Below are 1153433 nucleotides of genomic sequence, written 5' to 3' on the forward strand. Positions count from 1 at the left end.
TTGGAAAACACTGTTTTATCTCTGCAGACGCAGACAAAAACGTAGAAAATCTGAATAGGAGGAACAACATACTTATTGTTGGTCTTGTCGAAACATCGAAAATGACAATCCTCAGTTTCTTTATCATATGCTTCCCATACTTTTGGATCTTACCATGCCTCCACAGTTCAATATCCAAAGAGCTCCCCGTATAGGTCCGAGAAATCCATCTCGTAATGCTCTGAGAACTCTGATCTTCGCTTTACTAGGCTATACTCATGTCATGCTCATATTGGATAAAGCTAAACAGAAGAAGACTCTTATATGGAAGGGCACCAAAATCTTCATAACCCAGGATGTTTCCAACACCACAGCAGCAAGACGAAAATAACTATTGACGTTCAGACCAGCGGTGTGGCAGCTCAATGGCAGATATGGGATCATTCATCCAGCATCTCTTAAGGTCACTCTCAATAGCCATATGTACACTTTTCAAGATCCATTAGACTTGTGCAATTTTGTTTAAAGCCATAGAAGAAAAGAGATGGATATCACCAGACCGCATACTTGAAATCGAAGTTACACACGGAATGTTTTGTTCTATAATATGATAGTCTTTCCGGAATGGGCGACGGAGTGGCCCATCCAGATCTGGCTCTCCACCCCCAGCTCTTATTGAATTCACATGGACATGATTTGGAGAGGCTGTATCCAGTTAGCCACTACTCGTTCATATACTAGTTGTTTGCTATGTAAACTGCAAAACTCAATATTCGTCTTGTTTGTCCTTTCCCCTCCCTCTTGTTTCATTCCCTTAAGTGTTTTATTTCACCGGTCTATTACTATAAATGTAAGATTGCTTATTTCATTTGCATTGTAACTCATGTCACTTACCGTTGCAACATGGAATGCTAAAGGATTACATAATCCTGTTAAACAGCATAAAATACTTTCACAGCTTAATAGGGGTAGACCATCAATTGCATGTCTACAAGAATCCCACCTCTCACATGATGAAGCTGCCAAATTGAAGTGATTATGGGTGGGTCAAGTTTTCTCGAGCACAGCAGATGGGGAAGAAAATGGGGTCATTGCCCTTATTAACCAACATCTTCAATGCAAGGTACTATCCTCAGAGACAGATGATTTTGGAATTTAGTTAAACTTCTAACTGACTCCATAGAATACTCTATTCAAAAGGTATATGGCCCCACTAATGCTGACCCAGGCTTCTGGACTTATTTAAGAAATCACATATCCAAATATTGTAGCCAATAGACTTATTCCCCTTCTTCCAAATTTGATTAAGAATGATTAGGTGGGGAAAGTCAAAGGTAGAATGTCCTCAGCTAATATTAGACTATTCACTAACATTATTAGTATTATTCAAAACTTTCCTAATCCTTATGCAGCAATAGCGTTAGACACTGAAAAAGCTTTCAATAATCCTAATCCTTATGCAGCAATAGCGTTAGACACTGAAAAAGCTTTCAATAGGGTTGAATGGGATTTTATGTTTGAAGCTCTGGCCTGGCATGGCCTGATTCTGATTCTTTCATATCAATGGTTAAAGTATTATATTCCAATCCTACAACATCAATCTTTATATATAATCAAATGTCCCCCTTGTTTCCTCTTCATAGAGGTACTCGTCAGGGATGTCCTTTCTCCCCTCTTCTGTTTATCCTGGCATTTGAACCACTTCTAGAAGCAATTAGACAATAAGATAATGTAATTGGTATTCAGTTTAAAGATATTAAGATCAGAACAGTTGCCTATGCAGACGATGTGCTACTTTTATTAAGGGTATCAGATACTTATCTACAACATCTAAACCGTATCATTACACAATTCTCCCTTGCATCAGGATACAGACTTCACACAGACAAGTCCGACATTTTACCACTTACTATACACTGTACAAGCCATCATTGTTCAAGCTCTGGAATGAAATGTGGCCCAACAGGTATTAAGAATCTAGGTACCCAAATTTCATCCTCAATTAAGAATATTGTTAAACAGAATACAGCTAACATCATCACCAGAGTAAAGTAACTAACAAGCACACCTCTCTATCTTTCTTGTTGGGGTAGATTGGAATCTGTTAAAATGATGATTTAACCTATCATTCTGCATTGTCTTTACATGCTTCCTATTCCCATTCCTGCATCTTTCTTCAAATCCGTAGACTCCTGTATCCTCAAATTTCTGTGGGGGAGGAAGAAAAGAAGGATCTTATTGTGTAAACTTAAAAAAAACCAGATCTGAGAATGGGGTGGGTTTCCCAGATTATAAAAAATATCATGTTGCCTTTGTTCTAAGACCAACACAGTTATGGTTTTCTCCCAATAGTTTTGATTTGCCAAACTGGTTGCTCATGGAGAGAGCGATGGTCTCCCCTCATGTTCTCCCAGACTGCTCGTACATCAATAATAATAATAGATGCTTTACTAGTACTAGTAGTAATCTCTCCGTCAAGTACATACGTACATACGTAATTTTGCCTTATACAAATAGTTCTCAGTTTATATCTCAGTATATTTGGATGAACCCCCTAATAAAAATTAATAAGATAGCAATCTGTTGGAGGCCATGGCTATCTCTTGGCATTAAGTATATAGGACAGTTGTTTGCTCAAGGTACCCCATTAACTGAATTTACAACTGATTTTCAGGTCCCACAGTCTTTTCTACATGCAATATATCAGTCTAATAAATGCTATTATGGACAACTATAAGTTGTTCGTTTTTAATTCCAACAACTATCAAGCCCAAAGACTACTCCATTTATCCAACCCTAATGTAACAGTGTCTATGTTTTATAAAGTATGCTCCTCTACGTCAACCGATGAAGTCCTGCCTAAATGTCAAGAAGCGTGCATTCAAGATTGCTCCCTTAACATCACACAATTTAGATGGCCTTATATATGGACCAATATATCAAAAGTAATTGTCTCACCTAGCTTGCCTAAAAGGCTGCATTTCTTCCACCATAGGGCCTTCATTACCCCACTCATGCTTTTTAAGAGTGGAATATCTCAAAATGACAAATGTTGGAGTTGTCTAAACTCTCAAGGATCTTTGAAGCATATGATTTTTGAATGTTTTCATGTTAACGTTTACTGGGAAAAGATCTGGAAAACTCTTAGAAGTATCTTCCAACTACAATTGACTATCTCTTTTGATGTTTTATTTCAGGGTAGTGAAATGATCCAACCTGCTATTGATAAAAATAAAGGTTATCTGTTTGACGTATTTATTGGCATATCTAGCCAGACTATTACTTCAAATTGGAAAAATCTTAAAGGTGTACAGTTTAAATTATGGTGGAATTCAGTTTGTAATCTTCATAGGATGGAAAAATGTAATGCTGTGTCCCCACCCTTGTTGCACAAACATTTATTAAAATGGCAATCTTTTTTATATTTTCTGGCTAATGCAATACCTAGTCAAGATTAGAGAATATTGTGAAGTATTATTAATTCTTACTTCTATACATAAAGACCATGTTCTGTGTGTCTCATGTGTCCATATGTTATTTTATAAATACGTTATATAACTATTAGTTTATTGGAAACTGCATTTTATGCATTAGAATAGAATATTTATATATACTATATGATATTGTATAGTAGATATTGTGATATTGTATTGTAGAGCTCATATCCAAGGCTGCGTCTCTGTGGTCTCTAACAACTCGGCTGAACTCTTTAAAATCTGCAAGGAACTGGCCAATCCTGCCGCAGTGTCTACCTCTCCTGCCCCTTCCCAGGCCCTCTGCATGGCACTGGCTTCTCACTTCATTTCTAAAACTCAGGATATCCTGTCCTCACTCTCCTCCTCTCATCCCCCTCCCGCTATGCCCTGCTCTTCCTCTGGCCCTTCTGCAGCCACCTCTCCTCCCTCCTTCTCTACCTTCCCCCTTTTCTCTCCAGACAAGGTTTCTAGACAAGTCCGATCTATGAAAGTCTCGTTGAAACAGGTTCACCACTGTTCCTCTAAAACTATCAAGGATCACATCGACTCCCTGGCTTCTGCCCTGGCGGATTTCTGCAATCACTCCTTCACCACTGGAGTCTTCCCTTCCCCCCTGAAGCACTCCCTTGTGCACCCTCTTCTTAAGAAACCCTCTGCCGACCCCTCCTGCCCAGCTAACTATCGCCCAATCTCCATAACTCCCTTCCTGGGCAAGCTCCTGGAGAAACTGGCCATCTCCCAGCTCAATCTCCACACTGAATCTGTTGGTTGTCTTCATGACCATCAGTCTGGCTTCAGAGCTGCCAGAAGCACGGAAACTGCTCTCCTGAACATCCGTGAAGACCTGCTCTCCAACCTCGACTCTAACACCCCTTGCGTTCTTATCCTGCTTGATCTCTCTTCTGCCTTTGACACTGTCAACCATGCCATCCTGCTCAACTGTCTCTGTGATAACCTGGGTATCACTGGTCAGGCACCGGCGTGGCTGACTTCTTTCCTCTCCGACCGACCCTCCCAGGTCCAACTTGGGTCCTTCCTCTCCGACATCTTTTTCTTTACCTGTGGTGTCCCCCAGGGATCTAACCTCTCTCCCTGGCTGTTCAACCAATACCTGGCACTCCTTGCCCACCGCATCGCCGCTCTCTGTCCCAACTTTCAGTGCTATGCGGATGATACCCAGCTCATTTTCAGGCTACCCTCGGCCTCCTCCTCCTCCTCTCCTTCCCTCATCTCTGACTGTCTGTCTGCCATCCAGGAATGGTGTGCCGCCAAGGACCTCTGCCTTAATGCCAGTAAGACTGAGATTCTACTCATCGGCACACCCACTCCCTCCTTCCCTGAAGCTCTCTGGCCGGCCTCTCTTGGCCCTCCTCCCAATCCCACCTGCAAGGCTAAAAACTGCAGGGTCATCTTCGACTCTGCACTCTCCTTCTCCCCTCACATCTCTGACGTCTCTAAGAAGTCACACTACCAGATGCACCTCCTTAGAGGTATTCTTCCTTTCCTCTCCTTCCCCCAGAAGCTCACTGTCTCCAGAGCCCTGGTCCTCTCCAAGCTGGACTACTGTAACAGCCTCTATCTAAATCTTCCTGCCTCCACTCTCTGCCCTCTGCAACTTATCCAGAACAGGACGGCGAGGCTTGTCCTTGGCCTCAAGCCCAGGGACTGTATCTCTCCAGGACTGAAATCACTAAACTGGTTCCCAGTGGCTTCGAGGATTAAATTCAAAACCCTCTGCATTGTACACAAGGCCTTCTGGGGTCTGGGGCGGCAATACCTTCAACTCTTTCTTCCTAAATATCTTCCTTCTCGAGCTCTTCACTCATCTGTCTCCAACTCCCTCAGGGTCAGTCGCTTCTCCAAGCAACGAGTTGGTGGCAGATCACTCTCTTCGGCAGGGGCCTCTCTCTGGAACAGCCTTCCTGCCTCCCTGAAACTCGAGGAGAACCATCTTCGGTTCCGGAAACACCTCAAAACCTTCCTCTTTGCTTCTGCTTTCTCTCCTTCCCTCCCTTGCTGAATTCCTGACTGAAATTGCACTGGTTACCTAGCCACCCTTTTCTGATCTCTGGCCCAGGCCCTGTCAACTGCCCACCTGCACTGCCTCCCTGGCAACCCCTGCACTTGGGGACCGTTTTTTCTGTATCCCTTCAGTCCCCCTTTCAGCACTTATGTCTGCACTTGCCACCAGATGGCTGGTTTATGTGTTTTATTTATCTTATTTATTCCACTCTCACATGTACTGCACTTTCCCCTCTCCCTTCCCCTCGCACACTTTTCCTTTCCCCCCTTCCCATGCACTTGCGCAATCTGAATGACAACTGGCCTATTAGGATCCTTGTCCGTCCTCCCTTTGTCCCCCCCCTTGCCTCGTCGCACCTTGAAACACTTGTGTATAGGCGCGTTATAAATGCCATATCATATCATATCATATATCATATTCCATTGTTGTGGCATCTGCACTATTTTATTTGCTGTCATACTTGTTATATGAACCTTACATACTTACTGTTCTTAAAAAAAACTTAAACGCTAAAGAATAGGGTGCTCATGCAGTGATTAACTCCCTGCTCCGGCGCGGGGATGGGGATCGCCAAATTGTTCTTAAACCACCCGGGGTGCTGCCGCCTCTAAGGCCGGCACTGGTAGTGAACAGTAGCTTTCTAGCCTTTTGTGCTGTCCTGGTTCTGCTCTCCAGTATTCTTTAGGAGGGTGATAGTGCTGCACTGAAAAGGGAAATATGGCTAGGGTTCTTCTGCACTGGCAACCTTAGGGCTGAACAGTACTGTCTCAAGAATCCGATCCATGAAAGGGAAAAAGGGCAAATGTGTTTTAAGTACTTCTAGTTCCAAAAAGATGTCAGGAAAAAGCTATGTGTCAGCAGATATGCTGGGTGTCCCACAGTACGAGGCTAAAAAAGATACTCTTTGCTAACAACGTCCCAGCAAACCTCCATAAACCTCCAAAAACATGTTCATATCTAGTGGTTTCAATGGAACCGCTAACTCAAACCCTCTCCCGAATTCTCCACTTGACCAGGCTGAGAGATATGCCCTTTGATAGGATATATGATATGATATAATATGATAGGTTATTTATAACGTGCTTAATACCCAGAGGTTTCTATGCGCGGACCCGGGGATCGAACCTGTGTTGCTCCATGTTGTCTTGCTTCCAAGGTGAGCAAGTTGCCCCTGAGCTATCCTCCCAAGCTTTTTCCTTTGAAAAGCTCCTGCAGCTCTGGGCAATGCCTGGAAATCCTCATGCGTTGGCCCATGCCTGGAAATCCTCCTGCGTTGGCCCATGCCTGGAAATCCTCCTGCGTTGGCCCATGCCTGGAAATCCTCCTGCGTTGGCCGATGCCTGGAAATCCTCCTGCGTTGGCCCATGCCTGGAAATCCTCCTGCGTTGGCCCATGCCTGGAAATCCTCCTGCGTTGGCCGATGCCTGGAAATCCTCCTGCGTTGGCCGATGCCTGGAAATCCTCCTGCGTTGGCCCATGCCTGGAAATCCTCCTGCGTCGGCCCATGCATGGAAATCCTCCTGTGTTGGCCCCATGCCTGGAAATCCTCCTGCGTTGGCCCATGCCTGGAAATCCTCCTGCGTTGGCCCATGCCTGGAAATCCTCCTGCTTTGGCCCATGCCTGGAAATAATTCAGTTTATACAGCTATTAGCACTAGTAGGTAAGTTGTTAATTTGTTCTCACATGTTTTGCAGCTGATTATGGTACAGTCTTCCAACTTCCATTAAAAATAGTCCCTCATTGCTGGCCTTTAAACAGAGACTTAAACAATACTTCCTGCCTGTTGATGTTTGCTAAGTGTGAATAACAAAACATTACAATTGTAAAGGCACAGCACTATTTTGAACTATTTTAAACTTGAGCCCATTTTATATTATGTTATTTGCATTGTTATTTAACTTCTTTGTGCAATATATGCAATTACTTTTGCTTTGCACCTTGCTACTGGCTTGCCGGTAAGAGGTTGGTGTAATCCCGCTATGTTGAGGGATCAAGCACCTCCATCCGGGGATGTTGCATGCCTTGAGGTGTTTGGAGGCAGAAAAGGGAGTCTTGTAATAAAGACAATCTTTTTTTTCATTTATATTTTTATTTATTGGTTTTTCTGATACAACATAACAAAAGACAAAAAGGAACCCCCCAACAAGCTCCCCTGCCCCGCTCAATTCTTCCAACCCCACCCCAGCAAGTACACAGGCGATGATATTGTATACGCAATAATCGAGTAGTTTTCATTGTCTCGGGAGGATAGCTCAGGGGCAGCATACTCACCTTGGAAGCAAGATGGCACGGAGCAATACAAGTTTGATCCCCGGGTCCGTGCTTGGGTATTAAGCGTGTTATAAATAACCAATCATATCATATCATTAATCGTATAGTCATCAGGATATTCCTAGAAGTCGCAGCCCTAGTGGGCAATATTCTTCAACAAAGTTTGCATGAAGAAAGTCCAGTATCGACACCCGCTCTGTCGAGAATTTAGTCTGCTCCCCCTGAATCGCATACGAGACCCATTCCAGGGACACGACGTTCCAGAGTTTTATGAAACCAGTCCATTGTGTGCGGATGGCCTGTAGATTTCCATTTCTGGGCAATAACTAATAATGCCGTCATCTGAAGGATATAATATGCCTTCCTACAGTGTTTCGGCCACTGCCTGTTGTCAGGCCCAGCTATGCCCAGAAGAATTTCACCTAAGGGTCTCTCTTCTTTGAAATCAAACATTGCTCACATATTCCTTATTACTTCTTCCCAGAACGGCTGCAGTTTAGGGCAGGACCACCAGATGTGTTCCCAAACACTGGTTCTCCCACAGTTTCTCCAGCACGTGTCCTGAATGGTCAGGGTCATCTTAAGAAGATGTGTAGGAGTATAGTACTATTGGAACATCATTTTTAGCCAGAACTCCCTAATCTGAAGAGATTGTGTCAGTCGTGGGCTATTGGACCAAAGGTTGGTCCAATTCTCCTATGTGAGTGTGTTCTGCAGTGTTTATAAAGACCATCTTTAATCCTTCATAGAGTAATATCAGTAATTTGTAGGAAATTGGTGATGATGGAAGAAGGCACCCCATTGCTGCAGGCGTGTCCCTTAGAGTACGACAAAACCAGCGGCAGGTTACAGTGGATTGAGAGAACTGTCATCACTGGACTTGTTATATGTATGAAATTGTGGGAGCAAAGGTACTGCGTCTGCCTTGTTATTGCTGGCTTATAAAACCCACTATACATTTGGCTGAGATATATTGATAAGCTCTTGGCACTTGCCTGCTGTTCAGGAATCGTGCCACTGCTGAGGGTAGATGTTTGCATGACAAAGGTGTGTGGGCCTCCATCTGCCACAGTGCCACATAGTCAATGACTCACTCCATCAGGTCATGTTTCCAAGCACTGTAACATAGAGGATTCATCCACAGAGGCTTCAAATTATCCAGTCTAGACCCAGACAACTTTGCTTATTACCGGCCGTGCACAGGCTTTCTGCCCATTGATAAAATCATTGAAAAGGCAGATTGCCAATGAACTCCACTATCACATTAACCAACATGGCCTGCTTTGTGGCTGGCAATCAGGATTTAGACCCGGATGCAGCATGGACACTGCCACCATCCAGGTTCATGCATGTTGCTCTCAAAGTTATGGATAAAGATGACTCCTGCCTCTTGTGACTCAGGTGACGCCTGGTCCGCCTTGACCTCTCTGCCATGTTTGACAGGGTCAACCAATTCACACAACCAAACTCAGATATAATGGGTTCTCAGGCACAGTCCTCAGGTTGTTAGCTCTCGGACAGATTCCAAGCAATCCAGAGGGGTACCTTCAGGCCTGACCATCGCCCAATCCCCTGCAGGTCCCACAAGGAGCAATTCTCTTCCCAGTGATCTTCAGTTTTAATATGGAACCATATCCGTCACTTCTCAATGACCCCTTCATACATACACAGTCAGTACTCGGGTAGATCTCGAAATGAATTCTACTCACGACATTTCACGCCTCAGGAAATGCCTCACCTTTATCCAAGATTTGATAACAAGCACCTACCTTAATCCCACCCAAATGGAATTCATTCTAGCAGGCCATCCATCTGAACAGGAGGCGATCCGAACGTGACTGCGTGACATATATTATTGACAGCAACAAAGAAGCCCAAACCTCCTGGCATTAACTAGCACTCCTCTGGAAAATGAATCCCTTGTTCCCACCTGAGGGTTTCTGAGACACTGTCCAGGCTCTGGTAATCTCACACCTCGATGGAGTGAACACCCTCATCCCGGGTGTTCCAGCCACACATCTGGCCCTGTTAAGAGCCATTCAGCACTCCACTGCATGCCTCATAATGGGAACTAAGAAATTGGACCACATCTCTCCCAACCTAAGAGAATTACACTGGCTCTTGATCCGAGCCAGGATACTCCTCAGTATTGCCTGCACCGCATACAAGTCAACTACTGTCTAAACACCAGCCTATCTAGCCACAAAACGTGCAGGCTCAGGTGGGACACGGGCCTACAGGAGCCAGACCATTGAAACACTCTAATCTAAACTTGCTCGCAAAGAGAGGCCTTCTTTTGCTATGCCACAGCCTACTGGAACACCATTCTGGTTGCAATCAGGACTGCTCCAAATCTCCTGCAGTTCAGGAAGGCAGTGAAAGCCCTGCTCTTCAGAGAATATCTAGGAGAATGTGTAGGAGTCACTTGCAGCCTGCTACTCCTATGTAAATGTCAGCCTTGTAGTATGGGAAATGCAGGTTACTATAAGTTATGACTTCCATTTCTACTGACCTCTGTTCACTCCAAATTACTTGCACAACCCTCGTTTGCATCCTAGCTATAATCGTTCTACATTAACCCAAATATAAATACAAAAATACAAATATCTGAAGTTGCAGGGCAACCATTACACAACTCTGCTAAATCATTGTTCTCCGCCCTGCAAGAACCCTCTATTTTCATAATAACGGATGGGAGGATAGCTCTGTGGCAACACGTGGGTCTTGGAAGCAAGTCCATGCTGAGCAAACACAGGTTCAAATCTCGGACCTGCGCTTGGGGGAAAAATAAAACACAAGCGCGTTATAAATAGCCTATCCTTCCACAATGATGTGTGCTGTAAATAAATGCAAAAAATAAAAATAAAACTATAAATAGCAAGTCTCACCTACCAGTCAGCATAGGCCTCTTCGACTCCCAGAGGCTGCCTTTGTGCGGTGTAGTGAGCCGGGATAGGAATTAACCCAGGAATCATTGGAACAGTGGTTACGTTGGACTGCCAATACAGGAAGTAGAATGTCAACTATGGGCTTCTCCGACCACCAAAGATCATAGGATTTGTGGTGCATAGAAACATTTAGGAACTAAGCAATCAAAAAAAGCCACAAGGATTACTCGACTCAACCACCATTATAGGGAAGCTATAACCACTACCGGCACCTTGAGCAGGACCAGCCCAATGGCATAATGAAACAAATACTGGACAAAGCAACACTAACAATTCTGCAGAGTACTGTAGCCAGAGAATATTATAAATGTATCCCCACTCCACTGCTATTCCTGCACCATCCCTGGGGATAGGTTTGCAGTTGGTGTTTTGGCTTGCTGCTTTTCAGGTTTTTCTTTGAGCTGTTGGCATGCACAAATTTACAAATAACCAGAAAGAGGAAACTTTGCTGCACAGAAGTCTCTTTGGATATTCAAGAGTCTCCCAAAATGTAACACCCCTGTAGAAAGGAGGGTGGCACATCAAACACCATCAAAACGAAAGAGGTGTAGAGGAGGAGCCAAATGCCTCTACAGGAAGTCCCTGCTACCTATATGTTGGAAACCGTAACTCGTGACATGTGCAACGCCAGTGATGGCACTCATGCCACTAATAATCTTTGAGGCAAGATATCCGTTGAGAAGACCTTATATGATGTACCCCCGAAGAGAAGATGGCCTGATAGAAGCAGTTCCCAAAGGAATATGAGAATAAAGACGAAAGAGGCTGGTGACATCACAGAAAACAAGCCTGACGCTCTGAAAAGGAGGACCAGAGAAGAGAATGTATAGATAATTAAGAATCTGATGTCAAAATGAAGAATCGAGTAAGCTTTTATGTGTGGAATCAAGATTGCGTGTATGAAGAACACAGAAGGAAACACAAGTCGTTTTACAATTGTACAGATGCTGTAACGCAAGCAGACTAAGAATTCATGAGGCTGGCTATAAGTAGTACATAGACTGCATGCTGTGCCGACATGTATATATGTGTATAGAGTTCTGGATATTTGATGACATAAGCGAGTATTCATGAAAGAAGACGAATCGAAGGATATGTGTGTTGCAGCAAAGAAGTATAGATTCAAAACTCGAAGCAAGCCCGAAGAGGTTGCCTGGCTTGATGCCAAGGGCTGGAAGCAGCCAAGAACTGGTTATCAGCTGCGAAGAACAGTAGACGTGAGAAGCCGAGGCATCCCTTGTTAAGTTGCAAAAGGAGAACACAATGACTGTCAAGTTTTTTATTAAAGACTATTAAATGCTAGGATATGAGCAAATTCACAGCCTCTGATCATGTGAGCTGAGGATGGAAATAGACGAAAAGCGTGATGCACCAGAGCGAAGATAGTGAGTGCCTATACTCCCTTTTATTCCCAGGGACGAGAAGCTACTACAAAGCCGAGTTCAAAGACAATGAATGGCAGAAGGCATGAGTGATGAGAGATATGGGCTTAATTGGGTGGGGAGAAATGGTCAGGCCAACCCACCGACACCTAAGGTACCAGTTTACGTGCTGCTAGAGCATCGAATTTTCCAGCAGGGTACAAGTGTGCCAACCAATTGTAGAAGGCCATATAATGAAGAGCCTTATAGTTTGAGAGCCAATGAAATGGTTTGTTTCTCATTATTGTTGAAGATGACTTGCACTATAACTTGCATGAAAGGGTGGCAAGAGTGCCCACCTGACTATAGAGACCCAATCATGATCCTATCCCATATAGAAAGTATATTTAGACATCCCCCTAGAGCTTATCACAATCACATGTAGGTTTTCTCAGTTTGCCACGTAGTATGACGTCACTTATGACAAACATTTAGTATAAAGGTATGAATTTTACATTTTATTTGCATATTTCTGTGCAACGTCTGTTGATGTCCCTTGTACTCCCTGTTTTAGATAGTTGATATTAAAACAGTGTGATTTGCAAACTTCCTGAGTCAGTATTGTGATTTAGTCTGAGAAGTTATTCTCTGTCCCATACATAGTACGACATGTTACCTTGATTAAAAGACCCCCTCGGGTTCACGTTGTAGCATGTCAGATGATTAGAAAAAACAAGACTAAACAAAATCAACAGGGACTATTTATGGGTATTTCAACTGTGTGTTGCCCAAAATCGTTTTCACACTAAGGAGGACACAGTTATGTCGAGTGGAGAAGAAAAGCAAATATAACTAATTGCGCTTTCCAAGTCGTCTCTTGCGCACTTGTGTTGTGCTAAAAAACACATGCTCTACCGCCTTGGTTTTTGCATGTGTTGGCTGCCATCCAGATGAAAATGAACATTAATTTTAATAGGTTTTCTCTGGGTGGGCAGGTGCAGGTTTGGGTTGTTAAAACAGTGAAGAATTTTCTTCAGCGATGTTCTCTCTGGAGGTAATTCACCTCAAACAGGAAAGGCCCCTAGATACTTAGGCAGGGGGTCCTTAGTCAGAACGAGCGTAACCTGTGCGGTTCATGTTATGCACTAGGTTTGGTCGTTCTCTAGCCGACCGGTTTCTGTGGGACAAATTAGTGGGCCACATTCATCAAGGCTTTGCAAGGCATCTGAGTGTGTGCCTGCTGGTCATCACGTCTGGCAGCACTGTCTGCGTATCTTCAAAACCTCTCCCTGTGAAGGTGACAGGAAGGAGGTGAGAGAGATTGGGCAGTGGTAAATATCCAATGCTATATATAAAGGTTATCTCGAAACACTGCATTAGTATATAACGAGGGGAGAAGGCTTACCCGCTCCATGTGGTCTGGTAACTTTGCACGGTGGGTGAGACGGCCCGGAACCTGGTGGCCAAAAGACAATAAGTACTGTCAATAGTGATGCCCAAGTGCACCATATCAGAAAAGCGACAGGCAGCGAAACCATTGCTATCTATTTAAACCAAATTGAGTGTATATCCTGTCTACAGCGGCATGCACACAGCGTTGTCGCTGGGAGTTTAGCAATTCTACACAAGAGGACATCCTAGGTCTACACGTTGAGCCGTGTGTCTAACTCTTGGACACCACGCTCAGGGGGAGTGGCAATCCCAGGTAAGCTGCAAAAGGTGGTCGATTACCTTGGAGCGGTCGTCTCTATCTGCGATACGGGCCGCGCGCGAGAGGTCTGCTTCTCAGCGGGCCGCGTTCGCAGACTGTTTACGTTTCCATGGTGTGCCGCGCGGTCACGTGTGCATGACTCTGGCATGGCCACCCCATATGGAGGAGGCGGCGGCCATCGCAGAGTCAGGCAACGCGCGTCACGGGTCACAGGCACATCGGCCAACTACAATGTGACTGGTGGGTACATTGTAAGTGCAGTGGGCGAGGTAGATATCCAATTAACCGAAAATGCATGAGATTCTATTGCATTAATGCATGCTCACAGGCGGTAGTTCACACAAAACACGACCCCATGGCACTATCATATATTATAGTGCGAACGAATGTAGAGGAATGCAACATAGAAAGAAGCACAAGTCAAAGCACAAATCACAGCACAAGTGAAAAGGATGATGAACACTGGCCAGCTGTCAGTCTAGCTTATAGGGTTGCCAATGTTTGCCAGCTCGTTGCTTCATTCAGCCCGGATTTGTCTGTTTTTAGACGGAAAATCCAGAGTTGTTCACGTCTAAACAGCAGGTTCTGTATATTCCCCCCTCTGGTGGGGATGGCCATTTTTTCAATGATTGTCCATGTAAAATCTGCCGGGGTGTGTTTGTGGGCTAGAAAGTGTTCCACCATAGGCGCCGTAATCTTCGTGCGGATGCATGATCTATGCTCTGCAAGCCGTGTTTTGATAGGACGTGTTGTCATGCCTACATAACGTTTGTTACAGGGGCATGTAATGATGTAAATCACATTGCTGCTATTGCAGTTTGTAAGGGTTTTCTGAATCCACGGGAAATGCCACCCTATGTCAATGGAGGTGGTTCTCTTGGTGCTGGAGCAAGCATTACATGCGCCACAAGGAGTGTGGCCAGTTGCTGGGCTCTGTCCCCACAGTGTTTTGGGTTTGGGTTCTTTCTCTTTGTATGAATGTACAAGGGAGTCATGTAGATTCTTCCTTCTTTTTAATGCAAACCACGGGGTTTCTATACTGTGCGGGCCGACGTTCAGGATTGGCCATAGTTTCACGATTTCTTTCTTGATCTTGTTCATTAGTGGAGAGAAGCTCATTACTGCTGTTATAGTGTTGTTGGCTTCATTCGGCTTGGCATGATGTTCCATGGTGACTTCGCATGGGATGTTACTGGCTCGTTTGCGTGCCTGTTTGATTATACATTTTGGATAACCCCTATTGAGGAGTTTGGTTGCGAGGCCCGCTGATTGTCGGTTGTAGTCTGGTAGTGTTGAGCAGTTTCTCCGGTATCTAAGAAATTGTCCAAACGGTAGATTCCTTCTCAGACTGGTAGGGTGGAAGCTCCTATAAGTGAGTAGTGAGTTTCTATCCATAGGTTTATTGAACACTGTACTGATGATGGTTGCATTTCGTATCTTCAGAGTGAGATCTAGAAAATGTACGGTGCTGTGGGTCTCTGAGAATTTGAGATAGGGGTTCTGCCTATTGAGCCACGTCATGAACATTACAAGCTCAGGTTCAGTGCCTTTGAAAATTAGTAACACATTGTCGATGTATCTAGACCATAATTCCAATTTGGGTAGCCATGGGTTAGCTGGATTGTAGATTTTTTCTTCTTCAAAGTTGGCTACATATAAGTTCGCAAGACTCAGGGCGAATGTGGCTCCCATTGCCGTCCCGGACACTTGTTCGTAGAACGAGTTCTCATAGATGAAGAAGTTTTTAGTCAAGGCAATCTCCGCCAGTTGCATCACGAGGGTGACTGGGGTTTTCATTGGAGGATCTCTTTCCCGCAGTATTTGCTCGATGACTCTAAGTGTGGCCATTTGGGGGATCTTAGTGTAGAGGGATTCAATGTCTAGTGTCACCAGGATGTTCTGTGCGGGGTTGAAAGGGCGCTCCTTGATGAGTTCTAGAACGGCTGTGGTGTCCTTGAGGTATGAACGCATTTTCACAACTTCTGGTTTCAAAAAATAGTCTACAAACTGTGACAGTGGTTCCAGTATAGAGTCTATCCCGGATACAATGGGTCTGATGGGTGGTGGATTCCTTCCTTTGTGGACTTTGGGGTCCCTACTGGACCTTTCCTCCGAACCTTATGCTACAGTGCTGTGATGAATTGGGAGCGCTAAATCCCTATTTTCCAAGCTACTTCCCTTCCGGATCCATTCCAGGTTTTTGGCAGCCAGCATGCTTCTTTAACCAAATGAATATGCTTCCCAGAATGCCTGGCCCACTGCTCCACCTCCACCCTTGCAGGACAAGGTTGGGTGGAGGATAGGTAACAGCTGTGGCTGCAGGTGCAGCAATCAGCACACCTGAGGCGTGTGCTCGTTAAGCAGCTTTAAAAGCCTCAGTCTTACTTCAGTCCAGCGCTGGTCATCGTTTGCAGTGTTCCTGTTGTGACTAGTCCCTTGTTCCTTGTTCCTTGCCTTTGTACCTAGTTCCTAGTTCCTGTTTTCTTGTTCCTCCACCTTGAATCTCAGATTCATGCGCTAATTGATTTCTGCTCCCTTGATTCCCTTTTTGTCTTCCTCTGTTTGCAGGCAGCATTTCTCAGTGCTTTCCCCTTTTAGATGCAGCCAAGTTTGTCTGTGTTCTATATTTCTTTGACTCTGTCCTTTGCTGCTGTAAACCCGTATGCCTTAGCCTTCCTCTTAGATTAGCTTCCTGTCTTTTCCTTGGAGGGGTAGGGAGAAGTTTGCATTGGTTATTTCGTTTTTCCCTGCTCCTGATCCTTACTTTCTATTGGGATCCATTCCATGTTTTCCATTGCACTTCTGCATTTATTTCCCATTTGATTATTAGGTGTGGTGTGCGGTTGTAGCTAGCTCCTGTGTGAATGCTTATGTTTTCCTCACTAATTTGTAATCACTATTCCAACTTAGGTATTTAGTTTTCCTCCTATTGCTGTTCTAGCCTTTCTGGGTCCCAGTTTCATCAACAGGATTCGTGGGCTAGCTGACATTCAAGAGGTTTATCTCGTCCTCGTGAGTACAGTTCTTTAGTTCCCTTATTTAATACCATCAAGAGTGTTAGTTCACAGATCCTGTCATTGCTTGCCCTCCACGTGGGTTTAGCGCTGTCAGTACCTGTAACAGCAATTGGGGGTAAGGCGCTTGCCGACTTTCCTCGCGGTCAGGTGCTTACCCCCACATCCCTTTTCATATATTGGTTTTGTTGTCACACTCTATTTGCACTCCTGGGTTCTAGCATACATGAGTCGTTGTTCCTGCGTGCACGTAGTTTAATTCGAAGCTATTCACTGTGTGATTTAGTGCACATTTCCCTTGCCATATTCGCTGCCTTTGTACTCGCCTGACTAATCCTGACAGTTACTGATGGGTTCCTCAGCATTGGTTTCCTCTAGAATGGGTACTATCAGCTGTCTGATGGCTTCAGTAGGGTGCGTTCCAAGTTGTCTGTAGCTCGCATGGTCTTGTAGGAGCTCCATCACCATATGGTGGTATGCCGTAGTGTCCATTATTACCGTGGCACCCCCAGAAAATAGAAAAAACAAGACCCATCGACCTTAAATTCCAGCATTTCGAGTGGTCGAGTGCCCTTCACCATCCAGCCGGAAGATCATGAGGTTTCCTGTGGAGAGCGGCCGATATAGAAATCTTGCAAGAAAATTGATACAGGTGGCACGGGACCCTCTTTCACGCAATCCCTCCTGGTTTCAACAGGCGCGAAGCGGACGGAAGGCGAAAGTGGTCAATTGGAGAGGGGACTTGATACCGACGATTTTGAGCTGAAAGAGCGAATGGTGAGTAGATTTCGGGGATTGTGATAGTTTTAAAAAGAACGGGTTGAGTTAAAAGTATAAACGAAGAGCATTTGTGAAGTATAAACGAAGAGCATTTAAGAGCCTGAAAAAACCTTACTCAAGGGAGTCAGTAGAAGCCATTTCACATTCCAGTCAGAATAAACTAGGTAGCGCAGAGGATAGATCCCTGTTATGCCATGGCTTACACCTTGTGATCAAGGTATATTAGGGGCAGAGATACAGCGCAGAGTGCTGACGATTAATGTGAAGAGTCGGCTAGTTTGTCTGTTTGTTACATGTGTATTTTGAGGTGTCGGAGAACGACAATGTTATAAGGAGAATTGAGAAAGGTTGTGAAAATATAGCATCTATCTAAAATAAGTTGTCAGTACCAATTTAAAGTAGATTGAGACTGTTGAAAAATAAAGGCTTTGAGCAGCGATTTTATTGGCGCGCACTGATATTTGTTTTTGTAAACGTGTTTCTGTCACAATGGAAGATGTTACTCCTTTGATGCACATGTGCAAGACCCTGCCAAAACACATGCTCAAGCTCAAACAATATAGTGCAGAATGGGTGAAAGGCACAGCAGATAAGATGTTCATGCCATGGCCACAAGGGGGATTGTTGAAAAAAGCAGCATTGCAACACATGACCACATACTTGCATGCTGCGTACATGTGGAAGAAATTAGAAAAGAGGTTAGCTATTTTAGAGCTCTGGAAAATGTATCAGGAAGAGAGAGAGGATCCGCCCCCAGAGGATTGGATGCTTAATCAATGTAAGGAGGAAGGTGCTGTGCCTTCTACTCCCCTTGCCTCGCTTGAAGTAAAAAGCGTTGATACAGAAAGCGTAGGTTTGTACCCATTAAAGGAACGAAAAGCCGCGACGGGGTATCCAATATATGAACCGCCTGCTTATAGCAGTATTAATAGTCCAGAAGAGACTAGGAGAAAAGAGGAAACCTTTAAGGCCTTACAAAAAAGGGAAGAGAAAGGTGAGCGACCAAAATATACCAACAGATATAGAATAGGAAATTAAGAGATGGAAAGGAGAAAAGGATAAGGCTGACGAGGTAACGCTTGTACAGAACGAATTGATGGGAGGACAAATATTACTAAAGCTAGATGGAAAGAGTATCAAGGAAGTTAGGCAAAGGGAAGACCGAGACGAGCAAGACAGAAAAGACAGGGAGCGAGAAAAGAGATTAAGAGAAGATGAACAGAAAAGGAAGAGCCGACGGTGGCCAGAACAGCTGTATCAGGAGGAGCAACAAAAGAAAGAAGAAGGGGCAGAGGAACAAAGGAAGTATGATAATAGGCAGAGAGCAATGAAATAACAGGACAGACAGGATAGGAAAAGAGAAGAAGAGGAAGCACAGAAATTAAGAGATAAGAGGAAACAAAGACAAAAGGAAAAAGGAGAAAGAAGAGTGGGGGAAAGGAGAGAAGTGAGAAAGGAAGAAGAAGAAAGAGTTAGATGGGAGGGAGAAAAATGAAGAGAATTAGACCAGGAAATAGAACGAAAGAGGAGACCACGGGAACGTGAGATTGAGCAATTTGGAATGAATTAATGGAGCTCAGTCCAGTGATACGATGGAGCGATATAGAAGAGTTCCTCCCGGAACAGGGAGCAACGCCAGGGCCATCTACAGTTAAATTAGATGAGAACTTCGAGATAGGGAGCATCAAAGATAGGATTGATATAGCCTATCAGGACATGAGAGCAAGAGGTGAAATTGGAAGTCGAGGAAAAAAGATCTATATCTCCCAATCACGAGGCGAAGAAGGAAGCTCACTTGGTCCTGAGCATAGAGCTGTGCCTCTAAGCAGGTTAATTTAACACAAGGGCGAAAGAGAAGAGAGCCATACTAGTTGGGGACCAGATTTGTCAGATGAAGAGAGGCAATCCTTCAGTGGAGAGGGAAGGAGTATGTGTTCCCCTGGTGAAGGTTTGCAGGCAGATAAATAAGTAAGATGGTCTGATTTAGAGCAACCTAAGGCTAGGACGCCAGATCCTATAGCATATCCTGAATAACCTAAAGAACGATTGTATGGCGAGAGGGGGGAATCGCCGCCATATGTAAGTCGGTTAAGGTCCCTGCAAGGTACCTTAGGGAAGGTGATTGGGAACCATTGTCCCTACTATGGATAGGCAGACGATGGGAGCGTATTGTGATATAGTGTTTATGCAGTTTCCCCTATTGGAGAAAGGAGGGGCAAGACTACAGTATATTCTGTAGTCACAAATGGACAAGGATAATTTAAGGGGCAAACTCCCCAGCTTGACAGCAGGTGCAGGGAAATGGATTTATGAGTTAGAGAAAATGACTGGAGGAAATACCCTGGAACTAGGGAACATTAAGGGTCTCCTAACAGCTATTCTTGGGGAGAGAGCAGATGACATTTGGATGAGAGCAGGCTGCTCGAGTGTCACGGCACAAGACACAGCTCACGATGGAGCACCATTTAATAACTGTAGGGCAGATATTTGGAGAGCCCTTAGCATGCAATATCCTGATGTGTCATATATGGGTACTATTATGACACGTAAGATGAAAGACGATAAAGATCCACTTGCTTATATTCAAGACATTCAAGAACAATGGTCTCTTGAAATGCATGAGCTGTGGAGTAAAACAGTGGCAGTATTTTACTAGTTTTTGTGTCAGGGATTGCCTGAGGCGGTACAGAGGCTGCTTAAGAAACTAGTGGGAATGGAAGCAAAACCGTTTCTTGAAATACAGTTGACTATAGTACATCACTGCCGGCTGCTGCAGGAAAAGAATAAGAAGAAAGATGATGCTAGAAAAATTGAGGAAGCTAAGTTAGTCCAGAAAAAACGGTCAAAATACGCCATAGAAGGATCGCTACTGCAGAGAAGGGTTAGGAGTACAGCAACGAGGGGATACATTGCAATGAATGAAGGAGGAAGTGGTTTATACCATGAGGCAGAGGCCTGGGCTACAGAGGATGGGGTGGATTTCAAAATAATCAAGGTGGATTCCAGAATGGACAGAATGAGAAACAAAATGTACAAGGAGGATTTAATTAAGGAGGGCTAATTAGACGAAACCCTTTTATATGTTGGACGTGCGGAATGACAGGGCACATTGCGTGCACATGTGGGAGCAAAGGGTATGTACAAAATGGGCAATACTCAAGAGGAGGGACAGCATATTCTCCAGCATATAGCTCACAGGCTAGGAAAGGATCAGACAGTGTATCAGGCACAAACACCACAAGTGCAACAGATGCAGCAACTGCAACAATCACAGCAGGCACCATTGAATATACCACAAGGGCAGTTGCAGCACACCCTTATGCAGATGCAGCAGAATGCAAACACAGGGCAGTTACTGACACCCAGAATAGGGGGTGTCACTGTGGTTTGTGGAAATCCCTTGACAGGAACTGGGGTATGTATGTATCCGCAATAGGACAGCTCACAGGGCGACTTGATGTGTTAGTACTATCTGTGACACCAGACCCCCAAGAGGTACCAGGGGTCGATGAGGAAATCTTTTTCCTTTTTAGTTGACACTGGGGCTACTCGTTCATGTATACCAGAAGGAAAATATCCAATGTCGGGAAATTCCATGAATGCTCAAGGATTCTCTGGAGCTACAAGTCAAGTTCTTTTTTACTGATGAATAACCAGTCTCTATAGCAGAATGTGATTTGAGTGTTCCGCTGTTATATTTGTGGCAGACACCAGTTAATATTCTGGGAACAGATTTAATGACAAAACTAAACATGATCATTTCTTTCACTGATGAAGGTATAGTGTGCTCCTCTCCTGGGATACATTATATGAATGTGGCCAAGTTTATATGGGCATTTACAGGGCAAATGGCTCTGCGAGGTGTGGCGATAGAACCAGAATTTATTCTTTATGGGGTGAGCATTCTTTTAATATGGCTACTTGGCTTAGTGGGAAATACTATCAAAATAACTAATGAGTTTTTGTTCAGACCAAAGATACCTATGAGTGAAGATGGAGAGCAGACGATCCCCATATAATTGGATGCAGCCATAGTACAAGGTCACATGGCAATGCTCAAAGGCACAGACGATGAGGGTAGGCCATGGAGAACAATAATTGCCATTGGGAAAGAGTGTAGGTTAACTAATGTCACTGATGATGACATATTTAGAGATGGTCAAAAAGATGATGAAGTAATATTTAAAATGAGCATCACGTATTGGATCAGGATAGAGGATAGAGAGATCCCACAGCGCATGACCATAATATGGCAGCGCCCAGCATTTTTTTATGAGGATTTGGAAAAAGTGCCACGTATTTTATGGACTACAGGCCCATGCGATGTAAGCTTATTAAAGGGAGTGGGAGAGGTTAAGATAAAGTTGAAACCAGGAGCAATTTTACCTCGAGTGAGACAATACCCGAACTCTCGAGAGGCAGATGAGGGGATTTCTCAGCATTAATGAATCAGGGCATTCTAGTGCCATCAGAATCATCGTGCAACACCGCGGTGTATCCGATTATAAAATAAAAATGGCTGGTTGTGGAGATTTGTAGAAGACATGAGACCAATTAACCAGATTGTAGATGCCGAGTTTCTTTTAGTTCCGAATCTGGCAACAATACTATGTAGTATCCCGGTGGAAGCGAGATATTTCACGTGATTGACTTGAAAAATCCATTTTTTTCAATACCGTTGCACAAGGACTCACAAGATCTGACTTCATTTTTGTTTCGCCAAATTAAGCTGAAACATACTCGTTTGCCTCATGGGTATTGTGAGTCTCCTTCGATATTTAATAGTCTCCTGCAGTTGGATCTTGGCAATATTGATTTGAAAAGCACTGTGATACAGTACGTAGATGACATTCTGATTTGTAGTATAACAGAAGATCAGTGTAGGCAAGATTCAATTCAGTTAATGACCATCCTTGCAGATAAGGGATACAAGGTAGGCAATGAGAAGTTACAGTATTGCCTGGAAGAGGTGTTGTACATATGTGAATTGATCTCACATGAGGGAAAGAAAGTGACACCAGAAAGAGCTGAGGCAATTATGAAAACTACAAAACCACACACAGTAAAGCAGATGCAGCGATTTTGAGAATGTGCAACTATGTGAGAGCATGGATATTTGACTACAGCTAATACACAAGACCCTTTTTGAAAGCGTTGAAGAAAGCACAGACGAATAAAGAAAAAATAGAATGGTCTGAGAAAGGAGAGGAAGGATTTGAAGAGCTAAAAAAGGCAATTTGCACAGCTCCAGATTTAGGGATTCACAGCTATGCTGACAAGTTCTTCTTCTTTTCACACACTGATGGGACAGTTATGACAGCGGTGCTGGCACATAGAACTACATTGGGGTACAAACCTTTGGCATATTACAGTGGGATATTAGACCCAGTAATGGAAGGGCATTTCCCGTGCGAATAGTCATTGGCAGCCGCCACGTTTGCAATTGAGAAGTCTGCAGGCATCGTAATGGGGTGTTCAATGACACTTTCTGTGGAGCATGCTTTATTTGCTATTTTGCAGAAACCTAAAGGCACGTTAACACACCAAAGAGCTTCCGTGTATGAAGTTATTATAGCTAATCAATCAATCAAAATGGTTAGATGTAAAATGGTGAACCCTGCCACGTTTTTAGCTGCGCTAGTAGCAGAGGGCGAGCATGTGCATTACTGCGCTAACTATGAGGAGTACTATGATGACATCCCGCATGTTAAAGAAAATGCATTGTCAGGAGGGGAAATTCGCTTGATGGTTCTTCAAAAATTGACCAGACAGATGGGAAACGATATTCAGGTGCCGCCATAGTAAGGCATAGAGCAAATGGTGAATTTGAGGTAGTATCGAGTGCAAGACTACCGTCTCACTTTTCAGCACAAGCGGCAGAACTGATAGCGCTCATTGCGGCGCTTGAAAAACACAAAGGAAGGGAAGTGACGATATACAGTGACTCCACCTATGTGACGTCAACAGTACATGCAGGGCAAGCACGCTGGAAAAAGAGGGGCTACCTCCAAGAGGATGGCACTCCATTGCAACAGGCTTATCAAGGCACTACAACTCCCGGTAGCCATAGCGATAGTTAAATGCAGAGCACATACCAAAAAAACAGATTTTATTTCTTGTGGGAACAAATACGCAGACGCAGAAGCAAAAAGGTTTGCATATTCACCGGATATTTCAAGTTTTGATGCTCCAAATGTAAAAGAAAGGGTGGTAAAGATTATGGTGGTAAATGGAGGATTTAACCACTTATCAAGGACTCAGATAATGAAATTTCAATGCAGTGCACCACAGAAGAGCAAGAATTATGGAAACGAAGGGGGTGTTCGCTATCACCACAGAAGCATTGTGGTGACAAGACAATACCGGAAAGCTGGTGATGCCAGTAGCATTATTGAATGTAATGCTTGAACAGCTGCACTACCCCATGCATGTAATTAGAGGGATTCTCGCTGCAGCTATTGCAGTAGACTGGTTCATACTGAACCTGTTAGAACAAATTGCATTTTATGTAGTAAATTGCATCGTATGTGAAAGGTTTACCACTGGGAACAATCGGAGGAGTAATTCCTCGACTGAATGGTCCTTTTCATCATTTACATTTCGACTATGTTGATGAACTGGATAACCCAGCCCTTTAAGATGAGTAGCAATGCCCTGGAAATGGATGGGGTTGCAGATTTTATTCATACATCAATAATCGAAAACGACTGTAGTTGGCAAAAAATATAACTGTTTTAATATCGATTATCTAAAAAGGGGAGTACAACGAACATCAACAAAAATGCATCGATCCTCTTACTCAACGCATCTCATAAAAAATGTAGTTTATATACTAAAAACTCATCATCATTGACGTTAACCTACGTATTACTAACATCATCTTACGTGGCAAACTACAAAAACCTATGAAGAAAAGAGATTTGTGCTCAGTGAATATCTAACTATACGTTACATACTAGTGTAAGAGAGTGAAACTATGTGATTGGTTACTTAACATCAGGTGGGGCAACTAAGCCCTTCCCCCAAAATGGCGACTATGAACGTCACTAAATATACGATGTCCCACTGGCTACACAAACTATAGGACCCTTAATTACGCGGCCCCCTACAATTGGTTGGCACTCTAACCTCCGTCAGTACTTTTCCACCTACGTCTAGCAGCATGCGGGCTGGCCTTCCAGGTGCTGGTGAGCTTGTCTTAACTATATCTTCCCACCAATTAGCATATCCATCCATCATCACCTCAGTGGTCTGCTGTCAATTAGGGCTTTGAACTTGTCCTTGGGAGTGTTCTTTGCTCTGGAGAATTTAGGGGTGTGAAGGCACGCTCTGCCTTCATGTGTAGGTGTGATCATCTTGTTCATCCAACTTCATCCTTCCACATGACTGAAGACCATGGAATCGAGCTTTTAGTGTCTTTAAAATACTATTTTTTAATAGACCTCTGACGTCTACCTTGTTTTTGTTCATGCCTTCTGAACAGGAGTTTTGTTCTTTCACACGATTTGTATCCAATGTCAGCTTACTCCAGTCTGATAAGACCTTGGCTTCTTTTATTCATCCAACCTCGCCTTTCTGAGATTCATTTTGTTAATTCAGTTTTTGTTAACTGCGACACACTAAAAATGTGGCCTTCTTTTAAAAGTCCAACACTGCTATAATACATCCTTTACTTGTTCATATACAGAGGACGAGGGCAATCAACCAAGTTCTGAGGAACAAAAAAACAAGGAGGAGCAACCGCCTCAAATGTCGCACAAATGGACAAAACAGACAGACAGACACGCTCTGGGACAAAAAACTGATGACAACACCTTGTAATGAGCCAGATATGTCTATTATCAGTTTAACATCATATAACTTCTCGATAGAAGAACAAAATGTGCTAAAACTGGGTTTGAATTTTTGTCCTTCTGCCCCTTACAATTACGCAGAAACCAGAATTGACTTTGATAAATATATGCGCAAGTTACGCCTAAAGAAATTTTTCGCCTCTAATCCATCAAAGGCAAAGGAAGATGAACCACGCATTGGCTATACACCTTTGGCCATAGAAGATATGAATGTACTGAGAGATCTCATCCACCTGGAAACAGAATGGCAGGAAGATGAAGACATAAGTGACCCACAATGGGAGTTTATGAACATCAGCACTGACTGGCCCTGCAAAAGTGCTCTTAAACTAAAATCTCGTTTTAACCCCATGTTTAATCCTGGCGGCAGCATTGAAGCCTTCCAGGATTTGGTTATCAATGACCTTAAAAAATTCAGAAAAACAAAAAGTAACTTCAAGAAGAATCTTACTCATCGAGAAGAAGAAACACTGTCTAAAATATGTGCATTGGAAAATTATGTTTTCAAACCTGCTGATAAAGGCACTAACATTGTTATAATGAATCGGGAGGATTATATTGCTGAAGCCAACAGGCAACTGAAAGATCCTGATTGCTACAAACTACTGGACAAAGACCCCACGCCAGGTATGAATGATCAACTTTTTAACTTATTGATGAAATGGCAAGAGAAAGGATTACTGGAAGACGAAATGTGCAAATATTTACATCCAAAGTTTCCTGTAATGCCTACCATTTACTTTCTGCCCAAGGTCCATAAAAACAAAATCAGACCACCTGGGAGACCTATTGTGACACTATGCGGTGCACTACTTGATAATGTGTCCAAACTAGTAGACGAATCTCTAATCAAGTTTGTCACCAGTTTACCGTCATATTTACGAGACACCAAAGATTTCCTTAACAAAATAGACGGTATACCATGGCAAAAAACGTATCTACTAGCAACATTAGATGTGGTGTCACTATATACATCAATAAAACATACTGATGGCTTGAAGGCATGTGAGTATTTTCTGAAAACAAGATCATTGAATTATTTGGAACATACCAAAATGATTTTAGAGATGATCAATATCTGCCTAACCAACAACAGTTTTCTATTCAACAACAAATTCTACACACAGTTGCAAGGAACAGCCATGGGTACAACATTTGCTCCCTTATATGCAAATTTAACAAGGGGATGGTGGGAGAAGTTTATAGTCTGGTTTCCCCCTAATAGCCACCATACGGACAAAGTAGTCTTTTGGTTGCGCTATATAGACGATCTATTTATAATTTGGGATGGAACAACTGAAGATTGGTTGGAGTTTATGAAATCACTCAATGTCAACTAATACAACCTTCAGTTCACTGAGTGCCACAGTAAGACTGATATTGTGTATCTAGACATTCTTGTAACTGTGGCGGCAGATGGACTAGCTACTGAACTTTACCGGAAACCCACCAGCTCTAACACTCCTCAACATGTAAAAAGTAGTCATCCCACAGCCCTGAAGTGGAGCATCCCATATGGCGAATTTATTCGTACTAGGAGGAATTGTTCACAATTAGACACTTATGATAAGATCTGCAGAGATATGGCCCAGAAATTTCTACAAAGAGGTTACCCTAAAAAAGTACTGGAAAGAGCGTACATTAAAGCGCGACAAAAGGATCGCTCCACTTTACTGATGTCAGAAATTCAGAGAGAGAATGTAAAGGAAGAAACAGATACTCGACTCATTTTGACATTCAGTGAAGCCTCCAAACACATTCGCCATATTATACACAAACATTGGCTTGTACTCAAACAAGACGAACATTTGAAGAGCATTCTAGGTCCAAATGTTAACATCACATTCAGACGCTCAACTTCATTGAAGGATAAACTAGTATCCAGTTATATGAGTCCGAAAACCCCACAAAGTACCTCGAGCTGGTTAAATGCCAACCCAAGAGGCTTCCAAAACTGTGCAAAATGCAAAGCCTGTAAATTTGCCAGAAACATCAAAAACTACCTACATCCAGTTTTACAAAAAAATGTGCCCATAAAATCCAGGATCACATGTGAAACAGAATATGTTGTGTATGTGCTTACATGCTCATGTAACAAATGGTATGTGGGCAGTACAATTGGCAAATTGAAACTTCGAATATTGCAACACATAAGAGCTATCAAAAACGTCGACCCCACATACCCTATGGCTTTGCATTTCCAAGAGAAGCATGGAGGCAGATTGGAAGGCTTTGAATATTTCGGCATACACACAGTTCCAAAAACAGCCAGAGGTGGTAATCGAGAACTCTCCCTCAGACAATCTGAAACGAAATACATCTTAGACCTCGAGACCAAGAAACCTAAAGGCCATAACCTAGATGAAGAATTGCACACCTTTCTAGGCACATAATAATAATAATACTTTTTTCAATAAGGACTGCAAATTTTTGGTAGCCTTGCTCTTCGGCCAGAACCTAAGAATGATAATTATTATAGTATGCCTAATTCTTCCTCTTCCTTTCTTTCCTTTCCTCTTTCCTCTGCTTTTCTCTATATACAGACAAGTTTTGTTTAACAAATATAAGTTTACATGTGGTTGTCATTGAGAGATGTTTTTTCACTAGCATTAAGGATAAAAGGTCTATTAACCTAAGAAACTGTTTCATACCACATAAAAGCTTTGAATGAATTTTAGACCAACTTTTCTCTATTTCTATTTCCTTTTTGCTATCTCAATTTTAACATCCTTTTATACCTTTTTTCTTTTTCTTGTTCCTTAATTGGTAAACACAGAATAGCTAACAGTCGATATTTCTGTCTTGTTCCTCTAAGATATGTTTTTAGTATTGTGTTCTTAAAGTTAAAATGCCATTTTAATTAGTGAGCATGAATTACGACAGAAATGTAAAGCACAAATCACTTTATTGATCTTTGTATTGGGAGGCTTACATTTGTAGCTGCTAAAGCACATTGCACTTTACTTATAAAGTGTTGACTTAGTGGACTGTTAAAAGGCACGGGCACTTTATTAACAGCAGCTAAAATATTGCGTATTTGCACAGTTACTCATTACGTTTGCACTAGCACTTTGGCAGATGCACTAAGCATTCTATCTCAACACTTGAGTATACTCATACAGTGGACTGTTAAAAGGCACTGGCACTTTATTAACAGCAGCGAAAATATTGCGTATTTGCACAGTTACTCATTACGTTAGCACTAGCACTTTAGCAGATGCACTAAGCATTTTATCTCAACACCTTAGTACATTCATACAAAGACCAAAAAATCCTAATCAGAGATTTACATACAATAGAGGTCAGAAACTTTATTGATCTTTATATTGGGAGGTTTACTTTTGTACCTGCTAAAGCACACTGCACTTTACCTATAATGGGGTGGCTCAGTGGACTGTTAAAGGACATTGCCACTCTATTAATAGCTGTTAACCTTTGCGTAATCCTAATCAGAGATTTATATACAACAAAGGTCAACAATTGGCTAATTAAAAACGGACATAAATTGAAAATGAGCATTTACTATAAAGTACTACATAAATGCGGGACGTTTGTAAATGTATTAGCATGGAAATTTTGTTTTTACAGTAATCTTGGTAAAACAGTTAAGTCTTAGATGCCACATTAGTTCGCCGAATATAAAAATTGGTAATTACAGTCCGAGCAATGTGTATACTCTTTTCACTCTTTCTTTACTCTCTTTTCACTCTAGATTCAAAATGTAATGAATGTTAGAGGAAAATGCATTTTCAAATATGGCCGCCGTTTTTGACTGGGAGATCGTGTGCTATGCATTACCACTGTCTATCCTGAAACCATAGAGTGACTGTTAGACTTATAGTCCATTTTCTGTGTTCCTTACCCCTAACGTGAACAAGCGGTTTGTTGCCGCGAAACGCGTCGTTGTTTTCGTGTCTTTTTCTCTCCCTGGACATTATAATTATTAAAGCTATTTTGTGCCTGCAAACATCCTGACTTCCTGACTCTGGGTTTGGAAAGGACTCTTCAAATCCAAACCTCTTCCCAGAGTGCCATCCACTTTTCCTGCACCTTGGTACGGGGATTTTTTTTTCTGATATATATATATATATATATGTTGGTGCTTGCCGTTATCTATTCACTATAAAGCTAGCCTCGAGAATACTTTGTCTGCTTGCATGTCTTTGCATATGTACATGTATAAAATGACTTGATATCTTCATCAGTTCTGTAGCATAAGCTTCTTCGCCTTGATCCCAAGATGTCACTTATCTTTGATACTTTCTTGATGCCTTGTGGAATATCTCCATTCTCTCATCTCTGCATCCTCTATGTACGTCAGCTCGACTTAGTGTGATGTCACCATTCATCTTTGCCATTCATTTGCTCTGCTTCTTCCGGAATCTTATTTAAATGGCCATCATATTTCCTTGTATGCAGGTATTTTTTCTCAATGGGAACCAGGATTCTCCTAGGTATCGGTATTCCCAATGGTACTGCATGTGTCTCACACTCTGATTCCCAACATATAGGTAATATGGGTGAGGTGGTTGAGGTGGTGGTACTTGGCTCCTCCTCTACACCCCCCCCCCCTCTGGGCGATTTATTGACCACTCTCTCATCCTCCTTTACATCCAGACATCCTGGTCTGAAGAAGAACTTCTTTGCTTCTTTGGGATCCATATCTTTAGTACTCCCTTGAAGCATCCTGCTGATTTGACATGCTCATCTTTGTTCCACGTCATGAGCCTGCACTGTCCACTTGGACTGGAGTAGATCCACCTTCCCAAATACTTCTTATGGTTCTTCGGATACAGGAACTTCATTCCCTCAGGTGCATGGATGCTGGCCTTCACAAAGTCTCTGATTTCTTTATCTGTTAAGTCTTCCATCCTTGTTCAACATCAATCATTATCTTCATCCCTATGGGTTTCTTTGCTGTCTTCTTACACTGTGTGATATTATCTTGATCACACAGAATCCAAGCAATATCTTTATTATCAGGACTCCAATAAACTTGAAAATGTCTGCCATCCACTGTGAAACCCAAGAGAAAAGAGTTCCAAACCAACTGTTATCAGCAATGTCTTCTCTTCGTCTATCATCTGGCCATGCAGCTTCGTCAGCATGTCTATGGCCTCTGTCAAGGTGCCATTCTCGTCATCATGAGAAGGTATGAACGCGCAGCATGATTCTCCGATTTTTGCACAAACACCTTCATCCATAGCTGTTATACTGTCCAAGACATATCTATTGTGAAGGGCATCAGTCGTATGGCTCTCATCTCTTCTTTGATAGCATTGAATCCCTTTATAGTTGTGTTGATCGTCAGTAGCAATTCCCATCTGGTAATCTGCAGCCATTTGGTATTTGCTCCAACCTGGATACTTGGCATAAAGATTTGTGTAAATACTGAAGCTGCCTGGCTGAACAATCTATGCTTGTATGCAATGGCATCAAAGGCTTCTAATGATTTTGCTGAGAAATAATTCGCCATCTTCATTCTTCTTATCAGCTCCACCAATCTCTCCTTCCTCAGGTGAGCATCTGCTTTCGGGAAACTGTCAAGATTCAGGTAACTTTTCGGATTCACCAATGCTGGAACATGAACATTCACTATTGAGCAAAGTCCTCCCCAGTCTGCGTGCAATCTTATATAAGCTCTGGCTCCCCACGGCCGATATTTTCATTCCAGTTACATCAAAGATTCGACCACAGTTCTGATTCTCTCCAACTCTTCTTGTACCATTGTTTCTGAAGCACAGTTTTGCACTCTCCAATGGTACTATCTGCAAAGGTCCTCCTCAATCTTCGACTCAGGTCAGTAGCTTGGCAAGTCTTGGCCATAATGGCTTGCATCCATGTTGTACTATGTCAACTGTCTCTTTATAGAATCCAATTATTACCCAGGCTCTGCAGATGACCGCTTCTACTTCCTATCTGTCTGGAAAAAGCACTGATCCCCAGATCTGCATCTGTCCTCTGTTTTTCCATTTTCGAACATCTTCTGCAGATTTTCCTGGACTCCCAATTCTTTTGTTTACTGCCCATCTGATTCCAGCTCCTTTCATTCCAGGCTTCTCGTATCTGATCACGTGATTCTTGGTATGCTCTCTGTCTCTTGTCTTAGAGTCTTGCACATAATTATCTTCATCTGGATCTATCCCATTCAGTTGCCCATTTGAGATAGGCCTCTCGGCCCATGAACTGGCCTCTAGTGTGGCAAATTGCAATGTGTGAAAGACAATGGGCCTCATTATAAGTATGGCGGTACAGTAACAACGGCACCAGTAGTGCTACCGGCACCGTTGCTATGTACTGCCATACTATGAGTTGTGCTTGCAGGTCTCGCTCTGCCCCCCAGGTTAGACTTGGGGGGCAGTGCGGCACCCGCAAGCACAACTTGTGGATGCACCAGCACCGCTATTAATGGTGATGGTGCATCCGAGCTCCCCATTCCTATTCAGCCCTATGGGGCCGAATGGGGATGGTGAGACCCTTATTTCCGACACCCGCGAATGGGCAATTACGGGGTCTGCCAAACTCGGCATGACCCGGTAATTGCCCATTCACGGGTGCTGGTAAAATCATGGGTTTGGCGGCAGCCGTGCCTGTTTTACAGGCACGGCTGCCGCCAAACCCGTAATGAGGCCTAATGTGCTGTCTGGACATCTATTTCAATAGCTATGAAAATGTTGGACTTCCCCATACTGTAAGGCAGGAGTGCACATACAAAGCATTCCTCCTTTGAGGTCCTTCTTTCCACTTCCTTAATATGTTGATACCATATGTTATTCCCCAAGTGTGCCGTAGTGTCCAGGTAATCGTTTAACTCATAGTCATCCTCCCTGGCATCCCTCTTGGATCTCATTCTTCTCTTGTGACCTTCTATAATTATTTTATAAAGTATCTCAGCATAGTTTCTTCTTAGTGGACCAATCATAGGAACATTTGTCAGTTGGCATGGTGCATTTAAATGTGTTACCTGTGTAGGTTCACTTTTTGACAACCTTTTTCCTTGTCTCTCCTGTTGAGCCTGTTTCTGGTGTCCGAAAATAATCTCTATGACACTCTGCATGAGAACGGTGGTCAGTGACATTTGTCAAATACTCAGGCAATATTTCATCTGTTTTTGGAACAGGGATAACTACATAGGGTCTAGACTGCCTAGCAGTTGCCGCTTCAGTACCTTCCTTCTGTTCAGGAAGATTCACAGGAGTCTTTGTTCCATTTACATCTATGTAGTATGATGTGCGTACTGTGAATGAGAGCAGTATTATTATGAACAAAATGCAAGCATAAATAATGCAGAGGTACGACCACTTGCAGCAATGACCTTTTATACATTGTGGACATCTCTCAGGATCTGGCATGATGATATTGCTACTAATGCTGGCCATTTTTCTTTTTTAAAGAAGGAAAAACAGATTTTTAATTAGGGCAACATTATGTACTACTGCTGACTCGGTTCTGTAAGCCTCCACGATCAGCTGACTGCTTACTGGACGATGAACACAACTTCCAAGTGGATGCCACGAATTGGCCTTTCACCAGATGACATGATGATTTTCTTTCAGGATGAAACAAAAGTTCTTTTTAGCCACCGACCCTCAGATCTGTCCCTCGAAAGAAAGTTTCATTCAGATCTGAGTGTTGGCTCGGAATATGTATTTACTTGTACTATAATATCTCTCAAAATCTCATTAAGCGCAGCATTATTTCTCAGGGTCTCAGAAATGTTCGAAAATCTGTGTGTCTAGTGACAGATTGTGGGCATTCTTCAATCAGGTAGTAAAACACTAGGCTGACCAATCTGTGTGCATTATCAGCTGATAGGGGCATTTTCACCTTCCCCATTGTACTCAGGAAGCTGGAGAACTTGCTCAATGATCGCTGTGAGCAATCTCTTTATGATCGGACCATTCTTAGGATCTTGCAGGAAAACGTGAACACTAGTAGTTCTCCCCACAAGCGCAGGGTATGCACGCAAAATCAACAAAAAAAACTCAAATATGATCCGTGAAATGTTGTCATTGGGCACCACCATGGGCACCCCCAAACAAGATTCAGTGAGAAATGAACCAAGGAACTGTTCCCTCTTCCAGTTGTCAAAAAATAACTCAAGATGTGGCATATTTTCTTCTTATCAAGGCTTAAGCATGCCTCAGTCCAATGTCAACAAACTCCAGTGGCTCATCTTCCCTTAACTCCTTTACGAATGACTGAAAAGAGTGTCACTAAACAAGCCACAGTCCAATGAACTATTTGTCTTTATTCAGCACCTTTTGCACCTTTCTTCCTCGTAATAGACCTAGTGGGGTCGCTTCAGCATAGATCTTTACATCACCAAGGAAAATCCAAGCACATCTGCCCTGCACTTTGGCTGCAAACAGCGTGACGTCTTCCACAATAAAAGGGTTGTTAGAACGGGGCTCGTGCCACTTTCTCATGAAGTTGCGGATTATGACCGCATCTCCAGGAAATAATTTGGGAAGACAAAGTTCTTGTAATCCACTTGTTGAAGCATCTCCTTCTGTGTTCTGGACTGCCCCACACACTTTTTGTTTGAGCTGATCTGAAATGACAGAGATACTTGAAGTCATACAAATAAGGTAATCATGTAGCTCCATCCTAACAGTTTTGAAGTCAGCTGGGCCTCACTTCTAACTCTGGATGGAAGCGTGAGGGGTGTCCTCATTTGCCTCCCTGTCACTATCTCATGGGGGGTAAGATGGTGGTCCGAACCTGGTTGGTTTCTCAATGCATATAATGCCAGTGGTAGGCAATGCAACCACCCTTTCTTCAAGGTAAGCTTCAATTTGGCTATTCTTTCTTTAAGCTAGCCATTGAGCCTTTCACAGATTCCGTTTGCTTGTGGATGATGGGCCGAAGAAAACGTATGCTTTATACCAAGCAACAAGCTTATCTGTTCGAACACTTCGTTTACAAAATGAGGACCATTATCTGATCTCAATACTTCACATATTCCCCATCTAGGAAACACTTCTCATACTAAAGATGTTGCTGCCCAGGTGTAGTCTGGGTGTGTACACGGACCAGCTTCAAGCCACCTAAAAAAAAAGGGACCAACTACTACGATCATGTATCTATATCCATTGCATACTTGCAGCATGTCAACATAGTCGATATACAAATGTTGAAAGGGGCCTTTGGGTCTCGGAATAACTCCCCTAACTGTGCGGAGTGTGTGCCCAGTGGTATACTTTTGACGTACAATGCAAATCATTACATAGAATGCAACGTGTTCTAACAACTTTGGCACTAACCAGTCCTCTGCAATAGTTGCAGTGAGGTTCTCTCTAGTTTTATGCACAGGGTTGTGTAGCTGGTCCAGTGCCACCCTTAATAAGGCTACAGGCATCATTGCTTTACCATTGCTGTCTTGTCACCACAGTGCTTCAGAGGGGTTTAAAGAACAAACTCTTCGCATCCACAAGTCTTTTTCATCTTGAGGTGCTTCTCCTTGAACCTCTACCAACTGTGTCCTAGGCAGATTACTATAACATTCGGACACGCTCATCATTACCACCATGCTTTCATTTACATTAAGCATATCAACGTTCATCATTTCATTATCAGAATATGCAATGCACTTGGCTTCATCATTGGCTGCTTCATTTCCACGTGAGATAAAGTCTGTTTTTTTAGTGTGTGCTGCACATTTAACTACTGCAGCCTACTGGGAGTTGTAGTGCCTTAATAAGCCTGTCCAATAAGGCGGCATGCAGCACTGGAGTGCCATCCCCTGAGAGCTAGCCCCTCCTTTTTCAACGTGCTAACCCTGCGTGTACTGTCAACGACACATAGGCAGAGTCGCTGTACACTGTTACATCCTGATATGCGTTATTCTCAAGTGTGATTTTCAGCGCCAATAATTCTGCAGCCTGTGCTGAATAATGGGACGGTAGACGTGTACTTACAAGTACTCCTCATTGGCTGTGTGTTTCACCACAGCGGCACCTGTATATCTCTATCCATCATTTTGATTGATCCTTGAAGAACCGTCAATAAAAACAATTTCTCCCCCTGCCAATGTATTGTCTTTATCCTAGGGATTTCATCATAGAACTCTTCATAGTTCGCACAATCATGCACATGCTCATCCTCTGTCAGTGGTTCAGCTACAAACATGGCAGGAGTCACTTTTGTGCATCGGACTATTTTAATAGCTGGATTCGATATGACTACCTTGTAGGCGGAAGCCCTTCGAGAGGTCAGCGTGCCTTTCGGTTTCTCCAGAATGGCAAACAATGCATGTTCAACTAATAACGTCATAGAGCATCCCATTACTATGCTTGCAGCCTTCTCAATGGCGAATGCGCCGGGTGCCAAAGATTGTTCACAAGGAAAATGACCCCTCATTACTGGGTCTAAAATCCCACTGTAATATGCAAGGGGCTTATACTCCAATGTGGTTATCTGCGTGAGGACTTCTGTCATAACAGTACCATCCATGTGTGAAAACAAAAATAATTCCTCAGCATAATTGGGAATCCCTAAAACTGGAGCTGTACACATTGCTTTTTTCAATTCATCAAACCCTTCTTCCATTTTCTCAGTCCATATAATGTTCTCTTGTGTTGCCTGTGCTTACTTTAGAGCCTGTAATAAGGGCCTTATGTATGAACTGTAGTCAAAGACCCATGCTCTAACATAGTTGCATAGTCCCAGAAATCTTTGCATGTGTTTTATTGTGTGTGGCTTTGTGGTTTTCAAAAATGCTGCAACAGTTTCAGGAGTAACCTTCTTTCCTTCAGGTAAAATTAATTGGCCTAATAGAATACTTCTTGTTGGCAATACTGTAACTTCTCTTTGTCAACTTTATATCCTTTTTCAGCCAGTGTAATCATTGGCTGAAAAGAATCGGAGGTGCTGCAAACTAATATGTCATCCACGCATTGCAACACAACGCTTTCTAGATCAATATTGCTTAAGTCCATCTGGAGGACTCTCTTGAAAATCGATGGACACTCACAGTAACCTTGGGGCAAGAGAGTGCTCTTCAGGCGAGTCTGTCTAAACGTAAATATCATCAGATCTTGTGAATCTTTATGCAATGGGATTGAGTAAAATGCATTTTTCCAATCAATCACAGTAAAATATTGTACTCCAACAGTTATGTTACACAAGATTGTAGCAGGATTAGGAACTAGGGGGAACTCGGCCTCTACAATCTGGTTAGTCAGGCAAAGGTCTTGAATCCCCCTTAGATTTTTTGATAGGGTACAATGGCGTATTACACGGTGACTCTGATGTCACTAAAATACCTTGCTCCATCATAGCGGAAATCATCTTCAAAGTGCCTTCATCTGCTTCTCGAGACATGGGATAATGTCTTGCTCGAGGTAAAATTGCTCCTGGTTTCAATTTAATCTTCACTTCTCCAACCCCCTTCAATGGGCCTATGTCATAGAGGCCTGTGGTCCATAATGAAATTGGCACTTACTCCATGTCTTCATCAAAATACTTGGGACGTTTTTGTGCTATCATCATCTGCTGAGGAACCTCTTGTTTAATTGCTCTTACCCAATAAGTAATACTCATTTCAAATACTACTTCGTCATCAGATGGATGATCTCTAAACATATCCTCATCAGTGACGTCAGTCAATCTCTAACCTTCCCCAATGGCGATTACTGTGAACCATTGTCTTCCTTCATTGTCAACTCTGTCAAGCATAGCCATTTCTCCTCGCACTATGGCTGCTTGTAATTCTAAGGGAAAGACTTGTCCCTCTTCCTCAACCATAGGTATCTTGGGTCTAAATAGATATTCTCATCGTCTTGCCCACTAAGCATGATAGCCATGTCAACAGAATGCGTACCCCATAATAAAAAACTTCAGGTTCCAACGGAACTGCTCATATGGTCACTTGTCCTGCAAATGCCATAATAAATTCACTCACGTTTAAATAATGCATTCCTGGTGTCGAACACTCTATGCCTTCATCTGTGAACGAAATCGTCATGTTCAACTTCGTCATTAAATCTCGACCTAATATTTTGACAGGTGTCTGCCTTGACTATAGCAATGGCACCGACATGTCACACTCTCCTATAGAGACTGGTAATTCTTCAGTAAAAGTAACTGCTTGTAGCTCCTGTGAAACCTTGAGTATTCATGGCCTTTCTAGACACTGAACATTTTCACTCTCGTATACATGAGCGTGTTGCACCTGTGTCTACTAAAACAAAAAAGATTTGACTCCTATACTGACGTCAACCCTCAGTTCCTCATGAGGATTCGGCGTCACTGATAGTATTGAACACATCAACTCTCCCAGTGAGCTGTCCTTTTGTGGATACAGTCTCATCCCCGTACCTGTATAAGGATTCCTTCCCGCGACAGTGACACCCTCTATTCTTGGAGTCATTAACTGTCCCGTGCTTGTGCTTTGCTGTATCTGCATGGGTAAATGCTGTGACTGCCCTTGTGGCAGATTCGTTGCTACCTGCTGTATTTGCACACCTTGCTGCATTCTCGTCGCTTGTGCCTGTTGCACTGTTTGAGTTTGAGCAAACCCATCTTCATTCTGCTGTGAATACGCAGGCGGGTTTGAAGTCCCCCCTCTTGAAAATTGACCATTTTGCATGAACCCTTGACTTCTACATACGTGAGCAAAGTGCCCTGTCATTCCACATGCCCAAAATATAGGAGGAGGAAATCGCCTACTCTGCCCATCCTGCATGTTTTGATTGTCATTCTGCATGTTTTGAAACCCACCTTGATTGTTCTGGACATTTCCCTGGTTATTCTGCCAGTTCCCTTGATTATTCTGAAAGCCTCTTCCTTGAAATCCCCCCCCCCTTCCTCATGGTGCAAATCTATTATTGCCCTGGTTAAATTGCCTAGGATTATTCATCTGTGGCATGTTTGCTACTTGCTGTGAGTTTGATCCATCTCCACTAGTGAACATTACCCCTGCAATGGCGTACTTAGATAATTTCTTCTGCACTAACTTTGCCTCTTTGCCTTTCCTAGCGTCAGCTTTCTTGCAATTCTTTTCTTGCAAGAGTCTGCAATACTGCGCAATGGTCAGCTGGATCTCTGACCATGGTTTCGCTTCCATACCCACTAACTTCTTGAGCTGCTACAGGGTCTGGTAGCCCTTGGCACAGTATATGATAAAACACAGGTATAGATTTCCACCAAGCATCGCGTGTCTCCAAAGCACTCTCCTCTTGAGAATTCTGAATGTAAACAAGCGGGTTATCCCCTTCCTGCACCTTTTTTGTCATTATAGCTCCCATATATGATCTGTCCGGATACAGTACTCTAAGCGCTTTCCAGACTGCTGCTCTGCAGTTATTGAACAGTGCTCCGTCATAAGCAGTGTTAACCGTAGTAACACCAGCATATCCTGCTCTTGACCAAACATCATCAGCTCTTTCCCCAAGGATGACAATCAGGAGACCCTTAATGTCCCCTATAGCCAACGTATTTCCTCCTGTCATCTTCTCTAACTCGTGTATTCATTTCCCAGCGCCAGAAGTTAACCCCGGGAGTTTGCACCTTAGTTTATCTTTATCCATCTGTGGCCAAGGTGTATATTCTAGTCTGCCCCCCCCTTTCTCTAACATCGTTTTTCTGTCCATAACAAGGACAATGGTTCTGCACCGCCTTCTTCCTGGCAGCGACCTTAATCTATTCACATAAGGTGGCGACTCCCCCTTCTCATCATGGGTTGCCCCCAAGGTCGATCTAACCACGTCAATGATTCTGACGCCCGAGGTATAGGTAAGTCTAGATCCGACCATCTCACTTCCTTATCCATAGAAAAACATCCCTCAGGGCCACATGCATCACCTCTCTCCTCCCCACGGAAGGTGTCTCTGTCTTCGTCAGACATTTCTTGTGCCCGTCTCGTGCAACTTCTCTCTTCCTCATCTCTGTTTAGAGTTAGTCTATCTAGAGACAACTCTTTGGGCTTGACACTACATTAGGCCCCCGCTGTGTTGTATAGTTGTGTATTCTCAAGTCAATCATTTTTTCCCTTCCCCTTAACTTCCTTCATGGCTCTCAAATCATGATAGACCTTATTGATCGCATCCCCACTGCTTCTAGAGTCAAACCCGTCCACTAGATTTGCTCTAGACGGGCCTGGCAATTACTCATATTTTGGGAAGAACTCTTCTATATCGTCCCATGCTACTTCTGGATTAGGATTCCTTACTTCCTTCTCCAAGCGATCAAGATCACGTGCTCTCTGCCTTCTTTTTCATTCTATTTCATCATCAAACTCTTTTCGCTTCCTTGCTTCCTCTAGCACCCTGTTTTCCTCTTTTTTCTACATATTCTTCTTTCGTTTGCCCTTCATATCTCTTCATCCTTTCGCCTTTGTATTCTTTTATCCCTTAATTTGTGTTCCTCCTCTTCCATTCTTCTTCCTTCTAGTCTTTCCTGCTCTTCGATTGCCCTCTGCCTGTTATCATGTTTTATTTGTTCCTCTGCTCTTTCCTGTTTCTTCAATTGCTCATCTTGATGCAGTTGCTCCCGACTTTGTCTATCCTTCCTTTTTACCCCTTCTTTCAATCGTTCCTCCCTTTCTTTATCCTGTTTGTTCTGCTCGTCTAGATCTTCCCTTTGCATTACGTCCTCGATGACTTTACCATTGAGTTTGAGCAAAATCTGACCAGCCATCCATTCGTTCTGTAGAAGTGCTAATTCATCAGTTTTGTCTCTTTCTCCCTTCCATCTCTCTATTTCCCTTCCTATATCTAAAGATGTACTTGCTCAATCACTTATCTCCTTATCCCGTCTCTCCTTGTCCCTCTGGACCTTAGAGATTACATCTTTCTCAGTACTTTTCGCTGGGCCCTCGTCGCTGCTTTGCGCAGGCGTCTCATATGCCGGGTTGCTATACCCTGTTGCTGCCTTAAGCGCCCTCAGTGGGTACAGCCCATTGTCTTTCTTGTTTTCACTGTCTAGTCCAGGCAGGGCGGGGGAGCAGAGGACTCCTCACGCCCCTCTTTGTATATATTAAGGATCCAATCTGTTGAAGGCGGCTCATCTCTCCTACTGGTACATTTTCCAGAGCTCTAGGCTCGCTAGTTGCTTGTCTAGCTTGTTTCCTGTATATGCTGCATGCAAATATGTCGTCATATGCTGCAGGACTGCCTTTGATAGTGACCCCCCTTGAGGTCAATGCATAAACATTTTGTCTGCAGTTCCCTTAACCCATTCTGCGCTATACTGTCTAAGCTTGAGTGCATGTTTCGGCAATTGCTTGCAGAGGTGCCCAAGTGGAGTAACATCCTCCATTTTTGACTCGTCACTCTTGAATGTCAATACTCGCTTTTACTTGTTACAGATTTAAAAGTACATTTCAGAAAAACAACACAATCTGAGCGTGCACCAATCGTTGCAGGCTCAAAACCCTTTAAATCACATTACTTTAATCTTGCTAAAAAACACCATCAACTCAAGTTTAAACAATTAGTTTTTCAACCTTGCATTTCTCTTTTCATTAATCTATTTTATCTATTATTTCGTCATCATTACACAGTCACATAAAACAAACAGACAGACAGACATACTCGACCAGCCACATAGCTCTTCTTATCTCTTACAGTCTTTTCTCTAAGATCTGTTTTGCCCTCTAAAAATAATCCTACAGAGTTTAAGTTGTCCTCCTTAGATTTGTGTTTAATCGAATACGTTTTCTACGTCACCTGTATTAAAAGGGCTTTCGGCACACTTTCTTCTGTAATGTTCTTTAAAACGCAGGAACATGGCATACTCTTTATCGTGGTCTCTCCTCATGATCCCGCTTAATTGCTTGGCCTCTCCTCAAGTACATTTTTGCTCAAAATGTAATACTCTTATTCTCAGGTTACGTTTACTCCAGCCTCCCTCTGTTACTCATTTTCCCCTTATCACTTTTCTTCACTCATTTCCCATGCAATGTTGGCACCTCGCTCAGTTTTTACTCACCATTTGCATGTTCTTCTTCCGACTCTCAGGATTGGATGCCTCTTTTACTGCCTCTTCAACTTTCCGTTCGCTCAGCTTCCTGTAGACGTGGGAGGGAATTCCATTGAAACCGGGGGAGCCGTCACACCCTGCTTGCAAGAATGACAATTAAACTATACCACTATCTACGGGGAGCTTCACGTCAATTTAGCCAAATGTCAGAGGTTGTGCGATATTGCCGGGACCCCAAAGCTTACTTATTTCGATGGGTCTGAACCATCCTCTGCTACCACGTGAACTGGATAACCCAGCCCTTTAAGATGAGTAGCAATACCCTGGAGATGGATGGGGATGCAGATTATTCATACATCAATAATCAAAATGACTCGGGAAGTTGGCAAAAAAAATAACTGTTTTAATATCAATTATCTAAAACAGGGAGTACAACGAACATCAATGATCATCAACGAATACGCTCAATCCTCTTACGGAACGCATTTCATATACTAAAGACTTGTCATCATTGACGTTAACCTACGTATTACTAACGTCATCCTACGTGGCAATCTACAAAAACCTATGATGAAAAGTGATTTTATTCTCAGTGAATATCTAAGTATACGTTCCATACTAGTCTAAGAGAGTGAAATTATGTGATTTGTTACTTAACATCAGGTGGGGCAACTAAGCCCTTCCCCCAAAATGGCCACTATGAACGTCACTAAATATATGACGTCCCATTGGCTACACAAACTATAGGATCCTCCTCCTCTTCCCTCTATTCTCTCCTCTACCTCTAGCCCCCCTGTGGCCACCTCTCTTCCCTCTTTCTCTTCCTTTCCTTTGTTCTCTCCTGATGAGGTTTCTAGACAAGTCTGATCTATGAAAGTCTTGTCAAAACAGGTTCTTCCCCGTTTTTCCAAAACCATCAAGGACCACATTGACACCCTCACTCCTGCCCTGGCTGACTTCTGCAACCACATCCTTCACCACTGGAGCCTTCCCTTCCCCCCTGAAGCACTCTCTTGTGCACCCTCTTCTCAAGAAACCTTCAGCCGACCCCTCCTGCCTGGCTACCTATCGCCCAATATCCATCACACCTTTCCTGGGCAAACTCCTGGAAAGGCTGGCCATCTACCAGCTGAATCTGCACACTGGATCTGCTGGTTGCCTCCATGACCACCAGTCTGGCTTCAGAGCTACCAGAAGCACGTAAACTGCTCTCCTGAGCATCCGTGAAGACCTGTTCTCTAACCTTGATTCTAATCACCCCTCTGTCCTCATCTTATTTGATCTCTCCCCTGCCTTTGACACAGTCAACCATGCCATCCTGCTCAATCGTCTCTGTGATAACCTCGGTATCACCGATCAGGCCCTGGCCTGGCTGACCTCGTTCCTCTCTGATCGACCCTCCCAGGTCCAACTTGGGTCCCTCCTTTCCTCTATCTCACTCTCTACCTTTGGTGTTCTCCAGGGGTCTATCCTCCCTCCCTGGCTGTTCAACCAATACCTGACACCTCTCGCCCACTGCATTGCCGCTCTCTGTTGCAACTTTCAGTGCTATGCGGATGACTCTCTGCTCATTTTCAGGCTCCCTTCTGCCACCTCTTCTCCTTCTCTCATCTCCGACTGTCTGTCTGCTATCCAGGAGTGGTGAGCCACCAATGATCTCTGCCTTAATGCCAGTAAGACAGAGATTCTCCTCATCGACACACCTGCACCTTCCTTTCCGGTCACTCTCTGGCCTGCCTCCCTTGGCCCTCTTCTTGCTCCCACCTGTGAGGCTAAGAACCTCTGGGTCAGCTCCGACTCCACACTTTCCTTTTCTCCTCACATCTCTGACATCTCAAAGAAGTCAAACTACCAACTTCCTTTCCTCTCCTTCCCCCAGAAGCTCACTGTCGCCAGAGCTCTGGTTCTCTCTAGGCTGGACTACTGCAACAGCCTCTTTCTAAATCTGCCTGCTTCTACTCTCCGCCCTCTGCAACTTATCCAGAACAGGACTGCTAGACTTGTCCTTGGCCTCAAGCCCAGGGATCATATCTCTCCACGACTGAAATCTCTGCATTGGCTCCCAGTGGATGTTCAAGACCCTCTGCATTGTCCACAATGCCTTCTGGGGCCTGGGTCCTCAATACCTCCAACTCTCTCTTCGTAAAAACCTTCCTACTCGAACTCTTCGCTCATCCGCCTCCAACTCCCTCAGGGTCTGTCGCTTCTCCAAGCCACGAGTTGGTGGTAGATCTCTTTCTTTGGCTGGGGCCTCCCTCTGGAACAGCCTCCTGCCTCTCTAAAACTTGAGAACCATCTCCAGTTCCGGAAGCACCTCATGGCCTTCGTCTTTGCTTCTGCCTTCCCTCTTCCTCTCCCCTGCCGATTTCCTGTCCGATACTGCCCTGGTCACCTGGCTATCCTCTGATTTCGGGCCCAGGTTCCTGTCCGCCCAGTTGCACACCCGCACTGCCTCCTGGCAACCCTTACACTTGGATCTGTATCTGTAACCATACAGTCCCCCTACCTGAACTTTTGGACACCTGCTGTCTGCACTTACCCTTGCACATGCCACCTGCTGGCCGCATTTCTTGTTATTGTTTTTATCCCATGTACAGCACTGCCCACTCCCCTTTCCCCTGGCACTTTCCCCCACCCCCTCCTGCACTTGCCCGATCTCAATGTCACTTGGCCTAGTGAGATTGTTTTCTCTGTCCTCTCCCTGTTCCCCCTTCCTTGCCTTGTCACGCCTTGAAACACTGGTGTATAGGTGTGTTACAAATGCCCTATCATATCATATGTCAAATAGAAAAACTATCTTAGCAAATTAAATGTGCTTTTATTTTGTAGCATTTAGAATCAAGGGCATGTTCAAGAGTTAACCATTTTAATTGCAACTTGGTTAAACTAGAGCAGGTTTGACATGAGCATGTTTTAGATGTTGTGAACAAGTAAACAGTTTCTCTATAGGATTTTCCCATGATTTAGCTTTCTCCTTCGTGGGCTAAATAGGATGTTGCTGCGGAAAATAAGGTCTTCTCAGAGCGAGAGTGTCCTGTTCAAAGAAATCTTGCCTGGAAATTGCCCTGTTATTTTCTTTTCTGCATTTGAAAACGGAATGTTCAGAACGCAGTCAGTAATTAGCACCTGGCAAGGGGGAAATGCCTGCCGCCCCTCCAATCAGGAGACTCAGAACAGGTGCTTTACCATATGGTAATGCTCCCCTTTCCGAGACTCCTCAGAGCGGGAGGCAACCATCTTCCCCGCCAGGTCTGAGGTAAGTGCGCCCCTGCCCTACCCCACATCATTTTCCACGGGCCAGCTATGCCACATTTACACATCTACAACCCATTCCAGCCCACTTACCTGGCACTCCTGTGTTCCTCGCCGGCACCGGGAACACTCAGAGTTCCCGCTGCATCCCCCTTGCGGCAATGGCTGCCATGGAAAAGGAGAACGTTCTCTTGCCTCTCTTCCACGGTGGCCATCTTGGGTTGTAGTTTTTCTTCCAAGTAAAGAAATGTCAAACACGCCGTTTCCAATATGGAAAAAAAAAGATTAGCATCTCAGTCTAACATACTAGCAATAAACTCCTTACTGGTCAGGTAACGCCCCGGGGTGCCCCCGGTCAGGGTTTATTGGTTAATTATTGACCACACTCTGAACATTCTGATTGGCTGAGAGGAGGTCAATAATGGTCTCCCTGTGCTAATAAGATTGGAGTCCATACCATTCCATATGAAACTATGACCCTCTTTTCATTAAATGTGGAATTGAGTGAAAATAAAAATATCCCTGTTCTCCTGCACCACCCAACGTCTCCACCAATTAACATTCAAGAATGTTCCTTTGTTTGTCGCTCTCTGGTTGGCTTTTGAGACCTATTGTGACATCATAGTCAATCACATTCATTATGGCAATCAACCCCGCGTTGGTGGGCGGACATGGATGGTAATGGCCGCCAACCCGAGAAAAGGCAGGCCAGAGCAAAGTGAAATTAAACCATTCTCACCCCAGGGTTCATCGAGGGTGCAAATGGTTGCATTTTTGTTTATCGGGAGATGTACTCCACACATATTGCGCAAGGCCATTCTCTAGGAAAAAAAGATGGCTACCTCGGTAGGGAAAGAATCCCTTTTCCATTTCTATGGTGGCTGCCGCGGGTGGAGGAGCGCCAGGGGCTCAAAGCTCCGGTGCAGCAGGTGAGTGTGGAGCGGTGGGGAAAGGGTAAGGTTTGTTTTTGGGTGTAGAGAGAAAGGTGGGGACGTCGGAAAGCAAAAAGGAGAGGCTCCCTGTTGCCTCCCCACAATGAAGATGGCACCACCCGGGAAAGGGCCTCGGGTGGCCAGAAATAGCAGGCGGTACACAGAGTGTTATCGCCCCCTGCTCCAGCCGTCTGATTTGCTGAGCGACCCTTCCCCGGGTGCAATTGTTTCATCCTTCACACAATATACAAAATACACAATTCACATCAAATCTAATGCCATCTTAATAGTGAGGTGCATTTCAAGCATGGTAAAATGGACTAGGCATGCCTCAATGCCAGTAGGGCCATTATATGCTACCCATGCCAGGTGCAAGTGACCATTGTTGAGTGATTGTCCCACCAGCACCTAAGCCTAAATGAATTGCAGGTGTGATAATGCTCACTCTGGCTTCCTTCCAGATCAGCATCATCATGGCCTCCATCACATTAGTTAGTCTTAAAGGTGTTTCGGCCTACCGCTTTTCCAAGTCCAACCCAGTTTAAATGCTTTAAAACCTTCTAACAATTGGCATCGAGCAAATCAGATGTTCAAAGCCCCAGGGAGCACGAGCAACGGTGTAACCCTTTCAGCGGTCCACTTTGATAGCAGTACCTAGCTGGCGCGAGGTTCCTCAACTATTCCAAAATGATTACATTTCATCATGGCAGCTCGGGTCTGTATTTGGGAATGTTTGCTTATTTTTTATTCTTGGGCAAACCAGACCAATGTGGACATCATCCATGTATTATTTATTTCATTTCGTTTGTTTATTGAGCGCGAGCGTAGCTTCTGGAGGCCCTATGGATGTGTTGGACTCTAAATCCCATCAGCCCTAGCGTAGGAGTGGTAGTCCAACGGTGGGTAGGAGGTTCCACAGCACGGGGCACACCGCTCAACACACCCGCATGTGGTGTTACCCACCGTGGGCACAGTTCACGCTTCCAGCAAGCCCCGTAGACTTCAATGGGCTCTCAGCCGCCTAAAACAAAAAGAACTGGTTTCAGCCGCCTTGCTTGAGAAGATGGACTAGGAATGTTTCGCGTAGGGCCCTCGGGTGTTCGCGTTTCAGCTGCTCTGGACTGGCCGAGTCCTGAGCTCTGGTCATGCGTTCAGCACCCAGGATGGTGATTTGGTCGGCCTGGTAGGAGGGAGGGTCCATGGTGACAGCTTTATATATAACGCAGCGGGCTTGGAGGGTGCTACCTGCCTGCAGGGGCAGTAGGCGAAGCGTGGTGATTGTGGGCGTTATGAAATCACAGGAGCAGGCAACTATGATGACGACGACTATGCGTATAAGGAAATAATTTATCACCGTCACTGCTGATTGATCATGTAAGTGTTCTTGTTTCTGGCTAATTGATGCTCATGTTACCCACCTCTGAAGGATGAAAGGCTGTTTCCCCGCCGAGATGTCAAACAGTGACATGCAGGGCTCCACTGTGAGTGCATTGACGCACTGCGCTATCCTGTTAGCTAGGCAGTAGCATTGCCCATTTGTGCCCAAGACTTGCCAAAAGATGTCTCCACCCCTTTATAGAGGCCAGAAGTTCTGTTTTCATGCCCGCTGCGAAGTTCCAAAGGCTGTGAGAACAGAACCAAAACAACTCGGGGAGCAAAATGAATGTTAGACAACTCCTCTTTCTAGGAATCCAGGAAGCCAGTGTCCCCAGCGACTTGCCCCAAGGCCGACCCCAGTGTTTTTACTAATGGAAGAGATATGCAGCCATGTGATGTTGTGTCGATCCTCTGCGTTTCTCCGGCCGTGTGGGCACTCTGTTAAATGCATAATGATATCGTATAGAATAAGGAATGTGATACCCCTTGTGCGATTTCAGTCCTGGATTTTGTTATCCCACTTTTAAAAAAGGGCATATGTTTTCTGCCTTTGCTGGATCGGTATTGCGGGGTGGGGACAAGTTCAGTCCACTGCAGGCTTGGACTGGCCTATATAGGTCAATGCCCGAAGTGCGGGCCCAAAATGCTAGTGCGGGCCAGTTTCTTAGGTCACAGTGGTCCAGTGCAGTCCACTGCAGGATTGGACTGGCTAATATAGGTCAATGCCTGTAGTGCGGGCCCAAAATGCTAGTGCGGGCCAGTTTCTTAGGTCACAGTGGTCCAGTACAGTCCACTGCAGGCTTGGACTGGCCTATATAGGTCAATGCCCGAAGTGCGGGCCCAAAATGCTAGTGCGGGCCAGTTTCTTAGGTCACAGTGGTCCAGTGCAGTCCACTGCAGGATTGGACTGGCTAATATAGGGCAATGCCCGAAGTGCGGGCCCAAAATGCTAGTGCGGGCCAGTTTCTTAGGTCACGGTGGTCCAGTACAGTCCACTGCAGGCTTGGACTGGCCTATATCGGTCAATGCCCAAAATGCTAGTGCGGGCCAGTTTCTTAGGTCACAGTGGTCCAGTGCAGTCCACTGCAGGATTGGACTGGCTAATATAGGGCAATGCCCGAAGTGCGGGCCCAAAATGCTAGTGCGGGCCAGTTTCTTAGGTCACAGTGGTCCAGTGCAGTCCACTGCAGGCTTGGACTGGCCTATATAGGTCAATGCCCGAAGTGCGGGCCCAAAATGCTAGTGCGGGCCAGTTTCTTAGGTCACAGTGGTCCAGTACAGTCCACTGCAGGCTTGGACTGGCTTATATAGGTCAATGCCCGAAGTGCGGGCCCAAAATGCTAGTGCGGGCCAGTTTCTTAGATCGCAATGGTCCAGTGCAGTCCACTGCAGGCTTGGACTGGCCTATATAGGTCAATGCCCGAAGTGCGGGCCCAAAATGCTAGTGCGGGTCAGTTTCTTAGGTCACAGTGGTCCAGTGCAGTCCACTGCAGGATTGGACTGGCCTATATAGGTCAATGCCCGAAGTGCGGGCCCAAAATGCTAGTGCGGGCCAGTTTCTTAGGTCACAGTGGTCCAGTGCAGTCCACTGCAGGCTTGGACTGGCCTATATAGGTCAATGCCCGAAGTGCGGGCCCAAAATGCTAGTGCGGGCCAGTTTCTTAGGTCACAGTGGTCCAGTGCAGTCCACTGCAGGATTGGACTGGCTAATATAGGGCAATGCCGGAAGTGCAGGTGCAAAATGCTAGTGCGGGCCAGTTTCTTAGGTCACAGTGGTCCAGTACAGTCCACTGCAGGCTTGGACTGGCCTATATAGGGCGATTCCCGAAGTGCAGGCCCAAAATGCTAGTGCAGGCCAGTTTCTGAGGTCACAGAGGTCCGGTTTGATGAGTTATTGCACTGTACAGCTGGTAATATTGACCAGTATTCCAGAACTTATATTCTTCAAAATGCACCTTTTGCAACACATTTTACAAAACAAAACTCAACCGTGGGTACTCCTCAAACTGTCACAAAAGTGACAAATTGGTATTTGTGGCTGTGGGCCACGTTTGTATTGGTGCCCAGGCCAATGTAATGTCCCAGTGCAATCCTGGTCCACTGACCTTTCACTCAGGTCTGCGGGAAGCACTGTAGGATAGAGGGCGAGGTGGGGTGCAGGAACAGAGCAGAAGGGAGGGGAAGATGGAAGGAGGCATTTAGTACCACTTTGGGTCTTCGCCGGACCTATTGTGTAGGTATCAATTCATAGTGGCCAACATGAGCCATTCCAGGTGCTTATCCAGGCCTGTTTTGTTTTCTTTGCATTCTGGGACTTGTAGTTCAACTTTTCCCCATTATAAAACTCGGACTACAAGACCCAGAATACAAAGAAAACCCAGGATTGGATAAGCACCTACAGATTGGAATGGCTCATGTTGGCAACTATGTTAATTGTTTTTCTTTTTTTAAAAACACTACAAATGAATCTAACAAAGGTCGGAAATGAATAGAGGCGCTGGGGAAGCAATATAGTGCTTGTGCATGCAAAGTGAAGTGCTAACACAGGTACATGTTTCTGCAGATTCGCAAGAGTTTAAATGAAGACTGTATATTAGTTCTTGACCACCAGGGCTAGGTGAGGGAGTACTTCTGCTCCTATCATTTAAAACGCAATTTGTCAAAAGAGGTGAAACTGGGTGTAGATATGGTTGCACGCCTGCTTCTTTCGATTCCTACATTTTATATACTATATACTGGCCATACCCAGCGTAACATACGCCGTTCTAGCATAACTTAAAAGTCAATATCGGTTGGTAATTAATAGGGTCACTTCTGACCCCCTATAAAATATTTGAAGTATCACTGATCGCTTCCAGGAAGGGGGCGTAGGTCCCTGTGACTCATTGATAGGCACCACTGATCGCTTCCACAAACGGGGCGTAGGTCGTGTGACTTATTAATGGTCATTAAAAAGGCTAAACGTTCGCTCACCCATGCATACCCTCTCACATTCTCTCACACTGGATTCACCACACCAAACCCCACCCAGAACATTCAAGCACACACTACCACATTTATACTCATTCACCCACCAGTCACTCACTAACACCTTCTCTTACAACCACTCATTGCATTCTCTACACAGGCACACACCCACCCACCCAGAACATTAAAAAACACACATCACATCATATCACTTCTCATTCCCCCACAAGCCACTCACATTTTCTCTTACATCCATTCATTGCATTCTCTACATAGGCACCCACCCACCCTGAACATTCAAAAACACACATCACATCACTTCTCATTCCCCCACCATTCATATACATACATCTGACACGTACTTCATACATGCAAAATACACATCATATCTTTCTTTTAAAAATAGTATTTTTACCTTTTTCTTTCAGCTTTGGTCCATCCTTCCAGGCCCCCTTGGCTCATTTTTGCTGCTCACAAACAGGAACCAGGAAGCTGCGAGAACCTCCTGGTTCCTAGTTCCCGTATGTGAGCTGTAAAGAAGCAGAGGGAGAAGGGGTTGGAGCTGAACGTTGCATGTGACATGTGCCACATGTCACGGTCAGCTCCAACCCCTACTGAGTGCCTCCCGGCCCAGCCTTCACCCTGATGGGTGAGGACTGGGTTTTGGACCCACCAGCCCTGGTGTGGGGCCCCCGCTACACCAGGAGCTTCTGTTTATTTTCTTCTTTAAAAAAACAATTCTGCGGCCCCAGGCAACCCCAAATGATGTCCCTGGCTACAGCCCCTAAGTGTGCGGTACTGCAAAGGAAGACTGGTTGTGGAGGAGCCTGGTACGCAGTGAGACTCCGAGGGAAACAAGCAATCAGTCGGCCCAAGTTAGCAAGGGAGCAAGAGAGAGAAGGCAGATGAGAAAAGGAGGGTCTTGTGCTGCTTCTAGAACTTTAGGTGGTACGGCTCAAGTCTGAGAGGGGCAGGGAGGCACCTCCTGAGGAGAGAGAACTACCCCCACTCTCTGCCTGGAGACGCGTCTGCCCTCTGAGAGTTGGAGATAGCTGAGAGAAGGGCTGTAGAAGGAAGTGTTTCGGAAGAGAGAGTTGGATGTTTGTTTGTTTATTTATTTATAGCGCGCACCAGACCCGAGGGTAACTGGGTGCTTTTTTCAAGAATACGTTAAGCTTTACAGGTTACACATGTTAACAGATTGCAGTTACTTGCATATAACAGTTACATGGTACAAGACAGTAAGGTAAATATACATTGTACATGATATATACAGTTATATGGAGAGTAAGGAATGTATACAGTTATACACAGGGTGTATGCAGAGTTCGTCTTGTTAGTCCGAGGTTATGTAGGCATAAGGCCGGTTTATAGATCATTTTCTTTAATCCACTTGATGCAACTAGATCTGAAGTGTGAGTAGGATTGGGAAGATCTTAGGCAGGGCGGGAGGGAGTTCCACAGCTGGGCAGCTTTGACCGGGAAGCTGTTTCCTCCGCCAGTACTTAGTTTAAATAGGGGTACCACTAACTGGTTGGAATATGCTTCTCTAGTAGGTCTAGAGGAGGTTTTTCTATTGAATCTTTCAGTTAGGTATTTGGGCGCTAGATCTTTGATACTTTTGAATGTTAAAGAGGCTGTTTTTAGTTTAATTTTGTGCACTGTGGAAAGCCAGGTGGATTGTCTTCTAGCCTCTGAAATATGCTCTCTTCTTGAAATTCCGAGGGCAGCTCTAAGAGCATTTTTCTGTAGTGTTTGAATCTTTTGCAACGTGTGTTTATTAGACCCTATATATAGTGCGTTACAGTAGTCCAGTTTTGATAGCACTAAGGCTCGAACAAGGGTGAGGCAATTGGTGGTAGACAGGTATGGTTTTGCGGCTCTAATCAACTTGCAGGTGTTTGCAGTGCCGGATGCCATTGCACTCACCTGTTTTGTTAGGGAGAGGTAGAAGTCGAGGTAAAAACATAATGTTTTTACCTCTTTTGCTACCTTAATGGTGTTACCATCTATGACGAAAGAGGAGTATTCAGCTTTTAGTCTTTTGATGTTTTGTGTGTTCTCTAATGTGATGAGTTCCGTTTTGTCATCATTCAGGCATAGTCCATGACTGGCCATCCATGCCTGAATGATGAGGTAGATCTTGTTCACCAAGGCCAAATCTTGTTCATAATCCCCTGAAAGTGGGATGAGAATCTGAGTGTCATCTGCATAGTTAGTGTAGGTGACACCCAGACTGTCCAGATCATCGAACAAGGGCTTCGTGAAAATGTTGTACATGGTGGGGGAGACACAGGAGCCCTGTGGGATTCCACATGTGATGGATACCCCAGGAGCCCTGTGGGATTCCACATGTGATGGATACTGGGTCTGCTGCAGCAGAGGTAGAGAAGACCCTCATGGTTCTACCAGTTAGGAATGATTTGATCCATGCAATGGCATGTGTGGAGAAGTGGGCAGATGTTTCTAGGTGGGTGCAAAGCACGTCATGATCCACCAAGTCAAATGCTGCAGAGAGATCCAGTAGGAGGAATAAGGCCATCTTTTCGGCTTCGTCGACCTGGGTTTTGAGATCGATGAGCGCAGTTTCAGTTCCGTGCTGGGGTCTGAAACCTGATTGTCTTGTGCCTATAAGATGGTGCAACTCCAGGTGTTTTTGAATCTGTAAGTAGGCTACTCTGTCAAGGATTTTTTTTTTAATTCTTTTTATTAGAATTTTACATATGTAATCAATCAACTTCAAAAATCACATCAACTCCCATGTCCGCCACCCCTCTCCCTCCCCCCCAGTAGTAGCACCCCAAAAGTCCACCGTTCTCAGTATCTCCTCGCACACCTTTCAACCCAAAAGGTCCAACAGCTTTAGTCTCTATGGGCACCATTGTTCCCCAAATTCCCCCCTCAGATAGCTCAATGTCTCACCCCACTCAGCAGCAAAGCTCTCCAGCTTCCCCTCCACTGCGTATGTTGCCCATTCCAATGAAACAATATCCAACATTTTCCTTAAGCAGTCCTGCTCCGTGGGGATTGTTGGGCTTTTCCAATTTTGCGCAATTAAACTCATTGCTACTAAGATGAACACTGATTTCGCTTTGCTCCTCCCTATCGTGCCCCCTTGCCCTCCTGCCCCTCTCATTCCCAACAGAATTTCCCTAGGGTCCTGACTGCCCTTCCACCCTATTATCTGGGAGAGAGCCCCCGCAACCTCGCGCCAAAAGGGTCTGATACGCGGGCATTCCCACCACTAGGATTTTTATCAGGAAAGGTACTGTTGTGATATGCCTATAGTTGGACGGGATGGATGGATCCAATGTTTGCTTTTTAAGGAGGGGGAGGACCCAAGATTGTTTGAGATTATCTGGTATTGTGCCTGATGCAAAGGAGGCATTGATGAGCTTGGAAATGAAAGGGGATAGGTCTCTGGCCGCGTCTTTTATTAGTTGGGCTGGGTATAGGTCGCCTCAGCAGTTAGATGGTTTGAGTGAGAGTATTATCTTTTCGGTTTCAAGTATAGTTACTTTAGTAAAGTTACATTTTTGTTCTGGTTTGGTGGTGGTTGGTAGTTTGTCTCTTTGGTTGGTTGAGGGGGGAATATTCTGTTTCTTTTTCTCAATTTTTGTTTGTAGTGTGGCTATTTTGTCGTTTAGTGCTTTTTGGATGTTTGAGCACCACATTTTATTTTTGTCACAGTTATCCTGAACAGGAATGGGGTTTTCCAGTTCCTTTAGTATGAGGAATAGTTCTTTGGTTCCAGATTTAGCCTGCAGTATTCTATTGTTGAAGTTTCTTTTTTTGCTTTCTTTATTTCATTTTTGTAGGACTTGGAGCCATTGATGAGTGCAGTTTTATTTGTCTCTGTTGGGGTTAGTCACCAGGCAGATTCACATTTGCGTTTTTCTATTCTTAGGGATTGTAGGTGTGGTCTAAACCAGGTGTTTAGATGGGCTCTGGGCTTACTTTTTCTCAATTTCAATGGGGTGATAGTATCTAGAGCTATGGCCATAGTAGAGTTAAATTCCTTTACTAGTGTTGAGGGGTCCAGTGAATCAGGTAGGGAGTTTAAGGTAGGGAGGATAAGTGGTAGCAGTTTTTCGGTAGTTATACGTTTTTTATTTCTGGTTGGCAAGGGGGGAGCCAATGCAGTTTCGATGGGTTGAGCCATGTTAACATTTAGGAGGAAAGTTATCAGTGCATGATCTGTCCAGATTTGTGGAGTGATATTGACGATCGTTACATTGCAATTATGGTCAGCAACCCAGTCAAGTATTCGGCCTTTTTCATGGGTGGGTTGTGAGATTTTTTGGGAGAAACCTATTTCTGAAATGACATTAGCGATATTAGTTGCTTGCAGGTCTTGAAGGTCATTGTAGCCTAAATTTAAGTCTCCCAGAAGGGTGGCTTGTGATGAGTTTTTTAGGTTGTTTGAAAGGATCGTGGAGATGTCCTCCTCAAACGTACCAATAGGGCCTGGTGGTCTGTAGATAAGGTGTATATTGATGGTTTGAGAGGGTGATGTTAGGAGTTTAGCGGTTAATGATTCGCAGGATTTTGTAGTTGAACTTGCTTCAATTTTTAGAGTGAGATTATTTTTAGCAATAATAGCTAAGCCACCTCCTCAAGAATTGACTCTATCTTCTCTGAGTATGGTGTAATTGGAGGGCAAGGCAAGCATCAGGGCAGGTCCTGCAGCTTGGTGCAGCCAAGTTTCTGTTATGGCGAGGAGGTCATAATCTCCTGTTTGAATGAGATCCGCAATTTCAGTAGCATGTGCTATTAGTGACCTAGCATTAATAAGGGCACATTTCAATGGGGGCATTTAGTTTTGATATAGCCTGGGTGGCATTACTTTTCTTTTTTGATAGACTGTTATTAGCTTTGGAATGGTTGTTTGTGAGGTTATTACAATGGAAGTCATTTTTTGTGGGGGGGTGGGTGGGTTTCGTTTGATGGCGGTGGGTTGGAAATCTCTCCTATTACCAAAAGTATTGACCAGTCTGGCTAGTGGTTCGTAGATTTTAGGTAATCTTGATCGTAGTTTTGCGTTTCTACTCACAGTGTCGCAAGGGAGGTTTGTTAGTGACTGGTAAGTGATGGGCGAATATATAGGCTGATGGACAGGCTCTAGGGAGAGAGTTAATTGACACTCATCCAGGATTGGTGTTCCTTGGGATATGAGTTGCGGTTGGTGGTTTACTTTTGGCATTGTGGACCAGATGGTTGTCAGGTAAATAAGAATGGAAATCATTCTAGCCTAGAAGAGTGATTATTTGAATCTGGTGGGTGGCCACCGTAATGTTAGATAGCTTTGTACAACTCGAGGTAGTTAATATACCTGGTGTGGGCAAGTTGGGCTAGTATACAGTAGTGGATAGACTAGTACACAATATTCTAATCACAATACGCATTATTCTAAAGGTAGCAAGCCTAGAGTCTAATGACTATAGATATAGGGTCTAATGGCACCACTGGCTGATCCATGCGGTGTGACAATAGTTGCTTGATAATTCTTAGCAACAATATAATACAGCATACTATGTAGACATCACATTGATCAGGTGTGGGTAGGTCACGCTCCTTTAGCAAATACACATCGGCAGGTAGGTTTTGTCTGATTTAAGAGCAGTGAATACATTCACACATTGTCATCACACTAGAGTTGTGCACATGCATACAAGTCATGTGTCTATCAGGTAAAGTTTAGCATTATGAGCAAATGGATTGTTCATGAAAGTATGCGGCGTAATATTTCTTTTTCAAGCATGCGCTTTACACAAATAGACTTGCGCTTAAAAGCGATCGGCAGTAACGTGGAAGGGTATAACAATGCTAGATTTTGTAGGCTGTGCAGTTCCTAGCAGGCAGCTTACCGGCGGTGGGGAGTTAGTGTTGTGTCGATCATTGGTATGTGTGGGAGGTGTGACAGTAGTATATGGCATCCAGGCAGTGTAGGAGGTAGTTTATGCAGGTCTGCCACCTGGCGTAATCAGGTCGCCTAGTCCTGGCGTCCCGGGGCGAACAGGGGTAGAACAGGGCCTTTTTCCTTGGGCCTTCTTCCTGGTACCAGCTTCCGCCTACCGGTGCACAGGATTGGTGTATAAGCAAGCTGGTTGCTCAGCAACTAACGGCAGCCTCGTTTTCATGCCGTGTTGCGGCCACCATTTTGGGATCAGGCAGGGTTTTGGGACAAAATGGTGGATCTCCATGTAGTTCCGGCCCAATCCCAGAAAGCTTTGTGGACGATGCAGAGGGTCTTGAACTTGCACCCTGCAGCCACTGGGATCCAGTGGAGAGATTTCAGGGCTCGAGAGATACGGTCCCTGGGCTTGAGGCTGATTCAGAAAGAGAGAGTCTTGTGATGTATACAATTTGAACACGGTTTTTGTGGGAAACTTAGAGACTCATCTCCAAACGAGAGTCTATGGACCTTTCGTAATAAAGTGAGGTCTACACAACCGAGCTCCATCCCCCGCAAAACCGCAAAACCCCACCACCCTGGCAATCTGCAGGCTGATGCTGTTTTTAAGGTTGAAGATTTGATAACTATTGATTTCATCGGCTCAAACGGAGGACCCTGGAAGAATCGCAAAATCAAGTGAAGAGCTCAAGAAGGAGCGCCCTTTTATGGTGAGGCCTAAAAGACGCTAGATTCTTCAGGAACCTGCCCACCAGACCTTCCCCTTTGATATTCCCCACATGATTGCTCCTCTGGATTTTCAGGGAAGCCCGCTGGATCCTCAGGGAAGATACACCTCACCCTTTGTGGAACCTGTTCGGAAGAAACAGCAGAATAATTGCGATCTCGCATTGAAAGCAGGGGGTGTTATTCCTTTAACATCAGGCCATGAAAGCCACCCAATGACATTTCCAAATGTCCAGTTAGGCTTTAAGCCTAACTGGACATTTGGAAAGAAGACTTGTCTCTGCCACCTACTCTGCCATCCCTAATCCAAAAAAAAAAACGTGCCCCTCTCATTTTCCAAACTGACCATTGACTCTTGCGAACGCCATGTTCCTGGATGCCCTGCAGAAGGCAGGGCTACTTCTGGATTGTACACACTTCCTGGCACTGATGCTCTAGCAGAATGGGAAACCAACCCCTTCTTTGTCGATAGGAAACAACCAAAATAACTTGAGACCTGCCAGTCCTGATCTTCCTAATAATCCTAGGAATTTTGTGAAATGGGGGGGAAAGCATAAACCAATGCCGAGGCCATTCCAGGTAAATTACATCTATCCCCCAAAGACCCACTGTGTGGAACCTTAAGCAAAACACGTCTGCCTTTGCTGATACTGTGGAGGAAAACATGTCTAACTTGGGGACCCTGAACTTTTGACTTATCTCCTGAAAGAGTCTTCTTGATAGGGACAGATGTGTGGGTCTTCAGGAAGAATCTGCCGAGTCTGCACGCATCGATGCTCTATCTGTTCCAGATGTGGGCTGCCTCTAGAACCGCAAATGTTTCTCCACCCAGGTTCCTAACTCCCAAGCCAGAAAATCCAGGGCCCTGGATCCCAATCCTCCCTACCGGTCCATGTGTGCCATGTCCGTGGCACTGACTGTCCTGACCAGAACTGCTTAACCTTTCACTTACCAACAGAACACCCTCAAAACTCTGCAAATAGCTGGCAACTCTCTTCTGTTTTAGGACATGCTTAAGCCTTCCTGGCCCCAGGTCTCCTGGAATGACCTCCTCTCAAGGCTGGCCCCAACCCAGACTGCTGACGTCTGTAGGAAGTATGATTGTTAAGGAAGAATCTAGGCCAACCTCCTTCCTCATATTCCCCATGTATAGCCACCAGGCCAGAACCTCTGCGAAGCCTATGAACATGGAAATTAGAGGCTCGAACTCCAGTGATACAGGAAGTCAGTGTCTGAGAAAATGGGAGATCAAGGGCCTGAGGTGATGCTACACCCAAACAACCAGACATTCGCAGGAGGCTATGTGATCTTGGATAGTCAAGATCTCCCTTACACATACCCAATCCTTCAGCATGGCTTTGGTCAATACGTCCTGTACACATGTGATCCTTTACAGAGGGAGAAAGGACTTCGACTGTCTGGTACAAAACTGAGCGCCTATGAATGTTATCTCTTGGGATGGAACCAAATGAGGCTTCTGCCATTTCACCAGGAAACTGACTCTTGCAAATCCTGGCACACTCTATGAATGTGAGCCTGCGTTGTTCCCTTTTGGTTTGGCTTGACCAACCAATCGTCTAGGCAGGGAAGTATCTGGATCCCTTCCTGATGGAGATGAGCTAGTAAGGGGTAGCACGCGCTTCGTAAAGACCCCAGGTATTGTTTTTAATTGCAATGTTATGATCTGTATCTGATAATGAGAAACATCCAAAGGCAGGATCTGATAGCAATGTGAAAATATGTATCCTACAGGTCTAGTGACGCAAGCCGCTCTCCCTTTGCTACCAGAGAAACAATATTCTGCAAGGTTTCCACTTTGAGCCTTTCACCTTTCACAAACACTTTCAAGACTTTAAGGTCCAAAATCATACTAAAATTGCCCGATGGCTTCGGGACCAAGAAAACTATGGAATAGAACCCCTGTCCATGGAGTAAATTCCTTGATGTGGTTTTCCTAACTCACCCACATTTGTTGCCCTGACAAAGTGCACTAATGAAGGGGGAGCACATGCTCTTAACCAGCATTACATCATTTTAAATAGTGTTCAAAGATGAGCTCTATTAATACCATTAGTGTTGTTAGTATTTAAAATGTTCAGTGCAGGCGATTTAGTACTAGTGCATAGGTATTCTCTTTCATTGATTGTTGCTTTTTCTAGTTTCTTCTTTCCTATTTTTTTATAAAAGCCTTGAAAATGTTCTATGATGTGTAAAACACATGTTGGCTGCTGAAGGGACAGTTCAAATATGTTACTATATTAACTTGTTTAATAATTGGGGTCCAATCTATCCCAAGGTTTTTGGCGCCATCCATCACATGATGTAGTCGTCTTAGGTTCCAAGCAGTACTCAAGTTCGGTACATATCCTATCTGATCAGCATATATCAATTCGCCAATCACCCCCTTTTCCGTCATACATCCACTAATCCAAAGCTTCTCAGTAGGATGCCAAGGGTTCTCACTGGGCGAGAGGACCTCTGGTATTTGCCATCTGACCTGTCTAATAGCGGTTTTAGCGTGCAGTTTAAGTGCCCACCCCATATCCACATTGTGCCCCGGTACGCCGCAATCCTGGAATTAAAAAACACTGTGGCATCACTGTTGGGGGTGTAAGTGTTGATGATGCACACCTCCGTGTTTTCGACCAGCCCAAGTATCAACACCATCCTCCCCTCATCATCACGTTTAAACTTCAGCAACTGGAAAGGGACCATCGGTGCAACCCATATCAGGAATACTTGTGCGTAGGCCGAGAACAGGGAACTGTATATCTCTCCCCCCATTTCTTGCCAATCACACTCTGTCTATCTGCAGTTAGATGTGTTTCTTGCAGTAGCACAATGTGCGTCCCTTTCCCTTTCAAATAAGCGTGTACCCTGAGTCTTTTAACAAAACTATTTATCCCCGTGACTTCCATGTAACTATATTTAGGTTGCCAGTCATCGCACAAGGTCTTTTCCGTTCCCACTGACCTTCCGCAATCACCCGTGCCCGGCATTCGGCTCCATCACCACCACCCCCTTGTATCCCGCCTCCCACCCTCCAAGTGAGCAGTGCCCTCCAGTCAGTAACCTGTACTTGTACCACTGTCGTATTTCCAAAACAACTTCCTAACATGCAAACAACTAGACCAATCCCACCCCTCAGAAGGTGGTAAAAGCAAAGCAACCTTGGGGAAGAACCTTCCCAGTCTTCCCTCTTACAACACACCAACTGCCCCGTAGCATAACTTTCACTCGGACCCCACTGCCTCTCCCACTCCACCTTGCGTTTGGGCACATGTGGGACGCTGAGATCCGACACCCATAGGACCTCCTTCATGATATACCGCCCTGTCGCTTGCTGCAGGAGCATTGAATCCAGTGTAGCATGGTGTGTTTCTGTGACATCAGACATGCCAACATATTCTAGGGCCGGTATAAATTAATAAACAAACACCAGTCCTAAAATATGTGTGGAAGGTGCTAGATAGTGGGAAAAAACGTATTTCCCTAACTATGTTCTGTATTATCAAGGCAACAAACTGACAGGCTTTAAATGTATGTATTTATATTATATGATCCCACCTTAGGCCTACATCCAGTTGTATGTTATAGCCTCTTTTACCTCTGAATCTCTTGTGCTCTTTTCCCCAAAACTCCAAGTTTTTCTTTCATTTGAAAAATCAAGATGCTGCTGAATATTTTCAGGGGTTTATCCCCATATTTCTTTTCAGGTGAAGGACACATTGGCTTCCAATGCGCTCTTTTTATCTTTTGCGCATCATCAATTTGTAATTTTTTTTACATTTCTTTTTATTTTTTATTTGATATAGCTGCAAGGAAAAACGTTACAGCCTTTCAAATCATAAATCTATTATGTATGACAACAAGCATATAAAATCTTAATTGATAAAAATGTACATCAAAATAAAATAAAATAACAAAAAAACAAGAAGAAAACTCATATATCATATACATTTACAATTAATTCTTTTTGTTTTAACAATCGCTAAACCCTTTTCTTTCTTTAAAATGAGCACAACATAATAATAAATTTAACACATTCTTCCTTCATTACAACAGCTTTGACAAAATGTGTTTTTCTATTCAAGCATTTTGACAGCCACTTTTAACTCTCTCCTTCTTTTCGGCATGAACATCTTATTGGGATCAATTACATCAGACTGCTCACTTAGCATTATTGATTGAGTAAATAGTACCATTGCCATATTCATTTGTGGAGTCTGTCTATAATATAGAAAATCCCAGAGAGTTTCAGAGTTCAAGATTGTTCGTTCAATATACATATCATTCTTCTTTCACTCAGCTCATCACATTCCACAATTATCAGGCCGATTCATGGAATAATTAGCGCGGCGCAAGTGGGCAAAAACGTGCGATTCGCAGTGGAATAGCGAAAATCGCAGTGAACGTGCGAAAATCGCACGAAAAGCAGCGCACGTCGATTCATGGAAGGCCGTGCGCGAGAAAACCAGCGGATGTGCGAAAAAAAAGTGCGCGGCGCACGTTGGCGCACGTTGGCGCACAGGCCATCTAACAGCGTGCGCCAGGTCACAGCGAAAATCGCACAGGCCACAGCGAAATTCGCACATAGCGCAGCGCACGCAATAAAAGTAGGCGGAACACGGGCGTAACACTCGGAATGGGGAACAACTTGCCAAAACGTGGGCGTCACGGGGGAAGTACAGGGCACAAGTGCGCGGAACGCCCACACGCTCGCCTACAACACGTATTCATGGAATAGAATAGGGGAAAAAAGCGCACGCTCAAACCAGCGCACAGGCACAAACACGACCGCCACAAGAAAGGAGGCGGTAGCGTCTCTGCGGCTGTAAGAAATGTGCGCCAAAAGGTGCGCCAACAAATAGCACCTATATACTGGCATGATGATTGTCCCATACTGTGGCCCTCCAGGAAAAATGACGTGCAAAGGGGTACCCACAAACACGGACACCCGCTGACAAAAAATACGTGTGCATGTATACCGGGGTGCGCGGGAAGTGTCACACGCGATTTGCAGGGTACGTGCATCACAGGGGTTCGCGTGAAGTTATTCACACGATCGGGCCTGGGGGAGCGGGCTACGTGTATTACAGGGGTTCGCGTGAAGTTCCTCACGCGATCGGGCCTGGGGGAGCGGGCTACGTGTATTACAGGGGTTCGCGTGAAGTTCCTCACGCGATCGGGCCTGGGGGAGCGGGCTACGTGTATTTCAGGGGTTCGCGTGAAGTTCCACACGCGATCGGGCCTGGGGGAGCGGGCTACGTGTATTACAGGGGTTCGCGTGAAGTTCCACACGCGATCGGGCCTGGGGGAGCGGGCTACGTGTATTACAGGGGTTCGCGTGAAGTTCCTCACGCGATCGGGCCTGGGGGAGCGTGCTACGTGTATTTCAGGGGTTCGCGTGAAGTTTCACACGCGAATAGCCTGGGCGCGTGAATTTGAGGGGTGCGCGGGAAGTTCCACACGTGATCGGGCCTGGGGGAGCGGGCTACGTGTATTACAGGGGTTCGCGGGAAGTTCCTCACGCGATCGGGCCTGGGGGAGCGGGCTACGTGTATTTCAGGGGTTCGCGTGAAGTTTCACACGCGAATAGCCTGGGCGCGTGAATTTGAGGGGTGCGCGGGAAGTTCCTCACGCGATCGGGCCTGGGGGAGCGGGCTACGTGTATTACAGGGGTTCGCGTGAAGTTCCTCACGCGATCGGGCCTGGGGGAGCGTGCTACGTGTATTTCAGGGGTTCGCGTGAAGTTTCACACGCGAATAGCCTGGGCGCGTGAATTTGAGGGGTGCGCGGGAAGTTCCACACGTGATCGGGCCTGGGGGAGCGGGCTACGTGTATTACAGGGGTTCGCGGGAAGTTCCTCACGCGATCGGGCCTGGGGGAGCGGGCTACGTGTATTTCAGGGGTTCGCGTGAAGTTTCACACGCGAATAGCCTGGGCGCGTGAATTTGAGGGGTGCGCGGGAAGTTCCTCACGCGATCGGGCCTGGGGGAGCGGGCTACGTGTATTACAGGGGTTCGCGTGAAGTTCCTCACGCGATCGGGCCTGGGGGAGCGTGCTACGTGTATTTCAGGGGTTCGCGTGAAGTTTCACACGCGAATAGCCTGGGCGCGTGAATTTGAGGGGTGCGCGGGAAGTTCCTCACGCGATCGGGCCTGGGGGAGCGGGCTACGTGTATTACAGGGGTTCGCGGGAAGTTCCACACGCGAATAGCCTGGGCGCGTGTATTTCAGGGGTCCGCGGGAAGTTCCACACGCGAATAGCCTGGGCGCGTGAATTTCAGGGGTGCGCGGGAAGTTCCACACGTGATCGGGCCTGGGGGAGCGGGCTACGTGTATTACAGGGGTTCGCGTGAAGTTCCTCACGCGATCGGGCCTGGGGGAGCGGGCTACGTGTATTTCAGGGGTTCGCGTGAAGTTTCACACGCGAATAGCCTGGGCGCGTGTATTTGAGGGGTGCGCGGGAAGTTCCTCACGCGATCGGGCCTGGGGGAGCGGGCTACGTGTATTACAGGGGTTCGCGGGAAGTTCCACACGCGAATAGCCTGGGCGCGTGTATTTCAGGGGTGCGCGGGAAGTTTTACACGCGAATAGCCTGGGCGCGTGTATTTCAGGGGTGCGCGGGAAGTTTTACACGCGAATAGCCTGGGCGCGTGTATTTCAGGGGTGCGCGGGAAGTTTTACACGCGAATAGCCTGGGCGCGTGTATTTCAGGGGTGCGCGGGAAGTTTTACACGCGATTTCTGCACGGTACGTGTATTTCAGGGGTGCCGGGGAGTCCCACATGTGATTTGACAGTGTGGGTCCTCCCAGGTGTACCCTGTACACCCTCCACGGCCCCTGCAGGCAGCCCACACCACAGGGGACTACCCTGCATCCCTGGTCATGTCCCGTAGGCAGCCCACCCAACATGGGCATGCCCCCCAGCAAAGGCACATGTCTCCTTGAACTAATGAACACCAACACATGTCCCCTAGCACCCCCACCCCCCAGCACTGTGGGGCACATGCCAGCAGTCCCCCACCCATGTCCAACTCATGTCCCCCACCACCCCCACCCCCCAGCACTGTGGGGCACCTGCCAGTAGGCCCCCACCCATGTCCAACTCATGTCTCCCACCACCCCCACCCCCCAGCCACCAGGGTCACCCTCCACCAGGGCCCCACTCATGTCTCCCACCACCCCCACCCCCCAGCACTGTGGGGCACCTGCCAGCAGGCCCCCACCCATGTCCAACTCATGTCTCCCACCACCCCCACCCCCCAGCACTGTGGGGCACCTGCCAGTAGGCCCCCACCCATGTCCAACTCATGTCTCCCACCACCCCCACCCCCCAGCACTGTGGGGCACCTGCCAGCAGGCCCCCACCCATGTCCAACTCATGTCTCCCACCACCCCCACACCCCAGCACTGTGGGGCACCTGCCAGCAGGCCCCCACCCATGTCCAACTCATGTCTCCCACCACCCCCACCCCCCAGCCACCAGGGTCACCCTCCACCAGGGCCCCACTCATGTCTCCCACCACCCCCACCCCCCAGCAGTGCAGGGGCACCCTCCACCAGGGCCCCACTCATGTCTCCCACCACCCCCACCCCCCAGCACTGTGGGGCACCTGCCAGCAGGCCCCCACCCATGTCCAACTCATGTCCCCCACCACCCCCACCCCCCAGCACTGTGGGGCACCTGCCAGTAGGCCCCCACCCATGTCCAACTCATGTCTCCCACCACCACCACCCCCCAGCCACCAGGGTCACCCTCCACCAGGGCCCCACTCATGTCTCCCACCACCCCCACCCCCCAGCACTGTGGGGCACCTGCCAGCAGGCCCCCACCCATGTCCAACTCATGTCTCCCACCACCCCCACACCCCAGCAGTGCAGGGTCACCCTCCACCAGGCCCCCACTCATGTCTACCACCACCCCCACCCCCCAGCCACCAGGGTCACCCTCCACCAGGCCCCCACTCATGTCCCCCTGCACCCCCACCCCCCTGCCACCATGTGCAGCCCCCACCAGGTCCTCACAATCCCCAATCATGTGCATAATGGTCAGCCTCCACAGCCAAAAAGACCTACCAAGTAACCCATTCACCCACATGGAAATGGAAATCACATGTTACACCCCCAATGTACATGAAGCAAATGAACCCATGTCCGTCACACACATATTTTCAAATTGAATGGGAAAACACACAACATGACATGCATGAAACCAAGGAGATGAAACCACACAGTGAACAATGGAAAAAAAAATGTATTAGAAAAAAATACAAATGCCAAAGAAAGAAAACTAACTACAATTTAAATGTGAAAAAATAAGCTGCATGTCCGCATAAAAACACAAAACTGGAAAATCAAATCAAAAAAATTATGTCCAAAGTGAAATGTAAAAACTCTCCATGCAACAAAGAACTATGTACAAAAATAACAAGGGTCCATCATCACAACTGAACTAAGGAAACCTCCTAAAAAACCTACCTAAATATCAACTATATACAAAAAGTGGAGCAGTGTCCGTCGACTCCAAATAATAATAAGAACGAAAGGAAACCTAAAACTAAAGAACTATATACAAAGGCGGCGGGCAAGTCCAGCGGCTCACTCTGTGGTGTTCCGGGCCAGGGCATCATCGAACTCCTGTTCGATGTCCCGGAGGCGGTCCAGTTCCATGGCCCCGAGGGTCCGCAGGGACGACGCCGTGTCCTCCTCCAACCCCCTGCGGATTGCCTCGAGGCACTCGGCCCGCCTCAGGGCCCTCCGCATGGAGTTCTCCGCCCTGACCATTGTGAGCCGCGCCTCTTCCGCCCGCCGCCGCTCCGCACCTATGGCGTGGCCCAACCGCTGCCACACGGAAGACACTCTCTGTCCTGGGTCCTCCTGCCCTCCGGCCGATGCCTGCCCCTCCGATGTCGAAGGCCCCGAGCCTTCATGGCTCCCACCATCTTGCTGCTGCTGCTGCTCTGCCTCTGCCCGTGCACTGCCTCCTGCTGCTGCACACGTGGAAAGACTGCACGTCAGAGTCTCATCGCGTGTAATTGGACAAAAGTGCGTGTACACGCGATTGGCCTATGTACGTGTATATGAGGTGTGCGCGGACACTTACACACGCAAGTACGTCAGCGCACCTGTATCCCGGTGTACGGCCATTTCCACCAATCACACGCAATGAGACTCTGACGTGCAGTCTTTCCACGTGTGCTCTGTCATCACGTGCTGTGTGGGAAACACCCGTGCGGGTCACGTCACAGACGCGCTTACGCGCTGAGGGCCTTTGGTCCAATGGAATCGCGTATGCGTGCTGACGCGCTTACGCGCTTAGGGCCTTTCCTCGGTTTTCACGCTGACGTGCAGGATTTTCACGTGCCAATTCACTCCGTACCAAGCTGGCCACGCGTGAGCACACGGGAGACCACGCTCCTGCCCAGAAGGCCGAATTACTGCCCCCCAGAGCCCCGAGCACGCTCCCACCTGCTATCTGCTGCTGCCTGACTGCCTGCTGCCCACGTGCACTGCCATTTGCTGCCTGCACATCAGCCAGGGGTGCTGTTGCTGTGACCACCCCTGCTGGAACAGAAGACTCCCGACTGGAATTCCATCGCTCCACAGCCCAGCCCCAGGACCCAGTTGCCCACCCACTCCTGCCTCTGGGGTTGTCATGTCGGGGCTAACACCATCTGTGACCACTGACAACCCCCGGCCAGAGAGGCAGAGGGGCACCAGCTTCAGTGCCACCGAAGTTGGTGTCCTGGTGGAGCAAGTCCTGGGGCAGTATGATGCCCTCTTTGGAAGTTCCCGCGCCGACAAGGAAGGACGGACTCGGATCTGGACAGACATCGTGACTGCCATCAACGCGGAGGGGGTGGCAGTCCGGGACTTACAACATGTCAGGAAGCGCTGGGAGGACTTCAGGTCCAGGACCCTGAACAAGGCCCGGCGCCTCTTGAAGGCAGCGGATGCCAAGGGGCGCCGGGGCCACTTGTCGGAAGAACAGATGGGGGTCCTGGAATGCATATCCCCAGCGCTCCACGTCCAGGTCCTAGAGAAGCAGAGCCGTCTGGAGTCGAGCGGTGAGTGTACATGCATCCTGGTTGTGAGCAGGGCGTGTGGTGATCATTCCCCATTGTGCCGGTTGCACATCTGTTTGTATGGGGTGGAGTATGGGTGGGGGTGTACAGGGCCGTGGGGCTGACACATGCGAGGGCTGTAATGTGTGAGACATGGATGGTGCTTGTGTGTGTGGGCTTGCATGGCAAATGCAGTTGTGCGTGCACACATGTTTGGATGAATGTGTATGTAAGTAGACATGTCCGTGATCTCAGGCATGTATGTTGTTTTCGGCTGCATGTATGAGCACTGTGTACATGTGCATGTGTGTGTATTTGTCAAAGGTGCAACAGTGATGCTACATGGATGCATGTGACAGCGGTATGTGGAAGCCTGATTGGCAGATGTGACATGGATGCCCGTCTGAACAGTGCGACACTTGGCAGAGGTGTAGACATGCATGCAAGTGTGGTGGTGTGTGTACATGTGTGGTGCACTTCCTGTGTTGCATGTGATGTATGGCTCCCCTTTGGCTGCTGATGCTGTTGTATGTGTAGGGATGGTGGTGGCAGTTGCGATATGGCTGTGGTATGGCTCATGTGTGCCAGTTGCAATGACATGTGTGTTGGGGATTGTGATGACATGTCTGAGGTTTGCCAATGCCACTCATGTGCAACTGTCATGCGTGTATGTGTCCATTGTACAGTGCCCTGATGCCTGTGTTTTGTTTCTCCCTGTCTGCAGCGTCAACTGATGAAGAGGGCGGAGAAGGTGCTGTGGAGCACAGCGGCGGGGATCCGACCGCCAGCCGGAGACGCAAGGCCCGGCTCCCCTCCCGTGTTGTCATCTCGTCGGGGAGTGAGGAGTCCGGTGCCGCGTCCCAGGCCGCAGCTGCCGGGGGGAGGTCCAAGAGGCGGAGGTTGCAGTTGGACTCCTCGGCAGCAGAAGGGGCAGCTGGGACCCCACAGGGCCCAACAGGGGAAGATGGCACAGAGTCATCCAGGTTGGTGGGGGGTTTGGTGGAGGAGGAGGCCGTGCAAGCACCAGAGACGGGGTCTGGAGGTGGGGATCCCACTGGTGCTAGTGGTGCAGTCCAGGACCAGGGACAGGAGGCAGCACAGGCGGCCGCGGAGGTGCCTGTGTGCAATCCTGTCCCCGATCCTGTCCCTGCATCATCTTGCACCAGCAGGGATGCCTACGTCCAGACCCGTTTTCAGGCAGGGGATGAGCTGACGTCAACTGGCCTTCCTCTGCCTGCGGACGTGGCTATCCAGGTCCGGGTTGAGCCTGTCCTGGCTGGTGTGGCGTTGTGTCAACGGGCCATGCGAGGTGACCTGCAGTCTTTTCATGGAGAGACTGCACGTCATCTCGAATGGCTCGTTGACCACGTCAGCCTGCTGGGACAGGTCACCCAGACCGGATTCCTCCGTCTGATGGGGCTTGTTCCGACCCCCTCCTCAACTGGACCCCCTACGCGCCAGTCGTCCTCTGTGCCATCTTCCCACCCATCAGTCACCTGGGTGCCCTGTGGAGCTGCCTCTGACAGTGCGGCCAGGCTGGTGGAGGAGGCATCCCTGCCACAGTCGGGAGTCGGACGTCCAGCAGGGGTGGCCACATCAACAACTGCACCCCAGCCGGCGGAGGATGTGCAGGCAGCAGGAGGCAGTGCACGGGCAGAGGCAGAGCAGCAGCAGCAGCAAGATGGTGGGAGCCATGAAGGCTCGGGGCCTTCGACATCGGAGGGGCAGGCAACGGCCGGAGGGCAGGAGGACCCAGGACAGAGAGTGTCTTCCGTGTGGCAGCGGTTGGGCCACGCCATAGGTGCGGAGCGGCGGCGGGCGGAAGAGGCGCGGCTCACAATGGTCAGGGCGGAGAACTCCATGCGGAGGGCCCTGAGGCGGGCCGAGTGCCTCGAGGCAATCCGCAGGGGGTTGGAGGAGGACACGGCGTCGTCCCTGCGGACCCTCGGGGCCATGGAACTGGACCGCCTCCGGGACATCGAACAGGAGTTCGATGATGCCCTGGCCCGGAACACCACAGAGTGAGCCGCTGGACTTGCCCGCCGCCTTTGTATATAGTTCTTTAGTTTTAGGTTTCCTTTGTTTTTTCTTATGATTTGGAGTCGACGGACACTGCTCCACTTTTTGTATATAGTTGATATTTAGGTAGGTTTTTTAGGAGGTTTCCTTAGTTCTGTTGTGATGATGGACCCTTGTTATTTTTGTACATAGTTCTTTGTTGCACGGAGAGTTTTGACATTTCACTTTGGACAAAATATTTTTGGATTAGATTTTCTAGTTTTGTGTTTTTATGCGGACATGCAGCTTCTTTTTTCACATTTACATTGTAGTTAGTTTTCTTTCTTTAGCATTCGTATTTTTTTCTAATACATTTTTTTTTACATTGTTCACTGTGTGGTTTCATCTCATTGGTTTCATGCATGTCATGTTGTGTGTTTTCCCATTCAATTGGAAAATATGTGTGTGACGGACATGGGTTCATTTGCTTCATGAACATTGGGGGTGTAACATGTGATTTCCATTTCCATGTGGGTGAATGGGTTACTTGGTAGGGCTTTTTGGCTGTGGAGGCTGACCATTACGCACATTGTGAGGACCTGGTGGGGGCTGCACATGGTGGCAGGGGGGTGGGGGTGCAGGGGGACATGAGTGGGGGCCTGGTGGAGGTTGAGCCTGCACTGCTGGGGGGTGGGGGTGGTGGGAGACATGAGTGGGGGCCTGGTGGAGGGTGACCCTGCACTGCTGGGGTGTGGGGGTGATGGGAGACATGAGTGGGGGCCTGGTGGAGGCTGCCCCTGCACTGCTGGGGGGTGGGGGTGATAGGGGACATGAGTGGGGGCCTGGTGGAGGCTGCCCCTGCACTGCTGGGGGGTGGGGGTGGTGGGAGACATGAGTGGGGCCCTGGTGGAGGGTGCCCCTGCACTGCTGGGGGGTGGGGGTGGTGGGAGACATGAGTGGGGCCCTGGTGGAGGGTGACCCTGGTGGCTGGGGGGTGGGGGTGGTGGGAGACATGAGTTGGACATGGGTGGGGGCCTGCTGGCAGGTGCCCCACAGTGCTGGGGGGTGGGGGTGGTGGGAGACATGAGTTGGACATGGGTGGGGGCCTACTGGCAGGTGCCCCACAGTGCTGGGGGGTGGGGGTGGTGGGAGACATGAGTTGGACATGGGTGGGGGCCTGCTGGCAGGTGCTCCACAGTGCTGGGGGGTGGGGGTGGTGGGAGACATGAGTGGGGCCCTGGTGGAGGGTGACCCTGGTGGCTGGGGGGTGGGGGTGGTGGGAGACATGAGTTGGACATGGGTGGGGGCCTGCTGGCAGGTGCCCCACAGTGCTGGGGGGTGGGGGTGGTGGGAGACATGAGTGGGGCCCTGGTGGAGGGTGACCCTGGTGGCTGGGGGGTGGGGGTGGTGGGAGACATGAGTGGGGCCCTGGTGGAGGGTGACCCTGGTGGCTGGGGGGTGGGGGTGGTGGGAGACATGAGTTGGACATGGGTGGGGGCCTACTGGCAGGTGCCCCACAGTGCTGGGGGGTGGGGGTGGTGGGAGACATGAGTTGGACATGGGTGGGGGCCTGCTGGCAGGTGCCCCACAGTGCTGGGGGGTGGGGGTGGTGGGAGACATGAGTGGGGCCCTGGTGGAGGGTGACCCTGGTGGCTGGGGGGTGGGGGTGGTGGGAGACATGAGTTGGACATGGGTGGGGGCCTGCTGGCAGGTGCCCCACAGTGCTGGGGGGTGGGGGTGGTGGGAGACATGAGTGGGGCCCTGGTGGAGGGTGACCCTGGTGGCTGGGGGGTGGGGGTGGTGGGAGACATGAGTGGGGCCCTGGTGGAGGGTGACCCTGGTGGCTGGGGGGTGGGGGTGGTGGGAGACATGAGTTGGACATGGGTGGGGGCCTACTGGCAGGTGCCCCACAGTGCTGGGGGGTGGGGGTGGTGGGAGACATGAGTTGGACATGGGTGGGGGCCTGCTGGCAGGTGCCCCACAGTGCTGGGGGGTGGGGGTGGTGGGAGACATGAGTGGGGGCCTGGTGGAGGGTGCCCCTGCACTGCTGGGGGGTGGGGGTGGTGGGAGACATGAGTGGGGGCCTGGTGGAGGGTGCCCCTGGTGGCGGGGGGGTGGGGGTGATAGGGGACATGAGTGGGGGCCTGGTGAAGGCTGCCCCTGCACTGCTGGGGGGTGGGGGTGGTGGGAGACATGAGTGGGGGCCTGGTGGAGGCTGCCCCTGCACTGCTGGGGGGTGGGGGTGGTGGGAGACAAGAGTGGGGGCCTGGTGGAGGGTGCCCCTGCACTGCTGGGGGGTGGGGGTGGTGGGAGACATGAGTGGGGGCCTGGTGGAGGGTGCCCCTGGTGGCTGGGGGGTGGGGGTGGTGGGAGACATGAGTGGGGGCCTGGTGGAGGCTGCCCCTGCACTGCTGGGGGGTGGGGGTGGTGGGAGACATGAGTGGGGGCCTGGTGGAGGCTGCCCCTGCACTGCTGGGGGGTGGGGGTGGTGGGAGACATGAGTGGGGGCCTGGTGGAGGGTGCCCCTGCACTGCTGGGGGGTGGGGGTGGTGGGAGACATGAGTGGGGGCCTGGTGGAGGGTGACCCTGGTGGCTGGGGGGTGGGGGTGGTGGGAGACATGAGTGGGGGCCTGGTGGAGGGTGCCCCTGCACTGCTGGGGGGTGGGGGTGGTGGGAGACATGAGTGGGGGCCTGGTGGAGGGTGACCCTGGTGGCGGGGGGGTGGGGTGATAGGGGACATGAGTGGGGGCCTGGTGGAGGCTGCCCCTGCACTGCTGGGGGGTGGGGGTGGTGGGAGACATGAGTGGGGGCCTGGTGGAGGGTGCCCCTGCACTGCTGGGGGGTGGGGGTGGTGGGAGACATGAGTGGGGGCCTGGTGGAGGGTGACCCTGGTGGCTGGGGGGTGGGGGTGGTGGGAGACATGAGTGGGGGCCTGGTGGAGGGTGCCCCTGCACTGCTGGGGGGTGGGGGTGGTGGGAGACATGAGTGGGGGCCTGGTGGAGGGTGACCCTGGTGGCGGGGGGGTGGGGTGATAGGGGACATGAGTGGGGGCCTGGTGGAGGCTGCCCCTGCACTGCTGGGGGGTGGGGGTGGTGGGAGACATGAGTGGGGGCCTGGTGGAGGGTGCCCCTGCACTGCTGGGGGGTGGGGGTGCAGGGGGACATGAGCAGGTGTGCAGGGTAGTCCCCTGTTTTGTGGGCTGCCTGCAGGGGCTGTGGAGGGTGTACAGGGAACACCTGTGAGGACCCACCCAGCCTAATTGCGTGTGATAATTCCCGCACACCCCTGTAATACACGTACCAAGCCAAATCGCGTGTGATAATTCCCACGCACCCCTGTAATACACGTACCTGGCCAAATCGCATGTGAAACTTCCCGCGTACCCCTGTAATACACGTACCCTGGCCAATCGCGTGTTGAACTTCCCGCGTACCCCTGTAATACACGTACCCTGGCCAATCGCGTGTTAAACTTCCCGCGTACCCCTGTAATACACGTACCCTGGCTAATCGCGTGTATAACTTCCCGCGTACCCCTGTGATGCACGTACCCTGGCCAATCGCGTGTTAAACTTCCCGCGTACCCCTGTAATACACGTACCCTGGCTAATCGCGTGTATAACTTCACACGTACCCCTGTAATACACGTACCCTGGCCAATCGCGTGTTAAACTTCCCGCGTACCCCTGTAATACACGTACCCTGGCCAATCGCGTGTTAAACTTCCCGCGTACCCCTGTAATACACGTACCCTGGCTAATCGCGTGTTAAACTTCCCGCGTACCCCTGTAATACACTTACCCTGGCTAATCGCGTGTTAAACTTCCCGCCTACCCCTGTAATACACGTACCCTGGCCAATCGCATGTTAAACTTCCCGCGTACCCCTGTAATACACGTACCCTGGCTAATCGCGTGTATGACTTCACGTGTACCCCTGTAATACACTTACACTGGCTAATCGCGTGTTAAACTTCCCGCGTACCCCTGTAATACACGTACCCTGGCCAATCGCGTGTTAAACTTCCCGCGTACCCCTGTAATACACGTACCCTGGCTAATCGCGTGTATGACTTCACGTGTACCCCTGTAATACACTTACCCTGGCTAATCGCGTGTTAAACTTCCCGCGTACCCCTGTAATACACGTACCCTGGCCAATCGCGTGTTTAACTTCCCGCGTACCCCTGTAATACACGTACCCTGGCCAATCGCGTGTTAAACTTCCCGCGTACCCCTGTAATACACGTACCCTGGCTAATCGCGTGTATGACTTCACGTGTACCCCTGTAATACACTTACCCTGGCTAATCGCGTGTATGACTTCACGTGTACCCCTGATATGCACGTTACCCGCTTTGCGTTCCTTGTTTGGCTGCCCTGTAAACTGGTCCAGGGTTAGCGCAGCCCTTTGCGATGATTTAGCGATTTTGCTGGCTTTTCCTTAGGCGAGGGCATTCTTGGGGGCGTTACTGGCGCTGCTGCAGGGTCGCTGCGATACTCTGCGCCACGGCTGGTTTGGGAGCATGAAATCCATGAATACGCTGTGCGCGGAAATCGGTTTTATCGCACGTGCCTGGCGCAGTCAATCGCACGCGGACACTCTGCGCCAGCCGATTGCGACACTTTTCTGCGAAATTCTATGAATTACCCTGTACATGTTTTAGCGATTCTCTCTGACCTGGTACTTTACAAAATCTGCAATCATCATTACCTGTGAGTTTTCTCATGAATCTTACTTCATTGGTCATGTAAAGATTGAGTCTTAATCGCAAATAACCAAATCTATTTTTCGGATCAGGATATTTGAACAAATACTGTTCTGTTTTGTATAATCCTTTAATTTCATATGCTTGTTCCTTAAAGACTCTTAGTTTTAAACAGGCATCTCTTGTGGTGATCCAGTCAAACAACCATAGTTTTTTCTCGGCTCTTTGACGGTTTGAAATGAGCAGATCCTCATCGATGCCTACTTCCTCCATAATCTGATCTAACCAATTACGCCATTTACAGATTCTTTTGTTCATAGACTCCAGCATATGTTTGCCCATTTTTGCCATCACATTATTTGAATTTACTTATATCATGTACTTTCGATATAGCGATAAAACCTTCCAGCAATATATGGCATACAAAGATGTAATTGCTAACTCATGGCGAATTAAGCACATAGATATCGTCGTTGGCACACCACATATTGTTTTCCAGTAACGTCCCTCCAAAATTTGCCCAGTTTTCTCTGGAATGATATCTCGTTTCTGCTGCATACGTCAGGAGTGGGGTGATCTTTTGTTTATAAAAGATTACTGCTGGAGATAACGAGAATGTACCATATTTGGCCAGAATTATTTTGGTTTGGGCAATACCAGGTCGATTTATTTTGTTCTAGTTCTCTATAATAAGGTTAATCATTTTTATTGTTACTGATTTGCGTTCCTAAATATTTATACTCGGACACAACATCTATGATGACATTTTGTATGAGCCATTTTTTAGTGAAATTCTTTTTTAGGCCTAGCATCATAATTTTACATTTATTTTGGTTTATCTTCAGCAGATTAGTGTCCGCAAACTTAGTTAGTGCCGATAGTAATTCTTGGAGACCCCTCGGAGTTTTTGCCAACAAGACCAAATCATCGGCATAAAACAACCAGGGGACTACCTGGCTTCCAATACGTGGAGCGTCTGAGACAACATTACCAAAATCGTGCCGGACATCAGAAACAAAAAATTTAAATAGGGTGCTTGCCAAGATGCATCCTTGTTTTAACCCACGACTTGTTTGAATAGGGTTAGACAAGGTGCCATCTAATGCTAACCTAATTTGCACTGTTGTATTGGTATGCAATTCATTAATCCAATATACCAGATACGAGGGACACTTTGCCATCAATAGTTTGTTGATTAGTAGTTTCCTGCAAACCGAGTCGAAAGCAGCTTGAAAATCAATAAATGCCGAAAATACTGGTTGTCGTTTGTCTCGCTCTTGTTGTTTGATCATTTCCAAAATCTGTAGATTGACGGATGTGCCAATTCCTGGTACAAATCCCGTTTGATTTGGGTCACACAAGTTGTTCGTATTTAACCATTCATTCAGATCTCTTAATAACAGTCTAGAAAATAATTTGCCAGGTATATCCAGCAATGATATGGGTCTAGAAATTTGCCAGATCAGAGTTTAGCTCTTTCTTATAGATTGGAATGGTGATAGATTTTCTCCATGACAGTGGGATGCAGCTAGTTCCCAGTGTATGTTCAAAAATTGTGACAAGGATCATGGCCCAATCCTCAGGGTTCTTTTTGATCATGTAATTCGATAGCCCTTCACAGCCAGGAGCTCTGGAGGTTGATAGTTTAGATATAAAAAATAACACGTCTTCAATATCAAAAACAATATCTATAGCTTGGGTGTTATCATGAATGACATTAGATCTCTTAGTGTACGTGTCATCATATAATGTTTTATAGTATGTAGCCCAGACTTCTTGTGAAATCGGGTTCATTTGATACACAATTTGTATTTTACACTGAGATTCTTTTAATAATGACCATATTTTAGCAGAGCTTTTGGATCTCAGCCTTTCAAGCATTAGTTTCGCATCATCTTGCTACATTTGGACATGTCTGCTTTTTATCCAATTTTTATACCTACATTTAAGCGTCTTCAATTGAGATGTACGTTCATTCAAGCCAAGATTCTGAAGCTGTCTTTTATCATATCTATATTGAGTTTTACGCAAAGCAATTTCATTGCTATAGGCAGGAAGTTTCTGTGGTGCTTTAACACCTGATGTTTTTTTCTGATATGCAAAGATTTGTAATTCTTCAGCATAGGATGACTCATTCTTTGGATAAGAGTTTTTGCTATCTGCATATTTCTTAATGAGATTGTGACTCAAAGATTCTAGCATCGGAGGAGTCCAAAAGAATCTATTACGTGCAGTGTTCAAGATCATATTTGACGCTAACGAACTATCAAAGCTTTTCTTATTCAGACACATTGAACATCTAAAAGATTGAATGTCATGGTCACTTTTATCTTGCTGGATTATCTTAAACTCATCGATACAGTTAAACAATCCCTTATCTACAAAAGTATAGTCAATAAAGGCAGATTGTGTTCCTCTGTGCCACGTTGGATTGGGGGGAATATCACCTCCTTTGGCACAATTCTATCTTAGAAAATGTCGTTCTGCCATTAATGAGTTCCACCTCTTAGCCACCGGGTTAACATTCTTGCCATTTTGCTCTTAACAGTTGATATTTAAATCACCTGTGATTATAAGGTGACCACAGTTTGGATCAAGGACTGTAAGATTTAGCAAATCCTCAAGCGCTTCAAAAAATTGGTTGTCCGAGATGGCCAAATGATTCCAATAGCAATTTATTAGCCCAATTGTCATGGAGTCTATTTTTATTTTTACCAACTGTAAAAAACTATTCAGAGAACTCCACGGTTCCAGTTGGATATGGGGGGAATTTTGGATAGCTACCATGAGTCCGGCCATGGGTCTGCCTCACTGGTACAATAGCCGGGATCATAATGATAGTGTGTTTGTCCCAAATTGGAGGTGTTGACAACCAAATTTCTTGAAAGGCTATTATGTCAAATTCCCATAATATCATGTTTTTGGAAGCTGTTAAATGCTTGAAACCTCTGGTGTTCCAAGAGGCGACCGAGTATTTATATTCTGATTGGCTTAGCTAATAATTCATCATTCTGGAGTCTGTTCCTTCCTCTCTCTGTTCATTCTCAACCGAGGACCACCTTTGCTGTTTGGAGGTAAATTCTTTAGCATAACCCACTGATTTAGAAGCATACACATTTCCTCCTCTTAAGGGCTGCTGGTTGTTCATTGACGCTTGATTTGATAGCAAAAAGCCTAGTTCGTATAGATCGGCTCGAGCCTGCCACATTGCATTTTTAACGTACCCCGATCTCATCCATAGTTTGACCACTGATAGGTCATTTTCATGAATAAATTCAATTTGGTCAATATCAGCAGAGCAGATTCCAGTTAACGACGGTACATCGGCCAAGATGTTCATTACAGATTGTCTGTTTAAATCAAATGTTCTGAAGGGTTGAGGCCGGCATTGCAATAACAAATGGTTTAGATCTTATTTTTTCAGTATTTGCTTTTGAAGTCTAGGAGTAGCCTGCATTCCCTTTGTAACTTGGGAGTGTTGGGCTTGATGGATCGTCGTCACTGTGGGCGTTCTCGATGTTTCCCCATTATCTATCTGTGATGACGCCTCTTGTTTGTTTGCTAGGAAATTTAATCTTTTTAATGATTGTTCAATTTCACCCCTCCGATCATCAATTGGTAGCCAAATTTCACCATTTGATTCAGCAGATTCTAGCCTCAACACTTCCTTTTGTATATTACAGTCAGCTGATATACTCTGAACAGAATCACTTTTCTTTACCTCATTTTCTGGAATTTTCATTTTTTGCTCATTGCTCAGCTTGACCAGAGTATCTTAAAGTTCATATGTCAATGATTTATTTACAGTTTCACGTTCTCTTGCCATTCTGATTAGGTGGACATTTTTATACTTACTAGCTATGGCAGTGCGAGCCATGGCTACTGCTGATTTAGGCGTGGTTAGAGCTTGCAGAAAATGTTGTGTACCTGTGATTTTTGCATTCGTCATGCTTTTAACATTTTTCGTTTTTTTTAATGTAATCTTTACGTGCTGAGACGTTAGATCTTTGTTCCTTTTTTTGAAGATATTATAGGAAGGCGTATTACTACATTCAGGAACTTCTTCATCTTCTATAACAGGTGTTACCTTTTGTATTTTATGAGGGAGGAGCACACATTGCTGCATCCTCCCGATTTTTAGATTTCGTCTTTTTTTTTAAATTACATCTTTCACCCACTCTACATGGTTGTACAGGTTCAATCACTGGGTTCTCAAGAGGCATAGGAATAGCGTCATTTTTTAGATTTTCCTCATTTGTCGTATTTTTTGTCATCTCTACTGTAGAGAAGACTTTGTTTTTACATTTTTGTTGTATGACTTCTTGTTGATTTTGTGTACGATCAATCAACAAGACTTCTTTGCATTCAAATGATGTTACCTTCCTCTTTAGGGCATTTATATCATCCATTATTAGAACAGCAGGCTGTTTTTCACAATATTTTGCATTGCCTTTGTTTGGATTTCATGCAGCAGTTGCACTATGATCATGTGTTGTGCATTTAACTTGGTGTCAAGAGTGTCATATAATCTTGTGAGGGAGAACAGAGCAGCATTCATGGTCTGGAGTGAAGTTTCCATGCCTATTACAAAGTGACCTGGTGCAGACTGACCTGGTATTAGGTGGGGCCTATCATTAGGGTCTATATTATTTCGTCGTGGGGTGGGATGAATGAATGAACACGAGAGAGCTGAAGAATGTTTAGCTGTGGGAGAAAACATCATCGGTGACCGTGACAGATCATTTCTCGGTGAGATTACCTCTTCCTGTTCTCTAATATAAGTGTTCAGTTTACACGGGGTTGATATGTTATTCCCCATTAGATTCTCCACCCCTAAAGGTTATGGTGTATTCGATGTCTGATGGTTCCGTGGGATTCCCTTTTCTACGGCAAGTTTCTTCGGGTCAGTATTATCAATTGGAACAGTCGTCCCGGCTTGAACATTTACACCAAACCCGACAATTATCTTGTCTGCATTGAGAGCTAATTGTGTATTTAAGTCTAGAGCTCCGGCTGCTGCTAAGGAGTCTGCAGGCGTACATAAATGAATGGGTAATCTACTTAGCGCCGCAGAAATCTTTGTCGTTTCCTTAGGTAAAGGCGCGTCCAAGGAGCCCATAGGAGGAGGGATCAACAACGGCCGATTTCCTCCCGTTGTTTCCCTCCCACCGACCTCACAAGATGTTCTAATATCAGTCATTGGGGAGCACCCACGCTGATTACTGGTGGATTTTGAAACTCTCGCTAGATGTATAGTTGACGACTTTGGTGATGACAGCATCTCCTTGGAATAGGCCATGATTTTGGCCATTATTTCTGCTCGTGCAGGCATGCCTGATTTCAATGTTAGTACCATAGTTTCAGAGGCACACGAGAACTCGAAAGTTTAGTACTCAAACTGTGTTTGTGATATTCGTAAAGTTCTAGGCCTCCTTCCTCCCGCTGCCAGCTGACAGCCGACAGGTACTTCTAAGCACTTCCCAATGCTCACGGCCCGTGCTTTAAATAGGTATGCTGGGTAGGTAGGGGGAGCTACTAGCTCAGTCATCTGAATCTTGAAAAACACGTAGAGTTATGGGAGCAGCAGTCTCTCCAGCCGACAGGCACTTCCAATCGCTTCCTAATGAGTTGTATTCCGGCAGCTCAAAGGCAAGGTGCCGACAGTCACCGCTCAAGAACAACTGATGATCAATATGGTCAGTTTACAGTTGGAGCAACTGAGATATTAAGGAAGAAGTCTCAGGCGGCTCAAAGGCAAAATGCCAGCAGTCACCGCGCAAGCACAACAACTGAACAAAATAAACAGTTTTATCCTCAGTGCAGTTGTCAAGATTAAGAGTGTGCTCGGTTAATTCAAAAGTGAGCGGCAACAGTGGTCGTGCAAGCACAACAATTGTTCATTGCAAACAGTTTGAGCTTGGTGCAGCTGTCACAATTAAAGATGTGCTTGAGCGGCTTAAAGGCAAAATGCCACCAGTCGCCACTTGAGCACAACAGCCAGAGGAGGCTAGAAAGGGTAAATAAAAAATATATACATATTATTTTTTTTAAAAAAATTCTCTTTTATATAAATATATAATATGGAGAATATGAGTTCATATGGTTAAAAATAAAGCACAGAAAAAACAGTCTGAGCACGGCACAATTCAAGGCAGGTAAGCTATAGCAACAGATCAAACAGCTCAGGCGGCTCAAAGGCTCGAAGGCTCACGAACACAGGAAGAAAAGCACAACACCGACCAAGCTTCAGCCGGAGAGCCGCAATGAATTCACTCGACGGAGATGCAGCCTCCGATTAAAGGCGTTTGTAGCCGCTTACCCTCTGCGTGGAGACTCACTGAGCCTCCTCACTACCTGTTGCCCAAAACTAAACAGGCAGTATCCAGCAACTCAGAGGCGTCCGCAGCCTCAGAAGTTACGTGTGTCGGGTCTCATTCACCGGCTCCACACCAGCTCTGGTCCGCCACTCTTTTTCGTCAACCCACAGCTTGACCAGAACTCCAACACTTCTGGTTAGAGGAAAGGACCACAGAAGCCCACAGAGATACGTCAAGCCACACTGACAGTGAACAGAGTAAACGCGCAGCCGCTTCCGACGTTCCTCTCTCAATTTCTGACCAATATTTTAGTTTTGTCTTTGAAGATTACATAAAGCATCACCATCTTGTCTTGTCCTTCTCCTGTGTTCTTATCATCTACAGAGGTTTCTGACCCAGTGATTGGATTTCCTTGTCTCAGTGTGTCTCATGATCATCCGCAGGTGACGCATAATCATCATCTAAAGATGTATTAGCAGAGTCATTGTTCGAGCTTGTTTGCACAGCACAGAGGAATAGGGGACCTCAGATCCCCTGTCTCCCACACTGATATTGTAATGCTACTGCTGGCCTCTGGCTCAGTCAGCCATTGATCTTATAGTTCAACTGGGTGCCGGTGTGTGAATTCCTCTGCAGGATTCAATTCCCTTGCACAATATCCTCTTCCGTCTTGCCCCCTTCTGCCGCTGTCTTTGCCTCTTGCAGAGGCTGCACCAATCTGGGAACACTCTGCTTTGTCGGCTGCCCAGTTGCTGGTGAGCCTTCACCTATCTAAGTAAATTGAGAGGCTGATTCTGGGGAGATTGTTATTCCCTTTTCCTCATCTCCCTCTACAGATTGTAGGCTCTCCCCGACCCTTCTCTCTGACAGAAGTAAAAGGTCTTAATCAGTGTCTGTAAACTGGATGTTTAGGTTTCTTCTCTTTTCGCTTGCTCCTCCGCTTTAGAGGCTTCCTTTCTTCCATCGGTCAGCCAAGCCTCTTCTGGTGGGCGGAGATTGGCTGCTTTCCTTTTGTACATCGCCTTTAGTGTGGGGCGTGATGAATACAGATGCTTAAATGTCCCAGTATTCTTTCCGCTGGATTCGTTGTTGCTTCTGCTGTCTCCTCCTCCTGTGTAATATAAATGTTAGAGATTTGAGTGGATTACAGTTTATTCAACTTCACCTCCTCCTGTGTAGTAAACATGGTAGAGATTAGAGTAGATTGCAGTTTATCCAACTTCTCCTCCTGTGTAGTACAAATGGTAGAGATTAGAGTATATTACAGTTTATTCAACGTCTCCTCCTCCTGTGTAGTATAAAGTAGATTGCAGTTTATCCACCCTACCTCTTCCTATGTAGATTAGAGGAGATTGAGAGATTAGAGTAGATTAAAGTATATCCAACTTCTCCTCCTGTGCAGTATAAATGGTAGAGATTAGAGTAGATTACAGTTTATCCCGCCTCTCCTCCTCCTGCTTAGTAAAAATGGTAGAGATTAAAGGAGATTGAGAGATTAGAGTGGATGACAGTTTATCTAATTTCTCCTCCTCCTGTGTACTATACATGGTGGAGGTTAGAGTAGATTAAAATGTAATCAACTTATCATCCTCCTCCTCTGTGGTATAAGTGGTATAGAATAGAATAGGGGACTTAACCAGCGTATCTTCTTATGTAGTATATCATTTGTCTTTTAGGCATTTGAGATATTAGGTCTAATCTATAGCAGCCTACCTGAAGATGTTCTCCTACCGCTTCCCTGCATGCCCTGCGTTCCACTGTCTATTTTGTTCCACACATAAGTGGTGGGGTTTGCATACACAAAAGAGAACTAAGGGAGCATAAGAGATGGAAAGCAAGGTACAAAAACAACACAAACAATAGCTTACATTTTAGCATCCTTTCTTGGTGTCTGGAAGATTTCCCTGACATGTCCTGTTAGCCTACTGCAACCAGCCTTATATTTGTGTTTTTCTATGCATAGGGATATCAACACTATTAAGGACAAATATTATAATGAGTCTATACACAGCTGTCTTCATTTGAATCTTATATGTAGTTTTCTACAAACATGGGTCGAAGTGGAGCTATATTCCCCCTGCCCCGCCCCTGTGCTCCCTACCGACCACTGTGATGAATCGGGAGTATTCGTCCATTCTCCCCAAGGGGGAGTCACACCCTTTGAGGGTAGGGAGTGGAGCCCGCTCTCTGCATGACCCTCCATAGGGGTCTGGGCAAGTGGGACCCCACTCCCAGACTAATTTATCTGCATATATTGAATTGCCTTCTATTGAAGACTGTGCCTCTTCCTTCGGTTTGGCTATAGGCAACGTTGAATTAAACATGCCATATGAAGAAAAGGAGAATACCTCTTTAAAAATAAACTCGTACGAAAGTGGGACGAGTAGACCAGAATAGAGGAGAGGGATTTTGTGCACAAGGGAAGCCCCCTGAAATCAGAGCCCTGTGGAGAGGCAGAGCAGAGTGGAACGGCAGGACCTGCGGAGCTACGAGAAGCAGAGAAGGTCAAGTACAGACACCGGAGGCCCGGCAAAGCAGGTAACAGGGAAGTTGTTGCCAGGACGGAGTTTCGAGGAACCGTCCAACGTGGTGGCATGACCATGGAAGTACTGTGGTGGGCCTGGCGCACGTCTAACGAAGCCAATAACTGGACGACAGGGAGTATTGAGAGCGCCCATCTGCTGTTGTTTGCTGAGTGAGGCAAACTGCACAGACGCCGAGACCAGAAAATATGTGAAGCCCAAAATGAAGAAGCGAGACAGCAAACCAATGAACCCAAGCGTACGCCACGCCACGCAAGTTCACCCATGACAAACAAAGGTACAGTGGTGAACTGCAGGAGTGGGAGGATGTCGTGGCAATATGTAACAAGGTGAAGAGATGATGATGGGGGTAGAACTTTCTCCTCAGCTGGTGCCTCCCACTGGAACATTCTCCCTGCCTCTCTCAAACTTGAGCAGGACCACTCAAGTTCCGGATTCAACTAAAGACCTTCCTTTTCACTTCTGCTTTCTCTCTCTCTCTCCCCTGCTGATGCTCTTGTCTGCTACACTAATTGGTTACCTGGCGTCCCTCTGAAATTATGGGGACCAGGCTCCTTCTCGACCAGTTGCCCCATGCAGTGCCTCCGGGCCTAGCGCACACTATGGACTGTATCTGCAACACTACAGTCCCCTGCCTCCTTGCACTTACTTGAACCGGCAACCCCGGCAGCATTCACTTGAGCTTTGCTTATTGCACTCTCCCTTTCCCTCCCCCTGGCACTTCTCCTCTCCCTTGCACATGCACAATCTGATTGACACAAGGCCTAGTAAGATAATTTGTTTTGTTCCCCTTGTCTTCCTCTTCCTTAACTTGTCGCGCCTAGAAACACTTGTGTACAGGCGCGTTATGAATGATTTATCATATCATATCATGATTACCACAAGGGTGATAATAAAGTAGTGACGCTGCATAATCAGATATCCGGGGAACTATTCAGGAATCATAGGGATAAGGAGGACTCAGAGTAATTAAGAAAGGGGAGACAAATCTCCTGTGGGAAAAGAGAGGAAGTCACCAGAAATAACTACTGGAGAGTGGGAAGACCACTTAATGGGAAACTGGTAAACGCGTTGTGAGATAAGAGCACGGGAGTAAACCAAGCAAGGAGAGAGAGAGTATATTAAAGAGAAAGTCACAAGAGATAATTGCATGAGAAACAATTGCTGTAGAGTAAGGAGACCACTTAATGAGTGAGGACCTGGCGAAAGTGTTGTGAACTAAGAGCACAGAGTGAACCAAGCAAGAATAGAAAGAGTGTGTCAAAGAGACATTAAAAGTGGGTCACTCACAACCCTGGTTAAACAAGGGGACGACATGAAACGAAAGGAAGGTGTCCAAGAGAGTATTCCCAAAGAGAAGAATGATAAGTGCCATATGGTCTGGAAGACAAGACGTACGAACAGTTGGGAAGAGTTACAAGAACTCGGGAACAAAAACCCCAGAAAACTATTAGACAAAGTACCATAAGGAAAGTATTTTCTAAAGAGACATTTGCATATTGAAGTTTGGTGTGGAACAAGAAAACCCAGAGAGAAAGACTGAAGAGAAATGGGCAAGGGGAGAGAGCCAGAAGAGAAAGCTTCTGTTGGCCATCTTTAGTTGTTACTGTTAATGGTAGGGTCAGGTAGAGTAAGGTTTGGTCAGAGGACTTTTACAGTTTAGACTTCATGACGAGAGACGGGCACCTTCAGTTTAATTTAGTTAGGATGAGAATTCCTGTAAAGCGACAGGGTGAGATTTTATTCAATTCTAATACATTTGTGTTAGGCACCAACTTGCCCGCAGGCCTCAGGGTGCTCACAATACAACACAAAACATAGAGAAGGGGAGTACGGCATGGCGAATGCAGTCATGACCATATAGTGGGAAAAGTAACGGGAACCTAAGTTCCTCCGCCGTCGAACCGGTGGGTTTTCAGAGTTTTCCTAAATTGGGCAGAGGACAGAAGAATTGTGCTCTGGGTGACATAAGGTACAGGAAAGTCGCACCCTGTAGTGCCCACTTCAACTTCTGCCTACAAACTAACTACAAACCGTATGCCCCCGGAAGTTCACAAGTTCATATTTCCACCCCGAGAAAATGACTCACAGACATCTCAGTAGTCATAAGTAGCATATATACATACAGCATTACTTCCTGCCCAATGTTTCAAGTACTGATATCAGTATCTACTCTTACCACAACTTTAAGCATCCGCGGCAAGGCTGGAGGATCTAGAAAGCACCTGATAATCAGATCTGCAACTCTTTTTTTTTTGCTTATATTCTTTGTTCATATCAATGAATAAATGTAATGCTAGATACGAAATGCACTGATAACTGAACATAGGACCTATTTATCTTTGTTAGTTATATACTAGCGGTATCAGCCCGCTTTGCAAGGGTCTAGAGCTGACAAGCACACATGGGTCTGCTATAGCTTTGTGTACGTTTTTGAAAAATCGCAAAATCGTCAATCTCCTGAAATCGCCTATACCGATAGCACAGGGCCGGACCCTGCTCCACCCCTGTGCAGGGCGCATGGGTGGGGTGGGTCAAATTTCACCATCGCCAGTCCACCCCAGACTGGTATGCCGACCTTGTGTCCTAACTACCTATTTTTGAATAAGTCGCAAAATCGGCAATCTCCGGAAGTCATCTATACTGATAGCACAGGGGCTGGCACAGGGCGAATGGGTGGGGTTGGTCAGATTCCACTATCGCCAGTACATCCTAGACTGTCATGCGGACCTCGGGCCAACAATTCAGCCCACTAACTGTTGTGGGGCTGGAGCCAACAACCGCAAAATCAGCAATCTGCCGAAATTGCCCATACTAATAGAACAGGGCCATATTGTCACAACCAAAGCCCCTGGCCTTGGGACTCGGGGTCTCTGGCCCTCACCACAGTGTTCCTGCAAGTCCCCAAGGGCCCGGTCATGTTCCCCTCGGCTGTCCTGGAGCCAGTCTTGGCGCCTTTGACGCCAGGCTCATATGGCAGATGGAGTTCCCATTGGGGAATGGATCAACATGGCCGCCCCCCACAAGGTTTGGTTCGGAACTGAACCATGCAGTCTAGTATCTAGGGCGTGGTCCACCATGGAGGCACCTGGGATACCTGCAGGCTATTTAAACCACGCCCAAGCTGAAGCTAGACTACTTACAGCTAACTTTGGGAACCCTGGCAAGACTACTTACAGATAACATTTGGGGTGCCCTGGCAAGACTACTTTCAGATAGCATTTGGGGTACCCTGGCAAGACGACTTACAGATAACATTTGTTGGACCTTGGCAGGCCTACTTACAGCTAACATCAGAGAACCCTGGCAAGACTACTTACCTACTTACAGCTAACATTGGGGAACCCTGGCAAGACTACTTACAGATAACATTTGGGGGACCCTGGCAAGACTAGTTAGACCTAACATGGAGGGGACCACATTAAGACTACTTAGAGCAAACATTTGGGGAACCCTGGCAAGGCTGCTGTGGTAGACCAAAAGAAGGACTCAGACTCTGTAAAGACATTGCAAGGGTTTTTATTTTGATTAAAGGAAAGAAAATGCCTATCGCTATGGGGGTGGTCCCTAACCTAGTAACCTAAAAGTAAGGGTCCTTGCCAATCCTCTAAACCAAAAATCAGTCCTTCATCAGTCCTAAATCTGAAAGCCTACTTCTTTCTAGCCCTACCATTATAGAAACAAAGCTAAATTGTCAGAGCACTGTGCTTCAGACAAATGTTCCCTCTAATTATTTTTCTCTAAGTGCGGAAAAGGTTGGCTTTCGTGCAAACATTATTTTCCATGTGTGCGCAACTAACAAGGCAAGCCCCTTTATGAGCAGGCATAGTTACTGAGCTATCACCCCCGAAGAGAGTTTGGAAGGGAATTTAGCCACCCAACCACTGTAATTCTTAACAAAGAAGTGTAAAAGGTGCCTCTTAAACACGTTTTCTAAACATATAGGCTACAAAAAAATAAATAAATCATATGTGATTATAAAGAGAGCTCATCAACCAGTCCAAGACTTCAAGGTCTGCCACAGAACCTAGCAAAAGTACTACTGTGCAGCGACAAATAAGTGTACAGAAAAGCACTGTATGCTCAGTATAAACAATTGATTTAGTTGTGGCTGTTCATTTGTCGACACTGCTCAAAGACAATGCAGAATTATTTAAATGTCATTTGGGGAAAAACCCTCATATGCATAACAAAAAACAAATATCATTGGTCGTAACTGAGTTGGCCGTCAAAAAAGTCATAAAGGATACAATATTTGCAAAAGGAATAACGGCAACTAAAAGGAATGTGTTAGAAAACATGTCAATAGGAGTTTGTGTGCCACTTTAATTAAGTAATTCAAAAGCCAGGAGAACATGCCTCTCGTAATTAGTGTAAGGATGATAACTAAATCTGAATAACTGTACCACAGAATATTGGGATCAGAAATCCTTGTTGCTCTGCTAACAATCATCATTATATTGTTCTGTGAACAGAGATATGACAACACTTGCTGAAAACTAGCCTATCAGCTCAGAGGCATATTCACCATCCATTTCTGCTCCATGAAAACAGAGAATTTGCTCAACATTGAATATAAAGGAGTCTATGACCTGCTTCTACCCACAAAGCTCCACTGATATTTTCTTATCAGTAACTAGCATAGCAGTTGCATAGGAAGGGACTCTAATAGTTTTACTGCCCAATATCAAGAGGCATTTTAAGGGGAAAGAACATTGTTTAAGAAACATAAAGTATCCATATTGCCAACATTAGTTACTTTTTTACTCCCTGAAAAACCATTTGATTCCAAGTAGGGAGTAACATCGTCCTGGAGCCTTGCTTGTTGGCCTGACATAGGAAGTGAAATGGCAGGGCACATAATACAGCGTGTAGTGTCGCCCACCCTTCCTCACCAAATCCTACACAAAATTCAACAAGATCCTTACTCAGGTTCCTTATGGGGCCTGTTGAAGAAAATGACATATATTTGCAGTTTAAGTTAATAAGTTAATAGCAGCAATGCTCAGAGGTACAACAGACTGAGTGACTTCTTCTGTAACCAAGGACCCCTCTTCTGCAATTCACTGTCATCAGTTAAACAAGATGCATGGGGATGCTAAAGGCAATAAATGCAGAACACATGCTTATATTGGAAAGCCCTCAGTAGTTGAGCACAGAAAGAAAAAGAAGGTGCAGTTTACTAGACGGTTACTAGAGTTTCCTTTAGTTTAGAAAACAAACACATTTCCTTCACTGTGCTGTACTGCTGAAACGTCCAACTTGGTTTTTGAAAGTTGCTGATTTCTTCTTCATCCGTCTGTGCCCTCCCCTCCAAACCCCCCTCCGACTGTACCTCTCTCTGGCTCCTGGGTAGGCCTCCAATACTGGTTGACGGGGCTCTGTAAAAGGTGAGGCATTGTAGCAGTTAACCACTCACTGGGATATTTGCATAACCACAATACTTTGCAAGCAAAACATATTTAAAGCCTCACCATGATGTTGTGTGCAGTTTAACAAAAGGTCACAATTCTGCATGTACACAATTATTTTGCAGTGCATACACGATTGTTGATAACATACTCTTCCCTAATATTGTTCTTTATGAAGATACAAGTGCTCAGTGAAACCGTTTTTCCATAGTAACGAGTTACCAAATCATTTGTTATGGTCTATGCTCTATGCAATCCAAATATTTTGGAAAGAAAGCAGATTGTGTGAAAAGCATTCTAGCTGTCTGAATATCTGTTGTTCTAATACTAAGCATGAGTAATCCCAGGCATAGTCCATACACATTATCCCTTGCAGGCCAAGTAAATGATATTGCAATCTTGCTAGCCATCTATTGGGTAATGTTAGCAATGCCAAAGTACGAGACACTGAGCATGACACTTGCCTACTCAAAATCCTTAAAAGTCAAATTAGAATTTGAGTTGTATATAGTGTTGCAAAGGTACTACTTCAAAGCACTTGTGTGACATATGTACAAAAGCCTAGGAAGCATGGGATCGGGTTACACATCCAAGTAGCTTGCTTACTTACAGTCAGTATCAGATATTTGAGCTGACAGTTTGGTTACATAGTGTGGATGATGCTTTTGCTAAGGATCATGAGTAACAGAAATTCTGGTGCTTGAACGTTATTCATATTACGACAAATATAAGACCGGTAGAAGTAGGTACATGTCTGGTACCTTTCGCAGAGCCAAGGTAGCCAGATTTTAAGGTTATCCAGTAATATCTAAATGTGGATATGTGTGGAAGTTGGACTCAAGGTAAAAGTGTTGTATAGTCAAGTATATAGGAGTCATGGGTGGGGAGGGAAGATTATTTTATTAATGTGTGCAAGCATATCTTAGTAAAATCTTATGTTGAAACAGCCACTCTTTCATACATGATTGATGGTGCATTTTCTATTTTAGGTTTGTAAGGTCACGCTTGCATAGTAGGGTAATGTAAATTGGCTAGACTAGAAAATCAAGACTAGTTAGTACAATTTAGCTTTATTTTGAGAGAAAGCACTTGCCAGGTAACTGCTGTGGCTTGTGCCTTATTAATTCTTGAGAAGGACAGAAATGGTCTGTGTGTGCTACAAAAACAAGGGGGTTTCTGGGAGTTTCTCTACTACAGGCCTATGTCCAGGGTTAGAGACTCAACCAGAGTCTTTAGCTCACCATCCTTTCACAGAAGAGAAATGTCCACTACATATCAGTCTTTGTCCTGCCCAAGGGCAGTCCAGCCCAAATGCCGGGCAATTCTCTTCTGAACAAGAGTACTAACAGCAAACCCAGACATGTGTTTCGGCCTGGTTGGGCCTCGTCAGTGAGGTGGAGCTGTGCCTCTCTAAGAACAGTGAGCAAGGGTTCCACGTCTGCATTACCCTAGTAACTGAGGGTGAAAACCCAATGCTACTTAATATGCAAAAACAAGGGGGTTTCTGGGAGTTTCTCTACTACAGGCCTATGTCCAGGGTTAGAGACTCAACCAGAGTCTTTAGCTCACCATCCTTTCACAGAAGAGAAATGTCCACTACATATCAGTCTTTGTCCTGCCCAAGGGCAGTCCAGCACCGAAATGCCTGGCAATTCTCTTCTGAACAAGAGTACTAACAGCAAACCCAGACATGTGTTTCGGCCTGGTTGGGCCTCGTCAGTGAGGTGGAGCTGTGCCTCTCTAAGAACAGTGAGCAAGGGTTCCACGTCTGCATTACCCTAGTAACTGAGGGTGAAAACCCAATGCTACTTAATATGCAAAAACAAGAGGGGTTCTGGGAGTTTCTCTACTACCGGCCTATATCCTGGGTTAGAGGCTCAACCAGAGTCTTTAGCTCACCATCCTTTCACAGAAGAGAAATGTCCACTACATATCAGTCTTTCTGTTGCCCAAGGGCAGTCCAGCACCAAAATGCCTAGCAATTCTCTTCTGAACAAGAGTACCAAAAGCAACCACAGACACTTGTTTCAGCCTGGTTGGGCCTCGTCAGTGAGGTGGAGCTGTGCCACTCTAAGAACAGTGAGCAAGGGTTCCATGTCTGGATTACCCTGGTAACTTAGGGTGAAAACCCAATGCTACTTAATATGCAAAAACAAGAGGGGGTTCTGTGAGTTTATCTACTACCGGTCTATATCCCAGGTTAGAGACTCAACCATAGTCTTTAGCTCACCATCCTTTCACAGAAGTGAAATGTCCACTACATATCAGTCTTTGTCCTGCCCAAGGGCAGGCCAGCACCGAAATGCCTGACAATTCTCTTCTGAACAAGAGTACCAACAGCAACCCCAGACACGTGTTTCGGCCTGGTTGGGCCTCATCAGTGAGGTGGAGCTGTGCCTCTCTAAGAACAGTGAGTAACTTACCCAAGCTACTCCTCACTGATGACGCCCAACAAGGCTGAAACATGTCTAGGGATGCTTGTGGTCTCGTGCAGAAGGGATGTGACCTAGCAGTTTGGGCTGGACTGCCCCTTTTGGGGTGGGACCCAGCCTGATTTGCATATGGTTTTTCCCCTTCTGTAATGGCTTGGCAGGCTGAAAAACGATGGTCTGGAGGGTTGCCCAGAGCTGTGCCCGTGGTTATGATTTATTCAAAACCTTCCAGCCATCAACATTTAGTTTTGCTAAAGTCACCCCGAGTGGGACGGGTATTCCCAAACATGGTTCCCGAGTCTGCCGGGCCTAGCGACCCAAGCTACTCCTCACTGATGACGCCCAACAAGGCTGAAACATGCCTGGGGATGCTTGTGGTCTCGTGAAGAAGGGATGTGACCTAGCAGTATGGGCTGGCCTGCCCCTTTTGGGGTAGGACCAAGCCTGATTTGCATATGGTTTTTCCCCTTTGCTTATGGCTTAGCAGGCTGAAAAACAATAGTCTGGAGGGTTGCCCAGAGCTGTGCCCGTATTTATGATTTATTCAAAACCTTCCAGCCATCACCTTTTCTTTTTGCAAAAGACTTTACCATCGAAGAACCTGATAGCTGGAACGGAACTGTCGGCTCGTGCTGAGAAAGCTTGAACGTGTGTTGTGCTCCAAGGTCTCACCTTGTCCCATGCTGAAAACGTGGGGAAGGGAGAGCCCTGGCAATCACATCCTGACTTATTTGGAACACCGCTTTTCTTTATTGAAACCCTATCCCACACTCTTTCTATAATTAGTTGTAAGGAATTGGCAATAGGTTTTTCTTAGTATAGGCCCTTTTTATTTTGACACAACGCCACTAAGACTGCCTTATTTTTCACGCATGCTCCCATCTTAGATTTAGGTTTAGCTTAGGCGTTTTTCCACCCTGCATTCATTGTTCAATAAACACCCTTAAACTGTGATCCTTTGTGTCTGTCTTTACTGTTGCCACCATGAGTTTCTTACAATGGCCAGTGCATATCAGAGGGCTTGGGAGAGGAGGGGTGAGGATGAGACTGTGGAGGGGTTGGCTAGTTCCCTGCAAATTTTAAAGAGTTCAGCCAAGTTGTTGGATGCACCAGAGACCTGCGCTTTTCTTGGTGTGAATGGAAAGTCTGTTTTGTCTTTGGAGCAGGCGACATGTCAGTTTGTCAGAGGATGAGCCAGAGGTCTGCCACTTCCGTTCCGCAGCTCTGCACTTAAATTTTAGGGCTGCTAGTTCAGAGTCATACCAGGTATTACGCTTAGAGGCAGGTTTCAGGTCGATCCTCATGACTGCGGCAAGAATGTCCACAGTGCTGGTAATGGCCAAATGGTGGTTGTTGAGAGCAGAGTCTGGGCTGGGGGGAGAGAGAGGAGGAAGGTGGATTTTAAGGCAGCCGCTGACCCTTTTATCATATGGATGTTCATGAACAAGGTTGGCAGGGCTTTAGGAGGTGCGGTCAGAGGGCTGTGCGGATCCAGGTGAGAGGAGAGGAGAATGGTCTGACCAGGAGAGTGGGGTCACCAGTGGGGGGGGAGAGAGAGGGATCAGAGTGGATGTGGGCATCAAGAGTGTTTCCAGCCAAGTGGGTTGGACCGGAAGGGAGAATGGAGGCGGATTGCGAAGTGCAGAGGTAATGTTGAAATCACCCCTGAGGAGGAGTTTAGAGGTGGTTGAGAGGAGAGAGAGGAGCAGAAGTCAGCTAATTCAGAGATGTTGTACTATATGCAACAAACATTAAGGGAACCCTGGATAGACTACATACAGCTAACATTGGGGGATCCCCAGAAAGACAAGGCACAGCTAATAGTTGGGGAACCCTGACAAGACTACTTATAGCTAACATTGAGAGATCCCTGGAAAGGCTACCCACGGCTAACAGTTGGGGAACCCTAGCAAGACTGCTCAGCGGTTACTTTGGGGGATCACCAGCAAAAGTACTTACAGCTAACATTGTGTAACCCTGACAAGACTACTTTGAAATAACATTGGGGCACCCTCTAAAGGCTACTTACAGCAGAAATTTGTGGGACCCTGGCAGACCACTTCCAGATACAATTGGGGGAACCCTGACAACACTACGTACAGCAAACATTACGGAAACCCTGCAAAGGCTACGTCCAGATACCATTGGGGGGAACCCTGGTAAAAGTACTTACAGCTAAAATTAGGGAAACCCTGGCTAACATTAAAGGCATGGTCTAGTAAAAAAATGTATTTAAAAAATAGATAGGCAACATAAAAAAAAAAATACTAGCATTCTCTTTTTTAAAACTTCCTATGTAAAATTTTGAGCTATTCAAGCTCAAAATTCGCAAAAGCAAGCACATGGGCGCATCCATTTTGTGAAATGGATGCCCTCCTGTGCTGGCTTTTGCGGCACTAATGAAGGAAAAAGCAGCCAGCTGTAGTAAACAAAAGCTACCGCTGGGTGGCTTTCCCTTCATTAGTGCTGAACGCGGAGGACGGGGACCGGAGACCAGAGCAGGAAAGCTGCAGCTGAATCTCTGGAGGAGCCGGGAAAACTTAGAAATAAAACCGCAGCTTTAAAAACGTTGTATTTATGTTTGCGGTCGCTTTTGAAGCGACCGCAAACATAAATACAACGTTATTGTGTTGGAAAACGGTGCGGTTTTTCTTTCCAAGTTTCTCAGGCTCCTCCGGCTCGGAGGAGCCTGAGAAACTCGGAAAGAAAAACCGCAGCGTTTTCCAAGACAACCGCGTTGTGTTTCTGCCTGCAGTGGCTATCACTTTGGGTCTCCGGTGCTCCCCTGGTTGTTTTCCGCAATTCCACGTTGTTTCTGCCTGAATCTGCTTTCCCATTTGGGGCTCTCGGGCTCCCCGTGGAGCCCGAGAGCCCCAAATGGGAAAGCAGATTCAGGCAGAAACACAACGCGGTTGTGTTGGAAAACGCTGCGGTTTTTCTTTCCGAGTTTCTCAGGCTCCTCCGATCCGGAGGAGCCTGAGAAACTTGGAAAGAAAAACCGCAGCGTTTTCCAACACAATAACGTTGTATTTATGTTTGCGGTCGCTTCAAAAGCGACCACAAACATAAATACAACGTTTTTAAAGCTGCGGTTTTATTTCTAAGTTTTCCGGGCTCCTCCAGCCCGGAAAACTTAGAAAAAAAAACCCAGCTAGTGCTTATTTTTTTAAAAAAATAAATAGCACTTACTGAGTTTCAGCTGCAGCTTTCCTGCTCTGGTCTCCGGTCCCTGTCCTCCGCGTACAGCACTAATGAAGGGAAAGCCACCCAGCGGTAGCTTTTGTTTAGCACAGCTGGCTGGCTTTTCCTTCATTAGTGCCGCAAAAGCCAGCAGAGGAGGGCCTCCATTTCACAAAATGGATGCGCCCATGTGCTTGCTTTTGCGAATTTTGAGCTTGAATAGCTCAAAATTTTACATAGGAAGTTTTAGAAAAGAGAATGCTAGTATTTTTTTTTATGTTGCCTATCTATTTTTTAAATACATTTTTTTACTAGACCATACCTTTAAAGGAACCCTGGAAAGGCTACCTACAGATAACATTGGGGACACTCTAGCAAGACTACTTACAGCCAACTTTAGGGGGTCCCTGGAAAGGCTACTTACAGCTACAATTATGGGAACCCACGCAAAACGACTTACAGCTAACACTAAGTAAGCCACAAGACTACTTGCAACCAACATTGGGAGAGCATCACCCATATAGATGAATATGAACACCCAGGATAGCACTTTTCTTATTTAAGCTTGGTTTCTATAAGTGTTAAGTGCACTGGTAAATGTACATCCTATGTGCCCCATGCTGTGAGACGCTCTTTACTATAAGACTTACATAGGTCCCCATATTGGCAAATAAATGAATTGTAGCAAAGGGAGCTCAAAGAATTTCCCATGCATTACATAATGTCGGTAATGATGTTATCAAGTAAAAGCATGCTTTTGAGCTAATTTGCATACCCCAATGCGTTGCTCAGTGGCTCTGAACTAGAGGTGACCTTTCATAGATGGCTACTGGGAGGCGGTGTGGCATGTTTGGTTTAGCTAAAATGCCCTATTCTGCTCTTACATTTCTGCTTTAGTGGGTTTTCATGCTTTTTCAAAACTCACCACAACTTGGTAGTGTTTGATAAACATACCCCAGTTCTCCAACCACAAGGAAGTCAAACTTTACTGCATTGGTGAACTGTAATGTCAGTGAAATGCTTATGTTATTGTCTGCATTCTTGACAGCTCTCTGATAAAACTATGAACAACACAGTGCTGCCCTATAAAACAACCACAATGTTTTTCAGCAAGAAGCATGCTTTTGAGATCATTTGCATACCCACAATGTGTTGCACGGTGGCTCTAACCTGGAGGTGGACTTTTAGAGAAGGCCGCTGTGGCGGTGTAACTTAGCTGAAATGGCCTCTTGTACGCTTTCCTTTCATTCAAACTTTTAAAACATGAACCAGACCCCCCCAATGTGTAGCAGAGAGCTTTTGAAGAAATGCTTTAAAAATTAAAACAGGAAGCGCACCTCACGTTTCCTGTTTCCGTGATCAGCGATTCAGCCAGTTTATCAATGTTGTGTGTTACGGATGTATCAATATAGACAGTAAAAAAAAGAACATACCTAAAACCAGCAAAATCATTAACCAAATAAAAGGTATGAATGAGCTTCCCAGAGAGGGCTCTGACGTGTTGAGATCTAGCCCGTCACCCAGGTCTGTGGGACAGATGCTGCCTGCTTTCGAGGCCAATCTTGCTCCTGCCCCATTAGTGAGTGTTGGTCTCATGCACTAAGGTCACACCACGTGCTTTTCCTAGGAGCCCACCTTCTTCACTTCCATCTTTCATGGACATGTTCCAATGGAATATTGCTTCGGAATTATCCATTGCGTACTAGGCATAGTTTTAAAGGAGTGGTGTGAGAGGAAGTGTCTTGGAGATAGCTGGCTCAATAGCACCTTAGTACTGGGGTCTGCAACCAGCACCTCTCCAGATGTTTTGGACCACAACCCCCATGATCCCACATCAATGACTATGCTGGCTAGAGTTGTTGGGAGTTGCAGTTCAGAACATCTTGAGGATCAAAGGTTACAGACCTCTGTTTAGGGTGACCACAAACTCATTCCACCAGCAAAGGGTTTTGGAAGGGTTCATACGGGCAGTGGATTTTTTTCTGTAGTCCCGCTTCAAAATTCTAACCCTTACATGGTCATTATGCTTCATGCATTTCAACAACTTCCCGTCTACCCCCTTTGAAAGTTTTCTTTTTTCCTGGTCTAGATGTGATCTTGGCATAGGTTGCATGTTTTGGAATTTTTCCCAGTACTTTACTGTATTTTGTCATCGTTAAAACAGATGTACAAAAAAGAAGGTGGGTGAGGCGCGCACTCCCGGTCCTGGTCAATTGAACCTGTTGCAAAAAATAAGTAGCTGGGTCACATCCCAAATTGGACAAATATTCACAGGGTAAGATCCCTTCAAATGGACAAATATTCACAGGGTTAGATCCCTTCTGCTGCAAATTAGGTACTCAGTATTAACAGGGTTAGATCCCTTGCTGCAAATCAGGTATTCAGTAATAACAGGGTTAGATCCCTCAGCTGCAGTTCTGTGGTCTGTAGTTGTTCTCCTCCTAGCGCTTTCTTATCTCAAATAATCATCAGGGAGGCTGTTGAGCAGGTGTGTCTAATTAGACTCAAAGGATTCTGGTAGCTGTAGTGAAAACGTTTTTTTCTGTTCAGGTGACCAGCAACCGACACCCCTCCAAAGCACAAGTCCTTCCCAAATTTGGGGGAGGGGAGAGAACCATCTTTATGATTCTCCAAAGTGGGGCACAGTCACCCCGTGGCGCTGCCTCTGGAGCCTTGGACTCCCATAGCATTAAGTACAAAAAAGAAGGTGGGTGAGGCGCGCACTCCCGGTCCTGGTCAATTGAACCTGTTGCAAAAAATAAGTAGCTGGGTCACATCCCAAATTGGACAAATATTCACAGGGTTAGATCCCTTCAAATGGACAAATATTCACAGGGTTAGATCCCTTCTGTTGCAAATTAGGTACTCAGTATTAACAGGGTTAGATCCCTTGCTGCAAATCAGGTATTCAGTAATAACAGGGTTAGATCCCTCAGCTGCAGTTCTGTGGTCTGTAGTTGTTCTCCTCCTAGCGCTTTCCTATCTCAAATAATCATCAGGGAGGCTGTTGAGCAGGTGTGTCTAATTAGACTCAAAGGATTCTGGTAGCTGTAGTGAAAACGTTTTTTTTTTTTTTTTTTTCAGATGTGCCTGTGATATCCCATTTCTTTCGCTTTTCAGATAGATTTCTGTACGGAATGTTGGTTGCGTCGTTGTTTCCCAGCGATGAGTTGCATTCTCAGGTGAAGATAACTGTCCTGTATTATTTGCGACAATTCCAACAAAGGCCATTATTTTGCACCGTTGCTCTATCCATTGTTTCATAAGCCGGTCTAGTGCTCTCTGTCTCTCTATGTCTCTCTCTCTCTCTCTTTAACCCTCTCTCTGTCTGTTTCACTCTCCTCACTCTCTCTCTCTCTCCTCATTCTCTTGGTTTCTCTCTTGCTCACTCTGTACTCTCTGTCTTACTCGCGCACTCTCTCTGTCTCTCTTCTGTGAACTAGAATCACTTGTAAAATATGACTTTGCTACAGACACCCAAGTTGTGATGGAGATAAAACACTGATAGCTTGAAGGGTTAGTGGCAGGGGGCTTCAGTTTTTTATGGTTAACAGTAGAGTGAGAGCAGCAGAGATTGCCTGGTATTTGGAGATATGCATTATGATAATGTGTGTCCTGCAGTAATGTCCCCGTCAGATTCAGGCTCTATTGAATGCAATGAGGAGGCTGCTGGTCACGTGAACAGGCCCTGCCACTCAGCTGCTCCACCCACCATCAGTTTCACCGGCCTTCCTTAGGCGTCATCATTGCCAGCGTCCTCAATAAAGGAAGATGAAGACAAGGACCTCACATGTCTGTGCCTGTTGGGACTTGACTGTGCCGATTACCAGATCCACCATCCGCATTTCAGCTACAAAGTAGTTGCTACACAACTTCTTGCCAAATGACATCACCATGCATCTCCTCCCTCCACAGCCCATGCCCACCCTCACTAGTGTTCGAACAGCCAAGCACTCTCAACATCGCCAGGAAAATACCCTAGAGGAACTCGTCAATATCACCCTGTCCCAATCTAACACTGACAGACATACGCAGAAGCCCCCTCATACTGATCAATGCTTGCTCGGCAGTTGCTCCCATTACCGAGATTGACAACCTCATCTCGAAAAATAACCTTGATGCTTCTTCATCACTGCTACATGGTTACCACCGCCCTCTCCCAACACCCGCTCCCTATGTTTTTCAATTCATCCTAGACCCCTGCTGCACCCCGCCCCCAAACACACCGACTACTGCATTCAACATGCCCAGTGGCCACGAATCGCAGGAGGCAGAATGAGATTCATCAACAGGAATGATTGATCATGCTCCATCATCCCCTCTCCCAGAACGCGCTCATTCGAATCAACTGCCTTCCGGTTCCCTTTATCTCACAACACAAGGAATCCATCCCCTTCCACCTCATCTACACACAGTGCCTTAAAGGAGTGACTCTTTCGTTGATGGCATCTTCAAATTAGCTCACACAAATGATCTCTTTCTCTGAGATTTTAACCTTGCAGAGTCTCATGCCAACAACCACACTTGGACTTTTCGCTCTGATCGGATCCATGGACCTTAAGCAAATTGTGCTCTCCTCCACACACAACTAAGGCAACACCATACACCTAGTCTTTGCATTATTCCCCCCTCACATGCATATATTCTTCCCCACTCAACTTGTGTGACCATGCCATCATCCCACTGCTGATCACAAACTAGACCATGGCCCAGTAAGGTCAGGCTAAACACCCCCTCACTCAGTGCTGCTCATTCCAAACCTTCCTGGTCAATGAGCTGGAAGCAAACTTTGCAGATTTCCCCACCACAGAGAATGCCTTAGCTCTCCTAGAATTATTCAACAACTCTGCTATGAAACTGGTGGATACTCATGCCCTCAGAAAACCAGCCACACTAAGACAAAACCCTCCGCCGCTTGGTACATCCCCGAGCTTGCCTCCAACAACATTGTTCATTCAGAACCCTAGAGAAATGGTGACACAAAAACGTTAACCCTGGAGATCTCACCAACCTCAAATCTCTCTGCTCCAACTGTAAGATTCTGATCACTGAGGCCATAGCTGTATACTGCACCACCGCCACGGTGGCAGCCTCTAGAAGGAGCAAAGCCCTCTTTGAAGTAGTGAAGCAAAGTAGCAAACCCTCAACCCACCCAAAAAAGTGTTATCAATTCAGGAAAAATATGATGCAACCAACAACTTTTTTGGTGAGAAAGTACACAAAATCCAACAGATAATCAAGTCAACTTTACAGAGCGTTAGCCCCCCAACACACTAGCACACACAGACGGCTCCTCTGGACTGATGGATGTGGTTCTATGCCACATACCTCTATGCTATATACCTCCTAAAATCAGTCACCTCCCTCATATCTACCTCCTATTCTGCCTGTCTCATCTTGGCCTCCGTCACTAACAAATGACCACCCAGGAGCTCAATGCCCTCCTCAGCATCTTTATATCCTCCCACACTAAAGGGTCATTCCTGGACATCCTCAAAACTGGTATATGTCCTAATTTGTAAAAACGACCCTAGACCAAGATGGCCTAGCCAAATACTGGCCCATTACAAATGCCCCCTTTAATGGCAACATCTTGGAAAAAGTAGTCACTACACAATTACTAGCCAGAAAAGAACAACTATAGCTCCTACATGACTATCAGTTGGGGTTCTGCCTCAAATGTCCCCCAAATCATGGATAAGGGCGGCTCATACCTCCTCGACCTATTTGACCTCTCGGCTGAATTTGACGCCGTCAACCACAATTTTCTCCACTCCCTCTTCTCTGACATGATGGGATTCACTGGAACTGTTTACCTCCTACCTCTCGGGCAGAAACTCGGCTATACACATGAACATGTTACATTTTAACCAACTCCCAGTCCCCCGCAGAGTCCCTCAAGGGTCCATTCTCTCACCGATCCTCTTTAAACTTTACATGAAGCTTCAGCGCACCATCAGATACTGATTTAGCCATGCATCAATACACGGATGATACTCAGTTGTACAAGAGAGGAAATAGCCTACAGGACATCAGTTGTCTTCGTCAGGGACTTTATTTGGGTGCAACCAGGGGGCGCAGCTGTGACCTCTGGGGGCCACAGTTGCAACCCATGGGAACTCCCAACTTTGTCAACAAAAATAAATATGTATATATATATATTTTTAAATCGAAGCTCCTGGCATTGCATCCCCCCCTGTGATGCGGGGACATCGCCACACCAGGGAAGGTGGTTCCCTGGCCCAGTCCTCACCCATCAGGGTGAAGGCTGGGCCGGAGAAGCACTCAGTAGGGGTTGCAGCTGACTGTGTCATGTGGCACATGTCACTTGCCACGTCCAGCTCCAACCCCTTCTTCTTTGCAGCTCACATACTGGAATCAGGAAGCTCTCGGAGGAGCTGAGGGTGGCCTGGAAGGACAGACCGAAGCTGCAAGAAAAAAGTAAGAAGGCTTTTTTAAAAAACTTTGTAATGTGTATTTTGCACCTGTGTAGTGGATGTCAGATGTATGTATGTAAATAGTGGGTGCATGAGATGTTATGTGTGGTTTTGAATTTTATATGGTTGTGTGACTGTGTAGGGGATGCAATGAGTGGATGTAAGAGAAGGGGTCAGCGACTGGTGGGTGAATGAGAAGTGATGTGATGTGATGTGTGTTTTTGAATGTTCTGGGTGAGTGGGTGTGTGAATGTGTAGAGAATGCAATGAGTGGATGTAAGAGAAGGTGTGAGTAAGTGACTGGTGGGTGAATGAGATGTGAATAAGATAGGAATGTTGTAGTGTGTGTTTGAATGTTCTGCGTGGGGTTTGGTGTGTGCTTGTGTAGTGAATCCAGTGTGAGTGAATGTGAGAGGTGGGTAAAAGGGGAAGCATGTTTGTGTAAGGCTCTGGGAGACTGGGGATCACCGGAGCATTTTTGCCACATCCTTTATTGACTTTGCATGTTTTACTGGTATTTTGGGCAGAGCCAAGTTCATGTGGCTCATTACCTGCCTGGCTAGACTGGCATGTTAGTGCAGTCAGTCTAGCCATTGCTTACTGTGACATGACATTTATTACTAAGCATCTTTAAAAGAGCACGCATGATAAGTTGTGTTATCTTGCTAGACTGATGTTTTTGCATAACAGCATATTTGTTTTTTAATGTAGTATGACATTTTGTTAACTGAGCACCTATGATGAATCAAGCATGATAAGTGCTCATATGGGTCTAGACTGGCTTACACGGGAACCAGTTTGGACAGGTTTTCATATTGTGACATGTCTCTTTGAATGGCCAAACAAACATGATTATGTTCATACATAGGAATAGTGGGATATATTGGCAGAGCCAGTTTTGTGCCCAGTGCTAGTAATCATACTATAAAAACAACATCTTAAAGCGAACATGAGTATTGTCCTATATGGGAATACTAGCATATGTTGGTGGAACGAGTATAGTATGGGCACAGCTAGCATGGAAAGGTTTTTGAAACTGGCATATATTGCAGGGACCGGCATGATAATGCATTGGGAAATGCCCTCTGCACTTTGGTGACTTGCATCTATTGTACTTTTTTTCACGATCTACCCTACACCCTCCAAAATTGCCAGGGTTCCCCAATGTTAGCCCGAAGTAGTCTTGCCAGAGTACCCCAAATGTTAGCTGTAAGTAGTCTTGCCAGGGTCCACCAAATGTTAGATGTAAGTAGTCTTGCCAGGGTCCATCAAAATGTTATCTGTAAGTAGTCTTGCCAGGGTCCACTATATGTTATCTGTAAGTAGTCTTGCCAGGGTCCACCAAAAGTTAGCTGTAAGTAGTCTTGCCATGGTCCACCAAATATTATCTGTAAGTAGTCTTGCCAGGGTCCACCAAATGTTAGCTGTAAGTAGTCTTGCCAGGGTCCACCAAATGTTATCTGTAAGTAGTCTTGCCAGTGTCCACTATATGTTAGCTGTAAGTAGTCTTGCCAGGGTCCACCAAATATTATCTGTAAGTAGTCCTGCCAGGGACCACCAAATGTTATCTGTAAGTAGTCTTGCCAGGGTCCACCAAATGTTAGCTGTAAGTATTCTGCCAGGGTCCACCAAATGTTAGCTGTAAGTAGTCTTGCCAGGGTTCACTAATGTTAGCTCTGCGTATCCTTGCCTGGGCAGTCGTATTAGTTGAAGAAGAAATGGATGACCTGGCATCAAACCTGATGGAAGGGCACGGCTTCCTTTAGATAGGAACCAGGACAAGTAACATTTCACCTTATCGTCTTGTGGGTCAAAGTAGATCAACATGCATCTAAATCTCTCAACAGAGGACCCACAGAAAATACATTCAGATCATCTTTTGGGTGAAAGGAAAATGTTCAGGTGTGCAGGCCGCTATGCAGAAAGCAGTACTCCCAAGAGGTGGTGATGTGCGTGCAGTTGTGATTACTCCTATTGTATTACTTGTGTGCAGTATGGCTAATGAGCATTTACATAATTTGCTAGATATACTTTTATACAAATAATAATTTTGAGCCGCTTTTTTGGGGTGTAAATTACCGAATTGACAAACACAATGTGAGGAATGGACCTTATGGAGACGGAACAAAGACAGACCTTAATAGTCTGTTTTCTCTTTTGATTGATACTTCAGGTCTGTCGTGCCGAGGCATGCCGAAAAGTCAGAGGGAGAGAAGGACCTACCGGATATTCGACAAGTTGGACAAGAGTAACCTGGAAACATGGATGGGTGAAGAGAGAGCATGTGCCTTGTGTGGAATGACCAGGGACATAGAATTGGCAAATGCTTTGTGGCAGCAAGCAGTGAGAGGCCTTCTGAGAGAGAAGGCAGCTCACACCGGAATAGCAGAAGGAGGGTATAATGAAAGGCTCACTAAAGCTAAGGGGGAGAACCTGCAGCACGCGGTGAGAGCCGGGGGCGACAAGGAGGAAAGAACCAAGACTGACAGCAATCCATTGCCAGACAAGGAGTGGTTGGCTGAGAAGAGTCTCACAGCAGCTCAGCAAGGTGCTGTTTCAACTGTGCAGTCACTGAGCAAAGGTATTTAAAGCATGTAAACGTTGCATAGTGCAACCTCAAAGCCCAGACAGAGTACGCTGACAATGTGTTTACCGCATGGACTTCTCTTTGCTGGGACAGTGAGCCTCAAATCCCAGGAGCAAATGAAAGAGTGTTCATTGTCTGAGTTCTTTAAGCAGGGAAAGTGAATCACAAAGTGCAGGGTGCACTGACCAAGTCTTCATCTACTGAGACATTGTTTTCTGGGCAATTGAGTCTCAAAGCCCAAAAGGAAGTGAAAAAAGTGGTATATTTCAGAGTCGCTGCATGCTGGGAACATGATCCTCAAAGCCCTCGAAGACCATTGGTTTCTATGAAAGTGAATCTCAGAGCCTAAACGTAACTGAAAAAGTGTTGCCATAGTCACTGAATGCTGGGAACTTGCTGCAAAGCCCCCCTAAGAGAGGATGTGTCTAAGAAAGGTACCTGGATCCCAAAGACGCAGGTTGTCTGGCCCCAGCCCGATCATGGGTGGGTTTTAGGGCAGGCAAGTATCTGCATCATTTGACTTACAGAGGAGTCAGTCCAGCCCCAAGCACAGGCAGATCCAAGGACAGAAAAGGCAAAAATAATATGTACAGTAAAAGTGATTTTGGCTGAAAAGAAAAACTTTCTTTTTTTATTGTGTCAAAAGAAAAACTTTTGACAAATGTGCGTTTAAATGACATTGAGTTCTAAGAAAATCCATTATTTCCCATGAACCCTCATTCTGCTCAATGGACTGCATTATTTCAACACCAGCTTTGCTGCCCGGCCCTATCACCCACATTCTGTTTGCCAGGCTTTTCATTTGTGACTGCTGGGATAATGTTACTTTGGATTTTTTCCACTCTCTCCATCCCTATAATGAAAGAAGGTTTCAGGCCTCCTTCCTCCCTCAGGAGTAGACAGCCCACCTCTGCCTAATAACACAATGTAAGACACCTTACGTAAACTGCATTTATTTAATTTCAGCCGGTCATATAGCTGAGAGCTCACCCTTGATATGTGTGTGCAGCCTGCTGTGGCAGGTTCGAATCACGGCTGTGTCAACTCAACATTTCATCCTTCCGAGGTTGATAAAATGAGGACCACTCTGTGGGATAATAATGTCTTCTGTTCTTTGAGCGCTCTGAGACCTATGGGTGTTTAGCGCTACACAAGAAATACATTATTATTATCATTATACTACAAAGTTGTGTAATTAAATTAGTCATTTCATTTTGTCATTTAAATATTAGGAATGCTGTGTTAATGTGTATTATTCATTTGCCACTTTATTTGCAAGTAATGGTGTTTAGATCTGCTGTCACTTTATATGCAATGGTTCTGTCCTGGAACCCTGCTGCCCCCCACTACGTCCATGTGGTCTGTCCCCTTGGCTGTCTTTAGCCCTAGGCCCCTGCGCTTTTGTGTGGAGACCTTCTGAAAGCACTCTACATCAGCCAGTGTTCTGCTGTAAGACCTCCCTGAAGCCTGGCCCCCTGCTGCTGGAGGTCTTCCACCTTGCAGCCTCTGAGTGCTCCTGTGTGCTGCGTCCAGTTCTGCCAATGTCGGGACCCCTGCCGGCGCTGCTGTCCCTGACTTCCTGTGAGCACCTGCTCCATGAGGAAGCTACTCCCAGCTTCCAGTAATTTATGCTTATCATTATCCTCTAGACCCTGCGCAGACCCCCATCCTTTGTATTTTATTTTGATTTGATTTATAGAGCACTCTAGGTTGTCGCTCGCCTGGCCTGGCCCCCCTACATGTCTCTGTGTTTTTCACACATAGATACCTCTGATTTATGTGCAGTTCTTAAGCCTGGTGCAGTAAGCTCTGTCTGTTCATAGGCAGCACTGCACTCACTTTTACATAGACCTCTATTTTATGATTCCTGGGATTCAGTACAGGTGCAGTAGCTCTAACCATACTGTGACGAATCCAGGGTATTCGTCCCTTCTCCCCAGGAGGGAGCCACCCACTTTGGGGCTTGGGAGGGGAGCCTGGATAAGTCAGACCCCACCCCCTAGGGGTGTAGGAAAGTGGGACCTCACTTCGATTGACTCCCCTTTTGGTGGACAAGGACTTGCATTACCATGAGCATCTCCCTAGGAGAGAAACACTATCCACTTATATGGGAATTAATATGCCTGCACTTACTGCCGTATTTCCTTCAACAGCCACTAATACAATTACCATCGCCATGGCTTTAGGCAATGCTGGATTTCACATATCCAACAAAGAGAAACGCAATGCCCCTTAAGAGTCGGTGGCAAACTTAAAGAGACGAAGAATCCAATGATAGGCGGAGAGAACCTTAGGCAGAGGAGAGCCTCTGACGAAGGAACGTCCTGAGGTGGCAAAGCGCTACTGAGCCATGGAGTCAGCAGCAACACAAGTGAATCGAAGGAGCAGAGACAAACAACAGAAGGCTGGCAAAGAGAGCAGTGGAGCAACCACGCAGGGACGGGGTCAAGAAGACCGTCCAGCTTGATGGCGTGACCACAGTATCTAGTCAATTCATCTAAACCCATTCCATCTAATAACATTCCATCGAAATTTTTCAATCTAAATAATGTTCATTTAATGCATGTTGTTTGGGGGTAAAGGGTTAATTTTTGTTCAGGTGCATTTTAACGGGTAAAAAACTGGAGTTTGGGGGATGACCCCCCCCCCAAAAAAAAGAAAAAGAAAAACAAAATGCATTAGATGGAAAAATGTCAATGGAATGGCATTTGATGCAATGGTTTTAGATGAAATGACCATAAACCGTGACCACAGGGTTCCATGGTGGGCATGGAGCCCATGAATGAACGCTGATACAGAGCGCATTGGGAGGCATGAGGCCTCCACTCCACCTCTATGGGCAGAGACTGCAAAGGCAGGCAGGATGAGAAACGAGATGCTGAGAGACCCGAGAGTGAAACCGGGGAAGACACCCAGACGAAACGCCAAACCCTGGGAACCAGCCCAAGACTGAAGAAGGTAGCAGGGGGGTCCAGGGAAGCGGGAGGCAACTGGAAACAAGTGAAGTAACTGTGAATGTGGTTTATGGAAGACTGAGAAAACCGAAGTTTGAACATTGACGAGGACCACGAGTGTTGCCAAGAATACGGAATCATGAGGGAAGGGAGAGCCCTTTAAGAAACACTGCGAAAATAATGGATAGAAGAGAACCCGGAAAGTTTAATTTGTTACGTGATAAAGGACAAGACGAATATAAGAGGGGAAAGGAAAAAGGATACAAGCAGGGTCCCCACAAAGAATCCCAACAGAACGACTGTAAAAGTAACCAATAAACATAATGAAGAAGTGTCCCACCTATTAGAGCATCAACCAAAAGAAGAGGACAAAAGTGGTTGGGGGAAGGATATAATGAGGATCCCTGCTGATATCCCATGTAGAGGAACTGCAAAAACAAGTAGTGGAATGGACCCGAGTGGGATCAACCGATTTAAGGAGGGACCACAAGAAAAGCATATGAGGAGTTGGAGAAAGATACAACAAGGATTTCCTATGTGTAAAGATGTTAAGACTTTTCCCTTGAGGTGCGTATAAGGAGGATTAAGGAACTTTCTTCATTGATTTTAAAATAAAAACCTTTTTCTTTCATTGGAACTGAGAACGCTACTCTGAGATGAAGCCCACTGAGTTCGGCCAAATGAAGGCGTAATGATAATGATGTGTTATCTATATAGCGCCTTAATCCAAAGTGCTTTACAGAACACATATTTACATAAAATATCACCCAACCGAAATTGGTACTCATTTATCGACCACGAAAGAATGAAAGGCTGAGTTGGCCTTGCCGGGATTCGAACCTGCGACCTGCAGATCACGCTCAGATCGCAGCAGCGAGCGCTCGACTCGCTGAGCTATCTTACTGGCTTAAAGGATAGTTCCGGGACTTTTTTTTTATTGTCCCTACGGTTCGGCCATGTGTTTTTAAGCATAACTCGGTAGATCGTAGAAAACTTTCCTATGGACCTTACCCGACTTTTCGTCCATTAACGCACTCGAAATCAGCCGCCATTTTCTGATAATCCTATCATTTCCCCCCATCGACCTGGCTCACCTGCTTTTGCGGCACTAAATCAAATCCCCCGCCCCTGAAACAGACTTTATCAAAACATTCATATTCCCCGCCACTATCCGTGACGTGACTGTGCTGCGTAGGCAAACGCGCCCAGGCGTCTTCTACGCGACTCCACACAGAACCCGGAAATCAACACAGATCAGCTCACAACACAGCGCGCCACAATTGGGAATATGAAACTGTACTTTTAAATCAAACCGCAAGTTTGTAAATTTGGTAAAGTACATTTATTTGACATCAAATGTTTTGAGAATATTCAGCGATTTTCATTTTTATTTGCTCACGTTCCAAAAAGTTAGTTTTGAGGCACGCGATGTTCCTTTGCTGTACACAGGGTCTTAGATCATCTCACAATACAGCGCCACAATTCGGAATATGAAACTGTGGTTTAAAAGCAAACGGCAAGATTGTACATTTGGCAAAGTACATTTATTGGACATCAAATGTTTAGAGAATATTCAGCGATTTGCATTTTTCTTTGCTCTCGATCTAAAATAGTTCGTCTTGAGGCAAGCGATGTTCGTGTGCAGTACACAGGGTGTTGGTTTACGATAAAAAAAGCTCTTCGGTCGCACTGATAATCGCATGGCTGTTCCAACAACGTGGCACTAGGCCACCACAACGGTCTGTATGTTGCATCTAGCCGTTAGTACCGCGTAAGGGCATACTTGTACTTGGCGATTGTCCCATAAAATGGTCAGGGTGGTAACGTTGTTCACGCGGAGAAGCAACTGGCGGTTGAAAAAGCCATCCGCCGGTGTCTGGTACTCGTGACACATACAATAATGAAGGATGTACCTGTTTTAAAAACATAAAAAATGAAATTAGTCTCACCATCAGATCTTTATAAAAATTATTCATTTTATATATTAGGTCGGGAAATTATTTCATAGCTAGGACAGTGCAACTGGGTATTATACGTCATTTCCAGTAACCCACCCCCTCTCCTCCGCCTTTTTCAGAGCCGCCTGAGCGCCAGTGGACCACTTCGTCACTGATATGATATAATATGGCATTTGCAACGCGCCTATACACAAGTGTTTCAAGGCGTGGCGAGGCAGGGAGGGGGGGGGAACAAGGAGAAGACAGACAACGATCCTACTAGGCCAGGTGTCATTCAGATCGTGCAGGGGTAGGGGGAAGGTAAAAGTGCAAGGGGAAGTGGAGTACAAGGTAAGTAGCATAAAATAATAAATACATAGGGCCAGCTGGTGGCGAGTGCAAGGTAAGTGCAGAACAAGTGCTGGGAAGGGGGGGCTGTAGGATACTGAGACAGTCCCCCAGTGCAGGGGTTGACAGGGAGGCAGTGCAGGTGGAGAGTGGAAGGGCCCAGGACCGAGGTCGCAGACAGTGGACCAGTTGTAGCAGGGGAGAGGGAGAGAGAAAGCAGAAGCAAAGAGGAAGGTTTTGAGGTGCTTCCGTAAAAGGAGATGGTTCTCCTCAAGATAGTGCGCGGTACAAAACAATATGCCACATAGAACGAACAAGTACAACTTAACCCGTCTTTAAAGCTACTGTATAGTAATTAAATTGCTGTATAAACTCATCTGAAGAGTTACTTACATTATATTTGCATTTTCCATTGTGTCTGTGCGTAGGGCAGCCCCGAAATACCACTCCTTCTATGCCGACGTTATTTCTTCTAATGAACGAACATTAAATGGCTATCGTTTCTGAAATTTTATTCATTATCGTTTCTTACGTTATTGCACCACACCCCCAAAAAGAAGTCTTTCGGGATGGTCCCGGCCTGTCAAGGTCAAATAACAATAGAACCTTATACTGAGTCGTGGGCCATTCCGGCACCCGAGCAAAAAATCAAAGCAGCTGACCTTCACTTTGAACGAGCACACATTCCTAGTTAGCTACATTCAGTGTAAGGCCATCTCACAGGACTTGAAATTTACACTCCATCTTTGCATTTTGTCTGCGTGCTTTGCAGCCCCAGAGAACCATAAATACGGAGACATTCTATATTTTTTGAAAAATGATTTATATTACTGTTTGGTTTAATTTAATGCGCAAATGAACAAGGTTGGATAGACACATTGCATGTACACTGAGCAATCACTTTTATTTACACAATACATAGCTACACATATTCAATGGGCCTGCGACATGAGGAGACTCCAGAGCAAAGTCACAGGTGACACCCGGGTGGTTCGCACTACTGCACGGTGAAGGGAGGGGCAAGGGTGGAGAGACACATTGCATGTACACTGAGCAATCACTTTTATTTACACATTACATAGATACACATATTCAATGGGCCTGCAACATGAGGAGACTCGAGAGAACAGACAATCAAATTACAATCATTTAAACCGTGATGTGTATTTCTCAATGAGCTCTGCTTTAGGTGGACATGGAACAGAGGCAATGTTGGGTGGCAATGCAGTTGTCCCCTGCACAGGTTCGTTCACAACTCCATGTATGTGCCTATCTAGGACATCAACAATAAGTCTCTCAATAAACTCATATTGCATATCCTCAAACACTGGTTTGATCACCCATTGTTTACTTCTTTTAGTGAAGGCCTTATTGTAGCGAAGCGTCCCTAAAGTTCCGGTTGTCCTACTTTGTTGACGGCCAACATTATGGTTATGTGCCAAGACCGCTAGAAGAGTCCGATTTATCATGCCCTCCATGCCAAAATGCAATCGTTTTGGCCTGTACTTTAGGCACATATTGTGGAACACCTCCAAATCTCCTGTGTGGCAGAATTCCGTGAGTCCCCTCAAATCTCTTGTTATAGTTTTATCAAATACAATCTTTTCAATGGCTTTGTGACTGGGTGATGAAGGAATCAACCACTTCTTCTTCCGTGCCTCCTCTGTGGACAAATGGCAATGTTCACAATTGTGGAAATGTTGGTTTGTGGTCCAGCGGTGAACGTTGCTACAGTGTAGCATTACTGACCGCCATTTTTCCAGTAGAATTTCCAACGACCCTCCACATGTTTTTGAGCTCCACCAAAGATGGTTGCTGATTGACTTGGACCACTGTGAAATACCTTGCATATCTTTTTTTTTACCTGCAGCCGACATTTTTTTATTGATTGTTTTTGCAAGATGCCAAACGTCAAATTGGTGATTTATATTTTTGTACTCTTCTCTCATTGTCTTGGCAATTGAAACGTGTCTGTCCGTGGCTATCAGGTCGATCACCATTCCCCGCGATTGTAGTTCTTGCAATGATGCTACAAAGCCAACTTTCTCCATGGCCACTGAGGATGTGCTTTGTGACACCTGCACGACCACCGAACTCACAATTTTCTTACTTTCCATGTCCTGAAAGTGGTAGGTGCAGTACTTGGCTGAAAATCCTGGGCTGTCGCACTGTCCATCACCGGCTAGCCTGAACCGTTTGCCCGCGAATGTACTATCAATAGAGATTTTTTCCATTCTCCAAGCTTCGCTAATGGCTGGAAATAGATAATCGGTTTGGTATTTGTAGAACTGAGTTTTCGCAATGAAATGGATTCCCACAAACTGAAAGAAAGACTCTAACTTTTTAAAACTTGAACCACTAAAAAGTGCAGCCGCTGCACAAAGTAGATTGCCTGCTGGCAGTTGCCCCAGCATGGGTTGTACAGACCATGAGAAAGGATGATATTTTGTACAGGTGGCATGTATTTTAAGGTTAGTGCCTCGAATTGCACGAGTCACATTAATCAATGGCTCCCCACATACTTCCCCACCAACCGAATGCCCACATTTCATCCGAATAATAATATCAATCAAACAACTATCGAATACAATGAATTTGGCCTCTTTCCTTATACTGTCACTCTGCATCCCAGCTGGTTCGGCCTGTAACGTTGAGGACATGTCACTCACATGAAAGGTAGAATCTCTGATATCGTCTTCCGCTATGTTCAGTGATATTGATGGTGTTTCATTGTCGTCCACTTCATTCTCTTCCATTGCAACATCTGTTCCTTCTCCGGCGATGGGTGAATAAAACAATTTCTTCAACTTTCTCGCGGTCTTAGTTTTTGCGGGTGTGGATTCTGTGAATTGATCTCCGACTGCATCCGAACTACCAGGAGGACATTCACTATCGATGGCTGGATGTGGTATAGCTCCGTTGTCAATCACTTCATATTCTTCCCATTGGCACGATGCATCTCCAGTCTCAAGTCCCTGCCAAAAGGTTTGACAAGCAACATCTCTCGTTCGCTTCACTGTCTGTGTAGATCTAGTTCGTACACCCACTCGCAACTAGAGGACAGATTGGAAAAGGGATGTTCAGTTTAAACACAACTTACAGTATTGAACTATTAACAGTGAAAAACAACATAATATAGTGACCAGGACACTAACCTTCTTTTGCTTTCTTTTCTTTGAAACTTTCTTGCCTCGAACTTCAACATCGGGACGCTGTTGCTCCGACTCGTGTGTGCATGTCTCCATTTCCTCTTGCGCTGCAACGACTATATTTTCATGATAAGCACATCCATCACGCACTGACGCTCCATCGACTCCCTGAAACATAGAACTTTCATTAGTATGTATAATAATATTGAAAACACAAAATGTACTTGGGGACCAATACCCACGTACATCTCAATAGCAAAACACGAATGAACGCTTTGTGTAGAACATTCAAACGACAATTATTCACGCATTGTTGATCTAGTTAGATGGAACTGTCAAGATCCATACCTCAGGCTCCTCATAGACTTCCATTGATGATATTATTGAAGATGATGCTTCAGTAACTCCCTGAAACACAGTAATTGCATTAGTATGGTTTTCTATTTTGTTAAAAAGAACATACACTTTGTGCAGGCGTCAACGGCTCATCTAAATAGACCTGCACAAATGATCAGTTGTCTAAAATAAATAATGGATATCTAAATATGATTCGATTTGCTCGATCGTTGGAAGTGTCACCACCCAGAGATCTGCATCAACTACTAGGGGTGATGTTCTTGTAGAAGAAGCTCCGTCATCTCTCTGAAACATAGTACTTGCGTTAATAAAGAAGGAAGTATAGCGGATGTAATCACGTCATATGATTTCGCTTGATCGAACTGTCAGTATCCATACCTCGAAATGCATAAGAACATCAAGGGACGATGTAACTGCGGTGCACACTTCTGCAAGCTGTTGCGCCGACCCGTAACTGCATGCTCCCCCTTCTTCTTGGACTAATGCTCCATCGACTCCCTGAAACATAGGACTTTCATTAGTAATGAACACAATATTGAAAAAAGAAGACACATAGGAGGGCGACGACAGAAGGACATATCAATGGCTAAAAACGAAAGAAACATTGTGTGTAACAATCACGCTACAAGAATGCAAGATCTGATGATCTCCATCGATGGAACTGTCCGGAAACGTACCTCGAGCATCTGAGTGACATCAACGGTTGTCGTCAATGCGTTGGACTCCTCAGCATCTCCCTGAAAGACAGTACTTGCATTATTTTGGATAACAATAATTATAACTGAAAACAAAGACTAGAGGACGAGTACAAGGGTGTACCATTAGGTAAAATAATTACACGATAAATTAAAACTATTGATTTACATGCCTAAAACAAGTCAGTGGCAGAATAGCCAAGTAAGATTACCCGATAGGCGCTTGAAGTGGCTGATGACTGCAATAACGACACGGATGGAGAATCTTCCGCCTTCATATTGAGTGGATACATAAATGGGGAAATTATTGTTAGCTAATGCTACACACTACCGCAAGGCCGAGAGATAAATACGTAAACTTGACTCACCAGTGGAGGGATGTGGACGAATAGAGTGGGAATAGCGGTTGAGAGCAATTTTCGCCTCGCTCGCGGTGTGTTCTTCTTTATTAGCAATGATGTGGAGTACATGTCTGAGCTAAAGTGCCTGCTGCAGATGCGGTATCGATCACCCCTCTTGTCCGCAAAGACTTCTAGGACTCTACTTTCAAGCTCAGACGGTGGATATCCGCAATATCGGACCCATTCTCTTATCTGATCTATTGTCTTAGGGAAAACATGCATTATAGTACCTTCAGATTTATTATGGGTCTTCGAAGGGCAACCGCCAATGGAACAGGCAGGCATTGTGGAAAGTTGTGAAAAGTAAAGATCAACAATTCTCTATGAATACCAATGTGTTAAAAAATTAAATGACACATAAAGGGTTCAATGCAAGGTTTGTTTTGGTTCTTGGAACTATACACGTTATTCACATGCGGATAAGTATTTGAATAACTTTAAAAAAATAGAAAAATAATTTGACTAAACTCAGAACATGTGACTAGTTCCTTGCATGTACTGTCTTGAACGAAAAGAAATTGGACGCAAAATGATTATGGTACATGGCCTTACCTTGACGAACAAACAGTTAGATGCAGGGATCAGAGTAGTTTCTTGTCGTAGAACAGGGAGCAGTTCACAGGTTGCAAACTGACGAGTTTCCTCGAAGTGGTCACGGAAGTTCACAGAGACGAAGAGCAGATAACCAGCACCTTCACGGGTTGACTAGCAAAGCGCAAAGAAGTTCTCATTAGAAATTTGAAGTGGGTTATAAAGAATTCGAAACAGGGGTGTGTTTGTGAATGAATGACGTGTATATGTCGTGGCATTATGCGGTTTGCAGGGGGCCGTCCAGCGTGAGGGGGGATGCTTGGCAGGAGACACGGGGTCTGGAGGTAGACATGGGAACAATAACCCATGCTCTATAGACCACTTTGAAGTGTACATGGTCTTTGGCACCTCTTGGCCTTTATCGCTCCCTGACAGCTCCACTTGCCAGCACAAGTACCCCGGTGCGAACTGCCTTTGATAGGGCGGGGGGGGGTGGATTGGGGCGGTGGTCGTGCAGACAAGACACAGGAAGACCCGTGAATGGAGACACACTTATGTGGATTGCAGGGGGCCGTCCAGCGTGAGGGGGGATGCTTGGCAGGAGACACAGGGTCTGGAGGTAGACATGGGAACAACAACCCATGCTCTATAGACCACTTTGAAGTGTACATGGTCTTTGGCACCTCTTGGCCTTTATCGCTCCCTGACAGCTCCACTTGCCAGCACAAGTACCCCGGTGCGAACTGCCTTTGATAGGGCGGGGGGGGGGGGTGGATTGGGGCGGTGGTCGTGCAGACAAGACACAGGAAGACTCGTGAATGGAGACACACTTATGTGGATTGCAGGGGGCCGTCCAGCGTGAGGGGGGATGCTTGGCAGGAGACACGGGGTCTGGAGGTAGACATAGGAACAACAACCCATGCTCTATAGACCACTTTGAAGTGTACATGGTCTTTGGCACCTCTTGGCCTTTATCGCTCCCTGACAGCTCCACTTGCCAGCACAAGTACCCCGGTGCGAACTGCCTTTGATAGGGCGGGGGGGGGGGGTGGATTGGGGCGGTGGTCGTGCAGACAAGACTCGTTTGCCGCAGGGCCTCACCAAGGAGAGGCCATCTAACTGCATGTAAGAGGCAGGCTGCAGGATCTAGTACATGGAAGGCAGGGGGGTGAGTTTATAAATACCTCACCCTCCCAGGAGAACATATGGGTGCAGTTCACCCTGGAGAACCTGGATGCCTAGGCAGTTAGTCAGCAGCAGGCTGGCCTGTGGTGGCAAGGGCCAGAGGGGGTCATCTCTGTACCCGGTGCCCAAAAGGATGATTTATTATGATCAACCATATGGATTATTTACCTATAACCATGTTTTGTATCAATAAAATCCAACGGCCTTCCTTTTATTGCCAACGCTTGAACAAAGTGGTGTGGTAAGTATTTTTGGGGGAGGAGGCAAGGCCGGGAGGCTTGATGCCAACCCGCAAAATAACATATGTATGTCTGCTGCATATGGGTTCAACGGTTATGTGGATTGAAGGTGGGCGGCCAGCGTGAGGGAGGATGCTGGCCGGAAACATGTGGTGAGACAAGACAAGGCACAGGAAGACTATTCAATGGAGACACACTAGATTCATTTAAAAAATCAAAACAACCATTGTTAAAATATATGTTGGGTTTTATTTTAGATCTTAATTTCAATTGAACATAAATAATAAACATTACACATTGTAAAGTTCCGGTTGCAGCACATCCAGGGAAAATCCGCGGTATTGTCCACTGTCGCTGGGGAAATGTTGTCTAATGGCAAGTACCGCACAGGCAGGTATTACTCTCCGAACGCGGTGTCCGAGCCTCCCGTGAAGCCACCAAGTGAAGCAACGATAGGCCACCAGCCTGTACCACCTGTGAAAATGAAAGATGCAAACTGTATTAAAATGACAAAACTTTCTTATCACTGTCGATTCAGGTAAAAAATGTCATTCTGCTTTGAAAAAAATTCTATCTAGAAAATGCACAATATGGAACCAATTTACATGCATTCGAATGATATGTAGATGTAATTTTATATGTGGGAGACGACCATGACATAGTAGTGGCATCACTGACATCACAACCAGAGTATACTTACTCGTTACTCGGATTACGCGGACGAACAGTGCCGCGAAGTTCGTGCATAAGCACCATCATCATCCTCAACACGGTCCGTGAGAGGCAGGCTTCCCTGAACTCTGGCAGCTCGGTGATGCATTGCGGACTTGGCTCGCCTTCCGAAATGTAGGCCAAGCACCCGGAATTTTCACGGCAGCAGCAGTTCTCCTCCTCAGTTGGCATTAGCTCGCACCGATTGCACGTGCACCAGGTGGAGACGCCGTCCATGCGACATGGTCCAGGCTCTTCATCCGTTGACTGGTCCTCCCAACTGCCGTCCGAATCCCCATCGTTTTCGCGTGCTTGCCTTTCCAGTAGTTCTTGCTCGGTGTACTCGGGCTCGTACATATACGGCATTATTGTAGCCATTGTGTGGTAAAGAAAGTAAAATAATTTACAGAGATGGTACAGGTGTTCACAAGGCCTAGAAGCGGCGAAGGTAGCTGACCAGAGCACAGAAACGAGTCACAGAATACTCAAAGTAACACAGAGAGAGTAATGGAATCGAAAATCTGCTGCTGTGTGTTGTGAAACAGTGTGTTTATACTTATTGAGGAAAGAGGCGTCCTGCCATTTCCATGGCGACACTTCATTAGCTGAGGCGCAGCGATTGTTGACACGAAACGTGCTTTGGCGTTGGGAAATGGGCGGTACGCGTCTGCTGATGTCAGGCTCAGGGGCGGGGGATTTGATTTAGTGCCGCAAAAGCAGGTGAGCCAGGTCGATGGGGGGAAATGATAGGATTATCAGAAAATGGCGGCTGATTTCGAGTGCGTTAATGGACGAAAAGTCGGGTAAGGTCCATAGGAAAGTTTTCTACGATCTACCGAGTTATGCTTAAAAACACATGGCCGAACCGTAGGGACAATAAAAAAAAAGTCCCGGAACTATCCTTTAATCAGCAGCACAATGCTCTGGTCTTTAGGTTTTTTTCTATCGTGCTAGGACCAGATAGATTTAGGTTTTGGACGAAAGACACATTTGGATTTCTGGACAACTTGCGAGCCCGTGTACCTTAGTTTATTAGTAGGGGAAAATCCCTAAGCGAATGGGATAGAAAGGCCTTTTCTTATTTTATTTAACAAAGAACCATTTGAAAAGTCTCCAGTGCATCTGACTCCTTCTTCTGGTTCGCCACAATACGCAGATGTCTCTTACTTTTTTGCTATTCAGTTTCTGTACTGACCAGTCTTTCTCTTATGATGACCACTGGTTTGGATGTTTTAGGCTGTTTTCTTTGGTTTTAGAACTGTGTCGTCTTAATGTGAGCATGTTGTGACCCTTTTGATAGTTTGACATATACTATATATACATTTACATTGCCAGTAAACGTATCTCCTTGAAGATCACTTTATTGGACCTACGCTCCTAATTATTATTCTCTGCTCCTGCACAGGATTGTGGGTCTGCTAGTCCCAGTGGTTTTTCGGGTGGTGGGAGGCTGGTGCAGGAGTTCTGTAAATTGGAACTGAAGTTCAAGTTGGAAACCCCTGTTTAGCCCTAAAAAGTTATCTTAAGCTAAACATCACTGTAGGTTTGCCAATACCATGTGCCCCAGATAATTCACTGTGACTGTGAGTTGTTGAAGTGGGCTTACCTAGCTCAAAACATGACCACAGCAGAGAGTGTGTCCCGACCAGCAGCCCCGGGATCCCCATTGGTTGGGAAAAAGAAAAACTGTGTGAAAAATTAAACTGTGTTCATTTCCAGTCATACCAGTAAAAGGTTTTCATAGGTGAAGCTATGGTGCATGATTTCAAGAAAAAAAAACCTGACTGTTAATTTGTGTTGATGTAAAACAGAAATTAAAGTAAAGGAACAGTAAGAAAGCTACTTGCTGTTTTGTAACCCTATTGTGTGCACAGATAAGAAAAACAACAGTCTACCCTGTTCTAGTGTTGTCATTATACAGTTTTATGCACACTGCTCACTAAAGTTGTGCTGGATTTATTTAAGTGTCATGTTTGTTCTTTCTGGGGTCTTAGTTTTGGTGATCACATTAATGTGCATGGAGTGTGCATTCTAGCCACCTCCTTGCCATCCAGTATCTGCCTCCCCATTCTTTCTCTGTCTATGCCAGGCTGGCCTTACTCTCTCTTGCCAAGAACTGAGGTAGGGATCACAAGTAGCCCGCATAGCGCTTTCCCCACCACTAAGTTTGTGGAGACACGCAATCAACATTATCCCCGAAACCTACGGCTGTTACTGTAAGCCTCAAGATCCACAATCACCTGACCAAGTATGCATCCCCTGTGACATTGCATGGTAGGAAAGCGATTATTAAAGCCCGGCGAGAAGGGCTAAACTATTCTCTGACTGACTCACTGCTTGTTGGGAAAGTGAGTCTTAAAACCTGTTATGGGGTCCGGCCTCCTGCATGTTGACGCGACAGATAGACAGGAGTCGCTGAGTTTAGTGTGAAACTGTGCGCCCCTTTTATTGAAAAACCACATTGTGGGTGTCACGGGTGCACACCACGTGACCTTGCACGAGCCCAGCGGGGCCTAAGGCACAACAAAACAACAGATAAGGAGCTACAGTTAAATTTGCTGGCCCTAGATTCTGCCTTGCTATTTTTTCCTTACTATTGTTGATACTATTCTACCTGCAATCCTCTTGCGATTCTGTCTCCCTCTCTCTGTTAAACTTTTTAATCTATTTTGTTGATCTTAATGAAGATGTATTAATCCTTTTTTTATGAGTTACATTTGTGATTGTCTAATTAAGCGAATGAATTCTGATGTATTTTTTACTTTATATGTATCATTATTCATGCATTTTTAAGTTTCTGTGATTTTCTATGTGTACACGTTTTTTTACACTATAAACACAATAAAAATTAAAAACAAAAACAACAAAAAAGCTAATTTTCTGGAAATTATACCTGTTGGGAAAGAGACTCTCACAGCCCGGAAATGATTATTGAGGTGTCATTCTATATACGAATCTCCGCCTCCTTAAAGAGTTAACAACAAAGATACTTGTAATAAGCTGCAGTGACAGCTTGACCACAACAATGAGAGGCCTAGCTGGCTTGCTTAAACTACACGACTGTAGTCCGTCTTTTATGTTGTTGAGCCGCTGGCGTATGCAAAGGAAATACTATGATTACGGACTCTCGCTGTTCGCTTTGAGTTCTTTAAACTTCAGCCTTCCCGATTTCCTTCTCACATAACTTTCAAATGCAGGTGACCTTAGCTGACAACACTGTTGCTAGTGCGGGGCGAAATGATTCTGTGCCCCTGCACAGGCCTCCTCTGTCTGCAACCACCAGCATTCTTGACTAATGATGCAGGGTGGGTGCCAGCATTCAACAAATATCTCGGTACTGAGCAGCAAAGCGAGATAAAATGAAGAAAAACCTGCCTGACTTGACGCCGCCAACTTGAGTTCTCCACACCAGTCAGAGGTGTTAGTGGGTTGCTAGGCAACAGACGTTCCGTAAGGTGTGACATTCCTTTCCCTTTTCCGGAAGTAAGGATGTTTTGAGCTGGCAAATAGTCCCCTTGCACAATGTAAAATCTTTGCAATGCTGGATGAAACTAATGGGAGAATCTTCACGCTCATAGGGTCAGAGCCCTGAAAGTCAAGCATCAACCATTTCCCCCGTTGGTTACAAAAGGAAACGGCACCATAATGTGTTTTAATGGCCGGATGTTTAAAACAGGTTACAATTCTAGGATTAAGGTTTCAATCCCTGTCCTCACTTTCAGGAACAGGAAGAAAGTGCGCCAGTAGCTAAAATAGTTCAGCGGGTTGAGGGCATTCTAACGGGTGTTGCCCTCTCAGTTCTATATTCTCCTGAAGTCTAAGGGCACAGACACTGGTTATAAGTGACAAGTAAGAATGTCAGAGCTGGCTGTTTTACAACAGCCTGGTGCTGGTGTCAGCGACACCATTCCACTGCTCGCCCCAGCCAAATCTAAACATAAAAAACATCCTTGTTAGTCCATTTCCTGAGGGGACTTTTGTGATTCTCAGCCGAAGCTCAAATACTCAATGTAAGATGGGGTGTACTGAGTGTGTAGTTTAAAGAGACTAAATAAAGTTAATGGCAACTTTACATGTTTCTGGGGGACAGTAGTCAGCCCCAGAAAAATGGAGTCAGTGGGAAGTCTAAAAGGACAACCCTGTGTCACTGCACTGAGGGTGCTGTGTAACACACACAACAAAAATTGTGCTCATGGAGTAGGTGCGGCTCCAGAGTCCAAGAACACAAAATGGTAAAAAAACACACATGGCAAAACACATGTAAGAGTGGGAAAAATGCTCACACTCTTACCAGGTGAAGAAAAATCAATCCTAGAAATCCAGCAAAGCTGCTGAGAGACAGAATATGTGAGGGAAATTAGCCAGTTATGAGAATTTTCCCTAACAGCCTGCCTGAATTGCCCCTCAAGATTGGAGAGCCGAGACAAGCGGTAGAGGGACTGAGATGTTAAAGTGCTCAATGGAGTGATCAGATGGCTTGGGAAGTGCCAGTTTCACCTTTACGATTGGGATCACTGTTGCTTTGTAGTAGTGCGAGGGCAGATTAAGCAGTTTAGGCAGTACTTAATCATTGTACTCCTGCGTCATTGTACTCCTGCAATTCAGTAGTCATTTCGTCACAAGGGCGGAGGACGGCTCGACCCCGGCACACAAAGAAGATTTCAGAATCTCAACAGCACCACATATGGACAACCCAGAGCGCAAAACACTCCTTATGCTGCTACATCTGAACCAAAAAACTACACTTTCCTTCCAGCTCCTATGCAGGTCTCTTTCCTACAGTCCCATATCTGCATAAGGCTGCTCAGAACCTTGCACACGAATGTATCATTCTTGGGGATTTCCAAGCATTAATTGAAGAAGAAACTGAAACATCTGGCAGCTGCCAAATCTTTAAGCTCCTATAAGGCTGGCTTTCACGCTAGATGCAATTTTCTGCAAAGAAAGCTTGAGGACTACAGCCGCTCCCATCCACATTGTGGAGTAAACACCTCATGGTACTATACTCATCAATGCACCAATACGCATGCGCTGTACTCACAACAGGCAAGTAATCATCTCCAGAAAAAGCTGGAAAACCCTAAAACTGGAGAAACGTGAAACACTAATGGAGGACATGAAGCCAAACACATCGAAATCAGATTTCTTGCCCTAAAGGCAAGAAGTGAGATTCTCCAAAATTTGATTTCTGAATATATGCACAAGTTTACACTGTTGAAACCGTTAAGTCTTCAGAAAAAAGCAGCAACAAGTTGTCCAACCTTGCCCCCACTTTCAAATCCTGAAGAACATAAACTAGAACAAGCTTGGAGGAAACATTACGACCAGCAAGACAAAACTGAATTTCAGTGACAGATCCAACACTCAAAGCAGCAACCTTAATTGCCAAGAAACTACACCACAGAATGCTACAGAACTGCAGCACATCTAGAGAAAGACATTTTCAAAACGATCAACAAAATCAGAAATCCTAGCTCAGCAATAGGACTCCCACACTGTCCCAGAATCCATGCAGTAGTAACACAATCCCATCCAAAACAAGGTGAAAAACATTCAGCTACATATAGGCGATGCAAAATCAACAGGAAAAAATGTTACCTTTCACAATCAGAACTCAATCACAACCTCCTCGCTCAACCAACTCAAGCCCAACATTGAGGAAGATTTCAAAAGAGGAGTGATCAATGCTTCTTAAAGTTGAAAAAGTAGGACGTTGTCACAAGGGAGAAATTTACCAGGGACATGAAGGGCTTTGCTATGGTCCCCATCTGTGACCTAGCAAGCTCTATTGAACAAGGATGTGCTTCAGTTTTTTACAGGTTGATTTTATAACCACGGTCTCCCAAGGTTAGAGGTTGGAAGGAGTAAACAGTTTGATTGATATTGTATATGATGCAATCTGCGGTTCCCCGTGTTGGTCTGACGACTTTGTCCATGACAAAATCTGCTATATTGTCTGTTATAGTTTCCGTTGGTTCGACTGAAGATATTGTTTGGGTTGGGTTTATTAATTAATTGTATATTGTGATGAATCCTGCAGACTCCTCACAGTGATCCTGCCTAAAGTCTCCCTTCAGATGGCCAGGGAAAGGCATATGCTTCCTGATCCTAATCCTGGGGGCGGTATTATCCTGGAGGGACACCTGGGAGGAGAAAGGCCCCAGGGGAACAGGAGGACTCCATGGTTGAGGCGCAGAATTGATCTTCCTTTAGGGAAGAAACATCTGTGATCCAGAAATATGTAATGGCTTGCTGTCAGAAAGAGCTTTTAACTTCCCAAGTTGACTATTGTGAAGGCATCAGGAAGAAAAACACAGACAACAGACTTCAAGTTCAAAATAAAATACTTTATTAAATCAAATGTGAGGATGGTAGAAGGCTTAACTTGCCCTATACTAAGGTGGGATTTCCCTACCTGAGTGAAACTAAGAAAAGTCTGAATGAAAGAGTTCAACTTAAAACTCTGTCTGTGTCCAAAACCTATTCTTGCCCTCACAACTAAAGCTAAACAATGTATAGGGCTGTCAATAATAAAAGAAAGAGTGTTTAACTCAAAGTTCTGAGCTTCTTAAAGCTCGCAGCTCTCTTTCAGCTCCCATGCAACAAAGTTCAAACAAAGTTCAATCGTTTTGATTATCTGGATTGTCAGGAAAGGGAAAGTAGTTTTCTTGAACTACATTTCCCAAGACCCCTAGGGTATTTGTTTATTGTTCAGGCGCTTCAGCGCCGGCACTTCTGGGTCGCGCCGGTCTTCACCGGTCATCGCCGGAGCTCGCCGGCTTGCTGGAAACTCCCGCGTCTGTGGGCCAAGTGACTAGCTAGCCCCTTCATCGTCTCTCTCACAAAGTAAGTTTTAGATACTTCTTTCCACTGCTTATTCATGTGTTTGAAGAAAACACTGAGCCAGTCAACCATGAATAGATCTAAGATTGCGCCATTTCTAGTTTTATCTCTTTCTCTTCTTAACACACGCTCGCTATACAAACATGGCGTTGAAATCTCTGATTATACCAATGATCAGAAGCCCGATTTCTTTGGTATTACGGAAACCTGGCTCAACCCTGACTTACCCACCCAGGCCACACTCTCCCTGCCTGACGATTCCACTCTTTTCAGAGCAGAACGTTTGCTGGGCAAAGGTGGTGGAGTGGCAATGATGTGCAAGTCAAGCCTTGAATGTCACGAAATTCCCCACACTTCTCCGGAAGGCTGTGAGAGTCTATGGGTAAAAATAAAAATCGCCCCAAACACCACACTAAGCACACTCACGATTTATCGTCCACCTAAAATCATGCCCATTTTTGAAGAACAGTTTAGTGATCTCCTAACCAAGATCTGTGCCACTAAAGGCCCTGCAATGACCAGCAGGACAAAGCAGGTACCAACCTTATGGATACCATCACCTCCTTTGGCCTTACCCAGTGGATGGAGTCTCCCACACAAAGCAAGGGACATACCTTAGATTGGCTGTTGTTCCAAAATACCAATATTTCTGACATCCTGGTTACACCCTGCATCTGGTTGGACCACTCTCTCATCCAAGCTAAGATCTCACTACCGTCTCCTCCTCCCAAAAATGTCTCGCAATCTAAAGAATCTAACAGCACCAAAACTCACTGAACGTCTGTTAATCAAGCTTCAATCCCTAGACAACTTTGATGATCCCACAAAATCGATTAACCATCTGTCTACAAACATCAAAGAAGTAGTAAACGACCTTGCCCCTCTGAAGGTGAAGGCAATAAAGACTGAAACCACAAAGAACACGTGGTTCAATAATGAAATTCTCACAGCTAGAAGAAAAAAGAGCTCTTGAAAGACCTTGGAGAAAAGACCCCAATGATAACACCCTAACCAAATACAAAAAATCCGTCCTCAACCATAAAAAGCTCATCACTGAAGCTAAGGCCACACACTATAATGACAGAATAGTTAACGCTAAATCTAACACTGGGGAGCTATTTAAAATGTTAGCGGAATTTCAAAATCAGCCTCCTCCCACGAACAACATTATCAAGGATGATAAGTGGTGTCAGGGCATTCATGATGCCTTTCTACTCAAGATTGATTCTCACAAACAAAAAATCAGTAAAGCCCTTGATAACGTAGTCATTACACAATCCACTCGTGATAACACCTCACCCAACACCTGTGAAAATACTATCCACCCATTCTTTTTCACGCACTACACTGAAGAGGAAGTATTCAAAATCATTCAGGATCTCAAAGCTACATCTTGTCCAGCAGATGACTGCCCCACCAGTATTCTTAAAGAGTCATTAGAGACCCTGGTCCCATGGATCACCAAACTGGTTAACCTCTCCTTTGATGAGGGTCTAGTGCCCGACCTGCTGAAGTCAGCATGGATCACTCCTCTACTGAAAAAAGAAGGCCTAGACCCAGGCAATAATGACAACTACCGACCCATAACTAACGTGCCCTATGTTCTCAAGCTACTTGATAAACTGCCTACTTACAGCTACAGGCCCATGTTGAAAAATACGATATCTTGGGCACCCGTCAGTCGGGATATAGGGCTCGTCATGGAACTGAGACAGCTACGCTTGATCTCAAATCTACACTTGCTAGCATAGCTGACAAAAACCAAGCTGCTCTGCTCATGCTATTGGACCTCTCCGCGGCATTTGACCTAGTTGATCACAGCTTACTAGTGTCAAGGCTCGGAGAGGTCGCCAACTGCTCTGCAATTGCATCCAAATGGATCGCCTCCTTTCTGGGTCCCAGAATGGTAAGGGTCTGCGTGGGTGATAAACAATCTTCCCCTATCTCTCAGACATGTGGCGTCCCTCAGGGCTCCTGTCTGTCACCACTGTTCTTCAACCTTTACATCCGGCCCCTTCTCGATCTTTTGAACAAACTAGGAGTGCAATATACAAACTACGCCGATGACACTCAGGTTGTTATTCAGTTGAGTGGCTCATACAGTAGTGACTCTGTAACCATTAACCGAATATATAAAGCCATACAAGATTGGATGGCTTGTAATGCCCTTAATGATAAAAAGACCGAACTCCTTATTGTGGCATCTAAATGATAAAAAGACCGAACTCCTTATTGTGGCATCTAAAAACAACTGGGCAAAACTGGATCCTAACTACGCCTCTTTTCATATTGCCAACAACACCATCACAGTTCAAAAGAAAGTCAAGACCTTGGGAGTAGGTCTTGATGAGGTACTCTCCATGAAACCTCATATTTCCAGCATAAAATCTAGTTGTAGTATTATAAACAAGAGAATCAGATATATTCGACCATTCATATCGGAAGAGAACTGTGCTCTATTGTCCACTGCATTGATAAATTCAAGATTTGACTATTGTAACAGCCTCCTGGCGGGCACCACAGCCTCTAATATTCAATCCTTACAGGTGGCACAGAACATCTTCAATCAGTCACGTCGCACACACATCTCTACTTTTAGGAAAAGACTCCATTGGCTACCCGTTAAACACAGCATAACGCATAAGATGCTTACTACGACCCATAAATGCCTCAGTTTTAGCAGCCCAACCTATCTGTCATCCCGTATAGGCATCAAACCCAACGTGAGGAACCTTTGTTCTTCTTTGGCGGTCACTCTCAATTATCTCAAATTCAGGACAGCCAAATTTGGAGGCACAACACTGGATGCTCAGGGTCCCCTTTTGTGGAACACACTTTCAGCAGGTATACAGCAGATCCAGAGTTACACCGCGTTCAAACGTGCCGTCAAGACTCACTTATTCAACTTGGAATAATGTCCTGACCCATTTCTCCTTTTCCACTTTCTTGTTTGTCCTCGTCTTGTTTTGTTCTATGTGCGCCCTGAGGCTCACGGGAATGTTGGCGCTACAAAAATTAAAATAAATAAGTAAATAAATAACAAAAGGTCTTGAGGCTCCATCATAAAGACAAAAAGTGTAGTTCCTGAAGTCTCACCCCCAAAATGTTAACTTCACCACCACAATGTCCTTGGTTTTCAGCATTCAGGGCTCACTGGTCTAGGTGCAGTGGTCAGATCAAACAGTCCACCCATCACATGTCGCGCAACCAGGTTCCCTGGGCTCTCCAGCCCACACAAGTTCTTTGGTACTGGCTCCTGTGCACCAAGTCACCTTTATCGGTCTCTTGACTTTTATGTGCAAATGTACACTTCTCTGGCTTTTACTTGTCAGCCGTTTGATTTTGCCATTATGTGTCCCACACCTCTTGCCAGTATTTGACCTTGCCACACTGCATTCACTCACACAAGTTCACTTTGAGGGTATTTTGGTCGCACCCCACCTTCGTATGACTCTCTGTCACACTTGAACCCTTTTCCATATTTAGTTTTTACATGGGCACCTTGGCTGTTCTCTTTATGTGCTTCACCAATAAAGTTTTATTCCATTCCACATTTAATATACTTAATTAAAGGGTTTCATTTAATTCGGTGTTCAATTTGCATTTATTCCGTTTAATGTTTAAGTTTCCATTCAGTTTCGTATTCAATATGTACTTGTTTTGCTTAATTTTAAGGTTCTATTCAGTTCGGTCATCAATATGCATTTGTTTTGCTTAAGTTTCCAACAACCAGAGACTTTCGAGAACGTTCTCTCTGAAACACGTGACCACAACAATACAAATGATTCCTTCTCAACTTGCTAATGCACTCACATACCATCTTATTCTGGGTTTTTCATCTGTCAGAAACTCCCTGGTCCAATCGATAACTTTCACAGCAATGCAGAGCACACAAACCTCTGCTTCTGATGTTAGGGGTCCAACTTCTGCCCAATCAACACAAAGAACAAGCACCTTTGTTTAAAGTGAAAGGGACAGCCTCTCCACACGGCTCCCTTCTCCGCATTCAGTTAGCCCCAAGAAGCCCCAGCTCCCACACCATGCTTCATGAGACCAATTCTCTCTGCAGTCCCCAGCGTCTCGGGGTTCTGCAAACAGCAGACCGTCTCACAGCTGTTCCCTCTAACGGCTTGCCTCCTCTCAAACAAAGTTCCCTGCAGGTCTCCCCCACACAGGCCTCCCTGTTGCTCTCTGTGGTGTTCTCTAACTCTCATATTATACACCGGCAACCCTTTAACAGGCTGCAGGTGTGTTTTCTCAAGTGGACTTGCCTGACAATGATTAAGAGGACATGCCTGACCTTCACAATATTTTGCAGGCATCTTCTTTGTCCCAGTACTAAAGTGCTGAAATGGCATAGTGTTCATCACTCTTAGTTGCCTCTTCCTCGTCTCAGTACTGCCAAGTGTCATATGAGGAGAAATTAGGGGAGCTGGGTTCCAATAGCCCATAAAGGTCGTTGGAGTGTTGGGCCTTTCCCATACCACCTGAGAAGGGTATCCAAGGGGAGTAGATGTGACGACGCCCTCAGGTTTTTCAATATGGATGAAAACAATCTTACCCACTTATGCATTGGGAGGAATTAAACCCCTTTAAACATCATAGACCTGCTGTGAAAAACCTGAGGGTATTCTCACTCCTGGGCCCCTTGGATCCTCTACGTAGGTGGCCAGGGAAAGGTCATCGCTATTGTATCCCAACCGTGGGGACAGAGAAGCAAGGCAGGATCACCTGGGTCGAGGGTCCTTGGGAATTAGAAGTGGAGCGCCCATGGGCAACACATGGCATCCCCTTTTCCTGTTAGTGACCAACCCAACCCTTCCCCCATCTCCATGGGCTGTCATAAGCCAGTCCCCCTAATTTCTCCACCATTGACACTTGACAGTACTGCAACCATGCTCTTTACCAGTCTGGTACTGGGACGAAGAAGATGCCTGCTAAGAGCTGTAAGGGTATGGCATGTCCCATTAATTGTGGTCAGGCAGGGCTAATTGAATACTCACACCTGCAGCCTGTCAAGCTATATCTTCTTGAATCAAAGGAAGGTGACCTTAAGACTTTTTGTGGAACTTCTTTACACTTGGGGAAGGAAGCTGAAAGGAAGCTGCATTACACTTGGGGAGGGGAGCTGAAAGGAAGCTGCAAGCTGGAAGAAGCCCAGACCTTTGTATTGAACACTGTTTTCATTTGGTTATTGACATCCCTACACACTGTACAGTTATATTTGGGAGGGCAAGCATATCTTTTGGACACTGACCGATTCCTAAGTTGAACTCTTTGACTCAGACTTTCCTTCATTTTATTTAGGTAGGGAAATCCCACCTTAGCATAGGGCAAGTTAGGGATTCAACCATCCGACATCTAAGTTAAATAAAAGTGTTTGTTTGAACTTGAAGTCTGCTGTCTGTGTCGGACTTCATGATGCCTTCACAATACCTAGAGGTGAAAGCTCCCTGGACTCCCAGAGGAATAGTAAAGATTAGTCTTTACACATTATCAATTTAGACCTAGAAAACCCTAATTTCTCTGTGTAGCCAAATCCTAAATTGAATTAAGGAAATAAATGCACATGGTATTGATATTTACATTGTGAGCTCCAAGTCCCACAATTCCCAAAGTACTCAGATAAAGAAGGGTGCTGCAGAGCCACAAGACTGCAAAGTGCAGCCTATTAGTCGTAATGACTCACACCTGAAGGAGACTGGGGGGCGTTAAAGGCCCCATCAGGTGCAGGCCACAGAGAAGTAGAAGGAGAAGAGCAGTAGCAGAAGGTGGAGTTGTTGTAACACCTCCATGAGGCAGCAGGAGCAGAAGGTAGAGGAGAGTAGATATGCGGGGACCACTGTCGTGTGTCGAGCGAATGTCCGTCCTGAGAAGGTCTCTGCTGTCTGGGACCTTCATTGCAGAGTTAGCGCAGTGGGAAGCGTTGGCAATGATGGCTTTCCCCCTGAAGACCATAGCTGCAGAGGCCGCACATTGAAAAAGCGCACAATTTAAAAGCTTTCCCCAATGCCAGTCGGGCTCCGGTGGCAGACGAGCACCGGCAAGCCGTGGGAGCAAGAAGAGCTCCGCTACTGACTGGAGCGGGTCACGGGAAGCCAAGAAGAAGAGGATTCCAGGGCTCAAAGGAATGAAGCAGCAGTGGACCTGGATTCAGCGAGGCAAACTGACACGTATGCCAGACCCGGTGAGTTCACTATGTGAAGGCACCATGTAGCAAGACAGAGACAACAGATAAAAAGGTCCTAACTTACCCTATGCTAAGGTGGGATTTCCCAAACCTAAAGAAACTAAGGATAGTCTGATTCAGCGAGTTCAACTTATAAGCCTGTCTGTGTCCAAAACCTATACTTGCCCTCACAACTGAATCTAAACAATGTGTAGGGATGTCGGCAACACAAGAAATAGTGTTCCAAATAAAGTTCTGAGCTTCATCCAGCTAAGCAACTCCCCTTCCCCAAGTTCAAAACAGTTCCACAAAGCCTGAAAAGGAATCTTTGGATTCCCTTCCCCAATAAAAACAACACAGTTCAAAAGGAGTCTAAGGCTACTCCTCTCACACGACCCCAGCTTTCTCAGCTTGTCAACTTGTATTTAAAGTCAGTATTCAAAACCCAATCCAGGTCAATTTCATACTTCACACTAGTTATGGATAGTTCATAGAGATTGCTTTCTTCTGTTTCACTTCAGCAATCTCTTTCAGGCACTTGTAATTACTTTATGTATATTTGTTTGGCTTTCACAGATAGGGTACACCCGGTCTAGGCACAGTTGCCGAACCATTACAGGTCAAGCAACCGGTCACCCTAGGCTTACTTGCCCACGCAGGTTCTTCTGTAGCTGCACCTGTGTTTTGGTTCACACTCACTTGGTTCTCTCTTCGCCGGTCTTTTGGCTTTGCCATAATGTGTTTCACTCTTTGCCAGTCTCTGGACTTTGCCACCATGAGCTCAGTTATACAGATCACTTTATGGTGCTCTTTTCCCTTCACACGTTGCTCTCAATTCTTAGCAATGCTCCATTCTTGCTTTACATTGCATTTTATTAGCTTCGCTCTTAACTTGCAATATATGGTATTCGCTTTTCAGACAAACTTGTCGTTTGCATATTGGTTTTTTAAAAGATTGCATTTGCTCACCAAAAGCTTTCATTCAATTGGTATCTAATAGTTTCCAGTTCTTGTTTGCTCACGCTTCGAAGTAATCATCAAAAACTATTAATTTTGGTTCACTTTAATTCTCCTTCATTTGGCATTCCCTTTTTCCCACGTAACAGTCCAAGGAGCGCCCAGGTTCAAGTGATCCCTTTTCTTGGATCCCCGGTCTCAGGCGTCTCCTCTGGACGGCTGTCACTTTCTGCTCTGCTCCGCGTAACCCTCCTTGGTGGACAGTGAGCCTCGTTCACAGTACACTGCTCTCTCTCTCTGTGGGTCACCGGCAGCACCACTCAAGTCCCGCAGACGCTGCAGGTAACTTAAAATAACTGGATCTCTTCTCCGGCCTGCAACTCCTGCTGCTGCCATGGACCAGCGAGGCTCCCAATACTGTGGCTTTCGCTCTCCCCTTCCTGGCGCCACCGTTTCTTCCCAGTTTTGCCGGCGTCCTGGTTTCCCAACAGGACCACCCTCAGTTGCTTCACACTCCACAGGATTTCTCTGTCTGCAGGCCTCCCTGCTGGTCTCTCTCCGCTCTCTCTGACTCCACCTTCTATACACCTCTCCTACACCATTTAACATGTTGCAGGAGAGAGTCTTTAGGCTCAGTTGCCGAACCACAATTAGTGAAGCATTCTGGCCATGCCTGATCATTACACCAGTGCGGAGGCCTCTTTCTCATCTCAGTATTAGAATGGTGAAAGGATCTTTTAGTGTGCATTCCTCTTAGTCGCATCTTCTTCGCCCCAGTACTACAGTGGAATGAATGAGAGGAATTGAGGGGAGTGGGTTTACAATAGCCTATGAAGGCAGGGGAGGGGGATTTTGGTTCTCAATTGTAAAATGGGGATACCATGTCTCACCTGTGGATATTCTCCCCTCATCCCCCAAGGACACTCAACCCTGGTGACCCTCCCTCGCATCTCCCCCCCCCACGGTCAGGATCCAAAAGCGATGGCCTTTCGCTGGCACCCTGAGAAGATGATCCAAGGGGAGTAGATGTGACTATCCCCACAGGTTTCTCATAACTAAGAGATTGTGACCCCAGAGCGCCCTATACCTGCTCGCTTGCCAAGCCTGGGTGTCTTGACCATAGAAGTAATACAAGCAGAGTGAAATACAAAAAGAAACAGATTTTTGAATACCGAACTGACCTAAAGCAGACAAATCATTATTGAGCAAACCAAGCTGACTTAAAAAGTAGCAAGTGGAATAATAATAACTTAGTCACCAGACCAGAAGGGTGTGATTGTATGTTTGTGGGTTGGAATAAAGGCCAACAACAAGAGGCGGCAAGAAGTTGAGAAACCAATTCAAACAACTATTGCCAAAGTCAAAAGAGAACTATAACAAGGCAGATTAAAAAGAACAACCATTGCCAAAGCCAAAAGGGGACAAATGAGAATCCCAATGTTTGTAACACCTGTTTCCCATATATAAAGAAGCTCAGAAAAGGAACTAGCTTAAACCCACATTACCAAAGTAAAAGAGGTACAAGAGAGAGAGAGAGAATTATTGTCAGCATTTGGTCAAAGCAGTAGTGGGGAAACAAGATTGGCAGAAAGGCTGTCCTTATGATAGAAGGCATTCAGAAGGAGTGTGGCATAGCATGCATTGCGTGTGGCAATCACAAGTGTGTAACAAACAGCAACAGTGTAGTTTTTGTTTTCCATGAAGAATTTCTTAAACTTGATGTTGTGAAGCAAGTGACATTGCTAATTTGTTGGAAGCTAACCTTTACCACAGAAGTACTTGCAGTTAGTAGTTTATTTTGGCCTGGTAGGGGAGTACACTCGGTCAGAAGACTTTTTAGTAGTTTATTTTGGCCTGGCAGGAGAGTACACCAGGTCTCATGTATTTGTATTAGTTTATCCTGTTCTGGCAGTTCATTATACCAGAGCAGAGGACTTTGTAGTAGGAAGCCTGTCAGGTGAGTGGACCAGGTGGAATTCAATGAACTATGCACTACTGTGATGTGCTTAACAATCTTGAAGAAGAAGTAGAAGAACCACAACATCATTTTTGTGAGTTGTTGCAGAATCACCCTGACAAAATAATATTACTGAAGTGGGTGTTATGTGAACTGCTGCAGAATCATAAACAATTACTAGAACAAGCGTTTTGTGAACTGTTGCAGAATTATCCTGAAAAAGACCGTTTTTGTTCATCCTAATGAGCTATGGAAGAATTCTGGGTTGATGAGAAGAAGTTACTCTAAGCTCTGTGTCACAAGTGGAAGGAGGAAAAACATTGTTGAACTTATTGGTTGAAGTCAAGTTGAAACAGAAAAGGTGCATAAAAACTAAATTCCCTACTGCTTCTCATTCGCCTGATCCCTGCATTAAGACAGAGGGGCTTCAAATGATTAACTGAATAATTGGGTTTGTGTCCTGAAACAAGAAAAAGTGTCTTCCCAAAGTTAAACAGAAAAAAGTACCTGATTTGAAAAGCACAGAAAGTGGCAAAGTGTTTCCTGAGGGAAGAGAGATTTTGTGTTGCAGGTGGATATTAAAAGGGTTTCCAAAAATAAATGAAGTGTGTCTGTTCTGAAAAGTTTGTTGTGCAATAAGACTGTCAGATTTGATATGGGTGCAGCACCAGTCAAAAATTTGGTTTACATGTTATGCAATTAAACCATACTGTAATGCCTTGCTAAGCGCCCATGGAGATAAACATATAGATTGCTGCATGTGAGAAATTGTTTTTGTAAAGTAAAGCATTACAATTTATTTAAATTCAACTTCATATAAAGAGAAGCTTTAGTGCCGATCTTATGGTCCGGTCAAGTTTCAAGGTGCTAAATATGATTAAAGGTGAAGCACATGCAATGACTATGGTGTAGTTAAATTATCTTGTCATGCTTAGGATGCTGCATCATTTCAGATCTCTTGTTACTGTTGTTTCCACAAAAGGTGAATGGCTTGCATTGAATCTTCGTTTTGGTGCCACAGAGAATGTGGCGTGTCATGTGAAGTAGTGTAAATATTACATTTTCCATAATAGTTAATACAAATACATTCTTTCTATACAACGGACTGCTTCTTGGCCAATGGGCGAGGGATTAACTAGTTCCAGACGAGTCACTGATAGGGCTAGATAGAACATCAAGGTCTATTTGTGTGGCTCTGTTGATTGGGGAGGAAGAACTCCCTATATTAACAGGGTTCCCATAAATATATCTCACAGCATGGTCTTGCTCCTTCCTATCTTACTTCTCTTCCTTCTTTCTGTTGTTCTCGCCTTCTTCCGCATTCTCAATTGCTCTACCTTCTCTCCGTTCAAGAATCTCCCCATGCCTCCTCCTGTTTTTGTTCCTTTTCCTTTCTAGCTCCTAAACACTAGAACTCACTACCCCTTCCCATTTGGTCCTCATACTCCTTTCATGTTTTTTCATACTTCATACCTGCCTTAAAACTCAGGTATTTTCTCTTCTTTCAGATATCTAATCCCGGCTCCCACTTCTACTAATCATTGCCTTCAATCTCTTCTCATAACCATGTAACACTCATCAGCAAGGATCCTCACAAGCTAAATATGTTGCAATGGTATGTTATGTATTTCACCAAATATGTAAAATGATATTTTTTGTGTAACTAAGCCTCACACAAGTAACAGCGCTGCAAATGCGCAAGGGCTGTATGAGCGCTATACAAATGTAAAACATAAATAAAAATAAATTGTGTTGCCAATCTTACATCTGATTTGTACTGTTGTCTGTAATGCATTGTTCAGCACTTTCGTGAAGCTATAAATGTCAATAAAATAAAAATACAAAATTAACTGTGGGAGGTTTTTTTCAATAATGACCATCAGGTAGGGTTAGAAATACTGATAAGCTGGGAGCGGGGTTTGCTAAAATAATCACTTATTAGAGGACTAACAATATTACTTTTATGCGATACTATTATTAATAGAATATGCCGGGATGTCATAAGGATCTCATCCGTTAAAGCAATACCTACACATGGGACAGATCAGCCGCACTGCCCATTAACTGCTCCACCTTTGCATCACCACATTGCGCTTACCTGAAAGCCCCCACATATATCTTCATCCCATCACAGACTCAACCCCACCCTCCAACAGTATCCCCACGGTATCCAGGAATTGTATCAGATAGAAAATAATGAATGCATTTTCAACAAAAACAAAAACAATGAACAAATACTGATTAAAAAAATATATATATGTGGGGTCGGGTAAGGGGTTAAAACTAGTGGGGAGGGGGTTGAGATGGGGTTTTAAACATGGGAAATTGTGGGCTTGTGGGGGGAACCCACCCAATAAAAAAGGATTATGTTTTTTTATCATTGTTTTTGTTTCAGTAAAATTACATTTTTTATTTTGCAATTCGGTAAAATCATAGATCCCATGCCCACTGTGGGATGTTTTTACCCATGCATCCAAGCCCTACCATAAAACTGTGCGTTACTGGCATTGAAAACATCATGATGGCCAGAACGCCCCAGAGAGTGCACAGGGAAAACATGAAGAATAGGCTGCCACCCATTTTTGCCTATGTTGTGAGCACAGGAGGGCACTGCCTAAAACCACCATTGGGCTACACACACAGTAGCCTGAAACCATTGGGAATGGCAATACTGATTGCCAAAAGCAACCCAGAACCGTGGGGAATTCATTTTCTTAATGTAAAAAAAAAATGGATGCAATACCGGTGCTCACCACTATCAGAAAGCCGGCGTTTTAAAATCACCAGACTTTGGTGTAAAACTGAACAAATGAACCCAAATCAGGCCAAGGAAAGACTTGCTAAGAGGTGGATACAATGTAAAACTTTATTCTGAAATGACTTGAAGGAAGTAATTAGTTAATGTATATATAAAAAATAGCTGCATGTAAGTTGGATTTGAATGTAGAAAACTGGGAACTAAAGTGACATTTATCTGAATTCTGCCTGACAACTACCCCCGACAGGAGAAACCTGCTCAGCCACTCTTCCCAGGCCTAGCTGCATCCTGCTGCCCCTGCCAAAAGGAGATGACACCTCTCTTATTGGGTTAGGGGAGGAGCACCTGGGGACTGCAGGAAGTTGAACAAAGCCCTGTCCTGGACTCAGGCAAATGTTATATTGGGGGGGCCGCAAAGTGGCTTCCTCTTGGGAGAAACTGGGAGGGGCAGTGCCTCTGCTAGCAAACTGAGCTTGGGGGAAGTGGATAAACCAGTTATTCCACCATGTGATGTGGGAAGCCACACCCCTTTTTGACCAGGGCATAATTTTAAAAAGATAGATAACTCATAGTGCGGACTGGTCAAAATTATATAAATAATATCATTATTCTTGGGATTTTTCCGTGCACATTTTAAGAGGTGTTAGGACCCTGTGGTGTATTCTGGGGGTTGCTAGCAGAAAATAGGGTCTTACTCCAAATGTATGCATGTTAAAAATCTGACACTTCATCAATTAATATCCATACTCCTTGCGCACATTTGTGTCATTTTTGGTAGATGTCCGATATTGGTAAACCGACCAAAAAGCGCAAAATGTTGTCATTTCTGAATCCCAGTTCGCAGGAACATGGGGCTTGAACAGAGACCTGTCTTAATTCATCTGTAATATGTACATGTAATGTCAACCACTTGTGTATCTGGGAAATATGTATTTGAATCAGAAATAGATCTGTGTGCAATTTGACAAGGGGAGGATCCTCTGACCCATAAACAGACCTCATCATGATGAAAATCCATTTCCTTCCCCCAATCATGGGAGAGGGGAGAATTGGGCCAATGACAAGTAGAGAGGGGCAGGCTCAGTTATGCCACGCACACACCCACTTTCTCAACACATAAAAGCAGACAGTGCAGGATAGGTGGGGACATTCACTTTCCACTTTCTTGCGGGACGCTTTGCCGGGAGACTTCAGACTTCACATCCAGAGATCCAGACTTCAAATCCATCAATCTCCAGAACCTGTAGCAGAAATTAACTCCAGAATTTGTAGCAGAGAGGCCTGAATCCACAAGCTGAATCCTCTTCAGCAGGCCTCAAAACCAACCAAACTATTCAACAGCCGGGCGAGCTGTTTGAATTTTTGCCAAGAATTTTTGCAAGAACCTGTAGCAGTATCCAGAAAGCAGTGCTGTATCCGGAACCAGAGAGAACCACGAACCAGACCGTTGTGAGCAGAACCGGTGCTTGACAGACCCAGAGAGCAGAGCTGACTCAGATAGCCGGGACTTCAGAACCACCCACCGGAAGTCCCGTCCAACCTGACCAGACCTTGACGGCTTATTTCAAAAATATAGTGTGAGTACTCACTGTGCCAAAACCAATCTCTCAGTTTAAAATAATCTAATCCAAACTATTTTAGCCTTTTAGAACTGCCTCCTAGAATCGTGTCATTCTGTCATCTTTAAAACTGAAAACTGTCCTCTGTCATTCTGAGCTTTAAATTTCAAATCCGAAAAACTACCTTCACAAAATCGTCCGTATCTCCGGAACCGGATTGTGCTAGGAGCGAGTTTTAACTGTCATCTTAAAGCTAAGATTCTAATCTTTCCAACGAGCCTAGAACCGACTTCCTACTCCTTATAGTGACTCCGCAATCACGCTCGACGCACGCGATAAAATTTGCCGTTATTTGACATTTTGCACAATTTCAGCCACGTGTAAAAATCAGCAGCTCCTTGCTTTCCTTTGCTAAAATTCGTTTTAACCTGCTAGTTACTCATAGAGCATTGCTAAAGTGAGCCTGAACTAATATAAACTAGATATCACCCACCCTGAACCTCTATAGGGAATTAAAAGCATTTTTAGCACATTTCCAAATTCATTGTCATCACATTCAAAGCATTTTAGGGCCTGTGTTTCAAACTTCTACCTGTTTTCCTCTACGCTTGCTGGGGGGGGGACTGAATTTCGTATTGTATTTGATTGCATTCCCGAGAACTGTGTGCTCCTCCTTCCATTTCTTACATTGCATAGGGGAGGGGGGGTTAATTGCCAGAGAAAAAGTAATTATATTATCTTTTGCTAAAATCATATCAAGATATTTCTGTACTGCATTTCATTCCTCATTGCTTTTCCCTTGAAACCATAAAAGTATTTTCGCTGCCTTATCCATCCTATACCAACTCCTCATTGATTGTAAAGAGGTGTGCTAGTGTCAGATTACCCATTGTTGATCAACATTATATTCATAAGTGTGATATCAATTATTAATTTATTATAAAAGTGTGATATATATATATATATATATATATATATATATAGTTTAATTTTTCAAATAAACCTTTTAAATTTGCAAAACAAATCTACTCCTTGGCTCAGTGGGGTCAGGGGGATTCTAAGCGAGGGGTGTTATACAAGGGTTCATCATCCAGATTATAACTTGCCATAAAAATATATAAATAAGGGCTTCCCTTGGGCATCCCAGACAAGGCACTGACTTAGTGGGATTGCTTGATTTGAGTCACTTACAAAGTGGGGGCTCGTAGCCGGGATATTCTGGATTAGATTTACCACTTGTGCAGCTTAATACAGTGTGCTAACTGACGGGATACATACATCCGGTCGGATCACCACGCTGTGGTACGCTGTAAAGCACTCCTCAAAGGGACGCTCTAAGGAGAAGGTCTGTTTTGCAATATAAAATACAAACTTCGGTAAGTCAGGAAGGAACTCAAATTCCAGAATGACGACCTTGGTAGATATGAAGATAGCTAGGGAGCACCGCTTACATAAACTGTTTGTGAGAGGTGAATGGTCTGAACAGGACCAAAATGTATGGTTACAGGAGATCACACAACAGGTCACTACAACTGGGTCAGATATGTGGAGAGACCAGGGTCCCTTACATGTGGCCCTGAGTGAACTATATATGGCCCCTAAGGCCAAGGATGAGCACAACAAGATTGCCAGGGTAGCAGCATATTTATATTTACATATGGGAGCCATGCAGGACAAATGTGCTGAGGCCAAGAACTGGCAAATAGGCAACAGATGGCGTTAGAAAAGGCCCAATCTGATCTGGACTCTTCTGAGCAGAGGCTGCACAGGAGCCAGGAGTCAGAAAATGACAGCAGACAGTACATCACTAAAATAAAGGAGGATATGGCTATACTGCAACAGGAAAAGGCTAACCAGGATACCAGATTTCTGGCCTTGCAGAAGGAGTACCAAGAAGGTTTGGACTCCCTACTGCAGAGCCAGAAAAAGCTGGAGCAACAACTGGACTTCAACAGGGCATGCACAGAGCAGGTAGCCACCCTGCAAATTCAATTAGACAGAGAGAAAGAGGTCTGAAAGACCTGGATACCCAGGCAGAGTTTGATCAGGAGTGCCAGAAAGCTGGTGCCTTCCAAAGGCAAACGGACGACCTGGCGGCACAGATGCAGACTCTTAGTCAGGAAAGGGACACCTTACGCCAGGAAGTCTGCCATTTAAAAAGAAAAACTGCAAAAAATCACGTGGCCCTCCAGGGGCTGGGTGACCTCCAAAAAGAGCATCAGAACTTGTTAGAGCACACCAGGAGGGTGGAAGAGGCTCTGGCAAGAAAGGAGCAGGCCAGTAGGGATGGGACTCAGGAGGTAACCCTCCTGCAGCAAAGACTGGCCCAGTACTCCAGGACCAATCAGGAGGCACAGAGAGAGAATGAGGCTCTCTGCCAGCACAATGACAGGCTCCAGCAACAGGTAGCGATGCAGGAGAGACTGATAAGAGTCTAGTAAGGCCTTAACTGAGGAACTGAAGGCGCAGGCTCTTGCATTGCAACAGGGAGCAGGGGCTGACAGAGATGAAGTTCGCTGGGAAAGGGAAACGCCTGAGCATAACCTCAGGAGCCCTAGTACCGGAGGCTGTCATCTCTTTCAGTCCCTGGACTCTGCCACCCCCATGTCCCCGGGCGCACATGAGCACAGGGCCACAGGGATGGCAGATTACTATCCAGCCAAAAGTATGGGGCTCATAGGCCAATACCACCAAGGAATGGAGGGGCGGGAATCCGGGTATGGGCATCCAAGCACAGTGCAATTTAGTGGGGAACCCCAGGAGACTAGGCCCATTAAGGGCATCCTGAAAACCTCTGCCCAGTTAGGTCAGTGGGGGGGTACCCATCAAATCCTGGCAGCAAGGAGGGATCTGAAGACTCCTCTGAGCATTACAGGACACAGGAGACCAGGTCCCCACATTCTGCCAGTCATTCCCAGGATCGCAGAATCCGGTAAAACCTGGAAGATCAGACGGCACCTCTGGGAGCAGTGCTTCGGAGTCAGAGGATGAATGGACCAGGGTTACCCGAACCAAAAAGGCCAAAAGGGCCATGCTTAAGGACCCATTGAAACAAATAAAGGCAATAAGGAGTGTCATCACGCCTTATCATAAGAATGCCAAGTATTCTGTTTGGGAACACTTGGAGCTCTATGAGCAAATGATGGAGACTTTCCATTTGAAGGACAGCAGTAGCTGCATCCAGTAAGTCAAATGGACATTCTCCCCAGAATACTCGAGTTTCTTTGCAGGGCTGGAGGACCAAAACCATTCAAGATGGTCCGCATATAGGGCGGCCATCTTGAAATATTTTTCTGTTCATAGAAATCCTCAAGAGGCTCGCAAGGCAGCCTACAATTTGCAATGTGGGGAGGATCAGGCCCCACAAGAATTCGTGCAAGAATTGAAGCATGCCTTTGCGCAGACCACCAAAAGGGTGGGCACAGACAGCAAAGAGTTTGTCAATACTTTTTTCCATGCCTTGCCCAAATACATCATGACCCAGCTAGTGAGAGATTTTCATGAGAAGAGGTCACTAGACTGGGTCATTGAACAGGCTACCCGGATCTATGAGGTGCAGAAGCCCATAGAAAATAAAAATAATGCTGGCAGAGGTAAAGGTTGCCCCCGTTTTAGATTTGGAGATGGGTGGGGCCTAAAAACCTGCCTGCACCAAATAACTCTAACACCAGAAGGCCCTCGGGCCAGTCACAGACAGGGAGTTAAGGAGGTAGTCCCACAAATGGGGTCCCTCGCTCCCCTGATTATGTAAGTCCCGGCTACAAGGGAAACCAACCCATCCTGGGTTATGTGTGGACTCCTCCAGCCCAAGGGGGGGGATACGGCCAAACACCTAACCCAGGGAACTTCCCTCCTAACTTCCCACAGGAGTGCAGAAATTCTCCAAATCCTGGGCAGAACTTTTCCCCAGGTATCCGCCCAACTTCCAACCCCAAAATCATCCATCCTTCTTTCCCCAATTCCCTGAGCCCAGATGACCTAATCCGGGAGAGGGGAGGCCAAGGGTGGAGGGGTACCCAAATCGTCCCAACCAGGGGTACTACCAGAGAAGGGATAGCTACCCTTCCCGGGATCAGCCTAGGGGAGAAAATAGTACCCCGTATCAGCCTGAGCGGGTTTCACAACTTGAGCGCCAGGTTCAGAACATGGCACAGGATTTGGGCCGCATGCTGAGGGCTCAACAGAACCCTCAGATGGGCATGCCGGCACAGAATGCCCCAAATTCTGGACCTGGTGCCCCAGAACAATGACGGGGGCAGCACCCCGATAACCCACCGGTTCCCAGGGAGGAGGCACAAGGGGAAGGGGGGTATAAAGCCTTGGAAGAAGCTTCCTTCGCAACTTGTAAATAGCCCCTGGAAAACCAGGAACCGGAAACAAAATCTCCTACCCCTGAAAGTCTGCCACCCAAGGAGCAGAGAGGGGGTAGGAGAAACAAAGTACCCAAACAGGCCCAGTTTGTGGAGGAGGTACAGATCTTCCAATTTGAGGGAGAGGGGTCCTCAGAGGATCCTGGGGAAAGGATCTTCTCCTTTAGAGATGGGGGAACTCCTCCCAAAGACAAATGGGTCCCAAGGGATTCCAATCCAGACTGGGGAGATATGGAGACTGAGCTACCACCGCCCATCATCTCATCCCAGAACCCACAATTCCAAAATCCCATGGGTCAAACCCATCCTGATGACTGCCTCCAAAAAGGGGGGGCGGCCCAGAACCCAAAACCATTTCCAGTTGCCAACTTTTTCTTTCAGATTCCCAGGGCTCTCCACAGAATTCTGCCCGAATCTCTTATCTCGCCATGTCCAAAACCAGAAAATTAGCCCACCAGTTGTCCAAAAATGTGCATTATCTGTGCCCCATTGAGGAGAAGGAGGGAAGATACTATGCCCCGGTACAAGTACAGGGGCAGGGTACAATTTTGGCACTGGTGGACACTGGATCCCAAGCTACCCTTCTGTCCAAAAGGGCATTTGATGAACTAAATGCAGGAAGGGGGGAGAATTACCGAATTCCTCTCACCTCTCTTCCTGGACAACTGCAGAACTTTGACGGGAAGGAAATTCCCGTTGAGGGGACTGCAGATTTGGACATTAAAATTGGGCGACACAAGGTGAAACACCCGATCATAGTAGTAACTCCAGAGGGCACCCCTTGTTTACTAGGGAATGACCTCCTGAGAAGGTTGCCACCCCTAATAGATTGTGTAAACAAGGTCCTCTGGACCCAGACTAGCCGACCAATAAAATTAAAACAGAGTGTCAACCATTTTAGTTTAAATGGCACCTGACACATGGTTGAACAAAAATCGGACCACGTAGAATTTCACTTCCAGAACAACCAAATTCCAGACGTGACAGTAATAGCAGTAGGACAACAGACTGGTGATGGGGGGTCCTCTCTATTTCTGAAAATCAACCTTCCTTCCAGTTTAAGGTGGTATTCCACACTGGAAGGAAACACTCTGAAATTCTTTACCAATACACAATCAGACTCTCCCACTCCTATAGTCCAGAAAGATGTGAAATCAGCTCAGAGCCTGGCTGATATTCAGCAAATTGGAGATCAGTTGTTCATCCCTGTTCAGTTAAATGATGGGAAGGACTCTGTTCTCGCTCGAGTGTGTGTGAACAACGGTAAGAGCTTCATCAGCGAAGCCATGTTCCGCCAACTTCCAAAAGATCCAGCCATTCCCACATTCAAACTGATAGACAAATGGGAAATGGATCTGGAAACACCCAATTCCAAACATCTCCTGCCAAGCAGGTGTATGCTCAAAATCTCAATTGGCAACAAGAGCATAGTCCATAATTGTTGGGTCGTGTGAGACGTCACTGCCGCCTTTTACTTAGGCAGTGACATTCTCAATCGCTTCGCCATTAGTTTGGACCTAATACACTTCAAAGCTTGGTCCCGATTAGGGGATAATCCCATGGGCTTTGATGATCAAGAAAAAGCATTTAGGTCAGCTCAATTGCTACCTTATGCAGTTGAAATTCAGCTTAAAGAGGAAGTCACCATCCCAGAAAGGACCCGACAATTCTCCCTGGAAGTGAAAGTTAAAAGAGGAAAAAAATTGAAAAACCCTGATGCTTATATTCATCTAAATGCTTCTCTTCAACAGCAAGGGTTAGGGGTAAACCCAACACCATTAGTCAACATAGAACATGACACCATTCCGAAATAGGTGGATAACAGCGACTTAAAGAGTATTACTCTAGCCACAGGCACCATTATTGGAATGGCGGTTGATGACCGACATTTCTCCATTGATTTAGGAAATGAACTGTTAGGACCAATCCCCAAGGACTGTTTTGACAGTGACAGTGAGGACAATACAACACCAGACAGGATCTTCGCCCGGCATGGGGGGAACTTCCTGGTGTACACTTCTCGCCCTTATGGTAAGGAAGATGTGACTTGTGACTTCAGGAGAGATGAGGTGATTTTCCAGGTCCATGAGGGCTGCCTTTCCCACCTGAAGCCTCCAGTCCAAATCAGGACTCTGACCAGGGACTTCTCCACCCAGCTGGAGGAGGCCGCTGAGATAGCCAAACCAGAAGTCTTTCCAGGCTTCAGGCAGATGGTGGAAGAGAGAGTCAACCTAGCTGATTCTTGTGTGACTCTAGAACATTTCTAGAAGGATTTCCAAGATCTTTGCGGTAGACTCATATGACTGTGGTCGCACCGACATCCACACCACAACAATTCCCACGGACCCTGGCATGACTCCAGTGTTTGTGAAGCAATATCGCATCCATGGAGTCCCTTACTGAAATAATTAAGAACCTTGAGTCTCGGGGAATAATCCGTCCAGTCCCCAGCACTTTCAATAATCCGGTGCTGGGAATATTGAAGCCAAACGGCCAGTGGAGACTCTGCGCCGACCTTAGGGAGCTCAACTAACGGGTCCATACTTCACGATGGCCTCTTCCCTACATTGACCAAGGGCTGGCCCAGATCCAGGGTTCACAGGTATTCACTGCAATAGACCTGACCAATGGATACTGGACCGTGCCTGTCAGTAGGGAGGACCAATACAAACTGGCTTTTACCTTTGGGGGCCAGCATGGAAGCATACCTTTGGGGTACACATGGACCCGGACTCCCTTCGGATACCTCAACTCCGGCAATGAATTCAACATTTTCCTACATAAGGCCATGCCCGACCTGGGTGCGAGGGGTAACCTGGCTTATGTAGATGATGTCCTCATCAAAAGTTCATCGGTGGAAGAACACATAGCGGAGAACCGTTATGTTCTGACACAGTTGAGGGCCGCAGGAGCAAAACTTTCCTTTCAGAAAGCACAGTGGTGTAGAACCCATGTTAATTTCTTGGGGCATGAGATTACTCCTCAGGGTCTCTGTCCCCAAGAAATGAAAGTGGAAGCACTTCAGAAACTGAAAGACCCTACAACTCTGCGGGACTAAGGAGCCTCCTTGGACTGACTAATTACAGCAGAAAGTTCATTGAGGGCTACGCAGAGATCACCAGACCCCTGATTCATCTTTTGAAGGGGGCGGTCAAGTGGGAATGGGGTCCAGAACAATCCGAGGCACTAAGACAACTCAAAAGAAGCCTCTCACAAGCGCCTTGCCTAGCTTACCCTGTCAGAAACAAGGAGTTCTTCCTGGAGACAGGGTTCTCTAATACGTGCTTGACGGCAGTATTATACCAAAAGCATGACAAGGTCAATAAAGTAATCTCCTATGCGAGCAAAACTTTATCCTCTCTGGAGGAAAAATTCAACGATTGTGGCACTCCTGGCAACGGTGTGGGCATTGAAGAATTGCCGCCCATTTATCCAGGGGGAACACATCATAGTGGAGACTCCACACCAGCTTCTGCAATACCTCCAAAGTGACAGAATCCGGGCCGGAAATGTGAGTAATTCCCGAATTACTTCCTGGATTCTGTCAATGCAAGGCTTTCCTGTGGAGGTCAGATATGGCCAAAACAAGAAGAGTCCCCTCGCGCAAGGTCTGGCTGACTTGCATGATTGTGCCAGAGAAACCTGTCTCGAGGACGAAAGTCTAAAAATCAAGGACAACATGGAAGCATACCTTAATTCCCCACACAAAGTCTTTGAAGAAGACAAGTGTGAGGGAATGCCCACTGTCTATGTGGATGGATGCTCGTACCATGTTGACAACAACGGGGAAAAAGAACTCGTGGCCGGCATAGGGAATGCATGGGTGAATGAGTCCTCAGAACCCTCCGCTGGATACAAAATTGGTCCCCGAAGTAGTCAGGTGGCAGAATTGATGGCTGTGCATCAAGCCATCCTCACTGCTGTCCAATATCAACTCCACGAACTGGTCATAATCACAGATTTGGATTATGTACGGAACGAGTTCGTGGAGCACCTGGTTAACTGGAAAACCAGAGGCATGCTATGTGCTAATAACAAACCTTTGAAACATGGGAAGTTAATCCAACACATTGATGATCTGGTCACATCGAATGGGATGACCATCTACTGGAAAAAGATCAAGGGTCATTCCAAAGTAGAGGGACCAGACAAAACTGGAAATGACTTAGCTGATCAGCTGGCCAAAACCAGGGCCATCCAAGGGGATCTAATAGAAATAGAGTCCCTGTTGGGGGAATTCCAGGTCACTGCTATCACTAGCTCCCAGACAAATGCTCACAATGATCTTTCAACTGGACAATGGAGTAAGGAGACCCCTGATGCTGATTTGATTACAGCTCAGAAGGGGGATACAATAATTGGTAAGTTTTACCAACACATTGAGGACCCTGAGGACTTTCCCCTGATGGATACGATTACATTGGGAAGGAGGACCTTAGAGTGTTGATGAAATGTCCAAAGATGTTCCGAATCCAAGACGGTTTGTTGGTAAGGAAATCCCAAGCTGGCCATGATCAGTGGGTGGTCTCTACCTCATTCCGAAGCCTGATGTTAAGTCACGCCCATGATGCGGCCACCACCGGTCATAGGGGGTTTCACACAACACTGGAAATCTTAAGAGAGATTGCATTCTGGCCACATATGGGCCAGGACCTCAACCAATACTTGAAGGGGTGTCTTGTGTATGCACAATTTCAGCCAACATCCATCACACACCGGGCGCCCCTCCAAAAGAGGGGAATGACACTGCCATGGTCAGATTTGCAAATCGACTTTTTAGGCCCTGTAATTCGCTCGTCTAGAGGAAACAAGTACATGTTGACCGTCACATGCTTGTTTACCAAGTGGGTGGAATGTCTCCCAGCCCCCAAATTGCAAGGCAGAAACAGCAGCTGCCCTGATGATTAACCACATCTTTTCCTGTTTTGGTCTACCTCAAAGGAGTGAATCAAGACAGGGGTAGCCACTTCACCAGTGAAGTAATGACAAAGATGTAGGAGATACTGGGGGTCAAAAGGAAGCTACATATTGCTTACAGGACAGCTTCTTCGGGGGCAGTAGAACGCTACAACCAGACAAGTGTGAACATCTTAAAAAAGTTTGTGGCAGATTCTGGGCCAAGTTGGGATATCCGACTACCTCTGGTCCTAATGGCCATCAGATCTACCCCTTCATCTGCAACTAAAATGTCACCATTTGAGTTGATGACCGGACGCAAGATGGTGCTTCCCCAGCATTTGCTCTACAGGACCCAAGAGCAGACGTTGATAAATGCCTCCACAACTCATGAGTATGTGGAGAATTTAAGGAAACACCTTCAACATGCTTTTGCCTATGCTCAGCGGAATCTAGAAAGATCAGCTGATAGCATGAAAACCCACTACGACCTGAAAACCACCCGGAAAGTATACGAGGTGGGGGACCGGGTCTATCTATACAATTTCCAAAGGAACCAGGCCAAACTGCGAACATTTTTGCCTACATGGAAGGGACCCTTTGAAATTATAGACAAGATCTCCCCTGTTGCCTACAAAATCCGCATCCCCAAAGGTAATTTGGCGGAAGGGGAAGATAAGTGGGTCCATATTAATCAGCTGAAGTGTTGCCATCCCAGGCACACTCTGCAACAACTGGAGGAATCCACTGGAATCCCACAGGGGGCCGCTCCAGAGTAATTCAGTTCCAACCCTAAAATATTCCACATATAGCATATAAAATTCTGTGATTCTTGAATATATATGTTCTTGTCTCCTAATTTAAAAAATTAAATGTATATGTTCATATCTTCTGATTTATGAAAGGTATATGTTCGCTACACCATTAATAGTGGTGGAAAAATGTCTATGAATAGGTATAGCCGCTTTTGCTTTGTCGTCCTAGGAGAAAGAAAACCTGGAGACTGGCCAAGGAGGACGACCGGGGACCGGGAGCAAAGATCCGAGGGGCCCGGGGTACCGCCCAATATTCCGATGAGGACCAGCAAGGAGAACTGATTGATCGACTGCAGGGAGGAAAAGATGCTGAACTGTGCCATCTACGGAATTGGAAGAAGATGAGGCGAACATCCCAGATCTTGCGAGTTCCATCAGTGAAAGATCAGAATGGCCATCGCAAGAGGGGGGGCTTGCGGGATGTTTTATCCATGCATCCAAGCCCTACCATAAAACTGTGCGTTACTGGCATTGAAAACATCATGATGGCCAGAACTCCCCAGAGAGTGCACAGGGAAAACATGAAGAATAGGCTGCCACCCATTTTTGCCTATGTTGTGAGCACAGGAGGGCACTGCCTAAAACCAACTTTGGGCTACACACACAGTAGCCTGAAACCATTGGGAATGGCAATGCTGATTGCCAAAAGCAACCCAGACTTGTGGGGAATTCATTTTCTTAATGTAAAAAATGGATGCAATACCGGTGCCCACCCCTATCAGAAAGCCGGCGTTTTAAAACCACCAGACTTTGGTGTAAAACTGAACAAATGAACCCAAATCAGGCCAAGGAAAGACTTGCTAAGAGGTGGATACAATGTAAAACTATATTCTGAAATGACTTGAAGGAAGTAATTAGTTAATGTATATATAAAAAATAGCTGCATGTAAGTTGGATTTGAATTTAGAAAACTGGGAACTAAAGTGACATTTAGCTGAATTCTGCCTGACAACTACCCCCGACAGGAGAAACCTGCTCAGCCACTCTTCCCAGGCCTAGCTGCATCCTGCTGCCCCTGCCAAAAGGAGATGACACCTCTCTGATTGGGTTAGGGGAGGAGCACCTGGGGACTGCAGGAAGTTGAACAAAGCCCTGTCCTGGATTCAGGCAAATGTTATATTGGGGGGGCCGTAAAGTGGCTTCCTATTGGGAGAAACTGGGAGGGGCAGTGTCTCTGCTAGCACACTGAACTTGGGGGAAGTGGATAAACCAGTTATTCCACCATGTGATGTGGGAAGCCACACCCCTTTTTGACCAGGGCATAATTTTAAAAAGATAGATAACTCATAGTGCGGACTGGTCAAAATTATATAAATAATATCATTATTCTTGGGATTTTTCCGTGCACATTTTAAGAGGTGTTAGGACCCTGTGGTGTATTCTGGGGGTTGCTAGCAGAAAATAGGGTGTTACTCCAAATGTCTGCATGTTAAAGATCTGACACTTCATCAATTAATGTCCATACTCCTTGCGCACATTTGTGTAATTTTTGGTAAATGTCCGATATTGGTAAACCGACCAAAAAGCGCAAAATGTTGTCATTTCTGAATCCCAGCTCGCAGGAACATGGGGCTTGAACAGAGACCTGTCTTAATTCATCTGTAATATGTACATGTAATGTCAACCACTTCTGTATCTGGGAAATATGTATTTGAGTCAGAAATAGATTTGTGTGCAATTATACAAGGGGAGGATCCTCTGACCCATAAACAGACCTCATCATGATGACAATCCATTTCCTTCCACCAATCATGGGAGAGGGGAGAATTGAGCCAATGACAAGTAGAGAGGGGCAGGCTCAGTTATGCCATGCACACACCCACTTTCTCAACACATAAAAGCAGACAGTGCAGGACAGGTGGGGACATTCACTTTCCACTTTCTTGCGGGTCGCTTTGCTGGGAGACTTCAGACTTCACATCCAGAGATCCAGACTTCAAATCCATCAATCTCCAGAACCTGTAGCAGAAATTAACTCCAGAATTTGTAGCAGAGAGGCCTGAATCCACAAGCTGAATCCTCTTCAGCAGGCCTCAAAACCAACCAAACTATTCAACAGCCGGGTGAGCTGTTTGAATTTTTGCCAAGAATGTTTGCAAGAACCTGTAGCAGTATCCAGAAAGCAGTGCTGTATCCAGAACCAGAGAGAACCACGAACCAGACCGTTGTGAGCAGAACCGGTGCTTGACAGACCCAGAGAGCAGAGCTGACCCAGATAGCTGGGACTTCAGAACCACCCGCCGGAAGTCCCATCCAACCTGACCAGACCTTGACGGCTTATTTCAAAAATATAGTGTGAGTACTCACTGTGCCAAAACCAATCTCTTAGTTTAAAATAATCTAATCCAAACTATTTTAGCCTATTAGAACTGCCTCCTAGAATCGTGTCATTCTGTCATCTTTAAAACTGAAAACTGTCATCTGTCATTCTGAGCTTTAAGATTCTAAGCTTTCCAACGAGCCTAGAACCGACTTCCTACTCCTTATAGTGCCTCCACAATCATGCTTGACGCACGCGATTAAATTTGCAGCTATTTGACATTTTGCACAATTTCAGCCACGTGTAAAAATCAGCAGCTCCTTGCTTTCCTTTGCTAAAATTCGTTTTAACCTGCTGGTTTCTCATAGAGCATTGCTAAAGTGAGCCTGAACTAATATAAACTAGATATCACCCACCCTGAACCTCTAGAGGGAATTAAAAGCATTTTTAGCACATTTCTTACTTCATTGTCATCACATTCAAAGCATTTTGGGGCCTGTGTTTCAAACTTCTACCTGTTTTCCTCTAAGCTTGCTGGGGGGAACTGAATTTCGTATTGTATTTGATTGCATTCCTGAGAACTGTGTGCTCCTCCTTCCATTTCTTACATTGCATAGAGGGGGGGGGGGTGAATTGCCAGAGAAAAAGGTGATTATATTATCTTTTGCTAAAATCATATCAAGTTATTTCTGTACTGCATTTCATTCCTCATTGCTTTTTCCTTGAAACCATAAAAGTATTTTCGCTGACTTATCCATCCTATACCAACTCCTCATTGATTGTAAAGAGGTGTGCTAGTGTCAGATTACCCATTTTTGATCAACATTATATTCATAAGTGTGATATCAATTATTAATTTATTATAAAAGTGTGATATATATATATTGTTTAATTTTTCAAATAAACCTTTTAAATTTGCAAAACAAATCTACTCCTTGACTCAGTGGGGTGAGGGGGATTCTAAGAGAGGGGTGTTATACAAGGGTTCATCATCCAGATTATAACTTGCCATAAAAATATATAAATAAGGGCTTCCCTTGGGCATCCCAGACAAGGCACTGACTTAGTGGGATTGCTTGATTGGAGTCACTTACACCACAAAGACAGTACCCCACTCTTGCTACACCCCAAATCCCACAAAGGCACTGCCACCTTCCAGCCAAACCCCCAAGGGTACTGCTCCACTCTCCCACATACATGCTTTCCTTCTTAGCGGAAAATCCACCCAGCCCCGAAATCTGCATAGATATACACTCTCCGCCTGGCTGCCCCAGCAACCTCAGAGGGGAAATAAGAGGAGAGCACAGGGGGTAAGGATGGCGAGGATGGGGAAGGAAAAAAGAGCTCCTAGTCTGTATAGTGCTCATTTGGAACCAGGAAATAGGAGTTCTTATTTCAGATTTCCTACTTGACCAAACTAGTATGATCATGGGCAAATCACTTTATCAATCGGTGCTTTTGTTTGCAAATTGTAAGAGTGCTTAAATTATATGTTGAACAACAGTAAAACATGCGTTATTAAAACCAAAAAGACTGGGTAAGAGACTAAGCATGCAGTTCAGTGACCGCAAAATATGGAACAAGGATAATTGGTGCTTCATTAAGAGTTTGTGGCAATTCTGAATTGATGACTTCCATACTCATTGACTGCTACTGCCACTCAGTCTGGCAGAATTGCCGCCAGATTATCAGTGCAGTAACAGTGGTTTTAGACCCCATTCAAAGAGTCCATAAGACTCGGTGGGGAATTTGGTAAAATTCCCACAGGTGCTAGTTTGGCACAAGGTAATTCCTTCGGTTTTTGGCATTAAAGATTTTGGCACTTTGCTGGAGTTCTCTCTTCCATTTCGATGCCAAATATGGCTGTGTAAAAGTGGTGGCAAGTTCATTAACACTGAAAAAGTGGTGGTAATGGAATTGTCACTTTTCTTAAAGCACTGGCATCTCATACTGAGCCCATTCATTTTGTACTTGGTCTTCCCCACTTGACCAGAATTCTGCGATTTTGGGCACTTCATTTTAGGTCCCAGTGCATCTGTTTCTTTATCTGGTGGGAGTGCATAGAATAAACTGAACAACACTATTTTTTTTTTTATTATTTTTATTGTAAAACTGCAGTTTAATAATAGTATCAAACTTTTGTTACATGGCGCTATCTCAGACTGTTGGTTAGAGTGCTCCCTTCAGCACTAATTCTTTATGTATTTTCCATCGATCCTCACGCATGAAAAAAAGTCTTGGTTCGCTTCTTCAGGTTGGGTCTGTGCGCAGGATCGCATCTAGGAAGTTGATTATATTACAAGTGAGCTTAATATTTCTCCCTGCCAAAACTGTGTCCCACCATTCATCTGCATCATATAAGATGGGTTTATAAGAGAGCAAGTGAAGCTCTCGGGGAATGATAAGCTGAGGGCAGGCTGTAATTAAGTGTTTTAGTGACTCCACTTCACCTAGGTTGCAAAATCTGCATTTATTTGAAGAAATGGTTTTGGATCGACGTTGCCATAATGATTCTCTGGTATTTAGGGCGTTCAATCTGAATTTCAGGAATTGAGTCCTGTGATGGCGTGAGGGACAGGTTGTGAGGTATTTCGGTAAGGAATGTAATTTCAGCATACTCCTCGCTTCTGGAAAAGTGGATTTAAGCGTTGCTCTGTGCTCGTAGGATGATATCCAATCCCAGGACTCAAGTTTTTTCTTTGCGATCTGCGGACGATCAATCAGCTCGTTAGTAGATATGTTGGCGGCATCCATAATGGTTTTTATTTTAGACTTCCATGTTTGGAGTAAGCTCGACTGTGAATTTTCTGTTTCATTTACGAAAATTTCATATGCTGGGATTTGTGATCCAAGCATCATTTTCCTCAGAAGCGATAGGGATTGCCATAGTACTGTCATGTAGATTGAGTTCTGGGTCAGTTCATATCTTAGAGCTGCCATTGAAATATATTTAGGAAGTCCTAATGCTCGTCTCCAGAACCTCCCTTCAAGTTTCTGCCACAGGGAATGGTCAAGGTTCCACCCAGTCGTTCCACCAAAGGTTATGGTGGGGATAAACTTTTGCAGATAGAATGAAATTAAAGGCGTTATTGAAAATTTTCCAAAGTCTTTATTAATTTTCGCTCCTTGCAGACCTAATTTCGTTGCTCTTTCTAGCAGGTCGGTTGACCATGCCGATTCGCAAAGCGAGTTGTTAACCATGATGCCCAGGTATCGAATCGAAGTTACACTACTTAGATTTTCTTTTCCAATAGCCCATTTGAAGTTTTGGTCTTTTCTTGATGCGCTTTTTCCAATACACATGATCTTCGTTTTTCCTGTGTTTAGTTGTAAGTCATTAGCTATTAGATAATCGTTTAAGGTGATCAATAGGTGCTGCAGGCCGATTTGCGTTTGATCAATTAGCACGATATCATCGGCATATACAAGGTATTTAATCGGGGTTCCATTTATCTTTGGAGAGAAACAGTGCGCAGAATCCAGCCAATTCGGTAGATCCGAAATGAATAGTTTGAATAATTCAGCAGCAAGTGAGCATCCTTGTTTGACGCCTTTATACGTTGGGATTGGCTCCGTTAGTTCTCCTTGTGAATTCACTTTCACTTGTATTGTGGTGTTAGAATGCAAAGCTATAAGGGGCTCCAGAATTGACACTGGACAGTTCCACCCTCGTAGTTTAGACCAGAGTTTTTCTCGATTTATTGCATCGAATGCTTGTCTAAGATCGACAAATGAGAAAAAGATTTTTTTCTTCGCTTTTAGGGCTTCTAGTTTTAGGATAGTTAGAAGAGTTAGGTTTACATCAACGCCTACTTGTTCGACAAAACCTGTTTGTCGGCAATCTGTTTGATTTTTCTTGGCCGCCCATGCTGTCAGCTTTAGTCTGAGAAATGATCCGAATATTTTTCCCATCGTGTCCAGCAAGGCAATTGGCCGATAGTTAGAGGGATCGTCTCGACTACCCTTCTTGTAGATTGGTACCACTATAGCTTTCGACCATGAAGCAGGTATTTGTCTTGACGTTGAAATTTGAAAAAACAGATTTTCCATAAATTTGGCTCATTGATGCTTATGTTTTTTTAACGTGATATTTGAGATTTGGTCTGGGCCAGCTGCTCTTGAATTCTTTAGTTTTTGAATGGCCAGTAATAAATCTTCTTGGGACGGAGTTATGTCCCAGGCTCCAGAGGAAGTGAACGAAGGAACTTGTGGGTCTTGGCACTGCTGTTCATATATCTTTGTAAAGTATTCGACCCAAATCGTGCTCGAAATTTCGTTTGAGATATTTGGGATTGTTTTTGAAATTCCTCTATTTAATAGAGCCCATATTTCTCGCGTGTTTTTTGTGATTATTAACTTGAGCATTGTTTCAGATCGGTCTTGTTCAATGTTCATTGAGTGAGTTTTAAGCCAGTTTCTGTATGTCCGACGTCAATCTTTTAGGTCTATTTGTTTGGTTTTTTGATCATGTTGGGACTTTCTTATCAGTCGAAAATCTTTCCTCATTTCTTTTTTTGCTGCGGCGATTTCGTTGCTGAATATATGTTTTGGGCTATGGCCGTATATTCTTGAGTTTACATGTTTTGGTAAGAATGCAGCGAGCAGAGGAACGTATTCAACGCCTTTTGAGTCATCAAGATTTAATGCTAGTTTCAAAATTTGCGGGCCATTGATTTTAAGCCTATTTCCGGCCGCATTTATTGATAGTGGAATATCATAAGTCTCAGGCTGCGGATGGATTTCGAGATCTAGTAATAGGCAAAGCATGTCATGATCACTTTCGGCCTTCTGAACGACCTCTAGTGACACGACCCTTTCGAACAAATTTCGAGAGGCCCAGATGTAGTCTAAGGTGTTTCTACATTGTAGTCGCTTCCAGGTTGTCTTGCAGGGTTGGTCGCCTTTAGTATTTCCATTTACCATCTGACAATTTCGTAATGCGAGGGCTCGAGACCAAGCTTGGCCTCGTTCAGGGACCTCAGACTCCGGTATTTGATTGTTTTCCATTGTTTGAGGGTTGAATCGAAACCAACTGCAGTTCAGATCGCCGCAAACAATCACTGCTAAATTAGTATACTTGATGAAGGCGTCATCAATTAAAGTTGTTACCTTATCGATGAAATCGAGGGTGGGGATCATTGCTGGATTCCAGTAACAATTAATTACAAGTAGGTGACTGTGAGTCTTGAAGTTCGTCGTATCAATTCGTATAATCGTGCACTGCACATATGGATTCGGGTTGACTACAACAATGGGGGTCATCCAGTTGTAAATTTTCACCATGGTTAGTAGACCTGAATAAGGACGGCCAGTGGGGTTTTTTTTGGCCGGGTTTAGAAAGATGCTGTATCCATCTCGGGTGGGTACTTCACGAAGCCATGTTTCTTGGAGGCAGATTATGAAGACATCAGCGCAAGATTCTGTAAAGTTGTTAAACAGATGCATAAAGCCACGGGTGTTCCAAGATATCAGTGTAAGGTTCTTCCTAGTCACTCATTGTTAGTGGTGTTGTTCGGTTCTTCTGTTGGCTGCAGGTCTGCCTCCGTCCCTTCCGACTAAGCGGTCCCGGTCGTTTAGTGATTTTTGTGGATATACTAAAGATTTCCGTAAGGACGACCGGCAGTTCGTGCTTTCGGAGTTATTTGTATTTGTCTTCCTGGTCATGGTTCCTTTTTGATTTATCAAATCAGGTTCCAGGGAAATGTCAAAACCAAAGACGAGCAGCTCTTCAACTGCTTGTAATAAAATGTTTTTCACAGCTCGTGAAGTTATATGTAGCAGCACTTGGTCTGTAGATTTTTCTGTTGCATACTCAACGATTTTAATGTCATCGGTCGTAATTGTCCGAAGTTGAGGGACGCAGGCGAATAATTTTAGAACATTTGTTCTGTTTAAATTTAAATCGTGTTCGTCCGCATATATGTTCTGGAGTCGGAGTTTCCATGATGTTGTTTCCAGTTCTGAGATAGTATCGCCGTGCGCTCTAGTGCGAAAATGGACTTCGGTTTTCCTCTGATTCAGAGTTAACTTAGGGTTAAGTTTTGAGTTGACTGGTGAAGGTGAGACCTTTGCGATGGTTGTGTTTTTGATTGTTGAAGCTTCACAAGAGCGTCGTTTTGGCGGGTTTTCATTCCGCGGAATTGACTTTTCTGCAAGTTTATCGAACACATTCGTTGGAGTGGGTTCATAGGAAGATGCGTTGTGGGTTTCGCTTCCAATTGAATATGTGGATAGATTACATAGGTCTATAGAGCCTACTTCTGCCGAGCTAGACAGATTTTGGATGTCAGAGTCTATGCGTCGGCGTTTTGTCGATTGTTTAGATATACCTTTGATCTGCCCTTTTGGTTGGGGAGACCGTTGAGTTTGTAATAAGCTTGCTTGTGATTGCCCAGTTGTTCTCTCAAACAGACCAGTTTTCTTTGGGTTAGTCAAACTTCTTATGAATTTTTTTACTTTCTGACGTATGCTTTTTTGTGGCAGTGCATTATGGCCAGTGTCGGGAAGTTTCTTTTTGACAACGTTAGGGCCCTTCTTGGTCGTTTTAGATATTGCAAAAGTTTTGACTGGGCCACGAAATATCTTGAACGTGGTCGGTTGTGTAGTTGTTTGACCAGGTGCTTCCGCGGCATTCACAGCCAAAAGGGGGGGACCATTTTCTGAAGGTACAGCAGTTTCTGTGTGTCTTGAAGAGTCACAGGGGAGCACATAATCAGGTTGGGTCCCATGAATAGGAGCTGGAACACTAGTTTCAGGGATTGGAAAGGCGCGAACATTGGATGTTGCAAGATATGCCTCGTTTGGCACTTGCTCATTGCTGTTTGGAACTGCTGAATTGTTTTTTGTGATGGATGGCGCTGCATGTATTTGATTATTAGAATTAACATTTTTCCTCATCCATTTCACAGCGTCTAGCAGACCTTCTGTTAATGTATCGTTTTGGCAGTGATGTCTTGCGGCCAAATCGCCTAAACGTTCTTGCCATCTAATTGACTGGTCAGCATTTTTTTCAATTTGTTTTTGAAGAAAGTCTGTAAAGAGATCAATTTTGTCTATTTTCTGAGCCAGATTCTGCATTATTGCTCCTTGTTCAGATATTTGAGTTTGTAGTGCTTCGTAAAGTTTAGAAAAGGGTGCCAGTGCGACTGCAGATGCCGCGTGAACATTATTGTGAATTTGCGTGATAACATCAGTTGCAGCATTTGCCTGGAAAAAATTTGCGGATATGGCGTCTTGTTCATTTGAAGATGAGATTGAGCAGTCCAAGTGAAACTTAGATTTAATGGGCGACGGGGTGCGTGGCAGATTGGACGGTGGAAATTCTCCAAGAGGGGACTTGTTTAAAGAAAATGAAGAGCTTGCTTGGGCCGAGAGATGATCTTGTGCTTTTGGGAGATTCTGAAGATTTGATTTTAGCTCTGCAATTCTTTGTAGGCGTCTAGCCCTTGCCAAAGAGCTGGAGTCCAGATCAGATTGTTTATTTATTGCTGATGTCTCGGGCAATTTTGTGGAGTGACGGCTCAGGGCTCTTGTAGTTGCTGATTCCTCTGGCGCTTGACACGCGTAGCTGCTACGGTTTCCGTGTACCGAGCGCTCAGGTGTGTAATTTGGGGCGGGATTATTGGCACACTCTAGTGTTGGACGTCCTGTTAGGCGCATTGATGTGCCGTGAATTTTTTGGATGGTGTGTTCGCTTTGAGGGCCCATATGATTGTGTTCTGTTGGCCTCTCCGCGATCATTGCTGCCATGACAAAAGGAGGAGTAGAGGATAAGTGACAGGACGTAGTTTCTAAAGAGTGCAGATTTGGTAGTAAATTTTTTTGAGGAACTTCTGAAGATGATTTCTGCTGTAGGGAAGGTACTATTTGTGCACAGTTAAACGCACGCTCCAAATCTTCATCATTTGGTATGTTTAACAGTTCGTCGTCGCTTACCGGAAAGGAAGAGGCAGCGTGGTTAATATGGCACAAAGATTTGAACGGTTGACTAGGTTGGGGTGCCCGAGCGTCAGGCACTGAAGGGCCTGGGTGGATCGTGGTATCATGTATTATGTCCAGAGAAGCAGCGGCCGTAGTAGGACTCTGCAGGGGGCACATTGACGGAGCAGCTAGCGAGTTGGCGGTCTGTACTGCCGGGTCTTCTTCAGCATTATTACATAATTTAAGAGTCAGCAAAGGATTGACAGAGATGGGGAAAGGGACTGTGGTCGCTTGAGGTACAGGGACATCGTCATTGGAGGTGTCTGGCAACTCCCGGCTAAAAGATGGAACAGATCCCTCATGAGTTCCCTGGTGATTTTGATCTACGAGTGAGGGTGCTGCCAAAGCTGTCGCTGATGTTGTAGGCGGTGTGTGGTCATTAGAACAGAAGCGGATAAGTGTAGGCGCTTCAATTGGATGGGCGTGGCTCAAGGCTTCAAAACATAAATTAGGATGATGGAGGACATGGGGCTGCTCTGAGTGATCTGAGAGATCGTTTGGTAAGACTGTAGGTAGGGTAAGTGATGCGAGCAGAGCTCGGGCAGCAGGTTTGCTTACCTTTGTTCCGGGTGCAGCCTTCATCGCGGTCCAAGGGTTGAGCATTCGTCGGTGTTGAAGTGTTTTCTTCCGAGTCTGGGGCCCTTCTGGTGTTAACGTCATCGATGCTAAGATTAAGTAGCGGTTGCTCGAGGGCTCCCGGGAGCTGAAAACACCAGATTTCGATTAGAGTTAGCAAGGTCACGTGTGAGGTCACGTGATCGACCGTAGCTCCGCCTCCTCCAGGAAGCGAAGAGCGGTCCGATGCAGGCTCGCTCTCAAGAGCGTTCGGGATGCAGCAGGTAAGCAGGTATGAAGCTAGTCGGTAGCCAGCAGTCCTTGATACAGAAGGTACGTGCTTCTTCTCAGAACAACACTATAATGTACCACATTAAAGAAAATAATGTGGAGAACAGAGGGAATTGGTAGATTTAGCCTATCTGCAAGGTTGCCCATTTGAGAACCAAATGATCCAGGTTCTAACCCAGTCTTTGCCATTTGGCCAAACTGTTTTGACAATGCGTAAATGGATGAGCACCATTGTAAAGATACATATGGCACCATAAAGGTCTTGTTTTTAACTCAGAGGCCTTGGTAGAACAATGTATGGATTATGATAATGGGAATAATGTTGGTGCTTCGCTAGCTCTATGTTTCGGCTTGGTTACGGACCTCTTAAATTAGTATGCTTTTTAGCTTAGTGGTTTCAACAAGAAATGATGCCAATTATGATTCACTGCTGTAGCACCAACGGTTGAATAAGTGTAGTTTAAGCAGTTACAGTTACGTCGAGTACCCTCCTGTAATGTCATTGTGAGGGTCAAGAGTGGATCCCACAGCCCGAGCTGAGGCCCTCACCTCGCTCGGGCCTACCAAAGCTCATGCGGGCGGGCCGTTAAAGCCCAGGTCTGTCCCCATCGTGGCGAGAAAGCTATATTCTGATCTATGTTTCCGCAGTTGCTTGCAGTCTGGTCTTCTCACTGTGACATTGCTTGCAAGCTTGTGGTTGCTTCTCATATTCTCTCACTTAAGACTCCATTTCTGAAGTTGGTTGAAATCTGTACAGCCTCCCTGTTCTATTCTGCATCAGTGGTGTGGCAGGGTCTGGGTTTCTGGGCGCCTGAGTGGTCTTCCATGTCTCATGTAAAGTGAGCTCTCCTCCAGCTGTATTATATGCATTATTACCGTCGCCCAGTGGAGTCAACAGATGAGAGAGATTAAAGAAATATGTGTTCTCTCTAGGAATTCAATCGAGCTACTTCACCAGACATCCGCACCCTGAGCGTGTACATCTCAGTTGTCTAAGGAAATGGGAGTGGAAAGAGACAAATAGTCTGCATTTTGGTGAAGTTCATCTCAAAATAGAGCTGTGTTGCTTAGAATGAATCATCAGCCTCATTCTATACCTTCTGATGGTGAAGGAAGACCACACTCATTTCCACTGCTTATTGAGAATGGAGTAATGTGTTAATGATAATGAGTTACCTGACCTTATTTCTGTGGTATCACTGACTTGACCTTCTGCTAAACTGAAACATTTGTGTGGGTTTCCGTCAAGGTTGGCAAGGTTTCCATGCCCTGTAATTTGCAGGATTGATGTCATCTACATCCATCACAGAGTTTCCTCAGAAACATGAAACACATATATGAAAGGTCACGCCTGTTAAGTTTCTTCACTGCCAAGCTGCGTCTCAATCGACATACAGAAGTATGTTACTTAAGTTAAAACTAGTAGCCCAGTTTCAGTCTATGGCAAGAGCGTGCCACAGTGGTGGGTGAATTAAGACAAGACACTTCACTGTACAGTGCTTGATGCCGGATGCAGACGCTGCACCCATCAATGCCAAATAATCACACCTAACGTAGTCATGGACAAGATGTGGTGAACATGGGGTTATTTCGGGCTGGCAAAGTCAGTCAAAAAAGCACACAAATAACAGATGGTGAGGATTTGACTGCGGAGGTGGTAGGATTAAAATTTCGATGAACAGCTGTTTTAAAATGAGAGGAGTAGGCGGCATCGCTGGAAGGAGAACACTGGCTCAGCAACATTAAATTGATTCTAAGCATTTGGCAGCGATGGAAAAAAACACATTCTCCAGCTGTTGATTCAGGCAAACCAAGCTGAGAAAGCTGAGCAGTTAACAGCGACTGGAAAACACCTGTCCTGGAACAAGTATACTTTGCAAATCATAAAGCGCCGTGACTTGTGCAAGGAAGAATGGGATCCAGTTTAGCCTAAGCAACGTTAACAGAAAATAAATAAAAAATAAATGCAGTTAAGATGCTTAGGTTTAGTACATTGCTTTCCTGTTGCAGAACATGCCAACTGGAGGAACTGTGCCCGTTTCCTCTCTTCTTCTTATTGGAGCATTCTTACAGGCACCTGAGAAACGCCTCAGACCCCTGCAGGTACAGAGAGGAGCATCTTGGCTGCAAAGGATTTTATTGAGATAGAGTAGATCTATACGTGGCCAATATGGCATGTTGCTAGGAAACAGGAAGGACACAAGGAGAGATGTCAAAGTCCATCAATCCGCATGGCCGCTGCAGGACCTATGTTGGTGTACATGTATACATCTAATGTTTTTTATTTTACCAGTTATAATAACACGTTTGTTCATATTTGATTCAATATTTGGTGCCTTTGTTCACACAGAGTTTATTAAGTGAAGATCATTGGTAATTGTAGACATGTTAACTATGGTTGCATTTGTGCATAAGGGACAAGGAATCACTCTGAATAACTAGGAAAACGCCAGATTGGCAGAAGAGCACTATTTCACTGGTCGGAAGTGCTCAATGAACTACAGTCTCATTAAGTATATGCTCATTAAGGCTGATCGTGCTCTTGTCCTGACCCCAGAACGGTTGACTTTTCACGCATAGGTGACCCTACTTCTGAACCAAGTGCAACCCAGTTATAGGCAGGAGTGTTTTTATTTAAAAATTTGTGTATGATAGATTGTCTGATCGGGGAGAAAGAGTTGGAGACAGAGAGGGAGAATAAAAGGTGGGATGACTGGGAGGGAGGGAGGGGGGGAGAGGTTAAGGGAGAGAGAGAGAGATGCATGACAAAACATGCAAAAGTAATCTTAAACTGAGACTAGGCCACACCTCTTCTAAAATGCTGTCTCTAGTGGGCCCTCTGTTCCAGAATCCATCACGGGTTATTGTTGTGAAAAATGAGCATCAACCCCTTTGTGCATTATGAACTTAGTGATTCAAACACACAATCCTTTTATCACAGACATATTTGCCAAATATAAAGATCTGTAGTTATTATGTTCCCAAAAGTCATTATAATTTTTAAAAAGTTGCCCGGCAACCTGATCCGGGGGCGATTTGTCCCTCTCCATTTCCTTATAGGGGTACTTCAAAAGAGTAACATAGGAGTGTACCACACTGTCCATCTTGAAAGAATACCCTTATATCAGAAAATAAAGTATATGGTTATTCCAGGTTTTGACACTGCTCAATAAGACAAGTGTAACATTCTTATTATGACTAAAATATACACTTCAATTGATCACTACTAATGAACATTGCACAATTTTCAAAAGATCCACAATCTTAGTATAATAAAATAATTTATTTTTTAATAGCTTCTTTTTCTGAGAATACACACCATTTTGTCTCTCATAATGCTCCCCACCTCCCCCCCACATGACACATCTGATGACAATGCATGTCTCCGAATACCAGGCCGGTCCTGACTTTGTGGAGTGCGACTTTTGCCAACAACACTGTCAACGTATTTGACATTGATATCAATGTGGAGCTCGGGTAGAAACATTTAGGGCCAACCTAACTTATATAGTTTGAAAAGGGGTGCTCACCAACCCTTGATTATGAGGGGAGCCGGGCCATCAGAGGGAAATGCATGCACGTTTGTCCACATGTGCCGCTGGTGGAACTGTGGGGATGACTCTGCAGCGGGGTCAGTCGAGGGTGGCACGGTTGTGACCCCCGTGCCTTGGCCTCAGTGCTCACAAGCTAGCAGACAGGTTAAAGCAACCCCCATATTGCCAAAATGCCCACTACTGGCAGCAGCGGTAAAAAAACCATGTTGGAGATCCGCTCAGGGCCCCCGGGTACCAAAAGACAGAAGTTGTGTGAGAAAACCTCAAAAGCGGATCAGGAGGGAGTGAGAACTATCTTCATCAACCAACCACAGCTGATGAAATTCTGCAATAATCATGTTAGCACAGCGAAATACAACGCAATCTCGTTCCTGCTGAGGTTCTTATAGTCCCATTCCAGGACAGCATCCAATGCCTTTTGTTCTTTTTATTGCTCTTCTTCAGCAAATTCCAGATGTATAACCTACTGGGCATTATACAGTATTGTTTATTTTGACTGTAGCTGCAAATAATTAAATCATAGAAGAGATTAAAAGGCACAAGGCACACAGCCAAGTAAAAAAGAAAGGAACCTGCACCAAGATAGTCTTTGATCTGTAAAATTGATTTTTGAAATGGAATCAGGGTTGTTGCATTAGGGTGAAGAGTGGGTGGCCTTTTTGATCTGAGGCTAATTGGCAGAAATATGTGAAAGTAAACTGTTCATGTTGCCTGCTCATGCCACAAGGCCTAGTCACAGGGGTATGGGTCTCAGCGGCTTTAGCTCACTTTCTACTTTTAAACACTTAAAAAAACACACATTCTTTTATCCTCGCACATCATCTTGAATCCTTCAAAATGTTAGTCTTTTTCTAAGGTATAGTTTATACATAAGCTATGCAAATTAGCTCAAATGCAAACCTTTTTCTCAAGGAAATTGTATTTCACTAAAACGGCATTACTATAAAGTAGCACTGCCCTCTTAGAGAAAGACAATGGGCCTCATTATTATTCTGGCAGTAGCCGTGCTGGCAAAAACAGTACAGCTGCCGCCAGAGTCATTTTTTTTCTTGCGCCCGGGAATGGACAATTACTGCAGCATTACAGCCCCGGCGGACCCAGTAATTGCCTATTCCCGGGTGCCGTAAAATATTACTCCCCATTCCCATTTGAGTCCCATTGGACTCAATGGAATGGGGAGGACGGATGCACCGTCACCATTCACGAATGGTGCCGGTGCATCGGTCAAGGTCTGCAAGCGGGTGCCGTTCCGCCCACCAGGTCAGCCCTGGCGGGCAGACCTAGCACCCGCTCGCAGATCTCGCAGTTTGCCAGTCCGGAAACAACGGTACCGGCAAGCTTACCGGTACCGTTGTTTCTGGACTGGCAACCTTATAATGAGGCCCAATGTCCTTGAGGAAATGGTTTGCATTTGAGCTAATTTGCATACCCAAAATGACTTGCTGTTGTGCCTCAGAACTGGAGGTGAGCTTCCAGCGATGGTTTGTAGGTGGCATTGTGGAATGTGTGACCTGGCTTAAACAGACTTTCCTAATTTCACGTTTCAGTTGAAAGGGTTTTTTCCAAACCTTTTTAAACGAGAGAGAGCGAGAGAGAGACTATTAGTTGAGACCCCATTTGCTTTTTCTGCACTTACCCAATAGACCCACATGACTTACCTGACTTACCACAGCTTCATTGGATGTATGCCGTGGTGAGGGATATGTGTGGCAGCTTCAACAGTACATTGTGTATGGCACCAAAATGTGGATGTTTTGTAGCTGTAGGATAACGCTTTTCTTGCCCACTACTTAATGAGTGATCAGAAATGGGCTCTTCACAATTAAAACACACACACATTGCATTACAAACTGAAGCAAGGATTTAATACAATGGTTAACAGACACGTATAAAAATGACGTTTGTACAATTTTACACAATTTTGCTTTTACACATGGACAACAGTATATTTTACACAATAAAGCTTAAAAGTAGTGTTTTGAGGAACAATGTGCTGGATAGCGGGATTCCGTTGAGTGTATATATTGCAGGGTTGACCCACTCGGATAGTTTCCATAGAACAGCACAGCAGAGAGGAATACTGCTTTGTGAGAGTGGTATTCATGAACCCTATGGCAATCACGTGCATTTTATATAGTGGGAGACTGCCATGCTGGAGATCCACCTGGAGGATGGGGAATGCAACTGCGTCGTGAGCAACCCAGCGGAATGGACAGTCGATGACAGACAAGGAATTCCGGACTCGGATATCACGGCCACTGTTATGCACTAGACTCTGATACGTATGGACATCTTTGGCCACGACCTTCCGTGGATTAAGAATGACTCTTAGGTAACAAATGAGAATGGTGCTTTTTAATCTCAGAATTCCATGATTTTAGGTTAATCACATGATTTTCACATGATTTTCAATACAGAATCACGTGATTTAGAGCATTGGAATGACAAATGTATAAACCTGACATTACGCTGAAATGTTAAAAAGATACTTATTCGTGTGAATCATAGTGTCTTTTTTTCAAAGAGGAAAGGTCCACATTTGCAGGCTGGTAAGCACCAGTGGGAGCTTGGTGTTACTTCACGGGTCCAACACGGCTTATGGGGAAACTCTTTCCTTTTCCAATTAGGCATCCTCCCTATGCAGAAAACGCACCGTAGGTAACTGCTTCTTCACCGGAGAATTTGATTGGGTTGGGTGTTTATTGTAAATGTTTGCATGAAAGTGACCTTATTATCGGCTCTTATTGAATGAGGGGCAGGGGAGGTAAGGCTCTGATTGAAGGTGACGCAGGGGGAGTGAGGCTCCTATTGATGGTAGGGAAGGGGGTGAAGCACATGTCATGTACGCCAATATCTTTGTCTGGTGGAGGTGCACTGACCACGAGGCGCACCACAGTTATTTACCATGCATCCATCCAGCCCTGGTACTTTGACTCTTCCCTGGGCATTTCATAGCAGACTCCCTTCAGAATCAGCTTTGGAATTGCCCCCTGCTGCTAGTAACGTGCTATGAGTAAAATGCTGACTCTATGTAAAGTGCATTGGGGCCCAGAATGAATTAGATACATGTGCACATCTATGGTTATTGCCGGCTTTGTCATCCTGGGAAGAGTCAATATATGAGTGGTCTAGTGGTTTTGTGTGGCTGGACAACACTGCATCCTGATGCTGATGAAACAACCTTACTATCCATTAGGAGTCTTGGAACTATCTTGAAATGTTATCGATATATCCTACTTATAATCCAGGAGTGCTTGCTGGGTTTGGAAGACAGACCTAGATGAACTCGCAATAAATAAACATTTCTGAATTAATCATAACTCTTGCCATTTGCTCTGGGCAGCGTACCATTACTACGTTTTTAGCCTATGTTGCCATCACAAAAGACGAAAATCATGTGCAAATCAGTTTTGGTCAAACCTGGGTTTTCATCGCTTTTACAGAGGACCACAAGAAGCTCCAGACATTATTGGTGAATATAGTGTGCCATCCTAAATAGAAGCCCCTTACCCGCTGTGCCTGGGGAATCAAGTAGCACCTAGCTGATGAGGGGCAACAAGGCTGAAACAAGTCTGCAGTTGCTTATATTTACCTGCAGAAGGGGCATTCTTTAGAAGTCCGGGTTGAACTGCTCTCATAGGTTTTGTGACGCAAGACTGATCGCTATGTGGGTGGCCTTTTCTTTAATGACACAGCAGACCTAAAACCAATGGCATGACAGCTGCCCAGTGCAATTACCAGTGATTATGATCATTCAAAGGTTTTCTGACATCACATGTCAGTGTGTCTAGTTGTGTGACATAGAGCGTTTTGGAATATATTGCACTACAATATACTGGGCTCCTTATGGGTGTGGCGGTGAGGTAATAACGTGCTGGTATTACCGCATACTGCCATGTTACAGCACTGGCACACTTCAAGTTGCCGGTAGGCTGGTGGATTCACTATCCACCACCCTAGCATCAAAAAGCTGGTATTAACGGCCCAGTAATACTCTGCGCGTAATACAGGCACATCCCCCCATGGAGTCCAGTGGTACTCCATGGAATGGCGATTTACTGGTGTTTCCACCACTTGAAATCTGTCAGTAATTCCACCAGACCAAGTGGCAGAAACGGTATTACAGTTTGCCGGTATCCCGCTGGCATTACTGGTGGTATACAGGCAAACATGTAATGAGACCCACTGTATTAAAATGGTAACATAAAATATCTCAGTCCCTGCTAAAATGCAATGGGGAAATCAGTGTTTTGCCTGACATTTCCTTGCTTCTACAGACTGATGGGAACTTCTAGGAACTAAAAGTGAGGTGGCTTGTGTCAGGAAACAAATAAGGATAGGTTAGAGAGAAAGAAAGAAGACAGAGAAGGTAAGGGAGGCTAATGGGTAGAACCAAAGAATGAAAGAGAAGGCATCTGGGCAGGGAGGGAAAACGGAATAAGCTTAAATGATGCCGGTCAGCAAACGGTTAATGCCACAGCAAAAATAGCTTTAATATGCAGAAGAATAGAACGAGTCAGGTGTATTAAGGCATCAAGTGGGGGAAAAGGAGAGGGTGGGAGGTAGAGAGGATGAGATTTTTTAATTAACCAAGTCCTGACATTTGGGTGCTACTGTTTTCAGCCGGTGTGTTCCACAAGCATGACACGCATGGAATGGCTGCATCACAGATCGCTGCAACAGCAGGGGTGGTAACTAAGCAACATTCATGGCATGTCTTTTGCCAACAACACTGTCAACGGATTTGACAATGATATCAATGTGGAGCTGGGGTGATACATCGAGGGCCAACTTAGCCTAGATAGTTTGAAAAGGGATGCTCACCAACCCTCGATTATGAGGGGACCAGCAGCAAGGTATTCTTGGGTTTGATTTCGGGAAGGGAATCACAAACGTTGCATTAGAATGGAGGGTGTTTTGTTGCATTTTTGATCTGAGGCTAATTGGCAGTGATAAGAGAAAGTAAACTGTCCACGTTGCCTGCTCAGGCAACAAGGCCCAGCCACAAGGATATGGGTAAGCAGAGGCGTCTCTGGTTGTTTCTATTTGCACGGGCCCACCTCATTTGAACCATTGACTACTAAACAGTGCGACCTGTTGCAGGTAAAGTAGGGCCATCATCAAATCCTACCACAGTATTGCCATGCAAATGCGCAGAGGCTATGGGCCCGATTTACAAAAGTGTTTTACAATGGTGCTATCCCATTGAAAACGCTTTGTAAATCAGGCCTTGTGAGTCCTAGCCAGAGCAGGCCTTGTACCGTTTGACGTTTCATTAACATGCAGACGAAGACAATGCATATTGTATGTGTTGACGCCTAGTCCACATACACATCAAGGCATGGCATACTGTACAAACTTCAATTATATACATTAACACATATAACACAAAGTATAACACAACACTGTGCATTGCACGCCTCGTCATCCACAGGATTCAGTGACACCCACCATCTGTGAATGCAGGTACCGTGCCAGTTAAACAGGTGTGGACGTTTAGGGGAAAAAAGTTGTGCCAGCGCCTTCCTGCCAATCCTTCCCTTTACCACAGTGGCTGTAGGCATGCCAGCAAGTAGAACGCTTGCCCGGCTTCTTTTTACGGAGCATGTGTGCAGAAGGCCAATTGGTTCATTGCGGAAGCCTATTCTAAAAGAAAAAATTAACGAGCGGAACAACATGATCTGAGAAATTTTGCAGAACTAAGCTAGGTTCCTGCTGCAGGAAATAACCTTTTCCTGACACAGCTCGAAAGGATGTGAAATGTATTTACATACACAGTATGTAAATAGGCCCACTTCTTTGAAGAGCAGTACGGCTTGTGGATCATAACACAATCGTAAAATAAATTAGACCAAGGAAGGGGTTTCCTCTGCGCACATGTGTACATCTATGTGGACATAAGTACGTTGTAAACACACATACATACACACACGAACTCTCTCACTCCTGGAAAACTCTCACTCGCTCATGGAACCACAATCTCACTGTCCTGGTATATTTTCCAGTAATTAGGGCTCTACGGGAATGGGAATACTGAAGCACACGGTGCCAGTGCTTCAGTGATATTTCTGCTGGTAGGGGTAGAGGCCTGACCGTGGTTCACTGCCCCTACTGGCAGACTCAGAGTATGCCAGTCCGGAAAAGGTACCGTTGTTACTGGCACTTTTTTCTAGACTGGACTGGCCGTAATGAGGCCCAATATCCAGATGTCTGTGCCGAGCTTGCACGGCTATGTAATTTCTTGTTTTAGACACATTGCCTCCAAAACGAGCTCACACCATTTTATGACCTTACCACTGTAAACAAAAATGTTGTGTTTTTAGGATGGCAATTGCTGGGAACATGTAAGGATTATCCCTGGCTATGAAAAATGTACGTTTCTCAATCCTGCTTCATCACTATTAAGAGCATGAAAAGGTCAGAGAGTCGGCTTCTGGGGCACTTTGAGGAGCCAAAGCTGCCTTTTTGTGCTCAGTGATTGCTAACTCACCCCCAGCCCTCCAAAACCGCAAGAGAAACCCTGCACCCCTAGACAGACATGAAACAAAAATCTTGTAATCGTCTCAATATCTGCGTATGGTACGTTCATCCATCTATCAAAATTCCCACACGAACGCATGCTTTTCATATTGCTGTTAGCCATTCTGGCTGTTCCAGAGACTGTGAGAGTTTCACTGAGCACACCTTGCCCGTATGTTCCAGAGACTGGAACCACACATATCTGGACTCTGAAAAGGGCAGACTTTTATCATCATGAAGTGTTGATGACCGTGTCCAACCTGATTTAGCAAGGTCACACATGACCCTAGTGGATGCCGGGAGTGCTCCAAGTGCTATGGGATGGAAGGCTGGGTCCATCAACAAATGCGGAAGGTGTGGTTGGGGAAGGATCCCTACAACACTGTATGGGACAAGGGGCCTGGAGCATATGTATCAGTGGTTATTTAGTGGGGCGCATTCTATGGGTATTTATAAATTATGATGGAAAACAGGTATATACATGCACCATAAGTACCTTTGGTTTGCAGGTTTCAGCAGTTAACATGCAAAGAATATTTGGTAGAGCCCCCTTCCACATACCCAGGACTGCAAATAAGGGGCAGAACACTGGATTTAAGGACCTGTAATTCAGGCCCAAAAGTGCTTCACATCTTGCATTCAGCCTCTTCAGGCATCTGCTATATACCATTCTCAGGGTGACTTCCTCCATGAGAATGCATTTGTAGAGCTGAGTTCCACGAACCCTACCAGACAAGGGCCTCCAGGCACCCCGAGCCGCCCACAAACGGACACAGAAACACTCTAAGCAATTTTGCAGAGTTCTCTTACTCGGCAGCTCTGTCTCTATCCCACCGGTCAGGTCTTACACGCACGTTGTACAGTCTCGCATGATCGGGGAAGTGGGGAGCTCGTGCTTGTGTGTGCAACGTTCTAAGGAGCTGGAGCTGCGCAACTGTATCATGCAACGTTCTGATGGCTTGTCCTTTTGCAAGAAGCCCCAACAGCACAATACCCTAAGAAACTCCTTCCTCATTTCCTTGCTCCTCAGAGTGTAAATGATGGGGTTCATAGCAGAGTTTAGCGTTGCTACACCAAAGAAATAGTCAGCCGTGTAGAGAATGGGGCATGTCTTCACTTTGCAGAAGTAGTCCAGGAGCAGGATGGTGAAGGCAGGCAGCCAGCAGATGATGAATACCCCCAGAACAATGGTTACTGTCTTTAACAAGGCCAGGGTGTGAGGGGCTGCAATCTCTGCATGGCTGGACTTGACGATGAAGTAAATCCGGACATAGAATATTACAATGGACAAGAGGATGAGGCTAAAAATGGTGACCACGAACAAGATGTAATTCTTGGCATATAGCGGGAAGACTGTGGAACACAGCGTCAGGTCATTGATGCAGTTCCAACCTAGGATTGGCATACCCCCGATCACCAAGGATATGACCCAGCAGGCCCCGATCAGCATGATCATGCGGCAGTTCTTGTCCCTGCTGTAGACCTTCACCTTTGTGATGGCCACATGCCGCTCAATCGCAATGGCCAAAAGGCTGAAGACCGAAGCTGCAAGCGTGGTGAAGGCTGTGCCCTCCCTGATGAACCACTCGACTGGAGTCAAGTGAAAGGTGGCTGGGCCAGACAAACAAATATTGGCAATGAATGCTGCCCCAGCTAGAAGGTCTGAAAAGGCCAAGTTCCCGATAAACAAGAACATGGCAGAGTGAAACTTCTTGTTTCTCCACACAGCGGCCAACACCAGGAGATTCTCCAAGATGATGAAGCAGCACACAATGATGACTGCGATGGAAACCACCTGTCGGGATGTGTTCATTTTTCTCGAAGCATCTTTGGTGTAGTTGTAATGCTCGCAGATCTTGTTAATGTTTAAATAGTGCTGATATATGCTCCCCATCGCTGAACTGTATGACTTGGGGGACGAAGACTCTAAAGTCCGTCGGTGCACATGAAGTAGAGATCAGTTTTTGACCACGTTGAGGCCGCGCTTGCCAACAGCCATTCTTGCTTGCCGTTCATTTAAGTGTTGGAGTCGGCACAACGGACCTGCAGAGAGAGGGAAAAACAAAAAATTACTATCAAGCTGGATGACGCCAATAGGCATACTTGTTGCAACATGAACACAACTGCGAAGCCTCTGTTTTAAGCTGGGTCCTCCTAGCAAGATACTGGAGGAAGTTTAGAACATTAGTGTTTGCAAGCAGCCTTATTTAAACCATTTCTGCCAGAATTGCACTATAATTATTCTTGGTAGCATTTCACAAGTAAAGTAAGCTGCAGATGACCCCCTTCTGAGAAGTGAAGGGAAATTCACACCAAGCCCCCACATCCTTCTTGTAACCCCGTGTACACATTTTATGAGATCCTGAGGTGTGCCATACCATAACATTTGCGACCTGCCGCGATTATCAGGCTTTGCTCTTGGTTGCCATCTCAGACAAAAAAGTGGTCACCTACCTACCGAAGGTGGGCACCCAGGCACCGCTATTTGCTCCCTGAATCTAGGAAAGGGATTAAGGAAGCCTAATAACGTAGGGTCACAGCGTCCCACTGACTTCAAAGGCGTCGCTTTCCTGAGATCTGAGTGTTTGAAACATGGTCCCAGGATTAGCAGGCACAGGTGAATTGGGGTGTTTGGGATTTCTGGAGGTGCGGGGGGAGTCCCCTTTGGTTGTGTATCGATTCTGTTTCTCTCAGTTAAAACATCAAAGAAGGTACTGACTACTAGAAGTAATATGTTGTAAGATATACATTCTATAATGTTAACTAGGGGAACATTGATGCCTGTAGAAAAGCCACAATTGTTGGCTTTGTCAATGCTTTCTTGATATGTATATAAAGACATAATTAGCACAATTAGGGGTTATTGGTTCACATTGTACAAGTACAGAGATGGCACCTCAGCACTCATGCGTTTGGACAGAGAACTATGCACTGGTGATATGATATGACATGATAAGGCATTCATAACGCGTCTATACACAAGTGTTTCTAGTGGTGCGGCAGAACTACGGATAAACGGAAACAAATAAAACCTGAGCCCAATGAACCAGATCTTAGTAAAAAAATAACATGTGTTGCTCCCTATTCTGTATGAATACTATGGGACCTTCTCTGCTACCGGTCACATAAATAGCACATTTGTAGGTTCTTATGGTATAATTTCATTTCTGGAGTTCTTGCTCCCTACCCTAGCGGGGCCCCTAAAACTTTTGCTGGCTTCTATGGTTGTTTCGATATTTTTGTGAATAGTTCTCCTTTCACAGCAACCCTTTGTTAGTGTGCTGTTAGTAACCACTATAGCTAGCAGGGCAGGATTTTGGTTCAGGGTACTTCTATCACTGTTACTTTGTGTTGCGGGTTATGCTTGTTACAGCTGTCATTTACCTTTGGCTATACAGGGTTTGTAGCCACCTTTACCACATTGTTGGCTAATGCACCTATATGGTGACCATGCATGTTTTAAGCTCTGCTCCTGGCCACTTTGTTTTGTGGCTTTTTATGTCTGCGTGGACCATGAGGCGTGACCTAATTGGCCATTTTGGTAACTTGGGATCATTCTGAGCCTACAAAGCCCTGCTCCGTTTTGGTTTAAAAGTGATGTAGACTAATTGAAAGTCGTCTAGACTTCACATTCTACATCCAGTGTGAAAGTAGCTGTGTGTTTGGTGGAGTTTACAGCCAACTTGTTTGGCTGGCTGCCAAAACCTTTGTGACTTGCCTGGAGTGTGATTGATAGGCTAGCCTCGGCCAGCACTAGAGTGACTATCTTACCGGTGGATAGTCTGTGGTTTCTCAGGCCCATTGCTGATTCTTACGTAAATACTGCTGTGCAGGTGGGCTGCTGATAAGGTCACTGGTATGGCCATACTGGCTGACCCCTGGCTCATTTGAGCTGTGCATCTTTCTTCTTCCGGCTGACAGGGTTCTTCCTTTGCTTCTTACCTACCACCTAGCTGGCAGGACTGGCCGTCCTTGCTGAACTCTTCCTTCCTTGCAGATGCTGGACCTCTGGCATCCCTCTCCCTCAAATACCCATGGCAGATGCCTCCTTCCTGACGTGGACATCCTTGTAACTGGCTGCTTCTACGCCTGAGCTTGGATCACCTCCAGTCATTTGCATTGCCATTGCCACCATTGTGTGACTATTTCCTTGTTGGGTGGCTGTAACCACTCCTTCCCTGGGCTGGCCAGGGGTTGCGCATGGGTTCTATAGAGCTTCTGTCATGTCCTTGCAGGTGCCGAGTTTTTTGTGGACCATCTCTCCATGTGTCTTCTTTGTTGGTCCTTAAGTGTCTGGGTCCTTGCTGGGTCGTTGGTATCAGCGATACCTAGCCGCCACCCTCAGCGCAGTCCTAAACCCTTCACCCAAATTCACCTGTTCAACTGTTGTTACTGGGCTGAATTATGGAGCAGCCACCACCATGAGTACCTGTCCCTGTGGTGCACCCACCATTTCTAAGCCATAGTCCGAGTAACAGTCGCTGAGTCCGAAAACGTAATTGCTTCAAGAAGTAGTGGGGGTATGATGCCCCGCTCCTACTATTGATCTGCATCACGGCCTTGGCGGTATCCCAGTGGTAAATGTGCTGGGATACTGCAAAAGCAAATAGCTTTACCGTAACTGGGTTCGTCGCTATTAGCGCCGGATCCAGAGTTGTGGTAAGGCTGCTACTCCCCATTTTTTGTAGCGTCCATAGGACTATGCGGCAGTAATGACGACCTTACCCCCAGCGATATTGGCGCTGCGGCAATAGCGCTGCAAATGGGCAGAAAGGGAAGAATTTTACATCCAGCAAAAAGCTGGTGGTAAACCTTCCACTTTCTGTCCAAATTCGGGATTGGGCTGAGCGGAAATGCGGCGGTAATAGCGTTACCACTGCATTTTTGCCACTCCGCCCAACCCCTGATGAAGCCATTTGGTCTTCCTGGTTTTCTGATTATCAAACCTTAGTCTGGATCTCTTCATAAAGGTTCCCTCGGAACATCCAGTGGACTAGCTGTCTGTCTTGCGGCGCCTGTGCACCTGTGTGTTAAAAGGAGCGCATAGCTGACTTTTTCCCAAAACTGTGGCAGGTCTATTGTTTTGTCCTGCTGATCTCTAAGGGAAAATCTATTGTAAAGTGTCTTAAGAAGGTACCTAAATACAGTCTGACATTTCTCCCCACCGTCAAAACCCCCTTACCCCTATGGGTCCAGGGCTTTCTCATATTGACAAAATCCTGACAGATCTGGGCTCTTGGGTTATGGTACAAGATTCCAGAGTCATTACTAGCTGACCATGATCCAGTTATTAGAGATATGTCTTTCCAGGTCGGTACCAGTGACCTTCCTAAGGTTTTGAACCCAAAGTATGTGATAAGTGGAGCTTGATAGATTTAAAGACCAAGTTCTCCCTCATGTACAGAAACGTCCTACAAGTTTTAGAACAATTCTGCAAGACTATAAGCACCCATTTAATTGACATCGAGAAGACCTATAGCTCCACAGGAGAGGCAATGGTTGCTTTTGCCATGCTCCATATAGGACTTCCAAATAAATCATTCTACCTGTAACAGTTGGTTTGCCAATGGCTGCAGAATAGCTAAAAGAGGAAGACCACTGATAATGGAAACCTAACTGTGTCTTCTCAACTCATAGCTGAATATAGCTCCCTTATCAAGTCTATAAAAAAGGCAATTGATTTAGAATGGTCCTCTTGGATAACCGCGGTTCTGAAAAAAGACCAGCAGGCTGTCTGATCTATTGTTGCCAGAGGGCGTACAACTAATGATCCCCAGGAAAATACTACCCTTCTGACCTCTGGCACATTCATTTTGAAGCACTTTATGGGGGTGGCAAACTGTTTGAGATTATCCAACCAGGTTGAAAAGACCCCCTGGTTATTTTCTCTGAAGTAGATGTTCACCCACCTTATTGTTGAAAAAGGCAGGTCTAGTGACTGGCGCTGACAAAATGACTATACATTTGTATAATAAATGGAAGATTTGGATACCATTTTTAACATCTTTGTTGACCATATTAATATGTTTAACTCAATAACAAGCTCTTGGACACTGGCAGAAATTGTGTCTATTTTGAAAAAGATGAACAATGCCTGCCAGGGGCCTACGCCCCACATCACATATTGATTGTTTAGCCAAGATCAGGGGTAAGATCCTTTATAGAAGGCTTGATGAATGGATATATAAGTATAGTTTAATACCAAAATTATTATCTTCATGTTAATTCGAACTCCTAGTCCTGCTCTGTCCTTCAAACAGGTTCGGACAGCCTACAGAGCAGGCTGGATGGGAAAAGAGCTTCTACAAAAGAAGGTACTGTCACTTTAAGAGATTTTACTAGGGTTCAGTATACACGTGCATCACTCCAAGAGCTTGCTGAGGCCCGCTCCTGTGCGTACCAACCGACACCTCTCAGTTTCAGCCTTATATACACTGTGGAGGTTGTGGTACGACATATGCACATAGTGGTTTAGTTGGGAGCGCCTTATGAAGGACAGAGAGCAAGGACTAGGAGTACTAGAATTACCATGAAGGTGATTTATTATACGCCAGTGTCCTGCTCTCCCTCCTTCCAAAATAGATGGGAAACCAGACTATCCATATGCATGAAATAAGTGGAGGAGACAGCATATGCCCAGCAAAGGTTCAAGCACAGAGATTGTGAAGTACTTTTTGGCCAAACAGAGCATATCTCCTGGATGAGGTGTCTAAAGAATAGGGCCTCAAACAAGTATGAGAAATAGCCGAGGTAGCGACCCTAGAGATGTCTGCTATAGGGACATTTCTATGGAAAGACACTGATGTTACCTTAGCTCTCAGCTCTGGCAGAGTGGGCACTTAATCTTTCTGGAGCTTGGAGACCAGTAAGTTTGTAAGCTTTTGAAATGTAAGAAACTACCCACCTAGACATAGTGCTTTAGTAGCCTTATTTCCAGGAGAAAAACCTCTGTATGCGATGACAGATTTCTAGCCTTCCTGAAAGGTCTAGTTCTCGCTACATAAAGATTGTGCACAATCTCTTCTGCCGAAGAAGTGCGAGGTCTAGGATGGAAAATCGGCAAGACATTCTCCTGGTTTAAGTGAACATTTGGTAAGATTTTAGGAATAAAAGTTGTCACAGTCCGCTTGACAACATAAACTCTATGGAAGACGATATAGGGGTCTTCCGAAGAAAGAGCTTGCAGTTCGTCAACATTTCTCACGGAAGCAATGGCTACTAAACATTTTAAAACATGTAAGTGAGAAGTTCTGGTCCTCCTACAGTACCCATGCATCTTAAGCTTGGGCTCCAGCCGGTCACCTATGAGCATGAATATTATGACTTATTACATGTCTTGTCTGACCTGATTTTCCCATAAAGAAGTGTTATGGGAATTAGTTGAATCTACAGAGCACCAAATGCATCGCTTTTTAAATGTGAAGCCACTTGGGTTTTGTCTACTGGTTATAAAGGTGAAGGGGGATAGCTCAGGGATAACGTGATTGTCTTGGAAGCAAGACAACGCAGCACAAAACAGGTTTGAATCCAGATCCTCTACTTAGAAACTAATCTCTGGTATGAAGCGTGTTATAAAAGAACAATAATAATTATTTGCACTTACGATTAAATGGAGTGTGAAAACTATCTAACGTGGTTTTCCAGTCTGAGGAAAAGAATACTCTACATGAAATCCAGAACTAAAATCTTACTGTTGTCATTTGTTTAAGGCTATATGGAACATGAATTGCATAGATAATTGTCCTATCTGCATTAATTTGATTGAATGTGCAATTCAGTTCATGTTCAACTGTTAAGGCCAGAAAGATTTTTTTTTCACCAGTTCTGGCCTTTAACAAGATTTTAAATATAAGGGATCCTTTGATGTTTTTTTAAGATTGCAATTTCTACTGATGCAACAATAGCTGCAGATAATGTTATCAATTGTATGTGCTATTTTAGAAGTAAAACATCTGAATTTGCTGGAAGAAGAATAGCATTCAGAGCTCTTTCTTTATGTGTTAGGTAATCTGCTTGTTTGTATTCTGTTTTTTGGATATTTGTGGGATGATGATTTGAAAATGATATTGTTGTTGCTTATTGTTTTTTACCTTCGCATAAATGTCTAATTTCTGAATAAAGGAATGATGATGATGACTAATGTATGCAAAGGGACATGACAGCACATCTTTTGCACTGCTGTCCATCCCCACTGAAACGTGCAGGACACTTTTGAGAATAAAGTGACCCACGTATTTATCAAACAAGTGCAAATGAAAGCTGCATCATCTAAGTTTTTATTTTATTTGTGCGTATTTTTGTGAATTTTCACCCCAAGTGTCTTCTTCTGCTCACAGTTCCACCTAATCTTTAAAAGCCCGAGGTACCTTTTGGTGAAACTTGCTCTTTATAAATTCCTTACCACACAGCAGGCATTACCATTATCATTGAACCTTGCATGGTCTTGGCACATCGAAGGATTAGAGTTTTTAAACGTACGCTGTGACAGAGCTTCACCATGTTAATCTCCTTTGCCTGGTTGTATTGTGAATCCATGTATTAATCTAGATATCATATGTCTCTCTGTCTCTCAGCATCTCTTTTTTTCAGCAAATGAAAAACCATAGGGTGTATTGGCATTGGCGCAACCACAAAGTATGTATGTGGTCAAATATATTGCTCTAAAGAAACATCTTCATATCGTGTTTTGAGAATACCACAATGCTCAGAGAACATCTTCATCGTTGTACAGTGGTCGAGGTCAATATCATCTGCTTCACCTTGTCCTGAGCGGCTCCTGAAAGTTGATTGTCTCCGGAGATACGCGGGCAAGCACAGAGATTGGTAGGGTAGAAAGATGACGTTTCTCTCCACGAATACCTTTCACACTGGCCTGTGAGAGGGCACCATTATATGCAATTCTTGGTGACACCACATTCAATTGGTATGTCAATTGCTATGTTAATGCGTCCCCCCACTTTTTTGTTTTTAGGACTTGACCCTTGAGGACGACAACACCCCGTTCTTCGTAAAGCCCTTTAACTGATCCATAAAATCATCAACCATGGCCTGTTTAAGGAAAGCAAACGTCTCTCTATAAACCTCTTTAACCCATGCCTTTAGAATGGCATAACATTTCTCTGAGAGACCCAATCCTGACCTGTTGAAGGACACTGAATTGCCTCTAGACAACATGCCTTACCCTTGCATGCTGGATTCCGCATTCACTAGACCAGACAGCCAAGCTAGCGTACACGTCACAATAAAGCACAGAGATAGCCACAATGCGCCTTGAAACACTTGTGTATAGGCGCGTTACAAATGCCATATCATATCATATCACAGTGCACTGGGACAAGTTACTTAAAACCAAAATCCTATCCTTTCCACCTCCTTGGGAACTTCGTTGTGCTAGTAATGCCTTTAATTGGCATTATTAGTATCATTATGGACCTGGCATCTTGAAGCAATAGAGCTCTTTACAAGTTTACTGTTCTGGCCAGTTCTGTTGGATTGGGAAGTGTCAAGCCACTGAAAGAGGAACCCCAAATGAAACAGCAACAAGAAAGCACAGAGAGGCCAGTCGAAGATCTCGAATGACCCTTCCACATTAGCCTTTGACAAAGTCTCAACAACCCCCCACCCCCTCGATCTTCCACCGGTTATTCTGCGATAGAGAAAACAAACAACTATCATTTCCTGCGCTCTGTTTCCAATTAGATGAGTTTTTTTTGTTAGACTTTTGTTCCAGTCTCCTCTCCTCGGCCAACCTATTCCAATATCCCAGCAATTTAGTCTGAGATGAGAAAATATACAGTAGCTCTATTTACCATTTTTAGAGGACCCTGATAAGCACTACATGAGCTAAAATGAGAATATTCTTGGATCTGTTCGTCAGTCCAATATCATGGAAGATGTGGAACTTTCATATCCTTCATGGGATGACGATCATGTACTCCTTGATTTCACTGCAGCCCTTTGCGGCTATATGGCTTTGAGTTTGGAAGGCACTGGTGGCCTTGGAGGCTCTCGGGAACCACAACCCTCCTAAGCAAGGTTAAACAAATAGTAAGGTCTTGTTTTATCATCTGTTTGTGTGGTGCAACTCTGTATGAAAGCTGTCAACAGAAGTGCAAATCGTGGTATTGGTCTGCCAAAAAATAACAAACCCTTGATGCCGCAAATGTGTCAGGAAACCCATAAGCGGGGCAGGCTGGCAAAAAAGGTTATCACTTACTAAAGTGATGATCCCTTTATTACCACAGTCCTTTCATCTTTGTACAGTGGCTTTACTGAGATCTGCTTCCGCTGGTGACAGAGCTTTGACATCCTGTGAGGTTAGCAGATTTCTCAGCACAGAGGTGTATATCCTTTCTGTCACATCTATAGAATAAAAAGGATTTGCGTGCTCTGGGGTCAGATACACAAATTATTGGAGGGGTTGGGTTAAAAAAAATAAAAAAATCCCATTTCTGATTTCTGAAACTAAAACATGCACTTATATACACATGTTTACCAATGGTTTCATTGTAAATCCAGATAATTGTGCTTGCCCCAGCATGACATATATGAATTACTCATGTTTCATTTTGTCACTGCTAGTGAAGACACGTGCTCAGAATGGTTTTGCTCAAGCTCACAAGGCACTCCAGTGCAATCCTATCACTATATATAAAGCGGAATGTATGTATGTATGTTTGTCCGGCTATACAAATCCACACCCTTGAACTCACGTGTACCAATTTTTGCATGGATTCCTCCTTTGTCTGCAGCAAGATCGTAGTTTATGTTTGGATGCAAGATCCTAGTTTATATGTCTGGATGCAAAAATCTTATATGCAAAAATAAAAATTGGATATGTGTCTGTATGTTAGTCCGGCTATACATTTATATTTACACTGTTGAACCCACTGCTACCAAATTGTGCATGGATTACTCATTTGTCTGGGGCAAGATTAAGTCTATGTTTGGATGCAAACCATTCACTCCGTAGACACCCTCATTTACTGATCCTCACCCGATTCACTACAGTAGGTACTAGAAGAAGGCAACATTTTGAAAAGGGTCAGAAGCAAAATGTTCGATGTGTTAGTTATTCCTTTGAAATGCACTACTACTGTATACAGTTCGAAAGTGTTTATTAAAGTAATTTTAAAGGGAATAAAAAAGAAATGTGTTATTACGCCACTCCAAATATGGGAAATGGCAAGGTTACAGTTTACTTAAGTTGATTCATGAGAAGAGAGCACAATCAATCTTTCTTGGACATTTTCGGAAATGTGCTGAAGCCACTAAGAGACTGAAATATGCAGCACAAAAAACAAACATCACTTGGAAAAGCTCCATCTGATGCAAAGCGAAAATCAATATCAAGAGCTTTTGAAACACAACAAACAGCAGAAAGACTTGCCGGGGACAAAAGCAACTTTCTCCAGGGAAAATGAGATGCCAGAGCAAAATGAGGCAAGACTTCCTGACATGAGGTCAAGAGCAACATCCTCCAGGGCACCTGAGACACCAGAGCAAACTGAAGCAAGACTTGCCCACAAAAAGGCAAGAGCAACATCCTCCATGGCACATGAAACACCACTCGATCAGGACACGGGCAACGCCGGGTACCCCAGTTAGTACATATTAAACGGTAACTCAAGAGTGTCTTTTAAACTAATCATAAATCACAACTAATTGGGGGTCATTACGACCCTGGCGCTAACGGGTTACGGCGCCGTAAAAGGCTGTGGCGCTGTTAACCCCTTAGCGCCTAATTACGATGTCCCTTTGCGGGACCCCACCTGAACGGCTGGTCTGGACCAGCCGTTAAAGTAGGAACCCGCAAAATGACCTTCGAGGTAATTACGGTACAGCAATTTGTGGTTCTGTTATTACCGCCTTCCCAAGTCCCATTGAGCCCTAAGCGGCAAAAATGGGAATGGGGAAGGGCCAATGTTCAATGGGGAATTACCACCCCGCCAACCTTGGAATGGGGTGGTGATTCCCCATTGAACATTGGCAAACTCGTTACAACACCGGCAGCAACCATGGTGCTAATAGCGCCATGGGTTACCGCCAGTGTTGTAATGAGGGCCATTGTCCGCTCTATTGGAGCACATACACCTGTCTATGGGGGATGTGGAACACACCTGAATAGACATATTTTCTTGTAGTGGCAAGACATGACTACTGGGATTATGGGCAAAGCCAAAGTGAATGTTCATACTTCGGGATACAGGCCTACATGGGCATAGTCAGCATGAGCATGCTTTCTTGCAGGACCATGCATTATTGACAACATGGACAAAGCCAACATCAGTATGTTCTTATGTGGAAATACTGGCATATATTGGCATAGTCACCATGGACATGTTATTTTACACCGGCATGGCATGACTACTGTCATTATGGTCAAAGCCAACATGCGTGTTCTTATGTGGGGATACTGGCACATATGGGGACAGCCATCAAGGGCATGTTGTCTTGGAGTTGTGTTACTGACATTATGGACAAAGCCAAAATCAGTATCTTCTTAATAACCGCCCAATCATTCCTTCCTAAAGATGACGGTATAGAATGTTAGATCCCAATGATTAGCTAAAGCATCTACATTATGACAACATAGCTATTCATTCTCAGCTTATGCCATAGCTCTGTTGTATACCAATGGCAGTGAGTCATATAACCTTGTGTTCTGTCATTTCATATCTTGTATAAATTCTCTCAAAGTGTGGTTTTGAACTAGACACCCAGACACCACAGCTCCAAAGTACATGCATGCAGATAGGATTCCTAATGCACAATGGGATTGATTTAGAGTCAAGACATTTTGGAGCGATGTGACTAGAGTGATGAACACTGTCTTTTGTGTGGATAGAGAGTATGACTTTTGGACATTGATTCTGGGAGAGGACATGAGGCCGGAGAATATGTCTCCTGAGCGCTGCAATGGTTGCCAAGAGACTCATCTTGTAAAATTGGAAATCTGCAGTCATGCCTACAAAGGATATGTGACTGCAGGAGATGTACTCCGTCTACAACATTGAAGGGGTTGCATTTCAACTGCCAAAGAGAGGCAAACCTTTTGATGATATTTGGTGTAGATTTCTAGAACTGAATTTGGAGTGATTTGCTGTTTTCGGAACATTGGTGGAACCTGGAAGATAAGTTATCTTTATGATGATTTGAGGGGTTTGGGTTGTTGTGTTTAGATGTTTTTTTTTCTTTCTTCTTTCCTTTCTCTTTCTAGCCTTTTTCCTGAATCCTTGTGTCTAATTGCATTGCTTATGCGACTTATGTATTTGTTTCTTTTCTATATTAAATAATAAATTGCAAATAATAAAAAATATATATTCTTAATGCAGAGAACGCTTTAATAGAGACGCCCTACAGCCCCATAGAGTCTGCTAATATCTTTACCCTTTTATTCCTGTGAATCAGGACCCAAAAGTGGAAATGATGTTACTTTTTTGTCTATCTGTCTAAGGAGTCTTCTTATTTTCGATGGATTCATTTAACACCCTGGATCAGCTCTTTATCACAGACTGCATCTTCAAGATCTTTTACACTATTGCTATTGTGGCAAGAGGGACAGTTTGGTTTAACCTCTATGTTTTTCTGTGGGGCTGGGCGCACACTCCTCATGTCCCATACCGGGTCTTTTAGAAGAATCCATGTTCTTTCATGACAAAAGAAATTGTCTTCCCTATAGTTTTGGAAATAATAGTTGGAGGGCTTATTGTCCTTATTTGATTGCTTTTAGTTGCTGGTATGTTTGTTATTGATGTATGTTTGTTATTGAAATGAGCAAATCTAGGCTTTTTAAAAAAAGAAAATGTTTTTATAGTGTATACATGGTTAACAGTAAACCATGTACACGTATTACAAAATATATAGACATTTGTCCCTATCAATGTATTCAATACTGTTCATGAAAAAACCTCTTTTGATTCTTATACGTTCTACAGTAATGCACATTACAATCAATCTTTATTCGGGGATCAAATACTTGTTCTCCATTAAGTTGCACCTACACTTTAGATAAAGCCATATGAAATCTCTATTTTGAAAAGCGTGTAATGTATTTGGGGATAATTCCAAATTTGGGGTTACATTTGTAATATTCGTCAAGGAGCTACTTTGTCTGTAAGTAATTTACATTGATATACCAATCCCCTATTTTGGGCAAATGAGCTTCCTTATCATAGCTAAAACCTATTTCAGTAAGGAATAATCTGTTGCTCTGGGGAAACTTAAGGAGTTCTGGGATACCAGTTTTTTCCATGGCTTTCATGAGGAGCACAGTAATGTTGTCTTGCGCTGCATTTATAATTTTAAAATAGTTAATATGTCTTATCTTCATTGTTGTGCTTAAATTCATCAGACCCAATTCTACTCTTATGAGTTGTAGAGGGCAACTATTCTGAACGCCGAAATAAGAGTGACAACATTTTCCCTCTTTCTTAGCTAATTCTCCATCCATATCTTTAGAGAACTATTTCAAGCCATATGTGACCAAGGGAACAAGCCTCTGTAGATATAGAATTTAAATGGCAATCAATTAATAACCCCCCACCTTGGCCCATTTTAAAGGTAAACCCTCTGAACAATTACCTCATTATTGTTCCTTTTTTGTTCTTATTTCTATTACTTTCTTATCTTTAAAAGTATCACAAATGTGTGTGTCAAGTATTTAATTTAATTCACTGGGTCGAGTTTCTGATTTGCAATATACCAAGAATACAATTTAGATTGGTGCACCTGATTTCTATCAGAAAAAAACGAATGGGTATTCTAGTTGATAATCAAATGGTTCACTGCTGATATAGCAGCTGTTATAAAGGAGTGCATGGGCATTGATGTCGTTTTAGTTTTTGCTTCCAAGATATTATTAATACTATTCCAGAATCTTTTGGAATCGTTTTCGGTTAAAATGCATAGGGTATGCATCCATTGTTCCGAAGCTTTACAATACCTGTAAAATTCATACTAATCGTTACATTTTTACAGAATAGATTTTTTCTTATTTTTGTACACCAGGTTCAAGTCACTTGAAGATCTTCACAATTGTAGTTCTTGACATTGTTTCTTCAATTAATTTAGTTTTTCCTAACAATTCGAAACAATAAATTTTTCGCACAATCACAAAATGTTTAGTATATTCTAATATTTGTTTAGCATAATGTTGTATGTTGAAACTAGTTTCTAAGTCAACCTTAATTGATATAATTGTTTCCATAATTCCATATATTGCGAGAAGTCTGTACGATGTGTATTTGTCCAAGCTATTCGCAACCCTTGTGAGTTTAACACGATCCCACGCTGGATGTACAGAGCCATCTTTAAGCTTAGATATGCATGACCACGAAAGGTGTTTCCTTTATCTCCATTGAGTGGCACTTGTCAAAGACTGTTTGAGTTACAAAATAGTAATCTAATGTCGATTGTGACCAGATATCAAAGCAATACTATACTCCAGTGTGCAAACAGTTCTGCCAAAAACAGTCCAGGTTTGTTGGCTTTATTTTTCAGCATTATCGATGGAGGTATTTGTAAGACAAATCATTTAATGTCTGCAAAGCATTGAATTTAATGTTACATCTAGCCTTCTCCCCCACACATAGGTTCAAGGTCCCCAGTTCTAGTTCACACCAGGACTCCAAAGTTAAATTCAACTGTGCAGATAAGTATTTACGTTCCTGATGATTCGAGGGAGCTTATTTGTTATATATCAAAGCAAATTTGTTGTAAAGCTTTTCATTCAAAAAATTAAGGACAGCTGCTACCAAGTCTGGACCTTTCCGTTTGTTGTCAAATTCATATGATTGCAAGTTATTTATAACAGCAAGAATAAGCCCACCCCTTGGTTGACCCGTTTTTGCTGAGTAGCAAACCGTTGATATATTATCGCCAATATGCAGTTGTTATTCGTGTTTGTTGCAGCATGATTATATTGTGCGTAATCAACCAATTCATACAATAATATTTAATGTTATTTCAGACGGCCCACTCGAATTCCAGAAGAGAAAACACAACATCCCCTTGGTAGACAATATTTCAGATAACCACCTCCAATCCGACTCCATATCTATTGTTTTAGGCTGATTATCAGTGGTAGAGATTACCACCCGTTTAGCCTCGCTAGATCTATCACACAAAACCTGTAAGTCATTGTACTGCACTCATTTCTCACAAGCCTGCCTTTTACAAACCTTTGTGCGAAAGTAACCTGTTTTAACAGGCCAGATGTCAAAAACCATGGAGCGTTGGTTAAGTTTTCTAGTTTCATACAAGAAGTGAGTGGCTATGAGATATGAATAGTAGCCAACCTCAATTCTTCCTCGTCTATTAATTCAATTAGTAGAATTTCACTAGATGAAATCAAGTATAACATAGGTGTACAGTGCAAAATTGTTAAAAGTCTAGATCTGCTAAGAGAAGAATCTTTTTTTCCAAATATATCCTCCTTAATGTATGTGAGTGTGTCAAACGTCTGTGTTTCTTTTCACAAAGTGCAGGTTTGTCTTCTCTCTGTTGCTAAGAGAAATTGAGGTTTAATAGGCAGTCCACATATTATTTCATTAGGTTGAATATCTTTTTTTTAACTGGTCCCCATATTCTCATCCAGTGCTGCTAATCCTGCATGCTCTATGTAGGATGAATCATATTGGGAAAAGCTCAATGAGACTGACAATAACTAATCAGACTCAGTCGGTTTAACCGATGAACTCTGGTGGATTTACGGTCCAAAAGTACAAAGATCGCCAGCTTGCAGTTGTGATCTGTCTTGCGCTTTGCGTCATATATTTTGCGTCTGGTTTATTTTTGGAGCTGTTTGCTCTAGCAAATCATACCTGCCAGAATCTTCCTCAATCACTATCATATTTTCAATTTTCATGCCTTTTGCGGGTGGCGAATCCATAGCATTGCTGATTCACTGTTTTTTCTGTTGCTACTATGATTTATTTCTTTTCCAATCTTTGTTGTTTTTAGTTTAATTTATTTTAGCCTTTATCAAAAGCCTTTTTCTTATCTTTTCTTCTTCTGATACCTGATATGTAATATTGCCCATACTCAAAACATATTTTCTCTGTGCTGCCAATTTTGCACATTTGTTCCTACAGAAATATTTCTGGCAGAATTCCTTGGACTCCTTGTAAAGGACTACTCCGAGTTTCTTGGTTACAGTGCCTACTTCACCATTTGGGGATAGTGGGTTGCTTGCTAATCTACCATGAATAGCGATTAACGTGACAGGAGAAAGTTAAAGTTACTTACTTACTTAAAGCAACCTTTGGATTCTGGAGCCAAAACTGTGTTTTTTTGCGGTGCTGCTACATTGAGAAATTAAAAATTCATATTAAAATTCTGTAATCGAAGTGAGCATTAAAAATCCTCTACCCATCCTCTGTAGTTTACACCTGGGACAGCATGCTGGCACTGTGCAAGGTATCTAAATGACCAATATTATAAAATGCAGGCAGACCAAAGGTCACTAAATCAGTGAGACACTATGGGCCCGATTCATTGAAATGTGTGCTGAAATTCCGCAAGGGCTGCACGCCGAAAAGGACACTGCACGAGCCTGCGCATATAAAGAAAAATGCGCGCATTCATTGAATTTTCAGCGCAAAGTAACCATATTCAAAGTTATGCCCGGAACGCCCCCAACACGCCCACACGCAAAGCATACACAGCTAGAACAGCTACCTTTGCGCACTCCCCTGGGCGGAATCATGCACCCTACAAACAATGCGTGGGGTCCCCCGTAAGCAGACCTGTGACTTGGGGACCATTGCGCGGGGTCCCCCGTAACTGTATACAGCACCCCTTCAACATGCATATAAAAAAATCGTACCTCAGCAATAACTCTGGAAATCTGCGTGCGAACCCAGTAAAACGTTCCTGCACCCCGCTACACTGCTTACGCACACCCTTAAATTACATCACAACCCCGATTGAGGACATGCACCCTGAAATCCGACATGCAACCTCACCTGCAAACTACAAATCCACCGTGCAAGTGTACTTACGTCTGCTTTCGGGTGGTGGATCGTATGAAGGACTTGCATAGCGATGTGCCTGCCGAGATGTTGCACGATTGAATCCATGAATACGTCTTGTGCTGCGCAATTGTGGGAGCAGAAGGGACGGTCTGCAGGCCGTCCCTTGGAAAGCCCACTTTTTCCACACGTTCTTCCCCATTTTTGTTTTTCCACCCCTTCCCAGCCTTTTGTGAAAGCCACGCCCACGCTATGCCTGGAGTCTTGTGCATGGCCCATAACAGCTTGCAAAGACGTGCTGAGCCAGCGCGAACGCCATGCAAGTACTGGAAAAGTACCACGCTTTCGATTCCATGAATCGAAGAAGGCTGATTTGCGTGCAGTTGCGCGTGAAAGTACCCTATTTTCCATGCAGATAATTCCATGAATCGGTCCTGTGTATGCACTGGAGTTCTGTACCTAACAAAGGAGGCACTGCTTCCTGAAAGCATTTAGTGATTGCTAAAATAAGTGGCCTCTGGGGAAATACTTTTGGATAAGACTGGGCATTGCTGGGATGAAATAAACCTGGTTAAAGTTTCTGTGCTGGGCCGGCATAGGCTGCATAAAGCACAGAGTTACGCTAGAATGTGCCACTATAACAATAAGTTGTACACCAGATCCCTAGCGCATATCTCAGATTTGTATGTATAATGATAAAAAGAATGAGTCTATTCTGACCAGATGTTTATGAATACTATAGTATAATCTTTATTGTGACATGGTCACTTATAGAAAGGGTCTCTCTCAATCAAAATAAGACATCACTTATACAATCAATTGCTCTCCGTCCTAATCCATCAATGGGACGGTTAAACCAGTGGTCTTCCACTACTTTTATTTTTTACTGTTAACTGCTCCACTACTTTTGCAACCATTTTCACCATTCAGGAACCGTGCTTGGTGAGGTTAAAGCACACATCTCCATTTTACCATCAGAGAGTAGTTACAGCTAAACTGAAATCTGTTTCAAATCAATTGGATGTCAAGCAGCATGATTGCAACCCTTGAACAATGTGTTGCACGCTGCTCCCTTCCTTCCTACTCTGTCTCCCTCTGGGGTCACAGTTCCACTACTTTTTTGGTACACATTTATCACTGGGTTCAACCCTAAATAACTGCGGCTGCTCCGCTAATGTACCAATACAATGGATTACAACATATTTTAGACATGTATATTCTAAGTAAACATTCTGACGAACATGTCAACAGCGCCCTGGGACGCACTTTTATATGAATTGCCTCTGAAATGGTAGAGCACTGTGCCACCGGCTGTGACCCCGGTGACTGCCCCTCTCCTGCGGGTTCTCTACCGCCTGTTGATATGCTCGCCGGCATTCTGTCTTTATGTGCCTAACGTTGATGGTCTCCTGCCCAGGCACAGCCGTTGTTTTGTTGGCTACAGGCGATACTTTTGATAGGGTGCACTCTCTGCACTGCCTCTATTTTGTGCTCGAGAGATCTCGGCTGCTCCCGAGTGCGCGTGTCATCTTTCATTACCTTCCTACACATGTCATTACATTCTCTTCAGTGTGATTGGAAAGTCATCGCCCTCTAATTGGTCAGTCCTTTTGTTGTGAACACTTTGATATGATGTCTCCTTTCAGAAGCCACCAGCCAGTCTTCCATCGCAGCCGTATAATTCATCGGCTTCACTCCCTCCTGGGTCTCTTCTATGTTTGCCATTTGATTATAAGTCTGTGCGCTTCTGTGACTCATTGCTAAAGAACTCCAATTTTACTGCAAGGAAACTAAATGGGAGAAAACTGTCCACTCTGGTGTGTAGTAAAAAAGAAATCGTAGACCAAGCATCCTATGCAACAGTGCTCGAAATTGGCCTTTTAAAATGTGGGATCCCAGCTTTGACGCCATTTGGGGGATGGCTGGGGGCGGTTGGTGAACGCGGGGGACTTTTCTATAACCCCCATAAATAAATATTTCCATTTCAGAAGATTAGTTAATGATCAACACCTGGAAAATAATCCAAGGGAGGAGGAGGTCCTACTTTGATACTGTAAGCAAAGTATAAAACGAGCACACCTTTTAAACCCATAAACCTTGCTTAAACATTTTCGGCAAAGTGCAATCCTAAAAAGCCTTTTTACATGTATCCTGACCAGACTTTCAAGTGGTCTAGTGGGTAAATCCGTGTTCCAAATCTGGATACAGCAACAAAACCTAATAAAAAACATTAAAACCCTTGATGGGTGTAAATGGTTTTCCTGGATCTGGGAAAATCAGGCCCAATGAGCAGCTGATTCACCAGAAATCTGTCACACTGGGCTTTTTCAAAGCCATTACACGTATAGATTATTTCCTCATTTAGTCGCAAACCAAAACAAGCATTGGCAATGCCAACAGTTTGGGCTTTTGTACGCATGGGAAATACATTTGCAAGGTCCTGCTGTATATTAACTGCCATATAAGCTGGAAAATGGCACGAGTACCTGGGCATATAACAGCACTGCTAGGAAAATGCCTAATACCTCTACACAAGCTAAACCTGTGGCTTTGCAAATGTTTGTTTTGAACAGGACTTCAGTAAAGCAAATAATGCTAATATATCAAGGGGCTGAAGGTAGACCTGGGTAGGGCATTTCTAGTACCCCAGTAGCACGTTTACAGCTCCAATTAAGACACTAACTCTCAGACTACTTCTTTGAACAAACATTGCAGGTACTTCAAGCACAATGTTTGATGGTAAGGCTCGGAGATACCACGAGGATGTGTTCTTGGGAGGGAGGGACATGAAGTGGGTGGGAATGGCATAGCCATGGCAGTGAATGAGTGGGTAAATAGACAAACAACGCCTACATTTTTTGTGTCCCTGCTCATATTCCATTTCTCCCTAGATGCACTGTAATGCAATAGTTTCGGCTTATAGGTGGAATGTTAGCGCTACCTAAAAGCCCATACTAATGACACTTGCCCAATCTATCCCATTTGTTTCTGGCCGAATATTCGCTCTATAAACCCAGAACATAGCCATCATCCACAGACCTGACAGAGACCTGCCGCTCCCCACAATGAAGACACGTTTCTGCAAACTAGCTTTGTGGTTTGCATGCTTTAATACAGTTCTTGATATCTCTTTATGTTAATGTTAAAGATAATTTATACTGCACACTATCACCACCGAATTGGTGCCCTGGCGCTCATTGTAGTGGTGCTTTGGAGTGTGCGGTCCTAAAGGTACTTAAATCATTCCTAAGCGAAATGTTGCAAGGTCTGGCTTTGCCCCCCTTTTCTTTTGATCATACCCCACTGACTTGTGCAGGACCATGGGAATCATATTTCAGTTACTTTTTAGTTAGATGAGCAGCCCTGATGCCCATCTCTTCCTTCCATAGAAAGCACATGAATCATGAATTCTAGTTTCCTTAGAGAGTGCTTTGTGTTTAATGAGAAATCTAAAAGGGGCTCTAATGAGTGGTGAATCAAGATTTGGGCGCTAGGTCTAAGAAGTGTCTGCCACGACCTAAGAATTATAATTACATAAGAAAACGTTGAAAGACACTTGACTAACAGATTATGAAGCAGGACAAGCTAGAGCAGAGGAGTGCTGCACAGGGATTGGATAGCCAGTGTGTGGGCTGGCAGCACAGTCTGGGAGCTGCAGGCTGTGCGTTCATCAGGATTAGTCCCTGTCCAGGTGTTGGTGAAAAAGCCACGTTTTGAGATCTTTGTGGAATTGAAGAATTGAGGGGGCATTCCAAGTCGATTACAGGGATCGACTTCCAGAGGGTGAATGTGTGTCAAGGGAAGAACAAGTTACTTACCCCTGGTAACGTTCTTTCGACTGGATGATACTCCCACATACTCCTCATCTTTGAAATTCGTATCACGCCAGCTTTGCTGCTGCGGAAAAAATAAAATTCTTGGCAGAGGGCGCTGTGCACGATGTAATGGCGTTGATGACCCTTGAGGGCCACCGTGGAGCGTCGACGCCATCAGTAGTATAAATAGCTCATACAGTGCCCGTTTGCTTCAGTTCTGTTTTCTCGTTCCATAAATCGAGGAACTAAGCAGGCGTACCCCTGACCGAAAGTTCTCAAGTAACGCAGAGTGTAAAAAATCATAAATTGTTCGGTGTGGTGGGTAGGCTAGGAGGGGCAATGAAGAATACGTGGGAGGAACATCCAGTCGAAAGAAGGTTACCACGGGTAAGTAACTTGTTGTTCGAATGGATTGTGTCCTCCCACGTATTTCTCATCCCTGATAAAGCAGTGACAATTTAGAGGAGGGAGTACCATTTAAATTAATTGTGAATGGAATGAAGGACTGCTTTAGCAAAAAGACCTCCTTGATTGGAAGAGGAGTCCAAGTAATATTGCATAACAAATATATGAACGGACAACCAGGTCGCTTCAGAGCAGAGATCAATTATCAGGACACCTCTTTGAAGAGCCAGAGAAGTTGCCATGCGTCCCATAGAATGAGCTTGAAGCCCTTCTCGTGGCTCTTTGCCCGCTAACCTGTACCATTCATCAATAGCAAGTGTAATACACCCGGATATGGTTTGTTAAGTTACCTCAAGCCCCAATTTAGGCCTGGTGTATTCCACAAATAGTTGATCATCATGGCAAAATTCTGCCATTCTTGCTCAAAAAAGCTCAAAACCTTTTTTGGATGCAGCCTATGCAGCCTTTCCTCCTCCTTACCTAAATGAGAGGGAGGATAGAAAGATGGAAGTGTTATCTTCTGCGATAGATGGAAGTCAGAAACTACTTTCGGCAGGAATTATGGTTTTACTGTGAGAAATGTCATATGAGGAGGCTTGCATGAAAGGGAATGCAACTCACTTACCCTGTGGGCTGATGTTAATGCCACAAGTAGTGCAGAGTTAAGAGCCTTAACGGGCAGGAATCTAAAGGCTCAAAAGGGGAACAAGTTTGAAACTTTAACATAAGGTTTAAATCCGCGATGACGTCATTGTGCAATATAAATAATAGCCATTCTTAACCTTCAATAATGGCTATCGTACCGTCTGAAGAACGCTCTGAGATCCACATCTTCTACTTTTAAAGGTAAGCACATTATGCAGGCATATATGATCTATTTTTATCAGGACATCCTTTGATTTAAGAAATAGCCACTACAATCGAAGATAGACAACAATGAGATATTCAATATATGGTTCATTGCAGGACAAATAAATGACTGCTTCCAAACATCATCAGTATTAATTCATCCTGCAACAAGCCTCATTTCTTCTAAGCAATCATTTGTAAGTATAACTCCTACCAAATAACTTTACATTGATGACTTTAGAAATTTGGCCCTACAACTTTGTTTTGTCTTGGTGTACAGGTTTACCATTTATGAAGCTAATCTATCACCACAGAACTGAATGAGAATTGAATCAATTAATTATGTGACTGATAGTACGGCACCTCCTAAAGAACCGCTTGACATGAAAATGAAGCGGGGAAGCACGTGTCGAGGTCTAGACATTGAACACAATTTGGACCCAAGAGTTTTAGACATTGAACTCAAGGTATCATTTTCTAAGAGAGCATCACCATTGGCAATACAACAAATATCAGTGAACTTAAGGCAACACAACAACATCAGTCAACTTAACTAAATGTAATTTATTTTTCCATCTTTAATTTCAAAATAATTTGAGAAGCCAAATTCTGTTGACCCAAGTATGAATCTTTAACAAATAAACAACCAAATTGTGTTCACATTAAAGTGTATCATTGTATTATTCAGGTTCAAGCGCAACTTAGGACTTACAATTCTTCCAAGGTTTAAATCCCAAGCAGGGACATTAAATGGGACACATTAGTGAGTCCCTTCAGAAATTGAACAATTAAAGGTATCTTGAAATAGGAGACCTCTTCAGAGGAGCGCTTAAAAATGGAAAGCGCCGCCAGGTATCCTTTTATGGTTCCAATCTGGAAAGCACCATATGAGTGCACATTGAACAGGATCCATATTCCTGACCTTGCACCAGTTACTGAACTTTTTCCAACGACACCAGTACAAAGATGTTGTTGCTGGCCTTCTGGCTGAAAGCAAAATCTCCATTATGTCGCCCGGAAAGGTCCCAATCCTTGTATCTCAGCCTCTCAGAAACCATGCGTGAAGGCTGAGTGTCTTCACCTCTGGATGGAGAACCCGACCTCCCTCTTGCGAGAGAAGATCTTCTCTTTGTGGAAGACGTATTGGAGGTCAGATGGACATGTCCAGAAGGTCCGGGTACCACGTCCTCCTGCCCCAATCCGGGGCAATTAGGAACATGGGTTTCCCGAACTTTCTCAACATCCTTTCAGTGGTGTCTGCTGCATAAATCTCATTTTCGTCCTGCCTGCTGGGCAAGGTGCCTTATTTGGCAGTCACCTTTGGAGCAAATGCATTTGAGTTCTCTTTTTGCAACTCTTCTTACTGCACAAGTGACAGCACTTTCCAGACAGCAATGGATATAACTGTGTTGGTGTCCTGGGACCCCATGTCCTGGGAGCACACTTCCCCTAGAAGAAGGGAGCCGATAGGCTAGTGGGCAAGGCGGATATTCAGAATGGTACGTTGGCTAGTGACTATGACAGTCATTCTGCAGCTGGAGAGTTTTGTGCCTCGTCTGTCTTAGACCGAGTTGGGTGATGATGTTGCTGGGACTTGTTCTGCTGTTAGGGGTCTGCCAGAGCCAGTAATGCCACCTGTTTTTCCCACTGCTTTCTGGTGTATCTGCCCATAAAGACGTTACTGAGGCCTGTACTGGTGTGTTTGAGGCCTGTCTTGATATTCAAAGGCCTGCTCTCCTTTCTGTTCTGTCATTTATCTAGCTCCCTTTGAAATCTCCCTATTGACAACCCCACACTTTTCCACATCTTCAATGGCCTTACTTTGGTGTTCATCCATCCCATCAAGCACTGTCAGGCTGTTTTAATGGCCAATTTTAGAGCAACAATAAGGCTCCTGTTTTTATTCATAATTCTTTTTTAAACCTTTATCCATTTATATATAATAATTACAACACTTAGACAGTAAACTTTATACATTTACATATAATAACCACAAACACAAAAACAGTATAATGAAAATGTATCATTCAACTATATTACCTTAATCACTATTACTAAACTAAAACCATTTCCCAACTATGTTTTCAATGTGGTTCCAAAAAAGTACCATATGACCATAACATTATTAATATCCATTAATTAATTTCAAAGTTGTATTTCCGATACAATTAGGTCGTTCTTATCCGGACCACAATCGTCAAAATGCATATGACATTATGTGCTCAAAGAGTCTCAATCAACATATATATGCTAAAAAAATACATACATATATAGAACTGGTATTTTACATGGATAAAGGTCTCTGTGGACCAACATAGAAGCTTTACCCATCTCAACAGTCCCCAGTAAATAAGACAGAAGTGCATATTAAGAACCTCCTCTTGTGACCTATACAAATGTCATTACGGTTTTTCCTGACATATTCCACATATTTGAAAAACATCTATAATGTATATATATTTTAGCACTGATCTGCCAACGTTCTACAACGTTAACGGTGTAAATTAACAAGCACGCGCCTGGCTACCAGAGGAATCTGTTCCCACCCAGCAGCCATTATGTTATTATGAATGCAGTATCACAAATAAAAACAATATGATCCAATATCATTATAGCTCTCATCTCATCATTACAGGTTTTCTGCTCGAAACACTGAAACGACACACTCGTCACAAAGATCACTATCACTCACCTTCATGTTTTCAATTCCCTAAATCTTTTGAGTTAAGCCTGTATGTCTTTGCCTTCATGACTTTTCCCTCTCCCCCCCTTTCCCGCTGCCCTTGGCCCCTTTTCCATTCCCCCCAAAGACCATTGTCTGGATGCCAGCCTGCTCGGGTCAAAAAGACTCCAGAGACAAGGCTTGGAGTGCTAAGACCACTATGGTGGTGGTGTAAACAGTAGAAAAGGCAAATGATATTATTTGTCATCGTCTCCATTTAGCACTGAAGTATTAACCACCCATTTTCCATTGTTATTCATACATTTGTTCAAATTGCTTTTTTAAGTATGTATTTCCAAATTAAAGATAACTGCATACGCTTGTAGGAGTGTTTCAAAGTATAACTGGTTGACGTGAATCTCTCTTCAGACAATAAATGTTGTCAGTTTCGTGTAATCTTATCAATATTCATCTTCTTGCTCACCACAACGTTTCTGGATAACCATTCTTCAAGTGGACATAACTTGAAAGTAATGTGTAATCACCACGTTGCCCGTACTTGAATATTAGCTACTTCCCTATTAATCACCAATGTGTTCCCCGCACATACTCACCCATTATTGGACACTTCAACCGGCCAGTTCTGAAGTTGTCACGACTCCTCACCCGTCAATCCTTGCCTCCTCTTTTAATAATCAGTTTGGTGTCCACTACTATTCATCCTTCGGTACATCTGTTTGTTCCCAGTATGGCAGGATGGTATAACTTCCATCGCAGACCATGGAGAGAAGCATCCTAATTAAATGGACTGCATGCCTTTTTTTTCTAGAAACGCCACTCAAAGGATATACTAATTATACTCAAGACTCATATGCTTTTATAGGACATGGTGATTTACCAGGAGCCAGTCTGTAATCCATATCAAAACACAGTTGTCCACAGTGTAATCTGCTTTCTTTTACTTTTTCCGGATTTTTTTCTACGATGTTCCAAAAGTGTGTCTTCGATAAACTGCCTCCAGCCTTTAGTTAGAAGCATCAATGGCTCCCAAATGTCCCAGTCGTGAATACTACTAAGTCTAAAGATCAAACCTGCCAGGAATCAATGGAGCACTGTACAATGTGGGAGTCTGAATGAATAATAAGAGCATAGAAGCCCTGAGGAGAAAGGGCAGAGGCATTCAATGTTTGGCTGTGGCGAGTGAGCGGAGCTGTGACCAAAGGACAGTGAGATGAGTAGAGGCTGAGTAGAGGCGCCTGTGCCTTTAACCCAGGGGAGCTGCAACACCAGCTGACATCAGCTGACCACAAAGGACAGCCTCCGACGCCTTTGCGGCGTAAGCCCTGAGGAGAAAGGGCAGAGTCATTCACTGTTTGGCGAGTGGGCGACTAACAGGCATAAGGCGGTACCCTGTGAAGAATGACCGCTACACAGAGTGAGCGAGAGCCTTGGTCCACCTCTTTCATTTTAAGAACGCGAGCCCAAAAAAAGCGAGAACTTCTTGATGGCACAGATGGCAGCGAAACAGGACAACGCTCCCGCCAGACCCAAGTAAGCCGTTATTACTCTTGCACTTCTGTGTCCGGTGAATTAACTGCAATTGCACTGCAGACATCTGCTTTAATATCAAAATCAACTGAGATCGGTGAGATAACGAACCCTAACCCCAGCTCGCTCTCGCTCGATTCCCAGGAAGTATCTTTGAGGACGTTAAAGGCTTCAGGAATAGATGTTAACGCAGCCAACATTAACGTCAACACTAATGCAACCTCCTGCTGTCCACACTCCGACTTAGCAGTGGGCCAAATACTTCAAGACATGGTAAAACACATAGGAAAGGCAGTGAAAGCGTCATTGGACATTTACAACACGAAAACGCTGCTGGACACCGATCAAATATTGCACAGTAACTCACCTCGAGCCGCCAGTCTCATTGGCGAGTGCAATGTCACTGGTGAGCGGTGAGTGGGGATTGCTGCAGCCTGCTTCCCTGTGCAACTGGGCGCGACGTGTACTGACTGACGGCGGCAACAACAATGCATCAAGTCACATGTTTGCGACCCGAGTAAGCGGAACGCCGAAGATGGACGCAATGCAGACGACATAGCGGGGAGATACCCATTGGACACCCCCACCTCCTTAGGTCATTATCATAACACGATGAAATGAATAAATGAATACACTGACAACTGTATTAAAGTTCTTTGGAAAAACACAAGGTCACAGTTTATTTTGGAGCAAGACAACTTGGGACGGTCCCAGCCACATTACAAACAGTCAGATACGGGTGAACCATGTCACCACTTTAGCCACTGGCCAAACTGACAAACTGCTGGTTCTTCCAGCTACACTGGCACAGCCAGCAGGAACCAGGGGCACTGACCAGGATGATTGTTGGCCTAAAGCCCTAAGGAAGGGAGTCAGTGCCCGTCGAGGGATCGGCTCGAGCCCGGCCAATCCCGAGCCGCTGCAGCGTGAAGTACCTCATTGGCTAGGACCGCCCCGATACTCCGCCTGTAACAAGAAACGAAAATATTAGGAACAACTCAAACACACTACTTATTTTATCAATACATCCACTATGGCACTCTACTTGTCAATTCACACTGGGCGGGAGCTGCTGGGCAAAGGGACTGATGGCCAGCAGCTCCCGCCCTTATAAGTGTCCGCAGGGGGACCTGACCGGAAGCCAGGTCCACCTGGAAACGCCTCTTCCCCTTCAGAGGAGGAGAGGAAGAGGAGAGAGGCTTGACCAGCGACCGGAAGGGGGTGGCCAGAAGGGACAGCCCGCTATGTAGGCTGTCCCTCTAGCGCCCCCTGCGGGGGCCGGTCAGCCTCTGAGCCGCCTGTAATGGACTTGGATAATGATAAGCGCGTGAGCGACTCACACACTCATTCAACAGATTCTAATATGCAGGCTAAAATACCTGCACACACCCGACAAAACATTACATTGGAGTCAGTCTGCCAAGAGAAGGCTGGCATATTTGGCTGAAATTGAATTATGGTGCCTATTAGGGCCAGCTCGCCGGTGAGTGACTCAGACAAGGTATTTGACTCGGAGTCAAATGTTTTTTGTTTGTCGAGGCCGGAAGGCGATGCCTTAGTCGAAAATGTCAACTTGATTGGGCAAACTGCAGCTGGTATTGGCGTGTCTAAACCTTGTGAGCATCCTACGCCAAATACAAGCAAGGCTGAAAGGCGTAACTCCCTAGAAGTTGTAAACAAGGTCCTCCAAAATCTGGTCTTACTCAATAAGGCACGCATACAAAATCTCAGCAGGTGCCCATTTAGAACCAGAAAGCGCTGAAAAGATGTCCATAAAGAGAAACAACACCCAAATATTGGACCCAAATGAAGATATATGGGCAAGAGTGAATTATAAACGAATGAAAATGTCTGATAAAGACGGGCAAGGTGATCTACTGCACAACATATCCTGCTCGCAGCTAAGCTCTCAAAAAAGGCTGACTAAGAAATCGAGAGGAACGATAGAAGACGATTATCAGCCAAAGCAAAAGTTGCAACTGCCTCATACTGATGAATCAGACTCTGGTGACACCTCTATTTCATCACTCATGGGACGACCATTCCCTAAAATCAGGAGAAACAAGGACGCCTCCCACAGGAGTGATTGGTCTTCCAAGCATCAAACTATTGGAGTTTAATTACGCTTGGCGGCCATTGACCAAACGTCACCAATGGAGCTACAAGCAACCATAATCTCGTCAATGGCGATTTCGCTCACACCATTTATGAAATTATACGAAAACATAAATGAAAATACAAAAGATTTGACGACTTTGGTGGCACTAATGAACTCCAAACTGACTTCTATGATCTAATAGCAGCCATTAGAGAGCTGCACACCGAAACTTCCATCAGAATTCGCCTGGATCAGACTGGTATTCTGTCCGCGGCAATTAAAACTTTCAATTTCCTCCAAAATTACATAAATCACATTTCAGCTGGCTTCTATATGCAGACGACTTGATTCTGATGGATGTAACGCCTATTGGTCTCCAAAGAAAGCTCAACGCTGTTCAACAATATGTGACTTCAAACCATCTAGTGATCAACACAAAAAAATGCGAAGTCCTTTTACTTAAAAATCTTAAATCAGGAAGACGCAACATCACGAAACAAGCAGCATGGACTCTGGGTCAAGAACCGGTACGCATATCAAACAGCGTAAAATATCTGGGCATGGTGGTAAGCGCTTGTATTAACGCTGGCCCATGGATTGCTGAGACGAAGCGAACGTGTAGGCAACTTGCGAGCCAAGCGCTGCTCCTGAATTGGAAATTCTGAAAGTTTTCGCTTAAACCGTTGCTGAATTTTTACCAACAAAAGGTTATCCCAGTCCTAATTTACGGAGCAGAAAATGCTCTAGGCTGTTCCTGTGAAGTATGGTCTACCCTTGAGAACATTTTTTTAACTACAGTAATGGGCCTACCCAAAGGTACAGCGACGTCTTGCATGAGATATGAGCTATCGCTTATACCATTACACGCAAAAATTTGCTGGAATTTACTGTCTTTGTTTCGCAAAACAAGATCTTGCGAGCAAATCCCGCAATTCGAAATCTTTCATAGTGCCTCATCTAATAACAATAACATTGTTTCAATGTGGATCAACAGATGTGATGACGGAATTTTACATTAAGTTAGAAACTCTACATGTGAATCCTAACGCAGCAAAACTAAAAATATGCCGGGCTGATTGGGAGCAGACTAGCGCACAGAGAGCTGCATCTAAGACGATGGTTGACGTGCCACCTGAGGCACGGGGCTTTCACACCATACAACGGTATATTGAGTTGTTTCCTGACCCAAATGCAAGAAGACTGTTCATGATGTTTCGATTGAATGTTTTTAAGACTAAAAAGCGTCTCTGGGCATGGGCATGTAATGCAAACTTAAATCCAATCTGTAGATTTTGTGAAAAAGAAAAGGAAACTCTTAAACACTTGGTGCTGTTTTGCAGCCAACTTCGACCTGAAAGAACGCTGTATTTGGGACCTTAGAGCCTAAAACACCCCTCTCTCTGCGCTGATGAATGGTGGCTGAATATGTTCAATGGAATGGACTTGAAATTGCTAATTCCGCTAACGTCTTTGTTAGCTGTGATTGAAAGACGGTTGGGTTTGGACTTATCTGAAAGCAAATGAAACCTATTCTCACAGGCTTGCGAGAATGGAAGGACTAGTGATGAGCAGAGAAAAGAACTGGCTGTATGTATTGTTTTGTAGTGTGTGATATTTTAAAGGTTTGTTATAAACCAATAAAATGAATTAAAAAAAATAAAATAAGAGCATAGAAGCAGAGAGAACCTGAGCAACATCATTTTTCACACCTTACCAACCTTCAGTGGTGTTATAGGACTAAACACCAACCAAAATATTTGGATAACAGCATCTATCTTGGGGTCCCCTCTTAATTAATTCAAGCAATACTAACCATGTCTTTACTATTATGAGTGCAGTGAGCATCAGGAAGGAAAGAAGATACATGAAATGAGTGCTTATCGATTATGCGACTAATCGCTTATTGGTGATTAATGTTCTAAACCATTCACAGATAACACATGTCACTGCAATACGTCACACTTCTTTAGTGTTATAACAAGCTTATCTAACCAATGTAGCCCTGATGAAATATTGCAGGTGAAAGATGTCGACAAACTGATCGTAGGTTAAAATAATATATTAAAATTATGTGTGTTAATCTGTATTTATTATTAGGGACCAATAGCGAAGTTGTTGAGCGGCATGCTGTGATACACTCTCTTTTCTGCCTGTGGAAAATCTCCCAGCCATTGGATACAATAGGAAAATCACAGCTCCCATTGATTCCTATGGGTGAAGTGGTCCTATTCGCGAGGAGGCGGTCTACTGGCTGGGAAGACGGATGTTAGGAGCTGATGTGTGCACTGGACATACATGTAGAGTTAGGAAAGAGGCACAGGGTTGAGTGGCGGGGCATACAAGTCAGTGTTTGCACACTCTTACATTACGCACACATAGTGAAAAGACTTCCGTCTAGCACAGAAAACAGAAGTCATTTTACTATATCTATGCTTATTGTAAAACTGCAGATACTAACCTAACCATGTTTTAAACATTACTATGTGTTACTAAGTATATGAGCATTATTTAAGTACTCTTTGTCAAATTACAGCATGCTTCGTGATGGTGATACATTAAGAGACACAAGCTGGCATATTGGGGCAAAGCCATCACAGGTGTTTTCTTAAAGGGAGCACATGCTACCATTTTATGGCAAAGCCATCATAGATGTGTCTTTAAAGAGGCAAATGCCTGCATTCTTGGGAAAAACCATCACAGCTGTCGCCTACTTGTGGCATTGTAGCTTTGGTTATTCACTTACAATAAGTAGAAAAAGGTTTACCTGACTTTTAATTTTCCAATACGGAATCCTGCTCTATGATACAAGTATAAAGGAATTCGTAGTGATTTGGGAGTATAGGACTACTTATAATTTTACTTTTCTCACATTGGATTATGAGGGCCTGGTAGTTCGTGAATGATTTCTGTCTTCTCGCTCACTCTCCCACTTCACCTATAACTACTAGAATATGGCTTTATGCAAAAAAGAAATATTCTGAAAAAGGGCGCGCAGTGTTCATAATAGGTATAAGTAAAGTCTGTTCAATAAATATTGTGTCCCATTACTTTATTCACCTGTCGCTGTTGCATAGCACTTGGTTACATCCTAGCTAGGATTGAGGTACATAAAACCAAATACATACATACATACATACATACATACATACATACATACATACATACATACATACAATATAGGAGCATTGGCATCATTTGCAAATGGTGTTTCGTTAACAAGTTAAGGATCTGATGAATGGAGATAGAGCGGCCTGATCATTTGTACAGACTGGTCACTGCTTCTGCATGGTACGCAGTGCATCAACCAATGGTTGGCGGCTACCCGTCGCTTCAGTTACATAGGAACAGTGTGTTTAAAGTACTTGAAGAACAAAACCACCAAAACCACCACCCATACTGCCTACGAAAATCTTTTCTTCAAGAGTAGCACACCGTTTATTAATTCGCAATAATCCACAATTATTTTTGGAGGCTACGAAGACTTTTAGAAGGGAATCATTGTTTTTTGGAGAGTGCAGAATCAAAGACATCTTGGTGCTGCGAAGAAAGAAGAAACACTTACCTTAGTGGTGATTGAGGTACTCCTAGTATGTGGCTTCCCTCCACAACCTCTTGGGAGAGGACTGCTGCAGCAGCAAACCGAGCAAAAAAACAACTGCTCTACAGATGCGACATTAAAGCTAAAATAGACTGCCCCCATTACACATCAGGGTACCGACGCTCTCATACATAAATGTGCCCTGCATCCTAACCATCTGTTTTTGCCAGTAAAACTGAGCAGCTGGGCGGGGGTAGCTACGAGGTAAGGCTCTTGGACTAATATTACCTGAATAACCACAAAGGTCCCTTTATGTTACATCCATACATGATATCCCTCCTTCCCAGCTTGTTTGGGAGATAGCAGAGCAACACCTTGAAGGGCAGAAGGTGGAGCACACGTTGGGCAACATTTCCTGGCTGAAAGAAGCATCTCGCTTGGGGGAAATATCAAGGGAATTGTGCTTGCAGAACACATGCAGAGTTCTAAGTGGATGCCTGCCAGGTCTCATTGATGGGCAAATTACTCTGGAAAAATATCGACGCTACCCCAGATCGAGTGCAGTGCACATGTCAGGGCAGATCATTAAGGGTGCATATTTCCCAGCGTTGTATGACACAAACCATCAGGTAATGGAGGCCTTGGACGCCATCGGTCAAGGCAAAACACTGCTATCGGTGGATGGAATTGATCGCGATCTCCATCCGTTTGGGTGTGTTTATTACCTACTTTTCAGCCCTTCTTAGTGATTATTTTAACAAATTGGTGCATGCTCCTTTTCTCCACTGCTGATTCTCACCAGGACTGTGTCACATGGCCCTGAAACCTGCATCCTGCACAGTCTTGCGCTTCCTGTGCTGTAATCACACAGCAACATACTCCTACGCCCCCACCCAACATCTGAAGGGCAGTATAAAGGGGTCCAGTACCAGTCTTTCATCCAATTTGACCTGAGCCTACTTGAAAGGGAGCAAGAACCTCTTCTCTCTACAGAATGAGGCGATTAGGCATCCCTTTAATGGCCTCGCACATCTTTACCACCTGCCTGAAGCACTCCACCTCAGTGGAACCTGAATTCGGGTTGGTAACCGTTGATCAGTACATTTTTGAGCCTATGTCTTGCTCGGGCAAGGACCTTCTTTCCTGGAAGAGTGCCGTCTGAGTTGTATTCTTCACAAACTTTTCATGCCAATAAGGTGGATCTAAGGACAGTCCTGTCCGTCACCCCCGTTAGGGAGCTGAGCAGGATCAATGTAAAACAGATGCAGAAGGTTAAGGTTTTAAAAGAAGCAGGTTTATTAAAAGGCTGGGCCAACTAAGGGCAATGTAACACAACAACAGGATGGCTTTCCTTGGAGTTCAAAACAAAAGACTCTTATGAATTCCTTTATAATAATCGGGGGATCCCTTCTCAGGGTTTCTGAATCACTCACTGTCTTTGCGATATCAGTCTCTCCCCACTTTGTTCTTGGTTCTGTTGTCCCTGTCCTTGTCCTCGATTCCTGTTGAGACACTATCATTGGGGTTTCAGGCCCAATATGGCAGGGAAGATGGTAACGCTAGGGCAGATCAATAACGAGGTAAGCCCCAAAGCTTGGACCTCGTGTGCCCCCCCCCCTCCTTGCCTAAGAGTCCTGTTTCCAGTCCCCAACATCTCATCCTCCTCCACCTCCTCTGCAAGTCACAGCCCTCTGGTGCCAAGAGCACCTCTGACATACCTCCTGCTCTTTCATCTGCAATCTCTCCCACCTCCATGACGTTTCACTACGTGCTTGTACCTCCACCCCTCTTGTCTGTTCGTCTCTCAACTCCCTCTGGCATTCTCCAACCTCCTGCATAATGTTCTCTTCAAATCCTCTCCCTTGCGGTCACTTCCACCACCTTCTGAATACGCTCCTCCTTTTCTCCCTTCGTGTCTATTTCATCCTCCTTGATACTCCTCCCTCTAATTTCTTAGCTGTTTCTTCTTCCACCTCATACCCCCGAATGTTCCCTCTCACCACCTCCTTACTGTCCTCTTCCTACCCCCTCCTCCCTCTGGCCACTGCGTTCGGGGCTCTCCTTCAAGCTACTTCGCCACCATCAAACACCAGCACTGTTAGGAACACGCCTGCAGCTTGGCACTGCGACAGGGGAACCGCACTCACTTAAGTGATTTAAAACTCTGCCAAAATGCTATAAAATAGTTGAAATGTATGCACTGCTGCACTTTTTTTGTACTGCTGGTTTTAGACTAGTTGCATTTCAAACAGTACTTGATTAAAAATGCATCTAAGTTCGGAAAGGCGATTCGTGGGGGCTTGGGCATATGTCACACCTGTGAAGTTTCACAAAAGGAAGGGCTTTTTTAAACAAAGTTAAATACAAAAATATGTAATGTGTTTAGAGCACAGAGGTGGAACACCACAAAAAGCAGACGAGTGCATGATGGGGTGGAAGTATTTAGTTGAATTGCAACGAGACATTAGACAAACAATATCTCGCAAGAGTAACGACCTGTCGAAGATTTAGCAGCCAAAAGTGTGCAAAAAATATATCGACACAGAGGGTTACTGACATGTAAAGCATGATAAGCTATAATAGCAATGATAAATGCTGTACAGCACACACATAGCATGGGAATCTGCGGTGATCATGAGCACAGGCACAGCAAGCTTTCAGCACTTGTGCACGCTACAGGCAAACGAAGCGTCTCTCTTGCACCTGCAGGGCAGGCTCAAGCCGAGCATCAGCGGACGCTTAACCATACTTTCAAGCATCTAGAAACACATTTCTGTGTAATGGCTTTACATTTACCGCAGGTTATTTTTGAAGGCTATGAATATGCCACGTTTCCAGAGCAAAACCTGTACCAAAGCAGAGTGAGCCATGCCTCTTATTTTAAAATGTTGCTCTAACACATCTTTACATGAACTGCAATGGTATTCCCTAAAACAGTGGTCTTCAAACTTTTTGGCCTGCCATCCCAACAACGAGCAAAATTTGGGCAGGCCAGGCCCCCACTAAAAATGCCAAATGGACAGTATGTATTGCATGCCGTCACCGCACCCTACTCCCAGTATACTCCCTGGGTTCCCCCACCTGCTCCCATCACAGTCGCTGGGCTCTCTCATCCCACTCCTACACAGTCTCTGGGCTTTCCCCACCCCATCACACACCCTGGGCTCTCCCCTCCCTGCTCCCACCACTATCCCATGGTTACCGCTCCATTACTCCCACCACAGTCCTTGGGCTCCCCCATCCCGTTCCCAACACAGTCCGAGGGCCAGTGGCGGCTGGTGAATTTTTTAAGTGGACTAGTTACCCCAAAAATGCCACCGTGACCGGGCGCAGGGAGCCCGGATGGTTGCCAGACATTTTGTCGAAATAAATTGGTCGACCAGACAAATGGTTGAACCAATTTGGTCGAAAACCAAATGGTCGAAATTTTTTTTTTTTTATTTTAACCCTTTTTTTTTGGGGGGGTCCCCCTCCAACCCCCTTTTTTTTCTCTAAAACCCCCTTTTTTAACTAAACGAAAACCCGAAAAATAAATATATAAATAATAAAAAAAATTCGACCATTTGGTTTTCGACCAAATTGCGTCGACCAAATTGCAGTCGACCAGTTTTTTTCGACGAGTTGACTGGACACCGCCCGGATCAATCAAGGATGGTTCGGGGGTGTTTCCCCCTGTGAATTTTTGAAAAAATAATGGGGTAAAATGTTGCATTGAAGAGCATACTTTAAAAAAAATGAGTAAATAGCCAAACAGTTTGCAATTGGTGCTGGGGGGCTGAGGGGGCAGGTATGACATTTTTTACTTGGACATCTACATTCACGCCAGAATCCAGGAGAACTGCACAGTTGGCACAAGACCACTCCAAAGATACAACCTTCTTGTGGGGGGTTCCACATCACCACTCTACTGTAAGGATGCCATCAAAACAATGTTAAGCAAGGGTCCTATTCTATCAAGCAAAAGACCACTATATTGAAATGCGGTAATTCAAGACAGATCCTAAAAATGGGTGCAGTACCAGCTTTGTCTACAAACCGGCGCTAGCGGTCTAAACTCTGACAGGGAAACTGTATTTAGGAGTTGCAAGAGGGGCAGGGACTTCAAAGCCTGTTGGTTAATTGAAAATCTTAGCCACCTGCTGTTCCCAGGAGGCAGGCTGATTTCATTAACAGCTTCAAAAGGCTGGGAAACCTCTCACCTCAGAGATTCACACCAGGAGGCAGGATATCACATGACCCTGTTAATTGATTGAGGAGAGACTTACAGGCAGCCTTCTGGAGCCCACACAAAAGACTCTTTCCCTTGAATGGGGTATGTTAATTTTGAGTGTGTCCTGTCAACAGCCCTCTGCCAGCAATGAGAGACATGTGATCACTGACCCACCCAGACTTCTGGAGGCGGACCCAAACACTTTGGGGAGTTGAATTGCAGCAAATATATATTTTATAGAAACAATTAAACTTATTGTAACCAAATGACAGGAATGTACAACTTTGAGATTCTTAGTATGAAAAATGCCCTCACGATTTAAGGCCAAACTCCAATTTGTGTGATGTTCTGGGGCAAAACCCTGCTAATTATGAATATTGTAGACACTGTATTTAAGCTAGAGACCTGGAAATTTATGGGATATTTGGAGAAGGGGGGTGTACCTTTGTATAATTTTTGATGAAAAACCAATGTTGCAAAACCCACTAAAATCGAAAATAAGTTGCCATTTTTGAATGCAATCTCCTAGAAACACCAGAGTCGGAACAGAGACTACCTGAAGCAATGTGTAATATGTACATGTAATGTCAACCACTTGTGTACCTGGGAAATATGTATTTGGATCAGAAATAGATTTGTGTGCACATTGACCAGGGGAGTGTCATTTCTGTAGGTCATAAAAATGACATCACTCTGACACACTATCCCTTCCCAAATCAGGGACCAAAGAATCTATTGACCTATCAAATCAAGAGAGGGGCAGGCTTAGTGATGCTACGCACACACCTACTTTCAAAACACATAAAAGGATCATGGAAACCCAGGTAGAGACATTCAATTCCATTTTCTGCGGGACGCTCTGCCGGGAGACTCCTTATACTTTTGCCGTAATCACGATTCACGCACTCGCGAATTTTACCGCAATTTGACACTTGCTTTATTTCAGCCACATGTGAAAAGTCAGCAGCTCCTTGCTTCCTTTGCTAAAATTCGTTTAACCTGCTAGTTACTCATAGAGCCTTGCTAAAGTGAGCCTGAACTAATATAAAGTAGCCATCACCTACCATGAACCTCTAGAGGGAATTAAAAGCAATTTTAGCACCTTTTCACTTCCTTGCAAACCACATTAAAGTAATTTGCCTGTGTTTCAAACTTCTACCTGTTTTCCTCTAAGCTGGCTGGGGGGGAACCAAATTTCGTATTGTATTTGATTGCATTCCTGAGAACTGTGTGCTCCTCCTTCCATTTCTTACATTGCATAGGGGGGGGGAGGGTGAATTGCCAGAGAAAAAGTGATTATATTATCTTTTGCTAAAATCATATCAAGTTATTTCTGTAATGCATTTCATTCCTCATTGCTTTTCCCTTGAGACCATAAAAGTATTTTCGCTGCCTTATCCATCCTATACCAACTCCTCATTGATTGTAAAGAGGTGTGCTAGTGTCAGATTACCCATTGTTGATCAACATTATATTGTTATTGTTATTATTAAGTGTGATATCAATTATTAATTTATTATAAAAGTGTGATATATATATATTGTTTAATTTTTCAAATAAACCTTTTAAATTTGGAAAACAAATCTACTTCTTGGCTCAGTGGGGTCAGGGGGATTCTAAGAGAGGGGTGTTATACAAGGGTTCATCATCCAGATTATAACTTGCCATAAAAATATATAAATAAGGGCTTCCCTTGGGCATCCCAGACAAGGCACTGACTTAGTGGGATTGCTTGATTGGAGTCACTTACAGAGTGGGGGCTCGGAGCTGGGATATTCTGGGTTAGATTTAGCACTTGTGCAGCTTAATACAGTGTGCTAACTGACGGGATACATACATCCGGTCGGATCACCACGCTGTGGTACGCTGTAAAGCACTCCTCAAAGGAACTCTCTAAGGAGAAGGTCTGTTTTGAAAAATAAATTACAAACTTCTGTAAGTCAGGAAGGAACTCAAATTCCAGAATGACGACACTGGTAGACATCAAAATAGCCAGAGAGCACTTCTTACATAAGCTATATGTGAGAGGTGAGTGGACTCATCAGGACCAAATGGTCTGGTTGCAGGCAATCGCGCAACAGGTCACTGAAACAGGGTCAGATATATGGAGAGATCAGGGTCCATTACATGTGGCTCTGAGTGAATTATATATGGCTCCTAAAGCTAAAGATGAACACGACAAGATGGTTAGGATAGCGGCATATTTGTATCTATATATGGGAGCCATGCAGGACAAATGTGCTGAAGGCCAAGATCTGGCAAATAGGCAACAGATGGCGTTAGAGAAGGCCCAATCCTATCTGGACTCTCCTGAGCAGAGGCTGCTCAGGAGCCAGGAGTCAGACAATGACAGCAGACAGTACATCACTAAAATAAAGGAGGATATGGATGTGCTGCAACAGGAAAAGGCTGACCAGGATACCAGATTTCTGGCCTTACAGAGGGAGTACCAAGAAGGTTTGGACTCCCTACTGCAGAGCCAGAAAAAGCTGGAGCAACAATTAGATTTCAATGGGGCATGTGCTGAGCAGGTAGTCACCCTGCAAAGCCACCTAGATAGGGAAAAAGAGGAAAGCAATAAATTGATTCTGAAAGACCTGGATACCCAGGCAGAGTTTGATCAGGAGCGCCAGAAAGCTGGTGCCTTCCAATGGCAAAGGGACGACCTGGCGGCACAGATGCAGGCTCTTAGTCAGGAAAGGGATACCTTAGGCCAGGAAGTCTGCCACTTAAAAATGAAAATGGAAGAAAATCACCTGGCCCTCCAGGGACTGGGTGACCTCCAAAAAGTACACCAGAACTTGTTAGAGCACACCAGGAGGGTGGAGGAGGCTCTGGCAAGAAAGGAGCAGGCCAGTAGGGATGGGACACAGGAGGTAACCCTCCTGCAGCAGAGACTGGCCCAGTACTCCAGAACCAATCAGGAGGCACAGAGAGAGAATGAGGCTCTCTGCCAGCACAATGAAGCCAGCTCCAGCAACAGGTAGCAATGCAGGAGAGACTGATAGAGTCTAGTAAGGCCTTAACTGAGGAACTGAAAGCGCAGTTTCTTGCATTGCAACAGGGAGCAGGGGCGGATAGAGATGGGGTTCGCTGGGAAAGAGAAACTCCTGAGCATAACCTCAGGAGCCCTAGTACCAGAGGCCTTCATCTCTCCCAGTCCCTGGACTCTGCCAACCCCATGTCCCCTCGCGCACATGAGCCCAGGGCCACGGGGATGGCAGATTACTATTCAGCTAGAAGTATGGGGCTCATAGGCCAGTACCTGCCAGGAATGGATGGGCGGGCATCCGGGTATGGGCACCCAAGCACAGTGCAATTTAGTGGGGAACCCCAGGAGAGTAGGCCCATTAAGGGCATCCTGAAAACCTCTGCCCAGTTAGGTCAGTGGGGGGGGGGTACCCATCAAATCCTGGCAGCAAGGAGGGATCTGAAGACTCCTCTGAGCATTACAGGAGAAAGGAGACCAGGTCCCCACATTGTGCCAGCCATTCCCAGGCTCGCAGAATCCGGGAAAACCTGGAATATCAGATGGGCACCTCTGGGAGCAGTGCTTCTGAGTCAGAGGATGAATGGACCAGGGTTACCCGAACCAAAAAGGCCAATAAGGCAAAACGGGCCTTGCTTAAGGACCCATTGAAACAAATAAAGGCAATAAGGAGTGTCATCACGCCTTATCATAAGAACGCCAAGTATTCTGTTTGGGAACACTTGGAGCTCTATGAGCAAATGATGGAGACTTTCCATTTGAAGGACAGCAGTAGCTGCATCCAGTACGTCAAATGGACCTTCTGACCAGAATACTCCAGTTTCTTTTCAGGGCTGGAGGATCAAAACCATTCAAGGTGGTCCACATACAGGGCGGCCATCTTGAAACATTTTTCTGTGCACAGAAATCCTCAAGAGGCTTGCAAGGCAGCCTACAATTTGCAATGTGGGGAGGATCAGGCCCCACAAGAGTTTGTGCAAGAATTAAAGCGTGCTTTTGCGCAGACCACCAGAAGGGTGCGCACGGATAGCAGAGAATTTCTCAATACGTTTTTCCATGCCTTAGCCAAATACATAATGACCCAGCTCGTGAGAGATTTTCATGAGAAAAGATCTTTAGACTGGGTCATTGAACAGGCTATCCGGATCTATGAGGTGCAGAAGCCCATAGAAAATAAAAGTAATGCGCAGAAAAACCCCAAAACCAACAGCACCCCTGCTGCTGCTACGGTGGCAGAGGTAAAGGTTGCCCCCGTTTTAGATTTGGAGATGGGGGGGCCTAAAAACCTGCCTGCACCAAATAATTTACAGCCCAGAAGGCCCTCGGGCCAGTCACAGACAGGGAGTCGAGGGGGTAGTCCCACAAATGGGGTCCCTCGCTCCCCTGATTATGTAAGTCCCTGCTACAAGGGAAACCGACCCATCCTGGGTTATGTGTGGACTCCTCCAGCCCAAGGTGGGGATCCAGCCAAGCACCTGACCCAGGGAACTTCCCTTCTAACGTCCCCCAGGAGGGCAGAAATTCACCAAATCCTGGGCAGAACTTTTTCCCCAGGTATCCACCCAATTTCCAGCCCCAAAATCATCCATCCTTCTTTCCCCAATTCCCTGAGCCCAGACAACCCAATCCGGGAGAGGGGAGGCCAAGGGTGGAGGGGTACCCAAATCTTCCCAATCCGGGGTATTACCAGAGAAGGGATAGCTACCCTTCCCGGGATCAGCCCAGGGGAGAAAATAGAGCCCCGTATCAGCCTGAGCGGGTTTCACAACTTGACCGCCAGGACCAAAATATGGCACGAGATCTGGGTCACATACTGAGGGCTCAACAGAACCCTCAGATGAGCATGCCACCGCAGAATGCCCCAAACTCTGGACCTGGTGCTCCAGAACAATGACGGGGGCAGCACCCCGATAACCCACCGGTTCCCAGGGAGGAGACACAAGTGGAAGGGGGGTGTAAAGCCTTGGAGAGAGCTTCCTTCCCAGCTGGTAAACAGCCCCTGGAAAATCAGGAACCGGAAACAAAATCTCCTGCCCCTGAAAGCCTACCTCCCAAGGAGCAGAGGTGGGGTAGGAGAAACAAAGGACCCAAACAGACCCACTTTGTGGAGGAGGTACAGGTCTTCCAATTTGAGGGAGAGGGATCCTCAGAAGATCCTCGGAAAAGGATCTTCTCCTTCAGAGATGGGGGAACTCCTCCCAAGGAAAAATGGGTCCCAAGGGATGCCAATTCAGACTGGGGAGATGTGGAGACTGAGCTACCGCCGCCCATCATCTCATCCCAGAACCGACAATACCAAAATCCCATGGGTCAAACCCATCCTGATGACTGCCTCCAAAAAGGGGGGGGGCGGCCCAGAACCCGAAACCATTTCCAGTTGCCAACTTTTTCTTTCAGATTCCCCAGGCTCTCCACAGAATTCTGCCCAAATCTCTTCGCTAGCAATGTCCAAAACCAGAAAGTTAGCCCACCAGTTGTCCAAAAATGTGCATTATCTGTGCCCCCTTGAGGAGAAGGAGGGAAGATATTATGCCCCGGTACAAGTACAGGGGCAGGGTACAATTTCGGCACTGGTGGACACTGGATCCCAGGCTACCCTTCTGTCCAAAAGGGCCTTTGATGAACTAAATGCAGGAAGGGGGGAGAATTACCGTATTCCTCTCACCTCTCTTCCTGGACAACTGCAGAACTTTGACGGGAAGGAAATTCCTGTCGAGGGGACTGCAGATTTGGACATCAAAATTGGGCGACACAAGGTGAAACACCCGGTCATAGTAGTGACTCCAGAGGGCACCCCTTGTTTACTAGGGAATGACCTCCTGAGAAGGTTGTCACCCCTAATAGATTGCCTAAACAAGGTCCTATGGACCCAGACTAGCCGACCAATAAAATTAAAACAGAGAGTCAACCATGTTAGTTTAAACGGCACCTGCCACATGGTTGAACAAAAATCTGACCAAGTAGAATTTCACTTCCAGAACAACCAAATTCCAGACGTGACAGTAATAGCAGTAGGGCAACAGACTGGTGATGGGGGGTCCTCTCTATTTCTGAAAATCAACCTTCCTTCCAGTGTAAGGTGGTATTCCACACTGGAAGGAAACACTCTGAAATTCTTTACCAATCCACAATCAGACACTCCCACTCCGATAGTCCAGAAAGAGGTGAAATCAGCTCAGAGCCTGGCTGATATTCAGCAAATTGGAGATCAGTTGTTCATCCCTGTTCAGTTAAATGATGGGAAGGACTCTGTTCTCGCCCGAGTGTATGTGAACAACGGTAAGAGCTTCATCAGTGAAGCCATGTTCCGCCAACTCCCAAAAGATCCAGCCATTCCAACATTCAAACTGATAGACAAATGGGAAATGAACCTGGAAGCACCTAATTCCAAAACAGGTGTGTGCTCAAAATCTCCATTGGCAACAGGAGCATAGTGCATAATTGTTGGGTCGTGCGAGACGTCACTGCCGCCTTTTACTTAGGCAGTGACACTCTCAATCGCTTTGCCATTAGTTTGGACCTAATAAACTTCAAAGCTTGGTCCCGATTAGCAGATAATCCCATGGGCTTTGATGATCAAGAAAAAGCATTTAGGGCAGCTCATTTGCTACCTTATGCAGTTGAAATTCAGATTAAAGAGGAAGTCACCATCCCAGAAAGGACCCGACAATTCTCCCTGGAAGTGAAAGTTAAAAGATGACATAAATTGAAAAACCCTGATGCTTACATACATCTAAATGCTTCTCTCCAACAGCAAGGGTTGGGGGAAAACCCAACTCCATTAGTCAACATAGAACATGACACCATTCCAATAGCGGTGGATAACAGCGACTTAAAGAGTATTACTCTAGCCGCAGGCACCATTATTGGAATGGCGGTTGATGACCGACATTTCTCCATTGATTTAGTAAATGAATTGTTAGGACCAATCCCCAAGGACTGTTTTGACAGTGACAGTGAGGACAATACAACACCAGACAGGATTTTCACCCGGCATGGGGGGAACTTCCTGGTGTACACTTCTTGCCCTTATGGTAAGGAAGATGAGACTTGTGACTTCAGGAGGGATGAGGTGATTTTCCAGGTCCATGAGGGCTGCCTTTCCCACCTGAAGCCTCCAGTCCAAATCAGCACTCTGACCAGGGACTTCTCCACCTAGCTGGAGGAGGCCGCTGAGATAGCCAAACCAGAAGTCTTTCCAGGCTTCAGGCAGATGGTGGAAGAGAGAGTCAACCTAGCTGATGCCTGTGTGACTCTGGAACAGAAGCAAAAGTTGAAACAAGTTTTCTTGGATTTCCAAGATCTCTTTGCGGTAGACTCATATGACTGTGGTCGCACCGACATCAACACGACAACAATTCCCACGGACCCTGGCATGACTCCAGTTTTTGTGAAGCAATATCGCTTGCCTCTCGCATCCATGGAGTCCCTTACTGAAATAATTAAGAACCTTGAGTCCCGGGGAATAATCTGTCCAGTCCACAGCACCTTCAATAATATGGTGCTCGGAATATTGAAGCCAAACGGCCAGTGGAGACTCTGCACCGACCTTAGGGAGCTCAACAATCGGGTCCATACTTCCCAATGGCCTCTGCCCTACATCGACCAAGGGCTGGCCCAGATCCAGGGGTCACAGGTATTCACAGCAATAGACCTGACCAATGGATACTGGACCGTGCCTGTCTGTAGGGAGGACCAATACAAACTGGCTTTTACCTTTGGGGGCCAGCAGTACACATGGACCCGGACTCCCTTCGGATACCTCAACTCCGGCAATGAATTCAACATTTTTCTACACAAGGCCATGCCCGAACTGGGTGCGAGGGGTAACCTGGCTTATGTAGATGATGTCCTCATCAAAAATTCATCTGTGGAGGAACATATAGCGGAGATCCGTTATGTTCTGACCCAGTTGAGGGCCGCCGGAGCAAAACTTTCCTTCCAGAAAGCACAGTGATGTAGAACCCGTGTTTATTTCTTGGGGCATGAGATTACTCCTCAGGGTCTCTGTCCCCAGGAAAAGAAAGTGGAAGCACTCCAGAAACTAAAAGACCCCACAACTCTGCGGGAAGAAAGTTCATTGAAGGCTACGCAGAGATCACCAGACCCGATTCATCTCTTGAAGGGGGGGTCAAGTGGGAATGGGGTCCAGAACAATCCGAGGCAGTAAGACAACTCAAAAGAAGCCTCTCACAAGCGCCTTGCCTAGCTTATCCTGTCAGAAACAAGGAGTTCTTCCTGGAGAAAGGGTTCTCTAATACGTGCTTGACGGCAGTATTATACCAAAAGCATGACAAGGTCAATAAAGTAATCTCCTGTGCAAGCAAAACTTTATCCTCTGTGGAGGAAAAATTCAACGATTGTGAGAAGGCACTCCTGGCAACGGTGTGGGCATTGAAGAATTACCGCCCGTTTATCCAGGGGGAACACATCATAGTGGAGACTCTACACCAGCCTCTGCAATATCTCCAAAGTGACAGAATCCGGGCCGGAAATGTGAGTAATTCCCGAATTACTTCCTGGATTCTGTCAATGCAAGGCTTTCCTGTGGAGGTCAGATATGGCCAAAACAAGAAGAGTCCCCTCGCGCAAGGTCTGGCTGACTTGCATGATTGTGCCAGAGAAACTGCCTCGACGACGAAAGTCTAAAAAACAAGGACAACATGGAAGCATACCTTAATTCCCCACTCAAAGTCTTTGAAGAAGACAAGTGTGAGGGAATGCCCACTGTCTATGTGGATGGATGCTCGTACCATGTTGACAACAACGTGGAGAAAGAACTGGTGGCCGGCGTAGGGAATGCATGGGTGAATGAGTCCCCAGAACCCTCCGCTGGATACAAAATTGGTCCTCGAAGTAGTCAGGTGGCAGAATTGATGGCGGTGCATCAGGCCATCCTCACTGCTGTCCAACATCAACTCCACAAACTGGTCATAATCACAGATTCGGATTATGTACGGAACGGGTTCATGGAGCACCTGGTTGATTGGAAAACCAGAGGCATGTTATGTGCTTATAACAAACCCCTGAAACATGGGAAGCTAATCCAAAATATTGATGGGATGACCATCTACTGGAAAAAGATCCAGGGTCATTCCAAAGTAGAGGGACCAGACAAAACTGGAAATGACTTAGCTGATCAGCTGGCAAAAACCGGGGCCATCCAAGGGGATCTAATAGAAATAGAGTCCCTGTTGGGGAAAATCCAGGTCACTGCTATCACTAGGTCCCAGACAAATGCTCACAATGATCTTTCAACTGCACAACGGAGTAAGGAGACCCCTGATGCTGATTTGATTACAGCTCAGAAGGGGGATCCAATAATTGGTAAGTTTTACCAACACATTGAGGACCCTGAGAACTTTCCCCTGACGGATACCGATTACATTGGGAAAGAGGACCTAAGAGTGTTGATGAAATGTCCAAAAATGTTCTGAATCCAAGACGGTTTGTTGGTAAGGAAATCCCAAGCTGGCCATGATCAGTGGGTGGTTCCTACCTCATTCCGAAGCCTGATGTTAAGTCACGCCCATGATGCGGCCACCGCCGGTCATAGGGGGTTTCATACAACACTTGAAATCTTAAGAGAGGTTGCATACTGGCCACACATGGGGCAGGACATCGACCAATACTTGAAGGGGTGTCTTGTGTGTGCACAATTTCAGCCATCATCCCTCACACACCGTGCGCCTCTCCAAAAGAGGGGGATGACACTGCCATCGTCAGATTTGCAAATCGACTTTGTAGGCCCTGTAATTCGCTCGTCTAGAGGAAACAAGTACATGTTGACCGTTACATGCTTGTTTACCAAGTGGGTGGAATGTCTCCCAGCCCCAAATTGCAAGGCAGAAACTGCAGCTGCCCTGATGATCAATCACATCTTTTCCCGTTTTGGTCTACCTCAAAGGATTGAGTCAGACAGAGGTAGCCACTTCACCAGTGAAGTAATGACAAAGATGTGGGAGATAATGGGGGTCAAAAGAAAGCTACATATTGCTTACCGGCCAGCTTCTTCTGGGGCAGTAGAGGGATACAACCGAACCATTGTGAGCATATTAAAAAAGTTTGTGGCAGATTCTGGGCCAAGTTGGGATATCCGACTACCTCTGGTCCTAATGGCCATCGGATCTACCCCTTCATCTGCAACTAAAATGTCACCATTTGAGTTGATGACTGGACGCAAGATGGTGCTTCCACAGCATTTGCTCTACAGAACCCAAGAGCAAACGTTGATAAATGCCTCCACAACTCATGAGTATGTGGAGAATTTAAGGAAACACCTCCAACATGCTTTTGCCTATGCTCAGCGGAATCTAGAAAGTTCAGCTGATAGCATGAAGACCCGCTACGACCTGAAAACCACCAGGAAAGTATACAAGGTGGGGGACCGGGTCTATCTATACAATTTCCAAAGGAACCAGGCCAAACAGTGAAAATGTTTGCCTACATGGAAGGGACCGTTTGAAATTATAGACAAAATCTCCCCTGTGGCCTATAAGATCCACATCCCCAAAGGTAATTTGGCAGAAGGGGAAGATAAGTGGGTCCATATTAATCAGCTAAAGTGTTGCCATCCTAGGCACACTCTGCAACAACTGGAGGAATCCTCTGGAATCCCAGAAGGATCCGCTCCAGAGTAATTCAGTTCCAACTCTAAAATATCCCACATATAGTTTCTAAGATATTATGACTCTTGTAAGCGACTGTCTCTGAATTATATCGTGTTTTTCAAAAGAAGAATGCTATGTCTATTGAGTTATAAAATGTACATGCCGCCCCACTAGATCAATAGTGGTGGAAAAATGTCTATAAATAGGTATTGCCGCTTTTGCTTTATCATTCTAGGAGAGAGGAAACCATGGAGACTGACCAAGGAGGACGCCCAGGGACCGGGAGTAAAGATCCGAGGGGCCCGGGGTACCGCCCAATATTCCCATCAGGACCGGCGAGGAGGACCGATCGATCCAACTGGGTGGAGGAAAAGATGCTGAACTGTGCCATCTACAGAATTGGAAGAAGATAATGCGGACATACCAGAACAGGGCTCAAAACACCCTTTGCACCCGACTTCCCCTCGACTCGAATCAAAGCGCCGTCGGGTGGGGGGGTTTGTCAAGGGTTTTGACCCATGTTGAATCAATAGACTGAGTAGATGTAGGGATGAGCTGTCGCCGCCCATTATTCTATCCCAGAACAAACTAAATCAATAGACTGGGTGGATGTGGGGATGAGCTGTCTCCGCCCACATTCACGCCAGAATCCAGGAGAACTGTGCAGTTGGCACAAGACCACTCCAAAGATACAACCTTCTTGTGGGGGGTTCCATATCACCACTCTACTGTAAGGATGCCATCAAAACAATGTTAAGCAATGGTCCCATTCTATCAAGCAAAAGACCACTCTATTGAAATGCAGTAATTCAAGACAGATCCCAAAAATGGGTGCAGTACCAGCTTTGTCCACAAACCGGCCCTAGCGGTCTAAACTCTGACAGGGAAACTGTATTTAGGAGTTGCAAGAGGGGCAGGGACTTCAAAGCCTGTTGGTTAATTGAAAATCTTAGCCACCTGCTGTTCCCAGGAGGCAGGCTGATTTCATTAACAGCTTCAAGAGGCTGGGAAACCTCTCACCTCAGAGATTCACACCAGGAGGCAGGATATCACATGACCCTGTTGATTGATTGAGGAGAGACTTCCAGGCAGCCTGCTGGATCCCACACAAAAGACTCTTTCCCTTGAATGGGGTATGTTAATTTTGAGTGTTTCCTGTCAACAGCCCTCTGCCAGCAAGGAGAGACATGTGATCACTGACCCACCCAAACTTCTGGAGGCGGACCCAAACACTTTGGGGAGTTGAATTGCAGCAAATATATATTTTATAGAAACAATTAAACTTATTGTAACCAAATGACAGGAATGTACAACTTTGAGATTCTTAGTATGAAAAATGCCCTCACGATTTAAGGCCAAACTCCAATTTGTGTGATGTTCTGGGGCAAAACCCTGCTAATTATGACTATTGTAGACACTGTATTTAAGCTAGAGACCTGGAAATTTACTGGGATATTTGGAGAAGGGGAGTGTACCTTTGTATAATTTTTGATGAAAAACCAATGTTGCAAAACCCACTAAAATCGAAAATAAGTTGCCATTTTTGAATGCAAGCTCCTAGAAAAGCCAGAGTTGGAACAGAGACTACCTGAAGCAATGTGTAATATGTACATGTAATGTCAACCACTTGTGTACCTGGGAAATATGTATTTGGATCAGAAATAGATTTGTGTGCACATTGACCAGGGGAGTGTCATTTCTGTAGGTCATAAAAATGACATCACTCTGACACACTATCCCTTCCCAAATCAGGGACCAAAGAATCTATTGACCTATCAAATCAAGAGAGGGGCAGGCTTAGTGATGCTACGCACACACCCACTTTCAAAACACATAAAAGGAACATGGAAACCCAGGTAGAGACATTCAATTCCATTTTCTGCGGGACGCTCTGCCGGGAGACTCCAGACTTCACATCCATCAATCTACAGAGACCAGAACTTTGTTTCAGAACCTAAAGCAAGGGCCTAAACCCACAAACTGAGAACTCTTCTCAGCAGGCCTCAGCATCCTTAAAATCATTTGCAAACTATTCCACAGCCGGGCGAGCTGTCTGAATTCTTTGCCAAGAACTTTTGCCAGTACCCAGAAAGCAGTGTTACATCCAGAATCCACTTGATCCGGTCCTTAAAGCAGAGCAGTATCCAGAACCAGAGGCCGCTGTATCTAGAGAGGCTAGACCAACAGGGCAGAGCTGACCCAGACGCTGTGAGCAGAACCGCCCGAAGTCCAGTCCAGTTGACCCGATCCGTGACGAGGCCCAGTCCTTCTAAAAATTAGGAGTGAGTATCTGCCAGAACTGTGCAGAACCCAATCTCTTAGTTAAAATAATCTAATCCAAACTATTTTAACCTAAGTAGAACTGCCTCCTAGAAATCGTGTCATCTGTCATTCTAAAGCTGCAAGCTGTCATCGGTCATTCTAAAGCTGCAAGCTGTCACCTGTCATTCTGAGTTTTACTTTAAATCTGAAAAACTACCTTTACTAAATTGTCTGTATCTACAGAACCGTTTGTCCTAGGAACGTGGTTTAACTTTCATTTTAATGCTAGGCTTTCCAACGAACCTAGAACCGACTTGCTACTCCTTATACTTTTGCCGTAATCACGATTCACACACTCGTGAATTTTACCGCGATTTGACATTTGCTTTATTTCAGCCACGTGTGAAAAGTCAGCAGCTCCTTGCTTCCTTTGCTAAAATTCGTTTAACCTGCTAGTTACTCATAGAGCCTTGCTAAAGTGAGCCTGAACTAATATAAAGTAGCCATCACCTACCCTGAACCTCTAGAGGGAATTAAAAGCAATTTTAGCACCTTTTCACTTCCTTGCAAACCACATTAAAGTAATTCACCTGTGTTTCAAACTTCTACCTGTTTTCCTCTAAGCTGGCTGGGGGGAACCGCATTTCGTATTGTATTTGATTGCATTCCTGAGAACTGTGTGCTCCTCCTTCCATTTCTTACATTGCATGGAGGGGGAGGAGGGTGAATTGCCAGAGAAAAAGTGATCATATTATCTTATGCTTAAATAATATCAAGTTATTTCTATACTGCATTTCATTCCTCATTGCTTTTCCCTTGAGACCATAAAAGTATTTTTGCTGCCTTATCCATCCTATACCAACTCCTCATTGATTGTAAAGAGGTGTGGTAGTGTCAGATTACCCATTGTTGATCAACATTATATTCATAAGTGTGATATCAATTATTCATTGTTTATAAAAGTGTGATATATATATATATTGTTTAATTTTTCAAATAAACCTTTTAAATTTGCAAAACAAATCTACTTCTTGGCTCAGTGGGATTCTAAGAGAGGGGTATTATACAAGGGTTCATCATCCAGATTATAACTTGCCATAAAAATATATAAATAAGGGCTTCCCTTGGGCATCCCAGACAAGGCACTGACTTAGTGGGATTGCTTGATTGGAGTCACTTACAGTAACTTTACCAATGCACACCTTTTACCATAATCATAACATTGAGCTCATATAGCACCCTCCCATCTCTGCCATATCTTAACGGCCTTTTCCGGGCATCCTATACACTCTTTTTTCCATGTCCATGCATATCTGGACGTCCGTGACCCATTGTTCAACTTCTGGTAATACTGGGGAACTCCACAATTTAGCAATGTTTCTTTTGATCACTGTGGTGGCGGTTGAAAAAAACAGCTTTTCATATCGTGACAGTTTGATATCACCCTCCACCCCCAGCAACAACATTTTGCGATCTTGGTGGATCGTCCGGCTCAATCTTCTCGACAATATATCGCAGCACTGCTGCCAAAAGTGTTGTATATGCCGGCAGCCCCACAGTATGTAGAAAAATGTTCCCTCTTCGCTCCGGCATCGCAGGCAGTTGGGTTCTGAGACCTTGCCCCAACGATAGAGGGCTACTATCGGGTAGTAAATTCTATGCAGTATTTTCAATTGAACCAGTCGCAGCCTGACTGAAATGGCCGTCTCACGTGGATACATTAGTATCGTGACACAATCTTCCGGCATGACATCTCCCATCTCCCTCTCCCATTTGGCTTTCAAACTTACTAGCTCAGGAGTAGCAAAGGAGGTGATAGCACTATACATAACCGTAGTGACCTTAGAGTTAATTCGTTCCATAACTATGTTCCTTTCCATGGGGGTACTCTCTGGCATATTGGACAAGACCGGTAGGTCTTGTTGCAATGCATGCCGGAGCTGTGTATAATGATATCTGTCAGTTAAAGGTAGATTAAATTTCGTTGTCAAGTCCTCAAAGGGTTTTATACCACCATCTATTATCACATCTCCCACTTTTCCTATACCATTTGTCACCCAGATCGACCCTCTAGGTAGTTTATCAATCTCAGGGAGGTACCCATTCTCCCACAGTGGTTACAGTGGTGTAACTTTCTTATCCCAACCTATGAAAGCATGAATTTCTACCCAGATTCGGGGTGTTTGCAGCAGCATATTCGGCGGGATTGATGTGGACGTTTTTTGGTATAGCCTCATGGCTGTTGATGCCCTCACATGTGGTAATGATGTATCAGCATGTAGTATGTCATTAACCACAGACATCTGACTCGCCCAATAATACGTCTGTAGCCTAGGTAGGCCAATACCGCCCTCCCATACAGATCTCTGAAGTGTCCGGAGTGCTATCCTAGAATGCCCACCGCCCCACAGTTTCCTGAGTGTGCAATCTATTTTCTGGAACACCCACGTTGGGATATGGAGCAGGGCATTTTGTAGGACATACAGGAAGTAGGAAAGCTCCAACATTTTAAACAATGCCGTCCGTCCCAGCAGGGTCAGGGTCAAGGACATCCAGTGCTGGACGTCTCTTGTGAATCTTTCCACAATTGGCTCCAGGTTATCGATTGTGTAGTCTGTAAGATCTCTCGTGACCCGGATACCCAGGTACCGGAAATTGTCTTTTTCCACTCTATAGGGCCAGCACTCTGCGACGTTCTCCCCTAATTCGTTGAGCGGAAAAAGTATTGATTTGTTCCAATTTACTCTTAGACACCTAAAGGCCTCATACCGTTCCAGGATTTGTGTCACCACAGGGCATGCAATATCAGGGTTTTTTAGATATAGAAGCAGATCGTCTGCATACAAAGACACTCTGGGCCTCATTACAGGACGGGCGGTCCGGAAATAACAGTGGCGGTAAACCCGCCTCCACTGTTAATTCCGGGCCGCCCGATCCCGACTCCTGCAGGCGGGAGGTGATGTTCCCGCCAGGTCTGACCTGGCGGGTTTACCACCGCCCGCCTGCAGGGGGACGTGGAAACACCCGCACCATCACGAGATGGTGCCGGTGTTTCCACTTCCCCATTCCCATTGAGTCCTATGGGACTCAATGGGAATGGGGATTTACTGAATTCCCCCTCCGGAATTCCCGGGACACCATGGTCGTAATACCCTGTTATTTCCAGGAGTCACGGAGGCGGAATGGTAATACGAGTCCGGCGGTAACCAGGTGGTTTTACCGCCTCGGTTACCGCCGGACTCGTAATGAGGCCCTCTGTCTTCCCATTCCGACGGGCCTGGGAAACCACTCCATGTCTGCACATCCCTTCACAGCACGGCTAGGGGTTCTATCGCCAGCGCAATTAGTAGTGCCAACAGGAAGCCAGCCTTGCCGCGTCCCTTTTCCCAGCCTGATAGATCCCAGCTGCACCCATCCCAAGAATTGTTCGCCAAATCCCATCCGGCGCATGATCTCCCACAATGCCTCCCAATATATAGAATCGAATGACTTTTCGAAATCTATTGCTAAAAGTGCTACGGGGTCATGAGATGTCTGTATAGGTTCAACTGCCAGGTGTAGTCTACGTATGTTCATTCTTCTGTATCTGCCGGGCATAAAGCCACATTGGTCTGGATGGATCAAGGTTTTTATGACACGTTGCAGACGCATAGCTAGCACTTTGGCCAGGATTTTTGCTTCACTGTTAATGAGGGAGATCGGTCTGTATGAACCGCATTTGTCTGGGGGTTTGCCCATTTTGGGTATCACTATTATGGTGGCTGTCCTAAGATTTGCCGACAGGCTGCCTAGTTCCCTAGCTTGGCGGTACATATTTAAGAGGTGCAGGGCTATCTCAGCGCTCCCCAACTTCTTCCAGTCTTGATCGGAAAACAATTCGGATCAAGGGGATTTTCCGGATTGGAACTGTGCCATTGCTGATAGTGCCTATCTTCAGTGATTTCTTTTTCTCGGGTGGCTTTCTGTACGGCACTCAGGGAGGGAAGAGTGATGGTGTCTACAATAGAGGTATCCGGGGGGACACTAGGGGCTTGGTACAGGTCTGCATAGTACTTTGTAAATCCTTCTGCAATCTCTGCGTCCGCGAGGAGCGGGTCAGCATCGTCAGATTTGATCGATCTTACCTGGCTATGGCCTTCATCTCTACGTTCTATCCATGCTAGCATCTTCCCTGCTTTATAACCAGTTTCGTAGATTCTAGCTCTCATTGTGTTGTGGGCTTGTTTAGCGTTATCCAGCGCTACATTTTGTAGTCGTTTTTGGGCTCTATGCGTGATAGGCTGGTCACATGCAAGATGGGCCCCCTCCGCTTGTTTCACATTCTCCTCCGCCTCCTCTAGTGACTTCAGTTGTGCTTTCTTGTGAGCCGTGGTCCAGGAGATAATTTCTCCTCAAAGCACCGGCTTGTATGCCTCCCACAGAGTTATTGCACTATCCACTGACCCCACATTGAATTCAAAGTATGTTTTAGTGACGGTCTCCATGCGTTCAATTAGTTCCGGAAAGCCCAGATAGTAGCTATTCAGGTCTCAATCTCTATAAGCAGGGGGGAGTGGTCTGAGATGCCCCTCTCGAGGAACTTTGCCCGGGTTGGTGTGTGTATCATGGTCACTGGTAGGAAAATATAATCGAGCCGTGATAGTGAAGTATGTGCTCCGGAATGATATGAATAATCTCTTTTGTCAGGGTGTAAATCGCGCCACACATCCCAAAGCCCCAGTGCCCCAACAAAGGTAGCACGTTTAGTATGTGCGTTGGGGGTCCCGCCCCCGCAGGTGTGTGCGATCTAGGGCTACGTTGATAACTTCAATAAAGTCCCCCCCCCTCGAGAATCAGGATGTCTGCTGTGTCGTCAACCAGTATCAGAGTAATATTGTGTATTAGTGTTGTGAGTAATGTGGGTGGAAAGTAGACTGCCAGTAGGGAGATTGTTTTGTTCCATAGTGTGCCCGTGACATACGTGAACCTACCACCAGTATCCTGCAATACCTTCGAGAGGATAAGAGGGAGTCTTTTATATACTAGAACAAGCACCCCACGTGAGCCCATTGTAAAACCAGCCTGTATTGCAGTGCGATCATTTGTGCGTTTAAAAAGAATGCCGTTCGTGCCCGCCAGGTGGTTTTCAGTCAGGAAGACCACATCCGGAGAGTGTCTGTTCAAGAGCTGCAGTACCAGTCTCCTCTTAAGACTATTTCATCCCCCGTTAACATTCCAGGTTAGGAGCTTTAAGGCACAAGGCGATTTGTCATGTAAAGCCATCGGGTGGGTGCAGGTATAAGTAAGTGCCGTGTTTTTTGCCATAGAAGCGATATCGCTTGGTGTAGTTGTACTGTCGAGCTATGTCAGGAAAGTATCCAATGGTAGTGCCCGAATCCATGCCTGTCCCAATAGAACTCTCACTTTCCTCCATCTTGCAACAAACATGCTGCAACTTGAATACAAATAAACTTCCCATCTCCCGACCCCCCAACCCATACTTTGTTCCAACTCGAAGTATCTGTCGCCCGAACATTAGTCGGGAACCAACTACTGCTTGCTTCTGACTATAACGAGAACACTCCAAACCCAACAACAAACCCTTCAAGAGGCGGTTCCTTCCTTGGCCGCCCAACTTTTCCATTGGCTCCCATAACAATGTGTATAGTATCTAATACATTATGTTTCCACTCCTGTAGGCATCAAGAGGGTGGGGGGGCAGGAGGCATAGCACCTGGGTGGGTTCCACACTCAATCCCCCACCGCCCCCAGAGGGTTCACGGCCGGTGGCTGCGGTGGTATTGGTCTGCGGTCCGGGCGGTTGTGCTGGTCCCCACCTCTATTGTTGTGCATGGCCCTCCAGTCCTGCTTTATGTGGAGCTCTGCCCACTTCCATGCTTTCTTTGGGTTGGTGAAGTGGACTGACGTGCCTTTGTCTTCAGTTGGGCCGGGAACAGCAGACCGTATTTAACATTGAGTGATTGCAACTGTCGCTTGAGTTGATCGAAGGATTGCCTGGCTTTTTGTACTTCCCTTGTGTAATCGGGGAAGAAGGTTATTTTGGAGCCGTTGTAGGTCAGCATGTCTTTAGCGCATGCCCTCTGTAACAGTGCGTCCCGGTCTCTGTAATTGAGGAGTTTTGCAATTACAGTACGTGGCGGGGCACCATGTATTGGTCTGCCCGTTGGCATTCAGTGAGCTTGCTCTATAGAGAAAAATTTCAAGGAGGAGTCTGGTTCAAACATGTCCATGATCCATTGTTCCAGAAAGAGCTCCATACTCGGGCGTTCAGTGTTTTCCGACAAGCCCAGGATCATGACATTGTTATGTCTCGAGCGCCCTCGTCCCTCATCCACCCTGCCTTCCATTGTTTTTAGCTTCGCCTTAACGCCCTCCAGCTGCTGCTGCAAACCCCGTATCCCGTCCTCTCCATCTGAGATGCGTTGCTCCACCTCACCGGTCCAGGAGGCCAGTTTTTGCAAACTGCGACGAAGGAGCGAGACGTCCATACTTATACCATCCATATTCTGCTCCATGGAGGCACGTGAGTCTGCTATGGCTGCCATGACGTCCTTCAATGATAAAACGTTTTCGACAGTACTGGTGTGATTGTCTGGTTCGGGTTCCTCACGGCTCTGCGTAGGGTGCATCGTAAACTGGTCTATTCTGCTTTGCATGGAGTGTTTCTTTAGTTTGTCTTTGCCCATGGTATGTGCAAGTGTCATTCGCAGAGAATGTACAGCTCCGAGTCGCAGGCCCAGCGTTTGCTTATGTTTCTATCCGTGTGGTGGTGCTGGAGTGCAACACGTCGATTCACTAGATTGAGCCTTTGCCAGGTATCGGGATCTTTATATTTTGTCCCTCTGGGTGAGACAGTTTTATGCGTTGGCCTTTTTCAGGATCCGGCCTCGCCGTGCGCACTAGGCCCCTTCCAAAACAGGATTTCGCCACTCACTTCCCGTACTCTCTCTCACCCTTCGAAGACAGCCAGTGTCTCGCGTTGTGCTAGATAAGCATAGACGCCTGTGATCATATTTCTTGTTCACAGGTCTCGCCACTGCCACATTTATCTCCTCCCGTGCCGGCCCCACTGTTGCTCCGTTTTCAGATCATACAGGCTGTAAGAAAGGTCAGGGCGGCTCTGTCCGGGTCTCACTCCAGGAGTCCCTGCTCTAGTACTGTTCGGCTGGCTGGGCGGTCTCGATCAGGGACTAGACTTGCACCTCGCTCCTCGGCTCCACATCAACATCTCTGCATTTCGTTGTCTAACATCGTCACTCTGTAGCGAAGCATGCAGTGTTACCGAATGCCACCTTTGTGATGGATGGAAGATTTCGGCACACTAGTGCCACACACGCTCCACGGCGCACTCTGTGCTGCTGTGGGTTCCTGTACCTTACAGGTCTTGCTTACCTGTATCCGATCTCAGAGCTCCTAAGAGACCCAAGCGCTCAGATTCGGGCTTTTATAAGGAAAGTGTCATCTCCTCCTGGAGGCTCATAGTACTTGCTGCGTGTTGTTCATTAGGTCAATTTCCTGCCGCTAGTACTCCGTGCCTCGGTAGCAGTCCCTATCTATCCCCACCAGCTGTAGCTTCGCCGCTGTTGTGCTGTGCCTCATGTAAATGCAGGTTGTGTGCAGTTGGCCAGGTCTCTATGCCCACTCTCACTCCTCACCACCGCAAGTTTCCCGCTTGTAGGAGTAGCTCGTCTGTTCACTGATTGTTACTGACAGAGTGTTGCGCAAGCCCCTTCCAGGCCGGTATTGTCCAGGCTCTGCAGCAGATTCGGGGACTTATCAATCGTCCAATGGACAGTTGTTCGCCTGCCGCCCTCTGTACGTGGCTCCGGGCTCGGCACACCGGAGTAAGCGCTGGAGGACTGTGGTTGGGGCACCTCCGTTATTTCGCGACCTACGGCTTAGAAAGTCTGGTCGCCTTCCAACACTCCTAAGCCCTTTGCCTGCTCAGGATCCTGCAGGCCGGGCCGTTACCCTTGGGCCCGCCACCAATACCACCACACCCATGGGCACGAAAGCAGATGTGCTCTGCACATCCTCACCTTCGTGACGAGGGTGGCAGCAAGTGATGTCAACGCCGCTGTCCGGCGTCGGTCGTCTGTTTTGCCGTCTTCGGTACCACTGGGCCACTTGTCCTCAGGGCCCCCGCCTCTAGCTTCTCCGCACAGTCACCTCACCCCGTAGCGGAAGTACAGCTCGGAGGCTGCTCAGGGTTCGTGCAGGTCCCACAGTCCGATGGCAGTCCAACGGTAGGTCTCCGCCCCGCAGTGTATCAGCCGGCAGTGTCAGCCCTCTCTGCCCGAGTGTCGCGAACCACGGGCATAGGAATCACTCGGCTGCCATTTTCCATGCTACGCTCCACCTCGTCTTAATTTTCAAATCACCAGGAGTCGGCTTCTTGGGTTCCCTCGGCTGACAAATGACACAGGGTTGTGCCATAGGCGATCCTCTTTCAGCAGGGCTGCTTGTAAATCGGTTACCATATGGAATACAGGCTGGATGATGCAGGATCTTTTTGGCGGCTCAAAGAGCAGAATGGACTCACGTCTGCATCGCTTCACAGTTGGCCACGCCTCTGAAAGCATGGTATTTTTGACTGGAAATCTAAAATAGAAATCCAGTAAAAAAAAATACCACTCCTGACCCCTAGGCTCCACAGTGCCTCGGAAGGAGAGCTAATTTTGGCAGGTGGATAGGGGTATGGGGCAATAAAGGCATTTACCTTTGTTGTACAACCCTCTTTCCCCCCTCTATACACCACTTGCCAAAATCAGCTCAATGGACCAAAACAAACTAACACACACGCATACACATTCAACAGCAATCACTCTATCTTTCACACGAGCATCCATCACCATACACTCACTCATAACACAAGCATACACGCATCCATACACATGTTTAAATAAAAAAGAAAATGAACATAAAGGCTCCATACAAACATGCAGTTCCCAGCCAGCATTTCCAATGAGCTATGCAATGCTGGTGAAGCAAAACGCCCCAGCACTTGCATGGCTCAGTGAGCATGTGCGTTTGGAGAACTAAACTGAACTGACAAAGGGAAATCATGTTTCCCTTTGACAGTTAGGCCAGCCCAGGAATACTCTCTCGCTGGAAAAAGCAGCTGAGAGAGTGCTCATTGTTTCACTGGGCTGGCTCCTTAGCTCCTCCATAATGGGTGAGGGGACCACTGGTTGGGTTCCCCCTCGCCATTATGGATGAGCCGCCAGGCTCGGACTGGTCTATAGGGCAATAGGGCAATGCATGTACCAAAAATGCAAAATGCTAGTGTGAGCCAGTCAAAATGGGCCACTTTTTTGAACAATGTGGGGCATTTTGATGAGTTACTTCACTATGTAGTTGGTAATTTTGACCATTGTTGCTGAATACATATTCTTTAAATATCACAATTTACTTACATTATAACACAAAGCACTCCCTTGGTTACTATTCAAACAGTCTGCGACTAAAGGAATGACTATCCATTTACAACTGCGGGCCACTTTTTTATTGGTGCCGGAGACAGTTTCATGCTTCAGCCCGACCATGTGAGCCATCCCTACCCATTTCTTCCAATCCCAGTTTGAATACTGCTGCCCTAAAACGAGCTGTGCCCCAATGCACCCCTCCTTATGGGGCCAAGTATTGAGTTATACAGCAAAAATAGTAGCTATGTCGCACATAATACGACATGTAAGTCTGGCTGCGGTGGCTGAAGCATACACTGACCAAAACAACCGGTAGTGTCTGTTCCCTCAACTGCCATAGTTATACACAGGAGATGTGGTGACGGGCCCCGGGACTCAAAATACGGAAGCGCCTGCTACGAGTTGTTAAAAGTATTGGCTGTGGCTTCAACCTTGCCCTTTCGGTTAACTTTTACTAACCCGCAAGGGTCGGTTTAAGCACTGAAGCTGAGCAAGAACCAGGAATTTAGTTGTTTTAATGGTCATTCACATATCATGGGTATTTAAGGTGTATGAAGCCCTTCAGACAGTAAGCCTACCAGCCACGTTTGGTTTACTCCCTATATACAACCAAATACTCACACAAAAAATATATCAGGAGTAAATAGCCTCCTAACACACAATACAAAACAATAGACACGCCCCCAATTTCCACCACACAGCCTCGTGGATATGCCTCTCTCAGTGGCGTCAGCAAAGCAGTGGTACATCAAGGAGCCCAACTATTATTACTGCCTGATCTGAAGAGCAGGGCTTTAAGTGGGATGGGGCTAGTCGGGACGAGCTCCGTTAAGTCTGCATAAAGGGTTCCCGGGCCAGGGCCCACCCCTGCCTACCACCAGCCACACAGACACCTCAGGAAGCCCCCGTAGCAGATGCATGGGGAAACAAGCTGCCTGCAGATGTCATCGCTTCGGATTAGAAAAAAGAAAAGACATTTCCTTTTTATTTCTAAACCAAAGTACTGACACCTGCAAGCAGCAGGTGTAACCATGCAGTGTGGTCTGCCTGACGTCTATGTACTCAAATAGGATGAGGGCTGGACTGCCCAGCTCTACTTTTGTTTCCGAGTAAATAGTCATCACCCAGCATGAAGCCCCTTTGCTTTGTTTCAGAGTATGGAGACATCAGCAGCAGGCAACCTTTCATTGAAGGAGCCAGTGATTTGACCACTGCCTACAGCGCGGCTCCTTGAATAAAAGGGATGCCTGCTTCGTGCAAGCTGCAGCACTTTGGTGTCACCCCTTTTGTGCACCCAGCCCCTCCTTTTGTATAAAAGGAGGGGCTGGGTGCATCAAAGGTAATAATGCCAGTAGTACACCCCAGCTCTACTTCTTTTACTACCCCCTCTCCCCCTTGGGTGGAGGGCCCTCCATTAGTGGCCTAAGTACAATTGTACTTCGGCCACACCCCCAAACTAGAGACCCCTCCCTCGATTTCTAATCCCACTTAAATTACTGTTGAAGAGGGACTATAAGGCAAACATATACATTTTAATTTGCATGAATTATTAGGTGTAAAGGAGGATGGATTACAAAAGGATGTTTTAGAGTTTATAATATTGCAAGGGTGTGGAAGGAGGAGACTGACAAACGGGTGGTATTCTTTTGGCTGTAAACCTTTATTTTGTCAGGAAAATAAAGAGTAAACCTTAACTTTCCCTTTCTTCTAAAAGGGGTTTCCTGCTTCAACCAAATAGTAAGGATATGTCAGAATGTCCATTACTATAAGTCCACTGTCCTGTGTCAAAACCTATTTCCTTCCCTTACACTGATAACTAAACTAAAGGATTGGTGAGTCTTCTTGGTGCAGAAGAATGGCACCCTTCTTCTGGAGAGTAGACTATGGTGCCAGTCGTCTGGAAGGACTATTTCCTGAGGGAATGACTCTCTTCCCCAGGTCACAATTCCTTTCAAAGGCACAACACAAAGTTCCAGATTGAAAGTCTCAGTTCACTTACAAACCAATGATCCAACTCCATAACATCAACATTTCTTATTGCTCATTGTAGTTCTTCACCATGTGTGCCCTGGAGCATGTTTTCCTTCTCCATGTAGCTTTTCCCCAGTATTTTCACAGTGCCAAGGGAATGACTCCCTTCCCCAGGCCTTTCTCAGGCTTCTCACAATGTTTGCAATGCCAGGGGGAATGACTGCCTTCCGCTGGCCGTTCTCCAGCTTCTTGCAACACCAGGGGGAATGCCTCCCTCCCCTCAGAAACTACAAGCAACTGAGAAATGGTGAAACCAGAAGGAGCCTACCATTTTATCAAAATGATGGCCCTTCTCTGTTTACCGAGGCTGATTTAATAGCCTGCGACTAATAAGACTAATAAGTCACTAAGGTAAAACCACTGCCACCTGCCATTCAGGTAAACTTGCAATTGTAACAAATGTATTATTAGGTAATTAAGAAAGGGGATACATGAAATCCCCCCAGCACTCCACATAAGGTGGGGTGTACTGGCTCACTTATATAATGTAAAGGGGATGAAAATCCCTCTTTACTACTTGGGAACAGAAGTTCGCCCGAGTACATGTAAGAGAATTTAACAGGGGAGACCAAAGGGGCAACACAGCCCAAAAGTTATAGGAAACTATATCTCCAACCATACACTATGGAGAGACATAAAAAGGTTACCCATAAAAAGAGTAAAAGCCTAGGTGGGAGGAGAAAAAGATTCTCCTTCACCTAAGGACAAGGGAAAATAATCAGCAAGTCCAAACAAAAAGTTCTGGGGTTGACACGGGTCAGGAAGTTTTATCACAAATATGAAAAATATACCTAACAAGTATATATAACGCAGAATGCAGCTGTCAACCTGGAGCCAGTGTAATGAACCACGCAAAGAACCATTGGGGTCTCCTTTTCTTAGCACAATGATAAGAATGATCTCATTGTTTTGAACGCTCTAACAGCATTGAATGTAGTTTGTCATTTCATACCTCCATGCCCAAATATTGCACTATCTTCTCCTGTCATTTCATCCATCAATGCTCTCCTACAGTGCACACTTTTTTCCTGTCAATGCGCTCCTCTGTGCTCCGAGAATGAACTAGTTTCTGTCATTTCATACCTCAACGCTCCCCTGCAGTTCACACTTTTTTCCTCCATCATTGTGTACCTCGTTGCTCCAAAACTGCACTCTCATTCTCTTTCATTCTCTAACTCTGACCCACTGCAGTCCTCACTCTCTAAACCTGCCATTCTCTAACTCTAGGCAGAAAACAGTGATTTGGTAGACCTGGACCGGTATACAAACAACACATTCCCAAAGACATTAATTGACAAAAAAACCTGGGGTTGCAGAAGTGACACCACAGAAAGTGACATCATCATTCCATCTCCTGAAAACTGAGAACATCAGCCTTGACTTTGATGTGAGTTTTCAGATATAAAGGGTGTAATGTATGCACTGTAAAATGCATACGCCTTTTTGTAACGTTAGTGCACATTAATTATTTCTCCTGAAAACTGGCATCAAAGTCAGACCTGACTTCCATGTGAGTTTTCAGATGATGTAATGGCGTAATCCATGTCCTAGCATATCGTAGCAGCACATGTCATAGGATTGTGTGTCGTAGGCGCATGAGTGGTAGTTGTATGCCTCCTACACGTGTTAAAACTCACATTAAAGTCAAATCTAACTATGATGTGCATTTTCAATACGTACAAAAGGGGTTTATGACTTACAGTTCGTACTTGTATGAAATGTACATCTCCTGAAAGCCCATATCAAAGTCAGCCTTGACTTGAATGTGAGTTTTCAGGTGATTCAAATTGTGTAATATTCTGAACTGTAAAACTCATACGCCTCTATGTATAGTGTGTGCACATTCATTACATCTGAAAACTGACATCAAAGTCAGCCTTGACTTTCATGTGAGTTTTGAGATGTATGTACGAACTGTGAAACTCATACTCCTCTTTGTACCGTTCTTATTGAAGATGTCCATTCATTACTTCTGAAAACTGACATCAAAGTAAGCCCTGGATTAGATGTGAGTTTTCTGATGTAGAGTGTGTAATGTACGTTCTGTAAAACTCATACACCTCTTTGTACAGTTTTTTTTTCATATTAATTACATCTCCAGAAAACTGACATCAAAGTCAGTTTTCAGGAGATGTAAATGCATAATGTATGAATTGTGAAATGTATATGCCTCTTACTACAGTTTGTATGAAAGATGCACATTCATTCTCGGCATGCATGAAATATAGATAGATCTAAAAACACTAGCATTTCCAATTGGTCAAGTCGATTTTCACATTTGTTTTTCGGTGCACCAATTCCTGATAAAATCTAGGCGCATGCCAAAAATTGGGAAAAATGGAAGCAGGCAATGTTAAGATATTTGGGCAGACAAAATGTTTTTCTTTCTTTGGGAAACCCCACGTTAAAGGCTGTTCAAATAACGGTCCAACTAACACTTTTTTTAAACTAAGACGCCGTTCATGACAATATCGTGGAATGTTTCAGATTTGCTCATGCAAGGCTTCAAAAGTTATTAAGGAAAGTCATTTGTGCACCATGATCGTCCAAACTTTTCAAAATAAATTTGCCACCACATCTTAGGGTTTCAGCTTTCCAGTGACTGCCTTTCTTGGTTCTGTCTTGTGGGGCTAATGGTATGCACATATTCAGAGGGCTCAAGTCCCAAAAGAAAAGGGGGGGTGGACTTGGACTAACGCAATGGGAAGTGACGTCACAGGAAATGAATGTATCCTGAAGTTAAATATGCTAATTGCTTTCAGTTTGTCTTTGTCAACTAAAGAAAGTTCACAGGGCAATAAAAGCAGCTGTTAAGAGAACAGATTTCCCTATAATATTGCTGGCTAAGTATAAGGCGGGGGACAAAAGTCTGCCCTGGCCGTATCCATTGTGCAGCCAAATTCTCTGAGCTTGAGTTTTTAAGACAGCTTTCTCCTCCCAAATTAGCATCTCTTTGTAAAACTAATCATGCTTAAACAGTGTGATTATTTTTGCAAAGCACTGGCATGACAAAAAGGAGAATCAAGTGTTTTTAGTGAACAAAAATGGCTTGGTTTTATTGCTGGCTTGATCAAAAGGGCCAGAGATAGCCTGCAGGACTAGGTGGTTCTGAGGGCAGGAGTGGGCAGATCTAGGTAAATGGCCAAAGGAAGGTGCAATATGAGTAGGGGAGGAAATTGTAGTAGTTGATGGTATTTTATCAAGTGACTAGGCTCATTTACTTCTCTGGGGGATGTTTAAGGGCAATCAAATGAATCATTCCCCTGCCAATCCTTCTGCACTTGCCGAAAGGCCCTACACCCCACTGCACCTGTAATAAAACCTTGAGACCTTCTCTTTGCACTTCACTAGTCTCTACTGACTGGGTGCACTTGGTCCCCTGCCCCTCCATTTCCCTCCTGCCCTGCACTTGCACAATCTGTGTACAGGCGCTATATAAATAAACATGACCTATCTACCTATCATGTCATCGTAACACCACTGCGGTTTCTGTTGAAAGTATTGTCCTCTGGTATGTTAATGCAGTTGAAACAAAATACTGCAACTCCCAGAATGCATTGATCCGTTACACGAATGCCCATGACTGGAAACACGTGCTCAGGTGACATAGGGACACCTTACCAAACTATGCTCTTTTCGGGGAGGTAAAAACAGTTTAAGTAACATGGAAAAAAGCAATATGTGTACACATTATGTTTGTTGCTACCCTTTAAGTTTTAGCAAAGAGGTCAGAAGTTGGAAAAATTGATGGTTGAAGGCTGAGGGGATTGAAATTAAGGGGATTACTTGTTTTATTTGGTGTAGTGTGGTGTGTGTTGTATTTACTGTGGAACAATATATATAAGCAAAGGTAGAGAACAACTATTGTAAGCAGGGAAGGAATTAGGCCTGAACAACACAGAGCTGTGCTCTGGTAAAAACTGTCTTTCCGCAGTGCCTTGTCCGTGCCCAACCCCCACCCCTCGATGTGTGCAGTAAGCATGATATGCAGCGACTTTAAAAACTGCATTTGAAAGTCGTCCTTTGGTGACCAGGACAGGTCAAACTCAAATAAGAAAACGGTCCAAAGCTGTATACATGTCTCATGCTTTGCACCCATTTTCTGTATGGTGGCTATCCTGGCTGATGAATTGAGCACCATACCCAGTGTGCCTTACATGCTCATAAGGAATGCACTTTTGAATTACTATCACATACATGTTTGATAAATTGGTGGTCATTCTTATGTTCCCAAAATGTACTTTATTTTTATACAAAGCAGCCAGACTCCTATATTCAGGGTGCCCACATTATTTGACACCTAGCTCTGGCCCTCAGCAGCACCCACACCACTTGCAATCTGGCCATCCCCAGCAACCTAGCCCCTCTCGCACTTGTGAAAGTTGAGGGTGCACCCGCAGTAATTTTTGTCCATTTCAGCACTGATTGTAACAACAATTCATGACCAAGCCAACCGTTTTGTAGAGCGGTCTTTCTCGCTACTGTAAGTATTGAGATCACATGCCATGTACAATTATGATTTGGTGATTTTTATAGCGCTTCATGTAGATGGACCACATCTAAAATCTTTTTGAATCAGTATCATCATTACCCACTAATGGTACTCGATTCATTGCCCTCAGAATGAAGAATGGCCTAGTTGGTGGCATCAAGATTTCAAACATGTTGCATGGCATTGTTTCACCTCTACTAGACACTGACAACCTATACTCATGGACGCTGGGGGGAGGGGGGGGGGTATTTTACTCTCCACCCATAAACATTTGCCTCTCAGTCCCTGAGAACAGTAATCATGAACACCTTGAAAAAACAGCCCAGTTTCTTATAATGTTGTCAGCAAAGTAAAAAATGTGCACACCTTTTAAAACTAAAAAAATGTACTTCCATTTTTTCTGTAGAGTGTACTTTTAAGGGATTTCCCAGGGTCCTTGCTCGGGCCCTCACGTGGTCTTGTGGGGGAGTGTCTACCCCTGCTTCTAATGACTATGGTTCAAATCCCCTCATGCGTCACAGTTTAAAATGAATACCTATAGGTGTGGTTTACTCTGCTTTCATTTCTTTGGTGAGGGGCAGGGAATATGCTTGGAGATTAATGAAGTTCAAGGTGGGGCTCATTTTATGCACTCTCAATGACTAACCCAGGGAAATCAGCACCCATTGAAGTTTGCATTAGGAACATCTCCTTTGTCCCCTCACTCCACTTATCCCTACTTTCGCCCACGATACCTCTCGACATTTTCCCCCTAAGACTCGTGGCGGTCTGCATAAGTGCTACACAAGCACCCAAAAGCCAAAACAGAATAACATGAACACAATACACGATTCTTGTCTCGCTCTTTGCAAATCTCACCTGCGAGCGGGTTGTCGGCCAGTATGTCATCCTCTTCGTTATTCTTTTATTTTTGACACTGTATGGATAATAGCGTCTCGTTGCAGTGTCACCGAAAAAGAAAGTGCGAGTGCGTGGCGGTGAGAGACGTGGTGAACTTTTTGACAGGATGCTGCGTTTGCATGGCGCGGTGTCTGGGCAGGAATGTGACGAAAGCCACCACAAGCCCGTCACGGGGGTGCCCCATCACCTCGCAGACGCGGGGGCTCCGCGTGCTCAGAACGGGACGCCTGCGGGGGCAGGACATCCTGGGGACCCCCACCGACGCGTGGGGCACGACCAAATTCCAGATTCTCGTGTGAAGATTACAATCACCACCCATTCATATTTCCATCTTCCGCAGTGCCCTGGCAGGTGCCGGTGATTCGCGGCAGAGAAAAAAACACCCAAACCCTTTTCACGTAAAAGCAAAAGGGCTTCAAAGTGCTGTCACCTTGAGGGGGAAAAACCGGCGACTTCTGCGACGAGGCCTGGGCATGTTTCCCTTCCCTCCTCCCTTGCCTTTTGAGCTGCGTCACAGGCATGTCGCTCATCCAGTCTGGCCCAAAGGAGAGTGTGGAGTACAGCGAAGGGGCTCTGACTGAGGTATGTCCATTAAAAAAAGAGCACAGAAGGAAGCAAAATAAACCGGCTGAGTAATAGGCGCCTGTCACCGGCGCAGGACGCCCCCTTCATGGTAAAGAGAAGCGCCTACTCTGTCGAAACTTTGCTCGTGAGGGGGTAAGGCGTGCGGCCGAATAAGGAGGCCATTGTTGAAGAGAGGACTGGAAGGTGAACTTTAACATGTCATTCTAAACGGTTGGACGCCAGAAAACGAGTTAAAATAACTGTCAGAAATTGGTTCGGTGTCATATGTTGTCCCAAAAAAAATACCTAGAAACACCATCGACGCATTCATGCTTCAGGACATGTTCGGATTATTAAAAAAGGGAGCTAGTTCTTTGAGGCTCCAAAAAAGAGAGGTTGTCTCATAGCCGTTCGCTGTGAAAACGGCTGTCGCTGTGTGGTGGCGCTGATTCTTCAGGGCGGATTCCTCCCATGCAAGCTTGACCTTGTAGGGTCTATGTCCGGCCCTAGCCTTGCCCTGGGCAACCACCTCTCACCAGGAATGTTGACTCCAATTGGGTGAAGGATCCGTTCCCAAACTTCAGTTGTTGTAGAAATTGAGAAATCTTAGGGAGTAAGGCTTAAGACTCATTTTAAGGTGGGGTTTGCAATAACCCATACAACACTATTGTGAATTACAAAAATTCGATACACTCAAGCAACTGTTTGGTATGGAATAAATCAACGAAAAAAGCTGCTGTTCGCAATTATTTATTGTGAAAAACTATCGAATTAATCAACCCTACAAAAATCGCAATTCCTAATTTGTTAATTTCTTTAACCGTAACCGGTAATGCAACCAAATATTATATGTATTCACATTTTATTACATCGGATTGCATAATCCTACAAACATAACATTGTTTTGGGGTGTTTTACTCCATTCCACAGAAATGCTTGAGTGTTTAGGGATTAAGAATGTCAGTGTTACTACGCAAGTAAAAACACCTGACACCTGTGGTTAGCACAGTTGGTTCCTCAGGTCGGTGCCAGGTAGTTACCAAACTATTACACATAACACCTACAAAAAAAGGAGGGCTGGTATTGTTGGACCACTGAAAGCGTTCATAAGGCCACATCACCAGCAGTCAGAGAAGGCCCTCTACCGCACTGCTGCTCAACCGTTTGGTTCACCCAACTATTTTATTTATCTGTTGTTTTCCAAAACTGACATTCTGCTCTTTGGATCACAGGAGTAATCGCCCTCCCATGTATTGTTTGGTCTTCCTGAGCCCAGTGAGCAACCAAGCCCATAAAACATGCAACCTTGGAGTCCTAGTTAATACCTAATCCCCTGCACTGTCGTGAGTGGGGGTTTAGATTCTATTAAAGACAAGGAGGTGAGTATTATGCAAAACTATCTTTACTAACCAATAGCAGCAAAGAAAACTTTTCTAAAATCAATAACTTTTCTTTTTAACCAAAAAAACACAGAAACTCATAAGCACACCAAGTGCAGGAACCCAGTCCAAGATGCGACTCAGAACTAGCCCATGTAACCAATCAGGATGGACCCATCCCCATAAATGTCCCTTTACTCTAAGCACAACTCCTCTTCTGAAGCTGCAACTTGACGCCATAGTAAGCGAAACAAAAAGGTCCACAGTCCAAACGAAGAACAGCTCAGCCAGTCGGCTCAAGGTGCAGACTCCAGGGATCTTTTACCAGTTCACCTTCCTCAAGCTCATCAACCCGAAGCTGAAAATGAGACAAATTTTAGCAATGGGTGGGTGGGTGGGATAATACTCGTCTCCTTGTCTTTAAAAGAATCTAAACCACCACTCACAATAGTGCGGGGGTCAGGTATTCTATGGCATGACAAGGAGGCTCATATTGTGCAAGTTCAAAGCCCTTGCATCACATTGAAAACCACATGATCAATACGCTTATGATAGAAAGTTTTAAAGGGAGATTCCCTGGCCCAGTCAGCTGCTTTTAAGATCTGCTCCAAACCTCCCCCAAGGAAAGCCGCTTTTGAGGCCATAGCACCTCTTACCGAATGTGCTCCAAACGAAGAGATGTCAATCCCAGCCTCTTCCATAACCCATTTAACCCATCTAGCCAAAGTAGCTGCCGTATTTTTTTTTTGAGGACACTGCCTTATTTATTTTTAAAAGTATTTTATTGGCATTTTCTTTATTTACATTTACGCAACAATCGGCTATCGAGCTTTTGCCGATATAGGGAAGGGGAAGGGGAAAAATACAAACTCAAATAACAAACAAGTTAAATTAAACAACTAGTCTTCTTGCCACATCTCAAGAGTTCTCCGGGTGTCATGAGGGCGGAGGAGTACCACGTTCGTTGGTGCAGGGGGTATTGTCATTGGGCGTTTGTTTATAGGTGCAGTTCAATGCCATCTTGTTGGTCAGGGGATAATTCAAGGGGGTTTGTCGTCTGACGGGTGAAACATATCTTGTATCAGTGCCTTCCAGGCTTCGTAGGTTGGGCTGGCCTCACCTCCCGCTCAGTCTATTCCCTCTCCCCATACCCTCGTCTCGGCCGCTGTCCAGTGTTCTAGTTCTCTGTACCATTTCTCAAAGTGAGGGCCATTGGGAGACTTCCATGCCATGGCTATAGCTCTTTTGGCCAGGTAGCTGAGGACACTGCCTTGTAGGGTTTACGGTAGGAAATAAGCAGCTGAGAGGTACCTGGGGGGCAAAGCCCTACTGTTTTTAATTCAAAACACTTCAAACACTGTACCACACATAATTTATTACTCTCGGGAAACGCAGGATAAGAAACAGAAGAAATCATACATTTAGTTCTCTTGCTCACAAAGAAAGTCACCCCCTGGGGAGAGAAGTTGTTGCAGGGATAATTCGTGATTATGAAGCCAAGCGAGAAATAAATTCAGCACTTTATTAACATCCCACAGAACTGAATACCAGGTTTTAGAAGGAACTTTAACTTTGATGGACTTAAGGGCTTTCTTTACCAGGAAATGCTTCCCAACCGGTCCCCTCTTAATCAAAACATGGCAGGCCGACATTGAACCCATTAATTGTTCTATAAGCTTGGCCCTCTTTGAACGATTCAACTAAAAAAATTACTATGTCTACTGGAGGAGCAGAAATGGGATTGAGGTGCCTAGCCACACACCAGCTAACCCAGTGACCCCATGCTGAGGAGTACCCCGCCTTGGTGGAGGATGCCCAGGAGTCTTTGATGACATTAATAGAGTCCTGCGAAAGGCCTCGTAAGCACCAGGAAGAGCTGAAATCTTCCAGGCCATAAGGGAGAGATGCCCTTGAAGGACCAAGTCATTTGGGAGACCCGCCAGGTCAGTGAGGAGCCGGGGGTTGAGAGGGAGAAGACGAGGAAAATCTACCGCCAACTCCAGGAGAGCAGGAAACCACACTTTAGAGGGCCAAAACGGGCTCACTATTACCCGGGTAGCGAACTGCCTGCGCAGCTGCACCGGGGTCCTGGCTACCATGGTGAATGGGGGAAAATCATAGGGTAGAGGGCCCGACTAGTCCTGGAGAAACGCATCTGTTGCCAGTGCTAGGGGGTCCGGTCTCCAACTGTAAAAACGAGGAACCTGGCAGTTGAGACGGGAAGCAAAGAGTTCTATCCGAATGGGACCCCAAAGAGACTGAATCAAGGCAAAATGCTCCTCGTTCAGCTTCCAGTCGCTCCTGTCCTAAAGGTAACAGAATTCCAGTCCACCACCATATTGCTGGCTCCCAGCAGACACTCTGCTTGTAACAGAATGTTCCTATCCAGGCAATAATGCCATCCGAAGGAGGACACAGCAGTTCCCTTGGTCTTTGAGAAGACTCTTGACCGCGAAGGAACCCGCCAGAAACTCCAGACCATTTATATGAAGTAATTTCTCTTGATCTGACCATTTCCCTCCAGTGGAAGTCTGTCCTATCCTGGCTCCCCAACCGGCCCTGCTGGTATCGGACTCGAGAACCACATCTGGGGATGGCCCAAAGATTGCTCTGCCATTCCAGGCGTCCATATGCTTGAGCCACCATAGAAGCTCCAACCTGGCTTCGGGACACAACACTACCCTTTGACAATATGACAGACTTTTGCGCAGATGCGTCGCCTTGAGGCATTGAAGCGCTCTGTAATGTAGAGGCGCCGGAAATATAACCTGAATGGAGGCGGACAACATTCCCACGACCATCGCTAACTGGCAGAGAGACACAATCCCTTTCCGTAGGATAAAGCAAATTTCCTTCCTAATTCTTGAGAGCCTGGAGTCTGGAAGAAGAAGGATTCATTGCTTTGAAGCTATACTGAAGCCCAGAAATTGGATACATTGAGTAGGATAGAATATGGACTTCTTGACATTTAGTACAAACCTTAGGCCCCGTAGAAGAGAGATCGTTAGATCCAAGTGACTTTGCAGAACCTGGAGATCCTGTGCCAGGAGAAGCATGTGGTCTAGATAAATTATACTCCTGACCCCTTAAGACCTGAAGAAAGCCATCACCGGCTTCATTAGCTTGGTGAAACACCACAGGGCTGAAGACAGGCCGAACGGGAGAGAGGCAAACTGCCAAAGGCGACCCCCCCAAGAGAATTGGAGAAACTCTTGATAAGGGGGAAAGGCAGGAACCACCAGTTATGCATCGTTGAGGTCCAACTTGACCATCCAATCCCCTGGGAGAAGTGTATCTCGTTGAAGGTGAATGCCCTCCATTTTGAAATGATGGTAAACTACAAATGATTTGAGGGCTCTGAGATTTATCACAGGGGGAAACCCCTCTTTGGGCTTTGGAACCAGAAAAATTGTGCTGAGAAACTGGGAAGCCCTGAAGGTGGCCTGAACCACCGCACCCTTGAAAATGAGATCTCGAATCTCCGCGTCCACCAGCTTCTGCTCCTCTTGATCGAACACAAGAGGAGGAGGATGAGATAGCTGACACGGGGGGAGTAGAACTCTATCTGAAACTCCTGAACCGTCTGTAACACCCATGGATCCGAGGTGAGCCCCTTCCACCGATGAAGAAATCATGCCAACATGCCCCCCAAACCTCTGTGGGAAGAAACATTTACGAGACGAGACAATACCTGGAGCCAATCTCGCTCTGTTTGCACCTCTGCCATTTCGACCTCTCCACTGAGTTCCTCTCTGGGGATAGAAGGGCGTCTGGGAGCCTCGAGCAGAGGAAGAGTGATGAGCCCCCCGGGAGGCATACTGTTGTGGGCGGGTAGAGCCCCTGAAAGAGGAACTGCCAGAAGAGCGGGCTCTTCCTCGTTGGGCCTTGTCATAAATTCTAGGGGCAAACACCTTCCTAATGTTTGCCTGGGCCTTGTCTAGTGTGGTAATGGTGTGGACATATGCCGAGAGGTCCTTAATGAACTTATCACCAAATAGATTCCCCTGTGCTTTGGGGCCAGCCTCCCCTTCAGCCATTTCTTGCAGGTTAGGGTCTATGTGCCTAAGGAGAGCTTTGTGCCTTTCTCTGGATATGCTGGAATTGGTAAAAGGAACACTGCAACCATCCCCTGAGCGCCTGGACATTACTCTGCAAATCATTAAGTGCGGCCTCCTCCGCCAACTTGAAGATCTGGGTTAATGGTCCTAACATGTCCAGCAACTTGTCTTGATAGCCCCGGAGTGCCACGTCAACCCCCTTTTTTGGGTCCTTTCCCTTCTGGGACAAGAAAGCCACCATAGATTGATCAATCGCTGGAGTCATCGCCACCTTATCGGGAATAACAGGGCGGGGACATTCAGACCTTAACTTATTCTTGTCCTCGCTTGGAAGAGGCTTCCTGACCCAATGATGGATGAACGAGGAAACCGCCTACAAAGGGCGCCATTCCGCCGATCTAGGGTGTTGGATGAGAGAGGGGTTGAAAAATGGGACCCCGCTGTCATCCAACAATTGCCCCTCAGTTGCCTGGGATAACCCAACAGATGAGACCTTCCTTTTATGCCTCTTAGGCGGGGAATCCGAATCCTCGGAAGAATCAGCGGAAGATAAAGGAGTAGAGGTAACCCTGATTGGGGCTGAGGACTGAACAATATCCTCCCCAAACTTACGCTTCAAGGGCCTAACCGGAGAATTGGGAGACGTAGGAGAACTCTGAATAGGGCTTAGTTGCCCTTGCAAATGTTTATATTTGGCTGTGCACTTTCTGGGCTCTGTAGAAGGACCCTCATCAGGATTGGGATGAAGTCGGCAATCTTATTGATGAACCTATCAAATTCCGAGGCCAAAGTTGGATTTAAACTTAATTGGGCAGAGTCCATGGAATCCCTTATAGCCGTGGAGACAGACAGGGGTGAAACCAGGGAAGCCTTTCACAAACCCCCAATTCCATAGCCCTCATTAGGCCTATCAGTATTCTTCGAAGCAGCCATAACCTGGGTGCTGGCATCCACTGAAGGGACCCCATCTGCCCCATTAGTTGACTGCATAGTTGTAAATAATGAACAATTTAATATGGTAATATGAACAACACCCAACTGTCACTGACAACCCAGGAGGCCAAGCAGACCCCCTAATTCTCCACCTGAGCTCTGTGGAAAATAATATATATACAAATATATAAAAACAGCCCAGGGTGAACCCAGAAGCCAAGCAGGCAATGTTCTAAAATAGGACCAATTAAACTTTAACACGCGTGAGCAACGTGAAAATAAAGTGAAAACTTATTTCAGACTGAGGCAGTCACTTATACTGAACGCCGAGCAGACAAACACTTTCAGTCACCAAACACCTCCACACGAGAGGCGTGATCGAGTTGTAAAACGCTCAATCTGCTCCCAAGCAGACGAGCGCTCTCATTGTGTAACATCACAGCGCCGAGCAGGCGAAATGGGAAAGGCGGGGAAAGGGCTTGCGCACGTAGCGCTGCAGCTGAAATTAAAGTTGCTGAGCAGGCAAACAGTAAAACCCCCAAGGGGAAACAGGGGGCGGGGAGGAGAGAAGAGAGGGCCGAACCTGGGCTTATCCGAGGCAAAGTTAACGCCTCACGCAGAGCGACCGGAATAACAAATAAAAGTTCCACACAATGTTCCAAGAAGCAAACATTGCTTCAAAAGAATACAGATACAAATGAACACAGATACAACGTATCAAATAACACCTCACAGAAAGTAAGGACTAGCATGTAACAATAGGACTTATCTCATTGCGTCAGCAGCAAAGAAAGAGGAGTTGTGCTTAGAGGAAGGGACATTTATGGGGGTGGGTCCATCCTGATTGGTTACATGGGCTAGTTCTGAGCCCCATCTTGGACTGGGTTCCTGCACTAGGTGTGCTTATGAGTTTCTGTGTTTTTTCTGTTAAAAAGAAAAGTTATTGATTTTACAAAAGTTTTCTTTGCTGCTATTGGTCAGTAGTAAAGATTGTTTTGCATAATATGAGCCTCCTTGTCATGCCATAGAACTAAATCTCTCCTCACATTACAAATGCTTCCTGCTAAAAAGAAGGCGTTCCAAGAACTACGTCTGCTGAAAGAGCTCCTACCCACTCCTTAATCCCAGTAGACTATTTATTTAGTTCTTGCTTCTACTATTGTAATTTCTTGTACGCTGGACTCCCTGCACAGCAGATGACCCAGAGATTATTTTCCAGATTTTTTTAGATACATCATTCTGTATCTCTCATTCTTTAACCTTTTCTATCAAACGCAAAGATTAAGATACAGGAATGGCACTATGGACTTTAAAGATGTATGTCTTCACATCCCCACAGAGAATGCTGATCAGCATTTTGGGAAAGTCTCTTTTGATATGATATGGTATGATATGATGATATGATATGGCATTTATAACACGCCTGTACACAAACAGTCCCAATACAGGGTTCTGCTATTTGGGATCAGTACGACAAGTAAGCTCTTTATTTAAATGTATTTATTGTTGATATATAATGCAGCTGCTGCGACATAAATCGCTTCGTGGGCACTCCAAGGATAAATGGTAGACGAGACAAGATCGTTCATAGTCTTTAGAAGATTCAGATCTGGTAGTATTGGTGGGGTCGGGAACAAGGAAAAGAGCAATGACATGTAATCAATATTCCAATTGCGGAGTAGAAAGCAAGGTGTTAGTTCAGTAGGAATCAGAAAGTGCCTGAGGAAACGGGTCACCTGAATTCCTGAGAGTGGCGCTGGCAGGAAATACAAGGAGTACAAGGAGGTCATCTCCGCTGTCGAAACTCCAAACAGACGAGGATGATGAGGAGGCAAAAAGGTAAGGAAGTTCTGTTTCTGGCCAGAGGTAAGGGTAAGAAGAATGCCATGACCATGTCAATGAGGGACAGCAGCTCACCAAAGGTCACCAGGGAACATCAGACAGGTTTGGTGACAACATGTTTGCAAAGTCAAGCTTTTAATCGTTTGCAGATTCTGATGTGTTTTTCTTCACTCTGCAAGTGGAGAAGGAGATCATTCCAGAGAGTTGCACCATTGTGGGCCAAGGTTCTTTCCCCTATTTTATTCTTATTGAAGGTTATGTGCGTTATCTTTATAGAACAAGCTGATCTAAGCATGCCTTTGCCCCCAGAAGGTCCAGGGAGTGCAGAAAAATGTTTTGAAAGAGATATGTCAGCTGACCAGTAGGCAGTGATGGGATTATAAGGCGGGTGAGACGTTGCTCTGTTATTATAACCCCAGAATCATCCAGGCAGAGTTGTTCTAGGTGAGTGGAACAAGATGGATCTTGGGATTAGGGCAGATACAGGTAAAGGCTTTAACAGTAACTAAGGCAAGCCAAACCAGGACCATGGCCCTGGCGACTTCCTGTTTGTGAGACATGTGAAGGTACGGTACTGTATACTTGAGAAAGTGGCGTTGGAAGTGTTATTCTTTTCGTGAGGGCTTGGATTTATCTGGAGAAGTAGAAATTGACTTTGAAGCTATTCCCTCGGCTTCTGGCATGGCTGATAGGAGGCAAGCGAACCCCTATGGGGGAACCCAGCAAAATGGGAAGAGTTTGGGGATTTTAGTACCCAAAAATAGGACGTTAGATTTGTCAGTAATGATAGTTCTCAATTATCCATTCCTGGATAGGCAGATAGGGATACCAAGAGGTGTGTTGCAGTGCCTCTCCAGTTTGAAGTAAATCTGGGTTTCATATGCACACATTGGTACAGCATAAGAGAGGGGTCAGATAAGGTCAACCACAGGTTTCATTGGTATTTTGAATAACTAGGGTGAGATTACTGAGTCTTGGGGGGTGCCACAGTTGATGGGGGTGGCAGTGGAGGTAAAGTCTGCTTGTACCTGTGCGTGTGCTCACCTGGGCCTTTTAACATTTTTAGTTAAATGGAATAATGGTAGACCAACATCAGGAAATTGTGTGGGTCTAAACGACACACATTTTCCTATGCTCACACCATGACAAACACCTAGACCTGTGTACTCTGGGTGGACATAACCTACTGGCACAGTCCACACTATCATATTTAGTTGCAATGTGACAGCCAGGAGTGCATCATGCCATCTCCAGTAAGGCGGAGTGCCACCCTACCCCCTCCCATGGCTAGTCTGATTAACTAACAAAGGCTCATGGATCCGCCCTACTCCCTTGCTAGGCCCTGTAGCTGGTGGCAGCGATTAACATACTAATAGGGTGTACTTTAAATTAGCCCACATGGGGCCTGGCTGGAGAGGGTAACAAAGGAGACAGGAAATTCAACAACCTTTCATATGTTACTGTGTCAACCTGAAGCTAGCTCCCTCAGTATCAATGACAGTGGACTGTCATGTCTTGGGCTCATGTTTACAGTAGACCCCATTCATAAGGTACGATAATGTGGTTTGCAGGAGCCTGAGAGTCTTGTCTTGCCATAGATTCAAGGGAGACCTGTAGTTTTAATCAGGAACCACAGACAGAGCTATTAACCAGAGAGACACTTTGATCAAGGATAGACAGGATGATGGGTGGGACTTAGTATCACAAGTTTTCACCCTTTACCTTGCCTGTTGCAGAGCACTCTGGTTATGACCTCCCGCATGCCATAGATTGTTGGTAGGGACCCCAGGATTGGCTCATTAAGGTAGGCTTAGCCTACACCAATCTCTACAGCCCAATTGGCTTTAAAAGAGGGCTGAGCCCCTCTTTTGGCAGAAAATCTGAAGACTTCATAAGAAGAAAGAAGAACTCATCCTTTAACCCTGGCTGAAGGTACAGTCTGCCTTATGAAGGAAGGTCAGGACATCCAAAGAAGGAAACAAGATCCCCCCCCCTTAACTTCTCCCAGAACAGAGGGAGATAAGAACTCAGACGACCCTTCAGCGCTCAAGAACCGGTACCCAGCCAGCACACAGTGTGCCCTGCTAGGCTCTGCAGCAAGCTCCATGGACAAGGAGTGCCAGAAGGTCTCTGAACCTACAACCAAGGACAAGGCAGCTGCCTACAACACACTCCTCAGCGTTGGGTTGCCCACCTTAAAGAATGACACAAGCCCATTGAAGAAGTTAGGTGAAGTGCCTCGATAAGCATCTACCAGAATGTGCCTTAAAGGACATTGTCGAGCCAGTCGAGTTCATCGAGCTGCAACTGACTGCTATGCTGACTGCTGTCAAGCTGCAGTCACTTAAAGCCATCCGAGACGTCTCGACCAGTACTTCAGAACTGCCAATCAGCAGTGAGACGATTACTGACCCTGAGCCACCGTGTAGGCCAGCCTGCAGCCATTTGTCCAGCTTCGCTTGCGGAACACCGCCCGATAACCGCAGCTGACTCCTGTCTTGAACTCTGTCACGGAAGCCTGCAAAGCACCCTGAAGCCGACTCAACCCTGTCGAGCACCAAGAACACCTACAACACAAGGTACATTGTGGTTCTGTCCCCTGGTCCTTCCCAGAAGGCCCCTGACGACACATTGCTCTCTTTGTGCTGAAGTAACCTTAAACTGTTGTGATCATTAACCATACCGACTACCTGTCAGTATCCAGAGTGCAGAGTGCATCCCTTTTTCTTTTTTGAAACTGTCTGTCCTCTGCATTCCTTTAAGGGTGGTTTGCATTTTGTAGTGTTCCTAGAACTGTCTGTTGTGGTTATAATAAAGTAGATATTGTTGATACAACCTTGATTGGACAGCCCCTTTTATCAATGAGTAATAATTGTATGTTTGCTGTGTTGCAACTAAACAACGAACCACAACCTTTCTGAGATAAGCCTGCCGATCCGTCCACGTTACCAAAATTGGACAAGGAGGTTTATAATTTGCTTGTTATTCCAATCTGTTTGTATCCCTTCTGGTGTATTAGAGGTGTGGGGCTGATTGATGGTTTAGAAGAACTAGTTACTCTTACCTTGTAACGTTCTTTCGATGGGATGTTCCTCCGACGTATTCCTTATCTTAGATAGAAATCCTTCAGCTTTGCTGGCCTCGGAAAATTTTTTCGCCAGAGGGCGCTGCGCGTCGATGATCGCCAAGTCGATGACCCTCGACGGCCTCCGTGCCGACGTCGACGTCATCCTGCCTATAAAGGCCGCGCGCAGCGTCCGTTGCTCAGTTCCGTTTTGTAGTCCCCAGTAATGTTTTTGGATTAGACTAATCACCTTGAAGGAGCATAGGCTGCAAACCCACAGGAAGTCATACTGCGGGGATGGATGGGAGGGTCGATAAGGAATACGTCGGAGGAACATCCCATCGAAAGAACGTTACAAGGTAAGAGTAACTAGTTCTTCGAAGGGATTGTGTCCTCCGACGTATTCCTTATCTTAGATAGACTCCCATAGCAGTGGTATTGTGACTGGAGGCGGGAGTAATAAAAGTTATGTTACCCTTCCAGAATGGACAGAGTGTAACACAGCCTTGCCGAATCTAGTTTCTTGACTAGAGGAGGAATCCAGGCTATAGAATTTGGTAAATGTATGTGCGGACGACCATGTGGCAGCCGCACATATATCTCGAATTGGCACCCCTCTTTGAAGGGCTGAGGATGTTGCGATACCCCTGGTAGAATGAGCCCTTAGATTTTGAGGAGGCTCCTTTCCTGCCAATTTGTAGCACTCCAGAATGGCTAAAATAATCCATCTGGAGATGGTTTGTTTTGTTATTGGAAGGCCCAACTTATGTCCTGCATAACCTACAAAGAGTTGGTCTGCTTGTCTGATCTTAGCCAATCTGCTGATATAGAAGCTCAAGGCTCGCTTAGGGTCCAGCCTGTGCAGTCTCTCTTCCTCCTTCCCCGGATGAGGAGGAGGGTAGAAAGAAGGTAATATAATCTTCTGAGTGATGTGAAACTCCGAGACTACCTTCGGGAGGAAGTTAGGCTTCACCTGAAGAACAACTTTGTCCTTGTAAAAGATTGTATGTGGAGGTTTACACGATAAGGCTTGCAACTCGCTAACCCTTCTAGCAGATGTCAATGCTATTAGCAAAACAGTTTTGAGGGTGAGAAGCTTCAATGAACAAGAGTGTAGTGGTTCAAAAGGGGCACCCTTTAGGAAGTTTAAAATTAGGTTTAAATCCCATAAGGGAACTTGAAAAGGTTTCGGGGGATAAACATTAGTTAATCCTTTTAGGTATTGTATTACCAATGGAATTTTGAAGTATGAAGGCTCCTCTGCAGTGCGCTTAAAGATTGATAGCGCTGCGAGATAGCCCTTAATTGTGCCAACCTGTAGGCCTGAATTAGCCAGGTAAAGTAAGAATGACAACACCATAGGTGTACCACAAGAAAAGGGTTCAATATTCTTTTCTCTGCACCAGCTGCAAAATTTGTTCCAACGGCAGCGGTATAGAGTTTTAGTTGCCGGCCTTCTGGCCGAAAGCAACACCTCCATAACATCATCCGGAAGGTCCCAATCCTTGTACCTCAACCTTTCAGACACCAAGCGTGAAGGTTGAGGGTCTTGATGGCTGGATGGAGAACCTGACCTTCCTTCTGCGAGAGAAGATCCTCTCTGTATGGCAGTCGAATTGGAGGGCAGATGGACATGTCTAGAAGGTCCGGGTACCACGTTCTCCTGGCCCAATCCGGGGCAATTAGGATCATGGTCTTCCGAAACCTTCTCAACCTCCTGATCATTTGAGGAATGACAGGGACCGGAGGGAACGCGTACAGAAGTGGGAACTCCCAGTCCACTACGAACGCATCTCCTAGAGCTCCTCTCGGGGGAAATTCCCTTGAGCAAAATCTGTCGCACTTCCTGTTGATACTGGTGGCGAACAGATCCACTTGAGGGGTTCCCCAAAGGGCGAAGATCTCTTGAAGGACTTCCTGAGCTATCTCCCACTCGTGAGAGACTGTGCTCTGCCTGCTCAGAGCGTCCGCTGTCAAGTTCTTCTCTCCGGCTAGGTGAATTGCCGATAGAGAGATTCCTTCCTGAATTGCCCAAAACCAGAGCTGCATCGCCTCTCTGCACAGTGGTAGTGAGCCTACGCCTCCTCTTTTGTTGAGGTAGTGCATGGCCACTGTATTGTCCGTCATTATTAGGACGTTTCTTCCCCGTACAGACGGCAGAAAAGCCTTCAGCGCTAGTCTGATGGCTCTCAGCTCCAACAGGTTGATATGTAGTCTGGACTCCGATGGAGACCAACGACCGCTGATGGTGAAGTCGTTGGCGTGAGCTCCCCACCCCGTGAGTGAGGCATCCGTGACTACTGTTATCTCCGGCCATGGTTGCCAAAACATTTCTCCTTTCAGGATGTTCTCCCGACAGGCCCACCACTGAAGGTCTCGGGCTACTTTGACCGGGATCCGAAGGAGATCTGTCATCCTTCCTGAGAACTGTGACCACTGAGTTCTCAGTGCCCACTGGAGGGATCTCATTCTCAGGCGAGCCTCCGGCACGAGGAATATGCAGGATGCCATGAGGCCTAGCAACCTCAGAAAGTCGTAGGCTGGGAGATATTGGGCATTCTGAAATCTGATGACCATCTGCAGAATATCTCGAGCCCTCACCTCTGGTGGCAAGGCTTTTCCCAGGGAAGTGTCCAGGACTGCTCCAATGAATTGGAGTCTCTGTGATGGTATCATCTGTGACTTCTTTAAATTGAGGGAGAAGCCCAGCTTGTGAAGGAAGTGGCAAACATAATCTAGTTGTCTCTGAGCCTGTTCCGAAGATACAGTTCTGATCAACCAATCGTCTAGGTAAGGGTAGACATGAATCCCTTCCCTCCTTAGACTTGCAGCCACAACCGACATTAGCTTGGTAAAGACCCTCGGGGCGGAGGTTAGCCCAAATGGCAGAACTCGAAATTGATAATGAGAGCTGCCAATTGCGAACCTCAGGTATCTCCTGTGCCTGGGATGGATCGGCACATGGAAATAAGCGTCCTGGAGGTCTAGAGATACCAACCAGTCCTGAAGCTGGAGGGCCTGAAGGATCTGAGAGAGAGTCACCATCTTGAACTTGTCCTTTCGGAGGAATTTGTTCAATTCCCGTAAGTCTAAGATGGGTCTCAGTCCTCCGTCCTTCTTCGGTATTATGAAGTAGGGGGAGTACCAACCCTTGTTCCTTTCCGCTACAGGTACCAGTTCTATGGCACCTTTCTCTAGCAGGTCTAAAACCTCCTGCAAGAGGAGCGGATCTGGAAGCTTCAAAGGGTTGTTCCCCGGTGGATGACTCTGAGGGATATGTAGGAAGGGCAGGCAATAACCTTGGGCTACTGTCTCCAGAGCCCAAGCATCTGACGTAATAGCCTGCCATTCCGTCAGATGGTGAGTTAACCTGCCCCCTACTGGTGTTCTGTGAGGGGAGACCTCAGAGTGGTTTTGAAGCGGCTGATGCAGTTGCCGAAGGTAAAGTGGCTCCTGCTCCTGCGGGTGCGGCTTTCTTTCCCCTACCCCGTCCACCACGGGTAAATCTTCCTTGGCCTCTTTGAGCCGGTCGTCCCCTGCCCCTTCCATATGAGGAATAGTAACGAAAAGACCGTCCTCTCCACGATGATCCCGAAGGACGAAAGGTATTCTGACGGATAGCAGCTCCCAATGACTTGGCTGCTGCCTTGGACGTTTGCAGTTTCTCCAAACTGTCATCCGCCTTCTTTCCAAAGAGGGTAGAACCGTCAAAGGGCATATTCAAAAGCCTGGTCTGCACGTCAGAGGCAAAACCAGACTTCCTCAACCACGCATGCCTGCGGATTGTGGTACTTGCCGCCATGGCCCTGCTGATACTGTCAGCAGAATCTAGGCCAGTTTGTAGGGTCTCGCACATCGCATCTTTACCATCCCTGATGATGTTTAAAAATGCGTCCCTTTCCTCTCCTTCTTGGAGGCAGTCAGCCGCTGATGAAGCGCACTCCCAAAGGGTGTCGCTGAACCTAGCGAGCGTACAGGTCGCGTTAATAGACTTTAACGCCATGCTACAGGCAGAAAAAACCTTCTTAGCCATGGCATCATATTTTTTGTCATCCCTATCCTGCGGAGCAGTGGGGTATGCAGATGTGCTGCCTGATGAGGTTGCAGCCTGTACAACCAAGCTCTCAGGAGTAGGGTGTTTTGACAAATATTCAGGGTCAGAACTAGCCACCCTGTATTTTGTTGACAGTTTTTTATTTACTGCCGGGATAATTTCTGGCGTTTCCCAGTTTGTCAAAATCCTTCTCTGTAGAGCAGAGTGAAATGGAACCATAGGATCCTCCTGTGGGCCCTTGTCCAGTATGTCAGTGAGGTCATCCTGCTGAAAGGCAGGAGAAGGTGCAGACCAACCCATAAATTCTATGATTCTAGACATCAGAGCTCTATATGGAGTCTCCGCATGTTCTCCTGGGTCTGGTTTGATAAATTCTGCTTCAGGAGAAGTGTCCAAGCCACTAGCTTCCTGAAGTGCATCCTGAAGATTTTTTAATCTTCCTTCCTCAGAGGCGAAAGTCTCTGGCTCTGGTGATGTGGTCCTCTGTAAATCAATATCTTGGTCTGAATCCTCCCTTTCCTCAAAAATCGAGGTTAAAGGGGGATACATTGGTTTTTGGAATGGTATAAACCCCATTTCCAATGCAGAAGGAGCCATCATCACAGGCCTTGAAAACGTCGATGTCGTCGACACCGACGTGAAAGTACTCGAAGGCGCCGTGAAAAGCGTCGAGAAATGTGTACTAGGCCTCGAAGAACTCGAAAGGATCGGAGTCTTGCTCGAGAACGACGTCGACGTTCTCGGCGTCGAGTCGGAGGTCTTTTGTCTAACCGTTGGCTGTGGAGTAGCCGTGGTTCTTTCCTTCACCGGCGTCGATATCGGCGTCGACGTCGGCGTCGACTCGATCGACTGATGCGCCGATGAATCCTTCGACAACGGCGTCGATGGCGCCGACCTCTGTTTCGAAGGAGTTTTCGACGATGGCGTCGATGATGCTTTATCTCCCGATGGCTCGAGGCGCTTTCGGGTTGACTTTTCCGCCGGGTACTGCGACTCGCGGCGTTTAGATTTTTTGGGTTTTTTACCCGGGGTATCACCCTCAGCTGTCTTCGAGGGGGACGAGGCCGCTTTCTCGAAGACGCTTAGCATCTTTTTCCTGAATTCCTCCCACTCAGCTTGCGAGCTGCGTTTTGTGGGGCAATGAACTCTCTCAGGAGAACTCGACGAAGATGACGAAGGGGATCTCCTACGTCTCTTCTTCGAGTGTCTCGATGTCGACGAGTGGTGGGAGCCACTTCGTGATCTAGATCGAGAGTGTTTTTTATGGTGAGGAGACGAACGTCTCGACTCTACCGAAGAAGCTTTCGAGGAAGTTAAAGTTGACCTACCTCTCTCGAGCTTCCCCCTACGCTCCTTCAAGGCTTTCGCCGTCATGGAAAGGCATTCCTCACACTCCGAACTCTGGTGCGTGATTCCCAGACACCACAAACAGACCCTGTGAGGGTCCGTCAACGACATTTTCTTCCCGCAGTCTCGGCACTTTTTGAAACCGGACCGAGGGGTCGTCGGGTCGGAGGAGGATGCCATCGATATCGAGGTAAATAGTAGTTATTATATACGTTATCTTTGACGAGAACTGAGCAACGGTGTTCCGAGGCACAACGAAGCGCGGAAAAACGGAACTGAGCAACGGACGCTGCGCGCGGCCTTTATAGGCAGGATGACGTCGACGTCGGCACGGAGGCCGTCGAGGGTCATCGACTTGGCGATCATCGACGCGCAGCGCCCTCTGGCGAAAAAATTTTCCGAGGCCAGCAAAGCTGAAGGATTTCTATCTAAGATAAGGAATACGTCGGAGGACACAATCCCTTCGAAAGCAATATTCACCCCTGGACCACTGGTACCACAGAAGTTGATTGGTCACAGTTGTGAAGGAAGAAGCTGATACAACTGAGAGCACTGCCCTTGAAACCACTCATGGACTATGACCCGTTAGACACAGTGAGGTGGTGAACAGTATAAATGGATGCTGACACGTCAAGTTATTCTAGGATATTTTCCTTTACAGACAAGAGGGAAGATTCAGTGCCAAGACCTTGCACCTGTGTTTAGCAGGGATGCACGTGTGCAAGGGAAATTACGACCTCCAGTCAAAAACTTTACTAGTGTTCCGTTTAGTGCCAAATGTGGGGTTTCGCCTGGGCTCACAGTTAACAACAAAAAATTACCCTGACATCCCCTCAATTGTCACCCTTCCTTGGCTAGACTGGGATATTAGATTGGAGGAGCCTCTTCCCCACTGAGCAACAGACACGAAATATTCAGGCAGGCAAGTTCTTTTCATGGCAGAAGACTTCAGTCCTCTTCTTTCAGAGAGCCCTAGATTTCATGGCATCATATTCGGCGAGTCCAACAGTATTTGTCGGCGCAATGGACCCTAGTTTCCCAAGCTCAATATTCAAGGATTTGTAATCCACCAGAGATAAAGGTGCACATTATGTGGTGGTTATTACATGTGCGCAACCCAATGAGCATATGTTTGATACAGGAAACAGATCAGTCAATCTCCATGACCAAGTTCAGAGTTCACTACCTTTGGTGGTCCTGCAATTGGTTGTGCCATAATAATCTGTTTAAACTCAAGGTACGTTTTCTGTTTCAGTGAGATATATAAAGAAAGGCAGGGTGATAGTCACAAACAAGGCTAAGATTTAAATCAGCATGCAAGGAGGTACTACATTCTTGCCCCTAATCAAAGAAAATAACATTAGTAGGTCTGTGAGTGTCCATTCTCCATGCCATTCTCCTCAGCCATATTGAGACATCATTTGGCATATCTATGTCTGCCCTCCAGATTATTGCATCCTTCATGATTGTCAGAAAGGTCCAAGTTAGGTCATAGGCATTTCTCACATATGTATGTATTCTTGTGTGTGGATTTCCACAAGACTCCATACTATTACCGTGGCTACTTATTGTGCATCTCAAACCTTTAGAAGATCTCATTATGCCACACACTGCCACCTTTCTAATCTCCACCTTTCAAACCTATGTGGACGCTCTGCAAATCGCTAGCCATTTCAATGGTTCTTCTGATGACCTATGTCACCTTCATACCGTTTACTCCAAATCTAATCACCTCGGTATTGCCGCAATGTAAAAACCTACTTTGGTAACTCCATTCCCCCTCCTCCTCTTTTGCCTTAAGCCTATTCTTGGGACCCCATCTACCCTCACTGCCTCAGCAAAGAACCTGGGAGTTGTGTTTAAAAATCATCTTTCATTTGAATCACATATCCTGGAACAGTTGAAGGAGTTGCATTTCCAGCTTTTTGTCCCAAGATTTATTCTCTCCCTGCAGAACAAGTCTCAAAGAAACCAGGTAACATCTGCCATGGTCCTCTCCTGCTCGAACTACTGTAATATCCTCCTGCTGGGATTCCTACAAACTCAATCAACAACTTCAAACTATTCAAAACAAAGCAGCCAAGTTAATCCTGATCACTAATCATTGGGACCACATTATGCCTGCACCTTTCTTTTTGCTGTGGCTCCCAGTCAGAGTTCAAATCGGTCTCAAAGTTCTCTGCATTACCCACAGAACCTCCTGCAACATTGACCATTCTACCTTAGTGAGAGGGTGGAAGAATGCCGCCATTCAGGTTCCTGAGATAGAAGACTTGACGTCAATTGTGGTTACTGCCTGCAAGAAACACAAATAAGATGGCAGACCTCTGGCTGCAGGTAGAGCCTCAGTCTTGAACCAATTATCAGTGGTCCATCAGAGATGTGGAGAACTATCTTCATTTCTGCAACAGGCTATAATTCCTCTTCAAGAAATGGTTTGGTCTGGACTCCTGGACTGAGGTTTTAACTACTCCACATATGCCTTCCATCACTCCTAGTTCATTCATCATTCGCTATTGCACTTACCTTGTTGAATGCACTTACTGCCTATATTCAATGTTATACTCCATCTCATATGCTTGTGCCATTGTACACTTGCTCTGCATTTCAATGATCGGAATGTTTCCAAAGCCTGTGAAAGTCATATGTCTCTTCCCCTTCCCTTTGTTTTAGTGGCACTGCAAAGTTACTGTGTTTGCACTTAGTGCCTTATAGAAATCAAATAGATTAATAAAATAAATACATTTATGCAGAGCTTGTGTAGCAGTGCTTGGAGCACAGGATAACTCCATTATGGATTGTTTTTCTCTATCCATCTCATTATTCAAAAGAAAATGTAAAGGTTTCCTGTAGTTGGTTGCTTCTAAGAGGGCCTGATCTGTTATGGGGTCTTAATGTTGTATTTTCCAAGTTTGCCCACAAGCTTTCAAGCCCTTCGCCGCACTGAATAACGTCTGCTTTCAAAAGCCCTTCTGTTGTTACCATGTTGTCCTGCAGTGGCATGGTTTTTCCAAATAAAAAAGTTAGTTTCTCGCACATTCCCCTCTCTCATAGCAAAGATCTTGTCCAAATTCGCCATCATTCAGGAAATCTACCTCCTCACTTTCTTTTTGAACACATTCTTTACCACAATATCAGTGCTCCACAATCTTGATGACCACCATGCCATGAACGATTATTTTCACAGGACAAACGGGATCTTGACTTTGGGCAGGTTATTCATCATCTACAGCGTTCCTGCCACTGGCAAAATAAGCTAAGGCTTCAATCACACTAGATGGATAGTTTCAAACCTGCTACTAAGGCCAGGTGCTCACAGCGCCCAACTACTTCTACCTCATCCTCATGCACAGTCTGTTGTCTTTTGATATCATATTCCTACCGACCTTTTCTGTAGTGTGGTTTCACGTGCGACTTCAGGGATGTTATCTGCAGAGATGAACAATTTGTTCGATAGGTTCTTGAAAATGTATTTGACCAGATTAGTGTTTATTTAAGGCCCAACCATCCTCTGGAATCTCTTGCTTTTAAGCCTTCAATAAGTATTGTGGAATTGGGTGTAGACTCTAGTAGTTAGACTAAGTTACTCACTATAGTTGCCATTTCCAGATTAGTCCATAGTCTCCTTTCCTTCATATAGCCTTTCCACCCTACAAGCAAAATGCTACCTACCTGGACAGATGAAAAAAGACTAGCAGGGAGGAGATAGAGGGTGGAGTGGGGAAAGGCAGAGTCCAGTGAAAAGGAAGCAGAAAGGTTTTGCAGTTAATCCTTTTTAGATGGGCTTTCAATGTGTAAGAGTAGATGTTTAGAAGAGTTTGTTTGGACAGTAAACATTATACCTTTTTGCACATGAAATGGCAATACTGTGCACAATATAACACCATTTTTCACAGCAAAGCTTTATACAAGAGAACATTACATGCCATGACTTTACTTATCAGAAGTTTACAAAAGACTTTTTAAATTTAAATACCAAAAAGCGACAGCTTGAATTTGGAGGAAGTTAAGCTTGCAAAAAAAGAGTAAACTTCACTACAAAGATCATCAGAGTTATCCGTCGTTGCTATTTGCTTTGTGGTTTGTTGAATTTGGAGTAGTTCAGTGCAAAAGCTATCTTATCTTAGATACGAGAACAGCCTTCGTTGGCTGCTCCTTGGGCTTCCATGTACATCGAGGTACTGCCCTCAGTGCTGCTCAGAAACACGGCGCTGTTTGCCGATCATAGTTCATGACTAGGCCTTTGCATGGATAGTAGAGCGTTTTAGGTTGGAACTAGAGATAGAAACTGTAGCCTTGAAATTGGGCTGGAGAACACTTTCAGATGCGGATCCAGTCTGTGCGTGTGTTAGTGGCATATTTCCTCAATGTTGTATCTGCGTCTAACATCAGGTCTGATTAACCAGTAATTTACTCCCGCTGTTTGTGTGCAAGCTGCTCTGTGGTCCTTCCCAGGGAATGAGAAACTACACGTGCCAGCAAGTACAAAAAGAACAGGACTGTATGAACTAAACGGAAAAATGTGAGATCACTGTACTAAAAGAATCGACATTTTATGAAAAGATTGCATACGAGTATGTCATATAAATATCATAGTTATTTGGTCGAAGGAGGCAACAGACACATCTCAACCTTGGACACATCTAACAGTTTCAGATACATTGTGTTTTTAGAGCATTTGTGCCTTTACAGAAAAGGACCAACCATTCTCAAATGAGTCTTAATCTCATCCCCGAAAAAAGTAAAGTGGTACATGTTGAAATGTTAACCTTTACTGTTGAGAGGCAGTATCTGGGTTCAACAACTATTTTGAAATCCCCAGCTTTTTTCCATCAGTGGTAAACGAGCGGTGCTGGAATTAGAGTAGTTGCTAGTTTAACGCTGCCAAATAACTCTTATGTATAAACCTGGAAAGAGATATTATTTCTCTCTGCACTGTACTTACCAAGAAAAATACAAGAGCTTTGAAATCTCTTTGCAATAAGGATTCCACTGATGTGATGTTATGTCACTGGGTCTGGAAAAGCATAGCTTCTGCCCTTTTGGATGGCTACTGTTGGAAGACAAGGGTTGGGAAGAATGAGTGAGCAAATAGGGCGACGAGATGCTCTTCTGATGAGGAGTCGATGCCTGCAGATCGAAAGACGTGTGCGCTAGGCAGCATCTAGGCGTTTGTTTTTAGGCGAGCAGAGCTTTTCTTATGACCCCAATCGATTAATTTCTCAGGATCATCTTTTCCTCTTGGCTGTGGATGGAGTAGAGATTTCTGTTGCGGTGTAGTGAATGAGTGAGAGTGAGTGAGTGACGATGAGCTTGGTGTATGGTACATTTGGAGAGACAGCGGGTGTATTCCTGTGGTTTGTGCGTATGGTGGCAACTGGTTGTGGGTTAAGAGGTGAACATTGAAAGTAAGCGTGATGGGGGAAGTGAAGAGATCAGAGTGCAAGACACCTTAGCCATGAGTGCAAAATAGTACAGCAAGGAGTAAATATGGGATGTGCTAATCCATACCCCAGACCTTGTTTTATTGCTGGGCTTGCTATATTAGACTGGTTTTGAATGCTGAAAGTAGCGGTCAGGGCCGGGTGTCCTGAGTTGAGTGTTATGTGCACCGTCTTTATGAATTTGTCCCAGCCTTGGTGAGTGGCTTGTTTATATCATTGTCATAACGTGTGCCTTATTCCTAGAACTTCATGAACAACTAATTTTGCCATGACTTTTAGAGATGAGGTGAGTCTTGAAGGTGATGGTCACTTTACCACTGTATTTCAAGAAGTTAGTGGTCATCAATCTGAAGGGCGTGGGACGAGGGAGATGGCCTCAAGGGACCTGAGAAGAATGATATGGAATTGCATGCCTGATGGTCTTTAGGAGGAAGACAAAGTTTCTGACACAAGTTTTGCTTGTGGTTCCATCATTAGCATGTTGTCCTTTATAATCTCAATAGGTTTTGACAGTGGAGGGACCATGGAAGCATTAGCACAACACTTCTGGTCAAAGGTTTGTTGTGAGGTGCTTTTGTCTTGGAGGGGCAGATCATAATTTTCACCATTTTGCCTGGGTTGTTCCGTCTTTGCCTTGTCATCCCGAAGTCTACTAGATATTGGCATCTGACTATATCTGGCTGGTGCTCATTGGTCTGTGTAATTAGTATGTACAAGATTTGGGTGTTGTATCTGTAGTTCTAACAAGTTAGACCCTGGTCACTGTGATGTTTGGACACAATGTTGTTAAATAAATGCAGTTCCACGGAGAATGTATAGTCTTATTCCCAAGATAACTTTTATTATCAACATACAACTTTTCTAATAAACTTTTTATGCTTTCTTTCAGATAACCCAATAAAAGGATACAGGCGGTCTTCGGTTATCTTCGGGAGGGGATCGAGTTCTTTTTGGCCAAGCGAAACTGAATATCTCAGGTAAGTCTTTATCGGTTTTCGTGTCTTCCTTTCTTTAATGTCTATAATATTGGTTGAATCTCTTCTCCTTTCCCTTTGTTCAGACTCCCTTCTTTTCCTTGTCTTCCTCTTGCCCTGGTCAAGAGTTACCTATGATAACTAGTCTCTTCTCCTTTTCTTTAATACTTGTCGCCCTCTTTGTTCTCTTCCCTCTTATAATAGTCTATATTCAGGGTTTCTCAACATACACCTCGGCGTTTGGCATCTAGTTGCTAGCGCACTGGCATCTCATCAAGAACTCGTAGCAGGTTATTCTTTAACTCATACGTAGCGCAACAGCGCCCCCCTTTCAACCTCAGAAATCGTCTACATAAGGTTTTATCGGCAGCCGTTCAATTGCTCTTATAGCGGTGCTCGTTCTTTCATATCAATCGCTTACCGATAATCAGCTGCGTTACTTTAATGGGTCTTCAGAACGATCCTCCGCTGACACTCCCCTGCTTCGTTTCTTCGAATTGGTCCATGTTAGTTCACGCCTCTTCCGAATATCGTCTTCGGTCCCCTCGATCATCCGGCGAGAACTTTCTCTCTGTCTCACCTCCAGGTTATTTCTAGGAGACCGTCACTGTCGCGTCCTCTTCTCACTCGGGACAGACGATCAGACAATCGACTTGGATTCCACCGATTTCGAAAGGGTTTTTATTCCCGGGAGGTTCAGCGAGTCATCCGCTGCTCGTCTCGGCCTGATCTCCGCTGCCACAAGTTCCGCGGCGGTCACTCCCCTCGGCAGATCATCTTCTCCCCTCGCACTCGGACTCTCGCTTTCTTCGCTTTCTCTCCGCCTCACCTGGAGCAAAGTCCTTAGCGATTTCGAACTATCGCTTAAGATATATACAGTTCATGAACTTCTGTTCTTCTCGGTGCAACGGCACAACTCCATTTCTTTCTCCTGCTCTTTTAGTATATCCAGCTCCAACCGTCCTCCTTCAAAACATCATCCTCCGTCTCCTGGTAACCAAAAAGAAAACGAAAACAAAGAAAGGACAATTGTTGCCATCACAGTCATCTCCCTGAAGTCTTCTCTGCGATTGGCCCAGTGACCTGTCAATTACTCCCTTTCTTTAGATCTCAACAATTAACCCTTCATATGGACTTTCTGCCTAGTATTAACAGAGCCTGAGCCAGCGGGTGTCTTTGTTACGAAATCTGTCCCATTTTTATCACATACCCTCCCCTCTAGTCCCTTACGTTTGGTAAGGGGATTGTTTCGGGATAAAAAATCTGCCTGGGCCATTAATTTTCCTGGACGATGAACGGTCTTGAACGTAAAAGGTTGTAGTGATAAAAACCATCTTAGTACTCGGGGATTAGTATCTTTGTTACGCGCCAACCATACAAGAGGTGCATGATCTGTCACCAGAGTAAACTCTCTTCCCAACAAGTAATAGCGTAGTGCTTCTATGGCCCATTTCACTGCAAGACATTCCTTTTCAATGGTAGCATATTGTTGTTCATGTGGTAAGAGCTTCCTACTTATGAAAAGTACGGGTTTCTCTGATTCATCTTGCCCCTGAAACAATACCGCTCCAAGCCCTGTTCCAGAGGCATCTGTGTGTAGAAAGAACGGAGCTGAGAAATCTGGACATTTTAAGATGGCTTTTTCAGATAAAGCATTCTTTAGATTATTAAATGCATTCATTGTCTCTGTTGTATACCAGTCCTTCTTCTTGCTAGAGGAGTTTTTCAACAAATCTGTCAGAGGTGATGCTATTGTTGAAAAATGGGGTATGAACCTTCTATAGTACCCAATAAAACCAAGAAAGGCTCGTACTTGTCGGAGGTTTGTAGGAAATTGTAGGCTTTTTATGGCCTTCAGCTTGTCTTCTTGTGGTTTAATCATCCCCTGTCCTACAAAGTATCCCAAATATCTCGTATAGAAATTAGCCATGAACGTTTTCTTTGGATTTATGTGTAGACCAGATTCTTGTAATAGCCTAAGTACATTTTCCAAATGGGTTAAATGTTCGTCCCAAGTTTGACTGAAGACAATAATATCGTCAAGGTATGCTCCTACATATTCTTCCTGTCCTCTAAGGATTGAATTCATGAGCCTTTGAAATGTTGCTGGTGCCCCATGCAACCCAAACGGTAGGACTGTAAATTGGAACAGACCTGATGGTGCGGCAAACGCAGTTTTTTCCTTATCCTCGGGGAGCAATGGTATTTGCCAATATCCTTTGGTTAAGTCTATAGTTGTTAAGAATTTAGCTTTTCCTAGCTTGTCTAGTAAATCTTCGATTCGTGGCATAGGGTAGGCGTCGAACTTGGAAATCTCATTCAACTTCCTAAAGTCCATGCAAAAACGAACCGTTCCGTCAGGCTTCGGCACCATTACTACAGGGGAGGACCACTCACTATGAGAGGGTTCTATTACTCCCATCTCCAACATTTCTTTGATCTCCTTATTGATAGATTGGAGTTTTGTCTCTGGAATTCTATAGGGTCTAATTCTTACTACTTCTCCTGGCTGAGTTACAATACGATGACATACCATGTTCGTTCTCCCCGGTAAGGACGAAAAAATATTTGTAAATCTCCTTACCAACCCGAGAAGTTCTTCCTTCTGTAACTCAGATAAATTTTGATTTATGTTTAACGCTTCCAATCCTAAATCTTCTTTTAACCTTGGAAAAGGTTCGAAAGATGTTTCTTTAGTATTAATCACTGCCACTGTCGTTATAGGTTCTACCCATTTCTTTAGTAGATTCACATGATAGGTCTGTGTTGGGAACCTTCTGTCATTTTGTCTCACCTTGTAGGTTAGTGGACCTAGTACCTCTTCAATTTCATAGGGTCCTCTCCATGCCGCCAGCATCTTGTTCTCAGACGTCGGGAGTAAGACCAACACTTTATCTCCTTTGTTAAATGATCTTAATTGAGTGTTTCTATTGTAGTAGTATTCTTGTTTGGTTTGTGCTTGTAACAGATTTTCTTTGGCTATGTTCTGTAACTTTTCTACCCTTTCTTTAAGTTGGTATGCATATTCAGTAAGTGAGATCTCTTGACTCGGCTCCTCTTCCCAGTTCTCCTTCAAAATATCGAGTAGCGTTCTCACTGATCTACCAAACAGAAGTTCAAAGGGTGAAAACCCTGTCGATGACTGGGGGGTATTCCTTAAGGTAAGGAGTATCCATGGCAGCAATCTGTCCCAATTCTTTCCTCCTGGTTCCCCTGTTTTACGCAGCATTTGTTTTATGGTTTGATTGTACCTCTCTACAAGGCCATCAGTTTGAGGATGATAGACAGCGGTTTTTAAATGCTTCATTTGTAGAATCGTACACACTTGTTCCATCACTGACGACATAAAGTTGGATCCTCTGTCGGTAACAAACTCCTTGGGTATCCCTACTCGACTGATAAAGGGAATCAAGGCATCACATATACTTTGGGCACTAGTAGACCTAAGAGGAAAGGCCTCTGGATACCTGGTAGCATAGTCGACAATCACTAAGATATATTTATGGCCTCTGGATGAAGGTTCTAAGGGACCAACAATATCTAATCCAATCCGATGGAAAGGTTCCAACACGACTGGCATCGGCTGTAAAGGTGCTTTCCTTACATTGGCTTTATTTTTCTTCTGACATTCTGGACATGCTTGGCAGAAACGAGCCACCTGAGCATACAGCCCCGGCCAATAAAACCTGGCAAGGATTTTCTGTGTGGTCTTCTCAGTTCCTAAATGGCCTTCACCAATTTGTAGGTGGGCCACTTCCAACACTGTTTGATAATACTTCTGGGGTACTAGCAACTGTTTCAGAATGGTTCCAGTGGCATCCTTGCTAGTTCGATAGTATAATCCTTTTTCTTTAACAAAAGATGGACCATTTCCCGATAGCCCTGAGTTAACGGCAGCCCTAGCATTTCCTAATAATGGATCTATTTCTTGTGCCATTCTGAAAGAATCTCCCGCTTCATCAATTTTCCAGTCAATTGCAATGGGACAAACATTTTTTTCGGCCCAAACCTTCTTTAACTTTCTTAAGTCCGACTTCCCTTTCTTCTCTTTAGTTAATGGCTCTGCAATTGTCTCATGGGCAAAAGGGGCACTTCTTAACCAATTTTCTTCTATTGACTTTATGATCCGTGAAAAATTGGGAACATCGGACCCAATAAGTAGAGGCTCTGGTAATACTGGCATTAGGGCGGCCCTCACCTCCATCTGTTCCCCGGCTACTTTTAACCTAATCTCTTTGGTCGGGTATGGTTTGACATCTCCATGGACACAACGTATGGGAATTAGTGTATTCGAGTCCCCAGTATTCCCCACAAGTTCTGTACTTACAACTGTTTGCAAACTGCCGGTATCCACCATAGCTCTTGTAGGTTTCCCATCAACTTCTGCTTCGCAAATATAGGAATATGAGGATTTAGGGATTGTCGTTCCTTCTTGATATTCTCCTTCTCTGGGGACCTCCAAGTTTCCCACATCCATAGGTTCAGACTTAACTCTTTTGGGACACATTCTTGCTAGGTGTCCCCATTCACCACATTCAAAACATTGTATGCCTTTTGGGACCATACTGGTGGACCTGATGCCTACAGGGCTCTCACTCGTTGGTCTCCCTTTTAGAGCCTCCCACTCCGGTTTACGTAACATCGAGTTCGGCCATCTTGTCACTGTAGTTGTTCTGAGAGAAGGGTTATTCCCACTGGGTGTGGGAGTTGGTTTGTTGTTTGCTGCATATGTCAGGAATCTGCCTTGCCCAGCCTTTTGATAGGCTGAAGCGATGTTAACAGCCTCTACCAGGCTGGGTCGGTGATGTTGTCGTACCCAGCGTTGCATTGGTAAAGGTAAGGCTTCCACAAACTGCTCCATAACAATTTTCTCTGACATCTCATGAGCGGTACTGGTGTTAGACTGCAACCTTTCTCCCCTAACTCTTTGACTCTATAAAAGAGCTGCCTCGGTGTTTCTTCGGCTTGTAACTTGACTTCTCTAAATTTTATCCTATATGCCTCTTCATCATGTCCCAAGCGTTCCAGTACTACTCGTTTCATATCTGCATACGGGGTTTCCCCGGTTGGATTGGCTGCTTGGAAAGCACTTTGCATTTCCCCTGTCATGAGTGGTGCTATGTAGTGACACCAGCTATCGTTTGGCCATTGAGCGTTCCTAGCCACTCTCTCAAAATTTACAAAGAAGTGAGCTGGGTCCTCTCCTACTGCGTACTTTTGTAAGACTGATGCTGGAACCTGGGAATGTCTTCGTACGGTGGTCGCCTCCATTAATTGAGCTTGTTGTAGTTGTATGGCCTGTTGAAATGCTTGTCTATCTGCTTGGGCTTGTTGGTTCTGTAACTGTAGCGCCTGTTGAAGTAACTGTTGCCCCTCACTTAGCGTTTTAATGAGTTCTTCCATGGTGTTCGCCTTTATATCCCACTTCTGACACCAAATTGTGATGTTTGGACACAATGTTGTTAAATAAATGCAGTTCCACGGAGAATGTATAGTCTTATTCCCAAGATAACTTTTATTATCAACATACAACTTTTCTAATAAACTTTTTATGCTTTCTTTCAGATAACCCAATAAAAGGATACAGGCGGTCTTCGGTTATCTTCGGGAGGGGATCGAGTTCTTTTTGGCCAAGCGAAACTGAATATCTCAGGTAAGTCTTTATCGGTTTTCGTGTCTTCCTTTCTTTAATGTCTATAATATTGGTTGAATCTCTTCTCCTTTCCCTTTGTTCAGACTCCCTTCTTTTCCTTGTCTTCCTCTTGCCCTGGTCAAGAGTTTCCTATGATAACTAGTCTCTTCTCCTTTTCTTTAATACTTGTCGCCCTCTTTGTTCTCTTCCCTCTTATAATAGTCTATATTCAGGGTTTCTCAACATACACCTCGGCGTTTGGCATCTAGTTGCTAGCGCACTGGCATCTCATCAAGAACTCGTAGCAGGTTATTCTTTAACTCATACGTAGCGCAACGGCGCCCCCCTTTCAACCTCAGAAATCGTCTACATAAGGTTTTATCGGCAGCCGTTCAATTGCTCTTATAGCGGTGCTCGTTCTTTCATATCCATCGCTTACCGATAATCAGCTGCGTTACTTTAATGGGTCTTCAGAACGATCCTCCGCTGACACTCCCCTGCTTCGTTTCTTCGAATTGGTCCATGTTAGTTCACGCCTCTTCCGAATATCGTCTTCGGTCCCCTCGATCATCCGGCGAGAACTTTCTCTCTGTCTCACCTCCAGGTTATTTCTAGGAGACCGTCACTGTCGCGTCCTCTTCTCACTCGGGACAGACGATCAGACAATCGACTTGGATTCCACCGATTTCGAAAGGGTTTTTATTCCCGGGAGGTTCAGCGAGTCATCCGCTGCTCGTCTCGGCCTGATCTCCGCTGCCACAAGTTCCGCGGTGGTCACTCCCCTCGGCAGATCATCTTCTCCCCTCGCACTCGGACTCTCGCTTTCTTCGCTTTCTCTCCGCCTCACCTGGAGCAAAGTCCTTAGCGATTTCGAACTATCGCTTAAGATATATACAGTTCATGAACTTCTGTTCTTCTCGGTGCAACGGCACAACTCCATTTCTTTCTCCTGCTCTTTTAGTATATCCAGCTCCAACCGTCCTCCTTCAAAACATCATCCTCCGTCTCCTGGTAACCAAAAAGAAAACGAAAACAAAGAAAGGACAATTGTTGCCATCACAGTCATCTCCCTGAAGTCTTCTCTGCGATTGGCCCAGTGACCTGTCAATTACTCCCTTTCTTTAGATCTCAACAATTAACCCTTCATATGGACTTTCTGCCTAGTATTAACAGAGCCTGAGCCAGCGGGTGTCTTTGTTACGAAATCTGTCCCATTTTTATCACATAAAGATTTGGGTGTTGTATCTGTAGTTCTAACAAGTTAGACCCTGGTCACCGATTTATTTCAAGGGTTGTGCCATGTATATGTTGAATAGGAGAGGCCAGAGGATTGAATCTTGGGCTACCTCACATTCGATGTTCCGTAGAGCCAATTTGAAAGGATACATAAGGGTGGTATTCATCCTATTTCAGAGGAAAGATATCATCTAACCTGTGACTCTAATATATAGAGCGGTCAGATGCTTGTGGCCTAAAAAGCAAATTTGAATCTTGGCATTCAGCTCAAAAAGAAAACTCCACATGTTCCACCAGCATATGTTTAATGCTAGGTCTGTTGTGCTTTATCAGGGCTGAAAACCTATATTTGATCTTGTGTCTCTAGAAGGTAGCCACCAAAATGTGCACCCGTTCCTCCTATAGAGATCCGAATCCGCCACTTTTGTAAAAGACATTTCAAAGCACTTGTGTTTTCTAGGAGATCGAAGACCAGAGCTAAGTGAACATCTCCTTCCAAATGTTTTGTTTCACAAACGTTTTTAATAGTGCCTTGGTCTTTACGTTATGCGTTGTAACTGGTAAAGATGGTGCTTTTTCTGAAACCAGTGACACTATTTGCATCTGGGGAAGTGCGCTCAGCCAATCAGGTGGCTGAAAAGCGGACGAGAATACACACTGTACTGCCCGCTGCTTCCAGCCACCCAAGGCCCTTCCCCAGGTGGCACCATCTTTTGTTTTTTGTTTTTGAATGTGGGGAGGCAACAGGTAGCCCTGATGCCTCCCCACCTCCCCAAAACAAAACATACCCTTTTGCAATCTCCCCCCCCCACCACTTACCAGCTGGACCGGATCTTTGTGCTCCGGTCCAGATGCCCTCCCACCCGAGGCCACCCTTTTCAAATGGCGGCAGCCTCGTTATTTTTTTTTCCTCTGGAGATTAAGTTTCCACAATAGCATGCAGCCCATCTTCCGATCAAACCCCAGGTGCGAATAGCAATCACGCCCACAGTTGTTGCCGAGGCCCTGCCATGCACGCCACCCAGTTGGGGTGTGATTGCTACAATGGTTTTAGCATGGATCAGGGATTAAAATTGCTGGGGGATATTTAGCTCCTGCTTGTTGCTTCTAAGAGCCTGGTTACCTTGTTACCGCTGGTGCTACTTTTGAATCCTCAGCCACCCATAGCCATACAAACATACCTATGCGGCATTCATTTTGTGTTGTGGACTGTGTATGAAGAAGCATTCAGACACATCCAGAAAGCACAATGGGTAAAATAGAATGGAAAAAGTTACAGTTTGCAGTTCTTGTTGCAGTAAGAGTTTTTGCACACTATGTACTAGCTCCTTGTTCCCCAGATGTAGTACCTTTTTTCTGTGTGTGGCCTCATACTCAGAAGTTGCTTTTAGTTCTTGTTCGTTAAATCATTACTTCGAGCACTGATGCATTTTTCAGCAGTCCCGGTTATGGTATAGTATAGCTCACCTGGATGACAGGGACCTAATTGGCGCTAACAAGAACCACTGAACTTACTGCACGCTCTCAGTGGAACAGATGGTGTCTCCGACCTGATTTAATTGTTGTGGAGACAGCCACAAGTAAATCCGGCTTCATCCTGGTAGCAGAAGGGGTACCAGATCCTCTGGGACAAGCCCACTATACCAGCCCTCTTCAATTTCTAGCCATGTATGATCCAGCAGTACGCTCAGGATGAGATTTTCCAGAGTATAGTTCAATAGTATTTACAATAATGTTAAAGGGGGTTAACTGAAAGAGAATATTGGTAAATTCTGGCTTACAAGTGCAGAGAGGGTTACAGCGGTATAATGCCTGAAAGTCAAAAGGGGCAGTCAAGGTTGTGGACCAGAATGGGAAAAGCTGGAGACTAAGTAGGATTTTTTTATGCTGGAATTAGTAGCGAAACTGCCATGATGGGTGGCCAGCTAGTCGGTCCCCAACGCCACTCTCTATTAATCTGTATAGGGGGAGAAGCTTAAGAATCTAATCATGTATACAATGGCAGAAGACCGACACACCGGAATAACTACAGAAGCCGGGGTAGAGGTCATATTTGCACTGGAGAACGGTACTCAACCAATCAGGTGGCTGGAAATGCTGGTGCGAATACACAATATACCGCCCGCCCTTCCCCGGGTGGCACCATGTTGATAGTGGGAAGGCCATAGGGAGACTCTCACTGTTGCCTCCCCACGTCCCCACCCATCGCTCTTAACACCAAAAACATAAAATAACCTTTCCCCACCCCACCCACACTTACCCGATGGACCCCAGCTTTGTGCTCTGGTCTCGGCGCTCTTCACTCTCGTGGCCACCACAGAAATAGAAAAGGGACTTTGTCTCTTTTCCCATGTCGGCTGTCAACTTTCAGTTTTTGTTTTTCTTCAGGAGAATGGGCTCATGCACTGCGCATGGGGCCCATCACCTGAAAAAAAAGCCAGCTATTCTCCCCCTAACAAAACCGGGATGCGAATGGCTATGACCCCCTTGTCAGGGGGCGGACATGTCTAGTAACGGCCCACAGCCCTCACGAGGCCCTCACTTCCCTCGGACCTTTCTAGGCTCGGCTGGTGGACTGTTACCAGCCATGTCCGCCCCCTGACATGGTGGTGATTGCCATAATATGAGACAATGGCTGGCGAGTAATTGTAGAATTCTTTTTGGAAGTAGGCAATACATACAAAATCTCCCCAACTCCATAAAAGAAACACAGGGAACAAAAACAGCAAAGAAATTAAAACAAGCTCCAGGACAGATAGCAAGCCATAATAGCACTCCAGGGTACAGCTAAATTCCCTGCAGGATATCTGTGTCAAGGGTAGGTTTGGGAACTGAGTAGACTGGATGGGAGGAACATCATCGATAGTGCAGTGATCAGCTGAACACAGGGACGCAGTGTCATTCTCTCTATGCAAGTGCGCAATGGATTTACGCACGCGCAACTTAGCAGCTATGATGGAAAAGGCAGATGCTAGAGACCGCATAGGAGAGGCTTGTGGTGCCGAGAAGTCCAGGAAACACCCGAGACTAGTGAGTGCCGCTGTTGCAGCGTCTGTCAAGTTCCTAATACCTATTAACTGAAATATCTGACGCCATCTGAAAAAAAGGGAAGAAGTTAAAAATGGCAACGTTCTCCGGACTGCAGAGTCTGTGATGGCGCCACCAGTTCAGACAGGTCACTGCACTGAATGGGTGGCCTGCCTGAGCACCACTAGTTCGGCTACACCACTGGTCTTCAAACCTTTTCATACAGAGCATCCACTTGAGAGAAAAGGGAAGAAGTTAAAAATGGCAACGTTCTCCGGACTGCAGAGTCTGTGATGGCGCCACCAGTTCAGACACGTCACTGCACTGAGTGGGTGGCCTGCCTGAGCACCACGGGTTCGGCTACACCACTGGTCTGCAAACCTTTTCATACAGAGAACCCCCTTGAGAAACAATATAGTTCGCGCCCCACACACAGAGGTTGCCCCCCACAAGGGGGCTGAAAGGGTGTCCAGGGGGGTGCAGGCTCTTTAAAATATAATCCGATTTTCTACTACTTATATTTTCAATTAAAACCAGTCACTTGAATCCTTTTTTATATTAAACACAGTAATCAGAATCCCTTTTTAAAGAGTCTGAGGCATCCTGTTGACACCCTTCTCGCCCCCCTTGGGGGACCAGCCTGCCAGTTTGAAGACCACTGGACTACCCCCTCCCTTCCCCGCCCTATTTTGATGACTTTACCAACTCGAAGACGTCCTGTTTTTTGATGTAAGTGGGCTACGGATGGTACGATTTCTAATTCAGATCTCTGCACCTGGAACCCGTCCTGGCATCACCCTGGCATCACCCATCGTTCCAGAATCTCCAAGCGTCCTAGAGATTGGGAATCTCAATCTAGACAACCGAAGCCTTCACAGCTCACAGCTGGAAATGTAGCACATAACCCTGATTGAAATCTCATCCAGATTATTTTAATCAGTTAAGTAGAATGTTTCTGTGACCACAAAGAGCATGGTAAGGCACTGTAATTGAGAAGGGCGAAGGGGCAACAGGCCAGATACAGACACTGATGCTAAGTACACAATGAAGACAATACAGGGTGTGAAGGCACCTTTGCTGCAACCTCATTGTTGTGATTCGCATAATGACCAACATTGTTACTTTTAAAGGGAAATCCTGGTGGAATCACCTGCACAACCTGTGCCAAGAAGATGGCATGCCCACTTCAACCGTTCCTGCGGGCACCCGCCTGAAGGGACAGTGGGATGGTATATCTCCGGACCTGCACCCTTGAAAGCTTTGGCACCTGTGGCAGCACTTCCCAGCTGCTAAGTACTGTACCAGCCCACTTCCAGGGTCGGTCTGGGCCATAAAACTGTCTCGGGCACCAACAAAAAAGTGGCCAACAGTTGCAAATGGCTATTCATTCCTTTTGCGACACTGTTTAAATAGTAAACAAGGGTCCATTTATTTGATAAAACGCTATGCAAATTGTGCATTTTAAAGAATATTTATTCAGCAACACAGGGTAAAAAATATTAACCCCATAGTGAAATAACTCATCAAAGTGGCCCACATTGGCCAAAAAAAGGGACCCTCTTTGGCCAAAAAAACGGTCCCACACCAGCATTTTGTGTTTCTAGTTCGGCCATGGGCATATTGCCCTATAGGCCAGTCCAAGCCTGCCCACCACTTAGTGGCCAACTCATGGTGGACATTTCCCCACATTTCTTTACTGCATTTTTCGGTGGAGTGAGGGGTTTAACCAGGTTACTCACCGTAGTGACCACCTTACTCCTAGTCCATAGTCCCCTTTCCTCCACACTTATGGGACATCTCTCTGTCCTGTGGGACGGGACCGGAGCACTTTGTAAAAAGCATCCAAAAATGTTTCCAAAAATGTGTCCTTCCTCTCTTTCTTGCGCGGGGCCCGGCACACGGCCGTACCCCCGCCCATCAGTCCTTTTCTATCGCCAGGTCAGAGACCTATTAGCAATAACAGAGGAACCTTTTTAGAGGGGACGGCGGGCGGGCGTATGGAGGAAAGGGGACTATGGACTAGGAGTAAGGTGGTCACTACGGTGAGTAACCTGGTTATACTCCTACATTCCGTCCCCTTTCCTCCATACTTATGGGAGATTCCCAAGCACTCCTAACAGGAACTACGGATGGATGGAAATACCCCTTACTGAAAAAGGTTCTTCAGCACAGCCTGACCAAACTGAGCATCAGCTCTTGAGCTCATGTCAAGACAATAATGCTTACAAAAAGCAGATGGGGAGGCCCAAGTAGCTGCCCTAGCGATGGACTCCCAGGGGACATATTTCTGAAAAGCAACCGCGGCTGCTTTGCCCCGCACCAGGTGTGCATGAATACCCTTAGGAGGTTTCAGCCCTTGGACGGTGAAAGACTCTGTGATGCAGGCGGCGGTCCACAGAGGAATAGTCGCTTTAGACGCCTGCTTACCCTGAGGGTTACCGAAGGTCACAAAAAGTTGAGAAGAACTCCTAAACTCGGAAGTCCTGTCAAGGCAGAACTTAAGAGCCCTTCTGACATCAAGTCAGTGCAGAACCCTTTCAGCCTCTGAGGCAGGGTTTGGAAAAAGACTGGTAGGGAGATCGACTGATTCAGATGGAATTCAGTTACCACCTTCGGTAGGAAGGCCGGGTTTGTACGTAGGACTACCTTGCCCTTATGAAAGACCAAGAATGGATGCTCCACTGACAAGGCCTGGAGCTCACTCGCTCTCCTCGCTGACGTAACGGCGACCAGAAAGGACACTTTCCATGATAGGTACTGGAGGTCCACCGTGGCCATTGGTTCAAAAGGTTTATGGCACAGTGCCGTCAGGACTACATTTAGGTCCCATGGCGGGTGCGGACTACGAACCGGAGGGTAGAGGCATGTCAAGCCTGCAAAATGCCTCTTAAAGGATAGTTCCGGGACTTTTTTTTTATTGTCCCTACGGTTCGGCCATGTGTTTTTAAGCATAAATCGGTAGATCGTAGAAAACTTTCCTATGGACCATACCGACTTTTCGTCCATTAACGCACTCGAAATCAGCCGCCATTTTCTGATAATCCTCTCACTTGCCGCATCGCCCTGGCTCACCTGCTTTTGCGGCACTAAATCAAATCCCCCGCCCCTGAAACAGACTTTATCAAAACATTCATATTCCCCGCCTCTATCCGTGACGTGACTGAGCTGCGTAGGCAAACGCGCCCAGGCGTCTTCTACGCGACTCCACACAGAACCCGGAAATCAACACAGATGAGCTCACACAACACAGCGCGCCACAATCGGGAATATGAAACTGTACTTTTAAATTAAACTTCAAGATTGTAAATTTGGTAAAGTACATTTATTTGACATCAAATGTTTTGAGAATATTCAGCGATTTTCATTTTTATTTGCTCACGTTCCAAAAAGTTCATTTTGAGGCACGCGATGTTCCTTTGCTGTACACAGGGTCTTAGATCATCTCGCAATACAGCGCCACAATTCGGAATATGAAACTGTGGTTTAAAAGCAAACGGCAAGATTGTACATTTGGCAAAGTACATTTATTCGACATCAAATGTTTAGAGAATATTCTGGGATTTGCATTTTTCTTTGCTCTCGATCCAAAATAGTTTGTCTTGAGGCAAGCGATGTTCGTGTGCAGTACACAGGGTGTTGGTTTACGATAAAATAAGCTCTTCGGTCGCACTGATAATCGCATGGCTGTTCCAACACCGAGGCACTAGGCCACCACAACGGTCTGTATGTTGCATCTAGCCGTTAGTACTGCGTAAGGGCATACTTGTACTTGGCGATCGTCCCATAAAATGGTCAGGGTGGTAATGTTGTTCACGCGGAGAAGCAACTGGCGGTTAAAAAAACCATCCGCCGGTGTCTGGTACTCGTGACACATGCAGTAATGCATGATGTACCTGTTTGAAAAACATAAAAAATGAAATTAGTCTCACCATCAGATCTTTATTAAAATTATTCATTTTATATATTAGGTCGGGAAATTATTTCATAGCTAGGACAGTGCAACTGGGTATTATACATCAAGGGGTGGCTGTAGGATACTGAGACAATCCCCCAGTGCAGGGGTTGACAGGGAGGCAGTGCAGGTGGAGAGTGGAAGGGCCCAGGACCGAGGTCGCAGACAGTGGACCAGTTGTAGCAGGGGAGAGGGAGAGAGAAAGCAGAAGCAAAGAGGAAGGTTTTGAGGTGCTTCCGTAAAAGGAGATGGTTCTCCTCAAGATAGTGGCGGTACAAAACAATATGCCACATAGAACGAACAAGTACAACTTAACCCGTCTTTAAAGCTACTGTATAGTAATTAAATTGCGGTATAAACTCATCTAAAGAGTTACTTACATTATATTTGCATTTTCCATTGTGTCTGTGCGTAGGGCAGCCCCGAAATACCACTCCTTCTATGCCGACGTTATTTCTTCTAATGAACGAACATGAAATGGCTTCATTATCGTTTCTTACGTTATTGCCCCACACCCCCAAAAAGAAGTCTTTCGGGATGGTGCCGGCCTGTCAAGGTCAAATAACAATACAACCTTATACTGAGTCGTGGGCCATTCCGGCACCCGAGCAAAAAATCAAAGCAGCTGACCTTCACTTTGAACGAGCGCACATTCCTATTTAGCTACATTCAGTGTAAGGCCATCTCACAGGACTTGAAATTTACACTCCATTTTTGCATTTTGTCTGCGTGCTTTGCAGCCCCAGAGAACCATAAATACGGAGACATTCTATATTTTTTGAAAAATGATTTATAATACTGTTTGGTTTAATTTAATGCACAGATGAACAAGGTTGGATAGACACATTGCATGTACACTGAGCAATCACTTTAATTTACACATTACATAGATACACATATTCAATGGGCCTGCGACATGAGGAGACTCGAGAGAACAGACAATCAAATTACAATCATTTAAACCGTGATGTGTATTTCTCAATGAGCTCTTCTTTAGGTGGAAATTGAACAGAGGCAATGTTGGGTGGCAATGCAGTTGTCCCCTGCACAGGTTCGTTCACAACTCCATTTATGTGCCTATCTAGGACGTCAACAATAAGTCTCTCAATAAACTCATATTGCATATCCTCAAACACTGGTTTGATCACCCATTGTTTACTTCTTTTAGTGAAGGCCTTATTGTAGCGAAGCGTCCCTAAAGTTCCGGTCGTCCTACTTTGTTGACGTCCAACATTATGGTTATGTGCCAAGACCGCTAGAAGAGTCCGATTTATCATGCCCTCCATGCCAAAATGCAATCGTTTTGGCCTGTACTTTAGGCACATATTGTGGAACACCTCCAATTCTCCTGTGTGGCAGAATTCCGTGAGTCCCCTCATATCTCTTGTTATAGTTTTATCAAATACAATCTTTTCAATGGCTTTGTGAGTGGGTGATGAAGGAATCAACCACTTCTTCTTCCGTGCCTCCCCTGTGGACAAATGGCCATGTTCACAATTGTGGAAATGTTGGTTTGTGTTCCAACGGTGAACGTTTGTACAGTGTAGCATTACTGACCGCCATTTTTCCAGTAGAATTTCCAACGACCCTCCACATGTTTTTGAGCTCCACCAAAGATGGTTGCTGATTGACTTGGACCACTGTGAAATACCTTGCGTTTCTTTTTTTTTACCTGCAGCAGACATTTTTTATTGATTGCAAGATGCCAAACGTCAAATTGGTGATTTATATTTTTGTACTCTTCTCTCATTGTCTTGCCAATTGAAACGTGTCTGTCCGTGGCTATCAGGTCGATCACCATTCCCCGCGATTGTAGTTCTTGCAATGATGCTACAAAGCCAACTTTCTCCATGGCCACTGAGGATGTACTTTGTGACACCTGCACGACCACCGAACTCACAATTTTCTTACTTTCCATGTCCTGAAAGTGGTAGGTGCAGTACTTGGCTGAAAATCCAGGGCTGTCGCACTGTCCATCACCGGCTAGCCTGAACCGTTTGCCCGCGAATGTACTATCAATAGACATTTTTTCCATTCTCCAAGCTTCGCTAATGGCTGGAAATAGATAATCGGTTTGGTATTTGTAGAACTGAGTTTTCGCAATGAAATGGATTCCCACAAACTGAAAGAAAGACTCTAACTTTTTAAAACTTGAACCACTAAAAAGTGCAGCCGCTGCACAAAGTAGATTGCCTGCTGGCAGTTGCCCCAGCATGGGTTGTGCAGACCATGAGAAAGGATGATATTTTGTACAGGTGGCATGTATTTTAAGGTTAGTGCCTCGAATTGCACGAGTCACATCAATCAATGGCTCCCCACATACTTCCCCACCAACCGAATGCCCACATTTCATCCGAATAATAATATCAATCAAACAACTATCGAATACAATGAATTTGGCCTCTTTCCTTATACTGTCACTCTGCATCCCAGCTGGTTCAGCCTGTAACGTTGAGGACATGTCACTCACATGAAAGGTAGAATCTATGATATCGTCTTCCGCTATGTTCAGTGATATTGATGGTGTTTCATTGTCGTCCACTTCATTCTCTTCCATTGCAACATCTGTTCCTTCTCCGGCGATGGGTGAATAAGACAATTTCTTCAACTTTCTCGCGGTCTTAGTTTTTGCGGGTGTGGATTCTGTGAACTGATCTCCGACTGCATCCGAACTACCAGGAGGACATTCACTATCAATGGCTGGATGTGGTATAGCTCCGTTGTCAATCACTTCATATTTTTCCCATTGGCACGATGCATCTCCAGTCTCAAGTCCCTGCCAAAAGGTTTGACAAGCAACATCTCTCGTTCGCTTCACTGTCTGTGTAGATCTAGTTCGTACATCCACTCGCAACTAGAGGACAGATTGGAAAAGGGATGTTCAGTTTAAACACAACTTACAGTATTGAACTATTAACAGTGAAAAACAACATAATATAGTGACCAGGACACTAACCTTCTTTTGCTTTCTTTTCTTTGAAACTTTCTTGCCTCAAACTTCAACATCAGGACGCTGTTGCTCCGACTCGTGTGTGCATGTCTCCACTTCCTCTTGCGCTGCAACGACTATATTTTCATGATAAGCACATCCACCACGCACTGACGCTCCATCGACTCCCAGAAACATAGAACTTTCATTAGTATGTATAATAATATCGAAAACACAAAATGTACTTGGGGACCAATACCCACGTACATCTCAATAGCAAAACACGAATGAACGCTTTGTGTAGAACATTCAAACGACAATTATTCACGCATTGTTGATCTAGTTAGATGGAACTGTCAAGATCCATACCTCGGGCTCCTCATAGACTTCCATTGATGATATTATTGAAGATGATGCTTCAGTGACTCCCTGAAACACAGTAATTGCATTAGTATGGTTTTCTATTTTTATAAAAAAGAACAGAAACTTTGTGCAGGCGTCAACGGCTCATCTAAATAGACCTGCACAAATGATCAGTTGTTTAAAATAAATAATGGATATGTAAATATGATTCGATTTGCTCGATCGTTGGAAGTGTCACCACCCAGAGATCTGCATCAACTACTAGGGGTGATGTTCTTGTAGAAGAAGGTCCGTCATCTCCCTGAAACATAGTACTTGCGTTAATAAAGAAGGAAGTATAGCGGATGTAATCACGTCATATGATTTCGCTTGATCGAACTGTCAGTATCCATACCTCGAAATGCATAAGAACATCAAGGGACGATGTAACTGCGGTGCACACTTCTGCAAGCTGTTGCGGCGACCCGTAACTGCATGCTACCCCTTCTTCTTGGACTAATGCTCCATCGACTCCCTGAAACGTAGGACTTTCATTAGTAATGAACACAATATTGAAAAAAGAAGACACATAGGAGGGCGACGACAGAAGGACATATCAATGGCTAAAAACGAAAGAAACATTGTGTGTAACAATCACGCTACAAGAATGCAAGATCTGATGATCTCCATCGATGGAACTGTCCGGAAACGTACCTCGAGCATCTGAGTGACATCAACGGTTGTCGTCAATACGTTGGACTCCTCAGCATCTCCATGAAAGACAGTACTTGCATTATTTTGGATAACAATAATTATAACTGAAAACAAAGACTAGAGGACGAGTACAAGGGTGTACCATTAGGTAAAATAATTACACGATAAATTAAAACTATTGATTTACATGCCTAAAAAAAGTCAGTGGCAGAATAGCCAAGTAAGATTACCCGATAGGCGCTTGAAGTGGCTGATGACTGCAATAACGACACGGATGGAGAATCTTCCGCCTTCATATTGAGTGGATACATAAATGGGGAAATTATTGTTAGCTAATGCTACACACTACCGCAAGGCCGAGAGATAAATACGTAAACTTGACTCACCAGTGGAGGGATGTGGACGAATAGAGTGGGAATAGGGTTTGAGAGCAATTTTCGCCTCGCTCGCGGTGTGTTCTTCTTTATTAGCAATGATGTGGAGTACATGTCTGAGCTAAAGTGCCTGCTGCAGATGCGGTATCGATCACCCCTCTTGTCCGCAAAGACTTCTAGGACTCTACTTTCAAGCTCAGACGGTGGATATCCGCAATATCGGACCCATTCTCTTATCTGATCTATTGTCTTAGGGAAAACATGCATTATAGTACCTTCAGATTTATCATGGGTCTTCGAAGGGCAACCGCCAATGGAACAGGCAGGCATTGTGGAAAGTTCTGAAAAGTAAAGATCAACAATTCTCTTTGAATACCAATGTAAACTCAGAACATGTGACTAGTTCCTTGCATGTACTGTCTTGAACAAAAAGAAATTGGACGCAAAATGATTATGGTACATGGCCTTACCTTGACGAACAAACAGTTAGATGCAGGGATCAGAGTACTTTCTTGTCGTACAACAGGGAGCAGTTCACCGGTTGCAAACTGAGGAGTTTCCTCGGAGTGGTCACGGAAGTTCACAGAGACGAAGAGCAGATAACCAGCACCTTCACGGGTTGACTAGCAAAGCGCAAAGAAGTGCTCATTAGAAATATGAAGTGGGTTATAAAGAATTCGAAACAGGGGTGTGTTTGTGAATGAATGACGTCTATATGTCGTGGCATTATGCGGATTGCAGGGGGCCGTCCAGCGTGAGGGGGGATGCTTGGCAGGAGACACGGGGTCTGGAGGTAGACATGGGAACAACAACCCATGCTCTATAGACCACTTTGAAGTGTACATGGTCTTTGGCACCTCTTGGCCTTTATCGCTCCCTGACAGCTCCACTTGCCAGCACAAGTACCCCGGTGCGAACTGCCTTTGATAGGGCAGGGGGTGGATTGGGGCGCTGGTCGTGCAGACAAGACACAGGAAGACTCGTGAATGGAGACACACTTATGTGGATTGCAGGGGGCCGTCCAGCGTGAGGGGGGATGCTTGGCAGGAGACACGGGGTCTGGAGGTAGACATGGGAACAACAACCCATGCTCTATAGACCACTTTGAAGTGTACATGGTCTTTGGCACCTCTTGGCCTTTATCGCTCCCTGACAGCTCCACTTGCCAGCACAAGTACCCCGGTGCTAACTGCCTTTGATAGGGCGGGGGGTGGATTGGGGCGCTGGTCGTGCAGACAAGACACAGGAAGACTCGTGAATGGAGACACACTTATGTGGATTGCAGGGGGCCGTCCAGCGTGAGGGGGGATGCTTGGCAGGAGACACGGGGTCTGGAGGTAGACATGGGAACAACAACCCATGCTCTATAGACCACTTTGAAGTGTACATGGTCTTTGGCACCTCTTGGCCTTTATCGCTCCCTGACAGCTCCACTTGCCAGCACAAGTACCCCGGTGCTAACTGCCTTTGATAGGGCGGGGGGTGGATTGGGGCGCTGGTCGTGCAGACAAGACACAGGAAGACTCGTGAATGGAGACACACTTATGTGGATTGCAGGGGGCCGTCCAGTGTGAGGGGGGATGCTTGGCAGGAGACACGGGGTCTGGAGGTAGACATGGGAACAACAACCCATGCTCTATAGACCACTTTGAAGTGTACATGGTCTTTGGCATCTCTTGGCCTTTATCGCTCCCCGACAGCTCCACTTGCCAGCACAAGTACCCCGGTGCGAACTGCCTTTGATAGGGCGGGGGGGTGGATTGGGGCGGTGGTCGTGCAGACAAGACTCGTTTGCCGCAGGGCCTCACCAAGGAGAGGCCATCTAACTGCATGTAAGAGGCAGGCTGCAGGAACTAGTACATGGAAGGCAGGGGGGTGACTTTATAAATACCTCACCCTCCCAGGAGAATATATGGGTGCAAAGGTTATGTGGATTGAAGGTGGGCGGCCAGCGTGAGGGAGGATGCTGGCCGGAGACATGTGGTGTGACAAGACAAGGCACAGGAAGACTATTCAATGGAGACACACTAGATTCATTTAAAAAATGAAAACAACCATTGTTAAAATATATGTTGGGTTTTATTTTAGATCTTAATTTCAATTGAACATAAATAATAAACATTACACATTGTAAAGTTCCGGTTGCAGCACATCCAGGGAAAATCCGCGGTATTGTCCACTGTCGCTTGGGAAATGTTGTCTAATGGCAAGTACCGCACAGGCAGGTATTACTCTCCGAACGTGGTGTCCGAGCCTCCCGTGAAGCCACCAAGTGAAGCAACGATAGGCCACCAGCCTGTACCACCTGTGAAAATGAAAGATGCAAACTGTATTAAAATGACAAAACTTTCTTATCATTCTGCTTTGAAAAAAATTCTATCTAGAAAATGCACAATATGGACCCAATTTACATGCATTCGAATGATATGTAGATGTAATTTTATATGTGGGAGACGACCATGACATAGTAGTGGCATCACTGACATCAAAACCAGAGTATACTTACTCGTTACTCGGATTACGCGGACGAACAGTGCCGCGAAGTTCGTGCATAAGCACCATCATCATCCTCAACACGGTCCGTGAGAGGCAGGCTTCCCTGAACTCTGGCAGCTCGGTGATGCATTGCGGACTTGGCTCGCCTTCCGAAATGTAGGCCAAGCACCCGGAATTTTCACGGCAGCAGCAGTTCTCCTCCTCAGTTGGCATTAGCTCGCACCGATTGCACGTGCACCAGGTGGAGACGCCGTCCATGCGACATGGTCCAGGCTCTTCATCCGTTGACTGGTCCTCCCAACTGCCGTCCGAATCCCCATCGTTTTCGCGTGCTTGCCTTTCCAGTAGTTCCTCCTTGGTGTACTCGGGCTCGTACATATACGGCATTATTGTAGCCATTGTGTGGTAAAGAAAGTAAAATAATTTACAGAGATGGTACAGGTGTTCACAAGGCCTAGAAGTGGCGAAGGTAGCTGACCAGAGCACAGAAACGAGTCACAGAATACTCAAAGTAAAATAATGGAATCGAAAATCTGCTGCTGTGTGTTGTGAAACGGTGTGTTTATACTTATTGAGGAAAGAGGCGTCCTGCCATTTCCATGGTGACACGTCATTAGCTGAGGCGCATCGATTGTTGACACAAAACATGCTTTGGCGTTGGGAAATGGGCGGTACGCGTCTGCTGATGTCAGGCTCAGGGGCGGGGGATTTGATTTAGTGCCGCAAAAGCAGGTGAGCCAGGGCGATGCGGCAAGTGAGAGGATTATCAGAAAATGGCGGCTGATTTCGAGTGCGTTAATGGACGAAAAGTCGGGTATGGTCCATAGGAAAGTTTTCTACGATCTACCGATTTATGCTTAAAAACACATGGCCGAACCGTAGGGACAATTAAAAAAAAGTCCCGGAACTATCCTTTAACCACTGGGTTACTCAGAGAATAAGAGCATTGTTCCGTAGAAAGATAAGCGGAAACCGCTGAAAGGTAAGTTCTGCATGACAGAACGTGAACACCTGACTCTGCTAGGGAGGACACGAAGGACAGCACTGTGTCAATCATAGCCACCCTTGGCTCCAACTGCTTTTCTAAACACGAATGACAGAACCTGAGCCATTTACTCCTGTATTGGGATCTGGTTGAGGGTTTCCTGGCTAAGATGCTCTAAAGACTTGAACTCGGGCATCATGCCGCTAAACTGAGCGATGGTGGGGAAGGGTGCCACATCTGCTGTTCCCCTTGGTGGAGAAGATCGGGGGTCACTGGTAACCTAATCAGCGGATACATCGACAGGTGTTGAAGTTCTGAGAATCAAAACCTGGCCGGCCACCACGGGGCTATGAGTAGAAGGGAACAGTTTACCGAGTTCATCAGCTTCCAAATTGCTCGATGAACTAGAGGCAGAGGCGGGAAGGCGTAAGCTCTCATTTTGTGCCATGGAATCTCAAGAGCCTCCCCCAGAGTGGAGGTTCCCAGCCCCCCTCTGGAGGCATACTGAGGAAGCTTCTTGTTTACCGCTGTAGCGAAGAGGTCCACCTCCGGTGTGGCCCAACGCAGGAAAATCCATGAGAGGACCTCGGCCTTCAACTCCCACTCGTAGCTGACCACTGTCCGCCGGCTGAGGGCATTGGCTGTGACATTCAGCTGGCCCGGGATGTGTACTGCAAGCAGCCAGTCACCATGAAGCACGGCGAGGGGGGGAGACTTTGTTCCCCCTTGCTTGTTGATGTAATATATTGACACCATACTGTCCGTGCATACGCGGACCACCTTGTTGGCAATGATCGGTCTGAATGCCCTGAGCGCTAGGAAGATCGCCAGAAGCGCCAAATGATTTATGTGCAGGAGCTTGTCCTGAGGCGACCAGAGGTCCGAGACCTGAAGAAGATCTAATGTCGCAACCCACCCCAGAAGGGAGGAGTCCGTCGTGATCGTCACCATGGGGGCTGGGTCCTGAAACCCTGCACCCAACGACAGGTTGCTGAGAGATGACCACCAATCCAGGTCCACTCTCATGGAATTCGGAATCATTATCAGCTTGGAATCCGGGTCCACAGCCTGACGCCAGTAACTCCGAAGAGCCATCTGGGTCCGTCTCATCTTGAGATGAGCAAGAGGAAGAGCCAGCACGCACGGGGCCATGAGGTCCAGAAGCCGCTGGAACCACCAGGCCGACATGCTCTCCGACTGCGCAAACATCTGACACGTGGCTAACAGATCCGCCATTCGGTCCCCAGTCAGGTACACTCTGCAGTCGATCGTGTTCCGGTGAAACCCCAGGAAAATCAGGTCCTGCGAGACCGTCATGGAAGATTTCCGCCAGTTCACCTACAGCCCAAGAGCCAGTCGTCCAAATATGGATACACATGGATACCCTGGAGACGAAGATAGGCCGCAATCACCAACATCATCTTCGTGAATACATGTGGCGCCGAGCTGAGGCCAAAAGGAAGCACTTGAAACTGGAAGTGCTCCTCTCCCAAAGAGAAGCAAAGATATCTCCTGTGTGGGTTCCAAATCAGGATATGCATATACGCATCCTGAAGATCCACGACGTTGAGCCAATCGCCCGTCTGCAAAGAGGACCGTATATGGCCGGGCGTGATCATCATGAATTTCTCTTGGGGTAGGAAAAGATTGAACTGGGAAAGGTCTAGGATGTTGCCCAGGCCAGCCTGGTTGGGTTTGGGCACTGTAAACAGCTTGGAGTAAAAGCCCTCCCCTCGCTCCCCAAGGGGAACGGGTTCCACAGCTCTGAGGTCCAGAAGTTTCTGAACCTCGGCTTTGAGGGAGGGCGAGCCCGACAGCTGAAAAGCAGGGTTGAGGGGTGCGGTAGGGGGTAGAGGTAAGCGGAAGCCCGCTTGAGCGACTGACAAGACCCATCTGTCTTCTGTGATGGCCTGCCACGCCTCCCAATGATACGCAATGCACCCTCCCACCGGGGTCTCGTGCGAGCGCGAAAAACCCTCATTTAGCAGGTTTATCGGTGGCGGTGCCACCTGAACCTGAGGAGGAGGCTGAGGAACGGGAGAAAACCGCGTCTGTTGTTGCCTACGGCGGTTATTCCCCGCACGGGTATCCACTCTGTGAGACTTGCGGTCGATGAAGCCCCTAAAGCCAGAGGAAGGTCGACTTTGCAACAACTGTCTCTGGGTTTTGAAAGGAGCCTTAACCAGGAGCTTTAACCAGGACAGACAAGGACTTAGCTGTCTGAGTGCTATCCTTGGTCTTGGTGAGCTCTATATCTGCTCTAGCATGAAAGAGCTCTTTCCCATCGAACAGAAGGTCCAGCACCTTGTCCTACACTTCTTTCGAAAGTTTTGTTGCATGCAGCCACGCCTGCCGTGAGGTATCAACCCCCAGCATAAGGCCCCGAGCCGAGGTGTCTACGTGATGAGCCGCAGCCTCCAGGAGAGGGCCAAGACCGTGGCGTCGGAAAGGCCTCCTCTAAAGTCTTCCAGCTTCTCGACCGGGATAAACTCCTCAAACTCCAACAGACCTTTCCACATCCGCATGTTAGCTCCCGCTGATATCAATTCAGTGTTGGCCTGCCTGAGCTGCAAGGCCGAGTTGGCAAAGATTTTCCTCCTGAGGGAGTCGAGGAGCTTGTCCTCCTTTTCCAGAACCTGAGTAGCCGTCGTGGAAGAGGATGCTGCAGGCCTGGACTGCAAAGTGGCCGCAGCCACCACTGTGGAGGAGGGGGGCGGACAAGATGACAGGGCCACCTCTTCCGAAGAATACAGCCTGTATCTAGCGTCAATTTTCTTATTGACAAAAAGTCCAGAGTGTGGCTTTTCCCAGAATCTGCGGACCTCGGCCAGAATGTCCTTCTGCAAGAACAGGCCGGTACGCTCCAAGGGAGACAGGGTGAACGACCCAGAAAGCACGCCCTCTGCAGAGCAGGTGCCTCGGGCACTGGAACATCTAAGAAGTTCATCAGGACCAGTACCCAGTCATGAAAAGCTCTGATAGAACGGGGGAGGTCGTCGCTGTCCTGATCGCCTTGTGCGTCATCCGACAGATCAGGGTCCTGCTGAACCGTGTCGGGCGCTGCCTTGTCCACAGGGGACAATGGGGTCAAAGGCGGAAGAGTCGGGGGAGGCACCGTAAGCAAGGGAGGCGCCGGCGGACCCACCGGAGGAACAGGTCGAGCCAGAGGCGCGGGAGGGCATATCTCCCTAAATAGCCCTTTGAAATACTCCCTCATGGGGTCGGTACGCATAAGCGTTTGAAATTTACCGAAAAATGGCTTCCTGCTTCGGAAACCTGAGGAGGCCTCTCATGAGGTGGACAAATCCAGGGACATAACGGGGACGGGTGCCACACAGGCCCCTCCACTGACGTATCCACGTAAATCAACGGTGCCGATTCTGCAAGGCAGCGAAACATTGTGCGGAAGAGGCATCCGAGCGTTCCAGTCATAAACGGGCCGATAAGGATGCGCACAAGGGACTCTATGTTCACCCAAGGAGCCAAGCCCTACACCTGAGGCCGATGGCGTAGTTGTAGGGGTAGCACCCAAAATGGCCGCCGCGGTCATGGCAGGAACGGGCGCCATTTTTTCATCATCTGAGGGGAACTGCGGCACGTGAGGAAGTGAAGCAGGGGTCCCCGTCGATGGATCAGGGGTCTTACCTTTAGCCTTAACATAAGGGACCTCGGCAGAGCCGGTACTGTGAGGCCTAGAATGTTTTTGTGACATACCAACGGCCAAACTAGCCTTCGAAGGAAGGACCTTGGCACTGCCGGTAAAAGAAGAACTTTACTTCTTTGCCCCCTCAACAGGTCTGGTGTCACCGAAAGAGCGGGAACGGTGAGAAAGAGCTTTCACCGACAAGGCCTTGTCAGGCCTCTCAGAACTGCTGGTAGATTTAGCCTCTGAACGAGGGACCTTGGACCCAGGTCCAGTAACAGCCTTATCTGCACGGGGCTCTAACATCCGTTCGGTAACAGCAAGCCCACCCAAGGCCTCGGGGCGCACCCCGGTCTTATTTTTGAGGGAAGCCGACAGAACGGCCTCAGAGCGAGCTCCGGTACCCCACGACTCAGTAGAACTTGGTCTACAAACAGCCCACACAGGAGGGGCCTCGGAGCGCACTCCGGTATCTACATGCCCCTTACGGAGACCCTCAGAGAAAACTCTGGTACAATTATTAGGCCCAACGGGCCGGGGTGCTCTGAAAAGTAAAGAACTTACCGGGTGTTTCTTCTTCTCGTCGATGAACGCCTGAAAATGCGAAGGAGGAGTTTGTCAGAACACCTCCTCCCACCGCTCCAACCGATGTTGAAGTGCCCGGACCGAAAGAAAGGGAGTCGCAGTAAAAACAGGAGTCCCAACGGTGATCCGGACCAAAACACTCTAAACAAGGAACAAGTTACTTACCTGTAACTGTTGTTCTCCAGCATGGGTCTGGCATGGATTCACATGCTCATGAATATTCCCCGTCGTCAGGCTGGGAATCCTCGGTAAAGAAAAAACCAGTATCAGTTTCGTTTCTGATCTGTCTTTCGTAGTAATAACCAATCACTGGTCTCTGCGTCATACTGACCACAGCCAATGACTGCCCTCTACCTATGCACCGCCTCTGGCAGCCATCTTCAGATTTGGAAGCACGTGAAGTGGCAGTATGACCAAGTGAAGAGCCGCAGAGGGGTAGGCGGGAGGGTTCGCATGTGAATCCATGCCAGACCCATGCTGGAGAACAACAGTTACAGGTAAGTAACTTGTTCCTTCTCCAGCATGGGGTCTGGCATGGATTCACATGCTCATGAATAAAGAATACATAGCAGTACACACATGCACAACCACGGGAGGTGGCAAAGGCTCAACATTAAGCATTACATCAAACCCAACATTAAGCATCTTACCTCCTCACCAGGCTCACCTCAGGCGAACAGGTTGCGCAGCACTGCTTGGCCGACCCTGGACTCCTCCCTGGAATCCCGATCGACGCAGTAGAATTTCGTGAAGGTGTGCGTCGACCTCCACGTAGCAGCCCTGTATATGTCCAGCAGGGGCACACCAGAAAGGAACGCAGTGGTGGCTGCTATCGCTCTGGTGGAATGGGCTCTCGGACGGCCAGGCAGCGGTCGGTTTGCCAATCGATGACAGTACATGATACAGCCGAAGAGCCATCTGGAAATGGAAGCCTTCGAGGGAGCCTTCCCCTGATTGACAGGTCCAAAATTCACAAAGAGTTGTGACGTCTTCCGAAAACACTTCGTGCGGTCCACGTAGAACTTCAGCGCTCTAGCCACATCCAGCGAGTGCAAAGTCCTCTCAGCCGGCGACGAAGGCGACGGGAAGGACACAGGCAACACCAAGGGTTCGTTGAGATGGAAGTCCGACGGTACCTTGGGCATGAAGGAGGGGTGCATCCGGAGCACTACCCTCGTGTCGTGAAAAGTCAAGTACGGGGCCTTGCAGGAAAGGGCCTGGATCTCTCCCACCCGTCGTGCGGAGGTGATAGCCACAAGAAACGCTGTTTTCCACGACAGAAACTTCAACGGGGCCGAGTGCAGAGGATCGAACGGAGGTCCCATGAGCTTGGTCAGCACCACGTTGAGCTCCCACGCCGGGGCCGGAGCCTTCACCGGCGGGAACGATCTGAGCAGTCCCTTCATGAACTCTTTCACCAGACGATGAGACCACAAGGACGTCCGGCCCGTGGTTCTGGTGTATCGGGAGATCGCAGCAAGATGAATCTTGATGGACACGTGTGCCAGTCCAGCTTTGGCCAGCGTCAGCAGGTACGGCAGTACCTGGGGAGCCGTAATCCGTAGAGGGTTAATCTTCTGTGCGTGGCACCAGACAGAGAACCTCTTCCATTTGTGTCCGTAGCATTTAAGAGTCGAGGACGCCCTGGCCTTTGCAAGAACCTCTCTGCAGTCGACCGGTATGTCGTATCCTTCAAACTCTAGCGCTGCAGGGGCCTGCAAGTTCAGCGATTTCGGGTCGTGGTGGAGGATGGCGCCTCCTTCCCTGGAGAGTAGATCCGCGTCCACCGGCAGCTTGATTGGCGGGGACGCTGATAAGTCCAGAAGGTCCGGGAACCATATCTGCCTCGGCCACGCAGGTGCGACGAGGATCATCCTGCACCGTGACCTCTTGAGCTGGTTGACGAGCCGGATTAGCAGTGGCAAAGGAGGGAATGCGTAGAGGAACAGGCCCTCCCAGGGGAACGAGAAAGCATCGCCCATGCTCCTCGCCTGGGGAAACCTGCTGGCGAACCTCTGGCACTTGGAGTTCGTCGCCGTCGTGAACAGGTCGATCTGGGGTGTGCCCCACCGTCGGAAGAGGCGATCCACTAGATCCTGCCGTAGTTCCCACTCGTGGCACGAGCGCAGCTCCCTGCTGAGTGAGTCGGCGATGGTGTTTTTTATCCCTGCCAGATGAAACGGCACCAGAAACATCCTTTGGGCGACGGCCCAATGCCACAGGTCCTGCGCCTCCTTGGACAGTGCTGGGGACCTGGTTCCGCCCTGTTTCCTGATGTAAAACATGGTGGTGGTGTTGTCGGTGAAGATCCTCACCACCTTGCCCTTGAGGGACGGAAGGAAGGACCTGAGGGCCCAGAACACTGCACGGAGCTCCAGGACGTTGATATGGAGGGACTTCTCCGTCGGGAGCCAAAGGCCTCTCGCGTGCAGATTTTCGGTGTGCGCTCCCCACCCTTCCAGGGAGGCATCCGTGGTCACTGTCTCCTGGTGGTCTGGGGTCTGGAAGTCCATGCCCGCCGTCAGATGCGCGCGGGTGCCCCACCACCGGACCGCTCGGCGGAAACTCTCGTCGAGTGTGATCCTCTCCTCGAAGCCGCCGTCGTTTGGATCCAGCGCGCGTCCAGGAACTCCTGTAACGGGCGCATCCGGAGCCTGCACATGGGAATGAGGTAGATGCAAGAAGACATCATTCCGAGGAGGGACTTGATGGACCTCACCTTGGCCGCGTCGGAAACCAACATCCGCTGTACCTTGCCCAGGATGGACCTGGTCCTTTCCTCCGACGGGGAGGCCAGAAGGGACACTGTGTCGAGCTTCGCTCCCAGAAACAGTGCGTTTTGCGCGGGTACCAGGTGGGACTTGGCGTAGTTCACGGAGAATCCCAGGTCCGTGAAAAGTTGGACGGTCCTTGCCGTGTGCTCCACGGCGAGCTCCCTCGTCTTGGCTCGGATGAGCCAGTCGTCCAGCTAGGGGTAGAAGTGGATCTCCTCGCGGCGCAGCTGCGCCGCCACCGGTGCAAGGCACTTGGTAAATACCCTGAGTGCCGACCGTAGTCCGAAGGGGAGGGCTTTGAACTGGTAGTGACGCCCTTGGACCACAAACCTGAGGAATTTTCGGTGCCCCTTTAGGATGGGAATATGGAAGTAGGCATCCTCCAAATCCAACGACGACAGGAAGTCTCCTTCCTCCAGCTGACCCAGGACGTGCTGGAGGGTGACCATCCGGAACTTCTGCGCCTTGATTAACTTGTTCAGACGTCGCAGGTCTAGGATGGGGCGCCATCCTCCCGTCTTCTTCTTCACGAGGAAGTATCTCGAGTAAACTCCGGAGCCCCGAAGCCTCTTTGGGACGAGTTCGATGGCGCCCTTCCTGAGCATCGCCTTTACCTCCAGGAGAAGCTGAGGGACGTGAAGCTCTTTCCTGGCCACGGGGGGGACGCGCGGGCACCTTCTTTGAAACTCGAGCGCGTGGCCCCGGGCTAAGGCGTCCAGCACCCAACGGTCGGTGGAGATGGACTCCCACACGCTGACGAAGCTCGCCAGCCGGCCTCCCACCGCGGTGCTTCGGTGGGGGCCCGACCCCACGGCCGGTTCAATCCTGTTTCGACGAGGCTTTGCCGCCTTGACCTCCTTGGCGACGACGGCGGGGTCCGCCAGACTTGCCTCGTCCTCTGTAGGCCTCCTGAGACGACGAGCGGGCGGGCCGCTTGACGGTAAGTGGAGAAACCGCCGCCGGAACCTTTGGAGGCGCCCTTGCCTCCGCTGCTCCGAAAGGGCGTCCGTCGTTGCTGTAGAACCCCAAGGGCCCGGGCCGTCTCAGTGTCCGCTTTAATGGCCTGAAGGGAATCGTCCACTGTTTTGCCAAACAGGTTGTTCCCATCGAACGGCATGTCCAGGACTCTGGTCTGTACGTCTTGACGGATGTCCGTAGCCTTGAGCCATCCACGCCGCCTAAGGCACACGCCGTTGCCCAACTGGCGAAACCCAGTGTCGCCGATGTCCATCGCAATAATGATGGCGTGGTCCGACGCCACCTCACCTTCCTGTAGGATCTCCAGGGCATCCGCCCTCTTGTCGTCCGGTAGGAAGTCCAGCAGGGGAGCCAGTTTGTACCATAGCTCCCTGTCGTAGCGGGCCACGATAGCCAAGGCGTTGGCCGCTTTAATCGTCGCTGCAGACGAGATGACCCTGCGTCCCATAGCGTCCAATTTCTTTCCCTCGCCGTCCGGTGGGGAAGTTGATGTGGAGGCCGCACCCCCCCCCCCTGCTTTCTTCCTGGCCGCCGCAGAGACGACGGAGTCAGGGGTAGGCTGCGCCCGGAGGCACAGGGGGGCCGCGTCCGGGACCTGGTATTTCTTCTCGTAGAAGGGTTCTTGAGGAGGGCGAGGCCCTCATCCCAAATGTCGTCCAGTAGAGGCACCGCGAGGACCGTCTTCCTCTTGGCCTCGCGCCGTTGATAAAGGAATCCTTCCTTTTTCTTCTCCTCAGGGCAGAGTTGGAAAAGCTCAGATGCCCTGGCGATCATGGAGTGGAACGATCCAATCTCGTCGGGCGGAGAAGCCCTGGTGGGAGGTGACGACGGTAGATTCTCGTCGTATACCTCGTCGTCCGTACCCGTCGCTGCCGTGTCAGTCCCCGTATCATCCCCTCGGGTGGACGGGGAGGAGGGCTGGACGGGTCACGACGGCTGAAAAGGAGGTGGAGGGTGAATCCTTCTTTTCTTGGGCGGGGGAACACCAGAAGGTCCCGGTTCAGGATCCCCCGACGGGAGAGGTTCCTCCGTCGGCAACGGTAGTCTCGTCCTTATCTCTGAGCATAAGGACTGTATAGCCAACAAAATGAGCCGCCGAGTTGTCTTGCGGCCCTGGCAGGGGAATCCGACGGGCGCAGGTGTCGTCGTCACCTGCGTCGGGATCCATCCCGACGGGCCGGTCTTCATCCACGCCAAGGCCGTGGCTTAAGACCTCGATCAGCTCTTCCTCCGAGGTTGAAGCCGAATCTACGACGACGCCCTGCCCCCCCTTTTTCTTCCCCGCCGGGGATTTCACGGGGGTCCTATCGATGGGCACAAAAGAGGACTCCCTCCGAGGTGGCAGGGGGACTCTGAGCCCCGAGGTCGCCACCACTGGTGTAGCCTCCACAGGCTGAGCCAGGGCCGCCGCGACAGTATCGATAGAGGGCTTGGCCGGATGGATTAAGGCCTTCACCACCTTAGGTGCGCTCACCGCCTTATCCTTGAGGGGGGGGACACTGCCTCGCTCCCCCTCCGATCGGGCCTTCGAGCTCGACCGGGGCCTCTCCAGGAGCTTCGCCGGGTGCTCGCCCTTCCTCTTACCCGACCCAGAGCGTTGGCTCGTGGCTGAAGGTGCCGGGGAGGGTGCGCCCTGCCTGGCGCCCGTAGAGCCCGACCGTTCGGCGCTCCCGGTGCCAGCGGACTCGCGGTGCTTGGCCTTGTGTTGGACCCCCGTCGCCGGGGCGTCCTCAAAGGTCTTAGAAGACCGCTCGGATTTCTTCCTCTTCTTCTCGCCTGACGGGCTCTTCCCTTCCAGCCAGTTGTCGAGGCGTTGGTGGCGGTCCTTCATGGTCCGCTCCGACATATTGCCGCAAAACGCACAGTCCTTCTCCATGTGCGTCTTGTCCTCATGTAAGCAGTAGAGACAAAAGGAGTGTTCGTCCTCCTTAAAGACGTTCTGCAGCTGGCATCCAGGGCAGACCCTGAACAGCTTTCCGGGCGTCGAGCTTCCCTTATCCTGGGCCATGTCCGGGCCTGAGAAGCTTCTGGAGTCCTCCAAAACGTAGCTCGACGAAATCTTCACCCTTGAGAGGCGCAGACGAATCCGACACGGGTCCCGTTGATCGGATGGAGAGTCGGTGGAGCTTGAGGCTCTTTTGACCGGAAAAAACGATGTTTTTGAGAAAAAACGTGAAAAAATAGCACTAACGCTCGAGAGCAATAGCACGAGGATCCCAACACATGAACGTGCGGTAAAAATCTGAAGATGGCTGCCAGAGGCGGTGCTTAGGTAGAGGGCAGTCATTGGCTGTGGTCAGTATGACGCAGAGACCAGTGATTGGTTATTACTACGAAAGACAGATCAGAAACGAAACTGATACTGGTTTTTTCTTTACCGAGGATTCCCAGCCTGACGACGGGGAATATTCATGAGCATGTGAATCCATGCCAGACCCCATGCTGGAGAAAGAGGATGGGGATCCGCCCTCACGAAACGACAGTGACACAATGAACAATCTGGAAAATCTAGTTTGAACGACATAGAAAGACCAGCACAGAATCGCTAGCCAGAGCCAGAGAAGAAAAAAGGGAAGAAACTCTTCCGAGGATGCAAGTGCGCCCAGTCCCGAACGAGCGGAGAAAAGGACTGATGGGCGATGCGTGGGGCGGAGCCAAAGTGGGTGGAGTTACGGCCGCATGCCGGGCCCCTCGCAAGAAAGAGAGGAAGGACACAATTTTGGAAAAATGTTTGGATGCTTTTTACAAAGTGCTCTGGTCCCGTCCCACAGGACGGAGAGATGTCCCTTAAGTATGGAGGAAAGGGGACGGGACGTAGGAGTAAGGGTATTTATTTTTTATCTCTAAGGGTAGTTGGAGAAGGCGTGGAGGCATAAAATTGGTAAATGGGGGTTTGTTTTCCGTGAAAATGCCTGCAAAAAATACAGAGAGACGCCCACAGTCCCCTACGAATTGTACCACATCCTAACCCACGCCCCCATATCTTTGTGCACTTCCTGATCACAGGCCAACCTTCAGCAGACCAGTGGCCCTCTCCATTGACTGATCCAGACCCTCTACGCCCCCTCCTACTGATGTTATATAATGCTATAAGATTTGCACCACACTGCTGCCATCTGCATGGCATCCAGGCGCTCTGGCAGGTCTAGTAGAGAGTGGGTGGTGGTTTGGTTAGTTGGGAGAATAGGGAAAGACAAGATTGTAGTGCTTTTGTAAGCTTTCTAAGTTCGAAGTGTAGGAGCCTTCAAAGGCTTTGTGCTTGTAGTGCAGGCATGTGTTGGTCAGGGGCTAAGTATGTCAGTTGCAGTTAGAAGTGTCCGTTTGCGATGTTTTAAATATGGGGAGAGGGTCTTTTTTTTTAAAGCCATTTGCAAGTGACTGGTTTACACATGTATGTGGCGAGTGAATTAAGGGTTAGTCAAAAGTTGCAGGGTGAAATAAGACAAGCAAGTTCCAAAGCAGTCAAAGAGTAGTTCTAAAGTAGAATGTGCCATTCCAAATGAAACATACCAAAGTTAGACACTCGTAAAGCCATGAGCATATACTTTCATCTCTTTCAACCGTCTCCTCTTATATCCCTGCTGGTGTTTTGTTTACTTTCCCGCTTTTCCTCCGATGCCCACACAAGTCCTAACCAAAATAAGTGGGGGACAGGTGCACAAGACCCCAGCAAGTGAAGTCAGAGGGCGTGAGGTAACATTAGGGCAATGCCCGCCCCTATTAATAAATGTAGTGCAGTTGGACCTTTGGGATAAATTCACTGGATTGTCTGTAGTGCATTTTTTTTCCATCTATCACACAGTCGCAATCTGCAGGTAAAGAAACTGCGTAGGGGAAATCTATGCATTCCAAGAAACCTAGTATTATTGACAATGTCCTGCCCGCTTTTCTCACCTTGCTACAATCCTTGATCGTTCACACATATTCTTATGTAAGTCATGTTCTGCATGCCCTAGCGGTTAGCTCAAGCTATTTTGAATTCCTATAATGCAAATGTAATGTTGTGTTCCATTTGTACATGTAGAACTACAAGTAGCAAAATGCAAAGTGGTGTTAGCTTTAAGGCCAAGTCAAGCTGAGCAATTTACAAGGGATAGCTCGAGATCTCTGTAAAGTCTCCTACTCCTGTAAAGACTTAAGGACGCATTCCAGAGAAGCAGGCAGGTATGATTTGACGCAGCCTGCAACATTTCATGCCATATAAGGGATTCAATGGAAAAACTACATCATTACATATCAAGCAGGTGAAAAGTGAGAAGTCAGTTGAGGGCAAAGTGGGGTTTGTGCTTTGATATCAAATGTGTCTAAATAAATAAAGATGGGGTAATACCAGGTAACTGCAGCCCAGAATGCGATCTGAGGTGCTTTCACTTAAATGGGGGCACTGTCCTCTGGGCCCTGCTCTGACCTAAGGGAGGACTGAGTCCACTCTCCAACAGTAGTTGGGGGGCTCCGTTGTGGCCTCGACTTGTGCGTTGGGTGTTTATTACTTTATGTGCAAATCACACCTGACGCATTTCGGTCCCTGGTGGGCGCCAAATAAAACCCACCAATGAAATGAAATACGATAATCCTGTAGATGGTCAGGTGGCAATGCCGGTGCAGTCAAGATAGCCGAGTGAATCACAAAGACCAAGGCATTCGACCTGCCCCGCTTTCCAGGTCTGCCCAGAGAAGGGTTGGGCAAACAGTCCTGACGTCGGCGACGAGGATAACACGGTGCGAGAGGGGGCCTGCACAAGTGCCAGGCACAGCAATAGGAACCAAATAAATGCCTAGCAAGGAATCGAGAACGCAATTTAAGTGCCCCCATCAGTTCATTGCATTGAACACAGAGCCGTGTCGGGCAGGAAAGGGAACCGAAAAGCGTCTCGCCATAATGAAAGACCACGCTTGCTGCTTTGGCACCACTTTAAAGAGCAGCGGCGACTTCCAGGCCAAACAGACAAAAACAACGCTCAACCCCTTGCCCGCCAACTCGCCATCTAAAAAGGGGAAATTATTCAATGCTTCCTCTTTCAATCTGTGTGTGTGTGTGTGTGTTCATATGTCCCTTTACGGCTTGCACAAAAAGCGACGAGTAAGATAGCTTGGTGGGTTAATGCACTCACGGAAGAGATCTGCGGTCCGTGGATGTGAATCAAGGCAGGTCCACTGAGCTTTCCAGCCTCTGAGTGTTGATTTACATTATTACCATTGAATTGGGCACTAGTGACATCTGATATCTATGTGCTGTTCTACAAAATCATTATGTGCTCCAACATTATTGGCCCAGACTACAGTTATTTTTAGCTTTGGCTATTCTGTGGTCCTTAAGTGGCACCTATCAGTCGACACTATTGTTTTGGAGTTCAGCTAAGATGGAGATGACATATGAGGAGGAGCACACAGCTTGTGGGTGGTGTTCGGATAATTACCAACTCACTGACAGTCCATGGCCATGCTAATCCCATTCACCATTCCCACCCACTACCTTCCACCTAAAACACACCTGCATCTCTTTAACCAAGATCTATCACGCAGTAACATTCAAAGTTGGCCTGCCAGCGTTATTTCTAAGTAGCCTGCTGAGTGATCATGCTTTATTGAGGCTGTAAATGTGCTAGCGGTATAATAAAAAGTGTACCTAACCAAGTGTGCCTTCAGCCACTTGATGTATCTCTGTTCCTTGCACGGAAGGACATTGTTATCAGGTATAAGGCTGAGCACCGAGTCAGTGAGCGATTTCGTCCCAGTAGATCTACTGATGAAGGCTCAGCGTAGCTGTGTCAGTGCCCTGGTCCTTTTGACACTACTGACCATATGCTTCTCCTGCACGGATTGCAGGTGGCCCTGAATGCATTCAGTTCTATCTGCTGAGGCGTTCGCAATCTCTGCCTTACCATCTTACAAATAACTAGGCCCAAAAACCCAGCTCTCCAGACACAGCATGGTGTAAGTAGCTGTGCATATGATGCCAGTGCCCGGCAAATGCCCATACACAAACGAATACTCCTGGCTGTAACAATGTGAGTTTATAAAGGCTTGCGTGCCACAAACAGATGCAAGGACACATCCTGCTTATGGGCCAAGTGGCTAAAAGAATCCTTGTTTAAGACGTTTTTATGGTTCACTTACTTTGTTTAAATTACTTCGAAATGTTAGTTTGAATGTTTTTTATGGGGGGTGCCCCCCAAAACCCCCTTCATTACAACTCCTACCCCAACCCACTCCCCCTTGATTCCCTTAACCTACAAACCCATAGAAATTGTGAAGTATTTATTATACCACAAGCTCAATTACAGTGGCAATTAAGCCATTAACTCTCAGAAGGCAGCTTATAAATAGCATTGGAAGGTGCTACACAGCACAAAGCTTGATGTTGTTGCTTGATAGAGATAGCTCTAAGAGACGTCAGCAGGATGTGTTTTGGAAGGGGAGGGGCAGATAATGTGTGGTAATGGCCAAAGGGGGTAATGGGTGGTGAATAACCAAACAAGTCCTATAGGTGGTGTGATCTACTCGCATCCCATCTGCCTCCTACCTGTACTCCAATCCATAGGTGGTGCCACATAATAGGTACAACTAAAAACAAACCATCTCAGCCAGACTTGAGATCAAAAAGTCCTGTGCAAAGCAAGTTTCCTTATGGAGCACCTAATCTGTCTTCAATAAGGAATCATCGACCTCGTCTGTCCCCTAGAAGAAAAAAAAAGTGTCTGTCCTTCTCGCCCCACCTACTTTATGTACTCACATTGTCCACTGGTCCTCTGTCTGTTCTCAGCGTACTGATCTCAACATAACTCATTGCTTCCAAGCCAGGGTTGTTTTAGATTTGCAAAAAGATACATACAATAAAAATAGTTGGGCACCGCTTGTTATCAATATTTTCTAGCATAAGTTGGTTATTAAACATACAAAAACAGTGTTAGCAACAAAAAAGATGTTTCCAATAACATAACGAGCATCTGTAGAGAGCAACTTCAAATATTCAGCATATTAGCACGTTACTCAGCTAAAAGAGGCTCATTTACGATCCTTAATTGCAAAGGACAAAGATTGGAGCTCGCTCCCTAGTACCTACATGCAGATTGTGCACTAACAAGGAGGAGTTGCAAACACTGAAACACCTTACACTGTTTTGCCCAATGAATTGCCTTTTAAAACACGAACACGTTGATACTTTTAATAGGCAGCAAAGTCTCAAAAATGTTGTGGACATCGGGGCCAGCCGAATACAGCATGATGCACTTCCTCGTCTTCACCTGTGGCCTTGAAGAACATTTCCAATCTCTTCACCCATGTCACTCATGGGGTCCCAGTGATGATGGGGCCCCGGCAACGTCAAACTCCTGTAGTGGGGCAAGGTGGGCAGATGCGCGTGGCACCCTAGCCACTGCGGGTGCTCCGTCATCCTCCCCCATTCTTATGCTGCCGTAGATGACAGCCGGCATGGCTATGGCGCAGCACACCACGAGATTCAGGTGCGGCGGGTGTCGGGACCCAGGGTGCAGCGCACAAGCACTCCTTTGAGGATCTGCAACCCTGGGCTCATCCTCCTGGTGAGGCACAGAGTGTACTGCAGCACGCTGTGCCATGTCGGGACAAGGGCCGGCCCTCAGTCTTGTTGCCGTTGAGCTGGGAATGCCTGTCCGTTGCGTAATTATAGTTTCAAAAAATATATAGATTTTCTTTTTCCACAAAGCGGGGCACTGCTCTGCTCCCAGGGGGCCTTGCCAGTTATGGAGTCACCGCCAAAGGTCCAGGCCGCGTGGTGAACCTGTGCCAGCTCCGTTGAGCAAGGGGGGCCTGTTAGAGCGCTCCGGAGCAGCCGGTGTGGGCAGGTAAACAAGGGCTCCCGCAGCAAGCAGGGAACAGCACCGGCGCTCACACAAGTTCAGCCGCCTCGTCGCCATTGTTATGATGTTGGAAGTGGGCCTCGTCTAGGTGAGGCCGCTTCGTAGAAAGGACTGACACGTAGAAGAAGTACTCGTTCCGGGCAGGGGAGCCGACTTATGAATTTCCCGGGGGGCTGGCCCAAATACAGGAAGTGACATCACTGGCAGTTATATGACCGCAAATGTACATGTAATAGCCAACTTGGTGCAAAGGCGCGGGGGAGGGTGTTGGCGCGCGCAGAACAGTGGAAACATTGGCTAGCATGCACTGCATACACTAAAGTCAAGAAAGAAGGAGATTTAAGCCTTCGAGTTGCATTCCAGTAAGATATCACTGCCCCTACTCCACCGCTCTATAATCGTCCAGCAACACAACTAGGATGGGAGAATGAAATGCTTGCTAAACAGAAGGTACAGCTGCAAGGTGGAGTACCACCACCACCACCCAAAATAAAGTTCCCAATTCAAGGGAAACGAGAAGTAAAGACGTTTCCCGATTAAAAACTACCAAGCAAGACGTGTGTGGTGCCATAGTTCAGTAAAACATCAACAATTCAAACTTACAATAGTGCTTCTGTAGATTGGCCAGCCACAAGTGAAATTTGCTAAGATGTTACCTCTGGGTAACCAGATAGAGTTAGGGATGTAGCTTAATCTTAAACCTTTCAGTGGACACATCAGATGTGCTGCTGAAGTATAATGCAATCCTGGCTGAAGTATAATGCAATCCTGGCTGAAGTATAATGCAATCAAGTGTGGTTTCAGACTTGGGGGAAGAGTGTTAACTGCTTTTAACATTGTAGTTTACCAGAAATTCTGGTAAAGTAGTGTACAATGTTAAAAAGCAGTTACCCAGGATCACCCTGCACCCAGGTGATGTTTGGGACTGAATGTTGTAGCCATGGTTGTCTCCAAGTTTTAAAAACTCCCACTTTCCGGGTTTTCAACATTCATTTGAAACACCCCTTATTCAAAAAATGAAGGAGTCAGTAAAAAAGCCAATGCTGAAAAGCCTATTTCGCACAAGTAGTAAGACCCAAAGGGTAAGAGCGACTGAATAGCAGACCATGCCAATGTAGGATACTCCAGGATTAACTTCAGTCAAAATTCACCCACTGCAATGTTCCTAAATTCAGATAGCAGAGTAGTGTCCGACTGAACCTCAATCAGCTCTTCCTGGGCATCAAATGGATGATGCACCACCTCCTCTGCCAGAAAAGTCTGCATCACCCAGTCATTAATGCCAGCATTTACTTCAGGGAAGTATTCATCAAAGCTGGACCTTAATGTTGCTAGGTGGCTTGCCCAGCTCCAACTGTTCTTTTGCAAAGGTCTAGCTTCCTCTTGAAGGCAAATACTTTTTTATTCATTATTTCCTCTGTGTTCCCATGTCCACAGGAATGCCCCCAAAGGTGGGTTTGGGAGTTTCTGGGGTGGTGAGTTCTAGTGGTCTTAGTTTCCTTTATAAAAGATACAAATCACATAGTATGTCAACCAGACAATGCATCATTGTGTACAGCTTAAAGGGGGCCACCTGACCCAAAGCAGCACACTAGGAGATGTATTTTGGAACAATCAACATTGTAAACACACCTCTAGTTTAGATTGTAAAGAGTGCTTGTGCTGCAATTACAAGCACCCAGTTAATAAAGTCCAGACTTAAAACACTTGATCAGCATTCAGTGAGTAAAATAAACTTATAAAAATAAAATGCAGCTTTGCCTAAAATTACAGAGAATTTTGGGATTATCAGGCACTGGCAAGCGGGCTCTGCTGTTGCTGAGCGAGAAGTGAGTCTTGCAATGGCGACACATTTAAGGTTAATAGCTGCCGTTTATCACAAGATGGCAGGCCAGCATAGATCTTAACCACTGAATGCCCACTGAACAGCTATAAATCCTTCTATGTCAGCAAGAGGCTGATGTAGAGGAACCAGTGATAGAAAGCAATGAGGTAATTATACTGTACCATATCCCGTAGGAGGTGATGCCCCCCCAAGACTCAGTGAAGGCCCCTCGTGTCAAAAGGTTGAAAAGTCCTGCCGTCTCAGTCCCCACAGTCCTAACTTCTCCCCCGCTTAGAGTGGAAGCAGTATGCGGCACACAGCTTGTAATGCAAATCGCACATTTTAAGCGTCAGGACAAAAAACAGAGAACTGAATACATTGCTGAGGTAAATGAGTTCTGACTGGCAACACTGGTAATACCGTATAGAGCCACATTATCGCACCGCCCAACTATGAGTTTGAGGGCAAAGGTGGAGGAAAATCCTCCAGCAAGAAGCTGGGGGTATTTCCTCCACCATAACGCCCAAAATAGAACAGTTTAGGATATTACCACCAGCAAAATTACTACCAGCAGTAATACCGCTGAAATCCACCATGGAGTCCTATGGACTCCAATTAATGGGGACTAACACTGCCTGCCACCACTTGTAATCCGGCAGTAATACCGCCAGACCAAGTGTCAGTAATGGTAGTACAGTTTGGTGGTATCCCGGCAGATTTACAGGCCACACAGAGACATCACCTCTCTCCATGTTGTCTTTTATTGTAAAGTGGATTACCAGGTTTCAGACCTGTAAGATACCCCTGTCTCCTCAGGTGACTCAGACCCCCACCATTCCTGTCTCCTCAGGTGACGCAGGTGACTCAGACCCCCACCATTCCATCCTACATAAACTTGATGCCCTCAGGCTGTTCTTCTAGTCTACTTTTATTCTACCCATGTAGATCCAGGAACGTTATACTCCTGTTACTTTCATTGATTATTTTACTTCCAGTTCCTTAAAGCCAGGGGTCTTAAACATGTGGCTCTCCAGATGTTTTGGACTACGGCTCCTATGATCCATCACCATTGACTATGCTGGCTGGGGCTGATGAGCATTGTAGTCCAACACATCTGCAGAGCTAAAGGTTGCAGAACCCTGCGTCCAAGCAGAGGCCTGGAACTCCATACTGCCACAAGCACCTTATCATTTGACTCTGGCTCTGAAATAGAGACTATATGCCGGCCCTTTACCCACAAACACTGGTTGTTAATATTATACCTTGGAGCTGCACGCGTTAATAGCACTAGTGCAAGAAACATTCAGGACGGGCGGTAAAAAGACTTCTGTGGGTCTTATGCATCCTATGAGTTCACAGGGTTTGGTTGACCAGGGAATAGCACACAAGGCATGGAGTTGGGACAGGATGGCAGGTTAGCTGCTGGCAACCTTTCAGGTGGCAACCGTAAACCCATGAAGAGGGAGCGGAGATGTGCAGTGCTTCTTTGCCCCCCGGATTCTCTGATTTGTCAGAGCTACATTTTCAAAGCCTCTCTCTGAATGGAGCATGAGTGCATTCATCTCTCAGTTGACTCACACAGTTATTGTTCTGTCTGCGTCTTTCAATGAACTGGCATCCAGGGGTTTTTAGCAATGCGCTAATTTTTTAAACAAAATGAACCCCCAAAAAATCTTTTTTTTTGTGACTGCACCAGTAAATCATCAAGAATCGATGACTGGGAGAGAGGCTGCAGGAGAGCGATTCCCCCTAATCTGTATGGTACAGTAGCACAGATAGGAGAAAGAGGTTGGTTGGCTATCGACTGACATCTACCTATTCAGTAGCACACCTGGGAGTGAGTAGTTGAACTGGCTTTGGGGTCCCCGTTTCTCTGTGATAGCATACTCTTGAGGGCATACTTTTTTAATGAACATTTAATTGGAACTGCATGTGTATACCAAGTGCTTAATTTGGAAAACAGTAGGTGCCTGTGCCCAAATATGTTGTAGCACTTCGGTGACACTTGGGCAGTTCCACACCACTGCTGCCACCCAGGGTCGGACTGAGACAAGAAATAGGCCCGGTCACCCAAAAAAAAGTGGCCCACCCCTCGCCTAAAAAAAGTGACCCACCCCTCGCCTCACGACACTTGACCTCTGATGATATCACCGGAAGTGATGTCATTTGACCCCACACCAAAGTGACATCCCGGGAAGCGATGAAACACAACCTTTCACCCCTTGACAAAATAGGAAGTGGCATCAAATAGCATTGTTCCTAAGTAAACTACACTACGTAAAATATGGTTATGATTTCACTAAGGTGATATACATTTCACACAAGAATGGATCACCATACGTATCATTAATATCTGTGTGTATAGATCCATATTGTCAAAATACTGTCACTCTAAGCAGACTTCCAAGGCCACATGATAATATTGTATTATAAAGCACTTACCCTTAAGCTCTTTTTTATAGAACAAATATGCATACAATATCACCCAACCTGTGTTGGTACTTATATCAACCCAAGAAGGATGAAAGGTTTTTGAAGAATAAAAAATGAAAAAATAAATTTGACTATTTTGGCGCAGCCAGGGGCCAATCCGACCCTATTGCCACCAAAGATAGTGTGAAATAGGCCTGGCCTTTGTGGGGCCTCAGGCTCCATTAGGAGCCTATTCATGAAGACAACAAAAAGCACACACATTCTTTTGCTGTGATGACCATCATCAAGGCAAAAGAAGGTGTGCGCTTTTTCAATGGAGCCTGAGACCTCACAAAGGCCCGGCCCCTGTGGCACTAAGCATGTGTGGCAGGGGCCGTGGATCGGGCTGCTGCTTGTTATTGAAGCAACAGCCCGACCCTTTGGTCATTTATTCTCTCTTTTTTTTTTCTTTTTCTTTTCAAACCGTGGATGCGCGCCCCCCTGGGCATGAGGCTGCGGCCCACCAGAGGGGCGCGCCCCACAGTTTGAATACCGCTGCGCCTAAACCCTCCCCTCCAGGACCATACACCAATATGAGTCCTAGAGGGGAGGGCTTAATCGCACATTTTAGCGATTATACCCGGCCGGAGAGAAGTGATGCAGTATCGATGGAAAGGGCCTTCGATGCTGCATCACTTCTCTCCGGCCGAGGGAGCGGGGGTGGTGGGGGGGGGTCTAGAGGGGGCGTGGGGGTGTGGACTCAACCCCGACTTGATTTTGCAGGGGGGGGGGGAGGTTCCTGGTTGCGCTTTTTTATCTACTCCACGAACAGCTTTGATTGCAGATACGTTTTTAGATATGTTCTATTTTAATACCAATTTTTTTCTTTATAAGGATCATGTGAGTAACTGTAAATGTTTCTGAAGTTTGATTTTTGTCGTTGTATTTGTTTCATGGAAATGTGAAAAGTTTACTTTAAAAAACCAAAGCACACAAAAGTGGCTTATTTATATCCAACTGATTATGATTGTTACTAGGGCTGTACCGAACTTCGGCTTCGAGTCCCTATTCTGCCGAAGTTCGGCTGAAATACAGCTATCCGGCTTCGGCAGAATAGTTTCTGTTTAGGGACTCGAAGCCGAAGTCCACTTTCTATGATTAGCTGCCCTCTCCCTGTTTGGGAGATGACAGCCAATCATAGAATGTTTGACAGTGTTCAGGCTGCAGAAGCCAAACAAGCTGTTTGCCTATTGGCTTCTGCAGTCTGACCACAGAGGAACCAGCCTAACGTGTTGAAATAGGAAGCGAGGGAAGGGAACAGTTCTTCCCGTCCCTCACTTCCTATGCCAGCACCCGGACCCAATCACCAGGTAAGTGACGCCCCCCCCCATACCCCCTCATCACGGTGAGGCCGCGGGGCCTCAGGGAACCCCCGCGGCCTCACCGCAATAATGTTCTGTTTGTCGGGCCAACGGTGCAAAGCCGGTGGCCCGACGTTTATTTTGCATTGGGGGGCCGCTCCTACAGGAGCGGCCCCCCCAGACTCATGAGGCCGCCGGGGCACTTTGCCGACCCCGGCGGCCTCGGTGCCCCCCATCCCCCTCACCACGGTGAGGCCGCGGGGCCTCAGGGAACCCCCGCGGCCTCACCGCAATAATGTTTTGTTTGTCGGGCCACCGGTGCAAAGCCGGTGGCCCGACGTTTATTTTGCATTGAGGGGCCGCTCCTACAGGAGCGGCCCCCCCAGACTCATGAGGCCGCCGGGGCACTTTGCCGACCCCGGCGGCCTCGGTGCCCCCCATCCCCCTCACCACGGTGAGGCCGCGGGGCTTCAGGGAACCCCCGCGGCCTCACCGCAATAATGTTTTGTTTGTCGGGCCACCGGTGCAAAGCCGGTGGCCCGACGTTTATTTTGCATTGGGGGGCCGCTCCTACAGGAGCGGCCCCCCCAGACTCATGAGGCCGCCGGGGCACTTTGCCGACCCCGGCGGCCTCGGTGCCCCCCATCCCCCTCACCACGGTGAGGCCGCGGGGCCTCAGGGAACCCCCGCGGCCTCACCGCAATAATGTTCTGTTTGTCGGGCCACCGGTGCAAAGCCGGTGGCCCGACGTTTATTTTGCATTGGGGGGCCGCTCCTACAAGAGCGGCCCCCCCAGACTCATGAGGCCGCCGGGGCACTTTGCCGACCCCGGCGGCCTCGGTGCCCCCCATCCCCCTCACCACGGTGAGGCCGCGGGGCCTCAGGGAACCCCCGCGGCCTCACCGCAATAATGTTTTGTTTGTCGGGCCACCGGTGCAAAGCCGGTGGCCCGATGTTTATTTTGCATTGGGGGGCCGCTCCTACAGGAGCGGCCCCCCCAGACTCATGAGGCCGCCGGGGCACTTTGCCGACCCCGGCGGCCTCGCTGTGAAATGTGCCTCACCCCTTGAGCACGGTGAGGCCGCGGGGCCACAGGGAACCCCCGCGGCCTCACCGCAATAATGTTGTGTTTGTCGGGCCACCGGGCCAAAGCCGGTGGCCCGAGATTGTATTGCATAGGGGGGCCTAAAAAAAAAAAACTATTCGGCTCACTATTCGGCTCCGGCCGAATAGTTGACAAACTATTCGGTATCCGGCCGAATACTAAATATGCTATTCGGTACAGCCCTAATTGTTACTCATGGTATGGACTTGGAAAGAGGAAGGGCCGAGTTGAGCACCTGGGCTTTAAACCTGCGACTGTGAGATCAAACAGGGTCACTGTCGGAGGTGCATTAGCTCACTGAGCCACTACAGACACGAGACAATGACCTATGTTTCAACTTTAGAATAGCGTTCCTTGAGTTTCCTCTGCTTTTGCTGCTTCTACCGCAGTCGGGGCGTGCCTCTGACCTCGGTTCCATACACTATATTCAAAATAGAAAATGGTGGGGACAGTGAGGTGCCCGTTCCCAGTCTTAATGGATGAGCTCCTCGCTTGCCGAGCCTCAGTATAATGAAAGTCCACCACAAAGTCATTGGAAATATTCCTACAACCAAGACGGAAGCCATCCCTCTCCAAAGACTTCGAGAAGCGGGCCAGAGGATTTCCCTCTGGGGACTGTGACTGCATAGGTCTACGCACAGTTATTACATAACCACGTAGCAGGAGTCCGTTCTGGGGATTGACTGAGCTATACAGGCGCTGCTGCTGTAAGCTGTTGATCAGCATCTGACGTATTCTTATATATTGTTGATTTGTTAGGTACCAACCATGAACACAATCACTTTAGAACAACAAAGGAAGCTGTAGCAATGATAACCACAGATTAAAACTTTGTCCACTAAGATACAGGCCGTGTGTTTCATTCATAGTGGATGCTTAGGGTTTCCATTCACCAAAACCGCAGTAGTAACCGCTGGGAAGGTTTTGCGTACGTTGGCTGCCAGTCAATGATCATTGCTTACACAAAGGGGTCCATTACACATATTCCGGTATCCCACGGGTAATTCCGGTATTACCATTCCCGTCGCCTGATATCCTGGAATAACTGTGATATTATACACGGCGGGAATACCAGTAAATCCTCATCCTAAATAGTCTCATAGGACTCCGTAGAGGGGATTGCCGGTATTACAGGCTGTTTTTCACAGGTGTGGGCCTATTTTACCTCCAGCTTTTGGCTGCAGGTCAATCAGGTAACCCCGCCACCAAACTACAAGTTTGGCGGTCTGGAAAAGTGCATGGAAGTATATAGAAATACTGGCACTTTTTTCCAGACCGTCAAACTTATAATGAGGGCCGAAGACTTGGCGTCTGGTCAGTTTGGTGTAGATGCATTAAGATGCACACCCTCGGGATATCGCATGCTGGCCTCTTGGTGGGTCGAGGGCCCTGTGCCAGCGATTGGTGGGTATGTACCTCATCACCAGGATTCCTTGTTGGATATTGAAGGATGTTTACCTTATCACCCACACCCTGTGTAAGGTGCAGAGGGAGGTTTACCTCAATAGCCTGTGTTAGGGATAAAGGGCTACTTACCTAGTCACCAGTATACTGTGTTAATGAGAAATAGCTGTTAACCTCATCACCAGCAGCCTGTGTGAGGCTCTGAGGTCTGTTACCCTCATCACCAGCAGCCTGAGTGTGGAACTGAGGTTTGCCTCATCACCAGCAGCCTGCGTAAGGGATAGAGGTCTGTTACCGTCATCACCATCAGCCTGTGTGAGTGACTGAGTTCTGTTAATCTCATCACCAGCAGCCTGTGTGAAAAATATGGGGGCGTAGGGAGGGTAAGGGACTATACGGAGTAGGGGGTGTGGTAAATAGGTACTAGATAATAGGTTGAAAGTGGGGAATATTTTCGACTGAAGAAACTCGTGGAAACTCATGGAATTTATTTTTATTTGTCACCCCAAACCCTCAAATAAATAAAAATATTTGATGAGTTTATTTCGGCAGAAAATATTCGGCCGAATATGGGAAAACATACATGGTGATCTAAGAACATAGAACCATGTAAGGGATTGCAGTCTGCTACACTCATCACTGATGTCTGTGTTAGGGACTGAGGGCTGTTTACCTCATCACCAGTCGTCTATGTCTTTTTCCGAGGGCTGTTTGCCTTATTGACAAGGGTCTGTGTTAAGGGTTGAGAGTAGGGCTGGCCGATTTTTCGAGTTTTGGAGATATATTGATGTATTTTGTAAATCGATATAAGGTGAGACAATATCATTAACATCAAGATATACATATATACATTGTTACATTAGAAAAAGTCACTGAAATTCATCAGCACACAGCGGCACTCCTTCATAGATAGCAAAAAAGACTAATCAAAATCCAGAAGGTCTCTGTTAAGCGTCCTTTATTCAGCACATGATGGACAGAGAAAAAGCAGAGAAAAAACAAACAACTACGCATTTCACCCAGGCAGGCTACGTCAGTCTGTTGTGATTTGAGGGTTTCAGATATTTAAAGGGATCCGACCTGGGTCTGTGTTGAGGGTTGAGCTCTGGTTCTGGGCCATCCAGCAGGAAATTTCTATCTCGGCAGTTCATCTGGCCGGAGACGAAAACGAGGCGGCGGGCGCTCTGAGCAGGCAGAGCACTCTCTCTCACGAGTGGGAGCTGGCTCAGGAGATTCTCCTGGAGGTCTTCGCCCTTTGGGGGACCCCTCAAGTGGATCTCTTCGCCACCAGGGTCCAACCGGAAGTGCGAAAGATTCTGCTCGCAGGAATTTCCTCCAAAAGGAGCCTTAGAGGACGCGTTGGTAGTAGAGTGGTCCTCGGAGGTTCGGTTCCCAAATCATCCTCATTGCTCCGGTATGAGCCCGGAGAACGTGGTACCCGGACCTTCTCGACATGTCCATCTGCCCTCCACGCCGTTTTCCCTACCGAGACAATCTGCTCTTGTGATGCTGGAAATGCATCAGAGGGACAGGGCCTCTGAATCCCTGTCCTTTACTGCTTTTTATCGTGTGTTCTGTCATGTTTTCTGCCCAGGAGTCCATGTGGGACTCCTGGCAGTGCAGCTCTCTCTTTTGGTTTGGTGAACAGACCCATGGGATACCCTTATGGCACCCATGGGTAGGGGTACAACCCTGTGCCCCTAGTGTATGTTTTTGGGCACCTGCGGGTGGCCCACAGAGCAGGGTATGGGCTGGTGGCAGCTCCATGCTGAATTTGACAGGTGCTCTGGGTGTCCTCCATTTTGGGATACCCAGGCCCTGCCATTGGGATCAGCAAGCCTCTTGCTTTCTATTGCCTGTTACCTTGTTTTCCCAAAGTCCTGGGAAGCCATGACTCTGTCCCTTCCCCCTGACTGGCTGTTGGGTGGAAGTTCCATATATGGTGTTGTTGTGAAGGCCCAGCTAGACTGACTGGAGCCTTCCCAGTGACTGTATGTTGTGGGTACCTCCTGTGGGTGGGACCTGGGTGAATGGAGTGTGTGACCAATATACACTCCTTGTTGTGGTTGTCTGGTTTCTGGCATGAGAGACAAAGACTGAGACAGCCCTGCCCGAAACTGGCCTGAATGCAGTGTGTAGTGTTGAATGGCTGGGTACTTGTCCCAATCCACATTCCTTGTTGTGAGTGTCTGAAAGGGAGGAGTGTGGCCTGAATGCACTGTGTGCCTGATTGGCTGTCTGACTGCATGAATGCCCTTCTGTATGATTGGCTGCTGAGTGTGTGCCAGCAGTGTGGATGAGAGACAGAATAGTATATCTGGGGACCTCTCACCACTGTTCAGGGGGTTCAGGAACGTTCAGAAGCGTCCTGGAGCTGAGTCTCCACTCTAAGAGTAACTGGAACTGCTGATCCTCGACGTCCAGCTGGAAGAAGACTTGCTGTTGCATTTGCTTCGACCGATCCGAAGGCTGCCGAAATCGTCGAAGACTGACCCGAGAGAGGACCTGGTAAGGCGCCCTCTTCCCGTGCTCCGAGGGACCATCGAGCACCGCTCCATCTTCGCCGAAGCGCCCTGGAAGACAGACCCTCGAAAGGCTGCCGACCCGAGACGGGATCGCTGAGGAGATCGAAGTGAAGCACCCGGACATCGACGCCGTCAAAGTCCATTGCCGTCGACCAGGGTTCGCAGGTTTGTGTAACCGCTGGAGGCCCGTCGAAGTTGTGTTGCCCAGCCGTGGGAACCACTTGACGCCGTGCCGCCGACGACCGGAGCCGTCCGCTCCTTTGCCTAAGAACATTCGAATCGAAGGACTACCTCGTCCGCACCGTCGACCGCTTTATCCTGCCGGAGAGAGTCGAGGACGACCAACGCGCCAAGGAGAAACCTGCCGGTGGGTTTCCCGCCACCCGAAGACCACCAAAACACGAACGACTCGACGCCCTTGCTGGGCCTCCGTCTCCACAATCTTTGCGGTCCAGAACTATTGTCACCGAGGTGCCCCGCATGCCTCTGCCTTGCAGGACGCCGACGCTCCGAAACCGACGAGCACCGCTCGGACGAAGCTGCCGCCTCATCGACGCCGTTCTACCTCGTTTGTCAACGGACGTTCGACGCCCCGTGCCTCCCGCTTGAAAGGGAAGGCATTCAAGAAGGGCCGTCGATTCCCCGTCGCCGAACACCGAGTTCCTCGACGCCTCTCGACGATCCGTGACTCCCGCTTGAAAGGGGGGTCGCTCAAGAAGGATCTGTCGACGCCTCTTCGAAGAACTCGACTCCACCAGGTACATTGGGGGGGCAAAAACATTATAGGAGGGAATAAGACATACAGAACAATATATGGACTGGGCTTGTGCTATAGCTTTGTTTTACAGAGTGGAGTGGAACCATCAATAGAGAGAGGAGAGAAAATAAGATGGTTGAGCAATAGGCAGAATACTGGCCCTACCACTACCTGCCTGTCTGGCCTCACTTTTGCAAGGACTTCCTCATTAGCGGTCGGGAGACAGTCGCGTCTCAACGCGGCTTGGGTCCCGACCAACCGCTTCGCTCCTGAAGTTTCTGCCTGTCTGAACCTTGTCCTTACCTGCCTGCCTGTTTGTGTCCTTCCCCGTAGCCTCGGGGAAGGCCCTGTTCTGCCTCTGTTCCTCCCTGCCTTGATCTGCCTTGTTCCTCCTGTCCCTGCCTCCTTTCTGCCCTGTTCCTTTTGCCAGTTCTCCCCTTTGGTTCCCTGTCTGGGTCCTGTCCCCTCCTCTGTTGACCCACCAAGGGGCTCTCCGTTTTTCACTGCCTGATCCCATCTGCTTCCTCCTGGCCAGTACCTTCCCTAGTTGGATCATTCGTCCTTCCTGTTGCCAGCATCAGTTTTCCTCCAACTACTGCATCAGAAACTGGACCAATTTCTACCTGCTCAGGAGTTAGTTCCCCTTCAACCCTGTGCTCGTAGGGCGGGAGTGGAGCTGGCTTCTGGTGTTACCATTCTTGGGACCAACGTCAATTGACAGCCTGGCATCTCCACAAGGCGCATCCTCTGGAAGATCAGGTACGCCACGTCCCAGGAACGCACATCTTGACACCCTGCTCCCCACCATTCCTCCCCTCCCGGACCCAGATCCGTTACTCTGGAAGGAGATAGTTTCTCTGCTGATAGAATTGGTGCCTGAAGTAGAGTGGAACAAGGGGTGGACTTGAGGCAAGTTCCTCAGCAAAGGCAAGCACAAGATTGTAACGCTTTAGCATATCCTTTTAGGCTCTTGACCTCCAGGATTGGTAGGTGTCACTCAACCCGCAGGACGCTTACTTCCATGTGCCCATACATACCAAGCACAGGAATTACCCGAGGTTTGTGATTAGCAGTTCCCAATATCAGTTTTTGTCTCTTGCTGTTCAGGCTCACCTCCGCCTGAGGGTGTTCACCAAATTGCAAACAGTGGCGGCAGCCAGCCTAAGGAGTGGGGGATTCAGGTCAGGACGATTGATCAGTGACCGCTTCCCGAAGCAGGTTCGGGAACATCTAAGTCACACCTGCCAGTTCCTGCACAAACTGGGCTTCTCCCTCAACTTAAAAAGTTTCTCAGACGACACATTCATAAATTCTCCAGTTTATTGGAGCGGCCCTGGAATTTTCTATGGGAAAAGCTTTTCCACCTCCACAAAAGGTCTTGCACATACCACTGCCACATCTGGATGGAGTAGCGTTGGTTGACCGATGTTGCGTATGGACTGGATTGAGAATGCTATTCAGGGCCAGATTTGGATGGACTAAGAAATGCCTGCTTGCTCCGCAAACAGACCGGTTTGACGGAGGTGGGCGCTGGCCGAACTTGGACATGGTTATGAATACCCGCTTACTCCCACTAACTCACCCCTCCTTCCCTTTTCAGAGCCGCCAGAGCGCCAGGGGACCACTCCGGTGGTGATAGTGCGCGGTATAAATATCCTTTAACTTTAACATTCACATTTGAAAAAAAACAATAAATGTTATACTATTCTCCTCCCCGAAGGTTGAGAATACCTATCACCCCATTGTTTTGGGGTGTACAAGTCAGGTAATGGCCACAAGACCTCGAAGAGACCTGAGCGAAGCCCTAGGCTCAGGCTGGTGGGCCTTCACCGGCTCTGTTCTCCCCTGAAAGTGGAGGTGTTTGGTATATTGTCTATTTAAATGAAGGCTCCATCTTTACATTATTTGCTCGACTTTAAAAAGCTGACCAAATATTACTTGGATAACTGACAATTATAATCCCTTCAGCTCCCAGCAATCCCAAAATCAGACCAGCACCCAAATGCTATACAATTTTCAGAAGTCGTGTTATGTTATTAGGTTTCATACCATGCGTCGCAGCGAGTTGCATGCTCTCTTGGTGCTGTTAGATCTATAAAGTGCGGGGGGCTGGGTTGAATTAGTGGAAAGGGAATGGAAATGCCATATAGCTTTGCTATTGTGCTGATATGTGAAGTTCAGAAGCACCTGGGTACTGTCTGGTGTTGAGCTATCTGTGTCCAGAGGGGAGACTCGTGTGATTGTAGTGCAACGTTAAATGTTAATGGATATTTATACCATGCACTATCACCACCGGAGTGGCCCCTTGGCGCTCTGTTGGATCTGAAAAGGGAAGGGGGGTGAGTTAGTGGGAACAAGCGGGATAAGTCCAAGATAGCAGTGATGTGTTGTTGGCAGCTTCAGTACGGTTAATTCCGTTCACTGAGCTTGGGGTGCTTTCCGGTTGGTAGCCTTCGTGTGCTGTTGTGCAAAGCTATGTGGTTTGTTTTGTTGCGTTGTAGTGAAGTTTGTGCGGTTTGTTGTGCATTAGGGTTGTGGTTGTGTTTGGTTAGAGTTTGAGAGGTGTATGCAGATGGGTGAAATTGTTAGTGTGTTGGTTATTGGCCTCGCTATCTAAGAGTGGTGTGCTAAATTTCCACGTTCATTCTAGATGTGGCGTGTGAATATCTCTAGATTTCTATCAAGATCTGGCACTGGTTAATATTCACAATCCTGTCTATATATGACACACGCCAATATTCACAATTATATCCAAATGTGGCACTGGCCCATCTTCAAAATTCCTGTCTATATGCGAAGCAAGCTAGCACCCATAATTCTATCTAAAGCTGGCATCAGAAATTCCCAATGCAGTCTAGATGTGGCAATGGCTAATAATCGCTATTCTATCTAGATGTGGCAATGAGCAACATTCACAATCCTGTCTGGATATGACACAGGCTAATGTTCACAACAATTCCAAGTGTCGACTTGCTAACATTCACAATTCTGTCTGGGTCCGGCGCAGGCTAATGTTCACAACAATTCTATCTATATGTGGTACTTGCTAACCTTCACAATTCTAACTTAGTGTGGCACTTGCTGATATTCACAATGTTATCTGGGTGTGGCACTTGCTAACATTCACAATCCTATCTCGATGCGACGCATGCTAATGTTCGCAATTCAATCTAAATGTGCCACGTGCCAATATTCAAAGTTCTAAGTGTTGTACTTGCTAACATTTACAATTGTATCTAAATGTGGCTCTTACTAACATTCACAATCCTATCTAGATGTGACGCAGGCTAATGTTCACAATTCTAAGTGTGGCACTTTATGACATTCCCAATCCTATCTAAATGTGACTCAAGCTAATGCTCCCAATTCTATTTAAGTGTGGCACATGCTAATATTTACGGTTCTAAGTGTGAAACTTGCTAACATTCACAATTCAATCTAAGCCTGACACTTGCTAATCTTCACAATCGTATTTAGATGCGATGCTGGCTAATGTTCACAATTCTATCTAAATGTGGCACTTGCTAATATTCACAATCCTATCTAGATGCGACGCAGGCTAATGTTCACAATTCTATCTAAGTGTGGTCCTTACTAACATTCACAATCCTATCTAGATGCGACGCAGGCTAATATTCACAATTCTATCTAAGTGTGGCACTTACTAACATTCAGAATCCTATCTAGATGCAATGCAGGCTAGTGTTCACAATTCGATCTAAGTGTGGCACAAGCTAACATTCACAGTTCTAAGTGTAGCTCATGCTAATCATTCACAATTCCATCTAAGCGTGACACTTGCTAATCCTCACAATCCTATCTAGATGCGACGCAGGCTAATGTTCGCAATTCAATCTAAATGCGGCACATGCTAACATTCACAGTTCTAAGTTTGGCACTTGCTAACATTTGCAATTCCATCTAAGTGTGGCACTTGCTAACATTCACTATCCTATCTAGATGTGACGTTTATGGTCCCAATTCTAAGTATGAGTGATGTAAGTGATGTTCGCCTGGCAGTCTATGTTCTTTGGTAAGGTAATGTAGAGTAGTAGGGCTTTCTGGGGTAGAGTTATTGCTTTACTCCCCACCCATGCCACACTTACTTTTTTAGTTGCTGCTAGTTGACGGCAGGCCACTGCCTTCACCGGCTGACACCTATAAACAATCAAACAAGGCTTTAAGAGCCAATCAGAGCGCAGGGGAGGGATAGGAGGCGGGAAGAGGTGGGAACCGGGAAGGCGAGGATGAGGGATAACATATGGGTGCACAGGGGGCTACTAAAAGGACTCTAGCAAGTCGGATCAGAACCCAGGAGGGTCAGAAGCTGCCCAACATTCATCTGCCTCGCTGGGGACCTAAAGAGGCAAGCAGGGAGCTCTGTTGCACTGTAGGTCCAATGGGAGGCACTGTGATACATATATACGTTGCTTGGAGGGATGTAGGGTTCTGCTGTTTGATGTCTGTTGAGAGGGGTTTTTATTTGCCACGTGTGGTGGCTTAGTTGGTATGCCTATTACATTTAAGAGGTACAGCAGAGGTAGTATTCAAATGGAAGGAAGCATCTGCCCTTGATTCACAGACTATAGAATGGATAAAAATCATGCTCCATGTTTTTGTCGTCCATCCTCACTATAGGTACCTACCACATGTCATACATTTTAAAAACAGACCATGAAGTCAAAACGCATAATTTTTATGTAAGTATACCAGCTGCAAATCTATGGTAATTCCTTGAAATTGACCTCCACCAAAGTTTTGCATCAAACTACTGGACCACAACCCAACTCTTTAGTAAACCTTGCGTACATGTTTTATCCCAACGGGACAGCATTTGCAGTCTAGCAAACATTTCTATCCCTAACACAGGATGGGAATTCATTTTTTGAATAACTGAAAGAGGTAGTATTTGTACTGCTTGGAATCATTTTATATTATAGGCATGGTCAGATTAATTTAGTTGACCTAGCAGCTATAAAGTTATGGACTTGGAAATACTACATGCAGTAACACAGGGCTTAGAACGAGCGAATTTTACAGAGGGTTCAGGGATTGAGGGCCTTTTTTTAACTCCAGGATTGAGTTGGAGTTTGATGCTCGCGTAAGGTCTTCAATGTAGAATGTAAGCAGGCTGATCCAAAACAGAGTGGCCTGCATGGTTTTAGGCTTGAGCGAACAGAACTATCTCTCCAAGGCCCTGGACTCAATTACATCAGCACCCCATCAAAGAACGAGGAGTCCTCAAACTCCTTCGAATTATGAACAGAGAGGCTATGGGGACAACTCACACCACACAGCAACAAGGCTGCAGAGGCATACATGCTCTCCTTTAAGGGCCCTAAACTCTTGAACACCATCTCAATTGCACTCAGACGCGAATCTGACGACCTTAAATTCAGGAACGCCCTGAAACAAAACATCTTGTTTGCCCAACCCCTCCAGATCACCTTCTCTAGAACTATTTGAACGCATAAAATAGGCAAAGATGGATATTCTGTAATTTAACGAGCCTGTCTGTAGGGACTGTCACCCCTTAACTTATTATTCCAATTCCCAAGTGATCAATACTACCCAAATCCCTGGCAAACCCTCACCTCCACCCAAGTCGATCATGGCTCTCAGAGCTGCTATTGCACGCGTAAAATTGCAAAAACTTTAAAATAAATAAATATATAGCAGGCTTTTTTCGTTTGATTTGTATACTCAAAAAAGTATACTGCACCAAGTTAAAACTCGATAGTTTAATTTTGAGTAACTGCAGTTTGCAAAAATGAATGGTGTTTTATGGGCACAAAGACTTGACGAGCCAAGCTTGCTTACAGGTAAGTTGTTCCTTTCACTGACGAGAGGCCATTTTGTTGTCTGCACTTGACCTCTGCGTTGTCTGTGTTTCCTGAGGTGCATCCCTCATTGGGGACACAGGCCTTGCAGATTACTTCAGGACCGTTCCCAGATAGTGTTTATCATCCGGGCAGTAAGATTTACAGTGCCGCTGCGGCTATTTTTGGTTTTCTGTGGTCGTGTAAATGGCCGGATGTGGACTTCCTTGCTGAGAAGACAAATAACTGACTGCTAGCAGTCCCGGGTGAGTCCTGTTGAACGTGGAAATGAACAAGAAAGGGAGAGAAAGGAGGGAAAAGGGAGTGGTGTTTGCGACCAAGGCCCCCAGGGAGGCAAACATAATCTTTGGCTGGCCCTTCAGCCTGGAGGAAACAATAGTGTGGAGCAGATGTGAACCTTAGCACAGAGACTTCCTGTGGGGAGCAGTCCAGTCTGATCCACATCTGTGTACTGACCTCTCGCTGGCTTCAAGCCCCCTCCCGCTGCATGTGAGATCCCATGGGTGCTGCATCCGGCCGCCGTTATTACTGAATTAGGGATGTAGATTGCACTTTCAAATAAGTAGCTATTCTATTAAGCTTTAGAGTAAACCTCCTCAGTCGGGTCCATCATTGCTATTGATATTGCCATGACATTTCCTGGCCAAAGTTTCCTTCAGTGAAGGTTCCAGTGAGATGTTAAGTACAGCATTGAAATCACAAATCTGGACCTGATCATTATATTGCACTACAGGGACAGCAACACCACGTGTTTTAGGGTCTTTAAGAGCAGATGAGATTGACCATGAATAAAGTAATACTAGCTTTGGTCTCAATACCGTACAAGATGGCGCAAAGCTTTCACTCGCAACTAAACATTGGAAAGTAGTATTTGATTGTTGGGAAGTAAGAAATTGTGTTTTGTGAGCATATGAAGAACTGAAGGGGAGAGTGACTTTTTAGGTTTGGCTACTAGGTGGTACTGAATTTGATTAAGTCCCCTCTTGTCATTTGTGATGTCTTTGCTTATTACATCTGTGATATCATGTATTTGCTGGTGGCTTAGTAATGGGGCGGACTCAGAGTTAAGGTTGTTACCTCTTCCTGCAGCTGTAAGAATGTATGGGTTTTGTTGTGATTTACTGTTTCACCATAACTGTCTCTTAACTATAGATTTTTCATTGAATTTGAAGGTTTTCATTATGCTATATCTTACCTCACCTGTAGAACTAAAAACCCAAGTCCTACTGGCCACTTAGCACCAATGAGAGTTATAGACCATTACCCAATGGCCACTTGTATATAGGCGCCTTATAAATGCCATATCATATGATATATCATATCATGATCATGGCCATGGATCACTTTGCACCACTGCGTTAAAGACTGTGGCCACTGGACATGGACTTCAGCCATGGCCCCTATCCCCTTTTATAGTAAATAACTATGTCTCAGTAGCCACACCCCTCCGCCATGGCCAGTGGCGACGGCTTTCAGTCATGATCAGTGGTTCCAACCAATTAGTGTGGAAGCCTGTGACCCACTGAATTGTCCATTAGGACCAAGATTACGTACAATCCTAGGCGTGTGTACTATCATTAAATATATATACAATGCTGTGATATGAATGTTTTCTATTTTGAATGTTGTGCCTCCATCTTTTTTGTCCAAAAGCCCATCTGATGAATGGAAAACATGCGAAAAGCAACGTGTACTTTTTAATGAAGCAAACTGAAATGAACAAATTGACCAGGAACAAAGTGTATATTATTCTGCTTAGCTAGGGGGAAGGATATGCCGAATTTAGTCAATAACAACAACCCCTAAAAATGGTTGACTGTTTCGTATTTAACCTGATTAAACTCAGTCAAATTGAATTTGCATATTGGGAGAAGCGCTAGGGTACTCCAGAAAACCTCTGGTGGGATCCTTAAATTGAACAATAATTTCAGAGGTTCATCTGTGGCTACCACCCTTGAAGGTGATGTATCAGTCACTATCTGCATCTGACAGATCTCTTTTGCAATTGAGTCATAGGATCCATAGATTCCAGTGAAATTCAAATCAGACTTGTACTACATTAATGAGTGTGACAAGATCATCAATGAGTTAAAAGACAAACCCAATAGGGTTTCAGGTTTTATTATCAAAATGTACAAACACAGGCACTTTACAGCTCACAGTCTAGGTGGGATCCCTATACATCTCTCCAACAGTCTTTGACGGGGCTCCCACCGGCATAACCAAATCTCTCTACTACAACAGGTTGCAATTCCATGCCAAATCACTAGAGCAAAGGTGCCCCAACTCATAGTTGGCAACTGACCCGCAATTAAGCACAACACTCTTGAGGCACAAAACAAGGTCATCAATTGATGATGCTTTCAGATGCAAATCGAGCGTTTCATCTAGAATGGCTTCACTGAGGTCTGCTCCTGCCAAACAATCACAGAGCTTTTACCCCCTGTGACCTCTTAAAGTTTTCAGATTTTGAAGCCCAGAATAAAAAAGTATAGCCTTGCTGCCTCGTCTCCAAAAAAAACGAAGACCGCTTTAAATGCCTTGTGGGGTCATCAAGTACACTTATATACACTATTAAACACCGTTATAAAAAGGTAACAATAAAAGTAAAAATGTGTTTTTTTCTAATTTTAATGGAATTTGTCCTCAATGTGGTGGGTTCCCAATTGTCCTTTTAGTGAGGTGGGTGGATCTATGCAAAATAAGCACATTTTGGAATCTGTGCCATGTGAGTGGCACAACAGACACTTAGGCCCACTGTGAAAAATTGGCATCTTTGCCTACTGTCTGATCTAACGCTGATCTGTGTATGATCTAAATGCTCAGGCCTTATCTCTCTGACTGCTGCTGGGAATTTCAGATGACTGTCTCTCAACCTTTCCCCCGCTCACATTTCTCGTCTGGTTTACACCTTCCCCTGTGTCTCTTCCTCCCCCCTCTCTCACTTCGCAATTAGTTTCCTTGTCTTACATCTTTTTCCCGTTCTCCTGTCTCCAGCCCCCAACTGAACCCTCCCCTCTTCCTATATTCAGTTTTCTAGTCGCACAGCTCTCCCCCACTTCTCCTATCTCCAGCCCCCAACAGATCTCACCCTCCTCCTATTCTCCGACTTCTAGTTGCACAGCGCTCTCCCACTTCTCCTATCTCCAGCCCCCAATTGATCTCTCTCCTCTTCCTATACTCTTCTATTCACACAGCTCTCCCCCACTTCTCCTGTCTCCAGCCCCTAACTGATCTCTCCTCCTTCCTATTTTCCGTCTTCTAGTCGCACAGCTCTCTCCCACTTCTCCTGTCTCCAGCCCCCAACTGATCTCTCCCCTCTTCTTATACTCCGTCTTCTAGTCGCTCAGCTCCTCCCTACTTCTGTCTCCAGCCCCTAACCGATCTCTCCCTTCTTCCTATTCTCTGTCTTCTAGTCACACGGTTCCCTCCCACTTCTCCTGTATTCAGCCCCTAACTGATCTCGCCCCTCTTCCTATACTCCATCTTCTAGTCGCACATCTCTCCCCAACTTCCCCTGTCTCCAGCCCCCAACTGATCTCTCCCCTCTTCTTATACTCCATCTTCTGGCTGCACAGCTCTCTCCTCTTTACCTGTCTACAACCCCAACTAAACTCTCACCGCTTCCTATACTCCCGTCTTTGAGTTGCACAGCTCCCAACTGATCTCTCCCCTCTTCCTATACCCTGTCTTCTAGTTGCACAGCTCTCTCACTTCTCCTGTCTCCAGCCCCCAACTGATCTCTCCCCTCTTCCAATACTCTGCCTTCTAGTTGCACGGCTCTTTCCCGTTCGCCTGTCTCCAGCCCCCGCCTGATCTCCCACCTCTTCCTATACTTCATCTTCTTGTCGCTAAGCTCTCCCCCACTTCTCCTTTATCCAGGCACGACCTAGTCTCTCTCCCTATATTGTGTCTCCGCTTTTATTGCCCTCTCTCCAAATATCCCATCTCCCAACACTACCCCTGTCTGTTCCTCCTCTACTCTCCTGCCTCTCACTTCCCTCTCGCTCAGACTCTCTCCCTCACACCTACTTTCAACCCCTGCCATTCCTCCCACTTTAAAACGACCTTCAATCACTCATCCGTGTCAGAAAGCACAGAGAGCTAAGCACGTGCCCCTGATATCTGTGCGCAGCTTGCTGTGGCAGGTTTGAATCCCGGCAGGATCAACTCATCCTTTGGAGGTCGATAAATAAAATATCGACCTCCAAATAATAATGTCTTCTGTTATTTCAGTGCTCTGAGACCTATGAGTGTGTAGCACTATAGAACAAATACATGATTATTATACAAAATGCCACATTGGTAGCATTCTCCCAATCTCAACACCTTCCCTTCACTCTCTCCAAATACTCCTAAATCTCTTTCAAGTCCTCCACCTGCTGCACCCTCCACTCAATGCTCTTGGTCTCCTCCCAGCTCTGCCAAACTCACACAAACTCTTCTCACTCTGTACTGACTGCCAGATTTCTAAAGCACCTGCCTAGAAGATCCTCTCAGCGTCCAGTTGTTACCCAGGTCAGCTGCTCCCCTGGGCCAATTTCTCTCTGAGCTATCCCTTTAAGGGTCGAGTCTTCATCTGGAAGTCTTGATAGAGCACTCTAACCCCGCTTTTCAGTCTCCATTTTCCACCAGCAGGCAATGCATTTAGAGTAGTTCTTTGCTCTTTGGTTCTCTCCTGTCAGTGGTGAGTCTCTGTTCAAACAGGGTTTGGGGAGTGTTTCTGGGTTTTCCCTGTTCCTATGCAGTCCATGGCCAGTGCCAGTTTTGCTGCTTCTGCACCACTGCTCCCCTCTAGCCCGTCTGGGATTTGTGTGGTGTATTCGGTCTCCCATTCAGCTTCAGAAAGGGAAGCCCAGTCTATTACCATTTGGGTAGCCGGTCTGTTTCTCCTGCTCCATGTCGGGTCTTGTCCTTTGGGCCCAGGTGGATTGTTGTATTTGTAGTCCAGTTTTTCTTTACTCTGTGTTGCTTCCCGTGATCCATGATCCAGGCCAGGTTCATGATAAGTCTAGTGCATGCTGGTCCTTGTATTCTCTGAAAGAATAGAAAAAGAGACCTGACCGGGATAGAGGCTGAAAAGAATCTTGTTGGAGAAAGGAGCACTGACGTGCATACAGAGCTGAAGTAATACCATCACCCAGTCACATAAGGTAGGTGCATTAATAGCCATGAGGTAAAATCCTTCTGATAAACTACATCACAAAGACACAAACAGGTTAGCTTTGCATCCATACTACATAAAATCAAGCCCTGTGGATGGAATGTGCACAGAACATGTTTTACTGAGCAATCCACAAAATTATGAAAGACCTCACTGTAATGGAAAACAAAGAGCTGTAGAAAAAGCCAAAACCGAGATTCCCTATTCCTACAACTTGCAGCATCCAAAAATCTCTGCTTGCCCATCCATCCCTACCAAAACAGATTTTCCTGACACCGGCAACCTCAGAATATCAGACACTCCTATTTTATCGCCATTACTCTTGCTTTGGCACCTAAAACTAGTAATTTTTTATACAATCAGGGCAAATTTCATTCGCAAATCCGTAGCACTAGTCATCTGCAATCTTGAGTATTTCAGCAACCATGCCCGTATATCTCCACAATACTCCGTCCAACCCCTTAACAAAGTCCTTAACTTTGATACCTGCATGCTTTTCAAACTCCCACAATCCACTCCTACGTTCTGGCACCATAACTCCTCAAACTTTAGCAGAGCCGGATTTCAACTCTGCATCATAGTTTAGAAATGTATCCATGACCAAGTCTGACTCTCTACTGTGTTCAAAATGTCATCCTCAACAGTCTTTATCGTGGGCTCCAATACCAAGCACGTGACCATCTCTGCAGACCCAAGCCTACAGTTGACCCATCCAGGTCCGATCATTTGCCTCTTTGATATCAGTTCACTGAAACATGCACCCATTGCCAATTTTAACAAAGTTACTCACCGTAGTGATACCTTACTGCTAGTCCAAAAAATGAAAATGTTTGTCCTTCTTCTCTTTATACGCGGGGTTCCGCACGCAGCCATAACCCCGCCCTCCTGAGCTCTGCCCGTGCATCGCTCTTCAGTTCTTTTCTATCGTCAGGTCTGAGACCATTTAAGCACTAATATAGGCTACTTATTAGAGGGGACGGCGGGTAGCGTACGGAGGAAAGGGGACTATGGAGTAGGAGTAAGGTAGTCACTGCGGTGAGTAACTTTGTTATACTCCTACGTACCGTCCCCTTTCCTCCATACTTGTGGGAGATTCCCAAGCACTCCTCACAGGTAATACGGGTGGATGGAAATTCATTACTGAAAAAGGTTTTTAAGAACAGCCTGGCCGAATTGAGCATCGGCCCTGGAGGTCAGGTCCAAACAGTAATGCTTACAAAAAGCTGATGGGGTAGCCCACGTAGCCGCTTTGGCAATGGTTTCCCAGGGAACATATTTTTGGAAGGCAACAGCAGCCACTTTGCCACGTACAAGATGGGCATGAATGTCCTTTGGAGGTTGAAGACCCTGAATGGTATACGCCACTGCCATACAGGAGGCAGTCCATTGGGAGATAGTAGCTTTCGAAGTGGGTTTCCCTTTCTGGTCTCCGAACGTAACAAAGAGTTGGGAGGAGTCAGTGAGTTCAGTTGTTCTGTCCAGATAGAACGTCAGAGCTCGTCTGACATCTAAATTTTGAAAACCTCTCTTGGCATCTGAGGCCGGGGTGGGAAAAAAGACAGGTAAAGAGATGGATTGATTCAAATGAAAATCAGCCCCTACTTTAGGAAGGAAAGAAGGATGAGTGCGGAGCACAACATTGTCCTTATGGAAGGCGAGGAACAGATGTACCACACACAAAGCTTGAAGCTTGCTTACTCACCTTGCCGAAGTCTCTGCAATCAGAAATGCAACCTTCCATGAAAGATACTTTAGATCCACCGTAGCCATGGGGCCAAATGGTTTATGGCATAAGGTGTTGAGGACCACATTTAAATCCCATTTTGGATGAGGATAGCATACAGGTGGAAAAAGATGTAACAGACATGCGAAATGCTTTTAATGACTGGGTTTGTCAAAGAAAAGGAACAGCTGTCAGTGGACAGGTATGCGGCAATAGCCGACAAGTAAGTCCTACAAGACAAGACATGAAGGCCCAAAGCTGCCAGATGAGATATGAACGAAAGGACAGTGTTAATCGTAGTATGTCTGGGGTCCAGCTGCTTAGCCAAACACCAGTGGCAAAACCGGAGCCACTTGCTCCAACACTGAGACCTCGTAGAAGGTTTCCTGGCCGCTTGGATAATGCGTATATTGTCCTTGGACAAGTTCAACCGCGCTAAGGTTTTGAATTCAGGCACCAGGCCGCCAAGCTGAATGATTGTGGGTAGGGGTGCCACATCTACTGATCGCACTGGTGAAGCAGGTTGGGAATCAACGGCAGTCTGATCAGAGGACAAATCGACAGATGCTGAAGTTCCGAGAACCAGAACCTGGCTGGCCACCAAGGAGCTATGAACAGGAGAGTGTAATACGATGTATTCCTGAGCTTGCCAAGTGACTGAGGAATCAGAGGAAGAGGCGGGAAGACATAGGCCTTCATGTGCCCTGGAATTTCAAGAGTGTCCCCTAGGGAGGAGGCCCCGAGACCGTTCCTGGATGCATAAAGAGGAAGATTCCTGTTTGTAGAATTCGCAAAAAGGTCCACTTCCGGAGTGCCCCACTGTCGAAAGATGGTGGAGAGGACCTCTGTGTTCAGTTCCCACTCGCAGCTGGCCGCCGTCTGTTGGTTGAGTGAGCCCGTAGTCACATTGAATTGACCCGTAATGTGTACCGCCAGTATCCAAATGTTGTGTTGGATGGCCCATTCCCAAATCTAAATGGCAAGGTCCACAAGAGGTGGTGATTTGATGCCACCCAGCTTGTTAATATAAAACATCAACACTGAGTTGTCCGTGCGGATGCAGACTACCCTGTTCAGTATGGACGGTTGGAAAGCTTTCAACAGCAAAAAAACCTGCCAGGAGTTCCAAATAATTTATATGAAACTGCCTGTCCTGCAGCTTCCATAGATCGAAAACCTGAAGATGATCCAGCGTCGCGCCCCACCCCAGAGGGGAGGAGTCTGTGGTAATCATCACTTGTGGGTAGTGCTCCTGAAAGGAGGCCCCTACTGTAAGATTGTTGGTCGAAGACCACCATAGAAGGCCCGCCATCATGCTTTGACTCTTGAGTCCAAAGCCTGACACCAAGAGCTCCGAAGAGCCAGCTGTGTACGCCTCATTTTGAGACGCGCAAGAGGAAGAGCAAGTACGCACAAAGCCATGAGGCCCAAAAGTCTCTGGAACAACCAAGCCATCATGTGTTCTGACTGGATGAAGAGCTGACACGTGGCAAATAGATCCCCAATCCTGTCCGCCGTCAAATACACCCTGGAGTCCATCGTGTTCCAACGGAAACCCAGGAAAATTAGGTCTTGGGAGACCGTCACAGAAGATTTCAGCCGGTTCACCGACATCCCAAGATGGAACAGGAGCAGGAGGAGAGACTGGAGATTGCTTGAAGCCGTCAGTGGACAAGGGCTTCGTAGGAGCAGGTCGTCCAAATACGGATATACATGAACACCCTGTAGCCAAAGGAAAGCTGCGATAACCGACATCTTCATAAAGACACGCTGCGCCGAGCTGAGACCAAAAGGGAGTACACGGAACTGGAAATGCTCCCCTCCCAGGGAGAACCACAGATATTTTCGATGCGGCCTCCAAATCAGGATGTGCATATACGCGTCCTGAAGGTCCGCTACACTGAGCCAGTCGCCCTTCCTTAGAGAGGACTTTATTTGGCTGGGTGTGATCATTTTGAATTTCTCTTGGGGAAGAGAAAGGTTGAACTGGGAAAGGTCGAAGATGGTGCGCAGGCCAGCACAGTTTGGGCACCGTGAACCGACGAGAGTAGAAGTCCTCCCCTTGTTCCACAAGGGGAACAGGTTCCACCGCCCTGAGGTCTAGAAGCTTCAGAACCTCTGCTCTGAGGGAGGGTGTCCCGATCTGTTGGAAGGGAGGGTTGAAGGGTGGGGTAGGAGGTACGGGCAAGAGAAAGCCCGCCCAAGCGATGGACAAAACCCACTGGTCTTCAGTGATGATCTGCCACACCTCCAGATGAGACGAGATTTGTCCTCCCACCGGAGTCTCGTGCGACTGACAAAAAATATAAGTTTGCAGATTTGTCGGCAGGGAGACTACCTGGCCCTGGAGAGGAGGCTGATGGCGAGAGAAAAACCGACCACGTTGTTGCTTTTGACGGGTGCTGCCAACCGGAGGTTCAGTTCTGCTTTCCTGGCAGTCCTGAAACCACCTGAAGCCAGAGAAGGATTGAGACTGAGACCCTGACCTCTGTGTATAAGGGGCCTTAGCTGGGACCTCCGCAGGACCGACAAAGATTTGGCGGTTTGGGTGCTTGCTTTGGTATTTGTAAGTTCCTCATCCGTAGATGAATGAAACAATTCCTTGCCACCGAAGGGAAGGTCTAGAACTTTATCTTGCACCTCCTTCGAAAACTTTGTCGCATGGAGCCATGCCTGGCGCGAGGTATCAATGCCCACCATAAGGCCATCTTTCCCAGTGATGCAGTGCGTCAGCCCCGACCGCACGGAGAAAAGGACTGAAGGGCGATGTGCGGGTGGAGCTCAGGAGGGCGGAGTTAGGGCCTCGTGCGGTACCCTGCATAAAAAGAGAAGAAGGACAAACATTTTCATTTTTTATGCTTTTTGACACAAGTTCTCCGGTCTGGTGGCGAAGGACGGAATGTCCCCACAAGTATGGAGGAAAAGGGACGGGACGTAGGAGTAAATTAGTATGGCGTTCAAACAGGTAGGGAAATGCACAGCTTATATGAGCCAGGTGGACTTGGTCAGACCTCACTGTCTGTTAAACAACATCTTGCAAGACATGTACTGCTTTCTTGTAAAGTTTCTAGAAAATATGCTCCTGCTAACTAACCCTTAAAGACACCCTCCAGACACACACGGTCAACGCAGCACAACTCTACTCTCTTTTACATTGTGACTATCTTTTTTGAGAGGTTGCATTCTACAAAATGAACTGACAGGAACAGAGCAGATATCAGGTTGTGAGTCTGTGCGACACATCCAATGGACTGAAAGTGCAGGCGGTACTATTAGAACAAATGTGCTCTTCATCAAAGAACTAAAACTCTCCTTGACAGACCTAAACACCATGTTAACTACCTGACAAGCAGCAAGGAACCTCTGCTTGGGGTGCACTCGTGCTGCACCTCGTTATGGACGGCTCTCCATTGAAGGAAAAACAGTGCAGCCAAATGTTTTAAGGAAATGAATTGGACGTAATGTGCACCTGCAGTGCGTTAGCTGATGACATGTGGCGCCGAATATCTGCCCAAAAGAGCACCCTGCGAGTCATGCCACAGATTCTTGCAGTTCTTATCTTTCTTCAAGCTCTCAGCAAACCATTTCCTACCACTCCCCAAGCTCTCAACCAGGCTTCTAGGAGCCATTCTGAGCACTTCACCTGTCAGTGATAAGAACAGACCAGTGAACTGATTGAGGCAGAAGCGGGGTCAACACACAAGGTCAGAAGAGTTTTATCACAGATCAGCAAGAACAGAAGCTTGTAAGGAGGAAAAGGGCTGGTGGAATCGTGCACAAGGAGCGCAATTGAAAAAGAACATTTTTAAAGAATGTGGGTGTATGCAGGCCCGTTTCTTGGGCCAGGCGAGGCGCGCCGCTGCCCAAGGGTGCTCAATTTCCTGCGGGAGTGCGATGCTGCCTCTGCCTCTTCTGACCAGTGTAGTTACGTGGAACTAGTAACGTTACGTGAGTCAGACATGTTCTCTGAGCCTAGTTCACCATTTTTTGAAGTTTCTCACCAAACTGTTGATGACATGTGGTTGACACTGTTGAGGGTACGTAGGTGTCTATTTTAACGTAACACGTCTTAAGTGCCAACCTGATCCAATGAGCTTACAGTAAAATCCTTTTGGCAAGGGGTTCATGAATAGCTTTTCAGATAATTAATACAATAAGTGGACTGGAGCAGCAGCACCATAACTCACTCAACGTGTAGTGAACCATCCCTCCCAAGTTACATAGATGTTGACTGAACGGGACACGGCTCCCACAGTCTACTGCCACCACAAGGTCTGGTGCGAGTAGCAAATACTAATATGTATCTTTTGTATATTCTTGGAATTGTCTTTTTTTAGGTGATTATCCATAAGGGGAGGCATAGCAAATTACCTTTTTTGTTGTTGCTGATAGTGAATTAATAGTCCACATTTTTTCTGCCGATTGTAACTCTTCGAAAAGTCTATTATATCGTTTAAACATAAGACGTGAAGGTCACCCACCATCAGCGACCAGATTTCAAACTTTGAACGCATTTGCTACCAACAACCCATAGTTCACATCTTTATTTAAATAAACACTTTTCGAAAAAACGACGCAATTTCGACAGGGCAGATTTTCTGCCTGTTCAGTTGAGTTTCATGTTCTTTGAGTTTATTTTGGTTAAATGAAATCTAGAAAAATGAAATACTACAAGTACCAGAATGCAAAGAAAAACATAGATATGAACTACTGAGATCTGGGGTCACATATTGAGTGAGTGTTACTTCACCTCCAGCTCCGTCTGTGCTCTTGCACTATCATTACATGTCACTCAGTTGACTGTAGCTGATTGTTCACCACCTGTCCCTACCTGCAGGCTTATGTTGCCCCACTCCTAACTCTGCGTAGGGTTGCATTTCTTTATGTAACCTTGATGACATATTTCTAAAGCCTACTCGTGTCACCACACTATATCTACACCATGGAGGGCTTTTCCAGGCAGCAGACTTTTACATATAAACAGCACACTGCAAACTGAATTGTTTTAGGCACGTGCGAATTTTAGGTTGTGTAATCAGTCCTTATTCTGCTTACAGTGGACTGCAAGTAGATAAGTACAATTGTCTGATAACTGCTGAACCCATATGCATGCATTAGTAATGGACGAACCCCAAACCCTCACCCATAGTGATAGGCTCACAACTTGTATCAAGTGTTGGCAATAAAAGGCCGTAGGATTTTATTGTACAGATATGGGTTATGGCAATAACAATATCACATATCATGATGGTATCATACTTTTGGGCACCGGGTCCTGAGGTTACCCCCTCAGACCTGTGCCGCCTTCTTGTGTCCCACGACTTGTTGTGGGCACCGTACAGTGCCTTGTACTTCTTTTTGCTCTTCTCCCCTTTTTGTAGGGTGGGCGGGTTCTGTGGTAAAGAAGCAAGAAGATTTGGAAGACACTGAGTAAACAGTGAACCTCCTGTTTGCTTGGGTCCCCGTTCAGGGTCCACAAACAGATTGTGTTTTCTCTGAGCATGCTGCTCTCATTTATTGGACGCAGGGAGGCCCTGGGACTTTGTTGTGTATATGATGGGGGCTGCTGTTGTCGCAGCCCCTGGCCGGATAGCCGACTGTCTGACACCCTGGTGGGGGCAGATCTTTGAACCTGGGCCCTGCCTGATGGTTGTTTTCCTTATGGCGCTTAGCACCTTGCTGTTTGGCGGAAGGGTGCGATGACTGTTCGCACCTTACTCTTCCATGGCTTTTGAGCTGCCGAGACTGCGTGTCTCCGTAGATGGGGGGAGGAGAGGAGCAGGCGCGGGGAGGTTGGGACTGCCCCTCTCCCAGCTGCCGATGGTAACAGCAGTTACCCTGCCTCGCTTTTGGGATGCCCATGCACACTGCAAACTGAATTGTTTTAGGCACGTGCGAATTTAAGGTTGTGTAATCAGTCCTTATTCTGCTTACAGTGGACTGCAAGTAGATAAGTACAATTGTCTGATAACTGCTGAACCCATATGCATGCATTAGTAATGGCCAAACCCCAAACCCTCACCCACAGTGATAGGCTCACAACTTGTATCAAGTGTTGCCAATAAAAGGCCGTAGGATTTAATTGTACAGATATGGGTTATGGCAATAACAACATCACATGAAATGATGGTATCATACTTTTGGGCACCGGGTCCTGAGGTTACCCCCTCGGACCCGGGCCGCCACACACGGGCAGGTTGCCGGCTGACCGTGTTCCCCAAGAGTATGCCCTAGAGACAGCCCCTGTGAGCAAGTGTTGTATTGATTTCCTGAAAGAAATGCTCCATGCCCTGGCTATACAGATGGGTGCCGTTGTGGAGAAAAAGGTCTGGGTTGCCTAGTGTAATGGCTGGGTGTTTTATGAAACCCAGTCCTCTTGTCATACAGAATCTCTCTATCGTCCTGTTCAGTTTTCTTCTGGATATGTCTATAGATTTGTAGCAGTTGGCCCCTAGCCATTTCTTTCTTGGTAAGATGGCTGAGAAGTATATTCCAGTACCCCCCTCCAGTTGTGCGAAATGCCTGCTAGGGAGGAGCAGATTTCTTCGCATAGGATGCGTCTAGCTGTGTTGACTAGGTCGTTGCCAACTAGATGGATGATCAGGAATTCTGGGGGGACCTGTATGCCACCAGTTCTGCTAGTGTTTCGTGGACGTCAGCCCAGCGTAGGCCTCGGTATCCCCACCATGAAGTAATGGTGTTTCTGAAAGGTGGCCCTTCTTTGGTCTCTGCTGCCCATCTGCCTGTCCTGAAAACGAATGAGTGGCCAACTATCCATGCTGATTGGAGTGTGGTCCTCGATTCGCCTGTTGTTTCTGTGGTGGTGGGAGGTAGGGAAAAGAAAGAAAATTTTAGGGCGGATGGCTGTATCAATTTTGGTCTGATATATCTTTTATAACAGTCTGACTTCCATCCCCCTATGTTTTTTAGTAGTTGCGGAGCTAATCCTCCTTGCCATGCTGCAGTGGCGGCACCTATCCTGAAGGAATGTGTGCCGAACTGTTTGGGATCCCACCCTGCTCTGCTGATTGCTTTTATCAGCACTCCTTTAAATTGGTAGCGGCTCAGGGCCGATGCATCCTTCTGGATTAAAAAACTCCCCCCCCACTTTGGGTCGTTGTGCGTAATAGAGGTTGGTGATGCAAACGGGGCAGTTTGTTGCCTCATCGATGCAACAAATATTGATGGTTCTTTTTGCACCCGTTTTCGACTGTTGCATTTCTATGTTATCACTCTCCTGTCTCACCATGATTTCCATGACGCCCAGACCGTTTGTGGCCTTGGTGCTGGAAGCGATGAGTTCTCCTACCCGGAAAGCCCCGAAGTAGGCTAGGAAAAAGGCTGTTTTAAATAACATTATCTCGTATGGGTGCCAACATGTGGGTTCTAAATGGCTTGCTATCTGCACCAGTTTGCTGAAATCAAGGGGTCGGCGGGTGTCCACTTGCGGACCCCCTATTCTGCCCCATCCCTTCATTGCATAAGAGATGAGGGCGTTCTGGGTGAGGTATGAATCGCCCCGTATTTTCGTAAAGTATGAAATTGCCACCAGGTGTATTTTAGCCCAATCCCTTTTGAAACCTTGTTCCCGGGCCCATTTTAAAAACACTTCTATATCTTTAATCGTTATTAGTTCTACGTGGTTTACACCTGTGGCTTTAAATACTGTTTGCAAACACTTACTGTACTGTGTTGCAGTGGTGCTTGCCACCGCCCTCTCTGCCACCTCCGTTAGGAAGCCTGTGAGGTTGTTGGCACCCGTTGTTGATGTGCCTGATTCTTGTTGGGCATCCCGGCCTGGGCTCTCTGGTGCTGACGTTGATGCCAATGTGTTGCTGGCAGCCCTTTTAGAGGTGCCTGCTTTGTATTGGTCATCCCGGCCTGCACTCTCTGGTGCTGGCGTTGATGCCAATGTGTTGTTGGCACTTGTTTTAGAGGTGCCTGCTTTGTATTGGTCATCCCGGCCTACACTCTCTGGTGCTGGCGTTGATGCCGATGTGTTGTTGGCACCCGTTTTAGAGGTGCCTGGTTTTCGTTGGGCATCCCGGCCTGTGCTCTCTGGCATTGGCGTTGATGCCGTTATTCTTGTCTTCCCATTATTGCCCAGTATTCTGCTGGTATTGGCGTCATCTGTTCTTGGGCGTGCGGCGCTAGCTCTCGGAATCTTGTCCTCTGGAAACGAGATAAGGCATCAGCAATGGCATTATCTGCCCCTGAAATGTGCTTCGCTTTGAGTACAACGTTTACTTGTAGTGTGACTGTTGTAATGGCTCGTAATACTTTTAGTACTAAAGGGCATTTCGTAGAACTTTTGTTTATGGAGCCCACTACAGCCATGTTATCGCACCAGATCAAAAGTTCTGTATTCGCTAGTCGCCTGCCCCAGATGTGTAATGTTAGCCAGATGGGGAATATTTCTAGTAGGGTGATGTTTCTTGTCCACCCTGCTGCTTGCCATGAATTGGGCCAGTGTCCTGCCACCCATTCGGAGTCTAGTATGGCTCCAAACCCCTTACCCAGCTGCGTCGGTGTATAGGACCCTGTTTGACTGGGTATTTAAAGGCGTTCGCCAAAGTAAAGACCCGTTGAAATCTCTGAGGAATTTTCCCCATGTTTCCAGGTCCTGTTTCACCTCTCTGCCTAGCCGGATATGCAAGTGTGGTTTGGTGAGTGATATGATTTTGAACTACAGGCTTCTGGAAAATATCCTCCCTTGAGGTATTATTTTGGATGCGAAATTGAGGCTGCCTGCTAAGGATTGTATTTCCTTTACAGTCCCCTTTTCTCTCATTATCAGGTTTTGTATTTTAGCCAGGAGTTCTGATATTTTTGTTTTGGGGATTCTGCAGAGCCCCTTTGCTGAGTCTATTTCGATGCCCAGAAAAATTATGTTTGTTTCTGGTTTGGTGGTTTTTTCCCTCGCTAGGGGAATTCCCCACTGAGCGGCCATGTGCTCCAGTTTTGCTAAAGCCCGGCCGCATTCCTCGGAGTTTGGTGGCCCTATGACCATGAAATCGTCTGGGTAATGCACTATTTTTGTCCCTGGTCTCTGCTTTAGGAAGGCCCATTGAAAAAAGGAACTGAATTGCTCAAATAGTGCGCAGGATACTGCGCACCCCATGGGGAGGCATCTATCTACGTAGAAATTGTTGTTAAAATTGAAACCTAGCCACTGCTGTGAATCTGGGTAGACTGGCAAGAGTCTGAAAGCAGATTCGATGTCCATCTTAGCCATCAAGGCATTTCTGCCGCATTCTTGTATGAGCCTTACCGCCTCTTGGAAATGCGTGTAAGATCCAGCAGATTCTGTGTGTGGGATGCCACCGTTTAGAGACTGGCCTTTAGGGTAGGATAGGTGACGGATTAGTCTCATTTTTCCAGGTTCTTTTTTGGGGACCAGGCCTAGTGGAGATATTAAATAGTCCTTTAGAGGCATGGCGTCCCAGGGACCGGCTACCCTGCCCAGTTGCAGTTCTTTCTTGATTTTGGTTTCTACTATCTGGGGGTTATCCCTGGCTGACTTTAGGTTTATCGGGATGTATTGTGACCCAGTGCCCTTAAATGGGATGAAAAACCCTTTGGTGAAACCCTGCGATATTATCCTGCTGGTTTCCTTGTCTGGGTAGCTGTTTAGTGCGTCCCTAAAATTGCCTCGGGGGATGGGCGTTCGTCCTGGTTCTAAAATTGGGATATCATCCTTTCTTGGCTGGTAGTCTGGTGCAGTTGCTTGCTGCATGGTCGCCGTTGCATTTTGTGCAGGCGTGTTTGTATCAGCATTCTTTGCCCCATGTACACTGGTTTTTCCCAAAATTTCTGCATGGGATGTTGGATTTGACAGCCTGCTGTTTGTTCTGTCTGTGGGCATTATTTTTAGCCGCCCAAGGATGGTTCCTCCGAAAGGGCTGCTGCCCTTTTTTGGATTTATCATTGTCATGGGATTTGCTTACTTGGAGAAAACCGAAGAGACAACCCGAACCAGGCAACTCAGCTGTGCTCCCTACCAGCCCACGCCATGGCCAGCTGGGGTGGGCCCTCATGGCATAAACTCCCATGCCGGGATTCCCAAGGCGGGCCGGGAGATGAAGTTGGAGGAGGTCTCAGAAGTCCGCCCATTCAGGCAGGTCAGTGATGGTAAGCACTTGGCAGCCGGAGCGGCCCAGGTGAAAAGAACCCCTGGAATTCTTGGTTCGTGTCAACCCTGGGTGAAGATGCGAGCTCGGGTACAACGGAGGGAGCCCTGACAAGTACATCACCTTTCTCCCCACCCCCGCATCACTCTGACGCAATGGAGAGGGGGCACGACAACAAGGCGGATACCAGTGCCACGGGCGCGGGGGTTGATTGTAAACAGGGACACCGCCAGAAGAACAAAATGCCCTCCCCTTCTCACATCCCGCGTGTCACCTTTACACTGCCATGCAATACCTCTACCTTCCTCCTCACATCCCGAGGGTTACCTTTACACCGCCGTGATAGCAATATTCTTTCGTATAGTGTCTTGAATACGTTTGTTTTAGACAGTGCTGCGGAGGGGGCACCCCACACCTGAGGAAGTGGGGGCCAGTAACCTGGGGGGCAAGGACGATAGGAAGGGAGAGGTGGCTCAGAACACTGGCTGACAGGTCAGCAGCTGGTGACATTAAGGAAGGACAACACCTCTCCCTCTCACCTCTCACAGACTCATGGAGCCAGGCAGGATGAGGGACACAACAGGGTGCTGAAGCACAATAGAAGGTGGCAAGCACGAGAGTCAGGGAAGCATGAAACACCCAGGTAGGAAACAATGAGCACCACAACGTGCAAAATGCCGTCTGTGCCAGCAAGCAGGTGCGCGGCATGCCCCCACACAGGCAGGCATAGCCTAGGGCTATTCCACCTACAATATAAGGAACTGCTCAAGCAGCAGCGAAGTACAATCCATTTGGTACTCCATACGGAGCACCAAACAAGTAGTCTGCATATGCAGAATACTTTTTCTTTCGCAGGAACCCTCCGACCCAAGAAAAAGGGAAAAGAGAGAAGAGAAGAGATACAGGGCAACGAACGGGACCCACAACCCTGGACCTCGTGCCCAATAGTGTACATTATGTATTATTATGATGATTGTGTATTATTATGTGATGTGCAATAAAAACCACAACCTTTTATTGACAACACTTATACAATGCTTTTGTGGTCTCTGGAGGAAAATGGGGGACAGTCACTAACCTCGTGGGTCCTAGCTTTCGGAATACCTAACTCAGACTGTGCCCGAGGAACCCCGGACTCTTATCCCAAGTTTCCCGAACAGGAAAACTGTCACATACACCAACATGTAGGCGGACCCGTTTCTTGGCCCGGTGAAGCGGGCTGCAAACTGTTTGAATAGTACCCAAAGGGCATTTTTTTTAAATAAAAATGTAATGCAAATTGTGCAATTTAGAGAATATTTATTCACCAACAATTGTCAAAACTACTACCTGCACAGTGAGGTAACTTATCAAGGTGGCCTGCATTGGCCAAAAAAGAGGCGCCCCTTTCCTGCGATGTGCCTCCATCTCTCACTTCCTATTTCTGACCCATTTTCCTCCTCATCTTCTCTCTTTCTCTTTCCTTGTATAATTTGATAGGATAAAATTGATTATGCAGCAGCAATAAATGTCTTAGCAGCAGCAAAGTCAAGGAGACTGCCCGTAACATAGACTAACAATTGACACAAAATGAAAAGCAATCAAGACTAGTATGTACTGTTTGTGCACGCTGCTTTGCTTGAGGAATTACTGCAAAGTTCTTGAATCATGAGGTCATAAAACCGGTTTGATTTGTATAGCAGTGATTCATTGATGTTGGGTAGGAGTTACTTAACCGTAGAGTGTATTTTGGCAGTGGCACACATGCAAAGTGCGCGTGGGTGGGCGCATTCTACTGTTTCGCCTTGGGCACCAAATGGACTAGAAACTGCCCTGGGTGTATGTTGGCACAAGTGCACTTGCATGTAGCGGGTTGCCCCATAGCAGCAAGCGGGCCTCAAGAAAACATCTAAATAACACGGTTGACACTGGGAGATGGGGTGAAACCCATTATCACAGGACCTGTACAGTGTGGTCTGATCAGGGCTTGATGCTAGTGTGTTGGAGTAGGACACAAAATGTTATAATCACACTGCAAAGGTGGCAGACTCAGACTGAACTATTGGGAAATAAGGAAGTGTCTGGATTTCAGGCCTGATATGTATGACGAATCAACTTCGGGGGCACCAGTGGTCCAGGATTGAGTATCGGTTTCTAAAGCATCAATCAGCCCAACACTTCTAGTACAGCAGAAGGGATCCAAACCGATTGAAAACACATGCAAATATTAAACCTCCTTGTCCAATTTTGGTAAAGTGGATGGAACGGCAGGCTTATCTCCGCAAGGCCGTGGATCATTGGTTAGATGCAACACCGCGAAAATAAAAATGATAAAAGGGACTGTCGAGTCAAGGCTGTATAAAACTATCTACTTTATTATTATCACAACAGACAGTTCGGGTGCACTACAAAATACAACCCATCCTGTAACCCATCCTGTAAAGGAATGCACAGGACTGACAGATGCATTTTGGATACTGACAGGGGGTAGTTGGTAAAGTAATTAATCACAATAGTTCAAGGATACTCGGTTTCAAGACAAGTAAAGCAATGGGTCGTAAAATATCACTAGGGCCCTTTGTAGAAGGACCAGTGGGACAGAACCACAATGTCCCTTGTGCTTGTAGAAGTTCTTGGTGCTGGACAGCGTAGAATTGGTTTCAGGGCGCTTTGCCGCATCTGCGACAGAGTTCAAGGTGGGAGACAGCTGCGGGTGACAGGAGGCAGGCAGTTTGGCGAGCGAGGCAAGACGGACGGCTGCAGGCTGAACTACACAGAGGCCCGGGTCAGAAATCGTTGTCTCAGTGCTGGTTGGCGGGTCTGAAGCACTGGTCGAGGCATCTCGCACAACGTTAACGCCTGCAGCTTGTGAACAGTCAGTGGTGCAGTCGGTTGCAGTTCGAGGGGCTCGACTGGCTTGAAAATGTCCTTTAAGGCGGATGCTGGTTGATGCTTGTCGATGCACTCCTCGCAGCTTCTTCACTGGGCTCATGGCGTCCTTTAAGGCAGATGGCCGAAAGCTGAGGATAGTGTAGCAGGCAATGGTCTTGTCCTTGATTTGGTTCAGAGACTCTCTGTCACTTCCCACCTAGGAAGCTTGCTTGCAGAGCCTAGCAGAGCAGGCTGTGGGCTGGCTTGGTACCATTACTGGAGCTACTGGACGGTCGGTCCTCTGCAATCAGTATGTGCCTCTGTTCCCTGGGAGATGTTTAGGGGAGGAACTTTGCTTCCTTCTTTGGAAATCCTGTCCTTCTTTCATTGGCGGAAGCTGTAAGGCAGACTACGGGATTAGCCCCACACATTTTCCAGAGGTTGATCTACCATCATTCATTGTAATTGTTTTTTTTTAAAGCCCTTGTGAGCGTACCCCCACTGTGCAGATGTATGAATTCCTCACATGTTAAAGTTTAATTGGTTAGTTCACTGTGAAGCTATTAGTTTTGACTAGGTTTTTTTTAACAAATATTATTTTACTAGCCGTTCCCGGTGTAACATACGACGTTCTAGCAGATCTTAAAGGTCAATATTGGTCGATAATTCTGAGGGTCACTTCTGTCCCTCTTCTTAAACATCGGAATTATCACTGACCCTGTGACTTATTCATGGTTATTGAAAAGGCTTAACGTATAGGTAACTGTTTTCTTTTGAATTTGAAAGGCATATTTGTAGCAGATGGAAAGAGTGGCATGCGCGGTATAAGAACAGTATTTAAGTTGCACCGATTACACAGGCCTCTATGATATGTCTTTGTAGATGTATAATTGTCAACCTTGTTCCATTGCAGTGTCCCCATGATGGAATAAGATTGCGTGTTAGCATAATTACAGCACCAACTTTCAGTTTTAGCTCATGAGGAGGCATTCATCCTACAACATTTTGCTTTTTAAGGACTGCAACATTGAGCAGGTAATTAACTGTTCATTGACACTGGAACCGCCGTGCCCTGTGTAAAGAGAAGTGGGGGTGGGAAGAAGTAACTTGATATTATTCCAAATGTGTGCGATAGTGGAAGGTGAAGGTAACCACGTAGAACCATGCTCATTCTGTTTGATAAGATGTTAGCTGTTGTTGAAGTGGAAGGTGCACTTTGCTTTTTGGACTGCAGAGTGCGACCTAACACTGATGAATTTAATCAACTGAGTACGGAAACATACCTATGCTTTTTTTATATACAGATTCTCTTAACTGCCTAATGTGCAACACATCTATATATTAAAAAGTGAAAAATGTATTTTGGGTTTGTGGAAAAAAGATTTTCCTTATACATTTCCACACTTTTTCACCAATCTACACCAGATTTTGCATAGTTACCTGTTAGGACCCTCTGTACATTACTGGCTACGTGACATTTGGAGACCCTGCCCATTTACCCGGATTTTAGCAAAAGTTTTGTTTGTGGGTTTGTGGCTTGGCGAAGGGTTGTTCCTTATATAATTTAACAGTTACACCAATCTGTACCAAATTTTGCATAGAGAACCCTCCGGACATTTCTGGCTACATGACATTTGGACACCCCACCCCAACCCCCGGATTGCAGCATAAGTCAAAATTTGTGTGTGGCTTGGTGAAGCATTGCACCATACACAATTCCACACCGTTTCACCAATCTGCACCAAACTTTGCATAGTTACTTTTACTGGCTACATGACATTTGGACACCCCACCCCTTTCCCAGGATTTCAGCACCTTCACAAATGGGACGGTTGCCTTTAATTGGCGAAAACATCAGTGTTGTTGTAGAAGCACCAGCCCCGACATGAGGAACAAAACTCGAGGTCCAGGCTCTAGGATGCACGGTTTCAGAGATATTTGCACTGCAACAAACTGCGCCACACCACAGTGAGGCGACATGTGGGGAGAGAGCAAAGAAGGTCGCCGTATGCAGCAGCACATCAACTCTCGCCTCGCCCCATCATCTACTCTGGGGTATGTCAGCCAGCCACATGCGCCCATTCTCAGTACAGTTTACTTCAGGGTGCAAAGCACATCAAGCGATAAGTGAATTAGAACAGCTACCTGCAGGATCATTGTTATCATGTCTGTCTACAGAACCCATTCGGAGAACGGGTACTTCTGCTAGTCTTAACAATAAACGTCCCCTTTGGTACTATTCAAATAGTATGTCAAAAAAGGAATGACTTCCCGTTTGAGACAGTGGGACATTTTTCATTGGTGTTCAAGCCAATTTTTTGCACCAAGTCTGACCCTGGAAGGTGGCAAGCTCCCCTCCAATTGGTGGGCATCTAGTTACAGCAAGAAGTGGCAACATGCCAAGTCAACAGGACTGCAAGAGGGGAAGAGTATGTAGTGGTGAGAAAAGTGAATCGATATCACGTAGCCCTCTAGTATGAACAGAGGCCTACATTTCTGCCACTGTTTTGGAAATGTGGGTTGATGGTGTGTCTTGTCGCTTCAACACCCAAACTGCTAGCTCTAAACGTTCTTCACTGATCTCTCCTTGGTGTGCATTTCTCGACCCACCATGCACAATGCTGGGTGGCCACGGTCAACCTTCCTGAGGCACATGTCAGTTGGGTTTCTGAAAAGGCATCACCCATCTAGTCGCCCACTCATTTAGCATGTCTAAATCCTATCCCCTTTCTAGACGAGGCATATACTTTCAGTGCAGTGCACACGTTACATAAACACACTGACTCTGGCTCTCAAAGATAACCAAGTTTTGATTCTTTCTTAAAATGACTGCTTCAAAGACCCATGAATACCTCCACCTGTGCATGTGCAGGCCAAAACACGATATTGGGGCCAAGAGGAAATTCAGGATACATGACACGCTTTATAAATGTACTCACTCACCCACCCACGACTTCTTCTCAGCAGAACAGTGTGGCGCGGCAACGATGGATGCCTCTGCGTCATTGTGCATTCTGTCAGCTGATGGCCAGGGTCCAATGTGATCAATCAAACTTCAACAAGAGCCAAAACCTACACTGACCAGCAGTATAGCCGGCAAGCTCCATCTTCAGAAGTCTGATGAAGCCACTTGAGGTAACTTATTAAGAAAGGCTCTTCTATAAAACTCGTCTATAAAGGAAGAGTAGAAACGGCTACTTGACAGCATTTACATTTCGATGCGCCAAGCACGCCAAGGAGCATTTCAATCAGGTTAGTCATTTGACAAAGTCAAATATTGCAACCCTTTATCTGGAACTCCTTAGCCAAGAAGTGCCCACCAGAGTTATGCACATTTTCAACATTCATGCTTGAAAAAGCGTTTACAAGGCAGCAGTCCGTGTACACCTTCACGCCAATTTAATTTTATTCATTATTATAGTCTAGTTATAGTCTCACACAGTGCCCAAGTGGCAACCCAATTAGCCAAACTTAACAGACTCAATATAAAGTTATTCATTATTGAACGCAAGTGTCTAGACTTAATAATGGACTTTCATGCCAGCGCAAATGCCCTGAATTCCTATGAAGTCAGTCTGTTTTTTACACCAGCAAAAAGCAGGGGGACTCCACAGGAATGCCTTGTAAACTTAAATGTACACATGAGAGCCAGTGTTTACTTCATTTGCACTGCAGAGTACGTAGACGTTTTACCCTCCCCTTTTGCACTCCACCATGCAAATGAGTAAAATTCGACAGAGAGGAACTAAGCACGCAAAAGTGCAAACGTAACTGGCCCAGCTGCCGAATTACGGGGATGTGACGAATCAACTTCTGGGGCACCAGAGGTCCAGGGATGAATACAGTTTCTAAACCATCAACCAACCCCACTCCTCTAGTACACCAGAAGGTATCGGAACAGATTGGAATACAAGTGAAGTATAAGACCTCCTTGTCCAATTTTGGTAACGTGGATGGAACAGCAGGCTTATCTCCGCAAGGTCGTGGATCGTTGGTTAGTTGCAACAGAGCGAAAATACAATTATTACCCAATGATAAAAGGGACTTTCCCGTAAAGGTTGTATAAAACTATCTACTTTATTATTACTACAACAGACAGTTCTAGCACACTACAAAATACAACCAACCCTGTAAAGGAACACAGAGGACAGACAGTTTCATGAAGGAAAGGGATGCACTGTGGATACTGACAGGAGGGTAGTTGGTAAAGTAATCAGTGTTATTGTTCAAGGTTATTTGGTTTCAGCACCAAGGGGACAGATGGTCGTAACTGTCTCTAGGGGCCTTCTGAGAAGGACCAGGGGGCAGAACCACATTATACCTGATGCTGAAGAAGTTCTTGGTGCTCGACAGTGTCTGGGCGGTTCCATGGAGCTTCGGAACCCTTGAGATAGAGTTAGTGGCGGGAGACAGATGCGGGTACCAGGCAGCAGGCAAGCGAGTCTGGATGGACATCTTCATGCTGTCTGGCACGGCGACTCGGGCCAAGAATCGTTGTCTCTGTGCTGGTTGGCAGATCTGGAATGCTGGTCCAGGCATCTCGGACGGCTCTGGTGACTGCAGCATCACAAAAGTCAGTGGTGAAGACGGTTTCGGTTCGAGGACTCGACTGTCTCGAAATTGTCCTCAAAAGATGGATGCTGGATGATGCTTGTGTGGCACCTCTACTAACTTCTTTGCAGGGCTCGTGTCCTTTCAAGGCGGATTGCCCAAAGCTCAGGAGAGTGTTTGCAGGCAACAGCCTTGTCCTTTGTCCAGAGACTCTCTGGCACTTTCCACCTAGGAAGCTTGCTGGCAGAACCTATCAGGGCACACTGTGCTGGCTGGGTACCGGTTCTGGAGCTGCTGGATGGGTCCTCTGAGTCCGGTATCTTCCTCTGCTCCTTGGGAGATGTTTAGGGGAGGGACCTTGCTTCCCTCTTGGAACTCCTGGCATTCCGTCACTGGCCGAAGATGAGAGGGTGGACTGTCCCTTCAGCTTGGGTCCAAATGAGTCTTTCTTCTTACTCCTTTTTAAGTCTTCAGATGATCTGTTAAGTGAGGGGTACAGCCCTCTTTTGAAGCGAAATGGGCGCCAGTGATTGGTGCAGTCTAAGCCTCCTGTAATGGACCAATCCTGGCTCCCCGCCAACAATCTTCTGTTATGCATGAGTTCAGGACAGACACGGGGTGACAACATATACCTAAATCCAACCCATCCTCCTGTCTGTTGTAGATCAAAGTGTCTCTCTGTTTAACTGAGCCCTCTGTGATTCTTGATAAAAATGCAGATTTGCCTTGAAGTTTGTGCTGGGAGCAGTCTTCCCGTCCCCCCCAAATCACATCCTTCGTCCCTCTGAAAGGGGCTGCTCTGCAGGGACACCTGCGGTAACTGCTAGACCCAGATAGGCCATTCACTGCCTTTCATACAAAGAGGTGGGAACTAGCTTCAAGTTGACACATTGCATACCAATGGGGCATTAGTCCTGCCTTCCTGTTGTCTTGTCCAGCAACCAAGCTCCTCAGGCTTGCTTCAATTCTCTTGTTAGTATGCACTGCCACCAGATGGATAAGACAAACAGAAAGCAGATCCATGGAGCCGTTGATATTTAAATGAGGCTGCTCATGGCTGGAGGAAGATGTACCTGTGGCTGTCACATTCCAGCTAAATATGACAGAATAAGATGGCGCCTGTAGGCTGTGTCATCCCAGAGTACATGTGACTATGCGTTTTGTGCAGAAAGCAGATGAACTGTGTGCGGAATTGCCTCACACAGTCCTCAGAGTTGGATCTCCCATCATTTATTTTCATTTAACAAAAAAAATCAAAAAACCCAGGCGAGCGCACTCTCCCCATGCGGATAGTCAAATTCCTCACAGGGGACATCATCAATGAGCCCCATAGTGTATTTCTAGTAATTTAAGTAACTCAATAACAGCTTGCAGCGGGGGTGGTCAGGGTTGGACTGAGAACCAAAAAAGTCCCTGGAAACAATTTTCAAAGAGGCTCTATGTTACACAACGCGGGAACATTTTGAAGTATCACACAGAAGCGAGGCAGGGTGCAGAGGCCTACCGGGAAATCTCCAGAGTTCCCTGTAGCCCAGTCCACCCCTAGAGGTGGATAACAGTCTGGTCTTTGCGCAAGATGTAGTTCACAGACTGCCTTTCATGTCATGCATACCTCATGGTGTATTTCTAAGGGCCCTTCTTGATGGTATATTTGCATATTCAAAGGCCTCTTTTAATAGCACCATCTTAAATGTATATGTTTCTCGTTCCTGCAGGCTAGTCCAGTCAGTGTTCCAAGGATGTCTATTAGGGCCTGTCTGTGAGTTCAAGCACCTAACGTGAAGCACAAGTGCCTCGTCATTTAATATGCATTAGCGCGGGCATGTGGGTGGAAGTGGCGTCCCTCCAGATAAGCAGAAGCGGTGGCAGCGGGTTGGAGAATGACACGCGTTGTTTTCGAAGGCGGCCTGTTTGGCGAACAGGAAGAATACCAGGGTTTCCACAGTTAGGTGTCTCTGCTCGGAACAATAAACTGTTCTTTAGGCGAGGGAAGCTCAGGAAACCAAGAGACACGATGGCTATCGGCATAGAGACAAAAGTGAATTAGGACTGGTGTCCTAGCATGCGGGTAGCCATTCAAACAGAGCGTGTGTGCCCCATGCTTCCGAGAGAGGCTCTCTTCGCAACTCTAGAATCCAGCCAAAGGAAGCCGGCAGCCACATGGCTGTGCGGGCCACTCCCGGCTCCACTGGCTGCTCTCCCGAACCTCTGCTGCCAGCATTGCCCAGCATTAATTGTGCTTCTTTCCACACGAGAATGCTTGCATTTCTGCAAAGACGAGCCAGGAAAAACTCTAAGATATTGAATCATATGGGGCCTTTGCCAAATCTCTGCATACAATGAAAAGATACAGCACATGAAACATGTATGTAAAATATGATGGAAACAACAAACAATAATAGTAACAGACAAGAAGAACAGCTGGAGGAGTGCGGGTGATCCTTATAAAGAGAGCGCAAAGAGCGGATCTAAGAGAGAGAGCAACAGGGTTCTGGAATTCAGGAACAGTAGGTACGAGGTTCCACGTGGAAAGTTCGATCTCCATTTCAGAGTCGTCCCACAATGAGATGGCTAACCGTTAAGCTTCAAAAGGTCCCTTAATATTTTTTCACAAAAGGTCGAGGGTCCCACCACGGAGGCAACAGAGGCAGGGACATCTCAGGCTCAAACAAAATCAACCCAACATTATATTGACTTTTGCCATTAATACATTTTGGCAAGTGAGTCTTTGCATTTGTCGGCCTTCGGCCTCACCAGAGGTCCTCTATCTTTTGGGTGCCAACCAAGGAACAGAAACGAGGTTGAGCATACTGAGGTTGAGGTTGAACCACCCAAACCTTGGAAGAAGAGCAATGGCTAACAGTGACACTGACAAGAGAAGAATGATACAGCAGATACTGACAAGAGAAGAAGATACAGCAGATAGTGACAAGAGAAGACGATACGGCAGATAGTGACAAGAGAAGAACGATACGGCAGATAGCGACAAGAGAAGTATGATACGACAGATAGTGACAAGAGAAGAAGATACGGCAGATAGTGACAAGAGAAAAATGATACGGCAGATAGTGACAAGAGAAGAATGATACAGCAGATAGTGACAAGAGAAGAAGATACGGCAGATAGTGACGAGAAGAATGATACGGAAGATAGTGACAAGAGAAGAATGATACACAGATATTGACAAGAGAAGAAGATACAGCAGATAGTGACAAGTGAAGAATGATACAGCAGATAGTAACAAGAGAAAAATGATACGGCAGATAGTAACAAGAGAAAACTGATACAGCAGATAGTAACAAGAGAAGAATGATACAACAGATACTGACAAGAGAAGAAGATACGGCAGATAGTGACAGGAGAAGAATGAGACGGCAGATAGTGACAGGAGAAGAATGAGACGGCAGATAGTGACAAGAGAATAATGACAACAGATAGTGACAAGAGAAGAAGATACGGCAGATAGTGACAAGAGAAGAATGATACGTGGATAGTGACAAGAAAAGAAGATACGGCAGATAGTGACAAGAGAAGAATGATACAGCAGATAGTAACAAGAGAAAACTGATACAGCAGATAGTAACAAGAGAAGAAGATAAGTAGATAGTGACAAGAGAAGAAGATACGGCAGCTAGTGACAAGAGAAGAAGATATTGCAGATAGTGACAAGAGAAGAATGATACAGCAGATACTGACAAGAGAAGAAGATACGGCAGATAGTGACAGGAGAAGAAGATATTGCAGATAGTGACAAGAGAAGAATGATACAGCAGATAGTAACAAGAGAAGAAGATACAGTAGATAGTGACAAGAGAAGAAGATACGGCAGCTAGTGACAAGAGAAGAAGATATTGCAGATAGTGACAAGAGAAGAATGATACAGCAGATACTGACAAGAGAAGAAGATACGGCAGATAGTGACAGGAGAAGAATGAGACGGCAGATAGTGACAGGAGAAGAATGAGACGGCAGATAGTGACAAGAGAATAATGACAACAAATAGTGACAAGAGAAGAAGATACGGCAGATAGTGACAAGAGAAGAATGATACGTGGATAGTGACAAGAAAAGAAGATACGGCAGATAGTGACAAGAGAAGAATGATACAGCAGATAGTAACAAGAGAAAACTGATACAGCAGATAGTAACAAGAGAAGAAGATAAGTAGATAGTGACAAGAGAAGAAGATAAGTAGATAGTGACAAGAGAAGAAGATACAGCAGATAGTGACAAGAGAAGAAGATGCAGCAGATAGTAGTAACAAGAGAAGAAGATACAGTAGATAGTGAGAAGAGAAGAAGATACGGTAGATAGTGACAAGAGAAGAATGAAACAGCAGATAGTGACAAGAGAAGAATGATACAGCAGATAGTAACAAGAGAAAAATGATATGGCAGATAGTGACAAGAGAAGAATGATACGGCAGATAGTAACAATTTGCAGCCCTCTATGATGCTGAAACAATTCTAGTATCTTAATTGCCTATGTGGCTTCTCCTTTATGCGGTTTGAGTGTGATGGTATTTACAAAATTGTAAAGGATCTGGGTAAAGCAGCCTGGCCAGAATGTCTGCTTTTCTCCCATCACAGTTGCCTTGGATCTGACTTCCCCCACCACTACTAAAAAGCAAATATGAGTCAGCTGAGTGGACAGGCCCTTCAGAGTGCTACAGAAACATCAGCCTAAATTAAGAAGTGATTGTGCTGTCCATTTCTGGTCCAATCAAACACAGAGGTTCAGTGTTCCGAATGGGGTGTCTGGAAAACCAGATTGGACATGAACTTGGAGGACAAAGCCTTGAGTGCAACGCACAGGTGTGAGGGAACATCTCAGAGGTTTTTGAGTGCCATGAGATGCAGATATGCAACTGTAAGACTTATTTGTTAGGTTGCACTTAATATATGAGTTGTTAGATGCATGTGCAGAATATACTTGTTCAGGTCAATAAAGGATGAGTGGGCGACTTCTTCTGCAAGGCTAGTATTCTTCTTTTTGACCAGCTGTGAAATTACTATAAATTATGCCAAATTTCCAAACAAGCGTTCGACTCTCTTTCTGTACCCCCTACCTCTCCCCCTCCTACGCAGGGGGTCAGTGGCACAGCCCTTGCTGGCCGGGTCATAGTTCTCGTCTAAGGGGCCACCATGACTTCCAGGCCTCAGGCCATAGCACCCACCATCCCTCCCTTGAAAGAGTCCATTATGGACGCACGTCGCTTCTGCAATGAACATCGCCTTTGTAGAGGAAAATCGCTTGTACAATAAGAGTGCCCTCTGTGAATGCACATCGCTTACTTGATCCATGAAAGCCCTCTTTTATTGTGCATGCAGGCCTCGTAAAAATGAGAGGTAGTAATTCCCTGACTTCCCGGTCCCCAGAAGCACGATGCCACCCTAACTTCTTCTAGCCAGGATTATGTCCCGCCTAGATCTAAGACGAGACTTCTATCCTTTTATGGCCTCCACCCATCTGGGCCACTTAAACTTACAGATCAACCTCGGAATAGCAGGTGGGAAAATGCATTGCCTCAGAATGCACTACAGGAAGTGGCTGTATCTTGGCTCAATTCGTACTTGCCTTGTCGCTGTGCAATTTTCGCGCTGCACCACTGAATACAGAAAAGTCAGCAATTGGTAATTTCTTGGCATAGTTCACTCTTCCTTGGGACTTAGGGCTGCACGCCCTCACATTAGGAAAGTGGTCGTTTCTTGACTCAGTTCGTTCTTCCTTGGGGCTGCACGCCTTCACGTTAGGCTAGTGAATGCAGAAAGGCCTGGAAGTGGTCGTTTCTTGACTCAGTTCGTTCTTCCTTGGGGCTGCACGCCCTCACGTTAGGCTAGTGAATGCAGAAATGCAATGAAGTGGGTGTTTCTTGACTCAGTTTGTTCTTTCTTGGGACGTGGGGTTTGTTGAACCTATCCCACCCCCCCTGGGCGCTTCCAAATATGACAAAACCCATATGAGGCAATGTAACCTTCAAGGGGGAGCAACATACATCACTAGGTACCGTTTTCTAGACCCTGTAGCACATAGAAGTAGGTACTAAGCACTAGACATGCTCACCCTCTGCGGCACCATTTTGTGGTATGCCCAAAAGGTACAGGCCACAGACTCACGCTGTTCACGTTCCCAAGTCACAGAGCCCGATTCCTGCACATCCTCTTCTCAGTGTTGCAAATATTTAGTATCATCTCCAGGAATGTGCCCGGCAAGGAGCGTGAGACAGTACCAGGCTCAATACTGTGCCCATTCATCTCCACTAACCTGGTCTCTTAACCCCCACCCAGCCAGGCCGGAGGCGACCGCACACAAACAACCTGACTCCCATACCTTCAGCCCTTTGATAAGCACCCGATCCCAAAGTTCTAACCCCCATAAAGTGCCCACCACAGATCTAAAGCCCACATGACTGTATTTTACTCTAGCAGTAACGCAAGTCTCCTGTAACATGAGGTACTGGGAAGGGTAAATCAAAGATCAATCCGCCGGGGGGAGGCACTGGGTGTAAGAACTGTCGCATCAATGAAGCCCTGAATGTGAGGGTCAGCACAACTGTATATTATCCTCCACTCTCCCTGGCAACCCTTTCCTGTGCCACCCAGGTGCCTGCCATAATTAATGAATATTCTGTTTTATTTGTTTAGTTTAGATAGGACACTTTGTAGTTTATGTATGCCCTGACTTTCACTATGAGGATGAGCCCAGCTAACCCACATTCATCAAGATCGACGGGGAAGAACCAGCCTTTTACCGCCTGGCATCCCCTGTAGAGCAGGCCCTTGTGTAGGGAGCCTCCAATCAATGGCACCCAAATGTCCGGTATAACGTTTTTTATGTTTATAAACTCATGTTTGCTAATGTAAGGGCCCAGCGCTCTCGAGCAGCAGAGTTCTTTGCTGGCACTTCTATTTTGTACAAGTAAACCTTGTTATCCTTGCAACGCTATCTCTTGGCTTATTTCCATAGCGGGTTGTATTTACTCTGGAGTGTGTGTACAGAGGAATTTGCCTTCAGGTTGCACACCCTCACATTAGGCAAGTGAATGCAGCCTGGTCATGAAGTCTTAGTTACTTACCTGTAACTGTATTCTCCAGCAATGGTATCTTTCATAGATTCATATGCTTGAATATTCCCCGTTGTCAGACTGGGAATCCTCAGTGATTTAAAAAATAATTATATATATATATACATTATTTCCCACAGGAAAAGGCAATAAGGATTGGCCATTATGTCTAATAAGACATTCACTTGTGTAGTCCCTCCACCTCGCTTTGGTCCTTTATGACCCCAACCAATGAGGTGGCAAGGCTTAAGCTCTACCCCAGGCAGCCATCTTCAGATTCTGAGCCGTATATTGACTGCATATATGATGACTGCCAGGCCTTGGAGCAGCCTCTCAGGGGAGGTGGATGAGCGCATGTGAATCTATGAAAGATACCAATTCTGGAGAACAACAAGTTACTTACCCCTGGTAACGGTCTTTCAACTGCATGTTCCTCCCACATATTCCTCATCTTTGATATATTCAAGTCTGCTTGCAGCTTGCATCAGAAAATATTTTCATAGGGTAAGCATCGTGCAGCGTCGAATCTTGGTCCCCGACAGCCTTCGTAGCGTACTTTGGATGTCGACGCTGATTATATATTGGCACGCGTGCTGACAGGTACCTCAGTTCTTAGTTTTTTGCTTCCTTAAGTAGCATGAGAAATAAAGGTTTAAGACACGGAAATTCTAGGCAAGAGGGGATGGATGGGAGGGCAATGAGGAATACGTGCGAGGAAATCCAGTCGAAAGAACTTTACCAGGGGTAAGTAAATTGTACTTCAAATGGATTGTGTCCTTCCACGTATTCCTCATCTTTGATAGACTCCAAAAGCAGTTTGAGTTTGGCGGAGGGTGCTAAGAATTTACTTTATTTATTAATGTTGTGGAGGACAGCTTTGCAAATTTAGCTTCTTCGCCTGAAAAAGAATCCACACAGTAAAATGTACTAAATGTATGCAGGGACTTCCATGTTTCCGCTCTGCAAATGTCCCTCACTGATACACCTCTTTCAAGAGCCGATGAAGCAGCCACTCCACTAGTAGAATGCGCTCTTAGACCTTCATGTGAATCCTTGCCAGCCAATGAGTAACACAGTTATGCACATAACAATCCATCTAGAGATGGTTTGTTTTGTGACACCTTATCGTAACCTATGACCAGCATAACCAATAAAAAGCGGATCATCTTGGCGAATATTTGCAGTCCTTGTAATATAGAAACTTAGAACCCTCTTTGGGTCTAAACGATGAAGTCTCTCTTCCTCCTCAGATGGATGAGGAGGAGGATAAAAAGAAGGTAGCACAATATGTTGTGCCAAATGAAATTCTGTCACATCCTTAGGCAAGAAAGAGGACTTCACCCATAAAACTATCTTATCCTTGGAGAAGGTCATGTAAGGTTGTTTGGATGCTAGAGCCTATAGCTCTCTTACCCCACGGGCAGATGTGAAAGCCACTAAAAGGGAAGTTTTTATGGTGAGCATCCTTAGAGGGCACGAATGTAAAGGCTCAAAGGGAGCTCCCATAAGACTCTTAGTACAAAGTTTAGATCCCATGATGGCACGATGAAGGGAGTAGACGGGAACACATTTGAGAAGCCTTTCAGAAATTGTGTTACAATTGATACTATGAAATATGATCCCTCATCTGGAGATCTTTTGAAAATTGAAAGGGCCGCTAAATGGCCATTGACTGTGGTTACTTGCAACCCAGAATTGGTCAAGTGAAGTAGGAATGATAAAACTTGGGGAAGTTAACATGGGAAAGGATCTAATTTCTTTTCCCTGCACCAGCTGCGAAATCTATTCCAACGGCAGCGGTACAGGGATTTAGTCGCTGATCTTCTCGCCGAAAGCAACACCTCTATTAAGTCTTCCGGAAGGTCCCAATCCTTATATGTTTATACTATCAGATACCAGGCGTGACGTTTGAGAGTCCTGATCTCTGGGTAAAGACTGTGACCTACCTCTTACGAGGAGTAGGTCTTCCCTTTGGAGAAGACGAATTGGAGGGCAGATGGCCATTTCCACAAAGTCTGGGTGCCACGGTCTCCTGTCCCAATCTGGAGAAATGAGGATCATGGATTTCCGAACTTCCTCAACCTCTGTATTACGTGAGGAATGACAGGGACTGGCAGAAACGCACACAGGAGTGAAAATTCACAGTACACTACAAACGCGTTCCCTATAGCTCCTCTTTGGAGAAATTCCCTGGAGCAGAACAGCTCGCACTCCCGGGTGACACTGGTCGCAAATAGATCCACTTGAGGGGTTCACCAAAGGGCGAACATTTCTTGAAGGACTTCCTGAGATAGTTCCTACTTGTGAGAGATCGTGCTCTGTCTACTCAGAGCATCCGCTGCCATGTTCTTTTCTCCAGCTAGATGAACTGCCAGAAGAGTTGTATCCTTCGCTTAGTGCCCAAAACCAGAGATGCATTGCCTCTCTGCACATGGGCAGTGACCCTATGCCCCCTCTCTTGTTGAGGTAATGCAGGGCCACTGTGTTCTCTATCTTTATGAGGACACCTCTTCCCTGGATCGAGGGCAGGAAGGTCATCAGTGCTAGTCTAATTGGCCTCAGCTCCAGAAGGTTGATATGGAGTTTGGACTCCGACTGAGACCAGTGTCCGCTTATTGAAAGCTCTCTCATGTGCCCTCCCCATCCTGTGAGGGAGGCATCTGTCACAACTGTCATCTCCGCCATGGTTGCCAAAATGGTTCTCCTCTCATCACATTCTCTCGGCTGGCCCACCACAGGAGGTCCTGGGTGACCTTTGTTGGGACCTGGAGAAGATCTGTCATTCTGCCAGAGAATTGACAACACTTGGATCTGAGAGCCCACTGAAGGGATCTCATTCTCAGATGGGCTTCTGGCACCAGAACAATGCAGGATGCCATGGTGCCGAGCAACCTTAGGAAGTCGTAGGTCAGAAGACATTGGGCACTCTGACATTTTTGGATCATCTGAAAAAGATGTTGAGCCCTTGCCTCGGGTGGCGAAGCTTTTCCCTAGGCTGAATCCAGGACTGCTCCCATAAATTGAAGCTTCTGAGAGGGTGTCAAATGGGACTTCTTGAAGTTCAGGTAGAAGCTCAGCTCCTGGATGAGGCGGCAGGTCCGACTGAGATGATCCAGACATTGTTCTGGAGAAACAGCTCTGATCAGCCAGTTGTACAGGTAGGGGTAGCTTTGAATCCCCCCTTCCTTAGACTTGCTGCCACCACTGCCATAAGCTTGGTGAAAACCCTTGGGGCTGAGGCTAGCCCGAATGGCAGAACTGAAAACTGAAAATGAGAACCACCAAACGCAAACCTCAGGTATTTTCTGTGCTTCTGATATACTGGTACATGAAAGTAAGCATCCTGAAGGTCCAGTGACACCAACCAATCCTGTAGTTGAAGGGCCTGAAGGATTTGCGAGTTACCATCTTGCACTTATCTTTCCTGTTTAAGTATCTCAAGTCCAAGATGGGTTGCACTCCTCTGCCATTCTTTAGTATTAGAAAGTAAGGTAACCTTGGTTCCTCTCTGCTACAGGCACCAATTCTATCGCACCTTTCTCCAAAAGGGTGAAAATCTCTTTTTGGAGGAGCGGATCTGGAACCAAGGTTTATCTGGCTCTTGTGGGCAATCAGAAGGTCTTTTCAGGAATGTTAGGCAGTATCCGTCTGCTGCTGTTTGTAGGAGACATGCCTCCGAAGATATGCTTTGCCAACTTGGGACATGGTAAGATAGTCTGCCACCTACCACAGTTTTGTGGTTGAAGGAATTATTTTGCTGTTCCAACTGCAGCTGAGGGTAACTCTGCAGTTGCTGAACGGGGAGTCCTTCCTCCTCTACCTCTTCCATGATAGGGTCTTCTTTGACATCTCTGTGCAAACTGGCCTCTTCCTTTACAAATGGAAGAATAGAAATGAAAAGAACGACCGCTCCATCCTTGACCTATAGATTGAGGTTGTCTTATCGTTGCCCCCAAAGGTTTAGCTGCAGCTCTGGAAGCTTGCAGTTTTTCAAGACTACGATCAGCCTTCTCCCCAAAAAGAGAAGTACCTTCGAACGGCATGTCTAACAGACGTGTCTTGACGTCTGCCGAAAGTACCATTCTGCCAGATATGTCTGTACTGGTCGAGTCCACTGTATCTAAACTAGACTGCAGGGATTATCTCATGGCATCCTTGCCATCGTGTATCAGGCTTAAAAAGCCTTCGCTCTCTTCTCCCTCTTGTATGTGCTCTGCTGCTAGAGCAGCCACATCCCAAAGGGTATGGATGTATTTTGCTAATGCCCTGGCAGCATTGGGAGACTTTAATGCCATACTTCCTGCAATAACCTCTTTTAGCCAAAGAGTCAATTCTCCTATCCTCCTTATCTGCTGGAGAAGAAGGATAGGCTGCAGCCTATGAAGATGCTGTTGCTGCATGAACCACTAAACCTTCAGGCGTTGGGTGCCTGTTCAGAAATGGAGGATCCACTGAAGCAGTCTTGTATTTCTTTGTCAATAACTTATTAACAGATGCTATACAATCTGGTTTCAACCAGTTTTCCACTACCCTTACCCTTAGGGCTGCATGGAATGGCAGTACAGCTTCCCTAATTGGTCCACTGTCCAATATGTCAGTGAGATCATCACTTTCCACAGTGGCTGCAGGTCTGGACCATCCCAGATACTCAGCTACTTTACCAATAACCATTCTTTATGAAGGAACAGTGTAACCAGCTATCTCAGCATTACCAAATTATGTCTCTGGTGATGTTTCCCAACTACTGGTATCTACAAGATTCTGCATCTTTGGGGTTCCATATTCATACCCAAAAGGAGGCTGATCCTCCTCCTCATCATTATCAAGATAGAACCCATTTTCCTAAAGAAATCAGGTCTTGGAATGGGTTGAAACAATTTAGGCTCAGGAATAGATTTTACAATCTTCGAGAGCGAAGAATGCTCCAATGAGGCCGAAACGCCGAAGCTTTCGACAATTTCTTTGAAACTGTCAACAAATGCGTCGACATGTTATATTGCTTCAAAGGCTCAATATGAATTATATGCCTCGAAGGTTCAGGTGACAAACATTTTGAATCCTTTGAAAAGGCTTCAGTGCCGATAATGAATGTTTAGAGGTAACAGACACTAGGATTCTCTTGCGTCGAAGATTCCTTTGATTTATGTCGAGGAACCTCTCTTCTCGGGCTCGTAAGTGCGCGAGAAGGGGACACACGGGACTCCCTACCGTTCTCAATAGACGCTGAGGGGTGGCCACTTTTCTCGGACTCCTTATTTAGGAAAACTCAGAGGAGCGTGCCTTTTAAAATGTTATTAACATTTTTAAGTGGAATTTTTCTAATTCTGCTGGAGTCAAGTTCTTTTTTGTGAAACTAACTCTTTCAGAAGAGGAAGATGAAGACGACCACAAGAACCTGCAACGCCATTTATTACCCTTTTCATGGGAAGAGGATGACAAGCGTCATGAACTGGACTTCGAAAGCCTATGTTTCGAATGTTTTTTAACAGGATTTGCTCTTCTAAGCGGTAATGGCTGAGGATTTGGGAGAGGGCTTACCTGCGTCGAGTTCCCCTTCCTTTCCTGCAAAGCCTTAACCGTCATCGACTGAGACGAGCCACAGTCATCCCCCTTGTGGCCTGATCCCAAACACCACAGACAAACACAGTGCGGGTCTGTAACTGACACCTTGGCCCCACAGTTCGAACACCGCATGAAGCCCGTCTTTGGTGTGGAAGTCATTTCTCAAAGTAAGAAGAAGTTTTATCACCGATGCGAGTGGCTTCGAAGCACACATCAATGCAGAAAAAACGGAACTGAAGTAACGGTCAGCACACGTGCCAATATATAATCATCAAAATGGCTGGTGGCAGCGGTTGCTAGAACAAACTACCATGATTTTTCCCAACAGCGAACACCGGTAGCTAAAAATCACGGGAGCCATGTTTTTTAAGATGGCGCCTTAAGCCCCTTTGTTTAAACAGGCCCCGGTCTTCTTTTTTCTCCATTTCATTTTGGAAAGGTCCTTCTAGTGTTTGTCTCTGCGCGCCAAACCAGGTTTGGTCCCTTTGTTTCCATGACTTTGACGGGCTTCAGGACTGACGACTGCCTCTGGCGTATGAGTGTCTAGGGTGGGCAGGAAATAAGGGAGGTCATCGAAACTACCTGTGCTTAGTCTCCTAGGAGACCCAAATGCACTCTGGCGTGATTAGCTGGCTGACTGTCAAGCAAGGACAGCCACACTTCTGGGTGAGTGGCAGCTAGGCTGGAATGAATGGGAGCAAACTGTTTAAAAGGCGAGTCTCCTGGACTGGAGAGCAGAGTCGACCACTGGAACGAAAGAACCGAAGACGAGCTGGAATAGAACGACTGCTGCAACTCCTGGACCGTTGGTTTGCCAGGTGAAGCCCTGCTGCAGGTCCGAATTGCCAAGTTCATCTCGACAGAGAAGCCCCTTCAAGGACGACTCATCCCTTTCAGTTGGTGGGACCAATCAACTCGTAAGCCACCTGGATACCATTCTTGAAGCTGGTTAGGATTAACCAGGGGGAAGGACACTAGCTTGTGTGCTTGATGAACAGCTACTCGAACTGAAGTGACTCCATTTTGTCAGCGTTTTCCGACGATCTTGTGTAGTGCAGGAGTCCCCCGACGTCCTCTCTCTTGTCCCCACGACTAAGGCTCAGGAACAGTGAGATCTGCAGGAACTGCCAGGAACCAACGTCTTCAGCTGCATACTAAGGTACTGTGCCAACCCGATTGAGAGAATGCTTCTCTCTGGGTGAAAGTTTGAGGAACTTTCCCAACTTGCAGGCCTAATCAGCTTGTGACCCAACATATAATTCTTTTTCGTACAAACTACTTTTGAGAACTTTGGCTAAGACTTTACCATTTACTTCAAGAACTGCTCGTTCCGATCCAAGACACTAGTCCATTGACTTTGGCCTATGCCTATTGAAATGAATCGAGTCCTCTACTGAACTTTAACTATTTGCACTCTCTAAGAAGGTATTTGTGATCCATTCTGCTAACTTGTGCCTTTTTGCTCCCATTGAAAGTAACTGAAATGCCATTTTGCTCCTATTTCAGGGGAGCCTAATTTGTTCAGAAACGTATTGGTTTGTTTTTGGAGTGTGTTTGTGTATAATATTAAGTTTCCTACTTTTAGTGAATGTTTTCTAAATGATTGTGTAATACAATAACAAGTGTTTTACCAAGAAACCTTGAGTATAAGCGTCTACTTGAACCACTGGGATTGTAAGACGTCTGTGTAACCTCTTGTACTGCTCACATTCCCTCCTGAGATAAGCCTGTCTGCTCAGCTCGCTACCACAAAACTGTGTAGTACAGACTTATACCAAAGGTTGGTTTTTGCTTACACCTGTAGTCCTAATTGTATGTGGTGGTCCCAGAGGGTACTGCATGCAATTCTGCCTAACAAGGTGTGGGGCTTATCCCAGACCTTGCGGGCCTCAGCCAAACGTCCTTCTGGAGGAACAGGCCAATACGCTCTTGTGGTGACAAGGTGAACACTCTCGAAAGCACCCCTTCCTGCGGAACGAGGGCCTCGGCTACTGGAATGTCAAGGATGGCCAACATATCCAGAACCTGGTCATGGAATGCTCTGACAGAGCCGGGCTGCTCATCACTATCCTGATCTGCATGAGGGTCATCCAGTGAATCAGGAGCAGACGGCAGGGCCGTCACAGGTTTTAAAGTGCTATCCCTTTCTACTGGTGTGTTCTCTCTGGGAGACAGCGGGGGTAGGGGAGGAAGTGCTGGAGGCGTGGTACCACTGCAGGAGCCGCTGGAATGGAAGGTGGGGCTGGCGGTTCAGGGTATATTTCCTGGAAAATACCCTTAAAATACTCCTTCCTATGGTCAGAGTGCATGAGCCTCTGAAATGTCCCGAAAAAGACATCCTCTGTTAAGGTTTAGGCGCTGGGGCTGGCAGAGTCCTCTCATATGGGGCATACCCCCACGAACGCAATGAGGATGGTTGCCAGGAAGGCCCACCACCAATCGGGTTTGCATAGACCAGTAGAGCAGGTGGAAGCGAGACTGTATGAGGCAGTGGCATCCGAGCATGCCATTCATAAGAAGGGTGGAACCTGAGGTGAAAAAGGCTGCACAGCCCCAAAATTAAGATTCCCAGCACCCACCGTCGAGAACGTAGGTGTAAGGGAAGACTCCAAAATGGCCGCCGTGGTCCATGAGAGTTGGGCTGCCATTTTGTCGATGCCTAAAGAGAACTGCGTCACATGTGCAGATGAGGCTGGTCAGGGGACTTAAGTAATACCTTAGCCTTGACAAAAGGATCCTCGGCAGAGCCGGTACTGGGGGGTCTAAGATGTTTACTGGACAGGTGGCCCCAAAATGTAGGTGGCCCCAAAATTAGCCTCCAGTGGAGGAACCTAGGCAGAGCCAGTAATAGAGGAATTACGGTTTTTTGACCACCTTCGACAGAACCGGTATCACTGCGTCCCTGAGCGCGGAAACGCTGAGGAATCACCCTTACAGGCAAGACCTTCAGAGCGGGTCCCTCAGTTTTTTCAGTACAGACTTTAGCCTCAAAAAGAAGAACCTCGGGTTTCGTCCCGGTATGTGTAGCTCCCTTGTGAGGGGCCTCAAGCTGTGGCTTGGTACAGAATTCTCCAGAAAAGAAGGCCTAAGGGCGTACCCCGGTGTTTGTGTGGAAAGCTCCAGAAACGGAGACCTCGGAGCGAACCCCAAAGCCACAGATGAACTGGGCTGAAGTTTAGCATCTGACAGGTGAACCTCGGAACGTGGTCCGGTCTTGGCAGATCTGTCGTGGGAACCCTCGGAGAAAACTCTGGTACGCCTATTAGGCCTGCGAAGCACCTCAGGGGAAACCCTGGTGGTAGAGCTGCTCAAGCCCCTCCCAGACCGAGAAGACCCCGGGAAGAAGTGCCCTGGCCAGGGCACCCTAAAAAGTATGGAACTTACTCTCTTCTTTTCGTCGATGAAAAGCTGAAGATGAGGTGGAGCAAAACGCTGACAGAACTCCTCCTACTGAAGAAGATGGTGCTGGAGTGCCCGGACGGAGAGGGAATCACAGTAGAAGCATGAATCCCAGCGGTTGTCCGGCCCGAGACACTCCAAGCAGAGAGAATGGGGATCCACTCTAGCGAAGCGACTTTTGCATGAAGAACTGAAGAACAGGACACACATCCCAGACGCACTGGCATAGACGGACGACTAAGCGACCGCAGAACCGGAGCAGGAGAGAAGGACAACAGGAACAAACAATCTTCCCGGTGATGCAAGTGCGTCCAGCCCCGTCCATGTGGAGAAAAGGACTGAAGGGCGGTGTGCAGGGGTGGAACTTAGGGGGGCAGGGTTACGGCCGCATGCGGTTCCCCGCGTATAAAGAGAAGAAGGACAAATGTATGGAGGAAAGGGGACGGGACGTAGGAGTAAATACATTTTAAATGGTCATCAATTTTTTTGCCAAATAGATCTTGGCCGTCGAAGGACATTTCCAAGAATTGTGCCTGTACTTCTGGTCTAAAATTGGTTGCCTTCACCCAGGCCTGTCTTCTAATTTCTTTTCTAGTTGTGATACCAAAGCGGTTGTTGATAGAGGGGTAGAGAGAACCTTACCCCTACATCACAAATCGTTTCCAACAGTGCAATAGTTGTGACAGTCCTCCTTCGTTTATAGAGCACCCATTTCTTTTCCTCTGAAGTCACCTTTATCTGGAAAAGGTCTGCTGCCTTGGCAATTATGGCGTGGAAGGATACTAAGTCATCAGGAGGCAATGTTTCCCCTGGGGAATCTCGCTTTTGTGGTTTTTCTAACACATAGTCATCCCATTCGCTATGCTGATCTGGGTCAATCCCTTAATGAGTCCTACTGCCAATCCGAAACTGACACAGTGGAGAGTAACCATTGTTGGATCCCTTGCTGGTGAGACTCTTGTGCGTGAAGCACTGCATGATAGTGGTCTGTCTCTGGGTCTGTGCAGCGGCTCGGGAGAAATTGTACGTTTACAAGTTCTACTGTTAGTGGGAGAGACCCTAGGCATAGTGTGTTGAGGTGACCTGTCTTTTTATGGGGACCTTGAGCCCACTGAACTTGTGGATGCATTCCTATGTCTGGAAGCGGATGGCCGCAATAGTTGAGCTCTTTGGCGTCTGTTGAACTCCTCTCTGATTCGCTGCATGGATTCCATCAGTGTAGGATCAAAGGGGTCAATGACGTCCTCAGTGGTAACATGCCATAATGAACTATTTTCTTTTGGAGTATGAGTGAGTTGTTCACCCATATCTTCAATGTCAGAGTATTCTTCTTGTAGAATAATATCTGGTAATTCCACCATCTCCCCTTAATTGGTGACAATTGGATTGTTACAGGCTCTTCCTGTCCTCCTGTAGTGGAGGGGACTGTGTCCAACAGGTCCTTAGAATTATTTGTGCTTTCCTCTGTGGACGGTGGGTTTATCATCGATGGGATGCTTGTGGTTGGCTTTCGCGGATGAGTGATGCGTTGTTGGGTTCGTGGACAAGAGTTTCGTGGACAAGTGATGTTTTTCCTTCGCCTTCATTGATGATTCTTTCATCGTCAATCCTAGAGAGTACCAGAGCTGTAGAGACATTGAGCTTCTAGGGAAAATTGAGGAAAGAAAGGATTTCTTTGAGGAGGTAGAGTTGAAAGTGGGCCTTCTTGGCAAGTTCCTGGATGTGAGGAAGGAAGGAAAGAGAGGAGTCAAAGATGACTCCAAGGCTTTTGCCTTTAGATGAAGGAGAAGGGGGGCGCCCTGTGGGATGTCTTAACCCACTTATGCTCTACCCTGCGGCATCACTGTGTCCTGGTGGCACTAGAATCATCAAAACAGCCGCAAAACCCCTATGCGCGCCAAAACCTAGCAAATTGTGCTCTACAAAGTACAAAATGATGGCCGCCAAATCTACCATGCATGTTGTCAGGGGTGGAACGGAGAGCGCACTTCTGAAACATGACATTGGGCTGCCCAGCTAGTGAAAATGGAGACTGCATGAAAAGCAGTGCTTGCTGAACGAAATCCGGATTATTGTTTTTAAATATTTTCTTGGTTGCTGAAAATACAGAATGGGTCCAAAAACATCCACAAACACCCAATCTTCTTGTTGGGTGTCACAAGTTATTGAATTCAAGAAATCATTGTGAAGTTGCAAAATCCTTGAAAGCTGAATTGATCATCTTGAAACATTTTTCTATATTAATCTCGGGAGGATAGCTCAGGGGCAACGTGCTGGCCTTGGAAACAAGACAGCACAGAGCACCACAGGTTCGATCCCCGAATCTGCGCTTAGAAACCTCTGGGTATTAAGCGCGTTATAAATAACCTATCATATCATATCATATGATATTGACAGGAATCCTCAGGAGGCTCGCAAGGCAGCATACAACTTGCAATGTGGCGAAGATCGGGCCCAACAAGAATTTGTTAAAGAGTTAAAACGTGCCTTTGCGCAGACCACTAGAAGGGTGCGCACTGACAGCAGAGAGTTTCTAAATACTTTCTTCCACGCTCTTCCTAAGTATATCATGACCCAGCTAGTGAGGGACTTTCACAAGAAAAGCTCACTAGACTGGGTTGTTGAACAAGCCACTCGCATTTATGAGGTGCAAAAACCAGTGGAAAATAAAAATAATCCCAAAAGCCCCAAAACAACCAACACCCCTGCTGCCGCTAAAGTGGCGGAGGTGAAGGTTGCCCCGATTTTAGATTTAGAGATGGAGGGGCCTAAAAACCTGCCCACACAGAATCAAAACAACCCCAAACCCAGAAGGCCCTTGGGCCAATCACAAACAGGGTGCCAGGGAGGTAATCCGAGAAATGGGACCTCTAACTCCCCTGACTACATCAGCCCACGCTACAAGGGCAATAGACCCATCCTGGGTTATGTGTGGACTCATCCAGCCCAAGGGGGGGATCCAACCAGACAGCAGCTAACCCAGGGAACTTCCCTCCTCACTTTCCCAAGGAGGGCAGTAATCCCCCAATTACCGGACAGAATTTCTTCCCAAGGTACCCGCAGCTTTAACCCCCAAAACAATCCATCCTTCTTTCCCCACTTTCCTGAGCCCAGACAACCAAATCCGGGAAAGGGGAGGCCAAGGGTGGAGAGGTACCCAAACTTTCCGAACTCAGGGTATTTTGTGAGAAGGGATAGCTACTCTTCCCGGGATCAACCCAGGGGAGACTTGAGGGCCCCGTACCAGCCAGAGCGGGTGTCCTTACTAGAGCGCCAGATCCAGAACATGGCACAGGATCTGGATCGCATGATGAGGGCTCAACAGAACCCTCAGATGAGCATGGCGGCTCAGAATGCCCCAAATCCAGGACCTGGTGCTCCAGAGCAATGACGGGGGAAGAACCCCGACAACCCACCGGTTTCCAGGGAGGAGGCACAAGGGGAAGGGGGGTGTAAAACCCTGGAGGAAGCTTCCTTCCCCACTTGCCGAGGGATTCTCAGAGGATCCTGGGAAAAGGGTCTTTTCCTTCAGGGATGGGGGAACTCCTCCCAAAGAAAAATGGGTCCCAAAGGATCCAAATCTAGACTGGGTAGATGTGGGGACCGAGTTAGCACCGCCCATCATCAAACCCCAGAATCACCAGCACGAAAATCCTGTGGTTCAAACCCACCCTGGTGACTGCCTCCAGGTGGAGGGGGCAGCCCAGAATCAGAACCAGGGGAACCCAAAACGTCCCCCATATCTAGCTGTCACCTTTTTCTTCCAGATTCCCTAGGCTCCAAACAGAATCCTGCCCAAATCACCTTTCTGTCAGTATCCAAAACCAAGAAACTAACCCACCAGTTGTCCAACAATGTACATTATCTTTGCCCCCTTGAGGAAAAGGAGGGAAGATTCTATGCCCCGGTCCAAATACAGGGGCAGTGCACAATTTTGGCACTGGTGGACACTGGATCCCAAGTTACCCTTCTGACTAAAAAGGGCCTTTGACCAACTGAATTCGGGAAGGGGGGAGAAATACCAAATTTCTCTCACCCCTCTTCCTGGACAACTTTTTCTTTCAGAACTTCGACAGGAAATTACCGTCGAGGGGACTGCGGATTTGGACAATAAAATTGGGCGACACAAGGTGAAGCACCCGGTCATAGTTGTGACTCCAGAGGGCACACCTTGTTTACTAGGGAATGACATCCTGCGTAGGTTGTCACCCCTCATAAATTGTGTAAACCCAGACAAACCGACCAATAAAATTAAAATGGAGTGCCAACCATGTTAGTTTAAACGGCACATGCCACATGGTTGAACAAAAACCTGACCAACTAGAATTTAACTTCCAGAATAATCAAATCCCAGATGTGACAGTGATTGCAGTAGGACAACAAACTTGTGATGCGGGGGGGTCCTCTCTATTTCTGAAAATCAACCTTCCTTCCAGTCTAAGGTGGCATTCCACACTGGAAGGAAACACTCTGAAATTATTTACAAATTCACAATCAGAAAATCCCACTCCTATAGTCCAGAAAGATGAAAATCACCTCAAAGCCTGGCTGATATTCAGGAACTTGGAGAGCAGTTGTTCATCCTTATTCAGTTAAATTAGGGGAAGGACTCTGTTCTCGCCCGAGTGTGCATGAACAACGGTAAGAGCTTCATCAGCGAAGCCATGTTCCGCAAACTCCCAAAAGATCCAGCCATTCCCACATTTAAACTGCTAGACAAATGGGAAATGCACCTGGAAACACCCAATTCCAACCATCTCCTGCCTAGCAGGTGTGTGCTCAAAATGTCCATAGGCAACAAGAGCATAGTCCATAATTGTTGGGTCGTACGAGATGTCCCTGCTGCATTTTACTTAGGCAGTGACATTCTCAATTGCTTTCCCATTAGTTTGGACCTAATAAACTTCAAAGCCTGGTCCCGATTGGTGGGTAATGCCAAGGAATTTGATGACCCAGAGAAAGCATTTAGGTCAGCTCAACTGCTGCCTTATCCAGTTGAAATTCAGATTGGAGAGGAAGTCACCATCCCAGAACGGACCTGACAATTCTCACTGAAAGTGAAAGTGAAAAGAGGACAGAAACTGAAAAACCCTGACGCCTATATTCAGCTTAATGCCCATTTCCAACAGCAAGGTTTGGGGTACAACACCACTAGTTGTTAAGAAAGGAAGAAGGCATACTATGGCGAAAGGGAAAATGCACACAGTTGCACTGTGAACAACTCTGAATCTAACAACGTGTATATAATACCCAAGTCTTGTGTATATATGTAAAACCCAGGAACGTCAATAAGGTAAAACAGTATTACCAATATAGGAAAAGGGATGTGGGGTAAACACTTAGGACCTCCTTATGACTGAAAGGAAAAGTCGGCAAACTCTTTACCCCCTATGCTCTTACAGATACTGACAGCGCTAAACCCACGTAGCGGGCAAGCAAGGACAGATTCTGTGAACTGACAATCTGTAGAATACTGAATAAGGCAATTATAAACAGTACTCACAAGGACCGGAAAGACCACTTGAATGTCAGTAATTTCACGAACCCTGTAGATCAAACAGGGACCCAGAAGGCTGTAAAAGCAAAGGGTTAAAGATAACAAAATACATAAACCCTAGTAAAAGGCAAGTCTGAATTGTGATAATAAATCGTGAGGAAAACTAAAAGGGGAACACTCTGGAACTTGTAACAACAAACCCACACCTAATAATCAATGGAAAATGAATGCAGAAGTGCAATGGAAAACATGGAGTGGAATCGCAATAAAGTTGGATCAGGAGCAGGGAAAATGATATCACAAAAGGAAACATTTCCCACCCAATCCAAGGAGAAAAGGCAGTAACTAATTCTAAGAAAGTAAATATTAATACATCATGCTTTTCAGTAACCAGGACAACATAAAGGGACAGAAAACACCGGCAAACTGGGCTGCATCAAATAGTAAAGTACAGAGAAAGGCTGTCTGCAGACAGAGGAAGACAGAAAGGGAAATTCAGAAAGCATAAATCAAATAAGCGCATAAATCCGAAATCCAGGACAGAGGAACAAGATACAGGAACTAGTAACTGGGCACAAAGCTAGGAACAGGAACTAGGTACAAGGCATGGAACTAGGAACAAGGAACTGGAACTAGATACTTGGCACAATATCTATGAACAAGGAACTGGAACTAGGTACAAGGCACAGAAACTAGGAACAAGGAACTGGAAATAGATACTTGGCTCAATATCTATGAACAGGGAACTGGAACTAGGTACAAGGCACAGAAACTAAGTACAGGAAACAGGGACTAGTCACAACAGGAACACTGCTACAATGACCAGCGCCGGACTGAAGCAAACTGAGGCTTTTAAAGCTGCTTAACGAGCACACCCCTCAGGCGTGCCGCCTGCTGCACCTGCAGCCACAGGTGTTGCCTATCCTCCTCCCAGCGTTGTGCTGCAAGGGAGGAGATGATGCAGTGAGCCAGGCATTCTGGGAAGCAGGAGGTGAAGCAGTGAGCCAAGGCATTCTGGGAAGCATAGTCATTTGATTTAAGTAGCATGCCGGATGCCAGGGAGGAGATGAAGCAGTTAGCCAGGCATTCTGGGAAGCAGGAGGTGAAACAGTGAGCCAAGGCATTCTGGGAAACATAGTCATTTGATTTAAATAGCATGCTGGCTGCCAAAAACCAGGAATGGATCCGGAAGGGAAGTAACTGGGAAAATAAGGTTTTAACGCTCCCAATTCATCAGAACACTGTAGCATAGGGTTCGAAGGAAATGTCCAGTAAGGAATAAACCCCAGAACATGCCCCCAAGTGGCAGGGACGGGAACGAAGGGAGCGAGAACGGGAGCGAAGAGAGCGAGCCGTGACACTATACCCCCTTCCACGGCCGACTCCAGGCGGCCGTTACTCGCACAAAACATCTTCTTTCCATGACTGGAGCGCTTTGTCTTCGGAGGTGGCCCTGACGAAAACAATGATCCACGGGCAGAAGCAGAAGGACTGGAATGAATAGAATCAGGCTGCAGTCTATAAGAGTCATAGGCAGGTTTTCGGTGAGGAAAGGACTCATGGGTTGAAGAAAGGCATGAAGGACTTGCAGGACCCGAAGCAGAGTTGGAAAGTCCAGGAAGCTCAGTCTCTGGGAGCGAACACTCATACATCATTGAGGAGGGAGACTGGCTGGTGCATGCTTTGGACAATGATAGATGCTCTGGTAGCCCCCCTGCTGAGAGCGAACACACAGGAGGTGAGAAAACAGCGGATTTCAGACAATGTTCATGTTCAGACAAAGAAGGTGGTGACTGGTTCAAGGCCTGTGGTTGAGGGTGACCAAGGTTTGATTGCATTTGTTCCACACCTTGGGGGCCTGGAAGTCCAATGGGTTGTACAAGGCTGGCATTCCTGATGTCAGTCATATGGCCACCTTGTTGCACGTGGGATACAACCGCAGGGACGTTTGGCATACCGATAGGAGTGATAGACGCAGTACTTGGTACATCAGGCACACTCGAAGCTGGAGCAATAACAGACACATCTTGAACTGCAGCAGTCATATCCTCCCTTTGGCTACTAGCACCCGAATGGTGCAGCAGTTGGGGAACCGTGCCCGTCCCTTCCTTCAGGCTCATGTGAGATCCGGCAACAAAAGGGCTGTCAAGCGGTTTATCCAAACCGGCCCCCAAATGTGAACCGTCCGGCCCGTTATCCTGGTTGGCTGCTTGTTCGATGTCTAGGCCATGGCTGATGGTATCCGTCACCCTCTTGTAACACTCCAGGCAAGTCCAACGGCCTTGCATGTAAGGCTCTCCCAAGTCATGAACCAGCTTGATGTTTTTGGCAGAAGTCTCAGACTCAGATGTAGCATATGCGGGAGGTGCTAATTCTACAGACAAGCAGTTGGGGGAATTAGCTTGTGTAAAAGGCAGGCCTTCTGGTGATCCTCCTGAAGCATAGGATGGGCAGATTGGATGTTCATCCGTAATAAATGGCTGGGATTTAGGAGGTAGCTCTGAAGTAGATGAATCTGCAACATGATCAAACAGAGCAGACAGGTTCACCTCCGATATTGGCAGCGAGGCTGAGCAGGATACAGGTCTTTCATGAACTGAAGCCAAACTAGCAGTAGGCTCTGGGACCGGAGACAGGCACTCAGGATGTGCTACCGGAGGCTTCATGGCTGAAGGATAAACTGCTGGATGAGTCACTGTATCTGAAAACAGGCATGCCAGAGGAAATTCAGAGGCTGAGGGCATGCAAGCTGGAGCCGTCTCGTTAGCTGAAGACAAACTTGTCAAGGTTTTTGGCTCTGACCACATACATGGTGAAGGCTCTGGAGTGACTGGCAGATATAGCAATTGTTCATTGATTGAAGACACGTTTGACAATGATGACTGCAGAGCCGTGGATTGGGTAGTCGAAGAGTCAATAGTTGTAGAAGGACAGACTGAAGTCCCAGAAGTCGACAGACATATTTGTGGCTCAGGAATGGAAAGCACCTTTAGGGCGGTTGACTCCATGACACCATTAACCAAAGACTGAGCTGGACCCATGCCGCACCTTTCCTTAGTGGATGACACAGAGTCATTTCCAAAGTCTCTGTTAATCAGGATTTCGTCAAGTGTCCATTCCTTTGTCTTAACTTCTGAAGGTGGCAGATTATCAATCAACAGTTCAGGAATCGCTTGCCTGGTCCTTGTTTTAGTATACTGTGGAATGAGTCCATCAAAACAAGAAATATGTACTGTCTTTGATTGTTCATTGTGACAAAATTTGGCAGAAGGAGGAGTGAACACAGAGGTAGCATCGTTTTCTGCATCAGCTTGAATGTTTACTTCAGTCTCAGCAGCTGGATCAAGGGCTGAACCTAAGCCTACAGTAATGACTGATTCTGTGTACGCAACCATTGTGGATTGTGTTTGGAATACAGAAGCATGTATGAGTTCAAACTCTGAATTATGACTGACTGCTACAGAGGAATTCTTAGGCAAAGGAGTGACTTGTAAATCTTCTACTAACAGCAATTCCTGACAAACGGTAGAACAATTGTCAGAATCTGTGCTCTGAATAAGTGCTGTGCAAGAAAGAGGACTTTCACTCCCAATAGGTTTTTCATATTGACAAGTATCATGACCTACTAAAACCTCCTCACTCAGAGATTGAACAGTATTCACTTCATCAACGGATAAAGTTTGAGGTGTAGTCAGAAAAAATCGTAAAGTTTTATTCTCCTCTAGTAAACTGATGTATTCTCGTCTTAATTCCTCAAATTCAACTCTTAACATGCCCAGGCTTAACTGTACATCCCTATCAGTAGTCACAAGGGAAGGTATGGTGGCATCGGGGCTGGAACCTGCCCTATTCATCTGGACGTGTACTGATTGTACATCGTCATTTACTGCTTGCAGGTCTTGTGATCTATACTCTTGCTTACCGACTTGGTCTGTGTTACCCTTAAGTAAACTACTGACATCAGACCTCTTGACATTAGGGACTACAGTAAGTACTTGTGCAGAGGAGTAAGCAGTTGGCTGAGGGCTGAAAACAGAAGTTATGTAATGAACCCCTTCATTCTTTATGTTTGAATCATGAAACTGTTCAATCTGAGGTAAAGCACAACCGGAATCATGGGGTTCAACAACAGATGTACTCATATTTAGTAAATCTAACAGTGTTTTATTTTCCGCTGCTAAGGCTTGTGCGGACATATCTGGATCAAAATTAAAAACAGAATTAGGATCAGGCAATGTATGATGGGCCAGGCGATGGGTATAATATTTTGCACGTAAATACCCATTCGTGTCAAGGAGTTCATTTAAGTCTGGATCAGTGTTTTGATTATCACAGGCAAACGTAGTCAAAACTTTCTGTACACATTTTTTAGTAGCCTTGCTACCCTTCTTTCTTGATCTGGCCGTATACAAACGGGAAGAAGGGCTGGTCATTCTGTTAAGAAAGGAAGAAGGCATACTATGGCGAAAGGGAAAATGCACACAGTTGCACTGTGAACAACTCTGAATCTAACAACGTGTATATAATACCCAAGTCTTGTGTATATATGTAAAACCCAGGAACGTCAATAAGGTAAAACAGTATTACCAATATAGGAAAAGGGATGTGGGGTAAACACTTAGGACCTCCTTATGACTGAAAGGAAAAGTCGGCAAACTCTTTACCCCCTATGCTCTTACAGATACTGACAGCGCTAAACCCACGTAGCGGGCAAGCAAGGACAGATTCTGTGAACTGACAATCTGTAGAATACTGAATAAGGCAATTATAAACAGTACTCACAAGGACCGGAAAGACCACTTGAATGTCAGTAATTTCACGAACCCTGTAGATCAAACAGGGACCCAGAAGGCTGTAAAAGCAAAGGGTTAAAGATAACAAAATACATAAACCCTAGTAAAAGGCAAGTCTGAATTGTGATAATAAATCGTGAGGAAAACTAAAAGGGGAACACTCTGGAACTTGTAACAACAAACCCACACCTAATAATCAATGGAAAATGAATGCAGAAGTGCAATGGAAAACATGGAGTGGAATCGCAATAAAGTTGGATCAGGAGCAGGGAAAATGATATCACAAAAGGAAACATTTCCCACCCAATCCAAGGAGAAAAGGCAGTAACTAATTCTAAGAAAGTAAATATTAATACATCATGCTTTTCAGTAACCAGGACAACATAAAGGGACAGAAAACACCGGCAAACTGGGCTGCATCAAATAGTAAAGTACAGAGAAAGGCTGTCTGCAGACAGAGGAAGACAGAAAGGGAAATTCAGAAAGCATAAATCAAATAAGCGCATAAATCCGAAATCCAGGACAGAGGAACAAGATACAGGAACTAGTAACTGGGCACAAAGCTAGGAACAGGAACTAGGTACAAGGCATGGAACTAGGAACAAGGAACTGGAACTAGATACTTGGCACAATATCTATGAACAAGGAACTGGAACTAGGTACAAGGCACAGAAACTAGGAACAAGGAACTGGAAATAGATACTTGGCTCAATATCTATGAACAGGGAACTGGAACTAGGTACAAGGCACAGAAACTAAGTACAGGAAACAGGGACTAGTCACAACAGGAACACTGCTACAATGACCAGCGCCGGACTGAAGCAAACTGAGGCTTTTAAAGCTGCTTAACGAGCACACCCCTCAGGCGTGCCGCCTGCTGCACCTGCAGCCACAGGTGTTGCCTATCCTCCTCCCAGCGTTGTGCTGCAAGGGAGGAGATGATGCAGTGAGCCAGGCATTCTGGGAAGCAGGAGGTGAAGCAGTGAGCCAAGGCATTCTGGGAAGCATAGTCATTTGATTTAAGTAGCATGCCGGATGCCAGGGAGGAGATGAAGCAGTTAGCCAGGCATTCTGGGAAGCAGGAGGTGAAACAGTGAGCCAAGGCATTCTGGGAAACATAGTCATTTGATTTAAATAGCATGCTGGCTGCCAAAAACCAGGAATGGATCCGGAAGGGAAGTAACTGGGAAAATAAGGTTTTAACGCTCCCAATTCATCAGAACACTGTAGCATAGGGTTCGAAGGAAATGTCCAGTAAGGAATAAACCCCAGAACATGCCCCCAAGTGGCAGGGACGGGAACGAAGGGAGCGAGAACGGGAGCGAAGAGAGCGAGCCGTGACACTAGTCAACATAGAACATGACACCATTCCAATAGAGGTGGATAACACTGACTTAAAGAGTATCACTCTAGCCGCAGGCACCATTATTGGAATGGCGTTGATGACCGAAATTTTTCCATAGATTTAGGTAACGAACTGTTAGGACCAATCCCCAAGGACTGTTTTGATAGTGATAGCGACGATGACACAACACCAGACAGGATCTTCACCCGGCATGGGGGGAATTTCCTGGTGTACACTTCCTGCCCTTATGGTAAGAAATATGTGACCTGTGACTTCAGGAGGGATGAGGTGATCTTCCAAGTCCACGAGGACTGTCTACGGCACCTGAGGCCACCAGTCCAAATCAGCATTTTGACCAGGGACTTCTCCACCCAGCTGGAGGAGGCCGCTGAGATAGCAAAACCGGAAGTCTTTCCAGGCTTCAGGCAGATGGTTGACGAGAGTGTCAACCTAACTGATGCCTGTGAGACTCTGGAGCAAAAGCAAAAATTGAAACAAGCTTTCTTAGATTTTCAAGATCTCTTTGCGGTGAACTCATGTGACTGTGGTCGCATCGACATCCACACAACAACAATTCCCACGGACCCTGGCATAACTCCAGTGTTTGTGAAGCAATATTGCTTGACTCTCACATCAATGGAGTCCCTTACTGAAATAATGAAGAACCTGAGTCTCGTGGGATAATTCGTCCAGTTCACAGCACCTTCAATAATGTGGTGCTGGGGATTTTGAAGCCAAATGGCCAGTGGAGACTCTGTGCCAACCTTAGAGAGCTCAACAAACGGGTCCATACTTCCTGATGGCCTCTTCCCTACATTGACCAAGGGCTGGCCCAGATCCAGGGGTCACAGGTATTCACTGCAATAGACCTGACCAATGAGTACTGGACTGTACTTGTCAGTAGGGAGGACCAATACAAGCTGGCCTTTACCTTCGGGTGGCAGCAGTACACATGGCCCGGACTCCCTTCGGATACATCAACTCCGGCAATAAATTTAACATTTTTCTACATAAGGCCATGCCCGATCTGGGCGAAAGGGGTAACCTGGCCTATGTAGATGATGTTTTAGTCAAAAGCTCAACTGTGGAGGAACACATAGCAGTGATCAGTTATGTTCTGACACAGTTGAGGGCTGCCGGAGCAAAACTCTCCTTTCAAAAGGCACAGTGGTGTAGAACCCGTGTCAATTTCTTGGGGCATGAGATTATTCCTCAGGGTCTCTGTCCCCAGGAAAAGAAAATGGAAGCACTCCAGAAATTAAAAGACCCACAACTCTGCAGGAACTAAGGAGCCTCCTTGAATTAACTAATTACAATAGAAAGTTCATTGAGGACTACGGAGAGATCACAAGAACCCTAATCCATCTTTTGAAGGGGGCTTCAAGTGGGAGTGGGGTCCAGAACAAGCCGAGGCAGTAAGACAACTCAAAAGAAGCCTCTCACAGACGCCTTGCCTAGCTTACGTTGTCAACAAAAAGTTCTTCTTGGAAACAGGGTTCTCAAATACAGGCTTGACTGCAGTATTGTATCAAAAGCATGACATGGTCAATAAAGTAATCTCCTGTGCGAGTAAAACTTTAACCTCTGTGGAGGAAAAATTCAACGATTGTGAGAAGGCACTCCTAGCAACGGTGTGGGCATTGAAGAATTAACGCCCGTTTATCCAGGGGGAACACATCACAGTGGAGACCCCACACCAGCCTCTGCAATATCTCAAAAGTGACAGAATCCGGGCTGGAAATGTGAGTAATTCCTGAAGAGTCCCCTCGCGCAAGGTCTGGCTGATTTACATGACTGTGCCAGAGAAAACTGTCTCAAGGGCGAAAGCCTTAAAATCAAGGACAACATGGAGGCATGCCTTAATTCCCCACACAAAGACTTTGAAGAAGACAAGTCTGAGGGAATGCCCACTGTCTATTTGGATGGATGCTCCTACCATGTTGATAACAACAGCGAAAAAGAACTTGTGGCCGGTGTAGGGAATGCCTGGGTGAATGATGCCCCAGAACCCTCCGCTGGGTACAAAATCGGTTTCCGAAGTAGTCAAGTGGCAGAGTAGATGGCTGTGCGTCAAGCCGGTCCCAGACAAACCCTCACAATGGACTCTCAACTGCACAATGGAGTAAGGAGATCCCAGATGCTAATTTGATTACGGCTCAAAAAGGGGATCCAGTAATTGGTCAATTTTATCAACACATTGAGGCCCCTGAGAATTTTCCCCTGACGGATACCGATTACATAGGGAAAGAGGACCTCAGAGTGTTGATGAAATATCCAAAATTGTTCCGAATCCAAGCCGGTTTGTTGGTGAGGAGATCCTTAGCTGGCTATGATCAGTGGGTGGCCCCTACCTCATTCCGAAGATTGATGCCAAGTCACGCCCATGATGCGGCCACAGCCGGTCATCAGGGGTTTCATACGACATTAGAAATCTTAAGGGGGCTTTCATACTGGCCACACATGGGGCAGGACCTCGACCAATACTTGAAGGGGTGTCTTGTGTGTGCACAATTTCAGCCAACATCCCTCACAGACTGTGTGTCTCTCCAAAAGAGTGGGATGACACTGCTTTGGCCAGATTTACAAGTCAATTTTACTGGGCCCGTGATTCGCTCCTCTAGGGGGGAACAAGTACATGTTGACCGTGACATGCTTGTTCACTAAATGGGTGGAATATCTCCCAGCCCCAAATTGCAACGCAGAACCAGCAGCTGCCCTGATGATCAACCACATCTTCTCGCATTTTGGACGACCCCAAAGGATTGAGTCAGAACGAGGAAGCCACTTCACTAGTGAAGTGATGACAAAGATGTGGGAGATACTTGGGGTCAAAAGGAAACTACACATTGCCTACCAGCCAGCCTCTAGTGGTGGAGTTGAGAGATACAATAAGACAATTGTGAGCATATTAAAAAAGTTTGTGGCAGATTCTGGGCCAAGTTGGGACATCCAACTACCTCTTGTCCTGATGGCCATCAGATCTACCCCTTCTGCTGCAACAAAAATGTCCTTGATAAATGCCTCCACAACTCATGTGTATGTTGAGAATCTGAGAAAACACCTTCAACATGCTTTTGCCTATGCTCAGCGGAATCTAGAAAGATCTGCAGACAGTATGAAGACCCACTACAACCTTAAGACTACTAGAAAAGAATACCAAGTAGGTGACCGGGTCTACTTGTACAATTTCCAAAGGAACCAGGCCAGACAGCGCAAATTTCTTCCTAGCTGGCGGGGTCCCTTTAAAATTGCAGACAAAATCTCATCAGTCGCCTACAAAATCCGTATCCCCAAAGGCAGTTTGACAGAGGGGGAATATAAGTGGGTCCACATCAACCAACTATCCTAGGCATACTCTGCAGCAACTAGAGGATTCATCTGGAAACCCATAGGGGGACATTCCAGCTCCCTAGAAAATTCTGATTGTAAAAACCATTCCATCTGTTATAATCAGTAATAAGTATAAGCAGGAAAGATTGTCATTGATATGCCAAATGTATGCGTCTGCCCCACTACATGAATAGTGGTGGGGAAATGTCTACAAATATGATCTGTTTTGTCATCCTATATAGACTGAATCCATGGATCCTAAGAACCAAGGAGGACCACTCGGGGACCAGGAGGAAAGACCCAAGGGGCCCGGGGTATCGCTCCACACTTCCATCTGGAACCGGCGAGGAGAACCTGTCTATCCAGTACTGATGGGAGAAGCAGACACATTTTTCCACTTGGACCAAAAAGTAAAACTGAACATCCCAATTCTCCCGACTTCCCCTTGACGGGCGGTCAAAAGTCAAGTCGCGAGGGGGGGCTTTGTGCGCCAAAACCTAGGAAATTGCACTCCACAAAGCACAAAAAGATGACCGCCAAATCTATCATGCATGTTGTCAGGGGTGGAACGGAGAGCGCACTTCTGAAACATGTCATTGGGCTGCCCAACTATTGAAAATGGAGACTGCAAGAAAAGCAGTGCTTGCTGAAAGAAATCTGGAATCTTGTTTTTAAATCTTTTCTTGGTTGCTGAAAATACAGACTGGGTCCAAAAACACCCACAAACACCCAATCTTCCTGTTGGGTGTCACATGTTATTGAATTCAAGAAATCATTGTGAAATTGCAATATCCTGGAAAGCTGAATTGATCATCTAAACACCCACAGCAAAAGGTGCCTGCCTGTGAGGTCTGTCAAAATTTGGGCGCAGTACCAGTGGCTGCCTGAATGACTATTTCAAAAGCCTGGATTAAGACTGTAAACTTGTACCATTAAACTTCATGGTTTAGAGTCTGGAATCAGTCTTCTAGATGTTTGTTTTAAAATGGCAAGTTTATTTTAAACAAAGAAAAATGTAACAAAATGCCATTTAAAGTAAGGCAAAACTACAAACAACTTCCCCTACCGGGCCAGTCACGTCCCTTCTGCTCTCTAGACCAGGAACTCACATTCATGTGTTGATTAAGAGGGGAGGAGCAGTTGGGCTGCTCTGGGTAAGGACACAATAGACTTCCTCTCAGGCAAGGAGATGCTAATCAGGATGGATTGTAAAGGGCCTCTGCCAGAAAGAAAAGGGCCGAGATTGCTTCTGAGCTGCAAGCAGGAGATGGAGGAGGGGACAGACAACTTTTGTTGATCCACAATGGACAGAAAGTATATTTGTAAAAGTGACTGATAATTTACTGTGTATAATTGTAAAAAATATGGAAACCTCTGACTTTTGAATTTTTGGCTGTACATTTTAAGAGGAGCCAGAACTCTGTGCTATGTTCTGAGTAGTAACTGTAGAAATTGTGGTTTTATAGCAATTGTAATTATGTCCAAAGTATGAAACTTCACACACTTGTAACTCATAAAACCGCACCATCATGGTGACACTCTGTTTTCTCCTCCAATCAAGGGAGAGGGAAGATTCTAACCTATTGCCAACCTAGGGGGCGCGCTTAGGACAATCCAGCATACACACCCCTTTATCAAATGCATAAATAGAGACAGCTGAGGACTTAGAAACACACACAGATTCATTCACCCACAAACTGATTGCTGGAGGAGCACTTTGCGAGAGAACTTGACATCTTCCCTGCTCCAGACTCCAGGATCCTGGCAAGCAGAAAGGCCCATTTCTATAACTGAACCATTCTCAGCTAGGCCTCAAAATTCCAGAAACCAGAATTGACCCAGGTCATCTAAGGGGAACCATAGAACAGCCAGGATGTGCTATAACCGCTTGCCTGGCAAAGAATTATCTTCATGACCAACAAGGGCAGATTAAACCCAATCCTGTGCGGCGCTGTGCTGTGCTGTGACCAGAGAGCCATTGAGGATCCAGTACAGTTAGCTGTGAACAGAGCCATTGCCGACCAGTCCAGTCCGGGGTGCCCAGCAGCCTGTACCAGTCCAGTGTGCCCAGCAGAATTTCTGACCAGAATTCCTGACGGTTCTGTTCAAACCTATATAGTGAGTATCCTTAATATAGGACTGTCACTAGCCTATGTACTGTCCATACCAATCCCTATCTAAACCCATCCTCTATTATATTCAAAACTGCATTGTTAGAGAGGTCAGGCAATACAAAGATATTTCTATCTCATCCCTACTATCTTTCTTCTGTAATAATATTGTTAAACCGATCTTTGTGCTGATATATTTCATCTGGAGAAGGCAAGCGTCTCGGCAGGCAAAAACTTGATCCAGATCCTGGTCTGGTGGCTGTGCTGTCATGTAGTATTGCTTCTTCATAGTCCATCCCTAGTGTAAAGAAATCCTGGTTGTCTTTTAAAAGCGCATCCTTGTTTTCCAATTTGCCTCCATCTGAAAAAAACAACCTCCACGAAAACGTCCATAACGTTTTCAAATGTCATGCTAGAAACAAGTGTCTGCTTGTAGCTAACATCCTAAGCTTTCCAAAGAACCAAAAAACGCATCTTAAATCCTTACAGTTCTTCCGCGATCGCGTTTACTGCTCATGGAAAAGTTTGACGCGAATTTTCGTTTGGCAAAACTATAACGTGTAAAACAGCTTTTAATTGCACCCGATCTCAAAATTAAGTTTGCACATCGCTTATTAGTGTGAAATCATTGCTAGTGTTTGTCTGAATTTTAACAATTTCAGTGACTTAGCCCATTTTAGTGTTTTGCCTATTCCATTCAAAGCCAACTTTAAAACCATTTTGACAGTTTGCCAATCGGTTCTGTTTCTCTCTTGTGCTTGCTGGGGGGAAATTGGGATTGACAGTGTATTTGAATTCTGTATTCCCGAAACCTGTTCTCTCTCCTTCTGTCACGCTCACCTGATTCCCACGGAGGCGCAGGTCTGGCTTCGAGTGCTGATGCTTCTTCTATGGTGAAGCGCAGGGCTCTGAAGATGGACTCTCTGGCTCGCAGGAATATTCCCCTGTGCGTGAAAATGGAGTATTACCCACTGACGGAATAATGCTCAAGCCTCCCACTCCCTTCCAATCCCTCCACGATACCCTTCCTCGATTCCCTGTGAAGTCTCACCTTAGGGTCTGGAAGGATGAGTTCTCCATCCTGCTTCTGATGCAGGGGCGCGTTGAAACCCAGTTACTTCACTGGATTGAGGTTTGATGGGAGTTCAAATAAGCTTGACTATTCAGGTAAGGCGCTGTAAGAGTTCTGTAGCAAGTTCAAAAGTTCAAGCTTAATAATAATGTTCATTGTCTTATTGCAGCAAGCGCTAACGCTTATGTCTTTTTCCCCCTAGGGGCCGGGGTTCGGAATGCCAGAGATATGGCGCCAACCCGAAGTGAAACGTGCAGTTCCTGGAAATGACAGGTAAGTTCTGGATGAGCGTTTGGGTAATGTCTTTGCATTCGCTCATTCAATGTCTTTGTCTTTTTTCCCCATAGGGGCCGGGGTCCGGAATGCCAGGAAGCGGCAGGACCCGAAATGAAATGGGAATGACCCAGCAGGTAAGTCTTAGAAGGAAACTGAGCTTTTCCTATTCCCTTCCTTCTCTCACCTTGTGTTCTTGTCTTTTTCTCTCTAGGCTCTGGGAAGTGGCTGCGGATCCGGATGATCGCTGCTGAAGACGGAGGTGCCCAGGAAAGGTGAGTGAAATGCAGCGCTGCAGCGATCGAAGCGAAATGCTTTTTAAATTATGTCTTCCCTTTCAGGATTGTCGGAGTGATGTCTCCGTGATGCAGCTTTAGCAGGTAAGGTCTTCTTTCTCCCCAATTCTCTCTTAGCAGGTGACCCAGGATGCTGACAGGCGTGGCTGAAGTCCAGATGCAGGAGCTGACACGGTGAGCGTCCAGCTGCGAGGAGCAGAACAACGCGAAGCGTGGGTTGCTGATCGGGCATGGTTTAAATAGCTTTGGAAGAAGTTCCAGGTATGTATCCTTCCACCGATCAGGTATGTATCCTTCCCCGACCACACCCAGGGGAAAGTAGTCCCACAGGTAAAGTAGTTCCATTCAGGCCTCAAGAGGGCCTGGATGTAGCAGCATGGTCTGCATCAGGTAAGTGCACATTAAAACACTTGAACACTTGTCTAGCTTTATGAGCCTGGCGCCTAAGGCGCCAGGACAGGGGTCCAACATGAGCCTGGCGCCTGAGGCGCCAGGACTGTGTCCAAAGGGCCCCAGCTTGGGCCCGCTGGCACTTCCCTGGGGGGGGAATGATGCCTGCCTCTGGGGTTGCTGGGTCAGACCTGGCTCCTTAGAGGTAGGCATCATGACACCTTCTATCTCCCTACACTGCATATTGGGGGGTTGAGGGGTGTGCAGGGGGAAAGAGTAACCACATTGCCATTTGATTTGAACACACATTCACAAACGTATTATTGCTGTGCTGCATTGTTTTTGCTCATTATTACTCCTCGTGATTAAAGAGATTGCTTAGTGTGACATCACCCCATTGCTGATCATTGTATTCCCATTTAAAATAGTTTGGTTATATTGTGAATATATAAATAAATATTTTAACTTTGCAAACCAGCCTGATTCCTGGTTCAGTGTGACAGGGGGGGGGGCAAGAGGGAGGGGGATTCCAAGACAGGGGCGTGAGATTACCCAATACCCCACCATGACACCTTGAAATATAGCTGGAATTGGTAATTTTTGACAGTCTCTAGGGAGGCTGAAAAAAATAAAAAATAAAAATAAAAAAATAAGGGTTTCAGTTGTGCATTACACGCTAGGCATTGACTTAGGTGAAGTGCCAGATTGAAATCACTTACAACCCATAAAGGGTGGCCAGAGTGAGGGGAAGAAAGTGGGAGCAGGAGTGCCAAATGGGAAGGACCACAGTCTTGCTGATATTGAGGCAGAGATCATTGGAGGCAAACCAGTGCTGAATGGCAGATAAGCAATCAGGAATGATGGAGGAGGTAAGGAGAGGATCAGAGAGACATAACATTGGAAGTTAGGGGAGTAGGTGGAAATTAGGTGTGCAAGCGGGTCAAGACAGATGCCCTCCTAAGAACCCCACCCTGCCCTCTCACCAGATGTAAAGACTGCATTTACATCTGTGAACTGGTGCAAACGCAGTGTCATTTATACTGCCTGGACCTGTCTGTTACCTCTTTATACACATTTGCAGAGCCAACCTCTTTTTTTCTTTTCAAGCACCTAAACGCCTTGGGCCCGATTCATGGAATTGTTTGCACGTTTCAAAGTGACTTTGTGCTGCTGACACAAAGCCTGATTCATGGAACTGTGCAACGTGTATTTTTGCAGTGCAAAGTCAGTGCATAGTCACTTTTGCAGTACAAAATGACTTTGCATGGACTTTGCACAGTTCCATGAATCACGGTTTATGTCGGCAGAGCAAAGGCACTTTTCAGCAATGCAAAGGCACTTTGAAACGTGCAGAAAATTCCATGAATCGGGCCCCTTATCTTTTCTCTTATAGTCAGTCTTCCAACTGGATTATTGTACATCTCGCCTAGTTGGACATCCAGCATCTCACCTTACCCACCCCCATTCGCTCTGTCTGTAACTCTACCATTCGTCTTCTTTTCTCTCTCCCTTCCCACTCCTCTGTTACCTCTTCTCTTAGCCTCGTGTCCCTCTTGCTCTTTAATTCGCCACTGTCCTTTTATTTTCTCTGTATAGTATATACATGCAGTCATGGTCTTGACCTATTTTATCTCTCTTTTGGACGGACCAACCAATACCTCTCCTCACGTTCTCTTCACTCTAATCACTACAACACTGTTATCTTCCTAAACCTCCAGGTGGTGAATCCCACTTCCACGCTTTTTCTGTCGTTGCTCCTGAGCACTGCAACTTGCTTCCTCTATTTATCCAGTCTTCCACCTCTCTTTATATCGTCCCCTCTCTCCTCAACCCTCTTTTTCTCTCTCTCCTTTTGGAGTCATAAATTCCTCCTTATGCCTTGATTCCTTATGTATCCTTTTTGCATAATGTTTGGCCCAAGTGCTATATAAATCTCAATAAAATACAAACAATACAAATATGATCAAGTTGTAACATTTGTAAATATTCCAGCTCTTAAGCATGTTATATATGTATCTGTGATAATTGCATGATGGGGCCGTCCCGTCTTGCTGTCCACGTACTAAACCTGGTTAATGTGTTTGCCCTTGCATCTCATTTACTAATGTGAGGTTAGAAAGGAGCTATAAAAAGCAGTGTTTGTGCCGGAACGAGGATGGACTTTCTCCAGTTGATTGACAGACCCAGAGACGAAGAAGCACCTCAAACAACTCTCAGAAGGATATGAGTGGGTGGCAAAGGCTAGGAGTGATAATTAGTCAATCATCAAGGTACGAGTAAACAGGCAGCTGTTAACATCATGTTAAACAAAATCGCCATCACCTCACATCACCTTTGAAAATAACATGAAGATTGTGCTGAGCCAAAATGGTAGGACTCTTTACTGGAAGGGGAGATACCAGACAGTGAGTCAGAGGAATTTGTTGCAATATTGGGCCAGATGCGGACTTGCTTATGGACATCCTGGATATACATTGCTCAAGCAAATTCTCAGACTGGATGGAAGAGAAAAGGTGGGCCAGTATAACCATCTTAAATTTCTTTGGGGGCTTAGAAAGGTTGGCCCCCAAAGAATTATTTTTTTTTATAATATGATTATTATTATTATTATTATTATTTGCACCCGGGGGGAAGGGCCATTTGCCAATCAGATGGCTGGAACAGCGGGCGAGAATATACATTCTCCACCCGCTGGTCAACCACCCGAGGCCCTTCCCTGGGTGGCGACATTTCTTTTTCTTATATATTTAGGGATATATGTATGGGAGCTTCGGATCCCAGTTGCCGCCACAGAAATGGAAAAGGGACTGAGACGTGCCCTATGGCGGCAGCCATCTTGTTTATTTTTTTCCCCTTCCCTCGAGAGATTGACTGCGTATGTAGCCAATATCCCGAGGGTGAAAAAACAAAACGTGCACTCAGGATGAACCTCGGGGTGCGAATGGCTTTCACTCCCACAGCAGGGGTACAGATATGGCCTACCATGGCTCAGCTGGCGGGCCATTACCGGCAATGTCCAACCCCCACCTAGGGGGTGAAAGTCATAATATAGGTTAGTCAGAATGCCTGACCTCTCCTCCTTTTCTATATGTAAAAAAGCTGGAATCGAACCCACAGCCAATTTCCGATAGGGTAGCCAACACCGTTTTCTTCAAATGGAGTAATTTCTTTAACTTTTTCCTTCCTTAAGAAACATAGAGACAGCTGATACCCCTGGCCCACCACTTACAGGACCCAAGAACCCTTGGTGATGAACTTTCAAGCCTTCAATAAGATTGATATTCTGTACTCCGCTAGAATGCTGTGAGCCAGCGAGAGCAGGGCATAGTCACATAGCTGATGGGTAAAGAAGGAAAAAACGTGGACAAAACACCCATAATAAATTAGCCATGAAGGCAGTAGCTGACGTGTGCCACTCCCATATCCGCTTGTGAAAAAGCAATGGGGCTTGCAATGTTGACAGGTTGACTGGGACAGTTCAGCATCTCAATAAACTATTTTCTGAAATCCTGCTTCACAGAGTGCTTCCCACTCCCCCCCCCCCCCTGCCTGGGATGATATCATTATACATTTAGAGAAGAAAGAGGACGAGGTGTAGGTGTATGGACCATTTGTACAGCACTCAACACAAACTGTCTCCTGCCAATGAAATGTCAGTCTGCCATATCATGGTCTCCGGTTAAATTAGAGGTGGGTATATCAGGCAGAGCTTGGGCCAAGTGGTTGGCTTGTGTTTGACTCGAGACACTGCCTCACAAAAACTTGAACCAAGACCCACCTCTTTATGCTGCTATCCATTGAGCTTTTATTTTCTTATTGTCTGCTTGATGTCTGGGGAATTGGGGGGGGGGAAGAGAGAGAGAGAGAGAGAGAATATATGAATGAGAGAAGAGAGAGAGAGAGAGAGAGAGAGAGAATATATGAATGAGAGAATTTATTAGCCGTGTGACCGTGTTGTGTTTTTAGATTTGTTCTTGTCTATTTCTAAGGGAATTCAGGCTTGATTCCTCCTTTTCACGCGTGTAGCCTGGGGCTATAACAGAATGCTAGGAATGGGTGCCCTATTTTGAGGGAGATGAAAGGTAAGATACCTGGTAGGGTATCTCTTGTGTGACTGCTGGGGCATAGGGATGCTGGGCACCAAGTTCGTGGGTAAAGCAGGACACCAGGTAGGGGTCTTGTTTTGTGTGGGGCAGAGGAGAGGCAGGTGCCACAGATGGCAAAGAAATCACCCTGAGTGTCAAGGATGATTCAAGGGCTTTAATTAAAATGTGTGTGGGGCCTATGGCCGTCCCTCTCTCTTTCATCTTCTTTCAAACCTTCTCCCTTGCCCAAGTCTCCATAGCTCCTGATTAGTTCTACAGAGTGTTCACCCCTTCTGTTTATCAGCTGCTTAAAACTAAAGGTGTTCTCCCTGAAAGCAGACTCACTCCATCAGGGACGTGCTAACGTTCCCTACTCTCCCCACAGTTTAGTGTACTAATAGGGGAATTTGGGATGTTGTGTTTTACAGCTAGTCTGCAAGATTTACCTGGTTCCACTCACGTCCGCCTTAACCTCTTCCTTCTCCTCTATCTGTCGTCTCCCATAAACCTCCTGTCCCTCCGATGTTTCACTGCTCCACTCTTCTGTCTCCACCCTTTGATGTTAACAGTTTTTTTACTCCTACTTTATTACTCCTCCTTACTACTACTGTACCTCCCACATTACTACCTATTCTCCCACTCCTATTCCTCTGCCTCCCACTACTACTCCTACTCTCACTACTCCTTCTACTCTGACTCCTACTCTTTCAACTTCTCCCCCTTTCATTTCCTTTGATGTGACAGCTGTAAGACTCGTGCATAAACTCATTAATAGCCTTCTAGCCAATCTAAATGTGATTTGTAGGTGTCACTTTCTGCATGCTGGCAGCAGGCCTCCGTTTCCCCCGCCCCCTTTCCCCATGTAATGATAAAGGTAATGCACGTTTGTTTAGCCGCTGGATTGCAGAACCACAGGGGGTGTTTTTGCTCAACTCCTTTTCACCTTTCATTGGTCAGAATGTATGCAACTTTAGATATTTGTTAAGTACAGCTTTAACATATGTATAGACGATGTTTTTAACTGACTGTTTAATTATAGTATGTGCTTGCAATTATAGCATACTTTATCTGTACACCAAGATGAGAACGACATTTTATGAATAAAATGATGTCAATGTATAGGGTAAGGACAATTTCAATATGACATGTACATTTAATACGCATTATTTGTAGTGTAACATTTTGAACTGTTTCTAAAAACATGAAACATAAGGAAAAATGAACCCTAGAACCACCAAATTCTACATCATAGTGTCACTTTTCTTTTTACAACGTACATAGTTTAAACCAGGTTAATTTCTGGAAGATATAAAGTGATTTATGTAATTTATTAATTTGGGCTATTATGTGGCGCTTTTGCACCACCTATAAGCCGAAACTATTGCATTAGAATATAGATATGGAGAAATGGCATATGAAGAGGGACACATAGCTTGTAGGTGTTGTTTGGTTATTTGCCCACACATTGACTGCCCCAAGCCATGTTAATCCCTGTGGTCATGCCCGCCCAGTTCCTGGCCGTCCTTGCCCAAAACACTTCCTCATGGGACCTCTTTGAGCTCACTTTATTCAAGTCTTCCCAACCAACTTTGCTTTCGAAGTGCCTGCTAGTGTTTTCTAAAAGCAGTCTTCTGAGAGTTAATGACTTAATTGGAGTTGTAAACGCGCTACTGGTTTAATAAAAATGTCTTAACCAGGTCTGCCTTCAGCCACTCGATTTATAAGTGCTATGCGTGTTCGTCACAGAAGGCCTGTTAAACAAAGCCAACAGTTTTGGCTTGTGAATATGTATTAGTCATTTGCTAGACACTGTTATTAGATGCCCAGGTACTTGCACCATTTTGAACCTGCTACCATCCATAGACAGTTAATGCCACTACGGCAGTGCCTGGCAAGTGGCTATTCCATGAGTATACAACATCCCAAACTATTGGCATTGCCAATGCTTGTTTCACACTGTTGTGAGTTATGCGTGTGAATGTTTTATAATAGCTGATGATGGTTTATTTTTCGTATATAGAACTAATGCGAGACCAGGATTGTATGTCGATCTCAGTACAAAATAAATCCTACTGCATACACTGGGGAAAACTGTTCCCCACTTACACTGTCTACCCCTTAAAGTTGTCAGGTATAGAAATGCCACGGATGGGAGGAATAACATTAGGGGAGATTAATGCTGTGCCATGTCTGATTGTAAAATGACTTCTGGGGAAGAGCTGTCCGTATTCCAATGACAAGCATTAATATGAGTAGAATAGGTGTGTGATTGTTGAGCACCGTTGAGAAATGTCCGTCCCAGAAATCAGCTATCTTTTGACCAATGAGGATTTCGAACAACAGTACAAGGGCCGGTCTTGCCCACTCCCCGCCTCGCCCTGCAGCTGTACAAAGAACACATCTCACTTTCTGACTCTCTGAAGAGATGACAGACACAGATAAGCAGGAGCGGAGCCACTTTGGCAGGGCGCTTGCAACCGTACCGTCCGTGATGGCCGTGATGGCAGTGCCAACGCTGGCTGCCGCCCACCTCCATTATTCGCAACTCAAATGCTTTCAAGTAGGTTTAAAGGGCAAACAGATGACAAACTCCCCATACTCTCAAAGTAAACAGCCTTTGAGCCACCACGTGAGCTCAAGCTGCTTTCCTCAAAGAGGGGAAGACAGACCGGCCCTACCCCTGATCCACTTACAACAGTGTGGGAGCCGGACACGGGGCAGACGTGTTGAACCTACTCTGCAGGTACATTAACGTTTCCATGATAGCAGATGAGGACAGGCCTGTGGTGGGACAATGCCCCGATTACATGTGGCAATCTTCATCACTCCGAGTCCAGTAGCTCGAAGCTCTTGCTTCCTTCCTGTCTCAGTTAAAGACGCCCCGCCTGTCTACACTTGACTTTCCAGGTAGCCGAAGGGGTTTTCTGATGACTTAGCTTCCTTCCACTGAACGAGCTGCAGTTTCGTTTCCCCGTAAATAATCTCATTTGCATAGGGGAAGAGTGTCTGCTCTGCAGCCGGTCTGGACAGCTGAGAAGGCGGTGGGGCGGCACATGTGTTGATGAGTCTTATCCTCCGAATGCAGCTCTGTGCCAACGTCACGGTGATTGCTTCCAGAAACTACGAAAGGTGGTCCTCTCTCATCTCTTGCCTTCTCTGCTTATTAACTTATAAACATGGGTGTAATTTTACAGTGGAGACAAGGGTGCCGCCGAACCCCCACCTTTGTGGCTCAGCATTTTTCCCCACTCATTTGGCAGAGACCTCTTTCATTTAGAAGGCATGTCCCCCACAACATTTTCAGTAAAGTTACTCCACTGCTTGTAAATGTGATTGATAGCCTTATCATGGCGTAGACCGGCCCTGCGGAGGGGGTGGAGTGGAGAGAACAGAGTATTTTGCTCAGCACAAGGAGCAATGTAAAAGTTGCTCACTATAGTGACTAGAGTATGCCTGCTCCATATTTCCTTGCCTCCATACTTATGGGATGGCTGAATCACAGCAACAGGACCAGAGCCACTCTTTGAAGAACGAACCACTGCACCCCTGTGTCACACCCTATGCGAATGCCCGTACTTCCGGGTCTAACCACAACTGGGACTAACAGGCGGAAAGTACAGTGGGGAAGATGGGTGGGAATATGGAGTAAAGAGTAGACACAAGAGTGAGTAACTTTACCGCTTTCCTCCTTACTTATGGAAGGTGGTCCCAGCAGCTGCAGACTCTAGGATGTATGTAGAGGTCAGTTTGACCAAATTGTGCAAAGAGTTTACAGAACGAACAAGTAGGTGCCAACTGGTCGCTTTACAGATAACATCAATGGGTATCTGTCTTTGAAAGGCTACAAAAGCCTCATCAGCTCCAACTGCATTGGCATGTAGACCTTTATAAACTGGAATGTTCTCTGGCTTCTAAGACTCCACAATCTGGCAACCCATGATGGTCTGATGGCCTCTGTTATTCAGCCCAACAATACCACCTTGTCTTTGTGAAGCACTGTTCAAGGTCCTCTGGCTCAAAGCAAAGGCTGGTTGCTGACATTGCGTGCTGAAGTTACAGCCACTAGAAAAGCCTTCTGCCAGAAAACCAGGTGAAGATCATGGGCTCTTAGGGCTTATGAGCCAGAACCATCAAACCCACATTTAAATCCCATCTAAAATGGGGGTGTCCTGACTGGAGGATAGATGCAGAACAGGCCACCCAAGTGGTGCTTGACTACTAGATTTGTAGCTTAGAAAGACAGAACATGTTTTTGTAGGCTTCTAGTACTGCAGGATTCCACCTGAACACTGGGGGACATCAGGTGCAAGATAAATGACGGAACGTCCTTTAGAGAGCAGCTCAAGGGATTCATGCTTGCATTCAGAAAGCAAAGGGAGGAATTGAGCAAAATAATGCAATACTGGGATTTCTTTTTATAGAGCCTAATTGTTGCTTGAAGGATGTCAATAATTGCATGGCAGAAACCCATGGTTTGGGTCTCACTGTTCAACTAATGAAGCGAGGTATGAACAACTTTCTTATCTCTCAGCGAACACTGCAGGTCCAAATGTCTCGGCAGATGCCTTGAAGGAAAACGAGAGAGGGATATCAGCTTAGAGATCAAAGTCTTGCTGGCCATTGAGATGGTCCTAGATTGAGGAGGCAGTTCCTGGACAGGTTCAACCTGAAAAAGGACTCTGTGGATGGGAGGATACAAGGCGCAATCCATAAGCTAGCTCCAGCTGCGAGTCAGAGCATGGCCCAATTCCCTTGGGAGGCAAATCGCAGATTTTTGGAGCTATAGAGTGAAGAACATAGATGAACCTGGGGATATCCACACTCCCTGAGCAGCTGTCGCACCAGGTGAGGGTGCAGTTCCCACTTGTGATAATAGTGTAGAAGTCTGCTGAGGAAGTCCACCTTTGGACTCTGCACATCTGCCAGTTGAGCTGCCTGAACAGCAATTTCCTGCCTGCTGCATGGCCCTTTCCAAGTTTTCTATAGCCATATGATGCAAAGAAGGAGACTTGGACTCCCCTGCTTGTTCGTGTAAAACACAGCAGTTGTGCTATTGATAAGAATCAGAGCCATTGACTCCATACAGGATTTGAGGGTTGAACCTTGCTAATTGCTGTATAACACAGATATGATGCTCACTGTCCTGGAGAGACTAACCGCCATGACCTAGCAGTCTCCTGAAGACGGTATAACAGCCGAACAATGAAGAATCTGTTGCACTGATCTGGAACAGCAAGGGCACCGAAGATAGTCCCCACTGTCATGCTGCTCCTCACCAACCGCCACTGGAGGCCTTGTTTAATCATGTTAGGAATAGAAATGTGCATAGACTGAGGGCCTGACATCTGGTTTCATGTCTGGCTGGAGGAACAGCTAGCATTCATGATACCATGATGCCCAGCAGGCGCTGGAACTACTAACCTTGGTTTCAGTGTTGCTTTCCTTAGTGCCCATATCCGTTCAGCCATGGTAAAGACACAAGCCCTGGTGGTGTCCCAGATATAGCAAATGAAGATCCTACATTAGAGATGAGTTCCAACTGGATTACGTCAGAATGACTGACATGCAGTTTGAAAGGAATACCTTGCGGCATCTGGGGATCCACCCAGAAAGAAATCAAGGCAATCACGAGGGAGATGGAGACTCTTGTCCTAGAGCTCTCCTCTCATTATGACTGATAGCCTATCAGTGTGTATTCTGTGCGATAACCGTGGCAACTACTTCAAATGGTATATGTGTAACCGAAAATGCCAAATCATCTTTCTTGGAGATAATTTACCTGTGATATTTTGGGGGGGCAGTTAACTGATTCGGTGGAACAAGACACTAACAGACAGGTTGCAAATATCCACTCAGAAATTGGAGGCTCATGAAGTTTTCCACGGCTGATGAGAATTGTCAACTTGTTTTCCTGATTGCATTGACGTTGCTGAACCTCCCTCTGCCCCTCGCCTTTCTGCACCCTTATAATTTCTTCTGGAGGCGGGCCTATGGATTCACCAACCCTTCAATAATGGACGTTCCCACTGTGACTGCATTGAAGCTTCACTGGGGAATGAGATGCTCTACGAGAGCAGTCAATGGGAAGGTACAATGACTACATCTTTCCAAGTTGTTGGTAAGTCAAGCTGTACATACAAAAGTGAAGCTTTCAGAAGTCACGGGATTTCATGTTGATACAGCAGCACATTTTCAACATCTAGAATTCACCCAGGATCCCTCTCACAATAGATCTTCTCCTTTTTATTTTTTTTAATCACTTTTCTTAAGCCCAAACAAGACCTTCAAAGTCCACCAGGGAGACAAGATAAAACACAATACTAAACAGCTGAATAAACAAACTTCACCCTTAAAAATGTTGAGATAATGAAACATACTAAAAATAAGGACAGGTATGCACTGAAAATCAATTTCCCCACCAGGCAGGAGTTATAAGTGAAATCCCCAAAAGATTGGTCCTAGTCATAAAGAAGACTAAATATGTTTTCCAACCAGTAGAGAGTGCTATGTAGGCTCTTTTGCTTTTCTATTGTAAGGCACAATCTAAGACCGATATAAATAGTGTAATCCCTGTGGAGGGAACAGAGTGGCCATACCTGTCTGCTAGGCCTCCTGAAAGTGGCATGGATCAGCACCATTTCCGACATGTGCAGGGGGTTTTCCGACAAACCTGCCAATAGAAAGACATACATGATCAGCTGCCTGTCCTGTTCAGATGACCCCAGTGACTAAAATAGCCTTAGCAATACCTCTGGAGGTGACTCTCTATAGTAGAGCGCAATAATAAACCCCAGCCCACCACGGTCCAAGTGGGCGACATAATGGATGTCCACCATCCTACAACTGAAAGTGGTAATGTGTGCCCGTTACAACATATTTACTGAAATTGCATAAATGGGGTATATAAATACAATAAAGAGAGGCATCACTGTTATGAATCCACATTATTTGTATATTATATAACAAATAAGCAATATCAATGTGTTGAGCAAAAGAAAAACCTTTTAGGCAATGCAAATAAATAAGCAGTGAAATATTACAATAAATATCTTAAAGGGAAGTATAAAATAGTAATAATAGCGCCATGCTCTATGCAATAAATATGTCGATAAAAACATTGGCTAGTATAACAATGACATGAAAAAAGATATCAAAATAAATCATATCATGCAATATTTTGGATATTGGATGGATGTAATATATTAAGGTTACAAGAGGTAAAGGACGTATTATATACAAATAAAAGAGGCAGAAGCGCAAATTCTTCAGCAAAGCCAGCATCATTATCTAGCTAGTTTGAAGTAACAGCACTAAGTCAAGTATAAAATATGAGGAGATACGCGAAGAATCAGAATGGTAAGGATAAAGTAGTTAATCCATGTCAAGGACAATTGGATATTAAAACATTTTAGTTAATCATCAATAGAGTTACTGGAAACAGAACGGATATGGATGATGGATGGCCTGTAATTAATACATAGGTGCCATTTATTTTTAGGTTTTAATATTCGTGGGGACGATTTAGCGTTACACCTTTCCAGTCCATTAACATTACACATAAGGATATGTGTATTTTCCACACACTTTCTTGCTGCTCCACAATTATGTGTGAACAAAGTTCCACAATCACATGTGTTGGTGATCCAATTAGTTTTGTTTATCAGGGCATATCCTTCAGCGTTATTCATATATGTATGCTTGTGGGACACATGACGCAAGCTGCAAGAAACAAACATTTTCAGCATATGGGATTTACCCCAGTACTATCTCAACATGTCTACAAACATGCATACATGAATAACGCTGAAGGATATGCCCTGATTTGAAAAAGGCTTAGTCAATGCCGAAACACGTCTAATCAGAAAGGGCCAAAAAACAAAACTAATTGGATCACCAACACATATGATTGTGGAACTTTGTTCACACATAATTGTGGCGCAGCAAGAAGGTGTGTGGAAAATACACATTTCCTTACAAACGGAGTGGGGGATCTCTTAGTCTCCGTCTTTCACACACCAAGGCGACACCTACAAATCTAAATTAAAATACTGGTCGCGGGGGTTTCACAGTAATATCACAAAAAGCTCCACAAACCAATGTAATATTACACATAGTATGCATTCAGGTACAACAATTAATGTTTTGAAAGATTTTCCAATTAGCTGTAATAGTCTGCATTGAAACAACAATAAATACATCTAAACGTGTAAGAGGCAAATTGCTGGATGAAATAGCAAGGGTCAAACCTACAAAAAATAACATTTTAGAGAATTAGAGACTAGGAGATGTTTAAAATATTTTCTTTGTCCTGTTAGTCTAATCTGCAAAAATATTGTACATTTTTGCAGTTAAAGATCATAAGATTGAAAGTTAATTCCTCTGTTTAAGGAGAGAAGAACAAGTTACTTCTTACCTTGTAACGTTCTTTCGACGGGATGTTCCTCCGACGTATTCCTCATCTTCGATATATCCTTCCAGCTCTGCTGGCCTCCTCGGAAAAATTTTTCTCCAGAGGGCGCTGCGCGTCGACGTCCCTCGAGTCGATGTCCTTCGACAGCCGCCGTATCGACGCTCGACGTCATCCTGCCTATAAAGGCCGCGCGCAGCGTCCGTTGCTCAGTTCCGTTTTGTAGCCCACAGTATTACTGTCTGGACTAGACTAATCACCCTGAAGGAGCGTAAGCTGCAACAACAAGGGAAGTAGAACTGCGGGGATGGATGGGAGGGTCGATGAGGAATACGTCGGAGGAACATTCCGTCGAAAGAACGTTACAAGGTAAGAAGTAACTTGTTCTTCGAAGGGATTGTGTCCTCCGACGTATTCCTCATCTTAGATAGGCTCCCATAGCAGTATTCTATATTCGGAGGAGGAGTACTGACTTCACGCTGTCTTCTATTGATGAATAGAATGCAGTACAGCCCTTCCAAACCTAGTCTCTTGACTAGAGGAGGAATCCAGATTGTAAAAACGTGTAAAGGTATGGACAGACGACCATGTAGCGGCCGCACATATGTCTTTAATCGGCACACCTCTTTTGAGGGCCGATGAAGCTGCAATACCTCTGGTCGAATGAGCCCTAAGGTTTTGAGGGGGCTCTTTCCCTGCCAGTTTATAACATTCCAGAATGGCTAGAATGATCCATCTGGAAATGGTCTGCTTAGTTATTGGTAACCCCAGCTTGTGACCTGCGTAACCTACAAACAGCTGGTCTGCCTGTCTTATCCTGGCTAGTCTCTAATGTAAAAACTTAAAACCCTCCTAGGGTCTAGTCTGTGTAACCTCTCTTCCTCTTTCCCCGGGTGAGGAGGAGGATAGAAAGATGGTAGGGTAATCTTCTGAGAGATATGGAATTCAGAAACTACCTTTGGGAGGAAATTAGGCTTCACTTGCAGGACAACTTTGTCTTTGTGAAAGATTGTATGAGGGGGTTTACAAGAAAGAGCTTGTAATTCGCTCACCCTTCTAGCAGATGTAAGTGCTATTAATAAAACAGTCTTAAGGGTAAGGAATCTTAACGAACAAGAATGGAGAGGTTTGAAAGGTGTACCCATCAGGAAAGTTAGTACTAAGTTTAAATCCCATAGGGGAACTTGGAATGGTCTTGGGGGATAAACATTGGTTAACCCCTTTAGAAACTGTATTACCAAGGGTAATTTGAAATAGGATGGTTCCTCCGCAGTACGCTTAAAGATAGATAGCGCTGCGAGATAGCCCTTAATGGTGCCAACTTGAAGGCCTGAATTTGCCAAATATAGTAGGAAGGACAAAACCATTGGTGTACCACATGAAAATGGGTCGATATTCTGTTCTCTACACCAGCTGCAAAATCTGTTCCAACAGCAGCGGTATAAAGACTTTGTTGCTGGCCTCCTTGCCGAAAGCAACACCTCCATAACATCATCAGGGTGGTCCCAATCCTTGTACCTCAGCCGTTCAGAAGCCAAGCGTGAAGGTTGAGGGTTTTGATGTCTGGATGGAGAACCTGACCTCCCGTCTGTGAGAGTAGGTTCTCTCTGAGCGGAAGTCGAATTGGAGGGCAGATGGACAAGTCTAGAAGGTCCGGGTACCACGTTCTCCTGGCCCAATCCGGGGCAATTAGGATCATGGTTCGCCGGAATCTTCTCAACCTCCTGATCATTTGAGGAATGACAGGGACCGGTGGGAACGCGTACAGAAGCGGAAACTCCAGGCCACTATGAACGCGTCTCCCAGAGCTCCTCTCGGAGGAAATTCCCTTGAGCAGAACAGGTCGCATTTCCTGTTTAGGCTGGTGGCGAACAGATCTACCTGAGGGGTTCCCCAAAGGGCGAATATCTCTTGAAGGACTTCCTGAGCTAGCTCCCATTCGTGGGAGACTGTGTTCTGCCTGCTCAGAGCGTCCGCTGTCAAGTTCTTCTCTCCGGCTAGGTGAACTGCCGATAGAGAGATTCCTTCTTGGATTGCCCAAAACCAGAGCTGCATCGCCTCTCTGCACAGGGGTAGTGATCCTACGCCTCCTCTTTTGTTGAGGTAATGCATGGCCACCGTGTTGTCCGTCATTATCAGGACATTCTTCCCTTGTACAGCTGGCAGGAAAGCCTTCAACGCAAGTCTGATGGCTCTCAGCTCTAACAGGTTGATGTGTAGTCTGGACTCCGATGGAGACCAACGACCGCTGATGGTCAAGTCGTTGGCGTGGGCTCCCCACCCCGTGAGTGAGGCATCCGTGACTACTGTTATCTCCGGCAAGGGTTGCCAAAACTGTTCTCCTTTCAGAATGTTCTCCTGACAGGCCCACCACTGAAGGTCTCGCGCCACCCTGCCGGGAACCTGAAGAAGATCTGTCATTCTCCCTGAGAATTGTGACCACTGAGTCCTCAGTGCCCACTGGAGGGATCTCATTCTCAGGCGAGCCTCTGGCACTAGGAAAATGCAGGATGCCATGAGGCCTAGCAACCTCAAAAAGTCGAAGGCTGGGAGACGTTGGGCATGTTGGAACTTGGTAACCATCTGTAGAATATCTTGAGCCCTCACCTCTGGTGGCGAGGCTTTTCCCAGGGAAGTATCCAGGATCGCTCCTATGAACTGGAGTCTCTGCGATGGTATCATTTGAGACTTCTTTAAATTGAGGGAGAAGCCCAGTTTGTGAAGGGAGTAGCACACGTGATTTAGCTGGATCTGAGCTTGCTCCGGAGAAACAGCCCTGATCAGCCAATCGTCCTGGTAGGGGTAGACGTGAATCCCTTCCCTCCTTAGACTTGCAGCCACTACCGACATTAACTTGGTGAAGACCCTCGGGGCGGAGGTCAGCCCAAATGGCAGTACTCGAAATTGATAGTGAAAGTTGCCAATTGCGAACCTCAGGTATTTCCTGTGTTTGAGATGGATAGGCAGATGGAAATAAGCGTCCTGAAGGTCCAGAGATACCAACCAGTCCTGAAACTGAAGGCCTGGAGGATCTGAGAAAGAGTGACCATCTTGAATTTGTCTTTCCTGAGGAATTTGTTCAATTCTCGCAAGTCCAAGATGGGTCTCAGTCCTCCGTCTTTCTTCGGAATGAGAAAGTAAGGGGAGTACCAGCCCTTGTTCCTCTCCGCTACAGGTACCGGTTCTATGGCACCTTTCTCTAGCAGGTCCAAAATTTCCTGCAAGAGGAGCGGATCTGGAGCTTTCTGAGAGCTGATCCCCGGTGGATGACTCTGAGGTATACATAGGAAAGGCAGGCAGTAACCTTGGGCGACTGTTTCCAATGCCCAAGCATCTGAAGTGATAGCCTGCCATACCGTCAGATGTTGAGTCAACCTGCCTCCTACAGGTGTCCTGTGAGGGGAGTCCTCAGAGTGGTTTTGGGGCAGCTGATGCAGATGCCGATGGTAAAGAGGCACCTGCTGTTGCTGCGGCTTTAGAATATCTACCCCGTCCACCTCGGGTAGTTCTTCTTTGACCCCTTTGAGCCGGTCGTCCTCTACCTCTTCCGAATGCGTAGTAGAAGCGAAAGGACTTGCCCCTCGCAGAGGTTCCTGTGGGACGAAAATGAGTCTGACGGATTGCAGCTCCTAGGGATTTTGCTGCTGCTTTTGAAGTTTGCAGTGTCTCTAAACTGTCATCCGCCTTTTTCCCGAACAAAGAAGAGCCATCAAATGGCATGTTCAAGAGCCTGGCTTGCACATTTGGGGCAAAACCCGACTTTCTCAACCAAGCGAACCTCCTGGTTGATGTACTTGCCGCCATTGCTCTGCTGATACTGTCAGCCGAATCAATGCCCGTCTGGAGGGATTCGCACATAGCGTCTTTACCGTCCTGTATAATATTCAGGAACGCATCGCTTTCTTCTCCCTCCGGGATGCAGTCAGCCGCTGTAGAAGCACACTCCCAAAGTGTATGGCTGAACCTAGCAAGGGTGCAAGTAGCATTAACAGACTTTAATGCCATGCTACATGCTGATAAGACTTTATTTGCCATAGCATCATATTTTTTATCGTCCCTGTCCTGTGGGACTGTAGGATAAGCCGTCTTGACATCGGTAGAGGATGCTGCTTGTACCACCAGACTTTCTGGGGATGGATGTTTAGACAAGAACTCTGGGTCTGTGGAAGATACCCTGTACTTTGCAGACAGTTTTTTATTTACTGCTGGTATTACATCTGGGGTTTCCCAGTTTGTCATGATCTTTCTCTGAAGAGCTTTATGAAAGGGCACCACTGGATCCTCTTGTGGGCCTTTGTCAAGAATATCCGTGAGGTCATCTTGCTGGAAAGATTGTGAAGGTGTAGACCACCCCATGAACTCTGTAATCCTGGCCATTAAGGCTCTGTAGGGGGTTTCAGCATGCTCCCCCGGGTCTGGCTTAGCAAAATCCACCTCAGGGGAAGTGTCTAACCCACTTGCCTCATGTAAAGAATCATGAAGATCCTTTAATCTGCGCTCTTCAGAAGAAAATTCCTCTCTAACTGGGGTTACAGGTCCCTGTAACTCAAATGTGTCTTGTTCAGACAAATCACCCTCTTCTAAAATTGAGGATATAGTTCTCAATTGTTCTGAACTCATAAAGGGAGTAAATCCCATTTCCAAGGCAGAGGGTGCCGAACTTGTCATTATTGGCCTCGAAAACGTCGATGTCGTCGACGCCGACGTCGAAGGCTTCGACCGCGGCGTCGAAAACAGAGGTGGAGGCCTCGAGGACCTCGACAGAATTGGAATTTTACTCGACAATATCGACGCCATCGACGTCGAGGGCCTGGGGATCGTCACTGGATGTGTGGTCACCGTGACTTTTCTCGGCGTCGACGCCGGTGTCGAGGCCGGCGTCGAGTCGACAGACCCGTGTGTCGAAGGTCCCTTCGACAACGGCGTCGAAGACATCGACCTCAACGTCGACGGAACCTTCGTCGACGGCGTCGACGGAACCTTCGAGGAAGGTTTGGAGGTCATAGTCCTACTCGAGGGTTCGAGACGCGCTCGAGAGGTTTCTTTCGCTGGGTACTGCGATTCGCAGCGTTTTTGACCTTCGGGTCTTTCGACCAGAGCATCGCTCTCGGCAGTCTTCGAGGGGGTCGAGGCCGCTTTCTCGAAGACGCTCATCATATTTTTTCTGAATACCTCCCATTCAGCCCGGGAACTATGTTTCGTGGGGCAAGGGATTCTTTTTGGCGAAACAGAGGAAGAGGAAGTCGGAGAAGGGGATCTTCGACGTCTCCTCTTCGAGTGCTTCGATCTCGAGGAGTGATGAGACCCACTCCGAGACCTGGAGCGCGAATGGTGACGAGGAGACGAATGTCTCGACTTCATCGACGAAGAAGAAGCTTTAAAAGTCTTACCTTTCTCCAGCTTCCCCCTACGCTCCTTCAGGGCCTTAGCTGTCATGGACATACAGTCCTCGCACTCCGAACAATGGTGTTCGGCTCCCAAGCACCACAGACAATTTCTGTGAGGATCGGTCAACGACATCTTTTTCCCACAATCTCGACATTTTTTGAAGCCGATCGAGGAGTTGTCGGTTCCGACGAGGAAGCCATCGAGTACGGATCGAATAACTCGAGGTAAATAGGATTATCTGACTAAGAACTGAGCAACGGTATTCCGAGGCACCGAGTAGCGCGGAAAAACGGAACTGAGCAACGGACGCCGCGCGCGGCCTTTATAGGCAGGATGACGTCGAGCGTCGATACGGCGGCTGTCGAAGGACATCGACTCGAGGGACATCGACGCGCAGCGCCCTCTGGAGAAAATTTTTTCCGAGGAGGCCAGCAGAGCTGGAAGGATATATCTAAGATGAGGAATACGTCGGAGGACACAATCCCTTCGAAATATGTGTTATCATCTGACAAACCATCTTTGGCCTTTCCTACTTACTCTTTGCTATTTGGGTTCTAACATTTTGGGGATAGAAGAGACTTTTTAAGGCTGAGAGGTTTTTAGGGATTCTGTTTGAGTGAGAAAGGAAGCTTCCTCAAGAGCTTTGCATGTCCCCTCCAGCCGGGCCCCTCCTCCGGAACCTGTGGTTTGTTGGAGGTTTCCTCCCGTCATTTACCCCCTGGGGCATCAGACCTGGGTGGTGGGGAATTCTGGGAAGCAGTATTAGGTTGAGAGTTGGACTGAGCCCTCAGCATACGCCCCAGATCATTGGTTAGTTGCTGGACTGGTCGCTCCAGTTGCAAGGTCTTGTCTGGGTGGTAGGGAGGTCTCAAGACATACCTCTGCTGCTCCTGAAAGGGACTGTCCCTTCTCTCGGAGTTGCTCCGGCACTGGAAATTCCTTCCATAATTTTCCATCCTGTATCTCCATTCTCCCAGGTTCAGGGGTCTATTGTCCTGGAACCGGGGAGAGAGAGGAGGATTGTTTTGGAAGTTCTGGTTTGGGGGATATCTGGGGAAAAAGTTCAGATTGAGTGGTGGAGTGATAATTCTCCCCTGAGGGAAGTTTCCCAGGGCAGTACTTACCTGAGTTGTTCCCCCCCTTGGGCCGGGGTAGTGTATGAATATCCCAGGATGGGTTTAGTACCTTTGTGCCTAGGACTTATTGAAGCTGGCAGGGTCAGAGGGATCATTGTTCTGGGCCCTCAAATGACTACCATTCGATTGGGCCGGGTTTGGGGGGGTCCCTTCTGCTTAACATTTTGCTTGCTGGCAGGAGGGTTACTTTTAGGACCCCCGTCTCTAGATCCAATGGAGGGGTAGTTTTTACCTCTGCAACCTTTGCAGCAGTGGGGTTGTTAGATGGTTTGGGGGTTTTGACAGTATTTTTACTCTGGTAGGCTTTTGGACCTCATATATCCTGGTGGCCTGTTCAATAACCCAATCCAGGGTCCTATGCTTGTGAAAGTCACGCACCAACTGAGTCATTATGTATTTAGGGAGAGCATGGAAATATGTAGTTATGAACTCCCTACTATTTGTGTTCACCTACCGGGAAGTGGCGCAAATGCGCGCTTTAGTTCCTGCACAAACTCCCTAGGCGCCTGATCTTCCCCACGCTGCAAGTAATATGCAGCCTTATGGGCCATCATCTGCTCATAAAGTTCCAGGTGCTCCCATACTGAATACTTGCCATTCTTGTGGTATGGGGTCAAGAAGCTCTTTATGGCTTTGATTTGTCTTATTGGGTCATTCTTCCTATTCACCTGAGTCCATTCACCTTCTGCTACTGGTATTCCCTTCCCTGTCTCCTAGGCGCTCCCTATCTCTATGAGACTGAGAATATCTCCCAGAACCACGGGGTCTGGACTCCTATCGCCTGGACCAAAGTGAACTGCCAGGGTCACTCTCCCTGGAGTTCCTTTCAGGCCCAGGATATAACCCAGCTTCCTCATCCCTCCTACCAGGGACTTCCATTCCGCTGAATATTCAGAGGTTTTTAGAATGCCTTCCCTAGGCTGAGGGTCTAGATTTTCTCCTTCAGCTAAGCGGGCAATGTGATCTCTTTGTAGTCGCATCTTCAGCTAATCTAACTCCCTGACTTTCTCCTCATAAGAGTTTTCATGGTCTGAAGTATGTACCGTATTATTCCTTACTTCCCAGGACACACTGGTCCAGCCACTTTCCCTTCTGTGTGGAAATGATGAATACTCACAAACATCAGACAGGGACTGGCCTTCTTGATCAGTTGGGCTAGGCCTGGGTAAGTATAACCGCCTCATGTCACCCTGTTCTTGATAGGTGGCATGCATGATGTCGGTTCCCATTTGTGCACGAGAGGTGTACCCATTTGTGCACGAGAGGTTGTAAATGACTGGCAAGAGGCCTCTGTTGGGAAGGGTGCCTCACCTTGATTAGTGGGCTTTGTCCCATATCCTGATTGGTCAGGGTGCCTCAGGTCCTGTTTATAATTTTCGATTTCCTTGGTGAGGCTCTCACACCTGTGTCTCTCTTTAATTATTTGCTGTTGGTAGTCAGAGAGCTGGCCTTTTAATTTTGACACTAAGGCCTGATTAATCTCATGCACCCTGCTCTGAGCTAACAACCAAACCTTTGTTTGATGCACCTCTTGCTGAAGTGATTAATCTCCCTCTGTGAGCCCTGTAAGCTGTGTGTATATTCAAGGCGCTTTTCCTTCATGAGCCTAATCTCTTTCTCTTGTTCATCCCTACATTTTGCTGCTTCTAATAGTTCACCTTCTATTTGCCTCACTCGCTCTACTAACCCATTCTTCTCTAATTCTGGTTGGTTCCTGAGAACCTGACTGTTCCTTTTCTAGCTCCATTTCCAACTGATTTATCCTCTGTAATAGGACGCTGTTATCCTGATTCAAGATGTCTTTTTCCTGAGCCTTCTGCATCCGCTGTTGTTTCAGAGTACTTACCTGCTGTTGATTCCCAAACTCATTTTGGGAATCACCCCCTTTGATAATTAATTGACTATTTTCAGTTTTCAATTGTTTTACTTCTGATTGGAATGTGATAATGTCCTCCAAAAAGACTCTATTAAGAGCAGACTGATAATTTAGCGTGTGTTGCAATGCGCTCAGATTTTTTTACACACTCTTTTTGTGAAATTTTCAGTGCAAAAAAACGGGTTTCACGCTCTGCACTCTCTTGCTACAGTGTTTTTAACTCAGCCTTGAGTTGTTGAACAAGATCCGGGGCCTGTGACAGGTCTCCAGCCTGATTCCTACTAGCCTCACTATTTTGCCAACGCTCGACTACTAACAGCAAATGAAAATATAACTGAGCCATTAGCTGAGGCATTTGTATCTGTTCATCACGAGCAGTTGTGGTCATATAAAATGCTTCAAGTGCTTTGTGCAATATTCCGGCTCGTGGCAAATATCATTGCTTACTGAGGTAACCTCCTGCACAATTTTGATTTGCCAGTTTCTTGCATCGTCCTCAACCCATTAACCTTTGAGAAATAATGTAGTTAGGAGATGCTCCCCGGCTTTCCCAATTTGTACAGTATTCACAATTGGCTATTTGCACTTTAATAAAACTTTCTTTATTCAGGGACAAAATCACCCTGTTTTGCATGATTTCCTCAATCCAATCAATTCATACACACTTTTAATTTTTTACCTATACACCTCCCTGGAACTCAGGAGTCATGTCCTAGCTGCACTTTAACAAAACAAAGATGACTTTCCCTCCACCTTAATGAAATTGCATAAAAATGAATCAACTGTCACAGTGTACTTGGCATGGGCCAGGAATAGGAAGCTAAATCGCGGGACGAGCCCACAATTTGTAATGGTTTATTGAGAAGCCACCCTCAACACGGGGCGTTCCTTCCCTCCCCACTCAAGTGGTGACCCAACAAACTGTTTAACAGATTCTTTACTTTAGCCTTATCTCAGACACATATCATGCCCTTTGGATCTCTCTACCCGGAGCTAACAATGAGCCAAGAACCAGACCGGTGAACTGGAAATATATTGGCATTAATTTAAATTAAAAGTAATAGAAATTAACAGGAAAACTCTAAATACCACTTTATCCGTGACACAACACAATCAACTTCTCTCAGCATAAATGCATCACAAAAAAAGTGAGCTAAAAAGAACACAATCACAATTCTTAACTTTCTGCAAATTTCACTTCATGAAATAATTAAACAAAGGCACTTATGTAATGTTGTGCGATTTTGATTTTCCTGCAGGCTTAAAAGGCAGGCTTAAAAGTGTAGCAATAGGATTTCAAGATTGGTAAAAATACTGGCTATTTTAATTTCACCCTCACTTTTGGTTAAAAATAAACACAGGGTGATTTAGTGGTTTGTTTTTCAGACCTCCCCCCTTGCTTTGGTCTATGTTGGAAAGTCAGAAGGAAAAATTTGAAAGATTTGGGACATTTTAGATTTCAGTCCCCCCTTATTGAAAGGCCTGAGTTGGGGAAGCTGGATAAAAATGTTGGACTGATTTAAGAACAAAGACACCCCTCTTCCTTAAGAAGTAGGGGTCAGCGGGACAACAAGGATTACCCAATTAATTTATAGGCTATAGTTTTCAGCACACACTTGGAATTGAGCTTTGTTAATTTTTAAACAAAATGTACCCCGTAGCGTTCTGCCAAATGGGGAATTTATTAAATTAATATTTTTGGTTACCTAATCTAAGGATCTACACAGTTTTGCCCCACTGCCCACTATAAAGGGAAAGGATTCAAGGCAAGCAGACTCCCCCCACCTTTTGGTTTCCCATGGCTCAGTTCTACTTACATAGCAAGCCTTTGTTTAAGGTTCAGGAAAGCCAGCTGCATCTCAGGACACAAAGATAGGGCAGGTCCCTGGTCACTCCACCCTCAAAGATGGCCTCCCGCTCTCGACCATAGGACACAGTCAGCTTGAGGCCTTCCTAGGGATAGACAGCTCCACCCAGATGCACTCTCAGCAATCTCCTCTGGTGTCTTCTTACAGCTGTCAGATGGTAAGTCTCAGCAGCCTTCCTGATGGCCTGTCTCTTCTGTCTGTCCTTTCTTTGTGTTTCCGGTTTCTGTGTGTCCCTGTCCGAGTGCAGTCCCCCTTATATAGCAGCGATGACACTACTAATTTTACAATCTTGGGGAAGTACTCTGCAATAATCCCTGCCACTAGGATTGGAGAGTTACCCTTCTCTCTCCTCCCAAACCCAGCCTCCATGTCAGGACTGGTTTAGGGGTTTGAGGCAACATATGGCAATCCCCATGTGTCATCATCCTTTGTTCTCCTTTCAACTTTTTGACAAAAACTAGTTATGAATCACAACTTCATAATTTTACTAGCAACTGCCAGATTAAACATATTTTCTGTTTCAGCTAGTCATGGGGAATTAGATAAGCTGACCACCAAATCTGGATCATGTAACATGGCCATGTGGCACCTTTCTGCCATTTCCATAAAAAGCGCAACAGTTTTGAATATGTACGTTATTAAGCATATCCCTAATTTCAATTGTCACCCGCTCACCAACTCTCACATTTGGACCATGTTCATATCAGCCAGAAACCTAGTTTAACTGGCCCTTACAATTCCCAGTGTCACAGGAAGATGAATTTTATATCCCCAAAATTGCCTGGAAATTACATAAAAATGGTACATAGATGAAATCCATCCGCCTTATGATGGCTGAGAAAAAAGCTTAAATGATAATAGCCCTTTTAAATAAATTGTGAATGTTCATGTGGGACAAATGGTTCTGCTCCTGCTTCCGGCCATTTGTTTTCACTGGTTTAGCCTGTACCTTTATCAGTCTCTTTTGTGTTGGAAGCTTGCTCTTTGAAGTGTGTGCCCCCATTTATACACATATTAGTGGTGCTCCAGCCAAGGATGACGTTTCTTGAAGTCCCTGCTTTCAGAGCCAGCCGTTCTGGAGAACACTGAATTCCGATGACTTTAGCAGGACATTTTTACTGCGGTTGGTCGTTAGACGGGATACGTGACATTCAGGCTGGGAGTTGGAGTTTTCCTTGTGAAGTTTTGCACACAGCCAGCCAAAGGGTCTGCTTTGGGCTAACATTTTTTTCATGAAGACAAAGTGGCTCTTCAAATGTCACTGGAGTTTTGTGGGTGAAACATAATATACATTGCTCTTTGTTTTGTTTTTCTGATATTTTTCTGTGAGCAATGATATTTCTTTCACTTTTAAATTTTTTCAAACTGTTTTTATTTGCACTCAGATTTGCAGGCTGTTTTTGTTTTCAATGTTTAAAAATGTAGTTATTCCATGTGACAGGGATATTTGATTCCTCCTTCTTTTGTAAATTAAAATTCTGTTTATCCATTGCTAATGAGAGGTAGGCCCCTGTCCACATGGCTCTTTAATTTTACTTGATAAACAAAAACAAAGGCCAGGCCGTTTTTGTTTCAGTGTTTAAAATTCCTGCCATTCATGTGAAAGGTACTTGTTTGTGGCCTTTAAATGCACCCCACAGTACCAGCTCCTTTGTAACCTCTTTTCTTTGTAATCTATTCATTGTAGCGGGCGCATATAAAAATGGCAGCCTAATGCCACAGAATAGAAAATAGATATCATGTTCTATCAGAGCTTCCTTCTTATATATGTTGTTCTATATGTTGACAGTGCAGCTGCTCTGTTCAAATGGGACAGTTCTTACAAATGGGAAATGGCCCTCCAGTCAGAGCACTAATTTGTCATTCAGGGCACCCGTCTTGATTTGGAAAACGTTTTGGCCACAGTTTAATTAGACAAAGACAATCCTTATTACACTGGTGGAGCCTTTTGATCACAGTTCACCACATCCCTTGATAGTCAGAAGCACGTCCAACCAATAATATGATGCAGGCCACGTCCAACCAATAATATGATGCAGGGTCTGCACCCATTGAGAAAGGGGAGTGCTGGGGAGAAATACCCAAGAGAGGTGCTGTGGAGGAGGTTGCCATGAATGGGGTGGGGAACCATGACCCAACAGCCTATATAGCCTATGGGCCCAGTCCCCGGTTTGATGCATGCGAGTGTCATTTGACCAGAATCCAGAATCCAAGGCCCCCAATCAGAACCACAAGACACGATCACATGCCACCTTATACTACTTTACTCTGCAAAACAGAGAGGCCACATTGGGAACTCCCCCTGCAGCAAACCATGCTGATTTCCATTACCTGTTGTACCGTTTTTCTTTCTTAGGTGCATCAATGTATATCTTGTTGCTCTAAGCTTTGATCATATGGTGCGCTAAGGGATCATCAGAGATGGATACAGAAACAGTATCAGATGTAGGGTGGCAAGCAGCAAAGGGATGAAGGGTTGCATGCCACTCCCCTTTAAAGGGGCCCCAAGGAGACAGCTGTTGCACCACAATTCCATTCACCTGCCCAACGTACACTTATAGCAGCGTCAAATACCCTGATAATGCTTTCTTCTGCAAGTACACTTGTGTACGAGCGCGATAGAAATAAAATATCAATATCAATATTAATATGACATCCACCAGGTGGTTCTGCACCAATGCACTAAGGGCGCCAACCCCACCAGCTCCTTGTGGGGATGTGCACCATTCTTTCTCTGGCATTTGTCCCAGTGACCACAGCAAAGCCAGGGTATTTGTATACTTGAACTCTGCTGGTGCAGAAAAGAAGGGGCCAGTAAACAGGCTGCCTCTGTCTATGCCCCCAGACTCTGGAACCTCCTACCCATCAACACCAGACCCACCCTCTCAATTCTACATTTCAGGAAAAAGCTTAAGAGCCTCGTCTTCAAGGAATGGCGCCTCTTTAACCCCTAGGTACACACCCTCTTCACTCCCCACCTACTCCGAGACCCCCGTTTCCTCCCCAGGTTGCTTGCATATCCACAGATGCCAAATTCCCTTCGTCATGACGTTTCTTGAAGTCCCTGCTTTCAGAGCCAGCCGTTCTGGAGAACACTGAATTCCGATGACTTTAGCAGGACATTTTTACTGCGGTTGGTCGTTAGACGGGATACGTGACATTCAGGCTGGGAGTTGGAGTTTTCCTTGTGAAGTTTTGCACACAGCCAGCCAAAGGGTCTGCTTTGGGCTAACATTTTTTTCATGAAGACAAAGTGGCTCTTCAAATGTCACTGGAGTTTTGTGGGTGAAACATAATATACATTGCTCTTTGTTTTGTTTTTCTGATATTTTTCTGTGAGCAATGATATTTCTTTCACTTTTAAATTTTTTCAAACTGTTTTTATTTGCACTCAGATTTGCAGGCTGTTTTTGTTTTCAATGTTTAAAAATGTAGTTATTCCATGTGACAGGGATCTTTGACTCCTCCTTCTTTTGTAAATTAAAATTCTGTTTATCCATTGCTAATGAGAGGTAGGCCCCTGTCCACATGGCTCTTTAATTTTACTTGATAAACAAAAACAAAGGCCAGGCCGTTTTTGTTTCAGTGTTTAAAATTCCTGCCATTCATGTGAAAGGTACTTGTTTGTGGCCTTTAAATGCACCCCACAGTACCAGCTCCTTTGTAACCTCTTTTCTTTGTAATCTATTCATTGTAGCGGGCGCATATAAAAATGGCAGCCTAATGCCACAGAATAGAAAATAGATATCATGTTCTATCAGAGCTTCCTTCTTATATATGTTGTTCTATATGTTGACAGTGCAGCTGCTCCGTTCAAATGGGACAGTTCTTACAAATGGGAAATGGCCCTCCAGTCAGAGCACTAATTTGTCATTCAGGGCACCCGTCTTGATTTGGAAAACGTTTTGGCCACAGTTTAATTAGACAAAGACAATCCTTATTACACTGGTGGAGCCTTTTGATCACAGTTCACCACATCCCTTGATAGTCAGAAGCACGTCCAACCAATAATATGATGCAGGCCACGTCCAACCAATAATATGATGCAGGGTCTGCACCCATTGAGAAAGGGGAGTGCTGGGGAGAAATACCCAAGAGAGGTGCTGTGGAGGAGGTTGCCATGAATGGGGTGGGGAACCATGACCCAACAGCCTATATAGCCTATGGGCCCAGTCCCCGGTTTGATGCATGCGAGTGTCATTTGACCAGAATCCAGAATCCAAGGCCCCCAATCAGAACCACAAGACACGATCACATGCCACCTTATACTACTTTACTCTGCAAAACAGAGAGGCCACATTGGGAACTCCCCCTGCAGCAAACCATGCTGATTTCCATTACCTGTTGTACCGTTTTTCTTTCTTAGGTGCATCAATGTATATCTTGTTGCTCTAAGCTTTGATCATATAGTGCGCTAAGGGATCATCAGAGATGGATACAGAAACATTATCAGATGTAGGGTGGCAAGCAGCAAAGGGATGAAGGGTTGCATGCCACTCCCCTTTAAAGGGGCCCCAAGGAGACAGCTGTTGCACCACAATTCCATTCACCTGCCCAACGTACACTTATAGCAGCGTCAAATACCCTGATAATGCTTTCTTCTGCAAGTACACTTGTGTACGAGCGCGATAGAAATAAAATATCAATATCAATATTAATATGACATCCACCAGGTGGTTCTGCACCAATGCACTAAGGGCGCCAACCCCACCAGCTCCTTGTGGGGATGTGCACCATTCTTTCTCTGGCATTTGTCCCAGTGACCACAGCAAAGCCAGGGTATTTGTATACTTGAACTCTGCTGGTGCAGAAAAGAAGGGGCCAGTAAACAGGCTGCCTCTGTCTATGCCCCCAGACTCTGGAACCTCCTACCCATCAACACCAGACCCACCCTCTCAATTCTACATTTCAGGAAAAAGCTTAAGAGCCTCGTCTTCAAGGAATGGCGCCTCTTTAACCCCTAGGTACACACCCTCTTCACTCCCCACCTACTCCGAGACCCCCGTTTCCTCCCCAGGTTGCTTGCATATCCACAGATGCCAAATTCCCTTCGTCTCCTTCGTTGTCATCTTCACGCTCCATTCTATTGCTCCGTTGTGATCTGTTTCTCTACCCGTGTACTTTCCCATATGACCTTTCCAAAGCTGGGTCTGCGCTCAATAAACACCTTATAATTAAGTAATGCGCTCCTCTGTGTTGGGGCACTACAGTGAGCCCCAGGGAATGTTCACACCAAGTAATGCCTCCGCACATAGGGGTGTATTGCTATAAGCACCCCTGCATGCTTTCCAAGGAGCTAATATTTCCTTTTTTACAGTTGAGAAACAGTATGGTTGCAATTTCTCAACTTAAAATAAACTGCAAAGCAAAATAGCCACTGTGGAAAAGAGATAAGGGACCATAGCTCTCAGACGTGTTGTGTCCCCAGAGCATGTGAAAACACCTGATTTGTTTGTTGTGGGTGAGAACCCATTGAAGTGTGTATAGTTTAGGGGGCTTGGTGGGTAAGTAACATGATTACAGGGCAGGTTGTGCCCACCAAAAGCGTGTGAGTTCAGCGGTACTAAGTGCAGTCCCATCTCCCTTTCCATGGCAGGAAAGCACTGCAATACCGAGTGTTAGGCGCAGTCGAGGGATGTGGGGCGGGGGACATGGAATTTCGGGACATGCGGGAAAGGGTGAGAAGGCACACATTTACCAGTTGCCCGGCAGGGAGAACAGCAGCCTCCCGCTGCTCAGGGGGCTCACAATGCAGGCAATACGATGTGATAAATCTGCCACTTTGAGCTCACTGATTTGCTGGAAAACCGTATGACACCACTGTTTGGATGCTAATAATATAAATAATTATAGCCCGTGTTTTCTATCAAGCATGACCTGACATATTATACTGATATATTATAGGAAGTCGAGAAAAGGGCTATTTACACTGAAGTAACTGTTCGATTTATTGTGGAGAAACCGGCATTCCCGAGTTCTGAAATCCCACTCTTCGTTGCTGGTGACATTTACAACAAGATGCTTGAAGGAAGGGAACCCCTCTTATGACCCAAGTGCTTTTGATGCTACTTTTTAGCTTTTAAGGTGGCCTACCAATTTCCTTTTCCTGTACTACCTATTTCCTGCAATCTGATGTTCACCAACTTCAACTCCTCTGATGTCACGAACGGGTCAGGCTACTGACAGCTCAAAACGAATATGAAAATGTCAACATGAACTTCTGTTTGGTAGTGTATGCCTAAAACACAGACAAAACAACGAGTACACGTCAGAAAGGCACGTGCTAAAGAAGAGCGCCAGAGAGATGGTTTAATGAGCGCTTTACTAACACCTTTAAGTAAAAATAAAGCACTCTCCCTTCACCAGCGATGCTTCAGAGCGCTTGTAAATGGAAGTTGCCACAATTCGCTAAATAAATGGCTCTCCTTTTAGAGAACTCGGCTAGATGAAGTGCTATGTCAGCCCTGGAGAGCTACACATCAACCCCGTCTCCTCCCACAATGGACACGGATTTACGGAAACAACGCATTAACCCATTGGTGTACGTAATCAGCACAAATAGTGTAAGTTTCTGCTTGTCCTCCACGCAGGCGAAGTATGTGTTGATTAATTGCAATGGCAGCAGGAAGTCCGATGCACACATGTATTGGTTGGGCCCCTTCAAATGGTCACTTTAGAATATGCTGCGAAGACGCAGGGGAGGAGATGGAGGAGGAATACACATGACCCCTGTGAGCTATTTTGTTAAACGTTCATTACGTGTACCAAAGGACATCAGAGCACAGCATGCAGACTATACAGTCTGCCGGCGTGAGGTCAGTAAGCAGAAGCACTATTAGTTATGGCCTTATGGGGAACCTGCCTAACACTAATGCATGTACGGAGGCCGGGGCTGGGTGTGGGTCTCTTGCAGCCACAGCCAACCCGCCCGCATCTCTTTGTGACTGAGGCACATTGCGAGGCGAGCAATGAATGCGCAGAGATACAGGGGCAGTACACATGCATACAGATTGCTTCACTCCAAGCCAGGGGCCAAAGGACTTTTGGACTACCGGTACTACCTATCAAAAATTCTCCCAGGAAGAGGTGGCGCCGATGCGGGAAGGTTTGTTTGTCCCTGCTTTCCGCGACTTCAGTTCTTTGCAGCTGTGCTAATAATTGCTTTCCCGATAAGCTTGACTGATGGCTCTGAAGAAGAGCTCTCATGTAATGTGTCAGGAAGAGAGGTCACAATACATTCCACAGCACTAAGGACGGGAAAAAGCAAAAATGCAACTACAACGACCTTTGAAAGGTAGGCCAAGAAGATACTAGCAGCAGCCAGCTGGCATCATTAATTCGGGACAAGTAAAAGGTGGAAATAAGAAAAAGTTACTCCTATTGGACTCTATGGGAATAGGGACTTACATTTTACCGGCGTCTGATTTTCTGGGCCGCCGGGGTTGTAATCTCCCGGTGGCACCGGGAAGTCAGGCGGCGGTAAATATTTACGGGTTAGGCAGCAACCCGCTGGTAGCACCGGCAGGGTTACCGCCGGACTCATAATGAGGCCCATTGTCTTTTTTACATTTTACGTGGGGCAGTTATCGCCCTTCAGTCCTTTTCTGTCACCATGGTCAGTAGACATATTAGCAACTAAAGGGAACTTTTTTGGAGGGGATGGAGGTTGAGCGTATGGAGGAATAAGAAAGTTACTCACCGTAGTGACTACTTTAGTCCATAGTGCCCTTTCCTCCATACTTTAGGGATATTCTGTCCATCGGGACGGGACCGGAGCACTTTTGAAGCATCAAAAATAAAATGTTGTCCTGCTTCTATTTTTAGGCGGGGCCACCTCATGTGATCGTAGCCCCGCCTTCCTGAGCTCTGCCCCGCGCATCGCCCTTCACTCCTTTTCTATTCGAAAGACCATTAGCAAAATAGAGGAATCTTTTTTAGAAGGGATGGCTCGTGGGCGTATGGAGGAAAGGGGACTATGGACTAGGAGTAAGGTAGTCACTACAGTGTTTGTTATACTCCTACGTCCCATCCCCTTTCCTCCATACTTTTCGGAGATTCCCAAGCACTGAACAAAGAAACGGGAGGATGGAAATTTCCCTTACTCAAACAGGTTTTAAGAACTGCCTGGCCGAACTTGGGCATTAGACCGGGAGCTCAGGTCAAAACAATAGTATCTGCAAAAAGCCAAGGCAGAAGCACACGTAGCAGCCTTGTCTTTGGACTACCAAGGAACATATTTCTGGAAGGCAACACCAGCCGCTTTGCCACAGACCAAATGCACATGAACGCCCCTTGTATAAGCCTCTGAGATGCATAAAGCGATCCAGTATTAGATGGATGCTTTTCAAGCCGGTTTGCCCTTTGGGTGCCCTAAAGTAACAAACAGTTGTGAGGAGCTTCTAAGTTCGCTTGTTCTGTCAAGGTAAAACTTAAGAGCTCTTCTGACATCCAGGTTATGTAGAACCCTTTCTGCATCCAAGACTGGGTTTGGAAAGAAACCCGGTAGGGATATCGACTGCTTTATGTGGAACTCCGAGACCCTTTTTGGAAGGAAAGGATGATTGCGAAGCACAACCATATCCTTGTAGAAAATCAGGAACGGATGTTCGACAGAGAGAGCTTGAAGCTCACTTAGTCTTCTTGCTGATGTTATTGCAATCAAGAAAGCCACATTCCAGGAGAGAAACTTGAGCTCACTAGTGGCCATTGGTTCAAATGGCTTGTGTCACAAGGCGGTAAGGATCGTGTTCAGATTCCATTTCGGGTGAGTAGGCCTGACCGTCGGAAAGAGGTGAAGAAGACCTGCGAAATGCTTCTTGATTACTGGGTTTGCCAGAGAAAAACAGCAATTATCTGTAGAAAGATACACTGCAATGGCTGACAGGCATTTTCTGTATGATAAGACGTGAATACCAGAGGCCTCAAGGTCTGATATGAAAGACAAGACTAAGTCAATGGAAGCATGTCGAGGATCAAGCTGTTTAGCAAGACCCCAATGACAAAAACAAAGCCATTTACCTTTGTACTGTGCTCTCGTAGAAGGCTTACTTGCTGCCTGGATTATGTGCATATTATCCCATGAAAGGTTAAACTGCGCTCAGGACCTGAACTCAGGCACCAGGCCACCAAGTTAAAGGATTATGGGGAGGTGTGCCACACCTGGTGATGGCTCTGGTGCAGGAGATTGGGGATCTGCGACAACTTGATCAGGTCGCATATTCATAGGTGCTGAAGCTCCGAAAACCACAACCTGGCTAGCCACCAAGAAGCTATGAACAAGAGAGTGCAGTTGGAGGCACCCCTGAGCTTCCAGAGAGACTGACGAATCAACGGCAGTGGAGGGAAGGTATAAGCCTTCATGTTGTCCCACTGGATCTCGAGTGCATCCCCCAAAGAAGATGCTTTGATACCATCCCTGGAAGCTAGAGTGGTAGTTTCCTGTTGGTTGCTGTCGCAAAAAGGTCCACCATTGGATAACCCCATTGCTGGAAAATCTTGAGAAGAACATTGCAGTTCATTTCCCGCTCGTAATTTACCACAGACTGGCGACTCAGGGAATCTGCTGCAACATTGATCTGACCCAGAATGTGCACAGCTTGCAGGTAGACATTGTGCTGGACTGCCCAATTCCAACTTTTTGGGTGGGGTATGAGGGAGGGGCAAGCGGAAGCACGCTCAGGTGATGGTCAAAACCCATCGATCTTCTGTGATGGTCTGCCATGGGTCCAGATGAGACGGTATACGCCCTCTCACCGGAGTCGCGTGTGACCGATGGAAAGCATCATTTGGGTGATTTATAGGGGGGCGAGACCTCCTTTTGCAGAGGAGAAAGCTGATGACCAAGAGAAAAACCAGTCACTTTGCCTTTACTGCTTGTGGCGAGGTCCGCCAGAGGAACCTTCTGCTCAGCATGCTCGACGCTCCTGGAACCCTCTGAAACCTGAAAATTAACTGGTCTGGGTCCCAGATCTCTGCGTATAAGCCACTTTAGCTGGGGGTTGTTTTGAAAGGACCAAAAAAGATTTAGCCGTTAGTGTGCTTGCCTTTGTTTTGTTGATCTCGTTGGTGGAGGAGTGGAACAATTCTTTACCTTCGAAGGGGAGTTCGAGGACTTTGTCCTGAACCTCTTTTGAGAATTTTGTAGCCTGAAGCCACGCTTGGAGGGAAATGTCTATTACAACCATAAGGCCCGAGCAGAAGTATTTACATGATGGACTGCGGTCTCCAGCAAGTCATGAGCCAACATTGTGGCATTGGTAGGCCCTCTTTAAAATCTTCCAACCTGTCCTGTGGGATACGATCCGGAAATTCGGAAAGCTCCTTGCACAGCTTGAGATTCGCTGTGGCAAGGATGACTTCAGCATTCGCCTGTTGCAGCTGGAGACCTGAATTTGCAAAAACCTTTTTCCAGATGCCATCAAGAATTTTGTCCTCCTTGATCAGGACCTGAGGCAGTCGTGAAGCATGTTGAGGACAGCTTAGACTGGAGTATAGCTGCTGGCACTACCGCTGATGAAGGAAGCTGACATGCAGTCAAGGGTATGTCCTCTGACAAGTGTAACTTGTTCTTTTGTATTTTTCCATTCATATGTTGCCCAGAATTAGGTTTTTCACAGACCTTACAGGCTTCAGCAAGCACATCCTTTTGAAGAAAAAGGCCTATGCGCTCCTGTGCAGTAAGAGTTAACGCTCCTGAAAGAACACCTTCTTGTGGAGCCAAAGGCTCAGGTATTGAAATATCCAGCAACAGCGTCATATCCAAGTCCTAGTCATGAGAAGCTCTGACAGAGTGGGGCGCGTATTTGTTATCCTGGTCCGTGTGCTCTTCATCAGTTGTGGCGGGAACAGAAAACTGATCCGTGGCACGTGGTACTTCAGATACTCTGGGCATATCTATTTGTGCCACCGGAGCCTTAAGCACTGGTGACAGTGGAGGCAGTGGTGGGTTTGAATGCACGTGGGCCTTGAATTTGCCAAAGAGCGCGTCCTCAGAGGAAGGTCTAGGCAGAGGAGTGGGTAGAGGCCTCTCTAGACGGGCATACCCCAAAGATTGTAATGAGACTGGTTGCCAAGATGGCCCTCCTAAAGCTGGATCCACATAAACTAAGGGAGCGGACACAGGAGGAAACGAGACAATGTGTGGCAGCAGAAACCTTGCACGCCAGTCCATTGTAGGAGCGAAAAAAAGGTTTCCATTGTACACGTTTCGTAGAAAATGCTGCTCGGCCCTCTGTACCAGCTGTCAAGAATGTTGGTGTGGAAGAGCTCATCAAAGTGGCTGCCGAAGGCCGTGTGGGTTGGGCCGCCATTTTGTCACTGCCTGAAGTGATCTGCGTCTCAGGTTTCAGTAAGGCCATTCTCAAAACAGGGATTGCAGGGGCTTTTGGACTAGTTTTAGCCCTCTGACAGGGAACCTTGGCAGAGCCGGTACTAGCAGACCTGGAGCGCTTTTCAGCCCTTTTGGTTTCTGCAGAAGAATGAGCCCTTAGTGAGGGATCCTCGGCAGGGCCGGTGCTTGAAGATTTAGGGCCCTTGCCCTCCTTCTTTGCCCCCTCAGCAGGACCGGTATGACCACAAGATTGTTTGTGGTGAAGCTTAGGGTCACGCCCGGTAGCCAGAGCTCCTAAATGGAGCTCCTCGAGCCTGCTGGTCTTTGAAATAGCCCCCAACCAGGGATCCTCGTAGTTTACCCCAATACATTTAGTCGGTGTCCAGACATTTGGTCGACTGAAAACTGGTCGAAAGACATTTGGTCGACGCAATTTGGTCGAAAAGCAAATGGTTGAAATTTTTTTTAAATTATATATTTATTTTTCAGGTTTTGGTTTAATAAAAAAAGGGTTTTTTAGAAAAAAAAGGGGTTTGGGGGGGACCCCCCCCCAAAAAAAAAGAAAGGGGTGAAAATAAAAAAATAAAAAAAATTCGACCATTTGGTTTTCGACCAAATTGGTTCGACCATTTGTCCAGTCGACCAATTTTTTTCGACCAAATGTCTGGTAACCCATTTAGTCATTTTACAGGAAACCTCAGGACTAGTCTTGGTACGATTAGTCCCAGACTGAGAAACCTCAGGAATAATCCCGGTAGCAGCAACCCCCAAAGTGTCGGGCTTAGTCTTAGCCCCCAGATAGGGAACCTGAGAGGAGAAACCAGTCTTTGTAGCCCCTTGACAGGGAGCCTCAGAGAAAACTCTGGAATCCAGATTAGATTCCTTCTGGGACACCTCAGGGACATCCCTGGTGCAAGAGCCACGTAGGCACGTCCCGGAACCAGAAGACCATGGGAAGGAGTCCCCTGGCCCGGGTGCCCTAAAAAGGAAGGAACTTAACGAACACTTCCTTTTTTCGTCGATGAACTGCTGTAAATGTGAAGGAGGAATCCGTGGGAACTCCTACCCCACTTGACAAGCCTATGCTGGAGTTTCCAGACAGAGAGAGAGTCACAGTAAAGACAAGAGTCCCGCCGATTTTCCGGGCTCAAGCACTCCAGACAGAGAGAAATGACGTCCACACAAAGAACAGGACACAAATCCCTGAGGCTCCGGGATAGAAGGAGGAGAAGAAGACCATGGAACTGTAGCAGGAAGATGTAGGACCACTGGGAAAAAAGAAAAAAAATCCCCATGATGCAAGTGCATCTGACCCGGACTGTGCAGAGAAAAGGACTGAAGGGCGATGCGCGGTGCGGAGGTCAGGAAGGTGGGGCTACGGTCATGTGCGGAGGCCCTACGTAAAAAAACAAAGAAGGACACAACGTTTTTTTTGATGCTACAAAACTGCTCCGATCCCGTTCTGATGGACGGAATGTCCCAAAGGTATGTAGGCAAGGGGATGGGACATAGAAGTACGTTAGTCACTACGGTGAGTAACTTTTTCGTACTCATATTTGTGGGCGATTCACAAGCACTGAATTATAGACAATGGGTGGATGGATTAAACTCCCCTAATTAACAAGGTTTCTGAGGACTCTCTTGACCAAACTGAGCATCAGTTCTAAGCTTCTGTGGCTTCTGTAATGCCACAGAGACTGCTTTACCACGCACAGATTCTGAGTGGATGCCTTTGGGGCCTGCAGATCTTGTACTGTGTGAGAAGAGTTTCTAACGTTCTTTGTCCTATCAAGATAGAACTTGAGAGCTCTCCTGACTAGGGATCCGGGAAAAACCACCTGCAAGGTGATTGGTTAATATGAAGGTCTGCAGCTCACCAATCCGGCTTGCTGAAGTGATGGCGACCAGGAAGGCCACCCTTCAGGTGAGTAATTTGAAGTCCATCACCACATGGGCTCGAATAGCTTATGGCAGAGCGTGTTGAGCACAACATGAGGTCCTATTTCACTTGTGGAGGCTTCACTGGAGGAAAGAGATATAGAAGACCTGCACAATTACGTTTTATTACTGGTTTTGTGAGAGAGAATGAAGGAGGTATGCCACGATAGCCGACAGGTATGTATTGCTGTTTGTCTACGCACCAGTGATAGAAGCAGAGCAATTTGCTTTTGTATTGTGCACGTTTAGAAGTTTTTGCGCGGCACCTGGATAATGTGCATATTATCATCTGGTAGGTTGAACTGTGCCAGTGACCTGATTCAGAAACTAGGCCACTAAATTGTGAGATTGTGGAGAGGGATGCCACACCTGCTGGCCATTCGGGTGCAGGCGATTGGCAACTTCCAGCACTGGATCAGTGGTGAGACTGACAGCGTGTTTAGCTCGAAAACTAGAACCTGGCTGACCACCAAGGTGCTATAACATCAGGCAGCATCAGCAACGCGCAATGATTCAAAGGGAGAGGTGGAAAAGCGAACACTGACATTTCATCCCAGGAAATCGCTAGGGCCCAGACCCTCCCTGGAAGCATGTAGCAAAGGTTTTCTGTTCATGTGTGTTGCAAACAGGCCTATACTCGGGGTCCCCCACTCGGTGTAGAGATGGGAGAGATGTTCTACTCGTGGTTTGCGGAAGACCAGCAGTTGCAGAAATCAGCCGTTGTGTTTTCCTGGTCAGGAAGGTGCGCCGCCTGAAATTCCAAATTCCCTTCTGTACTTGCTTGTTCACGTAAAACATTGAGTCTGAGTTGTCTGTTCTGATGAAAATTATGTTGTTGGTGATACTGGACTGGAATGTGTTAATGGGCAGAAAAATTGCTAGTAATTCGAGGTAGTTGATGTGGTGTGCCCTGTCCAAGGGATACCAGAGATCGAACACCTCAAGATGACCCAGCCTCGCCCCCAGCCTTGCATGGAGGAATCTCTTGTCAATGTCACCTGAGGAGACACTTTCAAAAAGGGGGTCCCCTCCGAGAGATTGGGGTAGTCCGACCACCACTCGAGGTCCTGAATCATATCCGAAGACAGCTGAATTAACTGAGAGTCTGAATCTGTTGCCTGAGACCAGTTCTGTCTGAGAGCCATCTGTGAACGTCTCATTTTTAATCTTGCCAGAGGAAGAGCTAAAAAGCAAGATGCTATTAAGCCCAGAAGCCTCTGGATCCACCATGGGTAGTAATCAGAAAAAGGGAACACGTATGGACTAAATCCCTCATTCTGTCGTCTGTTAGAAAGACCATGGCCCTCTTTGTGATCCATCAAATAGAATAAATGCTCATTGGCTTCCGGTCAAAGAACGTATTCTCTTCAATACACTATCCATAACACATAAATGCCTCTCACTCACACCCCCACCTTATCTTGCAGACAAAATCACCAGAGCGACATCGTCCAGACCATAAGGACTATTTCATATCTGTAAACACCTAAACATAATTGTGGCCCCTTACCAGACATAGATAATCATCTTTAGGATAGGATGACCCCTACCTTCCTCTATCTCACCACTTGCAGGTCTATAATGACAACAAATATCCTACTGAAATCAATGCCCACTGTATCAACGAACCATGAGGAGCGCCTACTGACCCTCACCCTAGAGACTGACCCTCAGCCTACAAAGTTACCCATCCCTTACCATTCCGTAACAAACATCCCATGTGACACCTTAAGTAGAAATGCCAAACTACTTTCAAGACTACCTAAAATCTATGAATCACCAACCAGACTAGTCACAGAATTCAGCAATAGAAGGAATTCCCAACTCAATGCCATTAAACTAATCACCTCACCCACTAAAAAAGTAAGCCCACCTGAACAGTCCTGCTAACACTCACCGGAACCTAAGTAACAAGTTAACTAACAAAAAGAATCAGGCCAAAAATCATGCAGCTGTGTCACCTAAACCTTACACCCCTCTGAAGGGGGCCCTCATTAATGCCAGGTCATTAATAGCATATGCTTCCGAAATTGCCGATGTTATCCAAACAGGTGATTATGACCTCCTAGCCATAACGGAAACCTGGCTCCACCAAGCAGCAGGACCTGCCCTAATGCTTGCCGTGCCCCCAAATTACAACATTCTCAAAGAAGACAGAACTAATTCTCGAGGAGGCGGCCTTGCCATTATAGTTAAAAATAATCTCACCCTAAAAATATAAACACCATCAAATACCAAATCCTGCGAATCCTTAACTGCCAAACTCCTAACCTCATCCTCTCAATCCATTAATATACACCTCATCTACAGGCCACCAGGTCCCATCGGAACCTTTTAGGAGGATATCTCTATGATCCTTTCAAACTATTTAAAAAACTCATTGCAAGCCATCCTTCTGGGAGACCTGAACTTAGGCTTCAACGACCACAAAGACACACAAGCAACCAATATTGCCAATGTCATTACAGAATTAGGATTTACCCAAAGAATATCACAACCTACCCACAATAAAGGTCGAACACTCGATTGGGTAGCCAACCACAACTGTAATGTATTCATTACTGATGTCAGCCCACAAATTTGGACAGGCCACGTGCTCATAACCTTCCAGATAAATGAAAACGCCACCCAACCCAAGGAAAATCCACTGGCCCCACCCCTACCAACTAGAAATAAAAAAAAACATAACCACAAACTGCTACCACTTATCCTCACAACTCTAAACGCCTTACCTGAATCACTAAATGCTTCAGACCTAGTGAATGAAATTGACTCAACTATGACCATAGCCTTGGACACTATCGTCCCTCTGAAAATGAGAAAAAGTAAGCCCAGAGCACATTTAAACACTTGGTACACCCCCCACCTCAAATCCCTAAGGATTGAAAAAAGCAAATGCGAATCTGCCTGGCGACTAACTCCATCTGAGACTAACAAAGCAGCTCTCATCAACGTCTCTAAGACTTACAAAAATTAAATAAGGAAAGCAAAAAAAGAGAATTTTAACATCAGAATACTGCAGGCTAAATCCAGAACCAAAGAGCTATTCACCATATCAAAGGAACTAGAAAACCCTATCCCGGCTCCGGACAACTGTGACAAAAATAAAATGTGGTGTTCCAACATCCAAAAAGCGTTAAACGATAAAATAGCCACACTTCAGACTAAAATTGAGAAAAAGAAACAAAATATCCCACCCCCAACCATTCAAAGAGATAAACTACCCACTGCCAAATAGACCAGAACAAAAATTCAACTTCAACAAAGTGACTATCTTAGAGATCGAAAAGATAATACTCTCACTCAAACCTGCCCAACTGATAAAAGATGCGGCTAGAGACCTTTCCCCATTTATTTCTAAACTCATTAATGCTTCCTTTGCTTCAGGCACAATACCAGACAACCTCAAACAATCCTGGTTCCTACCCCTCCTTAAAAAGCCAACTTTGGACCCATCCACCCCGACCAACTATAGGCCAATTACAAAGGTGCCATTTCTGTTAAAAATTCTAGACAGAGTGGCGTAACTACAGATCTAGGAACACCTGGAATTGCATCAACTATTAGGCACCAGACAATCAGGTTTCAGACCTCAGCACGGTACAAAAACCGCACTCATCGATCTCAAAACCCAGATCGATGAGCTGAGAGACCATGGTAAAACAGCATTACTCCTCCTACTAGATCTCTCAGCGGCCTTTGATTTGGTTGATCATGATGTGCTCTGTACCCACCTGGAATCTGCAGCCCACTTCTCCACACACGCCATTGCCTGGATCAAGTCATTCTTAAGTGGTAGAACCATGAGGGTTTTCTCTACTTCTGCAGCAGCTGACCCTGTATCCATCACATGTGGCGCCCCCCAGGGCTCTTGTGTCTCCCCCACTATGTATAACATCTTCACAAAGCCCCTGTTCGACGATCTAGACCTTCTGGGTGTCACCTACACTAACTATGCAGAAGACACTCAATTCTGATCCCATTTTCGGGGGATTATGACCAGAATTTGGCATTGGGGAATAGGATATACCTCATCATTCAGGCATGGATGGCCTGCCATGGTCTATGCCTGAATGATGACAAAACGGAAATCATCATACTGGGGAATACTCAAAATATTAAAAAACTGAACGATAACTACTCATCATTTGTCATAGATGGCAACACCATTAAAGTAGCTAAAGAGGTAAAAACTCTAGGCTTCTACCTTGACTCCTGTCTCTCTCTATCAAGGCAAATGAGTGTGATGGCCTCCAGTATCGCATACACCTGCAAGTTGATCAGAGCAGCTAAACCATTCCTGTCCATCATAAACTGCCTCACCTTATCAAGGGCTTTGGTACTATCCAAACTGGACTATTGCAACGCACTATATATAGGATCGAACAAACATACGTTGCAAAAAATCCAGACCCTGCAAAACAATGCCCTTAGAGCCGCCTTAGGAATCCCAAAAAGAGAGCACATCTCAAACATTAGAAGACACTCCAACTGGCTCTCCACCATGGACAAAATTAAACTCAAAACTGTCTCACTAACTTACAAAAGTATTAATGACTTAGCCCCTAAATACCTAACAGAAAGGTTCTAAAGAAAAACTTCCAATAGACCCACCAGAGTAGCATACACCAACCAGCTAGTAGTGCCCCCTTCAAACTGAGCACCGCCGGAGGTAACAGTTTCCCTGTGAAAGCAGCCCAGCTGTGGAATTCCCTCCCTACATCGCTATGGTCTGACCAATCCTACCTACACTTTAGCGCAACTGTATTAAATGGTTCAAAGAAAATGAATTGTAACTGACCAACACCAAAACTACCCTCACCTGACCCACCTGTTAACCTGGAGTGAACGCACACCTACATTCCCTCCACCAGAGCCTACTACACCTGTTTCGTGCCCAACGTATACTGTGTATCCATCTCCATGCACTAATACCTGTTTAAATAACTCTGTCTTTTACCATGTGCACAAACTGTATATTACCCTGTGCACAAACTGTATATTACCCGTGTACAAACTGTAGTGTAACCAACAATGTATCTTGTAACTACTTGAAATGTGTAACTGAAACTCATAAGCTTAAAGTATTCTTGCACACGCGCCCAGATACCTTCGGGTCTGGCGTGCACTATAAATAAATAAACAAACAAACAAATAAACAAGAGTTCTATATCCTAAAAAGGAATAGCCAGAACCTTCTCGTGGACCTCCTTTGTGAACTTGGTTGAAAGCAGCGATGCTTGGCGGATGACAACAATGCTGATCAAAAGACTGCACGTCGAAGTATCTATGTGATGTGTCACAGCTCCTAACAGGTCTTGAACCAGAACTCTAGTGTCTGATAGACCGGTCTTGAAATTGTCAATCTTGTCTTGGGGAATGAACTGTTCGAAGTCTGACAGCTCCTTCCAGAGTTTTAGGTTGGCCATACCAGAACCAATTTAGTATTTGCTTGACAGAGGAAAAGCTCTTAACATTCCTGTGTTTTTAAAGGAAGAGCCCCAGACAAAACCCATGCCTGTATAGTAGGAGGTTCAGGTGTTGCAATGTCTAAATAAGACATAAGATCTATCAAACGATCATGAAACCCATGATTGACAAAGCCGGCTCCTCCTTTTCCTCATGCGCGTTGCCACACCTTTTTCGGCGGGACTTTCAGAAGAAGGTTCTGAGCGCGTCCATACGGCACTGGCTCTGTCTCCTTTGACTCAGGGGGAAGCACCACCAGAGGAGAAGGAGGCAGAGGTGGTACTTGTACTCGCCTTGGAGGAGGAGGAGGCAGAGCTGTACCTCTATTGGCCTTGGAGGCTCCAGTGGCCTGTGAAAAACTTCCTGAAAGAGGTCCTTAAAGTAGGTTTTCATCGGTCTGAGTGCATCATGTTTTGGAAACGGCAGAAATATGCATCTTCTGAAGATAGTTTTGGCTGTGGATTTGGAACCGGTCTCCCGAACAGATTATGCCTCCACGATTCCGTTGACAGTGGCTGCCAGGAAGGTCCCATCAATGTAGTGTAAGGGCGTCAAAATAGGAGGAAGAGAGATTGTCGGTAGTAGAGGCATTTTCGGATTCCAGTCTATTCTCGGATTGTATGGATCAAGAATGCAGAAGTAGCTGAAGGCACAGACAAAATGGTCAACATCGTTGACACTGGAGGCGCCACCATTTTGAGACTCTATGTGGTACTGTGCGTCACAGATTTGTCAGAAGCCATGATGGTTTGGGCTGTTATTTTAGGGGTTTTCATTGGTTCCTTTACCCTTTTTGAGGGATACTCAGCAAAGCCACGATATGTGGACTTTGGACGAGCCTCTGTCTGTTTTGCTCACTCGAAATGGCTGGTACAATGTCTAGCCCCGTTGAGGCAAGCCTCAGAAATTAATCCTGTTCTATTAGACCCGGAACGGCGATCGACTGCATTGCTGGTAGACTTTTTAGCCCCTGTGTGGTTAACCTCGTGGGTAACCCCGGTACCTTTAGGCCCCAAAGGAGGAACCAAGGAGGGAACTCTAGTATTCAGTTTAGACCCCAAGTGGGGCACTTCAGGGCAAGCTCTGGTGACGCTAGATCCAGGATGACTCCTCCCTAAACCGGATGACCCTTGGAAGGAGTCGCCTGGACGGGATGCTCTGAAAAGGAAGGTTCTCCGGCTGAGAATTTCTTTTTTCCTCAATGAAATCTCTAATGAGGACCGGAGGAACGCTGTGGAAGACCTCCTCCCACCCGACAAGCCTTCTTTCGAGTGCTGGACTGAGAGGGATTCACACTACAAGAACACGTTCCTATGATGGTCTAGGCCTACACACTCAAGGCAAAGAATGTGAGGGTCCATCACTGTGTAATGATGTCCGCAGGAGATACACAAGACAAAACCCTTATGCTCCAGCTGTCACAGATTTAAAGACATGGCACACTCCAGCCCAGGACTCTTTCCACTGGCCGGGGATGTGGTGCACAATAAATACATTTCTAACTTTATTATTTACGGATTCTGCTTTGTGAAGTCAACCAACCCGTCTCATACCCCTCTTGACAAACACACTGTGTCGCAATGGACCATGAACCAGGCCGGTGTGTAATAATGAAATATTTATTTATTTTTAAGTTCAAATAAAAATCCAACAGATTCAATTTAGGTCAACAATCACCAGTGTGGTGGTAATTACACAGCAAAACTATAGGATACACTTACTTTAACTTTCTGACACATCAATGCAGATAGGACCGCACACAAGATCACTTTTTGGTAATACTTTTAAAAGGCACAACTGTTATGCATTCCCACTGCAACACTCCCCCAAGCCCTGTGAACCAAGTTTTGTTTGGGTGGAGAGGAGTCGCAAAAGTAGTCAGGTATAAGAGGCAAAAATCAGATTGGAAATCCGACCTACCATCCCTGAATGGGAGGCCAAAATCGGATTGAAAACCCTTGAAAATGAGCAAAATAGCACTCAGAATTCACTGAATAGTTATTTTACATGGGCGGTTGATGGATAAGACAGGAATTTGTGTGGCTGTACTAAAGAGGCAAGAAAACATACAAGCTACAAGGCCTGGTACTAAACAACAGCATATAGGTGAGCAAATCGACTTTATGAAGGAAAACAGTGCAACAAAAACCCACGTGGCAGAATTGCAATTTCTTAGTTTTCACAGGTTTAAAACAAACAAGCAGCTTAGAAAATGAGCTAAACAGTCAAAATCGGAAATCGGTTTTACTGATGGGGTACAAAGGAACATAACAGGTATGAGACTGCCGTGAAAGGGTAACTTGTTATTGGTGACGGTATGGGATTCTTTATAGGACAAGAAAATCGGATTTTAAAAGGGAAACTCGGTTTATTAGCAAAATGATTTGTTTTACTGCAACTATATTTTAGTGGCTAAATTATTAAAGAAAGACACGGTACGCAAGGAGGTTAATTTGCAAGGTTAACCTTTTCACGCCGCGTTCATCCCTATGGGAAATTAATTAATGTATTAAAAATAGTACTAGGGTCTTATACAATGGATTGAAATGATTTGGAAAGAATTGCGCTAACACATGGAGACTAACACAGATTCTTCTAAGGACAGAACACACACAGGAGTCTGACAATTTAAGAAGTTACTAGGGTATTTATAGAATTTTTATAAGGTTGGACATAATGCAAGGAAACAGAGGGGTGTATGCAGCTTTTAGGTTACTGGGAGAGTGATACTTACAAAATGCACTTGAATTGGGTAGTTTGGCCAGCTAACCGGGTCTCTGGACAGCGGGACAAGGATCTGGTCACTGCGCAGCGGCTGGGCTCTGCTTTAAGGGAACAGAGGGGCAACCAGGGTCTTGTCACAGTGAACAGCAGGTGCAAGGACAGGACTGGTCACTGGATTCTCCCAAAGCCTTTCCCCCTTTCTCCTTGAAGTATTGGGTTTAATCCTGGATAAGTGGTTCTGTATAGGTACCCCTGCCTGGATCGGAGGTTCTGCCTGGATCTGTATCAGCTATCTCTGGCCTGGCTCTGGAGATCTTGTGTCTTGCAAGGTGAATGTTGAATGCCTGGATCTCTGGATTTTGAATGCTGGATTTTTGAATGTCCTGACTCTCTCTATGCTTTCTCTTTGTTTGTTTGTTTGTTTATTTTATTTATATAGCGCTCCAGACCCAGAGGTAAGAGGGTGCTTTTGACAGGTTACAGAAACAATATGCATATATTATACAGTTGTAGATTTGTGAAATCTTAGGCAAGTTACAAAAACAATATAGATATAATAGCAGTTATATATTTGTGCCATATGTACAGTATATACAGTTTGCATTGTTATAGTTAGAGTGGGGTAGTGGTGTTGGGTATAAGAGAAGGAAATGGTAGGGTTAATTTTTCTCCAGTAACCAGCCAATGACTTTTCCTGAAGGGCTGACATGATTTGGTTGATTTAATGTTAAGTGGTAAGGTATTCCACAGTTGAGAGGCCAGGAGTGTGAAGCTAGAACCTCCAGCTCTTTTTAAAGTAAATCTGGGCACTGTAAGGCATAGCGTATTGGCCGATCTGGTAACCCTAGTAGCCGATTTTAAGGTGAATTTGTTGGTGGGATAAGGTGGGGCTAGGTGGTTTAAGGCTTTGTAGGTGAGGCAAATAGTTTTAATGTCAATTTTCTGTTGTATAGAGAGCCATTTACAGGATATTCTCGAGGCGATGTGCTCTTGCCTAGGGATGTTTAGTGCTGCTCGAGTTATTTTGGAGTACCTGTAGTTTGTTGATTACAGATTGGTTGGCACCTAGGTAGAGGCTGTTGCAATAGTCCAGTTTGGACTGTATGAGAGCCCTAGCCAGCATGAGGCAGCTATTGGTGGATAGAAAAGGCCTGCAGGCCCTGATCAATTTCCCCGTGTAGGGCATGGCTGAGGCAGTCATATTGACTTGTTTGGCAAGGTTAGTATTAGCGTCGAGATAAAAGCCAAGGGTTTTCACATTTTTGGCAATGGGAATTGTGTTGCCGTCAATGATGATATTGTTATAGTTAGGGCTGAGTTTCTGCAGATTGTTGGGAGATCCGACAAGGAGAACCTCAGTCTTCTCATCATTTAGGCAGAGGACATGTGTGGCCATCCATGCCTGAGTGATGGAGAAGATTTCATTTATCCTGAGGACATCAGCACTGTAGCTCCCTGAGATGGTGAGGAGTATTTGGGTGTCATCTGCGTAGTTGGTGTAGGTGACACCCAGATGGTCCAATATGTCAAAGAGGGGCTTTGCAAAAATGTTGTACAGCGTGGGGGAAACACAAGAGCCTTGTGGGACACCACAGGTAATAGGGATGGGATCTGCTGCTGCTGTTGATGAAAAAACACGCATGGTTCTGTTATCCAGGAAGGATTGAATCCACATGACAGCAGAGGAGGAGAAGTGTGCTGCAGATGAGAGGTCGTTACAGAGTATTTTATGGTCAACCAGGTCAAAGGCCGCTTAGAGGTCTAGAAGGAGTAGGATGGCGGTGTTACCTTTATCTTTAATATCATCGATCTGACTTTTGAGGTCAACAAGGGCAGTTTCTGTCACGTGTTGAGGTCGAAAGCCAGATTGACGTATTCCTAGTAGTTGGTTGGTCTCAGGATAATCCTGAATTTGTAGGTAGGCAATTCGGTCAAGGATTTTTTGCAGAAAAGGAACCGTAGTAATGGGTCTGTAACTGGTGGGAATGGCCGGGTCAAGTTACTGTTTTTTTAGCAGAGGGAGAACCCATGCTTGTTTTAGGTTACTAGGTACTGAATTAGTGGAGAAGGTTAGATTTAGCAGTTTAGAGATGAAGGGGATCGCTAGCTGCATCTTTAATGACCTGGGCAGGGCAGCTGTCCCCTTTGCAGTTTGATGGTTTTAAGGAAGTTATGATCTTCTGGACTTCTGGTATGGTTACCTTTTTGAACAGTTTCAGTTTTTGCAAAACACAACACAGCAGCGCTGAGCCAGGCTGCCTTTGAATTCTTCTCTTTTGTTCACATGAAGAAAATAAATGCAGCCATTCTCGGAGTTTCTATGCTCCATCTCGCCCCATATGTGCTCAGCAGACACATCGTAGCCATTATTTCTGTAACTGCTAAGATGCAGTTTTCTGATGAAGGGGATTTCTGCTGGGCTGGTAAATGTACCCCACACAGCATAGGCGGAGGAAAGAAAACGACTGCAGAGCCGAGGCAAGAAGACAAAATGAAAGACAGAAAGAAGGGTCAGAAATCCCCCCAACACCTCGATCATTAGTGCGTCCGATCCCGATCACATGGAGAAAGGACTGAAGCATGATGAGCATGATGTGCTGGGCGGGGCTTAGGCAGGCAATGCTAGAGCCATAGACACACAATCAGAAGATCATGTACATTATGTCATATTGCTGCAAAAACAACCATTGTTACAAAATATTTTTTGAGAAATCTTTATAAACAATGACATCATAAAGATTAGTAGCCAATTTATTCCACATTGAAATAGAACAAATTTGTGCAAAATAGAACATATTATATAACCAATATAAATCATGGTTAGGCACTGTGAATAAAAACAACCATATGCCACTTATTTTTATGTCTAGCGGCCAATTGCTCTGCACCTACGGCCGGCTGTTTTTCAGACAAAAACTGAAATGATAGTAGGGTCCATCAAGATTTTCTACCTAGCCTATTCGAGTTTTGGCTCAATGGGTAATGGTTTACAATGACCCAGTCTTCCTGAGGGCTGACCTCCAGTCATCACAAGGGAGTCCTAGAGTAATACGCACAATGGCCCTCATTCCGACCCTGGCGTTAAGGGATTACCGGTACCAGTAAGGGTACCAGTAATCCCTTAACGCCTGATTACGAGGTCCCTTTGCGGGTCCCGACCTTACCGGCTGGTCTGTACCAGCGTTAAGGTAAGGACCCGCAAAGGGACCTTGAAGGTGATTACGGTACCACATTTTGCGGTACCGTAATTACTGCCTTCCCCATTCCCATTGAGCCATATGGAGCAAAAATGGCAATGGGGAAGGGCCAATGATAAATGGGGAATTAACGCCCCGCCAACCTTGGAATGGGGCGGTAATTCCCCATGTCACCATGGCGGATCCGGTAAATTACCGGCGTTAACCATAGCGCTAATAGCGCCATTGGTTAACGCCAGGGTCGTAATGAGGGCCAATGTTTTTTGGATGTCACCAAAAAGTGCTCTGCTTACGTCTGGAAGGATGGAATATCCCACACATATGGAAGAAAGGGGACGCGATGTAGGAGTATAACATATTCAAATTTGGTGCAGGTTTCAGGCTATGACACTCTTTAGTAGAATATCACCCTGTGGCTCGATGGTGGTACTGTAACAAGGCATTTTGTTGTTCTCACAACCATTGACTCAATGGCGGTCCTCTACTGTCCACAGTGCTCTGCATTGCTATCCATGTGCCTTGATGGTGGCTGTCTAATGTGTCACCAAACACCCTGCTGTGAGGAGCAGCTCGATCACCAGCACCTCCTCACGGAACGACGGACCCTGCAGGAGCAGCTGATCCTTGACCTGAAGCGCGTCCGCACACTCCCTACAGCTGATCCAGACCTCCTAAACAACCCGCTTTCTGCAAGAGTCTCCCTTGCTGAGATGAGCGCTCCCATCCAGCCGCCATTACCCGCGTGGCACTGCTGTTTCGATCTCCGTGCCCCACAACATCGAAAATGGCAGCTGCAAGCTCCATCTAATTTGGTTATTTCTGGTTGCTAAGCAACTGCCATCAGGCCTCCTCATAGGCTGCTGGGCCTCACCGGAAGGCGCTAGCCGGGCCCAGCTCACCTAGGGCCCACGAACATAAGGCCCTCCTGTCTGGACCTGCCCGGACCGCTCCGGCGCGCTGGACACGTTACTCTGCCGAAAACCTCCACCCTGCAGCAACTATCAGCGTCTCGTCACCAATGAGCAAGGTGAGCTCCAACGTGCTTTTGACACTACTTGCATCCACTTATGGATGCAAGTAGTAGCGCCCTCGGTGCTGTGATTAATAATTCCAGCACCATTTGTATTGGTCCTATAATGTCCACATCGTGCCTTAAACCCCTGACAACAGCTACCTTGGTGTAATATACCCGCAACCCACCCACTGCTCCACTGAGCATTGAATACTACTGCCAGTACGCACCTGCATTAGATTCACATTGCCATGTATTGTACCTCGTAATACTAAGCACACTTGAATAGCCTAATTTGTACTATCCCACTCCAAATTGCTTAGCAGATCAGCCTACTCTAATTGCATTCTGTGAACTGCCCCTATGTCTGCTTAACCTACTCTATGTGTTTATCATGCTAGCCTGTCTTAACTACATATTGTGATTTTGCCCCTATGTTGGACTAGCCTATTCTATTTGACTATCAGACAAGCCTACTCCTAACTGTATACAGTGTACTGCCCCTAGACCTACAACTCTAGAATCTACTCTCTTCACTGTTCTGCCCAAATGCTTCCTCTCATGTCCTGCCTAATGGTACCACCACCACTACGCACCTCACCTCATCTCACTTACGTAGCCATATCCCTCATCACCCTCGCCATTTGGTCCATCCACAACATGTCTCACACACACATAGACCCCACACCTCCACTGGACCACCACTTTACCCTCCAATGCTCTCCACAGAGCACTCAACACAACAAACACTCCACCAAGCTCAATATCCACACCCTCATCAACCCCAGGCTCTGCATACTTAGAGCTTGCACCAAACTACATGTTTCCCACCGATGTACCCCACCTACCATCGACCTTAGAAACACCAGACTCAGCTCTCGCACGCCTACCATTCACCCACATCCTCCACGCCATATACCACCTAACACCCTTCCCCCCGCGCAATGTTCCACACCTAGCACCTCCCTTGCACATCCACACAATATCACACCTATCTCTCCCTACATCCCTAACCCCATCCCTCACACTCAACGACCTCTCACTCCACCTCACACAGAAATAAACTGCACTTATCAACTCCAGGTCCCTCCCAGCACATACACTGGAGATCAATGACCTCATCACTGCCCTGAAACTTGACTTATTGGCAATCACTGAAACCTGGCTACATGAAGCATCAGGCCCATCCCTTTCCCTTGCCCTTCCTCAAGGTTACACTATTCTGAGGTAGGATCGCAAAACTTCCAAAGGTGGAGGTGTCGCCCTCATCTTGAAAGACGCCCTCTCCATCATACTTGGCAGCCAACAACGAGAAAACAATGCTGACCTCACTGCCAAACTCTCCCTTTCCCCCAACGGCACCATAAATATTCTAATCACCTACTGGCCACCTGGCTCATCACCAGACTACCAAAAACTCCTCCTCCAAATCCTAGGGAATAATCTAAAAAGTTCCACAAAAACCATCCTACTCAGCGACCTTAATCTAGGCTTGTTTGACCCGAAGGATAAAGCTGCTGCCTCCCTAGCCAAAGAACTTACCCACATGGAGTTTGCACATAAAATCACTGCACTTATCCATTGCAAAGGACTAACCATAGACTGGATCGCAGATCACAACTGCACATCGACCATCACCAAAATCTCAGCCCTCCCCTCGGCTGACCACCACCTCATCCAATTTACCATTCCCTCCACGCCTAATCCTAAATTACCTTCGTACGCCCCTCCCGCCAAAGTCAGAAGCACTAAAAAACTGACCAAAATCAACCTCGCACCTCTCCTCGACATCCCTGAACTTAAACCTCCATTTAACAACGACCCCATCTCGCTGGCCAACACCTATGTCAATGTACTCAATCAAGCTATCGAATATATAGCTCCCCTAGAAAACAAAAAAGAGAACAAATGAACGCACTGTAATTCCTGGTATACAGAACTAGCCAGCCTACGCACCAAGAAGCGTTGAGCTTTAGCTAACTGGCAATCCTCACCCAAACAGTCCTCCTTAAATGAATTTAAAAAGGTCTCATCTGCATACAAAAAAGCCATCTTCCTAGCCAAATCAGAATCCTTTAATCAAAGAATCTCCAAAGCCAACTCTACATCCAGAGAAATCTTCACTATTTTTAAAGAACTCTCCTCCCCTGCCATCACGTAGTCACCTCTACCAATATATTCGTAGTCACCTCTACCAATATTATATATTCCTCCTTGGTCATCTCAGCCGCAGTATGCATTGCTTAACTTTACCTCCTACTATGCCCAGCCTCTGTATGCACTGCCTTCATTCTCAGTCACTCTGCTAAGTCTGAAATGTACACGCTGGTCAACGTAGCACTCGTATGTATTGCTAGGTATCTACTATGTATTGCTAGATATTCACTGCCACTTTGCCATATCCGAATGTTTGAATATCCCTCGCTGATCACTTCAGCATTTGTATGTACTCAATAGGCATTTTTAGTCACTGTGCCACCTATGTTGCTGGGCTTTAAGGTTTGTGGTAACCATCCGACTCTCGCTACCACGATATGCCCAAATCATCATAAGCCCATCACAAAGCTCTGCCCAGGACCTATTGTCTTACCTTACTACGCTAAGTTGTCAGTCATCCACTGTGTCACTCTCCACCCACTAGCTCCCCACAGCACATTGTGCGACACTATTATTAATTATGAATTGCACCTAGATTACATGCCTACTATACACACTACCTGACGTCATCACCCTTACGCCTGTCCATCTGCACTTGCTTTACCTCTATTTACTATATACCCTTCTGGCCTCGATAACACTACAACCTGATCCCACTGTGGCCATTCACATTAAACCAGCTACCACAACCACTACAACACTGCCGTGCTCACTTCCATCCTGCAACACGACATCGCACAACCCATACCTAAATGAGCCAGCCATGTGGCTACAACACTTTACCACCAAACCCATCCCCAACCAACCATGCAATACGCTCTCGCATCCATTACCCCTCAAACACACATTTTACACCACGGAACTGCATCACGGCTACACATCATCCTTGCCTGACACTGCTAGCTCTAAATTCACCACAGATGAACCCTCACCACTACGCTTACTTAGTTGCCTATCCCCAAGCCGACTGAGTAAACCTTGTGCCACTCCAGTCTGGAACCAAAGATTAGCAACCAGATGTCACCACTGGTCCTACCACCTAAACACAGACATCAGGGTCAATTCTGCCAACTTAACCCATACCCTAGATGCCCCATTATCGACAGAGGCCTCCCCAGCCAACATCCCCAATTCCCAAGCTAAACTCAATGGGGGCGCTCATTAACGCCTGCTCTGTCTCCGCTCATGTGCTAGACATCGCTGACTTCATTGTGACTGAAAACCTTGACTTTCTGGCAATCACAGAAACCTGGTTACATACGGCGTCTGGCCCTGCCCTGACCCTCGCCATTCCCGACAGCTACTCCATCATTAGGTGCGATAGTGACACCAATCAAACTAAGGGGGGTGGATTAGTATTTATATTCAAGAGCTCTCTTAACCTAAGAGTCGCTAACAGTCATCAGCTGCCCTCTGCTGAACTACTCTCGATTAAACTCCAAATCTCACCTAATCATACCGCCTCAGTGCACCTCATCTATCGGCCACCTGGTCACACTTCCACATTCGTAGAAGATATCTTTTCCATCCTAGCATCCAGCACTAAGCCTAAATCCAAAATTATCATACTTGGAGACCTTAATACTATCGGGACACGAACGACACTAAAGCCTGTGATCTAGCCAATGTCCTATCTGACTTTGACCTCACCCAGCATGTCAATGTACCTACCCATATCAAGGGACGCACATTAGACTGGGTATCAGACATGAATTGCGCACTAAACCTAATTTCAGTGTTACCATGTGCATGGGCTGACCATCACAAAATAACATTTTCCATCAATTCTTGCCAATCCGCGGACAAACCTTGTACTGCGCCACCCACACTCACTCGTAACAAGAAGGATATCACAACTGAGAAACTACTTCCACTCATCCTCCCTACTATTAAATTCGGTCTCCACAACCTGTGCTGACCCTACCGTCCTGGTGGACACCTACAATCGAGCTATGCTAAAATCCTTGGATTCCATTGCCCCACTTAAACAGCGCAAAGATGAACCACGCAACCACCTTAATTCCTGGTTCACCCCACACCTACGAGAACTTCGTAAAGATAAACGTAAAGCTGAGTCTCTCTGGAGAAACTCACCTATGCCAGTAAATAAAATTAACCTTCTATCCATCACCCTCTCGTACAAAGAAGCCATGCTAGCGGCAAAAAAAGAAGTCTATAACAACAGGATCATACAAGCTCAATCCAATACTAAGGCACTCTTTAGAATTCTCAAGGAATTAGAGTCCCCAGCTGCCCACCATGACACATGCACCCCTGACACCGAATGGTGCGCTAACATTCAAAAAGCACTACTCAACAAAATCACTACACTCCAAGCTAAAATCAACACTAAAAAAAACCATCTCCTTGACTCAGCAGGTAATACCCAACCCTCCAACTTCTCATCCCCTAGTCATTCCTTCAAACCTTTTGGCTTCTCACCTCTTACCATTAGGGAAGTGGAAAATATCATCAAGAAGTTAAAACCATCTAATTGACAAGGCGACGCCTGCACAGCACCAATCGTAAAAGAAGCAGCGTCTGAGCTTGCTCCCTTTATCACTTCCTTCATCAACTCCTCCTTCAAATCTGGCATAGTACCAAATAACCTCAAGGATGCATGGGTAATCCCCTTAATCAAAAATCCTAACTTAGACCCTAGTTACCCCACCAACTATAGGCCCATCACCACAGTACCTTACTTCCTAAAAATCCTAGACCGTGCTGCATATCTCAAAATTCAAGATTATCTAGATAAGAACAACTTATTAGGACTCAGGCAATCTGGTTTCCGGCCGAGACACGGCACAGAGACAGCTCTAATAGATCTAAAAACGCAAATTGAGGATTTGAAAGACAAGTGCAAACAAGCGCTCTTACTCCTCCTAGATCTATCTGCCGCTTTCGATCTGGTGGACCACCAAATCCTTTGCCAGCATCTCAAAACGGCCGCCCACTTCTCCAATGCAGCCTTCTCCTGGATCAGCTCATTCCTTGCCAACAGATCCATGAGAGTCTTCTCACCTCTTGCCGCTGCTGACCCAGCGCATGTCCCTTGCGGAGTCCCACAAGGCTCGTGCGTATCAACCACGCTCTATAACATCTTTAATAAACCACTCTTTGAAATTCTTGACCATCTGGGTGTCACCTACACAAATTATGCGGACGACACCCAGATACTCATCCCTATCACTGGTGATTATGTAACTGACGTCAAAGCTCTCAATGCAGTCTACACCGTCATCCAGGAGTGGATGGCTCTCCACGGTCTCTGCCTAAACGATGAGAAAACTGAGCTACTCATCCTAGGCTCTCAGTCCAAACTTTCAAAACTTGACAGCAAATATGATGCCTTCGACATTGATGGTAACATCATCAAGGTCACCAATGTCACTAAAACACTCTGAATCTACCTAGACTCCACCCTCTCTCTCACCAGACAAACGAACTCAGTAGTTTCAGCATCTGCGTGCACGTGCAAACTAATCACTGCCTGACGTCCCTTCTTAACTATGGACAACTGCCTGATCCTCGCCAGAACCCTCATCTTATCCAAAATTGACTACTGCAATGCCCTTTACCTTGGAGCGAGTCAAAGAAACATTAACAAACTTCAGGTAACCCAGAATAACGCCATTAGGGCTGCTCTTAACATACCTAGGCGCGCCCACATCTCATCCACTAGGCGCAACTTATGCTGGCTCCCCATTTCACAGCGTATTGCCCTCAAAACACTTGTTCTAAGCCACAAAGCACAGAACAACGCAGCACCGGCCTACCTGTCAGAGCGCTTCACACAACACACAGCCTACAGACCCCTAAGATCTGCACAAGCACACACACTCAACATTCCTAGCTTCAAGCTTCAGACTGCCAGAGGCTCGAGCTTCCCAGTCCTGGCAGCGAAGCTGTGGAACTCACTACCCAATGACCTCAGGAATGTCCCTTCCCTTCAATCCTTCAAAAACAGTGCAAACAATGGCTCTATGAGCAAGACGAAGCTTCGGCCACCCTTTAGTAAACACCTATTGCATGCTGGGCCACCTCGATTACCTCTGTATATGCTGAGACGACTAACTACCTTTGTAAAAGTATGTATATATCTTTGTTCTATGTATATATATATATATATATATATATATATATATATATATATATATATATATATATATTATGTAATAGGTAACTGCCTTCTGTAACCTCTCACTGTAACCTTTCCAAACATGCGCCCTGATGCCCGTGGGCAGGCTGCGCAATATAAATAAATAAATACAAATACAAATATCACCCTGATAAAATCATTAAAGACAAAGCATGGTGCTCCAGAATTCAGGACGCCCTCATCAACAAAGTAAAAATGATCCAAGAAAAAATGTCCGCTCAGCACAAAGCCCAGCCTATTCTAGACAAAACACCTCTCTCAAACACCCCTCTTCGTCTTCAGAGACGTCACAGAGTTAGAAGTCACCAATCTTCTTAAAGATATCAAACCCTCAACCTGCAAAGGAGACATCAGTCCCCCTACCATCATCAAAGAATGTGCAGACTCTCTTACTCCCATCATCACAGCATTTATCAATGCTTCATTCTCATCCGGAGTCATACCACAAAGCCTAAAAGAAGCCTGGGTTCACCCACTGATAAAAAAGCCTTCCTTAGATCCCACCTACTCCAACAACTATCGCCCCATCACTACTGTTCCCTTCCTCCTTAAGATCTTGGATAAAGCCGCCCACATCCAAATCCAACAATACCTGGAAGCCAATGCCATCCTAGGCAGAAGACAACCAGGCTTCCGCAAAGGCCATGGTACAGAAACCACCCTCTTAGATCTTAAGAACCAAATAACAAAAATAATGGATAGAGGCAAACCTGCTTTCCTGCTCCTCCTTGATCTCTCTGCCGCGTTTGATCTTGTTCACCATAATATCCTCACCTCATACCTCTCCAACGCCACCCACTTCTCTGACAAAGCCACCTCATGGATAACCTTGTTCCTTGAAGGGAGAGCCATGAAGGTCTACACTGACCAAGCCAACGCAGACCACACCACCATCAATTGTGGAGTCCCCCAGGGATCATGTATGGCCCCCACACTCAACAATCTGTTTACCAAACCCCTGTTTGGCCTACTGGATGCGCTCGGCATAGCTTATACAAACTATGCCGATGACACTCAAGTGCTCTTCCCCCTTACTGGAGATTATGACCTTGATGCAAAAGCCCTCCTCCAGATATACTCCACCATTCAAACCTGGATGGCAATCAACGGCCCTGTCTAAACGGAGACAAAACGGAAATCATCATCCTGGGACCCAAGGAAATTCTCACCAAACTAAATACTAAATTCACCCATTTCACCATCGACCTGGAACCCGACGACCTTAGCAACTACTGACCTATTACCCATCACTCCTTGAGAAAGCAGTAGCCACGCAACCCTCTGATGATAACAACTTCAGTCTTATCAATATGGCTTCAGACCAAGATGCAGCATGGACCTGGCAACCATCAAGATGACCGACGATGCTATTAACATCCTTGATGATGGCCATCTCTGCCTCCTGGTTCGCCTCAACCTCTCAGCAGCGTTTGTTACAGTAGACCACCAGACACTCACCAGCATTCAACATCACCACATGGGGATCAGTGAAACCATCCTCTGCTGGTTCAAATCCTACCTTTCTAGTCACCACCAATCCATCCAAAGGGATACTTCCAGATCACAAATTCTACCCATCACCAGTGGAAACCGTCATGGATCCATAGCAAGGAAGACAAAAACGGCTTGCAGAAAATCAAGACTTTCAACTTCAGATCTGCTGTCCAAATCTTGGTCCTTTCCCATCTGGATGGTGGCTCTGCCCTTCTCGAAGACATGCAGTGTCCATCCTGATACCCCTGAGATGCGTCCTACACGCTGCAGCCAGACTCATCAAAGGAATCTGCAAATGCAACCACATAACCTTGGTCCTCATGGAACTGCACTGGCTATAGCTGAAAGCATGTATAACCTTCAAATTCTGCTGTATCACTGCAAGGCCGCCAACTCAAGTCCCCACGCGACCCACAGCTGTCTACGGTTTCATAGTGCTCTGCTGCAGACCCATGTCCCTCGACAGCAGCTGTCACCTGTGTGCACCTTTGGTACTCTGCTGAACCATAGGGACCTGTGGCTAGATGGCTTCTCTACCATTCCACTGGACCTTGTTGTGCTCACATCCATGTGATTCAATGGCAGTACAATATTGAGCCACAGTACTCTGCAGTGCCATAGAGCCATGTAGCTCGATGGCAGAAGACTACTGTGTCATGCAGAATACAAGAATTATTGTCTCCTGTACGCAAGACTTAGTGGACACAGGGCTGACACGGTTGATTCTCATTGTGGGGGCAATTGTGCTGGCTATGGGATGGTGCAAATGTGCTCTGGGCAGAATGGAGATGCAGTCCACAGTATTTTGCAGCCTGAGATGTGGCTGTATTGGTAATGAGATGAAAACTGGCTCAGACTTTGTTCCCTTGCCACGCGTTTTTCCTGCTAACAAGCAGTGTGAATGAAGTGTTTGTGAGTTGGCCCAATGGAGGTCCGAGCAGATAAGATGGAGTAGGCAAGCGATAAACAAGCACACAGAAAATAGAACAGGAAACACATTCCTGGGTTGGACAGATTCCATGGTAAACTGGGAAGGAGATCGTTAAAGGACCTACAAGTGGGCCACGGTATCGCTGCATCTTATCGTGGCACGTTGGAAAGAATGTGGAATAGCGAATGCTTTGCATCATTGCTGTGTGCGCGTCTGAGAAAATGATTTCTGATGTTTTGCTCCGAATGCTCCAACACACTCACTCGCTCACACAGCTGGGAAGCCTCGCAAAATGTAATGTGCATGCACCATTTTAAAAAAAAAATATTATTTGTGTAATGATATTATTACAGTGTATTAATACAAGAGAACAACAAAACATAAAAATACAATAACAACAAAATATTCTGCAGACATAAACCATGAAAATAAACGTACAACTGACGCTCATTGAGAGTATAATCCCAAATAGTAAACCAATCCTCCATTTACTTCTCTGTGTAGAGTCACAACAAAACCTCCAGAAAGCGTGACTCAACTTCCTGGAAAGATTTTAACTTCTTCCTTCTCTTCCAAAGCACTCTTTCCAACAACGAAATCCTAGGCATTTCTTGGATCCATTTAGACTTCAGTGGGTGCCTTGTAGTCTTCCAGCCCTTAGTATCAGCTTCTTCCCTGTCATCGCCACCCTGGATAACAAACATTTCTTTGCAAATGACAAATCCTCAAACTGTGAGTTTCCCCTAAAAATCGGAGTTTCAAAACAAAAGTCTATGTTCGTTCGCAGGATTATATTCATTGATTTAGCAATTTCCATCGAGAGACTGCTCACTCGACTGCATTCCCACAGCATATGCTCCACCGTTCCCTTTCTGTGACCACAAACCCAACACAAATCCGAGTCACACATTCCTCTGTCCGCCATACGTGCGGGTGTCCGAAACACTGCGTTAAGCACCTTTATTTGTCTCCCTCTATCCCCCAAATTTAACGGTGACAGTGCCACATTCTCATTGCATGCTCTCCATTCCTCCACAGGAATCTCACGGCCAATCGCATCAAACCATTTGATTCGTAAAGTATATGGCTGAGGCCAGATGATCTTGTTTCCCCGAGTATAGTAACCTCTCCTCCAAATAATTGGGCTCACATCTACTCTCCTCAATATTTTCGGCCTTCTTGATACTCTTTTTCAATATTTTATAGTCTCTGTAGGTGTAGTTCTCAAGCTCTCTCTTCCTTTGTAGAGATGCAAATTGTCAATTTGCCTTTGGATATCAAATCGTCGATGGAGTGTACCCCAGATAAGTGCGAAGCCAACCAATATATAGTCTTCTTGTTATGAGTAATATTGGGTTTAAACCATAATGAAGCCTTACCAGACAAATGTGGATCTACTCCTAGTCTTGTGGACATTTCATTCCAACACCACCTCAAGAATTCCATAGGGCTCTGTGACGAATCCTCAGATGTCGTCTCTGCTCCTCTAGGGGGAGTCCCTGCCCATGAGGCCAGGGAGGTGAGGCATCTACCCAATAGTCCCCCTGGTGGTGGTACTCAGTGGTGGTACTCAGTCCCTATGGGACTAGGGACAACTTTGCAGGGAGAACGCGTAGCCCAACCTCCCTCACCCTCATTCCCTGGACACAATAGATTAGTCCGCCACACTTCAATATATTTGTGTAAAGTAGATTGTCCAACTCTTCTGATGACCACTGAGACGAGGAAGAATAGGGACTATTTACATAGAGTATGCAGGAACACCTGAACGAGGAAGAGTCCAGCAATCCCAATAGAGAGTTCTCATAATTATACTGGGATGAAAAAGATGTGCAGACTCATGAAGAGCACTCCGTGGAACCAAAGTTGACATCTCGGTTTAGTTGGACATTATAAGAGTATAAAAACTGATGATGGACAACAGAAGAGAGAGAAGAAGCAGCAGGCAATCGGTGCGAGACGCTGAGAAATCCAGGAAGTGCAAGGGAGAAGCTGGCAAGGCCGAGGGAGAGCCGAGAGCAGTCCGCTCCCGGTATTGCAGGAATACAGGGAGTCCTTTCTCCGAAGGCCCTGCCAAAGTCCAGCAGAGAAAGGGATACACATCTATTCTGTACTCTGCGCACTTCATTGGCTGCCGATTCAAAAGTGGCATTACCTGAAAGTTAACTTTTGTGTATCATCCAGAACAACGAAGCCATTCTTCTGGATTAACGGAGAACACCAACTTTAATTAGTTTGATTTAGAATGAAGGGAAGGAAATAGGTTTGGACACATGACGGTGGACTACTTGTTTTTGACTGACTTCCTGGTAGAGTTCTTATATTTAATTGAAGCAGGGAAACCCCTCTTATTAATAGGGACATGTAGAGGTTTCCCCTTTTATTTTGCCACAATAAAAGTTTATGACCAAAACATGCCACCTGTGTGTCAGTCTCCTACTTTTACCCCTTATTAGTGGATACCCGGGATGAACCTTCCTTCTCGTAGTCATTGGAAATAGAGCATGTGGAGCCAATGGGCCTACCTTGGTAGCTTCCGCCATGACCCAAGGATCCATCTCAACCTTGAGAAAAGGTATAATCTGAAGTGAAGAGAAAGCCAGGTGATGAATTTCAAAATTGGATATATTCATTCCACCTACATGACTTAGCAACTCCAGTTTCCACAATGCCAATCTCGGCCTCCCGTCCCACAAGACGTTCTGAAGCAGCCTGTCAATCTCCTTATACATTCCTCGCATCAGGAAGAGTGGGGTCATCGACAAAACAGTTTGTTATTGGTGCAGCAGTCGTTCAGATAGCATTTACCTTGCCCCAAAGGGACAATTTCAGAACAGACCATCTCTATAGGTCTGACTTCAATTTCGATGCAGCCCAGGCTATGCTGACCTTCATCATATCATTTAGGCCATATGTAAGCCAAGTACCTGAATACTTCATCCTGGTATCACACCAGCAGAATCCAAAGCTGACCCTCTCTTCCTTTTGGTAGATGTCTGTGAGAGGCAAAGCCTCAAATTTAGACATATTTACTTTATACCCAGAGAGCTCTCTGAAGCCATTGATCTTCTCCATCAGAACCGGCAAAGAGTCTTTTAAAGTTTGAACCACCAACAGCAAATCATCCTTATAGAGTCAATCATTTTGGTCAACCCATTTGCAACCAATCCCATTATGTTTTCATCCATCCTGATCCACCTTGCCAGAGGTTCCATGGCTATCACGAAAAGGAGGGGAGAGAGCATACATCATTGCCTGGTACTCCTGCTCAGAGGAAAGGGCTGAGAACATAAACCATTAGTTACCACTAAAGCGGCCCAGCCAATATACAAGAGATTCATCCATTGCAGAATCCTGTTTCCAAAGTTCATTACTTTTAAAGTACTTAACAGGCGAGACTATACAATGCGATCAAGGGCCTTTTCAGCGTCAAGTGACAAAGCTACCACATTCGTTTTAATATTTTTGTTCTCATTCATAGTAAAGACTAACTTGTCTGTTGAATGACGAACTTTCACAAATTCAGTTACCTTTGCTATTATTATCTTGCAGTCTGCATTGATTAAAAGTACTGGACTATATCCGTTCGGAGCTGTGCTGTCTTTATCTATTTTGAGGAGTGATATGGGCATGTCTCAGATACAATGGCAAAGAATTTTCCTTAAGTGCTGAAAATGTGCCACGCAATATAACACGCACCAACATTCCAGGATGGCACAAGGTCTAACGCTGCAGTCAAGAATACCACAGAAAAGTCCTTCCCACTGCTGATCATCCACGCTTACATTAGACAAACCTCAGCAACCTACATTAGTAAGGGCGATTGCTGTTTTAGCTCAACAGAAATGAGAAAAACCAGCAAGTGCAGCGTCAATGTGCGCTCATACCTTGGGTGAGCGAAGAAGGCCAGGTATGGAAGTTGGTGAAGACAGGTCCAAATAAGGGCAGGAACAGCCACTGCACTGGGACTGGCTGAAGCCCCCCAAATATTGAGGGACTTGCAGGCAGTGGCTGCACCGTGCGCTGCTCTATGTTGGCAGAGAAAGTGAATGTGAGAATCTGAAGGGTCCAACTGGAGAGAGATGAAGACCAAGACCTTATTACTAAGAACTCCCAAGCTTTTAGATATCCGTCTTGCTCATAAACATTGTCTTGTTTGGTGCAGAAGACAAACCCTGAGTCCTGAAAAATCAAACAAGAAAGAAAAATGCTGTAGCATGAAGTATATTTTGTTTGAAAACATTTCCCTCTCAATATTCATATTTCTTGGCAGTTTTTTTTTAACAGCAGTGACCTATGATTGCAGAGCACCAACAATCCATCTACAAACCTAAGGCAACTATAATCGTTATCTCTTGAACGATTCCAATACAGAATATATAGCACAGTTTGCCTTTTAGCTGACCATTACACCTATAGGTTTGTAGATAATGTATTTAGAAATTAAGAAATTAAGTTGGTGGAGTTAAGTTGAAGAATTCTTCCTTGCTCAGCGCAAGAAAGGGCGTGTGATGAGTGGAACCACCTCACAGTTCAAAATTAGTCATTGTACTGACAGTGTTTCAGTCCTCCTGTTGCTCTGCCAAACTCTTTAGCAAGGGTAAAGGCTACATAGAGAAAACAAGAAAACATTCATCCTCCTGGCTTCAGAGCGAGACCAGTATTCCTTATGCATTTCTTTCTTCATTGCACCTCGGCCCTTATCGCTGATTGGCTCATGTCAATAATATGTGCTATTTAAGGCCATCCTTACCCTGGAAGCGCCTCATCCCGGACGAAGTTTGGCCAAAGTTGTGCCCATCTGCGCTCATCCGTGCTGTAGACAAGCTTTGGACAAACACGACTGATGAAGCGCCGCCGTTATTCGCACATAGTGACCTTGTGGACATTGCTCCTCCAGGTACACAGCTCCCGCAGGGATGGTTGCAAGCTTCCCAGTTCTTAACTTGCGCCTCAGCACCCCTACAATACCAGGTGAAGTGTGTATTATTCAACACCAGTTCACTGGTGGCCCATGCGGCATTGCCAGATCTGGCGTTTGTCAAAGAAACCTGGCTTAAAGGCACATCTGCTCCTATACTAGTACACGCCCTGCCCCAGGAGTATTGTATACTCAGACTGGACAGGGTGCCCCATCGTTTAGGGGGTGTTATTGCATTAATACAGCATTCAAATTGTAATTGTTGCTCAGTCGCACTAGAGCATGTTTCTAACATGGAAGCTCTCTTGCTTCGTGGGGTGATCTCTGCGTCTTTTACTCTACATTGCCTGCTAGTTTATCCTCCTCCCGACCCGGACTCAGGGTTCTGCCTGACTCTGTCTGAGTTGGTGGCCGATCTCAGACTACGGTACGGGATGGTGATAGCCCTTGGCTATTCTTCGAACCATCTTATTTCCGTTTTTTTGGATTTGGATCTGCCCCAGTTAGTTGCAGGTCCCACGCATTGTCTGGGTAACACTGGATTTGATTTTTGCCTCTGCTTTGCTAGTCTCGATCTTTCCTGCTCTCCCCATTATCTGGTCTGATCACGCCATCATCCCATTCTTAGTGAATGCCTCATCTATTACGCTGCCGCCTGCTTTGCTCCATGCTCCTCCGCGGCATTGGTGCCATGTGGCTGCTCTTCTGAGCCATGGTTTTCGGCTTATCTTGGCAAGATTCACCTTGCCAGTAGACAAGCAGAGCGCAAGTGGCGCCTTGCTTATTGTCCGATGACTCTCTTAGCCCTGCGTTAAGCTACTGCCACTTATCAACAGGCTATCATGGCAGCAAAGTGTGCCAACTTTGCTTCTCGTGTGGAAACTGCAGTGAATTCTCCTAAAGAGTTATTTCAGCTTGTTCTCTCGTTATCTTCCCCTGTTGCCACCAACGCTATGATTCCGTCACAAATACTCTGCGATTCACTCTCAAATTTTCGTAATGATTAAATCACACTTATTAGACAGAACATCGCTGCTACATGCACTAACCTGCCCCCCACTTAGGATCCTTTGGCTTTGAGCCCTCACATCTTTAGCTAGTCTTTATTTCCGTTTTTTCCTGAAACTGAGATTACGTCATCTACCCTGGCGTAATCTCAGAAGTCAGCTTCTCCTGCACAGCCCATTCCTCTTAGCATTCTTAAGGCTGTTATTCCTTGTATTGTACCTCCCCTCACATCGGTGATCAACATATAACTGGTGAATGGTCACATACCGGCCATACCTAAACATGCTCGTATTATTTCTTTTTTAAAAAAAATCTAATTTGGACTTTTCCACTCTTTAGAATTTCCGGCCTATTTTCCTATGAAACTTCTTGAAGCCCTGGTCACTCCTCTCCATCGCTCCTTTCTGGAGGATTCAGGGGCTCTTGACCCTTTTCAGTCTAGATTCTGGCCCGGAAGGGGTACTGAATTAGTCCTGATGTCCTGATGTCGACAGCTGATGAATTGGCCCAGATAGTGAATCAGGGCGGCATCGGAGCCCTGATCCTGCTAGACCTTTCAACCACATTTGATAATGCGTACCATGGATCCTCAAGGATAGGCTATCCTCTGTGGGTATTTCTGGCTGGATCCTTGACTGGTTCAGGTCCTTTTTTTTCTGAACGCTCCCAGCCTCTTTTGCTTCCTCCTTTCACGTCGGCAGCTATGCCTCTCAATTATTGGTGTTCCTCAGTGCGTGTCTCTTTCTCCTCTCCTCGTTAATCTGTATGCACTTCCTCTTATTAAACTTATACACTCTTTTGGTTTTCTGAGTTTTTCTTACGCTGATAAAACGCAAATCCTGGTGCGGCTTGACCTTTTCTGTGTTTACTGGGGTGCGTTGTTGCTCCTGCTTCTCAGCGGTCCATTCTTGGATGGGTAAAAACTGGCTCCGCCACAATGGAAAAAAACAGCTGTGCTTAGTGTCGGCTGGACGTCTGAGTCCTCTGGGTGGTCTTCAGCTTTCTGGCCCTCATAATCTGGCCCTCAGTACCTGGCTCCCTTCCTCTGCCTTCTCTTGTCAAAAGTCTAGGCGTGAAGTTCTCAGCCTCACTATCTATGCATGAGCAGATTAGTGATGTTTGCCAATCTGTTTACTTTAAACTACAAACTCTTCACAAGGTCTTGCCTGATCTCCCTTCTTCTCGTCCTGTGGTAGTTTCTTCACTCACTTCGGGTTCACTCGATTAATGTAATGCTTTGTTTCTGGCACAGCCAGCATTTCTTCAACGGTTGTAAGCGCTCCAAAATATGGCAGCCAGATTGGCTGTTGGTGCCGCCCGCTGGTCTTCAACTTCTGGGATCCTTAACTCTTTTCACTGGTTTACGGTGGTTAAACGACTTAAATTCAAGGCTTTGTAATTGGCATTGTAGGTATTTGCAGGACAAATTTACACAATACGTTCCTCCACCTGCAGATTGTGGTTCCCTGGGTGGTCGTCTGTTCTTCGTGATAGCAGCCCTGCTGTGGAATTCGATTCCACTCTTTCTTCGTGAAACTACTGGTCATCTTTCCTTCAGGCGGGCTTTGAAGATTTTCTGTACTCTGCATGAGCTTGTTTCTGCTGCTTGGCTATGCCATGTGTTTAGTCTTCAGCCTTAACGCATGATGTCCCTGTCGGCGAAGGTGAGCTTTATAAATATGGATAACATAACATAACATGTGGGCATGCACGGATGTCTGTGAATGCGTGTGCATGCATTGTTAAAGAAAGGCAAAAGTGGTGGAGGAGCTGCGCTATTGACACTGTCTGATCATTCAGGACATTTGTTTTAAAGTGTTTTACAGCTCTCTCTACCCATCTCATGATCTCCACAACTCCCACATCTGTGTCCTTTTGTGAACTTTATTTTGCAAACATAATAACACAAGGAGGAAGGATAGCTCAGGGGCAAAGCATTTGTCTTGGAAGCAAGACGATGCAGCACAACACAGGTTTGAATCCTGATCCCGTTCTTAGAAACCACTCTCTGGTGTTAAGCATGTTATAAATTATCAATACTAAAAAAAGAGAACTATTGTTCAGCCGTGGGAAGGATACACACTTTACTGTAAAAGTCAAATCACAGAAACTGAAAATGGTGCATCAGCAAAGGGCAGCATAGGGCAAGACATCCGTCATAATAAGACTCCAGATTTTACTTAGTGATGGAGCAAGCAAGCCACAATGATCTACTGTAACTTCCTACTCCAGAAGCCTTACCCCTGAATCACTATACCTTATCTGTATTTACTGATTAAATAGGATGACATTTCTCACAGAAATGACATACATAGGACGCAAAAGGGAAAAAAACTGATGTGGTGCCTTTACAGTGAGGGTGGATGAAATTATGTTGCAAGAACCAGGAGATGTTTTGGCAGTAGAGTCAGGCATATACCAATAACGAACACAAGAACAGAAATAAATATGGTATGCAGTAAGGCCCGGAGCCCGAGAAAGTGGTTCATCCACATATATACAATAGGGTGGTCAGTGATAATGTCGAATCCAATAATGTCGACAGTCAAAATGTCCCAAAAAAATGTCGAAAAAAATAATGTAGAAAAGCAATAATGTCGACAGTCAAAATTTCAAAAAAAAATGTCGAAAAAAATAATGTAGAAAAGCAATAATGTCTAATTTTTTCTACATTTTTTTGAATTTTTAGAAATAAATAAATAATTAATTAAAATGTGTTGAATATGAGGGGTGAGAGGGTGGCGGGGGGGTGGCAGGGAGGTGTTTGGGTAGGGGGGCTGCGGGGAACCCCCCCCTAGAAAATGATATTTTCCTTGTTTATTTATTTAGGGGGGTTGGTGGTGACTCTTCTTGTTTATGTATTTATTGATAGTGCTAAATGACATTTTTTTTTCGCCATTTTTTTTTCTAAAAATTGACTCTTTTCATTATATGTATAGGATTTCGACATTATTGTTTTCGACATTTTTTTTCGACATTTTTGTAAGTCGACATTTTTTTTCGACATTATCACTATGAACCATACAATAGTAACTGGAATTGTGGCTTGGTCTGTAAGGGTCGGCTGGGATCAGTTAATGGTCTGTGCTGTAGTAGTATAGGAGTGTGGTGTGCTCCTTCGCCCAATAGAACGAGGAGTATAAGTCTGATCTTAGATACTTCGGCTGCCGTCTAGTTTTGCTATCAGCGAGGAGGGCATTCCAGTGGCAAGGGGCAAGTAGTGAGAATGTGCGAAGGTAGAAGGAGGCACAGGAGAGAAATATTGTGGAGGGGAGGAATGAAGAGTGCTAGAAGCGGCGTAGAGAGCGATGGTGTTTTGGAGATAAAACGGGGAAAGACCATGGATAAATATGCAGATGAGCACTAGGAATTTGGAGTGGTTTTGCATGGATAGTCATCCTGAAAAGGAAAGGTGGTGAGGTGGGGGAGATCTTGGTGTGTTTTGCAAGGTGCAACTAGGAAATTTGAGGACTTTGTTTCGAGGAAAGTAAGAGTGGAGGACAAACCAAGGAACAGGCTCAAACAATAGTCCAGTTTGATGAGGCCGAGGGTGGAGGGGAGGTTTTTAATAAAGTTACTCACCGTAGTGACTACCTTACTCCTAGTCCATAGTCCCCTTTCCTCCATACTTATGGGACATTCCTCCGTCCTGTGGGACGATACTGGAGCACTTTGTAAAAAGCATCAACATTTTTCCAAAAATGTGTCTTCCTCTCTTTTTACGTGGGGTACAGCACGCGGCTGTAACCCCGCCCTCCTTAGCTCCGCCCAGCGCATCGCCCATCAGTCCTTTTCTATCGCCTTTAAGCAATAACAGAGGAACCTTATTAGAGGGGACGGCGGGCGGGTGTATGGAGGAAAGGGGACTATGGACTAGGAGTAAGGTAGTCACTACGGTGAGTAACTTTATTATACTCCTACGTCCCGTCCCCTTTCCTCCATACTTATGGGAGATTCCCAAGCACTCCTCACCGGAATTACGGGTGGATGCAAACTCCTTACTGAAAAAGGTTTTTGAGCACAGCCTGGCCAAACTGAGCATCAGCTCTGGAGCTCAGATCCAAACAGTAGTGTTTTCAAAAAGCTGATGGAGAGGCCCATGTAGCAGCTTTCGTGATGGTCTCCCAGGGGACATACTTCTGAAAAGCAACCGCAGTTGCTTGTCCTGTACCAGGTGTGCGTGAACCCCTTTAGGAGGTTGGAGGTCATGAACAGTGTAAGACTCCATAATACAAGCAGCCACTCATCAGTTGGTTGCTTTGGAGGCTGGTTTACCCTGCGGATTACGGAAGGTCACCAGTAGTTGAGAAGAACTCCTAAATTCAGAAGTTCTGTCCAGATAGAACTTTGGGAAGAAGATGGGCAAGGCGACTGACTAATTTAGATGAAAATCCGAGACCACATTTGGTAGGAAAGAAGTATGTGTCCTCAAGACAACCTTATCCTTGTGGAAAACCAAGAAGGGATGCTCCACCGACAAAGCCTGGAGCTCACTCACACGTCTTGCCGAAGTCACAGCGACCAAGAACGATACTTTCCATGAAAGGTGCTTAAGATCCACCGTAGCCATTGGTTCAAAAGGCTTATGACACAATGCCGTAAGGACCACGTTCAGATCCCACGTCAGATGTGGTTTGCGAACGAGGGGGTAAAGACGCATTAGACCCGCAAAGTGCCTTTTTACCACTGGATTTGACAGTGAAAAAGAGCACTGGTCTGTGGATAAGTAGGCGGCTACAGCCGAAAGATAAGTCCTGCATGAAAGGACATGAATGCCTGACTCCGCTAGATGAGAGACGAAGGACAGCACTTTGTTGATTGTAGCCCCCCTGGGATCCAATTGTTTGGCTAAGCACCAGTGGCAGAAACAAAGCCATTTGCTCCTGTATTGAGATCACGTCGAGGGCTTCCTGGCTGCCTGAATAATCTGTGTGTTATCAGCAGACAGGTTGAGATGTTCTAGAGATCTGAACTCAGGCACCATGCCGCCAAGCTGAACGATTATGGGGAGGGGTGCCACAGCTGCCGATCTCTCTGGTGAAGCAGGTCGGGAACCAATGGAAGCTTGATCGGCGCACATACCGACAGATGCCTAAGCTCTGAAAACCAGAACCTGGCTGGCCACCACAGAGTTATGAGCAGAAGAGAACAGTTCACCGTGTTCCTTAGTTTGCAAATTGTCCGATGAATGGAAAAGCATAGGCCCTCATATTGTGCCAGGGAATCTCGAGAACATCCCCCAGAGATAAGGCTCCCAGTCCGTTTCTGGAGGCATACAGAGGAAGTTTAATGGTGACCGATGTTGCAAAGAGGTCCACTTCTGGAGTGCCCCAACACTGGAAGATTTGTAAGAGAACCTCTACTTTCAACTCCCACTCGTAGCTGACCATTGTTCGTCGGCTGAGGGCATCCGCAGTAACATTCAGCTGGCCCGGGATGTGAACAGCCATGAGCCAGATGCCATGCTGCACTGCCCATTCCCAAATCTGAATGGCAAGATCCACAAGAGGAAGGGACTTGGTACCCCCCTGCTTGTTGATGTAAAACATGGACACCACATTGTCCGTGCGGACATGGACCACTTGGTTGATAATAACCGGCCTGAACGCCTTGAGCGCCAGGAAGATCACCAAAAGCTCCAGGTGATTTATATGAAGGAGCTTGTATTGGGGTGACGAGAGATCGGAAACTTCGCACCCCAGCCCAGAAGGGAAGAGTCTGTTGTGTCTGTCATCAGCGGAACGGGGTCCTGAAAAGCCGCGCCCATCGATAAATTGCCCAGAGATGACCACCACAAAAGGTCCGCTCTCATGAAAGCTGGAATTGATATAATTTTGGAGTCTGGATCAACAGCCTGACGCCAAGAACTCTGAAGAGCCATCTGCGTCCACCTCATCTTGAGCAGAGCAAGAGGAAGAGCCAATACACACAAGGGCATGAGGCCAAGAAGTCTCTGGAATCACCAGGCCGACGTAACCGCTGAACTGAATTAGCAGAAATCCTCCTTCCCAAAGAATCAAGAAGCTTGTCCTCTTTATCCAGAACCTGAGTATTCGTTGTGGCAGACGATGCAGCAGGTCTGGACTGTAAAGTGGCCGCAGCCACTACCGTGGAGGAGGGGAGCGGACACAACGCTAAAGCCACCTCTTCCGAAGAATGGAGTCTTTAACGCGCGTCAATCTTCTTATTGACAGAGGTTGGTTTTTCCCAAACTTTTCGGACCTCGGCCAAAACGTCCTTCTGCAAGTACAAGCCGGTACGTTCCGAAGGAGACAAGGTGAACGCCCCCGAAAGCACCCCCTCGTGCGCAGCGGGTGTTTCGGGTACTGGAACATCTAATAAACACATCATGTCCATCACCCGGTCGTGAAAGGCTCTGACCGAACGGGACTGGTCGTCGCTCTCCTGGTCCTCTTGTGCGTCGTACAGCAGATCCGGTTCAAGCTGAGTTGCATCAGGAACCCCAGTAGACTTGTCCAATGGGGACAACGTAGGTAAGCTGGGACCGTCGAGGCAGGCGGACATATCTCCCTACACAAGCCTCTAAAATACTCCTTCATGGGATTAGAATGCATTAGTCTTTGAAACTTGCAGAAAAAGACATGCTCCGCCGATGATTTAGGCACGACTGGAGGAGGACTCTCATGAGCGGAGTAATTCCAGGGACGCAAGGGAGAGGGTTGCCAAGAGGGCCCTTCCCAACTTGTGTTCACATAAATCAGGGTGCTGATGCCGCAGGAAGCGAGACATTGTGCGGGAGGGGCATCCGAGCGTTTCAGTCATAAACTGGACGTAAAGGATGTGCACAAGGACAATGATGTTCACCTGAAAGCCCACTCCCCACACCTAGTGCCGATGGCGTAGTTGTAAGGGAGGTATCCAAAATGCCTGCCGTAGCTTTGGCGGGAGCGGCCACCATTTTGTCAGCACCTGAGGAGAACTGTGACACGTGTTGAAGTGAGACATGGGTCTCCACACGTGGGTCAGGGGTATTCATTTTAGCCTTGATACAAGGAACCTCGGCCGAACCAGTGCTGTGAGGCCTACAATGTTTTTGAGACATGCTAACAGCCAAAGAATCCTTCATCGGAAAGACCTTGGTACTGCCGGTAACTGAGGAATTACGGTCCAAGACCTCACTCTGTGCCCCCTCAATAGGTCTGGTGTCACTGCTTGAATGGGAGCGATGAGGAACACACCTCACCGATAAAACCTTAACAGGCCTCTCAGAACGGTCGGTCACCCTAGCCACCAAACGAGGGGCCTCGGACCCGAGCCCAGTATGTAAAGCTCTACCCCGAGCCTCGAACTTTTGTTTGGTGCTAACAGCCTCAACAGAGGCCTCAGGGCATACCCCAGTGTTTTTATGGGAAGCTCCAACCCGGGCGACCTCGAAGCAAGCTCCGGTACCCACCGCCACAGCCGAGCTGGGCCCACAAATATCCCCCACAGGAGGGGCCTTGGATAGTAGTCCGGTGTCAGTAGGCCCCTTACGGAGACCCTCTGAGAAAACACTGGTACACTTTTTAGGCCTAGAAGGCACCTCAGGGCAAACCCCAGTAATAGAGCTCTTGACGCTCCTCCCGGACCGGCAAGACCCCGAGAAGGAGTCCCCCGGCCGGGGTGCTCTAAAAAGTAAAGGACTCACTGGGCGTTTCTTCTTTTCTTCAATGAACGTAAGAAAATGCAATGGGGGACCGCTGAAACACCTCCTCCGACCGCTCCAAACGGCATTGAAGCGCCCGCACCGAAAGGGAGTCACAGTAAAAGTATGCGTCCCAACGGTGGTCCAGACCCAAACACTCTAAGCAAAGAGGATGGGGGTCCGCCCTAGCGAAGCGTTGCTGACAAGAAGAACAAGTAGGAAAATCTAACTGAAACGGCAGAGACAGACTCACGACCACTAGCCGGAGCAGGAGAGGAGGACACTGGAAGAAAAAATCTCCCGAAGATGCAAGTGCGTCCAGTCCCGAAAGAGCAGAGAAAAGGACTGATGGGCAATACGCTGGGCAGAGCCAAGGAGGGCGGGGTTACGGCTGCGTGCTGTACCCCGCATAAAAAGAGAGGAAGGACACATTTTTGGAAAAATGTTAATGCTTTTTACAAAGTGCTCCCGTCCCGTCCCACAGGACGGAGGAATGTCCCATAAGTATGGAGGAAAGGGGACAGCACGTAGGAGTATTTATAAATTGTGGGAAAGGAGGGATGGATTTTCCTTTTGTTAGGTTAATACTAGCAGCTGTAGGAGTATCTTACATCGTTGTCAAAGATGTCCCCAAGGTTTTGAGTCTTGGTTGTTGGAATGAGATGGTCAGGAATGAAAGAGATGAGAGGGTTTGGTTGGCATAGTGGCTGGGAGATAAATGACTTTCCCTTGGAGGAGCTCAACATTAGACAGAGTAAGGCCATCTAATAGCTGATTGCTGTGAGACAAATGTTGATGTAATCTGATATATCAGGTGTGACGTATGGTAATGTCAAGTAATGCGTTTTGCCTCTGTTGTGTACCTGTCACCTGGTGGTCTCTCTTCCGGCCTCTCTCGACTGAGCCGTGGTGCTTGTGATACCAAGAGTCGACCACCAGAACACCCGAGTTTTGAACACTAAGGCTTCCTCTGAGTAAGCTCCCTGTACCACGATATGGCTTCCCCTTTTTCACATGGCACAGGGACAGTGTGGGCCCGATGTTCTTTGCAGGTGACCAGAAGTTTCAAGAGTCTTGATGAAAGCAGGTTGGTAGTAGGCAGTGACATCTCCAGAGTACAGCAAGCGTGGCCAGGCAAAGTGATCAGGGCAGAGAGGAAAAGAACAAGAAGGGAGACGAGAAGACAGAAAGGAAGGGCAGGGTAAAGGACACCGAGTGTAGAAAGTGGAAGGCAGGGCTAAAAAAGGAAGTAGAAAGGCAACAGGCAACAGGAATGGCAGGAGTACAAGGACTTTACACCCAGAGCATTAAGAAGCACTGAATGTATGAAGGATCAGCCTTTTGTAAGGTTCCAGCGTGCAGCCATAGGGGCATGCTGCCATGGCGAGCCCCAATGCCCGTCTTATTAAGTGTACACGTTGCTGAGGACATGGCCATTGCCCCATCGAGGAATAACAAACATGGCAGCTAGATTGATGCATGCAAATTCGCTACCGGTAACGCCACTCTGATGCCGAGTTTCAAGCATTCCCCAATGGAGTCACCATTGAGGATAGAAGCACCAACCATTCCCAAGTAAGCAGCCCACAGTGCAGTGTGTGTGACTGGTAAGGAGAACAATATTTTGGCAGCATCGGCAAGGTGGTGGTACTCAAAGCTAAGGGAAAGAATAGCATGCCTATAGAGGGGTTGTTTAAAGTGTAGAGGAGTGGGTTGAGGATAGAGCTCTGGGGGACACCCACTAGCAAGTGTTTGGAGAAAGAAAAGTTATCATTCCAGGAGATGGAAGGAAAGGGAGCAATCAGAGACGTGGGAGACACCCAGTTAAGTGCAGTGTCCTGAACTGCAAGAGGGAATAGGGGTTGGAGGATGGATGTCTGGTGCACAGTGTCAAAATCTGCAAAGAGGTTAAGTAGTACGGGATGGAAGTGAAGTGAGAGGGGTCAGCCATTTTTAAGGAGTCTGGTACGTGGGTGGGAGCAGTTATGGTAGTGTCTGCACTGGAAACCTGATTTAAGTAGATTGGAGATGGAGTGAGTCTCAAGGTAATTGAAGACTACCCGCTTGAGGATTTTAGAGTGGTAGGAAAGTAGAGAGATAGGTCTGTAGAAGGAGGGGTCATCCCCCCAATCAAGAAACTCCTGTAGAAGGAGCCGTGAGTTTCTTGATTGGGGGGATGCTTTTGCCGATTCTGTAGGAGGCAGGAAGGAAGCCGCTGGAGAGGGATAGATTTAAGAGGGATTTGAGCAAGTGGGAGATGATGAGTGCCTAATGGTGGAGCCTTCCACCCATGCCCATAAGGGCCAGAGAGGTCCACTGTACAGCCTCTACAAACTAACAGTGTTCACAGTGCAAGAGCAGTGATTTAACTACCATTAGGCATTCATCTATGAAAAGTACTGCCTGCACTGGGCTATCCCTCAGGGCTATGGGGCTGTACCACCATATAAAAAGAAAGGACCAAGAGAAGTGGTAAAGTAAGTGGGGGTGCAGCTTAACATATGGCTGATGCCTCCCTTTGGCACCCTAGGGTCTCTGCACAACCCAGGTCTGAGTATAGTCTCAATCCAATCAACCTAAATGTCTTGTGTTAGTTTTGGCGAAAGCATGCCTGTATATATGGCCTTTCAGACTGCTATAAGGACAAGTTGCAATTCGGTTCTCTTTTGCCTCCTGGTATGCATGTATCAAAACCTAGTGCATGCAACCTATCTTTCTGTTGCCATCCTGGTGTGCATGTATCCAATCAGTTTCATCATGCCCTGAAGCTCACTATTCTTCCTTCTGCAAGCATGTCTCAGCAAAGGCACAAGTCAACAAAAGAAAACTGCTGATTGTTGTAGTCCTTTGTCCCAGTTCTTCACCTTCATCCCAGTCATTCCCCTCTTTCCCAATGCTTCTCCGTGGTCCCAGTCCTTCTTAATCCCTGCCCTTATTCTTCATCCTAGTCTTTCCACCTTCATTCTAGTCCCTCTCCTTCTCTTTCTTCCCAGTTATTTTCATTGTACTCCTTCTTCCCAGTCCTTCTCTTTGGTAGGCCCTCTCCTTTTCCTTATACTTCCCACTCCTCCTTCACTTGCATCACAGTAGCTGTCCTTCATCCCATTCCTCTTATTTGGTCACATTCCTTCTCCCTTGGCCCAGAACCTCTCCTCCTTCATCCAGTTCCTTCTCCTCCTTTGTTCAAGCCCTTCTCCTCCCCTTCACACCAGTCCTTCACCTTCTGCTTTGTCCCAGTCCTTCTCTTCGACCATGTCCTTCTCCTTCATCCCAGTCCTTCTCCTCCTTACTTGCAGTAGTCCAGCTATCCACTTACCTCTCCTTCGCCCCATTTTCCTTCATCATATTCCTTCTGCTTCATCCCAGTCCTAATCTTTCATCATAGTCCTTCATTTTCTCTTTCATGCCAGTCCTTCATCTCCTTCATTCCAATACATATTTTCCTTCTTCATATCCTCTTCCTTATACTTCATCCAAGTCCTTCTCCTTTTCCCCAGCCCTTCTCATTGTCTCAGCTACCACTGCTTCATATCATTCCTTCTTCTCCTTCATCCCAGACCTTCTCTTCATCACAGTCTTTCAACTTCATGCTAATCTTTCCCATTCATCCAGGCCCTTCCTCTTTGTCCTAGGCCTTCACCTTCATCTGAGTCCTTTTTCTTTGCTAGAGTTGTTCTTCTTCATTATGGCCTATTTCCTTCTTCTCTGCAGTGCTTCTTCTTTACCCGAGTTCTTTACCTTCATCAGTATTTCTTCTTCTTTGTCCCAGTTCTTCTCCTTATTTGTCCCAGTTCTTGTCATCCCAGTTCTACTCCTTATCATTCATCCCAATCCTTCCCCTTCACTTTTGTCCTATTGTTGTTGCCTCTGATTCATCCCAGTCATTCGCTTTCTCCTTTCTTCCAGTCCTTCATCCTAATTATTTTTCCCAGTCCTAGTCCTTCTCCTTGACCCCTTTCCCAGTTTCTTTTCCTGCGTCCCAGTCGTTCATGTCTCCTGCATCCCAGTTCTTCTTTCTTATTCATACCAATTCTTCTTCTTTATACCAGCCCTTCACCTTCATCCCAGTCCTTCTCCCTCTGCATCATCCCAGTCCTTCTCTTTCTTCTTCATACCAGTCCTTAGTATCAGTCCTTTGTCCTAAACCTTCTCTTTTCTCCTAGTCCTTTTCTTTCCCTCCAGTTCTTCTGCTGCAGCCCAGTCCTTCTTATTCCTAGTCCTTCTTCATTCTAGTCCTTTTCCAGTCGCATCCTAGCTTTCTTTCTACTTTCTCCTTGTCCTGTTCCTAGTCCTTCATCTTAGTCCTTCTTCTTTGTCTTTGTCTTAACCCTTCCGCTTTGCCCTAGTCCTTCTCCTTCACCCTAGTATTTCTTCTTCACCCCAGTCCTTGCTCTCCTTCTCCCCAATCCTTCTCCTTCATCCTAGTTCTTCTCCTTCTTTCCACTCGATGTACTTCTCCTTCAATCCAGTCCTTTTAGCTCTTCCTTTAGTTCTTCTCCTTCATCCCATTGCTTCTCTCCTTTGCCCTAGTACATCTTCCGTTTTGTCCCAGATATCCTTTTTATTTGACCCACTCCAGCTCCTTCATTTGTTTCAATCTTTCTTTTTAGTGCAAGTCCTTCTCCTTCATCCAACTCATTTGCATTTGATCCAGTCCTTCTTCCCATTCCACCTTCTTATTCATCCAACTTCTTCTTTCATCACAGTTCTTCTTCTCAATCTTTTTCTTTCTCCTCCATCTCAGTCCTTCTACTTCTCCTTTTCACTCAGTGCTTCACCTTCACTCAGTGCTTCTCCTTCATCCTAGTCCTTTTCCTTCATTTCAGTCCTTCTTCACCTTCTTATAGTCCTTATTTTCCTTGTTTTCATTTCTCCTTCTCCGTTGTCCCCATCCTTGTTTTGTGTCCTCGTCTTTCTCCTTTGGCCCAATCCTTCTCCTTCATCGTACACCTTTTGCTCATGTCCTTTTTCTTCACCCTAGTCAGTCTTCTTGTTTGTAAAAGTCCTTCTCTTGCATCATTCTTCTTCATCCCAGCCTTTCTCGTTCATCTTCATTCTGCTCCTTCTACTTTGTCCCACTCCTGCTCCTTAATACCAGTCCTTGTCCTCCCCTCTAGTTCTTTTTCTTCTGCCCAGACCCTTCCCTTGTCCTGCATCCCAGTGCTTCTTCTTCAGCCCAATACTTCTCGTTTGTCCTTGTTCTTCTCATTTAATCCTTGACCCCTTCCTTGTCCCGGTCATCCTTCTGCTTTACCCCACTTCGTCTCCTTCTCTTTAATTTCAGGCTGTCTTCTTATTCATCCCAGTCCTTGTCCTTCATCCCAGTCCTCTTGTTACCCTGTCCTTCTCCCTCATATTAATCCTTCTTTCTCCTTTTCCCTAGTCCTCCTCCCTCGTCCTAGTCCTTCATTTTCGATCTCTGTCGTCCTAGTGCATCTCCCTAGTCTTAGTGCTAATGCTTGGTTCTAGTACTTCATCCCAATCCTTAATCCAACTATTTCTACTTCACCCTAGTCCTTCTTCTTTGTCCTAGTTAACATCATACTCCAAGGGACAGTGTGTCTCTCTCATCCCAACATCTGTATCGCTGCATCTACCTTTTCTTCCATTTCTCCCTTCGTAGGTTTCTCGTTCGCTCTTGCTTCCTCCCTCTTGCCCCTTCTCTCACTAGGAAGTGTTGTATCGTTCAGGGTAGATTTGGTGCAAGAGAAAGTGAAGGATCAACTGAAGGCAGCATGGAAACTTTGTAAGGAGTGGGACTCAGAGAGCATAAATATAATCTATAAGAATTGTGCTCTTGCTGAATAAATTATCCCTTAATTATCCCCCTGCCTATCGATTTGTGTGTGGTATTTCTACATTGCGCAAATGGGGGGGGGGGCTTGCTTGTTTGGCGGGTCTGATGTATTCATGGAATTTAATCTCTGGTAATAAGTGTCAAACTTGGACTGAGTATAGCATCTGCTTAGTTGCCCTGGAGATTAATGGTAAGGCATGAATGTTATTCAAATGTTTATCAGACAGAAAAGGGCATGTGTCCTTCACTCCTTTGGATCTTCCTTGCATCAGCTATTACTCTATGTTGAGATGAATGTTGATGAACTCTTTCAGTGGTCAAGGCTGGTAAACTGGTGACAGAGCCTGGTGTGACACAATATTCTCATCTTGAGTACATGTTATCCTACACATGGCTTCATATAACATGTATGTCTACATTGTATTTTGGAGTGGTATGGTCTATGTTCTGGAACCTGTAGTGAACAGATTGTTGTCTATTACTCTGTCTTTGGACATAATTTATGGACCAGGACAATTGGGGTTTAAAGGTGTTATAAACATTATTGAATATGTTAGGGCCTATTTTACACATAGATCAAAAGGCACTTTACATGCCTCCATGCTAGACTGTGTAAGCTGCGGGATTTGTGCCTCAGTTGCTGATGTAAAATGTTAGAAGTAAATAATCAGCCAGCAGAAGAGAACAGCCTAAGTAACGTAATAATAGTTAGAAGAGAACTGGCACTTAAGATTGCACGTTCTTTGAGCTGGAACCATTCTTTATGGAGAAGAAACAAATGAATGCCTATAAATATAAAATGCAATGAACAACTGCAGAAATCAAAACTATTGGCTTTGCTAATACTGGTTTTATTTTGAGCTCTTTTTTTTTACTTCCTAATACAGTTGCTCACTTTTTATACAAAGCAATTACCTGGTTCCAGGGTTATTGTGCAATCAATGGCAGCTTTTATTCCCAGATCCATCCTCATTATAAACCAGTCTGCTGTCAGTCATTCATTAGGGACTCAAGCGGCTTTTGTTTCTTATCTTGAAACATCACTAGGGACTGAGGATGACAGGCAGAAGATTCTGTGATTCGGTGGCCATTTAAAACATTTGTTTGCCCATTTTGGTAAATGGTTTGCGTGTGTTTGCCATTGGACATTGGTGCGAGTGGTGATAATGCACAGAAGGGTAGGATGTCCAGCTTTCTAAGGGCATTGCACTACCCTCGTTAACTGCGCTTGCGTTTCTTGGAGACATGTCCTGCTATGTTTTGTCACCTCAAAATATAATTTGATTTTGAAATTAGAATAGCTAAATCCACAGTGAAGTGCCCACATTGTGGATACAAAACATACATTAAAAATTAAAATAGACTAGGCCCAGATTTCATTCAAAGTGGACAGAGGCTTGAGAAAGGGAAATGAATGCCAATTCAGGCAGAACTGCAAACAGAGACCTACAGTTGGGGAAGTGGCATTGACATGTGTACTGTGGCAGTGACCGTTATTTCATAATGCCAGAGCCAGGCCCTGGTGGTACAAGGTGTCCCAAGACAACAGGAAATAACACTCAACAGCCAATTGGGTTACGTACAGAAAGTATTTCAGCTCTGTGGCTGAGATTGGTCGTGAAAATCTGCCCATTTGAAAGCTTCTAACGCCGGAATCCATCCTCAGCTGGGATTAGAAGTGCTGAGAAGGCAGGGATCGAAATTAAGATTGGATAAGCAGGAGCTAAAAGCAGCTCCTCTGTATGCAGTCACAGTGACCAGGAGCTACCACTGTGTACAAGGAGCTGGTACACACTGTTTGCAAATCTAACCGCCACATAAGATGCAAACATATAATTGTGGCCATTACTTATGACCCCTTATGCTTTAAATGTCATACATATGTGCATTAATGTTTATCGATTGTCCCAAATGTAGAGTTACATTCACATATGTCTGTTTGTTTGCCATCAGTTGGCCTGGGGAGGCAAAACTAGCTGCTGGAAGCTGTTAGTGTCAACCTAACAAGGTTCTTATAGATTACAAGTAGGAGTTAAATAGGTCCCAGCTTCCATCCATCAATTACTTCGAACCCTGGATGGCATGAGCGTTTAAAAAAGGATAGTTAAGAAACACATCACTACCTACTCTGCGGAGCACTACAGTATCATAACACTGCACTGCATGAAGTCAATTCCCCCTGCAACTCCCACTGAAGTCTCTCCACGTGCCTTTATGGCACCTTTTTAGGTATCCAGTGGAAAGGACATGGGGTCAGTTTGCCTTCTCTTTGGGTACGAAGGACTGTTGCAATTAACATACTAGGCAGAAGTGAATGGGAGACTTTGTGTTCCTTACCACCAATGTTTCCTGAAAGCTGGTGTGAAAGGTCGTCCACGGACCCTTAGTACCCAAACCAATTTCTCTTCTAGCCTTCTGGTCCAATAGTGCTTCGGAGTCAAGAAGTGGGGGGTTGACCTGCTTCACGCGGAGTTCTACCTTTCATGGACACTTTTGGGGCATGGTTACTCATAATGTGGCTCTCCAGATGTGTTGGACTTCCGAACCAGCATAGTCAGTGTTAAAGTATCTTGGGAATTGTAGTCCAAATTGTCTGGAAGTCCACATAATGAGTTACCATGCTCAAACGTGACCGATGAACTCAAGTGACTGAGGCGATGGCTAGCGGGTGATGCAAACTTTCTTAGATATTTGAGTCACACTGAACCAGTGTCCCTCTACTGCAGCATTTCTACACTACCAAGTATCTATATTTAAAAGAACCGCCATGTGGGCAATTTACAAATGTTGTGTGTGTAATGCAGAGGACTGTACTAGTGGTTACATTGTTTACTATAGATCTAAATTCTAATCCTAGGTTACGCACTTGGCCAAATGGTGTCATCCTGTGCAATTCACTTTGTCTTCCTAACACTCATTTGCCTTGATTATTATAAGAGGTAGTACTTAAAACCAGGCTAATACCCGTATTATGCGCTGTATAAGAAACTGGAAATGTATACATGTAACTTTCCAGTCCATCGGGCTTCAGACATGCTATTTAGGTAACATGCTTGAGCTCTAAGCACACCAACATATTTAGCAAGTTATGCTCGTTGGTTCTGTTTTGAATTCTAAGTATTCATAGCTGTGGATGTGAAAGACTTTGCTACTGGTGGCTGTCACTACCATTCAACTCACAGATTTGCAGAACACATTGAGATCAAAACCGCTGGGACCTATTTAGTTCATGCTTGTAACCTAGAAGAGCCTGGTTAGCTTGTTACATATGAGGGGCTTGAATGAACTCCCTATCACAAGTATAGGTTGCTTTGAATGGGGAAGGTACATTTGTGGCACTATATGCAAACGCCTCATTCTCCACAGGTGCTTAATTGATGATGCCTGATACGCAGGAGCTGCTTTTAGCTCCAGCTGTTCATATTCTCCCTCTCTCTCTCACTCTCCCTCTTTCTCTCTCTTTCTCTCTCTCTCTCTATATATATATAAAGGCCTGAAGTACCAGTGCATGAGGATGCTGCAGCATGATATAGGAATGCTGCACTACAGATTGACTCACCAGCCAGCACTATCACACGGAAACCCAGTAGTGTGCTGGTGGCTTGTACACCAATAATATCAAAAACAGCCAAGAACTCACAAGTATCAATTCAATTCTACCTTACGACACCCCTATCACGGATATAATCTGACCACTGTGCTGTTCATGATTAACACAGTTAGGGAAGCACATGCTCCTGACCTAAGCATAATCCCCTGTAACAACTACACTGAATATTAACTTTCATTGCCAAAGGCTCTTTTCATCCTTCCCTACTGATGTGTTCGCTCTGCCACTACATGTCCTGGGAAAGCAAAGTGGGTGGAATGAGGCCCTGGAATTACTTCTCAAGCTCCAATATGCCCTCACTCAGCTCCACTGCAAAGCTTAGGCCTTCCTCACTATCTGTATTCTCTGTATGCTACTGCTACTATCGCAAGCAGCATAAACAGCGGCTGCAAGGATTAAGTTCAAGACCCTTTGCATTGTACACAAGGCTTTCTGGGGCCTAAAGCCACTGCAACTGTCTCTTCCTAAATACTCACCTTCCCGAGCCCTCCGCTCTTCTTCCCCCACTCTCTGTGGGTGAGCCGCTTCTCCAAGCAGAGACTTGGAGATCTTTATCCATTGCAGGTGTCTACCTCTGGAACAGCCTCCCTGCCTCTCTCCTTCTTGAGCCAGATCTCCTTGTATCTCCTTAAGTTCCGGAAACTCATCCTTCTCTCTCCCCCTCCCCTGCTAACCACCTCTTTCTGCTCTCTTGCTCTCTCTCCTATACTTCTGCTCAGTTTCGCCAACTGGCTGCCTGGTGCACCTTCAGAGCCTCACAGGTTCCAAGCTTCCTCACCAGTTTCCTGCACTTGCCCCCGGGTCTTGCATTTGCCACAACATTACTGCACTTCGGTTATGACCCATGAGAGTGGTATCTCTCTGCACTTAACCCGGGTTCTGATGAGACTGGGCGCACGTGGTCCCTCTTGCCACCTGCCCCCACACAGTTCTTGTTTCTGTTCATCTGCCTAATCTGAATGTATCATGCCTAGTAAGATCGTTTGTCTTGTGTTCCCTATGTCTTCCCCTCCCATGCATGGTTGTGCTTTGAAACACTTGTCTATAAGCGCATAATTTTTTTTTATTGATACAGCTGAATTAATCAACTTTTCAATACACTTAAAACATATTAAAATTCATGTTACAATAATAATCGTTATACAATGTTTGTCAATACAATGCTAAAATACAATTATTAATTAATATAACAGAAAGAAAAACTTGTAAGATCGGCCGTATTTGATACTAATCATCTCAAGTAACAGTCCTTAATCCACTCTAACTATGATATCTGGATCAGGCGGCCATGGCGTAAGACGCGCTTCTGACCGTCTCCTGACGATCCGAAATGATCCTTGAGTGCATAGGCACCTTAATCCTGAACATTCGCTACCAGAGACAGACCAGAGTCGGTGGGAACGATAGCTGCATCCAATGATGGCACTCCGCTCAAAATTCATTCAGTATTAGAGCGGCTATCGAGGAAATTGTGCTGGCGGCGGAGGACGGCGCTCGGAATCGAAGATGGCGGCCGTGCGAGCTCGGCGAACAAAGGAATCGTAGGACTGAGGAGGAGGGCCTGCTGTGCACCTTGAGAGGAAGCGTCCCTGGTCGGCCAGGACAGCGGCCCAGATGACAACGTGAAGAGCCCGAGCTGTGCAGCTGCGGAACCTAGAGAAGTGGACGCCTCAGTTGTTGTTACAGGTGTCCGGCGAAGACGGGAGTGCACGTGCGCTCCACTGACCTGGTGCTTTGTGGACCTGACGCAGCAGATACTGGACACTCCCGAGGGGCCCTGAAGGTGGTTGTACATAAGGCAGCAGCATTCACCTGGGACTGGAGGGCAGCAGGGGCCAACAGCGGGCCTCCAATATACGGCTAGCCCGTCGGCTGGCCGATGAGATTTCTGATCCTTTCTGATCTACGGCATTGTGGCCAGGGGCCAGTAGGTCTCGCTTAAAACCGGGGGAATACCAGATGGCAGGACGGCATCCAAACTTCTCAAATCCAAGGTGAAGCAGCCTACAATGGAGGACTTCACCAAGACCCCGCAACAGGCAGAGGGGGTGAGAACTAAGGACAAGATTCCACCTGCAGACATCACCCCCACACGCGTCAACCGGCAGATCCTGGAAGCGATTGCAGACCTTAAGGCATCGTGGGAAAGCAAGCTGGAGGCAGCCACTGCTGAACTTAAGGCAGCGCTGGAGCTCAAAATCGGAGCAGTGCAAGAAGAGGTCAACTTGCTTAGATTGGACATGTGGAAAATGGCGGAACGCTCAGATGAGCTGGTGAAAGAAGTGACCATAAACACGACTGCCCGGACCTCTCACGCTTCGGAGATCCACATCCTGAAGCAGCAGGTGATCAACCTGGAGAACAGAGCAGAGGAGGCCGAAGGGTGCGCTCAAAGGAACAACGTGTGCATAGTGGGCCTTCCCGTGGGGGAAGAAGACCCTAACCCGACCGACTACGTCAAATACATGTGGTTGCGGGAGACAGAAGCTGGGACCATCACGCAAGGCTTCGCTGTGGAGCGAGCACACAGAGCGCTCACGAGGAAACCCCCCTGGTAACACCCCGTGGCCGATCATCGCCAAGATTTTTAACTATCGGGACAGGGAGAAGGTAATGGAATATTTCAGGAAGTGGGGCACTATACAAAGGGCTTCTGCGACCATCTCGGCATATCCTGACTATACACTTCAAGTGCAGAGGCGGAGGCTGAACTATGGGACAGTGAAGAGGAGATTGCGAACGGCGGGGATGCGATACATGTTGATGTACCCAGCTAAGCTGAAAGTGATCCACAAAGCCAAAACTTGGAGTCCGGAGGATGCAATGGAATGGTTGGATGGGCAAAATTGCCCAGAGGGTGCGGACGGCCAGAAGAAGGATGATGCGGACAAGTGAGGCCCGTTTACGGGACTGAGGTGCTGTACATACTGTGACTCTGGGACTTGAATATAATACAGTGTAGAGATGTGTGGACTCTCAGGGGCATAAAACTTTATTTTAATATGTAGGATGCATAATGTACCACAGTAACTAACAGGAGACAAGTAGGAAGCACTCTTAACCCCAACAGTTAGGACATTAGTTAGGTCAACAAATATTGGTGACACCCTGCCGGGTTCCCGACCTTGGCATTTCGAGGTGGGACCAAATGCGGGGGGGCCTGAGATCCAGGGATGGAGCTGGGCATTAGTTTGGGTGTGGTTGAGGGGCGGGAGGGAAGGGGAAGTGTGCTGTGGGGAATAGTTGAGTGGGGGTTGGAGGGCGGGCTAGTTGAAGAGCCCAAATGGGGGGAGGGAGGGGAACGAGCCCAATTTCATGCTGGCCAGGACCGGGACAGTGACCCAGGGAGGGGGGAGGCGGTACATACTTCGCATGGCTATGGATAGTCTCCGGATTGTAACTTGGAATGTAAGAGGTCTCAACAGCTACCTGAAATGGAACAAAGTAATGATGTACCTGAGAAGGCTGAAAGTCGATATAGCATTACTACAGGAGACCCAGCTTACTAGGGACAAATTAGAGTTAGTCAAGAGGAAGTGGAGGGGAACCACCACAGGAGCTACATACTCAGCATATGCAAGGGGGGTGATCACGTGGGTAGCACCTCATGTACCAATCCAACTACTTCAGTCCACTCCAGACCCAGAGAGGAGAATGTTAGTGGTGCGAGGGATGTTGGAGTATAGGGAGGTCAGCATTGTGAACACATACGCTCCCAATCAAGATACAGCGGCCTATTACAGGGCCCTATATGATAACATTAGCCCCCTACTGGGCAGTGCTACCATCTGGGGAGGCGACTTCAACTGCACAATAGACCCCAGGATGGACAGGTCTGATAAGAAACTTGAGAGACCCACCCCTGCGTCGAAGGCACTAACGGCCATCCTGCGGGATTTTGATCTGGTTGACATATAGAGGCTGCTGCACCCAGTGGACAGGCAGCACTCACACTATTCGGCCCCCCACAACTTATATACTAGACTGGACTACATGTTCGTGTCCTCGGGAATAGCCGGGGAGATGACGGGTTCGGAGTATAAGGCCAGAGTGCTTTCGGACAACTCCCCCTTGGTGGTGGAATGGATGCATCGGCCCCCCAGGGCGAGAATCCCGACGTGGAAACTCAGAGCGGAGGCTTTGCAAGACTCGGGATTCCGAGAAGACCTAAGGGAGGCCAATACCGAATTCTTTGACATCAACACTGGCAGTGTGCAGTCGGAAGGTACCTTATGGGAGGCGTTCAAAGTAGTAGTACGGGACGTGGCCATATCCAAGTCTAGAGGGCTCCAATAGGGTATAGAGCGGGAGCTACAGGAGACAGAGAGGGAGCTCGAAGAAATAATACAGTTGGGGGGTACCTCACAGGAAGATACGGCGAGGGTAGCCCTACTCCAGCAGGTTAGCAACGGGCTCTGGGACAGGCTCTGCAAGTTAAACTAGAAAAAGTACATTGAGAGGAAACATGCAGAGGGAGATAAACCTGGCAGACTGCTGGCGTGGCTATATAAGAACGAAACGCTGCACTCGGTGATCAGGGAGACAAAGGACGAAGATGGCCAGTCCTGGGATACACAAGAAGGCGTCAATGAGGGATTTCGTAGATTCTACAGGCGCTTATATTAGGACACGGGGGAGGAGACGGGGCGAGAGACTCAGGGAACCCTGGAGGACATAGGACTGCCCAAGCTAAGTGACCAGGAGCGGGAGGACCTAGACGCCCCAATCACTCTTGAAGAACTAGAGATGGTGGTACAGCACCTACCTACGTGTAAGGCCCCGGGGTCAGATGGGCTCCCGAGTGAATTTTACAAGACATACAAGCACGAGGTGCTTCCCCCATTGCTCGCCATGTTAAACGAGGCGCATGAACAAAGGAGGCTGCCTGAGTCCCTCAGGGAGGCGGTAATAATCCCACTTTTGAAACCAGGCAAACCAAGCTTGGACTGCGGATCCTACCGACCCTTGTCCATGCTAAACCAAGATAGCAAGATCCTTACTGCCGTGTTAGCAAAGAGGCTTAAACGCGTCATAGGGAAACTGGTCCACACACCGATCAAACAGGGTACGTGCCAGGCAGGAATATAAAGGACAATCACAGGAGACTCCACCACATAATTGAGCAAACAGAAAAGGACCCGGGCGAAATGGCGATAGTCTCGTTGGACGCCATATAGGTGTTCGATTCGGTGAGGTGGCCGTGGCTGCTGGCAGCGCTGAGGGAATATGGCATGGGGCCAGGGTAGCTGAGGTGGGTAAGAATGATATACAGCTCCCCAATCGCCAGGGTTAAGACCGGCACCATGATCTCGGACAAATGGCAGTTTAACAGGGGCATGAGACAGGGGTGCCCCTGGTCGCCCATGTTGTGCATCCTCGCTCTGGAACCGCTGGCAATCTGTCTCAGACAACAGTATGGGGAGATTGGCATCCCCACAAAGTGAGGGACGCACCTCACTTCGCTGTATGCGGACGACATCCTGTTATACCTGCGCTTCCCATAGGAAAACTTGCAATTTGTCCTGGAGCTGATGGAACATTATGCCACCCTTTCGGGCATAGCGGTGAACCCCAGGAAATCGAGCATATTCCCCTTGGGGAGATACAGAAGGGTCCCAGTGGAACACTTGCCGGTCTTGCCAATACCCTGGCAGACCAGGACTTTTAGGTATCTGGGCATCGATATATACCACTCGGTTGAGGACAAACACAAATACAACACAGAGCGGGCAGTGGCAGGCATTAAGAACAGCATGGGGTTTTGGTCTAGGCTCCCTTTGGCCATGATGGGTAGGGCGGCGCTGCTCAAGATGGTGGTCCTGCCGAGACTGTTGCACTTCTTTGTGAATATTCCACATATGCTCCCCAGATGATTTTTTGGGAAGCTCCACAGCCTATGTAGAGGCTTCATCTGGCACAATACCAGAAACAGGGTGGCTTTATGGAAGTTACAAAACCCGAGTGACAAAGGGGGCATAAATTTACCGAACTTTGAGGTATAATATCTGGCACGACAGCTGCAGTATGTGACCAGGTGGTTGTCCGAGGAAGAGTCCGCTGAGACCAGGCTTTTGTACAAGGACCCTGCCCCTTATTACCTGAGGGAGGTGGTGTGGCTGCCAAAAGCTAAGGTGCAGGGAATGGCAAGGCTCCTAACACTGGGCTGGGAAAACTGGAACAAAACGTGGCAGCTGGTGGGAATCCCAACCCCATGCTCCCCGCAGGTGCCGTTGTGTAACGCTCACCTGGTTCCCACGGGGGCGCTGGCCTAGTCTGGATTGCTGTGGCCTCTTCTAGCGTGATGCGCAGGACCCGGAACACCGATTGGACAGGACCTCCAAATCGTGCTTGCCTGGCCCGTAGGAATATCCTTCTGCAGATGAGAAAGGGGATTAACAGTCTGGAGAATAGTGTGCTAGCTCCCCCGTTCCCCCCTTCGTTCCTCTCTAACTTCCTCCAAACCCCAGTTTAAGCTCACCTTATGGTTTGGAAGGATGAACTCTCCATCCTGCTTCTGGTGCAGGGGCGCGCGTTCGTCCAGTTACTTCACTGGTTTTCAGAATGGCGCTGGCAAAATCCACTTGACTTTCCTGAGCGATGCGCCGTAAGTATGAAAGTTCAAAGTTCAAGTGAGGCCCCCTTTATGTTGTCTTTCTAACCTGTGATCTGTCCTTTATTTCAGGTGCAGATTGAAGGCGATGCGTCGAGGGGTTAAACTGCCGAGGTGAGTAGTGATGAGGGCGATCCCTCTAAATGTCCTTATCATTCCCCAGAAATGTCTCTTGTCCTTTCCCCATAGGGGCCGGGGTACGGTACCTGCCAACGGGGTGGCGCCGACCCGAAATGTGGAAGAAAAGCCGGTAAGTATTATGGCTGTTAATCAGGCTTTCCTTCTGTGTTCCTTGTGCTCACCTTTTGTTTCTTCCTCTCTCCCCTAGGTGCAGAGATGTGGCGTCCGATGCCGATAGCCGCGATGGAGCCGGAAGATGTCTCGAGGACAGGTGAGTGAAGCGTGGCGCTGCAGCGAGCAACGGGATGCTTTTAAATGGAAGTCTTTCTTCAGGGATGATGGCGAGAAGATTCCGGATGCAGGTAAGAAGTTTGAAATAGTCCTAGGTTTTCACCTTTCTCTTCTCTTCCTTCCTTGCAGGTCTTCCAGGTTTGAGGCGGGCGTGGCTGGAGTCCAGGAGCAGGAGCAGACACGGTGAGCGTTAAGCTGCAGGAAGCAGAACAACGCGAAGCATGAGCTGCTGTCTGGGAGTGGCTTAAATAGCCTCCAAAGAAGTCTCAGGTATGTATCCTTCCCCAACTAGGTATGTATCCTTCCCTGGCCACGCCTGAGTGAAAAAATAGTCCCTATGAAAAAATAGTCCCTTTCAGGTCTCAGGGAGGCCTGAAGCGTGCAGCATGGTCTGCATCAGGTAAGTGCACAAAACACCTCCCTTTATGAGCCTGGCGCCTATGGCGCCAGGACTGATGTCCAACATGAGGCTGGGGCCAAAGGCGCCAGGACTGAGTCCAAAGAGCCCCTATAAGGGGCTGCTGGGCTTTTACCCGAGGGCATGATGCCTGCTTCCGGGGGTGCTGGGCCTGGCCTGGTGCTCCGGGGGTAGGCATCATGACACGTTGGTAGCGGTATGCGGGGCGGACCCGCAACTGATAATAGCGATGCGTAAATATTGGGAATCAACAGGTATTGTGACCCTCGGGGATGTATGGCAAGAGGGCGAGGCACTAGACTTCAGTAGGCTGATGGAAGACACCGGGTGCATGTAGGCCAACATATTACCCACACTAGGGTCATTAAACAGGTGGTGGACAGATGGTCTGCGGAAGTGCTATCAGAGCAACCTGACATGGTCATCCAGACAATGTATGATATCTCGGAGGGTGGGCATGAAGTGTCCCGTATATACGAGTTACTGATGTCTAGGGTGGGTAAGGAGGTGCTGCAATTGAGACGGGATTGGGAGGTGGAGGTGGGGGAACCCCTGTAAAATGGACAATGGGACAGAGTTCAGAGGTACCACAAGAAGGTGTCTCGCAATGCAAGACTTCAGCAGATACAGCTGTATGTCACCCATAGGGCATATATGAACCCCGGTAGGATTGCCAAGTTTGGGAACCCAGCGGTGCCAAAGTGCCCACGGTGTGGGGAGGAGGAAGGAGGACTGATACACATGTTTTGGGCTTGCCCGGAGGTGGGCAGATTCTGGACTGATATCAGGCTACGCCTGGCGGATAAAGGGACTGCATTGGAGGTAGAATCAGTATGGGCATGTTTGCTGGGGGTGTTCGCCAGGCTGCTTAACCTGAAGCATGTTAGTAAACTGAGGGACCTGGCCTACATTCTGGCTAAGCGGAGAATCGCAATGTGCTGGAAGGCCGCCCGGCGCCCCAGGATAGAGGCGTGGTGGGCGGACCTCCTAAAATGGGCGGACGCAGAATCGACAGTTTGGTATGAAGCAATCAGTAGGGGTGGGGAGGAAGAAGTGGGACCCTTGATAGAATGGAGGCAACTGGTGACCACACTAGCAGGCACCCCTGAGGTGGGTCCCAATGAGGTCACTGCGCAGGAGACGTGAGTGCAAAACGAGATACTTTGGCGGGCGGCATGGGAATAAGGGCTCGAATTAAAGGGGAGTGGGGGGAGGACCGCAATGTTTGATGTATGACTATATCACAGTACACTTGAATGAACAGGTCCTCTAAGTTGTAATGTTTGGTGTGTTGATATAAAAAAATAAAAATATATTTTTTTAAAAACTATGATATCTGGATCATGGATGCAACACGTAATTGCATGATCAAAATACAGTACAATACATGTATGTTCTAGCGTGTAAGATATTAATTGCGTCAAGCAACAGTCGTTATTCCATACTCACTGTTATGTCTAGATCATGCCCTTAGTTGCATGACTATAACAAGAAATTAGAATTTATCATAGCAACTCACATAAAACAATCAATACATAGGTGACTCATCGAAGATAAAGTTTACCTCTTCAAGTATAGATGTCATACTATGTCTGTTTTTACACTATGCAGTAGTCTTCCTATACAGTTACTTTTCCCTAATAAGCTTTTTAGTAATCACATCAGTTAATCGATAGTAATACATTTCAGTCAATATATCTAATTCCTATATACAGAACTTGGTTACATAGTTGTAAAGAGAAAAACATTAGACTTATAGATCCTCCAAACAAATGTTAAATGCAAACTCTTCAGCATTAGATTAAACAGTAACAATATTATACAAATAAGTTTTCTGAGAGAATCTGTAGTAGATAAGATTTATGGATTTGTGAAACAAATGTCAAATGCAAACTCTTCAACATTACGTAATACAGTAATGATATGATACAAATTAGTCTTCTGAAGGAATCTATAATCGACAATTACAACTGATCGAGATCCAACTCTGTTGTATTCTTCAGTGCTAATGAGCTCAGGAAATTCACAGTCGCAATTCTAATGCTGGTGCATGGGGTAAATAATATGAGTTGCCACCTGAGGTTAGTGTCAAGCACTCCAAGGTAATCAAAATGATTGGAGAAGAACTTTTGTCTTTCTGACTGACAATAGTGCTGGGCACTGTGTTATTAGGTGACGCAGAGTTTCTTTACAGGCAGGTTCACAACAAAAGCGACATTTGTTCATTCCTTCGCATAACATTTTGCGCTTGGCCAATAGATCCCTGGTGAGCCATAGGTTTAATCGTAGGCGCAAAATCGCTGATCTATATTTTGGTGATGGATGCTTGTTTAAATATGGTTCCATCACTCAGAACTTCTTTTCACCAAATGGATTTTCTTTGAAGTCTTTACACCGAAGGCAAAGCCTCCTTGTCTCTATCCAATCTGCTGAGTATATTTTCATTTTAGCTGTATCTGGATCTGTGATAAGTACATTGATGGTAACATCGGCACTAGCTATGATAAATGCCCATTTTCCATATTTTTAAAAAGGTATGTTCAGAGGAAAATATGTACTTAGACAATATTTTCAACAGAATATCTGAATAAGTTGATATTTGTCATTTTCTGAATAGAGCACAGAGGCGCCATCGGTACAGTACATTCACGGAAATGAGTCCTAATTCATACCTAAACCAAGCAACTGGTGTGCACTGAGGTAGTTGCAGAAATTGTCTCCAGTATTTCCCTTCGACCTCACGAAAGAATGTGTCAGGCAAAATGTATCTCGTGTCCATGCCATATAATAATACAGGAGTGACTTTCTGATTGTAATAAGTCATGGCAGAGCTTAGATAGAATTTGCCGTACCTGGCAAGAATAATCTTTGTTTGCGATATGGCTGTGGTTAGTCTTCATTCCAAATTCAAAAGATGGTCTTTATTGTGAGGTTCATTATCAATGATCATCCCTAATTATTTATACTGTGAGACCACCTCCAACCTTACGTTTTTTATGGTCCATAGAAATGTACTACGAGAGGTTTGCTTATGAGAATAAGTAAAAACTTGTTTTTTATGGAGGTTTATTTTTAACTGATTTGTTTCTATATACTGAGATAAAGAATCAAGAAGTTTTTGAAGGCCAATTGGTGTTTTGGAGAGAAGAACCAAATCATCGGAATACAATAAGGCAGACACTGGTTTGCTGTTCAGTTTGGGAGAGTCAGCAGCAATATTTTCAAATGCATTCTTCATATCATGAATAAAAAAATTAAAGAGGGCTGAAGCAAGGATACCTCCCTGCTTTAACCCTCTAAATGTGCAAATAAGGGTGGATAGAAAACCTTCTGGTGTCAACCTGATTTAAGCGGAGGTGTTTGAGTGTAAAACGTAAATGATATCACGCAGGGTGGGCGAGCAACCCACGTTTAGAAGTTTGTTTATGAGAAGCACTTGAGATACAGAATCAAGTGCAGAGTGAAAGTCTACAAATGCAAATTGAATTGGTTGTTTAGTGAGTTGGGATTGGGCTTTAATGGCATTGAGACAGCTCAAATTAATTGCAGTTCCCATGCCGGCCACAAATCTGGTCTGGTTAGGGTCCAGTTTCTGATGTAGCAGGGACCATGCATTGAAGTCACGGGGTACTATCCGGGCGAAGATTTTCCCAGGAGCCTCAAGCAATTCTATGGGCCTATAATTAGTTGCCAGAGAGCGATTGCCTTTTTTAAATATCGGGAAGATTACTGACTTGCACCACGAGATCGGTATGGTGCGGCTTTTAATGATTTCCTGAAAGATGTTATTCAATATGACAAGACCAAATCTTAGGGTGCGCATTAAGCATTATATTACTCAGACCATCCGGGCCTGGGGCTCTTGACCCACTAGCTTTTTTAAAGAGGTCTTCTTTTGCTTCTTCAGAGATTTGCAAGTCCCATGGTTGTTGAAGTTGCAGGGGATGCACTGCATTGGCAAAGGCAGGGTCAGCATACAAGTTGTTCACTGTTGCTCCGTGACGCCATTAATCTGGCTAGTAATTTGACTTTTGTGCTCAGTCCGATTCAAAAGATGCCAGGTCTGGGCTGTATTTTTGCTCGCCAGTGATTCCAGCATAGCTTCGCCATCCTGCTGGAATATAAGAGCTTTTCTTCCGCGAGTCCAATTTCTATACTTGCATTTGACTGCTTTTAATGCCCCAGGTCTTTCAGTCAATGATAGTTTATTATTGGCCTTTCTTTCACGCCGGAAGTCCGCTTTCTTTTGTTTTAATTCAGGATCAAAATTATGTTTATGTTTAGAACTCGTTTTGCCAGGAACAGCAAAAGGAACCTTGAATAAGTCCAAGGCTACTGTATAAGAGGTTTCATCATTTTCCAATAAGCGCATAATAAATAAACAATCAATCAAAGCACTTGCTGCAGTAGGATTTGTTTCTTGTAGCTTTCTTGGTGCTTCTCCATTCACATGTACTGTGCTGTCTTTCCGTGGATAACTAGGCACCTACATGATCATCAAAATGTCTTTCCATCTCCCAAGAATCCCCTTCTCTGGGTATTTAACTTGGCAGTCTTCAGCGTGGCGTATTGTATTTTGGACATGGTCCTGTAGCTACAATTTGGTCACATGATTCTAACAATCCTCTGTCATGTTGGGCACCTTTACATCTGCCTCTATATAAAAGGTATAATCTCTATGAGTCCCGTGTCAGCTTGGCTGTCCAGCAATGCTGCCACCTTTAAAGAATACATAACTGCACATACCTCCCATATGCTTCCAGACCATCACTGTGCATGCTTGTATGTCATTCATGTTGCTTATATAGGCAGTCCAGCATGTACAAGAGGGAGTTACACCTGTTTGTGGCCTCCAACGTTATCTTATGGTTGGGAAAGTGGCACTATATTAGCAGCGTATGCAGGGCATGGTGACTATTGTAGAAGGGGCTAAAATGAGAAAACATTTATTAAGCTGGAATGAACACTCCAATGTATTAACCTGAACTTTGGCAAGTACTACAAATTATGTATATGATTGGAGAATAATAGGGTTACTCACCATAGTGACCACCTTACTCCTAGTCAATAGTCCGCCTTTCCTCCATACTTATGGGACATTCCTCCGTCCTGTGGGACGGGACCAGAGCACTTTGTAAAAAGCATCACATTTTTCAAAAATGTGTCCTTCCTCCCTTTTTACGTGGGGTACCGCACGCAGCCGTAACCCGGCCCTCCTTAACTCCGCCCAGCGCATCGTCCATCAGTCCTTTTCTATCGCCTTTAAGCAATAACAGAGGAACCTTATTAGAGGGGGACGGCGGACAGAGGAATGTCCCATAAGTATGGAGGAAAGGGGACGGGACGTAGGAGTATATGTGTTTAGTGTGAAGAACATTTTTCCATAAAAAAGGAAATGCATTATGTTATTTCAAATGAAGTTAATAAAAAAGGAACAAGACAAGGGGTATTGTTGTTAATCCAAATAAGAGAGGTGGGAAGTGGGTGTCTGTGGTGATGTATGGTTGGATCTTCCTTCGAAACAAGGGGAAGGTGTTGTTTAGTGAGATAAAGCCTTGAATTTAATTTCCATCAGGAAACATACATTTGGAGTTATCACATAGATGCAACCAGACAGGCAGCAATTATTCTATATGTTTTTGTTAAGCCTTCTTCTGCATTCACATCTCTTTGCTCTTTTTGAATTTGGGCACTTCTCCATGTTACCTTGCCTGTCCACTTAACGGCTCTGAATGTTTCCAAAGCCTGAAAGATCAGATATCTGTTCTCCTTCCCTTTGATTAGGAGGTGCTACAAAGGTGCTATGCATAGAATTGGTGCCTCCAATAAACACAATGATTAAACCAAGGCTATTCTCAGAGGCATGCTCAGAAGTGTAAAGATGGCTTACATTAGCGTCATAACCTGAAGGCACCATTTATTTATTTATTTATTGTTGTTTTTAGTTCATAAGAACTTCTACAACAGTAAAACATTTACATTATTCATCACAAATATACTTGAATTTTCCAGTCATCTACTTACATAATTCATCTACAAGGTCTCTGCATCAAGACAACTACTCATTTCACATCAATAGTAATATTCATCTTTCTAAAAAATAAATTACTTTCATTCTCGCTGTGTTGTCAATCACATAACAGTTTTCTACAGTTGAACCCGCTTACCATATTTACATCAACTAGCTCCTTAGATGTCAGACTTAATCCACATTTACACCCTTAAGAAAAGGTCCCATCATCTTCGCATCGATTGGGATTTCAGCAATTATTAACCAATCATCAAGACTTAATCCACATTTACACCCTTAAGAAAAGGTCCCATCATCTTCGCATCGATTGGGATTTCAGCAATTATTAACCAATCATCAATTATTCATTGCAAATTAACAGGTAGTTTAAGCATTACTGCTGCCTCTTGCCAGGCATTATATAAGGCAATAATCACAACTTCAGAAGAAGTATTTAAACATAAATTCCAAAAATGGACAGTAGCTACAGAATCAAAATGGTGGTAATAGAAATGGTATCTGCTTCTATATACCAATTCCATTTCATTTTTGGACATCCAGTAAGTATATGTCTAACAGTCTCCAAATTTCGATGGATTCCACAAATACGACACATGCGTTGATCTTGTGCAACTTTCCATTGCGATCCATGTGTGGCTCTTACAGGCAATAGATTGAGACGCATGAGTAGTGGAAAACTACGCACTTTAGGATTTGGGTATCTAATTAGATACATCTGGGGCTAAGCAATCGACTCAGATATGTAAAGTTCTTCTCCCAATCTCTCAAACAGGCCTTCGAATTTAAGCCCTTTAATGGCTTTAAATCATCCACACTTGGGGCGCTCCAAAACCCAATTCAACTCAGCATAAAAGGCAATACACGATGCATCATAGGTGTTAACTGCAACATTGGTGGATCTAAATGCTATTACATTTTTCCCAATGACTCTGAGCAATTGGCTCGTTGGATGATTCAATGCCTTCAATGGTAATAAAGCTCATTGGCATTGTATAGCAGCTTTCAACAACGGTACGCCAAACTCAGCTCTTATATATTGCATTGGGCACGTGGGAGGCAGACTCAGTATTGTCCGCCAGAAAAAAAAACTCTATCTTGTCTAACCACGATAAATTTCCAAGGGTAAGAGCCAGGAGTCCATAGGACACCGCAGGAACAAACCACTGATTATACAGCAGTATTATTCCCTTTAATGTATAGCCAGCGTATTGAAAGACCCATCTAAGCACTAGTAACCTTGTTTGGTGTATCCTGCTATCTATAAGGGGTTGATAACCAAGTTTACAATCCATCTCCACTCCCAGATATTTATAGGAGTTAGTGTAATCTATTGTTCCCCAGCTTACTTTTTTGGCAGGCCTGTTCATCTTTCTAGAAGATACAAACATAGACTTAGTCTTATTCAGGTTAACAATCATTTCAGGTTCAGCTACAAAATTCTTCCAGTATATCTTTTATGCCAGCAATAGTATGATCGACCACAACAAGGTCATCAGCATACAATAACGCGTGACCCGCGTTGTGGCAAATCTTGCTGGACTATGTGCATGCTTTTCCAGATGGTGTATTCATTGTGCATTATAGAGATTAAAAAGAAAGGCTGCCAACAGGCTTCCTTGTCTGACCCCCTTATTAGACCTGATCGGGCTGGACAATCGACCATGGTTATCTAAACACACACAAACTGTATTGTTCCGATGGAGTTTTATGAGGATTTTCAGAAGCCAGGAGGGGCACTGGAGATCGCGCAAAATCTCCCACAATTTATTTCTATTTACTCTATTGAATGTGCAGGTGAAGTCTACAAAGGTTACATATATAGAAGGGCTGGATCAATGTTTGGCCCTATTCATAATGGCATCCAGAATTCTGATGTTATCCAGCATGATAGACCCAGTGTGAAACCCAGACTGGCACGGGTGAAGTATCTGGTTAACATCAGTCAAAGCTTGTAGATGATTCAAAACAATGGCAGCAAAGATCTTACTGGTCGTGTCAAGAAGTGAGAGTGTGTGATAATTTTCAGGCATTGTGCGGGAACCTGCCTTAAACACGGGTATTAAAATTGATGATGTCCAAGACACCGGTATTCATTTTTCAAGGCATACCTTGTTATACAAAATGAGGGACCAAGTAAGGGGATCAGATTTAACAACGACAGGAGCGAGGCCATTGAGTCCAGGTGCTGTGGACCTACTAAGTTTTGAAATTACATCAATGATCTCTCTTCTACTAAAACTCAATGGCCACGGTTCTGTGGTTTGGATGGTGAAATCGTCCTTATTCTTGTCATACATGTTTTTAGTGAGATAATCAACCCAGATAGATTCCCCTATAGGACTGATGGGTAGTGAAAGGCTATTACCTCTAACTTTATTCAAGACCTTTCATATAGGCCAGCTATCTCCTTTCTGCAATGTACCTATCAGCATCTGCCATTGAAGATTAACGTTCCCCATTCGATAGAGTTTACACCATCTCCTATATGCATTAATCTTGTGTTTTCTTTGAGTTGAGTATTCATCCCAAGTAATCGGGAGTTTTAATACATTTCTGAGTACTCGCCGGTGGTCACGTCAGACCACAACAAGCTTCCTCGCATAAGCAGACACATGGGGCTTGCACGAAACCACAATGAGCATGCAACTTCATGTGTCCACTGACCAGTAACGGTCTCAATTTCATTACAATTAATTAGAATACAGTCAGATATTAGTTTACAAATTCTTTTGTTCACCTTTTTAATTTTGGAGTCATTCCATGTTATTTTGGTATCTGAATTACAGATTCCAATATTAGGGGGGCCACATTTAATGGGATTAATAATAAACGTCTTCAATTTGGCCACAACCAAAGAATGAACACTATATGAGGAGGTGACAACTTCTAGATCGCTAAAATAGTTCAGTGCATGCAAGTTCCCTCCATATATTAGTTGGGGTTTTATAACATGCTAAATTACAAGCACGCCAGCATTTATCAATCCATGTCAAAACTAGGAGGCTTTCCCAGACCTCAGTTTCTCACAAATATCTATAGCCCAGAAGGCAATATTATTATTATTTATCGCACACACACTTTGCAGCTGGCACTGAAAAAAGTCGCTGAGCGGTGACCGTCGTGCTATCATTTCTTCATCTACTTGCCAACATTTTGTTAATATGTCATTTGGTCTGTCGTGCAATATAGCCAATACTGCACTGCAATTCAGGGAAAAATAACTTGGAATCTCTCAGAAGGGAGCTGCACATGCTATCCATTCATGTAACACTGGTTATCAGTGTCTCTGCAAGCATTCCCCCCAGTGCACCTCTGCTAGCTAGTGCCACTACCTCCTCTGGGCTGCTGGCTTCCCTGCACGTGTTCCTTCGGGCTACGAATACTGCTGGCTTCCCGGCACGTGTTCCTTCAGGCTACCCAGCGTAACTGGCCTCTCTGGTTCCAGTAGGCGCTGCACTCTGCTTCGCGAATACTGCTGACTTCCCGGCACGTATTCCTTCAGGCTACCCAGTGTAACTTGTCTCTCTGGTTCCAGGCCTCTCTGGTTCCAGGTGGCGCTGCACTCTGCTTCGCGAATACTGCTGGCTTCCCGGCCCGTGTTCCTTCAGGCTACCGAGTGCAACTTTGCCTCTCTGGTTCCAGGCCTCTCTGGTTCCAAGTGGCGCTCCACTCTGCTTCACGAAAACTGCTGGCTTCCCAGCACGTGTTCCTTCAGGCTACCCAGTGTAACTGGCCTCTCTGGTTCCAGGCCTCTCTGGTTCCAGGTGGCGCTCCACTCTGCTTCACGAATACTGCTGGCTTCCCGGCCCGTGTTCCTTCAGGCTACCCAGTGTAACTGGCCTCTCTGGTTCCAGGTGGCACTCCACTCTGCTTCGCGAATACTGCTGGCTTCCCTGCACGTGTTCCTTCAGGCCACCCAGTGTAACTGTTCTCTCTGGTTCCAGATGGCTCTCCACTCTGCCTCACGAATACTGCTGGCTTCCCTGCACGTGTTCCTTCAGGTTACCCAGTGTAACTGGCCTCTCTGGTTCCATGTGGCTCTCCACTCTGCCTCATGAATACAACTTTAGAGTTGGAACCATAACGAATGCTACATACACACAACATGATACATGCATTCCAGATTGGGTTTATTTCTGGTCAGGATGGTGGGAGGGTTTTTGAGGGCTCACCTCACCACTGTAAGGGAACCCAAGGAGAAGTCATTAGGTTCAACAGCGATAAATTCTCTGTGTGCAGCAAAAGTCCCAGGGTGCAACACAATGTCTCTGGGTTCAACAAAAAGTGTCTGGTTCTCACACTCTTCAATCCATGTATCCATTGTAGGCCCATATTATGCCTTCTCCGTCACTCAAGCCTTGGAGGTGAGGGAGTTGAGTTGAGTGTCCCGACACTTTCCCTTTGGATCCACGGCAAGTGAATTCCAGGATTCCCCCTTAACCGGGTTTCTGGGCCCTGCATTCCCATGCATGATGGGGATGGGCAAAGTGGGAATGTGCCCCAGGGCTTCCAAGAGGTTGGCTACCTGAACTTCTCTGCAGGTTGGCGCATTCTTCAGCTCCCCGTCTTAAGGTCCTGATTCAAGGCTGCATCATCCCCTCATAATCTACCTCCTTGAAGAGTCACAATGGTCTTGAACCGAAAGGGATCTCTCCTCTTCTCTCTCTTTCCTACTTCCACCTCCTTAATGCTTCTCCAAATGCTCATGCCTCTAGACCCCTACAAGCCAGTCAGTGATAAACCATGTCTGATCATCTCCTCCTCAAACCTATTTTCGCCAAGTCTTCGTGTCCCTGCCGCCTCACTTTTTTCACTGATCACCTCCTTAATACACTCTTCCGCTGTCACCTCCAACTTCCCCCAGAACACACCCCTCCACTTCTCTGCCAATGTCACCTCCAATAAATATTTTCTATACTCCTTCTTACTTTAGCACTGTTGTTTCTTCCTACAACCTCTAACTCTCTGCCACCTTCTTACCCACCACCACTACCTTACTCTCGGCCACCTCCAACCTCCTCTCCTGCTCTCTGGCCACCTCTATCCAGCCTGCCACCGTCTTGAATCTCTTTCGAGAATGTTGTCGTCAGTGGATGGGCAGGCACGCAGGCAGTGCTACTCTCTCCTTGTCCGTTACCTGTGACTGGAATCCTCTCCCTCGGAACTCCGGAGTCCATAGTGCCTCTTCCCTGTGGGCAGCAGGTCAACCTGTGTGCTGTGGGTCTGAAGTCCCCCCGCCAGCCTTTTCAGTGGTGGGGAGACTGCAAATCGTTTTTCATGCATGTGTTTTGATGACACTGTTTAACCTTAATTTTACTAAAGGGAGTGGCTGGATGAATTATTTTTGAAGGTACGGTTGCAAAGCCAACTTGAGCGTTATTATGTGAAGGAGGGGTTGCAGTGTGGGGAGGGTACTGCAGTGGAGCTGGCTGGGTCCTACTGTGGCATTGGTTTTTGTACTCATTAAGGATAAAGTCAGTTTGGTGAGTGTTCTTGCATGGGGGAGAACATGTTTCCTTAATCTGGCAATGGCATTGGGTTATGGTGTTAAAGTCAAATTCAACATAAGTGTTCTTAAATAGGGGGGAGGGAGCATTTGTGCATCCGCAAGGCAATGTTTTATTAATGTTGCATGACATGTTCTTCTGGCATTAGGGCGCAAATACAACATAACTGTTCGTATATGGGGTATTTGTGAAATGATATTGATTTGTTCTTTTTATAACGCTTTCCCCAAAGCACTGTACAAAGAACATATTTATATAAAATGCTCACCCAACCAAAGTCGGTACTCATTTATCAACCTCAGAAGAATGAAAGGCTGAGTGGGCCTTTCTGGCATTTCAACCTGCCTCCGGTAGACCACACTCAAATTGCAACTGCAAGGACTGAACCCACTGAGCTATCGTCCCAGCTAGCCAGCAAAGGCATATTTGTTTACTGTGGCATGGATGTTTTTCTTTTTAAACTGGCATCAAGGCAAAGCCAACAAGAGCATGTTCTTACACGGAGATACATCATATATTGGCAGAGTCAGCAGGAACATGTTTTGTTATAGTATCAATACTGGCATCATGGGCAAAGCAAGCATGAGTTTTTTCTTATGTGGGAATGCTGGCATATATAGGTGCATTAGAATGGATCTGTTTGGGCACAATCAATATGAAAATATTTTGTTGTACACTTGCAGGATACTGGCATATAGTGGTCAAAGGCATTATGAAAATGTGTTTCTTGTCAAATCCGATTGTAAACTGTGCAACATTTTACCTAATGTATCACAGAAAGAGTACTGTAAAATTCACCATTTTAACCCCTTATTTAAAAAATATTCTCTGGGGGAGGGCCCCTCTGAACCCACTTTGGTGGGTTCGCTCTCCCTCGCTACGCTTGGTTGCTCCTACAGATCCGGTCTGGGGGCAGAACAAGTCCAGTTCCCTCTCTGGGCTTCCCTTATGGTGAGCCCTACTACATTAGTTCCTGGCCCCACTTATTACACAATCTTGGTTACACCTCTGGTGTGTTGGGGTGAAAAATACATCTAAGAGGCCTTTCTCCCGTTGTTTAGGTGTCCCAAATCTAGGTGTTGTAATTGCTGACTGCCATTCTGTGAAGCCTAGGCCTTTCTCCCGCTGTCTAGGTGTTTGAAATCTAGGTGTTTTTATTACTGCCTACTATTCTGTGAAACATAGGCTTTTCTCCCGTTATCTAGGTGTCTCAAATCTAGGTGTTTTAATTACTGCCTGCCATCCTGCAATGCCTAGGCCTTTCTCCCGCTGTCTAGGTGTCTCAAATCTAGGCGTTTTAATTACTGCCTGCCATTCTGTGAAACCTAGGCCTCTCTCCTGTTATCTGGGTGTCTCTAATCTAGGTGTTTTAATTACTGCCTGCCATTATGCGAAGCCTAGGCCTTTCTCCCGTTGTCAAGTTGTCTCAAATCTAGGCGTTTTAATTACTGCCTGCCATTTTATGAAGCCTAGGCCTTCTTCAGTTTTACTAGGTGTCTCAAATGTATGTGTTTAATTACTGTCTGCCATTCCGTGACAAATAGGCCTCTCTCCCTTTATCTAGGTGTCCCAAATCTTGATGTTTTGTTCACTGCCTCCTATTCTGTGAAGCCTAGGTCTTTCTACAGTTGTCTAGGTGTCCCAAATTGAGGTGTTTTAATTGCTGTCTGCCATTCTGTGGAGACTAGGCCTTTCTCCTTTCGTCTAGGTGTCAGGAATCGAGGTGTTCCATTAATTATTGCTTGGCATTCGCCGAAACCTAGATCCATCTCCCACCCTCTTATATCCTAAATCTAAGAGTACTATCTCATTGTAAACCTCCTGTGAAACCTAGGCTCCCCACTATCTTGTCATCTCAAACATTTAGGTATTCTATCAGTACGTGCATAACTTAGTCCTAGGCCTTCCCGTCACACAAGAACACCCAACCACCACTAAAAGCTAGTAATTACAACCAAAACCACTAGTTACCCTAGTTATTACTATTAAATTCTCAAAATGAATTAATATGAAAAATAATGATTAAGTTAGTCTGTTTCAAATCTTCATCTGATGATAGTTTTAATTTGTCATGAAGTCAGCAGACACGTGTTTTGACTTTTGTCGTTCTCAAGGCCTGTTGACTGGAGAAATAGTTCAATGTTGTGGCGCGCTGAATATGCACACAAATAGTCTACAAAGTACAAGACACACAAGAAGAAAACACAACATTAGAGAGCTGCCTTCGTGAAATCTACAACTGGATGCACTCGAAATACCTCAAAATCAACCCAGACAAAACAGAAATAATGATCATCACAAAAAATGAAGGAGACAACCACTACATCCTCTGGCCAACAGAACGTGGTACAACTCTAGCCCCATCGTCGATTGTAAAAAACCTGGGAGTCCTGATGGACAACAAACTTACTCTAGAGCCACAAGTAAACACTCTAATCAAGAAATGCTTCTTTCTCCTGCGAGCAGTAAAAAGGATCCTACCATTCCTGTGATTTGCCAACTAAACACTCACCATCATCGCTCTCGTCATATCCAGAGTAGACTACACCAATAGCCTATATCTGGGCATGCCAGTACGACTTAACTGCAATGCATACAAAATGCAGCGGCCAGACTGCTCCTCAAGCTACCTCGAAGAGAACACATAACACCAGAGCTCAATAAACCAGTGAATCACGTTCTAATCAATGTGCATAACGCACAGAGCAATCCATGGCCAAGGCACGGAGTTCCTAAAAGAAAATATAACCATACACCATCCAACAAGGCCACTCAGATCCAGCAGCGACATCTGTTTGGAACCAAAACAGAACGACAAAAGAACATTTGAAGGCTCCTTTTTCTCTCACCTCGCCCCAAAAACCTGACATGAGCTACCAAAGAACATATATAACACAAGAGATCACCTCTTATTCAGAAAACTCCTTGGCTATTCACCCCATGACTAGAAAGAATGCATATGGGGGCACAAACCCAGCTAAAACAATGCTGAGAGAGAAAACCAATCCTACCCATCTCCCTAAGCTACCTCCCATCAACTGATAAAAGGGAAGAACAATCTACAGCATATAAGCTTACCAACTGAAGGATAGATAAGCTAGAATCATACCAAAGAACAATCACAGAGAGATCGGGATGGAAGGGTAAGGTTGATATGTCAATAGCACCTTAGCCTACAAAGTAAACACAGGCAGTAATGGACCACCGACAGAAAATAGATAGGAAGGGATCAGATGATTTAAAAAAATACAGCACCAATACCAGAGTAAGGGACAATGCACGCCTCAACCTGTACACAAATGTCGAAAATAACACCGCTGGGAACTTGCCACACCATCACTCCTAACATTAGACGGACAGATAAGAAAAAGAAAAAGAATATGCCTACTTCATAGGACAACCGGATACATAGAACAAGAAGTATAAGTACTAAGAGACATATAACCCACTAACCCAAAAGCTCACATTTCTGCATACTTAACTCGCACAAAAATCCACACCACCGCCTTCTCGCACAGCAAACTGCCAGCACTTCACCACACCGCAATGACAAACAAACAACACATAAGTCGCACCAACAGCACACAAGGGCTCACATCGATCTGATATTCAGATTCAAGCGCAGCGCATGGTGAAAAACAAACTGAAGCTGCCAACAGGACATCACCTTACTCACTTTCCTACTCCCTCTTCACCCGACTAACCCCACCCCGCCTTCTCTTTGAAGACCCACCTGGGGACCAATTCCGCTGGTGACGCTGCATGGTACAACTACCTATAACATTAACATTAATGCACCAAAGAAAGGCGCAATATCTACTCAGCCTCTGGGTTCCAGGTGGGGATCAACAGTGAAATAGGTTTAATGGCCTCACTACCAGTTTTCAAAACAGACATCCAGCCTCTCCCCCCGCCCCAAAATGTTGTGACTGGCTCTGGCCATGTACTACTGCTCATGAGCTCCGAGATCCTCACACTGTGTTTTGAAGCCACTAACACTCACTCTATCTGTTCATGAGCACCAAGCTAATCGCATTGTATGCCCTGTGTCAGAACCACCGCACATTCTATCCAAATCTTACTATCTGCTCTAAGCTGGTAACACGGTCTATTCATGTGTTCTGAGCTAGTGACACATTCTGTTCATGTGGTCTGAGCTACTCTCATGTTCTGGTCATGCGCTTCATTATTTAGTAACTGGTATGTATAATAACTAAGATCAAAAAAAGAAAGAAGGCGCAATCAACTTCGTTGAAAGCAGATAAGCTACATTGAACACACAGGAGTTCATTTTAATGAAGCTGGTAATTTGAAGGCGTGGAGCCGCTATGTTATCACTGTAACGTAAATGGCGCCCCACCGCCAAATTATTGCCATTTACCCGGCGGAGTGCCAAAGTGCAGGGCAAAAGGCAGTGTACACATGTGTGCGTCGCCCTTTGCCCTGCACATTTGCACTCCGCCATGCAACATCGATTAGATGTTCCTCAACGCATACAATTACCACTTCCGGATGTGGCGTTGATGATGGTATAGCACACACTGTGCCCCTGTTGCCTCAGTTCTTAGTTTTTCCCGCTTACTGCACAGCATACTTGAGGATTAAATAACCAGCATAGGCGTTCAAAGAGAGAAGTATATTAAAAAATGCACCCGCAATCAGAGGGGTACTCTAGGAGGGTGATATGGAATCTGTTGGTGGAACATCCAATAGAAAGAACATTGCCAGGGTAAGTAATTTGTTCTTCTAATGGATAGTGTCCTCCCATGGATTCCTCATCTTAAAAAGACTCCCATAGTAGTTTTATAGATGGAGGTGGAGAAGTGGAATGTTTGTATAATTTCCAAATTAGTAATTGATATTGTGCAGAACCACTCTTCCAAATCGAGTGTTCTGGCCCGACAAGAATGTCCAAGCAGTAATGCTTTGAGAAAGTGTGGAGTGAGGGCCAATTTGCAGCATTGCAAATATCCTGCGCTGGTACACCTTTTTGGAGAGCCAAAGTGGTTGCCACTCCTCTGCTGGAATGAGCTCTTACATTTTTCCCGCAATGGAGTAGCACTCCAAAATACATAGGATGATCCAACACAATAACATTTGTTTGGTCACGGCTTGGCCTAGCCTATGGACTGTATAACCAATACAAAGTTGCCAATTTTACCTGACATTTGCCATCCTATAAATGTAGAAGCTAAAGCCCTCTTCAAGTCAAGCCTGTGTAACCTCTCTTCATCCTTATAAGGATGAGAAGGTGTATAAAAAGCTGGTAAAGTTATCTTTATCTCAGATGGAATTCAGACACCACCTTCGGAAGGAAGGAACTACCTTCTCCTTGGAGAATATAGTAAATGGTGGCTTGCATGACAAGGCTTGTAGCTTACTCATCTTGTTAGCAGAAGTGATGGCTACCAAAAATATGTTTTTCAGGATTAATAACCTAGGAGGACAAGAACGGAGAAGTTCAAATGGAGCTCCCATTAAAAAAGTTAGTACCAGGTTCAAATCCCAGGACGGAACCAGAAAAGGGACCGGTGGGAAGACATTTGTCAGTCCTTTGAGGAATTGAATGACAATTGGCATCTTAAAGTAAGAGCCTGTTCTGATGTGCGTTTAAACATGGATAACGCCACCAGGTATCCCTTGACGTTAGCCACCTGTAGCCCCTGATGGGCTAGATGCAGCAAAAAAGAAAGAACTGCAGGTTTATTGCAAGTGAAAGGATCAATATCTTTAGCTCTACACTAGCTGCAAAACATATTCCAATGGCAGCAGTATAGTGCTTTTGTTGGTCTTCTGTCCAAAAGCAATACTTCCCTCACATCTTCTGGGAGGTCCAAATCCTCTTATCTTAAACCTCTCTGAAACCAGGCATGAAGGTTCTGAGTTATGATTCCTGGGTGTAGAAGATGGCTCCTCTCTTGTGTGAGTAGGTCCACAGTCTGGGGAACACAAAATGATGGGCTGGTGGACATGTCTAGAAGGTCCGGGTACTACGTCCTCCTGGCCCAATCCAGAGCAATCAGGATCATGGGCTTTCCGAAATTCCTCAGCCTCCTGATGACACGAGGAATGACAGGGCACTGGTGGGAATGTAAACAGGAATGGAAATTCCCAGTCCACTACGAACACATCCCCCAGTGCTCCTCCCTGCGCAAATGCCCTGAAGCAGAAAAGGTCACATTTCCTGTTGATACTGGGCACAAACAGATCCACTTGAGAGGTTACCCAAAGGGCAAAGATCTCTCGAAGGACTTCCTGAGCTAACTCCCACTCGTGGGAGATCATACTCAGCCTCCTCAGCGCATCTGCCAGCGTATTCTCTTCTCTAGAATGAATAGCCGATAGATAGATCCTGTTTTGTAGTGCCCAAAACCAGAGCTGCATTGTCTCCCTACCCAGTGGTAGTAATCCTACACCTCCTGTTTAGTTGAAGTAATGCATGGCCACTGTGGTGTCCGTCGGGACATACTTTCCCTTAATGAAAGGCAAAAAGACCATCAGCAAAAGACTGGTTGTGCTCAGCTGTATAAGGTTTATGTGTAATATTGATTCTGATGGGGACCATAGTCAGCTCATTGTCAGATCACTCATGTGACCTCCCCATCCCGTGTGGGAAGAATCTCTGTGACTACTGTCATCTCCGGCCAGGGTTGCCAAAAAGGTTCCCCTATCATCACATTCTCCTCGCATGCCCACCACAGGAGATCCCGCTTCAACGATGCTCAGGACCTGAAGAAGGTCCGTCATCCTGCCTGAGAATTGTGACCATTGAGGTCTGAGGGCCCAATGGAGGGACCTCATCCTTAGGCAGGCTTCTAACAGCAGGAACATGCAGAATGCCATCAGGCCCAGCAATCTCAGAAATTTTAATGCTGGTAAATGTTGAGTGTTCTGAAATCTCCATACCATCGGCAAGATATGTTGAGCCCTCAAATAGGGAGGTGAAGCCTTCCCCAACGAAGAGCCCAGGACTGCTCATTTAATTGCAGATTATGGGAAGGGTTCACCTGGGACTTCTTGAAGTGGAGGGAGAAGCCCAGTTTGTGGAGAGAGTGGCAGATACTGTTGAGATGATCCCGAGCCTGTTGGAGAGAACAAGCTCTGAACAGCCAATCATCTAGGTAGAGAAAGATGTGAATCCCTCCCCTGATTAGATTTGCTAGCACCACCGCCATCAACTTGGTGAAGACCCGTGGGGTGGATCCTGAAAGGCAGTACTCAAAATTCCTGCAAGCTGCCAACAGCAAACCTCTGGTACTTTCTGTGCTTGGGGTGTATAGGCACATGAAAGTAAGACTCCTGAAGATCGAGTGAAACCATCCAATCCTGGAGCTGAATGTACTGGAGGATCTGCCAAAGAGTGACTATCTTGAATCTGTCCTTCCTGAGGAATTTGTTCAAGCGTCACATGTCCAATATGGGTCACGGTCCTCCATCTTTCTCGGGAACCAGAAAATAGATGGTGTGCCAACCCTGGTATTGTTCTGCTACAGGTACCCTTTCCACTGCAACTTTCTCAAACAGGAAAAGAATATCCTGTAGAAGGAGCAGATCTTGTTCTCAAAGAGATTGCTTACTCAGGGGACAATCTGGGGGCCTTTGTAGAAATGGGAGACAGTACCCTTGGGCCACTGTCTGTAGTGCCCATGCATCTGAAGTAATGGAGAGCCATGCTTGCAGATGCTGGGTCACCCTTATACAAACTGAATAAGGCCGGGGGGAGCAGCTTCGCTGACATGGCGGCACAGCACTGGAACACCCTTCCTCCAACTCCGAGAGCTGACCAAACCTTTACCAATTTCAGGCGCAATACCTTGATCTGGCTTAGAGCTAAGGACCAGGATCCCATCTTAACGTCTGACATTATCCACTTATCTGCCACTTCAACCCTTTTGTCAGTTATAATATATGTACATAAGTACTGTAATCCATGTATATTATGATGTCCTTTAGCCCCCAACTATGATTACTTCCGCTGTCACCCTTACTGCTTGTATGTGCTGTCACAAATATTGCAATTTTAGCGCAATTTGCAACTTCTGTAATACTATGTTTATTCTTTTTGTTGGATACTGTGTTGGATACTGTATGCATTTCCTGTAACTAATATTGTAATCCACGTGCAATTTATAATCCATGTAAAATTGTATATATGTTTTGCCTTATCTACTGTAACTGAAGCCTAAAGTACACTTGTAACCGCTTGCGATGCTGCGCGCTGATACCTTCGGGTGAGGTGCGCATTACAAATAAAATAAACAAACAAACAAATAAAGAAACAAACAAACCCTGCTTCTCATCTGTGCCCTGTGATCAAAGTGCTCAGAGAGGTTTCGGAGCTGTGGCTGTGGCAGAGGGCAGTGAGCAGGTGGCTGCCTGAGAGGTTTTTCAGCCCCGGTCTCTGGAGGCATGTGTGAACCTCTCTCTGGGTTGCTTGACATCTTCCCCTTTGACCAAAGGTGGAGTAATAACGAAAGGAACACCCTCTCCAAGCTTGTGTAGGTGGATGTTGTCCAGGAGCCTTGATTGGACGGCAGGGGAGAAACCCAGTCTTGCGTAGCCACGCAAATCTTCTTATTACCACAGTCGAGCCCATACACTGGCCAACACAGCCTTACTCATCAAGGCCTGACATAAGGGGCTGGCAGGAAGCCTCCTTGCAATCACTGATAAGATTGTTACAACCATCTCTCATCTTCTCTGCGGGAATGTTTTCTGCTGCCTAGGTAATTACATTTCATAATGTATAGGTGTATTTCGGCAAAGCGCAAGATGCATTAATGGCTTTCAGTGCCATGCTTCCAGCAGAGAACACCCTCTTAGCAAGCATGTCATCTTTTTAATCGTCCCCATCTGGGGGATGGTCGGATAAGCTGCAGCCTTTAAGGTGGAAGTAGCCGTTCACCACCAAAACTCTGGTGAAGGTTTCCTTGAGGGGAGATCAGGGTCATCAGACAAAGGCCTGTACTTCTTCACCAACTCCTTTTACAGCAGTAGTGGTGTATGGTTTCTGCCAGTTTTCTAAAATTGCATTTTTAAATGATGTATGGAAGGTCAGCACATGTTCCTTGGGAGGGCCTCTATCTAGAATGTCTGTAAGGTCATCCTGGATAATGTCCTTTGGAGTACGCCCCCAACCCAAACACTCAAAAACTCTATTTATGACCGTTCTGAGGCCTCATTAGGTTGAGAGTGTATGTGTGCAGTGTCAAATTCCACCTCAGGAGAGGTACCCGAACCACTGGCTTCTTTCAGAAAAGTGGCTAGGTCTTCAAGCTGGGATTGGTCCGAGACCAACTCTTTTGGAACATTGGGAGTTCAAACCCAAAGGTTACGACATCATCTTCCTTGTCTTCCTTGAAGGTGTGCCCAAAGGACCAAAAGGAATCAGTCTTAGATTGTGGTTTTGGCCTTTGGACTTCGACTCCTTCGAGGAGGAAGTCACCTCAGATTTTTGCTTCGATATAGTCGACGTTGAAGACGCTATGCGGGACATCACTGAGGTCTTCAGACTTGGCCTCTTGGGCGCACAGGTCGAAGTCTTGCTGGATGCTCTGCCAGTCTTGGCAGTGGGTTCAACAGCCTTTTTTGGCTCTTTCTAGGGACCAGGAGGGGCTGCCTTCCAAATGACCACCATCATCTTTGCTCTGAACTTTTCCTGTTCACTCTTATTGGGAAAACATACCTGATGGTTGTCAGGCGAGGAATCGGAGGACGAAGAACAATGACACTGTTTCTTCAACTTCTTAGATGACGAAGAGGAACAGTGATGGGAATCGCTCCTGGATCTTGACCGTTTGGAATGTCGAGATCATTTCTTGGGCATTTTAGGAGACTTATCTCCAGTGGAGCTTCTACCTTTAGAAGACTTCCTTTTTGAAGGTGTGGAAGACGGAGATTCAGAGAACGACGGTGAGTTTAGATCTTTTCTCTTTCAAGGCGTTACTGGTCATCATTGGCAGGAGCCGCACTCAATTACCTCATGTTCTTTGCTGAGACAAATCCTATGTGGATCAGTGATCAACATCTTCAAATCACAGTCTGCACCTCTCTTGAAGCATGTCTTCGGTGTAGACATTGTGAAGTGTTATTGAAAAGACGTTATTCGAAAAAATGGGCGGAGACAATTTGAACCGTTCCAAGTGAATGCTGTGCATTAGGAAAAACAGAACTAAGGCAACGTGCGCAGTGTGTGCTAATTATACTATCATTGATGTTACATCCGGACACAGGAATGGTAACTATCCATGCAAAACAACTCCATGCTGCACAGCACCCTATACTGTCGAAAAAACATTTCCAAGACTGCAAAGCAGTATATGGATATATCTAAGATGAGGAAACCATTAGAAGGGTTGTTTTGGATCTCAAGGGGAGGATTTCTATAAGACTGATTTCGAGTGTTTTAAATGTAGAAGCTGACTATTGTATCAGGTAGTTTAAATTGTTCTTGAAGGTCAGTGAAGCTTAACCAACCTATGTTAAATGGGAGAGACACTTTTTAAACATGCTTATTTGTTCTTCAATATTCCAGATCCTGTGCAACTGGAGAAGCAAAGCGGTAGCAATTGTGCACCTGCTCAGGTTATACAAAAGGTTGGGAAAATGCACAATGAGTAGATGCAAGACGAGTTCAAAAGTTCCTTGCGTCTTTTGTAGATATTCTTTGAAGATGGCCGGAGCATAATAGCAGACATTGCAAATGTAGTTTCCAATCAATTGAGGAGATTCCTGGGAGAATTTCACAGCCCGCAGAGTAGATTCCTCTTTCCAAAATATGTCCAGAACGTGTCCATATTGCACATACCCAGACTTTTTGATTGGTTATGCAACTTCTGCCCTTTCCGCTCTCTTTCTGCCTCTCTCTCTCTATATATATATATATATATATAAATATATATATGCACATATGTATCTTCATTGAAACAAATTGAAGTGATGCTACATTGCCAGTTTGGTACAACAAAAATCCTGAAATTCGGCAGGTGTTGCAAGAAATGCCACCATGCACAATGAAGACATCACTAATTGCATCTCATATGACTACTCTTATGATATCACTAGAAAAAAGAACACACAAATGGCATCACAGATGACCTTTTTTTGACCCTTTATATTTATTCAACTGTAACATGGATTTGCACCAAAGTTCCCAATTGTGGGTCCTGGGTGAAACATTCTTTTCTGAAAATGTCATGCTGATTTGTCCTGTAGGTCAAACGTTATTAGACGTAGAATTTTTGCATTCCCAGTGGAGGATAGGTCACACCTTAACTAAAGGGTGACAAGTGTTGCTCGTAAATACATGAATATGTCTTCTTTCTTGCTTACCCATTCTGCAAAACAATGTCAGCCATATTGGTAGTAGGAGCAGAGGAAAAACATTGAATCTGCTCTTTGTTTTATTTGGTCTCTCGTCCCTCGCCAGCACAGTACCTGAACACAAAAAGTGCCTCTGCAGAGGTGGAGCGACTGAAGGTCATTATGCGTGTACAGTCAAGATCCAGTGTGGATCTACAATGTTATTAATTTATAGCACCACAAACATTTCTGGGAATATGTATGGCACTCACACCATCAAATAAGCTGCCAAATACAGGTGAATGGTGAAGGGAAGCAGGAGGTCTTAGTAGTGAAAAGCCATGTTAAAGAGATGTTTTTTAAAGGGTCTTCTAAGCGTCTATCTGGGCTTTCATGATCCAAGACACATGTGCCTGACAGCTTAAAGAGAATTTGGTAGAGCTGTGTCTTTTATTTTTTAGTTATACTGCTGATTCATGCTAAAGTGAGATCTTTGAATTTGGTTTTACTCATGATCATAATCTGGGGAACAGAAAGTGGACATAGGATGACCGGACCGAGCATACCATTTTAACATTTACAAGTCCATGGAAACATGCAACTAGATATCAGAGTAATGACAGGCTGATGATCAGTTAAGGAGACAAGCACAGATAATTACCCCCATCTTTGCGAAGTCCAAAACATTTTTGTACCCATCGGGGGGTACTGAAGTGACAGATCTTGTGCTTCTGTATAATTCTTCAATTACTCAGATTATTGAGTAGACAGCACCCATTGAACACAAAGTTATAATAGTCAAACGTTACAGGAACAAATGATAAAGGGATGGGACAAAGCTGGAACTTAAATGGAGACGGGTCACAAAATATGTAAAATGCCAAACTCTGAAATGCTCAAGGGTAAAATATTAAGCAGCTGTTATGCAGGCCAAAAAGGCTGCTCTATCAGAGCAGATCTTAAATGCTTCTAATTCTAAAAGCAATATTAAAATGTTTAGAGAATAAGCGTATACTCGACAAAAGCCATTGATTCGTTTGATTTGTGCAATCAGATACAATCAGCCTTTAGCGTAAAAATGAAAGCTATCAGGAACATGATTGTCACTTCCCAGCATCGAACCATTCCCCTCCCCCCCGCCTCTCCGCGGGATATATCAGTAGTGTTATTAGCAACACATTTCAGGATATCACCAAAAGCAATGTAGAAGGTGCGCATCTACTTAAGTTGTGGGATGAGGATTTGAATAGCAGCGAGAGGTTTTCCTTTGCAGGCATCACAGAAGCAGAGACAAAGGAGATAGTGTTGAGCTTGATCTCCACAAATTGTATAGGGGCTCCATATAAATCACAGTATGTTACACTTTGTATAGATGCAATGGACCCCATGATCACACAGATCATGTACAGCTCCTTTCGATCTTCCACAATCAATGATATATTATAACCACACCTGTGTATTTGTATTTGCATTTTGTTTATTTATATAGCACGCCTGGCCCAAGGGCATCTGGGCTCTGGTCTACCCCACTGCTAAAAAAGCCCACTTGCGATACCAAAAACATAGGGAACAATAGACCCATATCAAATGTTCCCTTTTTATTGAAAGTAATGGAAGAAACAGACAAAATTCAACTTCTAGCCCATCTGGAAAGGAAACTGTTACTGGAAGACAAGCAGTCTGGCTTTAGGCCAAAATGTGGTACAGAAATAGCACTAATGGACATTAAAGATAGTATCCTAAAAGCCTCTGATGAAGGTCACATGAGAATGTTGATGCTCTGGACTTCTTGGCTGAATTTGACACCCTGGATCATACCATCTTATCTGAGTCTGCAATTAATTGGTCCATGCCATGCCTATCAGATAGAATATCAAGTGTACAAGTAATGGGAGCCTTCTTGAATTCAGAGGAACTTGTGTACATCACCCCTGCTTTTAAATATATATATCAAACCTTTGCACATCTTTCTGATCATCCGGTGTGCCAACCTTCAGAACTATGCGCATGACAAGCAGATAATGTTTAGGCTAACCGGATCATATGACAGTAACACTGCTTTCATACAGGAGGCGTTTCAGGACAATGCAGGATGCATGTCAGATAAATGGTTGAGTATTCATCAATCATAGACAGAAATTGTGTTTAATCCATCTTCTCATGTTCTACTAAAAGGTCTCCCCAGTTTCATGAACCTGAAAGCATCTGAATGGGCAGTTCAAACTGCATCACTAGGCATCACTTTTGACTATTCACTATCTTTAGCCTCTAATGTTAGTATTTCATCAAATTTGGTACAGTACTACTTAATGATCATGAGACAGATTAGGTTTCTGATTTCTAAAGGTGATTGTTCCCTTTTAGCCATGGCTAAAACAAGTGCAAAACTGGATTATTCCAATAGAGTTTACACGAGTCTTACTAGCAGTCATTCAGACTTACATTCTTCAAAATGCTGCCACCCATGTGGTTACAAATAGAAACATGTGGGATATTTCAACCCATGCCAATGCGCCACACTACATCCCCTTGCCAATGGGGGAAAAAAATCTGCCAAAAATGGAGGCGCTAACCCCTGTGCACGCCAAAACTGCGCATGGTTCAGAAATCACAAAGAGGCTGCATCACCTTGCCACACACAGGCAAAGTTGATGTCAAAACAGAACTCCCTGCAGGGGGATGCTAGTGAGTGCTGTTACCAGTTACATGAATCAAGGCCACAGAAGTGGGTTAAAATCCGAAAATGCCTTAAAAACCAGTTTTCCTAATCCATTGCAACCCTCAAAGTGCCGTTTTGGCGCTAAATTCAGTCATTTTCGCAGTCAATTACTGAAGATTCTCCAGGCAGTCAGAGGATCCAGGTCTCACTGACTGACAGCTGAATCAGAAAATTAGCTGTAAATACCAGTTTAAAATTGTTTCTGTTTCCTGATTAAAATTGCAAAATCCGCCTATTCAAAAGCATGTTTGTGAAGGGCTAATTCTTTTAAAATGCCCAAATCCCTTATAAACTGTGCTTATATTTTATATGTGTGAAACGAAAAGACTTTCACTTAAAGGAACCCAGTCTGGAACTAATCAACTATTTAATTCTGATCTGACAGCCTAGCCTGGGAAAGATTCACATTTCAGCTTGACACTCAATTGCTACAGGAAGGCTAATGGCTGCTTAATGGTTTCTGCATAGTGACAACAAGGAGCACAATGAGGCCGCATTAGACATTCGTCTCTGGCTGAGTCAAGAACAATGGCAAGCTGCCCAACTGATCTCTACAGGGGACCTTAACCCTCCAGGAAGGGGACACACCTCCCTGATCAAAGGACTGGACAGCTGCTGCCTGGGAAGGGGAGGTTACAAAGGAGAACTTTGATGTTCAATCCTTATTTGTGATTAAAGTTTAAAACTCTTTAGTTGTGCAACCGAAAGAAGGATACATCTGAAAATTGGTAGACATTAACCCAATGTCAGGCTTTTGATTTGAAGACATTGATGAAACCTGTACCATTTAAGGGACCAAAGTTATGAAAAAATTCTCATTGTAACAGAACGATTAATGTTGCAAACCTAAGATTGTATGTACATGATCCACTCATAAGCGCCCAGAGATGTACCGAATTAGAAATCATTAATCCAAACTCTTATGGTTAAAATTGATAAAAATCTGTAGAATGAGAAAGACAGTTCGCACAAAGATGGGAATTGAATTGGAATGTAGACAGTCAAATATGAAATGCATGTGTCCGATTTTATTAGGGTACATAATTGTAGAAAGGCACATGTGTGCAAAAGTTATGTTTTGGTAAAAATCAATGTGGGAGTTCCTAAATCCCATCATAAAGATGACAGCTCTGCTCTGACTGCCAACCAAAACAAAGCACTTGCCTACAGCCACTCAAAGCTGTGGAGGTGTGTTTTTGAAATTCTGCCCACACCATAATCTGGGGGATGGCATTTGACAGTATAAATATAGGAACCTCACAACACATAAGACTCAGTTTCCAGAACCCATCCCGATTTCCGTGCAGCACCTTGTTCCAGAACTCTTCATCTTGTAGCTGACTCCAGACTTCTTTGAAGATCCAGATTTCTTTGCAGACTCTAGACTTTACCATTGCTGAACTCTTGCTAACTAGGCCCAATTTCAAACATCCAAAACTTAAAAGAATAATTCTGATTCAGCTGGGCTTTCTACCATTAAGGCTTGCCCACTGAAACTTGCATCCTGTAATCTGCTGTTTCCTGTGACCAGAAGGGCTCATCCATAATCCAGTCTGAGGTGCAGTCCAAAACTGACCAGAACCGCGCCGCTGATCCAATTCCTCCAGAGGAGCCCTGCTGCCGGTAGACCTGAACCGATCCCATGACCAGAACCGGATGGTCCAATTTAATTACAAAGGACTGTAAGTATTATAGGAAGAACCGTGACCCATAGTATATCTGCATTGTATTAAACCAATCTCAACCCATCCCATCTTTAAATTCAGAACCCTACTATTGTTAGAATCCTTCATGCGCTGATTTTTCTCATCTGTATTACAAAACCATAACTCCTTATGGATTTTGAGGAACTAAAGTAAATCCCAGAACGAAATCGAGTATCCACCACGTGAATGGTTGCTCTGGCTACGTAGCTGTGAAGATTCATGTGTGGCCTCCTCTTTTTCATAGTCATTAATATAATGTAATAAAACCCATCTGTCATTTTCAAAATCAAAATTCTGTTTTCATTTTCGTGCCTATTTTGCAAAAATGCCCCCCTCTCACTAAAACCTCTATAACTTCTTCAATTTTAAAGATAGAAACGAAATTGCAACTCTCACTGATACCTATGACCCTTAGCTACATCCACAACTAAACACCACATCGCGCAAGTATTTGACCCGTTGTTCTCCAATATCGCATAGCAAAAGTTTGCCGCAAATTTGCAAAGTTCAAAAGTTTACGCGTGTCTTTTTCCCATTTCAAAGTGCTTCTTCCATCCCATCCTGATCTAAAGTGTGTACTGTTGTTTATATTATAGCTCATGTGTATTAGGACCTTTTTAGTGTTGCTTTCCTCAGAAGCTTTCTCCATTTAAGCATTTTTGCAGTATTTCACAAAGCCATTTTCATCTGTCAGTTTAAAAGTGTCATTTTACAATACAAAACGGTTTTCTCTCTTGTTTGGGGAGGGAAGATTACATTTAAACTCTAGACCTTTGCCTTTCATTCCTGAATACCCGCTGATTACTTACATTTGTGTAGGATTGCTCATTTGTACTTCAGTACTTTGCAGGGGGAACTATTAACCTAAACGCTATCTGTTCACAACCCAAAACTGTTCTCTTTCCTGTGTTTTCGATTCTATATCATTATAAGTGAATTCAATTGATTGACTTATATTCTGAATTGTATTGTCACCGCTTGGTGATTGCTGTCCCATATATATATATATATATATTAAACGTATGTGTGATTTGAATATTAAATAAATAAATAAATATTTACCTTTACAAACTAGCCTGATTCGTGCTTCAGTGTGACCTGGGAGATATTTTGAGACAGGTGTGATATGAGTGGTATATCATTCAGAATATTGAATTTATAGACAAAAATAAATAAGCGTTTCATTGCGCACTACATGGTAGACGAGACCTGGGTAGGTGCCTGATTGAAATCCCTTAAAAACAAGAGGTCAAAAATACCCGCCAGCCTGAGAAGGCTGCATTGGCTAGCAAAACCAATCTAGGATTAAGTTCAAATGTTTAAACCTAATCCACAAAACCATTTACAGCAATCCTCCAGAATAAAATGGAGATTTACGTAGCAACAACCAGCAAGGTCTTTAAGATCCTATATGTGCTACTCTCTCGAAGTTCCCAGATATTCTGAGATCGAAAGCATATGAACAGTTCAGCACCATTATAGGTGTCAAAACATGGAACAGTCTCCCCTTTGAAATCAGGGAAATATCAGTTTTGCATGTGTTTAGAAAGAGATTTAAAACCTTATTGTTCTGATCCAAAATTACCGCTCAACTCCTTCACTGTCCATGGTTGTCCATATCAGGTCAGTCGAGCGCTGTGTAGCCATAGAGTAGTAGCACCAGATTACGTTGCAAAATTCAAAATCAAATCTATTGCTTTCCTTGACCAGTCGGACCGAGGGCAGTGTTCTAGAGTTTGGGACCCGCTATCCAGCATGGAGAAGCCCTTTTCTTCAAACTTAGTTTTCTGAAGTAAAACGCTATTCTTCTCTGGCCACCCAACCTTTACTCTTCCTTTCTTGGCAGAGATGCTCAGAGACAAACCACTTGCACGCCCATATTACCTCAAGCAAGACCATCTCTATAATCAACTTTGCAGTTAATTTTCTCACTCCACATGCAGCGCTCTTCTAACACATCAGAGAAAAAACTCTAGGCCCATAGTAGCTTAACCCGCCACAAACCTTTTGTGCCGAACACGTGCTGAGTGTTCTGGTCTCCCTCAGTGTCGTGTTTCAGGATGAATGGCACATTATGGGCTGAGCAGGGAGACATGTCCAGGTGAAAAGTGAACACACGTGACTTTTTGGATGCCATACCGGTCACATTTTTAATTTCAAAGCAAATCTAAATCAACTCCCAGAAATGTGGAATTTTTCAAATACACAGTCATTAATAATCAATACATAGTTTCCAGCACCTCTGCTGGCAAGTGATCAAGGCGGACCATAGCTCCCCGCCTAGTAGGGGCGTTGCATAGTGGTGAGGCCCTGTCCTCTCCCCACCATGCCCTTCTCGTGAGGCAGGCACCTTTCTTACAGGGCCCAGCTGCCCCCCGGTCCCGCCGCACAATCCCTGCCGGGAGCCTCCGGCAGCCGTGCCCCATTTCAGCTCTGGAGTCCCCCGGAAAGGCATCTCAGTGTCCTAATGGTCATCCCCCAACTGTGCACCTCTCCCCTCCTCCTACCAAAAGAGTGGGTGTGATGGGAAAATGAAATCCAATGGTGGACAAGAGCTAAGGCGGGCAGTGCAGGTGCGGCGGTGACAATCCCTGGCAAGACGAGACTGAGATCTGTGCTCTCCTCTTCCCTTATAAATAACCCATTACAGTCTCCTAGGGACTCTATTGAAGCCCAGATTGGCACAGCCACTACCCCCCTAACCCCCCACCCCGCCGCAAACATAGCCCGCAAAACCGCCCCCAGGCATCCCCCCTGGCCGTGATGGTGGGGAGATGGCCAGGATAGTGTACATTAGCCCTTTCACATCACCAGTGTTGCGCGAGCCTACTTATTTGGGGGAAATAGATGACAGATACGTCAGAGAAGTCTTTGAAGGTGCTGCTATCCCCATGGACAATTAAAGTGAACGGCCAGTCCAAGAAAGCAAACCCACTGGCATTCAATGAACAAGCAGCCCGTGCGCCAACAAGTATTTACAACACTCAGCTTTCACAGGACATCTGGATAAAAACGTGCCTGACACGTGTTGATAACCTCTTTGCTTCTTCATTCAACCATGTGTGCATGTGGCGAACATTAATTCAGAAAATGAAATCAATGCACGCAAGTCATTGGCTTAATGACCAAGTGGCACCCAGCCCTTCCCCTCCAGTTGCCGCCCAGCGGGACACTTCCTTTTCAGTTCTGTTTTGACCGGATGGAAAAGAAGAGCTTGCTGCGAATATCCTGTTTTATAATATGCGGCGCCTGGCACGTGAATACCACGGTAACGAGCTGGGTATGACGTTTTTACTGACCTTGTTTCCCTTCACCCTAAGTACGAGTAGGAATGTTTATGTACATTCATTTAGTGCTATGGTGGGTTCTGTGAGCACTAACATACCCTTTTAAACTCAGAAATTATGTTCACCCATCCCCAAGAGGGTTAGTTGGTGGCTAGGATTGCAATTTGAAGGGAACTGCACAGCGGCCTGCTTCTATGTTCCAGGAGACCATCCCCATTCTGTAGCCACTGCATAGAGGAGCAATAACCAGCATTTATGTGCTTTTAATTGCTTCTGCTTCCCAATGTTCTCTTTATTGGCAGGAACACTTAGATTAGAGAAGCCCCGGCTGAAGTGCAGTCACAGACCAAGACCTGCTGTCACAATAGGTAAGGCCCTACATAGACACATCCACAACCAACTTCAAATTGTAGCAAGCAAGAATGCAGAGGCAAAGCCTGAGTGACAACTAACCAGGTTACTCACCGTAGTGACCAGCTTACTCCTAGTCCATAGTCCCCTTTCCACCATACTTATGGGACGTTCCTCCGTGCTGTGGGATGGGACCGGAGCACTTTGTAAAAACATACAAAATTTTGCAAAAAATGTTTGTCCTTCCTCTCTTTCTACGCGGGGCGCGGCATGCAGCTGTAATCCTGCACATATTGGCTCCGCCCTGTGCATCGCCCATCAGCCCTTTTCTATCGCCAGGTCAGAGACCTTTAAGCAATAACAGAGGAACCTTATTAGAGGGGACAGCGGGCGGGCGTATGGAGGAAAGGGGACTATGGACTAGGAGTAAAGTGGTCACTATGGTGAGTAACCTGGTTATACTCCTACGTCCCGTCCCCTTTCCTCCATACTTATGGGAGATTCCCAAGCACTCCTCACAGGAACTACAGGTGGATGGAAAACCCCTTACTGAAAAAGGTTCTTCAGCACAGCCTGGCCGAACTGAGCATCATATCTGGAGCTCAGGTCTAGACAATAATGTTTACAAAAGGCCGATGGGGAGGCCCAAGTAGCCACCTTTGCGATGGTTTCTTAGGGGACCTACTTTTGAAAGGCAACTGCGGCTGCCTTGCCCCGCACCAGGTGTGCATGAATACCTTTAGGAGGCTGCAGTCCTTGGACAGTGTAAGACTCCGTAATACAGGCAGCAATCCATCTGGAGATAGTCACCTTAGAGGCCTGTTTACCTTGTGGATTACCAAAGGTTACCAACAGTTGAGAAGAGCTCCTAAATTCGGATGTTCTGTATAGAAGCAGGCTTCGGGAAGAAGAACGGCAGGGAGATTGATTGATTCAGATAGAAATCAGAGACCACCTTCGGCAGGAAAGAAGGGTTTGTCCGTAGGACCACCTTATCCTTGTGAAAAACCAAGAAGGGATGCTCCACCGACAAAGCATGGAGCTCACTCACACGCCTCACTGAGGTAACGGCAACCAAAAAGGACACCTTCCACGACAGGTGCTTGAGGTCCACCGTGGCCATTAGTTCGAAAGGAAAGGTTTATGGTACAACGCCGTAAGGACCACATTCAGATCCCACGACGGGTGCGGATTATGAACTGGGGGATAAAGGTGTGTCAAACCTGCCAAATGTCTCTTAACCACTGAATTAGACAGAGAGTAAGAACATTGGTCCGTAGATAGGTAGGCGGACACCGCTGAAAGATAAGGTCTGCATGACAGAACGTGAACTCCCGACTCTGCTAGGTGGGATACAAAGGACAGTGCAGTGTCAATTGTAGCCACCCTTGGGTCCAGTTGTTTGTGTAAACACCAATGACAGAACATGATCCATTTGCTCCTGTACTGAGACCTAGTCGAGGGTTTCCTGGCTGCCTGAATAATGCGCATGTTATCCGCAGACAGGTTGAGATGTTCTAAGGACTTGAACTCAGGCACCATGCCGTCAAGTTGAACGATTGTGGGGAGGGACAACTGTGGATCCCCCTAGTGAAGAAGATCGGGACTCAACGGTAACCTTATCGGTGGACACACCGACAGGTGTTGAAGTTCTGAGAACCAAAACCTGGCCGGCCACCTCGGGGCTATGAGCAAGAGAGAACAGTTCACTGTGTTCTTCAGCTTGCAAATCGTCCAGTGAATCAGAGGCAGAGGCGGGAAAGCATAAGCCCTCATGTTGTGCCATGGAATCTCGAGAGCATCCCCCAGAGAGGAGGCTCCCAGCCTGTTTCTGGAGGTGAACAGAGGAAGCTTCTTGTTTGCTGCTGTCGCGAAGAGGTCCACTTCTGGAGTGCCCCAACGCAGGAAAATCCCTGAGAGGATCTCCGCCTTCAATTCCCACTCGTAGCTGACCATTGTCCGCCGACTGAGGGCATCTGCCGTGACATTCAGCTGGCCCGGAATGTGTACTGCAACTGGCCAGACACCATGACGAACCACCCATTCCCAAATCTGGACATACAGGTTCACAAGAGCGGGAGACTTGGTGCCCCCTTGCTTGTTGATGTAATACTTTGACACCACATTGTCCGTGCGGATACGGACCACTTTGTTGGCAATGATAGGTCTGAATGCCTTGAGTGCTAGGAAAATCGCCAGAAGCTCCAGATGATTTATGTGCAGGAGCTTGTTCTGAGGCGACCAAAGATCCGAGACCTGAAGAAGGTCCAACTTCGCACCCCACCCTAGAAGGGAGTTGTCCGTTGTGACCGTCACCATAGGGGCTGGGTCCAAAAAACCCACCCCCACGCACAGGTTGCAGAGAGACGACCACCACTCCAGGTCCGCTCTCATGGAATTCGGAATCATTATCAACGTGCAGTCCGGATCCACAGCCTGACGCCAAGAACTCTGAAGAGCCATCTGAGTCCACCTCATCTTGAGACGAGCAAGAGGAAGAGCCAACACGCACGAGGCCATGAGGCCCAGAAGCCTCTGGAACCACCAGGCCGACATGCTCTCTGACTGCGCAAACATCTGACAGGTGGCCAACAGATCCGCCATTCTGTCCCCGGTCAGGTACACTCTGCAGTCGATCGTGTTCCAGCAAAAGCCCATGAAAATCAAGTCCTGCAAGACCGTAATGGAATATTTCCGCCAGTTCACCGACAGCCCAAGATGTAAGAGGAGCTGAAGGAGAGACTGAACATTGCACGCGGCTTTCAACGGGCAAGGGCTGCGTAAGAGCCAGTCGTCCAAATACGGATACACATGGATACCCTGCAGACGAAGAAAGGCCGCAATCACCGACATCATTTTCGTGAAGACACGCAGCGCCGAGCTGAGGCCAAAAGGAAGCACTCGAAATTGAAAGTACTCCTCTCCCACAGAGAAACGGAGATATCTCCTGTGTGGACTCCATATCAGAATATGCATGTACGCATCCTGAAGGTCCACCACGCTGAGCCAATCGCCCATCTGCAAGGAGGACCGTATCTGGCCGGGTGTGATCATCTTGAATTTCTCTTGGGGTAGGAAAAGATTGAACTGGGAAAGGTCTAGGATGGTGCGCAGGCCAGCCTGGTTGGGTTTGGGCACCCTAAACAGCCGGGAGTAGAAGCCCTCCCCTCGCTCCCCAAGAGGAATGGGTTCCACAGCTCTGAGGTACAACAGTTTCTGAACCTCGGCTTTTAGGGCGGATGATCCCGAATGCTGGAAAGGAGGGTTGAAGGGTGGGGAAGGGGGTAAAGGCAAGTAGAAGCCCTCGCGAGCGACTGACAAGACCCACCTGTCCTCGGTGATGGTCTGCCATGCCTCCCAATGAGACACAATGCTTCCTCCCACCGGGGTCTCGTGCGAGCGCGGAGAACCCTCATTTGACAGGCTTTTCAGTGGTGTTACAGCAAAACCTTGGGAGGAGGCTGAGGCATGGGAGAAAAACTGAGTCCGTTGCTGCCTCTGGTGGTTATTACCCAAAGGGGTATCCACTCTGAGGGATTTCCGATCTAGAAACCCTCTGAAACCAGAGGAAGGCCGGCTTTGCGACAACGGTCTGTGGGTTCTAAAAGGAGTTTTAACCAGGAAGGACAAGGACTTAGCTGTATGGGTGCTGTCCTTTGTTTTAGTCAGCTCCACATCTGTTGTGGAATGGAAAATCTCCAACACCTTGTCCTGCACCTCCTTTGAGAATTTGGTGGCATGCAACCATGTCTGTCGAGAGGTATCAACTGCCAGCATCAGGCCCCGAGCCGAAGTGTCGACGTGATGAGCCGCAGCAGATTCTGGGCCAAGACCCTGGCATCGGACAATCCCGCCTTAAAGTCTTTCAGCTTCTCGACCGGAATGAACTCCTCGAACTCCGACAGACCTTTCGCCCCCGCTAACACTAGTTCTGCATTGGCCTGCCAGAGCTGCAGGGCAGAGTTAGCAAAAATCTTCCTCCCAAGGGAGTCCAGGAGCTTCTCCTCTTTCCCCAGGACCTGAGTAGCCGTCGTAGAAGAGGATGCTGCAGGCCTAGACTGAAAAGTGGCCACAGCCACTACCGTTGAGGAGGGGGGTGGACAAGATGACAGGGCAACCTCTTCCGAAGAATGCAGCCTGTATCGCGTGTCAATTTTCTTATTGACGAAAAGTCCATAGTGTGGTTTTTCCCAGACCCTACGGACTTCAGCCAAAATGTCCTTCTGCAAGAACAGGCACGGTACGCTCCGAAGGAGACAATGTGAACGCCCTCGAAAGCACACCCTCCTGCGGAGCAGGTGCCTCAGGCACTGGAGCATCCAATAGGCACATCATGTCAAGTAACCGGTCGTGAAAAGCTCTAATAGAGCGGGGCTGGTCTTTGCTGTCCTGATCACCCTGCGCATCATCCGACAGGTCAGGGTCCTGCTGAACCATGTCAGGCACCGCCTTGTCCACAGGGGACAACGGAAGCAATGGCAGAAGGGTCAGGGGAGGCACCATAGACAAGGGTGGCGCCAGCAGAACCACCGGAGGTGCGGGTGGAGCCGGAGGGGCAGGTGGGCATATCTCCCTAAAAGGACCCTTGAAATACTCCCTCATGGGGTCAGTACGCATATGTACCTGATATTTGTCAAAAAAAAGCATCCGCCGGAGAAAGCTTTGGAGCTGCTGGAGAAGGCCTCTCATATTGGGGATAATTCGACGGACGCAGAGGAGAGGGTTGCCAAGCCGGCCCATCCCCTGAAGTGTCCACATAAATCAAGGGCGCCGAACCCACAGGCAGCGAGATGTTGTGCGGAAGAGGCATCCGAGGGGAACTGCGGCACATGTGGAAGTGAGGCAGGGGTCTCTGTCGGTGGATCAGGGGTCTTCATTTTAGCCTTTACGCAAGGAACCTCGGCTGAGCCGGTACTATACGGCCTGGAATGTTATTGCGACATACCAATAGCCAAACTAGCCAGAGAGGAGGAAAAAAGGAAGAAATACTTCTGCAGATGCAAGTGCGTCCAGTCCTGAACGAGCTGAGAAAAGGACTGATGGGCGATGCGCGGGGCGGAGCCAAGATGGTCGGGGTTAAGGCAGCGTGTCGGGCCCCACGTAGAAAGAGAGGAAGGAGAAAAAGGTTTTGCAAAATTCTGGATGCTTTTACAAAGTGCTTCGGTCCCGTCCAACAGGACAGAGGAATGTCCCATAAGTATGGAGAAAAGGGGATGGGACGTAGGAGTATAGAACTTTATTTAGAGCTCAGTCTCACAGAGCAGCCACCAGGGAAAATCATAACCAACTCCCTGCATACCTCCACCTCCCCATGTTCCAAAACACCACTGAATCCCATGTGCACGTTGGGTTCCCTGATGTTTAAAGAATGGGCCCCTACAATATTACACCATTACATACCCCCCGCCCAAAAGAAAAGGGTACACAGAAGCAAATCCCAAAACAAATTGTGGTATAAGGGGAAAGGGACATCGAGAAAACCCCGGGAAAGAAAATGAAGCGAATAATACCCCCACATTCAAACCTGATACTTCCCCAAAAAGTAATTTCAGAGATGGTGGAGAAGGACTATTGCATACTCTGAGGTTTACCACCTTTCCATGTCCCATTTGAAGATCCCAATCACTGAGACTCTGTGCCTGTGAAGCTCACCCACCCCCATATTGCTCTTCTTGCCATACATCCTCAGCACAAGCCTTCCATCACATTTGATTAACCCTGTCCAGATTCCAGATCCCTTCAATCATTCACTTATGTGGCATGGTGGAAACACCTCCATCACCTGTACAGGTTCACTAAATGCAGACCTCCACTTCTTAAATTCCCTAATCTGGACTATGTCCTCCACAACAAACCTCGGAATGACGGTCATTTGTCATATTGGTTTAGCCGATAAGAGAGGTCAGTGGGTTGAGCACTCTCTGCTGCTATTGGTATGTGAACGGCAGGTCGCAAGTTTGAATCCCGTCAATGCCAATTCAACCTTTCATCCATCCGAGATCGACAGATGAGTACCACCTCAGGTTGGGTGATATTGTATGCATATATGTTCTTTGTAAAGCGTTTAGGCGTAAGCGCTATATAAATAAGACATCAGCATTTCTTTCTCCAAGGCTCAAAACCAGCCATTAAACCAAGCAGGGTTAAGTAAAGAATTAATGGTATCCAGTGTTTATAACTAAAATAAAATAACACACTTTTTAAACGACACCTAAATAACGACAAAAATCAGAATTAAAAAAAAAGGTATATATGGGGGTGGGGTACAGGATTAAAAGGGGGGTAGTTGGGGAGGGTAAAGAGGCAGTAGAAAGGGGGGCTTGGGTTAAAAGTGTCAGGTGTCATTTTAAAAGTATGTCGTTATTTAGGGTGTCTTTGTGAAGACATGGAACGTCTCACTCTTTCGTGTGAAGGACGGTTCCACCCTGGTCATGCCACTGGGGGATGACTTCAAGCGCCATAGCATAGCAAACAAGGGCACAGCCCCATCATAGCTATTCCAGAATGCTTGTTATATGGTCCACGAAACGACTTAAACCTTTCTACTTAGCCATTACTCTCCGGATGATAACTTGCAGTGCATTTCCACTACATTTGTCTTTTCACAGTGTAATCAGCCACTTCAGCACCTTTCAAGTGAAGGCTGTTCTGACTGGGAACCTCTTACACCAAAAACAATAAACAGAAACTGAAACTGGTGATGGCTTTCAATGGAAACCAGAGACATCAAAAACGGGAAGAAGAAGAAGATGAGGGAAGCTCTAGGGTTGGTGGCAAGGAATGGGGTAGGATTTCCCAACATTTTGAAGGATCCAACCGCGGGTTACTTTGAATCTTGAAGGATTGGTTGGCATCAAACATAATAACAGTGTTATTTGTAGAATACAAGGGTTAAGGGTTAGTCGGGGGTGGGGGGGCCTGGAGGGGTTCCAGGGTGTCGAGCAGAAGCTTTTCCTTGCCTGGAGGGGAACGCTTACGTTTGCATTTACATGCACATAGCTCCCCTGAGGAGAGCAAATGCGAAGTGTAAAGAGGTGGCAGAAGCATCTTTACACTTCTCTATTTGCAGTCTGCATTACAAATAAAAAAACGCTGCCAGCGTTTACAATGATTTCCTATGAAACCCGCCTGAAATCATTGGTTTTACGCCAAACCAATTTGTTTTTCAAGGCGAAGGGCAAACGGGAGGTGGAAACGTAACTCCCGTTCTGCTTCCCCTCCTCCATCAAAAACAATTAAAATTCCCCCGTATTTGATATTTAATTTTCTTCTATAGTGTATTCGCCAAGGCCCTTTACATATTTTAGTCAGATGGTACAATAAATGCAAAGTATAATCAGGGAGAAAAGGAACAAAGAAAACCAACAATAAGAAAATGTAATGGTAATCCAAAAAGTCAAGTCAAGGTCAAGTGACATGACGAGTGGTCCAAGACAAAACCAAAGAGCCCCAAAGCAAAAATAAACGTTGGGGAAGATAAGACATTGAAATCGTCCAGCTTGTCTAGGGACCCAGATGAACAAAAAATGAAGGATAGGGGTTTTAAGGTAGGCAAAAAAGAGTCCCAAAAGCACAACCTGTACAGGTCACAAAACATGGTGCTCCATTCACAGACTCCCTGCCATAGCCATCACGCAAACACATAACCTGAATGGATGGGTCAAGACAGGCATGCCACAATTACACCTGTCTTTAATGCCTCCATTTATGCTACGGGGATCTGGAAAATGAGCTCCAATGTCTTTTTAATGATTTGTTATTTTTATTAACGTTCCAAGAGCAGAGTCAGCCTCCTCTTCCTCTAACATCATCAGTCTTTTTCTTCTCTGGCATTTCGTGTTGAATGCAGTGGTACTTTTACTACTTTTCCCAGGAGGCAACCTTAGGCTTCTCTTTTGCTGACATTGCAGGTTGAATGCAGTGGTACTTTTACTATTGTTCCCAGGAGGCAACCTTAGGCTTCTATTCTATTTCTTTAACATTGCATGTTGAATGCAGTGGTACATTTACGACCATTCCCAGGAGGCAACCTTAGGCTTCTAGCATGTTGAATGCAGTGGTACACTTACTACCATTCCAAGGAGGCAACCTTAGGCTTCTATTTCTTTGACATTGCTTGTTGAATGCAGTGGTACATTTACGACCATTCCCAGGAGGCAACCTTAGGCTTCTAGCATGTTGAATGCAGTGGTTCACTTACTACCATTCCAAGGAGGCAACTTTAGGCTTCTATTTCTTTGACATTGCTTGTTGAATGCAGTGGTACATTTACGACCATTCCCAGGAGGCAACCTTAGGCTTCTAGCATGTTGAATGCAGTGGTACATTTACTACCATTCCCAGGAGGCAGCCTTAGGCTTCCATTACTCCTACGTCCCGTCCCCTTTCCTCCATACTTATGGGGCATCCCTCCGTCCTGTGGGACGGGACCAGAGCGCTTTGTAAAAGCATCCAAAAATTTCAAAAACATTTTTTTAGTCCTTCCTCTCTTTCTACACAGGGGCCGGCACGTGGCCGTAACCCCGCCCATCTCGGCTCCGCCCTGCGCATCGCCCATCAGTCCTTTTCTCCGCTCGATCAGGACTGGACTCGCTTGCATCCTCGGAAGATCATCTTCTTTTTTCCTCCTCTCTGGCTCTCGCTAGCGATCGTTTACTACTCTGTCTATGTCATTCAAGCTAGACTTTCCAGATTGTTCATCGTGTCACTGACGCTTCGCGAGGGCGGGCCCCCATCCTCTTTGTTTAGAGTGTTTGGGTCCAGATCACCGTTGGGACACCTGTTTTTATTGTGACTCCCTTTCGGTCTGGGCACTTCAACGTACGATGGAGCGGTGGGAGGAGGTGTTTCGACGTACTCCTCCTTCGCATTTTCAGGTGTTTATCGACGAAAAGAAGAAACGCCTGGTAAGTTCTTTACTTTTCAGAGCACCCCGGCCGGGAGATACCTTTCCGGGCTCTTCCCGCACCCGGATGAGCGTTGATCGCTCTGTCACCAGGGATTGCCCCGAGGTGACTTCGGGGCCTAATAATTGTACCAGAGTTTTCTCTGAGGGTCTCCGTAAGGGGCCTGTGGATACCAGAGCACGCTCCGAGGCCCCTCTTGTGGAGGCTGCCTGTAGACCCTGTTCTACTGAGTCGTGGGGTACCGGAGCTCTCTCTGAGGCCTTGTTATCGGCTTCCCTCAAAAGTACGGGGTGCGCCCGACGCCTCGGCTGGGCTTCGTGTTACCGAACGGATGTTCGAGGCCCCCGCTAGTAAGGCTGTTACCGGGCCTGGGTCCGAGGTCCCTCGTGCAGAGGCTAAAGCGACCAACATTTCTGAGAGGCCTGCCCAGGCCTTATAGGTGAAAGTTGTTCCTCACCGTTCCCGCTCTTGTGGCAACGCCAGAACTGTTGAGGGGGCAAGGAGTGAAAGTTCCTCCTTTACCGGCAGTGCCGATGTCCTTCCTGTGGAGGCTAGTTTGGCCACTGGTATGTCGCAGAAACATTCCAGGCCACATAGTACCGGCTCGGCAGAGGTTCCTTATGTAAAGGCTAAAATTAAGACCCCTAACCCAGCGACGGGGACCCCTGCCTCACTTCCACACGTGCCGCAGTTCCCATCAGGTGATGGCAAAAGGGCGGCCGTTCTCGCCCCGACTGCGGCGGCCATTTTGGGTGCTCACTCTACAACTACGCCATCGGCCTCAGGTGTAGGAGTTGGTTCCGTGGGTGAACATGAAATTCCTTGTGCGCATCCGTTTCGTCCAGTTTACGATTGGAACGCCCGGATGCCCCTTCCGCACAATGTCTCGTTGCCTGTGGGTTCGGCATCTTTGATTTTTGTGGACACTTCAGGGGATGGGCCTGTGTGGCAACCCTCCCCTCTGCGTCCCTGGAATTATCCTCCTCATGAGAGGCCTTCTCCGGCACTTCCGAAACCGTCTCCGGAGGATGCCTTTTTCGGCAAATTTCAGATGCTCATGCGTACCGACCCCATGAAAGAGTATTTCAAGGATCTTTTTAGGGAGATATGCCCGCCTGCGCCTCCGGCTCCACCCGTTCCACCAGTGGTTCCGCCGGCGCCGCCCTTGCCTACGGTGCCTCCACCGACCCTTCCACCCTTGCCCCCATTGTCCCCCGTGGACAAGACAGTGCCTGACACGGTTCAGGATCCTGACCTGTCGGATGATGTGCAGGGCGAGCAGGACAGCGAAGACCAGCCCCGCTCGATTAGAGCTTTTCACGACCGGGTACTGGACATGATGTGCCTGTTGGATGTTCCAGTGGCCAAGGCACCCGCTCCGCAGGAGGGGGTGCTTTCAGGGGCGTTCACCTTGTCTCCTTTGGAGCGTACCGGCCTGTTCTTACAGAAGGAAGTTTTGGCCAAGGTCCGCAGGGTCTGGGAAAAGCCACACTCTGGACTGTTCGTCAATAAGAAAATTGACGCGCGTTACAGGCTGCATTCTTCGGAAGAGGTGGCCCTGTCATCTTGTCACCCCCCCTCCTCAACAGTGGTGGCTGCGGACACTTTGCAGTCCAGGCCTGCAGCGTCTTCTTCTTCGACGGCGATTCAGGTTCTGGGGAAAGAGGACAAACTCCTGGACTCCCTTGGAAGATTTTCGCTAATTCGGCCTTACAGCTCCAGCAGGCCAACGCGGAACTGGTGTTAGCGGGTGCGAACATGAAGATGTCGAAAGGTCTGTCAGAGTTCGAGGAGTTCATTCCGGTAGAGAAGCTCGAAGACGTTAAGGCGGGTTTATCTGACGCCAGCGTTTTGGCCCAGGATCTGCTGGAGGCCACGGCTCATCACGTCGACACGTCGGATCGGGGCCTGGGTGTTAACACCTCTCGACAGGTGTGGTTGCATGCCACCAAGTTCTCGAAGGAGGTACAGGACAAGGTGTTGGACCTGTCGTTTGATGGTAAGGAGCTTTTTCATTCCACAACGGATGTGGAGCTCACCAAAACGAAGGACAGCACCCAGACAGCTAAGTCCTTGTCAGTCCTGGTTAAAACCTCTTTCAGGACCCAGAGACCACTGTCGCAGAGCCGGCCCTTCTCTGGTTTCAGGGGCTTCCTAGACTCTTTCGGGCAATAACCGCCGGAGGCAGTAACAGACTTGGTTTTTCTCCCGCTCCTCAGCCTCCTCCTCAGGTTCAGGTGGTAACACCACTGAAAAGCCTGCCAAATGAGGGTTTTCCTCGCTCGCACGAGACCCCGGTGGGAGGATGTATTGCGTCTCATTGGAAGGCATGGCAGACCATCACCGAGGACAGGTGGGTCTTGTCAGTCGCTCGGGCAGGCTTCCGCTTACCCCGACTCCCTACCCCACCCTTCAACCCTCCTTTCCAGCAGTCGGGATCGCCCTCCCTAAAAGCCGAGGTGCAGAAACTGCAGGACCTCAGAGCTGTGGAACCCGTTCCTCTTGGGGAGCCGAGGGGAGGGCTTCTACTCCCGGCTGTTTACGGTGCCCAAACCCAACCAGGCTGGCCTGCACACCATCCTAGACCTTTCCCAGTTCAATCTTTTCCTACCCCAAGAGAAATTCAAGATGATCACACCCGGCCAGATACGGACGGCCCTGCAGATGGGCGATTGGCTCAGCGTGGTGGATCTTCAGGATGCCTACATGCATATTCTGATCTGGGTTTCCAGTTTTGAGTGCTTCCTTTTGGCCTAAGTTCGGCACCATGTGTCTTTACGAAGATGATGTTGGTGATCGCGGCCTATCTTCGTCTGCAGGGTATCCATGTATATCCGTATTTGGACGACTGGCTCCAGGTCACCTTGATAACGATTCCGGCTTCCATAAGAGCGGACATGGACTGCTGGTCGCCTCTCAGCAACCTGTCGGTGGGGGCACGGGTTCAGGACCCAGCTCCGATGGTAACAGTCACAACGGGCTCCTCCCTTCTGGGGTGGGGTGCGACGTTGGATCTTCTTCAGGTCTCGGATCTTTGGTCGCCTCAGGACAAGCTCCTCCACATAAACTAGGTCCCAGTACAAAAGCAAATGGCTTAGGTTCTGTCATTGGTGTTCAGACAAGCAGGCGGAACCAAGGCGGGCTACAATTGACATGGTACTGTCCTTTGTATCCCACCTAGCAGAGTCGGGAGTTCACGTTCTGTCATGTAGAACTTATCTTTCGTCGGTTTCTGCCTACCTATCTACGGACCAGTGTTCTTACTCTCTGTCTAATCCAGTGGTTAAGAGACATTTTGCAGGCTTGACGCACCTTTATCCTCCTAAATGTGGTCCTGACGGCGTTGTGCCATAAGCCTTTCGAACCAATGGCCATGGTGGACCTCAAGCACCTCTCATGGAAGGTGTCCTTTTTGGTGGCCGTCACTTCGGCAAGGCGCGTGAGAGAACTCCAAGCTTTGTCGGTGGAACATCCCTTCTTGGCTTTTCACAAGGATAAGGTGGTCCTACGGACAAACCCTGCTTTCTTGCCGAAGGTGGTTTCTGAGTTCCATCTAAACCAGTCTATTCCCTTGCCGGTCTTTTTCCCGAACCCTGTTTCAGAGGCTGAAAGGGTTCTACACTGTCTGGATGTTAGAAGGGCTCTTAAGTTCTATCTTGACAAACCTTCCGAACATAGGAGCTCTTCTTAACTGTTCGTCACCTTTGGTAATCCACAAGGTAAGCAGGCCTCTAAGGCCACGATCTCACGATGGATCGCGGCCTGCATTACGGAGTCTTACACTGTTCAAGGGCTAAAGCCTCCTAAAGGTATTCATGCATAGCTGGTGTAGGGCAAGGCAGCCGCAGTTGCCTTTCAGAAATATGTCCCCTGGGATACCATTGCAAAGGCAGCTACTTGGGCCTCCCCATCGGCTTTTTGTAAACATTATTGTCTAGACCTGAGTTCAAGAGCTGATGCTCAGTTTGGTCAGGCTGTGCTGAAGAACCTGTTTCAGTAAGGGTTTTTTCCATCCACCCATAGTTCCGGTGAGGAGTGCTTGGGAATGTCCCATAAGAATGGAGGAAAGGGGACGGGACATAGGAGTATAACCCGGTTACTCACCGTAGTGACCACCTTACACCTAGTCCATAGTCCCCATTCCTCCATACGCCTGCCCGCCATCCCGTCTATCCCCTCTAATAAGGTTCCTCTGTTATTGCTAAAAGGTCTCTGACCTGGCAATAGAAAAGGACTGATGGGCGATGCGAGGGGCGGAGCCGAGATGGGCGGGGTTACGGCCACGGGCCGGGCCCTGCGTAGAAAGAGGGGAAGGATTAAAGAAAATTGAAATTTTTGGATGCTTTTACAAAGCGCTCCGGTCCCGTCCCACAGGACGGAGGGATGTCCCATAAGTATGGAGCGAAGGGGACTATGGATTAGGAGTAAGGTGGTCACTACGGTGAGTAAACTGGTTATTCTTTGACATTGCTTGTTGAATGCAGTGGTACATTTACAACCATACATTTACTACCATTCCCAGGAGGCAACCTTAGGCTTCTATTTCTTTGACATTGCCTGTTGAATACAGTGGTGCTTTGACTTTATTTTCACTGACTGCATCTGAAAGTCCTCCTTTGCTCAACAGCCCAAAATTAAACAATGAAACTGTCTAAAGCTGTATATAGGTCTCATGCCTTGCACACATTGCACTGTCAGGGTCACTATTATGACAGACTATTATGACAGAGCAAATGAGCACCATACCAAGTGTGAATGAATGTATAAATTACTAGCACAGACTTGTTTGATAAATTGAGCAAGGGAGCACCATACCAAGTGTACTAGGGCAGATATGTTTGCTACATTGGTGGCCATTCTTATGTTCTCAAAAAGCGCTTTGTTTTATGCAAAGCAGCCAGCATCCTATATTCAGGGCACACACATCATTAGACACTTAGCTCTGCCCCAGTCCCACCCACACTACTGACAATTCACCCCTCACACGCACATGCAAAGGCGGAGGAGGGAGTTCCCTCATTACATTTTGCCAATTTTCAGGACTGTATCATTTGCTGTTACAATATTTGTGCACTGTACCTTAAATGCAGTAAATTGCCAATGTAAAACACCAAATAAGAAACGCACACATAATAACGTATGTAGCCGTCATGGTGGATTCCTCCAGATTTTAAACGCTACAATAACAAGTGTTATTATTAGGGGGTCAAAGTGTACAAAATAAACTAGTAGAACTATCTTACCCGACGCACCTGCACCCTTCCGATCCCATACCCACCCTCACTCTCCTTCGCTCCAATATAAACCCCATACCTGGGTCCTGCCTTTCCTCCACTCTACCCCCAACTTTCACCCACTGTCCCAGACAGCATGCAGCTTTAGCACCCTCCCTTTCCTAATCACCCATGATTCTCACCACTTCAGGGACATGCCAAGGATTAAAGCCACTCCCGCCCATCTGTAACCAACACACATACAGATGTGCCTGCAGCAATTTCACGTTAATCGTGCTTAAATGCATAAAATAAGTATGACCATTGGTGTGCAGGTCTATGTGGCAGCTCGAGAATGGGCTTTATGTCCCAAGCCGGCTATTAAAATGAACTGAAGAAAGCTAGTGACTGCAAGATAACTCAGCAAGATATGGCATTCCCATCAAGAACAAGGTTTGAATTGTCAGTAGTGGGGCATCAACATAGGAAATAGCTATTCCCTCCAGGAGAATAAAGTTGAGGAACATTGTACCCTTCAGTTCCCACCCACTTCGATATCTTGTTCGTATCACCCGATGTTATGGTAGTCCACTTATCGGCCAGGCTGACCTCATGTCAGATGTCAGCAATGTACTTGTGAGCTATCCACACGGACATATATACCATATATAGGTAGTCACTGCCCTCGGCATAAACAAAGTGATTAAGTAGTCATGTTGGGTGCTGGGAGGCGACTTTTGTGGCACAGCAGCCAGATCACATTCTGTAAAGTCAGGCTTTCCTTCCAACTGGAAAAGGGGTTAGTGTTCATGGTTACTGTATTGTGTTTCACTAACAAAACAGTATCTGACAATTCATATAGAAAATGTAAATCCCACAACAGCTGCAGGTAAGACTGCAAGACCTGGTCTTCGTAGTCCTGCACATACAATCGGAAAAATAAAACTACAAGTTCCAGAACGCAATGAAATAGCCAGGAGTGTATCAAGTACTCACAAATGAGAACCAATAAATAGAGAGTTCAGATTTTAGCAAATAATAACTGACATCCGAAACTCTCTATCTCCACGATGGACCCGTTTGAGACTGAAAATGCTGAAGTAAAGTTATCATTGAATCTTATCTGTTTGTACCCAAAACATATTCTTACCATTGTCGAAATCTGTACTGTGCATGAACCGGCAAGAGGATCTCTGCCAGCGTCTCAATAAGATGAGGTTCCATGCTCAAGGATTGACGCATTTTCCATAACGAATCAAGCATCAGCCTCCATGGACTGTCTATTAAACGTTCCCAGCGTAATCATGTGTAACCTACTAGAAAACAATAGATGTAATATTTCCTCCATAACGGAAATCTGGCTCACTCTTCACTCTCCCGCAGCTGTCAATTAAGTGCCAACACCTAATAGGGCTACTTGGCTAAAACGATCTGGGAAACAAAAGTGGTGGGGTTGCCATTTGCTACTCTTGTTCTTTTCTGTGTACTATTGTCGCCACCACCACCGAGTACTGCTGGTACAAATATTTGAATCATAATTGCCAAAAGGTATAAACTTCCTAAATTCTTTTGTGAGCAATTGCAGCTGTTTGGCAAGCAAATTTAATTATTGGGTACTTTTGTATTTTTTAATTAAATCATTTGGTTGAAAAATCAACCTTTAACTCATATTCACAAATTCAATAATCAATACAATTCATGCAAAGCCATTTAAAATCTTAAAACATTGGGTATTTTAATTAGACATTAGAAGAACCCTCTCTATTTTCTGCTTGTGAATAAAAACCTTGGGTTTTGCCCAGCGTAGTGAAGTCCCTGATAATGAAAAAGGGCTTCTATTGAAGTTTAATTTACTTTGAACAAATTCAGCTATAAGACTCATTTTGTGGTTGGCTAATTTACTGCTCATCGGCCAGAAAACCAATTTTAAAACAGCGTCAGACAAGTTAAAACATGCCCATCATTTTAAATCCCTGACCCCTAATTCCTTTTTTACTACCTATGCTGGCCATCAATTTCTAGATATTACATATACTATGTCAGATATTTTGGCTTAATCTACAGATAAATTGTAGTCTTTTTTAGATTATATAGCACAATTGAAAATTAACAGAAACCCCAACCCATGGTTCTCCATTGAACGCTGCAGCAAGATCGTGTTTTGAGCAGAAAATCAGGTCTGACAACATATCGGTCCCTTTGTAGGGAACCTAATAAAAAGTATAAATATGGAATTGTATGTGCAAACAAATAAATGTTATGTCAATCAAATTAACGCCAAGAATTGTGACCCTAGTCACATTAGTTCTACAACAGAATTATATAATAAGGGCAGGATTGGTTACTTGAAGAATCAAAGACATTCGTAGCAGCAAAAATCACGCTGTGTACAAATCACATCGACGAAAGCCTTTAAAACACAGAATTTGCTCCTTTTTTATTATCAGAATCAGGTGTTATTAAGCAATTCATCTCACACATTGGTATACTTTCGAAAATGGTTCACCCAATTTTTACCCTGCCTATTGCATGATTTGTTTATAGATATCAATGTGTTATTACAATGGGACATTTTTCCTTTGCATTTTAAGCAAACACTGATTCTACCATAATTGAAAGAACAACAACTTAGATTCTAAGGAACCAGTGAACTATAGGCCAATAACTACTTTGCCTTTTATAGCAAAAATGTGTGAATTAGGGGTGACAGCTCAAATTCAATATTATCAGGAGAAATATGTTTTGTTCTCAGATATTGTGGCTGGCTCCTCCCCCGATAGAAGGCACTGAGATTGCTATCATGGATGTATTTGGTACTGTGTGGTGCATTTAAAGGCCCTAAACAGAAATCCCTTTCACCAGAGAAACCGCATTCAAACACTGCACCAAAAACAGCCATGCTGTGCTTTCCCTGTCACATGAGTGGCAAGCAGTTGAACACTAATCCAAAAATGGCCCACATGAAGTTATGCACTGCATCCAAAAAATGACCCTGCGTTGCGTTATTTCACCTGAATGACATGAAGTTATGCCCTGCATCCAAAAAAAAGGCAATGTGTTTCTTTTATTGCACCTGAATGACAAGAAATGATACACTGCATCCAAATGGAATGGCCTTGTTTTACTTTTAATTCACATGAGGGGCAAGGATTCCAACATTCCAACCAGACACAGCTTTTGCTTTCGGTTTCACTTGAACAGCAGCCTTTAAAGCATTGCAAACAAAAAACGGCTTGGCTTTTCCTTTTGTTCATGTCACATCAAAGAACCATGTGGAAGAGGGCCTACCCCTCATTGTCAATGGACCAATAGCTAATGAAAACTCACTCAAAAAGAAGAAATTAAAGAATCCCATGACATACAAGACAGGATTTCAAACATTAGACGCAAAAATGGTTTGCAGACATTTGAAAAAAAAGAGAAATTACTTTAAAAAGCCACTGTGAAAGGATAACTCTGCTCGCACAGAAATGACAGCAAAATATGCTGTGGGGGATTGACTAAGCAATGTACATTATGTTTCCACTCACAAGACTTCAATCACCTTTGAAGAGGCTCATAATACCGGAAAAAACAGTTGGGCTAACGAAGGAAACTTCACAAGTAAAAGCCCCACTTTCCTCTGGAAGTCGCACCTACCAGTGAACCATCCCACAGTCAATGTGATGTTACCTAGGGCGTCATAATTCCCTGCTCTGCCAGACTTGAAGGCAGGGGCTCAGGGATTTTAAAGAAAGCAAGTGTGGCTAAAGCTTAACTAGGAGGTGTGAGCTCCTTCCTGCACCCAATACCAAGAGCAAACTGACAACTTCAAAGGGAGTCATAAAAATCTCTGGACACTGGCTGTGGAGGATCAAGCGCTCCTACCACAGAGGGGGACAGATCCTCCCACTTGACATTAAAGGACTAATTCCATTTTTAGGCATTTTTCGCAGTAATTAGAATGAGAAATATTTTCATTTTCTGCTATGTTATGTAATTTCCAGGCGGTTTGAAAGAGAGAAAGTGCATTTTTCTAGGAACATGGAGACTGAAATGTCCATTTAGAATGGTTTTCTGGCTGTTCTAAAAATGGGACAAATATGACAATAGGTGGAAAGATGGGAGAATGAAATTATGAACTTGCTTCATCATTTGCAGAGTTATAACTGTTATACATTTTGTGAAAAGGACAACAATGTGCCACTGGGCCATGCTACATCGTACCAAGTTGGTGATTGGCTTATCTAATTCCCTATGACCAACTAAAACCACATTTCTAATTCATATGTCAGGGCTAGGAGAATTATGAAGTTATGAGACATAACTGTTTTTTGTAAAAATGTGGCCAAGAGAACAAAGAAGGGTAATACATGCAAATAGACACATGGTGCTCTCTTCCCTTGAACAAATCATGCCAGTGGGTGGAGAGAGGAATGGTAACCTGTCCTATCCGAGCAGTAGGGGTAATTACAGAGTACTCCCCCTAGATTGTAAAGTTAGTGATGTTATGTGTGTTATATAAAGGGGGCTGTACTAGGTCAGGACACACAGAAATTCAGAGAGACAGGAGAAGGGGGATGGAGAGGAGGCGGCTGAACCATACCATCTTTGAGAGCGCAGAGACCAGACCCCTTGCCTAGCTGTCCAGTGTCCTGAAATCCAGCTGGCTGTCCAGAATCCCAAACCTAGGCAGAGCGCAGTGAACAGACCCCTTGCCTAGCTGTCCAGAGTGTCCTGATATCCAGCTGGCTTTCCAGAATCCCAAACCAAGGCTTACTTTGTAAGTAGAAAATAACCCCAACCCTAAATTGCATAAGCCCTTCCTTTTTGGTAGCATTGCACCCAATAATTCTCCCATTGAAAACCCCACGGAAAACCCCAAATTACCAGTGTAATTCAGTCACCTTCCCATAGAAGAATCTGTGTTTAGCCTGTGTATGTTTGCATATTCCCTTTGGTTAAACTCTCAGTGCATGTGTAAATCCTTAGCATATTTTAAGTAAATCAATTAATTCCCCCATTGAAATTCACGGTACAAGTTGGTTGAAATACGAAATTAACTACCTTGTCCATGGTGTCTTTCTTTAATTATTATAGTAATTAAAGTGTTGCCTCAAAAGAATTAATCTCCTTGTAACTGAAAACCAAGCTTGTCCGTGCATTGTGTGCATCACCCCACGAATTCCTATTTGCATCTGTCCTAGTAAAAACCAAAACCGTAGTTCCATTGAGGGCAATCCCTTTTTGCCTACAAGTCTATCTGTTATGTGTCTCGTCCTTGTCAGTGAAAACTGATTTTCCTATTCTGAGCTAAACCCCTTCCTTGCGCTGCCTGTCATTGTAAATCCTCTGTACAACAAATTTCCATTTGCCATTGTATCTTTCCTTTTGCACTTGCTTCCTGCCAAAAAACGATTTTCCTACATTATTTCTGTTTTTGCCCTGTTGTGCTGTATAGTAGTCTCTAAGCTCCCCTATCTCCTCAAGTGTAAGCAACACGAATTTCCTTTCATTCTGTCCCCTAGCCGGTGTGACTAATAATCAAAATCCAATTCTGCCATTTTGCTCCAAAAACGTGTTTTCACTTTCTTTGCTGGCCTCCCATTTTGGGGTGGTGGGCTTTACTCCAAATCCGATTTTCTCTCTCTATCCCTCCTCCTTGCCACTGTCTTCCATTCAAAGGAATCAAGTTAGCTAATGTTTGGGGATGAGAGTTGCAGGGGGGAGTAAAAAACCGTTGGTGTTATCTCTTCCTAAAATTGCTCTTTTTTCTGTGTTGGATATCTTAACCTAATTGTTTTGTAGAGATTAGTGCAATTGTGTACCACAACATTAGTGGCTGTAAAATTGTTTCATTATCCTTTTTCATTAAATAATACATTAATAAATATGTTATTGATACACACCGGCTTTATTCCTGGTCCATTGTGACACGGGGTGTTTGTGGAGGTTGGGTGTGAGACGGGTTGGTGGCCTACTCAAACAGAAAATAATTTGTGGTTTATTAAAAATAAAAAGAGCTTTAGGAGTCCCTGGCTGGAGTGTGCCGTGTAATAAAACTGTGACAGTACCCTTTACGTCCAAGGGATATAGTCTGCACTGCAGCTTTAATATTGCTAGATCTTTCTGTGGCATTTAACAAAGTAGTGTAAATATGACCAACAGAACCTTGCTCAGTGCTGTGCACTCCACACAGTAGTCATAAGACCTTTCAAATTCAAATGAATATTCAATAAAGATAAGGCAAATAACTACAACCGTCTGTGCGTTTTCAATGTTTTAATTAATATAATGCATGGTGACACAGAATAAACGCAATAGCCAAAGCAGACGCAGTCCGTTCGCCAACGCATTTGGGAAAAGATTCCTGTCTCATGGCTAATCTGTCTGAAGGACTTGTTTAACCAATTACTGTTATCCGAAGGGTCCAGTCACAATGGAAGAAAGCAAGGGTGCAGCATCTTCAAAGAAACCTTCTCTGAATCCGAAAGGTCTACGTAATTGCAGTCCGGGTTCACAGCTGCCTTTTCTAAGCAATCAGATTGCATGGCTCTTAGCAAAACAACTCACTCCATTAGTTGAAGAAAAGGATCTCGTGGACCCAGAATAACATGGTTTCAGACCTGGTTGTGGCAATAAGTTGGTTAGAAGTACTATGTTAGATCAGTTAGGAGAAGAAGTGGACGTAGTGGGTACCATATCTTTGGTCCTCTTGTCACTCAATCTTGTCTTGTCTTGTCTTGGCACTCAATACCATTGCCCACCACATCCTACTAAATTGTTAAGAATTCTTTGGAATCAAAGGCACAGTACTGAATTGTCTGTCATCCTTTTTGACTGGCTGTTCACAACTGGAACAAATTAGCTCAGAAGCCAGGTTACAATCATGTACGTACCCCAGGGACCCTCTTTGCCCTTACTTTCTAATCTTTACCTACAAACAATTGCACTAGTGATAATAAAAGCGGACCTTAAGTCACTGAGGCGATACACATATCATATTGAGATTATCAAGTAATTGATTTATAGAAAAGCTCCAATCATCAACACCAATTAATAATTCCAAAAATAGGAATACTAATAATCGGCGGCCGAGCACTCCGACACAGAGCCGCCAAGAGCTATTGAAGGAAGGCCTAACAGCTATAAAGAGCTGGATGGATATCAACCACTTAAAGAAAAATACAAGCAAGACTGAAGTACAGGTGCTCAATGCCAACCCTCAGTGCTCATTGTTCTGGCCAACCTTCTCCGGCCTGTGTCAGGAATCTTGGTATTCTCATGGGCTTCAATCTTACACTTGAGCCACATGCATCATAATGAACAATTCCAACTGAGAAAAATTACACGTGTTGCCTTTTTTAGTCTTCCCTCACAGAGTTACTGCAGTAAATGTATTTGTTTCCTCGGTATAATGTTGTTTTGCCTACAGGAGTTCTTTCGATTTCTTTTTTTTTACAAAAAATATACACTAAAGAAACACATTGATAAATATAGGGGGGTAAAGGGATAAAATGGGTAGAGACACAAATATAGTGAGGAGAGAGTTTGTGAGGGAACCCCCACCCCAATACATTAACGAAAATTCGATGAGTGTTTTCAATGTTAATTTTTACTGACGCTTACATTATGAAAACAATATTTACCTCTGTGTCTCAGAGAAATTGATAAAATATCTGCAGAGCTCAGAATTTGGCATCCATGTGCCTTTAAACAATTGGGAAACATGATCACATTTTCACTACTCTTGCCTCCCTGCATTGGGTCTGGTCTAAAAGAGGGTAGAGTTTAAGGTAATGTCTTAGGTTCAAAAAGCTATTTACATTTTGTTTTAAAGTCTCAGGCACTGACTCAAATGTGATCATTCCAACAAACTACTCCGATCCAATAGTAAACACTTATTAATCATTGCAAAACTAAGAAGACTCAGAATTGGTGGCCAAACACTCCCACAACAAACCGCGAGGAGGTGAAACACCCTCCCATTTGAACTGAGGTAAAAAGATGATAATTTTTATTCTTGTAAAAAGTGAACGACTTTATTTATTTTATTTTAATATATATACAGGAGAAACAATGCTCCTTTGATCACAAAAGAATTGACAATAGATAAGAAATCAGATTTGACGGGAAGCAATGTGCTTCTTACAATGGATTGAGTTTGAGGGACATTCTGACCTAGTTATGGAGGGGAGTAAATGGAACAGTCACCAAGGACAATACATAAATCGACATACATAGATTAAGGACAATAAACATATGGCATTTTTTAAGTGCAGGTAGGCATTACGGCACACTGTGCTCGGGATTTGACCTTGATGGATTGAAGTGCTAGAGCGGAGGCAGAGGAGGGGAGGTTCAGAGGCAGGTTAGATGCGAAGGGAACATGTTAGCTAGCAGGCAGATGAGAGGTAGGTTAGGAGAGTAACTCAGAGGAGAGGAGGTAAGCTTTTAGTTTGGATTTGAACAATCTGTGCGAACTGTTTCTCGGATGTCAAGATGAAGAGAATTCCATGCAAGTGGAGCAAGAAGAGAGAAGGAGCGGAAGCTAGAGGAAGCAAGGGAGGGTGAAGAGCCACACGCGTAGCCAAGGAGGCAGAGCAGAGATTACCAGAAGGCTTGTAGAATTGGACAGAGCACAATAGATACAGTGGTTCCTTACTGTGGATAGATTTGTGAACCAGGAGAAGAAATTTTAATAATCTGGCCCGTTTTGCATTGTCAGCCAATCAATCTTGTGATTGTACAAGGAAGTAGGTGTGAAGTGAGGGAATTGAAAGAGAGCCCAGTAAGCAATTTTTTTTAAAACAATTTTTATAATTTTCTTAGCCAACAAACAACATATAACCATCATGCCCAACATTTTCAGTTACAAGTTTTTAAACATACATTTACATATTATCTGTTACTGTCTTCCCTCCTCCCCCCTCTTTAACTCGAGCTTCCACTTCTGTTCTTCAGGTTCCCTTTCTCACAGGGTTAGTCCCCTTCCTCATTTTCAGACGTGTCATATTCACTGGAGTTAGCATGGGAGGATCCCGCCAGTGTCGCTACCATTTCGCTCCATGCTAGCAGAGATCCCTCTTCATTATCCTCCCCTTTATTAGCTGCTTCGTACCATACTGCTGTCTCGGCATCTACCCATTTCAGGAGGTCATTCCACCATACCTCTAATCTGGGTCTGTGGCCAGCCTTCCAGCTCGTAGCTATTCTTCTTTTGAGTAGGATATAGGCTAGGTCCTTGAGTTTGCACACATGTTTCAGGTTGCGTGGTCTGGTGAATCCTCCCATCATGCATGCCCATACAGATTCCACATCAAAGCTTAATTCCCTTTTCAGATAGTCGTAGCTTAATTTCCTCCCAAAATTTGCCCAACTCCGGGCACGCCCAGAACATATGGATAATCTCGGCATCCACCTCCCTGCACTTGGGGCATTTTTGTACTTCTGTACTCCCGAATCTGGCCATTCTTTGGGGGGTCATGTATGCCCTGTGAGTGAAATATAACTGAATTTGCTGCAGCCTAGCGTTCCTAGATACCTTTTTGTGATACCTTTAGGCTCTTTCATACTGCCCATCTTGCATAGGTTCCCCGGCTTCCTCCTCCCAGTCCCGTCTTAATTGGAGCAACTCCTTGTCTATGCTGGTCATCATTAGTTCATATATCGGGGATACTTCATGCCCTCCCTCCGAGATATCATACATAGTATCAATGACGGTGTCAGGTTGTTCTGCTAGTGCTATTTCGGACCACGTTTCCTCCACCCGTTTAATTATTCTGGTATATGTAATATATTGCCCCGAGTGTACCCCAGTTTCATCAACTAGCGTTTGAAATTGCAGTGCCTTCCCCTCTTGCCATATATCTCCCAAGGTTGCTAGGCCTACTGGCTCCCAGTGTTTGCGGATTCCCTTCCTTAATTGCTCATCTGCCCCACGTAGCGCACATGTGGCGCCTGCGGGGACCATGGTGTCAGGTTCCCCACAACTCGGCACGCTTTGCACCAAATCTCCCAGCCCAGTTCCAGCAGTCTCGATCGCCTGTGTAGCTCTGGTTTGGGTAATCATATCAGTTATTTTAGGAAATAAGGGTCACATTCACCCCTCAGCAATCTGGATTCTGCTGTCTCGTCTTTCGACAGCCATCTGGCCACATATTGTAACTACCCTGCCAAGTGGTATATCTCAAAATTCGGCAGGGTTATGCCCCCTCTGTCAAATGTGATCTGTAGTTTCCACAGGGCTACTCTGTTTCTGGAGTTGTGCCACAGGAAACCTCTACATAGGCTCTGGAGTTTATTAAAGAAGTGTTTGGACAGCATGTGAGGGATATTTACAAAAAAATGTAATAGCCTAGGCAGGACCACCATCTTGAGCAAGGCCGCCCTCCCTACCATGTCCAGGGGGAGCTTAACCCAGAACCCCATGCAGCTCTTGATGCCCTCTATTGCCCTCTCCGTGTTATGTTTGTGTTCGTCTGTGGTTGTATGATATATGTTGATCCCCAGGTATCTAAATGTACTGGTCTGCCAGGCTATTTGTAAGATCGGTAAGTTCTCTCGTGAGAGTCCCCTGTACCTCCCTAAGGGGAACATGCATGATTTTTTGGGGTTCACAGCTATGCCGGAAAGGGTCGCGTAGTGCTCCATCACTTCCAAGATATATTGCAAATTTTCCTCTGGTATCGCAGGTATAGCAACATATCGTCCGCGTACAGTGATATCACCTGCGGTCCACCCTTAGTATAGACCCCAATTTCCTCATACTGCCGTCTCAGGTAGATCGCTAATGGTTCTAGTCCCAGGATATACAGCATCGGGGACCATGGGCAGCCCTGTCTTGCGCCTCTGCTGAGTTGCCATTTGTCTGAAATGATCGCTCCCGTTTTGACCCTCGCTATTGGGGAGCCATACACCATTTTCACCCACCGCAGATATCCTGGTCCCATCTCATATCCTTTTAAGGCCGCCATCATCCAGGGCCACCTTACGGAGTCAAAGGCTTTCACTGCATCTAACGAGACTACTGCTATTTTACTTGGGTTGTCCTCTGTCTGTTCTATGATATGGTGGAGCCTCCTGTAGTTATCGGATATGCTTCTCCCTGGAACATATTCTGTCTGATCGGGGTGGATACGTTTGTTGATTACCCGCTTAAGTCTGTTTGCCAGCACAGCCATGAGGATTTTTACTGTCCTGGTTTAACAGAGAGTGGTCTGTATGACCCACAGTCTGTGCTTGGCTTGCTGGGTTTGAGGAGTGGAATGATTACCGCCTCCCTCAGGGATTCTTTCTCGAAGGCCTCATTTAGCATTGTCAATAGCGCGGGGAGCACTTCCTGTCTGTACGCTTTATAGAATTCGCTCGGGAGCCCGTCTTTCCCAGGGGCTTTGCTTGTGGGTAGATGTAATACCACTGTCTCTATTCCTCTATTGTAATTGGGGCGTCCAGGTTCTCCCTGTCTTCCTCACTCACTTTAGGTAATCCTATGTCTTCTAGCATCTCCTGAGTCTCCTGCTCAGCCGTCTCTCCTACGTCTTCATAGAGGTGTTTGTAAAATCTAAAGAATCCCTCATTGACACTCTCTTGGGTGTTCCAGACTTGGCCCGCTTCTCCCGTTATCTCTCTAATGGCTGATCTAGGTGTCTCATTCTTGTATAGCCATGCGAGCAGCCTCCCCAGTTTGTCTCCCCCTGCGTGTTGTCTTTCAATATATTTTTTGTAATTCAGGTTGCATAACCTCTCCCAGAGCTCCCCACATGTCTGTTTTAGTTGGCTCGCGTGTTTGGCGTCCTCCTGCGAAGTGCCCCTCTTCTCATAACCCTTTCTAGTTCCTTTTCTGTTTTCTCTAATTCTCTCACTATCCCTCCTTGGAGTCCCCTGGATTTGGATATTGCCACTCCCCTTACAACCACCTTAAAGGCTTCCCATAGGGTGCCCTCTGAATCCACACTTCCAGTATTGTTTTCGAAGTACCCAATCATCTCTTCCCTTAGGTCCTCTCGGAATGCAATGTCCTTCTGAGCCTCCATGTTGGGATCCTGGCTCTGGGGGGCCTATTTCGCCACCCCAGGACCAGAAGGGAATGGTCCGATAGTATTCTTGCCTTGTATTCTGAACCCGTCATTTCCCCCACAAGTTCTGGAGTGGCGAATATATAATCCAGCCTCGTATACAGATTCTGTGGGGCGGCATAATGCGAATAGTGCCTATTGTACGGGTGTTGCTGCCTCCATATATCTTCCAGCCCAAAGTCTCTCATCAGGGCTTGTAGTGTTTTTGCTGCGGGGTTGGGCTTGTCTAGTTTCGTGTCTGATCTGTCAATTTTGGGGTTCAGCGTGTAATTGAAATCCCCTCCCCTTATAATCGTACTCCCCATGTGAGGACTGATTTTGCCATATAGTGTCCTAAAGTAGGCTGCTGTGTCATGGTTAGGGGCATATGTATTTATAATGCACATTTCTCTATTCTCTAGCAACCCTCGGATTACCACCATCCTCCCATTCGGCTCCACCGTGGCCTGCAATAACTGGAAGGGCACATGTGGCGCCACCCAGGTGATCACCCCCCTGGCATACGCCGAATGTGTAGCCCCTATGGTGGTCCCTCTCAATTTTTTTATAACCACTTCTTGTTTCTCCTTGGTGATGTGGGTTTCTTGCAATAAGGCTATCTCCACCTTCTGCCTTCTCAGGTACCTCATTATCTTATTTCTCTTTAGGTAGCTGTTGAGACCTCTGACGTTCCAAATTACTATTCTAAGGTCTCCCATTATCCCATCTAGTTTCACCTTCGGCTTCCCGACCGATTGTCTTACCCGGTCTGCTCCACTGTCCATCCTCCTACCGCTTCCAGCTCTGGCACGTATCTGTGTAAGCTCGTTCCCCAACTAAACACACAGCAAATCCCACAAATCCCCTCCCCCCCGCCCTGCCCGTCCCCAACTGTTGCTGTTCCCTCCCCCAACTCCCTACCCCTGTTGCTCAACTTCTTCTCCCTTCCGGCCCTCCGTCCTGCCCAACTCCAACTCAAAACCCCCAACTAGCCCCTACCCCTTTGCCCCCTATCCCTATGCCCAACTGATGCCCATCTCCATCCCTGGATCTCAGGCAACCCCGCATCTAGCCCCTTTCCTGACCGTTGTCAGTACTCGGGACACAGCGGGTTATCGCCTTATGACGATTCGACTACTCTGATTACTGGGGGTAGAACTGATCTTCCCATGTTCCCCGTATAAAGCTATGATATGGCGTGCTTTGTTAGCCTATTAGGCGTTGCCCTCGACTATTCCGGTCCAACATGTCCATATGGTAAATATGCGCACTGTCAAGGTCAGCTCTCTTCCGGGCTGTCCTCCGTTCCTTATATCACAGTCTACATTCGCCCCCGCCTTAATAATCAATGGTACGGCGTTGGTTCACTTATCCTGTCCTTCTCGACCCGACCCAGCCATGTCCTCTGAGCATCCCTGTGTGTCCAACCATTTCGTCGCATCCTCCGCCTTCTCAAAGAAGTATGCTTTGCCCTTGTGTAGGACCTTGAGCTTTGCGGGATAGAGGAGCATGTATTTGAAGCCCGCTGCTCGCAGCCGTCTCTTTACCGCCACGTAGCTGAGGCGTTGTCTTTGCACCTGCATGGTGTAATCCGGGTATCCCGTGACCGTCGCCGATGCTCAGGTTATTGTCCCACCTTTCTGAAAGTGTTCCAGGACCTTTTCCCTGTCTCTGTTGTTCAAAATTTTTGTGATAATCGGGCGGGGAGGAGCTCCCGGTTGGGGCTTTCTTGTCAGGGCTCTGTGCGCCCGTTTGATCGCAAATCCCTGGGAGAGCTTGCCCGTGCCTATCTCCTGGATCAGCATATTCGTCACATAGTTCATGGGGTCCGGGCCCTCTTCCCCTTCTGGCAGCCCAACTATGCGGATGTTGCTGCGTCTCGCCCTTCCTTCCGCCTCCTCCGCTCAATTTTCCAGTTGGCGCACCTGTTGTTTCAAGATATGAACTTCCTTGGCATTGGCTGTGCCGACTTCAGTGTTAAGTTTCACGGCGCTCTCCAGCCCACTTGTACGTTCTGCCAATGCTCTCACATCCTGTCGCAGGAGATTCACGTCTATTCCAACTGCATCAATCTTAAATTCCAGTGCCGCCTTTACCTCCGCCATTGCGGTTCTCCACAAGGATTTCAGTTCCGCTATAGCGTCCAGGATCACTCGATCTTCTCGTGGCGGGGCTGTTGTTTCTAGTGCGCTACTCTTGGCTTGCACAGGCATTGTCGGGGACTGCGTGTTTTAGTGAAGATGTCCATTGTAGGCTTCTTGGCCTTCGCTTTACCACCCTTGAGCGCCATTGGCCCCGCAGTCTCCAGTTCATTTTGTGTTTCGTCCTCAATATATTGGCAACTCGTGATAGAAGTTCTTATGTCGGTCACCGGCTAGTCTTCTCATGTGTGTGGAGGTCTTCGTTGCCTGCTGGGCCCCGCTTCTGCGCCCCTGTGGTGTTGCCGGTGTTGTTTACCCCCGGCTCTCTCCTTCTCCTTGGTTGCGGGCTCCGCCTTCTGCACTGCGCTGTGATCAACTTTCTCAGTGGCCGCATTCGTGATAGGGCTTTTTATTTGGCCCTCAGCTACGCGCCTCAAGTGTGTAGGGACCACTGCGGCACAATCCACTACTCACTCGTGTCTCTCAGGGGGCTTTGCCAGTGTCTGGTTTAGTGACTTGTGCTATTCTTGGTCTCCAGTGGGGTTCACTGCTTCACTGTGACCAGTGCCTTCCTGTTTCTTTCTTGCCGACCAGGCACTGTCACTGCTCTTCTGTTCTTTGGGCAATGTAGATTGACCCCCACACCCTCCTGGTTTATTGCAGGCTCTGTCAATGGCCCGCTGTTGTGAATGTGTTACTTCTGTGGCTGCCAGCCTTCGGGCCGCGTCAGCATGAGTGGTCCTCAGTCTTCCGGGCACCCCTTAGGTGCTTATACATTCTCATTGGCCCCTTGGCCGTGTTGCCACCTCTCTATACGGCGGCCACTAAAGCCAGAGCCTGGTTCCAGCAGCGCTTCTTTTCAGTGCGTCCGGGCGCATGCAGATTGACCTGGCCGGGGCTTTTCACAGTGCCCCTTCGTGCCTGCCGGGCCGCGGGCACTCTACGCCCCGGCCGCAGCCGGCACAGCTCACAGTTCGTGTCCTCCCCTCTGTGTCGGGGTCCGCAGTCTGGCTGCAGATTTTGTACACTCGGCTGCCCGCCGTACGCAGTCAGCGGAACTTCACCTCACCTCTGCTGTTTGCCGTACTGGAGCCGCCTCCACACGTTCCTCGCGTCCTTTCGCCTCCTGGTCTCCGCAATGGGCTCCGAGCACTCGCGGACTCTGGGCAGCTGCAAAGCCCGGCCGAGCTCCGTGTTGCTGTTCTTGCAACAATGTGTCTCATTAGGCTCAATGCGGGATGCAGTGTCTGTTCAGGCGCGTAGCTCTCCAGATCTCCCGAGGTAGCCGGCAGCTCTTCTCTTCATGGGGGGCCCTCGGTTGTACTAGCTGTCCACCCCTGCTTTCGGGGGGCTTCTCACAGGGCGACTGCAGGGACACGGTCCGGTGTCTTCCTTTGTTTGCTGTGATCCGCCATCTTGGATTCGCCGGATCGGGACTGGTGTTTATTTTTTTGTCCGTAAATGCTGCATTCCGGCTCTGGTTTAAATCACTGGGCACTCAATCCATGCCCCCATGTTCCGACAGCCTCCCAGTCAATTGCAGCTGTTGATTCCAGCTTTCACACGTTATAAACGATAGGATCGTCGACGGATCAACAGGAGCACACGCAAAGCGCAGCCTAGTCCATGGCTGCCAAGCCACGCCCCCCCGTAAGCAAAGTTAATGATCTTGTCCAGAGGACATAAAGCATAGTTGGGGAGTGCAAAGAGGATGCTGGCACAGTAGTTCAGTTTAGAGATGACAGGAGTGGTAAAGAGATGCTTGGCGGTGTTGAAATGAAGGAGGTGCCTTATTTTCCTAGCATTACTAGTATGTAGGCGCTGCTGTTCCAGTTTTAGGATGAAAGCAGAGAAAGTGTGAGAAGGGTCATAGATGACGCAGAGGTTTCACCTGGCTCTCTAAGACAACTAATATGGCTGGGTGAAGTCACGATTTTCGCCTTTAGATCACATGGACTTCAAACAGTGCCATGATGCATCAGCGTGATATGTGTGCTCTATAGAAACTGTGCTGAGATTGGGACTTGTTACAACTCAAGTGACTACTTTATTTCCAGTTTTGTTCTCAGACTTAAAAACAGAAGCCAGGATAATTATACCCGTTTTCTTACCTAACGAGTCACGTGTATTCTATTTTATAGTCATTTACTCTCAAAATGTAAGCACAGAAGTATGTTGATTTCTAAACACTAAAACTGAGGAACGGTAATTAAGATATGATATGATATGATAAGGCATTTGTAACGCGCCTATACACAAGTGTTTCAAGGCGCGACGAGGCGGGGGGGAACAAGGGGAGACAGACAACGATCTTACTAGGCCAGGTGTCATTCAGATCGCGCAAGTGCAAGGGTAGAGGCGAAGGGAAAAGTGCATGGGGGAAGGGAGAGGGGAAAGTGCAGTACAGGGTTATAAGAATACAGCATACAGGATAAATAACAAGGGCCAGCTGGTGGCAAGTGCGAGGTAAGTGCAGACAAGTGCTGGGAAGGGGGGCTGTATGGATACAGACACAGTCCCGTAGTGCAGGGGTTGCCGTGGAGGCAGTGCAGGGGAGAGTGGCTGGGCCGAGAACGGTGAATGGCCCAGTTGCAGATTCAGTGCAGTTTCAGTAGTATTAGCAGGGGAGAGGGGGAGAGAAAGCGGAGGCAAAGAGGAAGGTTTTGAGGTGCTTCCGGAACCGGAGGTGGTTCTCCTCAAGTTTCAGGGAGGTAGGAAGGCTGTTCCAGAGGGAGGCCCCTGCAGTGGAAAGAGATCTGCCCCCAACTCGTTGTTTGGAGAAGCGGCTGACCCTGAGGGAGTTGGAGGCGGATGAGCGAAGAGCTCGAGAAGGAAGATATTTAGGAAGAGAGAGTTGAAGGTATTTTGGCCCAAGGCCCCAGACGGCCTTGTGGACAATGCAGAGGGTTTTGAACTTGATCCTCGCAAGAGCTGATAAGCACGGGTTAAAGGTTCCCGAGTATAAGACATCACTCAGTGAGCAGGAGTTACAAGTACCTGTAGCATGTATAGTGAAAGACGTCTGAAAAGCAAATTTCTGCACTAAATCTTGACGCTTTTAGTTGAAAAAAAGGGAGACTCTTGATTCCCTGAGAAATGGATGAAACCCACATTTTGTCTAATATGGTTAAGGAGTCAGGTGAGGGTTTCCGCATTCACCAGTGCTCTCACACTGTGTTAGAACTGCTAGATGAATGTTGTTTAATAAGAATTACAACTGTTTCTTATAGCTTTCAGGGTTTTAGCTGTTTTATGTGGAAAGAACATGAACCGACATGTATTTCTCATTCTTTGATGCTTTATCAAGGCTCCAGTTCATCAATCTTCAAGGGATCCTGAATTCAGGATTTCCAGTATATTTCAGCTTTAATGGTGTAGCAATGTGAATACAGGCTGAATACAGAATTCCCCATCTGATCTATTCAAGGAATATCATCATTGCAAAGATAAACCGAAGCCTTGATAAAGCGTGAGGATGCAAAACACGTGTCAGCTCATCCTCTCTCAGCTGTCATATCATAATGACACATAAAAAGCAAAACCTAACCTCTGAAAGCCACAAGAAGCAATTATTACCCTGATTCCAAACATTAATCTAGCAGTCCAAGCTAGCGAGAATGAGGATGCCCTCATCTTGCTCGCAGTACATACAGTGTGCATCTTTTGACATGTACCACAGGTTAAACAAATGAGTTCTTGAACACTTCCCAGACAGTATGCTCTTGGGATCTGTATTGCAAGGTAAAAGAGAACCATATCCGGCATGGTATGCTCCTGTAGGCTCTCTGTATTCTTTTTGAAATGATGCTCTTTTCACATTCTGTATGTCTACCTGTGCTCTTTTTTTGTTCGTGACACATATTAGATACCAATGAATGACACGTGCAATGTAATGAAAATATGAAAATATGAGCAGGTAAAGTCACCTCACATAATTATACTAACAATAAGTCATCGACATCAGACCGCAAATGTTACACTTAAGAAGGTGGATGTATCTCTGACACTAACTGAAAGCACGTGGGCATTTCCAAATAAGCAACATGTAGCCTGTTACAACATCAATGACTTCAGGAGACAGCGTCTGTGTTTTTTCCAGATGGTTGGAATTTGCGTAATCCCTTCTCTGCTGTTAGCGAATTCTCCCAGCGTAGGTGTAAATTCGGTCTGCATAAGGTTTGCTTGAGCCGTCACGGGGCCTTTCTTTAGAAGTCCGTTTGTGGGTGTTTCTGAATAGGCTGAGCAAGTCATGTGCCCTTGAGTGCCTTGCCTGCTCAGGAGTTGCTGTTGGTGAACATTTTGGGGAAGCTGAGAAGAAGCAAGAGTGGAGTGTGGTCGTGATTGGAAAGGAAGAACAGCTTTGATCTGCAGGGAACAGAACCAGAATAGAATTGAATCAGAGGAAAATTACAGAATTCAAGTGTTTTATTGATTGTATATGTGCCACTCGGTCTAAGTGCAGTACGTTTCACGTTGCTCACAAACCTCTCCCAAGGGCAGGAAACAACACAGATCTATTGATGTCTGAAGGTGATACTGCCTGGTCCTACTATTGAAACAGCCTTCTGGGCCACCTGGTGTGCAGCACCTTACACTGCCATGTCTCACCAATTAGCGGCAGGAGCTACCTACATCCACAGAGATGACAAGCAGGCCACTGAAGTCATCATAGGGCCTAAGGGATCAAGTTGTGTGATGTAGTGATATGAGACCATGTAAGATATTATCAGTGACTCTAGCCTCCTAATTCTGAGAGGTTAGCAGTTGGAAAGATTCTCAAAGCAATCCGTAAAAACATAAATAGTCCTGAAAACAAACATTTGGAGTATTGGTCGGTCTATGCAAAGGTAGTTTTCCTTGATGAGTGGCACAATAACGCACAGCACAACTTTCACAAGCAGCCATCTTGCCACTAAAGCAGAGAAGATAGAAGGTGGCAGCAGCCCTTAAAAAAGCATGGTCTTTCGGTGTTTCCAGAAACTAAGGTGATTGGACTCCACCTGGAAAGACTTTGGAAGAGGGTTTCAGCATCTTGCTGCTAGTACTGCAAAGGATTTGCCACCAATTTGTGGCTTTCTGAATTTGGGGACAATCAGAGAGCAGCCTGATAAAGGAGGTGGAGATATTTTGGGGTAATACCTCTGAAGTCGCTGATAACAAAGGAAGATGTACTATTGTGTACCGAGCCCATCGATCGGAACAGGGAACCAGTGAAGGGGCCTGAGCGCAGAAGGAAAATGGGCGAATTTGCAAATGCTCAGTAGAAGGCATGTCGCTCGTTCTGTATTCTTGGCAGACTGCCAGCACAGATAGATACTATTACCAAAGTCCAACCTGGCAGATACGAAAGCATTAACGGCCACGACTTGATAAGGAAGAGGTAGAAATGGCAAAAGATGTTTTCGTTTTTTCAGTTGATAGAAGGAGTTATTCTTCACTGAGGACCAATCCTGGGGAACACGGGTCAACTCTTAGCGCCAGAGAATGCAATAAACGGGACTTTACTTGCGAACAGTGAGTGCTTCCCATGCTCTTTGCAAAGTGAATTATGGGTCAGTGATGTAAACCAGAAACAGCGAAGCAGGAGTGATTCATGGCCCATCTGCTTTGACAACTCTGCAATGCTCTCTGCTGACTAGATGTGTAGTGTGTGTGTGGGAGGGGAGGGCCCTGTTCTAGCAGCCTGCCACTTAGTATGCACTGGCCCTTCTTGCAAAGTCCCACATACGTTCCATCACCAGCACGAGAAACATGGAACCCTAAAACAAACGCCTTTTCTGGAATGTATCTGCCATCTTTCGTGTCGTTAGGAGGCAGGACCTCCTGCCAGGAAGTGGTAGTGCAGATTTTATAATAAGTTAAGTTAATATGATTAAAGGGCTACATATCTTTCGACCGGTCGGAGAAGCTGTCAAGTGTAATATACCTTTTTAAAAGACACTATTGACCACATTTGCTAGTTGCGTACTTCACGGAATGCTTCACTACACATCATGGTGTACCTCTTACTCGGGGACCCTTGAATTCTGCTTCCATTCCACTGCGATGGTAACCACTGGAAAACTAGGAATACGTTCCTGTAGAAGGCACCCACTGCTCACATCAGCATTGCAAATGCCTCTTGGCATCCTTGAAAACTAAGAATGTCAAGTCCAGTAGCACCCCGGTGACTACACAACCTCAGACCTTTTTTCCATCTCCACTTTCAAGCCAACAATTCTGGCAGCAGTCACGGCATCGCATCTGATGACAAAATAAAAGCTTGCTACCGAGCAGACAGAGCGTTTCCACATTCCCTGGTTAATGGATTCTCACATCACACATCTGGTAAAGGGATCCTTCCTCTTGGGATGGGTGCACAGACAGTTGAAACTGGAGTGAGCAGATAGCGATAACCATATAAACTGCTGTCCTACTCAAACATGTCCTTCATGAATAGAAGACTTGAAAGGAAAGACAACAAATAACTGCAGCAATTTGCCTGCAGATGGCATTGCTGCGCTAGCGGCTTCAATCCACTACCTGAGATCCTCAGGAGAAGGGCACCTCGCTCTGCCAAAGGTGGTGCATGAGACGCTAGGAAGTCACGCTTTCTCCAGGGCACCACTGCGGCTTGGGATTGCTCGCTTCCCCAGCACTAACAGGAATTCAAGACCCATAGTTTCCATTTGTCCTTTCCCGTTTGATATTTCACAGTTTTAGTTATTAACGCTTAATAACGTACTCCTCCAGCTTGTAAGCACTCAACCGATGATTGAACCCATGTTGCATGGCATGGTTTTGTTGCTAAGCTGAGCACGTTGCGCCTGAGCTCCCGCCCAGCCTGACTAGGGGCTATCAATAGGTACATAAAGTTAAAAACTGGAACAGGGCAACTAACATAAAAGTAGGACTAACTATAGAAAGTGGATGTCAAGGCACTACTCTTGAGTAGCGTTTGGAGGAGAAGGGGGTTTAAGTGTTACTGTTCAAATAAACACGTTATAATCAATTTATCACAAACTAACACTATCTTGGGTTGTAAAATGCAGCATTTCTTCAGTACGAGCTGTGCCTGCCAGCTATGAAGACCCAATACCAAAAACCGGGACCACTGCAGTTTCCAATGGGAGCATAATCTTGAGAAAGGGGGACAGAGCAGCAAAAACTGGGAGAGTCCCTGCAAAACCGCGACGTCTGGTCACCCTAGCTATCAAGAGTGATGGACTGCATACAGATGGATGCATAGAAGGACCTTCGATCAGCTCTGGATAAGAATCTAAATGAGAATCAAATAGAAACACTAATCTGCTTTGTTTTGTCAGTAGCTGGTCAAAAAGGTTAGTTACTGTGTATATTGTTATTTGGTATGTTTTGTTTCGCGTCTATATGTTGGGGATTTTTAATAATGTTATTATATAGGACTGATTAGTATTAGAAAATGTTTTATGACTCCATTGTATATACGTTTCTTTATTTTATGAGTATTCTTCAATTGATTTTTTGGGGTATGGTGGTTCTAAAATATGTATGTGTTAAGATATGCTATATTTCATATTGCCTTTGGTTGTAAAATATCTTACGTGTACTTGATGAATAAGATAAAGGGCCTCATCACGAGTTGGGCGGTAACAGCGCCGGCCCTAATAACCCTACTGCCAAACCCCTGGCGCTATTAGCGCCGGATCACGGGTTTGGTGGAAGGGTTATTGCCCATTCCACATTGGGCCCATTTGTGAATTCCTCAATGGGGAAAATTCACGCTATTACCACCGGCGGATTTCCCGCCGGCGGTAATCGCGCCGAAAATTGGCAATTTTGCCAGGGATTTCCCCCAGCTAATAGCTAATAGCTGTGGGAAATCCGCCAAAGCCATGATCTGGCGGACCCTTAAATATGGCGGTAATAGCGCTACCGCCACATTTGAGGGTTACCACCAGACTCGTGATGAGGCCCAAAGTAAATAAAAAAAATGAAAAAACATTTTTTAAGAAGCAAAGCGATTTGAGCGCTCGTTCTGACATCTGTGCGCCGCCTGCTGATGCAGGTTTGAATCCCGGCAGGTCCAACTCAGCCATTGTTCCTTCCAAGGTCGATAAATTGAGTACCACACAGTGGGATAGTAAGATCAACTGTTATTTCAGCGCTTAGAAACATGTGGGTTGGTAGCGCTATATAAAACTAGATATGAAACTAGACATTAGCCTAGACCTGGAGCTTCTGATCAACCATCCTTGAGATTGGGTTTGTGTAAACGAGGTGTAATTGGTTGACAGACCTTGTAGCCGCGCTAATTCTGTCTCGGGTAGTTGGTTGTCCGATAATGCCGTTTATGCAAGTAATTGGTGCTGCAAATTGCAGGGATGTGTAACACTCAACCATGTGTTACTATGGCAATTGATAGGGTTAGAGGCGTTTACATCCCTTTACAAGCGCGCAAAGAAAAAAGGGGGGTTTATCTCTTTGTATAAGCCGTAAGGTGTCATTTATTTAAACAGTATGAACTGAACTATACTTTTAGTAATACGTACACCCACATAAATTATATCCTGTGACACTTTTGTGTTAGTGAGAGAAAAATGTATAAATTCAACATATTGTTGTAGACTCCTATTTTGAGGTAATACATTATGTGGAGCAATTACCAACATACTGCATTGCCTCACAATACTTACTAACATAAAAATGGCACAGGATATGTAGCTGTACTAATTACAAAAGTATAGTTCAGTTTATGCTGCTTAAATAAATTGGACACCTTACTGCTTATACAAATAGATACCCCCCACTTTTCTTTTTCTTGGAGCGCTTGCAAAGGGATGTACCCGCCTCTAACCCCATCTTTGAGATTGGCTGGGAGTGTCATGAAGAACACTGGAATCAATAGCTTCCCACTCTAACTAGCATAACCAAATATAGGTTAGCTAGCATATTCCATCCCAGCAGCAACAAGGTTACATGCAGGGTGTCACTGCAGTTGTCTTGGTTTTGCGCCTCTTTAATATCTATGTCAGGTTTCCCACTCTCTCTGTCACATATCTTCAGGCGATACTCAAATCCATGCACGGTAGAAGAACAAATGACTTACCCCTGGTAATGTTTTTTCGCCTGGATGTTCCTCCCACGTATTCCCCATCTTTGATATACTCCAATATCCTGCTTGCAGCTGGGTAAACGTTCTCACCAGAGGGCGGTGTGCATCGTCAACCTCGTTTCATCCGAGGGCCTCCATCCTCCTCGAGTATGACGTTGACGCTGGTATAAAAGGCACGCACCACTCCCATTGACTCAGTTTGTGTATTTCCCCTGACCAGCACAGCAGTCTCAAAGATGAGGAATATTTGAGCGCTAACTGAGAGGAAGGTGAAAATCAAATCATGGAAACTACTTCTTTGCCGAGGGGATGGCTGGGAGAGGCGATAAGGAATACGTGGGAGGAACATCCAGTCGAAAGAACATTACCAGGGGTAAGTCATTTGTTCTTCGAATGGATTGTGTCCTCCCACGTACATATTCCTCATCTTAGATATCCTCCCATAGCAGTGCTTTGCAGGAAATAGGAACAAATAGTTTTTTCGATTTACGCTGTGTAAAACAGCCTTTCCAAATCTGGATCCTCGCCCCGAAAGGAAATCTACACAGTAGTGCTTAGCAAATGTATGCACAGAAGACCAGGTGGCAGCATTGCAGATGTCCTGCAGCAGCACCCTCTCTGGAGGGCTGAAGAAGTGGCTCTCTATTTGAGTGGGCCCTTAGCCCTTCGTGAACCTCCTTCCCAGACAAGTTGTAACATTCAGATATACGCAGTATAATCCACTGAGACAGTGTTTGTTTAGTAACAGCCTGTCCCATTCTGTGGCCCGTGTAACCAAAAAAGGTTGGTCGTCCACTCTTATCTTAGAAACCCTGTTCATATAGAAGCTCAAAGCTCTTCTAGGGTCAAGTCTGTGTAAACTCTCCTCCTCTTTAGATGGATGAGGAGGAGGGTAGAAAGCCGGTAACATTTTTTTTGCGTCAAATGAAATTTGACACTATTTTTGGTAGAAAAGAAGGACAAACCCTCAAAACTACCTTGTCTTTGTGGAAGACCATGAATGGTAGTTTAGAAGATAAGGATTGAAGCTCGCTCACTCTGCGAGTAGAGGTAAGGACTGTCAAGAATACTTTTTTCAAAGACAACATCTCAAGTGGACAAGAGTATAATGGTTCGAAAGGCGGATCCCATTAGGAAGCTTAAAACCAGGTTGAGATCCCAGATTGGAAGCAATGAATGGAACTGGCGAGAAGATGTTGGTCAATCCTTTTAAAAACTGGATGTCAATTGCAGCCTTGAAGTAGGGACCTTGTTCTGGAGAGCGCTTGACAATGGGCAGTGCAGCCAGATAGCCCTTGGCCGTAGCAAGCTGCAGCCCCTGATCGGTTAGATGTAGCAGGAAAGACAAAACCGATGGTGTGTCACAAGAAAATGGGTCAATTCCGTTATCTCGACACCAGCTGCAGAACTTGCTCCAACGTCAGCGGTATAGAGATTTAGGTGCTGACCTTCTGGCCGAAAGCAACACCTCCATGACGTCTTCCGGAAAGCCCAATCTTTGTACCTCAACCTCTCAGAAACCATGCGAGTGGTACAATCATGGGAGTGGCACAATCTTTGATAGATTGAAGAAACAACTTGACTTAATGCCAATCTGACTGAAGGTATCTCGTCATCATTCGTAGATACGCAAATACTCGCACCAATATTAACCTCGCATATTTGGACATCTGATAAATATACTGTAATGTACTGGATGACATGGGGTGATAACTTTTTACCCTATAGCAAGTAATCTGGTGGGCTAAAGACATTTCTAGGGACGGATAGGACGTATTGTCAAAAGCTACGACCAAGGATGATAGGATGTATTGTCTATCCCTCTCGTCATCAATAATGTAACATGTCAACAGCCAGAAATGGAAAGATATGACACATATGGCAGATACTGTGAGCCAGATTAATCATATACCATCTGCTGTGCAAGCGTTATGAGTGCGAATCTTGAATAGGCATCACATCGACAAATGTATTTGTCTACAATTTTCATCAACATTTCTATTATTCTAGATATAATCTCTTTTGCATATTTGCACAACTTGCCATATGTATAACGACATGTCATTTGTGGAGGCGAGGTATTGCATTGCACTCAACCATGAATTGCATTCCTATGCTTGCACATTGCACATGGCGTTAGGAATATGGAAATGCACTGGTCCTCAATAGCATTTGCTCCTACGTCTACTAAATATTCTTGTTTTACAAATATTAGCGATTGTACATTTGCACATTTAGCTCTTTGAACAGAATTGTATGTAATGCATTTGCTCATATGTCTACTAAATATTCTTGTTTTAGAAATATTAGCGATTGTACATTTGCACATTTAGCTCTTTTCACAGAATCGTATGTAATAACATGGAGTGTCACTTTTAGGAAGTATGGGGCTGCAGTGACGTTAGCCATGAACCCCTTCTCAACTTAGCAATTTTGTAATTTTATACCTTTTAGAACTTCAATAATTGTTATTATGAATGTCAAATTATATGAAAATATGATGACATTTTACTGTCCTAAATGATTATATGATTATATGATGAAGATTTTTCTAACATATCTATTGACATAAAGGAATGTTGTAAAAGTTTGTAAATCAAGCTAAAAACAACAATAAAACAAATTTAAAAAGAAACCATGCGTAGGGATTGAGGGTGCACATCTCTGGATGAAGAATGGCAGAACTCGGAACTGATAATGAGAACCGCGCACTGCGAATCTCAGGTACTGTCTGTGCTTGTGATGGGTAGGCACATGAAAGTAAGCCTCCTGAAGGTCCAATGACACCATCCAGTCTTGGAGTTGGAGAGCCTGAAGGATCTGAGAAAGGGTACCCATCTTGAATTTGTCCTTCCTGAGGAACTTGTTCAAGTTTCTTAAGTCCAAGTTGGGTCTCAATCCTCTGTCCTTTTTGGGAATTAGAAAATACGGGGAGTACCAACCATTGTTCCTCTCTGCCACAAGTACCGGTTCTATAGCACCTTTCTCTAGCAGGGCTAACATTTCCTGCACAAGCAACGGATCCGGAACTTTGAAAGAGTTGCTCCCCGGTGGATGATCTTGAGGACTTTTTTTTAAAAGCAAGGCAGTAACCTTGTGCTATTCTTTCAGATGCTGGGAAACTCTGCCTCCCACCGGAGTCTTCTGAGTCCAGGCATCAGAGTGGTTTTGAGGCGGCTGAGCGTAATACTGATGCTGCTTGGGCTGACTTAGCACCTCTCCCTCGTCCACCATGAGGAAATCGTCTCTGATCTCTATGACTGGCTTGTCCTCTTCCTCTTCCAACTGAGGAGTAGGATTTACCCCTCCAAGATGATAAACCGGGGTAGGAGTGTTCAGGCTGTCTAATGGTGGCACTAAGAGATTTAGACACCGCTTTCGAGGTCTGCAGCTTTTCCAAACTTTCATCGGCCTTGCTGCCAAACAGCCTTGAGCCGTCAAAAAGCATATTGAGCAGTCTAGACTGCACATCTGCAAATTCAGACTTTCTCAACCATGCAAATCTGCGCAACACAGTGCTAGTTGGCATGGATCTGCTGATGCTATCTGCAGTATTCAGACCTGACTGGAGGCATTCACACATTGCCGCCTTACCATCCTTGATGATTGCCAGGAAGCCGCCTCTTTCTTGTCCTTCTGGGATGTGGTCAGCCACCATAGTTAGGCAGTCCCACAAGGTAAACATAAACCTTGACAAGGCACAGGTTGTGTTAGTTGATTTTAAAGCCATACTACCAGCGGTAAATATTTTTCTTGCCCAGGCATCCACTCTCTTAACATCCTTATCAGGAGGGATAGAGGAGTATGCTGATTGCTTGGTAGATGTAGCAGCTTCAACCACCACACTTTCTGGTGTTGGGTGCTTTGTTAAGTACTCTGGGTCACAGCTGGATGGTCTATATATTTTTGCAACTTTTTATTTACTACAGCCGCAGTCTCTGGTGTTTGCCAATTTGTTGAGACACTCTTTTGTAGGGCAATGTGAAAAGGCAACATTGGATCTCTTTGGGGACCCTGATCCAAAATATCTGTCAGGTCATCCTGCTCGAAAGAAGGTGTAGGGCTGCTCCAACATAAACATTCTACCACCATGCTCATTAGATACCTATATGAGGAGTCTGTGTGGTTAGTAGGAACTGGATTTCCACATTCTAGTTCTGGAGAGACATCTATACCACTGGCGGATTGTAGGTTACCATATAAGTCTTTTAACCTAGCCATTTCAGAAATCAACTCCTCTGGCACATTTGGGGTGCCATATTGTAAACCGAATGGTCATCTGCAGGCTCATTGTCTTCATAGATTGAGGTTAAAGACTTTAAAAAGTCTTTCTTTGGCAAGGGTTTGAAAACCTTTCCCTGAGTTACTATTGGCGTCGACAACTTCGAAGAAATCGTCGACGACTTCGAAGTTGGAGGAGATTTTGTTGGAGTCGACTTCAACACTGGCGGTTCTGACGCCAATGCCGTTAGCGAGGCCATCGTAATTACCGACTTTTAATGTTTTTTCAAAGGAACCCTCGAAAGACTGGATTCCTCCTCAACGATTTTTCGTCGGATCATGATTTTCTCAATGTAGATCCGGCTTATGGCTATAATTCGAAGATTTTAATGGTTTTGTCTTAGACTTCCCTTTGCCGTCTTGATTCAAACCAACAGGGGCATAGGCTTTCTGCTTGTCCTTCGAGGGGGTCTAGCTGCATTCTCAAAGATTTTAAGCATTTCTTTATGAAATGTATCCCATTTAGCTGGGGAGTCCGACTTAGTTGGACATTTGATTATCTCGGCTGAGGAATCACTAGAGGTCGAAGGTGACTCATCAGATGTTCTTTTTGGATATGTCGAAGGAGACTTTGAAGGCAACCTCCTCACGGCCAATTTACCTTTACGCTCTCTCAGAGCCTTTACAGTCATCGCCTAACAGGAGTTACAGTGGGAGGTACGGTGACCGGTACCAAGACACTACAGGCATATGCGGGGGTGTAGGGTCGGTGATCGACATCTTCGATCTACAGTCTTGGCACTTCTTGAAGCCCGTTTTAGGCATTGATGGAGCCTACGGAGAAGACATTGGGCCTCATTACACGGATGGCGGTGAACCATGGCGCTATTAGCACCATGGTTCATGCCGGTAAAATACCAGCACCGCCTTGGCGGAAAGGGAAATTACCGCCCCATTCCAAGGTTGGCGGGGCGGTAATTCCCCCTTCCACCATTGCCCTTCCCCATTCCCATTTTTGGCCTATAGGGCTCAATGGGAATGGGGAAGGCGCTAATTACGGTACCGCAAATTGCGGTACCGTAATTAGCTCCCTGGGTCCCTTTGCGGGTTGGTTTTTAACGCCTGCAAAGAGAAGGCGTTAAATCCCCCAACCCGCAAAGGGACCTCGTAGTAAGGCGGTAAGGATTTACCGGTACCGGTATTTTACTGGTACCGGTAAATCCTTACCGCCATCCGTGTAATGAGGCCCATTTTCTTTTCAGAAAATAGTGATGAAGTTTAGTAAAGAACAGAAGCACGCCGTAATTCTTCGAGGGGTTAGCACAGAAAAATGGAATTGAAGCTAACAGGCGCTGCGTGCACTATTTATACTGATAACATCGACAGTCGAACGGAGGCCCTCGAGGGACACCGACTTGACGAGACGGCTCACAGCGCCCTGTGTCGAAATAGTTTTCCGAAGCAGCCTCAAGCTGGAAGGATCATTATCATAAGATGAGGAATCCGTGGGAGGACACAATCCATTTGAAATTCCTTCTTGCAGTGCCCAAACCCAGAGCTGCATCACCTCTCTGCACAGTGGTAGTGACCCTACACCCCCTTTCTTGTTGAGGTAATGCATGGCCTCTATGTTGTCCATCATTATCATGACACTCTTACCCTGTACAGAGGGCAGAAAAGCCATCAGCGCTAGTCTGATTGCCCTCAGCTCTAAAAGGTTGATATGCAGTTTGGACGCTGACAGAGACCAGCGACTGCTGATCGTCAAACTGTTGGTGTGACCCCCCAACCAGAGAGGCAGCCTCTGTAACCACTATAATCTCTGTCCATGGCTGCCAAAAGGGTTGCCCCCTTCAATACATTCTCATTGTTGTCCCACCACAGGAGATCCTGCGTGACCCTGCTACCGATCCGTACTAGATCCGTCATCCTGCCGGAGAACTGTGACCACTGAATACTGAGAGCCCACTAAAGGGACCTCATCTTCAGGCGGGCCTCTGGCAGCAGCAAAAATGCAGGATGCCATGAGACTGGGCAACTTCAGAAAATCAAAGGTCGGAAGATTTGGGACACTGAAATTTGTTTACCATCTGCGATATGTGGATAGCCCTTACCTCGGGTGGCTTGGCTTTCCCCAAGGAAGAGTCCAGGACTGCTCCAATAAATTGCAGTGAAGAAGGATAGACAAGGTGCAGTACAAATTTACCCCCCCGAGTGGATGAGGAGCCCCTTAAAGACACCTCAATCGACAGTCTCGATTAAAGCGCCAAGAAGCCATGTTGCTGACGTCGTTAGAGATACCACGGCTTAGCAGCGTTAAACATGAAGCACACGTGCCATCCGCACTCCGGGACATAAACACACACTTGAATACATGAAGAACATGAGCGTGTCGTTCTATAGTTAGAGGACAGACACATATACACACTGTCATTGCTTTTATTATTTGTATCACTAGCCAAGAGCAGCAACGCAGAAGCCGCAAGAAGCAAGAGATCCAGAGCAAAGTTTGCAGATGCGAATAAACTTATGGAACTGCAGGAGCACCTATGGGACCTGACAGAACCAAGTGTGACTAACCTATGGAGAATGTAGTATAGCACAAACACTGTAGAAACCACATTATAATGGTTTAGGAAAATTACAGAAGGCCACAGGCCTCTCAGCCAGAGCTGAGCTGACCTGAATTCAGGCTGGACAAAGAACAAAACGTGTGAGGCAGGACCTGCTGCCAAGGTCAGAAGATATGGATGACATTCAATCCCCTGAACGACAGTAGCACCAGCTGCAGTAAATACGAATAATTCCTCATAATTCAGAGCAGCACAGCTCCAAATCATGGTCTCCGAACACGTGACCCGGTCGATGCAGACAATGGACAGCGACCAGTGCTGGGAAAGGGACCTGATCTCACGCTACCAGACATAAGACTGCAACAAAGATGTTACAATGTGAGAAAAGTGTTGCACTGAGCAAAAAGAGCACTCTCATAGACTCAGGTGGTACACACAAGTTACAATGCAGACGCATAGTCATTCTTATGACCTTGAAAAGGTACACCAAGAGCTGAGAACCTTTATAGATCCCAGGCTTTGGGACGTCAGCTCTAGCCAACCACAGTTCAGTATCATAGGGGTAGGTAACAACGCGCAAGAATGAATGGCAAGACCCTCACACTGCAACATTGTTATAGATAGTGGCTTGGGGATGGACCAGGCCAGCCACCTGGCATACGAGTGCCAGTAGAATAACATGTATAATGCCCACTATAGGCGGCATATTACTCAGTACCCAATCCAGTGATTCGATAGGTTTTCTGGAGAAGGGCCCAGTTTGTGATGTCGCTCTGATGTAATTAGGGTACAAAACTGGCCAGCGAGCCAGGAGAAGTTGAGATGTCCACAGATTTCTTCTGTCCCTGTGCGGATCCCTGTTGGTTTTGTTTGTAATAAACCACAGATTGAACTTTCCGTTTGACTGAGTCCATTGTTTGTCCTGTGGAAGGTGTTGGGCCTTCCGAGAGTCCGCAAACTCCTAGTGGCCCTCTGGCATACTTGGGAGTTTGTCCCAACAGCAGCTTTTGGGAAGGAGTCTGTGGAGAGAGCGTCAGGTGCTGCCCAGAAGCTCCAGAGTCTGTTCGGGAGAGCGGGCTCTGATCAGCCAATCATCCAGGTAGGTGTAGATGTGAATCCGCCCCCCTCTGTAGATTAGCAGCCACCACTGCCATCAGCTTGTTGAATACCCTCGGGGTGAGGTCTGTCCCAAATGGCAGTACTCAAAACTGATAGTGAGAACTGCCAATGGCGAATCACAGGTATTTTCTGTGCTTAAGATGAATCGGCACATGAAAACAAGCATCCTGAAGATCCTATGACACAATCCAATCCTGGAGCTGAAGGGCCTGGAGGATCTGCGAAAGAGTGACAATCTTGAACTTGTCATTCCTGAGGAACTTGTTCAAGCATCTCAAGTCCAAGATGGGTCGCAACCCTCCATCCTTTTTCAGGATCAGAAACTAAGGAGAGCACCAGCCTTGATTTCTTTCTGCTACAGGTACCTGTTTGAGTGCACCCTTCTCCAACAGTGTCTGAACTTCCTGTAGGAGGAGCCGATCTGGTACTTTCAAGGACTGGCTTCTTGGGGGACAGTTTGGTGGTTTCTTCAGAATAGGAAGGCAGTAGCCATGGGCGACAGTTTGTAAAGCACAAGCATCTGTTGTAATGCTTCGCCATTCATTCAGATGCTGGGCTAACCAGCCTCCCAATGTAGACACATGCTTTAAGTCTTCAAAGCGCTTTTGAGGTAATGGCCGGTGCGGAAGGCAAGGAGGCAGCAGCTGTAGCAGCTCCTCTTTCCGAACGACCTCGGCCATCCTGTGGTTTTCTTCTCTCTTCCCCTTAGCATAAACTGACTCTTACTCTCCCAACAGATGAGTAGTATCGAAATGAACAATTTCTCCATCCCTGATTAGATGACGGAGTATGTCGAATCTGTTGGGGCTGCATAATGGCAAGACTCAGAGATTTTTCTGCTGCCTTGGACAACTGCCATTTCTCCAGGCTTTCATCTACTTTTGCTCCAAATAAATAAGACAGTTCAAACGGCATATCCAACAGTCTGGATTGCATGTCAGAGGCAATACCTGATTTTCTTCCCCGGGTAAAATGTCTAAGCACTGTACCAGCAACCATAGAGCGGCTAATACGGTCTGCACTGTCCAGACCTGACTGCAAGGACTGACACATAGCATATTTCCCATCCTGAATAATGCTCATAAAACCATCCCTTTCTTCACCCTCTGGGATGTGCTCCGATGCCATGGCAATTACCTCCCACAAAGTACAGATACACTTTGCCAGTGCACAAGTTGCATTGGCAGCCTTCAGTGCCATACTCCCTGAAGAATAAAACTTTCTTTCCAATAGCATCAAGCCTTTTATCCTCTATGTCTGGAGGAATCGTGGGATAGGCGGCTCCCTTGGAAGCAGCAGTGGCTGCTTGAGCAAAAAGGTTTTGAGGACTTGGATGTTTCGAAAAAAGAAACTCTGGATCCACTGATGAGGGGCTGTATTTTTAGTGAAGTCCTTGTGGACTGCAGGGAGGGTGTCCAGACATTTCCAGTTCCCCAAGACCCTATTCTTGACTGCAGTATGAAAAGTAAGGGTGGGGTCCTTAGGTGGCTCCTTATTCAAGATAACAGTCAAGCCATCTTGTTCAAACTCAACAGATGATCTACCCCAGCCCAGGTATTCTATAACATTTGCCATTATTGATCTATAAGAAACATCAACATGCCCTGAGCCTTCAGAGGTGCCAAAATCAACTTCTTGGGAAGTATCCAGACCACTGGCATCCTTCAGGGTGTCCACAATGTCCCTCATTCTTGATTCCTTGGATATCAGTTCCTGTGGAACACCAGGAGTGCCATATTGCTGTCCAAAACCATAAATAGGACTTTCCTCCTCCTCTACCTCCTCCTCATAAATTGCAGCCATTGACTTAAAAAAGTCTCTTTCATCGTGTAGTTTGTAAACTTCGACGGATCCGAAAAAAGGATGACTAGGGCCTCGACTCTGATGACTTTGGCGTCTATGTGCTCTACTTTCATGTCTTTGGCAGTGTCGAGTGGGTCGGAGGAGGGGTATCCCTTACAGGCCTCGAGATGTTAGAGGAGTGTAATAATAATATGTATCTTTCTTAGCCCTAAGCTCATCCCTTTTTGCGATCAAAATTCCTTTCTTTTAGAAATGTTCAAAATGGGGTCACATTTGTCAGCCATCGAGTAAAAAAGGAAAATGGAAATGTGTTCATGGCGTCCGTGTAGAGGGCATGTTTGAGCCACCTGACCTTCACTGATAAACTTAGGTTAAACAACATTAAGGGTAGGTCCTCCTATTCCGCGAAGTAAGAAAGGCTGTTCCAATATGGTTCCATTCTCTTAACTAAATGCTATGTAAAGACTGACTGCACTAAGCAGAGGTTAGTTACACATTAAGTCATAGGGGGTCATTACGACATTGGCGGTAAGGAGTTAACAGTGCCGGTAATGGTGCCGGAGCCGTCAACCCCTTACCGCCCCATTACGAGTCTGCTTGCGGGACCCGCCAAGGGCCCCTGGTAAAACCAGGTGCAATTAGCGGGTCCCACTAGCAGATCAGGGAGCTAACAACGGGCCTGTTATTAACGGGAGCGTTGTTAGCTCCCTCCCCATTCCCATTGAGCCCTATGGGGGCTCGAATGGGTATGAGGCTATACCGGGTCCGGGTTCCTTGAATGAGAAATAACCGGGTCCTTCAAGGTTGGAATGGCCCGGTAATTCCTCATTCCAGGAACCCCGACCTGTTACCCGGTAAGGGGGTAACCATGCCGCAAATTGCGGCATGGTTACCTCCAAGGTCGTAATGACTCCCATAGTGTTCAGCCCTTCCACTTTCTTAAACGCACAAAAGGTATCTTTTAAAGGTTGTGCAAATAGGGTAACAATTGTTGGAATAAGGGTAGGCGGATTCTGTGTTTAAGGCCTCAAACATAAGTCACCGACCGTGAACTTGCGTAAATAGCTTGTAATTAAAGCCATAAGCAAAGTGAAGACTCTTGACATAACATCTGTTGAATATGTAATTTGTTCTGCCTTCTGGGGATTAGGTGTAACTTTGTGTATGTAGTCTGAACATATTTGTGTTATCTTTTGCAAATTTTGCAAAGGAATAACAAATGACCTATGTTGATGCAGGCTTCATTTCTGTATAAAATGTGACACCGTGTACCATTCAGGCACTTCACATCTCCACTCTCCATGAAATGCTGGTCGTGGAAGAACCTGAAGTCCGCTCGAATGTATGATAGTGCGCAAAATAAATCTTACCTTGCAATTTTGAAACTCTGTTTTAGATACCATACTGTGTTTGAGTTATAGCAGTTAGAAGTCTCGGAGGACATGAGAGGCGCACAGGATGCCTTTGAGGTTTTTGAATCCTTCAAAGCCTTCGACAGCCTGCTGTTTGGGCTCTTGGGCGCGCGGTCAGCGGTTTTCATTGACACGATGGGGTAGGGAGTCTCTAACGACTTCTTCGAAGGGACTGACATGGCTGCCTTCTCAAACACTTACAACATCTGCAGGCAGATTTTTCCAGCTCTGCTTTACTAAGCGAAGAATCCGTAGAGGACGATATGGAGCGATGACACCTTTTCCTAGATCTCCTCGTAGATGATGAAGAGGAATTACGAGATATCGAACGCTTAGCAAGGCATAAATTGGTTTTCAAAAATTGATTAGCAGAGTTTGCTAATTAAAATTGTATTGATTAGCAAACAGACCCATTTAATCTTGTACTAATATTGTTAATGTCACCATAGGTTATTGCTACAGCATACATGAAATGAGCAACCATGCAGCATTTCTGCGTACAGCTGAAATAAGACATTAGCGTGAAGAGGCTTGCACATTCATTAAAATTCGGCTAGACCTGCAGGTGGGTTAACTTAGTTTACCTATTCATCCTAAGAGAAATGCAGTACACCCATAGAAACGGATGACAACAAATCCGATTTCTGTAAAATGGTGCATGTCACTACAAACCCACTTTATGGTTGGCACACTGCTACCACTCACAGGCCAGCTATGCCCAGTGAAACTTGTATTTGACATTTACTGCAAACAAAGTAAATGTTAAATACAAGTTTTAAACATCCGTTGCAAATGGTACTCGCCCTTCATGAAATCTACTCGACTATGCAAGTAGGCGAAAAGACTTTGCGAGCTGTGGATGAGTGTCTTAAAACAACTAGATATGATAATAAAAAGGCTCTGAAAACAGTTTGGCCAGCTGTCTCCTGCAGGTGCTAATATATAATGCAATCATAATTATAAAGCACATTGAGCTCTGGATCCTTAATACAGCGTATGGCAGATCTGTAGATGTAGCAACTGGATGGAACTATTGATCACTCACTACTGTGCATAAACATCTAGTTAGCTATGTGTATTGATTATGTAACAGGAAGGATAGTAGGAAACTGCGCAGAATGGATGGCATAGCAAGCAGAGAACTCGGCACACTAGGTGTAATATTGTAGTTTGTGGTCATCTCGCTTTCAGGGTAGCTGGTATTAAACAAAAGGCTGATACGATAGAAAGTCAGTGTGCATGGTATCAGCTCATGGGTTGAGCACATATTGCACAGATGTATGCAACCAGTAAGTTACACAAGTAGGCTTAAGAAGCAGAAGCTTTGACAGCCTGGAAACATTTAGTAGCTATACTATTTGGGCCCATGCAAGATCGGTCGAGTGACCGGGACTCAGTAGAGAATACGGGTGAAGGACCTCAGCTGCAAGACCAAGAAACAGAATTTGTGGGAGAATAGGCTCGGGTGGGTGGGAAGGGGTTGGGGGAGCAGTACACATGCCTGGAGTGATGTAAATCCGAAATGACATCAAATGTACTGCAAGTTTGGTTTGTATTGTTGTTGAAAATTTATAAAAATTGTTAAAAAAAATAAAGTTACAGAAGTAGGCTTGCCATCAAAAGCATTTGATCGTGTGATCATGAACCTTTTCAAAAGTGTTCACTTGTCAATATGATGCATCTTCATTAACAAAATTCAATATGAGATTTAGACACACACACTAACCTAATATTTACTGTAATGCATGGAGACAATGCAGTGTTTTACACTGTCAATACTATAAGTATGCATTAAGTAACAACTAACATTTTTATGAATGGAATTGCATGACTGTCTTTTAAAGAAATATAAAGTTATCACATACTGGTCTTTGCCACACAGGATATAGTTTGCTTAATAAAAGTATCACTAAAACTATCATCCTGATTACTTCTGGTTTGCAATTATTTTTAAATAAAAAGAAAAATGCAATTTTTGCCAGCACTCCCACACAGGCCTTTGGCTTTTTAAGAGTGGAGGAGGTGATTACTGCTGCACTTTCTCTCCATTAGAACTAGAAGTGTACCGAGAAAAGAGGTAGAGGAGAGCACCGAGGGCAAGAGAGGCATGCAGGGCTAGCTGTGCTTTGATTGAACATGGCAACTTAAATAGCAAGCTTTGCGAAACACGTCAATTTGATTAGCAAACCTACAGAATTGCATATCAAATTGCTATTCGACACTGCTTATTTTATGCCTTGCTTAGCGCGCTTACTGTGCCTCTTGGCCCGGTGTGGAGAGCTCTCCCTTGGGCTCTTATCTTCAGAGGATCATTTTGTGGGGGCCACCAAAGAGGACTTGGGGATGGTTTGCCCAAAGCAAGTTTCCCCTTCCTCTCCTTTAATGCTTTTCCAGTCATACATTAGCATGAGCCATAATCGTTGACGATGTGGCCCGACCCCAGGCACCGAAGACATTCCCGATGAGGATCGGTTATAGACATCTTAGCCGAACACTTGGCACATCTCTTGAAGAGCGTTTTTGCACTACAAGTCAACATTTTCAGTAACTACACAGTTATCGGACACGCTGAGGCAAAAAACCGTATCAAGCTGCTGTGCGGAAAAACTGAACTGAGGCAAAAGGCGCGGTGCGTGCCTTTTATACCAGCGTCGACGTCCTACTCAAGGAGAACGGATGCCCTCGAAGAACACAAGGTCGACGGCGCACTCTGCTGAGAAATTTGTCAGAGCAGCAAGTAGAATCTCGGAGTATATCAAAGATGAGGAATACGTGGAAGGAGACAATCCATTCGAAGTGTGGATTTGAGAACCAATCAGAGATAAATAAATACCTAAACTAGAGTATATTTTAACATGAATGTAGGAAGGGTTCCACTTCATAAAGGATCAGGAGCTCAGCTAGTGGCTACATCAGCAAACTTCATCCACACCTTGCATTTTGCCTGGCAGCGTGCACTTGGAGAAGATTCAACTCCATTAACAAAAAGCCAAATATGCATTCTACTTCACTTGGAGTGGTCATTCATCTTCCTGATAAATACAGTTGTGAAAAGAACATGTTTTTAACTGTCCATGATGCCCTTATTGCAGACACACCACTGGAACAAGCTCACCAGATCCTCGAATGTATCATACACTGACTAATGCAACATCCCTAACATTGATATGCCCATATTCACAAGCGCAAATGGCTACATGATCAAGCCACCTCGATGAGGCGAATGACACAATGTGGCTTTGCAGTTGCCACTGGCCCTGAAGATGTCCCTTTCCCAACTTCGTTCCCTCTTGTCATGAATTAATTCACCACCTCCACATGCAAAAGTGGAGCCCACTTTGATAGCAAAAGGATTATTCCCTAGCCCAATCCCAAGACTGCAGCAACTGCGTGCCTCAACCTCTTGCTAAGCTGTAGGGCTCAGGGTCCACCAGACAGTGATCTGTGCAATGGTATTCAGAATCATTTACTGCTGCTGTTATCTACCCCTGGGTCTCCCTCTCTATTTGGTCAAACCCTTGTACATGGTTTTCAATTTGCCATCCATAAGCTCCTTAAACACCCCTGATGTACACCACTCTGCACCTATCAACAACTATCTACCGCGTTCTCTGTATGGCCTGCTTCAAATTCACCACACTTGTCATCCAATCACTACACAGTCTCATGCCACCTTAGCACACATCATCTCTCCTTACATACCCTGGTTTCCCCCTCCTACCTCAAGCCCATCTCCCTTAGACACGGTACAAGTGAGGTAAAACCCCCAGACCAACTTACAAGAGGAGATGTTGGCATGGAACCCAGTTGGCCCTGCTCCTTGCTTGCTTATGGAGGAAGGAGAAAATAAAATGTATGTATGTATGTATTATAAGTCATAATCAAGAATTATTTTTGTATTGTCCCTTTATACTGTAGCGTGTTCTGCTTCTTACTGCTGTACACGATCATACAGTAAGGTGACTAGGGGAACCCACAGATTCTCAAAGATGATTTGGTCCCACACTGATAAAAATCTCCATTTTGGAACCTACCATCAGACAATGAAGAAGACATGGAAACTTAGAAACCTGCACATTTCCCTTTAGGCCTGTACCGCCCCAAAGACGTCACAGAATGCCTGCCGAGGAAGATACAAGGGGTGCCAGACAAAATACCCCCATTCTCAGAGGTGAGATAAAGCAGAAATATGCCAGAAAGCTCTTCTCTTTTTTCTTATCCCGCAGCATGCTCCAATTTTCAAAGTTGAGGTAAGTGAGGCATGAAGATAATGCAGGTACTTTTATCTTACATTTTAGCGAGTAGGAAATGCCAAGGTCGGGTCAGGCTGTGCATGATGAGCAAAGCGATGGCATAACTAGGGCACAAGTCGTAGTAACACGCACGTGAATGCAGTCACTGTACTATGTGTTGGGCGGGGACTCTTGTCTCCTTACCGCAGCCCCATTAAAGAGTGATGAAGGGGAGCAGAGCTGCCCAAACAGGGTCACATGCTGGGCTGAAACTACATGACCTGCTATACAAAGTCTTTATTATCTGCAAACTTACATCTCAAAGACAAATTCCACACAGTCCCAGGTGACTGCTCAGTATTTACCTTAATTCAAGCAAAGCCTGAATAAAAAATAAAATTCAAAGCTTTATTGACCCACATACTTTTGTTCTGTTAAACTGCAGATGGAATCTCATGATGCGATGCTCCAAGCTTTCATGGCGATGTGTAAGACTGGCTAACAGCAATGGCCACCATGCAGGTTCCATTGCTCTTTTAGTCCTTAAAGTAGTAGGAGGTTTTACAGAGATCTGAGGTTGTACCTGTCGATTCAGCCAGCGCTGGCTGCTAAGAGCACACCACTTTGTATTCTGCTACTTGTAGGCCTACATTTGTAGGGGGAATTAACACTGCAAGCGCATTACATGAATTCAAAATTATATGAGCTAAAGGCCAGCACTTGCAGACATAATTTGGGGGCTCTGCATATTGTATTTAAATATGTGTGAATGATCAAGGAGTGGTGGTAGGTGAAAAAAGTGGTCAGTCGTTTGCCAGCATTACTAGGTTTATTGGATTTTGGCATTTCGCTTTCAGCAGTTACTCTCCCCTAGGATTGGTTCTGCGCTGCAGGGGGGACATTTCTTCTCCTAATAATTGAATGGATCTCTCCCAACGGGCCAAGTACACCACCATCTGCTATAAGAAGGGGGCACTGCTGTGCTGTCACTCACAACCTCTACCTTCAGATCCTGTGGTGTTGGGTATTTCGTATGGTACTTGGTCCAGCCACTAAGTTTTTTCAGACTTGTGTCCTGACCAAAAGTGTGCAGCTCACACTCCAAGCCCGATGGTGCCAACTTTGCCATGCAGAGACAGACTGGTGATAGGCAAATCAGGAAACTTCCGGAAAGGATGGTACCTCGTTACACCGGTCACATGCCTGTAAGCACGGATATGTGGGCCATTTCATTTCATCTTAGAGAAAACAAATCTACATTTTAGGGGCTTTCTTGCATGCATATATTACACTATATTCTAATTCCGCCTTCCATTACAGTCCAAGTTCTGATGAACTTCACCAAATTAGCTGATACTATGCAAATCATCACGACTGATTGCGTTCAGCTCCCACAGTATTAAAAAATGACCTTTTACTGGCCAGACTGGAGCAGAAGAAATTAAAAAAGAAAACCTGGTAAAAACCAGAAAAAAAAAGTGTTCTCAGTCTGTACTGTCAGGCTGTGAAACCGCATAGCTATGAAGATGGATTTCTGAACTCTGTCCTGGAGGAGCAGAGGTTCAGAAGGCCAGCCCAGTTTCTTGGAACAGGGTAAGCTCTGGACAAGCCAGACCAATCAGGGTAGCGATGGCGGCGGTCAAGACTAGGTCTCAAGAGGGGTGAGGGTGACTGAAAGCCCGCAATGAGCACACAAAGCAAGGACGCTTACAAATCACTCCAGACAGGTGTTATATTAAAAATATAGACACATTTATTACAAGGCCTTCGTAACATCGACCATAGTAAAGAATCACGGTAAAACTCCAATAACCAACACATCACAAGCAATACAATATATATACAAGACCGAGGGGTCTAAAGAGTTAGAAGCACGAAATATGCAGACCACCTAGATGGGGAGGAAAACAGGCAGTGCAAGTAATCGTTAGACCCAGTTCGACATCAGAGGCCACCTAACTAGAAGGAAGTCCGAGCCCTACGAAGAGTGGAGCCTTGTGCTCAAAAGTACCTACACACGCAGGTGCAAACGGGCCAAGGAAAGTCTTGTCAGGAAAATCAGGCAGTTCAGGAAGGTGGACGTAAAGATGGTGAACAAATCCCTGTGACTCAGGCAAGGCCTCCACTTGGGGGCAGAAGCAGGGCATGAGTGCGGGAAAGGGTTTGCTGTTTACAACAGCAATGGAAAGCCACAGGCTCCTGCGGGAGGGCGACGGGTTAGGGTATTGACTACTCACCGGTCCCCGATGCAGGCAGACCCAGGCTTCTCCGGTTCAGTTTCGGTACTGGCAGGTTCAGATGCGATCAGCAGGATGTCTCGACGCCGTGTAGATTCCGCGACAGCAGGAGTCAGGGTCGAGGGTGTCCCAAATGCCGCGAACACGCACAGGGTTGTTACCACAGCAGGGCAACTCGGCAACCGCGTGTATTCCGGTCCCAAAGCACACGTCTCACTTCAGACCTGGGAACACTAAGTCTACGAATCATGTGAGAGTGCCGAGGACACAGGATTATCAGTAAGCCAGACGGCGGTGAAAGAGCAAGGTTCCGATGTAGGCTGGTCAGTCTACTGGATCGCACAGGGACGCTTCCGAAGGCTTACGCACAGGATTTGGTGAAGATGCAGAGAATAGTTGTTCCCACTATTCTAAATGGTCGAAGCCCCTTTACAGACCTTCTCGTTCGATCAGAGTCCGAGTGGTCTTGCAGGACGACAGCAGTGCAGGGTGCCAAACCTTCAGCGGGTCACTAGCGATTCCTCGACTCAGCTTCTTAGTTGCAGGATACTTGGCTCCTTACCCTTTGTTCGTGAGAACTCAGGAGATCGACATGCTAGTGGTGTTTTCAGCCTCCTCTTATCCAAAGTTCCCTTCGCGCCAAAACGGAGAGGGCCCAATGGGAGATCCGCTCACAAACACTCACACCATACGTGGACCTATCACGGACCACAGGGGTCCCAGGCATTCAGGACACTCTAGACTCTTTGGCACCAAGGATGTGTATTAGGAACAGACATCCCAGCCCACATCCTGGAGGCACACACAAGGCATGCAGAAGCCCGCGAAAGCGTTGTGTTACGCGGGAAAGTGCATGACCAAATAAGGACTGCCCCGGGTCGGCTCGACCTGGGTGAAGGTGAAGGGGCAAGGCGGTCAGCGGACAGGACAAAGAACCTCGTGGCATGGCCATTTTGGAGGCCAGGACACCCATTTTGGCCAAACGCGGGAGGCGCGGTTAACATGGCAAAAAGGGGTTCAAAACACAAAGAAACAATAGCTGCCACCAATCCCGTCCGTGACACACTTGCACATTTCATAATAAGTCCAGCGAGAGTTTCTAGGGCCTTTGGAATGACTAGAGACCCAAGAGCTCAGTAATGTAAGTTACGGTGCACTCTTGTTTCATGTTGCTCAAAAGCTGCAACATGAGGAAAGGACTAAGGGAAACGAAGTCTCCCAGTACTGACTGTCTTAAGGGCATGTCAGTTTCCCCAGAAGAATTGAGCGAAAGCCCAGAGGAGTACGGCGGAAGGCTGCGCTTTTCTGGCAAAGTCTAGATCAGGGTGTAAAACAACAGCAAAAAGTTTGGGGGTTGCCACATGGAAGGAAAATTACCTACAATTATGAAATCATTCCTAACAATAGCCATCAACATCAAACATGCGGCGGCCCTCATGAAATTGAGAAAAGAAAATGAGACCCTCCTCTTCAAGGAGAACCCTCTTCACACTCAGTATGATACACCACTGGATTCCCGCCAGATGAGTATCCCTCCCGGTGAGCACCCCTTAAGTGTCCACATCACCCTTCAGCAGTGGTACATGTTTCCCCACTAACTGTAAATGTTAACGGATCCGTGCTACTCTACCTACTTATGAACAGCGCTCTGTGGGCTCCCAAAGCTAGGTTAGTACTCAATAAATACCCAAAATAAAATAAATAATAAGCTTTGAATTTACCAGGGTATCTAGGATGAGAAATCCATTGAAAACGTGAAGCTTCACTATGAAAAAAATACATGAGTCTACCAATGTATGAGTTTAAGCACCTCTAGAACGTCCAAAAAGGTAAAGGTACATCAACCTTTGATGTCCAAAATCTCCAGCTAATGTACATTCGATTCACATCTATTGAATGGTTGCCGGTCCAGATACCTTTCAGAGGGTATCATGCCTGAAACCACCCAACAACAATGCACTTTTGGAGGATCGGAGTCTGTAACCGCTGAGCTCCATCCTGGTTCTCCAGTCTTATAAGCATAGAGCATGATGGGGAGTACAGGCACCCAACGCCTGTCCTTTCTGCCCTTCACACTCAGATTGCACCTGTACGGGAACTGTAGCCTAACTTCGCAATGTGCTGCAGTACTGTTGCCTGTAACTGAAAAAGTGATAGTGTTGCCTGCCGTTATTCCTCTCTTCGCCTTCTCATTAACTCGGGGATACAAATGGCTGTATGTTTTTTAGCTCCTGTTTGTAGCCTAGACGTGCCTGTTCATCTTGACACCAACAGCTGCCATGAGCTTTTTTTTTTATTACGTGCATTGGTTATCAGAAAATCCTTTTGCACGAACACCATATAATTATTTTTTTAAATTACATTAATACATATATTTTCACTGTAAAAAACCTTACATTACAATCCCCAATTTACAATATCTCATCATATCAAACATATCAAATGTTAAAAGAGATTTCTAAAACAATCATCAAAAATATATCCTAAAATATATTTTAATTCTAAAACAATGATTTCCACATTCATTGAATACAAATTATCATAAGTGTCTCATAGTCAAATTCATATAGGTCAATTCCTTAATAATAATGATTTTTACAAATTATCTGGTTATACTACTCATTTTTCAGCAATTCGGCCACTCTTTTCCGAATATAGGCATCACCTGTTATCACCATTGAGCTGGCAGAGTATAATGCAGCCCAGAATTGATCTTGGGAGATAGATGTTAAATCTCTTACCAGTGATGAACAGCCTCTTATATAATATTGCCTCAAGTTGGGGAAACCTGTCAATATATGTCTTGTTGCTAGACTGGTTTTACATATTCGACATTTTCTACCTTCTACTGAAATAACTTCCCAAGCTCCAGTATACTCATAACAAGGTAATACATTAAATCGCAACATTATTATAAATCGCTTGAGGTCGTAGCAGCAACTATATGCCAAGAGGTAGTCACACGCTCTTCCTATATTAAACACCTGAATGGCAAACTCTGTACAACACTTTTTCTTGCTCATTGAGTCCACATTCAGTGAAATATCCCAATGTCTTGCTTTATCTCTTAATTTAGTATAGAAATTACTTAACAGTTCAGGGTTCTCAAATGGTGGTGCCAAACAGAGTACTTCTAGCAGATTTTCTGATGATATAATTATATTTTTCATCAGTGGGTTACTATATTTTATCTCTTTCTTTCAAAGCAATCATAGTAGCCTCTGTTGGATTCTGAGTTTTGAGCTTAATATATAATTTACACCGCTGGACCTGCCAGAGAACCCTCAGCGATGTGAAACCTAATGGCCTCTACAGTTACCGATCTAGGTAATCTTAAAATCGACCTCCAGAGCTTTCCCTCAGGTCTGTTAAACCACTGTATTTGTTCTTCACTGAGCACCTCAAGCCCATATAGAATGCTTGCTATTATGCCAGTCCTATATACTTGCAAGTAACCCGCTATTGCCCCTACTAGCGCGAAATAGTTTGGCGATCCTCCATTTCTTTATTACCTTTTTTGTACATATTTCTCCATACTGTTTGTTGGTGGGGTACACAAAAATAGTCAGAGCAAGATATACATAGGACGGACAACCTCAAGTACTGTCCCATCCATTTTCCATTAACATTTTGCATTGCTATTTCGAGGCGCTCCAATCACCATCACCTTTGTTTCAGCTAAGTTTATCTCCATATTTTGTTCTGTAGCATAGGAATGCAATACTTTAATTGATCACACAGACCTATAGGAGTGCTATCCAGGAGCACAGTGTCGTCTGCGTAGGTAAGCCATGTTATCTCTATTTTTCCTATCACAGGAGGAAAGCCTCGGTGCATCAAGGGCTTTAGCCATATCTGCTAAGTATAATTTAAACAGTACTTGTGCTGGTACAAAGCCTTGCCAAAGGCCTATGTTTGTCTTTATTGCACCTTATTGACTCCCCTATGTGTCCAAGCGGGCAGTCACCATGGTCCTGGTATGCATTGCCATAACAAAGTGTTAAAAGTTTTGGGCACATTCCCCAGTTCTGTAATTTCGACCATAGCTTTGATCTGTCAACCCTGTCGAATGCAGATGAATTGTCCATATAACATAAGTATAATTTCTTCCCTTTACTAGCTTTTACTTCAGATATTAAGTAGTGCAGTACCATAATATCGTCCAGTGGCCCCATGCCGGCTCTGAAACCAGTTTGGTGTCTTAACAGTAGTGCGCTTTCTGCAACCCAACCTTTTATGTTTCTTAGTAACAGGCTCGCAAATATTTATGAGCAGACATCTCACATGGCCAGCATTCAATATTTTGCAGGGTCCGTCCGTGACCCCCTTTTTGTGTAATGTCATAAATATAGCTTCACAGCAGCTATTGGGAACACCCCCGTCCTGCCATATTGAAGAAAAGATTCTAAGTAGTATTGCGGCTCAGCTTATTGGATCATGTTTCATTACAGTGTAAGATAGGCCATCGGTGCCGGGGGCCCGTGAGGCCTTCAGACTGGCAATTTCATTCAAAATATCATCCAGATCGAATGGGAAGGTATGTAGATATTTAAACCCAATCTGCTCTTCCGTGGCATTAAGAATTGTTTCACTGAAGTACATTTTACCTATATAACTCTCCCATACTATCGCCGATATGGGATTTGCCATTTCGAGATATTTTTCTGACACATATTGGCGATATAGATACCAACATTTCTTGCTATCCTTAGATCTGAACATACTGAATAGAAACTTCCAGTTACCATTCATGACATCTTGTTTATGTGATCTCAGCCAATTTTTATACTTAGTTTTTATAGATGCAATCATCTTATCTTTTTTCAGTTTCGGTCAGGTGTGTAGTTTGTATTGTTCTATGGAGCTCCCCTCTATTCTGTTGCTTATGTTTCCTGGTGCAACATCCTTTCATCGCGGGATGAAATTTCGCAGGGATTTTTCCCACGGTTTTTATAACTAAAAAATTCGACATTTTTAGGGGAGGTTAGAAATATATATATATATGAGGGGAGTGGGGTGTTCGGGAAGAGATATAAAATTAAAGGGGGTGGAGGCTTGGGAGGGACACCAAAAATAAAAAAATAAAAATGTGAAGATTTTTTTCATTATAATATCCGTAGAAAAAGCCCTGCGAAATGTCATCCCGCGATGAAATGACATGGAACCATTTTTCCTTATGATCATGTCGTAAATGTTCAGGTGTGATTTCCCATTAGTCATTATTACTGATGCCATGAGCTACTTAAGACACCCCAGGCCAACTTATGGCATACACATGTATGTGCGTGGCATTACCACAAGGTGTTTGGTAATGTGTATAAAGCAGCATTAGGACATATCCAAAAGACATTTAAAGGATACTACACATATATAAAGGACAACAAATGTGTATTTGTATTTGTTTTATTTGTAACGCGCACCTCAGGCCCGGAGGCATCAGGGCACAATTTAGACATGGTTACATAAGCATACATCTATTCAAAACATTAAACAGTGCACAGTATTCAGGGTATACAGCAATATACATATTTACAGGATGTGTGTTCAGGGCATACAGCAATATACATATTTACAGAATGTAGATTAGGGCAGGCGTTTTCCTGGGGCGGGCTACCAAGAACATAAGAGGTCCAGAAGTCAAGGCTGGCTGAAGAGCCAGGATGTGGTTTTAGATTTGAAGGCACTAAAGCATTCTTCAGATCTGATGGTGAGGGGGAGGGCATTCCAAAGCTTGGACGCAAGGACGGGGAAGCTAGATCCACCCGCTTTTTGTAGTTTGAACCTAGGAATGGTTAGACAGTGGGTCTGGGCGGTTCTTTGCGGGCGGGTAGGCGCGTGGCGGGATAGCCGGCTGCAGAGATACAGACGGGCTTGGTTGGCTAGGAATTTGTGGGTAAGGCCTAAAACTTTCAGTGAAATTCTCTGTTTGACCGGTAGGTAGTGTAGGTTGGATCTAGATTCCGAGATGTGGTGGTTTCGCGGGATGTTTAAGGCTGCTCTAATGGCGTTATTCTGGGTGATTTGCAGTTTGTTCAGATTCTCTTGGCTAGTTCCGAGGTAGAGGGCGCTCCCATAGTCAATTTTGGCCATGATGAGAGTTCTGGCCAGTGTGACCATGTTAGGGATGGTCAGAAACGGCCTGCAAGCTGCAATGAGTTTGCACGTGTATGCTGAGGAGGATCTGACTGCATTAGTTTGTCGGGATAGGGATAGGGTGGCGTCAAGATAGACGCCTAGAGTTTTGGTGTCTTTCGAAACTTGGAAGGTGTTGCCATCGATGATAAACGATTGGTAGGATGGCTCAAGTTTACTAAGGCGTTGCGTAGTGCCCAAGATGAGGAGCTCGGTCTTATCATCGTTAAGGCATAACTGGTGTTGTGCCATCCAAGCTTGGATGACCAGGTAGACATCGTTCAGGGCCTTAGTGTCAGCCAAGTAGTCTCCAGTATCTGGGTGTCGTCGGCGTAATTCGTGTAGGAGACACCCAGATAGTTAAGTACATCAAAGAGTGGTTTTGTAAAAACATTGTAGAGCGTTGGCGACACAGAAGAGCCCTGGGGGATGCCGCAGTGAATAGGGGAAGGATCTGCAGATGCTGATTGAGAGAAGACCCGCTTGGATCTATTACTCAAGAATGATTTGATCCAGGCCTTAGCTGATGGTGAGAAATGGGCGGCCGAGTGGAGATGCTTGCATAAGATTTGGTGATTGACCAGATCGAAGGCCGCAGAAAGAAGTAACAAGGCAAGTTTGCCGTTGTCCTTTAGCACTTCAATTTGGTTTTTTAAGTCTTGTAGAGCTGTCTCTGTTCCGAGTCTAGGGCGGAAACCGGATTGTCCAAGACCTAGAAGATTATTGGCTTCCAGGTGTTCTTGGATTTGCAGGTATGCTTCACGGTCAAGAATTTTTAGCAGGAAGGGGACAGTAGTAATGGGTCGGTAGTTAGTAGGTATGCTAGGGTCGAGGGATGGTTTTTTAAGCAAGGGGATCACCCATGCATCCTTAAGGTTATCGGGAACGGTTCCTGTTTTAAAGGAGGCGTTAATAAAGGATGTGATAAATGGGGCCAAATCGTGGGCAGATTCTTTAATAATTGGGGCCGGACAAGGATTGACTTGGCAATTGGACGGTTTGATCCTCAGGATGATGTTTTCTACTTCCGCAGTGGTGAGCGAAGAGAAGGCAAAGCGTTTACCATTGGGCAGGTCAGGGGAGAGGGCCCCGGCTATGGTAGGAGGGCGATTGTCCAATTTCAGGCTGTCTTGTTTGGCTGAGATATTAGATTGAAGCATGGTGATTTTATTCAGTAACGCTGCCTAAATGTTAGCACACCATTTGCTATCTTTAATGCAGGTGTCAGGGGGGGTAACGGGAGTTTCGAGCTCTTTTAGGATCTTAAAAAGTTCCTTAAAGTTGGAGTCAGCATGCAAGATGCGATTATTAAGGGATTCTTTTTTTGCCTCTATAATGGCTGCTTTGTAGGTGAGCGAGGCCAGGAAGAAGCCATCTTTGTGCGCGTCAGAAGGGTGGCTTTTCCAACGGTTTTCGGCACAGCGTTTGGTTTTGCGGAGTACTCTTAGCTGTGGGGTGAACCAAGAGTTCATGTGTGCTCGTGGTTTGGCCTTCCTCAATTTGATGGGGGCCATAGAATCTATTGCTGTCAGCATGCTGCAGTTATAGATGATAGCTAAGGCGGTAGGGTCATTACAGGAGTCAGTGGCCGCTTTGAGTGTGGGGAGTAGTAGAGGGAGATGGGAATGATAGTTTTCATCTCATGTGAAAGTCAGATTTTCAGCATGGCAGGTACAGCTACTTCCTGCTTACTGGCATTCCCTGATACTGAAGAACTGCTTTAGCTCTTGCTCATTACATTTTTATTTCAAGCTCAGAAACTTGGTGAAAGAAGTTCATCCGTTTCACTTTCATACTTAAGGTGTCTAGAGCCGGTTTGAGGCCCATACCGTGTATTATTGACCATGAAGACTGTTTTAAAGACTAGGCAGATCTGATTTTCAAGGCAAAAAAACAGGACAGTCAACAACATAAAAGAAGGAATACTCACTCACACCTCATCGTGCCCCCATATACCCTAAATCCCCCACTACAATAACTCTCTCCCCTTAACTGGCCCACCACCCACACATCCCACAGTTTTTCTAGCACTGTTCCTACATATAAATTGTGCATTTGTACTGTGGAGCTAAGCACGTTCATAGCAACGGAGGTGGTGCTCTAATTGATAACTAATGCATGCGGCTAGGACTTCGAAGATTGCTGGTTCAATCCCACCCTGAGAAGAACAAATTCTGGAAGTATAATGATCTTGATGTAATTTATAATTGTTGGCAGATTACTAGTAACCCTCCCTTTCCCCAAAACAGGGACACTCACTTTCCCTCTCCCAAAACCGGGACACGGATTCTAAATTTAAAAACTCTCAGGACAGGAGGACAGAGGGCTCAATTACAAGACAGTCGGGGCAAAACCAAGATGGCTGATGTTAAAGGCCCAAGTGCAGCAAGGGTGTTTTGCAAGGTATGAGGGACCATAAAATCCTGTACGGTCTAGGGCAAGTTCTAGAACGCTATTAAAACCAGAGAAAGAAGACAAAATGGTGAATTCATCAATTGTAAGTAAATTGCCTGGGCGGTTATGGGTAATTGGCTAAAGTGCAGCAATTCAAAATAGTGCAGGAATGAACATGGAAGGGTACATGGAAAGGGCTTTTTGGTTGGGCTTCTTTAAAGGAAGTCTAGTTGTTTTGGGTTGTCCCTTTAGGAAGTTGGGCTTATTTCTTTCTAGAGATACACAGCAACACTAGACAATATTGACAAATACAGAAGGGAATGGAGAGGATGGAGAGGATGAAGGATGCCAGCGGCACGGGTGAGAGTGTCACCAATCAGCAGTGTTCCCAACAAGAAAGCAGTGGGTACAGTGCAGGCTGCAACGTGTACCAGGACGAAAACAAGCACGAGGGAGAGAGTGTGCCTGAACCCCGGGTAATGATGCTGCAGAGAGGAGGCGCGTGAGCCAGCAGCCCTTCTTCACAATTGGCAAGCTATACGAGATTAGCGAACTATGCCGTCTCGTAGAGACTGTCGATTGACCAAGGGGGGATGTGCCAGAACATTCGAAGGCATATAATATGCATTATGTCCCGGGGAGTGATGTGCCACTCCCCCATTGGCCAATTTCCCGGGCTATACGAGCTGTTATGAGTCTGAAATTCTGTATAGCCTGGAGATTAGCCAATGGGGAAGGCCTTGCCATTCCCTCGAGCTCGCTGTGCTAACAGCGTGGCTCGCAGCACACAGTGCTCCCTTGTCACAGGAACACTGTACTGACAGCCATGCTGCCAGTGCCGCATGACTCTCAGCACGGCGCACCCGTGATGAGAGGGAGAACCATGCTAACAACCATGCTGCCAGCACTGCTTGCCTCTGAGCACGGCACTCCTGCTAATCAGGGGAGTGCTGCGCTGAGACTCATGCATCCATGGTTGTCAGTGCAGCGCTCCCTGTTCACTGGGGTGCTGCGCTGACAGCCATGCTCTCAGCGCGGCCCGCCACTTTGACATGACAGATGTGGGCCGGCCGTGAAAAATGACTTGTCGCATCCCCATACTCCTCATCACGATTGGGCATGATTCCTGGGGAATAGTCAGTTTCCAACCACCACTCCATGTGGATTTCCTTTTTTCTTTTTTTAAACATTTTCCTTTTTTTTGGGGACATAATAGCTTTATAGATCATGCCCTCGAGCCGTACCGGGAGTTATGGGCTCTGAAGACCTGGCACTCAGTGTATGTGGTCTATAAAAACTGAAAATAGAATTTTATTGTAATAAAATTCAGGCTATAATGCAGTGGGCTGCCAACAAATCTACTGCCGGGCACATCACCCCCTGTTTTCAAGATAGCCCTACCCTTTTTAGGCAAAGTTTTAGAAATGTGGTGGGTTTTCCCTCCTAAAAGTATATTTTTATCTTTAAACACTAGAATTAAGCGGAGGCTGATGTGTTGCCTGAACACGAACACCCTCTCCAATCGATCGCTCTTTGCCAGGGAGAGACTTGGCAAAGCTACTTACACAAGATTGCTCAAGACATTAAAAATGGTGTTGCTCTGTTTCTGAATATAACGATGTACGTAAATGATGTGCATAGGCTGCAGTAGAGAGAACCGCCCCACACGTGTGATGACTTGGACATGGATTGAGGACCTGTGTACAGGAAACAGCCCTATAATGTGTTTTAGACCGGAAACCTTTCCGAAGGAGTGTGTCAGTAATAAGATGAACGCTTGTCATGGGAACAGTACGGCGGGACAGATGTGGTGACGGGCCCATGTAGGGGCAACCCTCTGCACGGCTAGTCCGGAACCTGCTCTGTGGTTAACTGACGCGCGAAACGTGAGGAAGACTTCTGATTGAGCTGAGTTGGCAGCGGCGAAAGCTAAGCACTGATTAAGGCAATAGATATGGCTATGCATTATGGTTTTGGGCACAATTATGTCTTTTGTTTCGTTTAACATTATGATTATGTATGGCAATTGCAAATAAGTGTAGCACAGGGCCAGCCATAGCACTGGCAGTGCCCTCGGCAGAACTGAATTTGGCACCCCATCCAAAAAATTAAAATACATACGCTAATTTTCAAACACCTTGCAACACAAACAATGTATGGAAAAAAAGATCCTTTGCAATCTGGCTTTGCCTCTGTACTGCATGTTCTACAAAATAAGAACACACAACATGGCCTTCTGTAAGAACGCAGGTTAAAATGCATTTGCAAAACCCCCTAAGTAAATCTGATACAGTGTTCTGCCAAAGATTTGATGTGGCAGGAAAACTGTAATTTAAATCAAAACACACCAGATTAACAACATAAAAAATTGGGACTACCAATGTTTGTCTTGATAGTATCACAGGTCATCTTATTTCGAATTTGACTTTTCCAGCCTTTCTATTAGCAAACTCGATTATGACATCAGAAAAATGCCAAGGAGACAAGCCTCTCTTTGCTCATGTTTGAGCGGAGATATTTTTAATTAATTTCAGTTTGGAGAAGCTCCTTTCTCCACTTGCGACAGAGCTCTGGCATTGTTAATACAATGTGCAATGCAACCCAGACATTTGGAAAGCAATCTTGACGTGTTCGACTGTAAATGAACTGCCGCACATCAAACGGGTTCTATACATTTTCTGGTACCATATATCTTTAAGACCCAGAAGTTCATCATTTATGCCCATTGCATAAAGTCAGAATCACCTGGCGAGGTCAGTGCCACGTCCAAGCCCCTGCAATCCTACTAAAGTAGTGCACCATAAGAAAACCCTTTTTTAATACAGAAACCCCCCATGCTGAATTGTGCTCCTTCATTTGTTTGAACCTTTCTTGGAAGAGGTTTAATGCCGTGTCCAACAACATATTAACAAATACTACCTTAAGCTTCTCTTTTGGATCTTGAGGAGTGCCATCTTTACATTCGTAATCAAATTGCGCTTTCTTGCGTCATTTCCTCATATGGTCTTTGAAAGAGGTTTCAACTTCCAGCTCAGTGGCCAACTCTTTAGCTGTAAACAGAGCATCAGTGAATTCATTTTCCCTATACTTCTTCAGAAACTTGATACAGGATTCAAAAAGGGTAACAGCTGTAAAAATGCCCAAAGACTTGGATGCATGGCTTTGCTTATTAGGTTTATTCTAAACAATATATCGTGCCAGACAACCAAAGTCACAAAAAATGCATAGTCTTCTAAATGATCAGCGAGAGTTCTCCGTGGAAGTAGGAGGCAGGCCACAATGGGGGAGGCCGTGTGGGAGAACCCAGTCAGAGCCACAATTTTGGACCAGGGAGTCAACAGACCCGGTGGGCTGTGTTGTGTACGCAGACTGATTGGGTCCCTATCCCGCTGGTAATAACAAGCAGGCTACACTGAAAAGTGGTAACACAATAAAGGCACCAAAGACTTTGTAGAAAGCAGGAACAGATTCATTACAGAAGAGGAGTAACTCATTGCTATCAGGATAAATTATACACACTGGACACAGGTGATTGACTGCACAAGTGTGCGGGCACAAAGCAGGGCATTGATGACAGGCATACTAGCTAGGCACACCCACTGGCATGGAACCCGGGGGCCTGTGAAGTACTTTTGAATGCAAGGGGGGAGACGTAACCCCAAGGGAGAAAGGGAAGGGTTGAAGATAGAGTTGGGGGCTGGTAGAGATGGTAGGGGGCAAAAGATAGAGGCACAGAGACACAGCAGAGAGAGACCTAGGGAGAGAAAAAGGGACACAGAGACACAGGGGGACAGACACAGAGACACAGGGAGTGAGAGACACAGGGGGAGGGAGAGGGAGACAGGCACTGAGACACAGGTAGAGGGAGATAGACACAGCGACAGAGGGAGAGGGGGAGAGGGAAACAGACACAGGGAGAAATTCTCTCGAATAAAAACAGTGGGAGTTTTCAATCGAAAAAAAAAAGATTTGCAAATCTAATGTTGAAAATGCAGCAAGATTCTCTATAACGAGCAAGGATAGAGTTGAGGTTGAGGTAGAAGCGAATATAATAAATACCCCCACACAGTGTGTGTAGTGTCTGAGCCCAGTACTGAACGTGTACATCCATTAGCAGAATTGAGGTTGCTAAATCTGATCTGTACGTTTAGTGGGAAAACACATGGAAATAAACGCTCCTATAAAAGGTGTCTGATTGCTGCTGTCAGAGAAGTAATGGGGGAGTCAGATGTTTCTTTTAAGAATCTTACTTGTACACGAATGTTATCTGATTGTATGTATTGCGGGGGATACAATGTAAGATTTGGTTTTACTAACCCACTTTTATGTGAATGTCTAACATATTGTAGAGAAGCCCTAGATCAGAGGGGTATTACAGCCTATCTGGATGTTAAAGCAAAGAAATGTCATATACATGATGCCTGGTTTACAAACGTAGATCCACATATGCATGTGAAGAGAAATGAAGAAGAGGATGTATTTAATCCCGAATGTTTACCAATTAAAGAAACTGCTGGCAGTGTAACCATGGGTACTTTAAAAGATGGATTAAATACAAGTAGGTTTGCGGCCGAGACAAAACCATCACGGAAAGCTCAAGATCAGGTGTACAAAAGCATTTGCTTTCAGAAATCATCAGCTTTAGCCCAAATGAAAGAAATGGGGCAAAATGGACAGGATAACGTTAAATTGGTTGGCTCTTTAAAGATAGTATGTTGGAACATAGCAAGGTTTTCCAATAAGGAATGGGATGAAGATTGACTACAGTATTTGCCTAGGTTCGATATTATCAACCTTCAGGAAACTTGGCTAAACAGAGAGATAACCATACCGGGCTACTCAACCTATACCGTACCAGCTGAGGAAAGCAAGAGGGGTTGTGAAAAGGGTGGGCTGGCAACATGTGCAAACATGTGCCTTGGATGGTAGAACACGTGACATGTAATATTCCAACAATTTAGCATTATTATTAAAAAAGGATAAGTGAGGAGAACAATTATTAATTGTAAATATAAACAACTCCCGAAAAATGGAGGAAAGTTCCTATTGGGACTATAAGATATTTTGGGTTCCTTGTCAAGGTAGAAGGAGTTGCCAGAGCTGATAATGGTATGCAACTTTAATGTCAAATTAGGCCCAGATCTCAAGGGAAAGATTGACAATAGAGAATTGTAGGAGCTCTATGCAATTCCAAGAAGAATGGGAGCAAATGCCAAGTATAACAGCAGGGGGAGAACTTCGAGGCATGTTCATGACCGAATATGCATTGGTGCTAGTTGATGGCTATCTCTATGGATTAATAAATAATGCTGAGGTGGCACAGAGAATTGAGAGTGACCATTTTCCTTTGGGGCCCAGACATACGAATACTTGGATCCCAAAACCTAATGCAGAAAAGGAGAGTTATTATCGTAGGTTAACCAAAGCAGAAATAATAGAAATCTCAGAGTATGAAATTATAGGTCAGTGAGCCCAAAAGGTGATGAATAGTGGGGGTAATAATCAAGAATGTGTTGGTTGTTTTGAGGAGCTACAGGTAAATTTCCAAAAGATGGTTAAATACAAGGCTAAGGCAAACTGTCTTTTGGGCAATAATAAGACGAGGGCTCCATGTTTCGATTAGCAATGCAGGAAAAGCAAGAGTGATCTAACTTGCTTGTCAAAAATAGAAGAATAAATGCAGGACATAAACACTGGGCCAAAGGTTAAGTACAAAAAACTACACAGGCAGTACACTAAGAAGCAGTGACCACAAAAAACTCGAAGTTGTTTTGGGCATAAGCGGCAAAGTGTTGTAAGAACTTAGGGGATAACCACCAGAATTCGATAGATCCGAACAAATGAGTAGATCATTATAGGCATAGGGTGATTGTGCAGCTCTGACCAAAAGTGAGATAGTATATACAGAAAGGGAAATCAAGGAATTAAGAAATTTAAATTGGGGAAGGCGTCAGGCTCAGATGAACTACATCAAGAGTTGTTTATTTACTTGAATGATTGGTGGGTGCCGATCTGTAACGACGTTTTAAAGCTATTTGCCTAGGGGACAACTGCCCAAATCATGGAGACATAGTGTGATTATACTGATATTTAAAAAGGGTAACAATAGTGACCCCCAATGCTACAGACATATATCACTATTGAATGCCTCTCATAAATTATATGTAAAACTATTATATACAAGAATAGAGTATTGAGCTCGGGAAAAACAGTTGCTCACTGACAATCAAGCAGGGTTTAGAGTTGGCTTTAGTACGAATCATCATTATTTTACTCTGCACACTTTAAGGAAGAAGTACTGTAAAGTTAGAGCGGGTCATCTATTTGCAGCTTTTTTAGACTTAGAAAAGGCTTTTGATTCAGTTGATCGTAATGTATTGTGGCACAAGTTAGATGTGCTGGGTATGCCACGGGGTCTCTTGAATTTGGCACAACTTTGCTAGAAAGACACAGTAGAGTTTGTTTGAATAGGGAGGAGAGGCACATGTACAGAAACCTTTCCAATAAAACAAGGAGTTAAGCAGGGATGCCTCTTATCCTCCCTTTTGTTTATTCTGTACCTATCAGATTTTGTTCCCTATGCTGCAGAAAGGAAAGCTTGCCCCCGTAAATTGATGTCAGTGCCAATTAGTGTCTTAATGTATGCGGATGACGCTGTGATCTTGGATTTGACACTGGAGTATTTGGCTAGACATAAGCTAAAAATAAATAAGGTCAAGTCCCAGATCATGTTTGGGGAAAAAAGTAAAGCATAAAAGTGGCAAATAGAGAATTCTATTGTAGAAAGCGTGAAAGACTATCCCTATTTGGGCTTAAATTTTAGCTCTAATGGTGAGTGGTCAATACATACAAAGAACAAACCAGAAAATATGGCAAGGAGCCTTAAAGGGACCATGAGGTTCTATTATCCATACAATGCTAGAAGGCTGAACAATTGTTTGCAGGTTTATTCAACAAAAGCAAAAACTATGGTTCTTTATGGTAGCGAAGGTTGGGGCTTCAGAGACTGACGCAAGCTTGATATTATTCAGAATCGGTTTTCTAGGCATATTGCAGATTACCCCCAGGAATACCAGCAAGTGCACTAACACAAGAGCTGGGAATGCCAACTATTAATTTAGAAGCCAATATAAGATATGTGAATTACTACTTAAAGAACAAGCAGTGGCCTTCGGTTAACAGAAACGTAAACATAGCCATATCTGAAATGGTAACGGCGCAGCCAAAATATAGATGCACCAAGGTGTTCTAAAATTGTGTAGACAATGGTCTGTTGCAACCATCTGTGAGGGACTACAACCAATGACTAAAGATATGTTGGGAAAGGTGGTACAGAAAAAGCACCTGCATGGGGAAAGGAGTCTTCCCTCTCTCAAACTGTATTTGAAATATAGAGTAAGTAATACAGGAAAGATTGTGAAGGTAGCATCTCCAATCTGGAGAAGATAGGTATTGCTTGTTAGGTTAAATATCCTCCCATTAAGACAACGAGCTAAATGGAAATATGCGGATGTGAGATGCAAATGTGTAATGCAGTGTGAGGAAGACATGGTACATGTTTTGATGATATGTCCACAACTTTTAGAACTACGAAGAAGATATCTATCTCTGTGTTTCTAAACCAATGGAATAAAGATATGCAAAGATGCAATAAGTTATATCACAAACTGTGATAAAGGACTCTTTTTATGCCAATCTTGTTGAATTTTTGTTAAGAACTGACCGTTTTAAACAATGACAATTTTAGTATTTTCTCTGGATACAAATGGAAAGTGCATTAGGTACCACAGAGTTTTAAAAAATATTGATTTTAGATGATTGTTAGATTGCAATATATATTTTAATGTGTATTTTAACTTTTATAAATGGAGAAATCTGAAATAGGAATTGATTGATTGTATTGGACACAGGTAGCGGGACAGAGACATAGAAACATAGGTAGAGGCAGAGAGACACAGACACACAGCAAGAGTGAGAGACACAGACACACACAGGGAGAGGGACAGAGACAGAGAGAGAGACACACACAGACAGAGCGAGAGCAAGAAAGAGACAGAGAGATAGGGAGAGCGACACAGAAACACAGGAGGGGGGCAAGGCAAATAGGCCATGAGCCCTACAGTTGGAAAAATAGAGCAGGTTGAGGTGGAAAGGAGGGGAAGGATGCACATGGAAGACAAGGGTACCTGTGGAAGGGGCCTCCTGAACTCTGCTGTGCCTCCCGTCAGCACACCATTGCCAGCAACCAAAGAGAGCGAGCAAGTCCTGTCTTCACAGGCTTATATAAGACCTTTGCTTGCACCCGCTCCAGGACCAGCCCTTCACCCAGGAACACAACATGTGCAATTAGTTTGCTTGGCTGTTGCCAGCGACACGTTTTGTGTGGTTTCCAGGGGAGATTGGATGCATGGCTTGGCACGCATTTTCAGGTAATTACATGATTGAGGATAAGTGTACTTCTAGAGCCTGCCCCCACCCATTCCCACAATAGGCGAAACTAGATTCTGTGTGTTTCCCAGGTCAGGAGAATTGAAAATTATAGTGCAGGGCATTTGAGCCCCAGGGGGAAATTAATTGCAGGACTGGGGAATGGAGGAGGTTCCCAAAAAGGGTGCAAGAGGTCAGGGGCTAGCTTTGTGACTTGTCAACGGGCAGGATAATTGCAGGAACAAGTGGCTTTCCAGAGCCCGAACCCATGATGGACACAAGTGGAACTCGTTTCTGCAGGGCTCAGAGAACCTTCATGCCAGGACATAGGAGAGATAGAAATTATAGGGTGAGGGTAGGTGGGAAAAGAAATTAAAGGGGTTACAGGCTGCAGCTGAGCAACAGGTAGAACTGGTTATTTGAGGAATCATGGCTTGGATCCACTCCCACACAGTGCATGAGACCCAGAGGAAAATGCACTTGGGCAAAATAAAAGTCACCCAATAGTTTGGAAAATGAAGTTGTGCAATGCATTTCATATAGTGGGGAAATTAAGTCATGTACTATATTGAAAAATGAAAAGGGACATTGAAACGGACATTTCCACATCATGCTTCATAACAAAGCGATGCATCAGTTTTTCTCTCTTCGACAAGCTTGGGAAAAGCATCATGGACACCAGTTATTTGATACCGGACAGCTTTTACACTCTCTACCTTACACTTCCATAGTGTTTCACAAAGGGGCTGCAGGGACAAACGTTTAACGTTTTATTTTAGAATGCCCCAACGAAATACTGAGGAAGAAAAAAGGGCATATATTCTCTGTAGCATCCCGAAGAGAGTAATTGATTTCGTTGTGCATTTTGCAGCATCACCAGCACCAGATTAAGGGAATGGCAGCCACATGGCATAAAGAAGTCCCTTGAATTTATATCAAGGACACGTTTTTGGACTCCTTTAATGATCCTACCAAGTCAATTTGCTGCATTACCTCATTCCAGAAGGTTGAAAGTAGCTCACTCGGATCAGAACATGTGCAAGTCAGTTCTCATTCCTCTTGCATGCTCAGAATAGGTCATCTGCGAGTAGTGCATTGTTTCATCCTGAGTGGTGTCCAACATACATTATAATGTATCAGTTGTGTCCACTGCACGTCCAGATCCAACTTAGATCATCCAGGTTTGCACATACTGGCAACCATTGCTGTTCCCACAAAGGAGCATCCAGGAGAGCATCCCAATTGGCTTTGCCGTCTTGTGCCAGAAGTTCCTCCCGAACAAGCGTTCACAGCCTGTAGAGAGTAGAATGTCAAGGCTTGGGAGAGTTGGAGAAGGGCCAGTACAAAATAAAACTGTGCGTGCATGATAGGGGATAAGTCAAGGGTACTGTATCACACCTGTTCACGTTCCCACAACTTGTATTTAAATTCAATAGATCCCAAGCCAATCAGTGTACCTCGTTTGTGTAATGTCTTTGTAGGTCCACAGTGTGGCCTGCAGCCAGGTCTTTAAATTCAGCTTCTTCCCCCTAATTTTGAAAGCCAGATTTTTCCATAGGGAAGCCTCTAGTGAAAGCAGGTCGATTTCCGTTCCCAACATGTTGTTCACTTTCCGTAAATTCAGAACCTGTCACATAGTTTGATCAGTCCTTGCTGACGGTAGAAAGGTATCCATAGACAGCATTCATACCATAGGGGCCGGGTGAACAGGCCATTTCTACATCAACACCTAAGACAGAGCCATATCCTCACACTTCATAACACAGTGGTAGTGGGACATGAGAATGAATGCACTGTACTATCGCCTCAAATCCAGAACGCCCACTGATGCCAATCGGATCTGAAAACCTTGCTAATACTTTTTAAATCCTACAAGACGTGGTGAGCCTATGAAATAGGTACCGAATTGTCGGAGAAAGTGTCAGTTTATTACCCCTCATTTAAACTGGAACGATAAATTAAGCTTCTCCCATCTTAAACAGTCTGTTTAAGTCTCATGGAGTTTGCCACACAAGTTTTAAGACAGAATGTGGGGTACGTCCCTTGTGATCTCGACCCAAAAATACCCAAACCCTTCTTTTGCCCAACTTAATTAGTGAACTCTAAATAAGCCCCTGTGCCAGAATGGCATAATAGGAAAAATGTCTGTCTTTGACAAATTCACCATATTGTTTGAAACATCCTCAAATTAGCCCAGTATGCCAAACAGACGCGGGGAAGAGGAACCCAGGGTCCAAAACGAGAGCTAATAAACCATCTACCTGGAGAATTACGTTGCTAGTCCAGTCCCCAAACTTACAACCTTAAACCCAGCATAGTCCCCAATGACACACACCAAAGAGGGGATAAAGGGCAGTTCTGGCTAGTGCCAAAGTGAACTGAGCGGCATAAGAAGATATGTCACTTACTGTCACCTGAGCTCTGGAACCATCACACAACATCCTGATGAAAGAAATATCACAGAACCCTAGTTTTTTCAAAACCGTATTCTAAAACTGCCAGCTGGCCCAGTCAAACACATTTTCTGGGTCCACACTAATTGTACCAAGATGATCCAGAGTCTGTCCAGAAAGTCATTTTTTCTTGTTGTCATTACAAATCCTGTCTGATTGCTAAGCGCCAGGTTCGGCAACACACAACTCAAGACTCTTTTTCCATTGTCATGGTCTCTTGGGGCTTTGTAGGTGGCAGCTCTTATAAGGTTGCCTGCACCAGCCTTAATGATTTGATCTGCAAATCAGAAGACTGGCACGAATCCAACAGCATATCTGAAGGCAGGATTAATATTATGGGCTATTGGCCTTGAACGAGTCGATGGCATAGCCTGTTGTCACGAGGGCCAGCAATGCCTGCACACAATGAGTGTGGAGGAGGCAGTGGTCGGAGTGTACGAAAAGAAGCATTGGAACTATGTTCCCTGCTGGTCTGCCCCCACAATCCAGAAAACCCATTGCCATGCCCCCTCCGACGTGCAAACCAAACCCCAAACAAACACACCTGCTGTTTAAGGGTATGTTCAGTGCAGTGCACTGAAGTGCAAGTTTCAACTTCCTCCTACACTTTTATTTTAAAACTAAACCATTTCGGAACTGTTTCTTTTCATAATAAAAGTATAGGAACAGTAAAACTTTTACAAAAAAAGTAGATATGTCCTTGTGAATGGTATCGTCCCATATAGCTGCGGACAGAGGCCAAAGTGGGAGGGAACTAAAGAGTATGACATTCCCTTACTTTTCATCGTTCCCTTACTCTATGTGACCCGGAGCACCATAACAGGACGGCAGTGAAGTGCACACTTGCTTTTGTAAACTTCTTTCCTACAGGGGTTCAAACCTGGGCCTTGCTGTTAACACTCCAGTGTCCCACCGAACTGCGCTTTCGCGCAGGAGTGGGGCTGCTTTTATTTATTTGTAGACGTCTTGGGACATAACGCCAATTCCCAAGCCACCACAAAGTTCAGCTGCGCAGTTATCTACTTTCTTCTTATGGATTGATGTTGGCACAGTGCCTGTAGAGGTAATGGGTGTAGGGGTTGGTGGCTGTAGTGCGGGGCATGCCTCTTAAGAGGCGAGAATGTTGAGTGACTGGAAGATGGAGGTTGCATAAAGGTGCAGGCTGTGGGGACAATAACTAATGGTGCTCATTTAAAAGCATTTCTTTCATTGTGATGTTATCTTGGTAGCATTGTTGTAAAACCCAGTGTTGTGGGGGTAAGTGGACGAAAGGAAGAACACGGGTATGTGGGTTGAATTTGGAGTAATTATGGGGTAGGTGGAGAGCGAGGGGGGTCGGCAGGGGGAAAGTAGTTCTACTACTTTTCTTTTTCTTTGCACTTCCACCCCTGGCTGTGGGTTAGGAAGTGACTTCCACATTTACTCGGCTTACTTTGACGTTCAAAGATTCGGTTGTTCTTCCAGGCCTCAGCCCATAAAAGGGCACAAAGGTCAGAGATAGGCTCCTACTGGGGAGAGTCACTCAGCCTATCCAGTTAACAGGGTGCCCATTGTATTAGAGAGCAGCACATCTGGCCACGGGGGACTGGTTCCCCAAGATGGACGTTTGACCCCTTAACCTACGCCCACTGAATGCTCTTTGTTAGGAAGGCTTTGGAAAGCAAGATTGCCAGTGTCACATTCCACTGGACATGCTTGCTTCCTGGGCTCTCTCTGCAAGTTAACCCTAATCCTTTGACCCTCGTGAATAAGGCGGCCCTGGATACCGCCCGTGTTTGCCCTATTTGCATAGGATTGCATAATAGCTCGGCAGCTAAGAGGTTAATGCTGACCTTGGAGCCTGGGGAGCTGCTGGCGTGGTTTCTTGGCAAAGTGCCAGGGCAGGGAAGAGGCATAGCCTAGCCGAAGAGATCCAATGTACTGACCAAGCTGGGCCTGGATGGAGAATGCACTGGAGACCTCTGATCCCGCCAAAATGGCATTAGCCAAATGAAAGAGGTGATGCCCCACGCCAGCTGTCTGGAGAGAAGCTCTGACTAACATCAAAAGGAGATATGTCAGTGTGCTTCTTTAGTGGCCCCTGCCCGCAGCTCCGAGCTCCTCATTTAAGCTATTGCCACATAATTAATGCCAACATGGATTCCTTGAAAAATACTGGCAAGAATCCCGCAAGCGACATTATGTGGCGACGTATTTCTTGTAAGGGCAGTCCAGCCCTGAAATGGTACTCAATTCTCCTCTGAACTACAGCATCATCAACAACCGAAGACACTTGTTTCTGCCTTTTTGGGCCTCCTCACTGAGGTGAAGCGGAGTCTCTCTCAGCACAGAGACCAAGCGGCCCATGTCTGGATTTTCCTTTGCAATTTAGGCTTAAACTTTACATTTTTCAAAATGTTCAAAAATGTGGGAGCCCTCTATTCTGAAGGAACATGGTCAAATAACCGAAATTGGCTGTGTTCATTCTCAGTAGAGTGGCTCCAACATGTATGTAAATTTGGAAAACTTGGGGTTTCACCCTAAATTAGAACGGTAATCCAGACATGGTCACTGTGCCCTAGAGTAGTACAGCTTCACCTCACCGAGGAGGCCCACCACGGAAGAAACCCGTGTCTGGGCTTGCTGATTCTACTCTTCTTCAGAGCACAATTGCCCAACATGTCAGGGCTGGACTGTCCTTATGAGGGGGTGGGTGGAAATTCTGATATGTAAAGTGAGCCACAACGTGGTTATAGTCCTTCCTGAGTGGGAATTGTCCCACAGAACAAGCCATTTTCCTGCAGTGGAGCTACCATATTTAAGCAAATTTGAATGCATTTTAGCACTACAATTGGGCAGCAATGCAAGCTCTCTCAGCTGAGTGTTGCTTTGCTTTTGCAAAGCCGGGCCGCTAATTAAGTCGACGGGCAGGGGAGGAGTCAGGATCTGTCAACCCTTTCATTTGAAATGGGCCCGAACCTCAGGGAGGCCCCAGTCGCTGCCCCATGTTTTACAACACGATCGTACGTTAAGGGAAAATCACTTAGAGGTTGTCTTTGCTGGCACCATCTCACTGCACTGCTTTTATGTACCTCTTTGCCTTTCCATGCCTGGTTTCAATAAATGTGCATTTTGATGGAACTCCCCTCGGTGCTGGCCAGTCAGGCGGTTGTGCGCTCAAGCTGCTCGTGTTCTTAACACCTCTTTGTTTTACAAAGATGTTAGCTACTTGCTGCATTGCTCACAACGCTGGCCGTTAGTGCCTCCTTCCTGCTTTTTCATTACGTTGGCGCCTATTTTTTATTTATTTATTGGTTATTTATAATGTGCCTATACACAAGTGTTGCGAGGCGCAACAAGACAAGAGGTTGGGGAACAGGAAGGACAAACAGTAATCACCCTACTAGGCTTTGAAGAGATTTAGATTGTGCAAGTGCAGTAACAGAAGTGCAGGGGAGACAGAAGGGGGGCAGTGCAGGTCAGGGTGGAAGAACCTGTGGGAAGGTGAGGGCCAGGTGGACAGAACCAGGGGAAAACGCAGAGTGCATGGGAAGACTCTAAGGGCCTCCTTATAAGTTTCGCGGAACAGGTTAATGGGCTCCGCTAATGGAGGCGGACCCGTTTAACCCGTCCCGCAAAATTACGAGGTCCCCTCGCGGGACCCAGTTAGGACGCCTGGTAAAACCAGGCATCGCTACCGGGTCCCGCGAGGGGAAGAGGGAGCTAACAACGGGCCGGTCGTAATCAGCCCGTTGTTAGCTCCCTCTCCTATTCCCATTGAGCCCTATGGGGGCTCAGATGGGAATGGGGAAGGTCCGGGCCCGGGTTCCCAGAGGGAGGAATTACCTGGCCCTCCGAACTCGGAATGGCCCGGTAATTCCTTATTCTGGGAACCCGGCAAAGGAGCCCGGTTTGGCGGCAGCCATGGAGCAAATAGCTCCATGGCTGCCGCCAAACTCGTAATGAGGCCCTAAGACTCTTAAGACTCTGAAGGAACCTTGTGGCCATCATGGAGGGTGGGTTGCAAAAGGCTGGAGCCAGTTCGCAAGTTTCACTGTGCCCCTCTCTACTCCGCGCTCAGAAGATTGCACAGTCCACGCAGGGGGTGCGAGAGGAACAGTTGACATAGCGGGCTTCCCCTCTGCCCACCCCCAGCTTTGCACTGACTCTGCTCTCCTGTTGGAGGCAGAAGGGGAATGCCCGGTGCCCCAGGCCGGCATAAACCCGGTGGCGGGCTGGTGTGCGATGCACTTAAAAGGCTTAGCGTTGGAGGGAGACTCTTTTTCCAGCGCTGGTACGACACCCACCCACCAGCTCCTCTTGAAGGAATTGGGCAGGATGAGAAAGAAGGACTTTTTTCTTCTGAGAAGGGTTAAAAGCGTTTCACGATTTTCTTGGCGAAATGTGAATGTCTGATTATTGCTTCTGTTCACTGTAAAGAAATAATTGTTTTTCCTTATGATAGGGGTTGTTATGCTATCGCTAATGGTATTTTCCTTTGTCACAGGAGGAGTTATGGGGCGCGCCTAGCCGGGGAGGATTCACAGTGCATATGTTGCCACAAACTTTACCCGCTGGCTGCAGGAACCAGGTTGGGGTTCGACAGGCACTGACACCCTTACGGACACTTGGGACTCCTCTACAACTGCAGAGGCCCGTGGGTTATGCTCTATACAGGTGTTTGGGACTAACTGTCCTGACAGAAAAAAAAAACAGAGTCAGGCTTGGTAATGGATCACCGTTTTGTTTGAAACCCGGGAATGACAAAGGGCCACCCGGAGAGGTGAGGAGAGGTGTGTTACCATGCGCACTCGAGACTGGGGCAAGGTTAGGACCAGCCACAAACAGAAAAGGGGTGTATCGGCCAGTTTGACGCCCTAAAAATTGGGAAATACTCCCAAAAAATAAAAAAGGGAGTAAATATACCCCCAACAAAAAATAGGAAAACCAACACATAGGAGCTTGTCATCCGGCTTTCACCCACAGGGCTCCATGGGTATGTTTGGGCCTGTAGTATACATAATTCTGGAACAGGAAATGACTGTTATTTCTGCGTAATCTGGAGAGGTAAAAAATAATCTTTTAATGTGCATGTATACCTACGTGAAAATAACAAAGTTACTCACTGTAGTGACTACCTTACTTCTAGTCCATAGTCCCCTTTCCTCCATACTTGTGGGATATTTTGTCCTTCAGGACGGGACCGGAGCACTTATGTCAAAAAGCATAATTTGTTGTCCTTCTATTTTTATGCGGCCACCACACGTGGCCATAAACCCGCCCTCATGAGCTCTGCCCGCACATCGCCCTTCAGTCCTTTTCTATTGCCAGGTCTGTGACCATTTATACAATAATAGAGGATACTTATTAGAGGGAAAGGCGGGCGAAAGTATGGAGGAAAGGAGACTATGGACTAGGAGTAAGATAGTCACTACGGTGAGTAACTTTGTTATACTCCTACATCCCGTCCCCTTTCCTCTATACTTGTGGGAGATTCCCAAGCACACACCATAGGTAGTGTGGGTGGATGGAAAACCCCTTTACTGGAATAAGTTCTGAAGAGCCTGGCCAAATTGGGCATCAGCCCTGGAGATCAGGTAAAGCCGATGGGGAGGCCCACAAAGCCACCTTGGCGTTGGACTCCCAGGTAGACATACTTTTGGAAGGCAACAGCAGTCGCTTTGCCACAGGCTAGATGTGCATGGATGCTCTTTGGTGGTTGAAGGCCTTGAATGCTACAGGCTTCTGAAAACCTGAAGCAATTCAGTGAGGAATAGTTGCTTTGGAAGCTGGTTTCTGCTCCAGGTCTCAGAATGTGTGAAAGAGTTGTGAGGAGCTGCTGAGTTCACTCGTTCTATCGAGGTAAAAACTTCAGGGCTCGCCTGACGTTCAAGTTGTGTAAAACACTCTCGCCATCAGATGCCGCGTTAGGAAAGAAGACAGGTAAGGAGACTGAGTGGTTCAAATGAAAATCGGCAACCACCTTAGACAGGAAGGAAGGATGAGTGCGAAGTACAACCTTATCCCTGTGGAAAGTGAGGAACGGATGTTCCACAGAAAGTGCTTGGAGCTCACTAACTTGCTTCGCCGATGTTATTGCGATCAGAACGGCAACCTTCCAAGAAAGGTACCTAAGATTTAGTAGTGGCCATGGGTTAACATGGCTTATGGGATAACGCGGGAAGAGATGAAGAGACCCGCAAAATTCCTTTTGATGACTGGATTAGTCAATGAAAAGGAACATCTGTCAGTTGACAGGTAGGCCGCAATAGAGGATAAGTGAGTTCTGCATAACAGAACATGGATGCAAGAAACGGTCAGATGAGACACAAAAAATAGAGCTGTGTCGACCGAAGGTTGCCTGGGATCAAGCTGTTTAGCTAAACACCAAGGGCAAAACCGGAGGCATTTGCTCATGTACTGAGCCATTGTAGAAGTCTTCCTGGCCGCTTGGATAATGCACACATTGTCTTCAGACAGATCGAACTGTGTTAGCGATCTGAACTTATGCACCAGGCGTCAAATTGAACGATCGTGGGGAAGGGTGCCACATCTGTTGAATGCTCTGTTGAAGCAGCTCGGAAATCTGCAGCAATCTGATTGGGGGAAGTAATGACAGATACTGTAGTTCCGAAAACCAGAATCTGGCTGGCCACCAAGGAGCCTTGAACAGGAGAGTGCAGTTCGATGTGCTCCTGAGCTTGCAGAGCGACCGATGGATCAGAGGCAATGAAGGAAAAGCATAAACTTTCATGCTGTCCCACAAGATCTCGAGGGCGTCACCCAGGGAGGACACTCCGAGCCCATCCATGGACGCATAAAGAAGGCAGTTTCTCGTTTGAAGAAGTTGCAAAGAGGTCCACCTCTGGAGTGCCCAATTGATGGAAATGTTGGAGAGGACATTGCTGTTCATCTCCCACTCGTAACTGCTGCCGACTGGCCACTGAGTGAATCTGCAGCCACTTTGATGTGACCCAAGATGTGTAAAGCCTGGAACCAAACATGCTGGATGGCCCAGTCCTAACTTTGTATGGCAAGATCCACAAGAGACTTGGTGCCGCCCTGCTTTTTCATGCAAAACATCGCCACTGAATTGCCCGTGCGAACACGATCTACACTGTTGCTGTAAGGGAGGTATTAAAAATGGCCACCGCGGTCCGAGGAGGTTGGGCTGCCATTTTGTCAATGCCTGGGGCAAACTGCATCACACGAGCAAGTGAGGCAATAGTCTCCTCAGGGGAATCAGTGGTTTTGTGTGCCATCTTTAGCCTTGAAACAAGGAACCTCGGCAGAGCCGGTACTGGCAGATCTAGGGTGTTTACTCGACACGTTAGGGACTGCGACGGAATTAGCCTCTAGTGGAGGATCCTCGGCAGAGCCGGTACTGGAAGGATTGTGGTGCGTGACCGCCTCCTTTTGCCCCCTCAACAGAATTAGTATCACCCCGGCTGTGCGTGTGGGAAGGCTGAGGGATATACCTTACATCCAAGACCCTCGATGAGGGGTCCTCAAATTTGTTGATGTCTGATTTAGCCCCAAGAAGGGGAACCTTAGGTTTAACCCCAGTACATATAGCCCCCTCGAGATGGGCCTCGAACCGAGACTCAGTACAGTTAGTTCCAGATGCGGAAGCCTCAGGGCGAACCCTGGTATCCAGAGCCACAGAAGAACTGGGCTCAATCTAAGCCCCCAAAAGGGGAACCTCGGAAGAAGATCCGGTTTTAGCAGACCTGCTGCGGGGGCCCTCGGAGGAGTCTCTGGTGCGCCTTGCCGAGCTGGGAACAAAAAGGTTTACTGGAAAATGGAAGTGTTCCTCTCCCAGGGAGAACCACAGATATTTCCAATGCAGCCTCCATATCAGGATGTGCATGTATGCGTCCTGAAGGTCCACAACACTGAGCCAGTCGCCCTTCTGAAGAGAGGCCTTTTTTTGGCAAGGTGTGATCATCTTGAATTTCTCTTGGGGAAGATAAATATTGAACTGGGAAAGATCGAGGATAGTGCGCAGGCCAGCCTGGTTGGGTTTGAGCACTGTGAACAGATGGGAGTAGAAGCCCTCCCCTTGCTCCCCGAGGGGATCAGGTTCCACCGCTCTGAGGTCTAGAAGTTTCTGTACCTCGGCTCTGAGGGAGGACGACCCGATCTGCTGGAAGGGAGGGTTGAAGGGTGGGGTAGGGGGCAAGGGAAATTGAAAGCTCGTTCAAGTGATGGACAAAACCCGCCAGGCTTCAGTGATGGTCTGCCACGCCTCCAGATGAGACGAGATTCGTCCTCCCACCAGAGTCTCAGGCGACCGACAAAAAGTATAATTTGGATGATTTGTCGGCAGGGAGACTGACTACCTGTCTCTGGAGAAGAGGCTGATGGCCGAGAGAAAAACCGACCACCTTGCCGCTGTTGTATTCGGCGGGTCCCGCCAATCAGAGGTTCAGTTCAGTGCGCACAGCGATCCTGAAACCCCCTGAACCCAGAGAAGGACCGAGTCTGAGACCCTGACCTCTGCGTATAAGGGGCCTTAGCTAGAGCTTTCTTCAGGACTGATAAAGATTTGGCAGTTAAGGTACTCACTTTTGTCTTTGTGAGTTCCTCCTCTGTAGAAGAATGAAACAATTCCTTTCCATCAAAAGGAACGTCCAGTACTTTGTCTTGCACTTCCTTTGAGAACTTCGTCATGTGGACCCACACCTGGCGGGAGGTGTCAACCCTAACCATAAGGCCTCAAGCCGAGGTATCTACATGGTGTGCCGCAGCTTCCAGTAGATCCTGTGCCAACACTCTGGCGTCCAACAAACTGGCTTTAAAGTAATCTAGCCTATCCACAGGAATGCACTCCTGGAAGTCAGCTAACTCTTTCCTCAGCCTCAGAATGGCTGCTGCCCGGATGAGCTCAGTGTTCACTTGACGAAGATGGAGCGCCGAATTAGCAAAGACTTTCTTGCCAAGAAATCCAAAGGTTTATACTCTTTGGATAGGATTTGGGCTGCTGCCGTTGAAGATGCAGAAGCAGGCTTGGACTGGAGGGTGGCCGCTGCCACCACGATGATGAAGGGAGCAGACAAGCTGATAAGTTTATCTCATCAGAGGCGTGAAGCTTGTATTGAGCGTCAATTCTCTTGTTGAGGTGTAGCCCGGTGTGGGTTTTATTCCAGACCTTACTGACCTCAGCCAAGATGTCCTTCTGAAGGAACAGGCCGGTGCTCTCCTGAGGTGACAGGGTAAAGGCTCCCGAAAGCACCCCCTCCTGAGGAGTGGGGGCTCAGGTACTGGAATATTAAGGAGGGCCAGCATATCCAGGACCCAGTCATGGAATGCTCTCACCGAGCGGGGATGCTCATCGCTATCCTGATCCGCTTGAAGCTCATCCAACAAGGCGGGAACAGAAGACTGGTCCACCACGCATACCGCCTCAGTTTTTAAAGTGTTGTCCCGGTCCGCCGGTGTCTTCTCTATAGGAGACAACAGAGGCAGATGAGTAAGGGATGGAGGAGGTCCAGAAGGAAGCGGTGGAGGGAGTGGCACCGCCGGAAACTGCAATGGAAGAGCCGGGGCAGAAGGTGGGACAGAAGCCTCAGGATACATTTCCGTGAAAAGACGTTTGAAATACGCCTTCATAGGGTCAGAGTGCAAGAGCATCTGAAACTTCCCAAAAAAAATCATCCTTGCCGAAGGCTTTGGCGCAGGTACAGGAAGAGGTCGCTCGTGAGGGGCATACCCCCATGGACGCAAGGAGGATGGTTGCCAGGAGGGCCCACCACTGGCCGGATCCACGTAAAACAGTGGATCGGAAGCAGTAGGGAGCAATACTGTATGAGGCAGCGGTATCCGAGTACGCCAGTCGAATGAAGAGTGGAACGGATTTCTGTTGTCCACATAGCATGGAAAAGGCTGCTCAGCCCCAAAAGGAATGCTCCCAGCACCAGCCGGCATGGACGTCGGTGTAGGAGAGGTATCCAAAATGGCAGCCGTAGACCCCGGGGGTTGGGCCGCCATTCAGTCGACACCTGAGGAGAACTGCGTCACATGTGGAGATGAGGCAATTGTCTCCTCAGGGGCGTCAGGGGACATATGTAACACCTTAGCCTGGATACAAGGATCCTCGGCAGAACCGGTACTGGGTGGTCTCGGATATTTACTGGACATCTTGGAACCAGTCCCAAAATTAGCCTCCAGTGGAGGAGCCTCCAGTGAAGGAGCCGGTGGTAGAGGGGTAATGGTCCGTGACTGCCCTCTTTGCCCCCTCGACAGAACCGGTACCACCACGATCCTGAGCGTGGGACGGTTGAGAGATATACCTCACCGACAAGACCTTCAAGAGGGTCTCTCGGATCTGTCTCTGCTGACTTTATCCTAAACAAGAGGAACCTCAGGTTTTAACCCGGTACGTAAATCTCCCTCAAGAGGGGCTTCGAGCCGTGACTCGGTATGGAAAGTTCCAGAAACTGAGACCTCAGGGCATACCCCGGTGTCAGTGTGGAAAGATCCAGAAATGGTGACCTCAGGGCGAACCCTGGTATCCAGCACCACAGACGACCTGGGCTTAACCTTAGCACCCAAATGGTGGACCTCGGGACGATGTCCGGTACTGGCAGGTCCGCTGCGGGAACTCTCGGAGAACACTCCGGTACGCCTATTAGGTCTCTGGGGCACCTCAGGGGAACCCCTGGTGACAGAGCTACACAAGCCATTCCCGGACCTGGAAGATCCCGGGAAGGGGCCCCCTGGCCGGAGCGCCCTAAAAAGTAAAGAACTTACCGGCCGTTTCTTCTTTTCGTCGATGAAAAGCTGGAAATGAGGTGGAGGAACACGCTGAAACACCTCCTCCCACTATAGAAGATGACGTTGGAGTGCCCTGACGGAGAGGGAGTCGCAATGGAAGCACGAATCCCAACGATGTTCCGGGCCTAGGCTCTCCAAGCAAAAAGAGAGTGGGGATCCACCCCCAGGCGAAGCAACGTTCGCATGAAGAATAGGACACAAATCCCAGATGCTCCGGCATAGTCGGAAGACTAGATGACTGAGGAACCGGAGCAGGAAGGAAGGACAAAGGGAATAAAAAAAAAAAATTCCCAGTGATGCTAGTGCATCCACCCCGACCGCGCGGAGTAAAGGACTGAAGGGCGATGCGCAGGCGGAGCTCAGGAGGGCGGGGTTACGGCCACGTGCGGTGGCCCCGCGTAAAAATACAAGAAGGACAAACATTCAAAAATGTTTATGCTTTTTGACAAAAGTGCTCCAGTCCCGTCCTGAAGGACGGAATGTCCCCCAAGTATGGAGGAAAGGGGACGGACATAGGAGTATAAATATTTATTAGAAAGAAAATAAATCTGTTTTTCAGTTAATCATTTTGACTTGCTTATAAAATACTCCGATTGGGAATGTGACTTACTTATTTACTCCCTAAAAAATCATTTTACACCCAAATTTTACAAAATGGGGAGTAACTACTCCCAATTAAAAGTTTTATCTGGAGCACTGGCTAGGACCGCTCATGAGTTGACTCCAATAAAGTGATCTGTATGTATGGTAAGGAGATCGGTGCCGGGAATCCCTTACCGCCCTACTACGAGGTTCATTAGCGGCCTGGTCTGAGCAGGCGTTATGGACGAGACCCGTTAAGGGACTCCAGAGCTAATAACGGTACCGCAATTTGCGGTACCGTTATTAGCGCCTTCCCCATTCCCATTATGCCCTATGGGGGCTCAAATGGGAATTGGGAATGTCTTTTTCAATGGGGACTTACCGGTCCCGCAAAGGTCGGACTACACCAGTAAGTGCCCATTGAACGAGACCAGTGCCGATACCGTTATTGGAGGCAGTCATGGCGCAAATAGCGCCATGACTACCTCCAATCTCGGAATGAGGCCCATTGATTTTATCAGAGGATCCATGCATAAAGCAAAAAGGGGGAGGTAACTCAGCAGGTTGAGAGACTGTAGCTGAGATCTGTGCTTAAACTACTTGCAAGGGAGTTGTATTTGTTTCTGAAAACCTATTGAAAATTGAAATCTCAACTACTTTTTACTTACTATGTTTTTTTAAGTTCATTTACTGGGCATGTAGTGTGGATGGCATCGGTGATGCATAGAAGAACAGCAACTATTTGTACAAGGCGGCCACAGTCTTAGCAAGGGTCCCCAAGCAGACCTGTGAAATAGGCCCCTGCTCGCCTACAGCCGGCCCTGCCGGCGGGCCATTCATTAGACGGGTGGAGCGGTGTGGTGGGGACAGATGGGTTTCGGCGGGATCTTGGCTCCGTGCATCCTGTCGCCAAGTAAAACAGAGTTTGGCAATCAGTGACAGTTGTATATGCTGGGTTGCGTGCTTTGACCTGAATGTGTTCTTTTGCTTCCTGGATTACCAGGGCCCCAAGCATATAGACGAAAGACGTCTATCGTGATGGGTGGTTCATTTAAACCCATTTCCCCACTACTTAGGCGAGGTAGGACCACCAGCTCACGAAGTAATTGGGCCTGCTGCTTGGGATTTGAGAGAGGTTGATTTGTTCATGTCATCAGCATTAGGCATCATCCAATGTTTGCCCTGGTTATTGGACTAGGGCTACTGTTGGCAGCACCCCACTAATTGGCACCAGTCCGGTAGGACGGTAAGGCCGTAATGGCGGGCACCGACACAGGGATATATGGTTCCTGCAAATTTTCGAAGTTGCAGGACGAGTGCACGCATCTATTTCCAATGTGAACTGGATAGTTGCATTTAACTGTGTACGTGGAGTGGTATGGACCAGACCCTTACCAATCGACCTCACATGTATACTGCTATGTGCAATATAACAATGCTTGATAAGATATTTAGAATACAAATGAGTATAGGCAAACTGTTGATAGTGTTGCATTGTTTTATTAATTTCTGAAAAATTGAGTAAACCATTTTTTTCAGAAATATAGTGTGCCTTGGTTTTCCCTTGCGCTCCACCTCATCACTTCCTGAGCAACCTCAGGGTGTTATCAGTGGTGCTAGTTGGCCCCACGGTGTGTATTCCTCCCCAAGGATCCGGGGCTGTTGATGTACTGTGTGCTGCGAATGCCCATCACAAATCTCAGGACCCACTGTAAACTGCCCTCCAATGCCTTGCTCATTTGTATAGCACTCCAGAGCTATATAAAATACAAATAGATCAATCAAATATCTATGAAGAAATGAGCTGATATCCAAATAGACTGATTCCTCCGGCTACAGACAAGTCAGTCACACGGGCTGTGACTCTTTCTGCGCCCAGGCCTGCAGGCCTGTCAGAGGCTGAGACATGCCAGGACATTGTCACTCCTCTGTTTATAAATGAAAAAGGGGACATGGCATCCTCGGTAGGGAGCGATGAGGACTAACATATAAACGCAGTGCATCGGGGAGAAAGAGCAGAACAATGAACTCCAGATGGCAAGAAAGGGCCCCACCATATTATATTAAAAGAGAATCATTCTTCATGGAATGGCTCCCACTCACCAGGAAAACATTCAAAACTGGGTACTTTTAATTGGAGAAATGTGATTCCTGTACATAATAGCTCAATAAAGTAATTTGAAATGTTTTAAAATGCAAAAGCCCTAGGGGTTTAATTTTGTGGCTCCAGATAGATACCCCTGTGTAAGGAGCTGCCTTGCGTGCACACACTTTCACTTGAAGGTTAACATTTCAGGCACATGACTTGTTGCTTACTGCACCTGAATGAGTGTCTGCCGGGATATGGAAACCTCACTTGTGTTCTTGTGGTTGTTTAGGCGCAACTAATGGTGACATTCCACGAAGCTATGGGGTCTTGGCCTCCGATAACGCGAGAAACCTTTACCACCATCCTACACATACATGGCTGCTTTCATGTGGAAACACGGCAGTGCAGGCGGTGTTGGGTTTGCACAAAAACACTGATCTATTGATTTTTGTCACCTACACAGTCTCTGACTTTACCCCTCCTTTCTCCAAACTTCTCTTTCCCATGGGTCTACCCCAGCCCATATCAGATTAATCCATTTATTTGGTCTCATGAAATATAGAATTTGGTGGCAGATCAGCAAACCACCCTGCCTTCATTCGGCATATATCCTCTCTAGCGGTCTACTGCTTTCCTTTTACTTTTTAGTTATGTCTATTAGGTTGCACTTAGGCACCACCTATAAGTTAAAACTATTATGCTGGAGTGCACACAGAAGGGAAATGAGATGTCAGGCAGGACAAACAGATTCTGCCCAACACACTAGAGCCATTTGTGGGTATTGTGTGGTTATTTACCCACCCAAAGACTTCCCATAGCGATGCTAACCGCTTTGGCCCTTCTCACTCACTATCTACTCCACACCCAAAGCACATCCTCTAGGGATCTCTTTGAGCTACCTCTATCAGGCAGTAACATTAATCGTTGTGCAGTACAGAGTCTTCTAGCGTTATAAAACATTTCTTAACCAAGTTTACCTCTAGCCACCCGATGTATAAGCAGTGTGTCATGACATCTGTTCCTTGCACTGAAGACCTGCACAAATAACTGATGCCAAAGCACACAGTTTTTGCCTGTGCATATGCTGTCATAGGCCCATTTACTCACACAATTTTCCAACTGTTGCCATCTCATAGTCTGATAGTATCACTATCACAATGCCTGGCAAATGCCTATCCAATACCTACACAAAAGCAACAACTGTTGGCTTTGCCAATGCTTGTTTATAAGTATCCTTTGTATCTGTAACACCTCTAATGAGTAATAACTCCTTTAGTGCACCAATAGAAGGATCTTTGCAGAGGAGTATTTAGGCCATCTTTCACCCACAGCTCGGCCAGCATATCAGAAAGGGTATTAGTTGTGGAGGTAGGGTCAGACATGCTAATGAGATGTAAAGCCACTGAAGCTCTGGACGTGAACCAGTTCACTTTTCAGCTAGATGCCTTGATCTAGAAGACCTCAACGAGCTGATATCACCATTCTCAGGCACAGGGTGCCTGCAAAGTAAAGTTGTCAAGCTGATCAACCACCCTCAGAGGACCCCTTAGAGAGCTGACCAAAGGAAGTATGGAATGGAAATGAGCAGAGCACATTCAAACAGTAAATATTTCAGGGTTTCCGCAAACAAAGGAAAAGTGAGCTGTTAAATGCCAGCCCGAGTGGCTTCAGAGCAGTGCCAGCGCAAGTAGACAGTAATGGATTGTGGGATACATTGACCCACTCATCAGAATTCCCATTCATAACCAAGCTGCACTTCAGCAGTTAACAGCAAAATGCCTGCACTGGCTCCTTGGAGCACCATTGCCCCACATCAAAACTGCGTTATGCAGCTACAAAATGATGGCTGCACTGTTTTGCCAAGTACCATTGGGCAAGTTGGAACAGGGAGCACCACGAGAAAGGTTGCCAGTGTATTTTCTTGTGCGTACTAAAGACGCAAATTGAAAAGCAGCGCTGCTCTGCTGCTCGCTGAAAAGTCCTATTGAAAAGGGAATATTTTACATTAAAAAGGATGCTGCCCTGACACTCTTTTCATCTGTTCAACATCACACTGCTTTTATCAGTGAGGTCCTGCCATGCCCATCCATATTCAGATTGTGCTCCAGCAGAAGAGAGCATTATTCCTGAATGGCAGGCTCTGTCAGACCAAGTCTGGGAAATCAACAGAAGCTTTACTTTCAGTCACACAGGAAAACACTTGACTTTTGGGCTACAAAATGTCAAAAATCAATGCTTCAAAAGAAACCCTAGCTCTAAGGGCATATGTCAATTTCAGTGGACCTGTGTCTTAAACAGATTGCTGTATAAGTGAAACTGACCAGGGCTGCAAAACAATGTTGGGAAGTCAGATGGAAGAGAAAGGGACATACCAGCAGACTTCACCATGTGTTAAAATGTGCCTTTGTAAATAAGGGAAAATACCTGTTTTAAAAGTGTTATGTTGAACAAGTTCTTGGCCTTGCCTAGCAATGTAAAGGGGGTTTTGCTGGGAAACATATATGGGATGTTTTATTTCAACGGGCTTGCTTCCCAACAAAATAAAATATAATGAAGAAATTAATGTTTTGGCTGTACTGGGAAATCAGCCCAAACAGTTTTCTCTTTCCCAAGAGAAGCCACAGGGATTTTGAAACTTTGAATGGACCAGCAGGCAGCATATCACACGCTCAACAGACTTTTGTCTGTGCTCCAGGTTGAGACAATAGATTCTGGGACGCCTACGTGTGACTTTTGGAAAATCACATCCCCTCAACTTCTACTGGGGAGCTTCAAAGCCAACTCCAGAGCAGCCTTGTAGGCTATGCCCTTATTTGGTAGACAATGCCTGCCATCTGGTTCCAAAGGCTATTTTATTATTACATTTCAAGACTTTTTGTCTCCGAAATTGGACAACGCACTAATGGCATATCGGGGACAGGAATGGCAGAGATTTGGATATTCTGAGGAAGGTGTACATGATGCAACTTTGAAATGTAATATTCACATTCCTTATGATAATCTATATACATGTATAAAGTTATAAAATTTTAGGTAAAATAATTTCTTTGAAAATGATGAAAATCTAATAGACGGACGAAACAAAGTCCTACAAACTGGAGAGTTGGACAGCTAAACTCTGTGTGAAACATGTAATCTGCCTATGTAATTTGAAAAAAATGCCACAACTGTACAAATGTGTGATTTATGTTAAAATGGATTTTTGGCAAAAAGGTCTGCTTGGTGGCTTTGCACCTCATAAAACACAACCCCCTAAACTGAATCCCCTCCTGGAGGAGGCAACCAACATGGGCTGACCTATCCAGTTCTTGGGGGTAGGTCTAGCTTAGTTCTGCCCAACATAAACCCGGTGATGTCACCCACTTTTGTATAAGGGGTGAGAGCTCACAGGGACAGGACTCGCTCCTGAATTACCAGCACCTGTGTATGCAGACATTCCAGATCCACCTTTGGAAGATTCCAGACTCTACTGCTAGGCCAAAGCATAGCTGGCACTATCCCAGCAAGGCCATTGATCCAGAAACCCCACTAAAATCCCAATAACAAAGGGGAAAAGCTGTGGTACCCTTTTTGGGAGTATCCTGTGACCAGACCAGATTTTTGCCCACTACCTGCATGCCCGCTGTACCTTTTCGATCCAGTGACCAGACTCGCCCAACTGTTTGCTGTAAGGGGCGCCCGCCGTGCTGTGGCCAGAGCCCTTTGAGTCCAGAACCCGGTTGGCTGCCCCAAATCCTAAACTCCAGTATGGATTGTGAGTATTTCCCCATCCCATAGCAACACATAGCCTATCCCATCTTGACCCTTTGTCTTTGTCCTACTCTTTAAGTCATCCTATCCATGCTCTGGTAACTTGTTTAAAATTGTCAGAATTCTCTGTGCACCCTGTCCTTGATTTTCTAGTGTTAGTGCAATTCTTCCATTCTATTATGTCTTGCATACATCTTTAGTTATATTTTGAATAGTTTAAATTAATTCCCACAGAGTTGAACGGGGGGTGAAAAGGTTAAGTTGCAAATTAACCTTGGAGCATTCTGTCTTTCTTTAACAATTTAGTCTTGATAATCTAGTGTAAGTTAAACTTGCCTTTTCTTTTCAAAAAGATTTTCTCTTTTTAACTGCTTTATTTTACCAAAACCGAATTTCTTTCAATCTCATCCAGTTATTCAGCTATCGTCACTCTTTCACTTCTATATGATCCCTGTGATGTGCATCTATTCCCCAGCCTAAAAGCTGCATTCCCATCCTTTGTATTTCACCTGTTTTTCTAAAAAAAAAAGGTTTTGACATTTAAAGCTAACAAGAAAGTGTAAATTAAACGTTTCCACGTGTGATTTCGACTGCACTGGGTTCTCACTTTCATATTGCTTTTGAACTGTATGCCTTTTGTGATAACTTACCTTTTAGTTGCTAGTGATATAACATCCCTGATACTGTGATAAAACATATGTATATCATTAACAACACATATAATTAATTATTTTGTCAAAATCCGAGTGTCATTTTAGGCCATTGCAAAGGGTTTAAAATCCATTGTTGCCTCTTATTTTGTGAGGGAGGTCAGATTTTGATTCTGTTTGCTGCCTCATATCCCTGATTTCCTGCTGCTTCTTTCTGTCCACTCAGAATTCGATTAATTGTGGTTTGAGGGATCATTGCAGGGGGAAACCTTAACTCGAGTGCTACCTATCCTAATTGAAAAAGTGTTCCTATTCATTTGTGCTTTCTATATGTTCTTGTAGAAGGTTACCCAAGTGTGTTTCAATGGTTTTCATTGTAATTATCACCCTATTGGTGATTGCTGCCCAATATAAAAATTGTGTGATTTTCTTTGAATTTAAAATAGACAAATATTGTGTTACCACCCACCGGCCTGGTTCATTGTCCATTGTGACCCGTGGTATTTGTAAAAAGGGTGTTAGATGGGTTGGGTATTGGCTCGATTCGAATTCATAGAAAATAAAGAAAAAGCATTCTAATCGCACGCTACATCTAAGGCTAAGGGCGAAGGTCCTGGTCCGGTGTGTGACGCCGGATAGGAATCCATCACACCTTTGCCTACGCCTGTCTGTTCGGAACAGCAACGAATAAACATGCTCCCAAATTGAAGGGAAAGTTATTGCATGGCACAACCTTTGCACATACGGACACCCTTTCTAAGCTGTCACTGGCCACAAGCCACTGCTCCCTATCTTCTAAGGACTTGCGCACTGAAATAGCAATGGGCTGCTTTAAGTGCAAGGGTATTCATTTCAGCCCAGAGTAGACAACTCAGACGACAATATGTTCTGACTCCTTGACACACACAGCCTGAGGGACCCGTTACCCACTGGCAGAACATGTTCACACAATAGAGGAACCAGCCACCTCCAAAGTGATATAACGATTACACCTAATCAGGAAAAGGGAAAATGCATGCTTCCAGGTTGCCCTAAAACCAACTGAGTCATAAGAATGCAAGCCCTCCTTCGTGTGGCACACGCATCAGACGCCCAGAATCCAGAACCCGTGGCAGACCAGGTGATTTTACTTTCACACAAAGGCCATCAAGACATCGTGAAGACAAGAGCCAGACTACAGAAGGTGTGGTTGGCCAGCATTGGCAGTAAACTTAACAGATCAGTAGGGAAGAGCAACTCACCATCATCCATGTGCTCTCAAGACCAAGGAGCCGCACCTTGGAACAGAGGAAGCATCAACATTTGCCAACTACCCAACAGCTGCGACCTACTGGTCCTTAATGACGTTTCATAATAACCAGATGTTGAAACAGCACTCTCCGAGGCCGCCGGGATTCCCCATTAACTGATACTGGATCCCTATTTCAAGCACATGAATTCCAGGTTATATGTTATTTTACCAAAGTTAAATCAGAGTGGTAAATTTCAGAGAGGCCAAACTACTGAAAAAATAGCTATTTATTTTTTTCAAATTTGGGCGGCACCCTCCAGCTCCCTGTTTTTCTAACCTATAAACCCTAGCCTAACCCCATCCCCACCCATTTTAACCACTTATCCCACTTCCATACATGTATTTAATTAACATTTTTTCGGTATTTTTCGGTATTTTAGCTAAACTTACCACTCTGTTTTATTTTCGGTCAAATGGAAGCAGGCAGGCTCACTCACTGTTGGCCTCGGCCCAACGATCATACTAAACGCCTTTTGTGCCCCCTGAATAAAGAGATCCGCATTGCCACTGAGAGACAATGTGACACCGAACATTAAAAACATACCCATTCCTGAGTAGCAATCGTACAACACTGCTCACGTGCAAACTTACTTAACGGGGACCTTAGAAACACAAGCACTCCAGCTCACTCCTTGTGGATCAGCCAACATCAACAAGCAACAGGCTGAAGCAAAGTAACATCAACACAATAATCACATGAGTACAATCGGGTGCTATACAAAGATACCCACCTTCAATATACACCATACCAAAAATAGACACCTGAGGGTAGACACTTACTGTTACTAACTGAGAAGTGATTCTCTTGACATCCCATGACACTGTCACGACAAACACAGCACACTTGAAAAAGCTCCAAGGTCCACTGTGGAAAGAAACAAGACAAAAGGCAGCGTTCCAAGAGCAGTGTCAAGCTGCAAAAATGTGTACGTCTCAAGGTCCAAGAGCAGTGTCAAGCTGCAAACATGTGCACCTCTCAAAGCCCTAGAGCAGTGTCAAGCTGCAAAAATGGGCACCTCCCAAGGTCCAAGAGCAGTGTCAAGCGGCAAACATGTGCACCTCCCAAGGTCCAAGAGCAGTGTGAAGCTGCAAACATGTGCACCTCTCAAGGCCCTAGAGCAGTGTCATGCTGCAAATATGTGCACCTCTCAAGGTCCAAGAGCAGTGTCAAGCTGCACACATGTGCACCTCCGGTCCAAGAGCAGTGTCAAGCTGCAAACATGTGCACCTCTCAAGGTCCAAGAGCAGTGTCAAGCTGCAAGAATGTGTACGTCTCAAGGTCCAAGAGCAGTGTCAAGCTGCCCACATGTGCACCTACCAAGGTCCAAGAACAGTGCCAAGCTGCAAAAATGTACAACTTCCAAGGTCCAAAAGCAGTATTAAGCTGCAAACATGTGCACCTACCAAGGTCCAAGAGCAGTGTCAAGCTGCAAACATGTGCACCTCCCAAGGTCCAAGAGCAGTGTCAAGATGCAAAAATGTACAACTTCCAAGGTCCACGAGCAGTGTCAAGCTGCACACATGTGCACCTCCGGTCCAAAAGCAGTGTCAAGCTGCAAACATGTGCACCTCCCAAGGTCCAAGAGCAGTGTCAAGCTGCACACATGTGTACCTTCCCAGGGCAGTGTCAAGCTACAAAATGTGCACCCCCCAAGGTCCAAGAGCAGTGTCAAGGTGCAAACTTGTACAACTCCCAAGGCCCTAGAGCAGTACCAAGCTGCAAACATGTGCACCTCCCAAGGTCCAAGGGCAGTGTCAAGCTACAACCATGCGCACTTCCCAAGGTCCAAGAGCAGTGTCAAGCTGCAAACATGTGCACCTCTCAAGGTCTAAGAGCAGTGTCAGGCTGCAAACATGTGAACCTCCCAAGGTCCAAGAGCAGTGTTAAGCTGCAAACGTGCACCTCCCAAGGTCCAAGAGCAGTGTCAAGATTCAAACATGTGCACCTCTCAAGGCCTAGAGCCGTATCAAGCTGCAAACACGTACAACTCCCAAGGTCCAAGAGCAGTGTCAAGCTGCAAATATGTGCTCCTTTCAAGGTCCAAGATCAGTGTCAATCTGCAAACATGTGCACCTCCCAAGGTCCAATGGAGTGCCAAGTTGCAAACATGTGCACCTCTGGTCCAAGAGCAGTGTCAATCTGCAAACATGTGCACCTCCAAAGGTCCAAAAGCAGAATTAACCTGCAAACATGTGCACCTTCCAAGGTCCAAGGGCAGTGTCAAGCTGCACATATGTGCACCTCCCAAACACAACTACCTCCCGCATACTCTCCCAAGAGGACACAGCACCGAGACGAAGACTTCCCAAGAACATACTAACGAACCCGAATTATGTGCCACTTCTGAAGAACCCCCATACATCCTTCGACAGGACCGTCAACTGCCAACAAGGCTAATATGACCTCAGGATGAGAGCGAGAAGCCTGACACTCAGAATACCAGGCCATGGCCCTGCGTTTCAGACTCCCAACTTCATTAGCCTGATTAAAAAGCATGTTTCAATGGGGAAGCACATGCCTGCTTCCATACAACGCTAATGATATGATATGATAGTTTATTTAAATAGCGCCTATACACAATGTGTTTCAAAGCCATACAAGGTAAGGGAGGGAACAAGGGAAAATACAATGACATCCTTACAGGCCATGAACAGTAAGGATGTAAAATTAACTATCGTACTCGGCCTGACGACATTTCAGATAGTGCAAGAGCTAAGACATAGATAAGGAAGGGAGGGAGAGAGTGGGAAGGAAATGGAAACAGACAGACGACTACCGTACTAGGCCTCACGACATTTCTGATAGAGCCGGAGAAAAACAAAAGGTGAGGGAGAGGGGTGCAGAAAGGGAGGGAAGGAACAAAACAAGCGACTATCGTACTAGGCCAGACGACTTTTCAGATAGTGCTGGAGGGGGAGGACAAGGTGGAGGACAAGTAAGGGGTGAGGGGAGGAGACAGACGAGGCTGGTATCATACTTGGCCTTAGTGAAGAGAATAATGCACTCACAACAAGATGGCTCAGTGGGTTGAGGGCCTGATGTTGACATCATTTGCTGCAAGAGCAAGCCAGGCTCCGCTAGATCAACGTAGTCTTTTGTCCTCCCAGGATTGATAGAATTGGTGGCATTAGGCTCATTAATAATATCACATAATATATAAGTGCCAAGAACCAGCTGATATGGGGGGAGGCACGCTAGATGGCCCTTCGTGTTCATATTGACTGTGAGAAGGCAGCGAACACGGAGGCGAGACATGGCATGATTGATGGAGAAGGGGGAGGGCATGAACTCAAAATGAAAGCTTTCGGAAAAGCAGCCAGAATGTGGACAAATACCACGCCTTGGAGTGTATCAGCGAAATCATGTGAGACCTTGGACAGAGTGCGGAGCTGAGCCGGACAAACCCCAGATTGGACTAGACAAATAAACAGCATCGGCCAAGCATGCTTTCAGGGCTCTTTGCGAACATTCCCCAGAACCTGTTTATTTAGGTTGGAGCCCATCTCCTCACAAAAGGAATTCTCCATTTACCAGCGCGTATTAAGAAGCAGTCACTCAAAAGTGTGTGAAGGGGGCCACGCAAGCAGAAAGAAATAGCTGATTAAGTACCACTCCAGACGGAAGCCCATGCTCCATGTGCCCTGCTGGGGTGAACGCCAAGCTTTGAGTTTCAAGTAGGTGCTGTTGCAGTCTGGATCAAGACTGAGTGGGTCATACTACCGCCTGCGGTTTATTCATGTAGGAAAACGAAATACAACTTTTAAGGCGCTGCAGACGAGTACGTCACTGATAGGCTCAGCCACCCATCTCCATCATACTGGATGAAAGACAGGAAGCCACTGTACATGACACCAGGTATCATCCCAATACTGCATCGAGTGTATGGGAGATGATATGCACTCAGAAAACCGTATCAAATGTACCATCAAACTGTAGTGGTAGCAGGAGATTTGCAGACACCACTGAATATCGAAGAGCTGCAAAGGAAATCTGACAGGTGCAAAGGGATGTCATAAGGAGAAGACACGATGACGCACAGAAAAGGTATAAGAATACTTAAAGAAGATATAACTGAAGAAACAGAGTAACATGCACATAAGTAAGAAGAAATAATATATGCAAATAAGATAAAGTAACCAGCTGACTAATAAGTGTATATACACAGAAACGCAAGGTAGATGAGTCACATAGAAGCTTGCTGTTGTAGAAAACGTAACATGGATAGAGCGGCCATGTTGGAAAAACAGATGCCGGCTCTCAATGATAGTAAGCGAAGAGCTTGAAGGAGAGAGAACAGAACTGCAGACCTGACAGAAGTTGGGAGTACAAATTCTTGCGTGAACAATGAATAGCTGCTGGCCAGAGATTAAGGATGCCACAGCGAAAAGCTACGTAAGGGTACAAAGGGAGTTACCGAGGATGTATACAGGTCATATTTTCTTAGATTAAGTAAATGAGCAAACATTTATGAGTGCCAAGTATGATGAATTAGAGCAGCAGAAAAGCCTATGTGAGACAGAGCAGCCAAGTCCCCAGAGGTCGAAGAGGGTCATAGCAGCTGAAATAATCAAATCAAATAACACTAAATAGAAGGCAAAATGGACAACAACACGAGTGGTACAAGACCAGAAAACAAGGCCTATTCATAAGCACTTGCCCGAAGATAGCGATGTACCTCCACTCCCTTAAAGTTTAGCTGATGAGAGATGGCAGATTAATTGGGCAAGTGGCCGTGGTCTGACATTCTCTGCACCTGAGTTTCATTGTACTTACATGTGGCTAGCACGCCGAGTGTCTAAGGTTGGGAAAGTATGCCAACCTATCAGGAGAGACTATGTGACCATGAGCATACAATGTTGCATAGACCAAGCCCTTACTGTTATGCTGCTATAATTTGTATTATAGGTAGTTAGAGGGAGTGCAAGGTCTGCCCGCAAGACAAGGGGCAGCCAATAAAGCCACTAACACCTATAGGTTCCATAAGTGGATATGTTCCCCTAAGCAGGAACGTAGGATGACGGCATAGCTGACGTACATTGAGGTATAAAGCCTTTGTATACCTAAAATCTAACTGTGAGTGTGTGAACTACAATTTGCACTTCGCCAGATTGCCCTACTTTATTGATGTGATAATAAAGTAGTACTTTGCTATATTCTTTTAGTCTGTCCGGTTATTGGGTCCAAGACTGTTTATTATGGTAATCCCATTCTGCGCATAAATACGCCCAAAAAGTGCTACTGCACATTTGGTAACGGTGCGGTTCGTTAAAGATCCAGACCCTCGGATGCTCGACGACTTCCACCATTAGATGAAAGATCGAAGGATTTCCTGCGGCAAAGGGCGCTACAAACACGTGTGACTAGAGTCGGTTGGCAGGTGCTCCTTTGAAGAAATTCCTATTCGGTCCCTGGCGGCGCCCTGTGGACTGAAGGTGAACTCGTCAATTGGGGAAGAGTTGATACGCAAGGCCTTGAGCTGACTAACGATGGCAAGTAGAAATATAAAGGGGGAGGGGCCATATTGCATGTATATAGTAGGGGAACGTAATAGGATTTGCTAGTGAAAAGAAGTTTGCCTCGATACCTGTCCTCAAGGAGGGAGAAGGGACTGCATCACACTCCAGAACCGAGTATTATTTAAGGGATTCCTGCGGCTACAGGCAAGGAGTAAAATGGAGCTGAGATACATCTATCAGGGAGATGAGACAAGACAATCGTAGAGAAAGTGTGCACACATGTTTTGGGGATTTTAAGGAATATCAGTGTAAAAAATATTTTGACGTGTTTTGTATTGATAGTGATAAAATAGGTAGAAAGCTTAAAAATTATAAGAACGATAGATTCAATGGGCCTCATTACAACCCTGGCGTTGGACCATGGTGCTATTAGCACCATGGTCCATGCCGGATTCCGCCATGGTGGATGGCGGATTTACCGCCCCATTCCAAGGTTGGCGTGGAGGTAAATCCCCATTCACCATGGCCCCTTCCCCATTCCCATTTTTGGCCCATAGGGCTCAATGGGAATGGGGAAGGCGCTAATTACGGCACAGTAAATTACGGTGCCGTAATTAGCACCAAGGTCCCTTAGCGGGTTGGACTTTAACGCCTGCAAAAAGCAGGCGTTAAAGTGTGAATCGGGCATTAAGGGTTTAACGGCGCCGCTACCTTTTACGGCGCCGTTAACCCCTTAATGCCAGGGTTGTAATGAGGCCCAATAACTTTATTAGGCCCTAGCAAACAATTGGTGGCAATCAAACATAGTAGGGATAACATCTGAGAAGAATATAGGATAAAATAAGACTCTTAAACTATAAAAATAATAGCAGAATAATACAGATTGATAAAAGATTATAAAGGAAGAGATACAAATGAATGTTGTGTACATTTGGAAATCGTTTTGGAGTAATTGGTTGGTTTGAAATGGTCAGCGATTGATGGTGCTTGCCAAAGTGATTGTTCAAGAGTGATTAAATAAATAAATTATAAACAAAGGAAATAAAAACCCGGGTAATTAAAAATGACTTGTCATTATGGGGGACACTCCCCTTTTACATCTATGCAGGACATTACCACGCTATACACCTAAAATAAGACAGTATCAACCCGAGTGGGTAAAGGGCACGACTAATAAAACACTCATGCCTTGGCCTCAAGAGGGTTCATTATCAAAAGCAGTGTTGCGACACATGCTGACATGCTTGCGTGTTGCATACATGGGGAAGAATCTACAGAAAAGGTTAGCTGTTTTAGAACTCTGGAAAATGCACCAGAGTGAGATAGAAGACCCACCGGATAAGGAGTGGATGCTTAATCAGCATAAAGAAGAGGACATAGCACCCTCAGCTCCTCCTTCTCCTAAAGATGAGAGCATGATAGAAGACACAGAGGGGATCTATCCTCTAAAGGAATTTAAACAGCGGCCCGGTATGTTACTCCATCTTACGCACCTCCCGCTTATAATAGCGAAGACAGTATGGAAGAAAGTAATAATAAAGAACACAAATATATGCCCAAACGCGACGAACATAAAGAGCGTGATGAGAGAAAGGACAGACAGATAAAAATAGAAGAGGAAGCCAGAAGACAAAAAAGAGAGAAGGACAAAGCAAGTGGAATGACAATAGTACAAAACAAGTTGATGGCAGGACAGACATTGCTTAGATTAGACGAAAATGGCATTGACGATGCTAAAGAAAGAGAAGAAAGGGAAGGCAGAGAAAAGAAGGAAAAGGAACGAGAAAGGGCATACAAGGAAGAGAAGGAAAAGGAAATGAAATTAAATGGAAGAATGGAGAAGATACAAAGAACAGAATAAAGAGAATGAGCGAATAGACAAGAAGAAACGCAAAGAAATAGAAGCCCAAAGATTGAAAGAACGTAGGTTACAAAGATGGTGAGAGGAAGAAGAGAACAGGGAGATGAGGAGAATGGAAGAAGAAATGAGAAGGAGTAGGGGACAAAGAGATGGCGAAATAGATCATATTGTAAACATGAGTATGATACCCATCGAAGCTAGAGAGCGATGGGAGGAGGAGAGAGGACAACATCAGTCCCGCTGGGAGCTGCAAAGGATACAGAGAATACTGATGTGGGCTGATGAGCATGAGGTAAAAGGATTGGGGATCTATATAGATAGAGGAGAGAGAAAGGTGGTTACGAGGGTATGGGGAGCATTGCAGGATCTACGCCAAATGAAACGGAAAATAGAACCATTAACACACTGATGGACGAGCATAGAACGTTGTCCTTAAGCAGATTGGATCTTGATGATGAGGAAAGGGATAATAGCCATACCAGTTGGGGCATAAAGATGTCAGGCGAGGAAAGAGAGGAAAATGAAAAAGCGCAAAGAGAAGGTGCATGCAGCTTTTCGATAGACCCAAACATTGAGAAAGGGGTCAAATGGTCAGATCTAGCAGACCCGAGAGGGGAAACGCCAGAACCAACACCATATTCTGAACCACCACCAGCACAATCGCGTAGTATGTCCCTGCCTTATGTAATCAAGTTAAAGTTGCTGCCAGATAGAAGATTAACGGGCGAGACTAGCCCCACATGGAAGACGCGAAGAGGCGCAGCACCGGGTTGACCCATGCCGCACTTAGGAGAGCCATAATGCTGGTTTTCCCCCCTACCCCCACTGTGAGATTTATATTGTGCAATTGGAGGGGAGTTGGTTCCTGGCTACCAGCATGGACTACAGCTACCAGAATTCCCTGAGGCCAAAATTGGCACTCATCAGCAACACCTCAACAGACTGCCTCCCTGAAGATTGCAAGAGGCATGACAGCGCTTGGAGGAGAAGAGCAACTGAAGTGCAAAAGGTACACAAAGCTGGGAACTAGAGTGCGCGCCTCACCCCCTCTTTTTTCTAAATACACTCCTGGATAACAGACAGACAGACAGTGATGAGAGACGGAGAAGAGTTGGCTGAAGGTAGCCTGAAAAAGAGCTGAGTGTCATCCGCATAGCACTGAAAGTTGGGGCAGAGGGCGGCAATGCGGTGGGCAAGAAGTGCCAAGCATTGGTTGAACAGCCAGGGAGAGAGGTTAGACCCCTGGGGGACACCACATGTAGAGAAAAAGATAGCACAGAGGAAGGACCCAAGTTTGACCTGGGAGGTCGCTCAGAGAGGAAAGAAGTCAGCCACGCCAGGGCCTGACCAGTGATACCCAGGTTATCACGGAGACATTTGAGCAGGATGGCATGGTTGACCGTGTCAAAGGTAGAAGAAAGATCAAGCAAGATGAGGACACAGGGGGTGTTAGAATCGAGGTAGCAGAGCAGGTCTTCACGGATGTTCAGAAGAGCAGTTTCCATGCTTCTGATAGCTCTGAAGCCAGACTGATGGTCATGATGACAACCAACAGATTCAGTGCAGAGAATAAGCTGTTAGATGGCCAACTTTTCCATAAGTTTCCCAGGAAGCGAATGATGGAGATTGGGCGATAGTTAGCCGGGCAGGAGGGGTCTGCCGAGGGTTTCTTAAGAAGAGTGTGCAAAGAGGAGTGCTTTGGGGGGATGGGAAGACTCCAGTGGCGAAGGAGTGGTTGCAGAAGTCGGCCAGGGCAGGAGCCAGGGAGTCTGTGTGGTCCTTGATGGTTTTGGAGGAACAGGGGTGAACCTGTTTTGACTAGACTTTCATAGATCGGACTTGTCTAGAAACCTTGTCTGCGGAGAACAGGGAAAAAGCAGAGAAGGAGGGAGGAGAGGTGGCTACAGAAGGGCCTGAGGAAGAGCAGGGAGTAGAGGGAGGGAGGAGAGAGGGGACAGGATGTCATGCTGCTAGTGAGCCAAGTGTCCAAGGTTGGGAAAGTATGTCAACCTATCAGGAGAGCCTATGTGACGATGAGCATACAATGTTGCATAGGACAATCTGTTACTGTTATGCTGCTATAATATGTATTATATGTAGTTAGGGGGAAGTTCGAGGTTTGTCCGCAAGACAAGGAGCAGCAAATAAAGCCACTAACACTTATAATAGGTTCTATAAGTAGATATGTTCCCCTAACCAATCCCTTGCCTGATAGGTTTTAGTATTTACCACGTAGGATGACATCACTGCTGACGTATGAGGGAGTGCATGATCCACCACTGAACTACTCAGGGATGCATGACAGACCACTCAACTGATCAGTGAGTGCATGATACACTCAACTGCTCAGGGAGTGCCTGAACCACCACTCAACCCACCACTCAACTGATCAGAGAGTGCATGATCCACCACTCAACTCACCACTCAACTGATCAGGGAGTGCCTGACCCACCACAACTGCTCAGGGAGGGCATGATCCACCACTCAACTGATCAGGGAGCGCATGATCGACCATTCAACTGATTATGGAGTGTATGACCCACCACTCAACTGATCAGACCAGTAGCAAAAAGATCTCTCTGCAAATGTCTCTAAATTTCAGAGGCCAGCATAATCTCTGTTTTATCCTAAAACACACAGGTCAGTCTCTGCTGCAGAACACATACCAATACCTCTAAAATGAATGGTGAGGGGAAGCTCAATGCTAAGAGGACTGTGGGGTTAAAAGATAAAATTCAAGCTGCGTTTCAGGGTGAAGTCACCAGACCCTCGAACACACATGGATATGGGAGCATTTCCTTGTTCTAGGTTAGGAGTATTCAACTCCAGGCCAAGGGACGCAAACCTGACGGGTTTTCAGGATATATCTCATTAATATGCATGATTCCATGATTTCATACATTATATGCAGATTATCTCATAAATATTAATGAGAGGTAGCCTGAAAATCCAACCATTTTCCAACCTTTGAGGCCTGGCGTTGGACAACCATTTGCCCCTGCTCCCAGCGTGTTCCAGACTTGATGTGAGAACTTTTGCGATGCATCAATGATAGCCTTATCACACCTCTTAGCACCTGAACATCCCCAGTCCCCAAAACCCTCCCCCACTAACGTCACTGCCCGGCATGCTCCTTGGTTTTAATAGGATCACTTCAGGCAGGGCTGTAAGTGGGTGGGGCTACTGGCTGTCTCCAGAAACTTTGATAGAGCCGCGGCTCTCTCAGCTCTCACCACCCCACCTGCAACCTGACAGCGAGGAAAGCCAATTTTTTTAAAAACCGAAACGGTTTATCTTTTTGTCTATGGTATTTGAACCGGAACCCTGCCAGTGACTAGCCAGTGTCACATTGCACTCTGCTATTTCAGAGAAGCTGAAGTCCGTTTGTTTCATTCAATAGTCTGCTTGACACATAAAGCACGTAATGGGCTTTCATGTCAAGCAGTCTATTGAGTGAAACCAAATAAATTGGGCACCCATGAACTAGCAGTGTGATGTGACACTGGCTTGTCATCAGCACGGCTCGGGTTTGAATCCCTGGCATGAGACAATAAAAAAAAGAAAGCAACCCGACAGAGAGGAAAGCCACCTATTTTGTATTGGCCTGTGGTGGGGACACTTCAGGCCACGCCCATCGTTTAGGCCACGCACCCTCGTTACAGCACAACTTCGATTTCTCACTCCATTTAAAGAACTTGCTTCAGGGGTAACGATGCCATGCGTGTCTGCAGGGATGCATGTGGCCTCGTTCCCTTTCATGTACAGGAATGAGGACAGTAGACCGGTCCTGTACCATTCCATACATGTGCTTTGTCTGTGTGCAGTGTGCACAGGTATAGGCACCCCAAATGCAGCTGCCCTGAGCATTGCTCTTGGACGCCCTTCATTATTAGCTGCGTCGTCAAGAATTCCAGAGTGCTGGGAGTGTTGGTGGTGTGGGAGGAACATGTTCTAGAAGAGGATGGTAGTAAGGTCGCCTGCTGAGCACAGCATAACTTAAATGGCCAGCTCTGTGCGTGTGGCAGAGCAAGGAAACAGGGCTGCACTTTCCACTGGAGAAATGGCCGGAGAAAATATAAGGCGTTTCACCATCTATCCAACCACAATTATACCTACGCAGCACTGGCCTGCATATTGGGAAATGAGGCAAAGTCGTGTTTAGAAATCCTGTATCCCCTGTGAGGAAATCCCATTATTTTCCGACCGCCCCCTGTTCCCTGTGTCCCTGATAATCGAGTGTCGAGTGCTGTGATTATAAAGCGCAACATGTTCGGCAAGCGCACAGCCTCTTGGAGCCGACAGCTATCTAGGATTCATTAGCAGGGTTTCGCGTGCGGGTGGTGGATTCTCCTACAGAGCGATCCGCAAGGGGGACGTGGGGGGGGGCTGGGGGAGTGGGGAGGAGGCGTCAACGCTGTATTATGTATTATGTGGTGACGGATCTTGTGACCTTGCCACCACCAGGAAGGATAATCTGTTGGGAAACAAAGAAAGGATGGCTGCTGTGGGTTATGGAGGATGTGGGGGGGGGGGGGGGGGGTGTCTTGTGAGTATGCAAGGTCTGGTACAGTCTAGAAGAGTAGAGCTGAATGAGGGTTAAAGGGTTCAACAGAAGATACCTGTGCGCTAGGATATCCACCTAAATAGAGTAGCTGAAACCAAGGCCTGCTGCGTGGACACTCCCACAGAGCCTACCCAAACAAGGCTAAGATTTAGTATAAGGATCAAGATTGGTTTGGGAATGTGGTCAAACGTGCAGTGCCTTTAAACATTTGGTACTCCAACAATTGTTATCTCAAAGCTATAGTCAAAGATACACCTATATTGTTATCACAAATATGTTTAATTAGTTTCTGTACAGCCGACACGTGTTTTGACCAAACTAGTCGTTTTCTAAGGCTGTTAACATGGAACGTAATACACAAGGTAATTTGTACAAATAAAAAGCAAATAAGTAAACAAAAGAAATGACAAGTAAGAATATTCGGAGCAAGAAATTAAAATAATATACTGAAAACCAGGTGTTGGATTCAGGGTTGGGCGAAAAACCAACAGAAAAAGACACACAAAATGAGCGATTTAGTTAGAAAACACAGTCATGAAAAATTCTACTTGCTGTTATCAGTACGTGCTGAGGAAGTGTACTAGCATCTCATTGGTCCCACTGCCTCCATACTATGGGAGGATAAAAGGTCCAGATAGGGTGAGTTAATCCAAGATCTGAGAAAGTACCATGTCCGCAAGTAGAAATAACGTGGAGTCTCAGTGGACTATGTTGGTATAAAAGCACAAGCCCACACCTTCCAAGTGTGGCCTGTCATCATGACATCTTATCAAGTCTGTGTTTACACATTGCTCGTACTCCCAGGGGGAGGCACGGGGCAATCCAGCCTTCTTTTTAGATTTCTTAGACACAAGTCATTTACTAGTATGGTGCTATTCACCCAACCACTATAGATAATTTTTAGAGATCGTTTGTGCTTTGGGATTTTTTGTCCCCATACGTTCTGCCTCTTAACCTTATTAAAGGTATTTTATGTGCTAGGCTCTTTGACTTATCAGTCGTTTTGTTTGCTTCTCTTCCTATAATAGGCATGACCCCCTGATCGCTGAAACGATACAGTGGACTGTTTTCTCCTAAGGGATTTACCATTTTTCTGATGTTGGTCTTCGCTACACATGATCCAGTTGGGTGAGCCACTATATTTTAATCTTAGACTGTTGGAACAACTTGTACATACAGGGGTTGATGTCCTCCTCCCCTTGTTTCCCCATCTATTGGTTCAGATTTGACTTTTCATTGTGGTTTTTAATTGACCCGAGATAATTATTCAAAATACGCTTTGATGTGCAACTCGACCACTCTTGACAGCATTTCTTCATTGGTACGTGCTGCTTCCCCTGTGTTTGAACTTCATGTATTGTCATCTTTTGTCATTTTTTGTAAATTCTGTGCTTAATGTTCGGGAGAATGACCCAGTTTTCTTATTTGCTTTGCCATTAGTTCTATGCACGACTAAGTCAGGATATCGGGGTACGTGTTCAGCCATAGCATTTTACACTTTGCATGGCTTTTAGGAATAGGCCACACTTGGAAGGTGTGGGCTTGTGCTTCTATACCAACATAGTCCACTGAGACTCCACGTTATTTCTACTTGCGGACATGGTACTTTCTCAGACCTTGGATTAACTCTCCCTATCCATGTTAACAGCCTTGAAAACGACTAGTTTGGTCGAAACACGTGTCGGCTGTACAGAAACTGATTAAACATATTTGTGATAACAATATATGTCTATCAGTGACTATAGCTTTGAGATAACAATTGTTGGGGTAAAACATTTTTAAGGCACTGCGCGTTTGACCGCATTCCCAAACCAATCTTGAACCAGTCTAGAAGAGTACCCTTTGTTCTTGTGGGACGTTTGAGTTTCCATGCCTTCCATGTGACTTGAGAACAGCCTTGGATAAATCTTGTGAGGGGCTGGGGGGCTACTAATTCTGAGCACTCATTATCAATGGAATATAGAGGTAAATGCAACATGTAACCATGTATACACCACTTTAATACTATCAACTCGTTTTCCTTTCTTGTCCCTTTCTTATGTATATTAAACGATTTGAAGTGCATTATGAATGTGTCATGGGGACAGGGCGATGGAAGTGTTGGACGCGATGGAAGCGCCATTAAGGCACCCTTCACGGCGCCCTGTGCAGCGGTCTAGCTGTTACGTCCTGGGCTCTTCATATTGAGGTTAGCCACGCCCCCTCCTTGCGTTGCAACTGTTTCCTGTTCTTCGCTACACTGGTGCCTTCGGTTCCCGTGCCCTCTGTGTAATAACCTCCCGTTTGGATTTCTCTCTTCCTTAGCGTCCTTGTTCTTTTTCAGCCTTTAGCGGTACTACTCTCGGAATCTTTTCTTTCTTTCTGTTTCCTTCCTCCGTTTCTCTACCTCCGCTCGACTTTGCACTTTCAGGTGACTCCGCCTCTTTTTCTCGGCATTTTCGGACTGCCTTTCCTCCGGCTCTGTTATTTTCAACTTGCCACGTTTACTGCTCCTTCGAGCCTCTGGCTTTTCCATTTACTTTCTCTCTCCGCAAACATTTGGTGAATTCATCCGTATTCTGCCTTTCCTTATTTTCGATACTTATGGTCTTTTTCTCCGGTGCTATTCATTAGCGTCTTGCTGTATCACGTCTGGTTTCACGGCTCTGTCTTGTAGTTTGTTTTGGCCTTCCTCCTGTGTTCCACTACGCCCTACCTGCTGTCGATCCTTATTGGGTGGATGAAGGAACTTGTCGGAGATCGAAGCTGGATCTGATACCTGGGACTTTCCGGATCCTCTGCTGCGGACCTTCTTGCCCTTGTTCTTTCGGGGCGCTTGCTCTAACGCACTTCAGTGACTGTTTCCTTCCCGGAACTGAAAGATCTTCCATCCAGCCCTGTACGCATTCAAACAATTCAGGGGTTTTTTCTGCCACTGGCTTTTTCCCCTCAACAGGCTGTGCAGGGAGTCCTCCGCATTGGTTGCTGTTTGTCTCCCTACACAACCACTGTGGCGAGTTCCCGGAACAGACCGTATCTCTTCTCTAAAAAAAAGACTCCGGACCGGACGACGCTATCTGCTGAGGCTGAAATATCTTCCTGCGAATCAGACACCGAATCACAGGTGAGCCCCACTATTGACAGATTGCAACGCCCAGTAATGGCCTCAGCAGAGCAGGTCCAGGAGCTGATAAATGCAGTACAGAGCCTCTCCCTGGAGATGCAGGGAGTGAAGACGGAAAATGCAATACTCCGACAAATGGTGACCACTAGAGACGCCCATCTGTCCGACCTACCGCCTTTTTCTCTTGCAGTTGGGAAATTTGATGGAGCACCCAAGAAGGTTAAAGAGTTTTTGGATGCCTGCCTGGTTTACTTTACTTTCCGGCCCACTACATATGCCTCAGACCGCACTCGAGTGGGATTTCTCATATCAAACATGATTGGGAATGCCCTAGCTTGGGCTACTCCGTTGGTCACGTCCAACAATCCGGTCCTACAAGATTATAACGCCTTCACTAACTTGTTACGACAGTCTTTTGAACGCCAGGAGATCGGCTTCTTGGCGGGTGAAGCAATGTTTGATATCAAGCAAGGATCTACGGACCTAATGTCCTATATCTCAGCATTTAAGAGACTGGCTGCTGAAGTGGGTTGGCCCGAGACCGTGCAATATACTGCATTCAGAAGAGGTCTACATGAAGATCTAAAAGACGAGTTGGCAAGGGTTCCTAGACCGGCTACGCTAACTGAATTATTCTCTCTGGTTCTTCAAATCGACTATCGTATCATGGAACGGAAGACAGAAAGAAGAAAGGGTCGACCTCAGATAACCCCAGTTCCTGGAAACCCATCCTCGACACCTCAACCATCCCACCGGGGAGGGGAAGAACCAATGCAAATCAGCACAGCCAGGGGTCCCCTTTCCTCCATGGAAAGAAACAGAAGAAAAGAAAGAGGCCTTTGCATGTATTGTGCATCTGACGCTCACTTCCTTAGGGACTGCCCAGAAGTACCCCCACGGCGTCGGGGAAACGACAGACCCCGGGTTTAGAAGGAGCCGCTTACCGGGGTGTAGTGGAAGGCTCACCTTGTGCTCAAACTTCAGGAGAAGATCCACATCTTATGGTTTTACAACTCACTCTGCAGTGGAAAGATCAGCCTGAGAAAACAGCCCTAGCCCTCATTGACAGCGGAGCAGCTGGCAATTTCCTCGACGTAAACTGGGCCACACAAGAAGGCATCTGCCTAGTGAATAAAGAGGAGAAACAAAAGGTGGAAGGAGTAGACGGACGCCCCTTGAGTTCGGGACCTATTGTGCAAGCAGCGACCAACATCCAAGTATGTATTTCTCATCACAAGGAAATCCTCGAATTCGATGTCATAAGAGCAGCACATTTTCCTGTAATTCTTGGGATCCCTTGGCTACGTCGACACAATCCAACGATAAACTGGTCCCTCAACACCATAAGATTTGATTCGGAGTTTTGTGTCCATCATTGTTGTCTCCATAATCAAACAGAAAGAGTTGCTGTCTCGTGTCCCTCGGTGATTTCTGACACTCTTCAGGTCCATCATATCCATTCAGTATTTCAGGAGTATGCTGATGTATTTGAAGATCGACTACCTAAGGATCTACCCCCACATCGTCCGGAAGACTGTGTTATTGACCTGATTCCGGAGACTTCGGTCCCTTTTGGGCGCATGTTCTCCTTGACCTTACCCGAAAAGCAAGCTTTAAGGATCTATTTAGATCAAAACCTACAAAACGGATTGATCCGGCCTTCTAAATCTCCAGCTGGAGCTTCTTTGTTTTTCATTGCCAAGAAGGATACTAGTGAGCTGCGCCCCTGCATCGATTATAGAGGACTAAACAAGATCACTGTGAGAGATCGCTACCCAATGCCTTTGATCAAGGACATACTGGAAGCAGTCGAAGGGGCACGCCTGTTTAGTAAACTTGACCTAAGAGGTGCCTATCACCTCTTAAGGGTAAAGAAAGGGGACGAATGGAAGACGGCTTTCCGTACACCTTTTGGACTGTTTGAATACAGAGTTATGCCGTTTGGTCTAGTCAATGCCCCGGCAGCCTTCCAGAGGTTTATGGACCATCTATTTGGTGACTTATTATTTGTTTCAGTTATTGTCTACTTGGACGACATTTTAGTTTTCTCTCGCCATCCTCATCAACATCAGGAACATCTTGCCGAGGTTCTGAGGAGACTGAGGCGCCATCAACTCTTTGCTAAACCCGAAAAATGTCTTATTGCTGTGCCTTCCGTACCCTACTTAGGATTTGTCCTATCTGAACAAGGCATCGAAATGGATCAGAAGAAGGTCACGGCTATTCTCGAATGGCCCTCTCCTTCCACTGTAAAAGAGGTACAAGCCTTCTTGGGTCTCTCCAACTTCTATAGAAGGTTCATTCTCAACTTCTCTGAACAAGTACTCCCCATCACTACTCTTCTAAAAAAGAACGTTCCCTTCAGTTGGAATCACACTGCGGAACAAGCGTTTCAAGGATTGAAGAAAGCCTTTTGTTCCGCCCCCATACTAAAACAACCTGATCAAAGAATACCCTTCATTGTTGAAACGGACGCTTCAGCGGGAGCCCTGGGGGCAGTACTCAAACAAGAGTTCAACAGGGTTGAACACCCTATTGCCTACCTCTCGCGCACACTAAACCCCAGTGAGTACAATTACTCAGTAATTGAAAAGGAGCTGTTGGCCATTAAAAAGGCATGCTCGGAATGGAGACATCTACTTCAAGGGTCAAGACACCCATTTGAAATTCGTACAGACCATAGCAATCTTAAGGTGTTACAACAAATGGAGTGCAGGAACTCCAGACAAGCCCGATGGGCTTATTTCTTTGCTCAATATGATTTTTACATTACCTACCTTCCAGGTAGCAAGAACATATTGGCAGACTGCTTATCCAGGAGTCCTTCTTCTTTTGCCAGTCCACCTTTTAAGGGAGAAGATATGTTCCCAGAAGTCCGATTTGTTCATTCACTTTCCAAGTTTCTTCAGAAAGTAAAAGAAGCCTCGATAGAGGCTCTCAAGCCTCTTCCCAAATGTGTAAAGAACAAACTAACCAAGAAAGAAGAAATGTGGTTCCATCAAGGAAGACTCTTTGTACCTGTTGCCGGACTACAAGAACGAGTCCTTCATTGGGGTCACCATTCTCGGATCGCAGGGCACAAGGGCTTCGCTGCCACATCTGACCTTATCCGACGGATGTTTTGGTGGCCGTCCATGCTTTCCGACATCAAACAATTTGTTAGTTCTTGTCCTATCTGTGCCAGAAGTAAGACAATCCCTTCTAAACCGGCAGGGCTACTGTTACAACCCAGACTTCCAACTACTCCGTGGGCACATGTCTCCACGGATTTTGTGACTGATCTTCCGTTATCACAAGGATGCACTGCAATCATGGTTACGGTCGACAGTTTCAGCAAGATGGGTCATTTCACCCCTCTGAAAGGAATACCTTCGGCTCCGGAGATGGCACAGGTGTTTCTCAGAGACGTGATTAGACTCCATGGTATTCCAACTACCATCCTATCTGACCGAGGCTCACAATTCACTTCAACATTCTGGAAGACGTTATGTGGCCTGCTAGGGATTGAAAGAGCTCTCACCTCTGGATACCATCCCCAGTCAAATGGACAGACAGAGCGGCTCAATGCCACCATGGAGCAGTATCTCCGTTGCTTTGTCAATAATCAACAAGACGACTGGGTGTCACTCCTACCCTTAGCCGAATTCTCTTATAATAATACAGTACACTCAGCCATCAAGATGTCACCCTTCTTCTGCACATATGGGCAACACCCCCGATCCTTTCCGCTGGATAAGATCCAACCTTCAAACCTGCCAACAGTGGATTCCCTATTAGAAAACATACACAAGACCCAACAGATGGCTGTTAGTAATCTGCAAGAAAGTCGAGCCCGATATAAACATCAGGCAGACCTACACCGCACCCAAGATCCTAACTGGCAAGTCGGAGATAAGGTCTGGCTCTCTACCAAGTACCTACCCAGATGGACTCATCCATCAAAATTGGCCCCCAAATATCTAGGTCCATATTCAATCACTGCTCGGATTAATCCAGTGGCTTTTCGACTAAAACTCCCTCATCAACTCAGCCGAATCCACCCAGTGTTTCACTCTTCTTTGTTGAAGTCATTTATCCCTGATCTTCACCACCGGAAAAGAAGATTCCAGATAAAGAGCCGGGAACCTGACCCAGAAGTCTATGAAGTAGACAAGATCCTGGACTCCAGATATTACAGAGGCAGACTTCAGTACTTGATCCGGTGGAAAGGATATTCTCAGGCTGAAGATTCCTGGGAACCTGTGACAGGTATTTCAGCTCCCAGATGTGTAAGGCAGTTTCATGCCCTTCATCCCGGTAAACCCGGGGTAGGTACCCCTAGAAGGGGGCATACTGTCATGGGGACAGGGCGATGGAAGTGTTGGACGCGATGGAAGCGCCATTAAGGCACCCTTCACGGCGCCCTGTGCAGCGGTCTAGCTGTTACGTCCTGGGCTCTTCATATTGAGGTTAGCCACGCCCCCTCCTTGCGTTGCAACTGTTTCCTGTTCTTCGCTACACTGGTGCCTTCGGTTCCCGTGCCCTCTGTGTAATAACCTCCCGTTTGGATTTCTCTCTTCCTTAGCGTCCTTGTTCTTTTTCAGCCTTTAGCGGTACTACTCTCGGAATCTTTTCTTTCTTTCTGTTTCCTTCCTCCGTTTCTCTACCTCCGCTCGACTTTGCACTTTCAGGTGACTCCGCCTCTTTTTCTCGGCATTTTCGGACTGCCTTTCCTCCGGCTCTGTTATTTTCAACTTGCCACGTTTACTGCTCCTTCGAGCCTCTGGCTTTTCCATTTACTTTCTCTCTCCGCAAACATTTGGTGAATTCATCCGTATTCTGCCTTTCCTTATTTTCGATACTTATGGTCTTTTTCTCCGGTGCTATTCATTAGCGTCTTGCTGTATCACGTCTGGTTTCACGGCTCTGTCTTGTAGTTTGTTTTGGCCTTCCTCCTGTGTTCCACTACGCCCTACCTGCTGTCGATCCTTATTGGGTGGATGAAGGAACTTGTCGGAGATCGAAGCTGGATCTGATACCTGGGACTTTCCGGATCCTCTGCTGCGGACCTTCTTGCCCTTGTTCTTTCGGGGCGCTTGCTCTAACGCACTTCAGTGACTGTTTCCTTCCCGGAACTGAAAGATCTTCCATCCAGCCCTGTACGCATTCAAACAATTCAGGGGTTTTTTCTGCCACTGGCTTTTTCCCCTCAACAGGCTGTGCAGGGAGTCCTCCGCATTGGTTGCTGTTTGTCTCCCTACACAACCACTGTGGCGAGTTCCCGGAACAGACCGTATCTCTTCTCTAAAAAAAAGACTCCGGACCGGACGACGCTATCTGCTGAGGCTGAAATATCTTCCTGCGAATCAGACACCGAATCACAGGTGAGCCCCACTATTGACAGAATGTTTGATTTTTTTAGACTTAGAATAATATTTGTAAAAAAAAGGCACAACATCAAAAATAATATAGGGCAATTCTGAGAGCGTAGTGGACGCAGGAAGACGGATGACAATATCCATAATTGTCTCTCTCCTGTGACAAAATGGCCATTCAGGATACTCTGGTCCAACATGGAATGGGTTGCTCTAGCTTCCATGATTAGACCAACACAAAATCGGCAAAGGCCTTAGTGTACGTTATGTTTTGGAACCTCGAAATCTTAGCTTGGACTTCTGGGGTGGTTCTTTAACATCATAAGAGTCTGTTTTTGGACCAAGCTTGGAAAAAGAACAAAACACCTTTTCATTCCATAAGCAAGCAACTTTGAGGTCCCTGCCTTCTGCGCCGCTCCCCTTATGCCCGTGAACTTCATGCATATAACTGCTTCACTACTATAGAGACTTGAAGAGTCGTAGAACCGCCAAAATAAATAATACTTCTAGGAGAACTTATAGAAAAAAATATGTAAACAATGGGCAAGTGGACAGAGCTAAAGTTTTGACCGACAGAGGACTTGTGGCTGAGAGTTATCCAACAGTTAGGGTAAAAGTCTCCCTCAACCTGTAGGTGGGGGCTTTCAATTTATTTCCTAAATGTGATCCTAGCTTCCAACCTTGTAGGACATGATCAGGTCCTCGGGCTCAGGCCTTGTGGCTGAGAGTATCCCACAATTAGGGCAAAGCATCCCTCAACCGGTAGGGAGGGTGCTTTCAATTTATTTCCAAAATGTGATTTTAGCTTCCAACCTCATAGGAGGTGACCAGGTGCTCGGGCTAGGACAAAAGCATCATTGATCCAGTAGGTGGGAGCTTTCTTTTTATTTCCTAAATGTGATTTTAGCCTCCAACCTTACAGGAGGTGACCAGGTCCACGGGATCGTTGATTGTGGCTGAGAGCTAGCCCACAGTTACTACAAAAGCCTCCTTCAACCAATAGGTGGGGGCTTTCAATTTATTTCCAAAATGTGATCCTAGCTTCCAACCTTATAGGAGGTGACCAGGTCTTTGGGCTTGCCGAGAGTCTGCTGTGCGCACATTCACGCTTGGCTTTCAAAAATGGTGACTAATAAAGTGTGTCACCATTTTGTGAAACAAAAAAATAAAATATTAGGTTCTATTTGATAATGTCCACAGGAAAATGCAGTAATGTGAAAATGTAGTCAGCAAAAAGTTGTTTTAAAAAATGTAGTCATTCAATACAAGCAATGCAAAGTGTGAAAATATTGTCAGCATTAAGGTCGCCAAGAAGGCTATTTATAAATACACCAAAGTACAAAGCTGTAACCCTAAATATGACCCAAACTTCCAATGAAACCTCCACAATCGCCCTAACTCTATTCCTAAACCTTCCCCTAACTCTCCTACCAACCCTAATCCTACCCTAAACTCTCACAGAACACAAACCATTCAGAGCGCTAAAGCATTTTTATTTACATATCACTGAATGCGAAATAAATAAAAAATGAACAGTGAACCTATCTTTATCCCCATCACAAGCTTGCCACAAACTGCATAGCACTTGCCCTAACCCAACCCCTTGTTGTAATACTAACCTTACCATAATTGCAACTCTACCACTGACCCTAATGCTTGCGTTACCCTAAACCACTAGCTTTATCCCAACTGCTAACATCACCAGCCCTTTCCATCCTTGGTATCCCTTTCTTTAACACTTACCCAAACCCATACTGTAACCCATACACTAACACCCTAACACTTACTCTACCCTAACCACTAACATAATCCCAACATTTACTCTAACCCTTATCCTTACCCTAACCCATATCCTAACCCTAAACCAGGTAATCAGAAGCCCACCATTACCCTCAGCAGCACTACATTTTAGGCTTTTTCTCATCTGCATTTTCGAATACTTTTTGCTTGGCAGCTTTTTAACTTCGGAGATATTTTCACCATGACATTTTAATTCGCTACGTTTTTTGTTGGCTACATTTTTACTGAAACCAGATATAGTATACATCGTCTTTTACAAAAGATTCGCTCACCTGGTTCTTTTATAAACATTATTTTCTCTGGTGTTGCATTTTTGTCTATGAACAGTTCCAAAACCTTAACAGCCTCTATGAAATCTTTCCAAGTTCTGTCAGGGTGATCAGGGTAGATAACATGTCAGAGGGAGCGTGCCATCTCCAAATCGATTCACATAAATGTATCCACCAAGGAGAGCACCAGGGAACAGCCTGTCTACTGACATGGTTGGGGCAAAAGGGATACTAAAGAATGCCTCCCTATCAGGCTCGCACTGGCCTATAGGGCAACAGGCTAATGCCAGAACCTAAAACGCAAAATGCTGGTGTGTGCCCGCTTTTCTGGTCAAAGTGGGCCACTTTATTGGCCCATGTGGCCCAGTTTGATACGTTTATTCAGCATGCGGCTAGTAGTTTTGACCAGTGTTACTGAATAAATATTCTTTAAAATGCACAATTTGCATCACATATGATCAAAAACCTCCCCTTTGGGTACTACTCAAACAGTCTGTAGCAAAAGGAATGACTTGCCATTTGCAACTATAGGCTCTTTTTCATTGGTGTCCGAGACAATTTTATGTCCCAGTTCGACCCTGCTCACTGTCCTTGGACTCTTTTCGCTGATTAAATTCAAAGTCATAGTCAGCCCATATCACTATCGACCCTTGATTTCTCTTGCCACTGACCCCTCCCTCTTTGACCAAATTCCCTCTCTCCATTTCCTCTTCCAATGCAGCGCTCTAAAACGGCCTCAGGGCTGTATAAAGCACACCTGCTTTGTAAGGCACAAGTAAGCGAACAAACTCCTATTTGAAGTCAATCGGTGCCCCCTTCGTTTCTGCGCTGCGCAGCAAGGAATGGAAATGTGACCCCTGCCATTTCACCATGCTTCTGCTCCTCTAGAGACCGATGTTCGACTGTGAGTGCGCTCTTGGTGTAGCTCCTATATGTTTTGAACCCTCTGAAGGCAGATCGGGATAAGGAGTAATCTCCATGAAATGTACATATCGCTAAGAGTGCAGGCGTGGACTTCATCGATTCGCTCTGGTGTAAACGTGCAATAAGGCATCCACGTGACACGATTTTGCCTGTTAAATGCAGCACTAGGACATGGTGGCATGACTGAAGCAGCTCAGTCGCTGGAGCGCCGACTTCCTGTGGTTCCTCTTATGAACCTCAAACCGTGGCAGCCACCATGGGAAATCAAGCCTCTTAGACCTAAAAATACCCAACGTAGTCTGGAACCGCGCAATTGGCGCCAGACCATATGGGCACGGGGAATGCATAAGGGCCAGTATGGTGGGAGCTGATGCAGGACCTGTAGCCACAGAACACATTACATCCAATTCCAAGGCTCCAAGAACGCAGCTTATAACTCGTTAATTCAAACAGGCCTTTAACAGGACCTGTACTTGCCCCCAGCTTTAGGAATCGCGGTAGGGTGACCAGACGTCCCAGTTTTGCCGGGGCTGTCTCGGTTTTTGGTGGTCTATCCCCCTTTCTCAAGATTATGTTTCCATTGGAACCTGCAGTGGTCCCGGTTTTTTGGTAGTCGGTCTTTATAGCTGACAGTCTTGAATGCACAATCTGACACAATTCTGCAATTCTGCATTTCACAACTTAAGATAGTGTTAGTGTGTGATAAATTAATTATATGTGTTTTTTTGAACGTTAACACTTAAACCCCTTCTCTTCCAACCGCTACTGTAGCGTAGTGCCTTGACAGCCACTTTCAAGAGTTAGTCCTCCTTTTGTGTTAGTTGCCCTGTCTCAGTTTTCTGGTCACCTTAAATCACAGGGTATATGCGTGTGAATTGTTTTTCTGAGATACGAGCACACATACACCAGCTACTATTCACAGTCCTGCTTCTTTTTTGAATTAACGCTCTTATTAATATTTTTTACTATAACAATGATTGTTCTGTTTAGTAAATTTTGCAGCAAACATTAGCATGTTAAGTCGCGCAAGTATTGCTATTACCCTGGCTCCTACTGTTTGTGAAACACAATAGTAAACTACTCTGTCCATCGTTTTTACAAAAGTTTAGATCACTTGACAGGAGGTTTAATAAAAGTTATTTTCTGCAGTGTTGCTTTTTGGTTTATGAACTATTTATAAACATATTCAGTCTCTCTAAAATCTTTTCAAACTCTTTTCGGAGCGATTGGAGAAGATAACGTGTCAGAGGGCACGCGTCTGTTCCAAGTTGATTTAACATAATATTATCAATCCATCCACACGTGTGCGTGTAGCTTTGACATTTTAAGATGGTGGTTGCAGCTCTGTTCCTTCAAGAGTGCTATGAATGCTTGTTGGGTTTTTGGTAAGATAACCTTGTGAGGTCAGAAGTTAGTCTCCCTTCCATTGATTCTGGATGCAATTGTTGTTAGAGTGAATGCATCATTTTAGCTCTCTTGGCTATCGACACAGATTTTCAGCGTGCTGTACATTTGCAAAGTATATGTTCTAATGGTAATTAATACAGTAAGTCTGTCAAACGCTTACTTCAAACTGCTCCAGTCCCAAAAATGTTCTCGTCTTGCTCTTGGCTATAATATTTATATGCATAAACTCTCCTAGGTGCTCTGAAGCTTCTGTAACGAACACTATGGGCACTGGCTAGGACCCAGTGACTAAATGAACCCGGCAGGTACCCTACAGAACAAGAGCAACCTTCCTGTAGACTGACTAGAAGGAACTGCACCACTGGCTGTGTGGAATGGTGTGCGATGTGTGCAATGTGTTTACACACACAGCCACTCCCTTCCCAATGCCTAACCCGTGCGGATTTTATATTTAATGTGTTTTCATAGCGATGCTGGTCAGAGAAGGAGGGCTTGGCCTGCTGTAAGATAAAACATCACACCTCTGGCATGCTATAAACACAAAACAGTAAAATTCTACTTTTGAAGCTGGAGATAGCAGCTTTATCTCTAACAGCACTTGGCATGCTCACTGGATTAAATAACCATGTGAGGCGAATATGCACAACACTCAAGCTAGTATGCACAATATGCACTTATTTACATACGATACACATCCAGGTGCTGCACATTTTCAATGTATCCTTCAAGTTTGCACAATCTGCCTACTAATGAGGATAGTTATATATTTGTCCTATTTTTATCATGTTGTTATACACACAGGTGGCCGTTTTCTAATGAAATTCAGTGCTTATAAGGACACACAGACCCCTGCACCCTAAAGCCTCATCTGAAAATTGTGAGCTCCAGGATCTCAGTCAGTTTGCAATACCGTACAATAATATGCTACGAAAGCTTAGGTTCCATGTGATCAGAGCCATACATTTTTTGCCCTATCTCAATATAGGTGCTTCAACTTGCGGTCTCATTGTGTCTCTGTTACAGTCGATGGCTAAAAGCAATACAGAACCTCCCCTGTACATAGCCAGTTTAGACATCTTCTCTGCCTTTCATTAGGTAGATAGAGACCGGTTGTGAGAAAAACGTAGTAGTTTTGGGATACCGAAAGGTTTGTTATCCATTTTAATTGCATTTTATACAAATAACTTGGTGAGAGTGAGCCTCAATTCTGAGAGTCTCGTCTCCCTTGAAGTTACAGTTAATAGATTTGTTCTAATGGAATAAAAACAAAGGGACCTCTCATAGGATTTAAATTAAACATTGTCTGAGAGGCTTACTAGCACCATGTTTTAATTCCCCCAGGATCGAAAATAAGGCTGGGAATCCTTAAGAAACCATGGACCATTTAAAATTGACATGCCACTTGCATTAAAAATACTTTTTTTAAAAGTTAACTTGAAACCAAAACATCTACAAACACGCTGAGGAGTGTCTTCTAATCGTGAGAATCCTCTCTATTGTATGAGTCTAAATTAAAATGTGCAGCATGTAAGAACTCAATTTTTTATTAAGGTGCAGGTTGAAATATGAAATAAAAACGATTTTGCATTCAACGTTATTAGGAACAAATTGTGTGCCTCATAATTTTCTAGTCACATGTAAAGAAATGATAATCAACCAATGAAGATTGTGGGGTGCATTCTCTGGGAGTTTCTGATTATGAGGCAAGCCAATGGATGAACAAGACCAATCAAAAACTGTGACTAATTATGACATAAACATTGGAATAGTGCACAATTTAAAAGGTTGGAGCACACAGGGGAGGGGGTTCTAACTTAGGATTCAAAAGCCTCACAGAAGAGAAAAAGAACACCTGTCACTATCAGAGGAGTGCTGAATCTGGATACCATATGAAGATTGGCCATGTCTATGTGGGATTTAGACCTGCTATCCTGGAAAAGGAAGGAATGGACTAAAACAGACCTGCTAGCTTGGACTTCCATGGGAACCCTTGAGGGTTTCTGCTGCCATTGTGCCTTAAATAAAGATTGCACAGTGAGTATGAAAACTCCCCAAATATAATAGAATAATAGATACGCTCCCTAGAAATATTGCGTAAGTCCCTGGGCTGCAAAGGAATTGGGAGGTCATTTACACTTGGGGCACTAATTTGCAATAGAAAACTCTTGGTATTTTTGCGGTAAATGCAACAGTGTTTCCCATTGTAGTGAGATTTGACTACATGTTGAAAATATTGCATTTCTGCCCACAGAGCGCAGGGGTTGACAAATAATTATTAAGGGGTTTACATTACTGGGAGCTGTTTAGCGCCTGCTTCTAGCTGAAGAGAACCTGGTTAGTTTGAAACCATCAGTTATCAGGAACTACCTTTGACTTCCAAAGGCAACTGGTGCCATAAAAAAACATCTGAGACACATTTAAATCAGAATGGAATATACATCATGGACAGAAATTAAGGGCCTGATTCACGGAGCATTTTCCCAAGGGATTGCGCCATTATAAAATGCTTCTGTGAATGAGGCCCTAAGTGTTTGAAATCATGCGCAAGTTAGATTTGCGGTGCGCTGTGTAGTAGGACCCGGTTTTACCGAGGTAGCTCCTTCCTATAGGATGACGCCCAATACCCATGAGTTGCTTTTAGCTCTTGCTCGTAAAATCTCATTTTCGACCCTGTTTAATATTCACAGCAAGCGAATAGGATATGGTAGTTTGCTAATGTGAGTTATATCCTGTTTACATTGTACTTGAAGTTGAGGAAGATTACCGTTAAATAAACACAGAACTGTTTTTTCTGTGCTGTGTGCACTGTGAAATAAGGGAATGCTTCCAGCCCTGAGTGTAGCATTTTATCAGTGATATTTAAACAATACACTAAGCGATTCCACAGATATAGCCTACATTGGGCTGTGGTTTGAGGTCCCCCGCATTACAGCTTAATGAAGAAATGCTGGCCAGTGTTTGAGTTGTGAAAGCCATATATATAAAGAAGTGACCTGGTAGGTGAAAGGGATTTAGACATCCTAATACCATTCACATGGAAAGTAAATCCAATATAAGAAATAACCTCTCCTCACTCTTGACATTGCACAGCTATCCAGTTTGTGAAGTAAAGTGGGAGGCGTGTGCATTTTTGTATTAGAAAATTACACCGGCAGGGAAAATTAATGTAGATATATGTCGAAATATAATTTCTCTATGCAACCTTTCTCTGGTGCCTATATTTGTTTTTGATACTGGAGAAAATAAAATTTGTTGAATATGATTTTTTAAATGCAAACTGCAAAGAGCTTTTTATTACCCGATAAGTGGCATTGTGATCCCAGACCTAAGTGCTGTTTAGAGGTGGCCTGGTATTATTTAGGGTTAGAATTATTTGAAACTTTCATATCTGATGTCTTCTGGTGAATTCTCCTCCATAATGTAGGAGGACCACATTTGCATTGATTTTATTTCAATAAAATTAAATATTGATTTTTAAATTAGCCTGTTTCTTGTCCTCAGAATTGGGGGTGAGATTGTATGCCAGGGTGAGCACTTAATGAGCAACCAATAAATCAACATATTAAATCAAAATCAGGTGTGCTATGTAAATCCCGAGTACAACAAAAAGCATGAAGAACTAGGGCACCATGTAGAGCTTTGCTGTTGTAAGCAAAAGAGCAATTAAAAAAATAATTCCTTCAGCAATAGCTGCCCAAATTATTAAACAAAACTATCATACTACGCACATTTGTATCTGTGAAATAAGATCAGTGTTATGTTTTTATTAAACAAAACTATCATGCTATGTACATTTTTATCTGTGAATTAAGACCAGTGTTATGTTTCCTTTGGTCTGTATCTGTTAGAGTACTCGGCATACTATAGGAATAAGGTTCATGTTTACCATCCAAACGTGATTTTGAAACTATACAGACAATCCCAGCAAAAAAGGGCAAAGAAGAGCAGGTGTGGGTCGCCATACATCTTCCCATGGTAGTGCTCTATGCACTCAAGGACACAGGGGCTACATCAGCAGATCATGATCATAGAAGATAATAAATAACAAAGTAACTATTTCTAGTCTGATTCAGTAAATCAGAATTTTTACAAATAATTATGTTTTCATGGGTCTTTCAATTTGACAAAGCAGACTGCTGTTGTCAATTAAAAAGCTGACCGTGGTGGCATTCCTTAGCATGTCCCTCCTCCCTCCCCCCGTCCCCAGAGAAGCATTAGTGACCCAATTGGGAACATGGGTGATACAGCCAGCCAGAAGGAGAGAACATGAGAGATGTCAATCATTGCCCACCTGTAGCTACCCAAACCGCTGTGTGAAATGACTCAGCGCTGTAAGAGGGCTACGTTCTAAGGGTCTCCCAGATCCGGGGTTTACCAGGAACATTGCTGGCATTGTAGTGTTGGGCCTATTTCTGTTGGCCCAGATGGTCATTCAACAGCCAAGATAAATGTTCAGCACTTGCTGTCTTTCTGTCTGTGTTGGTTAGTACTCAGTTAGTTTAGTGTTTGTTACTTTTCTAGGGTTTGGCAATGACTGTCCTTATTGTCCTATACCATTTTTTGAGTGAATTTCTCTCAGACACATGTCCTTATCTTGGCACTTAGTCTGCCAGTAGTCTTTTTATTGGCACAAAGTAACGTTTTGAACGTAACTTTTTATGTTTTGCCTGTGTGGGGGAAACTTGACAATCCCACTTTCTTTTAAATTCCCTGTCCCATTTTTCATTCTATGTTTTTATTGTAAGAAAAAGAGCACATTAAAACCGTAACATGAGCAGTCATACCAGTGCCTTAGCGCCACTCATATGTTCAGGGTCGGACTGAGTTGCCCACCCCTCACCTCACGAGCGTTGACTTCTGATGACATCACCGGAAGTGATGTCATTTGACCCCACCCCAAAGTGACATCCCGGGAAGTGATGAAACACGACGTTTCACCCCTTCAGTGGCATCAAATAGCATTGCTCCAAAGTAAACTAAATTACTGTGAATCCAAGCAGACGTCCAAGGTGAAATGGTAATATGTTATTGTATTGCACTTAATCTTAAGCTCTTTTTTTATATAACAAATATGCAGACAGTATCACCCAACCTGTGTTGGTACTCATTTATCGACCTAAGAAGGATGAAAGGCTTTTTTTTTAATTTAAAAAGTGAAAAATAAATATTTTGTTTTCTATTTTCTTTTATTCCAAACCGGCCCAGGCATGGCCAGAAACCGGCCCCCACTCCCCAGGGACGATTTCGGCCTGGCCAAGGGCCGAAAGGCCGAGGGGCCAATCCGACCCTGCGTATGTTTATTGTTTGTCACCTCTCATGGTACCAGCCCAACTCACTCACAGTAGCTGTTTCACTGCATTTTTTTGTGGGAGTGTGGGTTCAGGGAATCTTTTTTTTATACTTAAGGGTACGGGAAGACCTTGTTGCGTAAGGGCCTGCTATGGACATCCAGCAGGCCCTAGGGTACTATGTCACATCAGCAACAAAGATGGTTTCCAGGGAACACTAGGTCTTGATTGGGGGCAGAGCCAGCCATACCCTTGACCATGCGGACCTCTGCCACGGTCCTGGCACGAGGGTCCCACGGCATCATGGCCTGCAGGCCTGTGTTCACACAGTGTGGGCCTGCAGGCCTAAATGAATGAGGGACGGACTAAGTCGTTCCTCTTTAGGAGTTTGCAGCCGTTCTGGTGCACGTGAGTGCGGGTGCTCCTTTTATTAGCTTGGACCATGACACAGTCATGGCCCATGTTAAAAGGGCAATACACATGGGAGGGACACATTCCCTTAAAGGGGCAACACACTTGGGAGGGTCACACACCACACTCGTGGAGGGCGGTGAAGGGGGAAATGGTGGACATTCCCCTATAAGGCCAACAATCCAATGCACTAACAATTTCATCCCTTTGCATACACCTCTTAAACTCTAACCAAACACAACCACAAGCCTAAAACGCAGCAATCCGCACAAACTTCACTACACTGCAACAACAAAACAAACCACACATAGTCTTGCACAACAGCACACGATGACTACCGACTGTAAAACACCCCAAGCCCAGCCGACGGACGCACCGGGCTGAGGCTGCCAACAGCAAATCACTGCTCTCTTGCACTTTTCTAGCTTATTCCCACTCCCTCCCCCCTCCCTCTTTCAGAGCCGCCAGAGCACTAGGGGACCACTCCGGTGGTGATAGTGCGAGGTACAAATATCCTTTAACATTAACATATAAATGCCTCATAAAATGCAGGGAAACAGCCTCAGTGAGTGCGGGCTTTGCCTGATCCTCACTCACGCACCTTGCAGTAATTTCCCAGTATGCTTTGCCCGTTTGTTGACCGGTGGACAGGGGCATCGGCACTAATTCACGAGGTCCCTGTACAGCAGGGGAGCAGATCTGATCTTGTTATTTCATTCTCGCACATTTAGTTGTTTTTTAAAAGAGGAATTGGGAGTCGGGACTGTAAGTGACGGGCCAAGAAGCTTTTGGGACATTTTAAAGTAATGTTTTTGTTGTATAATTTTGTTGTGAATAATTTCATGGACAGCCTCTTGTACAATTGTTAGCATATTGTTTGTCTTCCTTTTGTGTAAAGGCGGTGTTCAGTGTGTTGGTTGGAAATAAACGAGGCCAGTGGCTTTCCATGCTGCCGGTGTTATGTCCGGGGAAAGTAATGTTTTTGTCGTATAATTTTGTTGTGAATAATTTCATGGACAGCCTCTTGTACAATTGTTAGCATATTATTTGTCTTCCTTTTGTGTAAAGGCGGTGTGCAGTGTGTTGGTTGGAAATAAACGAGGCCAGTGGCTTTCCATGCTGCCGGTGTTATGTCTGGGGGCTTGCAAGCTTGGAGGGTCACATCCGCTGCCCTAATAACACGCTGGACTGTATCCTAATGCATATTGTCTGCAGAGTAGCCCGGGGAATTAATGGCAGTAACAACTGACTGAAGGTGACCCTCATGAAATGAGGGGCCATGCAGGGAATGCTGCTGGAAAACAGCCGCATTGTTAGCTTGATGGGCGTCTGACTGACTGCCCCTGCCCTGCCCTGCCGGCCATTTCAGAGGTAACAACAGCCTGCGAGAAATCTCATCCTTTGCCTTCAGTCTATTAAATCGGTTCTTTGCAAAGTAACTTTATTAGTCACCAGTCGGCCATTAAAATGTTCTGTATAGGACGATCATCTGACTTAACCACAAAGAATATGCTGTCTAGTTAATGGCATCACTATGCAGTAATTGCAGGCATGCCCGCTTTTACAAGGGGAACGCCTTGTGTGTATAGAGAGGACCAGTAAAGGCACAGAAGTTTATAAACCGCCACTGGTGCTAAAATCGGAAAGCCCACAAGACCTCGCATTTTCTGAGGCGATTGAGGGAGAGGGCTTAAGCGCCCCACAATTTAGATCATTTACAGCTCGCAGGTTTCCCTTGTCAATGGGTGAGAAGGCCAGTCTTGTTTTATTCCCTTTATATTCTGAGACTTGTCGATTTTATTTGATTTATTAATTGATGTATGTATTGTTCGCTAAAGCCCATGGGTGCCAAAGCGCAAAACCAACGCATCATAACAGGCATGGGACGACCAGTAGCATAATCGGGAGAAGGAAAAGACATGTATTCAGCAGAGAGGGTATGGGTCAGTATCTAAAGCAGAAACATAATAATTTAACATCTCTTTCTTTCCTCAGATGGCTCCCTCTTATGGAACAGCCTCCCCTTCTTTGTATTGAGCCGGACCTCCTCAAATTCAAGAAGCTCCTCAAGACTTTCCTTTTCACCTCCTCCTTCCCTTCTTCCCTCCTCTGCTAATATGTCCTCGGCGGGCCCCGCCCTCCCACACCTTCAGCCTCTGTCTACACACAGCACTTGCCTTGGCACTTACTGGCCCTTGTCACTGTAGGCCTGCACTTATCCCTTTTTTTTATATACAGATGAAAGTCCCCTAGCACTTCCTACACTGGGCACTTACACCTGCTGCTCACTCACGAGCATGGCCACTCCAGCACTTACCCCCTCTCACTCATCCCCTCTTCCCTCTCCTCTCCCTGCACTTGCACGCTCTGAACGCACACAAGGCCTAGTAGGTTCGTCCTTATCCTCCAGTGTATTCATTGTTTTCTATCCCATGTTCCCTCCCTGATGTCCTTTGGGCGTTTTGAAACACAATTTACTTGTTGTATAAGCGACATAAGAAATGCACAATAAATAAATAAAGTAAATAATTGGGAAAATAAGAGGGTTTTCAGCTTTTCCCTAAAAGATAGGAGGGTGGCGTCAGACCTCATAGAAATAGGGAGAGAATTCTACAAAGCCGTTGCCAAAACCTGAAATTATTTACCACCTGCACGGGTACGTCTGACGGGTACGTCTGAAATGTTTACAGACCATAAGATGTTGAGAGCCCAAGCGTAATTCTGGAGTTGGTTTATACCATTTAAGGTGCTCTCTTAAAATATTCCAGCACACTGCTATGTAAGCATTTATGTGCTGTTGTTAGCATTTTAAATTTTATCCATTGGGAAATTGGAAGCCGGTAGAGATTTTTCAGGACTGGTGTGATGTGCTCCCGCAACCAGTGTTGGATATGATCTTGGCTGCGGCATTCTGAACCACCTGCAATTGGGCTTTTCCATATGCGGGAGTACCTAATAACAGTACATTACCGTAATCCTATTTGCTTCCTGTGATTTCTCTGGCGATGACTGCCTCGTTAGAACTGGTCATGAAAGGCATAATTTGCTGGAGCAATTTAATATATTAGTGACAGGCACTGACTATAAATAAAACATGATCAATCATGTTAACACTTGAGTTAACCGTAATGCCCAAATACTTAACTTTCCTTAAAATCGGGATAAGGTGCGATCCCAAAGTCAATGAGTCATAGTTCTTCCCGATCTTTTAAAAATGGCTGGTGTAGGGGCGTGGCTTGGAGCGCCATCGATGTGGTCGCTCCTCTGAGGCCGCCCGTGGGATGCCCGCCGCCGCCGTCATTTCCCGGCGGTTCTCAGCGGGTTACCGTGTCGCCAATGCCATCTAAGGCGACCGGAACCGACATAGCACAACCTGGCCAAACATAACCTTCGACCGAGGAGGCGTTCTACCAGAACTCAGTGGCCGAACTTCTCCCCCGTCTCCAGCCGAAGAAACCAAGATGGCCGCCAAGCCGGAACCCAGCAACGCACTCCGCACCTGGTGGTAGCGGGGCTTTAGAGCGCCAGGGAGTTGGAGGAGGGGAGCGGACTCCAGCACAGAGCCATCCGATTCATACCAAGGCTGCCTGGAATACACACAAGTGCATCCTCGACTGCTGAGGCCCGAGGGCCCGACGCACACTCCGAGGGCTCTCCCCCTCCCCCGCTACGTAGAACGAGTCGGGACCTCCTCTCAGCGACAGCCGACATCATTACGGAACCGCACGCGGGGGGCTCACAGAGGGATCTGGGATCTCCATCAGCGAAGGACCACCGATAGAGACTTGAGGAGGGGCGGGGAAGCAGCGAGATAACCGCTTTCAACCAGAGAGGCCTTGAGCCCGTGGACTTCATCACAGCGACATACCCCCCTCTCACGCAACAGTCGGCCATCCTGCACCGTTCCCGACTCACTGAGACCCCCCACACCAACGCTTTCTGGGGCGCCCCGGCCCACATGCCCAGACCTGGAACAGGGAGGGGGTTGAGAGCGATACGCACCCCGAGTGCAGCCTCCCACTGCCCTGGACCCCGCTGCTACTCTTTCAATCAAGACCACCCAATACGAGCAGCATGTCTAGGCAGACAAAGGTGAGCAAAGGCACAGATATCTCCGCCATGTTTACTGCACCGGAGAAACCCAAGAAACAAGACCCCCCTAAACTGACCCCACAGAAGCCACAAGAGGACAGGGGCGCCCTCGCTACCAAAGGAGACCTGATAGCCTTCATGGCGGATATTAAATCGGAGTTCCGCGCCTGCCTCTCGGAACTCACGACTAAAGTTGAACAGACGGACCAAAGGGTTACAGAGATCGAACAGAGGCTCGGAGAAATCGAGGACCATTCTCAGGATCACACTACCACGCTAGGGGAAATGCAAAGATCCATCAAATCCCTCCATCACAACTGCGAGATCCTGAAGTTCAAACATGAAGACCTTGAAAATAGGGCACGTCGCAACAACCGCCGCATTCGGGGCATCCCAACCTCTGTCCCTGACAACAAATTAGCGGACTACGTTGGACGCTTCTTCGAGGCCCTACTCCCGGATCTGGACAAATCTCTGCTCCTGCTAGACCGGACCCACAGACTCTGCCCGCGCCGAGGGACAGATTCGGACCCCCCCAGATGTTATTACCAGGGTCCACTTCACAACCAAAGAGGCGATATCAGCGATCAGTCGCCAAGGAGAAGAGATCACTTTTCAGAGCACTCCACTTCAAATATACCAGGACCTCTCACCACTTACGCTTCAGAAAAGAAGAGCACTCCGACCTCTGGCAGTGTTCCTTCAGGAGCAACAGATCCGTTACAGGTGGCTGTTTCCGACGGCTCTCCAGTTTACATATAAAGGCACCCTACGCCGGATCAGCCACCTGGAAGACGCAGAGAGAATCTTACATCCAGCCTCGCCCCGAGATCCTTCAACACCAAACCCGGAGAGGACCGAGGACTCTGGACCGCCTCCCTCCCCAAGGCCCAAACGCACGTCATGGTCGTCAACCCAGCGGAGCAACAGAAAGAGATGAACGAGGACACTTCCACGGTCCCAGGTCCCGTCAGCAACTTAGCCTGGACGCAAGTGCCCTTACCTAAATTAAGTCCCGCCACCTTGGTCTCGAACTGAGAAACCTTGAAGGCGGTGGCGGCGGGCCATACCCATGGTTCATACCCACTCCAAGGATACTTTCCAACCTTTGTTCCTTGGAAACCCACAGTACACAATACGTGATGGGACAGTTGGCCCTGTTGGCCAAGGGTACGCCCATACTTACAATGTCGGTCTACCCTGCAGTTAAAGTTGCGGCCCCCCGTTGGGGTTCCACGTTAAAACCTCAAGTGCAGGATGATACTAAGGGATTCCCCAACAGACATGGCAGCTGAATCACCGCCCACGACCCCCACCCTAACCTAAGGAAAGGAGAGTGAGACTCCAGCGGACCGCCAGACGCTTCGGGTCCTCTCCCTGAATGTTAATGGTCTAAACTCCCCTAACAAGCGAAAGGCAATTCTACTGAAACTCCAGGACGAAGACGCAGCAATAGCCATGCTCCAAGAGACTCACTTGCTGCCAGTAGACGTGAGCCGGCTTAGCTCCCGGTTATTCCCACTCCAATTCTTTGCCTCTGGCACAAACAAAAAAGGAGGTACGGCGATCCTCTTCAGGAAAGACTTGAACCCACAGATTCTGGAAACGAAAATCTGCCCAGAAGGTCGATTTACAGCGGTCAAATGCCTCCTAATGGGAGATCTATATAGTCTCGTCTCGGTGTACGCCCCTAACAGTGGACAATCACACTTCTATGACTCCTTGGGCACATCTCTCGCTAGCTTTGTGGAAGGCCAAACAATAGTCGGTGGGGACTTCAATGGGGTGCCCGACCCCACCACAGACCGTTCACACCCCCCGACTCCAAGCGACTTCACCCAAGCACTTTGCCTCCTCCGACTCTTCAGATCCCTGGAGATAATAGACTCATGGCGGGTGTTCCACCCTGACGAAAAAGACTTTTCTTTTTACTCATTCGTCCATCGCACCTTTTCAAGGATCGACCTGTTCCTGATATCCCCGCAAACTTTCCCTTCAGTCAAAGAAGTCTCCATCGGCACAAGAGCGATATCCGACCACGCCCCAGTGCTCTTGGAACTCCGGGTTCAGAATCCCAACCTCAATAACCCACGTAAATGGACATTGTACGACCCGATCCTTAACGATATGGCTACCAGAGACAAGATCGCAACAGGAATAAGAAATTTCTTTAACGAAAATCCAGCCTCGGACACCTCGTTAGCGAACAACTGCGACGCCATGAAGGCAGTAATCAGGGCCTCCCTAATCGCTCAAGGTGCGGCCTACCACCGAGACAGGGGTCAGACCCGGACGGCTCTAGAGGACGAACTAAGAGAGGCCGAGGCACTCCACAAGGAGAAAGGCTGGTCCCCCAAAACACAACGGATCATTCGTACAGCAAGGGAAAAACTGGAAGCCCACTATGCGGAACAAACCGCCCAACTAATGGCGAAGGCCAAACAGTCATACTACGCGAAGGGTAACAAGGTGAACAAGTTCCTGGTGACCAAGCTAGCCAAGCAGAGACGCGTCAACACGATCACTGGTCTGCGTGATCCCAACGGGGTCACACTATACTCAGAACCCGAAAAGCAACGACTCACAATAGATTATCTGACCCAAATCATGCAGGCAACCCCACGAAACTTAACACAACAGAAGGGATACCTGCAGCAGGCAGCAGTGCCCCGTCTCTCCGACACAGCTGGAGACGAACTGGAGGAGCTCATTACAGGGGAGGACGTTGAGGAAGCCATCAAATCAATCAAAACACGGGCACCCGGCACAGACGGCTTTTCAACCAGGTTTTACAAACTATTCAGAGCACAACTGACCCCCCACCTGGTTACCCTATTCAATTCTTTCAGGGAAACGGGAGCAGTGACCCCATCGATGCAGGAGTCAATCACCATCCTCTTGCCCAAACCGGGTAAAGATCCAAGAAGCTTAACGTCCTACAGACCGATCGCACTTTTAAACATCGATGCAAACATATACTCAAAAATTCTAGCAACCCGCTTAAATCGGATCTTGCCGAAGATCATCCACCCTGACCAGGCAGGTTTCATCCTACACCGGACAGCAGGTGACAACATCCGGAGAACCCTGAACCTGGTGGACCTTGCCTCCCGGAACTCCCAAAAACTAGTCTTAGTGGCTCTCGACGCAGCTAAGGCATTTGATAGGGTGGATTGGACATTCATGAGACACACCCTAGGGGGCTTCGGCTTCGGGGCAACTTTCCAAAAGATGGTTCTAGCCAACTATGATAGCCCTAAAACAAGCCTGAGAATCAACGGACACAGCTCGGCTCCAATCCCCCTATCATGCGGAACCCGGCAAGGCTGTCCACTGTCACCTTGCTTTTCGCACTCACCATGGAGCCCTTTGCACAAAAGATCAGACGAAACGACCAAATCAAGGGCATACAAAGTGGCCCCACGCATCACAAAATCGCCCTATACACGGACGACATTCTGCTTACGATCTCAGAGGCCCACTCATCTCTAAAACACGCAATACGAGAAATCGCCAGCTACGGGGAGGTCTCAGGCCTCCCCATAAACTTCGATAAATCATCCGCCCTGGGCATCAGCCTCACCCCAGCAGAACGGGATCCACTGACTAAGATGTGCCCGATAACATGGGAAAAAAGAGCCATCCCCTACCTAGTGGTCCACATACCGGCTGACCCAAGAGACACATACAAAGCCAATTTCCCCCGACTCTTTAAAGAATTGGAAGGCGACTTGAAACGCTGGGAGACCCAAAAAATCTCACTGCTCGGGCACATCACTGCATGCAAAATGAACCTCCTTCCGAGGTTCCTATACGCCTGTGCCTCCCTACCAGTAGCAATCCCCACACCAACTCTTCGAGGGATCCAGAGAAAAATGCTGAACTTTATCTGGAAAGGTAAGAAAACGAGAATCCCTCTCAGAACTATGCTGGGGAGTTCCAAACTGGGAGGATTGGGAGTCCCAGACTTGCAGGCCTACAGAGTGGCAGCTCAATTGGCACAGGTCCAGGCATGGCAAAATACAACAAACCGCCCCAGATGGATAGAGCGGGAAGAATCACAAGTGCCCCTACCCTTACGATTCCTACCACACATCCCGCCCTCCCTCAGAACACAATGGGGAGATCTCCTGCTATCAACCAAACACACCCTTAGCTCCTGGGACTGGGCGCTAATACGAAAGGGAGTGCCAAGAGGACTGAGCCCACGCTCCCCGGTCTTCCATAATCCAACGTTCGCACCTGGAACGAATCCTCGCAATTTTCGTAACTGGATTAAGGGCGGGCTGGAGACCATAGACCAGCTGCATATGGGGGGGGAGACCTCTCACATTCGCCCAATGCAAGGAGAAATTCCAACTCCAGGAAAGGGACAGATTCACCTACATTCAATTACGCCACTGGTGCTCATACCCTCAAACTCTGCAAGCAGCGACACGCCCTCCTACTGCCCTAGAACTCACTCTGGGAGACCTTCCAACCCGCGGCAGAGTATCCACCCTATACAGGCGCTTCCTAAGTGACTTCCTGACCACAAAGACCCGCTGCATGGCCCGATGGGAGGCGGACCTGGGTCATCCAATAGAGGATCAAACCTGGGTGGACATATGGACCAGAACACATACCTCATCCGCCTGTATTACAAATAGGGAATGTGCGTACAAGAACACGCTGCGGTGGTACTATCCGCCCCTCCAACTTCACCATATGAACCCCCAGGTGGATCATTCTTGTTGGAGATGATGCGGCCACCCAGGCTCCTTCTTCCACATGTGGTGGGCTTGCCCAAAGATCCAACAATTCTGGAAATCATGCCTGGGGTCTATCACACGAATTACCGGAACAACGATTCCCCTGAAACCAGAACCAGTCTTGCTGGGGGCTCCAATCCCCGAGATCTACCCGGGCTCCGGGACCAGATCGAAACTACTAACTCACTGCCTACTAGCGGGGAAAACGGTGGTGGCCCGAACTTGGAAAACCCCGGAAGGCCCTCACATAGCCCAATGGTGGACTAAACTTTGGGACATTCTGGTAGTGGAGAAGGTGACGGCAGCACAAGCGGGAACTCTCCATCGTTTCCAGAATGTTTGGGCCCCAGTGCTAGAATTCGACCAGCGCTTCCCCGCCCTGACCTATAAACCTATCCGGGCCCGCTGGATCCTGAAAAAACAAGAGAACCCTGAGGAAGAGACGTAGACGCTGAGGTGCAAACTGGACAGGCCAGGAGGGAAGATGCCGCCTACAATGCCTAAAGGACAGAGGGACCAAAGGGAGGAGGGAGGGAGGAAAATCAAGGGGGGATAGAGGACTGGGGATCAACATGCCTAAATAATCACTGCTTATGTTTGTAATTGTCGTCCTGCCTTGATTTAAAATAAACAAAGTTAAAAAAAATGGTTGGTGTAGCTAGAACCAATAGCTCTCAGTCTTTTGATCGATAAGACAAAGCCAATTGTCTCTTATCCAGGCGCTAACCATGTAAAAGATCTCATTGACCAGCAGGGTGTCACATCCTTATTTCCAGATAGAGTAAGCAAAAGCTGAATTGTGTCTGCATAGTTTGGGAACATTATATTATTTTCAGTCAATCACCAGGACAATTAATGCTACAATATCGCCACTTACAGCGATAACTGAAGCCTGTGTTGTCCAGTGTCAGCACCGTGTGATCCATGTCATAAGCCTGGGCTCTGACTCAACCCTTGCTTTCTGTCTCTCGCCTCTTGACTGAACTCTCATTCTCTGAGTCATTAAAGAGGAACCCTCCCTTTCATATCCGCATTTGGGAGTTTTCAAGCACTGAGCTAATGCTGACATGATGGCACGCTCCTCCCAATGTTTATAGTACCATTCAACATTCATATCTAGTGCTTTAATGGAAAACATGCACGCATGTAAATCGCTCATAATACAGTTAATACAATATGTACTTGCATTTAAAAATTATAATTTACCATTTTCTAGTATAAAATAAAAATATGTTTAGTTGAGGTCTGGGCTCTTCGGAAGCACACTCACACTTTGACAGGTTAAGCATTACCAAAGAAAGGGGCACTTTCATGAATAATGCAATGTTGAAAACACTGAAATATTCTGCTGTGACACCGTGGAGAACACCAATACACTTGTAAAGGTGTGTTAAAAGGCGTAACAAATTAGCCCACCAAAGAGGCTGCCTTCTTTCCCACTGCCTCGTAAGATGTCATGGCCCAGTTACAAAATAGCAGTGATAGGCTTGCCTGATCGACATGGCTCTTTCTCCAGCTCTAGGGCAAGGGATCCTGTTACACAGTACTGAGAGCAAGCAATGGTCAACTCTCAAATGCAATCAAGCAATTGTACATTTGCAATTTTGCAGTGGTATTTTCACTCTTTCCAGCTGTCTTTCCTTCTGCAAGCCTCCTTTTGCTATTTTCATGTTTTTCCTTTATGCTCTCTTCCCTCCTTTATTTCGTTACTGTGCTTCCTCTCCTTTAATCTTCGATTGTTTTGTTTTTCCCATTCTCCCTTTATTTCTGTATATTCATATCTATTGTTTCCTCATACTTCCTTTCTTCATCCTTCATTTCATGCTTTCCATGTCTTCTGTCCTCTTTTTGTTTTTCTTCTTTTCATTCCATCTGTATGTGTTTTCTTTCTTTCCTTGCACTTATCCATCTCTTTCTTTTCCTTTTCTCTCATTCTGCCATTCTTCCCGCACGTCCCTGTTTGACGAATGGGGATCTGCGGGCAGAATGGCACGCACATCCCTTTTTTACACGCCAATAATTCCATGAATCAGGGCTGTCTAACATCTGCCATGCCATTATTGCTTTCTTGCTTCCAAAAAGCATCAGGTGTTGTGTCTCTTTCCTTGGCCGCACTGTTGAAGAGCACAGTGGTGGAACAAGGGGAGAGCGTAGGACTTAAATAAAGGGGGTGTGCCGGTGCCATGCAAAGTTTTGATGCCATAAGCAAATGTCCGTCACGACGTGGCAGCCGAAGCCACCTTCCAGCGTGGTACTCGGGTGTGGCAGTGAGACTGGGGTATACCGGAGAGCGGGGTACGGTCCCTCTTTGTTCTCGCATCCAGAGCCTGCCCAAGGCATGGACAGCCTGTGCAGTGGCACAAGGCCCCACAGCAGGGGGGGGGGGGGCGCGGACATCTGACCCATATGCACTTCGATATGAATGTGCAGGCAATCACTTTCAAAATCACCTTTGGGCAGGCTTCAGCTGACAACAAAAGAGTGCAGTTCTCCTTATTAATCTGACTCTCCAGTTTATAGCGATTTTGCGATCCTGTATAATGACTTTCCTGACCATTTCATACAATTTTTTTATTTATGTGTGACAGCAAATGTATGTCACAGTGAAATGTGCTGGGAGCCTGTACAACATTGTCAGGAGAGCACTTCCGACACAAACGTATCCAAGTCGGCTGGCCAACGCATCATTTGCGCTACAGCTTAGACACCTTTGACAATAAAAATGGGCTATCTAAAAATAGCATATACTCTGCTCTAATTTTAGATGCCAAATTTTGGAGGATCTGGGCCAAAATGTACATTTTATTTTTAAATGGTCACAACATGAGAGGTAAAGGAAAGAGAGGGGGAGTGATGGGTGAGATGTGGAGTGGTAAGAAAGAAAGGAGCGGGAGAGCAGTGGGTCAGAGGGGCAAGCGATGAGCAAGAGATCAGAGAGGAAGCAGTGGGTTCAGGAGGAGCAGTGGACTAAAAAGCAGAGAGGGAGCGGTTGGCCGGGAAGAGACAGCGAGCTGCAGATTGGGAGAAAGAATGAGGGAAGAGTGCAATGGAATGGGAGAAAGGATGCAAGATGCAGAAGTAGCACAAAAGAATGAAGGACTGTATACTCCGGGAAGAATTGGAGAGCATAAGGTGTGTGTTGGAAGTATGATTCAGAGTGTTGCAGGGACTGGAGAGTTAACATTGGGACTTGGCAGTGTGACAGAGCACGTGAGTATGTGTATGACTGAGAGTTCAAGTTGTGATGGGGAATAGGTGAGATGTGCGAGGTGGGTTGGTGAGAGGTATGTGGGTGTTTGGGGGATTGGAGAACATAGAAGGGGAATATTTCAGCATCAAAACTGATAATAATCAATGCCGTACATTAAATAGGCATGCACATTAAACCAAACATTTAGCCAAAACAAACACTGTTCTGCCAAGCCAGAGACATCTGGGACTCTTCCTATTAAATTGATACAAAATATGCAAATAATAATACCCTGGCTCTCTTGTAGCCTTGCACACTGCTGCTTTCCTGCAATGTGCCAATCTTACACCCTCCAGGGAATAAACAATGTGCTGCAAAAACGCTGCTATAAATAAAGGTTTGTGCCACAAAATTTGCCATTTCATGCCGCATAATTTGCCATTTCAGGCCACAATATCTTAGAGGGTCTGATTAATGCATCACAGGCTCCCTGCTGTCACGTCTCCAAAGGCATCACGTGCCCTTGCTGTCACATCTCTGAATGCATCAGAACCCCCTCCTAGCACAACTCCCTCCGCGCCCACCCACTCTTCGTTCACGCAGTTAAGCATCAACCAGTATCCCCTTCAGTCACAGGAAGTCCATGCTCACCAATCAATACTGAAGGCGAGGCCACTGTAAATCAACATCATTAGTACTCCATTCACAGAAAATGCCTGCGAAAGGCAGTTGCTACCTTGATAAAGCTGCCTTTTGTGAGGCATAATTAGTCACTTGGTCAGTATCTCTTGAGCTCTGCTGTGTCGAAGGTCGCTGACCTTATGCCCATCCTAACTCTGGCATGCTGCACATTGCTGTCTGCCTAAGTCATTTGGCGAGCTGAGCTCACCTGCTGATTTGGCAGCTTTGTTTGCTGCCCAGCCTTTCTCCCAATGCGTGCCTTCTGTGTCCTGCTCTGCCCTTTGCTAGTGACCACACAATCTGACTTCAGCGCACATGGTAAGTGTCCTGATCCCTCCACTAGCATAAGCAGCCGTTTTATATTAAATGTACTATATTCAGATCCCCCTCCCCGCTTATAGCTACAAAAACCACAAATCTGATTATTTTTTTTTAAACCTGCAAATTCGACTTTTCCTAAAAGAAATACCGTCACAATATGATGGGGACAATGAGAAAGAGAGAGTGGATGGTGGGTCCAAAGGGGGAGCGGTGGTGCGCACAAGTGGGAGAAGTGCGCCAGATGTGGTGCAGTGGATCAGGTGGGGTACGGTGGGAAAGAAAGCAGAGAGGAAGCATGGGTCATAGAGGGAGTAGTGGCCCAGAGGAGAAGTGGTGGGCAAGATGGTAGAGGGGAAGCGGTGGGCCAGAGGAGAAGTGGTGGGCAAGGTTAGGGCCGGCTCTGCTCGCATCACTCGAGTTATCAGCACCAGAGAGGCGGCACAGTTGCTTTATTAGTTTCCCCGCCCTGCCACCCCTTAATTTAGAGTGGAGGGTGGGTGCGGATCCCTTTAGCCAGAGAGGAGCAGTATGCTTTCACATTGCAGCACAGTTTGTACTGGACGCAAACAACTGGGGACACTGATAGAAAGATTTTTCTCGTGGGGGGGGGGAGGCACTCACCAAACATTGCACTTCCGGTAGGCGCAGAGGGGCAGGGGAACTGGATGGGGGTTCAGTTGGTTCACGGTGGTAACCTTACTTCTCCAGGACCATTCCATGGGCATGGGAGGAGAATCCTCTGCATTCCATGCTACAGGTCCAACTTACTTGCTGACTGACAAGTATTGGAGATGCTATGACATGTTTTATAATGTTATTCGTGTCTTAAATGTGCATTTGTTTTATAAATGCGGCCGAACACCTTCCGAAAAGAATCAGGTGTTGGGTCCAACCCCTGGCTTTACCCGCCCCTGTGCACATATTACACGCCCCCTTTCCAGTCATAGCCAATCATTGTGTCTCATGAAACTAATCCTGTCACGTGCTCCAGCGCCTATTTGCGTGGTATTCCCACTACCAAAATAGAAAGAAATACAATCTTGAACCTGTAGCCACCGAATCAATCGCCCCGCTAAATGAAAGGATGTAAAAGCGATGGCGAGACTGGTCACGCCTGGCAAAAATGCCTCTCTCCGGATGAGTTCGGCCGAGGACAGCATAGGCAGAGACTGCCCGGGATCCTTCCCTGCTGTACCAGACAGATGGCTTCTGCAAGAAAGAAATGGGCCTTCCACTCGGCACAGCTACTAACGGTCACCAGCTTAGACTAAAACGAGGATCCTGTAGTTCTTGACTCTCATTGTTACTTTATATTTATCTTTTAGCCGTGCACCAAACGGCGGATTGCTGTTTTTTGAGAGAGCACTCCTTGATCTTCTTACCTGGATTTTGCCGGTGACAGTTAAGACTCATTTACATTCAACAAAGCATGTGCATTTATAACTATTATGTACATGACACTGGAGAGTTTTTCAACTCCCCGCCAATAGTACTTGTTCTGTTTTGTATAACAGGATTACCTAGAGACCAGCCAACGCGGCTAGCGGATCTCTTATACAGTGCCTGTGAATTTACCCCATAGGTAATATGTGTGTTTTCTAATCACATTGATTACACAATACCTCTGATTTATTATTTTGAAATTATTTTGCTCATACACCCGTCTGATTGTGGTCTCCCTCCCCTGCAGCACAGACGTTATTTCACACAGAACCCGTCCTGATGATGGCCATAGGAATGAGGCTCATCTAGCTCAACCCCAAATGGCCGAAACACCTGGTGTAGACGCACTATTTCCCTGAAACTACAGCACATATATTGCTGTCCATACATGCAAATTTCTTTTTTGTGTCCTTGCAAATGTTTTATGTTGTTTTAAGAACCTTGTTTTGTAACTTCACACCACTGAATTGTGCATTTTTGACAAACCCCCACACAGATTGGGTTTGTTATACACACACTGTCTTTATTTTTGCCTGAAAAACACCTTGATACAGTGGGCCTCATTACAACTCAGGCGTTAAGGGTTAACGCCACCGTTAACCCTTAACGCCTGATTCTGATTTTAACGCCTCCTTTTAGCAGGCATTAAAATCCATGGCGCTAACATGCCATGGTGCTAATTACGCCGCCGTAATTTACGGCGGCGTAATTAGCGCCTTCCCCACTCCCATTATGCCCTATGGGGCAAAAATGGGAATGGGGAAGGGAAAATGGGAAATGGGGATTTACCGCCCCACTCACCTTGGAATGGGGCGGTAAATCCGCCATCCACCATGGTGTAAATGGAGTTTACACCATGGTGGTAAAGTTGGTGCACTTAGCACCAAGGTTGTAATGAGGCCCAGTGTGTTGAAAACATATTCTTGTTTGTTCTGTTGTGGTCCAAGAAACCATTTTGATGTCTGTTTCTCCCTGGAACTGTGCTTTTATGTATACCACTCACACAGTTCCAATACATAAAATAATTGTGTCTGAGAGATTTTTCTCTACGATATAACCTCTATGAGTATTGTCTCATTGAAGTAACGGCAGAGTTTACAAAAAATTGTGGGATTTCGGGTGTATGAGCAATAGTGTTCTTGAAGCTATTCACTTGTGTGCTTTGTTCTTCAGTTAACCCTCCTGGGTAGAATAGGTTCCATACCAGGAGCCCAATTGTTTGATTCCCCCATATTACAGACTCATTATTGTACACCCCATCTCCCAAGACAATACCAAAGGAGTACTGCGGGTGATGGCATGAAGTAGGCGCTTTGCTTGGGGTCAGTTTCAGCAGTGTCCCTTTCTGAGAACTAAGCGGACGCTGGCGTAAGGAACTCTGGTCACTGGGCAGCTGGCAGGGGTTACTTTAACACTATTTCTGGCAAACGCCTATTGGCTCCTAGCAAAGAGCTCCTATCGCCTTTTCCTTAAAAAAAATATATACATACAAATACAATATTTTAATTACTCCATATATGTGTCAACATGTACCCCAACGTTTTTAAGCCCCAGTCTGACGACACTGTCACTCTTGCTCTTATTTTGAGAAAAAGTGTGTTAACCTTTTCAGTGCTGAAAATTCAATGCTTTCCTGCAGAAATGAGGATGTCGTGCCTATGCATCCTAAGACCATTGATGACAACAGCCGCTTCCCTTTCGTTTGTCCACCCTGAAGATCTCATTCAATGCTCACTATTCATACCGCCACTGAAATAAATCAATATTTGGTCATTTCCGACGAAAAATTAACAATAAACAAACATTCCCGATTTAAAAATGAACAGCATTTCAAAACGATGCGCTGGCCATGGAAACAAAATTGCCATGGACTAGTGATAATTGACTCTTGGCGATTAAGAAATGTTGTGATAATTATATGTTATTTATATAATGATGTGTTATTTATATAGATTCTTGGCGAGTGCGAAATGTTGTGCTGCCTGTATGTACAGAATTCAGGGGGCAAGCAACTTTTTAAGGCTGGCTATTAGTTTACAAATTGACATTTTTACCCCTGAATTTATCAATGCATTTTTTATTCTTTTACAATACAATATCACTAATCAAACATAAATTGAGGTGAGTGCCAACAGAGTTTTGAAGCCCCTACAACATCGACTAAACATATTATCTAGTAGTATAAACATAAGAAAGAAGCAAGTGTAATTTCATATTCAACTAACGGGATGGATCTTGACTAATTAAAGAATGTTCTTATTCCTGGGAAGAAGTGCTGGGCTGTCTCAAATACCGGAGCTAGGATGTTTTTCTAGTGCTGCTAGTTTTTAGGGAATGAGGAGACAGACACTTATGGAAATCACTTGTCCTTGATCCGATTTTCGAGCTCGCTGGCTCCATCTTTAAAAACAGGTCAGATGCCCAGCCTAAAAACGGCCACATACTTCACTTCAAAACATGAGCACTGCTAAATCTGCTACTCCACCACCCTATCATAAGACCAGCAGGCTCAGAGTGACAACTCCACTGAGCTATGGCAGCTATGACTCACGTGAAACAACGCAAGAGTGATTTAATTACACAGGATAACAGGACACATATTACACATCTTTGGTTGCTTCCAGGCACCAGAGCCATACAAAGTAAGAACGAGTAGCTAGGAAGACAAGCACCACAAATACCTGCTTATATACATAACTATCGACCAGTTAGGCACTGTACTGCACAATACACAGGCACACAAAACATGAGGCAGGCAGCCTCTTCTTTCCCCTTATGAGGGTATATTAATGTCCAAGAGATGATCAGAGTGAGAACTGAACGCTCTGCAACAAAGATAATGTTAGAATAGACAAATCATGATTTCTGGTGTGAGGATCCACTTAATTTGTTGTATTAAAATCTGGAAGTATTGAATGGGGGTAGTTCAGGCATGTGCCTTTCAATGTATACAAGACTGTGCCCTCAATCTCCAGCCACCAGGTCCTAAAGCCTATGATCCTTCAATCAGAACTATTTATGCTTTTTCCCACCTGAATACACAAAATATGGCAAACGTCTTTGAAGCCTTAGCCTGGAAAGTTAGCTCCTCAAAATGCGGACTAAAATCTCTCCTCGTTCGCATTGCATACAGTCTGGAACCTGCTTATAATTGTTCAGACCTAAGCCTACTTCTCTTGCCACACACACCCTAAAATCAGTCTCTCCTTTGCATCAATGATAAGGTTCACAATGTGGCTAATCCCACCAAAGCCTTCTCCATTTGCTTCTGTACTCAAATGGATCGATGATAGATTGCCGAAGACATCATCAAGCCGATTATTTCCATCATCATTTGTGCACCCCTAGTACACTTACCCTCCCTCTCATCCTACATCTTACACTCGCCTTTCTTTGCAGTATGAAGGGGCAACAAGGCAGCACATAACTCTTCATGGAAACACATAAATATAATTACTAATATTAATATAAATTAATATAAATATAAAGAAGTAGCCCTCTGGATCACCTCCTTCCTAGAGGGAAGAGCCATGAAAGTCTTCTCGGACATCACCAATGCCACCCCCACGACAATCCACTGCGGGGTCCCTCAAGGATCATGCACTACACCCACACTCTATAACTTGTTCACCAAACCCCTCTTTGACAAACTTGACTCATATGGCATCACATACATGAACTACGCTGACGACACACAAGTACTTCTACCCCTTTCAGGATCATACAACGAAGACGCCAAGGCACTCCACACAATCTACTCCGTCATCAAGGCATGGATGGCAGTTAATGGTCTTTGCCTCGATGGAGACAAGACGGAAATCATGATATTAGGTCACAGAACACCCTAGACAAACTCGACAAACTGTACGCTAACTTCTCCATTGACAACTCCATCATCCCCGTATCCACAGCCGTAAAGACACTGGGAGTATACCTTGACTCTTCACTATTGATGACTAGACAAGTCAGCGCAATCACCTCCGCATCTGCACACACCACCAAACTCATAAACGCCATCAAACCCTACCTCTCCAAACCCACCTGCCTCTCTATAGCAAGGGCAACCATTGGCGCCAAACTGGACTACTGCAATGCACTCCTAGCAGGCACATCAGCCAAAAACCTAAAAAGACTACAAGTCACGCAGAACAATGCTCTCCGGGCCGCTCTTAGTTTCCCAAGAAGGGAGCATATTACCCAGGCCAGGCACTCAGCCCAATGGCTCCCGGTCAAAGAGCGGATCACTCTCAAAATCCTCACCCTCACTCACAAATGCCTCTCTCTCTCCGCCCCGTCCTATCAGAAACCATCCTCAAACCATCCTCCTCCCGTCCCACTAGGATGCAATACTCCAACCTAATCTGCATCCCACGCATCAAAAAAGGCAAAGCCGGAGGCCTAAGTTTCCCCTACATTGCATCCAAGACCTGGAACGCTCTTCCTGCAGACATTAGAGCGGAAAACTCACTCCCAATTTGTCGCAGGAAACTGAAAACCTCATTCCTTGCATTATAAATACGAAACTCTCAGGACTCCATGTAAATATTCTGCATTGCTAATGTATTCATGTCTACTGTAAATACTGTATTTGTATGTATTACTGTATCCTATGCAACTAAGACAATGTATGTAACAAGCGCCACAATGCCCACGGGCTGATGTGCCCTCTGCAAATCTGAATAAATAAAATAAATAAACTAAATACACCCAATGTTACTGGAGGAACCGACATGAATGAGTGCGATCATTTGTAAGGCGTGCACCAGAAAATTGATCACCTCTTTGCGCTGCTGTTCATCACAGCAGTTGAGAGCTCATGAGCTGAACAACTTACCTTATTAAAAGGATCGATTCAGGCGTGCTCTGAAATGTGTATAATTACACTCAAGTCTGAGACCTAGAGGAAGAGAATTCCATTGATAAGGACCCCAAATGAAGAAGCTGCCGTCACCCCGGGTGGTACATTGGACCTTGGGAACAGTCAAAAAGCGAGAGCTCTGTGATAGAAGGACTCTGTCTGGGCAGTATCTTTGACTCTGGTCCGCCACCTCGAGGCAGTGTTACACAGCCATTTGTGCAACAGGCAAAAGGCTTTAAAACGGATTGTGTATGGCTTTGCCCCTCTAAACTGCATTCCCTCTCTCCGTAACCGTGTACAAAACAGTCTTTCCTTCCGAATGCAGTGGTCGAAGGGGGCGGGAGCGGTGCTCCTCTACTTCTTTTAATTAAGTTTTACCGTTCCTATACTTTTATTTTAAAAAGAAACCGTTCCGGAACGGTTTAGTTTTAAAATAAGTGTAAGAACAAGTTGAATCGTGCACTTTCAGTGCACTGCACAGGACGTTTCCTTAAATAGCAGGTACATGTGTTTTGGGGTTTTTATTGTGCATGGGAGGGGGTGCGGCAATGGGGTCTGTGGGGAGCGGTGCAGGCCAGTAGGGACTATAGTTCCACTACTTCTTTCGTACACTTCGACCACTGTCAGAATGTATCCATATCCCTTTGGTGTACAGCACTTGTTGCTTCACAGCTAGGTTATTTCTGCCCATGATCACACAATTCAGAGCAGCGGGTAAAGGCAGTGTAGTCTAGTGGGTAAACTGTGTCCCTTGGAACCTGGTGATCTGGGCTAGAATTCTGTATTACATGCTTAAGCAAATATTACGTGATTCTGGGCTAATCCCTTTAACTCCAGGAGCCTCAAATTGCTCCTGCTTGTAATGTAAAAGACACCTATCGTACAGTCCCAATGACATGGCACACTTTTGATCACATCCTGGTTTCTGTAATCTTTCCTGAGCCGCAACCCTATTTGATGTACGGAAGCACCTCAAGCTACTTAAGGGGGCATTGCCTGTATGCAATGTTCCCTGCGCAGTGATCAGCTTTTCCTTGGAGAGTGATCTGCGCTATATCACATTGCTTAACGAAAGAAAGTGGGCAACACAGGATTAAGAAATCTGGCCTACTATTTCCAAAGTCAACAACTTAGCCACCAGACGAGGCGTTCTGGCTTAAAGTCATGCTAATATTTATGCATCTTCATGATGCAATTAGTGGGATCAAATGCAAGTCTTTAGGTTTCTACTTCTATAGGGAAATGTTCAAATACGTTTATTTGTAGTGGCTGAATGTTAAAAGTCGAACTCCACAAGGTTTAGAATTTTCTTGTTTAAATTGTAATGGCCTATTAGTCGACTTTTCAACGTCAATCTTTTCCAATGAGATCCTGATTTTTATTGGGTAAAGTTTTTTGTTATAATAGAGACCCTGACGCCTCCTTCTTCCTTCTCTCACACTCTCCGTTTCTCTACTCACATCTCTTCTTCTTCACAGGCTTCTCGAACACTAACACTAACTGTATTCCTTACATCATCAACATTTCCCTCTAGCTAGAACTTTGGACGGTCAGAATTTGTCTTGTTCGGCTTAAAGAGGCATTCTAACACTGTGAAGTCGACTGTTGGACCTGATAGTCCCTTTAGGAGCGTTAGAAATGAACCAGTGAAATGAAGGCAGGCGAAATGCATGCCCTCCATTCTAATACTCCTCGAAGTGGTGCATCCCGTTGAGGATCAAATCCGACTCTAATCCGAACTGAATGCCCCAAACAGTATGGGGCTGGATTGATTCTAAAATGAACCAATGACAAGACTTGGCAGCAATGAAAACTGAATCGGACCAGCGCCTCTGAGGAAGTACGAATCATTGACCTTATTTTATTTGATGGTGGATTAAGACCAATAGGACCTATCTTATCATCCTCTTTCAAGCATTCTCTTGATGCACTGAACATATATGGTCTCCTGCTTTGTCCACTGCTTTCTCAGTACTGTTGTTCGAATGGCTTGAATAGGTTCACTCTATTCAAAATCAGCCTTTATCAACTTTGGACTTTTCACAAGTCGACAGCTACGTACTGACGTCTTTGATTACTTCATTCATGGCTGTAAAGGATGTCATTTTGAGTTCACCGACACCAACATTTGAGTAAGTCAGGCAAGAACATTTTAATGGCATGGTGCGTTATCTCATCCCCTGCACTACAACAAATATCAAACATACATATAAGAGGGAAACTTCAATTTTTAAGTGGGAGAATGACTTTCGGACAAAATAATGAAAAGTTGAAAAATAGAGCGATTTCATATTTTTTGAAAACCAACTAATGTTTTACCATTACAAACATTGACCACAAGAATCATTGTTAACAGTTTTAAATGAAAATGATATACTTCCCAGGACTTTTTCTTTAAAAAAAAAGGCTTGGATATTTAGATCATGCGTATTTGGTGGGCTCAGTTTTTTGCAATAACTTTTATACACAATATACACATGTTTACACCGTAAACCCAACTGATTTATAGTTATAGCAGTGCTTATCCTTACCAGCTTTTTGGGGCTTTTTTCATTTGTTTGTTTTTTCTTTCTTTCTTTCTGCGTCGAAAATGATTTCCCTTAGAAGAGTTGTCCTTGGCGGGATGACGAGATAAAATAAAAGCAAAACATGATCTCAGGAAATAAAAAAATCGAAAAACTGTGAAACAAGAATAAAAAAACTCCCAAAAATAAAACAAAAAAATCTAAACAATAAAAAGTAAAGTTTAAAGAGACGCCGAAAAAAGTTGCAAAGTAACCGGATAAACTGAAGCTTTCATAGCCAGAAGTGCAAACACAGGTACAAATCCTCTTTGGGTTTTTCATTCAAGGTGAAAAAGTGACTTTTCGGGCGGTGTCAGTAGTCCCTTTTCGTTTTCTAGCCGGCGTGAACGCCCGCGTGCCAATGCCCTTACAGGCAGACGTTGTCCAGCAGTTGGAGCCGCGAGCGGCCGTTACAGAAGCCAACCGCCGCCGTCCTCGCGCACTCTCTCAAGCTCCAGCTGTGCTCGCGACCAAGGGATCCTTCCCCAGCCCAACGGCTAGCGTCCTCGCGCTCCCTGCCGCCAGTTACAGATCTGCGTCTGCCCCTCGCGCTCGCTTCCCCTCAGTCCTCGACTTCTCGCGCCCCTCCGGTCCTCACGCCCTGGCGCTAGCCGCCCCGTCACAGGCAACGCGCGCGCGCGCCTCCTGCTCCAACCGTCCTCAAGAGCTTCTGTCCTGGGAGTGCAGCCGCGGCGGAGCCAGCAGCAGCGGCCCGCGGTGGGAGAGTGCGTGTAGCCTCCTCCTCCCCCCTCCCCTCTTCCCGCCGCCCGGCTACGGCCGCTCAGCAGTCACTGCGCCGTGACCCAGGGCTATGCTGTCTGCCAGTGCACTGCATGGGCTTCCTCAACGAGCGTCTCATGACATGCTCCCCATAGCTCTCAACTCACCCGCTTTTGGCGGGTGTCACCCGCCTTGCAAAGGGCTGACTCACCCGCCAAGCCTCCTGCACTCCCATTCATTCCAATGGGGGTCTCACCCGCCAAAAACAAAATCGGGCGATTTCACCCGCCTTTGCGAGGCAAATAGTTGAGAGCTATGGCTCCCTCTTAACTGCAAACGGGTTCGTGCACTACAAAACGTTGCCGCTGCACTAGAACTTTCAGTGTGCAATCCATGGCGTGCCCGACGCTGTCTTTTTGCACCCGCATGGAAGCTCTTCTTGCGCAGCCCGACTCGTGACAATGCCCACGCAATAGAAATGCTGCATTTGTACACATGCAGCCCCTTCATTGTGCAGAACAAGGCATGCCCCCCCCAGCTACCAATTCACTCAGTGCATGGCAACCACTGCCCCATTCTCAGCACGGACTGCGTTTACATAGCACGCAACCTCCCTAAAATATCCCATATCACGCACTAATTTTCCCTGCATGCAATGACTCGTGCAATATACACATACCTCCCTCCGTGTACTGTAAAACATCGCACGCCATGCAAGCTCTTTAGAGAACGGCAAGCTTCCTATTTTGGACTTTCACCTTAGGCATTGCACCTTGACTGCAGACATGGGAAAATTTATTAAATACACCTACACTGCTCGCATACTTTTTAATGCACTACCATGCCATGAGACTATGGGCCCGATTCATAGAAAAGTGCGCATAAACCTCGCAAAGTTTGCGCAGTGAGAAGGCCCCTCACGCATAAGACCCCTGTGCATGATCGGGTATTCATAATAATTTGGCATTTATATAGCGCTACGAACCCTCAGGTATCTGAGCGCTGCTTATTATTAACCATGGTGTGTGGTGCTCATTTATCGACCTCGGAAGGATGAAAGGCTGAGTTTGGCCCTGCCGGGATTCGAACCTGCGTTAGCAGGCTCTGCACAGATGTCAAGGCGAGCGCTCTACTCACTGTGCCACTTGACCAGCATACCATGGAGGATCAGGGTATCCTTCTCGCTAAGTAACCCTATGCGCAAGTCCTGTCTAGAACGCCCAAACACACTCCTTCCGCAAACCAAATGTAGCCACTAATACCTACCTATGTGCATTCTTCCGGCGCAAACTCATGCACCCCAGTAATCATGCGTGGGTTCCCCCGCAACCGAGCCAACACCCCAGCGACACTGCATAGGGTCCCCCATAACTGTTCACTGCACCCCGACAACCTACGCACCATGTTCCGTAAGTCGAGTAATTTCACGGTCAATCTGTGTGCCTACCCCCCGTAAACCATGCCGACACCCAGTTACACTGCTTACGTGCAGAGGCATTGCTGGGGGGGGGGTTGGCTGAAGGGGCTATAGCCCCTGGTCTTTTGGTTGTAGCTCCAGATAGAATCTCACGTGCTACAACCAAAATGCTAGCTAGTCCCCGACAGTCCCGGCATTAGCATAGCCCCTGACCTTTTCCAGACCTAGCGACACCCCTGCTTACGTGCACCCCTAAATTTGATCAGCATCCAACTGCGTGCACACCCCCCTAATTCTTACCTCTGCAAAGTGATTCTTATGGGCAGGTGTCTGTACGCCTGCCTTCGGGTGGTAGTTAGATCGGGAGCTATGCATGGTCATTTCTCCGACGTGAGGTTGCCCGGTCAGATCCGTGAATGCGATTTGTTCTGTGCATTTGTGGGCGTGTGATCTTCTTGCGGCAGGTCGTTCCTCGGCATGTCCACCTTTTCCTTTGTTCTTCCTCATTTTGCATGTTCCGCCCTCTATTTTGGACTCAGCTTAGGCCCAACCCACACTCTGTGAGGAGAACACTCTGTGAGGAGTCTCGCGCAAGGTGCTTGACTGAAAGTCCAAACAAGTCTAGAAAAGTCCTGTGCAGTCGAATCCATGAATCGACGAACAGGGTTTTGGGTGCAGAATGGCACGTAAAGACCCGATTTTCCACACCGATAATTCCATGAATCAGGGCCTTACTCTGCATTCACTTCCCCTGCAACAGACACATTTGCCTACTCACTGCATGCTCTGCCCATGCTCTCCAAAATGTTGCCTCTGCACGTGTCCCCATCGAACTTCCCTCCACCTCATGCTACATGTACCCACTTATCTCTACTGCCTGCAAGTCTTGACACCCTCCATTTCAAACACAGACCTTGCCATGTTGCTTGGAGAGTCTCACCCTCCCCTTCCCATAGGAAGTCTTCAAAGCACTGCCTGGAGAAATGTGAGTTACTTATGGAACCGATACGCTATTTTATTAGCCCCATGTGGCTTTAAGGTACCCAGACCGATGTCCGAGGTTCATGTTTTTCCTTTCGCAAAATCACATTTCAATTAACATTTCATGGTGTTTTGGTACGCTTCACGTGATGGGGTAGGTTTGTCTGGGTTCGGAGACAACGAAAGTCCTACTTTTGTTGACTGCATATTCATCATATCGTTGTTCAGTGCAGTTAATTCAGTGTTTATGCCAGCTACTCTCGAGTGTTTCTAGCCCGGGCCCCGTTTGATCTATTTACACAGAACCTTCCAAAGCCAGTCATTTGTTTTTGGCTATCGGAAGCGTGGTTCCATCATTCATGTATTTTTAACATTATAACATTTACATACACAGAAGAAAATAAACGAAGCAAATAGTATTTTTATTGTTATGGGGTATTGCACGGCTACTGGAGCCGGCCACATCAGTGCTGGGGGCCAGCACCTTCTTGGTTGCCAGGATCACCCAGACTTACAGCATTGCAGGGTGGACCCTGATCTGCCCGTGTGGACAAGTGCCTGGGGTGCCGGGTCAACGGGGATGCCGTGAGCATCCAGCTTGTGTAGTGGCCTGGGTGGACCCAGGGCACAATGGTGGCCAGAGGGTCTCTGGTCAGCAGGACGGTGATCACACAGTTTGGGCCTGCGGGCCAGGGCCGCAGGACCATGGTCACACAGTGAGGCATGCAGGTCTATGAATGAGGGACGGACACAGTAGATCAATTTTTGCCGCCTTTCGAAGGCACGTGTCTGCTGGAACCTCCTTTCATTAGCATGGTGTCTTGACATGGGCATGACACCATAAATGGGCAATACCCTTGAGAGGGCCACACAACACTCCTCCTTTTTCATTAACGAACAAAAATAAGTATCACTGAATATTAATTGATCCCCTCTCGTGTTACAAAATGACAATACTTAGACCACTTGGGAATTGTAGGAGAAAACAATGACCACATACATTGGGACTCACATAAATGCAAACATGTAATATATCAAGCATGCTGTAACATTCAGCGAGTGACAATTGGGTTTGTGGACTGCTGATGATCTGTTGTCATCTCTACCACATTCTAACCACTTTATTACACATGGGAGACACAGAACTTCAACCACCCGAATTATGCCATTGTCAGCTACTGGCACCCTACACAGCATGCCGACAAACCGCGATAGCACAGCTTCACTTCCATTTTAACTGGGACCACTTTAGGCATACAAGTTACATGCAGGCTCACATCATATAAATAAATGTTTACTTAGTCTTCTTTAATGATCTGCGTGCGGGGCTGCAGGAAACCAATTCAAACTTGCACTAGTATCAGTTCAGGACAGTCCATATCACAGTTCAGCAGCCGGCCCCGGGGGCCACATTGGCTTAGTCCCTTGATGTTGGGGCAGACAGCGAGACACCGGTAGCAGGGCGTCTAGGCTGTGCCATGTTCAGATTCCCCCAGGCGGGAATGCCTATTGATGTTGACAGGGCATGGGGTGGCAGTTTGTTGCTCACCCCCTCTTGCTGGCCACACAAGCACCCTCTCGAAGGGAGGTCTACATCATGGTTAGTGCCAGCATGATGGTACAGCGCCTATGGAGAGGCTGCGCCACACAGCAGCAGCATCCTGGACACAGCAGGATGTCCTGGGGTCGTCATCGTGACCTGCCTGCACGAGCACTCTCTTGGGGTGAGAGCCTCAGCCAGGTGAATGACTTGGAGGGGGGGCCACTTGTCAGCAGAGTGGTTGCGCTTCGTGGTATCCCCAAGGCAGCAGGAGGCCTCCCTCAATCTTTCCCTCCCCCAGGCAGGAGTCGTTTGCAGGACACAGGTGACAGGGTGCCTGGGCCACTTCTTATACTCCCCTAGGTAGGGCCCATTGGCAGGACACAGCCAGCATCGGAGACCGCACAAGCAATCCTGTGGAGCTACAACCCTGAAATGCTTCTGCTGGGTCTCCTTGGCGGAGTAGCACCAGCCACTGTTCTCCCTCCACCAGGCAGGAATACCATGGATGTAGAAAGAGTATTGGGGTGGAAGTGTGGACAGAGAGCTTTCAAAATACAGAAATAATATTACCACCCCCAATAAGTATTCCTTCTTGCTTTCAAGGCACTGGCGGTCGCTGCAGGGACACCAGGAATGGATCCTTTTCTTTGTCAGATGCATAAAGTGCATAGATGTCTCCAGTCCATGTTGTTCATGCTGCAAGTTGGTGGGAAGCTGAAATAGAGAATTTGTTGACATAACCAGAGCATCCAGCCTGGTTCACATTATTGACAACCATGCTTTGTTGGTGCATCCAGGTTGTACGAGGGCGTACTAAAGGGAACAATCAAAGGCAGCACTTTGTGTGTTAGCGTCGCAGCCCAGGCTAATTCTGTTCAATGTGCGCACCCACCGCAACTTATTTCCTTTATAAACTTCACCACCTTATGGCCCAGGATTGTTAGATCCTTATGCGTATTGTTTCATTGAGCCGCCATTGAGCTCTGCATATTGTACACACTCACTGCCGTTAGGCCTGGGATCTGCAGAGGGCCATTCTCAATTTACTGCCCTTTCGGCGACATGGAGCGCTTCTGGTTTTTTCTCTGTTGATCGTGCCTGGGATCTTTCTATCTATGCTCTGACCGGAGGACTGCATTATGTTTTTCTTCCGATGTGCTCTCTTACTATTAGAATCACAGCCGGTTGGACCCGGGATCTGCAGAGGGCCATTATTAATTTCCTGAAATGTTGCTGACCTTGAGCGCTACTGTTACTAACACCACACAGTGGCCCTGGATCTCATTTGTGCCGTGGGGCCTCTATGTTTTACTTCGCTTGGAACCGGAGCACACATTCACCGCCCCAGGCCCTTCAGAGAGCACCATCAGCTTCGCAGCATTGTTTTTTCCCCAGCTCCGACAGCGGAGCACATCACTGCCTCTTGGCCTGGGGTCTTTCATTCATCCAGGAGACAATTGAATAAAGCAGTGGCAGAGGCCATGTCGCAGCTCTCCTCCTGTCCGGAGACCTCACTTTTGTCACACTCTTCTTTGTGCGAGCGGATCATGGCAGGCTCCTATCTCGATGTGGCCCACAGTGGGGTGCATTTAAAGGCCTGAAACAGAAATCTCTTCTCACCTGAAAAATATTGCATTGAAACTCTGCACCCAAAACGGCCGTGCTTTGCTTTCCCTGTCATGTGAGTGGCAAGCATTGGAATAATGCATCCAAAAACTGCCCTTCGTTGTTTTATTCCACCTAAATGACATGAAGTTATGCACTGCATCCCAGAAACAGCCCTGCATTGCTTTTGTTTCACTTGAATGACATGAAGTTATGCACTGCATCAAAAACAGCCTTATTGTACCTTTCGTTCACATGAGGAGCAAGAATTGCAATCCTACAACCAAACACGGCTTTTGCTTTCCTTTTCACTTGAACATCTGCCCTTTAAAACATTGCAAATGAAACATGGCTTGGCATCTTCTTTTATTCAGTGTCAAATCAAAGAACCCTGTGGAAGGGGGCCTACCCCTCATTGTCAATGGACCCACAGCAAATGCAATCTCACTCAAAAAAGACAAATTAAAGAATCCTGTGACATAAAAGACAGGAGTTCATACAACAGACGCAGAAACGATTGCACACATGTAAAAAAAAGAAAGAAATTACTTTAAAAAGCCAATGTAAAAGGATAGCTTTGCTCGCACCGAAATGTCAATGAAATATGCTGTGGGGGGGTTGACTAAGCAATGTACCTTATGTTTCCACCCACAAGACTTTAATCACCTTGGAAGAGGCTCACAATACCGGAAAAATCTGTTTTTGGGCTTAGGCAGGAAACTTCTTAAATGAAAGCCCTGCTCTCCACTGAAAGTCGCACCTAATAGTGAATTAGCCTGCAATGACATGTGATGTACTGAGGGCGTGAGAATCCCCTGCTCTGCCAGACTTGAAGGCAGGGGCTCGGGAACCTCAAGGAAAGCAAGTGTGGCTAAAAACTTTACTGGGAGGTGTGAGTTCCTCTTGCACCCGCTATCAAGGAAAAACTGACAACTTCAAAGGGGGTAATCAAAATCTCAGGTGAACAGCTGTGGGGGATAATGCCTCCTCCCAAAGAGGGAAAGTGATCCTCCAAATTGACATTAAAGGACTGAGTCCATTTTTGCAACAATTAGAATGACACATAATTTCGTTTTATGCTATGTTTTTATGTCATTTCCAGGAGGTTTTTAAGAGCTATAGTGCATTTTCCTAGGATTTTGTGGACTGAAATGGCCAGTTAAGACTTGTTTCTGGCTGCTTGAAAGTATGAGATTTGATGGAAAGATGGAAGGTGACATTAGGAATATGCTTGATCATTTGCAAAGTCGTAACTATTATAAAGTTTATGAAAACGACAAAAATTTGCCAAAGGGCCATGCTACCTCATACGAAGTTGGCTATCGGCTTACCCAATTGCCTATGAACCCCTCAAACCGCATATCTAATGCATATGTCAGGGGCTATTAGAAATATTATTAATTATGAGACATAACTGGGTTTTTGTCAAAAAGTGGCCAGGTGTCATGGGTATCAGGCAAATAGATGGGGCAAGCTGGGTGGAGGCTTGGCAGGCCTGGCATAGGCACACAAAGAACCCATAGCAGATCCATCCTTTACTTCCTTCCTAGTGTTTGTAGTAACTTCCTGGTTACCACTTCCTGTTGCCAAACTGGAAGTGCATGACAATCCATGAGCTCTCTAGTGTTTGGGTTTTTCTGGTTACCACTTCCTGTTGCCAAACAGGAAGTGCATGACAATCCATGAGCGCTCTAGTGTTTGGGTGTGGCTGGCTATATAAGCCACACCCAAGAATCTTCCAGTGCTTTGTGTTGCTTACTGTGAGCTGCATCAGCAACACTCGCCGTGCTCTGGATCAGCCAGCTTCTGCTTACCTGCTCCGGATCATCCTGCTTCAGCTTACCTGCTCCAGAACATCCTACTTCTGTTTACCTGCTTCGGATCCTTCTGCTTCAGCTTACAGGTACTCTGTATTTTCTCCACGCTGCAGCTATCTCCGGTCAAGAGGGGAATTCAACACTGGCATCTGTAAGAGCAAAGAAGATCAGCGTTAGCGCGCACTGCAATAACGCTGCACATACTCACCGAATCTTCCCGCGACGCTGGTATCCAGGTCAGTTGGGCGAGCGCACAAACCCCTGCAAAAGAAAGAAGAGACATTAGTCATTGCGCTCGCCCTAATAACGCAGTATATACTTACCAATATCTCCGTGCAAACTTACCAGACCACCAAGTCTTCGGTAGCGCTGAACCCGGACTCGAGGAGCTAATATCACGTAATCCACTCCTGCAAGGGAAGAAAAAGGAGAGACATTACCAGGCGCGCTCGAATTTAAGGTGCTGCGCTTACCTACCAGCAGCTGACTTCAGCACGCATCGCTACTCACCCACAAAATACCTAGGCAAACAAAGACAATACGAACAATTCAGGACACTAAACAGTCTCTGCGCAACGTGCACTTGGAAAATAATTTCTAGTCAGTGGCGCCTTGAACACTCGGCCTCGCTGTGAAGGCATATAATAGCGTGTGGCATCTGAACTCAGCCAACAGACATTGGCATCATCCATATGAGCGAATCGTGCCCCTGTGAATGCAGGATGGCGTGCACACCTTACTAAAAATCAAGTTAAGCCCTTAGGGATCATCACAGCACACCTTAAAGTAAAGGGGAGGGCCCAGGGGAATCAGGTGAATTTAGGTCTGAGTGTTTACCTTATATTTGACAGGAATCCCTCCGGGTGAAAACAGGGGAAGTGAGAACTCGGGGGTCAAGGGAGGCTCATCCATCGCTCCTGCAGAGATACAGGTGAGTGTGACACCAAGAGAACAAAGAAGGGTAATAAAATTACAATAGAAAGATGGTGCTCTCTTCCCTTGGACATGTCATGCCAGGGGGCGGAGAGAGGAATGGTAAACTGTCTTACCCAAGGGGTAGGGATAATTATAGAGTACTCCCCCTAGATTTTAAAGTGAGTGATGTCATTTGGGCTACATAAGGGGGACTGTACTAGGTCAGAGGAGACACACAAAAATCCGGGGAGACAGGAGAAGGAGAATTGAGAGGAGGCAGCTGAACCATGCCAACGAGAGTTCAGTCACCAGACCCCTTGCCTAGCTGTCCAGAGTGTCATGAGATCCAGCTGGCTGTCCAGAATCCCAAACCAAGGAGAGTGCAGTGACCAGACCCCTTGCCTAGCTGTACAGAGGGTCCTGAGATCCAGCTGACATTCCAGAATCCCAAACCAAGGCTTACTTTGTAAGTAGCAAATAGCCCCAGCCCTAAATTGCATAAACCCTTCCTTTTGTAGAATTGCACCCATTGAAAACCCATAGAAAACCCAATTGAAAACCTCACATTGCTATTGTAAATCAGTCACCTTCCCATAGAAGAGTCTGTGTTTAGCCTGTGTTTGTTAGCATATTCCCTTTGGTAAACGTCTCTTTTCATCTGTCCTATTAAAACCCCAAATAGTAGTCCCATTGAAAGCAATCCCTTTTGCCTACAAATCTATTTATGTGTGTCTGTCCGTGTCCATGAAAACCGATTTTCCTATTCTGAACTAAAACCCTTCCCTGAGCTGCCTGTCATTGTAAATCCCGTGTAAAATGAATTTCCATTTGCCGTTTGTATTTTTCCTTTTGCATTTGCTTTCCCCGCAAAACCGTTTTTCCTACTTTATTTCTACGTTGCCCTGGTGTGCTGAATAGCAGGCTCTAAACTTCCCTATCTCCTCAGGTATAGCAAAACGAATTTCCTTTCATTCTGTCCCATAGCCACGTGAGAAATAAGGAACATCCGTTTCTGCCGTTATGCTCAAAAAACTGGTTTTTACTTTCCGTGCTGGCCTCCCGTCCTGGGGTGAGGGCTTTACTCAAAATCCGATTTTCTCTCTCTATCCCTATTCCTTGCCACTGCCTCTCATTCAAAGGGATCAAGTTAGCTAATGTTTGGGGGTGAGTGCTACAGGGGGGTGTACTAAACCTTTGATGTTATCTCTTTCTAAAAATGTCTCTTTTTCTGTGTGTCATTAAAGATTGTGAGAATTTTAACAGTATATGTTCACTGAATTGTTTTGTACAGATTGGTGCAATTGTGTACCACATCAGTAGTGGCTGTAAAATTGTTTGCGTTTCCTTTTTCATTAAATAATAAATTAATTAATATCTTATTGATACACACCGGCCTGATTCTTGGTCCATTGTGACACAGGGTGTTTGTGGAGGGTGGGTGCGAGATGGGTTGGAGGACTACTCAAATAGAAAAGAACCCATGGCGGTAGACAGACACATTGTGAAGGGCAACGGCCCTATCACCCCACTCGACCGATATGCACTGCATGCTGCTCCCAGGGGGTTACAATGCTCCGATGTAGAAACTGAGAAAAACGAACAGGCTGTTCCTCCTACCTCACTTCTTTTTTCTCTTTTGGAGTTCCGGTCGTAGAGCTAACCACTTTCTCCCTCAGGCTTGAGCAAACCACATGACGTGGAGCAGAATGCCGCTGGGACTGCAGGCTTACCTTCATCCCAGCCACACGAGCACCCGCTTGACTGAGGGCTGTGGCCGGGTGAGGTTGCCGGCAGGGTGCTGGGGTGCCTTCTCCTTTCTGGCGGCGGATGCCGCTTCACCTATCTTCTTCCCCGAGCGGGCGACCGACCACACCGCTGGGGTCCCTCCTCTTCATCACCATTGTTCTGGGCATGGCGCAGTGACTCAATCCGTCCCATCAGTGCTGGGGGCCAGCACCTTCTTGGTTGCCGGGATCACCCAGACTTACAGCGTTGCAATGCGGACCTGATCTGCCTTTGCGGACATGAGCCTGGGGTGCCGTGGCACCGGGGATTCAGCTTGTGTAGTGGCATGGGCGACCCAGGGCACCATGCTGGCCTGGGGGTCCCAGATCGGCAGGACCTGCAAGACCGTGATCATTCAGTGTGGGCCTGCAGGTCAGGGCCGCAGGACCGTGGTCACATGGTGAGGCCTGCAGGACCATGAATGAGAGAGAGACACAGTAGATCCATTCTTGGAGTCTGCCACCGTTCTAAGGCACGTGCCTGCAGGAGCTCCTTTGATTAGCATGGTGTCGTGACATAGTCATGACACCTCTTAAAAGGCTGATAAACTTAGGAGGGCCACACAACGGACTGTATGCTGGAAAGCTATATTGATTAGGAATGGAGTGGCCGAAGGGTCACTTGGTTAAACGATTTTTATAACGTGGGAGCTTCTAAGCGACTCCAATTAATCCAATACCTTTCATGCACAGGCAGAAGTGATTGTTAGGAATTACCTTAATGTTACATAGGCGTTTAGCTAATGATCTTAATATCTGCAATTAACCCATTACCTTTCGCAAATGTCATGGTCGCAGCCAGAGTACTGGTGTTCCCAGCCAAACTCGACACGAGAGCAGTGTAACTTCCACTGTCTGCAGGCTCCTTAGTGGGCACATTGTTGTGCATGTCTTCAGACACCTTAACTGAAGCATCCGCCCCAAAGACATATCGGGAGCCTCATAGCGGGAACCCATACTCGCTGCAAAGTGTGAGTACTGAATCTCAAACTGTGCATCAGTGTCTAAGTCCACACAATGTACCCTCCCCAAACGATTACTGAATCGAGAAAAGTAGACCTCTGCATGTGACTAAGCACTGGAGAAAAAAAAACCTTACGGCTCAGAGTCCTGCAACTACAACCTCATCAACAATACTGTGCACACAGTCCCCAGTGACTACGCCGATTGGGCAAATGCAGGTGGCCATTGAAACGACATATACTGAATGTCACATCAAATACTTAGTACAGTGGTCCTTACTCTCCAGTTCAAATCACCCTGTATTCCTTTGGTACCGTTCAATCTGTTGCTTATCTGGGCTATGCTCATTTTCATGGCACTTCTTGTTCTCAGGGCACTTTTCAGGATGCCAGTTTAGGCATTAGCGTACTTGCTTATACCAACATGTCAATTTCAACTTCATGTCACGTTCTCCCACCTCTTTTGAGGATGAGGGAGATTAGCTCCAGAGCTAACACCTGAGTAGTCCGGTTAACGGGATGTCATGTTAGCAGTAAGCTTTAAAGGAATAGTGCACTCAAAAATATCATTGTCCCGAGTGTTCGCGCATGTGGTTTTAAGCAAACTGTGATCGATCGTAAAAACATTTGTGTACCTTACCTTAGTTTTCCTCACTTTTACACATGCGAAATCAACAAGTTGGGCGCGGCCATCTTGTGCTAATATTATCCGTGGATCGATTGCCCTAAATTCAAGTGCCCCTGCGGCACTAAATCATAGCACCCGCCCCTGAAGCTCACATCACAAGACGCGTACGGCCCATTTCACAACGCAAATACATGTTTCGTGCCAATGTTCTCTGTGTGCCAGCTAATGACGTGTTTCCATGGAAATGGCAGGACGCCTCTTTCCTCACTAAGTATTAACAGACCACTTCTCAGCAGACAACATCAGAGTTGCTTTTTCAATTGTTTCACTGCCTTTTTTATGCAGCCTGTGACTCGTTTCTGCTCTGTTCAGCTATCTTCATTGCATGGAGCCCCTGCGAACAGATAATTATACTAGCATTACTATTGATTTCAATCGTTACTTGCGTTTGATTGAAATATCTTGTCGTATAATGCCAACAATACAGCCCTACCAGCACGAGCCGGAGTATTCCGAGGAAGAATTAGTTGCTAGAGAATGATGCAGAAACGATGGGGCATCGGACGACAGTGTCACACATTCTCAGCATACTTGCCTCAGTCTTAATCACGCAGTATACCGGGATCAGGAACACGTCCATACACACTCACCCAAACCTCACTTTAAGCTAAGGCACACCGACAAGGACAAACAAGTTGGTCGACAGGCACATCAGGACTTGTGTTCTCTGCGATCCGTTCGCAAGCGGTTGTCATGGCGACTGGGTCCGCTTTGGCGTTTACCTTGGAGAATCAGACAGCGCTCCTCCATGACACACCTCCGCTCACGTAGGGCGCCGGCACCGATGCATCTGCATCAACGTACTTCCATTGTCATGATGCCTACCTCCAAGGAGCCAGACCAGGCCCAGCTACCCCAGAGGCAGACATCATGTCCCCGAGGGAAGTCTCAGCAGCCCCGAGTAGGGGCCCTTTGGACTTGGCACCAGGCTCATATTGGACAACAGTCCTGGCGCCATAGGCGCCAGGCTCATAAAAGATGACTTTGTGTTTAAAGGTGCTTGGTGTAAACTTACCTGATGCAGACCATGCTGCAACATCCGGGCCATCTAGAGGCCTGAATGGGACTACTTTATCTTTGGGGACTACTTATCCACAGGGTGTGGCCGGAGGAAGAATACATAGCTGAGAGGAAGGATACATACCTGGAACTACTTTGAAGGCTATTTAAGCCACACCCAAGCAGCAACTCACGCTTCGCGTTGTTCTGCATCTAGCAGCTGGACGCTCACCGTGTCTGCTCCTGCATCCTCACTTCTGCCACGCCCGCCAGCATCCTGGAACACCTGCAAAGGGAGAAGAGAAGAGAATAGGAGAAAGAAGAGTCCTTACCTGCTAAACCCGCATTTTTGAGACATTTCGCCGACATTCATTTTAAAAGCACATTGCATCGATCGCTGCAGCGCCGCATTCCACTCACCTTTACTAGGCACCTCCATGTTCATCAGCGACCATCTGGATCCGCAGCCACATTTCAGCGCCTAGGGAGAAAAAGACAAGAACAAAGGTGAGCTAGGGAAGAGAATAAGAAAACCTTAATTTGCCATCATAAGACTTACCTGTTGGGTCATTCCCACTTCATTTCGGGTCGGTGCCGCATCCTGGCATTTCCAGACCCCGGCCCCTAAGGGGAAAAAAGAGACATCAGCGTTAGTGAGCGAATGCTAAGACATTACCTGAACGCTCATTAAAGACTTACCTGATATCTACTGGAACTGCACCTCTCACTTCGGGTCAGTGCCATATCTCCAGCACTTCCGAACCCCGGCCCCTATGGGGAAAAAGACACAAGCATTAGTGCATTAATGCAAGGACACTAAAGGAACCTCTCATCAAACAACTCACCTGAGTTTCCTTCGTCGGTTCCATTGCTCATCTCGGAATCTTTGTTCTGCACCTGAAATAGAGACAACGCACAATTATTATTTCGGGCTCATACTTATAAACAGAATTCTCACAGTACTTTACCGGGAAGGTCAAGCAAACTTGAACTCTCTACAATCCATGATCCAGTGAAGTAACTGGATTACAACGCGCCCCTGCATCAGAAGCAGGATGGAGAGCTTGTCCTTTCAGACCCTAAGGTGAGACTTCACGGGGAATCGCAGAAGGGTTTCGTGGAGGGTGAGAAGGGAGTGGGAGGCTTACACATTATCCCGCAGATTGTTAATACTCCCTTTTCACACACAGAAGGATATTTCTGCGAGCCAGACAAGCCAGATTTGAGGGCCCGGTCCTGTCCATCTTCCGAGTCCTGCGCTTCACCATAGAAGAGGCAACAGCACTCCAAACCAGGCCTGCGCCTCCGTGGGAGTCAGGTGAGCGTAACATCCATGGCAACAGAATAAACAACGCCCTCGCCCCGAATTCAACACTTCTCAGCTGTTGTTGTTTGTAGCGAGTGACGTTTCTTCTTGTTTGATTCCCAGATTTATCAGGAACTTTTCTTACAGACTTTGGACTTCTTTTGGATTACCCTTGTTGGACTTCTACGCCTCGCTGTCTTGCTTACACGGTCATTGATCCCGGCACTTCCATAACAGACTGCTTCTGCCTCCCCATTGGGTCACGTTGCTCTCTCAGCTACGAACAATAGTGCCTGCTTCATGTTCTGAGTGATTACCTGCTTCAAGGCCAATCCTGTACTACCAAACATCAAAGTATAGGACTTTGCCTACGGGTGACAACGCTTGCAGTGCCTTCAGACTCATGCCAAACTTGTGTCCTTCCACACACTGCTACACATCCTAAGGGGGACAGTCTAGCACCAAGTAAGAGGGATATCTTACATCACCCCTCAGGTATACATGTACCAGTCAACCCACGGGTAGGTGCTGTATTGTTATCTCTATGTTCTTTGCTCGTACACTGAGTTTTGCCACTGCATATTTATAACATCACCTGCCTTTCCCTTGCAGCCATGTGGAATTCTGATGCTTCCTGTTCCGGTCACCTGTGGCCCTAATAACTGGTCAGCGAGTATACAATATCTCTCTGACCGGTGCTCAGGGACAGAGGTATTCTTTGTCTACGTGGCTCTCAAGTCGTGACAGACAGTTGGTAAGACGAATCACTGGATCCTGACTCTGAGCCTAGTCGCATTGAAGACGTTTCCACCTGGTTTACCTGCAATCGGTGCAAGGTCATGCCAACCAAGGAGAACTGCTGCTGCAAAAAAAACTCTGGATGCTAGGCCAACATATCAGAAGAAGACACATCACCGATATGCGTTACTGAGCTGCATGACTTTAAGGCAGCCTGCCTCACAAGGTTCGTGTTGAGGATTATGATGGTGCTTATGCATGAACTTCGCGCAACAGTTCGCCCTCGCAATCCAAGTAACGAGTAAATGTACTCTAGATATAATGTCATTTTGACCACTGAGGCCACTAACATTTCATGTTTGTCTCCTATATTGTCATAACTTTGATCTATCACTGCCTAATTAATGTAGTCTGCCAATTCAATACATTTCTTGCTCTTCTGGGAAATCAGAGTATTCATTTTATGTGTCTTTCATGTTCAACTAAGAAACAATATTTCTCTCTGCCCCAAAATGTATGGATTGCATATGTGTTCACTTTTGTGTAATGTGCGTACACTTCAAAGTCCAAGTTCATGGATCCCTGAAGTAACTTTTGGACGGGCAACTATGCCATAGGATACAGGGTGCATTTTCAAGTGTTTACACTTATCAGATTCATTTATATACAGTATGTATGTTTCTCTTCCACAGTTGGTACAGACTGGTGGCCTACCGTTCATTTACATGGTGGATTTATGGGAGGCTTGGATTCCACGTTCGACGAGTAATACCCACCTGTGTCGCTGGAGCCATTTGCGCCAAATTCCCCAGAGACAGCAGACAGTACAGGGGTTTTTCACACACTGTGCTGCAACCTCAAGTACACAATTTGTAGTATATTTGGGCCATCAACATCAGACACAAAATAAAGTACAAATGAGATTTCATGAATAGTTGTTTCAATTTTTCAGTGAATCAAGGAAATGCTCACTTGTCTGTGATATGATATGATATGGCACGGCATTTATGACGCGTCTATACACTAGAGTTTCAAGCTGCGACGAGGCAAGGGAGGGGGAACAGAGGGAAGACAGAGACAACGATGTTACTAGGCCTGTTGACATTGAGATCGTGCAAGTGCACGGGAGGAGAGAGGGGAGTGAAAAGTGTGGGCGGAAAGGAAGAGGGGGCAGTCCAGTACAATAACAATAGAAAAATAAGCCAATACATAAAATAAACAATAAATAAAAAAGAGACGGTGGCAAGTCTATGAGGGACATGAAAGAATGGTTGGTGCTTCTTTATGCTCGCCTACTCCACAACAATCCACCCCCCTCCATTATAACCCACTACAGTACTGGGTGGGTGGGAACGGCCAAGGTGCAAAACAGCATGTACACTTTAAAGGTATCTTCTGCACAGGGGCCATTGTTCAAATGGCCTCCCCAGATCCAGTGTCTCCAGGCTCCCCTCTTGCATACCCCTCCCATGCAATCCACATAAGTGTGTTTCCGTTCAGCAGTGTTACGGGCCTTTTCTGCACGCCTCATGCCCATCCATCCCCCCTCCAGTATCAATGACAGTTGGCACCTGTGGCACTGTGCTCCCAAGGGGGCAGGCAGGGTGGGAACGGCCAAGGTGACAAACACCATGTACACTTCAAAGTTATCTTCAAAGTTATCTTCAGCACAGGGGCCATTGTTCACATGGCCTCCCCAGACCCAGTGTCTCCAGTCTACACTCTCGCATGCATACCCCTCCCATGCAATCCACATAAGTGTGTCTCCCTTCAGCATTGTTCCGTGCCTCGTCTACACACCTCTTGCCCATCCCCCCTCCCTCCACTATTGATGGCAGTTCGCACCTGTGGCCCTACACTCCTAAGGGGGCTGGCAGGGTGGGAACGGCCAAGGTGACTAACACCATGTACACTTCAAAGGTATCTTGCACACAAATGCCATTGTTTACATTGGCCTCCCCAGACCCAGTGTCTCCAGGCTCCACTCTCGCATACCCCTCCCCTGCAATCCACATAAGTGTGTCTCCCGACGGTGAAACCCGAGGTTGTGGCAGAACACATCATTTTAGACAAGTGGGGTTTGCCCACAACCATTGAATCTTTTAGAAGCAACTTTTTAGAAATACATTGTTGGCACACTTCTTTGTAAGATCAATAAAGCAATATAAGGCCCAAGTGCCTTATGGAAATAGTTCCTTCTTGAAACACTAACGTGACTAACCTTTTTGATATCTGTTTGGGAATCAGAACAATATCAAAAGTAGATAAACATTGTAGATGTAGGGACAGCTCTCCTTGTCTTTCCCTCTTAGATAGGAGATCCACCACGCGCTACCTAGGGACTGGCACCCAACACTAGGGACAGGGTGTCCTTCCGTCTAGGGGAATGGTAGCTCACACATTTAGTGTTTTTGAAAATGTGTCTTTAAAAGCTGCTTACTTTACAGAAAGTGTTTGTGTGTGTTACAAATGCTTACTTAACTAACACTTAAGGCCAATTGTTTTTCATGATCAGAACCCCTGATTGTTTTTGTGCATTGTAATAAAATGGCATCTTTCTTGCTTTCTTGCATCAATCTCATGCATACAGTACACATTTCTTGTCATTATTTATATTTGTTTATGCAGATCTTATAGATTTTTCAAGAATGCCTGCTTGTATGGTTTTCGGTTGCCCTTCTAGGAGCCATGTCAAAAGGCAGGGCACAGTCCTGCATAAATTCCAAAGGAATATTGATTTAATAAGAAGATGAGTTCAATCTTGCGGTTTTGCGGTGGACGAAATTGAAAATAGAGCACAGGATGTCAGAAATAAAGGATTGTGGAGCAAACGAAAGCAGGTACGGAGAAACTACACTTCCCAGTAGGCATTGTAGTTTCAGGGGGCCGTTAGGTCACAGCTGCTAGTGATCTGCAATTAGTGCGGGTCTTCATAACGGCCGCTCGCCCATGCTTCAGTGCTGTTGATTAATGAATGGAGAGCACGGGCGGCGGCGGCGACGGCAGCAGGCAGGAGCAAAGCAGAAGGCTGAGAAGGCGTGAAGGAATCACGCTTGCTATGCCGTGTGAAATCTTGATTCCTGGGCTACGGCGATGAAGACTTGATTACTGCCTTATTCTCTGCAGGTCCGGGTCTGTCACGGTTGACTCCCCGGGCCATAAAGCTAAGTGGTGCCTATGTTTATTTTACTTGCTGGGCTGCGGCGGTGAAAACTTGTTTATTGCCTCATTCTCTTCAGGTCCGGGTCAGTCACGGATGACTCCCCGGGCCATAAAGTTAAGTTGTGTTAAGTTTAGTGACTTGCAGAGATACGGCGGGGATTTTGGGAATCTCTGACTTTCAATGCAGTTATGTTCACGCTGGTCTGAGACAGTGATTTGTAAAATACAAATGATGCCCCCATCTTTGTGAAGCTAATTTTGCTGAATGCAAGAGAGATATTGTTTCATGAATTATGAAGTATCTGGGTGGGACAAGGTTATGCACACAATATTGACAAGGCATGTTCTCTAATGCAAATGGTTTTCTTTGTATACGCACAAGGTTTTGTAAGGTTACGTGAATTCAGGAGTCAGGTCAGGTTGCAGGAGTAATAGGTGTTCTTATTTTGTATAGGTCTTGTTTTCCCTTCCTTTCCTTTATTTATCCATCCCCTTTCCCTAACTCCGTCTTCCCCCCATTGGCTGCCACGTGGCTACCTGTAATTCTAAAGTCAGGCGCCCGTGCCAACCACGGTGGGAGGGGTCGATCCATTCGGCTTCTGTGGTTCGGGAGAGAGGATTGAAACCCACTCTCCCTTAAGTTCAGAGATCTTGACAGAATCAACAGCCCCCGAATTCGGGAGTACTGAACCACCCAGGCCAAATGGATAACCCTCCTTCTTTAGCAGAAGTGTTAAAGGTACTACAAGATATTCAGGTGGAATTGATACATGTAAGGCAGGAATCTAGTACGTTGAAGAATCAAGTGCAAGGATTGGTAGCACAAGGGACACCATTGGAGGAAGCAGGGTCGTCTACAAGTAGAACGCCCACTGTGGTGGTTCAAGCACCCAGTAGTGTGCCGTTAGCACCACCGGAAAGATTTTCTGGGGATCCAAAAAAATACATGACGTTCTTGACCCAGTGTAGATTACATTTTTTGTGTAAACCATCAGCCTTTGAGACTACTCAAGCAAGAACTGCCTTTGTGATTTCATACCTAACAGGAGATGCAGCTGCTTGGGCGATGCCTTTGGTACAAAAAGATGATCAATTATTGTATAATTGGGATAATTTCCAGGCTGAATTCGGTAGATTATTTGATCGAAGGGAAGTGTCATTGGCGCAAGACAAGGAGTTATTGGCTTTAAAACAGGGTACCAGAGATCTAGTTTCGTATGTGACCCACTTTAATAGACTGATAATCGAAACAGATTGGCCAGAGAATAAACGAACTGTTCTATTCTATCAAGGATTGAAGGAAGAACTAAAGGACGCCATGGCACAGGTGGAGCCTCAACCCAACACATGTACAGCTATGATTGATTTAGCATTAAGGTTGGATCATAGAATGAATGAGCGAAAGGGAGATAGGAAAAAATCCGAGGTGGTACCTTTTGTACGATTGGATAGAGGTAGGGTGAACAGAAACAGTGAAGGGGAACCTATGCAGATTGGAGGAGTTAGGGGACCATTATCGACCACAGAAAAGGAACAGAGAAAGGCTAATAATTTATGCTTGTATTGTGGCCAGCCAGGACACTATATCCGTACTTGTCCAAATACTCCTAAGAAGGTAGGGAATGGAGATAAGAGCAAGGTCGAGTCGGGAAAAGGAGTGGGCCGGCCTTAGGGGGAACAAAGGTGTCGGGCTCAGTGGTAGAAAAGTTCCCCACGTGGGTAGCAAATACTTCAAGAAAAGGTAATTCTCACTTGTATATACTAGTAACTTTGATTTTTGCCTGTAATAAACAGATGGTGTCAGCCATGATAGATTCAGGGGCTACTGGAAATTTTATTGACATTGATTTGGCCAAAAGACTAGGGTTGCCTTTGAGAGAAAAGACTCAAGTGGAAGGGGTACAGTCGGTGGATGGGTCACCTTTAATTTCGGGACCCATTTGTCAGCAAACTCAAACCCTAGAAATGAGGTGTCAGTCTGGCCATGTGGAGGATATCATACTAGATCTCATAGCAGCTCCCCAGTTCGGTCTTATTTTAGGAATTCCTTGGTTAACTCAGCATAATCCAAGAATTGATTGGGTAGCTAGAGAGATATTTTTTGAAAGTACGGAATGTATGGGTCACATTGAAGAAGAAGTGAGCCCTGCATTGTTTTTGGCAGATCAACCACCAGCAGCACAAGTAGTGGGGGCGGTGGGAGCACAGGTTCCAGGGCAATATCAAGAGTATGTGAATGTGTTTGATAAAGGAGGAGCGGAACAACTACCCCCCCATAGACCATACGACTGTGTCATAGAGTTGGAACCTGGGGCTAAGCTACCATGTAGTAGAATATATGCATTAACGGAAACTGAAAATCAACATTTGAGAGAGTATCTGGATGATATGTTAAAGAAAGGGTTTATTAGACATTCTACATCACCCGTTTCATCCCCATTGTTTTTTGTGCCTAAAAAAGAGGGTACCTTGAGAACATGCATTGATTATCGTGCATTAAATAAGGTGACAGTTAAAAACAGATACCCACTCCCTTTAATTTCTGGATTGTTGGACCAAGTGAAGACAGCGGTGATTTACACCAAGCTTGATTTACGTGGGGCATATCATTTGATTCGGGTCAAAGCAGGGGATGAGTGGAAAACTGCATTTCGAACTAAGTTTGGATTGTTTGAGTATTTGGTGATGCCTTTTGGTTTGTGTAACGCTCCTGCAGCATTTCAATTTTTTATGCAGGAAGTTTTGAGTGAGTTTTTGGACATTTTTGTTATTGTATACATTGATGACATTCTAATTTACTCAAATTCACAAGAGCAACATGTGAGTCATGTACGGGCAGTGTTAAAGAAATTACAAGAACATCAGTTATATGTGAAATTGGAAAAATGTGCCTTTCATGTGAAAAGAGTGGAGTTTTTGGGCTTCATATTGACCCCAGAGGGTATAATTATGGACAAAAACAAAGTACAGGCAGTTTTGGATTGGCCCAAACCCCAGTGTGTCAAAGATATTCAGTCTTTTTTGGGTTTCGCCAATTTTTACAGACGATTCATTTCTAATTTCTCTCAGGTCGTAGCCCCTATAACACGACTATTAAGAAAGGCAACCAGTTTTTGTTGGAATGAGGATGCAGAAAAAGCTTTTCAGGAATTAAAGACGGCATTTACATCAGCTCCAGTGTTGCGACACCCAGACACGGATAAGATGTTTCAAGTGGAAACCGATGCGTCCAATGTGGCTATAGGGGCGGTGTTATCGCAGAAAGATTCAGAAGGAAGTTGGCACCCAGTAGCGTATTATTCACGAAAACTTACTCCATGCGAACAAAATTATTCCATTACAGATAAAGAACTATTAGCTATCAGAGCTGCTTTCCTGGAATGGAGACATTATCTACTGGGAGCTAAACATCAGGTGTTGGTTGTGACAGATCATAAGAATCTACAGTACTTTAAAACTGCCCACACATTGAGCCCAAGACAATTACGGTGGTCTCAATTTTTCAATGAGTTTGATTTCGTGGTGACTTTTCGGCCAGGAAAAAGAAATGGTAAGGCAGATGCCTTATCCCGTCAACAAAACCTGGACAACCCGGTATCGGAAACAAAGTCCATAATCCCTGCAGAGAAAGTGGTAGGGGCAGTAATTTCTAAATTGATGACACAAGTGAAACAAGCAATGCAGAATCAAAAGAATCTAAGTTGGGGAATGAGTAACCCTTTGGAAACATTTAAAGGGAATCTTCCTTACTATGATGGAAGATTGTATTTGCCCACTTTGGAACTCCAAAAGAAGGCTTTGCATTGGTGCCACAACTCCCCTTTGGCTGGTCATTCAGGGAGTAAAAAGACACAGACTCTAGTGGAAAAATACTTTTGGTGGCCGAATTTGAGACAACAGGTGATCAAATATGTGCAGGAATGTGAAACATGTGTACGAAGTAAATCTGATCATACAAAAAAGGCAGGGTTACTTAAACCATTGCCCACTCCCACTAAAATCTGGACACACATATCAATGGACTTTATTACAGACTTACCACCAGATGATCAGTACGACACAATATGGGTGATAGTGGATTATTTGTCTAAACAAGCTCACTTTGTGCCCTGTAAAGGAATTCCAGGAGCAGGGAAATTGGCAGAATTGTTCTTACAGCATGTGGTCCGCCTGCATGGGCTACCACGTACTATTGTTTCTGATAGAGGACCACAATTCACATCCAAGTTTTGGCGCGCTTTCTGTCAGATGTTGGGAATTGATTGTGCTTTGTCCACTAGTTATCATCCTCAGACGGATGGACAAACTGAAAGAGTTAATCAGACGCTTGAACAATACCTGCGTTGTTATTTACATGATGGTATGGAGTCGTGGGTTCGGGCAATATGGTTAGCTGAATTCACATATAACAATGCTGAACATGCATCCTTGGGAATGTCCCCCAATGAGTGCTTATATGGGCAGATACAGGAAATGTTGCCAGAACAGTTACCAGAGATTGAAAACCTTCCAGTACTGCAAGACAGAAGGCAATTAATTCTAAACATCAGACAAAAGGCGCAGGATAATCTTGAAAATGCAAAACATCAATATAAAATGTATGCAGACAAAAAGAGAAGGGGGGCTCCTCAGTACAAGGTGGGAAATAAGGTGTGGCTATCCACACGCAACTTGTCGCTGGTAGGATCTCGAAAATTTGCTCCTAAATACATTGGACCTTATGAAATAGTAAAGATTGTGTCTGAGGTTGCAGTGAAATTAGACTTACCTAAATCTCTGAAAATTCACCCGGTATTCCATGTGTGTCTCCTTAAACCTGCAGCACCTGGAACACGCATGAGGAGACCACCTGCCATTCACAAAAAGGATCATGTTGAATATGAAGTAAAGAAGATTTTGGATTCAAAAAGAAGAAGACAAGTGTTATGGTACCTCATCCAGTGGACTGGATATGGATTGGAAGATTGTTCCTGGGAACCTGCTAGTGCAGTACATGCACCTCGTCTGGTAAGAATGTTTCATGCAAAGTATCCAGAAAAGGCAGGTCCTGGGAAGAGCCCTGGAAGGGGAGGTAATGTCAGAAATAAAGGATTGTGGAGCAAACGAAAGCAGGTACGGAGAAACTACACTTCCCAGTAGGCATTGTAGTTTCAGGGGGCCGTTAGGTCACAGCTGCTAGTGATCTGCAATTAGTGCGGGTCTTCATAACGGCCGCTCGCCCATGCTTCAGTGCTGTTGATTAATGAATGGAGAGCACAGGCGGCGGCGGCGACGGCAGCAGGCAGGAGCAAAGCAGAAGGCTGAGAAGGCGTGAAGGAATCACGCTTGCTATGCCGTGTGAAATCTTGATTCCTGGGCTACGGCGATGAAGACTTGATTACTGCCTTATTCTCTGCAGGTCCGGGTCTGTCACGGTTGACTCCCCGGGCCATAAAGCTAAGTGGTGCCTATGTTTATTTTACTTGCTGGGCTGCGGCGGTGAAAACTTGTTTATTGCCTCATTCTCTTCAGGTCCGGGTCAGTCACGGATGACTCCCCGGGCCATAAAGTTAAGTTGTGTTAAGTTTAGTGACTTGCAGAGATACGGCGGGGATTTTGGGAATCTCTGACTTTCAATGCAGTTATGTTCACGCTGGTCTGAGACAGTGATTTGTAAAATACAAATGATGCCCCCATCTTTGTGAAGCTAATTTTGCTGAATGCAAGAGAGATATTGTTTCATGAATTATGAAGTATCTGGGTGGGACAAGGTTATGCACACAATATTGACAAGGCATGTTCTCTAATGCAAATGGTTTTCTTTGTATACGCACAAGGTTTTGTAAGGTTACGTGAATTCAGGAGTCAGGTCAGGTTGCAGGAGTAATAGGTGTTCTTATTTTGTATAGGTCTTGTTTTCCCTTCCTTTCCTTTATTTATCCATCCCCTTTCCCTAACTCCGTCTTCCCCCCATTGGCTGCCACGTGGCTACCTGTAATTCTAAAGTCAGGCGCCCGTGCCAACCACGGTGGGAGGGGTCGATCCATTCGGCTTCTGTGGTTCGGGAGAGAGGATTGAAACCCACTCTCCCTTAAGTTCAGAGATCTTGACAGTCCAATTGATTCCGGATCTACAGCCTGCACTTTACAGACGATATGTACGACCAATCTCAGTACACAAAAAAGCGTTGATCCAGAATTTCTTGTAAATTGCTTCCAAATGCAATTCCAACTCTATTGATGCACACAACGCCTCAGGTCAGTCCAGGGTGATGAATTAGCTGTAGGCGGTGGGGTACTAAAAAGGTTACTTCCTGAACGGATTGGTGCTTTCGGTGTAAATGTGCCTTACTGAAGTTTTGCACATTTACCAGATTGTATTACAATTTCACTATACCACATTTTACTATACATCTGTCCCTGGTTTATGGAGCCTCAAATTAAGTAATTATGACCATAGAAAACAATGCCTTAGTGCCCTTCAAAAGAAGCATAATTTTTTCGTTATCGGTTGCTTGACATGTCCATTTCTTTAGGAGAGCATACAGATGGAAGCACATACCCTCGTAAGTGACGAAACCACCGACACATCCTGTATACCAATGGTGAGCCCTACAGACATGCAGAAGTTTATATTCTCGACAGTTGGATCTTCCCACAAATCTAATACAAATCTAATTTTCCCTTGTACCACTTTATGACAATGCATTGAAAATGTAGGAGCAAGATTCTGTATCCATTTTTTTTCCGGAGTCATCAACAACTATCAGGTAATTTTATTTCACTTTTCATTTACGAGAATGTATTATGCTTGGAATTTAAAATGATATGAAAACGTATCCTGTCGGTTGTTTACGCTAGGTGACATTTATGGGTTTCTCTTTATATGTACCATTGTCTGCATTCCATTGTCTCAGTTTCATTTCGCTGTTTTCATCCGTACTAAAACAAGTACTGTGTTACAGGGGGATGCTGGTACTTCGACTACAATTCCTTTGTCCTTTGCAGCTAGTCCAGGGTATGAGATATGCATACTTACATTTCCCTTGAATGAAACAAAGTAGACCCTACATAGGATATTATTAGACAGTGACATGCATATAAACATGCAGTGTTTCAAACTTTTATGATTTCAGTTCTAGTTTTACACTTCCTCCCTAATGCAGAATACTTGCCATCTTGGATGGCTATCAGGTGAAATTTGAAATGTATATTTTGACTAAATGACGTACACTGTGTATGTGTGTAAGCACTGTGTGCGATGTAAGATTTTAATTTCCAAAACAATTGACTTTTGTTTTTTTTAATGAATATTCTATTCAAGGAATCTACACAAGGTGTGGAATTAGAAGTGGAGGCACATGGATCAGCGGTGTACATAAACTACTATTAGATACAATTGGACATAAAATAGCATTTGTAATACATTTTTATGTAGTAATTCTTTTATTCAATCAAGTTGGTTCTGTTGTAGATATTTAAATATGTTTGTTTGCGTGTAAAAGAAATGTGCTTGATTTAAACCATATAAAACATTTTCTTTTAGCTTGCTGGGGCGGTTGTGAAAGAGAAGGGCACAGTTTCACTGAAATTCAAGAAAACAAGGGTAACTAACAAACAATTTTGTTTTCTAGAACTGTTTTGGGTTTTTCCTCATAACATGTTTTTGGATTTAAAGTGCTATCTGCTGTATGTGTGCTAGACATTGAAGATTAGTTTACAACACATCTCGTAGAGGGCCAGAAAGTAAAGAAGTATAAAGACACAGACAACAAATGAACCAAAAGATGTCACTTGCCAAACACATTTCACCATGGAGCAACTACTATTTGAGGCGCAGAGTGGTCCATTCAATAAGCAGACTCGTGATGCTTATGCCCAATGGCCTGAAACTGAATGGAATGTGACTGTTGAAGCCAGCAAAGTGTTCTTGGACCATTGCTACAATGTGAGAACTCAACAAGATGAAACTGACTATAATGAATATGCATTGGAATTCCCAGAGGACCACTTGACACAATCTATACCCACAAAAAAAGGTCCACCCAATAAACATTTGTTGTTTACGGTTTCTCCAATTTGTTTCCAAATAATACAAGCTGAACTAACAGAGACTGAAGCTTCAAAACAATTGACCGAGGAACTTGCCAAAGATCTCGACTACAGTTTGCCTAGTTTGGGCGAATTGTCCACCACAGTTGAGTCACAAACCACATTCATGCAGGACTATTGGCTAATACAGGAGCCTAAATACATTGTATTCGACAGCTGCCTGGTTGAGATTATACTGATGCTGAAATGTGTCCATACATTGAGGGGGGAAATATGCGTGGAGCCATTGGTGAATGTGTCTCGTGTATTAAAAGGCACTAACCTGAAAATACAAGCCATCTGTGTCCACCTGCATGTTACATTTCATGGTCCGCTCAACCAATGCTGGGAAATTGCTAGCTGGAAATCTACTATTTTCAGCAGCTTTACTTTTCAGTGGCTCGACTTTCAGTAAGATGTCCAATTTCTGTCAATTTGTTCAGAGTTCAGTTCCTTGATAAAACCCAGTACTACAAATATCATAGGTAAATCTTATTCCCCGCTATTAGTCAAGCCTGGAAAATTGAACAGATGTCAATCGAAAGCACATTCTCTGCCAAACGTTTCTGGCTAGCTGGCGACAGAGAGTGTGACAGCCCCTGATTTTCCGCAAAGTACTGCACATACCACTTTCAAGACATGGAAAGTAAAAGAATTGTGAGTTTGGAGATCGTGCAGGTGTCCGAATGTACATCTTCTGGGGCCATGGAGAAACATGGTTCCATCAAATCCCTCCAACATCTTCAATCGAGGGGAATGCAAATAGACCTCATAGCCACTGACAGACATGTTTCAATAGCCAAGGCCATGCAAGAGCAGTTTCCAAACATTCATCATCAATTTGATGTATGGCACATTGCCATACACAGCTGCTGGTAAAAGAAAAAGGGTTCAAAAATATTTTACAGTGGTCTCAGTCTTTGAGCAACCATCTGTGGAAATTCTACTTGAACATTTTCATGAATATGCACATGGACCTTTATAGGAGGAGCAGGAATTGAAGAAGAAGTGGTTGGTGCCATTTTCACCTCCACACAAAGCTCTTGAGAAGATTGTGGACAATAGAACTCTTTCAAGAGACCTAATGGGACTCATAGAATTCTGTCACACCAGAGATTTGGAGTTGTTCCACAATATGTGCCTAAAGTACAGGCCGAAAAGGTTGCATTTCGGCATAGACGGTATGCAGGCCTGAACATTACTAGCTGTATTAGCCCACAACGAGAACATTGGGAGAGAACAATTGATAACTGCCGGAAACTTGGGGATGCTTCATTACACCTTGGCCTTTGCAAAACAAAGCAATAAATGGGTGGGCAAGCCAATATACCAGGAAATGCAATTCGATTTTGTGAAAGATCTCACTTTGACTGTGTTGGCCATGCATACTCATAGAATCGATCCTGATTTTGTTCCTAGGACACATACAATGCAACAAAACATTGCAAACGAGCCCTGTCCACCTAAAGCAGAACTTGTTGAACAGTTGACTTCCAAGTATAGATGAGTTGCAGCAGTGATGTTAATATGCTCAATTTAACACTTGGGATTGTTCCCCAATGTTTGTGCATTGTACATCAACAATCGAATGCTATTAAACTCGAATTTCAATGTTATAAAAAATATTGAGAAGTATTTAATGATGCTGATTTAGTCCGGTGTATGATTAATTTATGTATATCTTTTGCATACCCTTCATTTACATTACTGTTCGTCGATCGATAAGACACATGTCTGTGGTTGCTATTGGTGATATACTTCAAAATAGATTTGCCCTAACGCATCGGTGCAACACTGCCCATTTGGGTTTCTGAATTATTAATAGCAAATCGATATTTTCCATCAGGTAAAAGTACACTGAAATCCCTGTGCTAGACCCAAACCACATGCACACATGCAGTTCATGACACTGGTGTTGATGGCTTTTGGTGGATAAGATTTTCATAGCAATGATCAATCGCCTGAACTGTGTGAACCCCATAACCAGCTAACATAACATAACATTAATGGGTTTTGCTTTACATGAGCCCCTCCTTGTGTCCTTCCCATGTGTTCCCCCTGTCCCTTCCACCACCCTTTCTCTTCTCTCCACAACCTACCTACAATATGGTGCTCTCTGTCTCTCCTATCATTTCTAAATGCTTCTTTGCCGAATATTCTGCTCTCCTCACAAGATCAGGTAGCAAGAAGTTTGAAAAGAACATCCTGTTGTCCAATCCTAGCCTCTGTCCAGAACCGAGTCCACCTCCCCTTTCTCCTCATCTGACCCCTCCGAGGTACGTACACAAGGATCAGTCTCAACCTTGATTGGCTTCTCCTTAGTCCTTGCCTTTCTGTGTTCTGGTCTTCTTTTCGTGAAGATAAGGTCTGGCCCCTCCGGAGGCCACCTTGACAGAAGAGTGGACCTATCACCGGGGAACCCCAGGGGGGCCAGCCTCAGCTCTAGGGAAAAAGCCCGAAGGCAGAAAAAACCCTAGTCCATAGATGGGTTCGGAAGGTAGGTCCTTTAGATGGTACAGATCTATAATTTGCAGTTCCAAGATGCCAGGGGTGATGACGTAGTCAGTGTAGGAATCCAAGAGGCAAAAACCAATATACGGAGTAAAGGGGTAGCAGACCCTGTGATAAGGGTAGGAAAGGGAAGGTATAGAAAAGAAAAGGAATACAGAAGTTAGAAGAAACAGGAAAGGGACTAATGTACCAAATCAGAGAGAAGGCAACTGAAATGTCTCAAGTAGTCTGAAGCAGCGCTAACCCACTGCGGCAAAACGGAAAGGAACAACTCGCCAGAAGGTATTGCGCCAAGAAGGTAAAAAAGGTAGAAAAGGTAGAAAAGTAACAAGGGCTTAAGAAACGCTGAGGCGACCAGCACAGCGCTTCCGCACCTGTTAAAGGAAGAAATTACCAGTCAGAAGGGCTGAGAGAACAGCCGATAGCAAGTCCAGTAAGGAAGCTCCTGTTCCCGGACGCGGAACACAGTGCGAGAAGCACCCTCGCAGCCGGAGTACCAGTAGAAGTAAGGTAAATTGAAGTTTAGAGCAAAGGAAAAAATAGGGAAGCGGAAAGGTACCGCAGCAGATGTAACAGCGGCACTCGTGAACGCAGAGCAGAACTGTAGCGAGCACGAAGACAATAGAAAGGTAATGATAAGGGATAAAGGGAAGGAACAAGGAGAAATGAGAACTAGGCGGTAATACACAGGATGGCGATAATCCAAAGTCGGAGCATTGAGAGAGTGAAACAACAGATACAACGCGCCGAAAAGTGGGCGGAGCCGGATTATATAAGCTCCAGCGTCATGTTGGGCGCCATGTTGGGTGAGGACTAGACCGCTCACTGTCGGAACCGCCAGCGATACCAATGTTTCCAATCTTGGGTCCTGACAGTATACCCCTTTCCTCTCGGGGTACCCCCCGGCTTGCCCGGGTGAAGACGATGAAACTTTCTCAAGAGCCTAGGGGCATGAACATGGCTTACTGGTTCCCAAGACCTCTCTTCCACGGGATAGCCTTTCCAGTGAACCAGGTATTGGAGCCGACCTCTGTGGTATTTGGAGTCCACTAGGTATGCTACTTCGTATTCTTCTGGAATGGAATGTACCTGGGCTCGACTCTAGTGGATGGGTCTAAGGAACGGGTCTACCTTGTACTCCTTGAGCAAAGAGGCGTGAAACACCGGGTGAACCCTTTTGAGATAGTCAGGAAGTTTGAGTCGAAAGGCAACCGGGTTGACCTGTTGGAGAATGGAAAATGGTCCAAGATAACGGGGGGAGAACTTTCCAGCATGAATCCATCTAGGAAGAAATCTAGTAGATAACCAGACTAGTTGTCCTGGTCCCCATGTAGGATTGGAAGCTCTGCTCCTATCTGCCCATCTCTTCTGTGATTGATGACTTAGCTGGTGTGCCTTCTTGGCGAGATTATGAACCTCCTGAAGTTCCTGTAACACGCCGTCCAAAGCTGGAATCTTAGTGGCCAGGGAGCCAAACCCTGATAGGTGTTTGGGATGAAACCCGTAAGTGCGCAAAAAAGGGCTCATTTGGATAGTGGTATGCAGGGTATTATTATAGGTGAACTCAGCTTGAGAAAGGAAACAATGCCATCTCTCTTGTTGTGTGCTGCAGAAACACCTTAAGTACTGTTCCAGGTTTGCGTTTAACCTCTCGGTTTGTCCGTTACTCTGGGGGTGGTATCCCGAAGAAAGGGCTCTGTTGATACCCAGGGCCTGACAAAGCGAAGCGCAGAATTTGGACGTAAACTGAGGTCCCCGGTCAGATACAATGGTCTGGGGTAGACCGTGTAGACGGACTATATCTCGGAGGAAGATATCAGCTGTCTCAGAAGCAGAAGGAATTTGTTTAAAAGCTGAAAAGTGGGCCAGTTTGCTGAATGAATCTATTGTGACCATAATCACTGTCATACCCTCAGAAGGGGGAAGATCGACGATGAAATCTGTAGAGGTATGTTCCCATGGTCGTGACGGTAAGGTATGTTGTTGTAGGAGTCCGAGCGGTTTACCGGTTCGGTATTTGTTAGAGGCACAGATTGAGCAAGAGGTAACATACTGATATACATCAGTCTTTAATTTTGGCCACCAAAAGCCTCTTTGCAAGAGTTCATAGGTCTTTCTGATGCCCGGGTGACCCGACAGGGGGGTATCATGGCACCACGAAAGGACGAGCTTCTGGAGATCCTTGGTGGGAATGAAAAGGGCGTGATCATGATAGTACAGTCCATCCTTGCCTTGGATGACTGTGGCGGGTAGTTTTGCACCGGACTGATAATGAGGTATCAGATCTCGGAAAAATGAGACAGTGGAGGCTAAGACTTTGAGATTTGGGAAAAGGCGGTCATGTTCATTGTAGGTTCCTGAGCTGTCCTCGATACTTCGTGATAAGGCGTCTGCCTTCTTGTTTTCTGTGCCCGGGATATAGGTTATTATGAAGTCGAACTGTAGGAAGAAATATGCCCACAGAGCATGTCGGGCATTTGTGCACTCCATTTGTTGTAGAACTCGGAGATTGCGGTGGTCAGTTCTGATCACGAAGGGATGGGTTGCGCCTTGTAAGAGATGTCGCCATTCTTGGCAGGCTAAATTGATGGCTAAGAGTTCTCTCTCTAAGACGGAGTAGTTCCATTCACTACTGGTGAGGGTCTTCGAGAAATACGCCACCGGGTGTTCGTAGCCATCAGCTGTCTTCTGTAATAGGATGGCACCTACTGCTCCTATCGAAGCATCTGTCTCCAGGATGTATGGTATGGTCTGATCTGGCTGTATCAAAATGGGAGCGAAGGAGAAACATTCCTTAAGAGTCTGACTAGCTCTCCTTTGTTCATCTCCCAAGGCAAACTTGACTCCTTTCTTGAGCAGGGATGGGAGAGGAAGCACTAGTTTGGAGAAGGTAGGTATAAATCTTCTATAAAAGTTGGCTAACCCTAAGAAGCTTTGTAGCTCTTTGATAGTGTTGGGTTCTCTCCACTCCATGATAGCCTTGACCTTGGCGGGTTCCATCTCTATGCCTTCACCTGATAAAACGAATCCCAGGTAGGATACGGAAGTGGTCTCGAACTTGCATTTTTCCGGTTTCACCAAAAGCTGGTGTTCAAGAAGACGTTGGAGTACCTTTCTCACCAGTTACCTGTGTTCGGTTAACGACCGAGAGTATACCAGAATATCGTCCAGATACACCACCACCGAGACAAACAACATGTCTGCGAACACCTTATCCATATACCTCTGAAAGACAGCGGGGGCATTGACCAGACCGAATGGCATCACCCGGTATTCGAATAACCCGAAAGGAGTGCGAAACGCGGTCTTCCACTCGTCGCCTTTTCTTATTCTTAGGAGATGGTAGGCGCCTCTTAGATCCAGTTTGGTAAAATATATGGCTCCTTGCACCGCCTCCAAGATGTCTCGGATCAATGGCATAGGATACCGGTCTCTGATCGTCACCTTATTAAGCCCTCTATAGTCAATACATGGACACAGTTCGGCGCTGTCTTTCTTTGGTATAAAGAATAAGGAGGCTCCACAGGCTGATCTCGACTCTTGAATGAGCCCATTTTGGAGATTAGAGTCCAGATATTCTCGTAGGACCTTCCTTTCTGGGAGTGACAAAGGGTACATCCGCCCGAAAGGAATCACTGCTTCAGGTACTAGGTCAATGCCGCAATCTTCTGGTCTGTGAGGGGGAAGATCACAGGGTTGGATATCTATGAATACCTCAGAGAATTCGTGATATTGAGGTGGAACTGAGGCTATGATTGTCGAACTCTGTGTAGGAAGTGGTTCTGCTTCAGGATGAGTGGAGGAAACCATGTTGCCCATACAAGTTGACTTACAAAAGAGTGAGTTGAAGCTCACTCTATTAGCCTTCCAGTCGATGTAGGGATTGTGTTTCCTTAGCCATGGAATACCGATGACCAGAGGGAAATGGGCTGCTCTGATCTGATCGAAGACCAGATATTCCCAGTGATGGCTCATCTACATTCTTAGTGGTATTGTTTCTGTGGTGATAGGACCGGATGACAGAGGTCGACCGTCTACGCCCTCTACTGGAATGGGAGTCATCTTAAGTTTGGTAGCTATGTGATGTTCTATAGCCCAGTTCGCATCCATGAAGTTACCTGCAGCTCCACAGTCCAGCATAGCAAGTACCTCAATGGACTTCGAAGGAGATAACCATAACGTGACTTGGAACACCATTAGGCTGTTTTCCTCAGGGTTGTTCATGGTTCTTGAGTGGTTGCAAGGGTACTTGGCACTTCCCCCGAGACTTTGCTTGCTGTAGATCGGGGGTTGAAGTTGTCCTTCCTCCGGGGTGGCACTTCCAGACAGTTTCTCAATAAGTGTTTAGCGGAACAGCAATACATACATAACCCTGTCTCTCTTCTTCGTTTACGCTCTCCCGGTGTAAGGGGTCCCCGGGTAGTTCCGACTAGCATGGGTTCTTCAGAAGGGGCGTTGGTCCGGGTTGCAGGAGAAGGGTTCGGTAGACTGATAGACTGAGGATTGCTCCTGAATCGTCTTCTTTCTTGCCGTCTTTCTGTTAACCGGAATTCAATCTGTAATGCCAAGCTTATCAGTTCCTGACAAGATACTGGTCGGGCTTCACGAGCTAACTCATCCTTGAGCTCGTCGTGGAGTCCTCTCCGGAATATAGTTTGTTGAGCTGAATCGGGCCAGTCTGCTTTAGCTGCTAGTCTCTGGAAGCGGGCGATGTAAGTCTGGACGTCTGTGTTCCCTTGTTCGACATCCAGGATAGCTTCCAGCTCTTGATATTGTTCCAAGGAAGCCATGTTAGGGTTCAGGCGTTGTATTCTGTCCAGATCCGAGTCCACCTCCCCTTTCTCCTCACCTGACTCCTCCGAGGTACGTACACAAGGATCAGTCTCAACCTTGCCTGGCTTCTCCTTAGTCCTTGGAACCTTGCCTTTCTGTGTTCTGGTCTTCTTTTCGTGAAGATAAGGTCTGGCCCCTCCGGAGGCCACCTTGACAGAAGAGTGGACCTATCACCGGGGAACCCCAGGGGGCCAGCCTCAGCTCTAGGGAAAAAGCCCAAAGGCAGAAAAAACCCTAATCCATAGATGGGTTCGGAAGGTAGGTCCTTTAGATGGTACAGATCTATAATTTGCAGTTCCAAGATGCCAGGGGTGATGACGTAGTGTCAAGTTGGGAAGCCCGAGAGGGCCGCGTACCTGATGTCTTGGAGGTCGATCTCGCAGAGGTCGCCAGTCTGGAGCTCGTGAAAAGATGAACAAGTGGCACGAAGAACCAGCCTCTCCACCACCCACGATTTGAAATGGGTGGAGGATGGACCGACTCCCAATGTCACGAAGGCACTCTTCTGATAACTGTGACAGTGGGACTGTGCAAGCACAGACAGGTGAGGCCAAAGTCTTGGTGAAGATTGCTGGCAAGACGAAGTCCGATGACAATACTCAGAAGGCTCAAGAACTGCAGTAGTAGTCAAAATGTCCGACGTGGCAAGACAGGTCTATACCGCAGAAAGAAAAGATCTTGGCAGAAGCTGGTGGTCCGACAGGAGCAGGCCAGACAGGAATGAGGGAGACCAGATATAACTAGCAGACTGGCCCTAAAAGGAGCCGAGTAGGCGGACCCAGGGTTGACCCGGAAGAGTTGCTTGGCAGGACCAAGGCAGGACCCAGGTCAGTGATTGGCAGGCCCAGGACGGGATTATAGCAGGAGTGAGCAGGCAGGCCCAAGACAGGACCCAGGTAAGAGTAGCAGGCAGGCCCAGGGCAGGTCCCTGGTAAGTAATTGGCTGGCCCAGGACAGGACCCAAGTAGGGATAAGCAGGCAGGCCCAGGGCAGGTCCCAGGTAAGTAATTGGCTGGCCCAGGACAGGACCCAGGTAGGGGTAAGCAGGCAGGCCCAGGGCATGTCTCAGGTAAGTAATTGGCTGGCCCTGGACAGGACCCAGGTAAGGGTAAACAGGCAGGCCCAGGGCAGGACCCTGGTAGGGGTAAGCAGACATGCCCAGGGCAAGTCCCAGGAAGGTAGAAGGCTGGCCCAGGACTGGACCCAGGTAAGTACAGGAGCACAGGAACAAACGAAGCGGAGCGAAGCAAACCGCGTTGAGACACGGCTTGCATCGATTCGTGGCCTCTTTTATGGGTCGCCGGCGCCCGAGAGGCTTGGAACGCAAGCCGCTTCGTCTCCGGGCACCGGCGAACCCATAACGAGGCCTGGAAGGCAAGCCCTTCCAAGAAGGCGAGCCCAGTCCACGGCGCATGCGCGGAACCGCGACAGAGGTCTCCCGCGCATGCGCCGTAGGCCGCCGGGCCCAACACCCAACGCTCCTCCCCTGGCGAGTCCCCAGACGCGAACGCGCGGGTAGACTCGCCAGGAGGAAAAGGGAGCGGCAGACTCCGGTCTCCCACGTGACATGACACGTAGTCAGTGTAGGAATCCAAGAGGCAAAAACCAAGATACAGAGTAAAGGGGTAGCAGACCCTGTGATAAGGGTAGGAAAGGGAAGGTATAGAAAAGAAAAGGAATACAGAAGTTAGAAGAAACAAGAAAGGGACTACTGTACCAAATCAGAGAGAAGGCAACTGAAATGTCTCAAGTAGTCTGAAGCAGCGCTAACCCACCGCGGCGAAACGGAAAGGAACAACTCGCCAGAAGGTATTGCGCCAAGAAGGTAAAAAAGGTAGAAAAGGTAGAAAAGTAACAAGGGCTTAAGAAACGCCGAGGCGACCAGCACAGCGCTTCCGCGCCTGTTAAAGAAAGAAATTACCAGTCAGAAGGGCTGAGCGAACAGCCGATAGCAAGTCCAGTACGGAAGCTCCTGTTCCCGGACGCGGAACACAGTGCGAGAAGCAACCTCGCGGCCGGAGTACCAGGTAGAAGTAAGGTAGATTGAAGTTTAGAGCAAAGGAAGAAAATAGGGAAGCGGAAAGGTACCGCAGCAGATGTAACAGCGGCACTCGTGAACGCAGAGCAGAACTGTAGCGAGCACGAAGACAATAGAAAGGTAATGATAAGGGATAAAGGGAAGGAACAAGGAGAAATGAGGACTAGGAGGTAATACACAGGATGGCGATAATCCAAAGTCGGAGCGTTGAGTGAGTGAAACAACAGATACAACGCGCCGAAAAGTGGGCGGAGCCGGTTTATATAAGCTCCAGCGTCATGTTGGGCGCCATGTTGGGTGAGGACTAGACTGCTCACCGTCGGAACCGCCAGCGATACCAATGTTTCCAATCTTGGGTCCTGACAGCCTCCCTATTGCTGATACCAATACCAGTGCTTCCTCCATGCAAACCCGTACCAACACCCTTTTTGTCGTTCCCTCGACAGATTTATGGAATGTAAATATGGTATCTGTGCTCTCTCCTTTCTCTTCTTCTCCCATTATCGGTGGCACACGGTGGGATGCCCTCTCACCCTAACTAAGGTCAGGGCAAGGGAACAATGCATCTATCTAACTAAAGTAAACAACAGAAACTGATAATGCATACATAATGGTAGACATACAATCTTGCATGAATAGGGGTACTTCGGTGACATGAGCTAATATATTGGCATTCTAACCACTACCCTTTGGAATATACTTGATACCACAAACTCTGTACCCAGGTGCACACCCAGAAGGTTTGTTCTGCCATATGCCCTGCTTTGATCCTCAGGATATAGGTAGACATGTTGCTTTTTTGGAGAATACATTACTACATAGAATTAGGGCTGTGATGTGGGTCCTTGACTGATCGGGGCACGGGAGGGTCAGATATATATCAGCATGAAAGGAACTTTGGGGTCTGAGCTAGTGAGCTCTGACAATGCAGGGTGGAGGCTGTGGGTGCACAGAGAGTTTAGTAGAGATTAATGGCACTTGGGTTTATCTCTTGTCAGTGTCTCACGTTCTCTGCAAAGAACATTTCTCCATGAGAACAGTGCTCGCGCAGAGGTGGCAATGGGGAGCTGAAGGTGTGGGCTGGCTGATCGAGGCGCTGGGGATGTGAGTGCTGCATTTGTACAGAGAGATGGATTTTTTCGGGGTTAGTAGAAATATGTCATTTGGGCTATTTCAAAATGGTTTCCTAATGCTGGGCTAGAAACTATGGAGTATGTGTTATTTGCAATGTGGTGGGTGTAACGGAATGTTGCGGGTGGATGGGCCACATATCGCAAGTGTGTAGGGACAGGGACGGGATGCACCAGAATGGGGGAATGTAGCATCAAACCACATATCAAACAGAACAGACTGACTATTATGCACAGGATCACACGCCAGTGCAGACATACGATCTGCAACAGACGCAAACACAGGACATGCAAAAGCAGCCATATCAGTGCATGACACATGCATCACAGATGCAGTGGCACATGCAGCCATCACAACTAGCACAGCAGGCACCAGCACAACAGAACATCATAACCACGACACATGCAGACTCCACAATGCCGACTCCCATGTGAAAGCTAGCAGGAGCGATTGTTGTCGTGGGAAATCCATTCACAGGGATTGGAATATCCTTATACCCACAATAGGACAGACCTGATGTGTTCAATCCTATCTGTTACACCCAATCCGGCTGAGGAACCACGTATGGGGTGACAATAGGTGACAAGACTCTTTCTTTTCTCGTGGATATGGGGGCGACTCAGTCCTGTATTAGGGAAAGAAGATACTGAATGTGAGCCATTGCCATGAACACACAGGGATTCTCTGGAGCTACAGACTTGGTTCCTTTTGCCAACAAACGTCCACTTTCTGTAGAAGAACACGACCTGACCATGCCACTTTTATATTCCTGACACACACCAGTGAACTGTCATGGTTCGCACTAAAGGCTCCTTGGATCTGATGCCTCCCCCCACCCGAGTCAGCAACTTCCATAAGGGCTTTTCAAGCACCCAGAGCATCTTGGACTCAGTGTTGGCGCCGTTGGCACCAGGCTCATAATATGGGATAAACCATGTGGAACTACTTGCCCAGTCTAGCCAGGCTGAGCCTTTCTGTTTCCTTAGAGTGTGGCTGAGGGACTATTTTATTCAAAGAACAGGGTTTGGTAAAGAAACTACTTTACCTGGGACTACTTGCAAGGCTATTTAAGCCTCGCCCTCCACACAGAACACGCTTCGTGTTATTCTGCATTCCTGCAGCGTTACGCTCACTGTGTCTGTTCTGTTCCTGAACTTCTACAGCCACGCCCGTCCAGGACTTCATCCATCGGTACCTGGAAAAACAAGTCAGTACAACGGCTAAGCCTTACCTGCAGCATCCTTCCATCTGTTGCTTCTTCAGCTTCGTCAGCCGCTCCCAGGCCTTCGCACCGGCTGAAGGGGACGGTCTTCGTTCTGGCTGTAAGAGTCCTCTCGGGTTCAGCATCCTTCTGGAGCATCTTCGGAGTGGTTCCTCCATTCTTCATTCGAGCGGCGCACTGCCTCTGCAAAAGAAGAAGAGTGACAGGTTAGTCACGCACGGAAAGGAAAAACAATACTTCAGACATACAGTGCTTCATTCTTGCGCTTCCAATCACCTGTAGGACATCTACTCAGTGTTCTAAGTCCATTTCAACCCTCATGCAAAATCCATTCGAAGTCGTTCCTGAAAGTAAAGACAAAGACACCGATTAAAAGGAGTTGGGGCAAAATAAAGACTCAAAGACTTTATACCAAGCAGTCATTGGCATAGAGACTTACCTGTTTGACCAAGCTCTCCAAGACTCGGCAATCGCTCATCGGATCAGTGAAGTAACTCGATCCTGGAAAGACTGTGTTATTCGCGCCCCTGCTAGATTGCAGGACGGAGAGCGTACCTTACAAAACTTCAAGGTGAGAGCAAGCGGAGAAGGGCATCAGGTGGTGGCGGAGGTGGGTCCAACTCAACTCCCTCCCCAGTCGCTAATACCTTATTTTGACCTTGCAGTCCAAAACCTCGGGAGGGTGATAACAAGGGAGAAGTCGCAGCAACATCACCAATCACGCAGCACCACGCCAGCGCAGACATCATTCGTGCAGCCACGTGCTACGCCCCCGTGGAGACCAGGTGAGCGTGACAGAACACGAAGCCTTATACAAAAATCTCTACCTGAGCGTAATGGAAACTTCTGAGACAGATCAACTAGCTCAGCTTTTGGGGGAACTCAGGGCTGAGGTACATTCAGCTCGGCAGGAAACCAATGCCTTGAGGAGAGAACTGATCGTGGCCAAGGATCGTACTGATGACCTTGCTAGACAATTGCTTCAGTCACAGGCGGGGCAAACACCGTTACCTGGCTTGGGGTCAATGGTTCCAACAACGCCAAGTAATCCAGTCCAAGTGGACCTTCCAGGGGCCGTACCTTTGGCACCTCCGGAACGCTTTGCGGGAGACCCAAAAAGGTATGCAGTCTTTATCAATCAGTGCCGACTGCATTTTCTTTGTAGGCCAGGAGCCTTTCTGAACGACCAAGCTAAGGTGGCCTTTGTGTTGTCATATCTCAGTGGCAGCGCGGCGGACTGGTCAGTGCCACTAGTAAGTCGGGATGATCCTATTTTGCGGGACTTTCAGAGGTTCCAATTGAACATGGAAAAGTTTTTTGCGCGCCATTCCCAAGGCCAGGCATTGGATAACAAACTTTTGTCTCTACGCCAAGGTAATCAAGATCTGTTAACTTACATCGCCACTTTTAATCGGCTGGTTGTGGAAACCGACTGGCCAGACGACAAAAGAACAACACTGTTTCACCGAGGGTTAAGAGGTGAATTAAAGGATGTTTTAGCTCAAGTGGCTAACACTCCTAGAGACTGTGCTGAATATATAGACTAGGTGGTTCAGCTTGATCATAGACTACAGAACCGTAAGGCGGACCAAGCTAGAATGGACACTCGGGTATTTGTACGCCCAAAGGAAAGTGCGTCTAGAACCACCGACTTGGCCAAACCCATGCAGATTGGAGGGGTACACAGGCCACTATCCAAGGCTGAGAGAGATCGGAGACGGCAGCAGCAGCTGTGTTTATATTGTGGGTCAACCGGCCATTTTCTCAGAGAGTGCCCCGTGAAGCCTCCGAAGAAAGCAGTTGGGGTTGCCTGCAAAATGGAAGCAGAGCCAGAGTCGGAAAACTACCCCGCCCGACAAGCGTAGAGGTCCACTTGTCGAGCGAAAAGAAGGACTTCCAGACCTCGCACCTAGCCTTGCCAATGATCCTTATAAATCACCAACAGCCGTCTCGAATAAATGCAGTTCAAGCTTATATTGACAGCGGAGCCATTGGAAATTATATGGACCAAGAATTGGCTACAAGGATGAATGTTCCTCTCTGTGAAAAGGCAACAACAGATCTAGTCACCACTGTCGACGGAACAGAGATTGCTTCGGGTCCTGTAACGCACTCAACGACTGAGATGACACATCTGTGCCAAGACAGACATCGGAAAGCCATTGTGTTCGATATAATTAAGGCCCCACAATTCCAAGTTATTCTGGGAATGCCTTGGCTAGTATTACACAATCCTTGCATCGACTGGCGTGCTAAGAGTCTGACCTTCTAAGGTGAATGTGCTAGTACCTGCTATCAGGTAAAAGAACCCCTGGTCAAGGAAGCGACAACGATCATGAGCCTAGTTAATCCACTGCCCCCGGAGTATCAATATTACCAGGATGATATCCAGAAGGATCAAGCCAACACTCTGCCTCCTCATAGATCGTATGAATGTCAAATCGATCTGATACCTGGCGCACAGATTCCATGCAGTCGAATCTATGCACTCACCGAACCCGAAAACCTCCATCTAAGGAAATATCTAGACCAGTACCTGGCTAACGGTTTTATTCGCCCGTCTAAGTCCTCGGCAGCCTCCCCCTTATTCTTCGTGCCTAAAAAGGAAGGTGACCTTAGAACTTGTATTGATTACCGCGCATTGAACCAGATCACAGTAAAAAAAACCGTTATCCCTTGCCTCTAATTCCTGAACTTTTGGACCAGGTTAAAGTCGCACACATTTATACCCAGTTAGATCTCCGTGGGGCATACCACCTAGTACGAATCAAGAAAGGGGACGAATGCAAGACCGCCTTCCGCACCAAATATGGCTGTTCGAATACCAGGTGATGCCCTTTGGCCTTTGCAACGCCCAAGCTGCGTTTCAGTATTTCATGAATGACGTCCTGCGAGAACTAATCGATGTGTGTGTCGTAGTGTACATCAACGACATTTTGGTGTACTCCCCATTTGAACAAGAACATGTGAAACACGTCCGTGCTGTTCTGGACAAACTCTGCCAACACAAACTATTTGCAAAACTGGAGAAATGCTTCTTCCACGTCACAGAGATTGAGTTTCTTGAATTTGTCCCAAGCCCTCAAGGTGTACGAATGGATACGCGGAAGGTGGACGCCATCCTCAATTGGCCCTCCCCGACCTCAATTAAGGGAGTTCAGAGTATGCTTGGATTCGCGAACTTCTATCGTCGGTTAATTCCAGGTTTTTCACAGTTGGTGCACCCTATTACCTCGTTACTGAGAAAGAACAGGCGTTTTCAATGGCAAGAGGAAGCAGAGAAGGCGTTCCAGGACTTAAAACAAAAATTAATCTCAGCCCCAATCCTGAAACATCCCCACCCAGATCACCGTACGTGGTTGAGACCGACGCTTCCAGTTTGGCAATGGAGCGGTATTCTCGCAAAAGGACCCTGAATCCGGTCAGCTTCACCCTGTGGCCTTTTGGTCATGGAAATTCACGGCCCCAGAACTGTATTATGCCATTAGGGACAAAGAACTCTTGGCAATCAAGGCCGCCTTTAAGGCTTGGCGGCATTATCTCTTAGGAGCAAGGCACACAATCACGGTAATCACTGATCACCGCAATCTACAGTACCTAAAGGTGGCAAAAGCTCAATCATCTCGCCAACTTCGATGGGCACTATTTTTTGCTGAATTTGACTTTGTGATTACTTATCGCCCTGGTTGTCGAAATGGTAAAGCGGATGCTTTATCTCGTATAGGAGTAGACGAGGAGACCGTCAATCCAGATCCAGTGCCAATCATCCCTGGAGCAAAAATCCTGGGAATTACAACATCTCTCACCTTAGATGACATCCATATGGAAATCACTCATCTCATAGATACCAACACTCTGAAAGCTTGGCCTACCAAAAGTGCTCACCATTCAATCTCAGACCAATTACCATACTTTCAGGGTCACCTTTATCTGCCCAGAAAGGAACTTCAAGAAAAGGTCATTTCATATTATCACAAATCAATGATCGAAGGTCACCCTGGAATCGCTAAGACTGCAGCCAAGATAAAGCAACACTTTTGGTGGCCAACTTGGCGTAAAGACATTAAACAGTTTGTGTTATCCTGTGGGGTCTGCGCACAAAACAAGGCCCCTAAAAAAGAAATCACCAGGCCAATTGCAACCTCTGGATATTCCACCTACACCTTGGCATACATTGTCGCTTAATTTTATAACTGATCTTCCTCCTTGTAATGGCTACAACACAATTTTGGTGGTAGAGGACTTGTTTTCCAAGATGGCTCATTTTATCCCACTGAAGGGGTTACCCTCAGCTTCGATCCTGGCAAGAGATTTCCTAGAACAAATAATCCGGATACATGGATTTCCTTCTACCCTGATTTCTGACCGTGGCAGTCAATTTGTATCACGTTTCTAGAGAAAATGCTGCGAGTTAGCTCACATCGATGTAAGACTTTCCACCAGTCACCAGCCCCAGACAGATGGGCAGACTGAAAGAACCAATCAGACCTTAGAACAATACCTCAGGTGTATGTTACACCAAACAGAAGACAATTGGAAAGACATTTTATGGATAACGGAATACGCCTACAACAACTCCCTACACTCCAGCATTGGAAAAAGTCCTTTCTATACTATCTATGGGCTGCATCCATGGACCTCTAATCTTGACCCACTTCAACCCCTGGAAATGCCAGCAGTAAGAAGTTTGCACACGACTATCACTCAAGCCTTCAGACAAGCAACTGATCATCTGAGACGAGCAAAAGAAAGATACAAGAAATCAGCAAATATGCATAGGAGTGAAGCTCCCAAATACCGAGTGGGGGATGAGGTCTGGCTGGCGTCAAAGTATATTCCCATGAAAGGAATTTACACCTTCACTCCCAGATACATAGGCCCATACACTATTAAGGCCATCATCAATCCGGTAGCTGTAAAGCTAGATTTACCTTCACACATGAAAATCCATCCCGTATTCCATGTCTCAATTTTGAAGCCAGTGCAACCCGGAACCCGAATACTGAAACCATCAAAACCAATCATAGTTGACGGGGAACCTGAATTTGAAGTTAAGGATATCCTGTACTCAAAAATTGTCAAATCAAAACTATTTTATCTAATAGACTGGAAAGGATACGGACCACATGAAAGATCGTGGGAACTCAGCGAACACATTCATGCCCCTCTGTTGTTGAAGAGGTTCCATCCTAACCACCCGAACAAACCAGGCCCATTGGGAGAACCCACCGTTAGGGAGGCCTTTGGGGGGAGTGCTGTCATGGTTCGCACTAAAGGCTCCATGGATCTGATGGGCCCCCCCTCTGTCAGCGACACCCATAAGGGCTTTTCAAGCCCCCAGAGCCTCTTGGACTCAGTCCTGGCGCCATTGGCGCCAGGCTCATAATATGGGATAAATCATGTGGAACTACTTGCCCAGTCTAGCCAGGCTGAGCCTTTCTGTTTCCTCAGGGTGTGGCTCAGGGACTATTCTATTCAAAGAACAGGATGTGGTAAAGGGACTACTGTACCTGGGACTACTTGCAAGGCTATTTAAGCCACGCCCTGCATAAAGAACACGCTTCGCGTTATTCTGCACTCCTGCAGCGTAACGCTCACTGTGTCTGTTCCGTTCCTGAACTTCTACAGCCACGCCCGTCCAAGACTTCATCCATCGGTACCTGGAAGGGAAAAAGACAGAGGAAAAACAAGTCAGTACAACGGCTAAGCCTTACCTGCAGCATCCTTCCATCGGTTGCTTCTTCAGCTTCTTCAGCTGCTCCCCGGCCTTCGCACCAGCTGAAGTGAACGGTCTTTGTTCTGGCTGTTAAAGTCCTCTTGGGTTCACCATCCTTCCGGAGCATCTTCGGAGCGGTTCCTCCATTCTTCATTCCAGCGGCGCGCCGCCTCTGCAAAAGAAGAAGAGTGACAGGTTAGTCACGCACGGAAAGGAAAAACAATACTTCAGACTTACAGCGCTTCATTCTTGCACTTCCACTCACCTGTAGGACATCTGCTCAGCGTTCTAAGTCCATTTGAACCCTCATGCAAAATCCATTCAAAGTCGCGACTGAAAGTAAAGACAAAGACACATATTAAAAGGAGTTGGGGCAAAATAAAGACTCAAAGTCTTTATACCAAGCAGTCATTGGCATAGAGACTTACCTGTTTGACCAAGCTCTCCAAGACTCGGCAATCGCTCATCAGATCAGTGAAGTAACTCGATCCTGGAAATACTGTGTTATTCGCACCCCTGCTAGAGCCTACCTTACAAAACTTCAAGGTGAGAGCAAGCGGAGAAGGGCATCAGGTGGTGGCGGAGGTGGGTCCAACTCAACTCCCTCCCCAGTCGCTAATACCGTATTTTGACCTTGCAGACCAAAGCCTCGGTAGGTTGATAACAAGGGAGAATTCGCAGCGACATCACCAATCACGCAGCACCACGCCAGCGCAGACATCATTCGTGCAGCCACGTGCTACGCCCCCGTGGAGACCAGGTGAGCGTGACATGAACATAATGGGTAGAGACATGATGAGCCAATTTAACATGAACATTTCATTCACAGACCAGGGGATAGTGTGCTTGACACCAGGAATTCTTTACATGAACATGAGGGAGCTCATCCAAGCATATTGTGGGCAGGCGGTACAGAGGGGTTGCCCGCAGATGTTGAGCTGTTCCAATAGGGAGCAAAAATATTGATAGCATAGCTCCCAAGGATACAGGGCAGGCTATTACATATACCCAATGAGTTCTTATTTAAAACCACAGATTGCCCTTGATGAAAAGGAAGGAAAAGTGATCCCAATAGAACTTGAGGCAGTCATAGTAAGAGATGACAGAATAGTATTGCATGGGACTGACAACACAGGACGATCATGGAGAACAGTGATTGCTGTGGGGGAGGGATAAAGGTAGACTGACGTGACGGATGAGGAACTATTTCAAGACGATAGATCAGACCAGGAGGTAGTGTTCGACATAAGTGTTTAATTCTGGGAGAGAATACATTACAGGGAAGTGCCACAGAAAATGGCTTTGTTGTGAAAAGCACCACCACCACTTCTCGAGGAAGACTTGAGCGAGAACCCCACGTCTTATGGACCAGTGTTCCCTATGACTTGGGTCTGCTAAAAGGGATAATGGCAGTCAAGATAAAACTTAAACCAGGGGCTATTTTGACAAGGGCCAGACAGTATCCTCTATCAAAGGAAGCAGACAAAGGTATTTATCAGACGAATGCAGCGCTAGTGAAGCAAGGCATTCTGGTACCCTCAGAATCGCATTGTAGTACCGTGGTGTACCTTGTAAAAAAGGAGACTCAGGGGTCGTAGCATTTTTTTCAGGATTTCCATCCCTTGAACCAAATCGCGGAAGCAGAATTCCTGTTAGTTCCTGATCCAGCGTCAATTCTGTGTAGCAACCTGACGGAAGCTACCCAGTTCACAGTAATAGACGTGTAGAACGCCTTCCTCTCTATAGTGGTCCATGAAGAGTCACAGGACCTGAAGTTGATTCTATATAGAAACCGGAAATGGAAATACATAAGATTACCACAGGTAAGTCAGCTTCTATCTTCAATAGGGTCCACCAGATGGATCTTGGCAACATACAGATGGGGAGCACCGTCAAACAGTATGGGGACGACATTTTGATTTGTAGCAAGTCAGAGGAACAGTGTCAAAATTACTCAGTATACTTGCTGACAGTATTGGCAGAGAAGTGTTACAAGGTGTACAAGGCAACATTACAATATCGTCAGAAGGAAGTACTATATACCGGGCAACTGATATTGCATGAAGGGCAAAAAGTGACTCGAGAAACGGCAGAGGCAATCTGCAGAAAGGTGATGCCAAACACAGTGAGAGAAATGCATCAGTTTTTGGGCCTCTGCAATTATTGCTGAGCCTCGGTGTTTGACTATAGCTCATATACAAGACCCTTGTTAAGCAGACTTAGGGAGGCACAGAGAGGGAACAGCAAGTTGCTATGGACACACAAAATGACTGAAGCATTTGAGGAGCTGAAGAAACCAATATGCAAAGCTCCAGTGTTAGGGATCCCAGACCATGACAAATGCTATTTGTTCTTACACTCCAATGGAGTGTGATGAATGCAGTACTCACACAGAGCACTACCATAAGGCACAAGCCACTGGCCTATTATAGTGGATGTTTAGAGCCGGTAATGAGAGGACATTATCCATGTGAACAAGCTCTGGCTGCTGCCGCATTTGTGGTAGCAAAGTCAGCAAGTATTACAATGGGGTGCAGCACCAGGCCTTACGTGGAGCATGCCCTATTTGCAATCCCTAAAAGACCCAAGAGTACATTGACCACACAGAGAGATTCTAGATACGAGGTAATTATCTTGAATCCAGCAATAAAGGTGGTGAGATGTCAAACTGTAAACCCAGCGACATTTCTGACTGGACCAGTGGAGGAGGGAGACATAACTGTACTACGTACATGGAACAGTATGACGACCTTCCCAATGTGGGCGAGAAGCCACTTTAGAGGGGAAGAGTGCTTTATATTGACAGGTCTTTGCTGATAGACCAGACAACAGTGTAAAGACATACAGGGATGACAGTGGTGAGAATAAAGTTGGACTGGACAGCCGACATAATAGCAAGCGCGAGATTGCCTTCACATTTTTCAGCATAAGCAGCAGAATTAGTGGCTCTCATAATGGCATTAGAAGTGCGCAGGAACCAGGAAGTCACAGTGTATTCTGATTCGGCCTACTGGTGTAGCACTCGCCCCTATTGGGCAGACTCATAGGTTTTCTCCAACTCCCAGCAGCAATAGCGGTCATGAAGTGCCAGGCCCACACAAGCGGGGAAGACCTAGTCTCCCGGGGCAATGACGCCGCAGATGTGGAAGAAAAGCATGCAGCATTCTTCCCTGAAGTAATTGATTTTCATATCCCATTGAACACACGTATTCGTGTGAGCAATATGATTCTAAAGTTAGGCTATAATACCTTGCCAGCCACACAGATAATGGAATTTCAGGGAAGGGCACCAGTAGATTAGAAAGAGTTAAGGGTGAGAAGGGGATGTTTATTATTCCCCACGGACGCTTTGTGGTCACAGGAGATCACAGGCAAGCTAGTAATTCCAACAGACTATTAAAGATTGCGCTCACGCAATTGCACTATCCTACCCATCTGATTAAGTATGTACTTGCCGCACACATTGGGGAAGAGTAGTTCTGTCCAAATATGACAGAGCATTTAGCCGCATTCCTGGAAAACTGTGTCACATGTACGAAATGTACCGCTGGACATACTTCACCTGTAGTGAGAGGAGCCATACACCTCCCAACAGGCCTTTGCAACACCTCCACATAGACTACGTAGACATAATCCAGTGTGCCAGGGCAACCGCTACATGATTGTGGTGTGTGCCCATTTTCCCAATGGATTGAAGCCAGCCCCTGCTCACACTCTGACGCTCTCAGAGCGGCGAAATTCCTCATTAGAGAGATGTTCCCACGATGGGGATGCATAAGGTCCTTCGTTCTGACAATGGACATCATTTTGTAAGTGAGACTTTTGAGCACATCACAACTCTATTGGGGTTACAGCACAAATTCACCTGTGCCTATCGCCCACAAGCGAATTCAATCTGTAAGCGCTGTAACGGCCTGCTCAAAGAGAAGATTGCAAAAATAAAAGCCACTCTAAGAAAAGGGATGTCTGTATTGTTTGCCTTTAGCACTGTTCACACTACGCAATTTGCCTGGATCCGACCTCCACTTAATGCCCTAAGAGATAGTAACTGGATGGCACATGCAAATCCCCTTGAATCTCCCCACTAAGGCATTGACAGATGCCAGTGCCACCTCTGACGTATTTGGAAATGAAATGCCTGAATATATTGCTTCTTTGATGGTTAGTGCCTCTTTTATTGCTCGCCAAATGCAGGCACGGCGGAAGAGGTTGAAGAACAGCGGGGACACTATCCTGCTGAGGCACTTTGTAAAGCACTGGTATAAACCCAGGTTTGAGGGGCCATACATTGTGGAGAAAGCCACAGATTGTACAGTGAAACTAAGTGGCAGGAATGTCTGGAACTACATTGGAGACTTTAAGCCCTGCTGAGGTGAGACCTCCTCCCACCCAAATGAAGATGATTTGATACAAGATTAAGCACATTATCTTTTTTGTACAAACTTTCAAAGAGACATGGGCCCTCATTCTGAGGTTGGCGGTAAGGGATACCGGGCACCGGTAAGGAGACCGGTGCTGGAAATCCCTTACCACCCTACTACAAGGTCCCTTAGCGGGTCCCTCCTTTAATGCCTGGTCTGACCTGGCGTCATGGACGGGACCCGTTAAGGTACCAGGGTGCAAATAACGGGCTTGACATTCGCGAGCCCGTTATTTGCACCCTCCCCATTCCCCTTGAGCCCTATGGGGGCTCAAATGGGAATGGGGAATGGTTTGGTGAATGGGGACTTACCGGTCCCGCCAAGGTCGGGCTAGACCAGTAAGACCCCATTGCACCAAACCGGACACGGTACCGTTATTGGTGGCAGTCATGGCGCAAATAGCGCCATGACTACCACGAAACTCGGAATGAGAGCCATGGGGCCTCATTACAAATCAAGCGGTCCGGAAATAACGGTGGCAGTAAACCCGCCACCACCGTTGTTTCCGGACCACCTGATCCCGACTCCTGCAGGCGGGAGGTGATGTTCCCGCCAGGTCTGACTTGGCGGGTTTAACACTGCCTGCCTGCAGGCAGACGAGGAAACACTGGCAGCATTACGAGATGCTGCCGGTGTTTCCATGATCCCCATTCCCATTGAGTCCTATAGGACTCAATGGGAATGGGGATTAACACCATTCCGCCTCCGTGATTCCCGGGAAACCGGGGTTGTAATGCCCCGGTAATTCCAGGAATCACGGAGGCGGAATGGTAATACCAGTCCGGCGGTAACCAGGTGGTTTTACCGCCTCGGTTACCGCCAGACTCGTAATGAGGCCCATGGTCTCCAAACGCATATGTCCCATCAAGAGAACTTCATTAGATTTGTGATACAATCAGAAACAGAGTAGAAGATTCCTCTATATCTGTTTTTCCATGCTTTCCTGTTTTATCAAGCTCAGACCTACCCACAGTAGACCCACAGAAACCCATCCATCATTGACTTACTCAGTGATTAGAGAATTTGTATAGTGTGGGAGTGATTGTTCTATGCAGCACTCACCCAATCTGATTTTATTTTACTGTGCATTTGCAGTGCGCTTTATGCAACAGAATTGTGTTTCAAAGTGCCACAAGGCCACTTAGTTTCACTGCACAATCTGTGGCTTTCTCCACAACAGGGGACTATTAAAATGGCAAAAACAGTAATATACAATCATGTTCCTACTAGGCCTTGTGGCATTTGGATGTGTAAGTGCATTGAAGAGAAGTGCAGGGGAAGGGCAAGGGAGGGGGAGCAGAGGAGTGGACAAGTGCTGAAGCAGGGCCTGGGAGGGAAGTACTAAACGGAGCCAAGGGGAGAACCTCAGTCTAAGTGGTAGCAAAAGGCAACTCAAGGGAGGTATGTGGTGCCACCAAGAAGGAGCCAGTAGGGCAGTGCAGTGGGGGGAGGGGTGCTGGTATTGACTGGGAGGAAGGGCCTGGGATCCAATAAGATTCATGAGGAACAAACCACCGGTCACGGCAGCAGTAGGGTGGTTTGCAGGGGAGGGAAAGAGGTGGAAAAAGGCAGAGTTTTCTATACTATAGAGCTTAACCTAACACACATTAACATCATAATAACGCATTTATTAGGCTTTTCAGGTGTGTTTTACAGACCCTTGGAGCACAAGCACAAGCCTTGACCCCAACTAATGTAACCCCTATCAATGCTGTTACAGAGCCATATCTGGGGCGATAATAAGCCCTGCTAAGGAAGTAAAGAGACTTAGATGCAGAGCAGCCATAGGCTTTAGCCAGGTAAATTCCTATCTAACTGATTTGGCTCATATTTCAAACAACATGTGGTATAAACACATGGCCATCGTAGGGATAGAAACCACTGGAGAGAGCTGTTATGTCTGTTCTCTCAACCCCTATGCCATGAGTGCATACAGGATATTCGTAGCAACTGAAATTACAAAGGCAAGAGCACAATGCCTCATACATTTATCAATCTGCACCACAAGAGGCGGATTCCAAGGGAGACGAGCCACACTAAGGTGGATGTCCAGAAAGACGTTCCCATATGAAGATATTGGAGTACAGACAAGATTATAGAATATACCACTGAAGGTCTGAACACAGAATAAACAAAGGTAGTGACACAAAAGGAGTTACAGTGCCCCAAGAAAGGACCAAGGGAGATAGGGGGAATGCCAAGATGCTGGGAACGACCGCAGATGCTAGTGTATGGACAAGTGTACTAAGCAGATGGGTGGAATGAAGGAATGATTGGGAGCAAAGCACACACGCTCCTACAGTTCCAGTTGAAGTAGGGCAAAAGGAAAACAACAATTGCCTCAAGGAATGGGAAGCAAGTGTGAAACTGCTCACATGGCTGGAAAACGAAGCAGGGCACATGCCCATTATATTTTATTTATTTTCTTATAATGCGCCGGAGCCCGCAGGCTTCATGGCGCGAAAGACTGAAAAAATAAAAGTTGGACAAAGATCAGAGGTCGATATTACTCATGTCACTTAAACAGAAGTGCCTTCAAACGTTTCCTAAAATGGTGCAAATCTGTAATCAGCCTGAGCTCAATAGGTAGCTTATTCCATGCTGAGGGTGCCTGCACTGAGAAAGAACCACCACCACCCTTAGCTCGTCTAGTAGGTGGGCAACGAAGAAGCATAGAGTCACTAGACTGGATTGCTGCAGCTGGAAACCACCCAGGAGATATGCCGGAGCTGAGTCATACGCGCACTTATGGCTAATTGTGCTGATTTTAAAGCTGATACTCTCCTCAATGGCCAACCAATAAGATCTCTTCTATGTTCTGAGATTGGGTCACGTCTTAGAATACTTTTTACGATGCAGACAGCATCATTCTGCAGTACCTGAATCCTATGGATGCACCTCTTATTCGCTCCACTCAAGCTGGTCTTATCCAATCTCGGCATAGCAGTTTACCTGAGAAAGGAAAGGTTTAATTAACCAGAGCAATCTTAGATGGAATTGTGCATTGCTCACAACATTGCTGCTGTGGGCTTCTGAACTCAGAGAAGGTTCAAGAGTAGTACAGAGTGTTTTATCTTCGGTAGCAGTGTGAATCAATTGCTGCTCGATATGGAAGCGTACATACTCTGTATTTAGTTTTGCTCGTGATTGTGAGGACCCAAATATAAGAAACTAAGTCTTGGATCCATTGATATACAATTTGTTAACCGTCATCCATACCTTAATTGATTCATAGATGAAAGAACCATCTTTGAATCTTTACCATAATCTCTGCTTTGTTCCATGACGAGCTGGGTATCGTCAGCATAGTTTGTGAAGCGATTGCCCAGCTCATCCAGTAAGTCACACAGAGGGCAACAGAACACATTGAAAAGAGCCAGCTAATACATTGTGGCTCAGAGTTTTCCTCCTCCCAATGAATGTTAGACATCCTGTTTCTGAGAAATGAGTCCATCCATTTAATCACACCTTCTGAACACCCTCCCACCTCTGCAAGCCTTTTTATCAGCAAATCATGGTTCACCAAATTGAAGGCTGCTGACATGTCCAGCAACATCAGCAGCCCGATATGCTTTTGTCCATGATAGCCAGCATCCCTGTCTGAAGGTCTATTAAGGCACTTTCTGTACCGTGATGGGCTCTACAACCCGATTGTTTTTGGTGAAATATCTTGTTTGTCTCCAAATGTTCCTGCAGCTGCATGGCTGCGGTTTTATCAATAATCTTCGCCAGAAACAGCAGGTTTGTAATAGGCCTCAAGTTGTTATAATTCCTACAATCTTGTCCTGTATTTTTTTTGCATTGGAGTAACCACCACCTTTTTACAAAGATCTGGAACATCGTTATGTTCAAAGGATGCATTGGTGAACTGCACTAAAAATGGTGCATAAAGCTCAGCATTGTCAAGGATGATTTTTACTAGAAAGACATCCTCTGGGCATGATGTGGGCCGCATGGTCTTAAGTGCTAGGATCATGCTGGATGTGTTGACTTTTTGAAAAGTGAAAGCAAGTCTAATAGCACTCCCAGGATTCTCCTTTGAGGATTCATTACACTTCCTTTCTATTTTTGGGCGACGTTTTGCAATTTTAATTTGAGCTGACTGGATTTTATTTGAAAAGCTTTTTGGACTGCAACGCAGTCTTCTTTAGTAGGAACAAAAGGATTGAATTGGGCCTTTGGTTTTTCCAAGTCTTTAAATATTTCAAAAAGCTTTTTGTACTATTATTTTTTTGGGTGTTATGATGATTGCGTTTAGCCTCACAAATTTCCCTTCTGTAGAGCCTATCCAATGTTTTCCAGAAATCCTTGTATTCTTGGTTGTTTTTTTCCCAAATCTATTCTACTCTCCGTTTTTCCTGTTTGCCCACCATTAAGTCTGGTGAGAACCATTTTTGATTATTAGTGAGTTCTGTAACAGTTTTCAATTTTAATGTGGCCATATGATCAAGTAGGTCAGTCAGAGCCAAACTATATTTGGTTGTCAGAGAATCTGATGCTTCACCATTGGACATAGATGTCATAAGTGTCTTCAGACAGCATTCCAAATCATTATCACCAATTTTCTTAATGTTTCTGCTCATAACCTTTTTTTGTATGTTCTTTTTCTGTGTAAGTATGGATGGAAGTACACATTCCAAACTGACAAAGAAGTGATCAAACCATAGGCATGGTGTTACTTCAGATAAAATGACAGAGAGTTTTCTGACCATCTCCCAATCCAGTATGTTTCCCTTACAATGAGTCATTTATTTTACAAGTGACTCGAACCCCAAATTGTTAAACAATTATTCCAGACTTGTGGCCTCAGACTCCAAAGGATTCCCCAGCCACCTATTAAAGTCTCCCAAGACAATGGTTGAACTAAAAGGTGTATTCATATCCACCAGGTATGGCCGACATTTCCTCCTAAAAGGATGGTGTATCCTTAGGTGTGCAGCATGATAGCAAGATGTTAAAACAATTGCTTGGGGTAGGTGTTGTTTTTACCATTACCGCTTCACAGTATATAAAATAGGTGTTTGAAAAAGCCTAAGTTCTGTCTGGCTAAATTGCGACCCCAACTCCCACAATATGCTCTCTATTCTGAAATAAACATGTTTATAGCCAGTTAGAGTAACAAGATCGATGTTAGGGCCACTAGACATTTTCAACCAAGTCTCAGTGAGACACCTAATGTCAACTTCATGATCTTTCACATTTATGGTGTGTTTATCCAAGGATTGCGTGTTAAGCAGGACTATCTTAACCTTCTTTTCTTCTCCCATGCCTTTATGATTGTTTGCTTTGGCCATGCTCATTAGAATATAGAAGGTGGCACCTTTGAACAGGGCGAGAGCAGGACACAGACCTCATCGGGTCTTCTTGCTGCACGTTCAACCGCTGTTGTATATATTCTCATGGATACCCACATAGATGTCCAACAGACTGAAGGCATTGGTAGGTGCACTGATACTAGTGTTAGTCGCCTTTTCTCTCATCAGAATAGCAATCACACAATACAAAAAGTCAGCTGAAAAGACAATAGGGATGAAAGAACTGGTAGACTTGGATACTGACGAAGATGAAAAGACAAAGATACCGAATACACTGAAATCTCAACTGACACAGTATCCTCTGTTCCTGGAAGTTTGCAGTGTTCGAGTTCCCATTCAACACCAGTGACTATTGGTGAAATGGGTTTGCTGCAATGCTTGTGGAGTCTGTAGTTACCTGACATGGAGTTTGGATGACCATGCGGAGTACCATGGACATCTCAGAGGGATTACAAAGGTTTGGTTCCTGAAATGACATGCAAGCAGAGAGAGTAGTGTAGATAATGTGGTCAACTCGTCGGCCAGAGGGTGGGTTGAAGACGGAGGTCCAGGTATGGCCCTCATGGCCCCTACACAACTCTGAGCCCAAAGACAGAGACACAACAGATGTGGCTAACTCTTAGGCCTTTCATCGCCATCATCAATGTATCTCTGTCACACATCACACTGGCCCCAAACCCATCACACATCACAAACCATCTACGACACTACACCCACCTGTTGGTCAGGGTCAGCCTTCCAAGTAGCAACATGACTGTCGAGTGACACAGGGTCACCAACGCTCTACGGACCCCGTGGTGGGGCGATCGAGCTTTGCCAGGCAGCTCCGGTCACGGCTTCGACCGCGTTGGCAGTTACCCTGGAAACTGCATGATGTGCACGCCGCGTGGCTACGCAATCACGTGCCACAGAACAAGTCATGTGATCACGGTTCCTTGGTAACAGTTTAAATGCATGCCGGGAACTGGCATCCAAAGCGTCTCAGCTGTGTTTTCACTCAGCGTGCATCGTTTTCTTCAGTATCACAGACTACAGATTAAAGGACATTTACCACAGTTTTTGCTTTACGGACTTCTTTTGTTAAACCCACAGATACGTCGACTGCCCTTGTTTTGCCTACTCGAACTGCTACGGACTCGGAACGAACCACGTACTGCATTGTGCCTTCTCCTTGTAACAAGTGCTTTGGTTTGCTAACGTTCCTTGATCCTGGCTTATGAACCCTGGACTGCTTCTGGAACGCTTACCTACTCCATACATACCGTTTCCTGGGGTTAACCTCTGGGTTCAGACTTGCTCCAGGTTAAGTGCTGCCAAGCGTCAGGTGTTACCAAGTATCAGATGAATCCACTGCTGAACCCCTGCAGAATCATCTCTCTACACCGGCCCAGACGGGGGGAACAAGATCTGTCACTGCTCTCACCTCCCTGTTGCATCTTCCCCAGCAAACCAACTGGTATGTATTTTGTCCCCATTTCACTTCTTTTGCGACAAAATACATTGCATTTGTGATTGTACTGTTAACATCCTGTTTTCCATTACAGCTCTGGGGACCCAGTGTTTTGTTCCAGCTACCTGTGGACTCAATAAGCGGTCAGCGAGTGATCGTAGCATATCTCTCTGACTGGTGCTAGGGGATGGAGGTATACATAGTCTACGCATAGAATCCAGGTTTGACAATCTCAGATGTGAGAAACGTTACTCTCAGACAGCCATTCAGGCCATACCCAATAGATGATGTGGAGCGGATGGAGATGCCATCAATCAAACAAGTTGGCTGACTGCAAATCAAGATGTCAATTACGTCGTCCCTGACATCACGAAATTGCCACACTTAGACATGAAGTACATAGCCATCCATTCACATTACATGAACATGCAATAAATTGTTGCATAGAGACATGAATAACATGCTTATGATTCACGCAGGTAGATGACAGACACACATACATATCTTTATATATATCCACATTCTTCACCAAAGCTGAACCACAAGATGCCATAGTATACGTGTACCTAGTTTCCACATTCTTGACTGCCACGAACATGGAAAAGCAATAAGGACACATATGGAAGCTATAGACCCACTGAAGTGAATGAGGAAGGTGAGACAGGCTTCGAGTACATGAAAGACACGGCATGATTGCTGCAGCCTAAGGCAAGCAGAATGATGCACTCAGCCAAGGACAAGTGGAGAAGGGGAAAGTTCCTGGTTACCTAGATGATAAGCCATCTGCAAGAAATTCAGGCTGAAGTCCTTATAATTACAGGCAAGAGAGCTCCATTTCATGGTCTCACCGCACGTAACCAGCAGAGAAAGACAATGCCCATTCAATTAAGGTAGACAGAGAGAAGCTGTTCCCATTGAATCGGAGGTGGAAAGATACAAGTGTTGCTTACGTATAAACAGCTGACTGCATTCTCCCAGGCTTAGGTAATCAGAGATGGCATCATTAGGGCACACACAGTACCTCCATATTCATTCTCATTGCCTTGAAAAGGTACAGTCAGCCTGGTAACCATAGAAGGTCCCAGAGCTGAGAAGACACATTCTGCCCAATGCAGAGTCCCGTTTCACATGAAGATATAATATGTTGCAGGAGCCAATAGTCCCTCTGCGACCCTGCAACATTGTAGATTGACACATGTAGAAGTGGTCCCTGGAGTAGCTACCAGATATGGCTACACAATAGTAGAGTTAACCCTTTTAGGATACATACATGGTTCCTCTAAACTGACCAATGTGAACTCCTGAAGGTTTCAGGGACAAAACTTGGTTTTGTGACGTCACACTTGGATAAAACCGCTCAGAAGACGATAACCTTGGAGAACTCATGTTTTTCTGGTGTGATCCAGGGCGTTTTGTTAGATAATGAAGACAGAAAACGTTGTCCGTTCTTGCTGTGGGGAGTTTTTCATTGGCCCAAGAGTCTCTTTGTTGGTAATTGAGGTAAGTGCTATACGGCCACTTATCTTCCATGTTTGGTTCCCCACAGAGGAAATGGTGTTGATGGACAGGTAGGTGGAAGACCTACATGAGAAAGGTGCAGCAGAACCCCTTCCCTACACATCACGGGGGCCGGGAGGGTGTTCCTAAACAATCGCTTTCTAATTCACAGCAAGAGGTAAGCGTATTCACTCATAAACATATAAGAGAAAAGAGTTCAATAATTGGGTGTTTGACAGACATTTCAGGATGCAGGGTATCCACATGCTCAGAGATATCTTGTTGAGTGGAGACAGGAGAGTGCATCTCAATATCAAGGATTGGAATCCCAACTGCCCCCTTGTTCAAGCCCCAGAGTTTCCTTCAGTTTCTCTGGACCAACAAATTCTTCAAACTTTTGACTCTCCCTTTTTAGTTGTCATCCACCCCCTGGTGTTTCCCGAAGATCGGTTCTATGTTTTTTGATAGATTATCTTTTTATAGCCTTCTTTTTGGTCAGCGACATTTAGTCGACCTGCATTCCAGCATTATTTTGTTTATGGGGTGGTCCGCATGATGCCCCCCTCCTTACAACACACCCCTTCCCGACCCATTCCCCCACCTCATCCGCTACCCCACACACACATACATATATACATAGATATATATGTATATTTGTTTGGTCGAGTTAACCAAAAAGAAGACCACCAAAATATAGTCTATCAAACATGGTATACAGGAAAGATTATGCAATGATTTTCATGTCACGGGATTCTTGACTGCTGTAGGAGCAGGTACACATGGCAAAAGCTTTGTTGCAGGTCCTAGTATTGCTCTCAACGAACAGAAGTGAAGCATACCCCATCTCATCAAGTGGATTGTCTGGGCTTCCAGTTGGACACAACGTTCCTGACCTTGCAGTTGCTCTCACATCAAGAGAGAAATACAGTTCATCATGAGGAGGAGAGCAGTGCCGCTGAGAGAGTCAGCAAGGCCTATAGGCCTACTGTTTTCCTACACCTAAGCCATATTTCGGGGCCCTCTGCGCTATCATGCTTGGTACCAGTTTTATATTTTGCTGGAAATCAAGCCCTTCATCCCAGAAAACAACTTCAGAAAGGTTGTCCACGTCTTGGTTCTCGGCCACCTGGACGGTGGCGCTGCCCATTTGGAAGGCCTCCCTGGCAGGCTGCAGCACATCTCATCAAGGGACCACCCAAATTCCACCACATCACCCCAACCCTCATCGAATTGCACTGGCTCCCGCTGCAAGCAAGTATCATCTCAAATCCTGCTGCATCGTCTACAAGGCTGTCACCCTGAAGTTCCCGACCTACCTCAATGAGAATGTCAGCAACTCTCGAGGTCTATGATACACCAGAAGTAAGGACATGTGCAGACTTGAACTACGCTGGTTCAAAAAGGAAAGAACCAGAACACAGGCCTTCTCTGTCTATGCCCTAAGACTCTGTAACATCCTACCTGTCAACACCAGACCTTCCCCCTCGCTTCTACATTTCAGGAAGGAGCTCAAGACTCTCCTCTTCAAAGATTGTCTCCATCTTTACACCTAGGTCGCACACCCTCATCTCCGCAGCCTACCTGAGGCCGTTACCTCCCATGGCTGCTTGTGGATCTCTTGCTGTTTAGTTGCCTATCAGTCCCTGCTATTAGCTCCCCGCTCCTTGTATCTCCTTAACCGTGTTATTCCCCCTTTTATTTGTATAGTGCTGTATAGCTCCCCGAACCTAAGTCTGTGCTGAATAAACACCATAATAATACAGATACATAATAATAATAATAATAATGAATATCATTAAACCCTGAAAACCCTGACCGAATTCCTTTCGTGGGTGGATCACAGGGTTTGAAATGGCCGAGACAGGTTTTGAAATGGCCGAGACATGCTTAGTCTTCCCCAGACCTGATTATAGAATTAGATGCACGCCCAGCAGGATGGGCCCCAGTGTGAGGGGGGTAGTCATTCCCAGACAAACAACTGAATTCTCATATCAACAGCTGGCAGCTCTTCACAGCCTCTCTCAATCAGAGCCTTGAGCAGCACCCGCGTGTCTTCCTGCATGCTGCCCTGGATGGAGAAGATATCAGCAGGTGTCTGCATCAGCCACTTGGCAGGATTTGGGTGCAGACTCCCGATGGAACTGGAGCACCTTTTCCTTGTACTGTCGCCTAAGATGTGTTAATCATGTAATATGCTTGTCTGCAATCACTGTATGTCAGGGCCATCCTCGCGTGCTGTGCCAAAGCCTCCCTGCTGCATCTGGTGGGGAAATCTGGCCTTGCTTCACACTTACCTTGGAGTTGCCCGGCCAGGCGTAGGTGCTTATATGCAGAACTTCTTATCAAAGTTCTCACAATCCAGATGAATACAAACCACACAAATTGTGTCGTTCAGAACAAATGGCAAATGTGTGATGTCTTCATGTTTTGTTGCTTAACATTAATTATGCTTCAACCGAAGGGTTTTCAGCTTTATAATGCTTTTACAATGATGAAGCCGCTTCCTCTTTGTAGATATAGATAATTAGCTTCCACTTACCCCAAAGTCTTTAATAGAATTTCAAGTGTTTTGCTGTGGTATACTTTGACCAGACCCTTCATAGGCTACCTATGAGCCATATAGCGCACAGCGCTTTCCCTTACGTCATACCCCGGTATTAGCATACTTGATCGAAAAACATTTGACCCTACTTGTATTATATTCTGTTAATGGTACCCCTCGGTATATGTATATATGCTGTATATTTTGTAACTTACTGTGTAACTGCTGTTTATTGTAACATGTTTAAGAGTATGTGCCCGGTTGCCCCTGGGCCTGGTTTCTGCGCTTTATAAATCAAATCAAATCAAATCAAATCAAACCCTATCGTGACCACATTCCTTTGATAGTTTTTTCAGTCAAATAAAATAAAATAAATATATGGAGAGGGGTAAAGGAATAGGTCAAGGTGGAGGAAGGTGAGAGACGGTTGCAGGGGTTCTCTCCCCCATTTCTGACCAAAAAAATCGACCCAGAGAAATTAGGTCAACTTGGCAGAGGTCAACTATTTTTGATCAAGTAGACCTAAAACCATACCCACACATACGTGCAGCACACATGACATCACCTGTGATTTTGTTTCTTGTATAGTGGCCATGCTCTAGACATGCTCTATATGAAACATAGGGTTTATTGGGCTTTTGCCATAGCCTCTGTAGAGAGAGAACAGGGCAAAGAATGTGCTCATGCCCTTTGCATACTACAATCTGGAGCAAAGCGCACATAGGACATGGTTTTCAGCATGTTCGGAGGGCAGTGCATGACATTAACTATACCTTAATAGTGCTTTGTGTTATGTCATAGCATGCGTACGGCATGCCGTGCACTCTGTGTAGGATACACTACTCTCTGTATAGTGCAGAGGCTCTGGCTATGCACTCTGCATGCCACCGATATAACATAAACCAAGCATGGTAGTAGTATGCCCATGTAGTATGCCCATGGCATATCGTACGGTCATGCCCTTTTCACGCTATATATAGGCTGCACAAAGGCATGACCTAAGACCATGCTCTATGCCCACTACGTAAAGGACAACTGGACCAAAGGGCATAGCCAGGCAGATATCCCTAAGAGATAACATTTTTCCAGGTATTGCAACACTATGGATAGGCTCTAAAAGCAGGCTCTGAAGTCTTTCCTTCCATTGATGAGGGGTAAAAGGATGTTGCTTCCCATTGATAACACCACTAGCATGTTCTATGTGAACTCGCAAAAGGAGGAAATATCTCCGGACCAGTGCAGCCCCTACAGTGGATCGGTGGGAGTGGGCCCTCTCTCAACAGATTTAGCTGGTTGGGATTCTCTGAGACTTTCAGGGTCTGCCAACACCTTTATGAAGGGGTTCTGTCTGAGTGAACACCCCTTTGCCTCAAAGGTGAATAGTCAATGCAAGATATATGCAAGGTGCATGCTTCTTGGATGAGACTAGACCCTTGTTGGCTAGGCGACACATTCCTGCATTCGTAGGTGAATGCTTCTTGGACAATGCCTAGACCCTCGTTGGCTAGGCTACTCATTCCTGCATTCGGAGGTGCATGCTTCTTGGATAATACTTAAACCCTCGTTGGCTAGGCGACTCATTCCTGCATTCGTAGGTGTATGCTTCTTGGATAATGCCTAGATCCTTTTTGGGTAGGTGTCCCATTGCTGCATTCGTAGGCGCATTGTTATTGGATGAGACCAGACCCTCGTTGGCTAGGCGACACATCCCTGCATTCGTAGGTGCATGGTTCTTGGATAATGCCTAGATCCTTTTTGGCTAGGCGTCCCATTGCTGTATTCGTAGGCGAATGGTTATTGGATGAGACTAGACCCTTGTTTGCTAGGCGACTCATTCCTGCATTCGTAGGTGCATGGTTCTTGAATGAGCCCAGACCCTTGTTGGCTAGGCGACTCATTTCTGCATTTTAAAGTGCATGCTTCTTGGATAATACCTAGACCCTCGTTGGCTAGGCGTCCCATTCCTGCAATCGTAGGCACATGGTTCTTGGTTGAGACTAGACCCTCGTTGGCTAGGTGTCCCATTCCTGCATTCGTAGGTGCATGGTTCTTGGATGAGACTAGACCCTCCTTGGCTAGGCGACTCATTCCTGCATTCGTAGCTGCATGCTTCTTGGATGAGCCTAGACCCTCATTGGCTAGGTGACTCATTCCTGCATTCGTAGGTGCATGGCTCTTGGATGGGACTAGACCCTCATTGGCTAAGCGACTCATTCCTTCATTCGTAGGTGCATGCTTCTTGCATGCTCATTGGCTAGGCTACTTATTACTGCAGTTGTAGGTGCACGCCTCTTGGATGAGCCTAGACCCTCGTTGGCTAGGAGACGCATTCCTTCGATAAGCCTAGACCCTCGTTGGCTAGGCGACGCATTCCTGTATTCGTAGGTGCATGCTTCATGGATGAGCCTAGACCCTCGTTGGCTAGGCGACGCATTCCTGCATTCGTAGGTGCATGCTTCTTGGATGAGCCTAGACCCTCGTTGGCTAGGCGACGCATTCCTGCATTCGTAGGTGCATGCTTCTTGGATAAGCCTAGACCCTCGTTGGCTAGGCGACGTATTCCTGCATTCGTAGGTGCATGCTTCTTGGATGAGCCTAGACCCTTGTTGGCTAGGCGACGTATTACTGCGGTCGTAGGTGCCCGCTTCATGGATGAGCCTAGACCCTCGTTGGCTAGGCAACGCATTCCGGTATTCGTAGGTGCATGCTTCATGGATGAGCCTAGACCCTCGTTGGCTAGGCAACGCTTTCCAGTATTCGTAGGTGCACGCTTCTTGGATGAGCCTAGACCCTCATTGGCTAGGCGACGCATTCCTGTATTTGTAGGTGCATGCTTCATGGATGAGCCTAGACCCTCGTTGGCTAGGCGACGTATTCCTGTATTCGTAGGTGCAAGCTTCTTGGATGAGCCTAGACCCTCGTTGGCTAGGCAACGCTTTCCAGTATTCGTAGGTGCATGCTTCATGGATGAGCCTAGACCCTCGTTGGCTAGGCAACGCATTCCGGGATTCGTAGGTGCACGCTTCTTGGATGAGCCTAGACCCTCATTGGCTAGGCGACGCATTCCGGTATTCGTAGGTGCACGCTTCTTGGATGAGCCTAGACCCTCATTGGCTAGGCGACGTATTCCTGCATTCGTAGGTGCATGCTTCTTGGATGAGCCTAGACCCTCGTTGGCTAGGCGACGCATTCCTGCATTCGTAGGTGCATGCTTCTTGGATGAGCCTAGACCCTCGTTGGCTAGGCGACGTATTCCTGCATTCGTAGGTGCATGCTTCTTGGATGAGCCTAGACCCTCGTTGGCTAGGCGACGTATTCCTGCATTCGTAGGTGCCCGCTTAATGGATGAGCCTAGACCCTCGTTGGCTAGGCAACGCATTCCGGTATTCGTAGGTGCACGCTTCATGGATGAGCCTAGACCCTCGTTGGCTAGGCAACGCATTCCGGTATTCGTAGGTGCATGCTTCATGGATGAGCTTAGACCCTCGTTGGCTAGGCGACGCTTTCCAGTATTCGTAGGTGCACGCTTCTTGGATGAGCCTAGACCCTCATTGGCTAGGCGACGCATTCCTGTATTCGTAGGTGCATGCTTCATGGATGAGCCTAGACCCTCGTTGGCTAGGCGACGTATTCCTGCATTCGTAGGTGCAAGCTTCTTGGATGAGCCTAGACCCTCGTTGGCTAGGCGACGCTTTCCAGTATTCGTAGGTGCATGCTTTATGGATGAGCCTAGACCCTCGTTGGCTAGGCAACGCATTCCGGGATTCGTAGGTGCACGCTTCTTGGATGAGCCTAGACCCTCATTGGCTAGGCGACGCATTCCGGTATTCGTAGGTGCACGCTTCTTGGATGAGCCTAGACCCTCATTGGCTAGGCGACGCATTCCGTAGAATGGCTTTCAGTGCCATACCTTTCCCCTTCCTTTCATGGAGGAAGTGCTGCAGGCAATGCTCTCAGTTATTGGTTGGGCCAGTCTGGTCCAACCACTTGTTTCTCTGTGGAGATGGTAGTTTGTCTCCCCGATTGGTGCAGTAGGCGCAACCAGTTCACAATCTCAAAAGTACTACACATCAAAAGATATTTCTGTCCAATCCAAGTTATTAAAAGGGCCCATTTATTATCTATGAAACAAACAGAAAGAAGAGAAGAAAAACATATTAAAAAGGAGACCCTCTCTTCAAGTGAACTGACTTTAGTTAACAGGGGTTCCTATCATGTTAATTACCGAAAAAATGTCAAAACAGGAAAAAACACTGAAAAAATGTCAAAACAGGAAAATTAAACGACTGGTCCCCAATTTACAGTAGAAATCTCATGAGAAAGGCAAGTACAAGGCTAGGTTCACTCCTGCCCCCGCAAAGGGTGACAGCTCTGGAGACGTCTGACAGTATTTTCTTCCATGATGAAAAAGCTTCCACCAGCTGCAAGCTCTGACAGCATTCAGAGTGTGCTCTCCTTCACTGTGTCAGGAACAGGGGTATTGTTTGCCTGTTTGGTATTTTCCTCCGCTGTCGGTGCAGGGCATCACTGTAGTCCACTCCTGGCACTTGAAAATGGGAGAAGCGCCTTGCATTTGTTCACAGCTCCTTCAGCATACCTTCTAGGCACTGGGTTGGCTCAACTCACCAAAGTCTGCTAGGCCCATTGGACTGCGTCGGGATTCTGCTTCATTATGTCACATATTTAACAGATCGGATTAAGAAAGAGAGGGGAAACATAAACAAAAAAAGGCGTAGAGAGGGGGGAAGGGGATAGCATCAACATTACACGATTGTAAGGATCAGACAGCCTGCTATTCCAGCTCATCAATAGCTTCTCTTACAAATTGATTTTTCTGAGGTTTGATAATGATGTGTTATTTATATAGCGCCTTAATCCAAAGAGCTTTACAGAGCACATATTTACATACAATATCACCCAACCGAAATTGGTACTCATTTATCGACCTCGGAAGGATGAAAGGCTGACTTGGCCTTGGCGGGATTCACACCTGCGACCTGCAGATCATGCTCGGATCGAAGCAGTGAGAGCTCAACCCGCTGAGCTATCTTACCGGACATGTTCAGTTTGATGTGTTACCACATTTCAGATCTCTGTATAAATAGTCATAGGTGCTTCAGTGGCTGTGTAGATCCCTTGCCACTTATACAATTTTGGCTAGGTAGTTCATGATAGATTTTTCCTCAATGAGTCAATGGAACGGATCATAGTTATTGCTCCGGAACTCATTGATTGATTATAACTGCTAGATCTTCAGATGGAAGGACTTCTCATCTCCTGTATGTTTGCTTAAATGCGCATGCCAGTTCTTTTAGAGATCAGACTACTTAACCATTTGGATCAATTTTTTGTCTTGTTGATTATTAAACATGCCATTGGTCATCCCTTTCCTTGTTTGATTGCCGGAATTGTTATGATGTCGAAGGATGGCCAAATGGGGTTATTTGTTATCCATGTCTCTTGGAGAATTATCATGTTGTAAGATCTTAAATGATTATTTGTTGCTGGATTAGTAAGGTGGGAGAAACCTCTAGTATTCCATATTGCTATCTTCAGTGGAATTGAATCATTTCTCTTCTGGCATTAATAATTTCTATTGTTCAAGGTTTGTTTTAATGCTTTGGTTAGCCATTTCCATGAGGGCTTGTGTGGAGGGGAGAGGGGATTGTCCTGTTATACCACACATGTTAGATTACTAGATATTCATTTAAAATGTAGAATTAATGGTTCTGCCTCCTCTGCAGGTTGGGAATTTATCCTTTAGATTTTTCGTACAGTGTTTTGTTGGTGAGATCTCTTGGATTCAGGATGCTTTTCTTTTGTCGCATGTGTATTTCTGAAGGTTGCTAATATAAAGCCTAACTGTGAAAGGGATTTTCTCTGCCCATATTGTTTCTTTTATCATTTGCAAATGAATGAATAGATCGGCACTGTTCATTTTTGTGGATCTTAGAAGGTGGACGCATTGAATGTCATTTGAATCTATTCCCTTTAGTTTGGGTAGCTTTGCTATAATGGTTAGTAAGGTCTTTCGTTTAGGATACGGATCATTCTTTCACCTTTCTTCCATTATTACATTTCTTATGTCCTCATGATGGAGCCAAACATCATCCCACTTTGACTTGTGAGGTTTGTCGTAGTTATATATATTACTTGCAGGTGTTTTTGATATAGTAAGGTCTGTTATTGTGATTATTTCCCGATTTGTCATGCTCTCGGGTAGTAAACTGATGGTTTTGTTTTGCTTCTCTTCAGAGGTTTCAATGACCATTTGTCAGTTAATTTTAAATTTTTTGTAGACTTGTATATTGCCTTTAGTTTGCACTTGGAGAGCTAGCTTGGCTAATTTTTTTCCAATGTTACGAACATATTCTCATTATATTGTGCATTTTGACAGTGAATAGAGAGAGCTATAATTTCCTCTAATGAATCTGGGTTTCTCTGCTCAGTTTGCTCCATTGGAAGCTTGGAGATTGAGTATGTATAAATGTCTGCTAGTATGTCGTCATCACCATTCTCGTCTTCATTGGTTTCCAAATAACTAGTCTGTAATTCTTGGGTTGCTATGATGTCATGTTCGTGTATTTTGTTTATTTTTTGTTGCTTAGCAAGTGATTATTGTGACTGTTTAGAATTTATTAGCTGAATTATGTTTTTAGAGGGCATGGTTAGTGCTTCAATAAATGTTTTCGCTTTGCTCTTCAGAGCTTTAGTTTTAGTTGTCCGGTTCTTTGATTTCTTCATTTTAGTTTGATTGGACCCTCTTTTTTGTTTTTCCTCTTTTATTTTTCAAATGTTTGTTCTTGAGTTGGAGTTAACTCTGGTATAATCACCATAAATTCCTCCTCTTGTAGAGATTTTGCCATATTTATGTCATCAGACAATGGCTTATTTGAGGGTAATTGTGAAATCAGGTCCACTACGACTATGTCGTCCGGATCTTGAAAGTTTAGGCAAGGTGGAGCCATTTCTGCTAGAGATGTATGCCGGTTTTCTTTTTCAGTCTAAGACATCAAATTAGTTATGTATAGGAGTTGAATAGAGATCCAGTTTGTTTTCCCATTTGCAAAGCCAGGAATTTTGTATTGCTATCAATCTTGAAGGTTAATGTTTCATATATCTTTGTTAATGCATATAATCCATTATAAATTGCTGTTAAGGTCTGGCCAGGTGAAAAAACTGAATGCTGGTTAAAGCCAAAGGAAGGTTGCGGGATTGATTTGGCAAATTAAACTCCTGAAACTATTGATGAAATTATGGTTGTATTTGTGGACTCGGGATAGAGAATTGGGGAGTTTGAGAGGTTTGTCAGACTTGCTGAAACTTGAGCACTTTGGTGTTTATGCTGCATTTCTGCGACCGAATAAGAAGGTAAGTTCAGATTCATATTGTTAATATTTTGCAAATATATTTTTCGGATTGTAAATCCGGTGCATTGTTTGCCTTTTATTGGCTGTAAAGAGATCCTGTAGCCAAACAGGGATTTATAGATTTCTGTAGAGTTTAGGAATATAGTAGCAGGAAATCTGAGCTTGCACCATTGTTTACCTGTGCTTGGCACAGTTGCCGATGTTCATACGAGGGCAGCACATTCCAAGTTGCGCATTGACGTAAAATATCTATTTTGGTTGTTGCGCCAATTTGTGAGAGTTGCGCTAGTAATTGCGTATCTGAGATTTGGTGTGTGCAAAACTGTAAATGATTGTTAGAGATCACCGGCGATAAAGACATCAAAGGATTTGTTGCTTGTGGCGGTGTTATAAGATCAATTAATGCAGATGGTTTGGGTAAGCAGAAGTTACGTATGTCTATGGAGGTGGATTTAGAACGGATTCCTTTAGCCGTGAGATAGTTGCAATATTCTTTAGAAATGGTGCTCACAGCCTTCGATTTTTCTTTCTGTGGTGTGATATCCTGTTTTGTAAACAGCAACTCTTGGCATCATCGATTTCAATGTATACAAGGGACTACAGATTGTAGGTTCAAAGTTTGAATCATTAGTTTGGATTAACTCAGCTTACTATTGAAGAGAAAACGGGTGAACAAAATTGAGAAAAAAGGGGATGCCGGAGTGACAGGGGCTGGACGGCTGATCAGCTGTAAAAAGAGTATATAATGTTCTTAGGGTGGTGTATGGTGTAACTTTCTAAAGTTATATCCTCTAGGAAGCAAGAAAGGGTCTACCAGTGGTAGCCAGTTGATACTGAAGTAAGGTTCTTGCAGTATTTTCCGGTCCGTGTGAGGAAGAGATACAAAGAGGCAACAGGGGAACCAGCACGTACAGCACTCACACGTGCACATGATCAAATTATTTCCTGTCGCTTGCTAAATTATCCACCCAGCTTTCTTCAGTAAGGCTCCAAATAGTTCCCCTTCGTACCTTGAGAGGCCATCCCCAAGCGTTACTACACATGGTGCTATTGCTGACCTCTAACTGGGTCCTGGTACTGCCTCTTTTTGAGAAGGCGATCAAGGCTATAAGTCTTCTGCCGAATTCCCACATTTTCCCTCCACAGGAAGAACTCTTGGGGATAAGCTGTCCCGGCAGATCAGAGGCTATTTCAGCACAAATTCGGCCTGGCCGCATAGTTGCATGTTCAAAGTATGTTAGAACCACAATCACTGAATGTGAGAGGAAAACCTGTTGTGATCATTTAAACCCCATATCATCGATGGCAATAAAGTGTAATTACTGCAACTATAACACAATAAAGATCCTGTCGAGCTGGGGTGGTCGACTGTTCTAACGCTCCAGGCCAGGCTCCAGGCCAGGCACCAATCTATTACCAGTGAGTGCCGGCTGCCCATGGTGGGGTCCCATCAGCTTCATGTTACAGAACATAGAGGATGCAAGGCCAATCCCATGAGGCCTAGCTACCCGGTGGGGTCTCATCAGAATTCAGAAACGTGAGGCCTGAAAACCCTAGCGAAACAGATAGGGCTGATGGATTCTCACAGAAAGGGGGAGGGCGGTTTGTCCTTTCTATCCCCTCTCGCTGTCTTTGGTTTTGGCCACCTGTTTGGTCATCTAGGTCTCTCGTGGTGCACCTTGCAATCCTGGTGTTAGTTTATCGAGCTGCCAGCTCAGGAGCAACTGTGTGTGTTTTTGCCACCGGCCACTGAAGGGGGAGGGGAATCTATGGCACTGCTCTTTGTATCATGGTCTTATCTTTGTTTCCCACGTGGTCCACATAGGTATTCAGGTGGAGTCTAGCAGGTCATATCTGTCTGTGACTGACCGGAGACTACAGGAGTTCTGAGAGCGAGTGCCTTAATTTGAAATATTATGTAGTGAAAAGACAATAGGCATACCAATAGTCTCCTCATGCTGTTTCTTCCTGTTATGAGGCTTCATCCCTGTTAGGAGTTGAATTGTGTCCTCTCTGTTTTGTCTTATAAGATATTTGAGCCCTTGGCCATTACTGACATTAAGCTGGTGACATGCTAGACTGTGTTCTTAGCATCCTTCACCTTGGCATGTCACGTCAGGGGACAGCAGGCTTTGTCCGCAGAGGATGAAAGTGGTGTTACCCCCAAACTTTGTCTGCTTCGACATCAGCAAAAGGATTGTTTCGATGATGTTATCTTTGAGCCCAGTTTCGGCTTTGGTTTGTGTCTTCCATGAACTGGGCATGCACAGGACCCTAACGATTTTTCCGGAGCGGAAAAAGGATGTCAGATCCTCTGATAGACTTCTTGCTATGTACAAGATTTCCTCCTTTACTTTATTAATTTGTATAGTGCAGCCACTGACCCGGAGGCTTAAGGGCGCTCAGAGGTGAGAGAAGATAAAAAACAATACAAAACAAATAAATAATTAAGAACAGCATGGGCAAATAGGCTCATCAGATAGAACAATGCTTAAAGTGAGTGTGTCAAATTAGCTGAATAGAAGTATCTTACGTTTTTTTCCCCAAGTATCACGATTGTGGGTTCCTCGCTAAGATTCAACGGAAGACTATCCAGGCAGCAGGAGCTGCTGCAAAAAAGCTCCTTTCTTAACCTGCGACAATCTGCAGGCAGGAGTTTTCAGTTGAGTAGAGTTATTAGACCTGAAATTGTGTACGTTGGACTTAACAACCAATTCTTCCTTCAGATAGTCGGGAGATGTGCTACTCAAGCATTTATAAGTGATCAGCATAAGACGGAAGAAAATTTGGTCTTTTATCAGGAGCCAATGTTGGCTTCTTCTGGCCTTAGATATATGGTCCCTTTTCTTGAGATCCATAATAACTCTGACCGCATTATTTTGTACACCTTGTAGTCTATTGACCTCTGTTTTTGGAAAGCCAATTAAGAGACTACTACAGTAGTCAATTCTTGATCCCATCAACGTTCTTGCCAATATTTCTCGATTCTCTTTTGAAACAAATGGGGGTGCATGGGTCATTAACTTGATATACTAATAGGCCGATGAGACCAGGCTGCTAACTTGGGCTTTCATGTTCAAGTTGTGATCACGGTAAACCCCAAGAATCTTGACTTTATTTTTTGTTTTGATTATGCAACTATCAATCTGGAGCTGAGCATATTCCAACTCCATTTTACAGGTTTTAGCTTCAGTCCCGACTAGCATCAGCTCAGTTTTACTGGTATTAAGTGAGAGGCTATTGTTCGAAATACAACTTTGTATCAGTCCATAAATCCTGTTGATATTTAGTTAATCTTCTACAAAATTGCCAGACATGGGGATGACACATTGCATGTCATCAGCATAGTTGGTAAACTCGATTTTATTGTTCTCCATGAAATCGAGGAAAGGGACTGTAAATATGTAAATAATTGGAGAAAGGCAGGGCCCCTGTGGCACTCTTTGAACAAGCTCAGTGGGTCTAGCATCCACCAATGCACTGCTCACCCTACACTTGCGTTCGCTAATGAAGGATTTGGCCCACTGCACAGCTGATGTAGAAAATCCTGCCACCTCCTCCAACCTGGCGACTAGTAAAGCATGGTCCACCAGGTTGAAAGCGGTGAACAGATTAAGGAGCATAAACATGACTTTTTCTCCCTGGCCCATGTGCCTGAGTAGGCTAGTCTTAAGGCACAGCAACAATGTATCTGTCCCATGGTTTTCTCTAAATCCAGCATGCCATCTGTTCAGAATGTTATTAGATCTCAGATGGAGAAGGACTTGCGAGTACGCCACTCGATCTAGGATTTTTGAGAAGAAAAGGGGAGTTGGAGATAATTCAATGGATCTATTGGACAGAGACCAGTTTTCTTTTAGCAAGGGGGTGATCCATGAGTTCTTAATACTTCTTGGGACACATCTGTCCCTATAGGAGGCATTCACAAATCTACATAATGTCGAGATTAGTACAGAGGAACATGCCTTAAAGGGCAATGCCGGACAGACATCCCCTTTGAAGTTCGTGGGTTTTAATTTTTCGATGATCAGGGCCAGTTCAGATTCACTTCTGGGTTTAAAGGTGAATTGTTCTTCCACTTTCCAGGTTTTACATTTGGTATCTGAGATGTCAGCGTCTTTCAGAGTGGTCGCTTTTTAGGATAGGATAGGATAGAACAATCGTATCCTTTATGCTTTTTTAAAGTTTGCTGCATGGTGCCATATATCTACTTAAATGCTATTTATTTATTTATTTAGTTAGTTAGACCAAATAATCAAGAGACAAGTTAGGGAAAGTCGTACATGTAAATCAGATTGTCAGAAGATTCTGGTGGCAGGGATCAGCAATGCCTCCCCGAAATGATGAAAGTTAGTCATATTTATCGAACAGCCAAGTTTTCACAAGTCTCATGATGGCATGATAGGAGGGTCCATACCTGATATAGGATGGCAGGGAGTTCCACAGAGTAGGGGCTGTAACTCGATATGAGCTTTGATAGGCAGACAGTGACCCTCCCATGGGCGTGCAAGTGCAAGGTGTTAGCACCAAGACAGCAGCAGACGACTCTACAGGCATTCTGTCGTCATTACATTCTGGATCCGGTGGAGCGGATTCAAAGTTTGGTCAGGCAATCCAGAAAACCCTGTTTGGCAAAATGAGAGTTGCTTGCGCTGTCTTTCCAGGGATTGTTGGGTAACATATCCAATAATTATGGTGAAAGGGGAAAGGACACATCAGTAAGTAGAAGTTGGATGCTGCAGGGGAGGAAAGATGGCACAATTTCTCTGCCGAAACTTAGTAATATAAAAATTGTAGAACTGTGTTCAACCTTGATGGGCTCAGAGACAAGGAGGGTATCATAAGAGTAAACAGAAGCTTTCGGGGGAGTAAGGAAAGATGTAGGGAGACCTGATAGACAAGAGATATTGTCGTCTAGCCCAGGGTGCACAAGTGGGTGGAAAGTGGCACAAAGATGCAACAAAAATGCAAGACGAAGATGCAGATAGAGCCAACAGTATTTGGCGATTTAGGTAATATGAGATACATGGTTAGGCGAAGAACAGAATATGAAATGTAGAGACTTTTCAGAGACTTTGTAGAGACTCTTCCTCTCCTTGAGGTCCCTCTCTATTCTTTCTTCCCACTCCCTTTCCAAATGTTCCTTCTCTTCGTCCCTTCTTCGCTCCCTGTCTTCCCGCTCCAGTTTCTCTTCTCTCCTTCTCTCTCTATCCTCATGCTCTAATGTCACTTCCCTGTCCTTCTCCCTTCTATCCTCCTCATCCATCAGTGCTGCCCAGTCTGTCGTGACCTTTCAGAGGCAGCAAGGGTCGGAGAAATAACAAGTTACTCGCTGTAGTGACTCTGGTGGTCCTTGTCCCCCTCTTTTTAAGACGCTCCCCATGAGGATGATAGGCAGTGTAGAAGAGCACTGGAAAGGTGATGCTGGTGATGCTGGTGAGTGCAGTAGGAGGTGAAAGCTCAAATTACCCCCATGAAAACGCGTCTTGTATCAAAAAAGAACTCCTCACCGTTGTATTCCTCTAAGATCCACCGATTAAAATTAGCTAAACGAAAAACCTTCAATATATGGCTTAAATTTAAAACTGCCGAGAATAAGGAGATCTATGGCCTGGCATCCCAGAGGTACAAGTCTGCTTTCATTCAGGCCAAAAAAGCAGAAAATGGCAAAAGGATTAAGAATGCAGGCTCGGACACAGGAGAGTTATTTAAAATTCTTAAAGAGTTAGAAAACCCACGTCCTTAGGCAACAAAATGGCATACTGCATAGCAATCCAGGATGCCATGGAGGGTAAAGTGCAAAAGATCAGCGATCTAATAAACGTACTAATACTGAGGGGGTAATGCCATTGAAATAGAATTCCACGCCCCCAATGGTGGATAATTCAAGGATACACTTTGAGTTCAGGTCAGTTACAGAAATTGAGGTTTCCGGTATTATTGGCCAATTTAAGGCCACTTTTTCCAAAGGGGACGAGTGCCTTCCAGGCTTATGCTCCGTCTCAGATTCCCATTATTACTAAATGTATTAATAGATCTTTTGTTGAGAGTCACGTGCAGGAATGCATTAAGCAGGCCTCAACCTCGCTATTAAAGAAGCCAATTTTGGACACCAATAATCCTGTCAATTACAGGCCAATGACGAACGCCCCTTTCTTGCTAAAGATCCTCGATCATGTGGTTTACCTCCAAATATAGGAATTTTTAACCGTAAATAATATTCTTGCCCTACGACAATCTGGATTTTCGATCTTCACATGGCACAGAAACAGCCTTACTTGACCTGAAGGCCAATATCTTGCAGGCAGAGGAGAGTGGTAACATTGTGCGACTTTTGATCTAGTGGATCATACTAACATTTTTGTCAACTGGTCAGTACACTCTGCTTCTTTCTCAGCCTCTGCAGCCAATTGTACTAATTATTTTCTGACAAATCATACAACTATGATATGATATAAGTCATTTATAACACGACTGTACACAAGTTTTTCTAGGCACAATAAGACAATGGGGGTCATTCCGAGGTTGGAGGTAAGGGATAAACAATGCCGTATAGGAATACCGGCATTGCTTACCGCTCCAGGCTATTCCGACCAGCCAAACTGCTATTAGCGGCACCGTAAATAAGACCCACACACCACACGCCTTTCTACACCAAGATCATTCCAATAGTAGCATCAACACTTCAGCTGGAGGACATGTATGCATTGCAACACCAACAGCAAGCACCACAGAGGAGACGCAGCAGGAGAAGGAGGGTGAGACAGGCCCAGCATGCCCCACCAGTGCAGCCAGCGTAACCACGCATGCAGCCCCCAATCCCAAACATCAGAGGCAGTCCCTCCAATCCAACCCCAGAGCACAACCACACCCTGTACCGTCTGGACCTGGAAACCACCAACACCATAGTGGACATGATACTCGATTGTCAGCCTCATTGCAATACGCACCGCCATCCCCCCTCTACTGAAGGTAGTGTCGGTGCTCCACTACCTTTCCACAGCCACCTACCAGTACACAGTGGGGCAAATGCATGGCATATCACCACCCTTATTCACTTGCATCCTGAAGCAAGTGCTGGATGCCCTCCTCAAGCACACAACGGAATACATATCCCTACCACGGACTCCCCAGGAGATTCTTGAAACAAAAGGTGGCCTCCATGCCATGGAGGTGGTTTACCGCAATCGCAAGCAATACCACTCCAAACATGTGCAGATGGAAGGCGATGCAAGCAAGATTATCACACATTGTTGGGCCCGATATCCCGGATCCGGATCAACCACAGGAATGCTGCATGTCACCATGTCAAAAATCTGCACAGAATGCCTAATATTGCAGAGCCTACTGCCAACCCTCCCCATCAGGAAATCCTACAGAACACAACACATCACTAAATTGACACAAACACAGCTGTATGCGTACACAATGCATGAGCTACAAGACGGCAGAGCACATCTTGTATCATCTCGAAGATGCAACCCACACCATTATTCCATGGCACGGGAAACATTGAGCGCCTAAAAATGGCGTGCATACAACCAGGGACATGTGGTTGTGACCAACGATAATCTGCCAGCATGTGTGTCTAGTACAGCTGTCCATCATCAATCGACTGACATATAGCTTGTTATGCCTCCCATGCAGGTGACAGTGGCTATCCCTTGATGCCGTGGCTCATCACTCCTGTCCGAAACACACAGAACATGCATGAGGAGGACTATAATCGATGCCACACCCGTGTCCGTGTGGTCATTGAGCAGACCTTTGGCCTGTTGAAGGCATGGTTTCGCTGCCTAGCACGTCAGGTGGGGCACTCCTCTACAGGCATGAGAAGGTGGCCAAGATCATCATGGCATGTGTCATACTGCACAACATGTGTACCCAACGGAACATGCCCCTGCCCCCTGACATTGAACTGCAACCACCTGGTGATGATGAAGGGGATGAAGAAGAAATGGCTGCACATCATTGCGGTGCCGATGCCCAAGAGGGACGTGCTGTGCGTCAGTCAGTGATTGCACAATATTACTGACACACATGGCTGCAGAGGGTGACATGATATTTTGACAGAGGCCACTGGGTGTGTGGATCCATGCAAACTATGCACTGTATATGAATAAATGACACATGCGCAATGATGAATGTCCACTCAGGTCTTGCTTTTGACACAACGGGTGTATTAAATTTAACAATGAAAACGAATCAATAACCCTCCACCACCCTCACCCCAAGCCCCCCACAACTCCCCCACACACCCTCCCTCCTCCCGCCCCCCACAACTCCCCCATACATGTCCCATCAAGTCTCTAATCCCTACACCAGGCTGCCCAGACTATTAAATAGCACTCCCTGGACCTGGTGGCGGCATGTCTGACCGGCGCAGGGTGCGTGATGACCTGCGGACCTGGCTCGTCTGGTTAGAGCTAGACGAGGATGGTGTGGCCGTCTGCTCAAATTGGGTGGCCTGACGCCTTGACTCCATGGCATCGGCTATGTGGCTTAGTAGCTGGCGCAGGGCGGATACCTCCTCGCAGAGGCGGCTAGTGTTCTCTGCAAATTATTTGCCCATGGAGGCGGTGTTGTCCGAGATTGTCCTGCCTAGAGAGGCAATGTTCTTCCGCCACTACTGCCTAGCCTGTGCGTTGTCCTCAATGAACTGCCGCACAAGGGCAGTCAGCTGCTCAGCACGCTGCGGCCCTGCGGGTGCACCTGTGGAGGTCGACGGTTCCTGGGTGTCTTGCTCGGCCTCACTACTTGTCACTATCGGACTAAAGGGCCCTTCAATTAGCTCCCGCCTAGACTGCTCCAGGGTGGTGGCGTGGTCTGTCTCAAGGGATGATATTTGGGGGATGCCTGTGGACTGGGCGTGCAGGGCAGTTCTGAGGAATCGTCCTCAACGGGCACCCATACCTCATCCTGTGACGCCTCCACAGCCTGGGGTGCTGTGGCTGCCACCTCCCCAGCCAAACGTGACTCCTCCGAGTGTGGTGCCTCGGCTGATTCCTCTGGCTGGCCAATGGGTGTTTGCGCTTCCACCTCTGCGGCCCTTGGCAGCACCGGTGCACTGGCAACCTGGGGTGTCTTCACTGGTGGTACATGCTGGCCCTTGGGTGGGCCCTTTGAGGTGGACGGGCGGTTGGCTTCATCCCGGGACCTCTTCCGGGGTGTGGTTTTCGCGGGGGTTGGTTCCTGAGCATCGCTGTCATGGTCAGAGACTGTGGGGGTCGAAAAGAGGGACAGCATGAGTGATGTTTTGATAGGCATCATACATACGTATGTACAATTGATCATCCACACAATCCACGGTAATAGGCATTTGAGTTTGGATGATCACGTTGTTTGATAAATGGTTGGGTTATGCAGGCATACTTCGGGATCACTCATGTTGGCCAAGACCTATGCTATGTGACATGCATATTTGTGGGGGCCTGCATGCTGTGTGACTTATGGCATTTGTATTTTGTGTGGTATGTGTCAGGTACGGCATTGCCTTGCTGCAGACATCTGCATGTGTCTGTGATGCGTCCTGCTACTTTGCTGGGAGTGTGTGTGTTGGGCCATGGCTTGCCTCTTTGGACTGACATATTGGTTGACTTTCATCAGACTCTGCATTACAGTGTTTTCCTAAGACACTCACCTCCATCGGCCGATGCTGTCACCGACACCTTCAATCCCCTCCATGCCAATCATGCTGGCACAGATGTCCTCCCATGGGGTCAGCTTGATGGGGGAGCTGACACCGCCGCCTGTTGCCATTGCCTGGCTCCTGTTGACAGAGAGCATGTTCCTTACTCTGAGCCACAAGTCATCCCAGCGCTTCCTGCAGTCTTTTATGGTGCGTGGGGTGTTTCCGACTGCACTCACTTTCTGCGCAAGAAGTGCCCAGATCTCTTTTTTCTTTATGGTGGCCTCCCTCTTCATGCTGTTGGCGAAAACAATCTCAGCATGTTCCTGCAGTGTCCCGGCTAGCATCTCCAACTCGTCCTCGTTGAAGCGCTCCTTGCGCTGGCGGGCAGCTCCTTTCTTAAGGGCTTTGGGCATTGTGGTGTGTTGGATGAAGGTTTTCAAACAAACAGCAGACTCCCACAGGTCCTGTGTGCTGAGGATGCCAATGGATTGTGTTTTTAAAGATGGCCGCTGTGCTCCTTCCCCTTCCTGTGTGATGACGCTACTTCCGGTTCCGCTTATTTACGGTGACCGCTAATAGCGGTCACCGCTAATGCCGCATTGGTTCATGCCGGTAGTGCCATCTGCGCTATGCATGATGCCGCTAAGGTCATTTTTCGTGCCTTTAACGGCATGGTGGTAATGCCCTTACCGGCATGGCGCAAAGCTCGTGCCCACAAAGTCGTAATAGCCCTCTATTAGTGGGCTATTGACTATACCGACACGCTAATTGCGCCATGCCGGTAAGGGCTGTTACTTACCTCCAACCTCGGAATGACCCCCAATGGAGGGAAGACAGAGGAAGGACAAGACAAACGTTCTTACTAGGCCTTGTGTCATTCAGATTGTGCAAGTAGGAGAACGAGAAGTGCAAGGAGAAAGGTTGGGGGGAGGTCAAATTAGAGGGGAAGGGAAAACAGGGCAGCAATGCCCTGAGTAAGTGCACCAGGGGAGCCCGGCTCTGGGTAGTGCAAGGAGAACAAACGACTGTAGGGTTAAAGTAACAGTCCCTAAGTGGGTGATAGAGCCGGGGGCAGTGCAAGGGTGACTGATCAAGAAAGAGCCTGGTACCCAGTGAGACTCTGAGGGTAGCCAAGCAACCAGTCGGTACAGCAGACAGGTAGGTCAGCAGGGGAGGGAGAGAGAGAAAGCAGAGGAGAAGAGGAACATTTTGAGTTGCTTCCGGAACGTCAGCTGGTCAGATGGTCCTGCTCAAGTTTTAGAGAGGCGGGGAGGGCATTCCAGAGGGAGGCACCTACAGAGGAAAACAACCTACCCCACTCTCTGCCTAGAGAAGCGTCTAACCCTTAGGGAGTTGGAGGTAGCTGACCGAAGGGCTTGAAAAGGAAGGTATATTGGGGAGCGTAAGATGTAGTGTGGGCCATGGCCCCAGAAGGCCTAGTGGACAATGCAAAAGGTCTTGAACTTGATCCTTGTAGCCACTGGGAGCTAGGGGCAAGATTTCAGGGCTGGAGAGATACGGTTCCTGGCTTAAGGCCAAGGATAATTCTTGCAGTCTTGTTCTGGATTAGTTGCAGAGGGTGGAGAGTAGAGGAAGGCAGGTTGAGAATGAGGCTGTTGCAGTAGTCCAGTCTAGAGAGAACCAGGGCTCTGGAGACTGTGAGCTTCTGGGGGAAAGTGAGGAAGTGAACAGTCCCATTGCAGAGGTGCAGCTGGTAGTGGGACTTCTTGGCGATGTCCGAGATGTGAGGAGAGAAAGAGAGAGTGGAATCAAAGATGAAACCAAGGTTTTTTGCCTCCCAGGAAGGTGAAGGAAGAGGGCCCAAGGTGGGCGGACAGAGTGAGAGAGGGAAAGCAGGGGCAGGGGTTACAATGAGAAGGATCTCCGCTTTAAGGCAGAGATTGTTGGAGGTGCACCAATCCTGAATTGTGGATAGACAGTCTGGAATGAGCAAAAGGGAAGAGGAGGCTGAGGGTAGCCTGAAGGAAAGCTGAGTGTCATCTGCATAACACTGAACGTTAGAGATCAGGTTGGCCAAGGGACCAAGCAGAGTTTGAAAAACCGGGGTGCGAGGATAGAGCCCTGGGGAACGCCACAGGTAGAGAGAGAGGTGGCAGAGAGAAAGGGAGAAAAAGAGAAAGAGACCAAGTTGGACTTGGGAGGGGTAGTCCAAGAGGAAGGAGGTCTGCCACTCTAGAGCCTGATCCATGATGCCCAGGTTCTCACAGAGTCAATTGATCAGCATGGCATGGTTGACCATGTCGAAAGCAGAGGAAGGATGCAGGAGGATGAGGACAGAGGGAATTCTGGAATCTATGGCAGATCTTCACTGGTGTTCAGGATGCAGTTTCCATGCCTCTGGCAACTCTGAAGCCAGACCGATGGTCATGGAGGCAACCAGCAGATTCAGTGTGGAGAATAAGCTGGGAGATGGCCAGCTTTTCCAAGAGTTGCCCATGAAAGGGGTGATGGAGACTAGGCAATAGTTTGCCGGGCAGGTAGGATTGGCAGATGGCTTCTTGAGGAGAAGAGTGCTTAAGGGGCGAGGTGAAAGAGTGATTACAGAAATCAGCCAAGGCTGGAGCAGGGGTGTCAATATGGTCATTGATGGTTCTGGAGGAGCAGGAGAGCACCTGTATGGATGACACTTTCATAGATCGGACTTGTCTAGAAACCTCCAGATGGCCATCTGGGGGAGAGAGAGGAAGAGGGGGAGGAAGAGAGATAGAGGTCAGGATGTCCTGAGTTTTAGCAGAGAAGTGAGAGGCCAGAGTTGTACAGAGGGCCTGGGAGGGAACAGGAGAGGTAGAGACTGCAACAGGATTGTTCCAGTTCATTGCAGGTTTTAAAGAGTTCGGCCATGTTGTTAGAGGCCGCAGAGATGCAGGCTTGAATGTCTGCTCTCTTCTTGAACAGGACAGTTTGTCAGAGGATGTGCCCTCCACTACTTCTCACCCAACATACACTTTTGTTTCAGGATGGTGAGGTCGGAATCATACCAAGATTTGCACTTGGAGGACGGCGTCAGCTGGATTCCTATGATGGGGCAACCCTGAGGAACCACCAACCTCTCATGGTTTCCTTTTGTGGCTCTGTGGGCTTAAACACGTATAAACCACATTCCCGTTGAATCTTTTGCTTCAATGGAGGTTCACCTCCCCTTGGAAGCCGGCCTTTCTCCACAGGCCTCTCAAAGATGGTTATCTTTGTTGGCCCATACTAGCCTCTACCTTAGGGCTCTCTTCCACTACACGCAAGCTTGGTAGATCAGGAGTCCCATAGGAATGGAGATGTTCTGGCAGTCTCTCTTCCATTTCTGGTTCTGGGACTTGACCAACTACCTCAACAGATGTTGTAGTAAGGTCAGGAGGAATATTCTCTTTCCCACTGCCTCTTCTTCTGACTCCTCTGGCCATGGGTTTCCCCTTAGGCTTGGCTAAGGCAGCCTGATTCTGAGATCAAGTGCTTGAAGTGTCTGGAGAGTGTCTCTCAGGGCCTTGGTCTTGAAGACTGATCTCAACCAAAATTCTCATAGGAACCCTTCTCCTAACAATGACAGATGCCCTAAACCATTTCACAACTTAGAGCTTCACTGACAGGCAACTCTGGGAAGTTGAGAAAGGACCTCACAACCAACTGAGTAGTCCCCAGGGATTTCTGGCAAAAATTTGTGGGTTTACCACAAGGGAATCTACTACAGTAGGACTGGGCCCAGTGTTCCTAAAAGTAAAGGCACTTACACTTGCTACTTGGACACTATCCTCAGGAAAAAAAATTTGGACAGATACAGGTATGGGAAGAGTAGTTCCAGCATTGCTAGGTTCTAAAGAATCTAACTCTAATTCCTTCATTATTGGGCAAGGAGTCTAAAGAGAAGGACACCCCTGAGAGAATCTATTATTTATTGTATGTATTATTTATATAGGGCTGAAAGCAATCAAGGCTGTAGGCATCAGAGCACTAACAAGACACAAGTAAAAACCCTAGCATTCTAGGGCCAAGTCAGCAGGCAACAGGATCTAAGAGAAGGGTCAGGCAAATAGGTGGGTCTTCAAGGCACGTGTAAAGCAATCCAGAGAGTCACAAGCCCTTAGATCTGGAGGTAACGCATTGCATAGTCTGGGTGCTGAACAATTAAAAGCTCTATGACCAACCATACTCAGTTTTGTTCTTGGCACAAGCAAGAGATGGGTGTTGTTCAATCTCAAGCTCCTTCGACAAGGCAGCCAAGATAAATTTTCTTAAAGATAGACCAGACTCTGACGAAAGGCATTCATGCGTCAGGTATTGAAGACGAAAGAAGATCCTTGCTTCTAGCAGCAACCAGGGGAGCACTCTCCTGGCTTAAGAGATTTGTTCTTTCTTGTCAATGCATTCAACTGCACGCAAAGTGCTATTTTGAATGACATGCAATTCAAGCGTCCACAGTAGTCGAGACTGGCTCCAATTATGGCTCTAGCACTGATGGAACAACTCTTTTTAGTGAGGAACGTTGTCAACTGGCTTAACAGCTTAAGGTAGTAGGAGGAAGAGGCAACCAGGGTGTTAACATGTGCCATCATATTCATCTCCTGCTCAAAGAAAACCCCTCGCATCTTTACTTCAGGCAGGGTAGCAATGGTACATGCTGCTATCACTAATTCCTCATAGTTCATATCAAGATTACTCCTTCGAGCCGCTGTACCTGTTCTCATTAGTTCTGTTTTAGTATCATTTCAAGCCAAGCCATTACCCACCATCCATTGCTGGATAAGAAAATACACCTTGGTAATATTTTCAGCATCCCTATCATAGTTGCAGATAGTGGAATTAAGCAATAAAATATCATCAGCGTAGTTGGTATACATTATTCCTTTTGCAGCCACCAATTTGAACAATGGTTTTGTGAAAATATTGTACAATATTGTACAGAGTGGGAGACAGACATGACTCCGGTGGGATGCAGCACATCACTTTGAACTCTGCAGCAGAGGTTTCACTGCTAAACACTCTATCTCCTTTCTCCTTCTCTCTCATTAACGGTGGCACTAGATGGGAGGTCCTCTTGGCCCCCTTCCACTCCTCCAAGACTATCATTAATGTCTATCTGAATTGCACCATCTTGGATCAGAGACCTCAGCCCAATTTCCTTCTTTTTTTATAGTAGTTTCCCACGTCTTATAAACTTCCCCACTTCTCCTGCTGCACCTTCCGCCCCCTCTCTGTCACCCTCATCTTTCTCCTCGGCACACCTTCGGGCACCTCTACCACCTCTGCAGGGTGCATCTCAAGCCTGTACCCCTCCACGGAAATCTTTCAAATGTGGCAACCTGCTCCACATCGCTACTCTCAACTCTCGTTCTGCTGTCAAACACTCCTCTGACATCCATCACCTCCTTGAAGAACTCATCCCAGATATCCTTGCTCTCACCGAGACATGGTCTACAGCCAGTTATTTCACAGGTTTGGACACTCTCCTCCCTGTGGGCTACAAAATCCTCACCGAACCCAGAACCAACCTGTCCTGGAGGTGGCGTAGCCCTGATCTTTCCCGAGTGGGTCCCGGCCTCTGTCATCCCTATGCAGGCTTACTCCTCCTTTGAATGCCTGGTCTGCAGGCTCTCTATCTCTCCTACCCTCCTTCTAACTGTGGCCACAATATAGAGGCCACCTGACCAGGTCGCCCTCTTCCTCTCTGAATGGGCCGACCTCTCATCTTCTCTCCTTGCCTCTACTTCACAACATCTCCTCCTCAGAGATCTCAACATTCACCTGGATGCTTGTAATCCCTCCTCTGGGCTTTTATTATTATTCATGCAACCACGTGACACTCTCTCTCTTTCCATTCTGCCCTCTGGCCCGACACACACTGCCAGACATACTTTGGATGTTCTCATCACCTCAGACATCCCCCTCTCTAACCCTCTCACCACTCCCCTCTCTTGGACTGACCACTTTCTACTATCCTCTCTTCTGAAACTCTCTATCCCTCAGGTAAACCCTCTTAGCCCCCCAGCACTGCTACCTACCTTCTCGGCCATTCGGCCCATGAAACGTGTGTCAATGGATGACTCCACCTCTATTTTTTCTGCTCCTCCTACTCCGGCGGCTGACTCGCACCCTGACACAGCCCTCTCTAACCTGCATCTTTCTATCTCCAACACTCTGGACATCCTTGTATTTATGAAGCCCTGCGCTTTCTAATCAGTCACCATTCGCCCCTTTTAAGGGGCATGCCAAAGACCGTGGGCAGTTCCATTACCCACACACAGGTGTGCCTGCAGCAATCATTAATCAGCCTTAAATCCATAAGACAAATAGGAACAGGGCTCTTCTGAGCTGGGAGGTTCGGCTTCCTGCATTGGGAATAAACTTAGGGACTGATTTACAAAACTGTTTTCAATGGGACTTTCCCATATAAAAATATGTTTGTAAATAAGGCCCTTAATGCCCAAGTCTGCCAACCAAAATAAACTGATGTAAAGCTGCTCAAGCATGATAGCTGAGTGAGGTAAGGCACCAGTGAGTTACCTTGGTATTCTGGACGAAAAAAAAGTAAGGGAAGGATGGTTGATCTTTTAGACAAGTAGAGGAGCTCCATTCCCTTCAGCTCTCACTCACTTCCATGCTGGCTATGTGGTGGGTTGAGTTTGGACCAGTGATCGAAGTGAGCGGGAACGGTCGGGAGCAGTGTTCCATTACTTTTATTCTTTTCTGCTTACCATTTCTCTCGTTTTTCTGACCATTTTCACATTCTATACAGTGGACGTGTCCATTCATGTCCCTGTGCAAGTGTAAAGTTGTGATAGGAGCCTTAGTTACTAGTCACATAGACCATTGCAATACCCCGGCCACAACACTTGTCACATGTCACACTTAGCTTCCACCTACCCTCTTCCCTGCGGAGACCACAGTTATACTACTTTTTTTCGGTACGCTTCTACCACTGGTTTAGACTAAACGCAAGAGCTGTTTAACACACCAATACACCAATATGTAAGTGTTTAGGACACCGTAGGTCACTTGTTCAAGCCGTTATCTTCCTACTACCAAATATAGAATAGCAAATACACAATATGAATCGCTTTTCAAGAAAAGAATTGGGAAAGTGAGGAACATTTCATTGCGGCTAAGCTTAGAAATGTGTTTAGTTTTACTGTGGAATTCATTTGGTGGCTTGTCATCCTTTCTGTCAAAATACCCGTAGCATATGGGGGAAGAAACAAAATAATAAAGCTAAAAAAAAAGGCAATGTCATATATAATATGACAGTTTATCATGCTAATATTGGATTTGTACTCAGTATATCATGCCAATTTCCTCTCATGTAATAATGTAATATTCGTTTTGAATATTATCCAATTTAGTGGTGCTCAAGTTATTGATCTTATATGGATGAAGGGCTGAGTTGGCTGTGCTGGGATTCGAACTCGCAAAAGACAGGTTGGCCCTATGTGTATGGTGAGCACTTAACTCTTGAGCTATCGGTTCACAAACCATACAAAAATCTAATCTGAGAGAAGAATGACACCATGTACACAGAGCTCTCTAAACAGATTTGGTTTGTGTCACAAGTACAATTTTACAATTCCTTTACAGAACAGCATCATTTTGTCACATACAACAAAACTTATTTGTACATTTGTGTTGTACAGCATAATACTTGGTAATAAAAATGCACGATTACGAGTAAGGCATAGCAACATGCTGCCAGAGGGCAGATTTCAACAGCATTACTGAGAGCATGCGCAGAGTAAGCGTTCGAATCTGCTCACATGTGATTAACATTAGTAGACACTTCAAAACTGGGCTTTTAGGTCTGCAATTTAACTGATCTTTAATGTTTTCCAAGAAAATGTTATTTGTGCTCTTACTTAAATGCATCCCTTATTGGTGGGAAGTGTCTTCGGATCCCCAGCCCCCTCTTCACGGGGTTTTGTGTAATAAACACCCCACGGGGAGTCCTCAGAAGGCACAGGCAGCTATCTTCCAGATTTCTCTGGGAAAAGATAAAAGTACATTTTTTACGCTGAAGTTGCTCAATAATAGACATAATAATATGACCCTCATTTCCAATGATCCGGCTCATAAAAATCAAGTGTAAAAAGCATGTGTAATTCCTTGCATGCGTTTTTAGGAACCGTGCCACTCTGGTGGCTTTACATGGCAGAGCGGGGGCACTAATCAGAATAAAGGAGACCCCCTCCCAGTGGCGGCTGGTGAATTGTTTAACTGAAGGGCATACATGTGAAGAGAGGGTCGCGAGAATGACCCTCCTCACTCCCAGATTCATGACAGGGCGAAGAGCCAGGAATGCTTGCAGCCATTCATTTTAAACCCAAGTGCACCGTTTGCTAACACGTACATGGAAAGATATCCTCTCAAACAACCATATAGACCCAATCCAGTGCACGTCCTTACAGGTGTAGGGGAGACCACAGAGATCATGGATGGGAACACCCTAATGGGCAGTCTCGATTAAAGCACCAAAAAGCAACAATGCTTATGTCACTAGTGACACCACGACATAGCTGCATTAGTCATGAAGCACATTTGCACTCTTGTAGCGCAGCACACAAACACACACTTGCATAAACAAAGAACATGCTTACACAGTTCTATACCTAGAGGACAAATACATATACAAACTGTCAATGCTTTTATTATTTTTATCATTAGCCAAATGCAGTAACGCAGAAATGCAAGGAAAACAACAGATCCTGAGCAAGCTTGCAGATGCTTAACACAATTAACCCTAGGGGACTACAGGAGTATATACGGTGCCTGGTAGGACCATGTGTGACTAACATATAGGTTACTTAGTATAACATGAGCATGTAGACATCATATTATACGTCTAAGGAAAATTACAGAAGGCCTCAAGCCACAGAGCCTGAGACAGGACGAGCTGATTCAGGTTGCACAGAGTGCAAAGCAGGCTCACAGCCAAAGTCGGAGATACACAGTCACATTCCTATCTTCAGACGACAAGGGGAAAGAGAATAAATCGTCATAAATGCAGACCCAAGAGCTCAATTTTGTGGTCTCTAAGCATGTGATGAAGCCGTATGAAACAATGGGCATTCACCCGTGGTGGGAAAGCAGAGCCAGTCCCAGCAAGGCCAGACAAAGGAAGCAACACGTGTTGCAACATCGGAGCACACTCTCATAGCCGAAGGTGGTACAATACAAGTTACAATACAGACACATAATCGTTCACATCACCTTGAAGAGGTACACAGAGGGCTGAGAACCGAATCGAGTCCCTGGCCTGGGAAGATCAGCTCTAACCAATCACAGCATAGAAAATCAGGGGATGATGGCAAGGGGCAAGAACCAATGGTAAGCCCAATACTCTGCAACAATGGCCCTCCTTACAACACCGGAGCTAAACCATAGCGCTATTAGCACCATGGTTGGTGCCGGTGTTGTAACGAGTCCGCCATGGGGAAATGGGGAAATACTGCCCCATTCCAAAGTTGGCGGGGCGGCATTTCCCCATTTCCCCATGGCCCTTCCCCATTCCCATATTTGCCCCATAGGGCTCAATGGGAATGGGGAAGGCGGCAATTACGGTACCACCGTTAACCACTTAGCGCCATGGTCGTAATGAGGCCCAATGTAATAGTTTCTTGGGGACGGGACATGTCAGCCACCTGACATGCAAGGGCCAGTAGAATAACCTCTATAGGGTTCCTCCATAGGTATTGTTACTCTTGATACCCAATCCTCTGTGATGATAGGTTTTTCGGAGAAGGGCCCAGGTGATGACTGTTACGGATTTAAAGACACAGCACACTCTAGACCAGGACTCTTTCCACTGGTGAGGGATGTGGCGCACAATAAAAACGCTTTTAATTTATTGATTTCAGATTCTGCTTTCAGAAGATACCCAACCCGTCTCCCATCCCCCTTGACAAACACCCTGTGTCGCAATGGACCATGAACCAGGCTAATGTGTAATAATACAATATTTATTTATTTTTAAATTCAAATTTAAAATCAAACAAATAAAAGATAGAGCAGCAATCACCAGTTTGGTGATAATATACAGCAAAATATTATGATACACTTAACATAACTTTCTGACATTTGACACATACGTTTAAATGGATGGGGAAGCAAAGTCACTTTTGGACATACTTATAGATGGCACAACTGTTAGGCACTCTCCCTGCAACAATCCCCCAAACACCTGCTGGCTAAGTTTTGTGTGGGTGGAAAGGAGTGTCAAAGAGTCACAAAAAAGAGGGAAAAATCAGATTGGAAATTCGACCTACCACGCCAGAATGGGAGGCCAAAACAACATGAAAACCCCTTGAAAAATGAGCAAAATGACACTCGGAAATCAATGGAGAATTAAAGGTCAGTTTACGTGTGCAGTAGAATGGATAGGACAAGAATTTGTGTGGCTGTACTAAAAGGCAAGACAGCTTACAAACTACTAGGCATGGAAATACTACAACATGATACAGGTAAGAAAATTGATTTCGGGAAGTAAATCACTGCAGCAAAAATCACACGTGGCAGAATTGCAATTTCTTCTTTTTTCAGGGATTTAAACAAGCAAACAGCTAAGGAAATGAGCTAGACGGTCACATCGAAAATCAGTTTTTTTGATGGGGTACCAAGGCACATAACAGGTAAGATACTAAAGTGAAAGGATGACTTTTTATGGGGGAGCAGTATGGGTTTCTTTATAGGAAAGGTAAATTGGATTTTATAATGAAAACAATTTCATGGGCAAACTCGGTTTTGTTAACAGAAATGATTCGTTCAACTGAGGATGTATTTTAGTGACTAGATAATTAAAGAAAGACACTGCACGCAAGGGGGTTAATTTGCAATTTTTACCAATTCGAAACCGAGTTCCTCTTTATATGGGAATTAATTACTTTTATCTAAACATGGGGCTGAGGAATTACACAGATTGCTGAAATGATTTGAAAACATATGGAGACTAACACAGCTTCTTTTAAGGACAGGATAAAACAGAGGATGCTGACAATTTGGGAAATTACTAGGGTTTCTTATAGGATTTTTATAGGGTTTGGACAGAATGCAAGATAACAGAGCTCTGTGCAGTTTTCTTGGCATTGGGAGGGTGATACTTACAAAATGCACTGGAGTTGGGATATTGGGACAGCTTAGCTGTGTCTCTGGACAGCAAAGTCAGAGTCTGGTCACTGGGCAGCAGCTGGGCTCTCCTTTATGGGAACAGCTGGGCAAAAGGGATCTGGTCTCTGGATTCTCCCAAAGGGGGTCAGTGGCCTCACCTCTTTTCTCCCTGGATTAGTGGTTCTGCCTGGACCTAGATGGGCGGTTCTGCCTGGATCTAGATCAGGATAGGTGGTTCTGGATCAGTGGTTCTGCCTGGATCTGGATCAGTACCTCTGGATCTGGTTTTTGAGTCTTGGAGTCTTGCAGGGGAATTTTGAATGTCTGGATTTTTGAATGTGTGGATTCTTGAATCTCTGTGTGTCCTGAATCTCCCTATGCCTTCTTCTATAGGCAGGATGACATGAGAGGATTTTTACAATGTGGGCGGAAGTAATCTGAACATACCCCTTGGAGAAGATAGGTCAGGCTATTGGTGTCCCCTCCTCTCTGCGGGAGGATTGGTTCCAAGAAAGTGACATCAGTTTAAGTGTGGGTGTTTTATGACTGGCTTTGTTTCACCTCAGTTACTTTTACCAAAATAATGTATGGAACAAAACCCTTATATGTACAAAGGTTATCCTTATAAAAATCAGATAGGCAAATCCCATATTTCACAAGGAATATGCTTGTTCAAACGCCCAGTCTGTGTGATGCTGCTTCGCCCATTTGGCACTCTTTCGCAATTTCTCATGGAAAATATTGTATCTAAAATTCTACAAATAGCTACACATAAACCTAACAGTGCCGGGCATATTTTCATCAAGTTTCATATCTGTGCCATTTACGCTTTACCCAGAAATGCCTTTTAACTGCAGTTCATATCCACCACATTTCAGGAAGACCCATATGGTCTTATTTCACTTGTGCAAAAATTACATTAAAACTGTCGTAATTTCACATTACTGCTTCTTATGCTGAAATAAATGTCTTAATCTAAAAAGTACTTTCAATCAAATAGGCTGGATTTGTCCCCAAATGTGGGCGGTCTTTCCAAACCCCAGCCAAATGTCTTCCACTGGTCAGCTTGCACAGGGGTTGCCATGACTCCCCCTTTGAAGACCTCCAGTTTGAATGGGAGGGAACTCACACTTCTGTTTGAAGTGCTAATTCCCCTTGGTCCATTGTCCCTTGCTGGGGAAATGCCAGCCAGTGTGACGAGGTTGGGAATTTCCACACCTTGGCCCTTTCACATTTGTATAGGGGCTTCCTTTCCCATGAGGCGGGATATCTTTTAAGTGCCTGCCTTGCTTAACTGGTTCTGGAGTCTTCAAACATTTTATTTAATTTTTTCTCTCTCTCATTCTTCCCCAGAACCCAAGTCTTTTTGTAAATAATATGATATACATTTGAACCATCCCAGACCCACACATATAATACATTTTCTGTGTGAATATTGGGATGATTTCACATTTAGCTTTCAAAAGAGCAGTTTTCTTTCTTTCTCAAAAGCAGATTTCACACGTGTGTTTATTTCAGTTCATTTTGAGATTCACAATGCAGTTTCTGTAGTACACATTTTCCTTGGCATTAACCTTCTGAAAGCTTTTTTTTATAGTTCTGGTCAGTTTCTGTACACAGGGACATAGCAAGTGAGAGAGAGAGCTTCTTTTAAAGTACTTTGCGTGAGTTAATTTGTTTCCAAAAGTAAATTCAAGCCGTGTTTCATTAAAATCCAAATTCTTGGCCGTTCAAGTGGTTTCCCAGCACATCAGCTGCTCCGGGAATGCTTTTGCCTCACCTCTTGCTACTCAGCAGCAGAAATTAAACATGCCAGGAGGGGTTTCCTTGTAAGGCACAATCTTTGTGAAAAATGAATCAAGCGTAAATTTCAAAGCCTTCTTGGGAGTCATGTGCGCAGTTTTAGTATTGAACATGACAGAACAGAAAAAGGTGATGCCATTCTGAGCAGATGTCATTTTCTGCTGGATTTAGATGAAAGAAGCAAATGCAGCCATTCTTTGTAGTAGCGGTGTTGAAAGATTGCCACCACTGCGCCAGGGAAAGAAAGCACAGCCGCTTTTGGGGTGAAATGGGGAAATGTGTTTTTTGTTGTAGGGGAGTTTCTGTTGGGGCTGGCAAATGTACCCCACATAACACAATACTTGTAGAAAACTGGTGCGCACACCGTGGAATACTGAAAAGTACTGGAGAATCTTGAGTGTCTTGTATGATCCTAGTTGGTTTTTGCAATAAACAACTTGCCATTGGCTGATTCCTCTGTTTATTCTGGGGAAGGGAGTTGGCCCCTTCAGAGTCAGGCAGACCCTCAGCCATCCTCTGGTATACCTGGGAAAATTACCCCAACAAGTTTGTAGAAGAGGTGATGGTTAGCTACAATAGCCCGTCACAAAGGCAACTCTCCTGTCGCAGAACCTGAATGGCTGCAGGACCCCTCGCGTGTTTTGGGAAGATGGGTAACGCGTGCCCCACGGAAGGTCTGTCAGAAGCTAGTCTGGGAAATATACTGTCCGAAGTCCATGAGGTTTCCAGCAGACCAGAAAGGCGAAGTGGAAGCTTTTGGGGACGCGGCAGCCGAGCAGCGTCAGCAAACCATTGAGTGTAAGTATTGACCCAGACACACAGAAACTGGGGGTGTAAGGGGGTATCAAGTATTGCAAGAGTATTGTTGAGTATTATTTAGCATCATTGAGAATCGGCAAGTATTGTCTAGCATTGTCAAGTTTAGCAGGGACAGGAGCAAAGGTATATGTTATTATTCGTGGCTAGGGAACATTCGGGTTCGAGGTAAATGATTCTGGTGAACAACCTAGACTATTGCCTCGAGGGCATGGATGACAGAAGATATGTAAATAGTGGATTTCCTGTGGGTTGGGCGTTTTAGCTTCGGTCAAAGATGGCGCTATCACCGTAAGGTTTAGCAAGGGAGCTGACCTAGATTGCGGAAGGTGATTCGACTGGTTAAGTCTCCATGAGGCATATTATTTCCAAGGAGTTGCTGCAGGTACAGATCGAACACAAGAAGAATATTCGTATATTCTTCTAGGCGCCAGGAAGACAGCTGTGGGGTTTGTGTTGGGAGTTTGCGTATTTTTCGGGCAACAGGGGTGTAGCATTGAGCGCGCTGTAATTGATTTCCCAGCACTACCTTGTTTAGTAAATTGGTGACGTCACCCGTAGGTTTGCAGATAGGACTTGGAGACCACGAGACGGTGAGGAGGTAGCATTGGAGATTGACAGACAAGGTGAACCAGTGGTGGTGTGCGGAAGGCGCATGTGCATGATTTGTGGGTGTGTCTGAGGAGGACCCGCTTATGAAGGTGTTTTTTGGAGCACGTCTGACTGGTTGTGGAGCCAGAGAGGTTCGTAGTGAATTAAAAAGCATTGTGAGTACACTTTGCTTATCCCTTAACAGCGGACGATCAAAACCCTCAATTTGAGGTCAGGTAAGAGCAAGACCATTGTATCAAGTGAAGTCGGGGTGACACCCCCCTACAGCACCTGTGTATTATACTCCCACCTTATAAAGAAAACATTTGCAAATATAGCGTAGGATGGACTAAAAGCACCAAGGGTAAACTCACCAAACCTTGGACACCTTGTAGAAGTTTCTCCAAAGATGTGTAGAAATCACCACTGACGCACTTACAGGGCACCTATAAGGGGATGAAACTAGCAAACCGCATGGCAATATTTGAGTTGTGGAGGATGTTTCAGGAGGGTGAGGAGGACGCAGCGAGGTGTCAGTGGATGCTGAGCCAACAGGAGGTGCCGGGGCCTGCGCCCCCCCTCCTCTCCCTCATCCGCTCCTGCAAGCGAGAACTCCAAGGACACAGACGATGAGCAAGGGATGTACCCATTACGAGATCTAAAAGTATTCAAACCTGATATATAAACCACCACCATATACCAAGGAAGAGGGACAGAAAGGTACAGGGCAGCAAACCAGCGAGAGGGGAGAGAGTAGTGGGGCGTAAAAGGGCATGAAGGAGGGGCTAGGGAGAATAGCCATGAACGAGTGGGTAGGGGGACTGATCATCCTGAAGCTGGAGGGAAAGACGAATGGAGAGGCAAATGGAGCAACACAAACAATAGAAGGCCTTTAGGAGAGCAGTAAAGCAACAGATTGGGCTGAGATAATGAAGGAAACAGACTGAAGGGAGAGGGAAAGAGAAGAGAGACTAGAAAGGGAGCACAGAGAGAGAGAGGAGAAGGTAGGAAGAGAAGGAGGGGGAGCAATGGGAGAGGAAGAGCAAGGGGCAAGAAGAGATTGAGAAACTAAGGGAAGCAGATGAGAAGGAAAAAACGAATGTTGATAGACAGGCAACAGAGGAAGTGGCAGGTACAGCGAATAGCACAAGAGCACATACGAAAGGAGGAGGAGAGCGTGCTTAAAGAAATAAGAGCACAATGGGCACTCGCAGGGGCGTTGCTAGGGGGGGGCTAAGGGGGCCATAGCCCCTAATCTTTTGGTTGTAGCCCCGGATAGAATCTCAGGAGCTACAGCCAAAAATCTAGCTAGCCCCCAGTCCCAAAAGTTCCGACATCAGCCTAGCCCCGGGTCTTTTCCAGACCTAGCAACTTCCCTGGGCACTCGGCATGGGAAACAGCATGAGCATGGGGGAGAAGGTGGGCCTGCAGAACCAGACAGTACAACCAGGCCAAGCAGAGCTACGACCACAGCAGAAGGCATGGGCATGGGCTCCTATGGAGATAAGGGTGGCATTGACTTGATCAATCCAAAAGGGAATGGTGGGGAAGACGGAATTGGCCAATTTGACCCAAAATATTTTACCATATGGCCTAGATGGCCGAATTTAGGCTGTACAAAATGATCGTACAACCAAACATTTGGTCAACTAGGCCATACGTTTCCATTATAGCAGACAAGGGGAATAGGGGTTGGAGGCATGTCCCCCACTCCCCTTGCTCGCTATAATGGGAACAGGGGTTGTGGGGGTGCCCCGGCTTCTGGGAAATTGGGATTTAAAAAACAAACAAACAGAGAAAGGGACCCTGCACTGTTATTTCTGACCCGTGTTGCAGGGATGGAACTGACGCTGCAGGGTCAGAATGAAAGTGAACGCTTAAAGGTAAGTGGGGGAGGGTGGGGATGAATGGAGGAGTTTGAGGGGGATATGGATTTGTTGATTTTGGCCATGGCAAAATTGGGTTTGAGGCGAAATTGACTACAGTCAATTCCGCCACAAACCATTATACTACGGTTAAATCATACCAATCCGGGGAAGAAACGACCTCTAGGAGACTGAGGTTCGTGGGCTGCATCTGCAGCGATATGGAGACATAGTGGGAAGATGACGCAAGGGGATGTGGGAACTGGAAAAGAGGGCATCCAAAATATAGGTTTTCAGGCGACAGTGCAGAAAGACGTATGACATGGGAGGGGGGCAGGAATATGGGGACGATGAGGAATGACCGGGACAGTCAGAAACCACAAACCAGAGCAGCATAAGACAACTCTGACAGTGTACACCCATACATTGAGAGACTTAGGGACCTGCCAGGATGAAGGAATGGGGAGACAGCTGTAGCATATTCTAGAGAGAGGATCATGGGGGATCTGAAACTGTGTTTGAATTCCCATAAGAGAACCAATAGATGTGTCCACCGACAAGCAGATCAGACTGGCTAGATGAGCGAGTGGGGAGGTAGGATTCACACAAATACCTCTACTGGAAAAGGGAACTCAATATATACCATGGAATGCTTAGCTTTGTCTGGTACCTTTAAACTGTTCGCTGTTTGAAATATAGATTGTCTTCAATAACCACATACGTGCTTGGCTTAGTACTTATTTGTATTTACTTTGTTTTTTTCCAAAAAGTCTTTTCTAAACATTTTGTATTATTTGTCATACAATTGTTTGTTTTACAAAGCTTTTCACAATTTTATCTTCAATGGTATTGTATTAATTTCATACCGTTCACTTTCTTCAGTTATTTGTGTATTAGTTTCATACATTTGTTCATTCATCTCTCAACACGTGTTTCCCCATAATAGTTCCTATGGTTCATCAGGAAAGCTACTGCAATGCAAGGTGATAGACATCAACAGAAAGGTAGAAAAAGAAAAGATTATAAACAAAGTTTTATTGTGTAGATTTTTGTCTATTGGAGGGTATTCATCCAAAATATTTGCTTTCTTTTCAACTCAAAATATATCCTTAGTATTTTTCATTTGATTTAAATGTATCTTCTATAATTTGTTACCTATAAAAGATAAATTAGGGTTTATGTAAGAATTGTATTATTTTTTTTGTTTTGACTTTCTAGAACTGACAATCATTTCCAACCCCACGACTAAGAAACTTGAGCTAAAACCTTTTCATAAGGCCACTGATCGGAATTCGCTCTTCAGGTATGATAGTTTCCATCCTAAGACCCCGAGGGACAATTTACCACTTGGCCAATTTTTGAGGCTGAAACGTAACAGCAGTAATAGAGACATGTTTCTGTATGAGGCTACTGCTTTGAGCAACAACCTTGTGTTACGTGGTTACCGTAAAAAGATTGTGAGAAGATCTCTGAAGAGAGCATCCAATAACCACGAGAAGCCTTGTTGGAATACATGCCAAAACCTATTCCTGGTGGGACAGACACACTAGTGTTCATTAGCACTTTTAACCACCTATCTAATCAGGTGGTAAAGATTGTAAAGAAACATTGGCATATTTTGGCCAAGGCCAAAATACCTGTTTCAGACCCTCGATGTGCTTTCAAACGTGGACATAATGTGAAGGAACTGGTAAGCAGAAATGATATCAGTATCAAGGGTGATGCTCAGATTACTATCACCGAACAGTGGGGTTTGTCCAAACCAAAAGGCCATGAACCTTGTGGGGCATGTATCTGTTGCCAGTTCACTAGTCGCACTGCCGAGGTAGAAATCGGATTACCAAGACCTTGGGAACAGAAAATGTTCTCAAACTATAATTCGAGTAACGTGGTATATGCCATTTGGTGTTGCCCTAAGTTATACATTGGGAAAACGGAACGTAAAATCAAGGTCTGTATTAATGAACACAGGAGCTGTATTAGAACCAGGAACTTAACTGCCCCAATGGTCGGCCACTTTATTATGCGTGATCATAATTGTAATGATTTAAGGTGGACTGTGCTTAAAAATATTCCATTAACCAACAACATGGCAGCAGATAAACAGACCCTATTAAGGGAGGAGATAAAACTCATTTTTCTGAACAGAAGCCTGGTGGGTTTGAATGAGCAAATCGACTGGAATATATATTCGTTTTGTGTTAACGGTATACCAGTAAAACATGGTGATTGTGACTGCTCTGTTCGAGGCACTTAATGTGTGGATCCAGCTGAGACTAACACATGCAGTATATATACCTTTTTGATTCCTTGAGTTTGTAATGACATTCGGAGAGCAGCCATTAGCAACATGCTGGCAGGGAGGCGGCGTGCAGACACCTTCTGTTTCGGATTTATTCATTCTAATTTGCACGTATTATGACCATTACATGGTTGCTGGAGTGATCATCACTTGGTTGTACGTGGGGTCACGTGAACTATATAAACGCCGGACGAACGCTTCCACGACAGCTTGCGAAATTATTGCTGTCGGTGGGGAGCGTCTCGTACATGTACGGCGGTAAGCGTGCTTGCGAGATTGATGCCTTTGAAGGCTCTGGATATTTGTGAATAGTTAGTATCTTGCCCGTAGGGGTCGGAGCAGGGTGTTAGTTTAAACACGGCCAGACGATGCCTATGTTTAAATAAGAAAGAATGGCGGCGCAAGTATAGTCCACGTTCTATAGAATCACGATGTGTCTTTAAATGTAGCGTGATGTTGTTTTTTATTACACAGACAACTGGCCACGTACCAGATTAATCGACCAGCAATTGCCGCTGCCATCCATCGCTTTATGAATGAATAGTAGGAAGTTATATTTACATCTCGTGCTGGATGCGGCTTGCGCTGAGTATCAGGTCAGTAAGACCCTGGTCCATAATGTGTTTTTTCTTTTCCCGTTTTGGAGGTTGTGGATCGGTCATTTACTGAACACACACAGAGTTGTTAATGATTGAGTTGATGACTTTGACGCAGTCTTTTCTCTTTATCTCTATTTGCGTGCTGTTTTGTTCCCACCTGCCTGCCAATTGTAGCCTGACTGAGTGGGCGGGGAGTTATTGGGGGATCAACAGGTATTTCTCTGCCCTTGTTGACCGACCGACTGAATGGGTCAAATACCATTGTTCGCCGCTGAGAAGTGATGTGTCATTGCGAGCCTGGTGCATCGAAGGGCTGTGAGTCCAAAATTCATTGGTTTACCCACGTGGTATCACGGGGGTTTACTGGTGGTCTTTTCAGTCCTTAGTGTCACTCATTGCTTTCCCTTTTCTTGGTGCAACCTAATATTCGGTGTATATGCTGCCTTATTTAACCCTATGTTTCACGATCTGTTGGGTTAGTTCTTTGTATTTCACTTTACCCCGAGTCAGGATTTACTCTGGATTAGTTTTACAAAGGTAGCGGGCGCCCCTCTCTCGCAAGAACAGACATGATAACCTGTTCAGTGGTTATTAACCACTTGAGAGTTCGCAGCCACTGCTTTTACTCACTGTGCCTTTCACAGATGGGAAATATCCATTTGCATATCAGTCTTTGTCCTGCCCAGGGGCAGTCCAGCACCGAAATACAATGGCAATTCCAATCTGAACGAGAGTACCACCAGCAACCCCATACACGTGTTTCACCCTTGTTGGGGATCATCAGTGAGGTGAAGCTGATGCCTCTCTAAGCACAGTGAGAGGGAGACCACGTCTGGTTGCCCCCAGGAGACCAATCCCAGGTTCCTTAATAAATAGTTTTACAAAGGTAGCGGGCGCCCCTCTCTGGATTACTATCTGATGGTATTGAGTGAAGTCCACTTAGCCTTTCCGATTGCCTGTCACGTATTTTGTTCAGGCAGATTATGTGTAATCAGGGATGTTCTAGTGTGTCACACGATGTCCTTGTTGGTGGTGTTTGTTGGGATTGATCCAATTAAGAGGGTCTCCCTGTCACTCTACCTTCGGGTACATGTGATTTCCTCAGAGGATAAGGAGGTAGTGGGGTGGTCATTGCCCCATTTTTTTGCACTCCGCTTATTGATTTGGCAGGGATAGCATATGTCAATCGGTATCATTATGCATTGAGCCCGATTGAGTGTTATTTCTGTGTTTTCATTTGTAGGTGAGCTCTTTATGCTGTCCACACGTTTGTACCTCTATGTCAACTCCCATGAAAACACCGTACCTACTTCCCCCTAAATAATTTCTGCTGAACGAAATAAGCATAGAAAGAAACATGTTGGGTTGGGGAATTTGATGCTGTTGTAGGCAGTAGTTCAAATCACAGTGTTGTGTGTTGTTTTGAATATATTGAACACTTATTTCTCGTCTTGCTGTGAGGATCTCCTGTTTTTTCTTGTAGTCAACGGAGATTGTATTTTAGAATGCTGTTTTAGATTTGAGTGTTAAATGTTACAATTGGATGAAATAACAGTGATGTGAATTTGTTTGATTGTGTATGAATGAGGTATGTCTGGAGAATGTATTTTGGTAGAGGATGTGAATAGTGTGTTGAATAAAATAGATTGTGTCTTTATATATTTTTTTAGAAGTGCTTGTATGTTGGCACTATGGATGATTTTTAGATATATTTGATTAATTCATCGTGATATGTCTGTTTCTACAATTTAATAAAAATGTTAATATTTTTACATGTCCAGTGAAGTAAATTGAATTATTTTACTTGACTATTTGTCATATTTGGACATTGTGTAACCCTTTGGTCTGTTTGAGAGAGACAATGGTTATATAGACGTGTACACTTCTTTAGAGCTCACCAAACAGAGACACCTGTTCTATGATATCTTTTGTCTAAATAAATATAACAGTGCTTTCCAGGTTAGATCATAGAACAGAGATAGACCTGGTATCCCCTGTCACTCTTGTTTTTTGCTGTTAATATCATACAGTTCACTTTCTTCAGTTATTTGTGTATTAGTTTCATACACTTGTTCATTCATCTCTCAGCACATGTTTCCCCATAGTAGTTCCTATGGTTCATCAGGAGAGCTACTGCAATGCAAGGTGATAGACATCAACAGAAAGGTAGAAAAAGAAAAGATTGTAAACAAAGTTTTATTGTGTAGATTTTTGTCTATTTGAGGGTACTCACCCGAAATATTTGCTTTCTTTTAAACTCAAAATATAGCCTTAGCATTTTTCATTTGATTGAAATGTATCTTCTATAATTTGTTAACTATAAAAAATAAATTAGGGTTTATTTAACAATTATATTATTTTTTTAATGTTTTTAAAAATGTATTTATTGCATTTAAATTGTTAACAATATTTCTGCAATATGTCTTGTTTGACAGGTAGAAAAGTAAAAACAGAAAACAGAAAAAGGTAAATTCAAAGGACAATCTGTCAGGATCTGAAGTACCTCCCCATTCTCTCTCCTCACCTGAGCCATCAGAAGTATCTTTGGAGTTTTCACATTCATTCTTCCTTCTGGTCTTCCTGGTTTCTTTGATTGTCTTTTCCTTTTTAGCATCCCTCGGAGGCCAACGTGATCTGCATCGGAACAGGATCAAGGAGCAAGCTCCCAAAATGTTATGGGAAAAAGCTGGACGTGGCAGAAAAACCCTGTCAGGATATGTGTGCTCAGCTCTGACGTGAAAGAATAGCTGTGGTCATGCGTCAAATATTTCCTTCTTAACGGATGTTACAATGTTCTAACCATACACCAGGCCACTGTTCTAACTCGATGGGTAAGACTTGATGGTCGTGCAGTTATGTAATACCTCCGTCCCCAAGTACCGCTCGAGCAGGAAAAAATAACTGCCCTAGCAATCCTTGAGGCCACAGGTGTGGAGTGTCGTCATCAGCCTGGTACCGGGAACGCCGGAAGGCCCCCTGAGTGCTGTAAGGCAAAGGGTTAGAATCAAGGAAACACCCAAAAGGTAACTGGCAGAGGGAACAAACAAGGTACAGTGACACCAGCTTACCTAAAGGATGGTAGCATAGGTAGGAGTCCTACACAGACAGCAGGGGAAACCAACAGCAGGATGGGATGATGCAGTTGGCACTCCAGAAACACCTGGGTGAAGTAAGAACTTGATCTGTGGCAAAACTTGAAGGAATCCGAGGTTTCAGAAACAGAGGGGCAATCCAGAGCCAAGTCCAGTGTTCAAACAGAGGTCAAGATGATCCGGGGGGTCAGAGAGCGCGCCAAAGTCCAAGGGTAATCCAAAGCAAGTCCAAGTAAAACGTTCCGTGGTCGAGGTAAGGATAGTAACAAGATGCAGTAAGTAACGCCTGGCAGTCCTCTGGAGAAGTAGCTGTGAAGCGACGCGCTGCATTTGCCGGCTTCTTTTGAAGCTGCGAGCGGAGTCACGTGACGCATCACGTGACCTCTCGCGCGCGTTACGCGGAGCGCAACGCGGCCAGCGATTGGTGCTGCCGGCGCTTCCTGGTATGCTGGCATCACCGGGTGTGGAGGAGGCGCCATGACAACCGCCACTGTGGAAAAGGGCGAAAAGAGGCGGGTCTGCCCACCGTGGTATCCTGCCTGCCGTGCCTCCCCTGCTGATGTGGATGGAAAACATGATGGCGAGAAGCGCCAGGTAGGAGAGACGGGTGTGAGGGCGAAAGTGGGAGTGGGGGTGAGTGCGGAGGCGTGACAGCCACAGGGAAATGTAATGGAATGAAGACTGGTGTTCCTGTACCACAAAGATGGGGTTTGGCAATCTTCAATGTAGATGCGAGGTTGGCTGTAAAAGGTGGTTCAAGTGTTCCCCGTATCCAGAATGTCCAATGAAAAGGGAATCCAGGTAGCAAAAAGCAGAAGAAGGAATTGTACCCCCAAAAGGACTAAAGGTAAGTGATATAACTAGTTGTAGTCTGAGAAAGAACGGGCAAGAGTACCCCGAGCAGAAGGAAATAACAAGCGTTCTTATGAGAAGGTAACTGGAAAGGGCAATACCAAGAAAGAGACCGGTAAGTAAACCAGGTATAGACAGAATGAAAAGTCAGAGCGACTAAGAATAGACTAGAACTTAGTAAGAGCGAACCGTGTCAGCAACGGACACGAAGACTAAAGGAAAAAAAAAAGAAAGAAAGCCGATCCCAGTACCCGGAAAGATGCAAATAAGTAGCGAGAGAGAAGTGAAACAGATAGAAAGCACCCGATAACAAGAAAAGGGGAAACCGAAAGTGGCCATTTTAGGGGTAGACTAGACCGTTGAATGTGGTTAGAACCACAACGCTACCCAATCTCCACTGTTTCCAGAGTTTCCAAGGACGTAGCGGACGTAGCATGACAGTATGCTTCCTTCTTATCACCGCTCCTCCGGGTTTAGCTGGATACAATCTATGGAACTGCCTAACCAAGCGGGGTGCATGAACATGTTGGGCTGGTTCCCAGGTCCTTTCAGTAGTTGAGTAGCCTTTCCAATGGACAAGATATTGTACTTCTTCACGCATATAGCTTGAATCCACCAGTCTGTCCACTTTGTATTCTTCTGGATCCTGATCAGTAATAGGTCTGAAATAAGGAAGTCTCCTTCTGTAGGGATCCTTGACATAATCTTTTAGAAGAGATGTGTGAAACACCGGATGAACCCTCTTGAGGGAGGTAGTTTCAGTTTGAATGCCACAGGATTGATTTGAGCAGTGATGGGAAATGGCCCTATGTAGTGGGGAGAACATTTCCTCTGATGAACCCATCGAGGCAAATACTTCATGGACAACCATACCAATGTACCAACCTTCCACTCTGGGTTAGGTCTACGATTGAGATCAGCCAGTCTTTTGTAGGACCGCGGAATCTCTTCTAGTGCTTCCATTGCTTCTTTATGAACCTGCTTGACAGTGGAAAGTAAGCTATCCACCACAGGAGAGTTTGTGGAAGAAAAGCCACTCCATGGAAGATGTTGAGGATCAAATCCGTAGGTACAGTGAAATGGGCTCATGTTGATAGCTGAATGCTTCATGTTGTTGTATGAGAATTCTGCCATAGAGATATTTTGCCTAGTCATTTTGTTCCACATTACAAAAACAACTGAGATATTGTTCAAGTGTTGCAATTAATCTTTCCGTCTGCCCATTGGTCTGGGGATGGTACCCCGATGAGAGAGCCCTATGGATGCCGATTTGTTCAGACAGAGAAGTCCAAAACTTGGAAGTGAACTGTGTACCTCTATCTGAGGTTATGGTGTAAGGAATGCCATGCAATTTCACCACCTCTTTGAGAAAGACTCTGGCGGTTTCAGGTGCAGAAGGTACATTGGGAAGCGCCGAAAAAATGTGCCAGCTTGCTGTATGTATCAGTAGTTACCATGATAGCTGTGCAGTTGTTGGAGACAGGCAGGTCCACTATAAAGTCCGTTGAAACCTGTTCCCATGGTCGTGATGGTAACCCACTTGCTGAAGGAGTCCAATAGGTTTCTGTCTGGAAACCTTACAGGTGGCACAGACTGGGCAGGTCTCGACATATAGCTTGACATCTTTTTGCATTGTAGGCCACCAGAATTGTCTGGAGAGTAGATCCAATGTACTCTTTTGAACTTTGTGACCTGACAAGGGAGAGTCACGACACCAATTTAGCACTTGCTTCTGTAACTGAGAGGATGATAAAAAAAGAGCATGTCTGTGAAACATGAAACCGTTCTTGAGCGGTCTTAAATCACTGGGAAGACTGCTCTTCTCAATTTGTCTGGTGATATGCTGTACCTCTCGAAGAAATGGAATCACAGCATCCAAAAAAAGCTGATTCGGTAGTAGGGGTTCATTACTGATTACCTGACTACTCACTAAGACTCCTGGACAAGGCATCTGCCACCACATTCCTAGAACCAGGAACATAGGTGATGTTGAAGTCGAAGTACGAAAAATAGGTGGGAGTTCTTGCACTCCATTTGTTGTAGCACCTTTAGGTTATGATGGTCTGTTCTGACCAGAAATGGCTGAGCAGCCCGTTGGAGAAGGTGGCACCATTCCTTGCATGCTTGTCGTTTTGCCAGTAGTTCCTCTTCTAGGACAGAATAGTTCTTTTCGCTGGTGGTTAGGGTACGTGAATCGTGTGCAATGGGATGTTCTGTTCCCTTCTTCTCTACTATAAGCACAGCTCCTAAAGCTCCACCCGATGCGTTTGCTTCCAGTATAAAAGGTTGGGTCTGATCAGCTTGTATCAGAATTGGTTCAGTAGTGAACAGGGTGTTAAGGTCCTGGAAGGCCTTCTGTGCTTCAGTGGAGAAGTCGAACACCACTCCTTTCTTGAGTAAGGAATTTATGGGTAGTATGACTTCCGAGAACTTAGGCATAAAGTGCTGATAGAAATTGGCTGGTCCCAAAAACGTTTGTACCTCCTTCACAGATGTAGGTTGCTTCCAGTCCAAAATGGCCTTGACCTTATCCGGATCCAACTGGACACCTTCAGAGGTGAAGGATGAACCACAAGTACGACACCTTGGATGCCTCAAAAATGAACATATGTTACGCTCACCTGGTTCCACGGGGGCGCCACCCAGCAGTTGGGGTTCAGATGTCCCTCCTTGCGATGCCCAGATGCGACCAGCGGAAGAGTTCTGCCTGGCATACAGGTAAGCTATGTTCAGGACTGGGCAACCGGGGTAAACAGCCTCCCACCTCCCTGTAGGTCTGCGACCCTTCTGGACTTCTCTTCACCTTGTTTTAGATGTTGGTGGGTTCTCTGTCCTGCTGTCTTGGCAGGGGCGCGTTGTGCTTGGTGGGCAATGGCGATCGAGTTGCTTCACTGATGCCAGCCCAACTTGAGTCTTTCAGGTAGGTCTTATTGCTGTGAATATTGCTGTTCTTGCATGCCTTTTAACAATGTCTTTTTCTTCCTAGGTAAGCGGAAGTCCAATATGTGGCAAGGCGGAATCTGTGTTTCGCCGGTAAATATGGGCATTTTTGGAGCGCCTTGATGCGGTGAGTAGGCACTATGTGCTGCGCTTAAGATGCCTTGCCTTTGCTAACCTGTTATGGAATTTCTGTAGTGATGCTGATTGAGGAGCGGCTGGCAAGGTAAGCCTTTCGGCACAGTTCGTTAATTGTACAATGTCTAATGCCTTGTTTCTTCTCTTTTACAGGTCCGTCGATCCGATGGAGCGCTGGTTCCAGGATGATGGTCGGGAGAGCTGCGGACCGCTGGCGATGAAGTTCAGGTAAGCTGCTGCCTTTTCTCACAATGTCTTCTCCTTTCCTTTGCAGGTGCTGTTATTCCGAGGTTCGTGGCTGAAGCTGAACACGGTGAACGTTACGTTGCAGAAATGCAATCTAACGCGAAGCGTGTCAGTCTATTCGGGTGTGGTTTAAATAGCTTCAAGAAAGAAGTCCAGGTAAAATAGTCCCCATGGTACCACACCCAAAAACACTACACTGCAAGCCTGGTTTCAAGGAGCCAGGTTATGAGGATGCCTCCACATGACTGGTATTAATGAAAAGTAGTTCCCAAGCACAAGTCCATATTCAAACATGAGCCTGGCGCCAAAGGCGCCAGGACTGGCCCCAAGAAGGCCTATGCTGCAATTTCTTGGGTTTAGTGGGGACTGGAATCAAGACTCTCTCTGGCCCATAGGTTGGCCAGGGGGTCTTCAGAGTGTGGGTCGTGACAGCACTCCCCCCCAAGGCCCCTTTCAAGGTGTTCCTTCTGTCCGGCTCAGGCTTAGTTGGGAAGTTTCGATGGTAGCTTTTGATCAGACGCGGTGCGTGAACATTTTCACAGGGTTCCCAGGATCTGTCTTGTCGTCCAAAACCTTTCCAATCTATTAGATAGTATAGTCTCCCCCTTGAGTACTTAGAATCCAGTATGCCTCTAACTTCGATTTCAAGTTCTCTGTCGACAAGAATGGGTTTCGGAGCTGCTTCAATCTGTGTACCAGGTTGCAATGGTTTTAAAAGGGACACATGAAATACCGGATGGATGCGTAGATTGGATGGTAATTCTAACTTGACGGCCGCTGGACTGATAATCGTCTTGATGGTGTAGGGACCCAAATACCTGGGTTGAAAGGTCCGGGTTCCTTTGATGGGTAGAAACTTGGTGGCTAGCCAAACCATGTCTCCTACTTGATAACCGGGGGCCTTCGGCCTGTTTTGGTCGGTGAATAGTTTTTTCTTGGCTTTGGCGTGAATCAGATGTTCTCTGGCCTTTTTGAAAGCCTGAGTGATGCTGGTGTGAAGGGTTTTAACCACAGGCATTTCCAAATTGGTTGGGAGATCCAATTCTGAGGTATGCAGGTGTCTACCATATAAGGTATAAAAAGGTGTTTGCCCAGTACTGGAATGTAAGGAGTTGTTATATGCGTTCTCAGCTATCCATAGTAAGTCCTTCCAGTCTCTCAGCTCGTGATGCAACATACACCGTAGGTATTGCTCAAGGGTCTGGTTGGTCCTTTCGGTCTGACCGTCCGTTTGGGGGTGATGGCTAGTGGATAACCGGACGTCAATTTGCGCCATTGCACAACACTTTCTCCAAAAGTTGAAATGGAAATGAACTGATGACCTCGATCAGAGATCAGGACTGATGGGAATCTATTTAATTTACCAATATTGTCCAGAAATACCTTGGCTAGAGTGGATGCATCTGGAAGGCCTTTGAGTGGAATAAAGTGGGCCATCTTCCAGAATAGGTCTACGACTACAAGAATGGTGTTAAACCCTTCACTGGTAGGCAGATCCATGATGAAGTCGAGGGAAAGGGTGTGCCATGGCTCTGGAGGAATGTCCAAAGGTCTCAAAAGACCAGATGGTTTGTGTTTTTGCGATTTGTTTTGTGCGCAGACTCCACAAGATTGAATGTATTGGATTATATCTCTCCGCCAGGTAGGCCACCAAAAGTTCTGTTTAACCTTAGCTAAGGTCTTGGTGATTCCAGGGTGCCCTTCGATTTGGGAATCGTGGTAACCTGAAATGACTTGCTGTTGTAGGTTCTTGATGGGTATGTATAGGCGGCCCTTAAAAAGGGGTAAGCGGCCCTTTATCAGTTCCATGTGTGTTAAGGCTGTAGTCAGGCCTAAGCGTTTGTCTTCAGTTATGATGGGGACTGGATCTGGGGCTGTAAAAACCAAGTCATCTGTTCCAGTACGAGAAAGTGCGTCAGCCTTTCCATTCTTGACGCCTGGTCGAAAAGTTATGACAAAATCGTATTCAGCGAAGAAGAGAGCCCATCGCAGCTGGCGTGAAGATTGGGCTTTTGCTGTTTTAAGATACTGCAGGTTTCGGTGGTCGGTAATAACTGTAATGGTGTGTCTGGCTCCCAGGAGGTAGTGTCGCCAGGCTTTGAAGGCGGATTTGATTGCAAAGAGTTCTTTGTCGGTGATGGCGTAGTTTATTTCTGGAAGTGAAAACCTCTTTGACCAGAAGGCCACTGGATGTAGCTGGCCAGTTTCGGGATCTCTTTGTGAGAGGACAGCTCCCATTGCTATACTGGAAGCGTCCGTCTCTACGATATATGGGAGGTCTGGATGTGGATGTTGTAAGATCGGTGCTGAGGTGAATCTTTTTTTTAGTTCCTGAAAGGCTTTTTCTGCGTCTTCGGTCCAGGTGAATTTCTTGTTATTTTTTCGTAACAACACAGTGATTGGGTGTACGATTTGGGAGAAGTCTGGTATGAACCGACGATAAACGTTCACAAAACCTAACATACTTTGTGCTCCCTTTATTGATGTCGGTGATGGCCATTTCAGAACGGCGTCGACCTTGTGCAGGTCCATCCTGATGCCTCCGGGAGTAAGGATGAAGCCTAGGAACTCCACTTCGGTTACATTAAAAAAGCACTTTTCCAGCTTGGCAAATAAACGATGTTCACAGAGCTTGGCGAGGACTGAACGGACGTGCTTGATATGATCTTGTTTAGAAGTTTAGTACACCAGGATATCATCTATGTACACTAGGGCGCAGACATCAATTAACTCTCTCAGGACGTCATTCATGCAGTATTGGAATGCTGCCAGTGCGTTGCATAACCCAAAGGGCATGACTTGATATTCGAATAACCCACATTTAGTACGGAAAGCGGTTTTCCATTCGTCGCCGCTTCTGACTCGAACCAGGTGATACGCTCCCGGAAGATCCAATTTGGTGTAAATTTGAGCGTCCTTGGCCTGGTCCAGCATTTCGGAATAAGTGGCAAAGGGTAACGGTTCTTCACCGTGATCTGGTTTAATGCGTGGTAATCAATACAGGTCCTTAAGTCCCCTTCTTTTTTTGGCACGAAGAACAAAGGACTGGCTGCCGGGGACTTCGATGGACGGATGAATCCGTTTGCGAGGTACTGGTCTAGATAGGACTTCAGATGAAGATTTTCAGGTTCAGTCAGAGCATAGATTCTCCCACAGGGGACTTGGGCACCAGGAACAAGGTCGATTTGACAGTCGTAGGGCCTGTGGGGCGGCAGGGTATTGGCTTGGTCCTTCTGGAATACATCCTGGAAATCGCGGTATTCCTCAGGTAAAGTACTGGTTACACCTAAGATAGATGTCGTGGGTCTGGGAGTCATAGAATTACTGAAAGCAGTCTTCTGTTCTTGATAGTAACAGGCTGGAGAGCAGTCACTGGGGAAGGTTAATTTCCTGGCTTGCCAGTTAATCGAAGGATTATGAGCGACTAACCATGGCATCCATAGTATAAGCCAAAATTGAGGTTCCTTGATGAGGTCGAATGAAATGAGTTCCCTATGCCCGTCCTGGAACAGCATTGTTTTCTCAGCTGTGCATTGGGTTACGGGTCCGGAAGCGATTTCAGTCCCATCCACTGTAGTCACCTTATCTGTAATCGGCTTGGAACAGAAGGGAAGTCCCATCTCTGCAGCCAGATCTTGATCAATATAATTCCCGACTGCCCCACTGTCGATGTAAGCTTCTATGGCATGTATTCTGGACGACCGTTGGTTATTGATCAAGGTCACTGGTATTGCAAAGTGTGAGGTCGGTGGCTCCTTTCCCTCACTCGATAAACTGACCTCTATGTTTGCGGAGCTAGGTAGTTTTCTGATTGATATTCTTTCTCTTGGTCTTTTTCCGTGGCCCCAACGACCTCCCTAGGGGGTTTCACCGGGCAGTCCTTCAGGAAGTGCCCAGATTTTCAACAATACAGACACAGTTGTTGTTGCCTTCTTTTATCTCGCTCTTGTTTTGTTATTGGGGGTCACACTCCTCCAAGTTGCATGGGCTCAGCAGGGTTTTCTTGTGCATGAGTTACATTGTCTCTAGACCGAACAAACACGGCCCGTGGACCCATTTTGGAGCAATCTGCTTTTCGGTCTTGCAGCCGGTGGTCTAGTTGTACAACCAAATTAATGAACTCCGAACAGTCTCGAGGAGGGTCCACTACTTGAGCTAGAACATCTTTTAATTCGCCTCGTAAACCCAGATGAAACAACATGGTTCTTTTGTTTTCAGGCCACCTAGCTTCAGTTACCAATCTGTTGAAAGTAGCAATGTACATTAACAGGTCCTAATTTCCCTGTCGGAGGGAAAGGAGTTCATTGTCCACTGCTTTTTCTCGGGTATGACGAGCAAAAAGTTTCTCCATTTCCCTTTGAAATCCCCCAAAGTCATGTAACAAAGGATCATCATGTGTCACCAATGGAACTGACCAGTCTGCTGCACTACTGCTCAGGTATGACAAGACAAAGGCCACCCAAGCCTGGTCATTTGGAAATGCTCCAGGCCTGAAAAGAAAGTGATTCATCAATCTGGCGCATTTCCGTGGATCACCTGTAAATCGCTCCGGTGGGGCCAAAGGAACTGTTCCTGGTAGCATGACCTGCACCGGAGTAGAAGAAGTGGATGGCATGGTAGGATTCTGCATTGTTGGGATGCTTCCCGGTAGGGGGGTCTGGCCCGCTTGTGATTGCAAGTATTGTCTGCTAATGTCTTCAGTGCACTCCTTAGTCACTATTAAATCTCTTCGGAGAGCATTAGTCTCCTGACGAGCAGAATGAACCTCAGCGCGCAGTTCTCCTATTAGTTGGGCCAATTGGTCTAATTCTGAGGTTTCCATAGCACCCAGGTGGATTTATTTTTGGAGGCTTTGCATTCTGTTACGCTCACCTGGTTCCACGGGAGCGGCACCCAGCGGTTGGGGTTCATATGTCCCTCCTTGCGATGCCCAGATGCGACCAGCGGAAGAGTTCTGCCTGGAATACAGGTAAGCTATAAAAAAGGTAGCAGGCACCCCGTTCTCTAAAGAACAAGGCATGATAACCTGTTCAGTGGTTATTAACCACATTGAGAGTTCGCAGCCATTGCTTTTTGCTCACTGTACCTTCACAGATGGGAAATATCCATTTGCATATCAGTCTTTGTCCCGCCCGCAAGGACAGTCCAGCACCGAAATGCTATGGCAATTCCTCTCTGAATAAGAGTACCATCAGCAACCCCATACTCGTGTTTCAGCCTTGTTGGGCATCATCAGTGAGGTGAAGCTGAGCCTCTCTAAGCACAGTGAGCAGGAAGTCCACGTCTGGTTGCCCCCAGGTAACATAGGGTGACCAACCCCAAGTTCCTTTCAAAAATACAAAAAAGGTAGCAGGCGCCCCTCTCTCGAAAGAACAAGGCATGATAACCTGTTCAGTGGTTATTAACCACATTGAGAGTTCGCAGCCATTGCTTTTTGCTCACTGTACCTTCACAGATGGGAAATATCCATTTGCATATCAGTCTTTGTCCCGCCCACAAGGGCAGTCCAGCACCGAAATGCTATGGCAATTCCTCTCTGAACAAGAGTACCATCAGCAACCCCATACACGTGTTTCAGCCTTGTTGGGCATCATCAGTGAGGTGAAGCTGAGCCTCTCTAAGCACAGTGAGCAGGGAGTCCACGTCTGGTTGCCCCCAGGTAACATAGGGTGACCAACCCCAAGTTCCTTTCAAAAATACAAAAAAGGTAGCAGACGCCCCTCTCTCGAAAGAACAAGGCATGATAACCTGTTCAGTGGTTACTAACCACATTGAGAGTTCGCAGCCATTGCTTTTTGCTCACTGTACCTTCACAGATGGGAAATTTCCATTTGCATATCAGTCTTTGTCCCGCCCACAAGGGCAGTCCAGCACCGAAATGCTATGGCAATTCCTCTCTGAACAAGAGTACCATCAGCAACCCCATACACGTGTTTCAGCCTTGTTGGGCATTATCAGTGCGGTGAAGCTAAGCCTCTCGAAGCACAGTGAGCAGGGAGTCCACGTCTGGTTGCCCCCAGGTAACATAGGGTGACCAACCCCAAGTTCCTTTCAAAAATACAAAAAAGGTAGCAGGCGCCCCTCTCTCGAAAGAACAAGGCATGATAACCTGTTCAGTGGTTATTAACCACATTGAGAGTTCGCAGCCATTGCTTTTTGCTCACTGTACCTTCACAGATGGGAAATATCCATTTGCATATCAGTCTTTGTCCCGCCCACAAGGGCAGTCCAGCACCGAAATGCTATGGCAATTCCTCTCTGAACAAGAGTACCATCAGCAACCCCATACACGTGTTTCAGCCTTGTTGGGCATCATCAGTGAGGTGAAGCTGAGCCTCTCTAAGCACAGTGAGCAGTGGCTGCGAACTCTCAAGTGGTTAATAACCACTGAACAGGTTATCAGGCCTTGTTCTGTCGAGAGAGAGGGGCGCCCGCTACCTTTGCAAACTAAATTTCAAGGAACCTGGGATTGGTAACCCTAGGTCTCCTGGGGACAACCAGACGTGGTCTCCCTCTCACTGTGCTTAGAGAGGCATCAGCTTCACCTCACTGATGATCCCCAACAAGGGTGAAACACGTGTATGGGGTTGCTGGTGGTACTCTCGTTCAGGTTGGAATTGCCATTGCATTTCGGTGCTGGACTGCCCCTGGGCAGGACAAAGACTGATATGCAAATGGATATTTCCCATCTGTGAAAGGCACAGTGAGTAAAAGCAGTGGCTGCGAACTCTCAAGTGGTTAATAACCACTGAACAGGTTATCAGGCCTTGTTCTGTCGAGAGAGAGGGGCGCCCGCTACCTTTGCAAACTAAATTTCAAGGAACCTGGGATTGGTAACCCTAGGTCTCCTGGGGGCAACCAGACGTGGTCTCCCTCTCACTGTGCTTAGAGAGGCATCAGCTTCACCTCACTGATGATCCCCAACAAGGGTGAAACACGTGTATGGGGTTGCTGGTGGTACTCTCGTTCAGGTTGGAATTGCCATTGCATTTCGGTGCTGGACTGCCCCTGGGCAGGACAAAGACTGATATGCAAATGGATATTTCCCATCTGTGAAAGGCACAGTGAGTAAAAGCAGTGGCTGCGAACTCTCAAGTGGTTAATAACCACTGAACAGGTTATCAGGCCTTGTTCTGTCGAGAGAGAGGGGCGCCCGCTACCTTTGCAAACTAAATTTCAAGGAACCTGGGATTGGTAACCCTAGGTCTCCTGGGGGCAACCAGACGTGGTCTCCCTCTCACTGTGCTTAGAGAGGCATCAGCTTCACCTCACTGATGATCCCCAACAAGGGTGAAACACGTTTATGGGGTTGCTGGTGGTACTCTCGTTCAGGTTGGAATTGCCATTGCATTTCGGTGCTGGACTGCCCCTGGACAGGACAAAGACTGATATGCAAATGGATATTTCCCATCTGTGAAAGGCACAGTGAGTAAAAGCAGTGGCTGCGAACTCTCAAGTGGTTAATAACCACTGAACAGGTTATCAGGCCTTGTTCTGTCGAGAGAGAAGGGCGCCCGCTACCTTTGCAAACTAAATTTCAAGGAACCTGGGATTGGTAACCCTAGGTCTCCTGGGGGCAACCAGACGTGGTCTCCCTCTCACTGTGCTCAGAGAGGCATCAGCTTCACCTCACTGATGATCCCCAACAAGGGTGAAACACGTGTATGGGGTTGCTGGTGGTACTCTCGTTCAGGTTGGAATTGCCATTGCATTTCGGTGCTGGACTGCCCCTGGGCAGGACAAAGACTGATATGCAAATGGATATTTCCCATCTGTGAAAGGCACAGTGAGTAAAAGCAGTGGCTGCGAACTCTCAAGTGGTTAATAACCACTGAACAGGTTATCAGGCCTTGTTCTGTCGAGAGAGAGGGGCGCCCGCTACCTTTGCAAACTAAATTTCAAGGAACCTGGGATTGGTAACCCTAGGTCTCCTGGGGGCAACCAGACGTGGTCTCCCTCTCACTGTGCTTAGAGAGGCATCAGCTTCACCTCACTGATGATCCCCAACAAGGGTGAAACACGTGTATGGGGTTGATGGTGGTACTCTCGTTCAGGTTGGAATTGCCATTGCATTTCGGTGCTGGACTGCCCCTGGGCAGGACAAAGACTGATATGCAAATGGATATTTCCCATCTGTGAAAGGCACAGTGAGTAAAAGCAGTGGCTGCGAACTCTCAAGTGGTTAATAACCACTGAACAGGTTATCAGGCCTTGTTCTGTCGAGAGAGAGGGGCGCCCGCTACCTTTGCAAACTACAGGTAAGCTATGTTCAGGACTGGGCAACCGGTGTAAACAGCCTCCCACCTCCCTGTAGGTCTGCGACACTTCTGGACTTCTCCTCACCTTGTTTTAGATGTTGGCGTGTTCTCCGTCCTGCTGTCTTGGCAGGGGCGCGTTGTGCATGGTGGGCAATGTAGATCGAGTTGCTTCACTGATGCCGGCCCGTCTTGAGTCTTTCAGGTAGGTCTTATTGCTGTGAATATTTCTGTTCTTGCATGCCTTTTAACAATGTCTTTTTCTTCCTAGGTACGCGGAAGTCCAATATGTGGCAAGGCGGAATTTGTGTTTTGCCGGTAAGTATGGGCGGTTTTGGAGCGCCTTGATGCGGTGAGTAGGCGCTATGCGCTGCGCTTAAGATGCCTTGCCTTTGCGAACCTGTTACCTTTTCCTCTCCACAGGTCGCAGTACTCAGCCGGAGTATGGAATTTCCGTAGTGATGCTGATTGAGGAGCAACTGGCGAGGTAAGCCTTTCGGCACAGTTGTTTAATTGTACAATGTCTAATGCCTTGTTTCTTCTCTTTTACAGGTCCGTCAATCCGAAGGAGTGCTGGTTCCAGGATGATGGTCGGGAGAGCTGGCGATGAAGTTCAGGTAAACTGCTGCCTTTTCTCACAATGTCTTCTCCTTTCCTTTGCAGGTGCTGTTATTCCGAGGTTCGTGGCTGAAGCTGAACACGGTGAACGTTACGTTGCAGAAATGCAATCTAACGCGAAGCGTGTCAGTCTATTCGGGTGTGGTTTAAATAGCTTCAAGAAAGAAGTCCAGGTAAAATAGTCCCCATGGTACCACACCCAAAAACACTACACTGCAAGCCTGGTTTCAAGGAGCCAGGTTATGAGGATGCCTCCACATGACTGGTATTAATGAAAAGTAGTTCCCAAGCACAAGTCCATATTCAAACATGAGCCTGGCGCCAAAGGCTCCAGGACTGGCCCCAAGAAGGCCTATGCTGCAATTTCTTGGGTTTAGTGGGGATTGGAATCAAGACTCTCCCTGGCCCATAGGGTGGCCAGGGGGTCTTCAGAGTGTGGGTCGTGACACTTCTCCGGTTTAGCATACAATTGGTTCACCTGGAGCCTCCGTAAAACTTCTTTCACCTGTTTGCGGTGTTCATCCAAGTTGGAGGAAAATACAAGGATATCATCCAAGTATACTACCATGGACAAGAACAAAAGATCTGCAAAAATCTTATCTACAAACCTTTGGAAGACTGCCGGGGCATTGACAAGGCCGAAGGGCATGACTCTATACTCATAGAGCCCTAAAGGTGTCCTGAAGGTCGTCTTCCATTCATCACCTCTTTTAATCCGTAGCAGATGATATGCTCCGCGGAGATCCAATTTGGTGAAACATCGAGCTCCCTGAACCACTTCCAGTATGTCTCGTATGAGGGGCATCGGATAACGGTCTCTTATAGTAAGGTGGTTGAGACCCCTGTAATCAATGCAGGGTCTCAGTTCTAAGGAGCCTTTCTTCGAGATGAAGAACAAAGATGCCCCTCCAGGGGACTTGGATTCTCGGATGAGTCCATTGTGAAGGTTAGCATCCAGGTACTGCTCGAGGGCCTGTTTTTCGGTATTGAAAGAGGAAACATCCTTCCAAATGGTATTTGAACATCGTCCTGGAGTTCAATACCGCAGTCTTCCGGTCTATGAGGAGGCAAAAGACGTTGGAATCTATCCTCAAAGACCTCAGAGAATTCCTGGTATTGTCTGGGTACCAAGCATACTGTCATTCTTGGCTGTGAAACCTGTTAGCTAGTTTGAGAAAAAGTACTCGAATCCATGAGACAATGTTGTGAGCAGCAGGTAGAAAGAAAGCGAAGGGTATTAGCCCTCTAGTCTATCTTGGGATTGTGACGTCTTAACCACAGAATTCCCAGTATAACAGGGAAATGAGATGCTCTTATAATGTCAAACACCAGCTGTTCAGTATGAGTACCTAACAAGACTTGGATCGGAGAAGTTTCCATAACAATGGGACCGGAGGACATAGGAGTCCCATCTACTCCTTCAACGGAATGGGCTTCTTCGTCCCCAGAAGTGGTATCAGATTGGCCTTGGCCCAAGTTATATCCACAAAATTACCAGCCGCCCCACAGTCCAGCATGGCTAATGTTTTAAGGGTCTTTGTAGGGGAAACTTCCAGCTGGACAGAAAATACCATAAGACTGCTGTCCTCTTCATTCTTTACTGGTCTTGTACTGTTGCAGGGAGCTGTGAGATGACCCCTGTTACCTCACCTGCGTAGGTACGGGGTTGAGCGTTTCCCTGTCGTCTGGTAGGAACTTCGGGACAGGAACTCAGTTGGTGTTTGGCAGAGCCACCGTAGGCAGAGAGCCCTTTCTCCCTTCTTCTCTTTCTTTCTTCAGGCTACAAAGGTCCTCTTGTGGCACATATTTGCATTGGTTCATTAGGTAGAGTACGGTCTCTTGTGGGAGTTGGTAAGGAAGGTAACAGGGGTAAATACTGGCCTTTCTTCTCTCCTCTCTTCTTTCATTACACCTGAATTCAATCTGAAGTGCTGCAGTAGCTAATTCTTGAAAGGAGTTAGGTTGGGTATACGTGCTAGCTCATCTTTAATCTCCTCATGCAGACCTCTGCGAAACAGCGTCTGTTGTGCAGAGTGGGGCCATCCTGATTGTGAAGAAAGTCTTTGAAACTGAGAGACATAAGTCTGTACGTCTTGTGATCCTTGTCTTATATCCACCATGGCCTCAAAAGAGGAGAACTGCACTTCAGGTCGGTCAAAACGACTCTTCAAAATTCTGCACAAACTGGAGATAGCTAGTCATTGATCGGTCTGCATTGGTGATCAAAGGGGATGCCCAGGCTAGGGCGTTACCCACCAAATTGGTCACTATGAATCCCACCTTAGATGTGTCGGTTTCATAGGTTTTTGGCCGAAAAGAGAAATATACTTGGCAGGCGTCCAAACATTCTTTGAGTTGTTTGGGGTTGCCATCATATCGTCCAAAGGGGAACGGAAGAGGAGGAAGGTCATCCTTAGTATCCTCACAAAGTGTTACTTGTTGACTCAAGACTGCATTTTGATCTTTGAGCGTCTGTACTTCCACACAAAGCCCCTGAATTGCATTCACCAACTCCTGAAACTGTTCCAGGGAAGCCATCTGTCTGATTGGGCGTTGTATACTGTCAGGATCTGAAGTACTTCCCCGTTCCCTCTCCTCACCTGAGCCTTCAGAAGTATCTTTGGAGTTTTCAGATTCTTTCTTCCTTCTGGTCTTCTTGGTTTCTTTGATTCTCTTTTCCTTTTTAGCATTCAAATAAGGGCAAGCTCCCTCGGAGGCCACCATGACCTGCAGGGGAACAGGATCAAGGGGAACCCAGAGGAGCAAGCTCCTAAAATGTTCACGGAAAAAGCCGGACGTGGCATAAAAAAACCCTGTCAGGATATGTGTGCTCTGCTCTGACTTGAAAGAATAGCCGTGGTCATGCGTCAAACATTTCCTTCTTAACTGATGTTATAATGTTCTTCCATACACCAGACCGCAGGGAAATGTAATGGAACGAAGACTGGTGTTGCTGTACCACAAACACGGGATTTGGCAATCTTCAATGTAGATACGAGGTTGGCCGCAAGGGTGGTTCAAGTGTTCCCCGGTATCCAGAATATCAGAGGAAAAGGGAATCCAGGTAGCAAAAACAGAAGAAGGAATTGTACCCCCGAAAGGACCGTCAGAGAAAGGTAAGTGATATAACTAGTAGTAGTCTGAGAAAGAACGGCAAGAGTACCCCGAGCAGTAGGAAAAAACAAGTGTTCGTATGAGAAGGTAACCGGAAAGGGCAATACCAAGAAAGAGACTGGTAAGTAAACCAGGTATAGACAGAATGAAAAATCAGAGCGACTAAGAGTAGACTAGAATTCAGTAAGAGCAAACCGTGTCAGCAACGGACACAAAGCCTAAAGGAAAAAAAAAAGAAAGAAAGCCGAACCCTGTACCCCGAAAGATGCAAATAAGTCAAGTAGCGAGCGAGAAGTGAAACAGATAGAAAGCACATGATACCAAGAAAAGGGGAAACCTAAAGTAAAACAAGAGTCCCGGAGTACGGGAACAAGAAGGTAAGAATCAGCACGGAACAAAGGAGCGGAAAGGCAGAAGCCGAACACAGTACAGAAAAGGACTAAAGTATGAGACGAGAGAGAAATGGCAAGAACGAACAGAGCAAAAACACTAGTACTAGGCAGCGGTACCAGCAGCGAAGGTCCAAGGATGGATAAAACGCACCGTGTATCTGGAAGTGACCATCTATATTACTCTGGTGGCCATCTTAGGGGTAGACTAGACTGTTGAATGCAGTTAGAACGCACAACGCTACCCAATCTCCACTGTTTCCAGAGTTTCCAAGGATGGAGCGTGACACAATCTCTCATGAAATTGAACAAGGGCAATTACATACTTAGGTTTTGAACCATCTATCAGCAAAGGCCACCAGACAGCATGATCAGATGCTTCAAAGTCTGAAAACAGAATCCTAAAATATATTGTGCGAAGGTATCTCAGCCCAAGGCATCCTGTAACAATGAGTCAATGTTTCATACTCCTCTGGATTTCTGCAAAAGCACTCGAAGGAACTTATCCCGTATTCTTTTATCTGGGAATTGCTTCAAGTAAGGGGAAACATAGTCTAATTTCCAACCCTCCAGAGTCAAGTGTGCTGTCAGTTTAGACCTATTTGGCACTTGTAATGATTGAATCCACTCAAACCTTTTTAATTTTATTTTTACCCGCTTTGGGTTAGACAGAAGTTGGTTGAGGCGACTACTTGTAGACAGCTGATCATGTCTTGGGACCAATCCTGTAAAAATGGATTGTTAAATTGGTTCATTTCATTATGGACTAAATCCAGAATTGGAGGTTTTAAAGTCGCAAAACACTTGCTGAACAAAGTCAGTCTATTCCAGATGACTGCACATCTTAAAGAAGAGAGGTCCAGTTCTCGATGAAGAGAGGCAATCGGGGTGGATTTTGGAGCCCTGTGGACTTGTTTTCAAAAGGAACCTTCCAAACTGGTCCAGAAGGGTTCAGAGATGGACAGCATAGTGTCAGCTCCATAGACTACCGTGGGGATAACTTTCCCTTTATAGAATCGAATAACCAGCAGAATGGAAAAACGCCCACATCTGTTTATTGTGCACGCCTGGCAAGTTAAGGTTTTCATTTTCTCGACCAAATTGGATATCATCAGAGCTTCTGGTTCTGAGTTGCTGAGCCAGACTTTTATTCAATCAGTAACTTTTTTCCTTGTATACTGTGCCAGATTTAACATATGTGCTCATAGATCTGGACCATTGTCTCTCAATACAATTTTGCCCCCTATTTTCGGTTTACTTACAGTAGAAGGGCAAAATTATTATTATTATTTAGTGCATTCAATAGCTAATTTCCTAATGACTTTTAAACATGCAATGCACACTGCCTTAATTGCTGTTAGATTTTGACATTTCCTGTCTTTAACTTGATTCAAAAACACATGTAAGGAGACAAGTTGATAACTTATCTCTATTTAAAGAGGCTAATGTCTTACATTTTTTGTTTAGTGAAGAGAAGAAAGATCCAACTGTCTTTCTCACAGCGCCCCGATCCGCGTTGTGATTTTTAGAGTATTTTACTGTCGTTTTTATGCATCTGCCGGTATGACATCATCACGTGCGTTCACGTGATGACGTTTTGACATTCAGAAACGTCAAGCGGCCATTGTGAATGCCGTGATTTCACGTACTTATCTCTAAGGTCTGTATATATGTTATAATATAAGCTGTGCAAGGCAAGAATGAAAAGAAGTGAGGTCTAGATGCCAATATCTTATCCAAGATCTGATTCTACTACAAGTCTATATTCCAATTGTCTGTTATGATTAATGTGTTTTAACAGGCGGTCAATTCTTGAAAAATAGAAAGATCTTAAAACCAGTGTCTTACCTAAGATCTAATACTACTACACGTCTATATTCAAATTGGCTGTTATGATTAGTGTACTTAAACTCAGATTCCATTTTTAAAAATTCACATATTGTGCAGCAGTGACTCAAGCATTCAAATTCAACATATTGGGACTTCTACAACATTACCATTTAACAAAAGACAGTAGTTATTAGTCAAAAAACAATGACAGACTCAATGTAACATTTTTCATGACGTTGTTTACAATACTGTACCGTTGAGTTTATAGCCAATAGGCCATCTCATGTTCCGCATTTAAGCTGGATTGGTGTTCATAATGCAAATCTATTTGCTTCTTTTTTTCGCAAAAGAAGTTTTCTATTTCCTCCTCTTTCAGGGGATTTCACTTTTTCAAACCCCAAAAAACGTAATGTCGTCCATCTGAGTAAGTTGGTGTTTTGTGCAAAAGTGTGTGGCCAATGGGTTCCTTTATTGCTCGCAAATGTTCCTTTTGGAAAAAATTAAATAAATACAAATAAGTACTAAGCCAAGCACATATGTGGTCATTGAAGACAATCTATATTTCAAACAGTTAGCGCAGTCTAAATGTGCCAGACAAAGCTAAGCATTACTTTCTATTACTGCCACGGTCACAATAAGGGTACCAGACGTGCAGATAACTGTGGAACTAAAATACATTACAATTGTGGACTCGCCCAAGTGAAAGGAAAAAGCTGATCATGACCGGAATCAGTGTAAACAAATATACTATGGAAGCATATTCACAAGGAAAATGTGAGATGTTGGTTACCAACATTAACCACGGGTGCTGGGAAATGGATATATGAGATGGAAAGGATGACAGCGGGACAGAGACTAGAAATAGGGGACGTAAAAGGACTATTAGTGGCAATCCTTGGAGAAGCCGCGGATGACATATGGAAGAGGGCAGGGTTTCCCGGAGTGACCAACCAGGACACAGCGCACAATGGCTTGCCGTTTGCAAATTGCAGAGCTGCTGTATGACAAGCCTTAAGGACACAATACCCTGACACGTTAGACATTCATGCAATTATGGCCCACAAGATGGGGCCAGACGATGACCCTTTACACTATATTCAGGCGATCTAAGAGCTTTGGCACCTTGAAACGTGAGAACTGTGAGACAAAACAGTAGCAGTATTTTTCCCCATATTATGCCAGGGACTGCCAGAACCAGTTCAGAAACAGCTGAAGAAGTTAGTAGGCATGGAGGCAAAACCTTGGCTAGAAATACAGCTCACACAACTGCAGACTATTGCAGGAGAACATTCTGAAGAAGGCTGAGGAAAGAAAGATAGAGGAAGCAACATTAGTGCAGAAGAAGCTATCAAAGTATGCATTGGAAGGGGCGGTACTGACAAGCGCAGGCACACAGGGGACACAGCAGCAGTAGTACACACTGATGTCCGAGGGTGGAGGATTCATGAGAATGGGAAAACATGCAGGACGGGTTTCGAGGGAGAGGGGGCCATACAGAGGACAAAGGTATGGGTCACAGATTCATCACAACCAAGGGGCTTTCCCAGAGGGTTTCAAAGATACAGGCCACAGGTGCAGCAGGGCCCAGGGGACTTTGCAGAGGGATTCCAAGGGCAAGGGAGGGAGCCACCACAGTTCTGGTGATGCGGGCAGATGGGGCATAGTTTGAGAGTGTGCAGAAACAGGGAATATCAGTGGGGCCAAGATGACTATTACACACAGGACCAACCACAGCAACAGTAAGGGCAGACACAGAGTGCACATCCGCAGGCACACCAGCCCATGACGCAGATACCACAGATGCAAGCACCCATACCACAGTACCCCAGACTCAAGGCAGCATGCAGCAGGTGCCACAGATACAAAACAGTATGCAGCCACAGGACGGCAGAGTGTCACACATAGACTTAATAGCAACGGTCCCTGCTAGAAACCTTGGTGGGTCACCATGGTGGGGAACAATTCTTTTTCTGGCAATGGGATATCCTCATACCCTCAATAGGACAGCCCACAGATGGAATTGATGGGTTCCATCCTGTCGATCACAACCAACCCTGTGGAGGAACCTCGCATAGGGGTGGCGATAGGTCATAAAACATTTTCTTTTCTTGTAGACACAGGGGGGACTAGGCCCTGCATTCAAAAGGGAACATTTAGGTTGTCCGGCGATGCCATGAATACTCAAGGATTCTCTGGGGCTAGGGAAGTGGTTCCTTTTACAGATGAAGGGCCTCATTACAGGTTCTACCGGTGGGATGCTGCCGGACCCGTGAAAAATTACTGGCGCCTGACTTCCCGGTGCCACCAAACTATTCCAAGTCCGGCGGCCGCTAAGTCAGGCGCCAGTTAGTTCATTAGTCCCCACTCCCATAGAGTCCCATAGGGCTCTATGAGAATGGGGACACGGGAGCACTAGCACCATTGTTAACAGTGCCGGTGCTTCTGTGAAAAATCTGTGGGGGGTGCTGTCCTGTCCGGCAGGTCTCACCTGCCGGGCAGGAGAGCACCCACCGGCAGAGTTGTAGTGTGCCGGTCCAGAAACAACAGTGCCGGTAAGCTTACATGCACTGTTGTTTCCAGACCGGCATACTTAGAATGAGGTCCAATATCTCCCTTTCTATAGGGGAACATGATTTCTTTTTGCCTTTATTTTACTTGTGATATACACCTGTAAATATATTAGGATGAGACATTATGAACAGACTAAACATGACAATTTAATTTTCAGACAAGTGGATAGTGTGCTCTACACCAGGGATACACTTTCTCAACGTAAGAGAGATCATTCAAGCCTATTGTGGATGGAAGGCACAGAGGGGGGTGCCAGTAGATGAGGAGCTGTTGCAGTACGGGACTGAAATTGCAATTCCATGGCTCCAAGGCATTCAAGGGTAGATGTGGTGCGTTGCAAATGTGTATTTGTTCAGACCAGAGAAACCATTGGATGAGGCAGAGGGGACAATAATACCACTAGAGATCGAGGCAGTGATTGTGAGGGATGAGTGGTAGCGGTACATGGGATGGATGACACAGGATGACCATGGCAAGCAGTGATTGCCGTAGCTGAAGGATACAGGCTAACCACAGTGTCAGACGAAGAACTATTCAGAGACGACTGATCAGAGCACGAGATGGTGTTCGAAATTAGTGTGACATATTGATTGAAGATACTTTACAGAGAGGTACCATAGAGGATGGCAATCGTGCTGGAAGCACCACCATCCTTCTGCGAGGAGGATTTGGACCACAAGTCCCTATGATGTGGGGCTTCTGAAAGGAGTGGGGGGAGTAAAGATAAAGCTGAAAGCAGGAGCAATTTTACCCAGAGTAAAACAATATCCACTATCAAAAGAAGCAGATGAGGGTATTTATGAGACAATTGCAGCACTAGTGGAGCGTGGCATTCTAATACCATCAGAATTGCCACACAACACTGCTGTGAATCCAGTTAAGAAAGCAAAAGGGGCAGATCATGGCGTATTATCCAGGACTTGGCTCCCTTAATCACATTGTAGAAGCAGAGTATTCTCTGGTTTCGAATCCAGTGACAAATTTATGCAGCATTCCGGCGGAAGCTGCCTGTTTCAGGGTCATAGACTTGAAGAATGCCTTCTTCTCTATTCTACTACACCCAGACTTACAAGACTTGACTTCCTTTATGTATAGAAACCAGAGGTGGAAACATACCAACTTCCTCAAGGGTACTGCATGTCACCCTCCATATTTAGGGTCCTCCAAATAGACCTAGGCAATCTACAGATGGAGAGCATGGTCATACAGTATGTAGACACCATTTTGATTTGCAGCATGACAGAAGAAAAGAGTAGAAGTGACTCAGTACACATGTGGACAGTGTTAGCTGACAAGGGCTTCAAGGTGGACAAGGACAAACTACACTACTGTCATAAATAAAAGCTATACTGTAAAAAGACAGATGATCTCACAAAATGGCCAACAGGTGATGCCAGAAAGGGTGGAGGCAATACACAAGACAGCAAAACCCACAACAGTGAGAGAGATGCAACCATTTTTGGGGTGGTGTGATTACTGCAAAGAATGCATTTTTGATTACAGCACTTACACCAGGCCTTTACTGGGTGCTCTGAAGGAAGCACAAAAGGGACACAAGATTATAAAATGGACAATGGAAATGACTGAGGCATTTGATGAGCTGAAAGAAGCAATATGCACAGCTCCAGTGTTAGGGATCCCAGACTACAAAACGGAATTCTTTTTATTCTCACACACCGGTGGGATGGTAATGAAAGCAGTACTGGCACAGAAGACAAGTTTGGGGCACAAGCCAATAGCCTACCACAGTGGGAAACTTGACCCAGTAATGAGAGGACACTATCCTTACGAACAAGCTTTGGCTGCTACCGCATTGGCAGTGGACAAATCAACAAGTGCCACCATGGGGTGCAGCACCACTCTCTACATGGAGCATGCCCTCTTTTCGATACTGGAGAAACCAAAGAGCACATTGACAGCACAAACAGCATCAAGGTACAAGATGTTACTATCAAACCCATCACTTAAGGTGGTGAGGTGCAGATTTGTTAACCTGGCGATTTTACTTGCAAACATCTTATAGGATGGTGACTTCGCACATGACTGCACAGAAAACATAAAGGAATTCAGTGACACCCGTAAGGTACAGGAAGAAGCACTTGAGGGGGGAGACATGCTTTAAATTCTTTCACAATTGATCAGACGGAGGGGTCCAGACATGCAAGAACTGCAATGGTGAGGTTGAGAGATGATGGAACAAGTGAGGTTGTGGTTAGTGCACAATTGCCAGTATATTATTCAGCACAGGCAGCATAATAAGTGGCCTTAATATTAGTACTGGAACACAGCAGAGGAAAGGAGGTGACAGTATACTCATATTCCACGTATGTGACATCAACAGAACCCGCAGGACCATCATGATGGATGAGCAGGGGCTTCAGGAGGACAGACAGGTCGCGTTTATTGGGCAGATGAATTGAAGTTATACAATATCCCGTGCAGATAGCCATAGCGAAGGGCCAAACACACACACAAGGCGAAGACCCTATCTCAAGGGGAAATGAAGCAGCAGACTCAGAAGCAGAGACCATCACATGATATGATATGATAAGGCATTTATAACGCGCCTATACACAAGTGTCTCAAGGCGCTACATGCTAGGGGAGGGGAAACAGAGGGAAGACAGACAACCATCCTACTAGGCTAGGAGACATTGAGATTGTGCAAGTGCAGGGGAGAAAAGAGCAGGGAGAAGGGCAGGGGGCAGTGCAGTACATAGGATAACAGTAAAATAAATAAAGACAATAAATAAAATAAATAAAAGTGCGGCAAGCTGGTGGCAAGTGCAAGGGTAAGTGCAGACATCAGCTTTCAAGTGCTTGTGGGGGCTGTAGGGATACAGAAAAAGTGCCTGAGTGCAAGGGTTGCCAGGGTGGCAGTGCAGGTGTGCAACTGGCGAGGAGGTGACCTGGGCCCGAGATCAGAGGGTAGCCTGGTAACCAGTGCAGTTTCAGATTCAACCAGGAGATCAGCAGGGGAGAGGAGGAGAGAAAGCAGAAGCAAAAAGGTAGGTCTTGAGGTGCTTCCGGAACTGGATATGGTTCTCCTCAAGTTTCAGAGAGGCATGGAGGCTTTTCCAGAGGGAGGCCCCGTCAGAAGAAAGAGATCTACCACCAACTCGCTGCTTGGAGAAGCGTCTAACCCTGAGGGAGTTGGAGGTGGATGAGTGAAGGGCTCGAGAAGGAAGATATTTAGGAAGTGTAATGCTTACCTTATCTCTGCAGGAGCATAGGTTTGCCCTAGTTCTATGGGTACTGCTAGCACTGCGCTGGAATGGGAAACCCCCTGTAGTAAAAAGAGAAAAGGACAGGAGTGAATCACCTGTGGGTCAGAATCTCTTACTCCTACCCACTCTGCAATGCTTTTTCCCTGTGCTCTGATTCACCCCCTTTCTCACCTGTGGGTTTTAGTGAGGAAGCCCTCCATCCTGCTGTCTAGCAGGGGTGCAAGTAGTTGGTGAGGTGACTGCAATTCTTGGCATTGTAGAATTGAACTTCCTTGCTGTGGAATATGGAGAGGCCTCGACTTGGTAAGTGTTTGCCAGTTTGTTTTTGATGTGATACTGTATCTTGTGCCTGGCTGTGGTCAAGAGTTGAGTCGTTGGTGCTGGCTTGACTGTGTAGTGGTTCATTCTCTGCTTTTCCATTCTCTCGTTCTTGCAGGATGAAGAAAAGCCACACAGAGGTGATATGGGCATTTCGGTACACCCACGACGTCTTGGTAATAGGGGTAAGTCTGAGCGTGTAATTAGAAAGCACGAGGTGTAGCCAAATAATTAACGTGGCTTGTGCTTTCGTTTTTCTAGATGGCTGAGCGCTCAAAAACTCTTGGAAGCGGAAGAGGTTTGTAGAAGGCTGCACGAAAGAATGCGCGCATAGTCTTTTTTCAATGCAGTCTCTGATTTGTGTAATACTTAGAAGTCTGTACCTTGTCTTTCAGGTTCTCGGTGTATCAGAGTACTGAACCTCTACGGTTGCTGGAAACCGGCACTGAGGCAATGCAGCTGGTTTGAGGTGCAGAATTTGGAAGGAGCTCCACTGCTAGGAACTGCTGCGGAATTAGGTCAGGTACGTTAGTTCTGCTGTCTGTGGTTTCTCTGGTAGCTTGTAAGTCTTTTAGCATGAATTCTCTCTTACATTTCAGGTCTTTGAAATGCAGCGTCAGTAAGCGTTCTGCCGCTGTTAGGGGAAACAATGCGAAGCACATGCAAAGGCGCGGGTGGGGCTTAAATAGTCCACCACGACCAACTACTAGTCTCACATGTAGATCAGCCTGCAGCTCACAATGCCGCCATCTAAGGGGAACACCAAACCCTCTGTATCTCCTATGAGTCCCACTAAGGTTTGTGTACTGATAAGCAGGAGGAATGCCTGCCAGGCCAGGCCAGTACCCATCTAGCCCCCACATGGTCACTCAAAGTAGTAAACTTGCTACCCTGTGGTAATAGTCCCAAACCATGGGCTTTTGTGGCTGATCATGACAGGAAGAGAGAGTTGAAAGTACTGAGCTCCCAGGCCCCAGAAGGCCTTGTGGACAATGCAGAGGGTTTTGAACTTAATCCTCGCCGCCACTGGGAGACAATACAGAGATTTCAGTCCTGGAGAGATACGATCCCTGGGCTTGAGGCCAAGGACAAGTGTTGCAGTCCTGTTTGGGATGAGCTGCAAAGGGCAGAGAGTAGAGGCAGGCAGATTTCGAAAGAGGCTGTTGCAGTAGTCCAGCCTAGAGAGAACCAGGGCTCTGGAGACAGTGAGCTTCTGGAGGAAGGAGAGGAAAGGAATAATACCTCTCAGGAGGTGTAGCTGGATTTTGGAGAGCTCCTAGAAACGGAGGCTTCGTCACATGCCTGTGACTTTGTGAGTTCAAATAGGTGTGAGCAAAAGTGTGCCCTTTTTTTTGTTGTTACGGGGGCTGTGATGGATGAGGAGGTACATATATAGTAAAATCAAGCAATCCCACCACTAGCTACCCTGCTTCCCAAACACAGGTTGCAGATGAACAGCTCCCCAAGTTGATACACAAGGCTATTTATACAACATATGTATTAGCCAGAAGCCAGAAACCATGAAAAAACATATTTTAATTAATATATAACACTATATCACACAATGCTTTTTTTAAAAAACATAACAGAATATAAACCATTTTCATACTTAATTCTCAAATGCATTTGAAGTAAAAAAGAGAGGCACAGTTTCTGTGCCTCTCTTTTTTCCTTCAAATGCAATTGAGAATTAAAATGGTTTTTATTGTTATATGTTTTTTTTAAAAGGCATTATGTGATATAGTGTTATGTACTAATTAAAATATGTTTTTTCATGATTTCTGGTTTCTGGCTAATACATATGTTGTATAAATAGCCTTGTGTAACAACTTGGGGAGTTGTTCATCTGCAACCTGTGTTTTGGGAAGCAGGGTAGCTAGTGGTGAGATTGCTTGCTTTTGCTATATATGTGACTTTGTGATGACAATAGTACTAAAGTAAGGGGACAATGTATTACCAGAAACACAAATAATGGAACTCCAGGGAGCTGCACCCATGGAGGAAAAAGACATGTGGACCAAAAGGGGATGTACAGCATCTCCAGCAGATGCCCTATGGTGGCAGAATAACACAGGGAAAGTGGTCATGCCACGAGAATTATTGCACACTGCACTGACACATTTATATTATCCAACACATACAGGGAAGGAAGTCTTTCCTCCCATATTGGAACAACATGGTTCTGTCCAAATTTGGTGGAACACTTGGCTGTATTTATGACCGATTACCTAACTTGTAAACAGTTTACTGCAGAACATACATTGAGAGTTGTGAGAGGAGCCATACCTCGCCCAGCTGATCCCTTGCAACATATTTATGCTGTCTATGTTTACATGATCCAAGTTTGCCAAGGATACAACTACATAATAGGGGTTGTGTGCCCATTCTCTCAGTGGATTGAGGCAGGCCCCTGTTCCCATCCTGATGCCCTACAACATTACAACATCTTCATGTCGTCTATGTTTACATGATCCAAGTTTGCCAAGGATACCGCTACATAATAGTGGTTGTGTGCCCATTCTCTCAGTGGATTGAGGCAGGTCCCTGCTCCCATCCTGATGCCCTCAGGGCAGAAAAGTTCCTGGTCCGGGAAGTGTTCCCACAATGGGGTGTGTGTGAGCTCCTTAGGTCTGACAATGGCCCACACTTCCCAAATTATATGTTCAAGCATATTACAACATTGTTGGGCATGCAACACAAATTCTCCTGTGCCTATCACTTGCAAGAAAATGGGGTGTGTGAACGCCTCAATGGTCTCTTGAAGAAAACCATAGCCAAAACCAAAAAGAGCACAAATAAGAACAGGCTCCATTGTTTGCCATTGGCACTCTTTGCATTGCGCAATAAGCCTGGGTCTAGCCAAGTATAACTCCACATAAGGTGGTGACAGAATGGCGAATGAAACTTCCCATGGTTCCTCCCACTATGGCGTTAAAAGATGCAGAGAGTAGCACAGCTGTGTTTTAGGCCAGGAAATGTTTGATTACATTACTTCCTGGATTGATAGTGCCTCTTTTTCTCTTGCCAGATACAACGACACCAGGGAGACCGTGAAGACAACGGAGAAAGCAACAGTGTCAACGAACCACAGAATTCTCTGACAGAATGACTTGTTCGTCCCAGTGACAGTGTGCTTTTGAGGAATTTTGTCCAATGGTGGGACATTCCCATATTTACCGGACACTATATTGTTGAGGCAGTGGCCGACAAAGCCATTAAATTGTAAGGGAAAACAGTCTGGAACCATTTCTCAGATGTCAAGCCATACAAAGCTGCGGCCTCACCTGGCAACGAGATCGACAGGGCAAATGATCAGCATCAAGAGGAACAAAATGATAATTCTGAACTTACACTGCCAAGTGGAGGACACCCAATGGCTACTCTCTCAAGGGCAGCAGAGTTAGGGCAAGGAATTCCTACACAGCCAGAGTGAGGATACACTGAGGGTCTGATTCACAGAGCATTTTCCTAGGGGATTGCGCCATTCTAAAACGCTTCTGTGAATCAGGCCCTGCTTGTTTGTTATTGTATTCTCTAGATACATTCGTCATGAAAACATACTGTGATATTTGATGATTGTTGATGTTACCCAATGATTTTTAACCTGAAACCTTTTCAGGCCTATTTGTCCATTATATTAGGAGACCCAACAGATTCTGAGCATGTAGAGTGTACTATCTTATTTTCATAGCATATTTGGCCCTAGCTTGCCCACAACTTGAACGCAGAAACCCTTCAGTTCTTTCCATACTAGGAGACCCTGGAAGTAGATTTGTGTGGGAACAGCTATTTATATTTGCAATGAGCAATTATCTGTTTCACTGGCCTTAAAACGAATTTGACACTAACACAATCAAACTCACTTTTATGCATTTCACATGAGCAACTGATATATTCAGGCTGCACAAGGATACAGGAGCACAGATAAAGATGGGTGAAATAATAAAACGTTTGCTTATTTTGTCATGTCTCTTATTCCCAAGTAGGGTATTTGTATTCATACTCTGGAGAATATCGCTAGTTTCTAGTGAGACTGATGTATCCTCTACTAACATTACCCTGACCCCAGCAGGTGGAATGACCATGTCAGGTGGACAGATTCACCAATATACATGCGCCCCTACCTGTTTCTCAAAGCGGATAATAACTGGGTTGCTACTATCCCCATTCATTTGGGTGTCTAATTTGTTAATGCATTGCAAACTCCTTTTTTGGACCAAGTTCTGGACAATACATCTAAAGGAAACAATTCACATAGCTCATGCATATATAACATAAAATGAAGTTGAAAAAGACAAATGATAATTCATAAGATTCTTGATTTTTTATATAATTAAAAAAATATATATTTATGTTTTCAAAAATGAAACCAATACAGTAATGTGCAAGGTAAAGTCAAACAAAATCAATCCAGATTGAGTATAAAAACAATTGACATCTCTCAGTACAACATGTGTGTGCCTTAGCCTGCCTGGTCCCTCACAATTCCTTGATTGCGTGCCCATGTCATTCCTATGCATTCCCCTGACCGCGTGTTCCACGCTTGCCTCGCGCCCTGCCTGTGTGGTCTCTCGCAATCGCTGATTGCCTGGTTCCTCTCCACCCCTGATCACATGTTGTCGCCTCCTCCTCGTGCCCCTGACCACGTGATCCACGCTTGCCTCGCTACGAGCCCCTGTGGTTCCTCGCAATCCCGATTGTGTAGTTCCTCGCAACTCCCCTATCGCGTGGCCCTGGAACTTCCTTGCGATTCCCTGCCTGGCGATTGCCCACGTGGTCCTTCGCAATCCTTGACTGCATGGTTCCTCGCATCTCCTTCATTGCATGTCCTCACAACTTCCTTGTGTTCCTGACTGCATGCCCCACGCATTGCCTCACGCTGCCCACTTGGTCCCTCGGAATCCTTGACTGCGTGGTTCCTCGCAACTCCCCTATCGTGTGTCCTCACAACTTCCTCACGTTCCCAGACTGTGTGCCTCATGCATTGCCTCACGCTGCCCGAGTGTTACCTTACAATCCTTGACTGCGTGGTTCCTCGCATCTCCCTCTTTGCGTGTCCTCGCAACTTCGTTGTGTTACTGACCGCGTACCCAAGCATTGCCTCGCGCTGCTCACTTGGTCCTTCACAATCCTTGACTGCGCGGCTCCTTGCATCTCCCCTATCACATGTCCTCACAACTTTCCCTCATTCCCTGATCGCATGCCTCACACACTGCCTCGCGCTGCCCGTGTGGTCCCTCACAATCCTTGATTGCGTCCTTCCTCCCAAATCACAACCACGTGTCTTGCAACTTCCTTCCATTCCCCGACTGTGTGTTCCACGCATTTCCTTGCGCTCTCCCTCTCACTCCCCATGCTACCATGCACCCTCTGCTCTGCCTGAGCTGCCCTGACCACGGTTTGTCCTACTGTCCTGTTTCTGCCTTTTCCTTGCCTACTAGAGTCATCTCTCTTTATTGCTCTTGTTTTTCCTCATTGACTGCCCCGTTTGCTTACATTGCCTGTATTTCTCCTTTTCTTCCATCATCTAGGTCTGCTTTCACAGTTTTTGCTTCACTGTCTGTATTTCTCCTTTTCTTCCCTCATCTTGGTCCACTTTCACTGATCTCTCCTGGGTTGGTTTTCTGTGGTCTTTGTATTCACCTCACTGATTGCCCTGTCCTATTCTGTACTATTGTGTGTTCCGTTGAACTCTTCCTTCCTCTAGGCTCTCATACGTCAACAACTTTGTCCTGTTGTTTTGGTTTTGTCTTCTTAGAAAACCATTCATTTTGCAAACTATTCCACTATTGTTTTAGCTCTTGTCATATTGTTCAGTTGTTCACTATTGTCTCGTCCCTCTTTGTTTCATCTTCTTGCACCCCTCCCTGTGTCCTTGCCTAGTGTCTCCCCGCCTCCCCCATCCAACCCTCTTTCTTCTTCTTCTCTCCTCTCCCTTACTACTCTATGGTGCTCTCTGTTTCTCCTATCTATTCTTACTGCTTCTTTATCGACTATCCTGCTCTCCCCACTAAATTTGATAGGAAGAAGTTTAAAAAGGACATCATGGTCTCCAACCCAGGCCTCCCTATCGCTGACACCTATACCAGTGCCTCCTCCAGGCAAACCCTCACTGACATCCGTTTTGTTGTTCCATCACCAGACTTATGGACTCTTCATATGGTCTCTGTGCTTTCTTCTTTCTCTACTTCTCCCATTAATGGGGGCACCCAGAGAAAGGCCCTCCTGGCCCCCTTCCACTCCTCTAAGGTCATCATTAATGTTCACCTGAATGATACCGTCTTGGGCCAAGGCCCTCAGGCCAACCTTCTCCTCTTTGATATTAATGCTTTCCGCAACTCATCAATTTCCTTTCCTCTCCTGCTGTCCCTTCTCTTCCCCCCACGGCTCCCATGCCTCCTCCTTGGCTACCCTGCCCTCTCCTCCTTCCTATTCTGCCCCCCCCCCATGTGGGCCTCTTCTATACCTCCGCATGGCGTACCTCTGATTTGAACCCCTTCCCGAAAGTCTTTCAAGGATGGCAACCTTCTCCATATTGACACTCTCAACTCTCACTCTGCTGTCAAACACTCCGCTGACATCTGCTGCCTCCTGGACGAACTTGACCACAATGTCCTCGGTCTCACAGAGACATGGTTCACGGCCAGCTCTGTCACAAGCTTTGACACTCTCCTCCCTGAGGGCTCCAAGATTCTCTCCACGCCCAGATCCAACCCTTCTAGAGGGTGTGTAGCCCTCATCTTCCCTCTGTGGATCCCTGCCTCTGTCATTCCTACGCAGGCCTACTCCTCTTTCTAATGCCTCGTCTGCAGGCTCTCTCTCTCTCCCCTGGCCATTCCCTTACTGTGGCTACCATCTATCGGCCACCTGGTCAGATCTCCTCCTTCTTCTCTGAGTGGGCGGACCTCTCCTCTTCCCTCCTGGTCTCAACGACTCAACTCCTCCTTCTTGGAGACTTCAACATCCACCTGGATGCTTGCTGTCCTTCCTCTGGACACTTTCGCGACCTATGAGACTCTCTTTCACTCTTTATTCTCCCCTCTGGCCCTAACTCTTTAGAATCTGCAAGGAACTGGCCAATCCTGTTGCAGTCTCTACCTCTCCTGTACCCTCCCAGGCCCTCTGCACAGCTCTGGCTTCTCATTTCATCTTTAAAACTCAGGACATCCTGTCCTCTCTCTCTTCCTCTCCCCACTCGCGCCCTCTACTCTCTGCTGTTCCTCTGGCCCTTCTTCGGGCCACCTCTCCTCCTTCCTTCTCTGCCTTTCCCCTGTTCTACCCAGACAAGGTTTCTAGACAAGTCCGATCTATAAAAGTCTCGTCAAAACAGGTTCACCCCTGTTCCTCCAAAACCATCAAGGACCACATTAACACCTTGGCTCCTGCTCTGGCTGACTTCTGTAACCACTCCTTCGCCACTGGAGTCTTCCCTTCCCCCCTGAAGTTCTCACTTGTGCATCCTCTTCTTAAGAAACCCTCTGCCGACCCCTCCTGCCCGACTAAATATCGCACAATTTCCATGACTCCTTTTCTGGGCAAACTACTGGAAAAGCTGGCCATCTCCCAGCTTAATCTTCACACTGAATCTGTCGGTTGTCTCCATGACCATCAGTCTGGCTTCAGAGCTGCCAGAAGCACGGAAACTGCTCTCATGAACATCCATGAAGACTTGCTCTCCAACCTCGATTTCAACACCCCCTGTGTCCTAATCTTACTTGATCTCTCTTCTGCCTTTGACACGGTCAACTATGCCATCCTGCTCAACTGCCTCTGTGATAACCTGGGTATCACAGATCAAGCCCTGGCTTGGCTGACTTCTTTCCTCTCCGATCGACCCTCCCAGGTCCAACTTGGGTCCTTCCTCTCCTCTATCTCTATATCTACCTGTGGTGTTACCCAGGGATCTAACCACTTTCCCTGGCTGTTCAACCAATACCTGGCACTTCTTGCCCACCGCATTGCCGCTCTCTGCCCCAATTTTCAGTGCTATGCGGATGACATGCTCCCTTCAGCCACCTCTTCTCCTTCTCTTATCTCTGACTGTCTGTCTGCTATCCTGGAGTGGTGTGCTGCCAATGATCTCTGCCTTAATGCCAGTCAGACTGAGGTTCTCCTCATCGGCACGCCTGCTTCCTCCTTTCCTGTCACTCTGGCTGGCCTCTCTTGGCACTCTTCCTGCTCCCACCTGTGAGGCTAAAAACCTTGGGGTCATCTTCGACTCCATACTCTCCTTCTCTCCTCACATCTCTGATATCTCTGAGAAGTCACACTACCAGCTGCACCTCCTCAGAGGTATTCTTCCTTTCCTCTTCTTCCCCCAGAAGGTCACTGTCTCCAGAGCTCTGGTTCTGTCTAGGCTGGACTTCTGCAACAGCCTCCTTCTAAATCTGCCTGCCTCTACTCTTCACCCTCTGCAACTCATCCAAAACAGGACTGCAAGACTTGTCCTTAGCCTCAAGCCCAGGGATCGTATCTCTACAGGACTGAAATCTCTGCACTGGCTCCCAGTGGCTACGAGGATTAAGTTCAAAACCCTCTGCATTGTCCACAAGGCCTTCTGGGGCCTGAGGTCTCAATACCTTCAACTCTCTCTTCCTAAATAACTTCCTTCTCGAACTCTTCGTTCATCCGTCTCCAACTCCTTCAGGGTCAGTTGCTTCTCCAAGCAGTGAGTTGGTGGTAGATCTCTTTCTTCGGCTGGGGCCCCCCTCTGGAACAGCCTCCCTGCCTCTCTGAAACTTGAGGAGAACCATCTCCGGTTCCGTAAGCACCTCAAGACCTTCCTATTTGCATCTGCGTTCTCTCCTCCTCTCCCCTGCTGAACTCCTGGCTGATACTGAAACTGCACTGGTCATCTGGCTACCCTCTGTTCTCGGGCCCAGTTCCTCTCCTCTCCCCGCCAGTTGCACACCTGCACTGCCCCCCTGGCAACCCTTGGACTCAGGGGCTGTTTCTGTATCCCTACAGCGCCCTTGCAGCACTTGACACCTGTTGTTTGCACTTACCCTTGCACTTGCCACCAGCTGGCTGCACTTCTTATTCATTGTTTTTATTTTACTGTTTATCCTATGTACTGCACTGCCTCTCACCCCGCTCCCCTTGAAATGTTCCCCTTCCCCCCTTCCCTGCACTTGCGCGGTCTCAATATCACCTGGCCTAGTAAGATCGTTGTATCTGTCTTCCCTCTGTTCCCACTCCCTTGCCTCTTCGAGCCTTGAAACACTTGTGCATAGGCGCGTTATAAATTCCATATCATATCATATCATGGTTACCGCGACAAGAGGAGACATTGCCATGTGTGCACACTTCTGGTTTTCCCCAAAAGCCGTTCTCTTCCAGGGGGCGTTGCTTCTAATTGAAGTTGCAGCGCTACTGTCCCGGCTGGCTGATTCCCCAAGTCTTCGTGAGAGTTCCGCAATTCCGGTAAAGAAGAAGTCTTCATCCTTTGCTGCTCTCTCTTGTTACCCTGTCGGATTCCGTTTCCTCTACTATGAGGAATCTCTCCTGTCTGCATTAGAGCCCGGGTCTCCTTCGAGAGTGCTCCTAGCTGCCTTCAGCTCACGCAGGGGATTTTGTCAGCTGACGGAGGCCACGTTTCTCGTGAGCACTCCGAAATCCTTGTTACACTCTGACCGCCGCTGAGCACTACTGGCTGAACCAGGGTTCTGCTGAAGTCGGCGCGTTGAATGAAGTTGGTGAGGCGGACTCAGGCAGGACGGAGTGGAGGGTGGAGGGTGCTGGGCTCGAGGAGGCGGAGGGGAATCTCCAGGCGGGTGCAGGGGGTGAGTGTGCATGGATGAGATGGGAAGGAAATCAAAGGGGAGTGAGAAGGCTGAGAAGAAGGGGGGGTGAAGGAGGGGGAGAAGAGAGGGAAGACGCTGACTGTGAAATCTACATCTGTGGAGGGGGGGAAGGAGGGAAGTGAGGGGCGAGTTCGTAGCAGGTCTCCACAGAGGAATGATGGAGGGGGGCTGGACCGGGGCAACTCTAGGTCGGGGACCCAGGAAAAGTGCACTTTGGAGGGGCTGGAAGCCTCAGGGAGTGGTGTGTCTGGGGAGGAGAAGATGCAGTGTGACAGTGTGTGGAAGGTGGTGTTGAAGCCTGATAATTGCGAGAAGACGTTTCTGGGGGAGAATCCGATGGAGATTTCTAGATGGGTGAAGGCGGCTGTGGGGGATGTTACTCGGGTGCTAGTGGTGGCTGGGGGCCGGTTGTTGGTGGAGGGGACGGATGCTGGTAGTAAGGCTAAGATTCTGGAGGTACACTGCCTGGGTAGGCATGCGGTGCGAGTGTTTGACCAAAGTGGTGTGTCGTGTAAGGGGGTGCTGTATGGAGTGCCGGTGTCTGTGAATATGTCTGAGGTGGAGGAGCAGCTGGCCGGTGTGGGGGTGGTGGAGGCGTGGAGGTTGGGGAGGAGAGATGCACATGGGGATGTGGTGTCTACGACTGTGGCAGTGAGGTTTGCGAGAACGGAGTGCCCGGAGGTGGTGGAGATGGGTTATCAGAGGTTCCTTGTGAAAGTTTATGTGGCGATGCCGTTGAGGTGTTATAAATGTCAGCAGTTTGGACATAAGGCGAGAGTGTGCAGGAATGAGAGGCATTGTGGGAGGTGAGGAGGAGATCACGATATTAAGGAATGCAAGGTGGAGACCCCGGAGAAGTGTGTGAATTGTGGGGGAGGGCACTCAACTGCGTTTAGGGGGTGTGAGAGCCACAGGGTGGCGAGAGAGGTGGTGCAGGTGAGGGTGGCGGAAGGTTTGTCTTATGCGGAGGCTGTGGCAAAGGTGAAACCGGTACGGGTGGTAAATGAGGTGTGTGGGAGGGAGCCGGTGGTGGATGAGACTGTGGGATGGAAGAGTATGGTGGGTGAGGTGAAAGGCGTGGAAATGGTGGTTGTCCCGAAAACTGGGTTTATGTGCTTTATGGTGAGTGTGCTGGAGCTGGTTCAGGGGAATTTGTCAGTCAGTATGTCGGATCTTACGAAAGGAGTGGTGGAAGCGGGAAGGAGGTTTTTGAGTGTTGTGGATGTGTTGGAACTGGATGTGTTCAGGATGGTTACTAAAGTGCGGAAGCAGAGTGGGGTGTCGGCCTGAAGATTTTGCAGTGGAACGCGAGGCGTTTGTTGAGGAATGGGCAGGAGTTGAAAGCGGTGCTGTGTGGGGAACTGAATGTTGATGTAGTTTGTATTCAGGAGACGTGGTTAAGGGGTGATCTGAGGTTTGTGATTCCGGGTTTTGAGTTGTTTTGTAAGGATAGGTTGGAGGGGAGAGGTGGGGGTGTGGCTCTGGCAGTTCAGAAGGGGTTGGTTGCAAGAGAGATTGTGGTGGATGGAGCAGTGGAGGCTATCAGGGTGGGGATTCGGGTAGGGGGATCGGAAGTATTGGTGTTAAATTATTATAATCCGTGTGAGGTGGTGGAGGTGGGCGTGCTGTCTGGAGTGATAAGGGGACATGTGGGACCTTGTGTTTTGTGTGGCGATTTTAACAGTGCCAACACGTTGTGGGGTAGTGATCGGACAGATGCGAATGGGGATCTGTTGGAGGACATGGCGGATGAATTGTGTCTGTTTTTGCTGAATGATGGTTCGGGTACGCGGTTGGATGTGAGGACTGGAAAGTTGTCGTGTTTGGATTTGACCTGGGTGTCTGCTGCGATTGCGGGAGAATGTGATTGGGAGGTGCGTGAGGACGGGGATATGGGGAGCGACCATTCTGGTATTTTGGTGACTGTGAGGGGTGAGGTAGGGATCAGGCCACGGATGTCTGGGAGCCGGTTGAATTTTAGGAAGGCTGATTGGGAGATGTATAAGGGAGTGTGTCGGGAATTGATTGTTCCTCGAGGTAGGGATGGGGGGTGGATGAATGGAATGAGCATCTGTTGCAGGGAATGAGAGCAGCGTCTGAGGCGGCAGTTCCGGAGATTGAGAAAGGGAAGGGTGGGAAGGTCGAGGTTCCTTGGTGGTCGGTGGAATGTTCGAGGGCTGTGGCGGCGCGTAAGAAGGCTAGGGCCAGGGCGGTGAGATCAGGAATGTTGGTGGATTTGGTGGCATATAAAAAGGCTAAGGCAGTGGTGCAGAGGGTAATTAGGGAAAGGAGGCGTGGATATTGGAGGGGATATTGTGGGTCCCTGGGGAGTGATTCTGGTGTGGGTGAGGTTTGGAAACAGTTCAAGAGGATGTGGATGAGGCCGCAGGGTGGTGTGTCAGTGTTGTTGAAAGGGGAAGAGGTGGTCAGTGAGGATGGGGATAAGGCGAATTTGTTGGGGGAGTATTTTGCGGGGGTGCACAGTTCGGGGAACTTCCCAGAAGCGGTGAGGCTAAGTATGGGTGTGGTTGAGGAGGAGATGTGGGAGTTGTTGGCGGATGTTGGGCCTTCGGAGGAGCAGTATGAGGTTCCCTTTTCTATGGTGGAGTTGGATGGGGCGATTCGGAAGGAGAAGTGGTCTAGCCCAGGGGTCCAGTGGAATGTAAGTTGGAGGTATTGGCTCTGTTCAATGAGATCTGGAAGTGTGGAGTTTTGCCGAAGTTGTGGAAAAGAGCGATTGTGGTGGCGATTTTGAAGGGTGGCAAGGTTCCTACGGAGTGTAAGTCGTATAGGCCGATTGCGCTGACTGTTGTGCTTTGTAAGGTTATGGAACGGATGGTGGTTGAGCGATTGGGGTTTTATTTGGAGTCGAATGGGTGTTTGAGTGATTTTCAGAGTGGGTTCAGGAGGAATCGGTCGGTGGCTGATCCGTTAGGGAGGTTAGTGACTGGGGTGGAGGAGGCATTGTGTGATGGGGAGTTGGTGGGAGCGTTCTTTTTGGATAGGGAGAAGGCGTATGATATGGTGTGGAAGAGTGGGTTGTTGGTGAGACTGTTGGAGATGGGTGTGAAGGGGAGGATGTTTCGGTGGATTAGGGCGTTTTTGGCGGATAGGACCTTTCAGGTGTGAGGGGGGTGCTGTCTGAGGTTTGGAAGATGGAGAACGGGACGCCACAGGGAAGTGTGATTAGTGCAATGCTGTTTAATGTGATGGTGGATGGGTTGATTCGGGCTTTGGCGGGAATCTGGTGTCAGGTGGATTTCTTCGCAGATGATGGTGTGGTATGGGTAAGTGGGCGGAGTTTGTTGTTGGTGCAGAGTCGGCTGCAAGCTGCGATAGTGCGCATAGAGGAGTGGTGTGGGAAATGGGGCTTTTCGGTGTCTGCGGATAAAAGTGTGAGTATGGTTTTCTCGAGGAAAAGGGTGCAACAGGAGCTGAACTTGGTTTTGAAAGGTGTGAGGGTGAAGAAGCGGGGTTTGCGGGGTGAGATCAAGAATTTGGGTCAGGCGTATGTGGCAGGGAAGGAAGGATGTAAGGTGTTCATGGATGGTTCGAAAGATCCTATGTCTAGGAGAGTGGGTATGGCGTATTATCTGGAAAGCACTGGGGAGTATAAAGTGGGGCGACTAACGAATTATGTGTCTATTTGTACGGCTGAGTTGGTGGCGATTGCATTGGCGATTGATAGGGTGTGCAAGTTGGGGTATGAGAAGGGGGTGGTGTTCTCGGATTCATTGAGTGGGTTGCAGGCGATTGTGGCAGGGGATGGTGATAGGAAGGATGTGATTTTGGACATCAGGAGGAAGATTGATCGGTGTGTGCATGGGGGAATGGATTTGGAGTTGGCGTGGGTCCCCAGTCATCTCCGGTTCCGTAAGCACCTCAAGACCTTCCTATTTGCATCTGCGTTCTCTCCTCCTCTCCCCTGCTGAACTCCTGGCAGTCACAGTGGCATTTTGGGTAATGAGTTGGTGGATATGGCGGCGGGTGAGGGTATGAGAAGGGGAGCGGTTGATGTGAGGGTGCCTTTGAGTGTGGATGAGGTGAAGGCTGTGGTGGTGAGACGGGTCATGGATGAGTGGCAGGAGAGGTGGGTGAGTGGGGTGAAGGGCAGGTGGATGTTTGGTGTTCGTGGGAAAGTGTCAGTGAAGGTGGATGCGGGGAGTCTGGAATGGAGGAGGGGGAGGAGGTGATGCTGAATCGGTTGAGGATAGGGCATGTGGGGCTGAATGACTGTCTGTTTCGAGTGGGGAAGCGTGAGTCGAGGGACTGTGCGGTGTGTTGGGTGCCTGAGACTCTGGGACATTTTCTGCTTAGGTGTGAGAGACATGTTGAGGAGAGAGAATTGATGAGGGTTCGGTTGTCTGCGCTGGGTGTGGCTGAGCTGTGTGGGAAGGCTTTGCTGGGAGGTGACGGGGTGAGAGGCAGGAGGAGGAGCAGTGTGCTGTTGGATTTTGTGAGGCAGACGGAGCGGTGGGAGGAGTTGTGAGTTTATGTGAGCTAAGTAATGATTGGTGGGTTTGGTGCTTATCATCCTTTAGGATGGGGAAGCGCCTGCGTGGGTCCGCCCACACATCCGATAATTAAGAAGAAGAAGCACTACTAGCTGTACACGGAGCCGCGTCACTTCGCGGTGTTCCAAGTAATCTATTCATCTGGCCGTCACTCAGCATTTCAGGCCGCTTAAGGAACCTGTTCGCTATTGTGCTCCAGCCTTGCCTTGTTCATTTGCTGAGGCACGTTATTATGCTTTATTTCTTAAACTGATCCCGGACCGCTATACGGATTGATATTGGACTTTCCCTGGATTTGGTGACTTTCTTGTTCTTTTCTCTTCCTGTTACTGGACACATCAACGGACTCATTCACCTTAATATAAATGCTTTGCTGCCATTGGTGCCAACTATAGAGCCGCTAAAGCGTCCTCGTTTCGACCGGGTAGGTCCTTACTAGCCTTCCTATTTATTGTTTTTTCCTCCACGTCCTTGGATGTTTATACTTATGGTTTCTTCTTTGTATTTGGATTTGTATTTGTATTTATTAGGTTTATATAACGCTTTACACCAAAGCACTGAAGGGGCTACAAAACAGAACACTAATAGAGCTCACCCTGGTTACCCTCTATTACAGCTATTTTCAGGTTAGTTTGGTTGTTGACACGGTTGTGGTATTTCCCTTGTTTTCATTTAGAAATACTAAACCGGTCTTGTTCTTCTTTTCAGCCTGGTGCACACCGGGTGGTGTGATTTTGCTCTTTTACTCTAAAGGTAACTCTGTCTGTAACCTCTTTACAGTCAGAAGGGCCCTTAAGGGAAAAGGTTGCCCTGTGACCAGGAGACCCCAATTACAGGGTCCAAGATATGAGATCTTTTCATACTAAGGCTGTCCAGGTCTCGTGAGTAACTTGTCTGTCCTCTAGCTCTCAACAGAGTCCATGCCTAGGCACAATAGAGATGACTGGCCTCTGCACCTCATAATGATTTTGATTTATTGGGATTTTTAAAGTGCCCACACAGCCGGGGGGGCATCGAGGCCGTGTCACATAATTGTCTTTTGTTGTTGTCTGAGTTGCATATTTATAATGCACTTAAATACCCAGAGGTTTTTGAGCGCGGACCTGGGGGGTTCGAACCTGTGTTGCTTCGTATTGTCTTGCTTCCAAGGCGAGCACGTTGCCACTGAGCTATCATCCTGGGACATTCTCATAGATCCTACAAATCATAATTGAAATCATTTCTGTATTTGGTTTGGATGAGGACAATGTGTACAGTTGTATAATCTTCATGATCATAATAATGGTAGGAGAAACGACATTTATTTATAATGCAAATACTGTCCTTCTGTGTGAAAATGTATTTTGCAACTCAATAGAAATGCTTTTCCGGCTCATGAAAAGATATTTCATCTGTAGTAAAGAGTAAAAGTAAGCACATTGCTGTCATAATGTTGTTATATAATAACCAGCAAACAAAATAAGACATTTGCAGTGAGAAAAATAAAACATGACTGTGGAGCCTTTCTGTTTATATTAGAAGAAGCACATGAACTATCCTCTTCTTTGTATTAAGTGGTTACTTGAAACAATGCCCTGATTCTTCTACTTCTTATTATTATTATATTTATTGAACACAGACTTAATTTCGAGAAGCAACAGAGCGCTTTACAGAGGTATACAACAGTACAGATGCATAACAGAGTGCTTTTCAGTGGTAACAACAGAAGAGATATACAGTGGTGAGTAGGATACAGAGGGGCACAGAGGAGGGGTACAGAAGTACCAGGTGGTGGGGAGGAGAGGGACGGACAGTGCTAGCGAGTCAGGTGGCACGAGGGGCGATGTGATGGCCTGGGTGTTGAGGAGTAGAGACTACTTTAAGAGGTGGGTCTTGAGTTCTTTTCTGAATTGTAGGAGCTTGGGGGCGATTGGGAGGAGGTTCCATAGCATGTCCTGGTTTCTGGTGGTGCGCTGTCCACTGGAGATGCTGACTTTCTCCATGAGGTAGCCGGGTGACTTGGGGGCATCTGCCTTATAGATGACGCAGCGAGACTTGGAGGTGATTCGTGCGTGCAGTGGGAGCCAGTGATGGTCAATACTGGGTTCCTTCCTCTCTGACATCTTTTTCTCTACCTGTGGTGTCCCCCAGGGATCTAACCTCTCCCCCTGGCTGTTCAACCAGTATCTGGCACTTCTTGCTCACCGCATCGCCGCTCTCTGTCCCAATTTACAGTGCTACGCGGATGATACCCAGCTCATTTTCAGGCTACCCTCGGCCTCCTCTTCTCCTTCCCTCATCTCTGACTGTCTTTCTGCTATCCAGGAATGGTGTGCCACCAACGACCTCTGCCTTAACGCCAGTAAGACTGAGATTCTACTTATCGGCACACCCACTCCCTCCTTCCCTGCAGCTCTCTGGCCGGCCTCCCTTGGCCCTCTTCCTGCTCCTACCTGCAAGGCAAAAAACCTTGGGGTCATCTTCGACTCACTCTCTTTCTCTCCTCACATATCTGACGTCTCTAAGAAGTCACACTACCAGCTACACCTCCTCAGAGGTATCCTTCCTTTCCTCTCCTTCCCCCAGAAGCTCACTGTCTCCAGAGCCCTGGTTCTCTTGAAGCTGGACTACTGTAACAGCCTCTATCTAAATCTTCCTGCCTCTACTCTCCGCCCTTTGCAACTCATCCAGAACAGGACTGCGATACTTGTCCTTGGCCTCAAGCCCAGGGACCGTATCTCTCCAGGACTGAAATCACTACACTGGCTCCCAGTGGCTGCGAGGATTAAGTTCAAAACCCTCTGCATTGTCCACAAGGCCTTCTGGGGCCTTGGGCCAAAATACCTTCAATTCTCACTTCCTAAATATCTTCCTTCTCGAGCTCTTCGCTCATCCACCTCCAACTACCTCAGGGTCAGCCGCTTCTCCAAGCAACGAGCTGGGGGTAGATCTCTCTCCGCAGCAAGGGCCTCCCTCTGGAACAGCCTTCCTGCCTCCCTGAAACTTGAGGAGAACCATCTCCGGTTCCGGAAGCACCTCAAAACCTTCCTCTTTGTCTCCGCTTTCTCTCCCTCTCTCCCCTGCTAAAATCACTGAACCTGCACTGAATCTGCAACTGGGCCACTCACCGATCTCGGTCCTTGGCCCAGCCACTCTTCCCTGCACTGCCTACCTGCACTACGGGACTGTCTCTGTATCCTACAGCCCCTTCTCCCGGCACTTACCTTGCACTTGCCACCAGCTGGCCCTATTATTTATCTTGTATTCTACTAACCATGTACTGCACTCTCCTTGCACTTGCCACCAGCTGGCCCTATTATTTATCTTGCATTCTACTAACCATGTACTGCACTTTCCCCTCTCCCCTTCCCCTTGCACTTTTCCCAGTCCCCTCCACCCTTGCACTTGCGCGATCTGAATGACACCTGAATGACACCTGGCCTAGTAGGATCGTTGTCTGTCTCCCCTTGTTCCCCCCCTGCCTCGTCGCGCCTTGAAACACTTGTGTATAGGCGCGTTACAAATGCCATATCATATCATATCAATACTTTTATTTGAATCGCTTAATATTACAGTTAATAATAGATAAAAGATAATAGCAGATAATATATTTTTACTTGAGCCAGATGCCATTTTTAAAATATACAAACCCATCCACAACATAAAAATATGTACTGAAATGTGTTGATAAGCATGTTAACGGGAAAGAAACAGATACAGTCTCAAATCACGTGAAAGAGCAGCTAAAGGTACTAGTATATTTCATGCACATAGGACGATAACTCCTAAGAATGAGGGTGTTCCAATTAGACTTCTTAAATGTGGACTTCTTAAGCTGAGTACTATTAGTCACCCATTACACGTCTTGTCCAATCCTAATGGCAGTCACATGCACTAAATCTAAAGTGCATTTTACAAATGGCCGCTCTCTTCTTCTGTTGCTCACCAGTAGGATCTAGAACATGGGTGCACAACATACGGCCCGCGGGCCAGTTGCGGCCCGCCATGCTCTTTTGTCCGGCCCGCTAAGCACAAAGACTTTCCTAATGGAGGGCGGCCCGCGGCCGCCCTCCATTAGGAAAGTCTTTGTTGTCTTCCGGGCCGGACAAAACACTGGCCCTCATTGGCTCAGCACACACACGCATCACGTCGCTCCTACGAGCCACGTAATGTGTGTGTGCTGCACCAATGGAGGGCCAGCACTACGGCTGGCGTGGTCCATAAGGCTTGATGCCGGAAGGCATTTCAGCCTTGGACCACGCCAGCCGTAGTACGAGTCCAGCGTTCCAGCTTACCTGCCGCTTACCTGCCTGCCTTCCAGCACGTCTCCGGTAAGTGGTCTGTTTGTGTTTGTGTGTCGGGTCTGTTTTGCTTTGTTTGTGTGTGTATGTTGCGAGGGGTGGTCGGATGTGTGTCGGATGTTTGGATTTTAATGTTTTTTGTGTGTATGTTGAGATGCGGGGGTGGGGGGGTGTCGGATGTGTGTCGGATCTGTATGAATGTTTGGATTGTAATATTTTTTGTGTGTATGTTGAGATGCGGGGGTGGGGGGGTGTCAGATGTGTATGAATGTTTGGATCTGAATGTATTTTGTGTGTATGTTGAGATGTGGGGGTATGGGGTGTTGGATGTGTGTCGGATGTTTGGATTTGAATGTATTTTGTGTGTATGTTGAGAAGTGGGGGTTGGGGGGTGTTGGATGTGTGCCGGATGTTTTGATTTGAATGTATTTTGTGTGTATGTTGGGGTGGGGGGTGTTGGATGTGTGTCGGATGTTTGGATCTGAATGTATTTTGTGTGTATGTTGAGATGTGGGGGTGGGGGGGTGTTGGATGTGTGTCGGATGTTTGGATTTGAATGTATTTTGTGTGTATGTTGAGATGCGGGGGTGGGGGGGTGTTGGATGTGTGTGGGGGGTGGGGGTTTGGGTCTGTATGTTTGCATGTTTGAGAGTGTGCTGAGTTGGGGGGTGGGGGTTCGGGTCTGTATGGGTGCATGTTTGTGTGTGTGCTGAGTTGGGGGTGGGGGGTTCGGGTCTGTGTGTGTGCTGAGTTGGGGGGTGGGGGTTTGGGTCTGTATGTTTGCATGTTTGAGAGTGTGCTGAGTTGGGGGGTGGGGTTCGGGTCTGGTTGGGTGCTTGTGTGTGTGTGCTGATTTGGGGGGTGGGGGTTTGGAGTTGGGGGGTGTGGGGGGTTCAGGTCTGTATGGGTGCATGTTTGTGTGTGTGCTGAGTTGGGGGGTGGGGGTTCGGGTCTGGTTGGGTGCTTGTGCGTGCTGATTTGGGGGGTGGGGGTTTGGAGTTGGGGGGTGGGGGTTCGGGTCTGTATGGGTGCATGTTTGTGTGTGTGCTGAGTTGGGGGTGGGGGGTTCGGGTCTGTGTGTGTGCTGATTTGGGGTGGGGGGTCGGGTCTGTATGGGTTCATGTTTGTGTGTGTGCTGATTTGGGGGGTGGGGGTTTGGAGTTGGGGGGTGGGGGGTTCGGGTCTGTATGGGTGCATGTTTGAGAGTGTGCTGAGTTGGGGGGTGGGGGTTCGGGTCTGGTTGGGTGCTTGTGTGTGTGTGTGCTGATTTGGGGGGTGGGGTCGGGTCTGTATGGGTGCATGTTTGTGTGTGTGCTGAGTTGGGGGGTGGGGGTTTGGGTCTGTATGTTTGCATGTTTGAGAGTGTGCTGAGTTGGGGGGTGGGGGTGAGGGTCTGGTTGGGTGCTTGTGTGTGTGTTCCTATTTGGGGGGTGGGGGTTTGGAGTTGGGGGGGTGGGGGGTTCGGGTCTGTATGGGTGCATGTTTGTGTGTGTGCCGAGTTGGGGGTGAGGGACATGGGGCATAGTGTTTGGTTGGGGGTGAGGGGGCCATGGGGCATAGTGTTTGGTTGGATGTGAGGGGGCCATGGGGCATAGTGTTTGGTTGGGGGTGAGGGACATGGGGCATAGTGTTTGGTTGGGGGTGAGGGGGCCATGGGGCATAATGTTTGGTTGGATGTGAGGGGGCCATGGGGCATAGTGTTTGGTTGGGGGTGAGGGGGCCATGGGGCATAGTGTTTGGTTGGATGTGAGGGGGCCATGGGGCATAGTGTTTGGTTGGGGGTGAGGGACATGGGGCATAGTGTTTGGTTGGGGGTGAGGGGGCCATGGGGCATAGTGTTTGGTTGGATGTGAGGGGGCCATGGGGCATAGTGTTTGGTTGGGGGTGAGGGACATGGGGCATAGTGTTTGGTTGGGGGTGAGGGGTCATGGGGCATAATGTTTGGTTGGATGTGAGGGGGCCATGGGGCATAATGTTTGGTTGGATGTGAGGGGGCCATGGGGCATAATGTTTGGTTGGATGTGAGGGGGCCATGGGGCATAGTGTTTGGTTGGGGGTGAGGGACATGGGGCATAGTGTTTGGTTGGGGGTGAGGGGGCCATGGGGCATAGTGTTTGGTTGGGGGTGAGGGGGCCATGGGGCATAGTGTTTGGTTGGATGTGAGGGGGCCATGGGGCATAGTGTTTGGTTGGAGGTGAGGGACATGTGGCATAGTGTTTGGTTGGGGGTGAGGGGGCCATGGGGCATAGTGTTTGGTTGGATGTGAGGGGGCCATGGGGCATAGTGTTTGGTTGGGGGTGAGGGACATGGGGCATAGTGTTTGGTTGGGGGTGAGGGTGCCATGGGGCATAGTGTTTGGTTGGGGGTGAGGGGGCCATGGGGCATAATGTTTGGTTGGATGTGAGGGGGCCATGGGGCATAGTGTTTGGTTGGGGGTGAGGGACATGGGGCATAGTGTTTGGTTGGGGGTGAGGGTGCCATGGGGCATAGTGTTTGGTTGGGGGTGAGGGGGCCATGGGGCATAATGTTTGGTTGGATGTGAGGGGGCCATGGGGCATAGTGTTTGGTTGGGGGTGAGGGACATGGGGCATAGTGTTTGGTTTGGGGTGAGGGACATGGGGCATAGTGTTTGGTTGGGGGTGAGGGGGCCATGGGGCATAATGTTTGGTTGGGGGTGAGGGGGCCATGGGGCATAGTGTTTGGTTGGGGGTGAGGGACCCATGGGGCATAGTGTTTGGTTGGGGGTGAGGGGGCCATGGGGCATAGTGTTTGGTTGGGGGTGAGGGACATGGGGCATAGTGTTTGGTTGGGGGTGAGGGTGCCATGGGGCATAATGTTTGGTTGGGGGTGAGGGAGCCATGGGGCATAATGTTTGGTTGGGGGTGAGGGGGCCAAGGGGCATAGTGTTTGGTTGGGGGTGAGGGACATGGGGCATAGTGTTTCACTCCAAGAGTGAACCCAATAATAAAGCTAAAACAGGCACAGTTGGGAGATGTTCATCTTTGGCTTTTTGAGGAAACCTGACTCAATGAAGGCCATACTCCTCTTGGGCAACCCAAATAGCAAACTGTAGCAGTCCAAAATAACGGCATGTCCAATCTAGGGTCAATAAAATATATACAAGTTAACTAAACATGCGAGATACAATAACTAAATAGAAATAAATTATAAAAATGGAAAATGTGTAGTACAAAATGTAAGTTTGAAATGCAAATAAAAATCGTTACCCCTCAAAAACATTCTTTTTCCATGTGTTTAGTAGAAATTGGGGGTTTAAAAAGCCTCCTGCCACGCCCCGCCTACCGCCCCGCCCACATTTACTTTTCGGCCCACTATAGCCCTCATGTAAGGTACTTTCGGCCCTCTGTCAAAATCAGTTGTGCACCCCTGATCTAGAACATGCTTTTTATCAGGCTTCAGACGGTTGGCACTTGGATCAGGATCGAATGGCAGAAAATGGGGCTAGTACCCATTGCACTGCCTTTATTCTTCCATCGCCCTCCTGGCATGTCTAAGGAGCACACAGAGGTGCAGCATGGCCAACTAGTTATGAGCATGCATTAGTTCGGCCTAAAAATTAGGTTTGGCTTTAGATGGGTGTGCAGTGTAAGGTAGTTTGTACAGTTAAGTAAATAAATTCAGTGCTGTCCATCTACATGGACACATTAAGAATCTGGAGTATGTATTTATTTTTGCGGTCTTGTACGGCGGCACCCGCAAAATCACTCTGCGTCAGAGAGACGACATTTGACCGTTTGGTCTTTGAGAGGCTTGCATAGATCAGAAGTGATGCGTCCCTGGTGGTTGGTGACTGGGTAGGTGACCTGCTCTCTTGGTATCATGTTCATGGGCCTGTGAAACTGGATCTGCTCGTTGGTGGACCTCCCTGTGTTCGGGCTGCTGGGATTTTCTGAATGGCCGCTAGTATCCGATGTGTCATCAGTAGTCGGTTGAGCTGGAACATTTCACGCAAGCATGCGTCCTACGTCCTTATTCATTGTTATGAACGTATGAATGTCTTGCTTTGGGTGGTCCAGACCACACCTGATAACTGCTTCCAGACCAAAGGTCATTTTGGCCACAGCTACCAAGTGTGTAGTTTGGTTTGGACAGCACAACAATTCCTCCAGTATCTCTCCAAGGCATCGGGATAGTATCTGTATAGTTTAGCCTGATCATAATTATTTAGAAAACAGTTTACAAACCACTTCTTTATTCTGCAGTGATGTCTTTCTTAATAAAACCAGTTACAGCTAATCCCAATTCTCACGGTAGATCGTTCATTCTGCCGATTTTTAGCCACTCTTCCTATTAGGGCCATTATTTAATTTCTTTAACTTCTGCGTCGTGAGGTTATCCTTTTGGAGCCTTTGTCTTATTTATAGAGCCTTTTAATTTGGTGATTGTTCTTCTTGCTGGCAGCTAACAATTGTTATGCTAAACTCATTAATTGGCCTCATTACGAGTGTGGCGGTCCGGAAACAAGGGCGCTAGTCAGCTTACCGGTGCCCTTGTTTCCCGGACCGCCACACAACGAGGCTGCCCGCAGGGGCCGTTGCGCCCGGCAATGGCCCCTGCAGGCAGCCTTGTCACGGAAGCAGCGGCCCCATCAGTGACAGTGACAGTGCCGTTGCTTCAGAGTCCCCATTCTCGTTGGAATGGGGACTTACAAAATCTGCCGACTGACTTCCTGCTCCGCCGGGACTCTGCCCGGAAGGCGGCGGATTCGGTGTTAAGGGGTTACCGCCAACCTTGTCATTTTAGCAGGAAAGGCATAGTAGGAGAGAATTGTTTGCCCAATGTTACACACTTTAGTTAAGTGTTGAAGCGAGAATGTCCACCTTGCTGTCTTGTCTACCTTATTAAGCATAGCTCATTTTTTTATTAAAATCATTTTAGTAAAATAAGCATTTGTGAGTGCTGTGTGTCATCATGTGGACACCGGTCCTTCTTACATAGTGAAATTTGTCTTGTTTTGTTTACAGTGGGAGTCCAGTGTGGCCCTGAGTAAGATGGTTTATTATTAGTGTGTCGCCGAAACTAGTGTGTGAACCACTGGAGCCTTGTCCATGTTTGGATTACTTTAGCTCTTTGGTCCAGTAAAACCCCTATGGTGCCAGCATGCTTCAGTAACATGCATCAATACTGTCCATGCTGCAATTGAATTATTCGCATTAGAGCCTTTCAGTTTTGTAATAAATGCATCAATTCGAGAAGTCTGTACAGCTCATGTGACTATGAGTACACTAGTTGGCCCACCTGTGCCTTTATGACTGCGGATTCGCGCCATCGGTTGATTGTGCCTCCTCCCTGAGCATATTTGTGGTTTTTGGCACAAAACAAAAACAAATTGTGTTACCCTGTATGTAATTTTTTGATTCTTTACGATTTAATTCCTGTCTTTTGAATAATTTGTTGAAGAAACATATCTGTGTTCCATGAGGGAGTGCTCACTTCTTCAAAAGGGCACTCTTTTACCTCCATATTTTGATTGTGAACATTATTTAATTGAATGTATTTATTTGTGTTAAACAAATTATTGAACACACATTTACAAAATGAGAATAACATCACATTATCAAACAATCGCAATTACAATAATTTAAACATTACAATAAAATAATTGACAAATTCATCTTGAAAGCCCGTTGAATGTCTTGGAAGCACTTACTTTTCAAGGCGCTTACTGATATGCAACCAGATTCAGTGCAATGCTACTGGTAGGGAAGAGCATTCTCTATTAAGGCAATATGTCCAGAAAGGTGCAGTCTTTATGATGTCACAATCATTTGCAAAACCTTCCAAATTGCACATGTTGAGCGGTCCCAATTTAACGGATTCTGTGAATAGATGTGTTGCAGTCTCCATCTTGTGTTCTAGCCTACATACTCGGCAGAACCTTGCCTATGCTGGTAGATTTAATTGCGGGTCGCAACCTGTCGGCAGCGGGAGCTGGTTTATTCGTAACAAGAACATGAGCCTGCGTGCTGCAAAATTGGGGCATTGGATTAAGTAGTTCTGTGGTCTCTTATAAATGATGGACAACGTTAGACTTGCTTGAATGCTTTTCATTTGGCAAGATGTAGATCATTGTTGTTCCTATCCCAATGTTCCAATTTTTTGTCAAATAACTTTTTATACCAACCAATAATTTTCAATGATATCACATTAAGGTGCCTGGTCTATACGGCTAAAAGGCTCTACATTCAATATTTTGAAGTCGCTATTTCTGTGCCAGTGGTCAGAATTATAATTTGAACCAATTCTAGGCAAGAGCAGGCATGGTGGCAGTAATCTAGATTTCAGATAGAGTGCACCAGGACTTGCCCACCAAGGGAAATCAGTCCCAGTCCTAGCCTCAGATATTCTGTCGGTGTGGAGGGTGGTAGATTTAAAGGATAGTTCCGGGACTTTTTTTTTATTGTTCCTACGTTCGGCCATGTGTTTTTAAGCATAAATCGGTAGATCGTAGAAAACTTTCCTATGGACCTTACCCGACTTTTCGTCCATTAACGCACTCGAAATCAGCCGCCATTTTGTGATAATCCTATCATTTCCCCACATCGACCTGGCTCACCTGCGTTTGCGGCACTAAATCATATCCCCCGCCCCTGAAACAGACTTTATCAAAACATTCATATTCCCCGCCTCTATCCGTGACGTGACTGTGCTGCGTAGGCAAACGCGCCCAGGCGTCTTCTACGCGACTCCACACAGAACCCGGAAACCAACACAGATCAGCTCACAACACAGCGCGCCACAATTCGGAATATGAAACTGTACTTTTAAATCAAACCGCAAGATTGTAAATTTGGTAAAGTACATTTATTTGACATCAAATGTTTAGAGAATATTCAGCGATTTGCATTTTTCTTTGCTCTCGATCCAAAATAGTTCGTCTTGAGGCAAGCGATGTTCGTGTGCAGTACACAGGGTGTTGGTTTACGATAAAATAAGCTCTTCGGTCGCACTGATAATCGCATGGCTGTTCCAACAACGAGGCACTAGGCCACCACAACGGTATGTATGTTGCATCTAGCCATTAGTACCGCGTAAGGGCATACTTGTACTTGGCGATCGTCCCATAAAATGGTCAGGGTGGTAACGTTGTTCACGCGGAGAAGCAACTGGCGGTTGTAAAAGCCATCCGCCGGTGTCTGGTACTGGTGACACATACAATAATGAAGGATGTACCTGTTTTAAAAACATAAAAAATGAAATTAGTCTCACCATCAGATCTTTATTAAAATTATTCATTTTATATATTAGGTCGGGAAATTATTTCATTGCTAGGACAGTGCAACTGGGTATTATACGTCATTTCCAGTAACCAACCCCCTCTCCTCCGCCTTTTTCAGAGCCGCCTGAGCGCCAGTGGACCACTTCGTCACTGATATGATATAATATGGCATTTGCAACGCGCCTATACACAAGTGTTTCAAGGCGTGGCGAGGCAGGGGGGGGGGAACAAGGAGAAGACAGACAACGATCCTACTAGGCCAGGTGTCATTCAGATCACGCAAGTGCAGGGGTAGGGGGAAGGTAAAAGTGCAAGGGGAAGTGGAGAGGGGAAGTGGAGTACAAGGTAAGTAGCATAAAATAATAAATACATAGGGCCAGCTGGTGGCGAGTGCAAGGTAAGTGCAGAACAAGTGCTGGGAAGGGGGGGCTGTAGGATACTGAGACAGTCCCCCAGTGCAGGGGTTGACAGGGAGGCAGTGCAGGTGGAGAGTGGGAGGGCCCAGGACCGAGGTCGCAGACAGTGGACCAGTTGTAGCAGGGGAGAGGGAGAGAGAAAGCAGAAGCAAAGAGGAAGGTTTTGAGGTGCTTCCGTAAAAGGAGATGGTTCTCCTCAAGATAGTGCGCGGTACAAAACAATATGCCACATAGAACGAACAAGTACAACTTAACCCGTCTTTAAAGCTACTGTATAGTAATTAAATTGCGGTATAAACTCATCTAAAGAGTTACTTACATTATATTTGCATTTTCCATTGTGACTGTGCGTAGGGCAGCCCCGAAATACCACTCCTTCTATGCCGACGTTATTTCTTCTAATGAACGAACATTAAATGGCTTTCGTTTCTGAAATTATATTCATTATCGTTTACGTTATTGCACCACACCCCCAAAAAGAAGTCTTTCGGGATGGTCACGACCTGTCAAGGTCAAATAACAATAGAACCTTATACTGAGTCGTGGGCCATTCCGGCACCGGAGCAAAAAATCAAAGCAGCTGACCTTCACTTTGAACGAGCACACATTCCTAGTTAGCTACATTCAGTGTAAGGCCATCTCACAGGACTTGAAATTTACACTCCATCTTTGCATTTTGTCTGCGTGCATTTGCAGCCCCAGAGAACCATAAATACGGAGACATTCTATATTTTTTGAAAAATGATTTATATTACTGTTTGGCTTTATTATAATGCGCAAATTGACAAGGTTGGATAGACACATTGCATGTACACTGAGCAATCACTTTAATTTACACATTACATAGATACACATATTCAATGGGCCTGCAACATGAGGAGACTCGAGAGAACAGACAATCAAATTACAATCATTTAAACCATGATGTGTATTTCTCAATGAGCTCTGCTTTAGGTTGACATGGAACAGAGGCAATGTTGGGTGGCAATGCAGTTGTCCCCTGCACAGGTTCGTTCACAACTCCATGTATGTGCCTATCTAGGACATCAACAATAAGTCTCTCAATAAACTCATATTGCATATCCTGAAACACTGGTTTGATCACCCATTGTTTACTTCTTTTAGTGAAGGCCTTATTGTAGCGAAGCGTCCCTAAAGTTCCGGTCGTCCTACTTTGTTGACGGCCAACATTATGGTTATGTGCCAAGACCGCTAGAAGAGTCCGATTTATCATGCCCTCCATGCCAAAATGCAATCGTTTTGGCCTGTACTTTAGGCACGTATTGTGGAACACCTCCAAATCTCCTGTGTGGCAGAATTCCGTGAGTCCCCTCAAATCTCTTGTTATAGTTTTATCAAATACAATCTTTTCAATGGCTTTGTGAGTGGGTGATGAAGGAATCAACCACTTCTTCTTCCGTGCCTCCTCTGTGGACAAATGGCCATGTTCACAATTGTGGAAATGTTGGTTTGTGGTCCAGCGGTGAACGTTGCTACAGTGTAGCATTACTGACCGCCATTTTTCCAGTAGAATTTCCAACGACCCTCCACATGTTTTTGAGCTCCACCAAAGATGGTTGCTGATTGACTTGGACCACTGTGAAATACCTTGCATATCTTTTTTTTTACCTGCAGCCGACATTTTTTTATTGATTGTTTTTGCAAGATGCCATACGTCAAATTGGTGATTTATATTTGTGTACTCTTCTCTCATTGTCTTGGCAATTGAAACGTGTCTGTCCGTGGCTATCAGGTCGATCACCATTCCCCGCGATTGTAGTTCTTGCAATGATGCTACAAAGCCAACTTTCTCCATGGCCACTGAGGATGTACTTTGTGACACCTGCACGACCACCGAACTCACAATTTTCTTACTTTCCATGTCCTGAAAGTGGTAGGTGCAGTACCTGGCTGAAAATCCTGGGCTGTCGCACTGTCCATCACCGGCTAGCCTGAACCGTTTGCCCGTGAATGTACTATCAATAGACATTTTTTCCATTCTCCAAGCTTCGCTAATGGCTGGAAATAGATAATCGATTTGGTATTTGTAGAACTGAGTTTTCGCAATGAAATGGATTCCCACAAACTGAAAGAAATACTCTAACTTTTTAAAACTTGAACCACTAAAAAGTGCGGCCGCTGCACAAAGTAGATTGCCTGCTGGCAGTTGCCCCAGCATGAGTTGTGCAGACCATGAGAAAGGATGATATTTTGTACAGGTGGCATGTATTTTAAGGTTAGTGCCTCGAATTGCACGAGTCACATTAATCAATGGCTCCCCACATACTTCCCCACCAACCGAATGCCCACATTTCATCCTAATAATAATATCAATCAAACAACTATCGAATACAATGAATTTGGCCTCTTTCCTTATACTGTCACTCTGCATCCCAGCTGGTTCGGCCTGTAACGTTGAGGACATGTCACTCACATGAAAGGTAGAATCTCTGATATCGTCTTCCGCTATGTTCAGTGATATTGATGGTGTTTCATTGTCGTCCACTTCATTCTCTTCCATTGCAACATCTGTTCCTTCTCCGGCGATGGGTGAATAAAACAATTTCTTCAACTTTCTCGCGGTCTTAGTTTTTGCGGGTGTGGATTCTGTGAATTGATCTCCGACTGCATCCGAACTACCAGGGGGACATTCACTATCAATGGCTGGTGGTGGTATAGCTCCGTTGTCAATCACTTCATATTCTTCCCATTGGCACGATGCATCTCCAGTCTCAAGTCCCTGCCAAAAGGTTTGACAAGCAACATCTCTCGTTCGCTTCACTGTCTGTGTAGATCTAGTTAGTACACCCACTCGCAACTAGAGGACAGATTGGAAAAGGGATGTTCAGTTTAAACACAACTTACAGTATTGAACTATTAACAGTGAAAAACAACATAATATAGTGACCAGGACACTAACCTTCTTTTGCTTTCTTTTCTTTGAAACTTTCTTGCCTCGAACTTCAACATCAGGACGCTGTTCCTCCGACTCGTGTGTGCATGTCTCCACTTCCTCTTGCGCTGCAACGACTATATTTTCATGATAAGCACATCCATCACGCACTGACGCTCCATCGACTCCCTGAAACATAGAACTTTCATTAGTATGTATAATAATATTGAAAACCCAAAATGTACTTGGGGACCAATACCCACGTACATCTCAATAGCAAAACACGAATGAACGCATTGTGTAGAACATTCAAACGACAATTATTCACGCATTGTTGATCTAGTTAGATGGAACTGTCAAGATCCATACCTCGGGCTCCGCATAGACTTCCATTGATGATATTATTGAAGATGACGCTTCAGCAACTCCCTGAAACACAGTAATTGCATTAGTATGGTTTTCTATTTTGTTAAAAAGAACATAAACTTTGTGCAGGCGTCAACGGTTCATCTAAATAGACCTGCACAAATGATCAGTTGTGTAAAATAAGTAATGGATATCTAAATATGATTCGATTTGCTCGATCGTTGGAAGTGTCACTACCCAGAGATCTGCATCAACTACTAGGGGTGATGTTCTTGTAGAACATTGCACCGACCCGTAACTGCATGCTCCCCCTTCTTCTTGGACTAATGCTCCATCGACTCCCTGAAACATAGGACTTTCATTAGTAATGAACACAATATTGAAAAATAAGACACATAGGAGGGCGATGACAGAAGGACATATCAATGGCTAAAAACGAAAGAAACATTGTGTGTAACAATCACGCTACAAGAATGCAAGATCTGATGATCTCCATCGATGGAACTATCCGGAAACGTACCTCGAGCATCTGAGGGACATCAACGGTTGTCGTCAATGCGTTGGACTCCTCAGCATCTCCCTGAAAGACAGTACTTGCATTATTTTGGATAACAATAATTATAACTGAAAACAAAGACTAGAGGACGAGTACTAGGGTGTACCATTAGGTAAAATAATTACACGATAAATTAAAACTATTGATTTACATGCCTAAAACAAGTCAGTGGCAGAATAGCTAAGTAAGATTACCCGATAGGCGCTTGAAGTGGCTGATGACTGCAATAACGACACGGATGGAGAATCTTCCGCCTTCATATTGAGTGGATACATAAATGGGGAAATTATTGTTAGCTAATGCTACACACTACCGCAACGCCGAGAGCTAAATCCGTAAATTTGACTCACCAGTGGAGGGATGTGGACGAATAGAGTGGGAATAGCGGTTGAGAGCAATTTTCGCTTCGCTCGCGGTGTGTTCTTCTTTATTAGCAATGATGTGGAGTACATGTCTGAGCTAAAGTGCCTGCTGCAGATGCGCTATCGATCACCCCTCTTGTCCGCAAAGACTTCTAGGACTCTACTTTCAAGCTCAGACGGTGGATATCCGCAATATCGGACCCATTCTCTTATCTGATCTATTGTTTTAGGGAAAACATGCATTATAGTACCTTCAGATTTTTTATGGGTCTTCGAAGGGCAACCGCCAATGGAACAGGCAGGCATTGTGGAAAGTTCTGAAAAGTAAAGATCAACAATTCTCTATGAATACCAATGTGTTAAAAAATTAAATGACACAAAAAAGGTTCAATGCAAGGTTCGTTTCGGTTCTTGGAACTATACACGTTATTCACATGCGGATAAGTATTTGAATAACTTTAAAAAAATAGAAAAATAATTTGACTAAACTCAGAACATGTGACTAGTTCCTTGCATGTACTGTCTTGAACGAAAAGAAAACATGGATGCAATTTGATGACTACTAGCAAATAGATATAAATTAAAAAATTGGACGCAAAATGATTATGGTACATGGCCTTACCTTGACGAACAAACAGTTAGATGCAGGGATCAGAGTAGTTTCTTGTCGTAGAACAGGGAGCAGTTCACAGGTTGCAAACTGACGAGTTTGCTCGAAGTGGTCACGGAAGTTCACAGAGACGAAGAGCAGATAACCAGCACCTTCACGGGTTGACTAGCAAAGCGCAAAGAAGTTCTCATTAGAAATATTAAGTGGGTTATAAAGAATTCGAAACAGGGGTGTGTTTGTGAATGAATGACGTGAATATGTCGTGGCATTATGCGGTTTGCAGGGGGGCGTCCAGCGTGAGGGGAGATGCTTGGCAGGAGACACGGGGTCTGGAGGTAGACATGGGAACAACAACCCATGCTCTATAGACCACTTTGAAGTGTACATGGTCTTCGGCACTTCTTGGCCTTTATCGCTCCCTGACAGCTCCACTTGCCAGCGCAAGTACCCCGGTACGAACTGCCTTTGATAGGGCGGGGGGTGGATTGGGGCGGTGGTCGTGCAGACAAGACACAGGAAGACTCGTGAATGGAGACACACTTATGTGGATTGCAGGGGGGCGTCCAGCGTGAGGGGGGTTGCTTGGCAGGAGACACGGGGTCTGGAGGTAGACATGGGAACAACAACCCATGCTCTATAGACCACTTTGAAGTGTACATGGTCTTTGGCACCTCTTGGCCTTCATCGCTCCCTGACAGCTCCACTTGCCAGCGCAAGTACCCCGGTGCGAGCTGCCTTTGATAGGGCGGGGGGTGGATTGGGGCGGTGGTCGTGCAGACAAGACTGGTTTGCCGCTGGGCCTCACCAAGGAGAGGCCATCTAACTGCATGTAAGAGGCAGGCTGCAGGATCTAGTACATGGAAGGCAGGGGGGTGAGTTTATAAATACCTCACCCTCCCAGGAGAATATATGGGTGCAGTTCACCCTGGAGACCCTGGATGCCTAGGCAGTTAGTCAGCAGCAGGCTGGCCTGTCGTGGCAAGGCGGCACGGGCCTGAGGGGGTCATCTCTGTACCCGGTGCCCAAAAGGATGATTTATTATGATCAACCATATTGATTATTTACCTATGACCATGTTTTGTATCAATAAAATCCAACGGCCTCTTATTGCCAACGCTTGAACAAAGTGGTGTGGTAAGTATTTTTGGGGGAGGAGGCAAGGCCGGGAGGCTTGATGCCAACCCGCAAAATAACATATGTATGTCTGCTGCATATGGGTTCAACGGTTATGTGGATTGAAGGTGGGCGGCCAGCGTGAGGGAGGATGCTGGCCGGAGACATGTGGTGTGACAAGACAAGGCACAGGAAGACTATTCAATGGAGACACACTAGATTCATTTAAAAAATCAAAACAACCATTGTTAAAATATATGTTGGGTTTTATTTTAGATCTTAATTTCAATTGAACATAAATAATAAACATTACACATTGTAAAGTTCCGGTTGCAGCACATCCAGGGAAAATCCGCGGTATTGTCCACTGTCGCTGGGGAAATGTTGTCTAATGGCAAGTACCGCACAGGCAGGTATTACTCTCCGAACGCGGTGTCCGAGCCTCCCGTGAAGCCACCAAGTGAAGCAACGATAGGCCACCAGCCTGCACCACCGGTGAAAAAGAAAGATGCAAACGGTATTAAAATGACAAAACTTTCTTATCAATGTCGATGAAGGTAAAAAATGTCATTCTGCTTTGAAAAAAATTCTATCTAGAAAATGCACAATATGGAACCAATTTACATGCGTTCGAATGATATGTAGATGTAATTTTATATGTGGGAGACGACCATGAAATAGTAGTGGCATCACTGACATCACAACCAGAGTATACTTACTCGTTACTCGGATTACGCGGACGAACAGTGCCGCGAAGTTCGTGCATAAGCACCATCATCATCCTAAACACGGTCCGTGAGAGGCAGGCTTCCCTGAACTCTGGCAGCTCGGTGATGCATTGCGGACTTGGCTAGCCTTCCGAAATGTAGGCCAAGCACCCGGAATTTTCACGGCAGCAGCAGTTCTCCTCCTCAGTTGGCATTAGCTCGCACCGATTGCACGTGCACCAGGTGGAGACGCCGTCCATGCGACATGGTCCAGGCTCTTCATCCGTTGACTGGTCCTCCCAACTGCCGTCCGAATCCCCATCGTTTTCGCGTGCTTGCCTTTCCAGTAGTTCCTCCTTGGTGTACTCGGGCTCGTACATATACGGCATTATTGTAGCCATTGTGTGGTAAAGAAAGTAAAATAATTTACAGAGATGGTACAAGTGTTCACAAGGCCTAGAAGCGGCGAAGGTAGCTGACCAGAGCACAGAAACGAGTCACAGAATACTCAAAGTAACACAGAGAGAGTAATGGAATCGAAAATCTGCTGCTGTGTGTTGTGAAACGGTGTGTTTATACTTATTGAGGAAAGAGGCGTCCTGCCATTTCCATGGCGACACTTCATTAGCTGAGGCGCAGCGATTGTTGACACGAAACGTGCTTTGGCGTTGGGAAATGGGCGGTACGCGTCTGCTGATGTCAGGGGCGGGGGATTTGATTTAGTGCCGCAAACGCAGGTGAGCCAGGTCGATGTGGGGAAATGATAGGATTATCACAAAATGGCGGCTGATTTCGAGTGCGTTAATGGATGAAAAGTCGGGTAAGGTCCATAGGAAAGTTTTCTACGATCTACCGATTTATGCTTAAAAACACATGGCCGAACCGTAGGAACAATAAAAAAAAAGTCCCGGAACTATCCTTTAAGATGTTACGCCAGAAATAGCCCTCCAACCTGTTCAACCATGTGATATCACTCATGGTCAACGCCTCCAGACCGTACAATATTGCTGGACAGAAACACTGCTTTTAGAGGGTTAGAAGTGCCCTCATGGTTAAAATGATGTATTTTCTATTTGCATCTATGATGTTGTGTTTGTGTGTGCATCATTAGTTTGCCCTGAATTTCATAGGGACTTCAGTAATCCTGGTGGTTCTTTGGAGAATCTGAGCCTTCAGCTCAGTCTGCAATTTAGGAATTTTCCCAAATATCTTTTCGGCTCTGGGCTGTTTGGTAAAAAGATATAATAACCCAATCTGACACATATATGAATCCTTCTATAAATTTGTTCAGAGGAGGAATTTGCACAGGGTGAAGTCTCTAACGAGCAAGCAGTCGTCATCTGCACTCGACAGCTTGAGAGGGATTTAATTGTCTTTAGAGAAGAGACCAATTTCATTACCCATCAGGAACTGTGTGGGGACTTTCCGATGCAAAAGCGGTGGTGCCCTCAACATGTCAGTTCCTATCATTCAAACATTTCCACAAAATTCGGGAGACTAGCTGCCAGTTGCCACACTGATGGAGAGATACCATTCAGCTGAGCAAGAAGGATGGAGGTCTTCAAAGGGGAGATCTGGGGGGGGGGGCTCATCCTAATGCTAGGGACTGTAGCAGAGGCAGGTTTCAGTGCCGCAGGAGTTGTACGCCCTCACGGGTGTAGCAATAAATACCACTTGAATACCTTACAAAATTCAGGGCGCATGTTGGCAATCTTTTTCTAAATTGGCCCACCATATCTGTCCATCACATGTTACCACAAGCTTATTCTTCCAATGTGTGGCCATAATAGGCAAAGGGACTACGTGCTCCCATACCCCACTATAGTGCAAACGCTACCTGGCACAAGGATTACACTATACAACATCACAGTGAGGGCCAGTAGCTTCACAGCGCTGTAGAGGACACATGATGCAATCAGCAATCTAAATGGGACTCATTGTGCCAACTGCATAAGAATGAAAGGCAGAGATGGCTCTCAGGATTCGAGCATGTGCTTGCATGATATTTTTATTTATTTATATATATAGCGCTTCTAGCGCAAGGGTATCTGGGCGCACAATATCATTGTTACTGTTTTTTTCTATACTGTGCTAGTTCACCACCACATTGGTCTCAAAGCGTGTAAACCTTGTCCGAGTTAGGATAGTTCAGTCCCTCCCCGGTACCGCAGGCCCCTTATCTGCTGGAAGGCATTGACTGCAAAAAGAGTGTGATTTCAGAGGGAGATATAGGGTGCTGTGGCTGGAATGCTGTGTATTTAAAACAGGGAGCAATTGTGTAAGCAAGTGCTTGAAATGTGGAGTTGAGGTGTTGTGAGTGCATATGTAAGGTTTGGGTGTGGATGGGCTCGAGATGTGCTTGGGCAACCCTAAGTATGCTGTGGGCAAGGTTTGAGAAAGTCATAATAGGTGTGCTGCCCGAAGAGCTGGGATACCATTCCCGAGAGTATATGTTGACTGTGTGAAGGAAACTGAGATAGGTAGATGAGAGTAAGCGGAAGAAGGCTGGACAGGGGATGGGAGGTGGTAAGGAAGTGGGAGGATGTCAGCAGATATGGAAAGAGCTCAAGAGTTGTGTAAATATTGCAGCAAGGAAGGAGGTTTGTGAGGAGGAAGGAAAGCTCAGGGGCAACGTGTTTGTTTTGGAAGCAAGACAACCCAGCACAACACAGGTTTGAATCCCGATCCCACGCTTAGAAACCACTACTTGTATTAAGCATGTTATAAATGAACAATCGTAAAAATGATAATTATAGGAGGCAGGAAGGTAGCAGGCCTCAGAAATGTGCACTGCCAGTACTAACCAACTCATGGTGAACAAGAACGCATGAACCGCAGGCACACTGACAACTGCCCATGGCCGGCTAGTGGCTTGCAACTTCAAATCTTTAGCCCTGATAATAGAGACCGTTAATGTAGTACACCACACCATCAAGCCTACCTGCTCACCAATGGCAACTCCTCCCGCAAAAACCTGTCCATCTCCCAATCCCCTTCAAAATAATGGCTGTCTCACAAGGCGTTGATTATGGGACAGCAGCAGGATGTGATTAAGAACCAAAATGGTAGCACTTTGGATTGCGGTCTTTATGGACAAGTGCTATCGGCTATGGCATAAATATCCCAAAATTCAGAGTTTAATCTGCCCTGCGTTCCGGCAAACCTTCTCCTCAAAAAAGCAAATATAGGACTCTCAGAGCAGAAGGACAGGTAGTGCACAGTCACGTGAACATTAATGACCCAAATAAAGTAAAAGAGAATAGAATAGAATGTTTCCAGAGGCCCCATGTGTAAGGTAAGAGTCTCCTGACCCTAACCTCCATAATTTAGTTTTAAAATTGAGTAGATGGTGCTTAAAAGCGCCAGAGCGCACTCAGCGTGTGGTTCCTCTCCCCGTGCCCGCCCGCTTCCTGGTTTCCCTTCTGCCCGCCTCCCAACCCGCCAAACCCTTCCCGCTTGGTCCACCCCTCCCACATCAAGGACACTCCAGGGCAGCCCTCTGCCCAGCAGCCCCAGCGGCTAAGGGCCCCAGTCAAAGGGCAGCTCCAACAGAGACGGCTCAAGACAGTGGCATGGGTGGGGTGTAGAGCAATTACTCTACACCAGAAAGCCCCCGCCGTTCTACCTTACCTTTCCATCATAGACTGCCATAGACTTAGACCATACATACTGGTGGCGGTACAAATACCTTTAACATAACATAACATAACATAACAGTAGTCTTACAGGAGCTGTGCTCTATTGCACAAATACAGTTCTATTGCAAACGATCCCAAAAACTGTTACCATACATAAGAAAAACACCTTCGAATGCATTGTGCAGGTATTATACACTTTTATTAGTATTTGTTTTGGAAGAGGGTGCTATTTCAGACAGAAACAACTTACACAATGAACAATATTGGTGAGCGGAGGCAGTCCTTCGATGTATGTATTCATTTATTTTGACATTGTATGTATTCATGTATTCATTTATTTTGACATGTGAAACGGGGGCAATATGACCAAACCTAAATAAAAAGACATTCTTACACAGAAAAAAATCACTTGTCGCCTCAGTACTTACCTTTGAGGCCTCACCTCCACAACAGTAACTACTTTTCAACTTTCGTTCTAACACCGCCCCTCCGTGCCTAGAGGTTTACCACCTCCATGTTCCCACAATAACTTGTTGAAATGTGCTCCTGTCCGCTGGATGGAAGCAATCAGGGTGCGCATCAAACTCCCTCTTCCCGCTCCAATGCAGGCAGGGGTGGAGCCAGGCGGAGGACTCAGGGGTCGGCCGCTCATCCTGGCTCCTCCTGGGTGCTCAGTGCGACCCGAGGCCTCCCTCTCTCTGACTGAGCACCAGCCCCGATATTGAAAAATAAATAAATAAAATAACCCTGTGAGTGGCACGCATGTGAGTAAAGCAAAGATCTGTGGCATTCACTTACATGTGTATCTTGACCTTGGGGGTGTGACCTTTTTTTAATTGGCAAAATATATTTTTCTCTTCTGCCATACAACAGCGATCTGCATGCAACTAAATGCTAGGCGTGACGATTCTAAAGAGCACTGAAGCTAGTAATGCAGACAAAACACTGCCCTCTATCCCCGGAGGGCATCACTACGTCATGCACAGGCACTGTTCCTAAAAATCACCAGTACCAGAATGCATTATGATATGTACCTGGAAGCCAGGACTGGTGATGTCATAACCGCCATGAGACAATTTGCTCTCTCCAAAATGTCTTGTTGATTGTACGACTTCCAAGACTTAGACATACCATAGACGAGCATGATTGATAAGGACACCACATTGTAGTCATTGTCTGACACACAGGCATGCAGCTTGTGGTTATGGAAAATGTGCAGCATGTGCATTTACTTACTCAGGTATCTTACACTGGAAGGCTCATACTATTAGGCCATTGACAATACGCACATTTTTACCATGGTAGCGGGCACTGTCAGGAGAACAGCCATGGAGCAACACATTGACCCATGTATCCTTGCTGGTCAGACTCTGGCACCCGACTGTTGACATGATATGATAGGTTATTTATAACGCGTGTAATACCCAGAGGTTTGTAAGCGCTGACCCGGGGATCGAACCTGTGTTGCTTCGTGTCATCTTGCTTCCAAGGCGAGCACGTTGCCACTGAGCTATCCTCCTGAGACAACATAGGGCACTGGGAGAGGGGAGCAATGGTGGAGGGAGATATTGGAGCGATGGGAAGGGGGTTAAAAACATAGCGAGAGAGGGAATGAGAGGGGAAGGGGCTGAATATAGAGTAAAGACAGGTCTTTAAGACATTGGGGTTGTGAAAGGGGAGAAGAGGGAAAAGAGACAGAATAGAGAGGGGATAGACAAGGAAGGTGTGCACGAGGGGAGAGGAAATGCATTGAGTGGGAGAAAAACGAAGGAGAAAACAGAGGTAACATTTACAAGAAGGCACAGAGAACGAGGCTAAGAGCAAGATGAGAGATGACTTAACATTAGAGGGAGAAGCAAAAAAGAGGAGATGGAGACAGAGTGGAGATTGGGACAGGCAAGCCACAAGAAAAGGAAAAGACAATGGCCCTCACTCCGAGGTTGGTGCTAGTCATGGCGCTGTTAGCGCCATGACTAGCACCAATACCGGTACCGCCACCATCTTGCTGGTATGGGGACTTACCGGTGTGTTCCGATCATTGTGGGACTGGTAAGTCCCCATTTGAAAAGACATTCCCCATTCCCATTCGAACCCCCATAGGGCTCAATGGGAAGGGGGAAGGTGGCAATAACGGTACCGTAAATGACAGTACCGTTATTGACCCCGGTATCCCTTCACGGGTCCCGTCCTTAACACCTACTAAAACCCAGCGGTAAGGAAGGACCTGCAAAGGGACCTCGGAATAGGGCGCAAAGGGATTACCGGCACCAGTGTCATTACCGGTGCCCAGTATCCCTTTGCGCCCAGCTTGTAATGAGGGCCAATGAGGGAGGAGTCAGAGAGAAAGAAGGTGATCAACAGGAGAGAGAGAGAGAGAGAGAACAGAGAGAGGGGAACGGCAAGTAAGGGGAGTGAGGGTGAAGCAAAGGAGGCGGCCGAGATGGACAAACCAGAGAAGGGTGCAGGAAGGAGCAGGAAGGGAGCGGAGAGACATGGCGAGACTGTGGAGGTATAGACAACTGGAAGAGACACAAAGGTTAGTTAGCACTAGTTGGTGTACGATCAATCAGAGATGAGGGAGACAAGAGGAGTATGTGAGAGGCTGGAATGAGTGAGATGCAAGGAAGGTGCATGAGAGAAGGGACAGAACTGAGAAGGGAGGGTGAAGGAGGAAGCAAGAGCAGTAGGGAGCACAGACATAGGGTGAGACCAAACGTTAGCAGCAGGAGGAATACATAGGAAAGACAGACAGACCAGAGGAGAGGGATAGAAATGATGAGGGTTAGACTTGACAAGAAAGGAGACCAAGGAGAGGGAAAACAGGGGTGCCGTGATAAGACGTCTACTGGATTCTCCTTTCCTGGTTAGTGGATGATCCTGAAGTATCAAACCCCATCAAGCGATCCTCTGACACAGCTTTGCTTGTGGAGTACCATAAATAAAAAATATGGCTTGTTGATCCGTGACCACGGTGAATGGTTTTCCATACAGAAATAAATGAAAGTGTTCGCAGGGCCATACTACGGCAAATCCCTGTTCTGTTCTTGAGAAGCTTCTTTTGTCATAGGAGACGATGTGGTGCTTTGCATTGTCGGCGGTGTCTATTTGTATTAGCATGGCCCCTAGACCTACGGGACTGTCATCGACAATTAGTTCAGTTTCTCTTGCTGTGTTAAAGTACGCCATGTTCTCTGCCGGCGAAATGCGCTGGCTAATCATCTCGAACCCCTGCTGACACGAGCTGGACCACACAAAAGGCACTTGCCGTTTCGTGAGAGCTCTCAGTAGTTCACTTATGGATGCAAAGTCTTGAATATAACAGACCCAAAAGAGATCGTAGGTCTGACACATTGGTCGGAGGTTGTGCATTGTGAAGTGGGCCACCGCCTCTGGGTCTCGGGTCATCCCCTTAGCTGAAAAAATGTGTCCAAAGAACCAACGAGTGCCTTTCCTAAACTCATATTTTTCTTTATTGAGGGTGAAGGGGCTGCTTATAGAGCCATGCATACCCTTATCAACGTGTTGTCATGTTGTTCCTGATCTCTTCCAAACACCACTATGTCCTCACTGTAATCAAAGCAATTTGGCATGTGCTTGATGACGTTGTGTATTTCTGCTTGGAAAATTTCCGCTGTTGATGATACCCCAAAGGTGATAAAAGTGGTTATATATATTGGCCTTACTCGCTCAATTCCAGCTGATGGTAGCCTTTATTCAAATCTAATTTGGAAAATATGGTAGCTCCGTTTAGTAGATGGACCATGCTTGTAATCCGTGGGGCTTGATGCCGCTCCCTCATAAGGGTCTCATTGGGACGGTGCATGTCTACGCATATTCTGATATCTTTCCAGTCTTTGTTTGGTGCTGGAAAGATGGGTGATACCCACGGGGTGGGGCTCCACCGTGGGCTGTTGCTGTATATGTATTAGAGTGCTCAAGTAGCGTTGTGCTACTGGGTGTATCTCTGGGTTGATATGTAGTTTGCTTTGTCTGTCCTTCAACTTGCCCAGTCCTCAAAATAGCGTTGGAAACAGTTGTTCAACTTTTAAGATGGGTCAAAATATTTGTGAGCCATAAGGTGGTACAGTACATGCATCAGCCGCATATATAGCGCCACTTTGAAGCTTAGTATGCATGCGCTGTCAGGGGCAGCCTCCAAGACGTGCATTGGTATCCTTTTGGACTGTGTCCTGTACCTGTAGTGGGCCATGAAATACTCTTTGCATGGCAGTGGGGTCTTAGATCCATATGGATTTATGTTTATTTCTGTGGGTCGTAGTTTCGGGGCATGCAGAAGATTGCTATATACCTCCTTGCAGATAACATTCACTGTGACTTGTGTGTCGACTAGGATTTGGCTGGCATATTGTTCACCTGGAGGAGCAGAATTGGGCTTTCTTCTTTTGTGGCAGGTTTCCTAAGGCATATAGATACCCCTTCTTTCTTGGTTCATCCTGGTTCTGTTTCCTGTTTCGCAGCTCTTCCGCTGACCAGACCCGCTGTCTGTTTGGGACTGCTCTGCCAAGTAACAGACATACCATTTGGGTCTTCTTTTGCACTGTGTGGTCAGTGCTCTACTTGCTGCCATTCTGTTGACGCCATCTCTCGTGTTCTTCATTCCTCCTTCCTTTCCTGGTGTTTCCTGGGGAACTGCTCATGAAATTGATTCACGCCTACAGGATATCCCTGGATCTTCTCTCAACTGCGGGACGCTCCACCACCACTCCGTTCTCCTCGTGCTTAGCTGCGGTACATGCAACACACCGACTTGAAGTAGTTGTCTCCACCAAATGCTGTGCATTGCTATCCTCTCGCCGGACATGTACCCTTGTCGGGAAACTCGTATCCACACCTGCAGCAAAATGGTTCTCTGTTGCCTTTTTGACGTGACATGACTTCCAATTTGTTGATGACCACTGAATGCCCAATGGAAATGTTCACCTAAAACACATTTTCTACCTGGTAGGCCAATGCCTCATATGATCTCGATAGGTGAAGGATTTCCTCCAGGGACTGCGGATTTTCGAGCAGTCGATTCCTAAAATCAGTACTCTCGCAACCTGCAATGATTTGCGACCTCAAGGCTTCTTCGTTGGAGTAGTTGTTAAAGTCACAATGTTTGAAGCAGATGCAAAGTTGCATTACAAACGCATCCATCGACTCTCCTTTTGTTGTGTGAAATATGCGTTGTTCATAATCTCTGTTTAGTGTAATGTATTCAGTGAGGGTCGTTCTGAGCCTCCCATAGGTGTTGGGTGAATCAGCTGGGAGTTCGTCCACAATGTCACGTGCATTTGGGCCGATGGAAAATATCAACATGCTGTGTTCATCCAGGGACCCAAATGCCTTAGTATACACATCAAAGTCTCTAATCCACCTCTGCCACCTAGGCCCCAAATTACTATTCTCTGTAAATTACTATTCTCTGTAAGATCAAAATGACCGGCAATTTGCAAAACCAGTTTGTCCTGGAGTCTTGAGGGCAGAGATACAGGTGGGGTGAATGGCACTGTCAGATTTTCCTCCTCCGACATAGTGATTATAAGGTCTGGCTGTTGATGTGATGACTACTAGCTGCTGGCGCGTTGCCAGGTGGGCAGGCGCTCACTGATTGAGTTTGGTTGAGAGACCGTGAGATCAGACCTTGGAAGTCACTCACTGTGAACCCTTGGGCTGTCTCTAGTAGAGAAGGACCCTGCTCCTTTCATGAAATCATTCGGTATAGTTGCGTGCAGGACAACGCAAGGCTCCTGTCTCTGTTTGCACATGCTCTACACTCACCGGCCATTGCGCTACAGTGCTTTGGGAAACCCTCATTCGGATCGTGTTACAGAGCGTTCACCAACTTTCCTTCTTCTGGATGCAGCGCTGCGTTCTCCGCTCTGGCTTCCTCACACACAGCGAGTCCCCGGTCTGTCAGGCATTGGCCTGCCTTGCAGCGGCAGGTGTCCACCCACTATGTACTGGCAGAAGTCTCCTTTACGCTGGCACCCGACACTGTGTCTTCAGCAGACGCGCACCCTTTTTGTTTCCCAAGGCACAAGTGGACGGACCGTCTCATCGCTGCTTCACTGTTCCCCCACACCGCTCCTTCTTCTAATATTAAGGAAAAGAGCAGACTCGGAGCTCAGAGTAATACAACTTTATTCTCCAACTCTAACTCCAAATTGACTCCTCCTCATCCTGCCCCGCCGCCCCCTAGTCACCCACACCGCACCCGTTCACGCAGCTCCAGCCCTCTCCACGTGACCTCCTCCACTACTTTACCCAGGACATTAAAAGAAGAAGGGGCATGCTAGGAGAGAAACATGGAGGATGCTGGTAGAGTGGGGAGACGGTCCAACAGCGGTTAAAAGAGGAGAGTCAGTGGGACAGTTTGAGAGAGGTGGTTGAGAGTGATTATGAGGCATGAGAGGAGGGTGAAACAGGGGTTGTGAGACTTACCCAAAGCTTTGCTTATAAGTTATTCCACATTTTTTCCCACCTGCTCCAAAAAGAGGCCTCATATTTGTAAGAGGATTCAATTCAACACTATAGCTAAGTCAATGCCTAGTCTGGGATACTGAATGGAAACCCTTATTGATATATCTTTACGTCCAGTTCATGAGTTCTGGATGACTACCCCTATATAACACCCCTCTCTTGGAATCCCCCTGACCCCACTGAGCCAAGAAGTAGTTCTGTTTTGCAAGTTTAAAAGGTTTATTTGATAATTTAAACAATATATATATATATATCACACTTTATAACAAATGAATAATTGAATATCACACTTAATCTGAGCAGTAATCAATGATGGATAGTCCGGCACTAGCACACTTCTTTATAATCAATGATGAGTGGTTATAGGATGGATACGATAGCAACAATACTTTTATGGTTTCAAATGGATGCAATGTGGAATGAAATGCAGTACAGAAAATAACTTAATAGGATTTCAGCAAAAGACAATGTAATCACTTTCTTGGACAATTCACCCCCCCCCCCTTAATGCAATGTAAGGAGATGAATAGAATGGGACTCAGTTCTTAGCAATGCAATCAAATAGAATTCAGTTCAATTCCCCCCCAGCAGCTTATACAACAGATAGGAGTTTTGAAACACAGACCCAAGTGCTTTGAATATGGTGACAATGCAGTGAGAAATATGCTGAAAATGCTTTTAATTCCCTTCAGGAGGTTCAGGGTGAGTGGTATCTAGTTAATATTAGTCCAGGCTCACTCTAGCAATGATTCATGGATGGTTCTTAAGAGGCAAACGAAATTTAGTAGTTCAGGCAAAAGCAGCTATCTTTTTACAAGTAAAGAAATCGGGCCAAATCGCAAATCGCGGCAAAATTCGCGGGTGCAAGAATCGGGATTACGGAGAAAGTATAAGGAGTAGGAAGTCGCTTCTAGGAGGAAAGTTAAACCAAGTTCCTAGCCCAAACGGTTCCAGAGATACGGACGATTAAATAAAGGTAGTTTTTCGGATTTGAAATTTTAAAAGTTCAAAGCGACAGGTTACAGCTTGCAGCTAGAAAATGACAGGTGACAGCTTTGCAAATGACAGGTGACAGTTAGGAGGCAGTTCTGGTTAGATTAAAATAGTTTGGATTAGATTATTTTAACTAAGAGATTGGTTCTGCACAGTTCTGCTAGGTACTCACAATATATTTTTGAATTAGGCCCCCCCACGGATCTGGTCAGGTTTTGGACTGGACTCCGGTTCTGGTCTCGGCACTTCACAGTGATCTGGGTCAGCTCTCTGGTTCTGCTAACAGCGGTCTGGGTCAGCTCTGCTCTGCTGGTCTAGCCTCTCTGGATTCTGGATACTGCTCTGCTTTCTAGGTACTGCTACAGGTTCTGGAGATTGATGGATTTGAAGTCTGGATCTCTGGATGTGAAGTCGTCGATCAGCATGCTCCGCAGCAAATGGAATTGAATGTCCTCTCTAGCTTCCAGTGGCTCTTTTTATGTCTTTTGAAAGTTGGTGTGTGTGCAGCATCACTAGCCAGCCACTCTTTCAACTTGTCATTGGCCCAATTCTCCCCTCTCCCATGATTGGGATAGCAACTGTGAGTCAGGGTGATGCTGTAGGTTTTATGGGTCAGAGGATCCTCCCCTGGTCAGTTTGCCCACAAATCTATATTTGATCAAAATACACATTTCTCAAATACATAGTGGTTTGTCATTGCATGTACATATTACCTATCACATGAGGTAGTCTCTGTCCCAAATCTGCTCTTCCTGAGGGCTTGCATTCAGAAACGGCAACATTTTCGATTTTAGTGGGTTATGCAACCTTGGTTCTTCATTAAAAATTATACACATATACACTGCCTGTCCATACATACTCCAGTAAATTCCCATGTCTCTAGCTTAAACACAGAGTCTGTAGTATCCATAAATAGCAGGGCTTTGCCCCAGAACATCACACAAATTCCCAACGCGTCTTAAAATGTGCACAGAAAAATCACAAGAATTATGGTATCATTTAAATAATTTTGACAAGTCTGCACCATGAGTTATACATCTTTCTTAGAATCATATTCTGGCCAACAGGGGTGTGTCTTTTCAGGTCACATTGTGTAGAAACCAGTTTATCCAGTTTCTGCCAAGCTCAGAGACCCTGCCCCTCCCAGCTTCTGCCAAGAGGAAGCTATTTTACGGCCACCCTAATAAACCATCTGCCTGGGCCCAGGACAGGCCTTTGTTCAACTCCCTGTAGCTGCTCCACCCCTAATCTAATCAGAGAGGTGACAACTCCTTTTGGCAAGGGGGAGAGTGGCTGAGCAGGTTTTAACTCCTGTGGGGGTAGATGTCAGGCAGAATTCAGTTTCATTAAGCCAGGTTTCAGATAAAATGTCATTTTTTTGTTCCCCAGTTTAAGTCAAGACAATTTTTACATATGCAGCTAGAATGCTGATTCTAAGTTCAAAACTATGATATTTCAACAGTGACAAACTATGTGACACTCAAAGTAGGTCACTCAGTTAATTTAAACATTTTCGATTTTTGGTAGTTTTAAATCCAGTTTCAGTTAGGCTGCTGCAGACCTGCAGAGCTCAGCCAGTCTTGTTATGAACATTGTTTTGGGGCTCTTCAACTTCCCAGATTTAGTATGCACACATACTTCATTCTGCCAGATGTCCGCTGGTGTTCAGTGAGATTTTTGGATGTGTTGCAATGTTTGAAAATAGGCATTTTGAGCTGGCATTCAGAGAAACAAAAGGTGATTTTAAAGTGCGGTTTTTCCTTTGGCACACATTTCACTCATGGCACCCCGGCCCTTCCTGCTCGCACTGGTGGGTGGCAAGTTAGGCAACCATTTTAGTGTGCTCAAACTGCGTGGTTCTCCTAGATTCTGGCGCACATGTGGGATTTTTGGCCATCTTGGATTTTCTAAGCCCACAGCGCCAAATGTTGCAGCATGATAGCTCAAACGTGGGTCAGGACACCCAACAAAGCCCCCCACGTGACTGCCCTTTGAATTTGAGTCGATGGGGAGTCGGGTGCACAAGGGTTTTGACCCACGCACTGGTCTGTCCGCATAATCTTCTTCCAATTCTGCAAATGGCACAGTTCAGCATCTTTTCCTCCATCCGGTACTGATCGATCGGTTCTCCTCGCCGGTCCTGATGGGAATATTGGGCGGTACCCTGGGCCCCTCGGATCGTCCTTCCAGTCTCCGGATCGTCCTCCTTGGCCAGTCTCCAGGTTTTCTTTCTCCTAGGACGACAAAGGAAGAGCGGCAATACCTATTCATAGACATTTTTCCCCCACCATTGATATAGTGGGGTGGCATATAAATTTATAGTCAAAACATATGAACATGCACATTTCTTTTTGATTTCAAAAATGAAAACACCCACATTGAGAAACTCAGAATTTGATAGGCGCTATGTGGGATATTTTAAGTTAGAACTGAATTAATCTGAGACAGTACCCTCTAGGATTCCAGAGGATTCCTCCAGTTGTTGCAGAGTGTGCCTGGGATGGCAACACTTCAACTGGTTAATGTGGACCCACTTGTCTTCCCCCTCTGCCAAACCGCCTTTGGGGATGCGGATCTTGTAGGCCACAGGGGAGATCTTGTTTATAATCTCAAAGGGTCCCTTCCATGCAGGCAAGAATTTTCGCTGTTTTGCCTGGTTTCTTTGGAAGTTGTATAAATAGACCCGGTCCCCCACCTGATATTCCTTCCTGGAAGTTTTCAGGTCATAGTGGGTCTTCATACTCTCAGCTGATCTTTCTAGATTCCGCTGAGCATAGGCAAAAGCAGGTTGAAGGTGTTTCCTTAAATTCTCCACATACTCGTGAGTTGTGGAGGCATTTATTAGTGTCTGCTCTTGGGTCCTGTAGAGCAAATGCTGCGGAAGCACCATCTTGCGTCCAGTCATCAACTCAAATGGTGACACTTTGGTTGCAGATGAAGGGGTAGATCTGATGGCCATTAGGACCAGAGGTAATCGGATATCCCAACTTGGCCCAGAATCTGCCACAAACTTCTTTAATATGCTCACAATGGTTCGGTTATATCTCTCTACTGCCCCAGAAGAAGCTGGCCTGTAAGCAATGTGTAGCTTTCTTTTAACCCCCAGTATCTCCCACATCTTTGTCATTACTTCACTGGTGAAGTGGCTACCCTGTCTGACTCAATCCTTTGAGGTAGACCGAAACGGGAAAAGATGTGGTTAATCATCAGGGCAGCTGCAGTTTCTGCCTTGCAATTTGGGGCTGGGAGACATTCCACCCACTTGGTAAACAAGCATGTAACGGTCAACATGTACTTGGTTCCTCTAGTCGAGCGAATTACAGGGCCTACAAAGTCGATTTGCAAATCTGACCATGGCAGTGCCATCCCCCTCTTTTGGAGGGGTGCACGGTGCATGAGGGATGATGGCTGAAATTGTGCACACACAAGACACCCCTTCAAGTATTGGTCAAGGTCCTGCCCCATGTGTGGCCAGTATGCAACCTCTCTTAAGATTTCCAGTGTTGTGTGAAACCCCCTATGACCGGCGGTGGCCGCATCATGGGCGTGACTTAACATCAGGCTTCGGAATGAGGTAGGAACCACCCACTGATCGTGGCCAGCTTTGGATTTCCTTACCAGCAAACCGTCTTGGATTCAGAACATTTTTGGACATTTCATCAACACTCTTAGGTCCTCTTTCCCAATGTAATCGGTATCCGTCAGGGGAAAGTTCTCAGGGTCCTCAAGGTGCTGGTAAAACTTACCAATAATTGGATCCCCCTTCTGAGCGGTAATCAAATCAGCATCAGGGGTCTCCTTACTCCATTGTGCAATTAAAAGGTCATTGTGAGCATTTGTCTGGGACCTAGTGATAGCAGTGACCTGGATTTCCCCCAACAGGGACTCAATCTCAATTAGATCCCCTTGGATGGCCCCGGTTTTGGCCAGCTGATCATTTCCAGTTTTGTCTGGTCCCTCTATTTTGGAATGACCCTTGATCTTCTTCCAATAGATGGTCATCCCCTTCGAGGTGACCAGATCATCAATGTTTTGGATCAACTTCCCATGTTTCAAGGGTTTGTTGTTAGCACATAACATGCCTCTGGTTTTCCAATTAACCAGGTGCTACACACACCTGTTCCGTACATAATCCGAATCTGTGATTATGACCAGTTCGTGGAGTTGATGCTGGACAGCAGTGAGGATGGCCTGATGCACAGCCATCAATTCTGCCACCTGACTACCTCGGGGACCAATTTTGTATCCAGCGGAGGGTTCTGGGAACTACATGCATGCATTCCCTAAGCCAGCCACCAGTTCTTTCTCCCCGTTGTTGTCAACATGGTAAGAGCATCCATCCACATAGACAGTGGGAATTCCCTCACACTTGTCCTCTTCAAAGACTTTGTGTGGGGAATTAAGGTATGCCTCCGTGTTGTCCTTGATTTTTAGACTTTCGTCCTCGAGACAGTTTTCTCTGGCACAATCATGCAAGTCAGCCAGACCTTGCGCGAGGGGACTCTTCTTGTTTTGGCCATATCGGACCTCCACAGGAAAGTCTTGCATTGACAGAATCCAGGAAGTAATTCGGGAATTACTCACATTTCCGGCCCGGATTCTGTCACTTTGGAGATATTGCAGAGGCTGGTGTGGAGTCTCCACTATGATGTGTTCCCCCTGGATAAACGGGCGGTAATTCTTCAATGCCCACACCGTTGCCAGGAGTGCCTTCTCACAATCGTTGAATTTTTCCTCCACAGAGGATAAAGTTTTGCTCGCATAGGAGATTACTTTATTGACCTTGTCATGCTTTTGGTATAATACTGCCGTCAAGCATGTATTAGAGAACCCCGTCTCCAGGAAGAACTCCTTGTTTTTGACAGGGTAAGCTAGGCAAGGCGCTTGTGAGAGGCTTCTTTTGAGTTGTCTTACTGCCTCGGATTGTTCTGGACCCCATTCCCACTTGACCCCCCCTTTCAGGAGATGAATCAGGGGTCTAGTGATCTCTGCGTAGCCCTCAATTAACTTTCTGCTGTAATTAGTCAGTCCAAGGAGGCTCCTTAGTTCCCGCAGAGTTGTGGGGTCTTTTCGTTTCTGGAGTGCTTCCGCCTTCTTTTCCTGGGGACAGAGACCTTGAGGAGTAATCTCATGTCCCAAGAAATTAACACGGGTTCTACACCACTGTGCTTTCTGAAAGGAAAGTTTTGCTCCAGCGGCCCTCAACTGGGTCAGAACATAACGGATCTCTGCTATGTGTTCCTCCACAGATGAACCTTTGATGAGGACATCATCTACATAAGCCAGGTTACCCTTTGCACCTAGGTCGGGCATGGCCTTTTGTAGGAAAATGTTGAATTCATTGCCGGAGTTGAGGTATCCGAAGGGAGTCCGGGTCCATGTGTACTGCTGGCCCCCAAAGGTAAAAGCCAGCTTGTATTGGTCCTCCCTACTGACAGGCACAGTCCAGTATCCATTGGTCAGGTCTATTGCAGTGAATACCTGTGACCCCTGGATCTGGGCCAGCCCTTGGTCAATGTAGGGCAGAGGCCATCGGGAAGTATGGACCCGTTTGTTGAGCTCCCTGAGGTCGGCGCAGAGTCTCCACTGGCCGTTTGGCTTCAATATTCCCAGCACCGGATTATTGAAAGTGCTGTGGACTGGACGGATTATTCCCCGGGACTCAAGGTTCTTAATTATTTCAGTAAGGGACTCCATGGATGCGAGAGGCAAGCGATATTGCTTCACAAACACTGGAGTCATTCCAGGGTCCGTGGGGATTGTTGTTGTGTGGATGTCGGTGCGGCCACAGTCATATGAGTCTACCGCAAAGAGATCTTGGAAATCCAAGAAAACTTGTTTCAACTTTTGCTTCTGTTCCAGAGTCACACAGGCATCAGCTAGGTTGACTCTCTCTTCCACCATCTGCCTGAAGCCTGGAAAGACTTCTGGTTTGGCTATCTCAGCGGCCTCCTCCAGCTCGGTGGAGAAGTCTCTGGTCAGAGTGCTGATTTGGACTGGAGGCCTCAGGTGGGAAAGGCAACCCTCATGGACCTGGAAAATCACCTCATCCCTCCTGAAGTCACAAGTCACATCTTCCTTACCATAGGGGCAGGAAGTGTACACCAGGAAGTTCCCCCCATGCCGGGTAAAAATCCTGTCTGGTGTTGTATTGTCCTCACTATCACTGTCAAAACAGTCCTTGGAGATTGGTCCTAACAGTTCATTTCCTAGATCAATGGAAAAATTTCGGTCATCAACTGCCATTCCAATAACGGTGCCTGCGGCTAGAGTGATACTCTTTAAGTCGCTGTTATCCACCTCTATTGGAATGTTGTCATGTTCTATGTTGACTAATAGAGTTGGGTTTACCCCCAACCCTTGCTGTTGGAGAGAAGCATTTAGATGTATGTAAGCATCAGGGTTTTTCAAATGTTGTCCTCTTTTAACTTTCACTTCCAGGGAGAATTGTCGGGTCCTTTCTGGGATGGTGACTTCCTCTTTAATCTGAATTTCAACTGCATAAGGTAGCAATTGAGCTGACCTAAATGCTTTTTCTGGATCATCAAAGCCCATGGGATTGTCCGCTAATCAGGACCAATCTTTGAAGTTTATTAGGTCCAAACTAATGGCAAAGCGATTGAGAATGTCACTGCCTAAGTAAAAAGCGGCAGTGACGTCTCGCACGACCCAACAATTGTAGACTATGCTCTTGTTGCCAATGGAGATTTTGAGCATACACCTGCTTGGCAGGAGATGTTTGGAATTGGGTGCTTCCAGGCCCATTTCCCATTTGTCTATCAGTTTGAATGTGGGAATGGCTGGATCTTTCGGGAGTTGGCGGAACATGGCTTCGCTGATGAAGCTCTTACCATTGTTCACGCACACTCGAGCGAGAACAGAGTCCTTCCCATCATTTAACTGAACAGGGATGAACAACTGCTCTCCAATTTTGCTGAATATCAGCCAGGCTCTGAGCTGATTTCACATCTTTCTGGACTATAGGAGTGGGAGTTTCTGATTGTGGATTAGTAAAGAATTTCAGGGAGTTTCCTTCCAGTGTGGAATACCACTTTAAACTGGAAGGAAGGTTGATTTTCAGAAATAGAGAGGACCCCCATCACCAGTCTGTTGTCCTACTGCTATTACTGTCACGTCTGGAATTTGGTTGTTCTGGAAGTGAAATTCTACTTGGTCAGATTTTTGTTCAACCATGTGGCAGGTGCCGTTTAAACTAACATGGTTGACACTCTGTTTTAATTTTATTGGTCGGCTAGTCTAGTGAAGTGGGAAAATGGAAAAACAGGCTCCCATCTTCCCCCTCTCGCGCCTGGCCTAAAGGTACACGGCCCAAGCACCCGCCACGAGAAGAGTTTGCCCATCTACCAGACGACCAGATACCCTGGTACAGGAACATAAGGATGTGTCCATCTGCCTGCCCAGCAGCCCGCCCTGCCCATGCCGATGCCTGCGGCATGGATCAACTGGACTAAAACTATACGTCGTTAGAGATGCAATGACGACCTAGCCAACGGATAGCACACCTGTGCCAACATACACACTGGACACTCCCGCACCAATCTACACGAAGAATATACTCAGTGCTATGACGTAGGCGACAGACATACTCACGGACGTGCATCTTTATTATTTTCCACATAGGCTCTCAAAATGCAGAAACGCAAGACGCACCATGAACTCATCTAAAGAGCTTGCTTACGCTTCCTCTAAACCTAGGTGCCATAATGAGAATTATAACGAAGACACGATACTGGTCATAAGACAGTATGAGACTATAACCTAAAGCGCCTGTGCACCAAACGGTTCCACCTATACACCAGGCCTAAGTAGGCCGCAAGCAAGAGCTCCCGTGGACATTAACAAAACAAGAGTCAGGTTGCTGATCCTGCAGAATGAGCCTGGCGAAAGCAGACAGCCAAGGTCATAATGTTGCAAACCCACATTCCAAAAGCAGACCATCAAGGGCACGATGTTGCAACCTCGCACACCATGCACCAACATCAAAGTCGCACCTGCAATTAAATCAGGCACACAGTGGAAAAACAATATTAATTGTGCAGAATTCTGCCTCAAACACGGCCCCACCTCACGTGACCAAGCCGAACCTGACGAGATGCCAAGCCCAGGAGGAAAGAGGCGTCTGGATCCCTCGTTACGAGACACAGGCAGATACACTTGAAAGGATCAATGGACATCTGCGACAGTAGGAGTAGTCGGCCATCCAGCTCATGAATAAGTCTTCACATTGTCTGCATGTACCCATAGTGAAACATTGTTGCAAATTGCAGGTACACCGAGAGCTGAGTGCACCAATCAGAACATGGGGCTCTTATCACTGACGCCAGTAACATTAACCAATCATTAGGAGTCTTCATCTAACAATTCTCATGTATCTAATTGTAGGGACAACCCAGATATATCACCTGACTAACCCTCGTCCACTCATATTATTCTCTATACGTATGCTATACTAACCCTACCACTCGAGCAACCAATTAAGAGTGGCGATAGGTTTTTGGTTAACTTTCTAAAGTGATGCAAGTAGCGCGTCATACTACAGTAAAAAGGGCCTGCGAGCCCCACGATTGTGTGTGTGTCAGGTCAGACGCGTATGATCCTTGACCCATCCCTGCCGTTTGTGTTTAATAAACAGCAGAGTCACCTTGCTTCTTGTGTGTGTCTCATACTCTATCTCTTTTGGGATATACGGGAGGAGTTGGGGCCTCCCTGCCCGGAGGTCTGCGGACGGCCCGGCCGACCCCGGCAGAATTTCCCCCCCCGACAAGTTGGAGGCACTGCTGAGATCTGTTTAAGATCGGCATTTTTATTTTTTTTACTTCTTCCAAGCACTCCAGTTGCGAGGAGGCCCGGCGGCGCGGCCCCCTCTGCCGTCGCCCCCTTCTGAGGACTACAGGACCGTCGCGGAACTGCGAGAAGACCGGACAGCGCAATCCGGATATTGGCCCTCGGGAGCCGGTTGAGAAGTATCCCGCCCGCGGTTGGCGAGTGTCCAGACGTGGTCCAGACGGGGGGAGGTGGCGAGCCGCTTGGAGGGGTGCATGCAGTCGAGCGGCCCCGCATCAAGAGAACTTGGTGAGCATGCCACGCACAACAAACAATGTGAAATTGTGAGGGAGGGGGGAGGAATTAAATACGGGAGGCGGGAGGTGTTGCACAGGTGAACGGCGAAGGTTTGACAGTTTAGTGTTAGAAATAGAATGAATGATAGTTGAACAAGCGCGAGAGCAGTTGGCTACGTAACGCGAGAGAAGGGGGCGGAGCGCGAAAACATCACGTGCGGCCGCTCGTAGACACTGATTGGCCTAGGCCGCGACTATGTGTAAGGGTGTGTGTGTGTGTGGTTTCCTACGATTTGGCATTTATTGATCAATGAGTAGATGTGGATCCCTATTGTTCGAGCAAGACACTCGATAGGTAGATGACGTTTCCCTGTAGGCGGTAGCTAGTTAGTTGCCCAATACGGAAGATAATTGGCTGGGTAAGCCCTCCTGTCGAGGGGCGTATCACACGCGAGGCGACGCAGCGTGCGCAGTCCGATTATATTGTTGATTTGATTACCTTGTTCCAGGAGTGACAGGAAGACAGCTGTGGGGTTAACGGGGGTAGATTGCAGGTGTATTTCCGATTTAAAGAGTATATGAAGAACTTACCAGTAGCTCTACGTGATAGGTGACGTCACCAGTAGAGTTTTCATAGGATATCGCAAGCGCGAGGCATCTTCGTTTTTGAGAGTGGTGGGGAAGAGAACTGTGGTAAGGGAGTGGAAACGGAGATAAACGCTAAATGAGTTGATCGAGGAAAGGCGAAACGGGGAACGTGGCTGCGCACGGAGAACGCCGGCCACGGCAAGTGTAGAAGGGGGAGGAGCACGTGAAAACAGGACGACTGTATAAGAACGTAATAAGGGGTACGCAGCCGCAGGGGGCTACGTACGCCTCGGCCGCAGGGGGCCGTAAGGGTGTTGTATAAAGGAAGAAAGGCAGAGGAAAATCTACAAATGTAACATACTATATTTTTATAATTTTCCTTAAGCGGACTATCGAAAGTCCCCAAACTTACGGGGCCAGGTAACGATATAAGGCTGTATATTGTAAACTACTAGTGGGATAAACTGATACCAGATTAGGGAAGGGTAGCGAGTGGAGCGCTACTATGTCATACGGAACAGGATCGGGAGGGTGGGGGAACACCCTCACCACGCCACTACAATACATATGCACAACACTGCCACCCCATAGGGAGAAACTGATTAAGTATAGCATAGAATGGACCCAGGGTACGGATAACAAAATGCTAACACCGTGGCCGCCTAACGGTAGCTTCGATCCATATGCCCAACATTCACTATTAAATCATCTGCACAATACATATAAAGGGAAGAAGTTGGCAAACCACGTGGAGGTGTTTAACTTATGGAGGATGTTCCAGGGGTCCCGACCAGGACCAAATGGAATATTCACTATGGGGGAAATATCAGAAGAAACAGAGATTAAGGAGGAAGGAGAGGATGGGAAACAGGGGTATGAGGACCCAAAGACCACGGGAAACAGAGGTGAGGGAGGAGAAAAGAATAATAAAGCAGATGAAATAAAAAAGGAACCGAGCAATGATATACCCCTAGTAACGGGAGTAAAAACAGAGGGAGGGGGGTTGTACCCTTTAAGAGAATTGGGAGAAATAGAAAGAGGACAGTTAAGGGCGGCTGAGGGATACTCGAACCCGGCATACAGCCCTCTACCATATGTGGCTCATAGGAAAATGCCAGCAGGGGAGGGGAGGACTGGAGAAGACCAGACTGTGGAAATAGGAAATGATGAATGGGTAGCTGCACAGATATTATTAAAATTACGAGGTTCATTAACAGGAGAAGAGAAGGAGGTAGTAAAGAAAACAGACAAGGATAATGCCAGGGAGAGTGAATTGAGGGGGGAAGAGCTGTTAAGACAAAAAGAAGAGATTTTGGAGGAACGATTAGCAAAATTAAGGGATGAACAGAATGAATTGATCAAGCAGCTTGAGAGGGAGGAGAGAGAGAGAGCGAGGAAAAGGAAAGAAGGTAAGAACGAATTGGAAAAAATAAGGGAACGAACTGAGGAGCAAAGGAGAGAAGCTGACAGGGTAAAAGCAGCAGCAGAAAGGGTATCAAGAGTAATACTGCGGGAAAAGAAAAGGGAAGAAGAAGAAAAAGAAAAAGAAATGGCAATATGGAGGAGGAGGTTACTATCAGAATCAACTAAGAAATACGAAGAAGGGAGGGTGATGGAGAGTATAGTAGAAAAAGAAAGGGCGAACTGGGAAAGGAAGAAAGAGGATGAAAGAATATTAGAACAGATGAGAAGTGAAGTGATGGAGGAATTGAAAAGGAAAAGGGAGGAAAATAGTAAGGAGATGGAGGAAAGGTATGAAGGAGAAAGAGGAGATAGGGGAAGGGAGAGTGGAATATGGGGGATGTATATGATGACACAGAAGTAGCAACAACATCAGCACAAAGGGGAGCGGTTGATAAAGGAGAAAGAGGAGAACTGGACCTAATAGATTTACAAACAGTAACGATCAAGGGGAAAAAGACCGAGTGGGGGGTGCCGTTTATGAATAGCTTTTGTAGTGAGGAAGAGGGAGTGGAAAATGAAGGGAGAAACAGTGAAAGGGAAAGCTTAGATAAACTATACATCACCCGGACCAACATAGACTCACCATGGATCAGTAGGAGAAAGGATGAGATGGAGAGAAGTGAGGAGGGAAAGAAAGGAATAGAGAAAAGAGAGGCATATGAGGACGCAACATCCCCATCATCCCCATCACGCCCTCCCCTATCGCACCCTGCATGCTCAACCACCTCACGTTCGTTACGCAAAATAAAACTAGCGCCCTTCACCGACGAACGGACACCCTATACATGGCGGCTTAGAGACCTCCCTAGTCGCAGGCAGGAAAGAGGTATACACATGCCCACATTAAATACAGAGAAAGATGGAAGAAGGGGAAAAGATGGAGAAGAAAGAGGTATGAGCATGGGAAATACAAACGAAAGTGAAAATGTGGAAGAAAGGGAAGAGGAGGAAGGGTGTGAGGACTCAATATTATGGAACACAAAGGGTGAAACAAGACATAATTTAATGCCACTTTTGGAGAGAGGTGGGGTTAGACCACAGTATGTTCCTTGGAAGCATACCGATAAAGAAAATATAAAATGTAGGCTCCCATCATTAAGTGGAGGTGCGGGTAAATGGATATATGAAATGGAAAAACACACCGCAGGACAGAAGCTGGCAGTATGAGATGTAAAGGGCCTTTTAATATCAATATTAGGGGATAGAGCGGATGACATATGGAAGAGAGCGGGATTTCATGGGGTAACAATAACAAATACATCGCACGATGGGGCACCGTTCGCAAACTGCAGACATGCACTATGGCAGGCATTGAGGGTCCAGTACCCAGACACATCAGATATAGGAGCAATTACATCCCGCAAGATGCATGAGAACGAAGATCCTGTTGATTATATCTAGGAAATCCAAGAGAAGTGGCGCATGGAAACTAGAGAACAATGGGATAAAACACCAGCAATATTTTACCATATACTGGTACAAGGGCTCCCAGAAGGAGTTCAGAAACAACTAAAGAAAGTAGTGGGAATGGAAGCAAAACCATGGCCCGAAATACAACTGACTATAGTGCATCATTGTAGGACATGGCAAGGAAAAATGAAACAAAAGGAAGAGGACAGGAAAACGGAAGAGGCTAAATTAGTACAGAAAAAGCTTACTAAATACACAATGGAAGGGGCACTAATAACTACACCTACAACAATGACCCAAAGCCCCACACAAGTAGTGGCTGCACAAGATTCCTCCCAAATACCACCTTCACAGACTACAACACAACAGGTGCCGCCACTCCAACCATACACGCCCAACATGGGAGGAGGATACCCAATGCAAGGAGCTGGATATTACAATTATAACAGGGGGAGAGGAGGAATTATGAGAGGGAGAGGGTACGGGTATGGTACCCAACCGCAGGTGGGAGGATTTAGAAATTCCTACCCCACAGGGCAACCAGCATACCAGGACAACACAGGGAGCTTTCCATGGCAGAATAGGGAACCACCGGTGTGTTGGAGCTGTGGACTATTGGGGCACATGTCACGCACGTGTAGAGTTAGACCAGGAACACCATCATGGAGTGATCAGGGACAACCACGGCCCGCACAGGTACAGCAGGGCATACCACAACAGCAAATGTTGCCACAAGGAAATGAACAACAACAACAATTAACACAACAACAGCCCCAAACACTGCCACAACAACAGGTAGCGATGACACAACAACCACAAATACCACAAACACAACTGGGTAGGGTGACGGTTTTGGGACACAACCCTTATACCGGAAATGGCCAGTCGTTGTACCCCCAATAGGACAGCCCACAGACGGCCTTGGTGTGTCCCATCCTGTCAGTAACACCTAATAGTGGGGAGGAACCACGCATAGAGGTAACGATAGGTGACAAAAAATTATCATTCCTTGTTGACACCGGGGCGACCCAGTCTTGCATAAGGGAAGGTAAATTTAAGATGTCAGGCGAGACCATGAACACCCAAGGATTCTCTGGGGCTAGAGGGTTGGTTCCCTTTACTGATAACATTCCCTTATCTATTGGAGATTACGATCTGTCAGTTCCACTTTTATATTATAGTGCCTCACCAGTAAATATACTGGGGAGAGATATAATGAACAGGTTGAATATGACGATCTCCTTTACTGAGGACGGCATAATTTGCTCTACTCCGGGGATTAACATGCTCACAGCACGACAAATTATGCAGGCATACTGTGGACAGACAGCGATTAGGGCGGAGCCAGTAGATGGTGAACTCTTCCAGTATGGAACGGACATGGCAATTGCATGGATGCCAGGGATAGTAGGGAAAATATGGAGAAGGCCAGCAGCCTATCTGTTCAGACCAGAAACACCTGTTAATGAACCAGAAGGGAAGGTGGTTTCAATGGATATTGAGAGCATTATTGCAACAGCTGATTATATTGCTGTACATGCCCAAGACAGAGAAGGAAGTGCATGGAGGGCAGTGATAGCATTAGCAGAGGGATGTAGGCTCACCCAGGTGTCAGATGAGGAGCTGTTTTCAGATGAAAAGGAGGAAGGTGAAATGGTGTTTATGATGAGTGTGGAAATATGGCTAAGAGTGGCCTACAAACAAGTAGCACAGAAAATTGCAATGGCACTTGAGGCACCCGCATGCACCCCGGTCCCTTTCTTTAAGGACGATATGTCAAAGGTACCCAAATCATTGTGGACTACTGGCCCCTATGACGTGGGCTGCATAAAAAGTATAGGGGGAGTAAAAATAAAATTGAAAAAAGGTGCAATACTCCCCAGAGTAAAACAGTACCCACTATCAAAAGAGGCAGATGAGGGCATATATGAAACCATAACGGCCCTTATAAATAATGGTATATTGGTCCCCTCAGAATCACCATGTAATACGGCTGTGTACCCAGTGCGCAAGGCTAAAGGGGGGTCTTGGCGCTTTATACAGGATCTCAGGCCCTTGAACAACATAGTAGAAGCGGAATATCCCGTAGCTGCAAACCCGGCCACAATATTGTGTGGCATTCCAGCAGAAGCATCACGATTTACAGTGATCGACCTTAAAAATGCTTTTTTCTCAATACCATTACACCCAGACTCACAAGATCTGACGAGCTTCACTTACAGAAACGCTAAGTGGAAGCACACCAGATTACCACAAGGGTATTGTGAATCACCTTCAATTTTCAACAGAGTGATACAGATGGATTTGGGTAACATTGAAGTAGAAAGCACGGTGTTGCAGTATGTGGATGACATAATAATTTGCAGTAAAAACGAAAAAACATGCAGAGAGGACTCCTTAAAAATGTTGACAATATTGGCTGACAAAGGTTACAAGGTAGACATGGAAAAGATACAGTACTGTCAAGAACAGGTACTTTACATTGGTCAGCTTATATCCCAACATGGAAGAAAGATCGCACCACAAAGAGCACAAGCTATTTCGACCACTCCAATGCCACAAACTGTAAGGGAACTGCAGCAGTTCCTGGGGCTCTGCAACTACTGTAGAGCTTGGGTATTTGATTACAGTTCATACATAGGACCCCTGCTTGAGGCGTTACGGGAAGCTAATAAAGGGGAGAAAAAACTGGGGTGGACGATGGAAATGAAAGAAGCTTTTGATGAATTAAAAGATGCGATATCAACTGCTCCGGTACTGGCATCCCCAGACTATGAGCGGCAATTTTTTATATTTTCACATTGCGACTCACCAGTAATGAAAGCAGTGTTCGCTCAAAAAACAAGCATGGGCTACAAACCCGTACCATTTTACAGTGGCCACTTAGATCCTGTAATGTTAGGCCACTTCCCCTGCGAACAAGGTCTCGCCGCAGCTGCTTTTGCAGTGGAAAAAGCATCAGCAATCACCATGGGGTGCCCGACTACACTATTTGTGGAACATGCACTTTTTGCGATATTAAATAAACCTAAATCCACCCTAACCACGCAAAGAGCATCAGGTTATGAGATCATTCTATCCAGAGCCGAACTTTCAATTGTTAGATGTAGCACGGTCAACCCTGCAAGGTTCCTAGCAGAAGTAATTGAGGAGGGAGATTATGCCCATGACTGTACACAAATAACTGAAATGTACTCATGTACTAGAAAAGTTGAGGAAAACGCACTAGAGGGGGGTGAGCTCTTATTTATTGATGGGTCATCAACTATCGATCAGAGGGATGGTGTGAGGAGAACTGGGGCTGCAGTGGTGAAAATGATGGAGGTACCGGTGTGTGTGGCAGTGAAATGTGTACAATTACCACAGCATTACTCCGCTCAAGCAGCTGAACTGGTCGCACTGATCTTGGCGTTGAAGGAAAGCTTTGACAAACGGGTGACCATATATTCCGACAGCGCATATGTTACATCCACTGTCCACTCAGGGTTGTCGAAATGGAGAAGAAGAGGGTTTAGGAGAGCTGATGGCACTCCAGTGCAACATGCCCTCTTATTGGCTGAACTAATTGAAGTAATTAATGACCCCCAAGAATTAGCTTTAGTGAAATGCACCGCACACACCAATGGTGAGGACCACGTCTCGAAGGGAAACGCAGCAGCGGACGCACATGCGAAGTATGCTGCATACTTTGGTGAGATATGGAACCCCCCAGAGTCACAGAGAGGGAGAGGGAGGGGAATGGCTAAGGAGATGTTGATAAGAGAAGGGTACACCCATCTCCCAGCCACACAGATTATGGAGTTACAAGTGGCTGCACCAATGGCCGAAAAAGAAATATGGGTAAAAAGAGGGTGTACAATGTCACCAACCGACGCACTATGGCGCCAGGGTGGCACTGGAAAGGTTGTAATACCATTGGCACTTTTGAACACCGCCCTGAACCAACTACATTATCCAGCCCACACAGGCAAGGAAGTAATTGCAGCACGAATTAGGGAAGACTGGTTCTGCCCCGAGTTAAATTCGCATGTGTCGAATTTTATCAGTAATTGTCTCACATGTCAACAGTTTACGGCCGGCCACACTCTAAAGGTGATAAGAGGTACTATACCCCGGCCAGAGGGACCTTTCCGGCATCTCCATATTGACTATGTTGATATGATCAATATATGTCAAGGAAATAGGTATATGATTGTAGTAGTATGCCCATTCTCTAGGTGGATTGAGGCAGGGCACTGTTCACACCCAGATGCATTTAGAGCAGCCAAGTTCCTAGTGAGGGAGGTCTTCCCCAGGTGGGGAGTGTGCGAGGTGTTAAGGTCAGACAATGGCCCACATTTCGCAAACGAAATGTTTCAGCACATTACATCACTGCTGAACATTCAACATAAATTTGCATGTGCATACCACCCACAGGCCAACGGTGTATGTGAACGCCTGAATGGCCTATTAAAGGAGGCAATTGCAAAGATACAGCAAACAACAAAGAGGAGTTGGTTATATTGTCTTCCATTAGCCTTATTTGAGCTAAGGAATAGGCCAGGGTCCGACCACCACCTCACTCCCCATGAGGTGGTTACCGGACGTCAAATGCGCCTTCCCCTAACGCCAACGTCAAGAGCATTTACCGACCACGAAAGCACTGCAAGTGCTCTGGGTGATGAAATGTACCAATATGTGTCTTCTTTGATTACTAGTGTAGTGTTTGTGTCTCAACAGCTCGAGCGCACACGGGGCGGGTCTAATAGAAGCCAACAAGAAGACGCGGATAAAGAACTGGAAAAGGAAGGACTGTGTAAGATTGCTAAAGGTGACCACGTACTACTTCGCAACTTCAATAGGAAATGGAATAGCCCACGCTTTACTGGTCCCCATCTGGTAGAGGAGGTATCAACAAGAGCAGTAAAGTTACAGGACAAGCGTGCCTGGAACCACCTACACGACGTAAAGATCTACAGACAACAGACCCGCCCCAGCGCCATCGACAGGTCCATTGAGAGAACAGCAACAACATCGACAACGGAAGAAGAAAGTTCTACCACAGCCAGCGGCCCAAGTATTCCCATACCTTGTCACTCCCCAGACTCCCCAGAGACAATAACTGAAGAAGAAAGGGGTGATCCCCATACAGCCCACCCCATGATCACACGCTCAAGAGTAAAAGCCACGCCCACCAGTTGAACCAAAAAAAACCCTGCCGCCCATCCACTGACCCCTGTCCCCATTACAGTAGTAACTGAACTGAAGGACATTGTCTTGCACAAATACACATGTAAACACGTGAATGCTCTCTTTTCTTTTCTCTCGCACATGCAGGAACCGCGTATTATTGTATTGCTAAGAAAGTAGATAACTAACAAATTCACTGCGCAGGAGTAGATGGTACCCTCAGACGATAATTACCCAGAAGAATTGTCACACCAATTTGTATATGAAATAAAAAGGCCAACGTACCTGAAAAGGAAAAGGGTACGTGTCTACTACATAGCGTTCCTTTTGGCCATAGAATATTCGATGCCCCACCTCCACCCATACTTGCCTGCCCTAAGAGATAGATCGCTTAGAGTAGCGTGGGAACAGCTCTTCGCCTGGGCACTGAATGACTATTTGATAGGGAGAGCTTAAAAAACAACAACTAACATTTAATAACCAGCATATTGAGAATTTTCAGGCGGGCAACTGTAACGTCGCAAGAATACGCTGCCGGACTGCAGCAAGGTAAGAGTAAAATGCCGGTGAAATTAGCATATGTAATAAAAGTAATAGGGATTTTGGTAATCACCGGGTTCGTAGCTGCCTCTGTATGGCAGTACAGCTGTGCTATCAATATTGTTGCTGTACCCAAACCTAACACACCCCCATCCCCAGCTGCAACAGGTGTTACGTCAGGTGATATTAGTAAAATTGCGCACAAGCAAAATAGAGTCCAACGCAGCACATACTCAGATAATAAAGGTATTGACAATTATATACACGATTCAGCACACGTCTCAAACAACATATGGTATCAACACATGACCCGCATTGGTAAGCAGACAACAGAAGACAGCTGCTACGTTTGCTCATTAATACCATACGCCATGAGCGCTTCTCGAACATTTGTTGCCACAGAAATAGACGAAAAAACAGCACGATGCATAATATACTTGGCACTGTTCCAAACGAAAGGAAGATTTCAAGGGACAGTGGTGCATATGACGTGGAAAACACGAGACTCATACCCATACGAAAACAACTTCCTCAAGACTTATTTGAGTTACCACAAGAGCAGTTTACATGCTGGAGCATTCAGATACATAACAAGTGGTCCTGCAAAAGGAGAAACAAAGAAAGTAACACTGCAGTATTTATCATGTGATTGGTACGCCACCGAATTTCCTGGTAAACTAGGATGCTGGGAGAGGCCACTGGTGACGATAACGGGGAAAGTATACTTAGACAACAAATGGGAGATAGGAGTGGTTGGCAGCAACATGGTAACAAAAGAAACTATTTCAACTATCGATGCACACAACCACAGATGTTGGACGACTTGGATCAAATACGTGCCTATGCTCACATGGATAGAAACGGATGAAGACCCGATAACAATACTGCCGCTGACTGCGCCTAAAGTATGCTACCAACATAAAGGAGAGGTGGACGTAGGATACAACACCAATTGTGGAAGCGTGATGGAGTTACCTGAGGGGGGAGCAGGAAGAGCAGTGATAATGGACCATTACTGGGCCTGTGGAGAAAAGGCATATCACACACTGCCCCCTCTGTGGAATGGTGTATGTACGATGGTGCATGTCAATGTACCATCACTAGTGGTACCCCAGAAGCATGTGAATGTGGCGAACTTTCCCAAGATGGATGAAGGGGACAAGAGAAATAAGAGATCTGCACCACCTCAGGAGGAGCCAGGGAACAGGACCAGCGGCAATGATACTGTCCTAAATAGACGGAAAAGACAAGGAGAACCTCTGACAGGAAATTACCTATGGGGAAGGTCGGAAATGGCACTGACTTCAATCCCGCCAGAACACAGACTATTCAGCAGAGCAGCAATATTCTTCTCCTCAATAATCCATCCGGGACTACAGGCTTACGCAAACGCAAAATGGCTCCAGATAACTAGATGGGAACTTATGATGACCATCAATTCTACAGTAAACGGATTCAACGCGATAAAAGAGGAGCTGCGAGCAATAAGGATGGTAGCACTGCAGAACAGATATGTATTGGACCTCCTCACTGCCATGGAAGGAGGAGTTTGCGCAAAGATAGGACAATCATGCTGCACATTCATTCCTGCCAACGATGCTGACAACGGTACACTGACAGAAGCAGTTTCACAATTGGCCCAGTTGCACTCCAAAATGGTGGATGAAAGTAAAGGTGTGAAAAAGGATGAGAGCTGGTTTTCGCTATTATGGTCATGGATGCCATCTTGGCTGTCAGATGGACTGAAAATTATAGTTGGTTGTATTATTTTGGCTGGAGGTACACTGATCATAATAAGATTTTGGAAAGCCCGGAAGGCACGCACCACTGACGAGTTGCTTGATATGGTCGGTATGCACCCACTGATGCCAGCAGATGACGGCCAACACACAGGCATAATAATACAATAATACAAGAGAGAGAGAAATTGCGCAACCAGATCATCACCAACCACCTGGACCCACCATCGGTGAAGGTCGAGAACCCAAGAAACCCCAGGAGTTACATAGGGAAATGGGTATACTGTACTCCTGGAGGAACCTGTGAATATATGTATTGGTCATTTGAAGATCATGTTAACCATTATGGACATTTAGGAGGAATAACTAAAGTGTGGAGAGTAAGAGGAGATAACGAAAAGGATATGTTTGTGGTCGACAAGTCGACCAGAGGGGGGACTGAAATGGGAAAATGGAAAAACAGGCTCCCATCTTCCCCCTCTCGCGCCTGGCCTAAAGGTACACGGCCCAAGCACCCGCCACGAGAAGAGTTTGCCCATCTACCAGACGACCAGATACCCTGGTACAGGAACATAAGGATGTGTCCATCTGCCTGTCCAGCAGCCCGCCCTGCCCATGCCGATGCCTGCGGCATGGATCAACTGGACTAAAACTATATGTCGTTAGAGATGCCATGACGACCTAGCCAACGGATAGCACACCTGTGCCAACATACACACTGGACACTCCCGCACCAATCTACACGAAGAATATACTCAGTGCTATGACGTAGGCGACAGACATACTCACGGACGTGCATCTTTATTATTTTCCACATAGGCTCTCAAAATGCAGAAACGCAAGACGCACCATGAACTCATCTAAAGAGCTTGCTTACGCTTCCTCTAAACCTAGGTGCCATAATGAGAATTATAACGAAGACACGATACTGGTCATAAGACAGTATGAGACTATAACCTAAAGCGCCTGTGCACCAAACGGTTCCACCTATACACCAGGCCTAAGTAGGCCGCAAGCAAGAGCTCCCGTGGACATTAACAAAACAAGAGTCAGGTTGCTGATCCTGCAGAATGAGCCTGGCGAAAGCAGACAGCCAAGGTCGTAATGTTGCAAACCCACATTCCAAAAGCAGACCATCAAGGGCACGATGTTGCAACCTCGCACGCCGTGCACCAACATCAAAGTCGCACCTGCAATTAAATCAGGCACACAGTGGAAAAACAATATTAATTGTGCAGAATTCTGCCTCAAACACGGTCCCACCTCACGTGACCAAGCCGAACCTGACGAGATGCCAAGCCCAGGAGGAAAGAGGCGTCTGGATCCCTCGTTACGAGACACAGGCAGATACACTTGAAAGGATCAATGGACATCTGCGGCAGTAGGAGTAGTCGGCCATCCAGCTCATGAATAAGTCTTCACATTGTCTGCATGTACCCATAGTGAAACATTGTTGCAAATTGCAGGTACACCGAGAGCTGAGCGCACCAATCAGAACATGGGGCTCTTATCACTGACGCCAGTAACATTAACCAATCATTAGGAGTCTTCATGTAACAATTCTCATGTATCTAATTGTAGGGACAACCCAGATATATCACCTGACTAACCCTCGTCCACTCATATTATACGTATGCTATACAAACCCTACCACTCGAGCAACCAATTAAGAGTGGCGATAGGTTTTTTGTTAACTTTCTAAAGTGACGCAAGTAGCGCGTCATACTATAGTAAAAAGGGCCTGCGAGCCCCACGATTGTGTGTGTGTCAGGTCAGACGCGTATGATCCTTGACCCATCCCTGCCGTTTGTGTTTAATAAACAGCAGAGTCACCTTGCTTCTTGTGTGTGTCTCATACTCTATCTCTTTTGGGATATACGGGAGGAGTTGGGGCCTCCCTGCCCAGAGGTCTGCGGACGGCCCGGCCGACCCCGGCAGAATTTCCCCCCCCGACACTGGGTCCAGAGGACCTTGTTTACACAATCTATTAGGGGTGACAACCTTCTCAGGAGGTCATTCCCTAGTAAACAAGGGGTGCCCTCTGGAGTCACTACTATGACCGGGTGCTTCACCATGTGTCGCCCAATTTTAATGTCCAAGTCTGCAGTCCCCTCAACGGGAATTTCCTTCCCGTCAAAGTTCTGCAGTTGTCCAGGAAGAGAGGTGAGAGGAATTCGGTAATTCTCCCCCCTTCCTGCGTTTAGTTCCTCAACGGCCCTTTTGGACAGAAGGGTAGCTTAGGATCCAGTGTCCACCAGTGCCAAAATTGTACCCTGCCCCTGTACTTGTACTGGGGCATAGTATCTTCCCTCCTTCTCCTCAAGGGGGCACAGATAATGCACATTTTTGGACAACTGGTGGGTTAACTTTCTGGTTTTGGACATTGCTAGCGAAGAGATTTGGGCAGAATTCTGTGGAGAACCTTGGGAATCTGAAAGAAAAAGTTGGCACCTGGAGATCAGAGCCATTGTGGGTTCCCCTGGTTCCGGTTCTGGGCCGTCCCCCCCTTCTTGGAGGCAGTCACCAGGATGGGTTTGAACCAGGGGATTTCGGTATTGTGGGTTCTGGGATGAGATGATGGGCGGCAAAGGCTCAGTCTCCATATCTCCCCAGTCTGAGTTGACATCCCTTGGGACCCATTTTTCCTTGGGTGGAGTTCCCCTATCTCTGAAGGAGAAGATCCTTTTCCCAGGATCTTCTGAGGATCCCTCTCCCTCAAATTGGAAGACCTGAACCTCCTCCACGAAGTGGGTCTGTTTGGGTCCTTTGTTTCTCCTACCTCCTCTCTGCTCCTTGGGTGGCAGACTTTCAGGGGTAGGAGATTTTGTTTCCGTTTCCTGGTTTTCCAGGGGCTGTTTACAAGTTGGGAAGGACGCTTCCTCCAAGGTTTTACACCCCCCTTCCCCTTGTGCCTCCTCCCTGGGAGCCGGTGTGTTATCAGGGTGCTGCCCCCGTCATTGTTCTGGAGCACCAGGTCCAGAGTTCGGGGCATTCTGCGGTGGCATGCTCATCTGGGGGATCTGTTGAGCCCTCAGTATGTGACCCAGATCTCGTGCCATATTTTGGACCTGGCGCTCTAACTGGGAAACCCGCTCAGGCTGATCCGGGGCTCTATTTTCTCCCCCGCGCTGATCCCGGGAAGGGTAGCTATCCCTTCTCTGGTAGTACCCCTGGTTGGGAAGATTTTGGTACCCCTCCACCCTTGGCCTCCCCTCTCCCGGATTAGGTTGTCTGGGCTCAGGGAATTGGGGAAAGAAGGATGGATGATTTTGGGGCTGGAAATTGGGTGGCTACCTGGGTAAAAAGTTCTGCCCAGGATTTGGAGAATTTCTGCCCTCCTGTGGGAAGTTTGGAGGGAAGTTCCCTGGGTTAGGTGCTTTGCCGGATCCCCCCCTTTGGGCTGGAGGAGTCCACACATAACCCAGGATTGTTCGGTTTCCCTTATAGCGGGGACTTACATAGTCAGGGGAGCGGGGGACCCCATTTGTGGGACTACCTCCTCGACTCCCTGTCTGTGACTGGCCCGAGGGCCTTCTGGGCTGTGAATTATTAGGTGCAGGTAGGTTTTTAGGCCCCCCCATCTCCAAATCCAAAACGGGGGTGACCTTTACCTCTGCCACCTTGGCAGCAGCAGGGGTGCTGTTGGTTTTGGGATTTTTCTGGGTATTGCTTTTATTTTCTATGGGCTTCTGCACCTCATAGATCCGGGTAGCCTGTTCAATGACCCAGTCTAAAGATCTTTTCTCATGAAAATCTCTCACGAGCTGGGTCATTATATATTTGGGCAAGGCATGGAAAAATGTATTGACAAATTCTCTGCTGTCTGTGCGCACCCTTCTGGTGGTCTGCGCAAAGCACGTTTCAGTTCTTGCATGAATTCTTGTGGGGCCTGATCCTCCCCACATTGCAAATTGTAGGCTGCCTTGCGAGCCTCTTGAGGATTTCTGTGAACAGAAAAATGTTTCAAGATGGCCGCCTTATAGGTGGACCATCTTAAATGATTTTGGTCCTCCAGCCCCGCAAAGAAACTGGAGTATTCTGGTGAGAAGGTCCACTTTACATATTGAATACAGCTTTGGCTGTCCTTCAAATGGAAAGTCTCCATCATTTGCTCGTAGAGCTCCAAGCGTTCCCAAACAGAGTACTTGGCGTTCTTATGATAAGGCGTGATGACACTCCTGATTGCCTTAATCTGTTTCAATGGGTCCTTAAGCAAGGCCCTTTTTGCCTTATTGGCCTTTTTGGTTCGGGTAACCCTGGTCCATTCATCCTCTGACTAAGAGGCACTGCTCCCAGAGGTTCCTGTCTGATCTTCCAGGTTTTCCCGGATTCTGCGAGCCTGGGAGTGGCTGGCAGAATGTGGGGACCTGGTCTCCTGTGTCCTGTACTGCTCAGAGGAGTCTTCAGATCCCTCCTCGCTGCCAGGATTTGATGGGTACCCCTCCCCACTGACCTAACTGGGCAGAGGTTTTCAGGATGCCCTTAATGGGCCTACTCTCCTGGGGTTCCCCACTAAATTGCACTGTGCTTGGGTGCCCATACCCAGATGCCCGCCCCTCCATACCTGGGTGGTACTGGCCTATGAGCCCCATGCTTCTGGCTGGATAGTAATCTGCCGTCCCTGTGGCCCGGTGCTCATGTGCGCCAGGGGACATGGGGGTGGCAGAGTCCAGGGACTGAGAGAGATAAAGGCCTCTGGTACTAGGGCTCCTGAGATTATGCTCAGGAGTTTCCCTTTCCCAGCGAACCTGGTCTCTATCCGCCTCTGCTCCCTGTTGCAATGCAAGAGCCTGCGCTTTCAGTTCCTCAGTTAAGGCCTTACTAGACTCTATCAGTCTCTCCTGCATCGCTACCTGTTGTTGGAGCCTATCATTGTGCTGGCAGAGAGCCTCATTCTCTCTCTGCGTTTCCTGATTGGTCCTGGAGCACTGGGCCAGTCTTTGCTGCAGGAGGGTTACCTCCTGAGTCCCCTTCCTACTGGCCTGCTCCTGTCTTGCCAGAGCCTCCTCCATCCTCCTGGTGTGCTCTAGCAAGTCCTGGTGTTCTTTTTGGAGGTCACCCAGTCCCTGGTGGACCAGGTGATTTTCTTCCATTTTTATTCTTAAGTGGCAGACTTCCTGGCCTAAGGTGTCCCTTCCCTGACCAAGAGCTTGAATTTGTGACGCCAGGTCATCCCTTTGCCTTTGGAAGGCACCAGCTTTCTGGCGCTCCTGATCAAACTCTGCCTGGGTATCCAGGTCTTTCAGGATCAGTTTATTGCTCTCCTCTTTCTCTCTGTCTAGTTGGATTTGCAGGGTGGCTACCTGCTCTGTGCATGCCCTGTTGAAATTGATCTGTTGCTCCAGCTTTTTCTGGCTCTGCAGTAGGGAGTCCAAACTGTCTTGGCGTTCCTTCTGCAAAGCCAGAATTCTGGTATCCTGGTCTGTCTTTTCCTGTTGCAGTATATCCATGTCCTCTTTTATTTTAATGATATACTGCCTACTATCATTTTCTGACTCCTGGCTCCCCTGCAGCCTCTGCTCAGAAGAGACCAGGTCAGATTGGACCTTCTCTAACGCCATCTGTCGCTTATTCGCCAGATCTTGGCTTTCAGTACATTTATCCTGCATGTCTCCCATATATAGGTACAGGTATGCCGCTATCCTAACCATTTTGTCTTGTTCATCCTTAGCTTTAGGAGCCATGTATAGTTCACTCAGGGCCACATGTAAGGGACCCTGATCTCTCTATATGTCTGACCCTGTTTCAGTGATCTGGGGTGCGATTGCCTGCAAACTTACCGTCTGGTCCTGATGAGTCCACTCACCTCTCACAAATAGCTTATGTAAGAAGTGCTCTCTGGCTATTTTCATATCTACCAAGGTCGTCATTCTGGAATTTGAGTTCCTTCCTGACTTACAGAAGTTTGTATTTTATTTTTGCAAAACAGACCTTTTCCTTAGAGCGTTCCTTTGAGGAGTGCTTTACAGCGTAACACAGCGTGGTGATCCGACCGGATATGTGTATCTGGTCAGCTGGCACGCTGTATTAATCTGCACAAGTGATAGATCTAACCCAAACGTCCGGCTCGAGCCCCCAATTTGTAAGAGGATTCAATTCAACACTACAGCTAAGTCAATGCCTAGTCTGGGATACTGAATGGAAACCCTTATTGATATATCTTTATGTCCAGTTCATGAGTTCTGGATGACTACCCCTATATAACACCCCTCTCTTGGAATCCCCCTGACCCCACTGAGCCAAGAGGTAGTTCTGTTTTGCAAGTTTAAAAGGTTTATTTGATAATTTAAACAATATATATATATATCACACTTTATAATAAATTAATAATTGAATATCACACTTAATCTGAGCAGTAATCAATAATGGATAGTCCGGCACTAGCACACTTCTTTATAATCAATGATGAGTGGTTATAGGATGGATACGATAGCAACAATACTTTTATGGTTTCAAATGGATGCAATGTGGAATGAAATGCAGTACAGAAAATAACTTGATAGGATTTCAGCAAAAGACAATGTAATCACTTTCTTGGACAATTCACCCCCCCTTAATGCAATTTAAGGAGATGAATAGAATGGGACTCAGTTCTTAGGAATGCAATCAAATAGAATTCAGTTCAATTCCCCCCCAGCAGCTTATACAACAGATAGGAGTTTTGAAACACAGACCCAAGTGCTTTGAATATGGTGACAATGCAGTGAGAAATATGCTGAAAATGCTTTTAATTCCCTTCAGGAGGTTCAGGGTGAGTGGTATCTAGTTAATATTAGTCCAGGCTCACTCTACCAATGATTCATGGATGGTTCTTAAGAGGCAAACGAAATTTAGTAGTTAGTAGTTCAGGCAAAAGCAGCTATCTTTTTACAAGTAAAGAAATCGGGCCAAATCGCAAATCGCGTCAAAATTCGCGGGTGCGAGAATCGTGATTACGGAGAAAGTATAAGGAGTAGGAAGTCTTAACCAAGTTCCTAACCCAAACGGTTCCAGAGATACGGACGATTAAATAAAGGTAGTTTTTCGGATTGGAAATTTTAAAAGTTCAAAGCGACAGGTTACAGCTTGCAGCTAGAAAATGACAGGTGACAGCTTTGCAAATGACAGGTGACAGTTAGGAGGCAGTTCTGGTTAGATTAAAATAGTTTGGATTAGATTATTTTAACTAAGAGATTGGTTCTGCACAGTTCTGCTAGGTACTCACAATATATTTTTGAATTAGGCCCCCCCATGGATCTGGTCAGGTTTTGGACTGGACTCCGGTTCTGGCCTCGGCACTTCACAGTGATCTGGGTCAGCTCTCTGGTTCTGCTAACAGTGGTCTGGGTCAGCTCTGCTCTGCTGGTCTAGCCTCTCTGGATTCTGGATACTGCTCTGCTTTCTAGGTACTGCTACAGGTTCTGGGGATTGATGGATTTGAAGTCTGGATCTCTGGATGTGAAGTCGTCGATCAGCATGCTCCGCAGCAAATGGAATTGAATGTCCTCTCTAGCTTCCAGTGGCTCTTGTTATGTCTTTTGAAAGTGGGTGTGTGTGCAGCATCACTGGCCAGCCCCTCTTTCAACTTGTCATTGGCCCAATTCTCCCCTCTCCCATGATTGGGGAAGGAACTGTGAGTCAGAGTGATGCTGTAGGTTTTATGGGTCAGAGGATCCTCCCCTGGTCAGTTTGCCCACAAATCTATATTTGACCAAAATACACATTTCTCAAATACATAGTGGTTTGTCATTGCATGTACATATTACCTATCACATGAGGTAGTCTCTGTCCCAAATCTGCTCTTCCTGAGGGCTTGCATTCAGAAACGGCAACATTTTTGATTTTAGTGGGTTATGCAACCTTGGCTCTTCATTAAAAATTATACACATATACACTGCCTGTCCATACATACTCCAGTAAATTCCCATGTCTCTAGCTTAAACACAGAGTCTGTAGTATCCATAAATAGCAGGGTTTTGTCCCAGAACATCACACAAATTCCCAACGCATCTTAAAATGTGCACAGAAAAATCACAAGAATTATGGTATCATTTAAATAATTTTGACAAGTCTGCACCATGAGTTATACATCTTTCTTAGAATCATATTCTGGCCAACAGGGGTGTGTCTTTTCAGGTCACATGGTGTAGAAACCAGTTTAACCTGTTTCTGCCAAGCTCAGAGACCCTGCCCCTCCCAGCTTCTGCCATGAGGAAGCTATTTTACGGCCACCCTAATAAACCATCTGCCTGGGCCCAGGACAGGCCTTTGTTCAACTCCCTGTAGCTGCTCCACCCCTAATCTAATCAGAGAGGTGACAACTCCTTTTGGCAAGGGGAAGAGTGGCTGAGCAGGTTTTAACTCCTGTGGGGGTAGATGTCAGACAGAATTCAGTTTCATTAAGCCAGGTTTCAGATAAAATGTCATTTTTTTGTTCCCCAGTTTAAGTCAAGACAATTTTTACATATGCAGCTAGAATGCTGATTCTAAGTTCAAAACTATGACATTTCAACAGCGACAAACTATGTGACACTCAAAGTAGGTCACTCAGTTAATTTAAACATTTTCGATTTTTGGTAGTTTTAAATCCAGTTTCAGTTAGGCTGCTGCAGACCTGCAGAGCTCAGCCAGTCTTGTTATGAACATTGTTTTGGGGCTCTTCAACTTCCCAGATTTAGTATGCACACATACTTCATTCTGCCAGATGTCCGCTGGTGTTCAGTGAGATTTTTGGATGTGTTGCAATGTTTGAAAATAGGCATTTTGAGCTGGCATTCAGAGAAACAAAAGGTGATTTTAAAGTGCGGTTTTTCCTTTGGCACACATTTCACTCATGGCACCCCGGCCCATCCTGCTCGCACTGGTGGGTGGCAAGTTAGGCAACCATTTTAGTGTGCTCAAACTGCGTGGTTCTCCTAGATTCTGGCGCACATGTGGGCTTTTTGGCCATCTTGGATTTTCTAAGCCCACAGCGCCAAATGTTGCAGCATGATAGCTCAAACGTGGGTCAGGACACCCAACAGTTCAAGCCCCCATCTCTGAAGCCACCAATAACATGGCTGAACTTTTTTAAAATCAGCAAGGAACTTGCCAATCTCACTGCTGTCTCCTCCTCCTCCCCTCCTCCCTCCCAGGCCCTTTTCACTGCACTGGCCTCCCACTTTCTCTCCAAAACTCTGGACATCCTGTCCTCTCTGTCTTCTGCTCCCCCCACCCAAACCCTCTTCTCTTGCCTCCCTTGGCCTCCTTCTCTCCCCCATGTGCTCTCCTCCTTCTCTCCCATTACCCCAGATGAGATGTCTAGATTTGGCCGCTCTACGAAAGTCTCCTCTAAAAAGATGTTCCCCTGTTCCTCCAGAACTATCAAGGACAACATCTCCTCTCTCATCCCAGCCTTGGCTGACCTCTGCATCGATTCCTTCACCTCTGGCTCCTTCCCACAACCCCTCAGCACTCTCGTGCACTCCATCTCCTAAAAAAGCCGCCTGCAGACCCTTCTTGCCCGGCTAACTATAGCCCTATCTCTATCACCCCTTTTTGGGCAAACTCGTGGAGAAGCTGGTCACCCCCCAACGGACCCTCCACACGGAATTGCCTGGCTGCCTCCATGACCACCAGTCTGGTTTCAGAGCATCCAGAGGCATGGAAACTGCTCTCCTGAACACCTGTGAAGACCTGCTTTCTAACCTGGACTCAAAGACACCCTCTGATCTGATCCTCCTCGATCATTCTTCTGCTTTGACACAGTTAACCACTCCATCCTCATAAACTGCCTCTGTGATACCGTAGGCATCACAGACTGGGGACTGGCATGGCTGACCTTCTTCCTTTCAAACAGACCCTCCCAAGTGCAAATGGGTCCTTTTCTCTCCTCCACCCACTCTCTCTCTGTGGCGTTCCTCATGGATCTATCCTATCGCCTTGGCTCTTCAACATCTACCTGGCCCCGCTGGCCCCCTTGATCATCACCTTCTCACCACATTTACAGTGTTACGTAGATGACACACAACTCTCTTTCAAGCTGCCATCCTCTACCTCCTTCCCCCCTCCCTCATACCTGACTGCCTGACTGTCATTCAGGCATGGTGCTCTGCCAATGATCTCTGCCAAGAATCCCTGCCTCAATGCCAGTAAGACAAAGATCCTTCTCATTGGGATGCCTGCTCTGACTCATCTCTCTCTTTCTCTCCACACATCACAGACCTTGCCAAGAAGTCCAACTTCCAGCTCCACCTCCTCAGGGGCATTCATCCTTTCCTCGCCTTCCCCCAGAAGCACAATGTTTCCAGAACCCTAGTTCTCTCTAGGCTGGACTGCTGCAACAGTCTCTTCCTCAATCTGCCTCTTTCCTCTTTTCGCTCCCTTCAACTAATCCAGAACAGGACTGCAAGACGTAGCCTTGACCTCAAGCCAGGGACCACATCACTCCAGACATAAAATCTCTCCACTGGCTCTGTGTGACTGCAAGGATCACATTCAAGACCCTCTGCATCATCCACAAGGCTGTCTGTGGCCTGGGACCTCTCTATATCCAGCTTTCCCTCTCTAAATACTCCCTGCCAGAGTCCTTTGGTCCTCTGGCTCCAACTCTCTGCAGGTCAAACGTTTCTCCAAGCAGAGGGGGGAGGTAGATCCCTTTCCTCGGCTGGTTCCTCCCTCTGGAACAGCCTTGATGCCCCCCTCAGACTTGAGCCAGATTTTCTTAATTTCTGGAAACATCTCAAGACTTTCCTCTTCTCCTCTTCCTTCCCTCTCCCCTCCCGTGCTAACGTTCCCTCAGCCGCTGCGACTGGGGCCAGGTCCCTTCAGAGTTATTAAGGAGCCAGACCACCCCTCTACACTCGCCCCAGCATCCCTTGCCAGGACTGCCCTCAGGCTCCCTTCACCAGACTAGTCCTAACATGGTCCACTCAGTCCTCCGCACTTACCCTCCCTTCCCCCTCCCTTTTTCCCCGGCACTTGCCTTCTTGGCTCCCCCAGCACTTACCATCTTGGCCCTCACCGCTCTCATCTTCCCACCCTCCCTTTTGGCACCCCATTCCTGCACTTCTCTCTCTACACCCCCCCTGCATTTACCACCTTGTTTGTTTGTTTGTTTGTTTATTTGGTAATGCACACCAAACCCTTAGGTAGCTGGGTGCAGCAGTATACTCACAGCTTAGTTACAACACAATAAAGAATAGAGTAATGATAATTGGGGAAGTAAAAGGAACAAGGTAATATACAGGGGACAAGTGCAGTGGTTGATACAGTTATCTGTTTCAACAGATAGCTGAAGAAATAATAGAGTGGTCACGTGGCAGAACAAGCATACAGGTATTAGTTGTCATTAGCTCGAAGCCAGTTTAACGTGTTAAGCCTGAATTTGGTGTTGGGCTGTTCAGTGCTGAAGGCTGGGGGCAGTGCGTTCCAGGATAGAGCCGCTTTCACTGAGAAGCTGGCTCCACCAGATTTAGAGAGTTTAAATCTGGGGACTTCTAGGCACTGAGAGTTGGATGATCTCGTGGGGCAGGCCGACATTTTTCTCGTCATTCTGTCAGAAAGCTAGGGGGGGTGCCATATTGTTCAGACATTTAAACGTCAGGTATACAGTTTTAAGGAGGATTCTATCACTAATTTTTAGCCAGTGTTGATGTTGGAAATGTGCTCAAGGCTACTCTAAGGGCATTATTTTGTAATGTTTGCATTTTATCTAAGATGTATTTGTTGGCCCCTATGTATAAAGCGTTACAATAGTCTAGTTTAGACATTATTAGAGCGTTTGTGAGTGTGATGCAACTGGTTTTGGAAAGGAAAGGTGTGCAAGCCCTAATAAGTTTGCATGTATAGGCCGCTGAGGACGCCATAGCACTAACTTGCTTTTGTAGTGATAATGTGGAGTCGAGGTAAAAACCTAGTGTTCCTACCTCAGTTACTGCTTTGATTATATTGCCATCAATATTGAATGAGGCATAGCTAGAGCTAAGTTTTTTTAGGCTAACGTCCGAGCCCAGAAACAGGATCTCAGTTTTGTCGTCGTTCAGACAGAGGCCATGAGATACCATCCATTCCTTAATGAGGAGGTATATGTTGTTTACCAAGGCTGTATCCACATCAAAATTGCCCGAAAGGGGTATCAGGATCTGGATATCATCTGCATAATTTGTGTAGGTGATACCCAGTCTGTCCAATTTGTCAAAGAGTGACTTGGTAAAGATGTTATACATTCTCGGTGAGACACATGATCCCTGTGGGACACCACAGGTGATATGGATTGGGTCTGTGGAGGCTGATAGTGAGAAAACTCTCATTGTACGGTTGGCTAGGAAGGATTGTACACAGGCTATAGCATCACTCGAGAAATGGGCGACTGACGCTAGGTGTTTGCATAACACTGCATGATCCACCAGGTCGAACGCTGCCGATAGGTCGAGGAGGAGTAGCATAGCTGTTTTACCTTTTTCCTTCAACTCGTCGATTTGAGTCTTTAAGTCAATAAATGCGCTTTCAGTACCATGTTGTGGTCTGAATCCCGATTGGCGGGAGCCTAATAGGTGATTAGTTTCAAGATGGTTCTGAATTTGGAGGTAAACTACGCTGTCAATAATTTTGAGGAGGAAGGGGACTGTAGTGATAGGTCTATAATTTGTCAGGATAGAAGGGTCTAATGTTTGTTTTTTCTGTAGCGGAAGAACCCACGATTCTTTGAGGTTGTTAGGGACCGTGCTAGTCTTGAAGGAAGCATTAATTACTGTAAGAGGATTCAATTCAACACTACAGCTAAGTCAACACCTAGTCTAGAATACTGAATGAAAACCCTTATTGATATATCTTCATGTCCAGTTCATGCGTTCTGGATGACTACCCCTATATAACACCCCTCTCTTGGAATCCCCCTGACCCCACTGAGCCAAGAAGTAGTTCTGTTTTGCAAGTTAAAAGGTTTATTTGATAATTTAAACAATAGATATATATATCACACTTTATAATAATTTAATAATTGAATATGACACTTAATCTGAGCAGTAATAAACAATGGATAGTCCAGCACTAGCACACTCGTGAATAGGAACAGAAGAATAAGGTGGTAGAGAATGCTTTATATAAGTTCAGATGGATGCAATGTTGAATGAAAATGCAGTACAGAAAATACTCAATATGATTTCACCAAAACAATGTAATCACTTTTCTCTGGCGATCCACTCCCCCCTTTATGCAATGCAAGGAAATGGAAGGAAAACACACAGTTCTCAGAAATGCAATCAAATGTAATTCAGTTCACCCCAGCAAGCTTAGACTACAGAAGTTTGAAACACTGGCCCAAAATGCTTTTATATGTTCTGGCAATGAAGTGAAAAATATGCTAAAATACTTTTTATTCCCTCTGGAGGTTCAGGGTGAGTGGTATCTAGTTAATATTAGTCCAGGCTCACTCTAGCAATGATTCAGGGATGGTTCTTAAGAGGCAAACAAATTTTTAGCAAGGAAAGCAATGAAACTGCTGTTTTCACACGTGGAGAAATTTGCAAATCGCGGTAAAATTCGCGAGTGCGTTTTTCGCGATTTGCAGCAAAAGTGTATGGAATGCGGTTCTAGGTTCGTTGAAAAGCCATGATTCCCAGCTTTCAGAGGAAAGTTACTGCAAGTCTCTAAGACAAACGGTCACGGAGATATGAGCGATATGGTAAAGGTCGTTTTTCAGATTTGAAATTTTAAAGTTCAAAGTGACAAGTGACAGCTAGCAGCTAGAAATGACAGGTGACAGTTAGGAGGCAGTTCTACTTAGATTAAAATAGATTGAATTATATTATTTTAACTAAGAGATTGGTTCTGCACAGTTCTGCTAGGTACTCACAATATATTTAGAAATAGAATGGGCCTCGCCACGGATCTGGTCAGGTTTTCTTCACTCGCCACGGACGGTCTCTGCGCACAGCGTCGGGGTCAGCTCTACTCTGCTGGTCTGGTCTGGGTCTCTGGTTCTGATCAGGTCTGTGGGTCCGGATACAGCGGTCTCCGGTTCAGCTGGTCTCTCTCTGGATACAACACTGCTCTCTGGCAAATGGCAAGAGTTCTTGCAAAGAATTCAAACAGCTCGCCTGGCTGTGATAATGGCAATGATTTGAGGCCTGCTAAAGAGGGGTTTAGCTTGTAGTTGACCTCTCTGCTACAAATTCTGAAGTAAAGTCTTGGTCTCTGAAGGTGGATAGATTGAAGTGTCTATGTTGGCTCTCTGGAGGTTTATGGAGGTAAAGTATGGATTTTCCCGGCAGAGCGTCCCGCAGCAGATGGAATTGAATGTCCCTATCTGTCCTGACTGCTTTTATGTGTTTTGAAAGTGGGTGGAAAGGCTAGCTTCCTATGCCCTACCCCTCTCCACTTGTCATTGGCCACTTCCTCCTCTTCCCCTTGATTGGGGGAATGAAATGAAGTGTCATCATGATGAGGTCTGTTTATGGTACAGAGAACCCACCCCTGTCAAATTACACACAATCTATATTTTGACCCAAAAGACATATTTGCACAGGTACACATTTGTTTAAAATTACATGCACCCATCACATATCACCTGAGATATACCCTGTCCAAATCTGCTCTTCCTGAGAGCTTGCATTGAGAAATGGCAACATATTTCACTTTTTGGTCAAGTTACCAATATCAGATTCTTACTCAAATTTACTCAAATGTGTGCAAGGCATGCAGGCATTAATTGATGAAGTATCAGACTTTTAACATGCATACATTTTAAGTAAGACCCTCTTAACTGCTAGTTTGCCCCCAGATCATGCCACCGGTTCTAAAAACCTCTTAAAATGTGGGCAGAAAAATCACAAGAATTATGGTATCATTTAAATAATTATGACAAGTCCGTACTATGAGTTATTCATCTTTTTCTAAAACCATATTCTGGCTACAGGGGTGTGTCTTTTCAGGTCACATGGTACAGAAACCAGTCTTTCCACTTTCTTCAAGCTCAGCCTCTGTCTCCAGTTTCTCCCCCTCCCAGTTTCTGCCAAGCCAGCTTGCTCTCACATGCAGTGCTCTTCCCCTTTCCTTCCAGGAGGAAGCCACATTTACGGCCCCATAATAAAACATTTGCCTGGGCCCTGGAAAGCTAATTGTTCAAGAGGAAGCCATTTATGGCCACTTCAATAAACCCTCTGCCTGGGTCCTATGTTTAGTCTCTAGCAGTCCCTTGGTAATTCAATCAGAGAAGTGTCATATCCCTTTTGGTGGGAACAGCAAAAGGCAGCTAGGCCTGGGAACACAGCTGTTGTGCAAGTCTCATCTCCTGTCGGGGGTAGCTGGTGGGCAGAATCCAGTTTCATTAAGCCAGGTTTCAGTTAAAATGTCACTTTTTGTTCCCCAGTTTAAGTCAAGACAATGTTTACATATGCAGCTAGAATGCTGATTCTAAGTTCAAAACTATGACATTTAAACAATTGAAACCTATGTGACACTCAAAAGTAGGTCACCCATTTCTTTTAACATTTAGATTTTTAGTGTCTTTCAGCCCAAATTTACTTAAACTGCTGAAATCCACAGCTCAGCCAGTCTTGTTATAAACCTTCAAGTCACTTCAGAATATAACTTTACATTGTATCCACCTCTCAGTAAGTCTTTCTTTGGCCTGCTTTGGGTTCATTTATTCAGTTTTACACAAATGTCTGGTGTTGTTTTAAAATGCCGGCTTTCTGATAGTGGTGAGTACTGGTAATGCAACCATTTTTGGGATTTTTCTTGGATTAATGCATTCCAAACAGGAATGGTTCTTACATGGTAGTAAATCCTTGCTTAACATTGTTTTGATGGGGCTCCTTACAGTAAAATAGTTATGTGGAACCCCACAAAAGGGTTGAATCTTTAAAGTGGTCCAATGAGTCACAATTTCAGCAACTTTTTGACATCAGTAACAGTGGATTTTGTTAACAAAGATCTTTCTTTACACTGGTGGGTGGCAAGTTAGGTAACCATTTTGGTGTGCGCACAAACTGCGTGGTTCTCCTGGATTCTGGCGCACTTGTGGGCTTTTTGGCCATCTTGGATTTTCTAAGCCCACAGCACCAAATGTTGCAGCATGATAGCTCAAACGTCGGTCAGGACACCCAACATTACTTTAGAGATAAATGGTGCTAAATCTCTGGCTTCATCCTTGATAATTTGTGCTGGGCAACTGCCTCCCTGGCAATTTGAAGGCTTCATAGAGAGTATAACTTTCTCAGTTTCTAGTATAGAGATATTAGTGAATTTGAGGGGTGTGCCAGTTCTAGGTAACACAGCAGGTAGGGTAGGTTGCATTTCAGTGGAAAGCAGGGCAGCTTTTTTGTTAGCTATTTTAGTCTGTAAGGTGGCTATTTTAGTAGATAGAGCATTCTTGGTGCTAGTGCACCATTGCTTGTCTTTAGGGGCGTTGTCTATGGGTGGAATAGGGGTTTCCATTTCGCGGAGGATAGTGAATAACTCCTTGGTGTTAGAATTGGCCCTGGAGATTCTTCCATTGAACGTATTCATTTTAGTGAGAATTATTTCTTTTTTGTACATATTCGCAAAATTAGTTAGCGTGACTTTGTTTTCGGTAGTAGGGGTATGTTGCCATATGGATTGTAGTTTTCTTTTCTGGAGTCGTAATACTTTAAGCTGTGGGGAGTGAACCAGGTGTTGAGGTGGGCTTTTTTTTTACTCTTGCGCAGTTTGACTGGTGCAATAGTGTCATGGGCCAAGGTCTTGGATTTGTTGAAGGCCTCTACTAGAGCGTTAGGGTCCGCATTGTTATTCAGAGAGGAGATGGTAGGTAGGAGATAAGGAAGTAGTTTTTCTGCTGTGATGTCTCTTCTTTACTTCTGGTGGGGGGAGAGGGGTGCCATAGTGATATTAGTCATCTTTTGAGGTTCTATTGTGGAGGAGAAACTAATTAGGTGGTGGTCAGTCCAGGGTTGTGGGGTTGTTTTAGTTACAGTAATGGTGCAGTTTAGATTGGCAACCCAGTCTAATGTTCTCCCTTTGGTGTGTGTGGGAGCAAGAACTTTTTGGGTGAGGTCATGTTCATTTAGGATCGCTTCAATCGGGCGTGTTTGTCTTCGGGGCCGTTAAAGCCCAGGTTAAAGTCTCCCAAAAGTAGGAGTTGAGTAGAGTCCTTAGTATTATTATTAAGGAGACTTGATAGGTCCTCCTCGAAAATGCCTATTGGCCCTGGAGGTCTATATAGTAGAAGAATCATTAGCGTGCTGTTATTGGAAATAGGTATTTTAGCAGATAATATTTCACAGGATTTGATTGGAGAAGGTGTAGTTAGTCTTATTGTCAAACTGGTTTTAGCTATAATAGCTAGGCCGCCTCCTCTGGCATTGGGTCTGTCTACTCTGAGAATTTGGTAGTTATCTGGGATGGCCAACATAAGGGTGAGGCCTGTAGCATCATGGAGCCAGGATTCAGTAACTGGCAAGAAGTCAACATTGTCAGTGGATAGTATGTCTGCAATTTCTGAAGTATGTGCCATGATGGATCTTGCATTTATAAGGGCTCCAGATATAGTTGTCACGTTATTCTGCCCTTGGGTAGAGGATGATTTGCGTTTAGGGCGATTAAAGCTCTTGTGTGTGTGAAGAGTGGGGGTGGCCGTGCAGTTCTGAATTTTTTGCCGGATTTCTGGTATTGATATGGGCATTTCCAGAGCTATGGCGGTGGCATAGTTATTAGGGAAGGGGTTTTGAAGATTAGACTTTGGTTTGTAGAGACGAGGTAATCTTGCTCTAAGTCTCAAATTTCTTTGCTGCAAAGGGGCATGATATGCAGTTAATGCTAGCCATTCTCGTAAGGGTGCAAAGAAGTGATAATTGAATGTTGGTCAGCAGGGTCTTTCTATAAAGCTTTGTAGTAATCAGCAACCGTATTTCAAGGATCAATAACAGTATGTATAGGTCAATCAGAATGAGTTTGGTATATTCTCGGTAAGGCAGGTGCTAAGCAATAGACTGGTCTAAAAATGCCTTCTGAGATGGTAGCGGTAGAGTAAGCTAGTATCACATATAAAATCGGGCGTACGGAGAGGCTAGTCCCTCCTGGGTTGGCAGTTGGGTTGGCTGTGCCTGCAACAATGGTGGGGTTGCAGGTTGAGAGTGGGCTAGTCCCGTATAGGTGGGGTTACAGTAGAATACAGAAGGGCTAGTCATGCATAAACTGTGTTCTTGCACTTGTGCGGTAGGATTGCCACAAGGCCAATATAACCGTTTTTTGTTGTTCCTCCTATGTTCCCCTCCCGCAACTTGTCTTGTCGCGCCTGGAAACACTTGTGTATAGGCACCATACAAATGTCCAATAAATAAATAAATAAAAACGATCTAAGCACATATTTTGCAATTAGCACAATCTTGTTTTTTTCCACTTATCTCTCCTTCGAATGATTGAACCTTTGATTGCTTCCACAGACTTTCGACTGATTTCCAGAATCCCGAAGTTCAAGCACATTACTCCAATTCTTATATCTCTTCACTGGCTGCCCGTTCATCTAGGTACACTTTTCAATATCTGCTGCGTTGCCTCCTTCTTTCCATGCGTACCCGTCTTTTTCTCTATCGAGATCAGTTACCTTCAAAGTATGGTGAATTAGACTTAAGAAGGTATTATCGAACTCAAGTTCAGCATCAGTCTTACTCCCCCACCCCCGCCATACCTTCCCTCTTGTGTACTCAACGCATTAATCTATAGCCACCAAACCTGTGGCACTGGCACTTGTGCCAGCTGGCTTGGAAAACCCAGCTCTCTCCCTTGTTACAGGGAGAGTTGCTTTCAAACTAAACTGGTGGAAGCCTCCACATCACCAGGGTCTGCTTGAACACCCCTCAAGTCCATCACGCAACCACGCACCAACCATATTTAGCACTAGGTATCTTCTGGTCTAGATACTGCCATCACAGTTAAGTCTTGCGCGAGAGGATAGCTCAGGGGAAGACGACACAGGCTCGATCCCCGGGTCCGTGCTTAGAAACCTCTGGGTATTAAGTGTGTTATAAATAACCTATCAAATCAATACGGGCTTCACATTAGTCCTCTCATGCTTACTGATAACTAAGTGCAGTAAAGAAGCAGGCACCCCAGCTAACACAACCACAATCCCTCCTCATCACCTCATGTGCTTTTGCCCCACTTTGTTTGCTTCTCGACAGGCTAATCTTCCTTTTCTATCACCTCCTCTCCCCCCAAACCTTCTTCTTTTACAACCGGAGACCAAGGGCTGAGAACACCCCGGCGGAGTCACAATCCACGAATCTCCGGACACGTCCAGTCACTGTAAGACCACTACGGTGGTGATGGGAGCAGTATGAATTCTAAATAACATAGGCCGGAGGTCTGACTATTTTTGGGGGCTCCGGGTGTATGAGGAGTGCCGTGTCTTGACATTCCTTGATTTGAACAGTCTTGTTTTTTTCATCAGGCTTTTTCAGCTGTGCCCCTTGATCTTGGAATGCTTTGCCCTCTTCTCCCTACCTTCCTGGGATTTAGGAAGGCATTGTGAACTCATTTATTTCACCTTATCTATTCCGAATCATTTCTTATGTGTGTCTGTATTTTAATGGTTTAATCATATGAATTGCTGTAGGTTTAATTATTGTTGATATCATGTTTTGTTGTTTTTCACAGCACCCCGCTGCACTTTTAGAATAAAAAAAAAAGAAATTCGGACAAACAGGCTGCAATGATGGCATACAGTGTGTATATAACGAAACATTTCATAAAGAATGAACATGTATCGATTTTTTTTAAAGAAAGTTTTTTATAGAGAATGCATTTAGGGGTGGGGTAAAAGTTTAAATATTTTTGGGAAACGGTTGGGGTGAGTTTTTAGGGGTCCTGGAAAAAAGTGCATTCTCGATAACATTTTTCGTTATAAAATATTCAATATATGTTCATTCTTTATAAAATATTTCGGTATAAAGAGATGTAACCTGCACTGATTGATCAATTTGGATTCTGAAGAGCTTGCTGTTGAGAGATCTGATGCAATGGACCAGGGATTCGAATGATCAAGGAAAGTCCTCCGAGCGAGGCGCACTTATTCCTCATTCTGCATGTCCGATCCTACTTCAGCCGCAGCACATTCTCTGTGATGCTGAGGTATTAGTGCGTGACGGTCAATGTGTTCCGTCGACCGAGGGACCTGTGTTGATCATGGCTGAAACCTGGAGCACCTCGATGGGTACGAGTACCTAGCACCTCTGGGGTTTGGTCTTCCCTTGCCGGGATTCCTGGTGAATTCCGTAGACAAAGTAGACTCCCTCTCATTCCTGTTCAGGGGCAACTTGTCGCACTGTCATTTTCTCAGTGGGCTGCCTTGTCCTTTGCCCTGTTGATCTTTGCATAATGATTGTTTTTTTTTTATACAGTTGTAGAATAATGGTTGGGTTTGCTACAGGTATGGCTTATGAGACCTCTTGCAGGGTAGTCCTTCAGGCCATGTATGCTGGCGGCCCATTAAGAGCATGTGCTTAGTCTACCTGCTCGCTTTCAGAGATGTTTGGTTCCTGCTGCTTCAGGACTGTTGGTGGTCTCTTGAGCAGTTGCGCATGGATGCCCCTTCCTGGGCAGGTCTGCCCAAAGACATTTCTATGGCAGATGCGTTTCAGTCTCCTAAGTTGCAGCCCATTTCAAATATCTTTGCAAGTTATAAGTGGTTCCCTAAGGATGCCCTGCCTCGGTTTGGTGGACACAGAGCCTTTGATCACCAGAGCCTCCATCGTTGAGTAGATGTCTGACTTAAGCTTCAAATATGTCCACGTCATTGCATTGACGTTGCCTGGCATGGCGTGAGGTAAATTGTATAAATTCTGATTTGCTTGGGCTCATCTTTGGGTATTTTGCATGTTTTTGAAAAGGTTCTGACCAGGGCTTCACATGTGCTCATGGAATGACCTTGACATTGTCTGGCATAGCTTGAGTTACATTTTTCAAAATCTGATTGGCTAGGGGCATCGTTGGATAATTTACATGTTTTTACAACGTCCATGGGATTGCTTTGACATTGCCTTGCCTTACGTAAGTTATGTTGTTCCAAATCTGATTTACTTGAGCAGCTGGAGTGTAGCACCATGTCTGTGTTTGGCTGTGGTTTGAAGAGGGGCTGGACGATATCCGGTCATTCCAACGAATGAAAAAGTTTTGAATGGCAAACCTTCGAATTTTTTTGGTCGAAATGCAATTCCAGTGAATTACTATTTAGTTGAAAAAATTCAATGGTGTCATCGACATATAATGGTAAGTATTAGTGCATGGCTGGGCCAGGGTTAGGGTTTGGGCTTGGGTTAGTTTAGGGGTTAAATTAGGGTTAGGATTGGGGCTAGGGTTAGGGTTTAGGGTTAGGGTCGGGGTTAGGGTTGGGGCTAGGGTTAGTTTAAGTGTTAAAATAGGGTTAGGGCTTGGGTTAGTTTAGGGGTTAAATTAGGGTTAGGGTTGGTGTTAGGGTTGGGGCTAGAGTAGTTTAAGTGTTAAAAAAGGGTTAGGGTTGCTGTTTGGGTTAGTTTAAGGGTCACATTAGGGTTAGGGTTGGGGCCAGGGCTAGCGGTGGGGTTAGGGGGGTGGCATTGGGGGTTGGGGGATCCTGGGTGGAACCCCCCCCATATACAAAAACCTTTAAAACGTTACAAGGGGCTGGCCAGTGCTGAAATTTCAGCACTGGACAGCTCCATGTAACGTATTAAAGTTACAAAAAAAGCATTGAAATGCTACTTTTAACAGGTGAAAGTGCATTTCAATTCAAACCAGTCCATGTCTATTGTCGATGGATTGGTTTCTAAAAAAATGCATTTTTGCATGTTAAATATAGATTGTCAAAGATTTTTTTTCTCGAAACTTCGTTTTCGAGGGTTTTGTGATTCAAAACTTTTTTTTTCGAAAGAATCACTATAAACCCGCTGGACCTAGGATACTGCCGAGCACAGCAGTACAAGACCCATTTTCCAACATGTCCTGAAATAGTTCTCAAGGCCCCCCAGCCATGAAACCCAGTGGGGATCTTCTGATCATGCTCCCACCACCACGGTGAATGGGTGTGGGGGAAGGAGACACATGTTTAGAGTATTCCTGTAGTGACTGCTTGAATGTCACCTAGTCCTGCTAGCAACATATGTGTGTGCTGATAGCATGTTGATGCAAGTGTGTGATTGATAGCTCAGGAGAATACTGATGAGTGCTCTGAATGTGTGAGTCGGGTGCCTTAGCGATGACTGGATAAAGATGGCGGTTGGTGGTCTCTCTATGTATATAACCTACGGGTTACCGGAACCCTGAAGAACTGTACATATGAATAACGATGCTACCCCAGGCTGTTCTATAAAGAGGCACACCTTGCACCTTGCAACACTGGTGTATTGGTGCGTTATAAAGAATCGATCAATCAATCACAGGGCTGGCCTGTGTGTGGGGACACCCTTATCTCTTTATGACAGGCTCATTGGGCCGCCAATGAGCTATGCTGCCTCAGACATCATTGCCAGCGAGGCAGGCGGTGGGGATGCGTTGGTTGGGGCTAAGGCAACGTATACCTCACACTGCAGACAGATTGCATGCCTCTGCCGGCTTCTGGGTTCTCGTGCTTGAGTGCATGGGAGGGGCGGTTTGTGGTGCATGCACTGAAACACTGCATGTGCATTTGTGCATGCCTATCAGCCGCCTGAGGGCCAGTTTCCATGTTTACCTCATTCTGACGTGATATAAGGCCTCAAGGCCTTATATCACGTCTCCGGTGCTGCGCCAGCTAGGGACGAAGCACTGGGTCACAGGTTCTCAATCTGCAGCTCTCCATATGTTCTGGACTACTACCCCCCTTAGCCAAAGGCAGTTTAGTCAATGGTGACGGATCACCGAGCTTTAGTCCTAAATCCCTGCTTCTTCCCGTCTGCAGTTCTCCCACCTCCTGCTGCCCGTGCCCAGCCCAGATTTACTGCTGCCCCTGTACCCTCCTACTAACTCCTGTGTCTGTTCACTTTGCACAGCACTCTGTTGCATCCCAGCTTGGTTTGCGCTTTATAGATCATGTATGTGTCTCGGGAGTCTCGGGGGATAGCTCAGGGGCAAAGTGCTTGCCTTAAAAGCAAGACGATGCGGAGCAACACAAGTTCAATCCCCTGGTCCGCCCTTAGAAACCTCTGGGTATTACGCGCATTATAAATAACCTATCATATCATATATACATTTGGAGGGTAACAAGTGGAGCACCAATGCACTAGGTGGGCCTTGTGGGCTTCTTCTGCTGCATCGGTGGCGGGTGGGAAAATGCGTATTGTGTTTGTGCTGCTAAAGGGAGAATCAACAAGTTAGTTGACAGCAGGGCCTGTGGGAAGGCTCTGACGAGAAGCACTTTGTGAAACAACTTTCATTGGTGCCTAGCACACACCTGAGCCCCCGCGTGTGGTTAAATATTTTTATTCCGTGAGGCGTTTCCTGTTTCCTGGATGTACAAGAGCATCTTGCTCAGTGGTGGGGAGCGTCCTGTCTCTATGTTGATTGTTTCAATGACCCAAATAATGGTGGCTATCTGGCGCGCTACCACATCCTCAGGAAACAGGCCATCGCCAACACTCATCGGGATAGGACTTAAGAGGCAGAAAGTCCAGAAAATGCTTAATGACAAGTTGGAGTTCACCTTTACAGAGCTCACTCCACCACTAATTCTGCCTTTGCAGAACCTCAAACACGGTATACAGTCTTTATAACGAATATTTTATGCAGACATGCACATATAACAAAACCTTTATAACGAAAAACATAACGAAAATGTATGTGGGGTGGGGTAAAGGGTTAAATCTAGTGGGGATACAGTTGGGGTGGGTTTGTAGGGGTGGGAAACAAGAGGTTAGGGGGAACCCCTCAAGCATGTTGCCTTATTCTTTTCTGGAAAAATGCTTTAAGTCCATAATTTCACGCATGAAACACGTGAACCGATTGCTATTCTACACCTCTATAGCGCGCCTCGCAAACTTACAGCATATACATGCGTTAGTAACCTGCAGGCTGCACACATGTCCGCGCAGCAGGTGGATGGCTCCATTGGCCTATTTGACTGGGATTTGAGCCATTGAATTATCACTATTTTCCCTTTGATGACCATTGGAGGGTATCTATGTCATAGCATCGAATGCCAAAGCATCTAATTCCACACCAACGAAATAAAAGCAGCGAAAAAAAAGCAACAAATGCATTTTTTTCTTTTTTTTTTAACCTTTAAAAACCCAATACCATTAAAATAAACCCTTTACCTTAACAAAAACTGCATTAGATGCTACCCCATTTGGAGTTTGCATTCTTGTTTAGGACTGTGAGGTGGGGAGAGTGCTTCTAACAGAAACACTGCATTCATGGGGGGGCCAGTGTTGCCATTGCGGGGGGGGGGGCTTTGCAATGAGTGGACAGAAATGTTACAGCATAATATGAGCCGGTTGGTTGAGAGGGAGAATGGGGAATCTGAAATTGAGAAATCATAGACATCTTTGCACAGCTGAGGCTAAGAGAATGGATGAACAGGGGAGGTGGATGAAGATATTGTGCATCCTGTGTGCCCCATCGCGGATACGAAGGTCATTCTTGAGAGTGATTCTGGAGACCTGCTGCCTGGTGGACTTCTTTGTTTCTAAGGACAGTGAGTGCAAGTGGTACACTGTAAGGACTCCAACGGAGCGGAACTGTGAGTAAGCGTAGAAGAGACAGGACCGAGTGTTACGCTCACCTGGACCCCACAGGGGTGTCGATCAGACCCGAACAGCTGCGGTCTCCTTCAACGTGATGCGTAGTGCAGATATTACTGTCTGGACTGGCCCGCCTAGTCTTGTCTGCTGGACCCGAAGAAGTATTTTCCTGCAAGTGGAGACAGGGATTAACCATTTAGTGATGGCCTCCCAACTGTTCTCGCTCTCCCCCACTAATCACCTCCGATATCCCCTTAGTAACCTCACCTTATGTTCATAAAAGATGAGCTCTCCATCCTGCGTGTCTTGCAGGGGTGCGTAGATACCAGTTACTTCACTGCTTTGAAGGCGTTGGGAGAGTTCCGGTAAGTATTGACTCTGAAGTCCTTGACGGGATTGGTAAGTATCAAGTTCAAAGAGTTCAATGTGCCCGATATTCACTCTTGTCCCCTTCCTTCCTTAAGTTGCAACTGAGTTCATGAGAAGAAGGTCTCGTAGCTGCTGCTGGTGTTCAGGTAAGAGTCTGTGTTACCCAACGCTGTCCGGTAACTATTGCATGCGTTAACGTGTTGTTTTTCTCCCTCTTTACAGATGCGGCATATGAAAATGTGGAGAGTTATGGAATAATACCGCCGGTGGTAAGTCTATAGTGGTAAGAGGTTGTATTTGTTGATTCCCTTGGCTCACCTTGTTTTTTCTTGTGTCCCCTAGGTGCCGGATTACGGCGAAGAAATGATGGAGACAGTGCCAGATCGAAAGATGCTGTGAGAACTGGTGAGTATGGCGCCGTGCTGGAGCTGGCAAAGCGACGCGTGCAGGACTGATGTACTTTCCAGGTCCGGAGATGAAATGGTTCCGGAATTAGGTGAGGAATTTGAAATAAGTTCGTTTTCTAACCTTGTCCTTTTCTTCTTCTTTATTCTAGGAGCTCCGGATTCGAGGCGGGCGTGGCAGAAGACTGGATGCTGGCTGCAGGCACGCGGGCGTGGCAGAAGACTGGATGCTGGCTGCAGGCACGGTGATCGTCACGCTGCTGGATGCAGAATAACGCGAAGCATGTGCTGCTGTTCGGGTGTGGTTTAAATAGCCTCCAAAGTAGTTCCAGGTAAGAAGATCCGTAGAGCCACGCCCGAGTAAAAAATAGTCCCTGTAACAAAATAGTCCCATCCAGGCCACATGTAGGCTTGGACTCTTTTTCCGCATGGTCTGCATCAGGTAAGTAAAGTCTATGTGCCTGGCGCCTATGGCGCCAGGACTGATTTCTATGATGAGCCTGGTGCCTAAGGCACCAGGTCTGAACCCAGACAGCCCCTAGCCGGGGCTGCTGAGGTTTAAACAAATGTCTGGATGCCTGCTCCCGGAGCCGAGGGCCTTGGTCCTGATGCCCGGGGGTAGGCATCATGACAGCACTCCCCACCAAGCCCACTCCTAAAGTTGTTCTCCCCCCTGGCCCCGCTTTGTTTGGGAAGTTCCGATGGAATCTTTTCACCAACCGAGGTGCATGAACGTGGTCGCTAGGCTCCCATGATCTTTCTTGTGGTCCGTAGCCCTTCCAATCGATAAAATAAAAAGGTTTTGATTTAATCATCTTGGAGTCCAGGATATTTATTACCTCGAATTCAGGTTCTCCATCTATCAAGATGGGGTCAGGTGGTTTGGTTAATCTTGTCCCTGGTTGAACTGGTTTTAGAAGTGAAACATGAAAGACAGGATGAATTTGCATATTAGAGGGTAATTCCAATTTGAAGGCCACCGGGTTGATAATGGGCTTAATGGTGTAAGGTCCCAAATATCTAGGATTAAAAGTCTGAGTTCCCTTCAGAGGTATATGTTTTGTAGCCAGCCAAACTTGATCCCCAATCTGGTATTGTGGAGTTTCACTTCTATGTTGATCAGCATTTTTCTTGTATTTCTCTTTTGCTTGTTTCAAATGTTCTGTGGCTTCCTTAAAGGCTTGTGTAATAGTAGAGTGCAAATGACTAACTGCAGGCATTTCTAAGTGCTGAAGCGAATCGAGTTCTGAGGTTCGAGGGTGATGTCCATATATGGTATAAAAAGGGCTTTGTCCGGTTCCTGAATGTACAGAGTTATTGTATGCGGACTCGGAAATCCATAAAATAAAATATCTTTCCAATTGCTTTCGGTCTGGTGTAGCATGCAACGTAGGTACTGTTCAAGGGTCTGGTTGGTCCTTTCCGTCTGACCATCGGTCTGGGGATGGTGACTTGTTGATAGCCTCATGTCGATTTGTGCCAGTTGACAACATTTCTTCCAAAAATGCGAGATAAATTGACTACCTCGGTCAGAAACCAATACAGAAGGGAATCTGTGTAATCGAACAATGTTTTCGAGGAACTCCTTGGCCAGAATCGAAGCAGAAGGTAACCCCTTTAAAGGAATAAAGTGGGCCATCTTGGAAAAAAGATCCACAATAACTAGGATGGTGTTAAATCCATTAAATGGAGGTAGATCTGTAATAAAGTCTAAAGACAAGGTGTGCCATGGTGTAGGTGGAATATCCAAAGGTTGTAAAAGGCCAGCAGGTTTTTTTCTTCTGGCTTTTGGTTTGGGCGCAAATGCCACAAGACATCACAAATGACTTTACATCTTTTCGCCAAGTGGGCCACCAGAAATGTCTCTTCATTTTCGCTTCAGTTTTTGCGATACCTGGGTGCCCTTCCATCAGGCTGTCATGGTAATTGGAGATGACTAGTTCTTGTATTTCCTTGTGTGGTAGAAATAGTCGTCTAGTAGTCCGGGCCTTTCTTTACCCAGTCCTGCAGGGTTGCTGGATCGAAGAGTTGTTGGATTTTTGAATGAATATCTTCTAGTGTCTGTAGAGTAGTTATGCCAAGAATTCTTTGCTCGGGAATTATTGGCACCGGTTCCGGGTTTGCATATGCTTCTCCCATCCCTATTCGGGATAAGGCACCTGCTTTGCCATTTTTGCAGCCTGGTCGATAAGTGATCACGAAATCGAATTCGGCAAAGAACAATGCCCATCGAAGTTGTCGCAATGATTGGGCTTTGGCTGTTTTTAAATACTGCAGGTTCCGGTGATCAGTGATTACGGTAATAGTATGCCTGGCACCAAGAAGATAGTGCCGCCAAGCCTTAAAGGCGGATTTGATGGCTAATAGCTCTTTATCGGTAACGGCATAGTTTAACCCAGGTGCTGAGAACTTTCTGGACCAAAACGCTACTGGGTGAAGTTGACCGGTTTCAGGATCCTTCTGGGACAGGACAGCTCCCATGGCTAAACTGGATGCATCAGTTTCTACTATGTATGGAAGCTCAGGGCGTGGATGCTTTAAGACAGGTGCTGATGTGAATTTCGCTTTCAGCTCTTGGAAGGCCTTTCAGCCTCTTTGGTCCACAAGAAGCGTTTGTTTTTTCGCAAAAGTGCTGTGATGGGGTGTACAACATGGGAGAAGTCCGGAATGAATCTGCGGTAGAAATTAGCAAATCCGAGCATGCTTTGTACCCCTTTGACTGAACTGGATGATGGCCACTTGAGAATTGCGTCCACCTTTCGAGAGTCCATTCGGACTCCTTTTGGAGTCAGGATAAATCCAAGAAATTCAACTTCCGTAGCATGAATAACACATTTTTCCAATTTTGCATATAACTTGTGCTGGCGTAGTTTCTCAAGGACTGCACGCACGTGCTTAACATGGTCTGATTCTGAGGAGGAGTACACTAGAATATCATCTATGTATACGACAACACAGACGTCAATGAGTTCACGAATGACATTGTTCATAAAATACTGGAAGGCTGCTGGTGCATTGCACAACCCGAAGGGCATCACCTGATATTCGAATAATCTGTACTTGGTGCGAAAGGCAGTCTTCCATTCGTCGCCTTTCTTGACACGTACCAGATGATATGCCCCTCGGAGATTTAACTTAGTGTAGATACAAGCATCCTTTACTTGGTCTAGTAATTCGGGGATCAGAGGCAATGGGTATCAGTTTTTTACCGTAATCTGATTTAATGCGCAGTAATCTATGCACGTTCTAAGGTCACCTTCCTTTTTTGGCACAAAGAATAAAGCTGAGGATACAGGAGACTTGGAAGGACGAATAAAGCCATTAGCAAGGTATTGGTCCAAGTATTGCCGTAGGTGACGATTTTCAGGTTCCGTGAGGGCGTAGATTCTACTGCATGGGGGTTGTGCACCGGGTAGGAGGTCGATTTGACAATCGTATGATCTGTGAGGAGGTAATGTATTGGCCTGTTCTTTTTGAAAAACATCCTGAAATTCTTGGTATTCCTGAGGTAACTGCACGATTGGATTAACGACTGTAGCCAGGCCTTTGTTCAAAGTTTTCTCCGGGTAACAGGTGTGTGCACAATCCGGGAAGGTTATTCTCTTCTCTCGCCAATCTATACAAGGATTATGTGTTTCCAACCATGGCATCCCCAGTATTATCTGGAACTGTGGGGCTTTGATTAGATCAAACACAATAGTCTCTCGATGCCCATCTTGACTCAACAGTGTCATCTCTGTAGTGGAATGAGTTACAGGCACCGAGGCAATCTCAGTTCCATCAAATGTGGTGATGACATCCGAAGTGGTCTTTTTGCAAAGAGGTAGATTCATCCTTGACACCAATTGTGGTCCATATAGTTTCCTACGGCCCCGCTATCTATGTATGCCCTTACTGTGTGCATACGTGATGGCTGGCTGGGATCAAGTAGGACCATTGGGATGATCAGATGCGAGGTCTGAGTGTCCTTCTTTAAGCTCGGCAAGCGGACCTCTACGCTTGTCGGGTGTGGTCGTTTCCCAAATCAGGCTCTATGTGGCTTTTATCAGCAACTCCTACCACCTTCTTGGGTGGTTTTGTAGGGCAATCCCGTAGAAAATGTCCTGAGGTTCCACAGTACAGACAGAACTGCATCTGTCGTCTTCTTTCTCTTTCCTTTTGAGTTAAGGGTCCTTTAACCCCCCCGATCTGCATAGGTTCAGATGCATCTGTTCCTTTGGGGGCAACGTTGGGTTTAACCAATACCCGGTTCTCGAACTTAGCTCGATCAGTCTTTCGGTTCTGAAGTCGGTGGTCTAGCTGGACCACTAAGTCTATAAAATCTGTGCAATCCTAAGGTGGGTTCACGACTTGAGCCAAGACATCTTTGAGTTCTCCCGAAGTCCATGATGAAACAATGTAATTCGTTTTTCCTCCGGCCACCCGGTTTCCACCACCAACCTATTGAAGGTTGCAATATAGGTTAGCAGATCCTGGTTACCTTGTCGTAAGGATAAAGGTTTGTTGTCCAGGGCTTGACCCTTTGAGTGTCTGACGAATAGTTTTTCCATGCTCCTTTGAAAACCCTGAAAATCCCTGAGAAGAGGATCATCCTGGTTGACTAATGGAATGGACCAATCCGCTGCGCTGCCACTAAGATATGACAATACAAAGGCTACTTTGGCTTGGTCATTTGGAAATGCTCCCGGTCTGCATAAAAAGTGCAAGCGGCATTGGGTCATAAACACGGCGAACCTTTTGGGGTCCCCAGCAAAGCGTTCGGGTGGAGCTAACAGAATATTTCCTGGTAAAACCACTTGCACTGGATTGCTTGATGAAACGGGGGTTGGGTTTCCCCCATATCCAGGTAGGGGCGTTTGCCCAGCTTGGTTTTGCAGTAGTTGCCTAGCCAGATCATCCGTGCGCTCCTTTGAGACAATCAGTTCTCTCCTGAGGGCATTAGTCTCTTGGCGAGCGGCATGTACTTCCGCCCTAAATTCCCCCAATAATTGGGCCAGTTGGTCAGTTTCCGAGGTGTCCATAACACCCGGGTGGGTATTTGTAGAGAGGCTTTGCGTTCTGTTACGCTCACCTGGACCACACAGGGGTGTCGATCGGACCTGGACAGCTGCGGTCTCCTTCAACGGTCTGCTGGATCCGAAGAAGTATTTTCCTGCAAGTGGAGACAGGGATTAACCACCTGTGGGTTTTAGTGATGGCCTCCCAACTATTCTCGCTCTCCCCCACTAATCACCTCCGATTTCCCCTTAGTAACATCACCTTATGTTCGTAAAAGATGAGCTCTCCATCCTGCGTGTCTTGCAGGGGCGCGTAGATACCAGTTACTTCACTGGTTTGAAGGCGTTGGGAGAGTTCCGGTAAGCATTGACTCTGAAGTCCCAGGCGGGATTGGTAAGTATCAAGTTCAAAGAGTTCAATGTGCCCGATGTTCACTCTTGTCCCCGTCCTTCCTTAAGTTGCAACTGAGTTTGTGAGAAGAAGGTCTCGTAGCTGCTGCTGGCGTTCAGGTAAGAGTCTGTGTTACCCAACGCTGTCCGGTAACTATTGCATGCGTTAACGTGTTGTTTTTCTCCCTCTTTACAGATGCGGCATATGAAAATGTGGAGAGTTATGGAATAATACCGCTGGTGGTAAGTCTATGGTGGTAAGAGGTTGCATTTGTTGATTCCCTTCGCTCACCTTGTTTTTTCTTGTGTCCCCTAGGTGCCGGATTACGGCGAAGAAATGATGGAGACAGTGCCAGATCGAAAGATGCTGTGAGAACTGGTGAGTATGGTGCCGTGCTGGAGCTGGCGAAGCGACACGTGCAGGACTGATGTACTTTCCAGGTCCGGAGATGAAATGGTTCCGGAATTAGGTGAGGAATTTGAAATAAGTTAGTTTTCTAACCTTGTCCTTTTCTTCTTCTTTATTCTAGGAGCTCCGGATTCGAGGCGGGCGTGGCAGAATACTGGATGCTGGCTGCAGGTACGCAGGCGTGACAGAAGACTGGATGCTGGCTGCAGGCACGGTGAGCGTCACGCTGCTGGATGCGGAATAACGCGAAGCATGTGCTGCTGTTCGGGTGTGATTTAAATAGCCTCCAAAGTAGTTCCAGGTAAGAAGTTCCCTAGAGCCACGCCTGAGTAAAAAATAGTCCCTGTAACAAAATAGTCCCATCCAGGCCTCATGTAGGCTTGGACTCTTTTGCAGCATGGTCTGCATCAGGTAAGTAAAGTCTATGAGCCTGGTGCCTATGGCGCCAGGACTGATTTCTATGATGAGCCTGGCGCCTAAGGTGCCACGACTGAACCCAGACAGCCCCTAGCCGGGGCTGCTGAGGTTTAAACAAATGTCTGGATGCCTGCTCCCGGAGCTGAGGGCCTTGGTCATGATGCCCGGGGGTAGGCATCATGACACCGAGACTGATTGAGTACATCTTGGGACCACAGAGTGCGAGGTAGGAACTCGAAAGAGATCCAGGTGCCGGGGGGGGGGGCAGGGGGGAAGGAGGACACACCATGACTGGATCGGAGTACAATCTGAATTTCTAGAGGGACAGGTGTTCGGTGGAGAGACATCCTGCATGAAGGCCGTGGGAGGATTGGATAGGAATTTGGAGGTTCTAGAGAATGCGGGCTATAATGTTCAGTGCTGTGCTAATCGGGGAGGGGGGGCAAAAGAGTAGGAGGGATGGCCAACGATGAGGCTAAAGGAGTAGTCGAGCCATCTGAGAACAGTAGTGGGAATCAGGCTTTTAATCGAGCGGTAGATGGGGGGGGCAGTGCTTGCTACTCTAGGTTTATCCTGGCATCCATGGCTGTAGAAGTCATGAATTGTCAAAGCTTTAGTTTGCTCCCATGATGACACCCAGGTTGTGAAACTTGGGGGGCAGGGGGATCTGGTGAGGAGGTCAGATAAAGAGGTGGAATAAGAGGGGAGGAGAGATGGGCTGTTGAAACTGGGAAGATAGTGGCCGTTGCTTTTGAGCCATGGGCACTGGCGGACGGCAGAGAAAAGGTTATATAATAGGAAGGACAGGGCAGAGTTGGTGGATGGGAATGAGAAGAAGGAAGGGACTAGTATACCAAGAAATTCAGGGTGTTTTCCAAATGGGCTCCAGTTTATTGCCCCAGGGGTGATGGTATGGAAGGGCCCTCTGAGTGTCTCCCGCCCCCCCCCCCCACGTTCATTTCCTTATGTTCTCATGATGGCTGCCTGTTTAGACGCAAAGCACATTGAAGATCAGTTGAACGGGTAATCACTGCTCACTATTTCCACTTTACATGTTAACGGACCAGGCCTTTACCCTTGGATCCATATGAGCAATGGCCCAGAATACATCCAGTGGAAGAGGGACGTCTTGCAGATAGGACTCCATGGCAGCACAGATGGCTCACGCCACACAGTGGGCATTTCCATGTGCATGCCTTTTTCCTTTTGCAAAGTTCAGGGATGTCTGCAATTAACCGCGTAGACCTCTACGTTGCAATGTGTGTTCTTTTTGTATTTTTCGTGATTGGCCTTTGGAAATGAAACTCTAATTAATCACCTTTAAAGTCTGCAGACTTGCTACTGAAACACGTTACGCCCATTGGACAATTTCAATTCTTGTGACTGAGGAAAGAAGAGTGTGTGACTTCAGAGAAGCCTTGCAATTCAGGAGAGCCTGGGCCACATGAACACATCTTTCTCAAAATGGCATTCTGCTGCAGTACCTTCTCCCAGAGTGGTTTTTATTTTGTAGTTGTTTCCTTTTCTTGGATTTTAAAAGGGGTAATTCGCCCACCCTATACCCCCTTGCTTTCAGCCTCTTACCCCACAACCAATACGCAGCTTTATTTATAAACCTTTTAACTCCTTTCGCTTTGTTCAATATGTTTTTTAGGTCACCTTTATTAAGAAAGATGTTTTTTAGAAGGTGCTTTCACATGTTACCCTATGACCTAGAATCAGCTTGGGAGGGGGCATCGACTTTTGCACCGCGCCATCATGTCAGAACTTTGGACACTTGTGGCCCGATTCATGAAAAGTGTGCATTTCTCATGCAGTTGCCGAGTGCCGAAAACGACACTGCATGAGCCTGTGGGCAGAATAAAAAATGCGCGCACTGCGTATTCATGGAATCTACAGCGCAAAGTAGCCGTATTCGCAAGTCGCGGCCGGAAAGCACCGGACACACCCCCACGCAAAGCCAAAACAGCCACATTCACCGACACTTTCGTGGTCCCATGAGGCAAACATATGCATCCCATGAAGAGTGCGGTTCCCCCAACCGAGCCTGCTCCTGGGCCACAGTGCGCAGTGTCCCTCGTAACTCTAACCGGCACCCTGAGTACATGCGTACAGTTTCTCAGAAAACATTATTTTCTCAGTTATACTGCGTGTAAACCCTTGTAAACAGTCCCTGCAGCCCGCTACACTCTGTATGCTCACCCCTAAGCAGGGTCGGAAACCCGTCTGCATACACGCACCACTAAATCCAACATGCAAACCTGCCTCCAGATTTGCGATTCCTCTGCGCACGTCTGTACGCCTGCTTCCCGGTGGCATAGACATGGAGGGCTTTGCGCTGGCATTTCGCAGGCGAGAGGTTGCGCAATCACATCCATGAATACGCTTTGTCGTGCGCATTTGTGGGCGTGCTACAGACTGCCTCATTTTGCATGTTAAGCAACCTATTCTTGCCCCTACGCAGGCCACACCCACCCCCTGCATGGAGTGTTGGGCAATGCACTCGGCCGCATGCAGAGCTGTCCCAGGCCAGCCCACACTCTATGCAAATCCCGGCAAAGTCCTGCGCAGTCGATTCCATGAATTGACGAACGCAGATTTGCACGCAGTTTGGCATGCACGTTCCCTATTTTCAGCACGAATAATTCCATGAATCGGCCCCCTGTGTCTTCAAAGTGAGCCCATTAAAGTGTTTTTCAATACGGTTTTGACTCGTGATGTGTGTAGTAGGACGAATCAAGATTCACGTTCTCTGTAACATTTTTAGCTTTGAGTGATTGCGCTCGGAATTGTTTGCAATAGAATGACACTTTCATTCCACCATTTTCCTTAATTCAGCAAGGAAGTAGGTTGCCTTTTGCTGTGCGCCATCTTGTAACTGTTTGGAACACTTTGATTGGCTAGTACAATCTGGTGATCACTGACGGTGTCTGGTTATCAAATTACCTGAAGGCAGACGCTGAGGAGAGCAGCCACTGACAAGGACGACTGCATAGCTCTCAACTCACACGCTTTTGGCGGGTGTCACCCGCCTTGCAAAGGGCTGACTCACCCGCCAAGCCTCCTGCATGCCCATTCATTCCAATGGGTGTCTCACCCGCCAAAAACAAAATCGGGTTATTTCACCCACCTTTGCAACACAAATGGTTGAGAGCTATGCGACTGTGTTGCCCTATTGATGACAAAAAGTGTTGCTAAAGGATGAAATCCCAGCCCATCTCCTGCCCACCTATTTTGATCTCACAGCCACATCCCTTAATACTTCTAAACCACACTGTGCTTTTTGCAGGTTCACGGTTTTTGTCCTCCTGGAGCAATGGTAGGATTTCACTAAAGTATTAGGGGTGATTGAAGGACACCACACACTTTCCGGCACCTGTACATGACAGGAAGTGACGTCAGGCAACACTGCATTCCGTAGATGGACTTTGGGCCGTGGTATGTTAATGTTAATAAGTATTGATAAATAATAGATCTAGAGACCCCGTTTCATCAAATTGCAAAGTCTGAAGATAAACCAAACATTGAAAACTTCCACCGCCTCATTTACAAACTGGGCCGTGCGTGGAGACCCCGTAGCCACTGCCCATAGCCCTGGGCTAGAGTAAAAGAAATTGCCCTGGCAATATATTGATTTATACCATGTACCACTGCCGTTTGCATGGTCTCCAGGCGCTCACGTGGCTCTGTAAGAAAGTGGGTGGTGTTGGTTAGTGAGGGAAGAGGGATGGGATAGAGGTTGTGCTCGCCTGTTGGCGCTTGCAGAACCAGGAGAAACCGGCGTCTGTGCGTGCCGGGTTTTGGAGTGTGCCTTGATTGTGTTCACTGGGTTTGTTGTGTCCGGAGGGGCAACGTGGGTTCTTTGTTATTGGCAGCAGTTTGTTCTCGTGGCGGATGTGTGGCATATGTGTTTTTGTGTGTAGTATGGCTTGCCCTTTTGGGCGTGTGTGGTATGTGGGATGTATGTGGGAGAGGAGTGAGGAGCAGGGGGTGGTTAGAAGTGTGTGGTTGTTTTACCTCCAGTTCCAGGATCCGTACTGTCCCACGGTTGCCTTGTGTCCAGGGTATGAGTTGTGGCGAGTGCCCGTTTTAATGCTCGTGTGAATTGAATAGCCCGGTGGTTTTCACTCGTTTTCTGAAGGTTTGGTGATCTTCTGTTGTTCTTATTTCCTTCGCTATCGAGTTCCATAGTTTGGCTATCAAACGAGAGAGTGCAGTTCTTCAGAGTGTCGTTTTCTCGTAGTTTAGTTTCGATTTGGGCGTCGTAAAGGAAACTACCCCAGGCAATCCCTCTTGCCCACCAAACAATCTAGTACTTTCACTTTTCAGTTGGGAGAGAAACCGGACTCATATTGGCCAGAGTAATGAGCAGGTTTAGGGATACTCCAGCCTGTAGTGTGCACATTATAAATGATCAATATGTGCAAGATCTTTGCAGAACATGTCTGCACTTTAATACACTATGTATAATTGCGGCTTCTTGTGTAGTGTGCATTTACCAGAACCACTTCTTAATCGTTCCAATTCTGGCAGCCGAAGGAGATAAGATCCATTGAAGGAGAGTGGATTTGCCCAGGATTGCATAGATGGGTCAAGTGAGGAAGTCAAGTGTTCTTGCTGCACGGCATGAGATCTTCCAGTTGTTGGACCACCCATTCACCCATTGCATCTTTATTGTTTGTACCAACATGCCCTTCCTGTCAGATACACTACTTTGTGCAAGTAGGTGATTGCAAGTAGTGACTGAGTGGCAGTGGCACTTTAATTTACTCTGAGTGGTGATACTTGACTCGGCTCCAGTCGGGCCCTTCTTTCACCAAGGCACTTGAGCCGATCCAGAGCCGTGCATTTGGCTCGAACTAGGCTCGAGTCGGCTCTCGCTGCCCCAGTTGCACAGACTGCATCCAGAACTCTGCGTCATAACAGCCTTTTAACACATGCAAGTCTACGACATATTAAACAATGATCTATGTATAAAAGTTGTACCTCTTTTTTTTTAATTATGGGCTTTTTGTGGCATCACCACTGACCCATATTACGGTAATGACCTCACTACTCCACTGCAATACCGAGCACAGTTGGGCTGTTAAACCAGCACAGAGTGTCAAAGGCAGCTCCACAAACAGAATACCAGCTGCCATTTTTTTTTAAAACATATTTTTATTTTATTTTTTTATATTTTTATTTATTGAGTTTTAATACAACAGAAAAAATGTAAACAATCTTCCCTCCCCCGGGTTTTAACACTAAGCTCTAGCTTTTCAGAAGTCTTTCTTCTGAGCTAACCCTTGGCACCGGCCTTTAGATCAGTGACATTTAGGGTATGGTGGTATGTTTGCTTGAGTGTAGCACACGATATCAGCATCCACCACCCATCGAACGGTGTCCAGGGGTTTGCTTATTAAACTGCTTAAAATATCTGCCATACATAACAATTTGCCTGGTATGCTTTTCCAAAAGTGCTGCTTCTCCATGTATTCTCAGCTTCCACTGCTGGAGGCACTCTGTCATCAGAGAGAGGGGGAGACCACGTGGTAAGGGAAAGGGGACGCAGTGGATGGCAAGCCCCCGCGGAGTCCCGTGACTTTACAGAGGAGTGCAGCCTGGTTCCTCTGTTTTGTCACGGAACCCCTCTGGGGCTTGCCATTTCCTCTTAACGTACAGTAGGGGGTACCTTATGCCATATGTAGTGTATCACTCACCACCCCCTCTCCTAAACACTGCTTTTCTGTTTCCGCCCCCTGCTAAGCAGCTGTGTGGAATTTGATGCAACCTTTGTACAGCATTTCTGTTCAGGACCCTCATTAAATACACATATGGAAAGAGGCAGCTCTCCCCCCTGTGCTCTTTGGGGGAGGGGCAGGAGTTCAGGCATGAAGCTTGTTCCCCTAATCTCATTTACTTACCCGCTACATGACATAACAAGATCCCATCATTCATTGGGCATTTTAAACCAAACTATTGAAGTGTGTGTCTGGCAATTATCCCGATGTCATGGCCTGACTTTTCACACAATAGTACCTAACATTCTGGGACGTGCAGTTTACGTGCATTCGGTTCTTTAACCCGTGGCTCTCCAGGTGGTTTGCACTGTGACTCGCATGAGCCATCACCATTGACTCTGCTGTCTAGGGCTGATGGGAGTTGTAGTTCAAAACATCCTGGTAGCCAAACGTTGCATATCCCTACATTATTATCAGGGCCCTACAAATCCCAGCATGCAAAGTGCAGTTGGCTAAAAATTCAGAACTGGCTGAAAGTGTCTCAAATGGCTTTGGGCCAAATTGCCAGACATGTGTAAGTTGTTTTTTGTGCCTTAAATTCATCTTCTTCACACCGGGATGCCAGATGTGAGAACGAGTGGTTCATTTCTGAGAAGTAGAACCAGGCGAACTGAGATACATTCCTGGCTTCCCCACTTCACTAACTTGTGTGATCCTGTGGAATGAGGATGAGACCAAGAGATGAGTGTATCTGTTTTTCGTCCTGGCTGAATTATGCATTATTTTGTTTATTTTTTTATTTTATTTTTTACCTATTATTTATTTAATATGATTTAGTTTACATTGAAACTTTACACATTAATTTAAGTTTTACATAAAAAAAATCATAAGAAGAATAAAAGATTATCATAGAAGAAAAACACGTCATTTAAATACAAAAAAGGAAAAAAGCCTTATTGAAAATGCTGCAATTTCATGAAGTTGCAGAGTTTTAAACATTTTTACTCGTTAAACTAGGGGCAAAATGTTTCTAATTGAAACTGGAGTTTTAGTAAAATGCTACAAATAGGCATGCATTTTTGTTCTCTAGAGAATACGTTTCAAATTAACAAGAATATTTAACAATCCCAACTTTTACAAATATTTGAACGTTACATTAAGAGTTTTGATTTCATACCCATACATTTTCTTACAGCTATCAACAAATGTTAGAGCGGGGGTCAGCAACCTACAGTTCTCAAGATGGTTTAGACTATGACTACCATGATCCCTCACCATGGGCAATGCTGACTAGTGCTGATGGTAGTTGTAGTCCAAAACATCTAAACAGCCAAAGGTAGCAAAAACCTGTGTAAAGCTTTTGAAGCAAAAAAAAGTCTAAATTCGAAATGTGTAATAGTCACTCAGGTGTTGGGTCTGTTAGCTCAAACTTCATCAAGAAAACATTTAGGATTCATTGCCACTACTTGGTGGCAGAAAAAACTCATTTTTGCCGGGGAGGAAAATATTTGTGCAGAAAAAGATCACACACACACAGGTATGTGTTTTCTTTGGTTTACTCATTGACTACTTTGCATAGGCCTAGCTTCAGGAAAGTGTGATCGTTTCAGGTGCTGCCCTGACTTGTGTCCCAGCACTCCCACGACGCAGCACGTATTCATCAAGGAATGCGCCGATTGCGCGAGGCAGCGCGCAACAGGAAACCCAGGAAGGGATCTTGTGCAATAGGACTCGTTGGCGGCCTGACAGCCGCAGAGCGCACGCGCTGCCCTCTGCGAGGCACGCCACCCCCAGACGCATGCCAACGGGCACAGTTAGGGAAGTCACTGGGTAATTGGGGTCATGTCCATTTCAGGGTTCACGTGGTCTGTTCCCTCGCAGGAGGAAATGGCCTCCCCCCTGGGAGGCAGCGTCGACGGCAGATGTTGGGATTCTGTTTAGCATTTGCTTTCCAGGCCTCCAGCAGGCTGCGTAATGATTTCTCCCCTCCCCCACCTCCGCACCGCATCAGAACTTGATTAGACCACTACCCACACGCGGTTGTTTTTTTGTTAGATTTGTCCAATGAGGGCCCCTCTTTTGCTTTCTCAGCGTCTGACTCTTATTAGCAAAATACTAAATTTATGTTGACCAGTGCATCAAAAATAACTCTGGTTTGAGATAAGCAGCCCAACATGCTAGGGTGGGGTCCTTTTTTGGGGTCGAAGCGGGCCAACTTTTGCCTAAAGTGAGTACATTTTCCATCCAAATGCGACAGTTTGATGAGTTGCTTCCCTATGCACGTACTCGTTTGGAGCCGTGTTACTGAACAAACATTCATTAAAGTGCACACAACTCCCACTCAGCCTGTAACAAAAGGCACGCGAGGCCTAGCTTTGGGGTGCAGCGTAGGGCTGCCGTGCAACGGCAGGCAGCCCAACAAATAAGGGGCGTATCAGCCACTTTTACTCCCTAAACAAAGGCAATCCTACCCAAAAAAAGAAAAATAGGGAGTACAACTGATATGATATGATATGAACTAATGCCAAGAATACAGAATGAAGAACCAACAATGAAATTACTCCACACCCAGAGATCACCTGAAACCAACAAACCACTGCCCGTCTCTTCCCCACACCCTCACACCTCTCACGTATTACACACGCCCAGGGGGCTAGTGAAACAACCCACCAAAAACACGCAAACTGCACACCCATCTCTAATTATATGACAAACCCAATAAATTCCTGCAAACAAGAAACCACTGAGACGCTGAACGCCACCCTTATGGACGCACAAGCCCAGTGCAGATAAAGCACTCCTAGAAAGCTCACACGCACAGACACCCATCCCTCCTGGTACTGTACGAACCAACAGACGAGCACAACATCCACCCTGTCCCTCTCTCCCCCACTAACAAACCCAAGCACCTGGAAACCATGGAAATGACAGCGGTGCACAGTAAAATCAGCATAACATACCATAACATACACATAGGAGCCTGACCCTCTGCTGCCAGCCACAAAGCTCCATGGATATATTTGGACCCGTCAGCACACGTAGAGCGGCGTAAAGAAACTGTACTGTTATTACTGTCTGATCTAAAAAGTTAAACATGTATGTATGAATATCTTGGTGCAAAGAAATATTTGTTACAAAAACATTTCTTATTTACAGTTCAAACAGGTTGACCCAATTATAAAATACCCCCATTGGGCATGAAACTTACTTTGTTTACTACCCAACAACATAATTATACCTGCAACTTAAAAAAATAGGGAGTACAATACTCCCACTTCGAAGTGTTACCAGCAGCACTCTTGGCAGGGCTTACTGAATTTCATTAGATGGCTTTTGGGGTAACGGTCCATACAACATACCCTTTATTACCCTCATATCATGTGACGTGGCAGAGAACAGTTAACATGCACAGGGTGCAGGGGTGAAAAAGGGCTGTAAATGGTTGCCATCAGGAGGGATACGGGCCTGCACGGATCGGGTTGTACGTATCTCAAGAGCTGTCAAGAAGGTGCTGCTTGAATTGGAGCGTGCTGATTTTTTATCTGAATCGCATGAGGCTGGAACATGTATGATCTTGATGGCTTGTGCGGTTCAAAGTCTGAGGGCGTAGGCGGAGAGTGCTCAGTTCCGTTCTATGTCATTTCATCGCAGAGAAATCATTGAAGCCGATTTCGTTGAATTATTTTTTCTTTTATTCAATTTGGCCACAATTGTATGCCGGTTAGACCCCAGCACCCCCGAACCCCCCCTCCGCACTGCCCCCTAACTTAAATATTTTCTTTGCCCAACCCTCACCCCCCCAAATATTTGCAGCCAAATTCGTTAAATAAATTCAACAAATTTGAATTTGACAAATTCTACTGCGACAAAACCTCCCTATATCCTCAGATCCTGGGTCTTTCTTCAGATACCTTTGGGCGTCATAGGAAGTAGCTCTATAAGAGGGGACACACAATAACAACCATGTGTGCACACTGTTTTAATGACACCTACTATTCAATCACTGAGAGCGAATACTCTTGCTCAACTCTATGTGAATATTCAGCTTTCATGAGCTAAAATAATACTCAAGACACAAATGACATGCTTAACCACCCTGCCAACATACAAGAGATCCTTATAAAAAGATATTAAGCAAAACGTGATTCTTTCTCAAAGGTGAAAGAACCACACAAGATTATGAATACCTGCAAAGAAAAAGCAAGGCAGTAAAGAGAATGGCATGGTTTCAGACCTTTACATCTGCATTGCCCTCCACAATGCAATGCCTATGTTTGGACAGCAAACCAGTGCATGTACATGACTGGGGTCTCCTCTGAAATAAGCAACACAGTGTTGTCATGGGAAGCTGACCGTTGTGTGACCCGGCATTTTGAAAAGCGCTGGCACTCAGATGGCAAATGTTTGGGTGTTTTAGGGCACCAGTTATAGAAATGTGTGCAGAAATCCTGCAAAGGCTGCACGCCGAGAAGAACAGTGGAAGAGCCTGCGTACAGAATGAAAAATGCACGCCTTGCGTAGTCACGGAATCTACAGCGCAATGTAACTGCAATCGCATGTCGTGGGCGGAACGCCCCCCGACATGCCCACACGCAAAGCATAAAGAGCCAGAACAGTTACCTTTGCACGCTCCACTGGGCGTGAATACACACACCCTTCAAACAGTGCATGGGGTCCCATGCAAGCAGGCCTGCATCTCAGGGACTCTACACGTGGTCCCCTGTAACCGTATCGGGCACCCAGACAACATGCGTATAAAAAATCTTAACTCGGTAATAACTCAGGAAATCTCAGTGGAATCCCCCATAAACTGTTCCTGCACCCTGCTAAACTGCGTATGCGCACCCCTTAGTTAGATTGGAACCCCCGGTTGAATACACACACACCTATATCAGACATGCAACCCCACCTCTGCATTGCGATTCCTACTTGCAAGTCGGGTGGCAGATAGTAGGAAGGACGTGCATGTTTGATTTTAATTTGCATTGGTTCCTGTGATGTTGCCAATATCCCAACTCTGACTTACTTGGGGTTGGAACAGAAGCAAGCCGTTAAAGAAGCACATCATGTGTAGTGTGTGTGCATGTGTGTGAGCGTGCGTGCAGGCGTATGCGCAGGCGTGTGCGCTGCTCATTTGACTTACACAGATACTGCACTCCTCTAGAAACCTCAATTTTGCACCTCACCCCCCAGGGCTCCCACTCAGTCACTGATATGCAAATGGCCCTTTTCCCATTTATGTGAATCAGGCGCAATTTGCGACAGGCACATTTGTGCAGTTGCAAATGCTTCATGAATTGACCCTTGTATATTCTGAGCTCTTGGGTTCTATATGAATGCAAGGATTACTGGGCAAAATCAAGAGACTAACAGTTGTAGTAATATAGGAAACTTGTGTTGTCTTGTCTTAAAATGGAGCACATTAAAAAGTGGATGATGGGTTTATTATAGGCCCACATTTTCGCACAATGTTTCAGAGGACGAAATGAATGAGAAAAGACAAACAAGGAGGGAGTGCAGTGACATGGCTGCATCGAGACAGGCTTGTGGTGACATGGGATTGTGGTGAGATGGCTGCATGCAAATGTATAAACTGAGTTGTGCTCACAGTGGGATGGCTTGCATCAACACAGCTCCATTGAGTTGGACATCTAGTTGGGCTTGTGGTGGGATGGCTGCATTGAAATAGTTAAAGTGAGTTGGGCTTGCAGTGGGATGCCTTTCAATGACATGGCTGCATTGAGTTTGGCTTGCAGTGGGATGGTTTGCATTGAAATGGCCGCATTGAGTTGGCATTTAACTGAATGGCTTGCATTGACATGGCTGCATTGGCTTGCAGTGAGCTGGATTGCATTGAAATGGTCGCATTGAGTTGGCATTTAACTGAATTGCTTGCATTGACATGGCTGCATTGAGTGTGGCTTGCAGTGAGGTGGGTTGCATTGAAATGGCTGCATTGAGTTGGCATTAAACTGAATTGCTTGCATTGACATGGCTGCATTGAGTTGGGCTTGCAGTGAGGTGGGTTGCATATAATGGCTGCATTGAGTTGACTTTTAGTTGAATGGCTTACATTGACAAGGCTGCTTTGAGTTTCTTTTAGACGAATTTAAGTTGTGCTCACAGTGGGAACGCTTGCATCAACACATCTGCATTGAGTGGGACATCTTGTTGGGCTTGTGGTGGGATGGCTGCATTGAAATAGTTAAAGTGAGTTGGGTTTGCAGTGAGATGGGTGGCATTGAAATGACTGCACTGAGTTGTTTTTAGCTGAATGGCTTGCATTGACATGGCTGCATTGAGGTGGCTTTTCGTTTAATGGCTTGCATTGACATGGATGCACCGAGCTGGGCTTGCAGTGAGATGGGTTACATTGAAATGACTGCATTGAGTTGTTTTTAGCTGAATGGCTTGCATTGACATGGCTGCATTGAGGTGGCTTTTCGTTTAATGGCTTGCATTGACATGGATGCACCGAGCTGGGCTTGCAGTGAGATGGGTTACATTGAAATGACTGCATTGAGTTGTTTTTAGCTGAATGGCTTGCATTGACATGGCTGCATTGAGGTGGCTTTTCGTTTAATGGCTTGCATTGACATGGATGCACCAAGCTGGGCTTGCAGTGAGATGGGTTACATTGAAATTACTGCATTGAGTTGTTTTTAGCTGAATGGCTTGCATTGACATGGCTGCACTGAGGTGGCTTTTCGCTTAATGGCTTGCATTGACATGGATGCACCGAGCTGGGCTTGCAGTGAGATGGGTTGCATTGAAATGACTGCATTGAGTTGCTTTTAGCTGAATGGTTTGCATTGATGTGGCTGCATTGGGTAGGGCTTGCAGTAAGATGGGTTGCACTGAAATGGCTGCATTGAGTTGCTTTTAGCTGAATGGTTTGCATTGATGTGGCTGCATTGGGTAGGGCTTGCAGTGAGATGGGCTGCACTGAAATGGTTGCGTAGAGTTGCTTTTAGCGGAATGGCTTGCAATGACACGGATGCATTGAGTTGGGATTGCGGTGGGATGGGTTGCATTGAAATGACTGCATTGAGTTGTTTTTAGCTGAATGGCTTGCATTGACATGGCTGCATTGAGGTGGCTTTTCGTTTAATGGCTTGCATTGACATGGATGCACCGAGCTGGGCTTGCAGTGAGATGGGTTACATTGAAATGACTGCATTGAGTTGTTTTTAGCTGAATGGCTTGCATTGACATGGCTGCATTGAGGTGGCTTTTCGCTTAATGGCTTGCATTGACATGGATGCACCGAGCTGGGCTTGCAGTGAGATGGGTTGCATTGAAATGACTGCATTGAGTTGTTTTTAGCTGAATGGCTTGCATTGACATGGCTGCATTGAGTTGTTTTTAGCTGAATGGCTTGCATTGACATGGCTGCATTGAGGTGGCTTTTCGCTTAATGGCTTGCATTGACATGGATGCACCGAGCTGGGCTTGCAGTGAGATGGGTTGCATTGAAATGACTGCATTGAGTTGTTTTTAGCTGAATGGCTTGCATTGACATGACTGCATTGAGTTGTTTTTAGCTGAATGGCTTGCATTGACATGGCTGCATTGAGGTGGTTTTTCGCTTAATGGCTTGCATTGATGTGGCTGCATTGGGCAGGGCTTGCAGTGAGATGGGTTGCATTGAAATGATTGCGTAGAGTTGCTTTTAGCTGAATGGCTTGCATTTACATGGCTGCATTGAGTTGGGATTGCGGTGGGAGGGGTTGCATTGAAATGGCTGCAGTGAGTTGGGAATTCAGTCAGAGATGGTTGCATTGAAATGGAGGTTTGGAGATAGATTTGGGGAGATGCCTTTCATTGAGATAATATAGTGGCCCACCTTTCACACTGGACCTCCTGGTTGTATTCCTGTCTCCTGGGCTAGGAGAGATGGCCCTTGGAGAGTGTAGAATTGGCATACTCAACCACACACTCACACATGCACACACTCACACACAGGATAAGGTGCACGCAGCGGTGACAAATGGTTTATCACAGAACGAGGGCAAGAACTGTGGTTAGTTCCCTGAGCCTTTTATAACTAGATATTTCTTAGTCTCTTCAGACCAACTCTCAGTCACATACTTTTTACATTAAACGACACCACATACTGTGTGATAAGATCATCTCCTCGTAGTCATTTTTGGACCCGGCATGGAGCCTGTTTTGGGGAATAATGTGTTGAAAAACAAATTAGGTTGTGCATGTTTAACAAACAGGTCACATCATGAGGCACAACAAGCACCCTTTGATTAGAATGACTTAGCAAGTATTTCTGGGCACCCACTGGAGGCGGCCCCACCATCAAGCGTTTGCTCCTGTAATACCTGATTAGTGTATAGGCATCCTAGCTTTGTGACGGGGCAGGTGGATGTGTTTTCCCTAGCTCCCGCCCCCTCAGAGCTGTCATAGTGGAACAGCAGAAGAAGGGCTCTATGTGAAATTCCATGTGTTATGCCTATACCGCATCTAGTGTACGAGAGATGATATGCACTCAGACAACCGTATCGAATGTACCCTGGCACTGAAAATGCTGTATGGAAGGATGTCACCACGCACCATTGGACATCATGGAGCGCTGAGTGAAAGCTGATGAGGGAAGAGTGATGTCATAAAAGAAGATGTACAAAGCCATACTGAAACTATATGAAAATACAATGTGACAATGTAACTGAAGCAATTAGAGAAACATGTACGAAACAATAACGTAATCATGAATTCAAAAGAAGATCAAGTAACCTGTTGACCAATAATTGTAAATATGCAGTACCGTAATGTAGAAAATGTACATAGAAGCTTGCTAAAGAAGAATATATAACGTGGCAAGGACGGCCATAGCTGGAAAATGGACACCGGCTTGTGTAAATATTCTATTCAGCTACCTCAGAAACAGATCAGGGTTGCAGAGTCAGGAGACGCTGGAGGAACAGCTTTGTGTGCAGGACAAATATGAGTCTATGGGCCTCATTACACGGACAGCGGTAAGGGTTAACGGTCACCGTTAATGGTAACGGTGACCGTTAACCCTTACCGCCGTACTACGAGGTCCCTTTGCGGGTTGGGGAATTTAACGCCTGCTTTTTGCAGGCTTTAAAATCCAACCCGCAAAGGGACCTTGGTGCTAATTACGGCACCGCAAATTTGCGGTACCGTAATTAGCACCTTCCCCCTTCCCATTATGCCCTATGGGGCACAAATGGGAATGGGGAAGGGCAATGGTGGAAGGGAGAATTACCGCCCCACCAACCTTGGAGTGGGCGGTAATTCTCCTTTCCGCCAAGGCGGTTCTGGTAATTTACCGGGATGGACCAAGGTGCTAAGTGCACCTTGGTCCACCGCCTACCGTGTAATGAGGCCCAATGTTGGCTTGGGATCAAGGATGCTATTTTTAAGGAATAGCTGCAAAGCACAAAGGGTGGCAAACGAATAAGCCATGGGAGAGACATATTTCTCTTAAAGAAGAAGAAAACATCTCTAAGAGCTAAGTATTGTACTATTAAAATTGTATAAAGTCTATATAAAGTAGAGTGAGCAAGTCTCTAGCGGCAAAGAGGAAGATTGACACCCAGTATTATTAAATCAAGTAGCAGTAAATGAGAGGCTGAAAAGGACAAATTTGTGGTCTCTTTTCATGTGACTCTGAAGTCGAAAACAAGGGCTATTCATTAAGCCTCAGATGAAGATGGTGATGTGCTTTCACTCCCTTGAATGTCCTAGAACAGAGAGCAGGCAACAAAGTCAACTACAGATGGGAACCTTTGACTCATGGCCGGTCTGATGAGAGACAATTGACTAATTGGGAAAATAAGGAGTAATCTGACGTGATTCAAGCACCTGGGTTTCGGTTTCTTTACTTGCTGCTAGCTGAGTCCAAAGTTGGGTGAGAATGCCAACCAGGCAGTGGGTCTATGGGGCAACCTGCTATACAATGTTGCATAGACCAATCCGCTGCCATTTTGCTATAATCATTAATATACATATTTAGAGGTAGCTTGAGGTGTGTTTTACAGATAAGAGACAGCCAATGAAGTACTAACCCATATACATTCCATAAGTATACCTGTTCTCCTCACCAATCCCTCCCACTAATAAGTGTTATGGTTTGCCATGTAGGATGTCATAGATGACGCCTGTTGCGGTATAAAACCTCTGTGTAATCAAGTTTGTGTGTGAGTGTGCAAGTGTCCATCTGATGTTTGCCAGTTGGCCCTGCTTTATTAAATTGAGAATAAAGTAGTACTTTGCCATATTCTTTGAGTCCGTCCGGTTATGTCGTCTGAGATGTTTATCGGTAATTCCATCTAGCACAAGAGACACTTAAAGAAATACTGTCCCTAATGGGCATAAGGAAGCAGAGGGGTTGACTGTCACTGTCCTTGTTCCATGCAAGCGGGGAAACTCTCCACAGCCCCTCCCAAACCCGCTATATTATTTGTTACCTCAAACCCACCCCCCACATATATTTTTGGTCAAAAAAAGGCTGCAAAAAATACAGCCAATTCGGCCACGGACAATTCCGCCACAGTCAACTTGGGTAATACTGTGTAAGCTCCTCCTTTTCTAGCTGTCCCCGATGCAAGAGATCGAGCCAGAGCTCTCCCTCATGAATCCCTCGCTGCAGGAGCAGCACAGAGGCTTCCTAGCCTTAAAGGTAAGCCTCTGGGCTTAATGCATTGCAACAAGCGATCCCGCTCTCCACACTAGCAGCATCACTGCTAATATTCACATTTGGATATCATTTTATTATACTATCCCTCACAGCGGACAGCAACGCAGGAAGCACGTTGCCCCGCAACAGCAAATTATCAACACGCATTGTAAGAATATACAGAGTCCCTAAAAGATGGCCGCCCTGCTCGATTGCGTCGAGCAGCTGTTTGTTTAAAAAAACATCAACCGTTGATGATTGGCTGACTTCCTCGACATACAGCCTACCAGATGGCCGGCAGGCAGAAGCCGGCGAAGGCCCCGCATGAAAGGCTCCTGTCCAAGCCTGTCTGGGCGCTGGATAGTGCTGAGAGCGCGAGGTCGGCCAGTGCATCAACCTGTGACCCATCGCCCCCTCGTTTCCCACCACACTATGTTCACCAAAACCAGTGCCACCAACTTCCATAATCCGCCATCTGCGCTTGGAAACCCTTCCGTACCAATGGTAAGACGACTAATCCTCTTGGTCCACAGCGTACTTGTCTCTACTCCGAAACTGTCCCTTCCTTCCACGGCTGAAGCATGACTGTAACATTGTAAAACTGGAGAACATATAACACGTGCCTACTATGCAAAACTGTCATGGCTACTGGGCAACGGCCCAGTACTTCACTTCTTGTAGGGTCCCAATGGACCCAGTCTTGGCGCCTATGGCACACAGAGCACAGAGGACACGTGCAACAAGACAGAGCGAGGCCCTATTAGCACCAGGCAAGGCACGTGCAGAAGACAGGAGGCGCAGCAAGGTGGGGCCACAAGGTGGGGCCTAAGGGGAGTGGCTGGGGCCAGGCTATATAAGCCGGCCCCACCCGCATACTGGTGCTTCGCGTTAGTCTGCTAGTACAGCGTAACGCTTACCACCGTCCAGAAGACCCTTACCTGGTTCAGCACGTGCGTCTTCAGTCTCCGGATTCCTCCAGCATCTTACCTGGTCCAGCACGTGCAACTTCAGTCTTCGGAAACCTCCAATACCTTACGTGAATGCAGCCACACCATCACTGGAAGCACTGCCATCACCTTTCCACTCAGCAGCTGTTGCGCGCATCTTACCTTGAAGCCTCACCATCACTGGAAGCTCTGCCATCAGCCTTCCACTCTGCAGTCGCCGCGCGCATCTTACCTGGATTCAGCCTCGCCACCGCCCGAAGAAGCACTGCTATCGCTTCCGACTCTGCAGCAGCCGCATTCATCTTACCTGTCTTCTTGAATCCTCTGCGGGTGCCGCCCTACACCCTTACCTGTCCCGAACTCCCAGCAACACAGGGGCCATCTTCGAGCGTAGCACCCACGCGGATCTTCATCTCCGGCAGTATGCAGGAGTTCGGAAATCGCTCATCAGCTAACACTGATCAGCCACACCTGAAAAGGGAATAAGAAACACAAGGTGAGCAATCACATATACTATAACACGTTAAAGCAGCGAAACTGTCTACTTACCACTAGTGGGTCGTCCGGAATAGACTTTTCACCATTACACGCTCCTGAGCCATCTTCATCACTAAGGGGAAGAGGGAACAATACATGATCACGAACAATAATCTTTGGGGAAGAATTAACATAAAGAATACGGACAATAAACACTTACCTTCAAGACAGAATGGTCGCAGCCGGCCTGGACCTCCGCAATCTGGACCAGTGATGCAACTAGGTCCATTCACAGCACCCCTGCTGAGGAAAGCAGGACGGAGAGCTCCTTCTTGCTTTAAAACACATGAGCCTGCATGGGCAAACTCCTGCGAACTACATTTTGGCACGAAAGGGTCGAGGGGAACCGCAACACCATCCCGCTATCCTCACTGCCTCTTATCTTCTCTCAGGAACAGTTCCAGCATCCCGGGTTCACGAAAACGCAGCAGTTGGGGGATAGAAGCGATCCGAGGGAGTCAACTCCTGGGAGGGCTCCAACCGTGCCCCAACACCCCCGCAGAGACCAGGTGAGCGTAACAAAAATAGAACAGCCATCCGAGCCTCTTTGCCACCGATATGCTAATGAACTGCTTCTATATCACCCAGTAAATTGTGCCGCACGGTGACCCGCTCGCCCTTACGCGCAATAGCTCCTTGTGCTTATGCATGATGGTTAGCACTGTTTTAAATCCATTGCCCCAGGTGTTATTCATTATATATTGCCTGCTCGCCTGTGTACATCCCTGCTACTGTTGTTTTAAATTCACTGCCATAGGCACTATACCACATATACTGGCCTGCTCGCCTTAGCACGGGACGGCTCCCTGTGCATCCTTTGTTAGCCTTTTTAAATCCATTGTCTCTAGTGTTACTCATCATAGGTTGGCCTGCTCTCCCCAGCTAGCATTGATTTCCTAATACACTACCACGGGCACGGCCTGAGACATGTATCACACTGCCTATGGCAGCCCTATTTACGCATGCCTAGAGCAGCCCGGTGCTACTATGCTCTAACTTGGAACCCTGCACAGCTTACCAGCCTGTGCATCTATGCATAGCTAAGCGCTCACACACCCTTACTCTCCTTAACTTGGCACTTGGCTAGTATATTTCTAGCCAACTGCCTACCACCACCTGTACTTCCTCAGGATTCCACAGCTTAACATCACTAACACCTATGCACCCCTCACGCGCCAGCCTCCTGCCTAATCACCATGGCCCCCATCCAACAGGCCTCCAAAGCAGCCGTGACTTTCAATTACAGAACCTCGATGCCTAAAAACAACATGACTACTCACAAGCCGAGCCCATCCATACCAATATCACATCACACCAAAACGACACCATATCCCACCTCCTACTTGCACCAGACACATATTCTAAGTAATCACCAAAGTACTCCTCAACTCATTTACCATCCCTCCACCAGCATTCCTTCCACCAATGCACCCATTCAACCCACACACAAAACCTGTCTCTTCTACCTTCTGATTGATGAACAAAGGGGGCAGTAACAGAGAGTTGGACTCAACCAACCTCACGTTGGAAAACCAACCCTCATCTACCTCACAACCCCTCCCACACACTTCCACAGCCGACCTCACAGGGCCAACCCTGGAACATAAAAGCATGGCAACAAAGAACCTACCCAAACGTGAAACGCATGACTTAGATCAACAACCCGGCCTCCCTCCCACGCAGCACCATGACTCCTCAACAACCACTACCCCAACTATTCCGCAGAGAAATGAAAGACTCATTGACAGGACAAAAGCTCTCCCCTTCTCCAAGAACCCACATCTGCCTAAAAGAACTTATCCCTCTCGCAGCCACCACCATTAAGGGAGCTCTTATCAATGCCAGATCCCTCCCAGCTCACGACCTGAACATCTGAGACCTCATCACCACCAATGATCTTGTAGCATATGGGTGTCCTTGTGAATGAGAGACTGAGGGTGTAGTGGCTATGTTGTGGAGTATGGGTACAGTGGTCAGTTAGAGAAACTCCCTATCATTTGTGTGAAGGAGCTGAGCCACAGGGGACTGGGTTGGTCCATCCGCTACCCAGTGCTACCCAATGTGCCTCCTTCTTGATGTGGATGGAGTGGAATTCCTTGGATTTTTCTCCTCCTTACATATTTGCTACCCCGTTGAAGGAGAAAGAATTGCCTTTCTCCATAGAGTTGATTTGGAACTACATTTTCCAGTATGTCCTAGAAGAGTCACACTGAAAGAATAGAGAGTGTGGTCGATGAATACAAATATTAGAATGTCATTAAACACACACAATGAAGACAACGGGGGTTCTGAAATACATCGTCACTGTAGTACTATAAGCATCTTGCACCCCAAACAAAGATTGAACCATGGAAGTTTGTGGAGTGAGGAAATAAGCCAAACCATGAGGAAATCATTCAAACATCTTAACTTCTGTGCAAGAGGCAGACTCTTGTTTATTTATCCAAGATGCAGTTGTGGGCTTAGTCGCTACTTGACTGTTCGGGCCAGGCCACTAAGCCGTTTAATCCTGTCATTTACATAAAGGGAGCTAAAAATAAGCCCAAGATTCAAAAGCCACATTATGAGGGAATAAACCAATCAGGACAGGTAAAACAAGGCCCACAAGAGAAGAACGAGTCCTCGTCCCGCTTGGGGAAGAATTCACCAGCACGCCATATAAAAGAAGGGGTAACATGCCAGTCAATTGAGAAGACTTGGATGAAGCTGACAGGTTTCCCTTCACTGCCTGCATATACAAAATAAGAGATACTACATTAGTTTGTTCCTGCAACCAGAAGAACTGAAGATGTGGCGAAGCGAGTACCTAGTGAGAAGTCCTAGGCCCAGAGTATGATACCAGAGGGAAAGTCTGAAGTTGAGGTTCTTCCTTTAGAAACCTGAGAATAGGAGCCCATGGCGCAATGGTGAGGATATTGTCTGTCTGAATGGGAGGCAACAACCCTTACTGTCCAGAGTGTTGCATTTAAAGAAATCAAGGTCATGGAGAGAACTGGGATAAGTTGGAGAGAAACTACGGTCATGGAGTGACCTGGGAAGGTTGTTGTATTGCAGAAGCAAGGGGCTGATGGGTGGGCTGGCAAATTTGTGGTAACCAAAGATACTGTAGAAGCAAAACTGTGAGTAGCCCCAGCAAGGCACTGGCCTGGAACCCTTTTACTATGTAGTTTGATTGTGGAATAGTACAATTGGGATTAACTTTAAAGGATAAGTAATTGGTCCTTTTAGTTTTCCAAACTTAGAGTACACATGTTGTAAATGACGGTTTGTCTGGAGGATAAAGGACTTATAAGAATAGATTGGAACTTTCTATTAGCTATCATCCTATGAACTTTCTTCATAAGACTAGGGCGTACCTAGAGGGGCAGGGCCTTATAAGAAATGGTCTATGACTTTTTAAGTTAAACCTTTTCAGAACCCTGATCGACAGCGAGCACCCAACAAATCCTACTTTGGTTTATCACATCCTTCACACTAGGGTTCCTTATTATTTGCAGAACAATTCCATGGTTCTTATAGGCTACCATCCAACCTAGGACCTACTCTTGTAAATTAGAATAAAATATGGTTAACTGAAAGTTGTTGTATGTTGTATCATTGCTTGAAATACCAAATGGTAGTCCTTTGAACCAGAGAAGGAGAGTGCAGTGTATATGTTGTGGTGTATGGGTGCACATGCGAATCAGAGAACGAGAGGGCAGTGCATATGTTGTAGTCTATGCGCATGCAAGTGACTGTGTATGAATATGTGTGCATTTGGTCCAGGGAGGAGAGACTCTGATTGGGCAGGTGACTGGGAAGGTCTCTAGATCCCAAAAGGAAAGCTCATTTTACTGGCATTAAGGGCAAAACCAACATGAAGGGTGTTCTTACTTGGGAATACTTGTCTACATTGTTGCAGCCAGCATGGACATGTTTTCTAACAGTGACATAGCATTTCTACTGGCATTATGGTCAAAGACAACATGAGTGTTCTTACTTGGAGACACTGGCCTACATGGGTGCAGTCAGTCTGGAAATGATTTCTTACTACAGCATTGCAAGGTAATAAGTCTTCTTACATGGGGTTACTGGCATACATTGGTTCAGCCAGTAGGTTCAAGCTTTATCAAAATGTATTGTCATTGGCAGCACATTTCACCAACAGCCTGACTCCCACCCTGACACAGCCCTCTCTAACCTTCATCTCTCCATTTACAACACTCTTGACATCCTTGCCCCTGTCATTAGAGTGCGTATGAACCTCCCAAAAAGTGCAATTCCTGGTATGATTCTGATCTGGCTGCTCTCAAACGCAAGTGTAGAGCATCAGAGCGGAAATGGGTGGCCTCAGGTGCACCCATTGACAAACTGGCCTGTCTCCTACTTCAAAGGCAATATAGACTCTGCATCTGCTCCAAGAAATGAGTCCATATTCAAGCCTGCATATCTGCAGCATCTAACAACATGGCTGAACTTTTCAAAGTCTGTAAGGAATTGGCCAATCCTTCAGGATCCTCATCTGCCACTGCACCCACCCATTGCCAGCACATTTCACCAACAAAACCTTGGACATCCTTTCCTCTCTCCCTCCTTCACCTGCCCATGCACCAACATCCACCGAGCCCCCTTCGGCCTCGCACACTCTTCCCCTTCTTCCCCCTCTTCCCTTTCCTTCTTTTTCCTCTGTCACACCTGGTAACTAGGTCATTAGGTAAGTCCGGTCTATGAAACCCTCTTCCAAACAGGTGGATCCATGCCCTTCAAAAACTATCAAGGGCATCACTGACACTCTAGCTCCAGCCTTAGCGGACCGCTGCAAACTCTCCTTCGCCTCTTGAGTTCTCCCCTCCTCTTTCAAACACTCTCTGGTGCGCCCACTACTCAAATAACCTTCTGCCGACCCTTCTATCGCGGGAAACTATCACCCAATTTCTATCACTCCTTTCCTGGGCAAACTACTGGAGAAGTTGGCTATCTCTCTACTTACTTCCCACACTGAATCTGTTGGTTGTCTGCATGATCATCATTCTTTCTTTAGAGCATCCAGAGGCACGGAAATTGCTCTCCTGAACACCTGTGAAGACCTGCTCTCAAATCTTGATAAAAACTCTCCTTCGGTCCTCATTCCCCTTAATGCATTCGACAAAGTAAATCATAACATCCTGATCGATTGTTTCGGTAATACCCTGGGCATCACTAATCAGGCCCTGGCGTGGCTCACCTCCTTTCTCTCTGACAGACCATCCCAGGAGGAACTCGGGCCCTTGCTCTCTTCTGTCACTCTCTCTACTTTGCGAGGTCCCACAGGGTTCTAACCTATTCCCCTGGTTTTTCAATATCTACATGGCCGCCTTGGCCCACAGGATCTCTTTTCCTTCACTTGCAACTCTCAGTGTTATGCGGATGACACTCAGCTCTCCTTCAAACTACCCTCATCCTCTTCTTCCTCCTCGCTCATTCATGACTTACCGTCGCAATTCAGTCCTGGTGTGCAGTTCATGACCTCTGCCTTAATGCCAGTAAGACACAGATTGTTCTCATTGGGACCCCTGCTCCTGTTTTCACGCTCGCACTGTAGCCGGCCTCAATTGGCCATGTGCCCACACCCACCATTGAGGCAAAAAATCTGGGGGTCATCTTTGAATCCACCCCGTCCTCCTGTGGGCGCCCAGCTTCTTCTGCTTTACATTAAGGACATTCTTACCTTCCGGCCCCTTTGAAGGTAGCGATAACTGTGGGCGTGAGGTATGCTCTCTGCACTATTTACAGTTGTATGAGCTGTAACCTGGCGTTCCTGGAAACCTTTTTATGCTCCCCATTCTCTATCTTCGAAGGTCTTCCCCAGTTCCAATTCCCATTCCACCTTACATTTTAATTCTGCCTGCGAGGTTTGGCTTATCAAAATCTCATAGATTCTGGAAACGGCGTGTCCGCCTTCTGCCGCTGTAAGCAACATCTTGATGCTATTGTTTACAATATCCCCCTCCTTATTGTTCGGCCATCTCCTACGCAGCACACCCAACATTGTGTTATGCAGCAAGAACTGTCCTGCGTGCATGCCGGTACCCTCTTGCAATTCCTCAAATGTCTTCCACCCTACCTCATTCTGTAGGTCCCCCAATGTAGCCGTGCGTCTCCCACTTCGTTTCTATCATTGCCCTGCAGCCTGCCCATCCCTCTAGGAGCGCAGCTATTGGCACCTGTGGGGGGAGTGGGTCCGCTACCCCAAGAACCCGCAGGCCCTATGCCATACTCGGATGCCCAGTTTATCTAATTAAGGGTCCCATGCTGGTCCTTGGCAGGGATCCACAAAAGATCTCTCAGGTCTCTGCATCATACAGTGGGCTGCAGCAACGCTGTCTCTGCCATGGGGTCATCCGCCATCCATTTCATCACGTGCTGTAATTGGCACACTTGAAAGTACAGTACGAAATGCGGCACCCATAGCCCGCCCTGATCGAACAGCCTTTGCAGTGTGCTTAGAGCTACCCTGTTCCTCCCCATCTGCCACAGGAACCCTCTGCACATCTTTTCCAGGTCATAAAAATACTGCTTGGGAAGTCGTACGGGACATTTCCGAAGCAGTGCATAAGACGTGGCAGTGCCACCATTTTTAGCAATGCTGCTCTACCCACCATCGACAGAGGTAATTTACTCCAAAACTCCATGGATGCTGCTAGCCCTGCTTTAGCTCGTGCTGTATTGGCCTCATACTCTCAGGAAGGGTCATGACATATGTTGATGCCTCTGTATCTAAGAGAGGTCCTGCTCCAGGGCAGGGGCAGGTCCGGCAAGTCTTCCACCACCCTCTATGCAGTGGCTGCTAACGGGAACAGGCACAATTTGTTTATGTTTATTTTAATGCCTGTTAAATTGCTAGAATTGTCCAGTACTTCCAGAATGTATGGCAGGTTCACCTCGGGGTCTTTCACGTATAGCAACATGTCATCTGCGTACATAGATATCACATGCCCCACCCCGTCTATGTCTATGCCCACGCCTCCGGAAATCCTGCCTAAAGTACGCTGCCATGGGTTCCGCTGCCAGGATGTATAACATCAGTGACAACGGGCACCCCTGTCGAGTGCCTCTGTAAAGATATCATTCCTCTGAATACGTGCTTCCCGTCTTGACCCTGAACATTGGCTTAGTCTATAGTAATCAAACCCATCGCATAAACAGCGGGCCAATCCCCATCTTCATCATTGTGGCATACAGCCAGTTCCAGTGTACTGAATCGAATGCCTTTGTCGCGTCCAAGGAGGCCACTGCACATTGTGCTGTACGATCCGCTGTACTATAGATCACGTGGTGGAGCCATCTGAGATTCTCTGAGATGTTTCTCCCGGGCACGTACATCGTCTGATCTGGATGAATCAGCACGTGTATCACCCGCCGGAGTCTGTTGGCCAAAATAGCTGTGAGGATCTTGCTATCTTGATTCAGGAGGGACAGAGACCTGTAGGATCTGCAGTCCGTGCTTGATTTATCAGCTATACCAGTGGCATTATCAGGGCCTCTCTCATGCTCCCAGGCAGAATATTATCCTCAAACGCCTCGTTGTTCACCTTGGCCATCAGCAGTGCCAGTGTCTCAGTGAAAGCTTTATAGAATTCACTCAGGAGCCCGTTCGTCCCTGGCACTTTCCCCGTTTGCAGGGTTTGGATGGTGGTCACCACCTTCTCTGGTGTTACGGGTGCCTTTAGCATCTCTGCCTGAATGCCATATAACTTGGGTAAGGTTATCTGCCCGAGAACATCATGCTAATGCCTTATAATATTCAAAGAACACTTCATTTATGCTCGCTCGTGTGCACACTTCCTCCATGTCTGTATTCCTAATGGAGCATATCGGAGTCCTAATGATATCGCGTTTGCACAGCCATGCCAGTGTCCTCCCCAGCTTATACCCTTGCGCATGGCTCCTCTCCAGATATTTCTCATAGTTGAACCTACGCAACCTGTTCCATTGTGCTAGGCCTGTTTGTTTCAGCGTGATTATTTCGTCCAGGTGTTCCTTGCTGGTCGAGGCCTCCCCATGCCGTCTTTTCAATTCCTCCTCTGTACTTGCCAGTTCCCTTACTAGGACTTTCTGCACCCCGCCCGATTCCGCTATCATTACCTCTCTGATATCCACTTTATACGCTTCCCAGACCGTACCCCCCTTTTGCACACTCCCCTCATTTACTGTAATGTATTTGGCCTTGCTTTTCCTAAAGTGCTCAGCAAACGCTGTATCTTGCAACGATTCGCTCCTCAATCACCTCGTGGGAATGGGCGTCCTTTGGGCGTATACTCTCCATCTTGCCACCAGTGGCGAGTGATCCGACAGTACTCTGTCTAAATACTCCAACTCCGAAAATTCTAATTCGTGCTCCACCCCAGTAAACATGTAGTCTATCCTAGTATATACTTTGTGTGGTGCTGAGTAATGAGAATATCCCCTTTTCTCTCTGTGCTCCACAGGTCTCGTAGGTTAACATGCTCTACCAGCGAATTCAGTATCTTAGCCGCGGGGGATGGTGGGCCATGTTTGGCATCTGATCTGTCTAGGACTGGGTCTCTCGTACAATTGAAGTCTCCTCCCCACACCATGGTGCCACCCCTGTAAGGGCCTAGCCTAGTATATAGTGATCTAAAGAATACCGTGGCATCATGGTTAGGAGCGTAGGTATTAACAACACAAACCTCCCTGTTTTCCAGTAACCCGTGTAATATGACCATTCTACCCTGGTTGTCGGTTTTCACTGTCAGAACTTTGAAAGGAATGTTGGGGGCTATCCAGTTGAGGACCCCCTTGCGTAAGTCGAGTATGTGAAGCCCACCATCACCCCTCCCCACGCTCTCTCTAGGTTCTTCTGTTTCTTTGCATCTAAGTGCGTTTCTTGCAGCAGTGCTATCCCAATTTTATTCCTCCGGATATACATGCTCACTCTTTTGCGTTTCACATAATTGTTAAGCCACCTGACATTCCAGGTCATTATCTTAATAGTGCCAGCCATTCTAGCTCGCGTTTATGGTGTCAGTGGGGCCGCCAGCCTGTGGCCAACCTCAGAAGGAGATTGATGCAGTCTGCGATTACCTTTGATAGGCTCCCCGTTACTGTCCCTCCCTCCTCCCCCAAACCCCACACATAACACACTTCAAACTTAACTCGTCCCGCTATGCCATGCATGCTGGGATAATCCTGTTTCCGCTCCATTCAACCTGGTCACAAGACTAGTTTCTATGGGCGGGCTCTATATCATAGCCTTTACTTAACTAAAGTGGGGGTAGCGGGTCTTACATTAGCGTTTCCTATAGCGTTTCCTATAGCGGTGTCTGTGGCTCTCTATAACGGTCACGCTATTTTGCCTTATATTGTTATTGCCATTGCATTCCATTATACACTTACGTGGCATGGGTATACACCATTCCGCCGCTTTGTTGCACAGTTCCATATCTTGTTATCAGCTTTCATCATGTCCGTCAGCGCTGTCCATCCTCCTGGCTGACCTCCGCTTCTTCTGGCATCTGCACCCTGTCCATCCATTCCTGCGCTTCCTACGGTGATTCGAAGAAAAGGGCTTTGCCGTTGTGGATCACTTTGTTTTGCTGGGTACATTAGCATATACTTAAGTCCAGCCTTTCGTAATCTAGCTTTCGTGGAGCTAAAGTGCACCCACCGCTTCTGAACTTGAAATGTACAGTTCGGATATACTGCTATCTTTGCAGAGTCTCTTTGTATCATCCCCAGCCCTGGAGAAAGCAAGGATTTTTTCACGGTCCTTATAGTTGAGCACCTTGGCTATCACTGGTCTAGGTGGGGCACCGGAGGCAGTCTTCTAATGAGGGAGCGATGTGCTCTTTCTATTGTAATACCCTGGGAGAGTTTGCCTGCTCCGACTTCTTGTAGCAGTACGTTTTCCACATAGGTGGTGGGATCCGATCCTTCTATCCCTTCCGGCAGGCCAATGAGGCGTATATTATTTCTGCGGGCTCTGCCTTCCGCTTCCTCCACTCTGTCTTCCAGTGGTTTCACTCTTTACAAGATGTCTTTCATTGCCTGCGCCCTGACTCCTGTGTTTTCTTTTACTTGCTCTTCCAGCGTGCCTGTGCGATTGCCTTGGTGCAGTAGTGCCACATCGATAGCTACACCATCTATCTTGTCCTCCAGTGTGGTTTGCAGCATGGCGATAACTTCTAGGATCTGTTGGTTCCCTGGCTCCATGCTGCCAGGGGGCGGTGGCTGTTCCCTCATTCTGACGTCGTCGTCCTACTCTCTCCGAGATGTTTGGCCTGACGCAAAGGTTTCAAGCGTGGTTTTCTTGTTTTTTGCCTTGCCGGCCTTGGACGACATCTCCCTTGATGAAGCTATTAGGTTCTCGCCACCTGAGTGTTCCAAAGGAGTCTTCCCCTTGTCCTGGATCTTCTGAATCTAGTCCTGTGGTGTTTTGGAGAGCGTGAAATGTTGATGTGGCATAGTCACCTTTCTCTAGCCAGGAACTGCATCACTATTTCTCTACAACAAGGCACCCCCCTGGTGAGTGCTCTGTGGGTGTCAGCCTTTCCTGCATTGGGATGTGTATTGTGCATGGAACCTGCACCTATCACCACGCTCTGGAGTCTTATGTCATTTGTGGTTGGGCAACCGCGCAGTGTCTAATCCGCCAGCACGTGCACCAGAGGTCGGTGTTTTACTTACTGTAAGGATTGTGGGCCCATCTGTCAGTGCATGTCGCAGTGTCGCTCTTAATCACGTCCTGTGCCCAGCACTGTTACGCACCACCCTTCTGCAGTGCTGTGTTACTTTTGATCTTCTGCGCCACCATCCAGGGGGGTAACTTCCGGCTGCTCACCTGCACCCAGTGGGCACAGCGCTATACTTTTTCAGTCACTCTCCTTACTCAGCCATGGCTATGCATGGGCTGGATCTCCTGTGTAATGTTGCTCTCTCCACTCCCCACCGCGGCCCCTGTGTTGGCTCTTTATGTCTTTGTCCCTTTGGTGTGCCTGTCGTTGTCTAAGGTCTCGGGCCACTTCGGTTGGCCCCTTCACACATTCACCCCTCGACTGGGGCCTCGATCTCCCAAATTTGGGGGGGTGCGCCACTTCCTGCACCTGGCGGTGTGGTCTGAATCAACGTCTCCACCAATGCTGCCCTTCTCTCAATTGTGCTCTTGGTGCCCCCTGCGGCTGCTAGTTCTGTCCAATTTGGGCCATATTTCCCCTTTTGCTAATCCAGTCCTCAGCCTGTGTCTAGGCCCCACTGTACACAGGGGAGAGGCCCCACCCCTTGTTATACTGTGGTCCGTTGTACAGACTCTGGGAGTGGCGGGGGGGAGCTAACCTTCTTCCAGGTGCCTCAATTTAGTAATTCAGGGCCACCTTACCCCCACCAACTTCTTACCGTCTGTCTTGTCTGTTCCGGGGCACCGCCGATGTCCGCACTCCCTCCAACCTCTGGATGACGGGGCCCCCGAGCCCAGCAGCCAGGAACTCACCGAAATCAGCTGTGCGTCTCCTCCTCCTCTCCGCCAGCTGTTCTTACTCCAGGGGCGCGGCCCCGCTCTCCGCTGAGCGCCCACTCCCAGCTCCTCCAGCCGCTCCGCTGTGTTGCTGTGAGGGCTCTACTTCTCTGGCTACAGTCCTCCGGATGTTGCCGGGGCTCCGCAATGTCACGTACCCACAGCCTCGAGCTCCAGTTGATTCGGCACCTCCGACTCCTCCTCATTAGTTCCTGAACAGCTGGGGGGGCCCGCGTCCCTTAAGATCTCCACTTCTCCTGCAGCTCTCACCGTCCATGGATGCTCCGCATCTGCCTCAGGGCCACTACTGTCCTGAAGTAGCGCCCGCCATTTTGGGACCGTCAATCCACCAGTTCTGCGACACAGTGTTTTGCCAGTAATACAGCTCATTCGAGCTTCGCTGCTCTGCATGTTACTTCACTGATGCTTCATACTTCTGCTTGTGGGTTTCCAGGTCTTTTGTCTTGTTTTAAGCGTACGTTTTCAGCACATCTATTGACGGATCTCGTGAGCCCACAGAGCCCATTTGCTCTTTACATGGCTGCTAGCCACGCCCCCGAGGTATCCTACCTTATCTCACTTTCCCCCAGAGATTCAATGGGCCTCATTATAAGTATGACGGTAAGGCAACAACAGTGCCGGTAGCGCTACTGGCATCGTTGCTACCGTACCGCCATACTACGAGTTCTGCTTGCGGGTTCCCTTGCAGCCACCAGATCTGACCTGGTGGCCGTACCAGCACCCACGAGTAGAACATGACGGTAGCACCGGTACCGTTATTAACGGTACCGGTGCTACCACCCTCCCCATTCCCATTAAGCCCTAAGGGGGTCAATGGGAATGGGGGATAATTATTTCCGGCGCCCAGAAAAGGGCATTTACCGGGTGCGGCAAGGTCATAATGACTCGGTAATTGCCCTTTTCTGGGCACCGGAAAAAAAAGAATACCGGTAGCAGCTGTGCCTGTACCACGGCATTAGACTCGACCACTGTAACAGTATCTTTCTTAATCTCCCTACTTCCACACTCTGACCTTTATAACTCCAGAACACAACCGCAAGACTTATCCTTGGCCCCAAGCACAGGGACTGCATCTCTCCGGCACTGAAATCCCTCCACTGGCTTCCCGTGGCTGCAAGGATCTAGTACAAGACCCTCTGCATTGTTCACAAGGCTTTCTGGGGCTGGGGCCCGCACTACTTACAACTCACTCTGCCCAAATACACTCCCTCTAGAGCACTCAGCTCGTCCTGCTCCAACTCTCTGAGAGTGAGATGTTTTTCCAAACAGAGACTTGGGGGTAGATCCTTACCCACTGCATCGGCCATCCTCTGGAACATTCTCCCTGCCTCTCTCCGTCTCCAGCCGGATCTCTTGAAATTTCTGGAAAATGCTGTAGACCTTGCTCTTCTCCTCTGCCTTCTCTCTACCTCTCTCCTGCTAACCCCCGTTCCCTACCTGCTACCTCCTCCTTCTGCTCAGCTAGCTGGCTGGGTTCCTGGATCACCTCAGAATCCTAAAGGTCCCCGGCACCCACAACAGTCCCTGCACTTGCCTCTGGGCCCCCGCACTACTTGCCACACTACGCACTTCCCCAAAGAGATAACCCTCTGCACTTAACCTGGCCCTCCTGGACTAGGCACACCAATCCCCTCCCCCATCCCTCGCCCTTCTTGTCTGGGCACTTACATAAACTGAATGCACCCAACCCAGTACGTTTGTTGTCTGTCTACCCCTCTGTCTCCCCCTAGCACCGGGCACCTGAAACACTTGTGAAGTGGCACATTATAAAATGCCCAACCAACTCAACCATTCCCCTTCCCCTCCCCTGATCCACTCACCTTATGTCAATGTTTACTTGTGTTCATTCTCGCAAGAAATGTTATCTAGTATGGTTGTTGAGTTGATATGTGCTTCCACCTCTCTCCCCCTCACCTCCTACACTCACTGCTTGTCACAAACTTGCATTATTGTCAGTTTGTTTTGCATGTAACCACCGTCTCCTCCCCCCTCCCTGCTTTCCACCACTATCTGTTAACGCACTTCTATGAGCAGCAATGTTGTCAGGCCTAATCAGCTTATTATTATTGTATATCATTTGGAATTTCCAAGGTCTTATGAATGATTGTATCCCATGTTCCCCTCCCGTCTTGGAGTGCTTTGAAGCCCTTTTTTTGTGTCTAAGAGTCTTATAAAAAACAATACCATAGCATGTGTACTGCCATTATGGGCAAATCCAAAGTGATGAGTGTTACTAAATGGGGATTCAGGCCTACACTGTTTCATACCATATAGACATGTTTTCCTATAGTGCATAGCATTCTTAATGGCATTATGAGAAAAGCCAACTTGATGAGTGGGATTACTAGCCTATATTGAAGTACACTGTATGGGCATGTTTTTTTGCAATGCATAGCATTTGTACTGACAATATCAGCAAAGATAACATGAGGGCATACTGGCCCTATACTCATGAAGCCATTATGGACATGCTTTATTACTGTGCTATGGTATTTTTAATGACATTATGGGCAAAAAGAACATGCTGAGTGTTCTTATTTGGGGTTACTGGCCTGCCTTGGTGCAGCCAGTATGGACATGTTTGGGCAGAGACATCATGACAATATTTTGTTACACTGGTAGGATATTGACTTATATTGTGGGCAAAGGCATCATATAAATGCATCAAAAAATGCTGCTGTGCACGGTTAGTGACCTGCTACCTATTATTTTTTTTTTTATATATTACCCAACAAAACTGATTGAAAACTGTGTTGAATTTTATCAATTTTTTCACAGAGAATGTACTGTAAAAAGCACCATTAAAATCCATTATTTAAAAATGTCCTTTGTGGAGAACCACTACTGTTTGGGATGTTGGTGCTCCCTTGCTATGCTTGGTCGCTCATACATTTTTCATGGAATACACATGTTTAAGGGAAATGTTTAAGCCCCTCCAATTAAACAAATTTAGCAGCGTCCAGTGTTGTTTGGTGCCATTTGATTGCTGCTCAGGATTTTACATTTTCTCAAGGCCACAATAGAGAGAGCAAAAGACAAGAGCATACATGACGAAGGTCCCATGCACGTACGGTATCATGTCTTGCTGCATCTCTCTGTAACTAAGAAATCTGTGTGTAACAGGGGCAACGATGTCCATGGGCTGATGTGCGCTCTACAATTTCGAATAAATAAAATGATAAAAGTGCTCTGCAAACACAAAGGTAGTACTTTCCACCTTTTCCACCATTAGGATGCAAATGTGTAGACTTCAACTCCGACGGTGCAGGAAGTGAAGAACCAGAACACAGGGCTTCTCTGTCTACCCTCCAAGACTTTGGAACCTCTTCCCCATCAACACCAGACTGGCCCCATCACTTCTAAAGTTCAGGAAAGAGCTCAAGACCTTCCTCATCAAGGAATGGCTTCTTTCTAACAACTAGGTTCACACACCCTACCCTCCCCACTCTACCTGAGACTCAGTGATCTGCTTCCCATGGTCTCCTCTCCTAGTTGCTTGTAGATCCCTTGCTGCCAATGACCCACCCTCGCCCTACCCTGTTAGCTTCCCGCTCCCTTTTTCTCTGCCTCCCTCACTGTGTTCTTCTGCCTATGATTGTAAAGTGCTCCATTGCTTCTCGAAGCTAGGTCTGCGCTCAATAAATACCCTAATATTAATAATAATTATTTCAAACTCTAACCAACAGATATAAAATACATGGAGGCATCTAAAAATGTGTTCCTTGTTCTTGCCCAAGAGATTATGAAATGAGGTTTCCAGATGCCAAAATGTAGAACCTATGCCTGGCTTTGTTCTTCCTACTTATACACTGGGGGTGCAGGAGAATAATACATTAACCCAACCTTTTGGTGGATAATTGTATTTTGCCTCATGTGCTAAAGATGAGGGAGTGGTGGAAATGGGTGATCAGCGCTTCTTTTCCCTGTTCCATTCCAACAAATCTTTCACCATAGTGAGTATGGCCTAAACTCTATCAGCACAAAGGGTGGACAACGTGTTATACCCCAGAACCATGGAAGCAGAATGTGTCCTGTTAATCATCCATCTACTGCTATGGTACCGATCATCTGGTACGTGGTGTTGACCATTTGCCGCAACACTGCCCCACTTCTCTGAACTATCAGCCAACCGCAGAGCCAACATTTTCTGCATGCCCTGGATTGTCAGAATCCACAGGATCCATGCCAAACACATGGCCAGAATTGTTGGTCTTCTTGTAAAAAAAAGAACAATTCGGACTGTTTAGCTCTGCAGGCCTTGACAATTCCATGGACGGAACTGCCAATTGAAGGGTCAGCTTTGGAGGGTAAAAAACATTATCTTAAACATCCAGCAAATCATCAAGAGTATGACCAATAACACAAAGAATCCCACAAAATACCCAACTGTTTACATAACAACAAAACTAAAATGTTTCACAGCGATTGCGAAAGAAAAGTTGACCTACCTAGTGAATCAAAGCAACAAAGCAGGATCCCCAGAAGACTCTTGCCCACCAGCTATCTACAAGACAATCCTCTCCCAAGAGACGCCTGCAGAATACTTCTAGAACCGCACAAACCATAACCTGAGCAAACATTAAACCACTCCCAAAGGCCCCTCGGGAAACACTGAAGACCTAATCAAATACTAACCTATCGCAAACATGTATTACCAGGAGAAACACCACAGAAACCTACGTATAAGAAAAACTCCTGGAACATATAGAAAGTAATCAATTACTTCACCAGGCAAAAGTAGGGTTCAGACCCATGAGAGGAACGGAAACAGCAGTATCATCCGTCTGAACGGCGACTCCAATATCATCTCAGTGCTAATACTGCTTGAACTTTCAACTGCCTTTGACAGAGTCCATCACAAAACTCTCATCAAAAGACTCAAGAAATAGGGATTAATGACACATCCTTGATGTGGGTAAACTCCTTCTCCTAAGTCACCACCACGCACGCCAACCTGTGGGCTCACACAAGGCTCATCCCTCTCACCCCAACTCTTCAATACCACTCTTCAAAATACATGGACTCACCGGCTACAAGTATGCAGATGACACACAGGTCATCTGTAAAAACAACACTAATGGAGAACAAGACAGCAGTAAACAAATGAATGAGCACCAACAGCCTTCAACTCCATCCAGAAAAAAATGAAATCATTTTCACGCCTAACAAACCTTCCTATCAAAATCATATTCCTTGGCCTAGCGAAAGGGGAAACTTACCTGAAACCTTCAAATGTTATAATTCTCAAAATATATTTATTAATGGGCAACAACCTATCACTGGAACCACAAGCCAATGCAGTCATAAAAAAATGCTTCTTCCACCTACACAGAATCAATCTGATTCTACTTTTTCTCACCTTCCCACACAGAACACTCACCGTCATCTCCTCTGTCTTGTCAGGAATATACTATGCCAAATGCATCTACTGTGGAATACAGGATTACCTCGCCAAAAAACTATAGGGAATGCAGAATGCAGCTGCAAGACTACTCCTCAGACTCAACAAGGGAGAACATATCACAACAGCACTGAGAACCCTACACCGGCTACCAGTCAAACAAAGGATTCACTTCAAACCCGTTTGTATAGCACACAGAGTAATACACGGCCCAGGAACGGAATTCATATAGGAAGAAATCTCCATCTAAAGATCAAAAGGACCACTCAGATCCAGAAATAACATAAGCCACAAACCCAAGCAATACCCGACACTGAGATATGGCGGATTCTCCTGCAACCCAACAAAACTTTGGAACTCACTTGCCAAGGAACTGCGAACAACAGAAGAACACCTAAAATTCCAAAAACGACTAAAAACCTGGCTCTTTTAACTAAACAGGAGGTACGACTGAAGATAAAGCCGACTGTGAAAATAGGAAAGGGACCACAACCCCTTCGAAAACCACATCAAAGCAAAATGGACTGGCCCAATGAAAGGAAAGCGTATTATCGCCAACCGCGAAATAATTAATTTATCATAAAGGAAACAATGTCACTTGCAGGAACAAACAGACTTCCCTCACCACTAATCATGCTAAAAACCTTCAACTTACCCACATACTCACTGCTCAACCACCAAATACAACACACATACTCCGCCCACAACAGAAATCGACATCACACACCTTTGGAATCTCACTCAAGATACTAAATCTCCATCACTATGCCACATAGACACACAAAACAATCCCATATAGACCCACACAGCAAAACAACACCTAACCAACACCATATAGAATCAAACTCAACACACAGTGACCTGATTTTCAAAAATGAAGCTACCAACAGCACGGCAAAGCTCGGTTGCACTTTCCTTTGTGGGGCTCATGTGGAGTCCTGCAAGGATCCATCTTCTTCCTGTGACCATCACTCTTTACATGGAACCGCTCGGAACCCTCCTCACTCCAAACATCTGCACCCACCAATGCACGGATGACGCACAGTTTTAACTCAAGATATCCTCCATCAAAGACATCAAAAGGCTCAGGGCCTGCCTCTCAATCATCCAGTCGTGAATGTCCAATGCATACATGAGGTTCAACCCCTCCAAGACTTTCTGAATACCTACTGCTGAACTACAACACCGAACACCCGGACATCCAGACCTGGCGCTTTGCTATGCCACCTGCTCCAAGACCCTTGGGTTTGACATTGACAAACACTTCTCCTTCAAACAGCACATAGAAAGGAAGACACAAACGGCTTGGTACCAACTGTCTATCTTCAGAAAATCAAGCCCTTCATCCCAGAAAACAACTTCAGATTTGCTGTACAAGCTTTGGTCCTCTGCCAACTGGATGGTGGCAATGCCCTCCTGTAAAGGCTTTCTGGCGACTGCCCTGGCTCCCCTGAGATGTGTCCTTCATACTGCAACACGACTCATCAAAGGACCCTGATCGAACTACACTGGCTCCCCCTGAAAGCCTGTATGATCTTCAAACCCTGTTGTATCATCTACAACACTGTCACCCTGAAGTCCCCAAGCTACCTCGCTGAGAAACTCAGCATATCCAAAGGTCTATGATCCACCAGAAGTAAGGACATTTGAAAACTTGAACTCTGCCGGTGCAGGAAGAAAGAAACAGAAGGCAGGCCTTCTCTGTCTACCTCCCAAGACTCTGGAACCTCCTCCACATAAACATCCGACTCGCCCCCTCGCTTCCACCATTCAGGAAGATCAAGAGACTCCATTTCATGGGAGGGCTCCTCCTTAACACCTAGGTCCATGCACCCTACACGCCCTACCCTACCTGAGACGGGGTGATCTGATCCCCACTGTTTCCTCCCCTGGTCACTTGTAGATACATTGCTGCCTATTGCCCGCCCTACCCTGTTAAACCCCTGTTCCCTTTTATCTCTGATCCATAACCTTGTTCTCCCCCCTATGATTGTAAAGTTTCCCAAAGCCAGGTGCACGCTCAATAAATACCCTAATAATAATTATTTATTTATTTGCATTTTTAAAGTGCTCACAAAGCTCGGGAGCATCGAGGCGCTGTTACAGGAATATGTCTTAGGTGCGTATTTATAACGCGCTTAATACCCGCCGCACGGACATGGGGATTGAACCTGTGCTGCTTCGTGTTGTCTTGCTTCCAAGGTGAGCACGTTGCTCCTGAGCTATCCTCCCGGGACAGGAAGATGATAATAATAATAAATAATAATAACAACAATACTCCCTCACCTTCCCACTAACTATAATAACAATACTCCCTCACCTTCCCACTAACTAACCCTCCGCAACCATCCTTTCCCTGTAATGGCCTCAAATTGTGACATAAGGAATTATGAGGTAAAATGTGCTGAGTAGCACAATAATACGTGTGGTGTTTTAATCGTTTTTTGAAACATCCCTATGCATTATTCATTTGTTGCAGTGCGCACTATAGGTCTGGTCGAACCGCAAAAACCAACGGCCCTCAAGTTGTTACCTTAGTAATGGAGGTGGTTGTGAATGTACTGCGACTGTCCATAAACCGGCGATTGGTTGGTCAGCGCCACTGCTCCCAGCATGCCCTGGGCTTCCAGCCGCAAGGCCTCATGGGCCCCTGGAGCATATCATCACTCTGGGGAAAGATATAGACACCCGGCCCTGGCGCAAGCGTCAGGGCTCTCCTGGGCTCAATGGAGGGGGTGAGGGGGGGATTAGTGTGGGTGGAGAGTTGATTGCTCATCTGGGCCAGACGGGTGTGAAAGTGTCCTTCCCATCCTCCACAGGTCAGAGTATTCGCCAGTGTGTGTTCTCATCAACGCCCTGTTCCGTAAACAGCTCCGTGGGAGGTCCCAGTGCAGTCTTCTCGTCCTGGCCCCTGAATACCGGGCCTGGTTTTGATATAAAATAGTTTTTTTTGTTAGGGACGAGGGAGAACGAGGAGAAGAGTGGAGTGATTTTGATCTCATGCCCAGAGTTCATTTGAACCTCTCCCCCTCCTTTTCTGGCAGTGGAGAAGCCTCTCCCTTGCATGAGCTTTCGCAAGATTTATTTTTGTGTATCTGACAAAATGTGTATTGTTTTTAAAAATCCAACACGGGAAGGTGTGTGTGTTGCGCCTAACAAATCCACATACAATACAATACAACCTAGTATAACTTGAGGAACAATGCTCAAGGGGCACATTTCTCAAACTATGTTTTCCCTGCTCTGCCAAGTGCAGTAAGAAAAGTTTCTCATCACGAGGGCCTAAAGAAATCCTTCCCATTGCGGTGGCAAGACAGTGTGTAGCCCAAGGGATGAGGAGAGCTTAGAAGAAAGGGGGGAGGTGTGCTTGCCTACAGTACCACTTACGATCACACCATACCTTTCTCGCATGATGCTGGCCAGACTTTCCGAAATACTGCAGGATCCAGCATTCCCTGCGAGGAGAAGCACTTTTACAGGCAGAAAAGAAGTTTCCCTTAGTGGCTGAGTACAATTACTAGCAATGTAGGGAGCAGGAAACCCTCGGTTGGCCGAGACCCGGTGATCATGAGCGTCACAGGAGTAGAGGCTGCGTGAACCAGAAGCGGGACACGGCCTCACACGCACCAAGCGCTCCAGAGACAATGCACTTGACTGGGTGAGAGCTGCGGGATGGATCCCCTGCGAAATGGCAGGCCTATAACTGCACCCTATAAGCATTGAACCATCAATGGGAGCGTCAGCACGGAAGTGCAGCATACCAGCATGCAAAAAAGGGGCGGAACTTAAACCTTCTTTTGTATCTTCTGTTGTCTGTAACACCTCCCCTCCCCTTTTTTGTCTCCCGTGTGGTGCCTCGTTTCCCTTGTGGTCTCTTCCCCCTCTTGCTCTCCTTGGTTCACATTCTGTTCTCCGGATCCCTTGTCTCCCTCTTTCTCCTGTGCAATTCCCCTTCGCTTACTTACTTGTCATTCAGACTTGGTTCATACTTCTGGGTCCTTACCTGCAGCTTCTTTTGGACCTGCACCATGCTGCATCTTTTCTCGGGTTTTTGCCTTCATTGGCTTTTCCCAGCCCAGCTATACTATACCGGAGAAGGGGCCACTAGCCCGCCTGTTTTCTCACACAGACATAGTGGCTTCCCACCGTAACAGACCATACCTCTTTAAAGAAAGTAAGACATCAAAGAAGAAGAAGGGAAAGAAGGAACCAAAGAAAGAATCCTCCACTTCAAGTAGGGAAGGATCAGGTGAGGTGCAAGGGAACATTTCCGGCACTTGTGACATTCTTGACAAAAATCAACATGAGTCTTTTTATTTGGGGGGCTACATTGGTTCATACAGTTTGAGCATATTTTCTTACTGTGGCTTCTCAATTTTATTGGCATTATGGGCAAAGTCAACATGTGTTTTCGTCTATGGGGATATTGGCCTACATTGGTGCAGCCAGAGTGGACATGTCTTCCCACAGTGGTATTCATTTTTATTGCATTATTGGCAAAGAAAAAAGGAGTGTTATTTCTTATGGATACTGGCCTAAATTAGTGCAGTCAGTATGGACATGTTTTCATACATTAACACTCAATTTTAGTGGTATTATAGTCAAGCATGGTCTTACAGTCTTACATGGTGATATTGGCCTACACTGGTGCAGCCAGCATGTACCAGCTTTCCTTTAGTATTATTACTGGTATTATGGGCAAAGCAAACATGAGTATATTTTGTACGTGGTGTTACTGACATATTTTGGCACAACCAGCATGGACATGCTTGGACGCATCCAATGGGAACATTTTGTTATAGTGGCATATTTTGTGGGAAAAGGCATCATGTAAAAGGCATTGAAAAGGCTCCTGTGCACTGTCTGCAACTTAGGAAAAAACAAATTGGCAGAAAAAGTCATGATCCACAGCGCTTGTAAGTTTAAATTAGACAAAGAGGGTCAAGGCTGCAGGTATCTGGGTAGTGTGGATATACTGCCAGTATAATTCCATTGAGGTAAGTACAATTGCAACACAAACAAGTCCCAGTTTCAATGCGCCAAGTATAGCAAAATAAAAATCTGGAGTCCAAGTGATTTGTATGAAAGATCGGCCTTTAAAGTCCAAGGTTTAGTACAAGCAACAGCCTAACACGTGCTTCGAGCCTTCCACGGCTCTTCATTTGAGGCTATTATTAAACATAGGATACAATAACAAAATGGAGTGTGCAACATTCAATAATATAGTGACACCATACAGTAACATTAGCAGGACAAATAAAGGCATAGCATCCCGGGGGACAAGCAGGGGATTTATGAGCCAAAATTAAATGTATGCAATTTGCAATGGGGTTAATGCAAGACAAAAACGAAAATCGAAAGCATATTTGACAAAAGAAAACATTATAAACGTAATAAATTTAAAGCCATACCAAAAGTGGTGTAAGTCCATTGGGAGGTGGATGTTGAAATATTCAAAATAGAGAGAAAAACAAATTTGTGCTAGGGTTACAATTTATTCGGTGGAATGACTGCAGCAGCGCAATCAAAAACAATAATGCCAAAAAAAAAATAATCTAGTGTAAATGTACACTTTATAAACCAGACACCAATTAATCTGAGGCAGTATGACCACAATAGGGATAGAGCCTGAAATTTAAGCTTAAGGGACAATGCCCAAAAAGTACTCTGCGGAGGAGAAAGAAACAAACAATCTATGGAGAAATGGCCAAATTGTTGCAATTTGAAGGATGAAAAAAAAAGTGAAAAAAAGGGTAATTAATTAAAGTACCTGAAGGCTTCGCAATTGCGGTTAAAGCTGCAAAATAAAGGAAAGGAAAGAGAAGAAAAGAAACAAACTGTATCAATGGATTGAAACGAATTTAAGTTAATATTTACCAGGTAGTGAAAAGCAACTAGTTAATGCAAGAAAAAGAGCGCCCGCAATCAAAAAGAGGTACCCATTAGTAGCACTAAACTGAGCAGGCTTGAAGAGGTTAAATCTCCGGCTCGAATGAGCATTAACACAATTACAATTCCAAAGTGAACAGGTGGCCATTTAAAATCGTCTTACCTGGCCGGCTGTTTAGACAGACTGAAGAAATCAATGCGCTGGTCACGAAGCTAGAAAGAGGACTAGATAAATGCATCATGTCAGAAAAATATGGCAGAAGGAAGGAACCAACAGAGCCGCCATGTTTGAACTGCCTAAAAATACAAGGCAATTCAATGGGTAGATAAGGGATATTAAATTAAATTAAAATTGCCTAAAAAATGCTCAGTGCACACACGAGAGAAAAATGCGAATTAGAAAGCCACTAAAGAATGAAAAGGAAAGTAATGTTTTTTTTCCTTGAAAATAAATAAATAAATAAATAAATAAATAAAGCGAAAATTGTAGGTGGAAAGCGAAAGTGAGGGCAAAGTGGGTAATTACTAAATTAATTGCGCGCATGTAAAAAATCAAGAGAGTACCATTAAGCGAAATGGAGAATTTTAGATAAATGAACCGAGGGAACATCATGAATTAAGAGGGACAGGATACTGTCTGTGAGTGCGCTACTGCAAGAACATGTACAGGTTGCACAAGGAGACCAATTTACAATAATTAAAATAATGGCCCCATGGGTAAAGAGGTTAATAAAAATGTGTGCCAAAGAATAAGAGGTTAGGCACATATGAAACAAAAATTCCATAATACAGTGAGGGCAGTGGCACCAAATTGGCAGAGACAAAAATAGGGACAGCCTGCTGTTACAGGAAAGTAGCAAATTCATGGTCCGAATTTAATCCATTAAAGACAGTACGGTATTTACAGATTAGTCTTGCTTCTAATTGTTGTAATTTCAAGGTTAGGTTACCCCCTCTCTGAGGTAAGGACACTTTGCATAGCCCAACGAAACATATGTCATCCTTACAGTCTAGTTGATGAGTTTTTTACCAGTGGTTGGCTAAAGGATATTTGGACTCTTGACTACCAATTGTAGCCAAGTGCTCGTGGATGCGAATCTTCAAGGGGCGAATAGTGCTCCCAATATATTTCAGACCACAGGTACAGATTATACAATGCACAACAAATTTAGAATTACAGTTGATGAAAGAATCAATTGTGTGATCTCCTCTAGTTCCAAAGGAGACCTGTGATGTTTCCAAAGTAAATTTACACATGTTGCAAAAGCCACATTTATGAAACCCAGTGGCCTGAGCTGAATGTAGCCAATTCAATTTAGGAGAGGGCATACTCATAAATGAAGGACAAAGTTTATTTTTGAGCGATTTGCCTTTGCTAAATGTTATACTAGCAGTCGGATCTAACCAGTTGACAATGTCAGAATCAAGGTGTAAAAGGTGCCAGTGTTTCCTCAGCACATTATTGATCTTGTGACTGTCCGAATTGAACCTTGTGATTAACCTAATTTTCTGAGTGACGGGAGACTTGCCATGAATTTTAGGAACAAGCAGGTCCGTTCTCTTTAGCTGGCGTACTGAAGTTAATGCTTTATCGAGACAGCTATGATGGTAGCCTCTCTCAAGGAAGTGTGATTTAAAGGTGATACTTTCATTGTCAAAATCCTTGGGATTAGAGCAATTCCTCTTAGCATGGATGAACTCACCTTTCGGAATGTTAGCCTTTACATGATTTTTATGACAACTTTCTGCATGCAATGTTGAATTGACAGAAGTTGATTTACGATAAGTTTTAGTGACTAAACCATTAGGGGTTCAATCAATTGATGGATTTAACAGGTTTATTGAGTATAACGCAGGCACCCAGCCCAAGCTTTCCTTCAACTGTCCTGTCTTCCAGAACCATCTGGGTTCTGCAACAGAGTAAAACATACAGAACATAACACATCTTCCCCCTTATATTCCTACTTCCCCCATGTCTGCCCCCACTGTGTGCCCCCCTGGTCCCTGTGTCCCACTGTGTGCCCCCTGGTCCCTGTGTCCCACTGTGTGCCCCCTGGTCCCCGTGGCCCACTGTGGGTCCCTGTGTCCCACTGTGTGCCCCCCCCCCTGTGTGCCCCCTCTGGTCCCTGTGACCCACTGTGTGCCCCCCTGGTGCCCGTGTCCCACTGTATGCCCCCCTGGTCCCTGTGTCCCACTGTGTGCCCCCACTGTGTGCCCCCCTGGTCCCCATGCCCCACTGTGGGTCCCTGTGTCCGCTGTGTGCCCCCACTGTCTGCCCCCCTGGTCCCCGTGTCCCACTGTGTGCCCCCCTGGTCCCTGTGTCCCCTTGTGTGCCCCCACTAGTCTTCGTGTCCCACTGTGTGCTTCCACAGTGTGCTCCCCTTGGTCCCTTGTGCCCTGCTGCGTGCCCTCCACTTGGCCCCCTGAGGCTGTCTGTCAGCCATCCTGCGCTCCCCCTTCTCCTTTTTTCATCTTAGCACTTACAAGAGTAACAGCTTGGCTGTCCTCCCCACTCTTCCCTTCTTGTATTCTCCTCTCACCCCTTCCCAACACTATCTTAATCCGGCTTGACCCCTTAAGATAGTCAATTGTCCGTTCCTCTCCTTTTCCCTTTCTCTCCCCATCCACTCACCTCCACCCCTACCCCCTCCTATTGTCACTCTTGCACTGCAACAATTGTCGACAGGCATAGTAATGTTACTGCTAGTATTGTCTCCTTTTTTCCTTCCTCCCCTCTCCATTATTTGTTCCATGCACTTCTACTATCCTTATGATATGATAGTTATTTCTCACATTCTGATTCGTTTCAAGGCCTGTAAGAATGTAACTGTATTCTCCCAGGTGCCCTCCCTCCTTGAAGCGCTTTGAAACACATTGTGTATAGGCGCTATACAAATAATCAATCAATCAATAATGAAAAAAGAATAACAACACTTAACACCCAAAAACAATGAGAGAACTGACAACCACCGAGGATGTGCCACCAACCACAAATAAAATCCTTAAATCTAACAGGAAATGTCCTGACCCTACCAACAACAGGTCCTCCTTCCATCACCATACCACTTCCACTATGGCTCTCATCACTTACACTTCGACTCTCGTCACTTGCACTTCCACCATCGATAACTGTACTACTTCCATCAACCATACTCTCTCCTTCTTGACTATGTTCCTTGCTGAACACTAACCATCCTTTCGACCAAAGCTCTCCACCATCAACAATCACCACACTATCCCTCACTGCCGCAATCCTTTTTTGTCCCAGGAATTTACGTTCCAAACATTTGAGGCCATACCTGGGTTTCTTAATAAATACAAAACCCCCAATTGCCCATTCCCGCTCCTTAAACTTCATCAAACGCACTCTTGTATCGATATTGAGCCTATTCCATCAATTTCATCACCTTTTTCACCTTTGCCAAGAACATAACACATTTGGAAATTATAACTTCTTTGTAATCCCAACATCTCAAAATTCTGGGCGACCCTTTGGCCCGACCTCGACCAGCTAATATTTGCACCAGTGGTCTATGGTCAGTTTTAACTGTAAACCGCTGACTCCACAAGAAAAACTTAAAGTGCATGACAGCCCAAAACACTGCTAATCCCTCTCTCTCCGCAACTGAGTAATTCTTTTCTGCACCCCTTAACGGTCTAGATGCAAATGCAATTACATGCTCCCCCTTCCCACAGTCCAACTGCAACAACAATGCACCCAAACCCAGTATACTTGCATCCACCGTCAACACTGTTCTCCTTCCACTCACAAACCCCCCTAAAGAGGGTGCTTTAGCTATTCCTTCCTTCATTAGTTGGAACGCTTCATGGCATTCATCCGACCACAGAAAGGTTATCCCTTTCTTTAACAAAGCTCTTAATCGTGTTGAAATGACAGCACAGATATTGACAAATTTGTGATAGAATTCCGCCTTTCCCATGAATGACCTCAATTGATCCTTATCTTGAGGCGCTGGGGCCTCACGTATACTCTCCACTAGACGGTAATTGGGAGAAATCCCTCGGGACGATACTCTGTGCCCTAAATACCCCAATGCCCACGTTTTAGCACCTCCCTCTAACTCTTACCTCATTTCCTTCTCATATGTTGCCTTAACATTTCCTGTAAAAGTCAAATGTGGGTGTGTTTTGTAATTGAAATTTCGCATGAATTTTTGCCCTAAATTGTAACCTGCTAGCCCAGTGACTTTTCCTTACCGCTTTCTTGCATATTACTCCTACTGCCATCCTCTCTTTACTTGCTCATGGCGTCATCTGTTTCTCCTATCTAAGCTAACTGCTTTTCTATTAACTATCCTTCCCTTCTCACTAAGTCTGATAGGAAGAAATTCAAAAAGGATAGCTTGGCCTCCAACACATGTCTCCCCATCGCTGATACCTATTCCAGTGTCTCTGCCATACAAACCCTCACTGACATTCTCTTTTTCATTCTATGGACCCCTCATATGATCTCTGTCCTCTGTCCTGTCTCCTCCTCTTCCATTAATGGTGGCACCTGCTGGGAAGTCCGCCTGGATATCCTTGACTCCACCAGAGTCATTAATGTCTACCTGAATGGCACTGTCATGGTACAAGACCCTCAGGCTAATCGCCTCCTCTTTGATGGATGGTTCCCTCACCTCATCAACTTACTCTCTTCTCCAACTGTCCCCTACTCCCCTCCCTTGGCTACCTTGCCCTCTTTTCCTTCCACCTCTACACCATCTCTAGCTCCCTCCACACCTCTGCAGGGCTACAAGATCCTCTCCGCACCCAGATCAAACCGGCCTGGATGGGGTGTAGTCCTGATCTTCCCTGAGTGGATTCCTGCCTCTATCATCCCCACCCAGACTTACTCTTCTTTCAAATGCCTTGTCTGCAGGCTCTCTCTCTCTCCTAGCCACTCTAACACTGTTGCTACTCTCTACTGGTCACCTGGTCAAATGACCTCTTTTCTCTCCGAGTGGGCAGACCTCTCCTCTCCCTCCTGGCCTCAACCACTCAACTTCTCCTCCTTGGTGATCTCAACATCCATCTTGATTCTCCCTGTTCCTCATCTATGCTCTTTCGTGACCTCTGTGATTCACTCTCCCTCTCTATCTTCCCCCTCCGGCCTGACTCACTCTGCTGGTCACATACCTGATGTCTTGATCTCCTCTGATCTCCCTTCTCTACTCCCCTCACCACTCCACTCTCCTGGAGTGATAACTGCCTCCTCTCCTCTCATCTGTCCATCTCTTCCCCCGCAAGCCAAGCCTTCCCCAAAATTGCCACCCGCCTTCTCGGACATCCATCCCATGAAGCTCTTGTCAATTGAGGCTTTCGCTGCCACATTCTCACCCCCTACCCCACCTCAGGCTGACTCGCACCCTGACACAGCTCTGTCCCTGCTCTACTCATCTATTTATGCTACACTTGATGTTCTGGCCCCTGTCATGAGGGTCCGTTTGAAGTCCAAAGCCAAGTGTAATTCCTGGTATGACTCTGACCCAGCCACACTTAAACGCAAGTGTAGGGCAGCTGAGAGGAAATGGAGGTCTTCCTGCTCATCGTCTGACAAACTGGCCTGCCGCCTGCTCCAAAGGCAATACCGTCTCGCTGTTCTGCTCTAGGAAGAGAGGCCACATTCAAGCCAGCGTTTCTGCGGCATGCAACAATTCGGCCAAACTCTTTAAAATCTGCAAGGAGCTGGCCAATCCTGCTGCAGTCTCCACCCCTCCTCTCACCTCTCTGGCTCCTTGTAATGCTCTTGCCTCTCACCTTAATTCCAAAACCCAGGGCATCTTGTCCACCCTCTCCTCCGCCCCCTCCTCTCTCATCCCCCTTCCGGATTGCTGACCCTCCCTCATCCTCCCCCCTCCCTCTTTCTCCTCCTTTCCTTTTTTCTCCCCGGATGAGGTTGCTAGACAAGTCTGATCTATGAAAACCTCATCCAAACAGATCCATCCCTGTTCCTCTAAACCCATTAAGGACCACGTTGATACCCTCGCTCCAGCCCTTGCTGATTTCTGTAACCATTCTTTTGCCTCTGGATCTTTCCCCTCCCCTCTGAAGCACTCCCTTGTGCATCCTCTTCTCAAGAAACCCACAGCGGATCTGTCCTGTCCGGCTAACTATCGCCCAATTTTTATTACTCCCTTTTTGGGGAAGCTCCTGGAAAAGCTTGCCATCTCTCAGCTTAACCTTCATTCTTACTCAGTTGGCTCTCTCCATGACCACCAATCTGGATTCAGAGCTGCCAGAAGCACGGAAACTGCTCTCCTGAACATCCACAAAGATCTGCTCTTAATCCTGACTCTAACATTGCCTCCATCCTCATCCTTCTTGATCTCTCCTCTGCTTTTGACATGGTCAAACATACCATCCTGCTCTATCATCTCTGTAGCAACCTGGGTATCGCCGATCAGACTATGGCCTAGCTGACCTCTTTCATTTTTGATCGACCCTCCGAGGTACATCTTGGGTCCTTCCTATCCTCTATCTCCCTCTCTACCTGTGGTGTTCCCCAGGGGTCTATTCTCTTGCCCTGGCTTTCAACCAATATCTGGCAACTCTCGCTACTCCATTTCCATTTTCCGCTCAAACTTCCAGTGCTATTCTGATGACACCCAACTAATTTTCAGGCTTCCCTCAGACGCCTCCTCTCCTTCCCTCATCTCAGATTTTCTAATCGCCATTAAAAATTGGTGTGCCACCAAAGATCTTTGTCTAAATGCCAACAAGACTGAGATCCTCCTCATCGGTACACCTTCTCCATCCTTTCCCCTCACTCTGTGGCCGCCCTCCCTTGGCCCTCTTCCTACCCCTACCTGAGAGGCTAAGAATCTCATGGTCATCTTTGACTCCACACTTTTCTTCTCCGTACACATCTCCGAAGTCTCTAAATAGTCAAACTTCTTACTGCACCTCCTTAGGGGGACTCTGCCTTTCCTCTCCTTCCCTCAGAAGCTCACTGTCTCTCAAGCTCTGGTTCTCTCTAGGTTGGACTACTGTAACAGCCTCTTTCTAAATCTACATGCCTCCACTCTTTGCCCTTTACAACTAATTGAGAACAGGACTGTGAGATTTGTCCTTGGGCTCAAGCCCTGGGATTGTATCTCTCCAGCTTTGAAATCCCTTCTTTGGCTCCCAGTAGATGCAAGGATTACATTTTAAACTCTGTGCATTGTCCACAAGGCTTTCTGGTGCCTGGGTCTAAAATACCTTATACTATCCCCCCGTAAATACATCCCCTCTTGAGCCCTTCGCTCCTCTACTTCTAACTCCCTCAGGGTTGGTTGTTTTTCAAAGAAACACGCTGGGGGCACATCTCTGTCTTCGGCTGGTGCCGCCCTTTCAACAACTCCCAGCCACCTTGAATTCCCCGGTTCCAGAAGCACCTCTAGAACTTCCTCTTCGCTTCTGCCTTTGCCCCTACTCTTCCCCTGTTTTTCTCTCTTGGCACCATGTACCTGGCCACCATCTGTCGTTCCGGCCCAGGTACCTGCTCACCCTGCCTCCCTCCTGCACTGCTCCGGGCCACCCCTTGTACTGGAATCTGTATCTGTACCCATACAGTCCCCCATTCTTCGTCTGCACTTATCAGATATACCCCATCTGACCAATCATGCACTCGCCAGTTGCTGGCTGCACTACCTCTTTTTCATTTCCTTTATTAATTTATTGCACTTACTATTTATTCTGTTCTCCCCTCTTTTCCGCACTTTCCACTTCTCCCCCTTCAATGCACTTTCCCCGTTCTTCACTTTTCCATGCACTTGCGCGTTCTTAATGTTACTGGGCCTATTAAGATCGTTGTTTTTGTTCTCCCTTGTTCCCGGCCCTTTGCTTGGTCGCGCTCTGAAACACTTGTGTATGAGCGCGATATAAATAAAATATCATATCACCTCATGCACACCAATTTTACATTTACTTCGCTGTACAGTCAGACCAGCTTCACCCAATTTCCCCAACACACATCTCAATATTTTATCATGTTGTTCAATACAAACAGCAAAAATAAGGATGTCATCTTGGAACACAATCACATTGTTAACCCCATCTAGCACCTTTTCCATCACCCACTGAAACACAGCTGCAGCCGACGCCAAACCAAACGGCATCCTAAGGTACTTAAAGTTCCCTCTGGAGTGATGAATGGCGTGACATCTTGACACTCTTGAGATAACGGCACTTGATGATAGGCTGCTGATAAATCTATGACCGTGAACTAACTAGAGTCACCAAAGACCGACAGAGCTTACGAAATGACTGGCAAAGGATGCCTCTCCACCAAAATGTACTTCTTAAGCTCTCTTAAGTCAATGCATAAACGATTCTTTCCATTGTTCTTTGCTACAAGGACCACTGGAGAAAGCCATTCCGTGCCATGTATCCGCTCTATCTCTCACATACGAGCTTTCGAAGCTGTTCTAGGCGACCTGCTCTGATTCGGGCTTTCAGCTGTTCTTTTGCTCATCCCCTAAAGTCAATAAGAAACAAAATAGTATACGTTAGGGCGGGAATACACACCCTATTCTGGAAGAAATAGCCATGTTAATTATCAACAGTACTTCACAACATGTATTTCATCATTGCATTCATTGTGTATTCGGGATGGGAATTTAATGCTCGCCTCCTTGTCTTTAATAGAATCAAGAGCTCCATGCGCTATTAGCAGGGGGAATCTTCATTCTATGTCAAGACGGAGGCGAGCATTAAGCTTGTTCAAAGCTTCTTACTACTACTCCTGCCATTGCATTAATACGTCGGTAGTAAAACGTTCTGAATGTCGTATCACTAGCCCAGTCTGCGGCTTTCATGATGTCTTGTAACGTTGCACCTAGTCCTAGTGCTTTCGAGGCCATCGCTCCTCTGACTGAGTGTGCCCCGAATCTTGTCATATCTACGCCTGCTAAACTCATAATGTTTCTGACCCACCGTGCTATGGTGGCTGTTGCTACTCCTCTGTGTGGCTTTCTGCGCGCAATTAATAATTGAGTCGTCCCTGCCGGTTTTAGTTCGGCTGTTTTATTTTCGTATTCCTTTATACATGCCCCTATGCACCATTTCGGGTTCTCCTGCATGTACGGGTATGTGATGGTACTAGAATCCGTTTTAGTTCTTCTGGCTAAGCTGAACGTCACGCCTTCCAGCCCGTACGTTCTCCTATTCACTTCTAAGACTCTCACGTCTGCTACTCTCCTGCATGACACCAAGCATAGTAGCATGGCTAGTTTTTCGGACAGCTGTCCTAGGGACAGATACTTGTTGTTGGGCCAGTCCGCAAATAGTTTCAATACTATTGCTACGTCCCATAAAGATTCATATTTCGGCTGCGGTGGTTTCCTGAATCTTATTCCTCTTAGTAGCCGAATTACTGCTACGTTCTCTCCCACCGGTACTCCTTCCACGGGTAGGTGACCTGCTGATATCGCAGATCTGTATACCCCTATTGTTCTGTATGCTTTGCCGTCCTGGAGGAGTTCCGCTAGGAAATTCAAGATCTCAACTAGAGGGGCAGAAACGGGATGAATATTTCTCCTTCTGCACCATGTCGACCACTTGTTCCAAGCTGCGTCGTAGCTTCTTCGAGTTGATGGAGCCCATGACTCTGTGATGAGACTTGCAGCTTGTGACGAAATGCCCAGGAGATCGCAGCATCTCCTGCTATCCTGCACGCCATCAATAGCAGTGTCCCCTTCACTCTCAGAGGGTGAGATGACCCAGCTGGGACCGTGAGGAGGTGTTCTCCTTCGGGCAATATTCTCGGGTAATCTACCAATAGTTCCATGAGTGCTGGGAACCATACTTGGGATTTCCAGATCGGAGCTACCACTATCAGGTCCGCTGTCTCTCTGCGTACCTTTGCTAATACTCGGTTCATCATTATGAATGGGGTAAAAGGGTAAAGCATGTGCTCCCTTCAATCTTGAAGGAAAGCATCCACTCCGGCTGCCGCTGGGTCCAATCTCCAACTGAAGAACCTCTCTTTCTGAGCGTTCAGCCTGGACGCAAACAGATCTGTGTATATTGGGCCCCAGATCTTTTCCAGTTTCTGAAAAATCATCCGGTCCAGCATCCAGTCGCTGGAGTCTGAGAGATGTCTGGAGTTCCAGTCCGCTACTACATTCAACGAACCTGGTAAGTATTCGGCTACCACCGAGATCCCTGATTCTAGGCAGGAATGTCAGAAATCCTTGGCTATTTCCGCCAGCAAGTTGGACCTTGTTCCTCCTAAATGGTTGATGTATTTGACTGCAAAATGTTGTCCATTTTTAGCAGGATACAGGAGTTCACTTTCCCTTTCGTAAATGCCCTGATCGCAAAGGATCCGGCTAGTAACTCTAGGCAGTTTATGTGTAATTGGAGTTCCGATGCGCTCCATTTCCCTCCTGTCTGGAGATCCCCGCACCAGGCTCCCCAGCCTGCTCTGTTGGCATCTGATTCTATTATCAGGTCTGGGCGGTCGCCGAAGATGGCTCTGCCGTTCCAGGCCTCCATGTTCGCTAACCACCATTCCAATTCTGTCCTGGACACTTGATCTAAGAGTACCAGTTGGTGGTAGTGTAGGCCTTGCTGAAGATGCCGTATCTTTAGCCTCTGAAGGGCTCGGTAGTGTAATGGCCCTGGGAAGATTGCTTGTATTGATGCCGCTAGTAAGCCTACTACTCTTGCTATGGTGCGGAGTGATATGCTCGTTTTGCTGAGACATGCTCTTATTTCTCTGTTTATATCTCTGATCTTTTTGTTTGGGAGTTCCAGTGTCGCCGACCTGGTGTTTATAACGAACCCCAGGAATTCTATCCTCCTCGCCGGAGCCATCTCCGACTTCTCCCAGTTCACTAGGAAACCTAACGAAGTTAAGAGGTGTACTACCCAGTCAGTCTGGTAGACTGGAGTCTCTCTGCTGTCGGCCATCAGTAGGATGTCGTCTAGATATATAATCATGCGAATATCTTTCCTTCTGATCGCTGCGGCTACTGGCTTCATCACCTTCGTGAATGCCCACGGTGCTGAGGAGAGCCCGAAAGGCATTGTTGTGAACTGCCATAATTGCCCGTCCCAGTCGAATGCTAGGAATGGACGGAAATCCCTCTGTACAGGAATCGTAAAATAGGCGTCTTTCAAGTCTATCCTCGCCAGCCAGTCGTTCTGTCTGAGCGTATCTCTGAGCTGGTGGATTCCTTCCATTTTGAAGTGTTTGTAGGCCACCCAGCTGTTCATGTGCCTTAGATTTATCACTGGACTCACTTTGTCTTTTCGGTGAACCAACAACATGTTGCTCACAAATCTTGGCGGCGCTATGCATGGTTCGATCGCCCGTTTCTCTGCTAGGCTTCGCAATTCCGAGTCTAGCAGCTCTTTCTCGGTCAGCGTCGTGACTACGGGGCATGGCGCTTGGTCCTGAATGGGGGTTTCTGTGAATTCTATACACATGCCTTTCACTGTTTGAAGGACCCAAGCGTCGCTGGAAAGCGAGCGCCAGTTTTCCCAGAATATAGCTGTCCTCCCCTTACTGGTGGATATGCAAAGTTTTCACCTGTGGGGAAGTTTTGTCCTCTTCCCTGTTCTCTGCTTCGTCTTCCTCTAGGGAAGCGGCCTCTTGGGGGAAAGAAGGTATCAGGCTGCCTGGATTCCCAGTATTGCTTTCTGTTGTACTGAGCCCTTCTGGATGCTTGGTATCGACCGGTCGAGCGACCTCTGTAGCGTCCGGTCCCGCCAAAAACTCTCCCTGACAAAATGTTCTTCATCGAAGCCTGTGCTTTCTCCAGGGAGGTGTAGGTCCCTACGAACCTCCCCATCTCCTTACCAAAAGTCTCTCCAAACAATAGGCCCTGCACTGCTTCGCCAGCTTCGTATGACGACAGATCTCTTAGTTTCCGGTCGATTTTCAAGAGGAGGCCTCTCCTACGCTCCGATGAAATCGCGCAGATCGCATTTCCTAGTATACATACGGCACGTTGGGCCCAGTTCGCTAGCACTCCTGGGTCTACCTCCTCGCCTGTATCTCTGGCTCGTTCGGCTAGGTCCATTATTTTAGCTAGCGGACCTACCACGTCGAGGAGTTTTTCTTGGCAGCTTCTCCAGGAGCAGTCTGTGCCGTTCCTCGGGTCTCTGTTCGATTTGGAGATGAACAACAACATTTTAGGGTCCAATTCCGGGGCTTCCGCGACTTTGCCCGGCAGTTCTGGTCTTGGTCTTGGACATTCAGCCCTCAGTCTTTGTCTGACCTCTTTTTCGAGAGCTTTCCTCAATCTCTGCGTCATGTATTTCGCCACTCTCGGCGATGGCACCCACTCCGAGGATCTCGGATTTCTCATTTCTTCCGGTTGGAACATGTCCGCCGTTTCGTCCTCTTCTAGGTGGTGGAGTTTTCGTTGCCTTTTCTTAGGCGGAGGTTGGCTCCCCTCATCCCCTTCATTATTTGCATCCGCTTGAGTGGATGTGGGGGATATCAGCGGTTCCTCGTCTGGGAAGCCTTCTGGGGGTTCCTCCTCTGTACAACCCATATTGTCTTCCCCTGGGTAGGGGGTCCGGAGGCTCGGCACCTGGGAGTCTTTCATGAACGCTTCCTTTAGTCTGAGGAACGCGTCTGTAGCCTCTGGGGCTCCTGTACTCGCCCCGAGTCTTTGCTCTTCCGGGCCCTGTTACACCCCTTAGGGTCGTTAAACGTTGCCCTTGTGGACGCGCTTTCTTCCTGCTTGGTGCTTTCGTCCTTCTGGCTCAGGAATAGTCATATGGTATCTAGCCTTTCTTGTAAAGGCCGCACTCCTTGGGCTACTGCCTATGTCAGTAAATCTCCCAGCACTTCTTTGAAGCTATAGGCTAGGCCTTCGTGGTAAGCTGCCTCCTGCTCCTCTTCGCTCCACTCGAAGTTCAACATTGTGCTGGCCGGTGCCTGAATCAATGGGGCAGCGAACTCGTGCTCTGCTAGGGGGTACGGCAGGCTCCTGAGGTGTCGTGCATTACGACACGGGGCTTCCGAATCCCTTTTGAACACTGAAACACTAACGCTTGCGCGCTCTACTATACATGTTTATTCTATTATTGTCCATGGTGTACAATTCCAATTACGTTAATGGCTTAAAACACGTTTTGTCAAGCGAATATTACGGTGCTAAGATAAAGAGGTACTTATCTTGTGGAGAGCAGGGAAAGAAGAGGAAGGACAGAGGAACAGGAAGGACTAGGTCACATGGCCAGAGACTAGGGGACTACAGGATTGATGGGATTTGAAGTTTGTTTAAAAAAAATAAAAAGATTTAAATTGAAAGTTTACAAAGTTATATTTGTTGAAACTGCTGGAGAGTAGAGAATAAAGAAGATGAAAGCTTAATGCTCGCCTCCGTCTTGACATAGAATGTAACAAACTACTTGTGGCATTCTTGCTTTATACCACTCTGAACTTTAACATGGTCTAATTGTGTCACTTGCTTTGATATGATAGGTTATTTAATACCCAGAGGTTTCAGAGCGAGGACCCAGGGATCGAACCTGGGTTGCTCCGTGTTGTCTTGCTTCCAAGGCGTTGCCCCTGATCTATCCTCAAGAGACTTTAAAGGTATTTCTCTATTAAGCCCAGCAGATATTTTTCTATAATCAGGAACAGGGCAAATGTAGTTTTTTTCGTCTTTTGTCCGGCCACAGTACACAGGAGAGTTTTCACGTTGTCCCTGCCCACAATTCCCATTCAAAACTAACCTGAGATTCACAAATCAATCTTGGGATTATTCAATTTGGCCTATTAGCTAAGATATTTTCCAATAGTTTGATGTCTATGTTAATTAAGCAATAATGCCGCGTTCGGGGGGCCGCACCGGGTGTTAATTGCCTGCAGGGCAAGCTAATAGAGCAGAGCAACTGAGTCCCTGTAATGAAGGCATTGCGTTGATGCCACCCAGCATGCCTTGTTATATTACTACCTCGGACAACTGACTCATTGTTACAGACAATTGTACTCTAGTAAACCCGGCAGGCGGCAAGCACGCGATCACTGTTTTTCCTTTACCAAACAAAGTTAAAAAAAATAGGGCACATGAACATTCCTGAAGGGCTCAGTGCAGAGCACCTCTTCCATTTCCATGGCATTGAGCATTTGGGTGTGGAAACGCCGGGAAGGTTGTTGCCGAGAGAAGAGGAACTGAAGGAAGTGGCATTGAGGTCAAGCAGGAGAACAGGGCCGTCACGAGGGGGGTACAGGAGGGAAAAACTGACCTCGTAGGCCTCGTAGTTGGGAGGGGCCTTGCGGCGCCCTCCCCTTAGTAGAAGGCAGCTCAGTACTCCCATATACTTTATTCACACAGTGGACTGTGTGGTCTGCTCTCTGCCCTGCAATGATTTTGCTGTTTGTTGAGGAGCCGTTTGGTTCCGCAATAAACAGCAAAATAACAGGCGACAGAAGGGCTCATAAGTGAGCTCTGCCGCCTCCCAATATTGAGCTGACAGCGTAGACACGTTGAATGACAAGAGAGGTCTCCTCTCCTGTCAGTCAGTGTGTTCACATTGCAGAGACCAGGAACGTGGACACACTGACTGACAGCAGAAGGCCATCCAGGGCCTCCTCTCTTGTCAGGCAGCATTTATATGTCTCGGATTGAAGGGAGGGCCTGAAGTCCTCCCGTAGCTGCTCAGGCACTTTTAAAGGGTGCATGGAGGTAAAGTAAGTGTTTTTTTTAAATTATTTTTATTATGTATATGTGTATTTACATTAAATGTGTATGCATATGTGTATGATGCAGTTTATGTTTGTGTCAATGCTGTGTTTGGTGTTATCTCTGTGTACATGCATGGAGTTGTGTGACTGGTGGATGAATGCATGGGCAAAAGTGTTGTATGTGAGTTTGTGTGCCAGCCCCACCCCTGTATTTAGCAAGCCCTGCGGGCCTCTAATTTTAGGACTGGCGGTATTGCATTCTTGGGGAAAGTGCCACCTATAAGCCAACACTCTTGCATTGCAGTGCAGACAGTGTAATTTATTTTTACTGTGGCAGCACAGGGGAAGGGGACAGGTCCAGCCAGGGGCGGATTGGCCTGGCTGAAGATGCATTGGGGCCCATTTCAACATGAGGGTTGGGGGCCCACTGCTTTGAGCAAAAACAATCTGAGGCACCCCTGGGGTTCATTCATTAGAATTGCAACAAAGATAAGGTTAATAGTCGCTGATTATCACGAGAAGGCCATCCAGCAAGGAGCTTAAACACTAAATGCCCACTGAAGAGCTGTAAACCCTTCTTTGTCAGCAAGTGGCTGATGTGTAGTATCCAGTGTTAGGTGGCAATGAGGTGATAACATTTCTGTAAATCGCATAGGACGTGCTACAAAGACTGCTGACTGGCAATATGGGCTAGTTGCCATGAGGCCCCTTTCCTTTGAAATGGTTGAAAGGCCCTGATGCTGTACCTGATTAGGAGGGTGTAAGGCAGGTATTTTTAGTCGCCCCCATAAACATTTGCCTTTTAGCCCCTCATCATGTTTATTATGTAGCCGGATTTCTTATAATGTTACCAGCAAAGTACAAAATCTGCACCCCTTAAAATGCACATCAATACGCAACATTGACAAGGGATTTCACAGGGATCCTGCTCGGACCTTCAAGTGGTCTTGTTGCCCAATGTCTCACTTCTGACCCTAGAGATCATGGTTCAAATCCCTGCCCGGCATCATTTAAAATATGATTGCATCACAGCATTCTAAAATAAACATATAATGCACATAGCTTTACCAGGATTGTAGCGCCAGCTCTGAGATTTGGGGAGATATTTTCTGCCAGATCCTGGATCTGGAAAGATCAGGCCCAAGGACTGCACTTGGTCTGGGAGGACAGCTCAGAGGCAAAGTGCTCGCCTTGGAAGCAAGATGACACGGAGCAACACAGGTTCGATCCCTGGGTCCGCGCTTAGAAACCTCTGGGTATTAAGCGCATTATAAATAACCAATCATATCAGCAGATAGAGAAAAAAGGCATATGAGGCAGGACACAAATCTTGTAGGTGTGTTTTGGTTATTTGCCCACCCATTGACTGCCCATGGCCATGCAAATTCCTATGGCAATTCCCACCCAGTTCCTGACCCCTCTCCCCACCCAAAATACCTCCTCATGGGAGCTCTTTGAACTAGCTTTAATCAACTCATACATCCAACTTTGCACTCAAAGTGCCTGCAAGTTTTTTTCTCAAAGGAGGCGTCTGAGAGGTTATGACTTAAATTGGAGTTGTAAACACGCCACTGGTGTAATATAAAATGTCTTCACCAGGTCTGCCTTCAGCCACTCGATTCAAAAGCACTATGTGTGTCCGTCACTGAAGTCGTATTAGCAAAGCCAGCAGTTTTTGCTTGTGCATAAGGATTAGGCATTTGCCAGGCACTATTAGAGGCACAGGTACTCAGCCCATGTTGCACCTGCTACCATCACCAGCCTCTTAATACCAGTACAGCAGTGCCTTGCCCATGCCCACACGAAAGCCCAAACTATTAGCATTACTAATGGCTGTTTTGCTTTAACCTTAATGCACAGGACTATGGATCAAGGGTAAAGCAAACGTAAATGTTACTGACTGGTTAAAACTGGACCACAATGAACGTAGCCAGTATAATCAGTAACAGCCCTTATGGTGCATTGCCAGCCTGGGTATACGTTCTGTGGCATGTCATTTCTACTGGCTGGGAGTCCTTAAATGGCGATAATGGCATATGTTGGTGTAGCCTGCTTGCACATACATGGGAACAGCCAGCATGAATATATTTTTTATACTGGCATATTTTGTGGGCAAAGGCAGCATGAAATGCATTAGAAAATGTTCCTGGGCACGGTTGGTGATTTGCAACTATTGGGTTTTTCCATGTGATACCATACAAAACCAATTGCAAACGGTGTGGCTTTCTACCCAATTATTCAAAGAAAGTGCTGTAAACTGCACATTTTTAAACCAATGTTTCAAAGGTTTTCTTGGGAGTGGGAAACCCTCCCAAGCACCATTTGTTTGGATTGGGCTCCCCGACTGTGCTCTCTCGATCCCACATATTTGGCACAAACATTTAAGCCTCTTCAGTTCAAAACTTCACCAACCTCCACTATACATCATCTGTCTGTCACTGTGTATGATGTGTTTTTTAAGGCGCACACAGGGCCAGAGCACTTCTTAATGCTGGCGTCACACGCCTCATGCCGTCATGGCGTCATGCCATCCTATGTATACAAAGGTTGCTCTGGCATAAACCTTAGGTCAGTAGAGAAATCTAACTTTGCTGTAGTTGATTTGCAGTTGTAGCAATAAAACATGTTTGGAATCCTCCACACAAACTCAAGGGGAGATTTCTCCCGTCTCCTCTTTTGCCCCAGGCCTCACCACACCTTGTGACGGCCCTGCAGGAGAAAGTGGTATTGAGCTCACGCAGGAATCGGCTGTAGAGTCGGGGTTGGTGGGGTCTGAGCGCGATGGAAGACGAGTTCAAATGGGGTCTGGGAGACGAGACAACGCTGACTTCGATTGGTAAGTAAGGCCAACGATCCTAGCACGCTGATTGGCTGACACCTATCTCCCTGCTGCTAATTAAAGACATGGCTCTGTTGCCGGGGACAGATAATGGGCTTCCTGTTTGAGATCAGCATTTCCGCTCTCTTTCAGACCATGCCTTTTTTTTCTTCTAAAATATAAACATCTCTTAGTTCTCAGATTTTGCAGCGCTTCGTCTGCACGCATATTTGTCAGGGCTTCTGTAATTGTGTTCTCTGTGATTAACATCTCAAGCACATCTGCAGATTTTCCCTCTAACTTCCGCCTGTGAATATTGCTCCTGTTTACCCGATGGGTTCCACTACGATGTTGAGACCCTTGTTGACTGTTAGCAATGCACAACGCTGTGTTATTTGTAGGGGAACCCCCTGTGAGCGAGCTTCTTGCTTCTTCTTCACGTTGGTAGTGCTTGGAGCGCCTTTCATCATCAGTGATGATGTGCGCTATAATACAGATTTTCAACACACTGGTTACAGAAAGTCATGATTCTATTAAAGACTCGGAGGTGAAAGATTATGCTCAATTCTTCTCTTTACTTCTCGAGCAGCAATAACCAAATAAACATGAAAAACCACAAACTAGCAACGAACTACAATGCCCAATAACCAAAGTGAACTTGTATTTTGTTTTTCATAGGTCCGTCCAAACATGTGTCTTTTTCAGTCCAATCACATTAAACCTTTCCCCATAAACACTGACAACTTCCGTGCTTCTTCCTCTTTCTGCCGCTGAACGATCTCTGAATAATCTGGGCCCCAACCGGTAGACGACTTCTCTTATTCCTTAACCTGAGCATTCCTCACAAGGCTGTTGTCTTATTCTCTGTCCCTGTCAAAAAATATAAACTCCATGAAACAACTCTTCTTGAACGGGTGGGCAATCACATAATATTAAGAGTACATAACATTTCCAAAATTGCAGTCCTCTTTTGCTACACATCTTGTTATCATTCGTACATTACAGCGATTGAATGGGTGGAATAATCTTTCGCCTCTGAGTCTTTAATAGAATCGTGATTTTCTGTAACAAATGTGTTGAAAATCTGTATTCTATGTCAAGACCCAGAGGCTCTAATTATGCTCGTTTAAAGCTTACTTACCACCAACAATGCTATCTGATCTACCGGTCTAAAATAGAAATTCTAAAACGTCGTTTCATTTGACCAGTCTGCATCCTTCAAAATTTCCTCCAGTCGGGCCCCTAGGATAAAAGCTGAAGACGCCATAGCACCTCTAGTTGAGTGTGCTCCAACTTGACCTACGTCAATGCCTGCTTCTGCCATGCACCATCTCACCCATCTAGCTAATGTAGCTGTCGCTACTGCTTTATAGCGTTTTCTGACCGCTATCAACAGCTGAGATTCACCTGCGGGTCTCACCCGATCTGCCATGGCTTCTTAAGCTTTCAGACAACTAACTGGGCATAACCTGGGCCTTTCAGGGAAAGCCATGTACTCTACAGTCTTAATTCCCGTCTTTGTCCTTTTTTCAATGTAAAATATAACACCTGTAGGAGAAAATGATTTTCTGTCTGTCTCTAATGCCTGGACCTCTGACACATAACAATGTAGTTAGTTTCACCCAAAGAGCTTTCCTAGATAGATTCTCGTTGTCCCGCCAGGACTCAAATATCCTCAAGACCACACTCGCATCCCAGAGGCGTGAATTTCTTGGTGTCAGTGGTCTCATGCTCCTGACTCCCTTCAGTAATTTACATATCAATGGATGCTTGCCCACTGGTTTTCCTTCTATGTACTCGTGCCTTGCAGATATCGCAATCTGTACGTGTTAATTGTTCTATATGCCTTAGCCTGTGCTGCCTGGCCTGCTAGAAAATTCACCACGTGAATAACATCTGTTTGTATGGGATTAACGCCCCTCTCCATGCACCAATTACTCAATTTTCACCATGCAACTCTGTAAACCTTCCCGTTCCGCGGGGCCCATGATTCTTTGATGAACTCTTGAGCTGTTCCCGAAAGACCTGGCTTGGCCTAAATTCTCCTGAAATTGCCCATGCTATCAGGTTCAGGTTCCCTGTTTGTACCAGCGGATGAATTTCTCCAACTGGGCCCAGGACTATGTCCTGTCTGTGTGGCAGCAGAATTGGAAAGTCGTAAGACATCTCCAGTAGGTCAGGGAACCATGCTTGACCCCTCCAATCGGGTGTCACTGAAATCACTGTTGCTTTCTGTCTCCTGATTTGCGCCACAGTTCGTGCTATCATGGCGAATGGCAGGAGAGCGTATTCCTTTGCTAGTCCCCAAACCTGAGGAAATGCATCTGTTGCTGCCGCTTCCGGATCTGGTCTCCAGCTGAAAAAACTGGAGATCCTCCTGTTCAATCTCAAAGCGAACAGATCTATCTGACATGGACCTCTCCAATGCATGATCTCCTGGAAACTGATTCCTCCAGCTGCCATTCACTGGAGTCCCTCAGATGTCTCGAATTCCAGTCTGCAACCTGGTTCTGTTCCCCCGGCAGGTGCCCCGCCATCATGCTGACTCCTCTCTGGAGACCTAGGTACCGAAATTCCTTGGCTATCTCTGCCAGCATCTTGGAATTCGCCCCTCCCAGTCGGTTTATGTACCTGACTGCTGAGACGTTGTCCATCTTGAGCAGGATGGCACATCTCGCTTCTTCCTGAGTCCAGCAACGGACTTCAAAGGATCCCGCTAACAGTTCGAGACAGTTGATATGGAGGCTCAATTCCTTGCTCGACCATCTCCATCCGGTCGACTGTTCGCCGCACCTGGCTCCCAGCCCCAGCGGCTGGCGACCGATTCTTTTACCTGGTCCGGGGAGGATGCAAATATCGCCCTGACATTCCATGCCTCCATGTGGTAATATCACCATTCTAGTTCTGTTCTCGCTTCTTGTGAAATGGGCACTTTCTGTTTGTAAAATAGACCCTTCCTGACATGTTCTATTTTCAACCCCTGCAATGCTCTGTAATGCAGTGGTCCTGGAAAAATTGCGTGTATTGAAGATGACAGATGCCCTACCAGCCTGGCTATCTCCCTCAGAGAAATCACCTGTCTTGTCATCAAGGTCTTTATTTCTTTCTTGAGGGAGTTCACCTTCCCCAAAGGTAATCTGAGGGTGCCCTGTAATGTCTCTAGAATGATTCCCAAAAATTCCATCGACTGGGCTGGCTCCAGTTCCGACTTCTCCCAGTTTATTAGGAATCCTAACTGCTGTAGTAAATCCGTTGTTTTCTGGATCTGTTCTACCAGAGTCTCCCTGTCCTGGCACATTATGCAAATATCGTCCAGGTATAAAATCAGTCTGATTCCCTGTTCTCTGAGGTGGCCTACCACTGGTTTCAACAGCTTGGTGAAGGTCACTGACGCCTGTCTGAACGGCAAGCTTGTGAATTCCCATTTCTCTCCTTTCCAGAGGAACTGTAGTAGTCTCCTCTGACTCTGATGGATCGGTATTGTCAGGTAGGCGTCCCTGAGATCTATCCTCACTAAACAATCCCCTCTCTGTAGGATGTCCTCCCTCAGTAGGTGAATTCCTTCCATTTTGAAGTGTCTGTATATGAGAAATGAATTCAGCTCCCTGAGGTCTATCACTGGTCTGACTTTGTGCTTGCCTTTCACTAAAAACAGGTTGCTTATAAAACTTTTCTGTCCCTCTCTGGCCGGTCTGATTGCCTTTTTTATTTTCAGCAGCTTTACTTCTCTGTCTAGCAGTGCTTTGTCCTCCCTGCTGAACCTTATCTGTTTGGGTATGACTTCCTGTATTGGTTCTTGCCAGAATTCTAACTGAAACCCTTGAACCGTCTGAAGTACCCAAGCATCTGAGGATATTTCTAACCAACTTTGCGCGTGCAGCCTCACTCTCCCTCCTACTGGAGGTGTGTCTGCTTCTAACTCCTTCGCTAGCATGCTTTTTCCTCTCACCTGTGACATTTTGGTGTTGCTGTCTGCCGCTGCCTCTCCAGCCTCTACCTCTTCCTCTTCCTCTGGAGGGGAAGAAAGGGTTTGCCCTTCAGTCCTCTTGTTCCCTCCAGTGATGTCTGTCACTGTAGGACCTGTGGTACTGATAGCAGCTGGCGAGAGGCCCTTTCCTCTGCCAGCCTTGTAAAGAAACTTCCTTCCAAAAATCTTTTTGAGTGAAATCTGTGCCTTTTCCATGGATGCGTATGTGTTGTGAACTTACACCGCTTGTTCTTATGTGGCCATCTCTCCTAATTTCGAGTCCATCTTCATCAGGATGGATCTCTTTCTTTCTGTTTCTATCGCAGTATGCCTCCTCCGCAAGCTGCCATATCCTTGTGATGGGCCCTACCGTATCAATGTTTTATCTTGGCAGGATCTCCAAGGAGGTCTATGCCCTTTTTTATATCTCTGCCGTACCTCCCCAGGAATGTTAGCATCCTCTCATCAATATCGGGTGTTTCCGCCATCCCATCTGGTACCCTGGGTCTGGGGTATTCAGACCTCAATATATTTCTGACTTGTTTGCTTAGTGGCGCTCTGAGCATTTTTCTCAGGTATTCTACTATATTCTCTGGGGGGGTCCCATTCAGTTGACCTCGGGTGCACTAGCTCATCCGGGTCAGATGAATCTCCTCGCGGTCCCTCATCTTCCTTTTTGCCTTTCTTTTTTCTGGGCTCTCACCCTTCACTCGCTGAGGAGGTCTGATATTCCGACGAGCTGTGGTCATCTGATTTGCTACTGCTCTTGCAGTCTTCGTCAGATGTGTCATCTGAACTGTAATCATAATTGTCTCACAACCTCGCCTTCCTCTTGCCAATCTTGTACCTCTGTGGCCAACCCGGGCGGGGGTGGGGGTCTGGGCGCTACGTGCCCTGCAGGTTTTCTTTTTTCATCCCCCTCTATCCCTGCACGCTTTATTCAGATCTGCCATGCTCCGAGATAAAGCTACCGGGTCCTCCATTATGCCCCTTTCCTCTCTCCTGTGAGGCTTGTCAGAAGTCTGCATTCTCTGTACCGCCTGACTCATTCTTAATCCACTTACATGGGGTCCCTCTGAGTCCTCTTCCTGAGTATCCACTCATTATTGCGGTCGTGCCATGTATCTTATCTGTGCAGTTATCTTGGGATGCCCCCGTCAATATACTTTTCTTCGTAGCTAGGCGGGTCTCTTCACACTTTCACAGTTTTAACCTGGGACTTTGCCTGTCTTTATATATAGGTATATATATACCTCCACAATTAGGCGCACCTCCTCCTTATGGCAGATATATTAAATATGGGACCCTATAACAGTTTTCTCTTGGGACTGTGCGCGTCAATTTACTGTTTGCAGCTGTGTAATCTGGGCTGCGGTGTTGCCTCGTGCCACTAGGTGGTGTCTGATTATCTGTTACTGCCATGCTCTCCGGCAGAAATTAGCCTTCTGCGCCTTCTGCCGAGGTTGACGGAGTTCGCGTATTATTCATTATCTTTATATAATGCAAACTAGTCTCTGGCCATTTACACTACCTAACCGTCTGTCACGAAAGTTCGCAATGGCGCCGGAACCCTGGGGTCCCGTCGCGCACAGCGCAAACTTCCGTTGACAGTGCCTCTTATCGAGGCTCCCGAACGCTGGAGCTTGCAGCCCTGTCGCGTTCACTAATACTACGTGCGGATACACTCCGCCAACTGGCTCCCTTGTCGCGCAATATGCTACGAAAAATAATCAATATCCTCACGCACAATTATTAAAACTCTCTAATTCACATTCACTCCGTAAAGCAATAATCATGAAAGTACTTAGCTCAGCTGCTCGAGCAGCAAAGAAAGAGGAAGAAGAAAGGAAGTTGTCAGTGTTTATGGGGAAAGGTTTAATGTGATTGGACTGGAAAATACCCATGTTTGCACAGACCTATGAAAAACAAACTACAAGTTCACTTTGGTTAGAGAAGAATTGAGCATAATCAGAGCCTCCGAGTCTTGAAATAGAATTCAGCGGCAGGGACGTCCTGCTTTCTCACATTGCTCATAGTGTCTGGTAAAAGGAATAGGGGGTACACTCGCAGCTTGGGGGCCATAGCACGCAAACTTTGCATCAGTGCAGGAGCGATTAGACCTAGGACTAAAACGGCGCTAGCTAGTGTAAACAAAGGCGTTCTTTCAATTCATTATTGCACTAGGCTATGTTTGGCTCGGTCCTGGCACAAGTTTGGAATTTGTCCTGGTGCACAAAATCAATTGACAGGACATGTTTTTCGCACTACAACAACTTTTGCCCTTTTGAAAAGTTTATGTAGTTGTAATGTCCTACTTCCATTGTTGTTATTGTGTTTGAGAGGAACAGTCCTCTGTTTATTGCAGTTACGAGTGGGCTGCGACCCACGTGATTGAGAAGGCAGGGTTACCGCCAGTTCGGCAGTTCGAGTTGAATTAAAGACCTGTCAAGACGTTCCCGTCTCAGCTCCTGATTTATTGGCCTGCTTTATATTGCCTCACTTTGTTTCTCCTGTTGCCGCGCTGCGCCCAGCAACATCAACAGCCTGACCTCCAACAATGGCGACGAGTCTTCTGCAGAACGGCACCGGAGCCCTGAGAGTCAACTAGCCACTCCGACGCTGAAACTGTCTCATCACGTTTGATTCAGTCTCCAGAGCTGTTTTGCAACCCACGCAACGCAAGAATTTCATCCAAGTAAGGCACATCGCCCACTTAACGGCACTCGCGCGAGCGGCCCGAGACAGCCGGCAAACGTGCTACACTCACCGCGTAATGCACGCGGGAGCCGGCGTATCAATACGCGTGCGCCCATAACACGTTGCAGGGACATTTCCAAGCAAATCCAGTTGCAACACGTTTGACAATAAAACGGACACTGCATTATTTAACACGGCCCAGCCACGTGCGTGCGCTTCTAATAAAAGCACGGTTTGCTCCCACGAGTCTGCACTTCACCAAGCCAAGTGAGACCCACAAACAAGCAAGGCCTTGCTGTTATCTGGTAGAAATCAATCATGTCTGAAGACAATCCAGACAGTGGAATCCTGAGCCCTTCCTCCAGCTCCACACCTCGCCAAGCCACTCACAAAGAAGATAGTGGTTCAGAATCATTACAATTACAAGCTCTGCCACCATTTGACATGGCGGACACTAGTAGTCTCGTCCCCAGATGGGCCAGATGGCTCAAAGAACTGCACATTTACAAAGATGCATCGGGGGTAAGGGAGGAGCGCCGTCTGAGAGGCATCCTACTCCATTCACTAGGCCCAGTGGTACGTGACATCATTTTTGAAATGCCTGAATCCAACACGGACACGTTCCAAGGTATCATTGACGCACTGAATGCCTACTTTGCACCACTGCGAAATGTCGACTATGAGCAACACATTTTTCACACGTCAACACAGGAAAGTGGCGAAACCATGGACAATTTCGTAATGCGTCTAAGGAAAAGAGCAAAATATTGCGACTTCGACAAATATTCAACGGATGAAGCACTAAAATCTCAAACCATTGCCGGCTGCGCATCACATGAATTTAGGAAAAAGCTACTTCAGAAAAGCAGAACACTTGAAGAAATACTACAACTCGCACGAGCTGACTCCACTCTCATGCAGCAGACGGAATCTCTAGGTAACATCAAAATCACACAGTCTGCCTCCACTGCTTCAGTATGCCCCATCAGGACATCAAGGGACCCTCACCCTGCAGAACAAAAAAAGTGCTACAGGTGCAGTTTTAAATTTCCACATGTCGGCCCATGTCCTGCCATCGGACACAACTGCGACAAGTGCGGAGGTGAAAATCACTTCCAATCAGTGTGTAGAAACATCAACTTCTTCCAGCCGGGGCACACAAACAGGGTCACACGGTGGCAGCAAGATCAAAACTCGGCAAGAGAAAGCTCAAGATCCCGCAAGAGACATTCGCCCACAGTCTCCAGACATAAATCTCAATATTCATCACGCGACACCCCGCGAGAGGAGAGAAGGCGGGAAGAAAGAAGAGAATATTCAAGACACATCAATACCAGACATGATTCGCAACGACGACACTCCAGACAAAAGATCAGATATCTAGAAAATTCGCCTCACAGAAGACGGGAGTCTCAGTCGTCCTCATCCAGCGGAGACAGGAAAAGGGGATATGTACACGCTATTGGGAACAGCATAGCTGCGGAATACAGCCCCACTCTGCTACTACAAGTAAATGGACAAAACAAAGAATTTCTGATTGACACGGGAGCGACAGTCAATGTCATAAATGATGAAACATACAAATTACTCACCTACAAGAAGGCACTGAAAGAAGCAGACACATTGATTTACCCGTACGGCTCTAACAAGCCACTCAATTGCCAAGGGATGTTTACTGCCCACTGTCAATACAAAGACAAGAGTCAAAAGATCAAAATGTATGTCATAAAAGGGGATGTACCAGGCGGCAGCATCCTAAGCTTCAAATCGGCAATTCAAATGGGACTCATTCAAATAATGTATCAAATAATGTCGGCATACACGACTAGCCCAAAGGACATGATGACAAAAATGTTCCTGTCCCTGTTCACAGGCCTAGGAAAATTGAAGGACAAACAAGTCAAGTTTCATATCAATCCGCAGGTCCCTCCTATAGCGCAACATTACAGGGGCATACCCCTCAACATACAAAGACATGTAGAGGATGAAATCCAGTCACTCTTACAGCAGGATATCATAGAACCAGCATCGGGACAAACTCCGTGGGTGTCCCCCATTGTGCCTGTGCCGAAGAAGGACAACAAGGACAGCATTCGCATATGCGTCGACATGAGGGCCCCAAACGTGGCCATAGAGCGAGAACGACACCTTGCCCCAAGAATGACTGATATGATGCACCTACTGCATGGCCCCAAAGTATTTTCAAAGTTAGATTTAAATAAGGGATACCATCAGCTGGAGTTACACCCTGACTTAAGATATATCACCACTTTCTCAACCCACCTGGGTTTGTTCAGATATAAAAGACTCAGCTTTGGGGTATCTTCAGCTGCAGAAATTTTTCAGAACGAAATACACCAGGTGATAAAGCACATTCCCAATTGTCTAAACTATTCTGACGATATATTAATTTTTGGCACCACGCAAGACAGCCACGATGACACACTAAGGAGAGTCTGCATGGCGCTAGAGAACGCCCATCTCACACTCAACCCAGACAAATGAGAGATTAGCAAATCCACTCTCAAATTCTTCGGACATATCTTCTCAAAAGATGGTCTAAAACCAGATCCGGAAAAGGTCCAAGCACTGGTAGAGACCCCTACACCCACGTCAGTCTCAGCAGTACGCTCATTCCTGGGAATGGCGAGCTACTGTACTCGATATATCCAAGACTTTGCCTCAGTGAGCACGCCCCTACGACTGCTCACTGGGAAGAATCAAGAATTCCAATGGTCTGACACCTGCGAAGAAGCATTTCAAGAAATTAAAAAACGGATTGCAACAGCCTCATGCATGGCTTACTACGACCCCGATCTTGACACGGAACTCACAGTAGACGCCAGCCCAGTTGGGTTAGGAGCTATCCTAGCGCAATCCAAACGCGGAGCATCACCTGACTCCCCGAGGAGAATTGTAGCCTATGCAAGCCGAAGCCTCTCCACCACAGAATGTGCGTACTCCCAACCTGAAAAAGAAAGTCTGGCAGTAGTATGGGCTTGCGAACATTACCACTTGTTCCTATATGGACGACCATTTACCATAATCACGGATCACCAGGCCCTCACCACCATCTATGGCAGACCAACAGCCAAAATGCCACTACAAGAGTACTCATTCAAAATAATACACCACCCGGGCAAGGACAACAATCCCGCAGACTTTCTGTCGCGATATCCACTTCCGGCTCAAGATGAGCGGCAATCACACAAAGCAAACCAATATCTACGCTATCTGATTAACAGTGCACTACCCAAGTCCATCACCACAGCACAACTGCTGGAGGCGACACAGAAAGACCATCTGCTCCAGACAGTACAGTCATGTCTAAAATCCAACCAGTGGCAGAACAGACAGAGAGGGGCATCACTCCTGTCCACGGACACTTTCGCACATTCAAACTCGTCCGTGACACTCTGTCCACATCACCGGAAGGCCTACTACTAAAAGAAAATAGAATAGTTATTCCTGCAGCCCTGCAGAACCAGATATTGGACATTGCACACGCTGGACACAGGGGGATAGTCTCAACCAAAAGACAATTAAGAACAAAAGTGTGGTTCCCATCCATAGACGAGCGGGTGGAACAGCTACTAAAGAAATGTCTACCAGGCCAGGCGGTGGCACCTCGCACATTTCCGGAACCAGTTCAAGCATCTGTGATGCCTCTACAGGTGTGGGACGAGGTAGCAGTGGACATGTTTGGGCCTCTGACAAACGGCAAATATGTGCTAGTGATCATAGATGAAATGTCGCGATTCCCAGAGGTTCACCTGATCCACTCGACTAGTGCACAAGCCGTCATACCAGCACTGGACAAAACCTTTGCGGACTATGGCATTCCCTCCAGAGTCAAATCAGATAATGGACCTCCTTTCACTGGAAATGACTTTGCAATGTTTGCAGAACACCTAGGATTTCAGCACCACAAAGTCACACCACTTTGGCCGCAAGCAAATGGAATGGTGGAACGTTTTATGGGAAATCTCAAACGCACGCTCCAGATTTGTTCCATCACAAATGGATCGTTCATGCAAGCCATCTGCACATTGCTGCGGGAATACCGGAATACGCCTCACAGCTCTACAGGTGAATGCCCATCAATGCTAATGTTCGGACGTGTCATCAAAACAAGGCTCCCTCACTACACACGAGCCAAGGCCGAAGACTTGCATGCAAAGAACGCCAGAAGCAAAGACCTAGAGAGCAAAGACAAAATGAAGAAATATGCAGATGCAAGGAGACAGGCCAGACCGAGCCAAATCGGAGTTGGGGATCAAGTATTAGTAAGACAAAAACAAGTCACGAAGGATATGCCTGCCTTCAAGCCGGACCCCATGATAGTAACCCACATCTTTCTTCAGGACATTTAATAACACGGACAACCCCGTCAGTACTTAAACGACACTGCCAAATGACTCTTCAGAGATAGACTCTGAGTATCATGAAGAGGACAGAGATGCTGACGATAGCGGCAGTGATAGTGACGGCACCCCAGTGAACCAGGCTCCACCTCTGCGCAGCCCATCCAAACGGGTCATTCGCAGACCCATGAGATGGATTGAGGAATTCAACTGAACACTAGTAAATTGTTTGTTAAGGAGGGGGGAGATGTAATGTCCTACTTCCATTGTTGTTATTGTGTTTGAGAGGAACAGTCCTCTGTTTATTGCAGTTACGAGTGGGCTGCGACCCACGTGATTGAGAAGGCGGGATTACCGCCAGTTCGGCAGTTCGAGTTGAATTAAAGACCTGTCAAGACGTTCCCGTCTCAGCTCCTGATTTATTGGCCTGCTTTATATTGCCTCACTTTGTTTCTCCTGTTGCCGCGCTGCGCCCGGCAACATCAACAGCCTGACCTTCAACAGTAGTGTGTCCCTTGGATTATGCACAATTCAGCACGCGCTGGTGAATTTTCCGGAAGGTTGCGGCAGACAGGTAATTGTTAATAAAGTTGAGGGCATATGTTGGCGTGCTTTAGTTATTGTAGTGTCCTCTGTCTATATCCTTTACTGTAAGGAGGAGACAGTCCTCTGTCCATGACCTGCGCTCAGGCTCGACATAGGAAGGCGGGGTTACTGTATTGAGTTGGTACATAAAATGTAACACTGGCGACGAGGTTTTCAAAGAACAACCATTTTATTTGGTCTCCTGTAGTAGGTGCCCGTGAATAAATGCCTTCCCTGATGCCAAGAGGGGATCTGAAGGCAATGCTGATTGCATTCTGGGGACATGTCCCCAATGTAGCCTTCTCCCATGGATTTCGGTAGAAGCTAATGCTCACCATGTACACTTCCTCATGCTATATTATCTTTTAGTTTGTGGAGAGTGCATTGATGCTAACATTCAGTCGTTTGGCGGCGACCTTGATCGGGTCGGTCTAGGGCCAGATGTTATTTCACCCTGCGGTCTTGATTGGGTGCATGCTGCATCATTTGCGCGTATGTTGAGAGGCATGCGCAGTAGGGTGGACAGTGGCATGTCATAGCTTCTGCTCATTTCATAGTTCTCGGTCGCTGGCACCAGCGCCACTCTCCAGGTCAAAGGGGTCTGGAACCATTGGCTCGCCAGATGTTTTGGACAACATCTCCCATCAGACCAATCCAGCAATGGGATCATAGGAGTTGTAGTCCAAAACATCAGAAGATCTGCAGGCTCCTGGACTCTAGGATAAAGTCAAAACCTTTGGGGTCATTTCTGACGCTTGCCTGTCCATGGCCCCTCATGTCATCTCCTTTATTATGACCTCATGCTACTGAGTCGCTTTACACTGTTCTTGACACCGGTTAGATGGGTTAGTGGGTTAAGTACTCGTTGCTGTGATCTGTGTTTGATCTGTAGGTCACAGGTTCAAATCCCGGCAAGGTCAACTCAGCCTTTCATCCTTGCGAGGTCGATAAAGTGAGTACCAATTTCGATTGGTTAATAATAATGTATGTAAATATGTCGTATGTAAAGCACTTTGGAGTAAAGCACTATATAAAAAACGAATTATTATTATCTTATGGGAAAATGTTTTGCAACTGCTTTGTGTGATGCTGGAAATGTATCAGAGGGACAGGGCCTCTGAATCCTTGTCCTCTTCTGCCTTTTATCGTGTGTTCTGTTATGTTTTCTGCCCAGGAATCCATTTGGGACTCCTGGCAGTGCAGCTCTCTCTTTTGGTTTGGTGAACAGACCCCTGGGATACCCTTATGGCACCCATGGGTGGGGGGGTACAACCCTGTGCCCCTAGTGTATGTTTTTGGGCACCTGTGGGTGGCCCACAGAGCAGGGTATGGGCTGGTGGCAGCTCCATGCTGAATTGGACAGGTGCTCTGGGTGTCCTCCATTTTGGGATACCCAGGCCCTGCCATTGGGATCAGTTGATTCCTGATAGAAACAAGATGGCCCCTGTGGCCTCTTGCTTTCTATTGCCTGTTGTCTTGTTTTCCCAAAGTCCTGGGATGCCCTGACTCTGTCCCTTCCCCCTGACTGGCTGTTGGGTGGAAGTTCCATATATGGTGTTGTTGTGAAGGCCCAGCTAGACTGACTGGAGCCTTCCCAGTGACTGTATGTTGTGGGTACCTCCTGTGGGTGGGACCTGGGTGAATGGAGTGTGTGACCAATATACACTCCTTGTTGTGGTTGTCTGGTTTCTGGCATGAGAGACAAAGACTGAGACAGCCCTGCCCGAAACTGGCCTGAATGCAGTGTGTAGTGTTGAATGGCTGGGTACTTGTCCCAATCCACATTCCTTGTTGTGAGTGTCTGAAAGGGAGGAGTGTGGCCTGAATGCACTGTGTGCCTGATTGGCTGACTGACTGCATGAATGCCCTTCTGTGTGATTGGCTGCTGTGTGTGTGCCAGCAGTGTGGATGAGAGACAGAATAGTATATCTGGGGACCTCTCACCACTGGAAATTGTTCAGAAGCATTCAGAAGCTGAGTCTCCACTCAAGAGTAACTGGATTTGCTGATCCTCGACGTCCAGCTGGAAGAAGAAGACTTGCTGTGGCATTTGCTTCGACGGAACTGAAGGTTGTCGAAATCGTCGAGGGCTGACCCGAGAGAGGACCTGGTAAGGCGCCCTCTTCCCGTGCTCCGAGGGACCATCGAGCACCGCTGAATCTTCGCCGAAGCGCCCTGGAAGTCAGACCCTCGAAAGGCTGCCGACCCGAGACGGGACCGCCGAGGAGATCGAAGTGAAGCACCCGGACATCGACGCTGTCGAAGTCCATTGCCGTCGACCAGGGTTCGCAGGTCTGTGTAACCGCTGGAGGCCCGTCGAAGTTGTGTTGCCCAGCCGTGGGAACCACTTGACGCCGTGCCGCCGACGATCGGAGCCGTCCGCTCCATTGCCTAAGAACATTCAATCGAAGGACTCTCTCGACCGCATCGTCGACCGCTTATCCTGCCGGAGAAAGTCGAGGACGACCAACGCGCCGAGGAGAAACCTGCCGGTGGGTTTCCCGCCACCCGACGACCCCAAAGACTCGGACGACTCGACGCCCTTGCTGGGCTCCCGTCTCTACAATCTTTGCGGTCCAGAACTATTGTCATCGAGGTGCCCCGCACACCTCCGCCTTGCAGGACGCCGACGCCCCGACGCCGACGAGCACCGCTCGGACGGAGCTGCCGCCTCTTCGACAACGTTCGGCCTCGTTCGTCGACGGACGTTCGACGCCCCGTGCCTCCCGCCTGAAAAGGAAGGCATTCAAGAAGGGCCGTCGATTCCCCGTCGCCGAACAGCGAGTCCCTCGACGCTTGTCGACGCCTTTTCGAGGAACTCGACTCCACCAGGTACATTGGGGGGGTAAAAACATTATAGGAGAAAAATAGACTATTGAACAATATCTGGACTGGGCTGGGGTTATATCTCTTTATTTTGCAGGTTGCCCAGGTGGGGGGATCTCCACACAGAACTGTGTCCAGTAGCAAGGGCCAGTATTCTGCCTATTGTTTCAACCCTCTGTTATCTCTCCTCTCTCTATTGCTGGTTTCCTTCTTATTGATCTGTGTGCCATTTCTACAGTATTGTGAATGCACTTTAATGAGGTCTAATATTAGTGGTACCACTTTAGAATTGTAGATATTTACCATTGCTGATTTTCCTGAGCACAAAGTGCGTTATTGTGATAAGTGTACATAACCCTTGAATATTAATTATATAAAGACTGTGTTTTCAGTAATACAGTGTGTGGACATTCCTTTGTGGGGGCTTGGGGATACACTGTACTTAAGAACCAGCCTGCATCACCTCCTGAGAAGCTAGGCCTTGATTGCTCGTCCATCGCTACCGTATTAGAGAATCTTGGCTGGGGTCCTCTGTGCCTCCCCTCTACCATATAGAGAGCAGAAGTACAGACCCCCCCACCGGTCTTCTTTACAAAGCTGGTGGCAGCGGTGGGATGCTTATGGTTTTAAGACTCAGTGTATAACCGTGCCACTTACAAAATATCCGCACTTTTATTAGATTAAGGTTTGGGTGTGTACCAAATAACTGCATTACAAGCAATGGAGGCCATTGCAAATGGTAAATTGACTCGGATGAGCTTAGAGGCTCTCCAGAGTGCTTGTGAAGCCAGGGAGTTAGACTTTGTGGATAAGTCTAGGGCTGAGCTGATAGCTGCCCTGGTGGATTACCAGACTGATGGTGAAACTCTTGAGGAAGGGGGGGATGCAACCAGTGAGGACTCTGCCCCTGGGGTTGTCGCTGAATCTGTTTCTGGGAATGCCACCATTCCTGCTGCCTCTGTTCCAAACCCCAGCAATTCCATGGAACTTGAGTTATTGAGGATGAAGTTAGCCTTTGAATATCGCAAGTTGGAAATAGAAGCTGAGCTTAAGAAAGAGGAGCTGGCACAGCAAGTGGAACTCAAGAATAGGGATCTTGAACTCAGAAATAAGGACCTTGAACTCAAAAGCCAGGACACTGAATGTCAGAGAATCCAGCTAGAGAAAGCCAGAGTGGAGACTTCAGCTAGATCCAGTGAGAGTGTCAGGTCCCCAGCCACCAAGTTTATGAAAGATTTGGTTGGTGTGTTTGTGGAGGGTTCAGATATCCTCCAATGGATTGAAGCGTTTGAAATGGCTTGTGCAATTCATGATGTAGATAAAAGAGATTGGGCTAAGTGTTTGTTAAGCAGAGTGCCTCAAACTGGATATGACTGTATTCTGAAGCTGAGTGTGGAAGAAAGGGGTCAGTATGAGTGTATGAAGTCTGCTTTGATTGCCAAGTTTGGCAAGACACCTGCCCAATACCTTAAAAGGTTCAGGGAATTTAAGAAAAGAGAGAATGTGTCTTGGGTTGACTGGGTGAGTACTGCGCACATGAACATGATGGGGTGGATTGATGGATACAAGGTGAAAACTTTTGTTGAGTTGTCCCACCTCTTGTTTTTTGAGCATTTTTCTGAAGCCTGTTCACCAGAGCTGCGTCAGTATGTGGCTGACCAGAACATTTTGGACCCCTTTAAGCTGGCTAGGTTGGCTGACAAGTGGGTCTCCCACCGGGTGTCCCCTAAGGACTCCAGTGGGAAGGACAAGGACAAAGAAAAGGGGGCCTCTCAGAAAGCTGAGGAGTCCCAAAAGCAGTCACAGTCGGGTAAACCAAAACCTTCCTCTCCTAAGACCCAAAAATCTAGTGGGGATAAGTCCTCTGTGGGTGGGAATAAGAGTAGTGGTCCACCTGCTGCAAAGCAGGCTCCCAGTGGTTCCAGTACCGTACCCCGCACTCCTGGCACTTGTTGGGATTGTGGGGCTCTGGATCACAAAAGGGGTGACCCCAAGTGTAAAGGTAAGGCACTTGGAGTACAGGCTGTCAGCCTGACCTACCCTTACCCCGTGTCTGAGGTGGAGGCCACTGTCCTCCCCTCCTCTACAGGAATCACATTTGGTGCTCCAGTAGAGATTTCCTTAGTGTCCCTTGGGGCCTGGGACCAGTACGCAGAAGTACTGGCGACTATCCCGCAGAACACCCGTAGGTTTTTGAGAAGTGTCCTCTTGAATGGCCAGCCTTCTACTGGTTTGAGAGACACTGGGGCAAGCATGACAGTGGTGGACAGGACCCTGCTCAAGCCAGAGGACTATGTAGGTGCTCCTCTGAGAACCACCAGGTTAGCTGGTGGGCCTCCCAAATTATCGCCTGTAACCCTAGTCACACTCATGATTGGAGACAAGACAGCAAAGCTTCCTGTCCTGGTTCAGGACAATGTCCCTGCTAACATTCTGTTAGGAAACGATCTAGTAGAGTTGGGGTTGATCTCGGATGGTCTTCCCATGACTGCTGCTGCAGTCACTAGGTCACAGGTGACACCGGGTCTGGCTGTGAGTCAGGTATCCGAGCCAAAGGCGAGGCCTAAGGCAAGAAGAAGGAAGACCAAGAAGGCCACCTCTGTGGAGGGAACACCTTCTCTTCCTGCTGTTCCGACAGCACCCAATGGGATCCATGCTCCGGACGGGCTGGGTCCAGCGGAAAACCCAAACTCAACTCCTGTGGGAGAAGAGACAGAAGACTCTCCTGTGGGAGAGGTTCTCAACCCGGAGGATCATCCCGACCTTCAATGCTTGTTAGCTGAAGGGGGACCCTCCCGGGCAGACTTCTGTAAGGGACAGAGAGAGTGCCACTCTCTCGAGGGCCTGAGGAAACAGGCCCTGTCCCAGGCACAAGGTGAAGTGCCTAGGACATTCAAGATTTATTGGGAGGGTGAGCTCCTTGTTAGTGAGCCCACTAAGCCCGAACCTGGTGCCCGCAAGAGGTTGGTGGTACCCCAGGTTTACAGGCCCTTCCTACTGCAGTTGGCGCATGAGGTGCCCTTGGCTGGTCATCTTGGGACCAAGAAGACTAAGCAGAGGCTCTCTGCCCATTTCTACTGGCCACGGATGGGAGTAGAGGTGGAGTCCCACTGCAGGACCTGCCCAACTTGTCAGTTGTCTGGCAAGACTGGAGGCAGGGTCATTGCCCCACTGCAGCCATTACCAGTGGTTGGCACCCCATTTGAGAGGGTGGGCATCGACATCGTCGGTCCCCTTGACCCTCCCACTTCAGGTGGACATCGGTTCATCCTGGTCTTGGTAGATCATGCCACCAGGTACCCTGAGGCAATACCCCTTCGGACTGTTACTGCCAAGGTGGTTGCCAGGGCTCTCCTGGGCATTTTCACCCGTGTTGGATTCCCCAAGGAGGTTGTCTCTGACCGAGGATCCAACTTCATGTCTAGTTACATGAAAACCATGTGGAAAGAGTGCGGGGTAACCTACAAGTTCTCCACCTCTTACCACCCCCAGACCAATGGTCTGGTTGAGAGATTTAACAAAACTCTCAAGGGCATGCTAGGTGCTTTGGAAGAGCCCCTAAGGAGGAAATGGGATCTCCTCCTGCCATGCCTGCTGTTTGCTTACAGAGAGGTACCTCAAGAGGGTGTTGGTTTCAGCCCCTTTGAGTTACTCTTTGGACATCCCGTGAGGGGGCCCCTCGCCTTGATCCGAGAAGGCTTGGAAGCCACCCCTCCAGGTCCCGCCAAGCAAGTGGGGGACTATGTGTTAGGCCTCAGGCGGAGGATGACACAAATGATGGGTCAGGCAACAGCAAATCTCAAGGCCAGCCAGGAATTGAATAAGTACTGGCATGACCTGAAAGCTTCGCAAGTGGATTGGACTCCGGGACAGGAAATCCTTGTGATGGAGCCTACCAAGCCTAGAGCTTTGGCAGACAAGTGGACTGGACCCTTCAGGATCATCTCCAAGATGGGCGAAGTCAATTATCTGGTGGACATGGGAGCCTCTGGGGTAGCCCCCCAGGTATTCCATGTCAACAGGCTCAAGCCTTTCCACAGGCGAGCAGAAGTCTCATGTCTCTTGCTAGCTTCAGGGCAAGAAGAGGATGAGAGTGAGCCCCTTCCTGATTTGCTGCATAGCAACCCTCAGGATGGCTCAGTGGAGGGAGTACAACTCTCTCCCGATTTGACAACAGAGCAGCAGAGGGCCTGCCGGGCTTTGCTCCAGCAGTATGCCCCTCTGTTTTCACTGACACCGGGCCTTACACCGTGGTGTAAGCACGAAATTGACACTGGTGACAGTGTGCCTGTCAAAAGCAGGAGCTATCGTATGTCAGATACCGTCAAAAACCACATCCAGGCTGAGGTCGCCAAGATGTTGGATCTGGGTGTTATTGAACCCTCCACCAGTCCCTGGTCCAGTCCAGTGGTCCTTGTCCCCAAGGCAAGTTCCCCGGCGGGTACCAAGGATTGGAGGTTCTGTGTGGACTACCGAGGAGTCAATGCCGTCACCAAAACTGACGCGCACCCATTGCCCAGGGCTGATGAGCTCGTGGACACTATAGGTGCTGCCAAATTTGTGAGCACCTTTGACCTTACCTCAGGCTATTGGCAAATAGCTCTGACGGACCATGCCAAGGAAAAGACGGCATTCTCCACACCTGAGGGACTCTACCAGTTTAGGGTCATGCCCTTTGGGTTGAAGAATGCCCCTGCCACCTTCCAGAGATTGGTCAACCATGCGCTCAGTGGGCTGGAAGCCTTTTGTGTGGCTTACTTAGACGACATTGCCGTCTACAGTTCCACCTGGGAAGAGCATTTGACACATCTGGATAAGGTGTTGCAGGCCTTGAAAAGGGCTAACCTCACTATCAAGGCCACCAAGTGCCAGATAGCTCAGGGGAAAGTTACCTATCTTGGTCATGAGGTAGGAGGGGGTCAAATCCAACCTCTCTCCAGTAAAGTACAGGACGTACAGAACTGGGAGACTCCCACTACTCAAACCCAGGTGAGAGCCTTTTTGGGCCTCACTGGGTACTATCGCAATTTCATGGCAGACTATGGAACCATAGCTGCACCCCTGACAGCTCTAACTTCACCCAAACAGCCTAGGAAGGTTAATTGGACTGAAGACTGTCAGAGGGCCTTTGATGGCTTGAAAGAAAGTCTGTGTAGGGCACCTGTGTTGAGTGCGCCTGACTACAGCCGACCCTTTATCGTCCAGACGGATGCCTGCGACACCGGAATTGGAGCTGTCTTGTCCCAGTTAGATGACAAAGGGAGAGAACATCCTATCATATTCATCAGTAGACAACTCAAGGGTAGAGAACTTAGGTGGGCTACTGTTGAAAAGGAATGTTTTAGTATAGTTTGGAGCCTTAGGCGTTTTAGGCCCTACCTTACGGGGTCCACCTTCAAGGTCCAAACAGATCATAAGCCCCTGAAGTGGCTTATGCAGATGAAGGGTGAGAATCCGAAATTGCTCAGGTGGTCGATTAGCCTACAAGGGCTAGACTTCACCATAGAGCACAGACCAGGGAAGAGTCACGATAATGCAGATGGCCTTTCCAGAAGGTATGTTGACCGTCTGGATGAGGGTGTCTATCCCGTGGGAGATTAGGCACCCTCCACCTCAGTCTGGGGGGGGCGACTGTGATGCTGGAAATGTATCAGAGGGACAGGGCCTCTGAATCCTTGTCCTCTTCTGCCTTTTATCGTGTGTTCTGTTATGTTTTCTGCCCAGGAATCCATTTGGGACTCCTGGCAGTGCAGCTCTCTCTTTTGGTTTGGTGAACAGACCCCTGGGATACCCTTATGGCACCCATGGGTGGGGGGGTACAACCCTGTGCCCCTAGTGTATGTTTTTGGGCACCTGTGGGTGGCCCACAGAGCAGGGTATGGGCTGGTGGCAGCTCCATGCTGAATTGGACAGGTGCTCTGGGTGTCCTCCATTTTGGGATACCCAGGCCCTGCCATTGGGATCAGTTGATTCCTGATAGAAACAAGATGGCCCCTGTGGCCTCTTGCTTTCTATTGCCTGTTGTCTTGTTTTCCCAAAGTCCTGGGATGCCCTGACTCTGTCCCTTCCCCCTGACTGGCTGTTGGGTGGAAGTTCCATATATGGTGTTGTTGTGAAGGCCCAGCTAGACTGACTGGAGCCTTCCCAGTGACTGTATGTTGTGGGTACCTCCTGTGGGTGGGACCTGGGTGAATGGAGTGTGTGACCAATATACACTCCTTGTTGTGGTTGTCTGGTTTCTGGCATGAGAGACAAAGACTGAGACAGCCCTGCCCGAAACTGGCCTGAATGCAGTGTGTAGTGTTGAATGGCTGGGTACTTGTCCCAATCCACATTCCTTGTTGTGAGTGTCTGAAAGGGAGGAGTGTGGCCTGAATGCACTGTGTGCCTGATTGGCTGACTGACTGCATGAATGCCCTTCTGTGTGATTGGCTGCTGTGTGTGTGCCAGCAGTGTGGATGAGAGACAGAATAGTATATCTGGGGACCTCTCACCACTGGAAATTGTTCAGAAGCATTCAGAAGCTGAGTCTCCACTCAAGAGTAACTGGATTTGCTGATCCTCGACGTCCAGCTGGAAGAAGAAGACTTGCTGTGGCATTTGCTTCGACGGAACTGAAGGTTGTCGAAATCGTCGAGGACTGACCCGAGAGAGGACCTGGTAAGGCGCCCTCTTCCCGTGCTCCGAGGGACCATCGAGCACCGCTGAATCTTCGCCGAAGCGCCCTGGAAGTCAGACCCTCGAAAGGCTGCCGACCCGAGACGGGACCGCCGAGGAGATCGAAGTGAAGCACCCGGACATCGACGCTGTCGAAGTCCATTGCCGTCGACCAGGGTTCGCAGGTCTGTGTAACCGCTGGAGGCCCGTCGAAGTTGTGTTGCCCAGCCGTGGGAACCACTTGACGCCGTGCCGCCGACGATCGGAGCCGTCCGCTCCATTGCCTAAGAACATTCAATCGAAGGACTCTCTCGACCGCATCGTCGACCGCTTATCCTGCCGGAGAAAGTCGAGGACGACCAACGCGCCGAGGAGAAACCTGCCGGTGGGTTTCCCGCCACCCGACGACCCCAAAGACTCGGACGACTCGACGCCCTTGCTGGGCTCCCGTCTCTACAATCTTTGCGGTCCAGAACTATTGTCATCGAGGTGCCCCGCACACCTCCGCCTTGCAGGACGCCGACGCCCCGACGCCGACGAGCACCGCTCGGACGGAGCTGCCGCCTCTTCGACAACGTTCGGCCTCGTTCGTCGACGGACGTTCGACGCCCCGTGCCTCCCGCCTGAAAAGGAAGGCATTCAAGAAGGGCCGTCGATTCCCCGTCGCCGAACAGCGAGTCCCTCGACGCTTGTCGACGCCTTTTCGAGGAACTCGACTCCACCAGGTACATTGGGGGGGTAAAAACATTATAGGAGAAAAATAGACTATTGAACAATATCTGGACTGGGCTGGGGTTATATCTCTTTATTTTGCAGGTTGCCCAGGTGGGGGGATCTCCACACAGAACTGTGTCCAGTAGCAAGGGCCAGTATTCTGCCTATTGTTTCAACCCTCTGTTATCTCTCCTCTCTCTATTGCTGGTTTCCTTCTTATTGATCTGTGTGCCATTTCTACAGTATTGTGAATGCACTTTAATGAGGTCTAATATTAGTGGTACCACTTTAGAATTGTAGATATTTACCATTGCTGATTTTCCTGAGCACAAAGTGCGTTATTGTGATAAGTGTACATAACCCTTGAATATTAATTATATAAAGACTGTGTTTTCAGTAATACAGTGTGTGGACATTCCTTTGTGGGGGCTTGGGGATACACTGTACTTAAGAACCAGCCTGCATCACCTCCTGAGAAGCTAGGCCTTGATTGCTCGTCCATCGCTACCGTATTAGAGAATCTTGGCTGGGGTCCTCTGTGCCTCCCCTCTACCATATAGAGAGCAGAAGTACAGACCCCCCCACCGGTCTTCTTTACACTTTGCCCGTGCAATTATGTGCGCTAAAATAGACTATTGGGATGCACTATTTGTGTGCTACTTCAAAGGCCCCGAGTCCCCTGCAAAGCTCGATCGAGGCTGTGACAAGGATTGTTACAGCCACCTCTAGGTGGAACAACATTACACTGGTTCTCCACAAATTCCACTGGCTCCCTGCGAGGTCCAGAGTCAGTTTCCAGATGTTGAATCACACTCCCAAGACCCAGTATGGCAAAGACTCTCTCTACCTGAAGGCAAAGCCACTGGGTTCTCACCTGCCGCTTTCATACATGTAGAGCTTTTCCGGCAGTCCCGTGCTTTGCCCGTCCTAGGGCCATGGTCGGATCCTTCCAGGTTCAACCCACGAATGAAGGCTTGGAGCTCTTTCCACGAGGAAGTAAGCAGGATCGCTGAATTGATGTTTTTAAGGTGCTAATTGAAGACGTTATTGTTGTAGAGCCATGATGTGGCTCCTCCAGGCGCTCAGTGCTTTGATGCCAGAGGGCTTGGTAGCACTTTATACACGGGAAGGAATTTAGATAAAAGGGAGAATCATTGGGAGAGGGTGCACAACAGTAAGGGGTAGCGTATGGGTAGAAATGTCCCATGCAGGCTCAACTGCAGCATGCGATCTTTAAACATAGGGTGTCATGATGCGCAAGGGTCTGTGTGACCATTATTCGTGTTTCCTTACTGGGCTCTACAGGTCTTTCCATCGAAAACTTGACAACGAAATGAAAATGCATCGAAAGTTTTCCATTGACATTTTTTCCATCAAATTCATTTTTTTGTAATTTAAGTTGTTGGGGGTGTCCACCGCGAAACCATCCGATTTTTACCCTTAAAAACCCACCACAAACTAAATTAACCCTTAACCCCCCCTCACCTGCCCCCCCCACACACACATTCGATTGAAAACATTTAGTTGCAAAACTTTCGATGGGAAAAGTTTTGTTGTAAACTTTTTCTATGGAAAGACTGACTATCGTAAACAACACATCAGGCCTATCTGTCCAGTCAATTACATGATCTGGGGGCGTGCCTGATCACTCCCCAGAGTAATCAGGCAGCTCCCCTACTCCATTTTGGAGTTAATGGGTGTACGTTGAACCCATCTCAAATGTCCTATCACCAATGCTTTGGTGAGCCATGACCACATTGCCCTTACTGCCTTTAGCATCCTGGAGGAAAGTGATTTGTTCATCAAAATGGCCGCCCTATCTTTCTTCCAATTGGTCCACAGTACACCCTAGACACCCAATCACTCCTCAGGCAACCCTCGAAGATGGCTTTCTTATAGCAGCGCCATGTCCCGTTGGAGGGATCTCAGATAAAGAAGGATTTTAATACGGGTACCTTAAAGCGGGATGACATTCCCATTCTGGGATATTATGCCAAACCAGTCGTCTAGTGAGAGGCAGGAGGGTTTGAGCTGTGGCTTGCGGGGTGCCTGCGCATGGACGGTGTGGGCCAGCAATGCTATATCACGGTCCCACCGGAGTGTGGGTGGTTGTGGAGTAATGAAAGGATGGTCTGTAAAATTAGCAAGCGGTCGTCAGCGGTTGTCTAACAGTACAAAACACACACAGATCATGATTTATTCTTTTCCAGTTCTACAGTCTTAATTACTTTTTTGGCATGAAGAAATGATTGAAAAAGTAGATGCCCAAATGCCCTCCTCTGCCCATCACTGTCGAAATTCAACCACCATCTCCAAAATGGGCGGAATTTAATTTGATGTTTTTCAGCCGTCTTACTCTTTATAGGATCTTACGGTGACACTATGGGAGGCACAACGGGATTTAATTTCTGTTACTCGGTACATTGCTTGTGATCTTAAGTTATTGGCCCCAAGGATGTTTTCTATGTCTATTCCCGTCTTGGCACAAGGTCAGTGCTGGGCCCATCTTCCCGATCAAAGCTTCAAATGGAATAGACCACTGTAATGAATGTAGTTTCTGCTTTTTCTGATACGACTGTTAAACATTTGCCCATCACAGATGTTGCGTGTCATTTGTTTTTGCTATTAGGCTGTGTATAAGTGTCGCCCATAAAATGAAACGTTTGCACTGAAGTTCAGCTAGAAATGTGAGGAGGACGGTGACTCAATAGTGCTTGAGGTGTCCCCCGAGGGTCGACACTCGTGCCATATCTGTCTCCATCCTCTTACACGCTTGAACGTCCATCACGCCAGTGACACTCAAGTACTGCATGAGATCTTGGCTGGGACCGGGGTTCCAGAATGGGCCAGGCATTCAGAAAGCGCATTCTTTCAGAAGATGACGGGATGTGAGTCTGTTTTCTTAAATTGATCCATACCAAGGCAGAGATTCTCATGAATCCCTTCTGCTCTTTTTGGCCTCTGCCTTTGGAGCCCTGTTCTTCTTCAGCTAAATTAGTAAAACATCTTGGTGTGTTGATTGAGCAGGAGTTTTTCGTGAGCCGCCTAGCAATCAGGCAGCAACATCCGGTTTTCATCACCCCCATATGATTAAACGTTTGATGCGCTTGGGCCAATCCCACAGGACTCAGAGCATCATAGTAAATGTCAAGCCTGGACTTTACCAATACCATTTATTTGGATCCATTTAGATATTTGATAAAAAAGGCTTCAAAGATGACAAAACTCAGCGGTTGGGATGTGACCAGCACTTTGGAGCGCACGTCACCACGATAATAAAGAAGCTTCAGTAGCTCCCTGTGGAGAGCAGCTCGCGACTCCATGTACATTATGTTCTTGTGACTTATACTGCGGACCGCTGCCACTTTTTGTGGTGTTCTGGCACCCGGGCGGATCTGGAAAGGAAGGAGGGCTTAGTTAGGGAGCTTTTTACAGGCTAGCGACAGGTTAACTCCACTACCTTCTCTGCAGGCATTCTCCGATAAGACCACTGCCTTCATCCTTGGCTGGTTTTATGAAGGTGCCACAGATCTTCAAAAGCGGATCGTTATTTTTCGGATTAGATCCCTCAGCCGTGAAATGAGCTGCCGCTACACCCAGTGGCGTGTCCAGGGAGTGGCCTGTGGTGGCACGTGCTATCCCTGGAATCTGATTGGCCACCTCAGGTCCCGCCCCATTATCCTAAACTATGACCATTGTGTGTGTGTGCGCTCGTGCTTCATGCCACCCCCGCATAAGTCAGTGCCCCACTTGGGCCACCCCACTCAGAAGAGTCTGGACACGCCACTGGCTCCAACCTAGAACCATTGAAAACCACCTGAACTTTAGAAAGCAGCTTAAAACATGGCCCACTCATTAGCTCCCATTGCGTCTATCTTCACAGTGCCAATAAGCCACCTGTGGTGCATGCTGTGCTTTATAAAGTCCAGCCAACATAACATAACAATCTGCCATGAGAAGTCAACACCAGTCGGACCCTCTCCAGACCACCACTTTGTGCTATACAGCAAGTCAGCCCCGTGACATTTCCTTTTAAGACAAGGTCCCAGAGAAAGGCACATTTTTGTTTTATTTATTTATTTGAATTTTTATATACTGTGCCACATGCCCGCCCGCGGGCCTCAGTTCGCACATGGATTTTTATACTGTAAATCATGGCAGGATCGTCTTGCTTTGCTACTGTTCTGCAACCATGCTTCCAGGGTGCCAGACAAATTTCCAGTTGCCATTGAAAGCATACGCCCAGCCATCAAGATGCCAACCACCTCGGCTTCTAAACTGTGCCCAACTACTCATTAGTCACTCTGGGACAGGGTTGTCCAGCTCCAGGCCTCGAGGGCCGGAAACCTGGCGGGTTTTCATTATATCCCTCATTAGAATTCATGAGAAAAATGTGCATATAGTTTGAATAATTGCATGCAAATTTATCTCATGAATATTAAAGAGGGGTATCATGAAAATCCGACATGGATCCGGCCATCGAGGGCAGGAGTTGAAGAACCCTGTTCTAGGCCCAGTAATTCCCAAGGTTAAAGGGTTCTCCAGGACAAAGTGATGAAAAGGCTCAAATTCCATAACCTTTCTGTTCTGTTTATGTCCTGTTTTACCTGTAGGGTTGTTTACATGTCCCCCAAAGACCTCCCCTGCTTATTTGGGAGTTTTGTTTAAGCACTGTGGTAAAATTATGCGAATGTTTGGACGAGCTTTTATCTGCCCATTGCACAGGCAACGAAAAGGGTTGCAGCAAGATTGATGCCGCCCACGGAGGGGCAACAGCAGGTAGTCTGAAGCCCACCGCTCCCCAGGGGTACTTACACCTGGCCAAGAGTGTAGGGATCACATATGTTCGCATTATTCTTTCATGTCTAATGGCAACCATAACTCCACCCGAAAAAGAATGTAAGCAGGACATTGTGCTGGGATGTTTTCTCCTGTTAACATGTTTCTAACCCACAGCTAATTATTCAGACGTGCCAATGGGCTCCAGGAAGCCAGGAGCACCTTCACCCAGTTATGGCTTCTTAATCAGTGCCATTTCCACTTATAATGGAAAATGCATGAGTTTTAAAGTCGGCCTGCAAAGTGCTGATGGCTACAAAGCAAGGACTTAACGAGGTCACTTGTTGACTCTGATTTGGGAAGTCAAAGGGATGAAGGAGGGATATCGCGAGATCAGGCTGCACATGTGGTGTTTGGAGAGCGTGCACACCGGAGTGACTAAAACACACATGCCAAAGCCGCCGCTTCACTTGGCCTCACTGTTTGAAATGGGGTTAGGAGGAGGCAGATTGTGGGAAAGGCAGGAGGCGAGCCCTTAAGAGAGGGTGGGCTCTGCAACCTTTGGCTGTACAGATGTTTTGGACTACAACTCCCATCAACCGTATTCAGTCTAGCAAATGGTGAGCAATCATGGGAGTCGTAGACCAACACATCTGGAGAGCTACAGATCCCTGCCTTACGATTTCCCGCAGTGCATGAGAAACTCACCCAGTTCTGGATTTTGCATTCTGGTTGTTTTTATTGGCAGTGTTTCAAACTCGTGTTACATTTTATTGTTGCGTAGAATGTAACACGGTGTGGTAATGGCACACAATATCAGGCACTGCTTCAGTGATGTGACACAAATATCTCTCATCGGTGCATCCAGTGTGTTTACCGGGCACACAATTTTCTGATGGGCACATGAATGACTTGCTCAGTAGAAGGTTTCTTGCGGCTGTGCCCAAAATACCAACTAACGTATTGCAATGACACTTACGTTCCCCCTGAGAACTGTCAATCCTATTCCTTTTTTTAAATCCCATATCTTCCAAATATTGTGCTGTGGAATGGGCCATATTCACCCATTATTCTGAAAGGTTCCTTATCCCTACGGCCTTCTATCAGGCAGGTGCTAATAGGACGCCATTTTGAAAGTTAGCCAGCCACCAGTGATGAAAACAGGTTCATTCACTTTGCAAACCAACAGGGAGCGCCCCCATGTAATGGTGCCTAAAGCTCCCAGACAGGGCTAGGCACTTTCTCCAAATCTACCAATAAAGCTGCCAACTCCTTCAACCTGTTTAATACTTATTCCTGGAGCCGCGCTCTGGGCACTAATGTCCTGTATCTGTCATTTCAGCTGGACCCTGACACTTTTTAATGTTCTCATGGGCAGCAGAGCGTTTAACTAATATCAGATGTGTATGTAGCACATAATACCAGATTACCCCAGCTGGTAAGCAGCTAATGATTTATTGGGCCTCATTACAAGTATGGCGGTAAGGCAACAAAGGCGCTGGTATCGCTACCGGCACCGTTGCTACCATACCGCCATACTAGGAGTTCTGCTCGCGGGTGCCCCTGCAGCCACCAGGTCTGACCTGGTGGCCGTACCAGCATCCGCGAGCAGTACATGATGGTAGCACCGGTACCGTTGTTAACGGTACCGGTGCTACCACCTTCCCCATTCACATTCAGCCCTATGGGGCCGAATGGGGATGGGGAGTCCCTTTTTACCGGCACCCGCGAATGGGCAATTACCGGGTCCGCCAAACTCGGCATGACCCGGTAATTGCCCATTCGCGGGTGCCGGATGTTTTCGCAAGTTTGGAGGTAGCCTGCCTATTTTACAGGCATGGCTACCTCCAAACTCGTGATGAGGCCCATTGTTACTATTACCCGACTTGGGCCTCATTACGAGTTCGGTGGTGTGACAATAAATCGGCGGTAATGCGGTAATAACTCTTACCACTGCATTACTGCACTGACAAATTACAGGTTTGGCAGCGAGGTGTCAGAAAAACCTTCAGCAAAATTCTGCAGGTAAAGCTGCCGCTTTACTGCCAAAATACGCCCATTTTGGCGGTACTACCGCCAGTGCTAATACCCCTGAAATCCCCATGGAGTCCTGTGGACGCCATCAATGGGGACTAACATCGCCAAACCACCACTTGTAATCCGGCGGTTATATCGCTGGTGTTAATACTGCTGGACCAAGTGGTGGTAACGGTAATACCACTAAGATACCACCAGACTCGTATTGGGGGGCCTTACTTTCCCCATTGGATCTTTCATAGATTTGCATGCTGTTGTATAGTCCCCATCGTCTGGCTCGGAATCCTTGAAAACATTAACCAGTTTGACAGGAATACCATGAACTGCATTCACATTCTCGTAGTGTTATTTTGGGTCATTTACTCTTCAGCCAATACGCAGTGCATCCTTTAACTCCACCCCTGGAGGCCATCTTCAGATTTTTTACCATCGGTTTAGAGTTGGGAGTCCTCTGCAAAGTTCTCGCTTTACTGGACATTTTCTCCAAGAATCTTCGTCACTCAGCTTTACTTTTAACATTGTATGAAAGTTGCAGAAAAGTACTTTACTATTGTGAGGTCCGGACGTGCCCTCACCCATTTGGTACTCCCCTACAGTGGTCATCAGTTTATCTATGTTCCTCCATGGTTGAGACCAGTGGAGTATCCTTTCCTCTTCTCACCATGGCTGATAACAAGGCCAACAAGTGTATTTTCAAGACTTTTTCCACCTGTGAACTGAAGACCATTTAAGTGGAGGACAAACATCAGGAATGACTTTATCGCAGATCGTACTCTAGATTTGATTTTGATTTTGAGGGATTTGTACTGCGCACACAACAAACTGAATCGAATCCTGGCGCAGATGGGATAATTAGCTAATACAATGGAACATCCGACAGGCAGATTATAATCACCAGTAAACATTTGCCAAAAAGGTAATGGAGAGAATGAGCCCTATTAGAATAGGTAGATATTTAGGCCTGCTCTAAAAGTCAATAACGAATTTGCCCTTCTTAGATTCAGAGGCAGGCTGTTCCATAATCTGGGACCAGCGACTGAGAAGCTGCAATCTCCTCTTGTTACACAGTTTGACCTCGGAACAATGAGCAAGCATTGTTCTTCGTGTCTTAAAGCCTGAGTGGGGTGGTACCGTTTTAGTTTATTCACCAAATAGCTTGGTGCCAGTCCATTTATGCATTTAAATACTAAACACCTAATCTAGAAATTGATGCAGTCTACCACCGCTAGCCAGTGTAGAGAGCGACGCAGGCCTAAAATTGGAGTATTTTATGATACATCAAACATCAATCAGACACCAAAAGTCCATTACAATAATCCAATGATCTGATTTCTGTTCTATTTGCCAATCTTTCTCCAGTAAGACTACTTCCTACAACACACCATGTATACAGACTGAGGGTCCCGAAGGGGTGTTTTCCGAGGAGGAAGAGGCATATCTGGGTTGCCTCTAGTGCAGCCCACCCATCCACTAGGGCTTCCAAAACCAGTACCACATCCACTGGACCTGCCAGGCCTCTCACATCTATGGTCTGATGCACATTATGTGTCTATGGACATGTTGTGCACTGTGAAAACTTTGGTGTTGGAGCTCCAGCCAAGGGTTCAGACTATTTCTCCTCGACAGGACCCAGCACATACTATGCCACCCCAGCCTTGTGCTCCATGCCACCATCCACCACCATCCACCACCATCCGCCACCAGAGGACCAACCATCTCGCCAATTTATAAATGTCTCTTCAGGCTGTGATTCCGCAGATAATATGCATTCAGATAGTCTCCACTCACTCATCCTGCAGGGCCGCGTTCATTGATCCTGCAACTTATGGAGTGTCCGAGGAGCTTCCGCAAAGAGATTAATCTCTGGAGGAGATCAGAGCTTTCCGTTCTACCGTGACAAAGGTGGCAACAATGTTCGACTTCCTCCCTACTGAACAGAGGAATGAAGCTTTCCTTTATCAACTGAGGGAGAAGTTACAGAAGACAGTGGTGTCCATTTCAATCTTGGATACCATTTGGGGAGACAGTCTAATTTTCATGAAGAATCCTTTCACGGCGCCACAGTAGAAGGACCGATTCAATGAAAAACACAGGGCAACAGACGAGCCGAGCCCCGATTCGGTTGTCGCTACGGTTGCTAAGAAAATATTGGCTATCCCTTCATTGCCCTGTGCAGTCCCACCACCCAAGGCAGGCAGCGTGATGCTTTCATCAAGAGGGTTACCTCCATGGCAGAAACTACAATCAAGGTCACCAACTTGATTGCCATCCTCACGAGGTATGACATGGAACTGGTTTAAATTTGGTCCCATCGTGGAGCTCCTTCTACACGACAAGAAACAAGAGGCTTTTGCGTTGCTTCAAGAAGGCAAATCTGCCTATGACCATGTAATCTCGGTGAATGTTGATATTGCCAATAAGGCATTCCACCAAATGGACAATGGTGCAGTCCTGTGATGCAACGCTTGGCTCAAGGCCACAAATTCTAGACATGACGTTCAAGCGAAGTTCATTAATAGGCCATTCGACAAGGAAGACCTTTGGCTAAGATGTCAATGTTACTCTACAAGCCATTAAAACTGACACAGACAGTGCCCGGTTCCTGGGCACTCTGCAACAAAGGAAGCTCTTTAAATCCTTTTGCTCTAATCAACACCACTTCTCAAGATCCAGCAGATCATTGCACCACTCTCGGTCATACAGGGAGATGTATGACTCAGGTGAGCAAGATAAGGTCTGATCGCAGCCTTACAGAGGCGCCCACAGGCACTGGTGCTCTTCTCAGCACAAGGTCCAATCCAACAAGCAGACTTGACTCTTATGTTTCAGCACCCCAGTGGGATGGCACCTGTCTGCATTTATTTATTTATTTATTGTTTGCTTGTTAGGCGCTTACACAGGAAATACATTCTGTTTCAAAGGAACAATAGAACCAAATAATGTCAGACAGGTGTTTCCGTAGCGGCCCATCCCACACATTTGCAGAAAGGCCGGACTCAACTCAACCGGCAATGAAGCCCAAAATTATCCTGTCCAAAGGAGCTATAGAGCAAGTAGAGCAAGTATCTCAAATAATTCACAGCCAGCTTTGCCAAGGGAGACTTTCAATCATACCTGGACATGGCAGAGACCTATTTCCAGGTGCCCGTTCACCACCGTCATTGAAACGTCCTGCGCTTCGTGGTGGCAGGTTGCTACTTTCAATTCAAGGTCCTGACGTTTGACCTCAAATCCTCCCCAAGTGTGTTTACAAAATGTCTTTTACCCTGCCGCACCGTATCTCAGGAAATCACAAATCCACATCTACGCTTCTTTGGCCCGCAGCTACGCGGGCCACGGAAGCATGTCTAACATTATTAGACTTCTATCTGAATTTCGAGAAGTCATATATGATTACATTTCAATGGATGCTGGTTCTGGTGGTACACCTTGACACGGCAACTTCAACTGCAACCTCGTCCACCGATAGGGTCAACACGGCCCTGCCCAAGATTCAAGCATCGGCTCGGAAATGAGTTTCCCCAGTACACATGCTCAAGTCCCTTTTGTGCCCGACGCCTCATGCAATCCGCTCATCCGAAATTACAGACTTCATGTGCGGGCTCTGCAAGAATTCCTGGATACCTGTTGGAATCAGATCCCTGGGAAATGGGAGGGCAAGTTCTTCCTCACCAGTCCCTTTTACAATTTATATTTATAAACACCTTAAACCTTGTATATATTGCTTCGATAAGATGTCTGTATCATTTGTATATACCTCTCTTCTATCCTACGCCTGTAAATAGGTACCATCTATATTTACCTTCTTGTAATTAATGACTTGTATGTAGATTCTATACCTCTTTCTGTTGTAACCAAGCCTTGCATATACTTGTTTGTTTGTTTGTTTATTTATTTATAATGCGCGCCAGACCCAAAGGTAACCGGGCGCAGCAGAAAAGAATATGCAAAGTTTACAATGTTACAAGAATAGAAACAGTGATAAAGTTAAAGAAATATACAATTTACATACTGACAGTGTTTGCAGGTAATTACATAGCGATAATGTAATATTACAGAGAGATAACTTGTAACTGCTGCGCCCACTTACCCCTGGGTATGATGCGCATTAAAATAATAAACAAACAAACAAACAAAACAACACGCTAAATTGCTGGAAGGACATTGTCAACATCACCAGAGAGGCTCCATTCACAGTTCCAGGCCCTCAAGTAACTATGACATGGAGGGCTTTGCAGCACACATTGCCAATCCTCACGCCAGAGGCCTCTGGTCCACGGAGGAGGAATCTCTACATATCAAGGTTTTAGAGCCCAGGGCGGTGTTCTGGACCCTCAACTCTTTCCTGCTTCATCAGTGTGGAAAGTGGTGGGTGTGTTCATGGACAACACAACCACAATGTTCAACATCTAAAAACAGGGTGGAAATAGATCTGGGATCCTATTCCTCCGAGGTTAAGGTACAGTGGAAATGGGCTTTGGTCCAGGGACTGTTTCGGTCTCCCTTTTACCTTTTGGGCATACGCAACCCTGCTCCTGCCATGAATGGGAGCCTGCCCAAAGCCAAGTGGAAGTCATTTTCCAAACACGGGAAAGCCGTTTGTAGGCCTGTTTCACCCAAAAGATAACTCCGTCTGTGACTAATACGCCGGCAGTTTCCCTCAACCGGAACGTAAAACAGGAGTTTCTAATATGGCTTTTTAGGTATTTCCACTCATCCCAAGAGTCCACCGCACCACCAAGCAGCAGCCGTGCAGCCTGATCCTTGTGGCACCAGCATGGCTGAGGCAATCCTGGTTCTTAGAGCCTCTAGTTCTCTCCTCCGTATTGGCAACCGCGGTGCTAACAACAATAATACTCGATCCGGCCCGCCAGATTGTGTATTATTGCTATAGTACGTGGCCTATAGGAATCTGAAGATGGCCTCCAGGCGTAGAGCTAAAGGAGGCACTGCATACTGAAAAACAGCTAAATGACCCAAAACAATAGTAATAGAACACTAAAGTGAATGCATTTTCTTGTCTTTCAAACTGCTTAATGTTACCGAGGATTCCCAGCTTGACGACAGAGAATATTCAGCCGCATGCAAATCTATGCTAGATACCAATGCTGCAGAACAGGAGCTACAGGTAAGTAACTTATTCGTTACCATCCTTGGAAGGATGAAGGGCTGAGCTGGTCCAGTGGTGATAGCGATTCGAACTTGGAAAGTGCCGGCTTGCCCAAATTCAGAGCAAACCCTAAACCTGTGACCTACCCACCCATAGTTTGTTATGATTTTTTAGCAACACCATCAAAGTCAAATCCATCTTAATTTGTTAAATGGCTATAACCAAGAGCCACACAAATACTAAAATAGTCAAATATTCTGTTACATACAATGAGAGGAATCAAAGCGTGAGATAAGGCAAGGCAACACAAGTCAATTTCAAGTGTTATATTATGGGATCTTTACAGGGCTGGAGTAAAGTGTAACAGAAATGGCGGGATTAACTAAGTGGTCCAAGCTAAGAGAAAGTTCAACCCACTGAAAAGCCAAAAATAAAATGAAAATGTAGGATGGTTTGTTCACACTCTGGGCTTGTCTCTGGGGTCCCTTCCCAGACCCTTAGATGAAGCATACACAAAAAGGCTCTGCGAGCTGACCAGCTCCAGCGTCTCTCTTATATTTACAGCCTCAGGTTTGAGGGTTTCCCGCACCCTTTCTCTCTGGTGGCATGGGTCCCTCTGGCTTCCCAGCCTGGTTCTTGTCTCCCTCTGGGTTCCTGGGAACCACAATCGTGTGGAGGAATTAAGGGGGTGCCTCTGCTGTCTTCCTCCTCCACCTCCTGAACTTGGTCATTCCATTCCTCTGCCCATCTCCCTTCCTCAGGCCTCAGCTGTCTGCTTCTCGAAGAGGAGACCCTATGTGAGGTACTTGTGATCCCAGTGGCAAGGGAACCAGGGCCTTTGGTATGGAGCATTGTATGCCCCAAAAGCATGGATGTGAGCGGGCAGGGTTGGCAGGATGCAAGGGTGGCCCACCGCTCTTACTCCTCTGTCCTGTCATAGTATGCTTGTGCCTCAGCCCAGCAGGTTGCTGCCTGTGGACTGCCCTCCTGTTTCAGTTTCACCCCTCCACTCCTTAATTTCTCCACCCAAATCCTGTACCAATTCCTCCTCTGATTTCCCTAGCCGGACTGAGGCTCTGCACTCCGTTCTTTCCTTTACCAGCCATGTATCAACTCTGCTTCTCTCTCCTCAAGTTCTTTCTCCATTTGTAGCCACCTCAGATCTTGGTAATCATCCCCTTTTCCTGATCACCACTGTCTTCGCTCCTTTGGGCATCTCCTTTCTCATCACCAGAGTTCTGAAGGTTTCTGCTTCTTCACCTTCTCGGAACACCTCTATGTTCCTGTCACCAACTTCCCCACTCAGGCCACCTTCTCCACCTGAGTCCCAACATCCTCCACATCCCTAATGTCACCAGAGGTGGCCTCTAGCTCTCTCCAACCTTCCTCACCCCACTGGGTCGTCCTTACTGGCCTTTCACTATCCCTGGCCACCATTTCCCCACTCCTTACCACCTGCTCCAGATATGTAGGAGGATTCTCTTGGTGATCTCCTTGGTCCCCCTTCAAGACCCTTGGCTCCAGTGTTGCTGAGGCTCTCGGACCTCTTCACCAGCCTCCTGGATCTTGCTTCCAGCATTCGCAAAGGGGACACATGACCTTCCCTCGGTCTCCACATTCCTGTATCCAACCCTTGTCCTCTCTCTCCTCAGAGGACTTTCTCCAGTTCCTTCCACAACCACCCCCACTGCCTGTCAAGGCCTGGAGATGCCTTTCAGTCACACTCTAGGGAAAAGGAATACAGTAGGGTCACTTGAGGTAACTAGTGTAGGGATCGGCTGAAGGGCCCTCGCCCATTTCTGATGTGGTGTTTGGGGCTGGCTCAACCCTCCTCCTGGGCCATCCTCTCTCCATTTTCTGTGCCCAAACATTGCCCCGTAGGTGGACACCCCGAGTCTCACCGTTGCTACCTGTACGACAGTAGAGGCCTTGTGAGATGGATGGTTAATTGCCTGCAAGTTTTCTTTCCTAATTCAGGTGCCACTTTCCCCCCCCTGTGCATAGGATACCCACAGCTGGGCAATGAGAGGCGAGCTTGTCGGACCGCCGTTTCTTAATTCCTTCAAAGGGCAACAACCTGCAGAATCACAGGCTTCAGTAGAAGAAACAACACTGTGCTTTGAGGTTGGAGAGAGCCTGATTTTCTGGGCCCCAGAGGTTCTTCACTTCCCAGGTGTATGGGCTCTGCCTCTTAAAGGGAGGTTCTTCACTTCCCAGCCTATTGGGCTCAAATGGGAATGGGGATTCATTTTTACCGGTGGCCAGAAAAGGGCAATTACCGTCTGCCAAGGTCGTAATGACCCGGTAATTGCCCTTTTCTGGATGCCGGATAAAAATCAATACCATACTCGTAATGAGGCCCATTGTTTGCTTAGGGTGAGTAGTGTGACCCATGAAAACTGCAGATCCTAACTTCCATTATTCTCTCAAAAAGGTTTCTTACTGAATCACAATAAGACATGTTTCAAATTTAAACATCTGGAAATACTTATGTTCCCATAATGCTCTTTGCTTTCATGCAAATCGCTGGGATTGCGTTCTATGAAGACAGACTGTATTGTAAGACCTGGCCTGAGACCACGCCCTTCGGCCCCGCCCACTCCTCCCCCACAGCCCCACCCCTCCAAGGTTGAGAGGGTTCGCCCAATACATTTTTCCAATTTCCAGCACTTAGTGACATGGCGTAGCACTTGTGAATGCAGCGCTGGACAGTGGGGTGGGATAAAGTTAACAAAGAAACCACAGAGTGAAAGATGAAAGTGCTGGAGAGAACTCTTCTTAACCACTGGAAATGGCTCCAGTTAGTATTCCGTTCCAGTGTGACCCAAGATTGCTGTTAGTAGGGACACAATATACGCGCCAGGGCCCAATTATTAACAGTACCGTTGCTACCATCAAGTTCTGCTCGCGGGTGCCGGTACAGCCACCCGGTAAAACCCAGTGGCTGTAAGGGCCCCCGTGAGCAGAACTCATAGTACTGGAGCGATACCAGCGCTGTTGTTGCCTTACCGTCATACGCGTAATGAGGCCAATGTCTCTTCACTGCAGGACATATATACCAGTCTGGACAGCTACCATATTGTGTGAGGCTTTGGATGTTTCTGTATTCAGTTGATCATGCCGAGTCTACTATAAGATTGTTTTTGTTGAAACGTGGGTTGCTTGTGAACGTGATAACTCGGCTCGAGGACTGATCTGCCTGTTCTGAAGCAGAGTTGTCACACACTCGCGCAAGCAACCTGCACGTCATTGAGCAGACTGCTTACAGAGCACAGTGCTGTAGAGTCTTCTGAAGCCGGCTCGTTAATGCGTGAGTGTTGTGGGTAAGCCCCTCAGACTGAGGACAGGGTTGCAAAATATGTTTTGCAGGAGCCCCGCTCCGCCAATTCTTTGCATTGACGTCACACCTACATATGGGGAAAAAAGGTTTTGTTTTCGGGCGGGAGTGAGGTTCCATGAAACTGACAATTTCAATGTTGCGATTTCATAGTCATAGCAAATGAATCCTCATCTATAGGTTTGTGCACCGGATAGCACCCTTTAACCCCTTCATCAAGAAAGGTCACTGCAAATTGTGGCCAAACCAGAAAATGCTGATAATATAACTTTTCACGAAGGGACACCCACTTGTTTAGCATCAGCGATTCTGACCCGAAAGTCTCTTATGCCGGGACATCAATGATTTCCTATGTAAATTCGGACCTATGTAACAAGCTTGGCGCACTCGGTTATCTTAACTGCAAAGCTTTAAATGGGCCGGGGCTAGCTGGAATCCAACCTTGGCAGCCTCTGAGATAGGCTCCGAAGCCAGGCCCCTGCCTGGGCTCACCCCAACTAGCCCCAGCCATGCCAACCTCTCAGGCAGCAGTTTAGCCGATCGCTGCATTGTTACACAGCTGCCTGCAGGTGTCAGCATTTCGGATTAGAAAAAAGAAAAGGCACCGCCTGCTGACACCTGAAGTCAGCCGTGCAAGTGGGCAGTTCTTCGGCTAAACCTGCCGCGTGATGTCTCTTTAGTCAGAAACAGGAGAGGCCTGGGTTGGCCAGCCTCTCCTTTTGTTTCTGAGTAAAGAGAAATCACGCTGTCGGCAGCCCACTGCATTCAGTTAGCTGTGTTGTTAAGGGTCGCCTGGGAGGGTCATCGACCCCCCAGGCATTTCTTTAATTATTGCTCCTTGAATGCAAGGGCTGGGAGGCAGTGCTCTTGTTGGGGGATGTGGCTTAAGCACTCTTACTTAGGCCACGCCCCATAAAGAGAGCCCCCCTCAATGTACCACTGTTAGGGAGAACTTTCATTTTTAATGCTTAATTCCTCCCACCTTAGAGACCCCCAGCTCTTTTGCTGGACGTTAGGACTTTAACCCTGGAGTGAGTGAGGCCTTTTTCTCACTCACTCATGTGTTTTAATATGATTTGGATTTATATTTTCTTTGTTTTTGGCGTCGGACAAACTCCATGGGCATCTACCTTGTGTATGGGGACACACAGCACCTTCAGTGCAGTGTCACAGAAAAATCCTTTAGGTCTCTCATAAGGTTTAAATACCTTTTCTTGTGTGAAGTACCGTTCCCAAGAAAAGTAAAATGAAATTGACTTGACTTAGCTTTTCTCTTTGTAGGTCCAGCACACACCATCTTATGTGGAGTGCTGGGGGGTTACCTAGTAGCCCCTTATCCTACCCTCTCATGTAAACATTTTTATGTTACCCTCACTACTTTAAATGGCTGGCAGCAGTGGCTTAATTTTCCTACCATTGTGCTTTTCTACCGCAGGCTGAACCCTCACCTGCAGTATAGCACCCATGGGGGACCATTTTGTCAAAATGGCTCCGGTCTTCTTTTTTTCGCCATTTTCTGTTTGTGAGGCCTTTCTTGGGTTTTACTCTGTGCGTCGAAGCTGAGTTGAGTCCTTTGTTCATTTTGCCTTTGGCGGGCTTCAGTCCTGAAACCTGCCTCTGGCTCCAGTGTGTCCGGAAAGGCAGGATGTGAGGGAGGTTCCCGAAACTCCCCTGTCCTTTGTCTCTAGGAATGCCTGAATGCAACTATTCCTGATTGGCTGGCAGGCTGTCCTTTGAGGACAGCCACTCTGTTGTGTGATTTACAGCCTAGGTTGTGCATGAATGGGAGAAACCTGCTTAAAATGCGAAGGTTTTGGGACTAGAGTGGGAGTCGACCATTGGGAGAAACACTTGACGAAGAAACCGTGAACTAAGCTGGCTGCATCCTCCTGGACCTTTGAATTGCCCGGTGAAGCCCTGCTGCTGAAACTCCTTTTTCTGATCAACAAGAGAAGCTCCGGAAAGGAAGACTTCTTCCCTTCGGTTAGTGGGACCAACTAACCCAGAGACGAACTCCACTGGACCATCTTCCGTGTTTGGCTGTACTTCTTCGCTGCTGCAAGAATCGAGAAAATTCTTAGTCGAGTGCAACGTCTGCAATCCATCCAGAAGCTCTAGCAGTCTCCAAAGGACCCTCCAGAAGCAGGACAACCAGAGCTCGAGTCACTTCACCAGAATACAGGACTCAAGAAGTGAAGGAAGCCCAACCGGTATCCGAGAACCGCGGTGGTACTGTTTACCGCATGCTGAAACCGCGAAGTGCCGCTCATCTGAAAAGAGTCCATAGCTGCCGACGACCGCCAAATTGTTGCCGCAGGAGTCCTCCAGACGTCCTCCCTCTTGTCCCCATCACTGAGGCTCAGGAACTCAGGATCTGCATCGCTGCAACAGGACAGAATCCAGCTGGACCACTCTTCTTCAAACCAGAGGTACTGTTTAGACTTTGGGTACTTACCTCCATGTCTTTAGCTATGATCTCCTCAGTTGAAACCTGCATTGGCTACTTTTTTTGGAGTTGATACCAGCTCTGCTTTCCACAAGTGTAACAGCTTGTGACTCTAGAAGTGATTTCTACAAAACTCTCTAATTTTGTGCAGGACTTTTATTCACTAAGTGCCTCAGTTCCACAGACTGTGCTCCAATTGACTTTGGCTGTCCTGGCCACCTGCAGGCTCTTCCAGGCCACAGACTTTGATATGTGTGTCCCTCATCGGTGGTAACTTGTTTTCGACTGTTATTGCTGGGAAAGGCTTGTCTAGACTTCATTGGAAGATTTAAGTATACTCACATGCCCTGAGAACCTGTTTAACCCTTTTACTTCCTTTAACCTTTCCTTTATCTAACCTCAGAATCTGCAAAGTATAAATGCATAATGATATATAAATGCCATTACTGTCCTTGTGAATGAAGTCACCTCTGGGTGTAGGAAGTGTGTAAAAAGCATCTCTAAAGAGTATCCACTAAGCTTATGCTGATTCTGGAAAAGTGTTTTAAAGTATATTTGACTGTTACATATTTTGCCCTTTTTAAAAGAACGCTTATTTAAAAATTGATGTTAAATAAATAAATAACTATTTATAATTTAAACCTTGAGTGTAAGTGTTACTTGGCTACTTGTATTGGTGGATTCCATTGCTACAGCTCCCATTTACCCCTCTTCAGATAAGCCTGGCTGCTCAGTCACACTACCAACTTGTGTAGTACAGGCCTATACCAAAAGGTGGGTTGCCTAATACCAAGTAGATAAGTGTTGTGTAGTCTCACACAGTGTTACTACCTCAATTCTTACCTAACACACCCCACTTAAAACACTGCTTAACCGTCTTTGCAAATTAGGTGAAGAGCAACTTTAGGAAAAAGAAACCGTGTGTGGATATTCCCACAGAAATGTCCCTGAAGCCAAGTGACGCGGCGCTAATCAGGCAATTACACGAGTCGATAAAGAATCGTTTGTTAAGATGTGCCTTGAAGGTGCACCGTTTTTAATCTGTGATGACAGGATCACTGACTTTCTTTGTGTCGCCGGCATGCCCAAACCTGCGTGAAAGGGAACAGAAATAGACCCTGGGGGCACTGATATTAACTTACAATAACCTATTGAAAGACAAGAAACTGCTGTTCCCCAGAAAAATCGCACAATTTACCAACTGGCTGGAGTCAAAGGTCCCGCTCGTGTGAAAAGACCATATATATATTTACCTTTCATAGGTTCTAAGGGCCTGTACAGCCGCGCAAAACTATTCAATTAGGTATATGCCTTTGAAAGGACGCTATGATTGTCAGTGGCTGCTGGTGACGGTATGTTTGTCAGTGGCTGCTTGTGGCGGTATGTTTGTCAGTGGCTGCTGGTGGCGGTATGTTTGTCAGTGGCTGCTTGTGGCGGTATGTTTGTCAGTGGCTGCTGGTGACGGTATGTCAAAGAATTGTGTAAACCGCCATACAATATATGATCCGTTTTGTAGGGTAAGACCTGAAACATCACATTAGATGCCAGGTCGCCACATAATACCAAAGTATTTTCCTTTACTTATACTTGAATGGCCTTTGGCCACAATATATGCCAGTGTAAGAAAACATGTTCAGTCTTGCTTGTGAAATACAGGCCAGTATTTCCACAAAATAACACTCATGCTGACTTTGCCGATAATTCACTAATGTCAGTGTAAGAAACGTGCCAATGTTGGCTGTGCCAATATATGCCAGCATCTCAATGCCAGAACGCACTCATGTTGCCTTTGCACAGAATGGCATTAATACCTCTGTAACAAATAACTCATGGTGCTTAGAAACACCTGTGTATAGGCGCCATACAAATGTCCAATAAAACATTTTTAAAAATGTATCCATGCAGGCTGCACCAATATGTGCCAGTATCTCCACGTAAGAACACAATTATGTTGTTTTTGCCCAAAATGTATTTATTTATTTTTGTTATTTGTAAAGCTCCAAAGTCTAAGGGCATCGTGGTGCTGTTTTGGGACCAGTTACTCATGAGGTAGCTTCGCATGATAGGGCGAGTGGTAGGAGTTGCAGACATGGACATACATGTAGGGTAGATCACAAAGTTACTTGCTAAGGCGTGCAGAAGTCCTGCCTTGTGGTGTCCACAGATATAGGAAACAGCAACGTTTTTAGGGCTTTTTGGAAGGCCCAATAAGAATCCACTGCTCGTAGGGCAAGTGGGAGGGCGTTCCAGTGCTTAGCAGCTAGCATAGGGAAGCTGGACCCTCCTCCTTTGACTCGATTGAATTGTGGAATTGCAAGGAGGTGTAATTACAGTGACCTGGTTGGTCTGTCTGATTTAGCTCGAACACATTTTTGAATAAGGTATGCTGGTGCCGTGGCGTGGTATTCGATAGGCTTTTGTGAGTGATCGAGAGCTTCTTGGATAGGATCCTTTCGCAAACGGGGAGCCAGTCAGCTTCCCTTCTGGCAGCTGAGATATGTTCCCTTTTGGAGATGTTGAGTGCAGAGCGCTGGGCATTATTTTCTGCTGCACGATATCTATGGGCGAGCTGATACACCGGACAATCGTACGACTGTGAAAAGTTGATTTAAGTTATTGATCTGAGTTCATGTTGGTATTCAATTTGGGGAGCAATGTGACATGGTCATGTGATTACAAATGATGGCATGACGAGTTGCATCATGCCGTACGTGTAGCGAGAGGTCATAAATAATGGTGAAAGCCCGCCAACAGGACATTGCATCCCTGCCACTAACCAAGTGTGCGTGTGAGTTATTATCGTGGGGCCTGGTAGCATCCAGGCCCCCACTTGCGTATATCAGACTGGGGTAAGAGGAGCTGTAGTCCAAAACATCAGGAGAGCGAAAGCTTGAAAACACCTGTTCTAAAAAGCCCATATGAAGGTTAAGGAAATGTTTGGAAAGTGGTTCGTCGAAGTGTGGCAGAGGTGGAGTAACGAGAGCGCGCACGCAGCTGGGAGTACCGTCAGTGACGCAGAGTTGAGAAAGAGGCAGTCACGTGCCAGGCTTCACCGACTAATGCTCCTGGAAGGGGTCAGAGTGAGTTACACAGAATACAGATCCTGACACGTGACTGATTCTGACCCAGATCCTCCGTCCTTGGCATCCAGATCGATGCGTGGCAGGCGGGCGCAGTCCTGCACAACAAAACACTTCTGTGCCCTTGTCTGGTGTGGACTGGGGCGGAAAATGGCAAAAACACTGATGAAAACTGACAGGTGCAACTGAAAAAGCAGCCCCCCCCCGCTGTTCCTTCCTGCCGGGCCTGCATCGCCCAGGTCCTCTCGCCCACGTGACTATAGATTCAAGACAGCAAGCAGTGGCCGTGCTTCCCGCCCACAGGATTAATGTTTTGGGAATCATCTGGGAGTGGCTTTAATTTTACTTTCCTGAGAAAGTCGCTAAGGGGAGATTGCGTTGGTGGTAGCAGAGGCGCCAATCCTTAAGGGGTTTGCAGAAAAAGTAAACAAAGTAAAATTCATTTTCCATATTTTCCTTCCGTCCATGTCCCAGGAGGATAGCTCAGCGGCAATGTGCCGACGCGAAGCAGCACAGGTTCGATCCCCGAGTCCGCACCTAGAAACCCCTTGGTATTAAGCGCGTTACAAATACGCAACTAAGACATATTCCCGTAACAGCGCCTCGATGCCCCGGAGCTGTGTGAGCGCTATAAAATGCAAAATAAATAAAAATGTGTCCCCCACTGTGAGCCTGTAGGAAATGGTGTACTTGCCTGAATGGATAGTACCTACCCCTAACGGTAGGTGGAGTCTAACCTGAGCTATTGATTATTAGGGGGGCAAACCAGGAGGCGCAAATAGAACTTGGGAGCACGGGGAGGGCAAAAACAAATAAGAGTTAGAAGGCCAGACTGGTTCAAGTAAACACATATGTTACCAAGCTGTTTGTATTTATCTTTTTTTAAAAAGGATACATGAAATTTCAGAGTAGGCTTAAGACAATAAAAGGTTTGCATCAATTTCATGCACACCTGAAAAAGTCACATGTTCCAAAAAAAGAAATGAATAGTCCGCACATACTACATTCCCCCAGCCCCCCCCCCACACCGCCGCCCTATCCCCCTGATCGGGTATCTTCAATGGCTGACCACAGCAGCATAATGTGCAACTGGCCCTCACTCCATCATGACCGTTCTAAGTGTTCACTCTGTGTTTTAAGCAGAACACCCCTAACCCATAACAATGGTCCATCTCACCCATGGCCATTATTTCAAGTTTGACAATTAAATATAATATCACATTTTTATCTAGTGGTTCATGGCGGATACCCTTCCAGCCCAAGTTTGATCACTACCCAACTGAATAGTCTTCATGGTAATTTAATGTATTGCAAAGTGGCGCATCTCTGAAACTTGTGGTGGCCTTGCGTCCGCGCGTCTGCGGCTTCTGCGAAAAGCAAGGGAAGTGGTTATAAGCGAGAAGATGCAGCGTTTTCAGAGTGAGTGCTAGTGTGGTTTCTATGAAATTTATGCTATTCATACATGCTTTTTGTGTTGTATCCAGAGGGAAAAATCGCAAAATCTATCAGACGACAGTGCTGGGACACCTGATTGGACAGAGTATGAGGTAGAGTCATTAACTAGTCAGAGTATGTGTTAGAGCCAATGATTGGGCAGAGTATGTGGTAGAGCCAATGATTGGGTAGAGTATGCGGGAGAGCCAATGATTGGGCAGAGTATGCGGGAGAGCCAATGATTGGCCAGAGTTTGTGGTAGAGCCAATGATTGGGCATACTATGTAGTAGAGCCAATGATTGGGCAGAGTATGTGGTAGATCCAATGATTGGTCAGATTATGTGGTAGAGCCAATGATTGGGCAGAGTATGTGGAAGAGCCAATGATGAAGCAGGCTTTGGCAAAAGCTCTGAGTTGTCCTCTCCCCATTGTTTCTGTGGTTGGGGCGGTGTTAGCAGGCACAACTCAGCCTTGTATGTTTTCATCCGTATGACAGGCGTTTAAGGGTGCTAGTAGAGTGACAGGCGTGTCCTTCGATTAGGGAAGGATGAGGTGGTTTGGGGCTTCTGCAGAGTCCTAGTATAGCCGGTCAGATAGCACAGAAAGCGAAGCGCTCATTCCGACATCTGTGCGCAGCCTGCTGGTACGGGTTGGAATCTTGGAAGGGCCTGGCCAGCTCAGCCTTTCATCCTTCTGAGGTCAATAAATTGAGTACTAGACAGAGTGATAATAATATCAACTGTTTTTTCAGCGCTTGGATATCTGCGGCTTTGTAGCACTATAGAAAACAAGATATTTGTATTATTGGAATTTTAGTGCAAGAGTAAAGCAGTGCAGTTCAAGTCATGTTGCAATCCATCATGATGTGGCATTGTTACTGTTCTGGGTTCCATTTTATGATGATTGTGGGGTGGTGTCAGTGTCTTATGTCTGATGGGGTGAACAAGTTATGGCAACACACCCAACTGGGTTCCGTTGACCGAGATGTTACCCATGTAAGCTTAATGCTCTGGCCCATTACACGTCAGTGAGGGTGACCTCAATGGGCCAGTCTCTCTTTTGTCCTGGTTTTAGAGGTCAGTGCTCTGATCGGTCGTTGTGTCCAGATGTTTAATGGCTATTATGTTAAGACGCGAGTTGTCCTTTTCTTGGGAGTTGCAGGTCCGTGCTGGTTCATTCGAGTGGTTCTAGTGAGCCTTATGGTCCGAACGTGGGCTGTCTAGAGGTTGACAGTTCTAATTGATACCGCCTTTGGAGGGGGGCATGCTCGTTTGCCTGTTGTGGTCTAGTGAGCAGCCTGTGCACTCATGCTGCCTGTTCTGCACCTAATTCTATTATTTTCAGTCTGCGTTGGAGGGTTATTAGCAAGAACCCGCTCCTATACAGCAACGGAACTGACCTTTTCGAATCATGACCCTTCCATCTACAGACACCCATTTTTTTATTTTATTTATTTATGGTATTTATTACACGCCCAAACCCAGAGGTATCACAGTATGGGTTACATGTCACATGGGCATACATCTCTGGATGCATGGAGCATTATAAAACAGTGGGGTTAGTTACATAATTTGTTATCATACAGGCAATACAGACATTTATCATACAGGCAAGCGAAATCATTAAACCATTAAAACGTTTAGCTCACTTTTTATGTGCACGTTGATTGTGATAATATGTTTGTAGTTGTGTGTCACTGGGGAACGGCAGTGGAATCGACTACAGTGACCAGATAACTACAATACACAGAGGTACCTTTTTCCAGTCCTTTTCTATTCCTGGAAATATCTGCTCAGTCTGGAAGAATGGCTAATCGGGCAAATGACTAACCCACTGTTATTAATCTGCACAATGTTTTAGTAATATGCAGAAACAAAGCCCTTGAGTTGGGGCGTAAGGGTTGAGATGTTCAAGCACTTTCCCCTTAATTGCCAGGCTATTATGCAAGTCTATGCAAAAAGGACGAGCACTTAAGGGGTTTAAGCCTACTTTAGTCAGTATTCCCACACAGGAATTATAGTTTAAGTTTCAAACTTTAAAACTGGGTTTATAAGTACCAGAATGCAATGAAATGAAAATAGCTGATTTAGCATCTCAACCTGGAGGACTAATTTGAGATATCTTTAATCATTCACTGGGCTACCCATGTGTGATAGTTACCTGCTCTTAGTAATTGTTTGATGCAGGTATACAGCTTGTTTTTACGGCTGATGTATATTCAAGGATGAGACAGCATACCTTTAATGAGAGGACATCACTCATATTTCAACCACTTGATAGTATGCACTCAGAAAGAGACAGTGTACTTTTATTTTATACACATGACACTCCGAGCTCAGCTTCAAATAATATATATTCAAAGACAGTCCATTTAACAGTTCAGATATCACCCACAGAGGCCGAGTTCAGGGGGAGGAAACCGGCAACTTCCCACTTAGTTCTTTGGCAACAGGGGCAAGAACATCACTTTGCCACCGTAGAGATGTTTACAGGTTTCATTTTCTGACTGCACGTCCTACATAAATCTGAGTGTAGTGTCAGTGTGGCTGGAGCTGAAACACTACTGGCTGTAACATCTCGTGCGTAAACTGCACTGTTGGTAATACAGTGATTTTGAGCACAATTAGGGTTCCACATCTGATGTTGAATTCTTTGAATGTAGAGTGACAAGTCCTAAAGTAGGAAGCAGCCAAGATAGCTCGACAGGTTAAATTAATGTTGCTGAGATGTTATAGGTTTAAAGCTGCCTGTAAAACCTATTACTTTTGGTAGTGGCAGGATTAACCTGTTTCCTGCTTCTCTTGCGGAGAGGAGTGACATAATTATTTCCCCCATTGTGAAATCCAAAGGTTGCCACTCCTAAACCCGCAGCTCAATTTCCTAATAACTGCTGTCAGCACAATAGAAGCTTTACATGTAGATGAGTCGCTTGACAAGCCAGCGCCATCTTTAAAGGTCCACTCTGCCATGGTATGCTCAAAGGAAGGGGAACGAGAAGGGCAGAGTATTTTGTGTGGTATACCCATAAAAAACAAAACTCACAGATTTAAGAAATCAATTGGTGGCATACGGTTTGAAAATGCCTTTTTTGTTGTTTCACATGAAATTATAAGTAGCACTTTCACCAAACAGTGCACCCTGCATGTGGGACGCCCGCTTTTGAAATCGGTGTCCCCCACCCCATCGATATTCATTGCCGAACTATTACCGCAATATCAGCTTCAAACAGAGAGTGTGTTAAGACATGATTGCTGGCTGGTCAAAGGAGCACCGTTAAGGGTAATGAAGAGTGTCCTTCACTAGAGGCAGGGACGTCATTTCACCAAAATGCCAGGGGTAGAGGAAGTGACATCACACGACCCTTGACCCCCCTGATGCATCACAGGAAGTGATGTCATCTGACCCCACCCAAAGTGATATCGCGGGAAGCGATGGAACACGACCTTTCACCCATTGACAAAACAGGAAGTGGCATCACATAGCATTGTACACTACGAAAAATATGGTTACGATATCACTATAATGTGATGTACATTTCATACAGGAATGGATCGCCATATGTATCGCTAAGATCAGTGTGTATAGGCCCATATTACCAAATTACTGTGAATGCAAGCAGACGTCCATGACCAAATGATAATGATGTAGCGCCTTCCCCATTCCCATTCAGCCCTATGGGGGCTCAAATAGGAATGGGGAATGGTTAGTTGAATGGGGACTTACCGGGTCCGCACAGGTCGGAATGTCCCGGTAAGTCCCCATTCAACCAGACCGGTGCCGGACCCGGTATTAGAGGCAGCGTGTAGTGCCTTGGTGGCTTTACTTGACCGTTGCATTGGGTTCCTTCCCAATGATCTATCGAGGATGGGGTCTAGTATGTCATTAAAGTCGCACCCCCAGAATCACCATGTTCCCTCTTTGCTTCTTGATGTGTAGCGAGACCATACATGTTAGAACGAAGGTCTTCAACATCAGAAACTTTTAAAACTATAGCCAAGGCACTCCACTCCCCATCATGGCTTGAGGACAGTACAGAGACAGGTATGTTTTATAGACCAGCATTGATGCACCTCTTGACATGGATCAAATGATGAGATGAAGACATTCTGAACCCATGCTTTTGCCATTTTTTCAGCCTCTCCAAGAATTAGGTGCGTCCACTGGAGGAGAGCTGCTTCACAACCCATGCTATTAAGGCGGGACTGAACCCTTCTAATCTTCATATAGCAATTGAGTTCTTTACCATTCGCACCTGCAATGTGTCATTAGCCAATCAGGTGGCTGGAACAACGGGAGAGACTACACATTCTCTGCCCGCTGTTTCCACCTACCCGAGGCCCTTTCCTGGGTGTCACCATTTATTCATTTTTTAATGTGGGGAGGCAACAGGGAGCTTCTTCCTGTTGCCTCCTAACCCCACACACCTCCAAAACAGTCCTTACTCCTTCCCCAACCCCATCACTCCCTCTCCACTTACCTGCTGGACCAGAGCTTTGTGCTCCTATCCCGGCACTCCTCCCATCTTTTGGCAGCCATAGACATGGAAAGGACTTATGGCGGTGGCCATAATTTTTCATTTTATTTTTCCCTCAGAAAATTGACTGCACAAGCAACACCAAACTCCGAGAGGCAAAAAAACATTTGCACCCTGGATAAACCCCTGTGTGTTTAACACTATCAAATCCTGAGTGTCTGGCATCTAATGTATATATTTCTACACTGGTGATTTTGGTAATGTGGAGGGGGGGGATTTCACTGTGTGTGCGTGGCCTCTGCTTTTGAGCGGGTATTTAGTGAAATTGGTCTTGGCATCCCTGTGTACCTCCTCCAGGTCCAACATCCTCTCGCTTGGGATGACACACAACCCTTTACACCACCTTACTGACATTCCACAAAATTAGGTAAGGACTTTGTCTCATTTCCTAAAGGGGGTGGTGGACTCTCCTTGGAGAAATTGAATTAGTAGTTGATGATAAAATACATCAAAGGAAGTGATCTTTCTATGTCTTGATGTTTCAAGAGTCAGACACCTTCCCAAGAATCAGACTTTGTTATAGCGTTCTCATTCCCTAGAATACACAGAGAAGCAGTACTTCGACAGAATGGAGGTTTGATGATCTGGGGGTCGCATTAGACATAAAAGCCCCAACATTTCCTTTTCATATAAAAAATAGAGAAAATATAAACTACTTCAGCACCTATACTTGATATATCCTGTCTGATTATTTCCTGTGGGACTTGTGCTGTCTTCGATCTGCTGAGGGCTGTGGTCAGACAGGGACTATTGGTCATGTGCTTCGTCGTATCCTCGGCTGTAGACATTTTGGGATCGGTTAATTCAAGATTCAAGCAAAGTACCTGGACGTAACACTGGCTTATCGCCTACATTGTGTCACGCCACTTTTTGGGAGACCGGGGTCTGTTGCACCCGCTCCCTCTCCCATCTCATGCGCGGGAAACCACTGTCTCGGTTCCGCGCATGCGCCGTAGATTGGGCCTCCGCTCTGGGAAGGGCTTGCCTTCCAAGCCTCATTCTGGGTCCGTCGGCGCTCGGAAACGAAGCGGCTTGCGTTTCAGGCCTCGCGAGTGCCGGCGGCCCATAAGAGGGGCCGCGAGCAGTTGCAATTCGCGTCTTAACGCGGTTGCTTCGGTCGTGTTGCTCGCTCCAGCCACTTGTGGTTCCTGCTTCCCTGTGCTTGGCCTTGCCTTGCACCAACCTGCTCTTTGTTCTCCCTGCCTTGTGGGTTCCCTGTCTGCCTGGTCCCAGTCTCCTACTACCTGCCTGGGCCCTCCTTGCTCCTGTCTGTTTTTGAGCCTCCCTGGGTCCGGTTTCCAGTTTTCCCTGCTTTTCCCTGGGGACTCCCACTTTCTTTCCTGGGCTTCTCCCTGGGTCTTTCTGGGCCAGCTTCTCCTCTTGCTTCCTGGGGGCCCTCGTTCACTGTTTTGGGACATACCTTAGGGATCCCTACTCTTGGTGGTCTCCCCTCCCGATCTGATTCCCTCTTCCTGTTTGGTCCTGCCTGGTGCCTCATCCTTTGGACCTACTGTACCTCGAGCAGATCCGTCATTCCTGACCAGCTAAGTGAATCTGCTGGAACTTGTCTTACCGTGGACTGGGGGCCTTTCCTTGTATTCATCTGAGAAGTATCCCGGACTATCTCGCTTCTTCACTGGATCACGTACCTCTGGAAAAGACTCTTTTGGACTTCACCAGTATCCAGTAACCTTCCATCAGACTGTGGCCTCTCCTGCCTGTGCTTGCACAGTCCCTTCGTCACGTTAATCAGGAGAGTGTCTTCCGTGACGCTGGGAGTTGGTCCATTCACCACCCTGTGTCATTAGGGTGGTGGAGAGGCTGGTTCCCCGAGTCACATGCTCGTCAATTCACTGGATGCAGCCTGGCGGTCCCAACTACCCACAGTCAAGAAAACAGGTACTCAGTTCTCACGCACTTCTCTGCTTGACAGATTGAGACGCCTGCCTTCAGACCCAGAGATGGAGGATTCGCAAGAGATGCGGAATGAATTACAAGCACTCAGGGCGGAGATGACCGCCTTACGCCAGGAAAATCAGACTCTACGCCAAATGATAACCCAAGGGGCGATGAGTACCTCGCAGGTTGAAGGATCCTTGGCACATACAACACCAATCAAGTTCGATGGAGATCCACGTCGAGTGGCTGAATTTTGTAACCACTGTAGAATCCATTTTCTTTTCAGGTCGACACACTTCAACAACGATAAAGCCAAGATTGGCTACATCCTGGGGAATCTAACCGGGAATGCTCTGGCCTGGGCGACCCCGTTTGTAGTAACAAACAGTCCGATTCTGAATGACTTTGCAGCCTTTGAAAAAGCATTCCTTGAGGTTTTTCAGACGCCAAACCTGGCCTCCGCTGCACAGAATCAACTGATGGATTTAAAACAGGGGAGTGTCGACATAATAACATACATCAGTCGCTTCCGCCTATTGGCAACTGATTCCCAATGGCCTGAAATCACACAAAAGACTCTGTTCCGCCGTGGGCTTAGAGAGGAGTACAAGGATGAGCTACTCCACATTCCTGAACCAGAGTCTCTACAACATCTAATTGATCAGGTGCTCCGAATTGATCAGAGACTGGCAGAACGAAAGGCCGAGAGACGTAGGCTGGAGAGAAGCTCTCCCAGAATGACCAGTTTACCAGCCGGATCGTTTGGTTCTACCGAGTCTGGGCCAGAGCCAATGCAATTGGGTGCCATGAGGGGTCCGTTATCTGAGGAAGAGAGGAGACGGAGAAGAACACTTCGGTTATGTCTTTATTGTGGAGCTGCCGGGCATTATCTGGATACGTGCCCCTTACGACCCCAGAAGAAGAAAGCGGGAAACTAGAGGACCTGTCACTTATTGGGAAGGCAGTGACAGGTCCCATTTCCTCCTCAGACCTTTCCCCGTTTTGCACAGAACTTTATCCCATGAAACCGGCAGTGTTACAGACTTTGAAGATTCAGATCAAGTTGCCTGACAGAACCCTGGAAGTGTCTGGTCTGTTGGATAGCGGGGCTTCCGGCAATTACATTGATGAGACTTTTGCTTTTGTAAACCGGATTCCACTCTTGCCCAGACCCACTGCTCTGCCCGTGGAAGTCATCGACGGAACTCCTTTGTCTTCTGGACCCGTCCGCCAATGTACAGTGGGTCTACATCTTCAGATTGCCGACCATTTTGAAGACCTCGCTTTGGATGTCATCAAGTCTCCTACCTACAAGGTGGTTTTGGGGTTACCCTGGCTGTAACATCATAATCCGGCAATTGACTGGAGGACGCACACTTTGACCTTCTCCTCCGCAGTCTGTGCCCAGAAGTGCGGTTTGTCCGCTCCGATCCGAGCTTCTTCGACCCCTTTGGAATCAATTGGCAAAGGGCTCAGTGTGTGTTCTACCTCTCAAGTTCCACTGCAATATGTTGATTTTGGACAAGTGTTTTCTGAACCAGGCGATATACCTCTACCACCACATCGCTCGTTTGATTGTTCAATCGAGTTGTTACCGGACAGCGTGATTCCCCATGGGAAACTGTACGCCTTGACACGGGACGAGAGACAAGTGCTTCAAGACTACTTGTCGGATTGCCTACAGAAAGGATACATAGTCCCGTCCAAGTCGCCCGCAGGGTTTCCCCTGTTTTTTGTGAAGAAGAAAGAGGGCACTTTGAGACCTTGTGTGGACTATCAACAACTAAACGACATAACTATCAAAGACCGGTACCCACTTCCATTGATTCGCAGTATCCTGGAAACTCTACACACCGCCCGGATCTTTACCAAACTGGAATTACGTGGAGCCTATCATCTTGTGCGCATCAAAAGTGGAGACGAATGGAAAACGGCGTTTAAGACACCTTTTGGGCATTTCGAGTATAGAGTCATGCCATTCGGTTTATGTAACGCCCCAGCTATCTTTCAACGGTTCATGGACAACATCTTCGGTGATCTTATTGGCTTATCAGTTTAGGTATATCTGGACGATATCCTGATTTTTTCCAGTACCATCGAAGAACATGTAGGACATGTACGCGAGGTCCTTCGCCATCTGTCTCTCAATCATTTATTCGCTAAGGAGGAAAAATGCTGTTTTCACCAGTCCAGTATTGAATTCCTGGGGTTTGTGATCAATCAGGATGGGGTTGAGATGGATCCCAAGAAGGTTCGAGCAATACAGGAGTGGAAACAACCCCATGACATAAAATCTTTACAACGCTTCTTGGGATTCGCTAATTTCTATAGGCGCTTTATTCCACGGTTTTCTCAAATCTCAGCGCCCCTTACCAGGCTGACCAGCAGTAAGATCGTTTTCAAGTGGGATTCCCTTGCGTCTCAGGCATTCGACACCTTGAAGTCGGCCTTCATGGCCGCCCCGATTCCGCGTCACCCACAGGATGACTTACCTTATATCGTGGAAGCAGACGCTTCGAATTTTGCAGTTGGGGCGGTTCTCCTGCAAAGTGATCCGGTTACATCTGTTGAACATCCAGTGGCCTACTTCTCACGCAAGTTGAATCCCAGCGAAAGAAATTATGCGGTCATCGAAAAGGAGCTGTTGGCCATCAAAACCGCATTTGAGGAATGGAGGCATCACCTACTTGGAGCCCGTTTTTCGGTAGAGGTTCGTACCGATCATCGTAACCTGCAGTACCTGCGCTCCCTGCAATGTCGAACGCCCCGTCAGGCTAGGTGGGCCTTCTTTTTCTCACCATTCGTGTTTCATGTCACCTATGTTCCTGGAGCCTCCAACTTGAAGGCGGATGCCCTCTCCCGATAATTGGAAAGAGTGGAAGAAACGTCCAGTTCGGATAAGCCGCTGATTTCCCCTCACCATTTCCTGTTGACGTTGTCACCTCATCTACAGTCAATTGCTTATGCCACCCGGATGGATCCTGAAAGACCGGCTCTTCTTCGGCAAATGTCGGTATCTGAGCATGACGGGCTCCTGTTTTGCCAGAAGAGGCTTTACATCCCCAAGGGTACGATTCGAGACGGCATTTTGCATGGGTTTCATGATTCACCACTTGGAGGTCATCGAGGGGTGAAAGCCACACGAGAGCTGATATCCCGACAGTTTTGGTGGCCTGGTTGGGCTACCGACGTCCATAAATACATCGAGAGTTGTCCCGTCTGTGCCCAATGTAAGGTTTCTAGAAGACGACCTTTGGGACTGCTAGTACCCACAGAATTAGCACCATACCCTTGGCATACCATAGCTACGGATTTTGTGGTTGATCTACCACCTTCTAATGGGTTTACGTGTATAATGGTCGTGGTGGATAGCTTCACTAAATATGCTCATTTCATCCCGTTTCACAGGATCCCTACAGCTACGCAGATGGCTTCAGCTTTTTTCCATGAGATCTATCGCCTACATGGTCTTCCTGAAAAGATTATCTCGGATCGTGGTTCTCAATTTCTCTCTGCTTTCTGGAACAAGGTATGTGGTCATCTGGGAATTCGTAAAGCTTTAAGCTCTGGCTATCACCCGCAGACCAACGGGCTCACCAAAAGGACTAATCAGACTCTGGAGGAGTATCTCCGTTGTTTTGCTAACGCAACTCAGTCCAACTGGAAGTCGTACTTGGATCTTGCAGAAGTATCCTACAACAATACTGTCCACGCTTCTATTGGAGTTAGTCCGTTCTTCTGCTCAGCGGGTCAACATCCCAAGTTGGTGCCATTTCATCCTGTGCCCACTAGTACAGTTCCATCTGCTGATGTCCTGGTCTCAACCATTCAACGACAACAGGAATTGGCTTGCAGGATCCTGAAGGAAGCCAAGGAGCGGATGAAGGCCCAGGCTGACAGGAAGAGGAGTGTGGAACCAGACTTTCGGGTTGGGGATAGGGTTTGGTTGTTGTCCAAGAACCTGCCACTTCGCAATTTACCGGTCAAATTAGCTCCTCTGTATTTTGGTCCATTCAAAATCACCAAACGGTTGTCTTCTGTGGCCTTTCGTCTTCAGCTACCTCCCTCTTGGCACGTACACCCTGTTTTCCATGTCTCCCTATTGAAACCCTATGTGGCCGATCCCTATGGCCGATCCTGCCCTCGCCCAGCCTCTGTCCTTGTGCAAGGGGTCCCTGAATTTGAGGTTCAGGAGATTTGCGATGCCCGCTACCGCAGGGGGGTGCTTCATTTTTTGGTTGATTGGAAGGGGTACCCGGCTTGTGATCGTACTTGGGAACCACGTCGGCATGTGCATGCTCCCCGTTTGGTTCGCGAGTTCTATGATCGATTTCCCTGGAAGCCTGGGGCTCCGGGTCTTTCTGGGAGGGGGCATAGTGTCACGCCACTTTTTGGGAGACCGGGGTCCGTTGCACCCGCTCCCTCTCCCATCTCCTGGTGGATCTACCCGCGCTTTCGCGCTTGGGCGTTCGCCGGGGGGAGAGGTGCTGGGGCCGGTGCTAGTGGGCTGCGGCGCATGCGCGGGAAACCACTGTCTCGGTTCCGCGCATGCGCCGTAGATTGGGCCTCCGCTCTGGGAAGGGCTTGCCTTCCAAGCCTCATTCTGGGTCCGCCGGCGCTCGGAAACGAAACGGCTTGCGTTTCAGGCCTCGCGAGTGCCGGCGGCCCATAAGAGGGGCCGCGAGCAGTTGCAATTCGCGTCTCAACGCGGTTGCTTCGGTCGTGTTGCTCGCTCCAGCCACTTGTGGTTCCTGCTTCCCTGTGCTTGGCCTTGCCTTGCACCAACCTGCTCTTTGTTCTCCCTGCCTTGTGGGTTCCCTGTCTGCCTGGTCCCAGTCTCCTACTACCTGCCTGGGCCCTCCTTGCTCCTGTCTGTTTTTGAGCCTCCCTGGGTCCGGTTTCCAGTTTTCCCTGCTTTTCCCTGGGGACTCCTGCTTTCTTTCCTGGGCTTCTTCCTGGGTCTTTCTGGGCCAGCTTCCCCTCTTGCTTCCTGGGGGCCCTCGTTCACTGTTTTGGGACATACCTTGGGGATCCCTACTCTTGGTGGTCTCCCCTCCCGATCTGGTTCCCTCTTCCTGTTTGGTCCTGCCTGGTGCCTCATCCTTTGGACCTACTGTACCTCGAGCAGATCCGTCATTCCTGACCAGCTACGTGAATCTGCTGGAACTTGTCTTCCCGTGGACTGGGGGCCTTTCCTTGTATTCATCTGAGAAGTATCCCGGACTATCTCGCTTCTTCACTGGATCACGTACCTCTGGAAAAGACTCTTTTGGACTTCACCAGTATCCAGTAACCTTCCATCAGACTGTGGCCTCTCCTGCCTGTGCTTGCACAGTCCCTTCATCACGTTAATCAGGAGAGTGTCTTCCGTGACGCTGGGAGTTTGTCCATTCACCACCCTGTGTCATTAGGGTGGTGGAGAGGCTGGTTCCCCGAATCACATGCTCGTCAATTCACTGGATGCAGCCTGGCGGTCCCAACTAGAACCACAGTCAAGAAAACAGGTACTCAGTTCTCACGCACTTCTCTGCTTGACACATTGACGATATTTTGGAATTGGATTTCACAACCTGTGGCAGGAGACGCCCAAGGGCGTTCATTTCATAGGGAACTTGTCTCGAGAGGATAGCTCAGGGGCAACATGCTCTCCTTAGTTGCAAGATGACATGGAGCAACACAGGTTCCATCCTCAGGTCTGTGCTTAGAAACCTCTGGGTATTAAGCGTTTTATAAATAACCGATTACAATTACCGTTGTTTGGAAAACCATCACAACATTCTGATAATCAACCAGACCGATTTATATTCACAAAGAGGAGAGGCAGCTATGTGCTCTGGAGCGAGCGAGCAAGCTTCATGAAATGGAGGCCCACCTGATCTGTTCAACCAATGATGGGATCTGTTGCACTAACTTAATTTAAAAGGGATGCCTTTGTTTTCTATGTTTCGACCTCCCCAAACGTCTCAATTTCTCATTATGCCAGATTCGGAAATACCGGCCCTTCTCCTGATTGGTGTTTCCGATGTCTTAGACCTCGTTATCCTCATAGATCGATTTCCAAATATATCGCCAGAATTTACGTTGATGGAAATGGACCTAGATTGTCAAGGGTTTTGACCCATGTTGAATCCTTAGACTGGGTAGATGTGGGGATGAGCTGTCGCCGCCCATTATTCTATCCCAGAACAAACTAAATCAATAGACTGGGTGGATGTGGGGATGAGCTGTCGCCGCCCACATTCACGCCAGAATCCAGGAGAACTGCGCAGTTGGCACAAGACCACTCCAAAGATACAACCTTCTTGTGGGGGGTTCCACATCACCACTCTACTGTAAGGATGCCATCAAAACAATGTTAAGCAAGGGTCCTATACTATCAAGCAAAAGACCACTCTATTGAAATGCAGTAATTCAAGACAGACCCCAAAAATGGATGCAATACCGGTACTCACCACTATCAGAAAGCCGGCGTTTTAAAACCACCAGACTTTTGTGTAAAACTGAACAGAGGAACCCAAACCAGGCCAAGGAAAGACTTGCTAAGAGGTGTATACAATGTAAAACTATATTCTGAAATGACTTGAAGGAAGTAATTATTTAATGTATATGTAAAAAGTGTAAGTTTGATTTAAACTGGGAACTTAAGTGACATTTAGCTGAATTCTGCCTGACAACTACCCCCGACAGGAGAAACCTGCTCAGCCACTCTTTCCAGGCCTAGCTGCCTCCTGCTTCCCCACCAAAAGGAGATGACACCTCTCTGATTAGATTAGGGGAGGGGCACCTGCAGGAAGTTGAACAAAGCGTTGTCCTGGACTCAGGCAAATGTTATATCGGGGGGGGCCGTAAAGTGGCTTCCTCTTGGGAGAAGTGGGAGGAGAAGTGCCTCTGGGAGCCACCCGAGCTGGAGGCGGGGGCAGACAGAAGCTTCCCCCATGTGCTTCGGAACCTAAACCACACCCATCTGGGCCAGAGCATAATTTTTAAAAAGATGGATAATTCATAGTACGGACTTGTCAGAATTATATAAGTAATATCATTATTCTTGTGATTTTTCTGTGCACGTTTTAAGAGGTGTTAGGACCCTGTGGTGTATTCTGGGGGGTTGCTAGCAGAAAATAGGGTCTTACTCCAAATGTCTGCATGTTAAAAATCTGACACTTCATCAATTAATGTCCATACTCCTTGCGCACATGTGTGTAATTTTTGGTAAATGTCCGATATTGGTAAACCAGTCAAAAAGCGCAAAATGTTGTCATTTTTTAATGCAAGCCCCCAGGAAGATCAGAGGCGGACAAGCATGGACCATAAGGAAGATATAATGTGTACATGTAATGTCAACCACTTGTGTATCTGGGAAATATGTATTTGAATCAAATATAGATTTTTGGGCAAATTGACCAGGGGAGGATCCTCTGACCGATAAACAGACCTCATCACTCTGACTCACAACCCAATTCCCCCAATCATGGGAGTGGGGAGAATTGGGCCAATGACAAGTAGAGAGGGGCAGGCTCAGTTATGTCACACACACACCCACTTCCAAAACACATAAAAAGAGACTGCTGGGACAGGTAGAGACATTCAATTCCATTTGCTGCAGAGCGTGCTGACCAACGACTTCACATCCAGAGATCCAACACTTAGACTTCCAAGCTAAACAGAGACTACAGAACTTTGAACCACGAAGGCCCACTCCAAGCAAAAGTATTCTCAACAGGCCTTCAGAATCCAGCAAACCTAACCAAACTATTCAACAGCCGGGAGAGCTGTTTGAATTCTTTGCCAAGAACTTTTGCCTTAACCGCAGACCAGACCCAGACCGCTGTGAGCAGAACCAGAGATCCGGATCGCTGTGAGCAGAACCAGTGCCTGATTGACCCGCTGAGCAGAGAGAACCGCCGCTGGACGTGTTGACCAGATCCGTGACGAGGCCCATTCATTTCAAAATTAGGAGTGAGTATCCGCCAGAACTGTGCAGAACCCAATCTCTTAGTTAAAATAATCTAATCCAAACGATTTTAACCTAATTAGAACAGCCTCCTAGAAATTGTGTCATCTGCCATTTTTAAAGCTGCACAACTGTCACCCGTCAATTCTGCAGCTGCAAGCTGTCACCTGTCAATTTGAGTTTACTTTAAATCCGAAAAACTACCTTTATTAAATCGTCCGTATCTCTTGAACCGTTTGGGCTAGGAACGAAATTTAACTTTCATTTTAAAGCTGTGATTCTAGGCTTTCCAACAAACCTAGAACCGACTTACGCACTCACGAAATTTACCGCGATTTGCGATTTGGCTCAATTTCTCCACTTGTCAAAATAGCAGCTCCATTCTTTCCTTTGTTAAAATCCGTTTGCAACCTGGTAATAACTCATAGAGCATTGCTAAAGTGAGCCCGAACTAATACCAACAATCATCTCTCACTCACCCTGAATCTCTAGAGGGAATTAAAATCAGTTAACACATTTTCCCATCCATTGCCATCACATTTAAAAGCATTTTGGGCCTGTGTTTTAAAAAGCATACCTGTTGTCTAAGCTTGCTGGGGGGGAACTGAATTCCGTATTGTATTTGATTGTATTCCTGAAGACTGTGTGTGTTACTTCCATCTCCTTGCATTGCATATAGGGGGGGGGTGAATTGCCACCAGGGGAAAAGTGAACATATTATCTCTTGTGAAACCATATCAGTTTATTTCCTGTACTGCATTTATTCCACCTTGCATTTCCTTGAAACCATAAAGCATTTCAGCTACCTCATCCTCTATACTACTTCTAAGTAACCAAATCAGTTTACCAGTAGAACATTATCCATTGTTGATCACTGTCATATTTTAAGTGTGATATCCAATATTAATTTATTATAAAAGTGTGATAGATATATATTGTTATATTTCTCAAATAAACCTTTTAAATTTGCAAAACAGACCTACTTCTTGGCTCAGTGGGATCAGGGGGATTCTAAGAGAGGGGTATTATATAAGGGTTGTCATCCAGAGTACATGAACTGGACCTAAAAATATATCAATAAGGGTTTCCCTCAGCATACCAGACTAGGCATTGACTTAGCTGTAGTGTTGAAGTGAAGCCGCTTAACAAAGTGGGGGCTCGTAGCCGGAGATTCTGGGTAAGATCTATCACTTGTGCAGATTAATACAGTGTGCTAACTGACAGGAGACATACATCTGGTCGGATCACCACGCTGTGTTACGCTGTAAAGCACTCCTCAAAGGAACGCTCTAAGGAAACGGTCTGTTTTGCAAAAATAAAATACAAACTTCTGTAAGTCAGGAAGGAACTCAAATTCCAGAATGACGACACTGGTAGACATCAAAATAGCCAGAGAGCACTTCTTTGTGAGAGGTGAGTGGCCTCATCAGGACCAAACGGTCTGGTTGCAGGCAATCGCGCAACAGGTCACTGAAACAGGGTCAGATATATGGAAAGATCAGGGTCCCCTACATGTGGCCCTGAGTGAACTATATATGGCCCCTAAAGCCAAAGATGAACATAATAAGATTGCCAGGATAGCGGCATATTTGTACCTATATATGGGAGCCATACAGAATAAATGTGCTGAAGCCCAAGATCTGGCAAATAAGCAACAGATGGCGTTAGAGAAGGCAAAGGCTGCTCAGGAGCCAGGAGTCAGAAAAGGACAGCAGACAGTACATCACTAAAATAAAGGAGGATAGGGATGTGCTGCAACAGGAAAAGGCTGACCAAGATACCAGATTTCTGGCCTTGCAGAAGGAGTACCAAGAAGGTTTGGACTCCCTACTGCAGAGCCAGAAAAAGCTGGTGCAACAGTTAGACTTCAATAGGGCATGTGCTGAGCAGGTAGTCACCCTGCAAAGCCACCTAGATAGGGAGAAGGCAGAGAGCAATAAACTGATTTTGAAAGACCTGGATACCCAGGCAGAGTTTGACCAGGAGCGCCAGAAAGCTGGTGCCTTCCAAAGGCAAAGGGACGACCTGGCGGCACAGATGCAGGCTCTTAGTCAGGAAAGGGATACCTTAGGCCCGGAAGTCTGCCACTTAAAAAGGAAAATGGAAGAAAATCACCTGGCCCTCCAGGGACTGGGTGACCTCCAAAAAGAACACCAGAACTTGTTAGAGCACACAAGGAGGGTGGAGGATGCGTTGGCAAGGAAGGAGCAGGCCAATAGGGACACAGCTCAGGAGGTAACCCTCCTGCAGCAGAGACTGGCTCAGTACTCCAGGACCAATCAGGAGGCACAGAGAGAGAATGTGGCTCTCTGCCAGCACAATGATAGGCTCCAGCAACAGGTAGCGATGCAGGAGAGACTGATAGAGTCTAGTAAGGCCTTAACTGAGGAACTGAAAGTGCAGGCTCTTGCATTGCAACACGGAACAGGGGCGGATAGAGATGAGGTTCGCTGGGAAAGAGAAACTCCTGAGCATAACCTCAGGAGCCCTAGTACCAGAGGCCTTCATCTCTCCCTGGACTCTGCCACCCCCATGTCCCCTCACGCACATGAGCCCAGGGCCACGGGGATGGCAGATTACTATCCAGCTAGAAGTATGGGGCTCATAGGCCAGTACCTCCCAGGAATGGATGGACGGGCAATTTAGTGGGGAACCCCAGGAGAGTAGGCCCATTAAGGGCATCCTGAAAAACCTCTGCCCAGTTAGGTCAGTGGGGGGGGTACCCATCAAATTCTGGCAGCAAGGAGGGATCTGAAGACTCCTCTGAGCATTACAGGACACAGGAGACCAGGTCCCCACATTCTGCCAGCCATTCCCAGGCTCGCAGAATCTGGGAAAACCTGGAAGATCAGACGGGCACCTCTGGGAGCAGTACTTCTGAGTCAGAGGATGAATGGACCAGGGTTACCCGAACCAAAAAGGCCAATAAGGCAAAAAGGGCCTTGCTTAAGGACCCATTGAAACAAATAAAGGCAATAAGGAGTGTCATCACGCCTTATCATAAGAACGCCAAGTATTCTGTTTGGGAACACTTGGAGCTCTATGAGCAAATGATGGAGACTTTCCATTTGAAGAACAGCAGTAACTGCATCCAGTACGTCAAATGGACCTTCTCACCAGAATACTCCAGTTTCTTTGCAGGGCTGGTGGATCAAAACCATTCAAGGTGGTCCACATACAGGGCGGCCATCTTGAAACATTTTTCTGTGCACAGAAATCCTCAAGAGGCTCGCAAGGCAGCCTACAATTTGCAATGTGGGGAGGATCAGGCCCCACAAGAGTCTGTGCAAGAATTAAAGCGTGCTTTTGCGCAGACCACCAGAAGGGTGCGCACGGATAGCAGAGAATTCATCAATATGTTTTTCCATGCCTTACCCAAATACATAATGACCCAGCTCGTGAGAGATTTTCATGAGAAAAGATCTTTATGCTGGGTCATTGAACAGGCTACCCGGATCTATGAGGTGCAGAAGCCCATCGAAAATAAAAATAATGCGCAGAAAAACCCCAAAACCAACAGCACCCCTGCTGCTGCCAAGGTGGCAGAGGTAAAGGTCACCCCCGTTTTGGATTTGGAGATGGGGGGGCCTAAAAACCTGCCTGCACCAAATAATTCACAGCCCAGAAGGCCCTCGGGCCAGTCACAGACAGGGAGTCGAGGAGGTAGTCCCACAAATGGGGTCCCTCGCTCCCCTGATTATGTAAGTCCCCGCTACAAGGGAAACCGACCCATCCTGGGTTATGTGTGGACTCCTCCAGCCCAAGGGGGAGGATCCAGCCAAGCACCTGGCCCAGGGAACTTCCCTCCTAACGTCCCCCAGGAGGGCACAAATTCACCAAATCCTGGGCAGAACTTTTATCCCAGGTATCCACCCAATTTGGAGCCTCCTATTTACCTTCACCCCATTCGCCGGCAGGCGAGAAGCCGGCACGCCCTCTAAGGCAGGACATCGAAGGCTCTCTGCTTCCTGTCCTGAGCCTGTCACGAGCCGGACAGAGCCCAGGGCAATACTCCATGCTAGTCTCACACCCATCAGGAACCACATCCCCTCCCTCCACTGACCAGTTTGTGACCTGGTAAGACTTCCAGACTCTGTGCTATTGGACTCTAAATACAGCGCTTGCATCACCCCCAGCTCATTGTAACCTGTAATGTTTATTAAAGTGCACATTGTATTCCAGTATTGCATACCTGCATAGTGTCTCGTATATCCAGCCTGCCTGGGCATTGGTTACTGCGTTGCCTTGGAGACTGCCATACTGTAAATTCATACTCCTTACACCACGGACCCCCTGCTACACTAATCTCACCACTGTATAGCTAGCTTACAGTCCAGACGCGAATGTCATCTTTGTCTATATATGCTATTAGTGCATATTAGTGCATATTTAGTTGTCAGCTCTGCCTTGCGCCCATATTGAACTGTGCTCACCTCACATCTAGACTGTACGAAGTGCCTCCTGCTTTTTCCCACTAAATGACACTTGGGTGCCTGCATATGAGACCCAAGGTATTGCACCTAGTTTACACTGTTACACTGTGATTTTTGAATTTAGGTAAACCCCTACTGTTGAAACGGCACCTATTTGCTTGCACACTGCAACTTTAGCCCTGAATAGGATTGTCAAATATAGGTGCCCTGCTGTAGCACGTATGCACTTTAGTCCTGAATAGGATTGTCAAATCTAGATGCCACGCTGTAGCATGTATGCATTTTAGTCCTGAATAGGATTGTCAAATCTAGATGCCACGCTGTAGCATGTATGCATTTTAGTCCTGAATAGGATTGTCAAATCTAGATGCCACGCTGTAGCATGTATGCATTTTAGTCCTGAATAGGATTGTCAAATCTAGATGCCACGCTGTAGCATGTAGGCATTTTAGTCCTGAATAGGATTGTCAAATCTAGATGCCACGCTGTAGCATGTATGCATTTTAGCCCTGAATAGGATTGTCAAATCTAGATGCCACGCTGTAGCATGTATGCACTTTAGTCCTGAATAGGCTTGTCAAATATAGGTGCCCTGCTGTAGCAAGTATGCACTTTAGTCCTGAATAGGATTGTCAAATATAGGTGCCCTGCTGTAGCATGTATGCATTTTAGTCCTGAATAGGATTGTCAAATATAGGTGCCCCGCTGTAGCACGTATGCATTCTAGTCCTGAATAGGATTTGTCAAATATAGGTGCCCTGCTGTAGCATGTATGCATTCTAGTCTTGAAAAAGATTGTCAAATCTAGGTGCCACCCTGCTATTGTCGCCCAACATGCGTACATTGTGATGCCCTAGCCATTATACAACCGTTGTGCTGCCATTACCCAGCCATTGTGTAGCCACCGTGTTGCCCACACCTAGCCAGTGTGCTGCCTATACCTAGCCATTGTGTAGCCACCGTGTTGCCCACACCTAGCCAGTGTGCTGCCTATACCTAGCCATTGTGTTACCACTGCCCATACCTAGCCACTGTGTTGACAGCCATTGTATGCTCTATAGAATGACCCCCATCTTCATCCTCCTGGTCACCCTTTGCTCCACAATGACAACAGCAAACCACCCACTGCAGTCTATGCCTACTGCAACATCAAACTCTGATGACGAGCCCCGACCGACCAGCACCCCAGACACTAACCCACAAACTATAGAGATAAAGATTCCTAAGACCCACCACCCCATAACAAATATCCCATGCGATACCTTAAGTAGAAATGCAAAGCTACGATCAAGACTACCCAAAATCTATGAACCCCCAGCCAGACTAGCCACCAAACCTAGCAATACAAGAGACCACCAACGCAATGCCCCCAAACTAGATACCTCCTCCACCAAAAGAGATTCCCACGCTAACAGTCCCATTAACAACCACCGCAAATCAAGCAACAGACCCACCAAAAAGAAAAGCCATGTCACCCCTGCGACACCCAAACCAAACATACCGCTGAAGGGTGCCCTCATTAATGCTAGATCATTAATAGCACATGCCACCGAAATTGCCGATCTCATCCAAATAGGCGATTATGACCTTCTAGCCATAACGGAAACCTGGCTTCACCAAGCAGCAGGACCCGCTTTGATGCTCGCCCTGCCCCCTAACTACAACATTCTCAGAGAGGACAGAACCAACTCTCGAGGAGGCGGCCTAGCCATCATCGCTAAAAACAACCTCGCCATAACAATAGAAATGCCCTCAATCACCAAATCCTGTGAATCCTTAACTGCCAAACTCTCAACATCACCCTCTCAATCTATCAACATACACCTCATCTATAGGCCTCCAGGTCCCATTGGAACCTTTGAGGAGGACATCTCTATGATCCTCTCAAACAATCTAAAAAACTCATCGCAAGCCATCCTCCTGGGAGACATGAACTTAGGTTTCAACGACCACAAAGACTTGCAAGCGACTAACATCGCCAATGTCATCACAGAACTGGGATTTACCCAAAGAATCTCACAACCCACCCACGAAAAAGGTCGAACACTCGACTGGGTAGCCAATCACAATTGTAATGTAACAATTACCGATGTCTGCCCACAAATCTGGACAGATCATGCTCTAATAACCTTCCTCATAAATGAAAACACCACCCAACCCAAGGAAATTGCATTGGCCCCCCCCCTACCAACCAGAAATAAAAAAAACATAACTGCAGACAAACTGCTACCACTTATCCTCCCAACTCTAAATTCCTTATCCGAATCACTAAACCCAACAGCCCTAGTGAACGAATTCAACTCAACCATGGCCACAGCCTTGGACACTATCGCCCCGCTGAAAATGAGAAAAAGCAAGCCCAGAGCACACTTAAATACTTGGTTCACCCCTCACCTCAAATCCCTAAGAATTGAAAAACGCAAATGCGAATCCGCCTGGCGACTAACTCCATCAGAGACTAACAAAATAGCTCTCATCAGTGCCTCTAAGATCTACAAAAATGAAATAAGGAAGGCCAAAAAAGAAAACTTTAACAACAGAATATTACAGGCTAAATCTGGAACCAAAGAGCTATTTCTTATACTAAAGGAACTGGAAAACCCTATCCCTGCTCCAGACAACTGCGACAAAAATAAAACGTGGTGTTCTAACATCCAAAAGGCTCTAAACAACAAAATTGCCACACTCCAAACCAAAATTGAGAAAAAGAAACGAAATATACCCACTTCAACCAATGAAAGTGGCAAACCACCCACCTCAGCCAAGCCAGAACACAAATTCAACTTCACTAAAGTAACAATCCTGGAGATTGAAAAAATAATACTCTCACTCAAACCAACCAACTGCCGAGGCGACATATGCCCAGCCCAACTGATAAAAGACGCAGCCAGAGACCTATCCCCATTTATCTCCAAACTCATTAATGCTTCCTTTGCATCAGGCACTATACCAGACAATCTTAAGCAATCATGGGTCCTCCCCCTCCTTAAAAAGCAAACCCTGGACCCCGCCATCCCGACTAACTACAGGCCAATCACTACGGTACCATTTCTGCTAAAAATCCTAGACAGAGTGGCCTACCTACAGATCCAAAAATATTTAGAGATGCACCAACTATTAGGTACCAGACAGTCAGGCTTCAGGCCTCAACATGGTACCGAAACTGCGCTTATCGATCTCAAAACCCAAGTCGATGAGCTGAGAGATCTTGGAAAAACTGCCCTACTCCTCCTACTGGACCTCTCAGCGGCATTTGACTTGGTGGATCATGATGTTCTCTGCACCCACTTGGAAACCGCGGCCCACTTCTCCACACATGCCATTGCATGGATCAGGTCGTTCCTAAGCGGCAGAACCATGAGGGTTTTCTCCACCTCCGCAGCGGCTGACCCAGTACCCATCACATGTGGCGTCCCCCAGGGATCCTGTGTCTCTCCGACTATGTATAACATCTTCACGAAGCCCCTGTTCGATGATCTAGACCTTCTGGGTGTCACCTACACAAACTATGCAGATGACACTCAGATTCTCATCCCACTTTCGGGGGATTATGAGCAGGATTTGGCCTTGGTGAACAGAATATACCTCATCATCCAGGCATGGATGGCCCGACATGGTCTATGCCTGAATGATGACAAAACGGAACTCATCATACTGGGGAACACACAAAATATCAAAAGACTGAACAATGACTACTCATCATTTGTCATAGATGGCAACACCATTAAAGTAGCGAAAGAAGTAAAAACACTAGGTTTTTACCTCGACTCTTGCCTCTCTCTAACAAAGCAGGTGAATGCGATGGCCTCTAGCACCGCTTACACCTGTAAGCTGATTAGAGCAGCTAAACCATATCTATCCACCGCCAGCTGCCTCACCCTATCAAGAGCCCTGGTATTATCCAAATTGGACTATTGCAATGCTCTATACATAGGGTCCAATAAACACACACTGCAAAAAATCCAAACCCTGCAGAACAACGCCCTTCGAGCCGCCCTAGGAATCCCAAGAAGAGAGCATATCTCAGACGTCAGAAGACAATCTAACTGGCTATCCACAGCTGACAAAATTAAACTCAAAACAGCATCATTGACTTTCAAAAGTATTAATGACCTAGCCCCCAAATACCTAACAGAAAGATTCAAAAGAAGAACTTCTAACAGACCTACCAGAGAAGCATACACCAACCAACTAGCTGTGCCCCCATTTAAGTTGAGCACAGCCGGAGGCACCAGCTTCCCTGTCAAAGCGGCCCAGCTATGGAACTCCCTCCCATCATCCCTAAGGTCTGACCAATCTTACCCACACTTCAGACTTAACTGCACTAAATGGCTCAAAGAAAACGACCTATAACTGACTAGACTAGGACTTCTCACATCTGACCCACCTTTTAATCTGCAGCTGAACCTACCTTGCTCCTCGACATTCAATGTATACTGAGTACACACCCCTGTGTACATTCACCTGTGTACGTAACCATGTATATTGTCATCATTTACTTTCAATGCACCCTGTAACCTTCCTGAAATGTGTAACTGTAACATGTAAGCTTAAAGTATTCTTGAACACGCGCCCGGATACCCCCCGGTCTGGCGCGCGCTATAAATAAATAAACAAACAAACAAACAAACAAAACTATCCATCCTTCTTTCCCCAATTCCCTGAGCCCAGACAAACTAATCTGGGAGAGGGGAGGCCAAGGGTGGAGGGGTACCCAAATCTTCCCAATCCGGGGTATTACCAGAGAAGGGATAGCTACCCTTCCCGGGATCAGCCCAGGGGAGAAAATAGAGCCCCGTATCAGCCTGAGCGGGTTTCACAACTTGAGCGCCAGGTCCAAAATATGGCACGGGATCTGGGTCACATACTGAGGGCTCAACAGAACCCTCAGATGAGCATGCCACTGCAGAATGCCCCAAACTCTGGACCTGATGCTCCAGAACAATGACGGGGGCAGCACCCCGATAACCCACCGGTTCCCAGGGAGGAGGCACGAGGGGAAGGGGGGTGTAAAGCCTTGGAGGAAGCTTCCTTCCCAACTTGTAAACAGCCCCTGGAAAACCAGGAACCGGAAACAAAATCTCCTGCCCCTGAAAGCCTGCCTCCCAAGGAGCAGAGGGGGGGGTAGGAGAAACAAAGGACCCAAACAGACCCACTTTGTGGAGGAGGTACAGGTCTTCCAATTTGAGGGAGAGGGATCCTCAGAAGATCCTGGGAAAAGGATCTTCTCCTTCAGAGATGGGGGAACTCCTCCCAAGGAAAAATGGGTCCCAAGGGATGCCAATTCAGACTGGGGAGATGTGGAGACTGAGCTACCGCCACCCACCATCTCATCCCAGAACCGACAATACCAAAATCCCATGGGTCAAACCCATCCTGATGACTGCCTCCAAAAAGGGGGGGCGGCCCAGAACCCGAAACCATTTCCAGTTGCCAACTTTTTCTTTCAGATTCCCCAGGCTCTCCACAGAATTCTGCCCAAATCTCTTCGCTAGCAATGTCCAAAACCAGAAAGTTAGCCCGCCAGTTGTCCAAAAATGTGCATTATCTGTGCCCCCTTGAGGAGAAGGAGGGAAGATATTATGCCCCGGTACAAGTACAGGGGCAGGGTACAATTTCGGCACTGGTGGACACTGGATCCCAAGCTACCCTTCTGTCCAAAAGGGCCTTTGATGAACTAAATGCAGGAAGGGGGGAGAATTACCGTATTCCTCTCACCTCTCTTCCTGGACAACTGCAGAACTTTGACGGGAAGGAAATTCCTGTCGAGGGGACTGCAGATTTGGACATCAGAATTGGGCGACACAAGGTGAAACACCCGGTCATAGTAGTGACTCCAGAGGGCACCCCTTGTTTACTAGGGAACGACCTCCTGAGAAGGTTGTCACCCCTAATAGATTGTGTAAACAAGGACCTCTGCACCCAGACTAGCCGACCAATAAAATTAAAACAGAGTGTCAACCATGTTAGTTTAAATGTCACCTGCCACATGGTTGAACAAAAATCTGACCAAGTAGAATTTCACTTCCAGAACAACCAGATTCCAGACATGACAGTAATAGCAGTAGGACAACAGACTGGTGATGGGGGGTCCTCTCTATTTCTGAAAATCAACCTTCCTTCCAGTTTAAGGTGGTATTCCACACTGGAAGGAAATACTCTGAAATTCTTTACCAATCCACAACCAGACATTCCCACCCCAATAGTTCAGAAAGATGTGAAATCAGCTCAGAGCCTGGCTGATATTCAGCAAATTGGAGATTAGTTGTTCATCCCTGTTCAGTTAAATGAGGGGAAGGACTCTGTTCTCGCCCGAGTGTGTGTGAACAACGGTAAGTGCTTCATCAGCGAAGCCATGTTTCGCCAACTCCCAAAAGATCCAGCCATTCCCACATTCAAACTGATAGACAAATGGGAAATGGACCTGGAAGCACCCAATTCAAAACATCTCCTGCCAAGCAGGTGTATGCTCAAAATCTCCATTGGCAACAAGATCATAGTCCATAATTTACGGGGTCGTGCGAGACGTCACTGCCGCCTTTTCCTTAGGCAGTGACATTCTCAATCGCTTTGCCATTAGTTTGGACCTAATAAACTTCAAAGCTTGGTCCCGATTAGCGGATAATCCCATGGGCTTTGATGATCCAGAAAAAGCATTTAGGGCAGCTCAATTGCTACCTTATGCAGTTGAAATTCAGATCAAAGAGGAAGTCACCATCCCAGAAAGGACCCGACAATTCTCCCTGGAAGTGAAAGTTAAAAGAGGACAAAAATTGAAAAACCCTGATGCTTATATACATCTAAATGCTTCTCTCCAACAGCAAGGGTTAGGGGTAAACCCAACACCATTAGTTAACATAGAACATGACACCATTCCAATAGAGGTGGATAACAGCGACTTACAGAGTATTACTCTAGTCGCAGGCACCACTATTGGAATGGCGGTTGATGACCGACATTTCTCCATTGATTTAGAAAATGAACTGTTAGGACAAATCCCCAAGGACTGTTTTGACAGTGACAGTGATGACAACACAACACCAGACAGGATTTTCACCCGGCATGGGGGGAACTTCCTGGTGTACACTTCTTGCCCTTATGGTAAGGAAGATGTGACTTGTGACTTTGGGAGGGATGAGGTGATTTTCCTGGTCCATGAGGGCTGCCTTGCCCACCTGAAGCCTCCAGTCCAAATCAGCACTCTGACCAGGGACTTCTCCACCCAGCTGGAGGAGGCCGCTGAGATAGCGAAACCAGAAGTCTTTCCAGGCTTCAGGCAGATGGTGGAAGAGAGAGTCAACCTAGCTGATGCCTGTGTGATTCTGGAACAGAAGCAAAAGTTGAAACAAGTTTTCTTGGATTTCCAAGATCTCTTTGCGGTAGACTCATATGACTGTGGTCGCACCGGCATCCACACAACAACAATTCCCACGGACCCTGGAATGACTCCAGTGTTTGTGAAGCAATATCGCTAGCCTCTCGCATACATGGAGTCCCTTACTGAAATAATTAAGAACCTTGAGTCCCGGGGAATAATACGTCCAGTACACAGCACCTTCAATAATCCGGTGCTGGGAATATTGAAGCCAAACGGCCAGTGGAGACTCTGCGCCGACTTTAGGGAGCTCAACAAACGGGTCCATACTTCCCGATGGCCTCTGCCCTACATTGACCAAGGGCTGGCCCAGATTCAAGGGTCACAGGTATTCACAGCAATAGACCTGACCAATGGATACTGGACCGTGCCTGTCAGTAGGGAGGACCAATACAAACTGGCTTTTACCTTTGGGGGCCAGCAGTACACATGGACCCGGACTCCCTTCGGATACCTCAACACCGGCAATGAATTCAACATTTTCCTACACAAGACCATGCCCGACCTGGGTGCGAGGGGTAACCTGGCTTATGTAGATTATGTCCTCATCAAAAGTTCATCTGTGGAGGAACACATAGCGGAGATCCGTTATGTTCTGACACAGTTGAGGGCCGCCGGAGCAAAACTTTCCTTTCAGAAAGCACAGTGGTGTAGAACCCGTGTTAATTTCTTGGGCCATGAGATTACTCCTCAGGGTCTCTGTCCCCAGGAAAAGAAAGTGGAAGCACTTCAGAAACTGAAGGATCCCACAACTCTGCGGGAACTAAGGAGCCTCCTTGGACTGACTAATTACAGCAGAAAGTTCATTGAAGGCTACGCAGAGATCACTAGACCTCTGATTCATCTCTTGAAGGGGTGGGGGTCAAGTGGGAATGGGGTCCAGAACAATCCGAGGCAGTAAGACAACTCAAAAGAAGCCTCTCACAAGCGCCTTGCCTCGCTTACCCTGTCAGAAACAAGGAGTTCTTCCTGGAGACAGGGTTCTCTAATATGTGCTTGACGGCAGTATTATACCACAAGCATGACAAGGTTAATAAAGTAATCTCCTATGCGAGCAAAACTTTATCCTCTGTGGAGGAAAAATTCAACGATTGTGAGAAGGCCTCCTGGCAACGGTGTGGGCATTGAAGAATTACCGCCCGTTCATCCAGAGGGAACACATCATAGTCGAGACTCCACACCAGCCTCTGCAATACCTCCAAAGTGACAGAATCCGAGCCGGAAATGTGAGTAATTCCCGAATTACTTCCTGGATTCTGTCAATGCAAGACTTTCCTGTGGAGGTCAGATATGGCCAAAACAAGAAGAGTCCCCTCGTGCAAGGTCTGGCTGACTTGCATGATTGTGCAAGAGAAAACTGTCTCGAGGACGAAAGTCTAAAAATCAAGGACAACATGGAAGCATACCTTAATTCCCCACACAAAGTCTTTGAAGAAGACAAGTGTGAGGGAATGCCCACTGTCTATGTGGATGGATGCTCGTACCATGTTGAGAACAACGGGGAAAAAGAACTGGTGGCCGGCATAGGGAACGCATGGGTGAATGAGTCCCCAGAACCCTCCGCTGGATACAAAATTGGTCCCCGAAGTAGTCAGGTGGCAGAATTGATGGCTGTGCATAAAGCCATCCTCACTGCTATCCAACATCAACTCCACGAACTGGTCATAATCACAGATTCGGATTATGTACGGAACGGGTTCGTGGAGCACCTGGTTAATTGGAAAACCAGAGGCATGTTATGTGCTAATAACAAACCCCTGAAACATGGGAAGCTAATCCAAAATATTGATGATCTGGTCACATCGAATGGGATGACCATCTACTGGAAAAAGATCAAGGGTCATTCCAAAGTACAGGGACCAGACAAAACTGGAAATGACTTAGCTGATCAGGGACTCTAGAAATAGAGTCCCTGTTGGGGGAAATCCAGGTCACTGCCATCACTAGGTCCCAGACCAATGCTCACAATGATCTTTCAACTGCACAATGGAGTAAGGAGACCCCTGATGCTGATTTGATTGCAGCTCAGAAGGGGGATCCAATAATTGGTAAGTTTTACCAACACATTGAGGACCCTGAGAACTTTCCCCTGACGGATACCGATTACATTGGGAAAGAGGACCTAAGAGTGTTGATGAAATGTCCAAAAAGGTTCCGAATCCAAGACGGTTTGTTGGTAAGGAAATCCCAAGCTAGCCATGATCAGTGGGTGGTCCCTACCTCATTCCGAAGCCTGATGTTAAGTCACGCCCATGATGCGGCCACCGCCGGTCATCGGGGGTTTCACACAACACTGGAAATCTTAAGAGAGGTTGCATACTGGCCACACATGGGGCAGGACCACGACCAATACTTGAAGGGGTGTCTTGTGTGTGCACAATTTCAGCGATCATCCCTCACACACCGTGCGCCTCTCCAAAAGAGGGGGATGACACTGCCATGGTCAGATTTGCAAATCGACTTTGTAGGCCCTGTAATTCGCTCGTCTAGAGGAAACAAGTACATGTTGACCGTTACATGCTTGTTTACCAAGTGGGTGGAATGTCTCCCGGCCCCAAACTGCAAGGCAGAAACAGCAGTTGCCCTGATGATTAACCACATCTTTTCCCGCTTTGGTCTACCTCAAAGGATTGAGTCAGACAGGGGTAGCCACTTCACCAGTGAAGTAATGACAAAGATGTGGGAGATACTGGGGGTCAAAAGGAAGCTACATATTGCTTACAGGCCAGCTTCTCAATGGAGAGATACAACCGAACCATTGTGAGCATATTAAAAAAGTTTGTGGCAGATTCTGGGCCAAGTTGGGATATCCGATTACCTCTGGTCCTAATGGCCATCAGATCTACCCCTTCATCTGCAACTAAAATGTCACCATTTGAGTTGATGACCGGACGCAAGATGGTGCTTCCCCAGCATCTGCTCTACAGGACCCAAGAGCAGACACTGATAAATGCCTCCACAACTCATGAGTATGTGGAGAATTTAAGGAAACACCTCCAACATGCTTTTGCCTATGCTCAGCGGAATCTAGAAAGATCAGCTGAGATTTGAAAACCACCAGGAAGGAATATGATGTGGGAGACCGGGTCTATCTATACAATTTCCAAAGGAACCAGGCCAAACAGCGAAAATTTTTGCCTACGTGGAAGGGACTGTTTGAAATTATAGACAAGATCTCCCCTGTAGCGTACAAGATCCGCATCCCCAAAGGCAGTTCGGCAGAGGGGGAAGACAAGTGGGTACATATAAATCAGTTAAAGTGTTGCCATCCCAGGCACACCCTGCAGCAACTGGAGGAGTCCTCTGCAATACCAGAGGGGGCCGCTCCAGAGTAAGTCAGTTCAAACTCTAAAATATTCCACATATCAAAAATATAGTAACGTAATGCAAATGTTCCCTGTTATATATTGTTTTTAAAATCAGACTGCAAAATGCATTCGGATGTATAAAATGTACATATTCGCCACACCATTAATAGTGGTGGAAGAATGTCTAGGAATGTGTATTGCCGCTTTTGCTTTATCATCCTAGGAGAGAGGAAACCATGGAGACTGACCAAGGAGGATGACCGGGGACCGGGAGCAGAGACCCAAGGGGCCCGGGGTACCGCCCAATATTCCCATCAGGACCGGCGAGGAGAACCGATTGATCCAACTGGGTGGAGGAAAAGATGCTGAACTGTGCCATTTACAGAATTGGAAGAAGATAATGCGGACATACCAGCACAGGGCTCAAAACATCCTTGGCACCCGACTTCCCCTCGACTCGAATCAAAGCGCAGTCGGGCGGGGGGTTTTGTCAAGGGTTTTGACCCATGTTGAATCCTTAGACTGGGTAGATGTGGGGATGAGCTGTCGCCGCCCATTATTCTATCCCAGAACAAACTAAATCAATAGACTGGGTGGATGTGGGGATGAGTTGTCGCCGCCCACATTCACGCCAGAATTCAGGAGAACTGCGCAGTTGGCACAAGACCACTCCAAAGGTACAACCTTCTTGTGGGGGGTTCCACATCACCACTCTACTGTAAGGATGCCATCAAAACAATGTTAAGCAAGGGTCCTATACTATCAAGCAAAAGACCACTCTATTGAAATGCAGTAATTCAAGACAGACCCCAAAAATTGATGCAATACCGGTACTGACCACTATCAGAAAGCCGGCGTTTTAAAACCACCAGACTTTTGTGTAAAACTGAACAGAGGAACCCAAACCAGGCCAAGGAAAGACTTGCTAAGAGGTGGATACAATGTAAAACTATATTCTGAAATGACTTGAAGGAAGTAATTATTTAATGTATATGTAAAAAGGTTAAGTTTGATTTAAACTGGGAACTAAAGTGACATTTAGCTGAATTCTGCCTGACAACTACCCCCGACAGGAGAAACCTGCTCAGCCACTCTTCCCAGGCCTAGCTGCCTCCTGCTTCCCCACCAAAAGGAGATGATACCTCTCTGATTAGATTAGGGGAGGGGCTCCTGCAGGAGGTTGAACAAAGCCTTGTCCTGGACTCAGGCAAATGTTATAATGGGGGGGCCGTAAAGTGGCTTCCTCTTGGGAGAAGTGGGAGGAGAAGTGCCTCTGGGAGCCACCCGAGCTGGAGGCGGGGGCAGACAGAAGCTTCCCCCATGTGCTTTGGAACCTAAACCACACCCATCTGGGCCAGAGCATAATTTTAAAAAAGATGGATAATTCATAGTACGGACTTGTCAGAATTATATAAGTAATATCATTATTCTTGTGATTTTTCTGTGCACGTTTTAAGAGGTGTTAGGACCCTGTGGTGTATTCTGGGGGGTTGCTAGCAGAAAATAGGGTCTTACTCCAAATGTCTGCATGTTAAAAATCTGACACTTCATCAATTAATGTCCATACTCCTTGCGCACATGTGTGTAATTTTTGGTAAATGTCTGATATTGGTAAACCAGTCAAAAAGCGCAAAATGTTGTCATTTTTTAATGCAAGCCCCCAGGAAGATCAGAGGCGGACAAGCATGGACCATAAGGAATGTATAATGTGTACATGTAATGTCAACCACTTGTTTATCTGGGAAATATGTATTTGAACCAAATATAGATTTGTGGGCAAATTGACCAGGGGAGGATCCTCTGACCCATAAACAGACCTCATCACTCTGACTCACAACCCAATTCCCCCAATCATGGGAGAGGGGAGAATTGGGCCAATGACAAGTAGAGAGGGGCAGGCTCAGTTATGCCACGCACACACCCACTTCCAAAACACATAAAAAGAGACTGCTGGGACAGGTAGAGACATTCAATTCCATTTGCTGCGGAGCGTGCTGACCGACGACTTCACATTCAGAGATCCAACACTCAGACTTCCAAGCTAAACAGAGACTACAGAACTTTGAACCAAGAAGGCCCACTGCAAGCAAAAGTATTCTCAGCAGGCCTTCAGAATCCAGCAAACCTAACCAAACTATTCAACAGCCGGGAGAGCTGTTTGAATTCTTTGTCAAGAACTTTTGCCGGAACTGCAGACCAGACCCAGACTGCTGTGAGCAGAATCAGAGATCCGGATCGCTGTGAGCAGAACCGGTGCCTGATTGACCCGCCGAGCAGAGAGAACCGCCGCTGGACGTGTTGACCAGATCCATGACGAGGCCCATTCATTTCAAAATTAGGAGTGAGTATCCGCCAGAACTGTGCAGAACCCAATCTCTTAGTTAAAATAATCTAATCCAAACTGCTTTAACCTAATTAGAACAGCCTCCTAGAAATCGTGTCATCTGTCATTTTTAAAGCTGCACAACTGTCACCTGTCAATTCTGCAGCTGCAAGCTGTCACCTGTCAATTTGAGTTTACTTTAAATCCGAAAAACTACCTTTTACAAATCATCTCTATACAAAAGGGTATTGTTAAAAGCCAAATATCAACACACATTTCTACCAATTAAACCTGAGAACATATGTTGTGCAGAGTCTAAGTTACAGACAGATCTCGAATCTAAACTTCCCCACTTAACTGAAGTGTGTGATCTTGGGCACATCATTTTATCTCACTGTGCATTGTCTGCCCAAAGAAGAAGTTCTTAGAAGTGAGTCAGTTGATTCTCTAAGTTATTTGAAGCACCCTCACTCATAGTATCGCTTGAGATATTATACTATTACAGACCCTGTGTATATCGCACATCACAAAATTGGTTGTTTCTTGACATAACTCAACCTTGTGTAGTATAACTTCCATGATGCCTGTAAAGACTGGAGGGGGTATCTTTACTTCTGCCCTCTTTACCTCCCCATGCCTGCTAAAAACGGAGGAATCCTGTATTTACATTTAATTTGCATATGTCTGTTGTGTGCAGACTGACATAGATAGCAAATCAATGGGAAACAAGTAGGTGGTAAAGTTTGAGAATTAATACAGTATATTGTGAGAGCAAAGATATGCAAAATGTGAAGGTTTGTACGCGCAATTCCTCAGGTCGCAAGGTCCAAAATGGAGATTGTAATTTACAACGGCCACAGCTGCTGAGTGTCCCCATGTCACGCGTGATATACTAATCTAGCTCTGGTTTTGCATTGTGCATGATGGGACTTGTAGTTTTGTTTTTCCCATCAAAAGTATTTGATCACAAGCCCCAGCATGCAAAGTGAGCAGCCGGATTGACTCATGATGTCATGCATGTCACGGGACACCTTCTGGCAAGCATGACTGCGAAAGGGTCTGAAAATCGGGCATTCCTTCTTTCTTGTGACCCTCAGAGAGATATCAATGGTCTGAGTGCGAAGCATTTAGTAGATTCCTCCTGCGGGATTATTGCTATTAGCGCCCTAAGGCAAACCCTCGAGGTGCTCATAGCAGGAGAAAAAGGGAGAGTCGGGGTTGCAATGGAAATGGAAGGCAGGACTCTGTTCAGAGCCCATCGTCTATTTCCATGACTTCAACGGGAAGTCATGCGGCCTGGCCGGAGGAGCCCTTCAGAGGTAAGGAGATTTGGGAGAGGTGGGTGGTTTGCAGGGGGGTGTGTAGGAGCTGGACGTGGTGGTGGGAAGCAGGGGCAATGGATAACAGCAGCGCTGGGTATGGCGGCCATCCGGGTTGCTCTTAACCCGGACTTGCATCGGTTGATTCGGCCTGGGTTTGGAGCAACCTGATTGGCTGCCACACATGCTGAGGGTGCTAATATGTGTTAATAGCCAGGTTCGTGGGCGGAGACTGATGTCAGTGTCCTTCAGCCCATGCTGGCAGGTATGGATGCAGCAACTAACTGCACACCCAGCAAATATCCAGGGCGCTAATAGATGTTTATTTTAGGGAAATCGGCAATGCACATACAGTGTGCGCTGATTTCCTTAAGACAATCTACAAACAAAGATACATGAAAAGGAAATAATAAAGAGAGATAGGGCCTCATCACGAGTTGGGCAGTAATACCGCCGGGATACTGCTGAGGCTAATAGCATTACCGCCAAACCCCCCGGCGCTATTAGTGCCGGATCATGGGTTTGGTGGAACGGGAATTCCCGATTCCCCATTGTGCCCATTTGGGAATTCCCCATTGGGCACAGATTGAGGTGGCATTACTGGCCCCAGGGCACAGATGAAAAGAAAATAGTGAAATTGCAGTAGAGGCATCGGCGGCGGCCATGGTGAAACGCAGACAGTAAGTTTAGCCCACGTTCTCGGGCTCCTGATTGGATGGTGACTCTCCTGCAGGAACTGATAAAGCTCCCAGCTATTCAGATTCCATTCCTCTGACAGTCTCTGACTATTCACAGCTGTTAATTACTGAGGAGTCATTTATGGTGGGCTGTTTATTCAGTGCAAATATATGCATGATAGCACTTGTCTTAAATGAAAAAAGACGACGTTTAAATTAAATAATATTACATCTGATGAAAATATTAGTTTGGAACACATTGCAAAGTGCATTTAGGTGGGTTTTTTATTTTTCAATTTAACAGATTCCACCTTTATTCTACATATGAAAAAAGGGAAGATATCTTGTATCAGCTTGAGACCAAGACCAGCAGGGCAATCAGGAGTTTGGCGGTAACCCTTAAATGTGGCGGTAATGCTATTACCGCAGCATTTAAGGGTCTGCCAAATCATGGGTTTGGCAGGATTTACCCCCAGGTCAGAGCTGGTGGGGGGGGGAATCTTCTGGGAATTTGCCGATTTTCGGTGCTATTACCAGGCGGTAATAGCGCCGACGGTAATCACGCTGAAAATTCCCCATTGGGTCCAATGGGGATTTCCTAAATGGGCCCAATGGGGGATGGTGAACTACCGTTCTGCCAAACCGGTGATCCGACGCAAATAGCGACGGACAAGTTGGCGGTAGCGCTATTAGCGTGGGCAGTATCCCAGCAGGAATACCGCTGGGATATCACCCAACTTGTAATGAGACCCTAGGTATTGAAGAGGATGATGGTGTTACCATGTATTATAAGTAATAAAATACCCACCACTATAAGTAATGAAGATATTGAAAGCCACCAGTTTTGCATCCTCCTGAAGGGAACTCAGCCTTTGTGTTTTCCCCTCTGTTTGGTCATGGAATTACTCAGTAACTTATGCATTTTAACGAATGGTAGAGGGTACTTTACCCCATATATTAATACCCTATGTAATGGTATTCAGTGCATTGATCATGTGAGGATAAACGGCTCAGCCAACCCTATCAGGATTAAAATGCAAGTCCAGCAGGCTGAACGCTAATGTCCTGTGGGATGTATTGACCCACTTTTGCTCTGCCACGCGGCATCCCTGTGTTCTGTTGGTGCAAGAAATATCAAGATGGCCGCAAAACCCTCATGCGTGCCAAAACCTATGGAAATCGCGCTTTGAAACACAAAAAGACGGTTGCCAAATCTGCCATGCATGTTGTCAGTGGTGGAACAGAGAGCGCACTCCTGAAACATGTCACTGGGCTGCCCAACAAGTAAAAATGGAGCACAGAGGGAAAAGCAGTGCCTTGCTGAAGGAAATCCCAAATCTTGCTTTGAAATCCTTTTTATTGGTTGCTGTAACTGCAGAATGCCGGTATACGGGTCGATTGAGGCCTGTATTTGTGCTGCACTTCGTTCAGGAGGGGCACCTGTGGCGGTGCTGTCCGTTGAATCTACTACTGTGGTAGCAGAAGGTTCCAGTCTTGCGGGACCCTGAGAGACGTCGGCCCTTAGGAAACGACAGCCGACCCACCCAATGCCATTGTCGCACCGGCAATCCTGCATCTTTTGAGGATTACCAAACAGCAACCTTCTGCTACCACAGTAGCAGATTCAACGGACAGCACCGCCACAGGTGCCCCTCCTGACGTAGGCCAGCACAAAAACAGGCTTCAATCAAGCCCCTTTTTTGGCCGAAACACACCCTGTGTCGATCCCCGTGACACAACTGTACTATCCCCCCTCGTGTATGTTATATGTAAATATTGTTGTGTGCACCATGTGTAAACCATGCCTTGGACCAGTTTAAGTCTCAGGTGCATATTTCCCTGCATAGTAGGGTTTTCCTACCTCATCCATTTTGGGAAATGTGCATTCTAATGAAGTTTTGACCTCAATAACCCCAGATGTCGACACTCATTCTTGTTACCACTATCCACAACCAGCCTTGTCCGTTTGTACTTCCTAAACTTTCGTGCTTATCGAAAGGATTGTAAAGTAAATTGTCAAGTCATCCAAAACCTTGTGTGTTGATGCAAAATAAATAGACGTACACAGAATCACTTTGTTTCTTGTTGGATCTCTCCATCCTGATTATTTTTGTATTATATGCTTGTGGAATCTGTCAAAATCTGGGCGCAGTACCCTCAGCTGCCTGAATTACAGCTGTCAGAAGCCTGCTTTAAAACTGCAAACTTATACAACTGAAATCTAATGTCTTAAATCTAAGTAACCTGTTATTGAGAGTAACCTAGGTTTTAACTGTTTAATCCCATGGTTTAGGATCTGGAATCAGCGTTCTAGCTGCTTGTTTTGAAATTACAAGTTATTTTAAACCAAGAAAAAATCCAACAGAAATTACTTTGGATTTAAGCCTGACTTAAAGCCACCAAACCAGTATAACAGCTTCCCCCACAGAGGCTAGGCCTCTCTCTCCACCAAGATATCACACCTATGTGATGATTATAGGGTGGGGGAAGAATTTGGTTTGCCAGGGGAAGAAGACAATGGACTTCCTCCAGTCAAAGGAAGGCTAAGTGTGAAGGGTCGTAAAATGGCCTGGGCCCAGGAGGAACTGGGAGGAGACTGCTTCTGAGCTGCAGGGAGAATAAGGAGGCGGAGACAAACAACCATCTGGGGCTGGACCTTCATAAAGAACATTTTTTTTAAATACATATAACCTACTATGTAAAATTGTGAAAATTATAGAAATAACAGCATTGTTAATGTGATTTCTGGATGCACAGGTGAAAAGGCACCAGAACTCTGTGACATGTTCTAAGAAGTAACGGCGGAAATTGTGATATTAGACAAAATGTATTTTTGATAGAAGCAGGAAACTTCATACACTTATGTCCATATTCAATGCGCACATTTGTGGAAATTTGCTCCAAAATCGGACATTGTGTTCTGGAAAAAAGGGCGAAATTCTGTAAAAAGCAGACACAAGATCTTACAGCGACGAGGTTTGGAGGAGTATCTGCTACACAAAATATGTAATATATATATGTTATTGTTGGTTGCACATTTGTAAATATGTATTGTACCAAAAGTAGATTTTGTGATCAAGAGGCGAGGGGTGGAGTCTAGGCCTCGTAAAACCACATCATCATGATGACACACTGTTTTTCTCCTATCAAGGGAGAGAGGAGACCCTGACCAATCCCTAGCAAGGGGGCGAGCTTAGGATAATCCAGCACACACACCCCATTATCATAAGCATAAATAGAGACAGCTCAGACTGAAAAAGGACACACAGATTCACCCACAATTCGATTGCTGGCGAAGCACCCTGTCACAGAACCATCCATCTACCTTGCTCCAGACTCCAGAAACTTGAAAAGCAGAAAGGCTCATCATATAGCTGAACCATTCTCAGCTAGGCCTTAAATTCCAGAACCCATACCACAACCTAAGGGGAATCAAACAAACAGCCGGTCTGTGCTGTACTGCTCCTTACTGAAATAATTATCATCAGAACCAAGAGATCCAATCCAGTCCTGTGCCGAGCTGTGACCAGAGCCATTGCAGACCCGATCCAGTGCTGTGCCGTGCTGTGAACAGACCCAGTCCAGTCCGGTGTGCCCAGCTGTCTATCCCAGAACCAGACTCCCTTCCCTGACCAGAAATCTTGACGGACCAGAATCCTTACGGGTCAGTGTAAAAACATATCTAGTGAGTATCTATAGATAGGACTGTGTCACTAGCATATGTACTGTCCATAGTAATCCCTGTCTTAAACCCATCCTCTCTTGTATTCAGAACCGGTAGTGTTAGGAGTATTTTTGAATTGTCAGAACTTTTCTTGCTCTAAGTTGCTCTCATTTGTTTTCTAAAATCATAAATCATTAGTGTTGTGAATAAATAAATTGAATCCCAGAAAGAAAGTGAGAATCCACCACGTGAAGGGTCGCTGGCCAGGACTATGGAGATTCATGTGTGGCATTCTCTTTTTCTATAGTCATAGGGCCTCATCACGACTTCGGCGGTAACCCTTAAATCCGGCGGTAGCGCTATTACCGCCGGATTTAAGGGTCCGCCGAATCAGGGCTTCGGCGGATTTCGCCCCAGCTCTGAGCTGTGGGGAAATCCGCAGAAAATTTGCGCTATTACCGCCGGCAGGAAATCCGCCAGCGGTATTAGCGCGAAGATTCCCGATTGAGCCCAATGGGGAATTGGGCATTCCCGAATGGGCTCAGTGGGGAATGGGGACTTACATTACCGCCGAACTCGTGATTCGACGCTATTAGCGCCGGGGAGTTCGGCGGTAGGGCTAATACCGCCCGTGCTAATAGCGTTACCGTTACCACCCAAGTCGTGATGAGGCCCATAATCTAGTATTAGAAATCCCATTTGTCTTTTAAACACGCAATCCTGTTTCCATTTCTTGCGCCTATCTCAGAAAAACGACCTCCACTAAAACGTCCATAACTCATTAAATTTTTGTGCTAGAATCAAAATGTCAGCGTCTGATTTTCGTTTAGGGAATTGATGACACGTGTAAAACTGCTTTTGATTGTTTCCGACCTCAGTTTTAAGATTTCACATAGCTTCCTAGTACCAAATCATTGCTAATATTTGTCTGTAACTATCCAAAGTGGCTCCCATAAGTATTTAAACAATTTCAACAATTTAAACCATATCTAGTGTTTTGCACCCTCCATTCTCTAAAACCATTTTGACAGCTTGCCAATCAATTCTGTTTTTCTCTGGTGTTGCTGGAGGGAAATTGGGATTGATATATTATTTGAATTTTGTCATTCCTGAAACCTGTTCTCTCCTCCTATCTCTTTACATTGTCTATTGGGTATTTAGGGGTGTGCAGGGGGAAATAGCAACCACACTGTTATCTGTTCTGAACACACACACAAAAGTATTATTTCTGTGCTGCATTGTTTTGCTCACTATTGCTCCTTGTGATTAAAGAGATTGCTTAGTGTTACATCACCCCATTGGTGATTATTGTATACCCATTAAACATAGTGGCCCTCATTACGACCCTGGCGGAAAGCGACTGACCGGAGCGCCACAGCGTAAATAGCGTTTCCGCCATTGCACGAAGGAGCAAAGTGCGGCCCATTCCGACCCATCGGGCACGAGCACCACGGCATGGCGGAAGTGCAAAGTCCGCGATGGCGGAAATGACCCCAAAACGGCCCACACCGCCGCCGTACGGCGCCCTAGGTGCAATACCGCCACCCCACTTAGCGGTCACCGCAGTGTGTGCCTACCGGAAAGTACGGTGGCCGGAAATATACGGAAACGGAAGTTAAAACATGGGGCCGGAACGGGAAACATCCCGGCGTACACCTATAAACACACTAAAACCACACAACCACTAAAATCACTACCCTGAAACACACCCCAACCCGTCAACCACCCTAGCGAAACCAAGAAAAATGGGAAAAGTAGCGAAGAAAGCGTGCGACCGCAAGCGGCAGGTCCACTTCTCCCGTGAGGAACTCACCGTGCTAACAGAGACCCTCCAGGAGAATGCTGCCGTCGTCTTCTGCACGCAAATGACCAGGACGGCACTTGCAAACAAGAAGGCAATATGGGCTCTGGTGGCACAGCGGGTAAGTGCGGTGGGGACCGCACCCCGCACCCCACAGCAATGCCGCAAGCGATGGGACGACCTGCGGATACGCGTCCGCAGCATACTCTCTGCCAACCGCAACATTGCCACAGCCACCGGGGGAGGTCCTGAATCACCCATCAAGTTGACCCCCTGGGAAGAAATCTGTGCCTCCACCATCGGAATGGAGAGCATAGAGGGAGTCGGAGGGATGGAGAAAGGAGTGCAGACATCCGAAGATTCAGGTAGGTGGGCCAGATAAAACAATGCCAAATCCACACAGTCCATCCATGTGAAGTACCATGCGTCCACATAGTGCAACAGAAACACATGTCCAGGAGAACGCCCACACACATCGGCCTGATAGCGCACGTTAAAACCCACAATAAATACATAAATAATTAAAAACCCCAAATACACGCACTACACGTGCAGCAGGCACACCCTAACTGCAGGCTGCCAAACAACTGCACCCTCACTCCACACACAAATCAAAGCACCTCCAAGGCCCCGACCCAAATCACCCTCAGGTACCACCCCAATGCATGTGATACAATGCCATTCCAATTCCCACAGACCCATCAATAACCCTCGCCCTCCTTAACTCCACCACAGGGTCCGATCCAAACGACGAGCTACAGGACACCCCTACCAGCACACCTGCAAAGAGGGCCAAGACCAACGGCCAGAGACCCTCCACCTCAGCTGCACGCATCAAGACACGGCAGCAGCACAAATCAGGTGGCAGCACAGAGGAGGGAACATCAACAGGCACCCCAGCAGCCAGCATGCCCACAACACCACCACCACAGGTCCCCCCAATGGATGCCACAGAAGGCACTGCCTCTGGTGGCAGCAGCACCATAGGTGACACCCCATTGATGGCAGCATGCTCGGACACAGAAAACGGGGATGCCGAAGTCAGATCCATCCATGACCTGTCCCAATCCCCCTGTCTGTCCCATCCCGTACAACATGAGGATACCACGCAGGGGCACCCACAAGACGACGACTGGCCATCCCCCACAAGCCCTGTGGCAAGCCAACATGAGGACAACAGCCCCTCTGTGACACCCCCGCAAATGGCCATGGCCCAGCAGAGGCAACAGTCCCTCGACCAGTTGATCGAACAACAGCAGCAACTGGCCACGCTCCTCAAGGACCATGCTGATGAATGTGGGGGCACTAAGGCAGACATAGAAACATCAACTGAGACACTTAGGGCAGAAATGGAGAGAGGTACAGAGACACTTAGGGCACAAATCGAGAGTAGCACCGAGAGCCTGAGAGTCCAAATGGAGAGTAGCACCGAGAGCCTGAGAGTCCAAATGGAGAGTAGCACCGAGAGCCTGAGAGTCCAAACGGAGAGTAGCACAGAGATCCTGAGAGTCCAAATGGAGAGTAGCACCGAGAGCCTCAGGGGGGAACTGCATGCGACGGCCAAGGACGTATGTGCCGAACTTGCCGCAGTGCGCCGTGTGCTCACTGAGCTCTCGCAAACCCTTAGGGACATGCATGGACGTGAGCAGGCAGACACATCATCCGTTGCAAGTTCCGTCCAGGGCAGCCCCCAACGTAGATCTGGAAGGAACCTGCGCTCCACAGGCAGGGGTGCCCCTGATACCCGCACAGGGGGCATGCAATAGCGACAGCCCACTGACAATGAGCATCTTTGGACACTGGTGTTCGGGGGGGAGGTAGGAGGGTGGAGGGGGTGTGTTGGGCTCACTTGGGTGGCGGGTCGATAGGGTGTTCAACATGACATCACATATGCCATTAAAAGTGCACGATCAACCAATGAGATGTGTGGACATTGATCTTTGTGTACTAGGCCATCATAGGCGTACAGTCCATGTTGTGCATGTCCCAGACACACGCAGTGCCACGAGTCCCGTGTCCATGTATCAGCCACCAGGCGTGAGTGCTAGAAGCATACATCAATGAGATGCTGACGAATGTCACGGGCCTCCGGTGCCTCGCAGACTCCATGAGGTGCTGCCACATCCCCACCCTCATCATGACCATCTTCAGGTGCTTGCAGTTCTGCGTCAGGGGGCATGGGCACATTTCTACGTACGCACATGTTGTGGAGCATGACACATGCCATCACCATCTTTGCAACCTTCTCATGGCGGTACAGGAGTGCCCCGCCAGACCTGCTGAGGCAGCGGAAACGGCCCTTCAGTAGGCCGAATGCCTGTTCTATGACTACACGGGTACGTGAGTGGGCATGGTTGTAGTCCTCCTCATGCTGGTCCCGTGGGTTCCGGACTGGTGTGAGGAGCCATCTCTTCAGTGGATATCCAGCATCACCTGTATGTGGACGAGAAACGTATGATGTGGAATGCCATTGATACGTACGCACCCCCCCCCCCTTCCTGCCAGGTCATTGCCAATTCACATACCCCACATCATCATGCATGTAATGAGACTCACCGAGTAGCCAGGATCTGTTCCCTGCGTGTCGCTCCATGTAGCGTGGTATTGTAGAGTTCCTCAAGACCATAGAATCATGGGTTGATCCAGGGAATCGGGCACAACAATGTGTAATGATCCTGTTGGAGTCACACACCATTTGTACATTCAGGGAATGAAATTGTTTTCGGTTGCGGTACTGGGCCTCCATGGCATGTGGGACGACCAATTCAACATGGGTGCAGTCGATGGCACCAATGCAACCCGGTATGCCGGCAAGTGCATGGAATCCCACTTTCGTGTTGGTAATTTCCTGCTCCGAGCGTGGTAGAGAGATGTAGTCGTCTGCGTGCTGCAGGAGGGCATCGAGCACTTGCAATAGTGTCCGTGAGAACAGTGGCTGAGAAATGCCATGCAACTGTCCGACTGTGTGCTGGTAGGTGCCTGTGGCCAGGAAGTGGAGTACAGACACCACCTTCAGTAGGGGTGGGATGGCGGTTGGGCTATCTATCATGCTGACAAGGTCAGCCTGTGTCATGTCCACAATGGCGGCTATGGTGTCCCGGTCCAGACAGTAGAGGGTGTGGATCTGCTCATCAGTGAGGTTGAACGGATGGGCTCGGAGGCGTGGTATTGCGGGCTGCCTGCGTGGTGGTAGTGGCTGTGCTGGTGGGCCTTGCTGGCCCTGCCTTGGCCTCCTCCTCCTCCTGCGTCTCCTCCGTGCGGCTGGTTGTAGTTGGTGTTCGTCTTCTTCTTGGAGTTGGAGCACTTGCAGTGCTATCAGGTCCCCCAGGGCCAACATCGCGAGTCCTGCCGGTAGCATTTCGGTGTGGTTGTGGGAGGAGACTGGCTGTGCAATTTATGTGTTTTCAGGCTGTATGGCCTCCACCTGTGGTGATTCATTCCACCTGTGCAAACTGCTCTCCCCTTTGGCCGAGCACGTCACGCGCACAACGCTGCAATTCGGGGAATGGTATCTTGCTATTGCTATCATGTATTTGTACCCGATGGCCGTGTAAGATTGGATTGATATGTTCATTCTGCTGTGGTCCCATTGTTTCCCATACTATCTGTGCAGTCGCGAACAGACTTGTGAAGGGTCAGTGGAACGTAGTACTCGAGTAACGGTGGGCCCTCATGCATCACTGTACCGAGTTGCAACGACGGGCGGGGCGTCCCAATCGTGGGTGAAGGCAGTTGCCATTTTCACACACAGCCGCACTCGATGGAATAATTAGTGATTTCAAACGGCCACAGATGCCTTTCCGACGTGGTGTTGCAAATGAGGAATTCGTAGGGCGGCGCTTTCGGTTTCCAGCTAGCGGCGAGGAGATGCCCACAGGTCTGACTGCAAATATAACGTTCTATTGTTCAATGTCCTTGAGACAGGGCCCATGGCGAGGGAGCAATGATTGATATGTATAGTTTGGGATGCGCAATAGCTACGTGGGCGATGAGGCCGGCCGTTCCCAAATACATGTTACTTCACAACACTGGAATTACGGGCTGGGGCACTGTGGATTTTGCAGGCTGCATAACGCACAGACTCAATGGATGTTTCTAATGTTATGTGAGTAATTATTCAGGCGTTTTGATCCCGGGATGAGGGAATGATGAATGGATGCATGGGCAGGTGATTTGATACAGAGTTTGCCATGTACAGGGCTTCTTGGGATCTATCCGCCTCCCCTACGCTATGTGATGCAGGGCTGCCATAGTGGGACCATCGTCTATCTGGCCTTGTTGAGCCCTCCCTGTCTCGAGGCGCACTCAGACATTTGTGTCCATGCACGTTAACATTCCCATCTGATGGATTCTGTTTTGACAGACGCATGCACAGGTACACTCGTTTGTGATGGTGTTTGCACCTCGATATAGATGTTTATGAGTCACAAGTGGTTTTGGGGTGGTGATGATCCTTTTGAGTGGGCTAGCATGCATATGGCTGTGGATTTCGTGTGATCATTGAAGTGAGTTGTTCGAATGTGGTTCTGATGGCCATTCTGTTCTTTTTCTTTTCTTTTGGTTGACAGGTATCTCCTCCCCTTTTGCCACTGCCATCTGTATGCCACTCCTGCAGATGGATTTTACTCCCGACACCTGCTGCTTCGTGTTAATCAGTGGAGCAGCATTACGATCTTATGGGACGATCGCCAATGGCCCACATGCCCTTACGCAGTACTGGTGGCTCGGAGCAACATTTCGGCCTTTCAGCTGGACTAGTGCCTCCCCATTGGGACGGCCCTGCGGTTCTGTGCGCTTCCATGTTGCCTTTTCGTACGTGAATGTGGCTCTGTGTACCATGGGGGAACAGGGCGACACACAAGTAGTGGCTGGTCATTTCTTGCGGATGCAGCCCACAATGGTGATTAGTGTTTTGGAGTTCATGGCCTGATGGCTGTATGGGCTTGGTGACTTTGATGTGCATAAATTTCTATTCTGATTTGGCCCGTGTAGCGTTTTTCTTTGCAAGTGATGTGGCATGTGCCTATTTGGGGGGCGATGTATTGTGAGGAGATCTGCATTGGGTTCCAGCTTCGGGGTTTAGTTGCGTGGTACTGTACTGGGCGCGTTTGCCTACTAAGCCCGTGAGGTCAGGGATGGGGGCTGCCTATATGACAGTTTGAATGTTGTCATGCTCCGGGGCGGGGGATTGGGTTTTGTGTAACAGATGCCGGTCAGCCAGGTGGACTGGTGGAATGATGTGATTATCGGAATATTGCTGGTCACAGGTGCCTGTGTTTGCGTGCGTTTCTTGGTGGGGGACTGTGGTCATGTCCATTGGGATTGCTTCTGTATTCGTGCCATCTGTGCCCTGCAGCTCCCATTGGCCCCTCTTGTGTTTCTTTTGTTCGTTGGCATGCATGGGTGACTAGTACATTTCAATGGTTGCATTGTGACTTCATTGCACCTACGGGGGGTTGTACTTTGTGGGCAGGGAGCGGTGTACAGGCACTCAGTGGGGCCGTTTACGGTTGATTCGCGATGCCGTACTTCTCGCCATGGCGGAATGGTACATTACGCCATGCCTGATGGCGTTAGGTACATGTCCGCTAGGGTCGGAATTGGCGTACCGTTGCACCATGGTGGTGTTTGCGGTTTGGCATGGCGCGCGCGCGCGTGCTTGGTGCAGTTAGCGTTGGCGTTCACTACGGTGTCGCTAATGGCTTCGTACTTTGCGGTGACGGGTCATAGTCGCACCGAGCGCTATTCGATGGCGGTATTGCATTTCCGCCATCGTTTTTCGATTTCCGCCAGGGTCGTAATGAGGGCCAGTGTGATTAATTTGTAAATACATAAATAAATATTTTAACTTTGCAAACCAGCCTGATTCCTGGTTCAGTGTGACCGGGGGGTGGGGGTGTTCCAAGAGAGGGGCGTGATATGAGTGGTACTTCGTTCAGAATAAAAGAACTTTTAGACACAAAGAAATAAGGATTTCAGTTGTGCATTACACGCTAGGCGTTGACTTAGGTGAAGTGCCGGATTGAAATCACTTACAGTCCACGGTAAGCGCTTTACTCTTTGAGCTGTCTGATTGACTACGCTGTAACTAGCGCACACTACAAATGCCAAAATAAATAAATGATGGGAATGCCTGGAAAAGGATGTGATATGTTGGTAAAACAATGGAATTGTGTGCGAGTACCTGGGCACTTTGTGGCACTCTCTGGCAAAAGGTGTGAGTGACTGACCATCTTATGGAAAAATGTAGCAAATGCAGTTGGCATCTGGAAGCACGATGAAGAATAATGGCAGTGCACTGGCAAATGGTGTGGTGTGAGTAACTGGGAATATGATGACCCTAGTTGGCACATATGGTTTGAATACCATGGCATACTGCTGATATCTGCGACTCGCGGGCAACACCAGGCATATGAAGTGAGTACCTCTGTAAATGATTGAAATACATTGCAAATATTGGGGTAGACAGACAGTGGATAACTAAAACGGGCAAGTGCTGCGCTATATTATGGTAATATCCGTTTTATGCTGTGAGTACCCATGTATATGTTATGGTAATGAAGAGTTATACTGCACCGATCAATACAGTAATGGTCTTACAGCACTGAGGCGTGTCTGGATAGTGCCCCTGCATGGGTAAACCAGACCGTGGTCTGTTGGGGGAAACGGGCAAGTGAAAAGGTGAGCGGATATGAGAGGTAGGGTTAGAATTTAGATGGACAGACAAACAATTGGAAACATTCACTGGGTTTTGGGGGCAGACGTATGATTGTGATAGGAATGGTCTTGTATGTAATAACTAATAGTAGATCAAAGAAATGCTGATTGGGAAAACTGGGACTAAAGCCCACCTGTGATGCCGAGCAGTTTCCTGTGAAGGCGGTTTCTACTGCATTGGTTGTCCAGTATCACAGTTTGTCCATGCATGGTTGTGTAATGGACCCAAGATGTGCTCAAGCGAACCCTTCAGGTCTGGAGGCTTCTTCACCAGATGCCATGGTTCCATGTCCCTCCCTGTAAAGAAGGAGGGTAATCTGGCAGGGTCAAGACGTCGGACGGAAGTGCCAGAGCCAAGAGCGGCAGTGTACAGGGGAATGCCGGAAACACAATGGAGGAAGTGGCAAGGGGGAGGGAGAACCTCGCTCCTAGTAGAGCGTTTCCATCTTAGACACTTGATGAAGGATGAGTCTGGGTGATCAAGGTTAGGCGCGGAGAATTACATGCAGTGCAGTAGTGGGAGGAGCTTATCAGAGCGTAGCGATATATACCAGCCTATAGCATGAGAACCCAGCATGAACTCCTTATTCGGGGGAGGAGGGCATGTCTACTATATCATCCAGTGGACACAGACAGAGTGCCAACAGCTTCTTTAGAAGATGTGCACACATGTAGTGAACTCTATTGTGTTCCAAAACACTACAGCAACTGCTTTGCTACCATGCCCGAACTGCCCAAATGCAACCATTGCATGGCATGCCCGAACTGCCACATGCAACCATTGCATGGCAACGACACATAGACACAGAGCGCTGCTGAGTGGGCAGTAGTGGGCTTGATATGTGTGCGTCATTGTGTTCCATGGAAGGCTAGCAGCAGCGTGAGGTTCTAGAATGGGAGAGTAGGGAGCGAACAGGAGATGGCTGCTGTTATGCTAACAGGGTTTTCAATAAAGTACTTAGAGTAAAGTTTCCTGAAGACTCCGCACCCTCACTTCATGGGCATTTACAGATTTTGGGTGGGCCGTGCCCACTCAGGCCCTAACCTGTCTAGCCTCATGCGTACCTCTCTTAGTACTTGGACCTCCGCTATCATTGGGTAAATGACATACTTGCTGTCACCAAAGCAGCTGTTCTAGCTTAAAAAAGAACTTGGCAAATGTTTCTGCTTCACCTTTGTAAGTAGAACCTTCTCAAACATCAACTCGATAGGCGGTAGCGCGTTGGCGCAAAAGCCAACACACGTATATCGGGCCATGGGTGAACAGGACGGAGAGGAGCAGAGCGTCATGCAACAGTAGCAGCGAAACAGCCAAAGCACAGAAGGAATTGGGGAGAATTCAACACATGGGTCCCAAGGGACGTTGCAGCTCCTGTGGACTTCTGGGTAATTGCGTAGTTTATCCAGTCTACCACATTACCTTTCAGAATGAAGTCTGCCTTTAAATGGCCCAGTATCACTCTTTATAAACTTGCAGCAACACGTTTTCAATAAGTATTCCTTAAAATAAAACATGCAATGACCCACCATCGAGGTCAAAGAGCGTGCAATGTTCATTCTTGTAATGTAATTGGGTGAGGTCAAAGGTCGTGTGTTGACATTTTTTCTTCTCCTAGCAATGTGCGTGCCACAGTCCTGTCTAATGCAAGGCACCAATGGGCGCGCTACAGTCCTCCCCGCTGTAAGGCTCCAATGGGCGCGCTACAGTCCTCCCCGCTGTAAGGCTCCAATGGGCAAGCTACAGTCCTCTCTAATGTAAGGCTCCAATGGGCGCGCTACAGTCCTTCCCGCTGAAAGGCTCCAATGTGCACACTACGGTCCACCCCAATGTAAAGGGCTCCAATGTGCACACTACAGTCCTCTCTAATGTAAGGTTCCAAATGGCGCACTACAGTCCTCTCTAATGTAAGGCTCCAATGTGTGCGCTACAGTCCTCTCAAATGTAAGGTTCCAATGTGTGTGCTACAGTCCTCTCTAGTGTAAAGCTCCAATGTGTGCGCTACAGTCCTCTCTAATGTAAGGTTCCAATGGGTGCGCTACAGTCCTCTCTAGTGTAAGGCGTCAATGTGTGCAGTACAGTCCTCTCTAATGTAAGGTTCCAATGTGTGCGCTACAGTCCTCTCTAGTGTAAGGCTCCAATGTGTGCGCTACAGTCCTCTCTAATGTAGGGTTCCAATGGGCGTACTACAGTCCTCTCTAGTGTAAGGCTCCAATGTGTGCGCTACAGTCCTCTCTAGTGTAAGGCTCCAATGTGTGCGCTACAGTCCTCTCTAATGTAAGGCTTCAATGTGTGCGCTACAGTCCTCTCCAATGTAAGGTTCCAATAGGCGCACTACAGTCTTCTCTAATGCAAGGCTCTAGTCTGTGCGCTACAGTCCTCTCTAGTGTAAGGCTCCAATGTGTGCGCTACAGTCCTCTCCAATGTAAGGTTCCAATGGGCGTACTCCAGTCCTCTCTAGTGTAAGGCTCCAATGTATGCGCTACAGTCCTCTCTAGTGTAAGGCTCCAATGTGTGCGCTACAGTCCTCTCCAATGTAAGGCTCCAATGTGCGCACTACAGTCCTCTTTAATGCAAGGCTCCAATGTTCGCGCTACAGTCCTTTTTAGTGTAAGGCTCCAATGTTGCGCTACAGTCCTCTCTAATGTAAGGTTCCAATGTGTGCGCTACAGTCCTCTCTAGTGTAAGGCTCCAATGGGTGCACTACAGTCCTCTCTAATGTAAGGTTCCAATGGGCGCACTACAATCTTCTCTAATGTAAGGCTCCAATGTGTGCGCTACAGTCCTCTCTAATGTAAGGTTCCAATGTGTGCGCTACAGTCCTCTCTAGTGTAAGGCTCCAATGGGTGCACTACAGTCCTCTCTAGTGTAAGGCTCCAATGGGTGCACTACAGTCCTCTCTAATGTAAGGTTCCAATGGGCGCACTACAGTCCTCTCCAATGTAAGGTTCCAATAGGCGCACTACAGTCCTCTCCAATGTAAGGTTCCAATAGGCGCACTACAGTCCTCCCCGCTGTAAGGCTCCAATGTGCACACTACGGTCCACCCCAATGTAAGGGGCTCCAATGTGCACACTACAGTCCTCTCTAATGTAAGGTTCCAATGGGCGCACTACAGTCCTCTCTAATGTAAGGCTCCAAAGTGTGGGCTACAGTCCTCTCTAATGTAAGGTTCCAATGGGCGCGCTACAGTCCTCTCTAGTGCAAGGCTCCAATGTGTGCGCTACAGTCCTCTCTAGTGTAAGGCTCCAATGTATGCGCTACAGTTCTCTCCAATGTAAGGCTCCAATGTGCGCACTACAGTCCTCTTTAATGCAAGACTCCAATGTGCGCGCTACAGTCCTCTTTAATGCAAGGCTCCAATGTTCGCGCTACAGTCCTCTTTTGTGTAAGGCTCCAATGTTGCGCTACAGTCCTCTCTAATGTAAGGTTCCAATGTGTGCGCTACAGTCCTCTCTAGTGTAAGGTTCCAATGGGTGCACTACAGTCCTCTCTAATGTAAGGTTCCAATGGGCGCACTACAATCTTCTCTAATGTAAGGCTCCAATGTGTGCGCTACAGTCCTCTCTAATGTAAGGCTCTAATGTGTGCGCTACAGTCCTCTCCAATGTAAGGCTCGAATGGGCGCACTACAATCATCGCCAATGTAAGGCTCCAATGTGCGCGCTACAATTTTCGCCAATGTAAGACTCCAATGGACGCACTACAATCATCGCCAATGTAAGGCTCCAATGGGCACACTACAATCATCGCCAATGTAAGGCTCCGATGGGCGCGCTACAATCATCGCCAATGTAAGGCTCCAATGGGCATGCTACAATTATCGGCAATGTAAGACTCCAATGGGCACACTACAGTCCTCTCCAATGTAAGGGGCTCCAATGTGCACACTACAGTCCACCCTAATGTAAGAGGCTCCAATGTGCACACTACAGTCCTCTCTAATTTAAGGCCTGATGGGTGCATTGAAACCCCCTCAATGCCCTTGGCTGATAGTAGTAGATTGGAAGAGGTCTGGCAATAGATAGTCCAGCAAAGGTTCTTGGAGGAGAGTGATCGACTCAGAGCTTCTTTGGAACTGGTTGTAACTCAATCCGAAGTCAGGCGGTTGCTAAGCAACTTACACAGAGGTTCGGCCAGGGAAGCATCTCTTGAATATTCTTGAAAGACTTGGGAGCACAGATACCAAACGCGGCTCTGGAGACTCAGCAAGTTTATTTCGGAGATACTTTGGGCTAGAGGGTTTGAAGCCAGGAGCGGCCAGCTAGGTGCAAGACTGGGTGTCTCCACAGCCTTCCTCTGCTGATGAGAGGGCCTACGGGCGCTTTCATTGCATAGAGGAGTCAGGATCCTCGCAAAGGTTATTATTTGAAGGAAATGTTAGTTGCGAACAAAAGGCGTCATGTAACAGTTAGAATACAAGGAGAGGGTGTAGAGGCAGGCCTATACACAGAGACCAACAACAGGGCACTTCTAAAAACCTCCTTTTGTTACTCGAGTGGTAATTACGAGCTGCCTTGGTATATTTCAGCTTCCCTTCTGGGTTATACTGAATAGGTGACCTAAGGTCATCACATTGGCCCAGCCTTTGCACCCCAGTGACACTCCCATGGCTTCACAGCGACACTGCCTCGGCATCCCAATGGCACTCCCATGGCTACACAGCGACACTGCCTCTGCATCCCAGTGACACTCCCATGGCTGCACAGCAACACTGCCTCGGCATCCCAGTGGCACTCTCATGGCTACACAGCAACACTGCCTCTGCATCCCAGTGGCACTCCCATGGCACTGCCTCTGCACTGCCTCGGTATCCCAGTGACACTCCCATGGCTTCACAGCGACACTGCCTCTGCATCCCAGTGGCACTCCCATGGCTTCACAGCGACACCGCCTCTGCATCCCAGTGACACTCCCATGGCTTCACAGTGACACTGCCTCTGCATCCCATTGACACTCCCATGGCTACACAGCGACACTGCCTCGGCATCCCAGTGGCACTCCCATGGCTACACAGCGACACTGCCTCTGCATCCCAGTGGCACTCCCATGGCTTTACAGTAACACTGCCTCTGCATCCCAGTGGCACTCCCATGGCACTGCCTCTGCACTGCCTCGGTATCCCAGTGACACTCCCATGGCTTCACAGCGGCACTGCCTCTGCATCCCAGTGGCACTCCCATGGCTACACAGCAACACTGCCTCGGCATCCCAGTGGCACTCCCATGGCTACACAGCAACACTGCCTCTGCATCCCAGTGGCACTCCCATGGCTTTACAGTAACACTGCCTCTGCATCCCAGTGGCACTCCCATGGCTACACAGCAACACTGCCTCTGCATCCCAGTGACACTCCCATGGCTACACAGCAACACTGCCTCGGCATCCCAGTGGCACTCCCATGGCTTTACAGTAACACTGCCTCTGCATCCTAGTGCCACTCCCATGGCACTGCCTCTGCACTGCCTCGGTATCCCAGTGACACTCGCATGGCTTCACAGTGACACTGCCTCTGCATCCCATTGACACTCCCATGGCTACACAGCGACACTGCCTCGGCATCCCAGTGGCACTCCCATGGCTACACAGCGACACTGCCTCTGCATCCCAGTGGCACTCCCATGGCTTTACAGTAACACTGCCTCTGCATCCCAGTGGCACTCCCATGGCACTGCCTCTGCACTGCCTCGGTATCCCAGTGACACTCCCATGGCTTCACAGCGGCACTGCCTCTACATCCCAGTGGCACTCCCATGGCTTCACAGCGACACTGCCTCTGCATCCTAGTGGCACTCCCATGGCACTGCCTCTGCACTGCCTCGGTATCCCAGTGACACTCCATGGCTTCACAGCGACACTGCCTCTGCATCCCAGTGGCACTCTCATGGCTACACAGCATCCCAGTGACACTCCCATGGCTACACAGCGACACTGCCTCGGCATCCCAGTGGCACTCCCATGGCTACACAGCGACACTGCCTCTGCATCCCAGTGGCACTCCCATGGCTTTACAGTAACACTGCCTCTGCAACCCAGTGGCACTCCCATGGCACTGCCTCTGCACTGCCTCGGTATCCCAGTGACACTCCCATGGCTTCACAGCGGCACTGCCTCTGCATCCCAGTGGCACTCCCATGGCTTCACAGCGACACTGCCTCTGCATCCTAGTGGCACTCCCATGGCACTGTCTCTGCACTGCCTCGGTATCCCAGTGACACTCCCATGACTTCACAGCGACACTGCCTCTGCATCCCAGTGGCACTCCCATAGCTTCACAGCGACACTGCCGCTGCATCCCAGTGGCACTCCATGTCTTCACAGCGACAGAGACCTCTGCATCCCAGTGGCACTCCCACGGCTTCACAGTGGCACTGCCTCTGCATACCACTGACACGCCATTGGCTTCCCAGTGACACTCCCATGGCTTCACAGTGACACTGCCTCTGCAACCCACTGACACTCCCATGGCTTCACAGCGACATTGCCTCTGCATCCCACTGACACTCCCATGTCTTCACTGCAACACTGCCTCTGCATCCCAGTGGCACTCCAATGGCTTCACAGCAATACTGCCTCTGCATCCCAGTGACACTCCCATTGCTTCACAGCGACACTGCCTCTGCATCCCACTGACACTCCCATGTCTTCTCTGCGACACTGCCTCTGCATCCCAGTGGCAGTCCAATGGCTTCACAGCGACACTGCCTCTGCATCCCAGTGACACTCCCATGGCTTCACAGCAACACTGCCTCTGCATCCCAGTGGCACTCCCATGGCTTCACAGCAACACTGCCTCAGTATCCCAGTGCCACTCCCATGGCTTCACAGTGACACTGCCTCTGCATCCCAGTGACACTTCCATGGCTTCACAGCGACACTGCCTCTGCATCCCACTGACACTCCCATGGCTTCACAGCGACACTGCCTCTGCATCCCAGTGACACTCGCACGACTTCACAGCGATACTGCCTCTGCATCCCAGTGGCACTCCCATGGCTTCACAGCGAAACTGCCTCTGCATCCCAGTGGCACTCCCATGGCTTCACAGCGACACTGCCTCTGCATCCCAGTGACACTCCCATGGCTTCACAGCGACACTGCCTCTGCACCCCAGTGACACTCAATGGCTTCACAGCGACACTGCCTCTGCATCCCAGTGACACTCCGATGACTTCACAGTGACAGTCCCTCTGCGTCCCAGTGGCACTCACACGGCTTCACAGCGACACTGCCTCTGCATCCTAGTGGCACTCCAATGGCTTCACAGCGACACTGCCTCTGCATCCCACTGACACTCCCATGGCTTCACAGTGACACTGCCTCTGCATCCCACTAACACTCCCATGTCTTCACTGCGACACTGCCTCTGCATCCCAGTGGCACTCCAATGGCTTCACAGCGACACTGCCTCTGCATCCCAGTGACACTCCCATGGCTTCACAGCGACACTGCCTCTGCATCCCACTGACACTCCCATGTCTTCACTGCGACACTGCCTCTGCATCCCAGTGGAACTCCAATGGCTTCACAGCGACACTGCCCCTGCTTCCCAGTGGCACTCCCATGGCTTCACAGCGACACTGCCTCTGCATCCCAGTGACACTCCCATGGCTTCACAGCGACACTGCCTCTGCATCCCAGTGGCACTCCATGGCTTCACAGCGACACTGCCTCTGCATCCCACTGACACTCCCATGGCTTCACAGCGACACTGCCTCTGTATCCCACTGACACTCCCATGTCTTCACTGCGACACTGCCTCTGCATCCCAATGGCACTCCCATGGCTTGCCAGTGACACTCCCATGGCTTCACAGTGACACTGCCTCTGAATCCCACTGACACTCCCATGGCTTCACAGTGACAGAGGCCACTGCATCCCAGTGGCACCCCCATGGCTTCACAGCGACACTGCCTCTGCATCCCAGTGGCACTCCATGGCTTCACAGCGACACTGTCTCTGCATCCCAGTGACACTCCTATGGCTTCACAGCGACACTGCCTCTGCATCCCATTTGCACTCCATGGCTTCACAGCGACACTGCCTCTGCATCCCACTGACACTCCCACTCCCATGGCTTCACAGCAACACTGCCTCTGCATCCCTCTGACACTCCCATGGCTTCACAGCGACAGAGGCCACTGCATCCCAGTGGCACTCCCATGGCTTCACAGCGACACTGCCTCTGCATCCCAGTGGCACTCCATGGCTTCACAGCGACACTGCCTCTGCATCCCAGTGACACTCCTATGGCTTCACAGCGACACTGCCTCTGCATCCCAGTGGCACTCCATGGCTTCACAGCGACACTGCCTCTGCATCCCACTGACACTCCCATGGCTGCACAGTGACACTGCCTCTGCATCCCAGTGGCACTCCCATGGCTTCACAGCGACACTGCCTCTGTATCCCATTGGCACTCCCATGGCTTCACAGCGACACTGCCTCTGCATTCCAGTGACACTCCATGGCTTCACAGCAACACTGCCTCTGCATCCCAGTGGAACTCCCATGGCTTCACAGCGACACTGCCTCTGCATCCCAGTGGCACTCCAATGGCTTCACAGCGACACTGCCTCTGCATCCCACTGACACTCCCATGTCTTCACAGCGACACTGCCTCGGTATCCCAGTGACACCCCCATGGCTTCACAGCCACACTGCCTCTGCATCCCAGTGGCACTCCAATGGCTTCACAGCGACAGTGCCTCTGCATCCCACTGACACTCCCATGTCTTCACAGCGACACTGCCTCTGTATCCCAGTGTCACCCCCATGGCTTCACAGCCACACTGCCTCTGCATCCCACTGACACTCCCATGTCTTCAATGCGACACTGCCTCTGTATCCCAGTGGCACTCCCATGGCTTCACAGCAACACTGCCTCTGCATCCCAGTGACACTCCATGGCTTCACAGCAACACTGCCTCTGCATCCCACTGACACTCCCATGTCTTCACAGCAACACTGCCTCTGCATCCCAGTGGCACTCCCATGGCTTCACAGCGACACGGCCTCTGCATCCCAGTGACACTCTCATGGCTTCACAGCGACACTGCCTCTGCATCCCAGTGGCACTCCCATGGCTTCACAGCGACACTGCCTCTGCATCTTAGTGGCACTCCCATGTCTTCACAGCGACACTGCCTCTGCACCCCAATGGCACTCCCATGGCTTCACACGGACACTCCCTCTGCATCGCAGTGGCACTCCCATGGCTTCACACGGACACTCCCTCTGCATCGCAGTGGCACTCCCATGGCTTCACAGCGACACTGCCTCTGCATCCCAGTGGCACTCCAATGGCTTCACAGCGACACTGCCTCTGCATCCCACTGGCACTCCCATGGCTTCACAGCGACACAGTCTCTGCATCCCAGTGACACTCCCATGGCTTCACAGCCACACTGCCTCTGCATCCCACAGACACTCCCATGTCTTCACAGCGACACTGCCTCTGCATCCCACTGACACTCCCATGGCTTCACAGCGACACTGCCTCTGCATCCCACTGACACTCCCATGTCTTCACTGCGAAACTGCCTCTGCATCCCAGTTGCACTCCAATGCCTTCACAGCGACACTGCCTCTGCATCCAAGTGACACTCCCATGGCTTCACAGCGACACTGCCTCTGCATCCCACTGACACTCCCATGGCTTCACAGTGACACTGCCTCTGCATCCCAGTGGCACTCCCATGGCTTCACAGCGACACTGCCTCTGTATCCCAGTGGCACTCCCATGGCTTCAAAGCGACACTGCCTCTGCATCCCAGTGACACTCCATGACTTCACAGCAACACTGCCTCTGTATCCCACTAACACTCCCATGTCTTCACAGCGACACTGCCTCTTCATCCCAGTGGCACTCCCATGGATTCAAAGCGACACTGCCTCTGCATCCCAGTGGCACTCCCATGGCTTCACAGCGACACTCCCTCTGCATCCCAGTGGCACTCCCATGGCTTCACATCGACACTGCCTCTGCATCTTAGTTGCACTCCCATGTCTTCACAGCGACACTGCCTCTGCATACCAGTGGCACTCCCATGGCTTCACAGCAACACTGCCTCTGCATCCCAGTGGCACTCCCATGGCTTCACAGCGACACTGTCTCTGCATCCCAGTGGCACTCCAATGGTTTCACAGCGACACTGCCTCTGCATCCCACTGACACTCCCATGTCTTCACAGCGACACTGCCTCTGTATCCCAGTGACACTCCCATGGCTTCACAGCGACACTGCCTCTGCATCCCACTGACACTCCCATGGCTTCACAGCGACACTGCCTCTGCATCCCACTGACACTCCCATGTCTTCACAGTGACACTGCCTCTGCATCCCAGTGGCACCCCCAGGGCTTCACAGTGACACTGCCTCGGCATCCCACTGACACTACCATGGCTTCAAAGTGACACTGCCTCTGCATCCCAGTGGCACTCCCGTGGCTTCACAGCGACACCCCCTCTGCATCCCAGTGGCACTCTCATGACTTCACAGCGACACTGCCTCTGCATGCCAGTGGCACTCCCATGGCTTCACAGCGACACTGCCTCTGCATCCCAGTGACACTCCCATGGCTTCACAGTGACACTCTCTCTGCATCCCAGTGACACTCCCATGGCTTCACAGCGACACTTCCTCTGCATCCCAGTGGCACTCCCATGGCTTCACAGGAACACTGCTTCTGCATCCCGGTGGCACTCCCATGGCTTCACAGCGACACTGCCTCCGCATCCCAGTGGCACTGCCATGGCTTCACAGCGACACTGCCTCTGCATCCCAGTGGCACTCCCATGTCTTCACAGCGACACTGCCTCTGCATCCAAGTGGCACTGCCATGGCTTCACAGCAACACTGCCTCTGCATCCCAGTGGCACTCCCATGGCTTCACAGCGACACTGCCTCTGCATCCCAATGGCACTCCCATGGCTTCACAGCGACACTGCCTCTGCATCCCAGTGGTACTCCCATGGCTTCACAGCGACAATGCCTCTGCATCCCAGTGGCACTCCAATGGCTTCACAGCAACACTGCCTCTGCATCCCACTGACACTCCCATGTCTTCACAGCAACACTGCCTCTGTATCCCAGTGACACCCCCATGGCTTCACAGCCACACTGCCTCTGCATCCCACTGACACTCCCATGTCTTCACTGCGACACTGCCTCTGAATCCCAGTTGCACTCCAATGGCTTCACAGCGACACTTCCTCTGCATCCAAGTGACACTCCCATGGCTTCACAGCGACACTGCCTCTGCATCCTACTGACTCCCATGGCTTCACAGCGACACTGCCTCTGTATCTCAGTGGCACTCCCATGGCTTCACAGCGACACTGCCTCTGCATCCTACTGACTCCCATGGCTTCACAGCGACACTGCCTCTGTATCCCACTGACCCTCCCATGTCTTCACAGCGACACTGCCTCTTCATCCCAGTGGCACTCCCATGGCTTCACAGCGACACAGCCTCTGCATCCCAGTGACACTTCCATGGATTCAAAGCGACACTGCCTCTGCATCCCGGTGGCACTCCCATGGCTTCACAGCGACACTCCCTCTTCATCCCAGTGGCACTCCCATGGCTTCACATCGACACTGCCTCTGCATCTTAGTTGCACTCCCATGTCTTCACAGCGACACTGCCTCTGCATCCCAGTGGCACTCCCATGGCTTCACAGCAACACTGCCTCTGCATCCCAGTGGCACTCCCATGGCTTCACAGCGACACTGCCTCTGCATCTCAGTGGCACTCCAATGGTTTCACAGTGACACTGCCTCTGCATCCCACTGACACTCCCATGTCTTCACAGCGACACTGCCTCTGTATCCCAGTGACACTCCCATGGCTTCACACCCACACTGCCTCTGCATCCCACTGACACTCCCATGGCTTCACAGCGACACTGCCTCTGCATCCCACTGACACTCCCATGTCTTCACAGTGACACTGCCTCTGCATCCCAGTGGCACCCCCATGGCTTCACAGCAACACTGCCTCGGCATCCCACTGACCCTCCCATGGCTTCACAGTGACACTGCCTCTGCATCCCAGTGGCACTCCCATGGCTTCACAGCGACACTGCCTCTGCATCCCAGTGGCAGTCCAATGGCTTCACAGCGACACTGCCTCTGCATCCCACTGGCACTCCCATGGCTTCACAGCGACACAGTCTCTGCATCCCAGTGACACTCCCATGGCTTCACAGCCACACTGCCTCTGCATCCCACAGACACACCCATGTCTTCACAGCGACACTGCCTCTGCATCCCACTGACACTCCCATGGCTTCACAGCGACACTGCCTCTGCATCCCACTGACACTCCCATGTCTTCACTGCGACACTGCCTCTGCATCCCAGTTGCACTCCAATGCCTTCACAGCGACACTGCCTCTGCATCCAAGTGACACTCCCATGGCTTCACAGCGACACTGCCTCTGCATCCCACTGACACTCCCATGGCTTCACAGTGACACTGCCTCTGCATCCCAGTGGCACTCCCATGGCTTCACAGCGACACTGCCTCTGTATCCCAGTGGCACTCCCATGGCTTCAAAGCGACACTGCCTCTGCATCCCAGTGACACTCCATGGCTTCACAGCAACACTGCCTCTGTATCCCACTAACACTCCCATGTCTTCACAGCGACACTGCCTCTTCATCCCAGTGGCACTCCCATGGATTCAAAGCGACACTGCCTCTGCATCCTGGTGGCACTCCCATGGCTTCACAGCGACACTCCCTCTGCATCCCAGTGGCACTCCCATGGCTTCACATCGACACTGCCTCTGCATCTTAGTTGCACTCCCATGTCTTCACAGTGACACTGCCTCTGCATACCAGTGGCACTCCCATGGCTTCACAGCAACACTGCCTCTGCATCCCAGTGGCACTCCCATGGCTTCACAGCGACACTGCCTCTGCATCCCAGTGGCACTCCAATGGTTTCACAGCGACACTGCCTCTGCATCCCACTGACACTCCCATGTCTTCACAGCGACACTGCCTCTGTATCCCAGTGACACTCCCATGGCTTCACACCCACACTGCCTCTGCATCCCACTGACACTCCCATGGCTTCACAACGACACTGCCTCTGCATCCCACTGACACTCCCATGTCTTCACAGTGACACTGCCTCTGCATCCCAGTGGCACCCCCATGGCTTCACAGTGACACTGCCTCGGCATCCCACTGACACTCCCATGGCTTCACAGTGACACTGCCTCTGCATCCCAGTGGCACTCCCATGGCTTCACAGTGACACTCCCTCTGCATCCCAGTGACACTCCCATGGCTTCACAGCGACACTTCCTCTGCATCCCAGTGGCACTCCCATGGCTTCACAGCAACACTGCTTCTGCATCCCGGTGGCACTCCCATGGCTTCACAGCGACACTGCCTCCCCATCCAAGTGGCACTCCCATGGCTTCACAGCGACACTGCCTCCACATCCCAGTGGCACTGCCATGGCTTCACAGCGACACTGCCTCTGCATCCCAGTGGCACTCCCATGTCTTCACAGCGACACTGCCTCTGCATCCAAGTGGCACTGCCATGGCTTCACAGCAACACTGCCTCTGCATCCCATTGGCACTCCCATGGCTTCACAGCGATACTGCCTCTGCATCCCAATGGCACTCCCATGGCTTCACAGCGACACTGCCTCTGCATCCCAGTGGCACTCCCATGGCTTCACAGCGACAATGCCTCTGCATCCCAGTGGCACTCCAATGGCTTCACAGCAACACTGCCTCTGCATCCCACTGACACTCCCATGTCTTCACAGCAACACTGCCTCTGTATCCCAGTGACACCCCCATGGCTTCACAGCCACACTGCCTCTGCATCCCACTGACACTCCCATGTCTTCACTGCGACACTGCCTCTGAATGCCAGTTGCACTCCAATGGCTTCACAGCGACACTTCCTCTGCATCCAAGTGACACTCCCATGGCTTCACAGTGACACTGCCTCTGCATCCTACTGACTCCCATGGCTGCACAGCGACACTGCCTCTGTATCCCAGTGGCACTCCCATGGCTTCACAGCGACACTGCCTCTGCATCCTACTGACTCCCATGGCTTCACAGCGACACTGCCTCTGTATCCCACTGACCCTCCCATGTCTTCACAGCGACACTGCCTCTTCATCCCAGTGGCACTCCCATGGCTTCACAGTGACACAGCCTCTGCATCCCAGTGACACTTCCATGGATTCAAAGCGACACTGCCTCTGCATCCCGGTGGCACTCCCATGGCTTCACAGCGACACTCCCTCTGCATCCCAGTGGCACTCCCATGGCTTCACATCGACACTGCCTCTGCATCTTAGTTGCACTCCCATGTCTTCACAGCGACACTGCCTCTGCATCCCAGTGGCACTCCCATGGCTTCACAGCAACACTGCCTCTGCATCCCAGTGGCACTCCCATGGCTTCACAGCGACACTGCCTCTGCATCTCAGTGGCACTCCAATGGTTTCACAGCGACACTGCCTCTGCATCCCACTGACACTCCCATGTCTTCACAGCGACACTGCCTCTGTATCCCAGTGACACTCCCATGGCTTCACACCCACACTGCCTCTGCATCCCACTGCCACTCCCATGGCTTCACAGCGACACTGCCTCTGCATCCCACTGACACTCCCATGTCTTCACAGTGACACTGCCTCTGCATCCCAGTGGCACCCCCATGGCTTCACAGCGACACTGCCTCGGCATCCCACTGACCCTCCCATGGCTTCACAGTGACACTGCCTCTGCATCCCAGTGGCACTCCCATGGCTTCACAGCGACACCCCCTCTGCATCCCAGTGGCACTCCCATGACTTCACAGCAACACTCCCTCTGCATGCCAGTGGCACTCCCGTGGCTTCACAGCGACACCGCCTCTGCATCCCAGTGACACTCCCATGGCTTCACAGCGACACTCCCTCTGCATCCCAGTGACACTCCCATGGCTTCACAGCGACACTTCCTCTGCATCCCAGTGGCACTCCCATGGCTTCACAGCGACACTGCTTCTGCATCCCAGTGGCACTCCCATGGCTTCACAGCAACACTGCCTCTGCATCCAAGTGGCACTCCCATGGCTTCACAGCGACACTGCCTCTGCATCCCAGTGGCACTGCCATGGCTTCACAGCGACACTGCCTCTGCATCCAAGTGGCACTCCCATGTCTTCACAGCGACACTGCGTCTGCATCCAAGTGGCACTGCCATGGCTTCACAGCAACACTGCCTCTGCATCCCAGTGGCACTCCCATGGCTTCACAGCGACACTGCGTGGCACTCACATGTCTTCATAGCGACACTGCTTCTGCATCCTAGTGGCACTCCCATGGCTTCACAGCGACACTGCCTCTGCATCCAAGTGGCACTCTCATGGCTTCACAGCGACACTGCCTCTGCATCCCAGTGACAATGCCATGACTTCACAGCAACACTGTCTCTGCATCCCAGTGGCACTCTCATGGCTTCACAGCGACACTGTCTCTGCATCCAAGTGGCACTCCCATGGCTTCACAGCGACAGTGCCTCTGCATCCCAGTGGCACTCACATGGTTTCGCATAGACATGTATTGGCCTTTGCACCCCAGTAAGAGTGATTTTGCATGATGATGACCCTGTGTTTACATCATAGAGACACTGCCTTTCCTTCAGGGTGGCACTGCTTTTACTTCACAGTGACACTGCATTGACTCCCTGTAGTGTCCTCACAGTGCCTCCTATATCCTGTATTTTCTGATTTATGCATCCGATGATATGCTGTTTTGCCCAAGCAGTGTCTCCCAGTACGTCTTGTTTGGTTCAAACAATGTCTCCGGATATGTCCTGTATCGTCCATGCAGTGCCTCCCAGTACGCCTTGTATTGTCCAGGCTTTATCTCACTGTAGGCCCTGTATTTCCCAAGCAGTGTCTCCTAGTAAGCCCTTCTATTCTCTAAGCAGTGTCTCCCAGTATGCCCTGTATTCTCTAAGCAGTGTCTGCTAGTGTGCCCTGTATTCTCTAAGCAGTGTCTGCCAGTGTGCCCTGTATTCTCTAAGCAGTGTCTACCACTATGCCCTGTATTATCTAAGCAGTGTCTTCCAGTGTGTCCTGTATTCTCTAAGTAGTGTCTCCCAGTATGCCCTGTATTCTCTAAGCAGTGTCTCCCAGCTGTATTCTCGAAGCAGTGTCTGCCAGTGTGCCCTGTATTCTCTAAGCATTGTCTCCGAGTATGCCCTGTATTCTCTAAGCAGTGTCTTCCAGTGTGCCCTGCATTATCTAAGCAGTGTTTCCCAGTGTGCCCTGTATTCTCTAAGCAGTGTCTTCCAGTATGCCCTGTATTCTCTAGGCAGTGTCTCTCAGTATGCCCCGTATTCTCTAAGCAGTGTGTCTCAGCTGTATTCTCTAAGCAATGTCTGCCAGTATGCCCTGTATTCTCTAAGTGGTGTCTGCCAGTATGCCCTGTATTCTCTAAGCAGTGTCTCCAAGTATGCCCTGTATTCTCTAAGTAGTGTCTCCCAGTGTGCTCTGCATTCTCTAAGCAGTGTCTGCCAGTGTGCCCTGTATTCTCTAAGCAGTATCCACCAGTATGCCCTGTATCCTCTAAACAGTGTCTCCCAGCTGTATTCTCTGAGCAGTGTCTGCCAGTATGCCCTGTATTCTCTAAGCAGTGTCACCCAGTATGTCCATATTGTCCACGCAGTATCTTCCAGTTCATCATGTGTTGCCCAAGCAGTGTCTCCTATAATGCCATGAATTCTCCAAGCTTTATTTCTCAGTATACCCTGTATTGTCAAGCGTATCCCAATATGCCCTGCATTTTTTGACGTGTCTCCCAGTATTCCCTGTATTGTTCAAGCTTTGTTTCCTAGTATGCTTTGTATTGGCCAAGCGTTATCTCCCAGTAGGCTCTGTATTTTACACGCAGTGTCTCCCATTAAGCACTGTATTTTCCAAGCAGTGTCTCCCAATATGCCATGTATTGTCAAGCGTCTCACAAGCGTCCTCTTTATTTTCTAATCTCTGGCTCCGAGTATTCCCTGAATTCTCCAAGCAGTGTCTCTCAGTACACCCTGAGTTGTGTAATCTGTCTCTTCCACTACACCCTGTGTAGTCCAACCAATGGCAACCATTGCAACCTTTATTGTCCAAGCAGCGTCTGCCATTACGACCTGTATTGTCCAAGCTGTGTCTCCCAGTGTGCCCTGTGTTGTCCAAGCAGTCTCTCCCAGTATGCAGAGCCGGTCCGAGGCGTGGGCAGTCTGTGCAGTGGCCCCAGGCTCCGTGCTCTTGGGGGCCACACAGCTAACTGCTGCCATGAGTGTGAGAAGTAAAAAGGGCTGGGCTGCTTCCAGAGCCGCTACCTGTGGCCCATCACTAGCAAAGACCCTGTGAAACCAGCCCCACTGAGACACAGACCAAGAAGAATCCTAACCCACGACTACACACTCAACCCGAGAAGATGGAGTAATGAGGCTGAAACCTCGGTATCCAAAAATCACCGCTGATGGATAAAATCTATCAGCAAGAAGAAGACAGACAGCTCGGGGCTGCTTCCAGACACAGCTTTTCTTTATGCCTGTTTTAGCGAGGCTGCGCTGCCAGCTCCCAACCGTGACGCGTTCCCAACCATGATGCGCTTCTAGCGACAAACACCTCCCGCCTACCTCCCAGCAGCCCATCAGACCCGTGGGGACTCACAGGGCTTATCACACTCTGGGCCTCATTACACGGATGGCGGTGAACCATGGCGTTAAATGCCGGTAAAATACCGGCACCGCCTTGGTGGAAAGGGGAATTACCGCCCTATTCCAAGGTTGGCGGGGCAGTAATTCCCCCTTCCACCATTGCCCTTCCCCATTCCCATTTTTGCCCCATAGGGCTCTATGGGAATGGGGAAGGTGCTAATTACGGTACCGCAAATTGCGGTACCGTAATTAGCTCCACTGGTCCCTTTGCGGGTTGGTTTTTAACGCCTGCAAAAAGCAGGCGTTAAATTCCCCACCCCGCAAAGGGACCTCGTAGTAAGGCGGTAAGGATTTACCGGTACCGGTAAAATACCAGTACCGGTAAACCCTTACCGCCATCCGTGTAATGAGGCCCTCTTTATTTAAAGTAATGGGGCCTCATTACACGGAAGGCGGTAAGGGTTACCGGTCACCGGTAATGGTACTGGTGACCGTTAACTCTTACCGCCTTACTACGAGGTCCCTTTGCGGGTTGGTACTTTAACGCATGCTTTTTAGCAGGCGTTAAAAAACAACCCGCAAAGGGACCAGGCTGCTAATTACGGTACCGCAATTTGCGGTACCGTAATTAGCACCTTCCCCATTCCCATTATGCCCTATGGGGCAAAAATGGGAATGGGGAAGGGCAATGGGGAAAGGGGGAATTACTGCCCCGGCAACCTTGGAATAGGGCGGTAATTCCCCTTTTCTCCAAGACGGTGCCGGTATTTTAGCAGCATGGACCAAGGTGCTAATAGCACCTTGGTCCACCGCCTACCTTGTAATGAGGCCCATGGTCCATTTAAGAACCTTTTTGTTTTGGACAAGGTTTTCAAAAGGGGCATTTTATTCTGAAAGCACATACATAAAAACTAGTTGCAGCCCAAATCTGCCTTCTTTGTAGACCATTAAAATATGTTGACAAACAAGAGTTGTGTGCTAGCTCGATAGTATTCATACGTCAGCATTTGGTGTGTTAAAATGTTTTTTGTTTTGTTAGGAGAATGTCACATTTCACTCGCATCATATAAAGCATGCCTTTGTCAAACGATGTAAAAGGTTACCATTTCACATTGGGGGTCATTCCGAGTTTGGAGGTAGCTAGGGTGTTATTAGCGCCATGGCTACCTCCAAACTCGGGTCCGGGTAGTCAGAATGGTTATTTACCGGGTCATTCCAACCTTGGAGGACCCGGTAAGTCCCCATTCTGAAAACCATTCCCCATTCCCATTCGAGCCCCCATAGGGCTCAATGGGAATGGGGAAGGAGCTAATAACGGTACCGCAAATTGCGGTACTGTTATTAGCTCCAAGGTCCCTTAACGGGAACCGCAGAGAATGGGTGGTAAAACCAGCCGGCCTTAGTGGGACCCGCTAAGGGACCTCAGAATGCGGCGGTAGGGGGTTAACGGCACCGGCATCCTTATCGGTGCCGTTAACCCCTTACCGCCAGGGTCAGAATGAGGCCCATTATCTTTTGTTATGATTAAGGGGTCATTCCGAGTTTGGAGGCAGCCATGGTGCTATTAGCACCATGGCTGCCTCCAAATCTGGGTCCGGTCTGGCTGAATGGGGACTCACCGGGTCATTCCGACCCTGGAGGACCTGGTAAGTCCCCATTCAGTAAACCATTCCCCATTCCTATTTGAGCCCCCATAGGTCAGACCACCCGTTCCTGCTGGGTCCCGTTAAGGGACCTTGGAATAGGGCAGTAAGAATTTACCGGCACCGGCATCCTTACCGGTGCCCGTAAACCCTTACCGCCCAACTCGGAATGACCCCCTAAGTCTTGAAAGGCAATCTACAAGCGAATTTTTATAATTTTGTGGAATTGCATTATTGTATTTGTAGTTTTCAATATGGGGTGAAAATAACGCAACATTTGTACTCTTTTTGTTTAACATATTTCTATAAGTATTGCTATTTTGTTGGAGTACGTCCGATTTATTGGTGAAAGCCAAACGTTGTGGTCAGGAGGGGAAGGATCAGAGGGCACATTTATTGGGATGATTTCCCAGGTCCATGGATGTTGGAAGAGAGGTTGCTGGACTGAAGATATTCTACCTGGCCCTCTGCTGATTTTCAGGGTACAAGTTGAGATTACATGTGGGTTGACAGCGTCCACCCTCTTTTTCACAGTGCTGACCCCATCCTGCTTGGGTGTTTTTGAGGCCAGAATGTAAAAAAGCCTGTTTGCTCAAGATTTCGCACAGTAGGATTTGAACCCACTAAAGCACATGAAAGTGTCTTCAAAGCACACGTCCTGTGTCGGTATTTAGAGTATTTCAGTATAGATTTTTGGGATAGAAGGTGCACACCTTTTATACTTTGCCAGCAGTGTTCTAGGAAAATCTCTGCTAGCTGTTTTATTTTTTGCTCGGTTAGGATGATTCATTTTGCGAACGACAATGCGCATTTCTATTTTGAATTTTCTTCTAATAGGAAAGGCCAGTTGAATTAAAAGTGCGCATTTCACTTTAGTGTACATTCATGTACGTATGTTAATGATCCCCAAAACTTTTTTCTGGACTCAGCCCTATTGATGACATTTGAAGACCTGCAGAATTGCTTACTCTGACTAGCCTCAGAGGCGTTGCTAGGGGAGGCTAAGTGGGGCTATAGCCCGGGTCTTTTGGTTGTAGCCCCGGATAGAAGCTCAGGGGCCACAAGCAAGAGGCTACCTAGCCCCGAGTCCCGACAGTCCCGACATTAACGTAGCCTCAGATCTTTTCCAGACCTAGCAACACCCCTGAGCCGCAGTACCTTTCCGGTAAATATGCTTTTCCTTACAATTGCACTATCCTGCAGCAAAAGAACTTTGCCCTGTCTGGCCCAGAGCCAATCCCTGCCCTTACATCCTTGGAACTTGCAATCACATTAGGTATGTTTGGATTTTTACCAGTGCTCTTCATTACTCTTTGCACTGCTCTTCCTCGTCACAGTACTTTCTTTTGAGGTCTCCACAAATGATTCAGCTCGCTTGGTCGGCTACTCAAAAATAATCCTCACTCCTGATCTTGCTTCAACCATAATATTATTAGTTACAATTCAGCTATTGAATGTCAGTTTATTTGATCCCCAAGGACATTAAAGACTCATTTTGTGACCTTTTCTGTGATGCAAATAAAAGGGCTCCACACACCTTTTACCGCACAGGGCCCTGCAAATCTTAGGGCCAGAGCTGCCAGCGTGCCCTGTATTGATCAAGCAGTTTATAGTATGAGGGTTCTGGATTGCCAGGCTAGCTGGTACTTATTGTACAACCTTTGACAAAAACAAATGCAGAGTCATTCCAGAGGGGGTGTGAAGTTTACACACACAGACCACTGCAGCAGGCCACGAGTCCAGTGACCTACAGCACGCCGCACGTCAGAGATCTGCACTGTGTACCTTTGCCCACAGGTGAGGGGTCAACCCAGCCCGCCTCCAACTTCCTGTTAAGCAATCCCGCCTTTCCAGGCAGGATTGCCTGTGTGCCAGCTGCAGCAAGTGGGAAAAGATTCCAGGCACCTGCTGCAGCAGGCATAGGCAATGACACACACCTGATCAGCAGAGATAATGAGCGGTGACGAAACAAGCCTGTGTGGTCAGGGCAAACATTTGTTAATCTGATTTGTGATGCACACTTTACACAGGACGCCACCTTCAGGGCATAAAACAATGTAGACACAACCAGGCTCAGACTGGCCAATTGGCCAATAGGGAAATGCCTGAACTCAAAATGCAAAATGCTAGTGTGGGGCAGTTTTTTTGGCCAAAGTGGGCCACTTTTTTGGTCAATGTGGGCTAGTTTGATGAATTACTTCACCATGCGCTTGTAGTTTTGACCAGCGTTACTGAATAAATATTCTTTAAAATGCACATTTTATAAACAACCTCCATCTTGGGTACTACTCACACAGTCTGTCCTAAAAGGAATAAATTGCCATTTGCAGCAGCCGGCCACTTTAAAATTGGTGCCCGAGACAATTTTATGCCCCAGTCCGACCCTGGTCTCAACTCACGGATAATCAAACTGTTCAACTCAAGGACATAAAATAGACAAAGGCGCGATAAAAAGCCATGCCATTTGAAACATTCCCTGGCAATCTTTGGCTCTCCAGATATTTTGGACTGGACTATAACTTCCATCAGCCCTAACCATCATAGTCAATGGAGAGGGATTTTGGTAGTGGTAGTCCAAAACATCTGGAGAGCCATGGGTGCCTAGCCGCATCTCCCTCATGGCGAATCCTCCACGGTTCCTCTCCGGCCTCTTCATTTACCCCACTGTTCATGCACTTCTGCTTCACCTTCTATTCCCACTTTGACCATTCACCACACACAAATGATCATTCATGGGGAGAGTAACCTTTCTTTCACTGCAACCTCCTTCACACGCCGCACAGAAGACATATATTCCTGGATGAAATCTATTGGCTGAATCCTGCTGGACCGGCCTCTGGCCCTCTTGCTTTCATTATCTTGCACGGTCCCAATTCCCTCACATTCTACGCTGATGAAACACATGGATGCCATCTGGGAGATTGACACACTCATTGCTTAGTTTCACAATGGTATGGTGGGCGGTCGACGTCATAAACATTAGGGCTCATGTCCTCATGACTATGCAAACAGGGTTTTGTTCTGTTAGGTAAGCGGGATCACAATCGATAATTTGATCCCGCTGTTAATTTTGTCATAAGCTTTAATACTTGATCTGATCACAGACTCCCTTCTTGTAGACACCGGAGGGAGCAGTGTTTTATATGATCTCGCACATCCCATAGCTACGAACGTTGTGCAACTGTTCAAGCCTCACGCCTGAATTACGTGCCTGGAGCCGCATGGACAGTAAGAAAAGTATTATGACGCTTCAATCCTTCCATTATTTGACACACTACAACTCTGCTTATATTTATCCTCAAGTTTTTATGTAGAGTGATGAGAACTAATGCATTTCAACACGTGACTTCACGTAGACGGACTGCTGCTGCAAGCGTTGTACAGTACACATCATAGTGAGGTGAGCACTAAGCTACATTGACTGCATTCATTTGATGAGGGTTATAATATGAATAGATGGCGACCCTCACGTTTTACCTTTACAGACAATCTGTGAATAGAAGGAAACTATTGCACGACCAGGCACATGGCTCACTTAACCAAGATGGGAAGGAGGCAATTCATTAGACTTGAATCCACTTTGTTGTACACTAGAAGTCTGTAATTACTCTTGACTTTATAACGACTGATTGAGTCTTATTATGTGTTACATCATAGATAAATGAACATTTTTGGAAGCAATTAGGATCCCCCGATGAAGAGCTTTAAGCTCGAAACACGTTGGGAATTTCGATAAAAAGAAAAATAATGGACAGTTCAATACTCAATTTTAAGACGGAGCAGTAAAAAAATGAAAAAATTACTAAATGTCAAAAAATTATATGTTATGCATACTGATAAATTATAGCATGGAGTCATTCTGAATTGAAAATACTGAGTTGTTCACAATACCTAAGATTCTTTGAATTTACTACCATTTATTCAATTGTTTGGCTACCCTAGCCATTGATCGTGTGCAGGGGACTGGAGTTCCTCTATTGTGGGAACTTTGTTTGTTTAACTGTCACCTTGGAGATACCATCCTCCTGCCCCACAGGTCAGCCATTTACCTTACCTTGCATCACCTGATAAATTAACTATCATTAGCGCCTGCTCTCCTCCGGACTCAACTGATCCAATAGTCTCTGCTTTGGGCCATGCCAGTCAAGCATCTTCAGACTGCAGAGGTTATAAAATACCACTGTCTGACACCTTTTGAATATCTCCAATATTTTCGACATCTCGGCTGTTCACTTCTCGCTTGGTGGCCATAAATCCTGCTGCCTGGTCTGCCAAGTCTTTCCACCAGCTCAGTCCCAATTTCCTCATCTGCCAAGCCAACCTGTAGCCTGCTTCTTATTCATCGCTCTGAAACTGCCTCTGCCAGGGACAGCGCTACAGCAAAGCAATCCTAAGCAGCCGCATGGTCCATAATAATACTTATGCTGCTAGCTGGAGACACCAACAAACAACAAATCCTTCCCTGGGGCAGGAATCTGCAACCTTTTGTTGCAGATGTTATGAATTCCAACTTCCATCAGACCCAGTCTCCATAGTCAATGATGAGGGATCATGGGAGTCATAGTCCTAAATCTCTGGAGAGCTGCAGGTTGCAGACCTCTGCCCTGTGAAAAGGGAGGAAGGGATGGGATTTGCAAACAGGGCATTTCACCTGAGTCCACATTGGTCTTCTCGTCTGGCTGGAGAGTGTGTGCATCTCGGTTCTTGCTTCCCACCTGTGGACACCCTTCCTTCTATTGTCAGGAACCGTCAGGGACATCATAGACAATCCTCCTTACCACAGAGCTTTCACAATATGTGTTTCTCCCTTATGCTGGTTATCATATCACCCGCACAAGACCACACTAGTGGTCTGTAACAGTTTATTGAGAGGCCACCCTCAACCCAGGGAGATCCTTCCCTCCCCAATCAAGGTGTCACACAACAAACTGTTTAATGGCAATGCTTTGTTCAGCCCAGTTTCTGATTCATCTCATGCCCCTTGGGTCCCCCCCCTGTGCCACCAATGAGCCAAGTACCAGGCCGGTATACAGGAAATACATTTGTACATTTCTATTTATTGGAATAATAGGTAATGGAGATCACACTAAAACTACACACGCCACCGTCTTTGTGGCTCACGTTTAAACTTCTTGTTACATAAATAAATCACACAAGTTGGTTGGGAAAAACACAAATCACAATACTTTACTTTATCCCGACTTCAATTCCAGCAATAATCAACATGGGTCAATGAATACAATTAATTTACATATGCAGTGCTGTAAAATTTCGACTGTCCTGCACACTTAAAAGGCTAGCAGTTTCGTTTTACAGATTTGTACAACTGCATATGGCAATTATTATTTCCTGACATTTTTGCTTAAAAATAAACACAGACCCCCTGCCCCTACTTTGGTGTGGGTTGGGGAAGTCGGACAGAAAATTTTTTATAATTTAGGAATTTTGGATTTCAGCCCCCCTCTCCCTCCACGTAAAGGCCTATGTTTGGGCAGCTGGACAGAAACATTGGGATGATTTATGAATTTTGGATTTCAGACCCCCTCCATTTAAAGGTCTGTGTTGCTGAAGCTGGACAGACGAATTGGGATGATTTAGACATTTTGGATTTCAGACCCTCTTCCACTTAAATGCTTGTGTTGGGGAAGCTGGCCGGAAATAATGGATTTTAGTTTAGGGACCAGGAAGCCCCTATTCCTTAAAGAAGTTGGGGTACAGGACAAATAGGATTACCCAATTAAATTACAGGCTATAGTTTTCAGCGTACACCGGGAATGAGCTTTGTTAATTGCGAATGTTTACAAAAATCCAACCTCGGAGTGTTTTGCTATATGAGAATAAATTAAATTGTATTCAGTCAAATAGGCTAAGGATCTACACTGTTCCTCCCCTAGCCCCGCCGACTATAAATGGAAAGGATTTAAGGCAAGCAGATTCCCCACCTTTTGGTTTGAAATGGCTCAATTCTACTTATATTAAAAACCTCTGTTTAAAGTTCAGGAAAGCCTGCTGCATTTCAGGACCCTCTTTGAGGACAGGGCACTGGTCTGGTCACACCACTCTCAAGGATGGTCACCCAGCTCTTCACCATAGGGCCCAGTCAGCTTCTAGGCCTCCCCAGCAACAGAGAGCTCCACCCATATGCAATTTCAGTAAATATCCTTTGGTATTTCCTTGCAGCTGTAAGTTCGTAAATTTTAACAGCTCCCTCTTCCTCTCTCATAGGGCATCCACTTTATGTACCTGTGATGATACCATCAAGATTTCAATATTGGGCAGCGCCTGCAAGAATTCTCGCATCCAGGATTGGATAGTTACCCTTCTCTCTCCCCCCAAGTCCAGCCTCTCCCTAAGGATTGGTTTAGGAGTCTAGAACAGAAATATGGCAACTCTCATTTGAATTTCCCTTTTTTCATGTCAACTTTTTGGCAAAATATAGTTATGTGGGAAAACTTCATAATTTGCTAGTAACTGCCATAATGTATATATATTTCGCTACAGCTAATCATGGAAAATGCAATCAAATGACAGCCGGGTCTGCACCATGTTGCACGGGTGTGTGGCAATTTTCTGCCATCCATACAAAAAGCCTAATAGAGATAGACATGCAATTTACTCTCCAACCAACCAGTCCGCCAGCTTTTACATTCGGGACATGTGCAGAGCAGCCAGGAACATATTTGACTAACTAATGGGAAATGTTCATGTTATGCAAATTTGAGCTCCCCTTCCTCCAGGCCATTTGCCATTCTTGGCCAGCATGCGACCAGAGCTTCCTGGACTGTGTTTGTATTAGCCTCTCTGTTGTTTGAAATTGGTAGGCTGCAGGTCGTAAATACTTGAGATACATTGTCTACAAAGAGATCTCCCACTGCAGATAATAAGCTAAGCCGGCCCTGTGATGTCACGAGGCCCTGCTGACATCTGGCATCCTGTCCTGTTATTTGAAGTGGACCACCATTTTGATCTGAAAAAACCTTATATTTTCTTGTATTGATTGCAGCTCTTCCCACATTCCAGTCATGCACTGGCTATGCCATTTGCCCATCACAGACATGAGCCTTCAGAGGCAATAGGTCTGGGGAAAGTTTGTTTTCAACACGGTTAGCAGATCACATCTGTAAATAGCTGGGATGCAAGAGCCAGGCTTGCAGTGGGGGAGTAATTTGTGAAGTCTGCCCAATAACAAGCAAAAGGGTCTTTCTCAGGCCTAAATGAAATTTACTTGTGACCCATGGAAACAGGTGGCATTTTCTTTTCAATTGTTGCCTGTATTTTGCATGTGAAGCATAATATACATTACATCTTGTCAACCCACACTAAGTCTTTTCGCTGACGTCTTTATGTTAGCTGGGGAACATTTATCTCATGTCTGGTAAACTGCAAACACACATACAAAGTCGTTTTGGTGTCAGTGTTTGAAATTCCTGCTTTTCATGTGAAAGGGGCCTTTGAATTTCTTCTGCCACTGTGATTTAAAAGGCTGCTTTTCCTTTTGTAATGACAGATAGGCCTTTTTCACATAGCACATCCTTGTGTTACTTGCATACACCCCCACAGTCTGCCTTAATAGGCCCATTTCCAGTGTGAAGTTTGTTTTTTATGAAGGCTGGTAGATCATTTTTCCAGTGGGCCCTTCAGTTCTGTTTGTTGGGGCCTTTGATTAAACCCCACAGCTTTGAACTGCACTTTACACAGGCTCCAACAAAGCAATGACCTAGACACAACAAGCCTGGCTTTTTAGTAGTGAAAAGGTTATGTGCATTGACCACAAAACGTGCCTTCATTGTGTATATTTTTCAATGTGGAATGCAGTTCTTTACAAGGGACATACGTTTTAAATATAAGGCGTATATATCATAGATGGTATAGGTGGATTTGGTTTGCTAATAGTTGAGCTGACATATAATTAACCATTCTACTTATTAGCATTGTTTTCAAAGAAATGTAACCCATTTTTGTGAAGGTGGAAAGTCAGAGCTGAAGACTAGGAAGAGTCAATGATGTGGCAAGAGGCGGGGAAAAGACATCCTATATATTGAGTTCGACAGCGGCCCTTACCTGCCATCCATATGTATTTGCTATTTATTGTAACAGCAACAGCTGCATAATTGCAAACTCTACAGCACAAATGTACACTTCTTCATTTTTAGTTTATTGGGTTTTAACATAGCTCCCAACATCTGAAACAACTCACTTCCATGCACCCTGGGTCATCAAGACTAGGAGCGTATTTGAAGGTGTACGGGGGAAGAGGAAACAAACAGGGGTCAGGGTGAGGGCAGGATAGAGTGGCAGAGACAGTTAAAACATTTCCAGGCATACCAGTGTCTAAACATTCATGTTCCCCTAAGTGCAGCAAGAGCTTAAAGTGCTGGCACTTTGTTACGCTCATCGGATAGCACATCCACATATTCTGGTGAGGTTTCATAAGAGTTTGTTGCTGGAATGTAGTCCCTGCTTGTTGTGATCAAGGGTCATTTTTAGTTGCCTCTTGGATTTGGCTGGGTCTTAAATAGATTTCAAGTCAATCGAAAGGTTATTCTATAGTCGATGACCTTGAAATGGAAGTTGGACCTTTTGAAGTTCTCTTTGTTCTTTTCAGATGAAGAGCAGTGACTTCTGGTGGGAGTCAACTGTTTGAAGTTGTCAATGAGGTGTTGTAGGCCTAGTTTGCTTCCTGCGCTCTGAGTGAAGTATGGTTCCATGTGCCACCATTTCAGGCTAACCTTGATGGAGGAAATGTGGTGCTATGGTTTGAGGCCTAGACAAAGCCATGTCACCTTGGTCATTAACAGTTGGAGTTGGGTGAAGGATCTATTTTGGTAGGACTCGATTGATACCATTGAGTTATTCCTGTTTGGATAGTCTTAGGAAATGAGTTCCAGCCTGTGATTTAGGTCCAGGAAGTGAAATATAGTTTGAAGTGGGAGTTCCGCGCGACCAAGTTTGTTTGTCGAGTGAAGTTATTGCAGGAGTCATTGAGAAACCCCAAGTTTGCTTTACTATATTCTGTGGTTTGTGTGTAGAGCCTTTTTCAGGAGTCAATAGAATGGAATTTGTTTTAGATGCAGGTTGCCCAGGAGGCATACTTCAGTTTTATCACCATTTAGGCAAATGGGTTTGGCAGTGAGCCACTTGTGGATGGCCCAGAGGTGACCGGGTACTGTTTCTTATCATGGAGGTGAAAGAGTATTTGGTCATCATTCGCAGACATTTGAAGGATGGCATGAAAGAAGTGCAGGCATCGTATAGATGTATGCATTTAAAAGTCCTGACGAGAGCAGGCATCCTTGAGGTATGCTGCATACTAGTGTTTGAGGGGTACCCTGGAATTGACGCGTTATACCATGGATGACCAATCAGATCTCACCCATCTCAGGGCAGTCCCATCTAATTGCATGGTGTGTTGTAGGGGTACATGAGGATGCTGTGGTCTGCCTGTCTAAGAGGATGAGGAGGCAAGCTTGATTAGATTGACGCAAGGTTAGCACCTGCAGCTCATCCAGAACAAGGCAGGAAGACCTATGCTTGGGCTGAGACCAGATTACACCTACCGAAAAATCTTTGCACGGGTTCACGTGGGTGCCCGGGTTTATTCCTGAACTCTGCGCTTCATCCACCAAGCCTACATAGCTCCAATTTTAGGTGATTGAGCACCGCCCAACCAGGCTCGCCAGATCGGTCTCTCCCTTGTCCCTAAGCAGCAAGGAGAACGTAGACAAGTAAGCCTGGGTGCAGAACTCCGGGGGTCGCTGGAGCTAACTTCTGGGATGATCTGCTCAGGGAGGAAGTAAACCACCTGTGATTCAGAAAAAGATTGGAGACTCTACTGTTCAAGCAAGTCTTTGACGCCTAAGACATGACGCATGCCCAGGGGTGTTGCTAATGTTGGGACTTGGGGCTAGCTAGCCTTTTGGTTGTAGCCCCTGAGCTTCTATCCCGGGATACAACCACAAGACCCCGTGTCTATAGCCCCCTCAGGGCTCCCCTAGCAACGCCTATGTTCATGCCTGTATTAGTTTCTCCCCTCTTGGCACCATCCATGGAACTCATTTGCTTTACGTTTACATACTAACTTTGCACTAACCTTCTGTTTACTCATGTTAATTATTGTTACTTGAACTTGCATCACCCCTCCCACCCCCCCGTCCCCTGCCCGCCCCCTGCCATACTCGCTCTTCTCCTTCCTTATCACCTGGCACTTCTTACCTGGTCTGCATGTTCCAAGGCGTCTAAGATTAGCAGCCCCCTCTTCTGTATCTTCAGGTGCTAGGATGTGGCTGTGTTTACAGTCTGTTGCTTTACAAGCCAACCATTCTTAAATAAATAAATCAGCTGCTGTTCAGAATTCCTTCTAAAAAGGACATCAGAGTGGTTTCGGTAACCCTGGTTGTTTATCCTGGAACTTTAGAGTTGAATTGTGAAAGCAGAACGAGTCCAGTGGTCGAAGTGGGCTGGAGTGGTTGGGAGCAGTGGTGCTCTACATTTTTTTTTTTTTACAGTTTTACTGCCCCAATACTTTTATTTTTGAAAAGAAACTGTTCCGGAATGGTTTACTTTAAAAAAAAAAAAAGGTGTAGGAGGAAAGTTGAAACTTGCACTTCAGTGCACTGCACTGAACATTCCCTTAAACAGCTGGTGTGTTTGGGGGTTTGGATTATGGGTGGGAGGGAGTGTGGCGAAAGGGCATGTGGGTAGTGGGGACGGGCCAGCAGGGAACATACATAGTTCCACTACTTCTTTCCGTACACTTCAACGACTAGACACGCATGCCCGGGCACCAGCCGGCAGCCACCGGATGTCCGTGATTTCACCGAATCCACTTCATCTAAAGGAGAAATCAACGGTTTTTTTTTCTTCGCATTTATTTTAGTATGCGGGGGTAGTCCCTCTCCTCCTCCCCCCACTTCCCCTACCTTCTCGGGAAGATAGCTCAGGGGCAACGCGCTCGTCTTGGAAGCAAGACGACATGGAGAAACACAGGTTCGATCCCCAGGCCTGCACTTAGAAACCTCTGGGTATCAAGCGTGTTATAAATAACAAACTACAATTACCTTATCCTATCACCTTACCCCACCCCATCTATGTTTCAAAATGTACCTACTTACCTAACCAATTCAAAGAAAAACAAATCGAAGATTTCTGAGTAGGCGAAATTGGATTCAGTGAAATCTACGGAATCGGTAGCCACCGCCTCCAGTCCAGAGCCACATGGGTAAAGCATTGTATAAGGCTTGGCGCTGTTTGAAAGTAAGTGCCTTTCTCTTAAGGGGTAGATAAGAAATGACTTTGTAATTCACAAGTTCTGCAGAGTCAGCATTTGTGATTTCATTTTTGTCGGAGGTGTGACATATTACAGTGTTTGGTTACAGACAGGGCGGGTGAGAGCCAGTGTTCTTTTCTGAAAGATGTAGGAGATGGCACAGTATGCGTGATCCAAGCCTTGATGTTACTACGCATTGTCTTGCTCATGTCTTCTGCACAAAATAAAAAGTAGGAAATCTTTGTTGGGGAGGATTTTATAGTTTAAATGTGGGGGTTGTTCATTAAAGAGTTTTTGCTTTTATTTTTATTGTTAGCTACAACTAAACAATTTCAGACACCGGCTCCATCTGAATATGAGGTCTGCACTGTTTTTGTCAAGGAGTGACATATCGAAAACAACCTAAACACAAAGGAGTGACACTTCCAAGAGACAGACAAATGCATCAGGCCGAAGTCCCATTTCCTCTATTAGTTTTACATTAGCAAAAGGTATCTTACATTAGAGCGTTGATGCTTATTTATGCCAGACCTAAAAATGGAACCCTTAAAAATGTAAATGAAATGAGGTGCCCTGTTTATATAGATTTCTCTAGAGCTGCACCCTTTTGGGTCTCAAGCAAAGTTAGGATCTGTTAGAATGTTACCTTCACCTTCGTGGTTGTGCATTGTGTCCTAATATTGTGCTGTTTGCCAGTCGGGCTACTTGCATGATGAAATAGGAGGCATACAGGGGCGTTACATTGGGGAAGGGCGCTTACATGGCCGCCTGTATCAAATAAAACACCCCTTAAGCCTCTGAGATGCTACACACAGTTATTGGCAGCAGAGGCGTAGTCAGGATTGTCTAACATGTGGGGCCTGAAGCTAATGTAGTTGGGCCCACCGCAGTGACATTAACATCTGTAAATGCCCATACAGTGCTTCTGAGGGGTCATTTACACATTGTGGGTGGGCCTTGCCCGCTCAGGCCCTGCTCTGTCTGCGCCTCTGCTTAGCAGCCATTTTAAGGTCCTTTCCACCCATCTCTCTTAGGAAGTTTGCTCTAATGGGAAACAGATCTTGGAGACAAGGTTTGTGAATTGTGTACAGTCTGTGGTTCATGTTTGGCCTCCTCCATTAAGCAGCTCATGCCATTTCCAATCAATTCTTAGGCAGGGCCGCTGCCTCCTTGAATGAGTTGACTAACAGGGACCAGCCTGGGATTTGTGTGGCCATGGGTGGCATAGGATTTGTGGGTTCCCCCTAATTTGCATATGACGTCTTAGAATGTGTCTTTGATACTCAAGGGGATCGCGAAGGTGTCTGGAGTATAACAGAAGACAACTATATTTTGTGATGCCTGATATATAATTGGTCGCTTATTATTATATATGGTGCTATGTTATGAGCAAGGTTTTTTTTGGATTAGCGAGTCATGTGCATTGAACCAATTATAGGGACTTCTAATTTTGGCGCACTCCTCCTTTCCCCTCTTCACTCCCCATGTTTGGCTTTCAACAGTACACTGTATTCAAGTAAGAATAAGCCACTGGAACAAATACATAGGTTCTTAGAGAACTATATCCCTGAACTTAAATGAAAGACTACAAATACCAGAATGCAGTTTAGCAGTTATGCAGTTTAGCATGGGGCAAAAACATGTCCGGAGTTTTTGCAAATTTGTTTTTAAGACAAAGGCCCTCATTATAAGTACGGCGGCCCAGAAATAAGGGTGCCGGTAGCAACGTACCTTTCCAGACTGCCATACTACAACAATGCCGGTAGGGGCCATGGGTGCCCCGGCAGGCCTGTATTGCCGGGTTTTTCAGGCCCCTACTGGCATGGTTGTCATTGAAGCACTGTCACCATTAGCAACGGTGCTGGTGCTTCAGTGACCCCATTTCCATGGAATCCTATGTGGATTTACCATTACCACTGCCGCTTGTGATATCCCGGTGGCACCGAGATATCAGGCGGCGGTAAGGGTGCTACGGGGTTGCTGGTAACCCCATAATGAGGCCCAAAGACTCACAACCAAAAGTCTGAATAGCTAACCTGGTTAATAGCTAACAAAGCGTGTGAAGTACATAAGCAAGGCCCTCGAGGGACCTGCTGCACCCGATTTGCGGGGCCACAAGCAATGTGGATGGGGAGAGGATTTTGCTCTGGGCCTCACAGTGTCCTGGGCGGATGGGAGCACGGCCTCGATCGTCATGGACAGAACAACAGATTACGCTGGCAGCAGCATAGTCCGTCCAACAACATAATCCATTCATAGTGTACACATGGCAGGCAGACTGGCAGCTGAAACCTGCGCCCACTGCACGGGGTTCTGGGCGACGGCACAGACTGCCCGTGCCTAGGGCCGTCCCTGTCAATGCTGAAGCCTTGTAAGCTTTGACATCTGACAGGCTGACATTTGCAATTTAAATCTGAACTGTTTCATCATTGGCTGCTATTATGGTCAATTCCGGGCTTGGGCAGGCTCTCCTGTCGCACAGGGCCCTAGTGGGCTTTGAGAAAGGAGTCTGGATAGCTTGCTTCTCGCCAAAATCCCTATCTTCTGCCCAAGGAAAGGCCTGCCGATTCTCTTGCCAACTCACCTGATGACGTGGATACTTCACCCACTCCACCCCCCACCCCAAGGGCCCGGAGATCTACTCTGACAAAGCTGAGACAAATCTCCCTTGTCCCTTCATGAGGCCTTGCAGACCCAGCCCTGCAGCTCCCACTGGTGCTTAATACTCTCTTTGGAATTGGCAGAGCCATTCCATGGGAATATTTTTATTAGTCCCTGGTAGGTTTTAACGTTTTGGATTAGAAGAACCTATCCCACCAAAAGCTCCAACTGCGACCCAAATCTGTGCCAACTTTCAAGCCAACTAAAATGCCATTAAAAAAACAATCTTTCATAAACGGTCTCCTATATTGTTCTGTGTGTTTATTTGTAAACAAGGTAATACTAGCAAGCAGAATGCCTGTGTCAAACAATGTTTACAAGCAGGGGGCCTTATCACGCTGGGGGATCATTTCCTGAGAACTGGAAATGGCATGAAGGGGTCTGCTGCCTCCATGCACTTGGGTCCCCTCTGTACAGTTTGGATTATTTGAATTATAAAGTGCAAAAAAAGTGTTCAACTTGGTGAAAACAGGTTAATACTTTTTTTTTACACTTCGTAAGAAAAGTATACTTTCCTCCCGCAATTTACGCTTGCAGGTATTATTTTCAGGGGATTCTTATGGAATCTGCCTGCTTTTTACAAGAAAGGCAGATATCAAAGGAATGCTATCCTTTAATGCCAGAGTTAAAATAACACGCTGGTGGTAATACATGTTGGTGGTAATACATGTTGGTGGTAAGACATGTGCAGGCGGAAGGAGTTTTCATGTTCAGCATCCCTTGTCCATCTGCAAAAATAATAATTACACCTGTTTTTGTACACAGCTAATTTTCAAGATCAGCCCGTGTATCTTTTGCTGTCTGTCGCTAAGTCTTGAAAGTTCATTTACAAAAGGAAGAGAACGTGCGCGCTTTAGCTTCACTCAGCTTTATTTATTTATTTATTGTTCGCTTGTTAGGCGTTTATACAGCAAGTACATACTGTTTAAAAGCGCCCAAAGCGCTTTGCATTCCAATACGTGTAATCTTCCATTCAAGATGGAGGAACAAAAGGTGCAATCACATTCTTTTTGCTTAGCATGTTTCTATAAGGACTACGTTATACACCCATCAGGTTGTTTTAGAATGATTTGTGTACTTTTCAAAGCATCTCTATACGAAAGAGTAATCTTGAAACGCCAAACAGCACGTATTCCTACCAACTAGGACTGGGAAGATATGTGTTCAAGTACCTTAGTAGTAGACTGGTTTCAAATCCCAGCTTCATTACTTAACTAATTGTGTGATCCTGGGCAAATAATTTTATCTTAAACTGCCAAAATTAGAAGAGCCTAGAAGTGATTCAGTTCACACTACTTGCTAGTAAAGAACGCCTCGATAGATTGTACTCTTCCATATACAATTATAATAAGGTAATCAGTCATTTTACCGAAAACAAAACAGAGAGGTGTGTTTTACCATAGACCATACTACCTTTCATATGTTGCACATCACACAGTTTATTTACCTCTTGACTTACTGATGGCAACTTATTGCAATGATCTCCTCGATAGCAAAGACTCGTGCCACCCCATTTGACACATGTCCTTGGCTGCACAGGGTCTTCGGTCTGGATGCCATTTTGTTGTGCTCCATGACACTACTAGACACTACTAGATGACACAGTGACAGCATGAGGTGCCATTGTGGTCCTACCAGTATCAGCATGACCCGGACGTCATGGCCCACTATAATAAGGCATCACCTGCTGACATGGTTATTTGTACTGTGACATTTCAGTCAGCCACTGTATTCTGCTCTGTGACATCATCAGCTGTGTCTCATGGCACCCTCTTCTGTGACATCACTTGCTGCGATGGTTCTGTGCATCGTGACATTACTGTCATCATTTTCTGCCCTGTGACATCATAGGCTGCCAATGTGCTCTTACCAGTATCATTACTTGCTGCCATGTCACCTTGGAATGCGACATCACTTGCTGCCATGGTGCTATGTATTGTGACATTACTGTCTGCCACTGTATTCTGCTCTGTGACATCATAGGCTGCCATTGTGCATTTACCAGTATCATTTGTTGCTGCCATGTCACCTTGGAATGCGACATCACTTGCTGCCAGGGTTCTTTGTACTGTGGCATTACTGGCTGCCACTGTATTCTGCTCTGTGGCATAATCAGCTGACATTGTGTTTTGGCAGTATCATCACTAGCACTCATGGCACTCTGTAATGTGACATCACTTGTTGCCATGGTTTTTTGTACTGTGGTATTACTGGCTGCCACTGTATTCTGCTCTGTGGCATCATCAGCTGACATTGTGTTTTTGGCAGCATCATAACTAGCTCTCATGGCACTCTGTAATGTGACATCACTTGCTACCATGGTTCCTTGTACTGTGACATTACTGGCTGCCACTGTATTCTGCTCTGTGACATCATCAGCTGACACTGTGTTTTAAGCAGTATCATAACTAGCTCTCATGACACTCTGCAATGTGACATCACTTGCTGCCATGGTTCTTGTACTGTGACATTACTGGCTGCCACTGTATTCTGCTCTGTGACATCATCAGCTGACATTGGGCCTCATTACGAGTCCGGCGGTAACCGCGCCGGAAATTCCGGCAGGTTACCGCCAGACTCGTATTACCATTCTGCCTCTGTGATTGCTGGAATCACCGGGGCATTACAATGCCGGTGACCCGGTAATTCCAGAGGCAGAATTCTGTTAATCCCCATGCGAATGGGGAAGTGGAAACACTGGCACCATGCTGTAATGGTGCCGGTGTTTCCATGTCCGCCTGCAGGCGGGCGATGTTAAACCCACCAGGTCAGACCTGGCGGAGTAACACCTCCTGTATGCAGGACTCTTAATCAGCCGGTTCGAAGGAACGGTGGTGGCGGATTTACCACCACCATTCTTTCTGTACCGGCTGACTCGTAATGAGGCCCATTGTGTTTTTGGCAGTATCATAATGATTTCTCATGGAACTCTGTAACGTGCAATCACTTGCTTCCATGGTTCTTTGTACTGTGACATTAAAGGCTGCCACTGTATTCTGCTCTGTGACATCATCAGCTGACGTGTTTTTAGCAGTATCATAATGATCTCTCATGGCCCTCTGTAATGTGACATAACTTGCTTTCATTGTTCTTTGCACTGTGACATTACTGGCCGCAACTCTATTCTGCTCTGTGACATCACTTGCTGCCATGGTTCTTTGTACCATGACAATACTGTCCTCACACGTATTCTGCTCAGTGACATCAACTGCCATTGTGCTCTTACCAGTTTCATTACTGGCTCTTATGACACTCTGTAATGTGACATTATTTGCCGTCATTGTTCTTTGCACTGTGACATTACTGGCCGCAACTCTAGTCTGCTCCGTGACATTACTTGCTGACATTGTTCCCTGTGAAATCCCCATTTGCTATCATCAGTACAATTACATCATTGGGTGCCATTTTGTTCTGTACTGTGACATCACTGACTACTATTGCTCTTTGTAATGGAACATTTCTGACTGCCATTTTGCCTATACTGCGACACTCATTATTCTTTTTTTTAAAACTATTTTGTATTATTGTGTTTTTGGTTGTTCTTAACCAAACCTACACATACAAACAAAGAAAAATAATTACATATCAAAGTTAAAACAATCACAATCTTCCATTACATCGAACAAATTAAGAATTCATTAAAAGGAAAACAACATGAATATAGAAAAAGAAAATAAGATCACAAAAAGAAAAAAACACATTAAAAAACAGCAGTAGGAATTCTACATTATTTCACATATATTCTGTCACAATAGAGGTTACTCGCTGTTCACCACCTAATTCGAACCAAACCTGCATGATGCAAAAGCTTAACCACTGAGATAGTCCCTGCAGTGTCCTCACCACTAGAGATTCGAGTAAAAAAGTCTCCTGTTACCAAACAGTCTGGATATGTACAAGCGGGCCTAGCACCAGCCTTCTCAAGCAGCCTTAGCACCAGCCTTCTCAAGCGGGCCTAGCACCAGCCTTCTCAAGTGGGCCTAGCACCAGCCTTCCCAAGCGAGCCTAGCACCAGCCCTCTAAAGCGTGCCTAGCAACAGCCTTCTCAAGCGGGCCTAGCACCAGCCTTCTCAAGCGAGCCTAGCACCAGCCCTCTCAAGCGGGCCTAGCAACAGCCTTCTCAAGCGGGCCTAGCACCAGCCCTCTCAAGCGGGCCTAGCAACAGCCTTCTCAAGCGGGCCTAGCAACAGCCTTCTCAAGCGGGCCTAGCACCAGCCTTCTCAAGCGGGTCTAGCACCAGCCTTCTCAAGCGGGCCTAGCACCAGCCTTCTCAAGCGGGCCTAGCAACAGCCTTCTCAAGCGGGCCTAGCAACAGCCTTCTCAAGCCGGCCTAGCACCAGCCTTCTCAAGCGGGCCTAGCACCATCCTTCTCAAGCGGGCCTAGCAACAGCCTTCTCAAGCGGGCCTAGCACCAGCCTTCTCAAGCGGGCCTAGCACCAGCCTTCTCAAGCGGGCCTAGCACCCTCCTTCTCAAGCGGCCCTAGCAACAGCCTTCTCAAGCGGGCCTAGCACCAGCATTCTCAAGCGGGCCTAGCAACAGCCTTCTCAAGCGGCCCTAGCAACAGCCTTCTCAAGCGGCCCTAGCAACAGCCTTCTCAAGCGGGCCTAGCACCAGCCTTCTCAAGCGGGCCTAGCACCATCCTTCTCAAGCGGGCCTAGCACCAGCCTTCTCAAGCGGGCCTAGCACCAGCCTTCTCAAGCGGGCCTAGCACCAGCCGTCTCAAGCGGGCCTAGCACCAGCCTTCTCAAGCGGGCCTAGCACCAGCCTTCTCAAGCGGGCCTAGCACCAGCCTTCTCAAGCGGGCCTAGCAACAGCCTTCTCAAGCGGGCCTAGCACCAGCCTTCTCAAGCGGGCCTAGAACCAGCCTTTTCAAGCGGGCCTAGCACCAGCCTTCTCAAGCGGGCCTAGCACCAGTCTTCTCAAGCGGGCCTAGCACCAGTCTTCTCAAGCAAGCATAGCAACAGCCTTCTCAAGCGGGCCTAGCACCAGCCTTCTCAAGCGGGCCTAGCACCAGCCTTCTCAAGCGGGCCTAGCACCATCCTTCTCAAGCGGGCCTAGCACCAGCCTTCTCAAGTGGGCCTAGCATCAGCCTTCTCAAGCGGCCCAGCACCAGCCTTCTCAAGCGGGCCTAGCAACAGTCTTCTCAAGCAAGCATAGCAACAGCCTTCTCAAGCGGGCCTAGCACCAGCCTTCTCAAGCGGGCCTAGCAACAGCCTTCTCAAGCGGGCCTAGCACCAGCCTTCTCAAGCGGGCCTAGCACCAGCCTCCTCTGAGACTGCAATGACAAACAAACCACAAGAATATACTCCCTAGTCTGCAAAACCTCGCTGTTATTACATAAACAGCAGCCTCCTATATCCCCATCAAGAGGCGACCCAATTGACCAAATTTCACCCGTTGGGAGCAGGTTTAATCTGTACCTCAAGAACTGTCGGCGCCAGTGACCATTAGGGAACTTCTTTAAGTACTTTGGGCTTGCCCCTAAAGACTTATCAAGAGGGGTATAATTTGGAGGATCGCATTTTTGATATTGTGAGCATCCAATCACGATCAAATAATCGTTTTCTAACAGACATCCAATTGGGAATGAGATCGTCCACTGCTAAATCACAACCGCCCAGAACCTGATCAGCTGGTGTCCCAAAGTTCAGCAACGGCCCAAAGCGTGGCTGTTTCATGATCTCAGCGAGACCAGAGTATAAAGACCCCCTGGAGGTACCAACAGCTTCCTGGACAGCTTCAAGATCCTCCAATCTAAGTAAGAACCCAATGTTAGGCCTAACTCAAACCGTAGGGCTTCTATCGATACACAGTTAGGTAGGTTCAGGTCCCGCGTCCACACTCCAGACTCCATCCTGTCGCAACTCAGTGTCCTGGATTTAAGACCGGCCTGCATACCATATCAAAGCTTTGGTATGACTTTCATCTTCTAATAGAGTAACAAGGGTCATCGCCTTGAGTTGATCTTTTTAATTTGATTGGATAGAGGCGCTGCCTTGGCAGTAATGCCCGATGTTAAAAGGCCTGCATTGCCGACTGTGTCCAATCCAAAACCCAAATAGTTCCTTGAGATGGAGTCGCCCTTGAATTCCCTATAGACCAGCTAAAGCCCATTCTCTTTTTACCATTGCAGTGAAGCCTGATAATACTTGTTTTGCTTTCCTTAATACTGAGTTGGTTTTCAAGCGTGAACTCCCAAATCAGGTCAAGCTGCCTCTGCAAGCCCACCCGGGGTCTTTCAAAGACAACCACGTCGTCAGCATATGTAAGGTAAGGTACTGTCAGGGTCGACATCCTGGGTGGAGCATAAGAAGATCCACCCAAACATCCGCCCAAGTCGGACAGATACCGGTTGAACAGGCAGGAAGCCAACACGCAGCCCTGCCACAGTCCCCTTCTAGATTAGAAGGGTTCCGTCAGGGCACCCTGGCCAGTCTTGCGAACCCGAAGTAAAGGGGACTTGTGGAAATGGACCAGGATGGAAAGAAGGGCAGGTAGGATCTGCCAGTCCCTCCGCTTTTGCCACAAACGGCTGCGATGTATGCGGTCAAATGCCTGAGAGCAATCGACGGACGCGATGTAAACCAGCAAGCTACCAACCCTCATTGATTCCTCCCTCAGACAATTGACTACAAAACCATTCAGATCCGTCCCAATCTATTTATTTATTTATTTATTCATTCATTCATTTATAGGAGCACACATAACCCTTTGGTGTCTAGGCGCTAGCTACAGGAAAAAGACATATATGCAGGGTGCTAGTTACAGGATAAGCAAACATATATGCAGGTGGAGGACTAGGCATCCATCTCCGAAAACCTGTCTGCTACCTTTGCTAACGGCCAGTGGAGGATGCCTGGCCCTGCAAGTTCCCCCAATACCAGGCCCGCAAACATGTTGCTCTCGCAGTCGCGCAGGGAGATAAGGCGATAGTTAAGGGGGCTGCTCCTATCTCCCTTCCTGTTTGTGGGCACTGTCACTGCAAGCTTCCAGGAAGGCGGGGTTACTCGAGTTGATATAATTCCCCTTCACATGATAGACAGAATCTTTGCCCGCAACGGAGGACCCCCTTTTAAAGCAATGTTGGGCAATTAGGCACCCATTAGGGCCTGGTGCCCTCGAGTTGGAGGCTTTGCAAATTATATCCTCAATTAGGCCCCGTGACAGAGCCAAGATACAAGCGGATGCCAGGCGAGCAAAGGGAATAATGTTCAGACTCCCTGTACAGGTGCAAAACACGCTTTCCCCGCATGTTTTCGGGAATGGGGCTACTTAAAGCATGTTCTTGTGAATATTCATCTTTTTTGATAACTTTTGGGGGAGTCATTCTTAGTTAATATCTCTAGCATTGTTTCTGCCTCATTCTGGAGTAGGATGAATTCATAGCTTTGGACCCCATGTTTGTACCTCTGCCTAAGTAATCTGGCACATTCCTTAAGCACCGCTGCAGCCAGGCCCCTCCCCGCGAACCCCATTACAGCTCTTCTTAGGGTTTTCTTCTTTTCCTGGATTACCCTGATTGGTCTTTGCATTGTGACGTCACCGGATGCCATTGTGCGCTTCGCCGTGCCAGCAATGACTGATGTTGCTTGTCTGTTGTCAAAGCACTGGCTGCCATGTGTCATTGTACTGTCACATCACTAGCTGCCAGTACTCTTTGTTCTGCGTCTCACTGACACTCATTATACTCATTACTTTCACCTCACTGGCCGCCTTTGCTCTCTGTGCTGTGACGTCAGGGGTGCCAATATTTTCTGTTGTGTGCCAAGAATGGCAGCTGCTAACCTCTGACTGCTATTGATCTTTGCACTGTGAAATTACTGCAGAACATGATGACCAGTACCATGACATGAGTGTCTTGTTTTTCCCTCTGCACCGTTATGTGGCCTCACTCACTGCCATTGCATTCTATACTCAGCGATCACTGACTAGTATCTATCTTTGTAGTGTTAAATTAATGGCTAAGTGACTGATGAGGGACTTTTTTGTTGACACCTTCAGGGCCAGTAACTCGCGACCGGTTACAAGTTGCTGCTTTTCAATTTTAGATATTCAGTTGTAAAGGATGGATATTTTATATCAATCGTCGCATCGGAGTAAGCTGCTACGGAGACACAGAGACCCTCCACTCCGTTTGTTCAAAATTGTATTGGTTGGATGAGCTTACAGTTGTCGATGCGCCGCAAAATAAAAAAATGAGAACATCTTAAGATAGTGTTTTTTGGATTCCTTTTAATTGAAGGTTTTTCGTGTGGTAGCCTTTGTGGATGACACGTGTTTCGGCAAGATTACATTGCCTTTTTCAAATCCAGGCTAAATATACATATAACATAAATGGGAAGAAAGAAAAAATAAAAGCAAATGAAAAAGAAACCATGATAAATCACTCTTGAAAATCACTTACAATGTACAGTTACCATGTCGTCACTGGGTGCAAATATAGTGCTCTAATCATTGAAAAAGGTGTGAGTTTAAGTGAAGCCCAGTGATTAGTTGATCCAAACTGTAAATAAGGTAATATACATATGTGGAAAAGTTAGGAAGGGAAATGGAGATGATGGTTTGTACAATTTTCTAGTTAGTAGGTAAGAAATAAGTAATTATATATAGACAAGATAGAATAAAGGGATAATATGGTAGTATACACACGGTATAGGGTCTTACCCTTGCTCACTTTCGTGAATGCCGGCATAATGCAAGAAAAGGAGGTAAGTCATGGGTTCAATCCCCGCTGTGTGGAAATTGTAAACAGACCCATTAGTTTAATTTGTTATGCTTAAAGGAGCGAGTAGACATGAATACAACGAGCATGCCCTGTGTTCTAGATTGGGTCTATTGTCATTTATTGGCTCGGTATTTTGACACTCATGCCGTGCGAATTCTATGTATAGCTTCATTTGCTAGCGAGTTGTTTTCATAATATTTAAGTATTGCCACACATAATGCAAACATTGGTTGTACGTGGAATGAAATTACATTTCTAATCATGATTAATCACAATAGTGATGAAAGCGTAATGCTGCCTTCCTTTCAGAGGCTTTTATTAGCATTTGTTCAGATAATACAGATCAAACCGTCTGAACACAGTTCAAAATTGAAAATATAAAGAGATGGTACACGTGCGCACGTTGTGCAACACGTGTATGTAGAAGGTGGGATAAAGAAATACAAGACCCCCGTGTATGGGTGGGTAGACAGAGAGGTCTTACCTCATACGGATGTGTCCTCCGTGTGCCGAGTGGTCCGCGTTGAGTGTGCCGGCCCGTGTATGTGAATAGGAAATAAGTCCTTCCTTTGTGTTTTACACGGCGGCCATCTTTTGGGACGTTCAGAGCGTGCGGCCAATAGTTGGAATAGGAAATATGACTAACTAAAGATGTGAGCTTAAGGTTAGTACAGAAAAACCAGATAATTTGCTCAATCACAAGTGTATTTTTTGTTATCACATTTACGGATGATTTTATAAAGGTAAATACTTCACACAAGATCAGCATATATAATTTTCAGCTAAAATGGTAGGTTTAGGTATGGATAAATGCTGTCTTTCATCATCAGTGATTAGGTGATTAGGCCTTGACGATGCCACCCGTCTATTAGGTTCTTGTGTGATTCTTGTTGTAGGGTTACATGTGAGTTTCTCATAGCAGTTAGTGGTTTCAAGGTGGTTTTGAGCCATTTGTATGTAATCAGACCGATTCATGATGATAATGTCACATCACTTAACTGCTTCGTTCATTACAAGTTGTTTATTTGTCTGGAGATTCAGTAGCACAGTTCTTTCCTGGTTTGTAAGGTTATTCGCGCCATGTTTCCATTTTTTGTGGTCAGATTTTTATAAAGGAATCCAAAAAACACTATCTCAAGATGTTCTCATTTCTTTATTTTGTGGTGCACCGACAACTGTAAGCTCATCCAACCAATACCATTACATAAATGGCTGCCATTCAATTCTGTACTCTGAGTTAACTGGCTGCCACAGCTCTCCACATTGTGACATCACTGATGCCATATCTCTAGGCAGTGTAACATGAATGGTGGTCATGGTGTTCTGTACTGAGAGTTCACTGGCTGCCAGAGCTCGCCACATTGTGACATCACTGCTGCCATATCTCTAGGCATTATGGTCATTATGTTCTGTACTGAGAGTTCACTGGCTGCCACAGCTCGCCACATTGTGACATCACTGGATGCCATATCTCTGTGCATAGTTACAAGCATGGCCGTCATTATGTCCTGCACTGTGAGTTGACTGGGTGCCATAGCTCTCTACATTGTGACACCACTGGCTGCCTTAGCTCTCCACATTGTGACATAATTGGCTGGCATATCTATGTGCAGTGTTACATGCATGGCCACCATTATGTCCTTCCCTGTGTGTTGACTAGCGGCCATGGCTCTCTACACTGTGACATCACTGACCGCCACAGCTCTCCACATTGCGACATCACTGGCTGCCATATCTCTGTGCAGCATTATAGGCATGGCCGTCATTGTGTTCTGTACTGTGAGTTGACTGGCTGCCATTGCTCTCTACACTGTGACATCACTGGTTTACACAGCTCTCCACATTGTGACATCACTGGCTGCAATATCTCTGTACAGTGTTACATGAGTGGTGGTCATTATTTTCTGTACTGAGAGTTCACTGGCTGCCATTGCCACTGTGACATCACTGGCTGTCATAACTCTCCACATTGTAACATCACTGGATGCCATATCTCTGTGAAGCATTACATGCCTGGCTGTCATTGTGTTCTGTACTGTGAGTTGACTGGCTGCCATTGATCTCTATACTGTGACATCACTGGTTTACCTCACACAGCTCTTCACATTGTGACATCACTGGCTGCCATATCTCTGTGCAGTGTTACATGAGTGGTGGTCATTGTGTTCTGTACTGAGTGTTCACTGGCTGCCATTGCCACTGCAACATCACAGGCTGCCATAGCTCTCCACCTTGTGACATCACTAGCTGATGTATCTATGTGCAGTGTTATATGCATGGCCATCATTATGTTCTGCACTGTGAGTTGACTGGCTGCCATTTCTCTCTACACTGTGACACAACTGACTGCCATTGCTCTCCATATTGTGACATCACTGGATGCCATATCTCTTTTTTATTTAAATTTCTTTATTAACTTTTACAACAAAATATACACAGAAAATCAATGGTCGATCAATGCCACATGAGTACTTCAAAGGAACATAAAACAAATACCCCCCTCCCTCCCCACCCGTTTCTCCCGAGACCACAGTTAGAACTCCAATCTTTGTTTTAGACCATCGACGGACCTGGACTGTCAGAGCTTTCCGAAGCGCTCTCTCGCGCTGCTGGGTGGAGCAGCGGCACAGTTAATGCCACCCACCGGAGTAGTTCTTCACTAGATTCTAATCTCTGTACTTGGATTGCGGTTTCCCACGCAGCAGTCTCGGCCGTTATCCATCTTTTGAGATCGGCCCACCAACAGGCTTCACTCGGGCCTCTTGCGCTTTTCCAGCTCATAGCTATACGTCTTTTCGCCGTTATGTATATTAAGTCCCTGAGCTTGTTGAGGGGTTTGTTTTTGCTGTTTCTCGTATAGCTACCCAATATGCAGGCTGCTGGGTCAAGAATGTCTATTACTATTTCAGCATGTGCTACCTTTTCCTTCACTTGGGCCCAGAACCTTTGAATAGAGGGACAACCCCAGAACATGTGGGTCATTCCGGCTTTTGGCGTATTGCATTTGGGGCATGTCTGGACTGTGGCTCCCCTGAACTTGGATATGGCTTCTGGTGTGAGGTAGGCTCTATTAGTAATGTAGAGTTGTATGAGCTGTAGGCGGGCATTCCTAGATATTTTTTTGTGGTAGTGGGTTATCTTTTCCCATGTTTTATCTTCAAACTCTCTACCCAATTTGGTCTCCCATCTGTTCTTGCATTTGAGTTCGTTTGTGGTTGTGCCCTGCAGCAGCGCCTCATATAGTCTGGAGGTTTCGTGGCCTCCCTCAGCAGTGTCAAGCATGGACTCTACGGTCTCGTTTTCTATGAACTGGTTTGCGGCTTCCGGCCATCTCTTCTTTATGGCTTGGAGTACTGCCCTGTGAAGCAGAAACTGGCCTGTGGGTAGGCCTGTAGACTCACTGAGGTCGATAAACGACATTAGTTCCTGTTCACTGGTGAGGTCCCCTAGCACCGCCACCCCCCAAGGTTCCCATAGGGTGCGTATTTCCTTGTGCCCCCACGGGTGTTTGGCCATGATTGCGGCGATAGGAATCTGCGGGGAGAGCGGGTCCGCCGATCCCACTGTTACGCAGGCACGCCTCCAGAGCTGGGTCCCCAGTTTAACTAGATAAGGGTAATGCCCTAGTGTCTCCCTTTCAACCCACAATGTGTCCCTAAGTAGCAAGGTAGGCAGGGCTGGCTGGAGAAGTCGGGTGTCAATGGTGGTTTCGTCGGCCATCCATTGTGTCACGTGTCTAAGCTGGCTGGCCAAGTAATACAGCTCGAAATTAGGGACCTTCAGCCCCCCCCTCTCATAGGGTCTTTGGAGATTTTCAAGCGCTACTCTGTGCCTACTCCCCTGCCAGAGGAATCTTCTACAAAGTTTGTTCAGGTCTCTGAAAAAGGAGGGGGAAATGTTGAAGGGAACGTTGGTGAAGAAATGCAGTAGACGTGGGAGTGCAACCATCTTGAGTAGGCCCGCTCTCCCCGCCACCGATAGAGGGAGTTTCCCCCAAAAGACCATGGACTTTTCAATGGAGTCTTTGGCTCTGACCGTATTAAGGATATGTTCCGTGCTGGGGTTGCGGTGTATGGTGACACCAAGGTATCTGAAGGAAGTCGGCTGCCATTTAAGGTCTAGTGGGGGTAGGGATCCCAGTTCGTCCCTGTGTAAAGCAGCCAAGGGGTAGAGACATGATTTTTCCTTGTTGATCCCAATGCCCGTGAGTTTATGAAAACATTCTAGGGTCTCTAGTATGTAGGGCAGGAGGTGCTCTGGATTGTGAAGGTATAACAGCATGTCGTCTGCGTACATGGACACAAGATGAGTCACCCCATCCAGTTCAATGCCACCGTCACCATATTCTTGTCGGAGATACGCTGCTACCGGCTCAGCCGCAATAATATAGAGCATAGGGGACAGTGGACATCCTTGTCGGGTGCCTCTGTGAAGGGGCCATTTATCAGAATACGTCCTGTTGGTGCGCACTCTGGCGGTGGGGCAGGCGTAGACCAATTGGGTCCATGTCAGGAAGGCGGGCCCGATCCCCATTTTGCCCATAGTAGCATACAACCACTCCCATCTCACCGAATCGAAGGCCTTGGTGGCGTCCAATGACGCCACCGCGTATTTTCGGGGGTTATGCTCAGTGGCGTATATGATGTGGTGCAACCTACGCAGGTTTTCGGTAATAGAGCGCCCCGGTACGTAGCCAGTCTGGTCTTTGTGGATCAGCTGGGGGATCGCTCTGCGTAGCCTATTCGCAAGAAGTGCTGTTAAAATTTTGCAGTCCACATTTAGCATAGAAAGTGGTCTATAAGACCCGCAGTCTGTTCCATCCCTCCCAGGTTTTAGCAAAGGGATTATTATGGCCTCCCTCATGGAGTCAGGGAGGGTGCCACGCTCATATGCCTCATTGAAAACCCGTGCTAGCATTGGGGCGAGGGCGTCGTCATATGTCTTATAAAATTCCCCTGGCATGCCATCTGCGCCTGCCGCTTTTCCGGTTGGTAAGGATCTGATTATAGCTAACACCTCATCTGGGGTAATTGGCTCCTCTAGGGCCTCGGCCGTCTGGGCATCTAGTGAAGGTAGCACTATGCTACTCAGGGCATCCTCTATTTCAGTGTCGGTGGGGGGCGGGGATTTGGAGTAGAGTTCTCGGTAGAACTCGGAGAAGACCAAGTTAATCTCTTCTTGGGTATGTGCAGTGGTGCCATCTGGTCTGAGTATGGAGCAAATGGGTGACCTGGGGACTTCTCTTTTGTAGAGCCAAGCTAATAGTTTACCAGGTTTGTCCCCCAGTGCGTGCGTTCTTTCGGAATGTTTAGCGAAGCTCAATTTTCCCAGCGACTCCCAGTGAGCCAGGCAGGCCTGTCTCAATTCAGTAATTTTCTGTATATGTTCCGGGGTCGAGTCTGCCCCACCCTCCAGCACCCTCAGTTCTCTTTCAGCGCCCACTAGGGAGGTTGTGATGGACTTCAGGGTACCCCCAATTGTGGCTATCATCTCACCTCTCATAACCACTTTATAAGCCTCCCAAGCTGTTCCGATGTAGTCCACGCTATCTAAGTTGTTATGCCAGTACTCCTCTGTGCTGTCTCTTATATGTTCTCTAAAGGCTGAGTCCAATAAGGCCTCAGCTCTAAGTCTCCACGTGGGAACTGGGGGTCTAGGGGGGTATACCTCCCAGGTGGCTTGCATGGGAGAGTGGTCAGACAGCACCCTGGGCAGGTAACGTGCATCCCCAAACCTATCAAGCTGCCCCTGGCTTATTAAGATATAGTCCAATCTGGTGTGGACCTTGTGAGGTGGGGAGAAAAAGGAATATTCTCTTTCCTCCGGGTTCCGCTCCCTCCACAGGTCACATAGTGCCAGTTGGGTTATTAGTTTAGAGAGTACTTTGGCTGGGGGGGAAGGGCGGGAGTGCTTAGAGTCGGACCTGTCTTTCAGGGGGTCCAACGTGCAATTGTGATCGCCCCCCCAAATCACTGTGCAGTCTACATAGGGGCCAATCCTAGGATAAAGGGAGTGGAAGAATGCTGTGGCGTCATGGTTAGGTGCATACGTGCTAATCAGACATATCTCCCTCCCTTCCATGGTCCCCTGTACCAGTGCCATCCTGCCTTCGTTGTCTGTCTTGGTGTTCCCTACTTTAAAAGGAATGGATGGGTCTATCCATATCAGGACCCCTCTAGCGTATGAAGAGTAGGGGGATCCAATTAGGGTTCCACGCCATATTTTGGCCATAGCCTCTTGTCTGTCCTTTGTTAAATGTGTTTCCTGTAGCATGGCGATTCCCACCTTGCATCTGCGCAGGTAGGTGTATATCCGGCGTTGCTTAACAAAGCTATTCAAGCCCCTGACGTTCCACGTTAAAACGTTAATGCTTCCAGCCATGGGTGACATGGTATCTGTAGATAGTCCTTTGCTCAGGCCCAGGCCTTACAAGTGATATTACTGTTAAGAAGTGTTCCTGTGGTCTCGGTGTGGTCAAACTAAAGGTCCCAACATGAGCTTCACCCCCTCGTGTCCCCTGCCTCATTGTATTCAAGACTTTTGTAACAACGGGTCCCCAAACATGACCCCTTAACTGCGAGATCCCAGAACATAGAACCATTAAACTTTTAACCAATAAAACCTGTCTAGTGGGGTTGCCCCCCCTCTGACTATCCCGTTTCCGCTCCGTTTGACCTAGGTCTACAGGTGCCCTATGGGTGGGTTAGTCACCCAAAAGAGTTACTGGGGAAAAAAGAAAGGTTGGCTCAACAGGTTAATGTTTCGCCGTTGGTCCTCAGTATGGCTCCGGTTGATTCCGTGTTGCCGCGTTTAGAGTGTCATGCAGTGTGTCGTCGTCGACAGGTTTAGGGCCAGTGTGGCCGTGGTCAGGGCTCCGACCGGCGTGGTCGACGCTGTCCGATCTCAATGTCCGGAATTTGTTCCCTGTCCATCCACTCACATACTTCCGCAGGTGTATCGAAAAAATGGGCTTTATTGTTGACTAGGACCTTAAGTCTGGCGGGATATAGGAGCATGTACCGCAGGCCTGCGTTTTTCAATCTAACTTTGGTGTGGATGAATTGGGCTCTGCTCCTTTGAACCTGGAGGGTGTAGTCCGGGTAGATGGCGATTTTCACTGAGTTCCTGATTATGCTGCCGCCCGACCTGGAAAAAGCAAGGATCGTTTCTCTGTCTCTGTAATTAAGTACCTTGGCAATTATCGGCCTGGGTGGGTTTCCAGGTGGTGGCCTCTTGGCGAGGGATCTGTGGGCCCTTTCAATGGTGAATCCTTGGGACAAGTTACCAGCTCCAATTTCCTGGATCAGGAGGTTCTCCACGTAGTTGGTGGGGTCGTTCCCTTCGATTCCCTCCGGTATGCCGATGAGTCTGATGTTGTTTCGGCGTGCGCGCCCCTCCGCCTCATCTGCCCTGTCTTCTAAATTCTTAACTTTCTGAGTTAGAATGTCCACCTCTTTGAGGAGCAGCGTCTTTGCCTCCGTGTTTTCCTTAACTTGAGTCTCTAGCGCTTCGGTTCTGCCCGCTATGGATCGTACATCCTGCCTTAGCAAGTTTAAGTCTATAGCAACTGCGTCGATTTTACTCTCCATCGTTTTTTGTAACGTCATGATGGCTTCCAGCAGCTGGGAGTTAGCGGGTTCGAGGGGCCCGTTGCTCGCCGCTGCTCCATGGTCAGGAACGGCATCCGCCCCCGCAGCCCCCGTGGCAGCGTAGGTCTCCATTGTTGTCTGCCTCTGTTTGTTCCTGGGCCCTTTGGTGGCCATCGCCTCGCATAAGCCTTCGCGCCTGCTGCCCATGAGGTGTTGACCGAAGTGGAGGGTCTCCGGGGTTATCAAGGGGTCCTCTGGGGTGGTCGCTCGAGTAGGGTGTTTAAGTATGTCAGTCACTTGCCCCGACTCCCAGCCAGGGGCTGCGCCCGTATTCGGCTTGTGTAGAGCGAAGGGCCTCCCCGTCCTATCTAGAACTTCCACACCACGAAGTCCGGGCCCCCTCGCCCCTTTCGCCCCCTCCTTACTTCTTGGTGGGGTATTTCACCGATGTCCAACAGCTGCGGGCAGGTTGCGACTTGCCGCAGGCGAGGATCAACCCGGCCCGGCGAGGGCAGGCCGCTTCTTCTCTTCCGTCGGGACCGCCACACGCGCTGCCTCCTCTGGCCTCTCCAGGTCTCCGCCGCCCGGGTCGCACAACCCAGGACCGGTCCAGAGCCACGCACCGCCAGCGATCCCCGCCGCAGCTCGCCTGCTCCTTGTCAAGCGTGCTCCGATCTCAGCGGAGCTCGATGGGTTCAAGCCTCCTGGTGTTCAGGCCGATCAGTGCCGATCACCGCCGCCATTTTGCGCGCCGGATCGCTTCGCCGGGCCCACGGTGTTTCTCTTCGGCGTAGTCCTCCAGACGTCCGAAACCTCGGCAGACTGCGCTTCCAGCCGACCCCTGCCTCTGGCGTGAAAATCAGGAGTGGTTGCTGCGGCAAAATGTTCATTTAGCGGCCAAATGTTGGGCACATCGCTGGAGCCGACTGAAGACGCGTCCTTCTTACATGGCGGTTAGCCACGCCCCCCACTGGATGCCATATCTCTGTGCAGCATTACATGCATGGCCATCATTGCTTTTTGTACTGTGAGTTGACTGGCTGCCATTGATCTCTACACTGTGACATCACTGACTGCCATAGCCCTCCACATTGTGACATCACTGGCTGCCATTTCTCTGTGCAGCGTTACATGCATGGCCATCATTATGTTCTGGACTGTGAGCTGACTGGCTGCCATTGCCCTCTACACGGTGATGTCACTGGCTGCCATATCTCTCCACATTGTGACATCTCTGACTGCCATAACTCTGTGCAGTGTTACATGAGTGGTGGTCATTATGTTATGTACTGAGAGTTCACTGGCTGCCATTGCTCTCTACACTGTGACATCTCTAGCTTCTATAGCTCTTCACATTGTGACATCACTGGCTGCCATATCTATGTGCAGTATTACATGCATGACTGCTGAGGGGAGTGTCCCTGGAATGCCCCTCTTGACCCCTATAAGCATGATAGACTGAAGAGCCAGATATGCAAGATGCTAGTCACTGTTTGGACAGCCCCCAGCAGGGACAGTGACAACTACATATGCTAACAAATATTCTCCCAGACAACCATTTAAACCCTATCCTGCTAATGTCATCATGGATACGGGAGCCCCGACACTCATCATGGACCAAGACTCCTCAATGGACATTATCGTCTAATGACAAATATCCTGCGGTGCTGATGTCATTAGTGACACCATGACATAGTAACATTAGCCATGAAGCACACTCGCATCCATGCACAAAGTTACACAGACACACACATGCACACACAAAGAACATGCTTACACAGTTCTGTAGATAGAGGACAGATACATATACATACTGTCAGAAGCCTTTAGTATTTTTTCTCATTAGCCAAACGCAGAAATGTAGTAACGCAAGGAAACAAGAAATGCAGATCAAGCTTGCAGATGCTTATTGCAACTAACCATATGGAACTACAGGATCGTATAAGGGACCTGGAAGAGCCAAGATATTACTAACCTATCAGAAGAATACCACAATATAGACATATAGAAATCATAGTATAAACTATAGTAAAGTTACATGAAGCCACAGGCCTCAGAACAAAAGACGAAGCAAAGCAGAATTAGGCTGCACGAAGCACCAGGCCAGGGCTGGCAGCCAAGGTCAGAGATTAGCAGAACATTCCTAATCTGCAGAGACAGGGAGCCACCTGCAAAACAACTGAATAAATCCTCACTGATTACAGAACAGAAAGCTACATTTTGCGATCTTCACACACGTGGTGCAGCCGAGCCGAACAATGGCCATTTACTCGTGGTGGGAAGAGAAGCAGTTCCCAGCGAAACAGACACAATGTGATACATGTTTTATTCTACAACGTTGCAACCCTGCAGGCACACTCAAAGGCAAAGTGATAATACTGTTGTCAACAATGGGGACACATAGTCTTTCTCATCACCTTGAGAAGGTTCACCGAGCATTGAGAACAGATCTGGGTCTGAGGCCTGGGGAGATCAGCTCCAACCAATCAGGGAACACAAATCCAGGGGTGGATGGCAGAGGGCAAATGGTGTCGGGGAGTTTCTCCCGGAGTCGGCTGGGCCGTCCGCGGACCTCCGGGCTGGGAGGCCCCAACTCCTCCTGCATTTCCCAAAAATGAGTATGAGACACACGCAAGAAGCAAGGTGGTTCTGCTGTTTATTGAACAACGGCAGGGATGGGTCTAGGATCGTAGGCGTCCATCCAGACTCTCGAAATTCGTGGAGCTCGCAGGCCCCTTTTTGCCTCAGTATGACGCGCTACTTGCGTCACCTGGGAAAGTTAGCGAAAAACCTATCGCCACTCTGGATTGGTTCCTCGAGTGGTAGGGTTAGTATAGCATACATATAGAGAGCGTTGTTAGTGGTTGAGGGTCAGTCAGGTGGTATACTTGGGTTGTCCCTTCTATTAGATACTTGAAAATTGTTACACGAAGACCCCTAATGATTGGCTAATGTTAGTGGCATCAGTGATGAGTGTCCCCATGTTCTTATTGGTCCACTCGCGAGCCCCCCAGCCTGGGACCATCGTTGTTCCCAGCTCGCGGCGTACCTGTCATTTGCAACAATATGTAACTATGTGTTCGTGCAGACAATGCGTGGATTCGCCCATAGGCCTGAGAGTAGACCATTCCCATCGCTGTAGGTGTCCATTGGGTCATTTCATTGTTACGGCCTGTGTCCCAGACGTGGGACCCAGGCGACTTCTCCCTCGTGGGTCTGGCACCTTGTCAGTTTTGGCTTGGTCACGTGAGGAGAGACCGTGGCTGAGGCAGAATTCTGCACATTTAAAGTTGTATTTGCCTTTGCGTGCCTGGTTTTGCTTACAGGTGTGACCTTGGCGTCGGCTGGTAGCATACGGGTTGCCACATCGCTCCTTTGGCTGCCAGCTCTCGCTGGGCTCGTTCTGCATGGTCAGCACTTGTACTCTTGCTCGTTCAGTGTCCATGGCAGCTCTTGCTTGCGGCCTACTTGGGCCCGGTTCATAGGTGGGGATGTGTAATGTACGGCACTTATGTTGCGGTGTCACATGGCTTCATAGGCAGTATCATGTCTTGCGTTTCTGCATTTCGGAAAACCTATGTGAAAAATAATAAAGATGCGCGTCAGTTGGTGTATCCGTCACCTACGTCATAGCACTGAGTATATTCTTCGTGTGGATTGGTGTGGGAGTGTCCAGTGTGCATGGTTGCACATGTGTTCTTGACAGTTGGCTGGGTCGTCATGGCATCTGTAACAATGTAGGTGCTTGTTGTTGAGTGCTTAGTCGAGTTCATCCATGCCGCAGGTGTCGGCTTGAGTAGGGCAGGCTGGCGGGCAGGCTGGTGGGCACATTCGTATGTTCTTGTACCAGGGTATTTGGTCGTCTGGTAGATAGACAAATTCATCTCGTGGCGGGTGTCTGGGCTGCGATCCTCTAGGCCAGGGGCGCGAGGAGATTGGGGGGAGTCTTTTCTCCCATTCTCCCACTTCAGTCCCCCCTCTGGTGGACTTGTCGACCACAAACATATCCTTTTCTCTATCTCCTCTTACTCTCCATATTTTAGTCACTCCTCCCAGGTGTCCGTAGTGGTTGACATGGTCCTCAAATGACCAATACATATACACAACTTCCTCCTGGTTTGCAGTATACCCATCTTCCGATATAGCTCCTCGGGTTTCTTGGGTTTTTGAGCTTTACGGATGGTGGATCTAGGTGGTTGGCGATGATCTGTCTGCGCAGTTTTTCTCTTTCCTTTATTATGGTGTCTGTGTGCTGGTCATCATCAGTTGGCATCAAGGGGTGCATACCAACCATTTCGATCATTTCGTCTGCGGTGCGTGCCTTCCTGGCCTTCCAAAACCTTATTATAATCAATGCGGCTCCAGCCAGTATTATACATCCAACTATAATCTTCAGCCCGTCCGACAGCCATGATGGCATCCATGACCATAGCAATGAAAACCAGCTATCATCCTTCTTCACTCCTTTACTTTCTTCCATCATCTTGGAGTGCATCTGGGCCAGTTGCGATACTGCTTCGGTAAGTGTACCATTATCAGCATCGTTAGCAGGAATAAATGTGCAGCATGATTGTCCTATCTTTGCGCAAACTCCTCCCTCCATCGCTGTGAGGAGATCCAATACATATCTGTTCTGTAGTGCTACCATTCTCACCGCTTGCAGTTCCTCTTTTATTGCATTGAATCCGTTTACTGTTGAATTAATGGTCATCATCAGTTCCCATTGGGTTATCTGGAGCCATTTAGCGTCTGCATAAGCTTGTAGTCCAGGGTGTATTATTGACGAGAAGAACATAGCAGCTCTGCTAAATAACCTGTGTTCTGGTGGGATAGAAGTGAGTGCTGTTTCCGACCTTCCCCACAGGTAGTTTCCTGTTAGGGGTTCTCCTTGTCTCTTTTTCCTGTTTATGGCATTATTGTTGTTGTTGTTGTTCTCTCTCTTCTGTGATTGTACAGATCTCTTCTTCCTCTTGTTCCCTTCATCCATCTTGGGGAAGTTGGCCATATTCACATGTTTTTGGGGCACCACTAGCGATGGTACATTGATGTGTACCATTGTGCATATACCATTCCACAACGGGGGAAGGGTGTGATATGCCTTATTTCCGCAGGCCCAAGAGTGATCCATTATCACTGCCATTCCAGCACCCCCCTCTGGTAATTCTAACATGCTTCCACAGTTGGTGTTGTATCCCACCTCCACATCGCCTCTGTGTTGGTAGCATAACTTGGGCGCGGTCAGCGGTAGTATGCCCATTGGGTCTTCATCCTTCTCCATCCATGTCAGCATGGGTACGTACTTGCCCCATGTCGTCCAACATCTGTCATTGTGTTCCTTTATGGTGGTAATATTTTCTCTTGTTACCATGTTGCTACCGACCACTCCTATGTCCCATTCGTTGTTCATGTATACCTTCCCTGTTATTGTTACCAGTGGCCTTTCCCAACAGCCTTGTGTACCCGGAACTTCGGTGGCGTACCAATCACAGGGTAGGTATTGTAGTGTTACTTTCTTCGTTTCTCCCTTTTCAGGGCCACTTGTCATGTACCTGAACGCTTCGGCATGCAAACTGCTCTTGTGGTAACTCAAATATGAATTGAGGAAATTGTTTTCATACGGGTATGTGTCTCTTGTTTTCCACTCCATTCTCATCACCGTTCCTTGAAATCGCCCTCTCGTTTGGAATAGTGCTAGATATACTATACATTGTGCCGTCTTTTCTTCTATTTCTGTGGCGACAAATGTTCGAGAAGCGCTCATGGCGTATGGGATCAATGAGCAAACATAACAGCTGTCTTCTGTTGTCTGCTTACTTATTTGGGTCATGTGCTGGTACCACATGTTGTTCGAGACGTGTGCTGAATCTGTTATGTAATTATCAATACCCTTATCATCTGAGTATGTGCTGCGTTTAACTCTACTTCCCTTATGCGGAGGGTTGCTAGTACCACCTGACGTAACACCTGTTGCAGCCGTGGGAGGGGGTATGTTAGGTTTGGGTGCAGCCATAATATTGATAGCATAACTTTTCTGCCATACAGAGGCAGCCAATAGACCAGTGATGACCAATACTCCTATCATTTTTATTACAAAAGCTAGTCTCACCGGCATTTGCTCTTACCTTGCTGCAGTCCGGCAGCCTATTCTTGCGACGTTAAAGTTGCCCGCCTGAAAATTCTCAATACGCTTGTTATTTTTGTTAGTTGTTGTTATCAAGCTCTCCCTATCAAGTAGTCGTTCAGTGCCCAGGCAAAGAGCTGTTCCCACGCCAACCTTAGTGATCTATCTCTTAGAGCAGGTAAGTGCTGGTGAAGATGGGGAAGTGATTGTTCTATGGCCAAAACAAATGCGGTGTAATATACGCGTACCCTCCTTCTTTTTAGGTACTTTGGCCTTCTTATATGATATACAAATTGGTGTGATAGGGCTTCAGGGTTGATATCATCCGTGGGTAGCATCTACTCCGGGGCAATGTATACTGTTAGTTACTTATTTTCTTAACAATACAATTACACACAGTACCTGCATGTGCGAGAGAAGAAAAAGAGAAAACATACACGTGTTTACATGTGTGTGCACAAAACAATGTCCTTCAATTGGGGGTGACCTTAGCGGGCAGGCGGTTTGGGGCTCAATTGGCGGAAGTCTGTTTACTTTTCGATCTCGTGACCATGGGATGGGATGTGGGCAAGTGTCCAGTGTCTATTTCAGTACTTGTCTCAGGGCACTCTGGGGGGTGGTCGGGTGTAGTGACACTAATGTCGTCAGCTGTGGTCGACGTCTCCTTCTCTGTAGCCGATGCTGTCGCTGTTTTTCCAATGGCCCTGTCTGTAACGCTAGGGCGGGTCTGGAGTTTGTAGATCTTCACGTCGTGTAGGTGATTCCAAGCACGCTTATCCTGCAACTTCACCGCTCTTGTAGCTACCTCTTCTACCAAATGAGGACCAGTAAAGCGTGGGCCGTTCCACTTTCTATTGAAGTTGCGGAGTAGCACGTGGTCACCTTTAGCAATTTTGCTTAGCCCTTCTTTTCCCAATTCTTTGTCGGTGTCTTCTTGTTGACAACTCTTAGACCCGCCCCGCGTGCGCTCGAGCTGTTGAGATACAAATGCTACACTAGTAATCAAAGAAGACACATATTGATACATTTCATCACCAAGAACAGTTGCAGTGTTTTCATAATCTGTGAATGCTCTTGATGTAGGCGTTAGAGGAAGGCGCATTTGACGTCCTGTCACCACCTCGTGAGGAGTGAGGTCGTGGTCAGACCCTGGCCTATTCCTTAGCTCAAATAGAGCTAGCGGAAGACAATACAACCAGCTCTTCTTTGTTGTTTGCTGTATCTTTGCTATTTCTTCTTTCAATAGGCCGTTCAGGCGTTCACATATACCGTTGGCCTGCGGGTGATATGCACACGCAAATTTATGCTTAATGCCCAGCAAAGACGTGATGTGCTGAAACATTTCATTAGCGAAGTGTGGGCCGTTATCTGACCGCATCACTTCACACACACCCCACCTGGGGAAATCCTCCCTCACTAGAAATTTAGCTGCTCTGAACGCATCTGCATGTGAGCAGGGTCCTGCCTCAATCCACCTGGAGAATGGGCATACCACTACAATCATATACCTATTTCCTTGACATACATTGATCATATCAACGTAATCAATATGAATGTGCAGGAAGGGTCCCTCTGGCCCGGGTATAGTACCTTTTATCACTTGCAGCGTGTGACCGGCCGTAAACTGTTGGCATGTAAGGCAATTGCTGATAAAATTTGTTACATGAGAATTTAACTCGGGGCAGAACCAGTCTTCGCTAATTCGTGCTGCAATGACTTCCTTTCCTGTATGAGCTGGGTGATGGAGCTGGGCCAGGGTGGTGTTCAACAGTGCCAATGGCATGAGCACCTTTCCAGTGTTATTCTGACACCACAGTGCATCAGTTGGGGACATCGTACATCCTCTTTTTACCCATAGTTCCTTTTCTGCCATTGTTGTGGCCGCCTGTAATTCCATTATCTGTGTGGCTGGGAGATGGGTGTACCCTTCTTTCATCAACATCTGTTTAGCCACCCCCCTCCCTCTCCCTCTCTCCGACTCTGGGGGGTTCCATATTTCACCAAAATACGCCTCATGTTTGTCATGTGTGTCTGCTGTTTCATTCCCTTTTGAGATATGGTCTTCTCCATTAGTGTGTGCGGGACATTTAACCAAAGCTATTTCTTGGGGATCATTGATTACTTTAATTAATTCAGCTAACAAGAGAGCATGTTGTACAGGTGTACCATCAGCTCTCCTAAACCCCCTTCTCTGCCATTTTATCAACCCTGAGTGGACAGTTGACGTGACATATGCGCTATCAGAATATATAGTAACTCTTTTGTCAACGCTTTCCTTCAACACCAAGATCAGTGCAACCAATTCTGCTGCTGGAGCCGAATAATGCTGTGGTAACTGTACACATTTCACTGGGACACACACCAAATCTTCTGTCATTTTTACAACTGCTGCCCCAGTTCTCCTTATCCCATCACTCTGGTCTATTGTTGATGACCCATCAATGAACAAGAGCTCTCCACTATTGAGCGCATCCTCTTCAACTTTTCTAGTACATGAGTACATTTCGATATTCTGCGTACAGTCGTGAGCATAGTCACCTTCCTCAATAACTTCTGCTATAAACCTTGCGGGGTTAACTGTACTGCATCTAACAATTGATAGTTCTGGTCTAGACAAGATGATCTCATACCCTGAAGCCCTCTGCGTGGTTAGTGTGGACTTAGGCTTGTTCAATATTGCAAATAGTGCATGCTCCACGAATAGTGTGGTTGGGCACCCCATTGTAATAGATGATGATTTTTCTACCGTGAATGCAGCTGCGGCGAGACTCTGTTCACAAGGGATATGGCCTAACATAACAGGGTCCAAGTGACCGCTGTAGAACGCTATTGGCTTGTGTCCCATGCTTGTTTTCTGAGCCAATACTGCTTTCATTACCGCTGAGTCGCAATGTGAAAAGATGAAGAACTGACGTTCATAATCTGGGGTGGCCAGTACCGGAGCAGTTGATATTGCGTTCTTCAACTCGTCAAATGCTTCCTTCATTTCCCTTGTCCACTGCAATGTTTTGTCCCCTTTGTTTGCTTCTCTCAATGCTTCAAGTAGGGGTCCTATGTATGAGCTGTAATCAAAAACCCATGCTCTACAGTAGTGGCACAATCCCAGGAACTGCTGCAGCTCCCTCACTGTTTGTGGCAGTGGCGTGTTTGATATAGCCTGTGTTCTTTGTGGTGCAACCTTTTTCCGTGTTGGGATATTAGTTCACCAATGTATAATACCTGTTCCTGACAGTACTGTAACTTTTCCTTGTCTACCTTGTAACCTTTTTCCGCCAATACTGTCAACATTTTCAATGAGTCCTCCCTACACCTTTTCTCGCTTGTGCTGCAAATTATTATGTCATCAACATATTGCAGCACCGTACTTTCCAATTCGACGTTTCCCAAGTCCATCTGTATTACTCTGTTAAAAATTGAGGGTGACTCGCAGTGCCCTGTGGTAACCTGGTATGTTTCCATTTCGTGTTTCTGTGCGTGAAGCTTGTCAAGTCCTGTGAATCTGGATGCAGGGGTATTGAGAAAAAGGCATTTTTGAGGTCTATCACTGTGAATCGTGAGGCCTCTGCTGGAATCCCACATAAGATTGTGGCCAGGTTTGCTGCTATGGGGTATTCTGCTTCCACAATGTTGTTCAAGGGTCTGAGGTCCTGGATAAAACGCCAAGATCCTCCTTTAGCTTTGCGCACTGGGTACACGGCCGTGTTACATGGTGATTCTGATGGTACCAGTATGCCATTATTTATTAGGGCCGTTATTGTTTCGTATATGCCCTCATCTGCCTCTTTTGATAGTGGGTTTTGCTTTATCTAGGGAGTATTGCACCCTTTTTCAGCTTTATTCTTACTCCCCCGATACTCTTTATGCAGCCCACGTCATAGGGACTGGTGGTCCACAGAGATGTTGGAACTTTTGCCATATCTTCCTCGTAAAAGGGAACTGGTGTAGATGCGGGTGCTTCAAGTGCCATGGCAATTTGCTGTGCCACTTGCTGATATGTCACTCTTAGCCATATATCCACACTCATCATGAATACCATTTCACCCTCTTCCTTGTCTTCTGAAAAGAGCTCCTCATGGGACACCTGGGTGAGCCTGCATCCCTCAGCCAGCGCTATCACTGCCCTCCATGCTCTCCCTTCCCGGTCTTGGGCATGTACTGCAATATAATCAGCAGTTGCTATGATACTCTTGATGCTCACTGAAATCACCTTCCCTTCCGTTTCATTGGCTGGTGTCTCAGGTCTGAACAAATATGCTGCTGGCCTCCACCAGATCTTCCCTTCTATTCCTGGCATCCATGCGAATGCCATGTCTGTTCCGTACTGGAGCAGTTCGCCATCTACTGGCTCAGCCCGAGTTACTGTCTGTCCACAGTATGCGTGCAGAATTTGCTGTGCAGTGAGCATGTTTATTCCTCGAGTGGAACAAATTATGCCGTCCTCCGTGAAGGAGATTGTCATATTTAGCCTGCTCATTATGTCTCACCCAAATATGTTTACTGGCGACTCCCTTGAGTACAGGAGCAGGACGGACATGTCATAATCTCCAATAGATAAAGAGATGTTATCAGTAAAGGGAACTAACCCCTTAGCCCCAGAGAATCCTTGGGTGTTCATGGCCTCACCTGACATCCTAAATTTCCCTTACCTTATGCAAGACCGGGTTGCTCCAGTATCAACAAGGAATGATAATTTTTTGTCACCTATCGTTACCTCAATGCGTGGTTCCTCCGCACTATTAGGCGTTACCGACAGGATGGGACACACCAAGGACATCTGTGGGCTGTCCTATTGTGGGTATAATGATTGACCACTTCCTGTGTAACGGTTGTGTCCCAGGACAGTCACCCTTCCCAATTGTGTTTGTTGTAACTGTGTATCGGTGGAGGTTATCTCATGGTCCTGTATTTGAGTGGGCTGCTGCACTGGCTGCACTTGGTGTTGTTTTGTTATTGCTACCTGTTGTTGTGGTAGTGAATATGTATGTGGCTGTTGTTGTGTTACTAACTGTTGCTGCGTGCTGCCCTGTGGCGGCCCCTGCGGCTGTTGGTAACCTTGCTGCTCCCTTGTAGGCCCTTGTTGTCATTGTTCCCCCCATGCTGGTGTGGAGGGTCTCATTCTACACGTGCGTGACATATGTCCTAACATTCCACAAATCCAACATACAGGTGGCTCCCTGGTCTGCCATGGGAAACTTCCTGAATTATCCTGGTATACTGGTTGCCCAGTGGGGTAGAAGCTTCTGAATCCTCCCCCTTGTTGTTGTGCATGATAGCCATATCCCCTCCCCCTCATCATTCCTCCCCTTCCCCTGTTGTTATTATAATATCCAGTTCCTAATGTCATGTATCCTCCTCCCATGTTAGCCGGGTATGATGGGGGTGGTGGCAGCTGTTGTGTTATAATTTGTGGTGATTGTATTTGGGAGGGATCTTGTGCCGCCACTACTTGCGTGGGGTTTGGTTTCATTGTTGTAGGTGTAGTTATTAGTGCACCTTCCATCGTGTACTTAGTCAGTTTTTTCTACACTAATTTAGCCTCTTCTGCTTTTCTATCTTCTTCCTTTTGTTTCATCTTTTCTTGCCACGTCCTACAATGGTGTACTATTGTCAGTTGTATTTCCGGCCAAGCCTTTGCTTCCATCCCCACTACTTTCTTCAATTGTTTCTGTACTGCCTCCGGGAGCCCTTGTATTAGTATATGATAAAATATTGCCGGTGTCTTGTCCCATTGCTCTCTAGTTTCCATACGCCACTTCTCCTGAATTTCCTGGATATAATCAACAGGATCTTCGCTCTCACACATCTTGCGTGATGTAATTGCTCCTATGTCTGAGATGTCTGGGTATTGTACCCTTAGTGCTTGCCATAATGCATGCCTGCAATTCGCAAATGGCGCCCCTTCATGTGATGTGTTCGTTATTGTGACCCCGGGGAAGCCGCTCTCTTCCAGATGTCATCTGATGCATCCCCTAATATTGATATTAGTAGGCCCTTCACGTCTCCTACTGCCAGTTTCTGTCCTGCAGTGTGTTTTTCCATCTCATATATCCATTTCCCCGCTCCTCCACTTAGTGATGGGAGCCTACACTTTATATTTTCCTTGTCAGCATGCTTCCAATGGACGTATTGTGGTCTAACCCCTCCTCTCTCCAAAAGTGGTATTAGGTTGTGTCCTATCTGCCCCCCGGGTGTCGCGGTGTTGAGTTCGTATACCCCTCCTCTTCTTCTGTGTCGTCTACGTCATCAGTTATGTCCATATTTCCCCCACTCATAGCTAGTTCCCCTTCATCTCTTCCCCTTTGTTTATTATTTCCTTTATTTGATGTGGGCCTGTGTGTTCGTTCTTCCTGCCTGCGTCCGGGGAGATCTCTAAGCCTGCCTACGTAGGGTGTGTGTTCGGGGGCGGGTGTGGGTGGACATGTTGGACGGGATGATGAGGGTGTAGCTGCACGTGTTTGCCTTCCCGCCATTCCTTGCTCTCCTTCCTCACTTCCCCCCAGCTCTTCCTTCCTTCTGCAAGCCCATGGTGATTCCCTGTTGGTTCGGGTGATGTACAATTTATCTAAGCTTTCCCTCTCCCCCTTTCTTCCTTCTCCCCCCATTCCTTCTTCTTCCTCGCTGCAAAAATCATCCAGGAGCGACAACCCCCAATCTGTCTTTTTCCCCCGAATCGTCACTGTTTTTAAATCTATTAAATCTGTTCCTCCCACTTCTTCTTTATCAATTGCTCCCCGTTGTGCTGATGTTGTTGCTACTTCTGTGTCCCTGCGTACATATTTCCTTACCCCACTCTCCCCTCTCCTATCTCCTCTTTCCCCTTATCTTTTCTATATTATTTCTCCCCCTATTTCCTCTCTTTTCTTTTTTAATTCCTCCATTACTTCACTACTCATCTTTTCTAATATCCTTTCTTCCTCTCTCCTCCTTTCCCAATTCTCTCTTTCCCTTTCTAATATACATTCTATTACCCTCCCTTCCTCGTATTTCTTTGTGGTTTCTGATAGTATTTTTCTCTTCCATATTTCCATTTCCTTTTCTTTCTCTTCTTCCTTTTCCTGTCGCGCTGTGCTGCTCGAGATAACCTTTTCGCTACCGCCTTCATCCTTTCAGCTTCCCTCTTCCGTTCTTCAGTTCATTCCCTCATTTTTTCTAACTCATTCTTACTTTCTTTCCTTTCTCTCCTTCTCTCTCTCTCTGTTTAATCAGGGCGTTTTGCTCATTCCTGAACTCCGCCAATCGTTCCTTCAAAATCTCCTCCTCCTCTCGTAACAGTTCCCCTTCCTTCCTTTTTCCTCCTTCCCCTTTTATCTCACTCTTATTGTCATCATCCTCGTTCATTTTCCTTACTACCTCCTTCTCTTCTCCAGTTAATGTCCCTCGCAATTTTAATAACACCTGCGCAGCTACCCACTCGTCGTGTCCTATGGCTGCAATTTGTTCTTCACTAGTCTTCCCTTCCCTTGCAGGCATCTTCGTATAAGTTGGCCCTACCGCACTTGTCACCTCCCCCCCGTGTAGCCACCTGTAGCTGTATATGGTGGTGGGCTGTATGCTGGGTTCGAATACCCCTCAGCCGCCGTTAGTTGTTGCCTTACCACTTCTCGTAGTTCCGTTACAGGATATAAGCCCCTTCCTCCTTTTTCACTACTTTCGCTAAGGGCATGTCGTCGGTCCGCTCCTTTTTTATTTCTGCTTCATTGACATTGCCAAGCTTCTCCGCCCCCTCCTGTCCTCTTTCTGCACACTGTGTGCTTTCAACCTCCTTTTACCCATTCTCTTCTTCCTCCTTAATCTTCTTCTCCTCCTTTATTTCCCCCACAGTGAACATTCCGGTCGGTCCTGGTCGGGACCCCTGGAACATCCTCCATAAGTTAAACACCTCCACATGGTGCGTCAACTTCTTCCCCTTGTATGTGTTATGTAGATGTGTCAGTAGCGAGTGTTGGACATATGGGTCGAAACTGCCGTTAGGCGGCCAGGGTGTCGTCATTTTGTTGTCCGTCCCTTGTGTCCATTCTATGCTGTATTTAATTAGTTTCTCCCTAAGGGGTGACAGTGTTTTAAATATATGCTGTAGCGGGGTAGTGAGGGTGTTCCCCCACCCTCCCGATCCTATCCTGTATGACATGGTAGCACTGTGTTGTTAGCTCCCCTCAATATATTAGTCGTTACCTTGCTAAAAATAAACTCTATCAAATTTGACAATTGCAGTTGTTTTACCTGGCCCCGTAGTTTGGGGACTTGCGATCGTCCGCTAAATAGAAAACAGTCAAATATAACGCTTGCAAGTATGTAGTCTTTTCTCTGTCTTTGTTTCTCTCACTTAATACCGTTACGGCCCCCTACGGCCAAGGCGCACGTAGCCCCCTGCGGCTGCGTGCCCCGTGTGACGTGCTTATACAGCCGTCCCACTTTTCTTCACCCCTCCTCCTCCTTCCTCACTCGCCGTGGCCGGTGTTCTCCGTGCGCGGTCACGTCCCCCTCTCCACCTCGCCCTGATTTGATCGTTGCCGTTGATCTCCGTGCCCTCCCCCTTACCACTATTCGCTTCCCCACCACTCTTCAACAACACTGTGTGGTCGAGGTATCCTATGAAAGCCATACGGGTGACGTCACCGTTCTCTTCCAAAACTACCGGTAAGTTCTTTTCACACTTCAGAATGCTCGAAATAAGTTTTGCTATTTATCCCCGTTAACCCCACAGCTGTCCTGTTGTCACGCCTGGAACAAGGTAACCAATAATATAATCAGACTGCGCACACTGCGTCGCCTCGCGTGTGATACGCTCCTCAACAGGAGGGCTTAACCAGCCAATTATCTTCCGTATTAGGCAACCAGTGCACTACCGCCTACAGGAAAACGTCATCTATCTATCGAGTTTCTCTGCTCGATCAATAGGGATCCTCATCTACTCATTGAACAATAATCGCCAATTCGTAGGAAACCGCACACAACACACCCACACACGCTTACAGGTGGTCGCGACCTAAGCCAATCAGTGTCTACGAGCGGTCGCACGTGATGTTTTCGTGCTCCGCCCACTCTTCTTCGTAGCGTAGCGGACTGCTCTCGCACTTGTCCAGCTACCAATCACTTCACCGCCAACACTTATTTATCAAATCTTCGCCGCACACCTTGGTAACACCTCCCACCTCCCTTATTCCATTCCTCCCCCCTACCTCACAATTTCACATTGCTTGTTGGGTGTGGCATACTCACCAAGTTCTCTTGATGCGGGGCCGCTCGACTGCGTGCACCCCTCCAAGCGGCTCGCCACCTCCCCTCGTCTGGACCACGTCTGGACACTCGCCATCCGTGGGCAGGATACTTCTCAACCGGCTCCCGAGGGCCAATATCCGGATTGCGCTGTCCGGTCTTCTCGCAGTTCCGCGATGGTCCTGTAGTCTTCAAAAAGGGGGCAGAAGGGGCCGCGCCGCCGGGCCTCCTCGCAACAAGAGTACTCGGAAAAATAAAAAGATAGATCGTAACCAGATCTCAGCAGTGCCTCCAACTTGTCGGGGAGTTTCTCCCGGGGTCGGCTGGGCCGTCCGCGGACCTCCGGGCTGGGAGGCCCCAATTCCTCCCTCGTTTCCCAAAAATGAATATGAGACACACGCAAGAAGCAAGGTGGTTCTGCTGCTTATTGAACAACGGCAGGGATGGGTCTAGGATCGAACGGGTCCCTCCAGACTCTCGAAATTCGTGGAGCTCACAGGCCCCATTTTGCCTCAGTATGACGCGCTACTTGCGTCACCTGGGAAAGTTAGCGAAAAACCTATCGCCACTCTGGATTGGTTCCTCGAGTGGTAGGGTTAGTATAGCATACATATAGAGAGGGTTGTTAGTGGTTGAGGGTCAGTCAGGTGGTGTACTTGGGTTGTCCCTTCTATTAGATAATTGAAAATTGTTACACAAAGACCCCTAATGATTGGCTAATGTTAGTGGCGTCAGTGATGAGTGCCCCCATGTTCTGATTGGTCCACTCGCGAGCCTCCCAGCCTGGGACCATCGTTGTTCCCAGCTCGCGGTGTACCTGTCATTTGCAACAATATGTAACTATGTGTTCGTGCAGACAATGCGTGGATTTGCTCATAGGCCTGAGAGCAGACCATTCCCATCGCTGTATGTGTCCATTGGATCATTTCATTGTTGCGGCCTGTGTCCCAGACGTGGGACCCAGGCGACTTCTCCCTCGTGGGTCTGGCACCTTGTCAGTTGTGGCTTGGTCACGTGAGGAGAGAACGTGACTGAGGCAGAATTCTGCACATTTAAAGCTGTATTTGCCTTTGCGTGCCTGGTTTCTATTACAGGTGTGATCTTGGCGTCGGCAGGTAGTATACGGGTTGCAACATCGCTCCTTTGGCTGCCAGCTCTCGCTGGGCTCGTTCTGCATGGTCAGCACTTGTACTCTTGCTCGTTCAGTGTCCATGGCGGCTCTTGCTTGCGCCTACTTGGGCCTGGTTCATAGGTGGGGATGTGTAATGCACGGCACTTATGTTGCGGTGTCACATGGCTTCATAGGCAGTATCATGTCTCCGTTGTATTTTCATCACGATGCAAGGGTCGGGAGAAGCGTCAGCAAGCATGTAAGCGAGTGCTTTGTGCGTCTTGCGTTTCTGCATTTCGGAAAACCTATGTGAAAAATAATAAAGATGCGCGTCAGTTGGTGTATCCGTCACCTACGTCATAGCACTGAGTATTTTCTTCGTGTGGATTGGTGTGGGAGTGTCCAGTGTGCATGGTTGCACATGTTTTCTTGACAGTTGGCTAGGTCGTCATGGCATCTCTAATGATGTAGGTGCTTGTTGTTGAGTGCTTAGTCGAGTTCATCCATGCCGCAGGTGTCGGCTTGAGTAGGGCAGGCTGGCGGGCAGGCTGGTGGGCACATCCGTATGTTCTTGTACCAGGGTATTTGGTCGTCTGGTAGATAGACTAATTCATCTCATGGCGGGTGTCTGGGCCGCGATCCTCTAGGCCAGGGACGCGAGGAGATTGGGGGGAGTCTTTTCTCCCATTCTCCCACTTCAATGGTAACCCTGCAACCCTGCAACAATGTAATAGATAGTTTCTGGGGAAGGTTCAGGCAAACCCACCTGACATGCAAGGGCCAGTAAAATAGCCTCTATGTATGTCAGCTATAGATGATACCACCCCAGCCACCCAATCAGGTGGACTCTTAGGTTTTTGGGTAAGAGCCCTGATTTGTGATGTCAGGCTATGACAAAAGCCCCTGACAAGGGTTCAGGAGCTGTGATTGCGGGAGAATTCTGCTTTTCCTGTATGATCCCTTTCTGTTATGGAAAATAAAGGACAGTTCTAACTTGCCCTTGGCTGAGTCCTCCATTTGTATCCCAGGGGAGGGTTTTTGGGCCCTGGGGGCTCTGAACAGTGAATTCGGAGTGTGAACCCCGGTCCTCTTTGGTTTACCAATACAAAGTGGTAGCAGACAGAGGGATGGTTAACTACGCCCATTCGGCATAGAGCCGCCTCTTCCGTCTCTTCCGTCGCAGTACCTAGAGGACTGTGAGGTGCCTGTCAGGAGCCATCTTGGAAAAATCCTGCACGTGGTCCGTGAGTATCCCAGAAGACCAGAGGGGTGGTGTGGCAACCTGGGGAGAGCCGGTGGCCGAGCAGCGTTAGTGGATCACAGAGTGTAAGTATTCTCGCATTGTGCAGTTTTACGTGGCCTGTTCCAGAGTGCGCTCACCTAACTCTCTGGTGATCCTAGCACCTGAAGGGAGAACCACCAATGTAGTTTACAAAGAAGTACTCAAATTGTTTTTTTTGGTATGTTGCCGATGCCAAATAAGTCATTTTCATTTTATTGTCTGCCTCGTTGCCTGTTTGTAATTACAACACAAAAACATTTCTGGATGCACATCAATGGACTATCATTACGTTAAGACGTCATCCTGTAAATTATATTTCGTACAGTTTGAACATCAAACTCATGTGTCTTTTAAAAACAATTGTACCAAATCCCCAAATCCACGCAAGCGAAGGCGCGGGCAACATCTAGTATGATATAAACCACTACCCTAGTTGGCAAGAAGCAGAGTGCTCTACCAAGTAGGGTGCCGTGTATCAGAAGAGCAGGGTGGAAAGGGGAGCAGGGGAGGCAAGGAACCTCAGCAGGGACAAATATGGTTAAATACACAGCTATATTGCGAATGTGCTCTATGAAGAGTAGGGCCTTCCGGTCCTTCCCAGATTGTAGGATGTAAGAGGCCAGTCTTATCTGTCTTGGCAACGTCTAGAGACAGTGTGATCGCAGGAAACAGCCTGCTTCCTGTTTTTTCCCTCTTGCAGTTCTTGTGAGAGTGAGGCTAAACTATGAGAGTCAGGGATTGCCTGATCCGGTAGACTACCTTACAATCATTGCAGAAGATATTAACTGATCAATTAACTGCTCATTAACTGATGAAGCAAGAAAATAAATATGGAAATGGAAGCAGGCTAAGGAATCAAATATAACACCAATATTATTAGGGCTTGCAAACTCTACTAGCCCGCTTGCATTGGCAAGGAGATTTTATGATGGGCGAGTACCAGTTTCATGGTACTGGATCTTGCTTGCAAGCGTGGGAATATTTGAAACTTTTATTTGCCATTTACTGCAAACAAACGTTGCAGTAAATGGCAAATAAATGTTTCACTGTGCATGGCTGGCCAATGCCATGGCTCTAGGCTAGACTACTGCAATGCACTCTTTCTAGGTACCTCGCCTAAAAACCTGGAGAGGCTCCAAGTCATACAGAATAGTGTACTCTGTGCAGCCAAGGCATTGCTAAGAGAGAACACATCTCTGAGGCCAGGAAACTAGCTCACTGGCTCCCAATAAAGGAAAGAATCGTCTTCAAAGCCCTTACACTGACTCACAAGTGCATTCACCTCAGTGCTCCTGATTACCTCTCACAAAGGATTCACCCCGTCTCCTCCACAAGACCAACCAGATCACCCTATACCAACATGCTCTGTGTTCCCCTAGTAAAAAGAGCCAGAGCAGGCGGATCCAGCGTCCAGTACCTCGCACCCACACATTGGAATGCCCTCCCTCCCACGCTCCAAGGTGAGGCTTCCCTCATCTCTTTCCTTAACGCTATGAAAACCATCCTCTTCACATAAGGCCCATTCTATCAGACTTGAATTCTAACCTCTGACCCATTGCATAAGCTGTACTGATGGAATTATGTACTGATTTGTAGTTTTGTACTGTTTTATAATGGACCCTACTACTGCTACCACTTCTGTAAATCTGTAACTAAGCTCTTGCAAGTAACAGCGCCTCAATGCCCTTGGGCTGTTTGAGCGCTATATAAATTAATTAAATAAATAAATAAATTGCGTGGCAGAATGGCCCCAAATATGAAGTGTACTTATGGGGACATGGGACATTTTACAGACAGCTCTGGTAAATATGTTTTTCATCAGTCAACATGGTGGGAGTGTATTTCTCTTAAATTGAGTATGTACACTAACAAGCTCAGCCTGCAGGTCAAGTGGCACGTTCAACAATTTGCAAGACCTGATTATGAATAGAGCAAGATAATAAAAAACGGTCAGGAGGAAAATAAATAAGATGGGGCAGGGAAGAGTCATGGAGCGGGAAATAAAAGAATGTCTTGGGTTAAGGCTGAGAGGATGATCATACTTCTAAAGCTTATTAGCAGAGAGTTTGAGTTGAGACATCTTTATATCTCCTACAGAAGAGTCTGGTCAAATCTTTGACCGCTCTCTTGAATGGCCCTCATTGCATTCTCATGTCAATTTAGACACATTGAACATCTGGTCCAAGACTTGATCACCTTCACCAACATTGATCACCATCATGTGGGGGGGGGTCTTCCAGTATTACAACCACAGCTGCTCTTGACTGCACTCTACATTCGACTGACTGTCACTGCGGGCATGCCTGCCATGATCGGTAACCCAAGAAGTCCCCATTTAAAGAGATAGCACAGCACAAATGCTATGAAATAGGGCACAGTGGCTCCTTTGAGCAAGACGGGAAGATCTGATCCTACGCACTCAGTGCCAATCAAAAGTTGCTCAGAAGGTTATGAGATGCAGAGACACAAGCCTAAAATAACATATTGGGCGGGTGGCATTCTTCTTTTATGGCATAGATACAGTGGTCTTCAACCTTTGGCTCTCCAGATGTGTTGGACTACAACTCCCATCAGTTTTAGCAGGCAAAGTCAATGGTTCAGGGTCATGGGATTTGTAGTCCAAAAACTCGGGAGAGCCACATGTTGCTGACCTCTGGCATCGAACATGAACAAGCAATTCTAGAGCTTGGGATGAAAGTGTTTCACAATTGTACCATTCGTTTAATTTAATAATGGCTGCGCCAAGAGGCCTTCCTTAATTCAAGCATGTTAGAGCCTTCTGGTTTCCTTGTTGGCACTATTTCAAGGGACGGAATGGCCCTATTTTTGCAATGGTGCATAATTTGAAGGTGATTTTGGCCTGATCCCCAATCATAAGAAAAGAGAGACGGCTAGAGCGGCACGACCAGTGGGCTCGCACGGGCATTCGTTACCGGTTCTGCGTGGCTGGTAGGCCGCTGGCGCATCGTGGCAGCGTTTCTGCACTGCTTGTCTTGGCCCCTTCTCCTGTACACGAAGAACATCTGGAAACACAAGACAGAATCAGGCAGGTGGCCAGGAAAGAAGTTATATTGAGAACAGCTGGAGTTCATTTGGACATTTCTGGGACACAGAAAGGATGGGAATAATTGCAATAGGATCAGGAGCTTCGCCAGAAGTGGTGGGATGGAAGTCCCTGTGGTGCAGGCGGTAGCACCATAGGAGAGCCAGGAAGAATAAGACAACGAGTGACTACGATGCAGACCCACCCTGATAAAGTTACAAGGCCGCAGGATCATTTGCCGTGGGTAGAACTGAGCTTAACGCTATAAAATACTGATGGAAAAATGTCCAATGTGATCAGGAATCAACACTTTTTAAAGCCCCTTTCCCCACCCCATTTTAGTTTTGGCTATTCGGTGGCGCATAAGCACCACCTAGCAGCCCAAACCATTGCATTGGAGTACAGCTAGACGGGAGATTACACGTAAGGGGAGATGAACAGCTTGTGGGTGTTTTTAATTATTACCCACCCATCCACCATTTATGGCCATGCTAACGTCTATGGCCATTCCATCCCACTGCCTACTATTGCGCCTCCTGCCTGGGGTCTCATTGAGCTAGCTCTATCAAGAAGTCACATTAAACTTTGGTCTGCCAGGGTTATGTCTAAACTGTCTACTGGTGTAATGAAAATGTCTTAACCAAGGGTGCGCTTCAGACACTGCTCTGATATGCCCAGGTCATAACACCATATTACAGCTGTTGCCATCTTAAGGCCAAGTAGTATTTTTATGGCATGGACTGGCAAATGCCTATCCCAGAACAGTCGACAATGTCGGCATTGGCAAAGCTTTTCTCTTTTTACCCTGGCGCAAAGCCTTAATTTAACACAGACACTCTGGTCACTCCGCGACCCAGAGGGAAATGATATTGATATTGATATTTTATTTTTATCGCGCTCATACACAAGCGTTTCAGAGCGCGACGCGGCAAGGGAGAACAAAAACAACAATCTTACTAGGCCCAGTGACATTGAGAACGCGCAAGTACAGGGGAGAGGGATTGGGGAACGTCCAGAGGGGGATGGGAGTAGCGGAAAGTGCTAAGCGAAGGAAAAAAAAGCAACAACAAGTGGTAGTGCAGCCAGCAAGTGGCAAGTGCTAGGTTTAAGGCACAGATAGGTGCTTCAAAAAGTTAAGAAACTCATTTTAGGTATATACAACTGAGTGTGCAATTCAGACTACCTGGACAGTTGTCCAAATATTTCAAATCAGTGAAAGCACTTCCCATGTAGAAGAGAGGCGGAAGCACCAGGGTCGTCATTTCACCAAAATGCCAGGGTAGTGGAAGTGACATCACATAACCCTTGGCCCCTGATGACATCACAGGAAGTGATGTCATTTAACCCCACCCCGAAGTGATATCACGGGAAGTGATGGAACACAACCTTTCACCCATTGACAAAACAGGAAGTGGCATCACATAGCATTGTACACTACGAAAAATATGGTTACGATATCACTATAATGTGATGTACATTTCATACAAGAATGGATCGCCATATGTATCGTTAACATCAGTGTGTATATGCCTATATTACCAAGTTACTGTGAATGCAAGCAGACGTCCATGACCAAATGATAATGATGTGTTATTAAATAGCACTTACGCTTAAGCGCTTTACATAGAAGAAATATACACCCAATATCACCCAACCTGTGTTGTTACCCATTTATTGATCTCAGAAGGATGAAAGGGTGAGTTGAGGCGTTTAAGAACAGACTAAATCAGGGACTCACCCTCTGAAGTGTGCCTGAAATAAACCTTTAATGAATCTAGTAATTATTGTATAGAATTCCAGAAAGACACATTATTTGGCATTCCTATTCTTTCTTATTTAGGGTCGGTGCTGAAAGTTTTAGACTTGTGGCACTCCTGCCTTTATTTGTCTTCTTTTTTTAAGGGGCCTGGACAAGAAAGCCAGCCACTCCAGAAGTAAAGAGCCACATAGTGCTGGCCACAGCCCAGGAGATTGCATTACAAAAAAAAATATCTATTTTTTAGAGGTCGCAAGGGAGACCAGAGAGGTCGCAAGGCAGATCTCGGAGGTCGCAGTTGCGACCTCTGGCGACCCCCAAATGACGTCCCTGGGAAGCGCTGCTCCATCTGTTATGAGGTTGTGAACCAGTATCTGACTTTTGGTGCAAAGCGATATTTCATTTGTGGTGTTTTAGGAAGCGCAGCATTTGCATAGATGTGTGATTGGGATCTGCAATGACCCTAGATTGGGTAATCTGGCACCAGATATTCATTATTACCCAAATCAATGGCATTGGATCTACTGGGATTCGAACCCGTGACCATGAGGACACACATTCTGAACATATTACAGTCTCTAATCTTATCCGGAAAGCCACTTACCTCGACGGTGGATACCAACCCCTTGCGGAAACTCAGATCCACTCCAGAACCTTTTAGACCTTTCTGTATTGTCTCTCAGACGTTTCTAAAAATAACTTTGCCTTGATTCATATAAACCATCTACCGTGTAAGCCAATGGCATTCCTCGGCAGCTCGCCAAACCATTGAAGTCAACTTCCACCCAGTGGCATAACACAAGGTCTGGGGGCCCTCCTGCGAGCCATGCTGAGGGGGCCCCCCAACTCGGCAACAAATCACGAGTCGTGCCACACTCTGGGCTGGCTTAGATTACCACGCTTGCGCAATACGCACAAACGTGTTGCTGAAGGGGTATGGCACACATTGCACTAGGAGAAAGATATAAATATGTGTTTTAATGCAATATACAACACACTTTCTGAGGAAAAATTTGCTAAAAACCCACAGTGTTTGCTATTGTTGTGTAGGGTAACCGAAATCAAATACATGCAAGTCACCAACAGTGCACATGAACATTAATGCTTTGCTATTAAATATGCTGTGCCACAATGAAAACATGTCCAACTGGCTGCACAATGTAGACCATGGTATACACTTAATAACATTACAGTAAATCATGCCAGGCCGCATTAAGACATACCTTACATTACATTACATGGCATTTATAATGCGCACAATAGACCTGCAGACATGAAGGCGCAGACATAAATAACATATAACTAGAGACTCCAAGAACAAGAGCGTCTGAGACAGAAAAGAGCAAGAAATTAACTACACATGGCCTATACATTCTGAGGAAATACCAGATGGAAATTATCAAGTAAAAAGTAGACTGGTTGCACCAAAATTCCAGTCGAAGCAATGAGAGCACACATTCATACCTGCGTCTCTGCGGTCTCTAGCAACACAGCCAAACTCTTTAAAATCTGCAAGGAACTGGCCAATCCTGTTGTGGTTTCTACCTCTCCTGTTCCCTCAACAGGCCCTCTGTACTTTGGCCTCTCGCTCCTCTGCTAAAACTCAGGACATCCTGTCCACTATCTACTCTTCCTCTCTCTGCCCCTTTTGGCCATCTCTCCCTCTCCTCCTCCTTTCTCCTCTTTCTCTCTAACACCTGACCAGGTTTCTAGAGAAGTCCCATCTATGGAAGTGTCGTTGAAACAGGTGCTCGCCTGCTCCGCCAGAATCATCAAGGACCACATTGACACCCTTGATCCAGCCTTGCCCGATTTCTGTAATCATTCTTTTGCCACTGGAACTTTCCCCTCTCCCAAACTCTTGAAAAAGCTGGCCAACTGACTGCTTACTCTCTACACTGAATCTGTTGGTTGTCTCCATGACCATCAGTCTGGTTTAAGAGCTGCCAGAGGCACAGAAACAGCTCTCCTAAACACCTCTGAAGATCTGATCTCTAACCTTGATCCCAGCATTCCTTCTGTCCTCATCCTCCTGGAACTTTCCTCCGCTTTCGACACGGTCCACCACGCCATCCTGATCAATTGACTCTGTGAGAACTTGGGCCTCCTGGATCAGGCCCTGCAGTGGCTGACCTCCTTACTCTTGGACTGCCCCTCCCAGGTGGAACTTGGTCCCTTTCACTCCACCACCTCTCTCCACATGTGGTATTCTCCAGGGCTCTATCCTCTCACCTTGGTTTTTCAACCTCTACTTGGCCCCTTTGTCCCACCCGATCTCTTCCTTTTCCTCTAACTTACAGTGTTATGCGGATGACACCCAGCTTTCCTTTAGGCTCCCCTCAGCCTACTCTCCTCTCTCGCTCATTCCTGGTGTCATCTTCAACTCCAATCTCTCTTTCTCTCCTCACATCTCGGATGTCGCCAAGAAGTCCCACTACCAGCTGCACCTCCTCAAAGGGACTCTTCCCTTTCTTACTTTCCCCCAGAAGCCCACTGTCTCCAGAGCTCTGGTTCTCTTTAGGCTGGACATTTGCAACAGCCACTTTCTCAATCTGCCCTCCTCTACTCTCCGCCCTCTGCAACTAATCCAGAACAGGACTGCAAGACTTATCCTTGGCCTCAAGCCCAGGGACCATATCTCTCCAGTCATGAAATTTCTCCACTGGCTCCCGGTCGCTGCAAGGATCAAGTTCAAGACTGTTTGCATTGTCCACAAGGCTTTCTGGGGCTGGGATCCGCACTACATCCAATGCTCTCTTCCAAAATACCTTCCTTCTTGAGCCTGAAGGGTTAGATGCTTCTCCAGGCAGAGAGTGGGGGGTAGATCCTTCTCCCCTGCAGGTGCCACCCTCCGGAATGGCCTCCCTGACCCTCCCAAACTTGAACTGGACTACATGAAGATCCGAAAACAGCTCAAAATGTTCCTCTTCCCCTCTGCTTACTCTCTCTCCCTCCCCTGCTGACCTACCTGACCTACCTGTCCGCTGTACCAACTGGCTGCTTGGCTACCCTCAGTCTCACTGAGTCCAGGCTCTTTCTTGATCAGTCACCCTTGCACTGCCTATGGGCCTACCATGCAGTTGGGGACTGTAACCCTACAGTCCTTTGTTCTCCTTGCACTACCCAGACCCGCGCTGCCCTGGCTGCACTTACTCAGAGCATTGCTGCCTTGTTTTCCCCTCTCCATTGCACTTCCCCCCTCCCTTTCCCCTTTGCACTTCTCATTCTCACACTTGCACAATCTGATTGACACAAGGCTTAGAAAGATCATTTGTCTTGTCATCCCTCTGTTTTCCTTCCCTTGTCTTGTCGTGCCTAAAAACACTTGTGTACAGGTGCATTATATATGACTTATCATATCATATCATATAATTTTATCACAGATGCCCAGACAAAAATATACAGTGCCGCAGTAAGAAACGGCTAGACTGGCAGAACCCAAATGCCAGTCTAGCCAGGTAATAACACTTAGCAGGACTGCTTTATCAGAAATGCCCAGTTAAAAAAAGTCATACCAAACTGAGGAATGACTAGACTGGCTGCACAAAAATGCCTCTCTAGCTACTAATACCACATATCAGGCCTGCTTAGCATGGGCATAGACAATCATTATAATGTATTGTACAACCCCACCCCCGCACATCCCTTCCCCCTCCCATACCATACCCCAACCTCCAAAATCAGCTAATTGGCCCAGAATTACCTCTGTCCCTCTTCCTTGTCCCAGTGCTTACGTATGAGGCTCCTTGCCTCACTGGTGAGTACTGGAATGAAGATTACAGGTAGCGAAGTCAGGCATTACCTTCATGTACCTCTACCTTATCCCAGTACTTGTGTATGAGGCATAATGCCTCATACACAAGTACTGCCTCATACACAAGTATTGGGATGAGGAAGAATAGGGCTAGCTGTAATGAAGATTACCAATAAGTAATCAAGTCATTAAACACAAGTAGATGCCCTCACACAAATAACTTTACTCCTCCCCACCACACGTGAAGTTAGCGCCTCTCCCAACATTTGAAGAGTTAGCCCCCCTGAAATGTAGGATTTGTTGTGCCCCTGAACACAAGCACACACACCATTCACCATATATACACACACACGCCCAGCCATCCATATTTAAGTGGGCACCCTTTCACCATACAGGCACACCCAGGCAGCCACCCATACATTTAAGTTTGCATCCTTTCACCGTATACTCACACCCAGCCACCCATACATTTGTGTGTACCATGCCACCATACACTCACACAGACAGCCACCTACACATTTAAGTGTGCACCCTTTCACCATACCCCCACACAGTCACCTATACATTTAAGTGTGCACCCTTTCACCATACAGGCACACCCAGTCAGCCACCCATACATGTAAGTGTGCATCCTTTCACCGTACACGCACAAACGCATTTGTGTGCAGTCTTTCACCATACACTCACACACACACACGTCATGGGGTTGAGGGGAGCCATAATAATTCAAAGATAAATTGTTTCTTTTTGTAGTCACTCTGACTTCATAAAGAAATTATTTCCGTTAAGGACTGCACCATAACGGAAATAATCTGTTTATGAAGGCAGAGTGACTTCAAAAATAAACTATTTATTTTTGAAGTCATAGGGCTTTCCCCCACCCCATAACATGGAGGCCTCCAGCCTATGGTCTTGATGTCATGGGCTGAGGGTAGCCCACGGACTTCAAAAAGAAGGTTTCTTTTTGTATTCACTCTGCCTTCATAAAGAAATTATTTCTGTTACAGTGGGGCCCCCTTACCAGAACATGTGGTCGTGGGGCCCCCTCGCACCGCAGGGGCTGCGGGGGCCCCTGTGAGGACAGTGCTTCCACCCACTAACTGCAGGATCTGGTCATCAACTACTCCTTCAAAGAGAATGATGAATCTCCCTTCTAGGCTGGTCACAGGATGGCAGCGTCACTCCTGTCTCTGCAAGCATGGCAGGCAGCGTTTACAATGGAGCATAATGCTGGCAGGCTTCATGGGGATCCACATCATTTGTGCAGGCATAAAAATGTATGCCGGCACGAAGCTGGGGCATTTGTATGGCAAAACGGAAGGGAGGCGGTGGGAAATGCAAGTTGTATTCCGCTCCTCCACTCTGCCACACAAATGAATGAAAATGTGGCATGGCGTGAATGAAAGGCGGAAACGGCTTATGCAAGGCTTTCACAACTTTCGTGCACGTTAAGGCTCTGCAGAAAATTAGCTCCTTTTTGTTTGCGGCCCCAGCAGTGGATCAAACTGCCGTCCTCCTGAGACTACAAACCAACCACACCTATATACACTCAATCCTCAAAACTTCCTTTTCCGCCGTTAACCTCTTGGCTATACTTTCCTGAAATTTTACAGTGAACTCCAGTTCACATAAGTGCCTCACTCCACTGTATAATGCGCTCACTCACTCACTAAATCTGGCTGGTTTTCTCATTGGTGCCATGCCAGAATTTGTATGAGTTGATTCACCCGCCGCAGTTACCACTGTGCTGATGTTAGCACTTATACAGCGGATATGGAACGAGCCTTACTGGACACAAGACATTTTCCACCTACCATGAATGGTGTAAAAGTGGTTAGGATGGCTTATGCTGACTATCATTTTCAACCAGACACAAATTGGCTTGCAGCGCTCCCTAAACATCCTTGAAAAATATGCCAAACAGAATTCCATGATTATAAATAAGAACAAGACAAGGACAAATGTGTCTGAAAGACCCGCATAGAAAGTCAAAAAAGAAATCATGGTTCTTGGAAGGTACGAAATTGGAAAGGACAACCGAAGTGCTATATCTGGGCTTTCCCATCTGGGGGATACCATCTGTAACGCATCATAAAGAATACACCGTACCCAAAATATGGCAAAGGTGGTTGGCAATAAAAAGCTATGTGGCTCATAAAGGAGGTGGAAAACATTGAAGGTTTTTTACAAATATACAAATCTAGTGTGTGTCCAGCGATATTGTACACACTTGAGACATTGCCAGAAAAGGAAATCAATGTGGTTACCAGAAATGGAAGGGAAAATCCTTCAATCTATAATGAATATCATAAAGGAGTACAAGTGGAGGCCCTGAGAATATAGTACGGATTAGAATCCTTACTCGCAAGCTGGTCCATTTAAAAAAACACTTCTCCATTTAAAAATTAGTAAAGGGATAGCAGGTACGAAACCTCTCCTTCAGTTAATGGGAAAAACAACAAAAGGCGTTTTTACAACTATTTCAGCAAAGAGGAGAGACATTTTGAGGACTCCTAACTGCGTTCTTTGGGTTTAAAATTAGAAACAATATGTGAACGACCGGACTATGAGACAGTCATCAAAAAGAAATCCAGGGAGATGGACAAGATAAAAGACATTGAGTAGATACAGAGAGTATTCTCACCAAGGTTTCGATAGGAGCAAACCTAGAACCTATTTAACCAAATGGTCTAACCCATCACTGAGGAGATTTACACTGCAATTAAGGCTTAATATATTGGGGACCAAAGAATATACGCACAAGTGGAACAGGATGGATCACCAAGCCGAAGACAAAATGTGCAGGCACTGCAATATAGAAATGGAAACAAATCGGCACTTACTGACTGCTTGAACAGTTTTGAACCCTCTCTACATAAAGGGCTATGGAGGGCGAGTCAGGCACATGGAGTACATAAGCATAAGCACATGCTACCATAACTACACAAATAGATGGAGGTTTTTTTTCTCCCTTATCTGAAACCACTGATACTGATGAACATTTGTAATATTTATTTTAGTGACAGTGATTTTAATTTTTTTTTTTGGGTAATGTGATTTTTACTTTGAATTTAAATGCAAAAGTTTGTTCTTGATTGAATATAAACTAAAAGCATTAATAAAAAAAAATTAAAAAAAAGATGTTAGCACTTGCTCTACCAGCAGCTCAAATATGGTAACAGCGCCAGTTCTAATGCCCAACCACTTGCCGTCTTCATTCGGACGCTAAAACAGAAAAGAAATTGTAATTGCACCATCCAACAAACCTCAATATATCCCCAGCTTTCGCAGTCCTAATATATGCCTGTTTGAAACTGTTTGTGCATTCGCAGTTATACAAACCCAGTAAGCTTTCAGTTTGACACCACAATACTCCAGTTTGACAGCAAGAGTATGTTTCATTTTAACATTCCTTTCATAATCTTAGTTCTATTTCTATACATTTTTTTTAAATGTTTTTATTTACTTGTATATAATCATTTCGATTTTTCCAAGATCACTTTCGCTGAAAAGGTGCATAAAAACTGCAGCATCTAGTATTACAGTACAATTCAGTGGTATACATTGTCTGTTCAAGTGTATTTTGAGCCTGAAGTTTCACTGAGCTCAAGCGTAATTTTATCTTGTCCATGGCGATGGTCAAGAGCTTGGCCGTTGCGATTGTCCATCTGGTTTGAGCTCCTGGGATAAGACGGTACCACCATGTTTCTTCAACATTCAAAGAAGAATTTGCAAGCAGCTTGGTGAAAAAAGCTTTTCTTTCTTGGTTCATTTCCGGGCATCTCATCAAAAGGTGTCTAATAGTCTCTGTCTGGTGCGAATCTACAAGTCTTATCATCACTGGCTGCCCTTATAACTAGGATTTCTTGTGTAGAGAGCAAATTAAGGCGAGCGTTCATGAAGTCTTTCCTTAACGGTTTGTTCAGTTGTTTTACACATTATGCCATTGGTTCCTTTAATTTGTTAAAAGTCATTGGTAGGTGGGTTAGGAGTTTGTTAGAGACAGCTTTGGTGTTTGTTTCGATCCAGTCCTGACATTCCATTTTGGACTTTACTCTGAGTGGATTGTATAGCAAGTCCTCATCTGTGCAGGCGATCTCACATAGTTTGGCTCTTTGAGCTTTTACCCATTCTTTTAGCAAGTTGTTGTTGCCTCTGGCGATTTCTTCTGCGATCATTTGATAGATTGGGAGGCTCTCAGGGAGCTGGGTTTTTCTGAACAATTGCATAGTGCTTTCTTCAACTACTGCGCTTGGAGAGAGTAGGCCCAATTCTCTTCTTATTGCAGCAACGGATGTAGATTTTGGAAGTACCAGTACTGATTTCAAGATAAACCCTTCCAGCTTTTGCCACAATGATGATGGAAGTGCCGGCGTCGCGTCCATCCCATAGGTCAACGATGGGACGACTTTTGTCTTATAAAACTAGATCGCTGGCAACAGGGAAAATTTGCCATATTTTGTATCAACTGCTCTCGCCTGGGCTGCCAGGTTCTTTGTCTTTTCCCATAATGTCTGTTGAATTTTTAGCGCTTTATTGGTGCTGTCAAATTTGCACCCCCAAGTACTTAAATGAGGGGACGATTTTAGTCTTGTCCAGATACTACTGCAGGTTCTCTTTATTTTTTTTTCAGGGATTTTGGAAGATCAGTATTTTAGTTTTTGTTTTATTGATCTCCAAGTTGTTATTTTCGATGTATTGGGTAAGATTGTCAGGTTGACGCTGAAGACCAATCTGGGTATAGTCCAATAGGATCATGTCGTCTGCGTATAGTAGGCTTGAGACAGTCGCTTTCCCTACTTTTGGTGCGAAAGACCTGATCTTAGCTTGCGATTCTTTGTAGTCAACAAGGATATGAAGACAGCATGTGCCAGGGGACAGCCTTGCTTCACTCCACGTTCCGATGGAATGGCTTCAGAGAGTAGTCCTTGTTGGTTTAAGTAGACTCTTACGGTAGTTTTGGAATGTAGCGCTATTATCGGCTCCAGGATGCACTTGGGGCAGTTCCATGCCTTAAGTTTAGCCCAAAGTTTTTGTCTGTGGACTCTGTCAAAGGCTTGCGACAGGTCGACGAAGGCTAAAAAGACCCGTGGAGCTCAAGACAATACGTTGGCCTTTATTGTATTCAGTAGGAGTATATTTACTGCCGTACTGGCATTCTTCTGAAAACCCGTTTGAAAGGGGTCGGCACTAGGAGACATACGTGCCCTTTTTTAAATTGACCCAGCAGCAACGTTGCAAAAATCTTCCCGATGATATCTAAAAGGGCTATGGGCTATTTCTATATATTTATAGAGTGCCAAAGCCCTCACACATCCAGGCGCTACATAGAAAATAAACAGAACAAGACAAATTACAATAACAGGTGGTCAGGACTTTATCTAAACAAATAATCTGGTCTTCAGGAGTTTTCTGAAAGTGGGATGGTTTCCCTCCTTCCTTAATGACTCGGGGAGCTCTTTGCAGGCCTGTGCCCTTCATTTCACTGCTTGTTTACAAAATCCCCATATACATTTAGCATGTCCTTACTGAGCTTCGAAATGTCAGTATATCTGGTTGTATGACATTTTCCCGGTTTCTGAAGGTCGCATATCAAAAAGACCGATATATTTGCGAACCTCCGAAAACGCCAGAGACATCACTGCTGTTTTTTTTTATTTTTTATTTGGAGGGTTTCACCACCCCAACCCGCCCTTTGCTCCCTGCCACTCCTTCCTCCCCCTCTGCATACACACACGTTTTGTCACACTCACGTGCATAAACACACACACACACACACACACACAGCCCCTGCGTGCATTCGTGTGCGGTGCAGGGGCTGACAGTTCGATTTAGAAAGACCGCTCTGTGCGGGCACGCAGCAGTCTTTCTAAATCGGTCTTTTTTCCTTTCAGAATAAAGAAAAAGGTAATTTGACATAATTCCGTATATTTACAGTGATTCCAATCAAATTATTCACTTTTTGAGAATCCCACTATATTCCGAGTTTGTATGAATTCGATATATTCCCAGCCAGACTACTCATATTTATATCAAGGCTGGCCATTGCAGGTCAATCTGGAACACTAGTAGATTCCCAGCTGCCCTATGTCTGTGTATTTCCTAGTTTTACATTTCTGATATTTTTTCATTTTGGAAATGTACAGTTTATCACTAGAGCAACAAAGGCTGTATTTGACCAATGCTCACTGTTCCCTGGTATACACATTTCAGTAGAGCGACCTCTTGATGTTTACAATACTATAAAGAAAACGAGTTTATCATTGAATATGTTTGGTGCACTGCCAATGTGCTATTCACATTTCAAGTTTTACTCCCAGTTTACTGATAAACAATTGCACAATTTGAAAAGATGAGTCTGCCTAGTGCCAGTAAACGGCTAGCTTCAAAATCCCAGTGCACTCCCAGTTTGAAAATTCACAGCGTATTCTCAGTATACTCACAGTCTGACATTCATGTTTCACAAATTCCCAAATATTTCCAATTGGACAATTTGAGTATATATTCTAAGTTTGCCCAATCCGTAGCTGTCGGTCTTGGGTTGAAAAATGCAATGCATAAAATTACTGCCTTATTTCTGGAGCAAAGGCTTGTCTTTGAGCTATTCTGCATATCCACAATGCATTTTCTCACCGAGGCTGAGCGGGTGAGTTGCTGCACTGAAATTGAAATTGTAATCTTTGTGTTTGCCCTCCTGGGCCTGTGGAAGAGCTGTGCTGACTGTTTATTTTGTATTTGGTCCCCGTTGTCCCCTGCTCTCCTGCGTCCCTTCCGTCTCTGTCCCCTTCCTCCCGCCTGCCTCCTAACCTGCCCCCCCCCCTGATTGGCTTCTCCTCCCCTTATCTCCATGTTCCCAGGGCAGCCCCAGCCCGGCAGCCCCTACGGCTATGGCCCCCTAGGCAAAGGGCGGCTCCTACCTCAGCGGCTCCCTGTAGTGTCTGCAGGTGTCCACAGGGGACGCCAGTTTGTCATTCAGTCTCCTCGGGTTAGTCCTACTAGCCTCCCTGCCTACCCCTCCTTCAGGCACTAAGCTCGGCTTGCTGTCCCCCGTGTTTGTTGTAGTACGCACGGTATCATTAGTAATAATATTGCACTGTAAAAACTAGGCCTTTTCTCCCCTTCCAGGACTTTCAAACTTAGGTGGCTTCTCACCGGCACTAAAGTCACATATTTGTGAGCTCCTTAACCCAGAGTTTCTGTCCTCTTTGCGCAACTTGACTTCTGCTCGCTGTCTTGTCTACCTACTCGCGCAAGTGTCTCCCCCTCTCCTTCCACCCTCTCCTCTCCCACCTACTCTATGGTGCTTTCTGTCTCGCCTATCTTCTCCAACCGCTTCTCTATTGACTATCCTGCTCTCCTCACTAAATCTGGTAGGAAGAAGTTTAAAAAGGACATCCTGGTCTCCAACCCACACCTGTGCCTCCTCCAAGGAAACTCTCAATGACATCCTTTTTGTCGTACCCTCTCCTGACCTATGGACCCTTCATATGGTCTCTGTGCTCTCTCCTTTCTCCTCCTCTCCCATTAATGGTGGCACCCGTTGGGACATCCTCCTGGCCTCCTTCCTTTCCTCTAAAGTAATCATTAATGTTTACTCTAATGGGAGCGTCTTGGTCCAAGGCCCTCAGGCCAACCTTCACCTCTTTGATAGACGCTTCCCGCGCCTCATCAACTTCCATTCTTCTCTGACTGTCCCCCCTCCCCTTTCTTTGACTACCTTGCCTCCCCTCTCCCTCCCTGCCCCCTCTCGGGCTCCTTCTACACCTGCGCAGGGCGTACCTCCGATCTGTATACCTCCCCGGAAGTCCTTCAAGGATGGCAACCTTCTCTACATTGCCACCCTTAACTCTTGCTCTGCTGTCAAACATTCCTCTGAGATCTGCCGCCTTCTTGAAGAACTTGACCTTGATGCCCTCGGTCTCACTGAGACATGGTTCACGGACAGCTCTGTCACCAGCTTTGACACGCTCCTCCCTGACGGCTACAAGATCCTCTCTGCTCCCAGGCCCAACCACCCTGGTGGGGTTGTTGCCCTTATCTTCCCCGAGTGGATTCCTGCCTCTGTCACTCCTACGCAGACCTACTCCTCCTTTGAATGCCTCGTCTGCAGTCTCTTGCTCTCCCCTAGCCATTCCCTTACTGTGGCTACTATCTATCGGCCACCTGGTCAGATTTCTTCCTTCCTCTCTGAGTGGGCGGACCTCTCCTCCTCACTCCTGGCCTCAACCACTCTACTCCTCCTTCTTGGAGACTTCAACATCCACCTGGATGTTTCCTGTCCCCCCTCTGGACTCTTTCGCAACCTCTGTGACTCTCTCTCACTCACCATTCTCCCCTCTGGCCCGACTCATTCTGCAGGGCACACTCTCGATGTTCTGATCTCCTCAGACCTTCCCCTTTCTGCCCCTCTCTCCACTTCTCACTCCTGGAGTGATCACTCTCTCCTATCCTCCCACCTCACCCTCCCTACCCTTCAGGCCAAGCCATCTCCATCACTGCCACCCACCTTCTCGGTCATCCGACCCATGAAGCGCATTTCAGTCGAGGCTTTTGCCGCCATCTTATCACCCCCTCCCCCCCTCTGGCTGACTCACGCTCTGACGCAGCCCTCTCCACGCTACACTCTTCTATATCTGATACTCTTGATATCCTTGCCCTGTCATGAGAATCAGCCTGAAACCCAAAGCCAAGTGTAATTTCTGGTATGACTCTGACCTCGTCACCCTAAAACACAAGTGCAGGGTGGACGATTATGGCGTGCTTCATGTTCATCCTCTGACAAACTGGCCTGCTGCCTGCTACAAAGGCAATACCGGCTCTCCGTTGTCACCAAGAAGAGAGCACATATCCAAGTCTGCATCTCTGCAGCATCAAACAACTCAGCTGAACTCTTTAAAATCTGCAAGGAACTGGCCAACCCTGCCGCAGTCTCTACCTCTCCTATCCCCTCCCAGGCCCTTTGCACGGCATTGGCTTCTCACTTCATCTCAAAAACTCAGGACATCCTGTCCTCACTCTCCTACCGCCTCCCTCCCTCTATTCCCTGCTCTTCCTCTGGCCCTTCTGCAGCCACCCCCCCACCCTCCTTCTCTGCCTTTCCCCTTTTCTCTGCAGACAAGGTTTCTAGACAAGTCCGATCTATGAAAGTCTCGTCGAAACTGGTTCACTCCTGCTCCTCCAAAACTATCAAGGACCACATCGACTCCCTGTCTCCTGCCCTGGCTGACTTCTGCAATCATTACTTTGCCAGTGGAGTCTTCCCATCCCCCCTGAAGAATTCCCTTGTGCACCCCCTTCTTAAGAAACCCTCTGCCGACCCCTACTGCCGAGCTAACTTTCGCCCAATCTCCATCACTCCCTTCCTGGGCAAGCTCCTGGAGAAACTAGCCCTCTCCCAGCTTAATCTCTACACTGAATCTGTTGGTTGTCTTCATTTCCATTAGTCTGGCTTCAGAGCTGCAAGAAGCATGGAAACTGCTCTCCTGAACATCTGCGAAGACCTGCTTTCCAACCTCGACTCTAACACCCCGTGCGTCCTCATCTTGCTTGCTCTCTCTTCTGCCTTTGATACTGTCAACCATGCCATCCTGCTCAATTGTCTCCGTGATAACCTGGGTATTACTGGTCAGACTCTGGAGTGGCTGACTTCTTTCCATTCTGACCGACCCTCCAGGTCCAACTTGGGTCCTTCCTCTCCAATATCTTTTTCTCTGCCTGTGGTGTCCCCCAGGGATCTAACCTCTCTCCCTGGCTGTTCAACCAATACCTGGCACTCCTTGCCCACCGCATCGCCGCTCTCTGCCCCAATTTTCAGTGCTATGCGGATGATACCCAGCTCATTTTCAGGCTACCCTCGGCCTCCTCCTCTCCTTCACTCATCTCTGACTGCCTGTCTGCCATCCAGGAGTGGAGTCTCGCCAATGACCTCTGCCTTAATGCCGGTAAGACTGAGATTCTACTCATCGGCACACCCACCCCCTCCTTCTCTGCAGCTCTCTGGCTGGCCTCTCTTGGCCCTCTTCCTGCTCCCACCTGCAAGGCTAAAAACCTCGGGGTCATCTTTGACTCCACACTCTCCTTCTCTCCTCACATCTCTGACGTCTCTAAGAAGTCACACTACCAGCTGCACCTCCTCAGAGGTATTATTCCTTTCCTCTCCTTCCCCCAGAAGCTTGTTGTCTCCAGAGCCCTGGTTCTCTCCAGGCTGGACTATTGTAACAGCCTCTATCTAAACCTGCCTGCCTCCTCTCTCCGCCCTCTGCAACTTATCCAGAACAGGACTGCGAGACTTGACCTTGGCTTCAAGCCCAGGGATTGTATCTCTCCAGGACTGAAATCTCTGCCCTGGCTCCCAGTGGCCGCAAGGATTAAGTTCAAAACCCTCTGCATTGTTCACAAGGCCTTCTGGGGCCTGGGGCCGCAATACCTTCAACTCTCTCTTCCTAAATATCTTCATTCTCGAGCTCTTCGCTCATCCGCCTCCAACTCCCTCAGGGTCAGTCGCTTCTCCAAGCAATGAGTTGGTGGTAGATATCTCTCTTCGGCAGGGGCCTCCCTCTGGAACAGCCTCCCTGCCTCCCTGAAACTCCAGGAGAACCATATCCAGTTCCGGAAGCACCTCAAAACCTTCCTCTTTGCTTCTGCTTTCTCTCCCCTTCTTCGCTGCGGAATTCCTGTCTGAAACTGACTGGTTACCTGGCCACCCTTTCTGATCTCGGGCCCAGGCACCGCCAGTTGCACACCTGCACTGCCCCCCTGGCAAACCCTGCACCTGGGGACTGGTTCTGTATCCCTACAGTCCCCCTACCAGCACTTATGCCTGCACTTACCTTGCACTTGCCACCAGTTGGCTTTTCTATTTATCTTATTACTCTTCTATCCCATGTACTGCACTTTCCCTTCTCCCTTTCCCCTCACACTTTTCTTTTCCCCCTTCCCATGCACTTACGCGATCTGAATGACACCTGGCCTAGTAGAATTGTTGCCTGTCTTCCCTTTGTTCCACCTCCCTGCCTCGTCGCGCCTTGAAACACTTGTCTATAGGCGTGTTATAAATGCCTTATCATATCATATCAAATCATTACCCAGCTGGCCATGAACTGTAGGTGAACTTCCAGGATTGGTTACTGGGTGGCGCTGTGCTGTGTGGTGTGGCTGAAATGGCTAATTAAGCTTTTTCATTTCTGGTGGAAGGTTATTGCTTTAAGCCTTTTAAACCCACCATAACTTTGCTGGTGTCTGATATATACTCCCTGGTGTTACCCGGGTCTGTAGCTAAAATTCACGTGGGTGTCTGCTATAGCCTTGTGTATGTCATATTGTGACCTAACTTGCTATTTTAGAAAAATTGCTAAATCTGCAATCTCCCGGAATCGCCCATACTGATCGCACAGGCCAGGGTGCAGGGTGAATGGGTGGGGTTGGTCAGATTTCAATATCGCCAGTAAACCCCAGACTGGTATGCTGACCTCAGGCCAACATTTTAGTGCACCAACTGTCATGGGGATTGAGCCAACAATCGCAAAATCATCAATCTCCCGCAATTGCCTATACTGACTGCACAGGGCCGGACCCCGCCCCGAGCAGAGCAAATTGGTGGGGTTGGTCAAATTTCACTATCGCCAGTACACCCTAGACTGGTATGCCGACCTTGGGCCAAAATGTCAGCCCACCAACTGTTGTGGGGCTGGAGCCAACAATCTCAAAATTGGCAATCTCCCGAAATCACCTATACTGACAGCACAGGGTCGAACTCCGCCCTGTGCACGGCAAATGTGTGGGGTTGGTCAAATTTCACTATCACCAGTACACACCAGACTGGTATGCCGGCCTTGGTCCAAAATTCCAGCCCACCAACTGTTATGGGCTGTGCCAACCCCGAACATACAAACACGCTTTCACAGAACTGGAGGTGAACTTTCAGTGATGGCTACTTGGGGTTCTGTGGAGTGGGTATCTTGGCTCCAATGGATTTTCATATATATATATTACACGGCCACAGTAGTGGCCGTGTAGTTATGGTTAAGTTGCTGTTTCCATAGGAAGAACACTTTTTGGGCGGCCTATAACTCCGCTCCCTCTGGACTATTCCTCACCAAACTTTGCAAAAAAAGTATATGGGCCACTATGAATCTTTTTGCAAAGTTTAGTGATGTTTGGTCCAGGGGGGGAATAGTTATATGAGGGGTTCCAAAACGTCTTTTTTTCCCATAGACTGAATGGGGGAAAACTTTGCACACGGCTACAGGGCAAACCGCTGGACAGATTTGCACCAAATTTGCGTCAGTGTCAGGGGCCTGGGTGCGAAAGTGTGCTTTTGTAAATTTTGTGACAATCCATTTAGTAGTTCCCTGAAAAACCAACAAAAACTATGTATGTAAAAATTAGTGATATCTATGTTCGCTCCGCAGACAAATTTCCTTGTTCGCTCTGTGGACAAGATTGCAATTGGCTATTCCGTGGCGTGCTGCCCCCGACCATGTTGCGCTTGCACCGATTGGCTGTGGCACAGCGTGAAGTGCGTTGTAATCTTTCGATACAGCCGCCATGTTTACTTTGTTTTCTGTTGAACGCAAACATCGGCGCTAACAAACCAAACCCAAGAAGACACCAATGCACTTGTTGCACTTATGGAACACTGTTTGGAAAGGTGAGCATTAGAGAGACGTGGTAGACGAAAAACAAATATGGAATAATTATTGTTAGCACTGTCATACCGTACGGTGCGCCTTACAACTCATTGTACGAAATGAACTTACTGCGTTCATTTTACAACACATACACATCATTACTGCAGTCAGGCTGGCATCCTACTGTTTGAAATCTGAGACTGCCACCTGCACTATATGGTACACACAGCCCTTCTGCACGTGTCGAAGATTAGCCTTTCTCATGAATAGCCGCTGATATGTTGTTGCAAAATGAGAATGTATTTGCATTCAGAGTGAAGGCCACTGCGTTTTCTGTTTTCAATACGAGCTCAGTACGGCCGCATATTTGTCGACACCCATAAGGGTCCCTTGTTTTTTAACCTTGACGTACAGGGAAAGAGTAGAAAGAATGTAGGGAGTAACAGTTTGAAAAGCATATCGCTTGATAAGGTTATGCTTCAAAAACATTCGTTCCGACCATGCAAAATTTGTTCCCGAAAAGCCACTGATCCCCATACACTACTGTCTGCCTGCAGCGCACGCAATGGAGGCCGTCCAAATCATGTAAGTCTATGTCTGCCAACTATGTAGCACCTTGACGTTATTTTTTCACTTTGCCCGCATAAAAAAAAAATGTCCTCAATGATTCACAAGATTAATGTTCCGGTGCCATGTTTTTGCCCATTATGGTCATCGCACATTGTCGCCGTTTGTAGGATACCACTACATTTTCCCAAATTATAATAATATTTAATAAAAAAAGTATGTGTTAAAATTTTGTTTTGTAGAAAGGTTGCAGGGTGATACACGTTTTGTTTGCCATTCTACCGTGCTGCTACCTCCAAACAATAATTTTATTATTAATAACGACATTCCAGCTTTCAGTAATGTTCCATTTTCTAACCCTAATATGGACATTGCACATTGTCGCCTTACATAGGTTCCCACTGCATTTCGTCCTATTGAATTAAATTTTCATACATCTTTTTTTCCCATTTTCCCCATCAGATATTTCCTTCCCTATTGTCATTGTCACGGATTACAGCTACCGAGTGACGGATTTTGCACCTGTCAACTCCAATTGTTTATCTCCGGTTGTCTGAGCGTCATAATTCACTGTGATGATCGTGTCGGCCCTTTGTGTCCATAAGCTTTTGTCATCATAAGAAGTAACATTCCATCCTTTCCGCTGGTGTAGATCAGAACGGGTGACATCGTCTTGCACATCAATGTGGGAGGAAAACGACTACTTTGGCAGCACCGCTTACTTTCTGTGTGTGAAAAAACAACGTGGCCTTTCAAATTTTCATTGTCACCCAAATAGGCACACTTCTGTCATCATAAGAAGTAACATTCCATCCTTTCCGCTGGTGTAGATCAGAACGGTTGACGTCGTCTTGCACATCAATGTGAGAGGAAAACGACTACTTTGGCAGCACCGCTTACTTTCTGTGTGTTAAAAAACAACGTGGCCTTTCAAATTTTCATTGTCACCCAAAGAGACAACCTTTCCACTTCTATGAAAATGTGAATAGGGCGATCATTTTGCACAGGTCATTGTGAATCCAAACCATTTTACTAATTACATAGAGTGATGATTTCGCTCAGTTTATTGTGAAATAAAACGTATGTACTAATTCTTATATGTTTGTGTTTTCTTTACAAATTTACTCTATGTTCTTACAATGTGGTATGCTACGTTATAGGACGTAATGTGTTCTTTTATAGTTGCTCCATCACGACACATACATCCACATGGACGCATTTGTTTAAGCAGCCAAGGAACATTAATGAGAAAGGTACTGAGAACCACTTGCATTGGGTATGGGAGGGTCAGGCCCATCTCATATGCTTTAGTGCTGTCTGGCCATTTCTGTCACCATCAGGCCAATTTCTGTCACACAGATGCCCTATGGCCAGAAATGTTTGTGAGATAATACATGGTTATACTCTCCAATTACACATATCTGCACACCTTTCGACTTGTTCTACTTACGACATTATATGTGGAAAGGTGAGTGGTAATGGTGTTGCTGCCAGTATTTCTGACGTCATTATCCTTCACATCACACAGTTTCTTTGGGATTTTATGTTAACTTAAGTACAGTACTCCTTTGCGTTTTTTACACTCCTTTTTAAAGAAAATAAATTACTACATGTACAACACATGTATGTAAAGGTCATTGACTGGAAGGGACACAACATAGCATTTAGGTCACCATGTCCACCAGGCACTGTCTTTGTGCTAAAGATCTTGCTCATAACCACAAATTTGCCAAGGAACACAAATGTGGTGCTCTCATTACGGGGACACCGTTTCATTTTTGCTTTCTGCATTGCAGCATTGCTAATACTAACACCCAGGACATCAAACATGACATCACAAATATCATTAATATCAGCTTGGAAGCAAGTCGACATGATACAAAAAATAGATTCGATCCCATTACACAATTTTTAGACGATTGGCAAGGCAATGCCACCAATCGCCTTTTACAACCTGTGTGCATATTCCAGCAAGGTATTGAACACTGCCAGACCGTACCTCTCCAAAAACAGCTGCCTAACAGTTGCCCGAGCAGTCATCGGCTCAAAATTGGACTAATGCAATGTCCTCTTTGCAGGCACCTTCTCCAAAAACATCCATAAACTCCAAGTAAGTAAAAATAACGGCCTCCGAGCAGCCCTCAATATCCCAAAAAGAGAACATATCTCAAATTCTAGAAGAGAGTCCAACTGAAGGCTCATCCAAGCTCGTATCACCTTCAAAACACTGTCCATCACCCACAACTGCTTATCCAATTCATCCCCGTCGTACCTCTCAGAGAAACAAGCCAAAGCTCACTCAACAAGATCCAACAGGACACCATACACTGACCGCCTACTCTTACCCAAAGTAAAACGTACCAAAGCCGGTGGGTCCAGTTCCCCTACAGCCAAACAGTGGAATTCCCTACCCCCTCAATCAGAGCAGATACATCCTATTGGGTAGTCCTAAAAGCGCTAAAAATGCAGCTGTTCTCATAACCTTAATACCTCATATGCATTGCTTGTGTTACACAAAAGTTAGATATGTCAAACCCAATTCAACCAACATGTATGGATGTAATGCAAATAACTTGTACCTGTGACAACGCCTCGATGCCTCTGGGCTGTGTGCGCGCTATATAACTGAAATACATAAATAAATATATAATATATGCAGTGAAATAATTTTGTTAAAGGAATGATATGTTTAAGTTGCAACAATAAAAACCTATGACATTAATTGAAAAAAAGTTGTTAAAGAGACGTTATGGGTGCATGGTAAAATTAAAAAAAACAAATAAAATCGCGAGCTATGGTTAGCTATGCAACCATAATTCAAGCCAACGCGGTGCACTGCTAAGACTAGCATGAAGGTCATCAAAGATGACATCACTGATGAAATCACATAACCGGGGCAGTTGTTTTTGTTCAGTGATAGTAAGAATTTTAAGCAGAGGAGTTGATCTGGTCATACTGCATTGAAAACATAATACACATACTATAAAGGTGCTGTATATTTAGATCTTAACCTCGCACTATGCTCTTAAGGTACTTTCCTTAGGGTTTAGCCTGTGCTCATGGTGTACACACATGGAACAATAAGCAGGCCCCAGACACAGAATACAATTTTCATGTACGATGATGGTCTCTTATCTTAGTGTCATGTTCTGGTCATATTATTTGTGTATTCCTTACTAGAGTTTCCCTGTGTGTGCCTCAGATTTGTCGGCACTGATGTTCAACATATACTTTTTTATACTAACACATATGTGTAGTAATTCTTGTAGTGCTAGCTGTTGATTGCAAGTTTAACATTAGTCAAGGTTGCCATAGGCTTGGATTCATGATGCTGCCGGCCAAACATTCCAAATTAAGAATACTCTACTTCTACGCCTCATGCTGAAGCCATTGCCTGTGTGTAGGTATTATTAGATTGATGTATTAACAACAAACCTTCAGTATAACCTTTCTGTTACAATAAGTACATTTTGTGATACAGGGAGTATTTTTGTCTCCCAATGGCCCTTCATATGTTGCTAGCAACACTCTGAACAGAACCCCTTGTAGGGACTTTCCATAAGGATTGTTACAGAGGAGTGGTGTCATATGTGATGTCATCAGTGAGGACAGTGAGGACATCAGTGATGCCATTTGTGATGCCATCTTTGATGTCCTGGGTGTTAGTGTTAGCAGTGCGTGGTAGTGGCGCGATTTATGGTTGCTGGCTGCACTACCACCGTTTGTTGCCTTTATTATTTATTCATTTTCTTTATTAAATATTTATATGTTTCTCCACTGCTCCGCACTTTCCACTTTTCCCCCCTTCCATGAGCTTCATTTCATATCTTAGCTTAACATAACTGGCACATTTTTTTGGTTTTTCAATTTTGCCTTGCAACCATAACGTCCTTTTACTAAAGCTTTTTCAAATGAATTTCATAGATTTCTATGAGTGCAACTTAACTATAATGTCCCTTTAAGTTTATTTAGTGGATTTCATAGGTTTTTCATAGGTTTTTATTCATGCATTTGACAATGACTTTTCAGTGAATTACAGTGGTTTTTATAAGTGAAAATGTTTCATGATGTTACAGCACTGTATATAAGTTATTATAATTCATATTAAAACATATATGAAAGGACTATCAACCTCCTTTAACAAACATATGTTTTGCAGCACTTACTGATGTGTGTCATTTTCAGCGGTGCATGCTGGGACTGCAAGTCATGGTTCAGTTGCTTAGGGAATGAGGCTTGACCACGACCTGGCCCCTCCCAATCACACTCGTTATCCACTGCACCTAGCCTGCATCCTGGTCCATTGTCTAACATACCCCCACAATATGGCCAATGGCCATTGTTCATGGCTTGGAGGCACGACCAGTGTCCACAGTACATGGGACATGCGCTTCAGCCATGATGCAGGCTCCAACAATCAAATCAGAGTAGACATTTGTCCTTGCGGGGGCCAGGCCCACTGCCGAGGCACCAAAGTTATATCACTATTTTTGTACCTACATTTTGACACTTTGGAAAAGATAAACCCCAGGACATATTTGCAAAAGCATGCTTTCAGATCCTTGCTAATGCTCCTCGCAAACCCGTCAAGCACTTGGCCATGCCCCGGAAAATGTGGCAACTGACCACAGACAGAGGCTATTCCTTAACCCCAAAGCAAGATCACTATTTTTGTACCTGCAATTTGAAACTTTTCAAAAAATAAAATCCAGACAGATTTACAAAAGCATGCTTTCAGATTCCTTGCCATTGCTCCTCGCATTCGTTTGCCGAAAATCCATCAAGCACTTTGGGCTGTACCCGCAAGCTGTATTTTCTTTCCATTCAATCCTATCCCGATTTTGAAAATTTTAGGACCATCCCTTCAGTTTTGCCCCCATTTGACAAAACCTCTTCAAACATTGCACAAACATTCAAAGTTGGGTCTATAATCATGTTCAAAACCTTGTGGTGTGAATTCATCAAATTGCGCCATGTTTATAATCCCTTCAAAAATGTTGTGACTCCCCCTTCTAATTTTGCCCCATCTTGTTGAAACAACACTAATCTTTGCAGCAACATTTAAAGTTGACTCTATATTGTTATAGCAACATTTCTTGCAGCTTTCTTGAACTGCACCATGGTTATAAACTGTTTTATAACTTCTCTTCACCAACCCTGTATTACACACATTTATCATGTCCACGAACATCACAGCAATGTCCCTGAATATCTGAGATGCGCACGGACATTGGAGAAGAAGGAAAAACTGATTTACGCTTTTTCTGGACATATTCAATCTCATCCGCATCATCCCTCACCTCCCTGGAGATTGTTTAATTGGTTTGATAAGTATAATGTTGTGTTTTTGAACATGCTGTTACTGTGATGTTCGCTTCCTACGGGTGTAGTTCGTGAATCCAACAATGCGCCAGTTTCAAAACTTTGTACACACCTCATGTTTCTCAATTGACCAATCAGCGGCTGTGTACATGGCCGTGAATGTTACACGACTCCCTGATTCGTCCTGAGGCGTCCATGGACACCGAATCAGGAAGTACGTTTGTGGACCGGATGGAGATATCACTCATTTCTTTACTTACTTTTTGGGCATTTTTCAAAAATCTACTTGACAAATTAACATCAAATTTGCAAGAGCACGCTTTCGCCACCAGGTTGCTGCTCCTCATGCAAGTTTGGTGCAAATACGTCCAGCGGGTTGGGTTGTAGCCACAAGCACAACTATAACTTCTCCCCTTGATGAAACAGCACCAAATTTGGAGTCGGGTCTGTACTTTTTGAGATTCCTCAAATGGTGCAGAAGTTATAAGCCACCCAAAAACGTATTTTCCTATGGCAAATGCAACTTAACCATAACTACAGAGTCACGATTGTGGAACCTGTAATATGGCAGATGCACAATGGTCACCCTCTCCTTGATAGTATTACTATATGTGTCTTCCATTGGGGTGCATTTCAGTATCATGCCGCATGATATACACAAGGTATACCTACCGGCAGCAATGCATTTGGGTAGATAACCATTTCTATTGTCATCATTTGTACATATATTTATAATTTGAGCAACTGACCAGTAAACATGCACTGGGGCCTGTTACCATTGAGGCATGAACGGTGGACCCAAAGCCACGTTCTGCGATCCCCTACAACACTTGTACAGTACAGAGGTAAGTAATACAAAGGAGCCAAAGGTACCTAAATGTTTCTACTTCATTTCTCTTCCTCTCACTACCTTCACCTACTCCTCCTTGTGTCACCCCCCTTGCTCCCAACTCCTCCACCCTTCTGCCCCTCCCCTCTCTGTTGGAAGGCCCTGCGAGGACCCACCATCTTCCCCCTTTCATCTGTCTACGTCTACATTTCTTCGACCCACCAGCAAGGTCTTTATATAATGCTCCCTGATCATCCTTGAAGTATTTGGCTGTCTTGCTTCTCACCCATAGTGATTTCCCTGGTCAAGTTCTCATCCTCTGTTCTGTCGGGCGTTGTTCTACATCCAGCTCTGTTCTTAGCTCATCATCCTGATGTTTTTGAACTCTGAAGCATTCATGATCAATTCTTTGTTCTCGGATGCAACAGCGATCATGAATCCCTTGCGTGCTATGATTGTGATGTGTTCTGTTATGTATCGTGAGTCTGTCTCCTTGTCTGTGCTGCACAATTACTTCATCTACAACATCAAAGTCTTTTTTCGGATTCACATCTGAGTTGATCATTGTACTTTTGGTTGCTACTTTCCTGCTTTTATCTCTCAGTCTGATTTCATCATCTGTGTCATGTTTGAAAAGTCCATGACGAGGTTCTCTTGTTCTTAAATGTCTAGCGATCATGAGCCCTGATGGTATTACTCCTGTCACCTCATGTGTCAATGTATGATACTAGTAGTATCTTGCATAGAACTTGAATTATTATGAACGTCTGCTTTCTGTGACGTTTATTTGACCATTGCCATGAACCTTGCTGCCATTGTGTTTTCTTGGGGCCACAGCAGTGTTATCTTTAGGTGCTTGAAACCTAGATGGACGGCAAAGTGGTTAAAATAATGCCCTTTAAACTGCTGTCCATTCTCTGATTTGACAATCACTGGACTACCCCACTCACTGAACAGGAAGCAGGAACCCACATCAACTAGGTTCCCTAAAATATAATCAGCCGGCTTGAGTTCCTTCCGTCGTAGTCGTACTCTTGGAGCCTCATGCCCCACTATTCAATGTGAGGAGGCATGCGTGTGCGGGGATTCCCAAACAGCGAAAGCAATGCCTGATGACCATTAATCAATGTAAAATGTTTGCTGATAGAAAATGGTGGAATTTTTTTTAAACCCACACTGCTGCAGGGTTTTCTTTCTCAGGTTGAGAGTAAGCCACTTGTCTTGGAGAGGGCTTAGCTTGCATATGCAATGATTGTTCTGTCTTGGGACAGTTTGTACCGTACTGAGCCAGTATGGCCCCAAGCCCAACAGGGCTGGCATCTGCAGTCACCTATATGCTTTTTTCCCAGGATCAAAATATGCAAGATGGTGGGAATTAGTGAGGGCCTATTTGATGGCTTCGGAAGTTATATGGGAATGCTGTGTCCACTGAAATGAGGTGTCTTGTTTTAGGAGTCAGTGCAGCGGTTCCATCATAGTTGCATAAACGTCAATGTAATGGGAGCAATAGCCTGCTATGCCAAGGTATGACCTGAGGTTAGTCATGTATGAAGGCAGAGGAAGTTGGCAAATGGTTTGGACTTTCACAGGGTAAGGGATCATGCCCTGTTCTGAGAATATTTAACCAAAGAATTTGTCGTGCACTTTGTTCACTTCACATTTTTCTAAATTAAGAATCAGTGCTGCATCTATCAGTGCTTTCCACACCTTTATCAGTGTCTGAACAGAATGTCGCTGCTATAGTAAAATGACTGGGGGAATGGGAGAAGGATACATTGAATCAAATAATGAAAAACCTTAGCCACAGATGAGGTGCCTAAATAAAATAGTTTGTAATGGAATAACTCATTATAGGTCGCAAATGTAATGATCGGCTCGAAGGATGGCTAGAGAAGTACTTGGTGGAACCCCTAGTTGAGGTCTAATTTGGTGAACCGTATTGCACTATTCAGCTAGATGTTTGGGTATGGACAGTGCCACATTTGATGGCTGTGTTAGGGATATGCATATCAACGCAAAGTCTGATGCGTCTTTCCTCATTGGGTACCACAACTACAGATGAGACCCATGGTTTGGCATGTGTTGCCCGTTTGATGATGTTTGCCTCGAGGAGGCGGTTCATTTCCTCAGTAACCTTGCGTTTCAGATTGAACCCCACACGTCTGGGGTGTTACGGCACAGGGTGGATAGTGTCATTGATGTGTAAGACAATTGGAGGACCCTTCAGTGCACCTACCTGTCACTAGTCTTTGGAACAACGACTGAACTGGGGCCATGGTGTGGCAATATCACCCTTTGTGTTTCAATAAGGCAGGTAATTTCAATGAGGCCAAGGTGCTTGGCCATCATGAAACAAAGCAAGCAGCGACTAAGTACAGGTGTCTTGAGCATGTGGAGTATAGCAGGTACAGCAACGTTGTGATGGAGTGTCACATAAGAGAATTGGCCAACACATTGGAGTGGTTCCATTGCACCCAACTGGAAGATGCTCGATGTGGAGGGGTACATTCTAGTCAAATTTGAGAGGGTGGAACAGTTGCTCATTCATTATAGTGACAGTAGCCCCTGAGTCGATGATGAATTGGACATCTTGACCCAGCATATGCAGGGGGAATTTGGGAGACGATTCTTCATCCATGTCCTCAGCCATGAGATAGACATACTCACCATGGGGTTCTTGGAGCACTAAAGGCTCAAGATCTATGTCACATACATCTTCTTAAGTTTCTTCTGTAGTTACGAGGCACACTAGCAGTGGCTGTGGTCCTGCTTCAGTTGATATTTGAGGCGTGAATGGACGACCATCCCTGCAGACCATTTGCAAATGACCTTGTAGCCTGCATTTGCTCCATCACTGGGCAAGAGCCGGATATGGGCCTTTGTGGGGAAATCGATAACCACACCGATAGCATGTACGCGATGGGTGGTCGTTGATAGACCGTGGAGTCAAGGCAGGCCATGGAATCGGACTTTTGTGAGGTTGGCAAGTGGTGTAGGGTTTGCTGGAGATCGCTGCAACTGTAACAGGCACCTTTGGAGCTTCCATGGTGGTGGTTTGAGAGTCCACATGCTCAGACTCTAGCCAGGTCAAGTATTTCTGGGAAGGCACGTGGTTTCTTTAGTCGGTGCTTCCGAAATGAAATGTGGAAGACGTGCATCCTTCAATTATACAAAGTTGGATTGCTTCTTCATCTGAAAAGTTGGCTGTATTGATTAAACCTGAATCTTTTGTAGTCCCTGTGCATTTCGGCTACACATTTATTGTTGAGGATTGCAATCAAAGTGGCGTATGATTGTCTGGAGAGTTTTGTTAACTGACTTCACTTCTCTCCCAACTAAATTTGTAAATATTGCCGCCATGTCAGAGGCATCCTTATCTCCTACAGCTTTGAAAAGTCTTCAAAATCCATGTCAGCTGAGGGTTCCAGTTCAAATTAGGGTGGTTTCCGCAGGAATTATGCCCTTTGTGCAATTAAGGTGATTGTGGAAAGGCGTTTTCATCTTCCATGGTCTTTCCATGTGTCTTTCATCTTCCATGGACATGTACCTGCAGTCTGTGAAGTAGTGGTGTTGTGCTGGCCCCAAACAGATAGCATGGGCCTCCTGCGGGAAAATTTATAGCATGTGCTGGGACGCGTTTGTGACAACTGGAAGTGCGCGAGAAACAGCAACTCTCCGTGTTTTTCCTGCATGTGGAGTGTTGCTGCTGTTCATCAACTTTTGGTATTCCTATTTTTTTTTCACTGTGCCATGTGCAGTGTTCATCTTGTGGCGGAATTGCTGCCTGTGAGGGAGGAGTAAAAAGTGAGTGGCACACAGCAGCAGATAGATGTGCAGCACTACATGAGTCATCAGAACCTTTGCCTGTGTGACAAGGATCACTGGATGATGAGAGAGAAGCCAATCTACTGTTCTTTCATTTTTTTTTCACTGTGCCCCGCGCAGGTCTCCACGTGTAAAAGACGTGCCGAGTGATGGGGAGCGGCAACAAGTGTGTTGTGCACAGTGGCGGTTGCCTGTGGCTGTTCCATGGGAATCGTCATGGTTTGAGCTGTGCAGCGGCAGAGGAACCTGGCAACATCAAGGGAGGCGGAGGAACGTGGCAGAGCCACGTGAGGCAATGGAACCATGGCAGCGCCAGAGGAGGCGTGAGTTCCAGGTCCGGGTCCTTTCTGCTGGACCACGCAGGGTCCAGCAGTGCAGGAACGCTCTCCCTCATCACCAAACTGTTCTATCGCCTACAACATTTGTACAATAACAGGTAAGTAATAAACTGGAGCCAACGGTGTGCAGATGTTTCTTCTTTATTTCTCGTCCTTTTACTGACTTCTCCTACTCCTCCGCATGCCACTTCCCTTCCACCTAACTCCTCCTCTCTTCTGCCCCTTCCCTCTCAGTACAGTGTCCCTGGAAGGACACAACCAAGAGTGTTATTAAAATAAACAGAAAGTCATGGATTTGTTTAACTGAGGTCATCTGGTTTAGTTTTGGACCAGAATCTAGCTATAGAGGAGGGGGTGCGGGCGTAGGCGGTTTGTGTGCCACCTACCTTCTTGCAAATGTACTTTTGTAGAAGGGAGGGGTTCGAGGTGAGCAAAGGGGTGGTCTATCCATAAAAGGGATGTCAAGCTTAGCCACCATAAGTAGAGAGGGCCCCCATTCCACTTGCAGCCGCTTGGGTCACTTGAAATTAGTTTTTGGGCCCTGCAAGCAGCCCCAGCGACTGTGTGCAGCCTCCTCCCAACCCTTCCCCGGCTTCCATTTCCTCGGCTTTCGCTCCCTCCCACCTCCCTAGCCCACCCATCTCCCCTGATTGGACCACTGGGTGTTCATAAGTGACCCTTCCAGGGCAGCCCTCTGCCCGGCAGCCCCTGTGGCTAAGGGACCCAATGCAAAGGGCGGCTCCAACAGAGGGGGCTCCAGAAATTGTCAGCAGGTGTCCACAGGGGAAGCCAGTAGCCAGCTGTCAACCAGCGGCAACAAACAAGGTAGGAGAGGCTAGGGTGGGGAGTAGAGCAATCACTCTACTCTGTAAGCCCTGCCACAAAACATACCTATACAATGCGGAACAGTATTGTGATAAATAGCCTGTGCCTGCAAGTCAGCACAGTGATTAATAGACTGCGCCGCACCCCTAGCATCACTTAGGCTTGTACTCAAACTGCATGGTTGGGTGTGGGCCCCTCTCCCACTACTGCTGCACTCAATTCTAGCTGTGTTTACTCTTGTACTCATCTTTCACTGTTAGGTGTAGGCCTCTCTTCCACTATACATGATTCTCAAATCTAGCTGTGTTTAGTCTTGCACTCAATTCTAGCTGTGTTTAGTATTTCATTCAATTCTAGCTGTGTTTAGTCTTGTACTCACCTTGCAATGTTAGGTGTGTGCCTCTCTCCCACTGTACAGGATTCTCAGATCTAGCTGTGTGTAGTCTTGCACTCAATTCTAGCTGTGTTTAGTCGTGCACTCAATTCTAGTTGTGTTTAGTCTTGCACTCAATTCTAGATGTGTTTAGTCTTGTTGCCATCTTGCACTGTTAGGTGTAGGCCTCTCTCCGACTACACAGGATTCTCAAATCTAGCTGTGTTTAGTCTTGCACTCTATTCTTGCTGTGTTTAGTCGTGTACTCACCTTACACTCTTAGGTGTAGGCCTGCATCTAGCTGTGACACACATCTAGAGGGGAACAAACCGTGATAGTATTGTACCAACTTCACCAACCCCTCAGAGATCAACAAAGACAGCTAACGAACTGAGTCTTAGACCACCCGACTACCGTACACCTAGTACCCTCAACCCCGCCGGGCAGGGCTCCTTAGGATACATACCAAACATACCTGAAGAACAGACAGCAATGATAAAGAACCCAAGCCAAACAGCAACAGAGGAATCACCAATACTGTCCTAGCAGAAGATATTACAGTCGACCACTTGACGAGCTATCTCAGCCCCGAGCACCGAAATGCCCCGGAAAGGAAGGGGCACCGAGATAGAACACAAGATCATTCCACAATGGACATGGACACACAAATCCAATTTACCCCAGCAGTAACAGCCTCAAATGCAGGACACACCCTGCCAAAAACCAATAGAATCAGAACACACTTCATAAGAGAAAAAACCTTATATCTCACACCATATCTGGCAACAACCCCAGAACCTGGATACCTCAATGACACCGAAACATTGAACCATTCTAAGAATAGTCTGAGACAGCCAAAAAAAGACGGGTGCACCCAAGAAGAGGGTGGGAAAACACTGACCTCATCATCCCATACATCACTAGAACAGAAGGGCACCACCAACATCCACAACACGCCAGACAAAATGACAACGTACTAATAACCAACAACCCAACCATTAACATTACGGACCGATTCAATGAAGAAGAAGCCTTCGCTGATCTTCAGCCAATCGGCAGAATTAGGGAAGCACCGCTATTGAACAGCCAAGCTTTCAATCTAGCAAACCGCTCCAATGAAGATGCAGCCTTCGCTAATCCTCATCCCCATCCAATCAACGCTAATACAGATGCACCACAACCAAGCAATTGCAAACCAAAGCAAGGAACAACTAATAAACTAAACCATGCCAAAAAGATCCACTGCAATTTAATCAATGCAAGGTCAATGACTAAACATGCCACCGAAATATACGATCTCCTTTGCGACGGAGGGATCAACATCCTATTTGTAACAGAAACATGGCTAGACAACAACTACAAGATCACCCTCAACAACTGCCTGCCTGAAAACTTCAAATGTGTCCAAACAAACAGAAAAAAACAAAAGAGGGGGTGGGACTGGCAATCATCCACAAGGAACACCTGGCTATCAAACTGGAAGACCCACTAAACATTGATAAATGCGAATCTTTAATCATATGCCATTCAGTAAGCCCCAAAACAAACCTGAAATTCATGCTGATATACAGACCACCAACCTACGATGCAACCTTTGTAGACGCACTTACGGAAGCAATCACGATACTCTCCATCAAACACAACCAACTGATCGTCCTCGGAGATTTCAACATCTGGTTCGAAGAAGAAACCACAACCACACACATCTCTAACCAGTCAACTAGCAGAAATGAATCTACAACTAGTCAAAGGAGCAACCCACTCAGCAGGGCACACACTGGACAAAGAACTCCTCACCATGGCACCCCCAATTCAAATTCTCTGGAACGACCACCCCATCATTCCCTTCGTAATCAATATGACCACTCCAGTAAATAGGCAACAAGACAAACCAACAACCAGCATGAAAAGAAACTGGAGAACCAGCAAAAACTCCAACCTAATTGAACTCCTGGAGCTCAGCAAACCGCAACCAACACTTTTGAAAGAAGCTGACATGGACAAAAAAGTAGCCCTGCTCCACTGCTGGATTGTAACAACTATCAACAATATCTCCAAAGAAACACCTTTCACTCCTTCTCATAAAAGAGCAATGGCAAAATGGTTCACACCACTACTCAGCGCCATGAAAAGGAAAATCCGAAGACTAGAACTAGATTGGAGAATAAAAAACAACACTGTGAAGAAGCTGAAATTCCTGCAACATAACCGCGCACATAAAAGGGAAACACAAAAAGCAAAGAGGAAACACTACGACAACCGAATCTTCGAAGCACCAAACACCCAAAAAGAACTCTTCAAAATCATAAATGAAATAAAAAATCCACCAGGCTGCAACAACACACCAACTCCTTTGACAAAACTATGCAATGACCTAGCAGACCAATTCAAAAACAAAATCATCAACATTCAACAAACCATACAAAGCAGACCACCAGGTCATACTGCGATCCCCACCTACCCTGAGGAGGAACATCCGAACAAACTGCAAAGTTATCCCGAAATATCAGTGGAGACTTTTGTCAAACTGGTAAATCAAAGCAACAACTCAGGCTCTCCTGAGGACCCCTGGCCCACGGACATATACAAATCAATTTTTAAACAAGGAACTCCCATGGAATACCACAGGAACGTCCTCAACCTTTCAATCACGACAGGGAAAGTGCCACAAGCCTTCAAATCAGCATACATCAGGCCACTACTCAAAGACACAGCGGAAACCGCAGAGGATCTCTCCACTACAGACCCATCTCTAACATCCTGTACACATCCAGGCTGCTCAAAACATACATATACAAAACGACCCAAGAATTCATAGAAGAGCTCTGTCTACTAGACCAGACACAAGTTGGTTTCAGACCAATGAGAGGAACAGAATCAGCTCTTCTCTCAATATGGCACAACCTAAAAATAAACGCAGACTCAGACAACAGTACTGCCTTATTACTTCTAGACCTATCTGCAGCATTTGACACAGTTAATCACCACATTCTCATAACAAGAATAGAAGGACTCGGAATAACAGACACCGCCATACTGTGGATCAAACCCTTCCTAACAAACAGAACGGAAACGGTATGGATGAAACCTTTCAAATCCAACCCAAGAGACTCCACATGTGGAGTACCACAACGATCATCCTTCTCCCCGCTATTATTGAATATTTACCTATCTCTACTAATCAAAATCATCAGAAGTCACAGCCTCACCTGCTACAACTATGCAGACGACACACAAATAATCTTCAAATTACAAGAAACTCCAGAAATAAACTCAAGGCTCAAAAACTGCCTTTGTGATGTATTCAACTGGATGAACTCTAACTACCTCAAAAACAACCCAGGCAAAACAGAGATAATGATTTTCACATAAAATAGAGGAGAAAACCACTTCATCCCTTGGCCAAGGGAACCCAGGACAACGCCAGCACCTTAACAGACTGTAAACCTGGGGGTCCTGAGGAACAATAATCTCACCCTAGAGCCACAAGTAAACACTCTACTCAAGAAATGCTTCTTTCTCCTACAAGCAGCAAAAAGGATCCTACTGTTCCTATTATTTGCCAACGAAACAACATCCATCCTTGCTCTCATCATGTCCATAGTAGACTACGCCAATAGCCTATACTTGAGTATGCCTGAACGACTTCTAAAAAAACTACAGCGCATACAAAATGCGGCAGCCAGACTGCTTCTCCAACTACCCTGATTAGAACACATCACACCTGCATTAAAAACAATACACTAGTTACCAATTAAACAACAAAATCAAAACAATGTGCATCGCACACAGAGCAGTACACAAACAAGGCGCTGAGTTCCTAAGAGACAAATTGCATCTACATCAAACAATAAGTACGCTTAGATCAAGCAACAACATCCGCCTGGAACCAAAACCCTACAATAAAAGAAAACTCAGAGGTTCTTCTTTCTCTCACCTGGTCCCGAATACTTGGAATAACCTACCAAAGAACACACGCAACACAAGAAACCACCTACTATTCAGGAAACTGCTCAAAACCTGGCTCTTGACTTCATAACTAGAACAACGCCCACAGGAACACACACATAACTGAAACAGCGATGAATGAAGATACAGACCCCGATTCAAACTAAGCAATCAACTGGGAATTGATTCTAAGTAAAAGACTCTACGACATAGCGAGCGACTAACCGAGAGATAGCCATGATAGGAACTAAACACTGAATACATAGCAAGACCAAGACGGAAGGACTAGGACAAATCATCATTAGTGCCACAAAAGAATAGGAAACACCCATCCCTTAGCTCAGAAACCAGAGGGTGAGGAATAGACATACCCAATCACATTATACAAAGCTCATTAGGATACAGCCAGGAATGCGTTCCGCTATCACACACGCACCAACCGAATAACAGATTTTAAGAAAGATACCCTACGACATACCGAACAACTAACTGAGAGATAGCCACAATAGGAGGACACTAATGACTGAATCCATAGACTGACCAAGTACTAGGACAACCCATCAATAGCGCCCTGGCCCTGAACCACACCTAGCACCAACAGGCCAATGTCACAATAGATATCAAGGGAATAGGGAACCTCCATCCTCAGCTCCCACAATAGCGGGATAGAAATTAGACATATCTAATCACACTATACAATGCTCATTGAACACAGCTGGGACCGCGCCGCACCATCACACGATACAGTCAGACAGCCAATAAGAAATTAGTAACAATCCCGCCCAAAGGAATACACCTCAAATTATAACCAGGATACAGAACCCACTAACTCTACTTTCAACTCTCTGCATACCCAACCCACCCAAAACTCACACAACCATCTCTCACCCAGCAATCCGCACGCACTTTATAACACTGCATCAACAACATACAACGATACATAAACAACACCAACAGCACACAAAGTCTCGCCCGGTCCGATACTTGCACAAAGCTCAGTGCACGGTGTTATACCGAGCTGAAGCCGCCAACAGCACACCACTTCTCCCACTCTCCTACTCCCTCTCCACCCAACTAACCCGACCTGCCCTCCTTCTTGGCTGCAGATCCGCCATAGCACCTGGGGATCAATTCCGTTGGTGACGTTGCGCTATATAAATACTATTAACATAACATGAGAGTTTTTGAGACTGTTCAAGGGACGACTTAATTTCCCAAAGTAAGAGGCTTTTGTTTTGATGGCTTATTAATACGGCCCCCCCATGACCGGCTGCCGCAAACATTAATCGAAAAACCATATTTGTCCCCTTAATTGATCCTATTAAATGGGCGGTAATTTTCACGGGGGTTGATGGATTGGGAAAAGGCAGTGGGCCTCATTACACGGATGGCGGTAAGGATTTACCGGTACCGGTAAAATACCGGTACCGGTAAATCCCTACCGCCTTACTACGAGGTCCCTTTGCGGGTTGGGGGATTTAACGCCTGCTTTTTGCAGGCGTTAAAAACCAACCCGCAAAGGGACCCAGGGAGCTAATTACGGTACCGCAATTTGCGGTACCGTAATTAGCGCCTTCCCCATTCCCATTGAGCCCTATGGGCCAAAAATGGGAATGGGGAAGGGCAATGGTGGAAGGGGGAATTACCGCCCGGCCAACCTTGGAATGGGGCGGTAATTCCCCTTTCCGCCAAGGCGGTGCCGGTATTCTACCATTCCGCCATCCGTTTAATGAGGCCCAGTGTCTCAAAAACGGTAAATTCGACCAGCACCAAACTCATAGCTCTCAACTCACACGTTTTTAGGCGGGTGTCACCCGCCTTGTAAAGGGCTGATTCACCCGCCAAGCCTCTTGCACGCCTATTCATTCCAATGGGCGTCTCACCCGCTAAAAACAAAATTGGGTGATTTCACCTGCCTTTGCGACACAAATGGTTGAGAGCTATGCAAACTTGACCTGGAGAAATCGGTCACTGGTTCATCAGATGCTGGCAGTACGTGCCTGCCGCTAGTCCCCTGGGAAGAGGCGGGCCACTTCCCAAGTTCACACAGAAAAGACCTAAATCCACCGGGCCGGAAGTCGCTCATCCAGTGTATGTTTACATATTTGCTTCCGCACTGCAGGCTTGTGCTGACCCCTGACTCCATGACGTCTTTTCATGCGGATCTTGCAGATCTGGCCTCAGGCTTCGCTTCTCACGTGCTGTCCGCTTAGCGTGAACGAGACAACAGACTGGCGATTTTTAATATTAATTTATGTAGTCTTTTTGTGTAGCGCCTTACCAGCGTTTTCAGTTAGGGACATTGATTGCCGTGTTAGATGTCGCCAGTGGGAGCATACGCATCTGGGTGTGGCCGGGGCCCAGTTGTACGCGTTCGCTTGACCCTTCATTGCGGAATTTACGTTTTGTTCTCTCGCCTGTCATTTTAACCCTGTGATGCGTCATACTGTCTTGGTATATTTGTTGTCTATGGATTCTATGTCAAGACTGGAGACCTCTTCTTATACATTAACCTCTTTACTATTAACAACCAACAGCAAAGAAAATAAACGTTTCATCTTTCAAATAAGTGTTTTCTTATTTTTAAAACACAAAATGTTTTTTTTTTCAAATGGCTGACCCCAGCCATAGATGGAGATGGGTCACGTCCTGACCTCCACAGATAGGTTGACATTGCAGTCTACATACGTCTGTTCTTTCCTTTTACCATCCTCTTCTTCGCTGTTGATGCCAGAAGTGAAGTATCCTCCTGCGTCAGTGATTTTGCAGTTACTTGTAATATACAAATAACATATGCTTGTACTTGAGGCTTTTCACGTCATGGTCCTTCTTTCTTTGCAGGTAAAGACACCGGGATGGATGTAGAAGCGCAAAATTGCCACCTTACAGGGCAACGGGGTTTGTGCAACATACTGCACGCGTGCACCTTCCTCCAAACAGAGAGGTTGCCAGTGCGTCATACTTAACGTGTTGGGCATATTGTGATCCTTGCGTCGCTGACATAGCGGGTAAACATGGTTCTTTTCTCACATCGTCTACCACACTTACGACAACTCTGCTACTCACAGGAGGGGGCTCGGTGCCTATTCTAATTGCAGTGCCTGGCAGATGCCTAATGCTTATTGACAAGCCAAACACTATTCCAATGTCTGTTTTTAACAGGACTTCAGTGAAGGACAGGCATAGTGCTTATAAATCGAGTGGCTTCAGGCAGACCTTGTTAAGACATTTCTATTACACCAGTAGCCCGTTTACAGCTCCAATTAAGTCATTAACTATCAGACGACTGCTTTGAAAAAACACTGGCGGGCACTTCCAGTTCAACGTTTGATGGTAAGGCGTGCTTAAAGCGAGATCAAAGAGTTCCCATGAGGAGGTCTTTTTGTCGGGAAAGGACAGGGACTGGTTGGGAATGGCCGTAGGGATCAGCATGGCCATGGGTAGTCAACGGGTTTGGCCAAAAACCAATCAACACCTACAAGCTGTGTGTTCCTTCGCATGTGCCATTTCTCCCTCTCTGTACTGTAATGCAATAGTTTCAGCCTATAATGGCTCAAACTAAAACTGTAACTAAAGAGGACGAGGCCAATGTGGGTGTTGGGATTAAGGGGATTTCTCAAAGACAGGGTGCAGATGACTCTATCTATCCATTCCCAGTTCCAGTCTCAATAGTGATTCAAGGCACAATGGATAATGGGTTATATGAGTTTAGTAACACCTTAGCTTCTGCTTTTGACAGGTTAATATATAGGATTTTAGATTTCCAACCTTAGTGAAAGTCCCATATCCTGGACCCCTGGCCAAATCCCAATTTCCTCGAGTCATCACAAGAGCACTTGCAAAACCAAACACATTAATGAGGATTTGGTGGAGGATCCTAACCCCCTCTGTACCCAATTCACCCTAAAAAGTATTTTAAAAGGAGGGAAGGGGGTTGCTTCAGGGACCACCGATTTCAGATGTCCAATGGAGATGATACCGCTCAGAGGTTTCCGAGCTCTAATTCCTCTCTGGAGGATTCATAGGACTCAGATTCACCTCCCAAACGTAGGAAAAGGCACGTTGTGACTTCTGATCCTGTCACTTTAAAGGAAGTTTCCATCCTAGATGACGGGGGTTATCTTTATTTGAACCTGCCCTTATACAACACCACAGGTCGGCAGAGTGGTATCCTTCAGGGTCAGTAGCCTCCTTTTTACGCCATTGGGTTAGAAATCCTTTATCTAAGGAAGAAAGAAATAAACGCAGTTCGTAGCGCCGCAGGCCCATTGTGCCTGACAACGTATCACTGACACCAGAGTTAAATCAACCAATGGTCTCTCTCCTACCAAAGAAGGTCAAGGAACCCAAGAAGGGAATGGATAAAGCTGTGTCAGGATATGATTTTAGATACCCCACCCGCAAATTGTAGAAATGGCAGAAGCCTGTGCTCTGCATGGCCCACCTTCAGATGTCCAGGTCCTGAGGGGGTGGGCTTAAAGGGCGGATTGCCTGCCCGGGAATACTAATGCAACCATATCGAAGGAGAGGGGCGTACAGTTTTGCTTATGATACTGGACACAAAGCTAGCTGATGTGGTAGAAGGGGCCGCAGTCCCAATGCACAGGAGTTATTAAGGATTTGTCCTCTTATGTCCATAACTTCAATGCCATTGAAAAGGCACAAATAAATATATCCAATGTGTTCGCCCCTAAGATCGCAGGGTCAGAAGAGGTAAAGCTTGCACCTCTGGCTGTTTGTCCCAGGGCTCGTCCTGCCCCGTCCATTATGCATCCAGAGATGTGCACAAACCCGCCTCTGCTCGAGGTGGTCATGCAGGATTCTTCCCGCAGAGAGAGAACCAATGAAGAGGGCGCGCCGACATAGGTTTTGGTAGATCAAGATCAGCAACTAGTGAAGGCACTCCTTTAAATGTTTCATCCCTCAGAAATTTGGGAGGGAGGTTAATCAGGCTCCTACCAGAATGGGAGATTTTCTTGTCAGATCCTTGGCATCAGATTTGTTTAGTCCCCATTTGGGGAATGGGGACTCCCATTCCCGTGGATTCCCTTAGTCTACACATGAGGAATGGGGACTCGGAAGCACCGGCACCGTTGCCAACGGTGCCAATGCTACTGTGAAAACTCTGCCTATTGGGGTCAGATCTACTGGGCGTGACAGCCCTTGCCGGCAGATTTGTATGTGGCAGCCCAGAAATAGGGGTGCCGATAAGCTTTCCAGATCCCACGGTCCAGTGTCTCCAGCCACTCTAGCCATATGGAACAGATGGGTTATGAAGGAGGTAGGCATTGATATTTCAGTATTTGGGGCATATTCAGTTGGGGGAGCCATGCCTCAAAATTGGCATAACTGGGAGGGAGACTTGAACATATCTTAAAAGCATCTGATTGATCTAAAGAATCAACGTTCAAAATGTTTTATCATGAACGCATTGAACATCTAGCAGTCAATGTAATGCAAGATCTTTAAACTTGCATAAGAAGCCTCTGGTCTTGACATATAATGAAAATTGCCCCTCACTAACGTGAGAGGGTCTTTAGATTCTATTAAAGATAGAGAGATGAGTATTATCCCTCCTCCCCACCCATGTTTTGTTTTCTTGTAGTTACGGGGTGAGGCAGTGTTCTTGAAGATGCAGTCCAAAGATTCGGAAGACAGCATTACCGAAGTGAAATCCTTGGATTCAACTATTAGATGGATTGCAGTGTGGGGTGCATTCAAAGGCCCCAAAGAGAAGTCCCTTTCACATGAAAAGCAGGATTTTTCAACACAGGCACAAAAACTGCTTTGCTTGCGGCTGCAAGTGAAAACTGAAGGTCCCTTTCACCTGAAAAGCAGGATTTCTAAACACTGACACTAAAAATGGCTTGACATATGTAGCTGCAGATTAAATGTGAAAATATACCACTGGTAACTGGAAAAATGTCATTGAAAAAGACATGGTGTGTGTTGACAAAAAGTAATGTATATTATGTTTCTCATACAAAATACCTGTGACATTTGACAACCCACTTTGTTTTCATGAAAAAGTGTCGCTAGGCAAACCCTTCTGCTGGCTATTGGACACATGTCACCACTAACTCCCCCACTGGAAAGTGACCTCTCCCATCGACTTACAACTGCAGTAAAGCATCCTGCTAAAGGTGTGGAAAGCTCAGTGTTCCCCAGACTTGCTGGCTTTGAAGGCAGTGACTGCAGGACAAGTTCCCCTTGGCTGGAGCATGACCAAAAGGTATGAAAACTGAGGCAACAAACTTCAAAGAGCAAGCTGCAAACACAAAGAGAATAATAAACTCTGGTTACAGGCTGACCCAGTGAGACCATATGTCCTGAAGGCAGGAGAATGGCCATTTGTTCCACATGAAGATTCACAATTAATTTAAAAGGATTATTATCATTTAGGCCTTTTTCTCAGTAACCATAGGTTGTACTGATTACATGTATGTGTTATTTTATTATGTAATTTACAGGCGATTGTGAAGATATAATATTCATCCACCGGCGACTCCGGGAACTGTAATGATGTTGGTGAATGGGTGGAGGGAAAAATTAAGAATATGGGAAATAAATTACATATTCATAACTATTATGCTTTTAGTGAAAACGGCAGAAAATTGTCAAACAGTCGTGCAACAAAGAGGGACAGGGATTGGCCACCAGGGGGCGTAGAGATATGAAGTCCCTACATTCTGCTCCTCACCTACGGGCCAAATTGCTTGTTGAGCACCCCCAGGAAGCCCCTGCATGAAGAAACAGCCCCCCCAGAGTGTCTGAAACCAGGGAAAACCCCCCGATCCAACTTGCATCTCTCTAGACCCTGGAAGACCAGAGAGACGATTGCCAGAAATGGCAGTGGGACGCCACAAGACCCTGAGCCGCCCCACAGCTTCGGGAGGCAGAGTGAGGAGAGTGCAGTCCGGCGGCGACGCTTCAACTGTATGCAAGTTGGTGGCTCCCCTGTGGAGGGCGGGCTGCCTGAGACCATCCCACCCCCACCCGTGAGCGGAGACGAGGTCCGAGGCACTGAGGAGCACCAGGCCCCCAGGGGTGGGTAAGCGGAACTGAGGCCGTATCCAGGACACCTGCGACACAGTGGGAGACATCTTGAGCCCCCACCCACCGAGAAGAGAGGTAGGAAGAAATGCACACCACCCTCGATGGCATCCTTTAATCAGTAACGTAGATCCGCTCTTCCCAAGTGAGGTGCTGCATCCGCCTCATTCAGCCTGGCACAACTGCACCCACAGAAGCCCTCCCCAAACAGTGCTCGTTCCGTCTAATAGGAGGTCAAAAGATCCTTGAAGACCCCCAGATAGCTGAGAAGTTTTGAGTATATTATGAAACACTTTATGCCTCCGAATATAATCGGGCTCGCAGATGTAGACCGGTTTCTGGTTCTGTGTCTCCAAGCGGAAAAGGCAGAATCCCTGGAAGCTCACATTCCCACCCAGGAAGTGAAAGATACAATTAGCGGTATGAAGTGTGGGGTACCACCCCTGGGGAGGATGGTTTTACGGTGTCCTTCTATTAAAGATTTCGTTCCACCCTGGCTCTATTTATGGGCAAACTGTTCAACAACGCACAGTCTATGCTGGCGACACTAATAGTAGTGATTCCAAAGGAAGGGAAAGACCCTGCCCAGAGCCAATCTCATAGACCCATCTCCCTGCTGAACACTGATGTCAAAATAATGGCTAAAATGTTGGCCAACAGACTCAGTCATCAGATGACCTCACTGGTTCATGGAGATCAGGTGGGATTTACCTGGGTCGGCAGGGAGCAAATATTATTTAAAAAAGTCCATAAACCTAATGCATGAGGTAAAACTTAAGGTGCTAGGAGCACACCGGATATTCATAGACTCAGAAAAGGCCTTTGACTGTGTCGAGTGGCAGTATATGGGTAAAGTCTTGCAGAAGATGGGGTTCGGGATGAACTTTAGGCGGTAGATATCAACGCGATACAACGGCCCCACAGCAAAAGTGGCTGCGAACAGCACTGTTGCCTCCCCCCCTTCATTCTCTAGAGGGACAAGGCAGGGCTACCCCATTTCCCCCATGCTGTATGCCTTGGCCATGGAGCCCTTGACAATCACAATTACAGAGAACCAAGGGATTATGTGAATTCAATGTGGGGATGTAGACTTCAAGCTCTCCTTGTTTGCCGTCGATATCCTCTGCTACTTGACAAATCTATCAGATTCTCTCCCTAAGATCGTAAGCCAGATACAGTGCTTTGGCAGGTTCTCGGGCTTGAAAATGAACCTCGCCAAATCTAGCATTATGCCATAGGGGCAGACAACTCGGCGACCAGAGGTAAGAAGACAGTATGTGGAATGCAAGTTGAGGACTCATCCTCCCGTACCTGGGAATCTGCCTCCCTAGAGACCTGACAAGTCTAGTAGAGGTTAACTACACTCCCATCCTAGAAAAAATAAGATTAGACCTCCTGTGTTGGGCACACCTCAAGCTCTCCTGGTTTGGGCGAATGGTATCAGTGAAAATGAATATTCTTTCCCAACTCCTGTATCTATTCACCACCCTGTCCTCACCCCTCCCAGAGACCTTTTTTTGCAAAATTACATGCCACGGTGAACCAGTTTTTATGGAAAGGGAATAGGCCTAGAATTAAACATGCCACATTGACTCTCCCAAGAGATTTTGGGGGCTTCGGCCTCCCTGACTTCAGATTATATTATAAGGCAGCACAGATCCGAGTTATGTTAGAATACATGCAGGACGATATGGGCACCTACTGGACATACATTGAGTACATACTCACCCACCCTAAAACCGTTAGGGGCCTTCTGTGGACCCATGCCAACGAGATACCGTCTCATATTACAATCCATCCTACCCTATCAGCGCTATGGGGCCTGTGGAAATATTTCAAAGCAAACTCACTCCTCTCCTCCTGGCCATCACACCTGAGCTCATTGTGTGGTGCCCCGCTGCACCTGGGAAACAAGACCTTCCGGAACATACAGCAGTGGTCAGACAAGGGCCTAGAAAGTGTAGCCCAACTGTTCAGGGGGAATTCCTTCATCGAGTATGAGGCACCATCAAAGGCCTTGGGGACGAATAACTTGAATGCCCTGGAACACCTATGCCTGAAGGGTATTTTGGCTGACCCCAAGTGGCATGTTAACACCTCCCGAGCCCTCACACCCCTTGAGAAAATCCTCTGTGAACCCACAATGAGGAAGGGAGCACTATCTAGAATGTATGGGGTACTGGTCACGGCTGATCTGGAGGGGTGGCAGAATTTCAGGCAATACTGGGAGACAAGGTCAGGGGTGGAGGTATTGGACGATACCTGGGGGAAAATGTATAAGTTAATGTTTGCTGGCAACCTGTACACGTCAGCCATGGAGCACAATTTCGGAATCCTTCATTCTTGGCACATGCCCCCTGTGAGAATGTCTAAAATGTTCATGGTATCCTCCCCTTTTCTGCCCAAGGGAGTGTGGGCAGCGAGGAACATGGTACCATATGTGGCGGGAGTGTCTGACCTTTCAGGAATACTGGACCAGAGTCCTCAGTTGGATCAAAGATCTGGTTGTGCGACTCCAGCCTTGTGCTCCCTTCAGGTCTTGTTCGGTGTCCCACCCACTGATTCTGAAACCTCCAGGTTCCCAAAAATCGTTAAAGCTATGCTGAGAGCTGGAAGGGTAGCGCTAGCTCAGAAATAGAAAGCAAAAATCACCCCAGCTAAGAAGGAACTGTTAATTAAACTGTGGGACATATTTACATATGGTAAATTGTCCGCTATGGTAAATGACAAGATGGAAAGTATTTTGATTGAGTGGGGTACTTTCTTGTTGAAAGAGGGAGGTGAAAACCTGAATCTCTAAACCGGATTGTGAGATCAGGTTTGATGCTTCGCTGGCCTCCCTGAATGCGACAGCCGATGCGCACAGGTACGATACACAGAATCTGCATCGCCAGAAAAAGCTGATCTTTTGGACTCCTTCACTTGACATGAGAACAAATGGGGCTTGTAAATTAAGCTGGCATACGTTTGCTCCAGACCCGTAAACCAATCCTGACTGGGAGGCTGGATTTGGGAGGAGAGAAGGGTAACTGTCCAATCCTAGTTGCGTAAACTATTGCAGGGTACTTCCACAAGATTGTAAAATTCTTGGTGTCATTGCTGCTATATAAGGGGGACTACACTAGGAGGAGGGGACAGAGCTAGTGAAAGGAAAGCCAGCTGCATGTAAATTTCACTCGCCCTCCTGTGGTCTTAAACACTTAATGTCCAAATTTATCAACGGTCCACATCATCTTTAAATGGGCTTGATTAAATACGCGGTGAGCTGGATTGGATAGATTAGCCCATCAAACATTAAGTGTTTAAGACCACAGGACAAGATAGAGGTAAGCTATATTAACCCAGAAGGGTATTTACCTACTATTGAAAGCAGGATCAACCAAATGAACGATCCGTTTTCCTTTTTCTTCCCCCTATTTCTGTTTTAGTCCCCCGTTACCAGTGACTACCGACAGAATAATCTCTGAAAATCTAGTCGTACTCTAAAAGCCAAAACACGTCTTTGGAAAAGAATAGGACTATATATATACCTACTTTGATACTACCAAAAAATAGGTATGTACTACATTCATTCGATTAGTCTCTCTCTAGGTGCAAGTTGAGAGTGCAGCCCAGATAATTGACAACAGATTTTAAATGTCTTTGGGCCTCATTCCGGGTTTGGAGCTAACCATGGAGTCAATTAGCTCCATGGTTGCCTCCGAAACCGTCCCAAATTCGGCATGGTGAATGGAGTCATTACCGGTCCATTCCAGGGTTGGAGGGACCGGTAATTCCCCATTCACCTTTTGGCCTTCCCCATTCCCATTTTTGCCCCATAGGGCTCACTGGCAATGGGGAAGGAGGTAATTACGGCACCGTAAATTACAGTACCGTAATTACCTCCGAAGTACCTTTGCGGGTCCTGTACTTTACTCCTGCTAAAAGCAGGAGGTAAGGAAGGACCCGCAAAGGGACCTCGGAATACGGAAGTACGGGATTACAGGCATCGCACCCTTACCGGTGCCGGTAATTCCTTACCTCCAACCTTGGAATGACCCCCTTTGTAAATTTACATTACAGGTCGAGTTAGAACCATTTTTCGCTCAGCTTCAACTATAGATGAAAATTCCTGCTTGAATCAGGATTCCATCTTCTAAAGATTTTCTCCACAGACTAGACCAGGTGATTTATATTCCAGGCCTAGTACAAGATAAAATTAAGTTATTTAGAAGAATTTGAGCAATGATAGCTTACCCTCTTCTTTTTGGTTCTTTATCAACAGTCACACTTTCAAAAACGGATTGAGACAAGAGTTGAAATTGTCTTCAACCAATGTCATTGCTGTTTGTCTTGTTTTATTGGAATAACAATTGTATAGTGACATATCTCCTGAAGAAAGTTCTGAGAACAACATAAGAAAACTGAAACATGTCGAGTTCCCCACCCTGGTATAAAGGCTAACCAGGGATACGTATATATCCCAATAAAAGGGCTCTGACAACATTGAGATGGCAAATGCCCCTATAGTAGTCAGTAAATCAATGATGTTAATAATGTAAACATTACCCTACTTGATCTAGGTATTTCTGTCATGAATACATTGTGTGTTTTTTAGACAGTGTTTTAGTATTTAACATTTTGTTTGACAACAGAAAGTTTCTGATGTCCTTTTTAAACTTGAGATATTTTGAATAAAATGATAATTTGTATAATGAAACAGAACTGATTTAATGTGTAATCATTGTGACTGTTGATAACAGCTAGCTACCTTCTGTTTATATAAACATTACCCCCCCCCCAAAATAAGGTAGAGCTACCACTACAGTGGTTCCTTTGGGTTTCCCTCCTTATAGTTTAGCGTTCTATGGTGGCCATAGGTCACGGGAATATACACTTAAATGGAGCCTAGCTGTTCAAAAACCCCCTTAATAGTACTTTCTCTTCCTTTCATCCTTTAACTATAGAGGTGTGGTTTACCGTTAATATGGCTGAAGAGAAAACCCTGGGGTACAGTGATGATTATGCCACGGCCCTCATGAATGCTATTTCAATAATCAATAATAGCGTGTTAAAATCTAATCAAGATCAAAATAATGATTGTGGTGAAATCTTGCAACTAAGAAAAAGATTAATTAGAACAGAACTACATGGAGCAATAATGTCGAGTACCTAAAAAACAAGGCACTCCCACAAGGTTTAACAGTTCCTAATGAACCTCGTTTGTTCATGGATAACCCAAAGTTTAAGCTCCAATGGAGCTACATAGCTAATCGCTGTGGCCGCAATTGGCTAAATTTAATCATTGATACTGCTAAAGAAGTAGCTCAAAAAATTGAAATCAATCTAAACAAATTGGAAGAAGACATTATAAAAGTTATATCACTAGATAATGTAAAAAAAAGACTAGAAGAAATAGAAAAAGATATGAAAGAGTTCAAACAAAATAACACCTTAGAACGTATCCAACGCCTAAAAAAAGATCTGACTAAATATACTCATGAGAAAGCGTATCCCTATACAAAAGAAGGATATAAAACAACAGGGACTCAACCAAACGGCCCCAAGAACCAGAACCAAAGGGTTCGCTTTTGTGCCACCTCATTCAGCTCCATTAATAGCAGTAGCGACCCAGATAACACAGCTACAGGGAGCTTACACCATCTAGAGGGCGAGGCAACACAAAAAGAGGACAAGGCAATCAAGGAAATAGGTCTAGGAATTTTTTACGCCAAGGCCCCAACAGGGGCAATTGGAATAGCGATCAGCGCCAGACGAGGAGTGGTAATCGCTTCTAGTGAATTTATCAAAACATAAACTTACAGTAGTAGAACAACAAGTCCTAAACAAAGGTCTAGGCTATGTCATCTTCAAAAAACAAGATCCTTTTCTTTTCGCAATGATTTTCACAAATTGATGTGAAAAATCTATTTAAAAGAATTCTTTGCAGACATAACAAATGACATTGAGGTGCCACAGAGCATAAACCACACAGGCTTACAAAAGCCCTCGCAGTTCTGCCCCGCTAGCTATACTTATTCATCCGAATCAGCCATTTTTGAAAAACTAGTCATGGCTGAGGTAGAAAAACTATAAAAGAAAAATACCTCATTTTTCACAATCTAAATCACAACGAAGTCGAAGCTTTGAACTCTCTTTCAAAAAACGAGAAGATCATCATAAAAAGGGCAGACAAAGGAGGAGGCATAGTGATACTGGACAAAATGACTATGTCAAAGAATGCCTGACCCAGCTAAATAACAACATGTATTATACAAAACTGATGGAAAACCCAACTAAGGAGTTACTACAGATGATCGAATTGAAAGTAACAAAAGCAAAAGAACGGGGCTGGATAAGTAGACAAGAAAGCGAATTCCTTATGAACATGGATTCTGCCATTCCAACTTTTTACTGTCTCCCAAAAATTCACAAGACACTTGTGAACTCCCCCGGCAGACCAATTGTAGCTGGTATAAATTCTATTCTCGAGCCGCTCTCAAAATTCGCCGATCATTATTTGAAAAACTACGTAGTCCAGATGAATTCCTATTTGAAGGACACAAAAGATGTTATTAAATGTTTTGAAAATCTACCATACAATTCAACTACACACTTTCTAATAACTTTAGACATTGTATAACTTTATACCAACATACCCCAATGAGAAACGGTGGAAATGATCAAAGAAATCCTCCTAACACGCATTGACCAGGACCCTGTGCCAACATCGTTTATATTATGGTTCATTGAGGTCTCTCTAACCAGGAATTTCTTCAAATTCCAAGACTCTTTCTATCAACAAATCGAGGGGACAGCCATGGGGGCCACCGTGGCCCAGAGTGTGGCAAATTTATATGTGGAATTCTTTGAGAAGAATTTTATTTATTCAGCTCATCCTTTCGAATCTAACCTCATTTCCTGGGCACGCTACATAGACAATATCATCGTGATATGTTGTGGCCACAAACTTCCTCGCATGGTTGAATCAATGTAATCAGTATTTACAATTTACGATGACTATCAAGAAGGAAAAAATACATTTTCTAGACCTTACTATTTGCCATCAAGAAGCACATCTTCTAGTCAAACCGTACCACAAAAGTACCAATAATAATCCCCTATTGCACTATCACAGCCACCACGTCAAACATTTGAAGGATAACATGCCCTATGGGCAATTCTTATGGCTAGAGATAAACAGTAGTAAGAAAGAAGCGTATAAGGAAGAGGCTATGGCTCTATCCAAAAAGTTGAAAGAGAGACAATACCCGAAAAAACTTATAAGAAAAGCTTCAAAAAGAGCATTCAATAATAACCATGAATCGATTTTGGAAGACAAGGTAAAAAAGCCTTCAGACGACAGAATAGTGAGTGTAAACACTTTTACCAACCTGAGCCTCACTAATACAAATATTGTCCAAAAACAATGGAAGATTTTTGAAAAATCATCCACTAAATTACTGTGCCCATTATTTGCGTATAGAAAATATACGACTTTTGGGTATCATGTAAGCAGCAGCAAATTGAGTGTGAATTAATCTCAACCAGAAACCCTCACTAAAACATGGGGACTAAGTCCAATCATGGGCCACTATCCGTGTGGCCACTGTTCAGTGTGTACATTTACCACCAAATCAAAGGAAATAGATATTAGTATAGGTACACCATGGCAACAGTTGCAGTTTTCGAATTGCAACTCAGACTTTGTAATTTATATGATCATATGCCACGGTAAACATAAGTATATAGGAAAAATGATCAGAAAAGTCCAAACACGTATCATCGAGCATAGAATCTTTATAAAAAATAAAACCCTGATGGCACGAATGGTAAAACATTTTTTGGAACAAAACCACACCTGCGAAGAATTTAACTGGACAGTTTTGATGACCTTGAAAGGTAGTGATAATAATAAAAAGAAACACATTTAATTGGAAAAAGAACAAAGTCTTATCTTCCTTACTAAGAGTGATAAGGAAGGTCCAAATGAAGCTATTGAGTGGTATAAAATCTAATATTGAGGCCACCAAAAACTATAAGACACCTGCACTAGTAACTAAGAAAAGACGCAGATTTAAAGTTACTACTGAAAATACTTTCAGCGCCATTATCATTAGTCCACGCCTAAACATCGAGCAAATATATAAATTACTTCGGAATCCTGTGTAAATCAAAGGATTCAGAACGAGTTAGCTAATTAGAATAGCCACCAATCTTTAATGCATATTTAATATCGAATTAGAAAAAGTAACCTTTAAGTGTCAATAACAACTAAAAAGCTTAATTAACATAATGAAGTAGCGTCTAATTCCAGATAAGAATGATTAGATGCTGTAATTCTTATTAGATTTACCATCGAAAAAAGGCACTTGTAGCCCGCTTATAGTCTTCAACTTTTTCTAACATTGAAAATAAAGAAAGGACAATGTTTTCTATTTCTCCTCATCTAAGATGGTGGCCGCACACTAACAAACAGTGAGGTGGCGGTCCTATAGTGAGCTCCACTCGTCGCGGCTACCCGGATTGACATGGAGAGAAAAAGAGCCCCAACCTAAAAGCTGGACATCAGGTAACTGCTAAATTGTTGCAGATTCTGTACGCGCCGCACAAGAACTGTTTCCAAAAAAAAGCGGCGTTAGCGCCCAATTCAATACTCCTTACATTTCTGTTCTACCTTTTGTATTACAGACAGTGTACAACACAGATGTGATTGATGGGCTAATCTATCCAGTCCAGCTCATCGCATATTTAATCAAGACCATTTAAAAATGATGTGGGCTGTTGGTAAATTCGGACATTAAGTGTTTAAGACCACAGGACAAGATAGAGGTAAGCTATATTAACCCAGAAGGGTATTTACCTATTATTGAAAGCAAGATCGACCAAATGAACGATCCGTTTTCCTTTTTCTTCCCCCTATTTCTGTTTTAGTCCCCCGTTACCAATGACTAGCGACAGAATAATCTCTGAAAATCTAGTTGTACTCTAAAAGCCAAAACACGTCTTTGGAAAAGAATAGGACTACATACATAACTACTTTGATACTACCAAAAAATAGGTATGTACTACATTCATTCGATTAGTCTCTCTTTAGGTGCAAGTTGAGAGTACAGCCCAGTCCCGGACAACAGGTTTTAAAAGTCTTTGTAAATTTATATTACAGGTTGAGTTAGAACCATTTTTCGCTCAGCTTCGACCATAGATGAAAATTCCTGCTTGAATCAGGATTCCATCTTCTAAAGATTTTCTCCACAGACTAGACCAGGTAATTTATATTCCAGGCCTAGTACAAGATAAAATTACATTATTTAGAAGAATTTGAGCAACGATAGCTTACCCTCTTCCTTGTTTCTTTATCAACAGTCACACCTTCAAAAACAGATTGATATTTTTTCACTGTCAACAAGAGTTAAAATTGTCTTCAACCAATGTCATTGCTGTTTGTCTTGTTTTATTGTAATAACAATTGTATAGTGAAATATCCCCTGAAGAAAGTTCTGAGAACAACATAAGAGAACTGAAACATGTTGAGTTCCCCACCCTGGTATAAAGGCTAACTAGGGATAAGTATATATCCCAATAAAAGGGCTCTGACAACATTAAGATGGAAAATGCCCCTAGAGTAGTCAGTAAATCAATGGTGTTAATAATATGTACATTACCCTACTTGATCTAGGTATTTCTGTCACAAATAAATTGTCTGTTTTTTAGACAGTGTGTTAGTATTTAACATTTTGTTTGACAACAGAATGTTTCTGATGTCCTTTTTGAACTTTAGATATTTTTAATAAAATGATAATTTGTATAATGAAACAGTACTGATTTAATGTGTAATTATTGTGACTGTTGATAACAGCTAACTACCTTCTGTTTATATAAACATTACCCCCCCAAAATAAGGTAGAGCTACCACTACAGTGGCTCTTTTGGGTTTCGCTTCTTATAGTTTAGTGGTCTCTCAATAAACCATTTGAAATTGGGGGCTCATGGCCAGGATGAAGCTGACTGTTTCTGACCCATGACAAGTACATTGTAAAAGACATTTCATTTTGATGCATTTGCATTAAGGTGGAGGGAAAGTCATTTTTTTTTATTAAAGTGCAGCGAGGTGTATAGGTGAAAAAGTAAGATTACATAACAATTTATTTGTGCGAGAAAATCAAGTAGGAACTTGGTGATTTCTGCCTCTGCATAAAGAAATATTTTATCAAGGTGCAAAAATCCAAAAATCCATTGTGAAAATGACTACTGTGCATCTCCTAGCAAAAGTATTTCTCATAGGAGAATGGGTTGAGGGCGATGCTGGAAACTGGCAAACCAGAATGGTGCGGGAGGTTACCTCAGCAGGCAATGATATTTGTCTTGAAGGTGAAATGTTGCACAAAGCACTTTAGGCATTTTATATGACCACAACTGCTTGTGCTGAACAGATACAAAAGGCTCAGCTAACTGCTCAGTTATATTTATTTGCTGTTAGTAGAAGAGAGTTAGCAAAATAGTTGGACTGGTAGGATGAATCAGGCTAGAGAACTGTCACAGGCCCAGGATCTCATTGAACAACTCAAAAACGAGTTAAAAACGCAGCAGCAAGAGAGTGCACAGCGTGAAGCACAGTTTTCTGCAAAATGCTCATAAAGAATGTGTGAACAATTTGAGCACACTGCAACATAAGGTTAGTGATCAGACTATTTATAATATAGGGTTGTTAGATGACATTATAACCCTCAAGCCACAAATCAAGACCATAGAAAGGGAAACTAGTCAGTTTATCATTAGAAAATTGACTCACAAAAGGAGTTTGATAAAATGCATCAAGGTATAAGTACTCTGAAACAACAGAGCACGCAGCTGATTCAGGAAAAATACCACGTGAATCAGGAGAACAGCGTCCTATTACAGAGAAAAAAACAGTTGGAAATGGAGGTAGAAAAGGAACAGCCATGTTTCAGGAACTGACCAAAATTAGAGAAGAAAGGAATGAGCTAGAAAGATGTGTGAGACAAATAGAAGCTGAACTATCAGAGGCAGCGAGTTGTGTGGATGAGCACAAGAAAGAGATTACTCTCCTGAAGCAAAACTGCCTGGAATATGCATGCAGCATACAAGACTCACAGAGGGAGAATGAATCACTTCTGCATGAGGTGCAGCAAACAAAAGATCAGCAGTTAGCTCAGAGCAGGGTGCATGAAATAAATCAGGCCTTAATGTCAGAATTAAAAAGCCAGCCTTCTGAAGACCAACAGGAAATAAGGACAGAGAGAAGCATGGGTGAGAATTGCAAACAGGCTCTGAGGCAGCCTGACCAATCAGGATATGGGACAAGGCCCACTGATCAAAGTGAAATTCCCCTCCCATCAGGGGCCTCATGCCCGTCATTTACAATCTCTCAGGTACAAATGGGAACTGACCTCATGTATGCCACTGACAAAGAACAGGGGAACATGAGGCAGTTGGACTAACCCAGGTTTAGCCCGACTAATCCAGAAGGCCAGTCCTTGTCTGATAAGGATGACTATTCATCTATGCCACAAAGAAGGTGAAGTGGGAGAATGGAAGACCAGGCTCCCGTCCTTCACCTCTCGCGCTTGGCCTAAAGGGTCACGACCCAGACACCCGCCACGAGAAGAGTTTGCCCATCTACCAGACGACCAAATACCCTGGTACAGGAACATACGGATGTGTCCATCTGCCTGCCCAGCAGCCCGCACTAGCCATGCCGACACCTGCGGCCCGGATCAACTAGACTAAAACCTACACGTCGTTAGAGATGCCATGACGACCTAGCCAACGGCCAGCACACCTGTACAAATATACACACTGGACACTCCCGCACCAATCTACACGAAGAATATATTCAGTGCTATGACGTAGGCGACAGACATACTCACGGACGTGCATCTTTATTATTTTCCACATAGGCTTTCAAAATGCAGAAACGCAAGACGCACCGTGAACTCATCTAAAAGAGCTTGCTTACGCTTCTCCCAAAACCAGTTGCCACTATGAGAAATATAATGAAGACACGATACTGGTCATAAGACAATATGGTACTGTAACCTAAAGCGCCTGTGCACCAAACGGCTCCACTTATACACCAGGCCTAAGTAGGCCACAAGCAAGAGCTTCCATGGACGTTAAAAGAACAAGAGTCAGGTTGCTGATCCTGCAGAATGAGCCCGGCGAAGCAACCAGCCAAGGTCGCAATGTTGCCAACCCACATTCCGAGAGCAAACCATCAAGGGCACGATGTTACAACCTCGCACGCCGCACACCAACGTTAAAATCACACCTGCAAATTAAACCAGGCACACAGTGGAAAAACAATATTAATTGTGCAGAATTCTGCCTCAAACACGGTCCCACCTCACGTGACCAAGCCGAACCTGACAGGATGCCAAGCCCAGGAGGAAGAAAGCGTCTGGATCCCTCGTTACAAGACATAGGCAGATACAATTAAAAGGCTCAATGGACATCTGCGACAGTGGGAGTAGTCGGCCTTCTAGCTATGAATAAGTCCTCACATTGTCTGCACGTACCCATAGTGAAACATTGTTGCAAATGACAGGTACACCGAGAGCTGGGAACAGCGATGGTCCCAGGCTGGGAAGCTCGCGGGCGCACCAATCAGAACATGGGGCTCCTATCACTGACGCCATTAACTTTAACCAATCTTCAGGGGTCTTCATGTAACAATTCTCATGTATCTAATTGTAGGGACAACCCAGATATATCACCTGACTAACCCTTGTCCACTAACATTGTTCTCTATACGTGTGCTATACTAACCCTGCCACTCGAGCAACCAATTAAGAGTGGCGATAGGTTTTTTGCTAACTTTCCAAGGTGACGCAAGTAGCGCGTCATAATAAGGTAAAAAGGGCCTGCGAGCCCTACGATTGTGTGTGTGTCAGGACGGACGCGTACGCTCCTTGACCCATCCCTGCCGTTTTTGCCTAATAAACAGCAGAGTCACCTTGCTTCTTGCGTGTGTCTCATACTCTATCTCATCTGGGATATACGGGAGGAGTTGGGGCCTCCCTGCCCGGAGGTCTGCGGACGGCCCGGCCGACCCCGGCAGAATTTCCCCCCGACAAGTTGGAGGCACTGCTGAGATCTGTTTAAGATCCCCCTTTTTATTTTTTTTTACTTTTTCCAGGCACTCCCGCTGCGAGGAGGCCCGGCGGCGCGGCCCCCTCTGCCGTTGCCCCCTTCTGAGGACTACAGGACCATCGCGGAGCTGCGAGAAGACCGGACAGCGCAATCCGGATATTGGCCCTCGGGAGCCGGTTGAGAAGTATCCCGCCCGCGGTTGGCGAGTGTCCAGACGTGGTCCAGACGAGGGGAGGTGGCGAGCCGCTTGGAGGGGTGCACGCAGTCGAGTGGCCCCGCATCAAGAGAACTTGGTGAGCATGACACGCACAACAAGCAATGCGAAATTGTGAGGGAGGGGGGAGGAATTAAATAAGGGAGGAGGGAGGTGTTGCACAGGTGCGCGGCGAAGGTTTGACAATCTAGTGTTGGCAATGGAATGAATGGTAGTGGAACGAGTGCGAGAGCAGTCGGCTACGTCACGCGAGAGAGGGGGGCGGAGCACGAAAACATCACGTGCGGCCGCTCGTAGACACTGATTGGCCTAGGTCGCGACTACGTGTAAGGGTGGGTGTGTGTGGTTTCCTACGATTTGGCATTTATTGATCAATGAGTAGATGAGGATCCCTATTGTTCGAGCAAGAAACTCGATAGGTAGATGACGTTTCCCTGTAGGCGGTAGCTAGTTAGTTGCCCAATACGGAAGATAATTGGCTGGTTAAGCCCTCCTGTTGAGGGGCGTATCACACGCGAGGCGACGCAGTGTGCGCAGTCCGATTATATTATTGATTTGATTACCTTGTTCCAGGAGTGACAGGAAGACAGCTGTAGGGTTAACGGGGGTAGATTGCAAGTGTATTTTGAACTTAAAGAATATATGAAGAACTTACCAGTAGCTCGAAGAGATCAGTGACGTCACCAGTAGGGCTTTCATAGGATATCGCGAGCACAAGGCACCTTCGTTTTAAGAGTGGTGGGGAAGAGAAATATGGTAAGGGAGTGGAAACGGAGATAAACGGTAAATGAGTTGATCGGGGAAAGGAGAAAGGGGGGCGTGGCTGCGCACGGAGAACGCCGGCCACGGCAAGTGTAAAAGGGGGAGGAGCACGTGAAAACAGGACGACTGTATAAGAGCGTCATAAGGGGTACGCAGCCGCAGGGGGCTACGTGCGCCTCGGCCGCAGGGGGCCGTAAGGGTGTTGTACAAAGAAAGACAGAAGGGAATATACAAATGTAAAACACCATATTTTTTATAATTTTTATTAGCGGATTGTCGTAAGTCCCCAAACTTACGGGGCCAGGTAAACAATATAAGGTTGTATATTGTAAACTGCTAGTGAGATAAACAGCTACCAGATAGGGGAAGGGTAACAAGTGGAGCGCTACTATGTCATACGGGACAGGGTCGGGAGGGTGGGGGAACACCCTCACTACCCCACTACAACACATATGCACAACACTGCCACCCCATAGGGAGAAACAAATTAAGTACAGCATAGAATGGACCCAGGGGACGGATAACAAAATGCTAACACCGTGGCCGCCTAATGGTAGCTTCGATCCATATGCCCAACATTCACTGCTAAACCATCTGCACAATACATACAAGGGGAAGAAGTTGGCAAACCATGTGGAGGTGTTTAACCTATGGAGGATGTTCCAGGGGTCCCGACCAGGACCAAATGGAATGTTCACTATGGGGGAAAAACCGGAAGAAAAAGAGATTAAGGAGGAAGGAGAGGATGGGAAAAAGGGGAGTGAAAGCAGAAAGAACACGGGGAACGGAGAAGGAGGAGAAAAGAATAATAAATTAGATGACATAAAAAAGGAACCGAGCAACGAGATACCCATAACACAGGAAGTGAAAACAGAGGGAGGGGGGCTGTACCCTTTAAGAGAATTAGGAGAAATAGAAAGAGGACAGTTAAGGGCGGCTGAGGGATACTCGAACCCGGCATACAGCCCTCCACCATATGTGGCTCATAGGAAGATGCCAGTGGGGGAGGGGAGGACTGGAGAAGAACAGACTGTAGAGATAGGAAATGATGAGTGGGTAGCTGCACAGATACTATTAAAATTACGAGGTTCACTAACTGGAGAAGAGAAGGAGGTAGTAAAGAAAACAGACGAGGATAGTGCCAGGGAGAGTGAAATGAGGGGGGAAGAGCTATTACGGCAAAAGGAAGAGATTTTGGTGGAACGGCTAGCAAAGCTAAGGGATGAGCAGAATGAATTGATCAAACAGCTCGAGAGGGAGGAGAGAGAGAGAGCGAGGAAAAGGAAAGAAGGTAAGAACGAATTGGAAAAAATAAGGGAACGGAATGAGGAGCAAAGGAGAGAAGCTGAAAGGGTAAAAGCAGCAGCAGACAGGGTATCAAGAGTAGTGCTGCGAGAGAAGAAGAGGGAAGAAGAAGAAAAAGAAAAAGAAATGGCAATGTTGAAGAGGAGGTTACTATCAGAGACAACTAAGAAATATGAAGAGGGGAAGGTAATAGAGAGTATAGTAGAAAGAGAAAGGGTGAAATGGGAAAGGAAGAAAGAGGATGAAAGAATATTGGAACAGATGAGCAATGAAGGGATGGAGGAATTAAAAAGGAAAAGGGAGGAAAATAGTAGGGAGATGGAGGAGAGAAGTAAAGGAGGAAGAGAAGATAGGAGTAGGGAGAGTGAAAGATGGGGGGATGTATATAGAAGCACAGAAGTAGCGACAACATCAGCAGTTGGTAACGGAGAAAAAGGAGAATTGGACCTAATAGACTTACAAACAGTAACAATAAAATGGAAAAAGACCGAGTGGGGGGTGCCGTTTATGACTGACTTTTGTAGTGAGGAAGAAAAAGGAGTGGAGAGGGAAGGAAGAAAAAGTGAAAGGGAAAGCTTAGACAAATTATACCTCACCCGAACCAACATAGACTCGCCATGGATCAGTAGGAGAAAGGATGAGCTGGAGAGAAGTGAGGAGGGAGAGCAAGGACTAGCGGAAGGACAGATACATGAAGCCACACCATCCCCATCCCCATCCCGCCCTCCCCCATCGCACCCTACATGCTCAACCACCTCACGCTCGTTGCGCAAAATAAAACTTGCGCCCTTCTCAGACGAACTGACACCCTATGCATGTCGGCTTAGAGACCTCCCTAGTCGCAGGCAGGACAGACGAATACACATGCCCACATTAAATACAGGAAATGATGGAAGGAGGGGAAAAGATGGAGAAGAAAGAGTTAAGAGCAGGGGTAATAAGGACGAAATTGAAGATGTAGAAGAAAGGGAAGAGGAGGAAGGGTGTGAGGACTCGATATTATGGAACATAAAGGGTGAAACGAGACACAACTTAATGCCACTTTTGGGGAGAGGAGGGGTTAGACCACAGTATGTCCCTTGGAAGCATACAGATAAAGAAAATATAAAATGTAGGCTTCCATCATTAAGTGGAGGTGCGGGTAAGTGGATATATGAAATGGAAAAACACACCGCAGGACAGAAACTGGCAGTAGGAGATGTAAAGGGCCTTTTAATATCAATATTAGGGGATAGAGCGGATGACATTTGGAAGAGAGCAGGATTCCATGGGGTAACAATAACAAACACATCGCATGATGGGGCACCATTCGCAAACTGCAGACATGCACTATGGCAGGCACTGAGGGTACAGTACCCAGACACATCAGACATAGGAGCAATTACCTCCCGTAAGATGCGTGAGAATGAAGATCCTGTTGATTATATCCAGGAGATCCAAGAGAAGTGGCGCATGGAAACTAGAGAGAAATGGGATAAAACACCAGCAATATTCTATCATATACTAGTACAAGGGCTCCCAGAAGGAGTTCAGAAACAACTAAAGAAAGTAGTGGGAATGGAAGCAAAACCATGGCCAGAAATACAACTGACTATAGTGCATCACTGCAGGACATGGCAAGGAAAAATGAAACAAAAGGAAGAGGACAGGAAAACGGAAGAGGCTAAACTAGTACAGAAAAAACTTACTAAATACACAATGGAAGGGGCACTAATAACTACGCCCACAACAACGGCCCAAAGCCCCACACAAGTAGTGGCTGCACAAGATTCCGCCCAAACACCACCTTCACAGACTATAACACAACAGGCGCCGCCACTGCAACCATACACAACCAACATGGGAGGAGGGTACCCAATGCAAGGAGCTGGGTATTATAATTATAACAGGGGGAGAGGAGGATTTATGAGAGGGAGAGCATACGGATATAACACCCAACTGCAGGTGGGAGGACTTAGAAATTCCTACCCCACAGGGCAACCAGTATACCAGGACAACACAGGGAGCTTCCCATGGCAGAGTAGGGAACCACCAGTGTGTTGGAGTTGTGGATTATTAGGACACATGTCACGCACCTGTAGAGTTAGGCCAGGAACACCATCATGGAGTGAACAGGGACAACCAAGGCCCTCACAAGAACAGCAGGGCCTACAACAACAGCAGACGTTGCAACAGGGAAATGAACAACAACAACAAATAACACAACAGCAGCCACAGACATATTCACTGCCACAACAACAGGTAGCGATGACACAACAACCCCAGGCACAACAAACACAATTGGGTAGGGTGACGGTCTTGGGACACAACCCTTACACAGGAACTGGCCAATCATTGTACCCTCAATAGGACAGCCCACAGACGGCCTTGGTGTGTCCCATCCTGTCAGTAACACCTAATAGTGCGGAGGAGCCACGCATAGAGGTAACGATAGGTGACAAAAAATGATCATTCCTTGTTGACACCGGGGCGACCCGGTCTTGCATAAGGGAAGGTAAATTTAAGATGTCAGGCGAAGCCATGAACACCCAAGGATTCTCTGGGGCTAGAGGGTTGGTTCCCTTTACTGATAACATTCCCTTATCTATTGGAGATTATGATCTGTCAGTTCCACTTTTATATTATAGTGCCTCACCAGTAAATATACTGGGGAGAGACATAATGAACAGGTTGAATATGACGATCTCCTTTACAGAGGACAGCATAATTTGCTCTACTCCAGGGATTAACATGCTCACAGCACGACAGATTATGCAAGCATACTGCGGACAGACAGCGATTAGGGCGGAGCCAGTAGATGGCGAACTATTCCAGTATGGAACAGACATGGCATTTGCATGGATGCCAGGGATAGAAGGGAAAATATGGAGGAGGCCAGCTGCCTATCTGTTCAGACCAGAAACACCTGTTAATGAACCAGAAGGAAAGGTGGTTCTAATGGACATTGAGAGCATTATTGCAACAGCTGATTATATTGCTGTGCATGCCCAAGACAAAGAAGGAAGAGCATGGAGGGCAGTGATAGCACTAGCAGAAGGATGTAGGCTAACCCAGGTGTCAGATGAGGAGCTGTTCTCAGAAGAAAAGGAGGAAGGTGAAATGGTGTTCATGATGAGTGTAGAAATATGGCTAAAAGTTGCTCACAAACAAGTAGCACAGAAAATTGCGATGGCACTTGAGGCACCCGCATGCACCCCGGTCCCCTTCTTTAAGGCGGATATGTCAAAGGTACCCAAATCATTGTGGACTACTAGCCCTTATGACGTGGGGTGCATAAAAAGCATAGGGGGAGTAAGGATAAAATTGAAAAAAGGTGCAATACTCTCCAGAGTGAAACAGTACCCACTGTCAAAAGAGGCAGATGAGGGCATATATGAAACCATAACGGCCCTTATAAACAATGGCATATTGGTCCCCTCAGAATCACCATGCAACACGGCTGTGTACCCAGTGCGCTAGGCTAAAGGGGGGTCTTGGCGCTTCATACAGGATCTCAGGCCCTTGAACAACATAGTAGAAGCAGAATATCCCGTAGCAGCAAACCCGGCCACAATATTGTGTGGCATTCCAGCAGAAGCATCACGATTTACAGTGATCGACCTTAAAAACGCTTTTTTCTCAATACCATTGCACCCAGACTCACAAGATCTGACGAGCTTCACTTACCGAAATACAAAGTGGAAACATACCAGATTGCCACAGGGGTATTGCGAATCACCCTCAATATTCAATAGAGTAATACAGATGGATTTGGGTAACATTGAAGTGGAAAGCACAGTGTTGCAGTATGTGGATGACATAATAATTTGCAGTACAAACGAAAGTAAATGCAGAGAGGACTCCTTAAAGATGTTGACAATATTGGCTGAAAAAGGGTACAAGGTAGACATGGAAAAGATACAATACTGTCAAGAACAGGTACTTTACATTGGTCAACTTATATCCCAACATGGAAGAAAGATTGCACCACAAAGAGCACAGGCCATTTCAAGCACTCCAATGCCACAAACTGTGAGGGAACTGCAGCAATTCCTGGGGCTGTGCAACTACTGTAGAGCATGGGTATTTGATTACAGCTCGTACATAGGACCCCTGCTTGAGGCTTTAAGGGAAGCTAATAAAGGGGAGAAAAAGTTGGGGTGGACTATGGAAATGAAAGAGGCTTTTGATGAATTGAAAGATGCAATATCAACTGCTCCAGTACTGGCATCCCCAGACTATGAGCGACAATTTTTTATATTTTCACATTGCAACTCAGCAGTAATGAAAGCAGTGTAGGCTCAAAAAACAAGAATGGGCTACAAACCAGTAGCATTTTACAGCGGTCCCTTGGATCCTGTGATGTTAGGTCACTTCCCTTGCGAACAAGGTCTCGCTGCAGCTGCTTTTGCAGTGGAAAAAGCATCAGCAATCAACATGGGGTGCCCAACTACACTGTTTGTGGAACATGCACTATTTGAAATATTGAATAAACCTAAGTCCACCCTAACCACGCAGAGGGCATCAGGTTATGAGATCATTCTATCTAGAGCTGAACTATCAATTGTTAGATGTAGCACGGTTAACCCTGCAAGGTTCCTAGCAGAAGTAATTGAGGAGGGAGATTATGCCCATGACTGTACGCAAATAACTGAAATGTACTCATGTACTAGAAAGGTTGAAGAAAACGCACTAGAGGGAGGTGAGCTTTTGTTTATTGATGGGTAATCAACTATTGATCAAAGAGATGGGATAAGGAGAACTGGGGCAGCAGTGGTAAAAATGATGGAGGTACCGGTGTGTGTGGCTATGAAATGTGTACAATTACCACAGCATTACTCCGCTCAAGCAGCGGAACTGGTTGCACTGATCTTGGCGTTGAAGGAAAGCTTTGACAAACGAGTAACCATATACTCCGACAGTGCATATGTTACATCCACTGTCCACTCAGGGCTGTCGAAATGGAGAAGAAGAGGGTTTAGGAGAGCTGATGGCACTCCAGTGCAACATGCCCTCTTATTGGCTGAACTAATTGAAGTAATAAATGACCCCCAAGAATTAGCGCTAGTAAAATGCGCCGCACACACCAATGGTGAAGACCACGTCTCAAAGGGGAATGCAGCAGCAGACGCACATGCGAAGTATGCTGCATACTTTGGTGAGATATGGAACCCCCCAGAGTCACAGAGAGGGAGAGGGAGGGGAATGGCTAAGGAGATGTTGATAAGAGAAGGGTACACCCATCTCCCAGCCACGCAGATTATGGAGCTACAAGCGGCTGCACCAATGGCCGAAAAAGAAATATGGGTAAAAAGAGGATGCACAATGTCACCAACCGACGCACTATGGCGCCAGGGTGGCACTGGAAAGGTTGTAATACCATTGGCACTTTTGAACACCGCCCTGAGCCAACTACATCATCCAGCCCACACAGGCAAGGAAGTAATTGCAGCACGAATTAGAGAAGATTGGTTCTGCCCCGAGTTAAATTCTCATGTGTCAAATTTTATCAGCAATTGTCTCACATGTCACCAGTTTACGGCCGGCCATACCCTAAAAGTAATAAGAGGTACTATACCCCGGCCAGAGGGACCTTTTCGGCATCTCCATATTGACTATGTTGACATGATCAACATATGTCAAGGTAATAGGTATATGATTGTAGTAGTATGCCAATTCTCTAGGTGGATTGAAGCAGGGCCCTGTTCACACCCAGATGCATTTAGAGCAGCTAAATTCCTAGTGAGGGAGGTCTTCCCAAGGTGGGGAGTGTGCAAACGAAATGTTCCAGCACATCACATCCTTGCTGAACATAAAGCATAAATTTGCATGTGCATACCACCCACAGGCCAACGGTGTATGTGAACGCCTGAATGGCCTATTAAAAGAGGCAATTGCAAAGATACAGCAAACAACAAAGAAGAGTTGGTTATATTGCCTTCCATTAGCCCTATTTGAGCTAAGGAATAGACCAGGGTCCGACCACCACCTCACCCCACACGAGGTGGTTACCGGACGTCAAATGCGCCTTCCCCTAACGCCAACATCAAGAGCATTTACCGACCACGAAAGCACAGCGAGTGTTCTTGGTGATGAAATGTACCAATATGTGTCTTCTTTGATTACTAGTGTAGTGTTTGTGTCTCAACAGCTCGAGCGCACACGGGACGGGTCTAACAGCAATCAACAAGAAGAAGTGGATAAAGAATTGGAAAAGGAAAGACTGTGTAAAGTTGCTAAAGGTGACCACGTACTACTTCGCAATTTCAATAGGAAGTGGAACAGTGCACGATTCACTGGCCCCCATCTGGTAGAGGAGGTATCAACGAGAGCAGTAAAGCTACAGGACAAGCGTGCCTGGAACCACCTACACTATGTAAAGATCTACAAACTCCAGACCCGCCCTAGCGCCACCGACAGGTCCATTGGGAGTACAGCAACAACATCACCAACGGAGGAAGAGAGTTCTACCACAGCCAACGACCCAATTGTTCCCATACCCTGTCACTCCCCAGATTCCCCGGAGACAATAACTGAAGAAGAAAGGGGTGATCCCCATACTGCCCACCCCATGGTCACACGCTCAAAGAGTAAAAATACTTCCGCCAGCTGAGCCCAAAACCCCCTGCCCATTGACCCCTACCCCCAATACAGTAATAACCGAACTGAAGGACATTGCCTTGCACACGTACACATGTAAACACGTGAATGCTCTCTTTTCTCTTCTCTCGCACATGCAGGAACTGCGTATTATTGTATTGCTAAGAAAATAGATAACTAACAAATTCACTGCCCAGGAGTAGATGGTACCCCCAGACGATAACTATCCGGAAGAATTGTCACACCAATTTGTATATGAAATAAAAAGGTCAACGTACCTGAAAAGGAGAAGGGTACGTGTCTACTACACAGCATTCCTCTTGGCCATAGAATATTCAATGCCCCACCTCCACCCATACTTGCCTGTCCTAAGAGATAGATCACTTAGAGTAGCGTGGGAACAGCTCTTCGCCTGGGCACTGAATGACTATTTGATAGGGAGAGCTTAATGAAAAAACAACAACTAACATTTAATAACCAGCATATTGAGAATTTTCAGGCGGGCAACTTTAACGTCGCAAGAATACGCTGCCAGGACTGCAGCAAGGTAAGAGCAAAATGCCGGTGAAATTAGCATATGTAATAAAGATAATAGGGATTTTGATGATCACCGGGTTCTTGGCTGCCTCTGTATGGCAGTACAGCTATGCTTTCAATATTATTGCTGCACCCAAACCTAATACACCCCCATCCCCAGCTGCAACAGGTGTTACGTCAGGTGATACTAGTAAAATTGCACACAAGCAAAATAGAGTTAAACGCAGCACATACTCAGATAATAAAGGTATTGATAATTATATACAAGATTCAGCACACGTCTCAAACAACATATGGTACCAGCACATGACCCACATTGGTAAGCAGACAACAGAGGACAGGTGCTACGTTTGCTCATTAATACCATACGCCATGAGCGCTTCTCGAACATTTGTTGCCACAGAAATAGATGAAAAGACAGCACAATGCATAATATACCTGGCACTGTTCCAAACGAAGGGAAGATTCCAAGGGACAGTGGTGCATATGGTGTGGAAAATACGAGACTCATACCCATATGAAAACAACTTCCTCAAAACTTATTTGAGTTACCACAAGAGCAGTCTACATGCTGAAGCATTCAAATACATAACAAGTGGTCCTGGAAAAGGGGAAACAAAGAAAGTAACACTGCAGTATCTACCATGTGATTGGTACGCCACTGAAGTTCCTGGTAAACAAGGATGTTGGGAGAGGCCACTGGTGACGATAACAGGGAAGGTGTACCTGGACAACAGTTGGGAGATAGGAGTGATTGGCAGCAACATGGTAACAAAAGAAACTATCTCAACTATCGAGGCACACAACCACAGATGTTGGACGACGTGGATCAAGTACGTACCCATGCTCACGTGGATAGAGACGGATGAAGACCCAATAACAATACTGCCGCTGACTGCGCCTAAGGTATGCTACCAACATAAAGGAGAGGTGGACGTAGGATACAACACCAACTGTGCAAGCGTGATGGAGTTACCTGAGGGGGGAGCAGGAACAGCAGTAATAATGGACCATTATTGGGCCTGTGGAGAAAAGGCATACCATACACTGCCTCCCCTGTGGAATGGTGTGTGCACAATGGTGCACGTCAATGTACCATCACTAGTGGTACCCAAGAAGCATGTGAATGTGGCGAACTTTCCCAAAATGGATGAAGTGGACAAGAGAAAAAAGAGACCTGCACCACCTCAGGAGGAGCAAGGGAATAGGACCAACAGCAATGATACTGTCCTAAACAGAAGGAAAAGACAAGGAGAACCTCTGACAGGAAATTACCTGTGGGGAAGGTCGGAAACGGCACTCACTTCAATCCCGCCAGAACACAGACTATTCAGCAGAGCAGCAATGTTCTTCTCCTCAATAATACATCCGGGACTGCAGGCTTACGCAAACGCAAAATGGCTCCAGATAACTAGATGGGAACTAATGATGACGATCAATTCTACAGTAAATGGAGTTAACGCAATAAAAGAGGAGCTGCGAGCTATAAGGATGGTAGCACTCCAGAACAGATATGTATTGGACCTCCTCACAGCCATGGAAGGAGGAGTTTGCGCAAAGATAGGACAATCATGCTGCACGTTCATTCCTGCCAACGATGCTGACAATGGTACACTGACAGAAGCAGTTTCACAATTGGCCCAGATGCACTCCAAAATGATGGATGAAAGTAACGGTGTAAACAAGGATAAGAGCTGGTTTTCACTATTATGGTCATGGATGCCATCTTGGCTGTCAGATGGACTGAAAATTATAGTTGGTTGTACTATTTTGGCTGGAGCTACACTGATCATAATAAGATTTTGGAAGGCCCGGAAGGCACGCACCACTGACGAGTTGCTTGAAATGGTCGGTATGCACCCCTTGATGCCAGCAGATGACGGCCAACACACAGGCATAATAATACAAGAGAGAGAGAAATTGCGCAACCAGATCATCACCAACCATCTGGACCCACCATCGGTGAAGATCGAGAACCCAAGAAACCCCAGGAGCTACATAGGGAAATGGGTATACTGTACTCCTGGAGGAACCTGTGAATATATGTATTGGTCATTTGAAGATCATGTGAACCACTATGGACATTTAGGAGGAATAACTAAGATATGGAGAGTAAGAGGAGATAATGAAAAGGATATGTTTGTGGTCGACAAGTCGACCAGAGGGGGGACTGAAGTGGGAGAATGGAAGACCAGGCTCCCGTCCTTCACCTCTCGCGCTTGGCCTAAAGGGTCACGACCCAGACACCTGCCACGAGAAGAGTTTGCCCATCTACCAGACGACCAAATACCCTGGTACAGGAACATACGGATGTGTCCATCTGCCTGCCCAGCAGCCCGCACTAGCCATCCCGACACCTGCGGCCCGGATCAACTAGACTAAAACCTACACGTCGTTAGAGATGCCATGACGACCTAGCCAACGGTCAGCACACCTGTACAAATATACACACTGGACACTCCCGCACCAATCTAAACGAAGAATATATTCAGTGCTATGACGTAGGCGACAGACATACTCACGGACGTGCATCTTTATTATTTTCCACATAGGCTTTCAAAATGCAGAAACGCAAGACGCATCGTGAACTCATCTAAAAGAGCTTGCTTACGCTTCTCCCAAAACCAGTTGCCACTATGAGAAATATAATGAAGACACGATACTGGTCATAAGACAATATGGTACTGTAACCTAAAGCGCCTGTGCACCAAACGGCTCCACTTATACACCAGGCCTAAGTAGGCCGCAAGCAAGAGCTTCCATGGACGTTAAAAGAACAAGAGTCAGGTTGCTGATCCTGCAGAATGAGCCCGGCGAAGCAACCAGCCAAGGTCGCAATGTTGCCAACCCACATTCCGAGAGCAAACCATCAAGGGCACGATGTTACAACCTCGCACGCCGCACACCAACGTTAAAATCACACCTGCAAATTAAACCAGGCACACAGTGGAAAAACAATATTAATTGTGCAGAATTCTGCCTCAAACACGGTCCCACCTCACGTGACCAAGCCGAACCTGACAGGATGCCAAGCCCAGGAGGAAGAAAGCGTCTGGATCCCTCGTTACAAGACATAGGCAGATACAATTAAAAGGCTCAATGGACATCTGCGACAGTGGGAGTAGTCGGCCTTCCAGCTATGAATAAGTCCTCACATTGTCTGCACGTACCCATAGTGAAACATTGTTGCAAATGACAGGTACACCGAGAGCTGGGAACAGCGATGGTCCCAGGCTGGGAAGCTCGCGGGCGCACCAATCAGAACATGGGGCGCCTATCACTGACGCCATTAACTTTAACCAATCATCAGGGGTCTTCATGTAACAATTCTCATGTATCTAATTGTAGGGACAACCCAGATATATCACCTGACTAACCCTTGTCCACTAACATTGTTCTCTATACGTGTGCTATACTAACCCTACCACTCGAGCAACCAATTAAGAGTGGCGATAGGTTTTTTGCTAACTTTCCAAGGTGACGCAAGTAGCGCGTCATAATAAGGTAAAAAGGGCCTGCGAGCCCTACGATTGTGTGTGTGTCAGGACGGACGCGTACGCTCCTTGACCCATCCCTGCCGTTTTTGCCTAATAAACAGCAGAGTCACCTTGCTTCTTGCGTGTGTCTCATACTCTATCTCATCTGGGATATACGGGAGGAGTTGGGGCCTCCCTGCCCGGAGGTCTGCGGACGGCCCGGCCGACCCCGGCAGAATTTCCCCCCGACAAAGGGAAAGGGGCCGGGCCAGTGTGTCCTGGGAATGAAGGAATAATACTGTTAGTACTTCAGATAATGAAAACTCTTATGAGAAAAAAGTCAGGGACTTAGATTGGCTGAAGATGCGACTACAAAGAGACCACCTTGCCGGCTTTGCTGAAGGATAAAAAGCAGACTCTCAGCCTAGGAAGGGCATTCTAATAAACCTCTGTATATTCCGGGGTAGGGAGGATTCCCCAGACTCCCTAGTAGGAGGGATGAAGAAACTGGGTTCTATTGTGGACTTGAAAGGAATCCAGGTAGAGTGACCCTGAGAGTTCACTTTGGTCGAGGCGAGAGGAGTCCAGACCCTGTGGTTCTGGGAGATATTCCCAGTCTCATAGAGATAGGGAGCACCTAGATGACAAGGAAGGAAGTACCGGTAGCAGTTCTGCGTAAGGAGGTGAATGGACTCTGTTGCAGTAGAAGAAAAAGACATGGAAGCAGAGCAGGGGGTTTGTGAATGTCCCAATCAGACAGACCAAGGCCAGAGAGAGCTTCCTGACCCCATATCACAAGAATGCCAAATATTCCGTATGGGAGCACCTGTAACTTTATTAGCAGATGATGGCTTCATTCCAGATCAGGGATGGTGTGAATTCTATAGCATTTCTAAATGGGCTTTCTCACCTGAGTACTCCAGTTTCTTTGCAGGACTGGAGGAAAAGGATGATCATAAATGGTCCAACTATAAGGCGGCCATATTGAAAAGAATTTCCACCCACCAGAACAGACAAGAGACCTGTAAGGCTGCATATAATTTGCTGTGTGGGGAGGATCAGGTGCCTAGGGAGTTTGTGCAGGAGTTGAAGTGCACATTTGCTCAGACTTCTCGGCGGATGTACACCAATAGTAGGTAGTTCATAACTACATATTTCCATGCGCTCCCCAAATACATAACGACTCAGTTGGTGGGTGATTTTCACTAGCATAGGGCCCTGGATTGGGTGATTGAACAGGGCACCAGGATCTATGAGGTCCAAACGCCTGCTGAGAGTAAAAATACTACCAAAACCCCAAAACCATCTAACACACCTGCTGCTGCAAAGGTGGCAGAGGTACAAATTACCCCTCCATTGGATCTGGAGATGGGGGAGAGCCAAAAAGTAACCCTTCTGCCAACAAGCAAAATGGAAGCAGAAGGGACACCCCAACCTGCCCTAACCGAATGGTAGTCAGGCAGGGGCCCAGATCAATGACCCCTCTGCCCCTCCCACCAATATAAGCCCTAAGTACAAGGGTACTAAACCAATCCAGAGGTATGTATACACTCCCCTGGCCCATGGGGGGACTAATCAGGTAAGTACTGCCCCGGGAAACTTCCCTCCAAACTTCCCTCAGGAGCGAAGTGTCACTCCACCTCCCAACCTGAACTTTTTCCCCAGATATCCCCCAAACCAGAACTTCCAAAACAATCCTCCTTTCTCTCCCTGGTTCAGGACAATAGATCTCTGAACCCAGGAGAAGTGAGATTCAGGATGGAAAATTATGGGGGGAAATTCCAGTACCCGAGCTACTTCGGTAGAAGGGACAGTTGCCCCTTTCGGAAGCAGTAGAGGTGTGACTTAAGACCACCCTACCGTCCAGAAAAGGGGCAAGGGGCCTCATTCCGACTGTGGAGGCAGCCATGCCCTTAACAAAGGCATGGCTGCCTCCAAAACTGTGTCTGGGTTCCCTGAATGGGGAATTACCGGGCTATTCCGAGTTTGGAGGGCCCGGTAATTCCTCCTTCAGGGAACCCGGGCCCGGACCTTCCCCATTCCCATTTGAGCCCCCATAAGGCACAATGGGAATGGGTGCGCGAGCTCACAATGGGCCAATTATGGCCGGCCCGTTGTTTGCTCCCTGGTCCCCTCGCGGGACCCGCTCTGGACGTCTGGTAAAACCAGACATCCACATCGGGTCCCGCGAGGGAACCTCGTAATAGTGCGCAATGCATTTAACGGCGCCAGCACCATTACCGGCGCCGTTAAACGCATTCTGCAATTGTTGTAATGAGGCCCAAGGTCTTGCAACTGGAGCGATGGGTCCAGCACTGACCGATGTTCTGGGGCGCATGCTGAGGGCCCAGTCCAACTCTCAACGTAACCCTGCTTCCCCATCACCCACGTCTGATGCCCCAGGGGGGAAATGATGGGAGGAAACCTCTGCCAAACCACAGGTTCCTGAGGAGGGGGCACGGGTGGAGGAGGGATGCTAAGCCCTAGAGAAAGCTTTCTTTCTCAACCAGACAAAACCCCAAAAAACCTATCAGCCTGAAAGTGTCTCTTCTATCCCCAAAATGTTAGAACCCAAAGAGCAACTCCTGATCATCCCCTTTAAAAGAGAAGAATCCCTGGAGTATTCAGGTAAGCAGACCTTCTCTTTCAAAAACAGCAGGATCCCTCCCAAAGAAAAATGGGTCCAAAAAGACCCTGAGTGGCACAGGGTAAGTATGGAGACAGAACCATAACCAGAAACTATTCAACCCCAAACATGTGAGCCAGACAGAATGGAAACGGAGTGGAGGGGGGTCCTTTCTCCAAACAGATTCTGAGAACTGTTGCCAGGTAAAGGTGGACAGCCAAGGAGCTGGGAAAAAGTAGGATTCCCCAACAACTCCCATTGCGAGTTTCAAAGTTTTTTTCCAGATTCCCGACCTCTGACACAGAAAATTGTTCAATATTAAGAAAATGACCACCAGGCTGTCAAATAACTTACACTTTCTTTGCACCTTGAAGGAGAAAGAAGGCTGATTTTATGCAACGATCAAGGTGCAGGGTCAGTGTGAATTATCAAATGGCGACAGGAATGAAATTTCCGTCAAAGGGACTGCGGGCCTCGAAATAAAAATTGGACAGCACCGGCTAAAACATCTGGTGATAGTCGTGACTGCTGAGGGCACCCCTAGTCTATTGGGGAACGATCTCTTGAGGAGGTTATCATCTCTTATTGACTGTGTAAACAAGTTCCTTTGGACCCAGACAAACTACCCTCTAAAAATGTAAAATGGCTACCAATTATGTAAGTCAGAATAGTATCTGTCATGTAATTTATCAACGTTCTGAGAACTTGATTGACAAATGGGAAATATGTCTGAAACCTCAAATTCCAAACATCTCCTTCCTAGCAGATGTATGCTAAAAATGTCCATTGGTGACAAAAGCATAGAGCGTAATTGTTGGGTCGTGAGGAGGTCCCTTCCGCTTTTTATCTGGGCAGTGACTTTCTCAACTGATTCACAATCAATTTGGACCTAATTAATAATAAAGCCTGGTACCGACTGGGGGTAACCCCGTGGGAATTGACAACACTGAAACAGCATTCCAGTCAGCTCAATTGCTGCCTTATGCGGTTAAAGTTCAAGTGCGAGAAGAGGTTACCATCCCAGGGCAGGTTCAACGATTTACTCTTCCCCCTCAAAATTGAGCAAGGACAGCACCTCAAACATCAGGGTGCCTATATAAATCCAAGTTCCTATCTGCAACAAGGTTTGTATTTAAATCCGACATCTCTAGTAGACCTAGAACATGACACCATTCGACTATTGGTGGATAACAGCGACCCTTTCGGGATCACTTTGGGTGCAGGCACTTTTATTGGAATGGCGGTTGATGCCCAACATTATTCTATTGATTTAGGTAATTAAATCATGTGACCAATCCCAAAAGACTGTTTCGACCTCAGCAATGGTATTCCTCCTGAAAAGATTTTTACTAGGAATGGGGGGGAATTTCTTTGTTTACTCTTCCTGTCCCTATGGTGTGGAAGAGGTGACCTGTGACATTAGGAGGGAGGAGGTAGTGTTCAGAGTAAAGGACCAATACCTTGAATCCCCTGTCCAGGTCAACACCATAAAAAGAGATCTCTCCACCCAATTGGACGATACTGCTGAAATTGCCAAGCCCAAGGTCTTTCCAGGTTTCAAGCAGATGGTAGTGGAAAGGATCAATCTTGCTGATGCCTGCGAGATTGGGGAGCAAAGACAAAAGCTAAAACAGGTTTTCCTGGATGTCCAAGATATATTTTTTGTGGACTCATACGACTGTGGACTCACATCCATTCATTCAACAACCATTCCCACGGACCCGTAGATGGCTCCAGTATTTGTGAAGCAACAACGGTTACCTCTTGTACCCATGGAGTCACTCACAGAGATTATTAAGAATTTAGAATCCTGTGGGATAATTTGTCAGGTACACAGTACCTTCAACAACCCAGTACTGGGGATACTCAAACCAAATGGCCAATGGAGAGTATGTGCAGACCTGATGGAGATGAACAAACGGGTCCACATGTCAATATGGCCCCTTTCCTACATCGATCAGGGCCCAGATCCAAGGGTCAAGTGTGTACACCACCATTGACCTGACCAAATGTTACTGGACAGTACTCGTGAGTAGGGAATACCAGTACAAGCTTACCTTTACCTTCGAGGGCAGCAGTACCAATGGACACAATCCTCCTTTGGATTCATAAACTCTGGCAATGAGTTCAACATCTTCCTACATAAGGCCACGTCCATTTTGGGCAAAAGGGGAAACCTGTCCTAAGTCGATGATGTTTTCATCAAGAACTCAACTGTGGAGGAACATATAGCAGAAATCTGCTATGTTCTGACCCAGTTGCAGAAAGCCAGAGCAAAACTGTCCTTTTAGAAGGCACAGTGGTGTACGACCAGGGTGAACTTCTTAGGGCACAAGATCACCCCTGAGGGTCTTAATCCCCAGGCGAAGAAGGTGGAGCCCTTATTGAAATTAAAAGACCCTACCACTCTGCAAGAATAAGGAAGCCTTCTTGCACTCACTAATTATAGTAGCAAGTTCATTGAAGACTATGCAGAGGTCACCTGGCCCTTTGTCCATTTGTTAAAGGCCAGAGTCAAGTGGGAGTGGGGTCCAGAACAATCAGACGCAGTTAAACAACTGAAAATAAGCCTTTCCCAGGCCACTTGTTTGGCTTACCCCCATAAAGAACAAGGAGATCTTCTTTGAAACAGGGTTCTCAGATACTTGCCTAACAGCAGTATTGTACCAAAAGCATGACAAGGTCAACAAAGCCACCGCATATACGAGCAAGACTTTGCCCTCTGTGGAGGAAAAATGTAATGACTGCAAGAAGGCACTCCGGGCAACGGTGTGGGTGTTGAAAAACTACTGCCTATTCATACAGGGGGAGCATATCATTGTCGAGACTCCTCACCAACACTTGCAATATAAACAAAGTAACGGAATCCGGGTGGGTAATGTTAGTAATTCCAGAATTCTGTCCATGAAAGGCTTTCCTGTGGAGGTCAGGTATGGCCAAAACAAGAAGAGTCCTTTAGAGCGAGGGCTGGCGGACTTGCATGATTATGCTCAAGAAAACTGTTTCGAGGACCAACAACAACATGGAGGCATACTTAACTTCCCCACACAAGGTCTATGAAGAAGATTTGTGTCAGGGGATTCCCACGGTTTGTGTGGATGGGTGCTCCCACCATGTTGATAGCAATGGGGAAAAAGAACTGGTGGCTGGCATTGGTAATGCCTAGGTGAATGATAACACAGAAACCTCTGTTGGTTAAAAAAACAGGATGCCGAAGTAGTCCGGTTGCAAAGTTGATGGTTGTTTATCAAACCATGCTCACTGCAGTGCACCACCAACTCAATGAATTGGTCATAATCACTGACTCGGATTATGTCAGGAATAGGTTTGTGGAGCACCTAATTAACTAGAAGAATCGAGGCATACTTTGTGAGAACTACCCCTAAAGCATGCCAAACTGATTCAGTCAATTGACAATCTGGTGACCTCCAATGAAATGACCATCTATTGGAAGAATATAAGAGGTAATTCCAAGATAGAGGGGCCAGATAAGACTGGGAATGACCTAGCTGACCAGCTGGCTAAAACCAGAGCGCTTCAGGGGGATTTCATAGAAACAGAATCCCTGCTGGGTGAAATCCAAATTGTTGCTGTCACCAGGTCACAAACTCATGCGAACAGCGAACTCTCGACTGCCCAATGTAGTAAAGATACCCCAGATGTAGGCTTGATCACTGCACAGAAAAAGGACCCAATCATTGGGAAATGTTATCGGCACATCAAAGACCCCATGTGCTTTCCTTTAACAGAGTCTGATTATACCGGTAAAGAGGATCTTCGGGTGTTGATGAAGTTCTGGATCCAAGATGTTACAGTTGTTCTGATTCAAGATGGTTTGTTGGTAAGGAGAGTCCTATCTGGCTGCGACCTGTGGGTGGCCTACCTCATCCGAAACCTGATGTTGAACCACGCTCATGACCGGCCACTGCTGGTCATAGTGGGTTTCACACGACATTGGAAATCTTGCATGAGGTTGCTTACTGGCCACACATGGGCCAGGACCTCAACACCTACCTAAAGGGGTGTCTTGTGTGTGCCCAATTTCCACCCAGTTCACTCACACACCGAGATTCTCTCCAAAAAAGAGAGGAAACCAGTACACGTTTACTGTAACGTGCTTATTCACAAAGTCGGTAGAATGTCTTTCAGCCCTGAATTGTAAGGCGGAGACAGCTGCTGCAGTGAAGGTCATTCACATATTCTCTTGTTTTGGCCCCCCACAAAGGATTGAGTCAGACCGAGGAAGCCATTTTACCAGTGAGTAGATGGTGAGATGTGGGAGATTCTAAGGGTAAAAAGAAAACTCCACATTGCCTACCGCCAGGGACTCACATTTGTGAGTATCATAAAGAGGTTTGTGGCAGACTCTGGACTTAGTTGGGATATCCGATTGCTGCTTGTCCTGATGGTTATTAGATCTGCACCATCTTCTGCATTCAAGATGTCTCCATTTGAGCTCATGACCGGACAAAAAATGGTGTTACTGCAGCATCTGCTGTATAGAACTCAAGCGCAGACACTGATAAATGCGTCCACTACTGAGTACACCGAACATTTTAGGAAGCACCTTCAACATGCTTTTGCTTATGCTCAGCTCAATTTAGAAAAGTCGGCTGAAGGAAGGAAGAGCTATTATGATCTAAAGACCACCAAGAAAGAGTATGAAATATGTGACAAGGTTTACCTGTACAATTTTCAAAGGAATCAGGTGAAGGAATGGAAATTCCTCCCATCTTGGCGTGGTGACTTCGAAATTGTTAATGAAATATCACCTATTGCTTACACAATCCCCATCCAAAAGGGGAATAGTCAGAAGAATAATGGGTATCCCTATTAATCAAAAGCTGTCATCCCAGACACACTTTATGACTGAATGATGAGCCAAATGAAAGTCGAGCAAAGGAACCATCTGAAGAATGAAAAGGATGGATGAACATCGGATGGAAACTAAGACAAATATATATATATTATGGGGATTGATTTACTTGGTATTATTGTATAAATGAAGTAAATAAATGAAATGTGTTTTGTGAAATGTGTTTTGTGTATGTTGTTGTAAATTCTATGTAAATCTTCCGGGGGAAATATTAGTTTAAAAAGTACTAAAACTATTTTTCTTTCTTTTATTAGAGAACAAACCTCCTTAACTTCCAGCCTGGAGGTGAGAATGGAGTCCGGTGAGAACCCCAAGGGCCCCGGAAAGAAGGAAGGAATGGGGTGCTATGCCATATTCCTCAATACAGAGATGGAAGGGGAGACTGGAGTGCCCACACCGTAATGAAGGTAATGATGCCTAATGAAACCCCACTCTGCCCTGCTCGTCCACAACAAAGAGTCATGGAAGAACAAAGGCTGGGGGCAAGTGGGATGCATTTAAAGCACCCAAACAGAAGTCCCATTCACATGAAAAGCAGATTTTTCAACACTGACACAAAACCGCTTTGCTTGTGGCTGCAAGTGAAAACTAAAGGTCCCTTTCACCTGAAAAGCAGAATTTTTAAACACTGATCCCACAAAACATATACCACTTCTGACAGGAAAAATGTCAGGTAAAATGACATGGTGCGTGTTGACAAAAAGTAATGCATATTATGTTTTACATACAAAATACTAGTGACATTTAAAAAGCCACTTTGTTTTCATGAACAAGTGTCTCTAGGCAAACCCTTTGCTGGCTGTTGGACACATGTCAACACGAACCCGCCCATCGGAAAGTGACATACCCCATCTAATTACAGCTGCAATAAAGCATCCTGCTGAAGGTGTGGGAAGCATAGTGTTCCCCAGACTTGCTGTCTTTGAAGGTAGTGACTGCAGGACAAGTTCACCTTGGCTGAGGTATGACCAAAAAGTGTGAAAATGGTGGCAACCAACTTCAAAGAGCAAGCTGCAAACACAAAGAGAATAATAAAAACTCTGGTTACAGGCTGAACCAATGAGACCATATGGCCTGAAGGCAGGGGAATGGCCATCTGTCCCACCTGAAGATTCACAATTAATTTAAATGTACTATTATCGTTAAGGCCTTTTTCTCAGCAACCATAAGTTGTACTGATTATATGTATGTGTTATTTCTTATGTAATTTCCACCTGCGACTCTGGAACTGTAATGGCCATCTAAGATGGGTTTCTGGCAGATCTGCAAAGGTTCCAAATATGAGAGTTGGTGATTGGGTGGAGGGAAAAATTCAGAATATGGGTAATAAATTACATAGTCAAAACTATTATGCCTTTTGACAAACAGTCATGCAACATGTTGCAGACTCAGCTGTTGTTTGATTGAATGTCCCACGATTAGCTGAAAAGGAAAATATGAATATGATGGCAGTTATTAGTAAAATTATAAAGTTTTGCCACATACCTACATGTTTGCAATTATTTGGCATGAACACTAATGGGGCTTGTAAATTAAGCTGCCAAATGTCTGCTCCGGAACCCTAAACCAATCCTAACTGGGAGGCAGGATTTGGGAGGAGAGAGAAGGGTAACTATTGCAGGGTACCTCCCCAAGACTGTAAAATTGGTGGTGTCATCACTGCTATATAAGTGGGACTGCACTAGGTGGAGCGGACAGAGCTGGTGAAATGTACCACCAGGAGGGCTGCTGAAACTTGCCATCAGACAGCTGTAAGGAAACACCAGAGGAGATTGCTGAGAGTGCATCTGGTAGGAGCGGTCTATTTCTAGGAAGGCCTAAGAGCTGAGTGGGTCCTATGGTGGAGAGCGAAAGGCCATCCTTGAGAGTGGAGTGATCAGACCCCTGCCCTTTCTTTCCAGAGGGTCATGACATGCAGCTGGCTTTCCTGAACTTTAAACAGAGGCTTGCTATGTAAGTAGAACTGAGACCTGGGAAACCAAAAGGTGGGGGGGAGTCTGCGTGCCTTAAAGCCTTACCCTTTATAGTGGGTTCGGGGGGGAATACTGTGCTGATCCTTAGCCAATTTAACTAAAAAGGTTAATTTAATTAATTCCCCATTTGACAGAACACTACAGGTTCTTCCCAGTGTGTGCTGAAAACTATAGCCTATAATTTTATTGGGTAATCCTTTTTTTTGTTCTGCTGATCCCGACATCTTTAAGGAAGAGGGGTGTCTTTGTTCTTAAATCAGTTGAATCTTTTTATCCAGCTTCCCCAACACAGGCCTTTCAGTGGAGGGGGGGTCTGAAATCCCAAATTCCTCAAATTATTCAAATTCTTCTGTCTGACTTCCCCAACACAGACCAAAGTAGGGAGGGTCTGAAAACCAAACTGCAAAATCACCCTGTGTTTCTTTTAAACCAAAACTGTGGGTGAAATTGTAATTGCCATATTTTTTATAGCAATCTTGAAACCCTACTGCTAGCCTTTTAAGCCAGCAGGAAAATCAAAATTGCCAAACACTGCAATTATAATTGCTTTGGTTATTAATCAGGTAAATTTGTAGAAAGTGACGAATTGTGATGTGTGTTTTTGTTAACTAATTTGTGTAATTGATTTGAGTAATGAGAAGTTAATGGTGAGCCACAAAGAAGGTGGCGTGTGTAGTTCAGTGAGATTTCTATTACTTTTAATTTAAATAAATACAAATATATTTCCTGTACACCGGCCTAGTTCTTGACTCATTGGAAGCTCATGGGGAGGGATCCAAGGGGCATGATATGCGTCTGAAGTAGGGCTGAAGAAAAAAATCTGTTTAACAGGTTGTTGCGTGACACCTTGAGTGGCGAGGGAAGGAACTCCCCCCGTTGAGGGTGGTGTCTCAATAAACCGTTAAAGCAGTTTACATGTGATTTTTCCTTTGGATGGCGGTTGTTGTTTTGCAGCTGCAGAAGAAGATGATATAAGAAAAGACAGGGCTTATATAGACTGCACTGTAAGCCTATCGGAGGATGTCAAGGCATGACGCTTCTCCATCTTGATTTCGGGTCAGCCATTGGAACAAAATGTTAATTTTGTCTTTTAATATAAGAAAAAACATGTTTTGAAAGTTATTTGTTTTCTTTGCTGCTGGTTGTTTGTAGTAAAGGAGTTAATGCATACTATTTGCCTCTTGATTATCACCATGGTTCAGTCATCGGTTTAGTCATTCGTGAATGTGCGCAAATCCGACAGGAGAATCCGCAGACAACCAGAAACCTTCCTGGTGCCCTCCCATGGCGCACAATACAGTTACCGGTTCCGACAGACTGTTCTCGCCTTTTTTGCTTGACCACATGGCGAGGCCACATAGCAGCTGACCGACAGATTTCACCCTGGTATATACGGTTGCCTGAGGGGGCCATTAAACAGTGAACAGACCCTACCCGAGTCACAATCGCGACGAGTAACTCCTCGGTCGGAGCACCATATACAGTTGATCCCAGCTCTCCTCCATCATCCTCCAACCACTTCGTCATGATGAGGCTGATCCATAATTTTCCTTAAGGACCCTTGTTTAAGCCGAAACTCGAGTCGACGATGTTATTGGATATGTATACGTTTGGAAACCAAGATGATTGTAATATAGTCCCACGGTCTGCGATACAGTGATAACGAACCGTGGAAATTCAAAGTAATTGCCGATCATTTTCCTTTGTGTATTTCCTTGTTTTATTTTGTCATTTCACTTGTGTCTGTAGTTGAGTGAGTGTGTGGTTTACATGTGATTAGGTATGTCAAGGGATGGTGCATTGATTTCGAGCAGAGTGTGGGATTAGTGTTTGGGTGTTCCTTGGTGTGTTAGGATACTAAATCTTCTTTTGTAACTAGGTTGGTCGTTTTTATTCTATGACTGATGCATTGTTGGTCTTTTTTTAAAAAAATGATGTAAACTACATTTTCAACATGAATTGAAGGTTGCTTGAATTAATTTGACCTACATTGCTCTAGTGCACTTTTCTCCTTAGCCCTTGACAAGTCTTAGCTTCACCTCTTTCCGTGTCCCTACTATTTGCCTCTGTGTCTTCAATGGAATCTGAACGCCCTTTCACTAGTGAGTGGGATTTTTCATTGTTATGTTTGTGCCACAGGACTGCCCTGAGAATGATGTCCCTAGCTACTGTGATACCATGACATGGATGGTATTTAGAGGTCACTTACCTGGATACGGAGACTCAGAAGAGCCATCTTGTGCATACCTGCCCCACACGGGAGTGAAGAGGGAGAGGGCCTGATTTTAAAAAGTGTTTTTCAATTGCGCAATCCCATTGAAAAATGCTTTGTAAATCAGGCCCGGACACATTTGTGTTCAACATTTCACCAGTGGCGGATTCAGGGTTTTAAAAAGGGTAATGCAACATTTAAAAATGGAAGCTGGACATGGGTTGGAAGGGCGAAAGAAATCAGTAGTTCGAGGAGAAGGGCTTTGGATGTTTTTTAAGAAATGGTGCATTTTGCTGTGTTTTAACAGCACCCTCCGTCTAGAAGAAGATAGTTTTAAGTGATACTTTCGGAAGCAGTACTCATGATCCAGCACGTCGTTGAAAAGGTACAAGAAACACTTGCTGGCACTATTAAAGGGTCAGGCAAAATCATTCTATCATTCCTGGGCTTATTAGACCCCAGTCAAACATGCCCATGCCCTCCAAATATTCCCTTCCAGCAGACCAGCGCAACTGCGGCAGCATTACACTAGCGCTTGCGCATAATTATCACTTCAGTGGCACGAGGAGCAGTATTCGCCAATATTTACAGATCCTTTTCACTTGCTCTCCCTCGGCCCCTCAGTCTACAGCAAATCTTTTCTGAATACTAGAAGGCCGTGCTGCCTCTGAAAAACCGGTAGCCACATGGTTGTGTCGGTGGCATGCCATCTGCATGGCATGCCACCGGCCGTTAACCCATTACAACAGGCCATTCAGAGGTACGCGAGCCAGGCCAGGTGTGGGAGGGACTGGGCTAAGTGGCTGGCTCGAGTTGGACTTTGCTTTTGAGCCACAAGCCACACGAAACTGTGGCCGTGCCCCACGTACTCATGCTAGGCTGGAGTGGGTGGTGTCGGCTGACTTATCGCCCTGCCGCAGTATAGAGCCTTGCCTGGAATCTCCCTTTATTGTCATGCTTTCTTTGTGAAAGCAGTTGTCTGGAAAGTACCTTAAATCCTTGACTTCTTGCTTAGTGCTCCTTCAGTCTTGGCATCTTGGACCAGGATAGGTTTCTCCCAACATGCCTGCATCATTCATCAATAATCCACATCCCTTTTGAGACACCACTCCTCTGTACACCAAAAGCCCATCACAAAAGATCCTAGACATGCAGTGAAAACCCCAATCACTTTAGCTTCTGTATAAGCATTGTGTAAGCATTTGCCAGGCATTCACTGTTTAACAGCTCTTGGCATCTGATCCTCTGGTATTCATGCCACGTGGTAGGCATTGCTACCCCCTGATAGACTTTTGCCACCAAAAGCCAAGTATCTCACTTTCCTTATCTGACTAGGAATACCTTAGGGGCAAGCCTTGCCCTCTTCACTCTCCCTTCATATTCACCTGGGATTCACCCTCTTCATCTTCTAAGTTTTTACGCCCTGCAGCTAGGTTTTTCCAATGCTCAGCCCCTTGCTGAGTCCCCCGTCAAGGAGCAGCAGACAATGGCTACTTTTTCAGAAGTCACCAGCTAAACGGCCATGCGCTTGGTCCACTAACTGGGACACTTAAACAATCAAGTCTGTCTTAACTAATGAGCTTCTTTAAGCACACCCTCAAGCCCAGACCAAGCACAGCGCTGTGCAATTAACAGGTATAGTCGGTCTGTCAGACTCCAGTCCTTTTTGCTCTGGATTAGTTCGCCTCCTGAGGCTCAGTGTCCACGGGAACACACACTGGGCCTCATTTTGTTATTAGCGCCATGACTACCTCCAATACCGGTACCGAGTCCGCCCTCGTTCAATGGGGACTCACCGAACTATTCCGACCTTTGCGGGACCGGTAAGTCCCCATTGAAAAAGCCATTCCCGATTCCCATTTCAGCCCCCATAGGGCTAAATGGGAAGGCGCTAATAACGGTACCGCAAATTGCGGTACCGTTATTAGCTCTGAAGTCCCTTAACGGGCCCCGTCCAAAACGCCTGGTAAAACCAGGCGTTAAGGAAGGGACCCGCTAAGGGATCTCGGAATAGGGCGCAAAGGGATTACCGGCACCGATGTCCTTAACGGTGCCCGGGAACCCTTTGCGCCCACCTCGTAATGAGGCCCACTCTCTCTCATTATCTTTCTCTGTCCCTCTCCCTCTCTCTCTCTCTCTCACTCTCTCTCAATCTCTATGTGGGATGGTACAAGCATTGTGAAGATGAACCAGTTCT

At 46.3% G+C, this 1153433-nt stretch overlaps 1 protein-coding gene across 3 annotated transcripts; it reads right to left on the reverse strand.

Annotated features, from left to right (window-relative positions):
* Positions 1-161504: 161504 nt before the first annotated feature.
* On the reverse strand, positions 161505-636189 carry LOC138447749 (sphingosine 1-phosphate receptor 2-like). 3 transcript variants are annotated; one of them, XM_069604058.1, is made up of 3 exons: positions 635217-636189; positions 381610-381683; positions 161505-168223 (listed from the first exon to the last, which is right to left on the reverse strand). In XM_069604058.1, exon 3 carries the CDS (start codon positions 168072-168074, stop codon positions 167025-167027), a length of 1050 nt encoding a protein of 349 aa, XP_069460159.1. In that variant the 5' UTR covers positions 168075-168223; positions 381610-381683; positions 635217-636189; the 3' UTR covers positions 161505-167024. The 3 variants fall into 3 exon arrangements, with proteins under 3 accessions (XP_069460159.1, XP_069460161.1, XP_069460162.1); XM_069604060.1 differs by lacking the exon at positions 381610-381683; XM_069604061.1 differs by lacking the exons at positions 381610-381683; positions 635217-636189 and adding an exon at positions 232945-233521.
* Between the last annotated feature and the right edge of the window lie 517244 nt (positions 636190-1153433).

The sequence above is a fragment of the Ambystoma mexicanum genome, chromosome 3q (assembly GCF_040938575.1).
Source record: "Ambystoma mexicanum isolate Mex_15411 chromosome 3q, UKY_AmexF1_1, whole genome shotgun sequence".
Lineage (NCBI taxonomy): Eukaryota > Metazoa > Chordata > Amphibia > Caudata > Ambystomatidae > Ambystoma > Ambystoma mexicanum.

Coding starts and splice junctions, on each gene's coding strand:
- LOC138447749 (XM_069604060.1), bottom strand. CDS start 168,074: ATGGGGAGCATATATCAGCACTATTTAAACATTAACAAGATCTGCGAG.